Here is a 1,153,433-nt window from a genome sequence, read left to right on the forward strand (position 1 = left end):
GTATGGCAATAGTTCATAAACCTACGGAATCATCCAAATGGATACCGACTACAAAACCTTTCAGCAGAATACATATTGATTTTTTCTTTTTTAAAAGCCACACTTACCTACTGATTGTTGATAGTTTTTCTAAATGGATCGAAATAGAATGGATGAAACAGGGCACAGAATGTAGAAAGGTTTTAAAAAAGTTGGTGGTTTATTTTTCACGTTACGGTTTGCCAGATGTTTTGGTCTCGGACAATGGTCCTCCTTTCAATTCTTGGACATTTGTAAGCTTTCTACAGAGACAAGGAATAAAAGTTATGAAAAGTCCGCCTTATAATCCATCAAGTAATGGGAAAGCTGAAAGGTTGGTCAGAACTGTGAAAGAAGTCCTCAAAAGGTTCCTTTTAGACCCAGATATCTCGGAGTTAGATCTGGAGGACCAGATAAATTTATTTTTGTTTAATTTTAGAAACTATAACCTAACGAAATATGGACATTACCCATCTGAAAGAATATTATCATATAAACCAAAGACGGTTTTAGATTTGATTAATCCTAAAAACCATTTCAAAAGAAATATTGACGTACCACAACCAAAGGATGATTATCATGAACATCACTGCGGGAGAATCCCGGATGCTCTTGATAACCTGATGGCTGGAGATGAAGTGTGGTACAAAAATAAAAATCCCCAGTATCCATCCAGATGGATAAAAGCAACGTTTATTAAAAATTTTCTCAAAATAAGTTTCTGATATGTTTTTGAAACGTGGAAGCAATGGCCCACAGGACGCAGCTCAGGATATGTAGAAATTCAGAACCATGGCAACGGCCGAACGTTTTGGTCACGAACAGAGACGAAGATGATGTACTACCAGACAACTCGGTGCCTCCAAATGAAGAGCCGCCCATGGGCGTGAAAGAAGTTACTCCAAATGGAGGCAGGAAGCGAAGACATCTAGCTTCCGTATCCGATCAAATGGAACCTCGGCGATCAAAACGTTCCAGGAAAATAAACCGCAGTGATGAGTATGACTATAGTTAAAATGTGTATACAGGGGTTAGGCAAAATGATTGAGATAGGCAAAATTTGGCCCAAATTCAAATCCTTATAACTTTTTGAAAAATTGATGAAATTGGACAAAACCGGAAGCATTCGACGGCAAATTTAGTCAAGATTTAGGAACATGCACGGTCACGAATACTGGCCACCCGACACCGAAGATGTTCCGGATTTTCGGAGACATGTCAAAAACACATTTTTTCTGCCGCTCGTATTTTTGTGTGGTTTGAAGTTACATCGATAAACACTATTTTCCTAGAAACTAGATCTTATTGAAAATTGAATGCGGGCGGTTGCACTAAGATCCGTTGAAAAACATCCGAGATATGGCCATTTCAGTAAACCTGGTTCCGGATACTATGGTCAATTATGTATATCCTTCCAATCACGTATATATTATCCGGTACCATATCAATATTGGTATCAAACTTCAAGATTTTTCATGGAGATGCTTCATGAAGCATATGCATGACGATCAGTTGCCCTGACCACTCTGTAGTAGGTTCCAGGTGCCCCGGGGGAAGTGGCCAATTTGAAAAACGTTCAGAACCCTATCAATATGGGTATAAAACTTCAAGATTTTTCATGGAGATGCTTCAGGAAGCATATTCAGGACGATCAGTTGCCCTGACCACTCTGTAGTAGGTTCCAGGTGCCCCGGGGGAAGTGGCCAATTTGAAAAACGTTCAGAACCCTATCAATATGGGTGTCAAACTTCAAGATTTTTCATGGAGATGCTTCAGGAAGCATATTCAGGACGATCAGTTGCCCTGACCACTCTGTAAAGGGTTCCAGGTGCCCCGGAGGAAGTGACCAATTTGAAAAACGTTCAGAACCCTATCAATATGGGTGTCAAACTTCAAGATTTTTCATGAAGATGCTTCATGAAGCATATGCATGACGATCAGTTGCCCTGACCACTCTGTAGTAGGTTCCAGGTGCCCCGGGGGAAGTGGCCAATTTGAAAAACGTTCAGAACCCTATCAATACGGGTATCAAACTTCAAGATTTTTCATGGAGATGCTTCAGGAAGCATATTCAGGACGATCAGTTGCCCTGACCACTATGTAGTAGTGGTCTTCTTCTTCTTCTATGCTTCAGGAAGCATATTCAGGATGATCAGATGCTCTAACCACTCTGTAGTAGGTTCCAGATGTCTTGGGAAAGTGACCAATTTTCAAAATGCTCGAAACCATATCAAATACTCAACACTCATTATCAAAGTTCAAGGTTTTTCATGGAGATGCTTTTGGACTCTCCTGTCGAATAGATTTCGCCGCCGCACGAAGTTGACCATCTACAAAACGCTCATTAGACTGGTCGGCCTCTATGGCCACGAAAGTTGGATGTTGCTGGCGAAGGACCAACGCGCCCTTGGAGTTTCCGAATGGAAGGTGTTGTGGACTATTTATGGTGGGGTGCAGATGGAAGCCAATGGAGGTGGTGGTGGAGGCCAATGAACCACGAGTTGTAACTGTTAGGAGAACTACCACACGGTACAATTTTGGTGGTTACGGTGGGCCAGGCATGTAGCCAGAATGTCAGACGACAACCCGATTGAGATGGTGCTCGATAATTATCCGACCGGTACAAGAAGAAGAGGCGCGATGCGGTCACGGTGGATCGACCAAGTGTAAGATGGCCTGCCATCAATAGCAGCAGGTCGAAGGCATGACTTAGCAATTGTGTGGGGTGCTATATCTTGACATGGCCATGGTCCTATTATGGCACTTAAGGGAAAAGCCTGCCGATTATCAAATTATTTTGGAAGACAAGGTATTTGTTGATATGATGACAAATCCTGAATATGACGTCTGTTTTTCATTTTTGCGAAAGATCCGCAGGTCGCGTTCCACTTGGTCGATCCACCATGACCGCTGCACGCCTCTTCTTCTTGTACCGGTCGGATTATTATCGAAGCATCATCTCAATCGGGTTATCGTCTGACATTCTGGCTTCTTGCCCGGCCCACCGTAACCACCAAAATTGTACCATGTGGGTAGTTCTCCTAACAGTTACAACTTTGACCTCCACCACCACCTCTATTGTCTTCCATCTGCACCCCACCATAGATGGTCCGCGACACTTTCCATTCGGAAACTCCAAGGGCGCGTTGGTCCTTCGCCAGCAACATCCAACTTTCGTGGCCATAGAGGCAGACCAGTCTAATGAGCGTTTTGTAGATGGTCAACTTCGTGCTGCGGCGAACTCTATTCGACAGGAGAGTCCAAATGCATCTCCATGAAAACCTTGAACTTTGATACTCATTTTGATGTGGTTTCGAACATTTTGCAAATTGGCCACTTCCCCAGGACACCTGGAACCTACTACAGAGTGGTCATGACAGCTGCTGGTTCTAAAATGCATTTAAAAGTATCACCTCGAAAAATCTTGAAGTTTGATACCCAAATTAATAGGGTTCTGAACGTTTTTCAAATTGGCCATTTCCCCCGGGGCACCTGGAACCTACTACAGAGTGGTCAGGGCAACTGATCGTCCTGAATATGCTTCCTGAAGCATCTTCATGAAAAATCTTGAAGTTCGATACCCATATTGATAGGGTTCTGAACGTTTTTCAAATTGCCCACTTCCACCGGGGCACCTGGAACCTACCACAGAGCGGTCAGGGCAACTGATCGTCCTGAATATGCTTCCTGAAGCATCTCCATGAAAAATCTTGAAGTTTGATACCAATATTGATATGGTACCGGATAATACATACGTGATTGGAGGGATATACATAATTGACCATAGTATCCGGAACCAGGTTTACTGAAATGGCCATATCTCGGATGTTTTTCAACGGATCTTAGCACAACAGCCCGCATTCAATTTTCAATAAGATCTAGTTTCTAAGAAAATAGTGTTTATCGATGTAACTTCAAACCACACAAAAATACGAGCTGCAAAAAAAATGTGTTTTTGACATGGCCTCCGAAAATCCGGAACATCTCCGGTGTCCGATGACCAGTATTCGTTATCGTGCATGTTCCTAAATCTTGACTAAATTTGCCGTCGAATGCTTCCGGTTTTGTCCAATTTCATCAATTTTTCAAAAAGTTATAAGTATTTGAATTTGGGCCAAATTTTGCCTATCTCAATCATTTTGCCTAACCCCTGTATAAGGCAATGCAAAAATTTCGATTTTGAATTCAATTATTAAGTTACTCGATTTGAAAAAGTTTCGGTCTGAACATGAATTATTTTTGTTAGAGGGAAGGATTGATAGATACCGGTGCATTTCATGCTCCATCAAATGTCAACGTCATTTGACGTATCGATTCCGATCGTCTCGATCGGCTTAAACGAACGAAAAGCATAAAAAATAAATTAGACATGTAGTCTATTCTGAACCATCAACCGAGACAGTTCTCCAATTATCTCTACTCATCGCCTCGCATATCACAACTGTTTTCGCGCTATCGTTTTCTCCACTTCGTCTGCTCAACACTTGGTCATAGAACAAAAGGGCGTCTATAAAAAGGAGTTTCAACGGAAGTAGCTTCAGGAATTCCCCAGGCAGTTCCTTCATGAATTCCTCCAGAAGTTCATTCAGGAATTTATCTGAAAGTTCCTTCAACAATACCTACGGAAGTACGTACAGGAATTCCTCCGGAAATTATTTCGGAAATTCTTTGGAAGTTCCTTCAAAAATTCCTCCTGAAGTTCTTCCAGGAATTCCTCCGGAAGTTGCCTAAAAAATTCCTCCTGAAGTTCTTTCAGTAATTTCACCAATAGTTTCTCCTTGAATTTCTCCATAAGTTTCTTCAGCAATTTCTCTGGAAGATTCATATTTTCAAGGAGTTCCTGGAGGAACTTCCCGAGCAATTCTTGGATAAACTTCTCGGAGGACCTTCTGAAGGAACTTTCCAAGGAATTTCCCACAGAACTTCAGGAAGAATTTCAAAAAAAAATCATGCAGGTACTTACGGATGAATTTTCCGAGGAATTTCAAAGAAATACTCCGCAATTTATTAATAATCAATCAATTTTTGGAGAAGCTTTACAAAGAGGAATTGCTGCATGTTCTTCTGGAGGGATTCTTGGAGTAAATTCTGGAGAAATTCCTGAAGCATTTTCCGCAGGAATTCTTAGATAATTACAGAAAGAACTTCTGGTAGAATGCCTGCAGGTACTAGCGGATGAATTTCCCTAGGAATTCTTGAGAGATCTTCCGAAAGAATTCCATACATCTCTCGAAGAAATTCCTCATAGAACTTCGGAGAAATTTATAAAGGAACTTCTGGATGAATTCCTGAAGGAATTTTGGTTGAATACCTGAATATATTTTCACATGACAACTTGAAGGAACTTCCCGAGCGATTCTTGAAACAACTTTCAGAGAAATTCCGGGAGGAAATTCATGAAGAATTCCTGTTAGAACTTTCAAAAGAATTCCTGGTCTATCTACGGGAGGAACTCCTACCGGAACTTCTAGGGAATTCCTCGGGAGCTTCCGAAGCATTCCTGAAGCAACATCCGGAGGAATTTCTGAAAGACTTACGGAGGAATTTAGGAAGAAAATTCAGTAAGGAACTTCACAAGACATTTTTGGAACAATTCCTGGAGGAACTTTCGAAAGAAAACCTGAAGGAACTTTCGGAGGAACTTTCGGAGGAATTCCTGGAGGCACTTCCGGGGGAATTCCTGAAGGAACTTCTGGGGGAATTCCTGAAGGAACTTTTGGAGGAATTTCTGAAGGATCTTCAGGAGAAACTTCCGGAGGAATTCCTGGAGAAACGTCCGGGGGAATGCCGGAAGGAACTTCCGTAGGAATTCCTGGAGGAACTTCCGGAGGAAATCCTGAAGTTTCCTGAAGTTTCTGGAGAAACTTCCGGAGGAATTTCTGGAGAAACTTCCGGAGGAAACTCCAGAGGAACTTCCTGAAGAATTCCTGTAGGAACTTTCGGAGGAATTCGTGATAGAATTTCCAGCAGAGCTTCTGAAGGAACTTCTGGATATATTCCGCAAGGAATTTCCGAAGGAATTGCTAAAGGAACTTCCGGAGGAATTCCTGTAGGAACCTCCGAAAAAATCCCTAAGGGGTCGTTCAAAAATTACGTCCAAGGTTTGAGGGGGGGAGGGGGGTCGGAATTTTGTGACAGTTTGTGACAGGGGGAGGGAGGGGGGTTCGTCTTTTGTGACGTCCACCCTAAAAAAAAAATTGAAAGTATTTTAGGGACAATTTGCATTTTAAAAACATATATTCAAACTGTTAGTAAGGTACATAACTCACTATGCTATTGTAAAAGTAGTATACGAAAAAGAAAAACTTAAATAATCACCAAAATAAAAATGACACATGTACGTACAGGGGGAGGGGGGGGGGTCAATGATTTGTGACAGTTTGTGACATGAGGGGGGGAGGGGGGTTGAAAATGCCGAAAAACGATGGACGTAATTTTTGAACGATCCCTAATCATTCTTCTTGAGGTATTCTTGAAGGAACTTCCGAAACATTACTGAAAGAACTTTCGGAGGAATTCCTTTAGAAACTTCTCTAGGAATTCCTAAGGGAACTTTCGGAGGAATGCCTGAAGGAACTTCCGGAGGAATTCGTGTAAAAACTACCGGAGGAATTCCTGAAGTAGCTTTTAGAAAAATTCATGATGAACTTCCGGAGGACTTCTGCCTTCCGGAGAAATTCCTGTATAAACTTCCGGAGGAATTATTCTAAGAACTTCCGAAGGAATTTCTGAAGGAACTTTTGGAGAAATTAGTGAAGAACTTTCGGAGGAATTCCTGTAAGACTTCTTGAAGGAAGTTTCGTAGGAATTCCTGAAGGAACATCTAGAAGAATTCCTGAAAGAACTTCTAGAAGAATTTCTCCGGAGAAATTCGTGAAACATTTCCGGAGGAATTCGTGGAAGAACTTCCGGAAAAATTTGTGAAGAAACTTCCGCAGGAATTCAGAAGGATTTTCTCGAAAAATTGTTGGAGGATCTTTCATAGGAATTCTTGAAGGAACTTCCTTAGGCATTCCAGCAAAAAATTCCGGAGGAATCCCGAAAGGAACTTCTTGAGGAATGCTTGAAAGAACTTATGGATGAATTCATGAAGGAACTTCAAGAGGAATTCTGGAGGAATTCCTGAAGGAACTTGCGGTGGAATTCCTGGAGTAACTCCTGATAGAAATTCCGGATGAAATCCTGAAGGAACTTCTGGAACTTGATAGAATTTTCCGGACTAATTCCTGAATGAACTTTCAGAGGAATTTCTGTTGGAACTTCCGAAAGAATTCCTAAAGGAATTTCCGGAGGAATACCTGACGGAACTTTCGGAGGGACTCCTAAAGGAACTTCCAGAAAAAAAAACTGAAGAAACTTTCAGAAAAAATCCTGAAGGATCTTCCGGAGTAATTTTTGTTAGAACTTCTGGAAGAATTAGTAAAGAACATCCAGAGGAATTTCAGAAGAAACTTCCGGAGGAACTTGCGGAGGAAATCCTGGAGGAATTTCTGGAGGAATTCCTGAAAGATCTTCCAGAAAAATTCCTGAAGGAACTTCCGGAGGAGTGCCCGATGGAACTTCCGGAGGAATTCCAGAATGTTCAATTCTTGAAGGAACTTTTGGAGGAATTCCTGAAGGTGCTTCTGGAAGGAGCTTCCGGAGAAAATACTCCAAAAAACCTCCAGAAATTTCCACTGAATTAACTTCAAGAATTCTTTCACAAATTCCCTCGGAAATTTCTTCAAAAATTCTTCCGGATATACCATTTTCTCAAGATTTTCTCTAGAAGCTGATCCGGCAAATTTCGATGGTGTGTATGTTAGAATATCCATAGAAGTTCCCGAAAGGTTTGATGAAGCAATTCCTGGAGGACATTTTGAAGAAATTCCTGAAAAAAATGAGAAGGAACTGCTGCTTTGAATCCCGCAGGAATTTTTCTAAATAAATACTAAGGCCGGAGTGACCTGTGCAATACATTAAAGTCTTTTCCAGCTCGGTCCACGGCTGCACTCGCCAACCACGCAGTTCGCAAATCGTCCTCCATCTGATCGATCCACCTTGTCCGCTGTGCACCCGTCGGATCATTGTCGAGAACCATTTTCACCGGATTACTGTCCGACATTCTGATTATCCGATTATACTTTTGGGACCCAACTTCCTGTAAAGCAATTCCAGGAACTCCCGGGAAGAAGATTTCCTGATTTACTGGGAAGGAGTTCTCAAATTTTTGGGAAAGGAATTCCCATCATTTTTAAAAAGGAATGCCGCAAATTCCAGAAAAATAATACTCAAATTTCCTGAAAAAGTTTTCAGATTCCGTTTAAAGAAAATTCTTAGATTTCCTAGAAAGATATTCTTAGAATTCCTGGTGATATTTTTTCAGATTTCTTTTTTAGAAATTTACAAAAATCTCGGAAGTATTTCTAAGAAAGTTTTCCCGGAATCCCTGAGAAGGAATTCCTAAAGTTCTTAAGAAGTCCCAATTAAGTTATTTCTAGATTTCCTGGTTAAGAAATCACCGAATTCATAGAAGGAATTCATCGAACTCTTGGAATTTAATTCTCAGAATTCCTGGAGAGGAATGACCCGGAAGAAATTCCTTAAATTCCGGGGATAAAATTCATCGAATTCCTGGGAAGAGGTTCCCCGGAATCCTATTTGGGAAGTTCTAGAGTAAGTAGGAGGATTATCTACAAACCTTGGAAGGAATTTCTGGAACTAATTAAATGGAATCTCTAGAGCTTTCAAATGGAAATTATGGAATTAATTGGAATTGCTCAGAGAATTATTTTTTTTCCAAGAATTCCTGGAAAAGAACTTTCCATGAAGGATTTTCTGAATTTCTGAATTTCTGGTTCGAAATTCCCAGAATTCCTAGAAAGAAATTTCCCGAATTACTGGGAAGGAATTCCCCGTCTTCCTAAGGAGTGCTATAGAATTCATTGTAAGGAAGTCGCTAGTGTTGCGGAAAACAAGATCTTTAAGATTCTTGGGAGGATCATGCAAATATTCCCCGCATTTCTGAAGAAGAATTCCTGGAAAAGAATTACTGGGAAGGAATTTTCCAATTTTCTGGGAGAGAATGCCCGAGTTGGATGAATTTTTAGAAATTCTTATAAAGGAACTCTCAACATCTTTGGAAAGCAATTCCCATAATTTCTGGAATGGACTTTCTAAAGCTAATAGAAAGTAGTTTTCAGCTGGTGAAGATTTCTCAGAACTCAGAACTTCCTTCACATAATTCTTGGTAAAAATTTTCTAGAATTTCTAAAAAAAATCCCTAAATTTTTTGAAAGAAATGCCAAAAACTCTCCGAGGAAGGAATTCTCAAATTCCTTGGAAGGAATCACCATAATTCTTTGGAAAGAGTTTCAGACTAATAAATAAAACATGTACTATGATATTTTTTATACATCATTATTTTTATTTCTATATATGGACTAACTAAATTAAATTTTACTTATAATCTGGATTCAACTTGAGAAACTATCGAGTGTCAATTAAATGCATTATTCTGTACAAAAAAATCAAACCTAACCTACTTTTACTAACCCTGCGCAAAAGGTGCTGCAGAGTTAGTTGTCAAAAAGAAAATTCCATTAACGCCACGACCAAAGTTTGACGGTTCTCCGGCCATGTTGGCATTTGCTCCACTGGGCGTGCAGACTCCATTCAGAATTTCGTTATGATTGGCACACCTTGTCGATCGGAATGGTACCGAGGACCGAATCGACTCAATATAGAAGTGAGGAGCACGATCGTGCGCGCACGCTCCAGAAACATCGATTCCACATCCCGGTTGAGTTCGGCCTCCATTGGGATAGAAATTGGCTTGACCCAGTGGCACATTGATACCTAGCAGTCCAGCGTTGGTCATGATGGTTTCCACATAAAGACCATCCTGGGGCGATACGGCATCACTCTGTCCGGCAGAGAACAACGGTCCGGCAGGGTCCAACGCAATGATTGAATTCAAGCGGCCATTCAAATGCTTTCCGGCATTCCCGGCCACGTGAGCTCCCAAGCTGAATCCGATTGCATAAATGGTGTTCACATTGGCTCCCCTTAGCTCGATCAGACGATCGATCAACCTGCCGACCCCAAATCCGACTGGTCCCACGAAGTTGCGAGATGAAATGTAATTCGGGTTGATGGCAACAACGCCCCAGTCCACGACAATCACGTTGAAGTCACCCCGGGCTAGCAGTTCATTACGGATTCCCGTGTTCTTAAAGTGGTTTCCATTGCTGTTCCAACCGTGGATACTGAACCGAGTCGGATGGGCGGGATTAAAATTCGAACCGGTTATGGATCCCGCGTTGTTGATTTGCAGAACCTGACCCTGAGTTGGGTTGCTTCTGGTGAACAATGTGAAAATGATGTCTGTTTCCGGATTGAAGTGCACTTCCGGCTCTGTGGGATCCACCTCTGCCAAATTGTACGGGTTGGTATTCACCAAGTGTAGGTGCCCATTTGCATTGGGAACCAGCTGCCAATTGGCATGATCCAAAGGCAACGCAGAAGCTAAAATATTGCGATTACTTCAACATTATTCAACTCTAAAAGTGTATTAAATATTATACCTGCAGCTAGAAATCCAATGAAAATCAACGTCCGTGCAAACATCATGCTGAAAGCTGGTAGAAGTAGTATTAAAGTTCTTGTATTTATAGAATTACTTGAAAATTTTAAGAGACGTTTGAGGGAATTTTTGATAAGCTTTGATAAGATCAAATTTCGATTATTTGCTCTATGTGAAAGAAATCGTCATTATTTTTATACTGTTATCGATTGATAATCAGCGGAGCAATCAACGATTAATCCTGATTGACATGTTTATCCTACTGCTGACATATAATTTATTGCAGTTTATTATTACATGACCCGTAATCACGAGTTTTGCGATATTCATGGTGTAGGGGATACTCGGGATAACGGTGAAAAGTTCATTCAAATCAGAATGTTAATATTTACCTTTTTTCAAAACATGTTTGTAATAAGATAAATATTAATAACATTCTGATTTTACTTACAAATTATTGAATTTCAAGAGTTATCCGAATTGATTACATTCAAACGATTTTGATCCATAATTGTTCCTTCGTCTTGGCGGCCGTACACATATTACTCAAACACTTATGGGGGGTGGGATGCCTGTCGTTTTCTTAGGCACCATACATAAAAAGATATGAGCTGGTGTAACAAGTATGATATTCTCTGATCAGTTTGCATGCGAGATTTGATACAAAACGCTTAATATAATGAATGTCACACAAAATTGTGTTTGGTGTATGAAATAAATTTTACATGAAGTAAACATTCCACTATTGCCCTATGATGGATTTTATTGTATTCAATGTCACCCGCAAAGCCTAGTTATATGAACATTTGGAGATAGTGCCGTTCATCGGAACGTCATATCTCTAAATCGTACCTTGGAGCGGTCTCTAAATTGCACCTTGAACAACAAATTTGCGTAGGCGTCTTGTTTTAATACAACCGCGGTCACAAACAAGGTTGATAAGTGTTTTTACTATTGTTACTAAGATGACTTCTCAATCGATATATGAGTGAAGATACGTTGCTACTTTTCTGCTAGGACAATAAATATCGATGATTCCAGTAACATTTGATTCTATGTTAAGTAGATTTGAAAAACATTAAAAAAGACTGGAAGTTTAAAAAATCGTTGTGCTTTATGTTCAAACCGTTGTATCTCAGAAACGGCTGCACCTAGAAAAAAATTGACGTGCACCTTTTCCATTGGAAATCATACGTACTTTCATAAAATCGAATTGATAAAAACGTGAAAATAATATTTCAACCATTTTTGAAAAACCAACTTATTTTTAAAAAAATATAACTTTTTTGTCCATCATTTCTCCATCATGGCCCATAGTGCAAAATAATACATGTATTCAAGACAAAATTTTCAAAACGACTTATCTGCTTTTGTAAACAAACATTCAAACGACGATTTGACGAATCTGATAGCTCTCCCACGCAAACCAACACCATCAATAGGTAGATGAAGGATTCCGATTCTTTGTTTACAAAAGCAGATAAGTCGTTTTGAAAATTTTGCCTTGTATTATCTGCTACAACATAAAAAATAAAAAATATTGAAAAACTCGTTTTTGAGAAAATCGATTTTTAAGTTTTATTTTCAATGTTTGAATTTTTTTTCACAGTTTATATTTTTTTCACATAGTCCCATTGATTACCTAAAACTTTGTCAAAGACACCAGAATGATCGGACAAGCCGTTTTTCAAGTTATATCTTTTGAAAGTGTTCAAGGTGTTTTTGCTTAGGCACTTGTCAAAAGTTACACCAGAGTTATAATGGCAAACCCATGGGAAAACTGTCAAAACGCACGCAAACGTATCATAGTCATTCATAGTCGGCTCTGGACTGTCAAAATTCGGTTGAATATTAGTCATTGAATATTTATGCATTTTCTACAAATTGATAAATCAAGACAAAATTTTCAAAACGACTTATCTGCTTTTGTAAACAAAGATTCAAACGACGATTTGACGAATCTGATAGGTCTCCCACGCAAACCAATACCATCAACAGGTAGCGGAAACCTTCACCTACCTATTGGTGGTGTTGGTTTGCGTGGGAGAGCTATCAAATCCGTCAAATCGTCGTTTGAATCTTTGTTTACAAAAGCAGATAAGTCGTTTTGAAAATTTTGTCTTGAAATTATCTGGAATCTAAACACGTTTTAACCCTTGTGTGGTCGGCTGGTTATCCGAGTACCTTTTTGGAATTCAATTAGTAATATCTAAATGAATTTTCATAGTAGGAGGTTCCGGTCTGTCCGGTCCCTCGGTCCACGCGGGAATCCTTTTTTTGTGTGTCTTTATTAAAGACGCGGGAATCCTGATTTCTAGGTACTTGTCCTGCATAGATTATACTGATCGTGGATATCGGTAGGTAATCAGCAATATGGGTATTAAACTTCTTGATATTCCATCAGCAGGTTGATTTTTATTGATTTGAGTCCATCAGACGTGCACATCTTCAGTTGGCCATTCCAGAACAGGTTCCTCGAGGGGTCATAGGTGGCCATGAACAATTTTCAAGGGAACATCAATAATATGGGTATCAAACTTCTTGAAATTATTCCCAGCATGTGTTCTTGACAAGTTGACTCCGGAGTGGCCATTTTGGAACAAGTTTCCCGGGTGGGGAAGGGGGGTGGGGGTATTTGGTCAAGGTTGGCCAAAAATATTTCTCATTGGATCCTCAACAATATGGATGTTAAATTTTTTTGAAACTTCCACAGCAGACTGTTGTTTATTATCTTGGTTCCAACAGATGTGTGAAAATTTGAGTGGCCATTTCGGAACAGGTTCCCAGTGAGGCCAAGAATGGTCATAAACATTTTTCAATGGAACCTCAACAATATGGGCATCAAACTTCTTGATATTGCCTCAGCAGTTTGTTTCTGATTGTTTAAGAGCCAATTGCCTATATGCCGAAGGGGCGGTTACCCTCCAATACCTTTTCCGAACTAAATCTATCACATGTACATATGCATAATCAAGTTTCAGACATAGTAATTAATTTCCACTCCGGGTGGCTTAATACCCGGCATATAGGCAATTAACTTTGAATGTACTGATCTCGAGTGGCGATCTCTCTTCGCTTGTGTGGTCGTGTTGGGATCTGACGACCAAACTGGCACAACCTCACACAACCCTACTTCATTGAGCGCCGTTGCTGATGAAGCAAGTGTGTAGGAGCCGGACAATATTTAATACTCATCCTACTTGGTTGACATTGTGTACAAAAATACATTTGAGAGAGTTAGTTCTGAAAATGTATTGCGAGAGATCGGCTGGTACCTGGTGCTGGGAATTTGGTTTCATCAGTACCCGCTAAGCTGCGGTGGACGACGGAGGTCCTTCGTAGCTTAGTAGGGAAAGCACCTGTCATGCGAACTGGGGTCGTGGGATCAAACCCCACCGAAGGGGCGGTTACCCTCCAATACCTTTTCCGAACTAAATCTATCACATGTACATATGCATAATCAAGTTTCAGACATAGTAATTAATTTCCACTCCGGGTGGCTTAATACCCGGCATATAGGCAATTAACTTTGAATGTACTAATCTTTATCTTCTAAATACCTTGGGGTCTGGTTTGATTCCAAGTGTACCTGGAAAACCCATATTGATTATTTGCCGAAGAAAGAGAGAAATGCCGAAAAAGGATCCATTTTCTACGTTCTATCTCCGGAACTTGGTGGGGCGCTCACCCGGAAGACCTCATCAAACTATATAAAACGACTATTCTCTCTGTTTTAGAGTATGGCTCTTTCTGCTTCCTCTCAGCGGCTGAGTGCCACCTAATCAAATTGGAACGAATTCAATATCGCTGTTTGCGTATTGCTCTTGGCTGTATGCATTCAACGCATAACATGAGCCTGGAGGTGCTTGCTGGAGTCACTCCTTTAAAGCACCGTTACTGGGAGCTCTCACTTAGAATACTGATCAAATGTGGAACAAGTAACACACTTGTATTAGAAAACTTCGATAATATGCTTGAACTGGCTCATCGTTCAAGATACCTGCGAGTCTATCTCAACTACATATCGACAGATCTCTGTCTTCCATGTTATAATCCACCTCGAGTTCACTTCGTCAACGACAGTTCCTCAATTGAATACGATCTGTCCATGAAATACGCTATTCAAGGAATACCAGACCATCTTCGACAAATATCTATCCCTTCCATTTTTTCTGAAAAATATGAACATGTCAATTGCAATAACAGATATTTCACTGATGGTTCTCGCATCAACGGATCCACTGGCTTCGGTGTTTTCAACGTAAATTCAACCACCTTCCGAAAACTTCAAGAACCGTGTTCGGTTTATGTTGCTGAGCTGGCAGCAATTAATTTCGCTTTGGGGATAATTTCCGATCAGCCCATAGACCATTATTTCATCTTCTCGGATAGTCTTAGTTCTATCGAGGCACTCCGGTCGATGAAACCTGTTAAGCACGCATCTTACTTTCTTACAACTGTAAGGGAGCAGATGCGTGATTTGGTCGAAAGATCATTCAAGATTACCTTTGTATGGGTCCCATCCCATTGCTTAATCTATGGCAATGAGAAGGCGGACTCGCTGGCAAAGGTGGGCGCACAGGAAGGTGAAGTTTTTGATAGACAAATCTCGAACAACGAGTTTTTCCCATTAGTCCGTCAGGGTACTCTTCAAAATTGGCAAATGATTTGGTCACACAATGAACTTGGACGGTGGCTGTTTTCCATAGTTCCTAAAGTTTCTGCGCGAGCGTGGTTCAGAGGTGAGGACTTAAGCCGAGGCTTCATTCGCACGATGTCGAGACTTCGGAAAACGACGCCTCCAGAGAGCAACTGTGGCCCGAGGTAAACAACCCTACAGGGAAGTAAGAGGTGTTCTGGGGGATCGCGATGTGGTTTATATGCAGGCCATCTATGCCTTTCTTTGCTCGTCTGACATAAAAGTCTAATTCCCCTATTTTTTTTTTCTTTCTCGTTTTTGTTCTGTTTTTGTCTTATTGTTCTGTGTAATACGAAGCTACGGCCATCCGGAAGATGCTCCCTGACGAACCACAACTCGAGCCCGACGTTACTAAGCCATACCGTTAATGACGTCAAATACCCGGATGAGCAGCTGTAATACCTCAAACCTAAATCCCAACCTAGTCCGTCCTGAAACAACGCAATCTAACCTTGAGTTGCCACGAGTATCTTGGTCTATACCCTTTACCCTTACTAACTGTTGATAATAAGATGATATCGATTGTAAATATCATAAAGTCTCGGCTCCGTTAAGTTTTATACACGCCTGAGCCTGTCAAATAAACGCAATAGATAAAAAATAATAGAAAGCTGCAGTTTTTTGTATGTTGAGAGCAAAATCATTGCAAGGACAACCCTTTGACACCAGAAAGCAACTAAGTGGACCACCGAAAGCTCCAAAACATTCGAAGAAGTTGCCGATTCTGAAAGTTTATCCTATAGAACTGAGACTTTTTAGAATTTTAGTGTTGTAGCAATGAGCGAGCAAAATCAATACAAGGACTACTCATTCATCCCGGATGGCCACTAAGTGGTTTTTAGAAAGTTCTGGAACATCAGGATGACCAGCTGTAAAAGATTATATTTTGAAGTTGCATTTTTTTTATAAATCTATTGATGGCGTAATGCCAATTCTGGAAATCCGTCCTAGAAACTATTACTTGTTGTAGCATTGTGAGAGTAAAATCATTGCATGAACAACGCATTGACCACCATTGGTCATCTGGCACTGAAGATCCGGAAACCCATAGTAAAGACAAATTCTTAAAAATTGTCCTAGAATACAGTGGTTTGTTATGAATGTGAGAGCAAAACTCTGCTAAATGGTCCTCCGGGAACTCCGGAACATTCTGAGAAAAGGTCCAATTTTTAAATTCATCCTCGTAAACCGTACTGTTTCACAAAACGATTTATGCATCAAAATGAGACCAATATCATTTCAAGAACCGAACGTTGGCTCCGGAAGGCCACTAAGTGGTGCTCCAGAAGCTCCAGAATAGCCGAAAAGGTAATCAATTCTAGAAACTCGTAGCTGTGTGCGATTAAAATCAATTCGAGGATCATTCATTGACACCGTGTGGCCGTTAGGTGAGCATCTGGAAGCTTCGGAACTTTCGAAGATGTGCCAATTTTCGTCCTAGAAAGTTGCGTGTTTTTAGAAATCGCTTGTTGAGAAATGTGAGAGCATAATTGATGCAATAAAAACGGATAGCCACAATACATCCAATAATGCTGCGACTTTCAATGAAACGTTCGTTCACTTCAAGTGATGGAATAAAATGGGATAGTACGAAATCGTCTTATGATAAGTGAAGACACTCCACTAGAAGCTCTAAACAATCTTTGTCTGACGTATTGTAGAGCTCCACAATTGTCAATCTTGGGTGATGTTCCTCCAGTTTTCATAAACGTTTAGGGTTCCCAGGTCCGATTCCACCGCGTGCAGCAGCTAGCGTGTTCGTGGCCTTCAGCGAAGTCACTGGCCTCTATCCGGATCTCTGGTGAATATTGATTTTGCTATTCTTTCTTCCGACATTCGCACTAAGTGACCGGCCCACTGGAGTTTGCCGTATTTTATACGATTCACAATATTTTCTTCTTTTTACACTTGATACACCTCGTGATGCATGCGTCTGCGCCACACATCTTTTTCTAGTTTCCCATCAAGAATTGTACGTAGCACTTTTCGCTCGAAAACGTCAAAAGCTTTCCTGTTCGCCTCTTTTTACATCCTTACGAATCAGAGCAAAATTCGTTTCCAATATTCGAGGAAGCCCCTATTCGCAGCAGCAATACGTCTTTTCACTTCACAGGGAACGTTATTGTCACATGTCACATGTCATGTGTTCAAAGATTAACAAATTCTTCAACAACTTCCCCATCAAGCACTACCTTAGCACTAACACCAAAAGGTTAAAATCAGCATAACTTTGCGTAGAATGATCCGATTTTGATCAAACTAAGACCATCGGACGCGGAAACTCTTCTAGTATACTGGCCTTATGCGAAACCTTTGATTGGCCCTTGGCCACCGGTGGTGTTCCGGGTTTTCCGAGGGTATGTTAGATATACGCAGAGATATGGCCATTTTCGTGAAAACGGTACGGGATTGGCCATACTTTTTGAACAAATGTCACTTTCGCAGATCTTCCGGAACCTGTTACAAATTGGCCAAAGAGGCTTACAGTCCTCAAAATATATCTCTAATAAAGATCCTATATTCATCGTCTAGGAAAAACATGATGGTGCCAAAACCGGCCCCTCCTGGAAGGCCCATGGAACCTGCTATAAGGGTGGCAGTGGACACGATCATTCTGGAAATGTTTCCGTAATCTTCGTCTCGCAAAGCCATGAAGTCAGATACTCATATTTGCATTATTCCGATCTGTTATCATTTCATCATGTTCCCGGTACCATTCATTTCATTTATTTAGTTAACATCTAAACAGATAACACTGAATCAACAATTTGACGCCACAATGCACGGTTCGAGGCCGCATCTCTCCATCCTCGGATACGCCCCACGCTCGCCAAGTCGTTCTGCACCTGGTCTGCCCATCTCGCTCGCTGCGCTCCACGCCGTCTCGTACCTGCCGGATCGGAAGCGAACACCATCTTTGCAGGGTTGCTGTCCGGCATTCTTGCAACATGTCCTGCCCATCGTACCCTTCCGGCTTTAGCTACCTTCTGGATACTGGGTTCGCCGTAGAGTTGGGCGAGCTCATGGTTCATTCTTCGCCGCCACACACCGTCTTCTTGCACACCGCCAAAGATGGTCCTAAGCACCCGTCTCTCGAATACTCCGAGTGCTTGCAAGTCCTCCTCGAGCATTGTCCATGTTTCATGTCCGTAGAGGACTACCGGTCTTATTAACGTCTTGTACATGACACATTTGGTGCGGTGGCGAATCTTTTTCGACCGCAGTTTCTTCTGGAGCCCGTAGTAGGCCCGACTTCCACAGATGATGCGCCTTCGTATTTCACGACTAACGTTGTTGTCAGCCGTTAGCAAGGATCCGAGGTAGACGAATTCCTCGACCACCTCGAAGGTATCCCCGCCTATCGTAACACTGCTTCCCAGGCCGGCCTTGTCGCGCTCGGTTCCGCCCACAAGCATGTACTTTGTCTTTGACGCATTCACCACCAGTCCAACTTTTGTTGCTTCACGTTTCAGGCGGGTGTACAGTTCTGCCACCTTTGCAAATGTTCGGCCGACAATGTCCATGTCATCCGCGAAGCAAATAAATTGACTGGATCTGTTGAAAATCGTACCCCGGCTGTTACACCGGCTCTCCGCATGACACTTTCTAGCGCAATGTTGAGGCACGAAAGTCTATCACCTTGTCTTAGTCCCCGGCGTGATTCGAACGAAGTGGAGTGTTCGCCCGAAATCTTCACACAGTTTTGCACACCATCCACCGTTGCTTTGATCAGTCTGGTAAGCTTCCCAGCTGTTCTCGTCCATAATTTTCCATAGCTCTATGCTCTATACTGTCGTATGCCGCTTTGAAATCAACGAACAGATGATGTGTTGGGACCTGGTATTCACGGCATTTTTGAAGGATTTGCCGTACAGTAAAGATCTGGTCCGTTGTCGAGCGGCCGTAAACGAAGCCGGCTTGATAACTTCCCACGAACTCATTCACTAATGGTGACAGACGACGGAAGATGATCTGGGATATCACTTAGTAGACGGCATTAAGGATGGTGATCGCTCGAAAGTTCTCACACTCCAGTTTGTCGCCTTTCTTGTAGATGGGGCATATAACCCCTCGGAGCTCAGCTCCGATACCATCCTTACCAGCTGCTTTATTGGTCTTTAGCTGTTGAATGGCATCCTTAACTTCCCTCAAGGTGGGGGCTGGTTGGCTTCCATCGTCCGCTGAACTGACGTAGTCATCTCCTCCGCTGCCTTGACTTTCACTGCCTGTACTCTCAGCGCCATTCAGATGTTCCTCGTAGTGCTGCTTCCACCTTTCGATCACCACACGTTCGTCCGTCAAGATGCTACCATCCTTATCCCGGCACATTTCGGCTCGCGGCACGAAGCCTTTGCGGGATGCGTTGAGCTTCTGATAGAACTTGCGTGTATCTTGAGAACGGCACAGCTGTTCCATCTCCTCGCACTCCGCTTCTTCCAGGCGGCGTTTCTTCTCCTGAAAAGGCGGGTCTGCTGTCTCCGCTTCCGTCTATAACGTTCCACGTTCTGCCGGGTACCTTGCTGCAGCGCGACCGCCCGCGCTGCGTCCTTCTCCTCCAGAATCTGTCTGCACTCTTCGTCGAACCAATCGTTCCGTCGACTTCGACCCATATACCCGACGTTGTTCTCCGCTGCGTCGTTAATGGCTGCTTTAACTGTACTCCAGCAGTCCTCAAGAGGGGCCCCATCGAGCTCACCCTCTTCCGGCAACGCTGCCTCGAGATACTGCGCGTATGCAGGTTGCTTCAGTCGCTCTAGGTCGTACCGCGGCGGTCGTCGGTACCGAACATTGTTGATGACGGATAGTTTTGGGCGCAGTTTAACCATCACCAGATAGTGGTCCGAGTCGATGTTAGCGCCACGATATGTCCTGACGTCGATAATGTCGGAGAAGTGCCGTCCATCAATCAGAACGTGGTCGATTTGTGATTCTGTCTGCAGTGGTGATCTCCAGGTGTACCGATACGGGAGGCTGTGTTGGAAGTAGGTGCTACGAATGGCCATATTCTTGGAGGCGGCGAAATCAATTAGTCGTAGGCCGTTTTCGTTCGTCAGCCGGTGAGCGCTGAACTTTCCAATAGTCGGTCTAAACTCCTCCTCTTGGCCAACCTGAGCGTTCAAATCTCCTATGATGATTTTGACGTCGTGGCTTGGGCAGCTGTCGTACTCACGTTCCAGCTGCGCGTAGAATGCGTCCTTATCATCATCAGTGCTTCCGGAGTGTGGGCTATGGACGTTGATTATGCTGAAGTTGAAGAACCGGCCTTTGATCCTCAACCTGCACATTCTTTCATTGATCGGCCACCACCCGATCACGCGCCTTTGCATATCGCCCATCACTATGAAAGCTGTTCCCAGCTCGTGTGTGTTGCCGCAGCTCTGGTAGATGGTTCCCGGTACCATTTTTACGGAAATGGCCGTATCTCTGGCATACTATTTAGTTCTAGTTTTCGGAGAAAGCATAAAACATGATGAAAGTCAACGTTACAAGCAGTGGAAAAAATGAATCTTGAACATACCCTCGGAAAACCCGGAACATTTCCGGTGGCCAAGGACCAATCTCAGGTTTTGCAGGAGGACAGTATAATAGAAGAGTGTCCGCTTCTGATGATCCTGGCTTTATCAAAATCGGATTATTATACGCAAAGTTATGCTGATTTGAATTTCGACTTATTTTTACCTATCTCAACCTTTTTGTCTAACCCCTGTATATACATAAAAATGAATTTCTGTCTGTCTGATTCTTATAGACTCCGAAACTACTGAACCGATCGGCGTGAAAATTTGTATGCAGAGGTTTTTGGGGCCGGGGAAGGTTCTTAAGATGGTTCGAGACCCCTCCCTTCTTTGGAAAGGGGGCTCCCATACAAATGAAACAGCAATTTCTACTAGTTTACAATAAATTTGAAAGCGCATCACTCTGCTTCAATCTCTTCACGGTCACAAACGCGGTTGATATGTCGTCTGCAACCCGAATACTTTATTTCGGGTCATCAAGCGTTGCACGTATCATCGTAATCAGCTTCGCCGGAGAACCATGTTCAGACATTATCTGCCACAGCTAATTCCTTTTCACTGAATCGTGCGCTGCTTTGAAATCAATAGACAGATGGTGAGTCTGCAAGTTGTACTCCTGAAATTCATAAAGGATCATCTTCAGGCTAAACATCTCATCCGTTGTTGATCGGCCTTCACGGCCAGACAGGTAGATTTTGAAACTAGAATAGAACGAAGAAACTGATAAGACTAGCCAGTTTCTTCATCTACTGAGGGAGCACATCTAGTTACAGATTTTTTTTTTCCCACGTATTACCAGTGGATTCAGAATTCAAGTCAAAGTAGAGAAGGGGGATGAAATGATGATGCAATCACTCGCCCGTTGCAAGCCGAATTCACCTCTGCACTTGCCACGAGTTCGTACGGAATTTATTGGAACTTTTGGGTCAAGGTTCGAGAGGCAGAGGTCCGTCTTGGTTAACGAGCTGCCAATGTTATAGATAGAAAGCAACTGATGGTATGGAATGGTATGGAAGTCCATTTCCTGTTCTAGCGATTACTAGAGATAAATATAAAGAAAAATACAAAGTAGGAGAATGGAATGGACCCTGGATTAAACCCACGACCTTCCGCGTATGAGGCAGAAGCAGTAGTCTTATGGCTACCAAGCCCGCTCTCTTCTCCTTCTCTTTTTACTTTGTTACAAAGAAAATGTTCACGATTACGCAACTGTTGAAAACAAAATGTAAGAAATGACTATTGCTTCGGTATTTCTGGTATTTCAGGAGGACTTCTTGGTGGCCACTCGGGATCCATGAACGATATTCGCAATCTCGCGCTTAGGATCATAAGGGCGTAACTGTTTTAATCGATTTCTCTTCGACGAGTTCATGGTTGTAATGAAGGATGATTGCATCTTCTACCTGAAGTTAATATAAAATCGATGAAGAGAAATCAATCAATACAGTTACGCCCCTATGATTCTAAGCGCGAGCAAAGACTTCTATACTGCTATTACAAACGATTTTCGAAAGTTTCTAGAACGAACTGCAATAATTGACCACTGCTCTGGATGTCCCTGCACTTCTGGAGCACCATTTGGGGACCACCAGGTAGCCCTAGCATTAATTTTGCTCTCACAACAAGTCACGAATTTCAAGAATTAACTACTGCTCCTGATGATTCGGAGCTACCCAAGGATAACTTAGTGTTCACCTTGAATGGCCCTGGACATTACTTTACAACGGATTGTTTATAAAAAAAGGCGCAAATTTCTAGAACAAACTTTCGTAGTACACTCAACCCTCTTTTTACGTCAATTATTGGGGGGGGGCGTAAACGGAATGTGACGTAAAAAGAATTTTTGCTAAAATTTGTATATTACGCTTAATTTATTGATCGTTGGATACTTTTAAATACATTCACTTGTGTCTTACATGAGGTATTGTAAGATCCCTCCAAATTCAGGCATATGAGATGTTATACGATCTCCAAATTGTCCTGGAGTCTGTATCAAATGCTCTACCGAATCATCCAAGGCTTCCACGATGTTCCCAGCCTCGGTGTCAACTCAATTTCGTCCTTCGATTATTTGTCTTCCATTTGCGTCTTCAATTCTTCCATGTATTGAGTTGTAAGATCTCCAAATTGTCCTGGAGTTTGAATCAAATTGTCTGCCGAAGCTACTGAGGCTTGCATGATGTCCTCAGCCGCGGTATCATCCCAATCATGCCCTCCGAGTATTTGTCTTTTACTTGCGTCTCAAGTCCAGGTATATGAGATATTTTAAGATCTCCAAATTGTCCTGGAGTTGGAATCAAATGGTCAACCGAATCAACCAAGGCTTCCACGATGTCCCCAGCCGCGGTGTCAACCCAATTTTGTCTTCTGAGAATTGTTCTTTCACTTGCATCTCAAATACAGGTATATGAGATGTTGTAAGATCTCCAAATTGTCCTGGAGTTTAAATCAAATGGTCTATCGAAGCAACCAAAGCCTTCATGATGTCCTAAGCCGCGGTATCGGTAATCATCCTAATCATGCCCTCCGAGTATTTGTCTTTTACTTGCGTCTCAAGTCCAGGTATATGAGAGGTTTTAAAATTTCCAAATTGTCCTGGAGTTTGAATCAAATGGTCTACCAAATCAACAAAGGCTTCCACGATGTGCCCAGCCGCGGTATGAACCCAATTTTGTCTTCTGAGTATTGGTCTTTCACTTACGTCTCAAGTCCAGGCGTATGAGATGTTGTAAGATCTCCAAATTATACTGGAGTTTGAATCAAATGGTCTATCAAATCAACCAAAGCCTTCATGATGTCATAAGCCGTGGTATCAACTCAAATATGTTCTCTGAAAATTTGCCTTTCACTTGCGTCTCAAAACAAGACATATGAGGTGTTGTAAGATCTCCAAATTGTCCTGGAGTTTGAATCAAATGCTCTACCGAATCAACCAAGGCTTCCACGATGTTCCCAGCCTCGGTGTCAACTCAATTTCATCCTTCGATTATTTGTCTTTCACTTGCGTCTTCAATTCTTAGATGTATTAAGTTGTAAGATCTCCAAATTGTTCTGGAGTTTGAATCAAATGGTCTGCCGAAGCTACTGAGGCTTGCATGATGTCCTCAGCCGCGGTATCATCCCAATCATGCCCTCCGAGTATTTGTCTTTTACTTGCGTCTCAAGTCCAGGTATATGAGAGGTTTTAAAATCACCAAATTGTCCTGGAGTTTAAATCAAAAGATCTATCGAATCAACCAAAGCCTTCATGATGTCCTAAGCCGTGCTATCAACCCAAATATGTACTTCGAGGATTTGTCTTTCACTTGCATCTCAAAACAATACATATGAGGTGCTGTAGGATCTCCAAATTGTCCTGGAGTTTGAATCCAATGCTCTACCGATTCAACCAAGGCTTCCATGATGTCCTCAGCCACGGTATCAGCAAAATCATGCCCTCCTAGTATTTGTCTTTCACTTGAGTCCCAAGTCCAGGTATATGAGATGTTTTGAGGACTCCATATTGTCCTGGAGTTTGAGTCAAATGGTCTACCGAATCAACCAAGGCTTCCACGATTTCCCCAGCCGCGGTGTCAACCCAATTTTGTCTTCTGAGTATTGGTCTTTCACTTGCGTCTCAATTACAGGCATATGAGATGTTGTAAGTTCTCCAAATTGTCCTAGAGTTTAAATCAAATGGTCTATCAAATCAACCAAAGCCTTCATGATGTCCTAAGCCGTGGTATCAACCCAATAAAGTGTATTTAGATTACTTATAAAATGAACAACGACTTGCATGATGTCCTTAGCAACGGTATCACCCCAATTGTGTTCTCCTAGTATTTATAGTTTACTTGCGATCCTCAAAATTGCCCTAGAGTAGGAACCAAATAGTCTACCAAATCAACCTCGCCTGGAACTATGTCCCAAATACCCAAGTAGCACACGCAACATCTTCCTAAAAGCACCTTGTTTCTATTCAGTTTCATTAAAGGCATTGGAAAAACATCAAAGCACGAAAAAGTTGCATCAAGATGTCAAAAACGTTCGAATTGTGGTCAATGTTTCATTAATATTGCAATGCAGTACGTGTTTGACATTTGAAAACAAACAACCAAAGAATACTGCACTTCATGTTGCAAACACGAAACAAAATCATTAGGTTGCATATTTTTTACCATGTTACTTCAATGCGTCTTTCAAATTTTAATTGTTTGTTTAAATAAGGTTGCAGAAAAGTTGAATGTGTCTTCATGTTTAATTTTGCACCGTTCAACTCATATTTTTTTCATGTGATGGTGCAATGAAGTAACAGGAAGCTCGAGTACAAAACTTCATAATCGTATGGTTTTTATTGTAAGTCAACATGCAGCCCCTTCGAAGTGTTGAATGGTGCTGTGGTAGAGTGAAGGACTATCAATCACAAGATCCATAAATCGATTCCAGTTTTATATTTTTATTTTATTTTTTTCCGCTGTAGTATTTTGCAACATTGTTGCAATTTTACTGCAATCGAAGGATGTTTCCGTAGGCTCCACCTCTTGCGCTTTTTAGATTGCAAGAGAGTTATATTTGATGGCACATACGCAAAGATTGTCTCTTCCCGAATAGTTGCAACACAGTGAAATGTTCAGTAGTGAAACAATTTGTGCTGCTTGGGTAAAGGTGTGTTCTTATTTTTTGATCTTTATAAGCGAGGCTTTCAGCCCTAGGCTGGCTCACATCGGTTCCCAATTATGTCATCCGAGTACATGCACATAATTTATTCATGAAGATGACATGATTCAGGATCTCCAAACTGCCCTATGTCCCCAGCACAGTTATGCAACCAATCGCGTACTCCAAACACATTTTCTGTACATAAGATGCGATATTCTAGGCCTTCCAAATTGACCTGGAGTGTGGACAAATAGTCCTCAGTCCTCTAGTCCGCGTCCTCAGAGTCCATGCACATGTTTTGTATATGCCTGGATTTGAGACGCAAGCGAACGAAAAATACTCGGAGAACATAATTGGGTTGATACCGCGGCTGGGAACATCATGGAAGCCTTGGTTGATCCGGTAGACTATTTGATACAAACTCCAGGATAATTTGGAGATCTTACTACAACTCATATTCTACATTTGAGACGCGAGTGAACGACAAATACTCGGAGGACATAATTGTATTGTTACCGCGGCTGGGAACATCATGGAAGCTTTGGTTTATTCGGTAGACCATTTGATTCAAACTCCAGGACGATTTGAAAATCTTACAACATCTCATATGTCTGGATTTGAGACGCAAGTGAAATAAAAATACTCGGAGGGTATAATTGGGTTGATACCGTGGGGGTATCATGGAAGCCTTGGTTGATTCGGCAGACCATTTGACTCAAGCTCCAGGATGATTTGGAGATCTTACTTCAATTCATATGTCTAGATTTGAGACGCAAGTGAAAGAAAAATACTCGGATAACATAATTGGGTTGATACCGCGGCTGGGGACATCATGAAAGCCTTTGTTGATTCGGCAGACCATTTGATGCAAACTCCAGGACGATTTGGATCTTACTACATCTCATATGTCTGGATTTGAGACGCAAGTGAAAGAAAAATACTCGGAGGGTATAATTGGGTTGATACCGTGGCTGGGGATATCATGGAAGCCTTGGTTGATTCGGCAGAAAATTTGACTCAAACTCCAGGACGATTTGGAGATCTTACTACATCCAGACATATGGATTTGAGATGCAAGTGAAAGAAAAATACTCGGAGGGCATAATTGGGTTGATACCGCGGCTGGGGACATCATGGAAGCTTTGGTTGATTCGGCAGACCATTTGATACAAACTCCAGGATAATTTGGAGATCTTAGAACAACTCATATGCCTGGATTTGATACTCCAGGGAATTCTCGGATGACCTGGAACGGTATTTGGTTTAATGAACCATTTTTAAAAAGAGGGCATGAACCATTTTTAAAAAGAGATAACAGCTCTTTCGTTACGCTTGTAGACCTTAGGTCGTTCGTTACGCGTGTAGACTCCAGGAATTTCTTGGATGACCTGGAATGGAACAATAGTTGAAGGCAAATGATGAATATACAAAGGATCTATATTGTTCTTTGGGTTTCTAAGAGTGCCTTCTTATAGGGTTACTTTTGGATGTCAATAATGTTTCAAATTCTTTTTACGTCACGTGCCGTAAAAAGGAGGCCGTAAAACGAAGTGACGTATACAAAACTGCCGTAAAAAGAGGGTTGAGTGTATCAGATAGAGGCCACCTAGAATCGAAGAGTAGTGCATGTATTGGTTTTGATGTGACAATGTTAAAACAAACGGTTTATGAAAAGTCCCATCTGTCTAGAAGAATTTCTGGAATCGATCATATCTCCGAGTGTCCGGAATCTTATGGTGGGTCTCCTGCTAGTCATCCGGCGTCAATGAGTGGTCCTTGCATTGCATTGATTTTGCACTCACATTGCTAGATAAATTGATTTAAAACAAAATGCGGCACTGTTTATGTTTATGTAATGTTTATGAACATTCCTGACTCCTCAGAGAACCTATTATGGAATTGGCAATCCGGGGTGAACTTGTTTGATGAACCCAAATAGATCAGACATAAACGCTTAAGACAATTTCAAGAAGTTTGACACCCATATTGTCGGGGTTCCAATGAGAAATGTTTTTGGTCAACCCCGGGGAAACTTTTCCAGAATGGTCACTCCGGAGTCAACTTGTCTGGTGAGCCTAGGATCATGAAGGACATACCCAAGAGTCAATTTCATGAAGTTTGATACCCATATTGTTGATGTTCCATTGAACAATGTTCATGGCCACCTACGACCCCTCGAGTAACCTGTTCTGGAATGGCCAATCGAAAGTCTGCACTTCTGATGGACCCTAATTGATAAAAATCAATCTAGTGATGAAATTTCAAGAAGTTTGATACCCATATAGCTGATTAGCTACCGAAATCCATGATCAGTATCATTTATGCAGGACATGTTCCTGGAAATCCGGATTTTCCAGGAATCGAATTGATCAGACCGGATCGAATCAGACCGAATAGAAGAGAAAATTCTGAATCGAATAAGCCCAACATTGTTGAAATCGGTTGAAAATTTCCAGAGATATAAGCATTTTAGTTTCGTGGTTACCCGGGTACCCTGCCGGCCTGTTAACACGTACGTCCTCAACCCCCATTTTACGACAAAACTCAAAATTCAAAACCACGCAGCTCAGCCAATTTCTAACGGATTTTCAAGCAATCTTCTGGAATCGATCACAAAATTCCTATAGTTTTAGGAACCGAGGTTAATTTTTGTGCAATGACCATGGTTCCGGATATATTCCGGGGTGTACTGGGGTTACCTCCCTCCCGGAAAAAATGGTCACTGGCTGATCGACTTCGAAATTCATCGTGCGACATGTCAAACTTCATGATTTTGCAAAACAAGTACACTGGAGTACATTTCGGCGATTTTCGATCGAATTGGCCACCCTCCAGGTGCTTCCAGGGCCTGGTTCCCTTGGGGAAGTGGCCAATTTTCATTCAATCTTGGAATTCATCTTGCGACATGTCAAACTTCATGATTTTGCAAAACAAGAATACTGGAGTACATTTCAGCGACTTTCGATCGAATTGGCCACCCTGCGGGTACTTCCAGGGCCTGATTCCCTTGGGGAAGTGGCCAATTTTCGTTGAATCTTGGAACCCATCTTGCGACATGTCAAACTTCATGATTTTGAAAAACAAGTACACTGGAGTCCATTTCGGTGATTTTCGACCGAATTGGCCACCTTCCGGGTACTTCCAGGTAGGCCTGTGCGCTGATTGAAATTTTACCGGCGGTGGCGTGATAGATCATTTTCAGGCGGCGGCGTTACGCCGTTGGTGATCAGCGGTGGCGTGGATCGGCGTGAACCAGTTTCAAGCGCCAAAACTTCTTCAGAAGTTCGTCAAGGAATTCTTCCAGAAGTTCCTCCACTTGTTTTTTTAAAAGATCGTCAAGAAATTCCTTTGGACATTCCTCCGTAAGTGCCTCTGGGAAGTTCCTCCAGAAACTCCTCCCGGATTTCGTCTGGAAGTTCCTTAAAGAATTTCTCTGGAAGCTCCTGCAGGAATTCATCTGGAAGTTTCTCCGGAGGTTCCTCCGGAGGTTCTTCCGGATATTCTTCCAGAAATTCCTCCGGAAGATTCTCCAGAAGTTTCTCCATGACAAACGAAAGTTCGTCCAGGAATTCCTCCGGAAGTTCTTCCAGGAATTCTTCCAGAAACTGGAATTGGCCACCTGGAATTCCTGGAATTTCTGGAGGAACTTCCGGAGGAATTCCTGAAGGAACTTTCGGAGGAATTCCTGAAGGAACTTCCGGAGGAATTCCTGGAGAAACTTCCGGAGCAATTCTTGGAGGAACTTCCGGAGGAATTCCTGGAGGAACTTCCGGAGGAATTCCTGGAGGAACTTCCAGAGGAACTCCTGGAGGAACTTCCGGAGGAACTCCTGGAGGAACTCCTGGAGGAACTTCCCATTTCTGGAGGAATTTCCCAGAGGCACTTGAATTGAATTTCTTGGCAATCTTTTAAAAAAACTCGTGGAGCAACTTCTGAAGAAATGTTGACGCTTGAAACTGGTTCACGCCGATCCACGCCGCCGCCAATCACCTACGTCGTGACGCCGTCACGCCACCGCCGGTAAAATTTCAATCAGCGCACAGGTCTACCTGGAAGTTCCCGGAAGGTGGCCAATTCGATCGGAAATCACCGAAACGTTCTCCAGTGTACTTGTTTTGCGAAATCATGAAGTTTGACATGTCGCAAGGTGGATTCCAAGAGTAATCAAAAATTGGCCACTTCCCCAAGGTAACCAGGTCCTGCTTCCTTCAGATGCTTCCCGGAGGGTGGTCAATTCGATCGAAAATCGCCGAAATGTACTCCAGTGTACTTGTTTTGCAAAATCATGAAGTTTGACATGTCGCAAGATGGGTTCCAAGATTGAATGAAAATTGGCCACTTCCCCAAGGGAACCAGGCCCTGGAAGCACCTGGAGGGTGGCCAGTTCGGTCGAAAATCGCCGAAATGTACTCCAGTGTACTTGTTTTGCAAAATCATGAAGTTTGACATGTCGCAAGATGGGTTCCAAGATTGAATGAAAATTGGCCACTTCCCCAAGGGAACCAGGCCCTGGAAGCACCTGGAGGGTGGCCAATTCGGTCGAAAATCGCCGAAATGTACTCCAGTGTACTTGTTTTGCAAAATCATGAAGTTTAACATGTCGCAAGATGGGTTCCAAGATTGAATGAAAATTGGCCACTTCCCCAAGGGAACCAGGCCCTGGAAGCACCTGGAGGGTGGCCAATTCGGTCGAAAATCGCCGAAATGTACTCCAGTGTACTTGTTTTGCAAAATCATGAAGTTTGACATGTCGCAAGATGGGTTCCAAGATTGAATGAAAATTGGCCACTTTCTCAAGGGAAGTCCTAGAAGCACCTGGAGGGTGACCAATTCGGTCGAAAATCGCCGAAATGTACTCCAGTGTACTTGTTTTGCAAAATCATGAAGTTTGACATGTCGCAAGATGGGTTCCAAGATTGAATGAAAATTGGCCACTTCCTCAAGGGAACCAGGCCCTGGAAGCACCTGGAGGGTGGCCAATTCGATCGAAAATCGCCGAAATGTACTCCAGTGTACTTGTTTTGCAAAATCATGAAGTTTAACATGTCGCAAGATGGGTTCCAAGATTGAATGAAAATTGGCCACTTCCCCAAGGGAACCAGGCCCTGGAAGCACCTGGAGGGTGGCCAATTCGGTCGAAAATCGCCGAAATGTACTCCAGTGTACTTGTTTTGCAAAATCATGAAGTTTAACATGTCGCAAGATGGGTTCCAAGATTGAATGAAAATTGGCCACTTTCTCAAGGGAAGTCCTAGAAGCACCTGGAGGGTGACCAATTCGGTCGAAAATCGCCGAAATGTACTCCAGTGTACTTGTTTTGCAAAATCATGAAGTTTGACATGTCGCAAGATGGGTTCCAAGATTGAATGAAAATTGGCCACTTCCTCAAGGGAAGTCCTGGAAGCACCTGGAGGGTGGCCAATTCGGTCGAAAATCGCCGAAATGTACTCCAGTGTACTTGTTTTGCAAAATCATGAAGTTTGACTTGTCGCAAGATGGATTTCGAAGTCGATCTGCCAGTGACCATTTTTTCCGGGAGGGAGGTAACCCCAGTACTCCCCGGAATATATCCGGAACCATGGCCTTTGCTCAAAAATTGACCTTGGTTCCTAAAACTATAGGAATTTTGTGATCGATTCCAGAAAATTGCTTGAAAATCCGTTAGAAATTGGCTGAGCTGCGTGGTTTTGAATTTTGAGTTTTGTCGTAAAATGGGGGTTGGGGACGTACGTGTTAAGGGTGTTTTTTTTTGCCGGCCACACGACGGTTAAATGAGTAAAGTAATTTATCACATAGAACTGAATTCGATTTGCATCCGCGAGGCAATTTGTACGGTAAACATCAATATAAACAATGCTAATTATGTTTTTTTCTGCACACAGTAAGCAGTTGAAAATATTCTGGAAGTGCGTCATTATTTCTGCTAGTTCTGAGAGGCTCAGAAAATTTCTAAAATTTTATAAGAATTGACAGATTGACAGGTAAATTAATCAAAAGTTGAATATCTAAACAAGGATATAGTTTAGCTCAACTTAGCTAAGACTGACTGTACTTGTCAATGGTTGATTTTCCGTGACTTGTATTAAAATGTATTAAAATAATCCCTTCAATCTACATACATTTGGGCATCCTACATATCGATTACCTCCCTATCTCGATGTGTTCTGGTCATATTTTGTTCAGAAGTCTCTCGCCCTATGTCGATGTATTCATATTTCAAGGCCACTAGACCATTTTTGGGCAATAACAAAACCATGAACAACAAGAGATGACATTTGTTTTGTTATCGTTTTTCATAGCAATGAGCTTTTTTCAATCTAATACTCATTTCAATTTTCATTCCATTCCTCGATCTCTCCTTATCTCGATGGTACTTTAATATCGAGATGTGAAGAGGCGACTGAATTTTCATGCGTAGGACATGTCCTACTTGTCCCACCCACTCACGGCATCACTGTTTGATAGCAATCCGTCGAATATTGGAATAGACGAATGAAAGCTATCACGGACAGCAACATTTTCGTAAGACAAATTTCCAAAAAACGGGAGGGTATTTTTGATTACCGATTCCTAATAAACCATAATATGTTCATTGCGCTAATAGTATGCATTGGAAAGAAGGAACTTTTACTGACTTAGTTTGAGTCAGTAGATGGGTTAGCGTTAAATTTAGATACAAGAAATACAAGTAGTACCCACTACGACGGGAATTAGCTCACTACCCTACATAATTAAAATAAATTTTGATATATGTATTCCATTTTTCGGGGGCCCTCCTTAGCCGTGCGGTAAGAAGCGCGGCTACAAAGCAAGACCATGCTGAGGGTGGCTGGGTTCGATTCCCGGTGCCGGTCTAGGCAATTTTCGGATTGGAAATTGTCTCGACTTCTCTGGGCATAAAAGTATCATCGTGCTAGCCTCATGATATACGAATGCAAAAATGGTAACCTGGCTTAGAAACCTCGCAGTTAATAACTGTGGAAGTGCTTAATGAACACTAAGCTACGAGGCGGCTCTGTCCCAGTGTGGGGATGTAATGCCAATAAGAAGAAGAAGATTCCATTTTTCAACCGACCTAACATCAGAACAATACATATTGCATATTACATTTACAGACAATTTTCCACATAAACACAAATCTCTCTTCATGCTTACAATTATTGTATAAATAAGTATTGTATAAATTGTATAATCTACGAATATGAATTAACTGACATATGAAGAGATATCGAGAGCGGGAAGCTCGAGAGTGAAATTGTATACAGTCTTGGAATAAGGAATACCATCGACTTAGGGTCAGACATCTAGACAAAGAACACCGACATGCTGAGTGGAGAGGGAATTTATTAATCGTTTCATAAATTTGCATCATTTCTCAATACGGTAATGCCTTTTTATCCCATTGCAAACGGCGACTGTGCGTTGGTTATCAGATGATAGAAACCGGTTACTCCTTTCCCATAATTGGACGGCTCACCACCCATTAGCGCATTAGGCCCACTTTCCGTACACGTTCCGGCTGTTATTTCTTCGTGCGATGCGCAACGTTGCCCAACAAACCCCAACGGTGATCCGATAGATTCCGCATAGTATTGATGAGCTCGCGTGTGTGCACAGTTTCCACTGATATCGATTCCACAACCAGGCTGCGAACGTCCTCCGTTTGGATAGAAATTGGCATCACCAAGCGGAAGGTTAAATCCTAACACGCCCGCATTGGTGTAGATAGCTTCCACGTACTGACCATCACTTTGGTGCATTATATCCGGCTGGCCAACCGAGAACAGCGGCCCTGCTGGGTCCATTCCAATGATGGTGTTGATACGTCCCTGCTGAAATTTTCCTGCATTGCCAGCGCAGTGAGCTCCCAAACTGCTTCCAGTTACGGAAATGTCGTCCAGCGAAGCTCCACCTGTTGTCACTATCATGTCAATGAAGCGCGACACCATTTCACCCACTGGACCAACGCGATTCCTCGCTTGAACGTAGTTGATAGTTTGCGCACCAGCTCCCCAATCAACGTTGATCACATTGAAATCTCCGAGTGCGAGAAGGTTTTCTCGAATCAGTCCGTGCAAGTTGGCCTCTTCTCCGCTGACCCAGCCGTGGATAGTAAAACGAGTAGGATGCGTCGGGTTAAAGTTGGAGCTGAGCAGCGAGTCTGGATTGTCCCATTGGATGATTTGCGCCGATTCCGTATTAGAGCGGGTGAACAAACGGAAGATTACATCCGTTTCGGGGTCAAACAACGGCTCAAAGTGATCCGGGTTTTGCGGGACAGCATCATGGCTAATGTCAATCATGTGCAGCTTTCCGGCATCATCCGAAGCCAAATTCCAGCGGGCCTGGGATGGACTACATCTGGAGATGGTAGCTTCGATTAGTGTATTTTTTTTTGCTCGAAGAGTAGACACGGTTAAGCAAGCAACTTACCGTTGAGAGACAACAAAGAAATGAATAAAACAAGTCTTAGCGTAGCCATAACTCAATTGGGAATGTATTTCTATCGAAACAAGGGATGGGGGCCATTGGTGGTAACCTTATCTAAATGAGCTTTTGTATAAGATTTGTTGTTGTGACATATTCGAAACTAGCTAAATCATTCCACACGTGGGGATTTTTTTTGCCTTTCTCGTACACTAAATACGAGAAAAGGGTATATATTCGCTCCGAAAAACAAACTTCTTATAAGAAACTTGGAGACCCGTAGTGTAAATACAGAGCTATTGTAAGTAAATGTGGTATATTTTTATCGTCTTTTATTTTTTGCTAGTTTTGATCCTGTTTGTCTCCTTTTTGTCTCGTTCCAGAGGGCGAGTAATGGCGCTTGAACCTAGGCTGTTATGTACACTGGTGTACAAAAATATTCGTCATGTTTTCATGGTGATGTTTATGAATTCATACGATTTTTTTGCCATCAGTCAGTGTATAAGCCAGGGCACTAGACTAAAAACTGTGTCCCATCCCAAGACGTCGAGGGCCCAAGGAGTGTACATTAATCTTCTTAGCAAAATCACTCCCAACGATTCGTCAGTCATCTTTCCCCCTCAATGTGAAACGGTTGGTACGGCTGTCCCCGTTTCTTCCTTTCGTGGATTCAAAACTTTTCGTTGATCATGTTATTTATTACTAAATAATCTGATTGCCGAGGAGTTATGGATTATCTCTCAAATTCAAGCATGCACGGTGGGCCTGGTTGTTTTAATACTTGTGTCATATTTATGATATGCTTCAAATATTAATGCAGACAAGAAAATGCTCGGAAATACAACCGACATTTCCAGGATGCTTTTCAATACTGGCTGTGCATGTGCTAAGACAAGACAAGACAAGAAGCCTGGAGACCCGTAGTATAATATACCAATCGAGCCAGTTCGACGAATTGATGTGAGGTCTCTCTCTCTGTCTGTGTGTGTGTGTGTGTGGGTGTGTGTGTGTGTGTGTTTTTTTCTTCCTAAACAATGGAGGGGGAATCTGCTCAACAGACATCCTGGGTTGACCAGGAAGTGCGGGGTTAGGGATCACCGAGGGAGGCAGGACTACATTCCCGACCCGCTAAACCGTTTCCAGCAGGGGGCAGCAGGGGGCAGCAGGGACAGCATGTCCAAGGGCTTGACGACCCCTCCCCAGCTGTCTGCGAGTCAGGGAGAACTGCCTAGGGCGTGGTGGGATTTAGCAGTGGGCTCTGCTAAAATCCCTCCCAAAAAACCACAAGTGCTCGTAATCAGACTCTATCAAAGCGACTGTGTGCCGCTTCAAAAGCACAAGCCCAGGGAGTGCCAATTGGCATGGGGAGTGTCCCTACTTCGGTAGGGTAGCGCGTGAGCTGCTTCGGCAGGGAGTGAGTGATCTGTTTGTGCTGAGGCAGGAGTGTCATAGCGCGTCACCGCTATTGTCACCTCGAAGCGCAGCAGAAGTCTGAGTATGGACTGCACATGCTGAGGTAGGAGTCGAGGTACCTATCGACACCTCGAGGCATGGCAGTGGAGTGTTAGAGTGAGCACCCGAAAAGGGTCACATGGAGCGAATGGTCTTTGGAGAAGCTGCTTCGGCGGCAGGGTAGCAGTGGGTTGTACCCACACACCTACAGTTGTGCACATGTGGTGCATGGGGAGTGTCCCTGCTTCGGCAGGGTAGCGTCTGCTTCGGCAGTGGTGTGATTGATCTGCTCGTGCTGAGGCAGGAGTGTCGTAGCGTAATATCTGTAGGCCCAGGCAGTTACCGCTATTGACACCTCGAGGCATGGCAGCGGAGCGCCCGGGAGAGCATCCAAGTAAGACTCAAATGGAGTGAATGGTGTGCGAGCACCCAAGTCAGTCTCGCATGGGACGAGTGCCTGTGTGAGCGATAATGAGCGAGTACGCTTAGTACTGCCATCCCCCCAGAAGTAGTACTGCGAGGTAGTTCCTGGGGGAAACGATGGTGGAGCCCAAGGGAGTTTAGTCGGCATTACCGGTATGGTCGAGTCCGACACTCCAGTACACTTCCGTGTGGTAGTTTGGCAACTACAATGCACGTGTACTGGGTTAGTGTGTAAATGCGCTCTCCCTTGTAAAAAAAAAAGAACCGTTTCCATTGCCGCCAAGCCCATAGTCCCTTCGGTACAACCAGAAAGTAATGCTTCAAAGGGGGGGCAGTGCACAACGCACCCTCGAGGTTAGCTGCGTGTCTTTGCAGCACCGAACATCGTAACTCGCTTTTTTAGAAGAACACCATGGTATCGTGCCAGCGCGTTGCCGGCTTTCCAGGTGGCCTTACCACGCCCTACGCCCTCGGAAGGTGGGAAGGGTCGACTTCGCGCCTGCTTCCCTCTGCACGACTGGTATCAAGAATGATGATGCCGCGTGCACCCCAAATTGACCTTTCTGCGATAGGGCCTATTTGCCAGCACACAGAGGGACTTGCCGACGCGAGGCCTACGCCTGCCCCAGCCTTGACGAGGACCCCTTTCCGTCCTCGGGCTCGGAACCCGCCCGGTTGACCGACGCCGCGAAAGCGACGATACCATGTTGTTCTTTGCGCAACCACTTGTTCGATAAAAGGATCGAGTTCGACCACAGAGCATGACCACCGGTATGACCCATGAAGCCGACTCCGATCCCTTGGACCACCTCTTATTTGCGCCTGACCTAGCCATCCTTGAGTCCACGCGCCACCTTCTGTGTAGCTCCGAGACGATTTGGGCGATAGCCGATAAAACGGCGTTCCAGCCAACTTCATCTTTACACATCCTCCGAACTAGGTTGTCCGGGGTAGTGTCCAGACCACATGTGGCAAGCATGTGGTCACGCATTGCGCGAAAACGTGAGCACACGAACAACACGTGTTCCGCCGTTTCCTCTAAACCTGCGCACACCAAACACTCGGGCGAGGCCGAGCAAGCCAGATGCGTTACCTGCACTGTGATTTTGCAGCACGCTTAAACGCCGGGCACATCGAACCCCCATGGGTGCTTGCTGTTCACAGCTTTGCTGGAACAAATCAAACAATTGGGAGGGTTCGTGCAGCATTGTGCCTTATGTCCCTCCAATCCGCAGCGTCGGCAGAGATTGCTTCTGTCAGGGCCTTTGCAGTCCCATTGCTTGTGCCCCGGTTCCAGGCACTTGAAGCAAACTTCGGGTTGCTCGTATATGCGCACAGGGCATAGCGACCATCCCACCTTGACGCTCCCTAACTTGACTACCTTGGAGGCGTCCGCTGCAGATAGCCGAACCAATGCTACCTGCGTCCCTGCCGGACCTTTCCGTAGCCGAACGGAAGCGCATGGTTTTTTAATAATTTTCCAATTCCTGTACCTTCTAAACACCATACAGACAAATACAGACATTTTTCTGAGATTGATACAGACTTATAAAAATTATATCTGGCATCCCCGAACCCACTTGATTTGGTAGACCATTGAATGAATTATTGGCAGTGGCAGATTTTCTACCCGCCGCTTCCACATCCAGGCGCTATCGTATATGCGCAAATAGCCATCATGAGTGCCCGCCAGAAATTTGTATGGTGAAAGACATCTAACGCGGGTTTTCTCAAAATTAGGATTTTTTCACGAAAAACTATTTGGTACCGGTTATGTAGGAAGGTGTCCACTACTACGCCTACCAAATTATTTTCGATAAAGGTACTTAATTTTGAGAAATCGAGCCTTAGATGTCTTTCGCCATACTGATTTCAGAAAGTTAACTCCTAGTGTGCTGCTGTAAGCACGCTCAAAGCAGACGATTCATTGGTCTGAACACCAGAATGGCTTGACGAACCTAGAACATCTGTAGAAATGAATCATTTGTTTGAGAAAATGCATAAGTCCATTTTGCAAAATTACGAGAAAACAACAAAAAACTGTTATTGAACAAATTGGCACCAATTCTTTCAATTTCTTCAATACAGATCAATAGTTTTTGGCAAAACTCAACACTGTGGGACACTTCTAGTGCGAAAACTATAAGCAGTTCTCCATAATTGCTCCTCAAAGTGCGTGCACATATGTAGTTTCTCAAACAAACGAAAAAAAAAACATACACTCCTGAACAATTTTTTTTCGTATTTTTTGCCAGGATACGTATGTTTGGACGAGGATTCAGAATATATAAAAATCTCAGTTTGGCCAAGAATGTTACATATGCAGTTTCTCAAACAAACGGTTCAAATATTGACTGCATTCGTTATTTGTCATTTCATAGAAAAAAAAACGGTAATAAAATCGTTCATGCGCGGTGTTATTATGCATTTTTTTCCCATGTATATAAAAGAAGCCAACTGACGATCCTTCATCCGACAATTACAGTATGTAGGTTTTGCCCTCCTTAGCCGTGCGGTAAGATGCGCGGCTACAAAGCAAGACCATGCTGAGGGTGGCTGGGTTCGATTCCCGGTGCCGGTCTAGGCAATTTTCGGATTGGAAATTATCTCGACTTCCCTGGGCATAAAAGTATCATCGTGTTAGCCTCATGATATACGAATGCAGAAATGGTAACTTGGCTTAGAAACCTCGCAGTTAATAACTGTGGAGCTGCTGAATGAACAAGCTGCGAGGCGGCAATGTCCCAGTGGGGGATGTAATGCCAATGAAGAATGAAGGTTTTGCCGATCATCGATTTGAGGTCAGTTTCGGGAAATTTATAAGCTGAAGGTTATTTTGGTTATATAAACAAGTGAATTTGGCTGAGGAATGCCTGAGGTATTGCAAAGTCAAATCCGGTTCAATATGACCCGAACACCTTAACGACACAGCGGGGAGCACTCCAGTTCGTTTGAATCCCATCTGGAACCATGAAAAGGTGATGAAATTTCGTGCCTACACAAGATTGATTCAAATTTTGACCCGTTTTTGCTTATTTTAGAATAATATTATAATACATAAAACGTAAACGTGAACCTCCAATTCGAAATGTAAAAAAACTATTTGATTTTGATCGAATGGTACATTTCATGAAAATAGATTTGCTAATAATAATAATAGCAAAATCATTTCAAGAGAATTGATGATACATGAGACCTCCGGGGTAAGGGTGAATGAATCAGGGCTTATTTTTGGTCAAGACGCAGGTAGTCTGTTTGACGTCGACACACCCCATTGCCGCCATCTGGTATACAGTTTTATTACAAGTTAATCCGTTATTTACAATTCTTATCAATGCTTTACTAATTCGTGTAGGTCTGATTAGGAGGTCGATAGTAAGTTGAAAATCACTTCTTTCCTGCGATAAGAATACCAAAATTATATAAAAGGATAACAAACGTGCCAATTGCTGCTAGTCACACTAAATCTAAAGATGAAGGTCACATTTGCGCTTGCATTGGTTGTCTGCTACTTGGCAGTTGGTAAGAAAGCTAAAAGATTTACCTTGTACTCAGTATGTTAATTCATCTTTAAACGTCTTCAGCTTACGGTCGGTATGTCGAACCATGGGCACTGATTCCGGATGGCGCAGGTAACATGCATATGGTGAACATCGATCCCGTCAATATTCCTGAAGGCGAAAATGAAGTTGAACCACATTTCAACCCGGAAGCCGACGTGGTCTTCCGAATGTTCACTAGACGTAATCCAGTTCACGCACAGACTATCAGTTGGGATGACCCATCCTCAATTTCCAACTCCAACTTCAACCCGGATCACCCCACTCGGTTTTTGATCCATGGTTGGGTTGAAGGTCAAGATGCCACCCTGCATTGGGTTATCAAGGACCACTTCATGCGCGTCGGCGACTTCAACGTCATCAATGTGGACTGGGGTGCAGGTGCGCAAACTATCAACTACATTGCCGCCCGTAATCGTGTCGGAGGAGTTGGAATGATTGTGTCTCGAGTTATTGACGTGATTCGTGCTACTACTGGGCAGTCGCTGGATTTGATCAACGTCATTGGATTCAGTCTGGGAGGACATGCCGCTGGTAACGCTGGAAAGGGACAGAACGGTCAGTTGAACTCGGTCATCGCTCTCGATCCTGCTGGTCCGTTGTTCTCAGCTGGACAGGCCGACATATTGGCTGCCAGTGACGCAGTGTACACAGAAGCCATCTACACCAATGCTGGCAACCTTGCTTTCGATGCTCCATTAGCGCAGGCCAACTTCTACCCGAATGGTGGACGTTCGCAGGCAGGATGCATCACTTCGATTTGTGATCACAATCGAGTCAACGAGCTGTTTGCAGAGTCAGTTTCCACTGATAATCACTTCATTGCCATGCAATGTGCTAATTACCAAGAAATTTTGAACGGTGTGTGCACTGTCGGGTCGTACGCCAAGATGGGTGGAGAACCTTCGAATCGTGGACGTGGAGTTAGCGGAGTGTACTATCTGCGTACAAACTCAGCATCGCCATTCGCTAGAGGCTAAAATGCAATATGAAATGCATGCAATACAGAGCAATGCAATATGAAATATTTTATAATATTTATGAGATTTTTATGTGATATTTACTAATTATAATATTAAATATAAACTGAAATCCATTGTTTTTACACTATTGTTCGGCCCCTATGTCATGTTATGAGTGGAGTACTAAGATTTGAGTACATACTTTAACCCTTATGTTAACGGGTACCTTTAAAAAATTCAATTTAAAGTTATAAAATTTTAGTGTTTTAAACAACATTGAAAATTGAAACTCTTCAAAACAAAATAAAATAAGGAATGGGTGATTTCAAAATGAAAATCCGACAAAGCCGGTTTGCGGAGGGGATCTGAAAAATTTCCCTTATATTCTTAACCTCCCGCAACTCGCTTCAACTTTCATACATAACACGAGAACTCGCGTGTTGCAAAATGTACAACAGGCCGAAAATCCGTTATAATGAAGCCAATTCAAATGATATCAACGTGATTTTTTTGGGAAAATAATCATTGAGGATATTTTTTTAAAATCCAATGGATGTCCTGCTGATCAGAGCCAAAAATATTCAACTTCATGAAGCAACTTCAGTCCGAATTTTGACAAACATCGCATGAATATTCAAAACATAGAATGCCATAGTCAGACGACTACTCCACAAATTCATTCATTCGACTGTCATTGAGTGTGCTTTGCTTACTATGTGCAGAAAAAAAAATATAATCAGCATTGTTTATGTTGATGTTTACCGTTGAAAGTGCCTCGCGGATGAAAATCATGATCATGAATCTGCAGATTCAGTTCTATGTGACAAATTACTTCACTCATTTGAAACGTGTTTAGATTTTAGATAATTTATTAATTTGTGAAATGTGCATATCCAATGACTAATATTCAACTGAATATTGACAGTCCAGAGCCGACTATGAATGTGTTTGGAAGTGAGCTGACAAGTGAAGAAAGGTGGACTTCCCCAAAAATGTTCGATTATTTTACACTCTGCTGCTGATCCTCCGAAAGACGCGGAACCAACAGAACATCAGTGAAAATAGTCAATTTTCTTAAAAAATAACGCAATCAATTCTGAAAACCCTGGCGTAGTGAAAAAAAGTTCTAAACTCATCTTTAACCCCATGCGGCCCTATGAGTCAAGAAAATTGATTTGATTGATGAAAAATGATTTGGAATTCTCCCACTTAGCGGCGCTAGTGTATATGAAAATAACAGTGTGGTTTGATATCTCGGGATCTGTGGGATTTAGAAAATTGCCGTCTTCTACAAAGTTGTTCGAGGATCGGAAACCAATATGTTGAGAAACTGAATAATTTAGAATTCATACACAAGGAGTTCTTCGATATCTCGGGATCTGTGGCCTGTTTAGCTTAGAATTCATCCGCAAGGTGGCGCTACTGTATATGAGAGATCAGTTTGGTTTGATATCTCGAGATCTGTTGAATTTAGAAAGTTGACATCTTCTATAAAGTTGTTCGAGCATTGGAAACCAATATGTTGAGAAACTGTTTAGTTCAGAATTCAGCCGTAAGGCGGCACTAGTGTATATGAGAGATCAGTTTAGTTCGATATCTCGGGATCTGTGAGATTGTTACCTTTCCAATAGGTCACAATCCCTAAACTTGATTCTTTTATTATCGTTTAGTTTCCGTTTTCCTTTTTTTGTAAATAAGTATGCTTTAATTCTAGAATAAATAAATAAAACTGTAAATATGTAAATAAATCCTTATATTCCCTATCCTAAGATACCATTTACCCTAAAATTTAATGTAAATAATCGAAAAAGAAAAGATTGATTAAAAGAAATGGAAATTGAATTTCAAAATCCCATTTCACCACATTTATCCCCTTGGTATCGATCTGTCAAAAGTGTATCCCATCCTATATGTACATAACCATCATGGCGCGCGGTACCAACTGTGCACAGACAAAACCATCCCGGGAAATGTTCTCCTATACTTGGATTTTGCTGTGTCATCGAAGGCCTTATAAGCCTAAGCAGGATGAGGCCAAGGGCTCTTTTTGGTAACAAAATTCCGACAGTTTAAACCTTCCGTTGCTCTCTTCAAGTTTTTTTCTGAATCCTTTAGGAACAAAATTCCTAGCTGTTTCGCGAGTGAACTGCTAATTGGCAGAGATAGTGTCTCGGAAGAAAATTGATGTCACCACCCATCATCGGAATTGCCGAGGGTGATCTAACGGCCTGTGATAGGTGGACCGTAAGTGATAGTGAAATCACCCATCCGGTACAAGAGGAAGAGAACTGTGCGACGCCCCCCCTTCAACCTCGGACGTTGCATCCCTGGACCTGACCCAATCGTCGACGTAGCCATCGGTGAGGAAGTGGACCGGTCGAAGCCAATAGTCCGAACATCCACCGACCGACTGGAAATCGCCTCAACCTTTGAAGTCAGGTGAAAATTTTGTACATTCCCATAAACCCAGTGAACTCCTGTAAATACTAAATAAACCCAACCAGTGAACTTTGAATTGATATCTAGTGTTTAGCATACTTATTTCACGCGCAAATCCCTTTTCTCCATCATTCGTTTTATTGAAATTGAATTCGCATTGCAAGCTTGGGAAGTGAGTCCGCCCCAACGATTATCCCGGACAGACCCTGAGAGGGCTGAAGTGTAAATAGTTTAGTAAATTTTCTTGTATTAATATAGTTTTATTTTAGTGAATTTTTCCCAATTGAATTAGTATTTGAAGTTTTCTTAGTTTTATCATTTCTTTAAAATTTCATTGCAATAGAATAGTTAATCGTAACAAAATGGCGCCCAACGTTAATTAATGTATGAAAAAAGTTTCAATTTAATTATAAATTAGAACTTTTTTCAATTGTGCTCCGGGAGAAATCAAAATCAAAAATTTCAATTTTGCTCCAATTCTTTTTAAAATTAGGTTATTAAATTGTGCTTTTCAAATTACAAATCTGCGGGTTACAGCTTCAGCAAAACCGTTTCGGATGATGATAAATGCTTTTGTTCTCTCTATTGAAATCATTGAACAATTAGCCATTCTTTAATCTATTGTTGCATTTCCTGAATAGAATTATTTTCAATTGAATAAGGTGAAATAAAAATGTATTGAATTGAACTTCTTTTGTGAATTACTTCTTTTTCTATATTTAGTGAATTAGCTTTGTTAATCGTGTAAATTACATTGAAATTAAATAGCCATGGAGCGTATGAATTCTAAGCAGGCTAGTGAAATGATTCTAGGGTGGTACCACGATATGAGAGTAGACCATTTAGAAAATGATGAGCTTTTGTGTGAGTTATCAATGCGTGCTATTGTGATTAAAGATGACCCAAGCTCTACGCGCAGGCGGAGAAGCTTGCGGGAACACCTGAAAGCAGAAAAGCAGGAGAAAAAATACTTGGAAGCAGTGGTTGGTGAGAACAAAATTGAGGAAATAAGCATCTGTGAAAAAATGTTTTTGGATATTAGTGAAATTATGAGACAAAATGACCACTCCACGAGGGCTAAATGCAAAACGAGGTTTTTGCACTACGGTCACAGAGTGTACCAGCTGTTAAAACGTAGAGATATTACCCCAGAAGAAAGCGAGTTTTTGAATTGCCTTCTTGTGGATATTGTGGAAACTTTAAAAAAGGAATTTTATACAGAAAATTTAAATCGGGTAAACACCCAGCAGGAAATAGACAATGAACAGGAGTTGGTTGAATTGTTCACGGTTAATCAAGAGGCCCTAACATTTTCAGGAACTCATAGCAAGGAAGCGAGAGTAGAGAGTGGCTCAATTAACCAACCACAAACTTCTTCTCAAGAGTTTATACAGCAACATTGCCGATTATCTAATCTTTGTGCAGAGGATAAGGCATATGTTGAAGAGTTACAAGCTCGGCTAAAAGAATTCGAAAGTGCGGAGGTGAAAACAGCCACACTACCCTCATCGACATCGCAAGCTGCTGTTCCAAATTCTAGCTGGTCGACGATTTATCCATCACGAACAATAAACCATAATCGACATCAAAACCAACATTCGGTTGGATTTGCTGATCTACCAGAAACAGTGCAATCTAATCCGTGTATAAATGTGCCTAACTTCCCCTCCACCACTCATTCAATGCCTCCAATGCCTACTGCTTCATCTAGCAAATTTACAACGAATCTCCAATTCCCATCGCAACCGTTGTTCAATAACAATGAACCTTCCACCAGGCAGCAAACAATTACCTCACAGCCGACTCGCCAAGCTACACACTCACAACAGTCTCAAATGCCTATCCCATACTCACCTTATCCTTCTTTCTATCCAATGCAGCAGTCTAATCCAGCGCGACATACTCTACCTGTGTCTCAATGGAAGATCAACAAATACGATGGAACAGATCAAGGGCTCAAACTAAACGAATTTCTAGAACTCGTACAAACCTTGTCCTTGGCAGAGCATGTTTCTGACATTGAATTGTATGAATCAGCCGTACACCTTTTTACTGGTCCAGCATTAAAATGGTATATGACCATGCGTTCTACCAGTCGATTGTTAAATTGGGACCACCCGGTGCTGGAACTGAAGAGGACGTTTATGCACCCGGATTTAGACGCGCTGATAAAAATGAAAATTTATCAGCGTCGTCAACAAAGAAACGAGTCATTTCATGAATTTTATTATGAAATGGAACGATTATTTCGAACTATGTGTGTTCAAATCCCAGAACACGAGAAAGTTCAAATTTTGCTTCAAAATATTAGAATTGATTACAGGAAACAATTAACGTTCCTACCGATCGCTGATCTCCCCACGCTAATAGCCGCCGGTCAGAAAATTGATTAACTGAATTTTTCTGCCTACAACAAGGTATTTGGGATCGAGAAATCAGTCAATGCTGTCAGCCAAACAAAACCAACAAAAAGCTCAGCCGAGCACCAAAACCGTCAGTCGAGAACGTCCCCACCAGTCCAATCCAATTATCAAAAGTCATCTCGTCCATCTTATTCACAAAATCCGTCCCGAAACGCTATACAAAATTCTGTTAGAAACCCACCTCCACAAAGGGGTCGATCAACCCTCGAAAATCTAATTGACACATATGAACCTCCTCCAGAAAACACATGTTTTAATTGTGGTAATTACGGCCATTCATTGAGAGAGTGTCGTATGCCTCGAGCAGTGCTTTGCGAAAATTGTGGCTTCCGTGGTTACCCCTTTAACAATTGCCCCTATTGCACAAAAAACGCCATGTCAGCGAGCGAAAAGCGCGGCTCGCTGAATCAGTAAATGCGTATCGAGCTCATTCTCCTACATTCTTTGTAAAAGCCACTGAAGAAATTTACTTTAAAGAGCCAATAACTTGCTTAATTTCTTACCCATACCCTAATGACAATCGCCCCTATACCACCGTTACAGTATACGATCATAAAATACGGGCACTATTAGACAGTGGTAGCAACCTTACCCTAATTAATAACAGCGTATACTCCTCCCTAAAAACGCGTAAAATAAATCCTCTTTCGAATCCCATTAATTTGCGCACTGCTGGTGGCGAACCGCTGGAGATTCTTGGTCAAATATACTTACCATTCAGCTTTAACGGAGTGACCAAAATCATTCCCACCCTGGTTGTGCCAAATTTGGCCATTCGTTGTTTATGTGGTATGGATTTTTGGTCCAAATTCAACATACAACCGACCGTCGGGGAATGCGCCTTCGTGGATGATTTCGAGGAAGAAGAAACTCCTCAGCCTTCAACCGCTTCAATCCTCACCATTGAAGAGCAACAGGAAATTCAGGGCATCAAATCTCTTTCCTGCCCGCACGCCAGGGACAGTTGTCAATTACCCCACTAACCGAACACCGCATCGAAATTAAGGAAGAATGGCGAAATAAACCTCCCGTTCGGCAATTTCCTTATGTAATGTCGCCGAAAACTCAAAGTTTGGTAGGCACTGAGCTGCAACGTCTACTCGATATAGGGATTATTGAGCGCAGCAACTTATCGTGGTCATTGAATTGTGTTCCCGTGATTAAGCCACACAAAGTTCGCCTCTGCTTAGATGCGCGCAAAGTGAACGAGCGCACTGAACGAGATGCTTATCCCTTGCCACACCCCTGTCGCATACTAGGTCAGCTCCCCAAAGGCCAACTATCTCTCAACGATAGATCTTTCGGAAGCTTTCCTCCAAGTTCCGCTCCATCCAGCTTCGAGGAAGTATACTGCGTTCAGTGTTCAAGGCAAGGATTGTTTCAGTACACCCGTATGCCCTTTGGCTTGGTCAATAGTCCCGCCACCTTGGCTAGACTAATGGACCGAGTGCTGGGCCACGGTGTACTGGAACTGTTTGTCTTCGTTTACCTCGACGATATTGTCGTGGTAACGGAGACATTCGAGCATCACGTGCAGCTGCTGCGAGAAATTGCGCGCAGACTAAGAGAGGCAAACTTGTCAATCAATCTGGAAAAATCCCAGTTCGGCGTTCCAGAATTACCATTCCTAGGGTATCTTCTTAGTACACAAGGCCTTCGGGCCAACCCAGAAAAAACTCGGCCCATTATTGAATATGAGAGGCCAAATTCTATTACAAAACTAAGAAGATTCTTAGGAATCAGTGGCGCTGGGAGTGGGTAGGACAAGTAGGACATGTCCTACGCACGAATTTCCCTGGGTGGGACAGTCAAGGCATTGTCCTACCCATGATTCTGGAGAACATATCATCTAGACCAGCGGTGCTCAACCTGGGGTACATGTACCCCTGGGGGTATCTTCGCTAGCCTCAATGTCATAACAAGCCATGAAAACTAATTTATCACCGGAGACGAGCCAGCCTCGGGCTGAAAGTCTCCTTAATAAAGTCAATAATAATAATAATAATAATTTATCAAACTTAAATAGGGTAGAAAACCATTTGGGCAGCACCCCCTATTCCCGTCAGCAACGTTCATTACTCGAACGCATTACAACCGAATTACTTGTTTTTTAGTACATGGTTAGTTTCTGTCGATATCTAGTGATGTACAAACAATCAAGCCATTTGGTTGGAACGCTGTCGAGTTATTAACTTTGTGGACGGGAATAGGGGGTGCTGCCCAAATGGTCCCGCTCCCTACAAGTGCGAAAAAGAATCGAAAAAACAGCCCCCACACAGAACTGATGATTTTCACTTTGTTTTCGCTCATTTTGTGTAGGGGACCGCAGACGTGTAGAACAAGTTAAAATGCATCATCAGAACCAGTGCTACCCGTATTTAGAGGTTTTTAAAAGAAATTTATCATGACGTATTTATAGCCTACCGAATAAGTTCTTTATCATGACAGCTTGCGAAAAAAGTCTTTCACGGTATGCTATACATCGTATAGGGTAAAGTGCCCTATAGTGGACCCCCAACCAATAGTGGACCCTCCAGCCATTTTTGCATTATTACAGCACAATGTAAACATTTTGCTATGAAATTCCATCGGGAGAACCTACCTTACAGTCCTATGCTTTGATTACATGCATTGGAAAGGCTATGGAAAGTAAAATTAGATGATTTTTTACAATTCTATAAAAAATAATCTCGAGAGTGTCCATTATAGGAATATTTTGGGGGGTCCATAATAGGGAAGAAGAACGTCCCGAAACGGAACATAAAAATCAAATGAAGTGTCGACTATAGGGAAGCAATTTCCAATTATGGACCCTCAGAGGGTCTACTATAGGGCGAATTCAGTCAGACTTTAAAATGTTAATTTCAAAGAATAACGTCGAGAATTTGAGTGTTTTATGTATGAATCGTGAAGTGGAGATGCAGAGCTTGATATTAGATATCACGCAAAATTAATATTTTAAGAATTTCCACTCTTTATGCCAGGAAGAGCAAAATTTCGCTACTAGGGGGTCCACTATTGGGCATTTTACCCTATGTAACAGAGATGATAAGTGAGAGACCTTTTTATTATCTTCTGAATTCAATCCCTGATCCTGTGTGTGGAGGGCTGCGGAAGAAAAGATCGGACAGACAAAAGGATTTGAAGCCTCTTTCTACGATTTTCGGAAGACTTCTTCCAAGCATCTCGACAGCTTCCATTCAAGAGCCTTTCAAGAAGCTTGTAGCTGGCACTGGGTCGATCTCGGAAAAATGTGCGGCTTAAGCGCCACTCCGTTAAGGGAGACCGCACATTCCTTTTTAATTTGCCCGGTGAGACTCCGCTTAGGGCGAGTCCATTGATTATTTCCGAAAAAGAAAGTGATCGAGCCAGCGCATCTACTTCCTACACCTGAACTGGGTATTTTACCTTACGCAACCAACCAAAACTGTCACGCTACGAACTGTTCCTCCAAAGATCCCGGTAAGACGTCACCCATGCCCATCAAGCGATACAACTTATGCTGTACGTTATTTTCTCATCATCGGAGATTCCACCCGTTTCCGCAAGAGGCGCGACTAGTATGGAAGAGACAACGCAAATACGCAAGACGCCACATTCATTTGCGCCACGCAACACTAATAGGACGAGACCAGTGGCATTCTAGCTGAAATTCCGCTTGAGGCCCTTTCAAATCGTTTCAACAACACTTGTACACCTGCTGGTATAAATTGCGATATTGACACTACCAAACGAGAGGTGGCGATGCTGCGTATTTCTATCAATGTAATTTTGCATATACAGCAGTGACAACTGTCGTTGAATGGCGTAAGTTATGAATGTTACTTTTGTACACTCTAGGTGGAGAGCAGTCATAAAGAAATTTGTAGTAAATCGCTCGAGTTTAGTATGGAGCTGTAATCAGATCTCATTTATTGTTTAAAGTTGAAAAATGCAATGAGGGTATAAAAAATCAGAAAAATATTTGTAGCTTTTCTACCTAGGTCACATATCGCTGTGATGCGTAGTTAATGAGAACGGATGATTTGTCCATACAAGAAAATTCATTTTACTACAAATGTTGTGGCGCCATCTCTTTCAACCAGCACCTTTGGCCCTGTCCTATTGATCGACACGCAGTGACTAAACCATATTTCTAACATCTAAACTGAACAAACTACGTAGGTACTCCATGTATTGCTGGTAACAAATAACAACATTTATTTAGGGAAAATCATGGCCAAAAACAAGGAGATTTATTATAATAGCATGCTTCTATTTCGTGGTGTACGTACAACCTTTCTACCTCTAACCTACTCTAGTGCTTTTCTGTGCGTTTCTATTCGTTTTCTTCTCTGCTTGTGCTATACTCCATTCACATTCTTCAATCGACGATGCGGCGACCGATCTAGCTAGCCATGCACCCGGGTGGCTTACACAATAGGGTTGGGGGTGTTCCGAAAACTACGTGTACACGTTTTGATTTTACTCCCGCTCAACCGAAATGGTTATTGGACGTCGGGACGATTGTCCATCTGTCGTGATTCCTCGACCTATGGTCGGCAAAAAACTTCCTCCGAGGCGTCCTCACCGGACGCCCCACTCCACAAAAAAGATCGATTGGAATAGGCGACTCACCGATTAGCTGCAGTAATTTGACGATGTGCTGCTGTGATGTATGCGCTCCTGGTACGTTGCGCGGCAGGGAGGGACTAGATGCCGGTTTAGTCGCGCTTCCACGTGGATGAAGACTTTCGCGGGGGGCCGTCGGCTGAGTCTGGCCACGTTGTGGCTATTGATGACCACTGCGATGGGATAGCGGCGTGTTGGCGGGCCGCCGGCTTCTGATGGCTGCAAGAAGCCGTACTCTTCGCGTCGAAAAGCAGGAAAGCGTCGCTAGCAAGTAGATATAGCCGGGGCTATTCACAGAACATTTAGCACATTCACGAATTTCTTGATCAGCAGATTAAGCACTTTACCTGTTTCTTTTCTTAAACGCACACACTTTGTAAAGCCCTATTCTGAAGACAACTTTTGTTCTAAAGACTAACAAAGGAACAATGAACAGATTAAAATTAGAAAATATTGCCACGTCACTTAACTCACATTCAACGGATATTCGACTCGGACAAGCTCGCGACACTTCTACACTAATCTGCAGCTCGAACGAGAGTGAGATGTAACCTTGACCCTCAGATTAGGGAAGGTGACCTCGGCCGAACTACGGAAGTTCGATTTCCCGCGATCATCTTCGAAATAGCTCGGCAGTGTCAAAGTCTAAAGTCGGTTGCTCGCTCAGTTTCGGTTTTGATCGTGAATCTTTTCCCAACTTTCTCAAAGATAACAAATGGCCCTGACCTTCGCGAATGTTCTCATGGATTATTACCGTCCTCGCGAGCTTTCCCTAATGATTTTGTTTTATCTAATTTATGGCGCTGAATCTATTACCTCCTTGGCTATGGTGTCGTACCAGTTGATTCGATTCTAGTCAACGACGACTTTGATCAATGATCATGAATTAATCATTCTATCGTTTCTTATTCAAGTCTATCATTCGAAAATGTGATCATTCTATAACTAATCATTCACGACGATGGAGCGTAGGCTACAAGCTCGCTTCAAAAGACTTCAAGAGTGGTTCGATTCTCAAAAAACGACAAGATTTTCATATATTTAGAATTGTTTATATGTAAAATGTGCAACACCAGAACTGTTTTCGAAATCGACATTTTTCCTATTTGTCCTACCCACGACTTAGAACGTGGATGCGCCTCTGTTAGGAATGGTAAACTATTACCGCAGATTTATAGCTGATTTTAGCGAAATCACAGCGGCGCTCACAGATCTCCTAAAAACAAAAGCTAAAATCATCAAATGGACAGATGAGGCTGAAAAATCCTTCTGTAATATTAAAGAGCGACTCGTAAGCGCTCCAATATTAGGTAGCCCTGATTTTACGAGGGAATTTACCATCCAAACCGATGCTAGCGACGTCGCGGTAGCGGGTATTTTGACTCAGCAACAAGAGGATGGTGAGAGAGTTGTTTCTTACTATTCCCATAAATTAACAACGCCCCAACGAAATTACCATGCCGCAGAAAAGGAGGCTTTGGCAGCATTGTTAGCCATTGAACACTTCCGTGGATATATTGAAGGGTATCACTTCAAGCTCATCACGGATTCATCTGCACTGACTCATATCCTCAACACCAAATGGAAAGTCGGGTCAAGGTGCAGTCGATGGAGCTTGGATCTACAGCAATTCGATATGTCTGTGGTACACAGGAAGGGAAAAGAAAATGTAGTCCCAGATGCCTTGTCCAGAAGTGTAGCTGTAGTCCAAGATTCATCTACTGCATCTTGGCACGCCTCCTTGGTTGAGAAGGTCATGAGTCATCCTGACGACTATGTCGATTTCCGCTTAGAAGACGGCAAATTGATGAAATTCATTACGGCAAAGAACCTACCGTACGACAGCCGTTATGAATGGAAGATTGTTCCATCGCCCGATGAAATTGATGCAATTTTGAGAAAAATCACGATGAAACCTTTCATCTAGGCTACGATAAAACTTTGAATCGTATCCAAAAGCGATATTATTGGCCTAAAATGGGCCCAAACATACGCTCGTATATTCAAGCTTGCACTATGTGCAAAGAAGTTAAGCCACCGTTCGTAGCCGTCACTCCTGAGATGGGCAAAATGCGGCATGCAGCTCGTCCATGGCAAATCGTCTCGATCGATTTCGTTGGTCCCCTCCCCCGCAGTCGAAATGGCAATCAACATCTCTTGGTAATCACCGACTACTTTTCAAAGTGGGTGATGATACACCCCGTCCGAAAATTAGATAGTTCGGCCATGTGTGTGATTCTAAAAGATCAATGGTTCTATCGAAACTCCGTGCCAGAAATTATCATCACGGATAACGGCAGCACTTTTGTGTCAAAAGTTTTCAAAGATCTGGTTGACCGCTTTGGAATCACACACTGGCTTAACTCGCGATATCACTCTCAGGCTAACCCTGTCGAACGAGTGAATCGAACAATAAATACGGCTATCAGGACCTACGTACGGGACGATCAGCGAATGTGGGATACTAAAATCCCGAAATAGAATTGATGCTGAACACTACAAAGCACACTTCTACCGGACTGACGCCGTATTTTATTACTCACGGCACGGAGTTGTCAGAAGTGGGAAACGACCATCGTTTATTCCGCCACGACCAAACATTAACTGATGATGAACGAGACGAAAGACGTAAACAAATGTTTTCAAAAATCTACGATATCGTTAAAACCAATCTTTCAAAAGCACATCAATCTTCTTCACAACACTATAATTTACGTAGCCGTCGATTCTCCAAATCATTTTCTGTCGGCCAGCTGGTTTACAGGAGAAACATGAAACCTTCGAGCGCCGTAGACAACTACAATTCCAAATATAGTAAGCAGTATCTTCCATGCAAAATTAAAGCTAAAAAGGGTTCCTCATCGTATGATCTGGAAGATCTCACAGGAAAACCCCTTGGAATATGGCCAGCCAGTCATTTAAAACCTGGCTAGCTCAATGCAAAAGTAACTTTATTGAAATCCTTGATCACCAACAGTGCTTCATCAATGGACCTAAAAATAAACAAAAACAATTAAAACTTACACCTGTTATTATTATTTATTCAGACTAAGGCCGAAGTGGCCTGTGCGGTATATAAGAGTCTCCTCCATTCGGCTCGGTCCATGGCTACACGTCGCCAACCACGCAGTCTACGGAGGGTCCGCAAGTCATCTTCCACCTGATCGATCCACCTTGCCCGCTGCGCACCTCGCCTTCTTGTGCCCGTCGGATCGTTGTCGAGAACCATTTTCACCGGGTTACTGTCCGACATTCTGGCTACGTGCCCGGCCCATCGCAGTCGTCCGATTTTCGCGGTGTGAACGATGGATGGTTCTCCCAACAGCTGATGCAATTCGTGGTTCATTCGCCTCCTCCACGTACCGTCCGCCATCTGCACCCCACCATAGATGGTACGCAGCACTTTCCTTACGAAAACTCCAAGTGCGCGTTGGTCCTCCACGAGCATCGTCCAGGTCTCGTGTCCGTAGAGGACTACCGGTCTAATGAGCGTTTTGTAGATTGTCAGTTTGGTACGGCGGCGAACTCTATTCGATCGGAGCGTCTTGCGGAGTCCAAAGTACGTACGATTTCCAGCCACTATGCGTCTCCGATTTTCTCTGCTGGTGTCATTTTCGGCAGTCACCAGTGAGCCCAAGTACACAAATTCTTCTACCACCTCGATTTCGTCACCACCGATGCAAACTCGCGGTGGGTGGCTCACATTGTCTTCTCTTGAACCTCTTCCTATCATGTACTTTGTCTTCGACGTGTTGATGACTAGTCCGATCCGCTTAGCTTCCCTCTTCAGTCTGATGTAGGCTTCCTCCATCTTCTCAAAGTTACGTGCCATAATATCTATGTCGTCGGCGAAACCAAATAGCTGGACGGACTTATTGAAAATTGTCTCACTCGTGTTAATCCCTGCTCTTCGTATTACCCCTTCCAAAGCGATGTTGAATAGCAAACACGAAAGACCATCACCTTGCCGTAACCCTCTGCGGGTTTCGAAGGGACTCGAGAATGCCCCTGAAACTCGAACTACGCACATCACCCGATCCATCGTCGCCTTGATCAACCGTATCAGTTTATCCGGAAAACCGTGTTCGTGCATTAGCTGCCATAGCTGGTCCCGATCGATTGTATCATATGCGGCCTTGAAGTCGATGAATAGATGATGTGTGGGCACGTTGTATTCGCGGCATTTCTGCAGTACTTGGCGAATGGCGAACACCTGATCCGTGGTGGAGCGTTCGCCCATAAAACCCGCCTGGTACTGCCCCACGAACTCCCTTGCAGTTGGTGCTAGTCGACGGCATAAAATTTGGGAGAGTACCTTGTAGGCGGCGTTCAGCAATGTGATTGCGCGGTAATTGCTACAATCCAGCTTATCGCCCTTTTTGTAGATGGGACACACGACACCTTCCATCCACTCCTGCGGCAAAACTTCCTCCTCCCAAATCTTGGTAATGACCCAGTGCAGCGCTCTAGCCAGTGCCTCACCACCGTGTTTAAATAGCTCTCCTGGTAGTTGGTCAACCCCAGGGGCTTTGTTGTTCTTCAACCGGCCAATCTCCTCCTGGATTTCCTGGAGATCTGGAGCCGGGAAGATTATGTCCTGCACGTGTTCTCCCAGGTCCATCACCTCACCATACCACCATCTTCGTCTGTCACATCGCTATTCAGGTGTTCTTCGTAGTGCTGCTGCCACCTTTGGATCACCTCACGCTCGTTCGTAAGAAGGTTCCCGTTTATGTCCTTACACATATCAGGCTGTGGCACGTGGCCCTTACGTGAACGGTTTAACTTCTCATAGAACTTTCGTGTGTTATTAGCGCGGTACAGTTGCTCCGTTTCTTCACGGTCTCGATCTTCCTGCTGGCGCTTTTTCCTCCGGAAAATCGAGTTTTAAACAACTTACACCTGTGTATACCTTTAATCACAATAGATGCGTATAACCTTAACTTTCACCGGCAAAACACCATTAAAACCGTGAAAAATGTGAAAAATCATCACGATTCACGGTGGTTTACCTCCTCATTTGGTTAAAATGTAAACATTTTTGACAGTTTACCCCCACACATACAAGTGTTTTTTTCCAATTAGTCGACATTCGCAGGGTTGAGCAAAAGGCTTTCTCAATCAATCGAGTGCAAAGGCCTCTCATGTTGCATTCAATATTTTCTCGCATGCGAGGAAGAGAAGAAGCAGCTGTGAGACCGGTTCATTAAATTTAAGTTTCGTCAAAACGGCCACCAGTTCTCTGGAAATCAGAGACCCTAGAGTGACCGTCGAAACAACCATAATATTAGGGCGCCCTAGAATCATATGCTTTAGAATTAAGTAAGTTGAACGATTGTTATTATTGAATTGAAAAGCGTGAATGAAATGAATAATTGGAAATTGAATGTATTAATGAATGAACGAAATGAATAATTGGAATTGATGTAAAAGAATGAATGTATTAATGAATGATTATGGAATGGTTGAATTGGAATATTTGTGATTATTTGTTAGAATTTAGTCCAAGATGTAACTTGTGACATCACTAATAGCAAAGAGAAGTAATCCCTAATCTGATCTCTATATTATAGTAAACTAGTTCTACCTTATTTAGCCAACAAGTGTTGGCAAGAAAATAGTTGATTTTGGCCTTGTATGCTGTGGGTTCTGTGAATGGTAAAATGCGATCTTTTCTGACGAAATCTGGTTTGGTAACTTAAAGCTGTTCTTTCGCTAGTTGTAGAATACCGACTTATATAACCTAATTACTCTTAGGGACTAATCACCTGCCCAGATCATGGCGACATAGTAGTACGTATTCAATTAGGTAGTGAGCCTCACTATTTGAAATTCACGTAATTAAGAGCAACAGCACTTGCCGTATAGGAACAATCATTGCTATTAATTAAATTGAATTTGAAACAGCAGAGAACTGGCAGTTGAATAGGTCTACATAGTTGACCAAATCTCGGAACGCAGATCCCATATTCTATTAAAAAAAATTATTGGAGACTCAAGAATGTTTTGTTTGAGCTACCGGAGCGAAGGCTTTATTTCTTTTCGAGCAGATTCACTCTTCCAAATTCAAATGATTTTGAGCAACAGCACTTGCCGTTAGGAACAATCATTGCTCCAAATCAACCTGAATTTTGAAGAGAAGAGAACTAGGGAAAGAATAGTCGACTTTCGATCCACATGGAGGTTCAAGCAAAAGTTTCTGGAATTTGAAATTTCTGATCAGGATAAATCCCGCAACAACCAGGCTCACCTTTCCAATTTTACGTGATTCTTCGGGAAAGCACTTGCCGTCTAGGATCAATCATCGCGCAGAATCAACTAAAACTCGAAAGGCAGAGAGTTGTGCAGGGTAACATTAATTTGAACTGGACGCAAGGGAAATCTTTAATCCAAAACAGAGAACCAAAACCGGATTCATTCAAAAGCAGGCTCATTCTTCCACATTTACGTGATTTTGAGGAAAAGTACTTGCCGCCTAGGATCAATCATTGCTCCATATCAATCTAAATCTGGAAGAAGAGAGAACTTTTGCTTAAACCTTTTAGGTTAATCTGATCTCTGGGTATAAGACAATTCCATAAAAAAAAACTTGTTTTTTTTCACCCGATCCGGGATAATTGTTACCTTTCCAATAGGTCACAATCCCTAAACTTGATTCTTTTATTATCGTTTAGTTTCCGTTTTCCTTTTTTTGTAAATAAGTATGCTTTAATGCTAGAATAAATAAATAAAACTGTAAATATGTAAATAAATCCTTATATTCCCTATCCTAAGATACCATTTACCCTAAAATTTAATGTAAATAATTAGAAAAATAAAAGATTGAAAAAAAAAAAAAAAATTGAATTCAAAAAATCCCATTTCACCACATTTATCCCCTTGGTATCGATCTGTCAAAAGTGTATCCCATCCTATATGTACATAACCATCATGGCGCGCGGTACCAACTGTGCACAGACAAAACCATCCCGGGAAATGTTCTCCTATACTTGGATTTTGCTGTGTCATCGAAGGCCTTATAAGCCTAAGCAGGATGAGGCCAAGGGCTCTTTTTGGTAACAAAATTCCGACAGTTTAAACCTTCCGTTGCTCTCTTCAAGTTTTTTTCTGAATCCTTTAGGAACAAAATTCCTAGCTGTTTCGCGAGTGAACTGCTAATTGGCAGAGATGTCACCACCCATCATCGGAATTGCCGAGGGTGATCTAACGGCCTGTGATAGGTGGACCGTAAGTGATAGTGAAATCACCCATCCGGTACAAGAGGAAGAGAACTGTGCGACGCCCCCCCTTCAACCTCGGACGTTGCATCCCTGGACCCGACCCAATCGTCGACGTAGCCATCGGTGAGGAAGTGGACCGGTCGAAGCCAATAGTCCGAACATCCACCGACCGACTGGAAATCGCCTCAACCTTTGAAGTCAGGTGAAAATTTTGTACATTCCCATAAACCCAGTGAACTCCTGTAAATACTAAATAAACCCAACCAGTGAACTTTGAATTGATATCTAGTGTTTAGCATACTTATTTCACGCGCAAATCCCTTTTCTCCATCATTCGTTTTATTGAAATTGAATTCGCATTGCAAGCTTGGGAAGTGAGTCCGCCCCAACGATTATCCCGGACAGACCCTGAGAGGGCTGAAGTGTAAATAGTTTAGTAAATTTTCTTGTATTAATATAGTTTTATTTTAGTGAATTTTTCCCAATTGAATTAGTATTTGAAGTTTTCTTAGTTTTATCATTTCTTTAAAATTTCATTGCAATAGAATAGTTAATCGTAACAAGATTTAGGAAATTGCCGTCTTGTTGTTCGAGCATTGGAAACCAATATGTTGAGAAACTGAATCATTAAGAATTCATCAGCAAGAGATATCAGTTCTTCGATACCTCGGGATCTGTGGGATTTAGAAAATTGTCGTCTTCTGCAAAGTTGTTTGGGGATTGTAAACTAATACAGTGTCGACCCGATTTTGTCACTCCCCGATTTTGTCTACCCTCGATTTTATCACGTTTTCGACCCGATCTTGTCACCCAAAAAAAATTTGAAAAATTTAGTCGTTCTTTTTATTTTTGTAAATAATACCGCACACAACAATGATTTCATGAAATAACTTTCACCGCCTGTGGTTTAATATAAATCATTTCTAAGTACCTGTCGAGGATTTTTTAAGCCTTTTCGACAAGAAATAACAAGTGCCATTCACGTATTTTCCCTTTCTAAGGCATAAACTGATTCATATTTGTGAAATGAATTAAAAAATTGAAAATATTTTTTTCCGATTTTGTTATATTTCCTATTTTTTTCACCCCAAAATTCACCAGGGGGTGATAAAATCGGGATATTACCGTATATTGAAAAATTATAAAGTTTAAAGTTCATCCGTAGAGTAGTGCTAGTGCATCTGAGATCATTAGTTTAGTTATATATCCCTGGATCTGTGATGTGTGTTGGGGTTGATCACTCGTTATTATTATCGAAAATATTATCAAGAAACTGATTATACTAGCCAAGATTCACATCGAGTAAAGCAAAGTGCACTGTATGTACATTAGGGAGTATGGTACCTCATAAAGGTATTTTAAGGAATTTAGATGGCCGTTAAAAACACATCATACTTGTTGAATGACTTTACATAGACGAGGTAATGATTTGGCATTTAATACAAATCTCTCGAATATCTGATGTGGTTATTATCATCAATGACTACTATAGTATTATTTATGCTAAAATTCATCATTTATTTGTTTGCGTAGAATATTCTTGGGTTATTATTATACCTATAGTGAAGTATTGTATGGTAATTGTATGATTAAGAGCATTGACTAACTCCCTGGTCATTATCAGAAATGGTTGAGAAGAAAAATGTTGGTCCAGGACGAACTGTTCAAAACGACCATTTTTACGGACGTTCCAGATTTGCGGCCATTGATGAGTAAGAACTATGAATTAATACTAAGATCTTCGTCAGAAATGGCTTAGAAAAAAATGCGCTACTCAAGGGCGAACCAAGGATGTTATCGATCATTTAGTAATTTGCGTTCGATCATTTAGTAGGTTGTCAATAACTCTTTCCAGAAGCGGATTTTCAAAATGTGTATATATATGTGTGGACTTCTAGTGCGAAGGTTTTTCTACAACTCTACCTAATGGTTCGTTGTTTGAATTTCATTAGTAACGAAGTTATAGCTATAGTTTCAGTAACTTAGACTTAATGATAACCAAATTCCAATCATTTAGTTTAAGTTACTGCAACTAGCGCTATAACTCCGTTATTAGTTGAATTCTAACAACAAACCATTAGGAAGAGTTGTAGAGGGGCCTTCGCACTAGAAGTCCACCATACAACACATTTTGAAATTCCGCTTCTGGAAAGAGTTATTGACAAACTACTAAATAATCGAACGCAAATTACTAAATGATCAATAACATCCTTGGGGCGAACTATCCACGTGCGGTCGTAGCAGTGTAAGAACTGTGCATTAGCTCAAATATCACCATCAGAAAAGGTTGAGAAAAAATTGCGTTGCTCTAGGACGAACTTCCCAAAATGACCATTTTTTGGTCGTTCCGAATTATCCGGAAGGCCATCTCTTGGTCACCTGCGGTCATAGCAGAGTAAGAACTGTGTTTTAACTTCAAGGTTATTGTCAGGAATGGTATAGAAGAAAATGTGCTACTATGTATTTATTTCAAAATCACCGTCAGAAATTACTTAAAAAGTGCGCTGCTCTAGGATAAACTTTCCAAAAAGATACATTTTTAGGTCGTTCCGGATAATCCGGAAGGCGTCTGGTGGCTACCTGTGGTTATAGCTGAGTAAGAACTGTGAAATATCTCCAAAATCACCGTCAGAAATGGCTAGCAGAGTGAGAAATGTGTTTTAGCTCAAATATCCCCATTAGAAATGGTTTAGAAAAAATTGCGCTGCTCTAGGACAAACTTTCCAAAATGACTATTTTTATGGACGTTCCGGATTATCCAAAAGGCCGTCTGGTGGCCCCTGCGGTCATAGCAGAGTAAGCACTGTGTATTAACTCTAACATCACCGTCAGAAATTGCTTAGAAAAAATTGCGCTGTTGTAGGCCGAACTTCCCAAAATTACAATTTTTACGAACGTTCTGGGTTTTCCGGAAGGCCGCCAGGTGGCCACCTATGGTCATAGGTAAGTGAGAGCTGCGAATTAACTCCAAGGTTGATGTCAGAAATAATATAGGAAAAATAGCGCTACTTTAGGATGAACTATTAATGAAATAAATAAATATTTCATTACTGCTCACTTTCCCCAGTGCACCTGAGCCTTTTATTTAGCTATATTTACCCGAGCCTTCTATCGAATCACTTTTATTATTTTCTCAAGTAATGGAGAATTATTTTTTTAGAGAAATACATGGTGGTTTGGAGCAAATTGGTGAACTTGAGCTTGAGCTTGAGCTTGATTGACTGCTCGTAGTTGCTACTCCATTATGACCAGATCAGCTGTTCTTGCACAGGGAACCAACAGATGTTTGCTTGGGACTAGCACACATCTTCAATGTACAAGTACTGGTGATCTCATTTGTTAGGTCATACTGGCGCCTGCCACGTCAGAATGCAAGTCAATGTAGGGAAGGGGAAGGAAATGATGATGCAATCACTCGCCCACTGCAAGCCGAATATACCTCTGCACTTGCCACGAGTTCATGCGGAATTTGTTGGAATTTCTGGGTTAGGTTGGAGAGGCAGGGGTCCGTCTTGGTTAACGAGCTGCCAATGTGATAGATAGGAGAAGGTAACTGATGGAATTTCTAATTGGATGTAGGAAACGAGCTCTATAGTTCATTTCCAATTCTAGCAGATTACTGTTAGAATACTCAAGTTGAAGGTATAGGAATAGTAATGGAAACGGTATGGAAGTCCATTTCCAGTTCTAGCGATTGCTAGAAGAAATAAAGAGAAAATTAAAAGGAGGAGAATGGAACGGACCTGGGATTGAACCCATGACCTCCTGCGTATGAGGCAGAAGCAGTAGCCATATGACTACCAAGCCCGCCTCGAAACAAGAGAGATCACGCACTGAACTGATTAATTTTATTGCCGGCCGCGCAATGCAGAACACAATAATTCGGCCGACCGCGCGATCGTTCTGCTGTCCGAAACATGAGAGATCACGCACTGAACTGATTAATTTTATTACCGGCCGCGCAATGCAGAACACAATAATTCGGCCGACCGCGCGATCGTTCTGCTGTCCGAAACATGAGAGATCACGCACAGAACTCAGGTGGTTTGGTGCAAATTGGTGAACTGACTAAAAAGATATCTCATTTTTACTCAATGTGTTGAACTTTTTACAACAATGCGAGTCCCGGAACGTCAAGGGTATCCGGTTACCAATGGATTCAAAATGATTACAACACTATAGCGTCAGACGACGGATTAAAACCGACGATGGAGCACGAATCAAGAATTTAGTTACTTTTCACACTTCACCTCAACATGGTAGATCTTTTAGCAGTAATCGATAGAGAAAGTTTTGATGTTATGTATTAAAACGGGTCAAGTACAGGCCCACGAAACATTTATTAACGCAGAAGATTTAGGACACAGTTCAAATGTATGCTTCATTGTAAACAGCAAATTCCATTTTCTGTGCTCTTTGCACTCGCGGATTTGTGTGACGAAGAGGGGGAAGGGTCGTTTGGAAACCCATTCAGTCGAATGCAACTAGGCCGAACAAACCATTAGGCCGAAATCCATCTGGCCGAAAGTCATTTGGTCGAAAGGGTCGTTTGGCCGAAAGGGTCATTTGGTTAAAGTTCTATGCAAAATTACCCTAGCCCGGATTCAGGAGAAGATCGATGCGACTCTCCGGCGGCAGCAGGCCGGATTCCGTGCCGGAAGATCCTGTGTGGACCGTATTGTCACGCTCCGCATCATTCTGGAGCAGGTCAACGAATACCAAGAGTCCCTTTACTTGGTATTCATTGACTACGAAAAAGCTTTCGACCGTCTCAATCACGAGAATATGTGGGGCGCTCTGAGACGCAAGGGGCACAGTACGAGGCCTTTTTGTGTAGAGTGCTGCACAATGGGGTCCTGTCCGACCCTATCTGGGTCGTAGCTGGTGAAAGGCAAGGATATATTATATCACCGTTACTGTTCCTCATCGTAATCTACGAGCTTCTGGTAGGTGCGATTGACCGTGATCCAAACCGCGGGCTGTTATGGCAGCCTATAACCATGGAACACCTAAACGACTTCGAATTGGTTGATGACGTTGCACTCCTCGCGCAACGGTGCTCTGATATGCAGAGTAAGCTGAACGACCTTGCCGAGCGCTCCTCTTCGGCAGGTTTACTGATCAACGTCTACAAAACCAAATCGTTGGATGTAAACACGGTGACTCCTTCCAGTTTCACAGTAGCCGGGCAACCAGTGGAGAATGTAAAAAGCTTCCAATATCTTGGTAGCCAAATGGCGTTAGACGGCGGAACCAAGATCGACATAGGCGCACGGATCAAGAATCGGTTGCATTTGCGAGTTTAAGAAATATCTGGAAAAAAACAGGCAAATAAGTGAACGCACCAAAATACGAATTTTCAACTCTAACGTGAAATCTGTGCTGTTATACGCTAGCGAAACATGGTGTGTATCAGTGGATAACACTCAACGGCTGCAGGTGTTCATTTACAGATGCCTGTGGTATATAAATCGGGCCAGGTGGCCTCACAACTAGATCTCAAGCAACGAGCTCCATCGTCGTTGTCACCATAGGCCGATAGCAATAGAAATTCGGGATCGGAAGTGGGGCTGGGTCGGCCACACTCTACGTATGGGCGGAAACGAAATCTGTAAACAAGCATTAGACTGGAACCCAGCGGGACATCGCAGCAGAGGCAGATCCAGAGGCTCATGGCGGCGAAGCCTCAATAAAGAATTAAAAGAAGTCGACCGAAATCTAACCTGGCTAACCTTACCTAACCTAACAGGTTAAAGCGATAGACGGACAACGCTCAGGATGGAGATTTTTGTCGGCCCTTTGCACTACCGGAGGTGTACAGGATCCATAAGTAAGTAAGTAAGTAAGTCATTTGGCCGAAAGAATTATTTGACCGAAAGGGTCATTTGGCCGAAAGGGTCGTTTGGATGAAAGGGTCATTAGGCCGAAAAGGTCATTAGGTCAAAAGGGTCACTTCGTAGAAAGGGTCATTTGGCCGAAAGGGTCGTTTGGATGAAAGGGTCATTAGGCCGAAAGGGTCATTAGGTCAAAAGGGTCACTTGGTAGAAAGGGTCATTTTGCCGAAAGGGTTATTTGGCCGATTAATACATTTGGCCGAAAAGTTCATTTGAAAAGGGAGAAATTAGGAGTAAGAAGAGAGACGTCTCAATTCCCATTCCACCTTTCTCACTTCTCACTGTAAAAATTATAAGGAGCGCGAAGTGAGTAGTGAGACGTCTCTTTTTACAGCAAGAAGTGAAAAATGAGAAGTGATAAGTGAGACGTCTCACTTCGCGCTCCTCATTTTTTTCCACTGAAATGTGAGAAATGTGGAATGAGATGACTTTCTTCTTCTAATTTCTCACTTTTCAAATGACCTATTCGGCCGAATGTTCTATTCGGCCAAATGCCCTATTCGACCAAATGTTCTATTCGGCCTAATAACCCTTCCAGCCAAATGACCCTTTCGGCCAAATGACCCTCTCGGTCGAATGACCTTTCGGCCAAATGGCCCTTTTGGCCAAACGACCCTTTCGGCCAAACGACCCTTTCGGTCAAATGACTTTTTGGCCTAAAGGTCTGTTCGGCCAAATGGTATATTCGGCCAAACAACTTTCGGTCAAATGACTTTCGGCCGAATTGGTTTCGGCCAAACGAACCTTCCCCGACGAAGAGTGGGTATGGAGTACGCTATTCCGTACAAAGAGAAAGTGTATTTTTGCACAATTCCCTCGGAAAACGGATAGAGAAAGAGCACTTTCTCTTGAGCTTTCGTCCGAGCAAGCCAACCCTGGTCACACGTATTAACCATCCCATGTCTAAGTTTAATACTTCGAATACCGTGATAAAATTACTAACGTGGACTACCGTTTTGACTCAAATTTCGAACATTACTCATATTCCAACCCTTGCTTTTAAATGGCCATTTTGGCTTTAATCATGTAATTACAGTCAAACTTCCATGAGTCGATGTTCTATGACTCGATATCGACTCATGGAGGCAAATTATTTCATATTAAAAAATATTTTCTTGGTTACTATGATGGTCCCTTCAAACAGCTTTCCAAGGATTTATGTTCTACATCTCGATAATTCTATGTGTCGATGGTCCCTTCAATATCGACTCATGGAGGTTTGACTGTATCTCCATAGGATCTTGAACTCATTTGTAAACTTGACTCAGAACTGAAAACCGATGGAATTTTTAGTTTTAGGGTGCCAAAACGCCAGTGTTCGGAATATGAGCCATGTTCGGGATTTGAGCCAAAACGGTACCGTGATCAGAAAATCATGGGAACTGAATTTTCAAACAGCTGGTTCTCAGGCGTTTTTTGACCGATTTTTACAATTATTTTACGGATATCTTAACCATCTCATCAAGTTTTACCATACTGTTGAATCTAGGGATGCTCATTTTTTCCCTAGAAAGGCGTGAGTAATGATTTTTTTTTTTGTTAAATTTAGTGAAATTTTACTTTACATGACATATTTCAGTGTGACCAACACCTACACTACAGGTTCCAAAAATGTTTTATAACACTATTCTAGCATTGACTATACTATGTGTGAACAATATGTTTCTTGTGGACATCTCTAGCGACTCCAAAATGACCTCTATGACTAATAAAAGATTATATGCCAATTTTGCCGAAGAAAACTAAGGAAACCCATGCCCATGGAATCACGTCATGTCCATGCCAGTTCATTAAGGCCATATGTACGGTATTCCATTCAGTTGTGCCCTAACCAGATGTTCTCCAAACTGTTCTGGTATTGGGATCAACTGTCATCGGGATCAACCAGGTCAACTGTCTTCGGAAAAATTTCAGGACGAGCCAAACGACATGTGTAACCGTTTGAATAGTTACATATCTCTTTGGTTTAATTTCAATTTGTGTGTTTCGAAACTGTTGTGTTTTTTTAATATAAATTATGTAGAATTTGCAGGATTTGTCGAAAGTAAAATGTTATTGTAAATTTTTTAATGTTAATGTTATGTTAATGTATAAATTGTTATTAATTTGTAATGTGAAAATTGTAAAACCAAATAATGGACAAACGGGATTGAATGGGTGATGTGGTAAAAGGGGGAGAAGGACATATTGGTCGACATGGAAGGAGTGGATAAGGATGATGGAAGCATGGACGATTGGGCGAGAAAAATCGATGGAAAGGGAAAAGGTCTGCATACCTCTGGGGTAAACATTATTGCTCACTAGCAGACCCGATGAACTTCATTTCGCCTAAAATTGCTTTATTCTCTTATTATTTTTTGAGTTATGCAGAAATCTATGCTTCATTTGTATGGAAGCCCCCCTTTCCAAAGGAGGGAGGGGTCTCTAATCATCTCAACAACTTTCCCCGGCCCCAAAAACCTCTGCATACCAATTTTCACGCCGATCGGTTTAGTAGTTCCGGAGTCTATAAGGTTCAGACAGACAGAAATTCATTTTTTTGTACATAGATTAGAAAATTGGCGTTCGTGCAATTAAGTCGTGAGTGAGAGTGCCTTTGTAGTGCCTCAGTTAAATAAGGTGAAAGTGATCGACATCTTGTGGCCCATCTAGTTCGTTCAGGTAACTAGGAATACCAGAACCGCCCTGAGGCAGAAGTATAAAACCATTCCGGTCCTCAGGACCTTTTGTTCGATTGTATAATCTGCTAGATAAGCGATCTCACGCAGTACGATCGACCGAGTCAACGTCTGGGTTGGAGCTCGGTCTTATCATCAAGGACTGGCACCGTTCTGCCGGAGAGAGCGCTTCTCGGCGTGGCCAATACGGTCTCGTCCGTGGTCCGTCGATTGCGTCAACGAAGGGTACGCCGAAGCTACGATTGATAACGTCCCAGTGAGTGGCAAGCCGCCATTTCGACCGATCAAGGTAACCTGCGATCCCGCCATTGCCCTGAGCCAATCAAATCACCAACCCGCCATCACTGGCCAAGCCAACAGACCTTCCGATAAAGCTACAAAACCGCCATCTTCCTACCAAGCCGCCGTCGACAACCAACTCATCTGCTGCTGCGGGCGCTCGCCATCGTCCTCAAGTAAAACCATCGTTACGTACCGAACAACAGAAATCCACCCTGAAGAATTCAAAACCACAATAACCCAAATAAATTGTATTCCTACTAATTAGCTTTCCTTAATGAACGTCGATAGTCATACCTAACAATACAAGTCCATTACATAAGTCAAATATTGAAATAATTCCCTCCGAATTACCTAGTAGCATGCCGGCCCTGCCCTGCCGGCCAGTTCAGGGTTCTCATGTTACTGAGCTATTAATCAGGAGTTGTTGATCCGCCTTGAGGCTTGAGAGCAAACCCTTAAGTCTAAGATAGTCTCACATGTACACAGCTTTGAAAAAAATGTAAAACGATTAAACTTTTTTAAAAAAAAATGTGTTTGTAGTTGATTACTGGTCGACAGATTGTAGTTCTCGACCTCTAAAATCGACTGGTTTTTGGCGTTTGTTGTTTGATTGGCAAAAATTACGAGATTATTTGGTCACAAACTATGAAGGAGATCATCGCTTTAACGGCGTTGATGTCACTTGCATAAAAGCATATGGAGACACATGGCACAATGTTTGTACGAAATTTAGAATTCGATTAACCTAATTCAATATGAGTAAAAATTACTAATTGAGAAAACGGAAATCAACCCAAATGGCCCTTGCGTGTAAAATTGGTTTGATGCAGATGCTCTAGGTTCTCCAAATTGATCTGGAGTTCCGATCATTTGATCTTTCAGGTCAACTGCGCGTGATATCCAGTCGAAATCAACTCAGCATGTCCATACAAGTTCCTTGAGCTCTTGCGAGTTATGTGCAGTTCAAATTAGTTTGTTGCAGATATTAGAGGCTATCCAAAACTTTTCTGAAATTTAGATCAATCTACAAAGTCAATTATGCCTGGTATTAAACCAAAATCAACTCAGCATGTCCATACAAGTCCCTAGAGTTAAGTTTTTAATTAGATCATGTCAAATCAGACCGCATCGTGCTTTCGTGCTGTGCGGTTCTTTCTCTTTGCGGAAGGAAGTTTTTAATACTACCCGAAGCTATTTTAATTTCAACGGTGCTTCTTAGCGCTATTTCTACCCACTGATCCCGTTACGATCTTTGCAAGGACCCGTGCCTTCGTTTTACATTGGACCCGTTTGCGGAAGTAAAATTCCGACAAGCGGTGGTAATCCTGCAGGGACACCGTTCTGGGAAAAAACCTCTAAGAAGGTCACGTCTCCACGCTCAGCAATGAGTATTAATAAAAACAAGAGGAAGGGGGAGTCTCTGAATTCTCCACTTCCTTCAAAGAAACAAGGTTTCAAGACCGTCCTGCCCAAGCGCGGAAAAAATAGAAGGAAGCTGGAGACTTCAGATATTCCTTCTAAATCTAACGTTGACATTATTTCATCTCCCATCGAACTGAGCAATCAGTTCGATTTGATTAATAACGAATTTGAGGAAATCGAATCTACCTCTAGCCCAGGTGATTCGATTCATGCGAAGAAACAACGGATTCCGCCAATTGTGGTATCTGTTGCCGAGTTTTCTGGCTTTCGGAATGAAATCTTGAGTAACCTTCGGGGATCCAGGTTTCATTTCAGACTGCTAGGAAGGGTGACGGCCGCGTTTTGCCGGGATCCTTTGACGATCGCAAACGTCTTCTCCAGTATTTAACTGAGAAGCGCCATAAATTCTTCACATACGACGACAAAACTGAGCGATTGTTCAAAGTCGTCTTGAAGGTCTGCCCAGTGATGACAAATCACTGGATGAGATTAAAATTGAAATTTCTGAATTACTTGGATTTTCACCAGTCCAAGTAATTAAGATGAAAAGAAATCCCACTCTGGTACTTCCCAAAGGGGCATTTCTCAAGAATTTTATTTAGTTCATTTTAACAAAAGTGAACTAAATAATATGAAAAGTTTGAAAAGGCCTGTATTATGTCCCATGTCCGTGTTACATGGGAACATTTCCGCAGGCATGGGGAAATTTCCAAAATCCCACTCAGTGCCGTAAGTGCCAAAAGTGGGGTCACGGAACCAAACATTGCCACATGGATGCTAAATGCATGATTTGTGGTGGAACCTCTCACGCCAAGGACGCTTGTCCTGTGAGAGAAGATTCCAATAAATTTAAGTGTGCAAATTGTGGGGGTAATCATAAATCCAATTTCTGGGAATGCCCTTCACGCAAAAAAGTTTTGAATTCCCGTGCAAAATTGATGACGGGAAATTCCAATCGGATCCCAGATTCGACGGGTAGAAATTTTTCAAACGCTCAAATTTCGAAACCAGTTACCGGTCGAGCAATTCATACCCACCACAATTCACAAACAAATTTTGCCGCTCGTCAACGGGTAGCAAGCACTTCAGTAAATTCCAATTTTTCGAATGTACCTACGTATGCAAACATCGCTGCTGGTAGACAAAATTTCTCTTCTCAAAATGAGGTTTATACCCATGTCCCAACGGGAAATAATGGTCATGTTGCCGATTCAGGTAGCATGACTGCTTCCGATTTTGATTTTTAAATAAACAATTACATCACATGATTGATGCAATGTTCAAAGCAAATACCATTCCAGAAGCTGTTCAGGTTGGTATAAAGTACACACAAAAATTGTTATCGGACTCCGTTTCAATGGATCCAAATAATTGTGTGAAAGTTCTAAATTGGAATGCCCGCTCTCTAAAGGGTAAGGAAGATGAATTATTCAACTTCCTAACAGTTCATAATGTGCATATTGCCATTATAACAGAAACCTATTTAAAACCAGGACTCTCCATTAAAAGAGATCCAAATTATTTTATCTACAGAAATGATCGTCTTGACAGCGCCTGTGGTGGGGTCGCCATTGTCATCAATAGACGTATCAAACATAAATTATTTTCTTCATTCAAAACCAAAGTTTTTGAAACCTTGGGAGTTTCTGTTGAAACAAATTTTGGAAAATTTTCCTTCATTGCAGCTTACTTGCCTTTTCAATGCAATGGGCAGCAAAAGAATTTGTTGAAAGCTGATCTTCAAATTCTGACTCGCAACAAATCTAAATTCTTCGTAATTGGTGACTTCAATGCCAAACACCGTTCATGGAATAATGCTCAAAGCAATTCCAATGGTAAAATTTTATTTGAAGATTGTTCTGCGGGATATTATACTATTCAATATCCCAATGGACCAACTTGTTTTTCTTCCAGTCGAAATCCTTTTACAATTGATTTAGTTTTAACGGATTCAAGTCAGCTGTGTGGCCAATTGGTAACTCATGCTGACTTTGACTCTGATCACCTTCCTGTGACATTTGAAATCTCACAAGAAGCCATTTATAATCCAATCAGCTCTACTTTTAATTATCATAGAGCTGATTGGGATTCTCTCAAAACGTATATCGATAGGAATTTTGATGTTGATATTCCTCTCGATACCAAAAGTGATATTGATAATGCTCTCGTATCTTTGACAAATTTAATTGTCGAAGCCAGAGGCATTGCAATTCCTAAATGTGAAATTAAATTCAACTCCATTATTATTGACGACGATCTTCAGCTACTGATCCGTCTTAAAAATGTGAGGCGAAGGCAATACCAAAGAACTCGCGATCCTACTTTAAAAGTTATTTGGCGAGATTTGCAAAATGAAATTAAAAAACGTTTCGCTATTCTGAGAAATACCAACTTTGAGAATAATGTCTCGAAGTTGGATCCCAGTTCGAAACCCTTTTGGAAATTAACGAAAATTCTTAAAAACCTCAAAAGCCAATTCCAGCGCTTAAAGAGGGAAATAAAATTTTATTAACAAATGGCGAAAAGGCTCAAAAACTTGCTCAGCAGTTCGAGAGTGCCCATAATTTTAGTCTAGGTCTCACTAGTCCAATTGAGGATCAGGTTACACGAAGCTTCGAAGACATTCTCAACCAAGATAATGTTTTTGACCCTTCGTTGGGAACTAATTTGGATGAAGTGAGATCTATTACTAGAAAATTTAAAAATATGAAAGCCCCGGGTGATGATGGTATTTTCTACATACTTATCAAAAACTTCCTGAGAGCTCTTTATCCTTTTGGTTAATTTATTTAACAAATGTTTTCAATTGGCATACTTCCCAGATAAATGGAAAAACGCCAAAGTTGTTCCAATTTTGAAGCCGGACAAAAATCCAGCTGAGGCTTCTAGTTATCGCTCAATCAGTTTGCTTTCTTCAATAAGCAAACTGTTTGAAAAGATTATTTTAAATAGAATGATGGTTCATATTAATGACAATTCTATTTTTGCTGATGAGCAATTTGGTTTTCGCCATGGGCATTCAACCACTCATCAGTTATTAAGAGTTACGAACTTAATTCGGCTCAACAAATCTGAAGGATATTCGACTGGAGTTGCTCTTCTTGATATAGAGAAAGCATTTGATAGTGTTTGGCATGAAGGTTTGATTGTAAAATTGATGAATTTTAATTTTCCTCTGTACATTATTAAACTGATCCAAAATTATTTATCAGATCGCTCACTGCAGGTAAACTATCAGAATTCTAAATCTGATAGATTACCTGTTAGAGCTGGTGTTCCCCAAGGCAGCATACTGGGGCCCATATTGTATAACATTTTTACTTCTGACTTACCTGATTTACCACCAGGGTGTCAAAAATCTTTGTTTGCAGATGACACGGGCCTTTCAGCCAAAGGGCGAAGCCTTCGTGTCATTTGTAGTAGATTGCAAAATAGTTTAGATATTTTCTCCACTTACTTGCAAAAATGGAAAATTCCCCCGAATGCTTCCAAAACTCAGCTTATAATTTTCCCACATAAGCCGAGAGCTTCTTATTTGAAACCTTCTAGCAGACATATTGTCACTATGAATGGGGTTCCAATTAATTGGTCTAGCGAAGCTAAATATTTAGGACTTCTGCTAGATAAATTAACTTTTAAAAATCACATTGAAGGCCTTCAAGCCAAATGTAACAAATATATTAAGTGCCTATATCCACTTATAAACAGAAAATCAAAACTTTGTCTTAAGAACAAACTTTTGATTTACAAACAAATTTTTAGACCAGCCATGTTGTATGCTGTGCCAATATGGACTAGTTGCTGCAATACCAGAAAGAAGGCACTTCAGAGGATTCAAAATAAAATTTTGAAAATGATTCTGAAGTTACCTCCGTGGTATAGTACCAATGAACTTCATAGAATTTCTAATATTGAGACATTGCAACAAATGTCCAACAAAATAATTTCAATTTTAGACAAAAATCGTTGCAATCTTCTATTGCAACGATTAGCTCCTTGTACCCTTAGTATAAATTAGGTTAAGTTTAGTTTAAGTAGAAAACATTGTAATTCCTACATGGTTTAATTCAACCAGAGGAAATATCGTAACTGCCAGAGGCAATTGAAATGTATTAATAATATCTAAAAGCGTAACATAGCAAATAAGGATGATAGTGTTAAGAAAACACGGAACACCTAGTCTAAGAGATAAATGCATGTATTAGATAATTAGCAAATAAAATTAGTTAAAAAAAAAAAAAAAAAAAAAAAAAAAAAAAGATCATGTCAAAACTTGCATAGAAGCAAAAAATAATGCATTGACATATTTTTTAGGTATCCTAGGCCATCCAAATTGTTCTTAAGTATGTATTCTGGGATGTACTCGAAAAACATATATTAGAGAAACAATGCGATGAAAGAATGAAAAAAAAAGTTAAGTAAGCCCAAGTATAGTCATTTGAAAAGAATACACACAACTATTGGTATTTGAAAGTAAGGAGAACTTTCCAAGATCTTCAAAACGTTTCGGAGCTTATAAAATTCCATCTATCTGATGGAACAAGTCTTGAATCCATTATCTATGCATCGAAGTATATCCTAGTAAGTCCAATGAGCTGATATGATTACATTTTTTACTTTTTCAAGACACTTAAATCCTTTTAGGTTCTTCAAAACGGTATGGTGTTCAGATCATTAATTCTTCCATCTCAACCTAATTTTGAATGTTTTATTCTTGCGCCTATAAATCCTATGCATGTGTTGAGGCAATACAATTTTGCTGAAGACAATCTGGACCTAGCACTGAAACTGTAAAACTGTAAAATTTGAGGTTTTTTCAAGGGTTTTTTCATCATTTTAAAAGTGATCGAAGTGCTTAGTGAAGTGTTTAAACACCCAATTTGTCAAAAACAGAATGTTCATAGTAATCAAAAGGCGTACATTTTACTAACTCAGGAAAGGGATGTGTCGATGAACAAAATTATGACAATAGAGCGCTGAGCTATTTGAATCAATTGAAAACGACCATTAAAGGTACCGATACCTCAGATCAGAACAAATATAATGTTTTAGGAAGTCTCCAGACTGAATAACCGATAAACACTATATCGAGTTATTTTCAGTCAATAACAACCTCAACTGGAAATATCTTCTTTATTTCCGTGAAAAATTCTTCTCAATTAAGGAACGTAACCTGGTGGAAATCAATAACAACTCTCTGTCGTCGAGGACATTCCGGGTATCATTTAGGGGAGCGAGTGTAACACACGTCCCCCTGGGCAGTGATATCGGGTTCCTGCTATTCAATCTGTTCACCTCGGACAAGCCAGAACCTTCAAAAGACGGCGGTCTCTGTTCGCAGATGATACCTCTTTCGTCTAAAAAGCACTATGGGGATTTAGGCGGACTTTAATCGGAAAATCCACTTTCACCAATATTTTTTTCACAATTTTTTTTCGAAAGTAGACACACAAGATAAGAAAACCACAAAACTCCAGGTCCCTGCGAGGTATAGTTTTTGTGATATTCGTTATCAAAGTTGAGAAAAGGTAAAAAACGCGGTTTTCCTTTTCAAAATCTTGCTGCACTTCATACCAGTTTTTGGAAGGTTTTTTCTGATACGATACCGAGATTTATATATAGCATTGTAAAGATAATTAAAAGAGCTTTCATATTGTACTAATGAAAATCGTGATATCATGAAGGAAAAAAAATAAAAAATCAAAATACGAGGAAAACACTGAAAAATAGATGTATTTCCAACTTTAAAACTCAGCCACTTTTTTTCCCCGCATTTCCCCGCGGAGATATTTATTTGGGGATCATATTTGGAATGTGTACTTTCAGATTCCCACGGAATATCTTGGGGGCTGTCCACAAACCACGTAGACCGAAATTTCAGGTTTTCAACCCCCCCCCCGTCCCCCCTAGTAGACTTTCGTAGACTTTTCCGAAACCCCTCCCCCCTCCTTTGAAGTCTACGTAGACTTTTCTAAATTTTACAAAATATCATATGCGGTTTTAAAAATATGGAGGTCAACCACGTTTTAAGCGATTCATTCAAATTAATTTCAGTATGTAAATATTACCATAAAATTCGAATTTCAAAAACAAAATTAAACTGAAATTAAACTAACAAAACAAAAATCAATTTAAATCATAATCAAATTTAATCCTTTGTCCATAGCTCCCGAATCCAAATCTCAAAGCCAATTTAACTTTTGTTAAACTCGATTCCTCATAGAGATGTGTGCCACCGCCGCCGACACTTTTGCATAGGCGCGCCATTGCCTCAAATCTGTAACGCATCTGAACTATAATTCTCCACGCCGGTTCAAATTTGTGGAAAACCGAAAAATTTTCAGAACTTCGAAAAATTTCGAGTTGAGTCCCAAGAATTTCCTTCTAGAGTCCAAAAGTTTTCCCGTTATTAGTAATTTTCAGTGAAAATTTAAATTTATTTCCCGAGGTAATTTTAGATTTAAACAAACATTTCGAAACATTTCCCGTGGTATCTTAGAATGGTTTCCTACTAAATTTTTAAATTTCTGTTTCAAATTTGGAGCAATTTCCACATTCCAAAGGATTTTCCAAATATCTAATTTTCGATGGAAATTTAGAAGAATTTTTAGTTGAAATTTTGGTGAATTTCTCGTGAGAATTTCGAATAAATTTTCGTGAAAATGATAAAGGCTTTCTTACAAAAATTGCAAATATTTTATTTGTGGAAAGTCATAGAGTTTTTGGTGGGAAATTAAAATAATTTCTCGTGTAAATTTTCAACAATTTCTATAGTAATTCAGAAGATTTTCCATTAATAATACCAAAGAATTTGCCATAGAACTCTCGAATTAATTGCCGTAAATTTTCTAATATTTTCCTATGGACATTCCGAAAAGTTTGTCTTATCTGTCAAAAGAATTCCTCGCGAAAATTCCGAAGAAGTACTGAAATCAAGAAAAGTTTCCCAGAGACTTCCTAGAAAATAGGGCTTCCATTCTCAGGAAGGATTTTCCGGGATATGAACATTAATTTCCCGAATTTCCCAGGAAATGTTTTTACGGGTTTTAAATTTGATACAAATAGTAGTTTTATTAACTTAATCTAAGGAACTGATCTATTATATTTTTACTAATATTTGCTCTTTGTTCTCTTAATAAAACTTCGTCTTAAAAATTTATGGAGGAAATGTATTCTTCCGATATACAAATCAAAATCCTTCTCATTTCCCCACTTATTGATAAGAAATGAAGTCATGCATGAGAAGAGTTGCGTGACTTGTGCGATGCAATCTTAAGGCTTTTAGGTGGAGTCGGAATAGTGTTGTTGAGAACGCAGATGCATGTGCAAAGCGACATGTTTCCAATATCACAGATCTTTGACTACTATAATGATTAGGAATACGTCATATTTCAAAAGGCGACAATGGGCCTAAGAGAAAATCTCATCAGGACACCGCATACCTTATGCTTGAACAAGAGCTAGAATCTGCAAAATAAAGATGAAATCTCCAAATTCTCCGGTGCAAAGGAGATAATGTTTTTGGATATGGACGGTAAACTTATTCAGAATCGTCAACATTTCTTGTTGACTTCTCAGACTTCTAAAAGAATCTATCAAAAGATATGAATACTTACATTTTATGCAACAACATGGATATAAAGTATACGGCATACTTGAATAATTTTGGCATTCATTAGACTTTGCGTAGAATGATCCGATTTTGTTGAAACCGGAACCATCGGACGCGGAAACTAGTATACTGTCTTCTTGCAAAACCGAGTGCGAAACCTCAGATTGGCCTCTGGCCAACGGAGAAGTTCCGGATTTACGGAGGGTTCCGGAGGGCATGTTAAAAATGCGTTTTTTTCTTCTGCTTGTCATTTTATGTGACGTTTACTGCCATGACCAATGCTGGCTACAGATAGAAAATCCGTTAGGTATGCGCAGTGATATGGCCAGTTTCGTGAAAACGATACGGGATCGGCCATACACCCTGAAAAAAGTTACTTTGGCAGAACACCCGGAACCTGCTACAAATTGACCAGAGAGTCTTACAGTCCTCTAAATGTATCTTTAATGAAGATCACATATTCATCGTCTTGGGAAAACATGAATCAATCTTTTTGTCCAACCCCAACATTGAGCACGCAGCAGTAAAATCTACTTCAAAATAATTCTAACATAAGGCGAAATAACCTGAGCTCTAAAATTTATTTTTGATAATAATTTTGAATACATTTCTGTCGAATAAAACGCTCAAATTTATTTCCCGGGATCCCGGGAAATACCGGGCATTATTAGAAAATCTCCAGTAAAAATTCTGAAGGGTTTCTCGCGGAAATTTCGGAGAATTCTCTTTTGTAAATTCAAATGACTTTTTCTTTGATATCCTAAAATGCTTCCTTTATTCCAAAGAATTTTCCGTTGAAGTACGGCATAATTTCCTGTGAAACTTCTTAAGAATCACTTGTCGTTTCCATGGAAGTTCCTGCCGAAAATCAAAAGATGTTCTTGTATCTGCAATAAAAATCGGAGAGAAAAAAAATCGAAAGTTTTTATAGAACACTTCAGAGAATGTTCCTTATCAACATAGAAGAATTTCCAGGTGAAATCCATGGTAGTTTTAAGCCGTACTGCCCATGATCGCATATTTGTAACACTTGCATTTTTGCTCATTTCGTAGAAAGCCTGTGAATCGTTCAGAAAGCTCAATTTCCTCAATTTACGGCATCTAATCCCACAACAGTGAGATAGGCTTTACTATCTTGCTTATCTGCGGTAAGCTGGAAATGGTTGAGTTGGTGGGGAGGATGGACATATGATTAGAAAAATCAACCAAAATGCAAATGTTACAAATATGCGATCATGGCCAGTGTAGTTCAGCAAAAAAAAACTAAAAAATCAAACAAGTGAACTTCTCATCTCACTAAGCTGCTGCACAAATTGTTATAAAAAAAAGTCTACGTGGACTTTTCGTATACCCCCCCCGTCCCCCTTCGTAGACTTACGTAGACTTTATCGAAACCCCTCCCCCCTCTCAAGAGTCTACGTGGTTTATGCACAGCCCCTTGCGCAAACTTGCGCCATTTTGAGAAAACGTGATTTGAAAAAAAAAAAAACGCTTGTGCTCCAAAACTTGTCTGTTTTTCCTCAATAAAAAATAAAAAAGTTGATGCTGTGCCAATATAAGGGTCTGTTCACAAATTACGTAACGCTTTTGGGGGGAGGGGGAGGTCCAACTTGCGTTATACTTTGTTACACCAAAAGGTTAGGGAGGGGGTGGGTATTACCAAATTTGACGCATAACGCGAATAAATATTTATTTTGAATGCTTTTTAATCACTGATTGAAGTATTCTTGCTAACATGTCTTGATCAAGACGATGAATACGCATCAACCTATCCTCTTCACTATCATACTAGCCATAATTTTCTAATGTTAGTATTAGTAGGTTTTTTAGTTTTTATCTCAAAGCAAAGCGATTAAACATTCAAATCAAGCCAAAATTCGTAAACAGTTCAATTTAAAAATGATATGTCGATCATTATCGCATTAGTCATTGCCAAAATCAGGCACATAGTGGGACTGGTATGTGCAAAAACACCAAGCATTCTTAATATCCTTGATTTTTGATCATGTGCCGTTTTTAATCTAACAGTGTTAAAAAAATACTAAAACTCAAGTAGTAAGAAGTAAAAAATATCTACTTTTAAAATTTTCACAGTTACGAGTTATACGGGGGAGGGAGGGGTATCAAAAAAGCTACTTTTTGTTACGAGGAGGAGGGAGGGGGTCAAAATCTCGGATTTTTGTGTTACGTAATTTGTGAACAGACCCTAAGTAGTCCAGTTGCAATACCAGAAAGGAGACACTTCAGAAAATTCAAAATAAAATTTTGAAAATGATTCTGAAGTTGTCCCTTTGGGAAAGGAAATTGAAATGTACTTAATAATTAAATATATAAAGGATAGGTTTGAATCCCAATATGGTCTAGGAAATTTATTCATCATCTTCGCATATGTCGCCCTAGTCGCATGGTAAACAAATATGTAGGGGAACAGTTCGGCCCTTCATCCCATAGCTCCTATTTCCATCCCATCAAAAACAAAGCAATAAAAAGGAATTTGGTTTGTTTCTTATTTTTGTGATTTTTTTTACCAGTGAGCACGCGTGTTAGCAAAAAGAAGATTGGTGATGTATTTCTTTGTTTTGCTATGGGATGAATATATGTTCAGTGAGATGGAAAACGGAACAGTTCCCCTAAATGGTTACGTGGTTTATAGAACTCGTAGCTAAAACAGCAATATTCTGGCTAGGGGATGTGATGCCAGTAAAGAAGCGAAGAAGACACTTAATCTAGTCACACAGTCTGGAGCCGATTGGATGTCAACAAGTTCCAGACGTTACAGATAAGCATTACGTTTCACTTGTCTCTAAGTCATATCTTATCTAGCGCGAGAATCGATTCGCATGCCGATCGTAGAATGAATCAGATTAGGAAAGAATGCCACGAGGAATACTTATCTCCCTTTGAACAGCACTTGTGTCTGGGAAGAATTAATAAAAACACACGTTTCCAACTGTTTATCAAATTTACACTTGACTGTACTGAATGGTGGTAACATCAGCCAAAATTTGACGAAAACTTAGTCCACCATGCCATTATGCCTACGTTATTGCGCAATGTAATTAAAAACAACTCCAGTGAGGGGTCTCCAGGAGCCTTGTGAGCAAAGGCATAGGATTGCCGAACCGGAGATGGCGAGTTCGATTCTCGGTCCGGTCTAGAATGTTTTTGGGTTGCAAACTTTCTCGACTCCGGGTATAGTGTATCCATTGTACTTGTCACACAAGATACATACTCATGCAATGGCGGACATAAAAAGCTTTTAATTAATAACTGAGGAAATGCTGATAGAATACTAAGTTGAAAAGCAGGCCAAGTTCCAGTTGGAATGTAGAGCCATCGAAGAAGAAGAAGAATTAAAAACAACGATAATTGCCCACAATTTCTTATTTAATCCATCAAAAGTGTCGAGCGGAATGGGTATCATTTTGGCTAATTTTTTTAAGGTGATTATACAATCAAGCTACGCGGTGAATTTCAAATTCCCCACACAGTTTTCTACTCCTATTATCAAAAGTTCAAATCTAGCGTAATAATTTTCGTACAATGCTGAAATTAAAGTCGTTTGTTTAGCATAAGTAAGCAAACGATCTACGGATGTTTCATCCCCATGGGCGTTGTGGTTCTTTCGATTCGTGCTCTTGAAGTAATAGAAAAAGCACGTGATTTCCAAGATGGCCGATTTGTGGCTTTGTTGTATAACCACCTTAATATGAGCACTATTGGTGGATGCTGTTTTCAACCCACATTGGACAAGCAGCTATTGATTTTGGCCATGCGAAAGATAAAGATAGGTTGATGTTTGGCTGGTTGCAATTTTACTTACGTTGAACAAAGGCAGAAACGAAAGCAGAAAATCAATATAAAACGTATATCGATAGGAATTTGATGTTGATATCCCTCTTGACACCAAAAGTGATATAGATAATGTTCTCGTATCTTTGACAAAATTAATTGTCGAAGCCAGAGGCATTGCCGTTCCTAAATGTGAAATAAAATTCGACTCCATTATTATTGACTTCGATCTTTAGCTACTAATACCAAAGAACTCACGATTCCGCGTTGAAAGTTATTTGTCGTGATTTGCAAAATGAAATTGAAAAAATGTATCGCTATTCTGAGAAAAACCAACTTTGAGAATAATGTTAAGTTGTTAAGTTCGTTAATTTCCAAAAAGAAAAACCTTTTTGGAAATTAACGAAAATTCTTAAAAGCTCAAAAACCAATTCCAGCGCTTAAAGAGGGAAATAAAATTTTATTAACAAAAGGCTCAAAAACTTGCTCAGCAGTTCGAGAGTGCCATAATTTTAGTCTAGGTCTCACTAGTTCATTCAGATGACATTCTCATCAAAAGACATCAAAGACATCAAAAGAATGTTTTTGACTTCGTTGGGCACTTATTTGGATGAAATGAGATCTATTACTAGAAAATTGAAAAAAAGGAAAGCCCCGGGTGATGATGGTATTTTTTATTTATACTTAAAAAAACTTACTGGCAGCTCTTTATTCTTTTTAGGTAATTTAATTACAAATGATTTCAATTGGCGTACTTCCCAGATAAATGGAAAAACGCCAAAGTTGTTCCAATTTTGAAGCCGGATAAAAATCCAGCTGATGCTTCTAATTATCGCCCAATCAGTTTGTTTTCTTCAATAAGCAAACTGTTTGAAAAGATTATTTTAAATGAAATGATGGTTCAATGACAATTCTATTTTTGCAGCTGTTACAAGTTACGTATTTAATTCGACTCAACAAATCTAAAGGATATTCGAATGGAGTTGCTCACCTTGATAAAGAAAAATCACTTGACAGTGTTTGACATGAAGGTTTGATTGTAAAATTGATGAATTTTAATTATAAAAAATATTTAGGACATCTGCTAGACTTCTTCTTACAAATCAACTTTTAAAAAATCACATTAAAAGCATTCAAGCCAAGTGTAACAAATATATTGAATGTCTATATTCCCTTATAAACAGGAAAGCAAAATTTTGTCTTTAGAACAATTTTTTAATTTACTAACAAATGTTTAGGCAAGCCATGTTGTATCCTGTGCCAATATGGACTAGTTGCTGCAATACCAGAAAGAAGGCACTTCAGAGGATTCAAAATAAAGTTTTGAAAATGATTCTGAAGTTGTCTCCGTGGTATAGTACCAATGAACTTCATAGAATTTCTAATATTGAGACATTGCAACGACTTGTCAAATAAAATTATTTCCAATTTTAGACAAAAATCGTTGCAATAGAAGATTAGTTCCTTGTCCCCTTAGTATAAATTAGTTTAAGTTTAGCTTAAGGACATAGTTGGAAGAGTACCACGATGACAGCCAATATGGCACCGGATCTTCCACGGGCCAACCCCACACCTCCCGCACTCCTCTCCCACCAACATTCGAATGCATCGAACAGCATCGAACAAAAGTTTAATATTCAAATTACTAACCTGTTCACAGCATATTTCCTTACTTCCCGTGATAATGAACATGTTTCTTCAATGAATCCTATGTATTCCGGCTTGAATTGTAGCATAAATCAGCGGTTTCGTGCCAATTTAATAGCCGTTCGCGATTTGGTGCGTTCATCACTGCACTTCACTTCTCCTCAAAGGGCATTGGAAAAATCAATTTTTTATTCACTTCTCCGCACATGAGCAGCCCGAAATGTTGATAGAATGCAAATTAAACACCACTTTTTGGAATCACTCACTTATTTGAACCGAAAACTTAGTATAAACTGCTAGTTTTGCCCAAAAAAAACGATTAAAAACTGATCGCGGAGCGAATGTAAACACCGCGGTGCACCGGCACCGCCAGCAGCAAACTAATAAGTAGGGTGGCTAAAAAATATTTTTGCTTCGCCACGCTCAGTTGATTATGATTTATAATTTGGGTGTCATCCAATGGTTTGGGCTGGTTTGAATAGAGGCTTACCGTGCGCATGTCGTTTCAGGTTTGTATGACAGTTGATATGGCGAGGTTGAATTTAACATTATTCTGGCACCCCGTCATTGGGCGATGGCGAGGGGCGAGACCATATGACTGGATGAAATATTTAAGAGCTTAAACTCCATAGACAATCCATATTGAATGGTCGTTCCAATAGTTCGGAGTCGATTTTACTCGAGGTTGCGATTCTTTCGCATGATAATTAGGCTTCTCAGAAAGCATCAGTGAAACGTGCAATTCAACAAAATACCCAGAATTTGTCTGTGATATCTATCGCACCAGGGGCAGATACTTCTAGTCTAGTCTAGTCTACACTATCGTACCAGGAGCAGATACTTCATACAAAAAGTGTGACATAAGGGTGAGTGGAGTATAAAATGCTATATTTGCGTTACGTAATCAATGGATCTTTCCTGCGGTGCGGTTTTCGTTCACTGAAGTCTCTGGAATGTTGCTTTCAGCTATGTGGGTTCTCTTTTCGCCAGCGTTTGGAGAGAAAGCGCCGTAGCCAGTGTAATAAAAGGTTTAGTTTCCCATTCTAGCTTTCATACAGTTGTCTGGGGCCGAAAACCTCATTAATAAAGACAATTAAAAAAATAGTTTTCATACAAACTTAAACCGGCTTGCGCTCAACCAGTTTTTGTTCAAATCGGTTTTTTGAGGACACTCGGAGCATGGGACGGAATCGAGTGAGCGAGGTGGTGCTGGGTCGTTTTTTGAACCACCCTACTAATATTCTTTGTTTTTTTTTATAAATACGACACCAATACTACTACAGTATATGAAAGTTTTTATTGTACCAATACTATCAAAGCTTTGTTGTGGTACTCAACCCACCTTCACCTTAAGTTCAATACATTGTAATTCCTACATGGTTCAATTCAACCAGACGAAAAATCTTAACTGCCAGAGGGAATTGAATCGTATTAATAATAACTAAAAATGTCACATAGCAAATAAGGATGACAGTGTTAAGAAAACACGGAACACCTAGTTTAAAGCTATGTCCATTTCAATACCAAATTTTCAAAACGACTTATCTGCTTTTGTAAACAAAAACTCAAACGTCGATTTGGCGAATCTGAGAACACTCCCACGCAATTCAACACCATCAACACGTAGGTTAAGGCTTCCGCTATCGGTTGATGGTGTTGGTTTGCGTGGGAGTGCGCTCAGATCCGTCAAATCGACGTTTGAGTTTTTGTTTACAAAAGCAGATAAGTCGTTTTGAAAATTTGGTATTGATTTAGAATCCGGAATCATTTATTGTATTGCAGCGGCACGGAAAGTGACCGCTGCAAGAATTCTTTTACAGCGGTTGGTCTTCCTAAGCGCCCACTTGCTGTGGTATAAATTTCACGAAGTTTCGTGCAGTGTGTCAAAAATTATTCCAGATGGAAGCCGAAAGGATAGAAAAAAGTCCGCACATCCACGTTGATAATCCTGTCATCGACGATGGAACCTAAGTCAAAATGGTTTTCGGACAGCTTCCTAGCCAAAAATTCTACATGGTGACGGCACGAGGAGTAGTTCCTGTGTGTGTGTGTTTCATCCTCTATCCCTCACCCAGCCGGGGGTGTTGATCAAGTAGTACTACGAATAATTTGATCATATCTCAAGATCCGCAATGGTGCCCTTTTTGTTACGAATACTAGTACTACAAAAAGGATGCACATCTAAAGCAATAAAGGTTTCTTCAGGTAGTGCGGGGGATGGGATGTACTAGTTACTCATAACAGGTATAGCAAAACTTCACAAGGACGCCCTTATTCGTACTAACTACTTAGGGAGTAGAAGGTCGAGAAGAGCCACCGCTACTTACTAAAGCGTAAACCGGATATCTGGGATTCCCACAATATCCGCGGCAATAGCAGCAAACGATGCCCTGTACGTATTTAGTGTTTTTTTTTGCAATTTTCAAATTCATGAAGCAATTAAAGATAGAAAGGTAAGAGTTAGAACTTGCTCGCCAGTTGAGTTCATCCACAATCAAAATAACTTCAATTTTACTCAGGATTTTACTACGCATAATTGTTAATTTGATTTATCTCGAGAATCAATAGTAAGAATATAATAGTAGAATTAGCTAATTAGCTTAGCTTAGCTTAGCTTTGACTGACTACACATATCTATGGTTGCTACTCCGTGATTGACCAGAATCAGTGAAATTGCACAAAGAATCAACTGAATGATTGACTGGGATTGTTCAAGCATTCTCAGTGTGCAAGTTTCAGTGACTCTAAAATTCAAATGATCAATAACGGCGCCGGCCACGTCCTTGTAGTCAGTTGAGAAGAAAGAAGGAATATTAGTAGGTGGTTTTTGCTATTTGAAGACCGTGTTTACCTCTGCGTCTCCACAAAAACCACAGGAAGAATTATCAGTTAATTGGTAGGCATCGTTGGATCTGGATTCACTCTGATAAGCGATACGACCGTGTCATTTTTTATACACAGTGATTTTACCTAGCCATGAATCGGGCGCGAAAAGTAGTACAAACTAACTACCGGCCTACCGGGCGCGCAATGCAGAACACAATATTTCGTCCGATCGCGCCATCGTTCTGCTGTCCGAAACAAGAGAAATCTCACACTGAACTGATTTTTATTACCGGCCGCGCAAAGCAGAACACAATATTTCGTCCGATCGCGCCATCGTTCTGCTGTCCGAAACAAGAGAAATCTCGCACTGAACTGATTTTTATTACCGGCCGCGCAATGCAGATCACAATATTTCGTCTTCGTCCGATCGTGCCATCGTTCTGCTGTCCGAAACAAGAGAAATCTCGCACTGAACTGATTTGTATTACCGGCCGCGCAAAGGAGATCACAATATTTCGTCCGATCGCGCCATCGTTCTGCTATCCGAAACAAGAGAAATCTCGCACTCTATAATAGTAGAATTAGCTAATTGAAAAAAAAACAATAAATTAAACTAACATATTTTTTATGGTGAACGATTTCAACTAAAATGTTATTGAACGGTTTGACGACTTGAATATGAAATATTATCTCGAACGTGTGTACTCTAATCATGGAAACGCCATATCAGTATATGAAGAGTATAAAAAAGATTTTTCTAAGGGAAGTACAATAATAGACAATGCACACAAAAACGTAACGCGGAAACGCAAAGTCGGCTGGAGTGCAAGTACAGTAGAAAAACCGAAAATACGACAATTAAATGGCACAGTTAAGAAAGACAGCTAAAGATAATTTAAAATAATATTGGGTTGATCTCACCAAATTCAAACTGGGGTCCGATGAAAATAGTAGATTTTATACGTCCTTCCAAAAACGGATGATCTTTTTGCGGGACAGAAACCAAATTTGTAGCACCAACAACCCTGCTGGAAACCGGGTTCATAGTAGAAGATGCGCCAACGTTTTGATAACATGGTCAACTCGGATTCAATCTTGCATGCTCTCCACTTCCACACATTCCTTCATTGCTTCATTCGATCCGTGGTGATTTTACTTTATTTGACTTGCTCTTCGTTCGCATCAGGCCCGAAGCGAATGCTTAGTCAGGATATCGGCATCTTCCTAAATGTCCAACTGCTGCAATAGGGATCCGTACACGTTGGCTGATTGGATGCTTTGAGCTTGACCGATGTACCAAATGGTGTCGTGATACAGTAATATCCCGATTTTATCACCCCCCTGGTGAATTTTGGGGTGATAAAACAGGGTATGTGACAAAAATGGAAAAAAATTATTTTCATTTTTTTTAATTCATTCCACAAATATGAATCATTTTATGCCTTGGAAAGGCCAAATGCGTGAACGGTACCCGTTATTTCTTGTTGAAATTGCTTACAGAATATTTCCGAGGTACTCAGAAGTCTTTCGTAATAAACTACAGGCGGTGAAAGTTATTTCATGAAAATCAATGCTGTTTTTGGTATTATTTACGAAAATAAAAAGAATGACAAAAATTTTTGGGGTGACAAAATCGGGTCGAAAACGTGACAAAATCGGGACGTGATAAAATCGGGTCGAAAACGTGATAAAATCGGGGGTAGACAAAATCGGGGGTAGACAAAATCGGGGAGTGACAAAATCGGGTCAACACTGTATTAGCAGTGTTACTCTTGGATTTCACTTTTCTCACCGAAATTAAATAATTATACTTTTCCCAAACACGAGAAACAATTAAATTTAAATATAGGCAAAAATCTCAAAAGAATAAAATATGACGGATATTTTTTTCCGCATCTCTTCCGCATGACCACGGCACGAGGAGTAGTTCCTGCGAAAAAAACGGATGATTTTGGCAAGGGATATGCAACTGTGAGGCTAAGACCTAAGTATTTGTGACGAATAAGACGATGGACTCGAAGCTGTACAAGGAGGAATGTCGACCTTCAATAAAGCCGCGATCGACCTTCCATAAAGCCATACCTTCCATAAAGTGGTACCGCGATAATAACGAAGATTTCATCGATAAAAACATAAATCCACGCAACTGCTCACAGCTCCGGCCCATCGAGACATTTTGGGCAGTAATGAAGCGGGAGCTTAAGAAAAGTGGAAAAAGTGGAAAAACAGCTCGGGACGCAACTCAGATGACCAAAATGTGGAACAAATGTGCCAAGGAAGTTGACTCCGGAGGTGTGCAACTTTTGATGAGAGGAATTAAGAAGAAGGTTCGATTTTTCACTAGAAACAAGAGGAAATTAGTTGTATCAATATTTTTTCCTTAAAGTACAGTAAATTACACTTGTTTTGATGTATTGACCTTATTTGTACGTCAATCCGTTACCGAGATACAGATGATTTTATTATTCCGGATTCTAAATGGACATAGCTTTAAGAGATGGATACATGTATTAGATAATTAGCAACTAAAATAAAATAAAAAAATGGACCTGGACACGAAGCGTGAATGATTAATGCAATGACGGATAGCGAAGATTTGCCACATTTGTTACAAGAAGAACAGAAATCATCTTCGGCGACGTATATTATGTCAAGGAATCAGATTCCGAATTGATTTTCATTTAGATTTGCAATATGGTCGGAGTTCAGCCAAGCCTGTACCAAGCGGCTTTTTGACTGACTTGTGGTATTTCATTCGCGAAAGGAAACGGAAATAATTGTTATTTTAACTAAAAACGGCTACGCAGTCTTTAAGGATTAAAACAAGATTTATATTTGTCCAACGTTTCGACACGGGGTTGGTGTCTTCAGGGGAATCAGGGGAAAAATATTATGTTTGTTCCTTGTCTAATGTTTAGTCTTACAATAACTGTCAGGTTTGTCAGGTTTATTGTAAGACTAAACATTAGACAAGGAACAAACATAATATTTTACAATGTTATGAAAACTCATATGTGAATATGTACGTTATGTGGAAGATATTGATTTGGAAAATGTATTGGAGGTAACCACTTTCCCTTCGATGGGACTCGAACCCATGACCCTACAGTACGCTAGACTGGTGCTTTAACCAACTAAGCTACGAAGGACCTCCGTCGGCCTTCGTAACCTAGCGGCTACTGAACGAGCTCGAGATTCCCAAATTGGACGCATAGTCAAATCACTCGCAATCCATTTCTCAAGCCAATACTTCCACATGTGTATTGTACACGTCCACATTAGAGGAGCGTGAGTATTTAGAATGTCTGGCGGCTATACACATTCTTCATCAGCAACGGTACTGATCAAGTGAGGTTGTGTAAGCTATTTGCCAGTCGGTCGTCAAGCTCAGACCCGACCGCATTGCGTAGGCAAGAGCACGCAACTCAAGTTCAGTTCAATCAAAGGTAATTGCCTATTTCCGGGGATTAAACCACCCGACTTGGACATTAATTTACAATGTTATGAAAACTCATATGTGAATATGTAAGTTATGTGGAAGATATTGATTTGGAAAATGTATTGGAGGTAACCACTTTCCCTTCGATGGGACTCGAACCCATGACCCTACAGTACGCTAGACTGGTGCTTTAACCAACTAAGCTACGAAGTGGAAGTGGAAGTCGTAGCTTAGTTGGTTAAAGCACCAGTCTAGCGTACTGTAGGGTCATGGGTTCGAGTCCCATCGAAGGAAAGTGGTTACCTCCAATACATTTTCCAAATCAATATCTTCCACATAACGTACATATTCACATATGAGTTTTCATAACATTGTAAATTAATGTCCAAGTCGGGTGGTTTAATCCCCGGAAATAGGCAAACATAATATTTTTCCCCTGATAAAGACACCAACCCCGTGTCGAAACGTTGGACAAATATAAATCTTGTTTTAATCCTTAAAGACTGCGTAGCCGCTTTAAGTTAAAATAACAATAAACAGTCGATAATTCGAAAGGAAATAATTGTATATCAATTAATACGTACATTTATTGAAGATATCCACAGTTATGAGGCTGAGGGATATCCGATACTATTTGTGATAAATTAGATCTGCTAACCAAAAATTTGGGCAGAAAAATGGGTAATGTTTTGCTGGCGCCTGGTGTGATCTGGTAGAATAATATAATGATCGGCCATATAATGTTCGTATCGATCATTGTGAATAACCATTTTTTATCTTTCAATTCTCCAATGCCTGCCTACTCTTTTGTGATTGATTGTTACAAATTTGCGATCAAAGGCGGTACAATCAGCTTAAGCTAAGCTAATAATAGAATAATCCCTCGATATCTTGTGTGTTAAATTTTATTTACTCGTATAATCTAATCAGTCATTACACATACTTATCACGTCACATAGGTAATGGAGATAACTATTTATCCCATGGCAAACGGATTAGCGGAATTCGTGTTGAACCTAAATATCCCATTCACTCCTCGACCATGATTAGAGGGCTCGCCTCCCATTCGGGCATCGGCCCCACTTGGAGTGCAATTACCGGCCGTCACCTCGTTGTGGGACGCACATCGGGTGGCACGGAAGCCTACCGTTGACGAGACCGACTCCGCGAAAAGTTCATGAGCTCGGGAGTGCGCACAGTTACCGGCAATATCGATACCACAGCCGGGCTGGGAACGACCCCCGTTTGGATAGAAGTTTGAATCGCCCAGCGGTGAATCAAATCCTAGCGTTCCAGCGTTGGAGAATACGGCCTCCACGTACTGGGCGTCGCTCGGTTCCATAATATCAGGCTGACCCAGCGAGAACAAAGGACCGGCCGGGTCCAGTCCGATGATCGTCTGAAGCTGACCTCCCTGTATCTTGCCAGCACTACCGGCGGCGTGAGCTCCCAAGCTGTGACCAATCAAACTGACGCTATTCCGTGACATACCCGCCGAAACCAATGTGTTAACCATCCGCGAAATAATGTCTCCAACCGAAGCCACGCGATTTCTAGCGGTGATGTAGTTGATTGTGTTCGCTCCTGCACCCCAGTCGACACTAATCACGTTGAAGTCACCAACGGCGAAGTAGTTCTGACGAATATTGGCATGCAGTCCGGAGGTTTCGCCTCCGTTCCATCCGTGGATGGTAAACCGAGTTGGATTGGCAGGATTGAAGTTAGAGTTGCTCACCGAGGCCGGGTTGTTCCACTGCAAAACTTGTGCATGAACTGGATTAGCTCGGGTGAACAACCGGAAAATAACGTCAGTTTCCGGAGTGAAGAATGGCTCCAGTTCTTCTCCGATTACGGTATACGGATCCGGATTAACTAAATGTAGATTGCCGGCGTCATCTTGGACCAGAGAAAGCCGTTGATTGATGGGGCTTCCCAGGGCTGAAAGTAAGTTTACGAGTTAGTATATCAAGATTTCGACTCAAGAACGAATTATCAATCTAGAACACACCTCCCAGAGCCAACAGAACAACAATTCCCACTGTAGTCTTCATAATGGCTTCAACTGAATTGATTCGATTACTGGGGGGTTTGTTTTTATTATATACAATTGGGCCAGAAATCTTATCGGGATGCCAAACGATTTCTAGTGGCGTGGTCGATCGCCGCAATGGCCAGAATGGTTTTTACCCAAACCCACGTCATTGGCTGGCTAATCAATCAGCATCGTAATTTGCACCCTTATTTATTCAACCCACCAGCGGTCGCGTACGCTAGCTTCACTCATTGGAAATTCAACGTAGCGCACGCATGTGACCGTTCGTGGGTTCGTTTGTACCCATATGCGCGGAAAATTAGCCATCAAGATCGTTGCGTGATTTAGCAGTGATATTTACTGTTTGCGCTTTCTTCTAGCAACAGAAGCAGCGATAAGTAGCTATAGATTACAAGTTAACGTTTTATCAATATTACACCTGCTTTATGAGTTTTTAAACACTTGATTAGCTCGTTAACGATTAGTGATCTATGCAAAGTTAGATGGATGGGCTGTGCGTGCATTAGAAATGTCTAAATGAACCAGCCTTTATATAATGCATTAGTTTTTGGAAGTGGATGATGTGAGGATGGTTCGTGATATTCTAAACTATGGAAAAGACTTGAATTTGTTTAGTCTGTCCAAGCTATTTGAACCGATAAGAGAAATATGTAAAATAATCGTGCTAGAAGAACATTCAAGAGTGAAGTTTGAAATGGTATTAGATTTAGCATTGAGGTCACGTGCTTGTAAAAAAAACCTAATTGTATTTAGTGTCAAGTGTACTGTGTTCTTGTTTGTTCTTACAATACTTGTCCTGAACTAATATTGGCTGGGATATATACTTGCATGCAAATTATAGGCTTTCATTGATATTTCATTTTCTGAGCAAACCCGAGCAAAGGCAGATAAATGAAATGAGATCAAACTGATAACACGATTAGTTAACCTTATTATCATCTTGATATTTAGTTATCAATCATGTGATTAACTGAATAATAACAAAATTTATTATCAATAATAATTTGGTAATTTCTTCTAAATTTCGCGTTGTTCATATATCGGGCTAAGCATTCTATTCTTTCAAACATATTGTACCGCGCATAAAAAAATCTACTCATCCTTTTATTTTTCGACGCAACCAAAAATAAGCACCAGATAGTAGCCTAAGAAAAACATACCTGTAGCAAAAAAGCTACTTTGATAGTTTTGAAAATTTGACCACCACGTGGTGGTTAGTAGCGATGAATGCTTTGATAGTACGTGCTGCGGATAAATTTTTCAGATCTGTGGAAGCCTTGAAAAATGATCACGAAAGTTGTAATTTTGTTGCAAGGCACAATACTAACTTCTGCTAAATGTACCCGGCCTATGCTATGAATACCCGAGCAGAATAAAATAACTTATGAATAACATGACGAGGTATTAATTTTAAATACTACAATACCACTATAAGATATTCATATGGTAGGAATAAGAGTTAAATTAACAGAAAATAATAACTAATATTTATATGAATAACACCTGAGAAATAACAACTGGTAGTATTTTGATAATAAATGAATAACTCAAAGTAAAAAAATGTACAGAGGACTGGGTAACCCGTGTAGAAGCCGTGATATTGATAACAAAACATGATATTAACTTGTTTGAAATAAGAGTAAAAATAACAATCGAAAATAACAAAAAATTGCACCAAAATATCATAAAAATGTCAGATTTTGCTATTAACAAGAACAAACTAATGGCTTAAGATATTAATAAGTTCTTGTTAATGGCAAAACCTGATATTTTTATGATACTTCGGTGCAATTTTTTGTTATTTTCGCTTGTTATTTTTTCTCTTATTTCAAACAAGTTAATATCATGTTTTGTTATCAATATCACGTTTTACTGTTAATGAGCAATTTTCGTCTACTCGGGAAGTTATTGAATAGGTATTCAATAAGAAACGAATAACACCATATGATATTCAAATTCAATTAAAATAAATAGCTTGTAACCTGCTAAATTGGTTCCATTGATGTCTAGCTTTTATAAATATTATGACTAGCTCCTAGAGTAATTTAAAATAACAATGAAATTATTCTACCGAGAATAAAACTCGCCATCTTCGGATTGGCAATGCGACAGTATTGTTCGCAAGGCTAACTGGATGCGGAATAACGGAATAACTTCCCTTAAACAAAGAGTCTTGGTGGATCGATCAATTTACCAGAGAACAAAGAAAATGGAGTTGGCTATCGTATTCAAAAAATAAGAAAATTGTGAATTCCATTTCTTAATCGGTCGTTTCAGCTCTCTCCGCGATGACTTTGGATTTGAACTTGAAGAGGTCCGACAGGGGCCCGCAAGTCTCACTAAAGTGGATAGATATTTCGCCCTCGGAAGTTGGCCTAGGATTCGACAAGGGTGCGGCAAGGGGTAAGCATCACGAACAGTGCGTTCGTTAGTCTTATAGCCTATTCATATTACGCCATTAACGACATAATAATTGGCGTTTCAGGGTAAATACGCTTTATGATGTCATTATTTACGTAATATTCCATACATTTTGCGCTGTCAAAAGATACCCGCTAAAAAGAGTCACGAAGAATTTATTACGAACAATTATTACGAGAGAGCTTTCGTTCTAACTGGAATGCAGGGAGAAATTCAACAAAACAAAACTGACAAGCGTCACGCTCTCTTTGCCAGAGAGAAAATTCTCTCTGTTTTCATTTCGTTTCGTAGTTGACAGTCATGCTCTTTCTGTCGCAGCAGGGTCGAATGCATGTTCGATGGAAATCTTCTGAGCGCTGAAGAATAACTCGGATTGTGATGGTTTTGTGGAAAGCATTTTATATGATGAAAAATAATGATGATAATTATTTATTCTCCACTTATTCAACATGAATTGTTTAAAAAACAGATGCTCTCTAGAATTAACATGAAGTATTTAACTTAAACCTAGATTTTATAGAACAAATCGAATAAATTTTTAAAGTTCAAGGGCCAATGCGGAAGACAATTTAAAACGTAGGAATGGTTGTAAAACGAATATATTTGATGAATAAACATGATTTCATAAATTGTTTTAATTCTGCTCCTTGAATGGCTTAATATACTTTGGATTTAGGGTTTTAGTACCGGGAGTACCGATACCGGAATTCCCGGGAGTACCGACCAATTTTCGGTACCGAAATACCGGTACTGGCTTAATGAAAGTACCGGTATTTTCGGTACTAAGCCAAAAGTTTTGGTTAAAACTTCCGGTGGTTAAAACCACATAATTTGAATGCAGCAGCTAGTAAGAAAGATATTATTTTTATTTACTAAAATTTCAAACACCTGACAATAGAGGTAATAAACTATAGAGGACGATTGTCACTGCGGTTCCCTTTGTTATCATCCCCAAACATGTTGGGTACCTATCTGTCAAAACGTACTGATTATTGCTTCGTTGACATTTAGTGCTCTATCCTTGCCAGCAAAAGATATTCCGACAGCGACAATCAATTTGGACAAACCTCAGGCGTCCGATGACGTACCTCAAGAGAATCAAACTGCAACGACATCGTCACATCCCAAAAAAAATCGTCACACTTCATCAGTATTTTTCCAAATCGTCCCCGCTTGAGGCAAGAGTGTTCCTGTAAGTTCGATTACTGCGCCAGGATTCGTAAAGATTGTAGGACAAGAGTTAACTTACAACGACTGAGAAAAAGCTGAAAGGAAAATACTTGTCAATGCTTCATGATTCACTAGCAACAGTTCGCTCTACTTCTGTAGACTCAGAAAGAGCGTTCTCTGTTTCTGGAAGCTTCACTACAAAAATACGATCCCGTATATCTGACGAAACATTGAATATGCCGTGCGTTTTGAGAGTATATTTCAAGGATAAGGACAAGCCCCAAGACAAGTGTTGAATACATACAAAGCAATGAATAAAGTTTGAATCGTTACCATTAAATCCTGACTTTTTATTGATTTTGATGATTTTCGAAAAAAAATCTTCCAGTACCGGTATTTTCCCGGTACTCCCGGTACTGAGGGGCTCAGTACCGTAGTACCGGAACTCGCCAAAAAGGGTCGGTACTAAAAACCCTATTTGGATTTCAACATTTTTCACGTGGGACAACTGTACGATTTGAATGGGATGTATATATAAAGTAGAATAACCTTGAATAAAACATGGATTGGTAATGCATTAATTCATCCAAAATCCAGTTTAAATTATATCACATTCACACGATTCGATTTTGTTAGAAGCTGTATCATTGATTGTCGAGTAGAACGCAATGGTTCAGTTTCCATTTTTGAAAACAAATTAAATTGCTGAGATGCCCTTCATACATGGAGATACTGGTGGAAATACATTTTAGTTCGATAATATTTCTTGAAAATTGGTCCAATCGTCCATTTTTTATTTATTTGTGAGAATTCCCAAAAGTATCTAAATTTTTCTATCAAATCTCCGTTCGATCATAGTACAGAATCAAAATACTTTTAAACTTAAAAATAAATTGAGGAATAGTCTGATTCCCCGAAGAACGGCGCACCCAACTAATGAATGTAGCTTCGCTCATTATCCTTAATGAGAGCTTCAAATATTCTTCGAAAATTCCTTTTCATATTTTTTTATATTTTTTTTCGTAGAAACTTTGTTCAGAAAAAAATGTTCAATTGTCGCCACACAAATGCTTGATTTCGCAAATTAAATTTTAAAACTCTCCTTGAATTCAACCCTGTATTAGCGTGCAAATGAGGAAAAATGGAAACGTCAAGATATATTATCTTGCTGCAGTCTGAACACCTCGTAATAATTGGATATCCTCTCACTTAACAAAGTCATAAATAGCCCAATCTGAATAGGCTATTACGCGCGTCCAAGCAGAGCCGAACCTTATGACGCTTGACGACCGGTACGCAGTTCAGCGACTAATCCGAGTTGCTGGGTTCAATTATGCCAGCGTCCAACAATATCTGTTCCACCGACACCAGATCTTGTTTCTTGGGGGACATGTCGTATGGGAACTGTCGAACGGGCGTTTTTTCCGCCACTCTTCAATGAGCTCAATTTTGTTTTCCACCAACGGAGTGATTGACAATCGTCCGGGGCGGGCTGCTATAAACAGCGTTCTGATCTGATCTATGGTCTGCTGCTCAATAGCAGTCAGAACGGTCTGAGACGGTGGTGACTCGCGGCTTATTTCTTCTTCTGAGTTCTCAAGCATGGCGCAATCAGTGATTGTGGGCTGGATACTGAAGGTCTTCCAGAAATCCATGTCACAGATGCAACTGATGGCCAGGTTAGGAACTACTAGAGTAGGAACAACATTGACCGTACCGTTCCATAAAAAAGGTAAATAAATTCGTCCGCGGACATTGAGCGCTTCTCCGCTCGCTGTGCGTAAGCGGACGGGATCCCGAAGTGGAAATAACCGCTTCGGTTTGAGAGGATTGTAGACGCTGTCATTGATCAGGGTAAGATTACTACCGCTGTCAAGAAGAGCACGAAAGTTTACACCGTAAACTTGTACAGAAGTATACGGACGATTATCGTTGGGGAATGGATACGAAATGGTGAACGAAGCCGGAGATACCTGGTACAGGTCATCCGAAGCCGGCTCGAAACAAGCGGGAGGTTTTACGCCTAGAAGTTTTGGTTCAGCGGTCGGCGGTTTTGGCTCGCTGCGATGGCGTTTTTTACGCAGCACGAACAATTGTTGGACGGATAGCATCGGAATCCACAGTTCTCGCACAGTACTCCTTTCGGAAGTCGCCATTGGTCCATCCGATGCCTAAACTTGCCGCTATTGAAGCAGTGGTGACTGGAGAGAGGCTGATGGGACTCGATCATGTCTTCGAGTGTCGCGTGCGACCGAGTTGGCTCGCGGGTACCAGCGGCTCTACCCTGGGAACCCTTTTGTTTCTGGTTCGATTGCGAAAAGGAGTGGCCGGATTGGGACGCCGGCTGGGACGAGCGTTGCTTGCTCGCTTGCTTCTCCTTTTTCGGTTTAGGGGTCTCAGAATATTCTACCGCATTCACCGACTTCTCCGGTCCAAAGACCCTATTGTACACGGAGAAGTTGACAGCGTCTATCTTCTGACCGGCAGACACCAATGTCTGGAGGTCGGCGATAGGAAGGAAATTCAGCTGTTTTTTTTTTAAATCGATCCGGACATTCTGCATCAGAATTTGGACCTTTTCATGTTCCGGAATGGGAACACTTATAGTTCCGAACAGTTCCTCCATACTGTGGTAGTACTGGAGAAACGTCTCGTTCCGTAATTGGTGACGCTGATAAACCTTCATTTTTATCATGGTATCTAGATCGGGTAGTTCTCTACGGACACGAGACCTGGACGATGCTCGTGGAGGACCAACGCGCACTGGGAGTTTTCAAAGGAAAGTGTTGCGGACGGTACATGGAGGAGGCGAATGAACCACGAGTTGCATCAGCTGTTGGGAGAACCATCCATCGTTCACACCGCGAAAATCGGAAGACTGCGGTGGGCCGGGCACGTAGCCAGAATGTCGGACAGTAATCCGGTGAAAATAATTCTCGACAACGATCCGACGGGAACAAGAAGATGAGGTCCACAGCGGGCAAGGTAGATCGATCAGGTGGAGGACGATTTGCGGAGCCTCCGCAGACTGCGGGTTTGACGAAGTGCAGCCAAGCTGAATGGAGAAGACTTTTATGTGCAGCACAGGCCACTCCGGCCTTAGTCTGGTAATAAATAAATAAAATCTAGATCGGGGTGCATGAATGTCCTCCTGAGCTCTAGAACCAGGTGCTGCCAATTCAACAGGCGACCGGCGGCCCGCCTGGTCATATACCACTGCAAGGCGAGTCCCTTGAAAAGGTGAATCACTGAATCGAATAGCCGACTTCTGAGACATGCTCAGATACGCTGTAGGGAGTGAGAGAAGGGTTGGCGTAAGGGAATGAAAGTGAGGGAGCAGTTCCCGTCCAAGCATTGGTCGATTGAGAATTTCTCAAAGTCGGATTCTGAGACCAAGAAGGGTTCGTACAGGCACTGCTCAGTGCCGGATTTCCGAGCCAGGGATTGAAACTCGGCATGCTATTCACATCCGAATGGACTGACCACGGAATTGAAACCGGCGCCGTACCTTCGGCTGGATTTCCGAGCCATGAACTAGTAGCGAACTAGATGCGAGAATGTGACACTAGTAACCGGTCTTGAGTGAGAAGCTACGGTATGGGCTTGTGAATTCATAGAATAGCGGAGCTGTAAGCATAATGCTCGTTGGATGGCACCGATTTACCGAAGCGCGCAACGCCGGTATTGTTTAAGTTTTCAGATTTGACTTGAAGATGAGCTGAATAGGGAGTGAACGGAGGTTTAATCATCGGAATACTAGGTACTCCGGGCTGTACATTCGATATATTCGGCTGGGTTTCACTCGGAGCGCCGGATGTATACAATACAGAACTCTCATCCCGTTGCTTATCTCTTCTATCCAGCTCTGCTTCAAGCTCTTTAATCCTCGCCATCAACGAGTTCACACATACGGCACCTTCGAGTTGGGAGCTCGCAGAATTACTTTCTGCCGGCACGGTTCCTTTTTAGGAATAGCCCCGGTACCAGTCACTGGAGTGGGCAAACCAGGAGGTGCAGCATAGCCCTCTGCACTGAACAGAACCACCAACGAATGGTCCTCCGGATTCTCCCTGATTTCCCCTCTTGGTTCCTCAGAACCTCCATAAAAGTTATTTAATAAAAGTTTCACCACGTATATCAACATCCCTTTAAAAAAGTTCGATCACTATCACTATCGATCGCATATTGAGCTCAAATTCGAGCTCATAGGGCATTAAATGGTCCACCCTTAAGGAGTGGTACCATTCTAGAATTTTGTCGACTGCCTGGGAATAATCCATCAATGCTTCGGCCATTTTCGAAACCGAAAATGCTCTAAAAATATATTAAATAGAAAAAAATATATACAAAAAAATGCTACCAAATAATCTAAACCTACAAAAATTACCCCTAATTAGCTACTATTCTCAAGAAATGTGGGAAAAAGTAGCTTAAATGAAAAAGAAGGCTAAATTTAAGCCTATGCTATCGCATAAATTATGCGAAATAAAAAAACAAGCACAAGTTAGGTTGCTTTCTTACACTAAACACTAACCTAAATTATAAAAATAGAAATTTACAATTTGAAACACTGTGTAAATGAGAATGTTATTTAGAATCACTTATTATAAGCTTAATTATTTACAATGTATCAATGTATAATAGAATAAATTTCTAAAGTCGATTGAAAGGCGACAATTATAAAAATTTCTCATCATCCGAACCCATACCCAGAAAATGAATATTTGGTGCATACAATGATTATAATGAATACAAACCTGTTCACTTTTTAATGAACAATTGGAATCAAGGATTCCAATTCCTCCCGAAGCTTACTTGAAAAGGGTTCCACTTTAGGATTAAAGTGGAAACCTTTTCTTATTATTTTATTTTGCGTTATTGAGCGCCAATTGTTAGAAAATCTTTTTCTGGGTGACTCTTTTTTTGTCTCACCCTATACTCAGGGTCGTTAAAATTGCTCTAGGGAGAAATTGGATGGAATGGTGGAAAAGCTTCCCTTTGTCGAATAAAACCGAGAATAGCAGAACAACGAATGTAATTGCGACTGGTAGAAAGGAGTGATGGTGTGAAAGAAATGTTCACGCTAGATGTAATTTAAGTTAACATTATGATATATATTCAACATTTTCGTTATTTATATCATTTTGTGTGGGAAAATGGAACAGTTGTGAAAATTAGGAATCAATAATTGACATATGTACCGCGTTACATTTCCATTCCGCCGGTCGACTCTTCGGAGCTGGTGACTTGACACTTGGTTGACCGGTCCAGTCGGGATGCAGGTAGTCGGACCGTGATACAACAGCCTCCCTCGTCGTACGGGCTCATGGTGAAACCGGGTTTGTCTGGCCGGTTGCTGTCGTTTTGCCGTTCTATTCTTCCTGGATTTCTCCTTCTAACGCACTTTCCCGGATGATGAAACTTTGCTTCAAGGTGTGGAACAATCTACCCGATTCGCAATCCGTGTTGAGCCGTCTTCAAGGCGGGAGACCACAGATCCACGATAAAATGGCGTTCTTTACGGGCACGTTTTGTCCCCACGATAGGAAGAATTCGTTGGTATATCTTGCAGATGGCGTCTGATACTGGAGCAACGTTTGAGGCTTGGAATCACCGTTCCGCTTTACAATGACGTCTTCTTGGTGCTCTTTTGATGACCCGATGCGCCACCGGATAATTTTCACTCAATCGAAGGAGAAACCCTGGTCTTCCGTGCACTGGCGCCGTTCAAGGACCCTTTCTGATGCCGCGATGCCCGGCGGAGTTTTACCACTGGGGTTGTCTTCCGGCGTGGTTTTTTTCCCGCTCCGATTTGCGATCGCGTTTTTCTCGGGCTGGTTGGATGCAGGAAGACTTTGGCACATACGCGGATAGAATCTCCCTGCACTTGCGATGGCGTCTTTCTACAATAGGTTATCGAAATGGTATAATGTTCACCTGATTGAACGTATATATTAGATCTGTTCACCATTTTCAAAAGTATTCCAGATTCAAAGTGCCACTCCTCTATTTCAATGAGTATCTTAAATGGAGTCTCCTGACCAATTTTCAGCCAAATCCATGGAGATTTAGAGGTGCATCAAACGAGATTTGTGATTTTTCAGACTTTTTCGTAAAAATATCATCTGAACGCATCCATTTAACTCCACATAATAAAAGGATTAATCGTTGATAGCTTCTTTAGACTATTATCTACCACTTTATCATTGATACTAGGATGTTTAGAGGGCTTATTCTATGACTTTTAATAGATTTAGCTGAAAAAAAATGCCTTATAACCAGAAAAATAATTTTAGGTGCTTCTGGGGGTAATATAAATTTTCAATATGTGCTCAATTCAATTTTCCTTCCTTTTCTTTCGAGTGTTGCGGAAGTTTCGTTCATACATCACTTTATTCTGAAAAATAAACTTCGGCATGCAATAATGCAGTTTTCATGAAATACTCAACATTTGAATAGGGTAGTCAAGCAAGACCATTCCCCCCATGCTAAAACAAAGTTGACCATGGTTTATGAGCAATGTCATCCAGTATGCTCGACCCGCTGGTATGGATCTAGAGTGGGCTATGTGGTAGTGTCAGGGCCTGAGATCAAGAGGTCCACGGTTTTATTTATTTATTTTATTTATACGAGAAAGGCAAAAAGTGAACCGATCTGATGTTGCTTGATGTTGTTTTAACATGGGGCGAATGTTAGGCCAAACTTGAAGAACCGCAACTTTTAGATTTTATTTTAAGTTTTAAAAATAATTAGGAGCCTCATAAAATATGGGTTATTCAGGAAAGTTGTCCTTAAATAAATTCAAATGGTTGGCGGGAAAGGTCAATTCATTCAATGCAAAATGCAAATGTAAATGCAAAAAAAATGGTGTGTCAGATTACTGCTCCTTAAATTCATAATAAGCACCCATATCAAAAACAATCGAAAACAATTTAGTGATTTTTTCTGCAGTGAGCATGCATGATAGTTATAAAAAACGACACTGCTTGAGTACTTTATTGGCTTTATCTCCACTTGTGTTTATAAGGCACTTTAACTCAACAGTTATCAACTACAAGGTTTCCATTCGCAGTTGCATTCGTAAATCATGATGGTGAAACGATTGTCATAAAAGTGACCAGAGAAGCTGAGAAAATTTCCAGACCCGATAATTTCGTTGATCGTATTGGGAATCGAACCCAGCCACCTTCGGTATAGCCTTGCTTTGCGTTTGTGAATCTCACCGCTATGTTAGGAAAGATTCCATAAACGGGGAAGCTCTTCAATATTGTGTACTTAAGTACTATCACATGAACTTGAAGTTTTGGTCAAACACTTGATGTTCTATGTCTTCTTCTTATTGGCATTACATCCCCCACTGAGATATTGCCGAATCGCAGCTCTCAGGATACTCTCATGCTCAGGTAAGCCGAGAAAATTTCCTAGAACGGGATCGAGAATCGAACCCAGTCATCTTCAGCATGGTCTGCTTTGTAGCCGCTCGGCTAAGGAAGGCCTTCATGGTCTAGGTATATAAACTAAATCATTCAGTAATCTACAGTATCGAATCAAACCGCGCTTTCTAATCCACGATGGGACTATTCTACACTATTTTGCTATCATTAACGTTAGCGTTAGCAGGTGGTTTCAACATCATTGTGATAAAAGTGAGATCTCTCAATAACTAAAATTTTCATTTCAGCGAATACAATTAGTGTCGGTTATAACTTTGTTCGAGATGTTAACGGAAAGCCACACATGATTAACCCAAATCCCTACAGCGTAATTGATGCGCACTTGGAGCCAAGATTTACTGCCGAAGCGGATATCTTCTTTCGGCTGTACACTAGAAAGAATCCTGAAAGGGATCAGCTTTTAAAACCAAACGAAACAAGTTCGATTTTAGGCTCAAATTTCAATCCTGCACATCCAATAAGATTTCTAATTCACGGATGGAATCAGAATGGAGAGTCAGACACAATTATCAATATAAGAGACAGTTATCTATCGGTTGGTGAATTCAATGTGATTACCGTCGATTGGGGCCTGGGAGCAAAAACAATTAACTACATCACTGCGCGCAACCTAGTCGGACCTGTAGGCAACGTGACATCGCGACTAATAGACACGTTGCTGCAGTCGACTGACATTCTTCGAAAGCAGATCTACGTTATTGGGCACAGCTTAGGTGCTCACATTGCCGGCGTCGTCGGAAAACACCAACACGGTCAACTCAATACCATTGTTGGACTAGACCCAGCCGGTCCACTGTTCTCAGTTGGCAATTCTGATATTCTAATGAGAGCAGATGCTCAATACGTGGAAACCTTGTGCACCAATGCCGGTCTGTTGGGGTTCTACAAACCCTTGGGAGACGCCAATTTCTATCCCAATGGGGGACACTCGCAACCTGGATGCGGTGTAGATCTGATCGGTTGGTGTGCTCATGCTCGCTCGTGGATTTATTTTGCCGAATCGGTGACTAATAGTTTAGGCTTCCAAGCGACGAAGTGTGTCTCGTTTGAAGCCCTAATGGCAGGGAAATGTGATTCGGGTCGATCTGCAATCATCCGAATGGGTGGGGAACCGTCTAACCATGGACAGCAGTTGGAAGGTATTTTTCTGGTTCAAACCAACTCTCAGGCACCGTTCGGGAAGGGGTAATGCTGCTTTTCTTATTTTTCTATGGTTCTCTTATGATTCTGAAAAGGTTTTGAAATTAATAAAGAATGTTCAATATCATTAAACAATATTTTGAGATTTTGAATTATTTCCATGCTTTTTTGATTACAGTAGCCGTTCGATAACTGCAAAATGTACTTTTCAGTTAACGAACGCAACTGCAACACATTATAGACCTCAAACTGTCGTCAATCGACGTCAGATGCAATAAAAGTGCATGTCAATGTGCAGCGCAATGCAGCTGTCATTGTGTTTGGCATCAGTTTGAAGTTTAGCGGTCCGATAACTGCAAAACTGTTGCAACTGTTGCATCAACAATTTGGCCCTGGCTGTTACACCTGGCTCTCCGCATGACACTTTCTAGCGCAATATTGAACAACAGGTACGAAAGTCCACCACCTTGTTTTAGTCCCCGGCGCGATTCGAACGAACTGGAGTGTTCGCCCGAAATCATGACACAGTTTTGCACAACATCCACCGTTGCTTTCATCAGTCTGGTAAGCTTCCCAGGGAAGCTGTTCTCGTCCATAACTTTCTATAGCTTTACGCGGTCTATACTGCTGCACGTTGGAACCTGGTATTCACGACATTTTTGAATGATTTGCCGTACAGTAAAGATCTGGTCCGTTGTCGAGCGGCCGTCAACGAAGCCGGCTTGATAACTTCCCACGAACTCATTCACTAATGGTGACAGACGACGGAAGATAATCTGGGATATCACTTTGTAGGCGGCATTAAGGGTGGTGTTCGCTCGAAAGTTCTCACACTCCAGCACACTTAGTAATTTTTTGCCTTACTTGTACACTAAGGTTTTGTGACCCGTAACGCTGGGTAGACACCTTTGCGTGGCGTGTTACGGAGTAAGATCTACCACGGTTACATTGCCAGCTACAGGCAAATCCTGACCCAACTTCCTCATTATCCAACTCCGTGGTACTTATGAGGGTGTCGCTAAATCGGTGGCCTCTCGACAAGCACCACTTGTTACGGTGAAGATGGGCGTGGCCAGGAGGGGTAATCCTCATGCTTTTGTTATTTTTGTTTAAAACTGGAATCAAGGACCACTCCTCTTCTTAATTTCTGATAGCATTCTAAATAAGGATTTCAAAAGCTAAACATGAGTATCACTAGTGTCCAATCTAGGCCTCTTGAAAGGATGCTTCCGGTCCTCTTGAAAGTAGGCTTCCGGGCCTCTTGAAAAGAGGCTTCTGGGCCTCTTGAAAGGAGGCTTCCGGGTCTCTTGAAAGGAGGCTTCCGGGCCTCTTGAAAGGATGCTTCCGGGCCTCTTGAAAGGAGGCTTCCGGGCCTCTTGAAAGGAGGCTTCCGGGCATCTTGAAAGGAGGCCTGGCCTCTTGAAAAGAGGCTTCTGGCCTCTTGAAAGGAGGCTTGAGCCCCTTGGAAGGAGGCTTCCGGGCCTCTTGAAAGCAGCCTCCCGGCCTCTTGAAAGGAGGCTTCCGGGCCTCTTGAAAGGAGGCTTCCGGGCCTCTTGAAAGGAGGCCTCCAGGCCTCTTGAAAGGAGGCTTCCGGGCCTCTTGAAAGGAGGCTTCCGGGCCTCTTGGAAGGAGCCTTCCGGGCCTCTTGAAAGGAGCCTTCCGGGCCTCTTGAAAGGAGGCCTGGGCCACCTGAAAGGAGGCTTGGGCCTCTTGAAAAAGGCTTACGGGCCTCTTGCAAGGAGGCTTCCGGGCCTCTTGAAAGGAGGCTTTCGGGTCTCTTGAAGGGAGGCTTCCGGGCCTGTTGAAGGGAGGCTTCTGGGCCTGTTGAAGGGAGGGTTCTGGGCCTGTTGAAAGGAGGGTTCTGGGCCTCTTGAAAGGAGGCTTCCGGGCCTCTTGAAAGGAGGCTTCCGGGCCTCTTGAAAGGAGGCTTCCGGGCCTCTTGAAAGGAGGCTTCCGGGCCTCTTGAAAGGAGGCTTCCGGGCCTCTTGAAAGGAGGCTTCCGGGCCTCTTGAAAGGAGGCTTCCGGGCCTCTTGAAAGGATGCTTCCGGGCCTCTTGAAAGGAGGCTTCCGGACCTCTTGAAAGAAGGCTTCCGGACCTCTTGAAAGAAGGCTTCCAGGCCTTTTGAAAAGAGGCTTCCGAGCCTCTTGAAAGGATGCTTCCGGGCCTCTTGAAAGGAGGCTTCCGGGCCTCTTGAAAAGAGGCTTCCGGGCCTCTTGAAAGGAGGCTTCCGGGCCTCTTGAAAGGAGCCTCCCGGCCTCTTAAAAGGAGCCTTCCGGGCCTCTTGAAAAGAGGCTTCCGGGCCTCTTGCAAGGAGGCTTCCGGGCCTCTTGAAAGGAGGCTTCCGGGCCTCTTGAAAGGAGGCTTCCGGGCCTCTTGAAAGGAGGCTTCCGGGCCTCTTGAAAGGAGGCTTCCGGGCCTCTTGAAAGGAGGCTTCCGGGCCTCTTGAAAGGAGGCTTCCGGGCCTCTTGAAAGGAGGCTTCCGGGCCTCTTGAAAGGAGGCTTCTGGGCCTCTTGAAAGGAGGCTTTCGGGCCTCTTGAAAGGAGGTTTCCGGACCTCTTTTTACATTTCTCGTACACTAACTGTACCGAAAGGCTTTATGTTCGCTCCAAAAACAAACTACATAATGTGGAAGATATTGATTTGAAAAATGTATTGGAGGTAACCACTTTCCCTTCGATGGGACTCGAACCCACGAATCTCAGTACGCTAGACTGGTGTTTTAACCAACTAAGCTACGAAGGACCTCCGTCGGCATTCACAACCTAGCGGCTACTGAATGAGCTCAAGATTCTCAAATTGGACGCATGGTCAAATCACTCGCATTCCTTTTGTCAAGCCAACACTTCCACATGTGTATAGTACACGTTCACATAAGAGGAGCGTGAGTATTTAGAATGTCTGGCGGCTACACACTTTCGTAATCAGCAACTAACAAGCTTCCAAGCCTCTTGAAAGGAGGCTTCCGGGCCTCTTGAAAGGAGGCTTCCGGGCCTCTTGAAAGGAGGCTTCCGGGCCTCTTGAAGGAGGCTTCCGGGCCTCTTGAAAGGAGGCTTCCGGGCCTCTTGAAAGGAGGCTTCCGGGCCTCTTGAAAAGAGGCTTCCGGACCTCTTGAAAGGTGGCTTCCGGGCCTCTTGAAAGGAGGTTTCCGGGCCTCTTGAAAGGAATTTTCCGACCCTCTTGAAAGGAGGATTCCCGGCCTTTTTGAAAGGAGGCTTTTGGGCCTCTTGAAAGAAGGCTTCCGGGCCTCTTGAAAGGAGGCTTCCGGGCCTCTTGAAAGGAGGCTTCCGGGCCTCTTGAAAGGAGGCTTCCGGGCCTCTTGAAAGGAGGCTTCCGGGCCTCTTGAAAGGAGGCTTCCGGGCCTCTTGAAAGGAGGCTTCCGGGCCTCTTGAAAGGAGGCTTCCGGGCCTCTTGAAAGGAGGCTTCCGGGCCTCTTGAAAGAAGGCTTCCGGGCCTCTTGAAAGGAGGCTATTGGGCCTCTTGAAAGGAGGCTTCTGGGCCTCTTGAAAGGAGGCTTCCGGGTCTCTTGAAAGGAGGCTTCCGGGCCTCTTGAAAGGATGCTTCCGGGCATCTTGAAAGGAGACTTCCGGGCCTCTTGAAAGGAGGCTTCCGGGCATCTTGAAAGGAGGCTTCCGGGCCTCTTGAAAGGAGGCTTCCGGGTCTCTTGAAAAGAGGCTTCCGGGCCTCTTGAAAGGAGGCTTCCGGGCCTCTTGAAAGGAGGCTTCCGGGCCTCTTGAAAGGAGGCTTCCGGGCCTCTTGAAAGGAGGCTTCCGGGCCTCTTGAAAGGAGGCTTCCGGGCCTCTTGAAAGGAGGCTTCCGGGCCTCTTGAAAGGAGGCTTTCTGGGTCTCTTGAAAGGAGGCTTCCGGGCCTCTTGAAAGGAGGCTTCCGGGCCTCTTGAAAGGAGGCTTCCGGGCCTCTTGAAAGGAGGCTTCCGGGCCTCTTGAAAGGAGGCCTCCCGGGCCTCTTGAAAGGAGGCTTCCGGGCCTCTTGAAAGGAGGCTTCCGGGCCTCTTGAAAGGAGGCTTCCGGGCCTCTTGAAGGAGGCTTCCGGGTCTCTTGAAAGGAGGCTTCCGGGCCTCTTGAAAGGAGGCTTCCGGGCCTCTTGAAAGGAGGCTTCCGGGCCTCTTGAAAGGAGGCTTTCGGGTCTCTTGAAAGGAGGCTTCCGAGCGTCTTGAAAGGAGGCTTCCGGGCCTCTTGAAAGGAGCCTTCCGGCCTCTTGAAAGAAGCCTCCCGGCCTCTTGAAAGGAGGCTTCCGGGCCTCTTGAAAGGAGGCTTCCGGGCCTCTTGAAAGGAGGCTTCCGGGCCTCTTGAAAGGAGGCTTCCGGGCCTCTTGAAAGGAGGCTTCCGGGCCTCTTGAAAGGAGGCTTCCGGGCCTCTTGAAAGGAGGCTTCCGGGCCTCTTGAAAGGAGGCTTTCGGGTCTCTTGAAAGGAGGCTTCCGAGCCTCTTGAAAGGAGCCTCCCGGCCTCTTGAAAGGAGGCTTCCGGGCCTCTTGAAAGGAGGCTTCCGGGCCTCTTGAAAGGAGCCTCCCGGCCTCTTGAAAAGAGGCTTCCGGGCCTCTTGCAAGGTGGCTTTCGGGTCTCTTGAAAGGAGGCTTCCGAGCCTCTTGAAAGGAGGCTTCCGGGCCTCTTGAAAGGAGCCTCCCGGCCTCTTGAAAGGAGGCTTCCGGGCCTCTTGAAAGGAGGCTTCCGGGCCTCTTGAAAGGAGGCTTCCGGGCCTCTTGAAAGGAGGCTTCCGGGCCTCTTGAAAGGAGGCTTCCGGGCCTCTTGAAAGGAGGCTTCCGGGCCTCTTGAAAGGAGGCGTGCGGCCTCTTGAAAGGAGGCTTGGGCCTCTTGAAAGGAGGCTTCCGGGCCTCTTGAAAGGAGGCTTCCGGGCCTCTTGAAAGGAGGCTTCCGGGCCTCTTGAAAGAAGGCTTCCGGGCCTTTTGAAAAGAGGCTTCCGAGCCTCTTGAAAGGATGCTTCCGGGCCTCTTGAAAGGAGGCTTCCGGGCCTCTTGAAAGGAGCCTCCCGGCCTCTTGAAAGGAGGCTTCCGGGCCTCTTGAAAGGAGGCTTCAGGGCCACTCGAAAGGAGCCTTCCGGGCCTCTTGAAAGGAGGCTTCCGGGCCTCTTGAAAGGAGGCTTCCGGGCCTCTTGAAAGGAGGCTTCCGGGCCACTTGAAAGGAGGCTTCCGGGCCTCTTGAAAGGAGGCTTCCGGGCCTCTTGAAAGGAGGCTTCCGGGCCTCTTGAAAGGAGGCTTCCGGGCCTCTTGAAAGGAGGCTTCCGGGCCTCTTGAAAGGAGGCCTTCTTGAAAGGAGGCTTCCGGGCCTCTTGAAAGGAGGCTTCCGGGCCTCTTGAAAGGAGGCTTCCGGGCCTCTTGAAAGGAGGCTTCCGGGCCTCTTGAAAAGAGGCTTCCGGGCCTCTTGAAATGAAGCTTCCGAGCCTCTTGAAAGGAGGCTTCAGAGCCCCTTGAAAGGAGGCTTCAGAGCCCCTTGAAAGGAGGCTTCCGGGCCTCTTGAAAGGAGGCTTCCGAGCCTATTGAAAGGAGGCTTCCGGGCCTCTTGAAAGGAGGCTTCCGGGCCTCTTGAAAGGAGGCTTCCGGGCCTCTTGAAAGGAGGCTTCCGGGCCTCTTGAAAGGAGGCTTCCGGGCCTCTTGAAAGGAGGCCTGGGCCTCTTGAAAGGAGGCTTCCGGGCCTCTTGAAAGGAGGCTTCCGGGCCTCTTGAAAGGAGGCCTGGGCCTCTTGAAAGGAGGCTTCCGTGCCTTTTGAAAGGAGGCTTCCGAGCATCTTGAAAGGAGGCTTCTGGGCCTCTTGAAAGGAGGCTTCGGGCCTCTTGAAAGGAGGCTTCCGGGCCTCTTGAAAGGAGGCCTGGGCCTCTTGAAAGGAGGCTTCCGGGCCTCTTGAAAGGAGGCTTCTGGGCCTCTTGAAAGGAGGCTTCCGGGCCTCTTGAAAGGAGGCTTGGGCCTCTTGAAAGGAGGCCTGGGCCTCTTGAAAGGAGGCTTCGGGCCTCTTGAAAGGAGGCTTCCGGGCCTCTTGAAAGGAGGCCTGGGCCTCTTGAAAGGAGGCTTCCGGGCCTCTTGAAAGGAGGCTTCGGGCCTCTTGAAAGGAGGCTTGGGGCCTCTTGAAAGGAGGCCTGGGCCTCTTGAAAGGAGGCTTTCAGGCCTCTTGAAAGGAGGCTCTGGGCCTCTTGAAAGGAGGCTTCCGGGCCTCTTGAAAGGAGGCTTCCGGGCCTCTTGAAAGGAGGCTTCCGGGCCTCTTGAAAGGAGGCCTGGGCCTCTTGAAAGGAGGCCTGGGCCTCTTGAAAGGAGGCTTCCGGGCCTCTTGAAAGGAGGCTTCGGGCCTCTTGAAAGGAGGCTTCCGGGCCTCTTGAAAGGAGGCTTCTGGCCTCTTGAAAGGAGGCTTCTGGCCTCTTGAAAGGAGGCTTCCGGGCCTCTTGAAAGGAGGCCTGGGCCTCTTGAAAGGAGGCCTGGGCCTCTTGAAAGGAGGCTTCCGGGCCTCTTGAAAGGAGGCCTGGGCCTCTTGAAAGGAGGCTTCCGGGCCTCTTGAAAGGAGGCTTCCGGGCCTCTTGAAAGGAGGCCTGGGCCTCTTGAAAGGAGGCTTCCGGGCCTCTTGAAAGGAGGCTTCTGGCCTCTTGAAAGGAGGCTTCCGGGCCTCTTGAAAGGAGGCTTCCGGGCCTCTTGAAAGGAGGCTTCCGGGCCTCTTGAAAGGAGGCTTCCGGGCCTCTTGAAAGGAGGCTTCCGGGCCTCTTGAAAGGAGGCTTCCGGGCCTCTTGAAAGGAGGCTTCCGGGCCTCTTGAAAGGATGCTTCCGGGCCTCTTGAAAGTAGGCTTCCGGGCCTCTTGAAAGGAGCCTTTTGTCAAGCCAACACTTCCACATGTGTATAGTACACGTTCACATTAGAGGAGCGTGAGTATTTAGAATGTCTGGCGGCTACACACATTCTTCATCAGCAACTGTACTGATCAACTGAGGTTGTGTGGGCTATTTGCCAGTCGGTCGTCAAGCTCAGACCCGACCGCACTGAACTGAAAATCTAAAAAATCAATATATTTTATATTATAAACCGCTATATTTTAGTATAACTTTTCCATTGAAAATTTAACGTACTTTTATAAAATCGAGTTGATAAAAAAGTAAAAAAAAAATTCCACCATTTTTGAAAAACCAACTTATTTTAAAAAATTATAAATTTTTGATCCATCATTTCTCCATTATGACCCATAGTACATAAAAAGTACATATTATATTATGTATCTGCTACAACATATCAAAAAATAAAAAATATTGAAAAACTCGTTTTTGAGAAAATCGGTTTTTAAGTTTTATTTTCAATGATTGAACCATTTTTTTCACAGTGTATATTTTTTTACATAGCCCCAACGATTACCTAAAACATTGTCGAGGACACCAAAATGATCGGATAAGCCGTTTTCAAGTTAAAATTTTTTAAAAGTGTTCAAGGTATTTTAGTCAAAATGGCAAACTAATGATGCATATTATGTTTTTGATCACAAAGATTGTATATGCGAAATTTCAGGAAAATAAAAAAAATCAAAATTGAAATCTCGAAAAAATATCATGATTTCACAGAGAATTGCTCAGTACAATATATTTAATTGTTACCGATACATTCTATCTTATTTTTATTGTTCGCTTATGTTTTGTATTGCTCATTCAAAAACTAAAAACCCAACTAAAATCGCCGAGTAGTGATACTGCCAAGGTTGGCTCTCAATAGACTTGTATACAAGTGCGAAAAAAAAGGAATCGGATAGGCAGCCCCCACAGAAAAATGGTGATTCTCGCTTGGTTTTCGCTCCTTTCGTGTTGGTTACTGCACAGCTGTGTAAAACAAGTTGAAATGCATCATCAGAGCCAGTGCTCCCTGCATTTGGATCTTTCTAAAAGAAATTTATCTTGGAGTATAGCCTCCCGAATCAGTTCTCTATCATGACAGCTTGCGAAAAAAGTCTCTCGCGATATGCTATATATCGTATATGTATACAGAGATGATAAGTGAGAGACTTGTTCTTTCTCTTAAGGATTCAATCTCTGATACTGCCTTTTTTGCATTAAGCCAAGACACCAACCTTATATGGTGCTTATATGATTCGGGATACCATTTTATTCATAATGTTTAAACGCAACGGTCGATCGTTACTAAATACAATAGTGATCAACTATGCTTTTCCATCTGTCGTTTGAAACTTGTTGTGAGAAAATCGGTTAAGGATTACTATATGAAAAGTTGTCTAATGTTTTCCTTAGCTTTTGTACACACACATACACACATACATACACACGGACATACAGATATTTGCTCAGCTCGTCGAGTTGAGTAGATTGGTGTGAAATAGTAGTAGGCTGACCATACGTACCGTATTTAACGGGACAGTCCCGTTTTTTAGACCTTTTTGTGCTGTCCCGTCATAATCTGAAAAATCCTCAAATTGTCCCGTTTTTTCATCGATTCTGCATTGATCATACATAGAATTTTTTGTTTGTCCCTATTAGAGAGATTTACAGCTCTCGGCTGACTCATCTCCCAAAAAACAAAGTCAACGAAACCCAGAAAAAAAGTATAAGATGTTAGGTTATTAGTGTTGCTTTTAAAAGAATGCTATCTATGCCGTTTTGTATTTTCCATTGATCGACTTTCTCCGGGAGATTTTTAACACAACAATGATTTTTTTTGCTTATTCCGGAGGCATTAAAATTTGACCAATTTCATCAGTGGATTAAACGGAATTGGTAGACAAGTATTTCCTTAAAATCAGGTCACGCCTCAACGTGAAGCGCAGGGACAGACATTCTAATTTTCAGGTTAAGTTTATTTTACGTTAATCTGTTTTAAATCTTCCGAAGTAGGTACCATTGTTCAATAATTTGTTTCTTTTCGAATCATTCAAAGGCTTTCTGAATAATTCTGATTATTTCAAAATCATCTACTGTAAAAAACGAAGGCATGAAAAAAATAATTTATATTAAATCAATTGAACAAAATCGAGTTTAAGGCAGTTTCAAACCGAGGGAAAATTTGGTCCAATTACAGGCTAGATCTAAGGTCTCCACGTACCAATCCCGCGGAAATCTCCGAGAGTCCGAGCTATAAACCAGCCTATAAATTGGCCAGGATTTTTTACCTTTTCGAGACGAAATTGCATGAGTCCTGCTTTTTTGGGAGCACATAGGAACAAAATCAATTGACAAGATTCCCGAAGGCTACTTTTAGCCTCATTGAAAATCAATTTCGATCAAAATTCAACCAAAATGTGAATTGATTAGATTGGTACTTTGACTATTATTTGTTATTTTCAAATGTTCAGAATTGGAAAAGTTTTTGATATTGGTCAATAACAAAACCTCAATGCATGTCTAAGAGTAGATTAAAATAAAATTTCAAAATTCTCCTTATTTTATATTGAAAGATGCGTTCGTGTTTTCGTTATTCCGTTCGTTATTCGTTATTCCTTCGTGTTTTTGTCTGCTTCCCATTGAAGAGTGAAATATTTATAGTTTAATATTTTTCCACAACTAACTTAAAATCGAAAGTTATGGTGGTTAATGATTCACCCTAAAATATTTCTAATTTATTACAAGAAAAATGTAAATTAAGCCCATAAATTTTGAAATTTCCACACCTCTTGAATTTTATCACAAGGTTTTTTGACATGTCCAGTTTTGCAAGCGCGTTTGTCCCGTTTTTTCACCGAAGTGATCTGGTCAGCCAGTAGCCTTTCGGTACCGATCACTTTATTGTACGAGAAAGGCAAATAAGAACTGACACTACAATAGACACAAATCCATTAAATCTTTTTATAAAAATATCTTTTAACCCTTAAATGCGCAATGTTGTTTTAAAACAACAAACCGAAAATACGTTTAATGTTAATAATTTTAATGGTAGTTTACGCTAAAAATACTTTCGACGATTTCTAAAAAAATCGCCTTGCGCCTTTAAGGGTTAAAATCATAAGAGGAAACGACTTTTCAAGCAATTGGCTAGAAGAACCTCGTTGCCAATTACTTCGTTTTTTTTTTGATGCCCTGATAATTTGGACAACCAGCCTAATCGGTCAATGTTTGGGTGGTGTTAAACTCATTGGAAGATTATATGAAAAAAATATGGAAAATCAGTGGTTTGAAGTTAGATGGCACTATTTACGATACTCATTCAGTTATTGAATTCAGAATGTTCTGCTGAATACCGCGAAAAGGTTTTATCCAGCAACATACCGCTCTACAATTGCAAAAAATATTGATTCCAGACAAGTAGTACATACACTATTTGGGCCCATTTACAAATAGCACAATATAGTCTGAGCGTTACGGCCTATAAAAAATGTAGAACATTTCCATACAAAAAAACGTTACGAGGGGGTGGGTGGGTGTTGAAAATGATCAATTTTAGCGTTTTGTAAATTAGGAAGATGTGAAGAGGAAATTTTATTTTGATAAGAGAGTATAAATGTCAGAGGTACTTTTAAAATTAAGTTCCCAGTCGACACATAATCGTCCATGATAAGCCTCTTCTTAACATTCTACCGTTTTGACTCATATTCCAACCATGACAGATATTCCGAAATTTCGCTATTAGATCATGTGTTGACTGAGATAAGGACTAGAACACTATTAATATCAGAACATTGCAATGACCATCGTTGATATGATTAGAACCCCTCAGCCCATCGAGAATGGACTCGCACCACGCGTGTTTAGGAAGTACACACCCTGCGTTCCGGTGTGGATGTTCGATGGCTCTCCGCCCATGGGACGGTTGGGACCGATTGCGCCACAGTTATTCTCCAGAATCTGCTGATGGGACTGGCACGGTACCGACGAGAAACCTGCCGACACGATAGATTCGGCCAAAAATTGGAAAGCACGGGAGTGAGCGCAAGCTCCAGCGATGTCGATTCCACAGCCTGGCTGAATTCGGCCTCCATTAGGATAGAACGAAGCGGTTCCCAACGGTAGATCGAAGCCCAGTAATCCCGCATTGGTGTGAATAGTCTCCACGTATTGCGCATCGCTAGCGTGAATGCGATCCGAACTGTCAGCCGAGAACAGTGGCAGAGCTGGATCCAACCCGAAGATGGTATTCAAACGACCAAACTGGAAGAAACCTGCATTACCAGCAGCGTGAGCTCCCAGACTATGACCTGCTATGCTAACACTGTGGAATTGGATTCCTGCGCTGGTCCGCAGGAAATTTATGAAGGATGATACAACGGATCCGACCGACATGACACGAGCTCGAGCAAACGGATAGTTTATGGTGATGGCTCCAACTCCCCAGTCAACGGTGATCACGTTGAAATCTCCCCGGCTCAGCCAAGAAGCCGTCAAAAGCTGGTTGACTTCGGAGAAGCCATCATTGTTCCAACCGTGGATGATGAACCGAGTCGGATTGGCCGCATTGAAGTTGGAGTTCGACAGCGACGCAGCATTGTTCAGTTCGATAACCTGCGGCATAGTTGGGTTACTTCTGGTGTACAATCGGAAGATCGTGTCGGAAGCAGCGGTAAAACGTTTTTCCGGTTCTTGCTCCACATCGGGAAGATTGTAAGGGTTAGTATTGACCAGATGCAAGCGACCGTTGGCATCCGGGACGAGGCTCCACTTGTCGGCAGCTGGTTCGTCCAAAGGTACGGCAGCAACTGTAAGCTCACGTTGATAAGTCAAAGCTTTGAGTGAATTAGGATGAAGAACTTACCAAGTGCCACCAACAGCCCAAAAAGAACCGCGTCTATGATTTTCCTCATGTTGTAGCGTCTGTAACTATTGAAGTGGGTACTCGAAAAATCTATTTTAGGTCTTTATATACTCAGTTTGGTACGGATTTGTCTTATCTTTTGCTTGATTCCCTCAAGCCAAGAGTGCTTTGCTCAAATGCGGAAACTTATATCAGATAGTAAAAAACGTATCACACCTAAAGCGGCATGGTAGGGATAATTTTTAGTTACGTATAGGAAATAAAGAGCCACCCAGGTGTTTTAATGTGCGTCATATTGACACCTAAATATCGAGTTGTTATTTTGACGAGCCTCCGTGTTATCAGATGAATTGATTACCTGATAATACTATAGCTTCATGCATAAAAGCGGCCAAAATTGAGAGAATATAATTCTTCGTAATTTTTAAAACAAGCCAAATAAAAGTTTATGATTGAAATAATGCGAATTTTATCTTTCTCATATAATAAGACAGAAGCTCCACAACAACCAATTATTCAGTTTGATAATAAAAAACTATGCTGGGAATGTTTATTTTATTATAGGAATTTTGTTACATTTGACATGAACATGTTTCGAATACTTATTAGATTATTAATAGTATTGCAACTTTTTACCAAAAATTATATTTACCAAGAATTAGACCATCTCCAGCGAATATCATTCTACAGTAGAATAATTGCAACCAGGTGGCTTGACAGAATGACGTAGTTACAAGATATCTATCGATAATAAATCTTACGAGACATTTATTGACACCGGCTCTGATGCGCAAAATTTTACCTGATAAACATTGTTGATCCAATCCTTGGAGAATATATTTAGAAAGTGGCACAGAGAGCAAAAGTAGGTCCCCGCTATCATTAGGTACTATCTCCCAAACATACAAATTGAACAGTGAATCAAAAATTAAATTAAAGTTGTCCCTCGTCCAAAGAGTGTGAAAAAGCTTATGTCCCTCTGTCGCTTCTGTCTTCTGTCCTTCTATCCCTTTGGTTTTAAATAAAAAAAACTACATGATGATGATAATAGTGGTCCCAAAATGTACAAAAAAAGGTTGGATTTGGTACCTAAGATTTGTTGGGTCCTGGGGCCTCGGTCACACCAAAAGAATGTTCTGACAAACATTAGCCTTTATTTTCCAGATTGATCCAATAGATGGGAAGAAGATCTCCCCTTTATTCAGGAAATGTTAACAATAAGAAGTTGGCAATCCCACTCTTCCTATCCAAATCGCTTCAATCGGGTGTCCTGATGGTTATATATTTTTTTAACCATATATAATTTATTGTATATGTGTGTGTATGAAAAATACAATATTTGATAGTCGAGATCCTTCCTTCACACCAGTGTGTTTCGATTTTCGGGTTTGAACCAATGTCTTGAAAAGCACAGAAATCAGAAGGTGTTTGATAAAATAAAATGTTTAAATCCTTGATTTGTTTTCCATCTCCGTTGATTCGTCCAAGACGTTTTGGACGTCTAAGATGGAACACGATTGGGGTATATTGATGGCATTCGATTTCTTGATGATAATATTTGAATGTTTTTCCAAATTTTCTCCATTCCAGCTTTCAATGCACCCACATCAACTGGAACCTCTTCCATGGTCTCTTTTTGAATTGGCTGTACTTCCATTCATATTGTATGATTCCCGAAAAATGTAATAACAATCAATCATCTTGATCGCATCGCACAACAAATTTCAATTGATTTTTGTATTCGTATTTAGATAGAACCAAAAGAGTTTAATCAAACGAAAAAATCGTACGCACAATTGAGTGACCGGTCCGGCTTATCTATGGTTCATGTGTTCAATGTGTTTTCTCAATTTTGCACAATAAATATGCAGTCGTCAATGGGTCAAATGGGGGTGAAATTGGGTAATAAATGTGAAAATGCATCTTTTTTATGATAGAAGTTTATTTAAATAATGTTCAAACATAGATTTAATACGACTCACTTTATAAATCTGAAACCCAAGAATCATTCCAAAACTTAAGCAGTTTGTCCAAAATGTAAAAAGCTTTAACAAGAAGTTTGAGCAATTGAACTACCAGCCGGTGAGTAAAACAAAAAAAAAAAAAAAATCTTTAAAAATTCACGATTTTTCTTGATGGAATTAAGGAATTAAACATTATTCTGTAGTACTGGAAATATAAAATAAAAATAAAACAAACTTGAATTCACTTGTCATAAGACCAGCTATTCCATTTAATGTCATCACTTTGTAAACTTCGACCAGTGTCTCATACTTGATTCGACTTGAGAGAATAAAGACGTCGTTACTGTTGAGGTCGAAATACGTATACTTATGAAGATTGCAAAGTAATGGAATTAAATGGTTCATGACAAGTGAAGACATTTCACAAAATAAGCATACAATTTTCGTTTTCATCGGATTCGTTGAATAATATTTTGGCAATTCATAATTTTTCAAATTGGAATTTTCAGCCAATAGATATTAGGGGGAGACATAATTTTGGAAATTATTTGAAATTAACTTTATATGAAAGATTATTTTTGTCACTATAAACTAAATTAAAAGTCACTATTTGGTCACTTTTTCTGCGGCTTAAAGTCACTATTTGGTCCCGTTTTTCGCCAGTGATGGTCTGAGGCTTTGAGGTTTTTAACTAAAACTGTTAAAACCAATTCCAATCCAACCCAAATTTGATCCCAACCTGATTTCAATTCTATTCCAATTCATCATCATCATAATTGGCATTACATCCCCCACTGAGACATTGCCGTTTCGCAGCTTAGTAAGCCCTCGCCCATTTATTAACTGCGGGCTTCAATGCCAAGTTACAAGTTTTGCATTCGTATATCAGAAGGCGATGAAATTGCCCAGGGAAGTCAAGACAATTTCAAACCCGAAAATTTCCTATACTGGATCGGGAATCGAACGCAGCCACCCTCAGCATGGTCTTGCTTCGTTGCCGCGCATCTTACTAAGGCTAAGGAGGGCCCCTATTCCAAACCAATCCCAATCCTATATCGATCTAATCCCAATTCAATCCTAACCCAATCTAAAATACAATTCCACTCCGATTTTATACCAATTTTAATCCCAACCCAATCTTAATATGTACATCCTTATCTCAATGCAATCTATATATCCAATTCCCATCTTATTCCAATCCAATCGCAATCCAACCCCAATCCAGTTCCTATTTTAATCAAATCCCAATCAAATGCCAATCCAATCCTAATCCTATTGAAATCCTTTCCAATCCACACCAAATTCCAATCCCATTCTCTACCCAATATCAATCCAATTGCAAACGTGTCACATTCCAATCCTAATCCAATCCCAATCATGCAGTTCAATCTCAATCCAGTATCAACCCGATCTAAATCCAATTCCAATCCAATCCCAATCAATAATAATTCCAGTATCAATCCAATCCCGTTCCATTTCGTATCCAAACTTAAACCAATCTCTATAGGGATTGATATTGAATGCCCATCCCATGCCAATTCAATCGTAATCCAATCACGATACATTTCACTCGCTATCCAATCTAATCCAATCGCAATCTGCATTCCAATCCCAACCCAATCGTAATCCAACATCAGTTACAGTCCAGTCCAATATCAATTAAATCCCAATTATACCCCATTTCAATCCCAAGCCAATCCCAAGTCCAATCCGATCCAGTCCAATCTCAATCCAATACCAAAGCAATCCTCATTAAATCCATAACCGATCCCACTCCAATTCCTATCAATACAACTACGATCCCGATTCAATTCAATCCTAATCCAATTCTTATCCAATCCTAATACAATCCCAATCTAATACGTTTCCGATCTCAATCACAATCTAAGGCCGATTCAATTCCAACCCGAACTCAATTCGACTTGAATCCAATTCCAATTCAATCCAATCTCAATTCAATCCCAATGACGTCACCAGATAGCAACTATTGGATACCTTTGTGGCCCGAGGCTCGCGATGGAGTTTATATTTAGGAGGCGAATGAACCACGAGTTGCATGAGCTGTTGGGAGAACTATCCATCGCTCACATCGGGAAAATGAGCCGGGCACGTAGCCAAAATGTCGAATAGTAATCCGGTGAAAATGGTTCTCGACAACGATCCGACGGAAACAAGGAGGCGAGGTGCGCAGCGAACAAGGTGGATCGGTGAAGAATGATTTGCGGACACTCCGTAGACTGCATGGTTGGCGACGTGCAGCCATGAACCGAGCCGAATGGAGATGACTTTTATGTACTGCACAGGCCACTATAACTTTGTAATCTAATCGATTGTGTTTCTCTATTAACTAAAACTGTAAAAAGAAGGATAAATGATTTATTTTACGTGTTTTTACTGAAGAATACTTAAACATCATTTGGAAATCAAGTTACATCGGATTAAGTTCAGTGGATTTATTGGACTATCAGCTATTTATTGGTGCTATCAGCTACTGGAAACGCCATATAAACATATATCTCTTGGTGTGGAATTAGATAGGTATAGATAGACGATAGACGACGTCGAACTAATAATTTTATTATCTATCAATTCCTTTTTGATTAGGAATATGATCTGTTTGCTTATCTTAAAAGCAATAACGTCATGAATGGGCTTTCACAGTGAAATGATGACTTTGAATAAACAATTTAAAATTGCAATCAGCTATTATTTATCTTCTAGGTTTTAAAGCACAATTAAAGCTCGCCAGGTGGTTATCAAGCTGATTATTAATCAAATCATTTATTTGAACGTAATTTGCGTGTTCAATGAGTGATACTTTCAATATGCTTAGTTTGTTGCCGTACAATCACACTTTCGAAACCTAATTCACTGATATAAATTGTAAACTAATTACAAAAATTACGCATTGCCACTGAAAACTTGTGTCGCGTATGCGTACTCCCTGGATCGTCACCGTACCTGCATCGTTGTGTGCCACATCAGCATTGAGGTTCTTTTTGTAGTGCTGCCGTCATCTCTGGATCACCTCACCTCACACTGTCAGACTTTGGAGCTTTAAGTAGCACATGGTAGGGCCTTTTCACGGATACATGATGCTTTTTATAGAAGTTCAACAGGCTCGCTCCTCGAGTCGTAGTCGCCAAGGAAGGGGTCGTCAATACCTTGGATATAGTCACTGCTCCTCATTATTTTCTTCTTCCTTTTATTATGTGCATTTTTTAATTTTAGGTTCTTCACTAGCATACGCTTTAGTGGACAAGCTTTGATACCAGACAACATCCTTGATATGATGTACCTAATGGGAGTAGACATCTTCAACGCAGTGAACACAATAGTTTGCCACTCTGGCTGAATGGTGAAGCTTAAACAATCGCAACAGTGGACACTTAGCCCTTCTCGGTAGGAGTCTTAACATGTTCAAACGACAATTAAGACATCATTGAAAGCTATTGTGAGGCGGATGTTTTTGACTGACATGGTTGATCAAGGCGACGATGAATCGGGTGATGTGTGTCGTTTGAGTTTCAGGGGCATTCTCGAGTCCCTTCGAAACGCGCAGAGGGAAACGGCAAGGTGATGATCTTTCGTGTTTGCTAATCAACATCGCTTTGGAGACAATAATACGAAGGGCAGGGATTGACACGAGTGGTACGATTTTCAAGTGCGTCCAGTTATTTAGTTTCGCCGACGACATTGTTATTATACTGCCGTAATCTGGAAAAGTGACGTAACAGTCATTTTACAACATGCATGTTTTCCATTTTTCTGATAAAGAGCTCGATGAGTAGTACTCGTTAACACCATTTTTAGAAAATGGCGTATACGTCACTTTTTCAGATTACGGCAGTATAGCACGTAACTTTAATAGGATAGATGAAACCTACATCAGACTGAAAAGCGAAGCTAAACGGATAGTCATCAAAACGTCGAAGACGAAGTACATGACAGGAAGAGGCTCAAGAGAAGACAACGATAGCCATCAACCACGAGCTTGTATTGGTGGTGACGAAATCGAGGTGGTTGAAAAATTCTTGTACTTGGGCTCACTGGTGACCTCCGACAACGATACCAGCAGAGAAATTCGGAGAGGCATCATGGCAGGATATCGTACGTACTTTGGACTCCGCAAAACGCTCCGATCGAATAGAGTTAGCCGCCGTACAAAACTGACTATCTTCAAAACCCTTATGGTTCTCTACGGACACGAGACCTGAACGATGCTCGTGGAGGACCAACGCGCACTGGGAGTTTTCGAAAGGAAAGTGCTGCGTACCATGGTGGAGTGCAGATGGCGGACGGTACGTGGAAAAGGCGAATGAACAACGAGTTGTATAAGTTGCTGGCAGAACCATTCATCCTTCACACCGCGAAAATCGGAAGACTGCGATGGGCCGGGCACGTAAACAGTGAAAATGTTTCTAGACAACGATCCGACGGACACAAGAAGGCGAGGTGCACAGCTAGCAAGGTGGATCGATCAGGTGGAGGACGATTTGGTGGTTGGCGACGTGCAGCCATGGACCGAGCTGAATGGAGAAGACTTCTATGTGCAGCACAGGCCACCCCGGCCGTAGTCTGGTAATAAATAAATAAATTTGATCTCATGAGAAATTATTGAAAGTATCGGCTTTTCTTTCACAACAGAAGGTATGACGAGCTCTTCACTCAGTACACAGAAAGAAAAATCATTATTAGAATTAAAAAAACCATTGGTAAAAATAAAAAGTTGCATTGGTTCTTTTTCGTAGAGAGTTGTCTATGTTCAAAATAAAAGTATGAAAACTTTTGAAAGAACTATGGTTCAAAACTTTCATATCACTGTGAAATTCAAAGTTCAAACATTCAAAACAAAATTGTAGAACTGCTAAATCAAGATGATCACACCATCAACAAAAAAAGAGATTTTTTTATATGAAAAGGAAACTTGCATTTGCCCAAAAAAGACGGAACCCATAATTCACCTTCCCTTTTTCAATTTACCTAATTAAATTTAATATGATTTTATACTGTTCATTTTATTTATTTAAATTTGAACCTTATTATAATTCGTAGCTGCTTCATGGCTTCTCGAAGGCGCTTTGCAGTTTCCAGTGAACATTGTGCTATAGATTTGTCGGTCAGTAAAGACTTATCTGAAAGAAAAAAAAATCTCGTATCAGTCTACCATCAATTCAGGAACTGCGTGTTGTGCGATAAACACTTTTTATAGTTTTAAAATATATTTAACCTACCTTCCTATTCCAAGAGGTATCTAGTTCCTCCTTTGACATCTTTGAAACGATTCGTTGGGTTGGGCGCAAACACCACTATAGATCTGAGAAGCCTCTTGTTGCGACCGACATATTCTGGTCATAGCAGCTATATGGACCTCTACGGGTTGGTTTTGATTCAGGAACTTTTATGAACACTGTTGAGGTTGGCCCTCTCGAACACATTCTCCAACTTACGGGACCAATTTATTTTTCTTTATGCACCTCTGGTGGTTCTGGATCCGGCAGTGTCTGTAAAAAACATAATTCTTTACATAAAACTGAAATAATTCAAATTTCAATGGGACAAACCTTCTCTAGTTTCCCTTCCACCGATGAAATCTTCAGCTGGTCGAAATGTATATGAGGGCGTTTTGCTGATGAATGCGATTCGCGACGGCCAGAAAACAAAACAAAGTAACCAGGAGCGGGAACGGGAAGACTATAGGGCACTGCACAAACGAATTCCTTTCTCTTTTGTTCTTCAGGAAGTTTGACGTTTACTGGCCTTGTTGTTTTCAAATTTCTTTGCAGCGAGAAAGAGACAAAGCAGTCCGTGCAGTGCCCTATAAACTAAACTGACTGCGGGTGAATACACCGTGAAAAATGATTTCGGAATTTTGGCAAAAATGGAGTTGCATTTTACTAATTAAAAGTTTGACGCTAATATCGAATGCCTACATGCAGGCTTTGAGCTAAAAAATAGTTCCATAAATATTAGAACACATTTTGTTATATTTTAAATTGCTTTTACCTTGTGTTTTGAAATATATCAAAACACTAAAAATCTGTTAATTTACAAAGATATGCATTTATTTTTTCTTGAGGTGTCCTGATTACATATACTTTGTGATGCATTTTCTGGTAAGATTTGACAATTCTACAGTTTTATTAGTAAAAGTACAAATTTTTGAAGAGACAAACAGAAGTGACAGAATAAACTTTTAGAAAGATAAACTAACTCTTATGGTAACCAATTTTACTTTTAATTTGATCAAAATAGAGCACTTTTCAATTGTAAAGTACAACATATTTAGCAACACAATTAATTTTTTTTCTGTGTAGTAACCCAAATCTTTATAACAATTGTTTTTATGAATTTTATCTTAAGCTGGTTCTTAACTCACCATAATAGAGGAAGAAGTTACCGTATGGGTCGCCTTCACACTCTTCGAATCTGTAGGAAGTAACTTCAGTACGATTTGGAAAGAATTCACGCTTCAAATTTTGATAATGATTGTGATATGGGATAACTAATCACTTAAAGCAAATTTTGTTGAGTATTCTCGGAAAAGCAATAAGCGAAAGATTCGAAGCTTCAGTTTAATCAGTAAATAGGATTATAGAATCAGTCCAGTTAACCCCGAGCGAATGGACTATTACCGTTGGTCGTCAAATGATACACTCCACTAGCGATTCCAATGTTCGAAGGTTCTCCTCCCATGTTCCTGTTGGCTCCGCTGGACACGCAGTTGTTATTCAAGATCTGGTCATAGTTCGCACAACGAACCGAGTTGAACCGACCGGTACGAACCGATTCGGCAAAGAACTCCCATGCTCGGCTATGGGCACAAGTACCGGCCACATCAACTCCACATCCGGGCTGTGAACGTCCACCGTTCGGATAGAAATCGGCCTGACCAATGGGCAGGTCAAATCCGAGCAAACCGGCGTTGGTGTGAATGACCTCTACGTAGTTGGCGTCAGTTGGTGCCACTCGCTCATTAGGCGCGTTGATTGAAAACAGAGGCAGGGCCGGATCCAGAGCGACCACAGTATGCAGACGTCCACGGCTGACTCGTTTACCTGCGATACCGGCAGTGTGTCCACCCAGGCTGTGACCAACGATGTAAATATTGTTGAATGACATTCCACCGCTCTGGTTCAGGAAGTCTACGAAGCGGGCAACGGTGGCTGCGACAGCATTGATGTGATTGCGGGAAGTCAGGTAATTGGGATTCTGCGCACCTGCTCCCCAATCCACGGTAATTACATTGAAGTCTCCGCGGTCCAGGTAGGCATTACGGATCTGGGTATTCACCGGTGATCCTCCATTGTTGTTCCATCCATGTATAATCATCCGAGTCTGTCGGCCGCCATTCCAGAAGCCTCCCAATGAGCCGGCATTACCCGACTGAATGACGTGGCCATTGTCACGGTTGGAGCGGGTGAACAGCCGGAAGATGGTTTGTGTATCAGCGTTGAAGTGCAGCTCAGGCTCTTCCTGGCCAGCCAGATTATAAGGATCGGTGTTCACCAAGTGAAGATGACCATTAGCGTCGGGAACAAGAGACCAGGTGTTCTCTTGTGTTGGGATGTGTTCTTCACCGACTTCCTCATTGGGGATGTGCTCCAAGCCGTCTTCCTCATACGGAATGTGTTCTTCACCGACTTCCTCATTGGGGATGTGCTCCAAGCCGTCCTCCTCATACGGAATGTGTTCTTCGCCGACTTCCTCATTGGGGATGTGCTCCAAACCGTCTTTCTCATTAGGGATGTGTTCTTCACCAATTTCCTCATTCGGAATGTGCTCCAAACCGATTTCCTCGAAAGGAATACTCTCCTGTCCTATCTCCTCGATAGGAAGGGCCACCGCTAGAATAATGAGACGATACGTAAAAATTGTTCCAAAGTAAAAGATGGTCGTTAGTCCTACCCAAGCCTACAATCAAGAATAAAGCGAGTACTCTCATTTTACTGCTTATGAGTTTAAATGTTAAGCGTTCTGCCCGATTTTTCGACTATACTTGCCCTTTATATAGTCTTATCGTAGTAGATTACGACTTTGTCTGGATTGATGTATCATATACATGATTTAGAATCCGTGTACTGCTAAACAATCTAATCTTTCGGCAATCATACGATAAATGATTCGGGTGCATGTTTTTGGATGGGGTTATTTATAGGTAACTGTCGATTTCCTTCAATTATCTTTAACAAGTCCATAAAAGTAATTAATACCAATCGAGCTATTGTTGCACTGTATCAAATTTTTGCATTTCTGGTGTAGGCTTATCTTTGTCCTATAGGGGTGAAAAATCACATATCATAATGTCCGGCTAGATGATTCGAGAACATGTCTAACTGGTGATTATAGCTGGCGAAGGAATTCAAGCTATGCATAATTGTTTTTGTTATATATCAGCTATGTTTCAACCGATCTTGATTTTTTAAGACTCTTCGTTTCTCATTGGCATTATTCTCCACTGGGACATTGCCGCATCGCAGCTTAGTGTTCATTCAACACTTCCACGGTTATTTACTGCGAGGTTTGTAAGCCAAGTTACCATTTTTGCATTCGTATATCATAAGCCTAACACAATAATACTTTTAAGGCCAGGTTTTTTTTCCCAACCCGGTTTTTTTTTTCAGACCGAACCGGGAGTCGAGCCCAGTTACCTTCAGCATGGTCCTGCTTTCCCGATCAGGAGTAACGACCTCGATAACAGTACAGGTATACCTCGATTATATGGACCCTCGATTATATGGACTTCGATTATATGGACTTTTTTTTCGCTCATTTTTTTTCTTGTTTTGGTGTTTTGAAAAACAGTTGAATATTGTGAGTCGTATTTTACATTGATTCTATACTTATTAAGGTATATTGGGGCAAATAAAGGCCAGTAAGGCATGTTTTCGATGTTATTTATGAAAGCGCACACTGAATCATATGTTCGGCTGATTTGATTGATTTACCATTTTCACGTTGCAAGCTTCAATGTACTTACAAATAGGTGGAAAAATATAACGCGTATTTTAGATGATCTCTGCCATATGAAAACGTGAAGTGAATTGTCAGTTCGACAGTATGCGAAGCAAGTGATGAGTTGATATTGCCGTATATAGCTGTTAGATCTTTGCTTCCATCCTTTTTCTCCTTTAGTGCATGAAGTTAAGTGCAGAAGGGCGGATGATGCATTAACATCCAGCAAATCTGACCCACTGAGACGGTTTTTTTTGTCCAGGAAACTGGATAAGTTTATTTCAAAATGTGCTACATAAAGTTTAAAATGGTTTTCAAACCTTGCATTATTTCTTCTGGAGGAACTTGATAATGAACGAGACGAGCCAGCCTCGGGCTGAAAGTCTCGATAATAAAGACAAAAAAAATCTTGATAATGATTTGACCTGCAAAACACTTAAAAATCTACAAGCAGTCTTTATATTCAAATAAATATTGTCGAATATCCCAGCATTTATATTTGTTCTGCACAAGGCTTTCGGATTATACTGACGGTTAACGTCAGGAAAAGAAAATGGATATCTGGATATTCTGGAATGTGAGTTACCACTTCTTAAATGAATTGTTGCTTTACCGTTCAGCAAGCGTGTGATCCTGAAACGAAAATGAAAGCTCGTTCATGCTGTATACTGTGAGCGATGTTGTTTCCGTTAGTGTTGTACAAAATACAACAGTGCGCGTGTTCGAGTATTAAAGAAGTTTACCAACGGTGCAGGCAGCAATACTTTGAATTATTTCAATTTTATTTCAAAATTAGATTGATAGATAGGATTGAATTAAAATATTAAATATGCTCCTAAACTTTAAAAATTCCAAAGAAAGGTTATAATATTATAGATCCATGACGTTTTAGAATTTGAAAACCCATCCCAAAATACGATCCTGCTTAAGGCTGAATTACACCTCAGGAAAATTTTCCGCCGGATTTTGGTCCCCGTGCATTTTAAATGGGGCCGGGATTTTTATTTTCCGTGCTCAAATCCCGAAAACATCGCATATGCAAAAATACAAATGGGGAAAAAATCCGCGGATCAATTTCCCGAGGTGTGAGGCTACCTTTAACCATAGGAACATAGCCCAAATTAGCAATAACAATTTATTTGACAACCTTTAATATTCCACTTAGCAGGTGTAGGTGCATTGTGCAGTTGACCCTTCCTGTCAACAATTTTTATCAGCCCAATCGATTCTTTAATTTATTTAAGGTTAACATTTCCAAAGAACCTGTACTTTAGTTAGAGGCCTAACCCTTTTAAAAAAACACAAAAAATTGCAAAGTGCTGGTTTCCAAGCTTGGCTTAACATTTTTCCGATTTTATATATCAGCGATTCCACGGGAAAAGAATAGAATTGAAAAAAAAAGTTGTCCAATTTTGCTCAAAATCGCTTGGTATGTTCTTCATCGAAAATAATTAGACCCGTATTTTTTTATTTTTTTATTAGGGTGACCATGTTCGATATAGGGTTACCAGAAAAATCGCTATTTTTCGAAATTTTTTATTTTAAAAAAATCATAACTTTTGAACCACTGGATAGATTTGCAATATTTTTTTATGGATAGAAAGCTTATTACTTCTAGTTCTTACTAAAATTTTTGGTTTGGTGTATTGGTGTACTCAAATTTGCTAAAATGGTCAGAATATTCGTTTTTTAAGATTTTTTAAATGTTGGACCACAACGACTATATATTTTTATATTTTTTTATGAAAATTCAAATATTTTTACATAACATATCAAAAAATTAGAAATGTTCATCGAGCCGTTTTTGAGTTACATTTTTTCGAAAATTTCAAGTTTTCTGCCCATACACACATGGAATGAACGTTCAGCGATTCCACGGAAAAAATAATGTTTAAAACCCTTAAGACAAGAAACTTATTCATAACCATTTAAAAACGTATCATGACTTGTTTTTTAAAATACTTCGTGAAAATCCTACAGAGAAATGTCTGTTGAAAACCTGTGATCATTGCCCGGGTACGCAGACACTGGAGAATGACCTGATGAATTTTCTTGAAAATGTCGATTACTTAGAATTTAAACAATGGAAGCAAACAGATGGTTGTCATTTAAATTCAATGCGAATGGATGCAGAAGAGTATGTGGAAACATTTTTAGAAAAATTAAGCGAATTATCTCCGCATAATTTTATTGCAGAGCAACAAGGAAACTACTTAAAACAACTTAAAATTAATTTGGAAGCAACTGATTGCATTATAATTGCTGACTTCTCTGAAAATTACTCTTTTGTTAATCAGGACGCTATACAAGGTTTTCATTGGGCAAACGCTCAATGCACAATCCATCCTTTTGCCATATATTATAAGGATGAAGCACAAAATTTAAACTTTACTAGCTTCATAGCAATCGCAGAATTTACTAAACATAACCATGTTGCCGTTCGGCTGTTTATAACAAATTGTGTGAATTTCATTAAAAAAAAGCTACCTTACCTGAAAAATATCCATTTTTTTTCTGATGGATCAGGCAGATGATGAAAATAATAATAAGATGACTGCTTTCAATTTGTGCCACATGTACAAAGACTTCGGTCTTAAAGCAGAGTGGAACTTTTTTGCCACTTGCCATGGAAAAGGGCCTTGTGACGCTTTAGGAGGTGTTCTAAAGCGAAACGCCTCAAAAGCAAGTTTACAAGGCCATCATATTACAACTGCATACGAACTTTACTCTTGGGCTGTTTCTAAAGTAGATTCCAAAATATATTACGAGTTTTTCTCGGAAAAAGATTACAATGCAATGGAAAAGAAAATAAAGAACCGTTATACTCGTGTAAAACAAATCTCTGGGACACAATCGTTTCATTACTTTAAGCCACAAAATGAAAATTACATTATCGTGAAACGGTTTTCGTTTTCAGATGAAGAAAAGTGTGTTGAATTGTAAGAATTTTGCTATGTAATATTTTTTTTGATGAATTATGAAAAATAAAAATAATCAAATTAAATGCTGAGTTTTAATTGAAGGTAATCAGAGAAAACCATTGCTTGTAGTCTAAAGCTTTGAGATTTGAGCTACCATTCCTCAATATAGCAGAGCCAAGATTCTCTCAGACAGCGCTGGTTGCCAAATTTTTAATAATACCAATGGAAAGCATTCATTGCACAAAGAATTTCAACGTAGATTTCATTGGTCGGAAAATTGTGTTTTTTGGACTTCAAAATTGATTTTTTAACTTCACTAAATATAAAAAAAAAATCTACACGCTAAAAAAATATATTCTAGTTTCAGTTCGGTTTACTCAAAATGACCCTTTTGTGGAATAATTCAAAATAGTTAAGTTTACTCAGTCGTGGTTTACGCTACCACTCAAATTCGGCATGAGTGCCTCTGCAACCCTTATGAGCACTCATGCTGAATTAGGACGCTAACGGACCATTGTGGTTCCAGTTAAAGCGTAAACCATGGTTGAGTAAACCCTAGCAATGTTGGTCTATGCTTTTAAACAATTTGAGGGTGATTTATAGTTCTTACATTTAATGGGGTCAGAATTGGACAAGCCTCCCCTACTTTTGATAGGTACATTACTTCACAAATAAAACTAGATTTGTAAACATGGTTATCATGAATTTATTAGGAATAAGTTTGATAACTTCAACAGAATGATTCCCGCAGTTATTTTGAAGTGATGGAAAATTATGCTCATTCCATGTGTGTATGTTCAGAAAACTTGAAATTTTCAAAAAAATGTAACACAAAAACGGCTCGATGAACATTTCTAATTTTTTTATATGTTATCAAAAAATGTTTGAATTTTCATTAAAAAAATATAAAAATATATAGTCGTTGTGGTCCAACATTTCAAAAATCATAAAAAAACGAATATTTTGGCCATTTTAGCAAATTTGAGTACACCAATACACCAAACCAACACACTTAAAATAAATCGCAGATTTCTGTGAAATTTCACCGAAATCTCAACAGCAGAACTGTTCGGTAAAAATTTTACAGATTTTTTGGTAGTTTTGACAGTTGAACAAATAAAAATACCGCAGAAAATCGGTGAAATAATTACCGAACAAATCTGCTGTTGAGATTTCGGTGAATTGAAGAAAAATTCACCGAAATCTGTGAAATGATTTAAGTGTGAATATTCTTAGTAAGAACTAGAAGTAATAAGCTTTCTATCCATAAAAACATTGCAAATCGATACAGTACAAGTTATGATTTTTTTTAAATAAAAAAATTCGAAAAATAGCGATTTTTCTGGTAACCCTATATCGAACATGGTCACCCTAATAAAAAAAAAATACGGGTCTAATTATTTTCGATGAAGAACATACCAAGCAATTTTGTGCAAAATTGGCCACCTTTTTTTTTCAACTCTATTCTTTTTCCGTGGAATCGCTGAACGTTCATTCCATGTGTGTATGGGCAGAAAACTTGAAATTTTCAAAAAAATGTGACTAAAAAACGGCTCGATGAACATTTCTAATTTTTTGATATGTTATGTAAAAATATTTGAATCTTCCTAAAAAAATATAAAAATATATAGTCATTGTGGTCCAACATTTAAAAAATCTTAAAAAACGAATATTTTGACCATTTTAGCAAATTTGAGTACACCAATACACCAAACCAAAAACTTTAGTAAGAACTAGAAGTAATAAGCTTTCTATCCATAAAAAAATATTGCAAATCGCTTCAGTGGTTCAAAAGTTATGATTTTTTAAAAATAAAAAATTTCGAAAAATAGCGATTTTTCTGGTAACCCTATATCGAACATGGTCACCCTAATAAAAAAATAAAAAAATACGGGTCTAATTATTTTCGATGAAGAACATACCAAGCGATTTTGAGCAAAATTGGACAACTTTTTTTTCAACTCTATTCTTTTCCCGTAGAATCGCTGATATATAATCTCAACCTTACCGGAACCAACCTTATTCCGCAAGCATTTTTCAGGGTGTTTCGACCACCCCCCCCTCTTTTCCGTACAAGATTTTTTTCCACACAAATATTTTTGTCATTTATGTCATTATGGGAAACGGCAAACATATTTAGAGGCTTCAGAAAATATGAGTTCTGTGGGAAAGTTGAAAGTCATAAAAGTTACATAAAATGGGGCTAAACATGCGGATTGGACTGTAAGACAATTAATGGATATTTTCTTTAAACTTTTAATACTAATTTCATCGTATAACACAAATTTTGAGAAAAATATTTTTGCTTCGATTATATGGAAAATTTGATTATATGGACTTTTTTGCAACGAAAAAGTCCATATAATCGAGGTATACCTGTAGTTGGTATGAACTTGACTTGCAGAAGAAGTATAAGGTACACTGGGGGAAGTGGAAAAGGAAAAATCGATAATGCATGTTTGAATTAGTGTAAAACCAGTTTAAATGATTTAAATGCGTTCAATCAAAATGGGCTATCAAAAACAGTCAATTTTGCACCAACTGTGCGGTAATTCATACCATTTTGGTCGCTTGGAACTTATGGAAATAGATTTTAAAATTAGGAGTTATTTTTCCACTTACCCTAGTGGGATGGGGTAAGTGGAAAACCCATGTTGCCTTGACCTTCAATAGTGATGAGTAGTTACATATAACTAAAATCAATACGATAATTGCCCTGAGTATCTTTTGTGGAACATTTTCTTTACCTTAACGGAATAGATCCTCAAGGAATTCTCGTAATAGCTAGAAGAGGGCTGGTTTTGCCTTCTCGGACACTAAGTGTACGTAAAGTCTATATGTTCGCCCCAAAGATGAACATTTTAAAGGAAAAATGGGACTTACAGGGTTATAAACTAATCAACTTAGTTTAACGAATTGAGATGATGTCTGTATGTGCGTATTTGTATGTATGTGTGTTCGCAAAGCACATACAAAATTATCAGCTATTCTTAAGCACTTGTCCTTAACCGATTTGTTCGCAAAAAAATTGCATTCAACGGCGAAACTTGTTAGGAATAAAAATTAATGTGAATTATACAATATATTTACCTATCAGTGCTATTTTTAACTTTCTTATATATTTTTTTCATATGGAAAACATGTGAAAGGCATCAGTACCGATAGGTGGATTAATCAGGCATTATCTCATTTATATGAGTCCAATCACCACTGGAATCACAATGATAACAAAGAAGGAACATATTAAGATTCACAGCTATCGAAATAAACCCTGGAAGGAAGAAAAAAATTGCGTGATTAGAACATTATCCACTTTCCCCACAGTGTTTGATACCTGGGGTAAGTGTAAAATCTTTGAATTATTTGCTTTCTTGGTACAAACCACTACCAATTGAATGGGATTAGTTTAATTGTATTGTAATGGTCACCTGTGATATAAATTCACTTGTAATAAGAACAATTGGTGCAAATAAGAATTGATTTTATGAATGCAAATATCAATTTTCATGAAACCTAAAATTACAGTTCAAGCGTTAACCGTGTTAGTGTATGTGTTATACAAATTTCAACATAGTATTAGTGTGAGCATCAAAGTATAACATTGCATGATGCTATGATGTGGTAAAAACTGTAAAGTATGTACAATTCCAATTTTTCGAGTCGATTTTTACACTTACCCCCTTTTTCCACTTCCCCCAGTGTACCTTACATATTAGAGTGATTCAAATTTTGACTTTTTCGCTCCCCTGTGCTTAAACGATTGTTTTTGCTATTTTAATAGTCCTCCTAAATTTTTAGCTGATTTGGATGTAATTTGGTTGTGCACGTGCCGTTTGAAGGTTATATGAAAATTACTATGAGAATTGCCACTTATGTAAAAGATCGTTTCGTGAAACAGCCCAGAATATATTTGAATATATTTAACGCATCGTCATCATAGAACATATCCTAAGCTGAAAGTCAGTTGCTGTTGCGAAGCAATCTGACTTTTGTAAGCAAAATTATAAAGAAAACAGAAATGCTCATTATTGATTTTGATGTTATTCTTTTACGTGTTAAATTGAATTTCCCACAATTCAGTATTTCCATAATAACTTTTGTTGCCAGCATCAAATCGTTTAGCAACAACGACGATATTTTCCCTTGTTAAATTTCCTATGTTGCTAACATATTCATACATTTTTAGAGCTTAATAGGCAATGATGGGGAACGGGTTTTCATAAAAGTTACTGTTTTCATAGTAATATTCATACAAGCTGCAAACTGCTTATGCTCAGTCAAATTACATCCAAATTAGCTAAAAATTTAGGACGATTATGGCAAATTCCATCGTTTAAGCATAGGGGAGCAAAAAAGTCAAAATTTGAATCACTCTAATGCATATTTTACGGTCAAGATTCATGGTCGCCGTACAGGGCGACTGAACGAATCAATGATGTGTACAGAGCAAGTTTTGCTCGTATATGTAAGCTGCGAGGCTTTAGCCGACTACGTATACCGTAGAAAGTCCTACTTGCAGCCGCAACACATCCATCTTTTTACCTCGCGGCTAACGTCATTATCACATGTAACGCGTGTTCGACATCCGACATCCTCAAATCGCATCCCATCCATTTCCACCTTGGGACCACCCACCGTTTGGATTGCCCCGTTCTCTGCCAGCCATCAGGTACTTAGTTTTGACAGAGTTGATGATTATTCTTTCAGTCTCAGACAACTGTCACCAATTCTAGAACCCTCTCCCCCCTCAAACCTTGGACGTAATTTTTGATAGCCTGATTTACAGCTCGGAAAACGAGTCCCGGGATTTGGTCTCCCATGTAATTTTAATGGGAAGGGAACTCGCGTTTCTCATGACAGGAGAAGAAGTCTACACGAAAAGAGTTTCCCGAAGTGTAAACCCAACCGCGGGAAAAGTATACGGTTGAAAATTCCACCTCTACACATGTAAATCCTGCCAATTCGGAGGGAAACAATTCGGTTTGAATTTATTCCGCACGAGAAATGCGTAATCTCTGACGGAAATTTATTATGGAAAGAACCTAGTGAAGTGGGTAGTGAAAAGTGAGAAATGTGAGAAGTGTGAAGAGAAATCTGAGTAATGAGAAGCGAGAAATTAAATATGAGAAGTGGGTAGTGAGCATTGAATAGTGAGAAGTAAGCAGTGAGATTAAGAAGCAAGACGTGTAAAATTAGAAGTGAGAAGTGAGAAGTGAGAAATAAATAATGTAGTGAGTAGTTAGAATAAGACGCGAAGAGTGAAAAGTGTGAAGTGAGTTATGAGAATTTCTCACTCAGAAAAGTGAAAAGTGATTAATGAGAAGTGAGAAGTGAACAATGAGAAGTGAGTTATGAGAAGCAAAGAAATGAATAGTGAGAAGTGAGCAGGGGAAACTGAGAATGAGAAGTAAGAAGAGTAAAGTGAGAAATGCGAAGTTAAAAGTGAGCAGTGAAAATTGAGAAGTTTGAACGAAAAGTGAGAAATAGTGAGTAGTAATACGGCCACCTCTCTCTCTCACACTCACTCACGCTTACTCTCTCACTCTCACTTACTTTCACACACTCATTCTCATTCTTCATTTATTCTCATTCTCATTCACTCATTACTGCAATTTCTCATTTTCAATGAGAGATGTCACGCGATGTTTACATACAGGGGTTGGACAGAATGATCGGAACAGGCCAAACTTTATCGAAATTCAAATGACCATAACTCTGTGAAAAATCAACCGATTTCTTTGGTTCTTACAGTGTTCGACTGGAAAATTAATCAAGTTTTGGTTCAAATCTATGTTCAGACCGCTGGATACCGGAGATAATCCGGATTATTTGAAGGCATGTCAAAAATGCTATTTTTTGAGCGCTTGTATTTTTTGCTTGGGTGAAATGTTGACTCTTTTTATATTTTTTACATAAACTAGAGCTTTTCCTGAGTTGATTGATATATTGATGTCACAGATGGGACAACAAAAAAGTAGGACTACGTCTGTGTTTTCTATATTAGGGTACACTTTACGATTGCAAAAATCGGAGACCGTCACGAAAATATGATAGACTTTAAACTTTAATGTCTTAGCCGTTTCTCGATGGATTTTTTTTACCATTCGATCAAGAATGAGTCAACGCTTCTTTGTATTTATATGAAAATACTAATTTTTAACTATTTATTAGCGAAAATTGAAAGAAAATCCATCGCATTGGTGGTGGTGCTCGATGTGTTGCTGCAGATCATTCAACCTCAACGAACCAGAATTTCATACGAAAAAAAGGTTGACCATAAAAATAGCACTGTGGCGATCCCGCACCGCCAGTGCTGATGCTGAAAATTTATTACAAATTGTGGTGTCAGTTAGTTGGAAAGGAACATTGGGAAAAGAAAATTGGTTCTTCTCAGGACCAGCAATTTATGGAAATAAGAGTTGCGAAAATGGATTGTTTCGGTGGCATCGGGTTAGCGTGGTAGCTTGGTTGCTGTTAGTGATTCGACCCGTTCAAATTAATTGCATCATCTCCCTCCGCCGCGCTATCAAATTTGCTAGTTACGATTGAATTTTGCACTTTAAAGAAAGTTCATATCGGATTGTCGGATCAACCTTCTTTTGTATGCATAAAGACCTTTTTGGAGGACACCATCCTCAAAAATGGCCGACATAAAGGAGAAATAAACAGAATCAGAAGTGGCGTGAAACCAAACGCAAATATATTTATATGCAGCGTTTGGTTTTCGCCCGCGATGTAAGCGTTCGTGGCAAAGTAAGGATTGTGATATCCCCGACTGAAAGCCAGTCGAGTGGCTTCAGCGGCCGATGAGTCATGTTAATTCCACGGTTAGAGACTCAAAGTTCATCCAACTGGGAACAACTATTCGACTTCTTGATTCAGTTGGCCTCCGAGCAGTTTGCTCAATGTTAATAAAACGACACAAATTATTATGGCAAATACTATCAATTTCGAATAGCTACGTAGTCCTTAGTCACCTTTGCGTACAACCCGATTGGGCTGCACCTTTGAGTTTTTACGTCTATTTTTATATCTACTTTTGGTGTAAGTTGTCATTAGGGTGGCCCTTTTGTGACAAATTTTGTAAAATGTATTTTTTTAATCTTTCAAATTAGGGGGTCGTATTGTTCTACAAAGTTGTAGACAATTTAATTCTATGCATTTTTGCCAAAATGATTAATTTTATCTCATACAGGAAATATTGTATGACAAAATTACTAAATCTAGATAGGGAAGTCCCGAAAGAAACAATTTTTTTGTCCATCATTTCTCCATCATGACCCATAGTGCAAAATAATACATATATTATCTGCTACAACACATCAAAAAAAAATAGAAAAATTCGTTTTTGAGAAAATTGTTTTTAAGTTTTTTTTTTCAATATTTGAATTTTTTTCACAGCGTATATTTTTTTTCACTTACACTCTGAGGAAAATCTATGCTAACTGCGTTTCTCCTGGTTGACCCCACGTTCGTTTACGTGCAGTTTATACTCGATTAGTATAACCTCCGTATCCTCGCCGTGTAACGATTTAATCTTGCATAGATTACTTTTTTACTCTAGCTTAGTATAAACTTTGAAAATATGAAAAATGATTTGTTTGTATGTTATTACAGGTTTGATCTATTTCTGAGTGTAGCCCCATTGATTATCTAAAACTTTGCCCAAGACACCAGAATGATCGGACAAGCCGTTTTCAAGTTATATTTTTTTAAAAGTGTTCAAGGTGTTTTCGCTTAGGCCCTTGTCAAAAGTTACACCAGAGTTAAAATGGCAAACCAATGATGCAGATAATGTTTTTGGCCATAAAGGATGTATATTCAAAATTTCAGGGAAATCAAAAAATACAAATATAAATCGACCTTCGATTTCACAGAGAATTGCGCATCTATAGGGTGTTCAATAAGTTCGAATACAAATATTTGATCATTGTATTTGTAAGCCCAATGTGCATATTCTGTATTAGTATTGGTGTCAGTGTTAGCGGTATTTATACGCTATAGGATGTGTGTGGTGTTGACATTCTGTCACTTGTTGTTTGTTTATTACGTGCGTTGAAAATGGATTGGGCATCATAAATTGCCATTTTTGAATGTCAAAATTATTGCGGCGTACTACAGAACTGAGGTTTTTGGGGACGATTGATGCCCCCTGTGGCCCGGTGCTTAGACGGAGATGAGCCCTACGTGTTCCAATAGGACGATAACCCTTTATACACGGAAATTGATATTTTAGCCTAATATGGGGACAATTTCATCGACTTTTTGGACAAAACTTTGCGACCTCACAGTTTCACGGATTTGAACCCTCTTAACTTTTTTGTGTGGTCCTTTATTATGTTAAAGCTGTACGAATACAAGGTCAGTAACTTAGACCAGTTCAAGACGTAATTCTCAAAATCCGGAACGAAATGCCCATGCAGACCATGCGTGCCGCTTGCGATGGGTTTTAGAAACGTTTGAAGCTCGTGAAGAAGTACAAAATAGAGGTCATTCCAAAAGAAATGTTACAAACGTTCCTTATAAACAATACTTTCAGTGAAATGCAACCGGGAAAAGAAATAATTTAATTTCAATTTTTAAACATTTTTTGAAAGTGTATTCGAACTTATTGAACACCCTGTACAATATAATCTATAGTCAATTTATTGTTTTTGATGGTAATCTTTATATCTATATATATAAAACTCAATGTTTGTATGTATGTTCCAGCATAACTTCTGAACGCATTGCCCGATTTCAACCAAATTTGGAACACACATTCTTTATCTTAAGGAGACGACGATAGGGGGGTTATGGATGCTGTTTGGAAAAGGGGGAGGGTGTGAGGGGTGGGGTATTGATTAGTCATCGATCAACTCAGTGTACCTTCTGAACCCCTTGGCAGTTCTCAACCAAATTTGGAACACACATTCTTTATCTTAAGGAGACGACGATAGGGGGGTTATGGATGCTGTTTTGTGAAGGGGAGGGCGTGGGAGGAGGTGTATTGCTAAGTTATCGATCAACTCAGTGTAACTTTCGAACCCCTTAGCCGATTTCAACCAAATTTGGAACACGCATTCTTCATCTTGAGGAGACGACGATAGGGAGGTTAGGCATGCTCTGTTGAAATAAGAGATGGGATGTGGGGAGGGGTATTGTTTAGCAATCGATCAACTCAATGTAAGTCTTGAGCCCCATGACCGATTTGAACCAAATTTGTATCAAATATTGTCTGTCCTAAGGAAACGATTAGTGGATATAGGTAAGTCCTTTTAAAATGGGGAGGTTTTGAGAGAGGGGTATTGTTTAGTTAGCGATCAATTCAGCATAACTTCTGAACTCATTTACCGATGTCCACCAAATTTGGAACCATATTCTCTGTCTAAGGAAGACTATATCAGACTGGGTAGGACTGTCATAGCTGAACGAGAGAGGGTATATTTATTAAACGAACAGTTTAGTATACCTTTTTATCGCATGGGTGAATTCAAACCAAATATTTAAACACGTATTGTTTACCCAAAGGAAATTATTCTGGAGAGGCTGGGAGGAGTTTTTGAAATGCGGGAGGATGTTGGGGTTGGGTATTGTTTAGAAAACGACTTAATTTAAAATCCCTCTTATTTAGTTCATCCGAGGTACTTTGACATTGTACAATGCTCCGAAAATAATTCCTCAAAAATAGCAAATCCTTGACAATAACATTTCCCTGAAAATGACATATCCCTGAATGAAGCAGGCCATTAACATAACACTATTTGGCCTAAGGTCATTCAAAATGAAATGAATTTGGGATAATACTGAACAGCATCAGAAAAATCTTTCATAGAAAGCATGCATTTGCTGGGTATAAAGCAATGATAATTGTTACCCTTCATCGGAATCATAGTTTGCCCAGTGAAAAGCAATGAATAATGTGTTTCCTTCTGGATGGTGGATGTGATTGCTCCTTTAAAAGTAGGCTTTTTCTCGGAATAAGGCAATGGTGGGTGCGTTTGACCCCCTCATTTGTAATTGAATTGGATTTGGTATCGATTTGGATTGAATTTGAATAAAGTTGAATCTGGGTTTGTTTTGAATTAGATAGCATTCATATTCGTTTGAAATTAAATCTGGATTGAATTGGAATGACATTTGATTGTATTTGGATGTATTTCGATATGAATTGAACGTGCAGTGGAAATAGATTTGTATTGGCGATTAAAGGTTGCATGAAGAAGAAGAAGTCGAAGGATGATATTAGAAAAATATTGCACGGGGAAGCATACGGAAAATTTTTTAAAACTCTTCTCAAAAATTCTAGAAGCGATTTAATTAAATAAGGAAAGCAGTACGGAGTTGGACTTTTCTTATTCTGTGTATCAAGTGTGATATCATAAATAAAATTCGAAATCAAAAAATTGCGTTTATTATGCAGTAGAAGGAAAGTCCAACCCCGTACTGCTAACCGTTTTTAATTAAATTGCTTCTAGAATTTTTGAGAAGAGTTTTAAAAAACTTCCCGTATGCTTTCGCGTGCAATATTTTTCAAATATCATCCTTCGACTTCTTCTTCTTCATGCAACCTTTAATCGTCAATTGCATTTGGATTTTATTTGTATTTGATGTGGATTTGACATGGATTAGATTGAATTTGGATTGAATTGGGATTAGATTCGGTTCAGATTGGCTTGGGATTTGATTGAGTTAGAATTGGACTTGGATTAACATTGAATTGAATTGTATTTGGACTGGATTTAAATTGGTTTTGAATTGGTGTTGGATTTAACTTGGATTTAGATAAGGATTGGCATGGGATTGCTTTTAATTGCTTTTATTGATTTAGAGTGCATTGTACAATGTATTTTTTAAATAAAATGTTTAGTTGGATTTAGATTGAATTTAATTTGATTTGGATTGGAGTTAGATTGCATTTGGATTGGATTAGTTTTGGATTTAACTCTATGGGTTGAATGTGAAGTGGGATTGAACTTATATTGGATTCGGATTAAAATTGAATAAGATTTGGATTTGATTTGTTATGAATTTAGATTGAGTTTGTATTAGTTTTGGATTAGTTTTGATTGGGTTTAGTTTGAATTTGAATTGAAATTATATTTGAATACGTGATGGATTTAATTTGGAATAGTTTATAAAAGAATTGGATTGACATTGTTTTGGTTTTGGATTTAATAATTTAATATAATTTTATTTTATTTAGAGTTGGATGTATAGTGGGCTTGAATTTGTATTGGATTTAGATTGGATTATAATATGGATTGAATATTGATCGGATTGAGATTGGATTACATTTGGATTGTAAATCAATTGCGTTTCGAATGGATTTGGAATAAAATTATGCTAGGGTTTGATTTGAATAAACATTGATTTAGGTTGAATGTAGATTGGATTGGAAATGGATTTGATTTGTAATTGAATTGGATTTAGAATAAAAGCAAATTAGATTTGGATTGAACTTAGATTTGATTTTAATTGAATTTGGATTGGAGCTGAATTAGTTTAGAACTTAATTTTAATTGAATTTGGATTAGATTGGGATTGAATCAGGTTTGGATTTGAATGAGTATTCGAATTCAATTGGATTCCGATTGAATTTGATTTGGAATGGTTGTGGATATGGTTTAATTGGAATCTGATTAGATGTGGATTTTCGATAAATCATTGGACTGAAATAAAACCATTATACATATTTGCATGGCTGGGTTCGATTCCCGGTGCCGGTCAAGGCAATTTTCGGATTGGAAATTGTCTCGACTTCCCTGGGCATAAAAGTATCATCGTGTTAGCCTCATGATATACGAATGCAAAAATGGTAACCTGGCTTAGAAACCTCGCAGTTAATAACTGTGGAAGTGCTTCTTCTTCTTCTTCTTCTTCTTATTGGCATTACATCCCCACACTGGGACAGAGCCGCCTCACAGCTTAGTGTTCATTAAGCACTTCCACAGTTATTAACTGCGAGGTTTCTAAGCCAAGTTACCATTTTTGCATTCGGAAGTGGAAGTGCTTAATGAACACTAATCTGCGAGGCGGCTCTGTCCCAGTCTGGGGATGTAATGCCAATAAGAAGAAGACATATTTGCATAAAAACATATGAGGTATAATATCAGATTGGTAAATATTGGCTTTAAAATTAATTTGGTTGAATATGGATTGAAGCTGATTTTTTTTAGATTGTATCTGGATTAAGTTTGGTAATTTTGTATGTTTGAGATTTGATAAAATTTTTGGATTGTGTTTTGTTAGATTACAATAAAAATGGGTTCATATTTAATTCAAATCGGAATGAAATTTCTTGGAATGGATTTGAAATAGATTTGCATCATATTTAGATTTGTTTTGATTAGGTCTCGGTTGGATTTGAAATCCGATGTTTTATTTTATTTGCATTTGATTAGAGTTGGATTTTAAAGGTTTTGATTGGAAAACGTATGGATTATATCAATCTGATAAGAGTGAATCTTGATTGAAATTGTTCCAATAATTAATTGATGTAAACTATTTTTTTGGATCTGATTTTGGAATTATTTCATACTAAGCAAGTTGATTATATAACAAATATAACAACAACAAAAAACAGCGGGCCGAATTAATTAATTCAAAACTTGTTTTAGTGTAATAATAATAATTTTGGCCTTTGATCAGTAATTGTATAGCAACGATTTCGCTATAATCGGTTAGAAGAGTAGAGAAGAGAGCGAATGTAGTGAAGGGACGTGTAATTGAACATTGATTGCATTATTAACAATCAAATATTCCGAAAAATAAACAGATCGATGCATGTCACCCTTTACCACTTCAAATATAATGATCGTCATTAAAATGATTACACGCACCAGATGATTTCTAAAATAAAAGAATGTGCATGATGCTATTTACCGTGGTTGGGCTCGTGATCACACGAAGCAGCGGCCTCGTTTCGTCTTAGAAGATGTATACGCTATGTACAATGGAGTATGTATATGAAAACGACTTTGGGAGTATCGCAGGATCGAATAAAAATGAATAGAGAGAATTTTGCGATTGAGACCGAGTTTCGGCTGGTGGTGATTGGCTCCCGGATGGATACGACAATCCCTTCTCTAAAAATACGCGTTTACCCGGAATAAGATGGATGGATGTTTTCCCTTCTTTAGAAATAGACGTTTGCCCGGAAAAAGGCCACAATCCCTTCTTAAAAATCAGTCAATATTTCTAAAAGCCATTTCTTAATCAAATGATGAAGTATCAACAAGTAAACACAATTACCCTGTTAACCAATTGGTTTTATTATTTTCCGATTGTGAAAAAAAACTGCAAACCAAACTGGCAACTCCGAGCAAGGCCGGGTACATAAAGCTAATGTTACAATAAATTGTATTGTTTCTCTATAATATTTTTATCCGGGAAGTACTTCTGTGGCCACGATGCCTTCAAATTTTCTCCGTTTGGGTGTCCTGTGATTGTTTCGTTGAGCTTATGAGCGAATTATTCCGCAACGTCTTCGCCCGACAGTCGTTATATGTTCAGTGGCATGGTTCTCTCACGTCTAGAACCGGTAATGCTCAGATCACGTCTTGCGTAGTCCAAAGTACGATTTCATGATTTTATCACCGCCGATACAAACTCGTGGCTTACATTTTCCTCTATTCAGTGATAAGTAGGTACCTAGATAAATTATTATACCTACGCATAGTATCTGTCAAGGTACAATTAAGTGGTGGAATTAAATGGGATTGTACAAACTCGTCTTATGACAAGTGAAGACGTTCCACTAAAAAGCTTAAAATAATTTTCTTAATAAAATGGCATCCAAGCGCAACGAGCGTAGTACTTTTATAGATTTGAAGAGGAGGATCACAGGTAACCTTAATAATTGGAGCTCACATCCCAAAATCTATCAGTAAGAGGGCGGAACCGGATTTGTTGAAGTTGTCAATCAAGGGACTCTATGCCAAGCTAGAGAGGTTGAACTTGGAGTGCTACAACCTGTACCTCAAGCTGGCAAAGGAGAAACAAGACTCTTTCGATCTATTCCTAAAGAAGGTACAGCGGGCCGAAGAGTGTGAAGCGGACAGGAAGAGGAGACTGCATAAGAAGAAATTGACCATTCTACGAGGGAAATCAGCGAAATCAGGTGCCTAAAGACATCAAATTCACCCACGAGGAGGAAAAGGAAGGTAAATTACCTTTCTTGGATCTACTGGTTATCAAGGGAACAAATGCAACATTAGACTTCGAAATCTACTGGAAGCCCACCAACATCATGAGAGTCATCCCATACACATCAAATAATCCGTATCAGCAGAAAATGGCAGCTTTTTATCACATGATCCACAGGATGCAGACGATCCCCCTGAGCGAAGAAGGAAAAACGTAGGAACTACAACACATCACGGAAACAGCGAAGATCAACGGATACAAGGATAGAACAATACAAGCAATCATCAACAAGAAGCAGAGGAACCTACGGAAAAACGAACTGACAACACTGACACCGATCGATGAACCGAAATGAGGTATTTCGGTATCGATTTAGTATTCTCCAGCAGAATCAATCAACTGAAGACACTGTTGGGCTCCACAAAGGATAGAGTAGAAATGTTAAATAAGGCAGGGGTTTATCAAATTAATTGTTCACAGTGCGATAAAGTATATGTAGGTCAAACAAAAAGATCGTTAGATCGTTAGTTCAAAGAACATATTGCAGAAGTAAGTAAGGCTAAGAGGGAAACTGATAAGAGATTAAATTATGAGTTTAGGTCTAAGGTAGCTGAACATGCTGAACATGTATAACGTTCGTCCATGAATTCCGCCTGGTGCTTCTCCCACGATCTCTCTGCCAATTGGTGTTGGTCGACGGCATAAAGCTTGGGAGAGTACCTTGTAGACGGCGTTCAGTAATGTGGTTGCGCTGTGGTCTGGTCAGCTTATCACCCTTTTTGTAGACGGAACCCACATCTTGGTGATAACCCAGTGCAGCGCTCTAGCCAGTGCCTCACAGTCTTTAGCTCTCCTAACAGCTCTGAACAAATTTACAACTAAGATATTCTGTTCATATTGACCCGGATTTGACTTAGCAATATCTCAGACCTCACCTGTCATAAGACGAGTTCGTACTATCCCATTTAATTCCACCACTTGATTGTACCTTTAACAGATGCGAATTTCGATTAGTTGACTCCAGTCGTACAAGACACTGAAGATAGCCTTACTGTTAAGGTTGAAATTCGTATCTGTTAAAGTTGCAATCAAGTGGTGGAGTGAAACTAAATAGGACAGTCCAATATCGTCTTATGACAAGTGAAGACATTCCACTAAAAGCACAAAATAATTTTCTTATCAATATCACAGGCATTTCTCAGCCAAATTTACATGTTTATATACCCAAAATAATCGTTTGGTCATGAATTTTCCGGAACTAACCTCAGATTGTTGATCGGCCACACCTGTATTCTGTAATCGTCGGAAGAAGGATCGTTTATATTGAAAAAAGGTGCACAATAATACCACGTCAATTCATTACTGTTTTTTTTTCTTAAAAAATATGACAGAAACTATTTCAGAAATGACGAATAACAAATGCAATCAATATATCTACAGATGTTTGAGGTTCTCCAAATCTATCTGGAGTTCAGAACCTTTGTCTACAACGTCAATTACAACTCGATAAAAACCAATAGCAATAACTTAGAAGCCATGCACATTAGACCTCTTCATGTTTTCAAAAAGTATCAAAAATTCAACTGGTCAGCCCAGAATTACAATTCTTATGCTAAAATAAGCCTCCTGTCTAATTTTCAGCTAATTCGAATAAAATTTCAAGGTGGCTCAAGTTGATTTAGTGTTTTTGGGCTATTTTCAATTTTGAAAAAAGTCTAACAAAAGATATAAACGCAGAAAACTATTGCAACAACCTCTATACGGAAGCTGTTGGTGTGCTCTACAAGTCTTGTGAACATTGCAATTCGTTCCGTTCACGTTTTGACCAAAGTGATTTTCGAGCTTATAAGTGCATAAAAATACTGTTTCCCCTAAAAGTAGTTGTTGTACAAAATTCTTGAATTTAGGACAAATCATTGCCAATTTGTTTTTTTGGAGTTTTAGTTGAAAATAGCCCAAAAACACTTAATCAACTTGAGCCACCTCGAAGTTTTATCCGAATTAGCTGAAAATTAGACAGGAGGCTTGTTTTAGCATAAGAATTGTAATTCTGGGCAGACCAGTTGAATTTTCGATACTTTTTGAAAACATGAAGAGGTCTAATGCGCATTTTGTACGATTTAGATATGTCCAAGCCGGATGCTCTAAGTTCTCCAAATAATTCAGGACTTCAAAACAATTGGTGTGCCAAGTCAACTAGGCTCGATATAACGCCAATAGCAATCCATGGTGTCCATACAGACCCATAGAAGCTAGGCGCATATATATGTCCACAAATAGTGTCGAATCAACCATAAGCGATAGTTGATTCAGCTCTCGTATATATTTGTTTCACCATTCTTTTTAGCTGTCACTGTCAAAATACATCAGAAAACAACAATTTTCATTCTTGTTTTTACTTTCGAAAATGCTGCGAGATCACTTTATCACTATTTGCATTGGGAGTGAGAGTCATCTAACTTACCTCTGCTCCATGCTTACCCAACAAACATTCACTAGTTGAACTAACATCAATGTGATGATTTAATTCAGCGCTGTGTTGAATTATGTCTGTACTATTTCTTATCAAAACTTCTGTTCAAGTTTTGTTCACACAATTTTGGCGAAGTTATACAACTACATCTCATTTTGAAAAACAACTTTATTAACTGATTCGTTGAACCTTTAATAAGCATTTTACTAAGCCTCAATTCAGCTACATGTGAATTCTTCGAAAATAATAACGCATAGAAGGTAACATCAGTAAGATCTCCGATGAACGTATTTTGAAGCAATTGCTATTTTCATATAATCATTTTAAATTTTTCCTAAATCGGGTCTCGAACTGCTGTCATTTGATCATCCGCCGGTAACGTTGTCATCCGCGCCATCCTTGATTTGTTAGATATGGCTCACTCAATGCATAACAAAAATAATCTTATTGCTGAATATGAATCATAATAGGACTCGTATTTAATAAGTCGATCTGTCAAACTACAGTTTGTTAATAACTGTGCAAGATTTTTATTTCAACCATTGTTCAGCCAGTCATAACCATCGCACACTAGGAAAAATACATAAAAATAATGTCGATAAACGATAAAATAAAATCCGTCCACAATGCTATTTATGAACTTATGAAAATAAAATCAATGTATGTTCGGCCTTCCTCAGAATCTCTTGATAATCGGTTGTTATATGATTGTCAAATGCTAAGAGTATTCCAATTTTGCCGCAATAAAGATCAACATCCATGCGATAATATTGGGATTCCACACATCAAATATTCAATAATTTTCCGATGTTATTCAACGGCGTTAGTAAATTTAGTTTCGCATGAATGCATGATTTTTTTATTGCTCCAGCAGTTTTGTTCGTTATAATCTCCGACAGTTTAATAAATCACGAAAATAAAAAGCATGTCTTGAAAATAAATCATTATTTTTCTATAAATCAAATTTCCCAGATCTAGAATCCAGGTTTTCTCTCAAACTGAAAAAGCATGTTTTTTTTCCACTGTGCGATAGATCAGATAAATGTGAAATCCAATGGTTAAGAAGGACAAAGGTTAAGAAGGATGCCTAATGCCTGCTTATTAACTTACTATTCAAACTCACTTCGACCACCCTTTCAGAGCATCACATCATAGTCGAACAGAGAACTTTAAAACTCATTAGTTCAGTACATTGTTAAACTTCCCCAATGTGCTGAAATGTGATAAAACGAAAACGTAAATAAAGGTAGTAAACAAATAAATAGGTCATGTCGAATATTAGTTAGATTAAATGCTGAAATGAATTCTGTCTAGCAAATTATTCGGCATTCAATTTTATTCAGCTACAAAGATCACAAATAAACAATAATTAAACCTAGATGCTTATTTGTAGCTTGTCGTTGTTTGTTGGGTACTTCTTGCGGATAGGATGATTTATGATGTTGATCAGTTTATACAGTTTTTCCATATTTAGGAATAGTTGTCAAAAAAACAATATTATTTTTGTTTCAATCATACGATATAGGATTGAAACAACAATAATGTTGAAACAACAATAAGCGTTGAAACAACAATTTTGAAGATTGAAATAACTATATCCACTTTGTTCGATGAAACAATCGAAATAGTTGTTTCAATCATACAAGATTCTTCTGCGTGTATGTCCAATCAAAATGCTCTAAGTTCTTCAAATCATTCTGGATTTCAGAACATGTGATCTACCAAGTCAACTAAGCTCAATACAAAACCAATAGCAACCCATGGTTGCTCTTTCATTTGAGGCTAGGTTAACATTTAAAATTAAATTTTCCTAGACCGGACAGGAAATCGAACCCAGCAACCTTTAGTTTGGACTTTCGCCGATCACATCCTACCGACCGCACGGCTAAGAAAAGTCCCCTCTTCACATTGCTAAAGTCACCAAAATAATATAATTTTAATTTTTTTGTTTTTGCTTAGGTCCCCCTCAAGAGTCAGGCTAGAGTCAAAATGGCGAACCAATAATGCAAATTATGTTTTTATGATTGTTACAAGCATATGCGGAATTTTAAAATACAAAATAAAATCTTGGACATAAACGAAGGAATACTACACCCGTGGAGTTGAGAATGTTTCGCACTCTTAAGCCGAGACTAAAACATCCTAGTCTATAGAAGTTTTGTCCAGACTAACACGTTACTAACAAATCGAGAAACTGTAGTACCTTGCATTCGCATATCCATTTGATCATCAAAATCAGATTGTTTGTCCCAGTGGTATCTGGTTGAAATGTTTCACAAAATGATGTTACACGGGTAGTGTGACTTTCGGCGACATAACATCAGCGTAACTAATTAATGGAACAAATCCTAGGGCACGCAACAAAACAACCTTGCTATCCAACGGGTTAATGCGGTGGTATGCGTGATAGCACGAAGCATCCGAACAAATTCACGCCGAGCAACAACCGATGCGTGCAACAAAACAATTTGGAACGGCTTGATGCATGCCTGTCTGGTCGGTCTGGTCTCCCGAAACCAGTGCTGTGGTGTCGGTCATGTTGAGTAGTAGTAGTATTAGTAGTAGTAATGAAGAGCGATGCCACTGGCCTAGAGCCCTTTTGGTTGTCAAATTTCGCAACGCTTTCTCGATGGTTTATTACTGGTACACATTTTCGTGCACGTTTTTTCCAGTTGAAAAGCGATAAGCGTTGTAATATGATTGTTTTTCTGTAGCAGTTTAATGCATTACCGAGACGTTAATAGTGTTTCAAACAAGCTGTGTGAAAAATGTAGAAAACAAGGCCATTGAACCAAATAGATAGATGCTAACTAAAAATAGCCCAACGTTGATGCAAATTGAGGGAAAAAAATAATAGGGGTAAGTACATATTAGTAAAGAAATATCAATCACTCAAAACGGTTTTTTTCCTCTTTCAAAATTATTAGTTAAAGCACACTTTGAACACGTACGCGGCTTCAGTGAATAAAATATTTACTTACAGATTGTATAAACATTCCAACTAGGTCAGTGACCACAAATTTAATGAATAATATAATTTTATTAAAATAATTTTAAAAGTCACCCATGCTGTATAGTTTGCTTACAATTCGATTGGTTGTGAATATCATTTTTACCTTCAGTACTTCAAACTTGACCGAGAAATGATAAGCATTCTTTCACCCAACCAGTGGATGTCAAATTTTAATACAGTTCTTGTATTAAAACCTTGCAAAATATGTATTAAATTTTGGCAAATTTGGAGGTTGCTTATACAAAATTTTATTGAAATCTCACAATTATTTATTAATTGAATACACTATTTGTGAAAAAGGTAAAATTTTTGTGTTGAAATCTTATAGAATGTGTATATGCAACGATACCATACAGAATTGTAAGATTTGTGTTTTGGAAGTTTAAATGAACACAATGTGCTTCCTAAATACTTCAGAATAAGAAAAAATCCACATCTCGACAATTTGTGATGGTTCAGCTTTAAGTGAATAAAGTTGTAAACATTAAAATTTCGGGGTTGTATACAAAACAAAATAGCAAATCTCCCACTCTGTGAGTAGGGACCCCACTGTTTAGCAGCTGGGCCACCCCATTCATACACCCCAGCTCAACAATTGATAATACCCTAAAAGTAGACAATTACCAAGGAATGGAACGCGCTGCTGCATAGAAGATGAATGGTGCATGAAAGAACTAAAATTTTCAATAGTTTAGCATTGATACTCAAAATACTACTGGCAAATTGGTGGAGAGATTGCGAATCGATTGATATATAAATCTTTAGAATGCATTGGAAAATAAAGGACCTATTAATGTTACAAATCTTTCATGATTTCGTGACGGTCCACAATTTTGAAATTTTCATTTTACACCTTGTATCCAAAACTTCCCCTTAGACGTAGTTTACGTCAGAAAATAATAATCCTCAAAAATGGCTTTTGAAAACTAGTGTTTTTTTGGCAAATAGATTCTACTGTAACAAGGCCCTACTGTAACAAGGCCCACATGGTTGTTTCGACTACGTGAATTTCGAGATTTTCGCGGTTTTGGCGTGGACAATATTTCGAGATCACCGTAACAACCCTGCAGGTACCACATATGCTTTCATATAAGTAAACAAGAATCACCAATGTGATCAGCATCTAGCGATTCATATGAAGACTAATACCGTACCTACTGATAACAATCTCAAATGGACACAGTTCAATGAAATTAATCTGTTTTGTAAACAGTTACCCGTAACACCTAAATGGGAATAAACTGCAGCTGACGATTATTTTTATTACTCTGTTTAAAAATATACTTCCATAATCTTATATAAAAACAATATAGGGCAATTAGCGGCTTTGTTAGATTTATTTATAATATTGACAAGGAGTGCCGTAAAAAATGTGTCGCAAGCACCTGTTGATGGCCTGAAGCCGTTGAAGCTCTGCAGGCTCATTTGAGTTGGATTTTATTTCGTTGACTGAATTAACTGTTATTTCAGATAATATTTAGCCTACAACGGCTGCATTATTCTTCCCGATATGTTTTCTGAATGGCAGCCACGGCCATGTAGCAGCTCATCCAGAGAAGTATAGAATGCTAGGCCAATTAGTACTAGTTCATTAGCACTATACCACGGAGGCAACTTCAGAATCATTTTCAAAATTTTATTTTGAATTCTCTGAAGTGCCTTCTTTCTGGCATTGCAGCAACTAGTCCATATTGACACAGCATACAACATGGCTGGTCTAAAAATTTGTTTGTAAATTAATAGACAAAGTTTTGATTATCTGTTTATAGGTTTTTGTTACATTTGGTTTGAATGCCTTCAATGTGATTTTTAAGATTAAACTTTTTATCTAGCAGAAGTCCTAAATATTTGGCTTCGCTTGACCAATTAATTGGAACCCCATTCATAGTGACAATATGTCAGCTAGAAGGTTTCAAATAAGAAGCTCTCGGCTTATGTGGGAAAATTATAAGCTGAGTTTTGGAAGCATTCGGGGAAATTTTCCATTTTCGCAAGTAAGTGGAAAAAATATCCAAACTTTTTTGCAATTTAGTACAAATGACGAAGACTTCGCCCTTTGGCGGAAAGGCCCGTATCATTTGTAAACAAAGATTTTTGATACCCTGGTGATAAATCAAGTAAATCAGAAAAAAAACATGTTATACAATATGGGGCCCAGTATGCTGCCCTGGGGAACACCAGCTCTTACAGGTAATCTATCAGATTTCGAATTCTGATAGTATACCTGCAGTGAGCGATCTGATAAATAATTTTGGATCAGTTTAATAATGTACAGAGGAAAATTGAAATTCATCAATTTTACAATCAAACCTTCATGCCAAACACTGTCAAATGCTTTCTGTATATTAAGAAGAGCAGCTCCAATCGAATATCCTCACTTTAATGGTCAATGAATAGACACATTTTTGTCATGCGGTCAGCTACAAAGCTTTAAAGTACACATTTAGGCCGATACAAATATTTAAAAACTATTTTGCCCCCCCCCCCTCTGGGACAACAAAATAATATTCAGATAATTCTTAGCTTAGCTTAGACTGACTGTACATATCGATATGGTTGCTACTCCGTGATTGATCAGAATTGGTGCAAATTGCACTACGATCCAAGTGAATAGTGGTTGGGATTTACCAACTATTCTTGAAGTGCACGTTTCAGCAGCTCGCAAATGTTGATCAATAAGACAAAAACAAAACAAAAACGAGAAAGAAAAAAAGGGGGGAATTAAACTTGTATGTCAGACGAGCAAAGAAAGGCATAGATGGCCTGCATATAAACCCCATCGCGATCCCCCAAAACTCCTCTTACTTCCCTGAAGGGTTGTTTACCTCCGGCCACTAGGGTATGCAATAATTGCTCTCTGGAGGCGTCATTTTCCGAGCAGAACAAAACTACTTGATCTATGTCATTGTAACCGGCTCCGCACCTACATAAGTTGCTATCGACAAGGTTTATTCTGTAGAGATGTGCGTTTAGTGAATAGTGATTGGACATAAGCCTCGACATCACGCGAATGAAGCCTCGACTCAAGTCCTCACCTCTAAACCACGCTCGCGCAGAAACTTTAGGAACTATAGAAAATAGCCACCGTCCAAGTTCGTTGTGTGACCAATTCATTTGCCAATTTTGAAGAGTACTCTGACGGACTAATGGGGAAAACTCGTTGTTCGAGATTTGTCTATCATAAACTTCACCTTCCTGTGCGCCCATTTTTGCTAGCGTGTCCGCTTTCTCATTGCCATAGATTAGGCAATGGGATGGGGTAATCTTGAATGATCTTTCGACCAAATCACGCATCTGCTCTCTTATTTTTGTAAGAAAGTAAGATGCGTGCTTAACTGGTTTCATCGATAGAACTAAGACTATTCGAGAAGATGAAATAACGGTCTACGGTCTGATCGGAAATAATCCCCAAAGCGAAGTTAATTGCCGCCAGATCAGCAACATAAACCGAACACGGTTCCTGAAGTTTTCGGAAGGTGGTTGAATTTACATTGAAGACACCGAAGCCAGTGGATCCGTTGATGCGAGAACCATCAGCCATCAGACGCTGGTTTCCCAGGCTTTTGAATAGCTATTACTTTCACCTGTCGCCATTCTGGTGGCACAATGTTGTACTCCATGAAACAGTTGTACAGGCCAAGTAATCGTCATTTAACGATATCAGGGAGGTTCTTCAGAAGGTTGAATTCAATGTTATCGCATCCCGGGGAAGAGTTGTTCGATGAAAGAAGAGACATAGATAGTTCCAGCATTGATAATGGTCCACCCAGAGAACCAGGATCAGTAGTTGATTCTCTAAATAGCGGTTCAGCTGGTACGGAATCTGGACAGACCTTTTTTGCGAAGTTGAATATCCATCGATTGGAGTATTCTTCACTCTCGTTGGTGGAGATACGGCTCCGCATGTGGCGGGCCGTTTTCCAAAGAGTTGTCATTGAGGTTTCTCGTGATAGTCCCTCGATAAAACGTCGCCAGTAGCTAAGCTTTTTAGCCTTTGGAAGATTTTTCAGCTTTCTTTCAAGCCTCAAATACTCTTCGAAAAGCTCAGACCTTCCGTGTTTACGGAAAGCCTTGAAAGCATTAGATTTCTCAGAATACAACTTAGTACATTCATCATCCTATCCAGGAGTGGCTGGTCTTCTTATACCAGATGTACTTGGAACGCGTCGTTTCTGAGCTACTAATGCGCTTTGATGAATCATTTCTGTAAGGATTCGAGATTTATCCAGTGGTGGAAGAATATCAGTTGATTCAATACCAGTTTTTACCGCCGATGCAATTTTTTGCCAGTCAATGTTCTTCGTGAGGTCGAGAGGAACATTAACTGGCGCAGACTGCCACTTTTAATTGTGGTGACTATTGGCATATGGTCACTACCATGGGGATCTTGAATTACCTTCCACGTGAAATCTAATGATAGTGAATTTGAACATAAAGACAGATCAATACGGCTTTGTTGACCATTCGGTCCTATTCGAGTTACTTCACCTGTGTTTAACCTTCCTAGTGCATTGGGGTCCATTTCGACCCAAGCACACCCAAAACACCGCTGTAACTTTGTAACGCAACGAGATAAAAATTTGAAAAATTCGGACTTTTCCTAACTTTCGGAAATAAGGATTCCCTGAGAAAATAAGCTTCCAGCGACATCTAGGAGAAGCGCCACAAAAAAAGTGACACATTGTGCATTGGGGTCCATTTGGACCCAAGATTTCATCTCGATCACAAAAACTCAAATTTCAACCGATTTTCGATCTTTAGGCACGAAACGAAAGCTGTGGGTTCCAATAACAAGCTCACAGGGTGATTCATCCAAATTGACCACTCTAGTCCCCGGGGAACCTGTGCTAAAGAGGTACTGTTTGAGCTTCTCAATTTGGAAACTAATTTTCGAGTTTCGTGTTATGAAACATAAAATTGCTTGCAAATATGTGCTCTGATGATCCCAACTGTATTTGCTATATTGTACATGCCATTTCTGGGCAAATTTATCCCTCGAGCGGTAAGCCCTCTGGAAGATCCGGAACATCCGTAAAACGGCCAATTCCAAAAGTTCACCCTAGAGTTTCGGGATTTTTTTAAAACCATTCATTCTGGCAAATTGTGGGGGCTATCAATAGTTAAAGCCTTCTGTGACCTACAAATATCCCAGAAACGGTCCTCCGGAAGATCCGGAACATCCGTAAAACGGGCAATTCCAAAAGTTTATCCTAGAGCTCCGCGATTTTTTCGTAATGATTCATTCTGGCAAATTGTGGGTGCAATCAATAGTTAAAGCCCTCTGTGACCTACAAATGTCTCAGAAACGGCCCTCCGGATGATCCGGAATATCCGTAAAACGGCCAATTCCAAAAGTTTATCCTAGAGCTTCGCCATTGTTTGATAACCATTCATTCTGGCAAATTGTGGGTGCAATAAACAGTTAATGTCTTCTGTGACTCCAAAATTTCCCAGAAACGGTCCTCCGGATGATCCAGAACATCCGTAAAAGTGGCCAATTCTAAGTTCATCCCAGAGCTTCGCGATTTTTTGATAACCATTCGTTCTAGCAAATTGTGGGCGCAATCAATAGTTAAAGCCTTATGTGACCTAAAAATGTCACAAAAACGGTCCTCCGGAAGATCCGGAACATCCGTAAAATGGCCAATTCCAAAAGTTCACCCTAGAGTTTCGGAATTTATTTTAAAACCATTCATTCTGGCAAATTGTGGGTGCAATCAATAGTAAATGTCTTCTGTGACCTCCAAATGCCCCAGAAATGGTTCTTCGGAAGATCCGGAACATCCGTAAAATGGCCAATTCCAAAAGTTCATCCCAGAGCTTCGCGATTTTTTCGTAAGCATCCATTCTGACAAATTGTACGTGCAATCAATAGTGAAAGTCTTCTGTGACCCCTAAATGTCCCAGAAACGGTCCTTCGGTAGATCTGGAACATCCGTAAAAATGGCCAATTCCAAAAGTTCGTCCCAGAGCTTTGTATTTTTTTCATAATAATATATTCTGGCGAATTATGGATGCAATCAATAATGAAAATCTTCTGTGACCTCCAAAATGCCACAAAAACGGTCCTCCAGAAGATCCGGAACATCCGTGAAAGTGGCCATTCCAAAAGCTCAATCCAGAACATAGCAATTTTTTCGTAACCATCCATTCTGGTGAATTGTGGGTGCAATCAATAGTGAAAGTCTTCTGTGGTCTACAAATGTTGTAGAAATAATCCTTCGGAAGATCTGAAACATCCGTTAAAGTGGACAATTCCAAAACTTCAGCACAGTGATTTTTTTTCGTAACCTTTCATTCTGGCAAATTAATAAAAAGTCTTCTGTGACCTCCAAGTTCTTAAGAAACGGTTCTCCGGTAGATTCAGTTCATTCGTAAAAGTGATCAATTCCAAAATAATATCTCAGAGCATCGCAATTTTTTCGTAACCACCTATCCTGGCGAATTGTGTTTGCAATCAATAATAAAAGTTTTCGGTACTGTACGGTAATGGTACTCCGGAACATCCGTGAATGTGGCCAATTCGAAAAAAAATCACGGAGGAACTTCCGAACACTTCGTTGAGAATTTCTGGAGGAACTTTCGGAAGAAGTTCGGTGGAGCTCCCGGAGCAGCTCCCCGAGGAATTACTTGATGAACTTCTGGAGAGATTTGCCGAAGAACTCTCAGAGTTCTCAGAAGAACTTCTAGAGGAATGCCTTTAGGAATTTTCCGAGGGATTACTTGATGAACTTCCGAAGGGATTACCGGAGGAACTTCTAAACAAACTTCCGGAGGAAGTTCTTGAATAACTTCCAGATGAGCTTCTAGAGAAGCTTCGGAGGAATTCAACGAGGAACGCCACCACGCCGCCGTCGCTGGCTAATGATGATCTGTTACGCTAACTGTTGGATTTGGCGTCTTTTACGGATGTTCCGGATTTTATGAAGGAATTTTTATTATTGATAAGAAAATTATTTTGAGCTATCAGTGGAATGTCATTACTTGTCATCGGACGAGTTTGTACAATTCCATTTGATTCCACCAATTGATTTGATTCCACTATGTGTTTTGCCTCCCGTAACACGGGACGTAGTGTGTTGCGGTGTAAGATCTACCAACCAAAACCCTAGCTTAATCAATTTTTCTAGCTAGGGCAATAAGTTGTGGATTAAGTATTCATCGTATTTAGTCCCCGCTACCAACAGCAGTCTCAGAAATAAAACATAATTAATGTTACCTTACCTTGAAAGACTCGAATTCCTCTTGTTTGAGGCTAGACTGTATGCAGCGGAAACAACTTTTTAAGCAATTAGTTTAAAAAAACCTCGGTACCCGGTCCTAGGCCCGAACTGACTGCTGGAAAAATCGAGTTAGTTAAATACGTACTAACTCTTCTTGAACTGGTGAACAATGGTAGTGAGAGGAACACACGGAAGTTCTTATTACTGAAAAAATTCTCTTGCTTGAAATGGTCTTGGTGCTCTTGAGAAAACAAAACAACAACTGTATCGAAGCCGATACTGCATTGCTTATCAATAGTAATGAAGTAATTCGACATGCACTTAAACACTAAGGATACGGGTAACGCTACAATAGATCTAATAACAGGTCGCAGTGGCACACCCGAACAGGAAGATAGAAGAGAAGATTGCAGATACGTATTTCGACCTTAACAGTAAGGCCGTCTTCAGTATCTCGTACTTGACTCGACTTTTATTATTGTCATTGCATATCACGGAGGATTTCCGCTATTGATTGCGTACATAATTCACCCATATGAATGAAAGCAAGAATTAGCAAAGCTGTGGGATGAACTTTTGGAATTGACCATTTTCATTGATATTCCTGATCTCCCGGAGGACGGTTTTGTGCACATTCAGACGTCCTAGAAAATTCCAACTAGGGGAGACTGGGTTGACTTGATCCCATTCTCTGATTTCCGATGTATCACAACCAAGAATAAATAAACATACGCGATTTCCACACAGACTCTCTAAGAATTATCGAAATTTTATTTTTACATACCTTCTCGGCTACTTCGACATAAAACATTATTTTTAACCAATCACTGCCGAACAAATTACGCCGAATTTGGGCCTTTCAACCGAATGATGGCTGTTTACAATCAACACTGCGAAACTATTGACTTAACGATGTCTCGGAATAACAACAGACAATATTTTCAAAGAACAAACATTACAAATTCAGCAATATAAATTCAAAATCAAAATTATACATCACTTTACTAAAAAAAACTATTATTTAATCATACTATAGCATTACAAAAACAAACATGTATATGTATATGTGCTAGTTTACGTTGGTTGACGAAATAAAATAAATAAACTAATGGGGGATCAAGTGTCCTCATATTGAGGCAATAACTTCAAATCCAAATATTCTAAAACTTTGATGGAATGTTGACATTGTCATCAGTACAGATCATTAAGCATATTTATGGCTTTGTGCTGTGAAAAAACGAAAGCATTTCGTCATTGTTATGAAAAGTTGTTCAAATTTTACGTGGTCAATAAACAAATCTTTGGGAAAGTCAAAACACACAAACCGGCCTGCAAAATGAATAAGGTTTGTCAATCCAGAAAACAACTCACCACATAAAGGTTATTTGTCTAGAGGATCTATACTTAAAAATACGCTAGAACAAAACTACTTTAGTTCTCGATAAAACAGGGGGTGATCAAGTCTCCCCGGGGATCAAGTCTCTCCACCTTCCCCTATTGATTGCACAATCACTTCTCCGCTATGGATGTTTTCGAAATAAAATGTGGAGCTCTGGGAGAAACTTCTAGAATTCATACTTTTAGCGGATGTCCCAAATTTCCCGGAGAACCGGAGCCGTTAACAATGTGAATGTTAATGTCTAAAAAATCGAATGTGATTAACTTTTGGTAGGTCACAGAGGACTTTCACTATTTACTCCACATATAATTCACCATTACTACGTGAATGCTAACAAAAGTGCTCAAGTCTGGTATCATATTTTAGGATGAATCTATTTTACGGATGTTTCGGGTTTCTTGTATTGTGGTTTTCGGGCCACAATAGACTTTCCCTATTGATTACATAACCCATTCGATGATATAAACAGTTTCGAGAATTTGCTTTGAGATGAACTTTTGGAATTGGCCACTTTTACGAATGTTTCGGATTTCCCGGAGGGCCGTTTGTGGTCATCTCAGAAGACTTAAACAATTTGTTGCGTACACAATTTGCCCGTATGGATGGTTACGAATAAAAAAGCAATGCTCTGGGATGATTTTGTGGTATCTGCTCCTTTTGGGAGCATTTCCGGGTCGCAGAAGACTTGCACAGGCGATTCGGTTATGAATGAATTGCTATGCTCTGAGATGTATTTTTGAAATTGGCCACTTTTACGTATGGTGCGGATTTTTCGGATGATCGTTTCGGGAGCTTTTTGGGATTACTGAAAACTATCACTACTGATTGCATCCATTATTCGTCAGGATGGATGATTACGAAATAATACAAATCACTGGGATTACCTTTTGGAATTGACCATTTTCACGGATGTTCCAAAAAATCCCAAAGTTCTGGGATTAACTTTTTTAAATGGCCATTTTACGGATGTTCCGGATCTTCCGAAGGACCGTTTCTGGGACATTTTGGGGTCACAGAAGACTTTAACTGTTTGTTGCACCCACAATTAGTCAGAATGAATGGTTATCAAAAAAACGCTAAGTACTAGGATAAACTTTAAGATTTTGCTGTTCTACGGATGTTCCGGATCTTCCGGAGGACCGATTTCTGAGACATTTGGGGGCCACAGAAGCCTCTAACTATTGATTACCCCCACAATCTGCCAGAATGAATGGTTATCAAAAAATCGCGAAGCTCTGGGATGAACTTTTAGAATTGGCCACTTTTACGCATGTCCCGGATCTTCCGAAGGACCGTTTCTGGGACATTTGGAGCACAGAAGACTTTACCAATTGATTGCACCCACAATTTGCCAGAATGAATCATTACGAAAAAATCGCGGAGCTCTAGGATAAACTTTTGGAATTGCCCGTTTTACGGATGTTCCGGATCTTCCGGAGGACCGTTTCTGAGACATTTGGGGGTCACAGAAGGCTTTAACTATTGATTGCCCCCACAATTTGCCAGAATGAATGGTTATCAAAAAATTGCGAAGCTCTAGGATGAACTTTTCAAATTGGCTACTTTTACGGAAGTTCCGGATCTTCCAGAGGGCTTACCGCTCGAGGGATAAATTTGCCCAGAAATGGCATATACAATATAGCAAATACAGTTGGGATCATCAGAGCACATATTTGCAAGCAATTTTATGTTTCATAACACGAAACTCGATAATTAGGTTCCAAATTGAGAAGCTCAAACAGTACCTCTTTAGCACAGGTTCCCCGGGGACTAGAGTGGTCAATTTGGATGAATCACCCCGTGGGCTTGTTATTGGAACCTACAGCTTTCGTTTGGTGCCTGAAGATCGAAAATCGTTTGAAATTTGAGTTTTTGTGATCGAGATGAAATCTTGGGTCCAAATGGACCCCAATGCACAATGTGTAACTTTTTTCTAATGCATTAGGAAGGTTAAAATATTCAAGTTGAAATCGTCGCACAAATCATAGAAAATAGGCGCTCTGTTATCGTCTCTAGTTTCGCCCCAAGCAATACCATGTGCATTCATATCACCCAGTATTAAAACTGGGGATGAGAGAAGAGAGACTGCGCTCCAAAGATGCCGACGATTAAGAGAGGCATTTGGAGGAATGTACACTGAAGCTATGCAAAGATCTTTATTCTTTACATTTACTTGGCAAGCGACGATTTCTAAACCATTAACAGTCGGAAAGGGAATTCTGTAGAAAGTGTGACATTTTTTGATTCCCAAAAGAACGCCACCATAATGATCATTCCGATCTTGGCGAATAATATTGAAATCGTGGAAGTTGATTTCATCTTCAGAAGAAAGCCATGTTTCACAGAGTGCAAATACATCGCAATCGGAGTTGCGAATTAAAAACTTGAACACGTCCAATTTATTTTTCAGACTATGACAGTTCCACTGCAGCACAGAGATTGTATCTTGTATGGCCGTATTATCCATCGAAAGATACAATTCCTGCAAGAAGGGGCCATGAAACAGTCAATTGCTTCAGATAACTTTCAACTATTGGAATAAAGAGGTCAATGATTGCCCTCAATGAATTCGGAATATTGAATAAGTTCAAAATACGATCATCCACAAGGTCCTTAAAGGATATCAATCCTCGCTTGGACGAGATTCTTTTCTTAGAAGTGCGAGTAGCAGTTTTCTGCTCAGAGATATTCCTTGACAGATGTTTCTTTGTAACATCAGTTTTAGGCAATGACGGGAATGTCTTACTGCAACATGGGTCAAAAGGAGCAGTATAGACAGGCTGCTTCGGAATCTTCTTATATATAAAAATGAAATGGTCTGTGTTCGTATCCGCATAACTCAAAAACGGCTGGATGGATTTTTTTCATTTCTTCAGCAGAAACATTCGTTATAGTTTCCGACGGGTTTATATGATATTTCCTAATGTGAAAATTACGAGTAAAGTTGAGCAAACCGTGAATAACTAAAATTGTGTTTCCTATGCGAATTTTGCATGGGCAGTTCGGAACGCACATTCTCGCCTACTGTGCAGGACAACGTCTGCCGGGTCAACTAGTTTTAAATAATCCCCCATTACCATCAGATTTCGGCAAGCTTCTAGGGATGATTTTTGTTTTCTTACGGCGCAATCTCTGGGAAGACAGTTTCTTCCTTTTTCGGGTAGGTCTTTCATTATGTAGCTGCCTAATATTTAGCCACGGTGAACGATTCCGATGCGTGTTGTACACCGTCAAGAGTTTTGAGCGCGGACATACTGCAACGAGGTAGTGGTCGGATTCAATATTCGCACTGCGATAAGTGCGGACGTTAGTGATGTCGGAGAAGAATTTTCCGTCGATTAGAACGTGGTCGATTTGGTTTTCCGTTACTTGATTAGGTGATTTCCATGTGGCCTTGTAGATAGTCCTGCGGGGAAAGAAAGTGCTTCGGACTACCATTCCGCGGAAGGCTGCAGAATTTATGCTCGTTTGCCGTTGTCATTCGATACGGTATGCAGACTATCCGGTCCAATGACCGGTCCATACATTTCCTCCCTTCCTACCTGAGCGTTCATGTCGCCTATGACGATTTTGACGTCCCGCAGTGAGCGTTCATCGTATGTCTGCTCCAGCTGTGCATAGAACCTTCAAACCAATTCCCCGAATGCAATTTCCCCGAAGGTAATTTCCTCGAATGTAACAATTCCCCGAAACATAGTACCTTTTGCAAACACATCTTCATAATCGACTGTATGCGTCCGAAAAATAAACAGCGTTAAAAGTGTGTCAAGTGTGTCTTGTTGAACATTACCAGCGTAATATCCTTTGGTGAAGACGGACGTGGCCATGAGTATCACTAGTGTCCAATCTACAAAGTACGCCGTAACTGTGCTATGCTTATCAGTTCAATATCCTTTGGTAGTATTAGATATTCTTGATCCTCCAAGATGGGTTTTTATAAATTATCAAGATATCAAACGACAATGATCTCCAAGGTGCTTTTTGATCTATAATAGTCGAACAACGGCTGTGTTTTTTTTTAAAAGCAGAATCGCAAACGGCATTTCCGATTGAAAGCGTTTTGGTAAATATTTTTCTATCTTTGACATCAAACTCCTGTCCTGTAAATACCTTTTATATAAGTATAAGGCAACAGTTGATGTGAATCCTTTTAAACAAAAATAATGCGTTTGCCCGGACTAAGGCAATGGTGAATGTGATTCCTTCTTTAAAAATAATGTATTTGCTCGGAATAATGCAATGGTAAATGCGTCGGTTAATTCTTTAATGGGTGTTTCCCCAGATTATTCATGTTATTATTCTATCTTTAATAACACGTATCTGCCCGAAATAAGGTAATAGGGATGTGATCCATTCTTTAAAAGAAGACATTTTCACAAAGTAAGGAAGTGGTAGATGTGGTCGCTTTTTCAGAAATAGGCGTTAGCTCGACTCGAAATAATACAAAGATAAATCGAGAATGATAATAAGGATTAATGCGATCTCTTATTTTGATGCCATTTAGGCCAGAATAAGGAAAAAATATATAAGCAATATGCATTGAATCTATAATATTTTATCGAAAAACATTTTGCCGAATTCATTTTCTCAGAATAGCATCAGGCGGTTTTTTCAGAATGTTGGCATTTTCTTGGATAAGTTAAGCATAGAGGCAGTTTTGAAACATATAATTGCTCCATATCAATCCATTATTATATCTGGCATTATCACTGTCTCATTGTTTGACTATCTATCCTCTTTACCTTATACCGGGCAAATGTGTTCATTTGAGGAAGACATTCATTCATTTCATTTTTTCAGACTAAGGCCGAAGTGACCTGTGCGGTATATAAAAGTCTTCTCCATTCGGCTCGGTCCATGGCTACACGTCGCCAACCACGCAGTCTACGGAGGGTCCGCAAGTCATCTTCCACCTGATCGATCCACCTTGCCCGCTGCGCACCTCGCCTTCTTGTACCCGTCGGATCGTTGTCGAGAACCATTTTCACCGGGTTATTGTCCGACATTCTGGCTACGTGCCCGGCCCACCGCAGTCGTCCGATTTTCGCGGTGTGAATGATGGATGGTTCTCCCAGCAGCTGATGCAACTCGTGGTTCATTCGCCTCCTCCACGTACCGTCCGCCATCTGCACCCCACCATAGATGGTACGCAGCACTTTCTTTTCGAAAACTCCGAGTGCGCGTTGGTCCTCCACGAGCATCGTCCAGGTCTCGTGTTCGTAGAGGACTACTGGACTAATGAGCGTTTTGTAGATTGTCAGTTTGGTACAGCGGCGAACTCTATTCGATCGGAGCGTCTTGCGGAGTCCGATCTCCAGCCACTATGCGTCTCGGAATTTCTCTGCTGGTGTCATTTTCGGCAGTCACCAGTGAGCCCAAGTACACAAATTCTTCTACCACCGATGCCAACTCGCGGTGGTTGGCTCACATTGTCTTCTCTTGAACCTCTTCCTATCATGTACTTCGTCTTCGACGTGTTGATGACTAGTCTGATCCGCTTGGCTTCCCTCTTTAGTCTGATGTAGGCTTCCTCCATCTTCTCAAAGTTTCGTGCCATAATATCTATGTCGTCGGCGAAGCCAAATAGCTGGACGGACTTATTGAAAATTGTACCACTCGTGTTAATCCTTGCTTTTCGTATTACCCCTTCCAAAGCGATGTTGAATAGCAGACACGAAAGACCATCACCTTGCAGTAACCCTCTGCGGGTTTCGAAGGGACTCGAGAATGTCCCTGAAACTCGAACTACGCACATCACCCGATCCATCGTCGCTTTGATCAACCGTGTCAGTTTATCCGAAAACCGTGTTCGTGCATTGGCTGCCATAGCTGGTCCCGATCGATTGTATCATATGCGACTTTGAAGTCGATGAATAGATGATGTGTGGGCACGTTGTATTCGCGGCATTTCTGCAGTACTTGGCGAATGGCAAACACCTGGTCCGTGGTGGAGCGTTCGCCCATAAAACCCGCCTGGTACTGCCCCACGAACTCCCTTGCAATTGGTGCTAGTCGACGGCATAAAATTTGGGAGAGTACCTTGTAGGCGGCGTTCAGCAATGTGATTGCGTGGTAGTTGCTACAATCCAGCTTATCGCCCTTTTTGTAGATGGGACACATGACACCTTCCATCCACAAATATTATTACAAGACATTGAAGACATTATTACTTCCTTTTGCTTTAAACCGTGCAGATGAATTCATCATACCAAGGAAACTTATACATTTAAAGAAGGCAACTGCATGAATGTCTTGTGTGGCAAGTGCAATGGACAAACTGCGCTCAAGGAGCCGAAAATGCTTTCCACCCTGAAGCATCCTAAGCCGAACCGGGAATCGAACTCGCTATCTCCGGATCAGAAATCCTACAATCGCTTTGTGCCGCACTAAAAAGAAGAGAGAAGCATTCGGGGAAATGTTACATTCGGGGAATTGTTTCTTTCGGGGAATTGTTATTCGGGGAAATTGCATTCGGGGAATTGGTTTTCGAGGAATTGTCGTACAATCCCTTCAAAATTATTTATATCTGCTTATAAATGTTATGTGTGTATTCAACGTATTTTTCATATCTTGAAAATTGGCCAGCATAGTTACGGTGTACTTGGTAGATTGGACACTAGTGATACTTATGTTTTTATTTTGAAATCTCCATTCAGATTACTACTAGAAATCAAGGTGGTGTGGTCTTTAATTTTAATCTAGGACAAAAATCGCAAAGGAATAAGGATTATTCCTCCTGGGCTCCTTAGCTTGGAAGGAAAAAGGAATGTTGATGTAGGACTTACTTGATGAGAGACCCTCGACTCAGCGACACCCTCATAAGTACCATGGAGTTGGATATTGGGGGAGGAATTCGTTTGGTCAGGATTTATCTGTAGCTGACACTGTGACCATAGTAGATCTTATACCGTAACATACCACGCAAAGGTGTCTATCCAGCGTTATGGGGTATTTTTCTTATCCTGGAAATTTAACAAAAACCTTGGAAAAACCTGTAAAAATCAGGGAACTTTTATTTTGAAAATGAGTCGCCACCCTGCTAACCGAGATGACCTAATTTTAACGCTGACCATACTTTACTACTATCGCATTCAATATTTTCTATCAAATTGTCAAAATAAATAAGTGTTAACTCGTTCATTATGCCTTTCTTATCACTGCAGATTGCTGATCCACCAACACCAGCCGTGTTTCGTTTGCTCTCTGATAGAGCGCTCGACGGAATAGGAACGACCTGGAACGATAAACATATCGCGCGCCGCGCATTATTCGTCAAGTGCCCGCGTGATTAAGTCACAGCACAGGCGGCCGTTACTCGGTCGAACATGTTGGCTTTCAACTTAAACTTAGTTGGAAATCGTTCTCTAAACAAAACTGATCTGTTCGGTTGATATCTCGGTGTGCAATGCAGAACCAACAGTTTTATGCATTCAAGTTCGTGATCATGGTTTTAGAATAGCTATATTATATGACAATAAAATAAACAACGAAAAGTGCCATATGTGTAAAAGTGATAAAGAATATGCAACGTCATCAAACATATCTAGCGCGATAATGGATTCGACGAGACAGCACTCGTCCTAGATTGCATATCATTGTGCGAGTTTAATACGCCAGCAGAATCAGATCCTCAGCGGCGCCGTGACACGACCCGAATGTAATCTCTCCACCAACTGCCGCATTCGCTTTCAAGCAAACAGCTGAGCTGATAACGCCCGACGTCGCTTTAGCTACCCTGTGACACATGATATTAGATTCGGTGATAGCTTAAACGATATGCGCTGCCCCGCACCCGGGAGATATCGACATTGTAGGCGAGATACACGCTCGTTGGTCATTCAAAGCAATTTGAAAGCGGCTGCTGCAACAGGTGATAGTACAGTGATAACCCCGGGAAGTGCCTACGTGACTGGAAGTGTTCTGTTTTTGTGCTGGAAGTGAATATTTCACCGGACCGCATCATCAGCCCCAGTGGCAGACATAGACATGGCTGAACCGGCTCAACTGCGACCCCCAGACGGCGGCTGGGGATGGATGGTGGTTTTCGCCTACGGCATGGCCAATGTAAGTCAACTTGTACCCAATTTAACCAAATTAACAATTGCCCTTCCGATCCAATATAAGATTTTTCACCTACGTCAGATGCACACGGGACCAAATAGAATAAATCCAACTTAAATCATTCCAAGGGGATTGCCAGTTCCCGTTCGCCCGTTTGATGAATAAACGCAAGCTAGTGCTTCTTTGTCTTTCGAAATTTTGCACTTGGGCCTTGATGTGTACCCAAGTGTTTATGGCCGACGTCTAGGTGACATGTGGGGAATTAATTCTAATTCGCCTTGATTATCAGTGCTCGTGCGTTATCTGGTGGAATCATTTAGGGAGATATTTGTTTTGGGGCGGAAGTTTGTGCAATTCGAATTTAAGTTTTCACATTTTTTAAACAGCTGCCTGAATAACTCGATGCGTATGGAAGCTACTACTACTGAAATGCTTGTTAAAATTCAGTTTATCTTGTACGCACAGAATTATTATTTAAGTTTACTTGATGTTTTTCTTCAATGGCTCTTAATTTCGGTTGGAACTTAGTCTGTTTTTTAACCTCTGTTCAGCCATCCGCTGGTATGATTGGTATAAAATACCTGCTACGGTGCATAAAGTCTGCCCATGATGGGAATATAATAATTCATGAACTAGCATCACTAGGAAGGTTGGCTGAAGAAGCAGCTTAGTGCCAACACAAGCACTTAGGTAAAAATTTGGACTTATCATGCCAGGAGACCATCAATAGATGAAAATTTACAAGACATTTTCATTCATGCTCTGAACTCGTCGGATCCTTTGAGCTCACTAAACTTAGGTAACCGAGTTAAAAATAAATCTAATCTGGAATACGATGTTCAAAATTTTTTAGTGACTGAAAGCTCCTGCAGTGCATGTGCAACAGATGTGAAAAGTGAGAAAAATGCCATATCTGATTTTAATCGATCTTAAAATAAATAAATGTTGGTTGAACGGAATGTTTTTTTTCGGCATGCAGTCTTTGGAGGGAAGCTGAATGATGTCTATTTAATCATCGCCGACGTTTCGGTGTTGGATTTACACCTTGTTCAGGGCTTGATTACAAAATTCTCCCTGAAGAACTGTAAATCCAACACCGAAACGTCGGCGATGCTTAAATAGATATCATTCAGCTTACCTCCAAAGACTGCATGCCGGAAAAACCCGTTCCGTTGTACACAAATCAGTCGATTACAATCATGATAAATGTTGGTTGTTTCGTGTAGGTTTCAAATCTTGTATTCATTATGCTTGTTTTATGGGTTAAGAGCCTGAACCAATTTGAAAAAAAAATCCTTCAAAGACAACCAGTTACGCTTGTAGATTCAAAAGCCTGTATTCCATGGAGTCCTTGGGCGACTTAGAACATCTGTACAGCTCAGGACAATACACATTTTTGCCTTTCTCGTACAACAAAGTTGTACCGAAAGGCTATCATTTCACTCCAAAATCGAACTTTTTATAGAAGGCTCAGAGACCCATAGTGTTATATACCAATCAACTCAGCTTGACGAACTTAGCAAATGTCTGTCTGTCCGTGTGTATGTGTGTGTGTGTGTGCACATGTGCCATAAAAAACATTAGCCAATTTTTCACATAGTAATTCTTAACCGATTCTCTCGCAACAAGTTGCAATCGACAAAGAATAAAGCGTAGTTGATCACTATTGAATTTCATAACGATTGCACATTCCAAAAAATTCTAAATATTCAAATGGTTATGATATATCGTGAAAAAGTCATAACATGCTATAAAATGCCTTGTAGAATCAGCCCATGCAAGCTCTTCTACTCGCTTTAGTACAAGACTTGAGTACAACAAATGCAACACAAGTTTTGATAGCATGCCAGTTACGTTCATAACGCCAAAACGCTTCTGCAGCTTTAAAGCTGGGTGGTGCGGATAGAATCGATTTGGTTGTCAAACTGAAGCCAAAATTTTCTATTGTGCCGGAGCCAAACATTGAAGATTGTGGTTATGTTCGTTTCTGATCTAATATTGAGAAGTATTGTTATTTTTTTGGGAAAAAATAAAAATAAATTTTGTTGAAGTTTTGTATTCTTTGTAACAAATATTCTCACATTATATTTCGAGTGGAAAATTAGTGGGAATGCAACTAAAAAGCACTCGTCACGAAATTTCAAGAGATTCAGCAGCTGATTGGAGCATGAATGTATGTAAACAATCGTAAAGTCATGTAGAGTCTAGCGCATTTGTGCGCTTTCATGCAGCGTGGAAAGAGAAATTCGAAGAGCGGGAAATGTTTGACAGTCAAGTAACTGCAAAATAATTTTGTTTATGGGAGTGATTTCAAAATATCCCTCTGCTCGCTTGAGCGCAGAAAAGCGGCTCTATCCGCAGTACCCAGCTTTAAAGCATAATAAAAAAAGATCGAATGAAACGCACACGCTAATAATACTTTACTTAGAATTTTTGAAAATTAACTCACAAAAAACTCAGCATTTCAGCTAATATTCCGGGTTGGAGTGATTAATTATGTACGAGAAAGGCACAATCACTGCTAGGTGGATCAATCTGGGTTTTTTAGTTTGAGTTCTATAGGTCTGCACCATAATAAAATTTACATCAATAGACTGCTGTGAACGTACGTGTTACGTTCGTAGATAAAAAGGGATTATTCCATAGAGATCAAAGAGCTATATTCCAAAGGATTTTTGAAAACCTTAGAGGTAATAACGACATGCAAAACATGTATTTCACATATTTTAGACATTAATCTTTGAAATAAGTGTAAATAACGTAAAGGGAGAGGGGAGGTCCTCGCACTCGGGGGCGTACGCATCGTTGGTGATTTGTAGATGCTTGTTTGTTTCTTCATAGACCCCGAAGTTGCACACCACTTCTTTTTCTTCTTCTTATTGGCTTTATATCCCCCACTGCGACATTGCCGCCTCGCAGTTTCCACTACTGTGTTCATTCAGCACTTCCATAGTTATTAACAGTAAAGTTTCTAATCCATTTTACCATTCTTGCATTCATAAATCGTGAGGCTGAACACGATGATATTTTTATGCCAGGAAAGTCGAGAAAATTTCCAAACCCTGACCGGGAATCGAACCCAGCCACCTTCAGTATTGCCTTGCTTTGTAGCCGTGCATGCACGGCAAAGGAAGGTCCGATGGAACCCTATTTTCTTCACCAGCAGGCTCACCTGAATTTTCTGCAGTGCATCGATATCATTGCGATCGTTGCCATATATGCAAAATGTAATGCATTAAAGAAGACACTTAACGTCTGTGAAAATAAATAAGGATGACCGAGAAATTAATGAATTCCAACTGTGTAAAAAGCTGGGTTTTCAAACAATCGTGTTAAACGTAATAATTAAACCAGAATGAAATACACTGGATTTTGTTTTTACGCATATTACATTTTCTCAATTTTCCACTCATCCTAAATGTTAAACGTATATTAATTATCATGTGATTTTTCTTTGATTTATTCTGGATTTTTTGAAACATGTTGCGATGAGTTTGGTGGCAAATTGAAGTCACACGATCAAAAATACGAGCGAAAAAAAATCGTGTAAAAACAAAATCCTGTGTACTTTGAACACCATGAAATTTATACCACAGAAAGTGGGCGCCTAGGTGGATATACCACTGTAAAATAATTCTTGCAGCGGACTCTTTCCGTGCCGCTGCAATACAATAAATGATTGCGGATTCTAACTGGACAGAGCTTTAAATATAGTGCATTATGACCATATGGCCAAAGCTTCTCTCGGAAAAGGACAGCTCCTCCGCACGATTATGACACACAGAAATATAGTCAAAATGCGTTACAATGACAATCAGGATGGACCTCCGAGATATACACGAACAGCGGAGCTATGCGCTGTGTACAGAGGGAAGGAGGGAAGGGTGGACAATTCATAGAATAAATATAGCCACAGGAATGTTGTTCGACGAAGCCAGGAAAGAGCATTGGCATAAGCATGATTGACCGCCAACGGTTGCTACTCCGTTATTGCCAGGTCAGCTGTAATTACACAGAAAACCAACAGATGAAGTTTGGGACTAACATCATCTTCAGTGTGTAAGAACTGGTGACCCAAATATAAACAATACTAGCGCCGGCCATATCCGAATGCAGGTCAATTGAGGGATAGGTAGGAAATTATTTTTAATATGAAAAGTTTGGAAAAGGCCTGTATTATGTCCCATGTCCGTGTTACATGGGAACATTTCCGCAGGCCTGAGGGAAATTTCCAAAACCCCACTCAGTGCCGTAAGTGCCAAAAATCAATTAAGGAATAGGTAGGAAACTGATGACGCGATACTCGCTTTGATAGAAACCGACGAGTCATCTGCACTTCCACGAGAAATCACTGGGATGTTGGATATATGGGGTAGGGAGTGTGGCAGGGTTCGTTTTGGTAAACGGTCTGCCATGTATAGCGTGTAGTTTGATTTAACACAAAAACAATTGAAAAACGCTAAATATTTTAATTATCGGATGCGAACTGAATTTTCACTTTCTGATTAACCTATTCACCCGCACAAAGCAGAACAAAATTTCGGTGACCTTGCTTACTGGAGAATCTGAAACACGAGAAATCACGCACTGAACTGATTAATTGATCAAAGTTAATTGCCTATTTCCGGGGATAAAACCACCCGACTTGAACATTAATTTACAATGTTGTGAAAACTCATATGTGAATATGTGCGTTATGTGGAAGATATTGATTTGGAGAACGTATTGGAGGTAACCACTTTCCCTTCGATGGGACTTGAACCCATGACCCTACAATACGCTAGACTGGTGCTTTAACCAACTAAGCTACGAAGGACCTCCGTCGGGCTTCGCAACCTAGCGGCTACTGAACGAGCTCGAGATTCTCAAATAGGACGCAGTGATGTGACTATGCGTCCAATTTGGGAGTCTCGAGCTCGTTTAGTAGCCGCTAGGTTGCAAAGGCTGTAACTGCTGCCGACGTCCATACGTCTATGCAGTGGACATCCGCACGTCCCTAACTAGCTCTCTAAGCTTGAGATACTCAGGCTTCGCCATCTACCTGCTTGAGGACTCACAGAAGATGAAGAAGGGTGGACAAAACAATATTGTATCGACGCAATTGCATGTAATAGCCAAAAGGAAAGCGAGTGATTAAGAAATAGATATAGTTACATTTTATTTAACTTTTATTTATTTTTTTCATTTTCTTGTGTTAGTGGTTAGGGTTGGTAAATGTTGTGGCCAATCGATGCGTTGGGGCCCTTTAGAGTACATGCTGGCTGACGGTGACATACCACTGGATCTGGATATCCGCCTTGGGATTTGAAGGTTCCCAACTTGTAGGGTGAGGCCGGCGGAGCCGTTTGATTACCACGTGTTGCTTGACTGAGCCTTGCTGCTTAGGGTTTGTTGGACTCGACGACCAACAGGGTTCTGGATGCACGAGTTGCTTGCTTATCTGGGGATCTTGACTAAGATGCCTGGAGCTCATCTCGTTTACGGCCGGCAGTGAATTTTAATAAGGTTTTATTGTGGGAATAATTAAAGCCTATTGTTTTATGGTGGTCATAAACAATGCTAACGAACAAAGGTTTTATATCACTCTTGAGATATTCATAAAACTCTTATAAACCATGTTTTAAAACTAATTTTTTTGCTAGCTTTGAAGTTTTAATAATAGTTTTATTATTGCTTTCAAATGCATCATAAAACCAGTTTGGGTCACTGCTTTAAAACAACTCAACGTAACTCGATCTATTCGCCATGTTGAATTTGGAAAGCAGTGTTGCTGTATAACTTATACCTGAATCATGCAATTAGACGCATAATGAGGTTAGCATATTTTTACCGACATAATGTGAGTGACATGTGTTTCTGATAAACTTAAGATGCTTCTCATTTCCCAAATTAAAAAAAAACCCAGATTAATCCACCTAGCGGTGATGATGCCTTTCTCGTGCGGTAAAAAAATAGTATTTCGGGCATTACTTCTAAGCCCATCGTCCGATCGGGCCAATTTTCAATAGGAAATAATTAGACAAGATTCTGCGTCTAGTGCAACCTGTTGCGAGGAAATCGGTTCAGGGTAAGTGCATTAAAAGTGAGCTAGATTTTTTTACGCGCTTTTTTTTTGAGAAAAAGTATTTTGGCCATAACTACCAAGCCCATTGTCCGATCCGTCCAATTTTCAATAGGAAACAATGGGGCAGTATACTGCGTCGAATGCAGCCTGTTGTGAGGGAATCCGTTTAGGGTAAGTGCATTAAAAGTGAGCTAGACTTTTTTACGCGCTTTTTTATGAGGAAAAGTATTTTGGCCATAACTTCTGAGCCTATAGTCCGAATCGGCCAATTTTCAATAGGAAACAATGGGGCAGTATACTGCGTCGAATGCAACCTGTTGCGAGTAAATTGGTTGAGGGTAAGTGCAAAAAAAGTGAGCTAAACTTTTTGCTCTTTTGGTGCGCACATACACACACACATACACACACACACGCACACACACAGACATCACCTCAATTCGTCGAGCTGAGTCGATTGGTATATGACACTATGGGTCTCCGAGCCTTCTATAAAAAGTTTGTTTTTGGAGTGAACATATAGCCTTTACGTATACTTAGTATACGAGAAAGGCAAAAATAACTAAAAAGCGACAGGGAAAAAATTCCCTGGTCCTATGAATCTCCGGTGTTATCCAATAATACCAATAAAGTTTTGTCAAAAACAATTCGATTTCTGTCAATATTAATTATGTTCTATGAGCAGGGTTATTTGGAAATTATTCAACTGTAACTCTTATGTTTTGATATTGATTTGAGAAATGAGACACATAAATATGAAATGTTGTTAAATATACAATCAAGAATCATTTTAATTCACGATGATTTCGAGTTTCCGGTTTCCAATTCGATTATTCGATAATTTCGAGGCGCGTTGATTTTAAGCTTCTACAAACTCAATATTCACGATAAATTTGGTTGCGCATGTCATTCTGCTGTATGAACACTTAAATAATACTACATTTTCAGCATCAAATCAGAAACATTATTTTCCACACATCAGCTTTACATAGGGGACATTGTTATCTAGTGAAAATAAAAACAAAGGCATTGGAATGACAATAAATATAATCCATGATATGAAATTGAAACAGTTTTATTGTTACTCTTATGATGGTCACGACAACCTCTTCTAGAGGATCAACAAATTCAATACAATGTTTAATTGCAGTTTTATTACTACTCTTAATACGGTTTTAATAACTTCTTCTAGGTTGGTCCATTAGGCCGGAAGGCTATCTTAATGATGTCATGAAGAGGTTTTGGTGGAGTTATAAGTTTTATTAGCAGCTGGTCATGAAAACCTCTTATAGAGCATGATAAATCGAAGACCACTATGCGCTCTTCGACCGTCAAACTTGACCGGTCTGTCTTCGATCACTCCTTAACTCGCACTCCCGAACATTCATTTCATTTCATTTATTCAGACTAAGGGCGAAGTGGCCTGTGCGGTATATAAGAGTCTCTCCATTCGGCTCGGTCCATGGCTACACGTCGCCAGCCACGCAGTCTACGGAGGGTCCGCAAGTCATCTTCCACCTGATCGATCCACCTTGCCCGCTGCGCACCTCGCCTTCTTGTGCCCGTCGGATCGTTGTCGAGAACCATTTTCACCGAGTTACTATCCGACATTCTGGCTACGTGCCCGGCCCACCGCAGTCGTCCGATTTTCGCGGTGTGGACGATGGATGGTTCTCCCAACAACTGAGGGGCCGTCCATAAAGTACGTCACGCCTCTAGGGGGGAGGCGGGGTTCTGAGCAGCGTGACGATCCATACAAAAATTTTAGGGGTTTGTTACAAAAAAACGTGACGAAGGGGGGAGGGGGGTTGAAAATCGCCATTTTTTGCGTGACGTACTTTATGGATCTTCCCTGATGCAACTCGTGGTTCATTCGCCTCATACACGTACCGTCCGCCATCTGCACCCCACCATAGATGGTACGCAGCACTTTCCTTTCGAAAACTCCAAGTGCGCGTTGGTCCTCCACGAGCATCGTCCAGGTCTCGTGTCCGTAGAGGACTACCGGTCTAATGAGCGTTTTGTAGATTGTCAGCTTGGTACGGCGGCGAACTCTATTCGATCGGAGCGTCTTGCGGAGTCCAAAGTACGTACGATTTCCAGCCACTATGCGTCTCCGAATTTCTCTGCTGGTGTCATTTTCGGCAGTCACCAGTGAGACCAAGTATACAAATTCTTCTACCACCTCGATTTCTACACCACCGATGCGAACTCGCGATGGGTGGCTCACATTGTCTTCTCTTGAACCTCTTCCTATCATGTACTTCGTCTTCGACGTGTTGATGACTAGTCCGATCCGCTTGGCTTCCCTCTTCAGTCTGATGTAGGCTTCCTCCATCTTCTCAAAGTTACGTGCCATCCCGAACACCGAACCTTTTTCAGTTTTCTGCTCGCTTTTCTGCTCCCTTTCGCCCGCAAACATAGGGTGGCCATATAGTGAGGTTCGCTCCCGAGCGAATCGTGGAAAAAAGGGGAGGGTTAGTTATTGCTTACACAGTGAAAGTAGACTAGGCACATTGTATTACTATCTAGTCTACGTAAGGCACTGCATGCGAAGTCTCACAGCATAAAATTGGGTCAGGCAAATGTGTCGATAAGTATTTTAAGCTTATTATAGGGTAACAAGGCCGGCGGAGGTCCTTCATAGCTTAGTTGGTTAAAGCACCAGTCTAGCGTACTGTAGGATCATGATTAACTTTATTGCCGGCCGTGCAATGCAGAACACAATATTTCGGCCGATCGCGCGAATTTGCACAAAAACAGTTTTTTGTTGTTTTCTCGAAATTTCGTAAAATGGACTTATGCAGTTTCTCAAACAAATGATTCATTTAAAGCCTGATGGTCTTTTCATCAAAAGAGATCCAAATTATTTTATTTACCGAAATGATCGTCTTTACAGCGTCTGTGGTGGGGTCGCCATTAATAGACGTATCAAACATAAATTAAATTCTTCATTTGAAACCATAGTTGGGAGTTTCTGTTGAAACAAATTTTGGACAATTCTCTTTTATAGCTGCCTACTTGCCTTTCCAGTGCAGTGGGCAGTAAAGGAATTTGTTAAGAGCTGATCTTCAAATTCTAACTCGCGACAAATCCAAATTTTTCATAATTTATGACTTCAATGCCAAACAATTCATGGAATAATGCTCAAAGCAATTCCAATGGTATGGCGTGGAAGACCAATGGACCGCCATCAAGAGTGCCTTCATCATCACCAGCGAGAACAATCTGGGCGAACTACGCACCCAGAGAAAACAATGGATCACCGATGAGACCTGGAGAAAGATAGAGGAGCGAAGAGAAGCCAAAGCCACGATAGAGCGATCGAAAACCAGAGGAGCCAAAGTCTTAGCCCGTCAACGATACGCGGCTTTTGAGAAGGAAGTAAAACGCTCATGTCGACGGGACAAGCGAGCGTGGGCAGACTCTTTGGCCGACTCTCCGGGGACATTCGCCTCTTCTACGACATCTCACGACGCTTAAGCGGGGCGAAGATGAATGCAACGATGCCTGTGAAAGACGCGAATGATCAGTTATTGACCGACCCAACTGACCAGCTGAAAAGCTGGTTCGAGCACTTCGATCAACTTTTTCAAGTGCCAGCTAGGCCATCACCACCTCGGAATGATCTGCCTAGGATCCGACGTATAACACGCGTCAATACCGAAGCTCCATAACTGCTAGAAATTCAAACAGCCATCCAAAACATGAAATCGAATAAAGCCCCAGGGGTCGACCGCATATCAGCCGAGATGCTCAAAGCTGACCCCATGACATCTGCTCAACTACTGCATCGTTTATTTCGTAATATCTGGAACACCGCAACTTTCCCGGTCGACTGGATGCAAGGTATCTTAGTGAAGGTGCCCAAAAAGGGTGACCTGACTTTTTGCGATAACTGGCGAGGCATTATGTTGCTGTGTACCGTTCTCAAAGTTCTGTGCAAAATTATTCTAGCCCGGATTCAGGAGAAGATCGATGCGACTCTCCGGCGGCAGCAAGCCGGATTCCGTGCCGGAAGATCCTGTGTGGACCATATTGTCACGCTCCGCATCATTCTGGAGCAGGTCAACGAATTCCAAGAGTCCCTTTACTTGGTATTCATTGACTACGAAAAAGCTTTCGACCGTCTCAATCACGAGAATATGTGGGGCGCCCTGAGACCCAAGGGGGTTCCTGAGAAAATGATCGGCCTCATCGAGGCACAGTAAGAGGCCTTCTCGTGTAGAGTGCTGCACAATGGGGTCTTGTCCGACCCTATCCGGGTCGTAGCTGGTGTGAGACAAGGATGTATTCTATCACCGTTACTGTTCCTCATCGTAATCGACGAGATTCTGGTAGATGCGATTGACCGTGAACCAAACCGCGGGCTGTTATGGCAGCCTCTAACCATGGAGCACCTAAATGACTTCGAATTGGCGGATGATGTTGCACTCCTCGCGCAACGGCGCTCTGATATGCAGAGTAAGTTCAACGACCTTTCCGAGCGCTCCTCTTCGGCAGGTTTAGTCATCAACGTCAACAAAACCAAATCGTTGGATGTAAACACGGTGACTCCTTCCAGTTTCGCAGTAGCCGGGCAACCAGTGGAGAATGTTGAAAGCTTCCAATATCTAGGTAGCCAAATGGCGTCAGACGGCGGTACCAAGATCGACATAGGCGCACGGATCAAGAAAGCAAGGGCTGCTTTTGCGAGTTTAAGAAATGTCTGGAAAAACAGGCAGATAAGTGAACGCACCGAAATACGAATTTTCAACTCTAACGTGAAATCTGTGCTGTTATACGCTAGCGAAACATGGTGTGTATCAGTGGAGAACACTCAACGGTTGCAGGTGTTCATTAACAGATGCCTGCGGTATATAACGAGCTCCATCGTCGTTGTCACCAGAGGCCGATAGCAACAGAAATTCGGGATCGGAAGTGGGGCTGGGTCGGCCACACTCTACGTAGGGGCGGAAACGAAATCTAACCTGGCAACAGGTTAAAGCGATAGCCGGGCAACGCTCAGGATGGAGATCTTTCAAGTCGGCCCTTTGCACCACCGGAGGTGTACAGGATCCATAAGTAAATAAGTAATTCTAATGGTAAATATTTATTTGAAGATTGTTCTGCGGGATATTATACTATTCAATATCCCAATGGACCAACTTGTTTTTCTTCCAGTCGAAATCCTTCGACTATTGATTTGGTTTTAACGGATTCAAATCAGCTGTGTGGCCAGAGCCGGATTTATGGGGGGGTTGTACATTTTGGGGCCCTCACAAGCTGTTTGCCCGGGCCCCCCTTCCGGCTAAATCCGCCCCTCTGTGTGGCCAATTGGCAACTCATGCTGACTTTGACTCTGATCACCTTCCTGTGACGTTTGAAATATCACAAGAATCCAATCTATAATCCAATCAGCTCTACTTTTAATTATCATAGAGCTGATTGGGATTTATATAAATCGTATATCGATAGGAATTTTGATGTTGATATTCCTCTCGATACCAAAAGTGATGTTGATAATGCTCTCGTATATTTGACAAATTTAATTGTCGAAGCCAGAGGCATTGCAATTCCTAAATGTGAAATTAAATTCAATTCCATTATTATTGACGACGATCTTCAGCTACTTATCCGCCTTAAAAATGTGAGGCGAAGGCAATACCAAAAAACGGCGAGAATTGCCAAATGAAATTAAAAAACGTTTCACTATTCTGAAAAATACCAACTTTGAGAATAATGTCTCGAAGTTGGATCCCAGCTCGAAACCCTTTTGGAAATTAACGAAAATTCTTTAAAAAACCTCAAAAGCCAATTCCAGTGCTTAAAGAGGGAAATAAAATTTTATTAACAAATGGCGGAAAGGCTCAAAAACTTGCTCAGCGGGTCGAGAGTGCCCATAATTTTAGTCTAGGTCTCACTAGTCTAATTGAGGATCAGGTTACACGGAGTTTCGAAGACATTCTCAATCAAGAGAATGTTTTTGACTCTTCGCTGGGAACTAATTTGGATGAAGTGAGATCTATTATTAAAACATTTAAAAACATGAAAGTCCCGGGTGATGATGGTATTTTCTACATACTTATCAAAAACTTCCTGAGAGCTCTTTATCCTTTTTGGTTAATTTATTTAACAAATGTTTTCAATTGGCATACTTTCTAGATAAATGGAAAAAAAGCAAAAGTTGTTCCAATCTTGAAACCGGACAAAAATCCAGCTGAGGCTTATAGTAATCGCCCAATCAGTTTGCTTTCTTTAATAAGCAAACTGTTTGAGAAGATTATTTCAAATAGAATGATGTTTCATATTAATGACAACTCTATTTTTTGCTGATGATCGATTTGGTTTTCGCCATGGGCATTCAACCACCCATCAGTTATTAAGAGTTACGAACTCAATTGGGCTCAACAAATCTGAAGGAAATTCGACTGGAGTTGCTCTTCTTGATATAGAGAAAGCATTTGACAGTGTTTGGCATGAAGGTTTGATTGTAAAATTGTTTAATTTTAATTTTCCTCTGTACCTTATTAAACTGATCCAAAATTATTTATCAGATCGCTCGCTGCAGGTAAACTATCAGAATTCAAAATCTGACAGGATCTGTAAGGGCTGGTGTTCCCCAAGGCAGCATACTGGGGCCCATATTGTATAACATTTTTACTTCTGACTTGCCTGATTTACCACCAGGTTGTCAAAAATCTTTGTTTGCAGATGACACGGGCCTTTCCGCCAATGGGTGAAGCCTTCGTGTCAACTGCAGTAGATTGCAAAAAAGTTTGGATATTTTCTCCACTTACCTTCAAAAATGGAAAATTTCCCCGAATGCTTCCAGAACTCAGCTTTTTTGCCACATAAGCCGAGAGATTCTTATTTGAAGCCTTCTAGCATACCAGGGAAGCTAAATATTTAGGACTTCTGCTAGATCAAAAATTAACTTTAAAAAGTCACTTTGAAGGCACTCAAGCCAAATGTAACAAATATATTAAGAGCCTATATCCACTTTTAAACAGAAAATCAAAACTTTGTCTTAAGAACAAACTTTTGATTTACAAACAAATTTTTAGACCAGCCATGTTGTATGCTGTGCCAATATGGACTAGTTGCTGCAATACCAGAAAAAAGGCACTTCAGAGGATTCAAAATAAATATTTGAAAATGATTCTGAAGTTGCCTCCGTGGTATAGTAGCAATGAACTTCATAGAATTTCTAATATTGAGACATTGCAACAAATGTCCAACAAAATAATTTCTTATTTTAGACAAAAATCGTTGCAATCTTCTATTGCAACGATTATCTCCTTGTACCCTTAGTAAAAAATTAGGTAGCTGTGGACCGAACTGAAATAGACGTCTTCTATGAACTGCAGAGGCCACTCTAGTTGTCGTCATACAACTTGTTGTAATCATCTGAAATATGTTTATGAATTTGTTCGGCTCTGAAGTATATTATAGACGGTCAACTCACAGCAATGTTAACAACTTTCAACTCGTTCTGGATTTTGACGGATTCCATACGATGATTTAGAAATCAACACAACTTTGCAAGGTTATCCCAAATATTTTTCAAATAGTCGATCAATACCGATTATAGACTGAATCAGGAACCTGGTTCCTGCATATCGTCGAATATTAATTATTATATAAGTCACCTTTTAGTCATCATTTTTAATCTTACTTCTTTGAGGAGTATTCAAATTATTTTCCGAATTTTAAGTAAGTATTGCAAATTTTATTATCCTATGTAAGAAAGCGGCGCTCAATAAATGCTGTGAGTCCACGCTGCGGATTTGGGTGTCGGTGCCTTGCTGAATCAGTGTCGGAAAACAGGTGTTCGATAAGCCTTCGCTACCCAAGTATGACGTTTATATGCGAGGTACGCAAACCGGACTACGGACTTAACATTCTTAATAATCCATGCTCCCCAGTAGCGTTTATTCGCTCATAATCTCTCACAGATTTGTACCTTCCTGCCATAAAAAAGAATAATCTGGTTTAGATATGGATTTGCGTTCAGCTCCCAAAATTTGATGTAGGTCTGGATTTTGTCTACCATCCTTATCGCTAGGCTTCGGTGAAATAATTAAAGTCTTGTCCATACATTGTTAGAGTCATCCTTAAAAAAGCATTGTTTCAAACTCCCAAGCATGTTGATTATATAAACAAATATAGATTCATCAGCATCAGGGGCCCTCCTTAGCCGTGCGGTAAAACGCGCAGCTACAAAGCAAAACTATGCTGAGGGTGGCTGGGTTCGATTCCCGGTGCCAGTCTACGCAATTTTCGGATTGGAAATTGTCTCGAGTTCCCTGGGCATCAAAGTATCATCGTGCTAGCCTCATGATATACGAATGCAAAATGGTAAGAAGAAGAAGATTCATCAGCTCTGTAGCACAATCGTTTGACGGATATCAAAAAATATATATATAATAAAATCTCCATCATAATCTCTTCCAAACACGACAGATCATGATTGTTCCAGTGCTGCAAAGTTTCGGTCTCATCTTCAAGGACACCTTCAAACAGATCAACATCTCCGCAACGGACGCCTCGCTCATCATCAACCTCGCCTCTGCCGTCGGCATGACCTTTGGCCTGTTCAATGGCCCGTTGCTGCGCAGCTTCGGTTTCCGCAAGGTAGCTACCCTCGGTGGATGTATGTTCTCCCTCGGTCTCATGTTCACCTCCAGTGCCGAAACGTTCCTTCACTTCATCATTACTTACAGTATTATAGCATGTGAGTCTAACAAGAACTATAATAGCAAATATAAGGTCATAAACCAAAAATCTTCCGTTTCAGCTCTGGGTATGGGATTCTGTAATTCTTCATTCTCGTTGGCCCTGAATACGTACTTCGTCACGCGCAGAAATAAAGCGGCCGGCATTGCAATGACCATCACCGGACTAGGGCCGATCCTCCTACCTCAGTTAGTTTCACTTCTGGTAGCTCTATACGGATCCCGGAATTGTTTGTTAATTATTGGGGCTCTGGCGACACACATCGTAGCCGGTGCACTACTTTTGCAACCGGTCAATCGGCACATGATTCCGGTGGAGGCGAAGATCGACCCATCCTTACCGAAGGAGGAAGCTGCTGATGAAAAATACTCAGTTGTTGATAGTAGGTATAACGCAAAGTAGAAAAGCAATGTTTTTATTTAAATTTCAGTGCACAGAGATCATAAATACTACGAGATTAGATTCAAATGAAAATGTCTTATTCTGTTCGGAAATGTGTATGGGCCGTAAGTCTCTGATAGGCACACTCCCACCTCCTAAAGCGTAAAATGAATAGGCTCTCACCCATAATTAACCTTCCGGGACTTGCTTGGTCCTGGACCGCTCACGCAGTCCCGCTTTTGTTGTGAACGAGAAGCGTGTTTTTTCGAAGGTGTTGTAGTTTTTACAACGGCGCGAGTCCCCGAAGGTTAACAGCACTTTTTAATTTTTTACGAACTTCTAATATATTTAACTTCATCACAAACTGAACTTAGAGTTGAAAAAAAATCATTTCTGTAAGACCTCGCTACTGCTCCATTTTTGATTCCCTATGCATCCATGAGAAACTAAGCCCTATCTGCTAAATATAAAAACACTGTAAATTGCTTTCTGAAAATATAACTAACAGAAGCTCTCATCCGCAGCATCCCATAGAATCAACAGCAAATGGGAACTGGAATCTGACAACGAAGACGACTATCTCGAAAAACAAAGCTACTTCGCAGACCACGACATGGATGCCCAAAGTATCTACGGCTTTGAGCAAACATCTCAGATGCGCCGCCGGGAATCGATGGCCGCGGCGATGCACCTAACGCGAACTAAAAGTGAAGGTAATTTTGCACCGAATGTTGCTGCACTGAATGAGTCCTATTAACTCCCAAAACTGTAATCAGTTATTCATCCCATACAGAGGCACCCCTCGACGGCCGAAATGTTACTGCTCAAAACGTACTCACAGAATTTGGATCCGCACATGGAAACCGGCAAGAGGAGATGGTTCCAATCTGGATCGACCGAAACGGTCAATTTAGGAAGTTCAGTGAAAATATTTGAAGACAAAGAACTAGAACGGAGAGGTTCTCTGGACAATGGGTCTCCCAGAAGGAAATCTTCGACAGCAAGATTTTCTCCTAGAACCAAACGATGGTTCGAGAAGTCGGAGGAATCCTTCCATTTGGGGAGTTCACTGAAGTTGTTTGACGAGCGGCACCCAGGATCTCGTAGGAGTTCTCAATCAAACATTCGAGAATTGGCAGTTCCTATGCTTGTCATCTCCCAATCGAAGCTTCCAGTTTTAAGTGAAAACCAAGGCCTTACGGATGATAACCGACTGCCGTCGATTATGAGACAGTTGGATAATCCAGCATCTCCAAAGCCGCAGGGGCCGAAAACCACCAAATTTGATTTCAGCCACGTGGATGGTAAGGGGGATCCCGTAACTCCACATGAAGAGAAACGGAAAAGTCTGGCACAAAAAATAGTGACCCTTTTTGATCTCACTCTCCTGCGGGACAAAGTGTATGTCAACATGATGTTGGGTATGTCAATTGCTGTATTCGCTGAGATAAACTTCTCCCTGCTGACGCCATTCATTCTGAATGATCTGGGCTACGAGACGGAGCAGATTGCGTCAATTATGTCGACCCTGGCGGTTGCGGATTTGATGTTCCGATTCATCTCCCCATTCGTTGGAGATTCGCTGAAGCTAACTCCTCGGATCATGTACATGATTGCCCTCAGCATGTTGATACTTACTAGGTTTAGTAAGTAGCTCAGCTTTCGTTCTCAAATCGTCCAACCATGCTTACAATCTATTTCTATCACTTGCAGGTATTCTCATTGCGCGCAACTACACCGAGATGATTGTGGTGGCATTTTTCCTCGGAGTGGCCAAAGGAGTTCGCACGGTTTACATGGGCTTGGTCATCCCAAGTTACATCCCGCTGAAACGTCTACCGGCGGCATCCAGCATCCAGATGATGACCAACGGTATCATCCTGATGACGATCGGTCCGCTGGTTGGACTGATCCGGGACCTCTCGGGTGATTACTCGAAAAGCATTCTGTTCATCAATGGCTTCACAATTGTGACACTGATCATGTGGGCCATCGAGATGGTGTACGTGAGTCGTAAGGCAGCGCGGAAACAGCGGGAAGCAATCACACAAGAAGAGATCTCCTGATGGGTAGATCCTACTTGTTTGGATTCCCACTTACCAGTGAGTTTAGAAATAGATTTTATTTTACTATTTCTAGTGACATGAATGCTAACGCATACCGAATGCCTTCTATTCGTGAATAATGTAGAGCAGCGGTTCTCAACCTGGGGTACATGTACCCCTAGGGGTACCTTCGCTGACTACAGGGGGTACTTTGGACAAAAATGCGTAATTGCGGATGTATTACAAATCCGATAAAAAATGATCGATAATGTTTTGATAACTGTATATTATTTTATTTAAAAACTTTCTATTGTACACAATATGCACGGCGATCAGTGAATCAAAGTCTAATAAATCCTGCCCACCACAACTAGCACAGTGCATTGTAACCGTTTGGTTACAAATTGTAGATTTTTGTTTTGTAATTATGTTTTTTTTCGGAGCCTTCACGTTTCTCGTGTAATACCAGCAGAGGTACCACAGAAGCGTTAGGGTTTGGTACCGCTATAAAGACATGAGAATGCTATCATGATTCTGCAAATGTCATGTTGGATGAAAAAGGCAATAAAAATTAGCGGGAAAATATGGAGGGAATTTGGTTTAAAAGAGTAGCCATTGCCCAAACTCGGCCTCTTAGTAAATCAGTCGTCCGTGTGCTGTGAAGTGGAAGTAAAGTGCAGTATTCCAATTGAACCCGCCCCCCCTTTTCTAGTGGGAGCTAGTGTGAGCTCCGGGAAAAAAAGTGTTCAGGTAATTTCCAATCCTGTACTATGGAACTTGGAATTAATTCCTTTGTGTCCTTTAGGGCCTCTTTTTCTACGACGTTTTCAGACTGCTTTTCCGTCCAGCACACGGCTCGGCCTAATCCGTCAAGGATTGTGACGTCCTTCACCGGATGATTCCTCGGGCCGTAGGCCCTAATCGTCAAGAAGGAATTTCCCTCTCGGCCGTCCAAGGTGGCTAAGCCACGGCCGGCCGATCGCGCCTACGTGGGAAGACGCCTGCCCACCATCGTCCAGCAACGCCCGCTGGTCCCGTCGGACGACGATCGTCCGCATAGCCGCTCGCCTCGCTATTCCCGCGAGATTTCTGGCCGCACAGCAGGACAGGAGTCGCTGTGCCGGATATTCCGGCCCCAACAACCGAAGAAGCAGTGGATTGTACCGGTACCAACATTAAAAAGTGACTTAACTAATTAACACACAATTTGATAACACAGAACAACACGCACACGCCACAATTAGGAATCAATAAAATTATATGAGTAAAGTGAAAGTTCCCGGTGTTAGTTTTTGTTTACCGCGAAAAACCCTTGATTATAGCGGTACCAAAGCCGACCCTGGGATTGCCGGAGAGTCTCTTGTGCCCTGGTCTGGCCTGGCTATTGATTGTTGATGATTCAGGAAACTCTAGTTTCAGTATGAAGGGCTATTGGATTAAAGATATGAAAAAACTTTAAATGCAATCTAAGTGTTCGAAACAAAATGTTGAATAATATATTAAGAATATACCTCTGAACTAAAATCTTAAATTTAAATGTTGAAATGAAATGTTGAAAAATGAACTTTTCATTTGAGAGGCATGAAGGCTTTTTAAAAAAAAAGCGCAGTTACTTCGTTGCGAAAGGCTGGAAACCGCTTTCTACGCGTGTCAAAAGCCTCTTTCCATACAGGTTGAAAGCCTCCTTTCAAAAGGCTCGGAAGCCTCCTTTCAAGAGGCTCAGAAGCCTCCTTTCAAGAGGCTCGGAAGCCTCCTTTCAAGAGGCTCGGAAGCCTCCTTTCAAGAGGCTCGGAAGCCTCCTCCTTGAAAGGAGGCTTCCGAGCCTCTTGAAAAAACTTCGAGGCCTCTTGAGCTCTGAAAGGCTTCCAGGCCTCTTGAAAAAAGGCTTCCGAGCCTCTTGAAAGGAGGCTTCCAGGCCTCTTGAAGGAGGCTTCCAGGCCTCTTGAAGGGCTTCAGGCCTCTTGAAAGGAGGCTTCCGAGCCTCTTGAAAGGAGGCTTCCGAGCCTCTTGAAAGGAGGTTTCCGAGCCTCTTGAAAGGAGGCTTCCGAGCCTCTTGAAAAAAAGGCTTCCAAGCCTCTTGAAAGGAGGCTTCCGAGCCTCTTGAAAGGAGGTTTCCGAGCCTCTTGAGAGGAGGCTTCCGAGGTTGTAAGCCTCCTTTCAAGAGGCTCGGAAGCCTCCTTTCAAGAGGCTCGGAAGCCTCCTTTCAAGAGGCACAGCCTTTCAAGAGGCTCAGGCCTCCTTTCAAGAGGCTCAAGCCTCAAGAGGCTCAAGCCTCCTTCAAGAGGCTCAAGCCTCCTTCAAGAGGCTCGAAGCCTCCTTCAAGAGGCCTGGAAGCCTCCTTCAAGAGGCTCAAGCCTCCTTTCAAGAGGCTCAGGCCTCCTTTCAAGAGGCTCAGGAAGCCTCCTTTCAAGAGGCTCAGAAGCCTCCTTTCAAGAGGCTCAGGAAGCCTCCTTTCAAGAGGCTCGAAGCCTCCTTCCAAGACGCTCGGAAGCCTCCTTTGAAGAGGCTCAGAGCCTCCTTTCAAGAGGCTCGGAAGCCTCTTTCAAGAGGCTCGGAAGCCTCCTTTCAAGAGGCTCGGAAGCCTCCTTTCAAGAGGCTCGGAAGCCTCCTTTCAAGAGGTTCGGAAGCCTCCTTTCAAGAGGCTCGGAAGCCTCCTTTCAAGAGGCTCGGAAGCCTCCTTTCAAAAGATTCAGAAGCCTCCTTTCAAGAGGCTCGGAAGCCTCCTCCAAGAGGCCCGGAAGCATCCTTCCAAGATGCTCGTAAGCCTTCTTTGAAGAGGCTTAATAGCGTCCTTTTGAAACGCTCAAAAGTCTCTAATCAATAGGCTTGGAAGCCTCCACAAGTTTTCAAAGTTTTGTAGGAAGCTTCTTGATGTATAAGCTTAATTTGAATGGGAAAATTTCACGGAACAACGAAAATTTTAGACAACTTTTTGGAGACCTTATATCACGGTAGTTTTCAGGTCTGTTTCTCGCCTCCATGGGCATAAATGTATCATCGTGTTAGCCTCATGATATAAGAATGCAAAAATGGTAACTCGGCTTAGAAATCTCGCAGTTAACAACTGTGGAAGTGCTTAATGACTGAGCTGGTAGGCGGAAATGTCCCAGTGGGGGACGTAATGCTAATGAGAAAAAGAAGATGAGTTACTTTTATTTTCATTTACAGCAAAAAAATAGGGGGTATCTCAATGAATGGTGAAGACCGAAGGGGTACCTTTCTAGAAAAAGGTTGAGAACCGCTGATGTAGAGCCTAAACATATTCAAATTTCCCAAATTTCAACCAAAAAATGCTTATTTTCTTTCCATTCAAGTAAAATCCAAAGTTTGCAAAATTACAGTCTTTATTTAAAACGATTTTCCTAAATTTGTTCGTGACAAAATCTCGTCCTACGTCGTCTGGGTGTTCGATTTCTGCCAACAGTTGACTCTACTTCAATCGCGCGTTGAGTACAAAAACGATATTTTTACAACTAGTCTCAATTGTATCGGCGCTTATCTGTTTAGTTTGCTGATATTCAATGAGTTTGGCTATTCCGTGTTGGCAAACTGTGCTTACTGATATTTCGTTATGGCATTAGAGCAGTTTGTTTGCGATATCATCTTCCTTTATGGCATTCTATTGTTTCGTTCGCGATTTAAAAGATAGAAATGGCTATCGTTCTGAATTAAACTATTTCTTTACAGGATTTGTTTCCCTTACAATATGTTTTACTAACTAATATTTGTTTAACTGTTCGTTTCACAGAATCTTTCTGAACTAGTAATAATTTATTTAACGATAGGATTCGTTTACTTACGTTTGTTTTATAAAAATCACAATCAATTTCTAGAGTTTTCGTTTAGTTTTCTCGTTTACAAACAAGCATGGATTTGTTCTTTTTATTAACAATTGTTATTTGCTAAGATTTTCTTATTATCAAAAAGTGGATGGACAAATTTCGCATCATGGTTAGTGTTTATTTTTATTGTTGCTTTGTCATTCAAGAGAAATATAATAATGAACGCTTTTTAATGATGGCGTTTCGTCGTCGTGGTTTCGAGTAAAAGGTGATCATGAAGAATTCTGGAGTATTAACTATTATTGGATACTATATTGTGAATGTACAATGAATGATTATTATGGATTACTTAACATAAAGTTGTTTAAAGCTCATTGGGGTGATCTTTATGATCTGTCCTACTACCTCCACGGCACCACGTTTGATCTTTGACTAACTAACAGAAATAGAAGCTATCATAGATTCAATTGGATACTAATTTACATCGTCTATCTTCACGTTCACTGAATCAATCTCGTAAACAGATAAAAGGCAAATATAAAAATAGTCACGATCTCGTATTCACTAAAAGTGTTTTTCGAGATCTTTGAAACTTTACAATCTTACTACTAAAGTTAAATGAGTTCTGATGTAGATTTACTTTTACATACTATATACAGATTCCCTGTGAAACATTTTTCTTTGACCTATAACAGGGTCTAACAATTAGAAAATGACTATCTTTATGTTTCTTCATCAAAGCGTAACGAAATAAACGCATATTTCTAACATTATGATAGAGAAATAACATACATCTAACTATTCCTACATCATCAGAGAACAAAGTAAACAAAGCTGGCAAATGACGAACCTTATTCTAGAGGGACCGGACCGTTACTCTTCCCATCACGATCAGCCTCTAGAATCGCATTTGCTACTATTTCTTCAACCGATATCATAACAAGTCCTGCGCGTTCGAGTCGTCCAGCGTGTGCTGGAGGAGGCCCTTCTTCTCCTCCGGGGCCGAACCGGACACGTTCAGCAGCGGGTGGGCGCTGTTACCCGGTATCGAGGACGAGTCGGCGTGCACGTTCACTCCGCCGGCATACATCGAATCGTACACCGGGTTGGCAAAGTGGGCCTGGAAGTGGAAATGGTATCAATGTTAGCATTTGTGAATAACACCAGCCAGTTTCTGTAAAACTGTGAATATGTGCGGAAAATTACAAAGGTCTGAAAATAAAAAGCTTGACATGGCTCCATAAATAAGCTCTTAAAAAGCTTTGTATAAATGTCTAGAGTAGAAATGAGCGCCAATTTAAAATTCGCAGTGTTTGACATCTACTTCAACTACATTTACAAATTTAATGTGAGTTTCCACGAGATTTCAACTGAGTTTTTCAACGAAATTGAAAACCATTTTTAAAGCAGATTCGAAAAAAAATACCAGGTGAATTAGAATAACATTTCCAATAAGGTACAGTGGGGTAAGTGGGTAAATGGGGTAAGTGAAAAAAACGCAAGTATTTCACTGATGAAGCACAGAATTATTCAATTTCACTTCACAATCATACAAGGCCATTCAAATCAATGCGTTGAATAAGTGAAACATGAAATAATGAACCATTTCAACATGCGAGAGTAAAAGTTTATTAACCTTTCAAGTTTATCTTTTGCACAAGTTGTTTTGCGTGTCAATAAATAGGAATATTTTTTATGCTGGTTTTCATAACACATTCAATTAGTGCATTGATAAGTTCTTTTTTTCTGTTGTTTTTATAATTCCAGCCACAAAAATATTGATAAGAATATCATAAATTTTGAGAAAAATATTTTATTGCTTTGCCTGTTTTTTACCATGGGTGGGGCAAGTGAAAATTTTCCGACACTGAATGCATTTCTCTATTTTTCCAAACACAAATAATTTCTATTAAGCGTATATAAACAAATGATACCAATTCGAACTCATTTGAAGGCTTTTGGTTATTACAGTGATACGTGGTCTTACTAAATCAGGAACCCAAAGTGCCAAGCGTGTCATTGTTTTAAATAATCCAAGTTTGATAAATAATTCGTGAAAAAATATTATTTATATAGCTTAAATAGAAGAATCACTACTATTGCAAATATATCAACAATTATGATTTATTTAGTTGAAATTTATAAAATTTATTTATTTGGTGATGTAGACTCTTCTACTGAAATCATAAGTGGATTGTTAATGAAACACAATATGACTCCAGGTTTGATGAATATTTCAAAGATGATTTCTCTGCATTATCGCCAAGGTTCATTATCTTACTATAAACCTGAAATAGAAAGTAGTGTTAGACACAAATGGAGATGAGATATTAGATCTCAAAAAATTCAAGTAAAGAAATCAAAAAATATAAAAATCATTTAATGGAGGCACTCTAGTGCCCTTTGACTTTCATGAAGTGTCAAAAAGCACCACAACAGATCACAGTTATACTCTATTCAGTATAATTATCATTTGCATGAAATATATGAACAGAAAAAGTGTTCTTATATTGAAAAATCCTCTTTTTAAAATCATTTTTTCACTTACCCCACATGTGGGGCAAGTGAAAATTGGCTCGATTTTTTGTTTTCCAAATATTTTGTATCCTAAAAGTATTTTTCAAAGATCTTGTTCGCAGGCAAATAAAGATTGGATAGATGATTCGTTCTGTCATAAATATGATCAATTTCAATATTATCTTCAACTTTTATGACTTGATGAACATGAAATATACGATTTCCTTTACCCACTTGCCCCACTGTACCTTAAGGCTGAAAAACTTGATCGAGAACTTCCTGAAAAGTTACTAAAGCTTATTAGAAAAAAATACACGTCAAATTCGAAACAATTTCGTCATGAATTCGTCTTCGTTCTTCCGCGGCTGAGGACAGTATGGAAGTCGTAGTAGGTTGATTCGGAAGACCATTTGATTCCAACTCCAGGAGATTTCGGAGATTCCATGACATCACCCTAGGAGCGCTGAAAAGCACATCGAGACTGATGCCAGTTGAGTCTCAGTAATAGTTCTGGCAGTGCACATTAATGGACTTTGCTTTGGTTATTGCCATATTTTGGATGCGAGGGCTGACAGTTGAGACATTCTACTTTCTTAGTAAGGCCGGGTTACACCTAGAGATGTCGCAAATTAATCGATTACACCCAGGTTTTTTTTTACGCGGTCGGAATTCATTAATTTCTCGGTTAGCCCGAACTTTTACAGCTTTTCAAATACCCCCTGAATTTTCTTTGATTTTTTGTGAATTTTTTGGTGGGGTTTACTCATTGCTTCATTGACACTGAAGGTCATAAACGACCAAAACCAAACCGTGTAAAAAAAAAACCTGGGTGTACTTCGATTAATCGATTCATCATTGTGATAATCGATTAATTTTGAATCGATTATTACCAAACGATTAATCGATTCAATAATCGAGAGGAATCGAGAGTAATCGATTAGTTACTAATCGATTAATCAGGATTTTACGACATCATAAGGATGTAGCAATTGGATTGATTTCCTCGATTAATCGATTCATCGTTGTGATAATCGATTTATTTTGTATCGATTACTATCCAATGATTAATCGATTCAGTAATCGACGAGGATCGAGAGTAATCGATTAGTTACTAATCGATTATCGGAATTTTACGACATCTCTAGTTACACTGACCTGAAACGGCGAGTGGGCTAATAAGGTTTTACATCAAATAAACATAACCTCAAAAACTCAATCGAATGAACTCAATTTGACATTTATCGGTGGTAGGTTCATGAGGTTCATCCTATCTCCCGCAGCAAGCGGATGAACCTTTTTTTATATACAAACCACCGATACCTGTCAAATATGGAAGAAATTCACCAGGACGCAGCCGTGGCTACATACGTGTGACGTCACACTGTGAAACCATACAGTGTGACGTCACACGTATGTAGCCACGGCTGCGTCCTGGTGAATTTCTTCCATATTTGACAGGTATCGGTGGTTTGTATATAAACAAAGGTTCATCCGCTTGCTGCGGGAGATAGGATGAACATCATGAACCTACCACTGATAAATGTCAAATTGAGTTCATTCGATTGAGTTTTTGAGGTTAAGTTTATTTGATGTAAAACCTTATATGGCTGGGCTGTCTTCCGTCCCATAAACCCGTGGCGGGCCTTGTAGCACGCCGTCCAATCCTGCCACCCAGACCAACTGTGTGGTGGGATGATTATTCCTGACTATCGCTGATCTAGGTCTGGTCACGCAAGTGTAAACCCTCGCAGGCCTCTCTGCTACCTCGACAAGCATAGATAACTATGGTACCACAAAGGCGACTAGTTCAGTGGGATTCGCCGACATCTGCAAGGGGGACCCAATCGCTATGAAGTTTTATCATTTCAAAAAATCAAGTAAAGCTGGTGAACCGTTTGACAACAAGGTTGATCCTTTTGACAGACGAAGTTGCCCTAATCGGTCGAACGACAGAGTGGAACGTGGTGAGATACGAGATCGACATGGATGGCGCCACTCTAACCAAGGTCATTAACTATAGACCAACAATTGAAAAGGGCGTAACATCCACAATTATTTCCTTCTGATTTTTCGTCCACATATAGAGCCATATATGTAGACGAAGAATCAGAAGGAATAAATTTTGGCTGTTACGCCCTTTTCAAATGTTGGTCTAGATTACTAGGCTATCACCAGCGACCAGAAGGGCGGAGGTCACTCGGCAACATCGTTGTAGAGGTAAAGCAGGAATGGAGGTCGCTGCTAGGGGCCAGTAAGGAGGCGGAACGAAAGATCCACCTACTTACTGAACAGAAGGAGTTGGAAGCGAGCCATGTTACGCAGCGCAGGCCGAATTGAAGACTCGGCTCTTTACTTAGAAAAAAACTGCTGGCGGAGCGCCAGACTGCAGAATTTCGAAGACGCATGGATAAGAATGTCAACTGCATCCGCAGAACGCAAAAGGATGAGATGATTCCTGTCCTGAAGCGGGATGCTGCGCAGAAAAGTGCTGCGCATGAAAAGTTGACAGAAGAGGTGTTGGGTGTCGGAGACCTGCTGCCTGCATTAAGAGATTAGTGTGGCGTCGAAATCCTAGATTTGGTTAAAGAAGGGTCGAGCGGAAATGCAGGTTGCCAGATTCCAAGTACACTTGGCTGATGTCATGAAGTTGCTGGATACGGCCAAGTTGAAGATGAGTTGGTCGGTATGTCCGATGAGCAGGCCTGCCTTAATGCTTCGATTTTGGACAAAAGTCATATGACTGCAACGGTCCAGATCGAAGTAGGCTATGCCGGAGGCGTGCAGCTGAAGGATACAAGGCTCACACCTATCAGGCAGCATGGAAGTGTTTAATCTTCGCTCCTGTCGTGGACAACAAACACCCATCCCCTGCTATCGGATCCGAATTGTATCCTGCTGGAAACGCAAGTTGGGTTGCGGACAAATCCAGAACAGTGTCAATCTGGACATACGGGTAATCCAGGTAATAGTTTCATCTCCTGGCGAAGAGAGTTTCGTAATAGCCAAAGTAAACGGTGTTTACTTTTGTAGCTTCTATTGTCCGTTTAGATGGAATACACAGCAGTACACTAGGATATTAGATAGTCTTGTAGGCCTAGTGCGCCTGAAATCATTAGTAGTAGCAGGTGACTTAAATGTGTGGGCAGTGGACTGAGGATCCCGGTTCACTAACGCCAGAGTCGTTAGCGAGACTTAACGTTGTCCTGTTGAACAAGGGACAGGTATCCACGTTCAGAGGTTGGAGAGGAGAGTCATGTATCGATGTGACCTTCTGCAGCGCGGGATGGCTGACAGACCCTGAATTGAGGGTTCATGAGGGGTATACCTTTAGCGACCATCAGAAAGTACGGTTTATAACGGGTGGCAACTAAAAAAGTGGAATAAATAGAATGGCTTGGGAAAAAAACTACCAAGAAGTACAGTTCAATCTGATATATGTTATACAAAGAGTTGTCCTTAGTCTTCAAAATTAGACTAATCACTAATGAACATTAGCATTTGGTCCGTGGTTCGCCTTGCGACGCGGCTTAGTATTGCTGGTATCACAAGACCGCTGTACGGATCTTCCATATCGATTTCCAGAATGCTGCTTCTGATCCTGCTTATGAGTTGCTCCGTGTCTTTGGCCTTTCAATCACCTTTGTATACAATGGAGCTCAGTAGAACGAAGCATGCTATGACAGTTTTTGAAACATTTTCACACTTAAAATGTTCGACCGTGTACTTTTCCCATGATCTTTGTTTGCTTGAAAAATTTACAAGGCACGCCACAGTACTTGCTGTTTCGATGGCATTTTGTCAGCAATGTTGGAGCAAATGTGTGTGTGCGACGATCCTAAGAAGTTATTCTAAAGATTCCTTCACCTAAAGTCATATTTCTGTGAAAGTATTATTATTCAGATAGAAAAGTATTGAAGTCATTCCAATTTTTTAGTTGCCACCCGTTAGTTAATTATACCCCCAATAGAACCACAAGGATGCCCAGTCCGGACATGCGATTCTTGATAATCCTTCTCGTCGTTGCTTCCAACGACGTCTGGATGAAGGGAATTTTCCAGATCGTTGGCAGTAACTGGTGCTGTGGTCCAAGCCCGGGAATCCCCCGGAAGACTCTCAAGCAACCAATGTGTGGGTTAAGCAAAGGTCGTTGAAGCCAGTGGAACCAGTGGAGAGATATCATCTTCCATACTGATACTCTTCCCTCCCTCTTCATACGGCAGTTTGGCATCGTCCATCGGGTCTTTAGAATTTTTTTTTTAGGATCTCTGCTCATGTCCGTTAGAGTTAGGCTGACCATACGTACCGTATTTAACGGGACAGTCCCGTTTTTTAGACATTAATGTGCTGTCCCGTCGTAATCTAAAAAATCCTCAATTTGTCCCGTTTTTTCATTGCCAATTTTATTAGTGGATTGATTTTTTTTAAATCTTGCGAAGTAGGGTTATTCTATTTGTTGCAAATCTGCTTTACCACATATTTTTTATTCGTTTGGTTCTTTTCGAAACATTAAGAATCATTCACTCTAAATAATCATCACGTCATATTCACGTGAAAAATCACGTAACTGAACTGTCTTGAACAAACGACGATTGTTACGTGACGTTAGTAATGCTCACCTGAAATTCACGTAACTTTTACTAAAAATCTTGGTGAATATGTTTGTATGTACTCGTAAACAACTTAAGTGAGATTGTGTTAGTGTGATTGCAGCTTCGGCATTTACGGAAAACCAGCATTGTAAACAATCTTCACGTCAGATTTACCTGAAAACAAACGTGGTTATCATCCACCATACATTTCACGTGGAAGTGACTTGACAATCACGTAAGAATGAATGATACATAACCTAAACATAGTTAGGCTTCGCAGAGGTAAGGGATATTTTAGGTGCAACTAGGCGAGAATTTTCCGAACCTGCAGTTCACTCCTTGAAAAAATATCAACGGAAGTCTCATGAAATTTAGAAGATTCGTAGAAAAGTGATTTGGAAGAAGTTTAAGCTACATGAAGTCTAGAACTACAGTTTTTCGGTAGCGTTGGCATAAAATTTTTATTTCAGATTTTAACGTCCAAGGATGGACTACTTTTTGATTGGTTCAACATCGGAAATAGCTGCAATTTTTGAGAAAGAATCTAGTTTCAACATTTCTGTTCAAATCTGATAAATTTCATTCGACAGCAGCAAATGCATTTCACCGCATCAAGCACATCAGCAACGCGAAGAGGTTTCCTATTTACGGCTGCTGGCAGTTACTAATTTATTTTGCATTCATTTAAAACAAAACAATTTTGTAATATATTTCAAAGCATACCTGATATCATGTAGCTTTCACTAAAAGTTCACGTAACCGGTACGTAGAATTCACGTAAGGTTCATCTGATCAAACACGTAACTACTCTCAAACTTCACGTCATTAGTACTGGAAAATCCAGTCAGATTCACTTGATAAATCACGTAACTCACCTAAGCTAAGTTTTGTTCAGGTTACATGCCATTCAGGTCACTCCTACGTGAAAAGTATGGTGGATGAGAACCACATTTGTTTTCAGGTAAACATGACGTGAAGATTTTTCAGAGTGTTTCTGAATAATTCTGAATATTTTGAATTCATCCACTGTAAAAAAACGTCATGAAAAAATATTTATAAAATAATTTATAAGTTTAATTTTATATAAAATATATATTTAATTTATATAATTTATTATAAAAATAAATTTATATCAGCTGGACAAAATTGAGTTTAAGGCAGTTTCAAACCGAGCGAAAATTTCGTCGAATTTTGGTCCATACGTATTTTAAGGCTAGTTTACAGATTAATTTCCCAGATCATTTCCCACGGGAAATCAATAAACTCACCCTTATTACTCTTTTCGAATTTGTCTTTTGACATTTTTCCTCATTATTTTTTTCTCTCTGATGCCCACACTGGCTTTAAAGGCTGGTTTACAGTTCGGAAAACGTGTCACGGGATTCGGTTCCCCATGCATTTTTAAAGGGACGGGATTTAGTAGATTTGGGCTATGAAAACGAACCCCTTGAAAAATGCAAAATGCATGGGGGACCAACTCCCGTGACACGTTTTCCGAATTGTAAACCAGCCTTCAGGAAGGATACTTTGACTATTTTTTAGTTATTTTCAATTGTTCAGAATTGGAAAAGTTTTTGATATTGGTCAGTAATAAAGTCCTTAGACCTTACTGCATGTTTAAGAGTGAATTAAAATAAAGTTTAAAAATTCCACTAATTTTTGAAAATATTGAAAAATGCGTTTTGTTGCTTCGTGTTTTCTGTCCGCGCCTCTTTGAAGAGTAAAATATTTGTAGCTCAGTATTTTTCCACAACTAACTTATTACTTAGAATGTTGGTTGAAGTACTTAATAGAAAGTTATGGTGATGAAAAATTTGCTCTGAAACTTTTCCCTAACTTCTTACACGGAATATTAAAATTAGGCCATACATTTTGAAATTTCCACAGCTCTTGAATTTTGTCACAAGGTTTTTGACATGTCCCGTTTTGCAAGTGTGTTTGTCCCGTTTTTCCACCGAAATGATCTGGTCAGCCTAGTTAGAGTTCAATTATGTTATGGTTGTCTGCCTTTGTCCATCAGAAACCATTTGGCAATGACCTAATCTTTGATCACAATAATACAAATTAATTTTAATTATATATTTTACCGACGACGCTATTGTAGAGAATTGATGATTCTCCTAAAAATTATAGTGTCTTTTCGAACAAAAATTTGACCAGTAACTGATTTTTATCTAGAGCTTTCAAACGAACATTTTCATACGCCTGCTATTCATTCAAATTGACTGCAATTTTTCATTAGGATGAGCATAGTTTTTTTTTATTACTATTATTATTATGATATTGTTATTACAGTCGTCTCTCCACATCTCGATATTCAAGGGACCATCGAGATAAGGAGAGATCGAGGAATGGAAGGAAAATTGAAAAGGGTACTAGATCCGAAAAAGCTCGTTGCTGTAAAAACCGATAACAAATCGAATGTCGTTTCCTGTTGTTGATATGTTTGTTATTGTCCAAAGATGGTTTAGTATCCTAAAAATTTGAACATGTCGACATAAGGAGAGTGAATCCTGAACAAAATATGATCAGAACACATCGAGATAGAGAGATATCGAGATAGGGAGGTTATCGAGATGTAGAAAGCCCAAATGTATGTAAGTTGAAGGGACTGAGGATACCATCGACATAGGGTGAGATATCGAGATATAGAACATCGAGATGTAGATAGTCGACTGTATATAGATTTTGTTATGTCTGAGGTCTTCTCATATTCCTTACAGGAATGTCATGATATTTATATCATCACAAATACTTCCTTCCACCCGCTTTCAAATCCACTTCTATAAAATATTCTTCACACCTGTCGTATCCTAACTGAACTATCTAATCTATACTTTCGCCTCTAATTCTTTTATAAACATGCACGTCCAAGTTTGTAAAATAACACTCTAAAAAATCATCACGTCATATTCACGTGAAAAATCACGTAACTGATCTGTCTTGAACAAACGACGATTGTTACGTGATGTTAGTAATGTTCACCTGAAATTCACGTAACTTGTACTAAAAATCATGGTGAATATGTTTGTATGTACTCGTAAACAATTTAAGTGAGATTGTGTTCGTGTGATTTGTAACCGATGGTTTCAAAATTATCGCATTGGCTCCACCAAATGCGGGAATTTGGGCGACCTCCTTTATACGCCACTGGTCTAATGGGATAGGTGCTGCCATCTATGTCTGAGGTCGCGGGAGTTCATTTTCGAAACAAATTTAAGGTAAACCGTATATGGGAATTTCAGTTCATAAAATCAATATGGTTTTCGATATGGACACTAGAGGGGCTGTCAAAATCATTATTCAATACAAATGAATTACCAATACTTATTAAATATAGACTTCTTGCTAGCATGATTGAACTAATTCTTTCTTTCTGGCTCAAGACTTCAAGAAAGTTAGAAGTGCGCGGCGCGTGTAAAAAGTCGAGGTAGTGAAAATTGTATAAAAAGCATGTGTGATTTTTGAGTAATTCTTGTTTCTAATTCTTTTAGTTATAGTTGTTCCTTAAAAGCCAATTGTTAAAAAGCTTAAAATAAAGTGTTAGTAGTGCAGTTAGTAAATTATTAAAGGTAAAGAAATGTTAATAGTGTTAGAGAAACTTAACCTAAAATAAATGTACTATATACAGGGTGCTGTGTGGCTAATAAAAGCGGTTCGCATTCCAAGGGAATTGCGTGCCACTGAACCTAGTGGAAAAAGGTAAATGGATCAAAATGATTGTAAAAGTTGTCGAATGAAATCTTATCAGGTCACTAATATCAACCTGAACAGGCCTAACGAGGCCTTTTTCCATTTGTTTAGGCCAGTCGTCTGGATTTTCGGGAGAAACTGGTCCCAAACGCCCAACTTGCATCTATTTTGGAATTTTCCAGAACAAATCAAATCCCTGAGCCAGAAATCTTCCCTGCTGGTACTCCTTTGGGGTAAATAGCAGAAGAGGGATCCTCGACATCACCATTGTCCAACCACGTTTTTGGGACTTTTGTTAGACCATTCTGATCCGGAGTTCGACGCCATTGTTGGAGACGCCATCTTGAATCGACAGGCCGAATCAATCGCTGGAATATCTTGGAAGTGAATCGGGCCCCGGCGATAATAGACCCGGTCTTCCCCCACGTAGCGAAAGAGGAAATAATTGTTGCGCTTCAAACCAGAGGTTCTCCACCGTCGCTCCACCGTCAAGTCGGTTGATTGGCCAATCACTATTGGTTCATTCGGGCGACTTTTATGTGTAGCCGATCGATCCAGGGGTTCCCCACCATCACCGTAAGTGAGCCACCGATCCACAGCATCCAGATAAACCGTAAGTCGCGCTGGTATTATTAATTAAACCTAAATTTTGTGCAATAGGCAGTTACGTAAATCGTGATCACGAGGTTAGGCAAATCTAGCTAGGTACCCAAAAGTAAGCTAAATAAATAGCATGATGTTTGTACAACAATCGTTTACATAAAACCACCTAGCTTTCTATTAGAAAAAGAAATTTGATGATCTTAGAAATCACATTATTTAATTAATATCGCCCTATATTCGATGCAAACTTTTTAAAACAAAAGTTTCCCACCCCTCGTTTTCTGAAATCTTTCAGAGGGTAGAAAAGGTAAGATCGAGCTAGCAAGTTGATTTCAACCCTGGTAAATGAACCTCGAGAGTTCATCTGAAATTATGTTGTGATTATGCTGACCCTTCCCTGTATCGAAATGTAAACAATTCGCATAAAACGACCCTGGGAGTTTCCTATTCGCATTTGGAACAAGGAACGTTACAAAGGAGTTATAGATTGCAGCTTCGGTATTTGCGGAAAAACAGCATTGTAAACAAACTTCACGTCAGATTTACCTGAAAACAAATATGGTTCTCATCCACCATACTTTTCACGTGAGATTGACTAGACACTCACATACGAATGAATGACACATAACCTAAACATATTTAGGCTTCGCAGAAGTAAGCGATATTTCAGGTGCAACTAGGCGGGGATTTTGAAAAAAATATCCACGGAAGTCGGATGAAATTTATAAGATTCGTAGTGATATGGAAGAAGACGAAGCTACATGAAGATAGAAATTACAGTTTTTCGATAGCGTTAATTTGAAATGTTATTCCAGATTTTAGTCTTCCAAGGGTGGACTACTTTTTGAATGATTTTACAGCGGAAATAGCAGCAATTGCCGAGAAAGAATAGTTTCATCATTTCTCAACAAATCTGATAAATTCCATTCGATATTCGTCAGTAACTTTGATTTGTTCTCCAACAGTGTTTTAGCGATAACTTCGAAGCGTAATGGCAGAATGACAGCATTCTCTGTCTAATGATAAAAACATCGTTCTGCATCAAATGCATTTCAACACATCAACATGCGAAGAGGTCTCCGTTTTACGGCTGCGGACGTCACTAACTTATTTTGTATTAATTTCATGTAGCTTTCACTAAAAGTTCACGTAACCGGTACGTAAAATTCACGTAAGGTTCATCTGATCAAACACGTAACTACTCTCAAACTTCACGTCATTAGTACTGGAAAATCCAGTCAGATTCACCGGATAAATCACGTAACTCAACGAAGCAAAACTTTGATCAGGTTACATGTCATTCAGGTCACTCTTACGTGAAAAGTATGGTGGATGAGAACCACATTTGTTTTCAGGTAAATATGACGTGAAGATTTTTCAGAGTGAATATTAGCATTTCCATAACATTGTAAAAAGTGCACCACACCGTTCGAAACGAAAGCAACGCACAATTGTCATTTTTATTATTTCACGCATGCTGCGATGCAGCAAAGCTGGAATAAAAGAAACTGTGGTAATATGCACACCCGGAGCAAAACGACCCTTTGACATTTCTTAATATACATTTTCGGCAGATTCTCCAGAGTATTGACTACAGTAGTTCGGATCTCGAACTACCAATCCAGTAGTAAACATTCTTAAAAGTATTCCGCTAAAAATGACACGGTAAAAAATATGCACGTCCGTGAGAATTGTTTTACATTTGAATTTGCACTACTTTAGAATCCAATCAATATTATAGATAGTGGAATATATAGATGAGCGAAGATAAATCCACTGTCTCCAAATGAACTGTCAAACGTGTCTCCAAACGAGCATGACGTCACGATTTCAATGGAAACCTTAAGGGCTGTGACGTCATATGCGCGTGTGCACGGGCAAAAAAATCGACTCAGCCATGCTTTCGCTCATCTATAGATTCTACTATCTATAATCAATATTAATAGCTGACCTTTTCAAATCACCATCACTTCCATTTGACGTGCACAATATTTTGATTGTAAAACTAAGAAAATAAAAAAAAAATCTCCGCAGGCCAGATTTGAATAACGTGCCATCGCTTGAAAGTCCTGCATCTTACCATGACTCCATCACACATTTCGGAAATCCTTGTGAAGAAAGCAGAACAGTTGATACAAACTGTCATCTATTTTTAAAACTATATCAATTGTTGCGATTGCAGAAGGTGCCGATGGACCCGATTTTTTCTGCAGACACAGTGAGACACATGTTTATGTCTAGGGTCAGCTACAAAGCTTTAAAATAGATTTATTTCAAATTAACAAATCACATAAATTAAATATTACTCACTAATTCGGTGACAGAATGTTATAAATTAATTATTTTCTTAAGTACTTGCACCTCCTCACTGTCGCAATTTAGTTTTTGTTCTGACTGGATAATGCGCGCTATCATAAAACAGTCCCTTCGCTTCCTTAGGGTTGCTCAAGTTAATAAAATAATCAATTATTTAATTTGTGTTCAAATTGACGCGCATGACTGTGCGCATTGATCATATTTCAAATCAAATCTAAAAACTTTCTTAACCTAAATTCTACCACGACTTTTTTCAAAGATTTCAATAGGAAGGAATCATCTTTGACAAAAATGCTAGAACAAAAGTTTTTTGGCATAACTAAAATTAGTGGATAACGAAAAAAAAAGTTTTTGATTTTAAATCCATAGTTAATGAATTATTGGCAGTGGCTGATTTTCTACCCGCCGCTGTCACATCCAGGCGCTATAGTATACGCGCAAAATAGCCAGCAAGAGTTAACCACCAGAAATTTGTATGGCGAAAGACATCTAACGCGGGTTTTCTCAAAATTAGAAACGTTTCATGAAAAACTATTTGGTACCGGTTATGTAGGAAGGTGTCCGCTACTACGCCTACCAAATATTTTTTTGATGAAGGTGCTTAATTTTGAGAAATCGAACCTTAGATGCCTTTCGCCATACTGATTTCAGAAAGTTAACTCCTAATGTGCCGCTGTAAGCACGCTCAAAGCAGGCGATTCATTGATTGTTTTCAATAGTTCAACTATTTGTACTTAAAATTGATTATATTTGCAGTCTAATGGAACTATAAAAATGTGCCAAACATTGCTTTTTGTTGTTGAAACAATTCGATGAAGGTTAGAAGGTGCAAAATTTGATGGTGCTCCACAGACACCATGGGCGGGAGAGGTTTAAAATGGAACAAAGCTTATATTATTTTATTCTATATAAATAAACTGAATTGAATTATGCATCGTTATTTTGAAGAAAGACTCGTCCTTTTCTGTCGATGCCGCTTCTCATCCAGCCAACACCTTTAGTCATAACTTTGACTAGCTGAATCCACCGATTCTTCATTTGGCTAATATCACTGATAACTGCTCCTTTTGTCTTCAATGAATTATTGGCAGTGGCTGGTTTTCTACCCGCCGCTGCCAGCATCCAGGCGCTATCGCATATGCGCAAAATAGCCAGCATGAGTTAACCACCAGGAATTTGTATGGCGAAAGACATCTAACGCGGGTTTTCTCAACATTAGAAACATTTCATGAAAAACTATTTGGAGCCGGTAATGTAGGAAGGTGTCCGCTACTACACCAACCAAATATTTTTTCGATAAAGCTGCTTTATTTTGAGCAATCGAACCTTAGATGCATTTCGCCATACTCATTTCAGAAAGTTAACTCCTATTGTGCCGCTGTAAGCACGCTTAAAGAAAGCGATTCATTTCTGCTTAATTATAGCCCAAAATTTCTCTATTGGATGGAACTGAGGACAGTTTGATGGATTCAGATTTTTTGGGATGAACTGGACTCCACTATTGTTATATCATTGTAGCACTTCCTTGCTACAATGGCAGCTGGCTGAATCTAGCTAAAACGTAAATGGGCCATCCAGGGCCGAATCTAGTGGGAGAATTTTATGTTTCAAACCCGAAAACATCCTACACACTTAAAATAAATCGCCGAATTCGGTAAAATTTTACCGAAATCTCAACAGCAGAACTGTTCGGTAAATAATTTAACTGATTTTCGGTGATTTTGACACTTGAGCAATGGAACAAATTACAAAAAATCTGTAAAATAAATTACCGAACAGTTCTGCTGTTGAGATTTCGGTAAATTTTACCGAATACGGTGAAATTAGTTGAGTGTGTAGACCGGACCGAGAATCGAATTCGCCTTTGCTCGCAAGGCTACTGAAGACTCCAAAAATATCAGGTTTAGATATCTCTAAATCGTAAATTATGCACATGACCTCTAAGGTCCTGTATGGACACTGTGGGTTGCTATTGACTTTGTATTGAGGCCAGGTGCCTTGGTAGACCAATTCGTCTGAACTCTAGAATGATTTGGAGGGATGCATGGACACCATGGGTTGCTATAGCGTAATTGACGTGGTAGATCTAGGCTCTGAAATCCAGAATGCGTTGGAGAACCTAGAACATCAGCAAGAATGTTGTCTACATTCATTATTCGTCATCTCTAAAATAGTGCTAGGCATATTTTTGAGAAAAAAAAACAGCAAAAACAATCGTTCATGCGCGATACAGGTAATCTTTGATATAGCGTACATTTTCCCCCGGTATAACGTATACACGTAACGTAATTATTCTGATTTTGCTACTCATTCCGAAATAATTTAATAAATTGTCATGATCATTCTTGTAGGAATGGCATCATCTTATCTATTCTATTTTCTATTCTGAGTCTATTTTCCAAATTTCTCCGGTGCTTCAAAAATTGAAAAAGAAGAAATTTGAAGAATTGCTTCAGAATTTACCTCAGGAATTTCTTCGGAATTTAAAATTTCCTCCTGAAATTATTTCGGAAATTCTTTAAATCATTCATTTAGAAACTCATTTACAAATTTCTTCTGGAATACCTTCGAAGCTCCTTTAGAAATACCTGTGGAAAATATTTTGGAATTTGTTCAGAAATCCCTTCAAAAATCCTTAGAGGAATCTTCCGGCTCAGAAAATTCGCGTGGAAAATTCTTCAGAAATTAGTTTAGAAATTCGTTAGAATTTCTTTTAGGAGCTCCTTAAGAAGTTGAAGAAATGAGGTATTTCTTTAGAAGTTCTTTCAGAAATTCATAAAAAATCTCCAGAAATTCCAGACCATTCGCCAGCAAATTTTCCAGTACATCCTCCGGAATATTCATTATAGAATTACTTAAAACATTCCTCTGAAATTTTTTCAGCAATTCTTTTAAAAAGTGCTTCGAAAATTAAGCATTTTTCCAATCAACCAATTTTTTTTCATAATTTACATACAACATTCTTATGGAAATTCGGAGTTCCTTTAAACATTTCTTAAGAAATTCTTTTAGATTTTTTTCGGAAACACCAATACTTCGAAAACTCTATTAAAAATTTTACCTTCGAGAATTCTTTTAGAGAATCCTTCCAAAATAATTTTTGGAATTTCTTCGGAAATCCCTTTAGGGAACCTTTGTCTATTCCGTTGAAATTTTCATCAAAAAGTTCTTCAAACATTTTCTTGAATATGCCTACATAAGCTTTTTTCCGATATTCCTTCGAGAAAAAAAATCAGAAATTCCTTCGAAAAGTCCTTTAAGTACTCCTTCGGAAATTCCTTTAGGAATCCCATCAGAAACTATTCCTTTCTTCAATTCAGTAAATTTCATGAAGAATTCTTCCAATTCTTCGGATAGAATCCAGGTATTTTGTATGGTTTTACAAAAGGAAAGAATTCCTAAAGGAATTTTATAAGAAATTCTTAAAGGAATTTACGAAGAAAACATCTTGCATTTGTCCAGAATTGCCTTCAGGAAATGCTTCAGAGAGATCACAGATAACCAATTTATGAATATTCATACAAACAGTGTCCAATGCCAACCCATCGATTGATAGGAGACAGATGGCCGATTCGTGGTAGGGGTACATGGTGCAAAGGTTGGACACTGTTGAAGGGAAAACGGACTCGCTAATACTATCAATAATTAAATTTTCGGGTAATTTTTTTCGGTGATATAAAGAACCAGGGCCAGGACAAGGGCCAGTTCTCTTGAAAACGGACAAGTTTTTAGGAATTGTTCGCAAGAATAACTGTTCCTGAACATTAATTTAGAAAAATAAATATTCGCACACAAAGTACATGGTTGAACAATATTCAAGTGCTGTAAAATTAAGATCATTATTCATTCTTCGATAAGTGTGTATGAAGCCCACGCTTTCCTTTACAAACATGTTCTAAAAACAATCACAGAAATGTAATTTTAAATATTGGATTGATTTTACCCGATCTTATCTAAAAAGCCGACAAGCGATTACAAAAGTTACAAATATGCGATCAAAATCGCCACTCACCTTATCGTCCTCGTGTACAAATGAGGGCACTTCTTCCACATCGCCCAGATACATGGGATTGGTAATCTCCACGTTCTCCGTAAGCCGGGCGTGTGAAAATGGAAGCCCGCCTCTACGTTTCCTGTGAATCAATAAAACATATTATTGGTCATGTGTTGATATCATCAGCAATAATCGGCAACATACTTAAGCCCGTAGAGCGCTCCTCCAAATCCGGCCACCGCTATCAGTATCACAAATAGCACGATCGCTAAAATTGACAGCGTGTAACCGGCTCGTTCTCGACCCTCCAATTCGGCAACGGCAATTTCCTTCAGGCAAATGCTGAGCGAACCATCCTCGCACCTGTTCGACAAATTTCAACAAACCATGTGTTATCGATCAATTGCTGTAACGAACTAATTTAAAAGTGATCTTACATGCACTCGTTGATGGAGCTGCCGGCCACACAGGTACCGCAATCGTCGATGCAGTTCGGTGGCCGCTCACATTGTGTTCCGCTCCATTCTCCGACACACACGCACGAGGGAACGTACGTCACGTTCCACGCCGAGTACACATCCAACTGGCAGATGCCGCTGTTCTTGCAGTAGTTTATGCACGGATTGTTGTAACCGACGTACATTTCGCAGTGCTTGCCACCATACTGATTGGTACAGTTGCAGATCGGTTCACCGCGCACCTCCAAACAGTGACCGGTGTTGCTGCAGATGTAATGCTCACACGGAGTCGGTAGCGGACTCGGCGTTGGACGCATCGGCGGACAATCTGTAATGGTGTAAAATAGTGATCAATGGTGCGATATGATTTTCAGAAAACCAACTGTACTTACATTCAGGTCGATTGTCGCTGCTGTCGCAGAGATCGATCTCACAAAACTGTCCCTCGTAACCCTTCCGACAGCTACAGAACGGCTTTGGACCGGTCATGCAGAAGCCACCATTCCGGCATAGTTCCTTACAGTTTTGATTCTCGCAACGATCTCCGTACGAGCCGTCCGGACAGCTGCATTTGGGGTATCCTTTTTCGATAACGCATCCACCTCCATTGTGGCAATAATTGGCGCAGTTATTGACCTCGCAACTGCGACCACTGAATCCATCCGGACACTCGCATTGATCTCTATCAGTGGCAGTTTTCCTACAAATTCCACCATTCTCGCACTTGAAGTTGGAACAATGTTCGCACTGCGGTCCGCTGTAGTCCTCCGGACAACTGCACGACAGACTGCCATTGTTCGAGATGGAACAATTTCCTCCATTGTGGCAGTGCTGCAAGCACGCTTCCGTAGAGATGTCGCACCGATCTCCGGTCCACTGCGGCAAACAGAAACATTTGCGCACGTCGTTCAAGATGTAGCATTCGCCTCGGTTTTTGCAGTACTGGGAACAGGTGTAGTGCTCGCAATACTTGCCGTCGAACAGACCAGAACACTGGCACCGTTGCTGGCCGTTTTCGATGACGCACTTGCCGAAGATGCACGGAAGCTTACACTCCATGGGTGATTCCTTGGCGCACTGTACTACCGGGGACGTTTGATTGACGATCTTATGGTTGTCTGGGCAGAGGCAATGCCGACCCAAAGGTTCTTCGATCGAGAGGAGACAGACGGCCGATTCGTGGCAGGGGTACATGGTGCAAGGGTTGGAAACTGTTGAAGGAAAAAAGTACTCGAGTTAATAGAATATCTGAACGAACCTTTAAATTTGATGAGCATTCCAATATTCAAGCGTAGTAGTAATTTGATATAAAAAAAACACGAAAACCTTTGGAAAATTGGGTAATTTATTAAATTTATTATCCACTTACCTTTTCGGTTATGCTTCAACGGATGTATGTAATGCAGATCAGATGATCTGTATCCTCGCGTGCCTTGGAACACCTCCGTACCGTTGTCCCGCCCGAACTTGTTCAACTTGAGGATACTTTGATTGTACAATATCACATAGATGCTATCCTCGAACAAGTCCAGTAGCTTTGGTTTCGTGTAGTCGTACAGCTCACGGATGACGTGACGATCGCCCCCGGTCATTAGCAGACACGTCTCGATCGTACTCTTGCGGTAGTCTGCCCAGTAGAGACGGTTGGTGGTTTGATCGATGGCCAGTCCGGACGCCCACTCGATATTGGCCTGAACTAGTTTTTGCTTTTTGTAGCCATCCATTCCAGACAGAATAATCGCTTCCATGACCGACCAAACCATCACCCGATTGACTGGATCGACGACAATGTCGATCGGATGTTTACCTGTCGCCGTCAGCGTCGTCTGGTTGGTGCCGTTGAACGTTATCACAAATATGTTACTTAGCTTCTTATTAATGACGTAGATGTGCTCTGTCAACCAATCGCATGCGATCGCCAGCGGTATGACCTTCTGATCTTTCAGTATTACGGTCGAGTGTTTTCCATCAAGCGTCTTTATACGATCGTGTGATGGCAATGCTCTAGGGTAAACGCTGTGTGGACCCTCTACCGCTTCTTCAACTTTGACCGAAGTGTCCATGTACACCTTCTGCAGACTTTTGTCCAGACTGTCCACCCAGAACAGCGTTATGTTATGCTTGGTTATGGAGTAGTCAAAACGATCAATCTTCTTAGAGTTCGTCTGCAGGAATCCCATCACCGTTGTGCCTTGGTAGATACTTCTGAAGTCCGATTCGGACGAAACCAGAAGCAAGCCTTCCTCTTCGGTTGCAACGCAAGTATCGTTGCGCAGCGGTCCTTTGCGATAGCCTGCGGCACACTGACAATTGTAATACCCCTTCTTAACCAAGCACATCTGGCTACAAGATCCAAATCCACAATCCATCCTCACACAACCGAGTTCATCGGATTCGTCTATGCAATTCGATTGGCCATCGCATCGCAAACTACTGGGAATGCACTTGGAATCGCTGCTACAGCGGAACGTCCCGCTTGGACATTTCTGACACAGGCTTGTCTTCTCGTCGCTGTTATCTCCGCAATCGTCCTTGTTATCACACGCCAGTCCCTTGCGGATGCAGTTACTATTGCTACATTTGAAGGCACGTTTGTTGCATCCGTTTTGCTGGCAGTACTCGAACTTCTCATCCGAGCGGTCGAAACAGTCATCGATTCCATCGCAAACCCAGTTCTTGAGGATGCATTTTCCATTGTCGCAACGGTACTCGTCCTCATGACACTCGCAATTCTCTTCGTCCGAACCATCGATGCAGTCGTTATCGCCATCGCACATGAAGCTCCTGTTGGTTGAAGAGCCGCATTATTTTTTTGTATTTTTTTATCTTCTAATTGGTATTGTTACTTACATGCTTACACAAACGTTGTGGTTCGTGCACTTGAACTCATCCGGTTTGCAGCTCACATCGCAATCCTCCTCGTCACTGTGATCGGCGCAATTGTACTCCCCATCACAGCGCCGGATACCTCTGATACAGTGCCCATCTCGACAGCGGAACTCTGACTCCGAACAGTTGCGCATCATGCAGTTTGTTTCGTCGGAGTTATCGCCGCAATCGTTCTCGTAGTCGCACCGCCACCGTCCGGGAATACATTTGGAGTTGTTGCAACGGAAGTACGAAGCCTCACACTTGGCCACGTCCGGTTGTTTGCAGTTTTCCTTCTCGTCTTCTCCGTCGTGGCAGTCGTCCTCACCATCGCAGCGCCACGATGTTGGGATACAGCGGCCGTTGTTGCACCTGGATAAAATAGTTACGGTTAGGTTGGAAATTCAAACTTTTTGCCGAAAATTTCTGTTCCCCGAAGTTTTGGACTAATAAAATTCTGTTTAATCGCACTACAAATATTGTGTAACAATGTGAAAGGTCGAAAAAACTGTAAGAATAGAGGATGTTCTACATCCTTTTCTTCTTATAGGCATTACACTGTGACACTGCCGCATCGCAGCTGAACATTAAGTTATCGCTAGTCCTGTTGAAAACCGGAATGGGGGACTATCGAAGTTGGATTTTTCTCGCAATCCGTACGTCAAACCTAACTTCGCTAGTAGTGCGCTAGTCTACTAATTAGGCCCTAAGTAGACTAGCGCGCCACTTGCGAAGTTAGGTTTAACGTACGGAATACGAGAAAAATACAACTTCGATAGTCCCCCATTCTGGTTTTCAACTTAATTTAGTATATTGACTGCGAAGTTTCAAAGCCATTTTTGCATTTGTATATCAGGGAAGTCGAAAAAAATTCCATTTCAAAAATTTCCAACGCTGAACCGGGTGTGTCTTGAATCCATGGAGCGTCATGTTTTCTGGACATAAAAACCAGACACTAATGAAAATTTAGAAAAATTCATGCTAAGAGCTGGCGAACAAGCATACAAATGTAACTTCCAGAAAGTTGGGATATCTGTGTGATTGACAAAATAATTTTACTTGCTCCACCTGATTGACGAGAAAAATTGCTTTAGAAGGATTCATTGAAGTTAGACGATGTGTTCAAAATCGTTGCTTTCCACCAATCGGTTAAATACCAGGCTAGTCAGATGATTGCAGCTGGGCCTTCCGGAATGTCAAGCACGCCATTTGAACACATATTAGTGGCAAATCATAAGGTGCTCACAAATTTTGAGACCTTAAACAACACACACGATGAGGCGATTGCTCACGTCGAAACAATGCTTACCAACATTGAGCGGGGCGTCATCAATGTCACCAACAACAATAGAGCATACGCTACAGAAATTAAAAACAAGCTATCAGCATTTTTGGACACACCTCCTCCGGACGACCTCATAGTAGAAAAAGCGGTTAAATCAGCTACAGCAGCAGCAGTGGAGGCGATGGAAACAACAATTTCAATGGGCCTTATTCCACAACTAATAAATGATCTCAGAAGCAACCTGGTGCCATCTTCCCTAGTCCTCACTAAATCAAAAAAATTGGATGAATTATTAGATGAAGTGAAACATGTTTCTGCTGCTGTTTCGAACTTATAGAAGAAATAAATAAATTCACCCCCTCTACACAACACTTTGGCAGACGAGTTATATGACCTTTCGACTACTGAGCTGTCTCCACAACAACAAGAACTGCATCAACACCAACAACATCAACAACAAGAACAGTAACAACAATCTTTCCAAGACTCCAATGAACGGCAGAAGGCATCAGAACAACTACAACAACAACAAAATCAACAATCCCAGCAAGACGCGACCAATAATGCAACCATGGACCTGTTTGCTGAGCGTCGAGCCAAATTTTCTAAATTGAGCAACGAAGCTCAATCGAAAAAAGACTTTTCCTCCGCTGGTTGGCGGATGCTGGGAAATAAATGGTATTGGAGGCCAGACTGGTCGACATACGACAAGAAGCTGAATAGGCAAAAGCTCCAAGAAAAAGCCGTTGATAAGGCTAGACAACGAAGGAAACGAAGAAAACAACAATCCGTTCTTATTAGCCACAAACCACCTGCAACTGTCAAAGATCATACTGAAGGACACATGGGTAAAGACAAGGAACTACTTGCTATTGCTAAAGTTAAATTTGCCGGTCCACCCGCTACCACCGACCATCCTATCTCTGGTCTATCGGTCCCAAAACTAATTAATTTTAGAAAGGGTGAAACTATCAACCCATATCGAGTAGAACCACCTATTCAAAAAGAACAACATCAACCAGAAAACTATCAACAGTCACAAAGCCAGCAACAACAGCAACAGCCAGCACAACTTTCTTGCAACAGTGAAAGCCGACTTCAAATGGATATCGAGCACCCTCCTCTGCTGGACCCAATGCGACCATCTATAGTAAGACTCACAGAGCAATCTGCGTCTGGTGATCGACATTTTTTAAAAGCACGACTACGGGACCCAAAAATTATGAACATTGTGCGGATGTTCCTGTCATACTTGCACGACCTGCCACCTACAGTATGCATTCGTGGAACCACCAAAACCAGCGCCACTGCAATGCTAGCAGTGAAGGACTACCAACAGACTTACAACTATTGCTTATTACTATAGCAAAAGGCACACAAAATTTACAAAAGTCATAACAGTAATGAAAATTCAATATATTACTTGGACGTATGCGATCAATTGAATTACGCTATCAGTAACGCATTGGAAGATTACAATTCAAAAACTGAGAACGAAATAAAGTCCTGTCCAAAGAACTTCTTTAATTACGTAAAAACTAAACTGAAATCTAATAACTTTCCATCAATTATGCATCTTGACGAAATCGCGGGTTATAGCTCGGAAAAGAACTGTAATCTTTTTGCAGATTTTTTCCAGGAAACCTATTCTACATTTTCTGAAAATGATCGTGACCGCGACTATTTTGCATTTTTTCCAGACTTTTCAAATGATATTGGAGTGAATCAACTTCATGTCCATGACATTTTGCAGGCTCTACGTAGTTTAGATGCTTCGAAAGGTCCTGGTCCTGATGGAATCCCTCCTATATTTATGAAAACCCTAGCAGTGGATCTAACCGCTCCATTATTTTGGCTATTTGATGTGTCACTAGAATCAGGAAAATTCCCAAATATATAAAAAAACTCATTTTTAATACCCATTATCAAATCTGGAAAAAATCAGACATACGTAATTATCGTGGAATAGCCATTATCTCTTGCATTCCAAAACTTTTTGAGGCCATAGAAAAATTATTCAAACAAGTAAAAAACCGAATAACAGACGCACAGCATGGCTTCTTTAAAAGGCGTTCAAGTTCAACTAATCTTCTTGAATTTGTTGACCCTGAATGCAATGGATAAAGGAAACCATGTAGAAGCTCTTTATACTGACTTCAGTAAAGCATTTGATCGCATAGATATACCCATGCTTCTATTCAAATTGAAAAAAAAACTGGAATTGAGCCGGGACTACTCAAATGGCTTGAATCCTACTTAACTGATCGCCAATTGATTATAAAATTTAACAACAACATATCAAAACCCATTTGTATGGAGACTGTGAACGGTGACTACCAGCATGGCCAAGCGATCCCAGATCATTTGCAATGCAACTCCAAGCAGCCATTCAGTACGGGACCTGTTTATAAAACTGGAATTCTTAGCTACAAGGTATTGGCTGAGGGCGAAGGAGTCAAAACTGTCTATGAAGTGTCGATAAAAGAGCCTCCGAACATGCCCGACTACCTTCCGGGAGATGTAATTGGCATCCTCACTCAGAATCTTGCTTCGGATGTTAATTTCGTTCTCGATCGAATGCATCTGATGGAAATAGCGGAGTGTGTCTACGAAGTTAAACTTGCTAAGCCGGTGAAGAAGAAAAATCCCGAGCTTCCGCCATACATTCCAAAATTCATCACCCCACGACGACTTCTGACAGAATGCCCCGGCAATATCCAAATGTATGCTGGGTTGGGCTGTACACGGGCCATACAACGTTGAGCATTGTGAGTCACAAGGTGTCAATGTTTGTTGCGACGATGATAATCTACAGGACCTTGTAGCTTCGTATATTCTACTGGAAAATATGGGAGTCGTTCAAAGCAAGGTTGACCGTCAGCGCTCCGAAGAAGATCGGCGAGCATTGAACATCATTGAAAAAACAGCGAAATTAGAAAACGGTAATTTTGTTGTCAACCTTCCGTACAAAATTACCACGCAGTTTCCGGAAAGCCGCAAATTGGCATTGGCAAGGCTGAAATGTACTGAACGTAAAATTGAAAAGCTTGGAATATGGGAAAAATATGCAGAGAAGATACATGAATACATTGCTAAGGGTTACGCTGTTCCTGTTACCGATGACGAGCTGAAAATGAAGAGGAGCAACTTGTGGTATCTTCCACATTTTCCTGTCGTGAATCGGATGAAACCAGGAAAAGTGCGCGTTGTGTTTGATGCGGCGGCAAGATCCAATGGAATGTGTCTAAATGATGCACTTCTATCTGGTCCTGACCTCCTGAAGCGGCTATATGGTGTTTTGTTGCGGTTCCGGACAGGAAAAATCGGATTTGTAGCAGATATCGCCGAAATGTTCCATCGCATCAAAATAGCAGAAGCAGATTCATGGTCTCAGTGTTTTTTGTACCGAGAAACCCCTGCTGATAAGCCGAAGACCTACAGAATGAGAGCAATGATATTTGGTGCAAACTCATCTCCCTTTATCGCCCAATACATAAAAAATCTGAACGCCGAGCGGCATGCTGAAAGTTATTCAGAAGCCTGTGAATTGATAATAAACGGTCACTATGTTGATGATTGTTTGGGGAGTGAAGACCATGAATACCGTGCCGCAGAGTTGATTCAGGATGTTATCCAGGTACATAGCGCAGGAGGGTTCCACATCCGCAACTTCAGATGCAGCTCACGAGATGTGATGGCAACTATACCAGTAGAGTTACGTGCGAGTGTTTCTGCTTCCGAAATTGGTGACTGTCAGCAACGGGTTCTTGGCCTACTATGGGACAGTGAAAAAGACTGTTTTCTGTTTTCTCCCACGCTGAATCGAATCAATTCCGAACTTCTCAACGGAAAAGTGGTACCGACCAAAAGAGAAATGTTATCAGTGGTAATGTCCGTATACGATCCGTTAGGATTTATCACACCTCTTACCGTGCGAGGCCGTATATTGATGCAACAAGTCTGGCGTAGTGGAATTGGCTGGGACGATCAACTGGACGAAGAAGCGAGACAAAAGTGGAGAACATAGTGCTGTCCAATGAGAGCTTGAAGTAGCTTGAAGTTTCTCCCTGTCCTGCTCATGCCCATTTGTTGACAAAAAAGAACGAGCAGGACGGGAACAACTTCGAGCTACTTCGAGCTGCTCATTGGACAGCATTCATGGTTGAAGGATTTGCAAGTTGTTGTAGCTGTTCAGATTCCCCGATGCTACAGCAGAAACATCGAGGAAGGCGACGAAATTCAATTACACGTATTTTGTGATGCAAGTTCGAAAGCCTTCGCTGCTGTCGCCTACATGCGGATTGTGAAGACCAGCATTTCTCAGGCTCATGTTGCATTTGTCTCATCGCGAGCTAGAGTAGCCCCAGTGCGCTCAATGACGATCCCGAAATTGGAGCTCCAAGCTGCATTGTTGGGGTATCGTCTCTCGTTGCTAATAAAAGAGGAAATGGGAAGCAAAATAGGAAAAATTTACTACTGGACGGATTCGAAAACGGTAGTATGTTGGTTAAACACCAGGAAAGCGCTGAAAACGTTCGTCGCAAATAAAGTTGGAGAAATTTTGGAACAATCGACATCGGCTGACTGGAGATGGTTATCAACTACGGACAATGTGGCAGATGAAGCGACAAGAGATACTAGTTCATTGAAACTTAAGCCGGAAGGAAGGTGGTTTCGAGGGCCTGAGTTTTTGCAGCAAAATGAACGAGAATGGCCTGTTGATTCGAATCCCATAGAAACGCTTGAAGCACATGAGGAGTTTTCTGGAGAAACAAATGCAGTAAATGTTGTAATAGTATCGGAACCACAGCTACCTGACGCAGAGAGGTTCAGTAAATGGAGAAGATTAATTCGCGCAACAGCATATTTCTACAAAATCGTCGAAGTTTGGAGAAAAAGAGGCACGTTTTCAATTACACCAGAGGACGAGCAAGGAGCAATCAAGCAATGGATAAAATTTGTGCAAAACGAACAATTTCCGGAGGAGCTACAGGCTTTACGAGACAATAAGACATTGAAACAATCGAGTAAAATGAATAAGTTATCACCGTTTCTGGACGCTGATGGAATTATACGAGCTGGTGGAAGATTGGAAAACGCAAAAGTTGAGGTAGCTGTTCGCAATCCCATAATACTAGATGGAAGTGGTCGCTACGTAAAGCTGTTAGTGCTACATTACCACTGCCAAGGAAACCACCACGGTAGAGAGACAGTGCTGAATGAGTTGAGGCAGACTTATTGGGTCATTGGCATCAGAAGTCTACTCCGAAGTGTGATTCATAACTGCCAGCGTTGTCGAGTAAAGAAACCTCAAGTTTTGCAGCCTGTGATGGGACAACTTCCTAATTGTCGACTTCAAATGTATTGTCAACCATTCACGCATTGTGGAATGGACTTTTGGTCCCTTCGAGGTCACTGTTGGACGTCATAGAGAGAAGAGGTACGGAGTCATATTTACCTGTATGACGACTCGGGCAATACACGTTGAGTTGGCCCACTCGTTAACCACAGACTCGTGTATCCTGGCACTTCGCCGTATGATAGGAAGACGACGCAAACCTGAGGAAATCTATTCTGATAATGGAACCAACCTGAGAGGAGCTGATCGAGAGTTGAGAGAAGCTTTAGAACATTTGAGTTTTTCGGATGTTGAAGATGTAGTACTGCTCCGTGGAATCAAATGGACGTTTAACCCTCCAGCAGCGAGCCACATGGGAGGCTCATGGGAGCGGCTAATCAGAAGTATCCGAACCGCTTTGAGGAGACCCTCAAGGAACGAGCACCGAAGCAAGAAGTATTACATACAGTATTGATAGAAGCTGAACATCTTATTAATAGCAGACCGCTGACGTATGTTTCGGTTGATGTTGAAGACCCAGAAGCCTTAACCCCAAATCATTTTTGATCGGGACTACCAGCAACGTACAATCACCAGGAGTTTTTGATCAGTATGACCTCAACTGGGGAAAGCAATGGCGTAGAGCGCAAGCTCTTATAGAACTCTTTTGGAAGAGGTGGCTTAAGGAATATTTGCCAAGCTTAATACCAAAGCAAAAATGGACGGATGAAAGTCCTGAATTGGGCATGGGTGATATCGTATACGTAGTCGACATGCTGAATGAACGAGGAAACTGGCCTATGGGAATTATTCAGCGGTGTTATCCTGGACAAGACGGTGTAGTAAGAGTGGTGGATGTAAAGACATCTTCGGGAGTCTATCGACGACCAACTGTTAAGCTGAGGAAAATTATGATGGAAGGCAATTACTGTGATGACAAACCAGTGTCACACCGGAGGGGACTATGTATGGAGACTGTGAACGGTGACTACCAGCACAACTAACGACGACCTCTTGATCGAGAACATTGATCTGACATCAACGATGATATGAAGAGAGAAAGGAAGAGTTTGTGCATTTTATGTTTCATTCGAAAACGAGTACGCGACGCAATTGCACACGCGGGTTTTTTCACTAAGAAATAAATTTGAATTCGGTTATAATTTCAAGTGTTTTGACTTTTATCCGATACACCATTCAAGCCACTTCCGGTGTCCCCCAGGGCTCTCATTTGGGGCCTCTATTATTCATAATATATGTAAACGACATTTCCTTCATTCTTGACAAACTTAAAGTGTTAATCTATGCAGATGACATGAAGCTGTTTTTGGAAATAGGGATTAAAAATGACCTCAACATATTCCAGAACGTAATATGCACATTCTACGAATGGTGCAATAAAAGCCTATTGCAACTGAATGTAAAAAAATGTAACCTTATATCATTCAGCAGAAAAAGAACAGCATCAAATCTCTCAATTACATTAGGAAACCAGGTTGTAGAAAAATGCGATAGAGTTAGGGATTTAGGAATTATCTTAGACTCCAAACTAACGTTCATCGACCATTACAACACCATCATTCATAAAGCAAATAATATGATGGGTTTTATAAAACGTTTCTGCTATAACTTCCATGACCCATACACAATTAAAACATTATATATTGCTTATGTAAGGTCGATACTGGAATATTGCAGCATTGTATGGTCTCCATTTTCAATAACACACGAAGAAAGATTAGAATCAGTACAAAACAATTCATTTTATTTGCTCTTCGTAAATTAGGTTGGGCAGCATTCCCACTTCCATCATATGAGGCACGCTGCAAGCTTATAAACATTCAATCTTTGAAAGAGCGTCGTGAAACTGCAATGGTTTCATTTATTAACGATATAGTTACGCAGCGTATTGATTCAACAAACATTTTATCGAAATTAAATTTCTACATACCAGTGTGGTCGGTAGAATAGTTTTCAACATAGGTATTTAATTGGGCGAAAATTGAATTGGAAACTGATCATAAACCCCTGGAGAGAATATTTTCTCCTACTTCAAGGCCTTGTCCAAGAATTGAACGTTGGGTGTTAAGGTTACAATCATTCACTTTTGGGGTGAACTACAGGAAGGGTAAGTCTAACATTGCAGCTCCAATGTCTCAGTTGACTGATCATCTTCCTGCAGAACCTGACAACGAAGGTCGCAGAGAAAAATTCTTGGTTTTGGCAATCCTGGAGTCAACAGCGATAGATATCAATGAGATTGAAACCGAGACTAAAAAGGATCATGAGTTGAAGTTAGTGCGAGAAAGTTTGCAAACTGGAAAGTGGAGCAATACTGAGACTAAATCTCGCTTAACTTTTCAAAAGGACCTAAGTAACATTTTTTTCATGAATTAATTTGAATAGCGCAATCAACAGAACAACATGAAAGCTATTGATTGCACTACAGGCATACCTCGATAGTACGTACACCTCCGTAATTTTAGTGTACGTACTATCGAAGCGTACGTACTATCGAAGCAAAAAAAAATACCGAACCAAAAAAATTTTTTTTTTCCCTTTCTATTTATTTGGGAGTGGTGTAATGTTTATAAAACTGATCGGAAGCCAAAATTTCGATAGAAGGCTCTGTATTCTAAGCAAATTTATATTTGATATAATACACAACGGACCACCATGACTCAGATTTTTCTTAAAATGGTGCCTACATATAGCATTGCGCAAACTTATCGTCCTTGTAAATGTGAGGCTATTGTTTTTATGAAATATTGTATGTTAATGCTTCGGAACATTCATAAATTACGTGATATTCGTGACGTTTTAAAGATATGTTACACATCATGCATAATTATGCATGTTACTACAAAAAGTAGTTGATCACAAAATTTTTACGTGACGCATTTTATGAATTCCACCTATAGATTTTATGTAAATGAAAAGCTTTAAGGTTGTCCTGCGCTGTCACTGTCGTTGCGATTTTATTGGTTCCATTGACGCTTCCTTACCAAAGTGACAAACTGTCAGCTATAGCAACGAACGCATCGCGTTGATTTGAAGGAACCTTCAAGTGCGACGTGGAATAATTTTTGGCAATATGGCCACAATTCAATACATTCTCGGCCAAACATAAAGATACTTTTTTCTGAAAATGTGTGTTTGTTCTCCAGGAAACAAAGGAATTACTCCATGAACATTCTACAAGTTTTTTTTTCGTGTTTTAGTTTGAAATTATTTCAAAACTTTATTTGAAATTTGTTTTGACATTCATACATATTTTCCTCTGAAAATTCCTTAGGAAATTCATTCAAAAAACTTCTTATTTTCAAATTTCTCCTAGATTTGCTACAGATATTCTTCAAGGTTTTTTTTTTCGAGAATATCTCCAGGAAATCCTTAGGTAAATCCATCAAGATTTTTCGAACTCAACCAAGAAATCAACGAGAAGAAATCAACAAAGAAAGAACTCAACCAAACTAAAACCAAGAAATACAACGAGATTTTTTTTTCAAAAATTACTTTAAGAAATTCTTCAGGAAATCCTTTCGGATACTCCTATTCATTCTGAAAAAGGAACTTCCCGGAGCAGTTATTGAAGGAATTTTCTGCAGAATAATTAGAAAATTCTGAGGTAATTCCGAAACGAATTCCCGGATAATGTTTGAAGAACTTTTCGGGGGAACTTTAAAATAGATTTCTGAAGAAGTTCTTGAAGTAATTTCCGGGGAAATTATTAGCGGATTTTTTGGTAGAATACATGGAGGAATTTCTGGAATAAAAAGTGGGAGAGTTTCTCGAAGAATTTTCGGGGTTATTGTTTTAAGATATTGCTGCAAATTCCTGAAAAAAAAATCTCGGAAAATACTGAAGGGCATTTTGGATTATTTTTTATAGAAATTTTAAGCGAAGTACCGTAGAAATTTCGAGAATGGCTGCAGGATCTTCTGGGAGAATCCCTTAAGAGGAATTTCAAGGGGAATTTTTGTAGGTAATTCCGAAAGAGTTTTGACCAGTGGTGGATATCTGTGAACCTTGTTCAGTTCACAAAACCCATGCCATGCAAAATACTCGCGAACACTTGTTTTGCCTTCTCTTGCCTACCTACTACTCGCAGAGAAAACAGAAAAGCGAACCCCGAAAGATGTTCGTGATGCTCCGCGAGTCATTCGTGTTAATTTACAAAATGTCATAAACCAACATCGGAACATAATTCTCATTGATGTTCGAGCAAGAACACATTTGTTCATTGTTACTGTGTTTATGTGAGTTGAAGTAACCACAAATACTCGCGATCGTGATTTTAACTCGCGAAAAAATACTGCCCTGCATTTTGTCTTTGCTCTGCCCGTACTCGCGAACAAAGCAAGCAATGCAGGCGGTAGGTTCGCGCGAGTATGGCATTTCTGGTAGGCCCAATTACACTCTTTTCTTACTCGTGAAGCGAGTATTTCCAGCACTGGTTTTGGCGAAATTAAATTTTGGAATAGCCAGATGAATTTGCAGACGAATTTTGCAAGGAATTTCCAAGAGAATTCCCGACGAAAAAAAAAACGGAACAATTTTCCGGGAGAGTTTTTGGAGAAATTTCTGGAAGAATTCCTGAAGCGTAAGTATCAAGGGTTTCTACGTGAATTTCTGAAGAAAATCCGGAAAGACCTCGAAGTAATTAATGGAGAGATCTTGATGGAGTTTCTGGAGTAACTCCAGAGAGAATGCCCGGGACATGGGAATTTCTGAATGATTTTCTGGGAAAGGGGATGTGGAAATTTCTAAGAGAATTCCTAAATGAATTGCTGAAGAAATTACCGCGAAAATAACGGAGGGTATATTTGGAAGGATTAACGGAGAAATATTTGGCTATAATTTAAGATGGATGTCGGGAGGAATATCGGAAAAATTCGACAAGAAATTCCTAGAGGAACTTCCGGAAGAATTCCTGTTGGAACTTTCAGAGAAATATCGAGAAAAACTCCCGTAGTGATTCCCGGAGAAACTTCCGGAGGAATTCCTGGAGGAACATCCAGATAAATTCCAGAAAACTTGTTATACACGAAATTGATTCACGCTGACTCACGCCGCCGCCAATCACCACCACGTCACTGGCACTGGCTAAAAATGATCTGTCACGCCTCACGGTCGATAAAATTTCAATCGGCATACAGGTCTAGATAGAATATCAAGTTAAATCATGAATTGAATTTTCGATCATACTACCAAGGTATCCCAGGGAGAACCCTTGAGAGAAACTACTGTTCCATGATAAACTTCTTCGGAATTCTCAGTAAGGCGTCTCAGAGGAAATTTTCCACCAAAACTTTTCCTCATTTTAGTAACGCTACTAATTTGTTTCTCAAGAAAAAAAATGTTACCGACAAGTAGATAGAATGGAACTAAACTTAATGTAAACTTAATTAAACAGTAAAATATCTTGCCGAAAATTCTATTTTATGAATCACCATTCCCATGATAAAATTAATTTACTCTTCGGGGAAATATTTTCTGGCCTATCAGGTGAACTAATGCATGGGGAAGGGTTCTAGAACTGAAACTAATTTCTTTGATAGATAAAATTATTAATAAACATAATAATTGTTCAATTAAGTGGATAGCTAATCTGCTTTCTAAGACAATCATACCCATAAAATTTCATTTATTGCTGGTAACACTCTTATGCCGATGTCATACTCACACGAGTGCGTGTGCGAACGCGTCCAAGACAAAAGAATACCTCTTGCTGATATTCTGCTTTATGAGGGCTTGGACGCGCTCCGCATCGCTCAGCTGTTTCAGATGTTCCTTCAATTGTTTAAAATGGTAGTATAATATGTGTTACGTAAGACTGGCAAACATTTATGACACGCTGCTTTTTCAAAGGTTTGCTACTAAATTCCTTATAATGGTGTTTAAATCAGTTGTGAAATAATTACGTAACATATGAAGGACCCCCGCATGTGCCATGATCAAAGCATATTCAAATTTTAACTAAAATCGTAAAGAAAACCGAACGAAAAAAAATTTTTTTTTGTGTACGTACTATCGAGGTAAAATGTACGTACAATCGAGGGTACGTACTATCGAGGGTACGCACTATCGAGGGTACGTACTATCGAGGTATGCCTGTATTCAAATTAATTCATGAAAAAAATGTTACTCAGGACCTTTTGAAAAGTTAAGGGAGAAATCTTATGAGGCATTTCAAAGGAGAGATCGAAGTATGCTGTGTTGGTGACAACACGCAATAATTTTTGCTCCCGTCATTTTTTTTTCTTTGAAAAATTTACCTACTGAAACTGAATTTTAAGCAACTTACAATTAAGCGACACCGGAAGTGAAAGTGTTTTCTTTCTGTGAGCAAAGTGTATTCTGGTTTGTGCAAAGAGATCTAATACTAGTGTGATGGAGCGATGAAGAAGGAATAACGGAAGCATGAAAGCAGCAGCGCCTCCTGCTCGTCGGATACCTTGCTTCAAATTAGGTAATCAGGTAATCGTCGGAATAAAGACGAGGACACTGCATTTTGTGAGGAAAATGTATAGGTAAAAGTTTTTTTTTTTTTTGTGTCTTTATTAAAGAGACTTTCAGCCCGAGGCTGGCTCGTCTCCGAGCAGGTAAAAGCTCGAGAACAGCCAGCGAGCAGTTCAATGACGTGGGTGAAGCTATAGTAGCGGTGTGACTGCTAAGAAGAAATAGAAGAAGTCAAGAAATCGAAATATCGTGCTCATCCAGAGGGACGTCGATAAAATGACGAAACGGAATGGAGATTTGGTGAGGTTTTTCCGATATAATAATTGCTGATTAGACTGGCCCAGATTAGTATGGGAAAAAAAAAAATGTTGACGAATTCCACGGGGCACCCCCCAGAATTGTGTCTTTGGGTGAGAGGATCGGTCTCTGAAATTTTTAGCTCAGTCGCTTGTTGCATAGGCTGGTGCATTTGATTTGAGGTTTGTATGGGGATTTCTGCCAAAATGTATGGGAGGGTGCACCTCCGTCACTCATTCGATCTGGAAATTGATTCTGATTGCTCGATTGACCTCAGAATTGCAGGGGCGGCAGTTGGTATGCTGCAGAACGGTTTCACAGAGCATTGCGTGATGATTGGGTGAACTTTTATATAGTTTTCGGCTGATTTATTAGGAGCTGATTTGTGTATTTTTGGATTTTTTGATCGAATCGCATCAGCCAAAACCTATATAAAAGTTCATTTAATCATCATGCGGTGTTCTGTGAAATTGTTCTGTGGCATGCCAACTGCCGTTTTTGCGGTTCTGAGGTCGGTCGAGCAATCGGAACCGGTTTCCAGATCGAGTGAGTGACGGAGGTGTATTTTCCTATACATTTTGGCTGAAATCCCCATACAAACTTCAAATCAAATGCGCCAGCTTGTGCAACAGGCGATTGAGCTGAAAATTTCAGAGATTGATTTTCTCACCCAAAGGCGCAGTCCTGGGGGGTGCTCCGTGGAATTACACAACTTTTTGTTTCCTGGGCCAGTCTATTGCTGATATTCGCGTACCAGAAAGTTGTAAATGCACTCCCACATATATTTATCAATAGAATAGTCGTAGAAACATGATTCATATTCAAATGGACACAGCTCGAAAGCTGAACAAATATCTGTCTTTGTGTATGTATGATGTGCTACTTTCGATGAGGGAAATATTAGAAATTATTATTACGAGTTTTTTAGTGGAATGTTTTCACTTGTCATAAGACGAGTTAACTCTGTGCCCTTTAGTTTCACCACTTGATTGTATGCAATTGTATTGTACTTGACTCGATTCAGTCACTGTCTAGTACGAGACACTGAAGATGTCCTGGTTGTTGGAATTTTATGACAAGGAAGAAAAAAAATCCTAGTTTGATACTATTACTTTAATTTACCAATAATGAAAACAGTTTGGATTCGATATTTTTTAGATTTGTGAGTTGTGTTGAAAAGGATGTGTGAATGGATTTGGATTAGATCGTAATTGAATTTGGTTTGAAAGTTTTCATCGATTTTAGATTTCCTTGACATAAATACTAAAAAAAACTGAATTTGACATTAGCACATGCGGGGAGGGGTTTTCCATATATGATTCTTCTCTTTTCGTTTCAGAGAGCGAGCAATGGCGCTTAAACCTAGGCCTATTAGCCAGGGCAAGTGTAATACCTTGTCCCATCCCAGGAAGTTAAACATCTAGGAAAACGGGTGACATAAATTTCTTAGCATGGTCACTCCCAACGTTTGAAAAACTTATCATATCATTTGCTTATGATGATATTCCAAAACTAAATTCCTACCAACCATCCAACTCCTTGACATCTATGAGGGCGTCGGTGAGTCGCTGGCCTCTCACTAAGTAGATGTCATATCATCATTTCCTTCCCTTCCCTAGTAACGGAGAAGATGGGCGTGGCCGGCAATGGTAGTTTTCATGCTTTATCATTTTGGACCTCCAATTGGGTTGCTATTAATTCCCAAATAGTAATCCATAAGCAGTTGGGGTAAGAAAGTTAAAGAATATATATGACAGCTATCAGTATGCAATCTACGAAATACTCCGTTACAACGCAACGCAACGCAAATCTTATGAGCCATTTCAAAGTGAACTAGGTGTTGTCGAAGAACCGGTAGAACGAGGACAGAAAATGGTGATTCCAAAATCATTGCGGAATAGATTTCTTCAATTAGCACATGAAAAACATCCAGCAATGAAGCGAAGATGGATAAAGATGTCACCAAATGGGTTTCTTTGTGCGAAGGATGTCGATTGGTTGGGTTACCACAAAAACTTGAACCATTGCGTCATAGACCTCTGTCAGCAGAAGCATAGATTGATGTGGCAATTGATTTTCTTGGTCTTCTGCCATCTGATGAATACCCTTTTGTAATAATCGACTACTTCAGCAAGTACAAGGAGGTTGAAGTCATGACCAAAATTACTGGACGTGACACTGTCGAAAGGCTTAGTGGTATTTTTCGGCGATTAGGTTTTCCCAGAACCATTACGCTAGACAATGCTAGACAGTTTGTCAGTACGGATTTTAGCGAATATTGCAAGCTACATGGTATTTTTCTGAGCTGCAGTACCCCTTATTGGCCTCAACAGAATGGAGAAGTAGAACGTCAAAATCGTTCACTCTTGGAAAGACTACAAATTAGTTGTGCTCTAAAGCGAAATTGGCGTAAAGATTTTGATGACTATTTAATTATGTATTACTCAACTCCGCATTTAACTACTGGGAAAACTACACACTCAGTTTTTATTTTTGCAGCTCGGCAAAATCCGCACTGCCGTGTGCCCAGCATAATAAAAAACTGATATCCTGCTAAAAATGAGGTTTGTTAGCTGGGTTTCGGTAAATTATTTGCAGATTTTCAGCAACTTTGACAGATATCTCGGCGAAAAACGTGTTTGCTGGGGCTCGGCTGTGCGAATCTCGGTAAAAGTTGAACAAATTGCTGAGATCCCGGTAAAAAAAAATAAGTGTGTACAGAGCTTCAAACTGGTCGGACTATTAGAACCAAAATACCTTCATTGAAGGACATAGAAACAGCTCCATTAAGTGAAGACTTTCCAGATCGTGATTGGATTCAAAAGTATCGGTCTGTTGATCGGGAGAATGCTAAACGGCATGCTGAAGCATCGAGAATTGAGTTAGGAGATACGGTTCTTATGCAAAATTTTAATCCTGGGAATAAGTTAAGTACGACATACGGACAGGCAGAATACACAGTTCATGTAACTGTTCAGAGCGATGCTACGGGAAAGACTTTCCAACGGAATACAGCTCATTCGAAAAGAATTGATCAACCAATTGTTTATGGATGTGTCAGATGTACGAAAGTGTTGTGAATGATGTGTAGAACTAAGTATGGAAATGTGTGTAATAAATGTATTGTAAACAGTAAACATATGTTGTAAATATTCACTAGATTCTCACACCGGAAATCAAACCTAGCCACCTTCAGCAAATGGTCGGGGCTCAGCCAATATCCTCCAACAATTCATATCTATTCATGCGTACAATTGTTGAAGGATATTCTCAGTAATAGGGCTCCGATACGATTTGTGATTAATTGAATCTACTAAAAGATATTTTAGTTACAAGATAAATATTGTCGCTTCGGTTCTCTTTGTTCTGCTGTCCGAAACATGTGTGGTACCTAACTGTCAAATCGTATGTATTTTTCCTTCATTGACATTTAGATCCCCTATCCTCGCCAGCAAAAGATGTTCCGGACAGCGACGACAGCGACAATGTTTATCTGGTAACTAAAATATCTTTTAATCTGCTGCATGAAAACTTGGGCAAAATAATGGTTAATTTTTCAATGGCGCTTGGTGCGATTTAGCAGAACCCCGACCAAATGTAACTGTTGGGAACCACTGGATCAGAGTTGCGATCTTCCTATTGCAACACACAATCATCACTGGTAGCAGCTCAACTGCTGCCCGTAAATGCGCGAATAGCATATTAGATAAAACAATATACCTACTTACATATCAGCCATTGTTTAGTTAGTCTGCGCGCTTCCCGTGCATGTTTGTTTAAGTTTTATTTCGTCCGATCAATAAAGTATTTAAATATGTTTGGTTTGTATGTTTCGCGTTTAAAAATTGTGAGTGGGGCGCCATGGTCATTTCAAATCAATAGTTTTTCGAAGCCATTCTGGGTCCTGAACAACTGTGCAGAATTTGGAACCGATTGGTTGCTTCCTCGCTTTCCGCATCGCGTTTTAAGTTTGTATGGAAATTAGTATGGGAGAACGTATATTTTTAGGGGCAGCAGGGACTATGTCCAAGGGCTTGACGATCCCTCCCCAGGCCATCTGCGAGTTGTGGCGCCTGCCTAGGATGTGGTGGGGTTTGACAGTGGGCCCTGTTAAATTCCTATAAAAAGCTGCATGTATCCGCAAGTAGGCTCCGCCAAAGCGACCGTGTGCCGCTCAAAGCGCACAAGCCCAAGTCCTGGTGTTAGGTGGGACGCTAAACAGCCCTGACACGACGGCCCTCCGACGAGACAGGAGGTTTGCGCAGGCCCAACAAGCCGCCTTTAAAAACAACTATTACGAACGACATAGAAGATAATACGACTCGATACAATCGGCAACGACCTAGGCGACGAATAAAGGATCACGATTGGAAGCTTAGAACATGGAACTGCAAGTCGCTAGGCTTCGCAGGTTGCGACAGGGTAATCTACGATGAATTACATCCCCGCAACTTCGATGTCGTAGCGCTGTAGGAAATCTGCTGGACAGGACAGAAAGTGTGGAAAAGCGGGCATCGAGCGGCTACCTTCTACCAAAGCTGTGGCACCACCAACGAGCTGGGAACCGGCTTCATAGTGCTGGGGAAGATGCGCCAACACGTGATTGGGTGCCAATCAACGCAAGGATGTGCAAGCTGAGGATAAAAGGCCGTTTCTTCAACTATAGCATCATCAACGTGCACTGCCCACATGAAGGGAGATCCGACGACGAGAAAGAAGCGTTCTATGCGCAGCTGGAGCAGACATACGATGGATGCCCACTGCGGGACGTCAAAATCGTCATCGGTGACATGAACGCTCAGGTAGGAAGGGAGGAAATGTATAGACCGGTCATCGGACCGGATAGTCTGCATATCGTATCGAACGACAACGGCCAGCGATGCATAAACTTCGCAGCCTCCCGCGGAATGGTAGTCCGAAGCACTTTCTTCCCCCGCAAGAATATCCACAAGGCCACATGGAAATCACCTAATCAAGTAACGGAAAACCAAATCGACCACGTTCTAATCGACGGTAAATTCTTCTCCGACATCACGAACGTACGCACTCACCGCAGTGCGAATATTGAATCCGACCACTACCTCGTCGCAGTATGTCTGCGCTCAAAACTCTCGACGGTGATCAACACGCGTCGGAGTCGTCCGCCACGGCTTAACATTGGGCGGCTACAAGACGGTAGACTAGCCCAAGACTACGCGCAGCAGCTGGAAGTGGCACTCCCAACGGAAGAGCAGCTAGGCGCAGCATCTCTTGAAGATGGCTGGAGAGATATTCGATCCGCCATTGGAAGCACCGCAACCGCTGCACTAGGCACGGTGGCTCCGGATAAGAGAAACGACTGGTATGACGGCGAATGTGAGCAGTTAGTTGAGGAGAAGAATGCAGCATGGGCGAGATTGCTGCAACACCCCACGAGGGCGAACGAGGCACGATACAAACGGGCGCGGAACAGACAAAACTAGATTTTCCGGAGGAAAAAGCGCCAGCAGGAAGATCGAGACCGTGAAGAGACGGAGGAACTGTACCGCGCTAATAACGCACGAAAGTTCTATGAGAAGTTGAACCGTTCACGTAAGGGCCACGTGCCACAGCCCGATATGTGTAAGGACATAAACGGGAACCTTCTTACAAACGAGCGTGAGGTGATCCAAAGGTGGCGGCAGCACTACGAAGAGCACCTGAATGGCGATATGGCAGACAACGGTGGCGGTATGGTAATGAACCTAGGAGCACGCGCGCAGGACATGCGACTTCCGGCTCCGAATCTCCAGGAAATCCAGGAGGAGATCGGCCGGCTGAAAAACAACAAAGTCCCTGGAGTTGACCAACTACCAGGAGAGCTGTTCAAACACGGCTAGAGCGCTGCACTGGGTGATTACCAAGGTTTGGGAGGATGAGGTTCTGCCGCAGGAGTGGATGGAAGGTGTCGTGTGTTCCATCTACAAAAAGGGCGATAAGCTGAATTGTAGCAACTACCGCGCAATCACATTGCTGAACGCCGCCTACAAGGTACTCTCCCAAATTTTATGTCGTCGACTAACACCAATTGCAAGAGAGTTCGTGGGGCAGTACCAGGCGGGATTTATGGGTGAACGCTCTACCACAGACCAGGTGTTCGCCATACGTCAGGTTTTGCAGAAATGCCGCGAATACAACGTGCCCACACATCATCTATTTATCGACTTCAAAGCCGCATATGATACAATAGATCGGGACCAGCTATGGCAGCTAATGCACGAAAACGGATTTTCGGATAAACTGATTCGGTTGATCAAGGCGACAATGGATCAAGTGATGTGCGTAGTTAGAGTTTCAGGGGCATTCTCGAGTCCCTTCGAAACGCGTAGAGGGTTACGGCAAGGTGATGGTCTTTCGTGTCTGCTATTTAACATCGCTTTGGAGGGAGTAATACGAAGGGCAGGGATTGACACGAGTGGTACGATTTTCACGAAGTCCGTCCAGTTATTTGGTTTCGCCGACGACATTGATATCATGGCACGTAACTTTGAGAGAATGGAAGAAGCCTACATCAGACTAAAAAGCGAAGCTAAACGGATTGGACTAGTCATCAACACGTCGAAGACGAAGTACATGATAGGTAAAGGTTCAAGATAGGTCAATGTGAGCCACCCACCACGAGTTTCTATCGGTGGTGACGAAATCGAGGTGGTTGAAGAATTCGTGTACTTGGGCTCACTGGTGACCGCCGATAACGATACCAGCAGAGAAATTCGGAGACGCATAGTGGCTGGAAATCGTACGTACTTTGGACTCCGCAAGACGCTTCGATCGAATAGAGTTCGCCGCCGTACCAAACTGACTATCTACAAAACGCTTATAAGACCGGTAGTTCTCTACGGACACGAGACCTGGACGATGCTCGTGGAGGACCAACGCGCAATGGGAGTTTTCGAAAGGAAAGTGTTGCGTACCATCTATGGTGGGGTGCAGATGGTGGACGGTACGTGGAGGAGGCGAATGAACCACGAGTTGCATCAGCTGTTGGGAGAACCATCCATCGTTCACACCGCGAAAATCGGACGACTGCGGTGGGCCGGGCACGTAGCCAGAATGTCGGACAGTAATCCGGTGAAAATGGTTCTCGACAACGATCCGACGGGAACAAGAAGGCGAGGTGCACAGCGGGCAAGGTGGATCTATCAGGTGGAGGACGACTTGCGGACCCTCCGCAGACTGCGTGGTTGGCGAAGTGCAGCCATGGACCGAGCTGAATGGAGAAGTCTTTTATGTGCAGCACAGGCCACTCCGGCCTTAGTCTGATGATAAATAAATAAAACGTATATTTTTGCATTTCTACTATTAGAGCTTTCAGTTCATCGTAAACCGGCACATTGCATTAAAGTATAACCCAAATGATGCCGAAAAACTTTGCGGAAGAAGGCACGTTGCTGGAACGTCCACGAAAAAAGTTATAACGCTTCGAACATTGAGTGTTCAAACCATATGCAAAAAATCGTTTATTCTGCCAACAGTGCCGTACTACGTAGACCAATAATTTAACTGAGTGTTATTTTAAAAATAATTGATCTTATAGGGCTATGGAGCTAATGGGAGCTATCCGGAATTATTTCACAAAGAAAAAAATCCGACAAGAAGGAAGATGAGTTTTGCCCTTCGATTACCATAGGTTGTCCGGTAGTGCTGGCAGAAACATTGATTTCTTGCATATGGTTTGAACAATCAATTTTCGAAACGTAATAACATTTCTTGTAGACCTTCCAACTACGTACCTCCTTCGGCAAAGTCTTTGCGTGTATTGCCTAATTTGTTTTGGAAATATATTTCAAAGAGTGCATGATGAAATACAATAAATTCCAAAATTAACAATTGTGTTTTGTTGTTTATATGATGAAATTCCACATGCGGCTCAGAATTTATGGTGAAACACACTTATGTACCTTCATTTTTTCGATGCGCCTTGAGAAACTGATCATATAATCGTTCGGTTTAAAAAAAAAATTGCATATGCATCGTATGCTTCATGCGCGAACAAAACGCATCTCTGATTTTCATCATTCAGATCTCCATTTTCGTCGTACAGTGACGGTTGATCTTGTTGTTACCTTCAGAAAATAAAAACTTCTATAAGGAAAAATGTCCGATATTTCAAAAATATATTAAGTGACCGTATCATGGTTACTCGTGTTGAATATTATGGTTATTCATGACCAAAAGATTCGTATGTCTGGGTGTGCTAAAATCAATACATTTTTTGTTGTGAATTTTGTTTCGAGCCTGTCGAAACACTAAAAAATAGTCCAATGGAAACCGCAACATATGGTAAAAGACTATAAAAACTGGCCGCATCGAACCATCAAGTTAACTTGTAAAGTTGACATCGGACATAAAAGTCAAATCAATTTAAATTTTGAATTTTTTAATTTTGAAAATTTTAAGGGAACTATTTCCTTTTTCATATCACTGGAAACGTTTCAGATGAAAATAAATTCAATTCTTTCTATGTGCTTGAAAGAGAAAGATTATTGTCAGTAAGATCTCTGAATACACACTGTGACATATCTAATCTATTGAAAAGTATTTTCATTTTCAACATTCTATTTTCATTATTCAGAAAACGAAATCCGTTTTTTTGTCCTGCACTGTATTTAGATCTGTCAAAAATATTGCATTCAATAAGGAATGGTGAAGCTGTTCCGAAAACTTATATACAACATAAATGTAACCGCATGAAACCATAAATATAAATTCAATAATTGTTGTTTGTTATAACGCAGTTGTAAATCGGTAAACCTAAAAACCATGAGTTATAAATAACACTTCCAAGTTACAACTAAAAACAATATTACTCTCAAAATCAAATTGTGTTTTTGTGATTTATGTGCCCTCGCTGTGATGTGATGTATATTAGACATATAATCGCAACCAATAAAAAATAAATTATTAAAGGTAAGAGGAACAATTTCAAGAATATCATTAGCTATTCGTGTCCATTCCTTTCTAAACAAAAATCTGTATTCTGAAGGCATATTTTTGAACGCCATGCAGAAGGTTGTATTGAGGTGTCGGTCTAACACTATTATTTCAAACATTGCTTAGGGTCTGTCTCATTTGGAGAATTAAACTTAAAAGTGACAGTTCAAAAATTAGCAAATAACCCGGTAATAAGAATGGCTGGTGCTGCCCAGCAATTCCAATAAGACATCGATGCAAAATGATTCGATATCTGTCAAAAGTAATCTTGCTATGCGAGCAGGGTTATTTGATAATTATTGAAATGTCACTTTTAAGTTTAATTTCAGTTTAATTATCCAAATGAGACAGAGCCTTAGCTGTTTTATTTAAGTTATACATAGGATGCAAATAAAAAACTTTAAGAAATATGACTTTTCGAAATCCAAAACATAAAACACTTAAGTATAACTGGATCCAAACTCAATGTCACAGTCGAAACAAGTATATAATTTATATACAACATTTCTATTATTTTTTTTATTAGAAGTAAGTTGCAGGTGCTACTTGGGAATCTACAAAACGCTCATTAGACCGGTAGTCCTCTACGGACAATAGACCTGGACGATGCTCATGGAGGTCCAATTGGAGTCTTCGAAAGGAAAGTGCTGCGTACCATCTATGGTGGGGTGCAGATGGCGGACGGTACGTGGAGGAGGCGAATGAACCACGAGTTGCATGAGCTGCTGGGAGAACCATCCATCGTTCACACCGCGAAAATCGGAAGACTGCGGTGGGCCGGGCACGTAGCCAGAATGTCGGACAGTAACCCGGTGAAAATGGTTCTCGACAACGATCCGACGGGCACAAGAAGGCGAGGTACACAGCGGGCAAGGTGGATCGATCAGGTGGAAGATGACTTGCGGACCCTCCGTAGACTGCGTGGTTGGCGACGTGTAGCCATGAACCGAGCCGAATGCAGAAGACTCTTATATACCGCACAGGCCACTTCGGCCTTAGTCTGAATAAATAATAATAATGAGCCGGACCAAAACATTACATTTGCTGGATAGCTACGTGCGCTACGATGATTTATTCGGCAAAAACACTGTTCGCCAAAGTCAGACTGCTGCTGCGGAAACTTGGTTCATCGGAGCACGGGAGGCACACCAGTTACATCCTTCCTAAAAGTCCCAACGAAATTACGTTCGACGACACAGTCAACAAATTGAAAAGCTTGTTTGGCACGCCAGAGTCTGTTATCAGCAGACGGTATCGGTGCTTGCAAGTCACCGAAGACTACAAGAAGTTCGCCTGTAGTTTGAACAAACTGTGTATCGAGCTCAAACTGGGGAAATTATCGGAAAATCATTTCTATTGCCTCGTTTTTGTTTGTAAACTGAAGGCGGAAAAGGAATTAAGATCAGAACGAGATTGCTCAGTCGCATTGAAAAACGGGATGATGTAACTCTGGAGCAAATATCAAATGAGTGTCAGCGGCTTCTTAAGAGCTGAGCAGAATGGAGTTTTCCCATGGTAAAACTGTCAAAACGCACGCAAACGTATCTATTCTGCTCAGCTCTTTAACATCAAGCATGATACGGCAATGATAGAGAAAGCGTCTTTGCCGGCAGGAGTGCAAGCAGTGAAGCATAATCACAAAAACTTCCGTTCCCACAAAGGATCCAACGTAAAACGAAGAAACACGATCCAGTAATCGGAATGGTGCCGGTCCAGCGACGGCGACGCTATGTTGGAGCTGTAGTGCCATGCACTATTCCAAGGACTGCTCGTTCCAAATCCATCGGTGCAAGGAGTGCAAAGAAGTTGAAGTCCCCAAGCATGCTCACAGATGCTTACAGTCCATACACATAGAGGTCTCTACCGGTAGAATCGACTTCTACCGTGAGTGTAGACAGCACCTGGAGCCTTACAGGAGCTTGTAGACACAATGGCTGGATTAGTTTGCATTTCGGGGTATCTGGACGATGTTCTGGTCGGTGGAGTCGACGAAAACGTCTGCGGCCAGATCCAGCAGAGATAGAAGCTATTTTGAACAAGCCAGAACCTACAGACGTTTCCGGAGTTTGCTCGTTCCTGGGGGAACGATATTATGGAAAATTTGTTCCAAGTATGTGAAAACTTCGCTATCTTCTTGATGAGCCTCTAAATGTGGACAGGAAATTCGTTTGGACAGCGGAGTGCGAAAAGTACTTCACCACCTTCAAACAGATCCTCAAGTCTGATTTGCTTTTCACGCACTATAAACCGCAGCTTCCGATAGTACTATCCGCTGACGCATCTTCGGAAGGAGTCGGAGCGACCATCAGCCACAAATTTCCGGATGGGTCGCTGAAAGTAGTCCAGCATGTATCCAGAGCACTGACAGTTGCCGAGCAAGCTTACAGTCTGCCAGATCGTGAAGGACACGCTATCATATTCGCCGTGGTCAAGTTCCACAAGATGCTGTTTAGTCATTTTTATCACGCTAGAATCTGATCGCGCACCCTTGCTTCGAATTTTAGGTTCGAAGAAAGGCATCCCAGTCTACACAGCGAACCGACTACAACGTTGGGTTCTTCAGCTACTTCTCTACGACTTTAACATCGTCTACGTGAACACAGAAAAGTTCGGGAATGCCAACGTTCTCTTCAATAAGCACGTTAAGCCGGAAGAAGACTTCGTCGTAGCCAGCATTATCACGGAGAACGATGTAAGATCGATAGCACTAGATGCAGTTGACGTCTTCCTCTCCATTTCAAGGCGATTCAGCGAGCCACTAGTTCCGACTCTGTCCTCAGAAAGGTGCACAGCTTTATCCAATAAGGTTGGCCGCACTCAAAATCGGTCATACGAGGTCAGAGAGGTTCAGCGGTACTTCGAACTAACTCGTAAAACTCCATTAGAAATAATGTTCGGACGTAAAATACGGACTAGTCTGACCTTGCAAAACAACGAGTTGTCAAGCTCAACCACTTCCCAAAGGGTGATCTAGTCAACGCCAAGGTTCACTCGAACAACCCATGGACATGGGCGCCGGCAATAATTATGGAACGTGTTGGAAGTGTGATGTTCGATTTTTAGGGGAAGACAGGCGGATGCTTCGGTCACATATCAACCAGTTACGTAACCGAAAAAGTTCAGACATTCCGCCACGGGCCACAATTAAGTTACCTTTGGATATACTGCCGAGTGTACTGCTTCAAGAATGAAACCTATCACAACCAGTATCCATTCGGGAGACGCGCCGCAACTAACATTTAATGTTAATTGTAAATGTTATTTCCATTCGCTTAGACCTACGGCTTCAAGCTGAATATGTGTGCTATTCATATATGGTCAAGAACCTCTTTCACCAGCAAATCACCGATCGCTGAAATTATTTTGAGGCAATATTTTCTCGGGTGTCCTGCAAAAGGTGGAATCACGAAAGGTGGAACCACGAAAGGCGGAAACTGAGACCGCATTGTGCTTTCGTGCTGTGCTTCTCTTAGAGTCACGTCTCCACGTTCAGCAATGAGCATTAATAAAAAACAAGAGGTAGAGGGAGTCTCTGAATTCTCCACTTCCTTCTACGAAACAAGGTTTCAAGACCATCCTGCCGAAGCGCGAAAAAAAATTGAAGGAAGCTGGAGGTTTCAGATGTTCTTTCTAACTCAAACATTGAAAATAATTCTTCTCCTATCGAACTGAGCAATCAGTTGGAATTGATTAATGACGAAATTGAGCAAATCGAATCTATACATCTAGCCCAGATGTTTCTATTCATGCGAAGAAGCAATGGATTCCGCCAATTGGGTATCTGTTGCCGAGGGGATCAAGGTTTCATTTCAGATTGCCAGGAAGGGTGACTGTCGCGTTTAGCCGGGATCCTTTGACGATTGCAAACATCTTCTTCAGTATTTAACTGAGAAGCGGCACACATTCTTCAAGTACGACGACAAAACTGAGCGATTGTTCAAAGTAATCTTGAACGGTCTCCCCAGTGATGATAAATCACTGGATGAAATTAAAATTGAAATCCCGCAATTACTTGGATTTGCACTAGTCCAAGTAATTAGGATGGAAAAGAAATCTCAATATGTTACTCCCAGAGGGGTATTTCTCAAATATTTTATTTAGTTCACTACAACAAAAGTGAACTAAATAATATGAAAACTTTGAAAAAGGCCTGTATTATGTCGTGTAGATGAATAATTTGAGACACTGAGAAAAATTTCTTAAATTCAAATTGATAATGGTGACAAACAATTTTGTAGCCCGTCAAAAATTCCCCAGGAGATTGAATATGAACCAATTCGATCCCCGACTCACCTGAACTCGTTATTCTCGCAAGTCCGCTCTCCGCAGTTGTGCTCGTCCGTTCCATCCGGGCAGTCCACATCGCCATCGCAAGCCCAGACCTTGGTAATGCACTTGCCCGAACCGCACTTAAACTGATAGTCGGCACAGGCCGTCACATTGCAACCGAGCTCGTCTTCGCCGTTGTAGCAATCGCGCTTCCCGTCGCAGCGCTTGTGACCATCCAGACAGAACGCGCTGTTATTGCCCGACCGGCTGCACTTAAACTGTGAATTGAAGCACTCGTAATCGTCGCAGCCTTTCTCGTCCGAGTTGTCTCCGCACTGGTTATTGCCGTCGCAAATCGAACTCGGACTGATGCACTTATTATTGTCACACTGAAACTGGCCCGACTCGCAGCTGAACTCCGGGCAATCGTCCGGCTCGTCGCTGTTGTCGCCACAATCGTCCTGCTTGTCGCACTTCCAATAGTACGGGATACACTTGAACGTCGTATTGCACAGGAACTGAGCCGATGAACAATTAGACAAGCAGGTCTTGTTGTCGTTGCCAAGAATAAAGTTATCTGGACAGGCGCATTTATAACCGGCTGGATCAGGTGACAAAAGACAGAGCGTTGAGCAGCCTGCCAGTAGGCAAGGATTTTCTTCGGGTTTCTTCTGTCGATACGGGTGGAAAATCCGGAGATCCATAGGTCGATGAATGGTCTTTATCACGGTACCGCAGTTGTCACCTCGATACTTGTGGCAGAACTCTATAGATTTCGTTTCCCAATCAGTCCAGTAGACACGATCTTCCCACACAGCGATGGCGAACACGTGATGCAGATTCATGCTCGGATGCATATCTCGGTAGAGGATCACTTTTCGGTTACGTCCCTCAAGATCGCTGACAGCAATGAAGTCTTCCCTTGCATCACCCCAGAAGAGTTCGTTTGTCTCGAAACTGATCGTCAGCGCATTCGGCCACCCGAGATGACTTTTGATTAGCATGCTTTGATTTGTTCCGTCCATACCGGCCTTACCGATGTAGGGTTGGTCACCCCAATCCGTCCAGTACATATTCCGGCGGAACGGGTCTAGCACGATTGCCCTTGGCTCCTGGAGGTTGTCCGCGATCAGAATCTTCCGATAGCGTCCATCCAGTTTGGAAATTTCGATCGTGTCCAGACTCTTGTCGCACCAGTACAAATTCTTGGCCACCCAATCGATCGCCAGTCCGTCTGGGTTCTTCAACGTCGACTTGTGCAGAGTTTCAGTTTTGTTTGAAGTCATACACATCCGTTTGATTGAGCTGATCACCGAATTTACGTCAGACCAGTAGTAACATTTGGTTTCCCAATCAAAATCCAGCGCAATAGCGTTGGACAGGTTGTGTGCCAGGATCGTCATTGATCCATTGAGATCAACCTCTCGAACGTAGTATCGATTGGAGAATATAAGTTTTGTGCTTTCCAATGAATCTGCCTTGCAGGTTCCGTTTTCTCGACTCACGTATCCTTCCTGGCACGAGCAATGATACGATCCGTAAGTGTTGATACACACTTGGCTACAGGGTCGATCGAGGCACTCATCCACGTCGTCACACAGATGCTTGTTGATTACGTTTACCTTGAAACCCGCTCGACAGGTGCACTCGTACCCCACTTCTCGATCTTCACACGCATGGGCGCACAGCTCTGGCATCTGTTCGCATTCGTTGATCTGACAAGACTTTTCGTCACTCCAGTCAACGCAATCATTCTGTCCATCGCACAACAATCCACTAGTGATGCATACTCCGCTTTCGCAGCGGAAAAGTTCCGGTCCAGCGCAGATGAGGGTTGTATTCTTGCACAACTGGATATCCTCGTCAGATCCGTCCTCACAATCATTATTTACGTTGCATATTAAATTGTTTGGAATACACTTCTGATTCTTGCAGCGGAACTCATCGGCTTGACAAGTTGTTGCCACGGTGCTTTCACTACAGTCCAGATGTTCATCGGAACCGTCAAGACAATCCGCATCGCCATCGCACACAAACAGTCTATTGATGCATTCTCCGCTGTGGCAAGAGAACGATTCCAAATCGCAACCCACCATCACATTGTCGCAATTTTTCTCATCTGATCCGTCACTGAAACAATCAACCTCTCCATCGCAGGTCCACTTCTTCGGAATACAACGTCCACTTCCCGGACACTGAAATTCCCAGTCCGGGCAAACCCGCTGCTGACAGTGATCACCCTCGTCGGACCCATCGGCACAATCCGGATTATGGTCGCACTGCCAGCTGTTCGGAATACACTCGGAAGAATTCAAACACTGGAACTGATTCGGCTTGCAATGACGCGTACAATTCATCTCATCCGAACTCAAACTCGTGATCGTTCCATCCAAACAGTCATCCTCATTATCACAGCGCCAGTTCTGCGGAATGCAATGGCCATTGTCACACAGAAACTTATCCGCTGGACATGTCGGGGCAACCGAGGCCGTACAGTTCTGTTCATCGCTGTTATCCCAGCAGTCGTTTTCCCCGTCGCATACCCATGAGGCAATGTAGCAGGCCGTTGTGTGTGGACACTGCAGGAAATCTCCCGAATGAATCGCACTGCAGTTTCGGACCTTGGGGCATCCGATCTCATCCGAAGCATCTCCACAGTCAGGATCGTTGTCACAGCGCATCTTTTTCGATATACACAACCCGTTGTTACAGCGGAACTTCGTTTCCGGGTCACACGGACAATTCTGCTCGTCACTGCCATCACCACAGTTCTGAATGTTGTCGCATTTCTGCGATTCTGGAATACAGCGCCGATTCGCGCACAAGAAAAACCCACTCGGACACTGTCTACTGTTGCAGAAGCTCGCCATCTCGTCAGATCCATCAATACAATGCGTAATCTTGTCACATGTTAAGTAAAACGGAATGCATCCACCGACCGAACAGCTAAACTCCTCCGCCGAACAGTGGGACGACAAATTCGGAACACATCGCTTCCCGTCCGTGGCCAAGACTCCCTGTGTGCAGCTGCACTTTATCCTACCGGCGGCATCAATCATACAAACGTCTTCGCAACCTCCATTCAACACACGACAGGGGTCTGCACTGCAGTCTTGATCGATTTTCTGCACAGCTACGATTCCCATCGGTCGAACAATGTCATTCCTCAACCACAGCACATCACTCCCGGAATACTTATTGGCCCTGATCACGGCGTGCAGAATCCAGTCGGTCCAGAACAGTAGATCTCCGTAGACGGCCATTGCGAAGGGATGCTTCGGTGTAGAGTGGGCCAGAACCACACGATTCCGACCATCGTAGTCTGCTCGCTCGATTTTATCGTAACGTGCATCGGCCCAGTATAGTTTCTTCGCTTGGTAATCCAACGTGATCGCGTTCGGCATCCGGATGTCCGTGGTGATGATACTTTCCAAGCCGTAGCCGGAGGGATAGGCACGCTGGATCGACGCCGACAGCGTATTCCAGTTGGTCCAATAGATCATGGCGAGGCACGGTTCGACGGCAATTCCTCGGGGCTTGTCCGTTGGTTTCAGCTTGATCAGTTCCTTGACCATACCGGCGTTGGTCTTGGGGTCGTGCGTTAGGTTGGACATGTCCAGTGAGCGAATGGAAGCTTCGTTGTTGGAAGTCCAGAACAGATGTTTGGTGATTGGATTGTAGGCGAGGCCTTCGACCGTCAACTGTTTGGTAACGAGCTGGCGATGGTCCGATCCGTTGAAGTATACGGAATTGATCGAACTGAACTCGACGTCTGAGTAGTAGATCAGGTTTTGGTCGTAGTCATAGGTGAGAGCGATCGTACTTTTCAGGAAGGTTGAGTTTTGAATCTCCGGGATAGGACCGTTGCGGTTTTGGGAGTCGGTCAGGTGGATACTTTCGATCGCGGAGACACGTGAATAGATCAAGAAACTGTCGTACGGTTCACAAGTTTTGTAGTCGGTGGTGGATACTTTGCCGTGGGAGCAGGCACAGATTGGATGTGTTCCGTTGAACAAACAGAGATGCTCACAGCCGCCGTTATTCGTACCACAGGCGTTAGTTTTTTGTTGTTTTTTCGATGAGAAAATTTTGATATCTTTCATTGGATTACCATCCGCTTCGATCACTGACCAGAAATTCGTGATGTTCTTCACGTTTGCCACCTTGATGTTTCCTCGAACATCGGACCAAAAAATGTTTTCTTCGAACAAATCTAATGCCTGTACGTTGTCCAGAGTGTTGTTCAACAACACTCTCTTCATGTTGCCATCATAATCTACTCTCCAAATACTGTCTGTTTGAACTTCGCACCAATACACGACCTGATTTTCAACATCCAACGTTAAATCGCTGATGATAGAAGACTGGTTGACCAGAATAAACTTCCCCGTGCCATCTAGTCCAGTCCTCCCTATCTTACCCTTTCCAGCGTAGAAAATATAGCCGCCTACCGGATCGACGGCAATCAACTGCGGACTCTCCACATTCGACGCCACCACGTACCGCATCAAACCATCCAATCGTGCAACTTCAATCAGGTTCCTCTTCTGATCCGTCCAGTAGATATTATCCGCCACCCAATCAACTGCAATACCTCCCAACCAGTCCAGGGAATTACCGTCCACTACCTGTTCAAAGTTGTTGACAATCACCGATCTCTCGCTGCCATCACGCTTGATCTTCGTAATTGACCCCCGATCACTATCTGCGATGAACACGAAGTCACTCTTCGCATGGTAATCGATTCCAGTGGCAAGCGAGATCTTCTGCAGTGGCCCAAGCACAACCTCCCTCTGATCCAGTGCCTTACCCACCGGAAGCCCCTTCAGCTGATGACCGATCGAGTACATCAAAAAGCTATCGATTCCGACACACCGCGACGCGTCTTGCGGGTCCTTCCGGTAGCCCATGGCGCACTTACAGGTATGAGTCTGACCGGACAGTGGAACGCACAGATGTTGACAACCACCTCCGCCGCTTTGACGACACGAGTTGGTCCCGTTTTGCGCCCCCGGATGGTACATCCGGATGGCGTTCACACCGCCGGTGTTATTCCGAACCACTTCCGGGCTCTTGCAGGCATCCTTGTTGCACCGCACGATCCGGCTGTCGAACCCATCGTCAAAGTAGATGTGCTCCCGGTAGATGGTCATGGTGCTGATCGGGTGCGACCCGATGGCGCCCAGCACTTCGGTGATCTGGAATGGAAAGCGATCGTGTCATTAATTAAATGGAATAGCGCGAAGTGTTTCTAACCCAGTTTCTAGTTCATCATTTTGCATACTCATTAATAAAAAAAGGAAACAATAAACAATCACATCACAGCTAATAAACCTGCAAGGAGATAGTTGTTTGTCATCCACACAATCTCGTTTGTTCTGGGCACATGAAGCGAGCATTTCGAGTTCTTGATTTTCCGCGGCGTTTTAAAACTCAAACGGCATTCAATAGCTATGTCAGCAACATATATCCCATTATCACTCACCTGTCCACTTTCAATGTCGTAGTAGTAAATCTCGCCCAGTTTGGAAGTGATGTAGTACAACCGTTCTGTTGCAAAGTCCAGCACCAAGCTCTCCATTGGGTAGAATGTGGAATTGCTGATCAGCTTCTTTTCCGAACCGTCCATTCGACTGGAGTACAGCTCGTACAGTTTTGGCGACTCGCTCGTGGTTGCAAAGTACAGAACTCCCCTGAAAAGATCAATCGTTTGTGAAATATCTCTTACGATGTGCAAGAAAACTTACTTGGACGGATGTACCACCAGGCTGTTGACCATCGACAGGTCCGTCAAAATCTCCGTCATATATTCTCCCTTCATGTTGCACGCCAAGATGCGGCTCGTGATGTCCGTGCCCGTTGACACGTACAGCAGCTTTGAGATCCAGTCAACCGCGAACCCTAACGAATGGGCAATGTCTGTGTCCAGTATCGTTTCGATGGGTCCCGTTGCCAGGTCCGATGACTTGATTTCGTTCAGCTGGATGTCGTTCCAAAACAGTCTACCCTCCGATATGTCGTAGTCCAGCACGGCCGGCTGGACCACTTGCGTCTGGTGACTGATTGTGGGGATCGTATAATGGTTCGGCTGTTGCAGATCGACGCCTCGAATTTCCGTTGACATGACGAACAGAAGGATCTCTTCGTTTTGGACACACCGTTTTTTGTCCGTGTCTAGTCGCATCACATGCGGACAAGCACACTGGTAGGTCTGATTAACGCTAAGAAGGCACAAGTGTGAGCAACCACCGTTGCTTTGGGCGCATGGGTTGTTTGTGCGATCGTTTGGTTGTCTACTGGAATGTAGGATTTGTATGCCGAATGGTTGGCTTTGTGTGCGCTGGATAACGGTTACATCCGTTCCGTTCCATTTGTTGGCCCTTATCACTGAATTCGTACGCCAATCCGTCCAGTAAACGTAGTTGTCAAAAAGGGTTATGCTGAAAGGATGCGAGAGGACTTCCTGGTCTTTAATAACCAGATGATGATCTTGGCCATTGTAGTTGATCGTGTGGATCGAATCCGAGCGCGCATCTATCCAGTAAACACGTTTCAGGACGTAATCCAGCGTGATACCATTCGGCCAACCTCCATCAGAGCCAACGTATTTGATAGTGGTGCGATCCTCGCCTGCCATTGTGCACCGTTCCAGTCTGGGAGCGCCTTCCTCCCAATCCGTCCAGAAGAGAAGCCCCTCCATGGGATCCAACGCGATCGCCCTAGGGTTCACCATGTCTCCGGCAACCAACGTGCGGCGGTAACTTCCGTTGGTTTTCGCAACCTCGATCTGATCGAGATTGCTATCGATCCAGTACAGGTTCATCCCTATCCAGTCGACTGCCAATCCTTCGGCCGTTGATAAACCGGATTGTACGACGGCTTCCACGTTGCTTAACGAGTCTCCGGTCAGTGTTCCTCGAAAGATCTTGTCATCGATCACGTCCGTCCAAAAGATCTGTACTGATTCGTTACCCCAGAGGAAATCCAGAGCAATGGTATTCCTGAGTGAGGTGTAGAAGTTTTTTACGGCCAGCGTATTCAAATCAACTCCTCTAATTTCTTGTCGATTGCTAAAGATCACGTGCGGAGCATCCGGGTTGTTGCTCCGGCAAGTAAAATTGTCGTATGTCAACGTGTAACCTTCTTTGCAACTGCATTTGTAGTGTTTTGAATCAGGAGTACAAATCTGAGAGCACGTTCCCCAATGTTCGCAAGCGTGATCAACCTTGCAGTCTTTCAGATTGGGCTGAAGAAATAAATGCTCTGGGCAGGAGCATACGAACCCTTCCGGTGCATTGTGACAAGTATGCGAGCATTCCCGGGTGACTTTGTCGCATAGCTGATCTTTGCAACGAAACCCCTCGTCCGTATTATCGGGACAGTCCATGCGTCCATCACACAGCTGGTCGACCTTAATGCAGACGTTCGTTGGCCGACATATCCTGTCTGGATAAAGGCAAGCCGTAGGAAGCGTAGCATTCTGACACAGTTTTTGATAGTGTTCGGTGCAGTTCTTGTCAGTGCCACAATACTGTTTTGCTTCTTGCTTGCACGAGGCCAGCTTCACTTCATCTGCGGTCAACATGGGCTCTGCTGGCATTATGGTTGTTCCGCTGAAGCTTCCGTTCATCGGTTGATCACATCCGCTGAATGCGTTCAAGCAGTTCAACTTGGGATCGCACATCTGCGATCGATCAATGCAACCGTAAGGGCTACAGAAGAATTCGTTCGGTTTGCATTCCACGTCGCACTGAGCCTCGTCCGAGTGGTCACTGAAATAGAAACGCTGTTGTAAGATATTCGATTACTTCACTTTACACCAGAAAAGAACACAAAATGCATCTAAGCGAATGACTTCGCGTAGATTAGTTGAACCTACCCACAGTTGTTCTCTCCATCGCAGAGCTGACCGAACGGAATGCAAACTCCGTTCAAGCACTCGAACTCGAACTCATCGCACTTGTGACAGTGTGGTGGTTCGTCGGACAAGTCGCTCGGACCGCAATCTGGATGCCGATCGCACACCCACGCCTTCGGAATGCAGCGTCGACTGTTTTCGCACTGAAAAAAGTTATCCAAGCAAGTTATGTTCGAACAGTGTGCGTAGTCTTCATCCGTCTCGTCGATGCAGTTCACCGTGCCATCGCACACCAACGATCTGCCGGGATTGATCACTAGATCAGTTTATAAATTGAAGAATTTTCTCGAATCTTTGACTCACCTGTTTATGCATCTTTGGTCATCACATTTGAAATTGTGTTCCAAGTCACAGTTCGGGTTGCAAGGTCCATCTGGGGTTTGCTCTTCGTCGCTACCATCATCACAGTCACGATCATCATCGCAAGTGAATCTCTGATCGATACACTGGACTCCATTCTTACACAGAAAGTTCGTTTCATTGGGACACTTCATCGGGGGAGTTTTAACACTCGCGACCGGTACACAGGCGGTTTGATTTTCATTCAGCACAAACGATTCCTCGCAGACGCAACTTGGTCGCAGTGGAGTGTTGATACAAATCCCCGGACATCCATCGTCACAGAGTTGCTGGTGATTGCTGTTGTACTGGGTGAGGTTGTCAAATATCTTAAGACCAGACAGACGTGGTTTCACCACCGCGATCGTATCGGTGTATCGCGGATCGCTAACATTTAATCGTTCAATGTTTCCCTTCACGTTATCGGAAAAGTAGATCTGCTGTTTGTATATTCCGATCGTCACTGGATAGTGATTGCCCGCCATGCCGTCGTACAACAGAGTTCTATCCTGTCCGTCCAGGGTGACACTCTCGATCAATCCTGTCCTTGAGTCGCACCAATACAATCGCTTTTGGATCTGATCTAGTACCAGCCCGCTGGGCCAGATCATCGGTCGGATTCGTGCATCGACCAGCGTATCCCGCCGGTTCCCATCCATCCAAGACCACTCGATTTTGGCATCGTCGGGAGCCCACGAGGACCAATACATCATACCTTTCTTCGGGTCCAGTGCGATCGCTTGAGGCCGAACCAGATCGCGAAGTACAACGTGAGCGATTCGTCTGGCGCCCAATTTGAGCACCGTTATGTGTCCCCGTTCCGCATTGGTGTAGAAGAGATTATTGCCGACCCAGTCATAGCCGAGCCCATCACAGGATCCTTCCGCTTCCCATAGTTTTTCGCGACCTGTGCCATCCAATTTCTGGCTCTCGATTGAAAACTTCGGTTGCAGTCTAGGGAAAGGGAGGAAGAGGATTTGTATTGTGAAATAAGTTTTCTGTGGTAAGTAAAGTACCATTACAAAAATCTTTGAAAATCTGGTCCAGTGTCAGTGTCCCAGTAATAAAACATCAATATACTCACTTGTCATGATGCGCAAAGTAGAGCAGCTGGTCCTCGATGTGGTAATCGAAGGTGATATCCCGCCCAATATCGGACACCGGGACGATCGCCTCCTGTGATTTAATCCCCAGCGGGATCCCTCGGATCATTCCGGGGTTCGACTTGGCGTAGATGAGGAACGTTGGCCGTTTGATTAGAACGCACTGAGTCTTCGACTTTAACCGATAGCCCGGGGAGCACATACACAGTCCGATAGCCACCGATTTCTTCCACACCGGGATGCACAGATGGTCGCATCCGCCGTTCTGCCGCCGGCAGGGATGTGCCGTCTCCGGTTGCTTCTGTCGGTGAAAGATGTGCAAGTGAAACGCCCGAGCGATATCCGTAGCGACGAGTTTCGCCTCCGCTGTAAACTTATCGATCGCTACTATCGATCGATTTTTCCATGATGCTAAAAAAATAGTCGACTCGAATACATTTACGGTGTGGATTGATTGCAGATTGATCATGAAATTTGCCGACTTTTTCAGAAACCACCGATTGTTACCGTCGTAATCGACCCGTTCGATCGAGTCCAGATAGGTATCCACCCAGTACGTATGTTGCAGAGCCAGATCCAACGCGACGCCATGCGGATAGACGATCTTCTTCAGCACGATCGATGTACGGTTGCTTCCATCGAGAAAGGACCGCTCAACGCTAGCCAACGATTTGCCCCATTTAGTAAAGAAGAGAAACCCCACGGTCGGATCTAAAGCCATCCCCCGAGGTTTCATGAGATCATTTTCCAGGACTATCGTACAGTGCTGCATGATGGCCGAACAGACGAATATGATTTCCCGCTGATCGTCGAGAAAGTACCAATTCCCGGATATCCAATCTATGCTAACCTGGTCGACGGAATCTATGTTAGGGAACAAGTCAGGCAGTGGCATTTCCCATGTATGAGTTACATTGTCCACATTGTAGCATTCGAAGCGGGTTGTCGTTGCGGATCGAATCAGGCATATCGTTCGATTTCGATGGTACATTTCTAGCACTCGTATGTTGTTAAGCGCCAGCTTTATGCTAGATGAATTTTCGTTGGTTACTACGGAACCGTTGATCACAGGAAATTTCTGCACATCGGTTGATGTGGCAAATAGGAGGGACATCGGTTCCTCCTTCGGCGCTGGAAGAAGAATATGACGCAAATTATGAAATACCCAATTCAGACGACTAACCAGAACCTACTATTGATGGCAAGGCACTTATTGTCGATCCGGATGTACCCGCTGGCGCAGGTACACTTATACGACCCCGGCAGGTTCTTACACGTTTGATCACAGATTCCCTCGATCTTACACTCGTCAAAATCCTCGCACACACTCCCATTCGGTTGACTTCCTTTGGCACAGAAACATTTGGGACCGTTCGGCGTTTGCCGGCAGTCGAAGGAACATTGCAGCGTATCGCACTCGGAGGTGTTATTTTTCGGACAGCGCAGCTCGTCGTTCGAGCAGTCCCACACTCCGTCGCAGAATTTATCTATATCTAGACACTTGCCGTTGCTGCAAACGGTTTGCGTCGGAAGACAGTGCTTCGAGCTGCGGCACAGTTCCGCATCCTCGTCCGAGACGTCGATGGTGCGAAATTTCTCCACTACTCCGCAGTCGGCATCCCCGTCGCAGGTCCAGCTCCGGGGGATGCATTTGTTCGTTAGTTTGCACTGGAACTGTTCCTCTTTGCACTGATGTGCTATATCTGAAACGAAAAATAGGAAGGAGAAGGAATGTTATTTGAAAGAGGAAATATTCTACCGGTACTCGCATATCAGTTCCATTTGAGTTTTTGTCATTTTTTATTAAACTCCGTGAATACCGTTTTGACTCAGATTTCGGACATAACTCATTCTGAACACTCGCTTTTAAATTGCCGTTTTGTCTTTATTCCTGTAATTTTCTCCATAGGAGCTTGATTTCGTTTGTAATCTTGATCCTCAGTACGGAAAACCGATAAAAATTTCATTGTTAGGGCGCTAAAACGCCAATGTTTGTTATATGAGTCATGTTTGAGATTTGAGTCAAAACGGTAGTATCCAATTTCATCATAGCATAGGCAGCAGGGACTATGTCCAAGGGCTTGACGATCCCTCCCCAGGCCATCTACGAGTTGTGGTGCCTGCCTAGGATGTGGTGGGGTTTTACTGTGGGTTCTGTTAAATTTTTATAAAAGCTGCTCCTGCAAGTAGGCTCCTCCAAAGCGACCGTGTGCCGCTCAAAGCGCTTTAGCCCAAGTCCTGATGTTAGGTGGGACGCTAAACAGAGGTGACACGACGGCTCTCCGACGATACAGGAGGTTTGCGCTGGCCCAATAAGCCGCCTATAAAAACAATCATTACGAACGACATAGAAGATAATACGACTCGATACAATCGGCAACGACCTAGGCGACGAATAAAGAATCACGATTGGAAGCTTGGAACATGGAACTGCAAGTCGCTAGGCTTCGCAGGTTGCGACAGGATAATCTACGATGAATACCATCAACGCAACGTCGACGTCGTAGCGCTGCAGGAAATCTGCTGGACAGGATAGAAAGTGTGGAAAAGCAGGCATCGAGCGGATACCTTCTACCAAAGCTGTGGCACCACCGACGAGCTGGGAACCGGCTTCACAGTTTTGAAAAGATGAGCCAACGCGTGATTGGGTTGCAGCCAATCAACGCAAGGATGCGCAAGCTGAGGATAAAAGGTCGTTTCTTCCACTATAGCAGCGGTTCTCAACTTTTTTCTTGAGAGATACCCCTTGAAACTAATCTACCATCGAGGTACCCCCTTTTTATATTTTCGCTGTAAATGAAAATAAGCGTATTTCATAAGATATATTAAAAACAAACCACAAAACTAAATAAAGTTTTCATTATTCCGTGAAACTTTCTGATTCAAATTGGTTTTATACGTCAAGCCTCCCACAAGACTTTTAGAGGCTTCCGAGCCTTTAGGAGGCTTCCGAGCCTCTTGAAAGGAATCTTCCGAGCCTCTTGAAAGGAGGCTTCCGAGCCTCTTGAAAGGAGGCTTCCGAGCCTCTTAAAAGGAGGCTTCTGAGCCTCTTGAAAGGAGGCTTCTGAGCCTCTTGAAAGGAGGCTTCTGAGCCTCTTGAAAGGAGGCTTCTGAGCCTCTTGAAAGGAGGCTTCTGAGCCTCTTGAAAGGAGGCTTCTGAGCCTCTTGAAAGGAGGCTTGAGCCTCTTGAAAGGAGGCTTCCAGGCCTCTTGGAAGGAGGCTTCTGAGCCTCTTGAAAGGAGGCTTCTGAGCCTCTTGAAAGGAGGCCTGGAGCCTCTTGAAAGGAGGCTTCTGAGCCTCTTGAAGAAGGCCTGAGCCTCTTGAAAGGAGGCTTCCGAGAGCCTCTTGAACGGTGGCTTCCGAGAGCCTCTCGAAGGGGGGCTTCCGAGAGCCTCTTGAAAGGGGGCGTCCGAGCGCCTCTTGAAGGGAGGCTTGTGAGAGCCTCTTGAAAGGAGGCTTCCGAGAGCCTCTTGAAAGGAGGCCTGAGAGCCTCTTGAAAGGAGGCGTCGGAGAGCCTCTTGAAAGGAGGCGTCGGAGAGCCTCTTGAAAGGAGGCGTCGGAGAGCCTCTTGAAAGGAGGCTTCGGAGAGCCTCTTGAAAGGAGGCGTCGGAGAGCCTCTTGAAAGGAGGCGTCTGAGAGCCTCTTGAAAGGAGGCCTGAGAGCCTCTTGAAAGGAGGCTTCTGAGAGCCTCTTGAAAGGAGGCCTGAGAGCCTCTTGAAAGGAGGCCTGAGAGCCTCTTGAAAGGAGGCTTCTGAGAGCCTCTTGAAAGGAGGCTTCCGAGAGCCTCTTGAAAGGAGGCCTGAGAGCCTCCTCTTGAAAGGAGGCTCCCGAGAGCCTCTTGAAAGGAGGCTTCCGAGCCTCTTGAAAGGAGGCTCCCGAGAGCCTCTTGAAAGGAGGCTCCCGAGAGCCTCTTGAAAGGAGGCTCCCGAGAGCCTCTTGAAAGGAGGCTCCCGAGAGCCTCTTGAAAGGAGGCTCCCGAGAGCCTCTTGAAAGGAGGCTCCCGAGCCTCTTGAAAGGAGGCTCCCGAGAGCCTCTTGAAAGGAGGCCTGAGAGCCTCTTGAAAGGAGGCTTCCTGAGAGCCTCTTGAAAGGAGGCCTGAGAGCCTCTTGAAAGGAGGCCTGAGAGCCTCTTGAAAGGAGGCCTGAGAGCCCTCTTGAAAGGAGGCTTCTGAGAGCCTCTTGAAAGGAGGCTCTGAGAGCCTCTTGAAAGGGAGGCCTGAGAGCCTCTTGAAAGGAGGCTTCCGAGAGCCTCTTGAAAGGAGGCCTGAGAGCCTCTTGAAAGGAGGCCTGAGAGCCTCTTGAAAGGAGGCTTCCTGAGAGCCTCTTGAAAGGAGGCTCTGAGAGCCTCTTGAAAGGAGGCTTCTGAGAGCCTCTTGAAAGGAGGCCTGAGAGCCTCTTGAAAGGAGGCTTCCTGAGAGCCTCTTGAAAGGAGGCTCTGAGAGCCTCTTGAAAGGAGGCTGGAGAGCCTCTTGAAAGGAGGCTTCCTGAGAGCCTCTTGAAAGGAGGCTTCTGAGAGCCTCTTGAAAGGAGGCCTGAGGCCTCTTGAAAGGAGGCTTCTGAGAGCCTCTTGAAAGGAGGCTTCTGAGCCTCTTGAAAGGAGGCTTCTGAGCCTCTTGAAAGGAGGCTTCTGAGGCCTCTTGAAAGGAGACTTCTGAGCCTCTTGAAAGGAGGCTTCCAGGCCTCTTGAAGGAGACTGGAGCCTCTTGAAAGGAGGCTGGAGCCTCTTGAAAGGAGGCTTCTGAGCCTCTTGAAAGGGAGGCCTGAGCCTCTTGAAGGGAGGCTTCTGGAGCCTCTTGAAAGGAGGCTTCTGAGCCTCTTGAAAGGAGGCTCTGAGCCTCTTGAAAGGAGGCTTCTGGGCCTCTTGAAAGGAGGCTTCTGAGCCTCTTGAAAGGAGGCTTCCAGGCCTCTTGAAAGGAGGCTTCCAGGCCTCTTGAAAGGAGGCTTCCAGGCCTCTTGAAAGGAGGCTGAGCCTCTTGGAAGGAGGCTTCTGAGCCTCTTGGAGGAGGCTCTGAGCCTCTTGGAAGGAGGCTTGAGGCCTCTTGGAAGGAGGCTTCTGAGCCTCTTGGAAGGAGGCTTCTGAGGCCTCTTGAAGGAGGCTTGAGCCTCTTGGAAAGGAGGCTCGAGCCTCTTGAAAGGAGGCTCTGAGGCCTCTTGAAGGAGGCTTCCGGGCCTCTTGAAAGGAGGCTTCTGAGCCTCTTGAAAGGAGGCTGGAGCCTCTTGAAGGAGGCTCTGAGCCTCTTGAAAGGAGGCTTCCAGGCCTCTTGAAAGGAGGCTCTGAGGCCTCTTGAAAGGAGGCTTCCAGGCCTCTTGAAAGGAGGCCTGAGCCTCTTGAAGGAGGCTTGAGCCTCTTGAAAGGAGGCTTCCAGGCCTCTTGAAAGGAGGCTTCTGGAGCCTCTTGAAAGGAGGCCTGAGCCTCTTGAAAGGAGGCTTCCTGAGCCTCTTGAAAGGAGGCTTCTGAGCCTCTTGAAAGGAGGCTCTGAGCCTCTTGAAAGGAGGCTCTGAGCCTCTTGAAAGGAGGCTTCCAAGCCTCTTGAAAGGAGGCCTGAGCCTCTTGAAAGGAGGCCTGAGCCTCTTGAAAGGAGGCCTGAGCCTCTTGAAAGGAGGCTTCCAGGCCTCTTGAAAGGAGGCTTCCAGGCCTCTTGAAAGGAGGCTCTGAGCCTCTTGAAAGGAGGCTTCGAGCCTCTTGAAAGGAGGCTTCTGAGCCTCTTGAAAGGAGGCTCTGAGCCCATTGAAGGAGACTCTGAGCCTATTGAAAGGAGACTTCCAGGCCTATTGAAAGGAGGCTCTGAGCCTCTTGGAAGAAGGCTTCCTGAGGCCTCTTGGAAGGAGGCTTCCAGGCCTCTTGGAAGGAGGCTTCTGAGCCTCTTGGAAGGAGGCCTGAGCCTCTTGGAAGGAGGCTTGGAGCCTCTTGGAAGGAGGCTGAGGCCTCTTGGAAGGAGGCTTCCAGGCCTCTTGGAAGGAGGCTTGAGCCTCTTGGAAGGAGGCTTCCTGAGCCTCTTGGAAGGAGGCTTGAGCCTCTTGGAAGGAGGCTTGAGCCTCTTGGAAGGAGGCTTCTGAGCCTCTTGAAAGGAGGCTTCCTGAGCCTCTTGAAAGGAGGCTTCGAGCCTCTTGAAAGGAGGCTTCCTGAGCCTCTTGAAAGGAGGCTTCTGAGCCTCTTGAAAGGAGGCTTCCAGGCCTCTTGAAAGGAGGCTTGAGCCTCTTGAAGGAGGCTTGAGGCCTCTTGAAAGGAGGCTTCTGAGCCTCTTGAAAGGAGGCTTCTGAGCCTCTTGAAAGGAGGCTTCCAGGCCTCTTGAAAGGAGGCTCGAGCCTCTTGAAAGGAGGCTTCCAGGCCTCTTGAAAGGAGGCCTGAGCCTCTTGAAAGGAGGCTTCCGGGCCTCTTGAAAGGAGGCTTCAGGCCTCTTGAAAGGAGGCTTCTGAGCCTCTTGAAAGGAGGCTTCTGAGCCTCTTGAAAGGAGGCTTCTGAGCCTCTTGAAGGAGGCCTGAGCCTCTTGAAAGGAGGCTTCCGGGCCTCTTGAAGGAGGCTCTGAGGCCCTCTTGAAAGGAGGCTTGAGCCTCTTGAAAGGAGGCTTCCGGGCCTCTTGAAAGGAGGCTTCCTGAGCCTCTTGAAAGGAGGCCTGAGCCTCTTGAAAGGAGGCTTCCGAGCCTCTTGAAAGGAGGCTTCCGAGCCTCTTGAAAGGAGGCTTCCGAGCCTCTTGAAAGGAGGCTTCCGAGCCTCTTGAAAGGAGGCTTCCGAGCCTCTTGAAAGGAGGCTTCCGAGTTTTTTCAAACTAGCCTTCCGAGTCTCGTAAAAACAGGCTTCCTAGCCCCTGGAAAGATGTATTCCGAAGTATTCTTGAAACGAGGCTTTCAAGCCGAGCAGGAGGTTTCTGAGCTTATCAACAGGAGCCTTCCGAGCTTCTTGAAAGGAGGCTCACAAGTTGCTTCGGAAGGAGCCTTTTGAAAGGAGGCTTCCAAGCTTTTCGAAAAAAAAGGCTTCATGTCTCTCAACTGGCTGCGTCAGAACCTTTATTTTAGTTAGGAAGCATATTATTCAATATTTTGTCTCGATCAGGTAGATTGCATTGAAGATTTTTAAAATTTCTCGCTTAACTTTTCAAAAGGACCTAAGTAACATTTTTTCATGAATTAATTTGAATAGCGCAATCAACAGAACAACATGAAAGCTTTTGATTGCAGTACTCAAATTAATTCATGAAAAAATGTTACTTAGGTCCTTTTGAAAAGTTAAGCGAGATTTGTTCATTCGATGTTTTGTCCTTATGATCTTTTGTCCCATAGCTCTTCATACACTGCTCTGCTTGGGGTAGATAGGATTCAAAAATCTTCAAACTACTGACCGCCATGTATATTATGCATAATACAAAGTTTTGGAATAAGATTTTTTTTTAATGAGTTTTCATTGGAATTTCATTTGTTCGAGGTACCCCCTGGGGCCAGCGAAGGTACCCCCAGCGGTACATGTACCCCAGGTTGAGAACCGCTGAACTATAGCATCATCAACGTCAATCTGCCCACACGAAGGAAAATCCGACGACATCCCGAGTAGCACAAGTCAGACAAAAATAGTTACAGCAACTTGATCGTAACTGAATCTAGTCACATATGAATTGCAGTAACCTATGGATATCCACTGCGGGACGCCAAAATCGTCATCGGCGACATGAACGCTCAGGTAGAAAGGGAGGAAATGCATAGACCGGTCATCGGACGGGATAGTCTGCCTACCGTATCGAATGACAACGGCCAACGATGCATAAACTTTGCAGCCTTCCGCGGAATGGTAGTCAGAAGCACTTTCTCCCTCCGCAAGGCCACATTGAAATAACCTAATCAAGAAACGGAAAACCAAATCATCACCACGTTCTAATCGACGGTAAATCCTTCTCCGACATCATGAACGTACGCACTTACTACAGGGCAAATATCGAATCCGACCACTACCTCGTTGCAGTATGTCTGCGCTCAAAACTCTCGACGGTGTACAACACGCGTCGGTGTCGTCCGCCGTGGCTAAACATTGGACGGCTACAAGACGGTAGACTAGACCAAGATTAAGCGCAGCAGCTGGAAGTGGCACTCCCAACGGAAGAGCAGCGTCTCTTGAAGATGGCTGGAGAGATATTCGATCCGCCATTGGAAGCATCGGAACCGCTGCACTAGGCACGGTGCGGATCAGAGAAACGACTGGTCTGACGGCAAATGTGACATAATGACGGCGCAGAGGGTTACGGCATGGTGATGGTCTTTCGTGTCTGCTATTCAACATCGCTTTGGAGGGAGTAACACGAAGGGGTGACACGAGTGGTACGATTTTCACGGAGTCCGTCCAGTTATTTGGATTCGCCGACGACATTGATATTATGGCACGTAACTTTGAGAGGATGGAGGAAGCCTACATCAGATTGAAAAGCGAAGCTAAATGGATTGGGCTAGTCATCAACACGTTGAAGACGAAGTACATGATAGGAAGAGGCTCAAGAAAGGTCAATGTAAGCCACCCATCACGAGTTTCTATTGGTGGTGACGAAATCGAGGTGGTTGAAGAATTCGTGAACTTGGGCTCACTGGTGACCGCCGATAACGATACCAGCAGAGAAATTCGGAGACGCATCATGGCAGTTAATCGTACGTACTTTGGACTCCGCAAAACGCTCCGATCGAAAAGAGTTCGCCGCAGTACCAAACTGACTATCTATAAAACGCTTATTAGACCGGTGGTTTTTACGGACACGAGACCTGGACGATGCTCGTGAAGGACCAACGCGCACTATGAGTATTCGAAAGGAAAGTGCTCTGCGTACCATCTATGGTGGGGTGCAGATGGCGGACGGTACGTGGAGGAGGCGAATTAACCACGAGTTGCATCAGCTGTTGGGAGAACCATCCATCGTTCACACCGCGAAAATCGGAAGACTGCGGTGGGCCGGGCACGTAGACAGAATATCGGACAGTAATCCGGTGAAAATGGTTCTCGACAACGATCCGACGGGAACAAGAAGGCGAGGTGCACAGCGGGCAAGGTGGATCGATCAGGTGGAGGATGATTTGCGGGCCCTCCGCAAACTGCGTGGTTGGCGAAGTGCAGCCATGGACCGAGCTGAATGGAGAAGACCTTTATGTATTGCACAGGCCACTCCGGCCTTAGTCTGGTAATAAATAAAATGGTCTTTTGCACTACTAACACAGGACCCATAATTTAAAAAAAAATGTGACGCACAGTACCTTGTCGGCGGCGTTCAACAATGTTCGATTCAACATTACCAGGGATGCTAAGAAATCGCTTCTAGCGACAAAGAACAAGAGAGCAACACTCCACCAGAGTAACTTGTGTTCATTCTGATATACGACCACCCGTTACTCGCTAAGCGTAACAGAGAGAGAACAAAACGTACGAGAGCAACGTTAATCATGCCATGCGAACGACTCTCCTACCTCCTAGAGTCGTTTAGTCATTAGTTGTTACAGACAAGATTAATCCTTTGTCGTGGTCTCCAGCGACTCAGCCTTGTTCGCTTAGTTTTATACTTAGGGAGTAAACGTTTGTCGGAGAATGTTACAGTTAGCGAATAAAGGCAATCTCGTCTTGTTCATTTTACGAACAAGTGCGGTTTTGGATTATTAATACATTTGGGAAATCATATAGAATCAACTGTATCTTCTAAATGCAAGGTTCGATTTTAACCAAATTTGGCAAACACATTCAACAATTATTTGGGACAGATTATGAATAGGATTTATGGGTCATTCGGTAAAGACGGAGGGACTGTTTTTAGAATTCAATGTAAATTCTGAACACAGGACGATTTCGAACAAATTAGGAAAATATACCTATTCATTGTTTTCTTCTATACGCATGGCTCTATTCTAACCAAATTGGGTATACATATTCTTTATTTCATTAGGACGATTATGGGTGATGGGTTGTTTTGTAATAAAAAGGGCTAGAATTCAGTATGATTTTTGAACGTATTTCAACCAAACTTAAATCTCGTAATTTTTAATCTTTGCAGACGATTATAAAGAGGACGTGTGAGTTGTTGAGTTGTTGTTGTTCAGTTGAGAAAACAAATAAGTGGATTACAGATACTTGTAACATCTTTCGATAAGAAAATTATTTTGAGCTTTTTAGTGGAATGTCTTCACTTGTCATAAGACGAGTTAGTACAATCCCATTGAATTCCACCACTTAATTGTATCTTGACAGATACGTATTTCGGCCTCAAGTACGAGACACTGAAGACGGCCTTACATTTGAGGTCGAAATACGTATCTGTCAAGATACAATTAAGTGGTGGAATTCAATGGGATTGTACTAACTCGTCTTATGACAAATCTTTCGATATTTATTCCGCACACCTTCTTTCCAATAGTTTGTATTATTCTTCTACGCAAGATACATATTCATAAAATGGCGAACAAAGAAAATCTTTCAATTAATAACTAAAAAGCTAATAACGGGTGGTTACTAAATAGCGAGAATGGAAAGAATGGCTCGGGAGAAAACTACCAAGAAGCACAGTCGAATCTGATATACGTTATATAACAAGTTGGCCTTAGTCTTGAAACTCAGATTAATGAATAATAGCATATGGCCCGTAGTCCGCCGTGCGGCGTACTTCAATCTTACAAGTATCACATGACCGCTAGACGGCTGCCATTTCCGGATGATGCTTGTGATCCATATCATTGATGTGTTGTTTTTCTATGGCTTTCTAATTACTTTGTATACAATGGAGCTCAGTAGACCAAAAATCATTTAACAGTTTTCGAAACATTTTCACGTTTGAAATTGTCCACCGTGTACTTTTCCCACGATCTATGTTTGCTTGAAATAATTGTACAATGCGCGCCACAGTATTTCCAGTTTTGACGGCATGTTGTAAACAACTGAACATATTTAAATAAAAGTGTGTGCGTCAATTTCTGAATATTCTACGGATTCATTCACATAAGGAAATATTTCTTTGAAATCATTAATATTCTCATTGAAAGGTAAAAATAAAATCGGGATATTACTGTAGATCTATTGTTCCCATCGGGTAGCAAATAAAAGAACTTTCTTCGTAGACGAGTCAGCTTAGGACTGAAAGTCTCCCTAATAAGGACAATAACAAAAGAACTTTCGTATAAATGGTTGATAATCATGTTTTATTGATTGTAACTATCATTACTTGATGATTTTATTCTGATAAATTTTGCCTTAAATTCTGAACACTTTGATTCAAACTCCGAATAGCACATAAAATGCACTAAAATGCAAAATTTCAACGTTAGCTCATTGTTGGACAATTATTATGTCATTGATTTGTGAACCTTCTGATAAAATTTGTTTTTTATGGAATTACAACGAAATGTTTCAGATAAATCTCCATGTAACGAGTGTTCGGAATATGAATCTGTTCGGGACTTGAATCAAAACGGTACCAGACAGCAAGTTGTGACATACAGAATAGAATATACCGAAAGCTACCTGCTTCTACTTCCTGTTCGGACGTGCTTAAAAAACATAGGGGAAATGACGGCTTTGGCAGGTTTTGTTCTATTATTGGCAGGGGTTTTCTATAACCAATTATGCTCAAATTTGGTCTAAACATTCTTTGCATATCAAAGAATATTGTGGCCAAATTTCATAAAATTTAGTCAACAAAACCCCCCTTGACAATAATAGAACAAAACCTGCCAAAGCCTTCATTCCCCCTAGTTAATTTATGCATAAAATTAAAGCAGAAAATCGTGTTACCATTCAGACGGGTAGTACTCAAAGTTCAAGACTCCCACATTTCGGAAGAATAAGTATTAATAAAAAAAACTGTGTATTAAAAGTTGTATGAATAATAAACTTTCCTAACCCCGTATGGGTTAACTTGTAACAGTAAAGATGGTTACTTCAACATAGGAAATTGCCTACTTTCCGGCGATTGTTCAAGCGGAGTGTTAATTAATTGCAATGCTTGAAAACTCGTTTTGATCATATTTTTATCAAATTAGGCAATAAAGCCGCAAAAACTGGTACATTTGCCCCATGCGTGCCAAATATAGTGATACCGAGTTACAAATTCGTTTCGAATGAAAACCCCTCCCACTCTACTAAATGACCCCCTCATTCATGCCCTCTTCCTCTACTAAAAGACTCACTCAACTCTTGAATAATCGACCTCTTGATATTAATGATATGTTGATTAGCTTCATGGTATAGATAGTATGTAGTTTAAATTTGGTTAAAATTGACCCATGCGCTTTTGAGTTGCACTAAATTATTAAAGTTTGAAATAAAACCCACTCATACCGTACACTCTATATTGTCAGTTCATCATCTTTGTCCCTCTCTCATTTAAACAGCGAACAAGCTTACTCCTCTCTTGTTACAACTTACGATTCAAGTTAATCGCTGAGCGTTACACTCTCCCACAAACCTTAGTCGCTAGCGCATGGAGAGCAAGTTTATTCGTCTTTGTTTTGAATCACGAACAACTTTGTCGCATGAGGCACCCTACTCTCCAGGGCTACGAACAACTTGCTCCGATTCCTTTTTTCTACAACAAAACAGTAAAGCGAACAATCGTGAATCGACTCATGTTCGCCAGCAGTGCATCCCTGAACATTACCATCCAGAGTAAAGATAGATAAGAGAATAAGTAAACACGTCTTTCAACGATCATCTAATAGATCACCATGCGCCTCCATTTAATTCGAATACTGTGTTTTGTTTTTAAATCCTCAATTTGTCTTAACTTTGGCTATTTCCAACGGTAACTATTCCCGCCATGAAGCAAAAGAATGTTTTTCCAACCGTAAAGTAATATTAGAGCGTGTGTTATTCGACGAAGTGACGTGATGAGTCAATGTGAAACTGCGACACTGCGACAATCTGTCCCTTCATTCGCGTTTTTAAGTCTTACGACCTCGCCAACATATTTGTCGACGTTGGCGACCCAAACAATGAAATCCTCCCGCGGGATAAGACCGATTCGATATTGAATTCTACTCACCACAATCGATTTCGTCCGAACCGTCCATGCAGTCCGCGTAAGTATCACATTTCCAGTGCTGCGGTATACATTTGCCATCGCCGCAGGTGAAGTGCGACCTCGGGCAAGTGACTGAAAAACGATATCAAGAAAAAATACAGAAATAATTAGTCAAATTAGTGTGCTACCAGAGGGGGAATCGATTCGGTGGGATTGGAGCAGAAAGAGGGGAGAAAAAGTTGATATTTCTGGCTTGATTCGTTATTTATAGAGTTCTCTGGGGAAAGTTGTTCTAATTTAGGTGTTTTCCCACCACTGCGGGGAAGAATTGAGAATAAAAGCCATTTGCAAACAGGGAGCAATGAGCAAAGGTACTTAAGCTATAAAGTTTTTAATTAATCGGCTTAATGGCTTTCGTTCACCCGCATTTGCTTCACGTACGTCTGTCGACAGATGGCGAGATACCTGTGGGTGGGGGTCGGAAGTGCTGCACAGATGAGCGAGGCACCATCCGCTTTCCTGCATGGGAGCATTAGTGAAAGCGAATCCAAGGAATCATACTGAACTCCAAGGTAGGCAAAAGCTGAAAAGCTCTTTTTATCCCTGTTTTCTCTTTCGGAATGGAGCGTTTAACTTTTGCATCGTAAATTGCACGTACGCTATTTGCTGGTAAGGCAATGAGGTGTGAAGACGTCTCATTTATATTAGTTAGGCTATAAATTGAATGAAGTTTATTATTGTAATTAATCAGGAGCGCTGCTTTCAAATTTCCATGCTTTTTGTATTCTTAACAGACCGTGCATTGTGGAGGAAATTTATGACTCATCGTTTTATGAAGTCGCATGCTTTGGAGTAGAATGATAATTCCCCGCGAAATATGGTTTATTGTGAAGAAGTTTCCAAGCTAAGGCATGTATTTACGGCTATCGCCAGCAGTAATTAAAATTGTTTTTTTTCCCTGTGTTTGGAAATATATTTTTGAATTTTCTACTTTTTGTAAGAAACATATGTAAAATCCATTTAAGATTGGATTCAAATTTGTTTGTATATTGTATATTCATGAGGTAATTTAAATATTCTTATTTAAGCTGCTCACAGCAACAAAGATGGTCAACGCATTTTGGATAAAAAAACAATTACCTATCATTATCGGTACTATTGCCAGCTAAAACATTATTCGGCCGAATCGAATATTATTTTTTTGAATTATGTTTTCATTCTAGAATTGTTTTTGGTCACTACTGCTCGTGGCAGCGTGACTCTGTCAATGATCGATTTTACATAGCACACAAAAAATAAAAAAAATTGAAGAAAAAAATCTCACAATACCTTGAAATACTAATAGTATTGAGAATTGGAATAAATCTGCGAAAGTCATTTCAGTTTAATGTTGACCTCAAAAACATAAATTGATCCGATGATTTAGAGATAATATTCACATTCCCACGTACGGATTGTATGCGAAGCTGTACACATTTCAGCTGCTATTTCAATAGATAATAAAACTATATTGCAATCGAATGAAATTCGAAACCGGCAATCATTTCTTCATTGCCTAACCCCTGCGCCCTCAGCCCGCTCCTACGTTCGCACGTTCACATTGGCGTAAACTTTATCGTCGGCAACGTACACCGTTTAGGTTCAGGATACGTTCGAAAAACCTGCGATATCGATAGGAGTTGGGACCTATCCACTCTCTGTGTCAAGCAATAGGCAATTGGTCGAATAAGGGCCGTATAGCAAAATGTTTCGCCATGTTCTCGAATCAATTGTACGAATGAAACTTCATTTCACTCTTCAATAGCCATGGTGTTAAGGTTCCCCCAAACACACGCGATGCGACAGTCGCGACGCGATTCTAGCGCTTGGCGACTGCGATTCTGTCGCCGTTGGTATGGACGCGTAAATAGAACATTGCCTGCAGCGACCCAACGATAGAATCGCGGCGACTAGTTGTCGCCGTCGCGGCGATAAAATCACTTAGGTCTGGGGGAGCCTTTATCCTCCTGCGGGAGGAAAATGGGGTGTAGCGTCATTTCGTCAATTGTGTTCAACGTCTAAAATTGTATTTTTCACTATCAGATTAGTATTTCGTTGTGTCGGTTGATATAACATTCTATAACGTGGAAAAAGGCCTTTGAGCACTATTTGGTAAGGTGCCCTAATAACATTCCGAGAAAATTTTAGTACATACACAATTTCGGAGAAAAAATGAAAGAATCGGTAACAAGAAAATTCCTGACGATTGCAGCCGTTCAGCCTTTCTTCGGTTGCTTTGACTATACGAAAGACATATGGATGCAATGCAATATTCTTTCCCATTCACGATGGTTACTTCTTGGATTGGATTGTCTCAATTGTTGTATGTAGGTGCCACCTCCACGGTAGGTACCCGGCGGGCACATCCACACAAACACGGTGTCCGGTTGCCCAGGTAGGTGCGACGATAGATCCGGGCAAATGGAACTAAATTGTCAAATGGATCGAAAAAGCTCCATGAAATGACAATTGAATTCGGGTGCAATGCTGTTGAAAGACACCAGGCGGAAGGGAGCGGCATTAGTGGGGGTCATTCACATATGATGTAAGGAGTTTATCGGAATTTTCAACAGTTGATATTACGAACCGATTACAAAATTGTCATGTGAAACGTGAGCAAATGCTATACAGACGGTCTCTTTCTACTAGTGCATAGATTTTGGATGGCCCCAGTGGACATTCCAGCTTGTAGGAGAGTAGGTACAGTCGATGCAGCGCACAGATGGTGGCCGGAAGGAGCAGGATATTGAATGTTTTGGTGTTTGGACTGGTTTCGCCACGGTTCCCTTTTGTTTGCTCGCCGTATTTTCCGAAACGATTAAATAAAAGGGTAACCAATTCAATCCATTTGCTCGACTGAATTGAAATAATTGCTTGTATGAAATTCTATGGAACAGTCTTTTATTTCAGTTGTAAATTCTAGCAATATGTACGCTCTTTTTTCCGTTTTAATTGAATTTTGGATTTTGATTTGGAAAATATTAAAAACAAAGTTGCGACAACGATTTAAAACAAGTAGATTGATTTCGTTATTATCAGCCGTTAGCAAAGGTCGAAAATGGACGAATTCCTCGACCCAACTCGTCTTTCATAACACTGCTTCCTAGGTGGACCGTATCATATCCTCGGTTCCGTCCACTAGCATGTACTTTATCTATGAAGTCCATCATTTTGTCGTAGTTCCCGCCTGATCCTAATCAACTGGAGTATTCGACCGAAATTTTCATACAACTTTGTACACCATCCATCGTTGCTTTCATCATTCTTGTAAGCTTCTCGGGAAAGATATTATCCACCATGATTTTCCATAACTCTTGCGGTTTATACTGTCGTATGCCGTCTTTAAATTGATGAGCACCTGCGAACCTGGGACTTGATATTCACGGCATTTCGAGCGGCCGTCAACGAAGCCAACTTGATAACTTCCCACGAACTGTTGATGATAGACCTATAGGATGGTGATCACTAGAAAGTTCTCACACTCCAACATCTCGCCTTTTTTGTAGATGGCCGTATGACCGCTTTCTTCCACCTCCGGTAGCTGTTATGTTTCCCAGATTTTGACTATAATCTTGTGGAGACTAGTGACTGATGAGTTCAGATCCGACCATCTTTACCAAACGCTTTAACATTTTTCTTTAGCTATTGGCTGATATCCTTAATTTCTGCCTCAACCATCACTGCCGTCCTGATGTAGCTAGCAATTCAAAAATCCTTTTATCCAAAAGTGAAGCGGGATATTGTTATTATCCTTTGTAATCACAATCCGAGAATAAAATGAATGCAACACTCAACGAATGCAACACCCTGCGAAAGTTCCGGAACGTCCGAAATAGTGTTCTTCAAAATCGTTCTAGAAAGCTATGACTTTTATATACCGTTTATTGTTACAATATGTTCCACTTATTAGCCTAAGAAGTGGGCTACTACAACCTCCGAAAGTTTTGGAACATCTGGCGTAGTGGTCATTGTTTAATCGCTAGTGGTAGCAATATGAGAGCAAAATCACTGCAAGAATGGGGGAAGGATCGTTAGGCCGAAAGTTATCTAGCCGAATTTCATTTAGCTGAATCAAACGTTTGGCCGAAACGGCTATTAAGCCGAAAACGGTTTGTTGGAAAGTGTCATTTGGCCGAAAAGGACATACGGCGGAAAATTTCGTTCGCTGATCATTTGGCTGAAAATCTCGATCAGCCGAAGGGGCCATTTGGTTGAAAATTCCGTTTGGACGGAATGGTCAATCGGAAGACAGAGCCATTTGACCGAAGATGTCGTTTGGCCAACAGGTAATTGTTCGAAAAAGTCGTTCGGCGGAATAGGTCATCTGGCCAAAAACTCCATACGTCGCAATGGTAGTTTGGCCGAACATGTCTTAAAGCAGTAAATGTCATTTCGCCGACCTTTCGCCGACGCAGGTTATAGGAAGGTAAATGTTGTTTAGTAAATGGGTCATATACCTGAAAATGTTTGGTCGAATCTAGTAAAACCGCTATGAGTTGATTTATGGAAATATCGAGATGTGGATAGAAAATCCTAGGGAAGCTGTTTGAAGGGATCATCTCAGTATAACCCAGAAAATATTAATATTACTCATGGGTCAATACAATAGTGTTGGTTTCAGTATTGATTCGAGCCTGCGATGCAATCATGCCGAGAAAGGTACTGCCATGGTATGTCCGCTATCCAACGTTCTGGTGGAATGGAACGATCTACTCAACTACGTGGCATTCGAAATATAAAAGCACAGACCTACGGTCAGGGCGGCTTGGGGGTTTCTCAAAATCAGGCTCAGCAAGGAAAATCGTTGCGGTTTTGTTAATTTTTCCTCTTTGGATAGCAGGATAATATTGTAACAAGGTCTGTTCTTGTTCGACATACTGTGTAAAAGCGATCCGATGCTTTTGAATAGCAATAATCTGACCGTCCCCGCCAGTACAACTTGCCAAATACTTCCCTATGCAAAGCACTCTCTTTCAATAATCTTTCAGAATAATTCGTCGGATGTTTTCATTTGAATTCAATTTAATGAAATGTATTTTAGTCTCGAGCGTCTGTTCACCAGGAGGTGCGGCTCAAACAGCGTCTGTCTGGTACCCAGCGGCTGATTAACGAAATGCTGTATCGCGTCAGCTATACCTAAGGTGGCAGCCCCATCATCGCGCTGTAGGTAGCGCGACCCCGGTAAGGTAGCTTACTGAAGCCTCTCAAATACCACGAAAAATGGAGATAGAAGAAAAAGAGAACGTTATTTTTGGCAACCGACCCGGCAACGAAATAAGGACTATGATTGGAAACTCGGTACCTGGAATGTCAGGACCCTAAATGAACCTGGACGAGTGAGTCTTCTGGCTCGTGAACTGCAGAAGGTTGGAGTGAACGTGGCTGCTATTCAAGAAGTCCGATGGCCTAGATCCGGAGAACGTGAATTCCGAGCCGTGGACCCCACGACCAATACTGCATTCAAGTATAACATCTATCACAGCGGCGGTGAAAAAGCAGAGCATGGAGTTGGTTTCGTAGTGATGGGCAAGCAGATGAAGCGGTGGAAACCCATTAGCGAACGAATTTGTGTGTTGAGGATACGGGGCAAATTCTTCAATTACAGTCTAATCAACGTGTACGCACCGACAAACGATAAATCCGACGACGTGAAGAACACGTTTTATGAATGTCTTGATAAAGCCTATGGAGAGTGCCCAAAGCATGACGTGAAAATTGTTATCGGAGACGCCAACGCTCAGGTCGGTAGAGAGGACTTTTTCCGTCCCATAATCGGTAGGGAGAGCCTTCACTTCGCTACCAATGACAACGGCCTACGGCTAGTAAATTTTGCTGCTTCCAGAGGGATGGCCATCAGTAGCACCTACTTTGAACGAAAGAACATCCGAAAGCACACCTGGAGCCACCCAAACGGTGAAACTTGCAATCAGATAGACCATGTTCTGGTGGATGGGTGCCATTTCTCGGATGTTATCGATGTGCGGACATTCAGAGGTCCGAACATCGACTCTGATCACTACCTCGTTGTCAGTAAAATCCGATCACGGTTGTCAACTGTATCGAACGAAAGATAACAGCGAACGATGCGTTACAATATCCAGCGATTGTCGGCGGAAGGAGTATCGGCTGAGTACCGCCAGAAGCTCGACGAACGGATAAGTACAATCAACGTAAGCGACAACATCAACGATCTATGGGAGTCGATCCATGGAGCGGTGAGCACAACAGCACGAGAAGTGGTAGGCACTGCACAGAGGCGATCCAGGACGGGTTGGTTCGATGTGGAGTGTCAGAGAGTGACAGACGAGAAGAACGTTGCCAGAAGCCGGATGTTGGTGTCGGATACCCGATCGAATAGAGATCTGTACAAGGAAGCAAGAGCAGCCGAAAAACGAACCCACCGCAGGAAGAAAAAAGAGTACGAAGAACAAGTTATTAGTGTGGCGCAGGACAAGATGGAGCAGAACGATATGCGGAGGTTTTATGAGTCTGTCAACGGCATGCGGAGAAAACGCCATCTCCCGTCATGTGCAACGACCAACAAGGGAATTTGCTGACAGATAAAACTGAAGTGGCTGCCAGGTGGAAGCAACACTTCGAGACTTTGTTGAATGGAGGAAGTGACGGTGCATCGGTGAACAGAATAAATATTAGCGACGATGGACAAGCTGTGGAGTCACCTACACTAGATGAGGTTGAAAAAGCTGTCAAAGAGCTGAGAAACAATAAGGCTGCGGGGAAGGACCAATGAATTTCTCAAACATGGCAGTGAGCAGCTTTATGAAGTTCTGCATCATATTATGTCGAAAATATGGGAAGACGAGGAAATGCCTGCTAGCTGGTTGGACGGCCTCATTTGCGCTCTCTTTAAGAAAGGGCACAGACTGGAGTGCGCCAATTACCGAGGAATAACCCTCCTTAATTCGGCGTACAAAATGATGTCCCGTATTCTGTTCAACAGATTGAGACCGCTTGAAGAGTCCTTCGTCGGCGAATACCAAGCAGGTTTTCGTGAGGGCCGATCAACGACGGATCAAATGTTTACCCTGAGACAAATCCTTGATAAATTCCGGGAATACAACTTGCAGACACATCATCTGTTTATTGATTTCAAGGCGGCGTACGATTCAGTGAAACGAAATGAATTATGGCAAATAATGCTTGAACATGGTTTTCCGGCGAAACTGATACGGCTGATTCGTATAACGTTGGACGGATCGAAATCAAGTGTAAGGGTTGCGGATGAAATATCGACGCCATTTGTTAACTTAGATGGATTAAAGCAGGGTGATGCACTCTCGAACCTACTGTACAATATAGCGCTCGAGGGAGCGATTAGGAGAGCTGGTGTGCAAAGAAGCGGTACCATTATCACAAAATCGCATATGCTCCTGGGATTTGCGGACGATATCAATATTATCGGAATTGATCGCCGTGCCGTGGAAGAGGCTTTTGTGCCTTTTAAGAGGGAGACAGCAAGGATTGGACTCACGATCAATACCAGCAAAACGAAGTACATGGTCGCTGGCAATCAACGTGGGTTCATTAGTGGTGGTGGTAGCGAAATAGTGCTGGATGGTGAAAAAATTGAAGTGGTAGTAGAATTTGTGTATCTTGGAACATTAGTGACGTGCGATAATGATGTTACCCGCGAGGTTAAAAGGCGTATTGCAGCTGCAAATAGGGCTTATTACGGACTTCGTAACCAGCTTAAGTCCCGTAGTCTGCAAACGAAAACAAAACTCGCGCTGTATACTACTCTGATTCTTCCGGTGGCTTTATACGGCCATGAAACATGGACGTTAAAGGAGGCTGATCGGAGAGCTTTCGGAGTGATTGAGCGTAAGGTGCTGCGGACAATACTCGGCGGTAAACAGGAGAATGGCGGCGCCGCATGAATCACGAATTGTACCAGGTGTATAAAGGGCTGGCTATTCTTAGGCTTATACAACACGGCAGACTACGGTGGGCTGGTCACGTTATTCGTATGCCGGAAGAACGTCAAGCGAAGATAATATTAAGTATATAACCCGGAAGAGGCCGCAGGCTTCGTGGAAGGCCGCGTACACGATGGCTTTTTGCAGTTGAAGAGGGCCTGAGGGCGCTCAATGTTCAGGGCGACTGGAAGCGATTGGCCCAGGATCGAGTCCAGTGGAGAAGGATACTCCATTCGGCGTAGGTTCATCGAAGAGCTGTAGCCCATCAAGTATCAAGTAAGTATTTTAGTTTCAATTGATTTTGTCCAAATGTATGTTTAGTAATCAGATTAGTAGTATTAGTATCTGTCTGTACACATTTTAAGTCTATTTAAAAAAAAATGTATTATGGATCATTGATCCGATCCATTAGCAAAAAAAAAAGGTTTTGCCATTTTCAAAGGAATTCTTTTAAAAATAGCAGAAAGAACTCCTGGATAAATCTAGGAATTCATTCGAGAAATTCATTATGAACTGCTTCGTAAATTTTGTTGAGAATACCTTCGGAGATGTATGGTTTTACTAAAGGATTCCGCAAACGAATTCCTAGAGGAGCTTCCATAGGAATTTCTGGATCAATTTTCAAAAGATTTTCCGAAGGAATCACTAATTGAGTGTCCAAAGGAATTATTGGCGTATTTTTCTAAATAACTTCCGAAAGAAATCTTGGAGGAATTGCAAAAAGTATTTCAAGAGGAATTTCCGAATTCATTATTTAACATACCGGGATTCGCATTGTTGTAAAAAGTACACCACATTGAGTAAAAATGAGATATTTTTTTAGTCAGCGATAGAAGGCTCTGGTAAGTTTAGCTAAATAAAAGGCTCAGGTGCACTGGGAAAAGTGACTAGTAATGCATTATTTAATTATTTCATTAACAATTCATCCTAAAGTGCCGCGATTTTTGTATATAATTTCTGACAATAACCATGGAGTTAAATCGCAGTTCTCACTTACCTATGACCGTAGGTGGCCACCAGGCGGTCTTCTGGAAAACCCGGGTCGTTTCGTTTCATTTTGGAAAGTTCGTCCTACAGCAGCGTAGTTTTTTCTAAGCGATTTCTGACGGTGATCGGATTGGATATCAGTTATGAATAATAGCGTTGACAATTTGATTTCATCGCCGACGTTTCGATCCAGGGATGGAATCTTTTTCAGGGCTTGTGATTTTATTGGATTATAAATTTAACTTACTCAAAATTTTATCTTTTTACAAACTTACTCGATGGCAGTCAATTAGTTAATTATCGCTATATTCGAACGGGTGCTTGTCATGAATTTGGTGGAAATTGTTTCTGGGCTCACTGTTGGTGTAAAAGTTAGGTTAGTAAGACTAAGGCCGGAGTGGCCTGTGCAATACATAAAAGTCTTCTCCATACAGCTCGGTCCATGGCTGCACTTCGCCAACCACGCAGTCTGCGGAAGGTCCGCAAATCGCCCTCCACTTGATCGATCCACCTTGCCCGCTGTGCATCTTGCCTTTTTGTTCCCGTTGGATCGTTGTCGAGAACCATTTTCACCGGATTACTGTTCGACATTCTGACTACGTGCCAGACCCACCGCAGTCTTCCGATTTTCGCGGTGTGAACGATGGATGGTTCTCCCTACAGCTGATGCAACTCGTGGTTCATTCGCCTCCTCCACGTACCGTCTGCCATCTGCACTCCACCATAGATGGTACGCAGCACTTTCTTTTCGAAAACTCCCAGCGTGCGTTGGTCCTCCACGAGCATCGTCCAGATCTCGTGTCCGTAGAGATCTACCAATCTAATAAGCGTTTTGTAGATTGTCAGTTTGGTACGGCGGCGAACTTTATTTGATCGGAGCATTTTGCGGAGTCCAAAGTACGTACGATTTCCTGTCATGATGCGTCTCCGAATTTCTCTGCTGGTATAGTTATCGGAGGTCACCAAGTACACGAATTCTTCAACCAACTTGATTTCGTCATCACCGTTAGAAACTCGTGGTGGGTGGCTTACATTGACCTCTCTTGAGGCTCTTCCTACCACGTACTTCGTCTTCGACGTGTTGATGACTAGTCTAATCCGTTTAGAATCGCGTTTCAGTCTGATGTAGGATTCCTCCATCCTCTCAAAGATGCGTGCCGTGATATCAATGTCGTCGGCGAAACCAAATAACTGGACGGACTTCGTGAAAATCGTACCGTAGTTGGTCAACTCCAGGGGCTTTGTTGTTTTTCAGCCGGCCGATCTCCTCCTGGATTTCCTGGATATTCGGAGCCGGAAGTCGCATGTCCTGCACGCGTGCTCCTAGGTTCATTACCATACCGCCACCGTTGTTTGCCATATCGCCATTGAGGTGCTCTTCGTGTAGTAGAGATGGGCGTTCAGATCCGGAACCGTTCAAATGATCCGGATCATTGTTGTGAGTGAATGATCTGCAGCTCACTTTTTGAAAGATCCGGTTCACCAGATCGGCAAATTATCTGACCATTTGTAGGGAAATGTCAAAATGAAAATTTTATCGTAGGTTCTTCATACATGTAATATATGCCTATGAGCGAGAGAGCGACGAAATTTTTGTATGCACGGGTCAGAAGCATAGTACTGAATGACGACCGTTTCATTCTCCTTACGTACTGTTCCAAAGATCCGATCCGTATGAAAGATCCGGATCATTAGACTGAACGACCCAGATCTGATCCGTTCAACGAAGTGATCCGTTTTGCCCATCTCTACTTCGTAGTGCTGCCGCCACCTTTGGATCACCTTACGCTCGTTTGTAAAAAGGTTCCCGTTTATGTCTTTACTTCTAACGGGCTGTGGCACGTGGCCCTTACGTGAACGGGTCAACTTCTCATAGAACTCCCGTGCGTTATTTGCGCGGTACAGTTCCTCCGTCTCTTCACGGTCTCGATCTTCCTGCTGGCGCTTTTTCTTCGAAAAATCGAGTTTTGTCTGTTCGGCGACCGTTTGTATCGTGCCTCGTTCGCCCTCGTGCAGTGTTGCAGCAATCTCTCCCATGCTGCATTCTTCTCCTCAACTAACTGCTCACATTCACCGTCATACCACACACACAGAAAAAAATTATGAAAAGTAAACAGCGCGTAAAACTTGAGATGCGGAAATCTACGCTATTCTACACTGAAACGGTTCTCTTTCTAACAAGTTTGTGTACAACTTGCAAGCAATATTGATGATTCACGTTAAATATTGTATAGATTTAGGCTGTATCACGCGTGGATTTACGCAAAAAATGATGTTCCATTTATGTGCATGATTTTTATTGTGAATTTCAGTGAATTTTTCTATCTGTGCAGAAAAAAATAATGTAAAGTAATCGATGCGTAAATAATAAAGACGGGGAAAATCACACTATTCTGGGCGTACATGGATCTTTTCCAACAAGTTCGCCCTAAATGTATGCAATTTACATAGCATTATGACATTTATTCGTATAAAAAGTGACATAATGCATAATCGTTTAAATCTACGCTCTTTTTGGCATTCCCTTTATGTGCATTACTTTCGTGTAAATTTCAACAATTTTTTTATCTGTGCAGTAATTTCTCTGATCCGGGGGCACCGTGCCAAGTGCAGCGGTTGCGGTGCTACCAATGGCGGATCGAATATCTCTCCAGCCATCTTCAAGAGACGCTGCGCCTAGCTGCTCTTCCGTTGGGAGTGCCACTTCCAGCTGCTGCGCGTATTCTTGGGCTAGTCTACCATCTTGTAGCCACCCAACGTTAAGCCGTCGAGAGTTTTGAGCGCAGGCATACTGAAACGAGGTAGTGGTCGGATTCAATATTCGCACTGCGGTAAGTGCGGACGTTCGTGATGTCGGAGAAGAATTTACCGTCGATTAGAATGTGGTCGAATTGGTTTTCTGTTTCTTGGTTAGGTGATCTATATGTGGCCTAGTGGATATTTTTGCGGGGAAAGAAGGTGCTTCGGACTACCATTCCGCGGGAGGCTGCGAAGTTTATGCATCGTTGGCCGTTGTCATTCGATACGGTGTGCAGACTATCCGGTCCGATGACCGGTCTATACCTTTCCTCCCTTCCTACCTGCGCGTTCATGTCACCGATGACGATTTTGACGTCCCGCAGTGGGCATCCATCGTATGTCTGCTCCAGCTGTGCGTAGAACGCTTTTTTCTCGTCGTCGGGTCTCCCTTCGTGTGGGCAGTGCACGTTGATGATGCTATAGTTGAAGAAACGGCCTTTAATCCTCAGCTTGCACATCCTTGCGTTGATTGGCTGCCACCCAATCACGCGTTGGCGCATCTTACCAAGCACTATGAAGCTCGTTGGTGGTGCGTTCCCAGCTCGTTGGTGGTGCCACAGCTTTGGTAGAAGGTAGCCGCCCGATGACCGCTTTTCCACACTTTCTGTTCTGTCCAGCAAATCTCCTGCAGCGCCACGACGTTTAAGTTGCGGGGATGTAATTCATCGTAGATCATCCTGTTGCAACCTGGGAAACCTAGCGACTTGCAGTTCCATGTTCCAAGCTTCCAATCGTGATCTTTTATTCAACGCCTAGGTCTTTGCCGATAATATCGAGTCGCATTATCTCTTATATTGTTCGTAATTATTGGTTTTCCAGGCGGCTTATTGGGCCTGCGCAAACCTCCTGTCTCGCCGGAGGGCCGTCATGTCAGGGCTGTTGAGCGTCCCACCTAACACCAGGACTTGGGCTTGTGCGCTTTGAGCGGCACACGGTCGCTTTGGCGGAGCCTACTTGCGGATACATGCAGCTTTTTATAGAGGTTTAACAGGGCCCACTGTCAAACCCCACCACATCCTAGGCAGGCGCCACAGCTCGCAGATGGCCTGGGGAGGGATCGTCAAGCCTTTGGACATAGTCCCTGCTGACACCGATCCCAACTGCTAGGATTAGACACTGGAGTGCTACTATGGTTATTACTCCAGTCATGGCTAGTATACCTTTTTATTACCTACTAGCTGTATGTACCCGGCCTTGCTCGGAGTTGCCAGTTTAATTCGCAGTTTTTTTCACCATCGGAATTGGAATAGGTCAAAAGGATAATTGTGTTTTCTTATTGATATTTCATCATTTGATTAAAAGAAGGTAGATTACATTTGAAAACATTGACTGATTTTGAAAATGGGATCAAACCCAAAATCGCTTTATTCCGGGCAAACGTCTATTTCTAAAGAAGGAAAAACATACACCGATGCCTTATTCCGGAAAAACGTCTATTTTTAAAGAAATGATCACATTTACCGTCCAGAAGGAAACACTTTAATCATTGCTTTTCTCTGGGCAAACCATGATTTCGATGAAGTGTTGAGTTGATCGATCCCTGTCATCTTCGCCTTCTTAAGAAAAAGAATGTTTGTTCCAAATTTGGTTGAAATCGGGCAAGGGGTACAGAAGTTATGCTGGAACATTGGATCATTGCATACCTTGCTTTTATTTATTAATCTTGAATCATTATCATATAATTATCATACCTTTTAAAATTTGGAATAAAGGTTACTCGATTATGGATCACTATGCAATTTGATCATTCATAATCATCAATCATTAATCATATCGATCGTTAATCATTAACCATACACATAGTGTGTCAACATTTAATCACGATCGGTAATCGTTAATCATAATCCAACGGTTTTTTCATTATTCATAATCGTTAATTATTGTCAAAAATGAATTTAATCATTAATCATTATCAGTCATCATTTTCAAAAATTATAATTCATTAATCATAATCTTTAATCATAGAGTTGAATGATTTAATCATTTAATCTGCTTAGAATTGGTCCTGGGGTCAGGAGTTACACTGAATTGCCCGTTTTCTAAAGACAACCGCTTTCCCTTTACCCTTCCTCTTTTCTCAACGGCCATTTCACCCCTTTGTTATCTTCTCCTAGGGATAGAAAATGTGTGTACCAAATTTGGTTGAAATCGGTACAGGGGTTCAGAAGTTACACTAAATTGCCCGTTTTCTGAACAATACCCTCCCTTCAGACCCCTACCCCTTATCCAAATTTCCCTCCCGTACGATCGGCTCCTCATAGTGAATATGTGTACAAAATTTGATTGAAATCGGTCCTGGGGTTGGGAGTTACACTGAGTTGCTCGTTTTCCAAAGACAACACCTCCCCTATACCCTCCCCTTTTTCCAATGACCATCCCATCCCTTTGTTATCTTTTCCTTATGATGTAGAATGTGTGTACCAAATTTGGTTGAAATCGGTACAGGGGTTCATGATTTACTTTGAATTGCCCGTTTTCTAAACAAAACCCCCCCCCCCAGACCCCTCCCCCTTTCCCCAATCCCTCCCCTATGATTACCTCCTCGTAGTGAATATGTGTACAAAATTTGGTTGAAATCGGTCCTGGGAGTTGAAAGTTACACAGAATGGTTCGTTTTCTGAACAAAACCCTCCCACCACCCTCCCCTTTTCTACATGACCATCCCACCCCTTTGTTAACTTCCTCTGAGGATAGAGAATGTCTGTACCAAATTTGGTTGAAATCGGCCAAGTGGTTCAGAAGTAGTTAGCGAACATACATACATAGATTGGTTTTTATATATATAGAAGAAGAAGATTTTCGTTGCTAAAAGCATAATAAAACACCAGACATTTGTTTGTGTTTATCTGAAGTTCAGAATCCAGATTGAACTCGATGCAGTGTAGTCAATCAATTCAATCTAAACAAAAATAAAATTAAATCAACTATGTACGAGCGGTACATCTGTCTAATTGATACAAGAATCTAAACATGTACTAAACACCTCACTAATAATCAACAAACAACAAGCGATGATTATGTGCATGACTTCATGTCTGACGCACATTAACTAAAATAAACAGAGGACGTAATATCAAACGTTGTCAATCATATTAAACTCTGGTCTGGTCTGGCAAATGTAGGCCATAAATTGTTTCAAAATGTGTTTACACAACAACAATTGTTATACTGATATACACAATTTGAACGAAATATTAAAAGGCGATTAAGCAACCGACGCCAGTAACATTTTGGCAGTAAGCCATTTCGTTTTGGGTCAACCCATCTTTCATTATTGACTGCAAAATTAACTAGCAGCAATTCTCATTCAGCGCAAACCAATTATGTCGTTATGAACTATTCTACAAACCTCGTTCATGCCACTATTCGATTTCCTTACAAGACAATTACAGGGTGGCCACTGAAATTCGATTTTCAAATTCCCGGTTTTTTCCCGCTTTTCCCGATAAATTTTGTCAAATTTTCCCGGTTTTTATTTAACTTAAAATATAGATAAATTAGATTACTAACAGCGTGTTATGCGAAATGCTTTAATCAACAGGAACACCTTAATTTTGCACTTCGTGGCCATGTAGCTAGTTTCAGCCGGAATTTAATCAATATGGTAATACAATACCACATTAGCACCTAATTACAATAATGGTTTGATTCTTTTCTTAGGTGCAAAACTTTAGTAGATTTATTTTTCTTCGTTGCAAAGCTTTCGTATGTTTCTGGCAGAGCCAATGGACATTGCATGCCAGTCTAGTCTAATTCTTACTGAGTAACTGAGGTAGCTTTTCAAATTATCGCAAAATTATGTGAAGAAATACACAATTCTTTTATGAAGTAATTCGAATTAAATCGGAGTTTTGAACTTGGAGAAATTAGAAATAAAGTAAGTAGAGCAGTATATTATCTCATCATAGTTATTGGTATCGCTTTTTTGAAAATCCACAAAATTAATTTGAACACCGATTTAACCCAAATGTTTGTTGATGATCAAAATTATTATTTTATTTTCCAAAATATCTATAAGCACATTTTGAGCAATCGAAAAATTAGTTTCATAATTCAATCAATATTACGATTTAAATTTATAGTATTTTTTTTTTCTTTATTTCAATTTTCTATCCATAAAATAAAATCTTGAATTTATCATTAAAAAGTTTGAACGTTCCCATTCAATGTTGGAATTTTCAAAGTTTTGGAACTTATTCCTTATTTTCCGTGTAACAAGATAAAGAAAATCTTGCAGTATATCTTTCACCATCATTACCTTCTATTATATTAGGTTAGTTGTGGAAAATACTAAACTAAAGATATTTTACTCTTTAAAATATTGCAGACAAAATCAAACAATTAACAATTTCCAATGATTTGTATAATTTTTAAATATAATAATAAACACCTCTTGAATAAGTCTAAGACGAGTTAAGTACTCTCCATTTAATTCCACCAATTATTCCGATATCTTTGTAGATACGTATTTCGACCACAACTGTGTGGTCGTCTTCAGTGTCTCGTACTTGACTCAACTTGACTCGACAAAGTCGAGTAAAGTACGAGACACTGAAAACGACCACACAGTTGCGGTCGTAATACGTATCTGCAAAGATATCAAAATAATTGGTGGAATTAAATGGAGAATACCTAACTCGTTTCAGACGGTTGAATACATTCCACTAAAAAGAGCTTAAGTTTTTTTTTCTGAACTCTTGAATAAGTGTTAAATTATATATTTAACAACATATTTTTTCCATGCAATTGAAAATCACAAAAAAGTAGAAGCATCTCATCTAGTGATCTAGTGATAACACAAATTAGATTTGGGAAAAAGATTTAATTAATTTTTGTTCTCCACACACCGTGAACTAAAATCAAATAATTCAGTGCGACTGAGTAAGAAACATAAAAGAGTAAAACTTTGCTTATATCAACTTCATTGAAAATTTTTAAGAATTTTGAATGTAACTGCACTAAAATTTATTTTTTCCCGGTACATGTCCTGAATTCCCGGGTTTTTCCGCTTTTTTTCTCGGTGACTTCAATTTCCCGTCTTTTTCCCGCTTTTCCCGTTTTTCCCGGTTCGGTGGCCACCCTGCAATTACCCGTCTAAATTAGTCAAACTTTTGCCAACCACAACCAACTTCACCAATAAACAAAGGTCTAACTGCAACCGCGTACAGCAAAAAAAAACAGCTACTGGCTTCTAGTGGTGAATTAATTTCGTATCCTGGCCGCAACCGCATGTAGGTGGTACCCAGCAGCGACGGTAGAGTGATGTACGGAACCGCAGCTGGCATGCCCTCCGACGAGGAAATGTTCCGGTTCATATTGATCCAACAGAGCGAATGGAAACCGCTGGATGACTGGGGGTCGGTCCGTGTCGTTCGTCAGTTTCCATCCGTGGGAGGTTTACCAGAAGTGGGAAGTTCTATCAAGTTTTGATGGAAAGGCTGTCTGTATCGTGTAGGAGGTTCGTTTTGGTATCCCTCAAGCAAGTGAATGGATGATTTTGAGTCTCGGTGCACACATTAGGCAACCATATCATTGGTTGCAAGATTGGATGTACTACGTGGGTAAACATTACCTTTTAATGGCAGATGCTTTCTAAAATTTTTAAATTTTAGGATAACCAAATAACCAAAATTATTGTGAATGATAAAAAAAATCAAAAATTTGGTTAAAATCACAATCTGCAATAAATAGAGACAATACTGCGATAGATTTAATTCAATTAAGGTACACTGGGGGAAGTGGAAAAAGGGGGTAAGTGTAAAAATCGACTCGAAAAATTGAAATTGTACATACTTTACAGTTTTTACCACATCATAACATTATGCAAGAATATACTTTGATGCTCACACTAATACTATGTTGAAATTTGTATAATACATACACTAACACGGTTAACGCTAGAAGTGTAATTTTAGGTTTCGCGAAAAGTTGATTTTTGCATTCATAAAATCAATTCTTATTTGTACCAATTGTTCTTTTTTCAAGTGAATTTATATCACAGGTGACCATTATAATACAATTAAACTAATCTCCTTCAATTGGTAGTGGTTTGTACCAAGAAAGCAAATAATTTAAAGATTTTACACTTACCCCAGGTGTCAAACACTGCGGGGGAAGTGGATAATGTTCTAATTACGTAATTTTTTTCTTCCCTCCAGGGTTTGTTTCGATAGCTGTGAATGTTAATATGTTCCTTCTTTGTTATCATTGTGATTCCAGTGGTGATTGGACTCATATAAATGTGAAAATGCCTAATAAATCCACCTATCGGTATTGATGCCTTTCACATGTTTTACATATGAAAAAAATGTATAAGAAAGTTAACAATAGCACTTATAGGTAAATATATTGTATAATTCACATTAATTTGTATTCATAACAAGTTTCGCCGTTGAATGCATTTTTTTTGCGAACAAATTGGTTAAGGACAAGTGCTTAAGAATAGCTGATAATTTTGTACGTGCTTTGCGTACACACATACATACAAACACGCACATACAGACAACATCTCAATTCGTTAAACCAAGTTGATTAGTCTATAACCATGTAAGTCCCATTTTTCCTTTAAAAAGTTCATCTTTGGGGCGAACATATAGACTTTACGTACACTAAGTGTTCGAGAAGGCAAAACCAGCCCTCCCCTAGCTATTACGAGAATTTCTTGAGGATCTATTCCGTTAAGGTAATGAAATTATTCCACAAAAGATACTCAGAGCAATTATCGTATTGATTTTAGTTATATGTAACTACTCATCACTATTGAAGGTCAAGGTAACATGGGTTTTCCACTTACCCCATCCCACTAGGGTAAGTGGAAAAACAACTCCTTATTTTAAAATCTATTTCCATAAATTTCAAGCGACCTAAATGGTATGAATTACCGCACAGTTGATGCAAAATTGACTGTTTTTGATAGCCCATTTTGATTGAACGCATTTAAATCATTCAAACTGGTTTTACACTAATTCAAACATGGACTATCGATTTTTCCTTTTCCACTTCCCCCAGTGTACCTTATATGGAGCTTCAGTATACAACTCCATGCATAAAACTATATTTACATTAGGACTAATTATAGCCACATGAGAGCTTACAAAGTAAGGAGGACTACATGAATCTTTAGCTTGAATTTGTTTTGGGATGATGATATTGGGACGATGAACTGAATAACCGGATGAGTTAGTTCGATCCTCATTTAACCGCACCAAACATATTTTTAACTGTCATGTGGTGGTTAAATATCTAATTAGCAAAAATAATGCGGAAATTCATTCACGTCTAATGCGTTATGAGCGTTTGTTTCGCCTCAGTACAATATCGACCATATCATTGACATGAACAAAAAAATTAAAGCAAAAGTACAAAAACGCAAACAAGGTAATCCTGAAACCAACGAGAGGAATTAAAAGTATTACCACACGGCTTAATGATGAATGGCTTAGTACCTCAATGAAGCTACTGAGAAGTTAAGAAAACAAAACAACAAAAGCTACCAGACATAAATCCGACAAAAAACAACAACAATCCAAACAAACATCAATTATCCAACGATCAAACGGTGGCAACCGCAAAACAACCGCAGCAGCGTCACATCCAACCGTGCTCTTTGGGTGCGAACAAGTTGTACCTTAATGCACCCACGTCGCACCGTGGGACATTTCCATGCAAGCAGGAGGACAAAAATATAACGATATGATTTGCGTTGCGTTGCGTTGTAACGGAGTATTTCGTAGATTGCATACTGATAGTTGGCATGTATATTCTTTACCTTTCTTACCCCAATTGCTTATGGATTTCCATTTGGGATTCAATGGAAATCCAATTGGGGGTCCAAAATGATAAAACATGAAAGCTATCATTGCCGGCCACGCCCATCTTCTCCGTTACTAGGAAAGGGAAGGAAATGATGATATGACATCTACTTAACGAGAGGCCAGCGACTCACCGACGCCCTCATAGATGTCAAGGAATTGGATGGTGGGTAGGGTATGTGGTATAGGAGTATCATTATAAGCAAATGATAGAAAATTTGTGGAAATACGTTGGGAGTGACTTTGCTAAGAAATTTATGTCACTCCATTATCCTTGCCGATGGTTTTCCTCGGATGGGGCGAAGGTATTAGCCTTGCCCTGGCTAATAGCCTAGGTTTAAGCGCCTTTGCTCGCTCTCTGAAACGAAAAAAGAGCAAAAAGAAATTAAATTATATGATAATGATTTTGATCAACAAATGAGTTCTAAGTGGATGAATAAATGATCAAACGGCTGCAAACAAGCCTCTATTGTCGTAGCAGAAGCAAACCCGATTAAGACAATTAACTTTTTCACTATGCCAAAAGATATTGATAAATAATTATAATTAATTGATAACGAGTCCATTTTTTAGATATAGTTTAATAATAATGAAAGGGCTATTGTGGTAACCCAGATATATGTTTAAGTATGGCAGGATTTGTTTTCTTAAGTGTGTCTGGTGTAACATTCCAGGCATATGGAAAATGGTTTCTTTTTGAATTTTATGAATATAATAAAAATAGTAAAGACTTACCCCATTTAGATGGACTTACAAGTGCCATTCCTTATGCTCAAGAGTAGCGAAGCCAACAGTGTTTGTGAACTTGATTCCCGAAAATTAACGCCATTCTTTCGAAAACTCGCAGTCCTCTCCACACGAAGTATCCTTCTGTCGTTGGGGGTCGGGGGTCCCAGTCCAGCAACAGTTTAGAAACATTGTTTTCACTCTCATTTATTTTGTAAACTTTATAAATAAAAAACAGTTAAAATTTCAGAAAAAAATGACAGCAGCACGCACGAAAAAGATTGCCGTCCGATGCCTCTGACTACTACGATCTCCTCGACAAAAATATAACGATATTATATTGCGGAATCTCACAATTGATTTTTCGTCTACTTTTAACACGTGGTCAAAGGCTGTGGTTACTGGAACCTTTAAATGAAAATGTAGTTGCATGAAATTTATTTTTACGATTGAGGTCTGCTCAAATCTCCATAGTGCGTTGCTCGTCGTCATCACATAAAAATAGTGGCAGCGATGAAAAGTTTGATGCCGGATGAAGATCAAACAGAAAATGACACGCGTCTGGGTGGTTCAACGGGTGGTCGCGTCACCGAGCTGCTGTGGAGAATGGGTTAAAAGGGGTGCCGTGGTATCGAATGCTACTTTGCGTGGGAAATTCACGTTAAGTTGGTTGAAGGCTCATGTCATCGAGATTGTGTTATCAAACTTCAGTTGATATCAAAAGTTTTTTTTTTGAGTCTGATCATTACTGCTCGACTTTAGATAAAATTCAAATTGCAAACACTACCGATATTCACAACAAGGGGTCCATTTGCAGTATAGTTAAAAAAACAACCAAAGCGGTATTATTTGTGGATATAAGAAGTGATATTGTTTATAATCTCTGTTGTCACAGCAAATTATACTTAGTTCCGGTTTGCTTAAAGCACCGATTCGTGCCTTTTTCACGCCCAATTGAACCATGGTCAACATTTTGAATGCTTCTAATTGTGCGTTACTTTCCTCCTTGCCATGCATATCAGCAGAAGATTCCGCGCCATCCGCTCAAGACGGGATGAAACTCAAACAAAACACTCAAGCCAAGCCACTGTCTCTTAATATTGGTCTACCTCCACGCCAATGGGGGTGGTAAGTTGGCTTGTGCTTCGTTCTCCAGATCACGTTTGTAGGCGATGTAATTAAGATTACGACAAGCTACTGACGGGACCGCCTAGTGCTCCATTAGTTCAAACAACAACTTTGTAGACCTTCCCGCCCGCGTTTCTCCCGGTAGGTATATTTGATGCACAGTTTACTGAGGTTTTAGCTCAGGATAGTTACTGTCTGGAGCGAAGCGGCCATAAATCCTGACTGCCGCTATACATACTGAAAGGCTTTCACACATAAAATGTCCCCTTTTGCCGGTCCACACCGCACGTCTCTCCAGGATACCGCATGATATGAGGAAAGTTTCATCTCTCACTTATCTGTAAACTAGGTTTTGTATTAGATATTTACACAAAACAAGACGCCACAACTTTGCAACGTTACTTCTTATCGCAAGGGCAATAAATTAGGGAAAATTATCGTCCTACATACACTTGTAACTGCTCGTATGTTGCTTTCACTGTAGCACGGTTCAAGGGAAGATGAGCATCTGAGAAGGATTGTGGCATAAAGAAATTCAGTACACGTTATGTACGCCAGGGGCTCTCACTTTGTTAAAGTAATCCATTTTTCATATTGTTTCCCAAGTGGCAAAAATTAATTCTGAACGAATGAGCTACTTCAGACACCGAATGGTGAATGGCTGGATGTGAACGGATTTTAAAGATCACTGTTAGCTTTTGAAAAACCCTTCAATATTGATAATTTTCCCCCATTATCTAATGATGTTTTGAACGAGATGAAGGATAGTTCTTTTAAAGGTTAGTAATCCATAGTAATCCATATCGATATTACGCGCGGGTCACGACAAGGCCAAATAATAAATTTAGATCTGCTAAAAATAAAATAAAAATCGCATTTTATGTAATTCGTACTATGTCTAAAAATAATATCTAATATCTAAAAATAAATTGTGACCATAGATCATACTGAGATCCATGTTTTTCCATGTCTTTTCGGGTCTTGGATTCATTTCCATTCGAAGAATAGTAATACTTTCCATTTTCTTTTTTCGAAATAAATATTTCACATATTGTGCATTACATCGAGTTTGCAAACATTGTAAACAAATGACTCTCAATCCACTTCCACAGAAAACGATGAGGTCGGTTTTTTTTCGAGGGGATACGTTCCGCGTAAATCCCAAAATTCGTGTAAAAAACGACTTCAACGAAAATCGTTTTTTCGCAGTTTCCACATTTTTTCCGCTCTTTAAAAAACGCGTAAAAAATTGCGCATTTCCCAAAATCTGCGTAAAGAACAACGTAAATTTAAAAATCAGCGTGAAAGCAAACTCAGTGTAGGATAAGTGACCGATGGTTGTGGGTGTTCCAATAGTTGCGGTAGTCCATGTTGTGCCAAATCTACGAAATAATCGCAGTAACCTATATACATGACCTTTCGGTAGCTTGACATATCAACACACTATCCACAGAGAAACAGCCACGGAATTCACCAAAAATAGGTAATTATCATATTGCCCGTTGCATCATTTTTTAGACTCTGACGCAACTTTGGTTTGCTTTGAATTTTTAGCGTGCACACAAAACATTCAAACTATCTTTGTAATTGTTCTTTTGTTGTTGTTATTTATCGGACAAAATGGTGGGTTGACATCAAGGAAGGAGCGCCCAACAGAGCTCTGGTCCCCACAAGTCCCTATCTCACGCTTCCACGGGTCGTCCGATGACAAAAGACCGCCAGCTAAGGGTTGTGTACTTAGCTGGTAGTGCAGCCTGGGCACTGTTGTCCTTCTGACATCAGCTAGAGTGAGAAGGTACGCCTCGAGCGTCTGTTCACCAGGAGGTGCGGCTCAAACAGCGTCTGCCTGGTACCCAGCGGCTGATTAACGAAATGCTGTATCGCGTCAGCTATACCTAAGGTGGCAGCCCCATCATCGCGATGTAGGTAACGCGACCCCGGTAAGGTAGCTTACTGAAGCCTCTCAAATACCACGAAAAATGGAGATAGAAGAAAAAGAGAACGTTATTTTGGCAACCGACCCGGCAACGAAATAAGGACTATGATTGGAAACTCGGTACCTGGAATGTCAGGACCCTAAATGAACCTGGACGAGTGAGCCTTCTGGCTCGTGAACTGCAGAAGGTTGGAGTGAACGTGGCTGCTATTCAAGAAGTCCGATGGCCTAGATCCGGAGAACGTGAATTCCGAGCCGTGGACCCCACGACCAATACTGCATTCAAGTATAACATCTATCACAGCGGCGGTGAAAAAGCAGAGCATGGAGTTGGTTTCGTAGTGATGGGCAAGCAGATGAAGCGAGTGATGCGGTGGAAACCCATTAGCAAACGAATCTGTGTGTTGAGCACACAGGGCAAATTCTTCAATTACAGCCTAATCAACGTTTACGCACCGACAAACGATAAATCCGACGACGTGAAGGACACGTTTCATGAATGTCTCGATAAAGCCTATGGAGAGTACCCAAAGCATGACGTGAAAATTGTTATCGGAGACGCTAACGCCCAGGTCGGTAGAGAGGACTTTTTCCGTCCCATAATCGGTAGGGAGAGCCTTCACTCCGCTACCAATGACAACGGCCTACGGCTAGTAAATTTTGCTGCTGCCAGAGGGATGGCCATCAGTAGCACCTACTTTGCACGAAAGAACATCCGAAAGCACACCTGGAGACACCCAAATGGTGAAACTTGCAACCAGATAGACCATGTTCTGGTGGATGGGCGCCATTTCTCGGATGTTATCGATGTGCGGACATTCAGAGGTCCGAACATTGACTCTGATCACTACCTCGTTGTCAGTAAAATTCGATCACGGTTGTCAACTGTATCGAACGAAAGATCACAGCGAACGATGCGTTACAATATCCAGCGATTGTCGGCGGAAGGAGTATCGGCTGAGTACCGCCAGAAGCTCGACGAACGGATAAGTGCAATCAACGTTAGCGACAACATCAACGATCTATGGAGTCGATCCATGGAGCGGTGAGCACAACAGCACGAGAAGTGGTAGGCACTGCACAGAGGCGACCCAGGACGGGTTGGTTCGATGTGGAGTGTCAGAGAGTGACAGACGAGAAGAACGTTGCCAGAAGCCGGATGTTGGTGTCAGGTACCCGATCGAATAGAGATCGGTACAAGGAAGCAAGAGCAGCCGAAAACGAACCCACCGCAGGAAGAAAAAGAGTACGAAGAACAAGTTATTAGTGAGGCGCAGGAAAAATGGAGCAGAACGATATGCGGAGGTTTTATGAGTCTGTCAATGGCGTGCGGAGAAAGACAGCGCCATCTCCCGTCATGTGCAACGACCTACAAGGGAATTTGCTGACAGATAAAACTGAAGTGGCTGCCAGGTGGAAGCAACACTTCGAGACTTTGTTGAATGGAGGAAGTGACGGTGCATCGGTGAACAGAATAAATATTAGCGACGATGGACAAGCTGTGGAGTCACCTACACTAGATGAGGTTAAAAAAGCTGTCAAAGAGCTGAAAAATAATAAGGCTGCGGGGAAGGACCAGCTCCCGGCTGAACTTCTCAAACATGGCAGTGAGCAGCTTTATGAAGTTCTGCACCATATTATGTCGAAAATATGGGAAGACGAGGAAATGCCTGCTAGCTGGTTAGACGGCCTCATTTGCCCTCTCTTTAAGAAAGGGCACAGACTGGAGTGCACCAATTACCGAGGAATAACCCTCCTTAATTCGGCGTACAAAATTATGTCCCGTATTCTGTTCAACAGATTGAGACCGCTTGAAGAGTCCTTCGTCGGCGAATACCAAGCAGGTTTTCATGAGGCCGATCAACGACGGATCAAATGTTTACCCTGAGACAAATCCTTGATAAATTCCGGGAGTACAACTTGCAGACACATCATCTGTTTATTGATTTCAAGGCGGCGTACGATTCAGTGAAACGGAATGAATTATGGCAAATTATGCTTGAACATGGTTTTCCGGCGAAACTGATACGGCTGATTCGTATAACGTTGGACGGATCGAAATCAAGTGTAAGGGTTGCGGATGAAATATCGACGTCATTTGTTACCTTAGATGGATTAAACCAGGGTGATGCACTCTCGAACCTACTGTTCAATATAGCGCTCGAGGGAGCGATTAGGAGAGCTGGTGTGCAAAGAAGCGGTACCATTATCACAAAATCGCATATGCTCCTGGGATTTGCGGACGATATCGATATTATCGGAATTGATCGCCGTGCCGTGGAAGAGGCTTTTGCGCCTTTTAAGAGGGGAGAGCGAGGATTGGACTCACGATAAATACCAGCAAAACGAAGTACATGGTCGCTGGCAATCAACGTGGGTTCATTAGTGGTGGTGGTAGCGAAATAGTGCTGGATGGTGAAAAATTTGAAGTGGTAGAAGAATTTGTGTATCTTGGAACATTAGTGACGTGCGATAATGATGTTACCCGCGAGGTGAAAAGGCGTATTGCAGCTGCAAATAGGGCTTATTACGGACTTCGTAACCAGCTTAAGTCCCGTAGTCTGCAAACGAAAACTAAACTCGCGCTGTATACTACTCTGATTCTTCCGGTGGCTTTATACGGCCATGAAACATGGACGTTAAAGGAGGCTGATCGGAGAGCTCTCGGAGTGTTTGAGCGTAAGGTGCTGCGGACAATACTCGGCGGTAAACAGGAGAACGGTATCTGGCGGCGTCGCATGAATCACGAATTGTACCAGGTATATAAAGGGCTGGATATTATTAAGCTTATACAACACGGCAGACTACGGTGGGCTGGTCACGTTGTTCGTATGCCGGAAGAACGTCAAGCGAAGATAATATTTAGTAGAGAACCCGGAAGAGGCCGCAGGCTTCGTGGAAGGCCGCGTACACGATGGCTTTTTGCAGTTGAAGAGGACCTGAGGGCGCTCAATGTTCAGGGCGACTGAAAGCGATTGGCCCAGGATCGAGTCCAGTGGAGAAGGATACTCCATTCGGCGTAGGTTCATCGAAGAGCTGTAGCCCATCAAGTATCAAGTAAGTATTTATCGGACAAACGTGTTTTTGTTTACTCAAACAAACAGCAAACAGTGTTGATTCATTTGTGAATGTGGCACGCGGAAAATATTCACGCAAATAATTTAATAAAAAATAATAATAAATAAATAAATAAAATAAATAAATAAATGAATAAATAAACAACATATGTATCAGTTTTAAAAGGAGTGATGGAAAGTGCTTAGTTCCTCCACTATTGGGTAATTTACCCTGCGAGTGTTTTGGTTCTTCACAACTCACCAAACTTAAACTTTTACTTAGGGGAAAATTGTCTATCTTTTTCTACATATAAACATTACGGAGTCCATCTGTAAAGTCTTCCAAATCAGACAATTCTATTGCGAGTTAAATCGAGTTATACCTCAAACATTTTTATTAATATAGATGGATAAATATTCGGTACGTAATTCAAGCAAAGTGATTTTATCGGGAACTCCAAAATATATGAAATCACGTAAATTGAGATGCAGTAATTAACACACTTGTTATAACAAAAAAGTTTTTATCTTTTTGAGTGCATTTGTGACGCTCAAACTGTTGGTTCTGTCAGGCCGCTCCATTCTAAATATAAGCCCTATTTTTCATGTGGCACTACCGAGAACGAACTCGTTTACAATCGTCTGAACAGACCGTGTAAATCTGAAACTGCCTCTTCCGAATCTTTGGCAAAAGGTCAGAAGAAAAAATGTCGAAAGACAAATGGTCGAAATGACAAAACGTGGAAAAGGACAGAAGATCGAAAGGGACTAACGAAGGGACACACATCAATTGAAAGATGAGCAATTTTTAAAGAAGGAGTAATTACTGTGAAACAATATTATCAATATCTAGATATAGTGAACTCTCCCTTACTCGATATTGAAGGGACTCTCATGAGTTAATATTGAAGGAACCATCGGCATTATTTGCTCCCATGAGTCGATATCGAGTCGAAAAACATCAAGGGTTGACTGTACACAGAAGCAAGGAGTGAGAAATTAGAGATGATAATTGCGAAGTGAAAAGCGATATGTTGAGTAGTGAGAGGTGAGTGAAGAGATATAAAACAGAAAGAAGAAAAAATAAATAAGGAAAGAGAAAGAATCTCATTTCTTACTTCTCGTTCCCCGGACCTCATTTCTTACTTCTTCCTACTACCTTCAAACAACTCACTTCTCAGGCCCCATTACTCAATTCTCACTACTTACTTCTTAATTCTCTCTTCACACACCTCGCCTCTCAACTGCCCCTTCTCACTCGCAATTCGAATTTCTTACTTCTAATTTCTCACTTCTCACCACTAATTTCTCACTTCCTACTACTCACTTCTTACTTCGCACTTCTCACTTATCATTCCTCACTTCTCACTTCACACTTCGAATTTCTTACTTCTCGCTTTTAGCTTTTCACTTATCACTTCTCTCTATTTATTCCTCACTTTTCACATATAACTTCTAATATCTCACTTCTGACTTTTCATTTCTCACTTTTCACATCTAACTTCTAACTTTTACTTTTTATTTTTCACTTCCCATTTTTATTTTTTTTCACTCACTACTCCCTTCGCACTTCAAATTTTTTACTAATTTCTCACTCTTCACTACTCACTTCTCACTTCTTACTTCGAACTTCTTACTTTTCACTTCTCTCTTCGAGTTTATCACTTCTAATTTTTCACTTCTCACTACTCATTTCTCACTTCTCGTTTATCGACTTACTGAGGGAACGCAGTATGCTAGATTCAAGGGAGTAAGGGAAAATATCGAGTTACAGAACATCGAGTTAGGGAGAGTTCATTGTAGTTCTGTTAGAGATACACAAGATTATTGATTTAAGAAATGATTCAAACTTGTATTGTGCAAGATTGATTCACTCTGTTTCAGTTTCTTGTCTATTTCAGCCTTTGTCCCTTGCGACTTTTTTGTTCTTTTCGGCCTTTTGTCTCTTTCAACCTTATGTCCCATTCGACGTTTTGTCCTCCATTCTATAACTTTTTGGGTCTTCTAATTCGTAGTTTTATAGTGGTTTTATGAAAACACATATATATATTAGTGCTTGGCACTATTTCCTTCTAAGTTCCAAAAACTTTGAAACGAAATCCACAACCAACAGTAAAGGCTGGATCACAATAGCACGTTGCGCTGGGCGTTGAAGTCAGCGTTTTGTACTAGAACGTGACGCATTCATGCCCACAATGCAACGTTCGCGTTGTGCGTTTATTAATCAACAATAATGATATTTGAATTTCTAAACAAATCCGCTCTGACTCTGAAATAACATTTTTTATCAAATAGGCAGAAAAAAACAATATGCAAGCTTCCTCCAGGAATTCCTTCGACAATTGCTCCAGTCATTCTATCCGAAGTTCTATCAGGAATTCTTTAAGAATGCCTCCAGCAACTTCTTCGGCAATGTCTTCAGGAATTTCACCATTAATTTCGCCGGGAATTAATCCAAAAATTTCACCATTATTTACTCCAAGAAATCTTCCACGAGCTCCTTTATAAGTTCTGCAGGAAATTCTTCCGATAATTCTTCGTGCTGTTCCTCATAAAAATTTCTGAAAAAATTCACCGTGAAGTTCCTAAGAATATTCCGTGGAAATTCCGCAGAACTGCCAGTAAACATTCCTGAGAATTTCGCAAAAAAATGTAAATTCCATATAATTTTCCCTGAAAGTTTCAAATAATTTCTTGTGAAAATTTCAAAGAATTTCTCCTGGAATTCCACCGAACATTTATACAGAAATTATACCAAAAATGAAATTTCAGGAGGAATTCCTAGATTAATTCCCAAAGTAATCCTGAAAGAATTCCGGTGAAAACATCAAGATTTTTACTGGGAGATCCTCCAGGAGTTTCTCCAAAAACTCCTCCGGGAATTCTTCCAGGAGTTCCACCAGCAGTTCCTCCAAGAGTTCCTCCAGGATTTCCTCCGAGAATTATTCCAGTAGTTCTATCGGCAGTTCCTACGGGGGTTCCTCTGAAAATTCTTCCGGGAAATTCTCCAGAATTTCCTCTGGGAATTCATTCAGGGTTTCTTTCTGGAATTCATTTAGTTTTCTTTAGGAATTTATATAGAAATTCATCCAGAAGCTCCTCCGAGAATTTCTCTGGGAGCTCCTCAGGGAATTCTCCGGGATGTCCTCTGACGATGACGATGGTCCAGCTATATACCCCTACAAAGGTTTCAGCTATGCGAGATTTGTCTATGTCTATATGAATTTTCCACGATTTTTTTCGAGGATTCTACTAATAGTTTCACTGGCATTTCCTCCGGGGGTTCCTTTGAAAATTATCCCGTGAATTTCTTCAGAAATTCCTCCGGAAGTTCCTACGAGAATTCCTCCGAGAGCTCCTTCGAGAATTCTACCAGTAGCTCTGCCAGGAGCTCATTTAGGCTTTTTTCAGGAAATCATTTATGCTTTCTTCAGAAATTTAAATGGAAATTCCTCCTGAAGTTATTCCGATAGTTTCTGTGGAAGTTCCTCCGGGAGGTCCTCTAGGAATTCTTCTATGAGTTCCTCCTGAAATTCTTTCGAGAGTTCTTACGAGAGCTCCTAAGGCAGTTCCTTCGGGAACTCCTTCGGGAGATACACCTCAGAAGAGGAATTCCCAGAGTAATTTCCGGAGGAATTCCCGTAGAAATTATTAGAGGAATTCTAAGTCGCTAAGTTAACTCAGTCCCGTTTTAGTAGGAAATGCTAAGACAATGTAACAATAAAACCGGACTTAGTTAACTCCTTGATAAAGGTACAATATATGTAACCGAAACGTCGGATAAAAACGTTAAACCCGTTTTTGAGCATAAGAAGACTGAAAGCCATAACCTCAAATATTATTATTATCTTTATTTGGGAAGTTTTCAGTCCAAGGCTGGCTCACCTCGAATCCAGGAATTCCCTGCGAAGTTCATGGAGGGATTCCCGGAGGAACTATTGGTAAAACTCCTGGAGGAGCTCCCGGAGGTGCTCCCATAAGCACTTCCGGAGGAATTCCCACAAGGAAGTCCTGAAATAATTCTTGGAGAAGTTCCTGAAGAAATTTCCGGAGAAATATCAGAAGTAATTCCCGGATAAAATACCAGGAAGAATTAATGCCGAAATTCCCAGATGAAATCCTGAAAGTATTCCCAGATGAATTGCTGATGAAATTACTGGATGCATTCCCGGGCGTTTGTTCTGAAGAAATTCCTGGAAGAACTCAATGGAAGATGTCCTGGAGGAACTCTCAAATTAATTTCCGAATGAAAAAAATGAAATTGGACTCCTGGAGAAATTCTCAAAGAAATTTGTAGAGGAATTCTTGAAGGATATTCTGAAGTAATTGCGAAAAGAATTCTAGAATGAAATCCTAGAGGATTTCGCTATTAAGTTTATGGCGGTTTTATCCCGAAGGAATTAAAGGAAGAGCTCCTGGAGAAATGTCTGAAGAAGTTCCTTGAAGAATTTCCGAAGGAATTTCTTATAGATTTACTAGTGAAATTATGGAGCGAAATCGGAGAATTTCTGTCATAAATTTTTGAAGAAACTTCTGGTGGAATTTCGTATGCATTCTTGAAGGAACTCCCGAATACATTCCAGTAGAAATGCCGGAGATTTTGCTGGAAGAATAGCCGAAGAAATGTCTAGCAGTATAACTAAGTTAGTGAGAAGTAAAAAATCTTCAAGAAATTTCCTCATGAATTCCCTAAAAAAAATTAGTGAGGGGTTTCTAGATAAAAAGGAATAACAATTACATGAGAAGGATTTTCGAACGATTTTCAAAAGGAATTTGTGGATAACTTCCCGGAGGAATTAAGAAGTTCCCAGGGGAGCTTCTAGAAGGATTTTAAGGAAAATTTATGACCCCGAAATGTTACGAGTTGTTTTGATCCTGTTGATTTGGATACCCTAATAGGCTGAAGGCTTCATACGCGATTGGCAGAGTGGAGGAATGGCTCAACTCGACGCGGTTGTCCCTTGCACATCACTAGACGGAAGTCGTGGTAGTGCATAACCGTCATGGGCTGCAACAGGCGAGGATAAGAGTAGGGACCTGCACAGTTAACTCCGTGAGGTCTCTCAAGCATCTGGGCGTGATGATCGATGATAAGCTCAATTTTACGAGCCACGTCGATTATGCATGTCAGCGGGCTTCATTGGCGATAAAATCTTTATCACGAATGATGTCCAACAGATCGGCGGTGCATAGTCAAGTGCTGATAGCTGGTGTAGCATTGTCCATCATCCGTTATGGCGTGCCGGCATGGGCCGTAGCACTAAAAACCGAGTACAATGTAAAGAAATTGATTAGAGTACACCGGCTGATGTGTTTACGTGTCGCGAGCGCATATCGCACCATATCATATGAGGCGGTGTGCGTTATAGCTGGAATGATGCCGATCGACATACTCTTAGAGGAGGTTGTGGAGTGCTACAACGAAAGGGACTCGGTGCAAGTGCGACTCGTCAAGAGAGCAGCTTCGTTGCTTAAATGGCAAAGAGTATGGGACACCGCAGTCAAAGGTCGTTGGACCCACAGACTGATTCCAGATGTGTCCAACTGGGTTGATAGGAAGCATGGTCAAGTCAACTTCCACCTAACACAGGTGTTGTCTGAACATGGCTGCTTTAAGAAATTCCTACACAGGTTTGGCTTCGCAGATTCTGCGGAGTGTCCTGAATGTGTAGGTGAGGTAGAATCGGTAGAGCATGTGATGTTCGCATGCCCGCGATTCGAGATAGAACGCAATGCCATGCTGCTTATTAGTGGTATGGATACAACCCCGGACAACCTCGTCGAGAGGATGTGCCGGGAGGAAGCTATATGGAATGCGGTGAACACAGCATCTCAACAGATTATGTCGAAACTACAGCGGTGGTGGCGTCTTGAACAAAACCAACGTGTGCAGTAAGGGCACCTGTGATGCAGTGAACACTTTGCTCACCCCGACAACCAACATGTCGCGGGTGGGCTGCGGGGACCTCAGTATGCGTGAGCGTTCTCAATAGTCCCCCCCTGATGTATTGCTTAATTGCGGGCCGGGGGTACGGACTGGCGAAAGGGTTTTGGTTTTAATGGGTCGGGTAAGAGTTACATGACATACCCATCCCCACACTACCTGAGTACCTCCTCAGGTGTCTGGTTGCAGATTTCCGTTTACCCTTGCTCAAGAAAAAAAAGAGCCTCTTCTGAGTTGAAGTGGTAGTTTGTTATCTGTGTGGTAGTGATCTTAGCTAGCTGAAGTAAATGAGTTCTAATAAAGGTGCGGAGGAAGTCGATGTCTGCTAGTGTTAGTTAACTGTCAACAAATAACTTTTAGGGTAATTTTTTTCCACAGTAGGGACGAGTAGAGTTCTACTCCAAATTGCTTCGACATTGACAGATACAATATGTACTTGCGATCTCTCTCGCAATATGTCTAAAGTTTTGTCATGAAGCGTGTATACAAACTATTTTCGCAAATCGCCAGTACTAATCAATTTACATTGGCCATCCGCAATTATACCCTTTAGATAATTGCCTAGCTTCTGGCTATTAGTCAACCAGCACCACGAACCCTCGCCGCTTGGTTCAGCGGGTTACAAAATTTCTCTTTAATGTTTGTTTTGCTGGTGGTCGACCAACACAAGCAAACGTCGATAAAACCAATTTGCAATGGAATATAGCTGTCAACCCACAAAACAAACCACACGGAATCACAAATCAGCTCAGTTTTGTACAGGCAGAAACATTTCTCGTAAAACTGAGTTTGAAACAAAAAGAGTTTTTTGGGGCAATTCAGAAAAAAAAAACACAAGGAAGAAATTCGGAATTATTATTTGTATGAACATCTTGCATGGGCAGTTCCTTAGTACTTAACACCAATCAAGAGAGAAAGAGAGTCAGAAAACTATCTGGATGTAAGTTAAAAATTGAGGTTGTTTGCTTAGTTTTATATGCTTCAAACATATTTCTTTGGGGTCTTATTTGCGTTCTTATCTGTTTGTCTACAATGGCTGTAATGGCTGGTTTCCTACTCGCCGCTGCCAGCATCCAGGCGCTAACGTATATGTGCAAACAGCCAGCATGAGTTAATCACCGGATATTTGTATGGGAAAAAACATCTAACGCGGGTTATCTCAAAGTTAGGAACTTTTCAAGTAAAACTATTTGGTACTAGTTATGTACACGCCCGTTTCAAATCACTCAGAGACAGAGTGAAATTGTAGTGACATCTCGTTTTTTTTGACGGAAATCTCACTCATTTTTCGTTAAAAAAAGTTCCACTTGTCAAATTTTAACTAAAAGTTAAACGAATCGGTAGAATGGTTCACAGCCTATACCTACCACTTATTTTGTTGTTGAAGGTGCTTTATTTTGAACCTTAGATGCCTTTCGCCATACTTATTTCAGAAAGTTAACTCCCAGTGTGCCGCTGGAAGCACGCACAAGCTAGGTGATTCATTTTCTACTATGTCTAGGATAGCATAACCTTTTCGAACTTTTGGCTTTTTAGGCAAGGTAATAATACAAATAAGAAAAATCTAAAGAGTAAATTGTTTCAAATCATATTATGAACACAGTCTGCAGTCGAGATGTGAAGGAAATCAACAGGCCCGTACAGAAATTAACATAGAGTGTGGCACTTTCATCAATTCAAGACAAAATTCCAAATATTATTCGGCTTAAAGTTATGCTGATTTCATAAAATTGAAATACGGTTAATCTCAGTGTACTTCTCGAGAGTTTTTTCGAAGCATAATTTAAATGTGGTTTTCATATATTTTGATTGAACGTGTAACTGACTATCCAGTGTCAACTCACTCACACAAACAAACATAGTACCACCTCGGCTCACCGACAGCGCTGCCAACAGTGTCGCCCGATTTCAGACGGTGTTGCCAGTCTTCTTGATAATGTGGTCTTCGATTTAAATTAAGTTGGCAACCCCTGTTTGAAAGTAATGCTCACAAAGCATTGCAGAAACTTTGTTTGCGGGTTTGGTCTACCGTTCATGACTTGTGCGGTTGGTGCCTTCAATACTTTATCATCGGGGTAACTTTTTTTACGAAATTTAATAAGCGATTATTCCTATGATCTTCCTTGCATAAAACTTTTCCCATTCTGGCGAACAATCAACCACGCCAACCGCGTCGTTGAATTTATTATCGAATTACTGTCTAACAATATTAAAAACACACAGTCAAACTTTCACCTCACCATTGTTTCCCTCGCATTAATGTGCCCTTTTTATTCACCTCGTAGACAGTTTACCGTCAGAATTTTTGCTAGGTTTTTTTTTTTTTATAAATTAGGGTATATCAGAACAAATGTGGCTTAACGGGGTAATGTAAAACAACGAATTTTAAATGCCTTTCCTAAAGCTTCTTGGCTGACCATTTACGAATTTTTACGTTAGTTCTATGTGAAGGTAGAAATTCTATAATTTACATATTGTATTTCGTTTTTTTTTTGTTGACTTTCAAGATGATGCGTTAGTCATAGATGTCCAAACCAAATTGTTATTCTCTAATGCATGTTTCAAGTATGTTCCAGATGATGACAAAGAGTATCTGACTACTATGGGGGCTCTTTTTGGTACTCTTTTAGCACTGCACTGACCATAAAACCATCTATGTGGTTTTTAATCACTCCACTACCTCCCACTTACCCCGCAGTACCTTAACAACTACAGTTCCTCAACTTCCTTATCGAAAAAATATTATTTCACTCCTTCTGAAGTGCCTTGACTGAAATCTCATAAAAACTCTGGAGAAAGGATAATAACACGAACGACGGACCGACGACGATGCCATTGCTGTTCTGCAATCCGTTGAATCCTGTGAAAGCGCTTTTTCCACACGCGGTAATCCCACACATTGCGCACCACCCGCCCAGCCGAGGACCCACCGAGAAAACTTTTCCAATAGGAAAAACATTCTCCACCGAACAGAGGAAACCTACGTCGTTTATGTTCATAACGATGTTATATGCGGGACGGAATTGTTGGGCGTGCAGTAGCGTGGAAGCATGTGAGTGAGCTAACAAAAAACGATAAAACATTGCAGGCCGACACATTTCCGTCGCACCGAAAGCGATGCTGTGTTGACTCGGGAGACATTCTCCTGACTGATGGCAGTTGACGTTAAATTGAAATAAGTAAGTTAAGGAAGAATAGAGAAGTGCCTCTGTTGACTTGAGAGACTTGATTTTTTTTTGTGCTGGTGCATATTTCATTAAAGCTCTGTTCTTGGAATTCCGGATCACAATACCTGGTTTTACAGCTTGATCTTGACTGGTTACTTACTGGCTTACTTTTCAATATCAAACAAATGAGTGCTTTAATGGCCTAGCACTCAAATCAGTTGCATACAAATAATTATAACAATTCAATTTAGTATTCTATTAGCATTTCCTCAGTTATTAATTGAAAAGCCTTTCTATGCCCGCCATTGCATGAGTAATTGAGTATGATACATGCAATGGTGATTGTGTGGCAAGTACAATGCATACACTATGCCCAGGGTGTCGAAAATGTTTCCAACCCGAAAACATCCTAGTCCGGACCGAGAATCGAACTCAGAGACCCCTTCTCCGAAGCCTCCGAGCCTGCTTATGAAACCTGCGAGTGTCCTTATAGAACAGTGTTTGTACATCCGAAACGAGAACCACAAAGGAGAATGTTCGGGTGCTTTATTGACGTCAAAATACAGCGCTGAGGCGCCAATCAATTCATCGGCTGAAGCTACATTGAGCACTGCTTTCCTCGCAATCCTAGAGTCGATCAAGATGTCAATGGAGCTATTTTTCTTCGACTTAACTTACGCCCTCCAATGATAAATCCTTTAACATTGACAACATTCGTTGGAAATCGTGTGGCCACGATCCAATGTTACACAATCATTTTCTTGGAACCATGTTGCCGGAGCGAATAATCCGACGGACCTAATACAGTATTGACCCGATTTTGTCACTCCCCGATTTTGTCTACCCCCGATTTTGTCTACCCCCGATTTTATCACGTTTTCGACCCGATTTTATCACGTCCCGATTTTGTCACGTTTCCGACCCGATTTTGTCACCCCAATGTCCACCAGGGCTCAATAGCCAAATAAGAAAATTACATTTGGCAAGATCTTTAGCAAAACTCGTTTCACGAGATGATGAAATAGAGGTTCGTTCAACATCACATTTAGCTAATTAGAAGCTCGTAGGTATGGGAAGATCCATTAATTACGTAACGCAAAAATTGGACTTTTTCAACCCCCCCTCCCACCTATGTCACACTTTTTGTATGAAGCTTCCGAAAATTTTGTATGGATCGTCACACTTCACTCAACCCCCCCTCCCCCTCTAAGCGTTACGTAATTTGTGGACGTTCCCTATTGTAATCTGATTCATCTCCAAGTTCTCATCGTACAAAGTTTTGTTGACACTAACAGCAATTTGGCGACGATTGTCGATTGCCGAAATCGTCCAGTTTTCAAACGATGAAGGAGTTATATGAAGCAGAAACCACTACCATATGGAAACATCAACAAGAAGAATTTGCGAACGAATGGTGATCACTTTATCTGAAAAAGGTATACCTATGAAGGGATCAGAGAGCCAAATACCCAATATTCAATCATGTACCCAATAATACTTAATTAGATATGGGGGTACGATGAAAAAGTACTCTCGGAGGCAGAGAGAAGCTTTGCCAGAAACGACGCGCGGAAGTTCTACAAAACGATCAACAACATGCGCAGGAAAAGCGCATCGGCGACAGTTATGATCGATGACAGCTCTGGAAATCTGTTGACCCACCTAGCAGGGGTGGCTGCTAGGTGGAATGAGCACTTTGAGTTATTGTTGAATGGACAACCGGACAGAGAGGGCACAAACAGAATCAGGATTGAGGATGATGGACCAGCAGTGGAGCCACCTACGCTAGAAGAAGTGAGAAAAACTTTTGGAGTGCTGGAGAACGGCAAGGAAAGGACGAAATCCCGGCCTAGCTTTTAAAAGTTGGAAGTGATCGGCTGAACGAAAAAATCATATATGAGTTGCTGCAACCAAATCGGTCTAAGGCTAAGCTGTGCTGCTAGGGATATAATGCTAGAACATGGCTTCCCGGCAAAGCTTAATAGGCTGATTCGTGCGACGCTGGATGGCTTCAAATTAAGCCTCAGAATATCCGTTCGTGATGTTATATGGATTGAAAAGACGTGAAGGTGAAATGGATGGATTGAAAAGAGTGTTGCGGCTGCAAGTAGGACTTTCTAGGTAAAATACCAAAAATTGATATGCAAAATACTTTTGGCATAACATACTCTGGCATAAGAAATTATTATTCATATGGTATTAAAATACCTAATAATGTTATGCTTGAAGTATTTTGCATATTAATTTTGGTATTTTTCCTCTTATGCCAGGCAAGTTCATACCAACTTCTATTAACGAGGTCGTCCCTCCTGCTCGAGTAGTGACCTTTAGGAGGCCGCAGTGTGATAAGGAATGCTGACCGTAATTGCCAACGCTGCTTCAGAGTGAAGTCATCCGTTTGTTCAGAAAGACAAACACTTTGCTTATGGTCCAATGAAAAATAGGTCGAATAATTGAAACAGAAGTGACGACGAATAAAACCGAAGTTGAGTTATCACGTACCATGTCAATACCACCCTTGTTCCAAGAGGTTCAATCTATTTCTTTTAAAAAATTCTACAAAATTCAGGGTGGGGGAGAATGTCTCTGAATACACCAATCAGTTCCCAACCCCTTCTCGAGATTCATCACTGGACACGTAGCTGGCGTGAAGAAGGGAAGAAAAACAATTGCAAAACAACCACCATAAAAATAATTGGCTAACACCGTGAGAACTAAGAAGAAATACAAAGTAGGAAAGGGACTAGCCTGGAATTGAACCCACGACCTCCTGCTTGTAAGGCAGAAGCGGTAGCCACTAGACCACCGAGCTCGTCATCAGTAGAGGTTGACGCAAATGATTCAAAAATTGAATCAAAAACATTTAAAAAATAGTAGAAAATTTTAAAAATATTGCAATAAAGTTCAAGAATTTGATAATAAATAAAAAAAATCATCAAAAAAATTAAAAAAGGTGAAACATTTTAATTTTTTTTTTCAAAATTGAAATTTAACAGAATTTTCACAAAAATCTTCGGAAAATAAAAAAAAATGAGAGCTGAAAACAAGTTGTCGAAAAATTTATAAATGTCATTGAAACTCTTGTTTTGTCGAAGCGTAACGAAGAAGACAAAGATAGCAATCATTCACATTTTTTCCTGCACAGAAAAAAAAATCCATGGTAAAAACTACTATTTTGTAGACTACGCTCTGTTTTAAAACTAAAAACAGAGTTTTCAAAACTAAAAACAATTTTTAAATCTGCTTCTTAAAATATCCCTCGGAATGGTAGTTTCGACTGCAATATTTTGTTGCGTGTGGAATCAATATTCCATAGTTGAGCAGGCGTTAAGAATGAACCGACTTCAACACAAAAATTTAAATGTTGATGTAGACTACCTAACGCAAAATGAATTCCAAGTAAAAAACTGATAAGGTTAAAAGACTATTATTCTTCCATTTACTTCCACTATTCACTTTTTATGTATCAACAAACATATACGTATTTCGTTTCCTACTTGGAGACTTCTTCAGTGTTTGTTATCGACTGAAGAAAAACATTGCTCGTTAATTAATCAAATCAATCAACAGAATTAATAATTAATAAGAAAAAAAAACTGACGTTTTGAGCGGGTCGTGAAATGAACGCAAAATGATCTTTTGTTCAAATAAACGTCTCTATCTCATCTCGAAATTTATTGAGTGCGTGAGAGAGTTCGAAAAGAAGCAATTCCATTTGGATTCCAAGGTTGATTTATTTGTGCGTTTTTTGTTTTGTTTGAAATTTCAAACATACATTTTCTATGGTCAAGAAAGGAATTTTCGCCTTTTTGACTCTAGCCTAACTTATTTATCCGGCAAACTTTTAGCTTATTGAGGCTAAGTGAAAAAAATAAACTCTGGACTGTGAAAATGGTAGGAAAGGATGTTTTTTTTGTGTCCACCGATACAAACCAAAAGACTGAATTATTTCGAAGTGTAGACACAAGATTTACAAAACTAGTAAGATATTAAAATGATTTCCTACTCAAAATAACATTTTTTTAACTTTCCAAAGGTGACCTAAAGGTGAAAGGTAGTGTGAAACCTGACTACCTACCAATCTACAAGGCAAACAAAAAAAACTTTTTGTTAACAGCCGATTACCGTAAACATTGCATGAATTCGAAAGATTTCAGTCCGAGTTGAACGCAGAATTACACAATACGGTTTGACTATTATCGCATAAACTAACGAAATGTGTCCGAAAATCAACAGTTTTGTTTTGATTTACGTTGATATTTATGTACTATTTTTTCATTATGCTATTTGTTTATGTTAACATCACTGTCTGCTGCGATAGGGGATGATTAATGATTGCTTGCATACGACGCTCCCGACGACGTGAAACCGGCGACGTCGTTGGCATGCCGACGTGAAACCAGCGACGCCATTGGGAGGAGAAATTTTTGTCACCTAGTTTTGTTGTTGAAGAATCGGCGCTAAATGAGCGTTATATGATTCGAAAATTCATCAATGTGTAGATTGAAGTTTAAACTTAGTTCTCATACTTTTTGTAGTAAAAGGATAGTCAGGTGTGGATTTTCTATCAACAATAAATTGCTCGGTGCTAATCAGAGTGAGGAGGTGGGTAATTGTAAGAGTGTGGTGAGCCGCAAGGTAGCCATTCTGAATTACACCGTGAGAGGCATTAAGAATTTTAAAAATCGGTGAAAATGTGGATAAAAATGGCATACTAGCATGAGGAATAAACGGGAACGAATGGTAGTTTGTAAACCATGGTAGTTTTTTAATTCCAGGAAGGCTTTTCAATCGGTCAGTTGTACATATTTGTTGTTTCTCGGCCAATCACGACTATCAACTAGGTACGTAGTGTACGGCCCTTCAAGCTAAGCTAAGCTATTTGTTAGTGATGAAAATTCTTTCGATCATCCTTTCAGAAGTTGTCTGGTTGAAATTGATCTTCAGTAATTTTCTTTGGACCCTCCTTTTTTCGAACTTGATGTTTTTTTATTTGATAGGGTAAGACATCCAGAAATCACCCGCACTCCAGTTTCCACCTACCTATTTTAAAATCTTCATTTCTCGAAAACTAGTTGTTGCGAACAGTTAAAGTTTAAGTTTTTCGATACAATAATCAAACAACTATGAAAAAGCTTGAACTTAAACTGTTTCCAACAACTAGTTTTTGAGAAATGAAAATTTTAAAATAGGTGGACGAAAACTGGGGTAATGACGATTTCTGAGTACCATACTTTATTCTCCGAAGAGTGAATACGTTTGAAGTTCTCATGGAATCTTAGAACCCTTATCCTCAATCCTTAGATTTTCTAAAATTGAACCATTTACATACATTTTCTACGTAGGCTCATTGCAAGCTCTATCTGGAATAAATGTCGCAAGAGAGAGTTCTTATCAACGACTTTCCCCTTTTTGACGTAGGACTTACGTCTCTCTTTACTATACCGGGTGTCATTCCAAAATATTCAAATCGACCGCGTTACGCTGTGTTGAAAGATTTAAAACGTTAATAGCGTTCGTCTCAATGGACGAATTTCTGCGGTAAGCCCCTCAATCGACAGATTTCAAGTATGCCTTTAATGTCCATGCTTGATAAGACCCGAAAAACTTGTTTCAATAGGCATGAAACTGTTTTCAATGAAAACCATTGAGATCAAGGGAACTTATAAATATGGGTACCGCATAATTCTTGCATCATTCCATTACCACGTTCTCATTGGTGCAGACACCAGCGAATGAGCAGCCGCTGGGTCTGCCGAGAAGCCATAAAATAGCGCAACGCGATTTTTTCCTTTCATTCTGACCGGGACAAGCGAAGCAACCGCATCATCGGTTGAACAGCACTCACACCTTTTAGCAGGGAATGAAGTCTGCACCGACCGCTTTTTCGGCTCGACACCATCGAAGCCACCATCATCAGCCGAAACCTAGCCAGTACAGCAGCAGTCCACCCTACAGACCCGACAAAGCAGCAATGCTGAGCAGATGCCGGCAGCAGCAGCAGAGTCGAGCCGAGACCGGCCGGCATCGGTGATGAGCCGAGACAGGCTGAAGAAAAGCCACATGATGCAGCATGTATGTCCAAAAAACAAACGGTTCTTCAGAGAGCCAATAATAGAGATCAATATCAAAGCTTTCAATACCCTTCGGGATAGAAATTGTACTTGGGTGCCAAATCCAATATTCTAGTGATAAAATTTTATGCGTGATTTTCATAAATAGCGTCAAAACTAACAGTGGATAATTTTTCTGATTTAACCGCGAAGTGGACGAAGGACTTCGCTTGACCATGCCAAAAAAACATAAGATGTCCAAATCTCTCACATAATATTTGGATAATTGGGTTAAAAAAACGCCGATAACAGCTCAAACATTAATAAACTATCAATCGATTTTTCATCAAATGTTGGATTTTTTGGCATTGATCAAGAAATATCTAGATAAACATTGTTTGATACTGACCGCACACAAAGCGATCATGACTGAATGATCGTCCCATGTTACCAATTCTAAATCTTATCACCCGAAATCTCATGTCCGGGTGTTTCCTTCCATCTACTACTAACAATGTTGTCTCAGAAAAGAACACGTAGTTCTCACCTGTACTGCAATTCTAAGCTCGCTTGCCCGGCTTATTGGCCTGTATCAAGCGAAAAGTCCCGTTAGGAAATAGACGCCAGCAGCGAGCAACAAGCGTAAAAAAGAAGAAGCCCTTCTCGAACGCGTTGATGATGATGACGCTTTGGCTGACAAAGAAGCGGGATACAACACGGTTAGAAAAAAGTACCTAATTTTAGGTACTTTTATTCTCTTGCATCTCCCTCCCTCTTCCCTTTGTTGTCATAAAGTGAAGAGCAAAACCACTCAACAAGGACATTAAAGTGTGGGAACCCAACGTTGAGTAATCTCAAATTTACAAAAGTTGAGTGAAATTTACCTAACTTTTGGTTAATTTATATTTAAAATTAAGCGTATTTTACTTAATATTAAGTGAATTTTACTTAATTTCAAGAAAAAATTACATAATTTTGGGTTCCGACACTGAACTCCCGATTTGAGTGAAAAGTAACTAATATTAGGTACTTTTTTCTAACCGTGAAGACACTGGCTGATTGGCCCACCAATTGGGAAGCAGAGAAGATTCAAAATAAGGTATAAAAGAAAAGTGCATTCGCTCACAGAGCATTCAGTCTTTTTTATACCACCACTAGAAATTCGCGGTTATTTGAAAAGATCGTTTTCTTACCTTTTGGACTTAGCCGAAGCAAACAGCCTTTTTCAAGGCTCTAAGAGTTAAAAATAATGTTCTCCTTCAGTCGCTATCGCACGGATTAGGAGGCCCTACATCCCCTGCTGGGCCAACTTGTGGCTTATTTCAGGCAGTCCTTCATGGCCCGTTTACATATAGGCTAGTTCTAGCGGACAATGCACTGTCCGACAATCCTAGCTCGATATTAGCATAATGTAAACACTATTAGCATATGTCAATTCCTGTTTACATTATGCTAATTTCGCGCTAGTATTGTCGGATAGTGCATTGTCCGCTAGAACTAGCGAATATGTAAACGGGCCATCAGTGGGAAGGTTGCCACTGTCGAGGCTAATATTTCGTGACCGGATAGATACTTCCTGAATTGTTTTTGATGATTCTTGTTCGAGGTAGATTTGATTTCTGTGTCGGTTTGATGAGAAGATTTTGCCAAGGAATGGTATGCAACGCCGATTATTTATCCAAAATAGTTGATGTGAGAAATTTGGACATATTATGTATCTTAAAATCATGGTTAAGTCAAGTCCTACGTCCACTTAGCGGTTATGTCACAGACATTACCCACTGTTCGTTTTTAATAAAAGCAACAAGCAAAGTATTTCTTTGCGGTTTATCACCTCCTAATGTAATTTCTAATTGTTTTCTATTTTTTTTCCAATTTTTTATGATGTGTATCACACTAAGGCAAAACCAAGGGATTGAATCGAGAAAGGCATCGTCACCGCTAGGTGGATTAATCTGGTTTTGCCTTTTTTTTATTGTTTTTATTAACGAGGTTTTTGGCCCTAGGCCGGTTTACCTCGAACGACTTATCTCCTCATCTCTTCTTCCGAAGACACCACATTGATTGATATATCTTCGAAACTCTTTTATTTGTTCTACAACACAGGACTTATCGTATCACGGAATTTGAGTGGACAATGTCCACTGGACATAGAAAACAACTTTTGAAAATTGATAGCAACTGTGAAATATTCGTTTTTTTTTCATCTGGATGAAATATAAAAGTTCGATTTTTAAATCACTTACAAGTTAGAGAACTGGCATCAAGCAACATCAAAACAAGTATTACCTGAAAAGAAAAGAAAACGTGATTATTAAAATATGTTCACCACCAATTTGTTTGTGCGATAGTTTAAGCCTAATCATATAAATAAAAACCACTCCTTGAATGTTGCATACAGTTTATATTATTACAATTGCACACCGAATAATTTGTTACATGAAGGTGACAAGGTTCACATCTTTTAAATACTGTTGGGGTAAGGCGGTGTAGCATTCAGTACGTGACAGCCAAGAACGGTTAAAAACTTTGATCCGATTATATCACGCTGCTTAAAAGTTACTTACTCAACTATGAGAGTAATCAATTGCGTCACGGCTAAATAATTTTATTATTGATTAATGATTCAAAGTGTGCATGTAAACAGTGTATTTATTAAACCAAAAGTAAGAATATTATCCAAACCGCATGATTTATTAGCAAACAAAACTTCAACTCGGTTCAACTCGGAACGTTTCTCCGTCGAATGAGACCAGTTGCACTCGAATCGGTCAAGTTCTTCTATATGAAACGCGTTTAACAAAAAAAAAATCTCGGGACTACACACATCACACATACACAGACACAGACAAACATTTGCTCAATTTTTCGAGCTGAATCGATTGGTATTTAACACTATGAGTCTCCGAGCCTCCTATCAAAATGTTTCTTTTGGAGTGAAATTATAGTCTTCTGGTAAAACTTTGTTGTACGAATAAGGCAAAAAAAGTCAGAAACATCGCTCAAGTGGTTTTAAACGCTGGCAAAAGTAGCACGCAGGGAAAAAACATCAAGAGATTGTATAACTAGCGAACCGGAGCTCCTATAAGATATGCGCATCATTAAATAAGTACGGGAGCTAATCTGCTTTAATCCGGACCTTTGGAAGAATCTACATTCTACAGGACTTAGTAATCTGATAACAATATAACATCTGTAACAATAAATGCTAGGCGTGAAAAGCTCACATTGTACGGTGAAGGCTTGTTTAATTGCTCTAGATAAATCCGTTGTAAACAATCTTGAAGAATTTTGCAGAGTTTGACAGCGTCGGAAATAATGTCGTGACTAATTTCGTCACTGAAAGACATATCCGGTAGCATTTATTGGCTGTTTTTTTGTCTACCATAGTCGATGTTCTATATCTCGATATTCTATATCTCGATGTTCTATATCCCGCTATCTCTCCCTATGTCGATTGGTTTCTCGGTCTCTTCAAACCACATAAAGTTTTGCGTTCTACATTTCGATAACGTCCCTATCTCGATGTGTTCTGGTATTTTTTTCTTCGGGATTTGATTTCCCTATTTCGATGTACTCAAATTTCTGTAGGCTACTAGACCATTTTTGACAAAAACAAACACATCAAAAGCAAGAAATAACATTTGTTTTGTTGCCGTTTTCCATAGCAGAGCGATTCCAAGCAACTGCATCAAAATTTAACAAAATTTTTAATTCATGATTTTCTATTGAGTTGAAACTTTGCACAGTTTTTCAATTTCATCTAAATCGTCATTTTTCGATATCAAATCTTTTTATTGAGTCACGACTAGCTTTTCAAAAGGGTGTATGTGAAAATGGTTCAAAAATATTCAAAGAGCTGCACAGCAAAAACGGAATGTTCGATTGTTATGATTTTTTCAGCAAAGTTAGACAACTAAATGGTGATTCTTAAAAAATGTACACCGTAAAAAAAATTTTGTTTTGCTTTGGAAAATATCATTTTTGTCACAAAAACTCAAATATCTCAAAACCCTATCTTTTTACGAACGTAATTTTTTTAGGGAAAACGGTCCATTATATTAGCTATCTACCATAAAAATTTGGTGATGGTAAACTAATAAACAAAAAAGTTATGACATTTCAAACATTACATAATTTTCACACATAGTAAACAAAAAAAAATTTCCGTGTATTTTTTTTTTCAAGAATCGCAGTTTGATGCTGATTTTATTGTTAAGAGGGCCTTGCGTGAGTTAAACAAGTTGTTTTTATGATATAAAAATATGACACAAACTTATCTACAGGTTTTACAATAGTTTCTAGGTCACACCTATCCGTGGTCACCCATTGCTCAAATGATAACTGATCAATATATTTTTCTTCAAACTCAGCGAATAAAGTATTTTCCAATGATGAAGAACCTGGACAATCCGAGCAAGATCGTAGATAGCAATTTGATGTTGTATTTTCACACAAAAGACTACCAGTTAGCATTGTTAACTGATCCTTTTCAAATTGTTAAATTGATTCTTTTCAAACTATGTAAAATAAGATTAATATTCTCATGGGTTGTGCACACACACACATTATGTGTTCCTGAACTGGAAAGAAGCTTGCATTGCCTTGGCCGAAGGCTTGCAAATGAGGAAAAACCTACTTTAATATTATCGTGAATTTCCTTGAAACATGTGTACGCTTCATTCAAAGTCGTCATCATTAATCGTTTTTGAATTGCTTGACGCTTTCCATCTTTTTTTTACTGATACATAATCTTTTTGACCAGGCATAGCTCGACTTACTTCATCATCTTCAAAATATTGAACTTTTATCCCAGCTATGCCCTCGTTACAGCGTTTGATGTTGACCTTTTGGATACACTCATCTTCCGATTGATTTGTATCATTACTTGACACTTTACCGGTCGCAACTAAACGCGCTGCTATAACAGTAGCGCGACTGACAGGTGACCAAATATGGTAGATAGATAAGATAAGAGCGCTGATGAACTGTCAACTGTCAAACGTCACCGGTACGGAATACAGCAACCAAATTGAGAGCCGAAAATAGTGACCGATACGGAAACGAGTAACGAAACTAAAATGAAAGCGCTGCGCGGGTGATTAAGGTGATTATACAATCAAGCCATGTGGAGGATTTCAAATTCACCACACGTTTTCTACTCTTATTGTCAAAAGTTCAAATCTAGCGTAATAATTTTCGTACAATGCTAAAATTAAAGTCGATTGCTTAGCATGAGTAGGCAAACGATCTACGAATGTTTCATCCCCATGGGCGTTGTGGTTCTCTCAATTCGTGCTCTTGGAAAATCACTAGAAAAAGCACGTGGTTTCCAAGATGGCCGATTTGTGGCTTTGTTGTATAACCACCTTAAAATGCTCACGACCGATAATGATGCTCTAAGAGGTTTATTTTTTGCAGGTAAACTATAGACGTATACGTGTATATAAATCTTTGATTTTGCAGCTTTTGTCTTAAAAATAACATTTCTGATATGTTTCTTATTATCAACAGGTTTCAAAACTATTAAAAGAATTTTTCGCCAGTCACGTACAATGAAAATTATGGCATTATCAATACTTTTGACCACAACACTAGATCGTGTCTAAGTTTTTTTATAGATGCTATGAATAATTAAATCAAAATATCATGAAAACAAAATCACGTTTAAATCACGCAAAGCCCTTAACAATAAAATCTGCATCAAACTGCAATTCTCGAAATAACTCACACGGACAAAAAATTGTTTTATCAAGTGTGAAAATTGTGAAATGTTTGAAATGTCATAACTTTTTTGTTTATTAGTTTACCATCACCAAATTTTTATGGTAGATAGCTAATATAATGGACCGTTTTTCCTAAAAAAATACGTTCGTAAAAAGATAGGGTTTTGAGATATTTGAGTTTTTGTGACGAAAATAATATTTTTAAAGGTAAAAAAAAATTTTTTTTTACTGTGCATATTTTTATAAGAACTATCATTTAGTTGTCTAACTTTGCTGAAAAAATCATAACAATCGAACATCCCGTTTTTGCTGTGCAGCTTTTTAAATATTTTTGAACCATTTTCACATACACCCTTTTGAAAAGTTAGCCGTGACTCAATATGAAGATTTGATATCGAAAAATGACGATTTAGATGAAATTGAAAAACTGTGCAAAGTTTCAGATATTATCGAAATGGTCGCTCAGGATCGACTGACATGCCTCCGTGGAATGCCTCAGTACGGGAGCTAATCTGCTTTAATCCGGACCTTTGGAAGAATCTACATTCTACAGGACTTAGTAATCTGATAACAATATAACATCTGTAACAATAAATGCTAGGCGTGAAAAGCTCACATTGTACGGTGAAGGCTTGTTTAATTGCCCTAGATAAATCCGTTGTAAACAATCTTGAAGAATTTTGCAGAGTTTGACAGCGTCGGAAATAATGTCGTGACTAATTTCGTCACTGAAAGACATATCCGGTAGCATATATTGGCTGTTTTTTGTCTACCATAGTCGATGTTCTATATCTCGATATTCTATATCTCGATGTTCTATATCCCGCTATCTCTCCCTATGGCGATTGGTTTCTCGGTCTCTTCAAACCACATAAAGTTTTGCGTTCTACATTTCGATAACGTCCCTATCTCGATGTGTTCTGGTATTTTTTTCTTCGGGATTTGATTTCCCTATTTCGATGTATTCAAATTTCTGTAGGCTACTAGACCATTTTTGACAAAAACAAACACATCAAAAGCAAGAAATAACATTTGTTGCCGTTTTCCATAGCAACGAGCTTCTTTCGATCTTTCTATAGTAGGTACCCATTTCAATGCGTCATCCTCCATTCTTCGATCTCTCTTTCTATCCCGATGCTCCCTTCAATATCTATATGTGGAGAGGCGACTGTATATACGGATGTAATGCCAGAAACAGGGAAGATTTGATTTAACCGCATCAAATTAAAGGTTTTTCGCCATTGTTACAATTTGTCCTGCCCAGTGTACCTTTCCAGCTTTTGCGATCTTGTTGGATGATGAAATTGGTAAAGGCATTAGAGTGAATCAATATTTTACTGTCTTTTACACCAAACTGGCGTTCAATAGCTCAAATAGTTTGATTATTATGTTTGTAATTTAATTATGCAACTATTCAATAACGTGCTTTCGTCAATGACTCCGTGGAACTTTGGACGTGGACTTTCGAGAACATAACAAATATCGCTCTGTAGTAAAAAATATAGTACATAATAGCAGCTTCTATTCGAAATGCATTACCATTACCAAAACACTCAGTCGGGCCGTCATCGTTCCATAATTGTTGCATTTAGCCGAATCACTTCGTTACGCATCCCATTCAATTCCAGAACCGACTGCCGGCGGTGATCGAAATGGAACAGTAACGTTTCCCTTTTGTTGCCAAAGCGTGCTACCAACCTTGTCCAACTGAACGGCTGACACGGCTCATTTTAGTGGACGGAACACACTCGCTGCTTCACTCCATAACCCCTATGGACGGTAGCAGCGGTGCTCTAATTGGACCGGACCATACTCCCAGTCAGCCGGGCAGTCGGCATGCGGCCGATCTAATTGAAATGGCTCTTTTTGTCACCAATAATCGACAGGCTGCTGTTCGGATGGAAGCGGGTTGAACGAAGAAGGGGAGCTGCTATTCACTCCATGTCGAGCACTATCTATTAGACAGGATCGTGCTCGTATTCTAATGGGACCAACTACAGTATATGCATTCGTTCCCGGTCTGGATTCGAACTGTGTATGTATAATGTATTGAAACAAAGCGGGAGCAGCCGTTTGACGACCCGACTCCCAGATGACATCAGTCCACGATTATAGGTTTTTGAAAAATCGTGCAGCATTTACTGCTCTGTCACAAAGTCATATTGGGGTATTGGGGCAGTGTGAATTGAAGGGCGCTCAATACTATACTGACCCAACACCGTCATCGCGCAATCAACCGAGATAGGTCGAGAATTCACACGAACCGCCGTAAATTGGCCCAAAAGGAAAGTCCCCCAGGAGGAACAGCATCCCCGATGCACACATGGAACATAAATTTGATGGCACTCTGTCAAAATATTTGACCAGCTCAGCTTTCGATTTTGTATACAAGATACGTTTGAAGAATCGACGCGAGTGGGGCGTGAAGAGGTGAGCGGATTATTTGCAAATTGATTGACAAGCTGCTGCACAAGCTTCCATCGTTTCGGGTCGATGCTTTTGTCTCAATCGCCGTTCTGCCGATGACACTGATGATGATCTTTGTTGAGGCATTAATAATCCCGCGGGTAGCGGGATAAATCTATCGTGTGGTATATAAAATGAGTCACTAATTGATGGATTCAATTTATTATTTCCAGCTTGAGGAAAATATGTGGTTCTGGAATAGGTCAATTGAAGAAATCATGAAACCCAACGAAGGAACCTCACTTGCTCGTCAGAGGAACAAATTGAAATATTGAAACTATTGAATTTTCACATCCTGGTCATTTTCTCAATCAGTCTTGCGCATATATCGCATCCGTAAACCTGTGTTTATGTTTTTGTTAAATATCTTAGCTGTGCATATGCAATATATGTCCTTCGAAGACACGTGGATTCTTTTTCGCAAATTTCATATCAATTTGTCCATTTCGAAACATGTGCTGTGCATATGAACAGCCAAGATATTGACCAACAAATATTTTTCGTATGCAATTAACTGTGTTCATGGTTTATATGAGAGAGTTCTGCCACCGACCTTCTGAGTGCTTCTGATTTGTCTTTTCTGCGAAAACGTTGCACTATGGAGGTGTGATGACCGGGGAATCAATATTCGAGCAATGCCGAACAATATACCCTTTGATCAACAGAGTTTGTTACTGACTAACGCACCTTGCAACAAGCCTTTGTCAGAACCTGAACACAATATGACAAAAATCATTTACCTTACAGGCTCTGATATTTCCAAGAATACGAGGCTATTTTTGTAATCAGCGTTAGATTCTCGAATATGTCCATGAAAGTAGAAACCACGATAGCATAAAACCGAAATTTGCTCTAGAGAGAATGCAAAATAACGGAATAAAAAGTTAGCTGATGACTTAAGGTGATTATACAATCAAGCCATGTGGTGAATTTAACATTCACCACACGGTTTTCTACTCCTATTATCAAAAGTTCAAATCTAGCGTAATCATTTTCGTACAATGCTGAAATTAAAGTCGATTGTTTAGCATAAGTAAGCAAACGATCTACGGATGATTCATCCCCATGGGCGTTGTGGTTTTCTCATTTTGTGCTCTTGAAAAATCACTAGAAAAAGCACGTGGCTTCCAAGATGGCCGATTTGTGGCTTTGTTGTATAACCACCTTAAGAGGTGTGCCAGCTTTCGCTCCATCCCAGTCAGTGGATTCGAGATACTGGGGGCAGACGAGTGCCAGCTATCGTGCGCAGGATCTGATCACCTCGACTCAACAAGAAAAGGAACTTTATGATCTCCGGGTGTGACAAAAGACGAATACGGCGGTTTGCCGAAAGATTAGCCAGTTTTGAATTGGATTTGGATTGAATTTGAATTGGATTCGGATTGGATTTAGATTGGATTTGGATTGGATTGGATGTGGATTGGATTTGTATTGGATTGGATTTGGATTGGATTTGGATTGGATTTGGATTGGATTTGGATTGGATTTCGATTGGATTTGGATTGGATTTGGATTGTATTTGGATTGGATTTGGATTGAATTTGGATTGGATTTGAATTTGGATTGGATTTGAATTTGGATTGGCTTGAACCTGACTGGATTTGGACTGATTTAGACTGGATTTGGACTGACCTGGACTGGAACTGACCTGGACCTGGACTGACCTGACTGGATTTGGACTGGATCTGGACTGGATCTGGAAATGGACTGACTGGATTAGGACTGGATTAGGACTGGATCTGGGGTTAGATCTGGACTGGATTTGGACCGAACCGGACCGGGCCTGACTGGATTGGACTGACCTGGACTGATCTGGACTGGATCTGGACTGATCTGGACTGGTCTTGGACTGACCTGACTGACCTGGACTGGATCTGGACTGACCTGGACTGATCTGGACTGGATCTGGACTGGATCTGGACTGGATCTGACTGACCTGGACTGGATCTGACTGGACCTGGACTGGATCTGGACTGACCTGACTGGATCTGGACTGACCTGGACTGACCTGACTGGATCTGACTGATCTGGACTGACCTGGACTGACCTGGATCGACTTGGACTGACTGACTGGATCTGGACTGGACCTGGACTGACCTGGACTGGATCTGACTGGACCTGGACTGACCTGGACTGATCTGGACTGACCTGGACTGGACTTGACTGACCTGGACTGGGCCTGAACTGACCTGAACTGACCTGGACTGACCTGGACTGGAACCGACCTGGATCTGACCGACTGACTGGATCTGGACTGGATCTTGACTGGATCTGGACTGGACCTGGACTGGATCCTGACTGACTTGGACTGGATCTGGACTGGACTTGAACCGACCTGAACTGGATCTGAACTGACCTGGACTGACCTGGACTGACTTGACCGACCTGGACTGGATCTGGACTGATCTGGACTGGATCTGACTGACTGACTGACCTGGACCGACTGGATCTGGACTGATCTGAACTGGACCTGAACCGATCTGAAACTGATCTAGACTGACCTGGACTGGAACCGATCTGGACCTGACTGGATCGACTGGACCTGACTGGACTGGACCGATCTGGACTGGATCTGGACTGGATCGAACTGGACCTGACTGATCTGGACTGATCTGACTGGATCTGGACTGACCTGACTGGATCTGGACTGATCTGGACTGATCTGGACTGGATCTTGGACTGATCTGGACTGACCTGACTGGATCTGGACTGGACCTGGACTGACCTGAACTGGATCTGAACTGGATCTGGACTGGACCTGACTGGATCTGGACTGAACTGGACCTGACCTGACCGATCTGGACTGACCTGGACTGGATCTGACTGGATCTGGACTGATCTGGACTGGATCTGACTGGATCTGGACTTGGATCTGGACCGACCTGACTGGACTGGACTTGACCTGGACTGACCTGGACTGGATCTGGACTGATCTGACTGGATCTGGACTGACTTGACTGATCTGGACTGACCTGGACTGACTTGGACTGGATCTGACTGACTGGACTCTGACTGACCTGGACTGACCTGGACTGACCTGACTGGATCTGGACTGACCTGGACTGATCTGGACTGGATCTGGACTGGATCTGGACTGACCTGGACTGATCTTGGACTCGACTGGATCTGACTGATCTGGACTGGATCTGGACTGGATCGGACTGATCTGGACTGATCTGGACTGACCTGGACTGGATCTGGACTGAACCTGGATCTGAACTGGAGCCGACTGGACTTAGACTGAACTCCGTACTGGATCTGGACCGGATCTGGACGGCATCTGGACTGGATCTGAACTGACCTGGACTGGCCTCAGCTTTGACCTGGACTGGACCTGACTGGATCTGGACTGGATCTGGCTGCATTTGGACCGACTAGACTGGACCTTGGACTGAACTGGCTCTGGACTGAACCTTTGGACTGACCTGACCTGGACTGGATCTGGATCTGATCTGGACTGGATCTGGACTGGATCTAGACTGGATCTGGACTGAACCTGACTGGATCTGGACCTGACTGGATCCGGACCTGATCTGGACTGACTCCAGACTGACTCTAGACTGGATCTGACTGACCTGGACTGACTCTGGACTGACCTGGACTGGATCTGGACTGACCTGGACTGGATCTGGACTGATCTGGACTGATCTGGACTGATCTGGACTGACTGACTGATCTGGACTGGATTGGACTGACCTGGACTGATCTGGACTGGATCTTGGACTTGACCTGGACTGACTGGACTGACTGACCTGACTGGATCTGGACTGACCTGGCCGGATCTTGGACCTGACTGACTAGGACTGGATCTGGGGCCAGATCTTGACTGGATCTGGACCGAATCCGGTCCGGGCCTGACTGGATCTGACCTGACTGATTGACTGGATCTGACTGACTGGACTGGATCTGAACTGGATCTGAAACTGGATCTGAACTGACCTGGACTGACTGGACTGGAACTGGATCTGACTCTGACTGATCTGGACCGATCTGACTGATCTGACTGACCTGGACTGACCTGACTGGATCTGGACTGGATCTGGACTGACCTGGACTGGATCTGGACTGATCTGGACTGGATCTGGACTGGATCTGACTGACTGGACTGATCTGGACTGGATCTGACCGACTGACCTGGACTGACCTGGACTGACCTGGACTGACCTGGACTGGATCTGGACTGGATCTGGACTGACCTGACCGATCTGGACTGGATCTGGACTGGATCTGGACTGGACTGGACTGGATCTGGACTGACCTGACTGGATCTGGACTGACCTGACCGATCTGGACTGACCTGACTGACCTGACTGACCTGACTGATCCTGGACTGGATCTGGACTGGATCTGGACTGACCTGGACTGGATCTGGACTGGATCTGACTGACCTGGACTGGATCTGGACTGATCTGGACTGACCTGGACTGGATCTGGACTGACCTGGACTGGATCTGGACTGGATCTGGACTGACTGGACTGGATCTGACTGGATCTGGACTGACCTTGACTGGATTTGACTGACCTGGACTGGATCGACTGGATCTTGACTCGACTGACCTGGACTGACTTGACTGGATCTGGACTGGATCTGGACTGATCTGGACTGGATCTGGACTGGATCTGGACTGACCTGACTGGATCTGACTGGATCTGGACTGACCTGGACTGGATCTGACTGGATCTGATCGACGATCTGGACTGATCTGGACTGGATCTGGACTGGATCTGACTGACCTGACTGACTTGACTGATCTGGACTGGATCTGGACTGGATCTGGACTGACCTGGACTGACCTGGACTGACTGGACCGATCTGACTGATCTGGACTGGATCTGGACTGGATCTGGACTGGATCTGACTGGATCTGGACTGACCTGACTGACCTGGACTGGATCTGGACTGGATCTGGACTGACCTGACTGGATCTGACTGGATCTGGACTGGATCTGGACTGACCTGACTGACTGGATCTGACTGGACTTGACTGGACCTGACTGGATCCGGACTGTATTTGAACGAGATCTGGACTGGATCCGGACTGTATCTGAACGAGACCTTGACTGGATCCGGACTGTACCTGAACCGACCTGACTAGATCTGGACCGAACCTGAAACAGATCTGGATCTGGACTGGATCTGACTGGACCTGAACTTGACCTGAACTGGACTGACTGGACTGACTTGACTGGATCTGACCTGACTGGATCTGGACTGGATCTGGACCTGGACTGACCTGACTGACTGGACTGACCTGGACTGGATCTGGACTGGATCTGGACTGACCTGACTGGATCTGGACTGACCTGGACTGGATCTGACTGGATCTGGACTGATCTGGACTGGATCTGACTGACCTGGACTGACCTGGACTGACCTGATCTGGACTGACTGGACTGGATCTGGACTGGATCTGGACTGATCTTGGACTGACCTGGACTGACTTGACTGACCTGACTGGATCTGGACTGGATCTGGACTGACTTGGACTGGATCTGACCGACTGGACTGGACTGACTGGATCTGGACTGATCTGGACTGACCTGGACTGGATCTGACTGGATCTGGACTGACCTGGACTGGATCTGGACTGACCTGACTGGATCTGGACTGGATCTGGACTGGATCTGGACTGGATCTGGACTGACCTGACTGGATCTGACTGGATCTGGACTGACCTGACTGACTGACTGACCTGACTGATCTGGACTGACCTGACTGGACCGACTGGACTGGATCCTGACTGACTGGACTGGATCTGACTGGATCTGACTGACCTGACTGACTGGATCCTGACTGACCTGACTGGATCTGGACTGGATCTGGACTGACCTGACTGATCTGACTGATCTGGACTGATCTTGGACTGATCTGACTGGATCTGGACTGACTTGACTGGATCTGGACTGACTCTGACTGGATCTGGACTGGATCTGGACTGGATCTGACTGGATCTGGACTGACCTGGACTGGATCTGGACTGGATCTGGACTGACCTGGACTGGATCTGGACTGACCTGGACTGGATCTGACTGGATCTGACTGGACTGATCTGGACTGATCTGGACTGGATCTGGACTGGACCTGACTGGATCTGGACTGATCTGGACTGGATCTGGACTGACCTGGACTGACTGACTGACTGACCTGGACTGACTGACTGACTGGATCTGGACTGGATCTGGACTGGATCTGACTGGATCTGGACTGGATTTGGACTGACCTGGACTGGACCTGACTGATCTGGACTGGACCTGGACTGGATCTGGACTGACTTGGATCTGGACTGACTTGGACTGGATCTGGACTGACCTGGACTGACCTGACTGGATCTGGACTGGATCTGGACTGATCTGGACTGATCTGGACTGACCTGACTGGATCTGACTGGATCTGGACTGGATCTGGACTGACCTGACTGACTGACTGGACTGGACTGGATCTGACTGGATCTGGACTGGATCTGACTGATCTGGACTGACCTGGACTGATCTGACTGGATCTGGACTGAACCTGGATCTGAACTGGAGCCGACTGGACTTAGACTGAACCTGGTACTGGATCTGGACCTGATCTGGACGGCACCTGGACTGGATCTGAACCGATCTGGACTGGCATTTCAGCTGGATCTGGACTGGATCTGGACTGATCTGGACTGGATCTGGCTGGATCTGGACTGACTAGGACTGGACCTGGATCTGAACTGGCCTCTGGACTGAACCTGACTGACCTGACCTGGACTGGACCTGGACCTGATCTGGACTGGATCTGGACTGACTTAGACTGACCTGGACTGAACCTGGACTGGATCTGGACCTGACTGGATCCGGATCTGATCTGGACTGACTTAGACTGACTTAGACTGGACCTGGACTGGATCTGGACTGGATCTGACTGGATCTGGACTGGATCTGGACTGACCTGACTGGATCTGACCGATCTGGACTGACCTGGACTGGATCTGGACTGACCTGGACTGGATCTGGACTGGATCTGGACTGGATCTGGACTGGATCTGGACTGACCTGGACTGGATCTGGACTGACTGATCTGGACTGGATTGGACTGACCTGGCTGGATCTGGACCTGGACTGACTAGGACCGATCCTGCCAGATCTGGACTGGATCTGGACCGAACCGGTCCGGCCTGACTGGATCTGACTCTGACTGACCTGGACTGGATCTGGACTGACCTGGACTGGATCTGAACTGACCTGAACTGGATCTGAACCGACCTGGACTGACTGGACTGGACTGGATCTGACTGGATCTGGACTGACCTGACTGGATCTGGACTGACTTGACTGACCTGGATCTGACTGACCTGGACTGACCTGGACTGGATCTGGACTGACCTGGACTGGATCTGGACTGGATCTGGACTGACCTGACTGGATCTGACTGGATCTGGACCGACTGACCTGGACTGGACTGGACTGACCTGGACTGGATCTGGACTGATCTGGACTGGATCTGACTGGACTGACTGGACTGGACTGACTTGACCGATCTGGACTGGACCTGACTGGATCTGGACTGACCTGGACTGGATCTGGACTGACCTGACTGGATCTGGACTGGACTGACTGACCTGGACTGGATCTGGACTGACCTGGACTGGATCTGGACTGGATCTGGACTGGATCTGGACTGGATCTGGACTGACCTGACTGGATCTGGACTGGATCTGACTGGATCTGGACTGATCTGGACTGGATCTGACTGATCTGGATCGACTGGACTGACTGACTGGACTGACTGGACTGACTTGACTGGACTGATCTGACTGGATCTGACTGATCTGGACTGGATCTGGACTGATCTGGACTGGACTTGGACTGACCTGGACTGGATCTGGACTGACCTGACTGGATCTGGACTGGATCTGGACTGGATCTGGACTGACCTGGACTGACCTGGACTGGATCTGGACTGATCTGGACTGGATCTTGACCTGGACTGGATCTGGACTGACCTGCGATCTGACTGACTGATCTGGACTGGATCTGGACTGGATCTGGACTGACCTGACTGACCTGGACTGACCTGGATCTGGACTGACCTGACTGGATCTGGACTGATCTGGACTGACTTGACTGGACTGGACTGACTGGATCTGGACTGAACCTGGACTGGATCTGGACTGACCTGGACTGGATCTGGACTGGATCTGGACTGGATCTGGACTGACTGGATCAGACTGATCTTGACTGGATCTGGACTGGATCCGGACTGTATCTGAAACGAGATCTGGACTGGATCCGGACTGGTATCTGAAACGAGACCTGGACTGGATCCGGACTGTATCTGAACTGGATCTTGGACTAGATCTGGACTGAACCTGAAACAGATCTAGCTGGATCTGGACTGGATCTGACTGAACCTGACTGATCTGGACTGGAACTGACTGGATCTGGACCTGAACTGGGCCTGACTGGATCTGTACTGGATCTGGACTGGATCTGGACTGACTGACTGACTGGATCCTGAACTGGATCTGGAACAGATCTGGACTAGATCTGGACTGGATCTGGAACGGATCTGACCTGACTGAACCTGAAGTGACCTGGACTGATCTGGACTGGACCTGGACTGATCTGGACTGGATCTGGACTGATCTGGACTGAATTTGGACCTGAACTGGAGCCGACTGACCTGAACTGGAGCCGACTGACTCTAGACTGAACCTGTACTGGATCTGGACCTGACCTGGATGGACCTGACTGATCTGAACTGACCTGGACTGGCTTCTGGAAGTGGACCTGGACTGGATCTGGACTGGATCTGGACTGACCTGGACTGGATCTGGCTGATCTGACTGGATCTGGATCTGAACTGGCCTTGGACTGAACCTGACCTGATCTGGACTGGATCTGGGCCTGATCTGACTGGATCTGACTGATCTGGACTGACCTGGACTGGATCTGGACTGACTCTGACTGGACCTGGACAGGATCTGGACAGGACCTGGACTGGATCTGGACTGACCTGACTGGATCTGGACTGATCGACTGACTGGACTGGATCTGGATTGACTGGACTGGATCTGACTGGACTGGATCTGGACTGACCTGACTGATCTGGACTGACCTTGACTGGATCTGATTGACTGGATTGACTGGACTGGATTTGGACTGATTTGGACTGGATCTGGACTGGATCTGATTGATTTGGACTGACCTGGATTGATTTGGATTGATTTGGATCTGGATTGGATTTGATTGATTTGATTGGATTTGATTGGATTTGGATTGAATTTGGATTGGTTGATTGGTTGATTGGATTGGTTTGGATTGATTTGGATTTGGATTGATTTGGATTGGATTGGATTGGATTTGGATTGGATTTGGATTGGATTTGGATTGGATTTGGATTGGATTTGGATTGGATTTGGATTGGATTTGGATTGGATTTGGATTGGATTTGGATTGGATTTGGATTGGATTTGTATTCGATTTAGATTGATTTTATTTGGACGGTCGTTGAATAAGCTTTGGATTGGCTCCGAATTATATTTTTATTTTATTGGACTTAATTGGATCTGCCAGAATCTCTGCAATTTTTAATTATTTTTTCTGTGTGTCTGCCTCTGTTCGATATTTGTAGTGTTTTTGTTTACAATTTTTCAATGGATTTACCATTCCCGGAAGATCAAGGAGAAGTATCTAAAGCGTTCGGAAGGCATTCCTTCTGGCCTTAACAACACGACGCGTTTATCAAACCACAAACGAAGTGCTTTATGGAACGTACACACGGTCAAGCAGTTTGACCAACATTGACTCCACCTCTCGTTTATTCCAACATCCATCAAGTTTTACCAACAAGCGGGACGAACAATGAATTTATTCGACCAACAATATCACACACGAACGACCGAAGCGCCAACTTGAGCACCAACCATCAAAAAATATATGGGGGTTTGTACAACTTCACTACAAATGCTCAAACATGTTCAGCGAACCTTGACTCCACCCCCGATAACTCAAACCAAAATCAAACCGTTTTAATTTTTTCCAACCGCGCCGCCAACTGTCAAATGGTTGTTCGAACAACTTCACACACGTTCAAACAAAGCAGCAACCGAAGCGTTTTCTTGGGGACGGAGTCAATGTTCGTCAAACTGCTTGACTGGTGTGTACGTTGCATTATGACCGCGCCGAGTACTGACTACGGGGTATATGAACCAGCGGTATCGAGGACGATCGTGAAGAAGTCGGGAAGCGTTTGCGTTGCTGTCAAAGGACTCGCGGTCGACAGCATCATAGCATCATCACAGTCTCTTGATGGAGAGATAGGCGTAAGCAGTGACCTGAATTGTGCAATGGTTGCTACCTTTTTTAAAGGAATTCATCATGAAGGTGTATCCCGAATCAGTTCATTAACAAAACATCTAACGATAAAAATGAGAAATTGTTTATTTCGTTTTGGATTCAATCCCTGATCACCAGCATAAGTGGCCAGCGATATCGTAGTCGAGAGCATCGGCGACTGTGCATTCTGTTTGGCTGTGAAATTTTGTCGTTGGAGATTTTCTGTGCAAAATTTCAAAACAAAACAGAATATTGGAGCTTTTCGGATTTAATTTGGCTTACAGACAGTTCGACTTCAGCTAATTATAAACGAATCTCTTACTTTAAAAAACTTACCATGGAAATCCAATTACAGACCCAGAAAAGGCCACCGTTTAGCGTGCTTAGCGAGCATTGCAATCCGATGGCTTTTATTGTGTTTGACTTCTGCATTGCTGTTGGGCAACTAGTTTTCCAACGTGGCTGCTCTGCCAAATCGGAAAAAAACGGCGTTCTGTTCTGTTAAAATGTAGCAGACAGAAGTTTTCAACCCCCTTCGTAGCAGCAAGCGCCCTGTCGCATTGCCTAGCAGAGGAACGGTTTTTCTGCTGACTGAGGGAAAGTTTTAACAAATTTGTTTGCGAAACTTTTTCATTTTATTCGCACATTCAGCGTGTTGTTTGTCGAGGCTTGCAGGAAGAAAAAGTACCGAGTTGAAGGACATACCAAAATGTAAAATGTCTTTGTCATTCATTAGTATAATAATCAATATAGTACCTAATTAACAATTATGAATAAATCCTGGGCAAATTATCATCACTTCACTTTGAAATCTGTATCCTCAAAGTTCATTCTAAAAATTTTCGTATTTTCTATTTCTCGGGAGTTGCAGTCCTCGGCGAATGTAAGAATTTAATTTTTACTCGTAGTTGGCAGTTCAACAACGAACAACCTGCCGTCGAGTGGGTGTTGTCAGTTTTGTTGCAGATCAAGTTCAATAAAAAGGTGGAAGTTTGATGCCAAAAACTAGATTTTATTTTTTTTTGTGGCGTCGACCGAAACTTTAACGGATTCAACATTCGGAATAGGAGCAACATGAGTAGAGTAACTTTGTCAATAAATCCTCTTAAATGCTTTCGCTTCGAAAATCAATTCCGCATTCCGATGTGAACCAGGTGAAGTATCAGTTGACTGACGAATAACCAGCAAATCGGACACCATGACTACAAATTAACACTTACTCGCTGTAAAAAGTATATGAAACACTAATTAACCACCCAACCGCATGAGTGATTGAAAAAAATCGGAATATTATATTACTGTCAGGACGCCAATTCGACCGGATGTTCAACACGACCTACAAGTTGGTCTGTTCATACTACGACGTGCCACTTCCCGGTATGGACCTCGCAAACCGACACACGGGAGGGCTCCTCCTGTTTGGTTTGCGGTTCCAGTTCATTTTTCCAGCATACAGGGAAAATCGATGCAAACACAGCTTGTTGGTTTCGCTCGGGTTGGGCAAAATCAATTAAAATGTTTTAAATCGTTTTTTATTCCACCTCATCGAATCGATCCGACACGGAGCGTTTGTTGCTACGACTACAAAGTAGGGCAACGAAAGGTTTTTTTTTCAAGCCAGAACTGGGATCACATAACTGAAATTGTTTGCGTATTGACGACGGACGTCAATGAGTCATGATGCTGCGAAATAAAGTCAAATTCTTCAAAACTTACATAAAATCATTAGCTGACTGATAAACGAAATCAGGTGAATATTTACTTTATTTAACAATAGACAACATTTTTGAAAAATATGAACGTTCTAAAATAGTATCACTGTTTAAAATCATCTTAAAAAACACCTTCACACATATCAAATTGATTCTTATATGAAGACATGCTGTCGTATTTGGCATCCTGAATACGGGCGATGAAGCTGACGAGCGCGGTGGCACCCGCAGGTACCGGGTGTTATAATATTGACGTCGGGTCGGGTGCCAGCAGCAAGTGATTTATAGCGTTTGGGGGTCACGATGTGATCGATTACGGAGCAGTGAAAGCAAGAGCAATGGAGTAGTGGGACGGTGAAAATTTGCAATATAAAAAAGACATTCACAGCGGCGCGTAGCTACACCACCACTTCACGACTATAAATCACAAACTGAAATAAACACCACATCAGTTGGAACTATGGGTGAGCCATCTATCGCGGTATCGGAGTTGTTGGTTGAAAGCTGAAGTGGCTCGCTGGCTGCCCGAAATGGTTGACGGTTGGAGAAAAATCAACTGCCAGAAAATGATTGATGCAATTATCGGGCAGAGTCGAATAGCAGTTATCGCCAGTAGCCAGTAGTGGGTGGTGGTTGGATTGCTGCTGATTGCTCTGTGTTGTCGGCAAATTGATTGAATGTCAAATAAAATAAATCAAATTATTCAAATTTTTCCTTCGGCACGAGCTGGTGTATCGGACCGTTGATAGTATTTTAAATTGAAACGATGGTTTTCGCTTTTTTTGTTTGTCTCGAATTCATCGCTTTAATTTTCTCTTTAAAATATATCATGTGAGAAGAAAAACATACAATTTTACTTTTCACTAGGTTTTGTTCTGTCATTGACAAGGTTTGTTTAAAATATTCAACTAGCTTTCATGAGTAAAATACAAGACTGTGGAAATGACATTAAGAGCGAAATACGTGAAGTCATTTGCGTAAAATCAGCAAACATCGAATTTTAGACCGTTTATGTTGAATTCGTTCATTCTCCATCCACCCTGGAGAGAGATGGTCAATCCCGAGAGAATCACGAGAGAAATAGAATTGGCTGGGGAAGGGGTACATCAACTCTAGAGTCGGAGGTGAGGAATTTATCATCTAGAACGACGATAAAAGCTAAGCCGGCATCTATAGAACACCTAAGGGCGGGATGCTCCTTGTCCTGCGTTGCGTTGCGTTGCGTTGTAACGGAGTATTTCGTAGATTGCATACTGATAGTTGTCATGTATATTCTTTACCTTTCTTACCCCAATTGCTTATGGATTTCCATTTGGGATTCAATGGAAATCCAATTGGGGGTCCAAAATGATAAAACATGAAAGCTATCATTGCCGGCCACGCCCATCTTCTCCGTTACTAGGAAAGGGAAGGAAATGATGATATGACATCTACTTAACGAGAGGCCAGCGACTCACCGACGCCCTCATAGATGTCAAGGAATTGGATGGTGGGTAGGGTATGTGGTTTAGGAGTATCATTATAAGCAAATGATAGAAAATTTGTGGAAATACGTTGGGAGTGACTTTGCTAAGAAATTTATGTCACTCCATTATCCTTGCCGATGATTTTCCTCGGATGGGGCGAAGGTATTAGCCTTGCCCTGGCTAATAGCCTAGGTTTAAGCGCCTTTGCTCGCTCTCTGAAACGAAAAAAGAGCAAAAAGAAATTAAATTCCCCTTCCCCCCTGATATGATAATGATTTTGATCTCTATAAATAGCACAAAACAGTAGAAGATTGCTGCAGAAAGTAAAATTCAGTAGGAGAGACGATAGAGTATACCGGTACCTACCGGTTGACATAGGTGATCATCGAGAAAATCCGATCTAGGGAGCATATAACCTAATTTACTGATCCAGCTTATCTACAAGGTTCCTATAACAAAATTGTTAAATATGTACATCGACAGCATGTGTTGAATCACACTTATATTGACCAGTTTAGTCCGCTACAATAAAAGCTCACATAGGTAGGAACAGTGAAATGTAATGTATAATATAAACACAATCAATGTAATACGTATTCCACTGAGTTCTAATAAATATAGTCTAATAAGCAATAAGGTTTCATGATAAGTATATAATTTTGAATGGTTAAATCTGATTACAAAAAACCTATTCACTACGCTTGAATTGAATTCTTGATTCAAACAATAATTCAGTTGTTTAAAAATGATTACGTAAAGTTCCAACGCGTTAATGTGGATCATTTTGTGCAAATGAAATCCCCGTTAAAGTTATGCAATTTCAAAATTATTAGTAAAACATATACAATAATAGGTAACCTTTAACTAAATGATACACATAGATTGAAGATTGGGCTTGAACATACGATGTTATGTTGCTCAGCTCATTATGGATCGCCAATTTCCCTATATGTACCATTGTACATATATCTATTGTAAACGCCTTTTTGGACGTTAAAATTACAAAATATGGAATTTCATACAAACTCACTAAATATTGTTCGTTTTCTTATGGCCCAATATTGTTCAAACACAGTTCTTATATCTGTTCCCATGTCAGTAACAAGGCAATGTGTACATGAAATACATTGATTTCTCACCCAAACATCAAGAATCATGAACAAAATTATGCTCACCTAACTTAATTTTGAATCGAAAACCATTTTATGACATCCAAAATTTCATTAATTTCACACTTTTTAAGAATTCAACTAAAAAAAAAAAACGAAAAAAAAAAACACCTTCACCACCATGCACATATTTTAATAACATTACAAAATAGTTAATCCCATGCCTGTACCTATATTAATAACACTATTTTCTACAAAAAAAAAATCCGCACAATATTACTCGTATGTATATGCAACGATATTTTTGCAGTGTTGCCGAATTCTTCAATATTTTGTATTATTGAATGAATTATAAAAATATACAATACCAAATTTTGTTGTAGTTTTTCTACTTAACCGTTCAATTTTATGTTCGCCATGTCTTATCTTTTTGAAACACCTTATTTTACAGAAATGAGGTGAATTTTACAAAGGAAATGTATTCAACTTTTTTTTTTAATAAAACTGTAGGTTGATAACACTTAAGAAATAAAAATACTGTAAGTCATGAAAACAGTTTGGATTATTTAAGAAGTTGTGAATTTCAAACCTATATCAATCTATATGAAATTTTTTTAAAGTATAATTTGATTTATCGTGAAATGGAATTTACTTTATTTGTTGTGAAGTAAATTTCAACAGAATACATATGTTTTATCTGGAAGGAGTTGTATCTGCTTGTAATAATTAAGCAGAAAATCGGATCAATAGTTCAGAGGTAGTAATATTTTTAATTTGGATCTCGTGAACTAATGCATTCCATTATGGTGTTATTAATATGGGATTTTTGATCATTTCATACAAAGCATTTCATTGAGCAAAGAAAATGAAAATATTAAGAGGTAAAAACTTATCTTGGTAACGGGATCTTCATATAATTTGGCTTCTTTTTTCAAATCACACACGACACTTATGGCTTAAAAATATTCACCGGCACCACTTGAACCTACTAATCTACTATTTTTTGCTTCACTTGCCGAACTACATTTAACACAAACTTTCAAATTAACTAAAACATATCAAAAGAAAAACGGAAACATAAAATGAAAAAAAATGACAGCAACTTTAAGATGCATGCGTCCACGCGCAATGCTTGCTGCGACCTCCTCACCTAAGGGCGGGATGCTCCTTGTCCTGAAGCAAAAAGTTACGCAGAAGTGAGCTGTGTATAATAAATGATGGTGTGGAAACTAGAGGCCTAGAACTAATTGTTCAAAACAAACAAATGAGATAACCACTGCAAAAAGTGAGAAATGAGAAGTAAGAAATAATGAGTGACAAAAGAGGCATCTTCTTCTTCGCTTCGCTCTTCTCACTTTTCACATTGAGGAGTGTTAAATGATAAATGGGGAGTGAGAAGTGTGACGTCTCACTTCTTACTCATTATTTTTTACTTCTCACTGTTCACCATGAGAAGTGAGATACAAGAAGTAGGATATGATGAGTGAGAAAAGAGACGTGAGAAATAAGGAGTGACAAATGACGAATGATGTGGGAAAAGTAATGCGTTTGACTTCTCACATTGCTCTACTATTTTTTTTTCAGTTAGAATTGAGAAGTGAGAAATATGGAGTGAAAAGTGAGACGTCTTACTTCTCAATCATCATTTTTCACTTCTCACTTCGCACTTCTTACTTTTCGACGTGAGAAGTCAAAAATGATGAGTGAGAAGTGAGATGTCTCACTTCTTTTTTCGCACTTCCTACATCTCACTCCTCATTTACCACTTCTCACTGTTCATAGTGGTCCTTTTTGCCAAATCACCTGTTTAGCCGAATGACCTATTCTGTCGACTTCGGTCAAATGATGGCCTAATGGTCTTACGCCTTATCCAAATGGTTTATTCGGCCTAGTGGGGTTTGGTCAAATGGCATTCGGCCGAACGGCCCTTCCCTGCAACAAACAACAAGGCACAAATTTTAACTCACACACTTCCATTAAATGTTCTCACTTTATCCAAATAAAACAAATAATAGTTATAAAAAAGCATTTTAAAAATGCATGTCCAGCCAAAAATAAATGTCACTTCTGCATATCTATTGCTAGCAATATCGTGCTGCCAAATTTGCCTTGAGGCTTTTTAAATATGATAATAAATCATCGGTGTATATAATATGCTGACGTAATGTTTTTTTTATCTATTGCGTTTATTTAACAGGCTCAGGCGTGTATAACACTTAACGGAGCCGAGACTTTATGATATTCACAATCGATATTATCTTATTATCAACAGTTAGTAAGATAAAAGGGGCATAGACCAAGATACTCGTGGCGACTCAAGGTTAGATTGCGAAATTTCAGGACGAGCGAGGTTGGGATTTAGGTTCGAGGCATGAAGGCTGCTCATCTGGGTATTTGACGCCATTAACGATATGGCGTAGCGTCGTGCTCGAGTTGTGGATCGTCAGGGAGCATCTTCCGGATAGTCATAGCTTCGTGTTACACGGAACAATAAGACAAAGACAAGAAAAAAAAACTGAGAACAAAAATAGGGGTATTAGACTTTTATGTCAGACGAGTAAAGAAAGGCATGAATGGCCTGCATATAAAGCACATCGCGATCCCCCATAACACCTCTTACTTCCCTGTAGGGTTGTTTACCTCAGGCCACAAGTGTATCCAAAAGTTGCTCTCTGGAGGCGTCGTTTTCCGAGCAATACCAAACTACGTGTTCGATGTCATCGTAACCGGGTCCACACCTACATAGGTTGCTATCTACCAGGTTTATTCTATAGAGATGTACGTTTAGTGAATAGTGATTGGACATAAGCCTCGACATCGACGTTATGTTGTTATTTCTTATTGTTTTAAATTCAAATGGTGATATATTATCGGATATATTCCAAACGATTTTGTTTGTTTTTTTCAAGAGTAACTATAGATAGTTAAGTTGTAGGTTGCAAATGGGGAGGTGTTAGTGGTACCACAAATGTCCACGTGGAAAACTCTTGGAAGGCACTCCGAATCAGTTTTCAATCAAATAATTTTAATAAATCTAGAACAATGGGAAATTTTCTTTTTTGGATGTGTTTTGACAAGTGATATTTTTTTTTTGATTTCGGACTATTTGACTGAACGGATCATTTGACCGAATAGTTGAAAATCATTCGATTACAAGTAGTGGAAAGTGAGTAATGAGAGGTGAGTAGTGAAAACTACATGAAATGTATAACGAAAACAAAGGAATGAAATCTCTTAAGAAATTAGACGTGAAAAGTGAGAAATAAGAAGTAAGGCAAGTAAGTAAGGTAAGTGAGAAGTGGGATGTGAAAAATGAGAAGTGAGAAGAGAGAAATAAAAAGCGAGCAATGAGAAGTAAGGAGTGGAGAGAGAGAAGTAAGAAGTTAGACGAGAACCGTGAGAAGTGAGAAGTAAGAAGTGAGACGTGAAACGTGAGAAGAGAGAAGTGAAACGTAAACAGTGAGAAAGAATCGTAAGTAGTAAGAAATGGAAAATTTTAAATAAATCCTAATTCTTTTCTGCTCCCTTCTTTCTTTTCTCTTCTTTCTTCTCCTGTCTAGCTTTTGCCTTCTTTCGCCTTCTTTATTATTTCTTCCTTCTTCCTTCCTCGTTCTTCACTCCTCATTCTTTATTCCTCCTTCTTCCTTCTGCTTTCCTCCTTTTGCATCTTTCTTCATTCAACCTTCTTATTTCTTCCTTTTTCTTTTTTATCTTTTTATGGCTTAATAGTCATTTGGCATAACGTACATTTGGCATAATTTTGAACTGCAAGTTAAGAGTGGGCCATTTAACATAACGGACATTTGGCATAATTTCGAACTGTGGAAGCGAAAGGAATATTTCATGTAATGTTCAGCGTAGATAAAGTAGGTCGAGGCTGTTCTGATAAATTTAGACTGATGGTAGACATTTTCCGGAAGAACGAATAAATCCGGCCACATGCCTACTTTTAAAGTAGGGATTACATCCACCATTGCTTCAATCCGGGCATGCGCCTTAAGACCGGATCAAATCCACCATTGCCTTAATCCGGGCAAGCGCCTAACTTTAAAAACTCAAGCAACACACTTGTCGTAGACGAGTTACTAAAAACAATCTAGTCACATATGAGTAATTGAAACCAAATCAATCTGAATTGTGCTTTTCGGGGAGGGCCTACTTTTAAAGAAGGGATCACATCCACCATTGCATTGTCACAATTAAGGCCACACACCAACTTTTAAAGAAGGGATCACATCCACCATTGCCTCATTCGGAGCAAGCACCTTCTTTTAAAGAAGGAATCACATCCATCATTGTCATAATCCGGGCAAGCGTCTACTTTTAAAGAAGGGATCACATCCTCCATTGCCATAATCCATGCAAGCGCCTACTTTTAAAGAAGGAATCACTTCCACCATTGCCTAAATCTGGGCAAGCGCCTTCTTTGAAGGAAGGAATCAAATACACCATTACCATAAAACAAACAAGTGCCTACTTTTAAAGAAAGGATCACATCATCCATTGCCATAATTCATGCAAGCGCCTACCTTTAAAGAAGGGATCGCATCTACCATGACCTTAATCCGGGCAAGCACCTACTTTTAAAGAAGGGATCACACCCTTCATTGGGTGTTTCCCGCACCACTTAGTCACCATTTAGCGAACGCAAAGAAAAATTATACCAAATGATCGTTATGCCAAAAGACCCTCACTTTTGACGTTGGTCACAATTATGCCAAATGACCGTTATGCCAAATGGCCTCTATGCCAAATGACCTTATGTCAAATGGCGTTATGCCAAATGACTTCATGCCAAATTGCCCGCTCCCCTCTGAACTTATTTTGAGCGTCTCATTTCTCACTTCTTAACTCTAACTTTTAACTATTCGTATCACTCAATCAATTTATAAATTTTTACCATTCGGCCAAATGATTCCAGTTCCAGAGATAAACTAATAATAAGAAAAATCACTTTAATAAACTTAAAAAAACTACAATAAAGTCGCTCTTTTTCATTATCCTTTTGTGTTACCAATTACCTTTCGTACATAAAATCAATAGTGACATAAAAAATGTTCTGAAATGAAATTAATTTGGTTAATAAAATGCCTACGTGGACAAAGGGAAGGAAGCGTAGATAATTTTCCATGCTTGTCCATAATAAACGGGAAGGAAATCTGTCTATCTTTCCACGTGGTAACTGACAGGAGTTTCTTCGGAAATAATTCCAGAAATTTCTTTGCAGAATTCATCCAGTCGCTTTTCCAGAAATTCCTCCAGAAGTTCTTCCTGAAAATCCTTCAGACATTTTTTCGTATTTAAATATCTTGAATAATTAAGTGATAAACTTTCTTATTTATGTGAAAAACCACTCAAATATTAGAAACTAAAAGAAATCTTTCGAAAGTTTTGGAAAACTTGACTGAAATCCTGCAAACAAATTTAAGAAAATCCTTCGAAAATTACTTTAGAAATTCTTTCAGACATTCCTTCAATTAATTCACCAAGAATTCTTGGAATTCTTGAAGGATGGCCAAAGATTCCACCAGAGAATATTTCAGGAATTGCCTTCGGATATTCCTCCTTCTTAATCAATTTCTTTGGGTATTTCTCCAGAAATCCAATTAGGAATTTCTCCAAAAATCCGTTCCAGAATTCTTGGAGAGGTTTCCAAAAAAAAGGAATTTCTGAGGGAATAACCGAAGAAATTTCTTACGAAAGAAGAAAATTTTTTAAGAAAATTTTTAAGGATTATCCGATGAAATTACTTACGTATTTCCAAAGGGATTTCATCGGGGATTCCTTCATTATTTTGAACCTTTCTCCAGGGGTTGTCAAAATTAATGATTAACATTAACATTAACATTAGGGTGATCAAAAAATTCGCCCGTTAGGGTGGTCCCAAATATTTTTTTTCTCTTACGTTAAAAAAAATTGAACCTCTTCAAAAGTGATAGAGCATGAAAATACAAATAACTGTGTAGATTATACCAACTCTCTATCTCTTAACGGTAGCGAGTAATGATGAAATTTCTTAAAATCGTATCTAAAACCAATTTTTTTTAATTGAACTTTTTTGAAAATATTGTTTTTCAATATGGTCATGTTCTACAAAATGAACATGTACATCAAATCACACATTTTCCTATTTGTTTTTGATATTTTGGTGGTATATTAAAGAAGTTATTAGACTTTTTCATATTACTTTATCTTTATGCAATTTTACTATGACGATGACTTGAATTGCGGCAAATTGTTGCAGATCAAACACCTGCCATGTGAAAGTATGGGCCTTCAGCTACCAAATGCCCTCTGTTTTATTAGGAGGAATTCGGATTTTTTTTATTTATTGCACATAAAAGTCTTCTCCATTCAGCTCGGTCCATGACTGCATTTCACCAACCACGCAGTCTGTGGAGGGTCCGCAAATCATCCTCCACCTGATCGATCCACCTTGCCCGCTGTGCACCTCGCCTTCTTGTTCCCGTCGGATCGTTGTCGAGAACCATTTTCACCGGATTACTATCCGACATTCTGGCTACGTGCCCGGCCCATCGCAGTCTTCCAATTTTCGCGGTGAGAACTCTCAGCCGCAGACCAGGGGTTCGCCATATGTCAGGTATTGCAAAAATGCCGCGAATACAACGTGCCCACACATCATCTATTCATCGACTTCAAAGCCGCATATGATACAATCGATCGGGACCAGCTATGTCAGCTAATGCACGAAAACGGATTTCCGGATAAACTGATACGGTTGATTAAGGCGACGATGGATCGGGTGATGTGCGTAGTTCGAGTTTCAAGGGCATTCTCGAGTCCCTTCGAACGCGTAGAGGGTTACGGCAAGGTGATGGTCTTTCGTGTCTACCATTCAATATCGCTTTGGAGGAGGAATTCGGAGGAACTATTGATTTGCAAACATTCAGGTGACTCATTAGTATTAAATAAGCATTTTTCTAATATATTGATGAGCTGCAACGCTCTGTAAATGTTTGCGGTTTGCACCCAAGTTGTTGAACGTTTTGACAGCACAAAAATTATTGAAAACTTGTTGGAAAAATGTATGGGGAAATGTTGCGATTGCGGAAGGTTCCGATAGATCCGATCCTTTCAGCAGAAATAATGAGCCACTTATTGGCCTGAGGGTTAGCTACAAAGCTTTAAAAATATATTAATTGTACAAACAATCTACAGAAATATAACATTAATCATTAATTATTATTAAAGTTATCATTTTCTTCAATGCGTACACCTCCTCACTATCGCAAATAAGTTTTCGTTCTGTCTGGATAATGTGCGATATCATAATGCAGTATTTTAGGGATGCTCAAGTTACAAAATAATCTATCATCAAATTTATGTTCGAATTGACGCGAATCTGAACAGAAAATGTTGAAAAACAATAATAAAAAAAAGTTAATTAAAAAACTGGTTTAAGATACGATTTTTTGGAATTCTTTCATAACTCGCTACCGTTGATAGATAAACAGTTGGTATATTCTACAAAGTTGTTTGCATTGTCATGCTCTATCACTTTTGTAGGGGCTCAATTTTTTTTGAACGAAAAGAAAAAATACGAGGAAGGCAAAACACTTTGGGACCACCCTAACGGGCGAATTTTTTGGTCAACCTAATGTTTCAAAAGGTAGCTAATTTTTTGGTAAAATTTTCTTCCGAAGACACCATTAACCGTTTGACAGATCAACCGTTTGCACGCTGTGAATGGGTGTGAAAAGTGAGCAAAACTGTTAAAAAAGGGTTCTAAGCATCCAAATCAGCATTCAAAATGGTTAAATAAATTTACGCACACTTGCAAAGCCTTACCACCATATTGATAGCGAAAACGAATAGTAACTGCGTCCAGCTACTGTAGTTAGATTTGCATTCTGAAGCTGCAAAATCTAAAACAAAATCTAAAGAAAAAATAACATGAATTATCCCTATTTCAATGGCCGGGTCTAGATATATACAATTTGCACGGCACGAAGAATGCCAATATCCACATCTGGTTTCAATTACTAAACAAGCAGAGAAACAAAATCGATTAATGCGCGGCTAATTACCATTGATGCTCTGAAACATCTATTATTAAATGGTGCAAATTTGCGCCAATCGGCGATCAATAAGCTAACAATTCACCGGACGTATTAATTGCGTATCCCAACGGAGCGGTATTAACAATTGAGAACATCATTTCAACAAACGGGAACAATGCATAATTAATGATACCGGGAAATTTCATCACCAAGGGAATGTATGTGCCTAGTGATCAGAATATTTGTGATGGCAGATGGGGCCAGTGGTTTGGATTATTTTTTAAATTCTGTGGACGAAAAAAAATCTATGAAAGCTTTATAAAATTTATTGTCTGCTGCACTGCACTTGCTTAAATCTGGAATAGTGGCGTAAGTGTCGAAATGCAACACCCCCTTGTTTATTCATTTTTCTTTATGAAAATTCGATAAAAAAAAACAAATCAGTTTACATTAGTTTACAAATTCGCAATAGCGTATTCGTCATTTTTTCCAGATAAGGGCAGTATACAGTTGCCTTTTTTTTTACTTCTCGTGAATTATGTTTTTACGGAAAGTTATTTCAATTTTCGATTGAAAAGCTTAAATGTTTTCAATCGAAAACTATTTTCAAACTTTTATCCTGCTTTAATTGATCACCGGGTGTATATTTTACAGTCATTTATAATTCGATTAAAGCGTTACCGACCCCACGGGGCGGATAATGTAATCATTTTCTGAATTATAAATAGCCAATCGTGCAATCATTGTTGGTCCAGTTGCGATAATTACACGGCAATATTAATAGAACCTCCCCCATTCGTTGCAAGCCGGCCCCTCCTCAAAATGGAATCGTTTATGTCGATCGATTTAATGAATTTTAATAATAGATCATTGCCCGCACAGCGGAAGCACATGTAAAACAAATATGCTAAACAAACATTTGATTAGGGTGATTGAAGCGGTCGTCGAGTTCCCATCAATGAGTTCGATTACACGGTGAGAGACCAGCAATTAGTTTGCATGCATTTGCATTTGCATCGACTATAATTGTGACGGTAAATTGAACGACAGTCGAAACCACTTGGTTTGATATTCTGTTTATCTTCGAATCGACGTATGATGAAGGTTCTTTCAATACCGGTCAAAGAAAGATAGACTACACCAGTTCCATTAATTTCATCCTGCAGTGAAGAGAAAAATATTCCAACGCAAACATCAGTTAGGAAGCTAGGAGAGGATATTTAAATCAGTCGGCACCCTTCTTACTTAGAATCATCATGTCTTAATTAGCATTTACAAGAATCAGAAAAGGGATTTCGTTGTCCACAGCCATACGCTTTGTTTTCTCGCCTACGCAGAAGCATCTTTAAAGTTTAATAAGGGCACATTTAAAGTCCTTTTTCTCTTCGGTTCTTTTTCTGCCTTGGGTTTCACGATGAAGATTAAACCTGTTGGCCTAATTAAGGTTCGACTGGGTGACACGGCAGAAAGAAAGTTTCGTTGGTTTCTTGAAACTTCGTTAACTTAGGAAAATGTTTTTTACGGCAAAAAAAAACTCGCCAGGAATCCCGATTTGGGAAAACTTTCCGAAGTCTTTGGGGGGAATGTAAGGGAAGTGTCGATAACCCTCATCACGATACTCGTTTGTTCTCAAGCATCATGAAACTGGTTGTGAGCAACAGTACACACTTCAATCCTTTTCGATGGGTTTATTTCCGAAAATGCGACATCTTTTGAAGTTAAAATTAAGACCCATTTTAATTGACCATCATCGTAGCCCTTCTCGTTTTTAAATGGATTTAATATTAAAAGTAAACTGAAAAAAAATTAATGAAAGAAAAACAATTCTACTGTTCGGACAAAAGAATAGACACGAGTTTTACGTTTATTCAACGAGGCTTCCCATGTATTGAATGTTCTGAAAAAAATATTCGAATTCAATAAAAGTACGATACCTGAGAATGGCGGTGATATGCAATCAACAATAACTGGGTCAAGGCGTTATTTTCCATCCCCTTTTCACTATTGTTATTAAAGGTCAAACCTCGTTTTGACAAAAAAAAAAAGAGCGCCCAGAAAGTAAACCGAAATTAGCATTACCACGGATGGAAAATCCTTTCATTCGGGTTGTTCCAAGTTCGTCACGGTCATCGCTGTCATCACACCATCATCCGCAGCATCGATGGGCACCACTGAATTTGGAAATCAGCGCTTTGCGGCGAACGACCCTTCGGTTTTCGGTTCTGCGGCACTAGAAGTAGGTCAACAGAATTGATCGATGTTCTGTTGGCAAACACATATAGGGGGTGTACCCGAGCAAAGCTTGAGAGCAAAACGATAACTCGTTTGGATGTTGTGAAATCGCCGAATATGATTACTTAATTTGATATCTTTTTGGTCGTTTTAACGGTTAAAATAACAAAATGTATAGCAGAAAAATCTTACTGTGACATCAAATCGAAAACTATTCCTGCTATCGATGAGAGCAAATCGAAAACTAAATTTGATATTGGTTCCGATAACAAAATAAGTACACAGTTTGATGTCAGATCATACAATTTAGAAATCTACAGAAAATGAGATATTTTGATCTCTATCTCTATTTTGATCTAATCAATCATGATAATTCATATTTGAAAACAAATTATGATTTCAATTTGAAGTCGAAATCAAAATGTGTTTTCTATATGCTCTCATTATGTTTTCAGACTTTGCTCGGGTATCCGGTTTTGGTCCTGGTTGCGTATTTCACTCATAACTTTTTTTCAAGTCAATATTATGCAGCGATATGATCACCAATAGAAAGCTAGAGATCTTAGCTAACTTTTTTTCTCCGAAGTAATCATACTGTTTTACAAAAACGGAAAAAATGCATCTAGTTGTGTAAAGTGTAGATTTTTGGCCATATTTTTGTACCCGGTTGTGGATCACCTTTTAGCCCTTTCAAGCCCAAATTTTACTAAGCGGTATAACCCAGTAATATTGATATATTCCATTTTTTTCCTGATTAATAATGGAAAAATGACTAGACAAGTTGAAGCATATGTTTTTGGGATGTGATGGATCATCCAAACAATCATTAAGTCCAGGACTTGTGATCTACAGTTACCATGTTTACTTTTCCGTCACCCCAAGCTTGAATATGTAGTCAACCATAACCGTAACATATTCCTGAAGAAAAAGGGACATGGTTAGATTGTTTTGGGATATCCTGAGTCATCCAAACCATCATTAAGTCCTGAACTTGCGATCTATAGCCACAGCAGTAGATTTCCTGGGCAACCGTAAGCATTGAAAAATGCTGTACGTGTGACTATAACACTGTCACAGTGCACACATGCTTTATACTGGCTCTATAATAGCTAGTTTCTATTGCCGAAATGGCCCAGACCCAGAACATCTTAACTATCTGGCGATGGATGTTATACTTCCTGGAGATGTAGTGGGTGTGGAAAAAAGCAACGGTCAATTTTTAATCGCAAGTCACGAACTCAAGAACAGCTTGGATTACTCAAACTATCTCTGAACAATCTATCGGTAGTTTTACCTTCCAATAGATGTGATAAACAGGTTTGAACATATTTCGAGACATTGAATGACAAGAAACGCTACTTTGTAAGCTTAAGATCGTTAATAAACAGTTTGGATGATCTAGAATATTCCAAAACTGTCTTCCGATGTCTGTTGACCTTCCAGGAGATGTAATACTCATGGTTTTATACATATAGAAAAATTATGTGACGAAAAAATCTTTTAAGGAGTGTAGATCTGAAGTCCCGAACTCAAGAACAGGACCATAACTTCGTGGAGATGTGATGGTAATAATTATTATTATTTTAACTATTGAGAAATCGACTGTATATTTTTATTTCGATTTTAAGGACGGCTACGCAGTCTTGAATTATTGAAACAAGATGTATATTTATCCGACGTTTCGACACGGGGATGGTGTCTTCATCAGAGGAAAAATACGGTAGAAAAATACGGCTACTAGGAACAAATACCGTATTTTTCCCCTGATGAGACACCATCCCCGTGTCGAAACGTCGGATAAATATACATCTTGTTTCAATAATTCAAGACTGCGTAGCCGTCCTTAAATCGAAATAATTATTTTATTATTAAATCAGACTAAGGCCGGAGTGGCCTGTGCTGCACATTAAAGTCTTCTCCATTCAGCTCGGTCCATGACTGCACTTCGTCAACCACGCAGTCTGCGTAGGGTCCGCAAATCGTGATCCACCTTGCCCGCTGTGTACCTCGCCTTCTTGTTCCCGTCGGATCGTTGTCGAGAACCATTTTCACCGGATTACTGTCCGACATTCTGGCTACGTGTCCGGCCCACCGCAGTCTTCAGATTTTCGCCCTGTGAACGATGGATGGTTCTCCCAACACCTGGTGCAACTCGTGGTTCATTCGCCTCCTCCATGGTAATAATTAAACACTTATCTAAACTTTGAGTAGTCAGTGGAAAATGCTACAAACACAACTGTTGATTGCAAGTCTCGAACTTAAGGAAAGTTTGAATAATCCAGAATACTCAAAAACTATCTTATTATAGGGGAACTGCTCCGATCTCCATCCCACTGTACACATATCCATCTCATTGCTAAACAAAGAAATACGGCATCAAATTCGTCGCTTCTTTTTGTCAACATGCGTGCTCACTGCTGAAAAAAATCACAAAAATAATAAACAAACCAAATTCCTTTCCATTGCTTTGTTTTTGATGTGATGGAAATAGGAGCTATGAGATGAAGTGGCGAACCGTTCCCCTACATTTTGATCTTACAGGCGATGAAATGCGCATTGTTGGATACATATCGAAACTTATAACAACGAAATAGTTGAAGGCTTCTTTCAAAGTTTCTATATGTATCCAACCGCAGTATTCTTAAGTCTGTAGTCAATACGTAAGTTGAATACATACTAGATAGGATGACCGAGAATTTCTCAAAATTATCTTACGATATCTGTTGACCTCTCAAGTGAGGAAATAGATACAATTGAATGCATATTGAAGCTTTGAGTACTGAAAAAAGCTTCTAAGCGGATGTGGATCTCCAGTCCCAAACTCAAGAATAGTTTGGATAACCCTGAATATCCCAGAAATACCTTACGATGTTTTTGACGTAGGACTACGTCTGTCTTTTTTTATATTGGGGTACACTTTGCGATTGCGAAAATCGAAGACCGTCACGAACATATGATAGACTTTGAACTTTAATATCTCAGCCGTTTCTTGATGGTTTTTCAATTTTTGTTGGACCATTTGATCAAGGATGAGTCAACGCTTCTTTGTATTCTCCTGAAAATACTGATTTTCAACTATTTATCATCGATAGTTTATAAAAAAAATTCAAATGGGTAAACCAACCAATCCCGTACATGCATCGCAAGCACAGACATCAAAATCAAGGTTTGGATCTAGTCCTCAGTTCGAACAAGATTTCACACAGAACGAACGCAGTGGAGCAGAAACAGCAGCACGATGGCACTGACAGCACTTTCAGCGGAAAACCATTTGGGAAAGAAATGGAATCTTCTCAGGACCAGTATTTCCTGGACAAATTACCTTTTGCGGTGGCATCTCCGTGGTAGCTTGGTTGCTGTTAGTGATTTCATCCATTCGAACAAATTTATTGCCTCATCTCCCTCCGACGCGCGCTTGTGATTCTGCTACCGAAGAGCAACTTTCTGTCGTCGCCAAACTATTGAGTTTAGCACTTCGAAGAAAATCTCGAATCAACGTTCTTTTGTATAAAATGGCGGACCGGAAAAAATAGTTTTCATTTCCAATGACTAATACAGACAAAATCAAATACTACAGAAACAAAACCAGAGAATCTTGTCAAAAAGCTCACTTTCTGCCAACGACAGCCAAATCTATAAGGACGCTACTTTAGAGGAAAATTTCTGCAGCATCCACTCACCGGCTACGGTTGCTCAGATCAACAGACGCCAAGCGATTATGCTTTGTACCATGAAGAATCCAGCGCTTGTGATTCCGAAGGGTAACTTTCTGTCGTCGTCAAACGATTAAGCTTTGCACTTTGAAGAAAACTTATCTCGGATAGACCTTCTTTTGCATAAAATGGTGGCCCGGACAAAATGGATTTCATTTCAGGTGAGGTTTTTCTCAACGGCCAATACTCCTTGGATACATTGTTTAGGACCTGAAAAGGAATGTGTGTAATTAATTCTTGAAGTTCCTCTTACTTTGCCACCGGCGTCATAGAAAACTATACACTTACGCTTCCATCGCGGGCGGAAACCGAACGTTGCAAATAAATCTATTTGCGTTTAATTTCGCGTCACTTCCGATTCTGTTTATTTCGGACATTTTTGAGGATGCCGTATTCTAAGATTGTGATGCCCTCCGCTGAAAGCCAGCCGAGTGGCTTAAGTGGCGATGCGGCCGGTGAGTGGCGGTAATCAATTTTCCAAATGTTAACTAAGAGACACAAATTATGATACCAATACCAATACCATCTATTTCGTATAACTAGATAGTCTCACGTCACTTTTGCGTTCAACCCGATTGGCCTGCACCTTCGAGTTTTTCACATTCTATAAGATGTTATGATCATTATTATAAACTTGCTTTTTTCCATATGTAGTCCTGAACTCAACCCGAGCCTCGATTACATAAATTGGTATGAAGTAGCCTTGCATAAGAGAAGAGGTAAAATACCAAAAAAACAATACCAAAAACGTATATGCAGAATACTCGAGGCATAACAAGCTTAGGTATTTCAATACCAAACAAATAATAATTGGTTATGCATTTGGTGTAGAAAACGAATTTAATAACAACTTTCTTCTTCCTTCTTCTTTGCCTTTCCGTCCCTTTCCTTTCTTTGTTTTTTCTTCATCCTTCTTCCATCTTCTATCCAGTTCCTTTTTCCTCTTTGTTCTTGTTTTTTCCATTTTCCCTTTTTTCTTTGTTCTTCCTGTATCCTTATTCCTTCTTCCTTCATTTTTCTTCTTTTCCTTTTTCTTCCTCATTTCCTTTTTTTTACTCCTTTTTCTTGTGCATACAGTATTGTGCATACAAAGTTTTGGAATTATTCCTTTGGTATTTTACCTCTTATGCAGGGCTAGTTCATAATAGAGTATATGGTATCAATAACAGAATTAGGTATTATTGAGCCAATTTCTCCTGCTCGGGTAAGATGGTTTGGATGGCCTATGACGTCAAAGGAAAATTAAAAATAATTCATTGTATATCACGGTTACTTTCCGGATACGTTTAAATGAAAATCTTATTTTGAAACAGTACAATCCGCTGACAATATACCTAATACTTTCTTTTTCCAACTCTCACCGTGTTCATGACGGTTGTCGTTGGGCCTTGATCACCCATGTCTAATATTTGTCCCTGATAGGGAAGTTAATTTCAAGCAATTTTGCTGAAGACTGTGTTCACTTTTATCCATAGTGCGATTTTATACAAACATCCATTTTTTGATGGGGTCATACATGACCCCGTCGGCCTGAAAGTGATGAAGCCGCTAGAAATGGAAAACTAGAAAGTAAAATTCCCATGAACTGATGGTAACAGAACGTTTATTTATGTTTGAATGTTTCAGTGTCACAAAGCATAAGAATCAACGCCTTCAGTGGTAAAAAAATAATAAAATACATAGCATTTTACTGAATCACTTGATATCTTAACTATTTGAATATATAGATTTTTTTAAATGCGCAATTATTATTAAATTCGTTATTTATCAACTACGCTTTCGTGTTGAACCTATTTGAATGCAACTTATTGCGAGAGAATCGGATGACAATGACTGTGTGAAAAAATGTTTTTTATTGTTTCAGGCCTTTCGGCTGCAGGTTATTAGTCCGAATGGTCATGAGAACAGATGATCATTTGCCCGAATGAGAAGCAAGAAATGAGAAGTAAGAAGTAAGAAGTTACAAGAGAAAAGTTAGTTCTTCCTTTTTCCTTTTTTTTCCTCCTTCTTCTTTGCCCTTCCGTCCCTTTCCTTTCTATGTTTTCCCTCCATTCTTCTTCCATTCTCTTCCAGTTTTTTCTTCCTTCTTGTTCTTGTTTTTTCCCTCTTCCCTTCTTTCTTTTCTTTTCCTGTATCCTTATTCCTTCTTTTTTCTTCTTTTCCTTTTTCTACTTTTTTATTCCTTTACCCTTTTTATTCCTTCTATTTTCTTTTCCCTTTCTTTCTTATTCCTTTTACTTTCTTCTGTCCCCTTTTCTACTTTTTTTTCTTCCTTGATTTTTTCTTCTGACATCCCTTTTCTCAATTCTCGCTTCTCTCTTCTCACATTTTACTTCTCATTTCTCACTTCTTATTTCTCACTTATTCTCATTTCTCACTTCGCATTTCTCACTTCTCACTCCCCTCTTCTCATTTCTCACTTCCTCCTCGCTCACTTCTCACATTTCACTTCTCATTTTTCGATTCTCACTTTTCACTTCAGACTTCTCGTTACTTACTTATTAGTTCTCACTTCTTATTTCTAATTTCTCACTACTCATTCTTATTTCTCTTTCCTCACTGCTCACTTTCACAAAACACATTTCTCGCTTCGCACTTTTCGATTCTCACTTTTCACTTCACACTTCTCGCTAATTACTTATCAGGAATCTATACCATTTCGTCGAAAGACATTTCGTCGAATGTTATTTAGTCGAATGACATTTGGTCGGAAGGACATTACGTCGAATGGACATTTGGTCGAAGGGACATTTAGTCGAAAATGTTTTTTTAATCCTTTAGAGACGCAGGACATTTGGTCGAAAGGACACTACGTCGAATGGACATTTGGTCGAAAAGTCGAAATCAGATTTTAGAATTAAGAGTTATAAATATTGGTACATTTAGTCTAATGACGTTCCGTGGAATGGCTATTTGAAAGAAAAGTATAGAAAAACAGAATAGAGGGTATTTCGCCATCTGTATCTAATATTGAAGGTTTTAAGTTTCTGTTAGCTCAGGTGAAAAATCCTCATCGGCATCCATATTCGTTTCTTCCGCTGCTGATTGAACTTTCTAATATCCACTAAATTCCTCTAATCAACTTATTCATGTATCTTGTGGATTATTTATTCAAATTAACCAAAAATCTATTGACGAATTTAACTAATTACCCTTATTACCGATTAAACACTTTCAACATTCTACTTATTTTCCATTCGACTAAATTTCCTTTCGACTAAATGTCCATTCGATCAAATGTCCATTCGACTAAATGTCCATTCGACTAAATTTCTATTCGACTAAATGTCCATTCGACTAAATGTCCCTTCGACCAAATGTACTTTCGACTAATTGTCATTCGACTAACCGCCATTCGACGAACTGTCCCAAAGCCACTTATCAGTTCTTATTTATTACTTCGCATTTTCACTTCTCACTCTTCTGTTCTCATTTCTCACTTCTTATTTCTCACTTCTCAAATTGTATGGTCGCCTTATACAACCACACATGAAGAAAGAATAGAGTCAGTACAAAAACAATTTCTATTATACGCTCTTCGTAAATTAGGTTGGACGTCATTTCCTCTTCCATCTTATGAAGCACGTTGCATGCTTATAAATATACAAACTTTGAAAGAGCGTCGAGAATGTGCAACGGTTTCATTTGTTAACGATATAGTTTCTCAACGTGTTGATTCAACTGAAATTTTATCGAAATTTAACTTTTACATACCTTCTCGGCTACTTCGACATAGAACATTATTTTTAACCAACCACTGCCGAACAAATTACGCCAAATTTGGGCCTCTCAACCGAATGATGGCCGTTTACAATCAACACTGCGAAACTATTGACTTAACAATGTCTCGGCATAACATTAGACAGTATTTCCAAAGAACAAACATTACAAATTCAGCAATATAAATTCAAAATCAAAATTATACATCACTTTACTAAAAAACCTATTATTTAATTATACTATAGCATTACAAAAACAAACATGTATATGTATATGTACTAGTCTACGTTGGTTGACGAAATAAAAAAAAAATAAAAATAAAATAAATAAATAAAAATCCTCCTTGCTTACTTCTCATATTTCACTTCTCATTTCTCCCTTCTTACTTTTCGATTCTCACTTATCACGACACTTTCAACACAAAACATTAAGTGGTTCTCAACCGGGAATGGTAAACATTTTTCTTTTGTTCAGAAATTTGCACAATACAATTTGATATTATGTAGGGGACGTGGTCGGTTGTCGGCACCCTATTGTTTCCGGCTCATATCTGTCGTCCAATTGCACAAAATGATGATATTTGCATACCGATGGAAACCTACAGGCAAAAGCTAAACAGCTGGCGAAGAGGTTTTATTTTATTGTATTTACTAGCTTTATGTACCCGGCCTTGCTCGGAATTGCCAGTTTGGTTTTCAGTTTTTTATCACAATCAGAAAAGGTAAAACCAATCTGTCAACAGAGTAATTGTGTTAACTTATTGATACTTCATTATTTGATTAAAAAAAGGCTTTTGGAAGCATTGACTTATCTTTAAAAAAGGAACGTTGGTTTGAATAGCCTTATTCCGGGCAAACGACAATTGCTAAAGAAGAAAAAACAGCCACCGATGCTTTATTCCGGGCAAACGCCCATTTTTAAGAAAGGATCACACTCACCATTGCCTTATTCCGGGCAAATGCCTACTTTTAAAGAAGCAATCTTACCCATCATCCGATCCAGAAGAAAAAACATGAATCATTGCTTTTCACTGAGCAAACCATGATTCCGATGAAGGGTAACAATTATCATTGCTCTATACCCAGCAAATGCATGCTTTCTATGAAAGATTTTTCTGATGCTTTTCATAATTATCCCAAATGCCCTTCATGTCGAATGACCTTAGGCCAAATAATGTTATGTAAATAGCCTGCTTTATTCAGGGATATGTCATTTTCAGGGAAATGTCATATTCTGGGATATGTGTATCGGTAAAAATTATTTTTGGAAAACATCATTTTCGTTGAAGTCATTTTTGGGGAAATGTTATTACCGGGAAAATGTTATTGTCGAGAATTTGCTATTTTTGAGGAATTCGGGAAATTTGTTTTCGGAGCATTGTACGATGTCAAAGAACCTCGAATGAACTAAATAAGAGGGATTTTAATTTAAGTCGTTTTCTAAACAATACCCTACCCCAATAACCTCCCGCATTCCAAAAGTTTCTCTCAGCCTCTTTATAATAGTTTTGGGTAGAGAATACGTGTTTACAAATTTGGTTTGAATTGACCCATGCGGTAAAATGGTATACTAAACTTTTCGTTTAATAAATATACCCTCTCTCTCATTCAGCTATGACACTCCTACCCAGTCTGATATAGTCTTCCTTAAACAGAGAATTTGGGTTCTAAATTTGGTGGACATCGGTAAGTGGGTTCAAAAGTTATGCTGAATTGATCTATAACTAAACAATACCCCTCTCTCACACCCAGGCATGTAAAATGTCATCTGCATGTCATTTGACTAATTTGTCCATAACTTTCTTTAGAAGCCAAATTTATTCCATAATTTTAGATGTACTCATAACGCTTGAGTAGGGCTATATTTTTGTCCAAGGGTGCATTGCTCTAAATATAACATCTGAGGCTGGAGAGTGAAAACTCTCCAAAATGTCACGTGTCATTTGGCATAATGTCATTTGAATGACATTTTGCCTCCCACGCCCCAGATTACAAATTTACAGCAATGTCTTGTTAGACAAAGTTGTAGGCACATTTAAGCGCTATAAGTTCGTCATACATCATGAATCGATATCTACCTTCTGGAAAAAGTTCTGGGAAAATTATTTAAACGAATGCAAATGACATTTTACAACACTGCTCACACCCTCCCCCTTTCAAAATGACCTACCCACATCCACTGAAATTGTTTTCTGAGGACATACAATATTTGATACAAATTTGGTTCAAATCGGTCATTGGATTCAAGACTTACATTGAGTTGATCGATTGCTGAACAATACCCCTCCCCCATACCCTCCCTTTTTCAAAGAGCATCCCTAACCACACTATCGTCGTCTCCTTAATATGAAGAATGTGTGTTCCAAATTTGGTTGAAAACGGCCAATGGGTTTAGAAGTTACATTGAGTTGATCGATATCTAAGCGATACCACTCCCCTCCTCGCTTTCAAAGAACATGCTCCCCCTATCGTCGTCTCCTTAAGATAAAGAATGTATGTTCCAAATTTGTATGAAATCGGCCAAAGGGTTCAGAAGATACACTGAGTTGATCAATAATTAAGCAATACCCCACCCCCACACCCTCCTCCTTTTCCAAACAGCATTCCCAACCACCCAATCGTCGTCTCCTTAAGATAAAGAATGTGTGTTCCAAATTTGGTTGAAATCGTCCAAGGGGTTCAGAAGTTATGCTGGAACATACATACAAACATACATACAAACATACATACAAACATACATACAAACATACATACAAACATACATACAAACATACAAACATTAAGTTTTATATATATATAGATAGATTAAAAAAACACATTTTTCTAAGTGTTGATTTTATGCCGTTTTAAAAAAAGGTCGGTTGACGACACTCTAAAAAAACATTTAAAACGGAAAAATATGCACTGAGGGTGTTATGGCTAGAAACATCAAGATCAATTATGGAAATTAATTTAATTTAAGTAGGGGTAAAGTGGCCGCTTGTCGGCACCGTTTAATTTTGCCTTTCTCGTACACTAAGAGTACGTAAAGGCTATAGAATCATTAAAAAAGTGTAATATACCAATCGACTCAGTTCAACAAATTGACGTGGTGTCTGTTATGTTTTTTTGTGTCTTTGTTAGGGAGACTTTCAGCCCGAGGCTGGCTCGTCTCCGTGTCTGTTATGTGTGTATGTATGTATGTGCAAAAAACTTGTAAACACACTTTTCGGAACATAGATTTACTCGCAACAAGTTTCCAAAATCCTGTCCAGTTGTTGCTATTGGAAAGGGTCGTTTGGCCGAAATCCATTCGGCCTTATGCCGAAAGTTGTTTGGCCGAATATACCATTATGCCGAAAGTCATTTGGTCGAAAGGGTCATTTGGCCGAAAGAGTCGTTTGGCCGAAAGGGTCGTTTGGCCGAAAGGGTCGTTTGGCCGAAAGTGTCATTTGGCCGAACGGGCCATTTAGCCGAACGGGCCATTTGGCTGAAAGGGTCATTTGGCCGAAAGGGTCATTTGGCCGAAAGGTGCATTTGGCCGAAATGGGCGTTTGACCGAAAGGGTCGTTTGGCCGGAAGGTTCATTTGGCCGAAAGGGTCGTTTGACCGAAAGGGTCATAAGGCCGAGTAGGACATTCAGCCGAATAAGACATTTGGCCGAACAGGTCATTTGAAAAATGAAAAATTAGGAGTAAGAAGAGAGACTTCTCAATTAGCATTTCTCATTTCTCACTTCTCACTGTAAAAAAAGAAGTGAACTGGGTAGTGAGACGTCTTACACGTCTCCCGTCTTCTTCTTCTTCTTCTTCTTCTTATTGGAATTACATCCCCACACTGGGACAGAGCCGCCTCGCAGCTTAGTGTTCATTAAGCACTTCCACAGTTATTAACTGCGAGGTTTCTAAGCCAGGTTACCATTTTTGCATTCGTATATCATGAGGCTAGCACGATGATACTTTTATCATAGATATAATAATCAAGATGTTGGGGTCAGAACAAATTAGTACTCATTTTATGGTTCCATGTACTAAGATTTCGGTACCCAGTGAAATGAAGCAACGCTTCAAAATAAATTTGGTAGAACTGAGCAATCCTACAACTTAAATTTGAATTTGTTCTAATTTTCAACCGTTGTCATGGGTTTAACCTAATTTGTTTGTTTATCATTTTCCGATCGATGTCGGTTGAGTATTTTGGAGACATGTTGGAGATAAATTTATTATTTTCTTCGTATTTTAATAATTCTGTTTTCTTTTAGGTCGTTTCATATCAAGAACAGGTTATAAAATCGGGACAAATGCTCTTTCAAACACTTCCGAATAAATAAAAGACTATGCGGTATGCGGGGGCAGCGTTTCGTGATTCCGCTTGACGATGGTGTGAGTCGGTGTTCTTCTCCTGCGAACATAATGAATATAGGAAATGTTTTTGAAGACAAATTTCTGAAAATTGTTTTAAGTTTCCCCGGCAAAATATTCAGAATTTCCCTAAAAAACGTTCAACAATTCTGGAATTTTTTTTTAAATTTTCCTTGGAATTTCCAGGTAATTTTTTTTTAATTGGCAATTATTCTCAGTTTAAATGATCAGTTTTTAGATAGTTTAACGAAAATTGTTTTCAAATTTCAACGTGAAAGTATTCTGAATGGTCAGGGTAATACAAAATGTTTTTTATTATTCAGAAATTCGTTAAATACATTGGAATTACCACGAGAAATTCTCCGAAACTTTCAAGAAAAATTTCACTGGAAATTCTTTCTCATTTCCACGGGAAATTCTCGGAATTACTACGGATAAATCCTCTGAATTCATAGAGAAATTTCTTCTATACTCCAACAAAAATTTCTTCGAAATTTCAACAAGAATTTTTACGAAAGTTTTCAAGAATTTCGGCTTTGAATTCATTTACGATTCATTTACAATTTCACCTATTAATTAACATTCTAGAATCCACAACTTTGTCCCACTTTTACTAATACGCCTTAAACTGACTTCTAGACACACTTCGTTCGTGTTCGGTAGTCTTTCAAAAATAAAGCGTAAAACGGTACTTTTAAATACTTCATCCTATATTAGCATCCCAAGGCTAGCATTGTTGTAGAAACTTACTCTTGTGTTAACCAGGTTCCGGCGAAATTAACACCTGTACTGGCAGAATCAAGCCTCATGGATTAGGTTGAAACCGGTGGAGAACCTCCTTTTCCTAGGTTGACTGAAGGGTTCATCGATTGGTAGCCTGTGTTGCCCAGCTATGGCTGTGAAACACAGTTATCAACGAGGTTTTTATTTATGATTGTATAGTGTTGTATATAAGTATTAACACAATGTATCATTATGTTCCGCGATTAGTTTACATATCTATCTTTAACTAATTTGACCGTTTTACTGTCTCCTATTTAACTACTTTTTGTCGCAAAATATTTTTAACATAGACAAACACCTGTCATAAGACGAGTTTGAACAATCCCATTGAATTCCACCACTTAATTGTATCCTGACAGATACGTATTTCGACCTCAACAGTAAGGCCGTCTTCAGTGTCTTGTACTTGACTCGACTTGAAGAAAATGATCGCAGCTTACACTATTTATACTATGCGTAGGTATAATAATTTATCTAGGTACTTATCTTACTACGGTGCTTATTTATACTCGCTTGATGCGCTTAATGCTTAGGTATAAACTTGAAGAGCCAGGAGCTACCATTTCCTTGATCTTTATTCAACAACCGCGTTTGTACCTGTCGGTAGATTTCCAAGCTCTCAGCAACATCAAGTTTCCACGGAGAAGAGACATTTCTTAAAATTTTAATGTTTGATGTCGTAATTGAATGATTTTCCTGATATACATGTTCAGCTACCTTAGACCTAAACTCATAATTTAATCCCTTATCAGTTTCCCTCTTAGCCTTACTTACTTCTGCAATATGTTCTTTGAACCTTACATCTAACGATCTTTTTGTTTGACCTACATATACTTTATCACACTGTGAACAATTAATTTGATAAACCCCGGCCTTATTTAACATTTCTACTCTATCCTTTGTGGAGCCCAACAGTGTCTTCAGTTGATTGCTTCTGCTGGAGAATACTAAATCGATGCCGAATTTCCTCAGTCGATGGCGTAGCTGGTGGGTGATGTGTCGATCATAGGGGACCGATACCCTCTTCAGCGGTTCATCGATCGGTGTTAGTGTTGTCAGTTCGTTTTTCCGTAGGTTCCTCTGCTTCTTGTTGATGATTGCTTGTATTGTTCTTTCCTTGTATCCATTGATCCTCGCTGTTTCCAAGATGTGTTGTAGCTCCTTCGTTTTTCCTTCTTCGCTCAGGGGAATCGTCTGCATCCTGTGGATCATGTGATGAAAAGCTGCCATTTTGTGCTGATACGAATGATTTGATGTGTATGGGATGACTCTCATGGTGTTGGTGGGCTTCCTGTAGATTTCGAAGTCTAATGTTGCATTTGTTCCTTGATACCCAGTAGATCCAAGAAAGGTAATTTACCTTCCTTTTCCTCCTCGTGGGTGAATTTGATGTCTTTATGCACGTTGTTTATCGCTTCCAAAATCCTGGGTAGATCTTTCCGGTTGATGATGCTGAAAATGTCGTCCACGTATCTCCACCACTTCTCGGTAGTACTCCTTGTTCCTCTAGGTTGTCCTCCAAATTCGCCATGAATAATTCGCACAAAAACGGTGATAGCGGATTTCCCATAGGTGCACCCTTCGTTTGTTTGTAGAAGCTTCCACGGAATGTAAAGTAGTTCTCATTCATGCATAATCTTGCAAGCTTGAGATACATCTTTACCTTTCCTCGCCATGTTGTATCCGTCCGTTGTCCTAGTAGCCAATCCTCCAAAAGGTTCAGAGCATCCTTCACTGGAACGCTTGGGAACAATGCCGCTACGTCGAATGATACCATGATGTCCTCTTCTCCGATGTTTCCTGATTCCAATATCCTCTTGGTGAACTCCTGGGTGTTTACAACTGATCTGCTGGGGAACGGCTTCGGCATACTCTGGAACTCCTTGACTAACCACTTGGCCAAGTTTTGTGTAGGGGATCCCACTGATGAAACTATTTCTCGCATCTCTGTACCTGGCTTATGTATCTTTGGTAGTCCTTTGATCCTTGGTAAAACAGGGTTCGTCATTTTAACGCGGGCTTCTCCGATGATCGTCTTGCGTTCCTTTATCGTTTTATCCGTAAGTCGGATTAGTCCGGGTAGTGGGTCCATTCTCAAATGCCTGTATGGTCCTCCGTTGATTTTTGTCGTCATCTGTTCATCGTAGTCCTCTTTGTCCATTATCACCACTGCGTTTCCTTTGTCCGCCTTCATGTAGTAAACTGGTTTCTCCTTTAACTCCTTTAAAATCCTCCTCTCGTCTTTGTTCGATGTCCCATGATGTCCTGCTTTGATGGCGTCTGCTACGATGTTTCTCACGCTATTCTGGTCCCGTTGATCAACATTTCGTGAAATCGCTGTCTCAGTATCCACGATTATCTGCTCTAGATCCGCTTTCTGGGTTGTCGCATACCCTAACCCCTTGTTGAGGTGTGCTAATTGTTCCTCCGTAAACTGCTGTGTCGAACGGTTAACAACGAATCCCTCGATCATTTGTACTGTGGGGTTAGTCGTTCTACCTTCCGTCGCTGATTTCCCTCGTAGAATGGTCAATTTCTTCTTGTGCAGTCTCCTCTTCCTGTCCGCTTCACACTCTTCGGCCCGCTGTACCTTCTTTAGGAATATGTCGAAAGAATCTTGGTTCTCCTTTGCCAGCTTGAGGTGCAGGTTGTAGCACTCTAAGTTCAACCTCTCTAGCTTGGCATAGTGTCCCTTGATTGACAACTTCAACAAATCCGATTCCGCCCTCTTACTGATAGATTTTGGGATGTGAGCTCCCATCTTAATCCTTGTAAACACCCAGGAGTTCACCAAGAGGATATTGGAATCAGGAAACATCGGAGAAGAGGACATCATGGTATCATTCGACGTAGCGGCATTGTTCCCAAGCGTTCCAGTGAAGGATGCTCTGAACCTTTTGGAGGATTGGCTACTAGGACAACGGACGGATACAACATGGCGAGGAAAGGTAAAGATGTATCTCAAGCTTGCAAGATTATGCATGAATGAGAACTACTTTACATTCCGTGGAAGCTTCTACAAACAAACGAAGGGTGCACCTATGGGAAATCCGCTATCACCGTTTTTGTGCGAATTATTCATGGCGAATTTGGAGGACAACCTAGAGGAACAAGGAGTACTACCCGAGAAGTGGTGGAGATACGTGGACGACATTTTCAGCATCATCAACCGGAAAGATCTACCCAGGATTTTGGAAGCGATAAACAACGTGCATAAAGACATCAAATTCACCCACGAGGAGGAAAAGGAAGGTAAATTACCTTTCTTGGATCTACTGGTTATCAAGGGAACAAATGCAACATTAGACTTCGAAATCTACAGGAAGCCCACCAACACCATGAGAGTCATCCCATACACATCAAATCATTCGTATCAGCACAAAATGGCAGCTTTTCATCACATGATCCACAGGATGCAGACGATTCCCCTGAGCGAAGAAGGAAAAACGAAGGAGCTACAACACATCTTGGAAACAGCGAGGATCAATGGATACAAGGAAAGAACAATACAAGCAATCATCAACAAGAAGCAGAGGAACCTACGGAAAACGAGCTGACAACACTGACACCGATCGATGAACCGCTGAAGAGGGTATCTATGATCGACACATCACCCACCAGCTACGCCATCGACTGAGGAAATTCGGCATCGATTTAGTATTCTCCAGCAGAAGCAATCAACTGAAGACACTGTTGGGCTCCACAAAGGATAGAGTAGAAATGTTAAATAAGGCCGGGGTTTATCAAATTAATTGTTCACAGTGTGATAAAGTATATGTAGGTCAAACAAAAAGATCGTTAGATGTAAGGTTCAAAGAACATATTGCAGAAGTAAGTAAGGCTAAGAGGGAAACTGATAAGGGATTAAATTATGAGTTTAGGTCTAAGGTAGCTGAACATGTATATCAGGAAAATCATTCAATTACGACATCAAACATTAAAATTTTAAGAAATGTCTCTTCTCCGTGGAAACTTGATGTTGCTGAGAGCTTGGAAATCTACCGACAGGTACAAACGCGGTTGTTGAATAAAGATCAAGGAAATGGTAGCTCCTGGCTCTTCAAGTTTATACCTAAGCATTAAGCGCATCAAGCGAGTATAAATAAGCACCGTAGTAAGATAAGTACCTAGATAAATTATTATACCTACGCATAGTATAAATAGTGTAAGCTGCGATCATTTTCTTCAAGTCGAGTCAAGTACAAGACACTGAAGACGGCCTTACTGTTGAGGTCGAAATACGTATCTGTCAGGATACAATTAAGTGGTGGAATTCAATGGGATTGTTCAAACTCGTCTTATGACAGGTGAAAACATTCCACTAAAAAGCTCAAAATAATTTTCTTATCATAGACAAACAGGCAAAACACTTTTATTAAATCCATTGTACATTACATTAAATTTTAGTGAGGCGTTATTAGTAACCATTTTTAAAGTTCAGTGTCATTTACGGACTACGGGACTGAATCTCTAATTGGGATTGTGAGAATCTACTTTGTTTGGGCGACGTTAAGCGGATGACAGAATATGGACAGGTGACGACTATACACTAGACATTTTGAAAGATCGATCTGAATTTAATTCGGACACGCCCAAAGAAATGAACTAAGAATCCTTTTTTTTGCATTGAAAGGGCATTATCTGCGGTTGAATTGTAAAATGTTCAGAATGTTAGGGTATGTAGTCAAGAAATATGAGTTTTAATCATCCATTTCTATTTTAATCATATTATATTAGAGAGAGCTAGGTGACATAATATGGATTAGTCACCACTATCCTTTGTTGGACACCGTCCGAAGGATAGATCCGATTTGCTACTTTTCATGGGAAGGTTGTGCAAGAAGAAATGGGTGTGACGGGTGGCCGTTTAGGCGTGCTGTGTTCTGGGGACGTGGAAACGATCACCTTCGACTGGTTTCCATAGAACCGATAGTATTAATAACTAATAACGCAAACGGGTCAAGACTGTATCATAAAAAACTAGTTAAATGTGTAATCTTGAAACCGTCTCGATTATTCCTTTATTACCACTCCTTGGTGCAAAGAACATAGAGAACAACGTCGCACACGGCTTGAAAAACAGCTGTCCTGTGACCAACTCTAATAGAACGATCACTTCAAAACTGACAACTTTATTCCGGGTGAATTACCACTATAGCAATCCAAGAACAACTTTTCATAGACTCTATTCATAATTTTTTTGTGATCGAACCCTCGCCAGTTTCCATTTTTGAAGGTTGTTTTTGTTTGGGAAAAAATAACTTTCGAAAATGTTGCTATGACAGCAGTGCTAAAATTTGTTCTAATGGAGCATCAATAGATTACGTACTGCAGCAACGCTTTCATTTCTGGGTACCGAGGATCGTTTATAGCGCACGAAACTGGAACCACAAAAAATCGCCAGTTTCATATTGATTGTTGCTTTTATGCCCAGGGAAGTCGAGACAATTTCCAATCCGAAAATTGCCTAGACCGGCACCGGGAATCGAACCCAGCCACCCTCAGCATGGTCTTGCTTTGTAGCCGCGCGTCTTACCGCACGGCTAAGGAGAGCCCCCACGTCTCCCGTCTCATTCCTAATTTCTCACTTTTCAAAGGACCTATTCGGCAAAATGACCTTTTCGGCCAAATGACCCTTTCGGTCAAATGATCCTTTCGGCAAAATGACCCTTTCGGCCAAACGACCCTTTCGACCAAATGATCCTTTCGCCAAATGACCCTTTTGGCCAAATGATTCTTTCGGCCAAACGACCCTTTCAGCCAAACGACCTTTTCGGCCAAACGACCATTTTGGCCAAATGACCCTTTCGGCCAAACGACCCTATCGGCCAAGTGACCCTTTCGACCAAATGACTTTCGGCCAGATGGTTTTCGGCCTAATGATTTGTTCGGCCAAATGGCTTGCGGCCGAATGGGTTTCGGCCAAACGACCCTTAAAACATTAACTTGGTATTTGACCCAAAAACATCGTACTGATATTACCCAAGCAAGACACTTGCCAGAAGGTTCGTAACTGTCTTCTGTCATAAGTTATGTCGGGGTGCTGGCAACCGACCACCTTCCCCTACATTTGATATTATGTAGAAACAAAAACAAATTTTTAGGATTTTGTTTGTTTGCTCGCTGCAATAAACCATATGCGTGTGCTCGCTTCGGAATTGTCTCTGGTTATGTGCGCTGTCAAACTACAACTTTGACACGGCTCAGATTTGTCGTATTTGTTAAGGCCGGGACGGCCTACAATCGGAGACACTTTCCTAACATGTGTACAGCTGAGTATTTTGTCTGAGATCCTCATTATTATATAAAACAAGCCTTTCGGTTAATTAAATTTTAAACCTGTTTTAAGCACATTGGAATTTTGCTATTTTTTTAAATATAGATTACGGTTCCAGATCTTTGTCTCATAGATTCTACGAGTAACTCGATTCCGGTTGACAGGAAACATTTTAACCGCTTGCGTGACGAAAGTTAGGAGTGTTTCGAAGCTACAAATTGTTGAGATAAAATATGCTGATTGAGGCCTCTTCCGAAGTTCTCTTCTAAATGACACACAAATCCGTTGTTGTTCCAATTGAATTTCGGACTGCTGTTGAGGCTGAAAATCCTCATTCATATCATTCTCTAGCGCTTCTTTTTATATTCCACTCTAGGTAAAATGAAAAACAAACCGTGTATGGGACGAAACAATATTTAATCCTTTTACCCGGATCGGCTTAAAGTTTGTCCGGAAATCACACCTGGCAAATCGGACCAGGGCACACCTCCGCTCTTCTAATCGCAATATTATTTATTCCGTTTCCGTTCTCGAAAATCCAAACAAACTAAAAACAACAAATCCGTGCACGTGTGTCTCCGTTTGTTATTTTCGACCGAGATTCACATGCATTATCAATTAGGGATTCCGATTCGGTTCACATGCTCGGTAAGCTAAGTTTCAAGCGGACAAAAAGTTGCTGATGGAACAATAGTTGTGGTCGGGAAATCACCCCCCCATCTCCGCACTCTTTGGCAATCTCGGTCATATCGATGAAACAGAGGCCACCACCATGCTTCGTTTGTCCGCAGAATTATTTCTTTGAAAAGACATACCTACGTGGGTAGCGTGAGCAATGGCGCACTTTTGCACTCCATATCGTTACAAATTCCCAGTTGCCTTTATATTTCATTAAATCATTATTATTGTTAAAATTTTCAATTTCAAATCTCCCTCAAGACAGATTTGCTCTAGTGTACACCCGGGTTGTTGTTGTCGCCGGTTCCCGCATTTGATGCTGATCGGATTCCATCAAATATTAATCACAGATTGGTCGCAATCTGACACGCAAATTGAAGTGCCGCCGTTGTGATATGAGCATCCTTTTCAATGGTTGTTCGGTTGATTTCCATTCGAAACGCGCCAAATTCGGGACCATATTTTTGACTTTGCAACGCGAAAGGATTTCCATTCGGCTGATGTCATCAAATATGCGCGTTATTCGAAGCCTCCCTTTTTGAGGCGCATCCCCTGATTCCGGTGGCAATAAGTGGGAAAATGTATCGCACCACCACCACCGGCTTCCCGGAGAGGGGGTGGTAACATGACGCGGGACAGATGAAATGAGGCTCTTATTGAAATTGGTACCGTGGGTTTGGAGCACTTCATTGACGGAAGTGCTGTTTGGGTTGTTTTTCTCTGCATATATTTATAAATTTTGCATAATGCAGAAGCAGCACCTGATGTTGTGAATGCATAGAACGCCAAATTGGTATGATTTTGATTTCGGCGAAAGTGCTCATATGAAACACATAATTAAATCCATAAACTAAAGAATAACGTTGCAGATAAAGCTTTCCTTTTATTGAAATCACTATATACCAAAATAAACCAACGTAATTAGAATCAAAATGTATCTACCTTGAATTGATGGTGGAACGTATGGATAGTTACCTGAAATAGAAAATAATAGAAAAAGTTAATAACAAATAGCTTTCACTGCACATTGATTAAACTTAAAAGAGGGTAAATGTTATAAGCTGGTTCGTTACAAAAAGTAGTTCATAAGGTACGTCACGTTTGAGAGACGCATGATGACTAACACCAAAAATAGAAGATGTGCAATGCAAAATACATGTTCAAGATGTTAAAAGGGGTAGTAAAAACAACATTGCATAAAAGCTAATAATATGAAAAGAACTGGAATGAAAATGGAGTTTCCATTCCCAATTCCATTTTCATTTCCAATCTTATTATAATCTCATTTCCAATCTCATTTCCAATCTCATTTCCAATCTTATTTCCAATCTCATTTCCAATCTCATTTCCAATCTCATTTCCAATCTCATTTCCAATCTCATTTCCAATCTCATTTCCAATCTCATTTCCAATCTCATTTCCAATCTCATTTCCAATCTCAATTCCAATCTCAATTCCAATCTCAATTCCAATCTCAATTCCAATCTCAATTCCAATCTCAATTCCAATCTCAATTCCAATCTCAATTCCAATCTCAATTCCAATCTCAATTCCAATCTCAATTCCAATCTCAATTCCAATCTCAACTCCAATCTCAATTCAATCTCAATTCAATCTCAATTCAATCTCAATTCAATCTCAATTCCAATCTCAATTCCAATCTCAATTCAATCTCAATTCAATCTCAATTCCAATCTCAATTCCAATCTCAATTCCAATCTCAATTCCAATCTCAATTCCAATCTCAATTCCAATCTCAATTCCAATCTCAATTCCAATCTCAATTCCAATCTCAATTCCAATCTCAATTCCAATCTCAATTCCAATCTCAATTCCAATCTCAATTCCAATCTCAATTCCAATCTCAATTCCAATCTCAATTCCAATCTCAATTCCAATCTCAATTCCAATCTCAATTCCAATCTCAATTCCAATCTCAATTCCAATCTCAATTCCAATCTCAATTCCAATCTCATTTCCATTCCATTTCCATTCCATTTCCATTCCATTTCCATTCCATTTCCATTCCATTTCCATTCCATTTCCATTCCATTTCCATTCCATTTCCATTTCCATTTCCATTCCATTTCCATTCCATTTCCATTCCATTTCCATTCCATTTCCATTCCATTTCCATTCCATTTCCATTCCATTTCCATTCCATTTCCATTACAATTTAATTCCTCTTATTTCGATTCTCATTCCCATTTACGATTGTCTATCGATTAACATTCGCTTTCCATTTTATTTGCATTCGAGTCATATTAGATTTCTATTCGATTTTCATTGGGTTTCCATTCACTTTCCATTCAGTTTTCGTTCGATTCACATTCTATTTGCATTCGTTTCCATTCGTTTTATATCCTTTTTATCCAATTTCCATTCACTTTTCATTCAGTTTTCATTCAATTTCCATTATATTCGTATTCATTTTCCTATTGGTTCGATTTATCTCCATTTTGATTTAATTTTCATTCGAATATATTTCGATTTCCACTCACTTTCCATTCTATTTGCATTCGATACCCATTCGTTTTCTATTCAACTTCCATTGGATTGCTATTCACTTTTCGTTCGATTTCCATTCGTTTTCCATTTGATTTGATTTTAAATTTGTTTCCATTAGTTTTCGATTAGATTTTCATTGGATTTCCATTGATTTTAATTCGATTATCTTTTGATTTCCATTTGCTTTTTATTCTATTTGCATTCGGTTCCCATTTGATTTCTAATCGATTTCCATTCTATTACCATTCGTTGTATATTCGTTTTTATTCGATTTTATCTCCATTTGCTTTCCATTCCATTTGTATTCTATTTCCATTCGTTTGATTTCTTGTCGATTTCTATTCTATTTGCATTCCATTACCATTCGTTTTCAATTCGTTTTTATTCGATCTCCATACGATTTCTATTCTATTTGCATTCATTATCCATTCCATTTGTATATTATTTCCCTTCGTAATCTTTATGTTTTTATTCGGTTTCTATTTGATTTTCATTCGCTTCTCTTTCTATTTGCATTTAATTTCCATTGATTCGATTTCTACTCAATTTCCATTCTATTTCGATTAGATTTTCATTCGATTATCTTTCGATTTCCATTCGCTTTCCTTTCTATTTGCTTTCGATTCCCATTCGTTTTCTATTCGTTCTTATTCGATTTTCATTCACTTTTCATTCGATTTCTTTTCTATTTGCGTTCGTTTTCCATTTGATTCGATTTTAATTCGATTTCCATTTGATGTTAAATAGATTTTCATTCGATTTCCACTCGATTTCTATTCAATTTTCATTGGATTTTCATTCGTTTTTCATTCGGATTTTATTCGATTTCCATTTTATTCGCATTCGTTATCTATTAGACTCAATTTTAATTTGGTTTCCATTCATTTTTGTATTAGATTTTTTTTCATCGATTTTCATTTGATTTTATTTCGATTATTTTTTTTATTTCCATTTGCTTTTTATTCTGTTTGCATTCGGTTCCCATTTGATTTCTCATCGATTTCCATTCTATTACCATTCGTTTTATATTCGTTTTTATTCGATCTCCATTTGCTTTCCATTCTATTTGTATTCTATTTCCATTCGTATTCTTTATGTTTTTATTTAATTTCTATTTGATTTTCATTCGATTCTCATTCTATTTGTATTCAATTTCCATTTGGAATCTGTGTCAAAAGGTCGAAAGTCAAAAGGTCGAATGACAAAAGGTTGAATGACAAAAGGTCGAAGGGTCAAAAGGTCGAAGGGTCAAAAGGTCGAATGGACAAAAGGTCGAAGGGTCAAAAGGTCGAATATGTGACATAACGTCGAAGGGTCAAAAGGTCGAATATGTGTCATAACGTCGAAGGTCAAAGGGTCGAAGGACAAAAGGCCGAAATAACAAAAACACAAGAAATTGAATAGGAGTTGTGAGTAGTGATAAGTGAGATCCAAGATTGAAGTAGTGAGCAAAGATAAATAAGAAGTGAAAAGGAAAAAGTAAGAAGTAAGAAGTGAGATGTAAATAAGAAGCGAAAAGGAAGAAAGAAGAAAAGAGGAAACATATATAGTTAGAAAGAAAAAGAACAGAAGAGGAAAAAGAAAGAAGAAAGAAAGAAAAAGGAAGATGGAAGAAGGAAAAAAGGAAGAAGAAAGAAAGAAGGAAGCAAAAGGAAAATAGAAGGAGGAAAGCAAAAATAAAAAAAGAAGGAGGAAGAAGTAACAGGAAAAGAGAAGAAAGATGGTAGAAATGGGGAACAAAGAAGAGAGGAATAAGAAAGTAAGAAGGAATAAAGAAGAAATAAAGTAGAAAAAAGAAAGAAAGAAGGATGAAAGAAAGTAGAAAGGAAGAATGAAGAAAGAAGGAAGGAAGAAGGAAGAAAGAAGAAAAGAAAGAAGAAAGAATACAAATAGTAGGGAGAAAACCAGGAAACAAGAAGGAAGAAGAAAAAAAGAAGGGGGAAAGAAGGAAGAAAGAGAGAATAAAGAAGGAAGAAAGGAGGAAAAAAGAAGAAATGAAGTAGGAAGAAAGAAGGTAAAAAGGAAGAAAAAATGAGGAGGAAAGTAGGTGGAAAAAGGAATAAAGACGGAAGAAACAAAGAAGAACAACGAAAGGAAGGAAGAAGGAGGAACTAAGAAAGAGAGTAGAAAGAAAGAAGAAAGGAAAGAAGAAACAAGAAAGAAGGAAAAAAGAAAGTAGGAAATAGAAAGAAGAAAAACGAAAGAAATGAAGAAGAAAAACGGAAGTAATGAAAAAGAAAGGAGGAAAGAAGGATGAAAGAAGGAAGAAAAAAGAAAAGAAAGGAAGAGAGAAGCTAAAAAGAAAGGAGAAAAGAAGGATGAAAGAAGGAAAAAAAAGAAAAAAAAGGAAGAGAGAAGCAAAAAAAAAAGAGTAAAGAAGGAAAAAGGGAAGAAAGTAAAAAGAAAGCAGGAAGAAAAACAGGAAACAAAAAAAAAAGGAAAAAGGGGGAGAGAGAACGAAGAAAGAGAGAAGAAATAAGGAAGGAAGAAAGAAAGAATGAAGAAAGGAGGAAAAAGAAGAAAAAAAGAAGAAAGCAAGTAGGAAGAAAGAATGAAAAAGAAGAAAGAAATAAGGAAGAAAAAAAGGTGGAAAGAAGGAAGAAAGATAAAGGAAATAAGGAAGAAAAAAGGAAAAAAGAAACATGCTTGAAATAAAGAAAATGAAATGTGGAAGGAAGAAAGAAGTAAGAAAAAAGAAAGGTGGAAAAAGAATTGAAGGTTGGATACACATGAAGTCAGAAGGAAAAACGAAGAAGTAATAAGAAATAAGGAAGAAAAAAGACCTTGTGGTCCTTTCGATCTTTGGTCCTTCGGCCTTTTGACGAGTTTTTTTGATTCGACCTTTCGTCTTTTCGATCTTTTGACCCTTCTACCTTTTGTCCTTTCGACCTTCTGACCTTCGACCTTTTGTTATTCGACCTTTTGACCTTCGACCTTTTGTCCTACAACCTCCATTTGATTTGATTTCTACTCGATTTCCATTCGATTTCGATCAGATTTACATTTTTCTATTCACTCTTATTCTATTTTCATTCGCTTTTCATTCGATTTTTTTCTATTTGCGTTCGTTTTCCATTTGATTCGATTCTAATTCGATTTCCATCCGATGTCAAATAGATTTTCGTTCCATTGGATTTCCATTAATTTTTCATTCGGATTTTATTTGATTTCCATTCTATTCACATTCGTTATCCATTAGATTCGATTTTAACTTGTTTCCATAGTTTTCGATTAGATTTTCATTTGATTTTATTTCGATTATTATTTGGTTTCCATTTGCTTTTTGTTCTATTTGCATTCGATTTCCATTTGATTTCTAATCGATTTTCATTCTATTTGCATTCAATTTCCATTCTATTTGTATTCAATTTCCATTCGTATTCTTCATGTTTTTATTTGATTTCCGTTTGATTTTCATTCAATTCTCATTCTATTTGTATTCGATATCCATTTGATTCGATTTCTTCTCGATTTCCATTCAATTTCGATTAGATTTTCAATCGATTATCTTTTAATGTTCGTTCTATTTACATTCTATACCAATTCGCTTGCTATTCGTTCTTATAAATTCGATTTTCATTCGGTTTTCATTCGATGGCCATCCTATTCGCATTCGTTTTCCATTTGACTTGGTTTTAACGTGATTTATATTAGATTAGATTTTTATTCGATTTCTATTTAATATTATTTCGATTATGTTTCGATTTCCATTCGTTTTGTATTCAATTCGATTCCCATTTGAATTCTAATCAATTTCCATTCAAATTGCATTCTTTTTTATTTGGTTTTTATTCGTTTTCTATTCGTTTTTATTCGATCTTCATTCGCTTTTCATTTTATTTACATTCGATATTCATTTGTATTCTATATGTTTTCATTCAATTTCCATTCACTTTTCATTCGGCTTTCATTCGATTGCCATTCTATTTGTATTCGTTTTCCATTTGTTTCGATTTTTATTCGCTTTTCATTCGGTTTTCCTTCAATTTCAAATAAAATTGCATTCGTTTTCCATTTGATTTGATTTCCATTAGATTTAGATTAGATTTTCATTCGATCATCTTTCAATTTCTATTCTATTTGCATTCTATTCCCATTCATTTTATATTCGTTCTTATTCGACTTTCATTCGCTTTTCTTTCAGTTTTCATTCAAATTCTATTCTATTTGAATTCGTTTTCCATTCGATTTTGATTAGATTTTCATTCGATTTCGATTAGATTTTCATTCGATTTGATTTCCATTTGATTTTTATTTGACTGTATCGATTTCATTCACTTTCATTCTATTTGCATTCGATTTCTATTCATTTCATTCCTGTTTTCATTCAATTCTATTCTATTTGAATTCGATTTTTATTCGTTTTTTTTTTCATTCTATCCGTACTCGTTTTCCATTTGATTCGATTTCAATGTGCTTTCCATTCCATTTGCATTCGATTCCCATTCATTTTCTATTCGTTCTTATTCGATTTCTATTCGCTTTTCATTAGATTTCAATTCTATTTGCATTCTATTTCCATTTGTTTCGATTTTAGTTCGATTTCCATTAGATGTCTATTAGATTTACATTTGATCCACATTCGATTTTCATTCTATTATCAATCGATTTCCATTCAATTCCTTTTCGATTTTCATTGGATTTTCATTCACTTTTCATTCGGTTTTCATTCGAATTCCATCCTATTTAAAATCGTTTTATATTCGATTTCAATTAGATTTTCATTTGATTTCTATTCGACTATCTTTCGATTTCCATTCGCTTTCCATTCTATTTGCATTCGATTCCTATTCGATTTCTATTCAATATCTATTCGATTTTCATTCGATTTCCATTCGTTTTCTCTTTGTTGTTTCTTGGCTTCCATTTACTTTTCATTCGGATTTCATTTGATTTCCATTCTGTTTGCAGTCTTTTTCCATTTGATTCAACTCAAATTCGACTTCCATTCGCTTTTCATTCAGTTTTCATTCGAATTCCATTCTATTTGAATTCGTTTTCCATTCGTTTTTATTCGATTTCCATTCACTTTTCATTCGATTTCGATTAGATTTTCATTTGATTTCAATTCGATTTTGAATAGATTTCCATTTGATTTTTATTCGATTGTATCGATTTCCATTCTATTTGCATTCGATTCCTTTCGATTTTATTTGGATCGTTTTTATCCAATTTCCATTCACTTTTCAATCGGTTTTCATTCAATTGCCATTCTATTTGGATTCGATTTCCATTCGTTTTCTTTTTGTTGTTATCCGACTTTCATTCACTTTTTTGTCGGATTTTATTCGATTTTCATTCTACTCGTAAACTTTTTTCCTTTGATTCGATTTTAATTCGCTTTCCATTATATTTGCGTTCGATTCCTTTCATTTTCTATATATTATCATTCGATTTCTATTCGCGTTTCATTCGATTAACTTTCTATTTGCATTACTTTTCCATTTGGTTCGATTTTAGTTCGATTTCCATTAGATGTCGATTAGATTTACATTTGATTCACATTCGACTTTCATTCTTTTATCAATCGATTACCATTCGATTTCTTTTCGATTTTCATTCGCTTTTCATTTGAATTCCATTCTATTTGAAATCATTTTATATTCGATTTCGATTAGATTTTTATTCGAATCCGATTAGATTTTCATTTGATTTCAATTAGATTTTCATTCGATTTCCATTTTATTTTTATTCGATTATCTTTCGATTTCTATTCGCTTTTCATTCTATTTGCATTCGATACCTATTCGCTTTCTATTCGATTTTATTTGGATTTCCATTCGTTTTCTATTCGTTTTAGTTCAATTTCCATTAATTTTCCATTTGGTTTTCATTCGATTCCTGAATTTACATTCGATTCAATTTGTTTTCTGATCGATTTCCATTTGTTTTCTGTTCAATTTCAATTCGATTTTAATTCGAATTCAATTGGACTTTCATCCTATTTGCATTTGATTTCCATTTGACCTCCGTTTGATTTCCATTCTTTTGATTTTCATTCGATTTCCATTTGATTCAAATTGATTTCAATTTGATTTCCATTCGAATGCGATTTGATTTCTATTTGTTTTCTATTTGGTTTCCATTCGATTTATATTCGTTTCCTTTTCAATTTCATTCAATTTTCATTCGATTTCGATGCGATTTGATTTACATTCGATTTTCTTTCTTATTGTATCTCATTTCCATTCCATTTTTTTACAATTTTATTCGGATGATATAATAATATTTGTATTCATATACATATTTATTTTCTAATTATTTACCTGCTTTCTCAATTTTCAATTTCATCTTCATTCATATACTTTCTGTTTGGGAATCATTTTTCTTCATACTCCTATTTATAATGTTATCCATATTTCCTCTGCTTTTCCTATTTCAACTCCTATTCCTATTTTGCATTCCTATTCCTAACTTTTTTTTCTCAATCCTATTTGTATGTCAATTCCCGCTTCAATTGCCACATAGATTTTCCCGGAAACGTCATCATCATTCAATTTGCCATGTGATAAACCCAATAAGGATCGTTGCCAAATAAATCTCGTTTCACAAAGTGCCAAAGGCGGATCATGTTTATTACTCTCCGTTGGAGGGAAAGTTCAGATGCTTCCCGGAATCGGCTCCGCTCGTTAGCGAACAAACCAACTTTCCAGCCGCTCCGAAGTAAGCCACACATACACAGTCAGTGGCAACATTGTCGCCGTGGCAGTTGAAGCAGTAAATTCTATTGACATGCGAAACATGTCAATTAAAACTTTTGGATAATAGAAAACAAGAGCGCAGTTCAATAGAATTTCCGATGTGTATTCAATTACCAAGTCACGGATGTGCCACCGACTGTGGCTTTTGCATCACAATATCGCAATCGCAATCGAATGTGTTTTTTTTTCACTGATTTGACCGGCAGCGGTCGTGTGATAAACGAGCGTTTTCCGTCTGGGACGCAACGCTTTTCGCACATACCATTATTCTTTTTTTTTTCACAACAAAGCGAGCGAAAAATTCACAAGCAGTGATCCGAAAAATCACCAAATCTGGCGTCATGTTCCCTTCCGGAATCGCTCCAAGCCACACACTACTGCGTTAACACACACTCGTGCTGTGTGCTGACGGAGGCTCTCCGGGGGAGGGATCCAGCAGGGATCCACTGGAAAAAATATGTGTTTTTGCCGTTTTTACACATAGGTACCTCGGAGTTCGGATTCAATGAACGCATGTAAGACCTTCCCCAGCAAATAAATGTATGCACAAATAAATTCAATTTTGTGCTTTGTTTGCACGGCGCTCCAGTCATCCGGACGGAAGCATGGACGCGGATGAACGGTTGGACCGCCGCCGCCCCAACACGAGGTAGGAGGGTTGGGAATGTGAAAGCGACTGTAAGATTCGTTGTTTGTAGAGCTCATAGGATTGAGAGAGCACTGACAGACGACGTATGATAGACCATTCAAGGTTTGGTGTTTATTGTGTAATTGAGGGCTTAACAGCGGAGCGATTAGAAAAGGTTCATTTGCTTGAACGGATATTTATTCAGTGGAGACGCATGGTTCTTCATCTTCAAGCAATAAAGGGGATATGTAGAAATTGAACCATAACCGCTTTTGATGCTTTTGGCCTTCAATTGAATCTATGGGTAACATGAACTATCCTGTAGAAGTGGAATATTTGCACATGCACGCCACACTCTTCTAATCCGAAAGATAATGCTTCGGAAATGTCAACTCTCCCAACGATTTAGTAATTAAATTCTAATTTACGCGCAATTAATTTCCCTTCCCAAGTACTCGCATACTAAAATCATTCTGACAATCAAAAGCCCCTGAGACGGGCGATCTATTTAATGATGCTTCTTGGCATTCAACCGCGCGCGGCCGGCGTTTCAGCTCCAGGCCAGCGCATTCCTCGTGTCTTTCCTGTCAGAACTGAAACAAGCCGGCCAAACTTTTCTAATCAAATTATTTCGCCGAGCACGGAGAACATTCCACTAAGCTCTTTGCTCCACCGAATGCACAATAAGATAGCATCACATGGACGGCGGTTGAAAATGTTTGAATTTTGGTTTTCGATTACTGGATGAAAAGCTATCAGTATTTTTTTTATCTGTGCTACATATTATGTTCGGATCTTGTTACAGATACGTGTTTTCGAAATCAATATGTAAAGAATAGCCTAGTCTCAGTTTGATTGCAAATACAAAGAATCGATAAGATGATAATAAAGTAATTGGATGAAATGCAATAACATCAACTTATTCTTTAGACTTCTTATAAGAACTTCATTCCACAAAACAAACTATACATATATCAATTTTAATTTTAATTTTGCCCACATCTGCCCATTATTTTCTATTGTGGAAGGCGAAGCTCTATACCTATATGTTGCTATATGATTCAAAACATCTCAGAACAAAAATCTGGGAGCTGTTTTTTAACACACTTTAGGAAAGACAAATGAAAGGACGGTCGGCGCGCACCTGAATGGCAGGTCTCGGGTCGGAGAACGCTATTTACCTACCAATTAGCACGTCTTCTCGGAAACCTGTGCCGTTTGGGTAGGCTGAAAAAACATAATGGCATTTATTAATGCAAAAAAAAATGGGACCCTTTCGGTTAGGATGCGAACCAGATGGGACATTTTTCTGCTCCAACGCTGGTAATTAGATTTTTTAAGCAATGAAAACCTGTGCGCCGTACTGTATGGAACGATGGTTGAATAAGCTGAATACGAAATTGAAAAAGAGGAAACATTTATTCTCAAGAGATGGAACGTAAAAGCTTTCCGTTTCATTTCTAGTGAATTGCACTCAAAAAGCGGACTAAATTGAATCATACCGGTGAGCATTTCACTTAAATACATGCAGGTAGAATTAGTCTTGTTTTCGGCGAAAGGTAATGGCACTCGAGACATAACTACGAATAAGTTGACATTATGATCATTTTACCGCTTTGGTTGGAGTTGGCGTCTGTAAAGCGACGGAGTGGGACCTACTGGGATTTTGAATAGTAGGGATCCAAGGATACTGCCCAATAAGGCGCCAGCGATGACGTCAGAAGTCACTCCGCTTATTAAGACCTTTCAGACAGCTTTCAACGAATTTCATCAAAAAACTGGGACACGCTGAAGCGCGTCATCCTTTGATGAAAGGTTTCTTGATATCAAACAATGCAGTGGCTGAGGTATTGTTCATTGTTTTGTTCTATCTGGAAACGTTACGTTGGCGACGCGAGTTAGTAGACGTCGTATACGGCGGTATCCAAATTGAATCATTTGTTTGAGAAACTGCATAAGTCCATTTTACACTATTTCGAGAAAGCAACAAAAACAGTTTTTTAACAAATTTGCACCGAATCTTTCGATTTCTTCGATACAGAAATAGTTTTTGGCAAAACTCAACACCCTGAGGCACTTTCAGTGCAAAAAATGTTACCAGTACTCCACAATTGCTCTTCAAAGTACGTGGACATATGTAGTTTCTCAAACAAACGGAAAAAATTTCATACATTCCTGAACAATTTTTTTTTTTGTTTTTTTGCCAGAATATGTATTTTTGGACGAAGTTTCAGATTATATAAAAATCTCATTTTGGCCAAAAATGTTACATATGCAGTTTCTCAAACAAACGGTTCAATTGTTTTCTCGAACAAAATATGATTTTGAAGGCCAGATTCAAGTAATCGACAGTTAAGGCTCCCTCAAACCTAAGCGATTTCATCGTCGCTCCTCTATCGCCAAGCGACAGCGACAATTGCGTCGCGTGTGTTTGGGGGAGCTTTAAATCTAATTTTCAACCAACTTGAATAACCTTGACTAGAAACTATAGTAACGGCTATAGAGAAAAATGATCTATCCCAGGCTTCCGGATAGAGATGGTTTCTGGTGACTACCAGAACAAAGCAAGAAGCCAAATCAGAGACAATGTATGAAGCCAGGTATCTTCATGTTTTTGGACGATACCCGATCAATAATCTTCTTCTTCAATAGCTTTAATTACCTAAGTTATTAATTGAAAACTTTTGTATCCCCGCCATTGCATGAGTATGTATCTTGTGTGTCACACTATGCCCAGGGAGTCGAATATGCTTCCCTACCAAATACATCCTATACCGGACCGAGAATCGAACTCGCCATTTCCGGATTGGCAATCCTACGCCGTCCGTGCAGTGCCCTATAACTGAATGCCGATCAATAATGTATATCAACATTAATAAAATGTCTTATAAATTTGGCTGGTTAGTTGTTAAAATAACAAAAATCCATTTGGCCGTAACACAATTAAATTCGAGGTTGATACCTTCACAAAAAAATATTACAAACGTTGATATAATTATTCGGTACAAAAACCTACTTTCAAGGTACGGGGTTGTTACCGGGATACCAAAAAAATTTCCACGCAAAAAAATGAGCACTGCGTTATACAGAAAGGACGATTGGTTTGGTATCTTTTGTTCTGTTATCGTCAGTTGATTTTTTGTTGATTAAACTTTAACTCGATACAAGATGTATAAATTTTATATATTTATACATCTTGTTCAGGCCAAATTTGATTATAATGGATTATTGATAAATTTGACAACAGTAATAAAAATCCGTCGAAGCTGTCATTTTTCAAGATATTATGATTGCAAAGATGTTCGCGCCGTGTTCGCTATCGCACACTTAAATTTTTTTGCCGAACTCAGCCAAATTTTAGCCAAGATTTCAACAGTCAAGATCTTGGTATTTTGTATAATTCCTTCATTCTACCGAAATCCGAAAGTGGACTTTTACCGGGATGTAGATAACGATTACCGATTACTCGGATAAGTTTAAACTCAATAACTACATACAGCAGCTATCCACGTCCATGAAACAGCCCTTACTGGATTCCTTGCAAAATTTCCATTTGAATAAGCTCTTGATTTCTCCTGTAAGTTGTTCGTGAAGAAAGTTATAATTTTTTTTTCACCTTTGAAATTGAATTTCCCCAGTGTGCGGTCTAAATTAAATTTTGGTATTACTCCTTTGTTATTTTACCTTTTATAGTTCATAACAGAGTATGGTATCAATAACAGAATTAGGTATTATTGAGTAAATTTCTCCTGCTCGCGAATTGCCTACATCACGAATAAAATATGGTGCGCTTTCTACACATAATGTAGGCTCTATTGATATCGATCCAGTGCACAATGGGAAAAAAGGTCCATAACGCGAATAAATTCAATATCTTGGTTCGATATGGGCGGATTGTGCTGAAATTTTGACATAAATCGTATAAGTTTCTGGTGAATCGTGGAAAGAACGTTAAGTTAAATGCACGAAGCTGCAAGACCCTGTTTTACCCCCAATGCCCCATATTTGTTATGTAAGTTCGGAGTAACAAATAATCGACAAAACATAGCACATTTGACCTCGAATTTTACCAAAAATTGTGTTATGTGAGCTCTGTCTACTGCACGATGTTGGGGATTGAGATCTTGCTGATTTTACTCCACGTTCTCATATTTTTCAAATAATAACCTCTCATTACTAGTCTAATCTAGAATTTTCCAGGGAATGAGTGGAGTTATTATTGCCCACCACACGATTACAGAAGCTAAAATAATGCTCATTTCCACGTTCTGTTATTTTCTAACTCCATATTACCCAAAAGGCCAAGGTCTTCCGGAAAGCATAACAAATAAGGGTCATTAGGGTAAAACTAGGTCTTGCAGCTTCGTGCAGTGAACTTAACCACCTCTGCACGATTCCCCAGAAAGTTCTACGACAAAATTTCAACGCAATCCGCCCCATTCTTGATTTGTCCAATCTTCACATGTGCTTTACTGTTGTATATCAACGGCCACAGCGAGCCCACCTCGAGAACATCACACTCTATGCCCCAACAACGGGCTGGGCGGATTTGTATAGAGTGTGGGTGAATCAATTACACTCTGCTGTGCCAAAGGCTTGCTTGGCTAAAGCATCATATCAATTTGTCCAATTCGAAACATGTGCTGTGCATATGAACAGCCAAGATATTTAATAAAACAATGCCTCATGTCAAACCACACACCTCCCTGCATAACCTTTTTGAAAATTTGATGATTAAATTATTTTTCGAAGCTGCCCAAACAATAAAAACTTATAACGATTTAAAATTTTTTCGGCATCACGTTTTTTTCGCTGATTTTGGACTCAATTTGACAATCACTTTGTAGATGCGGTAGGAGTTATTCTGGAGTCGCAGCTAATTTGCTGAAGCGACAACTTACAGGAAGTTCACGTTCCAGAATATACAATTTGGGAATTTTAAGTATTGATTTAAATTTTATTCCTTTACTTTATTTTTATTCTACGTTATTTAATTTATTTTCATTTTCATACTCCATCTCAATTCTCCATGGTGGAAAAGTTGAGGGAAAAACTGTTTCTGGGGATGGAAATTGTGTAGCCCTAAATGGTCGGAACGAAGTTATGACAGCAAATCTCCGTGGATGCGTGTGCACGCCGCGGAGGTCTGACTAGAAGAGGAAAAGTCATGGCTTGCTGCTCGCCGATTGACACACTGATGTGTGAATCTATTAACACACACTGAAAGCACTTTACTCAAACCCCACATTTCCCTTCTTCTCTCATTAAAAACGCAAAAACAAATCTTCCAGCATAGGATGCAATGCTTGTTTTTCTCCTAGGTTATTTAAATGAAACGAAGGTGAATATTGGCTGCAATTGAGCAACCGGTTACCTAAATTGAAAACTGCACATCAAAATAAACTTGACTCAACATCATGGTTTTAATACCAGATCAATGATTCAGAGTGTGGGTTCCCAAACCGTGAGTCACGAAAGATTAAACGTGATTCATACTTTCGTTGGATGATTAGAGTACAACAAATTTACGAAGCCAATGGCCTTCTTTTGTTTGTTAAATACAATGACAATTTCTTCCAAAAAACTTTCCAAATCTTACCCAAATGCAATCCAAAACTAAGCGGTGTTGAACTTCATTACTAAGAAGATTTAGGAACAACATAATAAAGATGAGAAAATCCAATTCAAATCCAAATCCAATTCAATCCAAATCCAATTCAATCCAAATCCAATCCAAATTCAATAATCAAATAACTCCAAACTAATCTTACGCATAATAAATTCGAACTTCCGAATAGCTTTGTAAAAAACGGCAACCATATCAATTTTTTAATTTCCAAGCTATCTGCAATTACTACTAAGTCAGTACATTCCAAGATAAATTTGTAGATATATTTGGCTTTTCGAACAGCTTCGAACAGTACAGCATTGAATATTTCTCCATTTCTCTCAGATTTCGTTATATCATAGCTCAACTGGTAGTCTCATGTACATCGCCAAGTGGCTTCATGAAATCTTAATATGTTTTAATCAAAATCAATGCTTGCTGGACTTAGAATTTTCCTAGATCGTAAACCATTTTCCGTTAGTCTTCCATACGCACCTTGTAGTTTCACAAGCTACAAAACATTATTTTCGGTCACCTTTCAGACACGCCTTATAGTTTTCCAAACCACAAATCATTCCCACCGATCTTTTAGACGCGCATTGTAATTCTGCAAACCACAAACCAATTTCTTACAGTCTTCCACGGCGAGGCTTTGATGTCAACCAACCACAAACCATTTTTCCAGCGGTCTTTCAGATGCACCACCACAAACCATTTTTCGACGGTCTTCGAGACGCGTCTTGTGATTTTGCAAACCACAAACTATTTTCCGACGGTCTTCGAGAAGCGTCTTGTGATTTAGCAAACCACAAACCATTTTCCGACGGTCTTCGAGACGCGTCTTGTGATTCAGCAAACCACAAACCATTTTCCGACAGTCTTCGAGACGCACCTTGTGATTTTGCAAACTGAAATATATCACTCGTCAGAATTTAACCACTTGAATTTACTCACCTCATGAAATCAGCGACAGGATACAAAAAATAGACTGGCAGGATCGCCAAAATGTGTAGCCATAAATGGCCGGAACGAGGTTATGACAGCGACTCTCCGTGGATGCGTGTGCACGCCGCGGAGGTCTGACTAGAAAAGGAAAAGTCATGGCTTGTTGCTCGCCGATTGACACACTGATGTGTGAATCTATTAACACACGCTGAAGGCACTTTACTCAAACCCCACAGAAATAGATCATCTATCTCTAATTTGACCAAATCTTTTAGAGTTAAGGTGGTTATACAACAAAGCCACAAATCGGCCATCTTGGAAACCACGTGCCGTTTCTTGTGATTTTTCAAGAACACGAATTGAGAAAACCACAATGCCCATGGGGATGAAACATCCGTAGATCGTTTGCTTACTTGTGCTGAACAATCGACTTCAATTTCAGCATTGTACGAAAATTATTACGCTAGATTTGAACTTTTGATAATAGGAGTAGAAAACCGTGTGGTGAATTTGAAATTCACCACATGGCTTGATTGTATAATCACCTTAAAACATATCCTTCAACCTTTTCTGGTGCATCTGTAGTATGTTTCCGTCAAGGATCTCCGTAAAAAGGAAAACCCCATGAATGTTTTATTGATTTCAGCGGAAGTCCATAAATTATACAAATCCGTTAAAGAAACTAAAAAATCGATACGTTGAGGGTTGTTTTAAGTGCTCGCGAAGATGCCAAACATTTATAAAATACCAAATTATTTTTTAATTTATACTGTGTTTATGCTCCATGTGACTCATGTGAAATCGATGGAGTTATTTATGATTTTTTAGATTGTGCAGATCAAGACAAGGTATTGCAGTATGCCAATAACCTGCATTAGCCGTCTTGGATTTTTATATGGGACAGTCACCAAGTTTGTTTACGTTTTGCACTGAAAATGAATGTTTCATCCCCGCGCTTATCTCTCCCATCTACTGTCGGAGTGAGTGAACCCTGATATAAGAACCGTGGTTCAGATGTTGTAAATCACGGTTCAGGAGTTTTCAAAAATAAAACAAGCAATTCGGTAAAAATTTAGGATTGCATTCGTTTATCAAAATTTAAATATTAGGAAAAGGAAACTTAATATGAACATTTTAATTGTATTAAAACTGTATATGCTGGTTCCATTTTTCCCGATTATGTTCTTATTGATAATGTTATTTTTAACGTTGAACGTTGGACTTCTTTTTGGGCATACATAATTTTTTTGTACCAACAAATCGTGATGCTCTAAATGTGACGATAAACATTTTTCATCTGTTTGTGAGAAACAGTCAAATAGTTGCATTTGTTGCAGAAATATTCATATCTCATTTAAAGATTTCCAGTTTTTATGATCAACCAACAAAAATTCAATTAAACATTGACAAATAGAAATCGATCATCATGTTCTGAAATAATTAAATTTATAATTTTTCTTCTCTACTAAATTTGAACCCTTTATAGTAATGGAAAACGAGGGGGTTTGCCCTGTCATTTTTCATTGTTCTCAGTATTTATATGCGAGAAAATTTAAAAGTTTCATTGGCAGCAGACTACGCATTAAATTTCAACAATTCCCATTTATAATGTTTGGGATGCACAATGCAATCAAACAAACAAACATATTACAATTAATTCGGAACCCCGCCCCCTAGAGATCAGCGTAAATTAATTGAAGCTGCAGCGATTCTTTGATCCAGCCGTCCATGAAGTGGAAGCTTTGTTAAGTTCAGAAGAAACTGAGGTAAAGGAAGATTTGCTGTAGTGTAAAATCTTGTATTGGAGTTGCAAATCGTGAAGCTACCTACGAGCTTAGATGTGTGACTAAGCAGTCATTTTTTAATGTTCGATTCTGAAGTTCGTTCGCTTTTCGGTTCGAGGATTAGAATCAAGATTAATAAGTATAATTTTATCACAAATTCATTTACTGTTTATAGGTATCCTTTTCTTGAAACTAACAGGCTTTCGTATTGTATTTTTTCGATTACAGACTTTCCGCAATTTCGACGTCGTGGTGCTGCAGGAGATTTGCTGAACAGGGCAGAAAGTGTGGAAAAGCGGGCATCGAGCGGCTACCTTCTACCAAAGCTGTGGAACCGGCTTCATAGTGCTGGGTAAGATGCGTCATCGTGTGATTGGGTGGCAGCCAATCAACGCAAGGATGTGCAAGCTGAGGATAAAAGGCCATTTCTTCAACTATAGCATCATCAACGTGCACTGCCCACACGAAGGGATACCCGACGACGAGAAAGAAGCGTTCTACGCACAGCTGGAGCAGACATACGATGGATGCCCACTGTGCTGCCGTCATACGCATATTTGTCCCATGTTTGCTGGGATTCCCTATATACATGGGACAGTTATGCGTATAACGGCAGTGTGGGACGTCAAAATCGTCATCGGTGACATGAACGCACAGGTAGGAAGGGAGGAAATGTATAAACCGGTCATCGGACCGGATAGTTTGCATACCGTATCGAACGACAACGGTCAACGATGCATACACTTTGCAGTCTTCCGCGGAATGGTAGTCCGAAGCATTTTCTTTCCCCGCAAAAATATCCACAAGGTCACATGGAGATCATCTAACCAAGAATTGGAAAACAAAATCGACCACGTTCTAATCGACGGTAAATTCTTCTCCGACATCACGAACGTCTGCACTTACCGCATTCCGAATATTGAATCCGACCACTACCTCGTTGCAGTATGCCTGCGCTCAAAACTCTCGACGGTGTACAACATGCGTCGAAGTCGGACGCCGCGGCTAAACATTGGGCGGCTAAAAGACGGTAGACTAGCCCAAAAACACGCGCAGCAGCTGGAAGTGGCACTCCCAACGGAAGAGCAGCTAGGCGCAGCGTCTCTTGAAGATGTCGGGAGAGGTATTCGATCCGCCATTGGTAGCACCGCAACCGCTGCACTTGGCACGGTCTCCCCGGATCAGAGAAACGACTGGTATGACGGCGAATGTGAGCAGTTAGTGGAAGAGAAGAATGCAGCATGGGCGAGATTACTGCAACACCGCACGAGGGCGAACGAAACACGATATAAACGGGCGCGGAACAGACAAAACTCGATTTTCCGGAGGAAAAAGCACCAGCAGGAAGATCTAGACCGTGATGAGACGGAGCAACTGGACCGCGCTAATAACACACGAAAGTTCTATGAGAAGTTAAACCGTTCACGTAAGGGCCACGTGCCACAGCCTGATATGTGTAAGGACATAAACGGGAACCTTCTTACGAACGAGCGTGAGGTGATCCAAAGGTGGCGGCAGCACTACGAAGAACACTTGAATGGCGATGTGGCAGACGAAGATGGCGGTATGGTGATGGATCTGGGAGAACGCGCGCAGAACATAATTCTACCGGCTCCGGATCTCCAGGAAATCCAGGAGGAGATTGGCCGGCTGAAGAACAACAAAGCCCCTGGGGTTGACCAACTACCAGGAGAGCTATTTAAACACGGTGGTGAGGCACTGGCTAGAGCGCTGCACTGGGTCATTACCAAGATTTGGGAGGAGGAAGTTTTGCCGCAGGAGTGGATGGAAGGTGTCGTGTGTCCCATCTACAAAAAGGGCGATAAGCTAGATTGTAGCAAGTACCGCTCAATCACATTGCTGAACGCCGCCTACAAGGTACTCTCCCAAATTTTATGCCGTCGACTAGCACCAACTGCAAGGGAGTTCGTGGGGCAGTACCAGGCGGGTTTTATGGGCGAACGCTCCACCGCGGACCAGGTGTTCGCCATTCGCCAAGTACTTCAGAAATGCCGCGGATACAACGTGCCCACACATCATCTATTCATCGACGACGGCGGCATATGATACAATCGATCGGGACCAGCTATGGCAGCTAATGCACGAACACGGATTTCCGGATAAACTGACACGGTTGATCAAAGCGAGGATGGATCGGGTGATGTGCATAGTTCGAGTTTCAGGGGCATTCTCGAGTCCCGCGCAGAGGGTTATATATTATGGCACGTAACTTTAAGAAGGTGGAGGAAGCCTACATCAGACTGAAGAGGGAAGCTGAGCGGATAGGACTAGTCATCAACACGTCGAAGACGAAGTACATGATAGGAAGAGGTTCAAGAGAAGACAATGTGAGCCGCCCACCGTGAGTTCGCATCGGTGGTGACGAAATCAAGGAGGTGGTAGAAGAATTTGTGTACTTGGGCTCACTGGTGACTTCCGAAAATGATACCAGCAGAGAAATTCGGAGACGCATAGTGGCTGGAAATCGTACGTACTTTGGACTCCGCAAGACGCTCCGATCAAATAGAGTTCGCCGCCATACCAAACTGACAATCTACAAAATGCTCATTAGACCGGTAGTCCTATACGGACACGAGACCTGGACGATGCTCGTGGAGGACCAACGCGCACTTGGAGCTTTCGAAAGGACCATCTATGGTGGGGTGCAGATGGCGGACGGTACGTGGAGGAGGCGAATGAACCACGAGTTGCATCAGCTGTTGGGAGAACCATCCATCGTTCACACCGCGAAAATCGGACGACTGCGGTGGGCCGGGCACGTAGCCAAAATGTCGGACAGTAATCCGGTGAAAATGGTTTTCGACTACGATCCGACGGGAACAAGAAGGCGAGGTGCACAGCGGGCAAGGTGGAGGACGATTTGCGGACCCTCCGCTGACTGCGTGGTTGGCGAAGTGCAGCCATGAACCGAGCTGAATGGAGAAGCTTTTTATGTGCAGCACAGGCCACTCCGGCCTTAGTCTGGTAGTAAATAAAAGGGTGGGCTCTTCTCCCTATCTATTGGGTCAATCTGGAAAACGAGGGCTTGATTATATGATTGATTGTAGGAACTTTCTCCAGGAAGGAGATTCTTTACTCATTCCTTGGATTCGCATAAGCGTATCTGCTTATGGACCAGCCAGGAGTATGATGAAATACAAATATGAGCATGATCAAATCGTTTATCAAATATAACCAGTGCTACTGTCAGGTGTTTTGCTACAATAGATGGTAGTGTCATCACCATCAATATGACCCCAGAGCACAGACAACGTAAGTTTTTTGATAAAAGTACACGAAAAGATACAAGATTTTTCGAACGAATTTGCACCTAGGGGGGTCCCGTAGCGTAGTTGGCTACACGTTCGCCTTACAAGCGAATGGTCATGGGTTCGATTCCCAGCCCCTCCACCAAACCCTCGTCAGTCGCCAGATCCGCAGCCCATACGGTGGCGTTTGGGGTACGCGCCTTACCGTCACGGCTGCCTGATGACGACTGACAACTTGTTCTTCTCGGAGGCATTCCTCCAACGTTACCCGGATTAATGGCAACCGAACAATGCAACGATCATTGAATACACGACATGGACAAACGGACACAATGGACTCACGATGAGATGGACTGGCAACGACAACAATAATGGTAATAGAAATCTAAAAATAGATTCTGTGTGGATTCTGTAGAGCAGAATACCATAGTAGATCTCGGCACAGTAGCGGTTAAGTACACAGAGTGCCTAGCAAATAAATAAAGGAATAAAAAAAAAAAAAAAAATTGCACCTAGGAGATGACGGCGAGTTTTACAAAACTACTAAATATTAGGAAAATCTGTTGAAAACTAAAAAAAATGCAGCTTTTCAAAGTGACCTGGGGTCAAGGGACCATATGGACCAGACACAAGGTTAAGTATTCGTTTGAATCAGTGAACGGATTTCTTCGTCAATTAATATACAAATTGTAAGTATGCCTTCCATACTCATCCTTGATAAGACCCTAAACTTGTTCCGATAGTCCAAAAGCTATTTTACTGCTTCAACATGCATGTTACCATCTCGAAGAGCTGAGCGTTTTGAATATGCGATGCTACACAATGCTGTTATGTATTACGATCATATGGATTATGCATCTAAATTGTATGACGGAAAATTGATTGATGAATTTTTTTTTTTCTCAAATACAGTGATTTTCAAGTGTCTACCTCGCAGTTTCATATGTCTTAGGCATTTGCCGATATCTTGTTTTTTTTATTGTACAGAGCTTTTGATTTTCTTTTGATCATTTATTTTGATTGATGATCATAATGTGTGACATCATACGAACCGATGCGATGGAGACGCATGGTACAGACACGAATAATGACAACTTATTGTCATAATTAACAAATCCACCAGGATAATATGCAAAAAAGAACTATTGGCTCACAAGAAATCATCTCTTTTTTTAAGTTAATAAATAAATTTAGAAGCTCATTGTAACATGCGTATAGTTTGTATTTCGAATAAATAAACGATGTGTAAGATGGCAACATATTTTAATAATGAAAAAGGCTAAAAAGTTATGAGTTCTCATAATCCAGACTTTATGAAAAGGACCATTTTCCGGCAATGTTTAGTGTAAGAAAAAAAAGCATATCAGCGGTACAGCGGAAACATTCCCATGACCTCACATCCAAATGGTTCCATCTATTTATCTTATCCCTTAAAAATATTCACATTGTCAACATCGTGCAGCTCTACGTCAAAGGTCTCCATTTTACATAGCCGCCGGTTCATCCATATCCGATCGACCAGCAACCACCGGACCTCACTCGACGTCCAAAGTGTCATTATTTATTTAGATAGTAAAAACGACCACTTCTCTCAAACTGTGCACAAAACGGAACTACCCTGACCGACAGTGGACACAACTTTGCCTTAGTTTGCTGGTTCACAGCTGCTGCTGCTCCTGCATAGTAAAAACTGTTCCTGATTAATTCACCCAATGGAATCAGGTGGTTTTGGGGAAAGTTAGTTTTCCTGCTTTGAATTTTTAAACCCTCCGCAGTGGAAATATGTAACCGGAGAGCATCCGGATGGTGCGGTTGAGTAAGTGATGGCCTGTGGCATACAGCATGGAAATGAAGTCACAGGAGTACAATTGTGTGAAAGTTTTCGGCTAGTACATATCCAGGAATAAGACTGAATTCGTTTCACCTAGGAGCAATGTATGATATTATCAAATATTAAAACTTGAAACTTGTGATTCATCCAAACAGATTAATATTTTGAAATATGCAAAGAGGAATTATTTACACACTTTATTTTTACCGTCATCTCTAACTGCTTTTTACGCTTTGCTGACATTCTTCACGACACGTAAAACATAAAAGATTCCGTAATCACGGCAGGTTGTATTTGATATTTGAAACCAGTTTTTCTCCCTCAACAGGGTCGTTAGTGAACTGTCGAATAACCTAATTAACGAATGATTGAATAAAAAAGTAAACAAATTTGATGAACCGCGGGGTAGAGGGGCTCTCCTTAGCCGTGCGGTAAGACGCGCGGCTACAAAGCAAGACCATGCTGAGGGTGGCTGGGTTCGATTCCCGGTGCCGGTCTAGGCAATTTTCGGATTGGAAATTGTCTCGACTTCCCTGGGCATAAAAGTATCATCGTGTTAGCCTCATGATATACAAATGCAAAAATGGTAACATGGCTTAGAAACCTCGCAGGTTATAACTGTGGAAGTGCTTAATGAACACTAAGCTGCGAGGCGGCTCTGTCCCAGTGTGGGGATGTAACGCCAATAAGAAGAAGAAGAAGAAGAAGAAGAAGGTTCACCAAAAGCACATAATCTTCCAAAATGAAATAAGCTCCAGGTTTTTCTTCATTCATTTATTTGATAGAAGCGATTAAATTTACACGAAAGGTTTAGTAATAAAAACTTGTTGTACCATGCGTCTCCATCTGTTAGTTTTATATGATGATGTTTTTGTTTATATGTTTAAGATCCATTTGACAAAAATATTCATATATAAGCAATACAATGACCTTAAAGCGTCAGAATTATGGTAATGATTATAAGTACACTAAAGTTGAAGGCACACCAAATTGTGGTAGGTAGAATTGATCTGTTATGGGTAAACCAGACTTATGATGATTTTCCGATTCCCGCCACTAACTTGAAAAATCATTTTCATTGGCCGACATTATCATTACCATCGGACGATGCTGGGTCCATCGCCAGAGTAAACACATCACCGAAATCCATTTGCCGGTTCAATGTCGCTGAAGGCTGCGCATAATGCCTATCTCTCCTATCAGCCGAAGCCTCTTTTGCGGGAGGATATCCGCGCGAGCCATGAATTATTCATATCCGACAGAAATACACCGAATCGACCACCTCCGTCAGGATGCCGCAGGCCGACCAACAGGTAGGTATAGCCATCGTTTGACCACACCTGCCACCGGAGCTTACAAACAGCGCTCTGACGTCAGCCCAGATCCCATCTCGCCAAATAGAATAAGATAACATTCCCCATCGTCGGACGGTGGAAATGCTTCGGCACGTTTGCCTTTCTATCCATCCATTGACATCCCCCCGGGGTAGAACACGGGCCGCGCCAGTGGCGTTCGGTCCATACGGTTCAGCCCAGTCGGTCAGTAGTGGCTGTGCAGCAGCAGTGAAAGCATTATGATGTCACATTAAACTTTATAGATTAAAATTACTACGGGAACAGACATCCTCTGTTAGCCCCTCCGGGCATTAAGTAGTCCTGGGGGAGGAGACGAGAAGGCTGTGGTCCTTGGATGCGGCTCTCCATTGCAGATAGCGATGAATGAAACACGTCCGTGACAGCAGATAGTCCCGCCATATAGCAGCACCGCCGAAATCTACATTCTGGTATTTGGATTCGTTGATTGGATGCAAAACTGTGGAACACTGCTGCTGTCCTTGTGCCGCGGACTACGAGCTTGCCGTCATCGTCGTTCCAGGAAGCCGCTTGTGAAATATTAGTGGTTGATGGTCGGCACTGGCTTTGTATTTGCTTCGATATTGGCAACAGCAAAGAATGTACGACTTTTGCGATTTCATAATTCTGGTGATTAGAATGTTTGGACGGGAATTGATTGTTTAGGAATGTACTGATAATAATGTTTTTCTGAGAATTTAATTATGTTTCGTTTGTTTCCGTAGCGAAATTTGTTTGATTAACGGCTGGTATTGTCAATCAATTTATTTGTAAATTTTGGAAAATCATTTGTGTCAGACAATTAATATTGGATAAGGCAATTAATATTCACTTTGAACGTCTCAGAGCAATCATTTGAAAATAAGTAGTATTTGCCTTCACACATTCAGTTGCTGGTTACCATCAGTGCAGTTTTGCAACGTAGAACGTATTTACAAGCTAATCCAGCGCACATTTAGTAGTTGTCAATCTATCGCCCTTTCTGTTCTGAAGCGTAGGACTCTTTCTAGTCAAAATATCCACTAACCGGAACCACTTTCTTCTAAAGCTACCCAGCTCCAGGCTCGGAGATCTATCCTACTCCGATAGAGCGTTCCACGGCAGTGAAATTTCCCTTAAAATCGATGACCCGCTAACATGGAAGGCTGTTGCGTAACCTACACAACTTCTAACATCTCTAATGCTCATCTCTAATGCATAAAGTGATCAATGAGGAAACTTACTTAACTTACTTATGAGTCCTGTACACCTCCGGTAGTGTTAAGAGCCGACTTGAAAGATCTTGATCCGGTTGCCAGGTAAGATTTCGGTCGACTTCTTTTGTTTCTTTATTAAGGCTTCACCGTCATGAGCCGCTGAATCTGCCTCTGCTGCGATGTCCTGCAGGGTTTCAGTTTAATGCTTTCTTACAGATTTTGTTTCCACCCCTACGTAAGGTGTGCCCGACCCAGCCCCACTTTCGATCCCGAATTTCTGTTGCTATCGGCCCCTGGTGCGACGATGGAGCTCGTTGTTTGAGATCCAGTTGCTATACCACCAGGCCCAAATTATATACCGCCGGCACCTGTTGATGAACACCTGCAGACGTTTGAATCTCTAGCAGTGATGGAGCTTCGGTATTGACGCGTGTTATACGTCGGATCCTAGGCAGATCATGCCGAGGTGGTGGTCAGTTGCGTCGGTCAATAACTGATTATTCGCGTCTTTCACAGGCATCGTTGCATTCATCTTCACCCCGCTTAAGCGTCGCAAGATATCGTAGAGGAGGCGAATGTCCCCGGTTGCTGCGGCTCTCTTTCCTTCGTCGGCCAGAGAATCCGCCCACGCTCGCTTGTCCAGCCGACAAGAGCGTTTTACTTCCTTCCCCAGAGCCGAGTATCGTTGACGGGCTAAGACTTTGGCACTTCTGTTTTTTTTATCGCTCTATCGCGGCTTTGGCTTCTTTTCGCTCTTCTATCTTCCTTCAGGTTTCATAGGTGATCCGGTGATTCTTGCTGGTGGCGGTTATTTCGAAGTTAGAGCATAAAAAGAGGCAGCGTTATTTGAAATTTTTTGCGTAAAAAGAGGGAACGCTATTTGGAATTTGGAGCGTAAAAAAATTGCCTTTTTTTAGGTAAGCAAAGTTAGATATTCAACCTACTTTTAGTCTTAAGATGCGTCTTTTACCAATTTCGGTATTTGGGTCGTCCAAATTGTTTTCATTATCATGATCGTCCAATTTTTTGAGTGCTGAGGCCTTCTTGGTACACCGAGAAATCAAGAAGTCATAAGGGGTGCAGGTCCTTGATGACGCACAATAAGACGTTCATCATCATTTTCAAGTATTTCGAGTTTTTCGAGATCCTCTATGAGCTTGGACCTATGTGTTTTGTGATACATAGAATAGAGCGCCTTCATTACATATGTTCATGGTCATCCAAGAAAACCCTGGAAAGGGCTTTAAGATCTACTCGCGTAATCAAAGGTCTTTTAGATTGTTTCAAAAGTGGTTCATGCCCTTTGATTGATCTCACTTCAAACTGCCTCTATTATGGAGATTGATACGAAAACCTTGACTCTATGGAGTTCATAGACTACCTGGAACTCACGACAACAACAAGAACTACATGAAATACGAACGTATACCAAAAAGGGGTCACACAACTTGTTTATTCTTCGATAACTGCCTCTATTACGGAGATTGATACGAAGACCATGACTGTATGGAGTTCGTAGACTACCTGCAACTGACGACAACAACAAGAACTACATAAAATACAAACATATACTAAGAAGAGGTCACACAACTTGTTTTTCTTCAATAACTGCCTCCAGTACGGAGGTTGATCCCCAGACCTTGAATCCATGGAATTCATGGACTACTTGGAGTCAACTACAACAACAGGAACTACTTGGAATACAAACATATACCAAGAAGGGGTTACACAACTTGTTTATTCTCCGATAACTGCCTCCATTACAGAGCTCGATCCATAGACCTTGACTATATGGAGTTCGTAGACTACCTGGAACCGAGGTCAACAACAAGAACTACTTGGAATACAAACATATACCAAGAAGGCGTCACACAACTTGTTTATCCTTCAATAACTGCATCCGTTACGCAGTTTGGTCCATAGACCTTGACTCTATGGAGTTCGTAGACTACTTGGAGCCCACGACAACAACAAGAACTACTTGGAATATAAACATATACCAAGAAAGGGCCACGCAACTTGTTTACTCCTCGATAACTGCCTCCATTAAGGAGATTGATCCACAGACCTTGACTATATGGAGTTCGTAGACTACCTGGAATCAGTGAAAACAACAAGAACTACTTGTAATGCAAACATGTTTAAGTAGAGGTCACACAACTTGTTTATTCTTCGATAACTGACCTTGACTGTATGGAATTCGTAGACTACCTGGAACCCACGAAAACAACAAGAACTACATGACATACAAACATATACAAAAAAGGCGTCACAAATCTTGTTTATTATTCAATAACAGCCTTCATTACGAAGGTCAGTCCACAGACTTTGACTCTATGGAGTTCTTAGACTAACTGGAGCCCACGACAACAACAAGAACTACTTGGAATGCAAACATATACCAAGAAAAAGTCGCGCAACTTGTTTATTCTTCGATAACTGTCACCATTACAGAAATTGATCCCTAGACCTTAACTGTACTAAGTTCGTAGACTAACTGGAACCAATGACAACAACAAGATCTACTTGAAATGCAAACATGTTTTAAGAAGAGGTCATTGAATGATCCGGAACATAAAATGTAAAAGCATTATATGCTAAGCACCATAAAGATCATGTACCGTTTTTTAATTTACAAGATAGACTGTTTCGGAGGAGTAGATGACGATGAGCTGTGGTTACTTCTGTGTTCGAAATCCAAGTGTCGATTTATTTCGGTCTAAATTCGTCTTGACCTGGCAACTTAAAACTAATACTACTTCAATATTTTTAGATATAATAGTTCATATAGAATGTCACTAAACTACTTGCAATTCTACCGGAAACGTTTTGACGCAGTCTTGGTTATTTGTAGTGGTTCAAATAGGGCGTTATAAGAGGGTTTCCCAACGTGAATGAAAATGATCAAACATACTCCCCCCGTTGAACCATTGGACTATTATTGACCATTGACCTATTAGACTAATCGCTAGTTTCTTCAACCGCTCCTTTGAACCGAGATTCTGTCAGACCGTTGGACTTGGCTGGGGAGGTTGCCCTGTCGCGCTTTGCACTGCATCTTCTATTGTATCGACTCTTGATGACATGGGGTCCACGTCTACAGGAAGTACGCAAACTTCTGTTATTGCTCGTCTGTACACTCCCCTGGCCGTCTGCACGTTGACGACTCTGCACCGACCGTCGCTGCCTGATGCGTGGCGATAATTCTTCCGAGATTCCATTGGAGTGGTGGCATGTTCTCTTGTTTCAGCAAAACTAACTCGCCGACGCGGTAGTTGCGCTCCTCTTTGTGCCAGTCGTTGATGCAAATGATGAACGTAATCCCGTGTCCATCGTTTCCAAAAATCGTGGACGGCGCGTCTCATTTCCTGGAATCGATTGAGCCTATTAATACTAAGATCGGACACATCTGGCTCCGGAATAGAGAACATTGGTTCACCAATAATCAAATGTCCCGGAGTTAACGCATTTAAATCGGTTGCGTTATCAGTTAGTGGCGTTAAGGGTCTTGAATTTAAAATACTCTCAATTTGGGTGATAGTTGTACTCATTTCATCAAGGTGCAACGCCTTCTTTCCCAGGATTCTCTTGAAATGAAATTTAAAGGACTTTATCCCTGCCTCCCATAAACCACCAAAATGCGGAGAACGGACAGGAATGTGGTGGAAACTTATTCCTTGATTCAAGCAAAAACTGTTCCAAATTTCCGTATTAAACTGAGCCAGAAAACCTTGGCGTAGCTCCTTCAATTCACGATCTGCTCCCCTAAAGGCGGTTGCATTATCACAATATAAAGAAAGTAATCTACCACGTCGGGCAATGATCCTTTTTGATAGCATTTATGCAAGCTTGGGCAGACAGGTCGTGCACCAGCTCTATGTGTACAGCCTTGGAGACCATACAAATGAAGCAAGCAACATACATTTTAACAGATGATCCTCTTCCCGTGAGAGAGCGTACACTGAATGGGCCGCAATAGTCTAAACCGGAATTGGAAAAGACTCGCGCCGGAGTAATTCGCACCAGTGGTAATGGAGCCATAATTTGTACATTTTTGCGTGGATTACAACGGAAACAATGAATACAATCATATACAACTTTCCGCACTAATTTTCGCCCGTGTAAAGGCCAAAATCTTTGTCTTAATGTCGATAACAACATCGTAGGACCTGCATGCATTGTTTGATGATGAATGGACCGTGCAATCAGTTTAGTTAGTGCATGTTCGCCATGCAACAAAATAGGACACCGAGTGTCAAAAGACGCAGTTAGCCTTTCTAGACGTCCCTTTATGCGAATTAATCCAAAGTTATCCATGAACAAATCGAGTCCTTTAATCAATGATTTTAAGTTAAGTTCTGTTTGCGTACAATCTTCTCCCTTGCGTTTCATTAACATTTTTATTTCGTGCGGAAAGGTTTCTCGTTGTGCAACACGAATTAAAGATTTCAACGCAATATCGATTTCCTCGGGTTGCAAGTTGGCTAACCGTTGATTTCTATTTTTTGTTACGATTAATTTCATAAATCTAATGAAATAAGCTGTTATCTTCAACAGTTTTGAAAGCTCAGAAAATCTAGAAAAAATATCTGTGAATTCGTTTTTTACATCCACTGCATATGAAGTTACTACAGGTCGACGTTCAGTCTCTACTGAACTCAATTTTGATTTATCAAATTTATTTTCAGGCCATCTCTCTCTTCGCTCACAGATAAAGCGAGGCCCCTTCCAATGTAGTTCATCTGTTAATATTTCTGATGGAAGAATTTCTCTGGATAACCTGTCCGCGGGATTTTGATTCGATGGTACATGTCTTATTTCGTGTCCCTCCTAAATCCTTTGAATTTCCCCAATCCTGTTAGAAACGAAAACCTTCCAAATTGATGGTGGCGTCAGCACCCATTGTAAGACAACAGATGAATCTGTCCAAAATACTACGGGTCCGAGAAAATCGGTCGTAGTTAGTAATAACTCTACTAGCTGGCACCCTAGAAGTAATGCACTTAGTTCAAGGCGCGGTATAGTTAATTCACGTAAAGGGGCAACACGAGACTTAGTGATCAATATATTACTATGTGTGGCTCCTCCATTAGTGGAGACAACGTATATGCAACACCCGTAGCCACGTTGAGATGCATCACTAAAACAGTGCAATGTGTATTGACGAGAACTCACAACACGACGAGGCACTTGTAGTTTTAATAAACAAGGTAGCTGATTTCTAAACTCATACCATAATTTAGATAAATTTTCCGACAATTCTTCGTCCCATGAAATCTTTAGTGACCACAAACCTTGTACAAAGATTTTTGCCCAAAACCACTATTGATCCTATCAGACCGCAAGGATCAAACAACTGCGCCATCTCTGAAGCTACAATTCGTTTAGTCACTCTATCGACCGTCGGTAGATTAGGAATTTTGAAGCAGAACTGGTCAGTATGAGGGTTCCAGAATAGACCGAGCGTTTTGACTGAATTCGATCGATCAATTTCAATCTCTTCTGGCATTTCAACCAACTCGCTGGGTATTTTCTGTAATACGCGAATGTCATTGGCACACCACTTTCTCACATTGAATCCACCAGACAACAACAACATACGTAGCTGTACTGTGGCTGCCACCGTTTCTGCCAATTCATCACCACCTGCAAGAGTATCGTTTACGTACGTTCTTTTAGACAAAATCTGAGACTCAAAAGGGTATCGATGATTTTCAACTTCAGCTAATCGATTTAATACACGCGCAGCTTGAAATGGAGCACAAGCCGTTCCATAAGTTACTGTTTTCAAACGAAATGTTTTCAATGGTTCCAGTCTATTTCCGAGCCAAACGATTTTGAGGAACTCATGGTCATCGGGGTGAACTAAAATTTGCCTAAACATTTTTTCGTTTAAAGACAACTGGTTGCAACCCTTGCACGAGGCGTCGAATACGACGCGTGTTTTTGTCGTAGAGCTATCGGGACGCTGAATAACGTGATGGGGTAAATAAAATTCTGTATTACCTGTTCGTATACCGGGTTCCATGTGTCCGAGCATCGCGTATTCATCCATGAATCGTGAGTACTGGTCGCGCAGCTGTTGATTGTACCCGAATCGCCTCTCAGCTGCTAGAAACCGACGTTGTGCTAGCTGGTATGAGTCACCAAGGAATTCTCTCCGATCTTCACGTATTGGCAACCGCACCACATACCGACCGTCGTCACGCCGCGCCACCGTGCGATTGAAGTGTTCTTCACACCATCTGTCATCCGGTGACAATACTCTCATCTAATCTACTACTATTGCTGATGATACACAAAGACGGGTTTCCTCCGGATCCTGTATACATGCCCGAAACGACGTACCCGAAAACGGTGCTCTGTAACAACGGATAACCTTTATTGATTATCTGTTTGTCACTATTTAATAATGAGAAAAAAAGTTCGGCTCCAAGCAAGATATCCACGTCAGGAAGTTTTGGACTTGACTCTATGTAGTCGGTCTATCTCTGATAAAATAAAAAACTGGCATGTTTCTGAAGAAATATCAATGTCAGACCATAAACACATCATCTTCGAATGGGAAGGGGGTCTAACGATGGAAAAAACGTTTAAAGATCCTAAGAAAACTGATTGGGAATCCTACTCAGCTATCCTACGATCCGAAGAGTACATCATAGAAAGTCACATCAAGTCCATAACACAATTGGAAGATGCGTCCAAATCCATTAAAAACAAAATCCTTAACGCCTACCAAGAGAGCTGTCCAACTAAATCAACTAGTTCGAGTAGAGACGTTCCATGGTGGAATAAAACTCTTGAGAAGCTTAGGAAAACTGCGCGTAGGGAGTTCAATCGTGCTAAGCGAACCGGCGATTGGAGCCTATACAGAAAGGCCCTGACGAACTACAACAAAGAAATAAGGTCAGCCAAACGGAAATCGTGGATTCTAATGTGTGAAAGCATAGAGAATACACCCGTAGTGGCCAGACTCAAAAACTCTTTCAAAAGACCACTCCAATGGTGTGGGTAGCCTCGAAAGACGGATGGTTCGCTCACTGTAGAGCCAAGCGATACACTGAGCGAATTGTTAAAGATCCACTTCCCTGATTCAATCCCTGAGTCGAGCATCGGCGACCAAGGCACTGGAATTGCTGTCTCAGATCCACAAGAGATCCAATCATGGGTTTCTGGGTCTAAAAAGACGCAATAAAGGTTGCAAAGGAAGCTTTCACTCGGGCCAGGGTTGAGAGGGCTGTGAGATCTTTCGAGCCATTTAAGTCTCCTGGCATGGATGGAATATTTCCAGCGTTGATCCAAAAGAGGAGAAAACACTGGTTCCACCCTTGGTTGAGATTTTTAAGGCGAGTCTGATTTTGGGGCACATACCTAACGATTGGCGTCAAATCCGGGCTGTCTTCATTCCGAAGGCAGGCAAGAGAGATAAAACCAACCCCAAAGCATTCAGGCCGATAAGTTTATCCTCTGTAATGCTCAAAATTATGGAAAAGGTACTATGCGAGTACATAAATCACAAATTCATGAAAGCAATGGCTTTGTCAAAAGACCAATTCGCTTATCAAAGTGGAAAATCTACGATCTCGGCACTACATACGGTAGTTCAAAAATCGAAAAAACACTTAATGCAAAAGAAATTGCTCTTGTAGCATTTCTTGATATTGAGGGCGCATTCGATAACGCTTCTTATTCGTCTATAGGGTCAGCAATGTTGAGGAGAAAATTCGACCCATGCATTGTTACCTGGGTACATGCTATGCTAGCTAATCGGAAAATCTCCTCTGAGCTTAGCGGTTCATACATCACTGTTAAAGCAACAAGGGGGTGTCCGCAAGGCGGAGTGCTTTCTCCTTTGTTGTGGTCACTGGTGGTGGATGAGCTTCTAGACAGCTTAGAGAGAAGAGGCTTCGAAGTGGTTGGATATGCTGATGACGTTGTCATTATTGTACGAGGCAAATTCGAAAGTGTTATCGTGGAAAGAATGCAATCTGCCCTAAATCACACTTTTTCCTGGTGTCAAAAGTATCAACTAGGCATAAATCCTACAAAACTTCCATTATCCCTTTCACCAAACGGAGAAAGGTACAACTGAAACCCTTTTCTTGAATCAAACACAATTAGTTTATTCAAGTGAAGTAAAATATCTAGGTGTCATACTCGACGCAAAGCTTAATTGGAACTCTCATCTCCAATCAGTTGTGCAGAAAGGTCTCAATACACTTTGGGTTTGTTCAAAACCCTTGGTAAAAGATGGGGCCTAAAACCAAGTATGATCATGTGGATATATAAAACCATTGTCCGTCCCAGGACAACTTACGCTTCCCTTGTCTGGTGGCCTAAAACTAATGAGGCTGCTGCAAGGGCTAAGCTCAACAAAATCCAACGCACCGCTTGCATAGCCATCACTGTTGCAGTTCGTAGTACACCCACTTTGGCCCTAGACGCAATGCTTCACCTGCCCCGGTTAGATCAATTCATAAAGCTGGAAGCGGAAAAAGGTGCTCTAAGGTTAAAGAGAACAAAAACACTGCTGTCGGGAGACCTTACGGGTCACATCAGCATATTAAATGAATTTGCCATAAATCCCGCAATAGGAATTTGTAGTGACTGGATGGAAACGGTAGTCAATTATGACTTACCTTACGATGTGTTCATTCCTTCCCGCCAGGAGTGGGAAGGAGGTGGACCCATCGTTCCAACAGGCTCTATAAATTTCTTCACAGATGGTTCGAAAATGAATAATCTGACAGGATCCGGAATCTATGGCCCTACAACAAAAATTTCTGTCCACTTAGGACAGTGGCCCACAGTATTTCAGGCGGAAATATATGCAATATTAGAATGCGTGTTATTATGCCTGAGGAGAAAGTATAGATTTGCAAAAATATGTATTTTCTCTGACAGCCAAGCGGCACTTAAGTCGCTTAATAACTACACTTGTAACTCAAAGCTAGTGTGGGAATGCATTCTGGGTTTGAAAAACTTATCCATACGCAATCGAGTCTACCTATATTGGATCCCAGGACATACGGGTCTAGAGGGAAACGAGATTGCTGATGAGCTAGCCAGGAATGGATCTAATGAAAGGTTCATTGGCCCTGAGCCCTTCTGCGGGATCTCAGACTGCTCTGTAAAAATGGAACTGAACAAATATATGGTCAGTCAAATCACATCAAACTGGAATGCACTTCCCATACGAGCCAATCCAAAAGGCTCGTAACGATTAACAAGAAAACCCAACAACTATTAGGTCTCAACAAAGGGATCTCAACATCTACACCGGTCTAATAACTGGACACTGCCCTGCAGATACCATCTACAAAAGATCGGAGCAATCCAAACCTCAAATTGCCGCTTCTGTGACGAGGAGAGAGAAACATCAGAACACATCCTCTGCTATTGCAGTGCACTCACCCAACGTAGGTTCAAAGTTCTCAGCAAGCCCTTTTAGGGCCTGCTGACATATGGATCTTATCCCCCAAGGACGTGGTTGGCTTCATAAAGCTAGTCTCGCCAGAATGGGGGAGTCACATACTGTAACTCAGGATCTCTATTCATCAATAATAGATGGTCTTGAGTTCAGTCGATACCAAGGTATCTCAGTGACAAACATGTTACTGAGATAACTTGCGTATTTCACAGTAAAAGGGTATATCACAATAGTCCTAAAATCTGGACGCAGTGATCTTCACCCGACAAACGAGGAAAAAAAAAAAATAAAGATATCCACACCGGCACTAATGTTGAAACGCGGATCCGCTAATTTAGCATTTGTCGGGAATTTCCATTCACTTATGTTTACGTTTCGACTAGGTAAGATCGCGGGAATTTTCGGGAGGATTAAACAATAAATCCTAAATTCGAAGGAACCGATTCGTGAACTTATGGTCATTCCCACCATTTCGGTCACACGTACCTTTCCAGGTCCAATGCCGACCACTTCCATATTGGTCTTCACTCTGCTCAGTCGAAGCTTTGAGGCTAACGCCTCCGAAATGAAGTTACACTGAGAGCAATTATCTAAGACTACACGCGCGAAATGTATATTTTTATCATTATCTTCCACCTTTACAATTGCGGTGGCTAAAAAGACCTCTGAGTTAAACCGCGACGAATCGTCAACTCCCGATGAGTTTGTTCTATTGCTCATACGGTTTGAGCACACAACGCGAGAAGTACTGTGTTGAGGTAACGAGGGTGTATTTAGTTCAAGTACCACCGAGAAAGTATTAGTCCTAGGACTTGATGATTGTGTGGTATTGTAAACACGAGACGGAATGTTGTCTATCGACTCTACTGAATACGGATTGCATGCATTTAGCTTCGATCGTATTTTCAACGTTTCTTTACCTATTTGTAATGAACGTTGTTGCTGAGATTGTGTGTGATCTCCTTCCATATGTTCCCCACTGGTCACAAAAGTTTGCGATCGCTCCACACCGGTATTGTTCACCTCAACATCTGTACCGATAGGTACTAGTTGAAGCAATGTATGGTGACGGTGTCCACAGACATTACAGCTAGAGGAATTGCAGCTTTTTGCCATATGGTGTCCATGCAAACAACTAATTCACTACTTGTATTTTTTAGCAATGTTGAAACGATTTTTAGGTGTTAGTTTTTTGAACTGCTCACAGCCATACAAAAATGTGATTCTTTACACATAGTGCATCTATTTGATGGTTCAGACACCATATACGTGCTAGAATGTTTTGCTTTGAATGGGAAGCGGATTCCCTTTTCAGAGGCGGAATAGAAAATAAAGCGGCAATATGGCGTTTTATTAAAAGGTTTGGATTATTATACCTAGTTTTAATCAGTTTCCAGGCAAGTACATAATTGTCTGTGGAAACTTCCAGGCTGGTTACTATTCTATGTGCCTCGCCCTTCAGGGCTGCCTTCAAATAATGTAGTTTTTGCACCGCTGTAATACTCGAATTTACATGGATAAGCGATTTAAAAATGTCTCTAAATTCAATCCATTCCTCAGGATTCCCATCAAATTCGGGAATCTTGATTTCTGGAAGGCGGATCGCTTGAGCACCACTGCTAATTGGGTTGGGTACTGTAGCACGAACAGACTGAATAGGATTCGCACGTGGTGGTAACTTTCCAACCAAGGCTGATTTCAACTCTACATACATATTTTGAAAGGATACTCGCTCCTCCGAAATATCTTCTCCGGAGGGGTCCTCCAGGACTTCTATTTCGTCCTGTACTTCCAAAAATTGATTCCATAACTCATCTAACATCTCAATCTGTATAGGCACTTGGTTAGTTTGTTGTTGTGTGAAATTCATATCAAAATTTCTAATGACGGACGCGGAGCCTAGAATAGTGTTTCTACGCCGTTTCAAACCTTTCAGCTTTGAAGACACACTTCGAACTACCCTTGCCTTTGGAGCCATTGCTCTATCACCGATTTGACATACCCTTTGCACTAACCTTTTGTCTGATTGATACTTAACTTGCGAATGGCGTTCTCCTATGAGAACTCCCGATGTAGTGCGGCGTGCGGCCCTGTTATCTCAGCGACACGATGAAACGATGTCCTTATGGCTCACTGAATTGATTGGACGATTCGATAGATTATCCGGCGAGGCGAGAAATCCCGGGTTTCGGCACCACTTTATGTTTCGGAGGATGTAGATGACGATGAGCTGTGGTTACTTCTGTGTTCAAAATCCAAGTGTCGTTTTATTTCGGTCTAAATTCGTCTTGACCTGGCAACTTAAAACTAATACTACTTCAATATTTTTAGATATAATAGTTCATATAGAATGTCACTAAACTACTTGCAATTCTACCGGAAACGTTTTGACGCAGTCTTGGTTATTTGTACTGATTCAAATAGGGCGTTATAAGAGGGTTTCCCAACGTGAATGAAAATGATCAAACATAGACCTTTATTAACGCTAGCAGACCTCAAGATCTTATTCCATTGATTTTTCGGATGACTGAGGCTTTACTCCAGAGGTTTTTGGAGACCCAGAACATATACTGTGAACACCGACTATTCTAAGAAGCGCAATGAGCATATAATGTATTTGAAACTGGTTGATAGTCCTTTGGTCACGCGTGTAGACTCTCAAGCCTAACTTTAAAGATTTCTTGTATAACCATGGTCAAAAGCTGTAAGCCTTGACAATGGGCAAAAAGTATATGAGTTTCTGTTTCCAAAACTGTCAAAATTATCTAAATCGGTTAAAAATTATTGAAGTTATGAAAATATCAATTTATGGGAACACGGGTACCCTGTCGGTCATCCACGTGGTAAAAAAAATCAGATGCTCCTCCCCACGTCCCTCCTCCCTGTATCAACGTGATTCTCTCACAGATGCTACATTTTATGGAGTTCTTTGATGTCACCGAGTTGCAGCTTTCAGCTATAAAAAGACATTGAAATATCGCCACTTGAAGTTGAAAATGGAACATGGGTACACTGTCGGCCGCATAAGGGTTAACGAAGGACCTTGAACCGTCGTCCAAGTCTCTCCTCCTGCCGACGAATGCGCACAATGCGCATGCGTATTTCGCCGTTGCGGAGGTGAAGATCAGACGCGATATCGGCTCAACGTTTATTACGTACATCAAGAAGGGTCTGTTTCCGCATAACTGTTCTGTTGTCGCTACTATTGGATTATAATGAGTAATTATTTGCGAGCGTCTTAGAGGAAAATGTTTAAATACTTGTAAAAGGAAGACAACAGTTATTTAAACCATTGGATTATAGTAAGGGTTCGGACCCGTATTCTAAATCTGGCAGCGATTATCCTTTCACTTATAGGTTTCCACTTCATAAACGCACATCACAAATGTGTGCGAATCGATTTAAGCTAATGCTAATATCAGAACCAGACATCGAACCAAATCAACATTACCTAGATGTCCTACCCCGAGCAGGAGCGACGACCTCGATAACATAAATTGGTATGATTTAGCCTTGCATAAGAGGTAAAATACCAAAAAATAATACCAAAAACTTATATGTATGCAGAATACTTGAGGCATACCATGCTTAGGTATTTCAATACCATACGATTAATAATTGGTTATTCATTTGGTATTGAAATTCAACTTAATAACTGAGTTTGTTATGGCTTAAGTATTGTGCATATTAGTTTTTTGGTATTATTCATCTGGTATTCTACCTCTTATGCAGAGCTAGTTCATAACAGCGTATGGTATCAATAACAGAATTAAGTATTATTGAGCCAATTTCTCCTGCTCGGGATCCCGAGTCGCCCTCAAGTAGTGAAACTTTTGAATACATATCCGGTACATCAGCATTCGAATGGATCAAAGCGACGAAAGTTTCGTGAAAGGTGAGCCATTGCTGGTAATCGCCGTCGAGTTTTGGAAGCGAGAAAGTCGGAAGCTTGATCCCACAAAGAGTGGAGTTGGTTGGAGCAGAACAGGGATTGCGCACGTTAAGAGAAGTGAGAGGCGTTTTTGATAGCAAATTTGCCTTTATTGTACTAAGCCGAGTTTGATAAGGCAAAACATACTTTTGCATATAAACGATAAAGACGGATCCATAAAAAACTGGAAAACGATCCATAAATAACATCTGAATGTTCCTTGAAATGCTACTATAAATCCATAAAATAGTTAATGGTTTTCCATAAAGAATAATTTTTCGATCCATAACTAAGCTAAAATTTAGCAATTAATTGGGAAATATGTTCCATTAACATGGTCAAGAAAAACCATACAATTCTTGCTATTTTCCCATGAAAATATGACAAATGATCCATAAATCTTTGGAAAAAGATCCATGAAAAACTATATTTTGATCCCTAAAACTTCAAATTCGCGCATTTTTTTTATCGTGATGACGATCCATAATTTCAGTAATATGATCCATAATTTTAGTCATATGATCCATAATTCTGGCCATTTGATCCATAACTGATCCAAATGATCCATAGATTTTATAAAATGTGTGTTCAATTAATATAGTTTCATTGGCCTTCTTTCCAAGCATTATGGATCACATTATCGGTTTAGGGTCATTTGGCCGAATGCCGTTTGGCCGAATGTCGTTTGGCCGAATGCCATTTGGCCGAAAGGGTCATTTGGCCGAACGCCATCTGGCCGAATGCCGTTTGGCCGAATAGTTGAAACTCTCTGAACGAAGAATAAGGGAAGAGAAAGAAGAAAGAATCAAGGAAAAAAAAGAGAAACAAGAAACAATGCAGAAGGAAGAAGAAAAAAGAAGAAGGAAGAAGGAAGAAGAAAGAAAGAAGAAGGAAGAAGAAAGAAGAAAGAAGAAAGAAGGAAGAAGGATAAAGGAAAAAGAAAAAAGGAAGAAGAAATAAGGAAGAAGGAGGAAGGAAGAAGGAAGAAGGAAAAAGGAAGAAGGAAGAAGGAAGGTGGAAGAAGGAAGAAGGAAGAAGAAGAAGGAAGAAGAAAGAAGGATGAAAGAAAAAAGAAGAAGGAAGAAGGTAGAAGGAAGATGAAAGAAGGAAGAAGGAAGTACGAAGAAGAAAGAAGGAAGAAGGAAAAATGAAGAAGCAAGAAGGAAGAAGGAAGGAGGAAGGAGGAAGAAGGAAGAAGGAAGAATGAAGAAGGAAGAGTGAAGACGGAAGAAGGAAGAAGGAAGAAGGAAGATGGAAGAAGGAAGGAGGAAGGAGGAAAGAAACAAGAAGAAGGAAGAAGGTAGAAGGAAGATGGAAGAAGGAAGAAGGAAGTAGGAAGAAGGAAAAAGGAAGAAGCAAGAAGGAAGAAGGAAGAAGCAAGAAGGAAGAAGGAAGAAGGAAGGAGGAAGAAGGAAGAAGGAAGAATGAAGAAAGAAGAAAGAAGAAGAAAGAAGGAAGAAGGTAGAAGGAAGAAGGAAGAAGGAAAAAGGAAGAAGGAAGAAGGAAGAAGGAAAAAGAAAAAAGGAAGAAAGAAGAAGGAAAAAAGAAGAAGGAAGAAGGAAGAAAAAAAGAAAGAAGGAAGAAGGAAGAAGGAAAAAGGAAAAAGGAAGAAGTTCTCTGTTCACTTTTCTCTTCACACTTTGCACATCGCACTTCTCACTTCTTATTTCTCATTACTCACGTTTCATTTTTCACACTTGGCTACTCGTAATTTGAGGTTAATTTTTTCAACTATTCGGCCAAACGGCATTCGGCCAAACGACCCGTTCGGCCAAACGGCATTCGGCCAAATGGCGTTCGGCCAAACGGCATTCGGCCAGACGGCATTCGGCCAAATGGCCTGACACCACATTATCAAAATTATGGATCATATGACCAAAATTATGGATCATATGGCTGAAATTATGGATCATCATCAGGATATAAATTGCGCAAATTTGAAATTTTATGGATCAATATATAGTTTTTATGGATCATTTTTCAAAGTTTTTTGGATCATAAAAATGGAATCTCTCGAACTATTTTATGGATTTATGGTAGCGTTTTATGGAAAATTCAGATGTTATTTATGGAATGTTTTTCATTTTTTTATGGATCGTTTTTCCACATTGATCGGTGTAAAGTAAGGGCTGCCGTTTGATAATCGGCACGAACTTTCCTCTGTCGTAGCTAAGTCCTCTAATTATTCTTGTACCAGTTCTATGCTGGCCCAGATGTTGTCCACATGACTCAATCGAAGCGGAACTTGCCCTTGGTCCCTTGCAGCGTCGTATAGTTATCGATGAATGCCTCTGTCCGACCCAGTGAAGTGAGCAGTGTAGTCCTTATGGCGACGAGAATATCGAGCTCTGCCATGATAGCCGCAGAAACAAAAAACGGCTTCCGTTGATGGATGGCAAATCTGTCCAAAAAATAGACCACTTGATATTTAGCAACTTGGAAAGGTACTCACCCTATCCAAGGCAAACTGTGCCTTGAAATATTGGAACAGCCAACAGGAACAACATCAAACGATGATAATTGGATTTTATTGCTGCACCACGAAGAAGTGTTCATCATGAGCCACAACCGATAGCTGAACTGCTTGACCGAATCCACCTAGGTGCTGTAGCTGGACACGAAAGGTTGAAAAAAAAGTCAAGGTAACTTCGTTACCGTTGGCACAATAAGACCGGCTCAATCAGAGAATGGTCACAATAGAAACAGCAGCAAAATGGTCATCGTAGCACAAATGTAGATAAGTTTTATTTAATTTATTGAACACTGATCATCAAAGCTGCTGTATAGCTATTACATAGCAGACGAAAAATTTATATTTTTATTTATTCAGACTAAGGCCGAAGTGGCCTGTGCGGTATATAAGAGTCTCCTCCATTCGGCTCGGTCCATGGCTACACGTCGCCAACCACGCAGTCTACGGAGGGTCCGCAAGTCATCTTCCACCTGATCAATCCACCTTGCCCGCTGCGCACCTCGCCTTCTTGTGCCCGTCGGATCGTTGTCGAGAACCATTTTCACCGGGTTACTGTCCGACATTCTGGCTACGTGCCCGGCCCATCGCAGTCGTCCGATTTTCGCGGTGTGAACGATGGATGGTTCTCCCAACAGCTGATGCAATTCGTGGTTCATTCGCCTCCTCCACGTACCGTCCGCCATCTGCACCCCACCATAGATGGTACGCAGCACTTTCCTTTCGAAAACTCCAAGTGCGCGTTGGTCCTCCACGAGCATCGTCCAGGTCTCGTGTCCGTAGAGGACTACCGGTCTAATGAGCGTTTTGTAGATTGTCAGTTTGGTACGGCGGCGAACTCTATTCGATCGGAGCGTCTTGCGGAGTCCAAAGTACGTACGATTTCCAGCCACTATGCGTCTCCGAATTTCTCTGCTGGTGTCATTTTCGGCAGTCACCAGTGAGCCCAAGTACACAAATTCTTCTACCACCTCGATTTCGTCACCACCGATGCAAACTCGCGGTGGGTGGCTCACATTGTCTTCTCTTGAACCTCTTCCTATCATGTACTTCGTCTTCGACGTGTTGATGACTAGTCCGATCCGCTTAGCTTCCCTCTTCAGTCTGATGTAGGCTTCCTCCATCTTCTCAAAGTTACGTGCCATAATATCTATGTCGTCGGCGAAACCAAATAGCTGGACGGACTTATTGAAAATTGTACCACTCGTGTTAATCCCTGCTCTTCGTATTACCCTTCCAAAGCGATGTTGAATAGCAAACACGAAAGACCATCACCTTGCCGTAACCCTCTGCGGGTTTCGAAGGGACTCGAGAATGCCCCTGAAACTCGAACTACGCACATCACCCGATCCATCGTCGCCTTGATCAACCGTATCAGTTTATCCGGAAAACCGTGTTCGTGCATTAGCTGCCATAGCTGGTCCCGATCGATTGTATCATATGCGGCTTTGAAGTCGATGAATAGATGATGTGTGGGCACGTTGTATTCGCGGCATTTCTGCAGTACTTGGCGAATGGCGAACACCTGGTCCGTGGTGGAGCGTTCGCCCATAAAACCCGCCTGGTACTGCCCCACGAACTCCCTTGCAGTTGGTGCTAGTCGACGGCATAAAATTTGGGAGAGTACCTTGTAGGCGGCGTTCAGCAATGTGATTGCGCGGTAGTTGCTACAATCCAGCTTATCGCCATTTTGTAGATGGGACACATGACACCTTCCATCCACTCCTGCGGCAAAACTTCCTCCTCCCAAATCTTTGTAATGACCCAGTGCAGTGCTCTAGCCAATGCCTCACCACCGTGTTTGAATAGCTTTCCTGGTAGCTTTGTTGTTTTCAGCCGGCCGATCTCCTCCTGGATTTCCTGGAGATTCGGAGCCAGAAGACTATGTCCTGAGCGCGTTCTCCCAGGTCCATCACCATACCGCCATCTTCGTCTGCCACATCGCCATTCAGGTGTTCTTCGTAGTGCTGCCGCCACCTTTGGATCACCTCACGCTCGTTCGTAAGAAGGTTCCCGTTTATGTCCTTACACATATCAGGCTGTGGCACGTGGCCCTTACGTGAACGGTTTAACTTCTCATAGAACTTTCGTGTGTTATTAGCGCGGTACAGTTGCTCCGTTTCTTCACGGTCTCGATCTTCCTGCTGGCGCTTTTTCCTCCGGAAAATCGAGTTGTGTCTGTTCCGCGCCTGTTTATATCGTGCCTCGTTCGCCCTCGTGCGGTGTTGCAGCAATCTCGCCCATGCTGCATTCTTCTCTTCCACTAACTGCTCACATTCGCCGTCATACCAGTCGTTTCTCTGATCCGGGGGCACCGTGCCAAGTGCAGCGGTTGCGGTGCTACCAATGGCGGATCGAATATCTCTCCAGCCATCTTCAAGAGACGCAGCGCCTAGCTGCTCTTCCGTTGGGAGTGCCACTTCCAGCTGCTGCGCGTATTCTTGGGCTAGTCTACCGTCTCGTAGCCGCCCGATATTAAGCCGCGGCGTCCGACTTCGACGCGTGTTGTACACCGTCGAGAGTTTTGAGCGCAGGCATACTGCGACGAGGTAGTGGTCGGATTCAATATTCGCACTGCGGTAAGTGCGGACGTTCGTGATGTCGGAGAAGAATTTACCGTCGATTAGAACGTGGTCGATTTGGTTTTCCGTTTCTTGGTTAGGTGATCTCCATGTGGCCTTGTGGATATTTTTGCGGGGAAAGAAGGTGCTTCGGACTACCATTCCGCGGGAGGCTGCGAAGTTTATGCATCGTTGGCCGTTGTCATTCGATACGGTGTGCAGACTATCCGGTCCGATGACCGGTCTATACATTTCCTCCCTTCCTACCTGTGCGTTCATGTCACCGATGACGATTTTAACGTCCCGCAGTGGGCATCCATCGTATGTCTGCTCCAGCTGTGCGTAGAACGCTTCTTTCTCGTCGTCGGGTCTCCCTTCGTGTGGGCAGTGCACGTTGATGATGCTATAGTTGAAGAAACGGCCTTTAATCCTCAGCTTGCACATCCTTGCGTTGATTGGCTGCCACCCAATCACGCGTTGGCGCATCTTACCCAGCACTATGAAGCCGGTTCCCAGCTCGTTGGTGGTGCCACAGCTTTGGTAGAAGGTAGCCGCTCGATGCCCGCTTTTCCACACTTTCTGTCCTGTCCAGCAAATCTCCTGCAGCGCCACGACGTCGAAGTTGCGGGGATGTAATTCATCGTAGATCATCCTGTCGCAACCTGCGAAACCTAGCGACTTGCAATTCCATGTTCCAAGCTTCCAATCGTGATCCTGTATTCGTCGCCTAGGTCTTTGCCGATTATATCGAGTCGCATTATCTCTTATATTGTTCGTAATGATTGGTTTTCTAGGCGGCTTATTGGGCCTGCGCAAACCTCCTGTCTCGTCGGAGGGCCGTCGTGTCAGGGCTGTTTAGCGTCCCACCTAACACCAGGACTTGGGCTTGTGCGCTTTGAGCGGCACACGGTCGCTTTGGTGGGGCCTACTTGCGGATACATGCAGCTTTTTATAGAGGTTTAACAGGGCCCACTGTCAAACCCCACCACATCCTAGGCAAGCCCCACAACTCGCAGATGGCCTGGGGAGGGATCGTCAAGCCCTTGGACATAGTCCCTGCTGCCCGCGACGAAAGCAGACGAAAAAGCACAGAATTTGTATGGACGTTCACCGTTTGTTGCTTCCTACACTCTACTACTGACCTTCGTACCTCGCTTATCAAAATAGAACTGACCTAGGCGATAACTTTCGCTTTCTTCTGAACTGCAGCTGATCTCCTAGACGTCAGCTAGTGGGAATATTTTTACATGGAGAAGACCCGATCACTAATGATTGGGTGCAGCGCCACCCAAGGATACATGTTTTTGTGAGAAGTAGCGCTATTTGAATCGGTTATACCCGCGCCTGCCGTGAAGTTCTAGCAATACATTTGCTATCATGATATGATTGATCAGTAGCATTTTATAGAAATTCAACAGAGCACACTGTCGAACCCAACAACATCCTAGGCAGACTCCACAGGACACACCCTCAATCAGGCAACGAGCAATGTACTCTGGTGATTGCGACCGGTTATCAAGAGGCTCAGACGAGGATCCATTGGTGGATGAAATAGATACCTCTAAGCCTTAGAGTCTAAGGCACAGGTTTCGCTTGTGAGTATCAGTGCAATTGATGCTTGCCAGCGGTATGGGGGTTCCCAAGACCCTATCTTCCAACGCAGGTACAGGATTGGCTGCTGATCGTTGGCAGCGCAGATTCGTCTGCACTGAGAGCAAGAGGGGCTTCTTCAGGGGTGGTGGAAGATGTGAATTTCATGGAAATGAAAAAAAGCAGACTTGATGAAGTAGGAAAATTTATAACCACTGCCTGGAGGATGGTACTCGATGAAGCCAGGGAGCAAAGGAGTTTACTCAGAATTACATTCCAAAGATTTGTTTTTTTGGAAGCAATGTGGTGTTTTGACCTGTAAATGGGATTTGGAAGACCCTGTTTCCCAGCTCACATTCAGGAACGGGAAGACTGCTGTCCACTAACACGAAAGGTTTGATTGCGGTGAGAGCCTTTCGTCCCACGTATATCATGAGGCTAACACGATGATACTTTTATGCCCAGGGAAGTCGAGACAATTTCCAATCCAAAAATTGCCTAGACCGGCACCAGGAATCGAACCCAGCCACCCTCAGCATGGTCTTGCTTTGTAGCCGCGCGTCTTACTGTTACATTACTGGGGGTATTTTATAGTGCAAGAGGGATGCTCTAGAGAACTAGAAGGTGTTGGTTTGTTTTCCATCGGTAGGCACTGGATTTTTTCGCACATTTTCATAAATATTATCCTCCTTAAAACATTTGTTTTCGGTCTTCAGTATTGGTTTTTAACGTTATTCAAAAATTGTGTAACCATATCTAGACACAGAAAAATTATGAAGAGATTTTGTGTGTGTGTTTGTCATCCTCTATCCCTCACCCAACCGGGGGCGTTGAACAAGTTGTACTACGAATAATTTGATCAAATCTCATGCTCCGTAATGGTGCCCTTTTTGTTGCGAATACTAGTACTGTACAAAAAGGATTCACTCCTGAAGCACGAAGGAGTCTTCAGGAAGTGTAGGGAATGGGAATGTACTAGCTATTCACAACAGGTACAGCAAAACATCACAAGGACGCCCTTATTCGTACTAACTACTCGGGGCGTAGAAGGTCGAGAAGAGCCACCGTTGCTAGCTAAAGCTTGAACCGGATACCTGGGACTCCCACAGTATCCGCGGCAATAGCAGCAAACGATGCCCTGTACGTATTTAGTATCAAACAATTTGATTAGCATAAAAATAACTAGAACGTCCTCACCGATTAAATTTGCCCATTTGCTGTCCACTTTCGCTCCTCATTTTGAATCGCATCCGATGACTGGTCATTGCTATCGCCTTCGATCAGGGACATCTTATTAGCTTTGATGGTATCAGTCCTCCAACGCCAACGACGACGCTCCTGAATGCAGCAGCTGACCGTTTCGCGTTACCTGCGGCCATGATGTCATAGTCGGTGTCGTTCACCGTATATCGATTGCAACTTCAATCTTCTGAACTTTCTTCTATCAAAGCTGTGACACTACAAATTAGCTGAAAACCATTTTCACACACCCAACGCGTTCAGTCATGCTAAGATGTCCGAGCAGAGAATCACGAGCCGTTTCTTCAGCGGGCCTCCTTTTCTCTTGATGTTGAATTGCTTTCACTTCACAGAAAACTAATGTTAAATAAAAATTTTTCAGCCGAAAATTTGTAAAAAAAAAAACTAAGGAAACGTCACAGGACACTACCGATCGCGTTGGCTACTACGACCAAACTTCAGAAAAATTATGAAGAGATTTTTATTTTAAATTATTCTCATTCACATCCTTTTGAGCTTTAAAGATTTTTTCAAAATTCTGAACTTTGAGATAAATATAAAATTAAATATAATAGAATATAATAAAATTTGGTGTTGAAATCCTGTTGTTTCCCTTTCAATAACGTTCGATTCTTAGGCGTTCCTGTAAAAAGAACATGCAATTGTCCACTCATATTAATTGATCAATTAACTTTTTCTTCGTGCTAAATACCTAATTAGAAAATGTCGGTTTACCACATACGATGGCATCTGGCAATTGGTAATTGATCTTTTCAATGCCTAATACAAAAAAACTATGAGCATGATGCCTTCATTAGTCGGATCTCAACGACCGCTAATTTATACCATCATAACACCACAATAAAGATAACGATACTGATAAACAGATTGCCCTCTCTATTCCTGGACCAACGCGGTCCCCCTTCAATTTGACACAATAACCTCCTAGCGAAGCCGGTTTATTCAGATCCGGAGCGTTAGCACGCGCTGATAGAAGCAACATTCAGGTCTCTATTGTGCTCAGCTGTCCCCCTGCCCATTATGCACGGCCATTTACCGGGATGATGCCGGTCTTTTGTGTCATAAGAATCCTCAAGGCGGTAGCTTCTTATTGCACCCCATTATTATGGTAGCTGGTTGGTGATTTAGTACTCGAGACGACTATATAGCGTGTAATCTTTCGGTGATAGCACCGTAATAAATCTTCCCTCGGTAGAACATGGTGGAGAGACCCAAGCACGCGAAATCTGTGGCGCAGGGCTGGTAGCGACCGAAGCCACTCAAAATAGTGACTTCAGTGACCAAAGCTGACGAAAAAAGGGACCAAATAGTGACTTTCAGTTGCAGAAAAAGTGACCAAATAGTGACTTCCAATTTCAGTTGCAATTTCAAAGAGACGAAATCAAGCGTTTTTGGGTCGAAGGAGAATAATTTTTGCGTAATTTGTGGCGGACCACTCACCACTCTTTTCTCTTAGAACAAACTCAGAAGAGAAACGAAAATCGTACACGCTAACTTTTATCTACTCCGTGACTAAGTAAAATTGTATTGCCCTCTCTTTTAACCCCATAGAAATTTCACTCAATATCAGTCAAAAGCAGGACTACTCAAAACTATGAGTAGTCTTGCAAGCAAATCACATTTTTACGCCACTGGAAGTGAACGAAATATGGTTATCACTCATAACACCTGTTTCTTTCCCGAAAATGATTGCTGTGAAAAAATTATAGCATTTGGTCATTTTTGGGAGAAGTTGTTCAATTTTTGCGTGGCCACAAAAAAAAACATCTTTAGAAGGAACAAAACTCAGTAAATAATAGAGTAAATAAGGTTGTCAATCAAAAAAATAACTTGCCACATAACGATCATTTGTCTAGAGGATCTATTACAAAAACAAGCTATAACAATACTACTTTAATTCTTGATAAAACAGGGGAAAATTATGTCTCCCAAGGGGTCAGATCTCCCCACCTTCCCCTACTGTAAAGAGATTGAGTTGACCTTAAACTCGATTTTTCAAGTTTTTTTAAGGTCACTCCTCACGGAATCCAAATTTCAAAGTACTCGCGTATTCGGGGGCACACCACTCGATACGGAGGCGGCGCACAACTGTAATTTTTGTTGATTTAGCTTTGTTGCGTTGCAGCATGTGTGAAAAAATAAATATATGACAGTTGTGCGTTGCTTCCGTATCGAATAGTGTGCCCCCGAAAACGCAAGCACTTTGAAACATGGATTTTGTAAGGACCTTAAAAAAACTTGAAATCGACAGATCTCCTGCTTGCATGACTGTATACCAATTTATAAATTGTGACGTAAAACACCTTCAATTAGCTAGTGTTGAAATGCCAATAAGAGTAGCGAATTAAATGGCTCGCAAAGTTTCAGAGCGAAAATTTTTCCAAGATCCGTAGTTTCATTTCCACCATGAACAAAGCATCATCCGATGGATACATAAAGCTTCATACAAAAAATCTTAGTCAATTGTTTCCAAATAGTTGAAAATAGTGACTTTTTGCGAGAAAAAGTGACTTTAGTGACTTGTGGTCGAAAAAAGAGACTTCTTAGTGACTAGCCCGAAAAAAGTGACCAAGTCACTAAAAAGTGACCTGCTACCAGGCCTGGTGGCGACGCAAAGCGATGAAGTGATAAGACCCCCACCCGGCGCCGTGCTCCGACTCGAAGCCTAAATTCACATTCGATTTACCGCAATCAATCCGAATCGATTGGGAAGCCCTATGCCATGCCGTCAGACTCGATTGACTGACACAAGTGTGACAAGTGTTGTTCATTCCGGAGGTCGTAAATCGTTCCCGAATGGTACCGTTCGGTGTGGCTTTCATGAAGTGACATCTCACCTGGTACATTCGTAATCCTATTTTACACTATGCTCCACTGTACATGATGAAGGTGTGCTCGTCCCAGCGCGCGGATGCCAGATGGTTTGGGTTTCCCATTTTGTCACTAAAGCGTATTCTTTTTTAAATAATTGAAATGTTCTCTGTAATAGGATAATAAATAAAGGAAAAAAACTCACAGGTAAGTTTACTTCTACCTACTAATGTATGTAATGATTGTATGAAAGGTACGCAGTTGAAATTTTACACAGTTATAAGAAAATATTGATGCAGGGTTGACTGTAACCAGGGTTTGCAGAAATCGCTCTCAATAGATAACGAACAACGATAAAAGAGAGGAAAAAACTGTTCCGAATCATAACAAGCCAAAATAACAAATTTATCAATCTTGTATACAAGTGCGGAAAAACAGAATCGGATAGGCAGTCCACACAGAAAAATGGTGATTTTGGCTTTGTTTTCGCTCATTTCGAGTTGGTTACTGCACAGCTCTGTAGAACAAGTTGAAATGCATTATTAGAGCCAGTACTCCTCGCATTTGAAGCTTTCTAAAAGAAATTTATCATGGGGTATAGCCTCCCGAATCAGTTCTCTATCATGACAACTTGCGAAAAAAGTCTCTCGCGCGTCTTACCGCACGGCTAAGGAGAGCCCCACTTATAAAATTCAATTAAAAATATCTCGAAAACGGTTACTTCTAGCTCGTTAGTATGAGTATTGAGATATATCCAAATCGGATGTTCTTAGTTCTTCAAATCATTTTGGTTCAATTGATCTACCATGTCAACTGGGTTCAACACAAAGTCAATAGCAACCCATGTGGTCCATATAGGCCCTTCGAATGTGTCCAAATAAAATATTCAAATTCCTCCAAATCATTATGCCGTTTAGTAGCAAAATCATATTCTGACATTTCCTCGGCTCGGTGATTTTCGCCCAATCCATACCGCCAAACTCTGATGCAGATCAACGCACTCAAGGGCAAATGAGGATAAGCCTCTATTCACTTCGCAATTGACCATTTCCGAGTCCAGCCGGACTTACCGATATTCTCGATCAAACAGCCGTTTTTCGCAACGGGGTTGTCTTTTGTCATAGCGAAGTCCAACATGAACAAAAATATCCTTCTTCTGCCAAGTAACTGTTTCTGGATCTGATCAACCGAGCATAGACGAACCGCAAAGTTCTGAGATCCTGATCCTGAAAAACAACGTCTCTACCTGGGGCGCTATCAAGTACATACAAACACCTAGGAGACGCCCTTTAGAATGCAGCAGTGCAAGCACTCGGACTTGGTATCACCGGAAATCTCGAAGGCGTTCAACCGCATCGATAACAGACTGCTGTGCAGCTTGGTTCTTACCTTCTTTGCTCATCGGAACCCAACCGGCATTTTATCCCCGATCTTCAACCAATACATCAGAGTTACTCTCGGATTGTTCCAATCTACATCAGTCGAATCGGTCTGTGCCTGGGCAAGCCAGTTTACATTCTGTCATCGTGTGCTTGCAGCCATTCGCCGCAAAGCCAGCTCTTCCGCCGCAGCAAGATCCTGGAGAGCACCGGATTCCTATTCCGCCACTATCAACAACTCCTTAGTTGGCCTGGTGGCAGAATTATTGAATGCAGAATGTGGGGACCGGGAGTAAACGTTCACGAATGGGTCCGTTCCTGGCCGAGAAGTAGGAATCTGTGTCACTGGGCAAAACATGAAGGTTCCATTAAGGAAGCTAATCGTTGTACTCACTGACTCTCACTACTACGTTTTCTCACTACTGCAGACAAGATTCTGAGGCAAGCATTGATAGCATTGCAAGATTCTGAGGCAAAACACGACTTTCGCCTGGATTCTGGAGCACTGCGGAGTACCGAGGAACGTCACCGCCGATCTTCTTGCAGTAGTCGTCTACCATGGTTGGCGCTTTATAACGTTCATCCCCCAGGCCAATATCAATGCCCAAATTTGGAAGCAAGCTAATCAGGATTGCGACAACAAGTGGAAAGCATTCAACTCTACTTAGTTGGACTCTCACAAAACTTCAGTGGGATGCCTTTCCGGATTTCTTGGGAAATCTGCAGGGTCCTCAATACGGTGGAGCCTTTTCTGCCTCAGCGCCCTCAGTTCCAGATTAGTAGGGATGCTTACGGGATTTCCACCTGCATCAGGGATGCTTTTGCGGACTACGTCGCCAGTATTACTGCCTTCATCTTCTTCTTGGATGATGAGAGTTGTTCTGCCTTGGCCCTTTAGGCCATGAATCCACTCGGGCTCAGTTCCCATACTTAAAAGTGATCCGACTTTCCCTGATTTCACACATAGCGCACCCCCCCTCCCCCGCAACCATACCCAAGTAGCAGACTTGTCACATATCAGTCACTGTGACTCATTTGCGACCAAATCCTGTCACATTGGAGTTGCTGCAACCAAATCGATCTGAACTGTACCTGGTATCTCGGGCACCACAATCCGGGTTGTAAGTCCCATTTCAGTTGCCCAAGTACAGTCGAAGAAGCAGGATATTCACCAGATTTCAGGAGAGAATCTATCTCATTCTTCAGGTCGGGTAACACTGCATTTCTTCGAATTTTGTTTTCGATTTTATAATAGTTGGAGGCGTAAAAAAATATGGGTTTTTTGGGACGTTGACCTTAATTAAGTCAAATTATTGTTGGGAAAGATTGAAAACAGAGGCATGTTGGTTAAAGACTTGTTCAAAATCTTATGGGTTCATTTACAAAAAAGCTCCAGCATTTGGATGTATTACAAACTCAAAGTGAAATTCTTCTTGAGGATTTTGCGGAGCGAGCGAAAATTTTTTTGAACCAATTCCCGTGGCATTTTTAACGATCTTCTTCTTGTTATTTACATTCTTCCTTTTCAGGGATATGCCCAGGGATATCGGAAAAAAATAACCGGAAAATGTCCTAGACCGAACCGGGAAACGAATCCAGAAGTTTGGGAAATTGCTGGAAATTTCCCAAAGGAATTCCCGGATGTGAAGTAATCGGAAGATTTTTTTTTTTTTTTTTTTTTGTGTCTTTATTAAAGAGACTTTCAGCCCGAGGCTGGCTCGTCTCCGAAATCGGAAGAATTCCTGAAGCAATTTTTGAAGGAATAACCGGACATTTCCAAAGCAATTTCCTTAAGAATTTTGAGAAGAATTTGTGAAGAAATTTCTAAAAAAAATCCGGTGCGACTTTCCCTGAAGAAATTTTTGGAGGAATTTTGGGAAAAATACCTGAAAGAACTGACGGGTTACGAGCCTCTGGATAAGTGCGCGTATGAGAAAGAATTCCTGAAATAATTTAGGAAAGAATTATTCGAGACATATCCCGGAGAAACTTCCGGAGAAATTCTTGAACAAATTCTGGTGCAATTCCTGGAGGGATTTTCGAAGGAGCTTGCGGAGGAACTCCTGGAGAACTACCGGAGAAATTCCTGGATAAATTTCCAGAGGAATTCCTGGAGTAGCTTCCGAAGCAATACCAGAAGAAATCTTCAGAGGAAGTACTGGATAAATCTCAGGAGAAATTCTAAGAGAAAACTAACGAGAACATTCCTGAAGCATCTTCTAGAGAAATTCTTGGAGAAACTTCCAGAGGAATTACTGGAGAAATTTCCGGATGAGCTGGAGAAACTTCTTGACGAGTCTTCCAGGAGGAACTTCTGGAGAAACTTCCGGAGGAATTCCTGGAGGAACTTCCGAAAGAATTCCTGGAGGATCTTCCGAAAGAATTCCTGGAGGAACTTCCGAAGGAATTCCTGGAGGAACTTCCGAAAAAATTCCCGGAGGAACTTCCGAAGGAATTCCTGGAAGGACTTCCGAAGGAAATCCTGGAGGAACATCCGAAGGAATTCCTGGAGGAACCTCCGAAGGAATTCCTGGAGGAACTTCGGGAGAAATTCCTGGAGGAACTTCCGGAGGAATTCCTGGAGGAACTTCCGGAGGAATTCCTGGAGGAACTTCCGGAGGAATTTCTGGAGGAACTCCCGGAGGAATTCCAGGAGGAACTTCCGGAGGAATTCCTGGACGAACATCCGGAGGAATTCCTGGAGGAACTTCCGGAGGAATTCCTGGAGGAACTTCCGGAGGAATTCCAGGAGGAACTTCCGGAGGAATTCCAGGAGGAACTTCCGGAGGAATTCCTGGAGGAACTTCCGGAGGAATTCCTGGAGGAACTTCCGGAGGAATTCCTGGAGGAACTTCCGGAGGAATTCCTGGAGGAACTTCCGGAGGAATTCCTGGAGGAACTTCCGGAGGAATTCCTGGAGGAACTTCCGGAGGAATTCCTGGAGGAACTTCCGGAGGAATTCCAGGAGGAACTTCCGGAGGAATTCCAGGAGAAACTTCCGGAGGAATTCCAGGAGGAACTTCCGGAGGAATTCCAGGAGGAACTTCCGGAGGAACTTCCGGAGGAATTTCTGGAGAAACTTCCGGAGGAATCCCTGGACGAACATCCGGAGGAATTCCTGGAGGAACTTCCGGAGGAATTCCTGGAGGAACTTCCGGAGGAATTCCTGGAGGAACTTCCGGAGGAATTCCTGGAGGAACTTCCGGAGGAATTCCTGGAGGAACTTCCGGAGGAATTCTTGGAGAAACTTCCGGAGGAATTCCTGGAGGAACTTCCGGAGGAATTCCTGGAGGAACTTCCGGAGGAATTCCTGGAGGAACTTCCGGAGGAATTCCTGGAGGAACTTCCGGAGGAATTCCTGGAGGAACTTCCGGAGGAATTCCTGGAGGAACTTCCGGAGGAATTCCTGGAGGAACTTCCGGAGGAATTCCTGGAGGAACTTCCGGAGGAATTCCTGGAGGAACTTCCGGAGGAATTCCTGGAGGAACTTCCGGAGGAATTCCTGGAGGAACTTCCGGAGGAATTCCAGGAGGAACTTCCGGAGGAATTCCAGGAGGAACTTCCGGAGGAATTCCTGGAGGAACTTCCGGAGGAATTCCTGGAGGAACTTCCGGAGGAATTCCTGGAGGAACTTCCGGAGGAATTCCTGGAGGAACTTCCGGAGGAATTCCTGGAGGAACTTCCGGAGGAATTCCAGGAGGAACTTCCGGAGGAATTCCAGGAGGAACTTCCGGAGGAATTCCAGGAGGAACTTCCGGAGGAACTCCAGGAGGAACTTCCGGAGGAACTCCAGGAGGAACTTCCGGAGGAATTCCAGGAGGAACTTCCGGAGGAATTCCAGGAGGAACTTCCGGAGGAATTCCAGGAGGAACTTCCGGAGGAATTCCAGGAGGAACTTCCGGAGGAATTCCAGGAGAAACTTCCGGAGGAATTCCAGGAGGAACTTCCGGAGGAACTCCAGGAGGAACTTCCGGAGGAATTCCTGGAGGAACTTCCGGAGGAATTCCTGGAGGAACTTCCGGAGGAATTCCTGGAGGAACTTCCGGAGGAATTCCAGGAGGAACTTCCGGAGGAATTCCAGGAGGAACTTCCGGAGGAATTCCTGGAGGAACTTCCGGAGGAATTCCTGGAGGAACTTCCGGAGGAATTCCTGGAGGAACTTCCGGAGGAATTCCTGGAGGAACTTCCGGAGGAATTCCAGGAGGAACTTCCGGAGGAATTCCAGGAGGAACTTCCGGAGGAATTCCAGGAGGAACTTCCGGAGGAATTCCAGGAGGAACTTCCGGAGGAACTCCTGGAGGAATTCCAGGAGGAATTCCAGGAGGAACTTCCGGAGGAATTCCAGGAGGAACTTCCGGAGGAATTCCAGGAGGAACTTCCGGAGGAATTCCAGGAGGAACTTCCGGAGGAATTCCAGGAGGAACTTCCGGAGGAATTCCAGGAGAAACTTCCGGAGGAATTCCAGGAGGAACTTCCGGAGGAACTCCAGGAGGAACTTCCGGAGGAATTCCAGGAGGAACTTCCGGAGGAATTCCAGGAGGAATTCCAGGAGGAACTTCCGGAGGAATTCCAGGAGGAACTTCCGGAGGAATTCCAGGAGGAACTTCCGGAGGAATTCCAGGAGGAACTTCCGGAGGAATTCCAGGAGGAACTTCCGGAGGAATTCCAGGAGGAACTTCCGGAGGAATTCCTGGAGGAACTTCCGGAGGAATTCCAGGAGGAACTTCCGGAGGAATTCCAGGAGGAACTTACGGAGGAATTCCAGGAGGAACTTAAGGGGGAATTCCAGGAGGAACTTCCGGAGGAATTCCAGGAGGAACTTCCGGAGGAATTCCAGGAGGAACTTCCGGAGGAATTCCAGGAGGAACTTCCGGAGGAATTCCAGGAGGAACTTCGGAGGAATTCCAGGAGGAACTTCCGGAGGAATTCCAGGAGGAACTTCCGGAGGAATTCCAGGAGGAACTTCCGGAGGAATTCCAGGAGGAACTTCCGGAGGAATTCCAGGAGGAACTTCCGGAGGAATTCCAGGAGGAACTTCCGGAGGAATTCCAGGAGGAACTTCCGGAGGAATTCCAGGAGGAACTTCCGGAGGAATTCCTGGAGGAACTTCCGGAGGAATTCCTGGAGGAACTTCCGGAGGAATTCCTGGAGGAACTTCCGGAGGAATTCCTGGAGGAACTTCCGGAGGAATTCCTGGAGGAACTTCCGGAGGAATTCCTGGAGGAACTTCCGGAGGAATTCCTGGAGGAACTTCCGGAGGAATTCCTGGAGGAACTTCCGGAGGAATTCCTGGAGGAACTTCCGGAGGAATTCCTGGAGGAACTTCCGGAGGAATTCCTGGAGGAACTTCGGAGGAATTCCTGGAGGAACTTCCGGAGGAATTCCTGGAGGAACTTCCGGAGGAATTCCTGGAGGAACTTCCGGAGGAATTCCTGGAGGAACTTCCGGAGGAATTCCTGGAGGAACTTCCGGAGGAATTCCTGGAGGAACTTCCGGAGGAATTCCTGGAGGAACTTCCGGAGGAATTCCTGGAGGAACTTCCGGAGGAATTCCTGGAGGAACTTCCGGAGGAATTCCTGGAGGAACTTCCGGAGGAATTCCAGGAGGAACTTCCGGAGGAATTCCTGGAGGAACTTCCGGAGGAATTCCTGGAGGAACTTCCGGAGGAATTCCTGGAGGAACTTCCGGAGGAATTCCTGGAGGAACTTTGGAGGGATTCCTGGAGGAACTTCCGGAGGAATTCCTGGAGGAACTTCCGGAGGAATTCCTGGAGGAACTTCCGGAGGAATTCCTGGAGGAACTTCCGGAGGAATTCCTGGAGGAACTTCCGGAGGAATTCCTGGAGGAACTTCCGGAGGAATTCCTGGAGGAACTTCCGGAGGAATTCCTGGAGGAACTTCCGGAGGAATTCCTGGAGGAACTTCCGGAGGAATTCCTGGAGGAACTTCCGGAGGAATTCCTGGAGGAACTTCCGGAGGAATTCCTGGAGGAACTTCCGGAGGAATTCCTGGAGGAACTTCCGGAGGAATTCCTGGAGGAACTTCCGGAGGAATTCCTGGAGGAACTTCCGGAGGAACTTCCGGAGGAATTCCAGGAGGAACTTCCGGAGGAATTCCAGGAGGAACTTCCGGAGGAATTCCAGGAGGAACTTCCGGAGGAATTCCAGGAGGAACTTCCGGAGGAATTCCAGGAGGAACTTCCGGAGGAATTCCAGGAGGAACTTCCGGAGGAATTCCAGGAGAAACTTCCGGAGGAATTCCAGGAGGAACTTCCGGAGGAACTCCAGGAGGAACTTCCGGAGGAACTCCAGGAGGAACTTCCGGAGGAATTCCAGGAGGAACTTCCGGAGGAATTCCAGGAGGAACTTCCGGAGGAATTCCAGGAGGAACTTCCGGAGGAATTCCAGGAGGAACTTCCGGAGGAATTCCAGGAGGAACTTCCGGAGGAATTCCAGGAGGAACTTCCGGAGGAATTCCAGGAGGAACTTCCGGAGGAATTCCAGGAGGAACTTCCGGAGGAATTCCAGGAGGAACTTCCGGAGGAATTCCAGGAGGAACTTCCGGAGGAATTCCAGGAGGAACTTCCGGAGGAATTCCAGGAGGAACTTCCGGAGGAATTCCAGGAGGAACTTCCGGAGGAATTCCAGGAGGAACTTCGGAGGAATTCCAGGAGGAACTTCCGGAGGAATTCCAGGAGGAACTTCCGGAGGAATTCCAGGAGGAACTTCCGGAGGAATTCCAGGAGGAACTTCCGGAGGAATTCCAGGAGGAACTTCCGGAGGAATTCCAGGAGGAACTTCCGGAGGAATTCCAGGAGGAACTTCCGGAGGAATTCCAGGAGGAACTTCCGGAGGAATTCCAGGAGGAACTTCCGGAGGAATTCCAGGAGGAACTTCCGGAGGAATTCCAGGAGGAACTTCCGGAGGAATTCCAGGAGGAACTTCCGGAGGAATTCCAGGAGGAACTTCCGGAGGAATTCCAGGAGGAACTTCCGGAGGAATTCCAGGAGGAACTTCCGGAGGAATTCCAGGAGAAACTTCCGGAGGAATTCCAGGAGGAACTTCCGGAGGAATTCCAGGAGGAACTTCCGGAGGAATTCCAGGAGGAACTTCCGGAGGAATTCCAGGAGGAACTTCCGGAGGAATTCCAGGAGGAACTTCCGGAGGAATTCCAGGAGGAACTTCCGGAGGAATTCCAGGAGGAACTTCCGGAGGAATTCCAGGAGGAACTTCCGGAGGAATTCCAGGAGGAACTTCCGGAGGAATTCCAGGAGGAACTTCCGGAGGAATTCCAGGAGGAACTTGCGGAGGAATTCCAGGAGGAACTTCCGGAGGAATTCCAGGAGGAACTTCCGGAGGAATTCCAGGAGGAACTTCCGGAGGAATTCCAGGAGGAACTTCCGGAGGAATTCCAGAAGGAACTTCCGGAGGAATTCCAGGAGGAACTTCCGGAGGAATTCCAGGAGAAACTTCCGGAGGAATTCCAGGAGGAACTTCCGGAGGAATTCCAGGAGGAACTTCCGGAGGAATTCCAGGAGGAACTTCCGGAGGAATTCCAGGAGGAACTTCCGGAGGAATTCCAGGAGGAACTTCCGGAGGAATTCCAGGAGGAACTTCCGAGGGAATTCCAGGAGGAACTTCCGGAGGAATTCCAGGAGGAACTTCCGGAGGAATTCCAGGAGGAACTTCCGGAGGAATTCCAGGAGGAACTTCCGGAGGAATTCCTGGAGGAACTTCCGGAGGAATTCCTGGAGGAACTTCCGGAGGAATTCCTGGAGGAACTTCCGGAGGAATTCCTGGAGGAACTTCCGGAGGAATTCCTGGAGGAACTTCCGGAGGAATTCCTGGAGGAACTTCCGGAGGAATTCCTGGAGGAACTTCCGGAGGAATTCCAGGAGGAACTTCCGGAGGAATTCCAGGAGGAACTTCCGGAGGAACTTCCGGAGGAATTCCAGGAGGAACTTCCGGAGGAATTCCAGGAGGAACTTCCGGAGGAATTCCAGGAGGAACTTCCGGAGGAATTCCAGGAGGAACTTCCGGAGGAATTCCAGGAGGAACTTCCGGAGGAATTCCAGGAGGAACTTCCGGAGGAATTCCAGGAGGAACTTCCGGAGGAATTCCAGGAGGAACTTCCGGAGGAATTCCAGGAGGAACTTCCGGAGGAATTCCAGGAGGAACTTCCTAAGGAATTCCAGGAGGAACTTCCGGAGGAATTCCTGGAGGAACTTCCGGAGGAATTCCTGGAGGAACTTCCGGAGGAATTCCTGGCGGACTTCCGGAGGAATTCCAGGAGGAACTTCCGGAGGAATTCCAGGAGGAACTTCCGGAGGAATTCCAGGAGGAACTTCCGGAGGAATTCCAGGAGGAACTTCCGGAGGAATTCCAGGAGGAACTTCCGGAGGAATTCCAGGAGGAACTTCCGGAGGAATTCCAGGAGGAACTTCCGGAGGAATTCCAGGAGGAACTTCCGGAGGAATTCCAGGAGGAACTTCCGGAGGAATTCCAGGAGGAACTTCCGGAGGAATTCCAGGAGGAACTTCCGGAGGAATTCCAGGAGGAACTTCCGGAGGAATTCCAGGAGGAACTTCCGGAGGAATTCCAGGAGGAACTTCCGGAGGAATTCCAGGAGGAACTTCCGGAGGAATTCCAGGAGGAACTTCCGGAGGAATTCCAGGAGGAACTTCCGGAGGAATTCCAGGAGGAACTTCCGGAGGAATTCCAGGAGGAACTTCCGGAGGAATTCCAGGAGGAACTTCCGGAGGAATTCCAGGAGGAACTTCCGGAGGAATTCCAGGAGGAACTTCCGGAGGAATTCCAGGAGGAACTTCCGGAGGAATTCCAGGAGGAACTTCCGGAGGAATTCCAGGAGGAACTTCCGGAGGAATTCCAGGAGGAACTTCCGGAGGAATTCCAGGAGGAACTTCCGGAGGAATTCCAGGAGGAACTTCCGGAGGAATTCCAGGGGGAACTTCCGGAGGAATTCCCGGAGGACCTTCCGGAGGAATTCCTGAAGAAACTTTCGGAAGAATTCATGGGCTCCCGGAGGAATTCCTGAGCGAACTTCCAGAGAAATTCCTGGGTAAACTTCCGGAGGAATTCCAGGGGGAACTTCCGGAGGAATTCCAGGGGGAACTTCCGGAGGAATTCCAGGAGGAACTTCCGGAGGAATTCCAGGGGGAACTTCCGGAGGAATTCCAGGGGGAACTTCCGGAGGAATTCCAGGGGGAACTTCCGGAGGAATTCCAGGGGGAACTTCCGGAGGAATTCCAGGGGGAACTTCCGGAGGAATTCCAGGGGGAACTTCCGGAGGAATTCCAGGGGGAACTTCCGGAGGAATTCCAGGGGGAACTTCCGGAGGAATTCCAGGAGGAACTTTCGGAGGAATTCCAGGAGGAACTTCCGGAGGAATTCCAGGAGGAACTTCCGGAGGAATTCCTGGAGGAACTTCCGGAGGAATTCCTGGAGGAACTTCCGGAGGAATTCCTGGAGGAACTTCCGGAGGAATTCCTGGAGGAACTTCCGGAGGAATTCCAGGAGAAACTTCCGGAGGAATTCCAGGAGGAACTTCCGGAGGAATTCCAGGAGGAACTTCCGGAGGAATTCCTGGAGGAACTTCCGGAGGAATTCCTGGAGGAACTTCCGGAGGAATTCCTGGAGGAACTTCCGGAGGAATTCCTGGAGGAACTTCCGGAGGAATTCCTGGAGGAACTTCCGGAGGAATTCCTGGAGAAACTTCCGGAGGAATTCCTGGAGGAACTTCCGAAGGAATTCCTGGAGGAACTTCCGAAGGAATTCCTGGAGGAACTTCCGGAGGAATTCCCGGAGGAACTTCCGGAGGAATTCCAGGAGGAACTTCCGGAGGAATTCCAGGGGGAACTTCCGGAGGAATTCCAGGGGGAACTTCCGGAGGAATTCCAGGAGGAACTTCCGGAGGAATTCCTGGAGGAACTTCCGGAGGAATTCCTGGAGGAACTTCCGGAGGAATTCCTGGAGGAACTTCCGGAGGAATTCCTGGAGGAACTTCCGGAGGAATTCCTGGGGGAACTTCCGGAGGAATTCCTGGAGGAACTTCCGGAGGAATTCCTGGAGGAACTTCCGGAGGAATTCCTGGAGGAACTTCCGGAGGAATTCCTGGAGGAACTTCCGGAGGAATTCCTGGAGGAACTTCCGGGAAATTCCTGGAGGAACTTCCGGAGGAATTCCTGGAGGAACTTCCGGAGGAATTCCTGGAGGAACTTCCGGAGGAATTCCTGGAGGAACTTCCGGAGGAATTCCTGGAGGAACTTCCGGAGGAATTCCTGGAGGAACTTCCGGAGGAATTCCAGGGGGAACTTCCGGAGGAATTCCAGGGGGAACTTCCGGAGGAATTCCAGGGGGAACTTCCGGAGGAATTCCAGGGGGAACTTCCGGAGGAATTCCAGGGGGAACTTCCGGAGGAATTCCAGGGGGAACTTCCGGAGGAATTCCAGGGGGAACTTCCGGAGGAATTCCAGGGGGAACTTCCGGAGGAATTCCAGGGGGAACTTCCGGAGGAATTCCAGGAGGAACTTCCGGAGGAATTCCAGGAGGAACTTCCGGAGGAATTCCAGGAGGAACTTCCGGAGGAATTCCAGGAGGATCTTCCGGAGGAATTCCTGGAGGAACTTCCGGAGGAATTCCAGAAGGAACTTCCGGAGGAATTCCAGGAGGAACTTCCGGAGGAATTCCAGGAGGAACTTCCGGAGGAATTCCAGGAGGAACTTCCGGAGGAATTCCAGGAGGAACTTCCGGAGGAATTCCAGGAGGAACTTCCGGAGGAATTCCAGGAGGAACTTCCGGAGGAATTCCAGGAGGAACTTCCGGAGGAATTCCAGGAGGAACTTCCGGAGGAATTCCAGGAGGAACTTCCGGAGGAATTCCAGGAGGAACTTCCGGAGGAATTCCAGGAGGAACTTCCGGAGGAATTCCAGGAGGAACTTCCGGAGGAATTCCAGGAGGAACTTCCGGAGGAATTCCAGGAGGAACTTCCGGAGGAATTCCAGGAGGAACTTCCGGAGGAATTCCAGGAGGAACTTCCGGAGGAATTCCAGGAGGAACTTCCGGAGGAATTCCAGGAGGAACTTTCGGAGGAATTCCAGGAGGAACTTCCGGAGGAATTCTAGGAGGAACTTCCGGAGGAATTCCTGGAGGAACTTCCGGAGGAATTCCTGGAGGAACTTCCGGAGGAATTCCAGGAGGAACTTCCGGAGGAATTCCAGGAGGAACTTCCGGAGGAATTCTTGGAGGAACTTCCGGAGGAATTCCAGGAGGAACTTCCGGTGGAATTCCAGGAGGAACTTCCGGAGGAATTCCAGGAGGAACTTCCGGAGGAATTCCAGGAGGAACTTCCGGAGGAATTCCAGGAGGAACTTCCGGAGGAATTCCAGGAGGAACTTCCGGAGGAATTCCAGGAGGAACTTCCGGAGGAATTCCAGGAGGAACTTCCGGAGGAATTCCAGGAGGAACTTCCGGAGGAATTCCAGGAGGAACTTCCGGAGGAATTCCAGGAGGAACTTCCGGAGGAATTCCAGGAGGAACTTCCGGAGGAATTCCAGGAGGAACTTCCGGAGGAATTCCAGGAGGAACTTCCGGAGGAATTCCAGGAGGAACTTCCGGAGGAATTCCAGGAGGAACTTCCGGAGGAATTCCAGGAGGAATTTCCGGAGGAATTCCAGGAGGAACTTCCGGAGGAATTCCAGGAAGAACTTCCGGACGAATTCCAGGAAGAACTTCCGGACGAATTCCCGGAGGAACTTCCGGACGAATTCTAGGAGGAACTTCCGTAGGAACTTCCGGACGAATTCTAGGAGGAACTTCCGGAGGAATTCCCGAAGGAACTTCCGGAGGAACTTCCGGAGGAACTTCCGGAGGAATTCCCGGAGGAATCTCTCAAGGAATTCCCGGAGGAACCTCTCAAGGAATTCCCGGAGGAATTCCGTAAGGAACTTCCAGAGGAATTCCCGAAGGAACTTCCGGAGGAATTCCGTAGGGAACTTCCGGAGCAATTCCCGAAGGAACTTCCGGAGGAATTCCCGAAGGAACTTCCGGAGGAATTCCCGAAGGAACTTCCGGAGGAATTCCCGAAGGAACTTCCGGAGGAATTCCTGGAGGAACTACCGGAGGAAGAGGAACTTCTGGATTTCTGAAAAAAAAATTACAAAGAATTTTTATGCATGAAATAAGTTAATGCCGCCACTGGCTAAAAATGATCTATCTCGCCGACGCCCATAAAACTTCAATCGGCGCAGAGGTCTAGTATGTAGTCCTTATAATTATTTTGACGTTTGTTAGTGTTCTTATTCATATGGTGCGTAAGAAAACGACAGGGTCCCCCTTCTCCTATAAGTGCTTACGTAATATGTGTACGGCTCCAAATCTGCAATGAATTTCTGGGAAATCGTGAAAAATATTGGAAACACGTCAAAGGTGATTAAAGATTGTAACGTTTTTAGCGAGTCTGAGAAAATAAAAAGAGAAAATACTAAGTAGGCCGTTTTATGATTCAAAAGAAAACTGTAAACCAGGTATTATGATTATAATTTCTTTTAATAAGCTGCAATTGCGGAGGGTGCCGATTCAGATGATACATTTTAACTTGTTTTACACAGCGGTGCGAAAAAAATATGGTCCCCAACATGAAATGAGCGAGAACGGAGCGTTTTATCAAACCCCCTCGGTGGGGGCCGCCTATCTGAATCATTATTTTTTTCAACTTGTATACAAGTGCGATAAACTTGATTTCATAGCTTGTTATGATTCGAAGAGGTTTTTGCCTCTCTTCTGTCGTTGTTTGTTATCTATTGCGAACGATTTCTGCAAACCCTGCTCCCTGTTGTAAAACGAATTGTTTTTTTTTGCACAACTATGTAGAAAAGATAAAATAACCTACAAGATGAGCCAGTCACGGCAGGAAATCTCGAAAATAAAGTAAAAACCCAGAATAATCAACCTAGCGGTGATGGTGCCTTTCTCGTGTATTAAAAAATGTTGCGTGAAAAGCTCATAAAAGAGGTCAAAATTGCATTTTAGAGAGATAGATTCAGTTATTTCCATTTATTCACATTTGTTTGCATTCATTTGCAGCAGTTTAAAAAAAATATTTTAATTTTTTTTCCAGGAGCACCTTTGGAAAATTGAGAAAAAAAACAATGTTTTATTAATAACTCCCGAATGCAATGGCCAATTGGGCCATATTCGAAAAATTTCGCGTCGAATGCAACTTGTTGCAAGCAAATTGGATAAGGCTAACAAAAAAGTGTGTATCACATTTTTTTGTACACACATACATACATACGTACACACATACAGACATCGCCTCAATTCGTAGAGCTGAGTCGATTGGTATATAACACTATGGGTCTCCAAGCCTTCTATCAGAAGTTCAGTTTTGGAGTGATCCTTAGATCCTTACTTAGTATACGTAAAAGGATAAAATACGTCATCAGCAGAGGTGCTCGCCCGTATATGAAGCATTTTTGAAGATATATAAAATAGAGTGTAAGCCCTTTACCTGGTTCCTTGTATCAGTTTATGATAGTGAGTGTAAATTATAGTGATGAAATGTGAGAGGTTTTGTATCAAAGCAACTGTAGAAAGCACTCCTTTTCCAAAGAACTAAAAAAAAGTCTTCATTGGAATTGAAATGCCTTAAAAGTGAAGGCCTAACTTCACACCTGGCATCGCTGGCAACAGGTTGAAGCCACCACGCGTTTACCGGCCGGTCGACCGGACGAGTGGTCGAGTCCAGCCAGGTCGCTATCGAAATCAATCAACTTGAATTAAGCGAATTAGTTTCGGGATTGCGACCTCTAATCCGGCTGACATGTGTGAAACGAATCGTGTGCCTCTGCAACACGACAGACGTCCTCAAGTATGGGGGGGCTCAGCACATGGTATCGACACGCGGAAATGATGTTTCTATTGTTGGAGACATTTCAGTATGGTATGTATCGGTGAGCTGTTCTGTGGAAAAACAGAATTTATTGTCAGGAAGCACAACAACTTGGCTGCTACAGTCGCAGTTGCGGGTTCCAACCGACTAGAAGCTTCATATGTATGTTGAAAATAGTCATACTACATTATATTACATGAATCCAGGTCCAGTACTTACATGGTGTTAGACATGCTTCTGTAATGACTATTTGGGTAATCGAATACGGAATAAAAATATTTCAAATCATTACAAAAGTGTAGTTTCAGGCATAAAAGCTTAAAATTATCAAAAGGCTGGTCAATATTGGAATCATCCAGTTCTTATTCAGTCGCAATACAGTGTAAACGATGAAGATAGAATGACGCAATTTCTACGGGTGGCTAGCGGAGGCAGTGGTGTGATATTTTACATTTTCCTGGAACGCTTTTCGCTTCCCGATTTCACACGGTGAAGTGCCGCGAACACGAATCTACCCCAAGTTGAGTTGAGCCTACTAAACCAGGTTGATCCTGCTAGTGGTCAGCTCCAACCAGCTGCAGCGTAAGGAAGTGGAAAGATGATTGATGGAAACCCACACCAGCTGGGATGCATTATGGCGGCCGTGGTGGACTAGGCGTCCACTACTCGCCAGATCAACTGTTACAGGAGCGTAGATGGTAGACACATTGCTGGTTGTGAGCAGAGGCGAGCAACCGTATTATTGGATTATTGGTGTTGCGGTTTGATTTCTGATCAAGATGATGACGATGACGGCGATGATGGTGTCAGGAGTGAGAAATAGATTGATAATGTAATTAGATTACACTATACACTTGATGGATGGATTGATCAATCGGTCGTCCGCTCCGGTCTTTGCGGGCGGTTGCGGCTTGGTGTGCGGGTGGACTAATTGGGTTGCCTATTCTACTTGATGAGGATTTCCCCGCGAATGTTTATCGAGATTCGCCGTATCGAAATACAATTGAGCTCATTAGGGACCCATAATTAGTGTAAACGATATTGATGGCACTTGAAGCCAGATTCATCAAAATAGAGAAGTCGTTTTTATTCGTTTGTCTTATCAATTCTCCTTCGAATATCAGTAAAAAAGCGTTTTTCCACCCAATTCTGTTAGTTCTGTGTTTAACGATAATTTAATGTCATGCAAATGCAAATAAGTATGATCGAATTGGAATTTTGATCCAATCGTCACTTTTCTCACTTAAAGCATGACGTATTTTATGGACAACTCCATGGAGTGTTGGTAATATGCATAAATGCGTCATATAAATCAACGGAAAGCTCTTGTATGCGACCATGTAAAGCGATTAATGCAATGATCTGGCATAATTAATGAAGCATTATCTGCACGGTCTGCATGATAAAATTGCTACGAATGCGCTATGCAAAGAATCCTTAATATTTCAGGTGCCATCTGTCAGCTCAAACATCATAAAACACGTTAATTTTTTGTCCTCCTTTCAACCTATATTTTTTCGTATTTCATCCGAATACCTCTGCGACAGAACACAACGTGAAAAATGTAAATAAACAAAGAGAAATCCGGCGTGGATTTTCGCACAGTTATGCCGCCCAACCCTAACCTCGACGGCGGATCATTGCTACGCCGGTACCTCCATTTGAGGATGCTTTTGGGTCCTGGCTTATACCGGATAAATGTTTATCACAATAACGATACTCCACGCGGAGCTTACTGAGTGCTCCCAGCCAGCTCCACACCACACGGTTGCCACATGCGGAATCTGCTAACATCCCAATCCCCTCTACCACGAAGCAGCAGCGCCGATATTTTTATTGCCCCACCGAAATGCTGAGCAAAAGGATCACATGTTCGGTACGGTTCTACTCATTTATATTCCCGGACTTGCTTTCTCCGCCACAAATCGGCAGGTGGTACGATGCGGTCGGTCGGCGGTACCGGTACGGTGGGTGACTCTCAACCTCAGGATACAGCAACCACAAACTCTCCGGCTGCTGGCGTGCTCCACACCACAGTGCAGTGGAACGAACAGCAAATGGGGGGGGAAGTGTGGGGTCAGGAAAAAGCTTTCGCCCGCCCGTACACATATATGTAGGTAGGGATCGCCTATTTATATGCAACGTTACAGAAAATTTCATTGTTGGGTTAAATTTTTTTCTCGCAGCAAACGACTTTTATGCAATTCATTTTGCTGCTCGGTAACGTTCAAATTATGCCGTTGGGATTTTCAGTTTTTCGTTGCGGTTATTTTTACGATGCCCGATATGGGTCCGGTAGAACCGAAACAGGGATTTTTTCGGCTTGTGGTTAACATCGCAATTAATGAGCGTAATGGGATAGAACAGCGGTTTTTGGTTTTCTGTTCTTGCCAGTGCATCGCCGTTCCCGATAGCCGTGAGGCTTTTGTTGATTTTTAATAATATTTTCATATAAACAAGCTTTTCTTTTGCGGGAAGGGTAAACAGAGAGAAACCGTGGGATGTTATCATCGCTCTTGCAGAAATTATAATTGTATTTCGAAACAATAAAGCCAAAATAATACTTTTGCATTCTAGATTGTCGAAAGTCAACAATTATTCCACATTTTGGATAAAGAAGTTCAGTGTTGAAATATAGAGTAATTTTTGCCATGGAAAGTAATTTCTATGAAATGTGATGGAAAGATTCTTGCTGGATCTTGCTGAGAAGCTGATTTTTTTCGAAGAAAAATATGTCCGTATCACGTTCACCTAATCGTGGAACTGATCTTCTTGATAATGGACCAGCCACACCGGTAGTACCGGTTTAAGAGTTCCTGGAAGCTACTTGTCGTTGCCAGTTAGAGAGGGCGTTTTCAACCAAGATGGTCCTGATGATTTAGGAACAGACCTGATGCGCTGTGAAGGAACGCTGTAGGTCAGGAAGTGAGTGAAGATGTTTCGAAGTAAGCACTGATGACAATTTGCCTTAGCATTAACTATGGTCTAGTGCAGAACGTAAAAATGGCAAACGAAGCTTGGGAGAATCTGCGCAAGTTAGTAAATCTACACAGAACATTGGTATGGTAAGTTATCTATTTGCGAGTCCACCCAGGAATATGTTAACGAGTTAATGTCAACCTATAATCCAGTGGTTCTCAACCATGTACTGGGCTTTGTTGGCCCCATGGGCTACCTTGGACAAGAATTCGTAATGGCGGATTTATTACAATTCCAATAAAAACTTATTGATACAGTTTTGAAAAATGCAACATTTTTTATTCTAAAACTTTGTACGGTACATAATATGCATAATGATCATTAAATGAACCGGTGCCAGCGAAAGTGGTACATGTTACATTGAGTAAATTTTACAAGAGACGCATTTTTCCGAAAACTTTCAAAATAAAATTCAAATTAGCAATTTTCTGCATCTCAACTGTACCAACATGTTATGACTGATGTGCCTAAAGGTAGTAATGAGAAATATGCGAAGTTTCTTGACAAATTTCAAGTTAGTTGGAACAAAATGCACATGTACCACTATTAATGGGAGCAAAATGCAACAGAAACCTAAAACCGTTGCCAGTAAAAGTGGTACATGTACATTTTTAAAATTATTTTGAACGGCAGTAAACCATCTTGAATTTCAAAATAGGGTTAAAATCTATTGCGGAAACATCTATGTTGTACAATTTTTTTTTTCAATCAGTTGTTTTTAGTGGGTATAACTGCACATGTACCACTTTTCCTGGCAACAAAATTGTCATTGTGATATATACCATAAATTAAAAAGTGCATATCTCCAGATTTAGTTGTCAAAAATCACTTTTTCGTCATTCCCTTACTAAACCTTTGCTCCCAGAAGCAGTTGGTGTAAAAAACACAAAATCGACAAAAATGGTTTATGTATCACTTTCGCTGGCACCGGTTCAAATCAAAGAACTTTGAATCCTGTCCACCCTAACCAGAACAGTTCTTGAAGAGCTGTGCGACAAAAGATGAAAAGGACAAAATGTCAAATAAAAAATTTAAAAAGTTTTCAATGTAATCCGCCTGATCGAGATAAAATGTTGAATAACATGTTACGAATACGTCTATGAAAAAAAAAACTAGAATTTAAAGTTTCGGAAGCCCCCATTTGTGAGACATGAAACCACTTCATCCGAAAATCACAGTAACTTCATGGAGAGAGACTTGGAAGCCTCCTTCTAAGTGTCTCGAAAGCCTACTCCCATGCAGCTCGATAGTTTCAAGAGGCTCCGAAGTCTTCTTTCTAGACGCTCTAAAGCATCCTTTCAAGCGGCTCCGAAGAAGGCTTCTTTTAAGTGGCCCGTGTGGAGTTTGAGTAAAATTCCTTCAGCGTGTGTTAATAGATTCACACATCAGCGTGTCAGTCGGCGAGCAGCAAGCCATGACCTTCCGCTCTTCTAGTCAGACCTCTGCGGAGTGCACACGCATCCACGGAGAGTCGCTGTCATAACTTCGTTCCGGCTATTTAGGGTCACACATTATGATGATCCTGCCAGTCTATTTTTTGGATATTGTCGCTGATTTCTTGAGGTGAGTTGAATTCAAGCAGTCAAATTGTGACGAGTGATATATTTTTGTTTGCAAAATCACAAGGCGCGTCTCCAAGGCCGTCAGAAAATGGTTTGTGGTTTGCAAAATCACAAAACCTGTCTCGAAGACCGTCCGAAAATGTTTTGTGAATTGCAAAATCACAATACGCATCTTGTAGACCGTCGGCAAATGGTTTGTGGTTCGCTAAATCACAAGACGCGTCTCGACGACCGTCGAAAAATGGTTTGTGGTTCGCTAAATCACAAGACGCGTCTCGACGACCGTCGGAAAATGGTTTGTGGTTCGCTAAATCACAAGACGCGTCTCGAAGACCGTCGAAAAATGGTTTGTGGTTCGCTAAATCACAAGACGCGTCTCGAAGACCGTCGAAAAATGGTTTGTGGTTCGATAAATCACAAGACGCGTCTCGATGACCGTCGGACAATGGTTTGTGGTTTGCCTAATCACAAGACGCGTCTCGACGACCGTCGCAAAATGGTTTGTGGTTTGCTAAATCACAAGACGCGTATCAAAAGCCGTCGAAAAATGGTTTGTGGTTTGCTAAATCACAGGACGCGTCTCAAAGACCGTCGGAAAATGGTTTGTGGTTTGCTAAATCACAAGACGCGTCTCGACGACCGTCGAAAAAGGGTTTGTGGTTCGCTAAATCACAAAACGCGTCTCTACGACCGTCGGAAAATGGTCTGTGGTTTGCTAAATCACAAGGCGCGTCTTGGGCATTTTCCCCAAGTAGCACACGCAACATCTTCCAAAAAGCACCTTGTTTCTAGTCAGTTTCAATAAAGGCATTGGAAAAACATCAAAGCACGAAAAAGTTGCATCAAGTTGTCAAAAACTTTCGAGTTGTGATCAATGTTTCATTAGCATTGCAATGCAGTACGTGTTTGACATTTGGAAACAAACAACCAAATAATACTGCACTTTATGTTGCAAACACGAAACAAAATCATCAAGTTGCATAATTTTTACCATGTAACTTCAATGCGTCTTTCAAAATTTATTTGTTTGTTTAAATTAAGTTGCAGATAAGTTGAGTGTGTCTTCATGTTTAATTTAGCATCGTTCAACGTTTTGACAACTCACATTTTTTCCGGTGATGGTGCAATCAAGTAACAGAAAACCCGAGTTCAAAACTTCATAATCGTATGGTTTTATGGTGAGTAAACATGCAGTCCCTTCGAAGTTTTGAATGGTGCTGTGGTAGAATGAAGGACTATCAATCACAAGATCCATAAATCGAATCCAGTTTTATATTTTTATTTTATTTTTTTCCGCTGTAGTGTTTTGCAACATTATTGCAATTTCACTGCAATCGAAGGATGTTTCCGTTGGTTCCACCTCTTGCGCTTTTTAGATTACAAGAGAGTTATATTTGATGGCACATACGCAAAGATTGTTTCTTTACGAATAGTTGCAACACAGTGAAATGTTCAGTAGTGAAACAAGTTTTGCTGCTTGGGTGGTTTGTGGTTTGCTAAATCACAAAACGCGTTTCGGAGACCGTCGGAAAATGGATTGTGGTTTGCTAAATCGCAAGACGCGTCTCGACGACCGTCGGAAAATGGTTTGTGGTTTGCTAAATCACAAGACGCGTTTCGAAGACCGTCGGAAAATGGTTTGTGGTTTGCTAAATAACAAGACGCGCCTCGAAGACCGTCGGAAAATGGTTTGTGGTTTGCTAAATCACAAGACGCGTTTCGAAGACCGTCAGAAAATGGTTTGTGGTTTGCTAAATCACAAGACGCGACCGTCGGAAAATGGTTTGTGGTTTGCTAAATCGCAAGACGCGTTTCGACGACCGTCGGAAAATGGTTTGTGGTTCGCTAAATCACAAGACGCATATCGACGATCGTCGGAAAATGGTTTGTGGTTTGTTAAATCACAAGACGCTTCTCTACGACCGTCGAAAAATGGTTTGTGGTTTGCTAAATCGTAAGTCGCGTCTCAAAAAACGTCAGAAAATGGTTTTCGGTTTGCTAAATCACAAGACGCGTCTCGACGACCGTCGGAAAATGATTTGTGGTTTGCTAAATCACAAGACGCAACCGTTGGATAATGGTTTCAGGTTTGCTAAATCACAAGTCGCGTCTCGACGACCGTCGGAAAATGTTTTGTGGTTTGCTAAATCACAAGACGTGTCTCGGAGACCGTCCGAAAATGCATTGTGGTTTGCTAAATCACAAGACGCGTCTCGAAGACCGTCGAAAATGGTTTGTAGCCTCCTTTTAAAAGGTTCGGAAGCCTCCTTTCAAGAGGCTCGGAAGCCTCCTTTCAAGAGGCTCGGAAGCCTCCTTTCAAGAGGCTCGGAAGCCTCCTTTCAAGAGGCCTGGAAGCCTCCTTTCAAGAGGCCTGGAAGCCTCCTTTCAAGAGGCCTGGAAGCCTCCTTTAAGAGGCCCAGAAGCCTCCTTTCAAGAGGCTCGGAAGCCCTTTCAAGAGGCTGAAGCCTCCTTTCAAGAGGTCCAGAAGCCTTTTTCAAGAGGCTCGGAAGCCTCCTTTAAGAGGCCTGAAAGCCTCCTTTCAAGAGGCCTGGAAGCCTCCTTTCAAGAGGCCTGGAAGCCTCCTTTAAGAGGCCCAGAAGCCTCCTTTCAAGAGGGCTCAGAAGCCCTTTCAAGAGGCCAAGCCTCCTTTCAAGAGGTCCAGAAGCCTTTTTCAAGAGGCCTGGAAGCCTCCTTTAAGAGGCCTGAAAGCCTCCTTCAAGAGGCTCGAAAGCTTCCTTCAAGAGGCCTGGAAGCCTTCTTTCAAGAGGCCTGGAAGCCTCCTTTCAAGAGGCCTGGAAGCCTCCCATCAAGAGGCCTGGAAGCCTCCCATCAAGAGGCCTGGAAGCCTCCTTTCTGCTGCCTGGAAGCCTCCTTTCAAGATGCCTGGAAGCCTCCTTCAAGAGGCTCGGAAGCCTCCTTCAAGAGGCCTGGAAGCCTCCTTTAAGAGGCCCAGAAGCCTCCTTCAAGAGGCTCGGAAGCCTCTTTCAAGAGGCCAAGCCTCCTTTCAAGAGGTCCAGAAGCCTTTTTCAAGAGGCCTGGAAGCCTCCTTTCAAGAGGCCTGGAAGGCTCCTTTCAAGAGGCCTGGAAGCCTCCTTTCAAGAGGTCTGGAAGCCTCCTCTCAAGAGGCTCGGAAGCCTCCTTTCAAGAGGCTCGGAAGCCTCCTTTCAAGAGGCTCGGAAGCCTCCTTTCAAGAGGCTCGGAAGCCTCCTTTCAAGAGGCTCGGAAGCCTCCTTTCAAAAGGCTCGGAAGCCTCCTTTCAAGAGGCTCGGAAGCCTTTTTTCAAGATGCACATGTGTCCGAAACGTTGAATGAAAACATACAGCCTAGTTTTTTGATCCTAAAAGACTGAAAGCCCAAATTTCAAACGTCGCCATCTTAATCGAATCAATCAGGAAAATAAATATAAATTTTTCACCAATAATGCAAAATTTCCACAAACAATGGAGAATTTTCCACAAAAAAATTAATTAGCACTTTTAAACTTTGAGCTTTTATTCAAAATGTAGATATAGCACAATTTCATGCCCTGCCTCGGAATAAATATTTTTTGAGATTTTTGTTGCATGCCTTTCTAATTGAAAAGGAGAAATTGCAGAACTGACTCTGATTTCTTTATTGGCAATTTCCTATTTTTTATGGAAAATTTCTAATTCTTCATGGAAATCTTATTTTACTGCCATATTATACACGAAATTCCAACACAGCAGTATATTTTATGTCTAATAACAGTAGTTCATGTTGAAATTGAATTTTCTTATAATACATTCGTTATGCATGGGGAATTGAAGTTAATAAAGCCACAAACAAACACCGCCATTGTCAACCGTAAACGATATCTTTGTTCGCCTACACCCAGTTAAAGACACCATAAATCTTCGAAATAATCCCGGAACCGTAAATAAAAGAAAACGACATTTCCGACTTCGTCCCCTTTTCAACACAAATTCGTATCATCGTCACTTGAAAAACCATACCAACCCTGTCAACCTCATTATTTATTGAATGATAAATTATTATCAGCATTCCGATGTGGCATATCCATCGTCTAGGGTCGTTCATCAGTTACCGTCAGTCAGTCAGTCAGTCACCGATATGCACAAACAGTAGATTTCAATTCCGATAACCCTCGAACCAAATTAAATCTTGTGCGGGCGGCTCACGCCAACGACGCCGACGACGGATGATTCGCGGAAGACTAGCTGTCTGGTTCCGTCCGTCGTTTGCTGCGGGCGATACTGGCAAAGCTTCCCAGTCTATTTATGGGCAGCAAGAAGGCGGGTTCCTGAGAACACGGTGGGGGCAATGCCAATGAGCATTATAATATCACAGTATTGGGCGATTATGAACCAACACAAATGTTTCTTCTATTCTAATGCTGGATTTGAATACAAAAATATTTATTGCAAACAGATAACGATTGCCGTTGGAGGGATTAGGATCTTAATTGATCAAACATTTTCCCCGAACTTCAAGAAACATTCCAAAGAAACTCTCAATACAGCACCGTCCGCGTCCGCATCTCAAACAGGGTATCGCAATTTCCGCATCTTACTCCTATTCGCAGTATTGCGCGGCTCACTCTCGGCCCAGATTCTCCATCTGAACCAGCAGCCAGAGGCTGCAGGAAGCAGGAACATAAAAGCCAACCATGCTGCCATAGCCGGACCAAGAAGATGCGGACGACGTAACGGAGATGCCACTTGTTATGAATTAATGTTTAATGAACGACATCCGTTTCGGTAATAAATTGAGAACGATATAATGGGCTCCATTCTGGGGCCGCCCGGCCAGTGCGGGCATTTCTCCACGGACTTCGGTCTTGCTCGACGATTCCTCACGGGGAGGAGCTGGGTGATTTAAGAAGATGCACAGATATGTTGGGTGTATCTTCTGTAAGTAACAAACGGTTTTGCTTGCAATAACACTGGATTCATTTTTTTTGCGTGCGAAGTTCAAGACTATAAGTGAGCTGGAGAAAATATATAAATAAACATAAATGTCGCTTTGAACATAGAAAAATCAATCAAGCATCAAGCTGATAAATAGGAACTCAAATATTCATCTGCTTTTCAAATTATGCAAATGCAAAAATAAAAATAGAAGGTGAAAAAATGTCAAATATGTACCGAATAAACTAAAAATTAGACCCCATACTGTAATCACATCGATCGCAATAAATCAAATATCAGCAGGAAGTGCAGTAAACGAGGGGGAAGTTCCATATCAACGAAGCGACACTGCTGAAGTGAGATTTTTATGAGCAATAGCGTCGCAAATGATGGTTGAATAACGGCGGAATATATTGTCACTGAGATTTAGTATCTCCTTTACATTTGCCACAGTCAACGTCGGGTTGGGAACAGAAGCTTGTCTTTTTATTTACGTCCGCCATAGAAGGTTGCAGTCACGATCGTCGTCGATGACGACGACGACGACGACAACTAGGGATTGTTATTCAAAGCGGAATGATTTCGTGACTGCCGTTGATGAGGTGTTTTGTACAACACAACACCGCTTCCATCGAAAATTAATCTTAATTAGCTCAGCGAAGAGTGATACCACGAACTGTTTTACTGGGTGCGGGAATTCAAATCGAACTGGGCGGAGGGCAATACAAATTTGTGGCAATTAATTTCAATGACCGTAAATAAGCAGAGGATTAACGGTAAGCTTCAATTAGCTTGTGGGGTCGATTTGAATGAAGAAATGACATCAGCTTTGTTTAACTTTACGTGTCTCTGATGCTGCTTTATGGCGAATCGTTATTTGTGAATTACGATTTGACATGTGATTATCACAAACCACTAATTACAATTACCTGTCTATGGGACAATGTTCTTTTATTGCGACTACATGGAACATACCTGTAAAGATAGAAAATAATTTAAAATTATTAGTCTCCTCGTCATACTTTATTTCGTTGAGGACAATTCTGAAGGATTTGAACAACAATAAAACAAAATTTTCCTAGTGTTTCAATTCGATATAAATAAAAACAATAAAAAACGTCGATTCAAAAGCAATATGCTAAAAACTTTTTAATTATTTATTGTACATAAAACTACCTAGAAGTTCGAATATATTCGGATTTATAAGATTCATTTGCCATTTTCTTCATTCATTTGGCTTACATCTAAACAGATCACACCGAGCCCGCAATTTGACGCCACAATACATGGTTCGAGGCCACATCTCTCCATCCTCGTTTGCGCCCCACGCTCGCCAAGTCGCTCTGCACCTGATCAGCCCACCTCGCTCGCTGCGCTCCTCTCCGCCTCGTAACTGTTGGATTGGAAGCGAACACCATCTTTCCAGGATTGCTATTAGACATTCTTACAACATGTCCTGCCCATTGTACCATTCCAGCTTTAGCTACCTACCCAGTATGGGTTCGCCGTAGAATTGGGCGAGCTTGTAGCTCATCCTTCGCCGCCACACACAATCCTTTTGCACACCGCCAAATATGATCCAAAGCACTTGTCTTTCGAATACTCCGAATGCTTGCAAGTCCTCTTCGAGCATGGTGGAAGGAGATCTTCGAAGATTATTTTTTTGTTAAATATCTTGGCTGTGCATATGCACAGCATATGTTTCGAAATGGACAAATTGATATGAAATTTGCGAAAAAGAATCCACGTGTCTTGGAGGGACTCGAACCCTCAACCTCCTACTCTCTAGATAGGCGTGATAACCCCTACACAACAAGACCACTTAAAGGTCACGTTTGCGGAAAAGCCATCAGAATCCGAGTACCAACCTCCACCGCGGTTAGCTCTCTTTTTTGCAAATTGAATATCTTTCGGATGCTTGATTTGTCCAATCTCCACATGTGCTTTACTATTGTATACCCACAGCCAAGCGAGTGCACATTGTTTATTAAACGAGAGGATCGCACTCCAAGATATTTAACAAAAAAATAGTTTTCGTACGGCCGAGTTGCCGAATAATATGCAATTAATTGTAATCAAGTGTCGGTCTTTCACCGTCATTAGTCGTCTGAGTACACGCGACCGCTTACGTTAAGGCAATCAAACTCATCAAATGCTTTAGCCAAGCAAGCCTTTGGCACAGCAGAGTGCGATTGAATTCGCATTCTATACCGTCCCGCCCAGACAGTTCCTGGGGGGCATGGAGTGCGATCCTCTCGTTTAATAAACAATGTGCACTCGCTTGGCTGTGGGTATACAATAGTAAAGCACATGTGGAGATTGGACAAATCAAGCATCCGAAAGATATTCAATTTGCAAAAAAGAGAGCTAACCGCGGTGGAGGTTGGTACTCGGATTCTGATGGCTTTTCCGCAAACGTGACCTTTAAGTGGTCTTGTTGTGTAGGGGTTATCACGCCTATCTAGAGAGTAGGAGGTTGAGGGTTCGAGTCCCTCCAAGACACGTGGATTCTTTTTCGCAAATTTCATATCAATTTGTCCATTTCGAAGCATATGCTGTGCATATGCACAGCCAAGATATTTAACAAAAAAATAGTTTTCGTACGGCCGAGTTGCCGAATAATATGCAATTAATTGCTTCGAAGATTGTTTAACGGTGAAAATGAAGGTGTGTTAAGGATGGGCATAGCCGGTGACGCGTCGCCTCATTACCCTGAGACCGCAGACTCACCATCTGTTATTGAGTTCAAATTAGCGTACCATTCAGTGGAAAGAAATGAGCTGTGGCAGATAATATTTGAATATGGTTTCCAGCTAAACTAATTGGGCCGATGCTAACAACGCTTGATGGCTCGAAATCATGTATCCAAATTTCAGACGAACTGTCAAACTCGTTTGTGACCTTAGATGGATTGAAGAGTAATACTCTTTCAAATTTATTGCAATCGAGGGCACGATTAGGAGATCTGGTGAGCAGAAGAGCAGCACTATCATCACGACCGATTTGCTTCTGGGCTTTGCGGGCGACATCAACTTCATTGGCATCGATTGCAGGGCATTATTAACTTAACTATTAATTCTACCAAGAACGTGGGTGGGTGAAGATAGTGGTATTGGTGCTGAAGGTAGTGCTTGATGAGAATGTGTTTGAGGTTGTTGAAGAATTTGTTTACCTTAGAACGCTTATGACATACGACAAAGACGTTTCCTGTGAAATGAAAAGACGTATTACTGCCACGAATAATGCCTTATACGGATTACGTTACCAGCTTATCCGTATACCATGGTGGGATGTGGGAGGTGTCTAAAACTAACCAAAACCTTAGGTATATTGACAGTCCCTTAGGGCCAAGCCAGAGTAAACGCGACGAGTAATGCGACGCGACGTGACTCACGTAAAAGAATAAGAATCATTATCAACAGGCTGCCAAATTCCACTGTCGCGTCGCATCGCACGTCGCGTTTACTCTGGCTTACCCCTTAGGTCCCACAAGATGCAGACGGAAACGAAATTCGCGCTGTATTTTTTAATAGAGGGACAGGGTTTGTAGAAATCGCTCTCAATAGATAACGAACAACGATAAAAGAGAGGCAAAAACTGTTCCGAATCATAACAAGCCATGATAACAAATGTATCAAACTTTTATTAATACAAGTGCAAAAAAAACAGAATCGGATAGGCAGCCCCCCAGAAAAATGGTGATTCTCGCTTTGTTTTCGCTCATTTCGTGTTGGTTACTGCACAGCTGTGTAGAACAAGTTGAAATGCATCATCAGAGTCAGTGCTCCCTGCGTTTGGAGCTTTCTAAAAGAAATTTATCATGGGGTATAGCCTCCCGAATCAGTTCTCTATCATGACAGCTTGCGAAAAAGCCTCTTACGGTATGCTACATATCGTATATGTAAACCAGGGGTATGCAAAGCGGCCATGTTTCTGATGCCAGCATCAAAATCATCGATTAATTTAATACGAAGGCGTAATCATACTCGTTTGAAAATATGTTTTAAATATCATGATATTTTGGCGAAGTAGAGCGCTTAGTGCCAATGGGAATGTGAAAATTTATTGAAACCATCGATATTCTTGTTGAAATACACCTCGCATTCATACTTTCGCACAAGTTCTTGAAAAATGATGAAAAATAATTACGTCTATTTGGGAAAAATCACTTCGGAATAGTGGTTTGTTTACAAAATAGAATTGTCAGTGGGAAACCCATTCTCAACCGAACAATGGGAAACTCAAAGATGTTGCCTATTGTCAAACGTAGTGGGTAGGATTAGGGGTGCCAGATACCTGATGTTAACAGAAATGATAAGTGAGAGACTTGTTCATTCTCTTTAGGATTCAATCCCTGTAGAGGGATGAAGGCAAATCTGCAAACAGACAACTGAAATTATCACTCAGGGAGTGGGGTTGACGGAACGCCGGACCCACTAAACCCACCCAACCAACGGAAGGTTACTTGAGTTACCCTTTCTACTAATACCCTGGTTCCCCCAGGAACTGCCTCCCAGCATTACTTCTGGGGGATAGGCAGTACTTAATGTACTCGCTCATTCACGCTCACACAGGCACTCATCCTGTATGAGGCTTACTTGGGTGCTCTCTCTAACATACCCTCTGACACACCCTGACACTCTTTCTGACGCACCATATGAGTCTTACTTGGATGCTCACCACTAACATACCATGTGAGTCTAACTTGGGTGCTCACCCTACCACCTGATTCACGCTCTAGCACACCAATCTGAGACTTATTTGGGTGCTCACTCTAGCACACCCTGCCACTTCTCCTGACACACGCTCTGACACACCATGTGGGACTTACTTAGGTTCTCACTTCTGACATGCCATGCGAGGCTGACTTGGGTGCTCACTCTACTCTCCTCTGCCATGCCTCGAGGTGTCGATAGTAATAGGTATCAACAGATCTACGATACGACCCTCCTACCTCGACATGTGCAGTCCATACTAACACCTATGCGCTCACTCTTCTGCCATGCCTCGTGGTGGCGACTGCGGTTGCCACCCGCTGTCGAAACTACGTTCCACTTCTCCACCGCTTGGCACATCCTCTGGATAAGGGTATTCGGGGTTGTGACTCGACCGCAAACGTCTACCATAGCTCTTCTTTCGACATCGAAACGAGGACATACGAACAGTATGTGCTCTGCAGTTTCATCAACACCTGGGCAGTCAGGGGCTCTCCGCGTACCCAAACCTGCGGAGGTACTGCTAAAAACAGCCATGGCCTGACAGGAATTGTTTTAGATGGAAGTGAACTTCCCCATGGGGTCTCCCCACCCAGCTCGATATGTTAGGTATCAGCCGGTGGGACCTCCTACCTTTAGAAGAGTTAACCCAGTCGCGCTGCCATCTGGTAACCGAAGTCACCCTGATACGTTCGCGGGCTCCTCTGGTGCCACGTAGCTCGAAACACTTCTCGTCTTCCTGGATGATCAGCCCGACATTCGCGCTGTATAAAACTATTTTTCTACCAGAAACCCTTTGTGGACAAGAAGCGCGGAGTTAACCTTTCCGTCCCTGACATCTGTTTTTAAGGGCTTTCAAAAATTAAACTTGCTGTAAAAACCACATTTCTTAACCGAATCCTTCGCAACAACTTGCATTTTATCTGGATGGATCCTAGTGTTGAATCATACTGGATTTGGGTCAATTCTCAGAATTATTCCAGAATCCGTCAGTTGTTCACGAACAAAGGGGGCAATTACCAATTTTGGTCAAAACAGGTCGTGTGACACCTTAAACTTCATGATTACACCACTTCATTATGATGGGAATGATATTTTCGGGGTTTCTGGTCCACTCGGGTTCAATCCGGCCTCAAACAACATGATTATACAAACCAATACTGGAAATCATATTTTATGTCTCCTGGGCCGCTGGAGTTCAATCCGATTACATCGGCCACAATATGAAGAACCTCAAGAATGACCATTTTCTAAATTGATTCAAAGGCCGGTGTGTAACCTCTTCATGATTTCCCAAAGCAGTGATAGGAATGATATTTCATGGCTCCTGAATCACTCGACGATCAAACGGGTTATCAAAATCAAGCTTAGTTTTATCTGAGGTAGTTTTCTGAAGACAACAAATCTTTACTGTCAAACTAACTGTTTCGTCTGAATTTAGCTTTTTTCTCGGCTAGGTTATTCGAATTTCGGCCAATCTGATTTACAGTATCAAGGATTAGGGCCGATGTGACCGGATTTAACCTAACTGACTTAGGAATTCTAGAAATGTTATTCTCATCATTGCATTGCTAAATGATGAAGTTTGCGGTGTTACACGACCTATTGTGACTCAATTTAGAACCATTCCATAGGTCCTTCTGATTGAAGCCGCTGTGACCGGATTGAACCTAAGTGGCTCAAGAGACCTACAAATATTATTTCCAACATTGGTTTGTAAAATCATTTAGTTTGAGGTGTCACACGCCATATTTTCACTCAATTTAGAAAATGGACTTTTCTGGGGAAAACTGACCCCAATGGATTTTGGAATAATTCTGAAACCGTACTGAGGATTGACCTAGTCGAAAATTGAGATTCATCCGATTGGAATGCTAGTTGTTGCGAAGGAATCGGTGCGCAAATAGCTGCGAACAACAATAATCGGAGAAAAAGTAGAAAATGCTATGTGGCACTGATACATGAATCACGGGCAGTATCAAGTGTACAAAGAAACAAATGTTGTGAATCGCATAAGGTACGACATACTTCAGTGGGCTGATCACTTAGTGTGAATATCGGACAAAAGAGAAGCGAATGCAATATTCAACAGAGAATTAGATAGAGGTTCTGTACTGAATTAATTTTTTTTGTAGCATCTACGTGTGAAGCTTTGGAAGCTATTTTTGATTACCGTCTTCAGTAATAGCTTTTGTTATCGTTACCGTTATCCAAAGCAATGCTCAAAAGTCCATCATTGTGGAGAGCATTTGTTTGAGAATTCATAATTTAGGTTAGTTTAGGAAGTGATCAATACCTTTCCAACAACAAAAGAGACGAAATCTTTGTGAATGTTTCTTCTAGACCAATCATAAAATTTTCGCTCTCGTTGGTTGAAGGTTTATTTTTTTGATCGTAGTTTTCTCGGAAGATATTTCTGAGATCTAATATCGGCAGCCAAACTCCTGTTAGCAATGTCATGACAGTTTTGCAATTTGGTCCTCATGTTAACGTTTTATATTTAGTACAATGATCTGTGAGACAGGCGTTAAAAAAATCGAAAAATTTTGGTGAAGTCCACCTCCCTTCACTTGTCAGCTCATTTCAGACGCATTCATAGTCGGCTCTGGACTGTCAATATTCGATTGAATATTCGTCATTGAATATTTATGCACATTCTACAAACCGATAAATTATCTGAAATCTAAACACATTTTAAATGAGTGAAGAAATTTATCAGAAATTTATCACTGAATCCGATTTGCATCCGTGAGGCACTTTCAATGGTAAACATCAATATAAACAATGCTAATTATAATTAATTGCATATTATTCGGCAACTCGGCCGTACGAAAACCATTTTTTTGTTAAATATCTTGGCTGTGCATATGCATAGCACATGTTTCGAAATGGACAAATTGATATGAAATTTGCGAAAAAGAATCCACGTGTCTTGGAGGGACTCGAACCCTCAACCTCCTACTCTATAGATTTCAATTTCCGAAAGATATTCAATTTGTCTTGTTGTGTAGGGGTTATCACGCCTATCTAGAGAGTAGGAGGTTGAGGGTTCGAGTCCCTTCAAGATACGTGGAATCTTTTTCGCAAATTTCATATCAATTTGTACATTTCGAAACATGTGCTGTGGATATGCACAGCCAAGATATTTAAAATGCTAATTATGTTTTTTTCTGCACGTAGTAAGCACACTCAGTAACAGTCTAATGAATGAGTTTGTGGAGTAGTCGTCTGACTATTTCATTCTATGTTTTGAATAATCATGCGATGTTTGTCAAAATTCGGACTGACGTTGCTTCATGAAGATGAATATTTTCGGCTCTGGGCGTTACACATTCATGATGTGTCCTGAAATATGATTCATATCTGAAAAAAAAAGTTACAAGCAGATTAGCCCCATGTTATGAAACATTTTTCAACGCTGCTTGTTATAGGACCACCTTGAGAATACTTCTGAATTATGTAAATAAAGACTTCGAATATTTCCACAACATTTTTTTTTTTTATTTTTTTTTTCCAAGAAATTCTTCCAAAACTTTGCCGCATTTGTCTGAGAAATTCTTCTGAATCACCCAGAACAAATTTCTCTGAACTATCAAGGAATATTTTCAACATTTTTGGCAAACGATCTAATGAACTTCCAAGTAAAATCATTTATATTTTTGAGAATTTTTTTTTCTGCATTTCGTGTACGTTTTCACTATTAATTATCCAAAATTTGAAATGCGAATTCTGCTCAATTTTTCAAAACAAAATCTTATAGTTTCCACTAGAAAATACTTCTGATTTTGTTCGGGAATATTCTTCGGGGATTTCCCGCGGGAAAATCAACATCAGGGAATCCGGTTCTTTACCAATATGCTTTCTTCTGGAGTTCAAAGGGAAAGTCTTTCGAATTTCCACGAAAAAATATCTTTTATATGAGAAATTATTTATTGAGAAATTTACATGAGAAATTGTTTTGAATATGATTAAAAATATTATTTTTTTTATATCCCGGATTTGCACGTGAAAAACTTCGAGTCTACACAGGAAATTGTTCGAATCTTTCCAGGAAAATCTTTGGATTTTCTACGGTAAATCCTTTTTTTCCACAGGTACTTCTTAAGAATTTACATATTGAATTCTTAATTTTATTTAATTGTTAATTCTTTGGAATTTCGAAAGATGTTAGGCCATTATGATAAAAGCCGTTCGGCTTATTTTATAATGTTCTCAGATTGCAAGTAGAGGCAAGTGGGAAAGGAGAAGTGAGTAGTAAGAATTGCGAAAACAGAATTGTGTAAAGTAAGAAATGAGGATTGAGTTATTTCTCAATACTTATTTCACATAAGATATAAGAAGTCTGAAGCAACAAATGAGGAGTAAGAAATAAAAAGAGTGAACTGAGAAATGCGAAACGCGAAGCAACAAGTGAGAAGTGACGGTGAGAAGCGTGAAGTCAGAATCATGACATGGGAAGATAGAAGTGAGAATCGAAATGTAGGAAATGAGAAATGAGTAATAAAAGTGAGAAGTGAGCCATAAGGGCCTTCCTTAGTGGTGCGGTCAGATGCACGGCAACAAAACAAGATCGATTCCACACCAATCTAGGAAATTTTCGGGTTGGAATTTTTTTCAACTTCCCTGGTCATAAAAGTATCATCGTGTTAGCCTCAAGATATACAAATGTAAAAATGGTAACTTTGCCTAGAAACCTCGCAGTTAATAACGGTCGAAGAGCTTAATAAACACTAAGGCGGCCAATGTCCCAGTGGGAGATGTAATGTAAATAAGAAGAAAAAGTGAGGCATAAGACGGAAAACCCAGATAACTCCACCTAGCGGTGACGATGCCTTTCTCGATTCAATCGATTGGTTTAGTCTGAGTGTGATACACTTCATAAATAATTGCTTAAATTATCTACGCTGTATAGCGAATCAATTGAGGTAGTAAAGAACTTACACTCAGGGCAAATATTCTTTTTGATTTTATCTATCTAAACGGTTTTATAGTCTCAACTAAGTTCAATATTTGAATATAAACTGTCAGAGAGAGCGCGCACTGAAAATACACTGGAGTGTTTTCACTGGAGTGTATTTTCAGCGCGCGCGCTCCTGTGGCTCTGGAGTGCAGTTTTTTGACAGTTTGCCATGACATTTAGAAAATTCAAATATCCTTCTATTAGTTGAATTTACTTAATTGGGACTATAAAATCGTTTAGATGGAGTAAAATCAAAGAGCAGAATTTTTTGCCCTGAGTGTAGGACAACACTGCAACGAGGCTAGTTCAACACACCATTTTTTTAAAAGTTTTAAACGCAATGACCGATCGTGATTATATTCGATAGTGATCAGGTTTGTCTCCCGTCGAATGCAACTTGTTGCGAGAAACTTGGTTAAGAAGTACTATTTGAAAAAGTTGCTAATGTTTTTTAGTTTTCGTGTGCACACACACACACACATACACACGGACTGACAGACATTTGTTCAGTTCGACGAGCTGAATCAATTGGTATATAATATCATGGGTCTTCGAAACTTCTATAAAAAGTTCGACTTTGGAGTGAAACGATAGCCTTTCGGTACAACTTTGTTGTACAAGAAAGGCAGTGAAAATATGTAAATAAATGAAAAGTGGAAAGTGAACAGTAAATGTAAATTATAAAATGAGAAGTGAGCAGTGAGTGAGTGAGAAACAAGAAAAGGGTGAAAAGTGAGAAATGGAGAGTGGAAAATGGGAAGTGAGAAGGGAGAAATATGAGAGGGATATGAGAGTAGTCAGAAATGAGAACTGAGGATTGAGGAGGGAAAAGTGAGAAATGGGGATTAAAAAAGAGAAATTAATCCTTACCCCTTCCTTCTTTTTTCCTTTTTAATTCTTCTTCTTCCTACCTCCTTCTTACTTCTTTTTAAATCCTTCTTCTATTTTTCTTCTACTTGTTCTTTTCTTATTCCTTTTTTCATCCGGTGTCTTCCTTGTTATTCCTTCTACTCTTTTCCTTAACTCCCAAAAAAAAATTATAATTAATTGCAAATTAACTATCTCCAGAACAGAACTGCATGAATAACATATTTTCAATTAAAAGCTATTTCAAAATTAAATATAAGCCCCTGTTTGAAGCAAAACTAAACTCTAAATAATGATTCAAACATCAATCATTACTAAGCATTTATTTAATTTACCCATTTTTGAATTGTTACGATTGTGTCATTTGTTAACCTGAATTATCGACACAGACCAGAATTAGTTTGGTATGCAGTTTAGGTCTGACCTCGTTTGCTTTGCAATTGTTTCTCGACGGTTATTGCATGCGATTTTCCACGCTGAAAGGCTAACGAATGCCGCTTTGCGAGCGTAAGACAGTGTGAGATTCAAACTGCTCCCGCGTAGAGGTGGACATGTCCACGGTGGAGACAGTATTTTCTTATTGCTTAGACTCCTCTCGTGGTTCTTGGGGACACAAACCCCCCAACGCTTACGATTTTTTTTTCAATGTAGGACACAATTTGGATATTTATACGAAAATCTGGATAATTTTACGATAGTCATCAATGCAACACATTTTTGAAGGATTTGTAATTTTTCGATTATACTCAATTGACTTTTTTTTCAAATCTAGACTTTAGATTAATTTTGAAAAATCTAAGTACGCAAAGTTGCTTTTTGTAAACAAGTCTGCATGTTCAAAAAATTTCATTGAAAGCTCAGAGTGTGCTGCCAGCTGCAAAAACAATTTGTAAATGTAACCCAATGGTGTACAAAAAAGCATAGCATAGCATAGTTACGGTGTGCTTCGTAGATTGGACACTAGTGATACTCATGTTTTTATTATGAAATCCTTATTCAGATTGCTATCAGAAATCAAGGTGGATGTAGTCCTTGATTTCAATCTAGGATGGAAATCACAAAAGCATGATAATTACTACTCCTGGCCGCGCCCATCTTCACCGTAACTTGGGAGGGGAAGGAAGTGTTGATGTAGTACTTACTTAACGAGAGGCCCCCGACTCAGCGACACCCTCACAAGTACCACGGAGTTGGATATTGGGGAAGGTATTCGTTGGGTCAGGATTTGCCTGTAGCTGACAATGTGACCGTGGTAGATCTTACACCGTAACACACCACGCAAAGGTGTCTACCCAACGTTACGGGGTGTACAAAAAATAATGTAATCTATTATCATAGGTCTAGTTTACAAAGCGAGTGTTTAATTTTCTAAACTCTTTTCTGTTATTGATTATTTGATTAATTGTTTCATTGGTTAGTGGAAATTGCACATTAATTATTCTCATACCAGGTCTTTTATATTATGCAACAAGATTTGAACAATTTAGTTTTTGCCCGAATTTACTGCAACAAGATCTCACGGATTCATATTATTGGTGACACTGTCATTTGTTTCAAAATATAGACATTAGAAAATAAAAAAGCAATAATAAAAATAATATCTTGCACTTCTTCCTTCCTTTTTCTATCTTTCTTCTTTCTTTTTTGTTTTCCCTTTCCTCCTTCCTTTTTCTTTCTTTATTATACTCATCACTCACGTTTCACTCTCCAGTCTCGTTAGACACTTCGAAACTACCAACTCGCATATCTCATCTTTCACTTCTTTTTGATTGAATTGATTAAAATTTCCTACGAAAAATCCTTTCGAGGTTCAACGGAAAATGATTCGGGATTTCCGAGACAAATTCTTTGGCATTCCAACGACTTTCCAGCGGAGATCATATTGCCTTGCGGTGTAGGCGGCCAGGGACTTGTGGCTCGGGACGGGACGACCTCGATAATCCTCGCCAACCTATCCGGGGACCGTTCGGGGGTGAAGAGCTCCCTTTGGTCTTAGCCGTCACTATCCTGTAGGCGTCATCCCACGGATTCGCGTTGGCTCCTTCGCATAGGTTGTCGAAACACGCTCTCTTACTGCTCTTCCTGGCCTTGTTAAAGGCCAGTTTCGCAGCTCTAAACACTTCACGGCGGTCCGCCCTTTCATCCTCGATGCGGGCGCGTTGCATCCTTCTTCCAGCCTTTGCTCCACCAGTATACCGGGCGTCTGCCATTTCTCGGCTGGGATTTCCTCGGCATGGTGGCGTCACATGGGCGTGATAGGACAGCTACCAACGCATCCCCGCTTAGATCTACAGTGTTGGCTTCCAGTCCCAGGGCCGCGGTGAAAATTTCGCTGTCGAAGTGATTGGTTCTTCACCCACGGACCTGACAGGGATCCCCGGACCTCGGATGTTGCACGCCATAGCGAATTGCTAGATGATCACTGTGGGTGTAGCCTCGTCTACTCTCCTGTCCATATCTAGTGCCAGACCAGGACTGACAAACCATGATTCGACGCCGTTCCTTCTGAACGTGCCAGCGGAACCATAATTGACTAGCACTGCGTCGAGCTTCGCTAGCGCCTCTAGTAACGCTTGACCCCTTCAATTGACCTACAGCGGCTGCCCCACTCCACTGCTCAAGCAATAAAATCTCCTGCTATGACGACCGGCTTACGACCCACAAGGTCAGACGATAGGCTATCGATCATCTGGTTGAACTGTTCTAATGGCCACCTTGGTGGGGTATATCAGCTACAATGGAACACACCATTGATCTTGGCTATCGCGACACCCTCAGCAGCGGAATGTACTACCCCTTGGATCAAGTACCGTCCCGTCGTCTAAATAGCCGCCATCCTAGACCCGTCCGCCACCCAATTGCCTTTATCGATAGGGACATTGTACGGGTCGGACAGGAGGGCGACATCGGTCCTCGACTTCGAGACCGACTGCCACAGCTGTGCAATTGCACAATGGTTAAGATTCAGCTGTATCACTAGCACGGCTTATTCTCATTTTTCTCTCCGATGAGACACAAAGACCCACCCATAACGTGGTTACATGCTTGTTTTTTGCTGGCGCAGATGAGACATTTTGGTGCCTTATCACATTCATGCTCCTTATGTCTTTCCTAACCACAGCGACGACACCGGTTGCTACGATCTGGGTCCTTACAGTTGTAGGACTTGTGTCCCAACTCAAAGCACCGATAGCACATGTTCCACTGAAGGCGGCTGGAGTTTTCTCACTGGGCATACTGACCAGCCGATCTTCAACTTCCCTCGCTCCATTACCATTTTGGCTTCCGCAACCGGTTACCCTACGGTAGGCTACCTGCGTGCCAAAGGGACCGCCTCTTGGCGTACAGAGGCCTTGTCGACGACTGTACCACACTTCACCTCGGCGTCGTCACCCAAGACCTCTTGGGCCAGCTTCCTGTAGTCAGTCCCACTAGCCTGCGCTCCGTGTTTCAGAGCCAAGATCATTTCAACGGTCTTGGTGCGTCTGAATCTTCGCACGTTCTTACCTCGCGCCGAAAGCTTTTCGGCCGCCCGAATCGATTTAAGGACTTCACCGTACTTTGCCTTATCAGTTTTCACCAACAAGGCCTCGCCTCTGTCCTTAGCCTTCTTTGTTTGTCGCTTTCGGCATCATATTCTCTTTCTAGACAGGACTGACGGATGCTTTGAAGCATCAAAGCGAGGAAAATGCATAATTAATGAAAAGGATTCATTTTTAAGAATGGATTATATTATCCCTTGCCTTAAACCTAGCAAATGCATCCTTTCAAAGAAGGGATCGTATCTCCTCTTGCATTTTGAAAGCTATTTTTTTAATTCTTGTTTGTCCTGTTGGACATCACGGGAGCGTATTTTTTTGACTAAAGTGAATAACAATTAAGAATTTTCCACAAAACAAAAACAAATTACCACTTTTAAAAGCAAAAATGTAATTGCGTTGCGTTGTAACGGAGTATTGCATACTGATAGCTATCATGTATATTCTTTAACTTTCTTACCCCAATTGCTTATGGGTTACTATTAAGAAATTAATAGCACCCAATTGGAGGTCTAAAACGATAAAGCATGAAAGCCACCATTGCCGGCCACGCCCATCTTCTCCGAAAGGGAAGGAAAGGGAAGGAAATGATGATATGACATCTATTTAACGAGAGGCCAGCGACTCACCGACGCCCTCATAGATGTCAAGGAGTTGGATGGTTGGAAGGGAATATAGTTCAATATAGTTAACAAATTTGAACAACCAGTTCGACCGGTTCAATATAGAAGTATACCGTAGAGCTCGTCCGTATCGTCATCGACGGTGGTGTTGGAAGTTCTGCTAATACCAGCGGATCGTGTGTTCCAGCTTCAAACGTTGTTCCATTTCGGAAAGCAATTTAATAACAACTAAGTTTTGTTGTCAGTAATTCTTGAAAAGCACTGATGTACTCTCGGATGTACTGCCCGAAATAAAATTGGAATCACAAGCGAAAAAATCCCATAAAAACTGGGGCTTCTGTTTGTGTGGCAGGGAAATAGCACTTGCTGTTTATTATATAAAGCAAATATTCAATTGCATCAAAACCATCGAAGTAGGCCTAATGCAATCACAATTGACAGCCAAATCATTAGCAATCAAAGCAATCTGGAAATGTGTCACGAGTTACATTGTAGTGAACCTTCAATAGGCCTTTTCATGTGACACTGCCGAGACTGCACTTGTTTACAACCGCTGAACAGGCCTGCAAGTCTGAAGCTGTCACTTTCATAGAAGAACTGTCAATTGACGATGGAATCAGCTGTTTTTAAACGTCTCGTGAAAAGGCCCATAGGATTAGTTGTTTCAAAAGGCTCCCGCTTCTCTACAGATAAGACAAACTGCACATTTGGCGATCCTGCCATCCTGATTTTTCAGCGAAAAAAAAAGAACAAACTGTAGAATCTGATTTAGCAAGCGGGAGCAATTATTGAGATATTGTATAGGGGAAATGTTCCGATCTCCATCTCACTGTACATATATCCATCTCATCGCTAAACAAAGAAATACGGCACCAAATTCGTCGCTTCTTTTTGTCAACATGCGTGCTCACTGCTGAAAAAAATCACAAAAATAATAAACAAACCAAATTCCTTTCCATTGCTTTGTTTTTAATGGGATGGAAATAGGAGCTATGAGATGAAGTGGCGAACCGTTCCCCTAGTTTGTCAAATTGAGTGTAAGTGATTTGATCGAACAGGGGAAGAGCTCTTAAAAGGAATGGTAACAATGATGAGCACGTGTTTGAGAAAGTAAGTATTGTATGTTGAATTCAAAGTGGATGCACATATCTGAGGTCCCCCGTCCATTAGCCGCTAAAACTAAAAGTTGGTTAAAAGAGTGAGTGGTCTGCAATTCTTGTTAAATTTGATCTTTTTCTGTTCGCATCGGAGTGTGTAAAATCATTGCAATGTGCCCACTTGTGTTGCTGCTTGGTTTGATTCATTTCTACATTCTAATCACATCGTTATGCCTCAGATTAGGCGTTACGATGCGTCGAAGGGCGCATTAATAATAAATAATAGGAATGTTTGTTATAGTTTTCACTGGGTGGACATTCCTCTTAGATTCGACCGCTGTTTTGAACCGCTCAAACAAAGAAATCGACGGAATTAATTCCTCGACTAATCCACAAAACTGCGTTTCCAAATTTATCTTTAAAAAAAGTCAGCCCAAGCACTCAAGGCCGGCTTAAGGCAGTTTTTCACAATGCTTTCCTTGTTAAAATAAAAGATACGGTTTGGTAATAATTAGAACCGCTACACATTATTTTGTGCACAAAACTGGGTGATTTTTTATAGACGCTTGGTGCAAATTAGCAGAACTCCGACGACTAACTTTACTATTTCTGATATTTCGAGTTTTGATACGAGTATTATTGAAATGTATCGAGTAATTAATATATTTAATATGTAGATTCAATTCAAACATGCTGCTGAATGTGCAATACAACTCGAGTAGTGCTCGCATGAAAAAAAAATAATTTTGCGACTTTGTTTTGCCAATTTTTGTATGAGCGCGAGTGATGCTCGAATAAATTGCTCAGTGCAACTTAGTGTTGCTATTGTTCGTAAAGAGCGCGAGTGGCGCTCGCATGTTTTATATAAAGCAAATATTCAATTGCATCAAAACCATCGAAGTAGGCCTAATGCGATCACAACTGACAGCCACATCATTAGCAATCAAAGCAATCTGGAAATGTGCCACGAGTCACATTGTAGTGAACCTTCAATAGGATTAGGTGTTTCAAGAGGCTCCCGCTTGCCTACATATAAAACAAACTGCACACTGTTGAAAAGGCACAAGCAGAAAAATCCTGTCACAAAATAAAAACATTTCTATCCATGAGCATGGCGTACTCTTCAATCACTTTTAAAAGCAAAAATGTAATTATGAAAAAAGTATAGTAAGTAAATAAATCAAAATGTTCCACGAAAAAAAAAATAAATTTCCAAAAATATATCAATATTAACAATAAACAATTACAAAATCTTCCACGGTTTTTTTCCAGTAGTTCATTAGTTAAACTGAAAGTGATTCCGAATTAAATTTCGAACACCTTCTTCCAATGCGATTTTTTTTTTAATTTTCGAATACCACTGATAAGATCAATTTACACACAGCTAAGTCTCTCCGCTTTATGTGATACTTTTAGCATATTTAATATTAAACATTATCTCATTTGGGCATTATTTCCATGTTCGAAATTTAACGTAGACAGGCTTTATGTACCGACAATATAATTAGCAAACAGTTTAAGTTAGACAAAACATAAGACGAAAAACGAACAAATTATTTTTTTCCCTGAAGAAGACAGTAATCACGTGTCAAAACGTCGGACGAATAAAAACTCTTTTTTATCGTATGATACTGCTTTGCCGGTAATTAATGATCTATGGCTAAACCTCACAGTCGTCTCCAGGAGTTGAGAAATAACTAATAGAATAGTTTTTGCTCTTGAGCACTTTCCGTCTTTTGTACTTTGTCTTAGTCAACGAGGATCTTACTATAGACCCATAGGTATAAAAATGTTAAGTGGATACGGCAGATAATAAAAATTTCATGAAGTCTACCAATGTTCCTCCGAGCAGTGAGTTGATACAATCTTTTATTCAAAACAAATCAACTCAAAGCATCTCTGTTATACTGTTCAAGCGATAATAATTATAAAAACCCGACTTAATCCACCTACAGTGAACGCAACCCTTCTTACACTTTTGAATGGTTGTGTGCGCCCAGTGCATATTACAATTTCTATGCATATGACCTTCAATTGAATATAAAACAATTGATATTATCATTCTTTGAACGATTTCAAAATAAAAAAAGGGATATTTCTGAAAATTTAACAATTTTTAAAAAATACAAAAAGGCTGCAGATTTGATTTGCCGCCTTAAATGGCAATATTACAGCTTCTGTTTAAGCCCAAAAGAGTTCAAATCGGGTCATAGACGGCTGAGATATTGGTGTGACAATTTTTCATTAGTAGTCTGAAAATATGTCTCATATTAGTATTTCACAGATATCTCTGAAACCGAATTTCTGATTGCAGAAAAAAAATTAATGGGTCCAATGCCAAAAACATAGCTTTCGTTTAAAGATAAAACGCACAAATCGGTCCAAGGACAACTGAGATCTTGATGGGACATATTTTACCAATGTGTGAAGTTGATACGTCTAATGCTTTATGTTCGTATTTCAGAGATATCTCCGGAACCCAATGTCTAATTGCAAAAACAAAATACAATGGGTTCAATGGCAAAGTCATAGCTTTCGTTTAAAGATAAAATCATGCAAATTGGTTTACAGACGGCTGAGATATTCATGTGACAGTATTTTGTTAGTTTTCTGAAAATACACTTCATGTTCGTATTTCTCACATATCTCTGGAACCAAATGTCCGATTGCAAAACTTGTACAATGAACTTGTACAATGACGAAGTCATAGCTTTCGATTAGTGTTAAAATCGTACAAATCGGTAAACGGACGGCTGAGATCTTGATGTGAGATTTTTGTAACGCACACACATACGCACACACGCACACACGCACACACACACATACATACAGCGATTCCACGGGAAAAGAATAGAGTTGAAAAAAAAAGTTGTCCAATTTTGCTCAAAATCGCTTGGTGTGTTCTTCATCGAAAATAATTAGACCCGTATTTTTTTATTTTTTTATTAGGGTGACCATGTTCGATATAGGGTTACCAGAAAAATCGCTATTTCTCGAAATTTTTTATTTTTAAAAATTCATAACTTTGGAACCACTGGATCGATTTGCAATATTTTTTTAGGGATAGAAAGCTTATTACTTCTAGTTCTTACTAAAATTTTTGGTTTGGTGTATTGGTGTACTCAAATTTGCTAAAATGGTCAAAATGTTCGTTTTTTAAGATTTTTTAAATGCTGGACCACAACGACTATATATTTTTATATTTTTTTATATTTTTTATGAAAATTCAAATATTTTTACATAACATATCAAAAAATTAGATATGTTCATCGAGCCGTTTTTGAGTTACATTTTTTTGAAAATTTCAAGTTTTCTGCCCATACACACATGGAATAAACGTTCAACGATTCCACGGAAAAAAAATAGAGTTGAAAAAAAAAGTTGTCCAATTTTGCACAAAATCGCTTGGTATGTTCTTCATCGAAAATAATTTCATTTTTTCATTTCATTTATTGAATAATACTTGTAGTGTAAGGGTTTTCCCTTATAAAATACTACAATCGGTTATTTTTACTGTTCTTACCACTTCTATTCTAAGTTATTAACTAAAGAAAACACAATAAAATATACGCTATGTCTATCGTTACTTCTTGATATTCATTGATTCTTTGCTTCGTTCACTTAATTCCCCTCATTAAGCCAGGTCATGCAGTTACGGCGAAATCTTGCTACAGTAGAAACAGATTTTAGTTCGTTCGGAAGTTGATTCCACAAGATGATTGCACGCACGAAGAAAGTATTGCCATAGAATGAAGTGCTATGCTGGTTTAGAACAAAGTGTCGTACGCGTATACTTCTAAAAGATTGCAGCTTATCACTTAGATACTGAGGTCCTTCATGAATAATTCTGTACAATGTAGTGAGCCAATGCAACTTGAAATAGTTATAGAAGGAACATCCCAAAAGCTGCCGATGCAGGTGAGTTACTCTGTAATATCTAGAAAGGTTGAAAACCCAGCGCACGCAATGGTTGAAGCAAACCCTCAATCGATCAAGACTGGCAGCTGAAGCGTTTATTATTAGTTCAATACCGTATGACAAATGAGGCTGCAAGAGTGATTTGAACAGCTTAATTTTGATGTGAACGGGCAATATTCCAGCTGTGAGCTTCAAATGCCGAAGGCTGCCATAAATTTTACCACACTGAGAATTTACTTGGTGGTTCCACTCAAGATTGTTTTGAAAAATAATGCCCAGGTTTGAAGCTCTATCGACATATTCGATTGGCTCATTGTTGATTAACAAATCAGGTAAAAGTACTTGATTTCGATGCCTGGAAACAAACATGGCTTTAGTCTTTGATGGATTTATAGGAAGTAAATTGTCATTAGACCATTTTTGGACGCGTTTGAGATTATTATTGATGAGCAAGGCCATTCTATTCAGATCGGTATCTGTTGAGCAAAAATAAAGTTGCACATCATCTGCAAACATATGAATAAAACATGATTTAAGCACTAAAGGGAGATCGTTTATAAACAATGAAAACAGTAGGGGACCCAGTACGGATTCTTGAGGGACCCCGGATAGTATATTGACAGGACTAGATAACCTATCATTCGCATCTACCACTTGTGTGCGTAAGCTCAAATAAGACCTAATGAGTTCAACAGAATTACGATGAAAATAGAACTGATTCGATAGTTTTTTTAAAAGTATGCCATGTGAAACTCGATCAAATGCCTTGGAAAAATCTATGAGTAGCAAAAGTGCCACACCTTTTTTATCAACTGTTTGATGGATGTCGTCGTGGACTTTTAGTAATGCTGATGTTGTGCTATGTCCAGATCAGAATCCGGATTGGCGGGAACTAAGAAGGTCGAAACACTGGATATGTTGTTGAATTTGTGCTTTTAATATCTTCTCGAAAGCGTTGGAAAGTGAACATAGGATGCTAATTGGACGAAGGTTGCTTAAGCTGCAACCTGTAGGTTTTTTGCGTATAGGAATGACTTTGGCACATTTCCATGAACGGGGAAACTTTGACGTAAAAATGAATAAATTAAAGAGATAAGTAATAGGGGATATCACATAAGGCAGAATTATCTTGATAAATTTTAAGGGTACTCCATCTAAGCCAACCGCATTCGATGAAATGGAAAAAATTGCAATCGTTACATCGAGTTCGTTACAGGGTGTGAAACTAAAACCACCTGGATTAAGAGGAGGTATTGAGTAGGAATTAGGTTCAAGAGTAAAGTTACCTCCAAAGTAAGAATTAATTTCATCACTAGTGTGGTCGAATTCTATCTTGTTATTTGAATCAACAACCTTAATTTTTTTAAGTTTTTTCCACATATCCTTGCTAGATGACGATCTTTCCAAGTGAGCACACATATAGTTCGATTTGGCTTTCCTTACCAGGTAGTTAACTTTATTTCGGAGCCGTTTATACTGTGAACGATGGTAGTCGCTTTTACTAGTAGTCCATTGGGAATATGCTATATTCCTCACAATCATAGCATTTAAAATGTCATCGTTGAACCATGGTGCCTTTGGTTTCGAGCTGGTCACACGAAGTGGGACACAATTTTCGTAAAGTTCAATTATATAGTTGTTAAAGTAATCAAGAGCCAGATCCGAATCACTTATACTATAAAGTAGTGACCAATCAAAATGTTCGAGAGAATTTTGTAGAAGGGAATAATTCATCCTGTTATAATCTCTGAATGTGCGATGTTGGTCAGTTTGTACACGATTTATCGCAAGTGATGCAAAAATGATATCATGTTGCGAAAATCCCGGAGCAGCCACTTGATTGAAATTGAACACAAAATTGGAATTGTTTGTTAACAATAAATCAATCAGCGAGCTTCCACCTTGGTAAAATGAGTTGACTCATTGTTAATGCAATTGAATCCGAAATTATCCAATACATCACCAAAACGAATTGTTCGTGGACAATTTTGGTTTAAATTTGTATTGAAATCACCTGTTAAAACTATGTTTTCGTAGTCTAAGGAAAGCTCCGATAGCTGTTGCTCTAACATACTTGAACAGTCTACTCCTGGGGGACAGTAGAAAACACCCAAAAGAAATTTGTTTTGGTTAACATGTAATTCTATGAATAAAAATTCTACTCTATTAGCATCATCCAGTCCTGATGCATCTGAAGCAGCAATCCCTTGGCACTCAATATCATTTTTGAAATATATGCAGACTCCTCCACCTCTTCCATATTTTCGATTGTTTCTCAAAACTTTATAACCATCGAGATCAACAATAGTATCCGAAATATTTTCCTTTAGCCATGTTTCACTAACACAAATGATGTCTAATTTGCTATTAGACCCGTATTGTTTTATTTATTTTTTATTAGGGTGACCATGTTCGATATAGGGTTACCAGAAAAAACGCTATTTTTCAAAAAAATTTATTTAAAAAAAATCATAAATTTTGAACCACTGTATCGATTTGCAATGTTTTTTTATGGATAGAAAGATTATAGACGAATCCAAGTAAAAATAAGAAGAAGACACACGACGGTGTTAACTTTGACAGATCCTACAGCACAGCATAGGGAGATTTTTGTAATGAATGCTTTCTATTGGTATTATTAAAAATTTGGCAACCAGCGCTGTCTGAGAGAATCTTGGCTCTGCTATATTGAGGAATGGTAGCTCAAATCTCAAAGCTTTAGACTACAAGCAATGGTTTTCTCTGATTACCTTCAATTAAAACTCAGCATTCAATTTGATTATTTTTATTTTTCATAATTCATAAAAAAAAAATATTACATAGCAAAATTTAACACACTTTTCTTCATTTGAAAACGAAAACCGTTTCACGATAATGTAATTTTCATTTTGTGGCTTAAAGTAATGAAACGATTGTGTCTCAGAGATTTGTTTTACACGAGTATAACGGTTCTTTATTTTCTTTTCCATTGCATTGTAATCTTTTTCCGAGAAAAACTCGTAATACATTTTGGAATCTACTTTAGAAACAGCCCAAGAGTAAAGTTCATATGCAGTTGTGATATGATGGCCTTGTAAACTTGCTTTTGAAGCGTTTCGCTTTAGAACACCTCCTAAAGCGTCACAAGGCCCTTTTCCATGGCAAGTGGCAAAAAAGTTCCACTCTGCTTTAAAACCGAAGTCTTTGTACATGTGGCACAAATAGAAGGCAGTCATCTTATTTTTGTATTGACTGCCTGATCCATCAGAAAAAAAATGGATATTTTTCAGGTAAGGTAGCTTTTTTTAATGAAATTCACACAATTTGTTATGAACAGCCGAACGGCAACATGGTTATGTTTAGTAAATTCTGCGATTGCTATGAAGCTTGCAAACTTTAAATTTTGTGTTTCATCCTTATAATATATGGCAAAAGGATGGATTGTGCATTGAGCGTTTGCCCAATGAAAACCTTGTATAGCGTCCTGAATAACAAAAAAATAATTTTCAGTCAGCAATTATAATGCAATCAGTTGCTTCCAAATTAATTTTAAGTTGTTTTAAGTAGTTTCCTTGTTGCTCTGCAATAAAATTATGCGAAGATAATTCGCTTATTTTTTCTAAAATGTTTCCACATACTCTTTTGCATCCATTCGCATTGAATTTAAATGACAACGATCAGTTTACTTCCATTGTTTAAATTCTAAGGAATCGACATTTTCAAGAAAATTCATCAGGTCATTCTCCAGTGTCTGCGTACCTGGCAATGATCACAGGTTTTCAACCAACATTTCTCTGTAGGATTTTCACAAAGTATTTTAAAAAACAAGTCATGATACGTTTTTAAATGGTTATGAATAAGTTTCTTGTCCTTAAGGGTTTTAAACATTAATTTAACATTCTGATGATAAATGCATACGCAGACAGTATGCGTTCCACTTGAACCAGCTAGAATACAATTTTTTGGGCGGCTGCTGGAAAACATTGAAAATCCAATTTCAAAAGTAAAATATTGCTCTTTGAAAATGAATAAATTTCACGAAGGTTACATAAAAGTAACCTGCGCTGTACATGCACTTTTTATTATTCTCCTTTCTTATTATTCTCCTTTCCGCTGCACAATCATACAGTTTAGGAGTAAGTTTCCTGTAACAATTACTCCAAACATGACAATTTGAGCATTCGTGCTTCATTGTATTAAACGTTTCTTCAGTAAGGCAACTGGACAATTTCACTGATTTTCTTGACTGACATATACTTTATCTTATAGACCACTTTAAATAGTCCCTTTGGGTATCATTTAGGTAGAGTGAACAAGGAAAAGGAGACAGATGAATCATAATCAAAAAAGAAAATACAATGAATTACCTGCATCAAAAATATTGAAAACATATAAACAAAGCAGGTAACCTATTGTATGAATCGCTGAAAACCAACCTTTTTGAAAAACGACATATCTGAAAAACGAGAATGAAGTCATCAATAACAACACCAGACTATTCCGATAGAATTATTTTCAACTATTGCGATTCGTAAATTCTTCTAATAAACGAGACCAAACAAACACTCTTGAATAACATTTTCATACTTTTGATTTAATGATGATTAACTTTTGATTTGATTGATGAGCTATTTGAAATAGTGGAGAATAACGTTCATTCCATGTGTGTATGGGCAGAAAACTTGAAATTTTCAAAAAAATGTAACTCAAAAACGGCTCGATGAACATTTCTAATTTTTTGATATGTTGTGTAAAAATATTTGAATTTTCATAAAAAATATAAAAATATATAGTCGTTGTGGTCAAACATTTAAAAAATCTTGAAAACGAATATTTTGACCATTGTAGCGAATTTGAGTACACCAATACACCAAACCAAAAATTTTAGAAAAAACTAGAAGTAATAAGCTTTCTATCCATGAAAAAATATTGCAAATCGATCCAGTGGTTCAAAAGTTATGAATTTTTAAAAATAAAAAATTTCGAGGAATAGCGATTTTTCTGGTAACCCTATATCGAACATGGTCACCCTAATAAAAAAATAAAAAAATACGGGTCTAATTATTTTCGATGAAGAACACACCAAGCGATTTTGAGCAAAATTGGACAACTTTTTTTTCAACTCTATTCTTTTCCCGTGGAATCGCTGCATACATACATGTGCTCAGTTCGTCGAGCTGAGTTGATTGGTATATACGACTTGGGTCTCCGAGCCTCAGATAAAAAGTCGGTTTTTCAAGCGATCTTTATACCCTTCTTAGGATGTAAGAAGGGTAAAGATTGAACATATTATGCATAAGTTTTGAAATTTGTTATTACACAACTATTGTGCCAAATGACCATTATGGCGTTATGCCAAACGACTTTATGTCAAATTACCTACCACCCTCTAAACACTGTTGTTTCTCATCCGCAAATGCACCAGCATCGAAACCGCAAGTCGATTTCACATAGCACAAGAAAGAAACTTTCGATACTCGTATCATGACGCAGTATGCATTTAGTTGAAGTACCACTTCACTTCATGAGAAAATCGGATCTACTTACGTTTTCGATGAGAGTTTTAGGTTTAGGCTGGTGCTTTTCAAACCCAGACTCTTCAGCACTGAGAGATTAATTTCTAACGGAGATATTGCACGATGCAGATTTTTCTCATTTTTTCATTTTTTTAAAGAAATTTCCAGAGCTATGGAAGTCACATAGTGATTCAATAGTGATATAAGAAGGGTGCATCCTACACAACAATAGAAGGAAACATAAATACAAAAAATGAATATATGTATTCTACAAAATTTACCCACAAAGCAATCAATCCTATCTTAATACTTATTCCCATCAATATCGGCCACAAAAGAAATCCATTCAGAATCTAATATGCTTACAATCACACATCGCCCCTCATGTCTTATATTGTTTACCGCAAGGCATTGTTATCTGTACAAAATCGGACACATTCGACTCCATCACCCTTTCGCATGCCTCGGGGCGAAGCGAAAATCGAATCAATCACGACGAAAACTCAATCAATGAAGCTCGGTGAAACGTCTGTAAGAAACCATCCCATCCGACAGCCCACTTTGGTAAACCTTTTTTTCCACTAAACGACGCCATCAATCATGCATGCATCATAGAGTAAGTATAGAACAACAAGCGCTGGGTGTGTTCAGCAGAGGGCGGGATAGACAGCCGAGGGTCGAAGAGCGGTAAAATCCTTTAAATAAATTCACTCCTCTCCGGCGTACCTCCCCATCTGCGGAGCGGGAGGTTCAGTCCCATTTTTTTGTATTTGCAAAAGACATCCCTGCTGAATAGAATAGCTTTTCCATAGAGCGAACCGGAACCATAAAGGGCATATGTTTGAAGTTTGCCCTCCCACGCTGGCTGGCGCCCCGAGATGGCTTGGCTGGCGACCAGTGCTTTCCAATTTTTCCAAAAAGAAAACTCAACAGTCGGTTGGGTGGGCAAAAAAGGATGCCGGGATAGTGGGGCAGGGGAGGGCGCACTCAAGTGGCTGTTTGTTTTCTACAGTTCGCCACGCTTGAGAGTCGTCTTGATCCCATCCGCCGTACATTCCCCGTCCACTCCTATTGGTGTGTTTAGCAAATAAGAAAAGATGAGTAGGAGAAGGTCCTTTCACGAGAACAGAGCTCACATTATGGGGTTTGGCCTTTTGATGTGAGTGAGTGTGTATATGCGGAATAAAGGAGGGCCTCATACAAAGCGTAGTAAACGATTGCTATAAACTAGAACTCGTGTAAGCACGAAGTCACTCTCAGCGAGGAACAAACAGGAAGTGCGCTATTTTTTTCTCTTTACATTCTTTCAGTTCTTTTTTTCAACGCCACCGAAGTGCGGAAAGCTTGAGAAAGGATAGTTGTGAGTAACAGCTTTACCAACATACGCCTATCAAAACATCGCAATCACACGATTGTGGTTTGTATAAGGGTTGTAGAAGTAGAACGCATAATGCGAGATTGAGATAAGAAAGGATACAGAACATGTTTTGTACGTGTTTTATTAAAATCGGTCGATGTTCGGATTGTTGATTGATTCATATTTTTCGAAGCAATTTTGTTAGTGAGCACAAAAGCTAGCAAAAACAAAAGACGAAACTGATTTTTTATTTGTTTATTTTGAGACAAAGATGAACGCGAACTGTAATGAAATTTTGATCCTAGCAATTAACAGTTTAACAACGAAAATCAATCGCCATCTGCTATATTTGCCCCTTAAATAATTGTATTACCCAAAAAGGCAACCCCCTATATAACTTCTAATACTATTATTATATTCGCCGACGATGTCGACCCTCCAGGCCCTTTAGTAACGAAACATATGAGATTTCTGGCGCTAAATTTGTCACATGCTTTGAATGGTGATAAAATTTTCCTCGCTTCCGATGCGATGCTGCGGGGGCGGAAATGTACCCCGAAGGGCCTTCTCTTGCTGATGGACGCACCGAAACGGCAAACGTCAAAGTGTCTCTCCACATCATCGCCACTGACACCCCGACCCGAACTCGATTCAGGGGACATCCCCTGTGCTAATGTGGCAGCGGCAGCATCCAGTCAGTGGCATATTGAAGATTTCTCGCTGCGGGCCAAATTTGTGTGTGAAGTTCCATCAACTTGGCCGTTTGAGCACGAAGTAATATGAAATTAATACCGGGGGAGGGTGGAGTAGCGGAAGGGGCGCCGCATGGCAATGGCATAAATTATGGCAATAGAGAGGTGTCGAAATTTGAACGAAGGGAGACGACTCTGAATGAAGGGTGACTGTTGGTGGAATAGATGGTGTTTGAGATAAATTAATTATCCCAGTTTCTGATTATGTGACGGACAGAATTGGGTTGATTGTGGAAGGATTCATGGTACATATAAGAAAACTCTGGAGTGAGAAAACGTCGATAATTCGATTTGGGGTTTGCACGAAAATTCATATAAATCAACACGTATATATCCGTTGTTTGGCATGCCGTTCAATTCGAGAGAATGGCTGAACGCGGAAGAGTGGTTTTTGTTTTGACTGTGAGGACTTAGTCGATGCCGTTATTGGTCAACAATTGAGAGCATATGAAACGAGAATAAATGGAAAATTCCAAAGCCTATGTGATCGAAGTGAATTTTACACTGCGTGGTTGGTGACGTGTAGCCATGGACCGAGTTGAAAGGAGAATACTTCTAGCCGGGGACTAAGTCTGATAATCAGTCAATAAAAAAGAAAGAATTGCACACTAGTTGTGGTCACTTAAGGAGTAGCAATCATTAGCATATACTAGGGTGGTCCCTCCTTAGCCGTGCGGTAAGACGCGCGGCTACAAAGCAAGACCATGCTGAGGGTGGCTGGGTTCGATTCCCGGTGCCGGTCTAGGCAATTTTCGGATTGGAAATTGTCTCGACCTCCCTGGGCATAAAAGTATCATCGTGCTAGCCTCATGATATACGAATGCAAAAATGGTAACCTGGCTTAGAAACCTCGCAGTTAATAACTGTGGAAGTGCTTAATGAACACTAAGCTGCGAGGCGGCTTTGTCCCAGTGTGGGGATGTAATGCCAATAAGAAGAAGAAGAAGGGTGGTTTAGTCCCTAAATATTTCGCTTCGATAGAGAAATTCATTGGAATTCCATTCATACTGACAATATATCAGCTAGAAGGTAAAGGTGACAATATATCAGAAGAAGAATGAAAAGCTCTCGGCTTATGTGGGAAAATTATGAGCTGAGTTTTAAAAGCATTCGGGATAATTTTCCAATAATTTTTTTATATCCTCCTCCCATTTATGTTGCTACATCCTGACTACTTATATTGACGGTAAGAATAATTGCGCCATGGTCAGAAAAAGAGACAGGCATTGTACTATAGCTTTTAGCTTGGTACGCGAAATCGTGGCACAATAGAACCTATCTAATCTGGAAGCATAATTGTGTCTCAAGAAAGTGTAGTCCCGCTACACAATGTTTCGTAGTCCTTTGCAGTAAGGTTTGTTCTTTCCTTTGCCGTCTATCTCAGCCAGTATACAATTGAAGTCACCGCCTATCAGAATATATTGACCTTTGTTTAAATGCGGGAAGATGAGATTCTGTAAAAGATTTGTTGTTTGTTTTGCGATCCTGAGAGTCCATAGATGTTTATTATATTCAGTCCATCAACCACAACAGAAGTGAGGCGGCTAGTTCTAGTAGGACACATCTGTTCAAAAGACAGTCTTTTTCGCACTAGAACAGCTTTGCCAATGTTTACATTACTGCGGTTGACGATTGTGAGATCTGAAGGAATGAAACAGAAATTTTAACAACAATTTCTTGCGACAGCAGGATAGCAGTTTCTTCTTGGCTTCTGTTGATATCGCGTTAATACGTACCGTGCATTGTGGCGTCAAATTGTTGATTCAGTGTTATCTGTTTAGATGTTAACTAAATAAATGAAAATGAACGTACATGTGGAGTAAAATTTATGTGGGAAGAAATAAGAGGGCAATACTGTTTTACCCAGTCACTGAGTAAGTAAAAGTTAGCGTGAAGTAATATGTACCATCGTCTGAGCTAAATTTGCTGCTGTGAGAGGCCTTTTGTTTGACCACTCTAAGCCACCTTCTATCATTCCCCCAACCGATTCGACGTCGGATTCTGTGGAAATGGATTTTATGTTGGATGTGACGTCAGCCTCCGCTTCCTCCAACACTTCGACAATTATGACCCCTTCTTCTTGAAGATACCAGTTTCGCCATTGACAGCTGCTGTGGCTCTTCGTTAATTTTGGTCGATGATGCCATTCCGATCACGGAATGTGGGCATTGACTATTCGGTAAAAGTACATGTTGTATTTCTTCGTTTGTTCTGAAAGCAACTCACTTTCAGATGCCCATCCTCCTTGCATAAAAAGCACCGTTGTTTCAGCCCTTCGTAGTAGACTCTTCTCTGACGATGCACAACGTGAAGAGTCGACGGAATTTCCTTCTTAATGTCCTTATATATACCTCGGACTCCAGTGAAAAGGTCTAACTCGAGCTACACTGGGAACTTCTCGCAAACCATCCGCTTGATTGTGCCGTATTTGCCGAGGACCAGCGAGATTTCAAGGTCAGATACCTCAAGAGGCAAATCGAACACATTGCGGATAAATCCTCCGGTAACTGTCATTCGGATTTCTGTTGCAGTTTCATTGGAATACTGGAACGTATGTAACACCGGGTTCTGCAATACTTACTTGATACTTGATTGGCTACAGCTCTTCGATGAACCTACGCCGTATGGAGCAACTTTCTCCACTGGACCCGATCCCGGGCCAATCGCTTCCAGACGCCCTGAACGTTGAGCGCCCTCAGGTCCTCTTCAACTGCAAAAAGCCATCGTGTACGCAGCTTCCGCGAAGCTTACGGCTTCTTGCGGATTCTCTACTAAATATTGTTTTCGTCTGACGCTTTTCCGGCATATGAACAACGTGTCCAGCCCACCGTAGTCTGCCGTGTTGTATAAACTTAACAATGTCCAGCCCTTTATACACCTGGTACAATTCGTGATTCTTGCAACGCCGCCAGATATCGTTCTCATGTTTACCACCGAGTGTTGTTCTGCAAAAACGCTTCCTGGATCGAGTGTGCCACGCGTTAATTCGGACGTATTTTTTCCTGCGTCAAATTTTTCAACGATCCAATATAGAGAAGTTTTTCAAGTACAGTTTTCTTTCGCCGAATCTAGGAAGAAATAATGAACTGTCGAAATAAAACTGAATATTTTGCACTAGAATTCGGAGGATTTCCATTTCGACGTTTTGACCTGTATCATGTTGGTGATCTTCATCACAGTAACGGTTATCAATCATAAATACTAGGAGCGCAATAGTGATCGGTAATTAAAATAAGGTAAGAGCGTGGGTGCGAGCAATTGAAATGGTTGAGAAATAAGTTGACAACACATTAAGGGTGAGTACCAGATGCTATAAATGAGTTTCAAATCTCCCGGAGTCATTCAACACTGTTTACCGTCGTCGAGGGTGACAATGGATTAAATGGGGGTGAGAATGGGTCACTGTTTCAACTACTTAGAATGCTTGTAGAATAGATTTTATGCATCTAAGGGCAATAAGACTGAATTATAAAAGACCTTTTTGAACGATATTGCTCTACGACCTCCAGACTGCCGGTAAGAGCTATGGCCCATTCTCACCCCTCAGACCCATTGTCACCCCCGATGGTGGGTCCTCCTTAGCTGTGCGGTAAGATGCGCGGCTACAAAGCAAGACCATGCTGAGGGTGGCTGGGTTCGATTCCCGGTGCCGGTCTAGATAATTTTCGGCTTGGAAATTGTCTCGACTTCCCTGGGCATAAAAGTATCATCGTACTAGCCTCATGATATACGAATGCAGAAATGGTAACTTGGCTTAGAAACCTTGCGGTTAATAACTGTGGAAGTGCTTAATGAACACTAAGCTGCGAGGCGGCAATGTCCCAGTGGGGGATGTAATGCCAACGAAGAAGAAGAAGAAGAAGATGGCGGTAATTCAAAACCATTTAAGGCGGTCTGTTTTGCGAGAGCATCTCCCAATCAACCAAATCCATTCAAATCCATTATATTCGAACTTCTTTTTTTAGCAAAACAAATTTTAGCAAGATTGTACACTAACTTCTGTTTATAATTTTATCGTCTAATATCTTACTGTTGTGATTGTGAGTATTTGTCAGTGTAAAACCAATAGTATCCTAATCCAATAGGGCAGAGGCATAATAGTTCGCCGCGCTAAAATCACTTATGTCTTTAAAATAGCTGTTAAACAAAAACAGAATAAAGGAAGGTTCTGTACAAGTCAAATAATTATTCTGTATTTCGTTTTATGTGCTCCATGATCCAGGAGGAATCATTTTGTTAACTGAGCAGCACAAATAATCGGTGAAGTTAAGCACTGGTAATCGGTTCAAGTAACAACGCTAAAATAAACTTTACTATTAAAGCTCTACCCTTTTTCTACTTTCCTCGCGTTCAAAGAAACAATCACACACACTTTGTGGGATTGATTATTTACCCTTAAGATGGAATCACAATTAAACATCTAAAAACAGCGCGCGTCCTATCGTGTTTTATTGAGTACGCAGTACGATCGCGCGATCACCAAAATGTTCTGTTCTGCTCTGTCAGAATGCCAATAGTGTTGTATGCTGTATTTTGTAAAATCCGTTCATATTCGTAGAGGAGAAGAAACATAGGTCACATCACTTTCCATAGTGAGTCCCGATTTATGTTTCTAATTATCCCACCCAACGGATTGTTGCGGATTGTACTAAACGCAAAGTAAACCGCAAATCTGTCCGCACCATTTGAACAATCTCAAACTTTGCGGACAGGCTTGCGTCAAATAAATAAACAAATCACGAGAAAATTATGATTCATTCTTACTTCCACTGGAAATTCAGGAAAAAACATCCGAAGGAACTCCTGGAGGAACTTCCGGAGAAATTCATGAAGGAACATCCGGAGAAATTCCTGGAAGAATTTGCGGAGGAATTCATGTAGGATATTCCTGATGAATTCCTGGAGTAACTTTCGGAGGAATTCCTGAAGGAACTGCTGGAAGAAATCCTTAAGGAACTTTCGCATAAATTCCTGAAGGAAGTACCGGAGCAATTCGTGGAGTTCCAGTAGAAATTTTCGGAGGATTTCCTGCAGGGACTTTCGGAACAATTCCTGAAGGAACATCCGCTGGAATTCCTGGAGGAACTTCTGCAGGAATTCCTGGAGGAACTTCCGCAGGAATTTCTGGAGGAATTTCCGGAGGAATTACTGGAGGAACTTCCGCAGGAATTACTGGAGGAACTTCCGCAGGAATTCATGAAGGAACTTCCGCAGAAATTCCTGGAGGAACTTCCGCAGGAATTCCTGGAGGAACTTCCGCAGAAATTCCTGGAGGAACTTCCCTAGGAATTTCAGGAGGAACTTCCGGAGAAATTCTTGGAGGAACTTCCGGAGGAATTCCTGGAAGAACTTCCGGAGGATTTCGTGGAGGAACTTTTGGAGGAATTCCTGGAGGAACTTCCGGAGGAAATCCTGAAGGAACTTCCGGAGAAATTCCTGGAGGAACTTCCGGAGAAATTCCTGGAGGAACTTCAGGAGAAATTCCGGAGCAATTCCTGGAGGAACTTCCGGAGGAAATCCTGAAGGAACTTCCGGAGAAATTCCTGGAGGAACTTCAGGAGAAATTCCGGAGCAATTCCTGGAGGAACTTCCGGATGATTTCCTAGAGGAATTTTCAGAGCATTTTCCGAATGATTTTTTGTAGAAACTTCCGAAAGAATTCATGTAGAAATTTCTGGAGGATTCCCTGTAGAAACCTCGGAAGAAATATTTGAGGAATTTATAGAGGAATTCCTGGAAGAACTTCCGGAGGAATTTCTAGAGGAATCAAGGAGGAACTTTTGAAAATTTCTGTAGAATTCTTTATAAAAACTTCCAAAGTTATTGTTTGTGGAATTTCTGGAGAAACTTCGTGGGGTGAAGGGTGGGTGGTAACTGCTAAAGAAACTTCCGAAGGAAATATTTGAAGAATTTCTGGGGGAATTCTTGGAGGCAGTTCCAGGGGAATTCCTGGAGGGTCTCCCCCGGATAATTTTTTAGAGGAATTTTCGGAGGATTTCCGAATGATTTTTTTGTAATTTTTTATAAATTTCTGGAGGAATTCCTGGAAGAACTTCCGGTGGAATTTGCAGAGGAATTTCCGGAGGAACTTCCGAAAATTTCTGAAGGATTCTTTATAAAAACTTCCGAAGTTAATTTTTGAGGAATTTCTGGGGAAATTCCTGGAGGTACTTGCAGGAGAACTACTGAAGAAATTTGGGTGGAACTGCTGGAGAAACTTCCGGAGGAATGCCTGAGCGAGCTTCGGGAGGAATTCCTACAGGAACTTCCGGAAGAATTTTTGGAGAAGCTTCCGAAGCAATTCCTAGAGGAACTTCCGGAGCAATTCCTGGATAAACTTCCAGATCAATCCTTGGAGGATGTTCCGGAGCATTTCCTGGGGGAAATTCTGGAGTTTCTGGAAGAACTTCCTGAGGAATTCCTAGTGGATTTTTCGGAAGATTTTCCGAATGCTTTTTTGTAATAAATTCCGAAGAAATTTCTAGAGGACTTCCTATAGAAACTTCTAAAGGAAATTTTTTGAGTAATTTTTGGAAAATTCCTGGTGAAACTTCCCGAGGTATTCTTGAAGGAATTTCCGAAGAAATTTTTAGATAAACTATTTATAGTTCATGTGGAAATTTCTGAAGAATATCCTGTAGAAACTTCCGGGGGATATTTTGTAGGCATTTCTAGAGGAATTCCTGGAGGCACTGCCAGAGTAATTCTTAGAGGAATTTCTAGTAGAATTTATGGAGAAACTTCTGGATAAACTCTCGGAGGATTTTTTGGAGGATTTAGTGGGGAATCTCCTGGAGAAACTGCCGAAGGAATTTCTGGAGAAAGCTTCAGAAGATTATTTTGAGGTACTTTCGGAGGAAGTCTAGGAGGATTTTATGGAGGAATTCCTAAAGGAGCTTGCGGAGGAATTCTCGGAGGAATTTATCAAGAAATTCCTGGAATGACTTGTGGGGAAACTTGCCTAGGAAACAACTGAATCAATCACGATTTTTAATTAACCTCCATCCTCCAATGTCCAAAAATTAAGTTTTAATTCTCTTTCAAATTTTCTGAATACTTTAACAACTTGTCTAAATATATAAAAGCCCAAAATCTCGAGCGTCAGAGATACATATATCCATTTCGTAATAACTTGTTTGGAACCCAACAGCGACAAATAAATGTATGTTAACTGATCAACTGTCAAAAACCGTATGCATTGTGGGTTGCTTATCCGTTTTGCGTACGTTTTGTATTTTAGTACAAAACGTATCAAACGGATTGCAATACGCAAACTCAAACGCAAACGTAACGTATCTATTGTGCTCCAGCCTTCAAGGCATCACTTCGACATCACTATTTTCCACCTTGTGTAGGTAGGTAGCCGAAATGGCCAGCTCTAGGATAGAATGTGACAAGTGACAATTCAATTGTGACCGCCTTGTTGTTTTTCTTGTCGGTTGCTCTGACGAGGTGGTCGTCAGGGCTGCCAAATTAATTTGGTTAGAAATCTACCAAATTTTGTGTATCACAACTTGATATTTTCCCATTTGTTTATGCATTATTTATGATTTTTTTTATCGAAATTCTAACGCAGATAATTTTTACTGGAGAAAACATAACATTTAGATAAAAAAAAAACAGATTGATCCACCTAGCAGTGAATGTGCCTTTCTCGTGCATTATTAAACAACCCAATCAAACAATCAAATGCATTGTAGGAAAATTCGTTGAAATGCTGAATAATTTGTGATATTAATTTTAAAATTACTAAGTAAAGTATTATTAGTGTGCGCGTTTTATGCGAGCTTTTTTATTATACCAGAAAGCTGCAAAAACGTTAAGCGTTATGCGTCGTAACTTGCATGCAATCAAAGCTTGCGTTTAAATTGTTGTAATAAAGTCGTGTACTAAATCTTGTAGAAGAGCTTGCATGGGTTGGTACTTCAAGACCCCTAGCAGCACACATGTACCGCGTAGGTTACTGCAATTCATATACGACTAGATTTGGTCACAATCAAGTTACTGCAACCATTTATGTCTGACTTGTGCTGTTCGGGGCGTTTTATGACATGCTATAACTTAATTACTATATTTCATAACTATTTTAATATTTAGATTTTTTTTGGAATGCGCAATCGTTATTGATGGTTCTGGTAACACTGTTAAGGGTCAGTCGCGCACGGTTCTCACTGGCCGTCAGACCAGCTGTCACGATGACAGAGACGGGAGAGATGAGACCCAGGATGTCACACGATCAACAGAGGCTATTGTTGAATATTAACAAAAACCAGTCAAGCGTGCTTCAGATAAGCTAATATGTGAATCCTTATGAAATAACTTAACTCTAAAGTTGAAAACATAATTATTGATCCTACGACTATTGTAAATAGTTGCATTTCGTAAGTTGTATATGAGATTGTTAATACCTAACCTAATTTGTGCTGTATCATGCAGGAAAAGTGTGCTTAAACCAGGAGGGTGAAACGGCTGTCAAACTACATAGATAACCCATCTACCTCACATCGTTTTTGGTACTCTCGTTTTTGGTACCCAGTTTTTGGTTAGTTCACCTAATAAATGACATAATAGAGTAAACGAGTTCTCTGACCTAAGTGCCTATTTCCGATAATTATTGAATTATCTACCATGATTTCGATAAAAACATGCAATTATGTTGATTTTTTGTACAGTAAACATTAGTATAGATGAAATAATGATTGATTCCATCAATAGAGATAATAAATCATCGAGGAAGTAGTCGGTGTTGACGGAATAGTCGGTGTTGGCGGAAAACTTGTTATAGAAAAGACATGTTGGGTACTAAATTTCAACGCAAAACATGAACTGTTTGACAATTGAGTGACTAAAATATTTGCGAAAGAAATGAAAGGTCCACCCAGCAGTAAAAATACGGAATGAGTTCATTTTAACTATTGTTATTTGAAACGAAAGACAGTGACTGATGTTGCATATGGGATCCCCAGCCGAATGGTAATAAAAGTACAGTTTTTTGACTTGTGCAATATCATTCTATAATTTATTCATTGATTTTGTTCGCATCAAAAATATATACATATAAAAAAACCATCATGATCTTCAATCTGGTCATTTTAGGTATTACAATATTCGTCGCCCGTTCGTAAGATTTGATTTTGAGGCATTTGATTCAACCCAGCTTGCAAATTCGCGTGCTTGAATCACTCCTACAGTATTGTCAGCCTACAGCCGAAGTCCGACCGAGTACAGATATTCCCGGAGGCATATTCGCGTCGTGTATCGTAATATGTGTTTCTCACATCCCGGAATGGCCACCGGCCGTCTGCAGTTGATTTAACTGTGATTGCATTTACAAGTTTGTTTTCATCAGCTCCACTAAGACACAAACTCGGTATCGCATCTTTTTTCAGTTTCCGTTTACCTTTCACTAGCAGGAAATCGTCATCCCTGAAGTGTCGAGAGCAAATTCTTGCATGCTCGCTGAAGAAGCAATCAGTCCTCCACAATACTTCCATCCAGTAAACGTTTCTCTCGGGATTCGTAGGAATTCTGTTGAGACACAATTGCGATAAGGAATAGAAAATATCATAAAATATAATTCTACTCTTACCTGTAGGTAAAAGAACCACCCTCTTCAATGCGCAAATGCATGTTGTTGCAGCAAGAGGCTATTAAGCACCGCAATATTATCGAATTGACCACTTTCCACCATATAACACCGGAACAAAGTAGGAACTGGGCGAATTTACGATTTGTTGTTGTTGAAAAACAAAAACAAAAACAAAACAGATCAAATCAACAACAACCGACGCCATAAGGCTTGCTAACGTTAATCATCTTTCTCTTGCACGCGCATGGAGGGGATAGGATTTGTTTTCATCGGGAAACGCTTCCGAAGCGTTTCCCGATGAAAACAAATCCTATCCATTCTGTGCGCGTACAAGAGAGAGATGATCAAACGTCAGCAAGCTCTATGTTGAATCGATGTGAGGTAGGCGATATTTTGACGTCTTCAGTCCCCTGGCTTAAACCTATTACAATCGAATTATCCAAAAATTATACACGAATACGATTTTTTGTGAGTACAAATTGAACTTATAAATTATTCCTAAACTAATCGTCAATAAAACTTACAGCTAAAGCTTATGTTACACCAAAACTAAAGGTGTTTTCGTTTGCTCGAAGAAAATCGACCTATGGGTAGTTCGACTTGTGGGAACAGTTATGATAGATTCTATAGTGATCAACTACGCTCTATTCACTGTCGAATGCAACTCGTTGTGAGGGAATCGGTTTAGAATTACTAAAGCTATGTCCATTTAGAATCCGGAATAATAAGATCATCTGTATCTCGGTAACGGATTGACGTACAAATAAGGTTAATACATCAAAACAAGGGTAATTCACTGTACTTTAAGGAAAAATTATTGATGCAAATAATTTCTTCGTGTTAATAGTGAAAATTCGCACCTTCTTCTTTATTCCTCTCATCAAAAGTTGCACTCCTCCGGAGTCAATTTCCTTGGCATATTTGTTCCACATTTTGGTCATCTGAGTCACGTCCCGAGCTGTTTTTCCACTTTTCCCACTTTTATTAAGCATCCGCTTCATTACTGCCCAAAATGTCTCGATGGACCGGAGCTGTGGGCAGTTGCGTGGATTTATGTTTTTATCGATGAAATCTTCGTTATTATCGCGGTACCACTGGATGACTTCCCGGCTGTAGTGGCAACTCGCCAAATCTGGCCAAAACTTCACGGGACCTTTATGGGCTTTATGGAAGGTCGACCGCGGTTTTTGAGACATTCCTCCTTGTACAGCTTCGAGTCCATCGTCTTATTTGTCACAAACACTTAGATCTATGCCCCACGGCTGCATATCCCTTGCCAAAATCATCCGTTTTTTTTGCAAGTTTGTCCAAAAAGCAAACTAAAACTTCGCAGGAAGTACTCCTCGTGCCGTCGCCATGTAGAATTTTTGGCTAGGAAGCTGTCCAAAATCCATTTTGACGTAGGTTCCATCGTCGATGACAGGATTATCAACGTGGGTGTGCAGACTTTTTTTTCTCCTTTCGGCTTCCATCTGGAATAATTTTTGTTACGCTGCACGAAACTTCGTGAAATTTATACCACAGCAAGTGGGCGTCTAGGTAGACAAACCGTTGTAAAAGAATTCTTGCAGCGGTCACTTTCCGTGCCGCTGCAATACAATAAATGATTCCGGATTCTAAGTGGACAATGCTTTATGTGAAAAATTGTGCACATGTGCACGCACACACACATACACACGGACCGACAGACAGAGTTCGTCGAGCAGAGTCGATTGATATATAACACTACGGGTCTCTGAGCCTTCTATAAAAAGTTCGATATTGGAGTGAAATGATAGCCTTTCGCTACAACTTTGTCGCAGGAGAAAGTCAAAAATTAGAATAAAATGATTAATTATGCTCACAATCAACAATTTTCTATTTTCACAACTCTTGCACATAATTTACACGACGTTTGCAGTTCAATACAAATTATTTTTGTGCCAATAAACATAAATATGAACATTTGCGTTTGTTGCAAAATATCAATTTATAAAACCACGGAAAACGCGCCGCCACCAGGGATTGCAGAAATGGCTCTCAATAGATAACGAACAACGATAAAAGAGAGGCAAAAACTGTTCCGAATCATAACAAACCATGATAACAAATTTATCAAACTTGTATACAAGTGCGAAAAAGCAGAATCGGATAGGCAGCCCCCACAGAAAAATGGTGATTCTCGCTTTGTTTTAGCTCCTTTCGTGTTGGTTACTGCACAGCTGTGTAAAACAAGTTGAAATGCATCATCAGAGCCAGTGCTCCCCACATTTGAAGCTTTCCAAAAGAAATTTAGCATGGGGTAAAGCCTCTCGAATCAGTTCTCTATCATGACAGCTTGAGAAAAAAGTCTCTCGCGGAATGCTACATATCGTATGTGTATACAGAGATGATAAGTGAGAGACTTGTTTTTTCTCTTTAGGATTCAATCCCTGGCCGCCACCGATCGAAGTAATCGATTGTGACAGAAAATCGGTACGATTTTTAATGACTACTTGTCTCATCCTATACTAGGGCCAACTAAGTAGCCGTAGGAGAATTTATTAGGTATATACACTATTGAGAAATCGACTGTATATTTTTATTTCGATAAAAGCACGGCAACGCAGTCTTGAAGGATTGAAACAAAATGTATATTCATCCAACGTTTCGACACGGAAATGGTGTATTTATCAGGGAAAAATACGGTGTTTGTTCCTAGTTCATAGTTCCTAGTCCTCAAAATCGAAATTAGGTATATATTTATCACCGCAGCGGATAAACAAATAAAACATTGTTTCGCTTTGAGATCTTAACGTTTACTGAATTAACAATGCGTAATAAATTTTGAAAAAAATGTCCTGCTTCAAGATGAAACCAAAAATTAACCAAGGTTTGGGGTCTTTAGTGACAACTGTCGAATTATTTTTTGAAAAAAAAACTAGGCTTAAAAATCCAGGACGGAAGTTTGTATGGAAAATTAGGAATGTTCAAGCCATAATAATCGCTGTCAAACTTACGGGTGTTAAGCACCCGACGCTACATGTATTTATGTTTATCCTGTATTTTCGATTTTATTTCTAGTTTTATACTAACAACAATCCCAAAAATGGTACAATGCATGGTACAGTAAATATTCCTACAAATGTACTAGGTTCTCTGAAATATCCCGAAGCTTAGATCATTTGCTTTTCCAGGTAAACTACACCCGGTATGAAACCTAAGTTAACTGATCTTGTCCATACTGGCGCATTGAGTCCAAGAATATAATTTACAATTTAGTTATCGATTTAGTCACTCGACAAATCGAGTCAAGTACGAGACACTGAAGACGGCCTTACTGTTGAGGTCGAAATACGTATCTGTCAAGGTACAATTAAGTGGTGGAATTAAATGGGATTGTACAAACTCGTCTTTTGACAAGTGAAGACATTCCACTAAAAAACTCAAAATAATTTTCTTAACTAATAGCTCCTTTATCTTTCGAAGGATTTTTCAGATTTTATTATCAACCGATTCGGAAACTGTCCAGCAAATTGTCAAATCCAATGATAGGGTTAAGGAAGGAATTTGAATAACTGACTGTACTTGCCGTATAATAGACTGATGGCACTTCAAATTTGAATGCACTGATTTTTTTTTTTACGTAGAGTATCTGTTCCCATATTAATAACAGTCCGCATATTAATCCCAACGGTCGATAAACCAAAAGAAAAATCAATTTAATCACAATTTCTCACATCGTAGGTACACAATAATGGATGGAACACATTCTTGAATGTTTGGAATATTATTCATGATTTTGCAGGGTGGCCACTCAATTTCATTTTTGAAATTCCCGTTTTTTTTTCCCGGTTTTCCCGGTAAAATATCACCTATTTTCCCGTTTTTTTTTTTGGAAATTCAGATATATTTGGTTTTGAAAAAACATAATATGAAAAATCATGGAATGTAAGTAAAATAAAAAATAAAATACTTTAGGATTTTCTGTACATATATGATTTTTATTATTCAAAAATTTGAAAACAGAAAAGCCGAAAAAGCAAAAAAAACTGATACCGATTACTACTTAATTTGTTTCAGCTTATCATCAAGTATCGAAATTTCCTTATGAGCATCCGCTAGAATTTTCGCTTTCTTTATCTCTAGCTCGTTGATAATCCTGGTTGTCTGCCGTTTTTTCTCAGCCTCTTGTGTTTTCTCACTGTCTTGTTTACGCTGAGCTTCTAATGCTTCCTTATACCTCGAGCTCGCATTTTTTGCATACTGCAACAAACTCTTGCAAATTGGTACTTTTGTCACCCCTCCAGCATTATTATCGGCATCATATACGGTGCGTTGAGCTACTAGGCTTTCCTCCAATTGGTTCACCACCAAACATTCCTTATTGATTGAGAATCCTCGTTCCGATGTAGCATTGCCATGCGAGAGTATTAATATTTTTTTCACGAAGGATTTCAGATGCTCCATTGGTTTCCCGGAACTTGAAATAGCAGACATCCAGAAATGGTCCACACGTTGATTTGACCTCTGATACGTTAACATGTAGTTTTTGAAAGATGGCAAAGAAATCAAATAGACATACTCATCCTTTGCCTTATCAGCAGATAGTCCTGTCATATGACCTTTCTCCACCACCGTTTGTAGGCAAAACTCAAGCCTTTTTTTGGAAACATCAGGTGAGTGTGCGATTACATCTGGATTGAGGCAGGAGATGAACCGAGTAAACGGATAGCAAAGTGGAGATCTCTCGTACATCTTCTTAAGAAAACCGACAAAATACGCTTTGCAACTGGATCGAAACGGCACAACATACTTATCAGATTGATCTAGCTTCAGATCCTTGAGAGCAACTTTGGTGGCAAAACCTATATCAACTTTGGAAGATGTCAGCAGATTATCTTCGGAAAGTTGAATATTTGTGAGCGATTTCAATTTGGTTTGTAACACTTCGGGTTTAACAATCTTTTCCATCACGGGTAGAACCAAGGCAAGAAGGGTCATCATATAAGAAAGGCGACAGAGGGTCTTCAGTCTGAAATATTTTCAGGAAAGGCTCCACAGATGCTGCTGCAGACATGAAAAACGACAGCTTGGCCTTGAAAACTTTATCATCGACAGCCTCGGCGACTACCTTGAAGTTTTTCGTGCTGGAGACTCTTGTAAAACTCCTTCTGTAGTCGGGATGATTATCTTTCAATTTTTTGTCAACCTGTTTACGAACCGCGTTTACGTATACTTTCAACTTGGGTAACATTTCGTTATCTCTTTCAGCTACACTGCGATTCTCCACCCACCGGACAGAGCAAAACTTCAACGGAAACAGACGAGATCCAGTAACTGAAGAATAGTCTGCTCGCCGCAAAGGAACGTCGCGAAATAAATAATACAGTGATTGTAGAAAATCGTCAATGTGCCATCCTGTTTCCTTCATTCCATTTTTAAATGAATTGTGAACAACGTGTAATCCACAACTTCCTATGTTGAGCATATCATAGGAATCGCCCCTTTGTTCGCGTAGCTCCTTTGAAAGATCTTTAGCCAGTTTTAAGTTGACGTTTGGGCCATCCATCGAAATTTGAATAACCCGACTTAATAAAGAAGGGTTAGGCTTAAGGCAACTTTTCAAGCCGTTCAATAAATCAACAGCACGTGTGGAGGAAAGAAAAGCGGAACCGATGCATGATGAACGTACCTCCTGTTTTTGGTCATCGAAATATTTCATGCATACGTCCAACTGTTGTCGCTGTGATACTTTGTTCAAGGTCTCATCAAACCCAATGACGACCTCTGAACAAACGCTCAAAACTTCGAACATTTGCCGCAAGAAGAATGGTGCTAATCCGTACGAAATCGTATACGCGATTTTGGTGCGGCCCATTTCCATCTTAAAAGCGATCTCGCTATCAGAGAACATTTCCCTGAACAAAAGCTCATCGGAGCTGGCGGCACGAAGGGATGAATGAGTGAACACGGTTCGCAATGCCCACAACACTTCAGCTTTCGTTACCTTTTCGTTCAGCAAAAAGTTCTTAATAGTGTCACGGTCTTTAGAAGCGGACATCATGCTACCTTAGCATGACTCCTGAAGACTGACACCCTGGCGTTCGTTTATGGTTGCATTAGCAATGATTTTTTTCGAAGGTCCTAAAATAAAAAAAAAACATTTTAAGGAGAATACTTATTTTTAACTGTTCTTATATCCTGCTTACCAGCCTTTTGGAAATTGTCAATAAATTTCGAAACCGGAGGTGTGGTGTCTCTTGCTAGGGCCTTCTGAACATGGAGCTTTCCCTTTTCATGACTCGCAAAAGCCACTTTTCCCATAGAATCGATTTTAAATGACTTATTACACACAGTGCAACGAGCGGAACCGGGATCTGTTGCATCCGGGGCACACCACGGAAAGAGTTCCTTATAACGAATCGAGAATTTGGTCATTTTTACTGACAACCGGCGCGATCGTATGAATCAAAAGTACTGAATGAATGGAAACGGTCGAAAAATGTTGTTTTGTCTGCGGCACTGGTCTTGCCTGTTGCCGTTGTGCTCGTTCGAACGACTGTAGCGAGGGGCATACGAAAGTATAATGTTTTGCGAAAGTGTTGAAAACAGATAGTAAAAACATGTTTTTGAAATTTTTGACAGTTTGTTCCAATTTTTAATTGGCAGTATTTTTAGGCAGTCGGGAAAAATTGGCCCTAGAAATATGTTTTTGTTTAAAACGAGATGCTCTGATGAATATCTTCCATACATTTGAATTTGTTCTCTAGTACGACCCCTCGGTATCTGAGATAAATGTGTATGTGTGACAAAGAGGTAAGAGAATATTAGTTTTTGGTATTTAAAAGTGCTACCTGTTAATCAATGAAAAACATTCATCAGTGACGGGGCTATACTCCATTGCGCAGTGACGTCACGCACAGCTTTTGACAGGTACTGGTCCTGTTGTTTACAGACGATTACATTTTAATTTTGAGATACTTTTATCAATTTTTGGATTAACTGGTCGATAATTACCTAAATTTATCGATAATTATCTGTATTTGAATGCGGAATGTACGGAATGTCTTCAACATCGCGAAATATGCAGATTTATTTTGGATCTAAAAAATTCTAAGTCCGAAACGTAAACAACAGGACCAGTACCTGTCAAAATTGTGAGGTTAGGTTTGCCGCGCGCAATGACCTATTTATAACATGACAATCGAAAACATCATGTTCTAGTTTTCGATGGAAAAAGCTCTATCGATATTATCGATAAAAAATTGGAGCAGTTATTGACAAATAGGTAGAAACCATACAAACAAAAATTAGAATTTAATATTTAGGAAAATTTTCCCGGTGGGTGCGTGAAATTCCCGTCTTTTCCCGCTTTTTTTCCCGGTGTGTTGAATTTCCCGTCTTTTTCCCGCTTTTCCCGGTTTTCCCGGTTCGGTGGCCACCCTGTAATAATCAATCCACTTTCCATTTTAAAATGTATCCTTCCGACATTTTCTGGTCCTTTTGCAGTTTATTTTAGAAAACCCATCTTAATGCCCCGAATAGTGGTACTGCCTTTCTCGCATTTAGCAAAGATTTTATATATTTATTTATAACCAGACTAACTAAGGCCGGAGTGGCCTTAGTTAGTCTGGTAATAAATAAATAGTGTGGAGTGGTGCTGCACATAAAAGTCTTCTCCATTCGCAAAGACACCAACCTTTATATCATTCGGTGTGGCTCCATGCACCATTTAATTCATAACTTTTAAGCGCAATGGCCGATCGTTATAAAATTCAATAGTGATCAACTGCGATTTGCCCCCGGACGAATGCAACTTGTTGATGACCTCAATTTGCATATTCCTAATGATGGTTTATTTACCAGAATTGACGTTCCTCCAGATCGTCATTTGTGCATATAGATTAGACCTCTTCATGTTTTCAAAAAGTATCAAAAATTCAACAGGTCAGCCTAGAATCACAATTCACATGCTAAAATAAGTCTCCTGTCAAATTTTCAGCTAATTCGGATAAAATTTCGAAGTGGCTCAAGTCGATTTAGTGTTTTTGGGCTATTTTCAATTTTGAAAAAAAATCTAACAAGAGATATAAACGTCGAAAACTATCGCAACAACCTCTATACGGAAGCTTTTGGTGTGCTCTACAAGTCTTGTGAACATTGCGATTTGTTCCGTTCACGTTTTGACCATGTTAAAGTGATTTTAAAGCTTTTGAGTGCATAAAAATACTGTTTCCACAAAAATCTTGAATTTATTACGAATCATCGCTAATTTATTATATCATTATTCCTCTTTTTTCTCTGGACATTTGAGTGTTATAATTGCCCATGTGCGATTTACCGTTGAATTCTTAAAAATCAAGAGCTTAAGACTTGTCATAAATTTGCACGTTAGGATTTCTTCAAAAAAAATTTCAAAAAATGTTGCAACGATTTTGGTGGCAAATTGAATCATGTGTACCTGCAATTAAGTAGTAACGGTTAAACTAAATTCTGTACGACCAATGAAAACATTCTACAAACATCCTCTAATAAAACTTTAACCTTTTAGTTCAGTTCTGAATAAATGTACCGTATTATTGTCCTAACTTTTCGTGTGGCTTATACACCCAACCAGCGGATGACAGATTTTAATACAGTTCTGCATAAGAACCTTGCAGAAACTGTATAATAATTGGGCATATACAAAATCTGTATTATTTCAATACAATTATTGTATTGAAATATTGTCGCGCTCTTCTCAAACACTCAGATCTTCGCGGTGGTAACGCGCAAGCAAAGATTGCGCAGCAGCGCGCTCATAAGCTTTTCCACAGGGTGCGAGTCTGAGCTGTTTGATTTTTTAAGCCGCCGAATGGGGTTGCCATAGCTGAATAGCCACCGTGTGTAAAATAAATGGGCGCACTCCGGCGCGATTCAACGGAGGCTGAATGAGATGATCACGATCCGAGTGTTTATCATGGGATGCATAATAATACAGATTTGTATTACCGCCATCGGAGGTGACAATGGGTCTGGGGGGTGAGAATGGGTCATCGCTCTCACCGGCAGCCAGGAGGCCGGATAGCAAAATCGTTCAAAAAGGTGTCTTATATTTTAGTCTTTTTGTCCTCAGATACATTCAATCTATTCTACAAGCATTCTAAGTACTTGAAACAGTGACCCATTCTCACCCCCATTTGACCCATTGTCACCCCCCGACGACGGTATTTTAATACAATATTTGTATAAACAGCTTACAGAATTGTATATGCCCAGATTTTATACAATAATTGTCAGATTTGTTTTTTGGGTGTAGAAGTAGATAGCAAAATAATATTGTTTACATCAATTTGAAAGAAACTTATATCTGGTTTGTGATCGAAATAACTGGAATCGTGCATGTAGATTTACCTTCCATTCGTCACTTCAAATATATGTTTAAATGTACCATGAGCCTACGTACCTGTAAAGAAAGAAACAAAATATATTGTTAGAAAATATAGAATTTCATTCACAAAAATGGTATCGGAAAAAGAAGAACATTGAATATACTGACTATTTATTGTAGTTAACTCTTAATTTTGAACAAAGCTAGGAAAAATGTGACTTCTGAAATATGATTTCACTTAAACTGCTCCGTTGGTGTTCATAATGGACACGTCCGCATGACATTTATTACGGTAACTTTTTCCTACATCGTGTCACACCATCCAATATTTTGTTTGTCAGAATTTTTGCACCATCGTGGATCGGAAAAAATATCATTCTTCAACAAAAGAACGGTCCTCTACCCGAAGTCAAAGACCATTCAAGAACGCGCTGCTGCTGGTGGTGATGGTCTGCCCGCCCGGTCCATCAGACCGTAGAAAACTAATTTCACTCCATTCGAGGATCCATTTTTCATTTCGCCAGCAACATTTTGCAAACGGACCGTGGTACAACTGAAAGTGCCGTCGTGTCGTCGTCGTCGCCGCCGTCAACTTTTGTTTGCATTATATTCCTCTTTTTTCTGTTTCATGTGTATGTTAATTGGATTTTTTTGCACCATTTTCCAACGCCACCAAGGTACCTAACCTATATAACTTCCCGCGGGCAATGAGCACCATCGGCGACGACGACGACGGTGGCAACACCAAACAATCCGGGTGGTAGAAAAACCATTGCCGTTTCCGTTTTTCTTCCGGGGAATTGTCTGCCGGTCTGTTTCGGGCTCCTCGACAACATTCGCCGGAAACAATAGAGTAATAGTGCAAATTTCTCATTCCAGTTTTAATTTTGTCCGATATATAAATTACACAGTCGACTATGGGCCACAGAGGTACATTTGGTGGGAAGAATCGAGCGATGGATTGATATTCTCTCTCGTGTTCTAATATTGCACTCAAAGAAAATGTCCATATTTAAAATTTTCACGAGACATTCATGGGAAATTGTTTTAAACTTTCATGAGAATTATTTTGTTTTTCCACCGGAAAAACTTTGAATTAAAAATTTTCTGATGAGGTAACATCTTAGTCGGATTCTTTTATTCAGAAATTAAGAAAATTGTTACACGATTAAAACAATTTTCCGTTCGAACTTCAGCTGCGATCCACAGTCGTTGCTCGAGCCACCAACTGTTTCCATTTTTCCACGCGAAACATGTTGAGGATTTTTTCCAACACACTCCAAACTCCACACAAATGAAACGTCGAAAACATCCCGCCAGCAATTTATCTACCGCTCCAGCGGCATGCCTCGTGCTCACTAGGTTGGGCGATTCCTTTCCCCTAGAGTTGCGCGAAAGTTGCACGACCTATAATTCAGCGATGTTGGAATGCTGCTCACGTACCATTACCGTTACCGTATCGTGATGCCGTCGTCATTCCGAAACGGGTCAGATCAATCCTGGCGGAGCATAGCGAGCAGAATTGCAAATGTACAACTGTCGCGTGTTCACTTGCTTGCTGTTCGGGGGGAAAATGGCATCGTGCCACCCTTCGTAGGTGACATGAACACAAGGAAAAGTTCCTATTCAGAGGGAGATCAATTCGGGAAACGCGCGCTTTTGTGACGGCAGACGGCACCGACTGGTGTCACGAGTTTCTGAATATCAGTTTCAACTATATGAAGATTAAATCTTGCCGAGATCAAATCTGTATGTGCTGGTAAAGTAAAAAGCCCTTCAAACCATTTTTATCGCTACGCTATCCTACACAATACCACAAATATCTAACTCAAGTGATTTAGACCATGTTCAAGTCTTTAATTCCAAAATGCCAAACCTGATTTTTTACACATTTAATCCTGAATTAGGTTTGTTCAAGCACCAATCAATTTCCCGAAACATTCCAATATAAATTCTTAAACAAATCAGATGTAATCCTCCCCGCTTAAAGTTTCCTCCGAAACGATCAATCTCCTCGAACAATTTACAGAGCTCTACAACTCGGAAAGAAAAATCCAACCAACCGTACGAATAAGCCAACCCACTTCGTTCTCCGACTGTCCACACTGATGGAGCGTGTCTCGGTTTCGGAAATCGTAGCACATGGCAAAGCATCGGAAAGGCAGTTACCCGAGTCGAGAGCAGTTTCGCTTAATTTCTTTTCGGGAAAACTTTTACCCGAGAAAATGGATTTTCACCCCGCGAGAATATATCGAAACGTAATTATTAGATTGCTTCGGTTTGTTCACCAGAACTGGAGCCCGTCTATGTCTGACTGTGTGTATGTTTGTGTTCGTGTGCGTTGAGTATAGACTGAAAGTCAGACCATCAGCACGGCTCCACTCCGAAATCAGTGAGTGCGGGGAGAAAGTTTCAGTTTTCCCGACATAATCAGCGTTAATTACGACAGGCAGCTAGTTAATAGTCGGTAGAACGGATTGTGTTTCTTCCGACGGGCTGAACAGATCCCCGGCAAGAGTAAAAAGATCAACCAACCGAAATTTACTCACCATTCACTTATACCGTCGAGGCGGGCGGCTGCGTCGGTCCGGGTGTCAGACAGCGAACTACAATCCGGTTGTTCCTCATAAACGGAGAAGTTTTGCGGGCTATAAGCAACTCTGTCGGAGTATATCATCTCGCCCTGCTGCCTCAAGATGCCCCGGATTCTGGTATGCCAGAGAAAACTATTTCTTGCGAGGAAAATTCATTTCTTTTTGACAGTTTGAGTCGTTAAGCTTGTCTGTCGTGTGTAACTAAGTACTACATTTAAACACACAAGCAATCAGGAATGATCCTTCCACGAAAGATTGCCATGGTTGAAAGTTGGTGCTGTGCTTGCATTAATGTCGCTGTAGTTGAGTTGAAGCGATATTATTATCCTGGTGATGCAATTGGGGGAACGAAGTTGAGTCAAATTCAATTTAGTCGGATTCACTGGTTCGGAAGGAATCGTCGAATGATGATAGTTGGGTTTACGGTTTCGCTTACTATTCATGAATTCGAAAGGGTTGCTAATTGTTTGCCTACTAATTTGCACCGAAGTTAAAGCAATGACGTTCCGAATCTTCATAGCTGTTTGTTTTAGCGTTTTATGCCGGTGAACTTTGCTGCGCGTCTGGTCCTATATCTCTTTATACAAGCAGGAATAAGCTTGGAGGTTGTTGATCACAATTTAACTTAGAAACGCATCGCCCGATGCAAAAGGTCTTTTTTTACTTGCATTATTGTGCTATACTCAGAAAAAGTAGAAAAGTAAACTGGGTGCCACATTGCATGCTCGACAAACCATGAAGCGACAGATAAACTTAGCTTTCTCCAAAACAAATGCTGGTTTGATAGTAGCAGATCAAAAGTGTTAGCTAAAAAAAATAGATTCCTGTTCTTGTACTTTTTGTGTAACAAAACGGTTCCACGTATGTTGCATTGTGCAAGAATTAGATCTGCAGTTTGTCACACCACAGTTGCTGTAACTTACTGAGAAACAAGTGGTGTGGCTTGGAAAGTTCTACAACATGCTGATAAATCTATAGCTATGCGTGTAGACCATAACGATTTACTCCAGAGATAACTTGAATAATGCAGAGCATAAGTTGTGATCACATTCATGATCAACATGAACCGCTTTTGAATCAAGTCGATACACCTTTGGTTACGTGTGAAGATCTTAAGGCTTTACTCCAAAAAATTCTTGAATAACATTGTGATCACATTCTTTTCTAAGGACCACAGAGAGCATGTGCCACATTTGAAACTAGTTAATACACCTTTGATTACGAGAATAGACCATACGGTCTTACTTCCGGGATTTCTTGTGGGACTAAGGTTTTTTTGGATAACACAGAACAGATGTAGTGATCAGATTCTACATATTATAAGGACTATAAACAAAATATTTCACCTTTAAAACTAGTCGGCATGGGTAAGCGTGGGCTAATTTTATGCATGAAAAATTCAGCGGATTTCTTCGGAAGTTTCCAGGAGTTCCTCCAGGAATTCCGCCAAAGCTCCTCCAGGAACCCAACCAACCCAACCTAACCTCCTTTGTAAGTTCCTCCATTACCTCCCCTGTTATTTCCTCCAAAACTTCCCCCGAAAGTTCCTCAAGGAATTCTTCCAGAAGTTCCTCAGGCATTCCTCAGAAAGTTCCTCAGAAGTTCCTCCAGAAATTCCACCGGAAGTTCCTGCAGGCATTCCTCTGGAAGTTCCTGTAGGAATTTCTCAGAAAGTTCCTCCTGGAATTCATCCGGAAGTTCATGAGGCATTCCTCAGGAAGTTCCTGCCAGCATTCCTTAGGAAGTTCTCCTGAGAATTCCTCAGGCAGTTCCTCCATTCCTCAGGAAGTTCTTGAAAGAATTCTTCAGAAAGTTCCTCTATGAATTCTACCGGAAGTTTCTCTAGGAATTCCTCAGGAAGTTCCTCCAGGCATTCCTTAGGAAGTTACTCCAGAAATTCCTCCGGAAGTTCCTGCAGGCATTCCTCAGGAAGTTCCTGCAAGAATTCCTCAGGAAGTTCCTCCAGGAATTCATCCGGAAGTTCCTGCAAGAATTCCTCAGGAAGCTCCTACAGGACTAAAATAAATACTCCCCCTAAACAATTAGAAAATTCCCATAAGAAAATAGAAAATTGCCAATAAAGAAATCAGGGTATGAGCAATAAATAAATATAAAATTTCCACAAATAAAACAAAATTTCCATAAACAATTAAAAATTTTCCACAAAACAAAAACAAATAAGCACTTTTAAAAGCAAAAAATGCAATTATAAAAGAAGAATTTTCCATAAAAAAAATTAAATGTTCCACGAAAAAAAATACAAAATTTCCATAAATAAATCAATATTGATGATGATGATGATGATGATACTACCATCTATTGTAGCAAGGCACCTGCCGATAGCACTGGCCATATCTGCCAAACGATTTGATCATGATTATATTATTATTTGTATTTCATCAAACTCCTGTATGAAGGGCCAAAAATGGGTGGGGTGGTTCCACAAGCAGAGACACTTATGCGAATACACGGGGTGAATAGAGAATCTCCTTCCAGAAGAAAGTTAGTACATACAATAATATAGCCTAGCCCTCGTTTCCCAGATTGACCCAATAGATGGGGAGAAGAGCCCGCCCTTTATCCACGAAATGTTAACAATAGGAAGTTGGCAATTCCACTCTTCCTATCCAAATCGCTTCAATTGGGTGCCCTGATGGTTTGATTTGAATATATAGTCATATAGATTTAATATACGTTAATAATAAATATAATGGAATTTTCTCACCAAATTTCAAATCGTTTGACCTGGTTTGACCACAAGATCATTTCTTCAATATAAGTTCGTTTAGTGATTAACTGTTGTCTTCAGAGATGGTAAAACAAAATTTTCCACAAAATAAATATATTTTTTCCACAACAAAATAAAAATTTTCCACGAAATGATCAATAAAAAGCAATAAAAAAAATAAGAAAATTTCCATAAAGAAATATAAAAAAGCAATCAAACTGTGCTTTTTTTCCATAGATGACCCCTTCTTTAAAAGCGTTTAAAGTTCATGTAAAAATTCATCAGCTTTATTGCTTTCTTGTATTTTTTAATGGAAATTTTCTTATTTTTTTATTGCTCTTTATTGATTATTTTGTGGAAATTTTTTATTTTTTTATGGAAAAAAAATATTTATTTTGTGGAAAATTTTGTAATTGTTTATTGCTAATATTGATTTATTTATGGAAATTTTGTATTTTTTTCGTGGAACATTTTCATTTCTTTATGGAAAATTCTTCTTTTATAATTGCTATTTTTGCTTTTAAAAGTGCTTATTTATTTTTGTTTTGTGGAAAGTTCTTAATAGTTTATGGAAATTTTATTTTATTTGTGGAAATTTTATAATTATTTATTGCTCATACCCTGATTTTTTAATTGGCAATTTCCTAATTGTTTATGGAAAATTTCTAATTTTAAATGGAAATTTTATTTAGCTGCCGCTCCTACAGGAATTCTTCAGGAAGTTCCTCCAGGAATTCCTCAGAAAGTTGCTCCAGGAATTCCTTAGAAGTTCCTGCAAGAATTCCTCAGGAAGCTCCTCCAGGAATTCATCCGGAAGTTCCTGCAAGAATTCCTCAGGAAGTTCTTGCAGTAATTCCGTTGGAAGCTCCTCCAGGAATTCATCAGGAAGCTCCTACAGATTTTTTTCAGGAAGTTCCTCCAGGAATTCCTAAGGAAGTCCCTACAGGAAGTTATTCCAGAAATTCTTTCGGAAGTTCCTGTAGGCATTCTTCAGGAAGTTCCTGCAGCAAATCCTCAGGAAGTTCCTCCAGGAATTAGTCAGGAAGTTCCTCCAGGAATTCCGCAGGAAGTTCCCCCAGCAATTTCTAAGAAAGTTGCTCCAGGAATTGCTTAGAAGTTCCTGCAAGAATTCCTCAGGAAGTTCCCACAGGAAGCTCCTACAGGAATTCTTCAGGAAGATCCTCCGGGAATTCCTCAGGAAGTTCCTCCAGGAATTCCTAAGGAAGTCCCTCCAGGAATTCCTTAAGAAGTTACTCCAGAAATTCCCCCGATAGCTCCTCCAAAAATTCCTCCGGAAGTTCCTGCAGGAATATCTCCAGGTTCCTCCAAGTTTCTCCAGGAATTGCTCCACATGTTCCACCCTGAATTCCTCCGGAAGGTGCTCCAAGAATTTCGCAAGATATTCCACCAAGAATTTCTCCAGATGTTCCACCAGGAATTTCTCCAGAAGTTTCTCCAGAAGTTCCTCCAGGAATTCCTCAGGAAGTTCCTTCAAAAATTTCTCCGGAAAACCCTTCAAAAATTCATCTAGAAAATCCCCCAGGAATTCTTCTGAATCTACCTCCAGGAGTTCTTCTGGTAGTTCGTCCAGGACTTCTTCCGGAAGCTCCTCCAGAAATTCTTTTGAATGTTCCTCCAGGATTTCCATCGAACTATCTTCCAGGAATTCCTCCGGAAGTTCCTGCAGGCATTCCTCAGGAAGTTCCTGCAAGACTTCCTCAGGAAGTTCCTCCAGGAATTCATCCGGAAGTTCCTGCAAGAATTCCTCAGGAAGCTCCTACAGGAATTCGTCAGGAAGTTCCTCCAGGAATTCTTCCGGAAGTTCCTCCAGGAATTCCTCAGAAAGTTGCTCCAGAAATTCCTTAGCAGTTCCTGTAAGAATTCCTCAGGAAACACCTCAACGAATTCATCACGAAGTTCCTGCAAGAATTCCTCAGGAAGTTCTTGCAGTAATTCCGTTGGAAGCTCCTCCAGGAATTCATCAGGAAGCTCCTACAGATTTTTTTCAGGAAGTTCCTCAGGAAGTTCCTTCAGGAATTCCTAAGGAAGTCCCTACAGGAAGTTATTCCAGAAATTCTTTCGGAAGTTCCTGCAGGAAATCCTCAGGAAGTTCCTCCAGGAATTAGTCACGAAGTTCCTCCAGGAATTCCGCAGGAAGTTCCTCCAGGAATTTCTCAGAAAATTCCTCCAGGAATTCCTAAGGAAGTCCCTCCAGGAATTCCTTAAGAAGTTACTCCAGAAATTCCCCCGATAGCTCCTCCAAAAATTCCTCCGGAAGTTCCTGTAGGAAAATCTCCAGGTTCCTCCAAGTTTCTCCAGGAATTCCTCCACATGTTCCACCCTGAATTCCTCCGGAAGGTGCTCCAAGAATTTCGCAAGATATTCCACCAAGAATTTCTCCAGATGTTCCACCAGGAATTTCTCCAGAAGTTCCTCCAGGAATTCCTCAGGAAGTTTCTTCAAAAATTTCTCCGGAAAACCCTTCAAAAATCATCTAGAAAATCCCCCAGGAATTCTTCTGAATCTACCTCCAGGAGTTCTTCTGGTAGTTTGTCCAGGACTTCTTCCGGAAGCTCCTCCAAAAATTCTTTTGAAAGTTCCCCCAGAATTTCCATCGAACTATCTTCCAGGAATTCCTCCGGAAGCTTCTCCATGACTTCCTCAGTAAAATCATCAAGGATTTTTTCCGGAAGTCCCTCCAGGAATTCTCCAGTAAGTTCCTCCAGCAAATCCTCTTAAAATTTCTTTCAGGAATTCCTCCGGAACTGCTTCCAGGAATTCCTACGGAACTGCTTTCAGGAATTCCTCCGGAAACTCTACCAAAAAATCCTCCTGAAGTTCCTCCAGGAAATCCTCCGGAAGTTTGTCCAGGAATTCCTCCGGAAGTTCTACAAAAAAAAAAGTTCCTCCGGGAATTCCTCTGGAAGTTCCTCCGGGAATTCCTCTGGAAGTTCCTCCGGGAATTCCTCCGGAAGTTCCTCCGGGAATTCCTCCGGGAATTCCTCCGGGAATTCCTCCGGAAGTTCCTCCGGGAATTCCTCCGGAAGTTCCTCCGGAAGTTCCTCCGGGAATTCCTCCGGAAGTTCCTCCGGGAATTCCTCCGGAAGTTCCTCCGGAAGTTCCTCCGGAAGTTCCTCCGGAAGTTCCTCCGGGAATTCCTCCGGGAATTCCTCCGGAAGTTCCTCCGGGAATTCCACCGGAAGTTCCTCCGGGAATTCCTCCGGAAGTTCCTCCGGGAATTCCTCCGGAAGTTCCTCCGGGAATTCCTCCGGAAGTTCCTCCGGGAATTCCTCCGGAAGTTCCTCCGGGAATTCCTCCGAAGTTCCTCCGGAATTCCTCCGGAAGTTCCTCCGGAATTCCTCCGGAAGTTCCTCCGGAATTCCTCCGGAAGTTCCTCCGGAATTCCTCCGGAAGTTCCTCCGGGAATTCCTCCGAAGTTCCTCCGGAATTCCTCCGAAGTTCCTCCGGGAATTCCTCCGGAAGTTCCTCCGGGAATTCCTCCGAAGTTCCTCCGAATTCCTCCGGAAGTTCCTCCGGGAATTCCTCCGAAAGTTCCTCCGGGAATTCCTCCGGAAGTTCCTCCGAATTCCTCCGGAAGTTCCTCCGGAATTCCTCCGGAAGTTTCTCCGGGAATTCCTCCGGAAGTTCCTCCGGAATTCCTCCGGAAGTTCCTCCGGAATTCCTCCGGAAGTTCCTCCGAATTCCTCCGGAAGCTCCTCCGGGAATTCCTCCGGAAGCTCCTCCGTGAATTCCTCCGGAAGTTCCTCTGAATTCCTCCGGAAGTTCCTCCGGAATTCCTCCGAAGTTCCTCCAGGAATTCCTCCGGAAGTTCCTCCAGGAATTCCTCCGAAGTTCCTCCGGAATTCCTCCGGAAGTTCCTCCGAATTCCTCCGGAAGTTCCTCCGAATTCCTCCGGAAGTTCCTCCGGAATTCCTCCGGAAGTTCCTCCCGGAATTTTTCCGGAAGTTCTTCCCGGAATTCCTCCGAAAGTTCCTCCCGGAATTCCTCCGGAAGTTCCTTTGGAAGTTTCTCCCGGAATTCCTCCGAAAGTTCCTTCGGAAATTTCTCCCGGAATTCCCCCGGAAGTTTCTCTCGTAATTCCTCCGGAAGTTCCTCCCGGAATTCATCCGCAAGTTCCTCCCGGAATTCCTCCGGAAGTTCCTCCGGGAATTCCTCCGGAGGTTCCTCCGGAAGTTCCTCCCGCAATTACTCCGGTAGTTCCTCCGGAAGTTCCTCCCGGAATTCCTCCGGAAGTTCCTCCCGGAATTCCTCCGGAAGTTTCTCCGGGAATTCCTCCGGAAGTTCCTCCGGGAATTCCTCCGGAAGTTCCTCCGGGAATTCCTCCGGAAGTTCCTCCGGGAATTCCTCCGGAAGTTCCTCCGGCAATTCCTCCGGAAGTTCCTTCGGAAATTCCTCCGGAAGTTCCTCCGGAAGTTCCTCCGGAAGTTCCTCCGGGAATTCCTCCGGAAGTTCCTCCGGGAATTCCTCCGGAAGTTCCTCCGGGAATTCCTCCGGAAGTTTCTCCGGGAATTCCGCCGGAAGTTCCTCCGGGAATTCCTCCGGAAGTTCCTCCAGGAATTCCTCCTGAAGTTCCACCAGGAGTTTCTTGGGAAGTTCCTCTAGGAATTCCTCCAGAAGTTCCTCCAGAAATTCCTTCAGAATTTCCTTCGGAAGTTCCTCCAGAAATTCCTCCGGAAATTCCTCCAGAAATTCCTCCAGAAATTCCTCCAGAAATTTCTCCAGAAATTCCTCCGAAAATTCTCCAGGAATTCCTCCGGAAGTTCCTCCAGGAATTCCTCCGGAAATTCCTCCAGCAATTCCTCCGGAAGTTCCTTCAAGATTTCCTCCGAAAGTTCTTTCAGGAATTTCTCCGGAAGTTCCTCCAGGAATTTTTCCAGAAGTTTCTCCTGGAATTCTTTCGGAAATGCCTTCAGGAATTCCTCCGGAAATTCGACCAAAAATTCCCCCGGAAATTCCTCCAGGAATTGCTCGGGAAGTTCCTCCAGGAATTCTTCCAAAAGTTTCGCCAGGGATTCTTTCGGAAGTTTCTCCAGCAATTCCTCTGGAAGTTCCTTCAAGATTTCCTCCGAAAGTTCTTCCAGGAATTTCTCCGGAAGTTCCTCCAGGAATTTTTTTCCAGAAGTTTCTCCTGGAATTCTTTTGGAAATACCTTCAAGAATTCCTCCGGAAATTCGACCAAAAATTCCCCCGGAAATTCCTCCAGGAATTGCTCGGGAAGTTCCTCCAGGATTTTTTTTCCAGAAGTTTCTCCTGGAATTCTTTTGGAAATGCCTTCAGGAATTCCTCCGGAAATTCGACCAAAAATTCCCCCGGAAATTCCTCCAGGAATTGCTCGGGAAGTTCCTCCAGGAATTCTTCCAAAAGTTTCGCCAGGGATTCTTTCGGAAGTTCCTCCAGCAATTCCCCTGGAAGTTCCTTCAAGATTTCCTCCGAAAGTTCTTCCAGGAATTTCTCCGGAAGTTCCTCCAGGAATTTTTTTCCAGAAGTTTCTTCTGGAATTCTTTTGGAAATACCTTCAAGAATTCCTCCGGAAATTCGACCAAAAATTCCCCCTGAAATTCCTCCAGGAATTGCTCGGGAAGTTCCTCCAGGAATTTTTTTGGAAATGCCTTCAGGAATTCCTCTGGAAATTCGACCAAAAATTCCCCCGGAAATTCCTCCAGGAATTGCTCGGGAAGTTCCTCCAGGAATTCTTCCAAAAGTTTCGCCAGGGATTCTTTCGGAAGTTCCTCCAGCAATTCCCCTGGAAGTTCCTTCAAGATTTCCTCCGAAAGTTCTTTCAGAATTCCCCCGGAAGTTTCTCTAGCGATTCCTCAGGAAGTTCTTACAGGGATTCCTCCAGGGATTCCTTCGGAAATGCCTGCAGGAGTTCTTTCGGAAATTCGACTAAAAATTCCCCCGGAAATTCCTCCATGAATTGTTCCGGAAGTTCCTCCAAGAATTCTTCCAAAAGTTTCGCCAGGGATTCTTTCGGAAGTTCCTCTGGAAGTTCCTCCAGGAATTCCTCCAAAAGTTATTTCAGAAATTACATTAGAAGTTGCTCCAGGAATTCCTGCGGAAGTCTTAAGTTGCATAAAAAATCCTTCGAAATTTCCTCCAGGAATTCTTCCGGAATTCCATTCAGGAATACCTACGAAAGTTCATCCAGAAATTCTCACGATAGTTCACCAGAAGTTTATTTGAAAGTTCCTCCAGGAAATTCTGCAAAAGTTTCTTAAGAAATTCCTTCGGAAGTTATTCAAGAATGTCCTCCAGAAATTTGTTCAGATTTTTTTTCCGAAAATTCATCATTCACATTAGATTACGCACCAGAGAACATTATGCATTTTCATGATTTTCAAACAATTCCATCAGAAATTGCTATTTTTTCATTAATCACACTGCTAATCTAAAGACGAATAGGTTGATGAGAAAATTTTGCAAATCGGTCCATTCGTTCGTAAGTTATACTGCCTTAAAGGAAATGCTAACTCATTTTGATGTATAGAAAAAAAGATTAATAGACGTGGTTGCTTAGATTCCATCAAATAAACAGCCGAGTGATTTCCATTTGCGCCATGGAAGTCCGAAGAACGGTAGAAAAGTAGAAAGAACGGTAAAATAATTCTGAAAAATTTTCCGGAGAAGTTGCGAAGTGTTTCCCTTTTTGAGAAACTTCCCGTGGAAATAGGAAAAACTGTTGCACTTTTTTTTCATCATTAAATACATCATCAAATGAATTGCTCATGAAAATTCCTAAGAATTTACCGTGTAAAGTCTCATTAATTTTCCATGAAAATTCAAAGATTTTCTCGCGGAAATTTAAAAAAAAATCTGAAAATTTGAAGTTCCGTTGAAATTCCGAAAAAAAAACTTTTATGGAAATTTCAGAGAATTTCCCATGAACAGAAAAAAACCTTGTGAAATTTCCACAATTTTTTTCGTAGGAACCTCGAAGATCTTCCGGAGAACATTCAGAAGAATTGCCCGTAATGAAAAGAATTTCAAGAATATCCCTTCGAATTCCAAATGTTATATCTTTGAAAAATAATAAAGAATTCCAGAGAAATTCTAGCTTGGAAAATTAAGATGATATTCCAGGGAAAACAATTGAAAAACAGTTCCTGTGAAAATTTGGTGGTTTTTTAATGTAAATAATTAGTTTGATTTGAAATGATTTGAAATAACATCTGACGGGTATTTTTATTTCTTGGATGAAAATCGGCCTTGGAAAAAATCAGAAAAAAATGTGCAACCAAATGAGTTTCTAAAAGTAGAAATTCTTTGTAGCGATTAGTGAATTTTGAAAATGTGAATAAATTCATTCAACTCCTAAGGGATTCAATGAACTGCTCAAGAACTACTGGAAACACCCGTCTGAACACCCTTTTTATTAACAATTTTGCATACAACTTTCCAGTTTTCAGTAGTTTTTTTTTTCTTTTTTTTTATCGAATTCACAAAATTCATAAACTGGTAGAAAACAAAATATTACAAACTCCAGATATAATATGTTTCGGTGTTTCCAGAAATTTAATAACTATTCCATGAATTTCAAATGAATCGCCCGAAAGAACTGACGGAAGTTCATAGGATTTTCTGAATCCGATCTCAAGCTAAAAACGAAAAATTTGACTTAAACCCTGAATTAGCTTATTGCGTGAACAACAGTTTTCAAGTAACAACAGCAAAACACGTCTTTATTTAGCACACAGGATTACATAGGGGAACGGTTCGGCATTTCATCCCATAGCTCCTATTTCCATCCCATCAAAAACAAAGCAATGAAAAAGAATTTGGTTTGTTTCTTATTTTTGTGATTTTTTTCACCAGTGAGCACGCGTGTTAGCAAAAAGAAGCGACGAGATTGGTGCTGTATTTCTTTGTTTTGCGATGAGATTAATATATGTTCAGTGAGATGGGAAACGGAACAGTTCCCCTAAATTAAATTTTCAAACGCGAGAAAATAGGAACATGTGTTAGTGGAAGATTTATTTTGGTATAACCTACTTTTGATCCAACTTAGGAAAAAACTCATTAAGACTTAATCTGGTGCTTCCACTTTAACTTTTAGTTGATCAAAATTTGACAGATAGCACTCTCTGCTAATGCAAATTTGATTGCAATTAACAGGCAATTCAGCATTTCTAATGCTAATTGGTGAAAGAAAACATCCATTACCAGCCGTCGTTTGTTGTAGTTCCGAAAGACTTTCTCCCATCCTAAATCCAAGCCATCCATCCCCACACCCCGCTCCAAGCTATGTTTGCTTTTAGCGTAACGGGGTACCAAACAACGCTCGCGCCCGGTTAATGAAATCACGACGCTCCCCGTAGTCGCCCCGTCAGGATTTTCCGACGGACTTCATCCGAGAAAACTCGCCTGGCATTCCACACTCGTAGTAGCGGGTAGTCCATTTGCATAATATCCTCCCCGGAGAACCAAACCAGAACGCCAAACTCAGCGAGCAGCCTCGCAGCCGGAATGCGAATGAGTGCCATGCCATCTCATCAACTTAACACGGATCAGGGCCGTGTCTTTCCAAATGTATATGGCACAACAAACAACACTCTGCAACCCTTCGCGCAAAAACAGCTTGTTCGGGTAACCCTTTGCCACACGCCGTAAATTACCCTTTGGAACCGGATTGTTGTGCTGTGAACGGAATGCGTTTGTCCGGGTTTGGGTAAGAAATCCGCAAACAATGGCAACCAACAACCGGCAGAACGGTTATCGGTCCGTGCTCCTTCCGGTAGGCAATTGTTGATTGAGGCCAATCCGAGGAAGGAAACAACAAGTTCATCTTCATTAGCACGAATAAATTCCGAAATCAAAGAGCCTTCACAGAATGTTTACATGGCATCAAAGAACACAAGGCGGCTTATCGTTTTTGAAGTGCGAGTTTGCACCCCAGTTCGGGATGGTGTGATTTCGAATTGAATGGGATTGCCGGATTAGAGGTTACGGAACCATGGACTACGGCGGCCTTTGTTTCGATGACCCCGCGCGGTGTGGCTGTGCGTCGTCGAGGCCGAGGGGGTTTGATTACCCTTTTATGAGGTGCTAACAAACCACACAGCCAGCGGAAATGAGAAAGGAAAACAAACGGAAACGAACCGGAGTGAAAGACCATCACGCAAGTTGGGTCTTGCGTGTTGATGATGATTAGAGATCTGTACGAGGCGAATAAAAGGTAGAAAATTTATGATGATTGGTATCCGGGTCGTGATATTTCCGGAATTACTGCAATCAAACGGTTTATTGTCGCGTGTGATGGCTCGGCTGAGATATGGATTACCGGCATTTAACAAAGTCAAAGGGGCTTATCATTTATTTAAATAATATTATATTGAAATTACTTTGATAAAATCCCTTTCGCGATAGCGATATCTAGTCTAGGCGATTTTGCTGGGCCCATTGTGCTCAGGGAAGAGTTTTAATTGACATTCAATCATGTTTTGCTAATACTGTTCAATATTTACATTCCGGCCTCAGATTTTCTTGTACATCATTCCATGGAATGATGAACGACTTATTGTAAAATGTAATTGCAAGCATGGTGCCCCGGACAAAAATGACAATTTCTGTTCAATCTGATGATGTCACCAATTACTCGAAGAACATGAAACAAAAAAATGGACCTGGAAGCCTGGTTGCATTCAATGGTTTTTGAATGAGTTGCTTCGTGTCTTTGACCTTATAATCACCTTTGTATACAATGACCGTATATAGAGTTGAAGTAAAATTAAACGCAAAATGAACCCCAGCCAAACTCATGAACTACATCCAGGGCCATAAGAAGTTGTACGGGTTATTATACTAACGACTAAAGCCAGTCTGCTTACTCCTCCAATGACCATCATCAGAAAAAAAAAACTCTGAGAGGGCACAGAGACTAGAACCTTAACTCCAGGATCAATCCGGCACTCAAGGCATCGAATGCACTCAGAAGAATTTTACAGAGATATTCAGAAAAATTACTGTTTAAAATTTTACATACTAGCTAACACACTTGATATCAAATCAGTTTTCAAGAAGCACCATCAACGACAAGGAAATTATTTGATTTCTCTGAGGAAATTAATTGATTCCGGAAATACAACTTATCATCCGTTCGATGTATAAATAATAGGGATGATGTTTACGCCAAACATTCTGATGTCCTCCCTGTTCAATGAAATGCTATTCTACCTAATTAGTAAAGCACCACATGCATTCAATAAATAGCGATAATCAACATGTGAAGATTAACATCTCAACGTTCGCATCCTTCTGATTAAGTAATCTATAATCAATGAACACTTGTTAGCCGTTATCAAGACCACTCGTCGCTACTGAGCAGGACATATACAAACCGAACTGAACCTTCATGCAAAATTCACTACACTACGTTGCAAAGCAGCGACCCACCGCTGCAACTGTGAACTTTCTGTTGCATCCGAGCTTAAATTTTAATCAACAATGCATGAAGGTAGACAGCGCACCGAAGGGCTGCTTCTGTATGCAAATTGAAAGCCGTTTGTACGTGCGATACTCGCCGAAACGCAGTCACTTACGGAATCATAAATGACCACAACTTCATAACGAGGAGCAACTCCCGCAAGTGAAGACATTATTGTAGTTACATGCCAACACGCGACCACGACGACGACGACGACGACGATGTTTCTTACAAGGTTGGTAACATTTAGAAACACATCCACCCTCTCGTGCCGGCAGGAAACCATTAATTTACCGAGGCGCCTCCAGTAATGGGATGCGACACATCATCCCTATCCGACCTACCTGAGTGCCGCCTGAGTGGGCGAGAAGCGGTCTCTTTGAAGGGCAGCCACAACAAGTTACCATAGGTACCAGGTGTACGTACTTGTTTGTAGTTAGTTATGCCCCTTTGTGCGTCCACCTGACTTGTAGCAATATGTAAAGCACCGACACCCGTGCTTTAGGACTTTGTGTCAGCTATATGGCTACAGATTTCAATGACATTGTTCCGGAAGAATTTATTTTTGCATGGTGAGTGTGACCATGGTAGCGAATTCTATTAAGTGTTCTCCCGAATTAGGTGACAGACTTTCACGTTTTTGGACATCTCGTTACTGGAGTTGGTGCTTTCAAAATTGGTAGCTCGAAACAAAGCTTTTTTACCAGTGATTGGAATCTTGCTTCCCATTTAGAATTTCTCTCTATTTTTAATTCGTTGACGATTGAATTTCCGTTTGGAATTCCTTACGGAATATGTTCGACTTAGTCAGAATATGTTGAGGATTCTATTTCCATTTTTTTGAAAAATAAAATAGGAATCGGTAGTTTCAGACATAGTAAATAATTACTTTTACTTTAGGGTAATAGTTCCGATAGACGTGGGTGTTCCTATAGTTGCGGTTCACCCAATCTGCGTATTGAACGCAGCAACCCTCGCATTCAATCAATTTGTTGACCTGATATTACACGAAATAGAGGAAAACAGGTTGCGAATTGCACCAAAATTGATCACTAAAATACCTTATCTTTCTCTCTGCTTTGCATCAATAGTTGCGGTAGTGTTCCTATAGTTGCAAGTCTTATAGGAAAACAATGGGATTCGCAACGGAACACGAATTAAAAAATACCGCAACTATTGGAACATTGCACCAATAATTGGAAGTATCATTTTATGTAAGAATGATGGATTCTGCAGCGTTTAAAATATAAAACATAATTGATGAGCTTTCGAATGCATACTTAATATAAAATAAATAAAGTATGGACGTGGTTTAAGCGAACAAATAATGGTGGATCGTACTTAGTTCCTCCTTTATTGGGTCTTTTACCCTACACAGTAACAAAAATACTCTTAGTTTCTTATACATACTTTAAAATAGATTTTTTCAAGCAAATTATTTGTCACTGTCATAAGACGTATTTCGTACGTATTTCGACCTCAACTGTAAGGTAGTCTTCAGTGTCTCGTACTTGACTCGACTTGTCATATATGTAAAAGTAATACAGAAAGCTCAAAAATATTCTCAAGGCTAAAAAACGTAGCTACTGGCGACGTTTTGTCGAGGGACTATCACGAGACACCTCAATGACAACACTTTGGAAAACGGCCCGCAACATGCGGAACCGCATTTCCACCAACGAGAGTGAAGAATACTCCAATCGATGGATATTCAACTTCGCAAAAAAGGTCTGTCCAGATTCCGTACCAACAGAACCGCTATTTCGAGAATCTACGCTTGATCCCGGTTCTTTGGGTGGACCATTCTCAATGCTGGAACTGTCTATGTCTCTTCTTTCATCAAACAATTCTTCTCCAGGATGCGATAATATCAAATTCAATCTTCTAAAAAACCTCCCAGATATCGCTAAAAGACGATTACTTGACCTGTATAACTGTTTCATGGAGTACAACATCGTACCACCAGAATGGAGACAGGTCAAAGTAATAGCTATTCAAAAGCCTGGGGGACCAGTGTCTGATTACAACTCATACCGACGGATTGCAATGCTATCGTGCATGAGGAAATTATTGGAGAAAATGATCCTTTCAAGAATTGACCATTGGGTCGAGCAAAATGCATTACTGTCAAATACTCAATTCGGTTTTCGAAAAGGTAATGGAACAAATGATTGTCTAGCGTTGCTCTCTTCAGATATACAGCTGGCCTTTGCGCACAAGGAGCAATTGGCTTCAGTTTTCTTGGATATTAAGGGCGCTTTTGATTCTGTTTCCATAGAAGTACTGTCGGAAAATCTGCACAGTAGTGGATTACCCGTTATTTTGAATAATTTCTTGTACAATTTGTTGTCAGTAAAACACATGAACTTTACTCTCGGCACTCTGACAACTTCCAGAAATAGCTACATGGGCCTTCCCCAAGGTTCATGTTTAAGTCCCTTGCTTTCTATGTTAAAGATATTGACAATTGTTTGGAAGGACAATGCACGCTTAGACAACTTGCAGATGATGCCGTGATCTCCCTAAGAGGTTCATGTGCAAATGTCCTGCAAAGACCATTGCAAAATTCCCTAAATAACCTGACATTTAGGATCGAGTTCTCTCCGCAAAAAACTCAATTGGTTGTGTTTACTAAGAAGCGGTACCCTGCTCAACTGAAACTAAAGCTGTTGAAAGATGACATAAACCAATGTTTATCTTCTAAATACCTTGGGGTCTGGTTTGATTCCTGGAAGACCCATATTGATTATTTGTTAGAGAAATGCCGAAAAAGGATCCATTTTCTACGTTCTATCTCCGGAACATGGTGGGGCGCTCACCCGGAAGACCTCATCAAACTCTATAGAACGACTATTCTCTCTGTTTTAGAGTATGGCTCTTTCTGCTTCCTCTCAGCAGCTGATTGCCACCTGATCAAATTGGAACGAATTCAGTATCGTTGTTTGCGTATTGCCCTTGGCTGTATGCATTCAACGCATAACATGAGCCTGGAGGTGCTTGCTGGAGTCACTCCTATAAAGCACCGTTACTGGTAGCTCTCACTTAGAATAGTAATCAAATGTGGAACAAGTAACACACTTCTATTAGAAAACTTCGATAATATGCTTGAACTGGTTCATCGTTCAAGATACCTGCGAGTCTATCTCAACTACATATTGTCAGATCTCTGTTTTCCATGTTATAATCCACCTCGAGTTCACTTCGTTAACGACAGTTCCTCAATTGAATACGATCTGTCCATGAAACACGCTATTCAAGGAATACCAGATCATCTTCGACAAATATCTATCCCTTCCATTTTTTTCTGAAAAATATGAACATGTCAATTGCAATAACAGATATTTCACTGATGGTTCTCGCATTAACGGATCCACTGGCTTCGGTGTTTTCAACATAAATTTAACCACCTTCCGAAAACTTCAAGAACCGTGTTCGGTTTATGTTGCTGAGCTGGCAGCAATTAATTTCGCTTTGGGGATAATTTCCGATCAGCCCGTAGACCATTATTTCATCTTCTCGGATAGTCTTAGTTCTATCGAGGCACTCCGGTCGATGAAACCTGTTAAGCACGCATCTTACTTTCTTTCAACTGTAAGAGAGCAGATGCGTGATTTGGTCGAAGGATCATTCAAGATTACCTTTGTATGGGTCCCATCCCATTGCCTAATCTATGGCAATGAGAAGGCGGACTCGCTAGCAAAGGTGGGCGCACAGGAAGGTGAAGTTTATGATAGACAAATCTCGAACAACGAGTTTTTCCCATTAGTCCGTCAGAGTACTCTTCAAAATTGGCAAATGATTTGGTCACACAATGAACTTGGACGGTGGCTGTTTTCCATAGTTCCTAAAGTTTCTGCGCGAGCGTGGTTTAGAGGTGAAGACTTAAGCCGAGGCTTCATTCGCACGATGTCGAGACTTATGTCTAATCACTATTCACTAAACCAGGGTGTCGACTCAAATTTATAAATAAAATTCCCTGACTTTCCAGACCATTCCTCAAAAAATTCCAGATATGAAAAATGTTTTTTTTAATTCCCAGAAACGTATGAATTTTTTTGCAAATGTGAATCATTGAAGTCCATATGAGCTCCTGAGCTACTTGAAGCCTAATCACTTCTAGAAACAAAACATTAAGGATTTGTAGAATATCGTAAGTAATTCTGGTCGTTCACAAAGATTCAAGTAAATGCGTATAACTCCTGAAAGGTTTTCATATTTCTAGACCAACATTTAAAAGGGGCGTAGCAGCCCAAAATTAGATTTTACAGGTTTCTAAAATTGGCTGAAATTGGTGTTATAAGTTTTCTGGTGCCTTCATCCTCCATTAGGAATTCTCACGGACTCCCTGGAGTCGCAATATAGACATCCAAGAGTACTGATGGACTTCTTCAAATCGTTGAAATTTTCATTATCTTTCTGGAAATTTGTGTGAACTCTTGTATCTTTTGACACGACTTTTGAACTTTCAAACAGTCGGAGAAGCTTCTAGAAATCCTTCTAATGCCGTTAAAAAAATGTACGGATTAGGTATTTTCGAGAATATCGAGAAACCCTCATTGGCTCTCAAGTATGATTATGGAGTGAGCATTCTTATTCACTCTCTGTGGAGTTTATAGACTTCTAAAATTAGTTACAGATCAATCCCTACAAGCTCACATAAATATATGCAGCACTTACAGTTAGCCCAGCAAAACATTCTAACCACTGCAATACTTTAAATTATTTGGTCTGCATTATTTATTTGAACACCGTCTTCAATTTATAGATTCCTTCACGAAGACATCCAATTCAAATTAGAGTAAATACCATACAATCTACCAAGTTTTTGGAGCATATCCTTTGAAAAAAATCTACTGAACATCTATCGAGGAGTTACAGGATAAAAATTATCGAGACAGCTTTTCAAAATCCCTTGGGATTTTTTACTTATCAGTGAGAATTCTGAGGTAATTTCTGGACAAAATTATCATAGATGAACCAGAATATTTCATGATTAAATAGTTTTATAAACATCAGCAGCGAATGTAAAACTGAAACATTACCATTGATAACAACATTATCCGCCTCTTGCGTTCGAGTATAAGTATGGAGTATCGAGTAACGTTTAATTGAGACCTTCGCCACCTACGTATATGAGGTAGACCATATGATGCTTTTATCCACTGTCATTCTCTCTACATGACCATTATTTTGATCACCTAAGGACGTTAGGATCGACCAATGACTGTATAAGCCCATCATCAAATGGAAGTTCCCGAAAAACATTACCTACAGAATCTTGTTTAGAGATGATGCCGATGCTGTGGAGTGCCGTCACAGGTCCATAGAGATACTATTCGTCGTTTTCTTTTAACAAGCTTCCTAGTTGATTGTATGTTGATCGGTTCTGAACTATGGCCTAATTCAGTCATTTGAGTCAGTTTCAACTGCTTTCACGAGATAGTTTTCAAACATTTGGGCTTTACATTTTCATCAGAAAGTAATGTGATATTAGTAATATGATATTAGTAATGTGATATTGTTAATTAAAGTTGGTTTCTAGTCAGCAATTTAAATTCATCAGGATAGATCGCATTATCTGAAATTTTTAAATATCATAAGTACATCAACATAATTTTATAAGGAATGACTCTCGTGATTGATGACTAAGTATTTGAACAAATTTTCAGAACATATTTTGCTTGATGGGAACATGAGTCAAGCGCTATTAATAAGGAAAATGCAAACAATTCAAAACGACTCCGACACAAACCACTCAAACTAAATAATTTAAAATATTGAAGGGGACTTTAAAAAAAATTTGGATCAGGTATCAACAGTGATTATTTGAGCAACGTGGCATCGAACCTCTGTTTTTGCTTAGAGATTAATAGAAACAAACTCGATTACCATGGGGAACATGAAGAGGCCTCGAAGTAGACTTTTAGTCTAGAGACTGCCAACAGCCACAAAAAAAAGCTTTATAGCTTGGTAGTGGAGGTGGGTGTCGAATATAACTGCCTGGGAGTATTGTTTATCGGCTATGCAGTCTGATGACCAGGAAAAGCGCAATATCAATAAGGCAAAGACAAAGGTGCACGGATAAAAATAAATAAGTTAGTTAGCTTAAATTTAAATCTAAATGCATATTCGGTCTATCCACTCATCGAAAAGATTATTTCGAGATTAAGCTCTTATTAAATAAATTTCAGTTAATCCTTGGAATGAATAATTTTCAAATAATGTATCGATGATTAAACTGCGTTTATTGCGGGGAATGGATTTTATTCCGATGACGTTCATGTTTTTATTTATTTTGATCAAGAGGAAAACATTGTTTTAAAAAATATACAATTCGAATATCATTTTTATCGTTTTATTCCATGCCGTTCCATGCATACATTTTCAAAGATGAATATCACTTTTTTGATTGCCTCTATCCCAGATACTTTTTCACATTAATCTCAAGTGTTAATACAGAGTTATGGCAGTGGAATGGTATGGTCGGCATCAATAGGGCAAAGACAAAGGTGCTGTTTGAACGAGATGGCGCCACAACATTTAAAGTAAAATGAATTTCCTTGTATGGACAAATCATCCGTTCTCATCAACTACGCATCGCATCAATATGAAAGCTAGGTCAAAAAGCAACAAATAATTTTTAGATTTTTTGTACCCACGACTTGTTTTGCAGTTCTAAACAATAAAAGAGATTTCATTGTACTTCCATACTAAATTCTAGCTGTATACTTTCAATTTCTTCAAGACTGTTCTCCACCTCGTGTGTGTGGAAGGAACATTGAAAGCTTACGATATCGAACAGCAGATGTCACTAGTGTATATGCAATATTACATTAATACAAACACGCAGCAACACCACCTGTCGCCTGATAATGGAAATATTGCAATTATACCATCAGGTGTAGTGGCTGTTGTTAACATGTTTTTAAAGGGCCTCAAGCGGATTTTTTGGTAGAATGCAACTGACGATCTCCTATTGTGCCGCCGCCTGCGCAATCCTTTCCTACTTCGAGTTTTGCGAGCAAATCCATGAGCCAACTATGCGAAAAGTTTGATATCCGCAATGTGACTGTGTTTGGGGAGTAGATACACTTCATTAGAACCGTGCATGATAATTTTGCGGGAACTACAAAAATCCGTATAGCAATCCGTTGGCCATCAGCTCGATATGATGCTTTACCATGTTTGGTTACCGGAAAGCAGACTTCAAGTTGATATCCTGGGTTAGAGGTTATGATAAATGTTAATAATGAGATAAATTCTCTATGCGATGAAATAAATTGATGCGTTACCTGAAGAGCGAGCTGAGGAGAGTATACTATCCGCTTCAAGTTCAAGTATGGCCATGGCCATACTTTTCCTATCCGCGGACAAATCCGAAAAAAATACTTATTAAACGCGGACCAAGCTATCCAAAGCAAAAATAATTCTGACAAGTTTCAGGACTTCAAATTAGTACTTAAAAGGCTATAAAAGGAATAAATTTTAAGAAATCATTGCAATGCATAAAATTATGATTATTTTATAAGCATCAAAAAGATTAAAATTTTAAAAAGCTTCAAAAGGGGTAAACAATATGCTAACTAGCTTTTTCAATGTTCTCCGTGTGCTGTTTGAACGAGATGGCGCCACAACATTTAAAGTAAAATGAATTTCCTTGTATGGACAAATCATTCGTTCTCATCAACTACGCATCGCATCAATATGAAAGCTAGGACGAAAAGCAACAAATAATTTTTAGATTTTTTATACCCCCGACTTGTTTTACAGTTCTAAACAATAAAAGAGATTTCATTGTACCTCCATACTAAATTCTAGCTGTATACTTTCAATTTCTTCAAGACTGTTCTCCACCTCGTGTGTGTGGAAGGAACATTGAAAGCTTACGATATCGAACAGCAGATGTCACTAGTGTATATGCAATATTACATTGATACAACCACGCAGCAACACCACCTGTTGCCTGATAATGGAAATATTGCCATTATACCATCAGGTGTAGTGGCTGTTGTTAAAATGTTTTGAAAGGGCCTGAAGCGGAATTTTTGGTAGAATGCAACTGACGATCTCCTATTCTGATCCGATATTTCAGTACTTTTATTGGTCCCTTTTCAATGGATTAAAATTGGTTCAGAGTTTCATTGTCATAGGGGAAGAGGTGGTAAAATGAACAGGGGTGGTAATATGAACAGTTGGCTATATTTATATTAAACCACTATTTAGGCGTATGTTAATCATGCACACACGAAATAAAATAAGGTACCTGAGCTAATATTTTGGTTTTGAGACCGAACGAATAGCTATTACTATCCAAAATATCAAAAGAGGCCGTAAAAATAGGGTCGGATGTAATTTTTTACCATTTTTCCGCAAACTTTAATTCTTAATAAATTCATAATAACATTGATTTAAACCGGTTCTCACCACAGCGGCAAATAGGACAACCTTCACAAAGATGTTGCAGGGGTAAATAGTAAAATTATTGGTTTGCATAGTTAGAGGAAGAGTTATCACAAGGAACGTATGGGGGTAAAATGAACACTTGTATCAAACTTTCACAAATTTATGGTAAAAGTTGTGCGATTGTGAAGCGGAAGTTCAAGAATCAAACCATATCAAATAACCAAGAAAAAACTTTAAATATGTAAATTTAGTTAAAAAATAATTGATATTTTAAAACTTTTCAACTTCTTTTTATTATTTTCATAATTAAGAGCTTTTCAAAAGTTATACCAGATTTTTCAAAAGGCTCTCGTAATCTCAATTAGTTGTATATACAGTGCCAGAGTAAAAAAAGAAAATTAAATGTTTCAAAAGGGTTTAAGAAGCGATGTTCATTTTACCACCAGGCAGTGTTCATTTTACCCGCACTATTTTTGTACATACGAAATTTCGATGTTTTTTATTTCGATGAAAAACTATATAAAACAATGTTTATTAGCGAAAAAAATGTTCAGTGCATTAAGAATATGAGTTAAATTGCTGAACCAAGTGGTAAAACTAGCAAATTATCCTCGTTTTATGATTGAATTCAGCGCAAGTCCTTAACGTGTTCATTTTACCACCTGTTCCCCTAAGTGTCCTTAGTTTAGTATATTGCTCGAAATAAAAAAAATACTATAAATTTTCAATATTGGGTTTGTGATTTTTTTCCCTGACCTCAATCAAAATTCCCTGACTTTCCCTGACATTCCAGGTCCAAAATGAAATTCCCTGACTTTCCAGGTTTTTCCAGGTAGTCGACACCCTGCTAAACGCACACCTCTATAGAATAAACCTGGTCGATAGCAACCTATGTAGGTGTGGAGCCGGTTCCGATGACATAGATCACGTAGTTTGGTATTGCTCGGAAAACGACGCCTCCAGAGAGCAACTATTGGATACCCTTGTGGCCCGAGGTAAACAACCCTACAAGGAAGTAAGAGGTGTTTTGGGGGATCGCGATGTGGTTTATATGCAGGCCATCTATGCCTTTCTTTGCTCGTCTGACATAAAAGTCTAATTCTCCTATTTTTCTTTCTTTCTCGTTTTTGTTTTGTTTTTGTCTTATTGTTCTGTGTAATACGAAGCTATGGCCATCCGGAAGATGCTCCCTGACGAACCACAACTCGAGCCCGACGCTACGCCATACCGTTATACTTGTGACAGATATATGATATCAAAATCACTGTACAGCATAGAATCATGTGTCTGTCATCCAGAATCACGGTGGTATTACGATAGCACGATGATTTCCGTACCCTGCCCTTCGACCATTGTATTGTACGAAATAGAACATAATTTGTTATTTGAAATGTCAACTACGCCAATTTTATGCAGTGGTCAAACCGTGAACATACGTTTGACATATAGAATAAAAACAAACAATAACTAATTTTGCAAGCTGATTGAGTCAAAATAGTTTTTAGAAGAATCCGTTCAGTAGCCACAACAATATGAAAGTGAAAAAAAAAACGACAAAAAGGGACACAAAATTCTAAGTAGCCGGGAAATATATAATGTGATTGAAGTCTGGAGAAATTATGTGGCTGCGCTGCGGAGCACTTGCAAGAACTCGCATATTTATGCCAAAATGTGCGATGAATTGGAAAACTATCACGTTTTCTTATCGACGAATGAGCTTCGAACGAGAATTCACAATTTGTCCAGAAAATATAGGTAAATATTGTATAATACTCATGAAAACAGAAGTTACATTGAAAGATCTCCACTTTACAGATCTGAGAAAAACAAAATGGGGACATCCGGAGGATCGCGTTCGACTTGAATGTATTATGAAGTCATCAAAGGTTTTTTGCAAGGATATAAACAAAACAACATGGTAGAATTGATGGACGAGAGTCTCAATCCAGGTAAATATGAATAAGTGCTTGAAAATGACCCAATTTTATCCTATAATCAAACAGAATAAAAGATTAGAACATGTAAACAATAAACTTAACAGATTTGGAACAAACTAGTTCTGCAGCAACACAAGGACCAGAGAGAGATGAAGCGTCGGCAGTAATTGACACAAATGATATGGAAGTCGAGTTTTTAGATAATTCCGAAAGTTGCATAGTATACGAAGAAATATCTGAACCGCCATCCCCACAGTCACCAGTATTAACACATTCACTTGGGCTTCTAAACGGTGAGTGAACCTCAAATTTATCAATTTATTCAAAATCCGCGAAGGATGGAAAAAAATGTTTTGTATTTGGTGACAAAATTGTGTATATCTATCAGCAAAAGTTGGTCCTTATTGCATTTACGCTTTGGAAACGAGTTCCCTGCAACGATACGAAGCACAAAAATAAATAAATTTAACTTATTTTATCAATTATAAAGACAAATAAGTTGTAAAACTTTCCCAGGTATTCAGACATTTTATTTCAAAATCGTCGAGGATTATTTTATTTGGAGTTTATTCGAAACTTGTTTTTTCATATTATTATTAAATGTATATCATGTTGTTCGTTCAAAAATAAATTCAATCTCGTTATTTTAATCATCAGATAAGCCAGCATCACCATCGAAGCTATCTCCATCAGCAAGACCGCCAGTCAGACCTGTAACATCATCTGCACCAGAATCATCCAAAAAGCGTTCGAAGTTATCAACAGCTAAACATGGAAGAAAAAGCGTTCAAGAACGATTATTAAACATGGCAGAGAAGGAAAACGAAAAATTTGAAATTTTCATGCGCGAATCTCAAGAAACTGATCAAAAGATTATCGAGCCGATGAAAGAAAATATCCAGCTTTTTGAGCGAATGATCACTAAAATGTGATATCGAAATTTTTCAATCATATACCTATTATATTATGTGTATGTCTATTAAAGGTATATATAAGTTAAGAAAATGGATGTAAAGCAAAACATGCAGTCGCAATAAAAATGTTTTAAACCTACCTAAATGTCTCCTTATTGCTCGGCGAATATTCATTCCTGATTGATTATCGGCCGCTTTTGTTAACCCTTTTTGTGGTTGTGGCCTAGGTGCATTTGTTTTCATTCAATTCAATCCACGATTTGTTGATTTTGTCATTGCGATCATTACAAAGGTTATGTAGAATGCAACTTGTTTTTATAATACGATTAGCATTACAAATATCTACTTCCAAACCTCGACCGATCTTTCGAAATCGTGCCTTCAGATGCCCAAAAGCGTTTTCAACCACTCTCCGACTTCGTGACAAAATGTAGTTAAACAACCGTTCGTCTTCACTTTGGTTTATGATGAAAGGAAATGGTTTCATGAGAGTTGGAGAGAGTTTAAAGGCTGAGTCGCCAATGAGAAGAATAGGAACTTCCAGACCATCGATTATTCTCGAGTGCTGTCGGAATAACATGTGGGAATCATGTACTGATTTCAAGGCTGAATTTTCAAAAATTGTCGAGTCATTAGACCGCCCAGGAACTCCCACATTGACATACGTGAAACGGTATCTATAATCAACAGCCGCAAACAGTACTACGGAATGCCAACCTTTGAAATTATAGTAGTCCACTGCTTCATTTTTCGGCACGCTGACTTCAATATGGCAACCGTCCACAGCTCCATAACATTGGGGAAATCCATGCTTTAAAAATCCGCTTGTAATTTTCTCAATTTTCTCTGTAGTTGGAGGGTATGATGTGAATGTTTCGTCCTGCATAGAATGAATAACTGCATCACAGAACTCAAGAACAAGTTCTCCTACAGTGGTTCTTCCAACTCCAAATAAACTTGCAACAGTCCGATACTCTGCTGATGATCCCAGGGCATACATGGCTATTGCAATTCGTTTCTCTAAAGATATAGCCCAACGCCAACACGTATCTTCTTTTCTAAGATAATATAATTTGGTCACCAAATAAGCCATTGTTTTCCTGTCTACTCTGAAAGTGTTCTTTAACTTATAATCGGAGAATTTGGGAACATCTGCTTCCCAGTAAGTAGATTTCTCCACCTGAAATATTCAAATTCATTCTACATCGAAAACAAATATAGAAAACTTACCGCTGACCATATTCGACGTTTCTTTTTTTGCGCTTCACATGCCGCAATTCTTAAATAATAATTCGCCATTCTTCGGTGGTACATTGCCAATAGTTTACACTTTTTACGCCTTTTCAGAAGAATTTGTGTCTTAGTATTATTTTTATTAATAATACTTAAAATTTTATGATTTTTATACATTTTGAAAAAAAAAGGTTTGTTTTTTAGATGGCGATAGAATCGATACAACGATGAAAAGAAAATATATGTGTCATCCTGTCACTGTACGCGTACAGCGTGGTACGAAAATCATTGTACGGAAATCATATGTCTGTCGATAGTATTAATGACGTCAAATACCCGGATGAGCAGCTGTAATACCTCAAACCTAAATCCCAACCTAGTCCGTCCTGAAATTACGCAATCTAACCTTGAGTCGCCACGAGTATCTTGGTCTATACCCTTTCCCCTTACTAACTGTTGATAATAAGATGATATCGATTGTAAATATCATAAAGTCTCGGCTCCGTTAAGTGTTATACACGCCTGAGCCTGTCAAACGTAAACACAATGATACATCAAAAGTAATACGATTTGGTGGAATTAAATGGAATTGTACTAAACTCGTCTTATGACAGTGAAAACATTCCAGCTAATTAATTTTCTTGAAATTATTTGTGATTGAAAAATTCACAAATTACAAAAAAAAATACTTGTGATTGTGATATGACAATCAAGTTTGAAATCCAATCGGAATTACATATCGCATTCCTTTGGAATGATATTCATATTTTATTTTAGTTTCGTCTTGAATTCCATTCTGAAATATCTTGTAATGTAAATAATTTTAGAATCACATTTTGAAGTCTATTAAGGATTGCCATCATAATCGGATACAAGCCACACGTATGTGTTTGAAATCTCTTTTTTGCAATTCCTGATCATAATACCTGGTTTACAGTTGGCGTTTGAGTGATAAAACGGCCTACTTTTGACATGGGTGCTTCAATGTACATTATGCAACTCAAATGGGTTGCAAAAGAAAACCATTATAGCACTCATTTGGGTGCTATAATGAAAAACCAGCATTAGAACAATAGTTACATGATTACATTTAGCTCAATAGGCCTGGGTGAGTGTTCAAATAGTGTATTCTCTGTGTCACATAATAAATGAAATAATGTTATGGGCATGACATCAAATTCTCCAAATGCAGGTTTATCTATCGCTTTATGGTCCGTCCAGCACACAATGGGGCACGATAACATGGAATCTGCTTGTTTTCTGCAGCAACATGATTTTTTGGCAAGATTGACCATGTGAAGTAAATAAAATGTAATACAATTTTATTGATACAGATTAATCATATTTCAGCCCATTTTTCGTCATTGCAAAAAATAGCGTGTGCAACTCGTTGCAAAACTCGATTTTTCAGCACTCGTAGTATTTATCCAACTCGGCAAGCCTCGTTGGATCAACGTACAACTTGTGCTGAAAAAAATCTTCTTTTTGCAACTAGTTGCACTATTATTATGGGATGCCATTCGGGTTATGGTTTAGGTCACAAATAACAAAATAATATTGAAATCTTTTTTATAGGATTCCATTCGGATTTTGATTTTCATTTGCGAAGCAATTCAGAGTCTTATAGGTATTTCAGTGTATTTGAGTATCCTTCCGTTACGGAATCCATTTAAGATTCCATTCTGAATCTCTCTCGATTTTATTCTGAACTCGATTGGAAAATCATTTGCAATGTAAAGACGAGCCAGCCTACGGCTGCATATCTATTTTAAAAAAGGCAATAATAGTAATTATCATTTGCAATTTGGATTTCATTCAAAACTCGATTGGAGCTTGTCTAGGAATCTGTTTGCGAGTTCATTCGAAGTCGATTTGAATTTTTTTATTTCATTTTTAATCTTTCTCTCGACACCCGTTCGGAATCCGTTTGGTAGTTCCTTGACTTGAGATTTCATTCTATTTTGAACCAATCATTAATATATTTTATTCATTAATTCTGTGTTTCATTAATTCCATTTATCATCGAATAGAAAATCGTTTGAAACTCATTCGAAATCCGATTGGAAAATTTATCCGAAATTCATTTGGGTTTTCCCTGAAATCGATTGCTATTCGAACTATCCTTTGGGATCTGTTTAAAATTTCATTCGAGTTCATTCGGAGCCAATTTGAGATTCTTTTCACAGTACGTATTTTTATCCCGTCGACTAACACCAATAGCAAGAGAGTTCGTGGGGCAGTACCAGGCGGAACTTGTGATTGTGGGTGAATGCTCTACCACAGACCAGGTGTTCGCCGTACGACAGGTATTGCAGAAATGCCGCGAATACAACGTGCCCACGCATAATGGACGATGGATCGGATGATGTGCGTAGTTCGAGGGGCATTCTCGAGTCCCTTTGAAACGCGCAGAGCTTTACGGCAAGGTGATTTCGTGTCTGCTATTCAACATCGCTTTCGAGGGAATAATACGAAGGGCAGTGGTACGATTTTCACGAAGTCCGTCCAGTTATTTGGTTTCGCCGACGACATAGATATTATGGCACGTAGCTTTGAAAAGATGAAGGAAGCCTACATCAGACTGAAAAGCGAAGCTAAATGGATTGGACTAGTCATCAACACATCGAAGACGAAGTACATGATATGAAAAGGCTCAAGAGAGAACAACGTAAGCCACCCAGCACGTATTGGTGGTGACGAAATGGAGGTGGTTGAAGAATTCGTGTACTTGGGCTCACTGGTGACCTCCGATAACGATACCAGCAGATAAATTCGGAGACGCAAAACGCTCCGATCGAATAAAATTCGCCGCCGTACCAAACTGACTATCTTCAAAACGCTTATTAGACCGGTAGTTCTCTACGGACACGAGACCTGGACGATGTTCGTGGAGGACCAACGCGCACTTGGGATTTTCGGAAGAAAAGTGCTGCCTACCATCTATGGTGGGGTGCAGATGGCGGACGGTACGTGGAGGAGGCGAATGAACTACGTGTTGCATCAGCTGTTGGGAGAACCATCCATCGTTCACACCGCGAAAATCGGAAGACTGCGGTGGGACGGGCACGTAGCCAGAATGTCGGACAGTAATCCGGTGAAAATGGTTCTCGACAACGATCCGACGGGAACAAGAAGGCGAGGTGCTTAGCGAGCAAGGTGGATCGATCAAGATGAGGATGATTTGCAGACTCTTCGCAGACTGCGTAGTTGGCAGCCATGGGCCAAGCTGAATGGAGAAGACTTTTATGCACTGCACAGGCCACTCCGGCCTTAGTCTGATAATAAATAAATAAATTGGACACCACTTGGAATTATTTTAAAATACCAATCTCAATCCATTTTAGACTCTTTTCGGAATCCGTTTGGGGTGCCTTTCGAAGTAAGTTTGAAATTCTATACGGAACCAGTTTAAGATTATGTTCCACAGCTTTCATTCGAATCCATTCGAGAATCGTCTAAGATTTTACGCGGATTTGAGAATCTATACAAAATCCATATTCGATTCCATTGGGGAACTTCTTTGTTCGTATATATATTCTTATTCTGCTTGGAATTCCATTCGATTCAGGACTCATTTGTTTGCCTTTCAAGTCGATTTAAGTTACACAATGCCATACCGGGTAGATATTAAAATTCCAATCCTAATTCGCACTAAACTCGTACAGCACTAAATTCTAAATCTGTTCGAGATGCAAAGCTTAGCTTATCATTTAAATTTCTCACTCGAACCGTTTCAGCTATGAATCGAATTTTGTTTATGATTCAGCTGTGAATCAATTTATAACCAACATAGAAATACCCCCTGGAAAATAAGAAAAAGTAGTTTGTTTTTACAGTTTAAAAAATTTATTTTCCTTTTTGGAAAAATCGCTCATGTTGCTACTACCCTATTTTCTTCATTGGCGAATTCCTTAAATATTTATAAAAACTTTTAAATGCTTTATGAAAATTTTATATTGCTGTCAATCTACTTTTTTTTTAAGGTTTATGGTTATTTGGCCAAGTAGTTGAAATTGGTTTCCTTACTACATGTCATGTGTGAAGTGGGAAATGAGAGCATGAGCATGAGCACGATTGACCGCCCACGGATGCTACTCCGTTATTGCCAGGCCAGCAGTAATTACACAGAGAACCAACAGATGAAGTTTGGGACTAACATCATCTTCAATGTGTAAGAACTGGTGACCCAAAAATAAGCAATACCAGCGCCGGCCGTGTCCGAATGCAGATCAATTGAGGAATAGGTAGGAAGTTGTTGACGTGATACTCGCTTTGATAGAAGCCGACGAGTCATCTGCACTTCCACGACAAATCACTGGGATGTTGGATATATGGGGTGAGGAGTGTGACAGGGTTCGTTTTAGTAAACGGTCTGCCGTGTATAGCGGGTAGTTTGATTTAAAATCGAAAAACGCTAAATATTTTAAATATCGGATGCAAACTAAATTTCCACTTTCTGATTAACTTACTCACCCGCACAAAGCAGAGCAAAATTTCGACGACCGGCCGATCGCTCTGCTTAATGGAGAATCTGAAACACGAGAAATCACGCACTGAACTGATTAACTTTATTACCGGCCGCGCAATGCAGAACACAATATTCCGGACGATCGCGCGATCGTTCTGCTAATGATAAATGAGGTGGTAAATGAGAAGCAAGAATTGATAAGTGAGAACTAGATAGTGAAAAGTGAAGGCATGAGTAGCGAGAAGGAAGATGTGAGAAGTAGGGCGTTTGAAGTGAGTACTGAGAAAAAAGAAGTGAGAAGTCAGTAGTAAGAAATGTGACGTAACGTTCAACGTGATAAGAGAGTATTTTTTTTGTCTCTTTATTAAGGAGACTTTCAGCCCGAGGCTGGCTCGTCTCCGGGATGGGGGATAAGAGAGTAGTGAAAAGAGAAAAGTGACAAATTAGATGTTCGAAGAAAGTAAGGAGTAGTGAGAAGTGTCATACCGAATACAAATGAGAAGCATGAAATGAGCGGTGAGAAGTAAGATATGAAGATCAGAGGTGATAGGTAAGAAGTGAGAGGTGAGAAGTAAGTAATGAGTGAAGAGAGATAAAAAGCGAAAGGTGAAGAGTGAGAGATGGTAATTTGAAAATGAGAAGCGGTATTTAAGAAATGAGAAGTAAGTGGTAAGCTGTGAGACAAAAAGAATGAAAAAGTATGAAGAAAGATGGAGAAATGGAAAAGGAAGAAGTAAGAAAAAAAGAAAAAAAATAAAAAGAAAGCAGGAAGAAAGAAGAAAGAAAAAAGAAGGAGGAAGAAGGAAGAAAGAGAAAAAGATGGAGGAAGAAGGAAAAAGACGGAAATGAAAGAAGAAAGAGGAGCAAAAAGGAACAAGAAGAAAAAAGGAAGATACAAGGATAAATAAAAAACATTGAAGATAAAAGAAACAGGAAGAATAAAGGCTTCGTGGATGTGCGGTTAGCGACGTCAATCATCTAAACGCATGTGCTATGGAGTGTGGATAGGATTCCCGCCCTGGTAAGGAGGAAACTGTTCGTGATCGAAAATTTTTACACTGGTTTACTGGGCGCAATGTTGTGTCCTGTCCGTTATCTCATTCTAGGTTGATAAGAAAATTATTTTGAGCTTTTTAGTGGAATGTTTTCACCTGTCATAGTCGAGTCAAGTACAAGACACTGAAGACGGCCTTACTGTTGAGGTCGAAATACGTATCTGTCAGGATACAATTAAGTGGTGGAATTCAATGGGATTGTTTAAACTCGTCTTATGACAGGTCATTCTAGGTGTTAAGTTTTCAGTCCGTACGACCTCTGGTCGAATACGGGGCTCTGTCTGTCTATCTCACTTTTCAGCTCTAACTTCTTATTCCTTTTTTCTCACGTTTTGCTAATCACACGTCACTCCTAATTCCTCACTTCTCAGTTTTAACTTCTGCCTTCTCCATTCTTATTTATTATTTATCATTTCTTACTACTCTTCAACACTACTTAGATTACACTTCTCCCTTCTTTTGTCTTATTGTCCCCTCTTAGTTCTCACTTTTTCTTATTTCTTATTTCTCACCTCTCACTTCTTATTTCTCACTTCTCACTTCAACCATCTTGCATCTCACACTTCACCTCTTTCCTAATTCTCACTCAAAATTACTTACTTGACTCTTTTCTCTTCTGACATCATTTTTTTTTATTTTCACTCCTCATTTGTCCATTCAGAATTCTTACTTATTCCTCAAGGGAAGTGAGAAATTTCTCAGTCCACATTTCTCGTTTCACACTTCGCCATCCTTTTCCGCTACTCACTTCTTATTTCTCACTTTTCACTACTCATAAACTGAATAAAATGTCTACTATTCGGCCAAACGACCCGTTCCGCCAAACGGCATTCTGCCAAATGGCGTTACGCCAAATCTTGGAATCTTCTATTCGATGGTCATTTGATTATTCATTCAAAATTCCCATTTGGAAATCATTTTGAAACTGTATGTAATTCCAATCTATGTATGACTTCCTACAAAATCCGATTTGGAATTTTCAAATCCCATTAGCGATGCCTTCGGAACTCATTTGGGATTTCAATCAAAATTGTGCCTATTTCAAGGCCACAACTCATCGGTTGAACCGTCGGGCAAGTGAATAAACAATCGTCCTAATCAGGGTTCGGATTTCTCACTCACTCACGCGACAACAGATCACTCCACCATGCATTTTATCCGGATAAATTACAGTGCGATAAACTCCGGCACAAGCTATGGTGCGAAAAACTGTTATCCTTCTTCCCATATTTCGCGAAAATCAAATACTGTTTACTTTGCCTCTCCAAGCTGATTGAATCTGACAGCAGAAGCAGAAGCAGAGGTTCGTTCAACACAGCAGTTTTTCCCCTCGCTTTCAATCAATTCATGTGGTGGCGTGGTTTTAGTGGGCGCTCTGAACATTTTAAAATTGTTTTGGGTTCGAATCCCGTTGCGATCCTAAATTTTTGTAAATATGCTTGCAAAATTTATCTGGTGAGGCGACGAGAAGGAATATTTGTGGATTAAAATTAAATTATCCGGCGATTCGGCGCTCACGAATTTATCACCCGCCATTCTATCCGGATAAAAATGTTGTGTGAGAATACTTCCTCACAGGGGGACCATGAAAAATCACACTCCGCTTAATGGATTAATCGCAGGTTTTTATTCATATGAATGAGTGAGAATTCCGAAGCCTGGTCCTAATACTTGTATTCTGGCAAAAAAATACGAACATTTTTTTTCAGAAATGTATGAAAAAAATTCATTTGTTTGAAAAACTACATATGTGCACGCACTTTTAAGAGCAATTATGGAGTACTGCTTACAGTTTTCGCACTATGAAGTAGCCTATGGTTTGAGTTTTGCCAAAAACTGTTGATCTGTATCTAAGAAATCGAAATATTCGGTGCCAATTTGCTCAAAAGCATTTTTTTGTTGTTTTCTTGAAATTGTATAAAATGGATAAATGCAGTTTCTCAAACAAATGATTCATTTGTTATATTGTGCTTCGAATCTGTGTTGTAATATGTCATCTGCATGTCATTTGACTAATTTCTTCATAACTTCTTCAGAAACCAAATTTACTTCATAATGTACTCATACTAATGTACTCATAACACTTGAGTTGTGGCATATTTTTGTCTAAGGGTACATTGCTCTAAATATAGCGAGTGAAATCTCTCCAAAAATGTCACGTGTCAATTGACATAATGTCATTTAAATGACATTTTGCCTCCCACGCCCCCCAGATTACATATTTACAGCAATGTCTTGTTAGACACAGTTGAAGGCAGATTTAAACGCTATAAATTCGTCATTCCTCATGAATTGCTAGCTTACTTCTGAAAAAAGTTATGGGAAAATTATACAAACGAAATCAATTGACATTTCACAACACTGCCGAATTCTTTTGATATTGCGTTTCCAATAGTTTAAAATTCTATCTCTTTTGGGATTCTATTCACAATTTGTCCTAGCATGGGATTTTTTTTGTTTCATTTCAAATGGAATGTTATATTCTTCTATCATAAATCGATATAGTCCATCAATAAAAGGAAAATATTTACAAATCCATTTGAAATGCACTCCATCCAATTCCATTTGATATTCGTTTGAAATTCTATTCTGGATCCGTATGAGGATCCATTTGGAAATCAACTTAAGATTCCATTTTTGAATCTATTCTATATAAATAGCCTTTCCCAAAATGAGTTTTAGCTGGAAATGTGACCATGACAGCTTTTAGTAACCTTTAGTAGCCACCTAACTGTGGAGTCTCAAAAAGCAATAGGCTGTGAAACCGCAATTTTCCGTTTGGCGAAAAAAAACATGAATCTAAAAATGAAACCTAAGCCTTTCGATGAATCATAATGATACTCTATTTATATATCCGAGTGGCAGCGCTAACAAACTAACAATCGAGCAGGAACGTTTAACTAAGCGTGTAATCACCTGGCGCTCTGGGAGAATAATTAAACCATTATGACCAATTTTATCCCGCATTGTTTGCGTCGGTTTATTTATATTACGAGCAGCAGCGCCCGGGTTGGAGCCATCCCGCCAGGCAACAGGGTCATTGTTTGTTGGGGCTAGCTGTTGCCGGGAGCGAGCGGAGTGGCACGTTCCCATATCGAAGCGCCATATATTTGCAAACGTGCTCCACGGACAGAGAAGCCGCTGCTAGTTCAAACGCGATACCACAATGTATCAGTGGCGGGCGATAAGCAGCTCTGGAGAGGTTTTTTTTGCTCCCCCCCAGATGCATTGAATAAAATAATTTATCGTACTCGCGTGTGAAATATCGGACAATTCTGGAGTCCGTTGCGATTGGAGCGTGTATTGATTTTTTGGAACAAACGCTGGGATTGTGAAGTAATACTTCAATACTTTATCTGACACCGATAAAAAGTTTCAATTGAGCAAATAGTTTTCAAAGTAATCACTTCTAAGTTCTCGTACGCCCAAATAGAAAATTAACACGGAATTGTTTTCTGCCGCAGATAATCGTCACCATGGTATCGTAAATTGTGGCCATAGTGGGGATTGTTTTGCTGATTGATTCAGATTAAAATAAGTTTTATATATTTTATATATTGAGCTTACAATGTTGTATTAAAATAGTTTGTGAATCAGCACATAAAACAGTCAATAAATTCTGAGCAATTAGCACAACACATGTATTGATTTTTATTGTATTATAATTTGTTTATCTACCTAAATGAACAAGGAAGATTTCGTGATTACAGTGGGAATTTTTTTCAAAGGTAAGCCTTCCAACAAGGTCCATAGTCCCGTAAGATCAGTGAAAGTTCTCATTCGAATATGAAATGTTGCCAAAAGCTGTCGAAATGGCCTGAGTTCTATTGGAGAGGTAATTTTTTTATTGGTGTTTGAAAGTTGCTCGAAGTCGAAAGCCACTGGCTTACGTAGTAAAAAAGTAGTGTATTCAATTTCACTTTCTCTCGCTTTTATTTGTGTTTACAATGGTTTACAATATAAATCTTTAAGATTTTTAGGCACTTCACTTTAGGTATGCATGGTTTGAGGTATTTGATATTTGTTACTATCCTAGTTTTCATATCGGTTCCCTAAGAGTTTTGATTTTTTTTTTATTTTATGATTACATGATCTGCCCAGTTTTGATAGAATCAAACTCAAATCTCAATCATCGACGCCTCCGGCGCGAGCCAACTCGCTTGCGACTCTGCAGGAAGAACATCGCGCTCGAGTTTTTCGAGCAGAATCCCATCGTTTATTTGCTTATTCGCCGAAAAATTATTTCGCTCCAAAAGGCGTCAAAACTTTATTGTTTACATCTGGATTTATTATCCATTGGTTTAAGCTAAAAAAGGAAGAGACAAACTTGTTCCGTCTGGTAACTCGGGTAAGTTGGTGTGCGGTTGATCGACCGCTAAACCGTTCCTTTAATCGCCTTTTCAAACAGTTTCCAACAATAATCCTCACAGAAGGCTGATTGGACGATAACTTTTTAGAAGAGGAAGGTTTCTCTCAGGCTTCCGGATGGGGTTTTCTTTTGTTGAGCATCAGGACGATATGAAGTAGCTGAGTCGGAGGCACAGCTTGAAGTTAATCGAAAGGCGCTCGAAGAACACAGCACTCATTTCTCGCTTATCTTTTGAAAAGGACCTAAGTCACATTTTTCTCATGAATTAATTTGAGTACTGCAATCAAAAGCTTTCATGTTGTTCTGTTGATTGCGCTTTTCAAATTAATTCACGAAAAAAATGTTTCTAGGTCCTTTTGAAAAGTTTAGCGAGATATCTTCCAGTAAGAGGCGCTGGATGCTGTCGAAGCATGGAGCTTTCATGTTTATTGTTGATTTGGTATAAGCCAAAAGTTCGTCAGTTAAGATCTCCAATGCCTTCGAGCAGTCAGTGAGAGTCAGATGGATGTTTTTCACATGTTCGCTAGCAGCTGCTTCGGATATACCCCGTTAGGCATAAGGACGTCAGGCATAAGCACGTTAGTCATAAAATGCCCCAAAGAACAGCCCATGACATAAAAGGCAGAATTATGCCTAAGGATCGTTATGCCTAACGTCCATTATGTCTACGATGTCATGTCCAAAATATCGGCGGCCTTTAATGCAAGAATCAGTAGAGCCAATGTTTCTAACGAAATCAAAGGTTAAATGGGTCAAGGCTTGGATTTTAAAATTGGTGTCAACTTTTTCATTTCTGAGGTCCACCATTCTGCCCTTGGTAATTTTTGTCATGCGAATGCAAGGTAGGCAACCTATTGCGCTAGTCTTCGAGTGACGAGTCTTCAAAAGGACCTAAGTAATTTGAATAGCGCAATCAACAGAACAACATGAAAGCTTTTGATTGCAGTACCTACTCAAATTAATTAATGAAAAAAATGTTACTTAGGTCCTTTTCAAAAGTTAAGCGAGTCTTTGGTGCGTGTTTCGATGATGAGGATATTGACACGTGTTGTTCACGGACTTGGGAAAGCGCCTCTTGTATGGCGTGGAGCTGCTCGTCAACGTCTTCAGGTGTGGCCGGATGTCGCTGGTAGATGTTGTTTTCGTCCACGTACCTTTGGAATCGAGCCCAGTCGACTCGGCGATAGTTTCTGCAAGCTGGTGATAATCCACCGCCGGATACGGGTCCGAGCTGAGCTCCTTGTAGACGACCAACCGAGAGATGTAATCGTCCATGTTGGTGGTGAAAATGTCGATCGTTGCGTGGGACCGTGTCAACCGGGTGGGACTGTCTAGGCTTATGATGGAGCAAGAGTTGCTCCATGAATGATGTTTGTCGTTGAGCTCTCCTGCTATGATAAGCTGCCCTCTGTGAGCTCGTAAATCGGCCGATGTTTCATCTTACGATATGGGTTGCTTAGGACGATATACCACGATGAGCGTTATGACACCGACGAAGGTGATAACTTTCACTCCAACGGCTTCAAATTCGACCGCAGCGGGAAGCGTTGTTCTCTCGTAAGACGATGGTTACTCCACAATCCTTAAATACCGTAATTGATTCACTTGCCACGGGATTTAGGAGAATATCGGTGATGACCACCACGTCGATCTCCCTTTCCACGAGTGTGTAGATCTGGATGGCACAAAATTTGTAACTTCATAGACGAACCGCAAGTAGGCTAAATATCGGATTCAGGTGCTCCGGCGTGTAGAAGGGTGCGGAATTCTACGGGGGCAGAGGTCGCTCATCTTGATGCCGCTGGTGGATGGACCAGATGTTGCTTTACTTATGACTTGGGAAGGGATACAGCAGCATTAGTAAGCTTTTTCTGCGGTTGCAGCGATGAAAGGACAGGGATCGGCCGTCGAGGGGGCGAAATAGCCGGAAAGTTTCGGCCGTCAAGCGGTGGAGAAGAGCTCCGGTTTAGACGGTTCTTGGTAGAGGCTTTTTTGCGGTTTTCACAGAACTCAACATGCTTCGGCCAACCTTAATCGGGGCCTGGTGCTTGTCCTCACAGTTGGCGCACTTGGGGTCCGCTTCCTCGATCTGTTCACATTCTTCTACTCCGAGATCTCCGCCGCACCCAGCTTTCATGTAACAGTTCTGAGTGCCGTGGCCGAACCGGAGACAGGTTATGCACTGGATACAGAGGCGCATCCACGTTCCAAGTCGTGGGTAGGACAGGGGAAGGGTCGTTCTACTAGGCAGAACAAACCATTAGGCCGAAACCCATCTGGCCGAAAGTCATTTGGTCGAAAGGGTCATTTGACCGAAAGAGTCATTTGGCCGAAAGGGTCGTTTGGCCGAAAAGGTCGTTTGGCCGAAAGGGTCGTTTGGCCGAAAGAGTCATTTGGCCAAAAGGGTCATTTGGCAGAAAGGGTCATTTGGTCGAAAGGGTCATTCGGGTGAAAGGGTCATCTGGCAAAATGGTCGTTTGGCCGAAAGAATCATTTGGCCGAAAGGGTCATTTGTCGGAAGGATCATTTGGCTGAACTGGTCATTTGTCCAAACGGGTCATTAGACCGAAGTGGTCATTTGGCCGAAAGGGTCATTTGGCATAAGGATCGTTTGGCCGAAAGGGTCATTTGGCCGAAAGGGTCATTTGCCGGAAAGATAATTTGGCCAAACGGGTCATTTGGCCGAAGTGGTCATTTGGCCGAAAGGGTCATTTGGTCGAAAGGTTCACTTGGCCGAAAGGGTCATTTGACCGAAAGGGTCATTTGGCAGAAAGGGTCATTTGGCCGAAAAAGTCATTTGGCCGAAAGGGTCATTTGGCCGAACGGGTTATTTGGCAAAACGGGTTATTTGACCGAAGTGGTCATTTGGCCGAAAGGGTCGTTTGGCAGAAAGGGTCATTTGGCCGAAAGGGTCATTTGACGGAAATATCATTTGGCTGAACGGGTCATTTAACCGAAGTGGTCGTTTAGCCGAAAGGATCATTTGGCAGAATGGGTCATTTGCCCGAAAGGGTCATTTGGCCGAAAGGGTCATTTGGCCGAAAGGCTCATTTGGCCGAAAGGGTTATTTGGCCGAAAGGATCATTTGCCGGAAATACCATTTGGCTGAACGGGTCACTTGACCGAAGTGGTCGTTTAGCCGAAAGGGTCATTTGGCAGAATGGGTCGTTTGCCCGAAAGGGTCATTTGGTCGAAAGGGTCATTTGGCCGAAAGGCTCATTTGGCCGAAAGGGTTATTTGGCCGAAAGGATCATTTGCCGGAAATACCATTTGGCTGAACGGGTCATTTGACCGAAGTGGTCGTTTAGCCGAAAGGGTGATTTGGCAGAAAGGGTCGTTTGCCCGAAAGGGTTATTTGGCCGAAAAGTGATTTGCCGGAAGGATAATTTAGCCGACGGGTCATTTGGCCAAACGGGTCATTTGGCCAAAAGGGTCATTTCGCCGAACTGGTTGTTTGACCAACAGGCCAACAGGGTCATTTGGTAGAAAGGGTTGTTTGGTCGAAAGGGTAATTTGCCGTAAGGATCATTTGGCCGAACAGGTCATTTCGCCGAACGGGTCATTTGACCGAAGTGGTCATTTGACCGAAAGGGTCATTTGGCCGAAAGGGTCGTTTGGCCGAAGGAGTAAAATAACGCGCGTACTTAATGTGTTTCGCACGATAAATGATTGCATACTTCATTATGTACGCCACGCACTCCAGTAGCTTGTGAAGAGTCGCATTTATTTCGACAGAAACGACGCGCACTAAAAGTGCCCGAACCATCAAACACTAATTATTCACCTTTACTGTCTCGCAACTAGAGAAGAAAAACCAACACATTGCTTGACCGGTGGCTGTTGCACACTCACTCAATTGGTTGAAAAACTGACAATAAAATAAATAAAGAAGGAGAAATCTCTGAAAAATGTCATGAGCTACATTTTGCTTTAGAAGCTTCTTTCCAAAATTATTGTTAAAAATATTGTCTTAATCATCATGAACATAAATTAAAGACTTTTAAATTTTGTTCATTGAAACTATTCTCCCTTCTACCTTCTATCCATTCGGCATCTTGTCTTTGACTTTTTGTGCTTCGATATGTTTTGTCCCACAGCCCATCCTGAAAAGCTTTTGATTTCGAAAAATTTCTCCAAATCTGTAATGGTCTCAAGAAATGATTACTTACTTCTTGGACGTTTGATTGGCTCTAGAAATTTCCTAGACCGTAGCGGTCTACCAAGAAATCGTGTGATCATTAAAGAATCTTTGGTGGAGTTCAGAACTGTTATGCGGGCTTAGAGATGTGGGTGTTTCCTTAAATTTCCATAAATACTTTCCAGCTTCTACAAAACTTTTTCCTGTATGCTTCTGATAATTCTGATTTTCACACCCGCTGAGACTGCCTGCGTCGAAGCAGGTGTCGTCCAAGTTTGCCATCGTGTGCAGGCGGCTTTTTGCCTAAAAGCCGTCGCATACACTTCCGCCACATCTGAAAACCATAAGAATCCTCTCCTTGTTCAAGGATATCGGATCATGCACACGATGGCCGGCGTAAGTCTCTCCCGGTGGCTATAGCCCACTGGCATGGCGCGAAAAGCTGGCATTCCTACGCAGCCAACATAAACAGCCTATTTTCATAAACCAACCAAGTTTTAACGTTTTTTAAAAAATGTAATTATAATTTTATTTGTTAATTATTATTTACTAGCAGACCCGACAAACTTTGTTTCGCTGAAAATTGATTTATTTCCCGATTAGTTCTCCAGTTATGCGGAAATTGGTGTTCCATGTGTATGGAGGCCCCCTTTCCAAAAGGGGAAGGGTCTCCAACCACCTTCGAAACCTTCCCCGGCCCCAAAAACCTCTAAAAAATTTCTCTAAGGTTTTCATATCAGCATTATTTGAATATGCAATTGTGTAATGCAACGTACACACCAGTCGAGCAGTTTGACGAACATTGACTCCGCCCCCAAGAAAAAGCTTCGATTGCTGCTTTGTTTGAACGTGTGTGAAGTTGTTCGAACAACCATTTGACATTTGGCGGCTCGGTTGGAAAAAATTAAAACGGTTTGATTTTGTTTTGAGTTTTCGGGGGTGGAGTCAAGGTTCGCCGAACATGTTTGAGCATTTGTAGTGAAGTTGCACAAACCCCCATATATTTTTTGATGGTTGGTGCTCAAGTTGGCGCTTCGGTCGTTCGTGTGTGATATTGTTGGTCGAATAAATTGATTGTTCGTGTCGCTGTCGGTAAAACTTGATAGATGTTTGAATAAACGAGAGGTGGAGTCAATGTTGGTCAAACTGCTTGACCGTGTGTACGTTCCATAAGACTTTCGTGGTTCAAATCTGCAGAAAAAAGTACTGAGCGTTATACCAGTTTTATATTTTTGACATTTGGCTGGTTTAAAAAAATTATATATGTATTATATTATATTCAAAGTGACAGCCCCGAACAATTTGAATCACTGCAGATTTTTCTCTAAGTGTTTCAATAAGGCTTTGATGTCATCCATGAACAGTCAAAGTATCAATTTCAGTATATAATTAATGCTCCGCAGCATTGAAACTTACTGCGACTGACTAAATTAGTCAAAGATCCTATTTGAATATAAAATTAAAGACTTTTAGAGTTTGAAGCGATTTATGATTTTTTTTAGTGCCATTGTGAAGCCCAGATTTTTCAATGTGGTTAATATTTATCAAAGCTTATGAAGGCAATGATCTTATTCGGGTATAAAGTTTTTCTTCAAGGTTTTCGAAGTTACTCCCGGAAATTCCTTCAAGAATTTTTCGTGATAATCCTCCACTAATTCTTCCATTATTTCTTCGGATATTCTTCCAGGAACTCATTCGGTCGTTGATCGATGATTTCAATGCGTAGATCAGCAACAAAAGAACCACCAACGTCTCTTACAGTTTTCATTTTGAAAAAGTTCCCCATTAAATAATCGACTCGAAATACACTTGCGGAACTTCCGCTTAGACCATTCCAGTGGCAAACTACTTCTCCAAGCTTCTTGGAAAGAGCTCCAATAAAACCCTTCCCATCCCTTTTGCAGTACATAATTCTGACTCACCAATTTACCCAATCCTACCCCGAAACGATTTACCGGTATTGGAATAATCCAACCGAAACGAGTACCTCGACCAACAGCACCACCCGCACACCGGTTCTCAGGTAGACAAGGGGGCGGTAGCTCAGGTAGAAAGGCAACGAAGCACCGAAAATCCATTTTCAGCTTTAACGAGATGTGAGAAAACTCGGTGAGTTATGCAAATCTCGACGTGTCCCAGCTCTTAGGACCCACATGCACACTCATGCCACCCGCATCTTCCACAGACGAGGAGGTGGGGTGCTAAACCTCAACAGTACACATTCTGGCTAAGTTGAACTCTGAACCGAGTTGGAGAAATGTTCGAGATGATTGTGAAGAGTGTTATTTTTCTTTTCTGCACCATCCATCCGATTTGGGTACATGCTGCGGTTGAAGGTGAGCAGCAGCTCTGTGTGATCAACAACAATCTTGGGGATTTGCCATTTCGAGAAAGGTGTGCAAATGATGAACCGAAATGAGCCGCTCCTTGTGGATTCGGGGTGGAGTTACGGAAACCTTTCGTGCTAGGGTAGTTAGAGTGGAAGGGACTTCTGGTCGATGGTTGTTAATGGAAATTTTCAAAGATAAGTGCAAATCATCCCGAGCAGGGAATAAATTATTCTGAAAGGATGGGAATTTCAACAGGTTTCAAGTGTTAGACAAGTGACGGCAGTATAAAAAAAAAATAAACCACACCTCAGCATCGAATCGTTATGAGATTTCAGAAATTTGTTCGGTGATTCTTCATTTAAAAAAACAAGGATTCAACTCTTCAACTATAAACATCATTTGATTACAAAGAATGTCCCCAAGCACCAGACACAACACTTAGAAATGCATTCTCATTACTTTACCACATTTAGCATTTGCACTGCGTCAACGACGAAAAAACGTCGCAAAAACTGGAACAGACAGCAAAAAATGGGTGGACTTTTTGTTAGTTTCATTACTACTGACGATGGCTATTTCACGTCCATGGTGGCCGCGCCATTCGCCGTATTTCCTACAATTTAATTTGTCTAATGAAAATTTCCATCAACCATCCGACAGTCAACAGTCAATACGTCCGCCCTCGTTGCTCCTTCGACGTGGCGGCGGGCGTCGGTGGCGGAGGCGGTCGACCAACAAACGATCGTTGGTTGATTACTTTCACCTCCCAGGGTCCGTGGTGGCTGATGCGGCGGCCTGTTGGGTTTGGATGGGAGAGGGGCAAATTGGAAACCGTTGAAAAGTGGCACCGATAACAATTTCGCGCGAGTTGGGTTGAATGTCAGGACAACTATCTAAGCACTGTGGCTGATACACTATGGGAGAAGAATATAATTTAGTAAGTAAATCAAGTATAACAAAAATATTTTGATTAAAACATTATTTGCAGTGTTTGATTTGCCAAGCGGATTGTTTGCACTTGCCAAAATATGACTAGATCTGATCATATTTCAAAAAGTGTTTCCAAATCGACCAACTGATATTCAAATCCTTGCAGGATTCCGGAGGAAATCCTTGCAGGATTCCGAAGGAAATCCTTCCAGGATTCCGGAGGAAATCCTTCCAGGATTCCGGAGGAAATCCTTCCAGGATTCCGGAGGAAATCCTTCCAGGATTCCGGAGGAAATCCTTCCAGGATTCCGGAGGAAATCCTTCCAGGATTCCGGAGGAAATCCTTCCAGGATTCCGGAGGAAATCCTTCCAGGATTCCGGAGGAAATCCTTCCAGGATTCCGGAGGAAATCCTTCCAGGATTCCGGAGGAAATCCTTCCAGGATTCCGGAGGAAATCCTTCCAGGATTCGGAGGAAATCCTTCCAGGATTCCGGAGGAAATCCTTCCAGGATTCGGAGGAAATCCTTCCAGGATTCGGAGGAAATCCTTCCAGGATTCCGGAGGAAATCCTTCCAGGATTCCGGAGGAAATCCTTCCAGGATTCCGGAGGAAATCCTTCCAGGATTCCGGAGGAAATCCTTCCAGGATTCCGGAGGAAATCCTTCCAGGATTCCGGAGGAAATCCTTCCAGGATTCCGGAGGAAATCCTCCCAGGATTCGGAGGAAATCCTTCCAGGATTCCGGAGGAAATCCTTCCAGGATTCCGGAGGAAATCCTTCCAGGATTCCGGAGGAAATCCTTCCAGGATTCCGGAGGAAATCCTTCCAGGATTCCGGAGGAAATCCTTCCAGGATTCCGGAGGAAATCCTTCCAGGATTCCGGAGGAAATCCTTCCAGGATTTCCTTCCAGGATTCCGGAGGAAATCCTTCCAGGATTCCGGAGGAAATCCTTCCAGGATTCCGGAGGAAATCCTTCCAGGATTCGGAGGAAATCCTTCCAGGATTCTGGAGGAAATCCTTCCAGGATTCTGGAGGAAATCCTTCCAGGATTCCGGAGGAAATCCTTCCAGGATTCGGAGGAAATCCTTCCAGGATTCCGGAGGAAATCCTTCCAGGATTCCGGAGGAAATCCTTCCAGGATTCCGGAGGAAATCCTTCCAGGATTCCGGAGGAAATCCTTCCAGGATTCCGGAGGAAATCCTTCCAGGATTCCGGAGGAAATCCTTCCAGGATTCCGGAGGAAATCCTTCCAGGATTCCGGAGGAAATCCTTCCAGGATTCCGGAGGAAATCCTTCCAGGATTCCGGAGGAAATCCTTCCAGGATTCTGAAGGAAATCCTTCCAGGATTCTGGAGGAAATCCTTCCAGGATTCTGGAGGAAATCCTTCTAGGATTCTGGAGGAAATCCTTCCAGGATTCTGAGGAAATCCTTCCAGGATTCCGGAGGAAATCCTTCCAGGATTCCGGAGGAAATCCTTCCAGGATTCGGAGGAAATCCTTACAGGATTCCGGAGGAAATCCTTCCAGGATTCCGGAGGAAATCCTTCCAGGATTCCGGAGGAAATCCTTCCAGGATTCCGGAGGAAATCCTTCCAGGATTCCGGAGGAAATCCTTCCAGGATTCCGGAGGAAATCCTTCCAGGATTCCGGAGGAAATCCTTCCAGGATTCGGAGGAAATCCTTCCAGGATTCCGGAGGAAATCCTTCCAGGATTCCGGAGGAAATCCTTCCAGGATTCCGGAGGAAATCCTTCCAGGATTCCGGAGGAAATCCTTCCAGGATTCCGGAGGAAATCCTTCCAGGATTCCGGAGGAAATCCTTCCAGGATTCCGGAGGAAATCCTTCCAGGATTCCGGAGGAAATCCTTCCAGGATTCCGGAGGAAATCCTTCCAGGATTCCGGAGGAAATCCTTCCAGGATTCCGGAGGAAATCCTTCCAGGATTCCGGAGGAAATCCTTCCAGGATTCCGGAGGAAATCCTTCCAGGATTCCGGAGGAAATCCTTCCAGGATTCCGGAGGAAATCCTTCCAGGATTCCGGAGGAAATCCTTCCAGGATTCCGGAGGAAATCCTTCCAGGATTCCGGAGGAAATCCTTCCAGGATTCCGGAGGAAATCCTTCCAGGATTCCGGAGGAAATCCTTCCAGGATTCCGGAGGAAATCCTTCCAGGATTCGGAGGAAATCCTTCCAGGATTCCGGAGGAAATCCTTCCAGGATTCCGGAGGAAATCCTTCCAGGATTCCGGAGGAAATCCTTCCAGGATTCCGGAGGAAATCCTTCCAGGATTCCGGAGGAAATCCTTCCAGGATTCCGGAGGAAATCCTTCCAGGATTCCGGAGGAAATCCTTCCAGGATTCCGGAGGAAATCCTTCCAGGATTCCGGAGGAAATCCTTCCAGGATTCCGGAGGAAATCCTTCCAGGATTCCGGAGGAAATCCTTCCAGGATTCCGGAAGGAAATCCTTCCAGGATTCCGGAAGGAAATCCTTCCAGGATTCGAAGGAAATCCTTCCAGGATTCGAAGGGAATCCTTTCAGGATTCGAAGGAAATCCTTCCAAGATTCAGAAGAAAATCCTTCCAGGATTCCGAAGGAAATCCTTCCAGGATTCGAAGGAAATCCTTCCAGGATTCCGAAGGAAATCCTTCCAGGATTCCGAAGGAAATCCTTCCAGGATTCCGAAGGAAATCCTTCCAGGATTCGAAGGAAATCCTTCCAGGATTTGAAGGAAATCCTTCCAAGATTCAGAAGAAAATCCTTCCAGGATTCGAAGGAAATCCTTCCAGGATTCGAAGGAAATCCTTCCAGGATTCCGAAGGAAATCCTTCCAGGATTCGAAGGAAATCCTTCCAGGATTCCGAAGGAAATCCTTCCAGGATTCCGAAGGAAATCCTTCCAGGATTCGAAGGAAATCCTTCCAGGATTCCGAAGGAAATCCTTCCAGGATTCCGAAGGAAATCCTTCCAGGATTCGAAGGAAATCCTTCCAGGATTCGAAGGAAATCCTTCCAGGATTCCGAAGGAAATCCTTCCAGGATTCCGAAGGAAATCCTTCCAGGATTCCGAAGGAAATCCTTCCAGGATTCCGAAGGAAATCCTTCCAGGATTCCGAAGGAAATCCTTCCAGGATTCCGAAGGAAATCCTTCCAGGATTCCGAAGGAAATCCTTCCAGGATTCCGAAGGAAATCCTTACAGGATTCCGAAGGAAATCCTTACAGGATTCCGAAGGAAATCCTTACAGGATTCCGAAGGAAATCCTTACAGGATTCCGAAGGAAATCCTTACAGGATTCCGAAGGAAATCCTTACAGGATTCCGAAGGAAATCCTTACAGGATTCCGAAGGAAATCCTTACAGGATTCCGAAGGAAATCCTTACCAAATTCCGAAAGGACTCTTTGCAGGATCCAGAGATAAATTCCAGCAGCATACCAAAGGATTTCGAAGGAAATCCTAGCAGAATTCCGAAGAACTCTTCAAGTTTTTCCGCCGAAAATCTTCTACATTTCCACGATCAATTTCTTTGAATAAAACAGGATTTTCTGAAATGCCTTGAATTTTTTTTTCAATTCTTCGGACAATTCTGCTGAATTTCCAGAAATCCAGAAAAAATCAATTAAAGAATTTTGATTTCCCTATATTTCACAATCTGATATTCTATAGGTAGGACCCATAGTTTCACACCTCCGGAAACGTAACGCCGGCACGGTTGGTTTTGGCAGAAGCCTGCGGTGGCTGTCTGTGGTGGGTGAGGCTCTGATCAAAGGCAGTACTCCATCTCTCCGCGCTGCTGCCACACGTGTCACCAAATGTCGATAATTCCACACGTTCGTTTCTAGTGCTGCTTCCCAATTGCGGTTGTTATGGCTTTTTTTATTTGAGTGGTTTTATGCTTTTATTTTCCAGTAGTACAGCTACTGGAGAGCACATATGCTTTCCGTTTTCGGGAGGTGCCGTGCCGACAGCAAACTACAGAGTGTTTTCGGTTTTAGGAAACTTTGCTTTGCTTGTTTTCGACGTATTTTGGCGTGAATGGGGAAGCTGAATGGGGTCGTTCCGGAAAATGGTTGCCGGGTGCTATTTGAAAGGAGTATTAAAATAGTAAACAATCGACAACGAGGCAATTGGGGTGATCGTTATTTGAGCCAGGAAAATGGGTTTGAACGGATATAGACAGAGGATTAAATGTTCGATGGAGAAATCAACTATCTCCGTTTATATTTTTTTAACAGCACTAGAAAAATACTGAAGTGGTAGATTTTGACTGTTTAACATGTATGGAAACATAACACACAGATGATATTTTAGTACTCCTATGTTACAATGGATGGCGAAGCTACTTCTATATAGATGGATTAAAGTGCATACAAAGATAGATATGAGTTATTTTAACGCAAATTAGAATTATTATGTCATTTTATGCGAAAGTATTCACTACATTCATATGCGACGAGACTTGATGCAAAATAACAATTATCATAGCCCCTATTCGATTTTTTTAATAAGAACCTAAGTCTTTACTATAAACATGGCCTTTTTCGCAAATATTTTTTTAAAGGTCCACAAGAGATAAAATTCATTGTATGGTAGCACAGAGATATTCGGCAATTGATTTGATAAAATTTTGTCCCAAGGTCCAATCAGTCGAACGTTAATTGGAATATGGAAAACTAGTTAGTTCTGCACACCCTGCGGGAGAATCTACAAAACGCCTCTACAAATGATTAAATCTAAGAAACTTAGTGAAACACAATTTCGTTAAACGCTGCTTCCCTCGAAACTTCCTCTAATTGCGCGTAAAGTTAAACGAAGAAAACTTCCACCACTGCAAAATACCTTTTCGTAACAACCGAGAGAAACCGAGGGCGCGCATATAATTACAATTCTTCATTTATGCTTTGCTCCATTAATTTAATTTCACTTGAGCGAACGAAACGGCGACGTCCGACGATCCGGCCGCCCCGGTGGAGGCTTACTCGGGGATGCTGAATTTTTCATGGATACTGTGGAATACAGCTCCACCAAATAAAAGTAGAGCCATAATGAAACAAAAAGTGGATGGAATGGAAAAGAGTTTTTTTTCTGCGTTTTTTTTAGGAAAGCTACCCGAACAGCCATAATCAGACAAGACATCGCCGTATCGTCGGTACCAGGGCCTACCCACAGGAACGGAGGAAATTGGAATCTGCCAAGACCGAGAGCGATGTAATGCAATTGTCGAGTGCAAGATACAAAAAAGTAGGAAGGATAGAGGATTACAATTTGCTGCAAATGGTTGCATGAATAATGCAACGGACGGAAGTGTTGATAATTAGACAATAGTAGAAAGTGTTTGGGTTTTTTGATCGTTGGACTGGGCAGAGTTCAAAGTGATAATAGCGCAATACTTTCTTTTTGTCATCATTATTGGATGAATACGAAAGAAAAATGATCTAAAAAGCATGGCAACTTACAATTATTCGAAGTTTTAGATCTTTCTTGCTTCCACATTTGCTTCATACATGCACTGAAAGGAAGTGAACGAAATGCAATTTTGAAATTTCTATGGTAGGCAGAAAAATTCACGGATCTCCCGGAAGAGATTACTGATTTCCTGAAAGGGAAATCTACAAACTTCCTGGAGAAAAATCCAATACTTTCCCGAAGAAAATTGACGTTTTCCCGAAAAAAAAATCCACGGACTTCCTGGAAGAAATCAACGCATTTTTCAAAAGGATATCTACGGATTTCCCCAATGATCATTCACGGATTGCCCAGAGAGACATCCTCGAATTTTCCGGGAATACCCATGAAATTCTCGGAGGAAAATCCCAAAGAAAAATCCATGGATTTCACAAAAGAAAAATCACGGATTTTTCAAAGCAAAATTAACGCATTCCCCAGAGGAAAATCCACACATTTTCTAAAAAAAAATCCACGGACTTTCTGGATGGAAATCTACGGATTACTCGGTGGAAATCCCACGGATCTGCCGAAGAAAAATCCAATTTCATAAAGAAAAAATCACAAATTTCCTAAACGAAAGTCCATAGATTCCGCGGGGAAAATGCATGGCCTTCCGGAAGAGAATACCACGGATTTCTCTAACAAAAATCTTTCAATATCCTGGAAAAATCACCGCATCTCCTGGACATCCCGCATCTCCACGGGTTTCTCCGAGGAAAAACTGAATACTTTCCAGAAGAAAATCCACGGATTTTTCGGAAAAAATCCACTGAATTCTCGGGGAAAAATCTACAGGTTTCCCAGAAGGGAAATCTACAAATTTATCAAAAAGGAAAAACCACGAATTTCCCACAGGAAAATGCACTGATATTGCGGAGTAAGCTCCACGGATATCCCACAGTTAATAAAAAAAACATGTTTTCAGAAGGAAAATCCTCGAATGTTCTGGAGGAAAATCCACCGATTTCCCGGAGTAAAATCCACGGATGTCCCCGAGAAAAGTTAACTAATTTCCCGGCAGAAAGTTTAAGGATTTCTCGAAGGAAACCTCACGGATTTACCGGAGGTTAATCCTCGAATCTCCAAGAGTAAAATTACACGGATTTCCTGGAGAAAAATCCTCAAATTTTCGGAAGGAAAATGCACTAATTCTCGGATGGAATTGGAAACACACGGATTTCTTGAAGAAGAATCCACGGCTTTCCTTAGCTTTCCTTGGACCAACTGTTGCAAGGTTGCAACTCTGTGATTGATCAGAACTGGTGTAAAATGCACTATGAGCCAAGTAAAGAGGGGCTAGGATGTACAACCTATTTTAGAAGTACACGTTTCAGCAGCTCACACATCCAGATCAATAACGGCGCCGGCCAAGTCCTTATAGTCAGTTGCAAAAGGAGGGGAATGTTAATATATAGTTATTGCTGCTTCTAGAGACCGAGTAAAGCTCTGCATCCCAAAAAAAGGAAAGGAAGATTTTTTATTCGGATAAGGCAGATAAACTGAAGGCGAGGTTAAGAAGGCTCTAAACGAGCTGAAAACAGTAAAGCTGCTGGGAAGAACGGAATCCCGGTCGAGTTTCTCAAACACGGAAGTGAGCAGGTGGATCAATCAATCCACCACACTATCCAGGCGATATGGGAGGATGAAGAACTGCCTGCCGGCTGGTTGGATGGCCTCATATGTCCAATCTGTAAGACTAGAGTGTGCCAACTACAGAGGGATCACCCTTCCGAACTCGGCGTACAAAATCCTGTCGCGTATCCTGTTTAACAGACTGAGACCGCTTGATCGGCGAATACCAGGCAGGTTTTCATGAGGGCCGATCAACGACGGATCAGATGTTTAGCCTGCGGATGATCCTTGATAAATTCCGTGAGTACAACTTGCAGACTCACCATCTGTTCATTGATTTCAAAGCAGCGTACGATTCAGTGAAAAGAAATGAGCTGTGGCAGATAATGTCCGAACATGGTTTTCTGGCGAAACTGATTAGACTGATACGTGCAACGCTGGATGGCTCGAAATCAAGTATTCGGATTGCAGACGAGGTTTTTTTTATTTTGGCACTCTGTGTTTCGTAACCGCTACTGTGCCAAGATCTACTGTGGTATTCTGCTGTACAGAATCCACATAGAATCTATTTTTAGATTTCCATTATTCATTACTAGTTTATTTGTGGACGCAGTAGCGCCCGTGGTAAGTGTTTTTTTGCAATATAAACGGTTCGTTAATGCATGCATTAAAAAAAATCAAAATTTTCAACTTCTGTTGTCTGTGATTTTTTTCATCAAATGCTGTGTCTGGTTGTCTAAGGTTGTCACTGGTTTTGTTTTCTGCATCTGATAGTAAAAAAGAAGTGAAGTGTCAAATATTTTATTTTTTGTGAGAATTTCCACGCGTGCTGCGTCTGGTTGACTAGTCACCGGACATACAAACAGGGCTATTATAGTATTGTTGTCGTTGGCAGTCCATCTCATCGTGAGCCCATTGTGTCCGTTTGTCCATGTCGTGCATCCAGTGATCGTTGCATTATTCGGTTGCCATTAATCCGGATACGTTGGAGGAATGCCTCCGAGAAGAACAAGTTGTCAGTCGTCATTAAGTAGCCGTGACGGTAATGCGCGTACCCCAAACGCCACCGTATGGGCTGCGAATCCGGCGACTGACGAGGGTTTGGTGAAGGGGCTGGGAATCGAACCCATGACCATCCGCTTGTAAGGCGAACGTGTAGCCAACTACGCTACGGGACCCCCCAATTAATTTTCACTTCGACTGCGCGAATTAAATCAAACTTGAAACGATTTTCCCCGAGGATAATCCACGAGTTTTCCGGTGGAAAATCCACGGTTTTCCCGAACGAAAATCCATGGATTTTGCAAAGGGAGATTCAAGGAGAAAAGTGCACGGATTTCCCAAATAATATTTCACGGATTCTCTGGAGTAAAAAATACGATTCTTCTCCATATTCCCCACACAAAAATATCTAAAAATAATTTCATAAGAAAATTTTTCGACCGGAGAATCCACGGATTTTCCGCAAGCAAATCCACAAATTTATCAAAGAAAAAATTACGAATTTACTAGAAGAATACCCTCGAATTTCCCGGAAGAAAACCAACAAATTTCCTGCAGATAAATCCACGGTTTTCAAGACGGAGGAAAATGGACGAATTTCCTGAAGGAAAATCTACGAATCTCGTGGAAAAACTATTTCCTGGAGGAAAGTGCACGGATTTCCGGAGGAAGATTCGCGGATTACCCGGAAGGAAAATCCTCGGATTTTCTAAAGAAACATGCCATGATTTCCGGGAGGAAAATCCCCTGATTTCACGGATTGAGATCCGCATATTTCCCGGAGAAAATTTTACGGATTTCCTGGATAAAAATCTATGGATTTCTCTAAGAATGTGCCACAGATTTTCCAAGAATTTCCCACAGATTTTCTACAGGAAAATTCTTGGATTTCTCACTGGAAAATTTACCGCAAAAAAATCCACGAATTTACCAGAAGAAACCCATGGATTTCCCAGAAAACATTTCAAGGATTTCGTAGAGGAAAATCCACGACGTTTCAGCAGAAAACTCCACAGATTTTTTGAAGAGGGAGTCTCGTATAAAAATCTGCGGAACTTCTGGTGAAATGTTTGAGTTTGTCAGAGGTCGAATCGAATTTTCCGAGAATCACTGAAGTTCCCAATGAAGAATCTTAAGGAATTCTTTAGGAATGCTCTTAAAATTTCTAGATAAGAAACTTTCCGAAAGTTTTTTCTTCGAAATATTCAAAGAGTTTCTCAATTCCCATAAGGGGTCATTCAATAATGATGTCACAGGTTTTAGGGGGGCAGGGGGTCTAAGATTTTGTGACAGTTCATATAATAGGTTGTAACAGTTAAAAAATCCGACGTTTGCTGTTGTACCGTAGTTCACTTGAAATCAATCTATGGCAAACATATTCTTGACTGCTCTGGCAACCGAGTGAACTCGAATGAATATTAAAATGTTCAAAATAGAATTTAGGCGATAGTAGACGTGAGAACTTTAAAAAAAATTACCTACGATCACCAAACTTAGCTAAGAGCCAATGTGTTGGGGACCGCGTCAAATTGGATAACGAATAGAGGATTTAACAACTAGGAGAAACCGAGATAGATTATCAGAGGTGGGCTTGAGAGTTGATTAGAAGAAAGAGGACAAAAACTGATTACCAAGCTGAATATTATAACTTCCGCCAAAGATCGGTTTTTAGTATTAGTAAAACTTGTGGTCAGTGGTCTCTTGTCTCTTCATGAACTCGACAATTTCTAAAGTTCGCTTGAAACCATCCAAACGCGTGTGGTCAAGTTTGTTGGAAAAGTTATTTCTCCAAGAAAATGTTCCTAAATCTAATCCTACAATTGGGAACAAGTTTCAAAAGTCCATTAGATCAAGAGTGAGAAGATTAGACGGAATATTTTATTCCAACTGGTGATTCACGAGATGTTTTGTGATGATCCGTAGGTAATTATAACAGTGTTACTGAAAATCGATTAGAATATACATTTTTTTTATACATATATGTGTACTATACTTGTGTAGAATACTCGTATTTTGGCAAACCAATAATCAGTAAACGCCGAAGGCGTTATTCAAGGCAAGAGGAAAAAGGTAGCTATTTTAAAGTGGTTTTTATTATAATGAGTGTGTTAATTAAGACATGTGTGGCTCAGTCACACCACGTGGCTTTTTTTTTCTGGTTTGGTTTAGTCGTCAACCGTGCCGTCGCCCCCGGCGTGCTTGCATTCAGGAAATATTGGCATCGTTAACCGCGTATTTCTGCGAAGGACCTCACTCAAGACCGCGGAGCCCAGCCTTTTCGACAACCCTATTTCGCAGGCGCGAAAGGGAAACTGGTCACCCGGACGAATTTGGTTTCAAGCCGTCGGCAATTGATCGTCGATCGTTTAAAATCTACCCCGCCGACACCCATAGAAACGGTGGTAACGATCGAAGCGCCTGTAACCCACCACGTGGACGCAACATAGAACGACGACCAAGCACCAACGTCGTACACGTGTCCGTGAATTGAGGTCCGCCCGATCGGCGGAAACCCGCACAAGTTCCTACAGGCCCGTAATTCCGGTGGCCCCAGACCACCGATACTAGGAGCGCAGCATCGAGAGAAGAGTAGCAGACATCATCGGCCGCAACGAAAAATCAGGTACCTGTATTGATAAGCCACAATCAAACACACTCAAGATGAGATAGAGCTAGGGATGGTTAGGTACAGAAAAACTAAAAACTGTTAGTACGCAATAAAAGTAATGACGTCACTGAAAAAAGCAACGAAAGTATTGGTCTGATTTATTGGAGCGAGAAGAGTTTTTTCGTTGGCGAGAGTTAGAGTGAGTAAGTGCAGGCATTCGGGGATTCGAACCTGGATTCTGAGAGATTGGAGAACCTGCCCTGAGGATTTCTCTCGGGTTAGTCGGGCAAAGAAACACGATACTGACAACCTTGCACAGCAAGGTTGACGCGTAAGTCAGTATTGGCTTTGATGTTATTCGGGAAACACCCTCACAATACAAGGTATACAAGAAAAGCGTGACAGAGGGGGGAGGGGGGGTCCAGAAATCTAAAAAAGTAGTGGACGTCATTGTTGAACCACCCCTAAGAGAATATCCAGACATCTACGGAAACCTCGTAAAAGCACGTTCGTAGTACAATTTTTGGAATTATCGAAGATTTCTTAAACTATGATCTTCGAAAATGACAACGATAACATCAGAATTTCTAAGTAGAGCATATTCTTAATATTACCAACCGTTTCAATTACAATGTTGTTATGTGTTGGAAAGCCCAGCTAAAGGTTTATAGAATGTATGTTTTTGCCTTTCTCGTATACTAAGTATACGTAAAGGCTATAATTTCACTCCAAAACCAAACTTTTGATAGAAGGCTCGGAGACCCATAGTGTTATATACCAATCGACTCAGCTCGACGAATTGAGGTGATGTCTGTTTGTGTGTATGTATGTATGTGTGTGTGTATGTGTGTATGTATACAAATTTTGTAGACACACTTTTTGGAACTTAGCATTACCCGATTTACTCGCAACAAGTCGCATTCGACGGGGAATGCGGTCCCATTGTTTGCTATTGAAAGTTGGCCTGATCGGACATTGCATTTCGGAATTATTGAAAAATCATTGTTTTTTCCCAAGGGTCCCCCCTTGGAAAAAAAATTCAAAATCGAAAAAAAAAAATTTTTTTCAAGAATGGTGGGAATGCATAGTAATTAATGCAAAAACATGCAAAATGATAGAAAATATGCGATCTATCCCCCTAAAGTGCTTTTTTGACCTTTCCTATGTGATTTTTTCAGTGCATTTTACGATGCACGAGAAAGGCATCATCGCCGCTAGGTGGATTAATCTGAGTTTTTTTATTCGAATTGCATGCTTATATTTTTCATTCATTAAAATGTCAAAGTGCCCAAGCTAGGAAACAAGTATCCGGCTAGTCTTCTTCTTCTTATTGGCATCTAGGATAGGATGTGACAACTCAATTGAGACTGCCTTGTTGTTTTTTAGTCGGTTGCTCTGACGAGGTGGTCGCCAGTGCATCCAAATTAATTTGCTACAACATCTTCCAAATATCATGTATCAAAACTTGAAGTTTTTCTTTCCGTTCAATCCATTATTTATGTAAGAGAAACGAAAGACTAACAGAGAGAAGTTTTTGCTAACGGAAATATGACTTTGAGATCCAAAATGACAGAGAGGGGAGTGATAACGCTTAAAATCAACAGTTTTAAACCTTCAAACCTTTTAGATAAATTTATATGGCGTTTGCAGTTCAATATAAACTTTTTTTGGCCCAAACAACTGAAACTCAAACATTTACGAGTTTTGCCTAATATCAACTTTACAAACTTGCAACACGGCCAAACTAACAACATGCTGCCCTTCGAAAAACGCGCCGCCACCAATCGAAATAATCGATTGTCATTTTCAACCAATCAGCAACCGGTACGATTGTGACAGAAAATCGGTACGATTTTTAATGACTACTTGGCACATCCTATCCTAGATTGGCATTACATCCCCACAGTGGGACAGAGCCGCCTCACAGCTTAGTGTTCATTCAGCACTTGCACAGTTATTAACTGCGAGGTTTCTAAGCCAAGTTACCATTTTTGCATTCGTATATCATGAGGCTAACACGATGATACTTTTATGCCCAGGGAAGTCCAGACAATTTCCAATCCGAAAATTGCCTAGACCGGCACCGGGAATCGAACCCAGCCACCCTCAGCATGGTCTTGCTTTGTAGCTTCGCGTCTTACCGCACGGCTAAGGAGGGTCCGGCTAGTATTGTAAAGGATTTGTAATATGTAGCCATCAAATCGGAATTTAAAATTGATAGTTTCACAAGACACCTACTTGTTATTAACTAAAAATTGTTTTATGTGTAAGAAAATCATCATTACTTCGGAAATTCATCCGTTATGAGACGTTTTTTCTTATGGAAAATAGTTTCCAAAAGTTTCTATAAGATGCAAATAAATAAAAATAAAGAATATGACGGAATGGGAATGGCGCTCTTCTATTTTGAAGTTTGGTCCGGAGCGGTGAAGGGCAGACCAAGATGAATACACCACTAGGTGTTCCAATCTGCCAAATTCACGATTCAGCCATCTTGGATTTTAGTATGGGATAGCCAGCCGGTTTGTTTTCGTTTTGCACTGAAAATGAATTTTTCACCTCGCCTTCTTCTCTTTCACAAACTTGGCAGATTGGAGCACCTTGCACTGGGCCTGTTTTGTCCGTTACAAAAACGAACTGGGTAGTTCCGCAAGTTTAAATTTTTTAAACAGCTAAACGTCACAAACATTTAAACAGTATAAACGTTTTAAAAATTCGGATCGAAGTAGGGCATAACTGTTGGCAAAAGAAATCATTGCGAATATTTAGTGCCTGTCGAGCTAAACTTGCCCGCATAATAGAAAACAGTATACTGTAAAATTGATATGATTCATATGAATTAAGTAATATTGTTACAATTCATGTAATCACCGATTTATATTTTGACTTTATAACTTGCCTCAATTTTCACCATACGCAATTTCAAATTCACGATACCATGTGCGATTAAAATAGAATAAAGCATTACATTATTATTTCATATACTTGAAAATCAGTATTACTTTGTCAAAAAATGGTACAAAATTGAATGAGAACTATAACGGCAATAGTCATGACATGTACCCGTGCTTTTTAATAATTATGTATCATTCATTGGAAACATGGATTCATCGGGATGTCACGTACACATCGCAATTATATATCTTCCTATGGTAAAACTGATATTCGTTCCAGTTAGTTAATAATGTGTGTGTCACAAAAAAGAATGTGCAGATCTTTTCACATCCGAGCGGCAACCATGTTGAACTTCTACTAAACTGTCCGCGAGTGATTTATTACCTAAATTCATAAGTCCATTTATTTGGGTTTTTTATTGAACCTGGGTGGTAAAGTGATTAGGTGAGTTTATAAATTATTATAATTCAATCGATAAATAGTTTAATTTTAATAACTTTGCTGAACATTTGCAGATTCAATTTCTATAGCCAGATGATAGATGAGCAGCAATTTCCTAATGTTTGCCAATGGGTTATCAGGTAAGTACTTCTCATTAAACCCTCCACTTTTAACATAATCAATGTATACCTACCATGTTATCGTTTCAGATAAAATTCAAGAAAACCAACTATCTCGGCCATCAACCGGTAGAATAGAAGACATGCAATAGTTTTATTGCAATTTAATATTCAATAAAATAAAAAAATGATTGAATAAAAACAAAACATCATATAAAGGCATGTTTTTATTCCGATGAAAAATCCCATAATGCCCAGTCCACACTAACAATAAAGGTTACAGTACGATGCAAATTATTTATTCATGGTCATACTGTACGTGCATTGTTACCCATATAGTTATTTACTTGGAACAAGGATTATACAACACCTGCAAGACATAATGTACACCGAAAAAAATGTACTGGAAAATTTCATTTTTTATATGGTAATTATACTTAACCGCCCATTACCCAAATAATAGTTTTGGCAATTACAATACAACTTACTGTTAACATTGTTTGTGCTACGGTTAGCTTATCATTTCAATGTACGATAATATGAATTGCAAGAATATTGTTAAGTATCATCATAAACGATCTGAGTAATGCTCCGAATATGGTTTAGGATTATGCGGGTGGTGTTTTCTTGACGTTCCGTACAGACCGTATGCCTTGCCAGAACATTATGGTGTCAGCTCGCTCGAATCCTGATCAGAAGCAAGTCTGCGCTTTGGGACCACCCTCCGGACCCTCGGACAATGGCCGTTCGCTACTTAGGCCTAACCGTCAAAATCTCCTCCTCCCCTTTTCGTGTATTGCGAGAGCCTGGGCAGTGACGATGAAGCCAGCGAAGAAACATCAGAAGCATCATACAGCACAAGCATAAAAAACCAACAACAGTAACGGTCGCAACAAACCGGTGAGCTCGCTCCATTCCTCTCATTAGTCTTTAAATAAATCCTGAAAAGATATTCATTCCATCAAAAATTGTATGGCCCTCCGATCCACAGCTGTTCGTCTAGTCATGAGTCCAAAAATCTTGATTTCCGTTGCTCCAGTCCACTTTGTTATTGTCTGCCTTTTCACCACATAAAACCACCAATAATGAATGATCTCCATAGATCAAGAAAAGTAAGTAGAAAGACCCTGGTCCTAACAGAAGAAGCCTTGAGTGCCCACCCCGGTAAGATGTCATGGCTTTGGAGCAGCAGCTTGGGACTTTGCTGGTCGTCGTTTAGAACCTGAATGAATTCTACTACCTGGGTGTCTAATGGTTTCATTAGGATATTTTTTATTAAAATAAGCAAAAAGTAAAAAGAATAAAAATTTTAAAATCTAAAACCTTTCAAATTTTTTTTTAAGTTTAAAAATCTTATAAATGAGTGCGACCAAGAGTAATAACCCTCTTGACAATTCGGATAGAGAGTATTTTTCCATAGCTTCACATCCCATATTTCGACCCAGTCAAGGAAACAAATGGGTAGAATTCTACGTCGAATACATATGATACAAATTGATTAGGAATAAGGGTAAAAATGCTAGTTAGAATCAAAAGCAATTTTGTACTATTTTTAATTTTCTACATCTTTGAACACTTGAAGAATACTAGGGTAAATGCCATATTCGAAACGGCCCTGTTAACTGTTTGCATATCGTGAGGGTAGCACGGTAAGGAATAGTGGTCGGTTACCGGCACTGGCAGGGTACCGGCAACCCAACGTAACTTCAAGTAGAAACTAACTCGAAAGTTTTCTATGTCATTTGCTTAGTGTTACGAAACGAAGTTGAACGATCGAAAAGATAAGTGTATTACATATTTACGAAGTATATTTACTATATTTTGTGATTCAATATTGACTGCCACCATGGGCTAGGAGAATGCTGTCATCAGAGAAAAAGTAGAATCACGAAAATTTTCCACGGCAAGGTATAGTCAACGGAATTCAAAATAATTTAAAAAAAATCACTAGCTGATTTTTTTAAGTGCTATTGCACGAGATTGGAAATTCAATAAACATCAAAAATAGTACCTTTTCCGGGATCAATTCGATAAAAACATTTATTATCATGAGAAATCAAAAAAATATATGTACAATGTAGATAATCAAAAGTCTAACCCGGTGTTCCAAATTATTTTCAAATACATATCATTTTGAATTTTTTTAAATTATTACTAATTTCGGTTGTCGGCACCCCATTTTTCAAAAGAGATATCAAGACAAATCAAAGTTTATTGCCTTATTTCAGGCTGTTGGCCACGATGTGAGCATAAATAACTTTTTTGAGGTAGAATTACGTCCTTCGGTAAGATAGGGGTCACTAAAAGAAATAGAGGTCAGGAAGTACGAACCAATAACTCAGCCGGTTTTCAACGGATTCCGGAGATTTTGGTATGAGACGATAAGTAAACTCTCTAGGATTCTATACAACTATCGTAAACAATTGATTCAACTATTGAAAAATTCATTTTCCTCAGCCAATGATGAAATTGCCCCTTAACAGTAAATTGCCTACATTTCGGCTATTAGCCATCCGGCATGAACATGCATAAAATATTGATGATCAAATTTCGCATCCACTATTGGCGCTTTTATGTTGCATGAAGAAGCAGAAAGATGATCCACGGGAAAGCATACGAAGAAGTTTTAAAAACTCTTTTCAAAAATTCTAAAAGCAATTCAATTAAACTCGGTAAGTAGTATGGGGTTGGACTTTTCATAAACTGTGTATTAAGGGTAAAATAACATAATAAAATTTCGAATAAAAATATTATGTTTATTATACAGTAGAAAAAAAAAGTCCAACCCCGTAATGCTCACCGATTTTAATTAAATTGCTTTTAGAATTTTTGAGAAGAGTTTTAAAAACCCGCTTTCCCGTGGAGATTTTTTCGATTATCATCTTTCTGCTTCTTCTTCTTCATGCAACATCAAAACGTCAATCACACTGTACGTAATTCTACGTTCAATTTGCGGTCGTATGCTTTTTTGTTACCATGCGCGCAACTGCTAAAAAAATCACAACAATAAGGAACAAATCAAATTCCTTATCATTGTTTTGTTTTTGATGGGATGAACATGGAAGCTATGAGATGAAGTGCTGAACAGTTCCCGTATAATGTACTTAAATGTTATTAATTTCATTGCTATTTACACAATAATTCTAGATATATCCAGCAAAAGAGCCCTCAGTTCATATTTTCTCGATTTTAAAGGTTTATTTTAGGGTGCCGACAACCACAACCACCTTTTTCTGATTCTGTACATTGATGTGTACTTTTTGAATATTGTTTTATAATACATTAAATTCTAATTATACTTATTTTAATTTGTTGAACGGCTTATGCTAAGTTCCAACAAACAAAAATTGAATGTGGATGTGAATGGTACCCCAAATCGTAAATTTGAGCGATATGATAGCTTGTCAATAAGAAATAACTCTGAGTTAAGATCATATATTCGCCTTCCATTCCAAATCAAATTGATGACAACTTTCTATTGACAGAGAGACTCGTTAAACCACTCTGGCCACATTGCTTCCACTTCCCACCTATACTGTAAGCAACATCGTAAAAGGTCACAGAAAAGTTTATATAGAGATGCAGAAAGTCAATCGAACTACTAAATTATTTCATTTCCATAGAAATGCCAATAATCGCAGTCTCCTCCCCATGTCAATGTTCCACATTAAACCCTTTCTTGCGAGGAGCACTGGAACAGTCATGCTAGGCGCCGTCGTCGTTGAAGTGATGATGGAAAACGTGGTAGCAATATTCAGCAGAACTATTTAACCAAAAACTTAAGCTGTCACAAAGGACAAACTGCTCCGACGTTCCTCCTGGCGGAGAACGGAAGCTGTCTTTGGCTGGTTGGGGGAACCAGCCGTTTCACACACGCACAACGACATTGTTCCATGGCGAAAACTTACTCGTTCCGAACCATATTCCAACGAACATTGTCGGGTGTATTAGGGTGAAGCATTTACTCGTTTTTTTTTTTAACTTTTGAACCAAGGTAAAACAGATTGTCATTGATGTAACATGAAAAAATGCTTTTTGCTGGAACATAATACAATTTCTGAACAAATGAACTATTTACATTTTCGTAATTTTCCGTATCTGCTACGGTGAGGCATTCTCGAAGCTTATCAGCCAATTGTATCAAATTTAAATAATCATGCAGCATGCAGTTACATGTGATGCTTTGAATACCCTAGTGAACAGTCCCAATCACACATTGCACCAACTAACTTGGTTCATTGCTTCTGGGCGAAATGCAGTCAGCAGCCGGTATGGTGCGGCACTCGGTCGTATGGTCGAATTGCACCGTAGGTCGGCCGGCACCATCAGCTCCCAGATCTTATTCGATATTCATCGTCTGTGTTGATTCTCCATTAGAGTTGATAATGCCTTCGCCATTGCAGTTTCATCGTTTCGGTATCCGAAGGGTCGAGGGCCTGGAAAGGGTTTCCTTGCTAGCCGGCGTCGAGGACGACGACAAAGAGATTCATCTCACATCGTACGAGGATGGGTCCGGGTTCAGTTAGGTCGGCTCGCACCCGAAACTTTTCCCAGCTACGCCGAGGCGGAGGAGCAAGTTTTGACACAGAACTTGCTTCCACACACACTGTCAGGTTGCACCGAGCTGGAGCTTATGAAATATGTATAATGCCACCTGACTGAACCTGAACGGTGAGTGCGGAAGAGGGGCTGTTCCCTTTACAACGGCCGTTTGTTCATTCTTGGCGGATGGTGTCTGTTGGTACCTTGCGATAGTAGACGGTATGTGAACTTACTGAACTGTTGTATGATGGCAGCGCAGTTACAACAGCAGTTTGTCGCTTTTGGGGATGGTTCATGCGACTATATGAGTTGACTGGTGCAATTAATTGCAGTCGGGTGTCGCAAGTCAGTGAAGTTCAAAACACCTTCGTGCCTAACGGCGTTGATTGTGTCACTATCGCAGTTTTTTTAAATTTATAGTGTGCAAGACTCGAGTGACAATAGGTATCACAGAGCCGTTGTAGAGAAACGATTGACTCACAGTTTGGAAATCGGAGTCGAATAATACTAAAAGATTTTGTTATTGCCTTCGATGGCGTAATTATGTCTCCCAGTAGGCAGTCAGTAAAAATTGGGCTAAGATATTGATTAGTATCTAAAGCATTCATCTGGAGTTTGCATTTATAAAATGAAAGACAAAATACATCTTAAGAGATTCATGAGGATACTTATCAGACCTAAGATTCTTCCGAAATTTACGAACAAAAATCATTTACATAACTATTTTGCTGACAGCCCAAATATCTTTGCGAGCAACGGCATAGGATTGCCAATCCGGCCATAATATGGAACTCACCGAGCATAGAGTACCCACTGTGCTTGTCATACACGATGCAAATAGCGTTGTGCGCCAACGCCGCTGGTGATTTTGGTTCGAAGCGCCGCCGAACGTAATTTTGTCACGCCGATGATTTATTGCAATAAGTAAACAAATATTTTTCAATTAAGTTGCCAAGACCCTAAAATTCGTTTTCGAATAATTTCTAACGGCTTTACTACAATTTTTGAGAAGAAGATTCAGAAGGTTGTTCGTCTGTAGTGAGAGATTAATAGTCGTAAGTTCATAGATACTGTTAAGGAGAAGTACGTTTAAATTTAAATTCAAATCTATTTCAAGTGATGGTAAGAACAGACATTTTATACTCTACCGTGTCTCTAAGTCACGGGTGACATACATTGCAATGTTAATGCATTGTCTTGGGTAATAAATAGGTTGGTTCATTTGTTTGAGAGTTTAAATGAGACTTTGTTTAGTAATACTCGTAACGCTGGTTGGACACCTTTACGTGGTGTATTACAGAATAAGTTTTACCATGGTCACATTGCCAGCTAAACGCAAATTCTGACCTTCCTCCCCAATACCCAGCTCCTTGCAAATGCTACCTTCTCTCCCTAGTAACGATACAGATAAGCGTGGCCAGGAATGGAAATCCCCATGATTTTTTCATATTTTACTTAGATTCCGGAAGACTGGAGAGACACGATCGATAGTCTGCTTTCAAGAGACCCGGAAGCCTCCTTTTAAGTAGCTAGAAGCTTCCTTTCAAGAGGCTACAAAGCTTTCTTTCAACAGGCTTGAAAACCACCTTTCAAGAGGCTTGGAAGCCTACTTTTAAGAGGCACGGAAGTTTCTTTTCAAGAGGAGCGGAAGCTTCTTTTAAAAAGGCCCGGGTACCATCTTTCAAGAGGCCCGGAAGCTTGCCTTCAAAAGACCCGAAAGCCTCCTTTCAAGAGGCCCGGAAGCTTCTTTTCAAAAGGCTCGGAAGCCTCTTATCGAGAGGCGCGGAAGCCTCCTTTCAAAAGGCACGGAAGCCTCCTATCAAGAAGCGCGTTAGCCTCCTTTCAAGAGGCCCGGAAGCTTCCTTTCAAGAGGCGCGAAAGCTTCTATTCAAAATGCCCGTAAGCCTCCTTTTAAAAGGCCCGGAAACCTTCTTTCAAGAGACTCGGAAGCCTCCTTTCAAGAGAACCGTAAGCCTCCTTTCAAAATAATCGGAGACCTCCTTTCAAGAGGTCCGGAAGCCTTCTTTCAAGAGGCTCGGGAGCCTTCTTTCAAGAGGCTCGGAAGCCTCCTTTCTAAAGGCTCGGAAACCTCCTTTCAAGAGGCTCGGAAGCCTCCTTTCAAGAGGATCAAAAGCCTCCTTTCAAAAAGTTCAAAAGCCTTATTCCAAGCGGCTCGGAAGCCTTATTTCAAGATGCCCGGAAGCCTCCTTCCATAAGGCCCTGAAGCCTCATTCAAGAGGCACGGAGACCCCTATTCAAGAGGCCCGTAAACCTCGTTTGAAGATGCCCGTAAGCCTTCTTTCAAGAGACTCGGAAGCCTCCTTTCAAGAGAACCGTAAGCCTCCTTCCAAGAAGCTCGAATGCCTCCTTTCAAAATACCCGGAGATCTCCTTTCAAGAGCCCCGGGAGCCTCCTTTCAAGAGGAAGCCTTCTTTCAAGAGGCTGTAACCTGTTCTCTTTGCTTGGCGACTGTGGCATGCAATCATTGTCTCCGCGTACTGAGCATCATTGTGCGCTCACAGCCTCGCCAACCGACAGAGAAGTTTCAGTCAAATGCAGTACCTATGTCAACCACTACACTGAATTCCAACATGCACAACAGAACAACAAGCCATCGGGTTGATCGTTGTCAATTATCGATCGATCGCGCTGCATGCCTCACAGCATGCCCCGCTGGGCGCAAGCTGCTTCTCAGATCGTTTGAATTTAGCCCGGCATCACCCAACACACCAGCTTATCACACCATTCGCCACCGCTTGACCACGACAACTACAATCAAACTAGCCGAAGTCCCTCATCACGAACGTTGACCACTCATGCTCTGTAACTGATAAGCATTCGAGAGGTGACCGCCACGACGCTCCCGTTAACTTGAGTGGCCACGATCCAGATATCGATATCCAGACCGATAATATTCATCTGATCGTCGGAAAGCGAGTTAGTTACCGGTACAACGTCAATCGGATCGTGCAGATCAATCTCGCAACCAAGTTAATTTTCGGTCAGTGAAGTGGGCAATATTAGCAGTTTGTGGAAAGTGGCCGTCTTGCAATCAAGGCAATGACCAACAGTGCGAAGAAGGAGAAGATCAATATATTCAATTTTTTATTGTTATCCCAATAGAGCCAGATGGATGGGATAGAGCAGCTCCTGATGAAGATGGTTCGGAAGGAGTAAAATAATCCTTTGAGATCGGTAAGAACAAACGAGCATCTTAACATGATCCCAAAGTGCTGTGATGGTTAATTTTGATATTGGCTTCAGGCCTTTCTGTTCACCAGCATGTCTCGCGGTGGTACATCGTCCTGGTTGGTTGGTGATGTTGTGGTGTGTGCAAGTCAAGGGCGTGCGAAGCAGCGGGGTAGCCAGCATGGTGCTGGTAGTCTTTGGCCTCTAAACTGTCCGGACAGCATGTTTCTAGTGCCGACGCCGAGGGATACATACGAACACAATCACCACACCAACAGAACCCTAGGATAAGTAGGATAAGTACACCAATAAAAGTAAGTACACCTCTTTAATCACTCCATTTTTTATTGTGAAACTGGAAGTCCTTTTTTGAGTTGGGATGGCTCGTCAAGTACTTAGTTGTGGTTCTGCTTTGCATATCGAACCAGATTCTTGTTACAGGTCATGTTTTAGGGTCGGGGGATCAAACCTGTGACACCTTTTTCTAGTTTACTGTATTTTTGTCTCCATGTCTCATGCGCCCCCTTGGACTGGGGTCCGAGGGTGGATGACAAGGCTCGGAAGCCTCCTTTCAAGAGGCCCGGAAACCTCCTTTCAAGAGACCCGGAAACCTCCTTTCCAGAGGCCCGGAAGCCTCCTTTCAAGAGGCCCGGAAGCCTCCTTTCAAGAGGCCCGGAAGTCTCCTTTCAAGAGGCCCGGAAGCCTCCTTTCAAGAGGCCCGGAAGCCTCCTTTCAAGAGGCCCGGAAGCCTCCTTTCAAGAGGCCCGGAAGCCTCCTTTCAAGAGGCCCGGAAGCCTCCTTTCAAGTGGCCCGGAAGCCTCCTTTCAAGAGGCCCGGAAGCCTCCTTTCAAGAGGCCCGGAAGCCTCCTTTCAAGAGGCCCGGAAGCCTCCTTTCAAGAGGCCCGGAAGCCTCCTTTCAAGAGGCCCGGAAGCATCCTTTCAAGAGGCTCGGAAGCCTCCTTTCAAGAGGATCGAAGGCCTCCTTTCAAGAGGCCCGAAGGTCTTCTTTAAAGAGACGAGGATGCCTTCCTTCAAGAGGCTCGGAAGCCTCCTTTCAAGAGGCTCGGAAGCCTCCTTTCAAGAGGCTCGGAAGCCTCCTTTCAAGAGGCCCGGAAGCCTCCTTTCAAGAGGCCCGGACGCCAATTTTCAAGAGGCCCGAAGGTCTTCTTTAAAGAGACGAGGATGCCTTCTTTAAAGAGGCTCGGAAGCCTCCTTTCAAGAGACTCGGAAGCCTCCTTTCAAGAGGCTCGGAAGCCTCTTTTCAAGAGACTCGGAAGCCTCCTTTCAAGAGACTCGGAAGCCTCCTTTCAAGAGGCTCGGAAGCCTCCTTTCAAGAGGCTCGGAAGCCTCCTTTCAAGAGGCTCGGAAGCCTCCTTTCAAGAGGCTCGGAAGCCTCCTTTCAAGAGACTCGGAAGCCTCCTTTTAAGAGGCTCGGAAGCCTCCTTTCAAGAGGCTCGGAAGCCTCCTTTCAAGAGGCTCGGAAGCCTCCTTTCAAGAGGCTTGGAAGCCTCCTTTCAAGAGGCTTGGAAGCCTCCTTTCAAGAGGCACGGAAGCCTCCTTTCAAGAGGCACGGAAGCCTCCTTTCAAGAGGCACGGAAGCCTCCTTTCAAGAGGCACGGAAGCCTCCTTTCAAGAGGCACGGAAGCCTCCTTTCAAGAGGCACGGAAGCCTCCTTTCAAGAGGCACGGAAGCCTCCTTTCAAGAGGCACAGGCCTCCTTTCAAGAGGCTCGGAAGCCTCCTTTCAAAGGCTCAGGAAGCCTCCTTTCAAGAGGCTCAGGAAGCCTCCTTTCAAGAGGCTCAGAGCCTCCTTTCAAGAGGCTCAGAAGCCTCCTTTCAAGAGGCTCGGAAGCCTCCTTTCAAGAGGCTCAGAAGCCTCCTTTCAAGAGGCTCAGAAGCCTCCTTTCAAGAGGCTCAGGAAGCCTCCTTTCAAGAGGCTCAGAAGCCTCCTTTCAAGAGGCTCAGAAGCCTCCTTTCAAGAGGCTCAGAAGCCTCCTTTCAAGAGGCAGGAAGCCTCCTTTCAAGAGGCCCAGAAGCCTCCTTTCAAGAGGCCCGAAGCCTCCTTTCAAGAGGCCAGGAAGCCTCCTTTCAAGAGGCCAGGAAGCCTCCTTTCAAGAGGCCCGGAAGCCTCCTTTCAAGAGGCCCGGAAGCCTCCTTTCAAGAGGCCAGAAGCCTCCTTTCAAGAGGCCCGGAAGCCTCCTTTCAAGAGGCCCGGAAGCCTCCTTTCAAGAGGCCAGAAGCCTCCTTTCAAAAAGCCTGGAAGCCTCCTTTGAAGAGAAGCCAGAAGCCTCCTTTCAAGAGGCCCAGATGCCTCCTTTCAAGAGGCCCAGAAGCCTCCTTTCATGAGGCCCGGAAGCCTCCTTTCAGGGGCCAGGAAGCCTCCTTTCAAGAGGCCAGAAGCCTCCTTTCAAGAGGCCCGGAAGCCTCCTTTCAAGAGGCCAGACGCCTCCTTTCAAGAGGCCCAGAAGCCTCCTTTCAAGGGGCCCGGAAGCCTTCTTTCACGAGGCCCGGAAGCCTTCTTTCAAGAGGCCCGGAAGCCTCCTTTCAAGAGGCCCGGAAGCCTCCTTTCAAGAGGCTCGGAAGCCTCCTTTCAAGAGGCTCGGAAGCCTCCTTTAAAGAGGCTCGGAAGCCTCCTTTCAAGAGGCTCTTTTCAAGAGGCTCGGAAGCCTCCTTTCAGGAGGCCTGGAAGCCTCCTTCCAAGAGGCCCGGAAGCCTCCTTTCAAGAAGCCCGGAAGCTTCCTTTCAAGAGGCCCGGAAGCCTCCTTTCATGAGGCCTGGAAGCCTCCTTTCAAGAGGCCCGAAAGCCTTCTTTCAAGAGGCCCGAAGGCCTTCTTTCAAGAGGCCGGGAATCCTCCTTTCAAGAGGCCCGGAAGCCTCCTTTCAAGAGGCCTGGAAGCCTCCTTTTAAGAGGCCCGGAAGCCTCCTTTCAAGAGGCCCGGAAGCCTCCTTTCAAGAGGCCCGGAAGCCTCCTTTCAAAAGGCCCGGAAGCCTTCTTTCAAGAGGCTCGGAAGCCTCCTATCAAGAGGCTCGGAACCCTCCTTTCAAGAGGCCCGGAAGCCTCCTTTCAAGAGGCCCGGAAGCCTCCTTTCAAGAGGCCCGGAAGCCTCCTTTCAAGAGGCCCGGAAGCCTCCTTTCAAAAGGCCCGGAAGCTTCCTTTCAAGAGGCCCGGAAGCCTCCTTTCAAGAGGCCCGGAAGCCTATTTCCAAGAGGCCCGGAAGCCTACTTTCAAAAGGCCCGAAGGCCTTCTTTAAAGAGACGTTTATGTCTTTTTTCAAATGGCTTGGAAGCTTCCTTTCAAGCAGCCCTGAAGACTTCTTTCAAGAGGCTCGGAAGCCTCTTTCAAGAGGCTCGGAAGCCTCCTCCAAGAGTCCTGGAAACCTGCTTTCAGGAACCCGAAAGCTTCCTTTCAAGAGGCCCGGAAGCCTCCTTTCGAGAGTCACGGAAGCCTCCTTTCAAGAGTCCCGGAAGCTTCCTTCCATAAGGCCCGGAACCGTCCGTCCAAGAAGCTCGGAAGCTTCCTTTTAAAAGCCCCGGAAGCCTTTTTCCAAAAGGCCACGAAGTCTCTGTTCAAGATGCCCGCAAGTCTTACTTCATAATGTCAGGAAGTCTCCTTTCATGAGGCTCGGAAGCCTTTTTTCAAAAGGTCCGGAAGTCTCTTTCAGGAGGCACGGAAGCCTCTCCTCAAGAGGTCAGGAAGCCTTCTTCCAAGAGATTCGGAAGCCACCTTTCAAGAGGAGTTTTGAGAAGAACTTTCGGAGTTTTTTTGTAGAATTTTGTGCATGAATTTTAAAATAATTTTTTGAAGGGATATCCGAAAGAGAATCTGAAGGTGTTTCCGATAAGCCAATTCTTAAAGAAATTTCTGAAAGCTGCTAAACGAATTTCTCAAAGTATGTTTAAAACACTTTCCAAAGGAATTCTTGAATGAATTTCAGAAGATATTTCGAAAAACATTTCAAAGGATTTTACGAAGAAATTACTACTACTAGAAAAACCTTTTGAAATTTCTGAAGTAATTTCTAGATTCTAGATCCAAAAAATCCTTTTAAAAGTTTTCCAAGTGTTTTGTCCGAAATTTTATTCAGTAAATCATTTTTAATTTCCTTAAGAAATACCTTTGGAGACTCCTTAAGAAATTATCTTAAATATTATTATAAAAACTCCTCCGGAAATCCTTTTCCCACGGGAAATAGTTCGGATTTTTCTCTTCGAATTCCATCGTTTTTTTTAATACCTTAGGAATTTCAGTAATGAGTTCTTACGAAGATTCCTTCAGATATTATTCTAAGAACTCTTTAGAAGATGCCTTCATGAATTCCTTCGGAAATTTCTTTAGGAATATTTTCAGTATTTTCCTCAGGAACTCTTATTAATGTTTTGTAACAAATATCTAGGGAATTCCTCAAGAATTTCTGAACAAATTCCTGAAATAATTTCCGATTCAAGCTTTTCTGAGGTTGCTTCAGGAATTACTTCGCAAAGTCCTTTATGAACTTCTTCAAAAATTATTTCAATTATTTATTATTTCAATTATTTCATTTTTTGCAAATTCTTCTAGAAATTCCATCGGAAACTATTTTGCATACTATTATATGAACGGCGCACAGGTCTAGATGCATATTCATGAAATGACAGGCACAGAAAAGTTTTCTATTAATAATTGAAAAAAGCTGATAAAACACTAGTTTGAAAAGCAAGCTTAAGATCGAGTTTAAATTTAAAGCCAGGCAGAAGAAGGCAGACTGGCAACTTTGAAATCATTCAGAAAACCATTCTGGAATTTCCTTTGACTTGTTTCTTTTCCGAATTGAGAAATATCTGCAGAAACCTATCAGAGGTAATCGATGTCAAATTTCTTCCAAGAGTCAATATGAAAAATCATAACAGATACGTATTTCAACCTCAACTGTAATGCCGTCTTCAGTATCTCGTACTTGACTCGACTTGGTCGAGTCAAGTCAGTCGAGTGAAGCGCGAGACATTGAAGACGGACTTGCAGTTGGGGTCAAAATACGTAAAGGTTACAAAGCAGTTGAATTAAATAAAATAGTTCTAAACTCGTCTTATGACAGTGAAGATATTCCACTAAAAGAGCTTAATATTTTTATTTCAAATTTCAGTTTGTTCAATTTAAATAGGCATCTGCACAACTAGAGCTCCCGGACAATAACAACTGGAACTCCCGGAAAGTTAGCAATCTCCGGCCCCAGCTCCGAGAAAAAAAACATCGTTTTCCAACAAAAATTGAGTCAACGAAATGGCACCAGCATGAAAAATGACGTCTTTGGCATGTCATAAACACATTCCGTGTTGTCGACTCCACTGCACACTGCCCTGCTGGTTGGTCTCCCGCATGTGTCGAATGTATCCGCCGATCCTGAACACGTTCGCCTCAACAACTGTAGGTAACTGATGGATGGAGACTCTCGAAGTAATGTCACGTAATGGAACGCGGGAGGCATCCGCCGGGTTGAGAACACTTCCTTATTCCGCTTGAGAGGTTCGCCTCCTAGGTACCTTAGCCGTCTGAAAAGACGACAGCCGACGACGTGAGTCGGCGAGCGAGTGAGTGATTTCATGTGTTTATCTACGTGCTAACAAGCTTTCCAAGCTCTCGAACTAGGAAAAGAGAGGGTGTCGGCCCGTGCCGGTGGCATCTGAAGGTAGTTACCCGCTAGAAAGCATGCCTTCCAGCTGTAGGTACTGCGAACGTGTGCTTTACGACTGTGGGCCGCATACAAATGTGACGCGCTTTCGCGGCAAGAAGGTGACAAATTAGCAGTGTAATGAATTGATTATGTTCGGCGTCAAGATTTATTCGCGATGATTAGGTTTGCGTGTTTGTGTTCGGGTGCGCTTCTGGTGTGACTCAGGTGGCACCTTCTGTGTGACGGAATTTCATTGGCCATTTGCTCAGCTGGCTGTTCGTTTCGCATTCAAAAGCGCGTCTACTTTTGAGGTAGGTTGTGGTGCGAGCGGTGACGATGTGATAGATGGAGACGCGCGGTACATTTTCATAATAGCCGAAAACGAATGAATGTTGTTTTCGTTTGCCGTGGGCGGTATAGTTTGATTTATGAGTATTTATGAGTATAGCTACGGAGGTTGGTTCAACTCACTTGATTGATTGGTGTGGTGGGTTGGGCTCACGAGTGATAATTGAGGGGTGTGTATGAACGTGTCAGACATCATCATCATCATCATTATCAGATCGTAGAATCGAACCAAAAAGACGCAATAGGGAAAAATGCAAGACAAAAAAAATGCAAATTGTTTAGAAATATTGGGCATGCCATCCCCCACTGTGACATTGCCGCCTCGTAGCTTAGTGTTCATTAAGCGCTTCCACAGTTGTTAGCTTCGAGGTTTCTAAGCCGAGTTACTATTGTTACATATGTACGTATATCGTGGAGCTAACACGATGATACATTTATGTACAGGGAAGTCGAGGAAATTTCCAACCTGAAAATTTCCTAAGCCAGACACTGAACACAAAACGGATAGGCATCATTGAACAAACTGCAAGTTTCAAAGTTGGCTCTTTGTGTATCAACAATCGACGAACGGCACTCCCGTATATCCAAGGCGAATAAAAGAGTTGTTCAGTAAAGCTTGACTTCCACCGCTAGGTTCGCTAGCGATTCTAAATCATGGAACGACCATATTCCACGACGAAGATGGCTATATGTTATGTGCTCTGAATCTCACCTAGCCACCTTCATCATGGTCTTGCTTTGTTGTCAGGCATCTTACCGCACGGCTACCCGAGCAGAAGTCACGAACAAAATAACAAAACATGATATGGACTTGATTGATATGAGAGATAAAAGAACAGGCAACAATATCAATAATTTGCACCGAAATATGACAAGTGACCGAAATATAATTTAAGAATCAAAATGTGCTATGGGTAAGAACAAGTCAATAGCACATGATATTGATCACTTCTTACAAATAACATAACATAATCTCCACATGATATTGTAGTGCAAAATATTGATATTATTATCTGATCTTTTATCTCTTATATCATTCATATCCATATTTGGTTATGCCATTATATCAAGATTTGATATTATTAAGCTATTTTAGTATGCTCGGGTAAGGAAGTATTAATCGTATCCTAAGCAAAGCTATTGTGAGAAAGAACAAATCCTGGAACTTTCTTCGGAATGCAATGTTTTGTCGTTCATATAATTCGCATGAAGCTATATTTAAAAATGCCTCGGTATTGGTTTATATATTGAACAGCAAATCGAGTAAGCATACTTCTTTATCAATAGGATATGTGCTTCCAAACGACGTTATATTGAAGTCAGAATATACAAATATGCAATTAATCTGATGTTCCTAAGGTAGGAAAAGATAATTAAGTAAAAATATTCGAAAAACAATTCACAAAACAATACCAACGGATTGATAGAAATCTATTTTGAGCTAAAAATTTTACAAATCGTTTAATCTTTCCATATGAGCTACAAAAATGTATTTCAAATGCCTGGGATTTGGCAATAATCACTTACGCACTTACAGCAGGGTTCTAAAACGATTATTTATGCAACAAACCTGAAACGAGAAGAGATAAAAATGTGTAAATAAAGGATTTCTATTTCAGAAAAAACAAATTTTATTTAGAACTAGCGAAAGAAACCCAGCTTTGCCCGGGTGTTGCAAATGTCACAATGAACTATTTCCGTGCGTTTGTTTTGTTTTCCTCAACAGCTGGCCCAAAATTGTATTCTAATGATTTTTTAGACTTCCCCGTTAAACTCATCAACCTTTTGCATATACAAACCTTGCGGATCCCAAAACGTATCGATTAGGGAAAAAAATCTTGCAAATCGGTCAACCCGTTCGCGAGTTAAATCGTCAGGAAGGAAATCTCAACTAATTTTTATTATATAGAAGAAGATATAGTAAGCAATATCACCAATCCAGTGTGATGGTATGTAATTTGTGCTTTATAAAGGCAATACAAAAAGGACATGAGAAAAATCCGAAGTACTCAGCTAAAAGCCTTTATAATTCTTCCATTCACTTCCGCTACAATCTGTCCATGTGGATTATAGTGGAAGTAAATGGAAGAATTATAAAGTCTTATAGCTGTCAAACATTTCCCCTAAGACGCTCTAAAATAATTAATAATCCGAAATAGTACTTTTAGGAGGATAGACTGCCTCATTTATACGTTAATCGTGTATTACCGCTTCTTCTACAATTGAAAGACAAGCAAAAGATACATCTACCTGGCGATGATGACACCTTTTTTGTCTTCACAATCTTGAGTTATTTTTTTATTGCATCTTGAAGCGCGGTTTGGGGAATAAAAAAAAAGATTTTGATTTTTAAAAAATGATGAATTCCTTCTAGACCATCACCAGGACTCCATATAAAGTTTGGTTTTGGATTGCAAAGCCCTGTTCCAACGCGTCTGAAAGAAGTTGATCGATATAGAAAATTTCTATTTAATTATGGTAGTTGGTCTACTCCAGGGGCTGTATTGTTTTTCAGCCGGCCGAATTCCTCCTGGATTTCCTGGAGATTCGGAGCCACCCGAGCAACACAATTGTTATAGAGGAGTCTCTGTGATTGATATGCGACCAAATTGGGTCATATAAGACTTGCTGCAACCATATCTGCCAGAACTGTGCTACACTCTTAAAAATCGTGAAAATTACATCTGACCGAATCTCTGATACGCTTAAATATATTGAGACTCAATCATATATAAGACTTAAACTTACGTTCGTTGTCATGTATCGTTGAAAGATGTTCTCTCCGATTGAAGTTTTGATTTTTTGAGATCAATTGCACGTAGATTTACACGAAGATGTACTGAGAGCTCACATCACGGCCATCATTAGTTGCTTATTCGATCGGAGCGCGGTGCATACAAATATAATCGCTGTACTTTTCGGATCGTTTGTAAGTTTTCCCATTATTTCGTGGATAAATAAACTTATATAAATAAATCGTGAACAATATATAAAAGTGTGCAATGTGCATTTTGGTACATTTTGTGAGTGATTGTTCAAGTGTTCCGACGGTATACAAACGGGATTCCAGGAATACATCCGCTATGAGCATAAAGTGTAAAAAGGTTTGTTGATAGCAATTCCGTAATGTCCGTCCGTAATTAAACCTGATTCATCGAACGGAAAAACAAAAACCAGCAGTGCATTTAGTGATTCCCATCAGCAACAAACTGCATGTGCCTCTGTAAATGGCGCTTGAGGCCAATCCATGAAGCAGTAGTGATATTTTTTTTTTAAATATGAACAGATTTCGCCTATTTTGCCAGCGATGATTTACGACGTATGAATCCATAGATCGACAAAACTAAAACGTAAGTAAGTTCAGTGCGAAAATTGAAAAAGAAAATGATATTCTGCTGCATTTCATCACTTTAAGAAAACATCTTCCGTGGCATGATAAATGAAAACAAAATTACACGTAGTGACGTTAAAATGGGCTTCTCGTTTGCTGCTCACTTTACGTCACGACGTGTATTTTTTTGGTTTCTTGTCATCATGTAATTTTAAGACATGACACAAATTTATGTTTAAAAGGCACGGCAAATGCTGGGTAAAGCGTACCATTGGTACTTCGCGTACCTGAAGGAATAAAATAGACCCCATCTCGCGGTCCTTAGCCTCTTACCCAGCAACTCCTATCCCTACCTCCCCGCGGTGCTGGCCGGGATACGAGCAACCTTAGGGAAGATCGGGTAACCAACCCCGGTGGGAACTATGGTCGTATGCTGACAGGGAAGGGGGGTTTGCTCCTCTCCGGAGGTGCAAATCTTATTGAGCATCTGTTCTCCATGTCAGGATCGGCTCACAACAGCGTCTGTTCTCCATGTTAGGGGCGGCTGATCATCGTCCGAGTGCCAGCGAGGGACTCTAAGTGAAACTGTGCACCATGGTCCACCGGAAATAAGGGGAATGGTCCTCCGGAAATTTAGGGGGTTTGGTGTCAGGCCCTGTAAAAAATCATAAGCAACGAACAATCAACAAGAGAGTACGGACCGGAACCATCGGCGAAGACCACTGCGACGAAAAGGGACTAGCGATTGGAAACTCGGTTCGTGGAACTGCAAATCTCTCAACTTCATCGGGAGCACACGCATACTCGCCGATGCGCTCAAGGACCGTGGATTCGGCATCGTAGCGCTGCAGGAGGTTTGTTGGAAGGGATCAATGGTGCGAACGTTTAGAGGTAATCATACCATCTACCAGAGCTGCGGCAACACACACGAGCTGGGAACAGCTTTCATAGTGATGGGCGATATGCAAAGGCGCGTGATCGGGTGGTGGCCGATCAATAAAAGAATGTGCAGGTTGAGGATCAAAGGCCGGTTCTTCAACTTCAGCATAATCAACGTCCATAGCCTATCTGATGATGGTTAAACTGCGCCCAAAACTATCCGTCATCAACAATGTTCGGTATCGACGACCGCCGCGGTACGACCTAGAGCGACTGAAGCAACCTGATGTCGCCACTGCATACGCGCAGCATCTCGAGGCAGCGTTGCTGGAAGAGGGTGAGCTCGATGGGGCCCCTCTTGAGGACTGCTGGAATACAGTCAAAGCAGCCATTAACGACGCAGCAGAGAACAACGTAGGGTATGTGGGACGAAGTCGACGGAACGATTGGTTCGACGAAGAGTGCAGTCAGATTCTGGAGGAGAAGGACGCAGCGCGGGCGGTCGCGCTGCAGCAAGGTACCCGGCAGAACGTGGAACGTTATAGAACAACGTAGGGTATGTGGGACGAAGTCGACGGAACGATTGGTTCGACGAAGAGTGCAGTCAGATTCTGGAGGAGAAGGACGCAGCGCGGGCGGTCGCGCTGCAGCAAGGTACCCGGCAGAACGTGGAACGTTATAGAAGCGGGAGACAGCAGACCCGCCTTTTTCAGGAGAAGAAACGCCGCCTGGAAGAAGCGGAGTGCGAGGAGATGGAACAGCTGTGCCGTTCTCAAGATACACGCAAGTTCTATCAGAAGCTCAACGCTTCCCGCAAAGGCTTCGTGCCGCGAGCCGAAATGTGCCGGGATAAGGATGGGAGCATCTTGACGGACGAACGTGTGGTGATCGAAAGGTGGAAGCAGCACTACGAGGAACATCTGAATGGCGCTGAGAGTACAGGCAGTGAAAGCCAAGGCAGCGGTGGAGATGACTACGTCAGTTCAGCGGACGATGGAAGCCAACCAGCCCCCACCTTGAGGGAAGTTAAGGATGCCATTCAACAGCTAAAGACCAATAAAGCAGCTGGTAAGGATGGTATCGGAGCTGAGCTCATCAAAATGGGTCCGGAGAAGCTGGCCACTTGCCTGCACAAACTGATAGTCAGAATCTGGGAAACCGAACAGCTACCGGAGGAGTGGAAGGAAAGGGTTATATGCCCCATCTACAAGAAAGGCGACAAACTGGAGTGTGAGAACTTTCGAGCGATCACCATCCTTAATGCCGCCTACAAAGTGATATCCCAGATTATCTTCCGTCGTCTGTCACCATTAGTGAACGAGTTCGTGGGAAGTTATCAAGCCGGCTTCGTTGACGGCCGCTCGACAACGGACCAGATCTTTACTGTACGGCAAATCCTTCAAAAATGCCGTGAATACCAGGTCCCAACGCATCATCTGTTCGTTGATTTCAAGGCGGCATACGACAGTATAGACCGCGTAGAGCTATGGAAAGTTATGGACGAGAACAGCTTCCCTGGGAAGGTCAAGACTGATCAAAGCAACGGTGGATGGTGCGCAAAACTGTGTGAAGATTTCGGGCGAACACTCCAGTTCGTTCGAATCGCGCCGGGGACTACGACAAGGTGATGGACTTTCGTGCATGTTGTTCAACATTGCGCTAGAAGGTGTCATGCGGAGAGCCGGGTGTAACAGCCGGGGTACGATTTTCAACAGATCCAGTCAATTTATTTGCTTCGCGGATGACATGGACATTGTCGGCCGAACATTTGCAAAGGTGGCAGAACTGTACACCCGCCTGAAACGTGAAGCAACAAAAGTTGGACTGGTGGTGAATGCGTCAAAGACAAAGTACATGTTTGTGAGCGGAACCGAGCGCGACAGGGCCCGCCTGGGAAGCAGTGTTACGATAGACGGGGATACCTTCGAGGTGGTGGCGGGCAGCGTAGTTCGCCTCCGCGCGGTGCTCGCTGGAAACGATAGCGTATCAACGGCAGTTGAAGGGCTAGGCGGCTAAATGGACTACAAACGAGGGAGCGCGGTAGCGCATTGAGACTTAGGCTGCCATTTAAGTCTCAATTACGGTTATGGCAGGCGTGTTAAAGGTTGTGTGTTTTGTATATTGTTATATTGTGTATTGCGAGGGCTGACAGCCGAGTCATTCTACTCCCTTAGTAGAGCCGGGTGAAACCGACTCGAAACGGCGGGTGGGCTAATGGCAAGGCTGCCTTCCGTCCCATAAAACCGTGGCGGGCCTTGCGGCACGCTGTCCAATCTGCTGTCTGGTTGGTGACCAGACGGAAGTAGGCTCAGATGAACTCCTGACTAACGCCGAGCTGGCGGTGAGCACGAAAGTGTCAACCCACGCAGGGCCTCCCTGCTTGCTTGCAAGCATAGACAACCAGGAGATCATAGAGGCGACTACTTCAGTAGGATTCGATGGCAGCTGAAAGGGGACCCATGAGCTATGTCTACTCCAGTTTCAAGAGGTAGGGGCGCCGTAGGCAACGGGAGACCCCTTCGCAAGTAGGGGTTCAGCGAGGTCTCCTCTCACTAGGGAGGAGAACGGTGTTGAGGCAGTAGCTGGTTTGCACGGGACCAGCACTACCCCAGCGGGAGGGGTTGACAGCCAGAGCGATGCTCAGGTAGTCAACACACCAGGCGAGCCTCTAACCGGTATCCGGTTAGTCGCCAAGCAGCTCGATGAGATCATCGAGTTCACGAGCTGTCCAAACAATATCAGCAAGGATCTGAAACAGAAACTTCTGGTACTTCGACAGTCGGTTCAAGCGGTAAAACGCGAACACGGCACGCTCACTAGGAGGGAGGTTGGAAGCGAGAAGGGGCAGGACCCTTCTCCTTCCTTGAGGGAAGGCTCCGACGCAAGAGGTGATTGGTACCACCCCGAGTGTCGGCGAGGGAGGGACTGCGGCGCGCTCCAAACGCGCCCGGCAGCAGTCAGAGGGTCGGTCCGGTAACGTTAAGCGGCGCCTTACTGTTACGGACAGCGGTACGGTCGAGTCCGATAGGGCGCCCGATCGTCGAGAGAGGGCACCCAATCAGGCGAAACCACGAGGGAAGGGCAACGGTGCGGCCCAGGCTACTAAACCCAAGGGTGATGGTAGCCAACCTGCGACGACTGCTCAGCGGACCGAAAATCCCTGGCAGCTCGTTAGCAGATCTAAGAGGAGGGGAGAGGGTCCTCACCCGCAAGGAAACTTAGGGACAGAGGCGAAGCCTTGTTGGTCAAGACCGACAAAGAGAGGTACGCCGACGTTCTTAAGACCATGCGAGGTGCCGAAAACTTTCGACACTGGGTGAGGACGTGCGAAGCGTCAGACGCACCAAGGCAGGCGAACTGATCTTGGTGCTGAAGCGTGGAGCAAAGGCGAGCGGTACCGCCTATAAGAGGTTGGCCCAGGAGGTCCTGGGTGAGGGAGTGGAAGTGAGGTCTCTGGGCACCGAGGTGACCCTCCGGTGTAAACAGCTGGATGAAGTCACCGAGGCAGAGGACCTCATTTCGTCTTTAAAGGTACAGTGCGATATAGAAGTCGAGCGGTCTTCTATTCGTCTTAGAGGTGGACCTTTTGGCACGCAGGTAGCTTGGTTCAAGTTACCGGTAGCGGACGCCAAAAAGGTCCTGGCAGTCGGGAAACTGAAGGTTGGATGGTCAATATGCCCAGTAAGCATATTCCAGCCACCTTTAGTCGAAAAGTGTTTTAGGTGCTTCGAATCTGGTCACAAGTCATGGGAGTGCAAGGGGCCGGATCGAAGTAACCTGTGTCGTCGTTGTGGAGAGGAGGGACATTTTGCGCAGGCCTGCGATAAAGCACCAAGGTGCCTTATCTGCGCTAGTAGGAAGCAAGCCCGTAACCATGTTATGGGTGGACCTACTTGTCCCTTCGGTGGTGGCAATAAGAAATCGCCGTGCGGGTAGCACAGCTGAATCTTAACCATTGTGCTACTGCCCAGCAGCTGCTGTGGCAGTCGGTCTCTGAGTCAGAGACCGACGTCGCTATTCTTGCAGATCCGTACCGTGTCCCTGTCAATAATGGAAACTGGGTCGCGGACGACTCCAAGATGGCGGCGATCTGCACAACAGGCCGGTTTCCGGTCCAAGAGGTCGTACACACACCTGTCGAAGGTGTCGCCATAGCTAAGATCAACGGGGTGTTCTATTGTAGCTGCTATGCCCCACCACGGTGGCCAATAGAGCAATTCACCCGGATGGTCGATAGGCTATCGTCCGACCTTGTAGGTCGGAAGCCGGTTGTCATAGCGGGGGACTTCAATGCTTGGGCGGTGGAGTGGGGAAGCCGCTGCACCAATCAGAGAGGTCAAGCTTTGCTAGAGGCTCTAGCAAAGTTGGAGGTCGTTTTAGTCAATGACGGCTCAACCAGCACGTTCCGTAGGAACGGGGTGGAGTCGTTCATTGACGTTACGTTCTGTAGCCCCAGCCTAGCCGGGGGACTGAACTGGAGGGTCGACGAAGGCTACACCCACAGCGACCACCTAGCCATCCGCTACGTGATCAGCTGTGGTGTGCAGCAGTCGAGGTTGAGAAATCCCCGTCAGGTCCGTGGGTGGAAGGCCCAAAGCTTCGACAGCGAAGTATTCACCGCGGCGCTGGGACTGGAGGGTAACACCGACAGTCTTACAGGGGACGCACTGACAGCTGTCCTGTCACGTGCATGCGATGCCAGTATGCAGAGGAGGGCACCACCGAGGAACGGTAGACCTCCAGCATACTGGTGGAGTGCAGCAATCGCAGACCTTCGGTCAACCTGCCTTAGGGCTAGGCGAAGGATGCAGAGAGCTCGCTCGACGTTCAACGACGTTCAAAGCTGCGAAGTTGGCCCTTAACAAGGCCATCAGTAGCAGTAAGAGGTACTGTTTTGACAACCTATGCCTGAACGCCAATGCTAATCCCTGGGGCGATGCCTACAGGATAGTAATGTCGAAGACTAGAGGGGCTGGCGCCTCCCGAACGGTCGCCGGAAAGGTTGAATCGCATTATCGAGGTTCTCTTCCCGTCCCATGCCACAAGCCCTTGGCCACAACCAGCACCGCAGAACGCGAGTGCTGAAGTGGCTGAAGTGGCAGCGGTGACGAACGAAGAGTTGCTTGCGGTGGCCCGAACCCTTGACACGAACAAAGCTCCGGGGCCCGACGGAGTTCCAAACCTCGCTCTGAAGGCAGCGATCATGGCTAACCCGGACATGTTCAGGACAGCCATGCAGAGATGCCTGGACGAGCGCAGTTTCCCGATAGGTGGAAGAGACAGAAGCTGGTGCTGTTGCCGAAGCCCGGAAACCACCAGGTGACCCATCGGCGTACAGACCAATCTGCCTACTGGACACCACAGGGAAGTTGCTTGAGAGGATTATCCTCAACAGGCTTACCCCGTACACCGAAGGTACGAACGGCCTGTCAAGCAATCAGTTTGGGTTTCGTAAGGGTAGGTCCACGGTGGATGCTATCAACTCGGTTGTGAAAACTGCGGAAGTAGCGATACAACGCAAGCGGTTCTGTGCGATAGTGACGCTCGACGTCAAGAACGCATTCAACAGCGCAAGCTGGGATGCCATCGCGCTCTCGTTACTCCGGTTGGGCATTCCGGTGGGCCTGTACAACATTTTGGAAAGCTATTTCCAGAATCGCGTACTCTTATACGAGACCGATGAAGGGAGGGTAGTGCTTCTATCACCGCAGGAGTCCCTCAGGGATCTATCCTGGGCCTGGTGCTATGGAACACTATGTACGATAGTGTTTTAAGACTGAAGTTCCCCCCAGGTGTTAAGATCGTTGGCTTCGCCGACGACATAACGCTGGAGGTTTACGGAGAGTCGATTGAGGAAGTGGAACTTACGGCGGCCCACGCGATCGCTGTAGTGGAGGAATGGATGAGCTCAAGGCAGCTGGGGCTAGCTCATCACAAAACAGAGTTGGTTGTTGTTAACAACCGTAAGTCGGTACAGGAGGCAGTGGTTCGCGTGGGCGACTGTGAGATCATTTCAAGCGGGAGGTGAAGCTCCTCGGGGTGCTGATCGACGATAGACTGAACTTCGGCAGTCACGTAGATTACGCCTGCAGGAGAGCTTCGACAGCTATTGCGGCATTATCCAGGATGATGTCCAATAGCTCGGGAGTGCGCTCCAGCAGACGCAGGTTATTAGCTGGGGTTGCAGTATCTATCCTCAGATACGGCGGTCCAGCTTGGGCCTCGGCGCTTAGCGTCGAACGTAACCTGCAGAAGCTGGAGAGTGTACACAGGCTAGCGTGTCTCAGAGTGATAAGTGCCTACCGCACGGTATCACGGGATGCCGCTTGTGTGATTGCGTGTATGTTACCCATCGGACTAGTCATACGGGAAGACGAGGAGAGTTTCGACATGCGCGGAACCAGAGGAGCCCGTAAAGCCATTAGAGTCACTTCGACTATCAAGTGGCAACGGGACTGGGATAACTCTTCTAAGGGTAGGTGGACCCATCGGCTGATACCTAGCGTATCAAGATGGGTTAATAGGAGGCATGGGGAAGTTCACTTCCATCTGACACAGTTCCTGTCAGGCCATGGCTGCTTTAGGTGGTACCTACATAGGTTTGGGCATGCGGACTCTCCCGTCTGCCCGGACTGCCCAGGGGTCGACAGAAACTGCCGAGCACGTACTATTCGTATGTCCTCGTTTCGTCGATGTTAGAAGCGGAATGCTAGAGGTGTGCTGGAGGGACACTACTCCGGATAATCTTATCCAGAGGATGTGTCAAGAGGTTGATAAGTGGAACGCGGTCTCGGCCGCTACCACTCAGATTGCCAGCATCTTGCAGCGCAATTGGCGCGCCGAGCAGCAGTCGGATAGCGCCGACTAGTGGGTAGCTAGTCTCGAGGGTGAGGTACCAGCGGGTAGTTGGTTAAGTAGTAGCGGAACTAGTGGGTAGCTAGTTATGAGGTAGAGGAACTAGTGGGTAGCTAGTTGTGATTTGAAGCTAGTGGGTAGCTAGTATGTGGGCGTGCGTAGTAGCACGGACCCCTCCCAGAAGTAATGCCTAAAAAGCTGTTCCGGGGAGACTCAGGGTCTGTGAACAGGGTGGTTTTAGCGGGTCGGCAATAGCTAAACCCCGTTCGCCGGTAGCCCACCGGTGTCTGGATGCAGATTCCCACCCTACTGGGAAAAAAAAAAAAAAAAAAAACCTTCGAGGTGGTCGAGGAATTCGTCTACCTCGGATCCTTGCTAACGGCTGACAACAACGTTAGTCGTGAAATACGAAGGCGCATCATCTGTGGAAGTCGGGCCTACTACGGGCTCCAGAAGAAACTGCGGTCGAAAAAGATTCGCCACCGCACCAAATGTGTCATGTACAAGACGCTAATAAGACCGGTTGTCCTCTACGGACATGAAACATGGACAATGCTCGAGGAGGACTTGCAAGCACTCGGAGTATTCGAGAGATGGGTGCTTAGGACAATCTTTGGCGGTGTGCAAGAAGACGGTGGCGAAGAATGAACCGTGAGCTTGCCCAACTCTACGGCTTACCCAGTATCCAGAAGGTAGCTAAAGCCGGAAGGGTACGATGGGCAGGACATGTTGCAAGAATGCCGGACAGCAACCCTGCAAAGATGGACTAGGGCGGAAGTAGTATGTCCTGCGTGCGTGCTCCTAGGTTCATGTGCTCTTCGTAGTGCTGCCGCCACCTTTGGATCACCTCACACTCGTTCGTAAGAAGGTTCCTGCTATAGCCCCTTCATCTATTTTCTCTATTTTGGGATTGTTTTCAAAAATTCTGGAACATTTTATCACTTCATTAATCTATCTTAGTGGTAATGTGATAAATCTTGTCCAACCATCTAAGGCAATGGCGGATCAATCACACACTCATCCATATTCTCTTTTCTCAAGCATGTGCTCTCTGTAGTAGCCCACAGTATCTAAGTGTGTTTGTTTACCTGCCGATGATACCTACAACGACTCAAATTGATGGCACACACTCATAAGACAATGTGTGATGGGATCGCCGTCAGGTTCCCACCGAGGCAGTGAAAATATTCCGTTGAGAATCCTTTGGTGATTTCGAAGGGAATGTTCCAAAGATTCCGACGGGAACCTCCAAAGATTTCGACGGGAATCCTCCAAGCATACCGAAGGGAACCTCCAGGGATTCTGAATCTGAAAGCAATCCACCAGGGATTCCAACAGGAATGTTCAAGGGAGTCCGAAGGGAATGTTCCAGGGATTCCAAATCCTCCCGGGAATATTTCAGGAACTCCGACGGGAATGTTTCAGTAGTTCCAATGGGAATGTTCCAGGGATTTCACAGGCAATGTTCCAGGGATGAACATAGAATTGAATCGTCGAAGGATTCCGAAGCAATCTGTCGTGGAATCCCGAAGCAAATCGTCGAGGGATTCCATAAAGAATCTTACAGTGATTCCAAAGGGAAACATTCAGGGATGTTGAAGCAATTCGTAGAGGGATTTCGAAGTAAACCGTCGAGGAAGTCCGAACTAAATCTTCGAGGAATTCCGAAGCCAACCGTCGATGTATTCTGAAGCGAAACGTCGAATGATTCCGAAGCAATTCGTCGAAGGATTTTGAGGGAAATCGTCAGAAAGATTCCGTTCAGCGAGGGATTCCGAAGCAAATTGAGTGAGAGAGAGACTTGAGAGACACCGCATTAAATATTCAAGGTATTCCAAAGCAAACCGAAGTATTCAGAAACAAACCGTCAAGGAATTCCGGAGTAAATCCTCCATGGATTAAGAAGGTTATTCCCCATAGATTCCCAAGGACATTCCTCAACGACGTCAATAGGAATCCAGTTTGATTTTTCCTGGATTTCTGTTGGAATACTTTGATGATTCTGGAAGGAATTCTTCAGAGATTCCAATGAGAATTTTCCTAGGATTCTGATGAGGCTTCCTCTCCGATTCTAATGATAATTCTTCTCGAATGCTGATGGTGGAGATTACCATGCTGCTGGGCAAGCGTGAGTCTGCTGATAAACTGTCACCCCAGTCCGCGATGGTTGAATACATGTCTACCACGATTGCTTTGATTGATATTTTGTTGGCTCTCCGTTGTTGTTCATATCAAGCTTACTTTGATGCTTTCAAATCAATTAGATATTGCCTTTTCATAATTATCACCAAGTGCAATTTCACTACCACACAGAAATCTTTCTAAGTAATGAGAAATAAGCTCATTTGTCTGCCACTCATTTCATTATGAAAGGGTGAATATGGGAGATAACTCTTTTATCTTCAAACTTTTTCAGTAATTCATGTTGCTATATGTTGAAAATTGAGCTAGCTAACTTTTCAAATCCTAGAGGGGCTGATTATTTGCTAGGTAGAGGCCTGGTGTCTTCACAACTGGATCTCAAACAACGAGCTCCATCGTCCTTGTCACCAGAGGCCGATAGTAACAGAAATTCGAGATCGGAAGCGGGCTGAGTCGGCCACACTCTACGTAGGGGCGGAAACGAAATCTGTAAACAAGCATTAGACTGGAACCCAGCAGGACATCGCAGCAGAGGCAGACCCAGATGTTCATGGCGGCAAAGCCTCAATAAAGAAATAAAAGAAGTCGAGCGAAATCTAACGAAATCTAACTAAAGCGATAGCTGTACAACGCTCAGGATGGAGATCTTTCAAGTCGGCCCTTGCTCACTAGTTCGAGCGATTATCAATTATGACTCAGTTATTTAGATCCTGCATCAAAGAGTTTGGATATCAAGATTGGAAACCGTGCAAAAGAAATTAATTCGCTATGCCCTACGCCATCTTTCATGGAACCTACCACCTTATGAACACCGATGTCAACTGCTGGGATTAGACACTTTGGAGCGTAGAAGATCGATAGCTCAAGCTGTTCTTCAAATGTATGCACCAAAACAACCACACTACGAACAAGAAACTTCCTGTACCTTCCACCACGTGTAGCAAATTAAGGTCTGCACGGCCCTGTTAGGTACATGTGATTACGCTTCAATGAGTACTACAGCGCCTTCGACCTCAGCTCCATGTCTCACGCCTTCCGACAACGACTGGAGCGTATGTTAGGCAACGGAATTAGGTGAGATGTAGTCCAATTTAATTTTTTTGCTAAAGTAAGTATTTTTTTGGCACTTTTTTGTCTCGGCCTATGATATGGATACAACACCAAATGGAGCACTGGACGATGAATATAACGATGCATTTATTATGTTTTAACACTAAGACCATTCTTGTTTTTATATTGTATAGTTTAAATCTATTGTAAATATGTAAAATCAGTTTATATAATATTTGTTAACATATATGGGGTTTTTAAACTATCCTGGGGTTTAAAAAAATTTCCCCATCCGTTATTCATTAAGATATTTTTTTCAGATGAAATTGAATAAACAAAATAAAATAAATAAATAAATTAAACCAATGAATTATTGGCAGTGGCTGATTTTCTACCCGCCGCTGCCACATCCAGGCGCTATAGTATATGCGCAAAATAGCCAGCATGAGTTAACCGCCAGAAATTTGTATGGCGAAAGACATCTAACGCGGGTTTTCTCAATATTAGGAACTTTTCATGAAAAACTATTTGGTACCGGTTTGTAGGAAGGTGTTCGCTACTACGCCTACCAAATATTTTTTCTATGAAGGTGCCTAATTTTGAGAAATCAAACCTTAGATGCCTTTCGTCATACTGATTTCAGAAAATTAACTCCTAGTGTGCCGCTGTAAACACGCTCAAAGCGGGCGATTCATTGGCCTAACATCAAGTAGGACACAAAGACAAACCAGAAAAGCCACCCTAATGAGAAACCGATCACTGTGTACATACGGAGTTGCATCTATGTGTCGATTTATCTTTCGTCAATCTATCTAATTATGTGCGATTGTTTATCAGATCGATGGACTGTGCAGGTACACGGAGAAACAAGTCGTGGGAAATAAGAAATGGGAAGTGACAAGTCAATGGTGACAAGTGAATGGTGAAAAGATGACATGTTGATAGTTTCGAAATGATAAATGGGAAGTCAGTAGGTAGGAAAACAGAAGCAAGAGGTGAGAAGTGAGGTACAATAATTGGGGAGTGGAAAGTGAGATGTTGAGAACTGATAAGTGAAGGGTGAGATATAAGACAGAAAAAGGAAGACAGAAGAGGAAAGAAAAAGAAAGAGGAAAAGAAGGGAAGAGAAAGAATAAGGAAAAAATAAAAAGAATGCAAATGAAAGAAAAAGAGAAGAAGGATAAAGAAAAAAGGAATAAGAAAGAAGGAAAAAGAAAGTCAGAAGAATTAAGTAGGAAGAAAGAAAAACCAAAAAAGTAGGCAAAACATAAAAAAGGAAGAAGTTAAGAGAAAGGATATAGATGAATGAAGAAGGGAAGAGCAAGAATTAGGATAACGGAAGAAGGGAAGAGAAAGAAGTAAGAAAAAAAGAAGGTAAAAGGAAGAAAAAATGGAAGAGAGAAAAAAGGGGGAAAGCAGTTGGAAGGAATAGGGATTAATTTAACAATTTCCAATTCTCGCATCTCACCTCTCAATTCTCACAGCTCACTTCTCACTCCTCGGTCCTCAAATCTTACTTCTCACTTCTGATATCTGGCTTCGTACTACTTCTCACTTTTTATACTCATTTCTCGCTTCGCGCTTCTCACTTCTCACTATTTACTTCATACTTCTCACTTTTCACTTCTAACTTCTCAGTTTTTGCTTCTCACTTTTCACTTCTCACTTCTCACTTCACACTTCTTACTTCAAATTCCCCACTTACTTCTCACTTTTCACTTCTTACTTCTAACTTCTTATTTCTCACTTGTAACTTTTCATTACTCACTTTTCACTTCTAATTTCTATCTTCACACTTTTTACTTTCCACTTATCGCTTCGCACTTTTCACTTATCACTTTTTATTTCTCATTCCTCAATTCCCTTCATACTTCTCACGTTTTATTTATTATGAGGAAATGTCCCAGTACTAACTTCTCGCTATGCATTTCAAGAAATTCTCGCTACTCACTTCTCATTACTTACTTTTCACTACTCGCAATCTAAGTTTTTCTCCAACGGCATTCGGCCAAATGATTCGTTCGGTTTAACGGCATTTGGTAAAATAGATTGACACCGTATATATCGTGCATGAGAACTAATTCTGACAACATCGAATTAGCGAGGTTAAGATGCATACTTCAACATAGAGAGAATCTGTGTAAAAAGGTCGAAGGTCAAAAGGTCAAAGAGCAAAAGGTCGAAAGTACAAAATGTCGAAGGGACAAAAGGTCGAAAGGACAAAAGGTCAAAAGGACGAATGGTCGAAGGTCGGATTTTTTTTGTCTTTATTAGCGAGACTTTCAGCCCTAGACTGGCTCGTCTCGTAAGAAGGTCGGAACGACAAAAGGTAAAAAAAATGAAAGAAAAGAAGGTTGGAAAAAATAACTGGGTCAAAAGTTCGAAAGGGCGAAAGATCGAAGCGGTAAAAGGTCGACAGTAAAAAAAGTCGAGATTGGAGGTTTTATTCTAATAATCTTAGGTGCTGAACAGGTGCTATTCTTTAGAATTGCTTAACCCTCTAACACCCAATTTTTTGTGTTCACTCAAAATCACTATTTTGCTTTATAAAATCGATCTGAACTGAACATATTTATATTAAAAAACTTAAAATCGCAATTTCACCAAGTTCACCTTTTTATAATTTTGTTCTTCTAGTTTGAAATTGATTTTTATCCAAATTTGAATAAACATTGAAATTTATATTATTGATCGGCATAAAAAACTTTTTGAAATCTGAACACTTAAAAATTACAAAAAAATATCAAAGTACATACTCCGTCTAAAGGCGGTCTTGGGCAATAGAGGGTTAATAGTTGACTTTATTAAATGAGACAATAATAAAGGTCCGTTCATAAATTACGTAACGCAAATTTGGGCAATTCCATACTTCTTCCTAATTTACAGCGGAACGTAAGGGTTTCTAATACAAAAAATAAATTTATTATATTCGTTTTTGTTTACATCAAAACAAATTAAACTCCCGGTAAAATGTATGGTCTTTCGAGCACATAAAAATAAAAATGTTATGCTAAAATAATATATTTCGAATGATCATTTTGACGAATATTAGTGAAGAACTTGTTTCAGAAAATGAAATTCAAGTAGGGGAAAATACCTATTCTTGGCAGTCTAAGACATTCGCCAAATTGAATGATAAAAATAATGAATAATTACACTAAAACACAGGTACAGTTTAACTGGTATACATTTGTATGCTCTTTCTTTTATGATTGGTATTCACCAAAAATAGCAGCTTTTACCACAAACTCAGTAAATTTAATATAAAGTAGCAGGTCAACGTTTCTTCTATTTAGGAAAACGTTCTTCTATTTTCAACGTTCTTCTATTTAAGAAAAACGGCTGGTATTGATAATGTTAATGCTAAAATTATTCAAGATTGCTTTCATGTCATCGGACACAACCTGCTGGACCTGATAAATGAATCATTGCAAACTGGGCACGTGCCGCAAGTTTGGAAGGAATCGTTAGTGATTCCAATTCAAAAAGTTGCTGGAACGATTAAAGCCGAAGAGTTTCGTCCCATCAACATGTTGCACACAGTAGAGAAAATTTTAGAACTTGTTGTTAAAGGCCAGCTACTTATGTATTTAAATAGTAATAGCTTGTTAATACCGGAACAATCGGGATACCGGGAGGGTCACTCCTGCGAAACCGCTTTGAACTTGGTATTAGCTAAATGGAAAGAAAGCATAGAGCGTAAAGATACGATTGTTGCTGTGTTCTTGGATCTGAAACGCGCTTTTGAAACAATGTCTTGGCCCTTAAAACTATAGAGCGCTTCAGAATTTCTGGTTCTGCATGCAATTGGTTTAAAAGCTATTTGTCTGACAGAACTCAACGGACTGCTTTTAATGATTCTGTATCTAATCCCGTGGAGAACACCTCGGAGTGCCACAGGGAAGTGTATTGGGGCCCCTTCTGTTTATTATGTATATAAATGACATGCGACGGGTTTTACGTTTTTGTGATATAAACTTATTCGCAGATGATACTGTGTTATTCATTGCAGCTAGAGACTTAGAAGATGCGATTGAACGCTTGAATGAAGACTTGCATTCTTTAAGTAGATGGTTGAAGTACAAACAGTTGAAATTGAATATTAGTAAAATTAAGTATATGATTATTTCGCGAAATCGTTCAATAGATAATGTCTCTGTGAAAATTGATGACGAGACACTTGATCGCGTACGGGAAATTAAATATCTTGGCGTGATTATTGATGATAAATTGAAATTTGACCAACACATTGACAATGTCATCAAGAAAATAGCCAAGAAGTATGGAATCCTCTGTCGACTGAAAAACGAATTAAATATTGCTAGCAAAATACAGTTGTACAAATCAATCATCTCTCCTCACTTGGACTTTTGTCCTTCCATTTTGTTTTTAGCAAATCAGACACAAATATCGAGATTGCAGCGTTTGCAGAATAAGATTATGCGTTTGATTTTGAGATGTAACAGATTCACTTCCTCAACTTCTTTGTTGGAGGCTTTGCAGTGGCTCTCAGTGAAGCAAAGAATTGTGTATTTAACAATGGTGTTCATTTTTAAAGTAATTAACGAATTGCTCCCTCGATATTTGTGTGACAGAATTGAAAGAGGAAGTGACATTCATAGATATAACACTAGAAACGCGGAAGATATAAGAACACCGTACGTTTTGCATGAAGCTTCACAAAATTCTTTGTTTTTTAAAGGTATAAATTATTTCAAATTGATGCCTACACATATCAAACGATGCAACTACACTATCACAGTTTAAGAGACTTTGTGTTTCACACGTAAAGCTGCCTTTTAAGCAGCTACTTAGTTGACTTTTTATAATTCAATAAATTTTGTATCTTGACGAAGTTTGACCTACGGATTGTTTGTTTGGACAATTGTATTTTTTATTTATTGAGGCACTGATAAACTGTTTTGTTCGCCTCGATGATGATGACGGATTTTATATATATTGACGTAATTGTAATTTGACCTTTTTTTGTGTAGTCTACAAAAGTTTGAGTCTCGCGCGCGCAAAGCAGATATGGATGATTTTAAAAATGTATGTACAGACTTGCGCATTTTCAACTGTTTGAATGATTCTTCGGATTAGTAATGGGCTATCTGGTAGAGTTTTGTTCCCGTGGTTGATACCGAAACTTTTGATATCGACGGAGCAGTAACACAAGTTTTAGTTTTGTTGACGACTTAGATTATTAATTTTATTGATGCTTACGAGTGATAAACGTTATATGGTCTTGTATAAACATGAAACGCGATTCTTGGTGGAACTTTTGAAATCTGTGCGAGAGGTATCACAAGTTTTGCATTTTAGTATAAACTCGAAGTATCACTACCGATGCTTATGAGAATCTGTAGATGAAAACAACAGTTTTTTTCTTAATTTACCTTTTTTGCTGGATAGTAATGAAAAGTTATGTAATTCATATCTGTGATGGTAATCAGATCGTTTTTGTTTTTTTTTGCAAATCTGATTAAATTGTTATTATATCATTCAATTAATTATCTTAAAGATAAATCGTCTAGCTCAAACCTTTGTAGGGGTATGTGGCGGGACCATCATCATCATCATCATCATCATCATCTATTGGCATAGCAATTTCTATTATCAGCAATGAGTTTGCTCCCTTTAGCAACTAGACATGGAAGTAGAAAATTGGTAATGTATTGGTGCCAAATGCTGGTTGTTTATATCCACCAGTAGTAAAATTCATTCATAATAATCGGTCGCACGCTCATCTCGCTTCACTCAATTTTGGAACAAACTTTATTGTTTATCAAAACTGGCTTAAAACAAAACATGAATTTTTAGCCTTGGCATCAATTTTATGTCATGTAGACAGATAGGCAAAAGCATTCAAACACATTGTAAAACAAATTTAACCCTTATGCGGCCAACAAAATACAGACGTGAACAGACGTACCCAGATATTGACATTTTCATTACTTTTACCATTTTCAACCTATTTGAATAATGTTGGCCATTTTGGAGAAGGGAACTTATATGCTTTTTGTCCGCTGCCAAGATTTACATCTTTTGTCTTTTGTAATGCCTTAGAGTCTACACGCGTAAGCAAAAGTCTATCAACCAGTTTCAAATATACAACTTGCTCTTGTGGTCCTTACATGATATGTTTGTTTCATCAGAAAAAATCATGGTGGTTGTGTACAAGACACGACCGCTCGACGTAAACTACGTAAAACCAAATCTATACACATAAGAATTAATTTTTGTCTGTCTGCCCTTATATATTAGGAAACGGCATGATCATTTGTATGTACACGGAAGAAAAAAAGTACCCAAAATTGAGTACTTTTAAACTTACTTTTGAGTTATTTTTTCTCTTCGCTTTCATCCACTCTTTCTTTTGTTGTCAAAAACAAAAGAGCCAAACAATCCAACGACGCCAGTTCAATACGGGAAGCCAATTTTGAGTTTTATTACCTGAGGTCGAAATTGAGTGAATTAAACTTAAATTTGGGTCAATCAATTTTCCGTTGGGTACTTTTTTAACATGGGAGTAAAGGCAAACTACTTCGACCCTACTTACTCAATTTTGGCTTCCCGTACGGATGTTCGAGGTTGGGTGAATTAAACTCACTATTGGGTAGTTTATTTCTTCCGTGTAGAGGTTTTTGGGAACGATAAAGATTCTTATGATGGTATTAGACCCCTCCTCTTCTGAAGGGGGGACTCCCATACAAATAAAGTACAAATTTCTGCTTTAATCGAAAATTAATCTAAAAAATAGAATCTAAATTTGCAAATTTCGAATACTTCTTTTAAATAATGTAAAAAATGTATAATTAATCAATTTTAGGTGAAACTAAGCTCGTCGGTTCTGGTAGTATAGTATATTAACAATATATTCCACCTCGTAAGTCTTCATATGTTGAATAATGGGCAGCACTGTCCTATCCAGCCGCTGGAGCCACCCCATTCTTACACTACGTTTCACAGTTGAATAATAGATAATACCCTAAAAGTAGGCAATTATTTATGGTTGAAATGCGCTATGTAGGAACGGGAATGGTTATGATTTTTTTGATGAGCTTGGAAAGTATTGAAAGTGCAAAAGGAAAACGGTCCTGTCAGCCACATAAGGGTTAAAATACTACGGTGTTACTATCACTTTTGATATAATGCATGGTCTGCCTAAAAAATATGAAGCATTTGTATTTTAACACTTTTTTTTAAATAAATGCCATCGCCGGATATTTTGTTCGTATTTTTGCTAAAATCAACTCACATAGAATTGTGCGTGGTATCTCCTTAGCGTGTGTTTGATATGCTCACAAACACATTCTCTCGCTCTATTCCGAAGTGTGCTGCTGTCAAAGAAAACGAACAGTCCCGATTTTATTTAGTGAAATATAGAGCAAATATTGCTCTTTGTGGTGATAATCAAGTGGTGATAAAGTGTAAAAAGTAGTTTACGTACTTAATTTGTCGTGTCATACGCAGTTAAGAGGAGAAACAGGCGATCCAAAAAAGTAAGTAACAGTTTGCTTTTCGTGCGCTGCTTTCTTTGGCAATGCAATAATGGCAAGGATTTCGTAGGTGCAAATTTGTTTCGGTGATTAACACATCAAATCTTGCTACTTTTACACAAACAACTTATTCAAATGAAAGCTTAGACTTGAAATTGTGTGATTGAATCAAAATTATGTTCATAAATAGTGTATGTTTGCTGGAAAGCGCAAATATTTTTGAGGGTGCCAACAACTGTCGCACCCTGCCAATGCCGTATTCTACCCTAAATAAACTAAGCAACACTTCGATGAAAATATTGATTTTACAATATATCTCTGAAGAATACCCAATGTTCAAACAAAGGGAAAATTCTAGAGAGAAATATTATCAGGTAGAATACTAATACTTATAAATATGCAAAACTCGAAAGAACAGCTTATGATTGAAAGAAGAAAAAAAATCTTATTGCTGAATTTATAATCAGGTGAAACACAAATAAAAATAAATATGCGAAGCCTGAAAGAACAGTATATGACAAAAAGAAGAAACATTCAACAATGAAAATCAGGTGCAACACACATAAATATAAATGTGCGAAACCTTAAAAAAAGCCTATGATGAAAAAAAGAAATATTCTACAACAAAGAAATATTTTCAGGTGAACACAAATAAAAATAAATACTCGACGTTTTGCCTCATTTTATGTTATTTCGACCCCTTATCCCATCTTACTTTTTGGCTCTTCGATCTTTTAACCTTCTACCTTTTGTTCTTCGACCTGTCGACCTACAACCGTTATTTCTATCCAGTAGCGTAGCCAGAAAATTTGTTTGGGGGGGGGGGAGTTCTGAACATTTTTTTTTCTCTCGAAAAATTTTTTTTTTTCTAAAAATGTTGTCTCTGGGAGGGGGTTATGTCCAAAACCACCCCCGTGGCTACGCCACTGTTTCTATATTTTGTCTTTCGGCCTTTCGTCCTTTCGACCTTTTGTCCATCGCCTTTTGACTCAAATTTTTTTGCTTCGACTTTTTGACTCTTTGACCTTTTGTTCTTCGACCTTTTGACCTTCGACCTTTCGTCTTTCGACCTTTAAACTCAGATTTTTTGTTTCGTCCTTTTGTCCTTTCGACCTTTTGACATTCTACCTTTTGTTATTCGAACTTTTTGACCTTCGACCTCCTTAGCCGTGCGGTAAGACTCGCAGCTACAAAGCAAGACTATGCTGAGGGTGGCTGGGTTCGATTCCCGGTGTCGGTCTAGGCAATTTTTGGATTGGAAATTGTCTCGACTTCCCTGGGCATAAAAGAATCATCGTGTTAGCCTCATGATATACGAATGCAAAAATGGTAACCTGGCTTAGAAACCTCGCAGTTAATAACTGTGGAAGTGCTTAATAAACTAAGCTGCGAGGCGGCTCTGTCCCAGTGTGGGGATGTAATGCCAATAAGAAAAAGAAGCAGAACCTTCGACCTTTCGTCCTTCGATCTTTAGACTCAGAATTTTTGTTTTGCCCTTTTGTCCTTTCGACCTTTTGTTCTTCGACCTTTTGACCTTCGATCATTTGTCGTACAACCACATAGAGAATACCGAGTAAGGTAGGTATGGACTTGCATTTTTTTAAACTTAATTTAGGTGTTTTTTTTTATCTTAAAATTAAGTTCAACACCACTATCGACTTACAGATGGAACGCAGTATGCTAGATCCAAGGGACTTTACATTCCATCAAGTATAAGAAAATATTGATATTATATTGAGTTCATTGTATTACGAAAATATGTTTGAAATTCTTACATAATCTGATCTAAAACTCATTTGGGATTTTTTCTCATAAATCGCCAGAAATTTCTTTACTCGAAATAAATTCGGGATAGTCGATTCTTTTGGAACTCGCAATGTATCAGATCTGGTCCATAGTTAACTTCCCACATATTCTCCAAGTCAACTAATTGAACGTTCATACAATAGAAGTTAACCAAAACAAAACTTTCATTATATGTACCAGTGTCGAGTAGTGCATTTGAATCAAAAATCCATTAATAATAATTTCATAAATAATCAATCTTTGAAATGTTGCTTCATGCAAAAATAAGGAATAAGTTGCAAGCATTCTTTTTTTTATGACAAATTTGTCTTTTTCGATTTCTTAAGGATTTTATTATTATTTGTGGAAAAAACGCTTGTATTTTTTATCGAAAACTGCGAAAAATACGTTCAAATGAACGCAAATAAATGTGAAATGATGGAAATAACTGAATCTATCTCCCTAAAGTGCAATTTTGACCTCACTTATGTGCTTTTCTTGTTTTATAATATATTCAACGTATATTTCGCAGCCACGACAGCGTTGTGTTCAGTTAACCATTATTCAACTAAACTCTGCTCATGAAAGCAATCAACAAATATAAAAGGTGCAAGGCTCGAGAAACCCAGAGTCATGGTGAACCTTCCACTATAGTGCTATAATTTCCACTTCATCGAATTTCGAGAGTGTAAACCAGACATTTTCCATCACGCGACTCTTCTTCAGAGTCATTTTGCGCTAATCCGACACAATCCTTCATCATCATCCCCTACCGCCCATCTTTTGATAGCTTTTTGCAAAGCATAAAAAAAAGTTCCTTTTCTAACGATGGAAACGATGATGATGTTCAGTCAAACCATAGCATGACCCACATCTTCTGGTGGCCCACGAGTGCTGCACAAATTGGGTTCCATATTACACACCCCCACGCACGCTTCTACCTAACTGATCCGAAAAAAGGGAACAAGAGTTCAGAACAAAAACCTCATTGACACCCGGAACCTTTGACATAACAACGACCCCATCCCTCGCTATCACCAGGCAGCAGATGTAAAACAACGAAGACCTGAAAACTAGAAGCAATGACTATAGAACGACTATAACAGTGACGTACAAATTCCGAGATAAAGAGGCTGACAATGACATCCCCACTACTACGGCAGAGGACGTCGACGACGCGACCATGATGAAGATGAACGAGATGTCCTCTCAACGCATCTGTCTGCCAGCTACGTACGTACGGTGGGAACAAAGCTCGATGGGAGAAGTTTTGTCTATAAAATAGTACTTCCATTGTTACCGAATGGCGTGAAGTTCGATTCTTTGAAGTGACTGGTGGGTGCAAAGTTTTTCTGCGAAGTTCGGCTCGGCCAAATCAATTTTCGACAGAAAATGGGAAAAAAGGTTATAATGTGTTTCAACCTCGACAGCTTTAATCCAGTGAGCTCCAAGAAAGCTTTGTTTATTTTTTCAACAAAATGTTTAATTTGCTAGAAGGGTGAGGTAAAATTTGGAGAATTTTAATCAAACACCATCAATTGCCATTTTTTTAAGCAATTAACCTAATACTATTTTATATTTTTATCATTGTGTAGTCCGTAGGTTCGAGTCTTCACACTGTTTCAAATGATCTTCATTTTCAATTAATTTGCCTTTTTGACACTTGATAGAGTTTAAGTTTTCCAAATAGGGTAACTGTACCCTTAGTGGAGGTAGCACCAATAGTGGAGGTAGTGGGGTTTTAATGAGATTTATCATATTTATACACTTTACGATGGTTTCAGTTGATGTGTCGTGCTTTAAATATCCTGTTAAATGCAACTTATCTTAAGATTTCGCTTGAAAAACCATTTAAAATAATGATTTTCCTTAAAAAATTGACTCCCTTGCACCTATAGTGGTGCAACTGTACCAATAGTGGCGAGTATCATAAGAAACCAATGGATAGCACTACTATGGGAACCACAATTATTTTTTACCGCCACTAAAGGAACAGTGTAGTTGAGTTTTATTTAATTGCATTTATAAAATAGCTTTTTTTGTCTTTATTAGCGAGAGGTTCAGCCCAAGGCTGGCTCGTCTCGTAGAAAAAATAGCTTTTGTGTTTGGCGGATCTATTTGAGTTACTTTATTCGTTGAACTCTCACGATTAAAAAATCTCCAGATCATAAAATATGTTTAGGACACACAACATTCTTCGTTGCGATGCCCCACAGGGCAAAGAACTTTCCGGTGCTTTAATCTCAACACACTATTCGCTACAACGAACTGATAACTGTCCCACTTCCCGAGACGAGAAACCCATTTAATGATGACGCACTTAACACCAAAGAAAATTATGTCACTAACCATGAAGTGGAAGAAACTGCTCTCATCCTGCAGTGCGCATCGCTTCCTGCCCGAGTAGAAAACACGGAGACGCACACCGCTTCTGTGGAGTTGGTGCTGACACAGCGCAGTACCAACGTACCCATCAAACGGACGAGATAATGGCCCAAGATAGCGCGCGCATGTGTCTGTCTGGTCGCCTCCGGCCTGCCATAACGTAATTTAGCAAGACCATAATTAAAGTTCTAAATATCCCCTCCGGTGTGTGACGCCGCACACCGGCACCGGGGGCCATCCCGGGTTGAGCACTTTCCCGAGCATCAAACAGCAATGACGTTGTCGTCGTCGTCGTCATCATCATCGTCGGAAACTGTTCCTTTTTTCTCTAACCGTCCCATCCGCTTGTAGCATGTCCTAACCAACTCCCAGGTCGGTCATCACAAGCAGTCATGTATAATCATGTAAACAAGTTTTGCCCCCGCTTCTCCTGGTGCAGCTTTTGTTGAAGCTATGAGGCTGGAAAACATCGGCGAGCTAAGCTGCTCTGCTTGGCGTTTTCCAACTCGGAACGGTTCCGGAGATGGTCCCAGGTGCTCGTCCCACGACGAACGGAAAGGTTGTGTAAGAACGCAGCTAAGCGTGAAACCGGTTGAATCCTTGCTGGCTGAACCGGCCAACCTTCCTGACTCGACGGCGGAGGGCGACTGCCTGACTGACTGATTTATGGCGAGTATTTTCGGGGTCGCTTGACAGGAGTCTCCCGCTCCGCTGGTGAAGTATTATAAGGGTGAGCGCGATTGGGGACTTTTTGGCGAAATTTCAATTGAAAGAACAGATAATAACTCAAATATAAATGAAATGTGCACGTAGAGCTATAAAGTTTGCGATGGTTTTCTATTATTTATCGGTACAATTTAAAAAAAAAAAACAGAAAAGTCCCTTTCGTATTTGGAGTAGGGCTATGCTACGATAGGCAGCAAAATAAAATTTCCATGAAGATAATGGAAAATGCAAATAAGGAAATCAGAGTATAAGCAATAAATAAATGCATAAGTTCCATAAACAATTAAGAATTTTTCACAAAACAAAAATAAATTGGCACATTTAAGACAAAACAAATTTATAGGTAGAGAAATCAAAATGTTCCTTAAAAAAATACAAAATTTCTATAAATTAATCAATATTCGCAATAAACAATTACAAAATTTTCCACAAAAAAATCAATAAAAAGCAATCGACATTGAACTTGGATTAAGATTAGTTTTAAATAAAAATGTATTTTGGTATGATTTAGATTGGTGTTCAGCATTTAGATTGACTTCGGAATGGATATTTTTGCCTCTGTTTGCTTTGATAAAAGAAAGGATTTGGTTTCGATAGGGTAAAGATTTGGATTTGAATAAACTTGGATTGAAAATAAATTTGGAAGGGATTCAGATATGATTTCGATTTGATTTAAACTTGAATTAGATTCAGATTAAATTAGTATTGGATTCGATTTGGATATGATTTTGATTTGATTTGGAATAGATTTCGATTGAATTTAGATTGGTTTTGGATTGCATTTTATTTGGTTACGGATTGGATTTGGATTTGGATTGGATTTGGATTGGATTTGGATTGGATTTGGATTGGATTTGGATTGGATTTGGATTGGATTTGGATTGGATTTGGATTGGATTTGGATTGGATTTGGATTGGATTTGGACTGGACTGGACTGATCTGGACTGACTTGACCTGGACCTGGACTGATCTGGACATGGATCGGACTGACCTGAACCTGACCGCACTCATCTGGTCACGGACTGGACTGATCTGACCTGACCTGACTTTAGACTGACTGACCTGGATCTGACTGGATCTGGACTGAATTGACTGACCTGGACTGGACTTAGACCTGGACTGACCTGAACTGGATCTGACCTGACCTGGATCTGGACTGGATCTGACTGGATCTTGGACTGGATCTGGACTGATCTGACTGGACTGGATGACTGGACTGGACTGGATTGACTGGACTTGGACCGACCTGACTGATCTGGACTGACTTGACTGATCTGGACTGGATCTGACTGACCGACTGGCCTGACTGACCTGGACTGGATCTGGACTGGATCTGGACTGACCTGGACTGGATCTTGACTGGATCTGGACTGGATCTGACTGGATCTGGACTGAACCTGACTGGACCTGACTGGATCTGGATTGACCTGACTGGACTTGACTGGACTCTGACCTGGACTGACCTGACTCGACCTGACCTGGACTGGGTCTGACTGGATCTGGACTGGATCTGACTGGATCTGGACTGACCGATCAATTGGACTGGATCTTGACTGGATCTGACTGGATCTGGACTGACCTGGACTGACCTTGGATCTGACCTGGATCTGACCTGACTTGGATCGATCTGGACTGACCTGACATGGACTGACCTGACTGAACCTGACTGCATCTTGGTCACGGATCGATCTGGACTGGACCTGGACCTGACTTAGACTGGATCTGGATCTGGACTGGATCTGACTGAACCTGGACTGGATCTGGACTGACTCAGACGGATCTGGACTGACCTGGACTGGACCTGAACTGGATCTGGACTGGATCTGGACTGGATCTGGACTGGATCTGGACTGGACCTGGAACGGACCTGGACTGGATCTGACTGAACTCGACTGGATCTGGACTGACTGACTGACCTGGACTGGATCTGACTGGACTTGACTGGATCTGGATCTGGACTGATCTGGATCTGGACTGATCTGACTGACCTGGACTGGATCTGAACTGAACCTGGACTGACCTGACTGACTCTTGGACTGGACCTGGACTAGATCTGGACTGGATCTGACTGAACCTGGACTGATCTGACCTGGATCTGACCTGACTTGACTGATCTGGACTGGATCTGACTGATCTGGACTGACCTGGACTGGATCTGGACTGGACTGACTGGATCTGGACTGACCTGGACTGGATCTGGACTGACCTTGACTGGACTGGGACTGACTGGATCTGGACTGGATCTGGACTGGACCTGAACCGAACCTGGACTGGATCTGGACCGGATCTGGACTGACCTGGACTGGACCTGGATCTGATCCTGGACTGGACTGGACTGGACCGACTTGGACTGATCTGGACTGATCTGGACTGACTTGGACTGGATCTGGACTGACCTGACTGGATCTGGACTGGATCTGGACTGACCTGACTGACTGACTGACTGGATCTGGACTGGACCTGGACTGGATCTGGACTGATCTGGACTGGATCTGACTGATCTGGACTGACCTGGACTGATCTGACTGACCTGACTGATCTGGACTGATCTGGACTGGACCTGGACTGACCTGGACTGGATCTGGACTGAACTCGACTGACCTGACTGACTCTGACTGACTGACTGACCTGGACTGGATTGACTGGACTGACTGGATCTGGACTGGATCTGACTGGACTGACCTGACTGACTGGACTGACCTGACTGAACCTGACTGGATCTGACTGATCTGGACTGGATTGGACTGACTGGACTGACCTGGACTGATCTGACTGGATCTGGACTGACTGGACTGGATCTGACTGGATCTGGACTGACCTGACTGATCTGGACTGGATCTTGACTGACCTGACTGACCGACCTGACCGACCTGACTGGACTGATCTGGACTGACTTGACTGACTGGACCTGACTGACTGGATCGACTGATCTGGACTGATCTGACCGACCTGGACTGACCTGGACTGGATCTGACTGACCTGGATCCTGACCTGGACTGACTGGACCGACCTGGACTGGACTGGACCGACCTGACTGACCTGGACTGATCTGGACTGACCTTGACTGACTGAATTGGACTGACCTGGACTGACCTGGACTGGATCTGACCTGACCTGACTGATCTGGACTGGATCTGACTGGATCTGGACTGGATCTGGACTGACCTGACTGATCTGGACTGGATCTGACTGACCTGGACTGGATCTGACTGACCTGGACTGACCTGGACTGGATCTGGACTGACCTGGACTGGATCGGACTGGATCTGGACTGACCTGGACTGGATCTGACTGGATCTGGACTGGATCTGGACTGATCTGACTGACTCTGACTGACTTGGACTGACCTGGACTGGATCTGGACTGACCTGGACTGACTGACCGATCTGGACTGGATCGACTGGACTGACCGATGACTGAACCTGGACTGACCTGGACTGACGGAATCCGATCTGGACTGACTGACTGACCTGGATCTTGACCGGATCTGGAATTGACCTGACCGATCGACTGAACCTGACTGACCTGACCGATCTGGACTGAATCCTGGATCCGACCTGGACTGGATCCTGACTGGATCTGACTCGATTTGGACCTGGACCCTGACTGGACTTGGACTGGATCCGGACTGACCTGGACTGATCTGGACTGAACCTGGACTAGATCTGGACTGACCTGGACTGGACTGGACTGAACCTGACTGAACCTGGACTGGATCTGGACTGACCTGACCAGATCTGGACTGGATCTGGACTGATCTGGACTGGATCTGGACTGACTTGGACTGGATCTGGACTGATCCGGACTGACCTGGACTGACCTCGGACTGACTTGGACTGGATCTGACTGGATCTGGACTGATCTGTACTGGATCTGGACTGAACCTGACTGGATCTGGACTGTACTTGACTGGATCTGACTGACTGGACTGACCTGGACCGACTGGACTGGATCTGACTGACTTGGACAGATCTGACCTGACTGGACTGACCTGGACTGGATCTGGACTGACCTGGACTGGATCTGGACTGACCTGACCTGACTGATCTGACTGACCTGGACTGGAGACCTGGACTGGACTAGATCTGGACTGACCTGACTGATCTGGACTGGACTGACTGGACCTTGGATTGAATCGACTGACTGACCTGGACTGGACTGACTGGATCTGGACTGATCTGACCTGACTTGGACTGATCTGACTGACCTGGACTGACCTGGACTGACCTGACTGGATCTGACTGACTGGATCTGGACTGGATCTGGACTGGATCTGGACTGGATCTGACCTGGACTGGATCTGGGACTTGACTGGATCTGGACTGACTCGACCGACTGGATTGACTGGACTTGACCTGACTTGGAACTGGATCTGGACCGATCTGGACTGGGCCTGACTGATCGACTGGATCTGACTGACCTGGACTCTGACTGGACCTGGACTGACTTGACTGATCTGACTGGATCTGGACTGGATCTGGACTGACCTGACTGGATCTGGACTGATCTGACCTGGACTGACTGGACTGGACTGACTGGACTGGATCTGACTGGATCTGGACTGACCTGGAACTGAACCTGACTGACCTGGACTGGATCTGGACTGGATCTGGATCAGATCTGACTGATCTGGACTGAATCTGACTGACCTGGACTGGATCGGACTGGATCTGGACTGACCTGGACTGGATCTGACTGACCTGGACTGGATCTGGACTGACTTGGACTGACCTGGACTGGACTGGGACTGACTGGATCTGACTGGACTGACTGGACTGGATCTGACTGGATCTGGACTGGATCTGACTGACTGACCTGATCTGGACTGGATCTGGACTGACCTGGACCTGACTGGATCTGACCTGATCGATCTGGACTGAACCTGGACTGAACCTGACTGACCTGGACTGACTGGGCCTGGATCGACTGGACTGACTGGATCTGGACCGATCCTGGACTGACCTGGACTGATCTGGACTGGATCTGGACTGGATCTGGACTGACTTGACTGGATGGACTGGATCTGGACTGGATCTGACTGATCTGGACTGGATCTGACTGGACTGGATCCTGACTGGGATCTGACTGGATTGACTGGACTGGACTGACTGGACTGGATCTGGACTGACCTGGACTGACCTGACTGGATCTGACTGGATCTGGACTGACCTGGACTGATCTGGACTGGATCTGACTGGACTGGATCTGACCTGACTGACTGGACTGACTTGGACTGGACTGACCTGGATCTGACCTGGATCTGACTGACCTGACCGATCCTGGACTGGATCTGGACTGACCGACCTTGACTGGATCTGACCGATCTGACCTGGATCTGGACCGATCTGGATCGACTTGACTGACCTGGACTGAACCTGACTGAATCTTGACTGACCTGACTGATCTGGACTGACTGGACTGACCTGGACTGATCTGACTAGACTGGATTTGACTGGACGGATCTTGGATTGGACTCGACTGACTGGACTGACCTGGACTTGGATCTGGACTGAACCTGGACTGAACCTGACTGATCTGGACTGATCTGACTGAATCTGGACTGAACCTGACTGAATCTGGACTGGATCTGGACTGATCTGGACTGACCTGGACTGGATTTGACCGGACTGACTGGACTGACTCTGACCGACCTGAACTGGACTTGACTGACTGATCCGATCTGACTGGACTGATCTGGACTCGACCTGACTGACCTGGACTGAATTTGACCTGGATCTGGACTCGACTTGACTGATCTGGACTGACTGAATCTGACTGACTTGGACTGGATCTGGACTGGATCTTGGACTGGACCTGGACTGGATCTGGACTGATCTGGAACTGGATCTTGACTGACTAAACCTGGACTGCTGACTGACTGGACTGGACTGACTGATCCTGACTGACCTGACTGGATCTGGACTGGATCTGACTGACCTGACTGGACCTGGACTGACTGATCTGACCTGACTGGACTGGACTGGACTGACCGATCTGACTGGATCTGACCTGACTTGGACTGGACCGACTGACCTGACTGACTGGATCTGACTGGATCTGGACTGATCTGGACCGACCTGGACCGATCTGGACTGACTGACCTGATCTGGACTGACCTGACTGGATCTGGACTGACTTGACTGATCTGGACTGACCTGACTGACCTGGACTGGATCTGACTGGATCTGGACTGGATCTGGACTGACTGACTTGGACTGACCTGGACTGGATCTGACTGACTGACTGACTGACTGGATCTGACTGACTTGACTGGATCTGGACTGGATCTGGACTGATCTGGACCGATCTGGATCGACCTGATCGACTGACCTGGACTCGACCTGACTGGATCTGGACTGGATCTGGACCGATCTGGATCGACCTGGACTGACCTGGACTGATCTGACTGGATCTGGACTGGATCTGACTGGATCTTGACTGACCTGACTGGACTGACTGGATCTGACTGGATCTGGACTGATCTGGACTGGATCTGGACTGATCTGACTGACCTGGACTGGATCTGGACTGATCTGACTGGACTTGACCGACTTGGACTGGATCTGACTGGATCTGGACTGGATCTTGACTGGATCTGGACTGACTGGACTGACCTGACTGGATCTGGACTGGACTGACTTGGATCTGGACTGGATCTGGACTGGATCTGGACTGACTTGGACTGACCTGGACTGGATTTGACTGGATTTGGATTGATTTGACCTGACTGGATTTGGACTGATCTGGACTGGATTTGGATTGGATTTGACTGGATTTGGACTGGATTGACTGGATTGATTTGGATTGATTTGACCTGGACTGGATTGACTGACCTGGATTGATTTGGATTGATTTGGACTGGATTTGGATTGGATTTGATTGATTTGGATTGATTTGGATTGATTTGGATTGGATTTGATTGATTTGGATTTGATTGGGATTTGGATTGATTTGATTGATTAGATTTGGATTGATTTGGATTGGATTTGGATTGATTTGATTGGATTTGGATTGGATTTGAATTGGATTTGGATTGATTTTGGATTGGATTTGGATTGGATTTGGATTGGATTTGGATTGGATTTGGATTGGATTTGGATTGGATTTGGATTGGATTTGAATTGGATTTGGACTGGATTTGGATTGGATTTGGATTTGGATTGGATTTGGATTGGATTTGAATTGGATTTGGACTGGATTTGGATTGGATTTGGATTGGATTTGGATTGGATTTGGACTTTGATGATACTAAATACGAGAAAGGTAAAAATAAAAAATAAATTGAACGATTAAACTAGATAAAAACCTAATAAGACAATACTCACTACATACTTATTTTGATGTTATAAAAATCTCTTTTAATTGTTTTTTTCAAATTCAAATGATCAAAAAACCAAAAAAATATTAGTTCAGATTGATTAATCGAAATACCGCATACCTCTAGAGTTGCGATGAAGATAAGCGTCAAGGCGCCCGCCCTTTAGCGTACCCGGACGTGAACTGCCCAAGAAGAGAATTAATCTTAATTACATGGACATATTTTTAACGCTTCACTTTGCACCTTTTGCTGTGTGCTGTGTGACTTTAAGAGCCTCGCCGGAAGCCACGGTGGTTTAAAATTAATTGCAATGATTTAAGCCCGATAAATCCGTGTTTTCGCCGAACCGTGAGTTGTTTACCAAACAGAAACTCGTACCGTCCGTGCCGGTACGACGGGCGGTGTTCTTTGCATGGAAAGCTTCCCCGCAGCTACTTACGATGCACAAGCAAGTGGCCCTCATCAGTGAGTCGAAATGTAAACCATGCGGTGAGTGGATGCTCTGCAGCTTCCTGCATGGACATTCCATGCAAAACAGTCAGTCGCCGAGGACAAGGATGATGACGACCGCAGTTCAAGTATCCTCTCAGTTCTATTTTCCTCACCCATCTTCGACCTCTCATCCTGGAGGTGCAGAGATACTGGCAATGGGGACCGACCGACTAACTCAACCTGCAGTGCCAACGCCACCGCAGATACATTTCGATCCTTCAGCATGAGTGACAGAACGGCAGGACGAGCATAGAAGTGTACTCCGTCTGCTGAATAGCATCATCTATGACATAGGAGGGATACATGTTTTCATAATTTTCTTCGTATATATTCTCGGTAATGGTGCATCAGTCAGCATTCCAGTGCGGTGCAGATCGGATGGTAACGGCTAAAATTGGATTCCTCATCTCATACATACCGCCTCCGGAGTGTCACGGGTGGTATTTGCAGTGTCCACTTGGAGTTGGAGGAACTCTCATCGGGCTCAACTGGATGAACCTTGGCCTGGGTCAAGGCGGCACGTGCACTGATTTGCAATGATTAACCGACTCATGGCGTAAACACATTTCCAATTATCTTAGGCCGGTATCGGATCTAACCATAATTGAAACGTAATCTGGATTACCTACCGGTCGAATGGAGGTGAATTCAGACCCGTGCTTATTAAATCAGAAGTCAGTCGAGCAAAAAATATTCAATTTAAATATAATTTTCTGTAAGTAATTTGCGGTGTGGATAGAAATGAACCTTATTACACGTGATTGTGATTTTCTTGGAAGTCACCCCTGTCATGCGGTATCTGAAGCTACCAGACGAGTTCGTGAAATTCTAAGAAAAATATGTACCATTATGAGCTTCATATATTCAGGCATAAATATAAACATTAATAATTATTATTTGCTTTGATTGTGATGATCAACGTATTTCAATAATGAAAAAAAGAGTAGAGACCAACGCCATTCATCTATTAACAGTGATTCAAAAAAGCTTAATTTATTTAAACTATTAAAAAAAGATACTGAACATATTCTATTACACAGCAGCGATCAAAATCACTTAGTCAACAGCTTGCATTCAACGTTTTTACATTGACAAAAAACGAGCACTTTACCATGAGCAGAAAAAAATGTCATCAATCTCGGTGAAAACTTGAGCGCAGAAAATACTATTCCTAAAAGAATCGAGCGGTGGAACGTTTTTCATCACCATTCCCGGTGCAAACGTCCGAAATGAAGGATATCAATTTTACACTTGCCCGCACAAAACCTCCATCCAACGACGACAACACAAGGATTTTCCATTTCTTTTTTTTTCCTTCTGGTGCCAAATTTCCTTTGGTCAAAGCTAGAATACTTGAGGAATTTCGGTGCCGCTGTGCTGTCCTTTGGATCCGGCGAATAACTTCAATTATTGGAATGCTGCCACTTTACGCATAGCTGTCTCATCCCGGTGGATGCGGTGGTAACTCGGATACGAAACATCAGATTAGGTTGTTCTCCGAATTTCAAAAGTGCTCAATTGAATGAATTTTATCCGGAATGTTTGTACATCACAAGAATCTCGGTACTGATGGATGGTCCAAGTTGGTTCGGTTCTAACTTAGGACAACTTTGCCAAGAAGGCACACCACGACAAGATGCAATAGTTTACGGTAAGAAATCCTTTTGAGCCACAGGAAGGGAGGCTAAAAAGTTGCGAAAAGATTCAAGAACACCACAAACGTTGCCCTGCTGGTAAGCGAGCGATACTTTGATGGAGAGGGAAGTGTCAACGGGGTGATGTGACAGTTTTTTTTTCTTGGTCCATTTTCTTGGGAACTATTCCGGCTTCGAAGTGCAGACGAAAGTAGCGTAAATGATGGAAATTTTATCTTTTCATTTGTTTGTGCAAAGGGATGCGCTGCTGGTTGGTTGGATGAGATGTTCTGCAGGGGAAAGTGAGCGTGGAGAAAAATTGAAAAACCCTGAAAACTTTAACGTGGCTGACTATTAAACTTGAAACGGAAATGAACTTACTGGTTGGTGAAGATTTTCGAAAATTCAGCAAGAAAAATTGAGCGTGTTCAGAGTAGAAAACATTTTGCGAAAAAAATACGGTTGTATCACGGAATTATTACACAACCATCATTCTTTATCTTGCGGTTATGGGTTTTATTAATTACTAGCAGACCCGACGAACTTTGTTTCGCCTAAAACTAATTTATTGTTTTATTAGTTCTCAACTTGAGCAGATATTTTAAGTGATGAACTACTCCAAATTATTAAAAAAAATCAAATTAATAAAGCATAAAAAATGAAGATGTTTATGCCCTTCGTATGGGAGCCCCCCTTTCCAGAAGGGGAGGGGTTGCGAACCACCACAGAAACATATATTCCCTTCCACAACCTCCACATGCCATATTTGGTTCCATTTTCTTGATTTATTCTCGAGTTATTAAGAAATTGATGTTTCATTTGAATGGGATCCCCCCTTTACAAAGGAGGGAGGGGTCTCGAACCATATTAAGAATTTTCACGCCGATCGGTTCAGTAGTTTCCGAGTCTATAAGGGTCAGACAGGCAGAAATTCATTTTTATGTAGATAGATTATGTATATAGATTGACAATCTTGCTGGTTTACCTATGACGTTTATGAATACTTTCTGTAAGTTTAAAATAACCCATATTATGATAGTTTTTATAGATTCAGTAGATTTTTCAAAAATTCTGGAGATTTTAGGTTTTTTTTTTTTTTGTTTGTTTTTTCAGCAATATTTTTGATTATCCTAAATACACCCAGGTTTTTTTTACACGGTTTGGTTTTAGTCGTTTAAGACCTTCAGCGTCAACGAAACAATGAGTTAGCCCCACGAAAAAATTCACAAAAAATCAAAGAAAATTCAGGGGGTATTTAAAAAGCTGTGAAAGTTCAGGTTTAACGAGAAATTAATGAATTCCAACCGTGTAAAAAAAAACCTGGGTGTATCTCTTTTTGGAAAAATTAGACATTTTTCCTTCCAACGCCGTGCGGTATAATGGGCGGCCACAAAGCAAGAACATGCTGGAGGTGACTGGGTTCGATTCCCGGTTCTGGCCTAGGAAATTTTCGGGTGGCAAATTTTTTCGACTTCCCCGGGCATAACAGTTTTAGCCTCACGATATACAAATGCAAAAATGGTAAACTTGGCTAAGGAACCTCGTAGTTAATAACTGTGATAGTGCTGAAGAAACACTAAGCTGCGAGGTGCCAATGTCCCAGTTGGGGATGTAACGCCAAAAATAAGAAGACATCCTTCAAAGGACGCGAACAACGAAGCCCAAAGCCTGGCCTGTTCTTGCACAGAGAACCAACAGATGTCTGCTTGGGACTAGCGCTCATCTTCAATTTACAAGTACTGGTGATCTCATTTGTTAGATTGTCAGAATGCAATTCAATGTAGGGAAAGGGAAGGAAATGCTGATACAATCACTCGCCCACTGCAAACCGAATATTCCTCTGCACTTGCCACGAGTTCATGCGGAATTTGTTGGAATTTTTGGGTTAAGTTTGAGAGGCATAGGTTCGTCTTGGTTAACGAGCTGCCAATGTGACAGATAGAAGAAAGCAACCGATAGAATTTCTTATCTGATGTAGGAAACGAGCTTTTTCGTTCATTCCCAATTCTAGCAGCTACTCCATGCCAAGGGGCACCACAAATGGAGGCGAGGGAAACCCTTCCAAAAATATTCTGTCGAGCAACGTGTTCTCGTCGTTGCAACTTGATGACCCCGGCAATCCGCCGAAGAAGCGCAAAAAGCATCAAACCCTGCTGCCGCAGGTGCAAACTGAGCAGATGGAGAAGTGCCTGCCTGTTTTCGTGAAAGGCGATCCACCAGATTTGCGGCCGAAAATCCGCCAGCTTATTGCTAAGGGATACACTTTCCGGCTTTGCAGCGAGGGAGTCAAGGTGATGCCAGCTTATCAAGATCACCACAAATCTATCGTGGAGTTCTTACAGGTCCATAAGAATGAGTTTTACACTCATGACCTCCCCGGCACGAAGCCGCTCAAGGCATTGCTGCGAGAGCTCCACGATATGAAGGAGGAAGAGCTTATCGCCGAGCGAAAAAGCAGTGGACTCAAGCCTATCGCCTTGCACAAAATCGCTCGCCACGATAAGGCCAGAAAGTACCGAGATCAGCTTTACCTGGTCCATCTGGAGCATGGCTCCATCTCTTTCAAGGACCTGAATCTAATCGGAGTGATAAACTACACCGTCGTCTACTGGGAGCGATATCGGCCCGTGCACCGTGACGTCACGGCTGCTCCAAATGTTTCAACTTCGGGCATGGTACCGGACGGATGCGTGCAACAAGATGGAGGTGGCCGATGCAAAGTGCGCCAACTGTGGCGAAAACATCGGGCCACTACGAAATGCTGCCCAAAACGCGCGGAGTTCCTGGAAATCCGAAGGAAAGCAACAACCAAGCCAAGGCCCATCCCAAAAGGGACCGTGTTCCAGTGATCAACGAGGTGAACCTTCCTGCCATCCCGGCTCCCTGACGAGCGGTACCAGTACTGCCACCGTTGCAGACGCACTAACGACTTAGCGCAGCAGCTACATCGATTCAAGCCCCAGCACCACCTGCTCCATCCTCCAGCGAATGGCCCCCACTTCCACCTCCTGGATTCCATCGGCAGCTGGAGAATCAAACTGTCCCGCCGGAAGAATCTGCTCCGCTCTACACCCCAGAGCAGCTGATGCCAATCTTATCCAAACTCGCCACTCGGCTGGGTGGTTGCAAAACCCAATTCGACCAGATCTTCACTCTTGGCATGTTCATCATTGAAAATGGCTGCTAGGGTGGGCCTGGTCAACTGGAATGTTTGCTCGTTAACGAACAAAACAATTGAGCTGAAGGACTTTCTTGAGAAGAAGGAAATATGGCGTTCATCACCAAAACGCACCTAAAACCGGAGGAAAACGTCAACATACCGGACTTTCGCATCATTCGACTCAGCCGGCCGACAAGGGGAGACAGTGTGACCATTGCTCTTCGCTACAACATCAACTGCCGTCGTTGGTCCTCGAAAACGGTTTTTTTAAACTAATTTTGTTTGTTAATTATCTAATACATGCATTCATCTCTTACACTAGGTGTTCCGTGTTTTCTTAACACTATCATCCTTATTTGCTATGTCATATTTTTAGTCATATTAATACACTTCAATTGCCTCTGGCAGTTAGGATATCTCCTCTGGTTGAATTGATCCATGTAGGAATTACAATGTTTTCAACTTAAACTAAACTTAACCTAATTTATACTAAGGGTACAAGGAGCTAATCGTTGCAATAGAAGATTGCAACGATTTTTGTCTAAAATTGGAAATTATTTTATTGAACATTTGTTTCAATGTCTCAATATTAGAAATTCAATGAAGTTCATTGAAAATATACCACGGAGGCAACTTCAGAATCATTTTCAAAATTTTATTTTGTATCCTCTGGAGTCCCTTCTTTCTGGTATTGCAGCAACTAGTCCATATTGGCACAGCATACAACATGGCTAGTATAAAAATTTGTTTGTAAATCAAAAGTTTGTTCTTAAGACAAAGTTTTGATTTTCTGTTTATAAGTGGATATTGACACTTAATATATTTGTTACATTTGGCTTGAATGCCTTCAATGTGACCTAATTTTTGTGAGTTAATTTTTGATCTAGCAGAAGTCCTAAATATTTGGCTTCGCTAGACCAATTAATTGGAACCCCATTCATAGTGACAATATGTCTAGGTTTCAAATAAGAAGCTCTCGGCTTATGTGGGGAAATTATAAGCTGAGTTTTGGAAGCATTCGGGGAAATTTTCCATTTTTGCAAGTAAGTGGAGAAAATATCAAAACTTTTTTGCAGTCTACTACAAATGACACGAAGGCTTCGCCCTTTGGCTGAAAGGCCCGTGTCATCTGCAAACAAAGATTTTTGACACCCTGGAGGTAAATCAGGTAAGTCAGAAGTAAAAATGTTATACAATATGGGCCCCAGTATGCTGCCTTGGGGGATACCAGCCCTTACAGGTAATCTATCAGATTTAGAAATCTGATAGTTTACCTGCAGTGAGCGATCTGATAAATAATTTAAGATTATTTTAATAATGTACAGAGGAAAATTAATATTCATCAATTTCATTAGCAAACCTTCATGCCAAACACTGTCAAATGCTTTCTCTATAAAAAGAAGAGCAACTCCAGTCGAATATCCTTCAGATTTGTTGAGCCGAATTAAATTCGTAACTCTTAATTACTGATGGATGGTTGAATGCCCGTGGCGAAAACCAAATTGCTCCTCCGAAAAAATAGAATTGTCATTAATATGAACCATCATTCTATTTAAAATAATCTTTTCAAACAGTTTGCTTATTGAAGAAAGCAAACTGATTAGGCGATAACTAGAAGCCTCAACTGGATTTTTGTCCAGCTTCAAAATTGGAACAACTTTGGTGTTTTTCCATTTATCTGGAAAGTATGCCAATTGAAAACATTTGTTAAATAAATTAACCAAAAAGTATAAAGAGTCCTCAGGAAGTTTTAAGGATGTAGAAAATACCATCATCACCCGGGGCTTTCATATTTTAAAATTTTCTAGTAACAGATCTCACTTCATCCAAATTAGTTCCCAACGAAGGGTCAAAAACATTCTCTTGATTGAGAATGTCTTCGAAGCTCCGTGTAACCTGATCCTCATTTGGACTAGTGAGACCTAGACTCAAATTATGGGCAATCTCGAACTGCTCAGCAAGTTTTTGAGCCTTTTCGCTATTTGTTAATAAAATTGTATTTTCCTCTTGTAGCGCTGGAATTGGCTTTTGAGGTTTTTTTTAAGAATTTTCATTAATTTTCAAAAGGGTTTCGAACTGGGATCCAAATTCGAGGCATTTATCTCAAAGTTGGTATTTCTCAGAATGGCGAAACGTTTTTTAATTTCATTTTGCAAATCTCGCCAAATAACTTTCAACGCGGGATCGCGAGTTCTTTGGTATTGCCTTTGCCTCACATTTTTAAGACGGATCAGTAGCTGAAGATCGTCGTCAATAATAATGGAGTTGAATTTAATTTCACATTTAGGAATTGCAATGCCTCTGGCTTAGACCTGTGCGCTGCAGCCGCCGGTGGTTTTACACACGCCGCGCCGCCGCCGCCGACGATTTTGGGTCGGCGCTCCGCCGATCATAATTTTGCCACGCCGATGACTAATCGCAATAAAAAAAATCAATTAACTTGAGTCGAGTCTAATAAAATAAGAGACGCTGAAGATGGCCTTACAGTTGTGAGAAAATACATCATGCTGGAATTGATTGGAATAGTACTAAACTCGTGTTATGATTGTTGTTGTTAGCTAGTCGTTAGAATGTTGTTGAGGTGGAACTCGTCAGAATTCAATTTCAAATCTACCTCATGGGATGGTGTATCTAAGACAGTGTGATGACGAACATTGGATAATGAATAGGTTGGTTGATTAGTTGTGAATTTGAATTAGGTTGACTACTAGAATTTAATGTACTTAGTAGAATAATACAAAAAATGTTTAACTGGTCTTTGGAATTCGTCTAAGCCAAAGCCTCATTCAGTCGGGCACCTAAATCTGTAGGCAATGTGTCCAACCCTCTGTGAAAAAAATTCTGCTCTTTGATCTTACTCCATCCAAACGATCTTTACTAAGTAAATGCTAGAAGGCTATTTGGATTTTCTAAATGTCCATATCGTTTGGATGGAGTAAAATCAACACTGTACAATACTGCCAGTAGGTGACTCACAAATGATGTTTGTTGTGGTACAAAGAATTTTGTGAAGGCTTGAATACATGCCCAAAGCGCCAAAACCACTTGGTATATTTCTTAGTAAATTCCTCCAAATATTCGTCCGAAAAGTTTCAATAAAATACCTAAAAAAAATTACTCTATGTATTTTTCTGGAAATGTCTTACGAAATTACTCCGAAAATTCGTTCAGAAATTCCATTACGGATTTCTTCAGAAAATCCTTCACGAATTTCTTCAGGAAATTCCTTATGGAACGCAAAAAAAAATGTTTCAGTAATTTCTACGAAAATGTCGTTAGGAATTCCTTAGGAGAATCGTTGAGGAATTCCTTTGGAAGTTTCTTTAGCGATTCCTCCGGATATTTCTTAACAAATTTCTCAAGAAATTCCATTTGGAGTTTTTTCAAAAACTGTTTAGTAAATCTTTAATTTTTTAAAGCAATACCTATTTATGAATTTCTTCGGCAATTATTCTATGAATTCCATAAATAAATTCTTCAAGAGATTGCATGAGGGATTTCTTCAAAATTTTCCTAAGAAATTTCTTCAGAACTTCTTCCAGCTATTCCTTTAAAACATTATCCGGGAATTCTTCCAGAACTTCCTGCAGGAATTCCATTGAAAATGGGTTCATGGGTTCTTTACGAAATTCTTTCAGTAATACCTTCGGATTTTCTCAGTGTTAGTTGTTTATTTTGTTTTTTATTTTTTCGAAAATTCAAATAGCAACTCCACCGAAAACTATTTCATTCTCTAATTAATTTTCAATGGATTTCCTGGAATAAATCTAAGTAGAAGTCCCGGAGGCTTTTCGAAGAAACTTTTAAAGAAATCCCTGGTGAAATACCCAAAGGAATTCTTGGTGTATTTTTTTTTTTAGTTTATTCAAGGAAATTTCTTTAAGGTGCTCTTAACCTTCGGGGACTTACGCCGTTGTAAAAAGCACAACACCTTTGAAAAAAGCACGCTTCTCGTTCACCACAGAAGTGGACTGCGTTAGCGGTTGAGGACCAAGCGAGTTCCGAAAGGTTAATTCATGTTTGGAGAAGTTTTGAAGAAATTCTTGAAGGGTTTTGTGCAGGACTTTCCGAATGTATTTCCGAAGACATTTTTAAAAGAGAGCCTGAATGGATTTTCAAAAATAATTCCCGTTTGAACTTCTTTAAGAGATTTTGAAGGTATTTCTGAACGACTTCCCAAAAGAATTCCCAAAGGAATTTCCATAGGAATCCATAGAGGGATTTCAGAAGAAATTTTTGAAGGAATTTTCGGAGGTATTCTCAAAGGAATTTATGAAGAAATTTCTAATAGAATTTCAGAGGAAATGCCTGGTATCTCTGAAGTAAATCCTAGATTTCTCCAGGAATTCCTTCGAATTTGTTTTATAATTCTCCAAAAACTCATGTAGAGATTCGTCCAGAAATTCCCTCGGAAATTGCCTCAAGAAGTTTTACAAAAACCTCTCCGGAAACGAATTCCAGAAAATCTTTCGGAAATTCTCTCAGCTATATTTTGGAATTTCTCTCAGGAATTAGCTCGGAAAAAGTTCCTTCAGAAATTTATTTGAGAAAACCTTGGGAAAATCGTAAAGACATTTTCCCGGTAATTCCTTAAGAAATTCTTAAGAAGTTTATTTACGGATTACTTCGAAAATTTCTTTCAACTTTAGAGATTAGCTTTGGAATTTCTTTGAAAATTTATTTGTTATTTCTTCGGAAGATTACTTTAATAGTTTCTTCGGGTTTTTTCAGTAATTCCTCTAGAAGTTCATTAGCAAGTTCCTTGACAATTTTTCCTGAAATTCCCATAGGAATTCTTCCAAAACTAAATTAAGCTATTTATAAAGAATTTTTCCGGGTAATCCTTTTAAAAATTCCACCAGTAAATTATTTTGTAACTTTATGAAGCTACCTACAGGCACTGACAAAACTAGCTCTATACACATCGTTATGGACGTAAAAAGATGTAGATTATCGAATTATCGAAGTGTTTGAGTTGATAATACTGTTCTCAATAGTTGGCAGCGTGGTGGATTATGGTAAATGGCGCAGACGAATGAATGAATCACGAGTTAAACAAAGTATACGAAAATGCAGATATAGGCAGGTTGATAAAATAAGGCAGATTACAATGGGTTGGACATGTAGTGCGTATGCAGGAATAGAGACCAGCTAAAGAATTTTCAGAGAACCTGGCTCTGGGGTGTCCAATCGAGGAAGAGCAGCCTCTGATGCATTTTGGAAATACTGTTAGGAATTCCTTCGAAAATGTCTGTGGAGATTTCCTCAATATTTTCTCAAAAGGTTCCTACTCCACTTTCCCACACTACTTCAGGAATTCTCTCGGAAAGTCCTTTAGAAAATTCTTTTAGGAATTCCATCGAAAAATAGTTCATTCTTTAATAAATTACCGAATTAATTCCTGCAAGAATATTTATGTTTTACTTAAGGAATTTCCCAAAGAGAACCTGAATGGATTATTCTTTCTTAAATTAAAGAAATTCTGCAGAAATTGTCATAGGATTTTACAAAGGAATTCCTAGTGAAATTTTCTGAGAAATGCCTATAGGAATTTAAAAAAATCATAGTTTCGATTATTTCAGAAACTCCACCATGAACTTTGTTGGCATATTTAACCAAATTTCAGGAAAAATATTAGATTTTTTCTGAAATTTAGATATTTCAAAACAACTGAATGCATCAAAATCCTGAGTTGGAAATAACTTTTGAAAAAAGTTATTAACAAATTAGTTCTATGACACCGAAATCTAATTCTTAACACTTAGGGGTCACTAAACAGTGAAGCTGGATTTATTGTTAAAATTTGATTAATCAAAATCAAAAAATATCAAAATATTAGTAATTCAAATAACATTTTGAAATCAGGTATTGATTAGTATCACCGGCAATTGACTATTTCGAATGTGCTGTTTGATGATCGGCAAACGCAGAATATTGCAATTTTAATCCGCTGAAGTCGGTTTTCATACGGACGATTCCTACCGTGTGAATCAATCCGCGTTAATCCAAAAATCCACGGTAAAATTGATTTTTTCAGCCATTGATTTTTTCATCCACGTCGGTTCACGCAGCCAGCGCCGCCGCCGATAAAAGTCAACGGCGCGCCGCCGTGACGCCGCCGCCCGCGAGGCAAAAGTGACCACTACGCCGCCGCCGCCGATAATATGACCGGCGCACAGGTCTAGCTGGCTTCGACAATTAAATTTGTCAAAGATACGAGAGCATTATCAATATCACTTTTGGTATCAAGAGGAATATCAACATCAAAATTCCTATCGATATACGTTTTATATAAATCCCAATCAGCTCTATGATAATTAAAACTAGAGATGATTAGATTGTTAATGGCTTCTTGTGAGATTTCAAACGTCACATGAAGGTGATCAGAGTCAAAGTCAGCATGAGTTACCAATTGGCCACACAGCTGACTTGAATCAGTTAAAACCAAATCAATTGTCGAAGGATTTCGAGTGGATGAAAAACAAGTTGGTCCATTGGGATATTGAATAGTATAATATCCCGCAGAACAATCTTCAAATAAAATGTTGCCGTTGGAATTCCTTTGAGCATTATTCCATGAATGGTGTTTGGCATTGAAGTCACCAATTACGAAGAATTTTGATTTGTTGCGAGTCAGAATTTGAAGATCAGCTTTCAACAAATTCTTTTGCTGCCCATTGCATTGAAAAGGCTGCAATGAAGGAAAATTGTCCAAAATTTGTTTCAACAGAATCTCAAAAAAAAACTTTGGTTTCGAACGAAGAAAATAATTTATGTTTGATACGTCTATTAATGACAATGGCGACCCCACCACAGGCGCTGACGATCATTTCGGTGAATAAAATAATTTGGATCTCTTTTGATGAAAAAACCCGGTTTTGAACATGTTTCAGTTATAATGGCAATGTGCACATTATGAACTGATAGGAAGTTGAATAATTCATCTTTCTTACCCTTTAAAGAGCGGGCATTTCATTTTAAAAAAATTCAAGAATTATTTGGATCCATTAAAACGAAGTCCAATAACAATTCTTTGAATAAATTTGATACCAACCTGAACAGCTTCAGTTTTGGTATTCGCTTTGAACATTGCATCAATCATGTGATGCAATTGTTCATTTAGAAAATCAAAGTCGGAAGCAGACATGCTACCTAAGTCGTCAGAACGAACGTTATTTTCCGTTGAAGAATGGGTATGAACATCATTCATCGTCGGTAAATTTTCAGAAATGAAATTTTGCCTGCCTGCAGCGATACTTGCATAGCTGGGCGTGTTTGAAAATCCAAGTAATTGAGAAATTTCAATTTTAATCTAATCCAGTAATTTATTATTACTAGGGAGACCTTTCAAGACGACTTTGAACAATCGCTCAGTTTTGTCGTCGTATGTGAAGAATTTATGGCGCTTCTCAGTTAAATACTGAAGGCGTTTGCGATCGTCAAAGGATCCCGGCAAAACGCGGCAGTTACCCTTCCTGGCAATCTGAAATGAAACCTTGATCCTTATCTCATTCCTTAAGCCAGAAAACTCGACAATAGATACCACAATTGGTGAAATCCTTTGCTTTTTCGCATGGATCGAATCACCATGGCTAGAGGTAGATTCGATTTGCTCAATTTCGTCACTAATCAAATCGAACTGTTTGATAAGTTCGATAGGAGAAGAATTATTGCCAATGTCAGTCTCCAGTCAGTCTCCAGTTACCTTCTATTTTTTTCCGCGCTGTGGTAGGACGGTCTTGAAACCTCGTTTCTTAGAAGGAAGTGGAGAATTCAGAGACTCCCCTTTTCTCTTGTTTGTATTAATGCTCATTGCTGAGTATGGAGACGGGACCTTCTAAGAGGTTTTTTTTTCAGAACGGTGTCCCTGCAGGATTACCACTGCTTGTCGGAATTTTACTTCCGCATCGGGTCCAACGTAAAACGAAAGCATGGGTCCTTGCAAAGATCGTAACGGGATCAGTGGGTACAAATAGCGCTGAGAAGCACTGTTGAAATTAAAATAGCTTCGGGTAGTATTACAAACTTCCTTCCGCAAAGAGAGGAAAGAACCGCACAGCACGAAAGCACGATGCGGTCTGTCCTCGAATACGGTAGTTTCTGCTTCCAGTCCGCGGCCAAAACACACATGCTGAAGCTTCAACGGATTCAGTCCCGCTGTCTCCGTATCGCGTTAGGATGTATGAATTCGACTCATACGATGAGCTTGGAAGTACTTGCAGGAGTATTGCCACTAACAGATCGTTTCCCGGAATGATCGCTCCGGTTCCTCATCCGCTGTGAGGTTCTCAATCCATTGGTCATTGACAACTTCGAGAAGCTACTCGAACAAAACCCTCAATCTCGATTAATGAGTATTTACCACTGGTATATGACGCTGGAGCATTGATTGGAGCTGACGCTGGAGCTGGATTGGCACGACAAATGCTGGGTAAAGCGTACCATTGGTACTTCGCGTACCTGAAGGAATAAAATAGACCCCATCTCGCGGTCCTTAGCCTTTTACCCAGCAACTCCTATCCCTACCTCCCCGCGGTGCTGGCCAGGATACGAGCAACCTTAGGGAAGATCGGGTAACCACCCCCGGTGGGAACTATGGTCGTATGCTGACAGGGAAGGGGGGGTTTGCTCCTCTCCGGAGGTGCAAATCTTATTGAGCGTTATCCATGTCAGGATCGGCTGACAACAGCGTCTGTTCTCCATGTTAGGGGCGGCTGATCATCGTCCGAGTGCCAGCGAGGGACTCTAAGTGAAACTGCACCATGGTCCACCGGAAATAAGGTGGAATGGTCCTCCGGAAATTTAGGGGGTTTGGTGTCAGGCCCTGCAAGCCAGCCTTTAAAAAATCATAAGCAACGAACAATCAACAAGAGAGTACGGACCGGAACCATCGGCGAAAACCACTGCGACGAAAAGGGACTAGCGATTGGAAACTCGGATCGTGGAACTGCAAATCTCTCAACTTCATCGGGAGCACACGCATACTCGCCGATGTGCTCAAGGACCGTGGATTCGGCATCGTAGCGCTGCAGGAGGCTTGTTGAAAGGGATCAATGGTATGAACGTTTAGAGGTAATCATACCATCTACCAGAGCTGCGGCAACACACACGAGCTGGGAACAGCTTTCATAGTGATGGGCGACATGCAAAGGCGCGTGATCGGGTGGTGGCCGATCAACGAGAGAATGTGCAGGTTGAGGATCAAAGGCCGGTTCTTCAACTTCAGCATAATCAACGTCCATAGCCCACACTCCGGAAGCACTGATGATGAGAAGGACGCATTCTACGCGCAGCTGGAACGTGAGTACGACAGCTGCCCAAGCCATGACGTCAAAATCATCATAGGAGATTTGAACGCTCAGGTTGGCCAAGAGGAGGAGTTTAGACCGACTATTGGAAAGTTCAGCGCTCACCGGCTGACGAACGAAAACGGCCTACGATTAATTGATTTCGCCGCCTCCAAGAATATGGCCATTCGCAGCACCTACTTCCAACACAGCCTCCCGTATCGGTACACCTGGAGATCACCACTGCAGACAGAATCACAAATCGATCACGCTCTGATTGATGGACGGCACTTCTCCGACATTATCGACGCCAGGACATATCGTGGCGCCAACATCGATTCTGACCACTATCTGGTGATGGTTAAACTGCGCCCAAAACTATCCGTCATCAACAATATTCGGTACCGACGACCGCCGCGGTACGACCTAGAGTGACTAAAGCAACCTTATGTCGCCACTGCATACGCGCAGCATCTCGAGGCAGCGTTGCCGGAAGAGGGTGAGCTCGATGGGGGCCCTCTTGAGGACTGCTGGAATACAGTTAAAGCAGCCATAACCGACGCAGCGGAGAACAATGTCGGGTATATGGGACGAAGTCGACGGAACGATTGGTTCGACGAAGAGTGCAGACAGATTCTGGAGGAGAAGGACGCAGCTCGGGCGGTCGCGCTGCAGCAAGGTACCCGGCAGAACGTGGAACGTTATAGACGGAAGCGGAGACAGCAGACCCGCCTTTTTCAGGAGAAGAAACGCCGCCTGGAAGAAGCGGAGTGCGAGGAGATGGAACAGCTGTGCCGTTCTCAAGAAACACGCAAGTTCTATCAGAAGCTCAACGCATCCCGCAAAGGCTTCGTGCCGCGAGCCGAAATGTGTCGGGATAAGGATGGGAGCACCTTGACGGACGAACGTGTGGTGATCTAAAGGTGGAAGCAGCACTACGAGGAACATTTTAATGGCGCTGAGAGTACAGGCAGTGAAAGTCAAGGCAGCGGAGGAGATGACTACGTCAGTTCAGCGGACGATGGCAGCCAACCAGCTCCCACCTTGAGGGAGGGTCCCTAGTATAGACCGCTGAGAGCTATGGAAAATTATGGACGAGAACAGCTTCCCTGGGAAGCTTACCAGACTGATCAAAGCAACGGTGGATGGTGTGCAAAACTGTGTGAAGATTTCGGGCGAACACTCCAGTTCGGGGTACGATTTTCAACAGATCCAGTCAATTTATTTGTTTCGCGGATGACATGGACATTGTCGGCCGAACATTTGCAAAGGTGGCAGAACTGTACACCCGCCTGAAACGTGAAGCAACAAAAGTTGGACTGGTGGTGAATGCCTCAAAGACAAAGTACATGGTTGTTGGCGGAACAGGGCGCGACAGGGCCCGCCTGGGAAGCAGTGTTACGATAGACGGGGATACCTTCGAGGTGGTCGAGGAATTCGTCTACCTCGGATCCTTGCTAACGGCTGATAACAATGTCAGTCGTGAAATACGAAGGCGCATCATCTGTGGAAGTCGGCCTACTACGGGCTCCAGAAGAAACTGCGGTCAAAAAAGATTCGCCACCGCACCAAATGTGTCATGTACAAGACGCTAATAAGACCGGTTGTCATCTACGGACATGAAACATGGACAATGCTCGAGGAGGACTTGCAAGCACTCGGAGTATTCGAGAGACGGGTGCTTAGGATCATCTTTGGCGGTGTGCAAGAAGACTGTGTGTGGCGGTGAAGAATGAACCATGAGCTCGCCCAACTCTACGGCGAACCCAGTATCCAGAAGGTAGCTAAAGCCGGAAGGGTACGATGGGCAGGGCATGTTGCAAGAATGCCGGACAGCAACCCTGCAAAGACGGTGTTCGCTTCCGATCCGGCAGGTACGAGACGACGTGTAGCGCAGCGAGCGAGATGGGTAGACCAGGTGCAGAACGACTTGGCGAGCGTGGGGCGTATTCGAGGAGGGAGAGATGCGGCCTCGAACCGTGTATTGTGGCGTCAAACTATTATCAGTGTTATCTGTTTAGATGTAGACTAAATAAATGAAAATGATTGTTTAGCTAAAATGATGCACTTTTATCTTGAAGCTTGCCTGTCCCATTGCCCCATTGCTACTTCCAAAAATTCCTCCTGGGAAACTTTTTAGGATTTTTTGCATTAGGATTCATCTGTCTATTTCCTCAAAATTATCTGCAGGAATTCGACTGGAAATTTCTTCAAGAACTTCTTCGGAACTCCTGCAAGATTGCCCTTTGCAATTCTTCTGAAAACTATTTGTAAAAAATTCTCCAGAAATTCATCCGAAAACCCTTACGGATTTTGCTCAAGCTATTCTGCCGAAAATTTCAAACGGAACTGCTCTGCTGAATCAAAAGTCACCGAAAGCTGTGAAATGATTTCAGTGTGCAGACAAAAATAAAAGTGTCGCACAAATTATATACGTATGTACCATTTATTCATCGATTCCTAATATGCCTAAACCACAATCAATAGACCCCAAAGATATACAAAACGATTATGTTCGAGAACGGTGTTACAAATAACATTTGTATTTGTTTAAAATACGAATGAAAATTTGATTTGTTGCCACGCCCCCAACGTGAAAAGCATAACATGATTTTTTTTTTCTGTTTACTCAGGCCATTACAAAGCACACAATGCGGCTTTTTAAATCTGTAATTGAATCATATAATCAATTTCACTGTACAAAAACCATCCCGTGTGTTTGTTTATTTCATCCGAAAAGCAATCAAGAAATCCGAAGCAAAGACAATAGCGGTGTTGTCGTTGCTTTCAGTTACTTGATTGCTTACCGATTCAGCTTTTCTTTCATATTGTAAGCGTATCCGCCCTATCTCTGGCGGTGTGCTCCATTTCTTCTTAATCCCAACAAAATTGAATCATCAATACACGCCAGCTAGGGCTGACGTACCGTAAGAATAACAACATATCCGCTCGGTAAAGCCATCATAGGAGATCAACCTCAATATTTCTTTTTATTGATTTTCTTTCAGCCAAACCTTTAACCACTCTTTCACAGATAGCTTTTTTCGCAGAAATTGATGAAAAAGATACAATTTCTTCACGAATATTGCTTCAATTTGGCCACCACGACACTACACGAGAGCAGAAAACTCTAAACGATATCCATCCACGCCCTCACCACCACCCCCACACCGGTATTCGATATTTTGTCAGTCGAGGACGGCCATTCCAATCGAGAGGACGGTAATTTCTTTCCTGACACAAATTTCGGCCCCTTTCCCTCACCTTGATCCCCATGGGACAGGTTGCCCACAAAACAAGTCCTATAACAACACACTCCGTATTTCCGCTTATTGTTAGACTTTCGGGAACCCTTAATCAGATAAGACTACTTTTGTGCTGCTCCTTCCTTATCCACCGAACCGTTTGTTCGTCGGTTGAGCGCCACAGTCGACCGGCGACGACGACTACGACGGCGGCGGCAGCAATCCGAAATGTGGGACACAAATTTCGCTGAGGCGAAGCTTCCTCCTATAGAGGAGATAAATTTCGTTCCCCGCGCTATAGGACCGTCGTTCGTTGGATCTTTCGTGTTCGTAGTTCTGCTTCCGGAGTTGTCTTCCCAGGTCGTATATTTTGGTTGATTATCCTTATTTTTGGACTGTTTTTTTTTCTTTCGAGCGCTTTGAAATCTGTCCGTCGTTAGCGAAATGGAGCACAGCTAACGTCGAGTTGGTAGGAATAGTAGTAAAGTTAGTTTCTTTTCTACTTTTTCTTCTATAGTTTGAATAAAATCGCGTTCAACTGTGATTTTGCCAGACCGAAACTTAGTACTGGATTACCCCAGTTAATAACGGCGAATATTCCAAGTCAATCCAAACCATAATTGCTTTGTGTTAGGACTGGACTTCAGTGGTCTGTAATTGATTTATATCCGCGCTTTTTAGCGCTGAACGAAGGGGACCCCTTGACTCACTACTTTATACAAGGCGAAAGCTATATTTTCCTATTTCTGAAAATTTATTGGTGTCGTCCGCTTCGGGCCACTCAAGCCAATTCGGCGCCACAGATAAATTTATGTGGGAATAACATCCACGGGAGCGATTTCGTAAAGCTGCTACCTAAGGGTATGCGATAACACATTTTTTCCTAACGAAACGAAACGAAACGAAATTTAAAATGTTCATGTTGATTCGAATCGAAACGAAACGAAATATAGATTTACTTTCGAGACTTCGAAACGATACGAAATCAAGGTTCACTTATTTCGAAATTTTTCGAAACGAAACGAAATTTTAATTTTTTTTCCGCGAAATTTTTATTAAATTGGTTTTACATTATGTACGCAATTCTGATTTCACTTTTTCGAAGTCAAATAACTGTTTTGCGACCAATAAAGTTATAATAACAGGAGAGGCAGTCTGCCATAAGTCGCCGAATTCTCGCCGCATTAGGTAAATCGGCGATAAGGCAATACCCCAGCATTTGTGCCGCTTTCAAAGGAATTCATCGTGGAACGTGTGCTCCCGAATCTGACCAATGTTATACCTATTTTATATCAGTAAGCATATAAAAATAAATAAATTGTAGGATTTTTTAAATACGGATTCAAATTTCGTTTAAAACCTTAGTTCACTTAAGAATTATGTAAATATGCTGAAGAATGCTACATATATTGTCTTGTCAGCGTGGTTTTATTGTATTGAGCTAAGTCAAAATTAGAAAATGAATGCATAGATTTATTTTTTTATTTAGTGGGATACTCAATTATGTATCCACATCTGCCAGGCGTATACGCGGATAGAGAATTGATACAACTAGACCAACATTTGAAAAGGGCATAACAGCCAAAACTTATTAGTGGCCTGTGCGGTATATAAGAGTCTTCTCCAGGCAAAACTTATTCCTTCTTATTCGTCCACATATATATAACATACTTTTGCTCATTAGAAGAATCCTGTGCACCTTTCTAAAATGCATAAAGATATGTATTTCAGATTGAATTTCACAGACCCATAGTCTTATACTCTTATATACAATCAGCTCGACGAATTGTGTGTCCTTGGCATATGAGAACAGCTGTTATGATCAGTATGAGCTGAAAGCTTTCATCTTTCAGCAATTTTAATGATCTTTCAACCCGTTCTGGTTTTTTTTGCAAACTCTATGCGAAGATCTAGAAATATCATATCATATCATATCATATCATAGTTACGGTGTACTTCGTAGATTGGACACTAGTGATACTCATGTTTTTCTTTTGAAATCCTTATTCAGATTGCTATCAGAAATCAAGGTGGGTGTGGTCCTTGGTTTCAATCTAGGATAAAAATCACAAAAGCATGAGGATTACTACTCATGGCCACGCCCATCTTTACCGTAACTTGGAAGAGGAAGGAAGTGTTGATGTGGTACTTACTTAACGACAGGCCCCCGACTCAGCGACACCCTCATAAGTACCACGGAGTTGGATATTGGGGAAGATATTCGTTGGGTCAGGATTTGCCTGTAGCTGACAATGTGACCGTGGTAGATCTTACACCGTAACACACCACGCAAAGGTGTCTACCCAGCGTTACGGGGCAACTATGCGAAGATCTAGAAATGCCCACAAATCTGCAATGTTCCTTACATATTGTGCAAATAGTCAAATAGCTTGATTAACTGTACACATCGTAGTTGCTAATCATGATTGGCCGAGAAACAGCAAATATGCACAGCTCACCAATTAAATAATATTCTTGGTAAATGAAATTAAATTATTAATTTATTAATTATCAATTAAAAAAGTTATTCTTATTGTATACTTTCTTCAGAGTTTCCAATTCATGACCAATACCTAACGATGCTCCTTACTGTCAATTTAGGATTAGGAGCGGAAAATTAGTTTAACACTCATTGTTATACGAGACCGAGGAATGCTCTGCATCTCCGTGAGCGCTACGGGAAAGGAATCATTGGTTAGTTGAGATGGTGATTCATGTGAAGCCCCTTGGTAAGCGACTAAACGAGGTGGAGGAACTCTCATAGCAGTTAAATGCTCTCTGACAAGTTTGTCGGTTCATCTACCGGAGAGTGAAACACTTGAGCAGATTGTTGTGTAGGTTATGCTCACCCATAAATCCGTTTACATCTGTGGCATTTGCTTGAGGGCGAACAGTGACCCCGATAAATTTGTTGCGCATTCCGACTGTGTAAATCAAATCGTCAACATAGCTACCCCATGTGGCACCGTAATCGTAGTTGGGGATGACAACCATTCTAGGCTCAAATGGTTATATGATGACGAAGTGGAAGGATATTTGCCAACCAACGCTTCTTCCGAGCAGGAGTTAATCTAACTGAAACTTTGATTGCTAGTGGCTTGAAGCAAATCTGCAATGTATCAAATTCGAACAGAAGTCTTCCCGAGCAGCACAAGTTGGACAAAACTGGTTGCAGCAACTTGATTGTGACTAAATCTGCGCTAGGAGTCTTCCCAGATGAGTGGAAAATATCAGCAGTTACTCCAATAGACCTTTACCGTGAAAAAATATTATTTGCTCAAATGGTAGGCGGGTAGCTCCCATAATGTTGAGAACTATCGTCCAATCTCGATTCTTAATTGTCTGGCCAAAACACTCGAACTGCTGATTCATGAACGTATGTTTGTGGCTGCTAAGCCTGTTATCTCTGAGTACCAACAAGGCTTTGTACGAAATCGCTCAACTGTAACAAACCTGATGACCTACACTAGCATGCTGAATTCTAACCTGGAGAAGAGATGTCAAGTTGACATCATTGACATCGACTTTTCGGAGATTTTCGATAAAGTTCCTCACGGATTAACTTTAAATAAATTAGAACGTTTGGGTTTTCCTGACTGGATTGTCACATGGCTGCGTTACCTGATTGGTAGGCAATTCTTCGTTTAATTAGGCACTGTCTCATCCAATACATACCCTACACCATCCGGAGTGCCACAAGGCAGTCACATAGGGCCGCTGATTTTCATCATTTTCGTGAACAACTTATGCTGTAAACTTCGATCTCATCGCCTCATGTAGATCTAGATGTCATAGCCAACTGGTGTTGTTTAAATGGTATGGAGATAAATGCGACGAAATGCAACTCAATAAATTTTACCAGATGCAGAACGCATATAAACTTTCGTTACTCGTCATGCGGAAAAGAACTGAAAAGTGTGAGCTCCATAAAAAACCTGGGAGTTACGTTTGACCGCAAACCGAATTTTAATGAACATATAGCAACGAGTACTGTCAAGGCTTTCGCCGTACTAGGCTTTATGCGCCGGAACGCTGCAGATTTTGATGACGTTTACTCCTTGAAAAGCTTGTATTGCTGCCTCGTGCGAAGTGTACTCAAATATGCTGTGCAGGTGTGGGCGCCCTATCACGAAATTCAGATGACGCGAATTGAAAGGGTCCAACGCAGTTTCGTTCGTTTTGCCCTCAGGCGATTGCCGTGGAATAATCCTTTTAGGTTACCGCACTACGAAGAGCGATGCCAACTGATTCGACTCGAAACCCTTCGACAACGATGTGGAGATTTGCAGAGGGTTTTTGCATTTGACATTATAAACAACCACGGTGGACTGTCCTGAGCTCTTGCAGCAAGTTAACTTTCATGTTCCGCCAATGACAGCTCTTCAAGCCTGTCCGACACTTCACAATGTTTGGGCAAAATCATCCGCTTGAACGTTGCTTCAACCTCCTCAACGACATTGATTGGTTCGATTGTAGCAGAACGATATTCAAAACTAGATTAAGGCAAATTTTTAGTTAGCATATAAGTTTTAAACCAGACTGCACAGTTAATACTGAAGATAAAGATAAATAAATAGATAATTATTTATTGTAAACGAAGTTATTTTGAAAACAAGGAGACGAAAACTGTGTTGCAAATCAATCTAACGCAGGATCAATGTGCTTCGTTTAATAAACTTTTACAACACTATCGATTCCGCATTAAATAATGTTGTGCTCTTCGATGCAGACTTTAGTTTTATCACTTCGCGTTCTCCAACACTAGCTGGCGTGATCAGCATCAACACGATTGATTGCACACTAGTTAAACAAATTTCTGCTACGCGAGGTAGATTTTTTCACTTCGCGTTCTCCCGGACTAGCTACCGTCCCACGATCGATTCCCCATTCATATTGTGCAAATAGCAAAAAAAATATCACCAAATTTAAATTTGAATCAGTGTTTCACTGAAGACGTTTTATAGAAGAAAACTACATACGTATTTGTCAAATGAGAATGGGGTTATGTAGTAAGCGTTAATAGAAAAATTTGTATAATCTCAAGTTTTGAAAACAACTTTAAGATTTTGTTCAGCGGCGCAGCCAAAATTTTTGATAATATGAAGTCTGGTTTAAGTTTAAATTTGTTTCGAAATTCCGCGGAATTCCGTTAAATTTCGTTAGAAGCTAGTTTTTTCTAGCGAAATTTTTGCAATTTTTCGAAACGAAACGAAATCAAGAAATCAGATTTCGCCATGCTCAAATTCCGCGAAATTCCGCGGAATTTCGTTTCGAACCACCTGAAACGAAATTTTTCGAAATACCGCATATGCTTACTGCTACCAGCAGTTGGGTGCAATAGATTTTAGTATTTTCATTGTAACGATGTGTTGACAGTGGAGATACTAGAGTCGCAGCCAGGAAGCTAACTCCTTGCTGCCAATAGCTGTTCCTACTAGAACTTGACTTATTTATTACAGTAAAATATTTTAAATCAATAAACAGGGGTCGCTTGAAACGACCCTGACTTAAACAAGAACTCATCATCCCCGCATTGACAATCCAACGCTTTTGCTTGCGAAGCCAATCGAAGACATGGACACCCCATATTTCTACTGTTGTGCAATAAGACTTTCAAGAACTGCATTATGTTCAAGTTTTAAATATTGACTTTATATGAAATAATAGCAGATTCAGGAAAACTTTACAAACCAACCTGTGCACGATAACAATTTAAATGCAAAATATTCAAGCCATAAGCTACCGTAATGCTGTAAAAGAAATAATCTCAAGATCAAATTTCAATCACTTTCCAGGTGATGAGCTCATCAGAATGCTAATAATTCACACCTCTACCACTATGAGAAACAAAGAAAGCAATCATATTCCTCTTCTTCAACTTCAGCCTCCTCATTCACCATTTCAAAATATAAAGCACAAGAAAGGGTAACGAAAGGTGTGAGTTAGCACTTGTCGTTGCCATCGTCGTCGGCATCAAAAAGCATATTGATTTCACCATTTGCACCGACTGTCGCCAACAAACCGAAAGACAGTGAGCTTAATTTTATCTCCGCTTCGCCAACCAGCGCCGACCGACCGTCTGGTGTACCTGTAGCAGTAGAACCGGAGCTTTTCGTAATTTACTTTTATAAACGCAATAAAATTCAATTTCATTTCCATCTCCAGGCCAGCTTCTCGTCTGCTGTACTCACGTTTGGCTGTTTACATCGCACAACGAGGGTATGGATTTCAAACGGTAGCCGTAGAAATGATTCACTATAAAATAAATATTAAGCAATAAATTGACTTGCTTGCCAGAACTTGAAGTACTTGTTGCAGTGATTTCGAGAACACCGGCCCTCCGTCGAGACAGGAGGTTTGCCCAATAAGCCGCCTTTAAACCCAATTATTACGAACGACTTAAAAGATAATACGACTCAATACAATAGGCAACGAATTAGGCGACGAAAAAACAAAAGCAACTGGAAGCGAAGGACATAGATCTGCGGCTTTGAGACAGTTCGTCGAATGACATTTTGTCGATTGACGTTTAGTCGAATGACATTTAGTTGAAAGGACATCTGGTCGAAAGGGATATTAAGTCGAATGGACATTAAGTGGAATTGACATTAGGTCGAAAGGGCATTTAGTCGAATGGACATTTAGTCGAATGGACATTAAGTGGAATTGACATTTGGTCGAAAGGTCATTTGATCGAATGGACATTTGGTCGAATGAACATTTAGTCGACTGGACATTAAGTGGAATTGACATTTGGTCGAAAAGACATTTAGTAGAATGAACATTTGGTCGAATGGACCTTAAGTGGAGTTGACATTTGGCTGAAAAGACATTTAGCTGAAAGGACATTTGTTCAAATGGATATTTAGTCGAATGGACATTAAGTGGAATTGACAATTGGTTGAAAGAACATTTAGTTGAATGATGAAAGGGAATTTCAGCCAGTAGTTTAGGTTTAATTAAATTTACCTAAATTTGATTGAACTAAATTTAAGTTACAGTTCGTATCCAAACGCCTATGGTAGTTGACGTGTTTCAATCGCAGTTCTGAAATCATTGTTTCATCCAAATAGATTTCAATTTATTGTTAAGCTGAACTGTCGTTCAGCTGTCTATTGTTAGTGTTGACCTTGAGTCAATTATCGATAACGATACGAATAAAGGCAAAATGGAATCTCGGAACGTGCATTCTAACTGTGTCAAGATCCAGTTTGGCTCCAAAACGAAAATGCCGACAGACAAGGAGGTTTTCGCTTTTTTTCGGAAGCGAGAGTGGGCACCAGAATCGCTGTGTGCGATGTTTCGGGAGCCTAGGGAGTACAGTGTTTACGTGAAGTTTCAATCGGAAGACCTAATGAAGGCAGCATTGTTGAAGTGCCCACCGAGCGACACCTTCGCTTATGACAATGGTGAGACGGTACAAGTCTCCTTTGCAACGGCCAGGGGTGACTTTCGCTATGTACGTCTGTTTGGATTGCCTGTAGAAGTTGGGGAAAAGCACGTGGCTACTGTGCTGTCTAAATATGGCAAAATTCACCACATGATCAGAGAACGGTATGGCGCGGATACAGGGTATCCAATACTGAATGGTGTACGCGGTGCACACATGGAGATCTCAGCCGCCATTCCACCCCAGATACACGTGCAACACTTCCAAGTTCGCGTGTTTTATGAAGGTATGCAAAACAAATGTTTTGCTTGCGGAGGTCCAGACCACGTGAAAGCGACTTGCCCGAAGCGTGCATCGGTTTCGAGCCGTCTGCAGCAAAATCAATCCAGTTCAACGTCTTATGCGGCAGCCGTAATGGGAATAGCAGTTAAGCAAAAGCCAAATACGCATGAACGGCGCCAAGTAGCCACAGAAGAAGAAGAAATCGAAAATCACGTGGAGAAGGCGAATGAAACGGGGACTGCAGGAGAACCATCGTTAGACGCGCCGGCAGTTTCAACACAAGAACCTTCCAACAGTGCTACAGGTGAAGGGGAATCTGAAATCATGCACGAGTCCCACGATTCCATCGCACCCCACCCGGTTCCAGCAGTGCGAACCCACGTCGCGAATGAGTCGATGGAAGGTACTGAGCAACAACGATTCGAAGACGAATGGATTACATCGAAAAAGCGAGGACGAGCATCACGTAGAGATGGTACTACAAACGGATCAGATTCTTCGGAACCGGAGACACCAAAGCTCCGTCTGCTTCAGAAACAGTCCCTGCGAACACGATCGCGCAGTCAGCGGAAGAAGAGTAAGTAAGTGTAGCATTGTAAAACTGTGAAATGAATTTTATCATCAACATTGCCACACTAAACCTAAATAGTATTAACACGGACATCAACAAGGCTATGTTCAAGGACTTTGTTATGAACCATGATGTTGATGTTTTATTCCTACAAGAGGTTGTTTTTGAAAACTTTTCGTTTCTCAGTTCGTATAACGCTCTTATAAACATTGGTGAAGATAAAAGAGGAACTGGAGTTCTGTTAAGAAAATCTTTAAGCTACAGCACACCAATATTTGACCCCTCCGGTAGAATAACATCAGTTATCGTTCATGGGATAAATTTCGTTAATATTTATGCCCATTCAGGGACCAATAGAAAAAAGGAACGAGATGATCTATTTTTGAATCAGATGACAGTGCATATAAGTAAAACTAACTGTGAATATTCTGTATTAGTAGGAGATTTTAATTGTATCTTAGACCGAAATGATTCAAATAGTTCCGTTAAGAATTTTTCGAATGGCCTTCGTAGTTTAGTTGAGCTCTTTAAATACCAAGATGTCGCTAAAAAGTTGGGGAAGGAGAAATTTACCTTTCATCGAGGAAACTGTGCATCTCGACTAGATCGCTTTTATGGTCCACAATCCTTTGTTAATCGTGTCCGAGACTTGAATACCATCGCGGTGCCGTGCTCAGATCATCATGCTGTACTACTAAAACTATCCATCCAGCAACGTGAGCTCAATACGAGGGGGAGAGGCTACTGGAAAATCGATTCAACTTTGCTGTCGGTGCCAACAATTAGTGCGGCATTCGGACGTCAATATCAGAAATTAAGAAGCAGGTTGCAGTATATGGACCATAATGCATGGTGGAATCATGCATTCAAAGCCAAAGTTCGTAGTTTCTATAAAAATGAATCGTGGCGAATCTATCAGGCGGAACAACAAAATAAAGGAACGTTGCATTCTCGTTTTCAAGATTTGATCAGAAGAAGATCTGATGGAGAAAACGTTGATGACGAAATCAACATGGTAAGGAATCTCTTGATGGAACAGGAGTACCCACGGCTGCAACGTATGCAATCCAGAATTGCAGAAACATCTTTAATCGAAGGAGAAAAATGAATGTGTATCAAGTGTCCAAGCATCTACATCACCATTTTACATCAGTGATTCAGTGTACTGAAACGACATCCTCTAACGATGGATCATCGATGGCTCAGATACATGAACATTACGTTAACCTGTTTGCTTATAAAGAACCACCTAGAGCAGACGGATCTCCAAACCCTCTCAACTACATCACCAACACCGTCGAGGAAAATGATGCAAATGAATTGATTCGACCAATTACTGAAGAGGAAATTTTTCTTACTCTCAAGCTATGCTCGAAGAAGAAAACTCCTGGACCAGATGGTCTGACATACGAATTTTACAACGAACATTTTGATCTTCTTAAACATGATCTAGTACTACTGTTTAATTCGTATTTGAGTGGTCATGCAGTACCGCCTAAGGAATTCTCCGCAGGAATCATAACAATGATTCCTAAGAAAGGATCAATCCCATCTCTTCAAAATCATAGACCAATAAGTTTACTGAACACAGACTACAAATTGTTCACTAAAATTATCGCGAAACGCTTCACTTCCGTAATGGATGATTTGCTGGGCCCTGGACAAAGTGCTACAGTTGATGGCAGATCCTGTACAGATAACTTGAAGGATATCAGACGATTGGTGACGCGCTCTGTTGAATCCAAACGATTCAAAGGATTTTTGCTTAGCGTCGACCTGGAAAAAGCATTCGATAACGTGGATCATTCCTTCCTATGGAAAGTACTTGATAAATTTAGGTTTCCCACGCAATTAGTTCAATGTTTAAAGTTTTTGTATAGCAAAGCTATACTGTTGAATGGATTTTTAACGCCAGACATAAAACTCTTCTCTTCGGTTCGACAAGCATGCCCGCTCAGTACGATCCTTTTTGTGCTTTATGTAGAGCCGTTGATCAGGAACCGACATGCCAATTCAAGTGGTATTCTTGTGTATGGGTAATTTTTAAAGTAGTCGCATATGCCGATGACATCATTGTATTTATCAAAAGGCAGGAAGAACTTGATGTGGTCATGCAAATCTTTAAATCGTTAACTCTTTATGCTAAAATACAGGTAAACTTGCAGAAGTCGTCCTTTTTGAGAATCAATAACGCAAAATCAGGTCCTCAAAAAGTGCCGGAGGCAGATGAACTGATAATTTTGGGTGTGGTCATTGCTGGATGCTGGTCGAAGATAATCGATATGAATTATTCGAAGCTGACAAGAAACATTCAACTTCGCTTGCTTACCAACTCACCGAGGAATTTGAACTTGCTGGAGCGTGTATGGATTGTAAACACATTTATACTTTCCAAGTTGTGGTACATTGCACAAGTGTTCCCGCCAAGGAATTGTCACTTAGCGAAAATCAAGAGCATGGTTGGAACCTTTCTTTGGCGAGGTTCGGTATTCAGAGTGGCAAGAGATCAGCTGTATTTAAATTATAGTGAAGGAGGTTTAAGTTTAATTGATCCTGAATCTAAATGTAAAGCACTTTTTATTAAGAATATTCTTCTTTCGCGTGCGGATGAACAAGGAACAGCAGAGGAGAAATTTTTGATGGATTTCCCTGATAGTAGTCGCCTTACAAGAAATTCCAAAGAATGGATTACAGCCGCACGATTCATTGAGCAAGAGAACGATACCAGACTCGAAACAACTAAACAATTCTATAATAAATTCCTTAATAGTTCTGAAATTGCTGTTAGGGTAGAAAACGAATATCCGGATGAAAATTGGGCTGTAATTTGGAAAAACATTAGCTTCAACTTTTTGTGTTCAGAGCATAGATCCAATATATTTTTGTTAATTAACGATGTCATACCAAATAAATCAAAGTTAGTAGCATATAATATTGGTAGATTAACCGATGAGAAATGTGAAACTTGCGATATACCAGACACAAACTTACATCGTGTAATCGAGTGCTCCAAAAACAACGAAATTCGTAACTGGACAGAAACAGTGTTGAGGACCAAGTTAAACGTAAAGTTCAAAACAATAGATGAAATTTTGAGTAGACAAATAAATGAAATCAATTCCAAGCAGAAAGCAGCTTTATGGTTAGCGACACATTATATAAGTTGGAGCATAAAACTTCGCACTGGAAATCTATTTTGTTTCCAAAAGAGCATTCGAGAAATCCGATGGGCAAATAGGGCAGCATTCAAGAAACACTTTGACAGGCATTTAAACATTTGTTAACTAGTATAGTATAGTTTTAGTCATTATTGTATTGCGTTTGTGTATTAACTTTCAATAAAAAAAAAAAAAAAAAAAAAAAGTTAAAGAGCTACTTAAGATTTAATTTAAATAATCCACAAAATACATGGGGATGAACTGATTAGAAGGATTCAGTGGCGCGAGAAAGTTCAATCATCTGCGGAAGAAATGAATACGGAAGCTAATGAGGGATTTTCGCTTACACTCAGCGAACTGGACTATCGAAATTCATAACTGGCGCCTTATGAATCTTCGACTGATTATTCCATCAACAGTGCTTCTTATACGCAGTTATCTTCCCGAGTAATCAAGCGTCGATGGGCGTGTCTTCATACCGGCCTCCCAATCCCGACGTCCATGGTTCGAACCCAGTCTGCCGCACTTCACTTTTGACGTAAACTACGTCTAAGGGGAAGACTCGGATACAGGGTGACAAATGAAAATTTCCAAATTCGAGACCGTCACGAAATCATGTAAGATTTTGAACTTTAATAGCGCCTTTATCTTCCGATGGATTTTTGAGATTTATATATCAATCGATTCGGAAATTCTCTAACAATTTGTCAATTATATTGAAACTTTGGGAAATGAATATTAAAATAGGGTATCGGATCATTTTGGCAGCACCCTCTTTTCTTGTCCGCAAGAGTCTCGTTTCGGCCGTCGCCGTTCAGTGCGGTTGGCTTTTGGACTCTCCTTTTTGTGCGGTGTTTCGCACAAAAAGTAGAACAATGGAGCCGGACCAGTGACCGCGGTCGAAACAAATGTAACAAAAATACGTAATGTAGTGCATGGTGTATAAAAAGTGATCCAGATAGGGGCATGTTTGTGCCGTTTGTGCAGGCATGAGACGATCAATTCTAGACCAACATTTGAAAAGGGCGTAACAGCCAAAATTTATTCCTTCTGATTATTCGTCCACATATATAGCTTTATATGTAGACAAAGAATCAGAAGGAATAATTTTTGGCTGTTACGCCCTTTTCAAATGTTGGTCTAGAATTGTTATCAATGCCAATGCCCATGCTAGTAATGCAATCAATTTATATTAAAAAACGACTTTGGAAAATGCATTTTTTTGCAAACTGAAAACTAATAAGGCCGTTACACATATTTATTAAAAACCAGGCATTGCAATATCATCTGAGCACAGGATATCATCTTTGCTTGTGCAAAGATATTATCCCTAATCAAAGAGCACTCTGGAAAGATTTTATTATTTGTGCATTTGATGATGATCCTGATAGCCAGCGTGGTTCGGGGTTTGTTCACGTTGCGAGGGCGTTGCTACAACAAAAGCAGTGAAAAAACTTTTCTCCATGGCGAATATTGCACTTTGTTTACTGAGCAGATAGATAACTAAGATCGATATCCCAGCATATCATCAGTATCTTTGCTCAGAAGATCGAATGATGGGATAAAATGCAATGCCTGTTAAAAACTAGTCGACCCGGCAGACGTTGTCCTGCATAGTAGGCGAAAAATGCGCGTTCTGAGCTGCCCATGCGAAATTTCCATACGATTCATAATTTTAGTTTTTCACGATTTACTCAACTTACTCAACTTACTAATGATTTTCGACTGAGGAAATATCATATAAACCCGTCGGAAACTATAACGAATGTAACTGCTGAAGGAATGAATAAAATCCATCCAGCCATTTTCGAGTTATGCGGATACGAACACAGACCATTTCATTTTTATTATATAGAAGATTATGGTCTCCGCAAAGTCAAGGGGGAGGGGGTAATCTTCTTCTTCTTCTACTGAATCGAGCGGCATGAAAATTTGAATGCAGAGGTTTTTGGGCCGGGGAAAGTTCTTAAGATGGTTAGGCTGTGAACCATTCCACCGATTCGTTTAACTTTTAGTTAAAGTTTGACAGTTCGATGGTTATTTCGCCGTGGTTAAAAATAACCCTGCTCCGGAGCATGGTTAGATTTGACAGTTCAATAGTTAAACTTTGTTTCCGAGAAAATTGGCGCCGAATCCATTTCGTTCCGAATAACTATCAATCTGTCGAAACTCAAATGGGTCGGCTACGGAGTTAAATTTTAACCACGATGGGAAAATAACCATCGAAGTGTCAAATTTTAACTAAAAGTTAAACGAATCGGTGGAATGGTTCACAGCCTTAGAGACCCCTCTCCTCTTTGAACCCTGGCTCCTATACAAATGAAACACCAATTTCATCATAACTCGAGATCAAGCAAATGGAAACAAATCTGGCGTGTGGAGGTTTTGGAAGAGAAGATATGTTTCTGTGGTGGTTTGCAAAATGAAAAAAAATAAAAAAAACTCCTCGGATTTGTTAAAACATGTTTTGAAAGTTTTCAAAATTTACCGGAAATTTTTTTTGTTGCCCCTCAAGTTGTGATTTTTGAGCAAAACAATTCGAAAGGGGGGGGGGGGTGAGACATATTAAAACAAAATATTTATATCGGCCTAATAATATTTTGTCCAATTAAATGCGCGCCTGAATCAGAAGGATTTAACTTTGATTCAAGAAGTGTGAATGCACTTAAGATATTTTTATAATACGTGGGTGCAATAATGCGGTACTTATTGTACACGACAAAAGCTTAGGAACGCATACGTTCTTAAAACGGGCTATATGAGATACAATAGAGCTATCACCTTCTTGCTCCCTGATTCAAAAGTCTTGCAATGATATTAATAAAATGTTTGACATGACACATGACATGACACAATGACATGACATGACACTCAGTGTTGGTAGAATCATACTCAAATCTGAATCGTCGAGGTTTCATGCACGAGCTAACTCGCCTGCGATTCAGCATCGCGCTTGAGTTTCTCGGCCAGAATCGCACACTCATCGAAAAAATATTTCGTTCTAAAAAGCGTCAAAACGTAATCGAGGCGTATGTTTTGTTTATATATAATTATTAGTCATTGTTTTAGACGAAAAATAGTTAAATCAATGCATTCAACAATGAAGAACACGTAAATATCATGCAAGCTGCAAATTGCGATTCAAATCATGAGAAAATCTCTTGGACATGATTCTGATGGGATTTGACTCACGCATGGTTTGAATCGCCGATGAGATTTGAGATTTTGAGATTTTACCAACACTGGTGACACTGCCAGACAGTAGGAGTTAGAATGTAATAACACCACACTATCTTTTCCCGTCCGCAACGTTTACTACTCGCGCGCACCACAACCAAATTAATTGGGTTTTGGTACATGATTAACATTTTATGATTTCTAGTGATGCATGAAAAACAAGATATCCCTATGATTGGAATGTTTCTGAATAATAAATGTTGAAACCGAAAAGAGCATGCTTCCCTAGGGCTTCTTCTATTGAAATATTTCATCAAATGCTTCAAAACCCAAATGTAAGCAATTCGGATCCAAGAAAGGCATCATTACCACTGAGGACTAAATTTGGGTTTTCATAGTAAATTTTTTAAACAATTGTCGTATCCAACAATTTTCATATCTTAAGATACGCTAGTTTTGTTCGAAACCAGTGACATAAGTAATCAAATGAATTTTCTAAAAATATTAATGCATGATGGCACTACAATCCTCAATGAACAAAACTGCCTTACGTAGTTTACGTTGGGCGGTTGTGTCTTGTACATAACCCTTCTGATTTTTTTTCAAATGAAAATCATCATTCATAAGGCAACATATTGAAATTCATACCGATTCCTTGTGGCAAATTTTCATAAAGCGTTTGATTGAAAATCATGCTTCCATTTGCCTCAGTGTAAGCAAACAAAAACTTCCGGATACCCTGTGGACTAAAGAAAAATTGAAAACCAACAGAAATAGCAAAATATTAGATACTGATGGTAAAATTCCCTCAAATCTATTTTTTGCATAAGCTCTTATTCTTTTCATGGATACTCAATTTTTCACAAAATGTTTTTTACAATAATTAGTTCAGTATAAAATTCACTTCCAACCATAATTCGTTAATGGTTGATCGAAAACTTTATTTCGACCAAATGACCATATGGCCTAATGTCTAATCGACGTAATGTCTTTCCGACCAAGTGTCATTTGACGAAACATCATTCGACTAAATGTGTTTCGACCAGGTGGTATAGATTCATCGTAGTCGGTGAGAGGGGTTTCCCAAAGTTAATATTCTGTCTTCTGTCGCGAATATGGAAAATATTGAACGTTTTCTTGTTTTTTGTTCTTTTTTTGGACCCATCATTTTTTTGACAATTATTATTATTTATTCAGACTAAGGCCGAAGTTGCCTGTGCGGTATATAAGAGTCTTCTCCATTCGGCTCGGTCCATGGCTACACGTCGCCAACCACGCAGTCTACGGAGGGTCCGCAAGTCATCTTCCACCTGATCGATCCACCTTGCCCGCTGCGCACCTCGCCTTCTTGTGCCCGTCGGCATAGGCGTAACTAGAGTCTCGGTCTAGGGGGGGGCATGGCACCAGCTGGTGGGATGTAATTTTCAAAGCCGATTGAAAGCACTGTGCGCATGGATTGCAATAGAAATTGTTTGACTAAGTTTATCGCTCATTCGTCCTAGAACTAACATAAAAAAAATCGCGAATAATACAATTGATTTCCAATGATGCTATGATTGCTTCAAAACGCTGTGTCTGTGTCAACTTGTCTTCTCCATGTTACTAAATGTGGATAAGTGTGTAATCTAAGATTCAAGAATCTTCTTCGATTTATCTATAGATGAAATTCGATATGAGTATATTTCTGAAAGTTTTCAAGCATTTCCATGATTACTTAATGCATAAAGATCTCGATTTTTTTGAAACTTGAAATTTTTGAAACTCTTTAGATGTGGAATAAATTCCACGAAATTTTGTCATAATCAATTTAAGTATTCATGCAATTCCAAAATGTATGTTATGTGCTGAAATAGTTAAGTACCGATGAACACAAATTTGGAATCCTAAAGTGTTTTTTATGAGTCATAAATTTCATGAGTCATAAAATTATGAGTCATAAATCAAGTTCCAGAATAACATAGGGTTTTTGAAGTTATTGACGTTAGGAAGAGGTTTTATTATGGTTTCTCTGCAAAAATCAAAGAGATTTGAGAAGCAACCAAATCGATCTGAATTGTGCTGCAAAAGAAATGTTGTCTGATATGAACTGGTTTCTAAATCTAATTTTTTTTATCCTAAAAAACAAATTCTAACTAAATCAGGCACAAAAGAGTTTTCCGAGGATCCTTATGAAATCGCCAAAAAATTAAATGGAACAAGATATTTGAGGATTATAAAAATATGTCTTTAATGCAATCTTTGTTGTGAGTGCGAAGGTTGCCTAAGTTTTGTCCTAATACTTTCAATGGAATGCGTTGTTGATTTTTCTGTCATTGTACCAAAGATTCTTAAGTTTTAAAATTTTATATCTTTCTGTGCCAGAATTATATAGCGAGAGCAAAAAGCTCCATAGGAATTTGATCAACTGTTTTGCGGCATACCTTGCGTTTAACTCGAAGATTTTCGAAAGAATGGTCGTTCGAAATTTCATTGACCGGATTTGTGTACATGTGCTCATTTTGATGTAGTTGCTTCAGTCTTTTTTGAAGCGAATGGTAGTTTAATAGAACAGAAATATTTATATCTTAATACAATTATGTTTTTATGTTTCTGCGACCAGGATACTAGTCAAACAAATGCAGAACAAATTTATTATATTTTAAGCTAGCAACTGTATTAGAAGCGGCATTGATTTTAGCTTAAAAATCGAGAAAATGTTCCCGGGGGTCCAACTTAAATATTTCGATGCTTTGCTGAACAAATGGTCATAGATGTGATAACGCAACAAAAAATATGTTTATAGAATTCATAATCAAAATTAAGAAATATGTAGGAAATATGTAAATGAAATAAAAACTGACTAAGTTGGAATTACTTTTCAAAATTTTCTGGGGGGGGCCACAAGTAGGTCTGGAGGGGGCCAGGCCCCCCCCGGCCCCCCCTTATTTACGCCAATGCCCGTCGGATCGTTGTCGAGAACCATTTTCACCGGGTTACCGTCCGACATTCTGGCCCATCGCAGTCGTCCGATTTTCGCGGTGTGAACGATGGATGGTTCTCCCAACAGCTGATGCAACTCGTGGATCATTCGCCTCCTCCACGTACCGTCCGCCATCTGCACCCCACCATAGATGATACGCAGCACTTTCCTTTCGAAAACTCCAAGTGCGCGTTGGTCCTCCACGAGCATCGTCTAGGTCTCGTGTCCGTAGAGAACTACCGGTCTAATGAGCGTTTTGTAGATTGTCAGTTTGGTACGGCGGCGAACTCTATTCGATTGGAGCGTCTTGCGGAGTCCAAAGTACGTACGATTTCCAGCCACTATGCGTCTCCGAATCTCTCTGCTGGTGTCATTTTCGGCAGTCACCAGTGAGCCCAAGTACACAAATTCTTCTACCACCTCGATTTCGTCACTACCGATGCAAACTCGTGGTGGGTGGCTCACATTGTCGTCTCTTGAACCTCTTCCTATCATGTACTTTGTCTTCGACGTGTTGATGACTAGTCCGATCCGCTTAGCTTCCCTCTTCAGTCTGATGTAGGCTTCCTCCATCTTCTAAAAGTACCGTGCCATAATATCTATGTCGTCGGCTAAGCCAAATAGCTGGACGGACTTATTGAAAATTGTACCACTCGTGTTAATCCCTGCTCTTCGTATTACCCCTTCCAAAGCGATGTTGAATAGCAGACACGAAAGACCATCACCTTGCCTTAACCCTCTGCGGGTTTCGAAGGGACTCGAGAATGCCCCTGAAACTCGAACTACGCACATCACCCGATCCATCGTCGCTTTGATCAACCGTGTCAGTTTATCCGGAAATCCGTGTTCGTGCATTAGCTGCCATAGCTGGTCCCGATCGATTGTATCATATGCGGCTTTGAAGTCGATGAATAGATGATGTGTGGGCACGTTGTATTCGCGGCATTTCTGCAATACTTGGCGAATGGCGAACACTTGGTCCGTGGTGGAGCGTTCGCCCATAAAACCCGCCTGGTACTGCCCCACGAACTCCCTTGCAGTTGGTGCTAGTCGACGGCATATAATTTGGGAGAGTACCTTGTAGGCGGCGTTCAGCAATGTGATTGCGCGGTAGTTGCTACAATCCAGCTTATCGCCCTTTTTGTAGATGGGACACACGACACCTTCCATCCACTCCTGCGGCAAAACTTCCTCCTCTCAAATCTTGGTAATGACCCAGTGCAACGCTCTAGCCAGTGCCTCACCACCGTGCTTAAATAGCTCTCCTGGTAGTTGATCAACTCCAGGGGCTTTGTTGTTTTTCAGCCGGCCAATCTCCTCCTGGATTTCCTGGGGATCCGGAGCCGGTAAAATTATGCGTGCGTTCTCCCAGGTCCATCACCATACCGCCATCTTCGTCTGCCACATCGCCATTCAGGTGTTCTTCGTAGTGCTGCCGCCACCTTTGGATCACCTCACGCTCGTTCGTAAGAATGTTCCCGTTTGTGTCCTTACACATATCAGGCTGTGGCACGTGGCCCTTACGTGAACGGTTTAACTTCTCATAGAACTTTCGAGTGTTATTAGCGCGGTACAGTTACTCCGTCTCTTCACGGTCTCGATCTTCCTGCTGACGCTTTTTCCTCCGGAAAATCGAGTTTTGTCTGTTCCGCGCCTGTTTATATCGTGCCTCGTTCGCCCTCGTGCGGTGTTCCAGCGATCTCGCCCATGCTGCATTCTTCTCTTCTTCTAACTGCTCACATTCGCCGTCATACCAGTCGTTTCTCTGATTCGGGGGCACCGTGTCAAGTGCAGCGGTTGCGGTGCTACCAATGGCGGATCGAATACCTCTCCAGCCATCTTCAAGAGACGCTGCGCCTAGCTGCTCTTCCGTTGGGAGTGCCACTTCCAGCTGCTGCGCGTATTCTTGGGCTAGTCTATCGTCTTGTAGTTGCCCAATGTTTAGCCGCGTTGTCCGACTTCGACGCGTGTTGTACACCGTCGAGAGTTTTGAGCGCAGGCATACTGCAACGAGGTAGTGGTCGGATTCAATATTCGCACTGCGGTAAGTGCGGACGTTCGTGATGTCGGAGAAGAATTTACCGTCGATTAGAACGTGGTCGATTTGGTTTTCCGTTTCTTGGTTAGGTGATCTCCATGTGGCCTTGTGGATATTTTTGCGGGGAAAGAAGGTGCTTCGGACTACCATTCCGCGGGAGGCTGCGAAGTTTATGCATCGTTGGCCGTTGTCATTCGATACGGTGTGCAGACTATCCGGTCCGATGACCGGTCTATACATTGCCTCCCTTCCTACCAGTGCGTTCATGTCACCGATGACGATTTTGACGTCCCATAGTGGGTATCGTATGTCTGCTCCAGCTGTGCATAGAACGCTTCTTTCTCGTCGTCGGGTCTCCCTTCGTGTGGGTAGTGCACGTTGATGATGCTATAGTTGAAGAAACGGCCTTCAATCCTCAGCTTGCACATCCTTGCGTTGATTGGCTGCCACCCAATCACGCGTTGGCGCATCTTACCCAGCACTATGAAGCCGGTTCCCAGCTCGTTGGTGGTGCCACAGCTTTGGTAGAAGGTAGCCGCTCGATGCCCGCTTTTCCACACTTTCTGTCCTGTCCAGCAAATCTCCTGCAGTGCCACGACGTCAAAGTTGCGGGGATGTAATTCATCGTAGATCATCCTGTCGCAACCTGCGAAGCCTTGCGACTTGCAATTCCATGTTCCAAGCTTCCAATCGTGATCCTGTATTCGTCGCCTAGGTCTTTGCCGATTATATCGAGTCGCATTATCTCTTATATGGTCCGTAATGATTGGTTTTCCAGGCGGCTTATTGGGCCTGCGCAAACCTCCTGTCTCGTCGGAGGGCCGCCGTGTCAGGGCTGTTTAGCGTCCCACCTAACGACAGGACTTGGGCTGGTGCGCTTTGAGCGGCACACGGTCGCTTTGGTGAGGCCTACTTGCGGATACATGCAGCTTTTTATAGAGGTTTAACAGGGCCCACTGTCAAACCCCACCACATCCTAGGCAAGCCCCACAACTCGCCGATGGCCTGGGGAGGGATCGTCAAGCCCTTGGACATAGTCCCTGCTGCCCTGCTGCTGTCTTTTGACAATATTAGAGCAATAATAGTGATACATTTTTAAACACCGTAATGAATCATATCATTTGGATTTTAATTATTATTGACTAAATTTTCTTTTTCCTCCATTTGACGGAACGTCATTCGACTAGATGTACCAAGATTATTTATTAGAAAATCCGTATTCGACTAACTGTCCATTCGACCAAATGTCTTTTTGCTAAAGCATCATTCGACCAAATGTACGAAGAATATAAATCTGCTTTAGACTAAATGTCCATTCCACGAAGTATCCTTTCGACCAAATGTCCTACGTCTCTAGTGGAATAAAAATTCATTTTCGTCTAAATGTCCATTCGACCAAATGTGGTAATCTACGATGAATTACATCCCTACAGCTTCGACGTCGTAGCTCTGCAGGAAATGTAGTGCGCAGGACAGAAATTGTGAATCAACGCAAGGATGTGCAAACTGAGGATAAAATACCGTTTCTTCAACTGAAGCATCATTAACGTGCCGATTATTAATCGATTATTAATCATTAACCGATGACGATAAAGAAGCATTCTAAGCACAGCTGAAGTCGACACATGATGGATGTCCACTGCGGGACGTCAAAATCGTCATCGGCGACATGAACGCTCATGTAGGCAGGAAGAAAATATATAGACCGGTTATCGGACCAGATAGTTTGCATACTGTTTCATACGGCAACGGCCAACGATGCATAAACTTTGCAGCCTCACGCGGACTGATCGTCCGAAGCACTTACTTCCCTTGCAATAATATCTACAAGCCCACATGGAGATCATCTAACCATGAAACGGAAAACCAAATCGAGCACGTTCTAATCGACGTTCTACCGCAGAGCGAATATTGAATTCGACCACTACCTTGTTGCAGTATGCCTGCACTCAAAACTCTCGACTATACACACTGTATCCTTTTTAGGAAAACGTGAACGAAATTATTTTTTCAATTTTCTACAATTTTCAAATGATCCACAATTTTGATCGCTAAGAATAATATGATTGTTTGATTATTGTTTGCCGCTCGTTGTCCCTTCCATGCTAAAGCCAATGAGAAAAAAATGTGCATTCAAATCCAGTTGGTGGAGTTTCAAACTTGCAACGATTTAGCTTAAACAGTACCCCTGTCCGTTTTACCCACACGTCCATTACGTACCCATTTCAAGAGGGTGAAAAGGAATCTATATAGCTGGAAGCAATACTCAAGAGCTTTCACTCAACGAAAACCGCATCTTAATTAAGTAATCGTTCCAATAATTAGAAATTAATCGAATTTACCGAGGAATTTCCGAAGAATTTGCCGGAGAAACTTCCAAAGAATATCTTCGTTGAAAAGTAATTTTTGAAGAAATGCTGTTAAATGTCCGGATTTCCTTTTTTTGTAGAATCTGGGCAATTGATTTTTGGGGCATGGTACAATCTCAAAGAACCTCGGATGAACTAAAGAATGTAGAATTTAAATTATGCCTAACGTCCATTATGCCTAACATACATTATGTCTAACGTTATTATGCTTAACATACTCATGCAGAGCTTCGCACTCTACACCAACCACACACCTCCTCCTTTTTCCAATGGTCCAGGGTTTCAGAAGTTACACTGATTTGATCGATAACTGAGCAATAACCCCCCCCCCCCCCTCTGCCAATAAACCTCACTTTAATTTTCTCCTTTGGACAGAAAATATCCCCATTAACATTTTAGTTTTATGACAGTTTTATGAAAGTCACGAAGAGTAAATTATGAATTTTTAGACCGTTATTAAACCAAAAATGTTACTTGGGATGTGTTCCAAATTTGGTGGAAATCAGTCAAATTAAATTGTTCGTTTTTCGAAGAACAGATCTTGAATTTCCTTGGGAGTTTACGAAGCAACTGCTAACGGAAGTCCTAAGGTATTTCCGACATCAAATTTGTCCAACAATATCTTTGAACATTCCTCCAAGTATTTTTTCGGAATTCAGTCTAGGGATTTTTCCAGAAAGAAACTACTACGGAAACAAATCCAGTAACTCCTTAGAAGATTCCCAAAGGCATTCTTTTGGAAATTCAAAGAAGCTTTTCTAAAAAAAAATCCGAAAATTTCTTCGGAAATTCCTTTCAGAATTCTTCTAGAATTTTCTCCAGAGATTCTTTTAGAAAATTCTTCGGAAATTCCTTTAGGAATCCCCTTCGAATTCCTTTGAAAATTTCTTCGGAAATACCTTAGAAACTTCCTCCAGGAAATCCTTCGGAAATTCTTTTAGTAAAACCATATGAAATTTCTTCCGAAATTCCTGCAGGAACTATTCCGATAATTTTATTGGAAGATTTTTTTCCGAAAAATTATTAAAGTATGAAATAGGAAATACTAAAGAATGTATTAAAGTTTTTCTAAAGGAATATTTTGATGCATATTTCCAAAACAAAAATTCTGGATTAATCTCCAAAGTAATTTCTCGACAATTTGTCGAAAGAATCCCTGGAGGAAATTCCAAAGATATTCTTGGAGGATTTCACAAAGAAATTCAATAATTTCGGAAATTCCTTCACGGATTCGTTCGGAAATATCTGAAAGCAATTCCAACTGAATTACGGGAACCGGTAAAGCATTTCTGATGGAATACCTGGAAGAATTTCTGGGTGACTAAACTAATTAATTCTTGGGGGAGATTTTTCTGAACGAACTTTTGAATAAATTCATGGAATATCACCTGAATGATTACTGACCAAATTTTCGAAGCAACTCCTGAAGTAAATTCCTAAGAAATTCTCGAAAATATCCAAAGAAGTATGATGATGGATCGACTGAAACCCGTTTTTTTTGGCAAGTCTTGATTTCAGATTCGAAACAGGGTTTTGATTCACTGCTGTCTGAATTTTCGAAGGACTTCCCGGAGAAATTCCTTTTAGAATTCCCGAAAAAATTTCTTCAGATGTTGCAGAAGGATTTTTTTGTAGAAATCTAAAAATTTATATGAAAACTCCATTAGAAATTTGTTTGGAAATTCCATCAGAAATTCTTCGCGCTTCTTTCTTTTCTCCGTGAAGGAACCTAAATCCTTCACGTGAAGGTGTTCCGGCCGGGTTCTAGACCCGGAAGTAGGTTGTAGGGGGATTCGGACGTTCCGAGTTCTCTAGGTGGATCCAGAAGCTTGGCGGTTTGTAGGCTTTAAGCCTCATCGTCCGGCCAGTGATACACCATCGCACCTACGGGCCAGGGAGAGATCCACGTCTCCCGAGAATTACCAACCGATCGCCAATTGTCGGAAGGATTCTCCATCTCGTTGGCCTCGAGACAGCTGGCAGTTCGACGCTAACCGATCTGCACGAGGTAGTGTCGGCGCACACTACGAGCGTACGTTTACCAGACCAGCACCAGCACCAAGACGACAGACAGCCATCGGGTAGCCGATTGCGCACACGCATACTACCACCGAACTCATCGTCCCCGCGCCCGATACGATCGCCAATACCGACTCTTCGTCGCCCCGGCGGCCTTGCACACGCACACAACGGCAACCTTCGTCGCACCGGCGGCGTGATTACAACACCACGACACAGTCATCGTAGCTCCGGCGGCAAACTCACCGCCAACCAGCAGAGACTGCTCCGCCACCCCATCGTCGCATCCATCGTTGGACAACGCATGAGCTCGAGCGAAGCGAGCAGATTCAGGTCAGATATTTCCTTATTGTAAACAGCGAGTATAGGGACCAAAGCAAAGCACGGCCGTGCGAAATTCCAATTGGAATCTAGGAAGCTAGGAATTGAACGACAATATAAGCTTGTAAATTTGAACGTTGGCCTAGTCGCTCAAGAGGAAGAAAGAGCTTGGATTGGATTGGGTTTTTGATTAATTTTGGGGATTATAATTGGGGATTTTTGAGAATTTGTTTGCCGTTGGGTCGATCTTGTGGTCGGATAAGGACGGGTTCGATTTGCGTCATTCCACGTGTATTTGTTGGACTCGCCCTGAGTCTCACCGGGCAAACAATTCTTGCTGCTTCACATGCAGACGATCTGATCGTCTGCTTGGCGCAAAAGTGAATTTGGTTGAAGGAAAACCAGAATCGATTCCAACCAAATTCTGAACCGTTTCAAAGGAAGCTTTCGAGCTGCTTGGAAAGAGGCTTCCGAGAAGGGAGGCTAAAAGCTTCCTGCAGATTTTTTATGGCTATTGATAGCTTTTGACAGGAAGCTTCCAAGTCACTTGAAAGGAGGCTTCCGGGCCTCTTGAAAGGAGACTTCCGGGCCTCTTGAAAGGAGGCTTCCGGGCCTCTTGAAAGGAGGCTTCCGGGCCTCTTGAAAGGAGGCTTCCGGGCCTCTTGAAAGGAGGCTTCCGGGCCTCTTGAAAGGAGGCTTCCGGGCCTCTTGAAAGGAGGCTTCCGGGCCTCTTGAAAGGAGGCTTCCGGGCCTCTTGAAAGGAGGCTTCCGGGCCTCTTGAAAGGAGGCTTACGGGCCTCTTGAAAGGAGGCTTTTGGCCTCTTGAAAGGAGGCTTCCGGGCCTCTTGAAAGGAGGCTTCCGGGCCTCTTGAAAGGAGGCTTCCGGGCCTCTTGAAAGGAGGCTTCCGGGCCTCTTGAAAGGAGGCTTCCGGGCCTATTGAAAGGAGACTTCCGGGCCTCTTGAAAGGAGGCTTCCGGGCCTCTTGAAAGGAGGCTTCCGGGCCTCTTGAAAGGAGGCTTCCGGGCCTCTTGAAAGGAGGCTTCCGGGCCTCTTGAAAGGAGGCTTCCGGGCCTCTTGAAAGGAGGCTCCTGGGCCTCTTGAAAGGAGGCTTCCGGGCCTCTTGAAAGGAGGCTTCCGGGCCTCTTGAAAGGAGGCCTCTGGGCCTCTTGAAAAAAGGCTTCTGGGCCTCTTGAAAGGAGGCTTCCGGGCCTCTTGAAAGGAGGCTTGTTGGCGTTTCGGCGGGAGGCGTGCGGGCCTCTTGAAAGGAGGCTTCCGGGCCTCTTGAAAGGAGGCTTCCGGGCCTCTTGAAAGGAGGCTTCCGGGCCTCTTGAAAGGAGGCTTCCGGGCCTCTTGAAAGGAGGCTTCCGGGCCTCTTGAAAGGAGGCTTCCGGGCCTCTTGAAAGGAGGCTTCCGGGCCTCTTGAAAGGAGGCTTCCGGGCCTCTTGAAAGGAGGCTTCCGGGCCTCTTGAAAGGAGGCTTCCGGGCCTCTTGAAAGGAGGCTTCCGGGCCTCTTGAAAGGAGGCTTCCGGGCCTCTTGAAAGGAGGCTTCTGGGCCTCTTGAAACGAGGCTTCCGGGCCTCTTGAAAGGAGGCTTCCGGGCCTCTTGAAAGGAGGCTTCCGGGCCTCTTGAAAGGAGGCTTCCGGGCCTCTTGAAAGGAGGCTTCCGGGCCTCTTGAAAGGAGGCTTGGGCCTCTTGAAAGGAGGCTTCCGGGCCTCTTGAAAGGAGGCTTCCGGTCCTCTTGAAAGGAGGCTTCCGGGCCTATGGAAAGGAGGCTTCCGGCCTCTTGAAAGGAGGCTTCCGGGCCTATTGAAAGGAGGCTTCCGGGCCTCTTAAAAGAAGGCTTTCGGGCCTCTTGAAAGGAGGCCTGGGCCTCTTGAAAGGAGGCTTCCGGGCCTCTTGAAAGGAGGCTTCCGAGCCCTCTTGAAAGGAGGCTTCCGGTCCCATTGAAAGGAGACTTCCGGGCCTTTTGAAAGCAGGCTTCCGGGTTTCTTGAAAGAAGACTTCCAGGCCTCTTAAAATGAGGCTTCCGGGCCTCTTGAAAAAAGACTTCTGGGTCTCTTGAAAGCAGGCCTGGGCCTCTTGAAAGGAGGCTTCCGGGCCTCTTGAAAGGAGGCTTCCGGGCCTCTTGAAAGGAGGCCTGGGCCTCTTGAAAGGAGGCTTGGGCCTCTTGAAAGGAGGCTTCCGGGCCTCTTGAAAGGAGGCTTCCGGGCCTCTTGAAAGGAGGCTTCCGGGCCTCTTGAAAGGAGGCTTCCGGGCCTCTTGAAAGGAGGCTTCCGGGCCTCTTGACGCTCTCTTGAATGCAGGCTCTCGGGCTTCTCGAAAGGAGGCTTCCGGGCCTCTTGAAAGGAGGCTTCCGGGCCTCTTGAAAGGAGGCTTCCGGGCCCCTTGAAAGGAGGCTTGGGCCTCTTGAAAGGAGGGTTCCGGGCCTCTTGAAAGGAGGCCTCCGGGCCTCTTGAAAGGAGGCTTCCGGGCCTCTTGAAAGGAGGCTTCCGGGCCTCTTGAGAGGAGGCTTCGGGCCTCTTGAAAGGAGGCTTCCGGGCCTCTTGAAAGGAGGCTTCCGGGCCTCTTGAAAGGAGGCTTCCGGGCCTCTTGAAAGAAGGCTTCCGGGCCTCTTGAAAGAAGGCTTCCGGGCCTCTTGAAAGAAGGCTTCCGGGCCTCTTGAAAGGAGGCTTCCGGGCCTCTTGAAAGGAGGCTTCCGGGCCTCTTGAAAGGAGGCTTCCGGGCCTCTTGAAAGGAGGCTTCCGGGCCTCTTTAATAACGGCTTTTGAGCCACTAAAAAGGAAGCTTACTACACACTTAAAATAAATCGCAGAAAAGAGGCTTCCGGGCTTCTTGAAAGTAGGCTTCCGGGCCTCTTGAAAGGAGGCTTCCGGGCCTCTTGAAAGGAGGCTTCCGGGCCTCTTGAAAGGAGGCTTCCGGGCCTCTTGAAAGGAGGCTTCCGGGCCTCTTGAAAGGTGGCTTCCGGGTCTCTTGAAAGGAGGCTTCCGGGTCTCTTGAAAGGAGGCTTCCGGGCCTCTTGAAAGGAGGCTTCCGGGCTTCTTGAAAGGAGGCTTCCGGGTCTCTTGAAAGGAGGCTTCCGTGCCTCTTGAAAGGAAGCTTCCGGGCCTCTTGAAAGGAGGCTTCCGGGCCTCTTGAAAGGAGGCTTCCGGGCCTCTTGAAAGAAGGCTTCCGGGCCTCTTGAAAGGAGGCTTCCGGGCCTCTTGAAAGGTGGCTTCCGGGTCTCTTGAAAGGAGGCTTCCGGGCCTCTTGAAAGGAGGCTTCCGGGCCTCTTGAAAGGAGGCTTCCGGGCCTCTTGAAAGGAGGCTTCCGGGCCTCTTGAAAGGAGCCTCTCCGGCCTCTTGAAAGGAGGCTTCCGGGCCTGTTGAAAGGAGGCCTGGGCCTCTTGAAAGGAGGCTTCCGGGCCTCTTGAAAGGAGGCTTCTGGCCTCTTGAAAGGAGGCTTCCGGGCCTCTTGAAAGGAGGCTTCCGGGCCTCTTGAAAGGAGGCTTCCGGGCCTCTTGAAAGGAGGCTTCCGGCCCTCTTGAAAGGAGGCTTCCGGGCCTCTTGAAAGGAGGCTTCCGGGCCTCTTGAAAGGAGGCTTCCGGGCCTCTTGAAAGGAGGCTTCCGGGCCTCTTGAAAGGAGGCTTCCGGCCCTCTTGAAAGGAGGCTTCCGGGCCTCTTGAAAGGTGGCTTCCGGGGCTTTTGAAAGGAGGCTACCGGGCCTCTTGAAAGGAGGCTACCGGGCCTCTTGAAAGGAGGCTACCGGGCCTCTTGAAAGGAGGCTACCGAGCCGCTTGAAAGGAGGCTACCGAGCCGCTTGAAAGGAGGCTACCGAGCCTCTTGAAAGGAATGTAGTGGCGGCATCTCTTAAAAATAGCACCTTTGACGACGTCCTATTGACTTTAATTTACTGAACGACATACATATTATTATGTACCATACAAGTTTTGAAATAAATGAAATATCCAATTGTCAATACTTAATTAATAAGATTGAATAATAATTGTAATACATCCGCCATGACGCACTTTTGTCCGAGGTACCCCCTGGGGTCAGCGAAGGTACCCCCAGGGGTACATGTACACCAGGTTGAGAACCGCTGAAGAGCTTCCTTTGCATATTCTTTTAAGATTTTTTTTTCCGAAATTCCTTTGGTAGTTCTTTTAGAAATGTGTAAATGAAATTTGTTTGGAATTCGTACCGAAACCACTTCAGAAATTTCTTTATTACATACGAAAATTGTTTCAGGAAAACCTTCCAAAATTTCTTTAAATGATTTCTTTTTTTTTTATTTCTACATGAATTTCTTTGGAAATTGGATAAGGAATTCCTGTCGAAATTAGATAAGGAACTCCTTCAACTTTTTTTCAATGATTTTTAATTGTTCCAGGATTTTCTCAATTAAATTCTTTCAGTAATTTCTTAAGAAATCCCTTCCGAAACTCTAGGAAGAAATTCTTGGAACTCCTTCGAAATTCCTTTTAGGAATATATTCATAACTTCACACAGGAATTCATGAAAATTTATTTGAAATTTCTCCGGAAACTTAATTAGAAATACCTGCGGGCTTTCAAATATTCCTTTAGACATTCTCTTGGAAATCAGAAATTCATTCAGACATTCTTTAGGAATCATTCAAAAATAACTTCAAGACTTCCGTCGGAAATTTTATCATTCTCTAGGGTTTTCTATTTCATTCTTTAATAAATTTCCAACAAAATATCTGGAATAATTCCAGCAGCAATTTTGAAAGAAATTTTGTATGGTTTCACTAAAAGGAGGAGGAAGCTCCGAAGGAATATCCAAAAGAATTTAAGGAGGAATAAATAAAGGAGTTTTCTAAATTATTCCTGGAAGAAATTCCTGGAGTGGAATGAATTTCTGAAGAATGTTCATAAGAAATTATCGAAGAGATATCAGTAACGAATTCTCAAACAAATTTCCAAAGCAAGACCTTAAATTTTTAAAAAGATTTTGCTACAAATTTCTGATGGAATTGCTAAAATTATTTCCAAAGTAATTCTTACAGGAATTTCCAATTATTGAAGAATTACCTATCAGAATTTCTGATGCTTTTCTCATATAATGTATAGCCCAGATGGCTAGCGCGTTAGTCGAAATGCGCTAAGTTTTTTGGAGGGCATAGGTTCAATATTCGTCTTTGGACAATTTTTTATTGCAAGCAAGTTAAGGCTGGAAGTTAAAAAACACATACCTAGTTCTTTTTCTCTCGTGACCAAGATTTTCAAAAAAGAAATCTGCGAAAATCGCGAAATTGGCGACTTTTAGAACAGTTCCAAAATTCTTGTGAATTTCCACGAAAAAAACTTTCCTGAATTTTCAATGACATCGACTATGATCAAACTTAATATTCCTGAATTTTTTTTTTATGTCTATTTTTCCACTTGATTATGGATCTCATACATTTCTCCTGACTTGAATTTGCATTCCGCTTTAAACACTTGCCGACAGTGCTACCGCTCGATACCTACTACGCACGTGGCAATCAATGTCAAACGGTGGGCACAATACCGACTACCGACTGTGGGAGGTGGGCCACCCTCTCGAGTTTCCGTTCCGGGTGGCGGCGGGACCCAGGCTTTTACCTGACGATCTGTCAAGACGAACGTTGGCCTCGGCATCCGTGCGCCATCAGGTCGGAAGCTGAGACTGAGATGCATAATTTTATTTCCCCTCCAAGTCTTCGGGGCAGAAAAGGCTCATTGAAATACACCGTCTGATCCGGGATAGAGAGAGAGACAACGCGAGGGTCGATAAAGGAAACAAATATTATCTCGAGAAACACTGAATGGATTTCATTGTATCAAGACTGACTGCCGGACATGAAGTGTTGATTGCATTTTATGCACTTCTGTACGGGAAGAGGTTTTTTGTACTTACAGTTTTATTGAAGTCGACGGCGATAACAGATGGAGTAAGAAACGGGAAATAATTACCTGCAAATGGAAAGGAGAAATAAATGTGGATGAGTAACAATTGTTGACAGATAAAAGGATTCTAGCTCGATGGTAGTTTTCAAGTAAAAATCATTTTCGTTTTTTTTAAATGCACTTTGATCAATGGGCTTGATAGATTGTATAACGAGTTATAATTACAATGCTTGAACATTTTATTCGAAAAATATATTGGAGGCAACCACTTTGGTTGTGACCACTAAAAAGTTACCGCCTGCACATTATTTGAGTTAAATCTATTACGTGCTGTGCATATGCACATCGACTTTTGAACATTGTAATTAATGTCCATGTCGAGTGATCAATACCCGGAAAATAGGCAAATAACTTTGATTGAACAGAACATGACTGACGAGCTCTTACCTCCACAAATAATTTTAAATATTTGATGAAATATAAATCGTCGAAAGACTTTATTTATTTGGCACCGATTCCTTACATTGAACTATTAAATGACCAAACGAATTTCCCAGACGAGCCGATTTGACGAAACTCAAATAAAAGAACTAAAATAACTAAAATCATTTCCATATTTCACATGAAATGATGGTAATGTGCAGCTTTGACGATATACTATTTTCACTATGCGCACTGCTTATTCAAACATTCTTCCGTTCCAATCAGCTCGCAAACACCTGGCAGGCTATCCAATCAACCTGGCACCCACGAGACGGATGCACATGTAAAAGAAATGCACCTCCCATCGCCATCGCCAGCAACGCCGTCAGCCGCGCCTTAGTCCCTCGGTTACTGACGACGTTGACGACGCGCGTTGGTCGTGCTCGCAATAGTGGTGATTCCCACTACCGTTCCGATGCAGGGCAACAGTAATAGCCGCAATGCTACAGAAGGAGCAACTTACTTCCGGTCGGTTTATGTGCACCACCTTCACCATTTACGGAAGATGGGCTTGGCTGCATTGCTATTCTGCACCGAGCCCGGGCGGCGATCCGTGCCGAATGTTTACCATTCGCAGTTTTTCCCAACACGGTCGGACGGGATATGAAAATGCAGCCTTCCCTGCTTGTGCTATGCCGATGAAGCAGCAGCATCCTTTCAGTAAAGCCAACGGACGTGAGCCTCTCGGGAATGCTGATAGTGCGCTGCTATTAAAATGGTGCTCTCCATAAGTCGGATCACACGGATTCAAATGAGGGAGATATTCAAATTAAAGTAATGGCCCTATGATAGTTCTTTACTTACCACGATATCATCGTTTGTCTATACATAGATCTAAGAAAAAGCAGTAGCATATAGATGACTCGATACCGGATCTGTATCGGCTGAAACTCGTAGAAGGTGAAGCGTTTCTCGCACGCGATAGCTGATTGTTCTGCCTTCTGGCTCAGTTTCGCGATTGCAGAAGAAAATTGATTCAGACGTGGTGGAACCGAGAGCGACCCGGTGTTACCTGCAAATTGCCTAACTCTATTACCTTTATTGTCATCATCATTATAGTGTCGTTAAAGGCGCGCGCGGTGATGATGATAGGTTTCTGCGACCAACCGACAAAGAACAAGCGTATCGTTGTCGATGGCATCGTTGCTATATAAGAGCCAGAACAGATAAAAATAAACTTGTTGGAGCTAACGTTTTTGCCTTTTAGTATACACAAAGGAAAATCGGAGCGATTTTTTCTAGAAGTATGGCGAATCGCATGTACCTATCGACTTAACCAGAATCAATGTGATGTCTTTATTAGGGACATAAAAGCAACTTGGCATTCAGTAAATAATTCAAAACAAGTTGTATTCAATTTTATTTTTAATGCTAATGATCAATCATTGATTAAGCATATAAAAATACACTTTTCCTGACCTTTCCCTCAGAGTATGAATATACCCTGCAAAACCATTCGGCGTCGAAATTATTTGTACCAATAGCATAGATTGTTTAAATTTCAGTGACGAACAACGCACGTACAATAATACCAAAAACCTAGAAAAATTACAAGAATTATTATCTTAATAGCTACATGCACTATTTATTGCATTTAAACAATGACACTTATAGAGACAAGACAGGTATTTCCGTCCATAGTCTAACGGCAATGATAATAGACAGTATCTATTCTTCTTCTCCATCTGCGGGTCCTAGGAAACCAGCCGAGGCCTATTAGGGAAGTGTTGGCAGGTCTTGATCTCGAATACATGTCCCTTGTCCACCATTTTCTGAAAGTGGCTGATGTTAGACTGTAATCGTCGTCCATCCATCCCTTTCGTTATCGTAGTCCTTTAAGAATGTCTCCCTCTGGTTGTCTACCGTTAAATCCCACTCGTATGTCTTCCTCTCGCTGCTGTCTTCCAAAAAATGTTTATCTCGTTACAGATGTGAAGCATCGCCAATGATATCAACTATGTGAATATCAACATCATATGTAATTAATTTAAGCGCCCTAAATTCCCTTCCTTTCCTTTTATATTAGTGTATTCCCTAACCTCGACCAAACCGCGAGTCTTACGGTTCCCCAAAACTAACATTAGTGTATAAGAATCATAATAAACTGTATTTAAAAACATGATTCCGGCTCCGTAACGCTTCACGGCAAATGAGCCTTCCAAATAAATAATAGATTAAAAAAAAGTATCTATTCTTATTCGTCGTAGGGGCTAAAACCAACGAAACAACGTCCATTTGCCAGAACTCCGCTACAGAACGTTTCTCCTGAGCTTACGATTTGATACGGATGAGTTTGACAAAAAAATTACATTTTTTGGTAGTCGAGATTATGACGAAAATAAAAACGCTGCCAAAAAAACCTGATTTAACACTACTTGTGAGACAAAATTGACCTTTCCCGTCAAAAATTGTATCTCGTTTTATTGTTTGGCTTATTTAAGGTCAACTATCTCGAAGAACCCATAATTATTGAAGCCTCTATTTTATAAACCGATAACAAAAACCAAAAAAGTGCTGCGCGTGTGAACCGGTCAGAAAAATTCACCCAATGTTGGTTTAAAATCGGGCAAATGTTAGGCCAATCTTGAAAAACAGCACTTTTTCGATGTTTTGTTTAAAATTTGTAAAACAGTTTTTTTTGGATTGGGATTGGATTGAGATTGGATTGGGATTGGATTGGATTTGGATCTGGATTGGTTTAGGATTTGGATTGGATTGGATTGAGATTTGGATAGTATTTGGATTGGATTTGGATTGGATTTGGATTGGATTTGGATTGGATTTGGATTGGATTTGGATTGGATTTGGATTGGATTTGGATTGGATTGAGATTGGATTGGGATTGGATTGGATTTGGATCTGGATTGGTTTTGGATTTGGATTGAGATTTGGATAGTATTTGGATTGGATTTGGACTGACTGGACTGGATTTGACTGACCTTGACTGATTGGACTGGATCTGGACTGGACTCTGACTGACCTGACTGATCTGGACTGACTTGGACAGGATCTGAACTAGTTCCTGACTGGACTGATCTTGGACTGACTTTGACTGATCTGAAACTGGATCTGGACTGGATTTGGACTGGATCTGGACTGACTGGGACTGACTGATCTGGATCTGACTTGGCTGGATCTGGACTGAGATCTGGACAGCATCTGGACTGACTGGACTGGATCTGACTGACTTGACTGACCTGGACTGGATCTTGACTGATCTGACAGGACCTGAACTAGTCTTGGACTGACTGACCTGGACTGGATCTGACTGGATCTTGAAACTGGATCTGACCTGACTGATCTGGACTGGACCTGGACTGACTGATCTGAACCGACTGGATCTGACCGATCTGGACTGGATCTGACTGACCTGACTGATCTTGGACTGACTGACCTGATCTGGACTCTGGATCTGACTGGATCTGGAACTGGACCTGGACTGACTCTGGACTGATCTGGACTAGATCTGAACCGACCTGACTGGATCTGGACTGATCTGGATGACTTTGACTGGATCTGGACGGAAACCTTGACTGACCTGACCGATCTGGACTGGATCTGATTTTGATCGACCTGGACTGACCTGGACTGACCTGACTGGATCTTGGACTGACCTGACTGGATCTGGACCTGGACTGACCTGGACCTGGATCTGACCTGATCTGACCGACCTGGACTGGATCTGGACTGATCTGGACTGACCTGACTGGACTGGATCTGACCGACCTGACCGGATCTGGACTGACTCTGGACTGGATCTGGACTGGATCTGGACTGACCTGACTGGATCTGGACTGGATCTGGACTGGACCTTGACTCGATCTGGACTGACCTGACTGACCTGACCTGGATCTGGATCAACCGACTGACCTGGACTGATCTGGACCTGACTGATCTGGACTGGAACCTGGACTGACTGACTGGACCTGGGACTGACTGGATCGGACCTGACTGATCTGGACTGGACCTGACTGACTGGATCTGACCGATCTTGGACTGGATCTGGACTGACCTGGATCTGACTGGATCTGGACTGACCTGGACTGACTGACCTGACTGACCTGACTGATCTGGACTGGATCTGGATCTGGACTGACCTGACTGGATCTGGACTGACCTGGACTGGATCTGGACTGGATCTGGACTGGATCTTGACCTGGACAAGATCTGACCGATCTGACTGACCTGACTGGATCTGGACCGATCTGGACTGGATCTGGATCTGGACTGACCTGGACTGGATCTGGACTGGAATCGACTGACTTGACTGACTGACCTGGACTGGATCTTGATCTGGACTGACCTGGACTCTGGACTGGATCTGGACTGACTTGACTGGATCTGGACTGACCTGGACTGATCTGACTGATCTGGACTGACCTGACTGACCTGGACTGACTGGATCTGACTGACTGGACTGACCTGACCGGATCTGGACTGATCTGACTGGATCTGGACTGATCTGGACTGGACCTTGACTGACCTGACTGACTTGGACTGGATCTGGACTGACCTGGACTGGATCTGGACTGGATCTGACTGGATCTGGACTGGATCTGACTGACTCGACCGATTTGGATCGATCTGGACTGACTGGACTGACCTGGATTGACTGGACTTGGATCAATTTGACTGATCTGACTGACCTGATCGACTGGATCTGACTGACCTTGACTGACTGGACTGACTGGATCGACTGGACTTGACTGGGACTGACCTGACTGGACTTGACCTGGACTGGATCTGGACTGATCTGGACTGACCTGACTGGATCTGACTGGATCTGGACTGGATCTGGATCGACTGACTGGACTGACCTGACTGACCTGGACTGGATCTGGACTGATCTGGACTGACCTGACTGACCTCGACTGGACCTTGACTGGACTTGGACTGATCTGACTGGATCTGGACTGACCTGGACTGGATCTGACTGATCTGACCGATCTGGACTGACCCAATTGACTGGATCTGACTTGACTGGACTGGATTGACTCTGACTGATCTGACTTTGGACTGAATCTGGACCTGGAATTGACTGGATTTGGACTGGATCTGGACTTGACTGACTGACTTGGACTGACTTGACTGATCTGACCGGATCTGGACTGGACTTGGACTGACCTGACTGGATCTTGACCTCGACTGGATCTGGACTGATCTGACTGATCGACTGGATTGATCTGGACTGGACTCCTGACTCGATTTGGACTGGATCTGGACTTGACTCTGACATCTGATCTGGACTGACTTGACTGGATCTGGACTGACCTGACTGGATCTGGACTGACTTGGACTGATCTGGACTGGATCTGGACTGACCTGACTGACTGACCGATCTGGACTGATCGACTGGATCTGGACTGATCTGACTGGATCTGGACTCGATCTTGACTGGATCTGGACTGACCTGGACTGACCTTGGACTGACCTGACTGGATCTGGACTGATCTGGACTGGATCTGACTGGATCTGGATCGACTCTGACTGACCTGACTGGATCTGGACTGGATCTGGACTGACCTGGACTGACCTGACTGACTTGGATCTGACTGACTGGATCTGGACTGACCTGACTGACCTGGACTGACTGGATCTGACTGACTGACCGATCTGGACTGACTTGGACTGACCTGGATCGACTTGGACTGACCTGGACTGACTCTGACCGATCTGGACTGGATCCTGGACTGGATCTGACTGGATCTGGACTGACTCTGGACTGATCTGACTGACCTGACTGACCTGGACTGGATCTGACTGACCTGACTGGATCGACCGATCTGACTGGATCTGGACTGATCTTGGACTTGGATCTGGACTGATTGACTGGACTCCGGACTGACTTGACTGACTCTTGGACTGACTTGGACTGAATTGGGACTGGATCTGACTTGGATCTGACTGGATCTGACTGATCTGGACTTGACTCTGACTGATCTGACTGGATCGACTGGACTGATCTGACTGGATCTTGACTCGACCTTGACTGGATCTGGACTGATCCTGGACTTGGACCTTTGGACTGGATCTGGACTGACCTGACTGACCTGACCTGGATCTGGACCTGGACTTGACTGGACTGATCTGACCTGATCTGGACTGACTGACTGGATCGACTTGACTGACCTTGACTGACCTGGACTGACCTGGACTGATCTGACTGGACTTGACTGGATCTGACTTGACTGACCTGGATCGGATCGACCTGACTGGACTGGATCGACTGACTGACTGGATCGACTGATCTTGGACTGGACTCTGACTGGATCTGACTGATCTGGACTGATCTGGACTGGATCTGGACTGACCTGGACTGACCTGGACTGGATCTGGATCGATTTGACTGGATTTGACTGGATCTGACTGACCTGACTGACTGACTGGATCGACCTGGACTGACCTGACTGGATCTGGACTGGATCTGACTGACCTGACTGGATCTGGACCGACCTGACTGATTTGATCGACTTGGATCTGACTGGATCTGGACTGGATCTGACTGGATCGACCGATCTGGACTGACCTGACTGGATCTGGACTGACCTGGACTGGACCTGGACTGGATCTGGACTGGATCTGACTGAGATCTGGACTGGACCTGACCTGGACTGGATCTGGACTGGATCTGGATTGACTTGACTGACTGATTGATCTGGACCACTGACTTGACCTGACTGACCTGGACTGACTTGGACTGATCTGGACCGATTGATTTGACTGGATCTGGATCGACTTGGACTGGATCCTGACTGGACCTGGACTGATCTTGACTGACTCCTGACCGATCTGGACTGACCTGGACTGGATCTGGACTGGATCTGACTGGATCTGACTGACTTGGACCGATCTTGGACTGGATCTGGACTGACTCTGACTGGACTTGGACTGACTTGACTGATCTGGACTGACTGGATCTGGACTGGATCTGGACTGACTTGACTGGATCTGGACTGATCTTGGACCGACTCTGACTGGATCTGGACTGACCTGATTGACTTGACTGACCTGGATCGATCTGGACTGACCTGGACTGATCTGGATCTTGACTGATCTGACTGGATCTGACTGGATCTGGACTGACTTGACTGACCTGGACTGACCTGGATCTGGACCGGACCTGGACTGACCTGACTGACCTGACTGGATCTGACTGGATCTGGATCGACTGACCTGACTGGATCTGACTGGATCTGGACTGGATCTGGACTGGATCTGGACTGATCTGGACTGGATCTTGACCGGATCTGGACTGATTTGGACTGGATCTGGACTGACCTGGACCGATCTTGGACCGACTTGGACTGGATCTGGACTGGATCTGACTGACCTGGACTGACTTGGACTGGATTGACTGACCGATCTGGACTGGACTGACCTGGATCTGGATTGACTTGGACTGACTTGGACTGGATCTGGACTGGATCTGGACTGGATCTGGACTGACCTGACTGGATCTGGACTGGATCTGGACTGGACCTGGACTGGACTTGACTGGATCTGGACTGGACTTGACCGATCTGACTGGATCACCTGACCTGACTGGACTTGGACCTGACCTGATCGGACTGGATCTGGATCGACCTGACTGGATCTGGACTGGATCTTGGACTGATCTTGACTGATCTGACTGGATCGACCTGGACTGGATCTCTGGACTGATCTGGACTGACTCCTGACTGACCTGGACTGACCTGACTGGATCTGGACTGACTTGACTGACCTGGACTGGATCTGGACTGGATCTGGACTGGATCTGGACTGACTCTGACTGACCTGACTGGATCTGGACTGGATCTTGGACTGATCTGGACTGGATCTGGACTGATCTGACCTGATCTGGACTGACCTGTGACTGGATCTGGACTGACCTGACTGGATCTGGACTGGATCTGACTGACCTTGGATCGACCTGACTGGACCGATTTGGACTGGATCTGACTGGATCTGGACTGGATCTGACTGGATCTGACCGATCGACTGGATCTGGATTGACCTGACTGACTGACCTGGATTGATCTGGACTGGATCTGGATCGATTTGGACTGACCTGACTGACCTGGACTGGATCTGACTGATCTGGACTGACCTGACTGGATCTGGACTGACCTGGACTGGATCTGGACTGACCTGACTGGATCTGGACTGATCTGACTGGATTTGGACTGACCTGGACTGGATCGACTGGATCTTGGGACTGGATCTGACTGGATCTGGACTGGATTTGACTGGATTTGACTGACCTGACTGGATCTTGGACTGGACCTGGACCGGATCTGGACCGACCTGGACTGACCTGGACTGACCTGGACTGACCTGGACCGACCTGACTGATCTGACTGACCTGACCGATCTGGACTGACTTGACTGGACCTGACTGGACCTGACTTGATCTGGACTGACTGACCTGACCGACTGGACTGACTGGACCTGGACTGACCTGACTGACCTGGACTGACCTTGGACTGGACTGGACTGACTGGATCTGATCGACTGGACTGATCTGGACTGGACCTGACTGACCGATCTGGACTGACCTGGACTGACCTGGACTGGATCTGGACCGATCTGGACTGACCTGACCTGGACTGACTCGACCTGGACTGGATTGGACTGATCTGGACTGACCTGACTCGACTGGACTGGATCTGATTGACTCGACTGGACCTTGACTTGGACCTGGACTGATCTGGACTGGATCTGACCGGACCTGGACTGACCTGGACTGACCTGGATCGATCGACTGGACCTGGACTGGACTGACCTGACTGGATCTGGACTGGATCTGGACTGGATCTGACTGGACTGACGGAATTGGACTGATCTGGACTGGACCTGGACTGGATCTGGACTGATCTGGACTGGATCTGGACTGGATCTGGACTGATCTGGACCGACTGGACTGACTGACCTGACTGATCTGACCTGACTGACTGACTGGATCAATTGACTGGATTTGGATCTGACTTGACTGACTGGATCGGACTTGACCGACCTGACTGGATCTGGACTGGATCTGACTGGATCTGGACTGACCTGACTGACCTGACTGGATCTGGACTGGATCTGGACTGGACTGACTGACCTGACTGACCTGACCTGATCTGGACTGGATCTGGACTGGATCTGGACTGACCTGACTGACCTGGACTGACTCTGGACTGACTTGACCTGACTGATCTTGACTGGATCTGACTGACCTGGACTGGATCTGGACTGACTGGATCGACCTGGACCTGACTGGATCTGGACTGGATCTGACTGATCTTGACTGGATCTGGACTGACCTGGACTGGACCTGACTGGATCTGACTGGATCGACTGGATCTTGACCTGACTGACTGGATCTGGACTGATCTGGACTGATCTGACTGACCTTGACTGATCTGGACTGGATCTGGACTGACCTGACTGGACTTGGACCGATCTGGACTTGGATCGGATCGATCTGACTGGATCTGGACTGACCTTGACCGACTCTGGACTGGATCTGGACCGACCTGGACTGGATCTTGGACTGACCTGACTGGATCTGGCCTGACTGACCTGACTGACCTGGATCGACTGATCTGGACTGACCTGGACTGGATCTTGATCGACCTGGACTGGATCTGGACTGGATCTGGACTGACCTGGACTGACCTGGACTGGATCTGGACTGGACCTGACTGGATCGACTGACCTGGACTGGACCTGGACTGACCTGGACTGGATCTGGACTGACCTGACTGACTGACCTGGACTGACTTGACTGGATCTGGACTGATCTGGATCGACTTGGACTGGATCTGGACTGATCTGGACTGATCTGGACTGGATCTGACTGGATCTGGACTGGATCTGGACTGACTTGGACTGGATCTGACTGACTTGGACTGGATCTGGACTGGACTTGGACTGGATCTTGACCGATCTGACTGGATCTGACTGGACCTGACTGGATCTGGACTGGATCTGGACTGGATCTGACCGACCTGGACTGGATCTTGACTGACCTGACTGACTGGACCTGACTGGATCTGACTGATCTGGACTGGATCTGACTGGACTGGACTGACTCGATCTGACTGACCTGACTGGATCTGACTGACTTGGACTGATCTGGACTGACCTTGGACTGACCTGGACTGGATCTGGACCTGACGACTCTGGACTGGATCTGGACTGACTGGACTGATTTGGACTGACCTGACCGACTGGACTGGATCTGACTGGATCTGGACTGACTCCTGACCTGGACTGACCTGGACTGGATCTGGACTGGATCTGGACTGGATCTGGACTGGATCTGGACTGACCTGGACTGACTTGACTGGATCTGGACTGATCTGATCGACCTGGACTGGATCTGGACTGGATCTGGACTGATCTGGACTGATTTGGACTGACCTGGATTGATTTGATTGATTTGACTGGATTTGACTGACTTGACTGGATCTGGACTGGATTTGATTGGATCTGGACTGATTTGGATTGATTTGGATTGGTTTGGATTGGATTGGATTGGATTTGATTGATTTGGATTGGTTTGATTGGATTTGGATTGATTTGGATTGAATTGACTGGATTGGATTTGGATTGGATTTGGATTGGATTGGATTGGATTTGGATTGGATTTGGATTGGATTTGGATTGGATTTGGATTGGATTTGGATTGGATTTGGATTGGATTGGATTTGGATTGGATTTGGATTGGATTTGGATTGGATTTGGATTGGATTTGGTTTGGATTGGATTTGGATTGGATTTGGATTGGATTTGGATTGGATTTGGATTGGATTTGGATTGGATTTGGATTGGATTTGGATTGGATTTGGATTGGATTTGGATTGGATTTGGGTTGGGTTTGGATTGGGTTTGGATTGGATTTGGATTGGATTTGGATTGGATTTGGATTGGATTTGGATTGGATTGGATTTGGATTGGATTTGGATTGGATTTGGATTGTATGTGGACTGTATAAGAATTTGTTTTGATTTGGATTGACTGGGACGATCAATTGTAAAAAAGGCGATAGACAACATAGAAAAACATGATAAAGTGTTTTTACCTTTCTCGTACATCAATTGTATCGAAAGGCTTTATTTTTGTTTGAAAATCAAACTTTTTATTAAAGGCCCTGGGACCCATGGTGTGATATGCCAATCGACTAAGTTCTACGAATCGAGGTTATGTTTGTACACACACATACAGACATTACCTCGTTGTGTGTGCGCAATTATTCTCACTTATTTTTCAAGCAAGCAAGTTGTAACTGACGAGAGATCCTGTCCTGGTTTCTTTTATTGAAAATGTGCCGGATCGGGCTCAAAAGTTATTATCAAAACATATACGCAAGACATGAAAATAAAGGGTCTCGATAATTATTTTTTTTTTTGTTTTTTTTTATTTATTTGGCCCATGTTTCATAGTTTCCTATGGAAATTTGGACAAATTGGGTTCGGAGATTTTAGCAAAAATACAATTTTTATACACAAAACGTATTCGAATAACTAATTCATGTGTTGGCCTTTTGTTTTGCATGAGAAAGACAGCATAACCGCTTTGTGGATTTTCTGAATGATAGAAAGACAGTATCCCTCCTAGATTGTTTCATTAGAGTTTTTTAATTTTTTTTTCTATTCCATCTTCTTCTTCTTCTTATTGGCATTACATCCCCACACTGGGACAGAGCCGCCTCGCAGCTTGTGTTCATTAAGCACTTCCACAGTTATTAACTGCGAGGTTTCTAAGCCAAGTTACCATTTTTGCATTCGTATATCATGAGGCTAACACGATGATACTTTTATGCCCAGGGAAGTCGAGACAATTTCCAATCCGAAAACTGCCTAGACCGGCACCGGGAATCGAACCCAGCCACCCTCAGCATGGTCTTGCTTTGTAGCCGTGCGTCTTACCGCACGGCTAAGGAGGGCCCTTTTTCTATTCCAATTGTAATCTATTCTAAGAGATGATTTCAAGAACTTGGTAAGATTTAGACACATTTGAAATTTGATGAACTGAACGTCTCTGAACTGACACACAAATCGTGTGAATGTATCTGGACCAATGATAGCAGTACGGATATTCGAAATACGCAGTCTTCCTGACATGGTTCAAGAGAGAAGGACGACAAAGAACATACACAAAACGTTCAACTTTAAAACAATCTCAACATGAATTTTGGGAGCATAATGGAAAAATGATGAATAAAATTAAGAAATAAAGACTTAAAGACAAAGGCAGAATCACCGTCTTCGACCAGAGGTTGCACAGACTGAAAACTCAACATCTAGCATGAGATAACGGACAGGACATTTACACAACACCCAGTGGACCAGTGGATAGCTTTTCGCTTTACGAAAAGTTTTCTCCTTACTGGAGCGGGAATCGAACCCACACTCCACAGCACATGCGTCTAGAAGATTGACGTCGCTAACCGCACGGCCACGAAGCCCACTTACTTTACTATTATCAAGAAAATGCTCCACTCGAAAAAGGCTTGAATCATAAAAATTAAAAAACACACAGAAATGAAAAAGTAGGCACAATTTTGTTCGTCCTCAATAGTTCCATCTCAGATAACAGTTACAGCTACTAAACTTCAGCTCTGAAATGGTATTGCTGACCCTGTACGAAAAGCACTCCTCCAGTAATGGACGCTGCAAAGTACCATTGTACACAAGTGTGTCCTTACTCAGCAATAAAAATCCCAATCAATCCTGAGCATTTGTGCTTCTTTCTCTGACGCTGTGTAATGCTTCGGATTGCAGAACGACGACGATAGGTTCCAATTTGCTTACTCGAAACTGGTCCTCCAGTCAGCAGCGGGATGCAGTCGATTGAAAATACGGCCATGAGCAACAAGACTTTTTGCTTTCGTCCACTAACTTTGAATGGAGGGACTGGACATTGGGAATTTTCCGTGCTCACAGACTAACTTTAGGGTCGGTGGCCATTAAACGGTGACATCAGCTGTTCTCTGCTATCCATATTCATTCAGTGGACAACGAGTGTGCTAACTTTGTTTCAGAGCGTATGTGTGTTGTGTATGCATTATAGAGTGAAATTCTGCCTTGGGCAACTAACTATGGAACTTCTCTAGATAGAAGCGTAGCTCAGCTCAATGTCAAACACACAGATGCAGAGTCCTAATTAGATCAACGGCAACCCCATCACGAATATGCATAATGAAGCTGTTGATGTTTATCACGTTATCACTGTAGAAGAGTATCCCACTGGACGCTGAATTCTATAGAATGCTTTTAATAGATTGCATCAGACGGTTTCCTAATATACTGGGCAAACATTTTCCATTTAGTTTAACGTTCGGAACAGAAATCATCCTCTAACTGTTCATCAGGAAATCTGCATCGAACTATTGACTGGGAGCTGAACCACGAATGTGCAATTATTGAATCAAATCAACCTATTTCTTAAATAGAAAATTGCAATCGTGCACCAATTACATACGTAACTCCCTCGGAATCCAATTACATCAACTGCAACTGCATTATTCCATTAAGGAAATAGAGTCACTGCGCCAGAAGAGTAGCCACTTGAGATGCATCTTCATTCTTCGGTCGGCCAGATCTCCTGCCCTCCAGCTTCCTTCCTTCACATGACACACAACCCATTATTTCCCAGACGAGAATGGAATGTAATTTCCAGTGATCAATAACAGATTCCCAGGGCTTCGATTCGCTTCTCTCGACGAGCCGGAGCATTTGATTCATGTAGCAACGTGACGATTTCGAAGCGATTACAACCGTATCGTTACTTGAGATAGAGAAAATGACAATTGGATTGTAGAATTACCGATGGGGAAGAACAGCTGAGTCGATTTTGAGTGAATCAAATTGTATACGCTTCATAGAGAACGTGATTTTGTTCATAAATTAAACTGTCTATAGACGAAGTATTCATATCCACGTACGACCTGGAGTGTCGACAATGATTACCAGCAATATATCGCCGGTATAGATGTAAATGTACACATCGTTTATGGTGACAGGAACAGCGTCATGGCCAGGGTATCTCAGTTTCCTCCGAGATAGCTTGTGAAGCCTAGTTCCCCACTTGCCTAACTGATGAAGGACAAAGAAGGTCCAAGTTCTGTTGAAAGTCTTGGAGATATCCAGAGATCCGGTCGACGTGTTTGCCCTTATTGTAAACGTCCTCCAAAACGTCTCCCAAATTTGTAAAGTATGTGCCCGTACCGTAACCATAGGCGGCACGAGTGCTAACAGAATTCAAATATACCTTCTACTTCTAATTCGTCATGCAACCGCGCCGGTTTACCAACCTCTCTTAACGACCTTGGACACACAAGAGGTCAGCAAGATGGGCCCTTACTTCGAGATATTCCGGGATGAGATGCTATTCTTGGGAAAGGGGGTAATTAAACTGTTTCGCCACTCATCCGCGAAAGTAATCACCAAGCACGTTGGCTACCTCGAGAGGATCGGCAGTGGTACAACCAAGGGTATCGCGGTTGATGAGGGAAGATCTTCGCTTGCCTCTAAGCGCATTGACTACCCCCAGAGTTCGGCAGCGAGTTGAGCCGAGTTGATCGGATCATGAAAATGCTCCCACTGTTTACTTTTGGCTTCAAGTATTCCTTAACTGCATTCGAAGTTCGCTTCTATGTAGGCCTAAAGAGCATTTACCTTACTTACCTTCCTTCTCGCTTCAACCACCCGACGCATAACATCCGACCACAACCAGTAGAATGCTTTTCGTCCTGGCCGGGTGCTGGTTTGGTTGAGTTGGGTATGTTTGTGGGCGTGTTTCGTTCAAATGTGTGTCGAAGGTGGAGATCTTACGCCTCCCAGTCGGCGGTATCGTAGCGCCATCTTGACCTCCGGGTGATGTACAGGGGTGAGCCATCGACAGTGACCGAAATCAGAAAGTTCTTGCTCCCGAACAAGTCGGTAGACAATTCCCACTTGATATCGGAAAAATAGATCCACTGGCAGCGGTCACGTCGATGGCAGTGGCCGAGTGGCCATTAAAGTAGGTGAGCGAAACGTTGTTGTGTGGTACAAGGATCGCAATCTCGAACGGTTGTGACGTAGAACTACGTCTGTCTTTTCTTTATTGTGATATACTTTGCGCGATTGCAAAAATCGGAGACCGTCACGAAAATATGATAGATTTGAACGTTAATACCTCAGCCGTTTCTCGATGGATTTTTAATATTTTTGGACCATTCGATCAAGGATAAGTCAACGGTTCATTGTACAGTTCTAAAAATACAGATTTTAAATTATTAATGATTGAAAATTGGCAAACAGTTTAGAAATAGTAAAACAACCAATCCCGTGCATGCATTGCAAGCACAGACATCAAAATAAAGCAACGTGCGGTTTGTATCTAATCCTCAGTTCGAACAAGATTTCACGCTTGCTTGCAGTTAGTTATTGGAAAAGCGCACTGGAGAAAGGTTTGGTCCTTCTCAGGACCAGCATTGTCTGGACAGAAAGCGCCAAAAGGCATAACGGATAACGGTAACAATTTCATAATTACTAATTAGATCCGAAAACCCGATGGGTTGGGCACACTGATTAGTGCAAACCTTCTTTTTCAAATTTGCTATGCGTTTCAATAGCCGCCTTTTGTTCGTCGCTTCTCTGCATTCTGTTGAACTAGATGTCGATAGCTGGTCGTCGTCGCTCTTGTAGTCAGCCTTCTTTTGGTCTTCCCTGAGTTTGTGTTTGTCTGCTTGGGCATCTCCGTACTCATTGATGTGCGATTATTTGTTGTCCATCGGGGGGAAATCGGCCTCAGTAAACTTTGTTTCGCTTGCTGATGATGGATGTGGTTTTGGTCTTGCTGCTGTAGTTTCGAGGCTCTCCGGGTTGGTTGCATTCGTGGCTTTTGGGTTTTTGGCTATTGGTTTACTACACCACCTACAAGTTTTAGGCTGATTTGGGTGAGTCACTAAGCAGATGTCCTTTCCATTGGTTATGAATGATGGTATGGGTTGCTGGAGTCTCATCTGTAGCACTCGCACTCCGTTAGAAACTCCAGGAAAGTAATGTTTCCATTTCTCGGTTTGGATAGAAATAACATCACAAAACTGCTGCATAAATTCGCCTACAATCTCGTGAGGAGTGGACGGAGGGAGGTCATGTATTCGAACAGTCACTGCCTCGCTATTCACATACACGGGGATCTTGAAATGCCTCTCTTTACAAACAAAAACGCCTTTTATATTATGCGCTTTTTCGTAGGGCTGCGATATGGCGTTTTCCAGCATTTCAATAAAAACACAGTTGCATGTGTTGTGCAACTGAATGCTTTTTATATCCGGGAGGTTCAAGTTGATTTCACTCTCCGAAAACTGTTGCACTTGTGCGACAACAGGCCGCACTGGAAGAACGACTTTAGCACCAGAGTATTCTTTCTAACACTCTTTCTGCAGCACGCCGAAATACGAGAAGAGGGTAATACACATCCGAAAGGTTTGAGTAACGGCTATCAACTGTTTCGCTGATATTGATTCATCCATTCGAACAAATGTATTGCGTCATCTCCCTCCGGCGCGCGCTTTTGATTGTGCTACCGAAGGGCAACATTCTGTCGTCGCCAAACGATCAAGTTTTCCACTTTGAAGAAAATTAATCTCGGATCAACCTTTTATTTTCGATTTTAAAATCGATTTTATTTCCAATGACTAACAAAAACAAAAACAAATTAACTTGCCAGAAAATTTCACTTTCTGCCGACGACAGCCAAATCGATAAAGACGCTACTTTAGAGAAAAAAATCTCCAGCAACCACACACCGGCGACCATCGCTGAGACTAATAACCAATTCTTGCGAGAAAATTTCACAGGATGTTCTGAATTTCCAGACTCTTCCATGCTTTAGGACCGCGCTCTGTAGAATCTCGATCAAAATGCATCACGCGCGCGCCGGACAGCAGCCTTCTTGTATCTAATGCATTATCCCATTAGCCACGCCCCTTCGTTAATCGTTATGAGTGCACATCATATTTACACCCGTAGCCGATCACAAAGGGGCGGGGCTAACGGACTTACTTTATTGACTATAAGAAGCTGCTTTCCGGCGCACGCGCTTGCCATTTTGATCGAGATTCTGCAGAGAGTGGTCGAATAAGATCGCAGCGTAGTGGACACAGTTTAGAAGTATAGAAGTTTCAACAGAAAACCATCGCATTGTGTGGCTGAAAATGTATTCCCAAAGTGAAATTCCTACGCAAGGTTTCGATAAGCGTTCAGTTGCATTTAGATATTGAAAATGCGGATTGGGAAAAGAAAATTGGTTCATTCAGGATTAGCATTTTCTGGACAGAAATGGTTGATTGCAAAAATGGGCTGTTTCTGTCGCATCACCGTGGTAGCTTAGTTGCTGTTAGTGATTTCCATTCATTCAAACAAATATATTGCATCATTTCGTTCAAACGCGCGCTTGTTATTGTACTACCGAAGGGCAACTTTCTGTCGTCGTCAAATGATTAAGTTTTGAACTTGGAAAAAAATTCATCTCGGATTGACCTTCTTTTGTATAAAATAGTGGCCTGGAAAAAATGATTTCATTCCCAATGACTAACCGAAACAAAACCAAAGAATCTTGCCAGAAATTTTAACGTTCCGCCGAGGACAGCCAAATCGACAAGAACGCTATCTTAGTAGAATATTTCGTTTAGCTGCTTTAGTGTTTGAAACGGCACATTATTTAAAATAAAGGATCTTTGCAGAATCGCTATTATCGTTTAAACGGGTAAATTCGAAAACTTTTGCCGAATAGTCTGTTTGTATGGGTGAAGATAAATAACACCTCTTCTTGGATAAATAGTTTAAATCCTGAAAAGGACTGTGTGTAATTAATTCTTGACGTTCCTCTCATTTTGCCACCGGTGTCATTGAAATTGATTGCGATGTCCGCTGAAAGCCAGACGAGTGTCTTTAGCGTATCCTGTTAATCCCTTTTCCACGCATGGAGAACATATATGAATTAATATTAATATTAATATAATAAATAGGCGCAAATTATGATGACAAACACCATCCATTTCGTATAGCTACGTGGCTCTACTTCAAGTAGATAGACTTTACTAAGTAAAGTCTAGCTCATTGGCTCTACTTCACCTTTGCGTACAACATTGGGTTGCACCTTTAAGATTTTTTTTAGGATCAGACCTAGATCCACATCAGGCGTGGTGATGGAGCGCTCGTGTCCCCTGAAAGGAGGACAGGGTTAGGAGAATCGTCGGCTAACTGATTAACTACATTAACTACATTAACTACAGCGGACTCCGACAACTGGGAGGTCTGCGTTGAACTGAATTTCATCAAAAGGGACATCCCAATGGGGAATTCTCATACAAATGTGTGGCCAAAAATATTTCTTCGATGAAAACTGTTTCTATGCAACATATATTATGTGACGGAACATTTAAGAACCTTTTTTTAACCCTATAATGGCCATAGTTAAGCCTTCAAAAAATGTTAGACAAAAAAAATGTTCCTATTTTTTCCGGCCACTTTTTTTTGTTTGTTTACAATACCTACATTTGCACTAAGTGGCCAGCCCACTGTCTGCCGTATTTTATACGATTCACAATATTTTCTTCTTTTCTTCTATTTTTCATGATTCATGAGCGTAATGAAATTTTTTTTTTCACTTTACAACATGGAAGGTATATGTCTCGCGAGAGTTGTAGCAAAAGTTCTTCAGAAAATCTCCGAAAGTAACGGAAATACGAACTTGGTGTCTTCGACAAAGTTTTTCAGGAGATCTTTAGCTACAACTTTTATGGAGAATCAAACCATATATGTTGTGAAGTGAAAAAAAAAATTTTCATCTCACTTTTGGGGGATTGATCAGTAAGCTGAATACCTCCATAAAAGCACATTATCTTACTGATTAAATATCTCGAAGACATCATTACGCTAAATTGCATAATAAAGGTACTATTAAATAGCCACTGTGCCCTGGTAGAATCAGAGTTTTGTATAGAACAAATTTCATTTTCGTCTGCATGTTGCGAGACCGAAACTGGTTACGTAATCCTTAAAAGGCCTTATTCGCAGCAGCAACACGTCTTTCCACTTCACGGAAAACGTCATTGTTACATGTCACAAGCGTTCCAAGGTAAACAAATTCTTCAACAACTTCAAACACATCCCCATCGAGCACTACCTCTGCACCAACACCACTAGGTCTTCCTCTACCTCTACCTGCCACTATGTACTTTGTCTTGGTAGAGTTAATGGTTAAGCCTATCCTCGCCGTCTCCCTCCTACGTTAAAAGCCTCCACTACTGCTCTGTGATCGATTCCAATGATTCCGTGTGATGATAGTGCCGTTCCTCTGCACGCCAAATCTCCTAATAGCCCCATTCGTCTGCAATCCGAATACTTGATTTCGAGCCATCCAATGTAGCACGTATCAGTCTAATCAGTTTCGCCGGAAAACCATGTTTGGACATTATCTGCCACAACCCATTCCTTTTGACAGAAGCGTACACAGCTTTGAAATCAATAAACAGATGGTGAGGCTGCAAGTTGTACTCCCGGAATTTATCCAGAATCATCCGCAAGCTAAACATCTGATCCGTCGTTGATCGGCCCTGACGAAAACCTGCCTGGTATTCGCCGACGAAGGACTCCGCAAGCGGTCTCAGTCTGTTAAACAGGATACGCGACCGGATTTTGTACGCCGAGTTCAGAAGGGTGATCCCTCTGTAATTTGCACACTCTAGTCTGTGCCCTTTCTTATAGATTGGACATATGAGGCCATCCAACCAGCCGGCAGATAGTTCTTCATCCTCCCATGTTTTCTGGATAATGTGGTGAATTGATTGATGCAGCTGTTCACTTCCGTGTTTGAGAAGCTCGACCGGGACCTCGTCCTTCCGAACAGGTTTACTGTTTTTCAGCTCGTTTAGAGCCTTTTTAACCTCGTCCAGCGTTGGTGGCTCCTCAGCTTGACCGTCGCCGACTATGTCCATCCTGCTCCTTAATACACCTTTACTTTCACCGTTCAACAAATCAATTTTGGATTAAATAGTACAAAAAAAACATGAAAATCATTGAAATTTCAAACATTTAACTATACCTCTGCAATTTGAAGTTGAGAACTAAGTTATTTTTCCACGTTCTACAAAGCAGCGCCTATGCAACAAAAAATTAAACTATTGCTCGACGCTGAGCCTCATATTTTTTTTTCAAAACACAACATGCTCCCCTAGGCTCTAAAGTATTTTGTCGGGCTAGCTCCGCCCCGCGTCCCAGTGTACAATGTGGCCTCAATGATTTTTTTTACTTATGATATTATAATAATCATACACACAATATATTTTACTAACATTTAGGATAAAGGCAACTTTAACGTTCAAATAGAAATATTAACTTTGCATACAAACATTATTGAAAAAAAACTTCTATGACTTCTAGTAACTGAATTCATGAGAACGAATTGCCGGAATTGTAATCCTTTAGGCCATGTTGATGCAAGTAGGGCATTCTCCCTGTATTTCCAATTAACTTCAATTTTGTAGGAAACCTATCACAGATTTGTGTAGTTAATCCAATGCGTAACTAATCTAACCACTTGGATTTGATCGTCTAGTTGCAACGAATTATATACCATTTGTCACATAGAATCACTGGAAGCTCTTCTTAATATTTGATATTCCCCCTGACGAATTCGAGTTGGGTATCATACGTTTTGTTATTATCTACTTTCTCTGATGGTTGCGGAACGAAGACATTGCACAGCCAGTGTACGAAGTCGAAATCTAAGCAAACTAGTAACTGGTAGGGATTTATCCTCGCGCAACTCAAATGATGCTTTTTAAAGCATCCATCACAAACGGCTTGCTCTTATAAACCACCAATATGTAGAGAACACTCACCGCAACCATGATTCATAGTGTAGCAGCAATAGGATTTAGCTTCACAAATTTTCTAGGGATGTAAGGCAATCGTGTTCAGTACTTTCGATTCAGCACTCAATTTAGTTTCGAATGTTCAATTGAACGTGATATCGGAAATGTATTTTACGTGATTTTCCAAGTAAGTTTTATAACGCTCTTGAAGACCATAATTTGCTCTACAAGAGTGTTATAAAACCAGTATAAAACAAAAATGTTACTTGGGTTTGAGCGAAAAATCGACAGCATAAAAATAACGCACGCACGCACGCGATACATAACGCTCACACAACTCAATTGAAAAATTGTTCGGAATTTCCAAATGAAAACATTTTGTGTATCCACGAGATTTTTTTTCAAATTTCTGCGAGAATTGTTCAGAATCTCCACAAAAAAAACTTTGGAAAATCCGCGAGAAATTCTTAAGAGTTTTCAAGGGCATATCTTTGGAATTTTCACGAGACATTCCACTGAAATTCCATAGAAAGTACTTTGGAATTTCTTCGCGGAAATTGAAAATGTCCGAACATGTCGAACGATTTGACATTTAAGCCATTATGTATTCATTAAGTATTCAGCAAATGACATGTTTGGCCGTATGACGCGTTCGGCTAAATGATGTTCTCGTCTTAACGAATTTTTCGGCCAAACAACTGTTTCGGCAAGACGACATTTTAGGACAAACGCCTTTTTTTGGTCAAAATGCCAGTTTGGCCGTATGTCCGAAGAACTATCCTCGAAAATTCTGAAAAGTTTTCCGTTAAAATCGGAATATGGCTTAAATGTCAAATCGTTCGGCTAAACGACAATTTTGGACAAATGGTACTTTCTGCTAAACGACCATTTCGGCCAAATATCTTATTCAGCCAAACGATTTTTTTTACTGAAATACCCGTTCGGCCTAATTACCTTTTCAACCAAATGGCCCTTTCTGCCAACAGCCCATATCATTGAATGGCATTTTCGACCAAATATCCTATTCGTCAGTAACACCTGTAACATCTTCCAAAATGCATTTTGTTTCCATTCAGTTTCATTGAAGGTATTTACGAAACACCAAAGTATCAAAAAGTTGCATGAAGATGTCAAAAATATTCGAATTGCGTTGCGATCAATGTTTCATTAACATTGCAATACAACACGTGTTAGGCATTTGGAAACAAACAACCTACGAATACCGCACTGCATGTTGCGTACACCAAACATAAACGTTAAAATGCATATTAATGGTACATAATGGTAACATCAATGCGGTTTTCATGATTAAATTGTTTGTTATACACTGGATTCTGTTTTTACACGATTTATATTTTCTCAATTTTCCACTCATCCTAAATGTTTAAGGCATATCAATTATCATGTGATTTTTCTTTGATTTATCCTGGATTTTTTGAAATATGTTGCGAAAAGTTTGGTGGTAAATTGAAGTCACACGATCAAAAAAACGAGCGAAAGAAAATCGTGTAAAAACAGTGTACCTGTGTACTGAGTTACTGAAAAATTGAGAGAATATTCATGTTTGATTTAGCGTTTTGACAACTTACAATTAAGTGCGGTGGTGGTGCAATCAGGTAACGGGAAACCGAAACTAGGTAGAGTGAAGGACTATCAATCGCAAGATCCATGAATCAAATCCAGGTGCATTTTTTTTTGCACTTCTCTTCCGCTGTCATATTTTGCAATATTATTGCAATCGAATGATGTTTCCATAGGCTCCAGCCATTTTGCCAATAAGTCAAATAGCACGTTTAGCCGAAAGTCACTTCGCTAATTTTATTTGGCCGAATTGGACGCTTAGTCAAGAAGGTTATTGGTTCCAAAATTCGACGACCAATTCGACGGTCTGAAAGGAACATTATGGAACATACATGTCACTTGGCTGCAATGATGAAAATACTCGCTTCACGATTTAGAAAATACTGTAATTGGGCTTACCAAAAATGCCATACTCGCGCGAACCTACCGCCTGTATGGCGCTCGCTTTGCTCGCGAGTACCGGCAAAGCAATGTCAAAAAGCAGGGCGGTATTTTATTCGCGAGTAAAAATTACAGTCGCGAGTATTTGTGGTTACTTCGAATACTAATATATAATATAATATATTTATGATATCATCATCATCATCATAAATATAATAGCCCTGTTTGTCTGTCCGGTGACTAGCCAACCAGACGCTGCACACGGGAAATTCTCACACAAAAAAACAATATTTGACACTTCAATTCTTTTTTACTATCAGATATAGAAAACAAAACCAGTGACAACCTTAGACAACCAGACACAGCATTTGATGAAAAAAAAAATCACAGACAACAGACGTTGAAAATTTTGATTTTTTTTTTAATGCGACACGGTAAATGAACCGTTAATATAAAAATAAATATACCATTCAATCGGCAGCCGCCATTCGATTCCTACTATAATTCTACGCTTCTGGACAAATTTTCCAAAAAATCGTTGGTGGGATTTTCGAGTTACGCCGCACAGAAGAGTAACTAGAACAAATTCGTGGACAAAACCCAAAAAAAAAATTTCAACATTTATACATTCTTATATTTTTTTTAGATACTTAAAAACATTCTGCATACTATGGCTATTTCAGAAATGACCCAAAATTTTGTAAAAAAATATAATTAGGGCTCAAAAATGAGGTATAAGATTGGATTTTATCTACTTTATTTGTGGAGTATTTGGAAAATCTGATTTTTACACAACATAAATGTTATCAACCAGCTATTATTAGTACACAATGAGTAGATTATAGTTGTATGTCTCCATTTTGTTCATGTTTATGGTCAAATTATAAATTTTATGTTTCAGGTGATGACCACTTGAAAATCACTATTTTTTCTATTTTTTATGTTTTTCTTCAGAGGAAAAGGTAATCTATACGGCAAGATCCGGCAAAGATAAATCACTTGGGTGTAACTTCAAGATATGGACTAAGCATTCCACGTGAAAACTCGTCCGCAAACGTCCGCAAATTAGATTCTGAGCTATTTGAATAAAATGCGATTTTTCATCATTTTAAAACAAAATTTTAACATTTGTTCATAAATTACCACATATAACGAATCCAGGAAAAAAATGTAAAAAGCATGCTATTTCGCATGCATTTTGTCAAGACACAAATAGAATAATGGGTCTCTCATGAGTTGCGTTGATATCTTTTTGCAAACCTTATATTGAAATCGCTTATCAAAAATTCTGCATTGTAGAGAAATCGGTTATTATCTAGATTTAGGATGAACCCGTTTTCATTGGAGTGATCATAATTTATGAACGGTGCCTTATTATGATACTTTTGTCATGGCTAGCTATGATATATTGTAGGCTTCGATTCGGACATGGTAATCGTTGTTGTTCAAGCCATGGTATATAGAATACAGATGATTTATATTTCTTACTACAGGCTTCACCTTTTCAGACCCTAATTTTAAAGGTTAAGATTTAAGTTAAGGAGAAAAGAGTGTTCAAACATAAAACAGTGTTTACTTTTGTGCATGCGAATTTATACAACCATTTTTCTTTTGGGATCTTGGGCATGGGTTAAAATTAATTAGATGTTTTTTTTCCTATGTAAATGTTAGAAAATCCATTTAAGAATAAAGTTTTTAACTAAAAATTGCATTTTCCTGCATAATTGGCAATTATTACTTCGTCCTAGGAATATCATGCCCAAATAACCGCAAAAAATAGTTTTGGCCAAGAATTGGCTTATTTACTCCTATGTGCGCCGTTTTTAAGTTTTTTGGTGAAAAACGCCCTATAAATCGATTAAAAGCCCATAGCATAGCGTAATAACGTGAAAACGAGTTTTTTTTTTTATGCAGAATCAATTAAATTTTTATACCCACATAAAAATAAGCACTTTCTTTTGAAGCAATAGGGTAACCGCACCTTTAGTGGAGGTGGCATCAATAATGGAAGTAGTATGAACTTTTTTGTAATTATATACTCTACGATAGTTTGAGGTGATGCTTTATGGTATAAATATGATGTTTGATTGAAACCCAATGATTTTTCTGAATGAAATCGACTCCCCTGTACATATAGTGGAACTGTACGTGACTCTGGAAGGTGCAATTCGAAGATATTGTGTGCAAAGAAAGAGAACCCTCATCAACAAGTCTTTGTTTTGCGTATGACATCGACATCATTGGTGTAGATCGTAAAGCAGTGTAAAAAACTTTTAAACGGAAGACTGGAAGAATGGGACTGATCATGAACTTTGTCAAAATTATGTACCTGGTGGCTGGCGTGGCAGCCCAAACGGTGTGAGTCCTGAGGTTGAATGGGTGGGATGCGATTTGAGGTTGTCGACGAATTCATCGAATCTTGGAACACTCGTTATATGTAAAAATGACGTTGGCCGCGAGGTGAAAACACGTGTTGCGGCTGCGAGTAGGACTTTCTATGATTTTCGTAGCCAGCTACAGTCTCGCAGCCTACAAACATGGTCAGCTAGCTCTGTACACATCGTTGATTCATCCAGTAGCCATGTACGGTCATGAAGCATGGTCGTTAAAATATGCAGAACATCGAATTCTGGGAGTGTTTGAGTGGAAAATACCACGATCAATACTTGGCAGTACGGTGGAAAATTAAGAATGGCTCAGACGCTTGAATCAATTGTGCCAAGTGTACAAAAATGCAGACATAGGCAGACTGAAAATACGGCATATTACAGTGGGCTGGACATATGCCGAAAGAGAGACCAGCAAAAGTCATGTTTAGCAGAGAAGCTGGAAGAGGACGTTGGCTCCAGGGTAGACCACGCACTCGCTGGCTGTGTGCAATTGAGGAAGATTCGCGTAAGATGCGTGTGTGGCAGGCGCGCTGAAGGACCTGCGACTGGCGGCCTTAGAATGAGCGACCTGGAACAAGATATTACAGTCGGTTTTGCTCCGGATAACATGGAGTATACGACCATCATATATACAGCCAAGTAAATATTTAATTGATTTTGCATTTTAAAAAAAACTCGTTTGCAAGTTATTACGTTGTGCTATGGATATTTAATTGATTTACATGGCGTTTTTCATCAAAAATAAAATAAATAAAAACGGCGTAACTCAAAAATCTCGCCAACGATTTTTTTGAAAATTTGTCCAGAAGCGTAGAATTATAGTAGAAATCGAATGGCGGCTGCCGATTGAATGGTACATTTATTTTTATAACAACGGTAAATGAAGCACCATGGAACCGTTTATATTGGAAAAAAACACTTGCCACGGGCGCTACTACGGCCACAAATAAACTAGTATAATATAATATAATATGTATATTTATAATACATAATATAATATATAATATATTTTCTTTCACATAAATTTGAAGTTTCTGAAAATTATGTCTTTAGCAAAGTTCATCAAGATTTTTCTAGTGAATATGCACCGAGTGAGGGGACAGATCTCGGCGAGTTATACCAAACTACCAACATTAAGAAAATCGGTTGAAATCTTAAAAAAAAGGGAACCCTTTCAAAGTGAATTGAGGTCATATGGACCCAAGAGCACAGACAAATGGTTAAATATGTTTTACAAGAACTTTTTTTATTTTCATAAAAATTATTGAGAAATTTCCAAAATGTGCAATTTAAGTTTTTTTTAAATTTAAGTGCAATTAGAATCAACATAAAAAAAATTTCCACATTCTCATGGTATTTACTCGAGAATTCAACAGGAATATATTTTAAATTTCGGAGGAAGTTCTTTGGATTTCAAAGGAGGAAAGTTTTTAGTTTTCACGGAAAGCTTTACGAAATTTCAACAAGTAATTGCATGAAGTTTTCACGGATATCATTGTTATTTACACGCAAAATTCTCTGGTGTTTGGAAATTTCAAAGAAAATTCGGCATGCTTCTACAAATTTGAATCGGAGTAATCGATTTGAAACGGCTCCGCCCGGAATTTCGGCGGCGGCGGGATGCCAAAAACTGTTAGTGGCAGTGGCGCACACCTCTATGCGATGGACATCGCCCACTTCTTAACCTTCCAGCTCCAACCGTACCGTCCTCCAGCTTCTCCATTTTGGTCAGCTTATCAAAATGGCTTTGATTTCTGACTTTGAGCGCGTATGTCCTACCACCATCTTCCGGAATCAATGCCGAGTCAATCTTACCTCCTTGAAAGCGATGAACAGACTTTTTATTATGAAGGGGAGGGGAGGGTTTTTTTATCGACTCCTTGAATGTTTATCCCCAGGGTCCATGAAAACCGGGAGGATATGTCCAGTATATGTCCGTCGATTTTTCAAGAAGGATAAAGGTTTCGGAGAGGAAGTCCTTCCCCAGGGAGGGACATCACAGACATCCCAGAACCCCATGAAATACCCTGGCTGAAGCTGGATGAAGTGGCTCTTACTTTGGTTATCATGGGTGCGTCGAAGGAATCATTCAAATCGAACCGAAACCAGCATAATCTGGAAAACACTCTTACTTCCAAATGTCGTAACTAGTCGAATACTGTAGTTACGACCATCGGACTTTGACCAAGGGGGAGACTTCCCTTAGAAGATCCGATTTTATCGATAATAATAAATCAATCTTAACAAATAAGTTAATAGTATTAATCGAACATGGAACACCTAAGATAATATATTAATTTAATTAGTTTAAAAAAAATTAAATAAAATTGTAAAATTTATGAATCGAGCTTTACGAATTATTCCGATCAAAGTTACATGCTATAATATGGTTATGAAAATAATATTCAAATACAAATTATGAAATTTATTATTATCGTCATAATTTCAACAAATTTGTGATTCATCATAGAAGATATTTGTAATACATTTAAATTGTTTATTATTTTTTTCACTTTTGTTCATCTTGCTGCCGCTGTCTTGAAATTGTAACACAACGTGCAATATACGCCATTGCAGTTCAATTTGTTTCGTTCAGATCCCGAGAGCGGATGGGACGAGCACAATCGGATCGCTGGAACTGGAGCTAAACTTCACCGAACAATCGTATTATATGATGCGCTACTGCTGCAGCCAGTCAGCGCTGCATCTTTGCAACGAGGTCCGATTATTCTATCAGCAGAATAATTGGTTGCAATTTGTTGACGCAGTGTGCACCCGACCCGGGACGTTTCCGATCTGCAGTGATCTTCCACGAGAAGACGTCTTGGTTTCGAGCGTCAGTCCTTTACATACGAATACACAATCGGGTCCATTTAAATGTAAATCTATTGTAGAACTTTGCATGGCAAGAGGCAAATATCAGTAATTGGTCTGACCCGGTTCGTAAATTGCAGTTGAAGATAAACCTCTTAGTTTAATAAATCAACTCAACGGTATTAATGATGTTTGAGATTGCTTAGATAACAATGCCGACCTATTTTAACTTCAAAATGATTTACTCAAGGTGGTTTAGTAAGTTCATTATATCTTTGTCGAGACACATTCATTACAAATTTGAGTTTTTTACTCCTGTACGATTCATATCAAGGTAGGTAATGTTCCACCTAGGAATCGTTTTCCGCATAGCTGCTATAACTACTTTTTACGAAAAATGCAAAAAGAATCTTTACCCCGTGACGTACCCAACTCTTCTGCTCTCAAGTGCTCTGAATTCGGTTTAGTGACTTTCTTTGAAAAAGTACTAAGTGGAGGAAAAAAACATATTTTTTTCAATCTCAACTCTGTCTTGTCTTCCATTGCACCCACCAAACCTCGCGCAACGATGCACTTCCCCACCGTCGTCAGTAACAACTTTTTAAACAAGCTTCCCTTCTCGCGAAATATGTTACTGGTTGGTACCGGCTTGCGCTTCCACACTACAAAGAAACTTTATTTTGCCTGGAAGCGCACTTTCCAAACTGCTTCCTGAGCTTCTTGACGGAGTAGTTTTATAACTCGCGTCAGTCACCCTATGTTCCGTTCACATCCTACCAGCCAGCAGCTGGCCCTGTGCGGACCACCACCATCCGTCCCGTACCGTCAGAGTCTGGCTCCGGTGATGGCTGCCATTGCTGCTGCATCGCCGATGTCGAGACTGATGATAGCAGTTTTTTGAGCTTTGGGACATCGTTGTGTGGGAGAGAAAAAAAAACATTGATGAAGTTCCAAAGTTGTGCGCGAGCGAAAGTGACTTCGGCGGCTGCGGACGGAAGGATGGAACCGGTGTGTCGGACACTGAAGTGGCTGGACGAAGGCAGGATGGGATTTTTTCCTATTATGCAGTGGATGGACAACCGGGTCCGGTCAAGAGCAGATGGACCGACAAGGATAAGCGGATCTTTGTTTATGAAAAAAGGGGAAAAATTGATGAAGCAGCAGAAAAGGATTGGAATTGATGGAGGACGTTAAAATGGGAGAGATTTTGTGGTAGAGATGAAGTTCTTTTCGTTATCGGCAGATCATCCGGATGATAAATCCTGATTTGGAAACTAATAAGATGCACGTTTTCGAAAAAGGCAAACGTGAACACTGAATATAAGCGTAATCAGTAAACCTATCACTTTTTATATAATCTAAGAATTCAAAAACGGTTATTATTCATTAAAATTATTGTAAAAATGAGGTATCTCGTGTTCGATGATAATAAAAAACAAGTGTTTCGGTGTAGAATAAATTGAAAATCGTGCACTGTAAAAGATTGAAGATAAGGCTGTTTTGTGAAATGTTCTGTTAACCAGTTTAGCTAATTTCGATTCCGATAATACCAACAGTTTAATAGTTGATGACGAGATTATCTTCCCTCGTTGCCTTACTACGGAAAGACGATTTAAAATAATATTATACCTCTTCCCTTTGCCTTTTAACGTGATCATTTGAAAAAGGTATTATCAGATGCGCTCAATGGCAAAACCCTATAGTAAAGAGTAATGAAGTAGAATTCAAAAATTATTTCAATGGGGATTAAACCCAACTGAATATCGCCATGGTGTTCCGCGGAATAACTTGTGGTGGAAAAGTACATTCAGCAAAATGTTTTTTGGAGAGAGCGAGATTTCGTACATTGTATCGTCACGTGTCCTGTTTAACCTTATTTAGATATGGCCTTTCGTTACATAGAAAAAGAACTGTCGAAATTAAAAGAAGGAAATTAAATTCTTTTCATTCAAAGAACGCTTCTGAAGTCATGTTGTCCCGAGATTACACTAAGTATCAATAGTATTATTGCTATCGCTGGCTTATCTCTCACTTTTAATTCCAAGTGGCGAGTCTTAACCGGTTTCCATTGAAAGTGTTTAATGACAGTGGTTTAATTACTAAATCAATGCAGTTTCTCTGCTTTTATACTACTTATGCAATATATTCAATCTGGTTCAATCTGGCTGATTCAATTGAACAACCCAATGATTTTATGACCGAATACAATGAAAGGAAACGGAAATTAAAAATTCTGAGAAATGGTACATTCTGGCAAATTGTTTTCTGGGGAATGGTACTTTTTGGCGAATAACCATTCTGGGAAATTGTATTTTTCGGCTGGTTCCTGACGATTGTCTTTCTGGCGGTTGGTTTTCTGACGATAATCATATAATCCTGTCATGTTACTCATTTTAGTGTAATTGGGGGCTGACTAATGATTTTCGATTAGTTCATTTCACACAGTGAGAGAGCAGTCGGAAATCAAACATCTACTTCTTCTTCAATGGCTCTGCATTTCAACTGGAACTTAGCCTGCTTTTCACGTATATTATTAGCATTTCCTCAGTTATTAATTGAAAGCTTTTCTCTGTCCGCCATTGCATGAGTATGTATCTTGTGTGGCAAATATACTGTCTGGGTAAAATGAATATTAATCGAAAATGTTATTATAAAAACAGAAATCCTGACCTCGTGACAATCAATGGTTCAGCAGAACCACAGTTGAGGATAAACCTGTTAGAATTGGTAAAAATTAGATCAAAAAATGCTTAATTAAAAATAATTACAAAGTTCAAATAAACAATTCAGAGTCCTTGAAGAAGGTCTCAAACGGACCGAAACGTTAGACAATATTAAATAACTGTGTTTTGATTTTGTCAAGATTGAAATGAAAAGCCCTCTCCGAAGCATTAAACTACAGTCAAACTTAATCTATTTTCATAGTTATTCGGAAACTTTTCCAATAGTTTTGATGAAAACAAAGAGCGATGATTATAGTTTAAAGTTTGTTTGATTGCAAGTCATGCTGGATACATTCGTGGTCATGGCTATTAGCATTCTAATGTAGCATGAAGAAGCAGAAACAGATTAGATGATGTTTAAAAAAAATGCACGGGAAAGCAGGCGAAGAAAATTTTGAAACTCCTCTCGAAAACTCTAAGAGTAGTATGGGGTTAGAATTTTCCTATATTGTATAATAGCCACATCATTTCGATTTTAGATTTTAATTAGTGATATTGCAATATACGCATTTTGATTACTATAGAGAGTATCTACCTTTTCACATTAATAAAGTTTAAAAAAAATGTATATACCTTTTAAACTAACAAAGTTATTCAAGTTCTTCCTTATTTTAGACTAAATTTTACCTTAAGTAACTTCAAAATAAAAAGTTTTCGTCCCTTTTCTAAATGTTAGTGAGAAGTGACTATTAAGACGTGTCTGGCATCGTTGTTGGTCTTAAGTTAATAAAACACCAAAGCATGTACACTGTACAGTGTACAGTGAGAATGGTTTTCTAATCTCAAGAAGCTATTCAATTGGTGAGCTGTACAGATTTCTTGTTTCTTTTTCATTTTCAAAAATAGAGGTTTGCTATCTCTAGTAAATGTGTTTTCGTTATCCAAACATATTAAACAAGAGAAGTTCATCAAAATGTAAAAAATCTTCTCTAAATTTTATAATAAAAAAAACTGTTTTCAAGTGTCCTCTGCAAAACGCTTCATATCTCAACACCTTGATCATATAGAGCTTCGCTATATTCTTCATAGTTCTTCGTAATGGATTTTTCTACAGTGTTACCGGACGGTAACTGTTTTGCAGGTTGTTGTTTGGTCGTAGGGAAAAATTATTATAATAGCTATTAACGGTCAATTTAAAAATCGTTCGTTTGGCTGTGGCGACGTAACCCACACTGGAGAGTGGAATCGTGGTAGCAGGGTGGGTGGATGTAGCGAGAGTGAGAACCGATTGTAGAATGGGTATCTCCTACAACAGCTAGTAGATGGACTGATTGGAGGGAGAAAAAAAGGGAAGGGGAGTGTTCGTTAGCAGTATCGATAGTACGGACGGTGTTTCTTGACAAAAATTCTGAAAATCCACGCGGAAGAATAAAAACCTAAACTGATTTCGGAGGCTTTGCTCCAGGTGCCCATAGCCGCGGTCAGGGATTGAATCCTAAAGGGAAAGAACAAGTCTCTCACTTATCATCTCTGTTTACATATACGATATGTAGCATACGGCGAGAGACTTTTTTCGCAAGCTGTCATGATAGAGAACTGATTTTGGAGGCTATACCCCATGATGCCATGATCAACTTCTTTTAGAAAGCTCCAAATGCGTGGAGCACTGGCTCTGATGGTGCAGCTGTGCAGTAACCAATACGAAAGGAGCGAAAACAAAGCGAAAATCACCATTTTACTGTGGGGGCTGCCTATCGGATTTTGTTTTTTCGCACTTGTATACAAGTTTGATAAATTTGTTATCATGGCTTGTTATGATTCGGAACAGTTTTTGCCTCTCTTTTATCGTTGTTCGTTATCTATTGAGAGCCATTTCTGCAAAAACCTGGCCGCGGTTCATCTGTAAAGATAGTTACAACCAACCACCGCAACCACCGCGATTGTAGACCCGAGCGGTTTCCTCGCCATCGACGTCGCTCGGCAGTCCGCCATTCCGCTGCCGCATAAGTTTTGCCAGCCTTCGCCGTTATCTGAATCGCCAATCGAGCCGTCATTCCTCGCGGCAAAGTAGATTCCAGCAAATCATCGTCGTTTTCCCAGAGCCATGATTCCATCGAGCCGCGTTTCCTTAACTACAGAGCTGTTTACCGCAAGCCATCGCCGTTCTTCGACAAGCCACCAGTGAACCATCAACGGGCCGCCATTCAGCGGCTACCAAACCAAGCTCACTCCTGCCCGCCCAAGCTACTTCACACCGTCCGTCATTATTCTTCGATCGGCCACCAATTGGCCGCCGCGCCGTTCAGCCGTCGTCAAACCCGTTCTGACGCGCCACTGACGATTTGCGCTACGGCCTTCGATATCCTTCCTCACCGTGCGTAGGGGAAGTGGGGGTAGCACGCCCATAGGGGTTAAAACGCGCCACCCCTGAATAAGGTTAAATATCCCCATTGTGATTATTTTCAATGGTCTATACGGTCCACACGAAATCGTCGTCAAAATTGGTCTTAAAACGATTTGATGGGCCTTCAAACTTCTGAGGTCGGTGTGGGGCAGTACGCTCATGCTCATTTCGTATGACCAAAACAGCTGAAACATTCGGTTAATTGCCTTAATGTAGGCAATTAAAATGAAAATCAGTACGATAAGCACATGCGCGTTTTAACCCATCCACTGGCGCATCTCACCCCGCATGGTTTCAAAATCAATTTTTTTCGGGTGCTTTTTAAAAATCAAATTTCTGTACAATAAAATGTACAATTAGATATCTGTCATCGGTAGTCAGTCGCAGATATGCTGTTCTTCAGTATGCGCTGATGAACACTGGCTGAAATGGTGGTTTTCATTGATAAAAATGGCATTTTCCTTAACGTGGGCGTCCTACCCCCAGTTCCCCTACTCGTGTCAGGTGGAGACACCATCCGGCCGTCGTCAAGCCACCTTCAGACGCCACCAAGCCTACCAGTCCGCGGAGTCTCCCTTTCACCGCCCCATCGCAGTGACGTTGCCATACCCGTAGCCAGCGAATAAACAACCTATTAAAGGTAACGCAATTTTTTTTAATTTAGGACCACCCCACCGAAAACTCTCCCTTTCGAGCAGCGCCCTGGGACCCGGGAGAAAAGTAGTCTTGTGTGCACACCCCGGAAGCTGCCGTTGGCTCTAGACCAGCAGCTTGGGGCTTAGGCACGTTCCTATCTGGGACGTAGCAGGACTCCTGGGGTCAAATATAGTTTCAACAGCTTCACTGAAAACACTAACATTATATTACACGTTCGCCTTACAAGCGAATGGTCATGGGTTCGATTCCCAGCCCCTCCACCAAACCCTCGTCAGTCGCCGGATCCGCAGCCCATACGGTGGCGTTTGGGGTACGCGCCTTACCGTCACGGCTGCCTGATGACGACTGACAAATTGTTCTTCTCGGAGGCATTCCTCCAACGTTACCCGGATAAATGGCAACCGAACAATGCAACGATCAATGGATACACGACATGGACAAACGGACACAATGGACTCACGACGAGATGGACTGGCACCGACAACAATAATGGTAATGGAAATCTAAAAATAGATTCTGTGTGGATTCTGTACAGCAGAATACCACAGTAGATCTCGGCACAGTAGCGGTTAAGTAACACAGAGTGCCTAACAAATAAATAAAGGAATAAAAAAAAAAAAACTAACATTATATCTAGGCGATAAGCATATTTTCAACTTACTTCTAATTAAATCAAATTAAAATGTTTAAAATTTATTCAATTTTGATCGTAAAATTGAGTGTTTCGAACTCCAATACATTGGACACTTCTTCTGAACGTAACATACCCTACTCACCACTTCTTACTTTCTTACAAACATAAGAGAGCAGATGCGTGTTTTGGTCGAAAGATAATTCAAAATTACCTTTGTTTGGGTATTTGTTATTGCTCAATCTACGGCAATGAGAATGTGAACTCGCTAGCAAAGATGCACGCACAGGAAGGTGAGACAACTCTCAAACGAGTTTTCCCATTAGTCCGTCGTAGCACTCTTCAGAGTTGGCAAAGGAATTGGACACACTACGAACTTGGACGGTGACTTTTTTCCATAGTTCCAAAAGATTCTGAGCGAGCCGTGGTTCAGAGGTGAGGACTCACTATTCACTAAACGCACATCTGTACAGAATAATCCGTGTCGATAGCAACTTATGTAGGTGCAGAGCCAGTTACGACGACTTCGATCACGTAGTTTAGTTCTGCTCGGAAAATGACGCCTCCAGAGAGCGACTTTTTAGATACTCTAGTGGTCCAAGGTAAACAACCCTTCAGGGAAGTACGAGGTGATTTGGGAGATCGTGATGTTGTCTATATGCCATATGCCTATATGCCATTTATAGTTTTCTTTGTTCTTCTGACTAAAAAATCTAATAATAATTGTAAAATCTAATAATTATAATAATTGTTTTTTATCTTTCTTCGTAGATTTTTTCAAGTCTCTACCTTTCCGTAGAGATCCGTAGCTCTGGCCATCCGGAAGATGCTCCCAGTCGAATCATCCATCGAGCATGACGACACGACATCGCCTCTGACACCAAATGACCGGATGAGGACATTCTTTGATTATGATGATACAGGTATACCTCGATTATATGGACTTTTTCGATGCAAAAAAGTCCATATAATCGAATTTTCCATATAATCGAAGCAAATTTTTTTTTTTCTCGAAATTTGTGGTACACGATGAAATAAGTCTTAAAAGTTGATAGAAAATATCCATATATTGCCTTACAGTCTAATCCGCATGTTTGGGCTCATTTTATGATAACTCAGTAGATTATGATTTTCTATAAAAACGTAACCTTTTTTCCAGCCGCTTGTTTCTAAGATTACATTAGTAATGAAGACTTCGCCCAGCTCAATGTGAGCACACTAATATACTAATTCACGAATTCTAACTACAGTGCCTTCCTGTTTCAGCAACAAAGCAAACACTGAGTGGTCGAGTTCGAGTAAGGTATATGTTAGATTCAAAAACTGGCTTTATATAGAAGGACTGACACTTAACCTCTTTTGATTTGAACGCAGCAAATTGAAACCGATGTAAAGTTTTGTCCTATTGTCTCCTTATGAAAATTGGCCGGATTGGACTATGGGCTCAGAAGATATGGAAAAAAATGCATTTGTTTATGCAAAAATCGCGTAGAAACAGTCTCACTTTTCTGGCACTTATCTTTAAAAGATCTCCTTGCAACAAGTTGCGTTTGATTGATATTCTTAAAAATAATTTAAATCAATGTAAATAAGAGGCTCTATCCACGTATCTGTGTCATTTTTACAAGAACCAATTTTTCCCGTTTCCCGTCATTTCCCGCCAAAAAATGTATCTCGTTTTATTGTCTCAGTCAATTCTTTGACTTATTTAAATTCAACTTAAAGGTGAACCAGCCTGGGGCTGAAAGCCTCTAAAATAAAGACAATAATAATAATAAATTCAACTTTTTCACAGAATTCATACTTTAGAATAAAAAAAATCGGAGAAGTGCCGCACGTTTGAAGAATTGGAATTGGCCTTTTAATTTTAATTCAAAATCGGGCGAATGTTAGGTCAAGCTTGGAAACCAGCACTATTCGTCAAAAAGTATGGCGTCAAAAAGTATGGGTTCTTTGGGAAAGTTGTCCTCAAAAAATTGAAGAATCGATTGAACGGATAAAAATTGTTGATGGGAAAGGTCAATTGCACAGTGCACCTATACCTGCTGAGTGGAATATTAAAGGATAAATTGTTATGGCTATTTTGGACTATGTTCGTATATTAAAGCAGGGCTGTATTTTGCAACGTGTTTTAAAATTCAAAACGACGCACAGTGGCGGGCACTCATAAAAATCCCGGACAAAACTTGAGATTGTATTCAAAATTTCACCACCGCGCGCTGTTGTATTTTGTACAACACTAACGAAAAACACATCCAGGGCTGGATTTATGGGGGGGCCGGGGGGGCCGTGGCCCCGGGCCCCCACAAATCTTATGTACCTAAACCAACCTTTTTAATACATTTTGGGGCCCCCACATACCGTCGGCCCCGGGGCCCCCTTCCAGCTAAATCCGGCCCTGAACACATCGCTCACATTACACAGCATGAACGAGTTTGCATGAGCGGTTCAGGATCACGCTTTGCTGAACGGTTTAGCAGCAATTGATTTAAGAACTGCTAACAAGAACATTCTAAAGATATTCAATTTCTTTTCCTACCGTTGAGCGTCAGTATAATCCTTAAACCTTGTGCTGAACAAATGTGAATACCAGGATATTCGACAACATTTATTTAAACAATAGAAGTAATAAACTGTAGAGGACGATTGTCGCTGCGGTTCCCTTTGTCATCGTTCCTAAACATGTTGGGTACCTATCTGTCAAAACGTTCTGATTTTTCCTTCATTGACATTTAGTGCCCTATCCTCGCCAGCAAAAGATGTTTCGCCAGTGACGACAGCGACAATCTTCCTCTATAGTTTATTACCTCTATTATTTAAACATAAAGACAGCTCGAAGAGTTTTCAGTTTTTTACATTCAAATAATTATCAAGTTCGTCCAGAAGAAATAATGCCAGGTTTGAAAACCATTTGGAACTTTATGTATCACATATTGAAATAAACTCAGTTTCGTGGATATACCTAAAAAATCAGTCTCAGTGGGTCCGGTTTGCTAAATGTTAATGCATCATCCGTCCTTCTATACTTAATTCCATGCACCAAAAGCAGAAAAAGGTTGGAAGCAAAGATCTAACAGCTAAATATGACAATCTCATCTGTCAGTCTGACAATTCACTTCACGTTTTCGTATGGCAGAGATCACCAAAAATACGCATTATTTTTCACCACCTATTTGTAAGGACGTGGCCGAGGCTGTTGCAGATTAAAGAATTGTATATTTATCAATATATAGAATAAAATTTTCCAACGCGAAAATGGTAAATCAATCAAGTCAATCGAACATATGACTCAAAGTGCATCTCCATATGTAACATCACAACATGCCTTACGGGCCTTTATTTGCCCCAATGTACCATAATAAATATAGAATCAATGTAAAATATGACTTACAATATTCAACATCTTTTTAAAACCCCAAAACACAAAAAAAATTGAGCGAAAAAAAAATGTCCATATAATCGAGGTAAAAAGTCCATATAATCGAAGTCCATATAATCGAGGGTCCATATAATCGAGGTAAACCTGTATCCTGATTTCTGAATCCTAATCCCCTTCCAGGGCCTCCTTAGTCGTACTGTACGATGCGCGGCTACAAAGCAAGACCACGTTGAGGGTAGCTGGGTTCAATTCCAGGTACCGGTCTAGGCAATTTTCGGTTTGGAAATTGCCTCGAGTTCCCTGGACATAAAAGTATCATCGTGTTAGCCTCATGATATACGAATGCAGAAATGGCAACTTGGCATAGAAACCTTGCAGTTAATAACTGTGGAAGTGCTTAATGAACGCTAAGCTGCGAGGTGGCAATGTCCAAGTGGGGGATGTAATGCAAATGAAGAAGAATCCCCTTCCACCCTTAAACGTCACCTCGAGTCACCACGAGTACATTGGCTTCTATCCCTCTGATACTTCATAATAAAATGATATTGGCGTGTTATACACGCCTGAGCCTACCAAATAAACGAAATTGGAAAAAAATACCCTACCCACTCTTGCCTACAAGGGGTTTCACATGCCAGTTGAAGCATAAAGTTAGGAGTTTCAGATGCCACCTAAACCAACTGCGCCATTTTGCGCGGGAAAGAGTTACTTAAGGTAAAAGTTAATCTAAAAAAATATGGTAAAACTTGAATAACTTTGTTTGATTAAAAGGTAGATATTCTCTATGGTAATCAAAATGGTTATGTTGTTGACCCGAATAACTTTGTAGAAACCCACAAAAATGTGAAAAATCGGGCTAAAAAGTTATATTAAAAACCCAGATCAATCCACCTAGCATTGGTGGTGCCTTTCTCACGCATTAAAAAAATGAAAAAAAAATACATAAGAGAGGTGAAAATAGCCCTTTAGGGGGATAGATTTTACTATTTCCATTCATTCATATCTATCTGCGTTCATTTGAATGCATTGTAGCAGTTTTTGGAAAAAAAAATTTCGATTTTAATTTTTTTAAGGGGGACCCTTGGCAAAAAAAAAGTTTTGTCACTAACTCTGGAACGCAATGACCGATCGGGCCAATTTTCAATAGGAAACAACTAGGCCGCATTAGATTGTAACCCATCGCGAGCAATTCGGATAATGCTGAGTACCAAAAAGTGTGTCTCACATTTTTGTACACACACACATACATACACACATTACGATGGCTCAAATTAGTATGGGAGAAACTTTTTTCAATTTTTTTGATGGGCCGCGCACTTATTCGGTTCTATTCGATGCCTCGGTTTTCTGCATAACATTCTGTATCAATTTGTTCAAGATCTGAATGAGTATCATAGTTCTTTATCGTAAGTTGTGCCGTCCAACTGCAAATCACTGTTTTTGGATGTTTCTGCATACATATTTCTATATAAACTTCCAACGAGTTTAGCACCGCCCAAACGTTGACCGATTTGGCTGAAATTTTGTCCAGAGCATCAGGGCATCAAATAAAATCGAATAAGAGGGCGGCCCATCAAAAAATTTGAAAAAGTGTTTTTTGAGCCACCCTAACACACATACAGACATCACCTCAATTCGTCGAACTGACTCCATTGGTATATAACACTATAGGTCTCCGAGCCTTCTATAAAAAGTTCGGTTTTGGATCCTATAGCCTTTAGGTATACTTTGTATACGAGAAAGACAAAAACTGTTTTAAGGGTGCCATCCTTAGATAACACTAATATTTCGATACCTTTAAAAGATAGAGCTTCGGAAGGTTCTACAAAGTTTCTCGTAATACCGGTTCTAAGGGGTCGTTCAATAATTACGTAAGCACATATAGGGGGAGGGGGGTTTGTCATTTTCTTACTCTTCATATAAACAAAAAATAATTTGTATGGAAAAACCTTACAAAGGGGGTATGGGGGTCCAAAAAAACAAGAAAAAATGCTTACGTAATTATTGAACGACCCCTGAAGAACCAACTCCCTATTTATGTTAGAGGCGGAGAAAAAAAATTTACATCTCACTTGTAGGTGGAAATCATCAAACTCATTACATACAAAATTCGTCTTTTCATGCCCAAAAACTTTGGAGATGACAGCAAACATCCAAAATCAACGGTTCAAAAGTTATTCAATTTTTATCGTGAAATCGACTAATTCAAACACTGTGTGTCGTCAGGGGTGACAACTACTTAGAATGCTTGAAGAATAGATTATATGTATCTGGGGGCAAGAAGACTAAAATACAAGAGACCTTTTTGAACGATTTTGCTCTATGCCCTCCAGACTGCCGGTGAGAATGATTACCCATTCTCATCCCCCAGGACTTGGATGAATGAAGCAATGAAGATGAGGACCGATGCTTCAGCACCAGATATACTCCCGAGGAAGGTAGCTCCATGAGCGAACAGTTTCAAGGTGCTTAGCGAAGAATGCTTTCTCTCCTCGCTACATATAGCACTCGTAAAGCAGAATATCAGCAAGAGAAATTATTTTGTCTTAGATGCGTTCGCGCACACACACGCGTGAGTGTTGCGTTATCGGCCTTATATTGAGTTGCGCATTTCTGTTGGAATGAATGTATAGAAGAGAACTGTATGTAATGCAGGTTCTCTTTCTTTCTCGCTAATATGGTTTTGCATTTACAAAACATTAACTCGCATCTGAAACACCGCCCATGTTCGAAGAAAGCACCCTCATCTTATGCTGCCATACCGAACGATGCCTCCTCGGCAGTACCCCGGCTTGTGGAGATGCCACGTTCAAAACTCCCCACTTTTCATGCATAAAACGAATTCGTTTTTATCAGCCTCTTCCCGTCATCGTCATCACGTCAACTTCACTGTGGGCTAAAAACGAAGCATTCGTTCGTTTTTGAACGAATTTTCCAAGGCCTGCCCCAGACCCATTGTCACCCCCGATGGCGGTAATGAGAATTAAAAAGTGAAAACTGAGAAATGAGAAGTGAGCAGTGTGAAACTAAAAGTGAGAAATTAGAAGTTAGATGTGAGAAGTGAAAAGTGAAAAATGAGAAATGAGAAGTGAGTAATGAGCAATAAGTAGTGTAGTGACAGGTGAGAAGCAAACAGATGTGAAAAGTAGAAAAGTAAAAAATGAAAAATGAGGAGTGAGAAATGAGAAATGAGAAGTAAAAGTGAGCAGTGAAGAATGAACAGTGAGAAATGAGAAGTGAAGTGTGAAAGTGAAAAGTGTGAAGTGAGAAATAAGAAGTAAGAAATGTAAAGAGAAAAGTGAGATGTGAGAATTCAAAATAGTTAATTTATCCTTATTCCTTCCTTCTTCTTTTATCTTTCTTTCTTCTTCCTGGTTCTTTCTTATTTCTTTATTTTTTCTTTGTTTTTCTTTATTCTTCCTTTTTCCTTCTTCCTTCATCCTTATTCTTCCCCTTTATTTCTTTCTTCTCCCTTTTTCTTTCTGTCTTATATTTCTCCACTTACTTCTCACTTCTCACCTTTTGCTTCTGTTTTTCTCACTTCTGCCTCTTCTCACTTCTCAAATATCACATCTCACTTCTCACCACTCATTTCTTATTTCTTCTACTCACTTCTCACTCACACATCTCACCATTCAGTACTCATTTCCATTTCTCGGTGCTCACTTCTCACTACTCTGTACTCACTTTGTAGGTAGATTTCCCGAGGTTAAATTTTTAAATTCCTGTGAAAATAAAAACACTGAAACAAAATAATAGAATTTGTGTGATTCCATCAATGTTAAATAATACTAAAGACATTAAGGTTCGTAAGCATTGCGACTCACGAGTCAATCATGACGAAATAACGGAAGACAGTTCTCGTTCATAGTCTCAATAATTTTAGGTAAAATAGACATACTATAATGGTATAAACCAGGCTTGTAAAATGTCATCTGCATGTCAATTGACTAATTTGTTCATAGCTTTCTTTAGAGGCCAAATTTATTTCATAATTTCAGATGTGCTCATAACGCTTGAGCAGGGCTATACTTTTGTCCATTGCTCTAAGCAGTGGCGTAGCCAGAAAATTGGTCTGGGGAGGGGGGTTTTCTGAACATTTTTTTTTCGAAAAAAAAATTTCTTCCAAAAATTTTGTCTCTGGGGGGGTTTATACCCAAAACCACCCCCGTGGCTACGCCACTGGCTCTAAGTATAATATCTGAGGCTGGAGAGTGATAACTCTCCAAAATGTCACGTGTCATTTGAATGACATTTTGCCTCCCACGCCCCAGATTACATATTTACCTCAATGCCTTGTTAGGCAAAAATGTAGGCACATTTAAGCGCTAAAAGTTCGTCATTCCTCATGAATTGATAGCTACCTTCTGAAAAAAGTTCTGGTAAAATTATACAAACGAATGCAAATGACATTTTACAGCAAACTTTAAACCATCATAGCACCAATGAGAAATGACGATTATTAAAGGTCGAGGGAGCAAAACCGCTGAAATGATGAAAAATCGCTGAGTTGATGAAATTTCCCGCCGAAGTTGAACTCTCCAAGTATTATCAATTTGTCGCACCAGGCAGCTCTATTCGACACAGAAGAGCTAGACAGAAGCGACAGTGTGTATTAATAAGCTCCAAATCACGAGTCCGTTCCGGAGGGATGTAAAGTGTGCGGTTTAACAGTTGGCGGTCCGCTAGTTTGATAGCTTCCCAGACCTACTTCACGGTTATTCAAATATTGTCCTCAATGTCAATTAGCCGAAAACCATTTGGCCGACTAAAACATTTGGCCAAAAACGATAGTTAGTCCAGAAACTGATTGGCCAGAAATGTCATTTGGTCAAACATGTCATTTCTTTGTATGTTTATTTGTTGTACGTAAGCCGCATCTGTTAATAATCTTAATAATGATGTAGATGTGGAAAATTCCTTTGATCAGGTCACAAAAAACGTACCCAAGAGGACATAAAAACCACATAACTTTTCAAAAAACATGGCCGAAACTACCGTTTGGGAGAAAAAGGTATTTGGCCGAAAATTTCCGTATTCTATTCAACAGATTGATACCGCTCGAAAAGTCCTTCGTCGGCAAATACCATGCAGGTTTTCGTGAGGGACGATCAACGACGGGTCAGATGTTTACCCTGAGACAAATGGTTGATAAATTCCGGGAGTACAACTTATTGGTTTCAAAGTAGAGCACGATCCAGTGAAATGAAATAAATTATGGAAAATCATACTAAAACATGGTTTTCTGGCGAAACTAATACGCTTGATTTGAGTAACGTTGAATGGATCGAAATCAAGTGCAATGGTTACGGATGAGATTTCGAAATCATTTGTAGCTTAAGATGGATTAAAGCAGAGATATGCACTCCCGAATCTACCGTTCAATATAGAGGAACGATTATTTAGGAGAGCTGTAATGCAAAGATCCGGCACTATTATCACAAGATCGCATAAGCTCCTGGGCTTTGCGAGCGATATTGATATTATCTGAAGAGTCTTTTGTTGCTCCTAAAAGGCAGACAGCGAGGATTGGACTCACGAACAACACCAGCAAAACGAAATACATGGTAGCAAGCAATCAACGTGGATTCATTAGTGCTGGTGGTAGAGAAACTGTGCTGGATGGAGAAAATTTTAAAGTTGTTAAAGAAAACGAAATTTGCGCTGTATACTACTCTGATGCTTCCGGTGGCTGTATACGACCATGGACGTTAAAGGAGGCTGATCGTAAAGCTTTCAGAATATTTGAGTATAAAGTTCTGTGGACAATACTCAGTGGTAAACAGGAGAACGGCAGCAACAACACGGCAAACTACGGTGGGGGGACAGGTTGTTCGTCTTCCGGAAAAGCACCAAGTGAATATTCAGTGGAGAACCCGGAAACGGCCGTAAGCTTCATGGAAGGTCGCGTATACGATGGCCTTTGGCAGTTGAAGAGGATCTGAGGCCGCTGAAAGTTCAGGTTGACTGGAAGCGGTTGGCTCAGGATCGATTACAAATAAAGTGAAGAAGTATATTCCATTCGGCGTAGGATTATCGAAGAGGAGCTGTAGGCCATTAAGTATCAAAAAGGTAATGGCTCCGACATCATTCAGGAACCCACGGCACCCAGGATGGCATCACGCCATCCAAACTGTAATAAATTTTGGTGAGGACAATTACCTTTAAAAAAAAGTTAGAATCATTCAGATGCCACCGTAATTTGAGTTAATATACTTCTTGTCGCATAGAATTTGATCTCAATCCAATTGTAAACATCGTCATCTGCGACGTAACAATTTTATTATTTCTTCCCTCCTTGAGTACGGAGTCCGCTATCAATACGTTTTCAGCGCACTCTGCGCTGTTATAAAGGGGAAGATTGTACAAAACAATTCGGCAACACAATGACTGGAAGCGTCTGTGGAACACCAGGCGAATTTTAAATGAATATTAATTTAAATTTCATTTAAGCTTTAAGAAGCCTACTTTTACATAATAATTTTAAAAATTTCATTGTTTTTATTTATTTTATTTTATAAAGTGATTAGATTTTGTGTTTTTTTCAAATGCATTGATGTGCATCAAATGAAAGCAATATCACAATCCTTTTCTATTTGTGTTTCTCTTATGATAAACATTGTTTGTGAAAATGTTTCCGAAAACATTTTATTGATGTGGCTGGCAGCAATGTCGGTTTAAAAAATCCGTTCTTTAAATTTTGTCAACCACTAAAAAAATCAGAAAATAAAACTGATTTCAAGTTTTGCATTGAATTTGATCAAAATTTAGCATAAAAAACAAAGACTTCATTTTACTCTACCATCTCGGAAATTCGGGTCTCTTTCGGTAAGCGCCAACTTTATCTCCTGTTTCCACAGCCGGTGCATGTCATTTTTTTTGTTCGCATTTCATCTTTACCTTTTGCATACCTTACCTAACTATGGGACCGACCAACCAACATCCCCGATAACAGAAACCAGGCAAAGCAATGACGCGATATTACGAAAAAAAAATTGTCCGCCAAGTAAAAGTATCGGAGCCACGGGGTTTCCCAGGGAAGTGGATAAGCGGAACGAACGGAAGGATAATTTAATATCAATTTAACTCATATCGCCTGGATCTCGCCAGCAGCTGTCACTGCTGGTTCGCTCCCTGTTTGATTGTGGTCCGCTGCGTAATGTTCGCTCCAATCTGGTGATCTCAGGTTTGTTGCAGGAAGTGGATCCGCCGAGGTGAGATCAAGCGTGACGCCATGGTCTTGATTGCTATTTGTCGTTCTTAGGCGGCTCCTCTGATTGCAATCAGTTCGATTGATTGACGTGTATGTGCCTTGGGATGATTACGGTGTGGTGACTCAAGGCGGGAGTTTTTACGATTCTTTTCTCGTGCTCCTCGTGCATTTGTAACCGGAAGAGCGTAAAATGGTGCGAAGCTTTCTTGATTGTCGAAAACGTTAGATTGAATTAGCACAAAGAAATTTGATAACGTGTGGCGTGGAAGAAAAGTTTGTCATTTTAAAAAAAAATCGGTAAGCATCTCAATATTAAGTTCTTGAAGAAACAAAGTTTGCAGATTGCAAATATGTCGTCATTGTTCCAATACAAAATCGATTCAACTATAGAAGCATCAAATAAGGGCGAAAGATGACAAAGCGTATTATATTGTTCGACGCAGCTCCAGTACTGGTTCCCTGATTGTGGCTAAAGAAAGTGTACCTATATGTACGAGGTTTAAACAATCCTCTGAGCGTGCAACACATGATCTCACATCAGCTCTTGTAGTGGAAGCATCCTTCGAACTGATATAAATAAACAAAGGCACATGCTTCTGCACTAGTGCTTTTATCGGTCCAAATAAGCCCATGCCGCAAACGCCAATAATCCTCGCTGAAAACTAATGTCATCCACACCACATCCGGCGACACGTTTCCGTACATATTATAAAATCTTGTTCATCCTCCTCTCGAGGGGAAGATCTAACTTGCAAACGAGAGTCGCCACCCCGGAAGCATAATGGTATACATCCATTCCACCCGTACTCCCACCAGCCCAGCTGCTGGCACTGGCACCATTATCGTTATTAATAATATTTTCCGACCGAAGAACCAAGCATGAGACTGCACCACCAGCGGCAGCGCACGACCCCAACCGATTCCTTGGTGGGTCTCGCCCACCAGTTCCAAAGAGGAGCCATCGCATCGTCGTCGAGACTATCGGTCGGTGCCAAGCACGTGTCGTCATCGAGTATGCTTGGGCGGCAGCTCCATCCGAAAATTGCATTCTTTTCGCATGAATAAGTCTGGGGGTCTCGAAAGGATAATATCCATTTTTCATTCCAATACCGGGCGCAGCCTCATACAAGGCGGACTGATGTATGACTAGCACTAAGCCTATGTAGGTCGCTAAATGGCAGTGACATACAGAACCACGAAACATACTTTATTTGCCATCTTCCATGTCCTTTCTATCGAAAGAATGGGATGGGAGCTAGTGATTGTGGTTGGTATGATCATCAGCATCATCATCGTTGTAGAAGGGATTTGTTACAGTATGTGAACATGTTTTTTGCTCTCTTTCTGCAGGTGGTTCAGTGTTTCAGAGTGCTGATGCGAACATGAGCCTAGAATTACTTCCTGGGATGTATGCCGAGTGGTGGGACCCACCTTCACTAGGCTGTAATCACTCAAAGCATATTAGTGTTCCACGTGGATCAGCTGGTTTTTCCCTGCTGATGATGAAAAAAAACAATCAAGCCGCAGGCAGTATGCTCATTTTTATCGCCATGAAAGGATGTAGAAGTTAAGGAAGTAGGATGGGGGGGTGGGTAAAATACGTCTGAAACAACGGAATCTGTGCTGACAAGAACTGGCGGTGGCTCATATGCTGCTTATCACCTTTGTTCCAATTTGTGAAAGTGTTTTCTTCATGATAAATGTATGTAGGTGACATGCTGCACTACTGACGCTTCCATATGACATTGCATTCTTCCGAGACCGCAACAGTTGTGACATTAATTCAGTAATGTTTTCTGTTGGAATTGAAGAGCAGATATTCATACATGTTCGCCTAAACATGTCAAGAAAGGAGATTTGGTTATTATTAATACATTTCAATTGCCTGTGTCAGTTCCTCAGGTTCAATTGAACCAAGTAGGAATTACAATGTTTTCAACTTAAACTGAACTTAACCTATTTTATACTAAGTGTACAAGGAGCTAATCGTTGCAATAGAATTAATTGCAACCCCATTCATAGTGACAATATGTCTGCTAGAAGGTTTCAAATGATAAGCTCTCGGCTTATGTGGGAAAATAATCAGCTGAGTTTTGGAAGCATTCGGAGAAATTTTCCATTTTTACAAGTAAGTGGTGAAAATATTTAATTTTTTTTGAAATCTACTACAAATGACACAAAGACTTCGCCCTTTGGCTGAAAGGCCCGTGTCATCTGCAAACAAAGATTTTTGACACCCTGGTGTTAAATCAGGTAAGTCAAAAGTAAAAATGTTAAACAATATGGGCCCCAGTATGCTCCCTTGTGGAACATCAGGCAGCTATTACAGGTAATCTATCAGATTTAGAATTCTGATAGTTTACCTGCAGTGAGCGATCTGATAAATAATTTTGGACCAGTTTAATAATGTACAGAGGAAAATTAAAATTCATCAATTTTACAATCAAACCTTTATGTCATACACTGTCAATTTCTTTCTCTTTATCAAGAAGAGCAACTCCAGTCGAATAACCTTCAGATTTGTTGAGCCGAATTAAATTCGTAGCTCCTTATAATCGATGAGTGGTTGAATGCCCATGGCGAAAACCAAATTGCTCATCAGCAGGAATAGAATTGTCATTAATATGAACCATCATTCTATTTAAAATAATATTTTCAAACAGTTTGCTTATTGAAAAAAGCAAACTGATTGAACGATAACTAGAAGCCTCAGCTGGATTTTTGTTCGGCTTCAAAATTGGAACTACTTTGGCGTTTTTCCATTTCTCTGGAAAATATGCCAATTGAAAACATTTGTTAAATAAATTAACCAAAAAGGATAAAGAGCTGTCAAGAAGTTTTTTGAAAAGTATGTAGAAAATACCATCATCACCCGGGGCTTTCATATTTTTAAATTTTCTAATAACAGATCTCTTCTTCTTCTTATTGGCATTACATCCCCACACTGAGACAGAGCCGCCTCGCAGCTTAGTGTTCATTAAGCACTTCCACAGTTATTAACTGCGAGGTTTCTAAGCCAGGTTACCATTTTTGCATTCGTATATCATGAGGCTAGCACGATGATACTTTTATGCCCAGGGAAGTCGAGACAATTTCCAATCCGAAAATTGCCTAGACCGGCACTGGTAATCGAACCCAGCCACCCTCAGCATGGTCTTGCTTTGTAGCCGCGCGTCTTACCGCACGGCTAAGGAGGGCCCGGCTAAGGAGGATCTCACTTCATCCAAATTAGTTCCCAACGAAGGGTCAAAAACATTCTCTTGATTGAGAATGTCTTCGAAGCTCCGTGTAACCTGATCCTCAATTGGACTAGTGAGACCTAGACTAAAATTATGGGCACTCTCGAACTGCTGAGCAAGTTTTTGAGCCTTTTCGCCATTTGTTAATAAAATTTTATTTCCCTCTTTAAGCGCTGGAATTGGCTTTTGAGGTTTTAAGAATTTTGTTAATTTCAAAAGGGTTTCGAACTGGGATCCAACTGCGAGACCTCATTCTCAAAGTTGGAATTTCTCAGAATAGCGAAACGTTTTTTAATTTCACTTTGCAAATCTCGCCAAATAAGTTCTTTGGTATTGCCTTCTTCTCACATTTTTAAGACGGATCAGTAGCTGAAGATCGTCGTCAATAATAATGGAGTTGAATTTAACTTCACATTTCGGAATTGCAATGCCTCTGGCTTCGACAATTAAATTTGTCAAAGATACGAGAGCATTATCAATATCACTTTTGGTATCGAGAGGAATATCAACATCAAAATTACTATCGATATAGGTTTTATATAAATCCCAATCAGCTCTATGATAATTAAAAGTAGAGCTGATTGGATTATAAATGGCTTCTTGTGAGATTTCAAACGTCACAGGAGGGTGATCAGAGTCAAAGTCAACATGAGTTACCAATTGGCCACACAGCACTATGGGGGATCCCCATACAAGCGAGCGGTCAAAAATAAAATGTGGCTTTTAAAGCAAATTTTAACATAGTTTTAGCTGGATTTGATCAAAATAGCTAGAAAATATCATTTCTAGTACCCCTTCCTCTCTTTTAGGGAGCATCCATCAAATACGTTATATTTTTTTTAATGATAATTCGATTAATTGTCACATTAACCAAATAAGGAAGAATTATTTTATTTTTTTTTTTCTAAGGAGAAGAAAGGTTGTTGTCCACAAACTAAGGGCCAGCGTGCCCCTCCCTCTATCCTTTTGAAGACTTTTGTATAATAAATATATAGGAAATGACGGCTATTAGGTTTTGTTCTATTATTGTCAGGGGTTTTGTCGACCAAATTTTATGAAATTCGGCCACAATATTCTTTGATATGCAAAGGCCAAATTTGAGCATAATTGGTTATAGAAACCCCCCCTGACAATAATAGAACAAAACCTGCTAAAGCCGTCATTTCTAAATACATATTTTTGTCTTTCTTTTGTGGAAAAAGTAACAAAACGCTTCATAAAAGGGAAAAACAACAAAAACATACATAAACCATATCGTGGTTGCGAAAGGCCAATGTTCTATGACATTTACGTGTATAGTTTTGAAAAATATATAAGCTTATATTCCTTATATTTGTTCCGAATATTAGATTTCCTAATTTAAAAACAACATAATTTTTTCTCAAAACTTTTGGTTTATTTCCATTATTTTCAACATCATCATTCTTCTTCTCTATCAAGGTCTATGTCTTCAACAAAATTTTCTTCAATTTCATCAACGACATCTATTGAATCTTCAGGAGGAGCGCATAGTTTCTTTGCATCTTTAATGACATCGTAAGGCGGATATCGCGAAGGAGTGTCATAATGAATCGATTCATACTGATATTTACTTAAACCAGTTTCGATTAAAAACCCAAATGCTTCTTCTGGCGTCTTAAGCTTATATGAATCTGTTGAATGTATTCTAGAAAAGTGATGCTTGTCTTTCAAAAGTTGACCGATAACTTTGACTATATTGACATCACGTCTCTTGTACGCTGTCCTCCTGGTAAGCAATAATGCCTTTTCCACGGTATCTACATCGGGATTTAAACATTCCTTGTCAATTGTACGACGCTTACTTCTATCACTCAATTCCATAAAAGGCTTACCCGGTCGTCCGCGTTTTAAATACGTTGTAGAACATGTAGCAACATTTTTTCTTCTTCGATGAACTCGTCAATATCAAACTTGGTTTGCAACCATTCTCGGTTGACATACTCAAACCTTTGCGTACATCGAGATGCCTCCTTCCATTTACAAATGAATCTGCTTTCCAATTTGTATAGTTTCTCTTGCAAACGACACTTCATTTCTTCTTTTATTTGAAAACTAGTACAAATATATTCAAAAGCATTTTTAACATTATCCTTGCGTTGCAGCTTTGGATCGAAATTTGAGAATACCGATTTGTTATCCATTAGGCGCACTTGTCTTTCACTTCTATTTCAATAATAATATAACTCTGCACTCAACTGCCGCTTATGTAGTCTACTTGGGTACCTAATTACTAGCGGTAGGTATTCACTACAGCTCAAGACACTTACCTTTGATATTTCTTGAAGAGAGTACCCGCAAATGTGTCGATAGTGAAAGGGTTGAAGATTTCTTAGATATTCCTTTCAAATTGATTTACCTTGAAAATAGACTATTTTTGCTTGTTAATCATGCCTAAAACTGCATTTTCATTCACCTTAAAAAAATGGGGATAATAATAAGGGTAAATTTTAATCAATATGACACGGTGAAAAAATCAAATTGAAAAAATAAAATAAAATTGAATTATCTCTGCTAATTGCAAATACTGGTGAAAAATTTCTTCGGGATATTGCAGTCGAAGCTTTACTCTTTATGTGTATCATGATTAGACCTGGGAAAATTGAGGAAAAAAGTTCTTCACTATCGAAGTTGAAATTCGCGTTTTTTAAAGAAATTTTTGTGTATCTGCATTTTAAAAAAAATTTCGCGTGTATACATTACTTTTTGCACACCATTTGAAAGCTTAGACAACAACCTTTGTAACGATGTATTAACATCATGGAAAAAATATGAAATAAAAATTTAAAAAAATAGTTGAAAAGCGAACATTTTTTCAGTAAATTTGTCTAATTTTTCACCAATTTTTGACTTTGGCACCTTGTATCTCTGGAACTAAAGTACGTAGAGACTTCAAATTTTGGATTTTTCCTAATCAGAATATTGGTAATCTATAAAAAATATTTAAAAATGATTTGGGAGACATGACATTTTCGATTAATGACCGCCTGAAATCCTATAGTGCACAGCTGACTTAAATCCGTTAAAACTAAATCAATTGTAGAAGGATTTCGGCTGGAAGAAAAACAAGTTGGTCATTGGGATATTGAATAGTATAATATCCCGCAGAACAATCTTCAAATAAAATTTTACCATTGTAATTGCTTTGAGCATTATTCCATGAACGGTGTTTGGCATTGAACTCACCAATTATGAAAAATTTGGATTTGTCGTGAGTTAGAATTCGAAGATCAGCTCTCAACAAATTCCTTTGCTGCCCATTGGACTGGAAAGGCAAGTAAGCAGCAATAAAAGAGAATTGTCCAAAATTCGTTTCAACAGAAACTCCCAAGGTTTCGAAAACTTTGGTTTCAAACGAGGAATATAATTTATGTTTGATGCGTCTATTAATGACAATGGCGACCCCACCACAGGCGCTGTCAAGGCGATCATTTCTGTAGATAAAATAATCTCGTTGAACGGAGAGTCCTGGTTTTAAATATGTTTCAGTTATAATGACAATGTGCACATTATAAACTGATAGGAAGTTGAATAATTCATCTTCCTTACCCTTTAAAGAGCGGGCATTCCAATTTAAAATTTTCAAAGAATCATTTGGATCCATAAAAAAGAAGTCCAATAACAATTGTTTAAGTAAATTTGATACCAACCTGAACAGCTTCAGTTTTGGTATTTGCTTTGAACATTGCATCAATCATGTGATGCAATTGTTCATTTAGAAAATCAAAGTCGGAAACAGACATGCTACCTGAGTCGTCAGAATGAACCTTATTTTCCGTTGAAGAATGGGTATAAAAATCATTCATCGTCGGTAAATTTTCAGAAATGAAATTTTGCCTGCCTGTAGCGATGCTTGCATAGGAGGGCGTGTTTGAAAAATTAGAATTCGACGAACTGCTCGTTACCCGTTGAGAAGTAGGAGCAAAATTTGTTCGTTGATTGTGGTGGGAATGAATTGCTCGACCGGCAAATGATTGCGGATTTTAAGCGTTTGAAATACGTTTACCCGGCGAATCTGGTATCCGATTGGAATTTCCCGTCATCAGTTTTGCACGAGAATTCAAAACTTTTTTGCGTGAAGGGCATTCCCAGAAATTGGATTTATGATTGCCCCCACAATTGGCACATTTAAATTTATTGGAATCTTCTCTCACATGACAGGCGTCCTAGGCGTGAGAGGTCCAACACAAATCATGCATTAGCATCCATGTGGCAATGTATAGTTCCGTGTTCTCACTTATGGCACTTACGGCACTGAGTGGGGTTTTGGATATTTCCCCCAGACCTGCGGAAATGTTGCCATGTAATACGGACATGGAACATAATACAGGCCTTTTCCAAACTTTTCTTATTATTTAGTTCAGTTTTGTTAAAATGAACTAAATAAAATTCTTGAGAAATGCCCCTTTGGGAAGTACCAGAGTGGGATTTCTTTTTCATCTTTATTACTTGGACTGGTGAAAACCCAAGTAATTGAGAAATTTCAATTTTAATCTCATCCAGTGATTTATCATCACTGGGGAGACCTTTCAAGACGACTTTGAACAATCGCTCAGTTTTGTCGTCGTATGTGAAGAATTTATGGTGCTTCTCAGTTAAATACTGAAGAAGACGTTTGCGATCGTCAAAGGATCCCGGCAAAACGCGGCAGTCACCCTTCCTAGCAATCTGAAATGAAACCTTGATCCCCTGAAGGTTACTCAAGATTTCATTCCGAAAGCCAGAAAACTCGGCAACAGATACCACAATTGGCGGAATCCGTTGTTTCTTCGCATGAATCGAATCACCTGGGCTAGAGGTAGATTCGATTTCTTCAAATTCGTCATTAATCAAATCGAACTGATTGCTCAGTTCGATAGGAGAACAAATAATGTCAACGTTAGATTTAGAAGGAATATCTGAAGTCTCCAGCTTCCTTCTATTTTTTCCGCGCTTGGGCAGGACGGTCTTGAAACCTTGTTTCTTTGAAGGAAGTGGAGAATTCAGAGACTTCCCCTTCCGCTTGTTTTTAATAATGCTCATGGCTCAGCGTGGAGACGTGACGTTCTAAGAGGTTTTTTCCCAGATCGGTGTCCCTGCAGGATTACCACCGTTTGTCGGAATTTTACTTCCGCAAGCGGGTCCAACGTAAAACGAAGGCACGGGTCCTTGCAAAGATCGTAACGGGATCAGTGGGTACAAATAGCGCTGAGAAGCACTGTTGAAATTAAAATAGCTTCGGGTAGTATTAAAAACTTCCTTCCGCAAAGAGAGAAAAGAATCGCACAGTACGAAAGCATGATGCGGTCTCATTCAATAATTCAATAGTGATCAACAAATGATAGCCTTTCGGTATAACGAAAGGCCAAACGTTATCAAATTGACATTTCAATTTTTAATGGCTCAAATTCATCTGGGTGGTTACTAGGTAGCAAATATAGCCACTACATGGGAAATAATAATTAGAGCTCTTGTTAATAAACAGAAAAACATATAATTTGTTGGTGGCAATATAGTTCCACTGCCTTATAAATGATTAAACCGCTCTTTGCAGTATCCCGATCAAAATGGGTCGCGCGCCGGAAAGCAGCTTGTATTGTTATATTCAATCAATTAAGCCCGTAAACTTGAATGGATGGAACCACTAACATAAACCAAGCTTCCACACTAAGTGCCAATGCCACCGAAACAGTCCATTTTCGCAATTAAACCTTTCTTTTCAGAAAATGCTGGACCTGAGAAGTACAATTTGTAATAAATATTCATCATTGCCATTGGCGGCGCAGGATCGCAACAGTGACATTTTTGTTGTCAATCCTTTCTTCATATAAAATGTTGCTTCGTTGACGTTGAATGATCTACAGCAACACACCGAGGACCACCACCAATGCAAAGGATTTCCGTTGAAAATGTTACCAGCGCCTCCGTGATGCTGTGTCCGCTCCACTGCGATCGCTTTGTTTCCTCAGCTCTGTGTGAAATCTTGTACAAACTGAGGATAAGATCCAAACCCGCAAGTTGCTTGATTTTGATGTCTGTGCTTGTGATGCATGTACGTGTTGGTTGGTTTACCTATTTCTAAACTTTTGATCAGTTATCGATAATAAATAGTTAAAAATAAGAATTCTCATATACAAATAAGCGTTGACTCATCCTACATCGAATGGTAAAAAAAATTAAATCCATCGAGAAACGGCTGAGATATTAAAGTTTAAAGTCTATCATATTTTTGTGACGATCCCCGATTTTCGCAATTGTAAAGTGTACTCCAATATGGAAAAGACAGACGTAGTCCTACGTCTAAAAACTACAGGGGTTGGAAAAAATGATCGGGACAGGCAAAATTTTATCAAAATTCAAATGACCATAACTCTGCGAATTATCAACCGATTTTTTTGCTTCTACCTCTGTTCGACGGGAAATTAATCTAGTTTTGGAAAATATTTATATTCAGGCCGCAGGATACTGGAGATGTTCCGAATTAATCGAGGGTATATCAAAGATGCCATTTTCTATTCGCTTGTATTTTTTTACATGATTGGAATATTGATCCTTTTCATTTCAATGCCGTTCAAATTAGTGACGTGATTAGTGACCAATTAGTGACTTGCAGTTCAGAAAATAAATATTAAGGAGAGGATGAAACTTACCAAAAGGGCTTAGCGACACACTGATAGGTACCACAGTGTTGGGTATTAAGGAAGGCATACTTGTTGCAGCCAGCAGCCAACAATTCTGGTAAAACTTATTTCGTAACACGCTACGTAAAGGTCCCGTTTTCAGGAGAACAGGTTGTGAGTTACAAGTTGTTACACAAATTATGATTATAATTTTAACAACGATTTTGAAGCAAATTCTAGATTTCCGTCCTACGCATAATTGACCCTTTGATGAAAATCCAAATTCGAGTCAATTTATACCACTGAAAAAACGAAGTTGTCGTTGTCGTTGTCGAAGTTGTTGTAATAATGTTTAATATGAACTTGATGCCGACATTTTTGCATCGGCGCACCGCCGTTCAAAATTTGTCACGCCGCTAATCTATAGTTACACGCCGATTCAAATTTGAAGAAGTCCGCAGAATTTTTACTGAAAATTTCGGAGAGTCAGTGGAATATCCGTAGAATTTTCTGATTGATCTGTACAAGATCACGTTGAATCTCCAGAGAATTTTTCATGAAGAGATGAAGAATTGTTCTGTACAATTTCCTGTTGAAATTTTTAAAAACTCTCCATAAAAACTAAGAAAAAAAACACGTGTGGAAATTGCGAAGGATTTCCCGTTGAAATCCAAAGAATTTCTCGTTGATTTTTTTGAACAGAAAAGGATCGTTCGGCAGAAAGCCATTTGGTCGAAGACTACAAGGCTGATAGTTGTTTGATCGAATATGTCGCTTGACCGAATAGACCATTTGATAAAAGACTATCTAGCATAAAGTTATTTGGCCATTATCATACGGTCGAACAGTTCATATGGCTGAAATCGGTTGGCCGAATAGCTCAATTGGCCGAATTTGCCCTTTGGTTGAAATGACATTCGGCCAAAATTGTCGTTCGGCTGCAGCCCATTTTTGTTATTTTCAAGACATTAACGGAAGAATTATGCTAGACGTCCATTATGCCTATCGTCTGTTATGCCGTACTTATGCCTAACGTCGCGGACCAGGAGCGTGGACCATCTGGTAGCGGTCTAGAAACAACGGCTCGATGGCGTTGGCGTTCGGTGGTGTGTGTGGCGGTCGTGGCAGAAACAGCAGCGCGTCATTTAAGGTTGAGATTTCACGGAGCGTGAATCATCCGGCGTCCTTAGCAACGAATCATCGGACAGCGGTCGTGGTACAATTAAAATTAATGGATCCTTTGTAAGGACCACCGTTATACACAGTAAAGAATTTGTTTTACCGAAAATGTCAACTGAAGTGAAAATTCATCCAACAATGGCGGCCAAAAAAGAAAACTTATCGTCAGTAAGAACATCACTCAAGTAAAATCGTTCCTCACATGCTGTTAGTAATTGCAAAGGCCCACAGTTTAGAAAATCGGTTCTTTGTCAGGACCATTTACTATACAAAGAGAAGAGTTTGATTTTGATACTTGAATTTGCGAAAAGATTGCTCTTTATAATGTGGAACAACAGACGATAGCGCGGCCATTTTTATTTTGCAGCAACCACCCCCGACGGACAGCTCTGATGCGGCTGGGACTGCTACCCGCGCCGCTTTTAATTTGTAGAGATAATTCGTCTCAAATCAACTATCTTCCGATCAAAATGGGGATCATGAAAGGACGCGATATACGCGTCTTGATGCGCCTTCACAACCACTGACAGCAACCAAATGATTATCCGAGTTTGAAGAAAATTTAGATTAAGATTAATCCACCTAGATTAATCCACCTAGCGTTGGTGGTGCCTTCCTCGCATTTAGTTAAGACACCAACCTTATATGGGGTTTAAATGGTCCGATGTACCATTTTCTTCATAACTTTTAAACGCAATGACCGATCGTTATAAAATTCAATAGTGATCAACAAGGCTTTGTCCCCTGTCGAATGAAACTTGTTGCGAGAAAATCGGTTAAGGATTACTATACGAAAAGTTGTCTAATGTTTTTTTATAGCTTTTGTGCACACACATACACACATACATACACACGGACAGACAGACATGTGCTCAGCTCGTCGAGCTGAGTCGATTAGTATATAATACTATGGGTCTCAGAGGCTTCTATAAAAAGTTCGTTTGTGGAGTGAAATGATAGCCTTTCGGTACAACTTAATTGTACGAGAAAGGCAAAAAATCACATCCTAAATGGCAAAATGGCCGTAGCAGCTACCACGGCTAATAAATTTTCTATAGCAGCCTTCGCCGACGGCCATCTTTGATGTCGTTGGGATAGCTAACGAGGCAATCATAGCCATTCAATTTTATTTCCCCCATTTATGCTTCTTGAAACCTTGCTGAGAATTCACAACATTGCGAGAATTTTTCACTTTCCATCATTAGCTGAGTGAGCTTTCTCATATCCAATAAAGTAGATACATCAGAAAATGTTTGTTTTATTTTCAGTTATGCGTCTTTACAATTAATATCAGCAACCAATTTTACCTTTATACCGTTGACTTTTTTTTTAACTAATTCGTCATCACGAATAACGAAGGGGCGGAGCTAATGAGCTTACTTCATTAGATACAAGAAAGCAGCTTTCCCGCGTGCGCGAGTCACTTTTGTTCGAGATTTCGCAGAGAGGTCCAACGCGGTTCCAGCATCGCAGTCGTAAACCACACGCTTAAAATCAATAACACAGAGATGTGTTTGCTTCACACAAAACGGACCTAATGCAGAACAACCCGATGTGCTTTACTACAGGTGTGGCCCAAACCCTAAAGTAGTATTTGTTCAACGAAAATTCGCTCTTTTGAGAGAGAAACTCTCAGCTGGGTTGCCGAAGATGGCCGAAGGCGACCGAATGTGACGTCACGTCTGACATACTCAGTACAATTTTTATAACAGACGTGACGTTTCACTCCACCCGCTCACTGTGGGTGGCGATGTTTACATTATTTTTTCGACTAATACAGACATAGAGGACTTTGGCCCACACCTTTACTGAAGCAAATCCAGAACAACCCCTAGATGAGCAACAGTTACACTACACAGGCACAAAAATGCCTCGTACGGTCGTGATAACGGTCCTTTTTAACATATAAACGTTTGTACAGATTCCTTGTTTCATGAGGAACCAAATACTGTTGAAAATATTGAAATCCAAGCTTCAATAAAACTACACGAGCTTTTTTGTGGCTGTGTAACTGTCGCTCATCTAGGGGTTGTTCTGCATTAGGTCCGTTTTGTGTGAAGCAAACATATATCTGTGTTATTGATTTTAAGCGTGCAGTTAGTTCGAGATTCTTCGGAGAATGGTCCCAGTATCGACATCAGTGATGTTCGCTCGTGTAATTGGCGGATGCTGAAATTCCTCCAACATTGATGACCGTCGGCGGTGGTTGCTGCAGAAATCTCGTCGTCGGTGGGAGCAGTACTAAAGCGAAATTTTCTCGCATAATGATAGTGAATGGCGCACTTAATGTGTCCTTTTTCAGGACCTTCATTTTATAAAGAAGAATGTTTTGTTTGCTATATTGTCGCACAAGTGAAATTTTCTCGCAATGTTCTTACTTTCGTTTTGCTGCTGTTAGTGACTGGGAAAAGGCTTTAAGAGGATTTTTTGCCATTGGCGGCTGTTGATGGGTAGTTGCTGCAGAAAATTATTCACAAAGATGACGTATGTAGCAAATAAGCGGAAAATCACTTAGTGGCTGTCGTCGGTGACAGCAGAATTGTGCAAATGCAATTTTCTCTCTCATTTTAACTTGCTGTCAACCAACCTGTTCTACAAAAAATTTAGATAAATTCTATTAAACGCTGCCGATGCTGATGACAACCGCACGATGATTTCAAGCAAAACAGCAAACGCGCGCGTGAAAGCAGCTTTTTGAATTGACTTGAGACGATGGCTGCGCGGGTAGCGGTATAAGTAACATCTGTATGGTCGTCGGTGGTGATTAAGAAAAATGTTTATGCTGAGAACAGATTATGATAATTTTTGATTGACATTCGCTATTGTGTCATGTATACAACCTAATATTCATATGATATTACGATTCTCATTGCACTAAGAGGTTTTACGTAGTTTACGTTGAGTGGTCGTGTCTTGTGCACAATTCTTCCAATTTTTTTTTTTTTTTTTGCCAGAATACACATTTTTGGAAGGGGATCGAACATATATAAAAATCTCATTTTGGACAAAAATGTTACATATGCAATTTCTCAAAATAAAAATGGTTCAGTTTTTCTTCGCTGAGAACATACGACAAAGCTTTGTTCTTGTCGGAGATAATAATGGCAAAGATCTGATTTCTTTTTTGTCAGGAACAAAAAAGAAGACAATTTTGTTTTTCTAACTTTTCATCCCGTTATTTCGCATTTACTCTACAGCAAATTTCGATTCTATGCTATCATAGTTTCTGCTTTTATGGAAATATTCAGATTATCGAAATAATAATATGATTTGATTTCAAAATTAGCATCGTATACTCGGAAATATCAGAGCATGCAAGGTAAACAATTCTTGTCATATTGTGTTTGGGTTCTAATCTAATAAAATTTTGTTGCGAGGTGCGCTTGTAAGTAACAAACGCTGTTGACGTCAAAGGGTATATTATTAGGCGTATCTCGAAAATGGATTCCCTGATCTTATCACATCATTATCATCTCGGCATTGGTAGAAACTGCCCATAAATTTATAACAGTCCCATGTAGATAGTACATCAAGCAACCATGGGACTGTTATGAATTTAAGGGCAGTAAAGTGATTTGTGCAAATATGTTGATGGTAAAAGTCAAGACTATTGTATGAGAATAGCATCCGTTTCTTCCGATACAACAGATAATGAGAAGGGTATTTCAGTAGGAACCATTTAGTGGAACGCGAAAACACAGATAGAACCAGCAATGATATCCTGCTGAAAATGCAGAAGCGGTAGTCACTATACTACCAAACCCGTCCATCTTTTTATCACCTCGGAAAACACAAAAAAAAATCCTGGCTCCCTAAGAAATATTTTGATACTGAGATCATGAGGTTGTTATTGACTGCAAGGTCGCTAAACATAGCTTAGCGAAGTCCAGTGCAGAGTAAAAAACTTCTCACCGAAATTCGAGCCAACTCCAGGAATTGTCCAATACCACGTGTGCAAATTTAACTTTCAATCTAAATTGGAGCGATTTTGAAATTATTATACCTTAGTGTTGTTAAGTTTTTTAGGACACGACCTCAAATTGGTATACATGTGAACAGCATATATTCTTTGGTGCACTACCAAAAGCCACGTAACATACCTGAAAAGATAAGAAAGGCAAAATATTAGAACGTTTTGCACATTACATTGTCGATAGCTGATTGCAAATAATATATGAACATATACACATACTTTACACAAGAAATACAATGTAGAAACAATTTCGTGTCTACACTCAGCCCATATATAAATCCTAATAACAAAAAGGTTATGCCAAGTAGCACAGCCAACCAACTGCAACGACGTCAAGTAACCCGATCCCTGCTGCCACATGCCAGCCCATATTTACTTCAGAGCCCCAAAGTTCAAAGCACGCGCAATTTCAATACCCATCGATATGGTGCTCTGATGATGGAAGCCTGCGAACAAGAAACCTTACGTGTGCGTAAACACAGTGGTGTGGCGTGCCCGCAAATCACAGTCGACAGTAGTTTCCTCGAACCATCCACCAACCGACCTGGTCCGCCATCCATGTCCCGTCGTCGACAGACATCTGTCTGGCAAGGGGATCTGTCCTACAGTTTGCTAAGTAAGAACACCCGGCAACCGAACTGCAAGCGAGGGATGATATCAATTACGCTTTGGCTCGCTTCGATTGTTGATCGATCCCCGCTTGTGGCATCTGCTCTACGGAGGGAGATTATTCACGATTCAGAGGGTCGGCAATGGTGCGATAGATGAGGTAGGTCACGGAAATCAGCAACCCAACACAAACCGCTGGAAGGCTACATTACTAATGAGAAAACAATCGATTGGTATTAATCAAATCCCGTAGTGGTCACCGGAAACGTAACACAAATCCATGGTAAGTCGAATCATGTTCGCGTGAAGGATAAGATGATTCGGTGCTCTTGGAATAGAAGATTTGTGTTAGTTGAGAAATGGTTGTCGAGGAAACTTCAATAAATTATGGTATCTGGTTTGAAATTTACCAAAAGAGTATTTCAGAGATTTAATCAATTTTGAAGGTAAGAATGGAACTAAGATTTTCAAAAACTGTTCTTGCTGAAAATATTGAAATTTATTATTGCATTTTAAATTTAAACTCATTACAATCTTTATGACTCATAGTTTATTGCATGTAACTTCATTAGAATTTGAGCCTTTATTAGCAACGAAGTCGCACATTAAATTTCTTATTGACACGAGTTACTCGCTGTGACTCACCACTTAAACCCGGTAATAGCCATTGTCTTTACTTGGTGCTGCTGCTTAATTTAATTATTCTGCCTGCGTGCCAGTAAGATTGCTTTCTCACGAGCGACAATGGCGATGGCTGCAGACGGATGACGACGATGATGACAACAACCTTTACGAGCTTAAGTTCGCTCAATGTAGCATAAAACAAGACAAACTCCTCATACTGTTCAGTATCTTTATCGGGCTGGAGTGTAACATCGAAACAACAAAGAGGAAATTTCTCTTTAATGTCGATCCTTGCCAACGTTACCCTTATACCGTCCTTTTTCGGTAGAGAGCATTCTTGGGATCAAATTTCTTCTTTTTTAAATTCAACTGAACGGATAAAAGCTCAGCAGAGCGCTTGCACTAATAAACAGCATCCTTCCAACAATAATCGATTATTTACGGCTCATCTAATTTAATTCTCGCCGCACAATGGGACACATCGTAATATAAAAATCAAAATGAATCTAAAACACCAAGATTGGGAATTTTCAGCCGAACTACTACTACTTTGACTGCTTTTTGTTGCTCCAGTATCTTTTTTCTCTGATCTCAAACATATTACTGTTGGTCAGTTCATTGTTCATTTTTCCATACGGCAGACCATCCGATCCGGCAACATTTTTTATGTCATTCGGGAGAATAGTAAAAGGGTTAATAATTAAAACTTGTTTTGGGAAATATTTCATATTTTTAAATGTGTCGCAAACCTTTCAAATAGCAGCGTAATTGCATTACCATCCTTTATTATAAGTTCGCCCCACTGTGGATGTGAAAAGGACTTGACTTCGTTTTTGTTGTCATCAATATGCTTTCACTTGCTTTAGCCACCGTCAAACGAATTTGTGCTCCCCAGTTGGAGCTTTGCAAAAAAAACGAGTTTTCCCCCAATCCACCACTTTCAATTTTCTATCGTTGTCGCCGTCACCGGGAGTCGGATTCAGCAGCAGTGACTTTATGGACGAAAAATATGTTCGCATTTATTATCTTCTCGTGGATGCTTAAGTCGTACATCCTTGCCGTGTAACATCACTTCCACGGACTGTACCAAAAGAAAATAACTTTAGTTTAAAATACTGCGGCACGTCATTCGATATTATATCGTCTTTGGATCTGACATCGACACTAATGTGCTTTAATGATGGTGCGCCATTACGGAAAATTAAGCAATTTGGATGATGGTACAATAGAGCAGAAGCGGAGGATTGGCATCGTATAACAGAGAATACTCGCTAAATTATTCCCGACAATTAACGTTATGGTACATTATGGAAATCCATTTCCATTTTGACAAACCTAGACGGGTGATTTGCGATACTGTGAAAAAAAAACTTTTGGTGTCATGAGTCCACAAAAAGTGCGCTATAAGATTGTGGAAATCGTTCAATCAAAATAGCTTTAGGAAAATTAAATCCAGTTTGCGAAGACAAGGCTTTTAAAAACATGAATGTTAATTATATTAAGCTACACCGTAATACGTTTTGGAATTTCTAAGCCGAATTTAAATATTACTCAAAGGTAATTTAGGATTACACAGTTATTGTTTTTTTAAATCCAGCTCATTGCTATACTAAAAAAATACAAACAGAAAATGAAAAATTGACAAGAAAAAAATAGAAAATTGACAAAAAGAAAATAGAGATTGACAAAAAAAAAGGAACACAAAGAAAATGATAAATTGAAAAAAAAATGACAAATAGAATTAAGCAATTTACAAATGGAAATGAAAAATTGACTAAATGTAAAATAGATAAAACAAAAATAAAAAAATGCAAAAAAAATAAAAATAATTTAAAAAAAAAGAAAGATATGCAAAAAGAAAATGAAAAATGGCAAAAATAAAATGAAAAAGGAAAAACTACAAAAATGTTAAAAATTGAGGAAACGAAAATGAGATATTGACAAAAAGGAAATTAAGAGACAAAATTAGAAATAATGTCTTCTGTCAATATCTCATTTTCTGTTTGTCAATTGCTTATTTTCTTTTTGTCAATTTCCCATTTGCTTTTTACAAATTTCCATTTTCTAATTGCCAATTTCTTATATTTCATTTCTTTTTTTCGAGAAACTGGCGAAAAAAATAAATGAAATATAAGAAATTGGCAAGCAGAACAATGAAAATTTGTAAGAAGCAAATGGGAGATTGACAAAAAGAAAATAATCAATTGACAAACAGAAAATGAGATATTGACAGAAGACAAATAAAAAGTGATAAAAAGAAAATGAGAAAGTGACAAAAGAAAAATTAAAAATTGACAAAAATAAGATTAGAGATTGACAATAAAAAGTTGCAAAAATGAGATATTTATAAAAAGAAAATGAGACATTAACAAACAAAAATCAAAAAAAAGTAAAAAGAAAATGAGAAACTAACAAAAAGAAAATGAGAAATTGACAGAACGAAACTGAAAAATAAAAAAAATAAAATGAAAATTACATTTAAAAAAATGAAAAATAGGCAACAAGAAAATGAAAAATTGACAAAACAAATGAAAAAGAAAACTACATTAATGATTAAAGTTGAAGAAACAAAAGTGAAATATTTACAAAAAGGAAATTTAAAATTATTAAAAGATACATGTGCAATCCAAAAAAAATTGACAAAAATAAAATAAGAAATTAAATATGAGAAATTGACAAGCAGAAAATTGAAAATTTGTAAAAAGTAAATAAGAATTTGATAAATAGAAAACGGAAAATCTCCAAAACAAAATTAGAAGGTTAACAAAAAAATGACAAAAAACGAGAAATTGACAAAATAAAAATAAAAAATATCAGAAAGAAAATAAGAAATCGGCGAAAAAAGAACTTGACAAAAAGAAAATGAGAAATTGACAAAAAGAAAATAATAAATTGACAGAAGAAAAATAAGAAAGTGATAGAAAGAAAATGAGAAAGTGACAAAAAAAAAAGATTAAAAACCGACAAAATAAAAATGAAAAATTTACAAGAAGAAATGAAAAGAAAATTGCAAAAAATGAACAAAAGGAAAATGAGAAATTGACAAAAAGATAAAGAAAAATAGACAAAAAGGAAAAAGGAAATTGACAAAAATATCACAAGGAATTGAACATGGAAAATTGACAAACAAAAAATTGGAGATTGACGAAACAAAAATGGGAAATTTGTTTTGAAAATGATAAAAAGTCAACGAGAAATCGTCGAAAAGAAAATAAAAGATTGACAAATAGAATGTAAGCAATTGATAAATAGAAAAACAAATATTGGCAGAAGGAAACAATTAATGATATAAATGAGAAATTAAACAAAAAGAAAATAAGAAATTAGCGAAGACATAATGAAAAATGAACAAAAAAATGAGTAATTGAAAAAAATAAAATATGAAAAATAAAAAATTGTAAAAAATATGAGTAAGTGGAAGAAAAGAAAATGAGGAACTGAAGAAAAAAAGAGAAATTGAAAATAGAAAATAAGAAATTAACAAAACAGAAAATGAGAAGTTGATAAAAAAATTACAAATTGACAAAAGAAAAATGAAAAATTGCCAAAAAAAAAACGATAAATATACAAAAAGAGAATAAGAAATTGACAAAAAATAAAATGATACACGGACAAAAAACATATGAGGAATACCCAAAAAAAAATGAGAAATTAACAGCAGGAATATGATAAATTAACAAAAAGACAACGAGAAATTGACAAAAGAAAAATTAGGAACTAACAAGAAGAAAATAATATATTGACAAACGGAAAATTTAAAATCAACACAAAGAAAATGAGAACATATGTAAAAAGAATAGGAGAAATTCACAATTTGTGGGCCGTGCGGTTAACAACGTCAATCGTCTAGACGCAAGGGCTATTGAGGGTGGGTTCGATTCCCGCCCCGGTAAGAAGAAAACTTTTCGTGATCAAAAAATTCTCCAACGGTCCACTGGGTGTTGTGTCCTGTCCGTTGTCAGGGTGTTAGTGTTCAGATGCTGGGTCATTAGGCCGAATGTCACTAGGCCGAAGGCCATTAGGCCGAAGGCCATTAGGCCGAATAGTCACTAGGCCGAATAGTCACTAGGCCGAATGGTCATTAGGCCGAATGGCCATTAGGCCGAATGAGAACTGGGGAGTTAGAAGTGAGTAGTGCGCAATGAGGAAGAAGTAGAGAGGAAAAAGGAAAATGGAGGAAGAAGTAAAAAGTAAGAAGGAAGAAGGAAGAAGGAAGAGGAAGAAGGAAGAAGAAGAAAGAAGGAAAAAGGCAAAAGGAAGAAGGAAGAAGAAGAAAGAAGGAAGAAGGAAGAAGAAGAAAGAAGGATAAAGGAAGAAGGAAGAAGGAAGAAAAAATAAGAAAGAATTGGACAGGAGGAGGAAGAAAGAAGGAAGAAAACGAAAGAAAGAAGGGAGAAGGAAGAAAACGGAAGAAAGAAGAAATAACAAAGAAGAAGGAATAATAAAGAAGGTAGAAGGAAGAAGGAAGAAGGGAGAAAACGGAAGAAAGAAGAAATAATAAAGAAGAAGGAATAATAAAGATGGTAGAAGGAAGAAGGAAGAAGTAAGAAGGAAGAAGTAAGAAGGAAGAAGGAAAAAGGAAGAAGGAAAAAGGAAGAAGGAAGAAGGAAGAAGGAGAAAGGAAGAAGGAAGAAGGAAGAAGGAAGAAGGAAGAAGAAAGAAGGAAGAAGGAAGAAGGAAGAAGGAAGAAAGAAGAAGGAAGAACGAAGAGTGAAGAAGGAAGAAGGAAGAATGAATAAGGAAGAGGAAAAAGGAAGAAGGAAGAAGGAAACAGGAAGAAGGAAGAAGGAAGAACTGAAAAAAAAGAAGGAAAAAGAAGGAAAAAGGAAGAAGAAAGAAGAAGGAAAAAGGAAGAAGGAAGAAGGAAGGAGGAAGAAGAAAGAAGAAAGAAGGAAGGAGGAAGAAGGAAGAAGGCAGAAGGAAGAAGGAAGAAGGAAGAAAGGAAGAAGGAAGTATGAAGGAAGAAGGAAGAAGGAAGAAGGGAAGAAGGAAAATGAAAGAAAGAAGAAGGAAGAAGGAAGAAGGAAGAAGGAAGAAGGAAGAAAAAAGAAGGAAGAAGGAAGAAGGAAGAAGGAAGAAGGAAGAATGAAGAAGGAAGAAGGAAGAAGGAAGAAGGAAGAAGGAAGAATGAAGAATGAAGAATGAAGAATGAAGAAGGAAGAAGGAAGAAAGAAGAAAGAAGAAGGAAGAAGTAAGAAGGAAGAAGGAAGATAGAAGAAGGAAGAAGGATGAAGGAAGAAAGAAGAAGGAAGAAGAAAGAAGAAAGAAGAAGAAAGGAAAAAGGAAGAAGGCAGAAGGAAGAAGAAATAAGAAAGAATGAGTCAGGAGGAAGAAGGAAGAAAGAAGGAAGAAGAAAAATTGGTAAATCGTGCTGAAGATATTAAGAGATTGGGAAGAAGAATTGAAAAAATTGAAAAATTTAGTCATAAAGAAAAGAAGAAGGTCAATGTTGGGGTGATAAAATAGGAAATGTGACAAAATCGGATTTTTTAAATGTTGAATTTTTAAATACATTTCATGAATTGAATCAGTTTTTTGGCATGGAAAGGCAAAAATCGTGAACGGCACCCGTTATTACTTGTCGAAAAGGCGTGTTTGGGCATAGTTATCGTGTTTGGGCATATAAAGTAGTATTTTGGCCATAACTTCTCATCCCATAGTCCGATCTGGCCAATTTTCAATAGCAAACAATGGGACAAGATTCCCCGTCGAATGAAACCTGATGTAATTCGGACAATGCTAAGTTTCAAAAAGTGTGTCTACAAAATTTGTACACATACACACACATACATACGCCATACAGACATCATCTCAGTTCGTCGAGCTGAGTTGATTGGTATATAATACTATGGGTCTCTGGAGCTCCTTTCAAAATGAAAAAAATTGAGATAATGAAGAGAAGATGGAATAAAAGAGTGAGGAAAAGCGAGAATGCGAGAGTGAGGAAGAAAGAAAATGAGAAAGAGAGGATATGAGAGAATGCAGAAGAAGTAAAACAAGACTGAAGAAGAGAGGAAAAAAGAGTGAGAAGAATAAAAATCGAGAAAGAATTAGAAACTGATTGAAAATCAAAATGCATTAAATTAAGGATTTAGAGAGAGTGAGGAAGATAAAAAAGAATAAAATTAGAGTGAAGAAGAGAGAAAGTGAGAAAGAAAGCGAGAAATAAAAGATCGCCGGAGAGAAAATGTGAGAGTGAGGAAGAGAGAAAGTGAATGAAAGTGAGGAAAGATGGAAGTGAACGTGACTAACAGATAAAGTGCGAGTAAGGAAGATAGAAAATAAGAGTGAGGAAAGGGGTCGTTCAAAAATGATGTCACATGTTTTGGGGGGGGGGTCTAAGATTTTGTGACAGTACATGTACTAGGTATACAAAAAAGCGTGACAGAGAGGGGGGAGGGGGTCTAGAAATCCCAAAAAGTAGTGGACGTCATATTTGAATCGCCCCATAAAGAGAATGTGAGGGTGAGGATTTTTTAGAATCTTATGAAATGTGTTACTGGAAATAATTTCGACCTAGTTGACCTGCATGGTAGACGAAAATGAACCTGTGAACTGCTCTTGCGAAATTTTCAATACGAATTTTAATTTTAGTTTTTCACGATTTACTCAAATGCACCCAAATATAAACCGTAAGGAAATTATAACGAACATATCTGCTGAGAGAATGAAGAAAATTTACACAGACCAATTTATTTTCACGTATATAGATAACTCTCACAATTAAATATGAGTCTGCGAAGCGGTAATATCCGATACGAAGATTGAATAAGAATAAGCTTAATTTCCAGTGAAAACAATTATTGAAAATTTTAGAAATTCAAAAACAAAATGCTGTGGAAAAATGATTCTTATCTAAGCAAAAGCAAAGAAACGCCGTCGGTTACGAATTCTTTGAATATAAAACATCTGTTCACTGTTCTACATTGGGACGGACTCAAATTTCGATCGCAATTCGATGCAGCTGAAACAACTGACTGTTGTTGAATTTGAAAATAACCCAAATCCATCCCTAAATCATCAAATCTTGCCAACTTTTCCTGTGATTTCGCTGACTTTTCCCCGAACGTTGTCGTACACATAGTTCCCCATGACCCTTGTCAACATCATCATTGGAGCTTCCACCCAGCCACCCATAGCACTCTCTGCCAGCGCCACCGGGGCCACATTTGACTTGGTAATGTATCGCAGCATATCCCAACAGACATCGTACCCATCCATCCACGTCCAACAAAAGTCATCCGAGGAAAACTTCCGCAAACATTCGACGGAAAAGTAAACTTTCTCCCTACTACTCAGCAGCAATAACAACGGGTCGCGTCGTCGTTAGATTCTACTCGCGAGCTCACCGCGATAGGGAGGTGAAAAAAGTACATTAATGCGCATATCATAGGTAAATCCTGCCATTTGCATAAAACCTCTTTAATTTTACGCTTCAACCACGTTTTCTCGCTATCTCGCGTGCATTGTTCCGGCAGAGTTGTTCCCGAGGGGGAGCCTGAATGAAAGAAAATACCAACCCCCCGATCGATCGTTCGCTCGATGACGCCACAATTGATTTTTAACGAGTTGCCCCATTTCGATTCGATGGCGAGTGTTTTAAATTCGATTGAGTTTTTATCTGTTATGCGTATCGGTGCAGACAGGACGCAGGATATGCAGGTTACTGTTTTTGTTGCTGCTGTGGTAGGATGGAGCGATGCGATGATGGTTGGAGGATGATTGTGATCCTACCATTATTTAAATATGTTGAACGGGTTGTTTTTCATCGATCCCCTCAATTACTTTCGCTTTGGTTCGTTAATTTTTTCGATTTTTTTTGTTGCTTTGCTGAGGTGTAATAAATATAATCTTGTTGTAAATATGATGATTTTTAATGCTTTTATTTTTTCTTTCGGTGAATGAGAATCAACGGAGATTAAAAATCGTTGAACGAAACATACTACGGATTGAAAATAATATAAGCCCTGCAGATTACAAGAAATGATTTTTGAAAATATCCATATTTTTCGAGTTTCTCCAATTGGGATTAGCTGTTAAACAGGGTTTGAATGAATAAAATGAAAACATTCCCATTTTGTATCTTTGTTTACCTGAACGATAAGAACCATATTGGGAGAAGCATCTATCACAAAGCAAAACAAGATTGATCGAATTCCTGAAAACGAGGCTCCTAATAAGCACCATTGTTTCACACAGTAACACCGTCTTCGACCAGAGGTCGTACTGACTGAACACTTAACACCTAGTATAAGACAACGGACAGAGTACACAACACACCCAGTGGACCAGTGGAGAATGTTTCGATCACGAAAATTTCCCTCCTTACCGGGCGGGAACCCAACCCACACTCCATAGCACATGACCACGAAGCCCACTGGGCAAACAAATCATGGCTTTTAGGTTTAAGTCTGTGGCAACACTGCCTCCTGAAAAATAACTTATGTAGAGAAGAAAGTGAGTTTAGTGCGCGACATTTGAAAATAACGGACGTAAACGATTTCTAAATAAAAAATATTCTTTCAATCGGCGCGTTTATTTCTTCGTTCCGATAAATCGTGCTTCACGATCCTGTGTACTCCTAGCCATAATTGTTGACCCCGACGTGATTTTTACGGAGAAAAAAGCGATTTACAATCGCCACGATTTGCGACTCGAAAATAAAACAAAATGGCGAATCCTACTACCGCTGCTGCTGCCGTCGCTGTTAAGCTACCCGACTTTTGGAAGTCGGATCCAACTATGTGGTTTGCACAAACCGAGGCACAATTTGCGTTGGCTGGCGTAACACAAGTCGTAACCAAATTCCAACACATCGCCGCGAAGATCGATCAATCGGTGATCTGTCACGTGGCGGATCTTGTGAAAGATCCTCCAACCATCGGAAGGTATGCGGCAATCAAAAAACGCCTGATTTCACGATTCGAACTTACGCCGCAGTCGAAACTGGAGAAGCTATTGGGTATCTGCGATCTGGGAGATTTGCGTCCCAACTACCCAAGATGCAAAAGTTGTCATCCGGACTCAACGTCGATGACGAATTCCTGAAAATGCTGTTTCTTCAGAGGATGCCCGCCAGCATTCGCGCCGTTTTGAGCATTAATGACGAAACTCGCCGAGATGGGAGACAAGATGATTGACCTTGTTCCACACGTCGCTGCCGTGAAAACAATTCTTGGAGAAACATTGTCGGAATCGAATACCCAGGTGAGCCTGGGGCAATAAATAGCCGTGCAAACCACCGAAATACGTCGTCTGAAATCTGGTTATCTGCTGGTATCACCGTAAGTATGGCGGTGAAGCCGACGAAGGCCGTAGCCCTAGCAAGTATCACCAACATAGAAACTGAAAAGCCGCCCATCAAAAGCGTGTGAGGTGGGTGAGAAGCAACAAAGCCGTCGATTACTTATCTACGATCGAACATCAAACAAGTGGTTCCTAGTGGACACCGGATCCGACGTGTCCATAATACCAGCGACAAGGAAGGATACAACAAAGCGGGCCATCATCATTTCAATTACATGCAGCAAATGCATCATGAAGTCACTCTACACATTCAAACAAAAGAACAAAAACAAAATTTTTGAACAAATTGGCACCGAATCTTTTGATTTTTCGATACAGATTAATAGTTTTTGGCACAACTACACATCCTGGGGCACTTCCAGTGCAAAAACTGCAAGCAGTACTCCATAATTGCTCTTGAAAGTGCGTGACTCACGCAGCCCGAGCAGAGCGAAATTACGACAAACGCCGCCGGCGACGAATCTCGGACCGGCGCACACCTCTAGCCCATTACTCCTCTTCAGATTGTCGTGGTGTCACGTCTATTATTCCCAAAACTTACAGTTTGGTCGACACGCTGACCCTCGCAAATACGGAAACTGCGTACAATTTTCTTGTTTTGGTCTTGACTTGAAGAATACACCGTCCATCTTAGTCGCGACTTTTAAGCAATTGGTTCTTTTGATTAACCATCCTGGATCTTTAGCGTAGATGTCACTAGATCTGTGCACCGCCGCTGACAAAAATGAATCAGTGCGCCGCCATATGAAAATTTACCACGCCGCCAAGTATTTCTACCATGATATTGAAGAACTATTGAAGCAGTAGGGATTCGTACATTTTTACAAAAGTTTTATCTAGTTCTTGCCCGAAATACACATTTTTAGCGACGATTATATGACATTTATCTACTTCCAAATACTTCTTACTTTTTCCTTCATTCGTATATCACGAGGCTATCACGACACGATGATTTTTTTTTAGCCAGGATAGTCGAGAAAATTTCCAACCCGAAAATTTCCTAGACGGACGGGGAATCGAAACCAGCCACCCTCAGCATGGTATTGCTTTGTAGCTGCGCTTCTTACCGCACTGCTAAGGAGGACTGCAACTTCCAAGCATATATGGAGAATTCATTCTCATTTCCGGTGAAGTCTTCATTAGAAATCATTGGATGGCAACTGAATCTAGCATGGAGCTGATTTCAAGGTCGATTTTACGTTTTAATTAAATATTTAATGAGCGGCTACTAAGTCTTGCAATTTTTACAACATGTTTATTATTTACCCGAAGTTTCGACACGGGGATTTTTTCAAAAATATTTTCCCCTTGAAAAAAACACAACCCTGTGTCGAAACGTTGGGTAAATAACAAACGCGTAAATAATAAATAAAAAACAATAATTTATGGAATTAGTACCCGTTTAATAAATATAATTTCCGGAGAAGTTTTTATAGAAACAATTTCCGTAGGAATAAACCGAAAAATTTCTGAAAAAAACTCTTTTAAAAATGTGTAGATGAAATCCTGATGAAACTTCCTAAGAATGACTAAACATTTTTCGAGTGAAAATTCTTGGATAATTCTCGAGAGCTGAATGGGAGATCCAGTTTTCCGCTATAGGCAATGAAGTTTAGCCGTTCGGTAAGACGCACGGCTACAAAGCAGCGACCGGTGCCGGTCGAGACAATTTTCGGATTGAAAATTGTCTCGATTTTCCTAGGCATAAAAGTATAATCGTGTTAGCCTCATGATATACGAATGCAAAAATGGTACCTTGGCTAAGAGACCTCACAGTTAATAACTGTGAAAATGCTAAATGAACAATAAACTGCGAGGCGGCATCCGCCTCGCAGGGGAGCTTTCTGAGGATTTGCTGGAGGAACTTCCAGAGGAACTTACGGAGGAGTTCCAGGAGGAGCTTGCAGAGGAATTCATGAAGGAAAATTTCTTGGAAATTCCAGAAGGAGCTTTAGAAGGAATTCCTGAAGAAAATTTACGGAGAAATTTCTGAAGCGAATTTCCGGAGGAATTCGTGGAGGAACTTCCGGACGAATTCATGGAGAAACTTCCGGACGAATTCCTGGAAAAACTTCCGGATGAATTCCTGGAGAAACTTCCGGACGAATTCCTGGAAGAACTTCCGGATGAATTCCTAGAGGAACTTCCGGAGGAATTCCCGGGAGAACTACCGGAGGAACTACCGAAGGAATTCCCGGAGGAACTTCCGGAGGAATTCCTGGAGGAACTTCCGGAGGAATTCCCGAAGGAACTTCGGGAGGGACTTCCGGAGGAACTTCCGGAGGAATTCCCGGAGGAACTTCTGGAGGAATTCCCGGAGGAACTTCCGGAGGAATTCCTGGAGGAAATTCCGGAGGAATTCCCGGAGGAACTTCCGGAGGAATTCCCGAAGGAACTTCCGGAGGAATTCCCGGAGGAACTTCCGGAAGAATTCCCGGAGGAACTTCCGGAAGAACTTCCGGAGGAACTTCCGGAGGAACTTCCGGAGGAACTTCCGGAGGAACTTCCGGAGGAACTTCCGGAGGAACTTCCGGAGGAACTTCCGGAGGAACTTCCGGAGGAACTTCCGGAGGAACTTCCGGAGGAACTTCCGGAGGAACTTCCGGAGGAACTTCCGGAGGAACTTCCGGAGGAACTTCCGGAGGAACTTCCGGAGGAATTCCCGGAGGAACTTCCGGAGGAATTCCCGGAGGAACTTCCGGAGGAATTCCCGGAGGAACTTCCGGAGGAATTTTCGGTAGAACTTCCGGAGGAATTCCCGGAGGAACTTCCAGAGGAATTCCCGGAGGAACTTCCAGAGGAATTCCCGGAGGAACTTCCAGAGGAATTCCCGGACAAACTTGTCGAGGAATTCCCGGAGGAAATTCTGGAGGAATTCCTTGAGGAACTTCCGGAAGAATTCCCGAAGGAACTTTTCCGAAGAATTCCCGAAAGAACTTTCCCGGAGAATTCCCGGAGGAACTTCTGGAGGAATTCCCGGAGGAACTTGCGGATGAATTCCCTGGGGAACATCCGAAGGAATTCCTGGAGAAACTTCTGGTGGAATTCCTGGAGGAGCTTGCGGATGAATTCCCTGAGGAACATCCGAAGAAATTCCTGGAGAAACTTCTGGTGGAATTCCTGGAGGAACTCTAGGAGGAACTTTCGGAGGAGTTCCTGGACGAACTTGCGGAGAAATTCCTGGAGGAACTTGCGGAGGAATTTCTGTAGTTACTTGCGGAAGAATTCCTGGAGGAACATGCGGAGGATCTTCAGGAGAAGTTCTTCTAGGAACTTCCGGAGGTATTGCTGAAAGAAGGAACTTTTGGAGGAACTTGGGGAGGAATTCTTGGAGGAAATTGCCGTGCATAAAATTTGTCCACACCGACCCACTATGGGGAAAGGGGTGGCCATTAATCAAAAAATTTACTATCTCCAATTTGTCTAATTTATATATCATATGAAAGTATATACCCTAGATAAGAAAATCGGAAAATATTGAGGCGCTATGTTTATTATGTCAAAAGATATGGGCTGGCGAAGTGAAAAAAGCTGATAAAAATTAAAAAATTGTTCCTTACTTTGAAATGTATGTTATGATGTCAAATTTTCTCCAAATATAAAGTTTTATATACCATTTCAAAGCTTAAAACCTTAGCTTTTTGATAGTTTGGTTTGTTCTGCACGCAAAGATTAATATTAAAAAGTTGTAGAAGAAAAACTTTAATTATCATAATACTTCGCGATAAGATGGTCCCGCAAACCTAATGTCCCCAAATGAGCCCTCATCTGTACATAGGGGATTGAAATATAACCCTAGTACTACCTTTTAGTGAGTGATTTGCTTGCGCATATTTGCGCTTTTACGAAAACGCTGCAATCAAAGTTTTCTTGAAAATTGTGGTTTTTATTCTCTATATCTCGTAATGATTAGAAAATGAACAACATTATTACTAGAAATATGGTTGTTTGCCATTTTATGCATGCTGTATTGAAAACAAATAAAAAAAAACCCAAAAAAAATGGAAAAAAAAAATCGTGTTTGACATTTTTTTAAGGGTTAGCGAGTTAAAGAGTTAAAAAAGGTCTTAAATATTCCTTCACATAAAATATGTTGCATAGAACAGTTTTCATTGAAAACATATTTTTGGCCGCCCATTTGTATGAGAATTCCCCATAGTGCGACCCTCGCAGCTGCGCCGCCACCGCCCATCAACAGCGTGACGCCGCCGCTGGCGCTGGCTGGAAATGATCTATTACGCCGCTGACGATAAAATTTCAATCGGCGCATAGGTCTAGATCAGCGGTTCTCGACCAGGGGTACATGTACCCCTGGGGGTACCTTCGCTAGCTCCAAGGGATACCTCGGAGAAGAAAGCGTAATGGCAGATGTATTACAATTCCAATCAAAACTAATTAATAAAGTTTTGATAATTGTGTATTTTTTTTATATCAGAATTTTGTCTTGTACATAATGTGGTGAGACTGTCCTCCAGGTATCAGGTATCAGGTATCAGAACATTGGCTCAGGAGGCACGTTCCCCTCAATTTGGGAGATTTGTGCCATCGCCTTCACTGGCCTTTCTCATCATTTACCTGACGGAAAAGGAAGTGAAAAGGGGAAAGGAAGAGGAAGTGAAGTTGGAAAGGAGAATGGAACCATTTATAGGAAAGCCAATTATGTAGACTCACACGCATTCAGCTAGGGACTAAAGAGAGGTGTCACAAAAACACAGAGGACGTAACAATGGACGAACGTCAAAGACGAAACACAGAGTGCACTGTGAAAAACGCATAATGCGAATCCATATAGGTGACAATCACAAAGTACATTGTAAAAATCGCATAAAGCGAATCCATATAGGTGGAAATTTGTTGAAAACTAAGTAAAACACATATTCATAATCCCATTCCTATTGAACCTCACGTTGAGATTGAACAAGAGTAGCCGAACCCGAACGTGAAGAACGAAACACAGAGTACACTGTGAAAAACGCATAATGCGAATCCATATAGGTAACATACACAAAGTACATTGTGAAAAAAACGCGTAATGCAAATCCATATAGGTGACAATTTGTTGCAAAAAAAAACTAAGTAAAAAAAAGCATTTTCATAACCCCACCCTTATTCAACCTCAAGTTGAGATTGAAGAAGAGTAGCAGAAGCCAAACATCAAAGACAAAACACAGATACACTTTGAAAAACGCATAATACGAATCCATATAGGTGACAAACACAAAGTACATTGTAAAAAAAACTCATAATGCGAATCCATATAGGTGAAAATTTGTTGAAAAACTAAGTAAAAAACATATTCATAACCCCACCCTTATTCAACCTCAAGTTGAGATTAAACAAGAGTAGCTGAAGCCGAACGTCAAAGACGAAACACAGAGTACACACGAGTCAAGTACGAGACACTGAAGACGGCCTTACTGTTGAGGTCGAAATACGTATCTGTCAAGATACAATTAAGTGGTGGAATTCAATGGGATTGTATTAACTCGTCTTATGACAAGTGAGAGTACACTGTGAAAAACGCAAAATGCGAATCCATATAGATGACAAACACAAAGTACACTGTAAAAAAATGCATAATGCGAATCCATATAGGTGGAAGTTTGTTGAAAAACTAAGTAAAACACATATTCATAACCCCACACTCACGTTGAGATTGAACAAGAGTAGCCAAAGCCGAACGTCAAAGACGAGACACAGAGTACACTGTGAAAAACGCATAATGCGAATCCATATAGGTGACAATTTGTTGAAAACTAAGTAAAACACATATTCATAACCCCACTCTTATTTAACCTCACGATGAGGTTGAATAAAAGTAGCCGATTATCTCGGAGAAGTAAAAAGTCAACTACGCCATAGCTCCGGTTAGCGCAGCGGGGGCTAAAATACTGTGAAGGGGGCCCTGGTGCTTCACAGGCTCCGTTTGCGGTTAGGTTCTTATTAGACCCCCCTAACCATTCATTCGTAGGCAAGGTAAGCATAAAGCCGCATCACACCGAGAATTAGGGGTCACCTGTATGGTGGACTTTTACCACTGGAACAGGCAATCCGTAATGTTATTCTTAGCCAGATAACCAGCTGCCGACACCACACGGCTATCTAGGCTGTTCGTGGAGAGAAGTTGACATTGACTTTACGTCAACTCTCAATGTGGCCGAACAGCCGAACTGGCGCTGGCTGGAAATGATCTATTACGCCGCTGACGATAAAATTCCAATCGGCGCATAGGTCTAGATCAGCGGTTCTCGACCAGGGGTACATGTACCCCTGGGGGTACCTTCGCTAGCTCCAAGGGATACCTCGGAGAAGAAAGCGTAATGGCGGATGTATTACAATTCCAATCAAAACTAATTAATAAAGTTTTGATAATTGTGTATTTTTTTTATATCAGAACTTTGTCTTGAACATAATGTGGTGAGACTGTCCTCCAAATCCAGCATACTATATGAAGGGCTGTGCGACAAATGACCGAAAAGACAAAACGATGAATGAACAAATTATAAAAATCTTCAAGGCAATCTACCTATTCGAAACAAAATATTGAATAATATGTTAACAACATGCTCCTGAACTAAAATCTAAAGTCTGAAGGTACGGAAACCTCCATTTGAGAGGCATGAAGGCTTTTTTTCCGAAAAGCTCAGTTGCTTCATTGCCAGAGAATTGGAAGCATCCTTCTACGTTTCTCGGAAGTTTCAATCCAAGCAGTCAAAGCCTCCTTTATAGATGATGATGATGGTTTGTTTTTGAAGGATATTAACTCAGGCGGTCATTCATCCCTAACTGTTGGTGTTTACAGTTGGTCGATCAGGTTGGTGTCCTTCAGGAATTCGATCAGTTTCTCTTCGTTGGGTGGCGATAAAATCTCCTCAGGTGTGCTACTCAAATTTAAAGCCAAGCGTTGCGTTGCATAAGCGTTACATTCTGATAGTATATGGGTGACAGTGAGGGGGATATTGCAAGTGGTGCATATTGGGGGTTCGGTTTTTTCGAGTATGTATCTATGGGTAAGGCGAGTATGGCCGATTCGTAGACGGGAGAGAGTGCGACGATATTTCGGGTTTTTGTTATCTGGCCAGGGTAAAGTGGATGGTTTGATTCTTCTCAAAGCAACGTCTCTGTTTGAGAACCATTTGGATTCCCAATGTTCTCGAATTGTTCCCTTGACCCATCTTACAGTGTCCATGGAGGGGACAGAGACAGCCTCAGGGCTGGCTTCCCGACCGGCACCAGCTAAACGGTCGGCCTCCTCGTTGCCATGGATACCGGAGTGTCCGGGCAACCAGCAGAACGCGACGTTATTGGCCACAGCCAGTCTTTCTGCCTCCTGAAGCCAGGGATGCTTTGAGGAGGAGGATTTCATCTCTTGGAGACAGCTGGCAGAGTCGCTAAATATGATAGTGGGGGAGTCGGTAATGTGGGTGGTAAGGTTAGAGGCTATCATTAACGCATAAGCTTCAGCACTGAATATGGAACAGAGAGGGGGGAGGGAAGAACTTATATTGGGGAGAGTTGTTTTGATGGAGATTCCATAGCCTACTTTGCCGTTGCACACTGAGCCGTCAGTGTAGAGGTTCGGAAGCCTCCTTATAAAGTGGCTCAGAAGCCTCCCTTCAAGAGCCTTGGAAACATCTTCAAAAGACGCGGTAGGCTACTTTCAAGAGGCTCGGAGTTCTTCTTTCGAGAGGCTTGGAAGCGTACTTTCAAGATGCTCAGGAGCCTCCATTTAAGTGGCTCGAAAGAAGCCTTTCCAAAGGCTCTGAAGCCTCCCAACAAGATGCTCCGAAGGCTCCCTTCGAGAGGTTCGGTAGCCTTTTTCAGAGATTCGGAAGCCTCCTATCAAGAGGCTCGGAAGCTTTCTTCAAGAGACTCGGAAGCTTCCCGTCAAGAGGTTCAGAATTCTTCTTTCAAGAGGCTTGGAAGCATACTTTCAAGAGGTTCAGAAGCCTCTTTTTTAAAGGCTCAAAAGTCTCCTCTGCTTTTCAAAAGGTTCTGAAGTCTCCCTTCGAGATGCTCGGAAGCCTCACTTCGAGAGGATCGGAGGCTTTCCTTCGAGAGGCTCGGAAGAATCCCTTCAAAAGGCACGGAAGACGACTTTCCAGAGGCTCGGAAGTTTCCCTTCAAGAGGCACGAAATTCTTCTTCCAAGAGGCTTGGAAGCATACTTTTAAGAAACTTAGAAGCCTCTTTTTGAGTGGTTCGAAATTCACTTTGAAGAGGCTCTGAAGCCTCCCTTCAAAAGGGACGGAAGTCTCGATTTCCAAAAGCCTCGTAAGCTTTCTTCCAAAAGGGCTCGTAAGCTTCCTTTCAAGAGGCTCGCGAGCTTCCCTGCAAGAGGCATGAAATTATTCTTCCAAGAGGCTTGGAAGTATGCTTTCAAGATGCTCAGAAGCCTCCCTTCAAAATGATCGGTAGTCTACTATCAAGAGAATCTGGAGCTCCCTTTCAAGAGGCTCGAAAGCCTCCCTTAAAGAGGTTTGGAAGCTTCCCTTGAAGAGGCTTGGAATTCTTCAGTCTAGCATATGTTCAAAAAGCTCAGAAGTGTCCGCCTTTCAAGAGGCCTTTCCGAAAGAAGCCTTTCCAAAGGCTCTGAAGCCTCCCAACAAGATGCTCCGAAGGCTCCCTTCGAGAGGTTCGGTAGCCTTTTTCAGAGATTCGGAAGCCTCCTATCAAGAGGCTCGGAAGTTTTCTTCAAGAGACTCGGAAGCTTCCCGTCAAGAGGTTCAGAATTCTTCTTTCAAGAGGCTTGGAAGCATATTTTCAAGAAGTTCAGAAGCCTATTTTTAAAAGGCTCAGAAGTCTTCTCAGCCTTTCAAAAGGCTTTGAAGCCTCCCGTCGAGATGCTCGGAAGCCTCACTTCGAGAGGATCGGAGGCTTTCCTTCGAGAGGCTCGGAAGAATCCCTTCAAAAGGCACGGAAGACGACTTTCCAGAGGCTCGGAAGTTTCCCTTCAAGAGGCACGAAATTCTTCTTCCAAGAGGCTTGGAAGCATACTTTTAAGAAACTTAGAAGCCTCTTTTTGAGTGGTTCGAAAACCACTTTGAAGAGGCTCTGAAGCCTCCCTTCAAAAGAAACGGAAGTCTTGACTTTCAAAAGCCTCGTAAGCTTTCTTCCAAAAGGGCTCGTAAGCCTCCTTTGAAGAGGCTCTTAAGCCTTCCTGCAAGAGGCATGAAATTCTTCCTCCAAGAGGCTTGGAAGTATGCTTTCAAGATGCTCAGAAGCCTCCCTTCAAAATGATCGGTAGTCTACTATCAAGAGAATCTGGAGCTCCCTTTCAAGAGGCTCGAAAGCCTCCCTTAAAGAGGTTTGGAAGCTTCCCTTGAAGAGGCTTGGAATTCTTCAGTCTAGCATATGTTCAAAAAGCTCAGAAGTGTCCGCCTTTCAAGAGGCTCTGAAGCCTTCCTTTAATAGACTCGGAAGCCTCCTTATTATAGGCCTTGAAGCCTTTCTTCAAGAGATTTGGAAGCCACCAATTGTCAGATAAGGCCTGTACGAAGCTTGATGTATAAATTTTCTTTGAATTGAAATTTTTCACGGAATAATGCAAATGTCAACCTACTTCATGGAGTGCTATATATCGCGTTAGTTTTCAGGTCAGTTTTTCATATATCTTATCTACGCTTATTTTAATTTACAGCAGAAAACAGAAGAAATTAACGCAAATGTCCAAAGGGGTACCTCTCAAGAAAAAGGTTGAGAACCGTTGGTCTAGACTCTAGATGTTACATGCGCAGCGCATTGTCATTCTCAATTAATGTTCGAATGGAGACGCACGGTAGTTCATCAGAACCAGGTCGGAATCTAATAATTCATACCATTTTTGCTGTCGCAAGTCATGAATCTATCACAGAATGCTGAGCAAGTTTTCAAATAAAAAACTTCGTCGAAATCCGGAATCGAAACCTTCTAAAATAGACAATGTAGAAGGTTTACGACGTAAAGGTTACAATTCGATTCCGGTTTACGAAGTTTTCAATTTGAAAAGGAATCTAAGGAAGAATGAATTACATCATCGAAATTTATTCCATACTTTCATATTTGTTCCAAATTCACTGACCTCGTTTATAGGACGCTAGAAAGATATTCAAAATTTATAATTCCAGTATGGAAAAATTATATAAAAAAAACATTTCTTGGATTTTCCAAATGTTATCAAATATCAGCGAAATGCGTTTTTAATTCGCTTTTGTATCCTCCTCCCATTTATATTTACTATCCGTTCATCAATAAATATCATAAATTATACGATCATTGATTCGTTGAACGTTATCAACGTGAGGCTCTACACATGATTTATTGTCCCACTTGTATTTCCGGAGCTTGAATTCACGGTAAACAAATGCACCATATTTCATCTCGCCTATATATTCCGCGAAAAAAAAAAAACGTAGGTACCGCAATCTGTCGTTGACACTTTTCATAAATATCCATTCGCATCAGTCACTCTTGTTTTTTTTGCAGTTCCCTATTTCCGAAACGTCCCTTGACGGGAGCCGGCACGAGATCGTGGTGCAGGATTAATGGATGCTGACAGAGATGTGACAAATCCAGACGTCAGACTCGTCATCGCCGTTGTCGCTGCGCTGTCGAGTGCCCAACAGTCAGTGCATGAGAAATGCAAATTTCGCAGCGTAGTTAATTAATTATGATGTTGATATTTTTGCCATATCTGTAGCACTTAGTGATTGTGACATAGGTGATTTTGTTAAGTGAACAAACATTTGGGCATAAATTCTAGCAAAACCAACAATCGTGAAGAAACTAAGAAATATGTAAATCCAAAGGAATAAGCTTTCTTTAACAAATTTAATACAATGGTTTTCGACTGGAGCTAGGGAAGTTGCATTCGTTTTAAACTAAGTGATGATTGGATAAGGATATTTTTTTCGATTCGCTGAAAATTTTCTAATGCGGCACACATTTATTGATGTAGGGATCACATTCCACATTTTACTCCACCAATTTAAAGTAATTGCTTCCTCTACTCTATAACTTTACATCTCAATTAATCTACTGAAATATTCACGAGCAGATGTTTGTTTAGCGAAAAATAACGTACTCTCCACATACTTTTTTTTGTGTGCCATGAATCAACTCAAACAGCGAAACACGCTTGGTGTACTCTCCGGCAGAAGAGCAAACATTTGTCCGGGTGCCGCCGCCCTGGGACGGTAACTCAAAATTCAATCTTTTTCTATCGACTTAGTCGTCGTCGTCCTCGTCTTCAACGCTGTGTCGGTTGGTAAGAAAGTGTTCTAAATTTATGGGATTCGATCGAACCATCAAACCACCGTTCTTGTTTGTGCAGCTCCCGTTTTGTGTTCCAACTGATTGAATCTCGTTACCTCGCGTTTTCTTTGTGATCGATCAATTTTGTGGCATCACGATCCCATATGGTTCGGTTTGTCGAGCGAATCGCTCTAGACTGGATGGTGTTTTGTTTTGAGGTGGATTTGTTGTTTCGGTAATTATTTATAAATATGTACAGACAACTTTACCAGTACAATAGATGGCATGGCATCATCTCTCCCAATGCATTGGGCAATGTTTTATTTTTATCCAAGCCTTGGTCGCAGGTGCCCAAGAGACAAAGTAAGGGGTTTTTATTCTAATCGAATATTTCCATATAACCAGAAAATATAAAAATATGTTATATTCTCTTCAATTTTATACTCCACTCCAATTGGTATATGTACATATATTAAATTGCTATATTCCTATAACACAAAAAACAAAAGTTCTTCTACACAATTTTAAGCAAATCTAGCATCTAGCAGTTTTAGAACAGAACAAATAAAAACCATAGATGATAAAAACTCAACAAACAATGCATTAACAGGGTGAAATAAAGAATGGAAATTCTGTAGAGGCGAAATAAAAGATAAAAGATAACAAAGCCCGAACGGTGAATACAAATGTATCAATTTGATTCTGGTGAAATCTTCAATCACAACTTCAAATCAATTCTGTTCACGATTTCGTTGCAAAAATAGACTCGATCTCCACCCGTATTGCATAAGTACTTACGCAAGAACAACATGACGAAACGGGAAACGGGATAATGGATGCGGCGGCGCCCGGCAAACCGACTACGATGACAGTACTCGCATCGCTCTCGGTTCCCAAATCCATTTCCTTCACTTGTTGGGCACATATGTGTCTGTACGCATACCGACAGCTTCTGCCACAAACTGGAGGACGTCTTGCGGAAATCTTACGGAACTGGAATTTCTTTACGAACGGCGCCGCACACATATCGGTGTTGTCATTACTCCACAGTTGGGTGATGGGGGGGCTGTTCACTGGAACCGTACGGGATGGCATCCAGTGGTGAGACCCTGTTGGCGTCCTGAAGACTACTATCGGAAAATAGTTAGTCGTTGCCGACAACGGTTCCCTATTTGGTTACCAAGCTGGCTGGGAGAAGTATAAAGGAAGGCGAAGCAGATCCCACACCGAGTTTGGTTTCTTTCACCAGAACACAGCACAATGAATGGCAATAAGAAAGGATCAAAGTGGGAATTGATGCTGCTGGCTGCTGCTGGGAGAGTATCGAACTTTTCTTTCAACCGATAATCGATGTGGGTTTTACTGGAAGCCGGGTATAGAAGGCGCCGCCCTGGTTGGTAAAGCTTCGTCTTGGTGGGATGGCAATAGATTTTTCGGATTGGATTAAGTGTGACGACAAGTTTGCTCCGGAAGAATATTCATTCAGATGCAACGACGTTGGGGATAAATAAGGATGAATAGGGTGATGTGATTATTCCGTAGGGGTTAGGGTTCGATGCGTGTTGAATAGTAATTGCCGATAGTGTGAGGTGGAATATATTAAGTGTTTGTAAGCTGAACCAAAACAAGGCAAACTGTGTGTAGATGCAATTCGCTTTTAATTACTAATAGATTCGGTACCTATTTCGTTTTATGTAGATTGTATAGAAAACTAGATTACTATTGGTACAACAATGCTAGAAAGAAAGAACAAATACAAGTTAATTGTGCTTATATTAGACCTATGCTCCGATTGAAGTTTTATCGGCGGCGGGTGATAGATCATTTTCAGCCAGCGCAAGTAGGAGTACGCAGTGTAAAAGCGTGGCCAAAATTATCTCAAATATTTTGTCGTCTGTAAATGCATTCAATATAAACAGCAAAGTGTATTTTTTGTTTTTATGCTTTTGCATTCATCTATCAGTGAAGTATTACCACTGGCGGGATCAGTTATTGTTATTTAATAGAGCACCGCTTGGCGCAAGAACACAGCCTTTGTGAACTACAGCGTGCTTGCGACGAGTGGTGTTCACCTCTGGCTCCACCAGTGAGTATGTTCTTTCTTATGTTATATTCATTCTTTGATTACTAAATTTTTCGGAAAGGTGTGCTTTGTACAATTACTTCGACTATATAAATTTGTAATCGGATAAAATTTAAGTCCCTGAATAATGTTTTGTAATATCAAATGGAGCAAATCCAATAAATACGGAATTCAAATCAATCGCTTTATTTCTCAACAAGCTTTTACATCCCAAAAATACGTATACTTCCTTGGAAGTGAAGCATAATTTATGCGAGCTTTATCGCTCGAAACAATGATTATTTAATTTAACATTTTTTTGGAAATTTCACTATATTGAGAAAAAAAAAGTCACGATTGCGTGAAATGTTTTTTGTGGAGCTTATAGAGCTTACTCCAATATTTCCAACGCGGACAATTTTGTTGCTTGGACGGGTTTGGAACCTCATCAAAAGTTTTATTTTATATTGATTCAAAAATCCCATGGTAAATCAGTATTACTATTAGAGATTACAAAAACGAAAAATAATTTGAAAATTTCTTAAAATTTTGTTCTTGACTTTTAGCCAGGGTTTGGGCTAAAATACTGTTCAGTGCAGCGACGGCGTGGGCTAATTTCATGCATCAATAATTCTCAGGATTTCTTTGAAAGCTCTTCCAGAAATTCCCGACACTGAAGACGACCTTACTGTTGAGGTCGAAATACGTATCTGTCAAGGTACAATTAAGTGGTGGAATTAAATGGGATTGTCTTATGACAAGTGAAGACATTCCACTAAAAAGCTCAAAATAATTTTCATAACACGAAAATAAAGTTTGAAAAAAATAACAGAAGCTCCTCAAGAAATTCCTTTAAAAAATCTTTCTGAAACTATTCTCGGGAACATCTTCCAGCATCCTTCGGATGCTCTTCCACGACTTCTTAAAAAAGTTTCTCAAGGGTTTCATTCGGAAGTTCCCCCAGGTCTTTTTTTTTAATCCTTTATTTATTTGTTAGGCACTCTGTGTTACTTAACCGCTACTGTGCCGAGATCTACTGTGGTATTCTGCTCTACAGAATCCACACAGAATCTATTTTTAGATTTCCATTACCATTATTGTTGTCGTTGCCAGTCCATCTCATCGTGAGTCCATTGTGTCCGTTTGTCCATGTCGTGTATTCAATGATCGTTGCATTGTTTGGTTGCCATTAATCCGGGTAACGTTGGAGGAATGCCTCCGAGAAGAACAAGTTGTCAGTCGTCATCAGGCAGCCGCGACGGTAAGGCGCGTACCTTAAACGCCACCGTATGGGCTGCGGATCTGGCGACTGACGAGGGTTTGGTGGAGGGGCTGGGAATCGAACCCATGACCATTCGCTTGTAAGGCGAACGTGTAGCCAACTACGCTACGGGACCCCCAGCGTTTACAATGGATCTATATGGAAGTATTTTTAGAAATTCCTCTGGAAGTTTTTCCAGAAAGCTCTCCGGAATTTCTACAAGCAACCCTTCAGAAGTTCCTCCATGAATATATTCGGAGGTTCCTCCAGGAATTCCTAAGATAAATCCTCTTGGGATTCCTCGGAAACTTCATTCAGGAATTCCTCTGGATGTTCCTCCGAAAGTCATTCTAGGATTTCTTCCGGAACTCCTCCGGAAATTTGACCAGAAATTGCGTTGTAAGTTCCTTCTGAAATTTCTTCGGTAATTCCGTCAGAGATTCCATGAGGAGCTGCTTAAAAAAATTACATGTTGTTACCTTTAGAATTTTTCACCAATACATGAATACTTCCAGAAATTCCCCAAAGATCTTTTCATAAATTACTTCGAGAACTCTCCAGAAATTCCCATTAAATTCTTTCGAAATTAACAAAGAATTCCTCTAAACTCTCCTCTCATCCAGCACCCGGAAAATCCTTCAGGAATTCTTCCAGTCGATCTTACACGCATTCCTGCAGAAATTCGTCCAAAAAATACCTCCAGAAATTATCACGGAGAAACCAGCATGTATTGAACTCGTTGGAATTCCTTCAAGATTTCTTCTGGACATTCCTTAAAGAGTTTCTCGATAAATTCACCAGGATATTCATACAGAAATTGCGACATAAATTCTTTCGGGAGTTTCTCGAATAGCGAATAGTGACAGGGTGTCGACTCAAATTTGAGAATAAAATTCCTTGACTTTTCAGACCATTCCTCGAAAATTCCAGGTATGAAAAATGTTTTTTCAATTCCTAGAAGCACATGAAAATCTCTGCATATATAAACCCTTGAAGTCCATTATGAGTTCCTGAAATATTGGAAGCCTAATCACCTCTAGAAACAGAACATTGAGGATTTGGAGAATATCGTAGGCAATTCTGGTCGTTCATAAAGATTCAAGCTAATGCGCAGAACTCCTGAATTTTTTTCAAAATTCACATCTTTCTAAAATTGGCTCCAATTAAAGTTATAAGTTTTCTAGTGCCTTCATCCACCATTGGGTGTCGCAATAGACCTCCAATACTACTGACGGACTTCTTCAAATCGTTTTCATTATCTTTCTGGGAATTTGTGTGAAATTTATATCTTTTGACACGACTTTTGAACTCTTTCCAAACCATAATGGATGCTTTTAGAAATCCTTCTAAAGCCGTTAAAAAATCTTACGGATTAGGTGAACATTGAGAAACCTCCATGGCTCTCAAGTTTACTTACGAAGTAAGTACCTATTCTTATTCACTCTCTGTGGAGCTTATGGGCTTCTAAAAATAGTTAAAGACTGCTTGCAATCTTCCAGATAATCATGAATGCAATCCCTACAAGCACACATACATCTTTGCAGCACTTATAGTAAGCCTAGCAAAATACTCTAACTACTGCAATACTTTAAATAATTTGAACACAGTCCGTTAAATTTTTGTCGATTGTGGCCTTCGGTTTAAATAAAGCAATGGTCCCATGGAAAAATATCCAAAAAAATATGTGTTTTTTTTAAAGGGGCATAACTAGTCTCAAATGCTAAGGGGAGTTACACCTACTCTATTTATTTTATCGATTTTTAGTTGTTTTTCAAAAATGGTCTTGGAGTTCCAGCATTGTTTTATTTATAGAGAGTTGCAACAAGCAATGAAACTTAATAAGGAACATCTAATAGAGTTTTTTGAAGAACTCGTGGAAATATGTTAGAAGATTCCTTTGCATATTTTTTATATGAATCCCTTCACGAAGACATTCTATTCAAATTTGAGTAAATACCATACCAAGTTTTTGGAGCGGAGCTTTTGAAAACATCTACTGAACATCCATCGAGGGGCTCCAGGATAAAAACTATCCAGACAGCTTTTTTGAATCCTTTTTTTTATGTTTCAGTGAGAATTCTGAAGTAATTTCTGGACAAAATTCTCAAAGATCAACCAGAATACTTTTTGATAAAATTGTTTAATAAAAATCAAAAGCAGCGAATGTAAAACTGAATCATTACCATTGACAACAACATCATCCTCCTCTTGCGTCCGAGCATAATTATGGAATATCGAGTTATAATTATCGAATATCGAGAATAACGTTTAATGTGGTTTAATTGAGATTTATATGGTTTATGGTTTATGGTTTATATGGTTTAATTGAGATCAGAATTTGACCACCTAAGGACGTGAGGATCGACCAATGACTTTATAAGACCATCATTCATTCACGTAATGTTTTCAAAATATTACCCTCAGAATTATGTTTGGAGAAAAGGGCGATGCTGTAGCGGCCGTCACAGGTGAACCAAGATACTATTCGGGGTTTTCGTTTAACAAGCTTCCAAACATCTAGTTGTTGATTGTAGGTTGATCATGTTTGATGATTTTTCGTTGAACTGTTCGAAACTATGGCCTATATCAGCCATTTGATTCAGTTTTGATTGCTTTCACTAGATAATTTTTTAGGCGTTACATTTTTATTAAAAGGAAATGTACTAGGTATATTAGATTTTTCATTAGAGTTAGTAGAGTTCATTAGAGCTTTAAATGAAATTTTGCTATATCATAGGTACATCAAATTATTTTATAAGGAATGACTCTTGCGATTGATAATCATCATCAAAATATTGGAACGAACTTTCAGAACTTCTTTTGTTTGGCGGGAACATGACTCAAACGCTACTAATAAGGAAACTGCAAAAAAATCAAATTGACTCCGATACAAAACCATTCTAACTAAATAATCTAAAATATTAAAAAGGACTTTACAAAACTATTTGGATCAGGTCTCAACAGTGACCATTTGAGCAATATGGCTTTGGAACCTCTGTTATTGTTTAGTGATTAATAAAAACAAACTCGATCACCACACAAAAAAAGCATTATAGCTTGATAGTAGAGGTGGTTGTCGACTGTAACTGTCTCGGAGTATTGCAGTCTGATGACCAGCAGTTATATTAATTCCGATCTGACGTTTCAGTACCTTTGGTCCTTTTTCAATGGATTAAAATTGGTTCAGAATTCCATTGTCATAAGTGTTTTTAATTTAGTATATTGCGCGAATTAAAAAAAAATCACTGTAAATTTGCAATATTGGCTATTGAGATTTTTTTCCCTGACCTCAATGAAATTTCCCTGACATTCCAGGTCCAAAATGAAATTCCCTGACTTTCCATGACTTTCCAGGTTTTTCCAGGTAGTCGGCACCCTGAGTGAGGTTAAAGGAAGAAGGGGAAAAAAGAAAAAAGAAGTAAGAATGATAAAGAAAGAACGTAGAAAGAAAAGAAAGAACCACGAAGAAGGTAGAAGAAAGAAAAAAAAGAAGAATTGAATGAGTATTTATATTGTGTGGCAGGTACAATGGTAACGCGATGCTCAGGGAGTCGGGAATGTTTCCAACCCGAAAACATCCTAGACCGGACCAAGAATCGAACTCGCCATCTCCAGATTGGCAATCATATGCCGTTGCTCGCAAGGCTACTGGAGACCCTAGTTCCGACAGTTCTCAGTTCCCAATACCTAGTTCTCAGTTCCCAATTCCCAGTTTTCAGTTCTTTTTTTTTTTCTTTTTATTGGCATTACATTCCCACACTGGGACAGAGCCGCCTCGCAGCTTAGTGTTCATTAAGCACTTCCACAGTTATTAACTGAGAGGTTCCTAAGCCAGGTTACCATTTTTGCATTCGTATATCATGAGGCTAGCACGATGATACTTTTATGCCCAGGTAAGTCGAGACAATTTCCAACCCGAAAATTGCCTAGACTGGCACCGGGAATCGAACCCAACCACCCTCAGCATGGTCTTGCTTTGTAGCCGCGCGTCTTACCGCACGGCTAAGGAGGGCCCCAGTTCTTATTTCTCAGATCTTACTTTTCAGTTCTCAGTTCGCAATTCTCGGCTCTAAGCTCTCAAATCCCAGTTCCAGTTCTCAATTCCAGATCTCAGTTATCAGTTCTTAGTACTCTACTCTCAATTCCTAGTTCTTAGTTTTAATTCTCAGTTCCTATTTCTCAGTTCTTAGTTCCCAGTTCTTGAATCTTATTCCTCAGTTCTGGGGCCGGTAGCATAATCGAAATTTTACTATTAATATTGGTAGAGTAGCTTGTAACTTGTATTTTTCCGTTGCATAATGAATCTACAAGTATGAATTTTCAAAAAATATTAAATTACTGGCTTGTAGTTTCTTTTACAAGTATGCGTGGTGCTCTAATTTATTTTACAAGTAGCGTTTATTTCATTATTTCAGTTGTACAAAGCAATTATACATCATTCAATTGTTTTTAACGACTTAACAAAGAAAGAAACTATTATTTAAAGTGCTTTAAATTACCGTAGAAAGAAATACTATACACTAAGAATAAATTTCTCCTTCCAATAAAAAACTGAGAATTTTTTATTTTTTTTTTAAATAACTTAGGAGATAACAGAAAATGCTGACATCCAGTATTCAAATGATAGGACGCTAATGCTCAAAATTTTGGGCTGATTTCTCTCAAGTAAAGTTTTACCGTAAAAGAAATCGCTTAAATTCCATAATCGATCTAAAAGCAAAGTCTGAGCCCGTAAATTGAAACCAGCTTCAAAAACACAAATCAAACGAATCTTCTTTTCATGGAAGATACGTTCGCGTAACTTACAAATCGCTTGAATTTAAACTTATGTCAATCTCAAAATCCGCCTATAAACAACATGTAAAAATAGACTCCAGTGTGCATTACATTGGCTTAGTTGAAAATGCCAATACCACGAAACCGGATTGAACCACGAAATCAATAAATTTACAGAGACGATAACTCATGCTCCGTGCATGTCTATCACAGGCAAAATATATATTCTATCAACAAACGCAAACAAACGTAAGCAAATAGTTTACCTCCACATTGACAGTGAACTGTCGGATGAATTTTGACAGGTAAATGAACCTGACGGACTTGTAATGTCAACTTTATTAATAATACAAGTACTAGTATGATTCTTCTTTTGATTTTGTCATTTATGCTAACGTACTTAGTTGTTGGTTGGACATAGTCCTGATGATGGGCAACATCGCACCCGAAACCGGTCGACGTAAAAGGTGATTTTTTAAAATCTTAGTAAAAATGTGTAAAAATGATAAGTTTTATGTCTTGTCTGGCGTCACATTTTACTAATATCAGTAATAAGATTTTTTTTTATGCAACACAAGTTACAAGTATTTGTAATTTTTGGACTTGTAACTTGTAACTAGTAGCTAATACTATTAGTCTGATTATGCTACAGGGCCCTGTTCTTAGTTCTCATTTCTCACTTCACACTTCTAATTTCTCTTTTCAAACTTCTCACTTCTCATTCCTCAATTCCTTATTCTCACTGTTCCCTTGCTATTTCGCTCTTCTCACTTCACAATTTCCAATTCTCACTTCTCCCTTCTCATTCTGCTCTTCCCATTTCGCACATCTTTCTGCCCAAAATTTCGTCAAGAAATCATAAATATTTGAACACACATGCAATGCATGTGGGCGCATGGAATATATGTGTCGAAAATATGGAATCCATTTCGCTACCCCCATTGCAAAAATCCATGTGTGAACTCATGGATTTAACGCGGAGTTTTTTGTGAGTGTAGGAATTTCTCTTAAATATGCTAAAAAAAATGCACTAGAAAATCTTTTTCTTCCACGGGGTCCTTCCACGGCCGGAAAACATCAGGCGGATTTTTTTTTTTGCGGTACGGTATCCCGCGGAACGTATCAATTCTCCGAAAAACATTTCACAAAATGTACTTTTTAACCGAAAGTAATTCCGCGGAATGCCATTTGCCGGAATTCAGTTAGAATAATTATCGTTGAAATATTTATTGAATTCTACTTAACTGCTACTTACGACATGGTGCTAGTGTTTTGTAATCCAGTCTAAATTCTTTGATGTTGTCAACCAACCATGTTGGCTCTTGTAGACTTTAGTAGATATTTCCAACACCCCGCACTCCCCCTGAAGTCTACGTAGACTTTTCCATATTTTACAAAATATCATATATGTTCTTTAATACGAAATATTATGTGGATCAATCACGCATTAAGTAATTGTTCAAATGCTTCTTCGACATTACAATAAAAATCAAATTTCAAACAAAACAAAAACATACTAAACAAAACCCAACATAAAAACTCAATTTACAACAAACTCAACGGCTACTGAAACCAAACTAATACAATTTCCGGTGGATTCGATTCCTCCTAGAGGTGTGTAATTTCCCACACCAGTTTAATTTAGTACAAGTCGAAGACATTTCGAGGCAAGTTTCGAGGAATTTCAAGTGAAAAGTCCGAAATATATCGAGCTTAAATTTAGAAAAAAAAACACTTGGGTTTGATTTTAACAAAAGGCGAGCCAATCACGTGCTGAAAGACAAAAAAAACCTTGCAAATTCCGCAATTGAACTGAAGCTAAATCTTCTCGTTGATGCTCAAAAACTCTGTCCGTGAAAATTCTGATACTTTCCATGAAATGGAATCATGCAATATCTCGTTAAAATATCGTAGAACTTTCCGTAAAAAATAAGAATTTCTTGTGGAAATTCTGAAGAATCCTAAAAAAAAAGTTGAAACCTAAAAAAAAGTCTATATTCCAAAAGTTTTCCAAAAAAAATCCCGTGGATACTCATCCCGGCATAAAGCGAGAGAAGTAGATAATTATCATTGACTTCTTTTGTTTTTTGAGATTTTTCGGCTATGCAGTCTGGTTTATTAGAACAATTTTTTAAATTTTGTCCAACGTTTCGACATCGGGTTCGATGTCATTTTCAGGGAAAACAAATTGATTGCTCTTTGTTAATTGCCTCAATCTAAAAATTAACACTACAGTCGAAGTCAACAACTGCAAATTAATGACTTCTTCAAAAGAATGCGTCTGCCCGATATAAGGCGAAGGGTGAGGCAATTCTCGCTTAACTTTTCAAAAGGACCTAAGTAACATTTTTTTCATGAATTAATTTGAATAGCGCAATCAACAGAATAATATGAAAGTTTTTGATTGCAGTACTAAAATTAATTCATGAAAAAAATGTTACTTAGGTCCTTTTGAAAAGTTAAGCGAGAATTCCTTCTTTGAAGGCAAGCGTCTGCCCGGTATAAGGCGGGGCGGAGGGAGGTGATGATACCTTCTTTAAATGGACACGTATACTCGGTAAAAGGCGAAAGGAGGATTCTTCAAGTGGATGCGTCTGCCCGACACAAAGCAAGGAGAGGAGATAATCCGCCTGCCAGATATAAACTAAATTAAATTTTCGAAAACTTCTTCTATTCTGAGAGGCCTTCCTTAACCATGTAAGAAGCATAACTGCAAAAGAAGCCTATGCTCAAGGGAGTTGAGTTAGATTCCCGTTCCGGTCAGGAACGTATGTGGGCGAGGAAGCGCACTGAATAAGTTTTGGCTGTTAAGCCCTTTTCAAATATTATCTCATCTATTAAGGCCCCCAACTAGCCTGTGGATAAGTTCCCGATTTGACATTTGTGGAGGTCAACTGCACCGGACACGAGTCCCTGCTCCTGTCTATCTGTCTATCGCATCACACCACGAAGCCAGTCAAGCTGGCGGTGGCTCAGATCCGGAAACTTATTCGCACAGGGTGTCTACTCATCTGTAAAACGAAATTCCTTGATTTTTTTCAGGTTTCTCCAGGTGCTTTACAGTAATTTCTAGGTAAAAACAAAAGTGCCATATATAGCTTTCTACAGCAAAATAATGAATGTCAACAATTAAATATTGCAAAAAAACGTTTTTCAACAGACATATTTTTTTCTCGTGCATTACTTAAGAAATTCCTCTAGGAATTCCTTCGCAAGTTCATCCAGAAATTGCTTCAGCCATTCAATCAAAAATTCCTTCAGGAATTCCTTCGAAAATTCTTCCATGGATTCCTTTGAATCGAAAAGGATGAATTCAGTAATTCTGAGAATTACTTCGAAATTTTCTTCAGGAATTCATTTAAAACTTCCTCCAGGATTTCATTCGGAAATATCTTTACGAAAACTTTAGAAAACACTTCACAGAATTCCTTCGGTAATTCCTGATAAAATTTCTTCAGAGATGCCATTGGCAATTCCTCTACAGATTTCTTCGGAAATTCCCTATGGGGCTTTTTCAATAATTCCTGAAAAAATCCCTTCGAAATACATTCGCAAAATGCTTTGGAAATTTCTTCAGATATTCTTTTGAAATTTTTACAAGAATTCTCGCTTAACTTTTCAAAAGGACCTAAGTAACATTTTTTTCATGAATTAATTTGAGTACTGCAATCAAAAGCTTTCATGTTGTTCTGTTGATTGCGCTATTCAAATTAATTCATGAAAAACCCAGATTAATCCACCTACAGTGAGATTTTGACCCTTCCTTAGTTATAACTTTTTTTTTCCAGACTCCAGTATTTAAAACGAGATAAAACTACTCAGCTTCCCACGGCGATTGACTGTGAAAGTGACAAAATAATTGCCTACCCAAAGGCGGATGTCATGTGTTGAGTGACAACTCAACGAATGATAACGTACTGTACTTCCTGCTGCCTATCTATAAGGCGCTCGTCGGATTGAATAACTATTGTGACATGGTTAGTAACTATCGTAATGCTGGTTGCCTATATTGTACTCGTAATTTCCAGAGACCTCGATATTAATTAATCCAAAACTAACTAAATCAGTCATTGATCTGAGCCAAACTCAATAGCGTTCAATTATAACATATATTTCACCTTATGGATGCCTACCCGAGCAAAAATAAATAACTAATTGATAACAAATTCTATTATCCGGTTATCGAACATATTGATAACTGAACTTGTTATCATTTTGGCTGAATTAACAGCCAACATAACAAAAATGATACCAGATTTTTGTTCCTGAATTAACTACCTGAAAACAAATTATGTTATCACTGATATCAAATTGATAACACATTTTGTTATACATGTTATTTACTCAAATAACTAATTTAGTTATTATTTAGTTATCAACCATCACTGTTTTATCGACCAAAATAGTTAAATCTTCTTTGCCGGCTTCGTTTCGCATTAAAAAAAATGTTGGCATTCACTGGGATTCAAACTCGAATCGAGTGATTGTACGGCGTCTTCTCTAGGCACTCACCCAATTACACTTTCTTGAGGAGCGGGAGAGAAGAGCACTACGCTTTCTATGATCTTGCATTTACTGAAGACTATTTATAATCAAATCATAATGCCATGACCATTTATGTAAATAACAGTCGGCTGGATAGAGTGCAAAGTAGAATAACTTATTAATAACAAACTTAATTATCCAGTTATATTGATAACTAGAATTGTTATCATTCTGGTTGAATTACAAGTCAACTTAACAAAAACGATAACCGAAATGAATTTAAAATAGCGAATCAGCAATCAGTTAGCATAAATACGGTTCGTTGTCCTTTTATTGAATACATTTTGTTTTCAGTTGAGACCAATTAAATAATAGGCTTAGGCTAACCTTTTTCTCTCGAATATTATCAATCATTAGGTTTTAAAACAATTACTAGCAGCGCCATGCTGTTAATCGATTTCGGTAATAGGTTTTATGCAAACTAAACCACAAGCTTGCATTTCACAGTGAAACGTTTCATGTTTTCATATGCATATATAAACATAAACACTGCTGATCCCAGGAAGAATAAATCCGTGAAAAAATGTTGCTATTCGGTGGATCCAGAGCCGGACAGTTTTTGGGGGCCCTAAATGTACGAAAATGTTGGTTTTGGTACATATGGTTATGTGGGGGCCCGGGGCCATGCCCCCCGGAATTAGGATTCGAATGAAAAATTCGTATGGGTACCATAGTCTACAACGCGCATTTTCGCCTACAAAGTCTGCCGGGTCGACTAGTTAAACATATTTTTTGGGCTACTGTGATAATCCATTCAAACACCTCACAAAGGATTTTCTATTTCACATCTCGATATTCCTATGAGTCCTTTCAACATCGACATTTGGAGGTTTAACTGCAGATGATCTTGCTCGTTTGCGTTCAAACCTAGGTTAAAACTGTCAATAGTTGAGCAATTAGTCTTTGGTTGAGCACATTGCTAGATCGACTAAAGTGCGAGCATGATTGTTTTCTCCACAACACACCAGATCGTTGCAATTTTTTGATTATCTGACACTTCCAGTTACATTTTCCGCTTTCCCATATACATAAGCACTGTGGATCCAAAGACCAATTATATTGCGGTTAGTCAAGACTATCCACCGTTCCTGAATTAGCACATGCCCTTGGACCATATGTTCCGGAAACTGCAAGTCCATTTTAAGTTGTTATTAAACTACAACACTCGGTTCTCAGATACACATTTCATTATTCAACGACACCTGAAATGAAAGTAAAGTTAATAAGGATAGTATAAAACAACCAGGAATATTTCAACTTTTGTGCAAATTCCTTTGTTGACAGAGAAATAAACAAATCAGTAGATATCGTTAGTAACGAGAAAAATCACCGTCTGCTTAGAAGAAAATTTCAGTTCAGTGTTTGGAAACAGCTCTTGTCACACTATTTATAGCATAGGCCGGATACATTTAGCAGAAGTTAGTATTGTATAAGTATATTAGTATTGACATCTTTCGTGATCATTTTTTCAAAGCTTTTACAGATCTGGCATTCATTGCTACAAACCACCACGTGGCGGTCAAATTTTCAAAATTATCCAACTAGCTTTTTTGCTACATGTATGTTTCTCTTATGCGACTACTATGCGCTTTTTTTTGGATGCGTCGAAAAATAAGCGGATGAGTAGATTTTCTTATGGGTTGTATAATATGTTTGAAAGAATAGAATGCTTAGCCCGATATCTGAACGACGCGAAATTTAGAAGAAAATACCAAATTTGTATTGATAATAAATTTTGTTATTATTCAGTTATCAGTTAATCACATGATTGATAACTAAATATCAAGTTGATAATAAGGATAACTAATCGTGTTATCAGTTTGATATCATTTCAGTTATCTGCCTTTGCTCGGGTAGTTTGGTAAAACTACACTTGTTCAATTCCTTAAAAATGAGCGAGATTTTTATGGTAGTAAATTTCAGAATTTGCACACATACGCACACATACATGCATACAAGTGATCTATTAGTGTCTCAAAACATGCTCACATTTGCTATCTAGCTTCCACTGAAGAAATTTTTGAAATCCCTTTCAATTTTTACGTTTTTGCTTTTCTGAGAAGATTTTTTTGTACATGCTCCTATATGTTGCTCAATTAAAATCATTTGTTTCTTTGAAACAAATCAGAAACCACCTGCGTAACGCATACAAAGTGAAATTATAGACACTTCCGAAGGAAGGGTCAAAAATGTTACTTAGGTCCTTTTGAAAAGTTAAGCGAGAACTCATTTATAAATTTCTTCGGAAATATATTTTAGAATGCTTTCGCAAAATTTCTTTGGATTTGAATTTGGTAATTGCTTCAAAGAAACTTTAGAAAACTTCTAAAAAAATTGTTCCGAAAATTAGTTTGGGAATTTCTTCGTGAATTCCTTCAGAAGTTCTTGAGAAAATTTCGTCAAAAAATCATTTGGGCCCTTTGAAAATTCCTTTAGAAATTCGTTAGGAAATACAGTTGATCCAAAAGTATGAGATTGCTAATGTTGTTCCCGTTCGCGTGGTCAACATTCAATTTGAGTGGACAGAAGTACCCATACCGGTGGTGTCAAACCAATCTTGGTGATGAAACCTAAGCATGCACTACTACATGATGGACAATAAACGGCCTAAAAGCAAAGTTTTTAGAAGCATATTTGGGCTAAATAATTTCAATGGTTATAGCACTACTAGCGTATAAGTACTAGAACATACCTAAATAATATACCTTCGGAAAATGCTTCCGAAATTCTATTGGATTTTTTTCATTTTTTTTATTTTTTAGGAACTTATACGGAAATTTCCATCAGATTCCTTGGTAAATTCTTTGCTTCGCAATTTTTACTAAATTACTTCAGGAACTAGTTCGGAAATTATTTCTGGAAATCCTAAAGGAAATTTTTCTAGGTATTCTTTGGAAATTCCTCCAGTTTTAGCTAATTTCCTAATTTTAGCAAATCTTCAAGAAAATCCTTAGAACCTTTGGAAATCTTACGGAAATTTATTGTGGAATTCCTCTGAGGAATTCTTTGGATTTTTTTTAGGATTTTTTCGAGAATTCCTTCGAAAATCTTTTCAACCAAAATCCTTTACAAATTCTCTTAGATTTTTTTTTTCAAAAATCTTTGAGGTTTTCCTCCTGAAATTCCTTTTGAAAATCCTCCAGGAATTCTTTCAGGGACTCATCATAATTCTGAAAATGACTAATATTATTATTATTATTCCTATAGACTATCCTTTAGTGATTCTTCAGAAAATCCTTTGAAAATTGATCCAGAAATTTCTTCGGAAGTTCCTTCCAGGAATTGCTTTATGAGGTGAACCGGTCAAGGGCCGAAAACCTCATTAATAAAGACAATAAAAAAAAATGGAATTGCTTTGAAAAATCCTAATTTTGTATTTTTTAATGCATTCCTAAAGAATTTCCAAGGAAACTCTCAAAAGAATTCACAAAGTAATCCCTAATTGATTTCCCGAATAAATTCCTAGATTTCTCCAGGAATTCCTTTGAAGATGGCAAAACCTTTTTTTTTTGCACATATGTGAATTATTTTTATCTTTTGAAAGAGTTCCATTCAGAAATTCCCTGATAAATCCAGGATTCTTCCAGGTGAGAAAAAAAATCCCTGGTAATTCCAGATTTTCCAAGTTTTTCCAGGTTAGTCGACACTCTGTCGCAACTGTGCGGTGACGCGACAATCGAAAGACCGGCAACAGCAAGCAGTTAAGTGACATTTTCTCACATGAGACAGGCTATCGTTTAGTTGCTGTTAGTGATTGAAACGTGAATCATTATGTCTTCACATAATCCCCTTTTCAGGGATAAAATTTATTTAGTGAGGGAAGAGGGTGATTTGAAAGCTATTTCAAAATGTGCAATCGCTTGGAGTGCAGAAAATTCGAAGCGTCAGTAGACCGTTGTCGACTCTTGAAATTTTCTCGCTAGGTCCGGACTGCAAGTGTGAGTTAATTTGAGAGGAATTTTCTTCAATATGCATTTTTTCCACAATGCGCCTTTCTAATGGCCGATTTAAGCAATATTTTTTTACACGGTTGGTATTCTTTAATTTCCCGAATAACCTGATTTTCACAGCTTATTGGATTCCATCTGAATTTTCTTTGATTTTTTGTGATTTTTTTCATGGGGTTAACTCATAGTTCCATTAACGCTAAAGATCGTAATCGAATAAAACCCACCCGTGTAAACAAAGAACTAAGTGTAATAGCAACCAAATGCTTGTCCGAACCTTATTTTACTTTGTTCTACTATTTACTGTACAACGACAACTCGATGATTTTTCGCTAAGACGTCACCATTGCAAATAAATTTTCAGCATCGCTATTGGAAGTAAGGGACCGTAACAGACGCCATTTTTGCAATCTACCCTTTCTTCACATTAAATGCTAGTTCTGAAAAGAACCGTTTTTTTACAATGCATCTTTCTAATCTCCAACAGCAATCAAACGATTGTTCGGGTTCCCTAGATTTGAAACTACGCATAATCATGCGAGCATGAGAATGAGCGTTGTAAAAACGAACATGCGATCCTGCGTTCAAAATGCATATCTGGACGTAGTTTTACGTCAAAACTCGTAGACGATGCTCTTTTTAAGGAATGCAGACACAAGAGCTATTGAATGCAATACAACGTGTCATGTACATAATGTGGAGCAGACATAATCTGTTTCTTGAGTAGAAACAATTGAGCTAAACATCCCTTTCCAACAATAATTATTGTATCCCATGCGCAATTATTGCCCAAATCGATATTTCCGCTAATTTGCTTTGCATCGATCTAGCGATGAAAAAATATGTGCTATATACCAGCTTGGAGCTTGTTTCCCAATTCGAGCTATAGAACTCATCAGGAACAGAAAATATAACACAGCAAAACGCAAAGCGAAATCGATTGAACCAGAACTCCTTGGAGACACGACGATGGAGCATCGCCACATTATCAACCGCATGGGCTGCCAACAACCGGCCGAAACCAGAGCAACCGGCACCAGGCGGCAGACACCAGACAGCGACTCTGATGGGTTGTGTTGATTGCTTTTGGGGTAAGCTCTCCGTTAGGCTTACCTTCCGTGAACGGAACTGAAACCACAGTCAAGAAGAAAAATCACCCGAAGGGAAGGAAAAGAAAACCAAATCAACTTGATGAGATTGCGTACGGAATCAACTTTTAAATTTGTTCCCGTTTTCCGTAATTTTCTGTTCGCACTTGGGCTGCTCTGGTCTGGGGGTGGGTTGATTGAAAAGCGACACGTGGGAAACCGTGTCGGTCCTTGTCGCTTACATCATTTTCCTGATGGTAGCGCGAGCAGCAATTGAGTTTTGAGCACTTGTTCGGCTTATCGTCTAATCAACAGCGGCAACAGCAATGTTGGGTGAGAAGTTAAAACGGAATCCGGTACTTGAGCACCCATGGAGCATTCGAACCCCTCTTATGGTTTAAAAAAAAATGCGTGAGCAATAATAAATCCGGTTTTCAGCGCCTCGGATCGGAATCCTGTCAGAGATGTCAATACCCATCCAGCAAGTATCATACAGCGTGAAAACTCGTTCTGTCACCTGGTAACGCCTGTCGAGTGCCGACCCGACACTTCCATCAGAACATGGCTGTAAACGATCCGTGAGCGAGATAAAATGACTCCCCAAGATGGTGTTATAATTAATTACGGAGAAGGGGACGTTTCGTGCGATTTGGATCACGGCGAAAGGCGTGAAAGCAAGTGTCGACAGAAACGAATGAAAAACATCGTTAAAAGCCTCTTTTCACGCCATTGAGCTTGCATGTGATGTGTGAATGAACTGGAGGGAGAACTTGAGAGCTGCCCGCTCGAGGGTGGGTGAGAAGTGTCGTTAACAATATTTCCCGGAACAATGAAAAGGATTTCGATTACCTCGGAATCAGGTGGGTGTGCACAGCAGCGTAAGCCAAGCATCTGTTATGAGCAGTGCTCAGGAAAAGTGGAAAAAGGAAAATTTGAAAGCGCATTGCCGTGGATTCCAGGCGAAGTGAATCCGTCCAGGCTACCGAAAGAGTGGTGCTGGTGTGGATTAATGGGAGGAGTAATGAGCGAATAATTTAATTTCGCTCGTTGCCTTTGTAGCCAACCAAAGTAGAGGCTAATTAGGTACAGTTAGTTGTGCGTTTGGTGGTGTAAGGCATTGCTCCAGATCCAGCCAGATGAGAATGCCGTTTCCGGGATAGACGAATGATGCTGATTAATCATTATTGCTAACTACGAGTGGATTGATGTTCGTTCATTATTGTGATTATGGCTGAAGGAAGAAAGGGAAAATGGAACAGATTTCCCTGGTAGCTGAGCTAGTTAAGGCCAATTGATAATTTGTAAGCGGAATCCAATTACACGAAGTAGACTTTTGAAAAAAATATTAAGCATCTAGAACAGATGCATATGTTTAATATCAGCCTATCGAGGAGAAAATTCAACCTTTAAGGTCGAATAATTAAAAACTCTTTAAAAGGATTAGCTACACGGGTGTGAAAAATTTGATATGCTTTAACTTATCCTTTTGAATGAATGCTGAGGGATTGAGATACCATAGAGTGTTCATTTCGCAGCCTCAACCAATAACCTCGAATAACCAATAAGATTTTTTTCCATTCGAGAAGAAGGGGAATTTATGAAGGAACCGCCGTAGAAATTTCCGGAGGAATTTCTGGAGGAACATCCGGAGGAATTCCTGGAGGAATTCCTGCACGAACTTTCCTTTCGGAGGAATTCCCGGAGGAACTACCGGCGAAATTCTTGGAGGAAGATACGAAGGAAAACTGGATGCTCTCGAAAGTTTGGATTTAGCCACGAAGATTTTTCGACTTTGTCACTTTAGCAATAAAAACGAAAGTTTCCTGAATGAGCTCCCAGAGGTTTCCTGGAGGAACTTCCGGAGAAAATCCTGGAGAAACTTCCAGAGAGATTCCTGGAGGAACTTCCAAAGGAACTTCCAAAGGAACTTCCAAAGGAATTCCTGAAGGAACTTCCGGAAGAATTCCAGGAGGAACTTCTGGAGGAATTACTGGAGGAACTTTCGTAGGAATTACTGGCGGAACTTTCGGACGAAATCCTGCAGAAACTTCTGGAGACATTCCTGGGGGAACTTCCAGAGGAATTCCTGGAGGAATTTCTGGAAGAATTTCTGGATGAGCTTCTGGAAGGACTTCCGGAGAAATTCCTGGAGTAACATTCGGAGAAAATTCCTGAAAAAACTTGCAAAGGAATTTCTGGAAGAGCTTCTAGCGGAATTCTTGTAGGAGCTTCTGGTGGAAATTCTGAAGAAAATTCCGACGAAATACCAGAAGGAATATCCAGCGAAATTTTTAGAGGAAGCCAAGCAGGAATTCCTAGAAAAACTTCTGGAGAAAACCCTGACGAAACTTCCGAAGGAATACATGAAGGTACTTTCGAAACAATTGCAGGAGGAACTTCCGAAGGAATTCCTTGAGGAACTTCCGATGGAATTCCTGGAGAAACTTCCGAAGGAATTTCTGGAGGAACTTCCGAAGGAATTTCTGGAGGAACTTCCGAAGGAATTCCTGTAGGAACTTCCGAAGGAATTCCTGGAGGAACTTCCGAAGGAATTCCTGGAGGAACTTCCGAAGGAATTCCTGTAGGAACTTCCGAAGGAATTCTTGTAGGAACTTCCGGAGGAATTCCTGGAGGAACTTCCGGAGGAATTCCTGGAGGAACTTCCGGAGGAATTCCTGGAGGAACTTCCGGAGGAATTCCTGGAGGAACTTCCGGAGGAATTCCTGGAGGAACTTCCGGAGGAATTCCTGGAGGAACTTCCGGAGGAATTCCTGGAGGAACTTCCGGAGGAATTCCTGGAGGAACTTCCGGAGGAATTCCTGGAGGAACTTCGGAGGAATTCCTGGAGGAACTTCCGGAGGAATTCCTGGAGGAACTTCGGAGGAATTCCTGGAGGAACTTCCGGAGGAATTCCTGGAGGAACTTCCGGATGAATTCCTGGAGGAACTTCCGGATGAATTCCTGGAGGAACTTCCGGATGAATTCCTGGAGGAACTTCCCGAGGAATTCCTGGAGGAACTTCCGGAGGAATTTCTGGAGGAACTTCCGGAGGAATTCCTTGGAGGAACTTCCGGAGGAATTCCTTGGAGGAACTTCCGGAGGAATTCCTTGGAGGAACTTCCGGAGGAATTCCTTGGAGGAACTTCCGGAGGAATTCCTTGGAGGAACTTCCGGAGGAATTCCTTGGAGGAACTTCCGGAGGAATTCCTTGGAGGAACTTCCGGAGGAATTCCTGGAGGAACTTCCGGAGGAATTCCTGGAGGAACTTCCGGAGGAATTCCTGGAGGAACTTCGGAGGAATTCCTGGAGGAACTTCCGGAGGAATTCCTGGAGGAACTTCCGGAGGAATTCCTGGAGGAACTTCCGGAGGAATTCCTGGAGGAACTTCCGGAGGAATTCCTGGAGGAACTTCCGGAGGAATTCCTGGAGGAACTTCCGGAGGAATTCCTGGAGGAACTTCCGGAGGAATTCCTGGAGGAACTTCCGGAGGAATTCCTGGAGGAACTTCGGAGGAATTCCTGGAGGAACTTCCGGAGGAATTCCTGGAGGAACTTCCGGAGGAATTCCTGGAGGAACTTCCGGAGGAATTCCTGGAGGAACTTCCGGAGGAATTCCTGGAGGAACTTCCGGAGGAATTCCTGGAGGAACTTCCGGAGGAATTCCTGGAGGAACTTCCGAAGGAATTCCTGGAGGAACTTCCGGAGGAATTCCTGGAGGAACTTCCGGAGGAATTCCTGGAGGAACTTCGGAAGGAATTCCTGAAGGAACTTCTGGAGGAATTCCTGGTGGAACTTCCGAAGAAATCCCTGGAGGAACTTCTGGAGCAATTCCTTAAGCAACTTCTGGAGAAATTCCTGAAGGAACTTCCAGCGGAATTTTCGGAAGAATTTCCAACGGAATACCTGGCGAAATTTTTGAAGGAAGTTACGTAGGAAGTGCTGCAGAACGTTACGTACAAATTCCTCAAGGACCTTTCGGAGGAATTCGTGGAATCCGGTAGAATTCCCACGAAACCGCGTCGCCGCCGCTTAATGGAAGTAATCAAATATCTGCAAGTATCTGCGCGTTGTAAATTGTCCAACCTAAATTCCTATACAAATCTTAATTTCAGTTTTTCACGGTTTATTCAACCTTACTCGTGATTTTTGCATGAGAAAATATCATATAAACCCGTCGGAAACGAAAATGAACTTATCTACTGAAGGAATGAAGAAAATCCATCCAGCCGTTTTCGAGTTATGCGGATACGAACACAGACCATTTCATTTTTATTATATAGAAGATTATCACTACTTAGTCCAAAAATGGCTGGCTCGCGTCAAGTAACAGATGATCATGTTTTTAGATATTTGTGCATCTGAAACCGTGAGGTAGATTTCAAATTGGATTCTAACAGGTTTAGCCAGCGCACAGAATGAATCTACTAATAAGATAAAGAGGTTTGAACTTTGTTTGCCTTTCTTTGCAGAGTATTTACACAATTCTGGAAGCTTTGCAGAGTCTGTACAAAATTTTAGCATATAAATAGTAGCTAGATTTCAATAAAACTATTAAATAGTAAATTGCACTAATTTTGAAAATTCATCAAAGATTATTTAAATATCTAGGGGAAGTGTACCGGTTTTGGCCACCTTAGTGCCTAGCCTAATTTGGTCAACTCTGAAAAATGCATATTTTCCCAAAAATATCGATCAGTTTCAACAGCGAATATAGATAAGGCATATATCTCCTGTTAGAGCTAATAAAAACCATAGAAAATTGCTTTACTTTTGGAGTTCTGAGAAAAACTGACCAAATTAGGAACATTGCCAAAACTGGTACACTGGTATCTATTACCTACTAGCGAAAATTACCCAGCTTTGCCCGGGTGTTAATGTTGCAAATGTTATTTACTGCCGTGAATAGCATATCTGTCCCATCTTTGCTGGGTTTCCTATGCATACGAACCATTGCATCATGACGTCATCGACAAGTTTTTTTACCCGTGTTCAAATGGCGAATGAAGTCTGATGAGGGCAATGTTTACATTTTTTTTATATGGAGTTTTTGGCTCGTGCAATCGTCTATGGGACATATATGCGATTCACGGCAGTATAGGCACTGAACTATTCGAGCACCGCACTCTAGATCAATTTCCGTGCGATTGTTTTGCTTCCTCATAAGCTGGCCCAAAATTGTATTCTAATGATTTTTCACCTTTCCCCGTTGAATTCAGCCACTCTTTGTATACAAACATTGTGGACCTCAAAACGAATCGATTAGAGAAAAAATCTTGCAAATCGGTCAACCCGTTCAATTTTATACCACAAAAGTTCAACTCAATGGACGCAGTGGATCTACGCCCCAACAAGAAACAAACTTCCTTGAGTTAAATCAACTCAAAAAGTGACTGAATTCAACGGGGAAAGGTGAAAAGGAAATCTTAACACATTTTTATAATATTTATAATATCTATTATCATAAGTAACAAATGAATATTCTGAATAAGTTTGTACAATTTCGATAAAAATTATGAGAAGAAAACTTAATCGGGATTTTTTATTTAAAAAAGCACTTTTTTATTACAAATTATGCTTTAACTTGAATAAGCCATGCCATGACAGGAAGAAATCACCAGAGGATTTAAACGGGTCAAATAAACTGCTCCAGTGTGTACAAAATTCATCATCTTGTACATAATCACTTCTGCCTTCTAGTTATGTGCATAAAATATGACTGCATAGAGAAACCTCTTCTCAATAATGACGCTGGTTATGGTTGTTTGAATGGAGAGCATGCTGCTCTCCGGGGAAATCAAAATGGTACCTAAATGCCTTCGTAGCTTCTTGCTGATTGCTTGATGACTGCACCATCCGTTCCGTATCATGACGAAGAAGTATTGCTCGACCTACTTTCTTCATTGGAAGCAACCGCCCCACACTAAGAATCCTCAAGAAGAGAATTATGTTTCAGAAATAAGCTCCGGAGTTTAAAATTTTGCAGTTCGATGCACTTTAAAAAAATCAACAATGTTTAGCAGGCGGTTCGGTAGCAACAACACTTCAAGTTACGGAAGTTGTTGAAAGCCGAACATTTATTAGTGTTGTTGAAAATGTGTACGTTTTTGGAGGATGAGTGGAATTCATAAGCAAGTACCATAGATACATAGCAAATAACGAAGACGTGCTGTCGAAATGATGGCACTTCACCTGGGTCTTGCTACAATTTAAGCCAGTATGTATAGAATAACCAATGCCTTCACTGCCGTAATCTAAAAAAGTGACGTATGCGCCAAATTCCAACATACAAGCTTTTAATTTTTCTGTTGAAGAGCTCGATGAGTATACTACTCGTTAAACAATTTTTTGGAAAATGGCACTTTTTCAGTTTACGGCAGATCATTGGTATAAAGATTGAAACCAGTACATAAATATTTTTTTGATTCGGAAGCTTAATTAGATATGTGGAAAGTTATTTGATAGGATGATGTATTTACTTGTTTGGTTGAAGAAAACTCTATACACATCTGTACTCTGTATCTGTATCCCTAGTGATGCACAGTAGAAGTAATAGAACAAACCTGAAACGAGAGAAGAAAACATAATGAGAAATCTGTTTTGAAAAAAATACAACTAATATATTTATTTTTCAAATCTATTCATATGCCAGACAGCCAAAAAACCATTAAACATGCCTAGCAGTGAAAGCTACTACAGCAAATAACATATAATTACTACCGGTTGGAAAGAGCACCTATTCAGAGAGGCACTTTCAACGAGCATTGTGTCGCGTCCTGATTACCACCGACGACTATGACACTTGCCAGCAGAAAGGTACCACCGCACACCACCAGCATCGATGTCAGGTGCAGTTAGCAGTGGCCCATTTCATTTCGCGGGTAATTTTGCGCGTCAGCGTCACAAGTTCCCATGAAAGGACCGCTCCAGCTTACAAAAATGCGGTTTGTTTTGCGATTTGAATGCATTCTGCAATGGGCCTAAGTGCCGTCGCAAAAAAAAGCACACCAACTTACCTAATAGAAATAACAGTGGAGAGCACTTTTCAACAGGTCGGATGGATGCAGGGTGTGCTACCGCACCGGACAAACAAAGTAGCAATCGTTGAAGGGTTTTGCCTTTTTTGCGTGATGGTTGAACTAAAAGTTTCTGGCAGAAGTTCGGAAATTGAAAAAAAAATGCCTCAGCCTGGATCACGTTTTTCGGTGATACCATGATGGAATAAAACGCAATTTCCAATTTCAATGCTGAGCAATTGGCTCTGGTTTCAGCTCAAAATAATGCTAATCAAGCGTATTATAATATTCCATCACTAGAAGCATGTATTGTTACATTTTCTGACAAATATTGTAATTTGTATGGGAGATTTAAAATTAAGCGAAAAGTAATTTTGGGTCTCTTCAAGATTGTAGCAAAAAACGACAGGTTCAAATGGTAATAATCTATTTCTCTGTTGTTTTCTTGTTTTTTTCTGGTCTTTGAATGTGTCTATGGCTCTACATTCCAACTGGGACATGGCCTACTTTTCAACGGAATTCATTCAGCATTTCCTCAGTTATTAATTGAAAGTTTTTCTATGCCTGCCATTGCATGAGTATATTGTGTCTTGTGTGGCAAATACTATGGATGCCATGTGTCCAGGGACTCGAGAATGTTTCCCACCGAAAAACATTCTTGACCGGATCGAGAACCGATCTCCAGATTGGCAATCCTACGCTTTTGCTCGCAAGCAGGGACGGGAATGGTTGACATTTCTTTTAACCATTCATTCTTCCATGCAATAACAGAAAAACAAAACCACGGCAGCCGCAGCAGCAGCCACGCCAAGCAGACGACATTTGTGCAAGGGTTCCGTGCTATTCTATTTCTTCTTATTTATATCTTATTTGTTCTTTTTTCTTCTTTTTTCATCCTTTTTTTATAATGCTATCTACTTTTTTCTTCTTTCCTATTTCTTCATTTTTTCCTCATTTATTATCTTGTTTTCCTTTTTTATTCCTTTATTCCTTATCTTTATTTATTTATTTTCTTCTACTTCTTTCCATTTTCTTCTATTCTCGCTACTTTTTTCATTTTTCTTTTATCTACCTTCTTTCCAGCTTCTACTCCCTTTTTTGATTTACTATTTTTCTTCATCTTCTACCTCTTTTCCTTTTCCTATAGGTTCTTTTCCTCCTTTCCTATAGGTTCTTCTGATGAAGGCAACAGCAGCTTATCGAAACGCTAGGGTTGATCTTAAATGGCTGTTCTAGAACCTTTAGGGCCGATTTCTTCACCCCCGCTTAGTCGCTAACCCATGTTTAAGAGTATGGGTAAGAACAAGGCGGAGGTGAAGAAATTGGCTCTTAGTCTGAAAAGCCGAAACCGAAAATAGTCAAATCTTGATTTTCTTCATTAATTAGGCCGATACAAATATTTAAAAACTATTTTGTCTCCCCATCGGATTTTTTCGCCAAGAAATAATATTTTGAGAGGGCAACAAAATAAAATTCGGATAACTTTAAGGATTCTCAAGACATTCTCTAACAAATACGAGGAGTTTTTTGATTTTTTTTATTTTAATATTTTTTTTTATTATCCCATCCCCCGTGACCTTTCGGAGACCAGTAGGACAAACTGTTAATTAAATATTTGTAACGGCCTTATTTTGTCCTTCCCTCTTTAATTTTTTATTATCTTTCTTCGTTCGTCTTCCATTCCTATATTTTCCTATTTTTCATGTTTTAATTCATCAATATACTTCTTCTTTATATCCTTTTTCGTCCCTCCGTCCCGTGCTATAATAGATCCAATAGGGACTGTCCATATACCACGTGGACAGTTCAGGTGGAAGGGGAAGTGTGTAGATTGTCCACGGTCCATACAAATTTTTGAAAAATATATGAGCAAATGTCCACGCTTGGGAGGGGGTATCTAAATCTGACCAAAACTGGTCCACGTGGTATATGGACATCCCCATACCCAAGCAACACCTCTTGTTTCTCAGTGAGTATCAACAACTGTGGTGTGACTTACTAAAGGTCTGACTTATGCACAACGCGTCGTATTTGGAACTCCTTTGTGACACAAAAAGAGCAAGAGGTGGAGCCTATTTGCAACATCTTGTGGCTACAATGAAAATAAAAACTCAAAAACCAACCGGGAATCGAACCATGGACCTTGAGATTTGCAACCTGCTGCTTTAACCATCACACCAACAATTCTATTTGGAGATTCTGCTACAAGTGCACTACATAAACAACAAAGTCATTTGTAACTTCATTGTACCTTATACGGAACATGCAGGGGACTGTCAAAGATAAAATACTGCTCAGCTGAGCTCAAAGTGTTTTGCAACATATCAGAAACATTGTCGTAACAGCAATGAACCGAAGTGTTATTTAATTCTGCAACTTATCTGTTTTGTTTCTGATATGAAACACTTCGAATTTTAAACCACCCAAGAAGTCAGATGGGTAAAATATTGCGACGCCACTTAAACGGAAATGAAACATTGTGTTTTTCTGAAACTGGGAAGTGGCTTTAATGTGACTCGATGTATTGCCAGTGTCTTGAATGCAATTTATTAGGAACAAACACCTATTTGAAAGATGTTGCGCGTGCTGCTTGGGTAGCTGGTCGTAGTGGCACAACTTTCAACTTTTTTCGTATATTTTTCTTTTTGCCTTTCTTCTGTTTTCTTTCTTTCTCGTCTCTGCTTTCTTCTTTACTTACTTCTTATTTCTTCTCACTTATTTCGTTTTCAATATATTTAAACATTTCTATCACCTGTCTTCTTTTTTCGTTTTTCTTTCTAGTTCATATTTCTTATTTTTGTGCTTTGTTTTTCTTAAATTCTTAGCATACTGATTCTCTCTGTCCCAACTTTCTTCCTTTATTTGTTTTCTTTCTTCTTATTTCTTATATCTTATTTTTTCAAGTCTTACTTCTCAACACTTTTTTTATTACGGCAACATCGTTTCAAAAGGGTGAAACTGTTTTTGTATACAAGAGCTTTCCACGCCGCTAGTGAGCTAATTTGTGCCCACTCACGCAATTCAGCGCCATTGAATGAAAGAAGAGGACTCACTGCTTCCATCAGTGGTGTTGGATTGCGTGGTTGGGCTCTAAATAGTCCACCAGCGACGTGAGAAGCTCTTGTTTACAAAATCAGTTTCGCCCTTTTGAGATTGGTGTCGATTTAACAATTTTCTTACTTCTTTTTCCTTTCATTTTCCTTATTTTCTATCTTCCTTTTTATCGCGTTCGTGTTTTCTCTCTTTGTTCTTCTCTTCTCTTCCACTTTCATTCATATATTTCTATACTTCCTTCTAGCATCGCTCTTTTCTCTTCTTTATTATTACCTATTAGTTATTATTTTTTCATTTATCCAAACCTCCCAGAATCCAAGACTAAATTCACTCACATTTTCAAGAACATCGCCACTCAATACCGAAACAACGCACAACTGCCATTTTTGTAATTTCATGCAGGCTGCGAAGCATTCACAATCATTCACAAATATCAATTATCGAGCACTCCCACGCGAGCAGACTCGTTTGCAAATCCCTTCAATTTGTATTCCGCTTATCTTATGTAATGGTTCGCAATTAGCAATTAAAACACAGTTACTTTTGGTGCAATTATGCTCTACCCGAAAACAAAATGGCGGCAAAAACTCCGCGTTTGGTGGGTGGCGATTTGTTTTTGATTTTTCTTGTTTTAATTTCAAAGCCTTCATTCCATTTCTATGCTCCAAAAGCTTACTATCAAGTATCTGAACAGGATAAGATAAATTATTTCTACATTAATTACCTTTAACCCCCTTTAATTTATTGATATCTCGTGAGGTGGACGGATTTCGGTGCTGTACGGATTTCGGTCCCGCACGGTAGACGATGTCGAAAACGCGAGTAGATTTTAATTTGGATCCCAGGAGGCTTGCCTTAATTTTTTTTTACTTGCTTTTCTTCTGTTTTCTAGTTTTCGTTTATTCCTCTATTCAACTTTTTCTCTTCTTCTTTCTTCTTTTATTTTTCTCTCATCCACCTTCTTTTCTCTATTGCTTCTCCCCTTATTCTACTTTCTCATTCTTTTCGTCTAAATTACCTTTTTCTTTATCTGTCTTCTTCCTCCTTAGATTTATAACTCAACTCATCGTTTTTCATTTCTTCATGTTAAATGTCTTGCTCTCTCTTTTTCCAGACGTTTTTTTGTGTTCCTTTTATTCTCTCTCTTCCTGCTTATCTTGCATCTTATCTTCCCTTTTCTTCATTTTCTTTCTATTTTCTTTCAACCTAAACTGGCTACGCAGTCCTTAAATATTGAAACAAGATTTTTATTTGTCCAACGTTTCGTCACAGGGTTGGTGTTTTCTTCAGGGGAAAAATAATATTTTTGTTAAGAAAATTATTTTGAGCTTTTTAGTGGAATGTTTTCACCTGTCATAAGACGAGTTTATACAATCCCAAGTCGAGTCAAGTACGAGACACTGAAGACGGCCTTACTGTTGAGGTCGAAATACGTATCTGTCAAGATACAATTAAGTGGTGGAATTAAATGGGATTGTATAAACTCGTCTTATGACAGGTGAATTTTTTTTGTTCCTTTGAACCAACGGAACAAACATATTATATCTCCCCTGAATAAGACACCAACCCCATGTCGATTCGTTGGACGAATGGAAATCATGTTTCAATCTTTAAAGACAGTGTAGCCAGTATAAGTTGAAATAACAATACAGACGATCCTGCAACTTAACATTTTCTTCTTAATTCTCTTCACTTTTCCTTTGATTCTTCTACGAATCTTGTTTTTTTCTTCCTCCTTCTTTATTCCCTTCTTTTCCTTTTATCTGTTTTTCTTCTCCATCTTCATTCTTTGTCTTTCCCTGTTTTAGTTTTTTTCCACTTTATTCTTTTTTTCATTATTTTATTCTTATCTCTACTTCCTCCTTTCTTTCCTTTCTTTGTTGATCATGTTATTTATTACTAAATAATCTGATTGCCGGGAAGTTATGGATTATCTCCCAAATTCAAGCCTGCACGGTGGGCCTGGCCGTTTTGATACTTGTGTCATATTTATGATATGCTGCAAATATTAATGCAGACAAGAAAATGCTCGGGAATACAACCGACATTTCCAGGATGCTTTTCAATACCGGCTGTGCATGTGCTAAGTCAAGACAAGACAAGACAAGACTTTATTCTTTTTTTTACTATTTTATTCTTATCTCTACTTCCTCCTTTCTTTCATTTTTCTTCTTTCCAGCTACATCTTCTTGTTTTGTCTTTCTCTTCTTCTTCTATCTTCTATATAATAAAAATGAAATGGTCTGTGTTCGTATCCGCATAACTCAAAAACGGTTGGATGGATTTTCTTCATTCCTTCAGCAAGTATGTTGGTTATCCTTTCCGACGGGTTCATATGATATTTCCTCATGCGAAAACCACGGGAAAAGTTGAGAAAATAGTGAAAAACTGGAATCATGATTTGTATGGAAATTTCGCATGGAAGTTCACAACGCGCTTTAACGCCTACTATGCAGGACAACGTCTGCCGGGTCGACTAGTCTCCTTATAAATATTAATCTTTTTTCATCTATCTTTTTCCTACTTTAATTTTTCGTCGCTTTACTCCTCGTTCTTCCTGTTTTTTGCTACTAACATTTTCTTCCCATCCGTTTGACTCTTACTTATTTTTTTCGTACCTGTAACAATTTTCTTAAAAATTGAAACTTTTTATTTTTATTTTTAGTGTTTTCTTTTCTCTCAAATCTTGGTTCTACGTTTTTCAATATTGTCTTCTTCTTTCCTTTCTATTTATTTATATATTACAACTTCTTTTTTTTTATTTTCATTTCTTTTTTGTTTTTTTTTACATTCGTCGACTGATATCTCACTGTTCTTAGCTGGCTGTAGAACAGTTTTTCGCAAAGGGCAACTGTTGTGTAACTGTTAAGTGGTCGTACAATGATTACGAAAGAATTTTTTCTGGGTTTTTCGACCCCCATTCCCCCTGTAAGATTTTTCTCAAACAAATGATTTTAATTTATATGGTGCGTAAGAAAACGACAAACTCCCCTCCTCCCATAAGTGCTTACGTAATATGTTTACGGCCCCTAATATACCCGTGTAAATTATGGACTAGTGAGGGTTCCACCCGAGTAGCACATGTCAGACAAAATTGGTTACAAACTAAATTCAGTCACATCTGTGTTGCGGTAAATTATGTGGAACATGTGTGCTGCTAGGGCAGTCCCACCGGCAGCTGAATCTTTTTTCGCAGAATCTCATCCAAACACCTTCCATGGAAAACTTATATATGTGTATCGAACTTAAACTTCTATCCTATTTTTTTTTTATTATTTTACTTTCCATTCCCTTTTATCACTTTTATTATTTTCTAATGATATCCTTCTTTCCCTTTCTTTTGTTTTCCTTTTCTATCTCTGCTTTCTTTTTTATTTCTCATTTTCCTCAATTTACTTTCAACTTCGATCTTATTTCTATTTTTGTTCTTCTTTCTCCATACTCCTCTTCCTCTTTTTATTCATATATTTTGTTCCTTTTTCTTCCTACTTGTTTTTTTTCCTTTTTTAGATTTAATTCTTTCTTATTTTTTCATTCATTTTACTTCTTATATTTTTCTATATACACTTCCTTTCCTCTTCTCTTCTTCTTCTTTTACACTTGGCTTTTTTTCTTCCTTCCTTCTTTTATTCGGATTATCTACTCACAGTTCTCTTTCTTTCACATATATTTTATTTTATTTTCTCCCTTTTTCAACTATCGTTTACCTTTTTCTAATTATTTTTCCTTTCTGGTTGCATTTTATTTCTTACTATTTCATTTCCCTATTTTCAATCTTATTTCCTCTTTTCCCTTTTATTCATTCTTTGAGATATAATATAGCTTCAAACAGATTTTTTCTTCTTTTTATAGCTTCTAATATTTTTCTTGTTGTTATATTGAATCTTATCTTTTCTGTATTGTGTCATTTTCTTTCTTAATTATTTCCTTTCCAATCATTATAATTTTCATCGCTTTTATTTCGTTTTTGTTATCATTCTTTGAATCTTTTTGAATCTTAAACCTTTCTTCATTCCTACTTTTTATCTTTTACGTTTTTTTGCTTATTTTACCTGTCTCTATGTTACAGTTTCTTCGTTTTTCTTTCTTCACTATTTTTTCTTCCCTCTTTATTTTTAGTTGCTTCCATTTTCATTTCTACCATCTTTCTTTTTCCATCACTCTTGTATTATCATTTCCTTTCCTTTTCTCTACACTCCCTTCCTTCCTTTTGCATTTTTTCTTATCTTCCTGCTTTTTTCTTTCATTTGTTTTCTTTTCGCCTCGCTCTTACTTTTTATTTCTTCTTTGTCCCTTCTGTTGTCATCTTACCTCTTAATTCGGCTTTTCTTTATCCTTTTTATTCTTGTTTTCTTTTATTTCTCTTCATTCACTCATTTTATTTCTTATTTTTTGTGCATTTTTTGCATAACTTTTCAAAAGGACCTAAGTAATTTTTCTTTCATGAATTAATTTGAATAGCGCAATCAACAGAACAACATAAAAGCCATTGATTGCAATATTCAAATTCATTCATGAAAAAAATGTTATTTAGAGCCTTTTGAAAAGTAAAGCGAGATTTCATTTGATTTTTATTCATATTTTTTTTCTTTTATTCGTTAATTCATTTTTTTGTATTTTTTTTTATTTTGTTTTTTTTTTATGTTTTCTCTATTTTACTTCTTCTTGTGTTTAATTGCCTTTCTCGTATTTTTTTAAATTTTTATCTTTTTGTTTTTCTTTATTTTCAAGACTCACTTTCTTCTTAACAGTATTTTTTTTTTCATTTTTTCAATTTTTTTCAATTATCCTTATTTATCTTCCGTTATTCTTTATCTTCTATTGTTCAATCCTTATACCCTTTTCTTCATTTTTCCTGCTTCTCTAACAGCTTCTTCTCTTTTGCATTGCTTTCTTCTTCCTTATTTAAGCTTTTTGATTTGTTTTTAAATTATTATAATCGTCTCGTTTCCTTTCATATTGTTCCTTCTCATTTTTTCCGCTTTCTTCATTTCCTCTCTTTCTCTTTATTCCATTTTTTTTGTTATTTTATGTTGATTGTATTAGTAAAACATAGTGATCGTTTTATGTTTAATTTTTGCATTGTAATCCTTTCTTTGCTTGATTTCTTCTATTTTCGTGACTTTTATTTCTTACTATTTCATTTCCCTATTTTCAATCATATTTTCTCTTTTCCCTTTTATTCATTCTTTGAGATATAATATAGCTTCAAACAGATTTTTTTCCTCTTATTTTTCTCCTATCTTTTATTTTTTTCTTTTTATAGCTTCTTATATTTTCCTTGTTGTTGTATTAATTCGTTTCCTTTCTGTATTGTGTCATTTTCTTTCTTTATCATTTCCTTCCCATTCATTATTATTACCTCCGCTATTATTCTATTTTTATTATCTTTCTTTGAATGTTATGAAAACTCATATGTGAATATGTACGTTATGTGGAAGATATTGATTTGAAAAATGTATTGCAGGTAACCACTTCGATGGGACTCGAATCCATGACCCCACAGTAGGCTAGACTGGTGCTTTAACCAACTAAACTACGAAGGACCTCATCAGTACAGTTGCTGATGAATAATGTGTATATCCGCCACACATTCTAAATACTCTCGCTCCTCTAATGTGGACGTGGTGGCTTGAGAAATGGATTGCGAGTGATTTGACTATGCGTCCAATTTGTGAATCTCGAGCTCGTTCAGTAGCCGCTAGGTTGCGAAGGCCGACAGAGATGCTTCGTAGCTTAGTTGGTTAAAGCACCAGTCTAGCGTACTGTAGGGTCATGGGTTCGAGTCCCATCGAAGGGAGAGTGGTTACCTCCAATACATTTTCCAAATCAATATCTTCCACATAACGTACATATCCACATATGAGTTTTCATAACATTATAAATTAACGTCCAAGGCGGGTGGTTTAATTCCCGGAAAAAGGCAATTAACTTTGATTGATCTTTCTTTGAATATTTTTTTCTGCTTTCTTCCTTCTCCTTTATCTTATACTTTTCTTTATTTCTTCTTCTTTTACTTTTTTCTGTTTATTTTATCTTGTTTCTATGTTACAGTTTCTTCTTTTTTTCTTTTTTCATTATTTTTTCTTCCGTCTTTATTTCTGGTAGCTTCTATTTTATTTTCTACCATATTTCTTCAACCATCACTCTTGTATTATCATTCTCTTTCCTTTTCTCTACACTCTCTTCCTTCCTTCTGCATTTTTCCTTCTTCTTGTTTTCTTTTCGCCTCGCTCTTACTTTACATTTCTTCCTTCTCCTTTTTGTTGTCATCGCATTTCTTATTTCAGCATTTCTTTATCCTTTTTATTCTTTCATTTTTCTTCATTCACTCATTTTATTTCTTAGTTTTTTGAGCATTTCTTTTAATTTTTTATCGTTTTCCTTTTTTTGTATTTTTTTATTTTTGTTTTCTCTGTTTTACTTCTTGCGTTTATTTTTTTTTCAATTTTTACCTTTTTGTTTTTCTTCCCACTCAAGACTCACTATTGAAAATCTTGCTTTCGGTCCTCTTCGCATTTTTCAAGTTTTGGGAGTGTTCACTTCAGGAACCGTGTTCGGTTTATGTTGCTGAGCTGGCAGCAATTAACTTCGCTTTGGGGATAATTTCCGATCAGCCCGTAGACCATTATTTCATCTTCTCGGATAGTCTTAGTTCTATCGAGGCACTCCGGTCGATGAAACCTGTTAAGCACGCATCTTACTTTCTTACAAATATAAGAGAGCAGATGCGTGATTTGGTCGAAAGATCATTCAAGATTACCTTTGTATGGGTCCCATCCCATTGCCTAATCTATGGCAATGAGAAGGCGGACTCGCTAGCAAAGGTGGGCGCACAGGAAGGTGAAGTTTATGATAGACAAATCTCGAACAACGAGTTTTTCCCATTAGTCCGTCAGAGTACTCTTCAAAATTGGCAAATGATTTGGTCACACAATGAACTTGGACGGTGGCTCTTTTCCATAGTTCCTAAAGTTTCTGCGCGAGCGTGGTTCAGAGGTGAGGACTTAAGCCGAGGCTTCATTCGCACGATGTCGAGACTTATGTCCAATCACTATTCACTAAACGCACACCTCTATAGAATAAACCTGGTTGATAGCAACCTATGTAGGTGTGGAGCCGGTTACGATGACATCGATCACGTAGTTTGGTATTGCTCGGAAAACGACGCCTCCAGAGAGCAACTATTGGATACCCTTGTGGCCCGAGGTAAACAACCCTACAGGGAAGTAAGAAGTGTTTTGGGGGATCGCGATGTGGTATATATGCAGGCTATCTATGTCTTTCTTTGCTCGTCTGACATCAAAGTCTAATATTTCTTTTTTTTTCTTTCCAAGTTTTTTTTCTTGTCTTTGTCTTATTGTTCCGTGTACCATGAAGCTCTGGCCATCCGGAAGATGCTCCCTGACGAACCACAACTGGAGCACGACGCTACGCTACAACGTTTTTGACGTCAAATACCCGGATGAGCAGCTGAAAAAACCCAAAACCAAAATCCCAACCCTGTCCATCCTGAAATTACGCAATCTAACCTTGAGTCACCACGAGTATCTTGGTCAATGTCCCTTTCCCCTTACTAAAGCCTGTCCACGTTAAATGTCGGACACCCATCTTCTAACGCGGTTTTTGAACATTTTTACAAACTACGGAGACAATCCATTTACATGACAACTGAATCCGTAGAGATGCTTTCAGCATGTTTAGCTTACGTCTAAATTGATGAAATGGCGATAAATCGATTGAGCATTATCGAACTGTCCGAAATATAACGTGGACAGGCTTTAACTGTTAATAATAATGATATAGTTTTTAAATATCATAAAGAGTCTCGGCTCCGTTAAGTGTTATACACGCCTGAGCCTGTCAAATAAATGCAATAGATAAAAAAAAAAAAGTTTTGGGAGTGATTGACATCTAGGGGTTTCGACACACTGGACCTTGACCTGCCTTCCAATACAGCGTTCATAATTAATGGATCTATATGCTTACCATGGCATGGAATATCTTGTATACCCGAGAAATTGTTTTTTCTCGTCTGAAAATATCCAAGACCGAAAATCAAACCCGTTTATTCCGATTTATGGTAACACAATCTTTTCGATTGAATTTTTTTAATGAATACTCCGCCGTTCCTAAATATTGGAGTTTACTTTATTCCATTATATGCACCTGGTGCTTTTCCCATTTATCTACAAACCAAACTACATTCATGAAAAACTAATTATTATAGAGTATATATTGAATAGAAAAAAATTCGAGCGCATTCAACAACATTACAAGCTACAAAAGTAAGATAAGTTTCATCTCGCATTGAAACCAGAAACAAAGTTCTATTTCGAATGACTAAATCCGGTGAAATAAAATTGAAATCGAAAAAAAAAACTATTTCTCATCATCCGTTCGAATAGGACTTCTCCTGGTGCACTCGGTTGGAGCTTCGAGTGTAGAGGCTGCAGATGATAGCAGCAAATGTTCTACCCAATGTTAACCATCGTTTGCGCATACAAATATGTTGATGATTACCCCGAGGGCACTGATGAAATGCAATGCCGGTGAGTAATGAAATATGCATCAGAATAGATGGGATGTGGTGAAACTAGAAGGCCTTCGGTGAAATTCAGCTGGTGCGGCTAACTGGAAGGAGTTTTCAACCACTGAATATTACATTGAACCAACAATTTCACATCGTATTTCCATCATTCCTCATTCCCTGCAGTACCAAGAACATAAATTCACTCAATGTGCTCGAAGCCACACATTGATTTTGAAGCCATAGAAATTCCCATTGCATTGCTTCTCAACTACGAAAATACTGTTGCAATAACGCCAATCCCAACAGTCTGTTGTTTCTCATAAATTATCGAGAATCTTATGATTCTTCATCTCGAAAACTTTTTCCATCAACCAACCAGCATATGTAGGTGAGAAAAAATATCATTCCTATAATTACCCCAAGAGTCCAGCATCACGTTCCAATAATTCTTTGTAACCCCACGGCACTGTGCCATACCATGCCGTTTTCCGCCATAGTGACAACAAGGTGGCATTACATCCAGTTAGGGATCCAGTTTGCAGTTCTTTCTCTACATTTAACAGAAGATGGCCACCTACACAATTGCACATATATAGCATCACTAGCGCGCCTCGGACCAGCAGCTGTGACCCAAGTTATACAGCTCATGGTGATTTTAGCCCGATATGATGAGTCACGTACAGCGTGGTAACATTTACAAAGTTCCTCTCACAGCAGGAACTCTGTGGTGTGAGCTTCCGGGCTGGCGACGCCGGAGTAGTTCAGTCTGAAGAACAACTGTGGGTACTTTAACTAGTTACTTGCCGGATGGCACCTTATGGGGGGCTCGTCGAACGGTGCAGGGATGCTGGATTCTTTGCCATTTCAGTCACACTTGTTTGTAGCACCATAGGGTGATCAGAATTCTACGTAAGCGGATATTATAGATATGGATAGAATTCGTTCATATGAGACATTTGATCATAAATGAAGAACATTTCCTACACATCGACATAAATTTATTCTGTCGATAGAGCCGATAGAGCTTTTTTCTTTGCTTTGAAATTGAAACCCCTCCCTGGGACCTGGCCCCATTGAGGTGAACGTGCCCCTGTAGCCGACGTTCTGATAAGATTTTCCATATAAAAAATAAAGACCTTATATTAAAATTTGTATAAAATTTGACAATAATAAATCGGATGTAGTATTTCTGTAGAAACATTTACAAACTGATAATTTTTGGGAGTTCTAATTCAGTGACTATTAGAAAAACCTTCTGAAAACGCTCAATGCAAGGTACTGTGCATAAAGATAATTAAATTGCGTTTAATAAAGTTTTTCATTGAGCATGTTTCACTTAAATGAATGATTGTGTTTTCTTAAAGTACGTACATTTGGTACTAAAACCTGGGGCAAGTTTATCACACCAGGTCACACCCACATGATCATTCAAGCAGCACTTCTTGTCATTTCCTGCTAAGCGATTCGGTAGCTCCAAGCTGAGAAGGAAAAAACACTATCAAACCGTTGATGATTAATGGCCACAACGTTGTACCGTATGAAAGGACCGGTCTGTCCCATAAACTTGGCAATGAATCGCAACATGATCCAGCTGTGTCACATTAAAGATATTCCTTTTTTTTTCTTCTTGCCTAGATGGCAATGTGACGACAAAAACACTCCTTCAGAGGAATCGGTCCGTTATTGTAACATTGTTGGCGAAACAAAGGAGCTTGTTTGTACAAACAAATTCTTGAGTTCATTTTTCCGCTTTCTTTCAACTTTCATGTCAGATTGTGCTGCGTTGTCATCGTTCATAAGAAGAGGAAAAACTGAAGCAATACCGGTTGAATCGAGCACACACACCGAAGAGGAACGCTTCTATACCATTTGAAGCATCGTACATCGAGCTGCTTTTGAGGCTACCCAACCCATAGTTTTTCCAGCACTTGTTCTTGCCATCAAATGCACACACGATGACGACGGCGGAAACTGCACCACCTTTACCGCAAGCCACTTTTCTCCGGAGATTGCTGTATGGATGGAACCTTTTCTATTCCGTTTCGACTCAACCTCCTGCACCCAATTGCAACGATGCTGGGCTGTGTGTATGACGCGGAGCTTAGAAATAACGAACCTGCATCCACTGCACAGGGTTTAGGATGTGGAACCATGGGCTCCCATTGATATTGGGAGTAGGAACTAGACAGGCTTTCCCGGGAACCAGGAAATGATGCTGCGATTGTTTTCGTTCTTTTTTTTTTCTTGCCATTCTCTCTGTTCAGCCACCCATTCACCTCATCACTGCTAGGTGCGGTCGGTGGTAGGTGCCTACTCGAAGAGGAGGCGCCCTCCATTCTGGAGGGCACAATAATAGTCTGAAGATGACGAAGCGTAATTTGCGTCACGGTGGCACCCTGTTCTGTGGCCCACACTCGGCAGGTGGTTGATCACCAGGTTTGATGACGCCCAAAATGCACCATGGTAAAGATTTAAAAAAGATTTCTTGGACTTTTCAAACTATTGAACACGATATATCTTCTGTTAATTTATTGATTCGCGTTTTTTTAGGCCGATTGTAGGACATAGAGGGATTTCATTCTGCATTTGGGCAGATTATGTACTTTTTATTCCTGTTCGGATGTGCCACTGCAACCAATTATGTATGAGATCTATTGTAGCGTTATCCATATCCTTTGTGTATAAGTGCATGTCGAATTTCTCCATTACTATTGCAGCAATGCAGTATTGGTTTCGATTCATTTCATTTCATTTATTTATTTAGTCTACTTCTAAACAACAGATAACACTGAATCAACAATTTGACGCCACAATACACGGTTCGAGGCCGCATCTCTCCATCCTCGGATACGCCCCACGCTCGCCAAGTCGTTCTGCACCTGGTCTGCCCATCTCGCTCGCTGCGCTCCACGCCGTCTCGTACCTGCCGGATCGGAAGCGAACACCATCTTTGCAGGGTTGCTGTCCGGCATTCTTGCAACATGTCCTGCCCATCGTACCCTTCCGGCTTTAGCTACCTTCTGGATACTGGGTTCGCCGTAGAGTTGGGCGAGCTCATGGTTCATTCTTCGCCGCCACACATCGCCAAAGATGGTCCTAAGCACCCGTCTCTCGAATACTCCGAGTGCTTGCAAGTCCTTCTCGAGCATTGTTCATGTTTCATGTCCGTAGAGGACAACCGGTCTTATTAGCGTCTTGTACATGACACATTTGGTGCGGTGGCGAATCTTTTTTGACCGCAGTTTCTTCTGGAGCCCGTAGTAGACCCGAATTCCACAGATGATGCGCCTTCGTATTTCACGACTAACATTGTTATCAGCCGTTAGCAAGGATCCGAGGTAGACGAATTCGTAGGTATGGAATGCGATCGATTTTTGCAATGAAATCTGGGTTGTAACTGCACGCGCGAGCATGACTTTGCCATCATTGCCAACATTGTACTGCTAAGCCCCGCCCTTTCAATGACTGTCACCAAAGTGTATGTTTATAATCTGCATTGCGATGCTCGGGTATATTATGTTTGACGTTCGTAATGTTATTTTCTACATTGATTGCAATGCCGCACTCTAGATCATTTTTTGCCGGATCATATTTGGTTTCTACACAACTCGCCCCATTATTGTATTTTTACAATTTTCCAAAATACCACTTAAAACTTATAAATTCTTTGTATATACACATGATTCTGTTTTTACACGGTTTTTTTTTTCGCTCGTATTTTAAATCGTGTGACTGCAACATGTTTCAAAAAATCCTGAATAAATCAAAGAAAAATTACATGATAATTAATATAATTGAGGATGAGTGCAAAATTGAGAAAATGAAAATGGTGTAAAAACAGAATCCAGTGTTTAAACATAACAGAGCCCAAGACGAATCGATTGGCGAAAACCTTGCAAATCGGTCATCCCGTTCGTGAGATATATTGTCTCCAAGGAAATGAATGTGACCGCTATCCAAGAAGTCCAATGGTCTAGATCTGGAGAACGTGAATGAGATAAGAAAGAAGAAGGAAGGAAGAAGGGAAATGAAAACCCTGATTTAATGCACCTAGTAGTGACAGTGCCTTTCTCGCATGTAGGACTCTACGACACTACCCATAATTCTATTACCCATAATGCCATTACCCCGAAGGCCACTACCCCGAACGCCACAACCCCGAGTGAGTCACTACCCCGAATGCCATTACCCCTAATGAGACACTACTCCGAATGAGCCAGTACCCCGAATTAGTCATTATTTCAAGTTTATACTTCATTTCAATGAAAAAAAATTTTACTCAACAAAAGTTTATTCATAATTTATATAATTGGAACTGAAATTGTTTCAATGCAGTATGGAACTAAGTATTCTTACTTCGTAAGATCCCGTTCCACTTCGTATGGCACTCTAACCTGAATAGCAGGGGGAGATTATGCAGCACGTTTTCATGCACAATGCAGAGAGTTGAAGGCAATTGCGGTCCACGTCAGCATGGCTACTAGGGCAACAAGGTAGAAGTTGTTCCTTGGTCGCTGTAGTAAAAGCAACGGATTCTGGATGAAGCGTGGTCAAAATCTCAGAATCGACGAGGGGGTGAATGGGTGAGTGAGTGAGTGAGTGATTAAGTGAGTGAGTAAGAGTGAGTGAGCGAGCCAGTAAGAGTAATCGAGTAAGAGTGAGTGAGTAAGAGTGAGCGAGAAAGAGAGCGAATGATTGAGAGTAAATGAGTGAGTAAAAGTGGATGAGTGAGTGAGAGTAGTTAAGTAAGAGTGGGTGAATGAGTAATAATTAGTGAGACAGAGGAAGTGAGTGAGTAAGGGAGTTTGTGTATGAGAGTGAGAGAAAGGGAGATCTTGCTTGTCTTCGGGAAGTTGCGTTGACTTAAAGAATGCATCATCTCGTTTCGCCTTCTATCGATCAGACGTTACTTTTAAAAAGGCAATATTTCCTCTGTGTGCCTTATCGAGCTATAAGCACGTTCATTAAAAGGAGGTATTATCTTCTCTATCTGCCTTACACCGGGCAAACCCGTCCTTTTAAAGAAGGCATCATCTCCTCTGTCTGCCTTATACCGTGCAAACGCGTTCATTCAAACAAAGCATAATTTCCTCTGTGTGCCTTATACCGGACAAACACGTCCATTCAAAGAAGGCATCCTCTCCTCTGTCTGTCTTACACCGGGCAAACCCGTCCATTTAAAGAAGGCATCATCTCCTCTGTCTGCCTTATACCGGCCAAACGCGTCTATTTAAAGAAGGCATCATCTCCTCTGTCTGCCTTATACCGGGCTAACTCGTTCATTTAAACAAAACATCATCTCCTCTGTTTACCTTATACCGGGAAAACGCGAAATGGTTACTTGAAATCCGGGAAGGGGCACCTAACATAGCTCTGGTCCTCACAAGTTCCAATACTCACGCTTCCACGGGTCTTCCGATGACAATTGACCGCCAGCTAAAGGTTGCGTACTTAGCTGGTAGTGTAGCCTTAGCACTGTTGTCCTTCTGACATCAGCTGGAGTGAGAGGGTGCGTCCTGTTGGGTTTTCCTAGGATGTGGTGGGGTTCGACATTGGGCTCTGTTGAACTTCTATAAAAAGCCGCATGTGTCCCCAAGCAGGCCCTATCAAAGTGACCGTGTGCCGCTCAAAGCGCACTAGCCTAGTCCTGGTGTTGGGTGGGACTTTAAACAAATTTGACCCGACTGACCGAGCGTCTGTTCACCAAGGAGGGGCGGCGCCAACAGCGTTCTGGCATCCAGCGGCTGAGTGTGAAATGCTATTCCCCGGAAGCTATACCTAAGATGGCAGCCCCATACCGGTGGATAGGGAACCTTGCGCCAACAACCTACTGTTCCCGAAACATCAATTTGTTCGAGAATCGAGAAATACGGACTGATTTTACGGCGACGACTCTTAGCGCGAAACAACGGACACGAATAGGAACATGGAACGTTTTAACCCTAGCCCAGCAGCGGTAAATTGGCACAACTTGCCAATGAGGCACGCCGCATGAAGCTTGAGATCCTGGGACTGAGTGAAGTCCGTTGGCCAAACTTTGGAGAACACAGAACGCCGTCGGGACAAGTTCTGCTATACTCTGGTTTACGAGGTGAACACGCTCCCCGGCATCGCGGAGTTGGCTTCCTACTAAGCGCTCAGGCACACTCTGCACTTATGAAGTGGGAACCTTTAACTGAAAGGATAATCGTTGCCAGATTTAGAACACGGGTCCGAAACCTTACTATAACCCAATGTTATGCGCCAACCGATGCTGCCGACCTGCAAGACAAAGAGAACTTCTACAGTCAATTCAATGCCGTCGTAGATAGAATTCCGAAGGGTGATATCAAGATCTGTTTGGGCGACTTCAATGCGAAAATCGGATCCGACAACTCGAACCATGAGCGCATTATGGGACGCCATGGTCTCGGAGAAATGAGCGAAAACGGAGAGCTGTTCGCAGAATTTTGTGGTAATAACGACATGGTGATCGGGGGTTCGCTCTTCCCTCATCGACCGGTTCACAAGGTCTCCCGTGACGGCTTTACAGAAAATCAAATCGACCACATCTGCATCAGCCGAAAATGGAAACGGAGCCTTCTTGATGTACGGAATAAACGTAGTGCCAATATCGCATCTGATCATACCCTCCTCATCGGCGAAATACGCCTGCACATTGCGCGGATTCGTCGGCAGGAGGAAAGAGTTGGACGACGATTCAACACACGCCGACTGGAAGATGCCACGGTGAAACGGTCCTTCGTTGAAGAACTGGAGACGCGTGCTGCAGATATTCCGGAAGGTGGCAGCGTGGAAGACCAATGGACCGCCATCAAGAATGCCTTCATCGCCACCAGCGAGAACAATCTGGGCGAACTACGCACCCAGAGAAAACAATGGATCACCGATGACACCTGGAGAAAGATAGAGGAGCGAAGAGAAGCCAAAGCCGCGATAGAGCGATCGAAAACCAGAGGAGCCAAAGTCTTAGCCCGTCAACGATACGCGGCTCTTGAGAAGGAAGTAAAACGCTCATGTCGACGGGACAAGCGAGCGTGGGCAGACTCTGGCCGACGAAGGAGAGAGAGCCGCCGCAACCGGGGACATTCGCCTCCTCTACGATATCTCACGACGCTTAAGCGGGGCGAAGATGAATGCAACGATGCCTGTGAAAGACGCGAATGATCAGTTATTGACCGACCCAACTGACCAGCTGAAACGCTGGTTCGAGCCCATCGGACAACTTTTTCAAGTGCCAGCCAGGCCATCACCACCTCGGCATGATCTGCCGACGTATAACACGCGTCAATACCGAAGCTCCATCACTGCTAGAGATTCAAACAGTCATCCAAAGCATGAAATCGAATAAAGCCCCAGGGGTCGACCGCATATCAGCCGAGATACTCAAAGCTGACCCCATGACATCCGCTCAACTACTGCATCGTTTATTTCGTAATATCTGGGACACCGCAACTTTCCCGGTCGACTGGATGCAAGGTATCTTAGTGAAGGTGCCCAAAAAGGGTGACCTGACTGTATGCGATAACTGGCGAGGCATTATGTTGCTGTGTACCGTTCTCAAAGTTCTGTACAAAATTATCCTAGCCCGGATTCAGGAGAAGATCGATGCGACTCTCCGGCGGCAGCAAGCCGGATTCCGTGCCGGAAGATCCTGTGTGGACCATATTGTCACGCTCCGCATCATTCTGGAGAAGGTCAACGAATTCCAAGAGTCCCTTTACTTGGTATTCATTGACTACGAAAAAGCTTTCGACCGTCTCAATCACGAGAATATGTGGGGCGCCCTGAGACGCAAGGGAGTTCCTGAGAAAATCATCGGCACAGTACGAGGCCTTCTCGTGTAGAGTGCTGCACAATGGGGTCTTGTCCGACCCTATCCGGGTCGTAGCTGGTGTGAAGCAAGGATGTATTCTATCACCGTTACTGTTCCTCATCGTAATCGACGAGATTCTGGTAGATGCGATTGACCGTGAACCAAACCGTGGGCTGTTATGGCAGCCTATAACCATGGAGTACCTAAATGACTTCGAATTGGCGGATGATGTTGCACTCCTCGCGCAACGGCGCTCTGATATGCAGAGTAAGCTCAACGACCTTGCCGAGCGCTCCTCCTCGGCAGGTTTAGTCATCAACGTCAACAAAACCAAATCGTTGGATATAAACACGGTGACTCCTTCCAGTTTCACAGTAGCCGGGCAACCAGTGGAGAATGTTGAAAGCTTCCAATATCTTGGTAGCCAAATGGCGTCAGACGGCGGTACCAAGATCGACATAGGCGCGCGGATCAAGAAAGCAAAGGCTGCCTTTGCGAGTTTAAGAAATATCTGGAAAAACAGGCAGATAAGTGAACGCACCAAAATACGAATTTTCAACTCTAACGTGAAATCAACGGCTGCAGGTGTTCATTAACAGATGCCTGCGGTATATAATTCGGACCTGGTGGCCTCACAACTGGATCTCAAACAACGAGCTCCATCGTCGTTGTCCCCAGAGGCCGATAGCAACAGAAATTCGGGATCGGAAGTGGGGCTGGGTCGGCCACACTCTACGTAGGGGCGGAAACGAAATCTGTAAACAAGCATTAGACTGGAACCCAGCGGGACATCGCAGCAGAGGCAGACCCAGAGGCCTCATGGCGGAGAAGCCTCAATAAAGAAATAAAAGAAGTCGACCGAAATCTAACCTGGCAAAAGGTTAAAGCGATAGCCGGGCAACGCTTATTATGGAGATCTTTCAAGTCGGCCCTTTGCACCACCGGAGGTGTACATGATCCATAAGTAAGTGAGTAAAGGAAAACGCGTTCTGTTGGAAAAAAGGATCTCTTACTCCATTTCGTAGAATAGTACTTTTCCAGGCCATAATGACAGGAATGACAATTAAAGCTAATTAGAAGAAAAATCAAAACTGTTGGTTAAACTGGTTGGTCAAAAACTGTTGCGATTCATCGATATATGTTGGTTTTAACATAATAATAGAATACTATAGATTCTAAATGTTTTCGGGGTAATGGATTTCGAGGTAGTGTCCCATTCGGAGTGATGACTTTCGGGGTACTGGCATTCGGGGTAGTGGGGTGGAGCCCGCATGTAGACATAACACCAGCTTTGTATAGTTCGATACACCAATCTATTTATGACTTTTAAACGCAATGGTCGACCGTTATCAACTTCAATAGTAAGCAACTAGACTTTACCTAAAAGAAGAAGAAAATGAAAAAGGAAAAAGGAAAAAAGTAGAAGGAATATGGAAAAAGAAGTAGCAAAAAATAAAAAGGAAGAAGAACGAAAAGATGGAAGAAGATGGAAAAAATAAAAAAATAAAAATAAAATGGAATAAGAGAGAAGTAAGAAAGAAAAGATATAAAAGAGAAGAAAAAATTAAAAACTAAGAAGGAAAATGGAAGAAGAAAGAAGGAAGGAAGATAGAAGAAGAAAGAAGAATGATCAAATAAAGAAGAAGAATGAAGTAATAAGGAAAAAAAAGAAGAAAAAAAGGAAAATGGTAGAATTGATTTCTCACATCTTACTGTTAATTACTTCTACTCATTTCTCATTTCTCCCTTATTCACTTATCTTTTTTCACTTCTTACTGCAAGTAACCAATAAGCACAACAATTCGCCAAACAGGCCATATAGTGCTACTTTAATACTTTAAGCGTAGCAAGCTACAATGAAAGCAAGACGTCTTTTTCCCATTTGTCATAGAATAAATAATTTGAAAAATTTAGAAAATATATGAATATATGGTGGTGTATAACTAAAATATTACCTCTAATAGTGCATTTTTTACTGCAAGGTGTGTCAAGTTATTTTTAAGAATAAATCATGATGGTGTGGTAAAGGGTATCATCGTACCGTCCCTTAAAGTTAAAAACATTCATTTAAAAGAATTAATATTTCGACATTCGATTCTATGCTTATCTCATAATTAGTCTTGCAAAATTTCGTGGTTGTATGACATTCGCCAGAATATTTGCCAGAATATTTTTTGCCAGAATCAATTTGCTACAATGAACCATTTCCCAGAAAGCCGCTTGACAGAATGCACCATTTTCCAAAAAGACGTTCTTCATAACCACCTCTTTTTTTTTGGATTTGGAATAAAGTCGTTTGCCACTTCATTTTTTGATATATGGCCGGGATTCTGCCAAATCACACCAAGCGCCAACAAAAAATCACCTATCCTTTAGCAGATTTAATTTATTAAATATCGTATTGGATTTGAATATCTTACAACATATGTGTGGATGAATTGATATGAAATGATTTCCGTTTTACTTTTACGATCAAAATATCACATCACAACCGAAAGGCTATCATTTAACTCCAAAAACGAGCTGTTTATAGAAGTCTCGGAGACCCATGATGTTATATACCAAACGACTCAGCTTGTCTGTCTGTCAGTCCGTGTGTATGTGTGTGTGTGCACAAAAACCGAAAAACATTAGCCACTTTTCCAAATAGTAATTCTTAACCGATTTTCATTCTACGGAGGACAAACCCTAGTTGATCACTTTTGAATATAATCATGATCGGTCATTGCGTTCAAAAGTTATGAAGAAAATGGTTTGTATGTATATAAGCTTGGTTGTTTGATTCGCTATACAGCGTTTTCAAGAGCCGTAATGTAGGTAATTATTTATTATGTGTATCGCACCAAGGCGAAACCAAACGATTGGATCGAGATAGGCATCGCTACCGCTAGGTGAATTAATATGTTTATTTTTACGAATTGGGCGGAATTTGCGGTTTCACAACACTTCTAGAACTGATGATTTTGATTTCCTCATACAATTTTTAAAGCTATGAAAAAACCACAAATTCTCTCAAATTTCTCAGTTCCAAAATATGCAGAGAAATACTTGGCCCTTCCTCTGTCAAACCCAGAGATAAATTGATCCCCCATTTTCCCCCAATCCACCAATGTATTTACTCCGTTTTGTAGCCAAAACGTGCATTTTTTAATGCTCTAAAACTTTGTATAAGGCGTCACTTCGCTAAAAGTTAAAGCTGAAAAGTTACAATCAAAAAAGCAAAGTGCCTCAAAATTGAATATGGAAAAAGTTTCTAGAACATCGTATAATGTGGTATTATAAGATACAGATCTCTCTCTCTCTCTCTCTCTCTCTCTCTCTCTCTCTCATATTGGCATTACATCCCCACACTGAGACAGAGCCGCCTCGCAGCTTAGTGATCATTAAGCACTTCCACAGTTATTAACTGCGAGGTTTCTAAGCCAGGTTACCATTTTTGCATTAGTATATCATGAGGCTAACACGATGATACTTTTATGCCCAGGAAAGTCGAGACAATTTCCAATCCGAAAACTGTCTAGACCGGCACCAGGAATCGAACCCAGCCACCCTCAGCATGGTCTTGCTTTGTAGCCACGCGTCTTACCGCACGGCTAAGGAGGGCCCCATAAGATACAGATACAGAAGTTAAAACAAATATCTCAAATTGTAGTAGAACCACTCTACTGCAACAAACTTCAAAATAAAGCTTAAATAATAAGCTTTGACTTTGCTGAAGACACTTTGTTCCTAAAATATCATATTTAAGGTGAAAATATTTTTTTCCTCCTAATTTCCTGGTGTGGCCCATCGTGCATTGTGATATTCATAACTTTTTTTTGATAAAATTTTGTTCTTAGTAGCCATTATCTTTCAACTGGTGTCACTAGATATTATCATAATATGATTCACAAAATGTCTGGCACTGAATTGCCCAAAAGTAGGCAATTAGGGTGGCTGAGCCAGTAATAGTGGTGTACTAGTAATAGTGGAAACTCGATATTCGCTAGATGTAGTGCATTTTAATATTTACAAATAACTTCATAACATAGCGCTTGCTGAAAAAAGGTGAATATGTGCGAAAAAGTTTACAAATTTTCCGGAAAAACATCTAAAAACATATTTTTTCCTTAACTTTTTGGTTCCCATGCACCAATAATAGTGAGGCGTTCCTATAATAGTGAATCCCATAAGAAACCAATGGGATTCACTATTATAGGAACAGAAGTTAGCTAGTGCTACTATTACTTGTCCATGTACCAGATAATGGAGGAAGCGATTTTGAAAAAAAAAAATATTTTGAAGTATCAACAATATTTTCCTGAAAAGTAGATAAGAACAGCTTTCTGTCAATATATTTACATCACAGGAAATATATTCCTATCAATAGATATGAATTAAACAATTTGGACCTGTCACTAATACCACTATTACCGGTACACCGACCCTACACAAAATATGTTGTTTCTTGTACAGCTGAAAATTTCCACAGGTCGTAATAGGTCTCCAGATTGTAACCAACAATCAGAAATTTTCGTTTTTGTCTGAACAAGATTATTTTTCAATAACATGAAACTAAGCCTATTGCAGATCAAGATGAAAATTTTATCAAAATAAGTTATGAATTATCACAATGTGTTGAAATTGTGTTCAGTTTTAGTTATGTTCTTCTGGTCTGGAAGGGATTGCCTGGATTAAGGCAATGATGGATGATGTTCCTTCTTTAATTAAGGTTTAAGGCAATTGTGGGTGTGTTGCATTATTTGAAAGCAAGCGTTTTTCCATATTAAGCCAATGGTGGATGTGATTCCTTCTTTCAAAGTAGCCGTTAGATCAGAATAAGGTAATGGTGGGTGTGATCCCTTCATTTAAAATAAACGTTTTCCCAGATTATGACAGTTTGCACGTTTTCCCGGAATAAGGCAGTGGTGGATATGATTCCTTCTTTAGAAGTAGAGTTTTGTCTAGGATACGGCATTGTTGAATGTGAGCTCTTCTTTGGAAGTTTTCCAGTTTGTCCAGAATAACTCACTTGTAGTTATAATTCCTTCAATGAAAGCAAACAGCTGTCAAGTACGAGTTAAAGTAATTTATCCTTTTACAGAAAGCATGCGTTTGCTTGGTAAGAAATGATATCTTCCATTCTTTATGACCTGAGATGTAACGAGCTAAAGTTTCAAAGGCAATTCTATATAATAAATTTGAAATGTTCTGTGTTCGTATCCGCATAAATCAAAAACGGATGGATAGTTTTCTTCATTTCTTCAGCAGATACGTTCGTTATTGTTTCCGACGGGTTTATATGAAATTTCCTCATGCAAAAATTACGAGTGCGGTTGAGTACATCGTAAAAAAACTAAAATTAACATTTGTATGTCACAATGCGTATTTTCGCAGGCAAACATATTTTTGCATATAAACAATAAAGACGGATCCATAAAAAAATGAAAAATGATCCATAAATGAATCATTTGTTTGAGAAACTGCATAAGTCCATTTTACACTATTTCGAGAAAACAACAAAAAACTATTTTTGAACAAATTTGTACCGATTCTTTCGATTTCTTCGATACAGATCAATATTTTTTTGGTAAAACTCAACACCCTGGGGCATTTTTTGTGCAAAAAATGTAAGCAGTACTCCACAATTGCTCTTCAAAGTACGTGGACATATGTAGTTTCTCAAACAAACGAAAAAATTTTCATACATTCCTTTCGTATTTTTTGCCAGAATACGTATTTTTGAACGAGGATTCAGAATATATAAAAATCTCATTTTGGCCAAAAATGTTACATATGCAGTTTCTCAAACAAACGGTTCAAATAACATGTTAATTTTCCATAAAACGCTACCATAAATCCATAAATAGTTCAGGAGATTCCATAAAGCATATTTTTTCGATCCATAACTAAGCTAAAATTTAGCAATTAATAGGGAAATATGTTTCATTAACATGGAAATTTGTTTGAAAATTTGAAATTTAATTTGGAAAATGATCCATAAAAAATATATTTTGATCCATAAAACTTCAAATTTGCATTTTTTAATCGTGATGATGAGCCATAATTTCAGTAATATGATCCATAATTTTAGTCATATGAACCATAATTCTGGCCATTCGATTCATAACGTAGTTCAAATGATCCATAGTTTTGGTGATATCATCCATAAATTTTGCTAAATGATCCATAGATTTTAAAAAATGTGTGGATCAATTAATATAGTTTCATTGGCCTCCTTTCCAAGCATTACGGATCACATTATCAAAATTATGGATAATATACCAAAATGATGGATCATATTACTGAAATTATGAATCATCATCAGTATTAAAATTGCGCAAATTTGAAATTTTATGCATCCAAATATAGTTTTTATGGATCATTTTTCAAAGTTCTATGGATCATAAAATTATTCTTTATGGAATCTCCTGAACTATTTTATGGATTTATGGTAGCGTTTTATGGAAGACTCAGATGTTATTTATGGATCGTTTTTCTTTTTTTTATGGATCATTTTTGCACATTGAACGGTGCAAAGTAAGGGCTGCCCATTTTCGCCTACTACGCTGGACAACGTCTGCCGGGTTGACTAGTGATAACTATACAGTCGCCTCTCCACATCTCGATATTGAAGGGACTATCGAGATAGGGAGAGATCGAGGAATGGAAGTAAAATTGGAATGGCTACTAGATCCAAAAAAAGCTCGTTGCTATGAAAAACAACAACAAAACAAATCTCGTTTCCTGTTGTTGATGTCTTTGTTATTGTCCAAAGACGGTCTAGTAGCCTAAAAATTTTAACATATCGACATAAGGAGAGTGAATCCTGAACAAAATATGATCAGAACACATCGAGATAGAGAGATATCGAGATAGGGAGGTTTTTGAGATGTAGACGCCCAAATGTATGTATAGATTGAAGGGACTGAGGAAACCATCGACATAGGGAGAGATATCGAGATACAGAACATCGAGATGTAGAGAGTCGATTGCAATTCAATTTTCGAAATGAATTCTGCGTCAGGATTGAAGCAAAGCAATATGATATCCATTCGTAACACTTTTTTTGTTTTAGGAAAATATGAATGTATTTTTTTTGTTGATAGATGGCATGCATTTTTTTTGGAAAATTTCCATTACCATTACATTATGTTGAAGCTGACACGTGAGTACCTGAGCAAGAAAAAGAAATAAAGAAGAATAGAAAAGACAGAAGAAAAAAGTAATCATTTAAACTTTATCTGAACCAAAATTTATAGAAAATTATTTAAGCTCTTTTAGCGGAATGTCTTCACCTGTCATAAAACGAGTTTAGTACAATTAAATCCCTCGCGTTTTATAATATTTACAGATACGTATTCCGACCTTAACTGCACGAGACACTGAAGACGGCCTTACAGTTGGTCGAAATACACATATGTAAAAATTGCAAAACGTGATGGAATTGAATGGAATAGTACTAAACTGCCGCTAATCGCAAGTCGAGCACATCTATATATGGACGCCCATATACAGATGTGCTCGACTTGCGGTTAGCGGCAGTAAACTAGTCTTATGATGGGTCAGGGGTAAAATTTTAAAAAAATTAACGAAATAATCTTAGACCAAACAACATGTTATGAGTAAAGAACTGATCCTGATGCCTGATCCATCATTTATTTTCCCAAAAACTTCAGTTCCGTATCTTCATCAGGGATGTTAATATATACAATCAGACACCTTTGAAAATGTCTACCCAATCGATCGTTTAGTCTTGTCAACTTTCAAGTCGGGTTCATGTCGTCAAATAAAAATGTAAATCCGAGGGCCATATCTGGTAGTTGAAAGCTATTTAGCTAATCAGTCTAAACAGAATTGCAGTGTCTTAGTCAAAAGTCAGGGCTTTGACATCAACTATCACATAGCAAATATTCAACGCGTTAAATCATTTGTCTGTGATAGTTCTGAATAATTGAATTGAATTGTCTTTATTTGAGAGTGAATAGGATTATGAAACTTCTTATCATCTGTATGTAACCAACAGTTTATTATTAACACTTACTGAGTAGAAACCATTCCAGATACCTGAACATTCAGTGTATTATGTTGTTCATACTGCGATGTGGTAAGGGGCTATAGGCTCTTGTATGCTTATGCGTTGTATGCCCTCTTCAAGGGCCCATTTACCGAACATCCCTTTCCCTCCAATGTACATACCTTTCCACTTTTGTTCACTTTTTCTTCCGTCAGGTTTGCGATGAAATACTCTAACTCAGTGACTGAGTAAAATTGTATTGCCATCTCTTTTCTTCCCACGGAAATTTTATTCAGTTTCCGTCAAAAGCAGGATTACTCATAGTTTTGAGTTGTCCTGCTTTTGACGGAAATTGAGTAAAATTTCCGTGGGATAGAAAGAGCTCTCTCAATACAATTTTACTCAGTCACTGAGTAGGTGAAAGTTAGCGTGAAGAGGATGTGAATGCGATGGCACAAATATCCCGAATTAAGGTGAACGTGCCTCCGAAGTCGACGTTGATAATATCCAATCCGTTGTTGGTTAGATGCGGTTCACAGTAGAACAGCTACTGAAGAACGTAATTTCACTTGGATGCGCATTCATTTCTCGCAATGAAACGAACCACTCATGTTGCTCGTGTCGAGTGACGAAACCGACATAGGAAAAAAATCCAAATCAGAGGGAAGCGACTCTTTTGACCAAACCACGAGTCTTTCGGTACCCCAAAACTCCCAATTGAGCCTCCCAAATAAAAGATAGATTGGAAAAAAAGAATGACTCTTCTCATCTCACGCCACTCGATTCGTGAAATAAGCCCAATTAATCCTATTTCAGCTTTACAGAACGCAACAGGAAACAACTTCCATACAGCGGTCTATGATAACTGCTAACTAATGGAACTTGTCTTATGCTAATGCTCGTTTAAATATTTTCCCCATGAAAACTAATTACAGTGTAGATTTAATTTGAATTAAATTAGATTTAAATTAAGATCTTCACTGAAACAAAAGGCAGCTCAGCACAAAAGTGCTGTTAATTTGAGCGAACGTGTTTAACGGACCCTTACTAAGACTAAAATAAAATAAATAAAATACCTCTCATTCGTGATAGGCTTTGAGAACAAATATGATGAGAAGCATCATAACTGGGTATGAATTTAAGTCTACGATATTTCTACTAAAAACCTGAATTGCATACCATAGTATAAACATTACGCCCATCACCCGTTCGCAGTTATGAGTATTCTACGTCATCTGTCGTGATGATGATGATGATGTACGCAAAGAAATGTGATAGAGTGCAACAATTATGGTGGGTCTCGGCACCAAGGAAATGAGGACAACTTTGCGGAGCGGCAGAAAGTTCAACAAGATACATATGAGAAGATACAGCCTGAAGGCGCCAAGCGCCCTGTATTTGTCTTCTGTGTGTGTGGCACGAGGTCGTCCCGCATTGGGGTTGATCAGTTTTTCGTTGACTTCCAAGGAATTAATTAATTTCGAGGTACAATAATGCAAGAGAAACAAATGGGAGAAAATAATTTATATGTTGTGATTAATGTAGCGACGAGCAAAGGTTCAATCAACGTTATTAGATATACGTATCTTAGATCATAGCAACTTGTGTGCAATGCCATCTAGACTTTGATTAATAGTTATAATTATTATAAGACCATTACAAATATTCAAGGAAAGGTTTAGGAGAGACAATAATTATTGTAATGAATTAAAATTTAAACAAATCTCTTTGAGCAAATTGAATTTTCCCCACTAAAACTGTTATTTTAACTAAATACAAAAAAGAAAGAAAAAATAGAAGGGAAGAAGGTATTCGTATCGGTATGCTTAAAAATATTCAAATCAGAGGTTCGTCTTCAAAAACTGTTATATTTTATTATGGACGAAAATGTATCACTTATTTATGACGAAACGAAACAACATTTGACTAATTGATCCATCTCAAGACAAACTTTGAGGCGAAACTTCGGTTCAATCAAAAGCGGATCATTGCGCATCCATTGCAAAGCCTCCTGTTGCGACTTCCTCTAGGTCCGAGTGACATGAGTCCAATTCTGCCTGAAGCTTATCTTTCTGTTCCGCGGAACTCTTCACATCGTCGTTTACCATCGCTAGTTTGACGTTTTTCGCATAGAGCTCCATCACCCGTTGATAAATTTCGCTGCGAACTTGTTCGGAGGGAACCATGTTCGGGGGTGTCTGCTCGTTGCAATCTTTTTTCTGCATTGTAAAAACAATAATCGAATTAGTCAATTGCAAAAAAAAGCAAAATAACACGCATTCAACTTACCAATCGTTCGAGTTCCTTGTCCTTTTCCGATATCATCCCTTCCAAGCGTTCGATCAAGCGCATCTGCTTTTCCAGGATGGACTCCCTGTCCCTAATCTGTTTCGCCAGCTTATTCATAACTGCCAAAGCGGAGGCCCGTTTGATCTGCAGTTCCTCTTCTGCCTCCTCAATTTGTTTCGTGAGCTCGGCCCACCGCTCATGAGCAATCCTCGCCTCTTCTTCTGCAACACTAACGGCTTGTCTAAGCTTCTGGTTGTCCGTTTCCAAACTGCCCATTCCATCACAGGACGATGCGGTACTGTCGATATGTGGGTTTTCCTCATAGGCGTTGAATCCGTATGAACAACCCGCTGGATAGCTTGCTAGTGGGGGTTGCGCGGGATTGAAAATCTTATGCCTAAAGATTTCCGCCGGATTGTAACAAATAAATGAAGCTTTCCCATCAACCGATGTTGATTTTTCGGGCTTATCTGCTGACCTGTCGACCTCCGAGTGCGATAAAGCATGGGGTGGCAAAACCACAGATTGCTCTCCAGTCTCTGGCGACACATCCGTCAGCTCACAGTTTTCGGTCGAAGTGGACATATCCCCGCACTTATCTGGGGAGAACATGTCTTCATCAATCCGATTATCCGCTGTTTCGAGCAGGTGTTGAAGCTTTTCACCTTCCGTGTTCAACAGATTTGCTGCCGCACCTCTTTCGTCAATTTCGGGAATATAATCACCATATTCCGAATCTTCATAAAGGATATATTCCCCATTCGGGGCAACAAATACACTCTTACTGTATTTTTTATTTTTCTCTGGAGCAGAATGTGTTATCTTCTTATTAATACTCTCCCGAACTGACTTACACTGAGTGAAATCGTTGGCATTGTACGACTTCTGTGGTGGCGGTCTGCATTGCTTCTCGAGCGCATCGATATCTTTTCCGAGCAAACTGTCTACATAACCGTCGGAATCTCGAATCGTGGCCATGATCATGTCGTTTATCTTTTTTCTCTCGCCAATTGCCAAATGTTTTCCTCTGGTGTCTCCTTCGGCGGCAATCAGCCGCTCCAAATCGTCTTCCAGTGTATTTCCGGAAGGCGATTGCTTGTTCGCGCAGTTTTCCTTCCCGTCAGCGGTAACGCTTTTCCTCTGCTCTGGATTTTCGACCGCACGCGCCCAGACTGGCAGGGTCCAGACCCTTTTTGGTATGATGCGTCTTCTTGGTCGATAATCGCCTGCATAGCGACCTCCTTTGAAAGGCACAACCGTCATGCAAGTGTTGGACCCATTCCGAGAGGTAGAGTAATTCATACTGGCAATAATAAATACTATTCGGTAATAGACACGCAAATACTAGTGCTGCTCACTGTTTGGAAATTAGAACTACTTCACGAAATAACTACGATTGATCGGCTTACTTGAACTGAACTGAAAAACTCTTTACCATGTTCACAGTAGATCTACTATGGAGGTACATTTTGTGTCAATATTCATTATTCGTATAGGTATGCACCGAAGTTGGGGGTAGATTTCTCATGAACTTGATTGGTAGCTTTTAGCTATGTTTACCGTAGCATGGGCAATCCCAGCGCACAACGGCACGCGGTAAAAATTTCTTACCTTGGACGAAACCATCATTGAACATAACGACTCTTACGATGATTATGAGAGTATACAAAGAATGCAAATCACTCTAGATCTATCTTAATGTGATTGTATTGGACTTACACATTCTCTATCCAAGCGATTGAAACATCAAGTGAAATTGTTAGTGATTGGAAATGCGCATAAATTTATTTTACCAAATACCGTATCAGCTGACAAATGTTGATTTTGAGTAAACTCACTGAAATAAAAGATAATTCAGAATGCCAGAGATTTGAAAATTATCCTTTCATTAACTTTTATACTACAGCCAAATGTTTGAATCTCGCAAGAAAATATAACTTTCTACCCCTGAATGGCTGCAGACGCTACCATGGCAAATAGTGTTTTGCTATCACATTGCCATTGAATTTTCTGCCATTTTGAAAAAAAAACTTCTATAAACTGTCTTTAGGGATAAATGACAAGAATCGATTCACGCTTTTTGATGCTCCTTTACATCTACCAACAGCAACCAACCCAGAAGTGCTTCTGATGATGTCCGCATGATGTTTTACAGCAAAACAGCAATATAATTCTCTGACAGCAACTATCCCGCTAGGAGTAGCAACCCTATAGCCAGAGACCGGCGGAGTGAAAAACTGTCGAAATGGCAACGTACGATAATGCATGCAAACGTGAAAATAATACTGGCAGAACTTGAACTTTTTGCCTGCTTCTTATGGATGCAAAATGTGAACAAGTCGAATTGGAACCGCTTTTGACAGTTCGATTGGAAACAAGATGGCGTCTTCGCCAATCTTTTATTCTAGTATTTCTAGCTAGGAATAAAGTCACTAGAGATAAAGTCTCTGGCGGAGTGAAAACGGTTAGATTTTCTAATAAGAAAAAAATCTTGTTAGATTTTTGCATACTTTGAGAAAGTTCAAGCTGCCGCACGATTTTTAGCTTTTGTAAGTTGCAATACTAGGGTACTGAGCTAATTGCCGTCGTAGTATGTACTGCATAGTTTTCAAATCCAATTTAAACGCTAACCCAACTACTGACTCTAATCAATTTATATGTAACATGTCCCAAGTAACACATGCAACATCCTTATATCAGAAAAATAATAAAAATGGTTATTAATGAGTTGTATCTGAGATCGATGATAACTGTACGTTTTTAAACAGTGATAGATCTGTCTCCAATGTTTTTCTTTCAAACGTCATGCCCAGTGTTTCAATTATACTGAATAAAAACATTAAGTTTCAAATCTCCATAGATATAACTGACATATAACCCATTTAAATCATAAAAACAAAATAAAGAAATGTAAAGATAACTTTGAAACACAATTAAAACACACGGGATGGAAATGTAAAAAAATGTTGTATTTTCATTTCACTGGTTTGCATTTGTTTTGCAATCTTGCTAAAAGTTCAATTCCACCATAGCATTCGAATTCCGACCGAGCTAACTCTGATTTCTCTTGAGAATTAGCACACATTTATCAGTGTATGTAATAAGTATAGATAAGCAAAGAACTTTTTCATGTACATAACCATTAACAAATGTAGCACTATACAGTCCAATTTTTCCATTGTATTATATTTCGAGACCCTAGAGGGTAGCACTTTTCCAATAATCATGGGCATGAGATTATCCGTCGAATCCTTTACAAGATGAGCCCTAAACAAATTGCTGCTGAAAATTGTATACGGTAAGCTCAGATTGTATTCATGTGTAATCCTCGCATTGGTCACCTGAAAAATAGCCAATAGTCGGATATTTATAATCAAAACAATAGTATTATATATTACCTGCTACCCTTGGATTGTTCGATCAAAAAATATTCGAAATTTTTTTCAAAATAATCACTTCTAGATGTTAAACTGTGAAGAAATGAATTGAAATTAAATTTAACATTTTTCCGACTGATTATTTGTTATTGTTTTCGTAAAACTCTAATATATCACTATCACTTAGAACTGTCATTAATTGAATGTTATTTATCTGTTGCTCGATATACTTATGCACAACATAAGAAATAAATATCAGGAGGCATGCGTAGGGTTTCCATACTGCCACAGTTATCAAAAAATTATACATAAATCAATTATAATGATTCAATAAATTAATGATTTGTTCACAATGTTTATTAAAATATTTTTTAATAAAATCCGATATGAAAAATTGGTCAATTCAATTATAATTTCAATATATTAAAAGAGCAATACATGGCACCGTCATCTGTCTACACATAAAACCATTGGCGTAACTAAGGAAAAATCCTAGGGGGGGCTAACTTTTTTCTATTCTTACAGTCAAACACAAAAAAGTTATTGTTTTTGTTCAACTGTCCGCAAGTTGGCCTACCAAACAGCTATTTCAATACATCCAGTGACGACTTGAACAGCTTTGACATAAAAATCTAGAAATGTCGTGGGATTCCCAATAACTTTGATACGTAAAAAACTTTAGATACATAAGATTTTCGTGTTTTACATATCCATTAGAAATAATTCCAAGTTATTGTGGGCTTCATGGCCGTGCGGTTAGCGACGTCAATCGTATAGACGCATGTGCTAGGGAGTATGGGTTCGATTTCCCCCCGGTAAGGATGAAACTTTTCGTGATCGAAAAATTCTCTACTGGTCCACTGGGTGTTATGTGTCCTGTCCGTTGTCTCATGCTAAGTGTTAAGTGCTCAGTCTGTACGACCTCTGGTCGAAGACGGTGTTCCTGTCTTTTTACATTTTAGTTACCTCTCCTTGAAATTTCAGGGTTTACCGAGCTTTTTTTTTCGGATTTCAAGGATTACGGATTTTTTTTTTTTTTTTATTATCAAGATAATTGGAAATTCAAAGTTTTCAGGAAACAGCAGCAACATCGCTTGAATACTTTACCAGAGAATCTGCAGGAAAATATACCTTCAAAACGTCTGCTATTACAGGCATACGATACGTTGTACTCAGCTATCACAATATCTAAAGGTTTCCCGACTAGAAGAGCATAACAAAAAAATAACACAATTTTAACATCTATATATATATAAATGAAATGGTCTGTGTTCGTATCCGCATAACTCGGAAACGACTGGATGGATTGTCTTCATTCCTTCAGCAAATATGTTCGTTATCGTTTCGGACGGGTTTATATGACATTTCCTCATGCAAAAATTACGAGTAAGGTTGAGTAAATCGTGGAAAACTAAAATTAAGAATCGTAATGAAATTTCGCATGGGCAACAACACTTTCGCCTACTACGCAGGACAACGTCTGCCGGGTCGACTAGTATTGTGATATTTATTACTTTTTTGCCTTTCTCGTACAACAAAGTTGTACCGAAAGGCTATCATTTCACTCTAAAATCGAAGTTTTGATAGAAGCTTCGGAGACCCATGATGTTATATACCAATCGACTCAGCTCGTCGAGCTGAACAAATGTCTGTCTGTCCGTGTGTATGTGTGTGTGTGTGTACACACGAAAACCGAAAAACATTAGCCACTTTTTCATATAGTAATTCTTAACCGATTTTCTCGCAACAAGTTGCATTCGACAGGGGACAAAGCCTTGTTGATCACTATTGAATTTGATAACGATCGACCATTGCGTTTGAAAGTTATAAGGAAAATAGTATCGAACTATATAAGCGCCATATAAGGTTGGTGTCTTGGCTAAATGCGAGAAAGGCAGTATCACCACTCGGTGAATTAAGTTGGGTTTTTTGATACAATGTTGTTCTTAGTATCTATTATCTTTCAAATGTTTTAACAGGATTTTATCATAATATGATTCAAAAAATGCTTAATACGGAATTGCCCAACAGTAGGCAATTAAAAATAGATGTAGCAAAGTCTCCCAGCCATAGATACCACAACTCTGATATAGGGGAAGTGGGGGTAACACGCCCATAGGGGTTAAAACGCGCCACTCCTGAATAAGGTTAAATATCCCCATTGTGATTATTTTAAATAGTCTATACGATGAATCAATGAAAAATATTGCCATTGGATACATATATTTCATGATTTTTCTCTAGTTACACATGAAAAACTCGAAAAAATGATTTTTGCGTGTTTTGATGCAATTCTAGCTCGGTGAAATTTAGTCTTTCTATCGCTGTTATTCATTGGTAAATTGAAAATTGAGCCATGAGCCATGCTGCTTACTCGTGTTCTTTATGTTCTACACGAAATCGTCGTCAAAATTGGTCTTAAAACGATTTGATGGGCCTTCAAACTTCTGAGGTCGGTGTGGGGCAGTACGCCCATGCTCATTTCGTATGACCGAAACAGCTGAAACATTCGGTTAATTGCCTTAATATAGGCAATTAAAATGAAAATCAGTACGATAAACACATGCGCGTTTTAACCCATCCACTGGCGCATCTCACCCCGCATGGTTTCAAAATCAATATTTTTCGGGTGTTTTTTAAAAATCAAATTTCTGTGCAATAAAATGTACAATTAGATATCTGTCATCGGTAGTCAGTCGCAGATATGCTGTTCTTTAGTATGCGCTGATGAAAACTGGCTGAAATGGTGGTTTTCATTGATAAAAATGGCATTTTCCTTAACGTGGGCGTCCTACCCCCAGTTCCCCTAATTTGAAAAGGTTGCTTAGTTTGTTATGTTGTTTGTTTCAACAAAAATAAAAATTTCTGATTGTTAGTCACAAAATTTCCAAAGGCAACAATATATTTTGTATCAGATTTTGTTATAAATTTCTAACAAAATATGTTATTCTTATGATAAAATTGTAACAAAATATGTTTGTTTTTTGTTTCAAGTAGCACAAATGTCAATTCATAGGTAATAAGCACATCTAAAAAACACTGAAAACGAGTTGTGTTTTGGCGTTATGTGCATCCGCAAGTGTAATTTACTTTAGAAATTAGATTCATACGCAATTCACCTTAAGCAATTATATGTGTGGCTGAGAATAAAGGGAGCGTAATATCCTTCGTGTTTAGCATACCTAACCCAAGATATATCAGTTTTTCGAAGTTAGAAAACATGATAAAATATATTCAACTCACTGTAGAGAGATGATAAGAATTCATTATATGCAGTTACGCCCAGATATGATCAGAGCGCTAGATATGTGCCATACTCATGCAAAGTCGTAAGAATTCTAGGGGGGGCTAACTTGATTCTAGGTGGGGCTATAGCCCCCCCTAGCCCCCCTGTAGTTACGCCAATGCATAAAACAAAAAACATAAAAATAAAAATGAACTGAAAAACGTCAGAAATGATTCCAATAAGCATACCCACTTGGGGTTCGATGTGTCTCATAATACCAGAATTCAAAAACATAGTTTTATGTCTGAGAAACAAATGTGAAAACTTGGATTGTTGAGGATTAATATCTGCAAAAATATTCTTTTTTTATGGCTTTTAATAAACGAGGCCCTCCTTAGCCGTGCGGTAAGACGCGCGGCTACAAAGTAAGACCATGCTGAGGGTGGCTGGGTTCGATTCCCAGTGCCGGTGTAGACAATTTTCGGATTGGAAATTATCTCGACTTCCCTGGGTATGAAAGTATCATCGTGTTAGCCTCATGATATACGAATGCAAAAATGGTAACTTGGCAGTTAATAACGGTGGAAGTGCTGAATGAACACTGAACACTAAGCTGCGAGGCGGCTCTGTCCAAGTGTGGGGATGTAATGACAATAAGAAGAAGAATAAACGAACATGTTAATTTTTGGTATGTTATGAAAAAATAGAAATTTTTATAATATAAAACGTAGTAGGGACACGGCAGGTATTTCCGTTCCGTCCGTTTTTATAATATAAAACGTAGTAGGGACACGGCAGGTATTTCCATTCGCTAGAGCTCCACTACAGCAGAACGTATCTCCTAAGTTTAAGATTTGTTACGAATGAGTTTGTCAAAAAAGTGTCTCCTTTATTGGTTTTCGAGACTATGACGAAAAGACGAAAATACCTGCCTTAACCCTAGTCGGAAAACTTTTCAATATTACTGTAGAAGAGATTTATTAACTAGCTTATTTTATTTCACAAATGCTTTGTCTCTTATTAAGTATTTTTTAAACATATTTTTAAATATGACTTTTTGGCTATGACTTATTTTACAAACTTAGACTGATAATTTACATTGGGACCTTTCGTATCTCAACGAAAAGATACGCGACTAGAATAATCATGCTGAATGTTATTGGTTTCAAATCCGGTTGTGGGATTGGCATCTCAGATCAAGATGAAAAAAATCGTATATGTTTTAGCATATTTCACTATTCTAGTCTAATGTTTGTAAATCAAGGCCTTACCATATAACCAGCTTTAGATGAAAATGAATTATGTCTCCTCAAAATACATTTGGTAGCCCTAGACATTGAGCCCGTTGAACCAAAATGGCTATGAATTAAGGAACAAAATGTTCAAATTGAATGCATCGAAATTATAGTTGGCATTTGGCGCTTGTAAAATACAGGGCCAGAATGTTTAAGTTCGCAATAAATTCAAAAGCGCATGCCAAAATTCTGTTATTTCAGCCCAAAATGGGAGTATGATGATGCATATCAAATTGTAGTTATTATGATGAATAATCCAAAAGAGACACTGGAGTGGAATCTGTAACGCATTTGCATTACTCGTCTTCCAAGTTTCCAAATTTGTTTACATTCCGATGATTGTTTTATATTGGTTATAAAAATGTTCCAGAAATATATCAAATGTAACTTTATTTTGTTTTATATTGACTCCACCTCTTGCGCTTTTTTCGTTTTAAATGAGTTATAAAGAAGTGCCTAGTCCAAAAATCAGGCACTCAATTTGGTTATAAATGTAACAGGTAAACCAATATACGATCAAGTGTGTTGCTTGGGGTATTTTATAGTTCCTACTTTCCATTGCGTACTATTAGCGCAATGGACAAATAATGGTTTATTAGGAATCGGTAATCAAAAATACCCTTAATTTTTTTCAATTTTGTCTTACCAAAATCTGTTCACGTCCATGATAGTTTTCATTCGTCCAAACCAATATTCAGTGGATTGCTGTCAAATGAATCTGTTGGTATTGGTGTGCGATTTCGACAAGTACACCAAACTAGTTTTTATGCGGTGCATATGCACCGTGTTAAAACAAAATAACATAAATTTATTTAATATTGGCCTGTTCTGAATATGTTTTGTATCCATTGTGAAAAACAGAATAGAATATGTGAATATACGATGTTTTTGGATATTCAATAAATCTCTGAAGTGAAGACCTTTAGATCTACACGCGTAACCAATGATCCACAGGCCTGTATCAAATATGTAATATGCCCATTGTGGTACATATGATCGAATATGCGTATGGAAGATATTCGCGGTTATCCAAGAAACCTCTGAAGTTAAGGCCTCCAGATCTACACGCGTAACCAGTGTTCTACAGGCCTGTTTTGCATATGTTATATGCTCATTGTGGTACATTTGATAGAATATGCGTAGGGAAGATGATCGCAGTTATCCAAGAAAACCCTGAAGTGAAGGCCTCCAGATCTACTCGCGTAACAAATGATCTACAGGCCTGTTTTGAATATGTAATACGCCCATTGTAGCGTAATTGTAAAGTAAATTGATCTTTGGTTGTGCGTATAGATCGGAGGCCTTACTCCAGGAATTTCTTGGATAACCAAGTGCATATGTTGTGAACGCATTCCATTATTTGTACTACAGAGAGCATGTACCATTTTTCAAGTGAGTAAATTGATCTTTGGTCACGCGTGTAGATCGGAAAGCCTTACTCCAGGAATTTCTTGAATTACCAAGATCATATGTTGTGAACGCATTCCATTCTTTGTACTACAGAGAGCATGTACCATTTTTTAATTGAGTAAATTGATCTTTGGTTACGCGTGTAGACCGGAAGGTCTTACTCCAGGAATTTCTTGGATAGCCAAGAGCATATGTTGTAAACGCATTCCATTCTTTGTACCACAGAGAGCATGTACCATTTTTCAATTGAGTAAATTAATCTTTGGTTACGCGTGTAGATCAGAAGGCCTTATTCCAGGAATTTCTTGGATAGCCAAGAGCATATGTTGTAAACGCATTCCATTATTTGTACTGCAGAGAGCATGCACAATTTTTGAAGTGAGTAAATTGATCTTTGGTCACGCGTGTAGATCGGAAAGTCTTACTCCAAGAATTTCTTGAATTACCAAGATCATATGTTGTGAACGCATTCCATTCTTTGTACTACAGAGAGCATGTACCATTTTTCAATTAAGTAAATTGATCTTTGGTTACGCGTGTAGATCGGAAGGCCTTACTCCAGGAATTTCTTGGATAACCAAAAGCATATGTTGTAATTGCATTCCATTATTTATACTACAGAGAGCATGTACCATTTTTCAATTGAGTAAATTAATCTTTGGTTACGCGTGTAGATCAGAAGGCCTTATTCCAGGAATTTCTTGGATAGCCAAGAGCATATGTTGTAAACGCATTCCATTATTTGTACTACAGAGAGCATGTACCATTTTTTAATTGAGTAAATTATCCTTTGGTTACGCGTGTAGACCGGAAGGTCTTATTCCAGGAATTTCTTGGATAGCCAAGAGCATATGTTGTAAACGCATTCCATTATTTGTACCACATAGAGCATGCACCATTTTTCAATTGAGTAAATTGATCTTGGTTACGCGTGTAGATCGGAAGGCCATACTTCAGGAATTTCTTTAATGACCAAGATAATATTCCTTACTCCAAGATCGAAAGGCCTTACTCCATGGATTCCTAGGAAGACTAAAACTTATACTGTCTACAATATATTTTCTCTGTACCACAAGAAGCGGGTACCATATTTAAATCAGCACTACAGATCTTTGTTCACGAGTGTAGTACCCAAGCATTTTATTCCAGAAAATTCTTGAATAACTGGACGAACTATTTGCAACTTCTTGCATAATAACTATCATGCCCGTCAATTTCTAAAGTCTAAAAAAGTTTGCTTTTTGTTCCAGTTCAAAAAAATTCCAGTAAAATCCCATTTAATTCGCATAAAAAAGGTTTGGTTGTACTTCTATTCAGTAAAATGCATCAGTCTGTCAAACAACTAACACAAGAGCGGAGCATGTACGTGGGTAGTGTTGCCATCAAATTTCTGCTATGAAATTATTTCCCAGTTTTCAATACTTTGGAATAGTAGCAAATTTTGGTGACGAGTTAGAATGAAAAAAATGTATTTGCAAGACTTTACTTTTATTACGCTAGCGGAAAATATGCGAACAAACGAAATTTATTGACTGCATTATGTTTTATGAGATATGTAATTAATCAGTTCAAATCGTCAGTTTGGCAACGCGTTCTCAGCCTGTAAACAAGGTGACGAAAGAAAAAAAATTAAAATCTCCAAAATTTGGAAAAATAGTTTCTTTTAACGCCTTTCGGGAGTGTGTTTTCGAATAATTTCACTATTCAGTGAAAGATATTCCTTTAATTTAGTGGATAGCGGAGAAAAAAAGTGAGAAAGTGTAGTGGAAGTTTTTGAAAAACATCGATTTTGATGACGATGTTACGCGGCTTTGCTTGGAGTGGAAGCGGTTGGATTTTCCTTCGTCGCACGGAAAAGGTAGGTAATGTTGCAAATATACTGAATCGTGAAGTTTGTTTGAAGAGTTTTTCAATGAAAGTAACACCGGAATGTGGCTGGAATGAGTTTAGATGATAGTGTACACTTTTTCCTATCTCTCCAGGTGATAATTTCATTGATTCGCGAGTAATTAGTGCATTAGAATTTGATATGACGGGAATTAGCGCCATGGAGGAATTAGCGCATGACCCTATACAAATATTCTATTTCACTTTACAAGATACAAGGTTTGTTTCTTCACGAAAGTTGTAGCAAAACTTCTCTTTCATTATTTTGGATATTTAGGTATTTTATATGCCCATAAGTCTTAAGGCTCCCCCAGACCTAAGCGATTTTATCGCCGCGACGGCGACAACTAGTCGCCGCGATTCTATCGTTCGGTCGCTACCGGCAATGCTCTATTTACGCTTCCATACCAATGGCGACAGAATCGCTGTCGCCAAGCGATAGAATCGCGTCGCAACTTTCGCATCGCGTGTGTTTGGGGGAACCTTTAAACATTTTCATCAATAATCATATAAGCATACATACATATGGAGACGCATGGTACATTGTTCCATAGACTCCTCGCGGCCAAACTTTTTGTGCAAAAAGGTTCAAAAGGTTCATAATATTCTGCATACCAATGAGAGCATATTGCAACAAGTTACGTTACCAGAAACAACATGACCTGAGTTTAAGGCCTCCTTGAAGTTTCACAGGGGCAGAATACGGAAGATTGATTTTGGGTTCGAACAGTAGAAAATGGTTAAACACACCTTGCATCCGCTTCAATGAGAATAGATAGTATTTATTTTCATTGCATCCGCTTACTACTTGACAGACACAGACAAACATACATAACACATTCAACATTCACTCATCAAATTAATCGTCGTTAAAACACAATACATCTTTTGATTTCGGTTACTTGGTCAAATCACGAACCAAATGGCGGTAGTAAGCAAACGCCAAACTCGGGCAAATTTGATGCGCACGAGTCATCGGTTGGTCAACTAATGATTCTTTGAATCGACCAGTAAATCAGTAAACGGAAATTTGACGAGTGTTATGTCTTTTTGGCTGTAGCTCAGTTATTACATCAAAGTCAATTACTTGTACTTTGTGATAGGTATAAGATTGTCTGCCACAATTTGCCTCATGTCAAGTTCCAGTTATATCAACTAATACTAAAAATACATAAAAACTTTTTAGTTTTTAGTTTTCGAGTTTTTGAGTCGCAACGGTCACCAAACGGTTAATTTTATTAGTATCTAGAACTTTCTAGAACATGTCAAAATGTAAAAATTAGAATAAAAACGATATGATGAAAAAGCTCGGAGACGAGCCAGCCTCGGGCTGAAAGTCTCCTTAATAAAGACACAAAAAAAAAAAAAAAAGATATGATGAAAAAACATTTTAAGGGTTTGTCGTCTTAAAACGTGACAAATATCCAAAAGCAATGAAATAACGAACTTGGCGTCTTCGACAAAGATTTTCTGGCGACCTTTGCTGCAACTTTTGTGAAGACACAAAGTTTGTATTTTGTAAAATAGAAAAAAAATCATCTCACTTCCAGGGGGATTGATCATTAGGGTGAATACCTCCAAACAAGCACAATAACTTGCTGGCAAAATGTTGGGACGACACTATTACACTAAGGCCCGATTTCTTCACCCCCGCTTAGTCACTAAAGCGGAGGTGAAGAAATTGGCCCTAAATCACACAATAAAGGTAGGTACCATTAATTGAACGCGCTAAAAATACGATATCAAATAAAAGTTGTAAAATTCTTTTTTATTTAAAAATTTTTTGTTCTACAATGATTTTTTAAACAGTGATCGACCGGCTTGGCCCTCCAACTTCGATTTTATTTTTTAATGCTGTTTAACAATTTTTAAAATATAATTTATCATGACGGCCCTAAGCAGGCGCTAGTGTGTTTTAAAATTTGATAACCTAACTACTATTTATACTAAATATTTACAATAAAAATTTGATAACCTAGTTCGGGATGAGCTCCCTGATCATAGGTTGGTCGGAGTGCAAGCAACGGACCCTAAACCTTTCCTTACTCTCTCCAAAGCGTTCTTCAAGAGTTTTAATCCCGTCCAGACGGTGGACCTCATAATTTCGTGTCCTGGGTGGAATGTTGAGGATTATTATGAGTTGAGATGAGATGATGAGTTTTAGCGCAGCTCTCCCAAACCGGCATGCCATATTCGATCACAGGGAGGTTGATTTGCTTGAAGACAGCAAGATTATTTTCCAGGGTCAATAACGACCGGCGGTTGATCAAATGGTACAATAGTTTCAACAAAACGTTACAATTTGTTACCGTCTTGTCAACCTGAACAGAACGCCCCCTTCTGGAGGTTCTGGCATGTCGGAGGTGAACAGATTGAAAAGCAGGGGATACTGCCTTTGGGGACGCCTGCGACGATGAAGTGTGGATTGGAACTCACTCCGCTGATTGGAACCCAGAATTTCCTTGCCGACAGGTAATTGCTGATGATTTTCAACAGGTAGCTGGGAACATTGTAGCGTTGTAGTTTATACATCAGGCCATCATGCCATACATTGTCGAATGTCTTCTTGACATCGAGTCAGGCCATGGCGGATGTTTTAGAGACATACTTGTTCCGTCTGAGAACGTTGGTAACCCGGGTCAGTTGGTGTACGGTTGATCGACTGCGTCGGAAACCAAACTTTTCCTCGAGCAAGATGTTGTGGTGCACGGAAGACTCAAGTAACCGGCTGTGAACCGCCTTTTCAAAGAGCTTGGATAACCCTGAAAGAAGGCTGATGGGGCGATAATTTTTTTGGAGAGGATCCTTCACAGGCTTCCAGATGAGGATGACTTTGGCTGACTTCCAGGTCGATGGGAAGTAGCTGAGACGCTGATTAAAGAGCAGCGAAAGTTGCTCGACCAACGGAGTACTCAGAGCCATTGCTGTCTAATGGAATCAAAGGTGGAATGGGTCGAGGCATGGATTTTAGAATTTTGGTCAACTTCTAGAACGGCTTAGCACATTCTGGTAGAGCGCGGATCTTATTGCAAAAATTTCCATTTCTGAGGTCCACCATTCTGGATTACTGTTGCCAAGCGATTGCAACGGGTTTTGAGTGCAGGTAGCCCAGTACGTTAGTACTGTCTGCGAACCACGTTGCGAAGACGAATGAGATCTTTGGTGAGGGTGTCAATGGTTAGGTTGTTGCTTACCTGACGAGCCGTAAAGAACATGCTGCTCTCTGGCTACCGAGATTGCTTCTTCGGATCGATACTTTCTGGCGTCTTCGGACGCCCTTTGCAGTGGATGGTGGTGTCAACGCACCACTAGAACCGCTGCCAGTTCACTCGATGCTAGTTCCTTCTGGAGAGTTGGTGACGGTTGATGGACGAACCGACTTCATCCACCACCGAATAGTGATCCGAGCTGAGCTCTTGGTACACGATCGGTTATGAGATGTGATCGTTCATGTTGGTTATGTACACATCTAACGTTGCGTGAGCTCCGGACCGACTCAGCCGAGTGGGGGAATTCGAGCTCGGTATCGTGAAGTGACCTTGTCGTTGCAACAGATGGCACTGTTTCGATTGCCACGATTGTTGTCCCCGGCTTAATGCTTCACGTTCAGGTCCCTGGCCTTCCCGCCGCGTAAGCTGGACAATGTCCGTCCAAAGGGCGGCCGATGTACTATCGATCTCCTTGGCTTGAGTTGGACAGTAGGCCACGATGAGGGTAATTACTCCGACGGAAGTGGTGACTTCTACTCCAACGGCCTCGATGATCTTGAGCTGCAGACTTGTCCTTGGTTGTAGCCCGATGTTTGTCGCCGCAGTTGGCGCATTTTGGGATCCGCCACTTCATCTTGTCGCACTCTTCGGTCAGACGGGGTTCGCTACACTTGTTACAGCGCGGCTTCATGCGGTAGTTCCTGATTCCGTTCCCGAAGTTGAAGCAGTTGATACACTGCGTGACGTCGTGTTGCGATTCGGATCACTTTTTCGCTTCGATTGCACCTGCGGCAGCTGTGATTGCTGCTTCTTTCGTTTATTCGGCGGATTGCCGTTATCGGCGATTGGCAACAACGAATATACGTTGCTCTGCAAAAGCTGGTTGGAGAGGTTACCCGCGCCTTCAAGAGCAGGGCGCTTAGGCACCTTTCCCGCGACCGAATCGGCCACCGAGTCTCCCATGAAGGGTCCGGGAGAAAATAACGCCAACGCGACAAAGCGAAAACGTAAACACAGCAAACGAACGAGAAAAACACGCGAGCAAAAAGCACGTCCGCTGTCACAAACTGGAATGTTTTGGTTGGTTGCTTGCTTGGTTGGTTGGTTGGCTGGTTGGTTGGCTGGTTGGTTGCCTGACGATGAGATGATATCAAATAAAAGCAGAGAGCAGATTTCTTGTATCCCAGGAAGGCCATGAAGTGTTCGAAAGGAAGTTGATCACATTTAGACATAGTGTCCGAGATGGGACTGGTGATGAATACAGAGACACAGCGGAAAGCTTTCTTATACAAAGCAATAAGTTTTTTGGTTATGCGTTCTACTAAAAAGTCCTACACCGTAAGCTGTAGGTCTTTTGGGGGTGCAGAAAAGCAGTTCTTGTATCCTTCACACTTAAAATAAATCGCCGAATTCGGTAAATTTTACCGAAATCTCAACAGCAGAACTGTTTGGTAAATAATTTTACTGATTTTCGGTTATTGTAAAATATTTACCGAACAGTTCTGCTGTTGAGATTTCGGTAAAATTTAACGAATACTGTGAAATGAGTTAAGTGTGTATAAGTAAGCCCGTTAGCTCCGCCCCTTCGTTAACTGTTAATGGCGCACATAATGTTAACATTAGGGGCAGCAGGGACTATGTCCAAGGGCTTGACGATCCCTCCCCAGGCCATCTGCGAGTTGTGGGGCTTGCCTAGGATGTGGTGGGGTTTGACAGTGGGCCCTGTTAAACCTCTATAAAAAGCTGCATGTATCCGCAAGTAGGCCCCACCAAAGCGACCGTGTGCCGCTCAAAGCGCACAAGCCCAAGTCCTGGTGTTAGGTGGGACGCTAAACAGCCCTGACACGACGGCCCTCCGACGAGACAGGAGGTTTGCGCTGGCCCAATAAGCCGCCTAGAAAACCAATCATTACGAACAATATCAGAGATAATGCGACTCGATATAATCGGCAAAGACCTAGGCGACGAATACAGGATCACGATTGGAAGTTTGGAACATGGAATTGCAAGTCGCTAGGTTTCGCAGGTTGCGACAGGATGATCTACGATGAATTACATCCCCGCAACTTCGACGTCGTGGCGCTGCAGGAGATTTGCTGGACAGGACAGAAAGTGTGGAAAAGCGGGCATCGAGCGGCTACCTTCTACCAAAGCTGTGGCACCACCAACGAGCTGGGAATCGGCTTCATAGTGCTGGGTAAGATGCGCCAACGCGTGATTGGGTGGCAGCCAATCAACGCAAGGATGTGCAAGCTGAGGATTAAAGGCCGTTTCTTCAACTATAGCATCATCAACGTGCACTGCCCACACGAAGGGAGACCCGACGACGAGAAAGAAGCGTTCTACGCACAGCTGGAGCAGACATACGATGGATGCCCACTGCGGGACGTTAAAATCGTCATCGGTGACATGAACGCACAGGTAGGAAGGGAGGAAATGTATAGACCGGTCATCGGACCGGATAGTCTGCACACCGTATCGAATGACAACGGCCAACGATGCATAAACTTCGCAGCCTCCCGCGGAATGGTAGTCCGAAGCACCTTCTTTCCCCGCAAAAATATCCACAAGGCCACATGGAGATCAACTAACCAAGAAACGGAAAACCAAATCGACCACGTTCTAATCGACGGTAAATTCTTCTCCGACATCACGAATGTCCGCACTTACCGCAGTGCGAATATTGAATCCGACCACTACCTCGTTGCAGTATGCCTGCGCTCAAAACTCTCGACGGTGTACAACACGCGTCGAAGTCGGACGCCGCGGCTTAACATTGGGCGGCTACAAGACGGTAGACTAGCCCAAGAATACGCTCAGCAGCTGGAAGTGGCACTTCCAACGGAAGAGCAGCTAGGCGCAGCATCTCTTGAAGATGGCTGGAGAGATATTCGATCCGCCATTGGTAGCACCGCAACCGCTGCACTTGGCACGGTGCCCCCGGATCAGAGAAACGACTGGTATGACGGCGAATGTGAGCAGTTAGTGGAAGAGATGAATGCAGCATGGGCGAGATTGCTGCAACACCGCACGAGGGCGAACGAGGCACGATATAAACAGGCGCGGAACAGACAAAACTCGATTTTCCGGAGGAAAAAGCGCCAGCAGGAAGATCGAGACCGTGAAGAAACGGAGCAACTGTACCGCGCTAATAACACACGAAAGTTCTATGAGAAGTTAAACCGTTCACGTAAGGGCCACGTGCCACAGCCTGATATGTGTAAGGACATAAACGGGAACCTTCTTACGAACGAGCGTGAGGTGATCCAAAGGTGGCGGCAGCACTACGAAGAACACCTGAATGGCGATGTGGCAGACGAAGATGGCGGTATGGTGATGGACCTGGGAGAACGCACGCAGGACATAATTCTACCGGCTCCGGATCTCCAGGAAATCCAGGAGGAGATTGGCCGGCTGAAGAACAACGAAGCCCCTGGGGTTGACCAACTACCGGGAGAGCTATTTAAACACGGTGGTGAGGCACTGGCTAGAGCGCTGCACTGGGTCATTACCAAGATTTGGGAGGAGGAAGTTTTGCCGCAGGAGTGGATGGAAGGTGTCGTGTGTCCCATCTACAAAAAGGGCGATAAGCTGGATTGTAGCAACTACCGCGCAATCACATTGCTGAACGCCGCCTACAAGGTACTCTCCCAAATTTTATGCCGTCGACTAGCACCAACTGCAAGGGAGTTCGTGGGGCAGTACCAGGCGGGTTTTATGGGCGAACGCTCCACCACGGACCAGGTGTTCGCCATTCGCCAAGTACTGCAGAAATGCCGCGAATACAACGTGCCCACACATCATCTATTCATCGACTTCAAAGCCGCATATGATACAATCGATCGGGACCAGCTATGGCAGCTAATGCACGAACACGGTTTTCCGGATAAACTGACACGGTTGATCAAAGCGACGATGGATCGGGTGATGTGCGTAGTTCGAGTTTCAGGGGCATTCTCGAGTCCCTTCGAAACCCGCAGAGGGTTACGGCAAGGTGATGGTCTTTCGTGTTTGCTATTCAACATCGCTTTGGAAGGTGTAATACGAAGAGCAGGGATTAACGCGAGTGGTACAATTTTCAATAAGTCCGTCCAGCTATTTGGTTTCGCTGACGACATAGATATTATGGCACGTAATTTTGAGAAGATGGAGGAAGCCTACATCAGACTGAAGAGGGAAGCTAAGCGGATCGGACTAGTCATCAACACGTCGAAGACGAAGTACATGATAGGAAGAGGTTCAAGAGAAGACAATGTGAGCCACCCACCGCGAGTTTGCATCGGTGGTGACGAAATCGAGGTGGTAGAAGAATTTGTGTACTTGGGCTCACTGGTGACTGCCGAAAATGACACCAGCAGAGAAATTCGGAGACGCATAGTGGCTGGAAATCGTACGTACTTTGGACTCCGCAAGACGCTCCGATCGAATAGAGTTCGCCGCCGTACCAAACTGACAATCTACAAAACGCTAATTAGACCGGTAGTTTGAGCGGACACGAGACCTGGACGATGTCGTGGAGGACCAACGCGCACTGGGAGGTGGTGCAGATGGTGCGAGTTGAACCATTCTGTGGGAAAATGCAGATGGAGACGGAGAGCGCATAGGCTATTCGGCCTAATCTGAATAAATAAATAATGTTAACATTCATTTCATTCATTTATTCAGACTAAGGCCGAAGTGGCCTGTGCGGTATATAAGAGTCTTCTCCATTCGGCTCGGTCCATGGCTACACGTCGCCAGCCACGCAGTCTACGGAGGGTCCGCAAGTCATCTTCCATCTGATCGATCCACCTTGCCCGCTGCGCACCTAGCCTTCTTGTGCCCGTCGGATCGTTGTCGAGAATCATTTTCACCGGGTTACTGTGCGACATTCTATCTACGTGTCCGGCCCACCACAGTCTTCCGATTTTCGCGGTGTGAACGATGGATGGTTCTCCCAACAGTTGATGCAACTCGTGGTTCATTCACCTCCTCCACGAATCGTCCGTCATCTGCACCCCACCATAGATGGTACGCAGCACTTTCCTTTCGAAAACTTCAAATGCGCTTTGGTCCTCCACGAGCATCGTGCAGGTCTCGTGTCCGTAGAAAACTCTATTCGATCAGAGTCTCTCTTTCGGACTCTTTTGGAGTCCAAAGTATGTACAATTTCCAGCCACGATGCTTCTCCGAATATCTCTGCTGGTATCGTTATCGGAGGTAACAAGTGAGCCCAAGTACATGAACCAACCACCTCGATTTCGTCAACTTGTGCTGGATGGCTTCCAATGTCCTCTCTTGAGCCTTTTCTTATCATTTACTTCGACTTTGACGTATTGATGACTAGATAGATCCTCTTTGCTTCCCTCTTAAGTCGGATGTCCATCTTCCATCTTCTCAAATTTACGTGTGATATCAATATCGTCGGCAAAACCAAATAACAGAAAGGACTTCGTCAAAATCGTACCACTCGTATTACTCCCTCCAAAGTGATGTTGAATAGCAGGCACAAAAGACGTAACCTTTACGGCGTTTCGAAGGAACTCGAGAACGCAAGAATTAGCCCTGGAGTTCCTCCAGCAATTCATCCCATATTTTATCTAGCGATTCCTCCTGGAGTTTCTTCAGAAATTCATCTTAGAGTGTCTCCAGAAATTTATCTTGAAATTACTCCAGGAGTTCATCCAGGAAATCTTGGAATAACTCAAGGCTGGAGGAATTTAGAATGAATTCCTGAGGGAATTCATAATAAATTTTTGGAGGAATTTGGAATGAATTCCTAAGGGAATTCAGAATGAATTCCTGGGGGAATTCATAATGAATTCCTGAGGGAATTCAGAATGAATTCCTGGGGGAATTCAGAATGAATTCCTGGGGAATTCAGAATGAGTTCCTGGGGGAATTCAGAATGAATTTCTGGGGGAATTCAGAATGAATTTCTGGGGGAATTCAAAATGAATTCCTGGGGGAATTCAGAATAAATTCCTGGGGGAATTCAAAATGAATTCCTGGGGGAATTCAGAATGAATTTCTGGGGGAAATTCAGAATGAATTCCTGGGGGAATTCAGAATGAATTTCTGGGGGAATTCAGAAAGAATTCCTGGGGGAATTCAGAATGAATTCCTGGGGGAATTCAGAATGAATTCATGGGGGAATTCAGAATGAATTCCTGGGGGAATTCAGAATGAATTCCTGGGGGAATTCAGAATGAATTCCTGGGGGAATTCAGAATGAATTCCTGGGGGAACTCAGAACGAATTCCTGGGGGAATTCAGAATGAATTCCTGGGGGAATTCAGAATGAATTCCTGGGAAAATTCAGAATGAATTCCTGAGGGAATTCAGAATGAATTCCTGGGGGAATTCAGAATGAATTCTTGGGGAAATTCAGAATGAATTCCTGGGAGAATTCAGAAGGAATTCCTGGGGGGATTCAGAATGAATTCTTGGGGGAATTCAGAATGAATTCCTGGAAGAATTCAGAATGAATTCCTGGAAGAATTCAGAATGAATTCCTGGGGGGATTCAGAATGAATTCCTGGGGGAATTCAGAATGAATTCCTGGGGGAATTCAAAATGAATTCCAGGGGGAAATCAGAATGAATTCCTGGGGGAATTCAGAATGAATTCCTGGGGGAATTCAGAATGAATTCCTGGGGAAATTCAGAATGAATTCCTGGGGGAATTTAGAATGAATTCCTGGGGGAATTTAGAATGAATTCCTGGGGGAATTCAGAATGAATTCCTGGGGGAATTCAGAATGAATTCCTGGGGGAATTCGGAATGAATTCCTGGGGGAATTCAGAATGAATTCCTGGGGGAATTCAGGATGAATTCTTGGGAGAATTCAGAATGAATTCCTGAGGGGAATACAGAATGAATTCTTTGCGGAATTCAGAATGGATTCCAGGTGAAATTCAAAATCAATTCCTGGAGGCATTCCTGGAGGAATTCAGAATGAATTCCTGAGAGAATTCAGAATGAATTCCTGAGGGAATTCAGAATGAATTCCTGAGGGAATTCAGAATGAATTCCTGGAGGAATTCAGAATCAATTCCTGGAGAAATTCAGAATGAATTCCTGGAGGAATTCAGAATGAATTCCTGGGGAATTCAGAATGAATTCCTGGGGGAATTCAGAATGAATTCCTGGGGGAATTCAGAATGAATTCCTGGGGGAATTCAGAATGAATTCCTGGGGGAATTCAGAATGAATTCCTGGAGAATTCAGAATGAATTCCTGGAAAAATTCAGAATAAATTTCTGGGGAAACTCAGAATGAATTCCTGGGAAATTCAGAATGAATTCCTAAGGGAATTCAGAATGAATTCCTAAGTGAATTCAGAATGAATTCCTGGGGGAATTCAGAATGAATTCCTGGGGGAATTCAGAATGAATTCCTGGGGGAATTCAGAATGAATTCCTGGGGGAATTCAGAATGAATTCCTGGGGGAATTCAGAATGAATTCCTGGGGGAATTCAGAATGAATTCCTGGGGGAATTCAGAATGAATTCCTGGGGGAATTCAGAATGAATTCCTGGAGAATTCAGAATGAATTCCTGGAAAAATTCAGAATAAATTTCTGGGGAAACTCAGAATGAATTCCTGGGAAATTCAGAATGAATTCCTAAGGGAATTCAGAATGAATTCCTAAGTGAATTCAGAATGAATTCCTAAGTGAATTCAGAATGAATTCCTAAGGGAATTCAGAATGAATTTCTGGGGGAAGTCAGAATGAATTTCTCGGGGAGTTCAGAATGAATTCCAGGGGGAATTAAGAATAAATCCTTGTGAGAATTCAGCATGACTTTCTGGAGGATTTTTGGATGAGTTCCTGAATCCTGGAAGAATTCGGGATGAGTTCCTGGAGGTGAACTCCATAAGTAATTTCTGGATCCAGAAGTAATTTCTGGAGGAGCTCCAACAAGGAATTCCATAAGGAATTTCAGAAGGAACTTTGATAGGAATTCCTGGTCTAACTTCAGGATGAATTCCCCCGAAGGAGTTCTACGAGTCCTGGGATGAACTTCGGGAAGAATTTCTTAAGGAATTTCGGGAAGAATTCCTGAATTAGCGCCAGGAAAAAAATCTGGACGAACTGCAGGAGGAATGCCGGGAGGAACTTTTGCTGGTGTTCCTTCTTGAATTTTCCTTTTGAAATGCCTTCATGAGTTCTTTCTGTAGTCCTTCCTGTAGTTTCTAAAATAGTTCCGTAATGAATTTCTTTCAAAGTTCCTTCAGAAATTCCTCCTAGAATTCACCCAGGAATTATTTGTAAAGTTCTTCCTGGAATTCCTTTAAACGTTTGTCTTGCAATTCTTTCAAAGGTTCTCCGGGAATACCTCCGAATGTTTCTCCGGGAAATCTTGCAGATGTTTCTCCCGGAATTCTTCTAATAATTTCTGGATTTCCTACATAAACGCCTCTTGGAATTTCAAGTTCATCCTGGTTCTATGGACAATGACTCTTTCTAGAATTCCTTTAAAAGATTCTCCACGAACTAACATAATATGTACATATATGTATATTATAGGTCTTTTCTGGAATTGCTTCGAAAGTTCGTCTCCTGAAATTCATCCTGAACTTGATCCAGAAAATTCACATCTCTTTCTTAGCTTAGCTTGATTGACTGTACCCATCGTAGTTGCTAGTCGTGATTGGCCGAGAAACAACAAATAATGCACAGTTCACCAATTGAATAGTTTTCTCGAGACTAGAAAGCTATTCTCACCGTACATGCTTCGGAGTTTTTTTTAAGTCAAGACCAATAACGATGCCGGCCACGTCCTCACAGTCAATTAGGATAAGTGAAGGAAAATTAGTTCGACACTCATTGCTACAAGAGACCGAGGAATCCTCTGCATCTCCATGAGCGCACTGGAAAGGAATAGTATGTTAGTTGGAAGGGAAATATATTGGAAATCACCTTGGTAAGCGACTAATTATTTCTTTTGAACGACGCCATATTCATAATGATACAAAAATGGAAAAGCAACGCGTGTCTTACGTATTTTCCCGAAGACTGATTCGATATTCGATACTGATCTGATTAACTTTATTACCGGCCACGCAATGCAAAACACAATATTTCGGCACATCGCGCGATCGTTCTGCTGTCCGAAACAAGAGAAAACACGCGATGAACTCTATGCAGGAATTCCCATCTCTTTCCTGGAATTACTTAGGTATTCATCAACGAATTCCTGCTGGAGTTATTTCCGCAAAATCTCCCAGGAATTCCCTCCAGTGTTCTACTAGGTTTCCTCCAGCATCTTCAACGGGAATCCTTCCGAAAATTCAACTGAAAACTTTTTAAGATCTTCACAGAAAGCCCTTCCTGCCTCAATAGAAAAAATTCCCCATAATTTCTGCATTTCTTTAATTTGCGATGAGAAGAATATATGTTCAGGGAGATGGAAAACGGAACTGTTCCCCTATCATGAAGTCGAGAGACTTTGAAAGACCAGACCGGGAACCAAACCTTCCCCCTGTTGCTATGTAGCTACGCATCTTACCGCAAAGGTGTTGCAACGTAATATTGGTACCGGAATAAACAATTATTTTCCAATATTCTTTATATTTTTTATTCTGTAAGCAATGTAAAATTAAATAGATTTCATTCAATTTTTGCCGGTTGTTTGCTATCATATTGTACTAATTGAAAAATAGTTCTGTTCTGCTAAAAAAGGATCCATAACGTATATAACGTGGAAATTGGCAATATTCTAACCGCCGCCTCCCTTTCGTCACAACATTGATAGTCATTGAACATCTATAATCTTCTAGAAACGCGATACGTTTTGTTTTGGATGGAACGTGGATTGAATTTTTCGGAATTCTAGTTCCAGCATATTCTTTTGAATCACAAAATAATCCTTAGATTTTCATGGCTGAGTTATGATTCATCAAAACGTTTCTCCTGCTCTAAATAATTTTCATAGAAGCAGTGTGTATGCTGCATGCTGAAAAACCACAAACAGACTGCAAAAAACGTGGAACGGAACTGTCCGGCTGGTTCTCAGTGGTCTTTATATCAAAATGTAATCTGCCTTTAGTGATCGATTTTTGATATCCCACAGTTTGTTCAGTGAAAAAAAATCAAGAGATTTGGTAGAAAAACCAACGTTTCACGTTTCTTGCGTCATTGGTACTTTATACTTTACGTTACAAATCTTGGTTCGGCACTTGTAGTGTTAAGACTTACCTCGCTACTGTTCAATTGATAGAAAGTTACGTATGATAATACCGTACCTGTAACGATAGAAAAATTCTTAATAGAAACATGTGAATAATGAATAAGAAAACAAAAGGAATACATAATTTCATATTAGTTTTAACAGTTTCTGTTATCCTATTAGCTACCATGCGCCTCCATGACCACTTTTCGTAATTTTTGGAGAGCAATCACTAACACAAGTACGAATGCCATCAGAACAAGGATAATCCTGTTCTTGACATTTCACTTTGAAAATAGTTACATGCGTTATAATGGCTCATAATAAAGAGGGAAATCAATTCTTGTGGAATGAAACTACATCATACTTCACTTACAATAACTAATACATAAGCTCAACATGGTCACCCCTAGCACCGCAAACTAGCATTCTTCTCTTCGTGACCGAATTCTAAAGTCATTCTTCAACAGCACATCGGAGAATGGTTGTTGTTTATGTCCACAACTCATTGAGAACGCCTCGGACGAGGGTAGGAGGGATGACAAACCAGAAAACAGAGAGGTGCACCGGCGGAAGCAGACCACTTCACCGACAGAAACAACAGCAAACCGGCGAGGACAGAGCAAACAACAAGATTTTCTATTTACATTTTCATTAAACTTTGGTCGCTACCGGGCTTACAGTGCAGTGGGTATTCGGATTTCCACAGTTTTTCTCCAATCCCAACGGGGATCGGTAAATCGGACCCAAGCCTTACAGCAGCAGCAGCAACTGCGTGTGAAAGAGGCACAGCAATAATGGCACTGGGAGCATCGCTTCTGTGACTCAGCCATCTCCGAACAATTTAAACTTCCCCCAGTAAATCGGATGTGAATTGAAATGGGGTTTTCGGAAGCTCGGATTTATGCCGACCACCAGAATATGCGGAGAATTGTCTGAGCTCGAAAGCTCCGACTATCCAGCCCGTGCACAATGCCTGTCCGAAGCCAGAAGCAATCTAGCATGCAGCTTTGGAAATTAGTTTGAATCGACTCCTGAGTGTGTGACATCGGTACGTACGCAGAGTAGGAGTGTCGTCTGCACTCAACCAACAATGAAAAAGAGCTTTGGGGCGTAATCCGAGAATTACTTGACGAAGGTTTGGGCTCAGTGCTGGACAGTGTAGGATTTTTCTTATGATCCGAATATGCAGTGTCATTGTGGTCGTCACATGATGCATGACTGAATCTGTCCTGTGCTAGAGAGGGAATAAGGCTGACGAAATGGAAATGGGTGGAGGAGAAAAAGTTACATCTTCTAATTTTGATACAAAGTGAATCATATGTCAGAATCTTTCCTTCTTCTTTTTTGATGATTGAAATTAAAAAGGTGTTAAATACTTAAAAACCTAATGTTCGTAATTTGATCCATATATACATAATGCCTCTAATTCACCTAAATTGATGCAAAAAACATCAAAATTCGAACGCATGGCTCTATCTAGGCTCAAAGACAGCCAACACCAAAAAGCACTATTTCGGAAATCCTAACAGAAATTTAATTAAAACATCATTAATTTGGTTTAATTTAGTTTTACGCCAATAATGAGAAGGCCTCTAAAACACACAACACGAACACACATTCACAGCCCCGTTCACGCATCCACTCGGTCACACTCGTATGCACAACATATCAATGCAATTAGTGAAATTATGGCGAAATTTGTTTACACACCGATTACGCGTCTGCTGATTGGGTTTGCTCGTCCCGTCCCAACTATTTGGCGGATCCGCCCGATAATGGTGCCGATGATGATGGTTGCCGCTCTGCAACCGGGAACCCAATTATTCGTAAAGATTGCATTGCTGCCGCCGCCACCAGATTGGCAAATTGAATTCGCGACCTGATTGAATTCGCACGCGGTCCCCGGTGCAGTCCCGCCTGAACAAATCGCTCATTTGCGAAGCGACACAAATAAGCACCACGCTCGAGAAGCACTGTACGTACGAGCATGGTCATCATCTGTGTTAATATTTTTCACATTGACTTAAAAAACATTATTTTTGAATTAATAAAAAAAATTCAATAAAATTCATATAACGATAATTGACAAAGCATACAACAAAAGTTGAAAAATCACTTTTAAAGAGACAGGTGCCATGATTTGCATTCAATAAATTTGACATCATTTGTATATATGTAAATGTTTTTGTCTGAGATCGAAAATTATTTCTAGCAACTGTTGTATCTCATTTATAAAACCAGTGTTATGACAATTCGAACAATGACCGATTTTGTAAATTTTTGATAGTAAATAATAGACCGAATTTCGCGACTAATACAACGAATAAGTTAAAATTGAACTAAACATATTCCGATAATGGAAAATGGTGTGAATGATTCATATCCCTATTCCATAGATGTGAATATTGAAGTACATTTCTTACAACAAAAACCAATAAGATTGGGGAATACTGCCCTGGCGCTCCGTATGTGTACCCATAGGGCGTAAAATATGGTAAACAAATTAACAATCAATATGCAAATAGATCATGTATGCTTCGGTGGTGACGGCGTTGGCCGGTTTGGTGATTTCTGTGCAGCGAGACGAGATGCAGCAGCAACAACCTCAAACATCAATGTGCTCTCATCCTCCCAGCTGACATAGCGGCGATAGCAAACACATTTAATCAGGGATTCGATTGACCATGCACGCTGGCACTGTACATACAGTGACATGGGTCAGATTGCCGTTGGGTTGGGTTCAAAATTTGACAGTATATGGGAAAATTTGGGTGGAAAACGGCAGTACGTTTCATCTGGATGGTGCCCCGAGGGATTTCAAATAAACTGACCGATGGAGTTCGTTTCCGTGGAATTTTCATTTGAGCTGAAGCATACATTGAGCTTTTTGGGAATCGGCTAACCTGGTAGATATTTGATAATTTAAACATTGTTTCTGTGCACGTTAGGTCTATCCCCATTCGAAAAAGTATCTGGAACCGCTTCTCGGATAAGTTTTTAAACAGTTTCTATGAAAATTTGAATGTCTTTCAAATGGATTTGTGGTTTTAACACTCAGTTTTAGACAGCTACGTTCGTGGACTCAATCCAAGACTCGTCCTTTTGAATGTCTACGTTTCAATTGTTGTTTTATAGTCTTCATGCCAAGGATTACAAATAACTTCTCGCAGGTATCAGGCTATTCGGGCGAAGGTCATTTGGCCGAAGGTCATTAGGCTGAATGGTCATTAGGCCAAACGGTCATTAGGCCGAATGGCCGTTAGGCCGAATGAGCAAAACGTGAAAATGAGAAGTTTTTCCTTCACCTTACCCATTCTTCCTTCTCTCTTCTTGCATCTTCCTTCTTCATTGTGTCTTCTTTTTCCTTCTTCTTCCTTTTTTTTCTTTTCGCTCTTCCTTCTTCTGTGTTACTTATTTCATTTCATCTCCCTCCTTCCTTTATTTTCCTGCAGTCTTATTATTTCTTTCTTCATTCTTTCTTCATTCTTCTTCTTTTATGTTCTTCCTTCTTCATTCTTCCTCTTCCTTCTTCCTTATTCCTCTTCCTTCTTTCTTTTTTCCCATCCTTTTTCTTTCCTCTTTCTTATACCTTTTTCCTTCTCCCTCTTCTTTCTTCTTCTTTCTTCTTTTTCCTCCTTCTTTTATCCTTCTTCTTTTTCTTTCTTTCTTGTTGCTTCGTACTTTCTTCTTACTTCTTACTTCTCAATTATTTCTTTTTTCTTCCTCCTTCTTTCTTCTTTCATTTTTCCCTCTTCGTTTTTTTCTCCCTTCTACCTTCTTCATTCTTCCTTCTTACTTATTCTTTATTCCTTCTTTCTTCTTCCTTCTTCTTCCTTCCTCCTTCCCTCAGCCTTCTTCATTCCACCTTCTTCCTTTTTACTTCTACCTTCTTTTTTCTCCCTCTTTCCTTTTTCCGTCTGCCTTCTCTCTTTTTCCTTTTTCCTTTTTCCTTTTTCTTCCTTACGTCTTCCTTCTTTCTTTCTTCTTCCTTCTCTTTTTTTTCCTTTTTCTTCGGCCTAATGGCCTTTGACCTAATGACCATCGGCCCAACGGCCTCCGGTTTAATGGGCCAGCAAACTTCCAGCTTATGTCCATAGTTACGAGAAGTCGAAGAAATCTTTGCATATTTCTTAAGTAGTAATTTTACGATGCTGAGTCATTAGGCCGAAGGCCGTAAGGCTGAATGTCATTAGACCAAATGACAGGTAGGAAGTGAGTTGTGAGAAGTAAGTGGTAAGAAATTATAAGTAAGAAGTGAAAAAAGAGAGTGAAGAAATAAGAAGTGAACAGTGAGAAGTGAGTAGTGAGCAGTGAGAAGTGAGTAGTGAGCAGTGAGAAGTGAGCAGTGAGAAATTAGAAGCAAGAAATGAAAAGTTAGAAATGGGAAGTAAGAAGTGAAAAATGAAAAGTGAGAACTGAGAAGCGAAAAATGAAAAGCGAGAAGTAAGATATGAGAAGTGAGAGGAGAGAAGTGAAAAGTGAGAGTGAGAAGTAATATATGAGAAGTGAGAAGTAAGATATAAGAAGCGATACGGAAGAAAAGAGAAGAGAAGGTGGTGGAGAAGAGAGGTGAAAAGGGAGAAACGAGGATGTGGATATAACAAAGAAGAAGGAAGAAGTTGGAAGTCGGATGAAATATGAAGAAAGAAAAAAAAAGAAAAAAGTAGAAGAAATAAGGAGTAAGAAGAAAAAAGAATGAAAGAAGGAACAATGATGAAGCAAGAAGGAAAAAAGAATATGTAAGAAGGAATAAAGGGGTAAATAGGGGAGAAAGAATAACGAAGAAGGAAGAAGTAAGAAGAGGGAAGTAAGAAGGAAGAAGAAATTATGAATAAAAACCCAGATTAATCCACCTAGCGGTGATGGTGCCTTTCTCGTTTTTTTTTCGAGTGAGTAATTTCTACGCATTTTTGGTATGAAAAAAATATTTTGGGCATATCTACCGAGCCCATAGTCCGATCCTGCCAATTTTCAATAGGAAACAATGGGACAGGATTCTGCGTCGAATGCAACTTGGTGCGAGTAAATCGGTTAAGAGTAAGTGCCTGAAAAATGGGCTAGACTTTTCCACTCGTTGTTGTCTAAAAAAAAGTATTTTGACCATTACTTCTAAGCCCATAGTCCGACCCGGCCAATTTTCAATAGGAAACAATGGGACAGGATTCTGCGTCGAATGCAACTTGGTGCGAGTAAATCGGTTAAGAGTAAGTGCCTGAAAAATGGACTAGACTTTTCCACTCGTTGTTGTCTAAAAAAAAGTATTTTGACCATAACTTCTGAGCCCATAGTCCGACCCGGCCAATTTTCAATAGGAAACAATGGGACGGGATTCTGCGTCGAATGCAACTTGTTGCGAGCAAATCGGTTAAGGGTAAGTACCTGAAAAGTGGGCTAGACTTTTTGCGCACATACACACACATACACACACACACACACATACACACACACAGACATCACCTCGATTCGTCGAGCTGAGTCGATCGGTATATAACACTATGGGTCTCCGAGCCTCCTATAAAAAGTTTGTTTTTGGAGCGAACATATAGCCTTTACGTATACTTTGTATACGAGAAAGGCAAAAAGAAATAATGAAGAAAGCAAAAAAAGAATGAATGAGGAAGAAGGATGAATGAAGAAAGAGGAAGGCAGAAGGATGAAGGAAGAAAAGTGAAATAAGAACGAATCAAGAAGAAGCAAAGAAGAAGGATGAAGAAATAACTAAAAAATAAAAAAGAAGAAAAAAGTAAGAAAAAGCAAAGCAGGAGGGAAAAACTAAGGATGAAAAAACAAGGAAAAAGGAAACGTGAAAATTGTAATTGTAAGAAACAAACAAGGAGGAAGAGAGAAAGATGAATGAAAAATCAACTGTCTAAGACGAGTTTAGTCACCACTGCATACGCGCAGCATCTCGAGGCAGCGTTACCGGAAGAGGGTGAGCTCGATGGGGCCCCTCTTGAGGACTGCTGGAATACAGTCAAAGCAGCCATTAACGACGCAGCGGTGAACAACGTCGGGTATATTGGGACGTAGTCGACGGAACGATTGGCGCGACAAAAAATTCAGACAGATTCTGGAGGAGAAAGACGAACGTACCCGCAAGGTACCCGGCGGAACGTGAAACGTTATAGACGGAAGCGGAGACAGCAGACCCGCCTTTATCAGGAGAAGAAACGCCGCCTGGAAGAAGTGGAGTGCGAGGAGAAGGAACAGCTGTGCCGTTCTCAAGAAACACGCAAGATCTATCAGAAGCTCAACGCATCCCGCAAAGGCTTCGTACCGCGAGCCGAAATGTGCAGGGATAAGTACGGGAGCATCTTGACGGACGAACGTGTGGTGATCGAAAGGTAGAAACAGCACTACGATGACCATTTGAATGGCGCTGAGAGTACAGGCAGTGAAAGTCACGGCAGCGGAGGAGATGACTACGTCAGTTCAGCGGACGATGGAAGCCAACCAGCCCCCCCCCCCCTTAAGGGAAGTATAGGATGCCATCTAACAGTTAAAGACCAATAAAGCAGTTGGTAAGGATGGTATCGGAGCTGAGAAGCTAGCCACTTGCCTGCACAAACTGATAGTCAGAATCTAGGAAACTGAACAGCTACCGGAGGAGTGGAAGGAAGGGGTTATATTCCCCATCTACAAGAAAGGCGACAAGCTGGAGTGTGAGAACTTTCGAGCGATCACCATCCTTATTGCCGCCTACAAAGTGATATCCCAGATCATCTTCCATCGTCTGTCACCATTAGTGAATGAGTTCGTGGGAAGTTATCAAGCCGGCTTCGTTCACGGTCGCGCGACAATGGACCATATTTTTACTGTACGGCAAATCCTCCAAAAATGCCGTGAATACCAGGTCCTAACGCACCATCTGTTCATTGATTTCAAGGCGGCATACGACAGTATAGACCGCATAGAGCTATGGAAAATTATTGACGAGTACAGCTTCCCTGGGAAGCTTACCAGACTGCAAAGGTGTGCAAAACTGTGTGAAGATTTCAGGCGAACACTCCAGTTCGTCCAGTCCAGACTAAGACAAGGCGATGGACTTTCGTGCCTGTTGTTCAACATTGCGCTAGAAGATGTCATGCGGAGAGCCGGGTGTAACAGCCGGGGTACGATTTTCAACAGATCCAGTCAATTTATTTGTTTCGCGGATGACATGGACATTGTCGGTCGAACATTTGCAAAGGTGGCAAAACAGTACACCCGCCTGAAACGTGAAGCAACAAAAGTTGGACTGGTGGTGAATGCGTCAAAGACAAAGTACATGCTTGTGGGCGGAACCGAGGGCGACAGGGCCCGCCTGGGAAGCAGTGTTCGAGGTGGTCGAGGAATTCGTCTACCTTGGATCCTTGCTAACGGCTGATAACAATGTCATGCCCTGTGGTCGAACTCGATCCTTTTATCGACCAAGTGGCCGCGCGAAGAACAACATGGTATTGTCGCTTTCGCGGCGTCGGTCAACCAGGCGGGTTCCGAGCCCGAGGACGGAAAGGGGTCCTCGTCAAGGCTGGGACAGGCGTAGGCACCGCGTCGGCAAGTCCCTCTGTGTGTTGGTGAATAGACCCTATCGCAGTGAGGTCAATTTGTGGTGCAAGCGGCATCATCATTCTTGATACCAATCGTGCAGAGGGAAGCAGGCGCGAAGTCGACCCTTCCCATCCCACCTTCCGAGGACATAGGGCGTGGTAAGGCCACATGGAAAGCCGGCAATGCGCTGGCACGATACCATGGTGTTCTTCTAAAAAAGCGAGTCACGATGTTCGATACTGCAAGGACACGCAGCTAACCTCGAGGGTGCGTTGTGCACTGTGCACAGCATTACTTTCTGGTTGTACAGAAGGGACGATGGGCTTGGCGGCAATGGAAACGGTTTAGCGGGGGATGTAGTCCTGTCTCCCTCGTTTACTGTTGGAGGTGGTCCCTGACCCCGCACTTCCTGGACAATGTCTGTTGAGCAGATTCCCCGTCCATTGCTTAGGAAGAAAAAAAATACATACAGTAAGGCCACCTTGAGCATAGCCTTGCTTTGCAGCCACGCATCTTAACGCACAAATAAGGAAGGCCGCTTAGAATAGAAGATTTTCCGTTCGCCTTATACCGCATTAGCAGCATGTAAATAAGTAAAATTCAATACATATTTTAATGAAAAATTTTCTAACTGAATTCCGCCCAATGGCCTTCCGCTGAATGTTTTTCGGTGAAAAAGTACATTCCGCGAAATGTCTTTCGGAGAATTGGTACATTTCGCGGAATGTCGTACCGCGAAAGAAAATTTCGCGAAATGTTTTTCAGCGGAATAATTTACAACCGTATACTGGCATTGTAATGAAATTTTGAATAAGCTTTCACATCCCCCTAAATTTTCTAAAAACTATATAGGTATTTTTAGCATATTTTCATAGTCGAAGAAAACCGACGCTAAATTACAATTTGATGTATCAAGTATCGCACATCAACTGTCAGCAAAAGATCCTTCCCAAAATACCCTTCAGTTGATTGAAAATCGATTACGTATGAGGGGAGCCACTCAATTGTTGCTTTTGATGACATTTCATTCGCTACCCCCGCATTCGATCGTATGCCGCAGCACAGCCACACCGCATCGATTGCTGTCTCAGCACACAGCTCCAAAATATATATGTATATCGCTCCGGAATCAATCGGAAGATGCCCATCATCAGTGTGGCTCTTTCAGCTAGGGCAAAATATAATAATACGCACTCGGCTGTCACCGCCGCACGTTAACTGCAACCACTTCCTTCCCAATGGGTGCTTACAACGCCTTTTGTAATAATAGCCTTATCTTGCAAATGGCTTTTAACCGAAATGGATATGCACGGTGTATCAATGAAAGAACATTTAAAAAAATATTCAGATGCTTTTTGTGTGAAAAACGTCAAATAATCGGGAATGATTTCTTTTTACCATTTATTCTGCCATGTAGTCATAAAAAACAGAACCATAGCAGCCACGGAAAGCAGACGACAAAGCCTTTTACTATTCCTGGACGGATGAGTTGGAGTCGCTAAAGACCATCTTCTTAAATTAATCAATGATATCTGGAAAAAGCACACATTCCTAGATGGAGAAAGAGCTTTATGGTTCTTATCCCGAAAACACCGTTGCGGGTCGAGATGCCACAAGTACAGGCCAATCCGTCTAACTTCCTGTGCCTCGGAAACTGTCGAGAGAATGGTTAACCTCCGCCTTAGGGAGAAGCTGGATCCGATGGAAAGCTACCATGCTACCAGGCGTGCTGCAAAACGCGTACCGTGATGGCGAGCATGTTGACCTAGTCTCACTCAACATCGCTAAAGCCTTCAGTAAGACCTGCACCCCACTGGTCCTCTGTAAACTCCAGGAATGGGACATTACTGGTAACATGTTTGCCTTCATCAAAAATTTCTCAAGAGTCGGACCTTCTACCCGAGTAGCACACAATTACCGCAAATTGAATGTAACCAGATTTTGTCACAACCAAGTTTCCGGACCTTCTATCAAATTATAAATTTTATTATTTCAAAAAGTTTTTATGTAAATTTGGCGTCGAGAAAAGCCAAAAATAACATCATCCTCGACTGATGTCTTACAGACTAAACACTCAACACATTATTTTACAACGTCCAGACATACACACATTATACGCACATATACATTATTATACAGGCACACACATTATTCACAGGACACCCAGTGGACCAGTGGAGAACTTTCCGCGATTACGAAAAGCTGCCCCCTTACTGGTGCGGGAATCGAACCCACACTCCACAGCACATGCGGTTAGGTGACTGACATGTCTAACCGCACGGCCACAAAGCCCACATTGCCTGCTGCTACTACTCGCATACATGTTTGAAAGATTAGGAGTCATGGATCACTCTCATAGCACTGAGGCACTACAGGTAAATTAACTCGATTCGGTTTAGTTTGTGCTGTGCAAGAACATTTTCTAAATTGTACTGGCAGACATGAGAGATAAATAAGTTGTGTGCACTTTCAGGTACTATGAATACCAATCCATTTGTACATTATTTATTGTTACTAAGTGGCAGGCAGCTTTTAAAGCAACTCTATATATAGAATTCTGCCTGTTAGCAATGAGGACGTGATATGTTAAAGGAGCAGAAACTATCCAATATGAAATGGGAATCGATATGATTATTAGCTATAAGTATTTAGTAGCGCAGAACCACCGAGTTACCCTTTAAAATACCGTCGTGCGGGGCTTCTTTTGGCACTTTTTTTAGACTCTTCAACTTTAAGTGACTGTAACAGCTGTAAGGGTTCACGGATTTCAGTGATTTGTGTGTATGCTGTATATGGATATGTAAGAAAGACTTGTACAAAAAATTACCGTGATTGAATGAAAAATAAAAATATGTTCCATATATCGAGTAACAATAAGTTGCATGACTTTTTATGGGCTACTTTTTACACACTAAATACAAATATTCATTCAATGAATCAATTTGCAAAGTTGGCATTTTATTCACTTAATTCCAAATTTTGGGTACTTGTAAAGATGATAGAGCAAAAGAAATACAGGTGCAAAACAAAGGCTTACTTTGATTTATGGATATCAAAAACAACGTTTACCAAGCAAAACTTTCAGCAACTGAGAAAAGCTTGATACTGGCCCGTGAAGTTTTTTTTTTCGTTTTGATAAGTAGCGCTAATCTGATTTTATAGAGGGTATATGTAAAATGGTAAAAAAAAAGTATTTTACCAAAATGCTGAAGTGATAATATGCTTATAAACAGAAATTATGCTTCTAAATATTGAAAAACTCAAGTGTACACCCGCATGTCAAAAGAAGCCCCACACGACGGTTAATTAAGAAAATCGAGTAAATATTCAAACGAAAAAAATTGGTAAGTTTAAACATTTTGAACAAATTAGAAAAAAAAAGTTTAATTTAACAAACTGATCTAATGGGAAACCATGAAAATGTTTCTTTGAGGTTATTGGATTGAAGATCAAGAATGTTTACCTCCACATTTCCCATAACTGGGGGAAAGTTTTTTCTTTCAATAGGAATTCATTTATCAAGATTCTTGTTGGAAACCTTGCTTGACAAAGCAGGTAATGTTCTTATTGAAAAAATAGGACTATCATTTGCATTGCCAATACAAACAACAGATTAGTCAAGTTGTAGACGTGAGAAAAGAATGGAATTTTTCCATTTTTAGTTCTAGCGATTGCTGAAACCTCGGAAGTTGACAGCAACATACATACAAAGTAGAAGGACTACGGGAAACTTTTAAATTTATTTTCGAATATAGATCATATTGACTTTTCAATCAAAGTATAATCGTCATAATTTGGATGTTGTTAACAATTAACCTTATGTAGCATTTCAATTTATTTAAGATATTTAATGGTTCCATACACAAACTAATATTATTGAATAGGATTCTTACTGTAAGTGGGTTAGTGCTACGCGCCGCCACAGGGGATTTTCCCTCACACCACCGTTGCCGACGAGCATAATTTTAGCACGACGATGATTAAATGCGATATGAGAAAATTGTTGTTTAATTAAGTTGCCAAGAAACCAATGTCTATACTAAAGTATTTTCAAAACTATTTCCATAATTTCCTCTAGACAGTGGTCATAAATTTGTAATCGTTGTGACGTGGTGACATATAAGCTTTGGTTAGTGAAAGAACTGTGGGCCTCTGCTGCCGTATAAATCGGTGAGCCACCATATGAAAATAAAGCACGTCGTTGGCTATTGGTTGACTATTAAAGCGCTAGATTAATGGGATTCGTATATATTTTTTTGTTTTAAAAAGAGTATTTATATTATTAAGCGTAGTTTCATCCAGCTCCAGTCGAAAAAACGAGCAATGGGTAATATTTTAAGCATAACCGCGAGTACACGTAAACGAAACGTATTTACATTTATCTTTTGAATGCATGGAGTTTGATATAATTATTGTATGATATATATGTATATGAATTATTGTATGATTGTATTGTATAATGATTATTGTATACGACGCACAGTGCTTTGTCTCTTGGACAAAAATGGAAAAGTCGATTCTCGTATTTAGTCGAATCAAGTAGACCATCATATTAACATATGTTTCCATTATGCTGTATGCACATTAGACTGGCCCAGATTACTATGGGGAGAAAAAAATGTTGTCGAATTCCACGGGGCACCCCCCAGAATTGTGTCTTTGGGTGAGAAAATCAATCTCTGAAAATTTCAGCTCAATCGCTTGTTGCATAAGCTGGCGCATTTAATTTGAAGTTTGTATGGGGATTTCAGCCAAAATGTATAGGAAAAAACACCTCCATCACTCATTCGATCTGGAAATTGGTTCTGATTGCTCGATTGACCTCAGAATTGCAAAAACGGCAATTGGTATGCTACAGAACAATTTCACAGAACATTGCATGATGATTAAATGAACTTTTATATAATTTTCGGCTGATTTATTAGAAGCTGATTTGTGTATTTTTGGGTTTTTTGATCGAATCGCATCAGCCGAAACGAAACCTATATAAAAGTTCATTTAATCATCATACAATGTTCTGTGAAATTGTTCTGTAGCATACCAACTGCCGTTTTTGCAATTCTGAGGTCAATCGAGCAATCAGAACCAATTTCCAGATCGAATGAGTGACGGAGGTGTATTTTCCTATCCATTTTGGCTGAAATCCTCATACAAACTTCAAATCAAATGCGCCAGCTTATGCAACAAGCGATTGAGCTGAAATTTTCAGAGATTGATTTTCTCACCCAAAGACACAATCCTGGGGGGTGCCCCGTGGAATTAGACAACTTTTTGTTTCCTGGGCCAGTCTAATGCACATTAGTATCTTTGTGAGGTCACTGGGATGATTAAAACAATTCGTGTTTGTAAACATTTCCATCGCTGAAAGTGGATGATTTATCACCTGTTAGTTAAAAGCATCTTTTGCATTGCCTGAGTTTTCGAACGGTACCTTTCACTGTGAAAATTGATATGGAAAGCGTAAAATCAAGTAAGTAAGATCCAATTTAATGTGATTCATTTGGACATATTTCGATCATTGTGATAAGTAAAGCTTCCAAGTCATGGGCATAAAGTTATATAGGAAGAAAAAATCTACATCTTGAAACAGCTTTTTAAAAAAAGTACATCAAAACACATCTCTGAAAATCGCACCAGAGCTCACTTATAGTATTCTCAAGAGAATGGAAGTGATTCCAAATGCTCATATTTGCTCTATATCTAGCTGTTGACGATTTTCTAGGTGATACTCTTGCGCTCAATAACATAGATATATACAAACAATAGCTTTCCATTGAGTCGTCCCAACGAAAAGCTCATGTGTTGAAGTTTCTGTCGGATTTATATAACCCAGATAATTTCTCCGAGGAACTTGTAAAAGAACTAAAGCATTTTTGCAAATTCTTTTGTTTGAGAATTGATCAAAAATGTTCACAGAGCTTTCGATCATCTGAGGAATTCCAGAAGCAAAACTCTCGCTGGTTATCTTCTGATCAAATCCGTAGCCATGTCCGACATCCTTCATTTTCTGGACAACTGGAAGATGCTCCCAGTCGAAACATTCCTCGAGCACGACGACACGCCACATCGTCACGACGACACGCCACATCGTTAACTTCGGGTCACCACGAATACGCTGGCTTCTACTCCTCTGTTACTAACTTTATAGAATGATATTGATTGTACGTATCAATAACCATGGCTCCGTGAAGTGTTATACACGCCTGAGCCTACAAAATAAACGAACTTGAAAAAAAAATAACATATTCTAATGATTTCTGCCACCGTCGTTAAAAAAAATTCCTCAAATCATTTCTGAGGATATCCTGATTCTATAGTATAAAACATTAGAGCTGGCGTTTACGTCACTTATGAGATGATCAATTAGAAATTGGTCAATTGTTGTAATAGAAACTGTTATCATACCTCATATTTTTCGTAAAAAGATCGTGATTCTTTGAGGTATATCGTAAAATCTGGCGTTTACGACATTTATGCAATTATCTATTCAACATAGGTCAATTACGCAAATATTAGTTTTTATCATAAGTTACGATTTTCCCAAATGGATCTCGATTATGCGAACCACATTATATGTTATGAAATTTGGTTTTTACGCCACTTATGCAATTATCAATTTAACATAGGTCAGTAATGCAACTAGTAGAAAAACTAGTTTACAACCATTTTCCCAAAGACACCATTGAGTTAGAATGTGTAGAATGTAAGTTATGATTTTTGTCCCGTAGCTTCATACGTTCGAAGCACTGTGCGACGGTTTCCATGCTGTGTAAAATTATTAGAAATTTGTTTAATCAAAACTTCTGGAAACTAAACTAATAATTAAATACTTAATTAGAATTGCTTTGTTTCTAACTATTAAGCCCTTATTTACTCAAGTGAATGTAGGGCATTGATAGATTTCTGATTGAAGTTTAAAAATTCTATCAATAAAATTTTTAGACTTAGGCAAAATTTGCCATTTTTGGGGAACTGTCTCGTTTTCCATCTCATTAAACATAGGGGAACGGTTCGCCACTTCATCTCATAGCTCCTATTTCAATCCCATCAAAAACAAAGCAATGGAAAGGAATTTAGTTTGTTTATTATTTTTGGGATTTTTACCAGCAGTGAGCACGCATGTTGACAAAAAGAAGCGACGAATTTGGTGCCGTATTCCTTTGTTTAGCGATGAGATGGATATATGTACAGTGAGATGGAGATCGGAACATTTCCCCTATATCATATCGCCAAAAAAAGAAATACAGCATCAACATGCGTGCTTACCGCTGAAAAAAAACAGAACAATAAGATCCAAGTTAAGAAGCAGTAACCCTACTAAAATAGAGGAGATACTGCTAATACGTCAATTATTGAATGTTTTGGCTCCAAACCCGAGTCTAAATCAAGTTTAATAATACAATTTTACATTTACATGTAATACAACGACATTTTCTAATCTAAAATGGATATCAACACCATTGCTGATTGTTCATCATTTAATTGAGAATGCCTTCTGCGAATGGATAAAAGTAATTATTTTCATTCAAATTTTTATATTTATCAGTGTAGTTCAATTTTTGCTGGGGAATCATAACTGTTATAGTATAGTATAATACTGTTTTGATGTACACTCCTGACACTATTTTGGGTCAGCTGAAGATCAATGTATTTATCAAATCAAATAGTAATCTTCGTTCCAAATTATCATTATTCTTCTACCTGAAACATCCATGCATTTGCATGTATATTTTGAGGTCCAATGGGGATTTAACTTTAAAACTATCATTGTTGTAAAAAAGCAATATTGCTCGAAGAACCTGAAAACACAAATGTGGGTCACTTTTCCCTAGGCGGAGGGGGATACAGATTCGATCGATACGTGAAGGCAAATAATGTTTAATTCAGTTTTTATATTGAATCAAGTACAATATTATCTAAAAATCTTATCTCACTCAGTTAATGTGACGAAAAACAAAAATAACGGCAAAAATTATTGACCAATAATTGTAAAGCTATGTCCGGAATAATAAAATCATCTGTATCTCGGTAACGGATTGACGTACAAATAAGGTTAATACATCAAAACAAAGGTAATTTGCTGTACTTTAAGGAAAAATTATGATACAAGTCATTTCTTTTTGTTTCTAGTGAAAATTCGCACCTTCTTCTTTATACCTCTCATCAAAAGTTGCACACCTCCGAAGTCAACTTTCTTGGCACATTTCTTCCACAATTTGGTCATCTGAGTCGCGTCCCGAGCTGTTTTTCCACTTTTCTTAAGCTTTCACTTCATTACTGCCCAAAATGTCTCGATGGGCCGGAGCTGTGGGCAGTTGCTTGAATTTATTTGTAGGAAGTTGCGTGGATATATTTTATCAATGAAATCTTCGTTATTATCGCAGTACCACTGGATGACTTCCCGGCTGTAGTGGCAACTCGCCAAATCTGGCCAAAACTTCACGGGACCGTTATGGGCTTTATGGAAGGTAGACCGCGGTTTTTGAGACATTCCTCCTTGTACAGCTTCGAGTGCATCGTCTTATTCGTCACAAACACTTAGGTCTTTGCTTCACAGCTGCATATCCCTTGCCAAAATCATCAGTTTTTTTGCATGTTTGTCCAAAAAGCAAACTTAAACTTCGCAGGAACTACTCCTCGTGCCATCGCCATGTAGAATTTTTGGCTACGAAGCTGTCCGAAAACCATTTTGACGTAGGTTCCATTGTCGATGAGCAGGATTATCAACGTGGGTGTGCAGATTTTTTTTCTCTCCTTTCGGCTTCCATCTGGAATAATTTTTGACTCGCTGCACGAAACATCGTGAAATTTATAACACAGCAAGTGGGCGCCTAGGTAGATAAACCGCTGTAAAAGAATGCTTGCAGCGGTCACTTTCCGTGCCGCTGCAATGCAATAAATGATTCCGGATTCTAAATGGACATAGCTTTATGCAAAATCTTTTTACAATTATGAGTCAGTGAGTGTTTGTTCACAAATTAAAAATGCTGAAAATTTATTCTATTCTGACTACAAGTCGTTACTTTATCAGATGGGTATAACAAGAAGAAGTATTTATGTGATTCTGAAATGTATTTAGCGCTAAAGGGTGATTAGTTTTCCAGTTTGAGCTCTTTCTTCATAAAATTGACTAATAATTGTATGTGACCCATGATTGTGGGGGGACTGTACGTGTTGTTTAGTACCAACCACAACTTAACATAAGGTCAGTCATATGCCATAACTCGATTCTATCCCGGAATGATGTAGGTAGATTATAAAACCAATCACTTTCCCTGGATGGGCAGACCAAATCTCTCTGGGCTAATTTTATTCTTCTTCATCCACCACCGCTGCCACCGCAGCCTCAGCCATCATCGACCTCTAGCCGTGAACTCCGACCGATGTGACTTACATCATTCTGATCCCCGTGTAAGGAATGCACGGTACATATGAAATTTTTACTGGCTTTGACAAGAATTGAAATTTTCAATAGCTTATATAGAATCATCTTAAGTTTCAATAAAATTGGCAAATTGCTGGAGAGTGTCCGATTCGATTGATATTTAAATCTTTAAAATCCATCGCAAGATAAAGGCACTAGTAGGTTAGAAATCTTCCCTTTCGTAACGCTCTGGATTTCCAAAACTTCAAATGACACCCAGTATAGTAAATAAAGACGTAAATCCTACGTCAACAAAATATTTTCAGCCTAGTTCATATGACAGTCATCTACTTACGATTATGCAGCATTTATTCTCATTTCCGATGAAGTCTATAAATCTAAATTATTGGTGACCTATCCACAACTACAGTTATCATGGAGCTGTTTTCTAGCTAAAACATCGCGAAAAACCTCAAAATAAAAATTATTATAAGGCCAACTTGGAAATACATTACAGGCTTGTTACGGAGATCCTGAAATATTTTCCGCGCCAAATCCGCGCCGACTAAAATCAAATCCGCGCCGTTTCCTCGCGACATGAAATCTATTCCGCGAATCATAATCTGAACATGATGAACATAATCTCTTCAAGTTCGTTTTTAATAATATTATTGATATTAAATATTATTTTAAACCGCAATTTCTTCTCAAGTAACAAATTATGCAGCTTTGTTGTAATTTTTGATCACAAGACATACTTGCGTTGAGATTAGACAAAATTTCGTATTTACACAAAACTTCTGTAAAACAATAATTTAAATGTGTATGAAGAAACAAATAATAAATGTTTCAGCAGAAATTTCCATCGGAAATTTCGTAGAATAATTAGCGTAAACTTCAGCAAAAATGAGTCTGGAATTTGTGCGGAAAGTCCTTCTTCAATTCTTGTGACAAGTTTGTCTAGAAGTTCATGCAGGAAATTTCAACAATTAACATTTTTAACACCCATTTATCGTAATTTTCAGGCAAGAATTCCTGTGTCGTTTTTTACTAGAATTTCAACTACAATCTCCGAGAATATCCGCAAAAAATCCTGCAGAAATTCATCATTCGCACACATTTATCCCGGAAACTTCTACGGAATACTCCAGGAATTTTCGCGGAAATAATCTTGGATTTTATGGCAGAAATCCAACTGCTCTTGCAGAAGTCGTTCCAAATTGTTAGCGAAAATCGCTTTGATCATTCATGCAGAAATTTATTAATGACTTCCTGCGGAAAAACTTCCGGAGAATCTTTCGTTAAAAACTAGACTCAATTTATGAAGATAGTTTAAAGAAATTCGTGTGATCATCGCTACAGGAATTCCTGAGGAAATCGCAAAGTGATTTTTTGCGGAAATTTCTCTGGGAATCTGTAAAAATTCTTCCAGAAATACATTCGGAACTTCCTTCATGAATTCCTGTGGAAATCGCTTTGGAAACTCCTGCAGACATTCTTTGGAGAATTCCTTCCGAGAACCTCCCGAGAATTGTTCCAAAAATTCAATATGGCATTGCTGCGAATTTTTTACAGTAATACCTGTGATCAGTGCTCCAAGAATTTTTGCAGAAATTCATCCACAATTTTCTTTATAACTTTTCGGATTTAAAATGCTGCAGTAATCCTCTTCAGGCTGCATATTCCTCATAGAATCCTTGTGAAAATTCTTCAGGAGGTTTTTTAAATTTTGTGTGAATATTCCTGCGAAAAAAATACCGGAGTTATCTGAAAATATCGCAAAAAAAAGGAGGAGAAACACTGCGTTCTTTAAGCAATACCTTTTAAAAATTGCATTCCAATGTTTGAACGAATTTCACCTGAAGTACTTATTTAAATGAGGCATCTGCATCAATAAAGGAGCATTTTTGTGTTTTCAGGGTTTATAAAACCTTTTCGGTTTTTGTTTTCGATTTAAAAAAAGGTAGAGGCGCCAAAAAATATGGGTCCATTGGGAAAGTTGACCTTAAATAAGCCAAAGAATCGATTGAGCGAATAAAAATTATTGACGGAAAAGGTCAATTGTTTTATAAACCCTAGAATCGACTAAGACAAGATACTAGATACTATTTTAAACGGGAAAGGTCAATTGTTGTATAAACCCTTATTCGTTTTCGATGAATGCTATGAAAGCCATATAAAATTTTCAACACTATATCAGAATTCCTGACGAAAAAACTTTCGAAAAATTCTATGTGGTTTCTTTTATGATAATCAATTTCCAAATCCGCGCGAAGCCCTGAAATCGTCTTGTAAATCCGCGCCAAATCCGCGAAAACCGCGAAATCCGAGAAAATCGCGAAATCCGCGTAGTCGTAACAACCCTGCGATTAAGAACTTGCCATGAATAAACGTCTACTACTAAAAAAAATTTCCGCCATAAGTTACGTAAAGAATTTTTCCAAAAAATTATGAAGGGATTCAGACAAGCAATTCCTTAATTAATTTCTTCAGGGTGGTTTATTGATGTAAAAATGAATTCCATGTGAATTTCGGAAGGAATTCTGAAGAGTTCTCGAGGTAGCTTCTGCAGACTTCTTGAAATAATTTATGAAGAGTTCCTGGTCGATTTTTTAAAGAAACTCTAGCAAAAAAAAAATCAAGAGCAATTCCGTGGAAAATTTCTTAAGAAATAACGGGGGGGATATCCGTGAAAAATATTCAAGGAATTCCCAGGTGAACTTCGGAACAAATTCACGGGAAATTTCTGGACTCCAGAGGAATTTACAAATGAATTCCGGAGGAATTCTTGGAGTTTTTTTTGTTTAATTTACTTTATTACAGTGATTTTTCGAAATTATTGAGAGTTCCATAGGAGGAGATTGTAATGAATCTTCCGGGGGAACTTCTAGAAAAACTTCCTGAGGATTTCCTAGCGGAACTTTCTGAAGATTTTCTTGAGGAACCCAGGAACAATTCATGGAAAAACTTCCGGACAAATTTCTAGTTAACTTCCAGAGAAGTTTCGACAGGAACATCCGGAAGAGCTCCTGGGGGGAACTTTCGAAGGAGTTCCTGGAGACACTTCCGAAAGAATTTATGGAGGAACTTCCGGAGACGCTCGACCGGGATTTTGTTCCCACAGCAGCTACACATGAGCTAGAGGCATGAAAGCTTTTTCCGAAAAAGCTCAGTAGCTTCGCTGCAAGAGGCTTGGAAGCCTCCTTATAAGCATCTCGGAACCCTCCTTCCAAGCAACTCGTAATCTTTCTTTCGAGGGGCTCCGAAGTATACTTTCAACAGGCTCAGAAGTGTTCTTTCAAGCGGCTTGGAAGCCTCTTTTCAAGACAATCAAAAGCCTCCTTTCAAGAGGCTCGGAAGCCTCCTTCCAAGAAGCTCGGAAGCCTGCTTTCAAGAGGCTAGGAAGCCCCTCATTCCAAGAGGCTAGAGCATCTCCGAGCTCCGAGCATCTCTTGCAAAGAGGCTTCCGATCATGTTTAAAGGAGGCTTCCGAGCCTCTTGGAAGGAAACTTCCAAGCATATTGAAAGGAGGTTTCCGATCCTATTGAAAGGAGGCTTCCGAGACTTTTGGAAGAAGAATTCCGAGCTTTTTGAAATGAGGCTAGGAAGCCCCATTTCAAAAAGCTCGGAAGCCTCATTCCAAGAGGCTAGAGCATCTCGAGCTCGAGTCTCTGATCATGAGGCTTTGAGCCTCTTGAGCTTGAAAGGAGGTTTTGAAGATCTGAGCTTTTGAAATGAGCCTCATTTCAAAAAGCTCGGAATCCTTCTTTCAAAAGTCTCGGAAGCCTCCTTTCAATAGGATCGGAAACCTCCTTTCAATATGCTTGGAAGTTTCCTTCCAAGAGGCTCGAAAGCCTCCTTTAAACATGATCGGAAGCCTCTTTGCAAGAGATGCTCGGAAACCTACTTTCAAGATGTTCGGAAGCCTTCATTCAAGATGCTCAGAAGCCTCCTTTCAAGAAGCTTGGAAACCTTCAGACAAGTGTTTGGATTGCCTATATCCTGTTTTTCATATACCTTATGAGTTGCGCTTATTGATATTTCGGCTAAATAACAACCTAGATGACTAACTACCAAACAAGTCACTTGACTGATTCGTTTATTTGAATAATATCATTGACTGATTATCTCAGCAAACATGACATAACGAGGTTCTTAAAAATGACTATTTTAATTATTTGGTAAATTTTACACCTTAGATTTTTGAACACAATGCACAATATAAGCTAAGCTTTCCATCGATGTATTAATATTCAAAATCGGTGGTTGCGAACCTGGCGGCCAAATTCAACATGGCTGCATGTTGCAAATTGAGGATACACTCTTCTTCTTTCCAACGATATGCTGATCTTTAAGATCGGTTGAGAAATTTCGGAGTTATGACAGAATTGACAAAAATCGAGGGGTCCATAAACATGATTTCGTGTATAACTATCGAGGGGTCTACCATTCTGAAGAATTTAACTCAGATCCTAAATATACTCGCCAAAAGCTTTCGAATGAACATAAATTTAGGATTTTTTAAGAACCTCGTGCAAATAGTGGACCGGTCTCAGAAAGAATTACTCTTCTATTTCACACCTATGCTATTTTGTCTTCCTTGTACAACAAAGTTGTAGCGAAAGGCTACCGTTTCACGTCGAAAGTGAACTTTTTATAGAAGAACCACTGAAATCCAAAGAATGTTTCGTTCAATGGGAAAAGAACCATTTGGCCGAAAGTCCTATATGACCGAAAGCTATTTGGTCGAAATGGAAAAACGCCCTACCAGGTCATTTGTAAGAAAAAGTCGTTTGGCAGAATAGGTCATTTGGCCGAAAATGACATTGGCCCGAAATGGTCGTTTGGCACAAAGGGACGGACATTCAGGCGAAATATAACATAAATAACAGTTGATAGCTTGAGCCCTTGAGCACCGGACGAGTTAATATACTGCTTCTGATTTATCGCGCGCGTTTCTCTAAAATGCCAGTTCGAAAAAATACTTTGGTAGTTGATTTTGGTGTACTTCCAGTACGCCCTGATGCTGGAAAAGTACTCAAGTTTATTATGCATGCAATAAAACTTAACAAATTCAATTTCACAAAAGATTTTTTTAGATTTTCTAACAATTCTGTATAATAATCTACCAACAACTGTATAAGAACTGGGCATATGCGAAATTGCTAGGTTCTTAAACAAGTATTGTATAAGAATCTAACAATTTTGTAAACTTTTCTTTCAATATTTGTTTGGGAGCTTACATGTTTTGTATAAGAATCTAACAATTTCGCATATGCCTTGTTCTTATACAAGTTTTGGTAGATTCTTATACAGAATTGGTAGAAAATCTAACAACCGCCGGTTGGGTGTAGACACAGAAGCGACGAATGTTCGAGTTCATGACTAACTTACTACAATGCCTAACGCAACCGTACTCAACTTCATGCAGCTATTCGGAGATGTCTATTCTGTAAGCAGAGAACGATGGAAGCACTATTTTCCAGGGGTGTACAATGGCGTACGAACTGTACAAATCAAAATCAATCGACCAATTCCGTCCTACATTTCTATAGAAGGACAGAAGACCCTTTGCACATATTCCGGGTAAAAAATCACTTGATCAACGGGCTCATTCTTAGCACCGGTGTTCTGAGTCAGCAGCAATACCATCAAAATCGACAACTACGTTATCATCCACAACATCAATTTTAAGTGACGTCAACCTTCCACCTTCAACAACATGCCCCCCCCCCCCCCCCCCCCAGGTTTCCGAACACACTGCAGCTCACATCAGCCAGTCTTTAGACGAAGATGAAACAGGAGAGAACAGCAATAATCTGGAAACAATCAACGATAGTACATCAACAACAAGCTTAAACTCTATTGACTCGCACAGTACCACCGCCGATACAGGGAAGCGAAGACTGTCAACTCAGAGAAACAACGAGAATAAAAAAGTGTGTATGGACGCGTCTGCCAAGATTAATGATCAGGGTATGAACAATGTATTAAATTAAATTAAACAGATTCGGCTCCGTTAAGCCTTTAGTGGCGTCTAGAGCCTGCCAAATAAATGATACTAAATAAAAAAATTACATAAATAACATTTTCGGCCATAATGCCCTTTCTGCCATACGACCATTTCGACCGAATGGAATTTTCGACCAAATAACCTTTCCAGCCAAACGACTATTTTGGCCAAATGAAATGCAAACAAATTGCTCACCGCCGAATGACTTTCGGCCAAACGATGTTAAGACCACAAGACCAAAAGTTCTTCGGCCGAGAATATCATGAATCAATGACATTTGGCTGAAATACGGCCGAAAATGACGTTTGGCCGAACTGGTCATTTAAGCGAAAAAGTCATTTGGGTCAATATATCGCTTGGTAAAAAGGACCAATCGGTTGAGAATGTAATTGTGCAGAAATTGGACATACGACTGAAAACGTCGTTCGGCAGAACTGATTTTTGGCCGAAAAAATCATTTGGCAGAGACGGTCATTTGGCCGAAAATGTCATAAACCCGTTGGGCCAAATGACATTTTCGTCCAAACGACTTTTTCGGCCGAAAACAAGGTCGATCGAACGTATGACCTTTTTCTTCTTCTCTTTTTAGTGGCATTACATCCCCTACTGGGACTTTGCCGCCTTGCAGCTTAGAGTTTATTAAGCACTTCCACCGTTATTAATTGCGAGGTTTCTAAGCCAAGTTACCATTTTTCCATTCGTATATCATGAGGCTAACACGATGATACTTTTTATGCCCAGGGAAGTCGAGACAATTTCCAATCCTAAAATATCCTAGACCGTACCGGGAATCGAACCCAGCCACCCTCAGCATTACCACATGGCTAAGGAGGACCCCACGTATGAACTGTTTGTCCAAATGAATTGTTAGGGCAAACGGCTTTTTCGGGTAAATTATCAGTTCGGCCGTATGTTGCTTTCGACCAAATGACTTTCTCAGCCAAACCGTTTTCGCCCCGATTTTCGGCTTAACGTGTTATTCGGCCAAGTGGCGTTCGAAAAAATGGCCTTCCAACTTGATTGACTTTCGGCCAAACAAACCTTCCTCTTCTCAAAAAAAATCCAGAGAGTATCCTGTGAAAACTTCTAAGAGCTTCTCACGAATATCCTAAATAAAAGCCTGAGACTATTCGTTGAAAACTCCAACGAATATTTATTAGACATTTCGATGTACTTCTCTTGGAAATCCTAGAGAATTCCTCGTGGAATTACCAGAATATCCATAGAATTTTCAAACAATTTCCCGCGGAGAACCAGAAAAATAAAAAAATAATTCCAAATGAATATTTTGGAAAAAAAAATAGTAGAATTTCCAGAGAAGGTTTATTCAAATTTTCTGTTGAAATTTAAAAGATTCTTCCGTTAATGTCTTGAAAATATTCCGAATAAAATTCCAGAAAAAAACCTTAGAGGTACGAAAGCAAAAAAAGCGAACAACCCTTTACATTTATTTGCGTTAATTTGAATGCATTGCAGTAGGTATTGAAAAAAAAATTCTTTGGAAAAATCGAAACACCAAGCAAGTTTATAATAATTCGAAAATAGGTATAATATAATCTCAAAATATTGTTCCGCACTTCATTTGTTCGATAATTCCAACGAAAATTACAAAACCACAAATGATATACCAAACAACAATAAAACTTCATCAGAAATCGACTCTCCATAAGACCCTTTTTCTGGAAGCGAAAAGCTCCTGCATTTATTTGATGAAAATTTATGCGAGCCTATTTTTATATAAGGTACACTGGGGGAAGTGGAAAAAGGGGGTAAGTGTAAAAATCGACTCGAAAAATTGGAATTCTACATACTTTACAGTTTTTACCACACCATAACATTGTGCAAGGATATACTTTGATGCCCACACTAATACTATATTAAACTTTGTATAATACATACACTAACACGGTTAACGCTTGAACTGTGATTTTAGGTTTCGCGAGAAGTTGATTTTTCCATTCATAAAATCACATTTTATTTGCACCAATTGTCCCTTTTTCAAGTGAATGTATATCACAGGTGACTAATACAATACAATTAAACTAATCCCATTCAATTTGTAGTGGTTTTTACCATGAAAGCAAATAATTCAAAGATTTTACACTTACCCCTGGTATCAAACACTGCGGGGGAAGTGGAAAATGTTCTGATCACGCAAATGTTTCCTTCCCTCCTGGGTTTATTTGGATAGCTGTGAATCTTAATATGTTCCTTCTTTGTTATCATTGTGATTTCAGTGATAATTGGACTAATGTACATAAGAAAACGCCTGATCAATCCACCTATCGGTCTTAATGCCTTTCACATGTTTTACATATGAAAAAAAATCTATGAGAATGAAAAAATAGCACTGGTAGGTGAATATATTCCATAATGCACATTCATTTATATTTTTAGCAAGTTTTGCAGTTGAATGCATTTTTTTTGTGCGAACAAATTGGTTAAGGACAAGTGCTTAAAATAGGAGATAATTTTGTACGTGTTTTTCGCACACACATTCATACAAACACGCACACACAGACATCATCTCAATTCGTTAGACTAAGTTGATTAGTTTATAAACCTGTAAGCCCCATTTTTCTTATAAAAAGTTCATCTTTGGGGCGAATATATAGATTTCACGTATACTTAACGTTCGAGAAGGTAGAACCAGCCCTCCACTAGCTATTAAGAGAATTCCTTGGGACCTATTCCGTTAAGCCAATGAAATTATTCAACAAAAGATACTCAGAGCAATTACCGTTTTGATTTTTGTTATATGTAACTGCTCATCACAATTGAAGGTCAATGTAACATGGGTTTTCCACTTACCCCATCCCACTGGGTTAAGTGGAAAAACAACTCCTAATTTTGAAATCTTTTTCCATCAATTTCAAGCAAACAAAATGGTATGAATTACCACACAGTTGATGCAAAATTGACTGTTTTTGATAGCCCATTTTGATTGAATGCATTTAGATCATTTAAAATGGATTTACACTAATTCGAACATGCACTATCGATTTTTCCTTTTCCACTTCCCCCAGTGTACCTTAAATGGAATTATGACATAAACACCGTGTATTTATGACGGCAATATTCGTTGTCGCGCGTCGTTGGCTCTTTGGAAAAGCTCATTTTCGGTCCTAATCAATGGGGCAACATTATCATCATCATCCAATCAACTATATCATAGCGAGCAACAACGTTACACGGTAGAGTAGATTCACGGTGTGGGCGGAAAAAATGACTGTGTAAATGGTATAAAGGCAGATTCGTTTTGTTGATTGATAGACAAGAAATACCATAGGTTTACGATTTTCGTCTTGTATTGTAATGTCGAATCGCTGAAAAATTCAATTTCATCCAAATAGGATGAACCAACATGCGTTCGTGTGCTGGCCCTTCACTTTACTTACGGTTAGTCGTCTATATGCCCTGTATGTTGTCACTGTTATAGATCCCTTATTTTTGCCTACGCAGTAGCTGCTCTCGCCCGTCGTTAGATCATTGGCGTTGCTTAGCCGCGTCGAACACAGATATAATCTTGTTCGCCCACACAAAACACTTGTCAAGCAAGTCGCAGTTCAGCATGTTTTTGCTTGCGTGGACTAAAGCTAGGTACCCTGGCTTTTCGCCCCAGACTGTGCGGTTAATGTGTGCAGAGTGCGACGGCGGGCCATGACGCGACGATGTCTATGCGCGTTTGAGTTTGAATGCTGCTGAACTGCTGCACCAGATTAGGCGAGCGAAGTTGCGGCCGACGTCCGTGTTCCGTTTTAGCTACAATCCGATTCAGACGGCCATATCGTCCGGTCGTTCATGGTTTTGCGGTGCGGTGTGACTTGACAAGAAACACTAATCGATTCCAGCAGACTGCGGGTCGCGCATCCAGTCGAGGGTTTTCCTATTCGATCAACTTGCTACCGAGATGAAACTCACCGTCGTCGTTGTCGTCGTCGCATCGTTGCGAGTTCAATTTGTATTGTTTGATTAGGGATGTGCTGCTGCAGGGGTGGCACAAAGCTGCCACCGAGTACCGTTGGTTGGTACGAAAGCTCGGATAACTTCCACGCAGTGTAAACAAGTTGATTGACAATGGGTTACCGTGCGCAACCGGAAGAGAAATAGGGAACTGTTTTTCCCGTACGATGCAAATGTGATACCGCAGCAGATCCGGTTTCTCGATGCATCACGGGAGAAGAAAACCAACAATGATGGTTTTAGCGTTATTTGGCGAGGTATTCCAACACGGAGCACTGCACACTGGATCCGTTGGCGTTTTAGTGGATACTTTTCGGGAAATTCATTTATAATTACGATTCACTCAAGCACATGAGCTTGTACTCGTTACATTTGCAATAAACGCCCAGGAATCACAAAAAAGAAGCTTTAAAACTGTACTCCCTAATATAAAGTTTATTATCAATGATTTTATTCAAAAATCAAAGAGTTAGATGATTTTTTTTCATTCAGGCATTTTACGATTATAAAAATTCGATTATTATTCTATTAATTTATTCGGGGAATAGAATGAATCCCCAATGAATTCAATATAGGATAAGCCGATAAAATTTCTAAAAAAATTTATAGAAATAAATTGGATTTCCCACAATTCTCCAAAGAGTTGCAAAAAACGATGTCGACGGTTTCGTGCAACACTGGCACAACTCAAAATTATTCGTTTTTGATATTTTGAACATGGTATAAAATTTCACCTGACGAAGACCCAGGTAAATTTCTCTTTTTATTTGTTTGTTTATTAGGCTCATTTGTTTAATGAAAAACTCTACGGAGCCGCATTTCTTGGTAAATAATTGATTATTCTAACAATATTCGCCTTTATCCAGAAAAAACGCAATCCTGTTCCACTGTGTCAATCAACCATGATCAGATACCACTGTGGTTAATCCTACTCCGAACAAACAGCTAGGTAGAGGTATGGTATTGATGTCCGTATTTTAGAGGCATTGTTTCATAGTGCCGAAGACAGCGGAGCTCTTGTGCGAACTTTGATTCCGTTCGATCACATATACTTGGGTACGTTCCATGATGGCTTTATGAAGTTCAACCCAATTCAAGTGAATCAACAACGTTGGTGATGGCGGATGAGTAAGAAGGATCAATACCAATCGGATATAATGAAGAACGGTTTCCGTAACAAATATGGGAAGCTGTGGTAGCTAACGTATCTTAATTGAAGAATGAATCTACGACACCAATGAAAATTGACAGAAAATGCATTACACGAATAACTTATACAGCACTTCGGTAAGCATACTTCACATTATTAATCTACCATGCATGTTTTTTCACGCTATCACGTCTCACGTCCTATTTCGCGTAAAGCGATGAATCAATTCAACCCGCGACAGCCACAAGCCGTCACTTCCAGCCTTCGCATACATCCAGAGCCCCATCGGCAGCGTGCAGAAAAATATACTGCCTGTCAAAAAGAGAAAAATTATTTCCTGCTTGAAGAATAGCCGAGCATATCCTTTTATTATTGCAGTGCTTTCTAGCCCAACTCATCATCATCATCATCACCATCGCACGTCAATGTGGCGCGGTTCGATTTGATGGAGAACCACCAACATTGATCAATGGATCCGTCTCTCCGCTCCCTCCCCACAAATTTCTTCTAGTTTTAATCTTAACCATTGCATTATGAAATGTAATGAGAAAAGCACATAAGAGAGGTAGTAGTTTTTGGAGAAAAAAAAATCCTAGGGCGAACCTTGGGAAAACAGGTAGAGAAAAAATTTTTTTTTTTATTAACTCCGGAACGCAATGGCCGATTGGGCCAATTTTCAATAGCAAAAAAATTGGGCAGGATTCCGCGTCAAATGCAAGTTGATTTGAACGTGAGCCAACGTTAACGCCGTTGCTTTAAATCAGCGGTTCTGAACCTGTTTCTTGAGAGGTACCCCTTCGAACTTTCACATTAATTGAGATATCCCCTATTTTTTGCTGTAAATGAAAATAAACATAACTTACGAGATCCAAGAAAAATGGACCTTGATAACTAACGGGATATATGGCACTCCATAAGTTGGGCAGAAATTTTCATTATTCCGTGAAATTTTACAATTCAAATTAGGTTTATACATTAAACTTCCAAATATCTTGAAATTAGGCTTCCGAGCCTCTTGAAGGGAGGTTCACTCTTGAAGGTAGGGTTCTCAGCCCCTTTAAAGGCGGCTTTTCCGTCCCTGAGCCTCTTTAAAGTAGGCTTCTAAGCCTCTTGAAAGAATAATTCCGAGCCCTTTTGAAGGAAGGTTTCCGAGCCTCTTGAAAGGACGCTTCCGAACCTTTTGAAAGGAGTTTCCGAATCCCTTGAAAGCCTCTTGGTAAAAGGCCTCTGAGCCTCTTGAAGGGAGGGTTACGAGCCTCTTTAAAAGCGGCTTTTTAGCCACTAAAAAGGAAGCTTCCTATACACTTAAAATAAATCGCAGAAAAGAGGCTTTCGAGCCTCTTGAAAGGAGGCTTCCGGGCCTCTTGAAAGGAGGCTTCCGGGCCTCTTGAAAGGCGGCTTCCGGGCCTCTTGAAAGGAGGCTTCCGGGCCTCTTGAAAGGAGACTTCCGGGCCTCTTGAAAGGAGGCTTCCGGGTCTCTTGAAAGGAGGCTTCCGGGCCTCTTGAAAGGAGGCTTCCGGGCCTCTTGAAAGGAGGCTTCCGGGCCTCTTGAAAGAAGGCTTTCAGGCCTCTTGAAAGAAGGCTTTCAGGCCTCTTGAAAGGAGGCTTCCGGGCCTCTTGAAAGGAGGCTTCCGGGCCTCTTGAAAGGAGGCTTCCGGGCCTCTTGAAAGGAGGCTTCCGGGCCTCTTGAAAGGAGGCTTCCGGGCCTCTTGAAAGGAGGCTTCCGGGCCTCTTGAAAGGAGGCTTCTGGCCTCTTGAAAGGAGGCTTCGGGCCTCTTGAAAGGAGGCTTCGGGCCTCTTGAAAGGCGGCTTCGGGCCTCTTGAAAGGAGGCCTGGGCCTCTTGAAAGGAGGCTTCGGGCCTCTTGAAAGGAGGCTTGAGCCTCTTGAAAGGAGGCTTCCGGGCCTCTTGAAAGGAGGCTTCCGGGCCTCTTGAAAGGCGGCTTCCGGGCCTCTTGAAAGGAGGCTTCCGGGCCTCTTGAAAGGAGACTTCCGGGCCTCTTGAAAGGAGGCTTCCGGGTCTCTTGAAAGGAGGCTTCCGGGCCTCTTGAAAGGAGGCTTCCGGGCCTCTTGAAAGGAGGCCTGGGCCTCTTGAAAGGAGGCTTTCAGGCCTCTTGAAAGGAGGCTGAGCCTCTTGAAAGGAGGCTTCTGGGCCTCTTGAAAGGAGGCTTCCGGGCCTCTTGAAAGGAGGCTTCCGGGCCTCTTGAAAGGAGGCTTCGGGCCTCTTGAAAGGAGGCTTCCGGGCCTCTTGAAAGGAGGCTTCGGGCCTCTTGAAAGGAGGTTTCAGGCCTCTTGAAAGGAGGCTTCCGGGCCTCTTGAAAGGAGGCCTGGGCCTCTTGAAAGGAGGCTTCCGGGCCTCTTGAAAGGAGGCTTCCGGGCCTCTTGAAAGGAGGCTTGGGCCTCTTGAAAGGAGGCTTCCGGGCCTCTTGAAAGCAGGCTTCCAGGCCTCTTGAAAGGAGGCCTGGGCCTCTTGAAAGGAGGCTTCCGGGCCTCTTGAAAGGAGGCCTGGGCCTCTTGAAAGGAGGCTTCCAGGCCTCTTGAAAGGAGGCTTCCGGGCCTCTTGAAAGGAGGCTCGGGCCTCTTGAAAGGAGGCTTCCGGGCCTCTTGAAAGGAGGCTTCTGGGCCTCTTGAGAGGAGGTTTCGGGGCCTCTTGAAAGGAGGCTTCCGGGCCTCTTGAAAGGAGGCTTCCGGCCTCTTGAAAGGAGGCTCTGGGCCTCTTGAAAGGAGGCTTCCGGGCCTCTTGAAAGGAGGCTTCCGGGCCTCTTGAAGGAGGCTCTGGGCCTCTTGAAAGGAGGCTTCTGGGCCTCTTGAAAGGAGGCTTGGGCCTCTTGAAAGGAGGCCTGGGCCTCTTGAAAGGAGGCTTCAGGCCTCTTGAAAGGAGGCTTCTGGGCCTCTTGAAAGAGGCTTCCAGGCCTCTTGAAAGGAGGCCTCCGGGCCTCTTGAAAGGAGGCTTCCGGGCCTCTTGAAAGAAGGCTTCCGGGCCTCTTGAAAGGAGGCTTCCTGGCCTCTTGAAAGGAGGCTTCCGGGCCTCTTGAAAGGAGGCTTCCGGGCCTCTTGAAAGGAGGCTTCCGGGCCTCTTGAAAGGAGGCTTCCGGGCCTCTTGAAAGGAGGCTTCCGGGCCTCTTGAAAGGAGGCTTCCGAGCCTCTTGAAAGGATGCTTCCGAGCCTCTTGAAAGGAGGCTTCCCTAGCCTCTTGAAAAGAGGCTTCCGAGCCTCTTGAAAGGAGGCTTCCGAGCCTTTTGGAAGGAGGCTTCCGGGCCTCTTGAAAATAGGCTTCCGGGCCTCTTGAAAGGAGGCTTCCGGGCCTCTTGAAAGGAGGCTTCCGGGCCTCTTGAAAGGAGGCTTCCGGGTCTCTTGAAAGGAGGCTTCCGGGCCTCTTGAAAGGAGGCTTCCGGGCATCTTGAAAGGAGGCTTCCGGGCCACTTGAAAGGAGGCTCCCGGGCCTCTTAAAAAAAAACTTCTCAATCTTAAAAAAAAACTTTTGAACGCTTTTGAACCTCTTGAAAGAAGGCTTCCAAACCTCTTAAAAGAAGTCCTCCGAATCGCTTGAAACGAGGCTTCCGAGTGGGCCCTCCTTAGCCGTGCGGTAAGACGCGCGGCTTCAAAGCAAGACCATGCTGAGGGTGGCTGGGTTCGATTCCCGGTGCCGGTCTAGAAAATTTTCGGATTGGAAATTGTCTCGAATTCCCTGGGCATAAAAGTATCATCGTGTTAGCCTCATGATATACGAATGCAAAAATGGTAAACTTGGCTAAGAAACCTCGCAGTTAATAACTGTGGAAGTGCTTAATGAACACTAAGCTGCGAGGCGGCCCTGTCCCAGTGTGGGGAAGTAATGCCAATAAGAAGAAGAAGAAGAGGCTTCCGAGTACCGCCATCGGAGGTGACAATGGGTCTGGGGGTGAGAATGGGTCATCGCTCTTATCAGCAGCCTGGAGGTCGGATTGCATAATCGTTCTTTTTGCCCTCAGATACATTCAATCTATTCTACGAGCATTCTAAGTACTTGAAACAGTGACCCATTCTCACCCCCATTTGACCCATTGTCACCCCCAACGACGATATCTTGAAAGGAAGCTTCCGAGCTGATTGGAAGAACATAACAAATTCAACGACGTGTAAAAATGCATTCGAGTTTTCAATTAAGTTTGACTTAATTTTAAAGCAAGAACAATTTAAATTTATTTCGATTTAAAAGAACAGTAAGATCCATTGATTGCTACGCTAATTTCCATGCTTCAAATATGTGCATGAAAATACATTAAAAACCAACTATTTTTATCTGTGAATGCTTCCGAGCTACTTGGAAGAAGGCTTCCGAGAAACGTAGAAGGATGCTTCCAATCCTCTTCCAACGTGGCAACCAAGCTATTCGAAAAAAAAGCCTTCATGCCTTCCAAACGGAGGCCTCCGAGCCTTTAGACTCTAGATTTTAGTTCAGAAGCATATACTCAACATATTATTCAACATTTTGTTTCGATCAGGTAGATTACATTGAAGAGTTTTTTTATTTGTTAATTCGTAGTTTTGTCCTTTTGATCTTTTGTTCCGCAACCCTTCATACACTGTGCTGGTTGTTGAAGGCAGGATTCAATTGACTTTAATTTATTGATCGCCATGCAAATTATTTACAAATTTAAGACAAAGTTATGATATAAAAAATACACAAGTATCAAAACTTATTTATTTTGATTGGATTTGTAAAACGTCCGCCATAACGGATTTTTGTTCGAGGTGCCCGAGGTGTTTGCTTATTTTCTCCAAGAAATACTTGATGAATCGCTCATTAAATATTCCATGAACTCCTTCGAATATTTCCTCTAAAATTCCGACGTGAATTCTTCAGGAAATTCTCGGCCCAGAGGCCAGCCAGCAAAGAGCTGCAAGCCTCTTTAATAAATAATAAAAAAAATCCCCGGAGCAGTTCATTGAGGATTTTTTTAGAGAAATTTCCAGGGGAACATATAGAGATATTTCTGTAAGAGTTCTTTCAGAAATTTTCGCGGATATTCTTGCAGGCATTTTAATGAAAAGTCTTGGAGAATTTCTAAAGAAGTCTCTGAAGAAAAAGCAGCATAATTTCCGGAGTATTTTCTTTATGATATGTCGGAGGAGTTTTCTAGGGAGTTTCCCGGAAACATCCTGTAGGGGTTTCTGGGCAAGTTATTGCAGACATTCTGGAAAAGTTACCTTGGGAGTTGCCGGAGGAATCACCTGAATAATAAGCAATTTCTGGAGAGATTCTTCGAGGAATTTGCGAGGGAGAACTTGGAGAATTTTTTGGAAGAATGCCCAAAGAAATTCCCGGAAAATTAATTTACAGGAGATTTTATTTGGGAACGACTTTCCAGGAGAATCCTTGGTTGAATTTTGGAGTTTGGTGGTCAATTTCTGGAAGAATTTCTAAAAAAAATATGCTTTAGATTTTCTTGATCTTGATTTCGCAATATAATTTCGATAAGAAATTCTTCAAGAGTTCCAGAACAATTTTGCCGAAAAATTCCCAGGAGGTGGGTTTGGTGGAATTCTTTGTGAATTTCGGAAGAAATTCAGAAGAAAAATCTGAGTTCTCGTGATTTCCCTGAGTTGTAAATTTCTATAGAGTTTTTTTTAAGAGATTTAGGAGGGGTTCTAGGATTTTTTTTAAGAACTCCAGAGAGAATTCCAGAAAAAAATCTGCGGGTAATTAAATCTAAAAAGATGTTACAGGACTTCCCGGGGATTTCCTGAGCAAACTTTCGAAGGTATTCTTGGAGAAACTTCCTGAGGCATTCATATAAAAACTTCCGAAGAAATCTCTGGAGGAACTTCCATAAGAACTTTCAAAGGTACTACCGGAAGGATTCCAAGTGGATATTCCGGAAGAATTCCTGGACGAGCTCCTGGAGGAACTTCCGGAGGAATGGCTTTCAGCCAAATCTTGAATCCAGAACAATTCCCGGGGAATATCCCGGAGGAACTTCCGGAGGAATTCCAGGAGTTACTTCCGAAATTCCCGGAGGAACTTTCGGAGGAATCCCAGGAGGAACTTCCGGGGGAATTCCTGGAGGAACTTCCGGAAGAATTCTTGGAGAAACTTACCAAGGACTGCTCGGAGGTACCTCCTGGAAGAATTCGTGTAAATACTTCCGGAGGAATTCTCGGAGGAACTTCTGGAGAAATCTCTGGAGGAACTTGCATAAGAATGTTCGAAGGAACTACCAGAAGGATTCCTAGAGGAGCTTCCGGAAGAATTCGTAGACGAGCTCCTGGAGGAAGCTCCGGAGGAATTCTCGGAAAAACTTCCTAAGGAATTCTTGGAGGAACTTCTGGAGGAACTTCCAGAGGAATTCCTGGACGAACTTCCGGAGGAGCGTATGAGATTTTGGCTTTCAGTCTGAAAAGACTTCCGGACAAATTCCAGTAGGAACTTCCGAAGGAATTTCTTGACGAACATCCGAAAAAATACCTCGAGAAACATCCGGAAAAATTCCTGTAGATACTTCCGGAAGAATTGTCGGAGGAGCTTTGGGAGGAATTCCCGAAGGAACTTCCGAAGAAATTCCCTAGGAGTTCCAGAAGGAATACCCAAAGGAACTTCCGGTGAAATACCCGGAGAAACTTCCGGAGGAATTCCCGTAGGAACTTCCGGAGGAATTATCGAGAGAGATTGCCGGAGGAACTTCATGAGGAATTCCCGAAGAAACTTCAGGAGTAACTATCGGAGGAACTTCTAGATGAATTCCTGGAGGAACTTCCAGAGGAATTCCCGAAGTAACTTCCGAAGGAACTTTGGAGGAACTTCTGCCGGAATTCTCGTATGAGCTTACGAATGACTTTCTGGCAGAATTTACGGAGGAATTTGTGGAAGAAATAAGCTCACGCCCACCCACGCTGCCACGCCGCCGCCGATTACCAAAGGCTGATGATCTATCACGCCACCGCCGATAAATTTTCAATCGGCGCACAGTTCTTCTCAGAAATCGAAAGGAACATTTTTCACTTTGAAATTAAAAAATAAATGGAAAGTGCTTCCTCGACATTTTCGGTCTTGGTTGACGTACAGAATAAAGTGGTATGATATGGTTTCAAACGCACTAGCAAAACATCTCAGGGTACTTGACACAACCTTTGACAGATAATACATGGGCCTGACGTTTTGGAATCTATACAGTTTCATCGAAAGACATTTCGTTGAATGACATTTAGTCGAATGACATTTGGTCGACAGGACATTACATCGAAATCAGATTTTAGAATGAAAAATCTTCTTATATTTGGTCGAATTACGTTTGGTCGAAATGGCATTTGATCGGATTTTCGAACTAATAATCTTGGTACATTTAGTCTAATGACGTTTCGTCGAATGGATATTTGAAAGATAGGAGATTTAGTCAATAACAATTAAAAAATAAATGATTTATTGCGATGTTTCTAAAAGTCCCATGATTATTGCTCCAATTATTGCTATACATATTCCAAAGAATGATGGGTTCATCAAAATAATAAGTAATACGATCACGGTGAATATTCTGAGAATAATCCCGACTAGATATTGACTTTGGCGAACCCCTCTAACCAACTACGATGAATCTATACTACCTGGTCAAAAGAAATTTAGTCGAATGATGTTTCGTCATTAGACATGACGTCGAATAGACATTATGACCATTTGGTAGGAATTAAATTTTCGGCCAATAAATAACTAATTATGGTTGGAAAACAATTTTATACTGAACTGGTTATTGTATAAATATTGAGTGAAAAGAATGAGAAAACCATTTCCATTCGACCAAATGTCTCTTCGACTTCGTCCTTTCGACCGAATAAACACTAAATGTCCATTCAACTAAATTTCCATTCGACTAAATGTCCATTCAACTAAATTTCCATTCGAACAAATGTCCTTTCGACTAAATGTTATTCGACTAAACGTCATTCGACAAAATGTCATTCTACGAACTGTCTCAAAGCCGACGTTTTGGGCTAATGGTTTGATAGAAAAAAATGCCTCCATTATTGTCGGAACCAATTGAAATATTTTAAAAAATTCACGCGCGGATTTCGACAAAAATCCTGAAGAATTTACTTTAGTATTCCTTTAGGAACGATTTACTTGAAAATTAAAAAGAGTTTATCGTGGAAACCCAATAGAATTTCCTGACGATATTCCGAAAAATTTCTCGTGGAAGAATCTTCCGTGCAAATTCCAAAGAATGATAATTTCAGCCTGTCGTTTCATAGATGCATAGTTCTTCATTCTACTATGTATATCTTATACATGATGATATAAGCACGCGTACCGTCACCTGACCCATTGTTTTCTGAATAAAGTAAGGAATGCTGATTAATCATTGATCGTACCCAGCACTATGAAGGGAACGTCAAATAGGACAAAAGTACGTGAGCTCCGCAACCAGTTTAAATTGGAAGCATGATTAAAAGTTTTCCGAGTTGTTGCACATTTCACATTCGTCTCTGGGTGGGTTTTTTCGTCGTTGTTGTTATCCCTTTAGACCTATTATAATACACCTCGCGCATAATGATGATTAAAGTTGGTCCTCAACAATGTTCACTCAAATATACAAGCTCCCATAACGAACGACAGCGTTCCTTCATTTGTGCGTCTCATTTTTCTTTTGTTTGAGACAGGTCCCACTGAATAGCTGACAAAGACGATCCAGAACGTCATACCGTTTCGAAAGGTAGCGCAACGTGTAGGTACGGTATTGTAAAATTGGCGAATGCTGTCAACTGAGAAAGGAACTGCTTCAGGTGTTCTCCATCAGGTAGAAACACGAATTTACTTGGAATGCTTAGAAGGACGACGGAAAACCTTACACTGTTCGTTAGAAATATAGAAACCAGCTGTCAAATGTTGTCCCTTGAACAATTATAGAAGTTCCAAAATAATTCCACCAGGATGATCCTGCTTTCAGCATTACGAGATGCTGTGGACGCATGACGTTGATTGTGTTTCAATATTCATTGTTGAAATCTTTCTGCCCATGAGTTTTGCTGAAAGTTTATTCGAAAAGTTTACGATTCATACAATAAACAAACTGTAAATCTTTGAATTGCTGTCAATCGAAATACTGAATGTGTTGCACAACAAATACCCAGGCGTCCCAATATAACTGTCTAAAATATGTATGAATAGAAATGTTCCTGACAAGAAAATATCTTCTAACCCAGCTCACCCCAATCAACCTCTCGGCAATATATCACTTAGGAAACACTGCGGCATATTCTATTATTCAATTTGCGCAAATAAAAGTGTCATCAGAAATACCTACTTCATTCCATTAAGTTTGCCTCACGAGTTGCGAGTGGCAGCAAATACAAAACCTCGACCCGGTGCTTCCACCGCGCCCCATGCCATCACCACTGGACGAGCGTTCTCTGCATCACAAAGTCCGATCCAACCAACAACGGCCCCTGAAGCAGAAATCATGAGAGCAGATAAAAGATGAACATAATTGTCAGCTGACAGTCGACGCGGCTTGCGTGGAGTGTGGGAGTTAGTCGACCCTTATCGAGCAATTTAGATCGGACCCGTGTCGTTGTCGGCCGACCGACGGACGTCGTGTTGAGTCAGTCGCCAGAATGCGGGCGAAAAAGGTCAGCCCAAATCTGCAAAGGTGGAGGGACCGCGCGCGCGGTCGAGAACAATGAAGTTTGCTCTCTATCGATTGGACACGGGGCGATGCCTAGTCGGGCGTGAAGTTCGGGCCAGCGTAAAGCGAGAGGGGTTCCACTAATTCGCAAGCTTTTACGAGTTGGAGAGAGGTTAAACGTGCTGGTGACGAAAAAATCCATCCAAGGAGCAACACGTTGAAGCACCTACGTGTTAATAAGGTTCGGTCGGTTGGAATGTGATTAGTTCTGTCTGGTATTTGGTAATTGACTCGGAATGGGTGGTATTCCAACGAATATGTTCAATATGACGTTCAGAAGGAACTTATCTTTTAAACCTTTTTGATAATGTTTTTCAGTGCGAGGCATCTTCTTGTAAAGATCGAGAAATACAAAAAAAACTATAGGTATGACAACAAGACTTTAAATTACCCAACAAAGCATAGCATAAAGGTTCACAAAGCGCAAAACACCAAAATGTTTCATAGAAAACAAGCTTAAAGACCATCATGGCGAATTGTATCAAGCCTCGCATGCAAACCAATGTTTTGTTTGCATTAAGTCGATTTATTTGGGTTTGCTCAATACAACTAAACTACTCACGATGATACCTCCAGGAACAAGTATTTCTCGCTTAACTTTTCAAAAGGACCTAAGTAACATTTTTTTCATGAATTAATTTGAATATTGCAATCAATAGCTTTCATGTTGTTCTGGTGATTGCGCTATTCAAATTAATTCATGAAAAAAATGTTACTTAGGTCCTTTTGAAAAGTTAATCGAGATTTGACTCATGTACAGCAATATAATTATTTGATAATTATCACATTCACATATCATATAACGTAGATTATGATTGTCTTTGGCCACTGATTCTCTCATTTGATATATAGTCCAGATAACTAGCGTGCCAGTCAAGATGTGCTAATCGCGGTAGAGGGTCTTGGTTCAAAACTCGTTTCGGGTAAATTTTTGACGTTTTGACGGCTTACGGGTGTCAAATCAGAATCTAAATTTGGGGATTAACATGAAATCGTATAAGATTTTGAACGTTAATAGAGCATTTATCTATCGATAGATTTTGGAGATTTATATATCAATTGACTCGGAACTCTGCAGCAATTTAAGTACCGCAGCTGTCACTTAATACTTTTTCTCTGCTGGTTGGCATGGCATTCTACGATGACACCGCCAAATATCAGATTTTTGTTTCAGTGTATTGAATATTTTCAGGCTTGCGGTCACTGTTTCAAGTACTTAGAGTGCTTGTAGAATGGATTGAATGTATCTGAGGGCAAGAAGACTAAAATATAAGAGACCTTTTTGAACGATTTTGCTCTACGACATCCAAGCTGCCGGTGAGAGCGATGACCCATTCTCACCCCCAGACCCATTGTCACCCCCGATAGCGGTACCCGTGCTCGTACTCGCGCATCATTCAATCACAGGTCACTTGACAAGCGACACGTTCGGACGAGTTTTGCGTTCTTGGTTCGTTTTGTATAGTTCGTTCGCAAGAAGTTTTTGACGTAAACTACGTCTAAGGGGAAGACTCGGATACAGGGTGACAAATGAGAATTTCCAAATTCGAGACCGTCACGAAATCAGGTAAGATTTTGAACTTTATTAGCGTCTTTATCTTCCGATGGATTTTTGCAATTTATATATCAATCGACTCGGAAATTCTCTACCAATTTGTCAATTATATTGAAACTTTGGGTTATGAACGTTAACATAGGGTATCGGATCATTTTGGCAGCACCCTCTTTTCTTGTCCGCAAGAGTCTCGTTTCGGCCGTCGCCGTTCAGTGCGGTTGGCTTTTGGACTCTGCTTTTTGTGCGGTGTTTCGCACAAAAAATAGAACAATGAAGCCGCAGTGACCGCGGTCGAAACAAATGTAACGAAAATGCGTAATGTAGTGCATGGTGTATAAAAAGTGATGCAGATAGGGGCATGTTTGTGCAGGCATGAGACGATCAATTGTTATTAATGCCAATGCCCTTGCTAGTAATTCAATCATCGCAATGTACCTAATTGCACAAACATGTTTATATTTAAAAACGACTTTGGAAAAATGTTGAGCATTTTTTTTGCAAACTGAAAACTAATATGGCCGTTACACATATTTGTTAAAAACTAGCGTAACAAATCCAGTTTTGTCCGGATGTTGAAAATGTCACAATGAACTATTTGCATCACCGCACTCTAGATCAATTTCTATGCGTTTGTTTTGTTTTCCCCAACAGCTGACCCAAAATTGTATTCTAAATGATTTCTTACATTTCCCCGTTAAATTAATCAACTTTTTGTATATACAAACCTTGCGGATCCCAAAACGAATCGGTTAGGGAAAAAACTTGCAAATCCGTCAACCCGTTCGCGAGTTAAATCGTCAGGAAGGAAATCTCAACTAATTTTTATTATATAGAAAGATTATGGTCTACGCAAGGTCAAGGTCTACTGGTCTCCGCAAACTGAAGTGAGAGGGGGTAATCTTCTTCTTCTACTACTGAATCGAGCGGCGTGAAAATTTGAATGCAGAGGTTTTTGGGGCCGGGGAAGGTTCTTAAGATGGTTCGAGACTCCTCTCCTCTTTGAAACCTGGCTCCTATACAAATGAAACAACAATATCATCAATGGAACCAAATCTGGCGTGTGGAGGTTTTGGAAGGGAAGATATGTTTCTATGATGGTTTGCAACGCCTCCCCCTTCTGGAAAGAGGGGCTCCCATACCTACAAATGAACTAAAAATGTCTGCATAACTCGAGAACTAATCAGAGAATAAATCAATTTTAGACGAAACAAAGTTCGTCGGGTTGCTAGTAAAAAATAAATATTCAAATGTTAAAAAAAAATAAAAAAAAGAATTAAAGAATGTTTTGAAAATTCTCAAAATTTACCTAAAATTTTTGTTTATATATGCAATTATTAGCCATTGTTTTAGACGAAAAACAGTTAGTTCAATGCATTCAACAATGAAGAGCTCGTAAATATCATGCAATGATGCAAATTTCGATTCGAATCATGAGCGAATCGCTGGGCCATGATTCTGGGCCATTTTATGATTTCTAGTGATGCACGAAAAACAAGATATGCCTATGATTGGAATGTTTCTGAATAATAAATGTTGCAAACGGAAAAGAAGATGCTCCCCTAGGGCTTCTTCTATTGAAATATTTCATCAAATGCTTCAAAACCCAAATGTAGGCAATTCGGATCCAAGAAAGGCATCATTACCACTGAGGTATAAATTTGGGTTTTCATAGTAAATTTTTAAACAATTGTTGTATCCAACAAGTTTCATATCTTAAGATAGGCTAGTTTTGTTCGAAACCAGTGGCATAAGTAATCAAATAAATTTTCTAACAATATTCATGCATGATGGCACTACAATCCTCAATGAACAAAATTGCCTTACGTAGTTTACGTTGGGCGGTTGTGTCTTGTACATAACCTTTCTGATTTTTGTGTTGTCTCGAACTCCATCCCAGCAAGCCATGGGCAAGCCCAGCCCCATCGGGACGCAAAAACGTCGCGCCGACGGCGAAAACGAAGAAAATGCAAGCAAACGCGTGTTCGAGGTGCTCGCGACGGACAGCGTGGAAAAGAGGGAGCGGCTCCCGCACTTCTATACGAAAGGCTTTTTGGAGAAGGTGTATTCGGACATTGATTACTACGTCAAGCAAGGCCTGCAGGTCACTCTCCGCCGGTGCGCGGGCGGAAGAGCTGAAGGAAGCTGGACTCAACCCGGGAAAAGGTCTTCAAGATCAAGCGCCACAACGTGAACAAAAAGTACCGCGACCAGCTGCACTTGCTTCACTTCTCGAAAGGAACAACGACAATGAAGGAGTTGCACGGCAATCGAGCTCTGTTTCATTACACCATCGAGTGGGAGCAGTACAAGCCAGTGCATCGCGAGGTTACGCAGTGCGCAAACTGCTTGAATTTTGGCCGGAGTCAAAAAAAAACTGCCAGCTCTGGGCTGGTCCATTTGCGGCGGGAATCACGCTTCAGCCACCTGCGTGGCTGAAGACCCCGCGGCGAAATGTGTGAACTGCGACCAGGACCACTCGTCCATAAGCCGGTCATACCCGAAGCGAGCTGAATTCATTCAGTTTCGCAAGCAAGCTAACCAGCGAAACCGTCGCCCAAGCAAGCTAACCAGCGAAACTCCCACCCAAAGGAACCAAACCAGCTCAGAAGCAAGCATTCGCCGGCCCGCCCCCAGGATTTTGGGGCAATGCACCGCCGTCGACTACATCTTTCCAGCAAGGACCTCAACCGCCAGCGCCTCCACCCCACCACCCAACCTGACACAGGCAAACAATCATCTAGCGTGTCTTGTCACCGAGATGCAGAAGATGCTCATGCAAATGATGCAATTCTTCATGCGAGGCAACATTCGCCCTCAGTGTCCTTAATTAGAACGCCAACTCGGTGGCGAAAAAACATTGCCCGGTTCAGGGCAGGGACTCAGATGAATCTTCCGAGCATCTGAAGAACGACATCCAGAGACTGACCCGCTGGAGACAAAAAATCATCGTCGCAGGGGACTTGAATGCCCGGCACTCGCTCTGGGGTAACTCTCGAAACAACAAGAATGGCACAGTGCTGGCTGAAGACTTCCAAGCCGGGCACTATGTTGTTCTCCACCCTGAATCACCGACGTTCTTCTCGTCAACCGGCACGGGATCCACCCTCGACATCGTGTAGACCAACGTGGCGGACAATTGCACTGCCATGCGAACCTGTCCTCCGACCACCTTCCGGTGGTGTTCGACCTAGATAATGAAGTCAACCTACGCTAACAACTCCAGCGGCGTGATTACCATCGTGTGAACTGGCCACGGTTGTAGCGTTTCATCGACGACCGTATTCCCTAAGACCCTCCGCTGACAACAGCGGAAGAAATCGACGACGTGCTTCGCTGCCTCGCCGATGGCGTCACCGAGGCGGAACAGCGGTTCATTCCAACATCCCCAATTGTAATAACAAATCAAATCTGAATAAAATGAATTTTAAAGTAAAAAAACTTGCGCATAATTTCTGTTCGAGGATCCATGGCTAGTGGTTACGGAGAGCGGACAGAACAAGAGCAACGGTTGCGGTCCCAGCACCAGTGGAGGTGGTTTCTGCACCTGTATCGGTTCAACGACAAGCTATCGAGTGTCTATCGTCGGCGTCAGCGGCACTCCAGTGACATTTTCTCGCAAGGCTCTGGATCTGGTTCAGTTGCAGTTAATTGAGAAGGCGCATTAATGAAAATAAATCGTTTCTTTTCAGAACCTCAATTTTATAGAAGAAAAGGTTAAGCCGAAGCAAATTTTCATCATAGGGCAAATCATAGGCAGAATCAAAAGCGCGACGCTGCAAAAAAATATTCGCATGAAGAACAACAGTATCAGTAATGTGAAATTTGATCTCAAGATTTTGATTTGGTGTTGCTGCTGTTAGTAACTAGTTAGGCCCATTATGAAAAATAATTCGGTTCTTTCCAGAGTCACGACTATAATAAAGCTGCTTTCCCGTGTGCGCGAGCCATATCGTTCGAGATGTCGCGGAAAGCGGAGAGCAGTCCCAGCATCAGAAAGGAAGAAGATTTTATTCCCACCGACGGCGTGAGTCGGGTGGTCTTCGTCGTCAGCATCAGCAGACCTCACGTGAAAATTTCTCGCAACATTCGGAAATCGGTTCTCCTCAGGACCACCATTCTGTGCAAGAAAAAGTTGAGCTGAAACGAGTTTTGTTTAAAGTGCAAATTAATCGCTCAGCGACGGCACAAAGTTTCCGTCGGTAGCAAAATCACGGGCGCGCGTCAGAGGGAGACGCTGCAAAAATTAATTCGCATGAATGGCATCAGTAGCAGTCAAGTGAAATTTTCTCTAAAGATTCCCATTTGGTTTTGCTGCTGTTAGTGATTAGGAAGGTGCAGATTATTGAAAATTAATCAATTCTTTTCAAGACCAACTTTCTATACCAAAGAAAAATGATCGGAGAAGAAATTTCTTCAATGTACAAAACACAGTCGCTTAGTTACGTTAGAAAAATCAATGGCAACGATGTCCTTACGTTGTCCAACGTCTACTATGCGGTCGTGTCTTGTACACAACCCCTCTGATTTTTTGTAAGCAAGTTAAGATTGGTAAGTATACAGTGATTTATTTCTTAGTGGGAGTATAAAAATAGATTCTATATAGGGTAAACGACCCAATAGTGGAGGAACTAAGCACGTTCCATCACTATTTTTTGCTTTCCGTCAAGTCTATAATTCATTGCACTTACCTCAAGAGTGTATAAGAAAGATCGTTAAACATATTTTATCTGAAAAGTATTGTAATTGCAGCAGAATCCATTATTGCCACCTGAAATAGTACCTCCAATTATTGGTGCAGTGTTCCAATAATTGCATTATTTTTTAATTCGTGTTCCTATAGTTGCGAATCCCATTGTTGTCATATGGGACTCGCAACTATGGGAACACTACCGCAACTATTGGTGCAAAGCCGAGAAAAAGATAAGGTATTTTAGTGATACTTTACCGAAATGAGGGAAATGAGGTTTGTTATTTCATCTACTGACTTGTCAACAAATTGATAGACTACATGGGTTACTGCGTTCAATTCGTAGATTTTGTAAAAACAACACCACCGCAACTATAGAAACACCCACGACTATTGGATCATTCAACCTAGACACAAACAAATAGTTTCTCTTTCCTCGTGACCGTGAATCTTAATGCAAGGGCTTGCGATATTCATTTAATGCAATCTGTACATATGCCTTCAAATATGGCAAACTATGCATGAAATTAAAGCAACATTGCATTAAAATTTTGCACTCTATGTGTCGGGTGTACGGTTACCTGGGTAGTATAGTTTAAATATTTTGTTATAGAAACAAGATCGCTGTTAAGGAAATTTCATTATGTCAGTCCATCTAACTTTTGCGTCCACAACCTTTCGTAACCAAATTTTGATAATTTTTAATAAACAGTTTCAAAAGGTATGTCGATTGGACATGTTGGTTTAGGACTTCCGGATTTTTTTACTTTTTGGTCAATATTCCTACCAACTTTAACATAATCGCATCGTAGAAAATTTATTTGCGATGACTCGATTCGTTCAATTTAGGACGGACAGTTTTGATCACATTGCAACCAGTTTCGATCCCTTTAATTTCAAAACATCCCGGAAACGAATCCGAAGACCCTGTGAAAACTTGAATAGAGTTTAAAAACCCAGATTAATCCACCTTTCTCGTGTGTTACAAAAATAGTATTATAGTATTTTGGCCATAACATTTTAAGCCATAGACCGATCCGGCCAATTTCCAATATAAAACAATAGGATAGGTTTCTGCTTCGATTATGGATAAGTGCCTAAAGATGAGTGAGTTTTCTCGGCGGCTTTTGCACACACACAGACATTACCTCAAGTCGTCGAGCTGAGACACTTCAAACTTCATGATTCTGCTTGAAAAACCCAAATCCAGCTAAGGCTAACCATTGGTGATGATGCCTTTCTCGCTTGTTCAAAAGGGATTAAAACATATAAGAAAAGTCTCAAATAACACTAATAGGTGAATTGTATCGAGACAACTTGTCACAACTTTCGGGTAAATCCCGAAATCGAAGAAAGCGGTTCTGAAGACTTATGTCCCACATCACCAAAGCTATCAGCGTACAACATTTTGACTTTTCAAAATCAGATCGAGAAAAAAAATATGTTTGCCTTTTAATTTTGAACCTTATCAATCTGCAACGTTTTTCTTCTACGAAATACATAAGGAGGCAGTTGCGTTTGACCGAGAATCATTCGACCGAATAACATGCTAGGCCGAAAGTCCTCTAACCGAAAACATTTAGCCGAATTGAATATTTGATCGAATATTCGCTTTGGGCTAAAAACATTTTCCTAGTTCCGAAATTCCGATGATTTTTCTGAGGAAGTTGGCCAAGAGAATTCTATTTCTACACAATTCCTTCATCTTCCTTCATGCTTATTTTTCATCTTTCTTACCTCTTCATTCTTTTTTCTTTCTTATTACATTTTTTGCCTTTCTCGTACACCTAGGTGTAACGAAAAGGCTATATATTCACTTCCAAGACGATTTTGTGATAGAAGGTCCGGAGACCCACAGTGTTCTATACCAATCAACTCAGCTCGACGAATTGAGATGATGTCTGTCTGTGTGTGCGTGTGTGTATGTATGTGCGCAAAATCTCACTCATCTTTTAGGCACTTATTTTGATCCGATTTGTTTGCAATAAGTTGCATTCGACAGGGACCTGGAATCCTGTCCCATTGTTTTCTATTGAAAATTGGCCAAATCGGACTATGCGACCAAAAGTTATGGCCAAAATACGATTTATATACAAAAAAACACACTAAGAAATTCTCACTCATTTTTGTTAGTATATCTTATGTACGAGAAAGGCACAAACACCACTAGGTGGGTCAATCAGGCTTTCCTTATTCCTTCTTCTGTCTTATTCCTTCTTCATTCTTTGTTCTCACTCCTTACTTCTGTTAATACACCCTACGTTCTTCCTTCTTCTTTTTTGCTGCTTCATTCTTCTTCTTTAAAAATTCTCTTTCTTTCTTTTTCTTCCATATTTCTTTCCTTTTCCTCCTTTCTGTTTCCTTTTTCGTTTCCCTTCTTGCTTCTTGCTGCTCCCTTATTAATTCTTTTTTCTTCCTTCCATTCTTTTTCCCTTTTCCTCATCCCTTCTTTTTTTCATACTTCTAGTTATTCCTCTTTCGTGTTTCTTTTATCTCACTTCTTACTTCTTCCTTAAATCGTCATACTTCGTCCTTCTATGTTCTTTCTTTTTCCTTCTTCCCTTACCATTCTTCTTTCTTCTTTCGGACTTCTCCCGTATTTCTTCCTCGTTCATCCTACTTCCTTCTTTTTTCTCTCTTCTTGCTTTTTCCTTCTAGCGTCTTCTTTCTTCTTTCTTTCGGCCTTTCGGAGATCTTTCAAGTCGGCCCTTTGCACCACCGTAGGTGTACTGTGTACAGGATCCATAAGTAAGTAAGTAAGTCTTCTTTCTTCTGTAAACCTATTTCCTTTCATCTTCTATCATCTTCCTTCTCTCTCCTTTCTTCTTTTTTGTTCTCAATCCATTTCATTACCTCTCTCTTATTTCTTACTAATTCTATCTAATTTCTTCTTTCTTACATCTTTCTTCTTACTCCTCTTTTCTTCTTTTTTTGTTATTTTCTTTTTCCTCCTTATTTCACCCAAATTAATTTTTTCTTCAACCTTCTTCTTTATCTCTTCTTTCTTCTTTTTCTAATTCAATCCAACTCCTTTCTGCTCTTTTACTTCTTACTCATTCCATCTGTTTTCTTCTTTCTTACTTCTTTCTTCTTATTCCTTCCTTTTACTCCTTACTCCTTTCTTCTTTTTTGTTACTTTTTTCTTCCTCCTTCCTTTTCTCGATTTTTTCTTTTCATTTTTTTTCTTACCCCTAGAGATGCGCGCCACCGCCGACATTTTTGCATCGACATCGTTCAACATCTGTCGCGCCGCTGTTTTACAATTTTCCACGCCTATCCAAATTCGAAGGAGACCACAAAATTTTTCGTCAGAATTCTAAGGAACCAGTGGAATTTCCGTAGAATTCTGGCCTAGGCATTTGGCTAATTTGGACATAGAGCCGGCAGAAGGGGCCATCCACCAAAAGGCCCTTTCTGCCAAACATCATTTCGGTCAAACGGCTTTTTCGTAAAAATTACCAGTTCGGCCGAATGTCGCTTTCAGCATAATGAAACGACATTTTCGGCCAAGCCGTTTAGGCCAAATGGAATCCGATTAGATGATTTCGGCTTGACGTGTTAATCGGCAAAGTGGCTTTCGAATAAATTACTTTCGAATAAACGACGAGAAGAGCGGTTTAGCCGAAATTCGGCAGCCGAAAACCATTTGCCCGAATATGTCATTGGGTCAAATTAATCATTAGGCCTTAATGTATTTGGATGAAAATGTCATTCGCCCTAAACACAACTAGTCGAAAAAGTCGTTGGGCCGAAATTTGCGTTGGCAGATGGATGGAATTTGGTTGAAATGGGCATATGGTCGAAGATGTCATTCGGCTGACCTGGCCATTTTGCCGCAAGAGTTGTTTTACCGAAAAGGAAATTTAACCGAAAAGGTCGTTTGGAAAAAAGGGCCGAACGGGTTGACATGTTCGGCTAAATTTCCCTTTTCAACCATTTCGACCAAATGGCATTTTCGGCCACATGACATATTTAGCCAAACGACTTGTCAGGACAAACGGCTCAGCTAAACAGCTCAAATAATCAGTTTGGTCATATATCACAACAAAAGTTTCGGCCAAACGTTCAATTCGGACAAATGAAACTCGGCCTAACGTAACATTCGCCTAAAAAAATCACTCAAATATAGCTAAAAAAACAGGGGAACGACACCCAATTTTTTCACTATGGATTTTGACAGGTTCGCCTGTTCGTGCTTTTTTGGGTGATAAATTTATCCCCCAGTGTCAAATCACTCCAATACTGATTTATTTTGCAATAGTATGTGCGCGAATTTTGAATGTTTACGTTTTTACAGGAGAATATGATGCAAAACGCCCATTTCATTCAATAATGCAACATGATACAATCATGAGAAAATAGAGAAAAAATAAACGAACTATAAATTAAAACTATTTTAGACTCGATTCCATGATTTAAACTTAAGAATGTTCAACTTATTTGCTCAATTCTTTAGAATGCTACTTGCGTAAGGCACTGTCTATGCCTTCGTTCGTTTTATATCATTTTCACCCTGGAAGTTGTTTGTGTTGCATTCGCAGTGCACTCGTATTGGTGACTCAGAAAAGATGTGACAAAGATGGCGTAGCTTGTCATCCCCGTGAAAAAAAATGAACCTAATGGCTTTCCGCCGAATGACAATCTCCCTCTTCCGAAGACTTTCTTATAGATATTTCGTAGCATTTTAGCATATTAGCTTAAGCACCTTATTTTATTTCGAGAAATACCTATGCATGGCTAGCATACGCCTAAATAGTGTTTTAATTTAAACATAGCTAAATATTCATCTTACCGACCTGCTCCATTTACCTCTTCCCCTATATCGTTTGGCCAAACGACCCTAAATAGTATTCGTATCATCTGCCTGCCTATAATAATGAAATATTTAGTTGAGAAGAGGAATTCCATAAATATTTATTGAAATAATTGAACATCACACTTACAAGATCGTAACCGCATTTTCAATATTTTACTAGTTTAAAATTTTATGAAGAATAACAAAAGACGTTTCGATATAATGACACAAACGGCGCTATAACATAACTTCCAATTGAAAACCGCCCATCAGCCGTCAGCAGAAGATGCTGCCTAAAGTTCCCTTCATTTGATTGAACATCTATTACGTCCATAGACGTCAATAAGGGAGCCACTCAATTGTTGCTTTTGATGATGTTTCATTCGCTATCACGCATTCGATCGAATTTTATAGCACAGAGACCACCATATCTCGCTCCGGAATCAATCTAAAGAAGCCCATACGTGTGACATTTCCATTTATACTACGCTACAACCATTTGTTAAATACCGCTCATATTTCCTTTCCGGGGGGTGCTAACAGCTTTTTTTTTCGTAATAATGGGCTTATCACGAAAAAGGCGGCATTTCATCGACAGACGTAGGTTCTTATGATAGCAATAACCGCTGTCGGGAGTCGTTGACTTTTTCGAGAAGCTAATTTTCGGCCACAATCCCCAATATCCAATCAACGACAACACAGTTCGATCTTTTTTTTTACTTTGTTGGGAAAACATATTTAGAAGTGAGATAAGTATCTTTTAGAAGTATTCCAAGAAAATGAAAGTTTTTATAGAGCCAAATAAAAATTAAAAAACACATATAAGGTACTACATTCTGCAAAATCAAGATAAAAAGACAACCTCTGTTGACGATATTGAAATGATTCATTGGTAAACTAGACCGATTAAAAAAAATCACCCAAATTAAGTAAATGAAAAATGCTAATTTTTTAAATTAGTCTTTCAAAAACATTCAATATCACTCTCTTCAGAAAACGCACATACGGCTAATTTACTGAAAAACAAAAAAAAGATACAAAACATTTAAAAACGTCAACACGTTTAGCCATTCGAAAATCAACCTTTGCTTCGAACGCGACTTCTGAGTGCAACAAAAACGAACAAAAAATCTATGCTACGTAAGGAAGAATTTGCATTCCCAGTTTCAGCACTTTGGTGCTATGGCTCTAATAGAAGAAAATATTTTCTTCTGCTGCTCGAACAAGTTTCCAATAGAAAAAAAACCCTTTGCCATTCTACCATTGCCATGATTGCGCTTCTGATCCCAGTTTGTGCTACTGCACGGAAAACCACCGGACAATCCAATCCTGTCGAGAGGCAAAGTATTCCCCATCAGTGTAGATACCGACCTTCATACACTTACGCCGGGGATCATTGAACAGAAGATAACCTTTGCACGATTTTATTTTTTCATGCTGGAGAGGTGGTCGAACATACTATAATATTCTCAGAACATCATCGCCCGTTCGTTCATCCCGATTTCTTCCATCGTCCGATGCGTATTGATTAAAGCACAGTGGTGCTCAACCATTTGCGACTTTGGCAACGGATGCTGGACCTACACGCTTGCAACGACTAGGAATTTTGGGAACCAATGAAAAAGATCAGCTGCCATCGTCAGAGCACGCTTTAGGAGCTTTTATGTCTGCATGACTGCAATCAACTCACCTAGAAAATCGGAATCGTGCGCCAGAGGAGTCGTCGTACTGGTTGCACTTCTCTTGCCAATGGACCGCTTCGCTGTTGATGTTGCTGCATCAGGACTCGAGGCAAGTTCTTCGTACTTGTTTTGATTTCCATAATTAATGACACCATCACTAACATCACTTTTTTCTTCACCACCACCGCCACCGTCCAGCACGCTGCCACCGGCTACGGTCGGCGTGCTTGCACCAACACCTGCACTCGACGCCACTTTTTCAATGCCAACAGCGGTCGTTGGCTGCAGCGTCGCGGCGACGAGAAACAAAAATCCCAACACTAGCATCATCGTTGCACTTTTTCCACTAGACGTCGACGACGATGACGACGACGGGCGGATTGAATTGCGCTCTCGACTGCCACTTACGACCACTGCCGTCTTCCCCTGGCGGCTATTTCTATTTTCATTCATCGGCACCCGGTACCGGCAATCCTGTCGCGAGCACCTATGCCGTAATATTCTTCTTCACGCCGTCCGTCCGCCGCGAAGAACGGGAAAGGCATTCACAACTAACAGCGCCGCAGTGGTTTCCTGCAAGTAAACAGAAATGACGATGTTAAATGGGTGTCACAGGAAAAATTTGATATTCCTACATTTATTGTTTAATTCGTATCTATTAAAAAATGATCAATCAAATTTGTATAGCTTTATTATAGCTTAGCTTAGACTGACTGTACATGTCAATGTCTTTTTACCGAACAGATTCTTCCGCACAAATGTCGCTTTGCCGTACAGGTAGTTTGAATGCAAATGTTATAGCTATAGGCCAAACGTGTCATACGACTTAACAGGTCATTTGGTCGAAAATGTCGCTCGGCCAAACATATCATACGGTCGGATATGTCATTTGGTCGAAAACGTTATTTGCTCGAAAATGTAATTTGGCCTACAGTCGAAAAAATCGTTTTGCCAAACAAAGCTCATTCGCTCAATTCTTGGAGAAATTCTGGAGAAGTTTCCATGGGAATTGCCTAAGAGACTCTTGAAGGGATTTGTGAATTTGTGAATTAATTTTCAGAATAATTTATTTGTAAACTACCTCCCGGGAGAATCTCTGAAGGAATTTTGGGGTAGAAATTTCTGGAAGAATTCCCAGAGAAATGCGCCTAAGATTTTCTAGATCTAGATTTCACAATCTAATTTCCATAAGAAGTTCTTCAAGAATTCCTGGGCAATTTTCTGAATTTCAGAAGGAATTCAGAAGAAACATCTGAAGAGCCCTCGTGGTAATTTATGTAGAGTTGGCGAAGTGATTAATTATGTGTTCTTGGAGGGGTTTTTTAAAGGACTTCTCGGGGATTTCATAAGCAAACATCCTAAAGCATTCATAAAGGATTTCCGGAGGAATTTTTGAGATTTTTTTGAAAGAATCACCAGAAAAACTTCTGGAGGATTTCCTGGACGAACTTCTCTAAGAATTCCTGGTGCACCTTCCGGAGAAATTCCTGTAGGAACTTCCGGAGGTAGTCCTGGAGGAACTTCCGGAGGAAGTCCTGGAGGAACTTCCGGAAGAATTCCAGGAAGATTTTCCGGAGGAAGTCCTGGAGGAACTTCCGGAAGAATTCCAAGAGGATTTTCCGGAGGAATTCCTGGAGGAACTTCCAGTGGAATTCCTGGAGAAACTTCCTCAGGAATACCTGGAGGAACTTCCGGAGGAATTTCTGAAAAACTTCTGGAGGAATTCCTGTGGATTTTCTGGAGGATTTCCTGGAGGAACTTCCCTAAAAATTCCTGGAGCACCTTCCGGAGGAATTCCTGGAAGAACTTCCGGAGGAATTCCTGAAAGAACTTCCGGAGGAATTTCTGGAAGAACTTCCGGAGGAATTCCTGGAGGAACTTCCGGTGGAAATCCTGGAGGAACTTCCGGTGGATCTCCTGGAGGAACTTCTGGTGGAATTCCTGGAGCAAATTCCGGTGGAATTCCTGGGGCAAATTCTGGAAGAGTTCCTGGAGGAACTTCCAGAGGAAATCACGGAGCTTATCACGAGCCATTTTATCGCAACGTTGATCTTCCGCAGCTCGTTTCTAATCTCTCTGTCAACCAAGGTTGCCGCTGTCCCAGTGAAAGCAACAACAAACTACGTGGCATTCATCGTAATAGCGCCTCCGATAGTCGACAGCTCACAACCCCCCAGAACACTGCCATAATTTGAAAAAGTATGCGCCATTTTACAACTTACATGTTTTCCTTTTTTCTGATGAAGAGTACGATGAGTACTACTCGTTAACACAATTTTTGGAAAATGGCGTATAAGTCACTTTGTCAGATTACGGCAGAACATGAACCAATTGTACAGCTTACGGTTGCCACACGCATCAAGCCAAGTCAAGCGATATATTGTTCCGCTACCTACCAGTAGTGGTGCGTGGGAAACGCAGTTCGATTCGTACTCATACATTCATCGACGAGACTCCGATCTGACGTTGCTCGACGAAGAGCTGGCCGATAAATTAGAACGGGGAGGCGAAGTTCAATCATAGTGTCTGCATTGGACCGGTGCACCGCGGTGGTGCGCAGCGCCAAAAAATTAAGTCAAAGGTTATCGAGTTGGAGATAGCCAGCGTACACCAAGAATCCAATAGTTTAACCATCAGTGGCGTGCGTACAGTCAATGAGCTTCTACTGCCGTACCAGCCGTCAACTGCCGTACCGGCCGTCAACTTGCATGCGTTTCAGATTTGACGATTGAGGAGGTCAACTGCACCTAATGTGGTTAACTGCGGTCCACGTCAGCAAGGCTACAAAGGCAACAAGGTTGGAGTTGCTCCTTGGTCGCTATAGTAAAAGCACGGATGAAGCGTGATCCAATTCTTGGAATCTACGATTGAATGAGTGAGTGAGTTAGTCTTGTTTTTACTTCCTAAGCAATGGAGGGGGAATCTGTTCAATAGACATCCTGGGTTATCCAGAAAGTGCGGGGTTAGGGACCACCTCCAACAGCAAACGAGGGAGGCAGGACTACATCCCCGATCCGCTAAACCGTTTCCATTGCCGCCAAGCCCATAGTCCCTTCGGTACAACCAGAAAGTAATGCTTCAAAGGGGGGCCAGTGCACAACGCACCCTCGAGGTTAGCTGCGTGTCCCTGCAGCACCGACCATCGTGACTCGTTTTTTTTTAGAAGAACACCATGGTATCGTGCCAGCGCATTGCCGGCTTTCCAGGTGGCCTTACCACGCCCTATGTCCTCGGAAGGTGAGAAGGGTCGACTTCGCGCCTGCTTCCCTTTGCACAATTGGTACCAATGATGATGCCGCGTGCACCCCAAATTGACCTCTCTGCGATAGGGTATATTCGCCAACACACAGAGGGACTTGTCGACGCGGTGCCTACGCCTGCCCCAGCCTTGACAAGGACCCCTTTCCGTCCTCGGGCTCGGAACCCGCCCGGTTGACCGACGCCGCGAAAGCGACGATACCATGTTGTTCTTCGCGCGGCCACTTGTTCGATAAAAGGATCATGTTCGACCACAGAGCATGACCACCGGTATGACCCATAAAGCCGACTCCGATCCCTTGGACCACCTCTTATTTGCTCCTGAACTAGCCATCCTTAAGTCCATGCGCCACCTTCTGAGTAGCTCCGAGACGATTTGGGCGATAGCCGATAAAACGGCGTTCCAACCAACTTCATCTTTACACATCCTCCGAACTAGGTTGTCCGGGGTAGTGTCCAGACCACATGTGGCAAGAATGTGGTCACGCATTGCGAGAAAACGTGGACACACGAACAACACGTGTCTGCCTGCGCACACCTCTAAACCTGCGCACACCAAACACTCGGGCGAGGCCGAGCAAGCCAGCTGCGTTACCTGCACTGTGATTTTGCAGCACGCTAAAACGCCGGGCACTTCGAACCCCCCATGGGGTGCTTGCTGTTCACAGCTTTGCTGGAACAAATCAAACAATTGGGAGGGTTCGTGCAGCATTGTGCCTTATGTCCCTCCAATCCGCAGCGTCGGCAGAGATTGCTTCTGTCAGGGCCTTTGCAGTCCCATTGCTTGTGCCCCGGTTCCAGGCACTTGAAGCAAACTTCGGGTTGCTCGTATATGCCCACAGGGCACACCGACCATCCCACCTTGACGCTCCCTAACTTGACTACCTTGAAGGCGTCCGCTGCAGATAGCCGAACCAATTCTACCTGCGTCCCTGCCGGACCTTTCCGTAGCCGAACGGCTGCGGTGGGCGTCTCCACTTCACAGTGTCGCCGCAGTGCCGTGACGAGCTCTTCGACTTCGGTGATCTCGTCCAGGTCTTTAACTCTTAGATTCACCTCCGTCGTGAGTGCCCTCAACTTGACCGTCTCACCTAGGACTTCCTTGCCCAAATCCGCGAATTCTTGGGCCTCAGTCTGGGTAGACCTCGACTCCATGGATTTCACGAGTTCGCACTTGGCCGTCCCGACCGCCGTTTCCAGCTTGGCGTCCAACATCGACTTTCGAAGTTTCAGCAAGCTCCTCTTGAGGTCCTTACTGATATTATGCTTCGATGACGCAAAGTCGATGATGGCGTCCAGCTGTTCCGTCGCCACCTCGAAGGCCGAAAGCCCGTTGCGTTTGCGGTTCATCGCCTCCGCAAGCCATGGGCCGTCAATAACCTCTACCGGCGTTTTTTTAGCCGAGAGGAAGGTTAAGTGACCCACGCTGGCGCTGCGCACTGAGCTGCCGACTACTGCCTCTGGCCTCCTAGGCGGAGACCTGAACAACCCACCTCTTGCGAACGGGTTGTCGCCTACACTACTACCACTAGTTGAAGAATTGTCTTGGTTTTCCATTTTGATCCCACGAGTTGCTCGGGAAAAGAGGTCCACCACGCCAGAGCCCAGCATGACGCGGTAAGGGACAATTACTGGGGGGGTTGCCCAGGTACCCCACAGGCTCCGTTAAAGGCCTAGCTTATTATTTCACCCCCCTGGCCATGCATCCCCTCGGCACGGGTCGCTTGACGCCTTGGGATTAGGGGTTAGGGACGATGGTCCCGGTCTAACTCGCAGTGGCCATGGGGAGGGGTCGTCAAGCCCTTGGACAAAGTCCCTGCTGCCCCCGAGTGAGTAAGAGTGATTGAGCGAATGAGTAAGAGTGAGTTAGAGAGTAAGCGAATGAGTAAGAGTGAGTGAGTGAGTGAGTAAGAGTAAGTGAGTGAGTGAGTAAGAGTAAGTGAGTGAGTTAGAGTGAGTGAGTAATAGAAAGTGAGTGAGTGAGTCAGAGCGAGTAAGTGAGTAAGAGTGAGTGAGTAAAATTGAGTAAGTGAGTAAGAGTGAGTGAGTGAGTAACAGAGTGAATGCATGAGTGAGAGTGAGCGAGTAAAGGAGTGACTGCATGAGTAAGAGCGAGTGAGTGAGTAAGAGAGAATGAGCTTGTGAGTGAGTGAGTGAGTCAGTGGAAGTGTGTGAGTCAGTGAAAGTGAGTGAGTCAGTGGAAGTGAGTGAGTAAGTGAGTAAGAATGAGTGCATGAGTAAAAGTGAGTGAGTGAGCGAGTTATCGTAGATAAGTGGTAAGAATGAGCGAGTAAGGGTGAGAGAGTGAGCAAGAGTGAATGAATGAGTAAGAGTGAGTGAGTGAATAAGAGAGAGTGAGTGAGTACTGCAATTTCTCTATTTCAATGAGAGATGTCACGCGATGTTTACATTTCTGCCCCTCACGATCTCTATAGAAACGCGAAGAATGAAAGGCATACTGCAAAAATTCCACCAACTTTTATTCCGTGACAGGATTTGAAAATTTGCAATATCTGCTTTATTGTTGTGTTTATTGCCGCTTTCAACTCGTTGGATTCAAGAAATATGACTAATTTATCGTCCAGTTATTGACCTTTTGCAGTACTGAATAAGAGTATGTGAGTCAGTAGGAGTGATTGAGAGATTGAGATTAAGTGAGTGAGTGAGAGCGAGTGAGTTAGTGGGGAAGAGGTAGTGAGGTAGAGGTAGTGAGTGAGTAATATATTGTGTGTAGGTGAGAGAGAGCTCTGTTTGTCTTTGGAAAGAAGCATTGATTCGAAGAAGGCATCCTTTCTTCCATTCGCCTCATATAACGCAAACGCATAAAGAAGGCATTATCTCCTCTGTGTACATTGTACAGGGACCAATGCTACCTGTGTCCCTGTCGGACCTTTCCGTAGCCGAACGGCTGCGGTGGACGCCTCCACTTCGCACTGTCGCCGCAGTGCCGTGACGAGCTCTTCGACTTCGGTGATCTCGTCCAGGTCTTTAACCCTTGTTTTCACCTCCGTCGTGAGTGCCCTCACCTTGACCGTCTCGCCTAGGACTTCCTCCGCCAACTTCTTGTAGGCGGCGCCCTTTTGCGAGACGCCCCGCTTTAGCTCGAGGATCATCTCGCCCATCCGGGTACGTCTTATTCGACGTACGTCGACGCCGAGTTCACCGAGCTTGACGTCACTCCTCATCGCCTTCAAGACGTCCGAGTACTTAGCCTCGTCCGTTTTGATGACTAGGGCATCGCCCCTGGAGCGATTAGCGCCTACCCTAGACTTCTTGCTACCCTCATTCGCCTGGGCCTTCTTTTCGGCCCTTGACGTCTTCGGTTTCCTCTTGTTCTTGACCAGGGTCCAGGAGGCGTCATCCCCCTCTATTTCCCTGGTCTGGGGCGGCTGAGAGCTCTCAGCCTGCCGTAACCCCTTACCACCGTCTTTCCTGGGTGGACGGACCTTTTCAGGTCCTTCCTCCCCCGGTTTTGGAGGTACCTGGCCGGGGTTCAGCTTCCCAGCCCCACTACCTTTGTTCGGGGTAGTAACCCTCCGCGTTTTGGGGCGGCCCCCAGGGAGCTCATCCCCTGAAGACTGTCTCCCCCGTTTTTGTGTCTGCTCCGTTGGAGCAGCCACCCCCGACGTGCCTGCGAATACTTGAGCCTCAGTCTGGGTAGACATTGGCACCACCGTCTTCGCTGGCACGCCCTCGGTCGATTCGACCTTGCCCAAATCCGCGAATTCTTGGGCCTCAGTCTGGGTAGACCTCGACTCCATGGATTTCACGGGTTCGCACTTGGCCGTCCCGACCGCCGTTTCCAGCTTGGCGTCCAACATCGACTTTCGAAGTTTCAGCAAGCTCCTCTTGAGGTCCTTACTGATATTATGCTTCAATGACGCAAAGTCGATGATGGCGTCCAGCTGTTCCGTCGCCACCTCGAAGGCCGAAAGCCCGTCGCGTTTGCGGTTCATCGCCTCCGCAAGCCATGGGCCGTCAATAACCTCTAAGTGAGTAAGAGTGAGTGAGTAAGAGTGAGTGAGTGAGTGAGAGTGAGTGAGTAACAGAGTGAATGCATGAGTGAGAGTGAGCGAGTAACAGAGTGAATGCATGAGTAAGAGCGAGTGAGTGAGTAAGAGAGAATGAGCTTGTGAGTGAGTCAGTGGAAGTGAGTGAGTAAGTGAGTAAGAATGAGTGCATGAGTAAAAGTGAGTGAGTGAGCGAGTTATCGTAAGTAAGTGGTAAGAATGAGCGAGTAAGGGTGAGAGAGTGAGCAAGAGTGAATGAATGAGTAAGAGTGAGTGAGTGAATAAGAGAGAGTGAGTGAGTACTGCAATTTCTCTATTTCAATGAGAGATGTCACGCGATGTTTACATTTCTGCCCCTCACGATCTCTATAGAAACGCGAAGAATGAAAGGCATACTGCAAAAATTCCACCAACTTTTATTCCGTGACAGGATTTGAAAATTTGCAATATCTGCTTTATTGTTGTGTTTATTGCCGCTTTCAACTCGTTGGATTCAAGAAATATGACTAATTTATCGTCCAGTTATTGACCTTTTGCATTACTGAATAAAAGTATGTGAGTCAGTAGGAGTGATTGAGAGATTGAGATTAAGTGAGTGAGTGAGAGCGAGTGAGTTAGTGGGGAAGAGGTAGTGAGGTAGAGGTAGTGAGTGAGTAATATATTGTGTGTAGGTGAGAGAGAGCTCTGTTTGTCTTTGGAAAGAAGCATTGATTCGAAGAAGGCATCCTTTCTTCCATTCGCCTCATATAACGCAAACGCATAAAGGGGGCATTATCTCCTCTGTGTGCCTTGTACCTGGCAAACGTGTTCATTTAAAAAGTCATTATCTCCTCTGTGTACATTGTACAGGGAAAAAGGATTAATTTAAAGAAAGCATTATCTCCTCTGATCGCCTTCTACCGGGCAAATGCATTCATTTGAAGAAGGCATTATCTCCTCTATCCGCCTTATACCGGGCAGACGCGTTCATTCAAAGAAGGCATCATCTCCTCTGTTCACCTTATACCAAGCAAACGCGTTCATTTGAAGAAAGCATTATCTCCTCTGCAAACACGTACCATTGAGAGACATTATCACTCCCTTACTATATTTCGTAGAATAGTAATTTTCTTGGTAATAATGGGGTGTAATGACAATTTAAGTTAATTAGATGAAAAATCAACTTTTTTGGTTAAACAGTTGCTTAAATCTTCAATGGGTTTTTCATGTAACTCTGACTCTTTTTTATTCTTCGCAAAGATTGTCGTTTTGGATTCATCGATATCTGTGAGTGTGAAAAATAATACTGGTAAGCTACAGATTCGAAATGTTTTAGGGGTACTGACCTCTCGGCCTCGGGGTAATGGATTTCGGGTTAGTGTCCCATTCGGGGTACTGTCCCATTCGGGGAAGTGGCTTGTAATAAAGAGGCCAGGAATGAATGACGAAATTCAAAAATGGTTCAATTACAATTAATTGCATATTATTCGGCAACTCGGCCGTACGAAAACCATTTTTTTGTTAAATATCTTGGCTGTGCATATGCACAGCATATGTTTCGAAATGGACAAAAATATATGAAATTTGCGAAAAAGAATCCACGTGTCTTCGAGGGAATCGAACCCTCAACCTCCTACTCTCTAGATAGGCGTGATCACCCCTACACGTTGTGTGGTCTTGTTGTGTAGGGGTTATCACGCCTATCTAGAGAGTAGGAGGTTGAGGGTTCGATTCCCTCCAAGACACGTGGATTCTTTTTCGCAAATTTCATATCAATTTGTCCATTTCAAAACATATGCTGTGCATATGCACAGCCAAGATATTTAACAAAAAATGGTTTTCGTACAGCCGAGTTGCCGAATAATATGCAATTAATTGTAACCAAGTGTCGGTCTTCCACCTTCATTAGTCGTCTGAGTACACGCGACCGCTTACGTAAGGCAATCAAACTCATCAAATGCTTTAGCCAAGCAAGCCTTTGGCACAGCAGAGTGCGATTGATTCGCATTCTAGACCAGCCCGCCCAGCCCGTTGCTGGGGGGCATGGAGTGCGATCATCTCGTTTAATAAACAATGTGCACTCGCTTGACTGTGGATATACAACAGTAGAGCACATGTGGAGATTGGACAAATCAAGCATCCGAAAGATATTCAATTTTCAAAAAAGAGAGCTAACCGTGGTGGAGGTTGGTACTCGAATTCTAATGGCTTTTCCGCAAACGTGACCTTTAAGTGGTCTTGTTGTGTAGGGGTTATCACGTCTATCTAGAGAGTAGGAGGTTGAGGGTTCGATTCCCTCCAAGACACGTGGATTCTTTTTCGCAAATTTCATATCAATTTGTCCATTTCTAAACATATGCTGTGCATATGCACATCCAAGATATTTAACAAAAAAATGTTTCAATTGTTTTGGTGTATGAATGCGTCATATTATCTACGGATCAATCCACTTTGCAATTACGGCGCCTCACTTGGCAGCAACATAATGATTTCATTGTATTGAAAATTTGAAAAACATAAATGGAACATGTAGTATTCAGAGTAAGCGGCTAATGATTTTAGTTTGTATAAGTGATTCTAGACTATGAATTGATTCTGCTATTGCGAATAGTACATTAAACATAAGCAATCAAATATACCAATCGTGAAATCACATATTTCGCGTGCCCCAATTAACCGTACAATGTTACAAGTTTTACATTAGACTTGATTCGAACTCTCAATTTTGCATATGCACTAATCACGATAGAGAAAGAATCTGTGCATGATTGAGTGCATGATTGTGCAGTGTGAGATGGTGTTGGTAGCGCCATCGGGTTGAGTAGCAACGACGAAGATTGCTGTCGAATTTTAAAACGAACAGTCGCACCGCTCTTCAACGGCGGATTCCATTCAGCCGTTTTCGGCTGGAATACGACAGAACACTGCTGGGGAAACCTGCAGTTTGATCTATTTTGCTCCAGATTCAAACTAGAATAGTGGTCGAAAATTTGTAATGAAACTGAATCACTAATGTTTTTACTCTAAGGCAGCGAACATGTTCTAAAAGTATTCTACTAAAAAGCAGAAGTTTATGTTAAAAGAAAAACTAATCATCGGGAAATCAGGGACGGCGTCGAGTCTCTTCTTCACAAAAATACATTTTTGATAATTTTAGCATTTGTTTTTGGGCAAAACTACAAGCCTCGGTCTAGAAAAATCATATTTCATAACCCGGTGCATAAAAACTTATTAAAGAACATTTTAATTAATCGCGCAATACTCACTTGTAACTGTCTGGATTATAGCGAGAACACCCCTTCAAGGTGAGTTTTGTCTTCTCACACAACTACCTCTTCCAGTTTCAATCCCTTTTATGGGGCACGTTCACTTTTATGCTCGCGCGCGCATTCTCTTCACTGCATCACACAAAAAAAAAACATCCTCTTCTACACTGTATTCTATTTGCGTCTTTTCGCGGTGATCTTCCCGTGCACCTTATACCTCTAGGTCATACTCCAACCCACCAAACCAGAATCCGGTGGCGCAAGAGCACCCGAGAATCAGCCCCGGAACCAAAACCACCTCGAAGACCCGCAGATTCGCACTTCAAAACTGCAGCAACTTTTTCATTACACTTTATTTATATTTCTACCAACACATTGCAAACAAGATGCAGTCAACAACCACTGCACTGCTGACGCCGCTTTAGCCGCCGACTGGCAACGATAAGAACATGCTGTTTATCTCTTCCTTTTATTGATTTTGCTTGCGTTTATCTCTTCCTTCGCGATGTTTTCGTTGATTTTTACTTTTCGAATCACGAATGCTTTTGCACAACAGATTTGCCGAGGATACTGTCGACGAGAACACAGGTCACGGAGATTTTCGATCGGCCCCGTGTACCGGTGATGGGTTGATTCCCTTCCTGGATGTTTCTGTTCAACCTATTTGATGAACGTTCTTCTATTTGCGGTACGAAGTATAATGATGATAATCTCGATTAAACGATCAGTTGATTCGTTCTCAAGCCCCTGAAGCGATACCTGAAACGAATATATAATATCGAATTAATCGATTTCATTGGAAGGAATGGTTTAATAATGTCGACAACAATTGAATCGGAGTTACAAACAATAGTGCAGATACGAGGGCTGATTTGTTTTCACGTAGAAACTTCTATGGAAATCTATGTTTATCTCTAAATCTAAAATGGAAGTTTTGTGAGTTTCGTCTGTAGAGAAGAAGAGTTTCGTCTACAGATAGAACAAAATCATGATAATTTCATTACTTATTCCTATTATTGTGAGCAACTATCATTCACCGTAGAAAGACTCTACAAATCGCATTTATTGGATGGCATTGTTAAAAAAAATCAGATTTTTTCACCCAGCAATGATTTTTTTTTTCTTGAATGGAAAACATCTTTTTTATTACTCCAGATCGCAATGATACTTGCTCTAACAATTGTAACCCTTGGGTTGTTATCAGCTGAGAGTTATCAGTATAAATCAAAAATTGCACCTTGAATCATCGATAAGATAACAATTTATCACCAAACCTTTAATTTATTGCTATTTACAACTGATATTTGACTCTCGAATTATCGCCTTATCCAGTTTTTGCATTGTAATAGTGATCCACACTTTCTTAACGTTTATCCAGTTCACACCAGTAGTGTTCAGAAGAAAATAATATTGTTGTTGCCTTCAACAGCTCTCTTAAACCTGCAGCTTCTGTAATGGTGATTCCCATTTAATTTTGCTCAATGAAAAATAAGAGTCAACATCCTTATCTTATCGAAATATTTGTTGTTTGAACAAATTAACGAAAATATTTACGGAAAAGGAGAAAACGCGAGCTGCAGAGAAAACGTTCCATAAAAGCATTAGCTATGATATGGAGAATATTTACAGAGAATATAGTTCATGAGATATGTCAACTTTCGACTAACATTCATTGGAAGGTTAGGAATTTTCGAAAAATGCTGAAATTCACTTCCAAATATAAAATTTCCAATAATAGTAGGGGAAATCGCCAAATGTTGATCGGCTATTTTTTTCGTTGAACGCCTATAAGACATACACGTACCCTGATCAAGTTAAAATTTAAAATTAACAGATATCAAATATGAATAAGTGATGAACATTACAAAAATACATATCTCGGGTACTTATTCAAAAGGACGTATGTGATTTTGTAAACAAAGATTCAAACGTCGATATGTCCAATCCGAAGGCAGTCCCTTGAAAACCAACACAACCAATAGGTAGCCGAAGGCTTCCCCTACCTGCCTGTGGTGATGGTTTGCGTGGGAGTGCTATCAGATTGGATAAATCGTTTGAATCTCTTTGTTTACAAAATCACATACGTCCTTTTGAATAAGTACCCGAGATATGACTATTGAAAATGTTATACATATTGGAACCACAGACAAACAGACGTAACAGCTTGAACATTTTTCCGAAAAATCCATCGCTCAACTCTTCTATCGCCATCTTGCGACCATGTTACACGAAACAATGTTTCATATGACATTGTCACCTGAAGACGCTGGAGTGAAATGTCAAACTCGAAGGATTACGACACTAGCACCTCTAGTTGTGAAACGTGCAATCAATCAAATTCAAATTGATCGTTGAAGTAGATGGTAATTTATTAAGTGTTACGTCTGTTTGTCTGTGTATGAACAATCATGATTCCTCGACAGTTACTAACAAGCATCATACAGTGAATAGAATTATGATGTAGGTTATTGCACAGATAGACAATGCGAACAAACAATTTATTTATTCCTAGGTCAGAAAGGTCAAGAACGGTGAAGAATGATGATTGTGAGCCGAACACTTGTCGCTTGTCGGCTTCCGACCTAATCTAGTTAGTATTCAAACATATTACATCTGCTTTATATAAATACATGTAGGGTAACGGTACCAAGAGTAGAGAAATTAGCAGATCCACAAAAGAAAATATGTTTTAAAAATTGATAATTATGGGAAATTTACAGCTTTACTATCTGAGCCAATAGATAAACTAATAAATTTGCTAACAAAAATGAGATTGATGTCATTTAACATCAACAACTACAAAATATTGCTCGCACCACTAATAAGTACACTGTTCCTTTAGTGGTGGTAAAAATTAATTTTGGTTCCCATAGTGGTGCTATCCATTGAATTCATATGAAACTTGCCACTATTGGTACAGTTGCACCACTATGCTGCCGCTAACCGCAAGTCGAGCACATCTGTATATGGGCCTCCATATACAGATGTGCTCGACTTGCGGTTAGCGGCAGTATAAGTACAAGGGAGTCAGTTTTATTAAGGAAAATCATTGTTTTCAATAGTTTTTCTAGCGAAATTTTAGGATAAGTTGCATTCAACAGGATATTTAAAGCACGACCTGACACCATAGTAAAGTGCATAATTATGAAAAATCTTTTTAAAACCCCACTACCTCCACTATTGGTGCTACCTCCACTAAGGGTACGGTTACCCTATTGTATTTTTCTGATAAATTCAATACACGTTATTTCAGTTTCGCTCGAAATTGCAAAAGAATATCGGAATATGAAATCAATTATCAAAATTGTATTTCTTTAATTAATTAAATCTTTAATTAATTTCACAGTTTTTATTCCCTACACTGCCCATGAACGCATATTTGTAACACTCGCATTTTTATTCATTTTATAAAATATAACCTGTGAATCGCTCAGAAAACTCAATTAACTGCATCCAATCCCACAACAGAAAAATAGGCTTTACTATCTTGCTTATCTGTGGTAAGCTGGAAATGATTGAGTTTTTGGGGGAGATTGACAAACGATTTGCAAAATCTACCAAAATGCAAATGTTACAAATACGCGATCATGGGCAGTACAGGTGTCGTTGGAATCATATTCTTATTCTAAAGAGTGCCCCATATTAAATTGCATCACAGAAAAAAAACGCTGTACATATTTCAGTAGTTTTTGAATGGTTATAAGCTAAAATATACCGATTTTTTATATTTTCAGTAGTTTATGAATGTTTTTCTAATGTATTTAATCTAGAACTAAATTCTACTGAACCGTCAACATGTATTTAAAGTTAGGTTTTTGAGTAAATTACCATCAGCGGGTGATAATATATCAACACCTCAGCGTGCCAATCGGTGAGTAGCAAGCAGCGATGCCAGATTTGAAAACATGTCTCACTTAACTTTTCAAAAGGACCTAAGTAACATTTTTTATTTGAGTACTGCAATCAAAAGCTTTCATGATGTTCTGTTGATTGCGCTATTAATTCATGAAAAAAATGTTACTTAGGTTTTTTTGAAAAGTTAAGCGAGATGTCTTCAATTTGAGTTTGGGAAAAGTTGGTTTGGGAATTCCCAATGGCAGTATTCGTTTAAATTTTCCTTGGCGGCAGGCGGTGGCGTTTTCGACGTGTCTGGAAAAAAGTATTTCGATCATTACAGTATTTCGGAACGCAATGGCCGATCTAATTTATTGCAAACGGCAAAAATAGACGCAATTATTCTATGACTTGATTTAATCTATTTAACCGTTGGGCTAGAACCAGATTTTTTTCTAGATTCTTTCTGAATTCATCTAATCTTTTCGGCTTTTCCATGTGACATTTCTCTGAATGGATTTTGGAATGCATTCCTCTCGTGGATTTTAAAAAGAATTTTCAGTGAAAATTTAAAATAATTTTTCGTGTAAAATAAGGATAATTTATCGTGAAAATTCGAGAGAATTGAAATTGAAAATTCAGTACAAATTATCGTGGAAATTTCAGATGAACTCCACAAAAAAATCCATTGGAATTTAATTAAAGACTCAATAGAAAATTCAGAGGAAGCTTGTTACACACTCTTGTTAAAATCTTCCTAGAATTCATTTGTCAATTCTTCTAGAAATCTAGAATCTTTGAACGTTCTTCCAAGATTTTTTCTGAGAATTCCTCTATGAATTTCTCCAAAAAATCGTCCTTGAGTTCTCTCTGAAATTTTTCCTGAAGTTCCTCCAGGAATTTAAGGAATTTCTCCGGATGTTTCAGGGATTTCTCCGAAAAATCTTCCAGGAATTCATTTGGAATTTCTTCTAGTAACTCTTCCGTAAGTTCGTCCAGAAATTCCTGCGAAAGTTCATCCAAAAAATCCTTCAGCAGTTCTTCCAGAAATTCCTCCTCCATGAATTCCATCGGAAATTTCTCCAGGAAATCCTCTGAAAGATTCTCCAAGAATGCCTCCGGAAGTATACTCTGGAAATATTCTGGTTTTCCTCCAGGATTTCTTACGGAAATTTCTGCAGCAATTTCTCAAGAAGTTCCTCTATTAATTTATCCAGAAGTTTCTCCAAGAATTTCTCCGGAAGTTTCTTCAGAAATTTCTTCAGGAATTCCGCAGAAAATTTCTTTCAGTACTGTCTTAGGAATATCCTCCAGAAAATCCCTCCGGAATTCATCCTGAAGTTTCTACAGGAATTCCTTAAGTTCCTCCAGGAACTCCTCAAATTCTTTCTGCTATTCCTTCTGAAAAGCCCCCAGTAATTCCTCCGGAATATCCTTCAGAAATTTTTCCGGAAGTTCTTTCAGGAGTCTTTCAAAAGTTGCTTCAGGAATTCTTCCGAAAGCCCCATCAGGAATCTATCCGGAAGTTGCCCCATAAATTCCTCCGGAAGTTCCTTTACAAAATCCTTTGGAAGTTTCTTCACGTCTTTCATGGTAATTTTTGAATCCCATAACGGAATACTTCTAAAAAGAAATAAGGAAGAATTCCACGTGGGAATTTAGTTTAAAAAATCCGGTGGAATTTGAATAAAAGACGCAGTAGAAAATCCAAGGGAGACTCATTACACTAGCTAGTAAAATTTTTAAAGAATACCCGCATAGAAATAAATCGTATGCTGAATATTTCATATTATAAGTATTCCATTCCGTTTGTAATCATCATTAGCTGTACGATACATGTGCAATCATATGATTAAGTTTTTTACCGCCCTGATCATACCAAATTATTGACAGATTGTACATCTTATAATCAAGGATGTTAACGATCATTCAGTAATTTGCGTTTGATCATTTAGTAGTTTATCAATAACACACAAGCTGAATTACAAAATATGTTGTATGGTGGACTTCTAGTGCGAAAGTTTTTCTACAACTTTGCCTTATGGTTCGTTGTTTGAATTCCACTAGTAACGGAGTTATAGCTATAGTTTCAGTAACTTAGACTAAATGATAACGAAATTCCAATCATTTAGTTTAAGTTACTGCAATTAGCGCTCTAACTCCGTTATTAGTTGAATTCTAATAACGAACCATTAGGCAAAGTTCTAGAAAAACATTCGCACTAGAAGTCCACCATACAACATATTTTGAAATTCAGCTTCTGGAATGAGTTATTGACAAACTACTAAATGATCAAACGCAAATTACTGAATGATCGTTAACATCCTTGCTTATAATAAAGATACCTGGAATGAGAAATGAAAAATATTCTCAAAAGAAAAAAATCATACATGATATAATTTGGGTAGCTTTTCACATCCGACTGCACAAAAAGAAGTGTTTTCATTTTTAGTGTTGAAGCATGTTGAAGTGTCAATTCTGTCGGCAGTTGGTCGGGCAGACTTTATAAATATCATTATAAATAGTTTTTCTTAAAGTTGGTGGTGATCTCAAATGCATGTAAGTCAAAACATTATTATATTAAATGCTAAATAAATCTATTCTTGTTTCTTCCGTTTCTGTTTGTTTCTAGAATCATCCATTTCCTCCCATACACTACACGGGGAAGCGCCGTGATCGAGCGCCGGTTGTACGCTTCTCCGCCTTTTCTACTGGATTCAGCAAATCGGGGTCAACCTTGGGCCAACTGATATGCTTCCGAAGGTAATAATCTTCTGTGCTGGCCGTCCTTCAATGTATGTGGTCTTTGGGGTGTAAAAAGTTAAAACCTAACGTCGTTCCAATAATAGAACGGTATTCCGACAGACCGTGCCAGGGTGCCAGAACCCTGATGAATACACTAAGACCCCCCCCATCGCGAAGTATCCGGTGTGATGCCGCATTGCGGCGGGGACAATCGCAAAAACCATTCAAATATTGGACCGATGTTAGTTGGTAGTGATTGGTCTCTAGATGTTATGCCTTGTGCCTTCCTTCGTTCTGATCATGATCTTCAAGTATTGAACGCAATATAAAATAACGGTGACGAGAAATTCACTTGAATTCTTAAATGAAAATCAATAATCAATCAATAAAATATGGAGATGATTGGATTTACAAACCTATTAGATTTTGAAATTTGCTCGCTGATTAGAGGAAAAGACGGCTTTGGCAGGTTTTGTTCTATTATTGTCGGGGTTTTCTTTGTCGACCAATTTTTATGGAATTTGGTCACAATATTCTTTGATATGCAAACAATGTTTAGGCTAAATTTGAGCATAATCAGTCATAAAAAAAACCCTCTAACAAAAATAGAACAAAACCTGCCAAAGCCGTCATTCCCCCTATCATAATTTTAATATTGAAGACATTTGAAGTCATTTTTACTCGACTGTGAAGAGTAAAAGTGAATATTACCTAGCATTCCTGGTCGCAAGCCATGACTCGGTTTCTTCTTGTCAGATCTCCGTGGCGTGCGCACACACCCACGCTGCCGTAATCTGGCAAAGTAACGTATACGCCATTTTCTGAAAATGGTGTTAACGAATAGTAATCATGAAAAATGAAAAACATGTATGTTGTAAAATGGCGCTTACGTCACTTTTTCAGATTACGGCAGCACGGAGAGCTGCTGTCATCGCATTTCGCTCCGGCCATTTGGGGTCACAACTTTCTACGATTCTGCAAGCTTAGTTTTTGGATCCTAACGCTGATTTCAAAAGGTGACTTGAACTCAAGTGGTTAATGTGTGAAGAATGAAATGTTTGATGGTTTAAAAAAATCACAAGTCTGGAAGACCGCTGGAAAATGGATTGTGGTTTGGAAAGTTAAAAAGCGCATCTGGAAGACCGCTGGAAAATGAATTGTGTTTTGGAATACCACAAGACGCTTCTAGGAGACTGCCAAAAAAAGGTTGACGATGTAGAGAACCCCATTTTGAAAGTTTTACACTTTGTGTACATGAGACTACCAGTTAGGCTAGTTCTAACGAAATTTGAGAAATATGGAGAACTGTCGTATGCTACAAAGTTGTTTGAAAGGCAAAATATATTATCTTGAAGTTTATTTTGGAATTCTTTAACTTAGTAGTCAGAACGAAGTTAATTAATTGGCTTTTTTCGGTGAAAATTATGCTACTCAAATCGGAATGGAGTAGAAAAACCCTGATAAATCCACCTAGCGGTGATGGTGCCTTTCTCTTGCATTATAAAAATAGTATTTTGGCCATTACTCTTGAGCCCATAGTCCGATCTGGCCAATTTTCAATAAGAAACAATGGGAGAGTATTCTGCGTCGAATGCAACTTGTTGCGAGTAAATCGGTTAAGGATAAGTGCCTGAAAAATGAGTGACATTTTTTTACTCAATTTTTCTACTAAAAAGTGGTGTTTTAGCCATAACTTCCAAGCCCATTGTTCGATCTGACCAATTTTCAATAGGAAACAATGGTAAAGTATCCTGCGTCGAATGCAACTTGTTGCGAGTAAATCGGTTAAGGATAAGTGCCTGAAAAATGAGTGACATTTTTTTACTCATTTTTTCAATAAAAAAAGTGGTATTTTGGCCATAACTTCCGAGCCCATAGTCCGATCTGATCAATTTTCAATAGGAAACAATGGTAGAGTATCCTGCGTCGAATGCAACTTGTTGCAAGTAAATCGGTTAAGGATAAGTACCTTAAAAATGAGTGACATTTTTTTTGGGTTGGTGCGCACAGACACACACACATACACACACACACACACACACACACACACACACACACACACACACACACACACACACACACACACACACACACACACACACACACACACATCACCTCAATTCGTCGAGCTGAGTCGATCGGTATATAACACTATGGGTCTCCGGGCCTTCTATAAAAAGTTTGTTTTTGGAGCGATCATATAGCCTTTACGTATACTTAGTATACGAGAAAGGCAAAAAGTAATGAAGATATAGATTCGATTGATACCGCAAGCGAGCGACAAGTGTGAAATGAATAGAAACTGAAAATTAGCAGAGGGCCATGTCATTTTCTAGGCGGTTGTTCGAAAATTTAACATCGATATGTGACGCACTTTGTCGGAGGGGGGCCCAGGGACAACAGTTTTCGGACCCCCCTTAGTCGTGCAAGCAAGACCATGCTGAGGGTGGCTGGGTTCGATTCCGATTTCGGAAATTGTCTCGACATCCCTGGGCATAAATATATCATCGTGTTAGCCTCATGATATACGAATGCAGAAATGGTAACTTGGCTTACTCGCAGTTAATAACTATGGAGTTGCTTAATGAACACTAAGCTGTGAGGCGGCTCTGTCCCAGTGAGGGATGTAATGCCAACGGAGAAGAAGAAGAAGAAGAAATATACGAAAAAGGTTGATTTTTATACATCACTCAAAACATTCCAAACGTCAATGTTACGTGAAAACATAAGTGGCTTTTTTCCATCATACTTTTCACGTAGCAGCTACGTGAATCGTAGGTGACAAATTAACTCGTGAACTCTTATCGTGTTACTGGAGTATCACATAATAGCTACGTGACTTTTCCGGTGGCATCAAAGTTATGTTCTGATAAAAAATAAATGGTGTTTTGGTGATCATTATGGATATTTAATTTGTATTTCGAGGTATTTTTCTTTAGCTATTATTATTCAATTAAAATAAGTTAAGAACTTTGTAGCATAAAATATATTTAATAGACATCAAAAACGAAACAAATGTGTAGCTTCTCCATCACTGCCATTTCATCGGTGTTGATTTTATACATTTTATGATGTGCTATTTGCCACAAACGGTAGTAATTTTGGATGTCTACAAAAATATGAGAAAAAATATTTCATTTATGTACATCTACATTAGTTATGTTGTACATACCTTTGTTCAATTTCTGCAGATTCAAGAAGTTAAGTAGACATGGCTTGTTCTACTAACAATCGATATCGTTGGTTTGCTGTACGACAACCACTTGTTTTCTATGAATTGTAACAAATTTCAAAGTTTATTTCTTTATTAGAAGTTAATTAGAAATGACAGCGAACAACAGCACCTAGTGAACAAAAATAGTGAATGAATACTGAGAACATCCACGTAATTTCCACGTAACATACACAGGGCCCCACAATAACAATTACTGATCTTCAATTTGTTTTCTATCTAAGGTCCAATGATTTTTTCCTTCGACAGATGAAGTCAGGAGAAAGTTCATTCTGACTGATCTACGTGATTTTCCAGGTGGCATTGAAGTGTGGATTGTTTTGAAAGTAAGGTTTTGTGGGGTTATAGGGCCGACGAGGTCAATAGGCGGACCCCACCGACGGTAAAACGATTCATTTTAGCTCATTTGATGTTGGGGACCATTTTTTTCGCACAGCTGTGAAAACAAGTTGGAATGCAGCTGCAGAACCGGAGCTTCCCGCAATTGGGACTTTTGAAAAGAAATTTGTAATGGGATATAGCCCCCAAATCAGTTCATTATCCTAACAGCTGCGGGCAGCAGGGACTATGTCCAAGGGCTTGACGATCCCTCCCCAGGCCATCTGCGAGTTGTAGGGCTTGCCTAGGATGTGGTGGGGTTTGACAGTGGGCCCTGTTAAACCTCTATAAAAAGCTGCATGTATCCGCAAGTAGGCCCCACCAAAGCGACCGTGTGCCGCTCAAAGCGCACAAGCCCAAGTCCTGGTGTTAGGTGGGACGCTAAACAGCCCTGACACGACGGCCCTCCGACGAGACAGGAGGTTTGCGCAGGCCCAATAAGCCGCCTAGAAAACCAATCATTACGAACAATATAAGATATAATGCGACTCGATATAATCGGCAAAGACCTAGGCGACGAATACAGGATCACGATTGGAAGCTTGGAACATGGAATTGCAAGTCGCTAGGTTTCGCAGGTTGCGACAGGATGATCTACGATGAATTACATCCCCGCAACTTCGACGTCGTGGCGCTGCAGGAGATTTGCTGGACAGGACAGAAAGTGTGGAAAAGCGGGCATCGAGCGGCTACCTTCTACCAAAGCTGTGGCACCACCAACGAGCTGGGAACCGGCTTCATAGTGCTGGGTAAGATGCGCCAACGCGTGATTGGGTGGCAGTCAATCAACGCAAGGATGTGCAAGCTGAGGATTAAAGGCCGTTTCTTCAACTATAGCATCATCAACGTGCACTGCCCACACGAAGGGAGACCCGACGACGAGAAAGAAGCGTTCTACGCACAGCTGGAGCAGACATACGATGGATGCCCACTGCGGGACGTTAAAATCGTCATCGGTGACATGAACGCACAGGTAGGAAGGAGGAAATGTATAGACCGGTCATCGGACCGGATAGTCTGCACACCGTATCGAATGACAACGGCCAACGATGCATAAACTTCGCAGCCTCCCGCGGAATGGTAGTCCGAAGCACCTTCTTTCCCCGCAAAAATATCCACAAGGCCACATGGAGATCACCTAACCAAGAAACGGAAAACCAAATCGACCACGTTCTAATCGACGGTAAATTCTTCTCCGACATCACGAACGTCCGCACTTACCGCAGTGCGAATATTGAATCCGACCACTACCTCGTTGCAGTATGCCTGCGCTCAAAACTCTCGACGGTGTACAACACGCGTCGAAGTCGGACGCTGCGGCTTAACATTGGGCGGCTACAAGACGGTAGACTAGCCCAAGAATACACTGGAAGTGGCACTTCCAACGGAAGAGCAGCTAGGCGCAGCGTCTCTTGAAGATGGCTGGAGAGATATTCGATCCGCCATTGGTAGCACCGCAACAGCTGCACTTGGCACGGTGCCCCCGGATCAGAGAAACGACTGGTATGACGGCGAATGTGAGCAGTTAGTGGAAGAGAAGAATGCAGCATGGGCGAGATTGCTGCAACACCGCACGAGGGCGAACGAGGCACGATATAAACAGGCGCGGAACAGACAAAACTCGATTTTCCGGAGGAAAAAGCGCCAGCAGGAAGATCGAGACCGTGAAGAAACGGAGCAACTGTACCGCGCTAATAACACACGAAAGTTCTATGAGAAGTTAAACCGTTCACGTAAGAGCCATGTGCCACAGCCTGATATGTGTAAGGACATAAACGGGAACCTTCTTACGAACGAGCGTGAGGTGATCCAAAGGTGGCGGCAGCACTACGAAGAACACCTGAATGGTGATGTGGCAGACGAAGATGGCGGTGTGGTGATGGACCTGGGAGAACGCGCGCAGGACATAATTCTACCGGCTCCGGATCTCCAGGAAATCCAGGAGGAGATTGGCCGGCTGAAGAACAACAAAGCCCCTGGGGTTGACCAACTACCAGGAGAGCTATTTAAACACGTTGGTGAGGCACTGGCTAGAGCGCTGCACTGGGTCATTACCAAGATTTGGGAGGAGGAAGTTTTGCCGCAGGAGTGGATGGAAGGTGTCGTGTGTCCCATCTACAAAAAGGGCGATAAGCTGGATTGTAGCAACTACCGCGCAATCACATTGCTGAACGCCGCCTACAAGGTACTCTCCCAAATTTTATGCCGTCGACTAGCACCAACTGCAAGGGAGTTCGTGGGGCAGTACCAGGCGGGTTTTATGGGCGAACGCTCCACCACGGACCAGGTGTTCGCCATTCGCCAAGTACTGCAGAAATGCCGCGAATACAACGTGCCCACACATCATCTATTCATCGACTTCAAAGCCGCATATGATACAATCGATCGGGACCAGCTATGGCAGCTAATGCACGAACACGGTTTTCCGGATAAACTGACACGGTTGATCAAAGCGACGATGGATCGGGTGATGTGCGTAGTTCGAGTTTCAGGGACATTCTCGAGTCCCTTCGAAATGCGCAGAGGGTTACGGCAAGGTGATTGTCTTTCGTGTCTGCTATTCAACATCGCTCTGGAGGGAACAATACGAAGGGCAGGGATTAACACGAGTGGTACAATTTTCAATAAGTCTGTCCAGCTATTTGGCTTCACTGACGACATAGATATTATGGCACGTAGCTTTGAGAAAATGGAGGAAGCCTACATCAGACTGAAGAGGGAAGCTAAGCGGATCAGACTAGTCATCAACACGTCGAAGACGAAGTACATGATAGGAAGAGGTTCAAGAGAAGACAATGTGAGCCACCCACCGCGAGTTTGCATCGGTGGTGACGAAATCGAGGTGGTAGAAGAATTTGTGTACTTGGGCTCACTGGTGACTGCCGAAAATGACACCAGCAGAGAAATTCGGAGACGCATAGTGGCTGGAAATCGTACGTACTTTGGACTCCGCAAGACGCTCCGATCGAATAGAGTTCGCCGCCGTACCAAACTGACAATCTACAAAACGCTAATTAGACCGGTAGTCCTCTACGGACACGAGACCTGGACGATGCTCGTGGAGGACCAACGCGCACTTGAGTTTTCGAAAGGAAAGTGCTGCGTACCATCTATGGTGGGGTGCAGATGGCGGACGGTACGTGGAGGAGGCGAATGAACCACGAATTGCATCAGCTGTTGGGAGAACCATCCATCGTTCACACCGCGAAAATCGGACGACTGCGATGGGCCGGGCACGTAGCCAGAATGTCGGACAGTAACCCGGTGAAAATGGTTCTCGACAACGATCCGACGGGCACAAGAAGGCGAGGTGCGCAGCGGGCAAGGTGGATCGATCAGGTGGAAGATGACTCGCGGACCCTCCGTAGACTGCGTGGTTGGCGACGTGTAGCCATGGACCGAGCCGAATGGAGAAGACTCTTATATACCGCACAGGCCACTTCGGCCTTAGTCTGAATAAATAAATAAATCCTAACAGCTTCCGAAAAACATCTCTCACAGTATGCAAGGGTATAATGTCCAATAGTGAACCCTCAACCAATAGTGGACCCTCCAGCCATATTTGAATTATTACAGCATAATAGGATATCTGTTCCATTATTAATAACATGCTCCTATAACAATAACATTCGCAAAACAGGCAATTTAGGCTCAATTTGTGTCGTGTTTTGTTGTTTTCCTGCTCACTGCTGAAAAAATTCACAAAAATGAGAAATAAAACAATTAGTGCACCAATTCTTTGTTTTCGAATGGTATTGATTTGGGTACATGGTATGAATTCAAGGAGCAGTTCCCCTATAACATTTTTCTACGAAATTCCATCGGGAGAACCTGTCTTACATTCTATGGATTTGATTACATGCATTGAAAATGCTATGGGGGTCCATCATAATGAAGAAGAGCATCCTGAAACGGAACATTAAAATCAAATGAAGTGTCCCCAGGGAGTCTACTATAGGGTAAACTCAATCATACTTTGAAATGTTAGTTTCAACGAATAACGTTGTGTATTAGAAAGTTTTATGTATGTATCATGCAGATGGGGGGTATATAGGGGGTGCAGAACTTGATATTAGGTATCACGCAGGAACAACAAAATTCCGCTACCAGGAGCTCCACTATTGGGCATTTTACCCTACCTATCGCGAGCGTACTAGAGACATGATAAGTGAGAGATTTTCAGTGAAAAAAAAATATCTGTTGCAGATAATGTCTGAACATGGTTTTCCGGCGAAACTGATAAGACTGATACGTGCAACGCTTGTTGGCTCGAAAGCAAGTACTCGGATTGCAGACGAAGTGTCAACCTCGTTTGTGACCTTAGATGGATTGAAGCAGGGTTATGCACTTTCGATTTTTTTGTTTTCACATTGCACTCGAGGGTGCAATTGGGAGATCTGGCGTGCAGAGGATCATTACAGGGTCCCATATGCTCCTGTGCTTTGCGGAGGACATCGACCTCATTGGAATCGGTCGCAGGACATGAGGTGAGACTTTTGTTCCACTGAAGAGAGAGAGATGGTGAGGCTGACTCATCCATTAACTATATCAAGACAAAATACATGGTTGCGGGTAGAGATGGAGGTTTACCTAGTGATGTTGGTACTTGATGGGGATGTGTTTAAGAATGTGTTTACCTTAGAAAGTGAAAAACCGTATTGCTGCTGCGAACAGGGCTTTTTACGGATTTCGTAACCAGCTTAGGTCCCACACGAATTCGAAATTCACTCTGTATAAAACTCTGAATCTACACCAGCCATAAGCATATCATTGCTGTAGCCAAACAAGTATCCATGTAGATAGGTTTCGTGAGATACAAGTCGGATTTGGAGACGTTATTAGACAGTAGCAAACAGGGTTGTAAATATTCGGCATCACCTTCGTGATGTTTTTTGTTTCATTTTTGACGTAGAATTACGTCTTTCGGTAAGACAAGGGGGTCATTCCAAAGTTTCAAATTTGGGACCGTCACGAAAAGAGGTCAGGAAGTACGAGTCAATAATTCAGCCGTTTTTCAACGAATTCCGGACATTTTGTTATGAGTCGATCAGTAAACTCTCTAAGATTCTATACAACTATTGTAAACAATTGATTCAATGCATTTAACTATTGAAAAATTCAATTTTGCCAACCAATGTTGAAATTGAACTTCAACAGTAAATTGCCTACATTTCGGCTATTAGCCATCCGACATGAACATGCATAAAATGTTGATGATCAAATTTCGCATCCACTATCGATACGTAATTCTACGTTCAATTTGCGGTTGTATCATTGATACAACACTCTCCTTTTTATTTTCTTCCTACTATGAAATCAATCCCACGCGTTTATATGGGGCACTCACATTCATGCGGTAACGCATGAACTGAGCAGCCTGTCAGAGCGACTTGTGAATTGCTGAATTGAATGATTGAGGCTAGGATGATTTTTTGGCTGTCCTACAGTCGCACTCACCGCGGTGGACCGCAGTTTACACTGAGTTCCATGGTTTTCACTGCATTGACTGTGAAATATTTAAACCCTGGTAGCAAAATATCCGTTCTCTTAGTTCATTTCCTTCGCATTGAAAAAAAACACTGATAAGCTACCTGAGGCTTGACTTATTTTCCCCCTACAGCGCTGATAAACCATCAATTCATTTATCGATACACAATATTCGTGCCGGTGAAACCTTATCAAACAAGCAAATAAACCGAATTTTAATGTGCAATCTTTGTTGTATTGTCACAAATAAAACTCATGATGAATTTCGAAAAAAAAGGTTCACAGATAAAAATATGTTGTGATTTTAAATGTATTTTCATGCACATATTTGGATCATGCAAATAAACGTAACATTCAATCGATCTCAATATTCTTTTGAATCGAAATAAATATAAACGGTGCTCGCTTGTGAAATTCGTTTGATGGGGTAAGCTGCAATTTTACACGTCGTTGAATTATCAAAATTATTTGCTGTGTTGCTATGGCGATGCAGTGAGCTGTTTCGTATGCAGGGGAACTGTCCCGATCTCCATCTCACTGAACATATATTCATCTCATCGCGAAACAGAGAAACACAGCACCAATTTTGTCGCTTCTTTTTGTCAAGATGCGTGCTCAAAGATCACACAAATAAGAAACAAATAAAATTGCTTTTCATTGGTTTGTTTTTGATGGGATAAATATTGGAGCCTTGAGATGAATTCCGAAAGAAGTTTCCCTACTACATATCAGATTTGATCAAAATGTCCATGTTTCTTTATAATATTTCTATTACATACCTAAAACCAGTTCTGAACCTTTATTTTCAAAAATTTTAAACTGATAATACTAAAATTATCCTCATATAAAACATAATCATAACGATTCATATATTAGATTTTATTCATGAAAGTGAAAACAATCATTTTTCTTCCTAACAATCCAATGTTTCATACTTCACGGTCGTCGGCGTCGTAGCTTCTATCGCAAAACAAGCCGGCACCAATCCTTCCCACTAAACAAACGAACAAACAAACTTACCTTCGGTCACCTCAGCGACACGTTTCCGCCGACGCTCCTCGCACCTTTGTTGACACTACTGTTTGTCTGACTGTCTGGTTTCGCCGTCGCCGAAAACTGTTTTAGTGCTCACACGGCATCAGATGTGGACAATCCTAAAACCGACCATCCATGGAAACCATATCGATGAGCATATTGAAATTCAAATCACTTTCAATTGTGCACAAGTACGGTCATTTCCCGATGTTCTTTGGTTCACTTGTTCAACACACTTATTCTGGTTCTAACACCTTAATATTGCGTCTTCTTCCAATACACTCACACACTTAATTAGGCGGGTATCTGTTTTCGCGTCGAAAACCGCGCTCTTCTTCAATTACCAGCAGCCCCCGTCGTGCGACGACGAGTTGTCCAACTTGCTGCTGATGTTGCTTACACACAGAGCCACATCAATCTGGTTAGAGACAGAACACGGGCACTGCGCTCCGGTGTGTGGCGATATTTGCGGTCGCGGCAAAGATGTTTATGACCAATCGGGATCCCGCCTGCGAGAGCTGTGTAAAGGCAACGGAATACGATTATTAGCTATCGGAACCAATTGAGTTGGAACGCGGCGGCGTCGGTTTGATCGACCGCGCACAATTTATATTCTGTTCCGACGGCGCACAGAGGAGCGGATTTCAAAGAACAGATAGGTACACCAAGTTTTATTTTGTCAGATTATTTTGTTGGAGCCTTATCAAAGTGATGCTTTGTGAATGCTTAATTAGAGGATTTGGTAAACATTTGTATTAACGAAACGCAGTTCTAGAATAACTAACTTTCGGGGCGCAAAGTGAACAAGGAGACTGGCCTGCCAGTGTCTTTGGCGAAACATTGATTGGGAACCTCTGCCTAATGTGCAATATTGGAGTTTTGAGTGTTTTATTGTGTGGTATCTGCTGTCTTCCATGAAGTGACAATTCGGCGGGCTTAGCAACTTAAACTAACTAAGACTGAGGCAGAACACTCAGATAATTAGTCAGATGGACTGGACTAGACGCACTGGGCGGACTAGGCTGACGATCCGGACGAATGATAGCACGAATAGCGAGCTTGACGGACAGGCTAGACGAACTTAATGGACGAAGATCAAAGAATACTAAGGATAGACAAATATCCATAAAATTCCTAGAAACTCTAACAATTTCAATGAACTTCTGAAACGATTTTATTTTGCACGATCAATGAGATCCAACGCTGAAGTGATCGGTAGATGAATAGAATCGGACCTATTCAGATAAGAAAAGTAGAAGATTGTATCAGAGACATGACCGCCAATTGGACGTAAGATTACGTAAAGTGTAAAAATATATTCAATTTAAAAATTCTGAATATGTTTACTGACGCTGAGCTAAGGCTTCTGTGACCGCTATCGAACTCATCGTTGGCAATGAAATGCAAACATGAAGAGCCTCGCATCTAGGATACGTTTGCGTTTCGTTTGACAGTTTCCCCATGGGAAATGTGTCAAAAGCAACGCAAATGTATTCTATGTGTTGGGCTGTTTAGACGTACCATGCTGATTTTCTGTATGAATTATTATTAGAGAATTAAATGTGCGTTTTCCACTAGTCGTCAAGAATGCTTTTCGCTTGTGTTTCATAATTTAGAGAAAATTTCTCCAACTTTGTCTTGTAGTGGTGGGCCGAAAAAGGATCGATTGTCGCAAACAATGCGCATTACCAATCACTAACAGCAGCCAAACCAACCATAGTCTGAATCTTGTGAGAAATTATCAGACTGCTACTGACGCCATCCATGCGCAGGCATTGAAGATCTGAGTGAGAACAATGAGCATTGACCTCCCGTGATCATAGTATCCAAGATTTTTTTATGTACAGGTTATCCGACATCGTCAGTAGATGGGAATAACCAGCGCAGGGGGGAAACATACATTTTCAGTGCAAAACGTACACAAACGAGCATAAATTCCATACAAAAATCCAAGATGGCTGAGTTGGGGATATTGACAAGTCGGATAACCTGTACATAAAAAAATCTTGATAGTATCCACGATTTGTGAGCGAACGTGTCCACTCAATTAGCTTCCCATAATTGATCAGTAATGCTCGTTGCTATGATAAACAATGAGTTGGAAAGATCGGACGACTGAATCCAAGTAAGCTTGCCTATAATTAAGTGATTAGTGCACAGTTTTCAAAATGTCACGAAATTCGATTTGCCACCGAGAAGCGGTTCTAAAAAAAGGAACAGTTGAAATCCCGAATCTTGGCACACAATGTGGAGTTAATGGTTGTTCATTTCTTCAATGTACTTCCAATGCCTCAAACTCAATTTAAAGCCATACACCCTCCAGAATACTAGTTAATGAAACTTGGGAATCCAGTTACAGATACAAAATTTGGTTTTACAATTGCTTTATTTTAGGTGTTATTGAGCTTTTGAGCGGCATATTGGCGAACATCTTTACAAAGAGTGTTCAAGCTTACTACGGAATATGATATCCAGAAGTCGCAAATTTTTTGCGTAACAGATGACAACGTTTTTAAGCAATCCCTCGTGGCATCGTTAGAGCAACGTGACAAGATTCTGCTGGAAAGCCATGCTTTAAGAGCTGCACTATATCTAGATCCAATATGGAATTACGCTGGGTCGCAATTTTTTACACCCGCTAAGAAAAAACAAATTGTGGTATGAGAATGTCCCCATGGACACCACCTCCTCTTCCCTTCCACAACATAAATAACGTTTTGCGCATTTGGTTGAAAAATGCATCCGAATAAAAAAAAAGTTGGGACGAAAATATGGGGGCTGCTAAAGCATTTCTCTCCTCATATTTTTAACACATTTCCAATTTTTATTCGAAATCAATATATTTTCAGGATTGTTGTGTTCAACTATCCTCTCGTATTAGTCGGAATAAGAGCGTAGAAAGCGTTGATAGATGTCCAGAAAACTCCCAGCTAACAACTGAAAGTAAGAATATGGGCCTGCGCGATTTTCTTAACCAGAAATATGGCCCGAGCGTAGTGAAGCCGCTGGTGAATAGTACCATAGAACCCAAATACTTGATGTGCAATTCACACATCAACAAGATCCTGACGATGAGCATTTCGATGTGTGTCAAAACTGGATGAATGCAAAGTATGAGAATCCCTTGTTGTGGAAAATAGCAGATACTATTCTGGCTATTCCGGCAACACAATGTTCGGTTGCAAGAGATTTTAGTTTTTTTTTTCAATACATGTAAATGTCATGCAAGTTCGAACCAATTCGGAATTGATAAATAGTGCGCTCAAGTTTATATTTGAAAATCCATAACTTGTTGTTGTAGTATTGCTATATGTCTCTAAGAACACATAAATACCTACAAGCCAAATAAAAATATTTCTGGAATACAAAGAATCTAAGATAAAATTTTTAAAAACATTTCTGGAATACAAAGAATCTAAGATAAAATTTTTCACTAAAATCTGAGCTTATAATCCTAGGTTGCGGCTAGCATTAGTATCTACATCGTAATGTAGGGGAGGTTAGTATTGATCTACAAAGTAGTTTCTTGTTATAGACGATTGACTCAGCGACATCTTCATAAGTACCACTGGCTTGGTACGTATTCATTGGGAAGGGTTTTCCTGGAGCAGCCATGATAAATTTTATTTCGCAACATGCACAAAGAAAATTCCACTCAGCTTAACCAAAAATAGATTTTTCAAAATGCTTCGATTCATTTTGAGGTTTCTCAAATGACCATTTTCGTTGAAAATTCAACTTACAGTTTCATATATTATAGAGTGCAAATTAATAATATTAATTATTACGAGACGAGCCAGGTTCGGGCTGAAAGTCTCGGTAATAAAGATTTAAAAAAATATATTAATTATTCATGTGTTTTTTTTCCTAACACCGTATAGATAGAAGTGGTAGAAGGTTGTATCAAAGATACGACCGCAAATTGAACGTAGAATTACGTATAGTGCGATAGTGGATGTGAAATTCGATCATCGACATTTTGTGCCTGTTCATGCCATATGGCTAATAGCCGAAATGAAGGCAGATTAATGTAAAAGTAAAATATCAACACTTTTCAATAGTATAATGTATTGAATTATTGGTTTACAATAGTTGTATGAAAATGTCAGAATCAACGTTGGGCCCATTCGGATCAAGGAAAACCCAATTCTGGCATGGTACTGTCGGTTGTTTGGAGCATCTCTGACCAGTACTGAGATTTTCATTTTCATTGGGAGAAGTCACGCGATATTTACATTTAATTTTCTCTCAGTCTCATAGAAAACCAAATTTTCACGGGTTCAAACTATTGTTTGTCTGTCTCTGCTTCAACAGACTGCTTCAATAATTGACTAGTCATCGTTGTTTGCATATATCAATTAAAACTGTTTAGAATTTGAAAACAAACCAACATAACCATCATGAGTGCTTGTAATATTATAGGTGACCGGGACCCCTCTCAGGGTGTCTACTCATCTGTAAAAACAAAATTCCCAGATTTTTCCAGGTTTTTTACAGGTGTTTTACATTAATTTCCAGGCAAAAACTAACGTGCCATTTATAGATTTTACCAGCAAAAGATCAATTCAAAAAAGTAAATATTGCGAAAAATATTATTTTAAAGAATATTTTGGTGGCTTCACAAAACAATGTTGTAAATTACTTAAGAAATTCCTCCAGGAATTCCTTCGCAAGTTCACCCAGAAATTGCTTAAGCCATTCAATCAAAATTCCTTCAGGAATCACATAGGAAATTCCTCCAGGTATTCCTTTAAAAAATTCTCCATAGATTCCATCGGAAAATCATCCGGATTTAATTTGAAAATTTCTTTGCTAAAACTTTAGAAACATCTCAAGGAATTGTTTCGGAAATTCCTTTAGAGATGCATTTGGCGATTCCTTTACGATTTTTAAGTTCCTTTAGGTGTATGTTCGAAAATGTCTTGTGAAAATCCCTCGGAAATACCTTTATAAAATACTTTGCAGATTTCTTCAGATATTGGTTAAGTTTTCTATCGGAAATCTCTTTGAATTTTATTTCAGCTGTTTTTGCCTTTATTTTTTTTAAAGAAACTTAAGAAAACTTCTTAAGCAAATGTTCCGGAAATATGTTTGGGAATTTCTTCGGGAAATCCTTCAGAACTTTTTACGAAAACTCCTACTCTTTGCTAAAACTTTAGAAGACATCTAAAGGAATTTGTTTCGGAAATTCCTTTAGAGATGCATTTGGCGATTCCTTTACGATTTTTTAAGTTCCTTTAGGTGTTTGTTCGAAAATGTCTTGTGAAAATCCATCGGAAATACCTGTATAAAATACTTTGCAGATTTCTTCAGATATTGGTTAAGTTTTCTATCGGAAATCTCTTTGAATTTTATTTCAGCTGTTTTTTTTCTAAAGAATCTTTAGAAAACTTCTTAAGGAAATGTTCCGGAAATATGCTTGGGAATTTCTTCAGGAAATCCTTCAGAACTTCTTACGAAAACTCCTACAGGACATGTGTTGATGCAAAAATATGAGATTGCTGGGTACATGACGTAAGGCATAATACCTTCCTTATGTCGTGGGCTGTTTTTGGGACATATTATGCTTAACATCCTTTATGCGTAACGTACTCATGCCTAACGTCCTTATACCTGTTCGCAGCCAAGGTACCGGTACTATAAGTGTTAAACGGCCAAGTTATAGCCTATTCAGATTACGCCATTTATTTATTTATTTATTTATTTATATATTTCACAAATTTTGGCAATATAATTTCAATAGTTACAGCGCCACCAGCGTTCTATTACTGCTTTACTGTAAAAACCTTCGGAATATGCTCCGGATATTTTTTTTAAATTTCTTGGGATTTTTTAGGAACTCATCCAGAAGTATCTTAAGGAAAACTTAAGAAAACACTTGGAGGAGTTTTTCCGGATATTTTGTTTTTAAGAATTCTTTGGAAATACTCCGAGAATACCATTAGAAACTCCTTTGAAAAATCCATTTGGGAATCCTTCGGCTATTCTTTCAAGAATTTCTTTAGAAAAAAATCTTCACAAATGACTACACACTTTTTTTTTTTTTGAAAATGCCTTCAGGTTTCCTTTCGGGAATTTCTTAAAGAAACTATACGAAAAATCGTCCGGAAATTCGTTTTGAAATTCCTCCGGGAATTCTTTTCGATTTTTATCTTGGAAATTCCTCCAGAAATAATTTATAAAATTGCTAATCTTTCTTGTGAACACTCTCTTAGTGATTTCTTTGAATAATTCCTTGGAAAACTGATCCCGAAATTCCTTCGGAAGTTCCTCCAGGAATTGTTTTGAACAATCCTAACTAATTTAGTATTTTTAAATATTCCTAAAAAATTCCCGAAGGGATACTCAAAAGAATTTACAAAGCATTCCTAATTGATTTTCCGAATAAATTCCTAGATTTCACCAAGAATAGCTTCGGAAATTCTCCAGAAATTCGTTAGAAAATGGCAAAACGTTGTTTTGCGGAACAACGATCCATTAACGTTCACTACTTTTTCAATAGATTTGATTGGTATATTTATTCAAATATTTTTAAGGATTTTTTCATCTTTTGAGAGAATTTCACTCAATAGTAGCACATAGGGTTTACACCGCAACTCGGAAATCAATCAGTGTCAGTGGCAGTATCTCCCAAATCTTGTTGACCATCAAATGAACAACGATCTCCAGCTATCCAAGGGGCTTTTGGCTACAGTGCACTGCTTTCTTGGCCTTCCCCTTCAAACTTTATTGGAGTCGTAAAACTGTGCCAGTTTTTTGCTAACACCGAGATTTTTACATTGGCTTATAGCGTGGTAGTACCGACGAAGGCTCCACCCCACTACCCCGAATGGCATTACCCTGAAGGCCACTACCCCGAAAACCATAACCCCGAATGGGACACTACCCAGAAATCCATTAGCACGAAAGGCCATTTAGAATCTGTAGTATTCCATTATTATGTTTGACACCAACAGATATCTATGAATCGCAAAATTACAATCCTTGTAAAGAATTAAAAAAATAGAAATGCATTGTTTTGGAGTTAAAAGACTTTACTATTCCGTTTTCAAGTAGAAAACGAAATACGTATCTGTTGAAACACAGTGATTATAGTGCAAGTAAATGGAATAGCGAAATCTTTTAACTCTGTAACATTTTTCCGAAGACACTCAACAATAATTAATCAACAGTTTTGCTTGTCATAAGACTCGACAAGTACGAGACACTGAAGACGGCCTTACTGTTGGGGTCGAAATACGCATCTGTCAAAGGTACAATAAAGTAGTGAAATTAAATGGAATTGTACAAACTCGTCTTATGACAAGTAAATACATTCCACTAAAATCATAAAAAATTTTCGTATCAACAGTTTTGGTTTTTCGAAGAGATCGCAGCAAGCCATGCGCGCGGACGGTTGCTTTTAAATTTGCTGTCACGGTTTTTGTTCGTTTCCGCAAGAAATAGATTCGGCTGATGTGTATTTTTTGCATTTGTACTAGAAGAAAAAAGTTTAAGTTATCTGAAGTTTGAGATTTACGAGTTTGGTGACTTTTCTCAAAAGTATTCTTATTTGAGTGCGCGAAATCGTTTGTGTAGTTTGAATACGGGGATGAATTTGGTGAAAACATGTATGAATTTGTGAAAATACCAGGAAAATATGGATCAATAAAGAATTGATCGGAATAGCGCTGGAAGAGTAGTGGTTTGTTCGTGGACACTAGTTGTAATCTGCTCTTCCTCAGTTCATTTATACGGAATTGGATCAATTTGGTGAGATTGTTTCAATATGTTTTAATATGATTCAAAAACTAAATACGTGCTGGATTTAAAAATCCGGAAGTTTGTTTTTGGATCCATTATCCAATTGATAATGGTAGCATAAACAGGCGGGGCTTATTGCAAGTGAAAGTGACCTCGGACTGGACGTGAGTTACCAGGCAGTCTGAAATGGGTCACTGGAGCTGCAGTAGAGCTAACACCTTCTAACTCCCGGGCTAAAGCTGACTTTATTAACCTTTACGATACCAGCAGACAAAAACGACTGAAATTTATTTTTTAATTTACTTTCATTTCGTCAATTATCAAACGATTTTTACAAAACAGGCATGGTTGGATCAAAAATTTAATACGTTTTCAGGAAATGGTTTGAGGACGTGAATTTTCGTAATGGTCCCGGATTGAAACATAAAACCCCGTGGGGACCTAGAGTAACTCTTAATGTAATTTTTTCAAAAAAACTCAAAAAAATGATTTTGTTTATGGAAAATTTATGAATGGTGAATCTGAATGCAAGAATATTTTATATTTGAGATTTCAAGGACCCAGCAATTGGTTCCGGGTACATGGCTGCTTGATATCGGTTCCGGTAGGGACCTAAAGTGGACACTTCCGAAATGGATATATTGGAACCGTTTAAATACCCAACTGACTTGTATTCACTCACAAAAGCAAAAGGAGCTCATGCATTATACTTTAAAGTGTGTTTGACCACCTTCAGGTGGCCAACCTGGAGCCGGTTCCGGTGGGAACCCAATGAGGACATTTACGGATTTGATCATATTGGTGTCGTTCGACGGCTTAAAATTCGGGATTTTACTCGAATAAGCGATTCGAACTCATGCCGAATATTTCCAAGTGAATTTGGTCACACTCAGATGGCCAACCTGGAGCCGGTTCCGGTTGGAACCCAATGAGGACAATTACGGATTTGATCATATTAGTGCCGTTCGACGGCTTAAAATTCGGGATTTTCCTCAAACAAGCGACTAGAACTCATGCCGAGTACTTCCAGGGGAGTTTGGTAGCCCAAAGAGGACATACCGAATTGGGCATATTGGTGCAGTTCTACGGCTTGAAATTTAGGATTTTCCACACATAAGCAAATGGAACTCATGGTGAGTACTTCCAAGTTATTTTGATCACCTTCAAGTGGCCAACCTAGAGTAGGTTCCGGTGGGAACCCAATGAGGACATTTACGGATTGGATCATATTGGTGCCGTTCAACGGCTTATAATTAGTGTTTTTTCACGAATAAGCGAATGGTGAGTACTTCAAAGTGAGTTTGGTCACAACCAGTTGGCCAACTTGAGCCGGTTCCGGTGGGAACCTAAGAGGAAGTTTACGGAATTGAACATATTGGTGCCGTTAGTCGGCTTAAAATTCGTGATTTCTCATGAATAAGGGATTGGAACTTATTCAGTGTGTTTGTTATTCATGACCTGGAACCTTGAATCGTTCCAGTTGATGACCCAATGAGGACAATTGAAAAATTGAGCTTATGGGTGCTAGAGCTTTGCGCATATTGAAATGTTATCGGTGGCGACGTGATGGACCATTTTCAGTCAGCGACGGCGACGTGGCGAAATTCCTCCAGGAGTTCCTCCGGAAGTTCCTCAAGGAATTTCTCCGTAAGTTCCTCAAGGAATTCCTTCGTAAGTTCCTCAAGACATTCCTCCGTAAGTTCCTCAAGGAATTCCTCCGGAAATTCCTCAAGAAATTCCTCCGGAAATTCATCAAGAAGTTCCTCCAGGAATTCCTCCGGAAGTTCCTCCAGGAATTCCTCCGGAAGTTCCTCCAGGAATTCCTTCGGAAGTTCCTCCAGGAATTCCTTCGGAAGTTCCTCCAGGAATTCCTTCGGAAGTTCCTCCAGGAATTCCTCCGGAAGCTCGTCCAGGAATTCCTCCGGAAGTTCCTCCAGGAATTCCTCCGGAAGTTCCTCCAGGAATTCCTCCGGAAGTTCCTCCAGGAATTCCTCCGGAAGTTCCTCCAGGAATTCCTCCGGAAGTTCGTCCAGGAATTCCTCCGGAAGTTCCTCCAGGAATTCCTCCGGAAGTTCCTCCAGGAATTCCTCCGGAAGTTCCTCCAGGAATTCCTCCGGAAGTTCCTCCAGGAATTCCTCCGGAAGTTCCTCCAGGAATTTCTCCGGAAGTTCCTCCAGGAATTCCTCCGGAAGTTCCTCCAGGAATTCCTCCGGAAGTTCCTCCAGGAATTCCTCCGGAAGTTCCTCCAGGAATTCCTCCGGAAGTTCCTCCAGGAATTCCTCCGGAAGTTCCTCCAGGAATTCCTCCGGAAGTTCCTCCAGGAATTCCTCCGGAAGTTCCTCCAGGAATTCCTCCGGGAGTTCCCCCAGGACTGCCCCCGAGAGACCCACCAGGAACTCCTCCGCCGTCTCCTCCAGGAATTCCTCCGGAAGTTCCTCCAGGAATTCCTCCGGAAGTTCCTCCAGGAATTCCTCCGGAAGTTCCTCCAGGAATTCCTCCGGAAGTTCCTCCAGGAACTCCTCCGGAAGTTCCTCCAGGAATTCCTCCGGAAGTTCCTCCAGGAATTCCTCCGGAAGTTCCTCCAGGAATTCCTCCGGATGTTCCTCCAGGAATTCCTCCGGATGTTCCTCCAGGAACTCCTCTGGATGTTCCTCCAGGAACTCCTCCGGATGTTCCTCCAGGAATTCCTCCGGATGTTCCTCCAGGAATTCCTCCGGATGTTCCTCCAGGAATTCCTCCGGATGTTCCTCCAGGAATTCCTCCGGATGTTCCTCCAGGAATTCCTCCGGATGTTCCTCCAGGAATTCCTCCGGATGTTCCTCCAGGAATTCCTCCGGAGGTTCCTCCAGGAATTCCTCCGGAGGTTCCTCCAGGAATTCCTCCGGAAGTTCCTCCAGGAATTCCTCCGGAAGTTCCTCCAGGAATTCCTCCGGAAGTTCCTCCAGGAATTCCTCCGGAAGTTCCTCCAGGAATTCCTCCGGAAGTTCCTCCAGGAATTCCTCCGGAAGTTCCTCCAGGAATTCCGCCCGAAGTTCCTCAAGGAACTCCTCCGTAAGTTCCTCAAGGACTTCCGCCCGAAGTTCCTCGAAGAACTCCTCCGTAAGTTCCTCAAGGAATTGCTCCGGAAGTTCCTCAAGGAATTCCTCCGAAAGTTCCTCAATGAATTTCTCCGGAAGTTCCTCAAGGAATTCCTCCGGAAGTTCCTCAAGGAATTCCTTCGAAGTTGTCCGAAAGTTCCTCAAGGAATTTTTTCGGAAGTTCCTCAAGGAATTTCTCCGGAAGTTCCTCAAGGAAGCTCCTCAAGGAAGTTCCTCCGGCTCCAGGTTGGCCACCTAAAGGTTACCAAACTCCCCTGGAAGTACTCGGCATGAGTTCTAGTCGCTTGTTTGAGGAAAATCCCGAATTTTAAGCCGTCGAACGACACCAATATGATCAAATCCGTAGTTGTCCTCATTGGGTTCCAACCGGAACCGGCTCCAGGTTGGCCATCTGAGTGTGACCAAATTCACTTGGAAATATTCGGCATGAGTTCGAATCGCTTATTCGTGTAATATCCCGAATTTTAAGCCGTCGAACGACACCAATATGATCAAATCCGTAAATGTCCTCATTGGGTTCCCACCGGAACCGGCTCCAGGTTGGCCACCTGAAGGTGGTCAAACACACTTTAAAGTATAATGCATGAGCTCCTTTTGCTTTTGTGAGTGAATTCAAGTCATTTGGGTATTTAAACGGTTCCAATATATCCATTTCGGAAGTGTCCACTTTAGGTCCCTACCGGAACCGATATCAAGCAGCCATGTACCCGGAACCAATTGCTGGGTCCTTGAAATCTCAAATATAACATATGATTGCATTTAGATTCACCATTCATAGATTTTTCATGAACAAAATCATTTTTTCGTGAGTTTCTTCGAAAAATTACATTCTGGGTTACCATAGGTACCCCACGGGGTTTTGGCCTCAATCCGGAACCATTACGAAAATTCACGTCCTCAAGCCATTTCCTGAAAATATATTAAATTTTCGATCCAACCATGCCTGTTTCGTTAAAATCGGGTGATCATTGCCGAAATGAGAGCAAATTGAAAAATAATCTTTAGTCGTTTTCGTTTGCTGGTATCGTAAAGGTTAAAGACAGCTTTCTTCCATAATACCACTGCCGGACAGTGGGGGTTAGATTGAAGATACACACACACAACAGTTTTGGTTTTTCGTCTTTACTTAAACTGTCATTCTACCCCATCATAACCTGGAATAGTGCTATTCTATAAAAAAGAGTAAGAGAACCTTCATTCAATGCATTTTCCTGGTATAAGGCAGACAGAGGAGATGATGCCTTCTTTAAATCAACGCGTTTTCCCAGTATAAGGCGAGCCGAGATGAGATGATACCTTCTTTAAGTCAACGCGACTTCCCGAAGACAAACTTGCTATCTCTTTTCATCTGTCTCTCACACACGCTCTCCCTTTCTAGCTCACTCTTTACTTACTCACTTACTCCCTCTCTCACTATTACCCATGCCCTTCATACTAACTCACTTACTCTTACTCTCCCACTCCCTCTTAGTCACTCACTAACTCTTACTCACTCACTCACTCTTGCTCACTCGCTCATTCATACCACTCACTCACTTTTACTCGCTCACTCACTCTTACTTGCTCATTCTATCTTACTCATTCACTCACTCTTACTCACTCAATTTTACTCATCTGCCGTAATCTGGAAAAGTGACGTAACAGCCATTTTACAACATGCATGTTTTGCATATTTCTGTTAAAGAGCTCGATGAGTAGTACTCGTTAACACCACTTTTGTAAAATGGCGTATACGTCACTTTTTCAGATTACGGCAGTCATGCATTCACTCACTCACACTTACTCACTTTTTTTGTTGGGGCGTAGAACCACTGCGTCCATTGAGTTGAACTTTTGTGGTAAGAACATTACTCACTTACTCAGTCGCTCCTTTTTACTCACTCGCTCGCTCTTGCTCACTCATTCACTCTTACTCACTCACTCACTCTTACATACATTTACTCACTCTCATTCACTCATTTTTTCTTCTTTCCATTACCCGATTTGATTTTCTCTACTTTTCATTATCCGATTTGATGGTAACATGTTGCTTTGGACGGGACATGTGGTCTAATGAATGTTGGCCAAATGCGCCATTGCGTTTCAAATACATTGAGAATAACGTTTTTCAAAAAGAGCGGTAATAATAAAAATTAATTCAAAACCCAACTTAATTCCCCGAGTACTAATACTGCCTTTCTCGCATTTAGCCAAGACACCAACCTTATATGGCGCTAATATGTTTAGATGTGCCATTTTCTTTATAACTTTTAAACGCAACGGTCGATCGTTATCAAATTCAATAGTGATCAACTAGGCTTTGCCGCCTGTCGAATGAAACTTGTTGCGAGAAAATCGGTTGAGGATTACTATATGAAAAGTTGTCTAATGTTTTTCTTAGCTATTGTGCACACACATACGCACACACATACACACATACATACACACGGACAGACAGACATTTGCTCAGCTCGTCAAGCTGAGTCGATTGGTATATAACACTATGGGTCTCCGAGGCTTCTATAAAAAGTTCGTTTTCGTAGTGAAATGATAGCCTTTCGGTACAACTTTGTTGTACGAGAAAGGCAAAAAGGTGTGCATTTTTGGAAGCAATGAAATGTATCTCCTAAAAGTGATATTTCTACCTCTCTCATGTGATTTTCGCTTAGTAGATCAATTTGTGTGTGTATGTTTTTTTATTCCATCTTGCTTTAATGAATCAATAATTTTCTCCAAATGTTTAAGGACAGCATTCCCGAACAACCCAAATTTGGCCTGAAAAGGTAAACGTCAATTGTTCACAATTATATAAACACTAGGAACAGTTAAACTTATCGATTCTTTGGAAAAGTTGACCTTAAGTAGGTAAAGGGCGGGAAAGGTCATTTGGTCAAATGACAAAGTAAACGTTTCATCCACAGGGTGTCGAGTCCAGTTCCAATGAGTAGTCTACGACGTAAGCTATTCTGAAAGGTAAGAAGGATTTCTTAAAGCCGGAAAAAAGCCTTATAGTTCTTGCGAGTTCCTAAGTTAATGGAAGCTTAACAACTTCTAGTCGCAGAGCATTGGGGATTTATACAAATCATGATTCCATTATTGGCCTCTTCAATGTCATGGACTTTCTGAGGTGTGTCAAGGCATGATCGAAGATGAACACAAACCTCAACTGGCTCGCAGTCACGCATCGCTAGTTGTCCTCCGACTATCCTCACAAGGCAACAAGGTCGAAAGTCAGCTCGAGAGTCATTTGACCGAAAATTTGATTTGGCCAAAATGGACATACGGTCGAAAATGATGTTCAACCGAGCAGGTCATCTGACCGAAAAAGTCGTCTGGGCGAATAGATCATTTGACGGAAGATGTCGTTAGGTCAAAATGGTCGTTTGGCAGAAAGACCCATTTGGCAGAAAATGTTATTTGGACATACGACTAAACTGGTAATTTTACCGAGAAATACGTTCACCCGAATAGGTGATATTGCCATTTGACCGAATTGTTCATTTGGCAGAAATGGCCGTTGAGTCTCTTCAAAAGCAAGAAAATAAAAAATAAAAATAAATGATCGTGTTTCTGCACAGCACGCAGATAGCGCGATCGATGCAAATTTGTTCTACTAATAAAGCATATAGGAGCAGCAATAACCGGTAGAAAGATCAAATGACGATTTATGAATATGTTTTTATTATCTACCAAAGGGCTGTCAATAAGCCACGTCGACTCAATTTTCACAAAAAATCAATGAAAACAATTAAAAACAGAAAGAAATTGAATTCTCTGTCCACGGCTGCTGAAACCGAAATTGTCTAAGTCAACTAATGCAATATCCCTTGGATTCGAATTCTCCAAAAAGTGTGAGCCACCACATTTTTGCATTGGTTGCCACTGAACTATTCAATCTTCCAGAAGTTCGATGAATTTTCAGATTTTCAGGGGAAATTTTGAGTGAGAATTTGAAGTGGAAATTCCGTAGAAAAACAAGTCGAAAGTTTATAACACTAAAACTTCCCGTTAATATTTCAAAAGACTCTCGGTGAAAATTTTGATGCTTTCCTTGAAAATTCATTATAATATCTCGTTGAAGAACTTTCCGTTAAAAATAAAAGATAAAATTCGTGGAAATTTTGAAGAATTACCGTCATGCGGGGCTACTTTTGATTCCGGGGGCTACTTTGGATTTTTGATTTTCTAAAAAAAACTAAACGAAAAAAAAATCAAATTTGAAACAGAAAGTTGCCATCAATTTATCAACAAGACACCCGGATGGTGATAATGGCAATTTTAGAGTAGCTTACGTTATAATTCTTGTTTCAAAATGTCCAAAGTAGCCCCCGATTTGTCAAAAGAAGCCCCGCACGAGGTATTAAGATTATTAAGAATTAAATTCCAAAAGTTTTCCGATTAAAACTCAGAGGAACATTTTTCGTGAAAATTTGAAAGATGTTCCCAAAGTAATTTTAGAATATGCACCAATGGGGTTCCGAAATATTTCCCGTAGAGTTTCAAAATAACTTCCCATTCAATTTTTTTTAAAATTCATAGCGAATTTGAAGCAATTCCAGTACAAATTTTGGTAAATATTTCGGCCAATTTTCCATAAAAAATACGAAGTCTTTCCCGTGGAAATTACGAAGATTGTTTTTTTTTTATGGAAACTTGATATATCCCGCAGAAATTTCTGAGAATTTCCAGTGGAAGTTTTTAAGAATTTTCTTCGGAATTATATTGGTTATTCTGAAGAATTTCCATTTCCATCCCGGCAAGAAATTTCTGTTAAAATTTCGAAATATTTCCGCGGAAATTCGGAAGGGTTCTTATGGAAATTTCTAAAAAAAAATCCCAGTCAAATTTCGAAGTATCTCCCATAGTGCTTGGAAAGAGTTACCTCTAGAAATTCTGAAGAATTTCCTCTAGAAGTCCCAAAGATGATTCCTTGGAAATTCCAAAAAGTTTTCCTAGAAAATTCCAAGGAATATTCCGTTGTAATTCAAAATATTTTTCCGTGGAAACTCTAATGAATTTTTTGTGCAATTTCTCGGCCCTTTGCACCACCGGAGGTGTACAGGATCCATAAGTAAAGTAAGTAATTTCTAAAAAAAAGTTCCTGTGGAAAGTCCAAAGAATTTCTAAGTGGAAATTTCCTTGGGAAATCCAGCACAGTTTTACGCCGAATGCGGACTATATCTTCAATAAATTTCGATGGATTTTTCTAGAGATATTCAAAATATTCTTTCGTTGAAGACTTGCAAAAAATCCAGATTAACTCTAAAAAAACAAAGGAATCAACGCAATAAATCGCGACGTCGATCCACGCCACCACTAGCTTTCATTTAATAACTGTGGAAAAGCTAATAGAATACTAAGTTGAAAAGAAAGACAAGTACAAGCACCAGTTGGAATGTAGAGCCATAGAAGAAGAAAAAGAAGATCTAAGTTGAACTTCGATTACAAAAAAGTTCTGAAGAAGTTGTGACGAATTTTACTGGAAAACTTTTCTTGTGGAATATTTTTATTCATCGGAAAGTTAAAAAAAACTGTGATGAACAAGATTTAAAATTACTAGAAGAATGTAATTATTTTAACATTCTTTTGTACCATCGGATAAGCAACTTTTGGAGGTCCTTCACAAAAAATGCATGGAGATTGTGTGTGAATCAATGAAAGACCTGATGCAATTTTCAAAGAATGATCACATAAATATTACGAAAAAAGAAAACCAAGCAATTTAAAATAACATCGATTTCAACCTAGACCTGTGCGCCGCCGGGCCACGCCGCCGCCGCCGACACTTATTGACGTACGCCGACGCCGGTCAAGGTGTCGGCGGCGCGCCATACGCCGATTGGCTCCACGCCGCCGAATTTCGTATTTCACGCCGATGATTGGCCAACACAAAAATCACAGTATGTAGTGCGTTTGCGTCTACCGGACCAAGGCAACCTATCAGGCATTGATTAAATAGCTGTTATACCTTTAGCAGATTTATTTTTATCTCTGGCACTTTTACCGGCATTGGCGTGTTAAATGCTAGGTCATCCAAGAACTTCTTGGCAACAGACCTCCAAATCTACGAGCGTAGCGATGAACTCCTAATTTCATATGTAACTTCATGTGGAATAACTTCATTCTGGTCGCATTGGGTGGTTCATCATCTTTTTAAAGATTTGAATGTTACATATCTTAATTGGTCTAGTGCTTATATTTGCGGCTACAAGTCAACACTATGAAAGTTGAACTTGGATTCCCAGTCTGGTAGGATTTTTTTAAACTTCCCTGAGCATGGAGTATCATTGTGATAGCCTCGTGATATACGATTGGAAAAATTATTTGGCTTCTGGAGCTGGAGCACGATGGGACACGTGACCCATCAAATTGAACATTTCCTTCACTCCTCCTTGTACTTCAATTGCCAGAATTGTTCCAAAAAACGGGTTTAATTTATTTTTATAAAAAATTCCCAAAGACATTTCTTGGTTTTCCTGAAATAATGCCTAAAGGATATCCTGGAGGAAGTGCAGAAGGAATAATTGATGAAAGTTCTTAGAGTTTTGAGGAATTTTTGGATTTATCCTCGTGGATGATTGCCTGGAGAAAATTCTGAAGGAATTCTTGGAGGAATGTCCAACAAAATTTTTAAGAAATTTAAGAATGTCGGCAATTTCTTTAGGAGTTCTCTAGAAATTCGTACGGAGATATCCGAAATTTCGTCCTAGAATTTTGGAAGCAAAGGCGGAGAAAATTCCGAAGGAAATACTAGACGAATATCTGAGGCAGAGTAGAGACACTTACGCGAAGATAGAAAGAATCTCCTTTCAACAGTGTAATCCAACAGACTAATAAATAAATACGCAATACTTTATTTTGATAAACAATACCCATATAAATTTCTGGGATTTCTTGAAATATTTTCCGAAGAAAGTCCTGGAGAAAATTCTGAAGAAATGAACCTGAAGAAATTGCTTAGAGTCTTGAGGAATTTCTGAATCCATCTTCGTAGTAATTTTTGGAGGATTTTCTGAAGGAATCCCTGGAGAAAATTTAGAAGGAATTCTTGGAGGAATGTTCAAAAAATATCTTGAAGGAATCTAAGAATGTCGGTAATTCATTTGGAAATTATATCTTATATCTGAAAATTCGTCCTAGAATATTGGAAGGAAATGGCGGAGGAAATTCCAAAAGAATTACTAGATAAATTTCGAGGAATGGAATGCCTTATGAAATACCTGGAAAAGTTTCAGAGGAATTGTTAAAATAATTTCCGAAGGAATTTTTCAAAAGTATGTGTGTATGTACAGTTATCCATCATTCTGGCTTGAGTCTTGCTCTGCGTAAGGCTCCACCCAATATTACAGTCGAATTTAAAGACCATTCTGCTTTCAATGCACTGCTGTATGAAGGGCAAAAACCGGAGGCGGCAGACCCGTAAGCAGAGATTCTTACGCGAAGCCCGCGGGATCTCCTTTCAACAGTGTAATCCAACAGACTAATAAATAGATTCGCAATCCTTTTTGAGCTTTTCGAGGGGTAACTTCTTTGAGGAATGACGCGTCAAATCCTTTACAACTGTGGGGAGTGTACCCATCTACATGGGTAGAAATTTTTATTTCCAATTCCAAACAGATTTTTTGAAGCAATTCCTGATGGAATTGTCAAGATCAATCTTATTTAGAAGAATTTTTGTAAGAACATCCAGAAGAATTTCTTAAGATATTTCCTAATGTTCTAAGAAGTTCAGAAGCAATTCCTAAGGAAATTTCAAAGAAAAAGCTGGTTTCATTTGTGGACGTTTTTTGAAGGAATTCATGAAAAAATTCCCGATGGAATTCCTGACAGAATTTTTGAAAGTATATTAGAATGAGTTTTTTGATGTCTTTCCGAAATAATTCCTGAATATATTTTCTTATTTAAGGTGTTTTCGAGAAAATCTGTAGAAATTTTCGATGGAACTCCTGCAGTAAATTCCCAAGAAATTCTTGAGAATATCCGCCATCTCGATATTTTGGTAGTTTTTTTTGGCATGTAGTCTTAATTCTAGAGTCAAAACTGAGTTTGTTTCACTAGTGTCCAGATTTTCGAAGAAATTCTTATAGAAAATATTTAAATTTCAAAAGCTATTTGCTTGAAACATCCACTAAAAATCCTTCATTTAAAATTCTGTTCGAAAACCTCTTCAGGTTCTCTTTTGGTTATTCCTTCAAGAATAGAGTCGGAATTTCCTCCAGGAATTTCTTCGAAAATCTCTTTAGAAAAGCCACAGGAATTTATATGGATTCAGGATTTATGGATTTATATTCATGCAGGGATTCCGACAGAAAACCTTCTGAAAGGCCTTTTATTTATTTTTCAGAAACTCATTTGGAACTTCCTCCAGGAAGTCCTTAGAAAATTCCTGCAGGAATATCTCCGGAACGAATCATAAGGAGGAATTTTAAAGGAATTTTCGAAGAAACTCGTAAACAAATATTAAAAAATGAATGAATTTACAAACAAAATTTCCGAAGATTTTCCAAAAGAATTTCAGAAGAGATTCCTGAAAGAGTTCTTAGAGGAATTTTAAAAGAAATTTGCGGAGATCTATAGGAATTTCTGAAAAAGTTGCTAAAGGAATTTCAGGGAGGAATGTTCGAAGGCATTCTTAAAGAAAATTTGGAAAAAATCCTGGAGAAAGTTCTAAATAAATTCCAGAGAGAAATTTCGAGAGAATACTAAAATATCTTCCTAGAGTTTCAAAAGAAATTGTTGAGGAATTACTGGAAGAATTTTTTTTAGAAATTCAAAACAAATTCCTGAAAGGAATTTCTAAGAAAAAATGCTAAGTCTAACTCCAAAGGTTTTTTCAAAAGGATTTCCGATTGTATTCCTAAATCAGTGTCCCTAGGTATTCTATAGTCCTTGAAAGATTTTCCATTGGAATTTCCTAAGAAATTCTTAAAGGAATTTTCAAAGGAACTCCTAAAAAAGTTTTCCAATGAATTTCTAAAGAAATTCCCAAAAGACTCCGTAAAGGAATTTCCGAAGCAATCCCTAAAGTAATTTCTAAGGAAATTTCTGAAGGAACCTTTGAAGAAATTTAGGAACGAATTTGCGAAGAAATACCCAAATAAATTTTCAAGGGAATTCTTAGAAGAAGTTTTGAAGGAATTCATTAGGGAACATCTTAATTAATGCTTAAAATTCCTTTTTCGAATTTTCTGAGGAATATATTGAGGAATTTCCGAACGAATTTATGGATTTGTATCCAAATTGCTTTCCAATGAACTTATGTGCTGTGATGCGACAATGTCCTAGTGGAGGATGTGATGTAAACTTTTGCTCTGGACATACAAGCTACACCTATTAGGATGTTCACCCCATCAGTCTGACTGTAGCTAGTAATTCAAGACAAAATTTTCAAAACGACTTATCTGCTTTTGTAAACAAAGATTCAAACGACGATTTGACGAATCTGATAGCTCTCCCACCCAAACTAACACCATCAATAGGTAGGTGAAGGTTTCCGCTACCTGTTGATGGTGTTGGTTTGCGTGGGAGTGCTATCAGATTCGTCAAATCGTCGTTTGAATCTTTGTTTACAAAAGCAGATAAGTCGTTTTGAAAATGTTGTCTTGAATTGTACAAAAAATAATAATAAAAGGCATCATCTGGTTTGCTGCGTGAAACTTTTTTTCTCAACTCAAAATTCTTCACGCCGATTCACGCCGCCGCCGCCGCCGCCGAACATTGCTTACGGCGTGACGCCGCCGACGCCGCCGCCGCCGATGTAAAAATGGCCTTACGCCGCCGCCGTTCACAAATACTTCGGCGCACAGGTCTATTTCAACCTGCTTATGTTGTTTCCTTTCACTTAGGAAGTACGTCCACCGATAAAAGTCAATTCTTTGTGCAATAACTCTAGCAGCATATTAATAGTGGAATTTGTGGAACAGAGAAGTCTAAAAAATCTACCGAAGGGAAGAATTAATCAAAGATTTTACAATTGAAGAAGAAAAAAACTATAAGACAAACAATTTCTGAAAAATAATAAATTTCTGAATTAATTCTTATCAATTTACAGTCAAATTTGAGAAAAACAATAACAAAACTAAGCGAACCCTTGAAATATTTTAGATGCACGTTTTGAAGAAAGTCCTGGTCCTGGAAATTCTAAAACAATTTTAAGGATGTAATAGACTGGAAGAATGAATTCTTAAAAGATCTTGACGAAAGGTCTTTCAACTTTTAAGGAGCATCAGGAGAGATCCCGGGAAGAATCGCCAGGAATTGTGATTTTTTCAGGGACACCAAAGGACATTTATGAAGTAATTCGTAGAGGTACGTATGCTAAAGTTCATCTCCATATTTCCATTGAATTTTCTAGACATTATATGTATAAGTAAATCCATCAACTTCACGATATAAATGCAGTTCCATATTTTCAACTAACTCTTCCAAGATCCGCCCCACTGCGTGCCATCGGTGGTATTATTTCGCCTCACCTCTGAAACCCTACCACCTCAACCAATCACGGTCAAAATTCTTGCACAAAAATATTCACTTCGCAACCTTTATTTGCCGTCTTCCTGCGGATCGCAACAACACCACCAACGTGTATTATTATTCCAGAACTTGTCCGGTCACTTTTGCCTCGGCGAAGCGAACAGCACTTTCGGCTTGCTTCTTCTATATAGGCCCACCACACACAATCGTCTTCTTCCCAACCACCAGCAGGCAGGGAAGGCAATAGCACAATATCACTCTGGGTATCCGCGAATAGAGGATGCTGCTGCGGCTGATCCTCTCTCCTCAGCTGGCGTACAGCGAACACCTATTAAATGTCTTCTTGCTGTAGTTGGCTTGTTACACAATGTCCCTCTGGCACTAGGAGAAAAAAAATCTTCCGAACCCAACGCGACGCACGTCCAACCGACACGAGTTCTCGACACAGAATGAGAGATTCTTTTGAAACTGAAATCAGGATTCTCTTCACTCGGCGATGTTGTTGCTGATTTCGCACACGACTTCAGTCTGACCCAACACAACCACCATTCATCCATCGCGCACTGTTGAATGTTTGTATCATCATCGTCGTCGCCCGTGATTATCGTGGGTGTGTGCCCGATTGTGGGCTTCAACTTCCAAGGATCACCAATGAATGAGGATTTGAATAGGCGTAATATGTAAATCAATTAGAAACCAAGTGTGTGTTGTTTCATTGCGTACATATCAAACATACATGACTTGAGACCCTGGAGGCGACATCACAGTTGTCTCAACATACTTATTAAGCAGTGGATTAAAATTAAGAAAACAAAATCCATTTAATTTATCAAAAAATATATAACAAAGTTCTCCAAGAAGGTGAGATACAGAAAGAATATACTGATAAATTATTATAAAAAATATTGTATGGCTTAATAATAGTAAAAAATATATATTTATTAGTTACAATGATTAAATAATATCTTAATCGACTATCGCCGCTTCAGATGCAATCATCCTACTCGACAGCGTGTTCGTTCGCAAAGCCTCCACCGCACACGCGGATACGATCTCGCGCATTTCACATACAGCAGCTGTTGTCGTCGCGACGGCGATGACCAAGAACTCGCGATGGGAAGCCACATAAAACTCATAACACAAAATCACAACTACCTACATGCGGCATGCGGCTCGGCTGCTTCGTCGGGAGCGAACGCTTCCAGTAACAGAAGAACAACAACTACTGTTGTTGTTACTATAGCAATGCTGCATGTGGGCGACGCCAATGCCGATAGTGTTGCGAGCAGTCGTCGATCGAGAGCATCGAAGAATGACAACGTAAAAAGCCGGTAAACAAAAGGAATGTTTTCAATCGGTGGCCAGTTGTGTGGGTGCGCGAGAGCGATTCTTGAATGGATTTACGTTTGTTTCTCCCATTGATGGTTTGTTTTGTTCTTTCGAGAGAGCTCTACTCGGTACCCACACTAACAACAGTTAGATGGTGATGCTCTCGCTGTGACCGCCGAAAACGGTGCACCAGAGGGTCCCAATTTTTAAACCAGAATTCATCCAATTTACATCTAATAAAATTAAATTACGATTCGGGTAAATTTTGGATTAATAAAACATTACAGTTTATGTTGCTGTAATTTCAAAATAAATTACAATTGACTTTCTGTTTGTCGATGTTCGATTTATCGATACCTTTCTCCAAACTTTTTCATGGTCCTTTTAATGCACATAAAATTTTGTTTTCTACATCTACATTTCTGTTTATTTCGAAGGTGTTCATCGTTTTTATAGATTCAATATATATTAAAATTCTCTAGAGATGGCTCTGAATAAGACAATGTGACGAGCTTGGTGGCCTAGTGTCTACCGCTTATGTCTTATAAGCAGGAGCTCGTAGGTTCTCAATTCCTACTGTTATAACCTTCCACACTATTAAATCTAAAACCTCCCGTTGTGACATGAGATCATGACGTCTTCCGTTGTGAAATGAAATGTACATGGCATCTCAACTTTATTGTCAGAGTGGATCAGCTGAAAATGGAACAATCGTTGTTTCAAGGTCTTGGGTGCGTCAAGGATTTCGCGTACGACATAGATCAAGTCGATAACCCTACCTTCGTCTCCTTTTCACCACGACGAATTCCTCATCCATTACGACGAGCAGTGAATGACGAGCTGGAGCGAATGGCTGCATTCATCCTATCAGCAAACTATCACCTGTCAGATTATGCAATGGTCATCGTTAGGAAAAAGGTTATCTGCGAATCTGTATAGACCCTTCTCAAGTTAACCGTATCCTCCTCCGTCGAATGCATTTCCTGTCGACAATTGAAGAAATATTGATTAACGTCAGTCCTGGAAGTTACTTCTCGATTCAGGGTCGGAGAGCAATTTTATCACCGAACGTCTAAGCCAGCGTTTAAGGGTTTCTCGCAGCAAAGTGGATATTTCGGTTCTTGGCATTGGCCAGGCAGTAACTAAGGCCAAACAAAGATTTTGGTCACGATCCGTTCAAGGCTGTCGGAGTTCTCATGCCAGATGGGTTTCCTGGTGCATCCAAAGGTAACAGCCAATCTGCCTACCGTCAGCATCGATATCGCTGGTTGGGCGATTCCGGAAGGCATCGAATTGGCAGATCCCTCGTTTTGTACTCCAGAACACAGAGCGTTTGGATGAGCTACTAACAAGGTTCTGGTCCATGGAGGAGGGTGAGTCCATTCACAATTATTCTCCTGAAGAAAATCGTTGTGAAGCTATATTTTCGAGTACAGCGCGGAGCGGATGGCCGCTATTCTGTATCAATCCCCAAGAACGAAGACGTCATATCTCAGTTGGGTGAATCTAAGGAGATCGCATTCCAGCGTTTTCTAGGCACTGAGCGGAGGCTCAACAGGGATCCCGATCTTAGAAAACAGTACGTTAACTTCATGGAGGAGTACTTGAAGTTGGGTCATATGCGGAAGATTGAAGAGGATCCTGAAACTACCAAACGATGTTTTCTTCCCCATCATCCGGTGGTTAAAGCAGCCAGCACCACTACCAAGGTTCGGATAGTGTTCGATGCGTCCTGTAAAACTACCGTGGGACTGTCTCTGAACGATACATTACTGGTAGGACCAGTTATTCAACAGGATCTTCGACCTATTATTCTTCGATGCTGTACGAAGCAGATATTGTTAGTGGCTGATGTGGAGAAAATGTTCCGCCAAATATCTGTACATCCAGCGGACAGGGCTCTGCAATCGATTCTAAGGCGTTCGTCTCCTTTAGAGGAAGTGGGTGTGTACGAGTTGAACACCGTTACCTACGGAACAAAACCGGCTCCGTTCTTGGCGACTCGAACATTAAATCAACTAGCCATGGATGAAGGTGAACGATACCCTCTAGCAGCAAAGGCGATCACCGAGGACACCTATATGGACGATGTCATCACCGGGTGCGATAACTTGGAGGAGGCCAGAAAGTTGCAGAACCAACTGGATGAAATGACATGTAGAGGTGGGTTACGTCTAAGGAAATGGGCGTGCAACTATGCAGAAGTCCTGCAGGAGATTCCCGATAAAAATCTGGCAATTCGTCCCCCAGATGGAATACACCTTGATCCTGATCCATCTGTAAAGGCATTAGGATTAACTTGGCTGCCAGGAAGCGACAATTTCCGTTTTCATTCCGCTGTTCCTATAATCGATCCTGAAGACATTCTCACTAAACTCAAAGTCCTATCTATCATCGCTACATTATTTGACCCGCTGGGATTCATCGGTGCTACAACAACTGCTGCGAAGATTTTTATGCAGCTGCTATGGACACTGGAGGATGAAAAGGGCAAGAAGTTAGGGTGGGATCAGCCTTCGACGCTGGGTGAGTCTTGGAAGAAATTTCATGAGCAACTCCCCATTCTCGACGAAATAAAAATTGATCGTTGCATTATCATTCCAAACGCCGTAGAAGTGGAATTTCACTTTTTCTCCGATGCCTCTGGAAAGGCTTATGGCACATGCTTGTACGTCCGTAGTCAAGATCATTGTGGCATCGTCAAGGTTCAACTGCTTTCGTCGAGATCTAAGGTCGCTCCTCTTAAAACCCAATCCATACCAAGGTTGGAACTCTGTGGTGCATTAGTGGCGGCGCAACTCTTTGAGAAGGTCCGTCAGGCTACTAATCTCCAAGTCAACACCACTTTTTGGGTAGACTCCACATGCACTTTACGGTGAATTGAAGCTCCTCCTTCAACGTGGTCAGTATTCGTCGCAAACAGAGTAGCAAAGATCCAGTCGATTACGGAGGGCTGCAACTGGAGGCTTGTATCAGGAAATGACAACCCAGCTGACCTAATTTCGAGGGGTGTAGGTCCAAGGGAGATCATCCATAACAACTTCTGGTGGTGCAGGTTAAAGGATGTTTAAATTCCAGTCCACTGACGTCAATGTCAGATGACCCAGACGACCTAGAACCGCTTACACCGGCCCACTTTCTGGTTGGACAATCTTTACAATCATTTCCTGAAGAAGATGTTCGGCCAACACCAACAAACCGACTTAAACATTGGCAGGTCGTGAAGCTGCATCCTGGAAACGACGGAGTTATTCGAGTCATAACTATCAAAACAGCTTCTGGTGAACTGAAGAGATCGGTAGAGAAGGTTTGCTTGCTTCCTATGCCGGAATCAGCAAGCGATGTTTGAACCTAAATCATTATCCATCCCTGTCCCCATCGAAGAGGATTTTCTACTTACAGGTTCAGAAATCAACATTTCAGGGTGGATGAGAATGTTTATAAAGAGCCCCGCACATAGGATACGTTTGCGTTGCGTTTGACAGTTTTCCCATGGGAAATGTGTCAAACGCAACGCAAACGTATGCTATGTGCTGCGGGCTCTTAAGAACCACCCTAACCAACTTATTCTGGTTCAACCGCACCGCAGCAGGGACTGTCTGCTTGCCATTGTTCTCCGAGTAGCTCGACGGTCGGCTACATCAAATCACTTTTGCTTTCGATGAGGATTCAGTGACGTCATTGATGCAGGTGATGGATGGATCGAAGGTAGAATGACGATCATATGGATGCTGAGTGGAAGAGTGTTTCGTGAATTTATTTTCACCACCCAACGTTCAGTTGGAGATTTGAATAATTTTGTAGTTGAAGGTAGAGAGAAGACGAGTAGTAATATTCAAGACATGATCGGGAACGGTCCTGCGTGACCAGATAAATTTATAAGTGTGAATTGTTAGTGTTAAGGCAAAATAAATGTAGTTTGTGTAATGCCTCGATAAATAAAGTAGTCTTTATGTGAAGTGATTGTGTTCTGCTGTGAACCTTAATATCACCGGCAATTGTAACCGCCAAGAGGACTTTTTGTCGCCAGTCGACCCACTGTGTTTGGCCCTAGGAATAGCAAGCACCAAGAGAAGGCTTGCTCGGAATGAATCGAGCCCGTCGAGCCACCCCAACCACACACCCTTCATCAACGATCGGTTCAGGTATCCTACACCGTGATTGATCAGAACTGATGTAAATTGCACTGCGATCCAAGTGAATTCAGGGGGTATACCCCATTAGGCATAATGGACGTTAAACATAACGGACGTTAGGCAAAATGTACATTAGACATAATGGACCTTAGGCATAATGGACGTTAAGCATAATGGACATTAGGCATAAAATGACGCAAATAATAGCCTATGACATAAAGAAAGGCAGAATTATGCCAAACGTCCATTATGCCTAACGTCCATTATGTCTAATGTACATTTTGCCTAACGTCCGTTATGTTTAACGTTCATTATGCCTAACGTCGTGGACCCGGCATTTACCACCTATTCTCGAAGTACACATTTGAGTAGCTCAAATCTAGATTAAAACGGCGCCGGCCAAGTTCTTACAGTCAGCTGGGAAGTGTGGGGAATGTTAGTGTATAGTTATTTGGGCTTATTCTACGAGTGGAGTGACGTGAGATTGCTCGAATGACGTGAGAAGAGTCGTATAGCCTCATTTGAATAACATGGTCACCTCACGTGAGAATTGCTAAAATCGACTCACCTCACGTCACTCGACTCGTAGAATAAGCCCAATTGTTGTTACTAGAGACCGAGAATAACTCTGCATCCCCAAATAACCACGGAAAGGAAGTTTTATTTCTTAGGTAGGGTAGATAAACTGAAGCTTAAATCGAGGATTCCACCAAGGAAAGTGATATAGTCCATGCCATATTGTTTTTTTTTTCATATGGACGAACCTGGGAATAAACCCACGACATCCTGCTTGTAAGTCAGAAATGGTAGTTACTAGACAACCGAGCTCATCTTGAACGTAGCTGAGCTTAGTTTTTACTGACTACATATCTGTAATAGTATTGAACAGAATCATTGTAAATGCACAAAGAATCAACTGAACGACTGGTAGGGATTGTTAAAACATTCTCAGTGTGCAAGTTTCAGTGACTTTTCAAAGGGGCGGAATTTAAGGAATTTGATCACAGAAAATGAAATTCTTGCCCCTTTGAAAACACATGGGGGATCAAATCCCGTGATGGTTATGTGATAGTAAATCAATTACAGCTGTGTAAGCATTATTTTGTATAATGCACAGATTTATTAGTTTTAGTTGTCCTTTTATAATTAATTAGCTTTGTTTTTTGGCGTAACAACAATACCTGAGCTTATATTGGTATCGATTCATACAAACAGTTTTCAAATATTTTTTAACAATAAATATTAAAATCACGGTTGGCGGATGAGCTAGAAAAAAAAAGTGATATTTTATTTAGTATGCTAATATGTATATATGTATACATATTTATAACGTATAACACTTACGTATTTTATGGTGTCCTTAATTAATGTTTCCTTTATTGTCAGATCATAGTCTGGATATTTATCGTACACTATCTTACTGACCATTTTCATAGTTATTTTGTCCCAGTTAGAATTTTGAAGGATTACTTTCACAAATTCAATTATTTCTTCATCCTAAAATGTTTTAACAAGAAACCGTGGTTTAATACTTTCGCTATCAGATACGTTAATAATTATTATTCGTATTTACATTTGGAAATTCTCCCGTGGTCTTCGTTTTTGTGATAGCTCCCAGAAGTTTCTCATCCATGTAGTAATCTCGATCAATTGGTTTTGTTCCTCCACATGAGCTCTCGTTATTCTCCGAGACTTTCGAAGAGTATTCTTGATCCTTTCTATCTCGTTCTGCAAAACGAATAGGTACGGAAAACAAATTGATTGAAACAATTGAAATTATTTCAATAAATTTCATCTCATTAGAACAATGTATTGAAAGGGAGCAATTGACTTACCCATCGACTCAGACCGCTCAGTCACCGACGGTGCATCGGAACTACCAGTTGCTTCATCATAATTAAAAACAACAGCACTACCATTACCATCGACCACGCTGCCGCTGACTACGTTTGGTGTGCCAGCACCAATACCTGCACTCGACGTGGAATCTTTACTGCCAACCACATTTGAAGCCTGCAGCGTCGCGGAGATAATCAATACAATTTGCAGTAAAATAATCATTTTAACACTGTTCTCGAGTTATACACACATTATTCGACCCATAAGTGCCGATTTTATGATGATTTCTATTAGCTAATTCTGGTTTGTTTTGATATGGTCTCTAACAAACCTATGTCCGAGCCTATGTCGCGTTATTTTCATTAGTCTCGAAACTACCACACCGTAGAAGTAAATGGAAACGCTAGTATGAAATGGATGGTCGCGCAAATATCTGGATAGGAACCCCAGAGACTACCTACATAAATATGATTTGTTTCAACGCTCGGAAATTTTTCAGATTATTCACAACATAGACGAGTCCAAGTAAAAATAAGAAGAAGACACAACGCACATAGGGGTATTTCGCCATTCTAGCCGGAATAAAGTTAAATTTTCAAAATTGTCCTAGAGCAGTCTAAATATGTCTCAAACTTCTCTGAATAGTAGACGAGCCACTCCTAGTACTAGGTTTTCTATTTAGATTTCAAGTTTTACCACTACACTTCTAGAAAGTTAGAGGTTTTTCATTGAGAAAATACCGATTTTCTCTGTTGAATTTGATTACGTTCGGTGTGTTTTATTGTGGTCAAATATTTGTCACAGTAATCCACAGATCAGTACATACCATGAAAAAGTAGACAAAATAGTATCATGTAAACGTGTTTTTGACAAGAATAAATGATTCTGAACAGAAATACAAAAGAGTAATTCGAAGTCCATTTTCGAGCTAAAACTAGTTAATATTCCTCATATTTTCAATAAGCATAAAACACTTATTCGATGATATTCGGTAATATTTCAGTATAGAGAGGCCGCATTTATGTCTATATTTTAGGATCCCGAAGAAAAATCTTGCGCAAATTTGCGCCATTTTGAAAGCGGATGTTTTTAGTTTGGTATTGTATTTAAGGCATTTATGACCTATATCATACATTCAACATCCCTATGAAAAGAGGAAGAGTCATAGAGAAATTTCCATGACGGCATCTTTTAGCTCTATGTTTCCCCTTGCAAACACATAGAGTTGAACTGATTTCGGTAGAAGCGATGACGAGAACGAATTAATTAAAATTATCAATGTTTTTCAGGGTTTTAAAGGATAAAGCACATGGGTCAAAAAGTGAAAATTAAGAAAACTGATATTTCAGCTAAATTATCATCACAGTATCATAAAATAAGGTGAAATATAGCAGTTTGAGAGATAAAATAATTTATTCCGGCTAGATTGCGAAAATACCCCTATGTGCAACGGATCCTAAATCTTAGCATAGGAAGATAATTTTAAAATGCTCATAATAAATTCTAGACAAAATGTAATTAAAATCTGATTAATGTACGATACGGAAAAAGTTCTGAAGTACATATTTGAAAGTATTTTTTTTGTATATTTTGCAAATATGACATATGCATTGTATCTTCATAGGGTATATGGCTCAAACCTTAGCATATTATGCTGTGGTTGAGAATATTTATTGTTGTACATCAGCATACATTGGAGCTCTAACCAATATTATGCCATCAGGCGACTTGCCTACTTTTGGTTGTTGCGCCAAGTAGAACGGAAACAACGAAATTGCCCACAATTTCTTATTTAAGCCACCAAAAGTGTCGAGCGGTGGGGCCCTCCTTAGCCGTGCGGTAAGACGCGCGGCTACAAAGCAAGACCATGCTGAGGGTGGCAGGGTTCGATTCCCGGTGCCGGTCTAGGCAATTTTCGGATTGGAAATCGTCTCGACTTCCCTGGGCATAAAAGTATCATCGTGCTAGCCTCATAATATACGAATGCAAAAATGGTAACTTGGCTTAGAAACCTCGCAGTTTATAACTGTGGAAGTGCTTAATGAACACTAAGCTGCGAGGCGGCTCTGTCCCAGTGTGGGGATGTAATGCCATTTAGAAGAAGAAAAAGAAAAAGAAAGTGTCGAGCGAAATGGATACAATTTTGGCTAATTTTCCCACACGCTTAAAATGACTTACATATTTTTGTGTTCCGTTCACACAAAACGGGCCTCTCCTGGAACAACTCATATTATGAGTAACTAAGATGTTACTCATTTTTGTGTAACCGATGGCCGATGATTTTCGGTGAGTTCATTTTACACAGCGAGAGAGCAGTCGGAAATCGAACCTAACCTCAATTGTTAATGTTAAAGTAAGCCAACTTTTCCATACTTATTCGGAGGCTTCTCCAATCGTTTCGATCAACAAAACAAAGTGCGATGATTGTATTCGCACTTTTTTTTTGTTTCGCCATCAAAACAAAAGGAAAAACCTCCGAAAAAGTACGATTTCTTGCAGCACATTCTGCACACGTTCGCCATCATAGCGACCCGAAGGGACTTTGACAGTTCGAGGCAAACTCACTTACACATATCATGCACATGTGAGACAGTACACAGCGACTGCTTATGATTCACACAAAATTTTCACTCATAGTGAGAGTTGGCCAAGGCGTCGCCGTGATGTGTGAAAGCTATTCATGCGATGTGTACTTGACTTTAAGCGTGTGCTCTGGTGGAGCGATGCTCTCAAGAGATTTTTGATCCCAAAACGCAAACAAAGCGTTAGGTGGGAATGCCGCAGAAACGCACCAACGGAGAAATTCAATTGTAAACTTTATTTTAGACAATTACTTGCTTATTATTTTGCATGAACAGCTATAACTCTGCCTCCTTTCTGATTTCATTACGTCAAGATACATAATTACAATGATTGGATGCTTATTTTCGACCCGGCATACATTGATGTTTTTAGTTTAATAAGCGCGTCTGACCAAGATTTTTTTATGTACAGGTTATCCGACTTCGTCAATAGATGGGAATAACCAGCGCGGGGGGAAACATACATTTTCAGTGCAAAACGTAAACAAACGAGCCTAAATTCCATACAAAAATCCAAGATGGCTGAGTTGGGGATATTTACAAGTCAGATAACCTGTACATAAAACTCAAAGGTGCAGCCCAATCGGGTTGTACGCAAAGGTGACGTAGGACTACGTAGCTATTCAAAATTGATGGTATTTGCCATAATAATTTGTGTCAAGAAGTTGAATAGTTGTTCCCAGTTGGATGGACTTTAAGTCTCTAACCGTGGAATTAACATGACTCATCGGCCGCTGAAGTCACTCGACTGGCTTTCAGTCGGGGACATCACTATCCTTACTTTGCCACGTACGCTTACATCGCGGGCGAAAACCGAACGTTGCAAATAATTATATTTGCGTTTGGTTTCACGCCACTTCTGATTCTGCTTATTTCTCCTTTATTTCAGCCATTTTGAGGATAGTGTCCTCCAAAAAGGTCTTTATACACAAGAAGGTTGATCCGACAATCCGATATGAACTTTCTTCAAAGTGCAAAATTTAATCGTAACTAGCAAATTTGATAGCGCGGCGGAGGGAGATGATGCAATTAATTTGAACGGATAGAATCACTAACAGCAACCAAGCTACCACGTTTAACCCGATGCCGCCAGAAACAATCCATTTTCGCAATTAATTCTTTCTTTCCATAAAATGCTGGTCCTGAGAAGAACCAATTTTCTTTCCCAAAGCGTCTTTCCAATAACTAACTGCATCCAAACGTTTGTCTGCACCCTGCGTTGAAATTGTCCAACCGCCACTTTATGATTTTTCACCAAGCTTTCACCATTTGGAATATATTTTCAGCATTGCCACTGCTACCCACGCCTTCGTGCTGCTGTGTCCGCTCCGCTGCATCACATTTCGTCCAACCGCTCATTATACAAAAGAAGGTTGATCCGACTATCCGAAATAATCTTTCTTCAAAGTACAAAACTCAATAGTAAATAGCGAATTTGATGCTGTCCGGCGCGCGAGCCATTTTGATCGGGATTCCGCAGACAACATACCGTTTGGAGAATGACAAGTTCTAAGAATCCTATAAAATTTTCTCGCAAGATTCTGAATTGGGTATCAGATGTTGTTTATCTAAGATGCGTTTTGTTGCGAGGAATAACAACAGAAATTTTACTCAAGACGAAGTTTCTTCATATTACAAAACATTATCTCTTGGCATCTATCTGTCCGAGCGACGTTCACCAATGGGTGGTTCCTGTAGATAGTTTCCACTGAGGTGGCGTCTTCATTGATTTTATACAAAAGCCAACATTTTATACAAAAGAAGGTTGATCCGACTATCCGAAATAATCTTTCTTCAAAGTACAAAACTCAATTGTAAATAGCGAATTTGATAGCGCCTCGAAGGGAGAAGATGCGGTAAATTTGAATGGATGGAATCACTAACAGCCACGAAGCTACCACGCCAAACCCGATGCCACCGAAACAGTCCATTTTTGCAATTAACTCTTTCTTTCCATTAACTGTTGGTCCTGAGAAGAACCATTTTTTATTTCCCAATGCGACTTTCCAATAACTAGTTGCATCCAAAACGCTTGAAGGCACCTTGCGATGAAACTGTACGACCGCCACTTTATGATTTTTCGCTAAGACTCCAAAATTTGAAATAAATTTTCCGCATAGCCACTGTGCCACCCACGCCTTCATGCTGCTGTGTCCGCTCCGCTGCATCGAATGTCGAACCGCCTTCTGTGGAATTCCGATCAAAATGGCTCGCGCGCGCCGAACAGCAGCTTTCTTGTATTTAATAAATTAAACCCGTAAGCCCCGCCCCTTTGTCAGCTGATATGGTGTAAATATAATGTGCACTCATAACGATTAATGAAGGGGCGGGGCTAATTAAATTACTTCATTAGATATAAGAAAGCTGCTTTTCGGCGCGCGCGAGCCATTTCGGTCGTGATTCCGCAGACAACGGACCGTTCGGAGAATGACAAATTCTAAGAATCCTTTTAAATTTTCTCGCAAGATTTTGAATTTGGTTATGAGATCAATCGTAAATAGCGAATTTGATAGCGCGTCGGAGGGAGATGATGTAGTGAATTTTAATGAATGGGATCACTAACAGCAACTACCACGCCAAACCCGATGCCACCGAAACAGTCCATTTTCGCAATTAACTCTTTCTTTTCGTGAAATGTTGGTCCTGAGAAGAACCGATTTTCTTTTCCCAATTCCCATTCCAATCACTAACTGCATCAAATCGCTTGTGTAAATTTGCAGCATTGCCACACTGCCACCCACTTCGTGCTGCTGTGTCCGCTTCGCTGCATCCGATGTCGAACCGCCTTCTGTGGAATCTCGATCAAAATGGCTCGCGCGCGCCGAACAGCAGCTTTCTTGTATTAAATAAATTAAAACCCGTAAGCCCCGCCCCTTTGTGAGCTGATATAGTGTAAATATAATGTGCACTCATAACGATTAATGAAGGGGCGGGGCTAATGGGATTACTTCATTAGATATAAGAAAGCTGCTTTTCCGCGCGCGAGCCAGTTCGATCGTGTTTCCACAGACAGCATTGCCACACTGCCACCCACTTCGTGCTGCTGTGTCCGCTTCGCTGCATCCGATGTCGAACCGCCTTCTGTGGAATCTCGATCAAAATGGCTCGCGCGCGCCGAACAGCAGCTTTCTTGTATTTAATTAAATTACTTCATTAGATATAAGAAAGCTGCTTTTCCGCGCGCGCGAGCCACTTCGATCGGGTTTCCACAGACAACGGACCGTTCGAAGAATTATGAATTCTAAGAATCCTGTTCCGACAGGATACCACTTTGAACGGACTTCGGAATGAGCACTAATCACGACACTTTATTGCGGGGTAAAACAAAACCAGAATCTCTATTTAGTTTCTTCAACAAACGATCGAAACAGCTATTTCATCTACGCGCGCATATGGATGGATGGGAACTGATCAGTTTATTGTTCAAGCTATTACAATTACATACAGGTGGACGAGCGAACTAGTGATAACGAGAGAAGATATAATGCATTATCTTGTGTTTTGAATGGTGCGGTAATTGAATTAGAGTGATACAAAATATTATTCTAACATACCGCCCACCTTGGAATCACCGGAATTTCATACTACTTAATTCTAATGTTGACAATACTCAAGCCGGCAAACTGTTGTTTCTGTTGGACCATCGCCAATCGCCAGTATGGTCACTTTGGAGGATGCTATAAACATATTCGACTAATACAGACGAGTGTCCCACTGAGAACTGCGCTTTACACGGATGTTCCCTAGGTTTACAGACCGTGGATCGAAAAGGCGAAGGCTATCCTGAAAGATGAGATGGTGCTTTTTTAACTATATAACCCAAACAAAAAATGACTTCCCTGGAACGGAGGCCTCCTGGCCTCCGTTGGTGCCGAAGCACCATGATGTCTCCAACGGTCATCGTCGGACAGAGCTCACGAGCTACGAACGATACGGATGGCATGGCCCACAGTCGACGAAGGCGGATATGAACAGGTGATGGAACGGACTAAACGAGACGATGCTAGGCGATTTGCCTGGAGCGGAGGCCTCCTGGCCTCCGCGGGTGCTGAAACACCGAAGATGTCATCAACGACTAAGCGTCGGCGCCCCGGGGATGGTGAACAGAATTAAAATTATACAAAACGAAGAAGAACTCAAAACGTGGCATCTATAGTTGAATCATCATAGTCGATTGGATAGGATGGTAAATTCCACGGTCCACGGTTGAATGGCGACAAGGCTATCTATAATATGAGAGGGTGCTTTTTCATCTATATAACCCAAACATAAATAGACTTGCCTGGAACGGAGGCCTCCTGGCCTCCGCGGAAGACGAATCACCGACGATGCTCACGGTAGCAAGATGATTAAACAGGAATTATAGAACAACGACTTGCTTGGGACAGATGACAGGCAGGATGCCACCGTGGATGGATTCAGATTATCACTAACAGGTTGGAGCTGTAGACCTTGATTGATGTAGACCTCGATTCCGATTAACACCGGGAGTTTTTGCAATGTTGATAGAGGTGGTAGTTGAATTTGATTTTTATGTTGAAGTTCACTGATTAGTTCTGCTCAGCGTCGGCGGTGTGTAAGTTGTCGCGTATGGGAAGGACGCATATCTTCGATATTGCTCTCTGATACTGGCCATCTTGCGCCTTGACAGTCACCACACGTATGTTACCATCGGATCCGGAATGGATCTCAACTACACGACCTAATTTCCATTTGAGGGGCGGCAACTTGTCTTCCTTTAGCAAAACGAGAGTACCAACACTAATATTGTTGCGCTTACGGGTCCATTTCGTTCGATTATGGAGGTCGGAAAGATACTGAGTCGACCACTTCCTCCATATCGTTTGTACATAGTCCTGCGCTTGCTGCCACATGGATAATCGAGTTTGCTGGAGGTCTTCAAGAGATGGCTCTGGAATAGCTGTTAAGGGTCTTTGGACTAAAAAGTGACCCGGTGTCAAAGCTTCGAAGTCCGATGGATCGCTACTGACCGGCGTGAGAGGCCGGGAATTCAGGATTGCTTCAACCTGGGGCAACACTGTGATCATTTCATCATACTGGAGTACTCGATCTCCTATGGTTCGTTTGAAATGCCCTTGAATGACTTTAACTGCGGCCTCCACAGGCCGCCAAAGTTTGGTGATCTAGCCGGGATGAAGCGAAAATCTATTCCTTCTCCGATTGAGCTACGAGTTACCGAAGATTGAAACACTTCCTCGTCGAATAATTGTTGTAGCTCCTCTAGTTTTCGCTTGGCACCCACGAAGTTGGTGGCGTTATCACACATTACTAGAGATGGTTTACCTCTGCGACCCACAAACCGCTCAAGTCGCTAACCAGCTCAAAATGTACTGCTTTCGTAACCAGGCAGATGAAGATAGCTACGTAATGTTTTCTGGGAGTTGATCGACGGATAGGATATTTTATAAAGAATGGTCCACAATACTCCACTCCCACTCGTAGGAATGGCGGTGCCGGGGAAACACGCTCGGACGGAAGATCGCCCATAAGTTGATCCAAAACCTTCGGTCTACTTCGAAAACATCGAACACACGTGTGCAAGACAGAATTGGCCAGACTTCTAATACGAGTGATCCAGAATCTTTCTCGTACGGACGATACAAGAAGCTGCAATCCAGAATGGAAGTGCTTGCAGTGGTAGTAGTGCAGGATCAATCTTGCCAAAGGATGACGATGGTGCAAAATCATTGGATGTTTACGACTTGCCGATACTGGAGCCTTGGCTAACCGTCCTCCGACACATAGTATACCTTCAACAAGTACTGGGTTCAGCTTGTTTATTGAAGACGTTGGACTGATTAACACGTTTTTCTTCAATGCGGCTATTTCAGCGGAGAATGTTTCCGATTGTGATAATCGTATGAGGGAGAGTAACGCTTGTTCATGCTCGGAATATGTGAAAAAACCTGTCCGTCGATCATGTTTGTGCTGCGTGTTGTGCATAAAACGTCGGATGCCAGCGACTAATCTGACTAAGTTGAACAATGATGATCGAAGACTGAATACCTCACTGGAAGATTCCAACGACACTGGTAGTGCAACGACCTTCTTTTCCTCCAGAATCTCAGGATCGATTTCTCGTTCAGTAGTTCCCGACGGCCAGTTTCTTGGATTTTGACGAAGCCACAGTGGTCCATCAAACCACAAACGTGCATATTGTAATTGTGATGGACTTGTTCCTCGAGAGATAATGTCCGCAGGATTGTCTTCTCCGGCTACATGCTTCCAAGGACATCCTCTCGTGACGTGTTGAATTTCCGATACACGATTAGCAACAAACATTTGCCATCGCGATGGCAAAGACGATAACCAACACACTACGATCGTTGAATCTGTCCAGAAATGAGCTGTGTGCTGAATCGAGGTACTACCAACAAACTTCTGATAAAGATGAGCCAGCAATAACGCTCCGGAGAGTTCCAGTCGAGGAGTCGTCTGGACCTTTTTTCTTCCGTTTAAGATCTTCTAGCGGAGCGACCTTCGATTTTGCCGTGATGAGACGTATCTCCACTGAACCGCTAAAAGTAGTGCTGCGTAAGTAAAGGCATGCTCCGTACGCTTTGCTGGAAGCATCGCAAAACCATGAACTTGAACGGAAGCTAGATCAGTACTGAATGCCACCCACCGAGGAATGGATAGCGAGGAGAGTGCGGATAGATTTCTTCTGTATTCGATCCAAAAATTACTGTACGATTTGGGTAATGGGTCATCCCAGTCACACTTCTCCTTCCACAGCTCTTGTACGAATATCTTTGCCGTAACGATAACTGGTCCCACCAAGCCAAGAGGATCAAATAAGCGTGCCGTATCTGCAAGTACGACTCGCTTGGTAATGACAGCGTCTTTATTCCAGTCAGGTGACCGAAAGATAAAACAGTCAGTGGAGGTGTCCCAGAGTAGGCCAAGTGTTTTCACTAGCGTGCTTGCTGAATCAAGTTCTAAGGCTGGCCGGCTGCTTATGAGATTATCCGGTAGTAGATCCAAAAGTGTACTGGAGTTGGAGCTCCATTTCCTCAGATTAAACCCACCGGAAGACGTAAGCTTGATCATTTCATTCATCATCTGAGACGCAGTTTCAATATTGTCTGCTCCGGTCAGCATATCGTCTACGTAGAAATCATTCTTCAGTGCCCTCGCCGCCAAAGGGTACATCTCTGATCCAAGTTCCGATAAACGCTGCAGACTCTTGGTTGCTAAGTATGGTGCACACGCTGTACCGTAAGTTACTGTAGTAAGCTGGTAGGTGCGAATTGGTTCTCGCGTCGATTTTCTCCAGAGGATACACTGAAGCCGTTGATCGGAAGGATAAACCAGGATCATCCGATACATTTTCTCGACGTCCGCCATTATGGCTATTCTATGAAGCCGGAAACGCAGCTGGATGGACATGAGATCATCCTGCACAACTGGTCCTGTCATCAGAGCATCGTTTAGTGAGACCCCTGTGGACGTTTTACAAGATGCGTCGAACACTACGCGCAGTTTTGTAGTGGTACTATCCGGCTTCAGGACTGCATGATGCGGAAGAAAGTATACAGGAAACTCTGCATCACCGGAGTCCACTAACTTCATATGACCAAGTTGCTCATATTCATGAATAAACTGGTGATATTGGTTTTTCAGTTCAGGTTGAGCTTCAAGTCGTCGTTCCAATGCCAAGAAACGTTTGGTGGCTATTGCTTCACTTTCTCCAAGTAACTGCATGACAAATTCTTTTTTTGGTAGAGATACTACGAATTTCCCACTGTCATTACGGGTGGTAGTCTCATCGTAGATTGTTTCGCACGTCGATTCCTCGACGGACTGGATGCTATTGGATTTACAGGATTCCAGCTCCCAGAAATGTGCTAACTGGTTGTGAATATCAGCAAGTGTGCATGAAAGCGACACTGTTTGCGGTGGATTCGTTGGTCGGGAAGAAATTTGTCCTGAAACGATCCATCCGAAGACTGTGTTCTGTAGCGTGGGACCTCCCTCGTAGATCTTGTTTCTACCGTCGGTGAGGAGGTCGAAGAAAAATTCGGCTCCAATGATAACGTCGATCGGCCCAGGTTCGAAAAACTGCGGGTCGGCCAAAACCATGTGAGACGGTGGTTTCCATCGACCAATATTCACCTTTTTAGCTGGCAGTGTCGTTGTCAACTCAGGCAGAACGTAGAACGACATGTCCTCGTTGTAGGACAAAACATTACTGAACCGGGGAAGGACACAAGCCGTGACTCGTCTTCGTGATATGGATTTCAAACCACCGATTCCTTGAACTTCCAGGTAGTCGGGAAATCCACGGAGGTTTAGTTTTTGACTAAACGCCGTGGTCATAAAGCAGAATTGCGAACACGAATCTAACAAGGCTCTAGCTAGTCGTGTTGCTCCATACTGATCCTTGATATTGATGATTGCTGTAGACAGGAGAACGTCTCCAGTGCGGTTCTGTATACAGACTGGTAGTGAAACATTATTCTGGTCTGTGCATGTCTGGTTTGTGGTGGAGGGTAGCTGAGTGTTTGGTGAGTGAGTGATAGGGAGAGCGCTCGTGGAGGGTTGTGTGGTCTGGTGATGAGTGTATTGGCCTTGGCTGTGTGATTGTGATTGTTGCTGCGGAATTGACACGCGTGGAATCGTCTGCGACGGGACGGGGGATGTGACCGGTGGAATTTGTTGCGAAATTGACTCAGGATGTAACAGTGAGTGATGTTTCTGCTGACAGTGGTGACAGCAGCCCTTGACACATGACTTTGCCTGATGTCCCGCAGACAGACAGTTAAAGCACAACTTAGTTCGACGTACTGCATCCGACCTATCCGGAATCTTCATTTTTAGAAACCTGAAGCACCGAAAAACAGAATGGAAAGCTTCTCCACAGAAGATGCACTTATTCCATGATTGAACAGCTGAATTACTCACACCAGCCTTGGGATACCTTGTTTGTGCTGGAAGAACTGACTTGCATGGCGCTAAGGACTGCAAAACGGAGCCTTCGAGTTATGATGAGATTCCCAGTGCCGAAGTGTAACCGAATCGAGGCGTGAGCAAACCATGTACACTAGTATGGTGCTCCAATTCACCGTGTTCTCACCTATCTTGTCGAGCATCAACAGATTTTTTTCAAAGTCCCCGATAAGCTTGCTTAGTGACTCATAGCTCTCCGTCTTCATCACATCGATAGAGAATAGTGCATCCAAATGAGCCTTGACGATTAATTTCTTATTCTCGTACTTCCGCTCCAGTGTGATCCAGGCCACATCGTAGTTTCCCGGATAAAAAATATCATTAAAATATCATACATTTTACTGTTACATCACCATTTAAAACATAGTAACTACAATTGAATATAATGGTATTCAAACAATAAAATCACATAAGAAATAATGGTTTTCCACGATTAAATGAATGGTAAATGGGACTTTTACATTAAAAAATGGGGGTTGTTATGTATCTTTACAATAAAAAAATCGAAAATTCCCCATACAAAATTCAGAGCAAAACAATTGATTTTACGGTTCTTCAATGAGATGATTTCGAAGGACAAAACCATAGAAAACAATGTGTTTCAAATGTTTTCTCTTACTTTTTTTATTGTTTTACATCAAAAATACAATACGATTTGGAATGTATCTCACACCAATACAACAATAGAAATGCAATACAATTAAAGGTTTTACAATTCATTTTATTTCTTTGATTTGAAATTTAGTTTTAACTTAATTCTAGAGTTTATTTTATCCTGTTATTGAGCGCTCTTCAAAGCTTCTCGCTGAGCATGCCGTAAGTGTTGTTGCTGGTAAAGAGTACTGGTGTTCGTAGTCTAGTTGTAATAATGGCGGTGCTTGATGCGGCCGCTATCTTCCGGCATCCTTTTTGGGACTGATCTTTATTAACCATGCTCTGGAACTTCCGTGGTTATGCGCCTGTGGATGATGAACATTATAAAAAATGTCAATGGTCTTCGAGTGGACATAGAAAATATGAAGAAAAGTTACCTGTATCAGCTCTTATATTCGGTGGATATGACAAACGAATAGCAGCAGCTGTTTTGTATGGAAAACGTTGACGATTGATGGCAAAGTACGGTTTCCAGTGAGCTTCATAGTTCTAAAAGAAACAAGTCAACATGTTAACTAAAACGAAGGAACTGCGTGCAACTACTTTGGTGATAACAATCAAGAACTTCTCGGGAAGTCCTTCACAGATTTTTCCGTATGGTCAGTTAATCAAAACCTTCACAACACTTACAAGCACTTAGGCGCTTACCATCATGACAAGGCACAGTAGACAATGATTCACTATTCAATATTCAATCACTAGCAGAATCAAAAAAGCAGAAAGCAAAGAAGCGTCTTGCACTCTGACCGTTCGATTTTTGCCTTTCTCGTATACTAAGTATACGTAAAGGCTATAATTTCACTCCAAAACCAAACTTTTGATAGAAGGCTCGGAGACCCATAGTGTTATATACCAATCGACTCAGCTCGACGAATTGAGGTGATGTCTGTTTGTGTGTATGTATGTATGTGTGTGTGTATGTGTGTATGTGTACAAATTTTGTAGACACACCTTTTGGACCTTAGCATTACCCGATTTACTCGCAACAAGTCGCATTCGACGGGAATGCGGTCCCATTGTTTGCTATTGAAAATTGGCCTGATCGGACATTGCATTTCGGAATTATTGAAAAATCATTGTTTTTTCCCAAGGGTCCCCCCTTGGAAAAAAAATTTCAAAATCGAGAAAAAATTTTTTTTTTCAAGAATGGTGGAAATGCATAGTAATTAAAGCAAAAACATGCAAAATGATAGAAAATATGCGATCTATCCCCCTAAAGTGCTTTTTTGACCTTTCCTATATGATTTTTTCAGTACATTTTACGATGCACGAGAAAGGCATCATCGCCGCTAGGTGGATTAATCTGGGTTTTTTATTTTTCCCCAATCGCAAACAAAACATTACACGCTTAAATGGAATTAGTTTTCCACGGAGTAAAAAAATATTAAATATAAAAACTTTTTTTAATTATTTTAATTGTTGCAGAGATGCGATTTTTTTAAGATCTGGAATATAATTTATATAAAAAAAAAAAAATTTTTTTTACTCGACAGTGGAAACTATTGTTATTTTATAGTTTTCGTTGTTGCATCATTATTACAAATACTTCAAACATTCACTTATTTTTTCAGATTTTTGTCTTTAAAAATGGATTTTTAATCAACGAAATGGACTTATTTAAAAATTTGGTCAAAAGTTAAATTAACATAAGCGAACCATAACAATATTATGGAATGATTGGTGACATTTGGGTTTATTGTTCTTTTGATGTAAATACAATATAGATGTTTTTCAACCGTAAGTTACACTAGTCAACAGTGTTTTACTCCCTTCAACCATTCTCAGTGTACTTGAAAGATTTTTCTTCGCTGAATTCAGTCATGTATTCAGATTTTTTGTAACACGTCCAGTTTTTGAGAAAAACGGGTTTAAATTCACAGAACTACGTATTCTTATGGGAATTTGGTTTCTCTGTTCTGTAAAGCTGGTTTTCGGTTTATAACTTTGAGAAAGAGGTTTGAATTATATTGACGAAATCGTACAAGATCTAAATAAGTTGTTGAATCTTATTTGACACGTTCATTTGTTGTGAAAAACGGAATTTATTTCACAAAAGTACGTATTTTCAAAGAAATTTGGTTTCTCTCCTCTGCAAAGCTGAATTTCGGCTCCTTACTTTTAGAATAAAGTTTGAATTTGGTGAAATGGGTCTTGTAGAATGCATGTGGGTTGTTGGATTTCATTTGGCACGTTCAATTGTTGTGAAAAACGGAATTAAATTCACAAAAGTACGTATTTTCATAGAAATTGGGTTCTCTCCTCTGCAAAGCTAAATTTCGGCTCCTCACTTTCAGAATAAAGTTTGAATTTTGTAGAATGGGCCTTGTAGAATGCATGTGGGTTTTTGGATTTCATTTGGCACGTTCATTTGTTGTGAAAAACGGAATTTAATTCACAAAAGTACGTCTTTTTATAGAAATTTGGTTTCTCTCCTCTGCAAAGCTGAATTTCGGCTCCTCACTTTCAGAATAAAGTTTGAATTTTGTAGAATGGGCCTTGTAGAATGCATGTGGGTTGTTGGATTTTATTTGGCACGTACATTTGTTGTGAAAAACGGAATTTCATTCACAAAAGTACGTATTTTCATAGAAATTTGGTTTCTCTCCTCTGCAAAGCTGAATTTCGGCTCCTCACTTTCAGAATAAAGTATGAATTTTGTAGAATGGGCCTTGTAGAATGCATGTGAGTTGCTGGATTTCATTTGGCACGTTCATTTGTTGTGAAAAACGGAATTTAATTCACAAAAGTACGTATTTTCATAGAAAATTGGTTTCTCTCCTCTACAAAGCTGAATTTCGGCTCCTCACTTTCAGAATAAAGTTTGAATTTTGTAGAATGGGCCTTGTAGAATGCATGTGGCTTGTTGGATTTCATTTGGCACGTTCATTTGTTGTGAAAAACGGAATTTAATTAACAAAAGTACGTCTTTTCATAGAAATTTGCTTTCTCTCCTCTGCAAAACGGAATTTCGGCTCCTCACTTTCAGAATAAAGTATGAATTTTGTAGAATGGTCCTTAAAGAATGCATGTGGGTTGTTGGATTTCATTTGGCACGTACATTTGTTGTGAAAAACTTAATTCTTAAAATGAGGAGCCGAAATTCCGTTTTGCAGAGGAGTAAAACCAAATTTCTATGAAAATACGTACTTTTGTGAATGATATTCCGTTTTTCACAACAAATGTACGTGCCAAATAAAATCCAGCAACCCACATGTATTCTACAAGGCCCATTCTACAAAATTCAAACTTTATTCTAAAAGTGAGGAGCCGAAATTCAGCTTTGCAGAGGAGAGAAACCAAATTTCTATGAAAATACGTACTTTTGTGAATTCAATTCCGTTTTTCACAACAAATGTACGTGCCAAATTAAATCCAGCAACCCACATGCATTCTACAAGACCCATTCTACAAAATGCATACTTTATTCTGAAAGCGAGGAGCCGAAATTCCTGTTTTGCAGGGGAGAGAAACCACATTTCTATGAAAATATGTACTTTGTGAATGAAATCTGTTTTTCACAACAAATGTAAGTGCCAAATAAAATCCAACAACCCACATGCATTCTACAAGGCCCATTCTACAAAATTAAAACTTAATTTTAAAATGAGGAGCTGAAATTCCGTTTTGCAGAGGAGAGAAACCAAGTTTCTATGAAAATACGTACTTTGTTAATTTATTTCCGTTTTCTACAACAAATGTACGTGTCAAATTAAATCCAGCAACCCACATGCATTCTACAAGGCCCATTCTACAAAGTTCATACTTTATTCTAAAAGGAGGAGCCGAAATTCCGTTTTGCAGAGGGGAGAAACCAAATTTCTATGAAAATACGTACTTTGTGAATGAAATTCCGTTTTCACAACAAATGTACGTGCCAATTGAAATCCAACAAACCACATGCATTCTACAAGGCCCATTCTACAAAATTAAAGCTTAATTCTTAAAATGAGGAGCCGAAATTCCGTTTTGCAGAGGAGTAAAACCAAATTTCTATGAAAATACGTACTTTTGTGAATGATATTCCGTTTTTCACAACAAATGTACGTGCCAAATAAAATCCAGCAACCCACATGCATTCTACAAGGCCCATTCTACAAAATTCAAACTTTATTTTAAAAGTGAGGAGCCGAAATTCAGCTTTGCAGAGGAGAGAAACCAATTTTCTATGAAAATACGTACTTTTGTGAATTCAATTCCGTTTTTCACAACAAATGTACGTGCCAAATGAAATCCAGCAACCCACATGCATTCTACAAGGCCCATTCTACAAAATTAAAACTTAATTCTTAAAATGAGGAGCCGAAATTCCGTTTTGCAGAGGAGAGAAACCAAATTTCTATGAAAATACGTACTTTTGTGAATGAAATTCCGTTTTTCACAACAAATGTACGTGCCAAATAAAATCCAGCAACCCACATGCATTCTACAAGGCCCATTCTACAAAATTCAAACTTTATTCTAAAAGTGAGGAGCCGAAATTCAGCTTTGCAGAGGAGAGAAACCAAATTTCTATGAAAATACGTACTTTTGTGAATGAAATTCCGTTTTTCACAACAAATGTACGTGCCAAATAAAATCCAACAACCCACATGCATTCTACAAGGCCCATTCTACAAAATTAAAACTTAATTCTTAAAATGAGGAGCCGAAATTCCGTTTTGCAGAGGAGAGAAACCAAATTTCTATGAAAATACGTACTTTTGTGAATTCAATTCCGTTTTTCACAACAAATGTACGTGCCAAATTAAATCCAGCAACCCACATGCATTCTACAAGACCCATTCTACAAAATGCATACTTTATTCTGAAAGCGAGGAGCCGAAATTCCGTTTTGCAGAGGAGAGAAACCAAATTTCTATGAAAATATGTACTTTTGTGAATGAAATTCCGTTTTTCACAACAAATGTAAGTGCCAAATAAAATCCAACAACCCACATGCATTCTACAAGGCCCATTCTACAAAATTAAAACTTAATTCTTAAAATGAGGAGCCGAAATTCCGTTTTGCAGAGAAGTAAAACCAAATTTCTATGAAAATACGTACTTTTGTGAATGATATTCCGTTTTTCACAACAGATGTACGTGCCAAATAAAATCCAGCAACCCACATGCATTCTACAAGGCCCATTCTACAAAATTCAAACTTTATTCTAAAAGTGAGGAGCCGAAATTCAGCTTTGCAGAGGAGAGAAACCAAATTTCTATGAAAATACGTACTTTTGTGAATTCAATTCCGTTTTTCACAACAAATGTACGTGCCAAATTAAATCCAGCAACCCACATGCATTCTACAAGACCCATTCTACAAAATGCATACTTTATTCTGAAAGCGAGGAGCCGAAATTCCGTTTTGCAGAGGAGAGAAACCAAATTTCTATGAAAATATGTACTTTTGTGAATGAAATTCCGTTTTTCACAACAAATGTAAGTGCCAAATAAAATCCAACAACCCACATGCATTCTACAAGGCCCATTCTACAAAATTAAAACTTAATTCTTAAAATGAGAAGCCGAAATTCCGTTTTGCAGAGGAGAGAAACCAAATTTCTATGAAAATACGTACTTTTGTGAATTAAATTCCGTTTTTCACAACAAATGTACGTGTCAAATTAAATCCAGCAACCCACATGCATTCTACAAGGCCCATTCTACAAAGTTCATACTTTATTCTAAAAGCGAGGAGCCGAAATACAGTTTTGCAGAGGAGAGAAACCAAATTTCTATGAAAATACGTACTTTTGTGAATTAAATTCCGTTTTTCACAACAAATGTATGTGCCAAATGAAATCCAACAACCCACATGCATTCTACAAGGCCCATTCTACAAAATTAAAGCTTAATTCTTAAAATGAGGAGCCGAAATTCCGTTTTGCAGAGGAGTAACACCAAATTTCTATGAAAATACGTACTTTTGTGAATGATATTCCGTTTTTCACAACAAATGTACGTGCCAAATGAAATCCAGCAACCCACATGCATTCTACAAGGCCCATTCTACAAAATTAAAACTTAATTCTTAAAATGAGGAGCCGAAATTCCGCTTTGCAGAGGAGAGAAACCAAATTTCTATGAAAATACGTACTTTTGTGAATGAAATTCCGTTTTTCACAACAAATGTACGTGCCAAATAAAATCCAACAACCCACATGCATTCTGCAAGGCCCATTCTACAAAATTCAAACTTTATTCTAAAAGTGAGGAGCCGAAATTCAGCTTTGCAAAGGAGAGAAACCAAATTTCTATGAAAATACGTACTTTTGTGAATGAAATTCCGTTTTTCACAACAAATGTACGTGCCAAATAAAATCCAACAACCCACATGCATTCAACAAGGCCCATTCTACAAAATTCAAACTTAATTCTTAAAATGAGGAGCCAAAATTCAGCTTTGCAGAGGAGAGAAACCAAATTTCTATGAAAATACGTACTTTTGTGAATTAAATTCCGTTTTTCACAACAAATGAACGTGCCAAATGAAATCCAGCAACGCACATGCATTCTACAAGACCCATTCTACAAAATGCATACTTTATTCTGAAAGCGAGGAGCCGAAATTCCGTTTTGCAGAGGAGAGAAACCAAATTTCTATGAAAATATGTACTTTTGTGAATGAAATTCCGATTTTCACAACAAATGTAAGTGCCAAATAAAATCCAACAACCCACATGCATTCTACAAGGCCCATTCTACAAAATTAAAACTTAATTCTTAAAATGAGGAGCCGAAATTCCGTTTTGCAGAGGAGTAAAACCAAATTTCTATGAAAATACGTACTTTTGTGAATGATATTCCGTTTTTCACAACAGATGTACGTGCCAAATAAAATCCAGCAACCCACATGCATTCTACAAGGCCCATTCTACAAAATTCAAACTTTATTCTAAAAGTGAGGAGCCGAAATTCAGCTTTGCAGAGGAGAGAAACCAAATTTCTATGAAAATACGTACTTTTGTGAATTCAATTCCGTTTTCACAACAAATGTACGTGCCAAATAAAATCCAGCAACCCACATGCATTCTACAAGACCCATTCTACAAAATGCATACTTTATTCTGAAAGCGAGGAGCCGAAATTCCGTTTTGCAGAGGAGAGAAACCAAATTTCTATGAAAATATGTACTTTTGTGAATGAAATTCCGTTTTTCACAACAAATGTAAGTGCCAAATAAAATCCAACAACCCACATGCATTCTACAAGGCCCATTCTACAAAATTAAAACTTAATTCTTAAAATGAGGAGCCGAAATTCCGTTTTGCAGAGGAGAGAAACCAAATTTCTATGAAAATACGTACTTTTGTGAATTAAATTCCGTTTTTCACAACAAATGTACGTGTCAAATTAAATCCAGCAACCCACATGCATTCTACAAGGCCCATTCTACAAAGTTCATACTTTATTCTAAAAGCGAGGAGCCGAAATTCCGTTTTGCAGAGGGGAGAAACCAAATTTCTATGAAAATACGTACTTTTGTGAATGAAATTCCGTTTTTCACAACAAATGTACGTGCCAAATGAAATCCAACAACCCACATGCATTCTACAAGGCCCATTCTACAAAATTAAAGCTTAATTCTTAAAATGAGGAGCCGAAATTCCGTTTTGCAGAGGAGTAAAACCAAATTTCTATGAAAATACGTACTTTGTGAATGATATTCCGTTTTTCACAACAAATGTACGTGCCAAATAAAATCCAGCAACCCACATGCATTCTACAAGGCCCATTCTACAAAATTCAAACTTTATTCTAAAAGTGAGGAGCCGAAATTCAGCTTTGCAGAGGAGAGAAACCAATTTTCTATGAAAATACGTACTTTTGTGAATTCAATTCCGTTTTTCACAACAAATGTATGTGCCAAATTAAATCCAGCAACCCACATGCATTCTACAAGGCCCATTCTACAAAATTAAAACTTAATTCTTAAAATGAGGAGCCGAAATTCCGTTTTGCAGAGCAAAGAATCCAAATTTTTAGGAAAATATGTATATTTGTGAATTAAATTCCGTTTTCATAACAAACATTCCAAATAAAATCCAGCAACCCACATACATTCTACAAGGCCCATTTCAAATTCAAACTTTATTATAAAAGTGAGGAGCCGAAATTCAGCTTTGCAGAGGAGAGAAACCAAATTTCTATGAAAATACGTACTTTTGTGAATGAAATTCCGTTTTTCACAACAAATGTACGTGCCAAATAAAATCCAGCAACCCACATGCATTCTACAAGGCCCATTCTACAAAATTAAAACTTAATTCTTAAAATGAGGAGCCGAAATTCCGTTTTGCAGAGGAGAGAAACCAAATTTCTATGAAAATATGTACTTTTCTGAATTCAATTCCGTTTTTCACAACAAATGTACGTGCCAAATTAAATCCACCAACCCACATGCATTCTACAAGACCCATTCTACAAAATGCATACTTTATTCTGAAAGCGAGGAGCCGAAATTCCGTTTTGCAGAGGAGAGAAACCAAATTTCTATGAAAATATGTACTTTTGTGACTGAAATTCCGTTTTTCACAACAAATGTAAGTGCCAAATAAAATCCAACAACCCACATGCATTCTACAAGGCCCATTCTACAAAATTAAAACTTAATTCTTAAAATGAGGAGCCGAAATTCCGTTTTGCAGAGGAGTAAAACCAAATGTCTATGAAAATACGTACTTTTGTGAATGATATTCCGTTTTTCACAACAGATGTACGTGCCAAATAAAATCCAGCAACCCACATGCATTCTACAAGGCCCATTCTACAAAATTCAAACTTTATTCTAAAAGTGAGGAGCCGAAATTCAGCTTTGCAGAGGAGAGAAACCAATTTTCTATGAAAATACGTACTTTTGTGAATTCAATTCCGTTTTTCACAACAAATGTACGTGCCAAATGAAATCCAGCAACCCACATGCATTCTACAAGGCCCATTCTACAAAATTAAAACTTAATTCTTAAAATGAGGAGCCGAAATTCCGTTTTGCAGAGGAGAGAAACCAAATTTCTATGAAAATACGTACTTTTGTGAATGAAATTCCGTTTTTCACAACAAATGTACGTGCCAAATAAAATCCAGCAACCCACATGCATTCTACAAGGCCCATTCTACAAAATTCAAACTTTATTCTAAAAGTGAGGAGCCGAAATTCAGCTTTGCAGAGGAGAGAAACCAAATTTCTATGAAAATACGTACTTTTGTGAATTCAATTCTGTTTTCACAACAAATGTACGTGCCAAATTAAATCCAGCAACCCACATGCATTCTACAAGGCCCATTCTACAAAATTAAAACTTAATTCTTAAAATGAGGAGCCGAAATTCCGTTTTGCAGAGGAGAGAAACCAAATTTCTATGAAAATACGTACTTTTGTGAATTAAATTCCGTTTTTCACAACAAATGTACGTGCCAAATTAAATCCAGCAACCCACATGCATTTGACAAGGCCCATTCTACAAAATTCATACTTTATTCTGAAAGCGAGGAGCCGAAATTCCGTTTTGCAGAGGGGAGAAGCCAAATTTCTATGGAAATACGTAATTTTGTGAATTCAATTCCGTTTTTCACAACAAATGTACGTGCCAAATGAAATCCAACAACCCACATGCATTCTACAAGGCCCATTCTACAAAATTCAAACTTTATTCTAAAAGTGAGGAGCCGAAATTCAGCTTTGCAGAGGAGAGAAACCAAATTTCTATGAAAATACGTACTTTTGTGAATTCAATTCCGTTTTTCACAACAAATGTACGTGCCAAATTAAATCCAGCAACCCACATGCATTCTACAAGACCCATTCTACAAAATGCATACTTTATTCTGAAAGCGAGGAGCCGAAATTCCGTTTTGCAGGGGAGAGAAACCACATTTCTATGAAAATATGTACTTTTGTGAATTAAATTCTGTTTTCTACAACAAAGTACGTGCCAAATAAAACCCAACAATCCACATGCATTCTACAAGGCCCATTCTACAAAATTAAAACTTAATTCTTAAAATGAGGAGCTGAAATTCCGTTTTGCAGAGGAGAGAAACCAAATTTCTATGAAAATACGTACTTTTGTGAATTAAATTCCGTTTTTCACACAAATGTACGTGTCAAATTAAATCCAGCAAACCCACATGCATTCTACAAGGCCCATTCTACAAAGTTCATACTTTATTCTAAAAGCGAGGAGCCGAAATTCCGTTTTGCAGAGGGGAGAAACCAAATTTCTATGAAAATACGTACTTTTGTGAATGAAATTCCGTTTTTCACAACAAATGTACGTGCCAAATGAAATCCAACAACCCACATGCATTCTACAAGGCCCATTCTACAAAATTAAAGCTTAATTCTTAAAATGAGGAGCCGAAATTCCGTTTTGCAGAGGAGTAAAACCAAATTTCTATGAAAATACGTACTTTTGTGAATGATATTCCGTTTTTCACAACAAATGTACGTGCCAAATAAAATCCAGCAACCCACATGCATTCTACAAGGCCCATTCTACAAAATTCAAACTTTATTCTAAAAGTGAGGAGCCGAAATTCAGCTTTGCAGAGGAGAGAAACCAATTTTCTATGAAAATACGTACTTTTGTGAATTCAATTCCGTTTTTCACAACAAATGTACGTGCCAAATTAAATCCAGCAACCCACATGCATTCTACAAGGCCCATTCTACAAAATTAAAACTTAATTCTTAAAATGAGGAGCCGAAATTCCGTTTTGCAGAGGAGAGAAACCAAATTTCTATGAAAATACGTACTTTTGTGAATTAAATTCCGTTTTCACAACAAATGTACGTGCCAAATAAAATCCAACAACCCACATGCATTCTACAAGGCCCATTCTACAAAATTCAAACTTTATTCTAAAAGTGAGGAGCCGAAATTCAGCTTTGCAGAGGAGAGAAACCAAATTTCTATGAAAATACGTACTTTTGTGAATGAAATTCCGTTTTTCACAACAAATGTACGTGCCAAATAAAATCCAGCAACCCACATGCATTCTACAAGGCCCATTCTACAAAATTAAAACTTAATTCTTAAAATGAGGAGCCGAAATTCCGTTTTGCAGAGGAGAGAAACCAAATTTCTATGAAAATATGTACTTTTGTGAATTCAATTCCGTTTTTCACAACACATGTACGTGCCAAATTAAATCCACCAACCCACATGCATTCTACAAGACCCATTCTACAAAATGCATACTTTATTCTGAAAGCGAGGAGCCGAAATTCCGTTTTGCAGAGGAGAGAAACCAAATTTCTATGAAAATATGTACTTTTGTGAATGAAATTCCGTTTTTCACAACAAATGTAAGTGCCAAATAAAATCCAACAACCCACATGCATTCTACAAGGCCCATTCTACAAAATTAAAACTTAATTCTTAAAATGAGGAGCCGAAATTCCGTTTTGCAGAGGAGTAAAACCAAATGTCTATGAAAAATACGTACTTTGTGAATGATATTCCGTTTTTCACAACAGATGTACGTGCCAAATAAAATCCAGCAACCCACATGCATTCTACAAGGCCCATTCTACAAAATTCAAACTTTATTCTAAAAGTGAGGAGCTGAAATTCAGCTTTGCAGAGGAGAGAAACCAATTTTCTATGACAACACGTACTTTTCTGAACACAATCCCGTTTGACACAACAAATGTAGGTGCCAAATGAAATCCAACAACCCGTATGCATTCTATAAGGCCCATTCTACAAAATTAAAACTTAATTCTTAAAATGAGGAGCCGAAATTCCGTTTTGCAGAGGAGAGAAACCAAATTTCTATGAAAATACGTACTTTTGTGAATGAAATTCCGTTTTTCACAACAAATGTACGTGCCAAATAAAATCCAGCAACCCACATGCATTCTACAAGGCCCATTCTACAAAATTCAAACTTTATTCTAAAAGTGAGGAGCCGAAATTCAGCTTTGCAGAGGAGAGAAACCAATTTTCTATGAAAATACGTACTTTTGTGAATTAAATTCCGTTTTTCACAACAAATGTACGTGCCAAATTAAATCCAGCAACCCACATGCATTCTACAAGGCCCATTCTACAAAATTAAAACTTAATTCTTAAAATGAGGAGCCGAAATTCCGTTTTGCAGAGGAGAGAAACCAAATTTCTATGAAAATACGTACTTTTGTGAATTAAATTCCGTTTTTCACAACAAATGTACGTGCCAAATTAAATCCAGCAACCCACATGCATTCGACAAGGCCCATTCTACAAAATTCATACTTTATTCTGAAAGCGAGGAGCCGAAATTCCGTTTTGCAGAGGGGAGAAACCAAATTTCTATGAAAATACGTAATTTTGTGAATGAAATTCCGTTTTTCACAACAAATGTACGTGCCAAATGAAATCCAACAACCCACATGCATTCTACAAGGCCCATTCTACAAAATTAAAGCTTAATTCTTAAAATGAGGAGCCGAAATTCAGTTTTGCAGAGGAGAGAAACAAAATTTCTATGAAAATACGAACTTTTGTGAATGATATTCCGTTTTTCACAACAAATGTACGTGCCAAATAAAATTCAGCAACCAACATGCATTCTACAAGGCCCATTCTACAAAATTCAAACTTTATTCTAAAAGTGAGGAGCCGAAATTCAGCTTTGCAGAGGAGAGAAACCAAATTTCTATGAAAATACGTACTTTTGTGTATTCAATTCCGTTTTTCACAACAAATGTACGTGCCAAATAAAATCCAGCAACCAACATGCATTCTACAAGGCCCATTCTACAAAATTCAAACTTTATTCTAAAAGTGAGGAGCCGAAATTCAGCTTTGCAGAGGAGAGAAACCAAATTTCTATGAAAATACGTACTTTTGTGAATTCAATTCCGTTTTTCACAACAAATGTACGTGCCAAATTAAATTCAGCAACCCACATGCATTATACAAGACCCATTCTACAAAATTCATACTTTATTCTGAAAGCGAGGAGCCGAAATTCCGCTTTGCAGAGGAGAGAAACCAAATTTCTATGAAAATACGAACTTTTGTGAATGATATTCCGTTTTTCACAACAAATGTACGTGCCAAATTAAATCCAGCAAACCCACATGCATTCTACAAGGCCCATTCTACAAAATTAAAACTTAATTCTTAAAATGAGGAGCCGAAATTCCGTTTTGCAGAGGAGAGAAACCAAATTTCTATGAAAATACGTACTTTTGTGAATTCAATTCCGTTTTTCACAACAAATGTACGTGCCAAATTAAATCCAACAACCCACATGCATTCAACAAGGCCCATTCTACAAAATTAAAACTTAATTCTTAAAATGAGGAGCCGAAATTCCGTTTTGCAGAGGAGAGAAACCAAATTTCTATGAAAATACGTACTTTTGTGAATTCAATTCCGTTTTTCACAACAAATGTACGTGCCAAATTAAATCCAGCAACCCACATGCATTCAACAAGGCCCATTCTACAAAATTAAAACTTAATTCTTAAAATGAGGAGCCGAAATTCCGTTTTGCAGAGGAGAGAAACCAAATTTCTATGAAAATACGTACTTTTGTGAATGATATTCCGTTTTTCACAACAAATGTACGTGCCAAATAAAATCCAGCAACCCACATGCATTCTACAAGGCCCATTCTACAAAATTCAAACTTTATTCTAAAAGTGAGGAGCCGAAATTCAGCTTTGCAGAGGAGAGAAACCAAATTTCTATGAAAATACGTACTTTTGTGAATTCAATTCCGTTTTTCACAACAAATGTACGTGCCAAATTAAATCCAGCAACCCACATGCATTCTACAAGGCCCATTCTACAAAATTCATACTTTATTCTGAAAGCGAGGAGCCGAAATTCCGTTTTGCAGAGGAGAGAAACCAAATTTCTATGAAAATACGTACTTTTGTGAATGAAATTCCGTTTTTCACAACAAATGTACGTGCCAAATAAAATCCAACAACCCACATGCATTCAACAAGGCCCATTCTACAAAATTCAAACTTAATTCTTAAAATGAGGAGCCAAAATTCAGCTTTGCAGGGGAGAGAAACCAAATTTCTATGAAAATACGTACTTTCGTGAATTAAAATGCGTTTTTCTCAAAAACTGGACGTGTTACAGAAAATCTGAATACGTACCTGAATTCAGCGTAAAAAAATCTATTGAGTACATTAAAAATGGTTGAAGGGAGCGAAAAAAAGTTTAATTTTGTTGGATAGTGTTATCTACATTAAATGAACAGTCGATTGTATTGTTCACCATACAATCTATAATATTCCAATGGATTAAACCATACAAGGTACTGTAAATTTTTATCCGGGTCGCTTCGGTAACTTCAACAGAGTTGATTTCCTGGAGGGCTTCTTCGGTCAACGATGACCGCAGGTACGTGAACTTATCCGTAGCTGTCAACTGTTGGTTATCATGTATTTATCAAGCTACGGAAAGTGTCACGAAAGGTTACCCATTCTCTCAGCTGTCCACTGAAACTTGGTAGACGAATTTCAGGCAGCTTCACCCGAGAAACGGCGGCTGTAGCGGCTTGGGGCACTGGTTGAACGACAGGATTGGCAACGGGCAACAACCGTGTAAAACCAGCCTTTAATTTACAATAGAGGTTCTCAACTTTCATTACAATCTTTACATTTTGCTCTTCTCGTTCCGCACGCAAGCCGACAATACGGGCTTTTCGCTGCTCCTTGGACTCCTTCTGGTCAGACTCCTTCTGTTCGAGTTCCTGTTCGTCGAAGACATCGTCGGTCAGCAGCTCTATCTTCCTACGAACCGCGTGGAACTCTTTGAAGACTTCTTCCAATCTTTGGAGACGCACCGGCAATTGGTCAACTTGGTTGGGCTCATAATGTTCGAGAAAATATTGCATTCCTTCCAAAGCCTTCCTGGCGTTTCTGTCCTGCTTCTCCAGCTCGCGAAGATTGTTGCTCATGATGATTGATCACTTGAAAATTGTCACCGCACTGTATAATAACAAGCACCCACTTCGCCGCCACCGAAGATTAATCACTCTCACTGTAAACTATTTTATTCAAAATATCCCACACTCGACTCAACGTCCCGCGCGATCGCGTGTGCCAACAGGCGTTCAATTGACAGCAATGGTGGACGTATCAAAGCAGACAACAACCGTATACTGATGACATGAATAACCAAGACCAACCTCCAACCCAAGGAAATTTGCGCTAGCGGCAATGACTCGATCCCAAATCAAACTACTCAATATGATCAATCAATTTTATTACAGCTCATCTCAAAAATTGTCAGCAGCGAATCATGCAACCCACCACAAACCATTCACCAAAATAACATGCAAATCTACTTCCCCGGTTGCAGCCGTCTCGCTATAATTGTTGCCGTCGTCTCGATCGTACTGCAGACGATAATAGAGCTTCCAGCAGCCAACGGGAACCTTTGTTACTGCAACAGGAACAACACTGATTCACTTCAAGCACTATCTTTGGAGCTGCTACTGTAGCACTCTCTATCAGTCGAGTGGTTTCACTGCTGTTCAATGTCGATCACGGAACCACGATTTGTATCACTGCGCCTTCTTCCACAGGTCAAAGTTCAGTCTATCCATAGGTCACTGAAATTCAGATCGAGTCCCCGAAATTCGGTTCAAAGGACCAAAAAATGTTCCGACAGGATACCACTTTGAACGGACTTCGGAATGAGCACTAATCACGACACTTTATTGCGGGGTAAAACAAAACCAGAATCTCTATTTAGTTTCTTCAACAAACGATCGAAACAGCTATTTCATCTACGCGCGCATATGGATGGATGGGAACTGATCAGTTTATTGTTCAAGCTATTACAATTACATACAGGTGGACGAGCGAACTAGTGATAACGAGAGAAGATATAATGCATTATCTTGTGTTTTGAATGGTGCGGTAATTGAATTAGGGTGATACAAAATATTATTCTAACAAATCCAATGAAACTTTCTCGAAAGATTCTGAATTTGGGTATGAGATCAATCGTAAATAGCGAATTTGATAGCGCGTCGGAGGGAGATGATGTAGTGAATTTTAATGAATGGGATCACTAACAGCAACCAAGCTACCACGCCAAACCAAATGCCACCGAAACAGTCCATTTTCGCAATTACCTCTTCCTTTTCGTAAAATGTTGGAAAGATTCTGAATTTGGGTATGAGATCAATCGTAAATAGCGAATTTGGTAGCGCGTCGGAGGGAGATGATGTCTGTCCAAGCGACGTTCACTAATGGGTAGTTGCTGTAGGAAGATAGTTTTCATGGATTTTATACAAAAGAAAGTTGATCCGAAATAAACTTTCTTCAAAGTTCAAAACTCAATCGTAAATAGCGAATTTGATAGCGCGTCGGAGGAAGATGATGTAGTGAATTTTAATGGATGGGATCACTAACAGCAACCAAACTACCACGCCAAACCCGATGCCACCGAAACAGTCCATTTTCGCAATTACCTCTTCCTTTTCGTAAAATGTTGGTCCTGAGAAAAACCTATTTTCTTTTCCCAATTCCCATTCCAATCACTAACTGCATCCAATCGCTTGTGTAAATTTGCAGCATTGCCACACTGCCACCCACTTCGTGCTGCTGTGTCCGCTTCGCTGCATCCGATGTCGAACCGCCTTCTGTGGAATCTCGATCAAAATGGCTCGCGCGCGCCGAACAGCAGCTTTCTTGTATTTAATAAATTAAACCCGTAAGCCCCGCCCTTTTGTGAGCTGATATAGTGTAAATATAATGTGCACTCATAACAATTAATGAAGGGGCGGGGCTAATGGGATTACTTCATTAGATATAAGAAAGCTGCTTTTCCGCGCGCGCGAGCCAGTTCGATCGGGTTTCCACAAACAACGGACCGTTCGGAGAATTATGAATTCTAAGAATCCAATGAAACTTTCTCGGAAGATTCTGAAATTGGTTATGAGATGTTGTTTATCTAAGATGCGTATTGTTGCGAGGAATGACAACAGAAATTCGACTCAAGACAAAGTTTCTTCATATTACCAAACATTATCTATTGGCATCTGTCTATTCAAGCGACGTTCACTTATGGGTAGTTGCTGTAGGTAGATAGTTTTCACAAAGGTGGCGACTTTATTGATTCTATACAAAAGAAAGTTGATCCGACTATCCGAAATAAACTTTCTTCAAAGTTCAAAACTCAATCGTAAATAGCGAATTTGATAGCGCGTCGGAGGGAGATGATGTAGTGAATTTTAATGAATGGGATCACTAACAACAACCAAGTTACCACGCCAAACCAAATGCCACCGAAACAGTCCATTTTCGCAATTACCTCTTCCTTTTCGTAAAATGTTGGTCCTGAGAAGAACCGATTTTCTTTTCCCAATTCCCATTCCAATCACTAACTGCATCCAATCGCTTGTGTAAATTTGCAGCATTGCCACACTGCCACCCACTTCGTGCTGCTGTGTCCGCTTCGCTGCATCCGATGTCGAACCGCCTTCTGTGGAATCTCGATCAAAATGGCTCGCGCTATCGAACAGCAGCTTTCTTGTATTTAATAAATTAAACCCGTAAGCCCCGCCCTTTGAGAGCTGATATAGTGTAAATATAATGTGCACTCATAACAATTAACGAAGGGCGGGGCTAATGGGATTACTTCATTAGATATAAGAAAAGCTGCTTTTCCGATATGCGCGCGAGCCAGTTCGATCGGGTTTCCACAGACAACGGACCGTTCGGAGAGTTATGAATTCTAAGAATCCAATGAAACTTTCTCGAAAGATTCTGAATTTGGGTATGAGATCAATCGTAAATAGCGAATTTGATAGCGCGTCGGAGGGAGATGATGTCTGTCCAAGCGACGTTCACTAATGGGTAGTTGCTGTAGGTAGATAGTTTTCATGGATTTTATACAAAAGAAAGTTGATCCGAAATAAACTTTCTTCAAAGTTCAAAACTCAATCGTAAATAGCGAATTTGATAGCGCGTCGGAGGGAGATGATGTAGTGACTTTTAATGGATGGGATCACTATCAGCAACCAAACTACCGCGCCAAACCCGATGCCACCGAAACAGTGTATTTTCGCAATTAACTCTTTCTTTTTATAAAATGTTGGTCCTGAGAAGAACCAATTTTCTATTCCCAATGTTCCTTTCCAACTAACTGACACCACAATTTGTAATAAATTTTGATAATTTGGTGCGGGATCGCCACAGTGCTATTTTTATGGTCAACCTTTTCTTCATATGAAATTCTGGTTCGTTGAGGTTGAATGATCTGCAGCAACACTTCGAGCACCACCACCAATGCGATGGATTTTCTTTGAAACTGTTATTAGCGCCTCCATGATGCTGTGTCCGCTCCGCTACAATCGCTTTGATGCGTCTGCTATGCGTGAAATCTTGTTCAAACTGAGGATTAGATCCAAACCCGCAAGTGATTGATTTTTGATGTCTGTGCTAGTGATGCATGTACGTGATTGGTTAGTTTACCTATTTCTAAACTTTTTATCAATTATCGATAATAAATAGTTGAAAATCAGTATTTTCAAATAAATACAAAGAAGCGTTGACTCATCCTTGATCGAATGGTCCAAAAAAATTGAAAATCCATCGAGAAACGGCTTAGATATTAAAGTTTAAAGTCTATCATATTTTCGTGACGGTCCCCGATTTTCGCAATCGTAAAGTGTACCCCAATATAGAAAACACAGAAGTAGTCCTACGTCAAAAAAATCTTGCGTCTGACACCACTCCTCTCTATATCGATCAGCTGCACGCTTAAAGTCAAGTACACATCGCATGAATAGCTTTCACGCATCACGGCGACGCCTTGGCCAACTCTCACTATGAGTGAAAATTTTGTGTGAATCATAAGCAGTCGCTGTGTACTGTCTCACATGTGCATGATATGTGTAAGTGAGTTTGCCTCGAACTGTCAAAGTCCCTTCGGGTCGCTATGATGGCGAACGTGTGCAGAATGTGCTGCAAGAAATCGTACTTTTTCGGAGGTTTTTACAATCATCGCACTTTGTTTTGTTGATCGAAACGATTGGAGAAGCCTCCGAATAAGTATGGAAAAGTTGGCTTACTTTAACATTAACAATTGAGGTTAGGTTCGATTTCCGACTGCTCTCTCGCTGTGTAAAATGAACTCACCGAAAATCATCGGCCATCGGTTACACAAAAATGAGTAACATCTTAGTTACTCATAATATGAGTTGTTCCAGGAGAGGCCCGTTTTGTGTGAACGGAACACAAAAATATGTAAGTCATTTTAAGCGTGTGTTGTGAATCCTCTCAACACTCTCACGTGTTGCATCGCTTAAAGTCAAGTACACATCGCATGAGTAGCTTTCACACATCACGGCGACGCCTTTGGCCAACTCTCACTATGAGTGAAATTTTGTGTGAATCATAAGCAGTCGCTGTGTACTGTCTCACATGTGCATGATATGTGTAAGTGAGTTTGCCTCGAACTGTCGAAGTCCCTTCGGGTCGCTAAGAAGGCAAACGTGTGCTGCAAGAAATCGTACTTTTCGGAGGTTTTTCCTTTTGTTTTGATGGCGAAACAAAAAAAAAGTGCGAATACAATCATCGCACTTTGTTTTGTTGATCGAAACGATTGGAGAAGCCTCCGAATAAGTATGGAAAAGTTGGCTTACTTTAACATTAACAATTGAGGTTAGGTTCGATTTCCGACTGCTCTCTCGCTGTGTAAAATGAACTCACCGAAAATCATCGGCCATCGGTTACACAAAAATGAGTAACATCTTAGTTACTCATAATATGAGTTGTTCCAGGAGAGGCCCGTTTTGTGTGAACGGAACACAAAAATATGTAAGTCATTTTAAGCGTGTGTTGTGAATCCTCTCAACACTCTCACGTGTTGCACGCTTAAAGTCAAGTACACATCGCATGAGTAGCTTTCACACATCACGGCGACGCCTTGGCCAACTCTCACTATGAGTGAAAATTTTGTGTGAATCATAAGCAGTCGCTGTGTACTGTCTCACATGTGCATGATATGTGTAAGTGAGTTTGCCTCGAACTGTCAAAGTCCCTTCGGGTCGATATGATGGCGAACGTGTGCAGAATGTGCTGCAAGAAATCGTACTTTTTCGGAGGTTTTTCCTTTTGTTTTGATGGCGAAACAAAAAAAAGTGCGAATACAATCATCGCACTTTGTTTTGTTGATCGAAACGATTGGAGAAGCCTCCGAATAAGTATGGAAAAGTTGGCTTACTTTAACATTAACAATTGAGGTTAGGTTCGATTTCCGACTGCTCTCTCGCTGTGTAAAATGAACTCACCGAAAATCATCGGCCATCGGTTACACAAAAATGAGTAACATCTTAGTTACTCATAATATGAGTTGTTCCAGGAGAGGCCCGTTTTGTGTGAACGGAACACAAAAATATGTAAGTCATTTTAAGCGTGTGCAACTTCCCGAGTAAAACAAAAACGCTTTTCCCATACCATATTTCAGATAAAATACTTTTTGCAATACTTTTTGTCTGAGTTATGATGAAATAAATAGACTAAAAACTATCCGCATGAAATGATCCCTAAAGTTCTTCGAATAGAATAAGCGATCCTGGTCCATTATATCATCGGATTATTATATGAGCAAATGACAATATAATCGAGTTATTTACTTCGGGTTATCGTTAGGAATGTTTTGATTTTCAATTTTCTCCTGCTACTATGAATCAAAATCGCATGCCGCTATTCGGCAACGGTGCCTTCAATATTGTTCAAAAAAGTTTTGGTTAATCGTGTCGCTATAGATTAACGCAAAATGAACTCCCCCAAGAAATTATGACGTTTGAGCGGGTCGCACAATGAACGCAAAATGAACTTTTGTTCGAGAAGACGACCCGCTCAAATGTCAAAATCCTTTGGGTGAGTGAATTCGATGAACCCCTGCATAAGTCTATACTAATGGAAATTGCGAAATAAATATGTTACACAGAAAAACAGACGTCTCACTCAACACATGTTACATCGTTCACCTTTTTAACAGTTGATTTAATTTTTTGTAGTTGGTCAATCGGCCATCGATGGCGCTTCCATCGATTTTGCTTGTGTTTGACGTCTGCGCACTACCGCCATCTGGTTGCCGCTTGACCACACACAATGATTTTAGCATTGGGCGACAATGTTTCCGTGACGATATTTTTATTGCATTTTCTTCTAAGTCAGACGTCTGTTTCTCTGTGTATGTTAGCTAACATAGTGTGATTGTTATCCGTTCATCTGATGTGCGAAAATAGGTAAGTTCATTCAGAATGTTGTAATATGTAGCGACCCCTCGTAAGGCACTCATTGCAGTAGTCTCTCCCCCGTCAACAATCCGCCTCTCACGATGCACGGCGACAGTACATCTTGAGTACGAAGTGTAAAGGATCACCGACACACTTTCTACAGTTATGTTCTAATAAAGTATACGTTTTAACAGTTCAAACCATGTCTCGTTAATTATTAAAACATGGTTTCAGAAGTCGGCGCGAGTTTCGAATAATTTAATTCCGGGGTCATTGGTGTATATTGCGGATAAATCGATCGAAAAAATCGCGGAACCGAAGTACGGCCTCACGTTGGCCATTTTGTTTTGTTTTTTCAGTGAGATGAAAAAAATGACTCGTCCTCATCGACATGGATTCCAATCAGTTTAAAATGTTTCTAGATCACCAGGTTAACATGTTTAACCAATTGATGCAGTCAGTAAATGCAACGGCAACATCTGTTGCAACAGCAACTACAGCATCATTACAAGCGCAGCTTCGTCATGTGCAGCAGCGCTCATTAGCAACAAGCGTCCCTGTTCCACAGCCGTCGCCACAATAGAGGTAATAAACTATAGAGGACGATTGTCGCTGCGGTTCCCTTTGTTATCGTCCCTAAACATGTTGGGTACCTATCTGTCAAAACGTATTGATTTTTCCTTTGTTGATATTAGTGCCCTACCCTCGCCAGCAAAAGATGTTTCGCCAGTGATGACAGCGACAATGTTCCTCTATAGTTTAATACCTCTATTGTCGCCACTGGCATTGGATGGCGACATGGAGGAGAATTATGATTTCTTCGTCAAGAGCTGGGAAGACTATACGTCAAGGCGACAGGTATGGAGGATTGGCCACCCGCGGACAACGCTAAGAAAGTCAGCTTTCTGCTGACTATTATTGGTGAACCTGCTAGGAAGAAGTAACGCAGCTTCGAACTCACTCCTGCGGAAGCTGCTGATACGCAATCGGCTCTGCGAGCGATAAAGGCCAAAGTTGTAGCAAAACGTAATATAATTATCGACAGATTGGATTTTTTTTCGGCGGTTCAAGCACCCCGAGAGAATGTTGATGACTTTTGTTCCCGTCTTAAGGGTTTGGAAAAAGTTGCTAGACTCGGAAACCTTGAATCGAAACTAATGGCGTACAAGTTGGTCACTGCCAACAGGTGGCAGCATTTGCGAACGAAGATGCTAACAATATCCGAATATAACCTTGGATAAAGCAGTAGACCTATGTCGTGCAGAAGAGATAACAGAGAAAAGATCACACGAGTTGACGTATGTCACCCCGGAGGCAGAGGTCAGCAAAATTGCCAAAGGAATAGCTCGTTAGAAGCAGGTCAATTCACCAAGATGCAAATTCTGTGGAGATGCCCATGAATTCTCGAAAGGGACGTGTCCTGCCTTGGGAAAACGTTGTTACTAATGTAACGGGATGAACTATTTCGAAAAGGTGTGCCGTGCAGCAGCAAAGCAGAAGAACCGACGGTCGCGGAGCATCCGGGAAGTAAAGGAGGAATGCACCTCGGAAGACGAAGTCTCCGAAAATGGAGAGTCATCAGAAGAAAGTAAACATGCAGGAATACCACATAGGCAGAATATTCGACAATTCAGTCGACGGGGGTGGTGTTGTTGCAGAGTTGGACATCAAGTTTACGAAATCGTGGAAGTCAGTTCTTTGTGACCTTGATACAGGAGCCAATGTCAGTTTGATTGGCCTCGACCATCTAAAAAAACTCACAGGAGAGCACAACCCATCCTTGCAACCATCGACTCTGCGATTGCAAAGCTTCGGTGGCAACAGCTTAACGAGCTTTTTGAAAGCTTCGTTCGGTTACAATAATATTGCTGATTCTACAAGAAAATTATGTTTGATTCAAACATATTTATTTACAATGTTATGAAACTCATATGTGAATATGTACGTTATGTGGAAGATATTGATTTGGAAAATGTATTGGAGGTAACCACTTTCTCTTCGATGGGACTCGAACCCATGACCCTACAGTATATATTTATTTATTGATTCAATGGCTTTTCTTTTTTTGTATTTTATTGGAATTAATATACAGTAGACGTTCGATAACTGCAAGTCATTTAAATGCAATGCTTTTTAACTGCAATTCGATAGTTGCAACAGTTTTCCAGTTATCGGACCGCTAAACTTCAAACTGATGTCAGACTCAATGACAGCTGCATTACGCTGCACATTTAGATGCACTTTTATTGCATCTGACGTCGATTGACAACCGTTTGACGTCTAGAATGCGTTGCAGTTATCGAACGACATTCGATAACTGAAAAGTAAACATTTTGCAGTTATCGAACGGCTACTGTACAAGGTACCCCGGGGCAAGTGAAAATACGGGGTAAGTGGATACTATGACCACCGACGAACCGACGTGTCACTGGCGCTCTTTGATTGTTTCACACTTTTTACCGGTCATTCGCTTTTGCGGGCGATCGCTCCTGTCAAATGAGCTAAGACACAACTCCGCTGCAATGTTAGTACACGTAGGTTGGTGGCTGAGCTATGGAAACTTCGCGAGCCATTATGGGGGTGGCGGTAGTGTTCGATGATTTTCCAGCATGGCGTCGTGGGCAGCAAATTTGAATTATTTTCTATGGGGTGACACGTCGGTTCGTCGGTGCTACGACTGCAGATGAATCGGTGAACGTTTTCAATGGTAACAATGTTCTAGGAAGATGAAGCAGAATTATAAACGAATTCCCCCTACACAAAAATATTCGGAATCTAAACCATTCGAGGCACCATACTAATGCTATTGCTTGATCATGACTTTAAACTACCGGGAAAATCTATTACTTTTATTTTAATTCAATGGATTTCCAACTAAATAGTCGTTTCTAAATTTATCATTTATGTAGAGAGTGAATATTTTGAGCAATTAAATAATTGTGTGACATCCAACAAGATTTAATTTTTTTCATTAAGGCCAAAATCTGCCATTTTCATTTGCCCCTGACTTTTAACATGCATGGGGCAAGTGGTACATATTTGAACAACACTTTCAATAAAGCTATTTTAATTGTTTTAGATGGTTGTCTAGTTGAAAATATTGCGCATAAATCCCAAAATTTTATTCCCACCTTTGGGTTTCCGCGCCGAGCACTCAGCGCCAGACTCGGCGACAAGGGGAAAGTTATAAAGTTGGTAACCCTGATTTTTGACAATTAATGTCGATTGTTTGTGTGAGTGCACCGATGTCAAAAAATAGAGCTTTTGGCTGAATTTTTTATTGTCAAATGCAAGTTTTGACAGTATTATTTATGTGTGAGTTGAAAACATGTACAAAAGGTCTATCGGGGAAGCAGTCCCCGGATAAAAAATATCATTAAAATATCATAAATTTTATTGTTACAACACCATTTAAAACATAATTTTTACCATTGAATATAATGGAATTTTGACAATAAAATCACATGAGAAATAATGGTTTTCCACGATAAAATGAATGGTAAATGGGACTTTTACAATTAAAAAGGGGGGTTGTTATGTATCTTTACAATAAAAAAATCGAAAATTTTCCATACAAAATTCGGAGCAAAACAATTGATTTTACGGTTCTTCAATGGGATGATTTCGAGCGACAAAACAATAGAAAACATTGTGTTTTAAATATTTTCAATTACTGTTTCTATTGTTTTACAATAGAAATACAACAGGATTTAGAATACATTATACTCCAATATTACAATAAAAATACAATACAATTAATTGTTTTACAAATTATTTTATTTTCCTCCGGTTGTTTAGCATATCTTCAGACGAATCCAGCGCACTACTTCCAAAGTTAAGTGGGTTGTCTGTATCTGGAGAAAAATCCAACATCGGTTTAAAAAGCGTACTAACTTTGTTCCGAATAGACAATACATATAAATATAAACCTGTGAAAAATGTAAATTATAAAAGAATGTCAGTTTTATTATAAAAAATACGTCGAGAAGAAAAGAAAAAATTACCTGCATCAGTTCTTATTACATCCCGTTGGTGAGATTGGCCAATGGTAGCCACTGAACGATCTTCAATCAGTGACCAGCAAGCAGCAGTATTTTATTTATCATAAGCTTCATTTCTGTAAAGGAACAAGGATACATGTTACCAGGCATGTCATCAGGTATTATGATGATAAAATTTTCATTTATTTTTTGTTCGGGATGAACCACTGCGTTCATTATGCACATTAAACTTTTGTAGTATAAGATTACGATTACCGGTGGTGAGTATAAACCGTATGTCAACGCAGTATCATTACATGACTTTACCGGTCGCTACTAAACGCGCTGCTAAGACAATAGCGCAGCTGACAGGTGACCAAATTGACCAAATAACAGCGCTACTATTTGATGAACTATCAAACGTCGAACGTCATCGATACGGAATGCAGCCACCGAAATGATAACCGAAAATACCGAAAATAGTGACCGATGCGAAAAAGAGTGACTAATCTAAAATGACAGTACATGTGAGAGTGATCAAAATACTCGCGCCCAGTAATGATGCCCTAACGCGCTTCAACACTTTAGATACTCACCACGGTACAGAAGCCATAGTGATCTACCGCTTTCCCAGCAGCAGAAACTGCAATGAAAAAAAAAACACTTTCTGCACCATGCAGTCATTATTTTCATCTCTTCACTAATTATAAACAAAACTGTACACGCTCAAATGAATCCAGCCATTCTCCGAGTAAAATTATAAGCAAAAGTTTTTGTTCCCTTTAATTTTTTTGAAATCAAATTTTTATTGCAAAACATTTCTAGACCTGCAACAAGACCTGCAATATGAAAATATATACTTGAGAACCGGTATAACATTTTTATTTATTTAACAAACAAAGCTATTGTAATTTTATTGTTTTCAATTGTTATTTCATCAATATAATAAATCTATGAAATATTCCAAAATTATATTAATTCAATAACATTAGACGGATTTCCAGATCATCCAAACCGAATATTTTCAAAAATTGTTTAGTTTTTGGATGAGCAATACTAAACATAAGCGAACAATAAAAATATAATAGAATATATCGGAAACATTTAAATATATTGTTATTTTAATGTACGTACAATAAAGATCTTTTACAACCGTGAACATTTTACAATAAGCATACAATAGTTTGTATTGTTTGCCACACAATCTATTGTATTTCAATGGGTTATGTCATACAAGTTACTGTAAATTTTTATCCGGGTCGCTGAAGACAAATGTCATTGTTTTCAACGACGAAACGAAAAGTTTCAATGCAAAAAGCAATAACTTCGTCTTCATATATCATATTGATCTTAATCAGATGCAGTTTGATTTCGTTGTTAAAAAGAATTGTACAGTTATTTACCAAATGTGTATTTTACATTCTGGAAATTATCTCTTGCGAAAAGAAGAGCAATGGCTATAACATAAATTGGCTATTTTGTTGTTACAAATTATAAATACTGCTCACTTACCCCGGGGTACCTCATATATATTTTTTCATTGCTGTTTTTATTCATACATTTATTTTTCAGGAATAGGAATCCAATGAATCACACAGACACAGCCCTTATTTGATTTTCAGCGTCAGCTTTTCACAGTACTTTCATATGATATGTAAATTAGACAAATTGGAGATAGTAAATTATCCGATTAATGGCCACCCTTTTTCCCATAGTGCAATGGTTAGCCGTGGCTAAAGACACTATATACAAAGACGCGAAATCTGATCCCTGAGCAAATAATTCGACAGGCAACCCTGAATGCGCAACACTGCTCATATTGCATAAAGTTTTCAAATTGGTGTAAGTGATTTTCTTAATTTCAAAAAAATGATTAGTAACGCTTATATCCACGCAAATCAGATAGCAAATACAATATAAACAAGTTGAGAGTCATTTTCTACCATTTGTAGGGGTTTACTAGGCTACATTGATCCAAAAATATAACAACAATAATTTAAACATGTTTATTTGCGGAAGTTAAATTAGCCCTTACCAAATGTTCTGCGTGATTTTTTGGAATGACAGGTCTTCTGCTCGATTGGAATAGCACTGACAGTAAATTTGGAATTCCAATTGGAACATTTCCCGTCTTTGTTTATAGTGTCTTTAGCCGTGGCGGACGACTACACCGCATGTTGTAAATACACCATCGAGAGTTTTGAGCGCAGACATAGTGCAACGAGGTAGTGGTCGGATTCAATATTCCCACTGCGGTAAGTGCGTACGTTTGTGATATTGGAGAAGAATTTATCGTCGATTATAACGTGGTCGATTTGGTTTTCCGTACGTTACTTGATTAGGCCGTTACTCCATGTGGCCTTCTGGATATTCTTGCGGGGGAAGAAAGTGCTTCGGACTACCATTCCGCGGGAGGCTGCAAAGTTTATGCATCTTTGGCCGTTTTCGTTCGATAAGGTATGCAGACTATCCGGTCCGATGACCGGTCTATACATTTCCTCCCTTCCGATTTTGACATCCGGCAGTGGGAATCCATCGTATGTCTGCTCCAACTGTGCATAGAACGCTTCTTTCTCGTCGTCGGGTCTCCCTTCGTGTGGGCTGTGCAAATAGAGGTAATAAACTATAGAGGACGATTGTCGCTGCGGTTCCCTTTGTTATCGTTCCCAATCATGTTGGGTACCAATCTGTCAAAAAGTACTCCTTCCTTCGTTGACATTTAGTGCCCAATCTTCACCAGCAAAAAATGTTTCGCCAGTGACGACAGCGACAATCTTCCTCTATAGTTTATTACCTCTATTGCTGTGCACGTTGATGATGCTATAGTTGAAGAATCTGCCTTTTATCCTCAGCTTGCACATCCTTGCGTTGATTGGCTGCCACCCAATCACGCGTTGGCGAATCTTTCCCAGCACTATGAAGCCGGTTCCCAGGTCTTTGGTAGTGCCACAGCTTTGGTAGAAGGTAGCCGCTCGATGCCCGCTTTTCCCCACTTTCTATCCTGCCCAGCAGATTTCCTGCAGCGCTACGACGTCAAAGTTGCGGGGATGTAATTCATCGTAGATTATTCTGTCGAACCTGCAAAGCCTAGCGACTTGCAGTTCCATGTTCCAAGTTTTCAATCGTAATGCTTTATTCGTCGCCTAGGTTGTTGCCGATTGTATCGAACCGTATTATCAAAGATAACAGATCCGCAACCGTTAATTCAAATGTATTTTAAATTGTCATTGTTATTGAAAACGCAGCCCGAAAGCGGTTGTTAATCAGCTGCGTCCGTATGTACTGCCACAATCAGTTGAGTTGATAACAGTAGTGGGCCAACTTTTAACAATTCAAAGGTTCACACAGGATTTTCAATAAAATTTGTTTTTTAGCCTAAATATCTGTTATCTGTGGTATTAAATATATCTTAAGATATCTTCTATATCGTTCGTAATGGTTGTTTTTAAGTGACTTATTGGGCCTGCGCAAACCTCCTGTCTCGTCGGAGGGCCGTCGTGTTAGGGCTGTTTAGCGTCCCACCAAAAACTAATTAAGACGTAGAGTCGAGCCAGTCGAAAGTCGAGCTCTTCGGAGCGACCACTTCTAGTATTGCATTCGGTCCCTCGGTACCCAAGTTTGACACTTATGATAAAACCCCACTTTTTACCTACCTTGACGAGTACTGTGAGATAGTAACCAATAGTAACCAAACAAGCTTGTGTACGGAATGTGAAATCCATGTTTGTTTTCGTATGTCGGAGAAAATTTCCTGCAGTTTATCGTGGTTTATCTTTACTTATTTCAGTTTATTTGATATATTAGTAATTTTTGAAGGAAATAATGAGAAAATGTGCGTAGGGTGTTTGTCCGCACAAATTATTCATTTGTGCATTAAATTTGCAGAATCTAATACTTCTGTGAACGCCCGATGCCAACCACTCAGTCTACAGAGTCTTGCTCGTTGCGCATCTCGCCTTGGTCCCGTTGGATCACTATCAAGAACAGCTAATAAATTAAACATTATTGTCCTGGTAATCATAATCAACTTCAAATTTTCATTACATTCAGATCAACTTACAATTCTTCTCTGCACGTTACAAGTAAAAGAAAGGATTCATATTACTTTTACTCAATTTCTATTGAAATGCTCAAGAAGTCATTATTAAAATATGTAGATAAATATGATAAACAAATTCGAAATTCAAATTCAACATATCTTGAACTATGATGTTTCCTGGTCCAAGGTATAAGAGGTTCTCAATCGGAATCGGTCATATGAAGAAAACTTATTAGCATTTCCGCTATCCATTAGATTCTTTATAGAATCCATTAAGCTCTCTAAAATGTGTATTTTGATTTTGATTTGATTTTGACTGTCTGAACAGTCAAGTATCTGTCTCAGGAATAATTTTTCAATTTTTAGATCATTAATTAACGTGTCGAAACGTCGGACGAATTAAAACTCGTTCTAATTTTTAGAGATTCTTGACTTCCAAAATTCTTCGATTTTTTCAATTTGGAAATTAGTCTAAATAGATATTAATGAAACATGAGGAGGAAGGATCAATTCCAATCCTCGAAATCACTGAACAGAACAGAATAAGTTGGTAGCGTTTATTTCCGACATACCGAATCGTCGAATGAAATGATAGTTATTCAGTGGGATGAATGGAACATTTGATAAGCAGGAGTGACGACATTAACAGCTGTTCTCTGAAACTCTCGTAGTCGGTTGCCCGACAAAATTATGGCTCATGCAATGTAGCTTCCTTTCGTTATGATCCGACTTAGAAGATGCATTAATCCCTTCGAACACACAACCGTCGCATGTAATCATCTAAAAGTGAAAACCTTGCATTAATAATTAGAAGCTTTACAATTTCGTTTGACGTTATTTTTTGCCGGTAACAGTAAAATGAGAGATCGAAGGATCGGAACACTAAGACTACTCTACAGCTGACCAGAACAACGGGCAGGCAGTGAAACAAGAGACGTTCATCGAATTTAGAATGACGGTACAAAGATTGTTTGATCATTTGGAAGCAGTTTTAATTCAAGCGAAAATGCATTATTGGAAAAATGGTGGGATCCGAAATTTCCATGAGAAATTCGTTCGAGCTTCTAGAATAAAAATCTGCAAAGGAAATGAAGAATTGGGTTACGAGGAGGGGTCATTCACAACGCATATATACAGGTCAATTGCCTTTCGTTCAACACACATTCCATGTCTTCGAAACTCTGGAACACTGTCACTTGGTAATCCAAAACTTACAGTATCGCTGCTAACTTTTTCATTTGTAGATTGAAAATAATCTGGAACAGAAGAATATTTTATTATATTTTTGTGAAATCTTACAAAATGAAAATTTCCCTCGACATTTCCATTTTTTCCAATGTTATAATTTACGTAACAATTGAACAGTTGCCATAGCAACTCATTAAGGAGTACCAGTCGCTAAACTCAGTACATGAATCAAGGTGATTTTTAAATGTGGTTGTGTAAAAGATATTTTAGTTACTAGATAAAGATTGTCGCTGTCGTCGCTGTCCGGAACATCTTTTGCTGGCGAGGATAGGGGAGCTAAATGTCAAAGAAGGAAAATCCATACGATTTGACAGGTATGTACCACACATGTTTCGGACAGCAGAACAAAGGGAACAGTAGCGACAATCTTTATCTAGTAACTAAAATATCTTTTGGTTGTGTAGTTGTATGGTCTAGTACTTGATGAGCACTGAAAAAACTGGCATTTGTATGGGACATGAACGTCTTACACGCTCATTTCGATTTTACTCACCGGTGAGTAGTTTTGTATTGCCGTCTCTTTTTATCCCATAGAAATTTTACTCACTTTCTAAAAAAAGTGGAGCTACTCAAATTTTGAGTGGTTCCACTTTTTACCAAAAGTGAGTAAAATTTCTGTGGGAAAAAAAGAGACGGCAATAGAAAACTACTCACTATTGAGTAGAAAAAAATGAGCGTGTAATTAGTCTTTGGTCCCACCTAGCACCAGGACTCGCAGTGACATTATTGTTGGTGATTTCGGATTTGGAGAACTCAATTGCGTTACGTACACCGAAAAAATTCTTTATATTGAATATATTTGTCGCACACATAAATTTTTGCAATTTGGCGACCCAAATATATGCAATTTGTACCCACACATAAATTCAATAACTGCATATTAGAGACCACACATACATTTTATTTGATTATAGATTATATTTGTACTTCGCGTGGAGAGTGGTTATGTGTGCACTAATTAGAATCATGAATTTTTTTTTTTTTTTCTTTATTAAGGAGCTTTTCAGCCCATGGCTGGTTCGTCTCCATATATATATATAGAGGAGTCGGAGGGATTCCCTTGAGTAAGGTTTTACAATTTTAAAATGGATTTATAATAAGGCATGTACATTTCATGGTCTATTATTATTTAAAGGAAAAAACAAAATCTTTAAATTCTTGAGTTCGTTGCTACCATTACTATTTCAAATTTGGTAATAAAGGCCAGTGTCCTTCAAGTAGTTGAATAGGATGTCGTGATGTGTCCGGTCGTACCCAAGGATTTCTCGAATACTGTTAGGGAGGCCGTTTTGTATTCGAGCTCCTTCATATAGTGGACATATAAGTAGAAAGTGTTCCACCGAATGATGTATGTTGCAAGTTTCACAAATTTTCCTAAATGGACCACCACCTGCCATATTGTGCGATGCTCTAGTGTGCCCTGTTCGCAAGCGAGAGAGCACCTTCTGGTCCTGGTGATATGGGACGTCTTCCCATCGAGTGGTGTCATTTTTAATTTTCCTTAGCAGCAGATTCTGACGACTTTCCCATGCGATTGCCCAGGAGGTTTGTATCTCTGAAGTTATCCATCGTTTTATGTCTTGACCAGGTGTGTTGTGTGTCAATAGACGGGCGTTACGTCCAACAGATGCAAGATTATCTGCCTCTTCATTCCCATAAATCCCGCAGTGTCCGGGAACCCATACAAAAACTGAGTTTTTTGGAGCCTGCTTCTGAATGGCCTGAATCCATGGATGGCGTGAGATGTTTGATTCGAGAGCGGAAAGTACGCTAGCAGAATCAGAGAAGATGGCGATTGGTTTGTTTGATGGAGACGTAACTGCTTCGAGTATTGCGGCGGCTTCAGCTGAAAACACCGAGCAATGATCTGGTAATCTATGGGAATAGTTGATATCACTCCCATAAATACCTATTCCAACGCGGTTTAGTGCTCTGGATCCGTCAGTATATCTTATGGCATGACTGGTATACTTTCTTCTTTGCAGTTCTATTACTGAATTTTTCATAACAAGTGAGTTGTCACCGGCACGAAATCGCTGTTTTATCGTATAATCTAGGACCATCTTGGGTTGATTCCAGGCCCTGGCTCCAGCCCAGTGGATCTCGGACACCGGAGGGAGCTCCTGGTCGGTGTGGTGACGAAAGAGTCTTTTTGCCACTTCGAGCAAAGGGATTCCTTCATCATCTCCGGTCGTCTTTTCCAAAAAAGCGATAGCACGTTTGGATATTATTTCCGATATATAGTGTTCAAAGGGCAATCTTCCGGCTTCAACGCATGCTACCTCTGCCGGTGTAGATGGTAGGAGATTCGATGTAATCCGGATGGCTTGATTATAGGTTGATTATAGGGTGTTGATAAGCGATTTATTCACATGACATGTGAGTTCAATTCCATATATCAATCTGCTATCTATAACGGCTTTCGCTACTCGTGTTCTTATGTCTCGATTGCTGGACTGATGCCGTCGTGCTAGAGCTCGTAATATGTTCAATCTGGTTTGGCAACTTCGTTTTACCTCAAGAAAATGAGCTTGGAAGGTGAGGTGGCGGTCGACTCGAACTCCAAGAATTCGTAACGAATTTCGATAGGGGATGAGATCTTCACCAGCTTTGGCCGATAGTCGTGATGGGCGGTGGTTGTTTAGGCATATATGTGTTATGGCGCTTTTCTCTCCGGAAAGTACAAATCCGACTTTTGTTGTCCATCTATGAACATCGTTGATAGCGGCTTGCAATTTTCTTCGAAGGGCTTTCAAAGTTTTACCCAGTACTACCAGAACAATGTCATCTGCATATACAAAGATGTATATCTCTTTGGGTAGTTTGGCAAAGACATCATTCATTGCTACAAGAAAAATTGTGACCGCGATCACAGTAGAGTAGAGTGGGGCAAGAGTACGCACTTAGTTTTCAATCGATCATGTGGCCCTTAGAGCACCTCCACGGGAGTCCCCATCTGGGTCCCTATCGCTATTTTCGGGCCCTTTGTAGGGACCCACTTTTACACCGGAGGTATCTTAACAGGAATGTAAAATAAGAACGCAACTCAAAATTAGCCGTGAGTTTCTAGATTTAGCGCCCCATACTGAGTTGCTAAATTTCAATACAGGGTTGCTATTTTGAGAAACGTCACTTTGATGTTGATAAAAAAATGCAGGAATTCTGTTTTTCTTTTCCGGAACAATTTCGGCGTAAACAGCAAGGGAAATATTCATTTTTTGGATCTAGTGTCCCTTTCCAACTCCGCGAAGAAGTAATTACAGTAATGGATCAGTCGCGGGATCAGCTATAATGAGGAGCAATGCGCACCGGCGCCCGCTGGAGCCCAAAACATTCATGGATTATTCGCAAAAGAAAATTCTACTGTTTGTTGTTGCAAGTTGTTCCAAGAAGGAGGTCTTCCAGGAATCTCAGAAGGTTCCTTTAGTAATTGTTGAGTATGTTCTTCAAGTAGTTCATCTAGAAAATCTTTCGCAAGTTTCTCTTTTCTGTAATTCATTTAAACATGATTTGCTTTGGAAATTCATCTAGGATCCCTGGAAGATTTCTCCGGAAGTTCCCCAGCAATCTTTAAGTTCTTTTAAGAATCTTTAGCAGTTCTCCTAGAATAGTTTTAGGATTTCTTCCAGAATCTCTCGGGAGTTTTTTATTGGAATAAACCTATAATTTATTTTGTGTTTTCTTTTAAAAACTTTAATTAAGCAAGTTTTTCCAAGAGAATTCTCCAGATTCTTTCGGATGTTGTTATAACATTTTTACCGGGAAATCCTCGGAGAAAAAAAAATGTGGAAGCATTCCTGCAGGATTTTGTCAAGAGATTCCTGTAGGAAAACTGGTGGGAATCTCAGGAGGAATTTCTTCGACTGCAAGTATGAATCCAGGAGGAAGGAAATCCAGAAGATGGCGAGTTCTATTCCCGTTTCGGTCAAGGATGTTTTCGAGTGGGCTCCTTGGGCGTAGTTGTCACACAAAATACATACTCATGTAATGGTGAGCACAGATAAGCTTTTAATTAATAACTGAGGAAATACTAATAGAATACTGAGTTGAGCAGCTAGCCATGTTCCAGCTGGAATGTAGAGCCATTGAAGAAAAAAGATGACTTCTTTTAGCAACGCCCGGTGTTGGCGCCACCGCCAAAGTGTCTCCACTTTCTGTCTCTCCCGCAATTCGTAAAAACCCAAGCTCTGTTGGTTTGTTTGCGCAGCTAGGAATTTCCCTATGTATTATAGATCCAGGTACATGTATGTATAAATCAACAAACATCCAAGCGCGGGTAGAAAAAATGTATAAGCGAATAGCGCAATAGAGTAAAGCCGAAATTGACACACCAAACTTCTGTAAATAAATAAGGTGTAGGATTAAGGATTTTTGCCAGTCGTCAGACTGAAACTGTGTATACAAGAGTTAATTCAAGCATAATTTTTCATAACGACGTATGTAACAAATATGAGGATTCGAGAAATCCTTTGCTGAAAGTTGGCAAAACTTTTTCTAAAACTGTTTTAAAACTAAATCTTTTTTCAATACTTTTTTCCGCTGGCATGCATCATTACAAGACACGTAATAAGCGTGCTTCACAGTAAAGCTCAATTCATTCAAATTCATTGTGAAAAACGATAAAATTATACATACACCGGTATGCTACATGTACGTCGGTGTACATTGGTCGGTTTTCCATAGTGCACGATTGACGCAACTGCAATTTTGTTTTGTTTTGATTTTTTTGTTACATAGGTCGCTCTAGTTCCCATATGTTAAAGCGACGTATGTAACAGTGAGACTTCAAAAATAGAAATTTTTACATACGTCGATTCGCAAAAAGATTAAATTAAAGAATTTTAAGATCTGAAATCAGTAAAATCGATGCGTATTATATAAAGCCGCGTGTGATTGTCACGTTGTATTAAAAACCCCATTTTGTTTACTTTTGTTACATACGTCGTTATGAAAAATTATGCTTGAATTAGAATATTTTTCCAAACCAACAAACCGAGTTTTGATTGCTGCAAAGTGCTACAGAGAAGTCCACAAACGGAGACCCATCTAATACAGTCCACTTCGAGAATATTTCCACCTTTGTACTGGGTTGCACCAAGTGTCTAGTTTGAGTGGGATTTAACAGTCCCACAAGATAGCTACCATCCGCTCTGGAAAGAGCACTGAGTTTATGCGACGTAGTGCAGGGATTGGAAACCAGTGAAATCCCCCAGGAGCCGGGCTAGCGCTCATGCAATGGTGAGCACAGATAAGCTTTTAATTAATAACTGAGGAAATACTAATAGAATACTGAGTTGAGCAGCTAGCCATGTTCCAGCTGGAATGTAGAGCCATTGAAGAAAAAGATGACTACTTTTAGCAACGCCCGGTGAGAACTCAATATGTTTACGAAGTCGCTATAGCTAAAACAGAAACCACCGGTGGGAAGATGGGGCGCTATCCTAAAATAGCACTCGGGAGGGAGCGCTATAATAAGAATAGCGATGAGGACTCCCGTGGAGGTGCTCTTATGAAGCAAGCTTCTGCATATCAAATCAGTGTCGATGATTCATATACTCTTCCTTTATGTTACCCAGTGGAAAAAATATTGAAATTATTGAGATTTGTTTTAGTAGAACGCTTATTGCGAGACAAGTGAAAAACGCACTCTTACCCCACCGGTGGGGTAAAAGTGCGCATCGGGTGGGGTAAGAGTACGCATTTATCCAATCATGTGCTTTAAGTATATATTAACACAAATATGAGTTAATAACATTTAATTGATGTTTAATGAGCATATATTAGGGAATGTTTAAAGATTACGTAACTCTTAAAGGGGGAGGGGGTCACAAAAATGTGCACTTTCATACGAAAAACCATTGTTTTTTATATATACAAAAAACTACAGAGGTAAAAATATATATCAGGTTTTGCGTGGCGTATACAAAGGCATTTTCCTTAAAGAAAGTCCACTAATCACGTAACGTAAAATTTGGCTATTTCATCACCCCTCCCCCCTATCTTACACTATTTGTATGAATCCTCTAAAAATTATATGGATCGTCATACATCTCACAACCCCTCTCAGCTAAACGTTGCGTAATTTATGAATGTTTCTTTTGATTAAATGAAATAATCATTTAGATGAAATTGTGTTTTCGTACTATGTTTAGGTGTACAACAAGTCCTAATACAATTTTATTATTTCGCTTCAGTGCTTTGTTCGTCCTTTCTAACACCGAATTACTTCAACTTATCCTAAAAACTTGCGATAATTTCAAATTCTGTCCCTTTTTTCTTAGTTGTGGATCTTTACGCTTTGGAAGAAGTCTTATTTCGGCCGGAGATACGGGTTTGACATCATAACTTGAAGATTCATATGCGTACTCTTGCCCCACCGGTTCCTGCGTACTTTTACCCCACAGTCCCAAAAATAATTCAAGTAATGGTTTTGACTTCTTGGAAAACCAACCGGATTGGTGTTCTGTACCATAAAGTACTCTATAGGGAAGATCCATTAATTACGTAACGGAAAAATTGAACTTTTTCAACCCCCCCTCCCCCCTATGTCACACTTTTTGTATGAAGCTTCTGAAAATTTTGTATGGATCGTCACACTTTACTCAACCCCCCCTCCCCCCTCTAAGCGTTACGTAATTTGTGGACGTTCCCATACAATAGGTTATCGAAATGGTATAATGATCACCTGATTAAACGTATATATGGTAATGAAATACTAGTTGCGGAAATGCAATTATTTTTAGCAAAATGACCAAAAAGTTATCTAACTCCATATCTCCCTTGTTGTTTATTCAAATCGTTTACAATTACACATGATAATAGTTGGCCAGAATACCTGTCAAACTGATGCAGTGCTGCTAGTTTATCTTTTTTTATTACTTCAGAAAATCGAAAACGTACTCTTACCCCACGCGCACTCTTGCCCCACTCTACTCTACCCTGTGGAACTCCTGTTTCTTCGGGAAATATTTTAGACTTGTGGTTACCGATGCATACTTGAAAGGTTCGATTTTGCAGAAAATTTTTAATGTAGTGTAGAATGTGACCAGAGAGGCCCCATTTTATTAGCTGACATATTACTTTCGGTGTCCAGGCCCTATTGTAGGCCTTAGAGAGGTCCAGGGTGGCCATTTCGATATGATTATCTCTGTCTTCTGTTTGCTGTAATACTTCCCCCAGGGATGCAAAATATGTTCCAGTGCCGTGTCCTGGACGAAACGCATGCTGTCTGTGATCTAAATGATTGTTTTCTTCGAGGAAGTGTACCAATCGTCGATTTACCATTCTCTCGAGTATTTTACTAGTGCAGCATGTGAGTGATATAGGCCGGAAGTCGTCCGGAGTTGGAGCAGCTGATGTTCGCTTAGGAATCGGGACAACCAAGCTATGTTTCCAGTTTGTTGGGAGCGAATTATTTACCCATTCTTTATTCATGAGTCGCAGGAGTATTAGCTTTCCAGTACGTGACAACTGTTTCAAAATTGGGTAACCTACCTCATCGTGGCCTACTGATTTTCCCTTCGCGCGGGAGAGTGCATGTTCTAACTCAACTAGTCGGAATGGTTGATTGATCTCCTGGATTGTACTATCGTCTGGAATTCGAATATGTTCAATCGAGTTGGTGGAAACAGCGTTTGTTTGGATGAAGTCTTTTCAGAATGCAGATATTGCCGATAGTGATGCAAAGTGTGCTCCCATCATATCAGCAACTGTTGTAGGATCTGCTGTGGTAACACTATTATGTTTTAGAGCCATACCTTGAGATCTTCGTTTACCACTCACAGCATTAATTCGGCTCCACAGTTCGGAAGAAGACTGATTTTCATTGATTCCTTCTAGAAAGTTCTCCCAACTTTGCTCTTTAGCTTCTCTGATGATCTGACGGCATTCATTCCTTTTTTCTTGATATTTGGCCACAGCTATTTTTTTATCCGGATGTCCACATGGAATTCGCTTTGCGGTTCTCAATGCTTTTCTGCGGGCTTTGACAGCAGTTTTGGTGGCTGGGGACCACCAATGTGATGATTTTCGTCCCGGGTTGGGACTTGATTTAGGGATACTCTTACTGGCTGCTTCATGCATTTGTTTGATGAAATCGATTATGTTCTCTGGTGGGCTATGTTCTGTAAGGGTTTCTAATTCGAGTTCGAAAGTTTGCCAATCTGCGCGTTCAAAAATCCATCGCGGTCGTCTGGATGTTTTAGGTGGAGAGATTGGGATTTTTATAATAATAGGGTAATGATCGCTGCCCATTGGCTCAATGTATGTACGCCATGACAGACGATGTACAATGCTGGCACTTGCTAGTGACACATCTACGGCAGTTGATGTTTCGCCTCTCGTGAAAGTAACGGATCCATCGTTGAGTACAATTAGGTCTAAGGCTTCCGCCGCCTCTGCCACAATGGAACCTCTAGAGTTGGCAGGAGGGCTACCCCATGATGGGTGATGGCCATTGAAGTCCCCGAGTACGAGTCTGGGCTCTTCCGTAGAGTCGATACATTGTTTTAAACGATTATCCAAGTTTGTTATTTTTCCGCAAGGTAAATACACATTCACTACTGTTATTGGTAACGGTAGCTCGATCCGAACAGCGAGTGCGGGTAAGTCTGTGTTTAGTGTGACTTCAGAGAAAGGTATATGCTTACGTACTCCTATTGCAACCGAATGATAAATGTTAGCTTCCCTCTTATAAATCCAACGGTATTCTCCTGATAATATTTTGTTCAAACGCTCAACTGTAGTTCGGTGAGCTTCTTGGATTGCTATTACCGCTGGGGGGTCGTCCAGAATTAGTATCTCTAGGTCTGGTAGATTATTGTGTATTCCGTTAATATTCCACTGAATTGCTAATTTAGTATCTAATTTTCTTGTTGCACCGTTATGCGGTCCAGATTGGGCTACCAGCTCTGGATGGAATAATGCTGTGGCGACTGGACATGAGCTTGATGTGGATGGATGTACAGTATCTGAAGATTGGTTGCTGGTATCGTTTCTTATGAACAGCTGCTGTGATTGGTTTGTATTTGTAGATACTACCTCGAGCGAATCCGTTATTGAGTCATTGTTAATGTCAAAAATTTCAGGGGTTTGGTGTGAAGCGAAGAGAAATTTTGAATGGAGAGATAACAAGGCAGGTAAGGAGTCTCAAGGTAGGTAGTTCATTGGAGTTGTATCATCGGTCCACCTGGTATGTGAACTTTGGGTCCTCTGGGTTTATCATCATTTCCATCCGAGTCTGTGGAGTGATTACGCTTAGGAGTGGGATCTCTTGATAGGTAAGTGTTTGCTTTCTCTTTTTTCTTAGTTTGCTTGGCGGTTTTCTTCGTTTTGGTACGTTGGGCGGTTGTCTCCATGTCGATGTCGTTTTCCGATGCATTCGGAGAGTAGTTAGCTTGCTGTGCTCCGTGATTTTGCGGTTTCGTTTTGCCTGTTGATGTTTCTGTTCCACTTCCGTTATTTGTACTTCTTCGCAGAAGAGCGATTTCTTTGTCTTTTCGATTGATGCTCTCTTCCATGACCTTGATTCTGGCAACAAGATCTCCGATAGTACCATACTTCTTAGTTAAATCTAGTCGCGACTCCCGCTTCAATGCAGGTTCGGGAGCTTTGATACTCTCTTCTTTTTTTTTTTCTTAAAACTTAGAACAATCTGAAGTTGGTCTACTTTTTTAGTCACTGTTCCTATGGCACCGGCGTCACTATTTGCTTCATCGGGTATGCGTTGGGCTCCTTCTTCCAGAGCCTCGATTCGTTTATCTTTCTCTGAAATTTGCTGAAGTAGTTGGTTCATGGTCGTCGTCAAGTTGGTGATCTCTTCGTCTTTTCCGGCCGTTGTAATCCCACAGAATGACCTACTACTAAAACGTTGTTCGAAGATTCTTTTCGCTTCGGGATACGATTTTCCTTGGTCGATACGGATGTGCTGGATATCGTTTTCTTTAATGTACTCCGGACATTTTCGGCTAGCTATTGAGTGCGAGAAGGAAGTACATCTTTTGCAAAAGGTTTCGGCAGTACAGGGTATATTTTCTTGTATCGTGTGACTTTCCGAGCATGTACCACATACGGCTTTTATTGCCACGCATCGAGTAGCTGTGTGGCCGAAACTCCAGCATTTGTAACACAGCATAGGAGCTGGATAGTATGGTCGCGTTTTGCATCTTAACCACCCAAACTCCATATGCTGTGGAATAACTGTGCCTTCAATCGTTAGAATAATAGTAGCGGTATTGATCACTTCAGATCCGTGCCGTCGTTTAATACGACGGAAATCGATAACCCCCTGATCCTTCAAATTCGATCTCAGATCGTCGTCCGTCATGCTCATTGCTTCCGAGCAGGTAACCACACATCGCGATGAGTTTAGCACTGGATGTTTAACAACTCTGATTCCAGTTCCATCTGCTAGCTTTTCCATGACTAGTAATTTCTGCACATGTAATGGGTTTCTTACCTTCAGTGCGTAGGTGATGCCTCGTTTTTCTGGAAATGCTCCATCGATTTTTCCTCCGATCCATTTTTCCACAGAGGTTCGTAGAAGGAAAGGATTATTTGGAAGGTTTCCGTTGTTTAGGCCTTCCATCCGAAGAACTGTGATTGAGCCATATTCATTATTACGATCGTAAAAGGACGGGAATGTTCTGCCTGTGTAGGATCCATCGATTATTCTTCCTGAACTACTTATTGTAGTTCCTCCTCCAGGGTCATCTAAAGGTGGGAAGGGGTCCTTGTCCGACATTGTCGGTGAACCGAACACACTTCTGCTAACTGCTAGATATTGTAATAACTTGACCGCACTATCGTGATAATGTACAACAAGGGAAACAGACGATTTCTTTGTTATCGGGGTCACTACACTAAATGTGCTTTCTTCTCGCTTTTGAGGTTAGTATGATAGACGCTAAGCTTGGATGATGTATTCCCGAAAAAAACTGATAGACCGAAGGAACACTGCTAACAGTAGGTATAAAGCCAGGAAGATCACACGCGATGACCACGGAAAGTTCTCAGAAAAACGAAACCAAGTATTTTATTCCGACGTATGCGATTGAAATCGAAAGCAAACAAACAAGCTAGATCGATGCGCGTCCGTTCGCCATCGCTGCAAGCTGTCGACTGAGAATCATGAATTAAATTAATGGATTTTTGCCAATAAAAATGTGTGGAATTTTTGTAGTGTAATATTTGAACAGGCCCTTAGCCGTCTTCGATAAATGTCACTTGAAAAGGCCTCTAGCGCTGCAACGAATTTATATTCCTACCCCCGAATTATAACAATCATTGCATTACTAAACGCGCCTTTGTGAGTAAAATGAACGTCAGAAAATTGTAAACAAAGCTCAAACGCGGTGATTTTTCCGATTTTTTGTGCTTGTGCCCGGAGTTTATTGAAAATATTTCTTGAATTTTCCTGTATTTGAGGTAGTTTTAAATTCATTTTAAGCTACCACAGTGAACGTAGCAAATACTATCCTTATACAATTCCTGCTTTTATCGTCATCAGATCACTATGTTCGGCCCAACCCTTGGCGGCACTTCCGCCTTCGGTGGAACCACCGCGGCCCCACCGAACCCAATGAAAGATTTCGAAGTAACATCCCCTCCGGAGGATACAGTTTCTGCAATGGAGTTCAGCCCGGCCACATTGCAGCAAAATTTTCTGATCGCCGGAAGCTGGGACTGCAGCGTGCGTTGCTGGGAGGTTGAGCAGACCGGTAAGACAGTGGGCAAGTCCATCAAAACCATGGGCGGCCCGGTACTGGATGTTTGCTGGGTCGACGATGGCAGTAAAGTTTTTATTGCATCGGCTGATAAACAAGTGAGTTTGATGGGAAGAACGTTTTTGAAGAGGTTTGCTGTTAATGTTTACGATTTTACAGGTTAAATGTTGGGACTTGGCATCGGACCAGGTTGTGCAGGTGGCTCAGCACGATGCTCCGGTCAAGACATGTCATTGGGTCAAAGGAGCGAACTACACCTGCTTGATGACAGGCTCGTGGGACAAAACTTTGAAATTTTGGGACACCCGGACGCCACAGCCGATGATGTCGATCCAACTTCCGGAGCGATGCTACTGCGCAGATGTGGATTATCCTATGGCGGTCGTTGGAACTGCTGGAAGACACGTTCTGATCTATTCTTTGGAGAACAAACCAACACAATACAAGCAACAGGAGAGTCCACTCAAGTACCAGCACCGAACGGTATCTATTTTCCGCGATAAGAAAAAAGCTCCTACGGGATACGCTTTGGGTTCCATAGAAGGACGCGTCGCTATTCAGTATGTCAATCCCATCAATCCGAAGGATAATTTTACATTCAAGTGCCATCGATCTAATGGCGCAAACGGTTACCAGGATATCTACGCTGTTAACGACATAGCATTCCATCCGGTTCACGGAACATTGGCCACTGTCGGATCTGACGGCACTTTCAGTTTCTGGGACAAGGACGCCAGAACGAAACTCAAGTCGTCGGACACAATGGACCAATCGATTACCAAATGCTGTTTCAATGCTACGGGCCAAATCTTTGCCTATACCGTCGGTTATGATTGGTCCAAAGGACACGAGTACAACAATCCCCAGAAGAAAACCTACATCTTCCTGCGTTCCTGCTATGAAGAGCTGAAACCACGGGCAAACAATTAAACGGTTTTGGAAGTACGTGATCGCTTCATTATGACCAATAAACAATAATTACATGTTGATCATTGAGTTCTTATTGATGGCATTATAGATTTTTGATCGCCATTGTCACTGATCGAAACAAATACCTAGATAACAATTTTTAACAAATCGAGTAATCTCGAATGATTTTGAAACAGGAATTGATAGTGGCCAATGTTAGACTTAGAATTATTTTTCCATACATGCAAGCAATTTGTTAAGCATAAGCAGGGAGTTTCACTTTTGAACTAAGAATCAGGTTTAACGTTTTGCATTATTTATTTTACAATATTTAAAACTCAATGTCTCCTACCTTCGATTCCACTGTCTTAATGATGACCATGTTTATCATCGCCATGTTCTGCGTGTCCGTGACTATGGTAGTCCACTCCCAGAGCAAATTCGACACCAATAGTGGCCACGAATGCGGCAAACCCTAGGGGGAAACCCTTGAATAGGAACGAAACCAGCCGGGATCGGTGAGTTCCGAACTCTTTTATGTTATAGCGCCAAACTTCGTTCCTTAGCCAAGGATCCTTCAGGCCACGGCGGGCCAAAGCACGCTCAACCTCCACCAGCGGCGGAGCGTCTGCAACTTTGTAGATTGAAGCATCCGGCACTTTGTAGGGAGGTCCGTGTCCGTGTCCATGTCCACCCATGGTGTTGACCTGGAATTATCGTAGCATTTTGGTAAACAAAACAGATAGACCGTCGGAAAGTTACATAATGTCGGGTCGTATTAATTGTTTCCAAACAGCAATGATTCTACAGAGTTTGGACACAATTTGATGCAAGTTAATGTTTAGATTCGCAATTCAACTTACCGATACGTTTAAGAGGAATTTAACGCTGAAATAATTATCCGACTGCTGCAAGTTTGTGGAATCTGCTTTTGGGAAAAAACTTCGGGCGACATAAAGCACGAAGTCAAACGCATGACAGCACAGCCATCAGGATTGATTTTTGTCAACAGTTTGAGGGATAGGTAGGTACTATTAATTGAAAAAGACTATAATGTATAAAATTGTATGAAATATTTCAAAATGATCAATAGGCCTTCTCGAAACGTTTAAACTCGCGGTTGAAGCTACACTGAGAAAAATTTTATAGTAGAAACTACCATTTTAGGGGTAATATTGAGAATAGTACCGACGTTTTTCAACCGAAGTGCCAATCGTCTTAAAATAACTAAAATATGCTCTATCTTACGATAAAAATAGTTTATTCAACCGCTTACATGGTTATTCTTACTAAAAAATATAGTAAAAATGTGTGGTAAAATCAACTATTTTGTTTAAGTCTATGCTAAATAACAATTTTTGGGGTAAAATTGAAAATAATATTAGTCAGATTTACTACATTTATGATGAAATTAAGCGATTTGTCCCTTCGGTTGAAAAACGTCGGTGATGTTCTTAATTTTACCACAAAATTGTAATTTCTACTACAAAGTTTTTTTCAGTGTATTTTATAGAAAGCTCAAATGACAGGAGACCTAATATTGCGCATAAGCCCCAAAATTTTATTCCCATCTTTGGGTTTCCGCGCCGAGCACTCAGCGCCAGACTCGGCGACAAGGAGATAGTCGTCAAGTTGGTACTCCTGATTTTTTGACAACTGATGTCGATTGGTTGTGTGAGTGCACCGGTGTCAAAAAATAGAGCTTTTAGCTGAAAATTTAATTGATGATGACGAATTGATGATGGTTTGCATGCAAATTTACCAAAACAAAGACCACTCAAAATTTCGATCAGCTGATCGAATCTGTCTCGTAAAATGCCTTATTATCCATAACAAAACATCATTAAATACGGTTTATGTGAAAGGAACATATGGTAGTGTTGGTAGTGTTGGCCATGTGGTAGTGTTGGCTTGAGAAATGGATTGCGAGTGATTTGACTATGCGTCCAATTTGGGAATCTCGAGCTCGTTCAGTAGCCGCTAGGTTGCGAAGGCCGACGGAGGTCCTTCGTAGCTTAGTTGGTTAAAGCACCAGTCTAGCGTAATGTAGGGTCATGGGTTCGAGTCCCATCGAAGGGAAAGTGGTTACCTCCAATACATTTTTCAAATCAATATCTTCCACATAACGTACATATTCACATATGAGTTTCCATAACATTGTAAATTAACGTCCAAGTCGGGTGGTTTAATCCCCGGAAATAGGCAATTAACTTTGATTGAATATATCCAAATAAACTTTATGTGTGGTCTCGAATTAGCAATTATTTAATTTATGTGTGATTCTAAATCGATTACAGTAGCCGTTCGATAACTGCAAAATGTTTACTTTGCAGTTAACGAATGCCGTTCGATAACTGCAACGCATTCTAGACGTCAAACGGTTGTCAATCGACGTCAGGTGCAATAAAAGTGCATCTAAATGTGCAGCGCAATGCAGCTGTCATTGAGTCTGACATCAGTTTGAAGTTTAGCGGTCCGATAACTGCAAAACTGTTGCAACTATCGGATTGCAGTTAAAAAGCATTGCAGTTAAATGACTTACAGTTATCGAACGTCTACTGTATATTAGGGTGGAGCTATTGCAAAAATTTATAACGGCGACACATATATCTTATATAGATATTTTTGGCAGTGTAGGCAAAGTTTTGACTATAATGATAATTATTTTTTGGGACTCGACCATACGAATAACGGGTTGTTAAGAATTTTAACTCAGAGTGAAATCAGGAGTGATTCAGTTTCATTCCAAATTTTCGACCACTATTCTAGTTTGAATCTGGAGCCAAATAGAACAAACTCGCTGGTTTCCCCAGCAGTGTTCTATTCATGTTTTTCAAATTTTCTATTAAATGAAATCATCATGTTGGCGCCAAGAAAGGCGCTGTAATTGCAAAGTCGATTGATCCGTAGATAAAATGACGCATTCATACACCAAAACAATTGGAAAATATTTGAATCTCGTGATTCAATCGTGGTTCAAATCTGCAGAAAATAGAACGGAGCGTTATACCAGTTTTATTTTTTTAACATTTGACTTGCTTAAAAAATGAATCTAGAACAGCTGCTTGGAAAATGAATATTTCAGATTCATATTCAAACTGACAGCCCCGAACGATTTGAATCACTGCTGATTTTACCCTTCAAAATTCAACTTTTCTCGAACAATTTTTATACACAGAAAGAAAAATCATTATTGAAATTAAAAAAAACCATTGGTAAAAATGAAAAGTTGCATTGGTTCTTTTTCGTAGAGAGTTGTGAAAGTTCAAAATAAAAGTACGTAAACTTTTGCGTCAACCATGGCGCAAAAGTTGATTACCGTTCTGAAATTAAAAGTTTGAACTTTTAAATAAAATTGTAGAACTGTCAAATAGAAATGATTATATCCATAGTAAATAAGAGTGAAATAATTTCGCAAGAAAAGTTGCGCCTGTCCCATGGGAAAACTGTCAAAACGCACGCAAACGTATCAATTGTGTTTGGCCCATTACCCATTAACCTTTCCTTTTCCGTTGTTATTAAATAATAAATGTTGTTTGCTTTGTTTATTTTATAATTTTATTCAACATGTACAATTATGTAGCAGCTCTTAAAACTACTTTCAACGTCGCTCGTCAAGGACGTAATGCAGGAAATATTGCGCCATAGATATATTGTTTTCTGGAAACAGGAAATCGACTTCAAAATGCCTGGAAATAAGATAGGGGAAACTATTTAGTAAATGAAAAATTATGTAATATCTAAGAAAATCGTATATAAATCAAGTTGAACATTTATTTATCTAAAATCGACCAACATGGACAGAATGTGTGTAATGGTTTAATTTTATACTCACTATTTCTCGAGAACTATGATGAATCGGGAAACTGGTGATAAACGATGTTGGAAGACCGATTTCCCGCCCATGTTTCGGCTGCAATGACTGAAATCCCGACCTCCAATTCTAATTTCCATGGCTGCTGCAGTTGCAGCTCCGGTGAAAGCAGCATGTTCACCATCTCAGTTCTCCAATGTTTCGAGTTTTTCAAAGCTGGAAACAAAATGTTATTATTGTAAAGAATTTATCGTAATGTTTAAGCGTACTTACATTAAATGTGAAATGTAAACTGTAAATGTAAACTTACAAAAAAAAAATCGCTATGCAGAAAATGGTTTCACCAAGAGTTTCTAGCTTTCTAATCGGTTTCACGCTCACGGCGCGTGAAAAAAAAACAAAAATATAGCGCTCTCTTTTTATCGCCCAGTGAGTATTTTGTTTTCTTTCTTGCTTCGTTTGACACTACTACAGTTTTCACGATGAAAGTGCATACTTTTAAATTCACACTCAGACCCGACGAAAAATACTATTGAATAAAATATATTATTTTCAATGCGAATGTTTTAACTCTCAATTTGAATAAAATATACCAATTTTTATGAAGAGAGTATAAGATATTTATTTATATCAATATTCGTTTTCTGTGTGTACGTGTAGGGAAGATTCATTAATTACGTAACGCAAAAATTGGCTATTTTCAACCCCGCTCCCCCCCCCCAGTGTCACACTTTTTGTATGAACGATCTGAATCCCGTATGGTTGATTATTTAACATCTAGGGAATTGGTACTATGGTATAGCAATATAATTACATTATAATAAAAATCGTTGTTGTTACATATCGTTAAGTATTTTTATTGATCATTTTGTTATCATGTTTTATAAAACATAAGCTCATTAAAAGGAAACGTTCACTATGTTCATGCAGAGAATCCAGAGTATTATCTTCGATCGTCCCCTACCAAATTCCACACTGCGTTATTTGTTGATCAAATTTTAGTAGAGCCGCATCTCTGTAATACTAATGACACACTGGTGGTATAAGTACCATGGTACAAGAATCTTGAAATGAGTACAGTAGACGTTCGATAACTGCAAGTCATTTAACTGCAATGCTTTTTAATATAGATAGTAGAATCTATAGATGAGCGAAAGCATGGCTGAGTCGATTTTTTTGCCCGTGCGCACGCGCATATGACGTCACAGCCCTTAACGTTTCCATTGAAATCGTGACGTCATGCTCGTTTGGAGACACGTTTGACAGTTCGTTTGGAGACAGAGGATTTATCTTCGCTCATCTATATATTCCACTATCTATACTTTTTAACTGCAATTCGATAGTTGCAACAGTTTTGCAGTTATCGGACCCGTAAATTTCAAACTGATGTCACAAACCACAGGTGTGTCCTTAGTATAAAACTGGTATCCTTTTAGTGGTTTATCCGCGGTGGTTTTCCATACTCCATCTGGGGCAGATGACCCTTAATTTTTGGAAGACGCATTTGACCACCTGTGTACGCTGGTACTGATAGCCTTGAATTGAACCGCTTGTTGGTATTGGACTGGGAGAATAGCGTTGCTACTGTTAGATACCAGTGTAAACAATTGAATTACCATGTACTCTACGGTATACAATATGATATATTGTTTCTTGATGGTTTCTTGATGCACATTAAGGTGGCTCAAAAAACGCTTTTCCAATTTTTTGATGGGCCCTTCTATTCGGTTCTATTTGATGACCCGATGCTCTGGACAAAATTTTAGCTAAAACGGTTAACGTTTGGGCGGTCCTAAACTCGTTGGAAGATTATATGAAAAAAAAAAAATGTATGCAGAAACATCGAAAAGCAGTGATTTGCAATTGGACGGGACATTTTACGATGCAGAACTACGATACTCATTCAGTTCTTGTCCATACTAATTTGAGCCACCCTATTGCACATATTGTAACAACAACGTGGATATAATACGTCAACATAGTTCTCTAATGTAACAATACTTGCAATTGTTTTTGGAACATTTTAGTACATAAGTTTTAATTATTGATAACTTTTGAAAATTTTGTTCAAATTGCATATTAGCAATATATTGTCGGCGTAGCACCAAGTTAGAATTCGGAAGTAGGGGCTTCCGAACCGAACTTTCTTCCGAAGTTTTATTTGTCAAACTAATTGATGCGTTGTTTAGCGCATCTTTATGCGAATCCAGCGCACTACTTCCGAAGTTGGGAAAGTTGCCTGTATCTGGAGAAAAATCCAACCTCGGTATTAAAAGCGGTATAAATTTATTCCGGATAGACAATAACAATATTCAACCCATTGTGTCAAATATGCCTTATTTTTCTTTAAATTTCATTGTTGAATGGTAAAGCCGTCACAATTAAAAAATCTAATATCGTATTGTTTAACTATAGAAATACAATTCAATCTAATGTAATTTGAACGGATTTCTTTGGATATTTCAACAATATATTTTCGATACACTCTATTGTTTTACAAAAAAAGTGTATGAAAAAATTGTATAGTTACGATACTTAACAACCCGTACATTCTAATGCGAAAACTTAATTTACTATTTAATGAATGGTTTATAACAATACATTCTAATGTATTTCTATTATTTCATCTACAATATAATCTATGGTCAATTTATTGTTTTTAATCCAGTTTTCCGCGAGCGGTAATGGCCGCCAGCTTGCCTGCGGGTCAGTCTCTGATTTGACGTTTCTGGAGGTCAACTGCACCCACCGCTCCGAGCATTCTGACCAATGTTGCATATAAGAAGGTGCTGATTCAGTGAATTCGAGCCTTATTATATACCTCATTGATCAAAATTCTCGAATGGTGGGTGCAGTTGACCTCCAGAAACGTCAAATCAGAGACTAACCCGCAGGCAAGCTGGCGGCCATTACCGCTCGCGGAAAACTGGATAGTAATGTTACAATAAATTGTATTGTTTTTCTATAATATTTTTTATCCGGGAGGCTTAACAATAATAAATAAAATCACTCCCACCCCCTATTGCGTTACGTAATATTTGAACAGGTCCGTGGTGAAATATATCACCCACAAATATCAGATGTCCATCTCACCCCAATTTTCTTTGACGAAACGTCAAACAAATTTCCTTTCATTTGTATTGGTGCGCTACGGATGCACTTTTGACGCTCTTGTTTACCTGTTTCCCGTCAGAGAAAGAAAATTGTCGACCGAAGTTTCTGCTTAAAATTTTCCATTTTTCCTGCAATTTAAGTGAGCAAATTCGGCAGAATACTGTGCCCAATCGCGAAAGAAAAGCTCTGCTACAGGGATCATGTACTGTTGCATACGCAGCTGCGCGTCAAAGTACGGGAAGGCGTCGGTTTCCTTTCACCGGTTTCCGCAGCACAATGAAATCCGTCGCCAGCGTTGGATCGAGGCAGCGGCCCGGGGCACCGAAATCAACTACGATTACGCGGTGGTTTGCAGCCGGCACTTTGTTGGTGGCCGCCCGGCACGGGCCGGCGATAGCGCCTCGGTCAGCTGGGTCCCGACGCTGCTGCTGGACAAAGGCCTCTCGGATGTCGATGCCATTGCTCGTCGACAAACAGGTGGAACGGTGGACGGGGGTGAGTAATTTATTTGATTTAATAAACATTTCGGTGCTAAATATTCAAACATAGATAGAAATAGTTTAATAATTATCGTTACCTTTCGTAAGTTTATATACTCTTTTTCTACCATTGAAAATTTGACTGCACCTTTTGTTTTTTTGCAGTTTTTTTTTAATTAGGCCACATCAATTTTTTAAAGCAGCCTCGCCATTTTGGATATGTCAGAAAAATTATACAGCAACATTTTTTTTCTATATTTAGAATATATTTAATATCGATTTTATTTTGTCTAACACATTTTCTTAAAAAATACTTACGAGTCATAGGAACTATTTTGATCCGGAACCCTCATAATAGTAAGATCATTAATAAAAAAATAATGGGAAATTTTCCCCTGACCTGATTAATATTTAAGTTCTTTAATTGACTGGTTTTTGTATAAATCAATACATTACAATTACAAAATGATTTATTTCTTCGTAATTACCTAATCCTTTTTTTTCTTATTCAGGTTTTTTTTAAATATCAGCCTCTTTAATATGAAAAACCTAGAATAGTAAAAATGTCTGCGATTGCGGTGAAAACAACATCCGAAAAGTAACCGCGCCGTAAATGTGAATTTTAAAAAGCAACAAAATCGGATTCAAAAATCACTATGGAAACCCGAGCATTGTACTAAAAGTTCGTTTTGAATTGATTCTAACTATTGTCAGTGTAGCACCAAATTAGAATTCGGAAGTAAGGACTTCCGAACCGAACTTTCTTCCGAAGTTTTATTTGTCAAACTAATTGATGCGTTGTTTAGCGCATCTTTAGGCGAATCTAGCGCACTACTTCCGAAGTTGGAAAATTTGCCTGTATCTGGAGAAAAATCCAACTTCGGTATAAAAAGCGGTATAAATTTATTCCGGATAGACAATACCTTTACAGTTGATTCAAAAGTAAAAGATTGCTAATGTCGTTCATGTTCGCGTGACTAACATCTAGGTTACTTTGACCTGGCAGCCAAAGTACCGGTACTACAAGTGTTAAACCGATGTTTGTGATGAAACCAAACATGCACTACAACATGATGCATAAATGTCCAATTGCAGCTTGTTGAAGCATAATTTGGCAAAATAACTAGCGTTCTATTACTTATTTTTCTACTACCTTTACAAACTGCCAGAAAGCAGAAACCCTAAAAGGCCAGTAGACTTAAAAAACCCCACTCAATAGATATGTGTTTTGGTATGTCAAGCGACTAAGTTCTGTGGTTTACTTTTCATCCGTTTGTGCTGCGTTGCGCGTTTAAAGTGTTTTGCGATGAGATCAAAAGATACTTTTCGAATCGATTACTTGCGTTTCCCAGTGAAGCCGTCATTCCAGATGGTGGATGACTTTTGCCGCACAGTGTTAGGACTGAAGAAAGTATTCGTGGTGAGATTTCAGTGTCATCGCGGTGCGGTGAACAATGTGCATTTGTCAAGGTCAAGGACCTGACGCTTGCACAAAAAATCGTGGATGACAACGATGAAAAACATGAAGTGAATATTGCGGGGAACAAGCTCAAGCTTCGTATGATCAATGGAAGTGCAGAACTGAAAGTGCACGAGGTCCTCAGCGCGTTCGAAGAAGTGATCTCGTGGCGGGAATCGCCGTGGGGTGATGGTGGAGTTCGGTGGAATTCCGCTCAGTATATAGTCGGCTCGCATGCTTATACAACGAAACATCAATTCGTGGGTAACGCTGGACTGCTGCTGCACCACGACACCTACCAAAGAAGGTATTAAACGGTGCGTACTCAGATCGCTAAACCGGTCGTTCGAGGCTCTGTCGCTCCTCCACCAGCCACGCTTGAAGTCTCCCGAGCTACCGAAGCCGGCGAGTGTGACCGACCCGTCTGGTCTTATAAATCAACCAGCAAGTCAGCCAGCTCCAAGCACGACAGGCACGCAGCTCTTCATTGTCGTCGATGAGAACGAAATCACAATGCGCCGAGCTGCGGTATTAGTGGATATTTTTAGAAAGCGTAACACCAGGCGTAATGCACCTTAGTATCAATGTGCTTGCTCCTCCTATTCTGTCGCTCCAACGAAACAAAATCGATGCAGCTTTTATTGTCTTCGTAGACGACAGTAGCTTCTTGGTGCATCTTCGGCCAATAGCCTGCGCAACCAAACCGCTTCGGAAGCTGCTTCAGAAGGAGCAATATATTCGGCCTCCTTTGTTGATGTGGCCACGCAGTTTTGCTTCCGACTCGCCCAACTGACTGTTGCACCACCGACTTGGAATAGGAAACCACTGGTAGACTTCCTATCTCCGGCGTCCCCCGCCCAGTCAGCATCGCCACTGAAATATCAGGTCTGGTATTTGTTGCCACATACAAAAGCACGCCGACCAAACTATGGTACTGTTCGTTATCTGGTAACGCTTCGCTATCCTGTTTCCAATAGTCGACGTCTAAAGGATACCTTGACCGCTTTGCCTGATCAAGCCCAAAACGGCAGGCAATGTCACGAATGAATGCTTGCTGGTTAAGGCAAAAAACACCGCGTTCGTCCTTCCTCACGCTGATACCGAGGAAATGGTTCACTGCGCCGAGTGACGTGATTTCTATTTTCTTCTTCAAAGAATGTTCCATTCCAGTTGTATTATTTTGCGTTCATCTTTCATTGCAACAATCAAGTCATCCACGTGCATGAGTACATCCATTCCCCGTTTTTTAAACGCTTCCAGTACAGGCAAGCGTCCGAATCCGATTGACGAAAGCCCAGCTTCTGCAAGATCTCCTTTACAGTTCCGTTCCAAACCCTCGCCGCTTGCTTCAGTCCATAGAGACTTCGTTTGAGACTGCAAACTAGCTCCTCCTTACCTGGCACCGAATACCCTGGCGGCTGGCGCATAAATATCTCTTCTTCTAGGCTTCCGTTTAAATAGGCGTTCTTCACATCAATGTGTCGCACATGAAACTTCCGATGACCTGCTACTGTCAAAAGCACCCTTAGTGTAGACTGCATAGCAACCGGCGCGAACACCTCGCCATAATCAACACCGGCACGTTGTGCGAATCCCTGGGCAACTAACCTTGCTTTGAAGCGGACAGTCTGCCCACTGGAATCTTTCTTCTCCTTGAATACCCATTTCGATCCTATAGCTTGTCTTCCAGCAGGTAATGGCACGAGCGACCAGGTACCGTTAGACATAAGTGATTGTTAGGGCCGATGCCCACGTAGCGTTTTTTCAACGCTGCGTGCACGTGGCGTTGAAAAAACGCAGGTGTGCATCGGTGCGGCGACGCTGCGTTACCGCTTTTTCCCGATGCACACATGCGTCCTTTTAACGCCGTGTGCACGCAGCGTTGAAAAGACGCTACGTGGGCATTGGGCCTTATTCTTCCGCCATGGCTTTCAGCCATTCCTCTTTGTTCACACTACGGATCGCTTCCTTATAACTTTTGGTTCACTTGTGCTAAGTCGTGCCACGCCTACGATATAGTCCTCCATCCGTCTTGGTAGCTCACCTAAATTCGACCGTCTCGATCTTCTAGGTTCTTCAACAATCTCGTCCTGCTCATCAGCATCGTGGAACTCATCGTCAGTTGTGTCTATATCGTCAAAACCGTGGAACAGTGGCTCGTCTTGCAAACTTATATTGATTCCATTTTCCGACTGCTCTGGCTCGCGGAGTTGTGATGCTTCTAGTTCCACTTCTGGCAGCACTTCTGCTTCTTCATCCAGAGATTTCTTCTTCTGTCGGTGCTCCTCCTGGAACTGCGAACCCAACTCCAAAAATTTTGCGTCCCGGCTGATGGTGATCCTGTTCGTTTGTTTATCAAGAAACCGATAAGCTTTTGTTCCGCTCTCATAGCCAACAAAAATTAATTTCTTGGCCTTGCTCTCCATTTTGCCTCGCTTTGCGTCAGGAACATGGACGAAAGCTACGCAGCCGAACACCTTAAGGTTACTGACATCCGGCTTTTGACCATTCCATAATTCGTATGGTGTTTTGTGCACTGTACGACTCGGCAATCGATTCTGTATATATGCAGCCGCAGCTATCGCTTCTCCCCAATACATTTTTTCCAAACCAGCATCGAGGAGCATACACATTGCCATCTCTTGTAAATATCGGTTACGACGCTCGGCTACACCGTTCTGTTCTGGTGAATAGCCCGCAGTAAGTTGCATTTCTATGCCTTCGTCCTGGTAGAATTGCTTCAAGTTTTCATTGACGAATTCGCCTCCACGATCGGAACGAATGATTCGTGGCTTCCGTCCAAACTTATTCTCTACCAGCCGCACATAGTTTCTAATGCAATCTTTCGCCTGAGCCTTTTCCTTTAGCAAGTACAGCACAAGGTATCTGCTGTAATCGTCGATAAGGGTTATAAAGTACTTCCGTCCTCCGACTGTCGTATTGCTCATAGGCCCGCACAAGTCTGTGTGTATCACTTCCAAAGGCTGAGTGGTTTTCTTAACCGATTGCTGAGGAAAGGGTAGACGAGTCATTTTTCCTTCCAGGCATTCTTCGCAAACGGTTCGTGCAGAGTCTATTATAAATAGAGTTACGCAAAGAGTGAAGCCAAATCTACCTATTGAACTGTCAAACCGTCTACCTATCGAGCAAAGTAAACAAATGATTGTTGGTAAGGCGGAAGTATTGTTATCGCCTGATGATTATTATGGCGAATTAAAACTCATGAATTGAAATGTATTAGATTTGTTCTAGAAACAGCTTTAACAAACTTCAACACCCCCCCCAATAAAGTTGCAACAAGAAACTCACGTGTTTGCACTCTATAGGTGACTTTGGTTATCGAATTAAAAAGCTTTAGAAGTGATCACTCCCGTGAAGTCACTTGAAGGGTTGAACAAAAATGAAAGTTTTCAACATAATAACAAGAGCATCATTCAGAATAAGAGTAAGAAGATCCTCTTTGCGCAACTCTATATAATAGACTCTGGGTTCGTGTACCGCAATCGATCATATGCAACCCATGAACAAGCTGTTCCTTGTTGATCCTGTCGAATACCGAATGATGACGGTGTCAGATTCGGCGATGCCAGGTGTGTTGGTAATTGAGTGAATGACCATCCTCTCTTGCCACCGAAACACTGTCCTTACGAATCCGGAAGGTCGTGTTCACCTTACAGGCCAGAGTTTATCATTTTATCTCATGTTTCCAAAACCTTGTTACTATTTTTATTAAAAAATCAATAAAAGCGTTTATTGTCCCCTGTCATAAGACGAGTTACTCGTCTTATGACAGGTGAAAACATTCCACTAAAAAGCTCAAAATAATTTTCTTATCGTTTATTGTCATTTTTTTTATTCATTCTGTTTATTTAAGGCTCACTCGCCGCATCCAGCTTTACCGAGCCGATAACACTTAACACTAGTCAGTACTAAACCCCATTCCATTTTTATTTCCCAAATTTTGTTTCACTTTCTCGACTATTTAAAGTTATTTGATAGAACACCACTTAGCGCAAGAACGTTGCCTTTGTGAACTGCAGTGTGCTTGTGACGAGTAGCGTCCACCGTAGCCCCGGGCCCCCACAATTCTTATGTACCAAAACTAACCTTTTTTGTACATTTTGGGGCCCTTACAACCTGTTGTCACCGGTGCCCCCTTCCGGCTAAACCCGGCCCTGTTTGGAACCCAATCAAAAGTTTTATTTTGTAAAACATATTTTTTGTAAAAAAGGTAGAAAAAAGCTAGAATATCATGAAACCTGAAAACGGTTTCAGACTGAATCGTGCATAAAAACGTTTTACATACCCTCATTATTGATATCCATATTAATTTTCGTCTTAGAAATGAGCATGAGCATAACCATGATGATCGTGTATTTCGTATTCGCTACTCCGTGATCGACCAGAACAATCGCATTTGAACAGGGAATTAAACGGATTGAAGGATGGGATTCGCTCTCCAACCTCAATGGGCACAGTCCAAGAGCTCTAGTATTTTGAATTATCGATAACGGTGCTGGTCACATCCTCACGGTCATCGGAGATAGGAAGGTCACTCGTCCACTGCAAGCCGAGAACACCTCTGCACTCACCACGAGAGATTATATTGTTCCTGGATTTCGAGTTAAAAGTAATATTATTGAAGAAGAAACAGCTTGTTTATAATTGTTTGCACACTTAAAAAAATTGACCGAACTCGGTTAAATTTTAACCGATTTTTTATCTGCTGAACGCTCGGTTGTCCACTCGGTTCAAAGGTTAACAACCGAGCAGTCGTTAAACTTTTCAGCAATCTCTTTCTGTCAAAATTACCGAAAAAACTCGGTTCACGAAAAAACGGCATATATAAACGAAGTTAGGTTGTTTTGAAAGTTTACCGAAATGTGTCAAATAAACCGACTGTTCGTTAACAAAATAATGCGAGGAATAATTATACAACAGTTCATAATTAGAAGAAAATAGAAACATTTCAGTCAGTTATCAATATTATTTTTATTCAGTTTAGTGTTAAGGAAAACCGTATATAAAAAATCAAATTATTGTCATAAATTCACGGAATTACTTCCACTTTTTTGCTTTTAATATTTTTATCATTTACCCTGGTTTAACCTGTTGAGAATTGAAAAATACAAAATGGTTAATCCAGAGAAACAAAAAAAAATTCGAAAATGAAAGTAGGAGGAATGGAACGGGCCTGGGATTGAACCCACGACCTCCTGCGTATGAGGCAGAAGTGGTAGCCATATGACCATCAAGCCCGTTCCATCATTGATATCTATATTGATTTTCGTCTTAGAAATCATTAAAAACCAAGAAAAACACGATTATACGCTAATATTTTTTCATGCATATTTCCGATAAAACTAGCATTAAAAATATGGTGAAATTTTGACAGCCAGCATTGCTTATACATGTAAACTATAGATAGTGGAATATATAGATGAGCGAAGATAAATCCTCTGTCTCCAAACGAACTGTCAAACGTGTCTCCAAACGAGCATGACGTCACGATTTCAATGGAAACGTTAAGGGCTGTGACGTCATATGCGCGTGCGCACGGGCAAAAAAATCGACTCAGCCATGCTTTCGCTCATCTATAGATTCTACTATCTATAATGTAAACAATATTGATTAAAAAATCCTATGGCAGATTAGTATTACTATTTGAGAGTAGAGTACACATTTGCCCGGAATAAGGCAAAAGAGTAGATGACTCCTTATTTAAAAGTATGCATTTGCCCGAAATAATGCAAATCAAGCTCTATCTGGATTAAGGGCGAATGTCGCAAGAGAGGATTCTCTTCGTCGACTTCCCCTCTTTTGAATAAAAGTGACAAGCAACGGATTTATTTGTGGTTTATTACCTCAGAACGATAGAAAACAATGCCAACTTGCATTCTGAGGTGATAAACTGCAAACAAATCTCCTGCTTGTCACTTTTATTCAAAAGAGGGGAAGTCGACGAAGAGAATTCTCTCTTGCGACGTTGCGACATTCGCCCTTTTACCAGATAGAGCTTGAAATGAGTAGATGACTCCTTCTTTAAAAATTATGCATTTGCCCGGGATGAAGCAAAAGAGTAGATGACTCCTTTAAAAGTACGCATTTGCCCTGAATAAGGCAAAAGAGTAGATGACTCCTTCTTTAAACGTAAGCATTTTCCCGGAAAAAAGCAAAAGAGTAGATAACTTCTTCTCTAAAAGTACACATTTGCCCGGAATAACGCAAAAGAGTAGATGACTCCTTTAAAAGTACGCATTTGTCCGGGATGAAGCAAAGGAGTAGATGATTCCTTTAAAAGAAAGCATTTGCCCGGAAAAAGGCAAAAGAGTAAATGACCCCTCTTTAAAAGTACGCCTTTTCCGGACAGAATACTACATGACCCATTTTTCCAAAGCACGCATACGATTGGTATAAGATAAATGAGCTGATGATTCCATCTTTTAAAGCACTCGATTTCTCCTTATAACGAGAAAGCATGCATGCATTTGGTTGGAAGAATTCTAATGAGTAGATCATTCCCCCATTCGAAGCACGCATTTTTCAGGAATAAGGCAAATTAGCACATTATTTCTTTTTTTAAATCTCTCTTTAAAACTCGCATATGCCCAGAATAAGGCAATATTACAGATGTAAATTGAGCTGCTTTCTAGAGTTTTTACAATTCTAGACCAACATTTGAAAAGGGCGTAACAGCCAAAATTTATTTCTACTGATTCCTCGTCTACATATATAGCTATATATGTAGACCAGGAATCAGAAGGAATAAATTTTGGCTGTTACGCCCTTTTCAAATGTTGGTCTAGAATTCTTTTAATTTTAATGCCAAATGATCGTTATGCCAAATGGCCCTTAAATCATTATGACTATTTTTCTTTATTATGCCAAACGGGCGTGATACCAAATGGTCTTTATGCCAAATGACCCCTGGCTATTCAACTCGTTAAGCATTATGCCATTTGGGGTAGCCTCAAATTCATGTACGGCATTGTGGCTCACCGTGCAGGGTAGATCGTGTACCCTAACGACCTTTGCCACTTCATTGTCTATCAGCCCCATCAGAACACAACTGCGGGTGTTATGCAATTGAATGCTTTTAACATCCGCATGATTGATCTTTATTTGATCCTCCAAGAAATGCTTGACATTCTCAACGTCGGGACGAATTGGAAGCACACTAAAATCGACCACAAGTGTAGTTTCCCGCGCACTTCCCATTATGTTGGTTGCGAATTGTGTTTAACAAAAGCGAGAGAGAACAAGAACGCGTCTGCCGTTTGCGATGGTAAAATATGAACGTTGTTGGGATTTATGAGTGAGGGCCTTCTTTCATACAACACTATTGAGCATATACCTATCGCTCATGCGTTTTTAAATTTTAAAAGGTTCCCCCAAAGCTAAAAAATGCTTTGTTTCAAATTGATTTGCAATCGTCTACTTTTTATTTCAACAGGCGCCATTCAGGACGATGATGATTTAGATGTTAGCTGTGCCGTTCGTGGCTGCGGCATGACGAAAGAGGAAAACCCTTCATTGCTGTTCTTTTCCGTTCCCCGGGATCAAAGCGAACGGCGTAGGTGGTTGCTGCAAATTGGAATGCTGGACAACGCTATCGATTTTTACAGAGACACAGTTTTGGCCGTCTGTGAATTGCATTTCGATGTAAGTTGGGTTGGTGACCGTTCAACTTCGAATGCAATCCGATATTATGAATCTTAATATCACTTCATTTGCTTTTCAGCTTTCCAAAGATTTGCTTAATTATGATGACGTCATATCCATGGGAAGAACCGCCATGCTAAAGGAGAATGTTATGCCAAGTCGGAATGTCCCATCAATAGGATTCACCCAAGACACGTTCGAGGATACGCTAATGCCGAAACAAGAAGTCACTTCCATACCGGAAGACGATGATGAATTATCTCTGCTAGAGGAAATGCCTGATCGGAATGGAGGAAATGATCAGGCTATGCCGGAATATCCAGACCACATGCAGCCAAGTCCCATTGAAGAGTTCGTACACATTTGTCGTTCTTGTTTATGTACCGATAAAGTGAATCTCGTATCCGCATTTGATGATAGATTAGCGGATATTTTCCTTCAATTCACAAATGTAAACATTGATGAAAATGAAGGCATTTCCACGATGATTTGCATAGACTGTAAATCAAGACTGCTAGACATTCATTTCTTCCGCGATACTTGCGTCACGAACACACAAGTTCTACTTCATCGCTATCAGAAGTGCTACGGATTGGCAGCGCATAATGATCTATCTCATCTTGGATCCATGGAGGATGACGATACTCTTGAAGTAACTCCAAACACTACCGACAACAGTCGGTACGAAATGGGTGCCGATGATCCTGAAGATCTGTTGATGCCACAGAAAGAAGAAGCGGAGCCTTCAATTTTTTTCAAACCTAAAAAACCGCGCGGTAGACCACCCAAAGTACCCGCGACTCCGCCGAAAACATTAGTTTCTCCGAAACCCGTTGAGTCGCCGAAACCGTATAAATCTCAAAAGATTGCCATTATGAAGAAACGCTTCAAGTGCAAGTTTTGTCGCAAGGAATACAACTCTCGACCTGGATTCGAAATGCACACGGTTGGTGGTTTTATTTTAGCATTTCACATGAACAATATTTAATGGAACTGATTTTTCACTTGTGCAATTTTAGGCAACCCACAAGTACCACAATCAGAGTGATTTCACCGAAGAGTGCAGACGATGCGACATTCTGACGCGCAAAGGTGAGGTGCACCGTTGCTACACGGACATTCTGTACTGCTACGTGTGTGGGGAGAAGTACGGTAAATGGGGACACCTGAAGCTCCACCTGGCAAAGAAGCACAAAATCAAAACAAAGCGAAGGGAATTGATGCAGAAACTGAAGGAGATGGGCTACGTCGTTGGACCTCGGGTTAATGCCCTGAAAATGTAAGTATTGAAGTAAACGGGATCTTTGGGACAATGATATTATGTTGACTTGTTCTAAACTTCTTCGAAAGTCATTTTTTGCGGTTTTGACGGGTTTCCTAATATTTTTGAAAAACCGCGTGAAAGGAATCCGCCAAAAAACCACGTAAATCCCGAAATCAGCGTGACAAAAACCGCGTAAAAAACGACCCACGTAAAAAGTAAGCCCACTGTATTTAACCCATGTTGTCAAATATCATGTTTAAAAAATAAAAAGGAATATGCAATCCTTTTATTTTTAATCGATAGGTAAAATAGATTGTTCTGCTAACTGCCTGCTATTAGCTTGTGACAAATAAGGATAACATTTTCGCATTTTTCCACAGCCCACCGGTATCCCATGTTGCACAAAAAGAGGAATCTGAAGACGACGAAGATGAATACGGGACTTCGAACCCATTGGATCAAGACAAATCTGCCAGCTCTCGTAGTGTTACCAACTCTCCAATCGAACACCAGCAGCAGTGTAGTTTCTGCGGGGTAGGCTTTGCCTACAACTCCAGTCTAGAGATGCATCTGAAAACGCATAGCGCAATCGAACTAACTCAATGCAATGAATGCGATTCAAATTACGATTCGTATTACCATCTGGAGCGCCACCACGATGAACACGAGGACGAATACCCATTAACGGAGGAAATCATCTGCCGGTTCTGCGGAAAGCAATTGCAGCGGCAGCAAACTCTACTGCTCCATTACCAGTATGTCCACAAAGATAAGAACGTGGTCCAGTGCAGCACTTGCCCGCAATTGTTTGGAAACGCCCTTGAGCTATCGAATCACGGATGTAATGGTCAGAGGAGGAAAAGTGTTGCCTCTTCATCAACTGCCGCCACAAATGGCGATTTTGTTATAATCAAACCGGAATCGATTCTCAAGGGTAAGACGTCCGCTGCCATGGCAATGAATGAAGATGACTCGAATTCGATTCCGGTTGGCATGCAAGGCGCTGACGGAGCTGACCCTCTACTTGGATTGGGCAACGAAGAGGTAATCGATCTCGATTCTGACGACGAAGAAGATTTGGGGAAGGATGACTCCAGCCAGGAGAAAACCAGCTACGATTGCTCCATGTGCGACAAACAATTCACGAAGCAGGACATCCTGGAGCGACACATGAAACTGCACCGAATGATGAATGACGCCAAGGCCAATGAAATTGGGCTGCGAAAGTAAGTATCGAAAACATGGAGGTACCTACCAATTGTTTTGTGTATTGTTTCGGGGAACATTGATGTGCGGTTAAAGGAAAGTACTATACTATTAAACCATCATCTTGAGTATTTAGATCTATATGTGAAATGCTATTCCATTATGTATTAGAGACTAATTTCATTTGCTTGTAGTTCCTTTTTCAGAGCTATGAATTGCCGCCGTGAAGTATCACAGCCCATCTAGGTAAGCGAATCCAAGTTTTATAAATGTAATTGTAAATAATTGTGATCTCCCTGCTGGCTTTTTGTGGCTGTTACGAAATTGTATTTTGAAGCCACTACAAGTTCAATACTTGGTGAGTATTTAGCTTTTTAAAAGGAAGTTAATAGTAAGAAGTTATAGATCCCCAAAAGAGGATCATTTCAGTTGTTCGCAATATTTTAATTCATTTAATCGCAAGTAATTAGTGTGAAATACTATCCTTATCGCAGAGTTAAATAATAATACAAACAAACAATAAGTATAATTTATTCTCACTTCCTCTAATACAAAATGTCGACAAAAACTAGGTTTGAATAAAAAAAATACCTACACGTTGTTAGCTGGCTTGAGCTTGAGATTTGCACTCGTGACTAAAGATCTACTAGACTGTTTCAAATATGGCACATATTCCTTGTGCTACTTTGAACAGAATGTGTTCAGAGTATATTTCCGGATTCATCCTGGAAATTACTCGGGCAAGGTCACATTCTATTCTAAGGATCACAAAGCATGTACCACATTTGAAACTAGTCGATAGACCTTTGATTACGCGTTTTCTTGAATTACTGTGACCTAACTCCAGATTTGGCACGGCAGGCACGGAAAATCCTGGCTAAAGCGTACCATCGGTACTTCGCGTACCTGAAGGAATAAAATAGACCCCATCTAGCAGTCCTTAGCCTCTTACCCAGCAACTCTTATCCCTCCTACCTACCTCCTCGTGGCGCTGGCCAGGATACGAGTAATCTTAGGGAAGATCGGGTAATCAACCCCGTTGGGAACTATGGTCGTATGCTGACAGGGAAGGGCAGAACGTAGAACGTTATAGACGGAAGCGGAGACAGCAGACCCGCCTTTTTCAGGGGAAGTAATGCCGTCTGGAAGAAGCGGAATGCGAGGTCAGTTCAGCGGACGAAGTTAGGGATGCCATCCAACAGCTAAAGACCAATAAAGCAGCTGGTAAGAATGGTAATGGAGCTGAGCTCATCCTTCAAAAATGGCGTAAATACCAGGTCCCAACGCACCATCTGTTTATTGATTTCAAGGCGGCATACGGCAGTATAGACCGCATAGACCTATGAAAAATTATGGACGAGAACAATGTTCTTGGGAAGCTTACTAGACTGATCAAATCAACGGTAGCCTACCTGTATACCTGGTTGGCTACAGCGCCGATACACCTACGCCTGGCGTATTGTAGAGCTCCATAATCATCGGTCTTGGGCGATGTTCCTCCAGTTTCCTCGAACGTTCAGGGTCCCCATGTCGGATTGCACCGCGTGCAGCGAGCGTGTTCGTGGCCTTCCACAAAGTCGCCGGCCCCTATCTGGTTCTCTGTTGAATATTGTTTTCGCTATTCTTTCTTCCGACATTCACACTAAGTGACCAGCCCACTGAAGTCTGCCGTGTTTTATACGATTCACAATATTTTCTTCTTTGTATACTTGATACAGATCATGATTCATGCGTCTGCGCCACACACCATTTTCTAGTTTCTCTCCGAGTATTGTACGCAGCACTTTTCGCTCGAAAACCCCGAAAGCTATCCGGTCCGCCTATTTTAATGTCCATGCTTCATGTCCATAAAGGGACACTGGTAGAATCAGAATTTCGTATAGAGCTAATTTCGTTTACGTCTGCATGCTGCGGGACGTTTTTCCACTCGCGCAGCTTTTCCAATTCCTGGCAAAACAGATCTCGTGAGGTCCTCGAACGGCAGTCGCCTCCAACCATTTGTGTAGCCGGCTAGCCTCTATTGTAGGACCGTCCAGGCCGGGCCGACACGAGTGCAGCTACAGAACTTGTGCTGGAGAGTTTCAGGTACCTGTCCCAAGTAACATTTTAAGTTTTATAACGCTCTTGAAGACCATAATTTACTCTACAAGAGTGTTATAAAACCAGTATAAAACCAAAATGTTACTAGGGGTATGTCACAGTGTTGACAGTTCTCGTCCGCCACCTGTTGCATCACGTGCAGAAGCTTCCGATGATCGATTTTTCCATTCACCAGCAGGTAAAGTTGGGATCGATGATATGAGGGAAGTTCCTTCATTCCGCCAGTCAAGCGCTGGACTGTTTCGTTCCACCTTTGGCAGTTTGGTTTCACCCGCTGGTACAGATTCAGCCTATGCAAGGACTGCAGCCACATTTGCTGTGAGAACTTGCTCGCCAGCGCATCCCAGTTGAGTGTGGTCATCAGCCTAATCGAGTTGGCGAAGGTAACACCCAGAATCTTGACTACGTTGGCTGTTTGTAGCCAGTGGGTACCAATTTCGTTTCGTTACCTTCGAAAAAGCCAACATTCACTGCAACCGTTTTCCGCAAATTCAATTTTGCGCCGGCGGCAAGCCCAAAGCGACGAAATATTTCATTCATCGCTTCTATTTGCCACGATGACGTAACAACCACGCTGATGTCGTCGGCGCAGGAAACTATAGCAGATCATCCCCACATGCTTGCCCTCTCCTCCAGAGAGGTGCACATTGAGGCTTTGGTCCGATTCGTGAATCAAAATCCAATTAAACTTAAAAGTGACTGTTCGAAAATTTCCAAATAACCCAGCCCACAGAGCAAGATTACTTTTGACAGATATTGAATCATTTTTGATAGATGTTTTGTTGGTCTTGCTGGGTAGCACCAGCCATTCTTATGAGCGGGAGATTTCATAATTTCCGAACTGTCACTTTTAAGTTTAATTCGATTTTAATTCACGAATCGGACCAAAGCCTGATGCTACGTTTTGACAGGGCAAGTGAATTGAACAACTCAGTTGAATTCAATTGACTTGCCAAAAGTTGAACATGTTCAACTTTCTTTTCGTTCAAGTGAATTGAATTAAGGTGTTTACACGTTCAGTTCGCGTTCGATTCAAGTGACTTGCTCAATTCACTTGACTTGTCTAAACGTAGCATGAGAGAAGAAAGATGAGTTCATCGTTGAACCCGAGCGACCGCATGGTTTCAAAAAGGAATGAATGCCGTACCCGATCGAAGGCGTTCTCCCGTTCTCCAGATCGAAGCTGATGAGCTTACCGGCGCGACGGTGGTGACAGAGATTGGCAATCCTATCTTTCAGAGCGAGAGTGGCCTGGAAGATGTTTCGCTCTGCGTTTAAACATTTCTGTCCATTGCTTAAGACGCCTTCATAATGGGTTATCCACGTGAGTGACATTTATGTGCTCCTTCACCGCTACAGCTGTGCCTCTCCTTGTGTGGTCCACATTCGCGAAAACGACAAAGCCAGGCAAGGAAAGCTGTTCGTTCTCGACTTCCTGCAGACACACGATATCGAGGTTTTGGCTGCTTATGAAGGTTCGGAGTGCGTTCAGTTTCGTGGGGTTCGTGATCGTGCCGATGTTGATGGATACGAGATTGTATGACGTGAGAGCCATTTATGGAAGGAAGTCCACATCCTGCTCGTCGTCACCGTCTGGCATCACTGTTTCTTGCCGGGTGGGCGCCCTCGGCTTCGGCTACTTCTCGTCGATGTGGACGATACGCCCGTATCGTTGCCGGCGTTTCAATCTTTCGATCGCATTGCGTTTGCTGGCTTTAACAATATGTCAACCAAGAGGACTTCAGCGGTCTGTGGTTGTGTGCACAACGACGACGAGTTGTGCGCGGTTTGTGTTTGCAACGAACTGGGAGACACCGTTCGTGCAACTCTGGGTGGTGCGGATAGAATCGATTTGGTTGTCAAACTGAAGCCAAAATTTTCTATTGTGCCGGAGCCAAACATTGAAGATTGTGGTTATGTTCGTTTCTGATCTAATATTGAGAAGTATTGTTATTATTTTGGGAAAAAAAAACTTTGTTTGAGTTTCGTATTCTTTGTAACAAATATTCTCACATTATATTTCGAGTGGAAAATTAGTGGGAATGCAACTAAAAGCATTCGTTACGAAATTTCACGAGATTCAGCAGCTGATCGGAGCATGAATGTATGTAAACAATCGTAAAGTCATGTAGAGTCTAGCGCATTTGTGCGCTCTCATGCAGCGTGGAAAGAGAAATTCGAAGAGCGGGAAATGTTTGACAGCCAAGTAACTGCAAAATAATTTTGTTTATGGGAGTGATTTCAAAATATCCCTCTGCTCGCTTGAGCGCAGAAAAGCGGCTCTATCCGCAGTACCCAGGTGCAACTGGAGCAGCAGATTGGCTAGCAGTTGGGTTTTTTGAGCCGGACTGTTCGGTCTGACTCGACGGCTGTGGCAGCTCGGGAAAAGCCTCCAGCGATGTTGGTGGTGAGCGACAGAACGCTGACCTACCGGTTTGGCGCTCGGGGGTTTTGCAACGTTCGCCTTTTTTCGCCGGTAGTTGTCGTGGCCCAGTTTGCTCCGCCACGTTCGCATAGCTCTTCTGGACTAGCAGCTTTTTGTTCTGGACACACGATATGCCAGTATGCGCCAACCAACACCACTAGGTCTTCCCCTATCTCTACATGTCGCCATGTACTTTGTCTTGGTAGAGTTAATGGTTAAGCCTATCCTCGCCGTCTCTCTCTTCAGTGGGACAAAAGCCTCCACTACTGCTCTGCGATCGATTCCAATAAGGTCGATGTCGTCCGCAAAACCCAGGAGCATATGCGACCATGTGATGATAGTGCCGTTCCTCTGCACGCCAGATCTCCTAAAGCGCCTTCGAGTGCAATGTTGAACAATAAATTCGAAAGTGCATCACCCTGCTTTAATCCGTCTAAGGTCAAAAACGAGGTTGACACTTCGTCTGCAATCCGAATACTTGATTTCGAGCCATCCAGCGTTGCACGTATCAGCCTAATCAGTTTCGCCGGAAAACCATGTTCGGACATTATCTGCCACAGCTCATTTCTCTTCACTGAATCGTACGCTGCTTTGAAATCAATGAACAGATGAAGAGTCTGCAAGTTGTACTCCCGGAATTTATCAAGGATCATTCCAAAGCAACGGTAGATGGTGTGCAAAACTGTGTGAAGATTTCGGGCTAACACTCCAGTTCATTCGAATCGCGCCAGGGACTAAGACAAGGTGATGGACTTTTGTGTCTGTTGTCATGCGGAGAGCCGGGTGTAACAGCCGGAGTACGATTTTCAACAGATCCAGTCAATTTATTTGTTTCGCGGATGACATGGACATTGTCGGCCGAACATTTGCAAAGGTGGCAGAATTGTACACCCGCCTGCAACGTGAAGCAACAAAAGTGGTGAAGGACTGGTGGACTGGTGAAGGACTGGTGGTGAATGCATCGAAGACAAAGTACATGCTAGTGGGCGGAATCGAGTGCGACAGGGCCCGCCAGCGATAGGGCACTTCTTGTGTTATGATAGACGGGGATACCTTTGTGGTGGTCGGGGAATTCGTCTACCTTGGATCCTATTGCTAACGGCTGATAACAATGTTAGTCGTGAAATACGAAGGCGCATCATCTGGGAGGCGGGCCTACTACGGGCTCCAGAAGAAAATGCTGTAAAAAAGATTCGCCACCGCACCAAATGTGCTATGTACAAGACGCTGATAAAACCGGTAGTCCTCTACGGACATGAAACATGGACAATGCTAGGGAGGACTTGCAAGCACTCGGAGTATTCGAGAGACGGGTGCTTAAGATTATCTTTGGCGGTTTCAGCATCTCAGCGTAGTTTGGTCGAAGGCGCTATTGATAAGATCGCTTCTGGCATTCTCGCCGCTGTGTGTAGGGGAAGAGGACCCAAAATGCCCCCCCGGGGCAAAACGCCTTTCGGATATTCACTTATATTTACCAAAACCCCCCCCCCCCCCCCCCCCCCCGGGCAAAACGCCTTTCGGATATTCATTTATATTTACCATGTTTGAGATAGCCTTAACAAAACTAGACGTAAAAAAAAGTATTTGCGTTTGTATCGGAATGTAGGGTTTCTGGAACAAATGTTCGCCGAGTTCGAAAAGACGCGTTCGCTGTAGGTCGAAGTAGGCTTGATTGTTTGTATTATATATTGGCTTTAGACCATTTCTAAGTTTTAATTCAAGCAGCGTATTTTCGTACGTCGTACTGAATTTATCGGGGCAGGTCGGAAAAAGTCTAAGAAGAGTTTAATCAAAAACATTTAGAAGGTGGTCAGCAGAAGTCCTAACGGAACTCAGACCAAAACATAAACATAGCGGACCTAGAGCTATGGATGACTATAAAGAAAAGAATGACTAGCTCGGTGTTAGGCGGGCCGAGAAGATTAACGAGGCGTGCACAAATGATAATTAAATTACGCGTAAAACAGAATCGCAAAATAAGATAATATAAAATAGAAAAGCAAATATAAACTTTATTTGATTCCACGGTTTAAAAAAATTTTCTTCCTTTTCTTCCACTAATTAGAATTAGTGGAAGTAAAAGGAAGACAATTTTTTTATACCGTGTAACATTTTCCCCTAAGACGCTCGCAAATAATTATTAATTTATTTGATTTATTAAAACTATTTTCACAATCCATGAATTAAATCACTTTAGATTTAAAATAAAAACTTTTATTTTTGCGTCCTTTTTATGCTCCAAATATGTGCATCAAAATGAATGTAAATTTACAAAATATTTTAGGCTGTGTAGAAAAATGCTGAAAAATGTATCGGATAATGTGCGACTCATCGTTATAGACAGAAGAAAAGCAGGAACTATACACCAGTTAGATGTATCTGCTCTTTTGTTATATCAAGGAATATTGTTAGCTAGCGATATATTGTAGATACTTGTTGTTGAAAATGAAATATAAGACAGCTGCAGTTGCTGGCAGAAGTTTCAGTTAGTAGACTGCCATAAGGTAAATGAAACTCTAGTCTTGTATTTTTTTGTGAGGAAGCTCACTTTGACGTTGGGCGTTCAATGCAAATCAAAATTGTGAGCATACATACTATTAGTAAGCCTGAAGTAGTGTGTCCCGGGTATCCCGGGATTTTCGGGATTTCAAAAATAATATCCCGGGAATCGGGAAATCCCGAATTTTCCTAAATCCCGGGATTTTTCGTCCCGGGATGTCCCGGGATGGAAACTCTAGTGTCAAAATAATAGATAGGAATGAAGGAAAAACTAGAATTTTCCACATTTTGATGAAACATCTAACATTTCGGCGAGGCAAAATGGCCTAGTGGAACTAACCTACAATGTACTACACGTCTCCACACACTGTCCATACCAGAATGCTGATTCGCCGACGCGTGGTGCGTTGTTCCCTAAGAGCTGCCGGCTAAAAGGCGTTTTTCTTCATGAATTTTCCGGCAGCGAAATATCACCACTTTTTTTGAAATGTGAATTCTTTCAATTAAAATTAGAAAAAATCTCAATCATATTGATAATATTAATATTATCAATATGATTGAGATTTTTCCTAATTTTAATATGGCATCAGCTAGTTATTTTATTGACCCTTCCTTCGGAAGTGTCTATAATTTCACATTGTATGCGTTACGCAGGCGTGTTATGTTTTAATCTATCAATAAACCTCTTAGATTATGAAATAAAATGTATAGCAATTGAAACGAATTCACTTTGATATTGAAAATAGAATTTCAACATGTGATATGATATGAATATATGCTTATTTATCTGATTTGTTTCACAGAAACAATTGATTTTAATCGAGGAACAGATAGAAGCATGTAACACAAAACCTACTCAGAAAAGCAAAAACGTAAAAATTTGAAGGGATTTCAAAAATTCCTTCAGTGGAAGCTAAATAGCAAATGTGAGCATGTTTTGATACACTTAGACTACTTATATGCATGTATGTGTGCGTATGTGTGAAAATTCTGAAATTTACTACCATATAAACCTCACTCATTTTTAAGGTATTAAACAACACATTAGTTTTACAAAATTAGGCAGCCATAAGGCAAAATATATGTTACAAGGTTAAACAAATTGCAAACTTCCACATCCATACGTATCTGATGATACATTAGTGATTATAGTGGAAGTAAAGCTTGATCCACTTAGAATTTGGCCGCACGAAATTAGACATTTCTTTGCCGAAAAAGTTCATAAAAAACGGGTCAAGTTTTATTATACAGGGAATTTAATAAATTTTAAAGGAAAAAATATCGGAAAATGTTTCATTGGCATTTCGGATGGAATCTCGGCCTTTTCTCTCAATACCACTCGTTATTTTTTGCACAGTAGAACGGTCAACTTAAGGTGGTTATACAACAAAGCCACAAATCGGCCATCTTGGAAACCACGTGCTTTTTCTTGTGATTTTTCAAGAGCACGAATTGAGAGAACCACTACGCCCATGGGGATGAATCATCCGTAGATCGTTTGTTTACTTGTGCTAACCAATCGACTTTAATTTCAGCATTGTAAGAACATTATTACATTAGATTTGAACTTTGATAATAAGAGTAGAAAACCGTGTGGTGAATTTGAAATTCACCACATGGCTTGATTGTATAATCACCTTAAGGTGATTATAGAATGAAGCCCGTGGTGAATTTCAAATTCACCACACGTTTATTTATATACATTTCCAAAAGCCCAAATCTGGCGTAATAGTTTTCGTACAGTGCCGAAACTCAAATTATGATTGTTCAGCATAACAAAGCAAACGATCTACCATTATTTCAGCCCCATACGCGTTATTGTTCTTTCATCTCGTGCTCTCGAAAAAAATATTGGAAAAGCACGTGGTTTACAAAATGGCCGATTTCTGGCTTCATTCTATAATCACCCTAATCTGCCATTTTTTCACACCACTTCTCCATATAATATGGTTTTCTGATTGTTTTGCACCATTTCTCAAGTTTCTCTATTATAATTGCCTAATATTTTTCGTTCGGATGAAAATTTGGGCATTTTGGTGGTTTGATAGATTTTTCAATAACGTCATTATCATTCGGTTCATACCATGCCATTACATCCCGTCTGTAATGGCAGCTTATTTATTCAGGGCAAAGCAACACCGGACAGTCGTGTGATTGAATGGATGGCAAAAATCGCTTCTGAAGACACTCCTCCTTGTATATTTGCCCATTTATGGTCGCTCCAGTGATGAAAACTTTAGTTTTCTTTCCACAACTGCAGATGCTTTGACATACCATCAATTTGTGGGCAATCTTGCCTGCATATACATATTTGAATTTTCCTGGGGCATTACCCTTCCGTTTGGCAAGGTAAAACTTGTGTCCCGGGAATTGAAAGTCAATTTTAATATTAATTTCATTGCTCATCAAAATATATCAATTGTATTTCGTCAGAACTTGCTCGACCAGCATTCTCGCGCAATGTTTGGCAACCAGGTTCTGTTTCAGGGTCCTGTTGGGACGCTTACTGACATCATACGACTTGAAACCTTCACGCCGACAGATTATTTGAGCTGTGCTGTACGACGCAGTGAACTTTTTCGCTAAATCATGCAAGGAAATCCAAAAATGGTTCCGAACTGCTCTGCAGACTTTCACTTGTAGATTCTGGTCGTATGTTCCGTTTCTACGATTGTTTTGTTCTACGCGATCCAGCAACAGTGTTTCCCGAAAACGTTTGACAGTTTTTACAGTCAATTTCGCTAATTTTAGATACTTTGAAATCATTCCTCCTGACCAAGTTGGATTTCCAACGTGAGTGTGCAAAATTTGTTCTCATCTCTCGCGTTCCATTTTCGATAACTTTTGAACGTGAGCATCAATACTGATGAAACTTTCACCATAAATTAAACAAACCTTCCGCAACGATGTGATGTATTCTACTTCTCGGTACGGCCACCAGAGGCGCCGCAGTAATTGGAAAGAAACGGCCAAATACTAAGTGGATCGAGCTTTAAATGGAAGTTTGAAAATTTTTTAACCTTGTAACATTTTCCCCTAAGACGCTCAATATTAATTATTTCAAAATATATGTTATTATTGAACGCTATTGAGTTTTGTTCAGATCAATGGCTGATTTAGTTAGTTCTGGATTAATTAATATCAAGGTCTCTGGAAATTACGAGTATAGATGCTGCCAGCGTAACGATAGTTACTAACCAACCATGTTACCACATGTTACAATAACTATTCAATCCGACGAGCACCTGATAGATAGGCAACCTGACGAACAGTGCGGAATCATTCGTTTAGTTGTCACTCAACCCATGGAATCCGCCTTTTGGTAGGCAATTAATTTGTCATTTGAACTTTTAATAGCCGTGGGAGGTTGAGTAGTTTTATCTCGTTTTAAATACTGGAGTCTGAAAAAATTTCCTTTTAATTAAGGAAGGGTCAAAATCTCACTGTGGGTGGATTAATCTGGATTTTTAACTTGCATGAGCTCGAAACATCCATGAAAATCGTTATCTTCTTCTTCTTATTGGCATTGCATCCCCACACTGGGACAGAGCCGCCTCGCAGCTTAGTGTTCATTAAGCACTTCCACAGTTATTAACTGCGAGGTTTCTAAGCCAGGTTACCGTTTTCGCATTCGTATATCATGAGGCTAGCACGATGATACTTTTATGCCCAGGGAAGTCGAGACAGTTTCCAATCCGAAAAATGCCTAGACCGGCACCGGGAATCGAACCCAGCCACCCTCAGCATGGTCTTGCTTTGTAGCCGCGCGTCTTACCGCACGGCTAAGGAGGCCCCCCCTGAAAATCGTTATAGCTAAGCCATAAAAGCAGTCTATGATTAGCTAGGGCATATTACCCCACCTTACCCTACATAGGGCAAGCGGTGTGAGCCTGCGGAGGTCCTTCGTTGCAATAAACGCCATGATCTCCGGTGTCATACTCCCTTCGGTTAACACGCGTGATATCACAATCGCCCGACTCGACAAATACACTTTGTATTCAAGCCAAAACAGCTGACAGATACCAATCTCATTAGTCTGTGTGAATGCTAGTCACCGACGAAGGGTGCTGCTCCAGATCATCGCTGATCTGAATAATGTTCAACCTTTTCCCTATGGGTCACTCAAGGCATTATGTGTTGGTCTTCTTACCAAATGTACAGAAAGTATGGTCTGAGCTGCGCTGGCGGTGATGATAATAATCCTCATGATTTTGGCATGTTTGTCTTAGATTTTACTAAATCCATCTTGCTTTTTGTAAGCCGTCTGGAAGGAGTACATATATATTCGAAATATGACTACTATTGAATATTACTAGTGTCCAATCTACGAAGTACATTAATGGATCTTCCCTAACATTAGCATATTACTAACAGCATAGTAATTCTAAATACTTTTAGCAAAACATGAAAACAAATAAGAACAATTTTTAGATGTTAAGAAAAATCATATGTGAATATGTACGTTATGTGGAAGATATTGATTTGGAAAATGTATTCGAGGTAACCACTTTCGGTTCGATAGGACTCGAACCCATGACCCTACAGTACGCTAGACTAGACTCGAGATTCCCAGATTGGACGCATAGTCAAATCACTCGCAATCCATTTCTCAAGCCAATACTTCCACATGTGTATAGTACACGTCCACATTGGAGGAGCGTGAGTATTTAGAATGTCTGGCGGCTATACACATTCTTCATCAGCAACTGTACTGATCAAGTGAGGTTGTGTAAGCTATTTGCCAATCGACGGAGGTCCTTCGTAGCTTAGTTGGTTAAAGCACCAGTCTAGCGTACTGTAGGGTCATGGGTTCGAGTCCCATCGAAGGGAAAGTGGTTACCTCCAATATATTTTCCAAATCAATATCTTCCACATAACGTACATATTCATATATGAGTTTTCATAACATTTTAAATTAACGTCCAAGTCGGGTGGTTTAATCCCCGGAAATAGGCAATTAACTTTGATTGAAATTTTTAGATATTACGTTATTGCGTCCAATCAGCATTGTAAATGTAATATAAATGTCGGTGAAAATAGAATCATTTACCCATAACGAGCCTATACAACAATGCAGAACTCAGTCCCATCAATAGAGGGAAGACTATGTAATTGCTCTATCAATTTATTCAACTCATTATAAGAAAATGCGCACGATCATGCTCTTGCTTCTTCCGATAAACAAAAAGTGCCTACCTTAAGCTAGTGTAATGAAATAGTTGTCCGTTATAGAAAATCCCCCCGCGTTGAAGTAGGTCACACATTAATGCCAGATGTGGCACGGAAAGGATCCAAATGGCGGTATGTAATAAATCAGTCAGGGGTGTGAATCATTTCCACGTCAGTGACAGTGTACAAACCAACCTAAGCCGTCATTTCCCCGAATATGCCCGAGGGCGGAACAAATATTATGTTCAACATTTGGCTGGGGCAGGAGTTTGATTTCGTGGCCAAATTTAATTATTGGGGGAAGGAATTTAAAATTTTGTATGAATCAAAAATTTAAATATTAAGCTTCAAAATTAAAAAAAAACTAAAAGCAATATGATTTTATTTATTTTTTTACCTTTCACGTACACTAAGTGTGTACTTAAAAGTTACAGGTTCACTTAAAATCCTAACTTTTTTTAAAAGCCTGCCATGAGACGAGTTAGTACTACATATTCCAATTAATTTCACAACGTGATGACAGGTAAAGACATTCCACTAAAAGAGCTTAATAATTTTCTTTTGTAAGAAGGCTCGGAGACGTGTTAATGTTTTAAAAAAAATAATAAATATATAAATAAAAGCAAACAAATGCATATAAATGTGATCTGAGAAAAAGTAGAAGGTTGCATCAAAGACACGACCCCAAATCGAACGTAGAAAAATGCGATAGTGGATGCGAAATTCGATCATCAACATTTTGTGCATGTTTATAAAAGATGGCTAAAAGATTAAATGTAGGCAATTTACTGTAAAGGTGAAGTTTCAACATTGCTAGACAAAACTGAATTTATATGCATGAATTGGTCATTATTGAATTGGTTAAATGCATTGAATTGGTCACAGTAATTGTAAAAAGTCTTGAAGAATTACTTATCGAATAAAATGTAATTTTACTTTAAAAAAAATTAGATCTATTCTCCTCAAGTACTGTTAGGTGAATTGAACTGTTTTTTTTTCATTTTTTTTCTATTCATGTTGTTAGTGGTTAAGTATTTATTTAGGATTTTCCAGTAATTTTCTTCATTAGAGGTCTTTCTTGTGTGATCAATATATAAAATATTATGTAAAACCAGGATTGCCGAGAGCTTTTTTTTTGTTCCATGTCATGTTTGGTATACATCATTCAAATTGAATGTTCTTTCGCCTATAGTTTATGACCTCTATTGTTGGCAAAATTATCATCCGTTTTTTCCGCTGTGTTTGGCTGTCAATCAGAAATGTAAACATGCTTTTATCATCCCCCATTTTAGCCCGCTGGCTAGTTACACTACACTTCCTGATATACAAGAGCCGTTTCGGTAGTTGGCTCGAAAGAAGTAGGTATGTAGGCAAACGCCGCCTAATTGGTTCTTTTTAGCGAAAATCCCCCCGAATGTTCGTTTTACGATTTATCACCTCTGCAGGTGACTCTATGTAGGGTACCTGTGCCTTTTCTTGATTACAAGTATCTAGCATTTAAAAAAAATACAAAGAAAGATAATAAAAGATGAAGATAAATTATAAGAGAATTTGATCACTTTATATATTTGTTGAGATAGAACCAATATTGTAGCGTAAGATAGAGTATGGAATCGTACCCCTATAATGGTGAAACTGCTAATCAAATTAACAATTATGTACTAACAGTGTCGAACGCCATTATATCATGAGGATTTGTATTTTGAATAATAATAGAGTGCTGTATTTATTTATATTATTTTATCAAATAAGCATTATTTCGCCAGGTTGATTCGATCAGAATGTGCCAGACGACATCAGTCTGTGCTTTCAATCCTAATTTAGGGCATGAAAACCACATAGCATTTTCTCACACTATATTCATGTGGCATACATGCTTCTCTGACCTGATTTCAGCGTACAAAGTTTTTTAGATGAGAAAAATTATTCTATTGACTGTTTTTAATTTGATTACAACCGGATTGACCGCTTCAAAAGGTTATGACGTAAATAGTTGATCAAATAACAAAGGTTGGTGTTTTGGGCAATTACGAGAAAGGCAATATCATCATTTAATGACTAAATCATTATTTGGCTTTTTACGCACAATAAAATTGTCATGATAGGCTCATTTCCAAACATAATTGTGTTCAATCTGCTTATCTCCTCAAGCATTTCCTAGAGATCTGAAGCTGGAAAATTTAAGTCCTTGGCGCATGTTCCCAGACTCGTACCCGGTACCACAACGGTTCACTGCCACAGGTGATTTTCGTATTGCGGCCATTCCTTCAGGATAACCTTACACAGAAGAGTTCATATACTACATTAGCAGCCTAAACAGTTCATGTTTATGTTCAATTCTATCAAAAACAATTGCAATCAAGGACTAGTACAAGGACTTTAAAGAGTAAGTATTTGATAAATTATTGTTGAAGTTAATTCGTCTTGTTCCGTTTTATTCATTCAAAAAGGGATGAATTGCTCGTCACCAAAGTTTTACACAATAGTACGATCAAAGATGAACGTCTCTGTTCTCTGTAGTTTTATTGTACTTTTCCCAACACTGCACTGGTTGCATTCGATTGTTTTCTGTTGAAAATGAGCCAGATTCGGAAGTAATGTCCAGCAATACTAATTTAAGAACGTTAAAAAAAACTCAGAAAAAATATTTTAAGCTCTTTTTAGTGGAATGTATTCAACCGTCTAAGACGAGTTTAGTACTCTCCATTTAATTCCACTACGTTTCGTTTGGAAATTCGTAGTGGAATTAAATGGAGAGTACTAAACTCGTCTTAGACGGTTGAAAAAAAAATGTTTTAAGCTGTTCTACGGGAAGTTTTGCATTGAATGTGAACAATTATTGTAAATAATGGTGCCTATCAACCTATCAGTGCTATTTTAGACTTTCCTTGTATGCTCAATATATTTTCTAATGCACAAGAAATACACCTACACATCTAGATGGATCAAAACGTTTTACCCGTATTTAAAAATACTGAAATTGTAGCAAATATTGTACATGGATGTACTCTACTTGTTTTTGGTAGGTCAAACTATACAATTGCACACACAGACACAACATTCAGCACTCAGCAAAAAAGCTTAATATTGAACAGACAAAAAATTGAGCTGCAATATCACTAATTCAATTAGCATAGATTAGCATTCATCGTCGCGGACTTGCGCCGTTATAATAAGCATAGCCTAAACTGCATTACTGACAGAGATACCATTATGCCATCATAAAGACAAAAATAGTAACCATCTATGATGCCAGACTTTTGAAATTTGGGACAGATTTTTATGTGTTTATCAGCTTTTCCGATGATTTCCGATGATTCACCTTGTAACATGTTACATCATCGGGTTCTATTTGTTTTCAAATTTAGGTTCATATTTAAATCAATGGCAACAGCAAAATAAGATGTGTGTGTTACTTCCGCGCTTTTTACAAAGATACGGAAATGCTAACATCACCTTTCAAACTTATAGCCTATTCAGATTGGGCTATTTATGACTTTGTTAAGTGAGAGGGTATCCAATTATTACGAGGTGTTCAGACTGCAGCAAGATAATATATCTTGACGTTTCCATGTTTCCTCACTTGCACGCTAATACAGGGTTGAACTCAAGGAGAGTTTTAAAATTTAATTTGCGAAATCAAGCATTTGTGTGGCGACAATCGAACATTTTTTTCTGAACAAAGTTTCTACGAAAAAAAAATATAAAAAAAAATATTAAAAGGGATTTTCGAAAAATATTTAAAGCTCTCATTAAGGATAATGAGCGAAGCTACATTCATTAGTTAGGTGCGCCGTTATTCGGGGAATCAGACTATTCCTCAATTTATTTTTAAGTTTAAAAAGTATTTTGATTCTGTACTATGATCGAACGGAGATTTGATAGAAAAATTTAGATACTTTTGGGAATTCTCACAAATAAATAAAAAAGGACGATTGGACCAATTTTCAAGAAATATTATCGAACTAAAATGTATTTCCACCAGTATCTCCATGTATGAAGGGCAACTCAGCAATTTAATTTTTTTTCAAAAATGGAAACTGAACCATTGCGTTCTACTCGACAATCAATGATACAGCTTCTAACAAAATCGAATCGTGTGAATGTGATATAATTTAAACTGGATTTTGGATGAATTAATGCATTACCAATCCATGATTTATTTAAGGTTATTCTACTTTATATATACATCCCATTCAAATCGTACAGTTGTCCCACGTGAAAAATGTTGAAATCCAAAGTATATTAAGCCATTCAAGGAGCAGAATTGAAACAATTTATGAAATCACGTTTATTCATCAAATATATTCGTTTTACAACCATTCCTACGTTTTAAATTGTCTTCCGCATTGGCCCTTGAACTTTGAAAATTTATTCGATTTGTTCTATTAAATCTAGGTTTAAGTTAAATACTTCATGTTAATTCTAGAGAGCATCTGTTTTTTTAAACAATTCATGTTGAATAAGTGGAGAATAAATAATTATCATCATTATTTTTCATCATATAAAATGCTTTCCACAAAACCATCACAATCCGAGTTATTCTTCAGCGTTCAGAAGATTTCCATCTAACATGCATTCGACCCTGCTGCGACAGAAAGAGCATGACTGTCAACTACTGAAACGAAATGAAAACAGAGAGAATTTTCTCTCTGGCAAAGAGAGCGTGACGCTTGTCAGTTTTGTTTTGTTGAATTTCTCCCTGCATTCCAGTTAGAACGAAAGCTCTCTCGTAATAATTGTTCGTAATAAATTCTTTTTAGTGGGTATCTTTTGACAGCGCAAAATGTATGGAATATTACGTAAATAATGACATCATAAAGCGTATTTACCCTGAAACGCCAATTATTATGTCATTAATGGCGTAATCTGAATAGGCTATTAGGCATACATGTTCATGATGGAATTAGAGGCGAAAGTAGGGTAAAGTGCCCAATAGTGGACCCCCAATCAATAATGGACCCTCCAGCCATTTTTGCATTATTACAGCATAATGTAAACATTTTGCAATGAAATTCCATCGGGAGAACCTACCTTACAGTCCTATGATTTGATTACATGGATTGGAAATGCTATGGAAGGTAAAATTAGATGATTTTTTTACAATTCTATAAAAAATAAACACGAGAGTGTCCATTAAAGGAATATTTTGGGGGGTCCATAATAGGGAAGAAGAACGTCCCGAAACGGAACATAAAAATCAAATGAAGTGTCGACTATAGGGAAGCAATTTCCTATTATGGACCCCCAGAGGGTCTACTATAGGGCGAATTCAGTCAGACTTTAAAATGTTAATTTCAACGAATGACGTCGTGTATTTGAGTGTTTTATGTATGTATCGTGAAGAGGAGACGCAGAGCGTGGTATTAGATATCAAGCAGAATTAATATGTTGAAAATTTCTACACGTTATGACAAGAAGCGCAAAATTCCGCTACTAGGGGGTCCACTATTGGGCATTTTACCCTACTGATTTGATTACCGTTAGGATACGGCAGGCATGAAGATTTTTATATAGAAGTGCAAAGCTATCGGAGTGCCATTGTGGTGTTGGATAGAAATCACACAACCTTCCTCCTGCCAAGCTTCGATCAGATTCCTTATTTCACCACGATATATCGACGGTTAGCAACCTGATGTCGCCACTGCATACGTGCAGCATCTCGAGGCAGCGTTGCCGGAAGACGGTGAGCTCGATGGGGCCCTTGAGGACTGCTGGGATACAGTTAAAGCAGCCATTACCGACGCATCGGTGAGCAACGTCGGGTATATGGGACGAAGTCGACGGAACGATTGGTTTGACGAAGAGTGCAGACAGATTCTGGAGGAGAAGGACGCAGCGCGGGCGGTCGCGCTGCAGCAAGGTACCCGACAGAACGTGGAACGTTATAGACGGAAGCGGAGACAGCAGACCCGCCTTTTTCAGGAGAAGAAACGCCGCCTGGAAGAAGCGGAGTGCGAGGAGATGGAACAGCTGTGCCGTTCTCAAAAAACACGCAAGTTCTACCAGAAACTCAACGCATCCCGCAAAGGCTTCGTGCCGCGAGCCGAAATGTGCCGGGCACTTCGAGGAATATTTGAATGGCGCTGAGAGTACAGGCAGTGAAAGTCAAGGCAGCGGAGGAGATGACTACGTCAGTTCAGTGGACGATGGAAGCCAACCAGCCCCCACCTTGAGGGAAGTTAAGGATGCCATCCAACAGCTAAAGACCAATAAAGCAGCTGGTAAGGATGGTATCGGAGCTGAGCTCATCAAGATGGCCCCGGAAAAGCTGGCCACTTGCCTGCACAAACTGATAGTCAGAATCTGGGAAACCGAACAGCTACCGGAGTAGTGGAAGGAAGGGGTTACATGCCCCATCTACAAGAAAGGCGACAAACTGGAGTGTGAGAACTTTCGAGCGATCACCATCCTTAATGCCGCCTACAAAGTGTTATCCCAGATCATCTTCCGTCGTCTGTCACCATTAGTGAACGAGTTCGTGGGAAGTTATCAAGCAGGCTTCGTTGACGGCCGCTCGACAACGGACCAGATCTTTACTGTACGGCAAATCCTTCAAAAATGCCGTGAATACCAGACCAGGTCCCAACGCACCATCTGTTCGTTGATTTCAAGGCGGCATACGACAGTATAGACCGCGTAGAGCTATGGAAAATTATGGACGAGAACAGCTTCCCTGGGAAGCTTACCAGACTGATCAAAGCAACGGTGGATGGTGTGCAAAACTGTGGTGAACTGAAGGTGATGGACTTTCTTGCCTGTTGTTCAACATTGCGCTAGAAGGTGTCATGCGGAGAGCCGGGTGTAACAGCCGGGGTACGATTTTCAACAGATCCAGTCAATTTATTTGTTTCGCGGATGACATGGACATTGTCGGCCGAACATTTGCAAAGGTGGCAGAACTGTACACCCGCCTGAAACGTGAAGCAACAAAAGTTGGACTGGTGGTGAATGCCTCAAAGACAAAGTACATGCTTGTGGGCGGAACCGAGCGCGACAGGGCCCGCCTGGGAAGCAGTGTTACGATAGACGGGGATACCTTCGAGGTGGTCGAGGAATTCATCTACCTCGGATCCTTGGTAACGGCTGACAACAACGTTAGTCGCGAAATACGAAGGCGCATCATCTGTGGAAGTCGGGCCTACTACGGGCTCCAGAAGAAACTGCGGTCGAAAAAGATTTGGCACCGCACCAATGTGTCATGTACAAGACGCTTATAAGACCGGTTGCCCTCTACGGACATGAAACATGGACAATGCTCGAGGAGGACTTGCAAGCACTCGGAGTATTCGAGAGACGGGGGCTTAGGATCATCTTTGGCGGTGTGCAAGAAGACGGTGTGTGGCGGCGAAGAATGAACCATGAGCTCGCCCAACTCTACGGCGAACCCAGTATCCAGAAGGTAGCTAAAGCCGGAAGGGTACGATGGGCAGGGCATGTTGCAAGAATTCCGGACAGCAACCCTGCAAAGATGGTGTTCGCTTCCGATCCGGCAGGTACGAGACGACGTGGAGCGCAGCGAGCGAGATGGGCAGACCAGGTGCAGAACGACTTGGCGAGCGTGGGGCGTATTCGAGGATGGAGAGTTGCGGCCTCGAACCGTGTATTGTGGCGTCAAATGGTTGATTCAGTTTTATCTGTTTAGATGTAGACTAAATAAATGAAATGAATATCGACGGTTTCGTGCAATACAGGCACAACTCAAAATCTGTAAATTTTCAGAAAAAAACGTTTTAAATTTTTGACAAAAAATAATGGTCAAATTTTGAAATACGCATAACTTTTGATGTAGGACTGTAGGAGGGTAGATGTACCAGTCATGGTTATATCACCAAAATTAAGAATAGTGTCACAACTAGTACATGTGTTCCTATTATGGATTAAGCAATTTTGGGCACTAACACGAATTTTATTGCGGTTTTCACATTTGTTCTAAGGTTCAGGAAAGGAAACGTTTCGTTTGACATATCAACACCATCCACATGCCTTTTATTTGATTTATTTAAAAAAGTAGTTCTTAAGTGTGACGACGATTAGTACACCCACCCTATTGTGAATTTCAAAAAAAATAATCAGGGATCGTAATGCTCACTCATTCTCACGAGCAGAGGATGCTCATTCACGCAGATTTTCACCGAAAAATCATTTTGCGGGAAAAGAAAAAAAAGGCCTGATGAGAGATAGCTATTTGTCCTTCACTGTTCGATCCGCGAAAAATTGATTTGCTTGTTTTCTCACTTCTTTTTCCAGGGGCTAAAGTACCCCTGTAGAATTTTCTGAAGAAATTTGGTTTGGAATCCCTGGAGGAATTTTTATTTCTTGAGGAAATTTCCGATGAATTATATAGGGTGGATTTTTTAATGGACTTCCTGGATAAATCATCGAAGAAACTTCTAGAAGAGTGTATGAAAAAAATCTTGGAGAAATACTAAAATAAGGAGTATTTTCGAATGAAATTATTAAGAATTTCTAGAAGAAAATACGTTCGAATTTACAAACAAACAAAATTCTGAAATAATTTCAGATTGAAACAACAAAGAAATTCTGGTAGATATTTTGAAGGGCTTACTAGTATGTAGTGATTTCTGAAGAACAATTCCCAAATTTTCTGAAAGTTTTTTATGGAAAAAAAACTCTGATTAATCCACCTAGCGGTGTTGATGCATTTCTCGTGCAAAAAAAAATAAATAAAAATAGGTATCTTTAGCGTGTTTGGGCATAAAAATAGTTTTTTGGTCATAATTTCTTGCCCCATAGACCGATCCGGCCAATTTTAAATATCAAACAATGGGACAAGATTCCCCGTTGAATGGAACCCGTTGCGTAAATCGGACAATGCTAAGTTCCAAAAAGTGTGTCTACAAAATTTGTACACACGCACACATACAGACATCACCTCAGTTCGTGGAGCTGAGTCGATTCCAAATTATATGGAAAATATTGAAATGTAATTCACAGCTGCTTAAATGGACTTTGGTTTTTTAATGCCAAGCACATAAGGATTTGAAACCTTTTTTTATGGGATAGATAAAATACTAATGAAGGGCTATGACACGTGTTTGGTTACGGTGGGGCGTATTTCCCAGGCACTTTTTGAAATCCATTTTTCCACGACTCTTCAAAAAAGCTTTATTACGTGTTCTCAGTAATATTTTTATATGACTACTCACAGGCAATGCATGTTTGACTTGTTGAACTACCAAATAACACAAAGTTTACATAAATTGTGTTGAAAAGTAAAAAGTTTTCATAGGTTTTGCCTTAGGGGGGCATATTATACCGTCTTACCCTAGGCACATTTTCGTTTATTTTTTAAGCCTGCTCTAAAGAAAAAAGAGCGAGTGAAAGATGTTTCTCGCCACAGACTGCCAAAAAAGATTCTCCTTCGAGCCAAATATCGCTTGTTTTTGACTCACCGAAACGTAAAGTACAAACTCTGCAAATAATATATCAGAACAACAATATTCATGGTAGTTTTTACTTACGAGATTTCTGTGAAACTACTTTATTGAAAATATGATGACATCAACAAAAGAAGAAAAAGTGAATACAACCGAATCGAGTTCATGGCGAGAGAGAGTCATCTAACGTATCTCATAAGTCATAAGAACGAAATATTTATTGTTTAAATCAAAACAATGAAGTTCGTTTGAATAAAGCAGTGAATCAAAGTTGAAACAACAATTTTGAAGATTGAAACAACAATGTCCTCGTTGTTTGAAGCAATTAAGGAAACAGTTGTTTCAATCGTACAAGATTCTTCCGCGTGTATAGTAAACTTTGCAAAATTTCCGCGGTAAATTACGGAATTTACACTAAACCTTTTCAGAATTCAAACATTTAATTTTTATATTTTTTTTACGAAAAGCTGTTTTGTTTTTCGGAATTTTGAACGAACGATTTCTACGATACGTTCTTTGTTTTGCTCATAGAAAATTCTTCAGAAAATTACAAAAAAAAATAGAAAGAGTTGTTTGACCGAAAATCATTTGACGGAAAGATATTTTGTGCGAAACTGTCATACATGGTGTGAACGGTTTGACTAACAGGTTGTCTCTAACGGGTTGTTGGCCGAAATAGTTGTTTGGCCGAATGAGTCAACAGGCCGAAAATGCCGTTTGGTCGTAATGGTCGTTTGACAGAAAGGGCTATTTGGCCGAATGGATCATACGACTAAATTGCCTTTCAGTTAGACGCCCATTTCGGCCAAATGACTTTTTCGGCCAAAGGACTTTTTCAGCAAACGGTATTTTCGGTCAAATGACCTATTTGGCCAAATGACTAAACGATATTTTCGGTCGTATATCCATTTTGTTCAATTCCAAGTCTAGAGTGCTTTGAAAATAGGTCGTATGTGCAAAAGAGAGTCTCTCTTTGGATCTATTCTCTTTTGATTATTACGAAACTATACAAAAGTTTACTTTAAATTTCTTGGCAGATATCTAACGACAATAGCTTTGTCTATCATGCTGAAGTGGAAATGTAGCAAAACTAAGTGATATAATAGCGAAAGAGAGCGTGATCAAAGAGAATCTCTCTTTTGCACATACGACCTATTCTTAAAGCAATCTAGAAGTAACCAAAAGTTCCTTTAAGACTACGTTTTTCGCTTAAGCAGCTCAGTAAAGCTTTTGGTTACTTGGGATAACATTTTCGGCCTGATGGGTCTAATGATTTATTTGGCACAACACCTTTCGGCCAAATGTCCCTTCCTGTCGTTTGGTCGAAAGTCATTCGGCGAAAACCCATTTGCTTGAATGTCGCTTGACCGCTTGGTCGCTTGGCTCTATAAACCGAGTTCCATTTGGCGGAATTATGTAAACGTTTGTCCGAAACGGTTGTTGGGTCGAAAATGGTTTGACCGAAAATGTAATTTGTCCAACAAAGTTGTTTGACCTAGCAATCTTGTAGACTGAATCTGCCGTTAAGTCGAAATAATCGTTTGGCCGAAAATGTCGTTTTGCCGAATAGATCATTTAGCCGAACTGAGCTTACTGCAAAACACTCCGACACTTCAGGCAAGATGTTCATTTCGGCCAAATGGTTCTTTCTATCAAACGACCATTTCGGCCAATTGAGCTATTCGGCCAACGGATTTTTTCAGCCAAAGGAACTGTTCGGCTGAACGACATTTTCGACAGTATGTACCTTTCGATCAAACGACATTTTCGGCGAAATAACTACGCTAGATGGGCTTCGGATAAATGGTTTGTTCGGTCAAATGCCATATTTGGCCAAACAACATCTGGCTGTTTGTCAACAACCATTCTTCGTGCAAAACTTCAATTTCAACGAGAAATTCTTTGGATTTTAACGGAAAACCTAAAACACGGTAAAAAAGTTAAAAAAAAACGAGTAATCCTTCAGAATTTGCACTCGAAGTTCTTCTTAGTTTTTCCAAGGAAATTATTTGTATTTTTACGAAAATTTCAGTGAAGTTTCAACGTGATGAGACTCTTCTTCGAATTTCAGTCGGCGTGGAAAATCATAGTTCAGTGGCGTGACAAATTTTAAACGGCGGCGCGCCGAAGCAAAATTGTCGGCGGCGGCGCACACCTCTCCTCCAGAGGGCCGATGTGAGTCATATATGTTTCTCACTATTTCAGTAAATACAAACAAAACAAGATTTTTTCGTAGTATTTTCAAAAATGTCGGCTCATCTTTGAAGAATTTAGGTTTACACAGGTATGTTAATTTTAGACAAAAGTGAAACTTTGGTCTAAATTTCAACATGTTTATATCTGTCAAACGTATCTACTCATTATCTTTCGAATGTCGTGAATATCACAACTCGGGCATAAGACTAAAAAGATATGTGTAAAACACTTTGTCATATTGTTTGAAGGGTGAATCCAAATTTATGGCGAGACTGTGAGCGCAAACACATGCTCAGTACACGGAGGCAATGATAGCCTCTGTCACAGTCGCCAAACAAAGAGAGCATGTAACAACCCTTCAGGATTTTCCTCAAGCTATTTTGCAGAAAGTTCCTTTTCCAGGAAGAATTGTCGATAAAAATAGTTTGTGGGAGTATCCGAAGGAGTTTCCAAAGCATGACCCATTGAGAATTTTCTGAAGAAATTTGTTTTGGAATCCCTGAAGGAAATTTTGCATTATTCCTTGAAGGAATTTCCGATGGATTGTCGGGTGGATTTTTCAATGGACTTCCTGGATAAATCATTGAAGGAACTTCTAGAAGAGTATATGAAAAAAATCTTGGAGAAATGCTAAAACAAGGAGTATTTTCGAATGAAAATCTTAAAGAGTTTCTAGAAGAAAATACCTTCGAATTTACAAACAAACAAAATTCTGAAATCTTTTAAGACTGAAACAACAAAGAAATTCTAGTAGGAATTTCGAAGGGCTTACTAGTAGTAATTCCTGAAGAACAATTCCCAAATTTTCTTTGGAATGTTTATGGAAAACTCTGATTAATCCGGTGTTGATGCTTTTCTCGTGCAAAAAAAAGCGTGTTTAGCGTGTTTTGAACATAAACATAGTATTTTGGCCATAACTTCTGATCCCATAGACCGATCCGGCCAATTTTAAATAGCAAACAATGGGACAAAATTCCTCGTCGAATGGAACCGTATCGTACCGTATGCGTAAATCGGACAATGCTATGTTCCAAAAAAATGTGTCTACAAAATTTGTACACACACCTAATGGACATCACCTCAGTTCGTCGAGCTGAGTCGTTTTTGGAGCGATCATATAGCCTTTGAGTACAACTTTGTTGTACGAGAAAGGCAAGAAGGTATTTTTGACCTAGAATATATTGCAAATTCAAATTTCGGACATTGTATAGGTGGTGCAGCTCATTTCCAATTCTAGCGATTGATAGAACATGAGAAATATAGAGAAAGATGCAAAGTAGGAGAATGTAACAGGCCTGGGATTGACGACCCCCACGACCTCCTGCATATGGAGCAGTAGCGGTAGTCATCAGACCACCAAGGCCGTTTTATACAAGGTTGAAAAAGGGACAAGTCTGGGATTGAATTCACGATCTTCCCGGCTTATAGGTAGAAGCGGTATTTTTATATGGATTTTTTTCATGAAAATATTTGATCTTCGAGGATGGAGAGATGGTCACGTAGTTTACGCGCGTATTACGCTATCAGCTTTTCAATTATGATTGTAGTGATGCTACCAATGCCATAAAAAACGAAAAATCAATTTTGATAAGCATTTTGATTGAATAGCTACATTGTTTATATTGATGATTACGATGGTGGTAACACGTGTAATTGATGCGCCGTGAAAGACTAAATTTGCTTTGCCACTGAACGACTTGGATGTGAAAGATCAGGAATATTATCCAACAACATATGACTGCCGATGAAGGAAGACGACTGAGTGCATGTGAACGACTGATTGTCGAACAGGTGATAGTGTCTGGTATTACTGATTCAAATAGGGGATTCCTAGGGTGTGATTAATTTTGGACGGGCCTTGATATAGGTCTCCCGCTGATAAGATATTAGGTCGTTTAACTCCATTATTTTCGGAAATTTATTTTAGGGTGAGCTTTTGATGAAAATTTTCCACCTTAAACAGATAACCATCGTCATCACAGAAGATAAAATTCTACATGGGAAATACGTTGTTTACCAGAGATACTGCTTTCTTTATTGGAAGGCGGTGTAGTAAACCGCTATCTGTTTAGAAGTTTTGCAACATTAGTTCTTGTTCTATTACGATGAGACTTCAAAAAACCTAGTCCCCGGTCCGAACAAGGATATAATTCGATCTGGAAATTTTCTTGACTACTCTGGGCTGGTGCAAAAAATCTGTCCTTGGTATTAGTATTTTAATTAGCATTTCTTGTATTCATCAACTAAAGGCTCTTTATGATGCCTGACACTGTTTGAGTTTGTTTCGCAAGCCCAATAATATAATGTATACTATTAGTCGAGAAACTTTTCCAACTGGAAAGATCCTGGATCGAGAATTGAACTCCATAAGCTTCAGATTGGCAATCCTTCACCTTTATTCGCAAGGTAAACTGGAGACTGGCAACAATTGTGTGACACTTAACGATGTTCCTAACATTTAATTCCAACGGATTTAAACTTGCAATTCAAATGGTAGGTATAAAGTTTTACCTGACAAAAACTCAGGTGAAAGTTTACAATGTATTAAAAGTTATGCATATTTCAAACCTAACGATCTTTGGAAAAGTTCATATAAAGCCTTGAATTTGTATATTTTTCGAAGCTTTCTTGCTAAAGCACACAGAACTTTTTATCAACATAGGCAAGGAGGTCAGTAAAATTCGAAAAAATCTCAAAAATATAGAAATTTCTGTTTTGGGTCAAACATTTAAAACGTCGCAATGCCAATGTAACACGTGCAATTGATGCGCCGCGAAAGACTAAATTTGTTTTGCCATTGAACAAACTGGATGTGGAAGATCTGGAATATTTTCCAACAAATGACTGCCGATGAAAGAATATGAATGAGTGAATGGCTGATTGTCGAACAGGTGATATAAATGACATTACTAATTCAAATGGGGGATTCCTAAGGTGTGGTTAAATTTGGACTGGCCCTCATATACATAGGTCTTTTGCTGATAAGATATTAGGTTGTTTGACTCCATTATTTTTGGAACTTTATTTTAGGGTGAGCTTTTGATGAAAATTTTCCTCCCTAAATAGATAACCGTCATCACATAAGATAACATTCTACATAAGAATACATGTTTTGTTTATCAGAGGTAATGCGAACTTTATTGGAAGACGGCATAGTAAACCGTTATCTCTCTAAAAGTTATCCAACTTTATTTTTTTTTACGATGGAACTTCAAAAAACCTAGTCGGCAAAGGATGAAATCTGAACATTTTGTTGACTACTCTGGGCTGGTGCAAAAATTCTGTCCTTGGTATTAGTATTGTAATTTGCATTTGAATTCATCGGCCAAAAGCTTCTTATGCTATTGTATAAATTTGTGTCGCAAGCACAATAATATTGGGGGAGATCCCCCAGCGCTGGACACCTCCCAATGCCGGACACTTCTCAAAACAACACTTACAGAGGTCACTCCACCATCTTATGTAGTACAAAAGAAAGGTATTGAAAAGTCTGTTACCTGTAAGGAATATCAGACCTTCATGTTATAAACTTTATACAAAATTTGAAAATGAACAAACTGCCAAAAAAATCATGTTTCGCCTTACTTTAGAAGGTTTGAATCAACAATATTAAAATCGATCGAGTGCATTTTGGTTATATGGAGATGGTCAATAGCAGCCATATTTTAAATAACGATCACGATTTAAAATGCGATTTGTTAGATATATAATGTAACTGTGATGCAAAATCAATTTCTGTATCCAGTAGCTGTCCCCCGGGTCCGGACAGTGAGATTTTTCATGTGATAAAAAAGCCATTCTTTACACCTGTTGTTAAACTTACTTCAATTCAATTGTTTGTTCTTGTTGAGGTTTCAGAAAGACAAAGAAATAAGCAGAAACAAAAATTAAAGATGTCATTGAAAAAGGTAAGAATTAGGAGTAGGATGTATGAAATTTAGCTGGAGAGTCAAATAAGCGCTACTAACACATTTCAATATCTACACCTTAAAGCAAATGTAATTTTTTACTACATATTCTAATTGATATCTTGACTCATGTAACAGTAACTTGGTCATATTTGAACATTTTATTTCATGTTATATGACCAAGTTCCTATTCCTGTTCTTGTCCGGTACTTGGGGACAATTTTCTGAACAGCTATATTTTTCACAAAAATTCATCATCAAAATACATCGTCGAAAAACGTTTAAATGCCCATATATAGTTTGTATGAATCATCAATGATCATATTTTGTGTATATGGTATAGAAGTAAACATTAGCCGGATAATTAGAAAGTTTTTCCTTAAATGGCTTATGTGTCCGGCACTAGAGGATCTCCCCCTACTATGCACAGAAAAACGAGAAACTTTTCCAAATGGAAACTTACAACGCATTTCAACGGATCTAAATCTCCTCCAAACTACATACTGTGCAAACATTCTGATTAATCCACCTGCCTTTGTAATATGAAATAAGTATCACGGCCATACATCACTTACTTACCTATGGGTCCTGTACACCTCCGATGGTGCAAAGAACCGACTTGAAAGATCTCCATCCTGAGCGATGTCCAGCTATCACTTTCACCTATAACTAGGTTAGATTTCTATTGACTTTTTTTTATTTCTTCATTAAGACTTCTCCGCCATCAGCCTCTGGGTCTGCCTCTTCTGCGATGAGTTCCAGTCTAATGCTTTTTTTTACAGATTTCGTTTCCGCCCCTACGTAAGGTGCCCCGACCCAGCCCCACTTTGGATCTCGAAATTCTGTTGCTATCGGCCTCTGGTGGCAACGACGCAGGCATCTGTTGATGAACACCTGCATCCGTTGAGTGTTCTTCATTGACACACACCATGCTTCGCTAGCGTATATCAGCACATATTTCACGTTAGAGTTGAAAATTCGGATTTAGGGGCGTTCACGTATCTGCCTGGTTTTCCAGATATTTATTAAACTCTCAAATGCAGCCTTTGCTTTCTGGCGCCATTTGGCTACCAAATTATTGGAAGCTTTCAACATTCTCCACTAATTGTCTGGCTGGAAGAGAAGGGGTCACCGTGTTTTACATTCAACGATTTAGTTTTGTTGACGTTGATGACTTAACCTGCCGAAGAGGAGCGCTCGGAAAGATCGTTGAGCCTACTCTGCATATCAGAGCGCCATTAAGCTCCATGTTTATAGGCTGCCATCGGTGATGTAGTGGTGACCGGAGTGGTTTGTTTCTGCCGTGCAGTGATTAAAAAACAATTAATTACGTGTTAAATTGCGACAGTGCCGAAGTAACCAAAACACAAATTGTGTCTGCTTATTGTTCTGGTTCAACGGTTTCGTGCAAAACTGAAACCGCCGAAAGTTGAAGCAAAAGCGCTTGATAAAGCCTAGCTTATTATTAGCTTTGGGAATGATTGTGTTATAGTGATCATTTATTTATTTATTCAGACTATGGACGAAGGGCCTGTGCAGTACATAAGAGTCTTCTCCATTCGGCTCGGTCCACCCGCTGTGCACCTCGCCTTCTTGTGCCCGTCAGATCGTTGTTGAGAACCATTTTAATCGGGTTACTGTCCGACAATCTGGCTACGTACCAGGCCAACCGAAGTAGTCCAATTTTCGCGGTATGAACGATGGATGGTTCGCCCAGCAGCTCATGCAGCTCGTGATTCATTCGCCTCCTCCACGTACCGCCCGCTTTCTGCACCCCACCGTAGATGGTACGCAGTACTTTCCTTTTGAAAACTCCAAGTGCGGGTTAGTCCTCCACGAGCATCGTCCAGATCTCGTGTCCATAGAAAACTACCGGTCTAATGAGCGTTTTATTGTTTAGCGTTTATATTGTGCCTCGTTCGCCCTCGTGCGGTGTTACAACAACCTCGCCCATGCTGCATCCTTCTCTTCCACTAACTGCTCACATTCGCCGTGATACCAGTCGTTTCTTTGATCCGGGGGCACCGTGCCTAGTGCAGCGGTTGCGGTGCTTCCAATGGCGGAATATCTCTCCAGCTATCTACAAGCTGCGCCTAGCTGCCGTTGGGAGTACCACTTCCAGCTGCTGCGCGTAGCCTTGTGCTAGTATACTATCTACTTGTAGCTGCCCAATATGAAGCCGCGCGTTCGCCTTCGACAAGTGTTGTACACCGTCGAAAGTTTTGAACGCAGGCATATTGCAACGGATTCAATATTCGCACTGCGGTATGTACGGACGTTCGTGATGTCGGACAAAAATTTTGGTGTCGTCGATTTGAAAGTTTAAAAGAGCCCACTGTCGAATGAATCCCACCTCATCCTAGACAAGCCCCACAACTCGCAGATGGCCTGAGGAGAGATTTTCAAGCCCTTGGACATAGACTCTGCTGCCCTTCTTGTATATCTATGCATCTCAAAATATTCGATCAACAAAAATTACACTCACAATAATGGAACAAAACATGCCAACAACATCATCTCATCTAAAAAGCGGAGCTTATTGCAATAGTTCTTCTTGTTCACTCAGCCTCAGTACTTCTAGTTGTAAAAAGGACAATTTAGAAATGTTTGTTGTGAGCAATTCTCTGTGAAATCGAAGGTCAATTTATTTTTGTACTTTTTGATTTCCCTGAATTTTTGCATATACATTATTTTATGATCATAAAACATAACTTGCCTAATTAGTTTGCCATTTTGATTCAAGCCTAACTTTTGACAAGGGCCCAAGCAAAAACACATTGAACACCTTCAAAGAAATTTAACTTGAAAACGGCTTGGCCGATCGTTTTGGTATCTTCGGCAATGCTAGGGTAAATGCTCCCATATTGATAACAGCCCGTATATTAATCACAATCGTCAATAAACCCAATTTAAAATCGATTTAAATACAACGTACTCAATAATGAATGGACAACATTCTTCAATGTTTATAATATTATTTAAAATTCAGTTTAAGCTATATTTCAGTTCACAAGACTCAAATTATTAGAAACAAAACTATAAAACACATTTTCCTACCTCTGATCTGTTGGTTTGATGCACTGCTCGATTGCTACTAGCAGATACACCTGTTTTCACAACGTTGTTTTCCACTCAATTTTAAGCTAAAACTAATGTTTACATATGAAATTCACTTCACAAGACATAAAGCACATCACATTTTCACTATTATTATAATTATATTTGAAAAAAGAACGCGATTTCCTATAGTTTGATATAGGTTTATTTCGAACTATGTCTCAATCATCCTTGTCCGTATTCCAAACTGTTTACATCTTGCTTGTATCCTCAAGGGTTGCCGACTAAGATTTTTATTTCAAAAAGGCTTGAATGAACTTTTAATGTGAAACTCAACTGACATATTTGCAAAATAAGGTATATCGAAAAGATAAATTATGACAAACATAAAATTGAACTGATAAGATGGAAAATTGCAACAAAAACTGAAATATTGTAATTATATTTCTAATAACATTTCAGTTGTTCCTACATAAATAAAAAACATTGGAGAATTCGGCATCACTGCAATCATATCGTTACGTATACACATGAGTAATAGTGTGCGTAGTTTATGTTGGAAGTAGTATTATTGAAATAGGTACAGACATAGGATTAACTATTTTAGAATGTTATTGAAATGGGTGCATGGTGGTGATGACGTTTTTCAGTTGAGTACTTCATAAATGTGATGTTCATTTCATTTTTGAAGTCACCAAATTGTTCTCAATTAAAAATTATGTGAATTGAGCATAATTATTCTCACGGTACTTGATAATTGGGTGAGAAATCAATGTATTTTATGTGCACTGTGCCTTATTGTTATTGATATAGGAACAGATACCCTATATGTGAAAAAAATATACACTGTGAAAAAAAGGTTCAATCATTGAAAATAAAACTTAAAAATATTTTTTTAATTTTGATATGTTGTGGCAGACAATATATGCACTTTTTTGCACTATGGTGAAATGATGAACAAAAAAATATTTTTTTTCAAATAAGTTGTTTTTTCTCAAAAATGGGGAGTCTTGTTTCGACCGTCTACCAGTGCGGTGATTCCCCTAAAAGTAGAACAATAGAACCAGTGCAGTGACCGCGGTCGGAACAAATGTGTAGTGTATAAAAAAGTGTTCCATATCCTGCATATACATTCACATATATATACACACATACACATACATATACACAAATACATACATATACTGATGGTAATGAGTAGTATTCGTCATGTTTTTATAGTAATCTCTATTAAAACATAACAAATACTTTTGTCTATCAGTGTACACATATAAACACACATACACATTCATACAGATATACACATACACACTCATATACAGCAGGCTGCGAAATGGTGAGTTGACATCTGGGAAGGAGCGACCTACACAGCTCTGGTCCTCACAAGTTCAAATCTCACGCTTCCACGGGTCTTCCGATGACAATCGACCGCCAGCTAAGGATTTTGTACTTAGCTGGTAGTGCAGCCTGGGCACTGTTGTCCTTCTGACATCAGCTAGAGTGAGGGGGTGCGACCAAAGGGACCATCGTCCCTAACCCCTAATCCCAAGGCGTTAAGCGACCCGTGCCGAGGGGATGCATGGCCAGGGGGTGAAATAATTAGCTAGGCCTTTAACGGAGCCTGTGGGGTACCTGGGCATCCTCCACAGTAACTCGTGGGACCAAAATGGAAAACCAAGTCAATTCTTCAATTAGTGGTAGTAGTGTAGGCGATAACCCCTTCGCAAGAGGTGGGTTGTTCAGGTCTCCGCCTAGGAGGCCTGAGGCAATAGTCGGCAGCTCGGTGCGCATCGCCAGCGTGGGTCACTCAACTTTCTCCCCGGCTACGCCGGTAGAGGTTATGGACGCCCATGGCTTGTGGGGGCGATGAACCGCAAACGCGATGGGCTTTCGGCCTTCGAGGTGGCGACGGAACAGCTGGACGCCATCATCGACTTTGCATCATCGAAGCATAATATCAGTAAGGACCTCAAGAGGAGCTTGCTGAAACTTCGAAAGTCGATGTTGGACGCCAAGCTGGAAAGGGCGGTCGGGACGGCCAAGTGTAAACCCGTGAAATCCGTGGAGTCGAGGTCTACCCAGACTGAGGCCCAAGGATTCGCGGACTCGGGCAAGGTCGAATCAACCGAGGACGTGCCAGCGAAGACGGTGGTGCCAAAGTCTACCCAGACTGGGGCTCAAGTATTCGCGGGAGTGTCGGGGGTGACTGCTCCAACGGAGCAGACACAAAAACGGGGGAGACAGTCTCCAGGAGATGAGCTCCCTGGGGCCGCCACAAAACGCGGAGGATTACTACCCCGAACAAGGGTAGTGGGGCTGGGAAGCTGAACTTCCAAAAACGGGGGAGGAAGGACCTGGAAAGGTCCAGGGCCTAGGGTCCTGGAAAGGTCCAGGACATAGGGCGTGGTAAGGTCACCTGGAAAGCCGGCAATGCGCTGGCACGATACCATGGTGTTCTTCTAAAAAAGCGAGTCACGATGTTCGGTGCTGCAAGGACACGCAGCTAACCTCGAGGGTGCGTTGTGCACTGGCCCCCCATTGAAGCATTACTTTCTGGTTGTACCGAAGGGACTATGGGCTTGGCGGCAATGGAAACGGTTTAGCGGGTCGGGGATGTAGTCCTGCCTCCCTCGTTTGCTGTTGGAGGTGGTCCCTAACCACGCACTTCCTGGACAACCCAGGATGTCTGTTGAGCAGATTCCCCCTCCTTTGCTTAGGAAAAAAACACTCATATACATCATACATAAAACACGTACACGATTTTTATTATACATTAGGTATATTTAGGTATATTATTGGAAAAAAAATTTACGTTTTTATCGACTTGATTTTATGAAAGTACGCAAAATTTCCAATGGAAAAGGTGTACAGTATTTTTTTTTCTAAGTGCTACGGTTTTTGAGCTACAGTTGTTATAAGATTTTCATACGAATTTTTAATACTAATTTCATAAAATTTTTAATACTAATCATACGAGTAGTGTTTTTCCCATCATTGTCGGTACCAGCTCTTGGGGTCGTACACTTATTACGTAAGCAATTTTTCTGGGTTTTTCGACCTCCCTTCCCCCCATGTAAGATTTTTGCATACAAATGAATTTTTATTTATATGGAGCGTAAGATATTGACCGACCTCCCCTCCCCCCATAAGTGCTTACGTAATATGTGTACGGCCGCTATCAGTTGTAAGCGCACCACTTAAGTTTGAGAGTTCAAGCTCATAACAACTTTCATCAAGTTTTAAGAAACTATTTAGAATTGTTAGAAGAATAGAAGAATAGAAGAATTTGTGTACTTGGACTCATTGGTGACTGCCGAAAATGACACCAGCAGAGAAATTCGGAGACGCATCATGGCTGGAAATCGTACGTACTTTGGACTCCGCAAGACGCTCCGATCGAATAGAGTTCGCCGCCGTACCAAACTGACAATCTACAAAACGCTAATTAGACCGGTAGTCCTCTACGGACACGAGACCTGGACGATGATCGTGGAGGACCAACGCGCACTTGGAGTTTTCGAAAGGAAAGTGCTGCGTACCATCTATGGTGGGGTGCAGATGGCGGACGGTACGTGGAGGAGGCGAATGAACCACGAATTGCATCAGCTGTTGGGAGAACCATCCATCGTTCACACCGCGAAAATCGGACGACTGCGATGGGCCGGGCACGTAGCCAGAATGTCGGACAGTAACCCGGTGAAAATGGTTCTCGACAACGATCCGACGGGCACAAGAAGGCGATGTGCGCAGCGGGCAAGGTGGATCGATCAGGTGGAGGACGATTTGCGGACCCTCCGCAGACTACGTGGTTGGCGAAGTGCAGCCATGGACCGAGCTGAATGGAGAAGACTTTTATGTGCAGCATAGGCCACTTCGGCCTTAGTCTGAATAAATAAATAATAATCAAGTTTTAAGAAGATAGCTACCTGTGCTATGTTTTTCACATCAGTATTCTCATCGATTGCGACTTGCGAGAATGTAGAATCTGAAGCAGGCATCTTTTTCACGTAACGTAGTTTTCATCTGCGAGAAATTTTAATCTTTACAGTGTCCGCAACCTCGGACACTAATACTAGACTTTTCCTTAGGGCACACGATGTTAACAACAGCCATTAGGGTGGTTCAAAAAATCGATTTTGCTCCACAGCGCTCATCTGATTCTTTACCATGTTCTGAGTGTCCTCTGAAAATTTGAGCTCATTTGGATTAAAACTGATTTAGCACAAGCCGTTTCAAGTTTTCATGCAAATTAGTATGGGGAAATTTATTTTTTCATTATACTGTTAATGACGTTTCCCCATCAAGCGCAGGTTAAAAGAAAACCTACATAGCTAAAAGGAATACTCAACAGCTTTTACTCAGTGAAAATCGCATCTCAATTAATCGTTCCAATAATTAGTAATCGAATTTAATCTATACCGTGGTTTTTTGGAGCTAAGAGCATAACTCATCAACAGGCAACATTGCTGCTCGTGGCGCGAAAGATAGCACACACAAATTCAGGCTACTATGTTGCACTGCACAATTCAGTGATGCCCTCAAAGAAATTTATCGATCATGACTAAAGATTCGCAACCTGTCTTAAAATCGATTACTAATTATTGAGGCGGTTATTCAACATGCGGTTTTCGTTGGGTGAAAGCTGTTGAGTATTCCTGTTAGCTAAGTAGGTTTTCTTTCAACCTACGCTTAATGTGGAAAGGTCATTAACAGTATAATGAAAAAATAAATTTCCCCATACTAATTTGCATGAAAACTTGAAACGGCTTGTGCTAAATCAGTTTTAATCCAAATGAGCTCAAATTTTCAGAGGACACTCAGAATATGGTAAAGAATCAGATGAGCACTGTGGAGCAAAATCGATTTTTTAAACCACCCTAATGTACATTCCTTTGTCAAAATTCCACCAACAGCATAACTGATTTTTCCTGATCTAGTGTAAATATCATGTTTCGTAAAATGCTTGGTCTAGTAATGTCGTTAAAATTCCTTCAAATTCAAATCAAAGATCAAATTATCTCAACATTTATATCTCCACATCAATGAACTTCACTTCACTAAGGATCACTCAATATAGCAATTTAAAATTTATAAGATAATACTTTTTTGTTTCCATTCATTCCATTAAAATAAAAGGTTTTTTAGCTCGAACCTTGATTTTAAAACAGCCGTTCGGTGGAATATTATTCGTGTTAATATGCTAGACTTGCAATTGGATTTCGTCGAACACTGCTGCATAATGATTTCGAGTTTAAAATATAATGAAGCACGATTTGTATGGCAAATTTTCTGAAATATTTCGTTAAAATGTTTTATCAAGCTGGATCGAAAAGACTCATAGTTCTGGCTTGTTTTAGTATAGTTCCAATCCTAAGTATAAAGCATTTTAATGTATTACGACGAAATCATTGAAAGACAGCCCGATCTATCCAGTTACATTTATTTGCAATTATGCTTCTCGGTACTGTGTAATCAGGTGTCCGAGGCTATTGCTGATAATTTAAGGTGGCTAAAAACATTTTAGTATGCTACATGAGCAAAATAAAACTTCCAATGTTCACTAATACGGACGTTTGTTTGCAGCTCTTAAATGCAAGTGTGATCGACACCTGAATATTTAGCTAAGGTTTGATCCGTTTTCCGCTATAGAACTCCAAGTTACTTTCAACCATGACCAAGCTATCTCAAGAAATATTCAGAAGTAGATATTTGCCTAGATTCCAGATGTTCTGTAAGAAAAAACAGACATGTTATGCAAGCAACGTATCGCACCATCATTCTCTTTTCAAATCTAACGGAAGTGCACTCCGTCACCAAAGTAATTTCAGTTTGTGATTACTCGAACAGCACAAACACTCATCTTTCGGTGAATACCGGCCACACGAACGAATGTGCCATGCACCCGGGGACTGGCGAACAAGTAAAAAATACAAAACAAATTACTCGCGCTCAAGTTCAAGTACATACAACACATCTGGATTAGCTCACGCATCATCATCATCACTGGCTTGATAGTAATTTTACAACCCGCGACAGTGTCGCAACTCGCGAATTAACTATATCAAGCCCAGTCTCTCTCACGCTGAAAAGCTCCCACCAATCAATCCACCCATCCTGCGGGTAAATCACCGTTCGCTGTTGTCGCGTCAGAAGCCAAAGAAAGTGCCCCACACGCTGCCGTCCGCCACGCGATATATGTTGGCCGTCGCTCTTTGCTGGGTCGTCATTCGCAATCGAAGCGCGTATCAAGTCGGACGTGAAGTCGTTAGTTAGTCAAAACAAAACAGAAATGGTAGTGCCAATACGAGAACCGCAAGACGTATTCGGAAATAAGAAACGCATCCGGATCGATACCAACAAAGACAATCTGCAGATTATCGGAAACCAGAACCGGATACTGATTAAATCCAACGAAGGAACCTTGAACGTAGTGGGCAATCTGAATAACGTGAAAGTCATGCGCAACAGTGGAAAGATCAACTACATCGGCAATGAAGGCTCAATCTACCTCAGCGACCAGAGCAAATCGATGAAGGTGAACTATGTCGGGAACAACGCCAGAATACGTGTGTGTAATCATGAACAACTGTCGGATCGCTTCCGGTGAGAAAATGGGACCGGAAGACAGCTTGAAGCCTCAGAATGTGTTCAGTGCGGCAGCATCAAGCGAGAGACTGTTTGATATCAAATGGTGTAAAATAGAAGCACGAGTGTAAAAAACTTCGACGAATAGCATTAATTACATGACTTGGCGCAAATTCCAGTGAACTTAATTATGCATTAGTACCGCTCAAGAGGAAATAACCACCGACCGCACGAAACTGTGAATCCTAGTTAATCAGTATGAATCATGTTCGACGGCGGTTTGTTTTAACAAAAGAAGTATTATCAAATTGCCAGTTTTTTGGTAACCTTGAATGTTTAGAGTCAAGACAATTGAAGTCGTTGAACCGACATGCGCCTTTGTACTGAACCTTGCCGCGTTGTTTTGGCGCAGAAACAAGAAAGACTGATTAGTTCTTATGATTATATCTAAGTATCGCTCGAAATATATGAGTTTTTAAATTTGTCAAAAAGAAACAAGCAAATTGACCTTTGTTTTCTTGTACAATGTGATTGTAATCGATCGACGTCATCCAGCATTCTTCACACTACATTAACAATGATTGATGACAAAAAAACGAGCCTTCCAACGGTCATCGTTTTGGGGGAACAAAAAAAAACTTGGAGGCACAAATGACTACGATTTTGCGTTCCAATGATGACACGAGCGTCGGTATACATGACGCCTGGCTCGGTTCTTCTCGGTCTCGCATGATGCCTGATGACGATCCATACACTGCTCGTCCTATAATTTTATGAGTGGTTCCCCCAGAAACTGTTGCAGTCCAAAAGTTCATTCGCTTTCTCTATGCCCCGCATTCTGTTCGCGCTTCAGCGTTGTTGGTACGTGCAGTACTTTCCGTTTGAAATGCTCGAAATCATTTCATTCCGTTTCGGCAGCACAATCCAAACCATGACCCTAGCCTAGCTAAAAGAAGGGATTTTGTAAGTAAGTAACTTTTGTGTATTATAAGGAGCATTTGTAGATCAAATACGATAACGTTGGTATTTACGCGGTTTTATGTCAAGTACGGGTGGCGTATTGAAACTCAATCACCTGGCAATGATGGTTTTTCCTTGTGTATTATATAATGTGAAGGAAAAAACACACAAGAAAGGTCGAAATAGCACTTGGGAAAATTGATTTCATCACACATAGATCTTTACGCGGATCGAATTCATCAATTTCCTGGTTAACCTGAACATTCACAATGATTCTATGATTTTTTTTCAGGGTGTCAACTCATTGTTTCATTGCAGCTGGAGATCATAACCGCATTAATTGCATATTATTCGGCACTTTTTTTTTGTTATAGCTGTTTGCATAACTTGTTTGAATGCACATGTCCACGTGTCTTGTAGCAACTCGAAGGTGTCTTGTAGCAACTCGAACGTGTCTTGTAGCAACTCAAACCCTCCAAAGTTGAGAATAGTTTTTTCCGGGAGCTTAGACAAGGCGTGAATTCAACTGAGTTGTTTAACTCACTTGCCCTGTCAAAACGTAGCATAGGGGAGACCGGGTAGACTAGATCCCCTTTTCTGATTTCCGATGTATCACAGCCAAAAATAAATAAACAAACGCGATTTCCACACAGACTCTCTAATAAATATAGTATTTCACTTTACTGATGTATGACAGTCCTTAAATTATTGTTGTTATTGATACACAATCGATTTTTTGGAGTGCTATCAATAATCGACTTTTTAAATTTTCGGGGGAAATTGATCCCTCTCCAAGAACTTGCTTTGATAAAATTAGAAAGATACCCTCAGATTTTTAAAATATTTTTTCTTCAAAATACGCAGAGTTTTCGAATTGCTGTGCGTATACATGAATGATTTTTGTTATTGAATTCGACAGCACATGCAATTTTAAAATTTGGGGAGACTTGATCCCCTTTTTATGATATCTACGCAATAAATATTTTTTCCTGCCAAAACTTCATCAAATCTGTCAAATCTACAAAAAATTAGAAGCCTGAATACAGATTTATATTTTTTTGAATTTTTTCGCCAAATTTTTGTATGGGTGACTAATGGGGGATCAAGTGTCCCCATATTGAGGCAATAACTTGAAATCCAAATATCCTAAAACTTTGATGGAATGTTGACATTTCCATCAGTATAGATCATTAAGCATATTTATGGCTTTGTGCTGTGAAAAAACGAAAGCATTTGGTCATTGTTATGAAAAGTTGTTACAATTTTGGGTGACCAATAATAAAATCTTTAGGAAGGTCAAAACATACAAACCGCCCTGCAGAATAAATAAGGTTGTCAATCCAAAAAATAACTCACCACATAAAGGTCATTTGTTTAGGGGATCCATACTATAAAATACGCTAGAACAAAACTACTTTAATGCTCGATAAAGCAGGGGGTGATCAAGTCTACCCACCTTCCCCTAATGCTACGTTTTGACAGGGCAAGTGAATTGAACAACTCAGTTGAATTCAATTGACTTGCCAAAAGTTGAACATGTTCAACTATCTTTTCGTTCAAGTGAATTGAATTAAGATGTTTACACGTTCCATTCGCGTTCGATTCAAGCGACTTGCTCAATTCACTTGCCTTGTCTAAACGTAGCATTATGCTACGTATAGACAAGGCAAGTGAATTGAGCAAGTCGTGTTCAACTTCGCATCTACCAGAATCTCGTTGATTACGATGAGGAACAGTAATGGTGATAGAATACATCCTTGCCTCACACCAGCTACGACCCGGATAGGGTCGGACAAGACCCCATTGTGCAGCACTCTACACGAGAAAGTCTCGTACTGTCCTCGATGAGGCCGATGATTTTCTCAGGAACCCACTTGCGTCTCAGGGCGCCCCACATATTCTCGTGATTGAGACGGTCGAACGCTTTTTCGTAGTCAATGAATACCAAGTAAAGGGACTCTTGGAATTCGTTGACCTGCTCCAGAATGATGCGGAGCGTGGCAATATGGTCCACACAGGATCTTCCGGCACGAAATCCGGCCTGCTGCCGCCGGAGAGTCGCATCGATCTTCTCCTGAATCCGGGCTAGAATAATTTTGCATAGAACTTTGAGAACGGTACACAGCAACATAATGCCTCGGCAGTTATCGCATACAGTCAGGTCACCTTCACTAAGATACCTTGCATCCAGTCGACCGGGAAGGTTGCGGTGTCTCAGATATTACGAAATAAACGATGCAGTAGTTGAGCGGATGTCATGGGGTCAGCATCTCGACCCCTGGGGCTTTATTCGATTTCATGCTTTGGATGGCTGTTTGAATCTCTAGCAGTGATGGAGCTTCGGTATTGACGCGTGTTATACGTCGGCAGATCATGCCGAGGTGGTGATGGCCTGGCTGGCACTTGAAAAAGTTGTTCGAAGTGCTCGAACCAGCGTTTCAGCTGGTCAGGTCGGTCAATAACTGATCATTCGTGTCTTTCACAGGCATCGTTGCATTCATCTTCGCCCCGCTTAAGCGTCGTGAAATATCGTAGAGGAGGCGAATATCCCCGGTTGCGGCGGCTCTCTCTCCTTCGTCGGCCAGAGAGTCTGCCCACGCTCGCTTGTCCCGTCGACATGAGCGTTTTACTTCCTTCTCAAGAGCCGCGTATCGTTGACGGGCTAAGACTTTGGCTCCTCTTGTTTTTTATCGCAATATCGCGGCTTTGGCTTCTCTTCGCTCCTCTATCTTCCTCCAGGTCTCATCGGTGATCCATTGTTTTCTCTGGGTGCGCAGTTCGCCCAGATTGTTCTCGCTGGTGGCGATGAAGGCATTCTTGATAGCGGTCCATTGGTCTTCCACGCTGCCACCTTACGGAATATCTGCAGCACGCGTCTCCAGTTCTTCGACGAAGGACCGTTTCACCGTGGCATCTTCCAGTCGGTGTGTGTTGAATCGTCGTCCAACTCTTTCCTCCTGCCGACGAATCCGCGCAATTCGCAGGCGTATTTCGCCGATGAGGAGGTGATGATCAGACGCGATATCGGCACTACGTTTATTCCGTACATCAAGAAGGCTCCGTTTCCATTTTCGGCTGATGCAGATGTGATCAATTTGATTTTCTGTTAAGCCGTCACGGGAGACCCACGTGACCTTGTGAACCGGTCGATGAGGGAAGAGCGATTCCCCGATCACCATGTCGTTATTTCCACAAAATTCTGCGAACAGCTCTCCCTTTTCGCTCATTTCTCCGAGACCATGGCGTCCCATAAATCATAATGCGCTCATGGTTCGAGTTGTCGGATCCGATCTTCGCATTGAAGTCGCCCAAACAGATCTTGATATCACCCTTAGGAATTCTATCTACGAGGGCATTGAGTTGACTGTAGAAGTTCTCTTTGTCTTGCAGATCCGCAGCATCGGTTGGCGCATAGCATTGGATTATAGTAAGGTTTCGGACCCGTGTTCTAAATCTGGCAACGATTATCCTTTCACTTATAGGTTTCCACTTCATAAGCGCAGAGTGTGCCTTAGCGCTTAGTAGGAAGTCAACTCCGCGATGCCGGGAAGCGTGTTCACCTCGTAAACCAGAGTATAGCAGAACTTGTCCCGACAGCGTTCTGTATTCCCCAAAGTTTGGCCAAGAGACTTCACTCAGGCACAGGATCTCAAGCTTCATGCGGTGTGCGTTATTGGCAAGTTGTGCCAATTTACCCTGCTGGGCTAGGGTTAAAACGTTCCATGTTCCTATTCGTGTCCGTTGTTTCGCGTTCATTATTACCAAGAGGAATTTTGACAAATCTAGATTGCTTTGAGAATAGGTCGTATGTGCAAAAGAGAGGCTCTCTTTGTTCACGCTCTCTTTCGCTTGTACATAAGCTAGTTTTGCATATTTTGCCACATTTTCACTTCAGAACGCTAGACAAAGCTATAATCTTTAGATATCTGCTAAGAAATCTGAAGTAAACTTTATTATAGATCTGTAATAATCGTAATAATAATAATAATCATTTAATGATCTGCATGGAGCAAATTGTCACTTTTACTTAAGGTTGGTATCGTGTTCAAAAGAAATTCCTTTTTCTATCCCAAATCCATGCTAAATTCCGTTTACTGAATCGGAAAAGTAAAAAATTGAAATGAAATTTCTTCACCAGTATCCACCTGAAAAGAACAAAAATCAAAAAGGGAATTTGTAAGGTTCCCACGCAAACTAATGGGAGCTGTCACTTTACTTTCGGAAAAATAGTCTGCTCGATTATTCCGCAAGTAAAAGTGACATTTTGCTCCATGCCGATCAGTTGTCAAAATTCTGCTTGGTAATATTGAACAAAATTCCGTAACCTCTCTACTTTTTAAGTGGATTCTGGGCTTTACGGAATAATTGAGCAGATTATTTTTCCGAAAGTAAAGTGACAGCTCCCATTACTTTGCGTGGGAACCTTACAAATGCCAATTTTGTTTTATGTTAATGTTCTTTTCATGTGCACGGAAGAAAAAAAGTACCCAAAATTGAGTACTTTTAAACTTACTTTTGAGTTATTTTTTCTCTTCGCTTTCATCCACTCTTTCTTTTGTTGTCAAAAACAAAAGAGTCAAACAATCCAACGACGGCAGTTCAATACGGGAAGCCAATTTTGAGTTTTATTACCTGAGGTCGAAATTGAGTGAATTAAACTTAAATTTGGGTCAATAAATTTTCCGTTGGGTACTTTTTTAACATGGGAGTAAAGGCAAACTACTTCGACCCTACTTACTCAATTTTGGCTTCCCGTACGGATGTTCGAGGTTGGGTGAATTAAACTCACTATTGGGTAGTTTATTTCTTCCGTGTGGATACTGCTGTAAGAATTTTGTTTCGATTCTTTACTTTTCCGATTCAGTGAACGGAATTCAACATGTGATTGAGATAGAAAAAGAAATTTCCTTTGAACACGATATCAACCTTAAGAGTCGTCGCCGTAAAATCAGTCCGTATTCTTTCATTATCGAATTCTCGAACAAATTGATGTTTCCGGAAAGGTAGGTTGATGGCCCAAGGTTCCCTAACCACCGGGATGGGGCTGCCATCTTAGGTATAGCTTCCGGGGAATAGCATTTCATACTCAGCCGCTGGATGCCAGAACAGACGCTGTTGGAGCCGCACCTCCTTGGTAAACAGATGCTCGATCAGTCGGGTCAAATTTGTTTAAAGTCCCACCCAACACCAGCACTAGGCTAGTGCGCTTTGAGCGGCACACGGTCGCTTTGATAGAGCCTGCTTGGGGACACATGCAGCTTTTTATAGAAGTTCAACAGAGCCCACTGTCGAACCCCACCACATCCCAGGCAGACCCCACAGGACGCACCCTCTCACTCTAGCTGATGTCAGAAGAACAACAGTGCCCAGGCTGCACTACCAGCAAAGTACGCAACCCTTAGCTGGCGGTCAATTGTCATCGGAAGACCCGTGGAAGCGTGAGTATTGGAACTTGTGAGGACCAGAGCTATGTTAGGCGCCCCTTCCCGGATGTCAACTCTCGTACCATTTCGTAGCCCGCACTTTTTTCACGCGGATTTTAAAATCTAAGCATTTTTATTGAAACATTCTTTTTACGCGAATTTTTACGCTGAATGTGTTAGTTAAGCAGTTTTTAAAGCGCAATATAAGTTTTACGCGGTTTATAAAAAATATAAAAAGGGTTGGTTACTAAAATCGACTGGTTTTGTTGCCAAAATTCGCGAATACGAAGGTAATGCCTCTACTCACTCTTATGGCAAAATCACATTGCTATCTGTCAGACTGTGCGTGCAACATGGCCGCCAATCACCCTTTCTTGTTCCACCACAGTCAAATCCCATAAGGAACTGTCAGACTGTGCGTGAAGAATTTACCTTCGTAGTCGTGAATAGAATGACTTTGTTGCCAAAATCGAATGTTGCCAAAACTGAATATGTATTGCCAAAATGTACTAACTCGGAATGAGTGGAAATATATCAGTACAATCAAAGTTAGTTGCCTGTTTTCCGGGTATAAGCCACCAGGGGGTAATTGATTACTATGTGTGAATCTCGATTTGTGCAATTGCAAAACATGTGAGAGATTTAGTTTGAAAGATGTATAGAAGGGTAATCATTTCCTTCGGTGGGGTCGTGGGATCAAACCCTCCAATACATTTTCCCAACTAAATCTCTCACATGTTCTGCAATTGCACAAATCGAATTTCAGACATTCAGACTGCATTGCTTTGTAATCGATAAGGGAAAGCGCCTCCTTGTTTGCTTTGAGATTTATATTATAAAATGCCCTAAATTTGCAGCGTAGTACAAAACATCATCGTTGCTCAATCCCCATTACCCAAGCAGGAGCGACTACCTCGATACCATACTCTGTTATGAAGCAGCCTTGCATAAGAGGTAAAATACCAAAAAATAATATGCAGAATACTTTAGGCATAACATATTTAGGTATTTCAATACCAAACGAATAATAATTTGTGATGCGTTTGGTATTGTAATAACAGAGTATGGCATAAAGTATTGTGCATATTAATTTTTGGTATTATTTTTTTGTATTTTCCATAAGAGCACGGCTGCTTCATAACAGGTATCAATAACATAATGAGGTATTATTGAGGTAATTATAATCACTAATTATTAAATCAATATTCAAACATTCAAATCGAAAAAAATCAAAATTTAAATCACTTTAGCGGGCTATTCTGATACATATATCTATTATAACACCTATCCGCTTCTTCAACCATGATTATCGATCAAGGCTTACTTCCCGACTCAATAAAGCAAGCATACCAGAGTGCGGCGGATGATCGATAGCAGGACTAATCCAAGCAACGACGGGGAATCACACCGCACGAATGCGATGGACGCGATGGACTGGCTGGCGCTGCTTTCTCACGTTAGCACGCTTACCAGGGGGAGGAATGTGGTCTTATTTGCAACTCGTAAGCATTTTCGATGTGATTCAAAAGAATGAAATCAATTTGTTGTTTTTAAGTAGCAATCAAATTATTTAGGAGAGGATTTCTGCAATTCTATTGTTTATGGCTGTAGGAAATAATAGGATAATATTGTAGTAATATATCTATAACCTCAAAGGAAAATATCTTTATTCTATTCATATACTCTATTCGATTCAATTTGGCTGACAATTCATTAGAGTGCAAGTAACATTGTCGGGTTCTTCGTTTTCAATAATAATGAAGCATACCAATTTTTCACTGATCAAATAAAACACCAATGAAGCGCATTCTTGCCGGTTCAAATTATATTATTTCTAACAAATGCATGCGAGAATCACATTTTCAAAGCTTGATTTTCATTAAAAAGATGAGCATCTTCTAAACTAAGTAAATGAATGGGCATCTGTGTTTTCAACTATCGTTTATTTGGAGGCTCATTTGCCGTGTAGCGTTATGGGTATGAGCATCTTCTATTTAGGATGAAAATCTATGGAACGTACACACGGTCAAGCAGTAAATACATTTATTGCTATTTTGAGTGAATGTCTCATGAACCATTTGCACCATAGTGGTTTTTAAGTCCTTTGTTTGACGCCCGTGGCCGTAGCTACCACGCGAAGTCTTTTGCTAGCCCATTCACTTTATATTGTTTATTTAGTAGCTTTAAGTTATTTTAAAATGTATATTGTCACTAAGTATTCAATATACCGCATAACAGAACTGCTCGGGCTTACAAATCTAAACAAATCCGATGATGTTACTAAAGCCCCAAACGCAATATAACGGAACGGCGACGGAAACGGCAAATTTGACATAAAATATATGGGCTAACTGTCAAATTTTCCGTTTCCGTCGCCGTTCCGTTGTATTGCGTTTGGGGCTTAACTTTAAGCAAATCAGCAAATATAAAAAAAATACTTTGTTCACATATATAGACCGTTCCGATAATAATAAATACACTTTGTTTTTTGAATAATTCCAATTTTTCAATTAACTACTATTTTATGGTTACATATGTCCCAAAATTTTGTTTACTTTCATATAGCATCGAGTTTTTTTATTCATATATTTATTTGGTAGGCACTGTGTGTTATTAACCGCTACTGCGCCGTGATCTACTAATGGTATTCTGCTCATTCTGCTGCTCAGAATCCACACAGAATTAGAATTTTTAGATATCCATTATTCGTTGTTGTCGACGTTGCCAGTTCATCTTGAAGTAACTCCATTGTGTCCGTTTGTCCATGTCGTACACGCTCGTCCGGCTGAACTCAAATTTGGGTCAGTTTAACTCAAAATCGGAAAAACTGGCTCAAGACAAAATTGAGTTAATGCCCTGTAACTCAATTTTGAGTCACCTTGGAAGATATTTGATTTTGAGTTACGTTAACTCAATTTCATAAAATCGGATATTTATGAATTTGAGTTTGTCATTCCAGAAAAAAATTGTTTTCATTATTTTTCAATTGTATTAATGATAATTCTAATGGCAGTTTAGAAACATTTTATTTATTACACTATGTTACAATGTTACAATGTTATGAAGTGTATAAATCAAGTTATAAATAGAATGCAAGAATTCGATTGTAGCATAGAATATCATAGCCATGAATTAATTTCTGGAGCATGATGTTTGGCGCTACGAAACGTGTCCCAATCCCCAGAAGCAGTATCCAGTATCTGTATCTGAAGCCCTCAGAACCTGATATTCAGGCTGATGCAGAAATCCGATGTGAGCAGCTGCAGGGCCCTCCTTAGCCTAGCGGTAAGATGCCCAGCTGAAAGGCAAGACCACACTGAGGATGGCTGGGTTCGATTCCCGATGCCGGTCTAGGCAATTTTCAGTTCAGAAATAGTCTCGACTTCCCTGTGGGCATAAAAATATCATCGTGCTAGCCTCATGATATATGAATGCATAAATGGTAACTTGGCTTAGAAACCTCGCAGTTTATAACTGTGGGAGTGCTGAATGAACACTAATGACAATAAGAAGAAGAAGAAGCTGCAAGAAAATGATATAACCGAATCATTAATAAAAATTGTCTATAATTGATCGCAATCAAAACATATTGTAACATGTGTAATACTAAATATTAAACCGAGTATTAAACTTACCGAAAAAAATACTTTTCAGAATGTATTTTGTTTTTTTTTTAAATCTGCAAAAACCATAATGTTATAAACATATCTGCAAATTGAATGATGAAATAATCAGAAATGAAATACAGCTTTTTATCAAATTGTAACTCACGTTTTATAATTGAATTTGATTTAGCTTTTTACCAGCAACCGGACTTCGCCATTTTTTAGAAATTTTCACGATGACCTCAATTTTGAGTTTTCCACCTATTTATATGTATTTGAGTAACAGTCACTCAAATTCACAAGTCTCGGTTACTCAGCGTTTGACGTCTCGAAGGAAGATATTAATTTGAGTTATATCGACCCAAATTTGAGTTCAGCCGGACGAGCGTGATATTCAATTGACTTATGCTACGTTTTGACAGGGCAAGTGAATTGAACAACTCAGTTGAATTCAATTGACTTGCCAAAAGTTGAACATGTTCAACTTTCTTTTCGTTCAAGTGAATTGAATTAAGGTGTTTACACGTTCAGTTCGCATTCGATTCAAGCGACTTGCTCAATTCACTTGCCCTGTCAAAACGTAGCATTATCCAAATGAATAAAAGGGTGCGTGACTTCGCTGTATTCCTGTCAATGTGTGCTGTCTTCCTCCAAAAGTATTCGATATATTTTTGCCGCAACGAGATTACCACCCACTTTTATTTTATATATCTTATACAGTGACGTTAGTGTGCGAAAAACTGCGCTTGGAGAACTCAATGATCGTTGCATTGTTCGTTTGCCATTTAATCCGGGTAACGTTGGCACGGCAAATGCTGGGTAATGCGTACGATTAAAATAGACCCCATCTCGCGGTCCTTAGCCTCTTACCCAGCAACTCCTTAGGGAAGATCGGGTAACCAACCCCGGTGGGAACTATGGTCGTATGATGACAGGGAAGGGGGGGTTTGCTCCTCTCCGGAGGTGCAAATCTTATTGAGCGTCTATTCTCCATGTCAGGATCGGCTCACAACATCGTCTGTTCTCCATGTTAGGGGCGGCTGATCATCGTCCGAGTGCCAGCGAGGGACTCTGAAACTGTGCACCATGGTCCACCGGAAATAAGGAGGAATGGTCCTCCGGAAATTTAGGGGGTTTGGTGTCAGGCCCTGCAAGCCAACCAACAAAAACAAGCAACGAACAATCAAAAAGAGAGTACGGACCGGAACCATCGGCGAAGACCACTGCGACGAAAAGGGACTAGCGATTGGAAACTTGGTTCGTGGAACTGCAAATCTCTCAACTTCATCGGGAGTACACGCATACTCGCCGATGTGCTCAAGGGCCGTGGATTCGGCATTGTAGCTCTGCAGGAGGTTTGTTGGAAGGGATCAATGGTGCGAACGTTTAGAGGTAATCATACCATCTACCAGAGCTGTGGCAATACATACGAGCTGGGAACAGCTTTCATAGTGACGGGCGATATGCAAAGGCACGTGATCGGGTGGTGGCCGATCAAGGAGAGAATGTGCAGGTTAGTGATCAAAGGCCGGTTCTTCAACTTCAGCATAATCAACGTCCATTGCCCACACTCCGGAAGCACTGATGATGATAAGGACGCATTCTACGCATAGCTGGAACGTGAGTACGGCAGCTGCCCAAGCCACGACGTCAAAATCATCAAAGGAGATTTGAACGCTCAGGTTGGTCAAGAGGAGGAGTCTAGACCGACTATTGGGAAGTTCAGCGCTCACCGGCTGACGAACGAAAACGGCCTACGACTAATTGATTTCGCCGCCTCCAAGAACATGGCCATTCGCAGCACCTACTTCCAACACAGCCGTATCGGTAACCTGTAGATCACCACTGCAGACAAAATCACAAATCGACTACGTTCTGATTGATGGACGGCACTTCTCCGTAACATCGACTCTGATCGCTATCTGGTGATGGTTATACTGCGCCCAAAACTATCCGTCGTCAACAATGTTCGGTACCGCGAACCCTACGGTACGACCTGGAACGATCGTCGAGCATCGGAACGAGCATCTCGAGGCAGCGTTGCCGGAAGAGGGTGAGCTCGATGGGGCCCCTCTTGAGGACTGCTGGAATACAGTTAAAGCAGCCATTAACGACGCAACGGAGAACAACGTCGGGTATGTGGGACGGAGTCGACGGAACGATTGACTCGACGAAGAGTGCAGACAGATTCTGGAGGAGAAGGACGAAGCGCGGGCGGTCGCGTTGCAGCAAGGTACCCGACAGAACGTGGAACGTTATAGACGGAAGCGGATACAGCAAATCAGCCTTTCTCAGGAGAAGAAATGCCGCCTGGAAGAAGCGGAGCGCGAGGAGATGGAACAGCTGTGCCGTTCTCAAGAAATACAAGTTCTATCAGAAGCTCAACGCATTCCGCAAAGGCTTCGTGTCGCGAGCCGAAATGTACAGGTATAAGGATGGGAGCATCTTGACGGACGAACGTGTGGTGATCGAGAGGTGCTAGCAGCACTACCAAGAACATTTAAATAGCGCTGAGAGTACAGGCAGTGAAAGTCAAGGCAGCGGAGGAGATGACTACGTCAGTTCAGCGGACAATGGAAGCCAACCAGCCCCCACCTTGTGGGAAGTTAAGGATGCAATCCAACAGCTAAAGACCAATAAAGCAGCAGGTAAGGATGGTATCGGAGCTGAGCTCATCAAGATGGGCCCGGAAAAGCTGGCCACTTGCCTGCACAAACTGAGAGTCAGAATCTGGAAAACTAATCAGCTACCGGAGGGGTGAAAGGAAGGTGTTATATGTCCCATCTTCAAGAAAGGCGACAAGCTGGAGTGTGAGAACTTTCGAGTGATCACCATCCTTAATGCCGCCTACAAAGTGATATCCCAGATCATCTTCCGTCGTCTGTCACCATTAGTGAATGAGTTCGTGGGAAGTTATCAAGCCGGCTTCGTTGACGGCCGCTCGGCAACGGACCAGATCTTTACTGTACAGTAAATCCTTCAAAAATGCCGTGAATACCGGGTCCCAATCCCAACGCACCATCTGTTCATTGATTTCAAGGCGGCATACGACAGTATAGACCGCGTAGAGCTATGGAAAATTATGGACGAGAACAGCTTCCCTGGGAAGGTCAAGACTGATCAAAGCAACGGTGGATGATGTGCAAAACTGTGTGAAGATTTCGGGCGAACACTCCAGCTCGTTCGAATCGCGCCGGGGACTAAGACAAAGTGATGGACTTTCGTGCCTGTTGTTCAACATTGCGCTAGAAGGTGTCATGCGGAGAGTCGGGTGTAATAGCCGGGGCTCGATTTTCAACAGATCCAGTCAATTTATTTGTTTCGCGGATGACATGGACATTGTCGGCCGAACATTTGTAAAGGTGGCAGAACTGTACAGTGTACACTAGGGTGGTTCAAAAAATCGAGTTTGCTCCACAGCGCTCATCTGATTATTTATCATGTTCTGAGTGTCCTCTGAAAATTTGAGCTCATTTGGATTAAAACTGATTTAGCACAAGCCGTTTGAAGTTTACATGCAAATTAGTATGGGGAAATTTATGTTTTCATTATACTGATAATGATGCTTTCTCATTAAGCGCAGATTAAAAGAAAACCTGCATAGCTAAAAGAAATACTCAAGAACCTTCAATCAGCGAAAACCGCATCTTAATTAATCGTTTCAATAATTAGAATGTAATCTATACCGTGGTTTTCAGGAGCTAATTGCGCAACTCATCAACAGGCAACATTGCTGCTCGTGGCGCGAAAGATAGCACACACAAATTCAGGCTACTATGTTGCACTGCAGATTTCAGTGATGCCCCCAAAGAAGTTTAACGATCATGACTGAAGATTCGCAACCTGTCTTAAAATCGATAACTAATTATTGGGGTGATTAATCAACATACAGTTTCGTTGGGTGAAAGCTGTTGAGTATTCCTTCTAGCTAAGCAGGTTTTCTTTTAATCTGCGCTTAATGGGGAAGCGTCATTAACAGTATAATCAAAAAACAAATTTCCCCATACTAATTTGCATGTAAACTTGAAACGACTTGTGCTAAATCAGTTTTAATCCAAATGTGCTCAAATTTTCTGAGGACACTCAGAACATGATAAATAATCAGATGAGCGCTGTGGAGCAAAATTGATTTTCTGAAACACCCTAGTGTACACCCGCTTGAAACGTGAAGCAACAGAAGTTGGACTGGTGGTGAATCCTTCGAAATCAAAGTATATGCTTGTGGGCGGAACCGAGCGTGACAGGGCCCGCCTGGGAAGCAATGTTACGATAGACTGGGATACCTTCGAGGTGGTCGAGGAATTCGTCTACCTTGGATTCTTGCTAACGGCTGATAACAATGTTAGTCGTGAAATACGAAGGCGCATCATCTGTGGAAGTCGGGCCACTACGGGCTCCAGAAGAAACTGCGGTCAACGTTAATAAAACCGGTTGTCCTCTACGGACTTGAAACATGGACAATGCTCGAGGAGGACTTGCAAGCACTCGGAGTATTCGAGAGACGGGTGCTTAGGATTATCTTTGGCGGCGTGGTGTGTGGCGGCGAAGAATGAACCACGAGCTCGCCCAGCTCTACGGCGAACCCAGTATCCAGAAGGTAGCTAAAGCCGGAAGGGTACGATGGGCAGGGCATGTTGCAAGAATGCCAGACAGCAACCCTGCAAAGATGGTGTTCGCTGTCGATCCGGCAGGTACGAGACGACGTGAAGCACAGCGAGCAAGGTGAGCAGACCAGGTGCAAAACGACTTGGCGAGCGTGGGGCGCATTCGAGGATGGAGAGATGCGGTCTTGAACCGTGTATTGTGGCGTCAAATTGTTGATTCAGTGTTATCTGTTTAGATGTAAACTAAATAAATGAAATGAACGTTGGAGGAATGCCTCCGAGAATAACAATTTGTCAGTCGTCATCAGGCAGCCGTGACGATAAGGCGCGTACCCCAAAACGCCATCGTATGGGCTGCGGAGCCGGCAACTGACGAAGGTTTGGTGGAGGAGCTGGTAATCGAACCCATAACTATTCTACGTGTAGCCAACTACGCTACGGGACCCCCCGAGACCCGGGAGTATTCGAGAATGTTTCGAATATTTATTTATCATGTTCTATGAATTTTTACTTCCCATTGTTTTGAGGATTTTGCACAACATGTTTTTCAGAGTATTACTCAAAAATTTTCATAAATATTTCTACTTGATCCATACGACCAATGTGGCATATAAGAAGGTGCTTCTTCTTCTTCTTATTGGCATTACATCCCCACACTGGGACAGAGCCGCCTCGCAGCTTAGTTTTCTTTAAGCACTTCCACAGTTATTAACTGCGAGGTTTCTAAGCCAGGTTACCATTTTTGCATTCGTATATCATGAGGCTAACACGATGATACTTTTATGCCCAGGGAAGTCGAGACAATTTCCAATCCGAAAATTGCCTAGACCGGCACCGGGAATCGAACCCAGCCACCCTCAGCATGGTCTTGCTTTGTAGCCGCGCGTCTTACCGCACGGCTAAGGAGGGCCCCTATAATAAGGTGCTGGTTAAGTGAATTCAAGCCTTCTTATTTAACACATTGGTCAAAATACTCGAACGGTGGGTGCAATTGACCTCCACAAATCTCAGGCAAGCTAGCGGCAATTACCGCTCGGGGAAAACTGGATAGCAATCTTTAACCAATTTTCTCGCAACAAGTTGCAGTCGAAAGGTGGTAAAGTATTGTTGATCGCTATTGAATTTGATAACGATCGGCCATTGCGTTCAAAGGTTATAAAGAAAATGGTGTGAAATGTAGATATTCAGCAGAGTATCACAGTGTTTACTGTACTTTTCCCAACAATACAAGGTTCATTTATTTGGCAGGCTCAGTCGTATATGACAGTTCACGGAGCCGCAATTCTTAAGTATGATATTTGATAATTTTATCTTTTTATTATTAATAGTCAGTAGTGAAGGGACATACTACCATAATACTCGTGGTAACTGAAGGTTAGAAATAACTTAATTCAAGACGGGGTAGGGATTTGGTTTTATGTTACTCCATCTGCTAACCCGGGCATTTGATGTTAGAAACGGATTTTCGTGGCGTCGTGCTCTATTTTGGTTGGGCAGGGAGCATCTTCCGGAAGGCCAGAGCTTCGTGGTCCATGGAACAGAAAAACAGAATCGAATAAGAGAAACAAAATTGAGAACGAGAAAAACCCTGGCATTAGACTTTAACATCATAGATGGCCTGCATATAATTTACATCGCGATCTCTCAAAACACCTGTTACTTTCCTGAAGGATTGTTCACCTCGGAACACCACGGTAATTTTAGAAAAGTAACTAAAAATAAGAAACACACATGAAGTGATATACTGCCGTTAAACGCATATTGGTCCCATGTTTGCTGGGATTTCCTATATACATGGGACAATTATGCGTATTACGGCAGTATAGTCTCCCTCTCCTTGAAATCGGGGCTAGTTACACTAATCACGCCAACCATTAACCCTATCCTTTCCGCGACTTTTTTCAAATATGAAGGGATCAGCTTTGATGAGAAAAACCTAACCTAAAACCTAAAAAGGTATTTGAAAAAAAAAACTGTTATTAATCTATATTTAAATTTTCTTTTGATTGTTTTCAATAGTTTCACTATTCTGAAAATTGATTATAAAAGTAGGCTGATGAAATCAAAAGGGCTTAACATCGCTTTTTTGGTGAAACAATTTTTTGATTGCCATTTCAAGAAATTCGATAAAGCTCCAACTAGTTGAGTATGTAGTTGGGGGACTCCTTTGCCTAGCGATAAGATGCGCGACTATAAAGCAATACCATGCTGCACGCTCGTTCAGCTGAACTCAAATTTGGGTCAGTTTAACTCAAAATCAGAAAAACTGGCTCAAGACAAAATTGAGTTGATGACCCTCAACTCAATTTTGAGTTTGTTAAGGAGATATTTTATTATGAGTTACATTTACCCAATTTCATAAAATTGGATTTTTATGAAATTGAGTTTGTCAAGTAAGAATGTTATGATTGTTTTTCAATTCTAAAGAGACTGTTTTTGGCAAAAGTTTAAAGGCATTTTATTTATTTTCTAAATTCTTACAGAGATATACAAGCATGTTGATATATAAATTGAATAAAATTAAAAATACATAAATACATAAATGAAATGGGAGATCTGGAAGCAAACATAATTCAGATCTGGCCATATTTTCTGGAACATATGTTTGACGCTTCGGTCCGATCCAAAACGGAAGAAGCTTACGCTGAGCCATTCTTTTTGGCATGGGGGATGTTCTCGTCTTAACTTAGGAACGTTCTTGGCCTGAATTTCAGGCCGATAAAGAACTTCGTGATGACGGGCAACGACGCAAAAATCAGCATTGGCTAGGTGGAGAAATAACGCGATGCAGATGAAAGTTGTCCATTAAATCTGCATTAAAACATAAAGAATATATTGAATCGTCACATCTATGATTCACATCACATTTATGATTCAAAATATTTATAAATGTATTTAGAGCTTACCGAATTCGTCTACTGGATAATTGTTCCATTTTCTCAATTCAGCTTTATTGAAATCCTTTTCGGAATAAAAGCCTATACAAACCCTGCGAAAAGAATGACAATTGATTAAATAGAAAGCAAACCAAAACATTTGGCAACTTACATGTAATAAATAAATGAATTTTTAGTTTTCTGATAATGACCGTTGGACGTGGTTGGACTTAGCCATTTTTCTGAAATTTTCAAGATGAACTCAAAATTGAGTTTTATGCTTAGTTATGTTATTTTGAGTAACCGTAACTCAATTTCAGAAATCTCTGTTACTCAGCATTTGACGTTTTAGAAGAGCTTATGAATTTGAGTTAAACCCACTCAAAATTGAGGTCGCCCGGACGAGCGTGTCAGGGTGGCTGGGTTCGATTCTCGGTGCCGGTTTTCGGTTTGGAAATTGTCTCGACTTCCATGGGTATAAAAATATCATCGTGTTAGACTCACGATATACGAATGCAAAAAAGGTAACTTGGCTACCAGTGGGGAATGTAATGCCAATAAGAAGAAGAAGTAGAAGCTTGGCAGTAGTTAATGCATTCCTTTACTATTTTTACCCGAAGAATCTAAGAGATTTCTGATTGTGTGATAAGAAGAAGAATTCAGACGTTTTTGAAAATGTGTCAATTTATTGTATTCTATTATATTAAAAAGTAGCTTATAAAAACAAAGCGCATATTGTTAAACAGAACCTATCATAATAAACTTCAAGGCGCAATGAATGCGAACAAAAATTCATTGAAACTACTTAAACTAGCCCACATATTATTTGTGCCATTCTCATACGAATATTATAAAATAAAATCTCAATTACAAATTCACTGTTTTACAGTCTTATCGAGCAACCCATATGATGCTGTCCGTCGGAATAGGTCATCTTAGTGGACATTTTCCAATTCTCGACCCGTTGTGGTGTCAGACGATCACAACATTCGGATTGCATAGAAACATCAGTCTCATAGTCGGCAGTCTCTTGACTCGTTCGTGTTTCCTCCTCATTGAATCCACTGTCCATACGATAGAAGGTACCGCTCCTAGTTTCTGGCACTGATTTAGCCAAATAATGACCATCAGGTATCGAGTTAGCAACGAACTCCTTGTCGCTGCCGATGGCAGCAAAACTTCGGTGATGTGTCGGCTCCTTGGAAAGTTGCTGTTGTTCCTCTTCTTCGAAACGATCCTCGTCGGAATACAAGAGAAACGAACGGGACAGATTTTTACGGTTTCTGCGTCTTTCCTTGGACGTGTGGCGAAGCGGTGTAGTTGGATGTTGCGATGTTGAGGATGATGATTGTGATGAGGCTAGCGGATTATCTTCGTAAGAAAGATCCTCTTCGTTGATATCAACAGTTAGGTCGGTATGCTTCTCGCCTGAAATGAACGGAATAAATTTATATTTTCGGGCAGCTAATTAATTTGATTAACGGTGCTTCGGATTATTATCCAGTCACATTTTATTTATCAATATAAGTATTGTTCTACAGTTTAACTTCATCTGGCCTCGAAATCATTATCAAAATAATTACCCTGATCAACGGACATATGGTGACTGTTAGTGCTACAATTCATCATTAGTATGGCACTTTTAGAGCGTTCAGGCGTGCTTCTGTAAATGGCGTCATGATCAGGTAGCTCTGTGGAATTCGAACTAGGCTTCAGTGGTGAAGGAGAAGCCGAGCTTTTAGAAATGGGAGAAAGTGCTCCGAATGATTCCTTCGTTTTATCCACTACGGGGCTCAGAGAAATATCATCTGGATCGATCTTAATTTCCTGAGATCCAAAGCAACGGGACCGTTTCAGGGTTTGCAAGGAATTCTTATCAACTTCTGGAGTGATCGGCGCAGGGCTAAGTGACTGCATGTCCAAATGGTCTAGTGAGTCGTCTCGTTCCCCTTCTGTAGCAGTCGACGCTGCTGAACAATTGAACAATTTTCTACGGAGTGATGCATCACGAGCATCATGATCAATGCTATTGTCCGACTCGATGATAGATTCATGTGTTTGCTGTTGGTTCTGTGAAAACGAGAAAAATAGTTCTTAAAGTTTATTATACCGGTCCAAATTTAAATTAATTCTTCGATATTATATCGCTGAAGCATGATCTATCTGGGTCAGTAAACAATAACGGTTAAATTACAGTTTCCGTTTCCATGTTAACGATTTCACACATAATAGCTCAATATAAGTTTAGTGACTAGTAGACTAATAAAGGGAATAAAGACAGAAACTGAAAAAATCAAAAGAATTTAAATGAGAATGAAATTAAGCAATTCAAGTCACATAAAGTAGCAAAGCAATGGAATTTATAAAACCTTCCATCAAATTTATTAAAATTCGGATAGGTGTACTTTGTGTTCGTGTAGAAATTGCAGAAAACCTAAAAAATGAATAACCTTATAGATATGACATTGGATTGGATTAATTTCATTTAATAGCTAATTCTCCTAGAATTTAAGAATACACCCGTTTACGATAAATGGATGCAATTTCACTTACTTATCTGGAAAGCTTTTTTTTAAGTAAAATAAATTATAAAATGTTTTAGAACCATTTTTGTAAGAAGACGATATCAATCAAAGTTGTTTGTATGACAGTTATAACTTACGTCGTGGAAACCAAAGTAAGGTGCCAGAATGTCTTCAACTTCTTTGGGCAAATTCGGTGGGAAAGTTAATACAGTCTGGGCAATTCCGTCCCGTTTCCGTTTAGACTTCCGTCCCACGAAACTGTCGATGGCAGTGGATTCTCCATTCAATATAATTTTCTGGCTTCGCAGCTGACAATCAATGGGGCTAGGAACTAAAACAGGAAACATTAGCATCCTACCTACCTACTAACGGTTTCTAACGGTCATTTTCAAAAACTGATCTACCTACCTATACTGTGGTCTTTGAAATACGCACTAATTGCTGCTTGGGCCTTTGCTTCCATCACCGGGTCCGGCGTTTCCATAAATTGTGTTTCGTGTGGTTCCACATTGGCCGGACCCAAGTAACTCACATCGTCGATAGTCCACTCGAACTGCGTTACACTGCCGTTCTGTGGGGTGCTCGGACGTTCGAATAACGAAGGACTACAAATTACCGGCAAATGTAACCGGTCCGTCAAATGAGACTCAAATGGATTTATTACTTTGCCCTTAATCAGTCTAGATGGAGGTGTCTGGATGCCCGGAAGTAAACTGATCCGACTGGTTCCGGCAGCCGTGCGAGATAAAGACGTTGGTGTGTAGGCCCTAATCGATGGCGAATTTGCACTGGTCGTTGACTTCCTAGCCGCGTTGAATGCATTCTGGAATATCTTACGGGGAGTAAGGAATGTCTCCTGTTCCATTTTGGAACCGATTCTTGGAATCTTCCTATCAGCACTTCATGAACACAATTATTTAAAGCTTTGAGGAACACAGAACTACACTAAATTTTGCTTTTATAAGCACTAATCACAGTTTATTCATTTGGATATATTTTGCTAACTAGGAATAACTAACTCAATGAACCCAATTGCTAAATTTCATTGGATCGCTCGATAGTTAAACTATGGTTACTACCAAGTTCAACGGTTAATGAAGTTAAAGGGCTACAAAAATCCGTTTGTCCAGTGCGAACAGATTTTCCCGGTTCCGCAAACAAACCATCTGTTTTGACAGTTCGTTATCAAAGATCGACGGCTTTTTAAATTAATCGACGAACAGATCATGGTACATCGTTGGCTGTCGTGTTGTCCTGATCCTGAATCTTGTTTTGGAATCATAAACTACACGGGGAAAAAAATATGGTAATTTCAAACAAAAATTAGTTTTGTTATTGTATTTTTCACGAATGATTAGATTCGCTCGACGAAATTCAAGAGTTGTCAATTTTGTATTTCAAGGCATTTTCGACAACCTTTTTATAGATTACCTTGATCGTCAAGCACGTGGTCGGTTGAGAACAATGGGACTGAATGTAAACATCGAAGCACCAGCTGGTTTTGTTGTGTAAACATGATCAGCTGGAGAGCTGAGAACAATGAAAAAATATGTAAACATGAGGGGGCTTGCGGCAGCTGTCACGATCTTCAAGTGAAATGCGCACGGTAGCTAGCAGCGAAATCGAAAGCGAAATCTGAGTAAGACGAAATTTTTATCGTAAGAGTCTAAATGGTGAAAAAAATCGCAATAATTTCAAACAATTTTTTGGTTGATATAGGGTAAAATGCCTAATAGTGGACCCCCTAGTAGCGAAATTTTGCTCTTCCTGGCATAAGGAGTGGGAATTTTCAAAATATTAATATTGCGTGATATCTAATATCAAGCTCTGCATCTCCTCTTTACGATACATAATTACATAAACACTCAAATACTCGATGTTATTCGTTGAAATTGACATTTTAAAGTCTGACTGAATTCGCCCTGGGGGTCGATAATAGGAAATTGCTTCCCTATAGTCGACACCTCGGTCGATAGTTCAATTGATTTTTATGTTCCGTTTTGGGACGTTCTTCTTTCCTATTATGGACCCCCATAATATTCCTATAATGAACACTCTCGTGTTTATTTTTTATAGAATTGTATAAAAATTATCTAATTTTACTTTCCACAGCATTTCCAATGCATGTAGTCAAATCATAGGAGTGTAAGGTAGGTTCTCCCGACGGAATTTCATAGCAAAATGTTTACATTGTGCTATAATAATGCAAAAATGGCTGGAGGGTCCACTATTGGTTGGGGAACCACTATTGAGATTCTCACGTCCGAATGTGTGAGTGGCGATAAAAGGAAAACAAACACTCCTAGATGGTGCGACTCAGCAAAGATTGGGTAAAAATGAGTATATTTCCATATATTTTTTTACTCTTTTGAAATCATTATGATGACCCGATCATTTTTGAGGTTATGAGCAGAAGGAAAACAAACATGTATTTACACATGACGAATTGCACATTAGTGTGCGAGCGCTAAACGTCACTCATCTCTATTGGGCACTTTGTCAGGTAGAGGCTTCGGCTACCTGTTGGTAGTGTTGGTTTGCGTGGGAGTGCTATCAGATTGGACAAATCGACATTTGAATCTTTGTTTACAAAATCTCATACGTCCTTTTGAATAAGTACCCGAGATTTCACCAAAAATATTTCAGGGATGCCAGATATACACACATTTGGTCTTGCATACAGACATCATACAGATTACAGATTTTTGATTGAAGTTACAGACAGGCGGCCAAAGAGAATCCTGTTGGGCTACCCAATTAAACCATTTTGGGTTTCCAAACAAAATTGCTATGGGGGTTTTGTTGGGATTTCTACACGTAAAAAAAATAATGTTGATTATTATTAATATTTCTAATACTTTTTTGCCAAAGCAAGCGCTTAATGACATGTATAAGAAAAAACTTATACATCGCATTAGTCACATACATTCGGAAACTTATACTTTTCATTAACTTATGAATGTTATTAGCTTTTTGATATGGGATCATTCATGAGGTGGCATAATGAAGAGTATAAGTATTTTCGAATGGTTTTTTGCCATAACATATAAGGTTATTTTTTTACGTGTATAAAGTTTCCAAACGGTAACATTTTGAAATTCCGATCGGAGCCTTTTAGGCTTCTGAATGGGATGTCTTTTGGGTTCCAAACAGAATCCTTTTAGATTTTCAAACGGAAAGTTTCTTTGATTCAAAATATTCCATTCAGAAGTCCAATATTCATCCCTTCTGAAGAACAAAATGATCCCGTTCGAAAGTCCAAAAGAATTTCATTAGGGTGCCCAATAGATATTCGTTTGAACGGATTTACGTACAGAATTATGTGAACTTCCGAAAGTAATCCTCCTGGGTTTACTAACGGAATCCCTTCGAGTTTTTGAAAGAAATTCTTTTGGGCTAACGAAAGGAATCACTCTGGGCTTCTCAAAGAAAATCCATTAGGACTTTCAAACGGAATTCTGAACATAATCTTTCTTGAATCCCGAACGGAATACTTTTGGTCTTCCGAACGGAATCCTTTTGGACTTTCCAAAGAAATACTTCTAGACTTTCAATCGTAGCGTTCTGGGCTCCTGTACGGAATCTTTTTCTGCTTATGGACAAGGGATTCCCATTAGAATACTTAAAGGGTTTCTTACCGAAGCCCTGAAAAGATTTTGTTTGGAATTGCAAAAGGAATCGATTCGAAAAACCCAGAAGAGTTCTTTCCGAAAGCCGAGAAGAGCTCCGTTCAGTTCTTCTTTAAGTGATGAACTTTGTACTGAACTTAAAAATCATTCTAATTGTTTATGATGGCATCGAATTGCAGCTAACGAAACCGATAGAGATCTGTTCTTGGATCTGCGAGAAGAGAGATCGGAACGATGTCGTCAGGATGTCCGTCGTTGGGTGTCGGAGTTAGAGATTTCAATCGTATGGTGGGGTTCAGTTGAATAGATTGAGTTAGTTATCTTTAGATATTCTGGTTGGATGGTCAAATTGTACTGCGTTAGATATATTTAAGTCAATTGATGTTAGTGTTGTAAGAAATTAAAATTTTAGTGCTTAAGTATCAAAATAAATGTTAAATGTAGTTTGAGTCTAGTTTAAATAAAATGTGTAATTGCTTTATACGTCCCGTGTGTTAATTATTGGAACCGAGGAAGAAAGGAAGAAAGGCCGTGATTGTCTCTGCCACAATCACGGCCTTTCTTCCTTTCTTCGTTTGTGTCGGGACTGTGATCACCCCATACAGCCCACCCAATAATAACGAGTCGAAGGCACCTCGCTAGGAACAGAAAACTCGCTTAACTTTTCAAAGGTCCTAAGTAACATTTTTTCGTGATTTAATTTGAGTATTGCAATCAACAGATTAACATGAAATATGTTGATTGCATTATTCAGATTAAATCATGAAAAAAATGTTATAAGACCTTTTGAAAAGTTAAACGAGAAATCATTAATTGGGATCATTCATCCACAACCCCGACACTAATAAAGCTACGAAAAAGCTCCGTTCAGAAAACCAAAAATCTCGGTTCTTAAATCCAAATAGGTCCTTTCTTTAGGTTTCCGCACGAAATTATTTGGGATTCTGGAAGGAATTCTTCTATATTTCTGAACGAAACTCTTACAGGCTTCCAAAACAGAATTCTTTTGGGTCTCCTTACGGAACCTTGTTGGGCAGCTGAATGAAATTATTTTGGACTTTACTTTCGAACGGATTCCTTCTAGACTTTCAAAAGGAATACTATTGGAATTCCGAGTGGAGTCGAGTTTTTTTCTCATGCTGTACAAGGGATATCCTTTTGGGATTCCGAAGTCTCAAAAGATTCCGTTTGGAAGCCAAAAGTATTTTGTTTGAAAGCGCAAAGCTTACTTGTCGTCAGTATCTCGTACTTGACTCGACTATGTATTACAATGACTTTTTGATTATTGAAACTTCGATATTCTACACCTAAAAAATAACCTTATATCCCGCATAATTACAAACTGTACATGGATATTTTCCCGTGCGGTCGACAACAGTATCCTTTACTGTTGACAACTGTAAATGAACAATCTCATATAAAGTTTTAACAGTTTGTGGTACGGTTATTTGACAAATAACAATATGTTGAATGGGTTGTTAAGTTATGTCACCATAAAAATCGTCTGTTTTCGCGTGCAAAATTTTCGCTCAACAGTATGATAAAATGTTGACATATAATGCAGGAAATAAAGAACATTTTAGATACAGCATGTTATATGTTGACATTTAGTGATGATGTCGAGCAGTTATGGTTGAATCGATCGAAAAGTATTCGATAACCGCAACGTAAACTGTGAAGCTATATCTTACATCGTAATAATGATTCTGACCATATAACATGTTGTTTTTTATTATGCGGGATGTTATGGCAAAAAACCATTCGAAAATACTTATACTCTTCATTATGCCACCTAATGAGTGATCCCATATCAAAAAGCTAATAACATTCATAAGTTAATGAAAAGTATAAGTTTCCAAATGTATGTGACAAATGCGATGTATAAGTTTTTTCTTATACATGTCATTAAGCGCTTGCTTTGGCAAAAAAGTATTAGAAATATTAATAATAAACAACATTAATTTTTTTTACGTGTACGTTTTCAAAAGTGCATGGTTTTCGAATAATTTTCTAATACTTGTATCTTCTGAACTCCATACGGATAAATACAGACATTTTGCTGAGATTGATACAGACATAAAAAAATTGTATCTGGCATCCCTGGTCTATTAGTTTTTTTTCGAATTGATTCCATTTTTCGCGTTTCGAACCTATGATGGTTTGAAGTTTTATTTTCCTGTGCCTTAGCTGGCTGGGCCAGTCAGAATAATTGGAAAGTGTTGAGTTTAGAGCAAAGATATATTGCGCTTTTTGCACTTTATAAGAGTTTTGCGAGATTTGCGTTTTGCGAGATTTTTTTTCTCACAGTCATCCTTTTCTCACACTCAGCACACTCAAAAAAGTTTGATTTTCCGTGTATAATATTTGTGTGAGTGCTCAATCTGAAAACAAGTAGACGTCAAATCATTAGGCTTTCAGCGATCGTGTACGTACACTCACGTTTCACTCACACTTTTACTCGGTTTGTTTGCAACCACGAGCAGCTGTCGCGACAAAATCAAATGGGATTGTTTGCAACCACGAACCTGCGTTCGTGTTGGTGAGAAATGTCGGCGAGACCCTAATGGCGGGAATCGATTTAGTGTACACGCTTACATGTGACTAACGAGTAATGGGTTATAATTGGGTAAATATCAGTAACAAAAATCGATCAACCCGAAATGAGAGTGAGTGTGAGAAAAAGAAGCGGACAAATCACAATCTACACATAACTCTCGCTTAACTTTTCAAAAGGTCCTAAGTAACATTTTTTTCATGAATTAATTTGAATAGCGCAATCAACAGAACAACATGAAAGCTTTTGATTGCAATACTCAAATTAATTCATGAAAAAATGTTACTTTGGTCCTTTTGAAAAGTTAAGCGTGAACTCTTCAAATTGGTGAAATCGGCAATATTTCAAGTATGTAATATTGAGTTTAGATTAGGTCAGTGAAATAGTCGAATTCGATTAAAGCCCTAAACGCAATACAACGGAACGGCGACGGAAACAGCAAATTTGACAAAAAATATATGGGCTAACTGTAAAATTTTCCGTTTCCGTCGCGATTCCGTTGTATTGCGTTTGGGGCTTAAGGTTCAAATTACCGTCATGTAGTCATTGACGAGAAAGGCCCCCCCAGTAATTAAACCACCCACCGAGGAGAAAAAGCAGTCTCCAGCTGGATGGGGGAAATATTTTTGTTTCAAAGCTACATCATCCAATAGCGAAGACATAATTATATCCAGTGGATGCTTTATTTGGTTGTATTTCGCTATAGTTTTCAAAAAAACTGCCTTTTGCAACATTTTTTCCCAAGAGGGGAAATCGACGATTTACTCTAACGCTCTCTCCACACTTCCGAACGCTTTTCTGACAATGTGTTGGTGTCAAACTCAAATTTTGTTTTGACGTTCATGATTGGCGATTAAAGGTTGCATGAAGAAGAAGAAGTCGAAGGATGATATTTGGAAAATATTGCGAGAGGAAGCACACCGGAAATTTTTTAAAGCTCTTCTACTTGGACTTGGGGTTGGACTTTTCTTATACTGCGTATCAAGTATGATATTATAAAATAAAATTTGAAATCGAAAAATTGCCCCAAGTAACCACCAAGCACTAATTGATGCAGGTAATCAATCACAGGTCAGCATATTAAATGCTAATTGCATTAGATCAGTTTTAACGATGTAAAGATTCATCAACTGTCAAGCAACGATACACTAGTTCAGCATTACAAATGCAGCGATGCATTACTTATGTTTTATTTCAGCATGTCAAAGTAATGAAGCATTATTTCGGTCGTAAAAGGGCCTTTTTCCACTTTTAGTCAACTTTAATGGCTGTATTATTTGCAAGCATATATAGCTCCATGGTTACTTGGGGCGTTTATTATGCATTAGAAGGAAAGTCCAACCCCGTATGTTTCCCCGTGCAATATTTTTTAAATATCATCCTTCGACTTCTTCGTCATGCAACCTTTAATCGTCAATTACGGAAGTAAGTTCGGAAGTCGGAATACAATTTAGTGCTGGCGACACAATATACGGGGCCCTTGGCTTCAACGAATAGAGGTATAAAACTATAGAGGACGATTGTCGCTGCGGTTAATAGAGGTAATAAGCTATAGAGGAAGATTGTCGCTGTCGTCACTGGCAAAACATCTTTTGCTGGCGAGGATAGGGCACTAAATGTCAACGAAGGAAAAATCAGTACGTTTCGACAGATAGGTACCCAACATGTTTGGGGACAATAACAAAGGGAACCGCAGCGACAATCGTCCTCTATAGTTTATTACCTCTATTTTGCGGTTCCCTTCACGGTTAGATGACTTTACCCATTAATGGGTAAAGTCATCTAACCGTGTTAGTTATCATTCCCAAACATGTTGGGTACCCAAACGTCAAAACGTACTGATTTTTCCTTCGTTGACATTTAGCACCCTATCCTCGCCAGCAAAAGATGTTTCGCCAGTGATGACAGCAACAATCTTCCTCTATAGTTTATTACCTCTATTCTATAGATAATACCAATGAAAATAGGTATGGAAATCCATATATCGTGTGCGTGCCTATCGTGTATGTCGAAATAGCTTTCACTACTACATTCGAACGAGTTCCCATAAGAAGCCGTGCAAATATGTAGGTCACCATTTGCTGTTTACATTTTCCGTCATCCACTAATACACTTGCATTTGGTCTTCTTCCACACCTTCTAGGGTAACTGTCTTATTTTGGACCTCTAGAGGAAGTGCATCCCAATATATGCTTATATCTATTGAAATACAGGTTCGATATGGGCGGAAATGACACCATTTCAAAGATGAAAGTCTTATTTATGAAATAGAAATTCGAAATGAGCTTCAGTTATTGATAAATCAGTGAAATTTGCCATTTTCTGAAATGAAAATATTCTTCGTTTTGGACAGTGCAACATATTTTGGACCCCCAAATGTACACATTTTGGACACCCCCAATTTAGTCTCTTCAAAGTCGAATTTCTAATTTACCCTGGTCAATTGAGTCGAAGCCAAGTCTTATCTTTCGATTGGCATGCATCAATGAGAAGATTCCTGCGTTTTAAATTCACAATTTCGACAAAAACTTATTGTGTACGTTCTGAGATTTTCAGTGATGTATACTTTCAAGCGTAACGCATTGTAACGCTCGCCTTCTTGAACAAACTAATTTCCTCGAAATTTCATCTAAATATCGCTTTTCCGCACGGGAAACCAGTGAAATAGATGCTGAACAATGTTAATTTCCTGAAGCCAATGGGGGAATTAGCAGCGGCTGTTGTTAGTTCAGAAATCAGAAAAATGTCGCCAGGAGGATCCAAAATGTGTAGGGGTCCAAATCAAGTTGGTACCCTATCTATTCTCATTGAGGTAATACAACGGCTTCGGCCCGATGCCCACGTAGCGTCCTTTCAACGCTGCGTACACACGGCGTTAGAAGGACGCATGTGTTGCATGTATACACTGAAAGAAAGGACATAGTAACGCCAACCATATCAAGGGTAAAATCAAAAACATTTTACCACTTGATTTCGGTAGAACGCAATACACGTTTGAAACTACTGCGTTTGTTGGCGATTTTACTATGTTGTTTACAGTGATGTGCTACAGCAGATTTTACTATTTTCATAGATAAATTTACCATGCGCGTTGTGCTATGATCGTGGTAGATTTGACTACGATATGTTATCAGATTACTATAGGTATGGTAGTGACTTTGCTTTCATTTCATTATAATGAAACTAATTGTTTTATTTATATAGGCTTTATTAGATATAATTTAATCATTTTTAAACTGTTGACACCTTTACACATTTATGTTATGTAAATCTTATCTCCAGACTTCTCGAAACAAGGAAAAGTTTTTCCTGGAAAACCATAATGATGCAGTTGGCAAATGTGGAATGTGTGTTCAAAGCAAGGGGAGCGGAACAAGTTTTTCGAAGCTGAAAAAGACTGCATATCCCACTAAAAGACGGCATATGATGTGTGGATTTTGTCGTCTTTTATTGCATTTTTTTCGGCATAGGAAAACATGTCGTTCCCCTCGGGTTAGATTTCGTTTTACCTAAATTCTTTCCTCTCAATCGCGAGATAAATACTTTTGGACTCCCTGGTTCGTGGTAATAGGTGGGTAATTGAAACTGTTGTTCCGCAATTTTTAAGACCAAGTGGCCGCCGGCAAAGGGGAACAATACTTTTTTCAGATACATTCAACACCACAGAGTATTTCTCCATCTTCAAAACGGGATCATCTGCGATGGGCTTTGGGTGCCGGAACTAAGATCAATTTTCCTGAAAATACATATGCAGTTTCGTTACTCAATGTTGAACACACACAATTGATAACTACTTACCACATGAATTAATAGGAACTAGAAATTGTTTTCAAAGATGCAATTTAATAATGAATTGGAAAAATCGCCCAACACCATACATAAGCCAAATATTATTTTTTGATTGACTTTCGTGTCTGTTTTACTATAAATCATAGAAATCATAACTATGAACAATCATGATTGCAACTATGCGCATAGTAATATTGGCTATATTATACACAGTAAATTCAACCGTGGGTTATAGTAACAGTTTGACAGCTCACACATAGTAATATCGACTAGATATCTGTATAATTCATTACGTTTATCAGTTAACCACACTATTCTAAGGCATAGTAATGCTAAACAGGTCTCTGTTGTCGCATTTACTACAGAATTTGTATCAGTGTACATCGGGAAAAAGCGGTAAGGGTCTGTTCAAATATTACGTAACGCAATAGGGGGTGGGGGGTTATTTATTTTTTGTTACGATTTGTTACGCAAAATATGGGGGGTGGGGGTCTCTCGAAGTTTTGTTACGCGTAACAATACAGTGAACGTTCGCTAATTGGGTTTTTTCTAGTTGGGGCGCTTTTTAGTTGGGGGTTCGCTAATTGGGGCGAAACCCAATTAAAAAGCAGCTGAACGTCAAAATGTGATGTCAAAAACGCGTTGACGTTTTGTTTCCGTGTTTGGCGGGATCGATATTTTCTGGCGCGTAAAATTTTCCTTTGTTCAATGCAAAAAGTAAACAACATTGACGCTTGTCAAAACGCCCCAATTAGCGAACGGCATTCGCTAGTTGGGGTGAAGTCGTGCCCCAATTAGCGAACAATCACTGTACACTGTTAGATGACTTTACCCATTAATGGGTACTATGTTATTGTTGATATTATTCCCACCGTGAAAAATTCACCCATTTTCTTGAAAAAGTGCCACTACCCATTTTAATGAGTAGTGGCGCTTTTTAAAGAAAATGGGTGAATTTTTCACGGTGGGAATAATATCAACAATAACATATTACCCATTAATGGGTAAAGTCATCTAACAGTGTACAGTGATCGTTTCGCTAATTGGGGCACGACTTCACCCCAACTAGCGAATGCCGTTCGCTAATTGGGGCGTTTTGACAAGCGTCAATGTTGTTTACTTTTTGCATTGAACAAAGGAAAATTTTACGCGCCAGAAAATTGACCAGTGCATGATGACGTAGGTTGACAGTTCACAGAGCTATTTCACCAGGACTTAGCCTCCGGTGAAGCTCCCGATAAAATTGTTTCGTCATTTTATTCGCATGTAGATGTCTTCTGCGATTGATTTCATGCTGAATCCAAAGAATATCACTGAAATATCCGAATCACAGCACTTTTAAACTAAAAATATGAAATTTAATTTTCCCTTAATCGATTTTTCTTCTAACACCTTGTAAACAAGCTCTGTGAACTGTCAAAATAAGTGAGGTTAAGTTAGAGTTTGCATTGGTCTATATCGATCCCGCCAAACACGGAAACAAAACGTCAACGTGTTTTTGACATCACATTTTGACGTTCAGCTGCTTTTTTATTGGGTTTCGCCCCAATTAGCGAACCCCCAACTAAAAAGCGCCCCAACTAGAAAAAACCCAATTAGCGAACGTTCACTGTATTGTTACGCGTAACAAAACTTCGAGAGACCCCCACCCCCCATATTTTGCGTAACAAATCGTAACAAAAAATAAATAACCCCCCACCCCCTATTGCGTTACGTAATATTTGAACAGACCCTTACCGCTTTTTCCCGATGTATACATGCAACACATGCGTCCTTCTAACGCCGTGTGTACGCAGCGTTGAAAGGACGCTACGTGGGCATCGGGCCGAAGCCGTTGTATTACCTCAATGAGAATAGATAGGGTACCAACTTGATTTGGACCCCTACACATTTTGGATCCTCCTGGCGACATTTTTCTGATTTCTGAACTAAAAACAGCCGCTGATAATTCCCCCATTGGCTTCAGGAAATTAACATTGTTCAGCATCTATTTCACTGGTTTCCCGTGCGGAAAAGCGATATTTAGATGAAATTTCGAGGAAATTAGTTTGTTCGAGAAGGCGAGCGTTACAATGCGTTACGCTTGAAAGTATACATCACCGAAAATCTCAGAACGTACACAATAAGTTTTTGTCGACTCAATTGACCAGGGTAAATTAGAAATTCGACTTTGAAGAGACTAAATTTGGGGTGTCCAAAATGTGTACATTTGGGGGTCCAAAATATGTTGCACTGTCCAAAACGAAGAATATTTTCATTTCAGAAAATGGCAAATTTCACTGATTTATCAATAACTGAAGCTCATTTCGAATTTCTATTTCATAAATAAGACTTTCATCTTTGAAATGGTGTCATTTCCACCCATATCGAACCTGTATTTCAATAGATATAAGCATATATTGGGATGCACTTCCTCTAGAGGTCCAAAATAAGACAGTTACCCTAGAAGGTGTGGAAGAAGACCAAATGCAAGTGTATTAGTGGATGACGGAAAATGTAAACAGCAAATGGTGACATACATATTTGCACGGCTTCTTATGGGAACTCGTTCGAATGTAATAGTGAAAGCTATTTCGACATACACGATAGGCACGCACACGATATATGGATTTCCATACCTATTTTCATTGGTATTATCTATAGAATAGAGGTAATAAACTTTAGAGGAAGATTGTTGGTGTTATCAATGACGAAACATCTTTTGCTGGCGAGGATAGGGCGCTAAACGTCAACGAAAGAAAAATCAGTACGTTTTGACGTTTGGGTACCCAACATGTTTGGGAATGAGAACTACGAGTTAGATGACTTTACCTATTAATGGGTAAAGTCATCTAACCGTGAAGGGAACCGCAAAATAGAGGTAATAAACTATAGAGGACGATTGTCGCTGCGGTTCCCTTTGTTATTGTCCCCAAACATGTTGGGTACCTATCTGTCGAAACGTACTGATTTTTCCTTCGTTGACATTTAGTGCCCTATCCTCGCCAGCAAAAGATGTTTTGCCAGTGACGACAGCGACAATCTTCCTATATAGCTTATTACCTCTATTAACCGCAGCGACAATCGTCCTATATAGTTTTATACCTCTATTAGTTGAAGCCAAGGGCCCCGTATATTGTGTCGCCAGCACTAAATTGTATTCCGACTTCCGAACTTACTTCCGTAATTGACGATTAAAGGTTGCATGACGAAGACGTCGAAGGATGATATTTAAAAATATTGCACGAGGAAACATACGGGTTGGACTTTCCTTCTAATGCATAATAAACGCCCCAAGTTACCATGAAGCTATATATGCTTGTAAATAATACAGCCATTGAAGTTAATTTAAAGTGGAAAGAAGCCCTTTTTCGACCGAAATAATGCTTCATTTCTTTGACATGCTGAAATAAATAATAAGTAATTCATCGCTGCATTAGTAATGCTGAACTAGTGTATCGTTGCTTGTCAGTTGATTAATATTTACATCGTTAAAACTGATCTAATGCAATTAGCATTTAATATGCTGACCTGTGATTGATTACCTGCATCAATTAGTGCTTGGTGGTTACTTGGGGCAATTTTTCGATTTCAAATTTTATTTTATAATATCATACTTGATACGCAGTATAAGAAAAGTCCAACCCAAGTCCAAGTAGAAGAGCTTTAAAAAATTTCCGGTGTGCTTCCTCTCGCAATATTTTCCAAATATCATCCTTCGACTTCTTCTTCTTCATGCAACCTTTAATCGCCAATCATGAACGTCAAAACAAAATTTGAGTTTGACACCAACACATTGTCAGAAAAGCGTTCGGAAGTGTGGAGAGAGCGTTAGAGTAAATCGTCGATTTCCCCTCTTGGTAAAAAAAATGTTGCAAAAAGCAGTTTTTTTAAAACTATAGCGAAATACAACCAAATAAAGCATCCACTGGATATAATTATGTCTTCGCTATTGGATGATGTAGCTTTGAAACAAAAATATTTCCCCCATCCAGCTGGAGACTGCTTTTTCTCCTCGGTGGGTGGTTTAATTACTGGGGGGGCCTTTCTCGTCAATGACTACATGACGGTAATTTGAGCCTTAAGCCCCAAACGCAATACAACGGAACCGCGACGGAAACGGAAAATTTTACAGTTAGCCCATATATTTTTTGTCAAATTTGCTGTTTCCGTCGCCGTTCCGTTGTATTGCGTTTAGGGCTTTAATCGAATTCGACTATTTCACTGACCTAATCTAAACTCAATATTACATACTTGAAATATTGCCGATTTCACCAATTTGAAGAGTTATGTGTAGATTGTGATTTGTCCGCTTCTTTTTCTCACACTCACTCTCATTTCGGGTTGATCGATTTTTGTTACTGAGATTTACCCAATTATAACCCATTACTCGTTAGTCACATGTAAGCGTGTACACTAAATCGATTCCCGCCATTAGGGTCTCGCCGACATTTCTCACCAACACGAACGCAGGTTCGTGGTTGCAAACAATCCCATTTGATTTTGTCGCGACAGCTGCTCGTGGTTGCAAACAAACCGAGTAAAAGTGTGAGTGAAACGTGAGTGTACGTACACGATCGCTGAAAGCCTAATGATTTGACGTCTACTTGTTTTCAGATTGAGCACTCACACACAAATATTATACACGGAAAATCAAACTTTTTTGAGTGTGCTGAGTGTGAGAAAAGGATGACTGTGAGAAAAAAAATCTCGCAAAACGCAAATCTCGCAAAACTCTTATAAAGTGCAAAAAGCGCAATATATCTTTGCTCTAAACTCAACACTTTCCAATTATTCTGACTGGCCCAGCCAGCTAAGGCACAGGAAAATAAAACTTCAAACCATCATAGGTTCGAAACGCGAAAAATGGAATCAATTCGAAAAAAAAACTAATAAACCAGGGATGCCAGATACATTTTTTTATGTCTGTATCAATCTCAGCAAAATGTCTGTATTTATCCGTATGGAGTAAAGAAGATACAAGTATTAGAAAATTATTCGAAAACCATGCACTTTTGAAAACGTACACGTAAAAAAAATTAATGTTGTTTATTATTAATATTTCTAATACTTTTTTGCCAAAGCAAGCGCTTAATGACATGTATAAGAAAAAACTTATACATCGCATTTGTCACATACATTTGGAAGCTTATACTTTTCATTAACTTATGAATGTTATTAGCTTTTTGATATGGGATCACTCATTAGGTGGCATAATGAAGAGTATAAGTATTTTCGAATGGTTTTTTGCCATAACATCCCGCATAATAAAAAACAACATGTTATATGGTCAGAATCATTATTACGATGTAAGATATAGCTTCACAGTTTACGTTGCGGTTATCGAATACTTTTCGATCGATTCAACCATAACTGCTCGACATCATCACTAAATGTCAACATATAACATGCTGTATCTAAAATGTTCTTTATTTCCTGCATTATATGTCAACATTTTATCATACTGTTGAGCGAAAATTTTGCACGCGAAAACAGACGATTTTTTATGGTGACATAACTTAACAACCCATTCAACATATTGTTATTTGTCAAATAACCGTACCACAAACTGTTAAAACTTTATATGAGATTGTTCATTTACAGTTGTCAACAGTAAAGGATACTGTTGTCGACCGCACGGGAAAATATCCATGTACAGTTTGTAATTATGCGGGATATAAGGTTATTTTTTTAGGTGTAGAATATCGAAATTTCAATAATCAAAAAGTCATTGTAATACATAGTCGAGTCAAGTACGAGATACTGACGACAAGTAAGCTTTGCGCTTTCAAACAAAATACTTTTGGCTTCCAAACGGAATCTTTTGAGACTTCGAAATCCCAAAACGATATCCCTTGTACAAAATGAGAAAAAAAAATCTCGACTCCACTTGGAATTACAAAAGTATTAGTTTCGAAAGTCTAGAAGGAATCCATTCGAAAGTAAAGTCCAAAATAATTTCATTCAGCTGCCCAACAAGGTTCCGTAAGGAGACCCAAAAGAATTCTGTTTTGGAAGCCTGTAAGAGTTTCGTTCAGAAATATAGAAGAATTCCTTCCAGAATCCCAAATAATTTCGTGCGGAAACCTAAAGAAAGGACCTATTTGGATTTAAGAACCGAGATTTTTTGGTTTTCTGAACGGAGCTTTTTTTCGTAGCTTTATTAGTGTCGGGGTTGTGGATGAATGATCCCACCAAATGATTTCTCGCTTAACTTTTCAAAAGGTCCTAAGTAACATTTTTTTCATGATTTAATCTGAATAATGCAATCAACATATTTCATGTTAATCTGTTGATTGCAATACTCAAATTAAATCACGAAAAAAATGTTACTTAGGACCTTTTGAAAAGTTAAGCGAGTTTTCTGTTCCTAGCGAGGTGCCTTCGACTCGTTATTATTGGGTGGACTGTATGGGGTGATCACAGTCCCGACACAAACGAAGAAAGGAAGAAAGGCCGTGATTGTGGCAGAGACAATCACGGCCTTTCTTCCTTTCTTCCTCGGTTGCAATAATTAACACACGGGACGTACAAAGCAATTACACATTTTATTTAAACTAGACTCAAACTACATTTAACATTTATTTTGACACTTAAGCACTAAAATTTTAATTTCTTACAACACTAACATCAATTGACTTAAATATATCTAACGCAGTACAATTTGACCGACCAACCAGAATATCTAAAGATAACTAACTCAATCTATTCAACTGAACCCCACCATACGATTGAAATCTCTAACTCCGACACCCAACGACGGACATCCTGACGACATCGTTCCGATCTCTTCTCGCAGATCCAAGAACAGATCTCTATCGGTTTCGTTAGCTGCAATTCGATGCCATCATAAACAATTAGAATGATTTTTAAGTTCAGTACAAAGTTCATCACTTCACAAAGAACTGAACGGAGCTCTTCTCGGCTTTCGGAAAGAACTCTTCTGGGTTTTTCGAATCGATTCCTTCTGCAATTCCAAACAAAATCTTGTCAGGGCTTCGGTAGGAAACCCTTTAAGTATTCTAATGGGAATCCCTTGTCCATAAGCAGAAAAAGATTCCGTACAGGAGCCCAGAACGCTACGATTGAAAGTCTAGAAGTATTTCTTTGGAAAGTCCAAAAGGATTCCGTTCGGAAGACCAAAAGTATTCCGTTCGGGATTCAAGAAAGATTATGTTCAGAATTCCGTTTGAAAGTCCTAATGGATTTTCTTTGAGAAGCCCAGAGTGATTCCTTTCGTTAGCCCAAAAGAATTTCTTTCAAAAACTCGAAGGGATTCCGTTAGTAAACCCAGGAGGATTACTTTCGGAAGTTCACATAATTCTGTACGTAAATCCGTTCAAACGAATATCTATTGGGCACCCTAATGAAATTCTTTTGGACTTTCGAACGGGATCATTTTGGGCTTCAGAAGGGATGAATATTGGACTTCTGAATGGAATCTTTTTAGGTTTCGGGAAGGAATCAAAGAATCTATCCGTTTGAAAATCTAAAAGGATTCTGTTTTAAACCCAAAAGGAATCCCGTTCAGAAGCCTAAAAGGCTCCGCTCGGAATTTCAAAATGTTACCGTTTGGAAACTTTATACACGTAAAAAAATAACCTTATATGTTATGGCAAAAAACCATTCGAAAATACTTATACTCTTCATTATGCCACCTCATGAATGATCCCATATCAAAAAGCTAATAACATTCATAAGTTAATGAAAAGTATAAGTTTCCGAATGTATGTGACTAATGCGATGTATAAGTTTTTTCTTATACATGTCATTAAGCGCTTGCTTTGGCAAAAAAGTATTAGAAATATTAATAATAATCAACATTATTTTTTTTTACGTGTAGAAATCCCAACAAAACCCCCATAGCAATTTTGTTTGGAAACCCAAAATGGTTTAATTGGGTAGCCCAACAGGATTCTCTTTGGCCGCCTGTCTGTAACTTCAATCAAAAGTCTGTAATCTGTATGATGTCTGTATGCAAGACCAAATGTGTGTATATCTGGCATCCCTGAAATATTTTTGGTGAAATCTCGGGTACTTATTCAAAAGGACGTATGAGATTTTGTAAACAAAGATTCAAATGTCGATTTGTCCAATCTGATAGCACTCCCACGCAAACCAACACTACCAACAGGTAGCCGAAGCCTCTACCTGACAAAGTGCCCAATAGAGATGAGTGACGTTTAGCGCTCGCACACTAATGTGCAATTCGTCATGTGTAAATACATGTTTGTTTTCCTTCTGCTCATAACCTCAAAAATGATCGGGTCATCACAATGATTTCAAAAGAGTCAAAAAATATATGGAAATATACTCATTTTTACCCAATCTTTGCTGAGTCGCACCATCTAGGAGTGTTTGTTTTCCTTTTATCGCCACTCACACATTCGGACGTGAGAATCTCAATAGTGGTTCCCCAACCAATAGTGGACCCTCCAGCCATTTTTGCATTATTATAGCACAATGTAAACATTTTGCTATGAAATTCCGTCGGGAGAACCTACCTTACACTCCTATGATTTGACTACATGCATTGGAAATGCTGTGGAAAGTAAAATTAGATAATTTTTATATAATAATTCTATAAAAAATAAACACGAGAGTGTTCATTATAGGAATATTATGGGGGTCCATAATAGGAAAGAAGAACGTCCCAAAACGGAACATAAAAATCAATTGAACTATCGACCGAGGTGTCGACTATAGGGAAGCAATTTCCTATTATCGACCCCCAGGGCGAATTCAGTCAGACTTTAAAATGTCAATTTCAACGAATAACATCGAGTATTTGAGTGTTTATGTAAATTCACCCATTTTCTTTAAAAAGCGCCACTACTCATTAAAATGGGTAGTGGCACTTTTTCAAGAAAATGGGTGAATTTTTCACGGTGGGAATAATATCAACAATAACATAGTACCCATTAATGGGTAAAGCCATCTAACCGTGTAGAGGAAATTATTGATTTTTTTTTGAAAAATATTGTATTATCTTTAAAATAGCATGAAGTATATAAATTTGTTTTAATTATTGTATCGTGCTTCAAGTTGTACCAAAATTTAGATTTTTCCCAAAAAACAGCATTTGTTACGCGTTACGCATAGGGGTGGGGGTACTTCTGAAAAGTGTTACAGATTGTTACGAGGGGGTGGGGGGTTCGTGAAAACAACGTTTTTCGCGTTACGTAATATTTGAACAGGCCCTAACGCAGCGTCGCCGCACCGATGCACACCTGCGTTTTTTCAACGGCCAAACGCGGTAGCTATTTATTTTTCCGTGTGCCGAAAACTGACAGAAAAATCGACGAAGATCGCCTTTGTCTGCCCGTCTGCAAACGGCGTCTCTCACGCTCATTTGAATCTACTCAAAAGTGAGTCAAAATGACTCACTTTAGCATTTTGATGGAAATGTCAAAAAGTGAGTAAGATTTTATTTGGCAAGTGAGTCAATTTTCACTCACTTCTCAGAGTTTTAGGCTTTACTCACTATTGCGTTATATTGTTTTCGAACCGTCAAACAGTTTGAAAAATATTCGCGAAAAAGTCTCGTATTTTTAAAAAGTTTTTCAGTTTTGTTGTTAATTTGATGTGGTGCGCAGAGCAGATGCACAGAGCTGGTGGTGGTAATCTGGTTGTGCATGTCCCCAAGAATTCTCGCAGAACTGGCAGTTCCGCTGCACGATCGATCCGGACTATAGATAGTGGAATATATAGATGAGCGAAGATAAATCCTCTGTCTCCAAACGAACTGTCAAACGTGTCTCCAAACGAGCATGACGTCACGATTTCAATGGAAACGTTAAGGGCTGTGACGTCATATGCGCGTGTGCACGGGCAAAAAAATCGACTCAGCCATGCTTTCGCTCATCTATAGATTCTACTATCTATAATCCGGACTAGTTGGTTCGAAAAATGTAATGCCGGAATCGATGATTTCTCCTATTCGCGATATGGTGTTGATGGAATAAGGAACTAATGATGTATGTATTACTTGACTTTTGCCTAAGGGGTCCGCGGTGTCAACAAACATGGTGGATATGTGCCCTAAATGTAAGATCTTGCGATCCAAGCACCAAGACCGGAATGTGCCAGTACTGCGACAGATGTACATTAAATATCCATGCCTGAACTGCGCCTGCAACGGGCAGGTGGTTCAGCAGAAGCGGGTGACCATCCCAGTGCCGGCTGGCGTTGATGATGGACAGACGGTACGAAGCAAGGAGCTGTCCATTACATTCAAGTAAGTTTCTAGGAACTGGGCTTGTTGCTGATACTTTCCAATTGTGGATGCATGGTAGTGGAAGCATGCATTGATGTCGTATTTGTTGTTGTTCTCAACTATACGATGAGTTTGTAATCGTTAAATGGATGCAGGATCGAATGCGTTGTATCATTTATAAGGCGTTATTAAGTTATCTATGTTTTTATTTTATATTCACAGCGTATGGAAGAGTCGCTACTTCCGCCGACACGTTTCATCTAATTCTTCAACAAATTCCACATCATCGTAACTCTCCAGGTCTTCATCGTGCACATCGAAATCAACGTCTCCTTTTTCAGTGAGGATAAGTTTGCTTAGCGCCCGAAAGATGATTGTTCTAGCGACTTAACCACACGATGAAACCGGTTCTCAGATCAGATTATAAGAAAGATCAACTCGGAGGATCGAAGTTATATTTCATCCTCGGCGTTGCACGGGTCTTCGTATGGTACGTGTATTACACCAGAAAATTCCCCACCAGCTGCAACTAGAACGAAATACATCACTGAAGAGGCAGAGACGAGCAGCTCAAACTCAACGACCTCAGAAGAACTCTTTCGACGACGCTTAAAACGTGTATGGTTACCGGAAATTGATATTACAACTATATTTTCAACTATGCTAACTAATGTGTTGTTTAGTCTAGGAATGCAAGGAACGGTTGTTGATGATTATTTGAATGCAATGTTAGAGCGAAACAAAAATGTGCTGTACCTAACCCATCCCCGCCAAGATCTTACTAATAAATTAATAAATAAAATGAGCAGGATAGCTTCTTTTTCTAATATTTAAAATGCCATTCCTTTATCAATCTAAATGCGCCCAGAATTTCCAAAAAGTGAGTAAGATCTACTCACTTTTTGTTGCAAACAAGTGAGTAAGTCTTACTCTAATTTTGACATGATGCTGCATATAGATAGTGGAATATATAGATGAGCGAAGATAAATCCTCTGTCTCCAAACGAACTGTCAAACGTGTCTCCAAACGAGCATGACGTCACGATTTCAATGGAAACGTTAAGGGCTGTGACGTCATATGCGCGTGTGCACGGGCAAAAAAATCGACTCAGCCATGCTTTCGCTCATCTATAGATTCTACTATCTATAATGCTGCACTACTCATAAGTGAGTAAACATACGGTTACTCAAAAGTGAGCTGTTCCACTTTTTTTCAAAGTGAGTCAAATTTGACTCACTTTTGAGTAGATCCAAATGAGCGTGGCTGGCAGTGGCTCTGGGGCAAGACCGCAAGACTGTTTTGTTTTCTTTGATTGCAGTTGCAGATGTTGAGCTTCAAGAACCGTAAACACACGGAATAAACCGAACAAACACGACAAACTCTGGCTATAGTTTTTTCAAAGTTTATGATAAGTATAATATACACTCTGTTTTCTTTTAGTCGGAGCAATTAACAGTTCCTCAGTTCCCAAGGTGCATTTTTCAATCAAAATTTCGTAAAAATGCTGGCTTTACAAACGGGACCTGTAACAGCTGGAATTCCAGACAAGCTGTGGCAACCACATTTTGTTTCTTTTGAAACGACGTAAGTACGCGTTTATCAGAAACCACACTCAAGAATGTAATACTCACGGATGTTTTTTCAAAGCAGAATGGGAGAAATTTCAATTGAATTGTACTGGAAACATGCGCCCAACTCTTGCCGGAACTTTGCTGAGTTAACGCGTCGTGGATACTACAACGGGACTATCTTCCATCGAATAATACGGGACTTCATGATTCAGGGAGGCGACCCAACCGGTACCGGGCGTGGAGGACAATCAATCTATGGGCCAACATTTGCCGATGAGATCAACGCTGATCTAAAACATACCGGTGCTGGGGTAGTATCGATGGCCAATTCTGGACCAGACACAAACGGATCACAGTTCTTCATAACCTTGGCACCGACACAGTGGTTGGATGGAAAGCATACCATCTTCGGGAGGATTCATACAGGAATGCAAGCAATCAAACGGATAGGGCAGGTTGAAACGGACAAAAACGATCGACCCGTAGAACAGATCAAAATAGTTAAGGGAAAAGTGGAGAAGTATTGATTAGAATCGAATCTGATTTCATATGCAAAAAATATAATAATTTTCATTCCGATGACAGCCAATTTAAACAAATGTCAAGTAGGTGATTCGAAATTACTGCTTATATCAAATTTCTCAATAACTTATAGGTATGGAATCACATCCTACAAAAGACCGAGAACTGCTAGAGGTCTGAGAAAACGGGAGAAAAGGTACTCGATGAAACAAAAAAAGGGATCAATCGAATTGTGGGCTTTGAAAGATTGGTCAAAATGACGCGCGACTTATTTGTCGAGCACTTATATTTAACCGATTTGATCGCAACAAGTCAACTTGCTTTCTGTGGAGAATCCTAGACTTTCCTATCGAAATCGTATCAGAAATTAGTTCCAATAACTAATTAGTTATTGTTTTTCATTATAAACGCGCCAAAAGGTCAGTTTTTTGCAGACACTTATCCAACACCGATTTGCTGGCAACAATTTGCATTCGACGAAGAATCTTGTCCCATTGTATTCTACTGAAAATGAGCAGGATCGAACTGTGGGCTCAGATGTTGTAGCCAAACTTTTTGTTCTTCGCAATACTCAAGCTTAACATAGACAGACATGTTGTTAAAGTTAGATACTATACGCAAAGCTGATACATTATTTGTATTTCTTGTTTTGAGTGATTTCTTTTAAAAAGATTTTAAGATCATTAGTTTATTTGGCATAAAAAACTTAAACTTTTGGTTTAATTGAGCTACGTTATGGTAAATATCCGATTTTGGAACCCTAGATGAAATGTTTACAAATACTTGCCTTATTGAAATTTTATATGGGCCCAAGTTGGTGATCCATCGTAGAAACAAATGTACGCACATTCACACGGACAGCCAGATATTTGATCGGTTCGTCGATTAATATACCACTATATGGGTCTTATAGACCCCAATAAAAAGTTCTCTTTTTAAGTGAAATAATAGCGTTTCGGTAGGAGACTGCAATTTTTCTGTAAAGCGCTGTTCACAATTTTTTAGAACAATAAATCCATACAAAATATGTTTCGAGGGAATATGAAGCGTTCTAAATCAGCACAATTTTACGGTACGTAAAATACGGTATGAGATGTGATATCATTAAATTTCTAAACTAGTTTTCAAAAATAATGCTAAACTTTACATTTATGTACCAGCACCATAACTAATCATGTTGTATAATAAACTATTTAATTACTGCCCTGCATATAATACGTCTCATCTTTGCTAAATCCATATGGAACAAATACGCGATAGTCGGGCTGTCAGTATTGCGAGCAACTGTTCCTTGTGTAAACAAAGCGATCAGCCGCAGTTAGGCATATCAATTATTCAGATTACACATCAGGGCGCTGGTGCATAGCGTAAAGTAATAGGTGATACATATTTGTTTCGTAAAGTATGTTGTTATACCATGTAAAGGAAGTACTTCTGAAATTTTATCAAGATGATGTCGCCAGAATTGTTGGACTGGGTATTCTAACAATCTCCTTTGCTGTCGGGTGCTACGTCAGGTGAGTAATGTAAAAATGACTACAGACACCGATTAAAAGATCGATTTATTGATTTTGTGCAGTTCAATACTGGGACTGGTCATTGTACTTTTTTTCATCAATGGCTGTGCCGCTGCGGTATTTACATTGAATCACAAGGACTGTGTGGGCTATTATATCCAGAAGGTTAAGGATTTCTTCGGCTATAAGGATTATGTGAGTATTTTAGAAGTTGACAAAGACGAACATTTGTATGGGGTGCACTTTTTCACAAATTTCTATTTCAACTTTTCTCACTCGTATCGACTTTGCAATTCAAATGGAAGTATTCGTAGAAAAATGTTGTAATCAAACTAGAAAAGGTCCACCTCCTGCAGTAATGTTTAACTTCGTTACTTTTTAAAAAGTAGATAAAAACGTTGATGTAACCAATCATCAAACTTTCAGGATCCACAGAGTGTTTTGGAGTGTGACGTTTGCGGAAACGAAAAATGTTCGCGGCACAATCGGAATATATTGGTCCACGAACCCTGGAAAGGGTTTCTCATCGATTCAGCGCTAGACGATGCTGTGGATAAGTTTTTCTCGCACATTCTTGAGGGATTTATTTGCAATTGGTACTCGCAAGTATCACCAGATGAGGAGTTCATCTTGAACATCAAAAGCAACTTGCGAGATGCCCTTTGCCGACTGTTAATCAGAGCCAAAGAATTGGATGCCCCCACGGTTATCACAACTCGACTACTACCGACATTTTTTATTCATTATGAAATAATTGCCAAGATGTTGCTGATCGATAATGTGCCGATGAATCGCCTGTCGAAAACTTTTGTAATCGATGAATATCCCATCCATCCGGCAGTACTTAACCGTCAAGCCGAACTGAGCTATTTAAGAGGAGTAGCAAAAGTGATGATCCCCAGATTGTTCACTCAGGAGAACATTAATTGCAAGATATTCTCCAACTTAGTCAAGGAGCTGCTGACTTTTTGGGTTCTACTACCTCTGCTGGACGTGATCTCCGATCCTAACTTGATTAACTTGCTGATCATTGCTGCCACTGATAAGAAACAGAAGGAAATCAATCGCCAAAGTGGTCGTGCGAAGCCTCAAAACATAGTGAAAGTTGAAATTTTGAAAGATTTCGTCGAGAGGAGTCGGAAAAAGGTTGAATGTGATGTGGACACGGTTGTGGGAGAGGAGAACATTCTGAAAGACCAAAACAAATTGTACTATTTTATGCAGTTTCTCATCAAGGAAGGGGCGGTGGAATTATTACGATTCTATTTAGATGTTGGTAAGTCAAGATATTTTTGGTTTAGGATCGACCCAATTCGTGCAAAAGTTTCCCTCTAATTTTAGAGAAAAGCCGGAAAACCCGATCAAATTAGATGCTTTTTATTCGGAATATAAGTATAAGTATATTTATTTGTTACGATAGCCTACCAGTTACATGACTTTTCCTTAGGTCAAGGAAGTATAGGAATATAGAAAACAAATCCAACTTTTGTTGCTTCATTATGAATTAAATGCCAATAATAGTCTTATTCGGGATTGGTACATCACAAAACCATGATATCCATTTAGAAATGTAAAATCGATGAAAAATGACATCGTAGCTTGTACCTATAAATGCTTCCACTTTAGAAATAAATGTCCGAATTAAAAACGAAATAATCCCAAGAACGGGGCAAGATGAGCACTTCTTAATTTTACCACTATTATGCTTTTTCTATCTACATATGATTTGAATGAATGAATGTCGTTCGAATCATTTTCCGCTTTTAAATCACTGGCGTAAATTAGGCACCAATGGCTGAGAACTTACATACAACTGTAATGGGAATGAGAACATTGCCGTGACCGCATATTTTTCTTTCTATTTATCAGATAGTCTGAACAACGAGTTAGAAGATCCACACATAACAACGGATCCCACAAAGTTGTCATCACTACACCAGCAGTCTGAAAAACTGCTCCAAATGTACCAGAACATGATGAAGAACGAGCAGGAACCGGCCATTGCAAATACCCTTAACGAGGCTCATGAAAAAGTCAAAGAAAAGCTAGAGGAAAAGTGGCGTAAACAGTTTAGTAAGACGTCTGAGTATTTCGAGCTGATCTACGGTACGCGAGATATCAAAGAAAGTCAGGATAAGAAGTAAGTAGATCATCAACATCCGAAAATCTATTTCCCTCTTCTTAAGCGAGGGCATATATGGTCGTTTTCTATTTTTATTTCATGGCGAATAGAAGAAGATTGATTACGTAACGCAAAAATTTGCCACTTTTAGCTGGCATCATACATGTATGTCGAACTTTTTGTATGAAGCATATGATTTTTTTATATGGATCCACACACTTATTAAAAGACCCCTTCCAAGCGTCTCTCCTCTACTTGCCAAATCTAAACAAAACACTTCCTTTTTTTGTTGCACTTTCAGCAACTTTTATAGTAGGGTAGGACGGGGCAAGATGAGCACCCTAAGACTGATACCTAATACCTTCTCAGCAAGCATGCTTTTCTATATTGCAATACCACAATTCTTGTTTGATTCATTTTATCTAACATCTTGACTGCCTATGATTGCATATTTGTAACAATCGACAAAAGTAGGCATGGGAGAAATGGAAGGATGAAGTTTGTGATAAGCAAAAGTATGCAAATCTCAATGATTTTCTAAAAATTCCCAAAAAATACACAAACACTTTATCCAATTGAAATCTTCGGTAGAAACATTTCCATTACTTGGTGTTTGAATGCAAACTAATTTCGAAAATGTTTGTACACAGCACATGGCGTACCGGCAATACAATTTTCTAGTGTTACGGTTATGCGGTCACTTTGCTTAATGTTACAAAACAACTTGGTAGTTTTTTCGAGTTTCTTGGAACAAACTTTCTTATTTCACCTGGTCAGCCGGAAGAACTAGCGATTTGTAGATGTTTCATGAGCTTATTTCAAAATCGACAAAAATGCAAATGTTACAAATATGCGATCATGGGCAGTTGACTAGGAAGCGATTTTAAAAAAGAACGGTAATTCCGATAAATGTGACTTAACTAAAACTCTGTTTTTGACTTGTTCAAATACATAACGGGGCAAAATGAGCTTCGCTACGGGACAAGAAGGGCACCCTTTTAAAAACATTTTTTTCTAACTAAAATGCATTCGAGCACCAAAAATAACAAAAAAAAATAGCTTTCAGTGCGCATTAGCAATATAAAAACAATGAAACGGTTTTTGGGATCGATAAGTTTTTCAGCTCCTAATGAATCAACCGAAAGCAAAGTGAAATGAAAAATGAACAATTCAAGACAAAATTTTCAAAACGAATTATCTGCTTTTGTAAACAAAGATTCAAACGACGATTTGACGAATCTGATAGGTCTTCCATGCAAACCAACACCATCAATAGGTAGGTAAAGGTTTCCGCTACCTGTTGATGGTGTTGGTTTGCGTGGGAGAGCTATCAAATTCGTCAAATCGTCGTTTGAATTTTTGTTTACAAAAGCAGATAATTCGTTTTGAAAATTTTGTCTTGAATTGTTCATTTAATCATCATACAATGTTCTGTAAAATTATTCTGTAGCATACCAACTGCCGTTTTTGCAATTCTGAGCTCAATCGAGCATTCACCCCGTAACGCTGGGTAGACACCTTTCCGTGGTGTGTTACGGTGTAAGATCTACCTCGGTCACATTGTCAGCTACAGGCAAATCCTGACCCAACGAATACCTTCCCCAATATCCAACTCCGTGGTACTTATGAGGGTGTCGCTCGGGGGCCTCTCGTTAAGTAAGTACCACACCAACACTTCCTTCCCCTCGCAAGTTACGGTGAAGATGGGCGTGGCCAGGAGTAGTAATCCTCATGCTTTTGTGATTTTTATCCTAGATTGAAATCAAGGACCACACCCACCTTGATTTCTGATAGCAATCTGAATAAGGATTTCAAAAGAAAAACATATCACGTATCACTAGTGTCCAATCTACGAAGTACACCGTAACTATGCTATGCTATGCTATGCTGCTTCTGAGCTCAATCGAGCATTCAGACCCGATTTTCAGCCTATATATTTTGGCTGAAATCCCCATACAAACAAACAAATCAAATGCGCCAGCTTATGCACCAAGCGACTGAGCTGAAATTTTGAGAGATTGATTTTCTCACCCAAAGACACAATCCTGGGGGGTGCCCCGTGGAATACGACAACTTTTTGTTTCCTGGGCCAGTTTACTGTTCATTAGAATCACAAAATATTTATATTTATAAAACGAAAAATCGGTTTTATAACCTCTTGCAGATTATCGGAAGGCGTAGGTAACTCCGGGACAAAGCTTAGTTCCAAATTCAAGGAGGTAATCAGAGGTGCCGTTGATGGAGCTCCGATAGAAGCCACAGAGGCACCCACCGTTTGGGATGCGTTGACGGATACCCAGCCACAAAATAGTACTCTTTACAGTTCCGTAACACAGAAGCTCCGCAAAGAGAAAGGTCAAAGTTTGGATGCTTTCATGACCACATTTATGCACTCCATTGAACAGAGGTAAACCTGAGCATATTTAACATAAAATAAAATAAATTTGATCTTTAATATTGGTAGCCCTGACATTGGCGAGGATGTTATTGAAGTGAAGAGTACGGTGAAGAAGAAATTCAAACAACCCGGCCAAAGTGTAGTATTTGGAGACTTATTTGAACTAAAGAAAGCATCGAAGAACACACATACAACTACGCTCCTATCCCATAGTGTTCGAGGCCCTTCACAATGTTTAGTATATATACGTAAGTTAGGATTCAAACAAGGAATTTCAACAGTTATATGGAACACAATTTTTGTTCTTTCAAGTGGTGAAAATTATCAACGCACCTGTTCTATTAGTACGCTTAGCCTTAGCTTTCTGCTGCGTTTCGCGTAAAACTGTAGACACGCTGATCCACACTGCAATCGCCCGACTGTTACGTTCCGGACTGAAGGAATCCCGTTTGGCTGGTCTCATAAATCTGTTGAGGGAAGTCATCTTTTTCAAAAAACTACCTGAACCGACACCGGCCGAGCTGCTTCGAAGGCAACAGGAAGCGCGAAAACGTCTAGAAGATATTCGCCCTGGTTTAGGCAATATAGCCAATGTGCTGCAGTCGCCTGTATTGAACAAACATTTGATGTACTGCTTGTTTGATATTATCTTGGGTGAAATGTATCCGGAATTTGAAAGCCCAGCTGTAGTTAATGTGAGCATATAATGATAAAATATCGACTGCACAAAACACCATACACGGCGACGTTTCAATCTTCCGGTGATGATCACAAATTCCGTTAGGCAGTGGAAGACAGTTCATTTTCTTCCGAAGGTTAAAAAAATCTATTTGGTATAGTTTAAATTCAGAAATAAATAAAAATAACAACGAAGGAAAGCTGTACTGTAAAAAGTAAAACAACAGAAGGTCATGTTTGAGGATCAAATTTTCGATTTCTAGTTATTAGACTGAGTACATTTTTGGCATCTCAGCCTAAAATGACCTAGATTTTCAATTAATTTATTGTTTTTTGTATGCATGTTTACTGAAAAGGCACGTTTTAATTGGAAATAATTATAAAGCCACTACAAATGGAGTGGCAAAAACAAACAATAATCGAAAATTTAGGTCATTGTAGGCTGGGATGCCAAAAATGTCCTCAATATAATCGCTAGAAATCGAGATGGTAATCCTCAAACATATCCATTTTGTATGAAAATCAGCGAATGCTGTACAATTATTTCCGTGGGTGTTGTTGTGTAATAGGTTTTGCAGCTGAGTAATTCTCGCTGAAACCGGGCCACTATTTGCACGAGGTTCTTAAAAATGCCTAAATTTATATTCTTTCGAAAGCTTTCGGCGAGTATATTAGGGATCCGAGCTAAATTCTTCAGAAAGATGAACCCCTCGTTAGTTATACACGAAATCATTTTAATGGACCCCTCGATTTTTGTCAATTCTTGACTCACCAAAACTGTCATAACTCCAACATTTCTCAACCGATTATAGATATCAGCATATAGTTGGAAAGAGGAAGAGTGTATCTTCAATTTTCCATAATAAAAATATAAGCAGCCATAATGAATTCGACCGGCATCTTGGATTTCTTTTTAAAAGCTATGTTTCCGCCAGGTTTGCAACCACCGATTTTTAATATTAATACATCGATGGAAAGCTAAGCTTATATTGTCCATTGTGTCCGAAAATCTCAGGTGTATGTTTTTTCTATCAAAAGTTATGTACGATTTACCAAATTATGTTTTGAAAGGCCATCTGACCAACGAACATTGTTTTTATGGTTATTATGCTACTACGACGTCAGTTCCTTGATTTCATACACTATTCTAAGCCAAATATGTTTCAAAAATGAAAAGCATATCTGCAGCAGTATTTTATTTGAAGGGCTCAAAAGTTTTGAGCATAACGGAGCCGTATTCAAGTTATTGTATTAAATAATTCAAGAAGTTTGGTATTGGTAAATAGTACATAACTTTTGATAGAAAAAACATACACCTGAGATTTTCGGGCACAATGCACAATATAAGCTAAGCTTTCCATCGATGTATTAATATTAAAAATCGGTGGTTGCGAACCTGGCGGAAACATAGTTTTTAAAAAGAAATCCAAGATGGTGGCCAAATTCAATATGGCTGCTTATTTTTTTATTATGGCAAATTGAAGATACACTCTTCCTCTTTCCAACGATATGCTGATCTCTATAATCGGTTGAGAAATGTTGGAGTTATGACAGTTTTGGTGAGTCGAAAATTGACAAAAATCGAGGGGTCCATTAAAATGATTTCGTGTATAACTAACGAGGGGTTTATCTTTCTGAAAAATTTAACTCGGATCCTTAATATACTCGCCGAAAGCTTTCGAAAGAATATAAATTTAGGAATTTTTAAGAACCTCGTGCAAATAGTGGCCCGGTTTCAGCGAGAATTACTCAGCTCCAATATCTGGTCAATTCTTATACATTACCAAGAAACCAATTTGCTTTTAGGGTCTGCATGAAGAGTCGCATTTCACTAGCTCTCTAGGTAAGGATGAAAGATTCATTCAGCAGCAAACTGGCATGCAGTCGAACTGCAGCCAGCACGTGCTTCCAGACAGCTGCGAACAGGCCTATAAATCAAATTGATGGTGACATTTCAAATATGTAAAGCTTCTGTTTTAGCACGCGCAAATCGGCCGTGGATGCGATTAAAGATACATCGGAAATAATTAACAACAGCCACACACATGATGAGATATAACAACATTTGGAAGTTCAACATTCATTGGGTATCGTTGAGATCAGTATAAAAGAAAATATTTACAACAGGGTTTATTCAGTTATTTCCTCAAGTCGTAACGGCAAGGTTAATTACCGTGGCCGGCAACAATGTGGAAATATTACGTAGTTGCTCATTGGATTATACAAACAACCACTACAACAGGTATGTGTTACTCATTGATGAATTTTGTGTAGTTCATGAGAAGTTCCCTCATTTTAGCTCATAACAATGGATTCGGACCAGGACGGCAAGATTGGGGGTTCTCAGAAGTGCGACAGGGTGCCCACATGTTCTGGTGGTTGTATTTTGTTACCGATTCAGACGTCGATCATTACTCCGAACGTCCGATTGTAATTTGGCTGCAAGGTGGACCAGGAGGGTCCTCAACTGGGTATGGAAACTTTGAAGAAATTGGACCCTTAGATCTGGATTTACACGAAAGGCCACACACTTGGGTTAACCACTAGTGAGTTTGGAGAACAGAAAATTTATTAATTATAACCTGTGCTTATAGGTCAAATACTTCAACGTTCTGTTTATTGATAACCCAGTGGGAGCCGGTTACAGCCATGTAGATGATGCGACATACCTATCAAAGAATAACGAAGAGATAGCTCAAGATTTGGTGAACTTAATGCGACAATTTTACGAAACGTTTCCAGAGTTTAGAAAGACGCCTTTGCATATTTTCTCGGAGAGTTATGGTGGAAAAATGGCTGTTCAATTCGCCTACCAACTACATCTAGCCGTTAAAGATGGGTCAATTGTGAGTAATCTTCGAAGCGTTGCGTTGGGAGCCCCATGGATTTCTCCAGAAGACTCGGTCATGTCCTGGGGAGAATTTCTACTAAACCTTGGCTTTGTGGACACCAAAGGATTCGGTGTGATCCATAAAGCGGCCAAAAGTATTCGAGTTTCAATGCGTGACAACCAAACAAAGGCAGCTACTGATCTTTGGAGAAGTATGCAACATATTGTAACTAAGGAAGCTATTGGGATCGATTGTTACAATGTGTTGAAACCTCAAAGATCTATTAGTGCAGCAATTTCAAAAGATGAATATGAAAGTGAGTATTTTTGGCTATGATCCATCTTTATTGTTCATTGCTCTAAAATATTGTTTTTTAGTGTTGCATTTTGGTGAACAGCATCCCATCCAACATGATATGATGCACACTATGGATAGCTCGCATAAATTGAACCGATTGATGCGTGGTCCAGTGAGTACCACATTGGGAATTCCTAATCACGTGTTATGGGGTTCTCAGAAGGATATGGTCTTTGCGGCGCTCTTTGATGACTTCATGAAACCCACTACGCAGGTTGTAGAAACACTTCTGAACACGACAGAACTTGACGTGATAATCTACACGGGACAGCTAGATTTGGTTGTGTCCACACCCGGAACGGTACGATGGGTTGAGAAACTCCAATGGCCAGGACGCGAAGGTTATCTGAACGCACCTAGGCAGGGTATTGACTACCGTGGGGTTTTGGAAGGCTACGAAAAAAATTACGGGAAATTAACGATGTATTGGATTGATAGAGCCGGACACATGGCACCGGTTGACAACCATATGGCAATACAGTACATATTGGACAAACATGTTATAGTCTGATACAGTTTTTGTTTCAATGCGAAAGAAAAAAAATACCGACGTTGTTGTCGCAGAATCGGGCACCGCTGTAATTTAGTAAATGTCAGAACTGAATTTCGGCAAAAACTTTTCTTTATTACAGTCGACTCTACATCTCGATATCTCTCCCTATGTCAATGGTTTCCGCAGCCCCTTCAATCTACATACATTTGGGTATTTTACATCTCTAAACTCTAATGTGACCAGCAAGCGTCCTGCGAAACGCGGGACGCCTATCTGGATTGCGTCAGTGGCTTGAAAATGAATCCTCCAAAAGTGCATTTCGCATAGATTTTGGCCAAAAAAAAAACTGGAAAAATATTCGTAAGGCTGAATGAATTGTAATAAATTTGTAAAACGAAGTTAAAAAATGCAGCGTCCCGCAAAACGCTCCGTGTTGCTCCGGCGTGTATTATTTTGACAGATCGAAGTGACATTTAAAAAACTCAAACATCCATCCAAGGATGTTATCGATCATTTAGTAATCTGCCTTCGATCATTTAGTAGTTTGCAAATAACTTATTCCAGAGGCCTAATTTCAAAATGTATTGTATGGTGGACTTTTAGCTCGAAGGTTTTTCTACAACTCTCCGTAACAGGTCGATGTTCGAATTCCACAATTAAAAGAGTTACGGTGCTAGTTGCTATACTTATACTAAATGATAACGAAAGTTGCACTCACTGAATGAATTTTATTTGATTGTTAAAAATAGTGAAAAATAAAAGAGCAGATTTTTTGCCAATTGTGTAGGACATCTTTGAGATCAATCATAACAGCTCATGATTCTCATGATCTATATACCAACGGTATGAAATATCGAAAATTCCGTTTGCAATAAGCATGTTTTTCATTCCTTCAAGCCAATCCAATCGCCATTTAGATGAGGTTAGATGTGTGATGAATACTACGCGTCCCCATTAGGATATAGAGCGCGGCACTTATCATCCGCGGCTGCTTTATTTGTAGTACATTGACTTTGAAAGTGAAAGTTCAAGTAACCCCATGCGACGGTACTTTAAATCAATGAGACATATTTCCGTAACGGTGATATTTTCACATTTATTATGTTTCTTTCTAATTACCTTCTATAACGCACTAGAATGGCATCACCACCATTGGATGAGATTTCTGTTTAATGAAACTTATTTTGAGCAAGGAAACAGGATGTCATCGAATAAATAAGCGCCCAATACTCTAGGTATGAAGAACAGCTATATTTTTATATAACCAAACAAGGAAAACGTACACGTGTCTCACTTTGCTTACACCAGTACGATTAACTGCTTCCGTCAAGATGGGAAATCCAATCTGATTCCCCTTTTTTAGGCTGCATTACATGTCGGCTGGATGTAATTAAAATGATATGCAAACTCAGAAATAAAAATGAGATCATTCACCAATGTAAAGATGTATCGCAATCGTTCCGTAGAGTGGAAGGTAGGCTCATTCCCATCACTGTTGACTCTGGCAGCCAGAGCCTGGACATCCCGTTGGCGTTCGCTGCTACTGTGATCCGAATACCAACCGAACGGAACAAACTTTTACACATTGTACACTTTTCTGTTTCTTTATTCCTATCTAGAATAAGTGAATCTAATCAGTGGTTGACCTTTATTCAAGTGATCATTTGGAATAGATTGCAGTGACAAGGAAAATAAAAGAATGTACATTGATGCTTTTGGAGCAGAACCCTTCGAGATAAAAACTGTTGCTTCATGTAATGTGCAATATATCGATAAAGATAAAAATTGATATCTTATTGTACTAAATGTGTTATCAGATAAGCTAGTTTTAGCAGAAGGTTGTGTTTGAACGTTCTCGTCTTAATTTAGGGAATTAATAAACCTTTGACTACACACATTGTTTTGTTTATTTGTTCATTATTATATGAAGTGCGCATCCAACACTGAGACACGCAGTATGGTTGTGACAAAAGTAATGAAACATCGATAAATAAAATGCAAAATCATTTACATGTAACGCATTGTCGATACAATCTCACCTTTGTGTTCAAACTCCGTCATCATGTTTTGTGTCCGCGCTTGGTTTGCCTTCGCTACAGGAGGGTGGAGGAGTCCTTTCATAAACTGCACTCCTCTAGTCACTTTTCTTGCCATTGTTCGATTCACTGTATTATTATGCTTGCTTGACGCTGTCTTCTGAACTGTTCTATGTTTGGTTTGTTTCTGAGCTTTTTCAATATCACTTTTAAATAAAGTGTCTTTGCTTGTGTGTCTGTTACTATTGTTCATTCTTCATAGCTTTTTATTGTTTCTATGGGACTATATTTAACCACATGAGTATGATAACGAGACTGAGAACTTTGTAATGTTTGTTGTGTTTGATTCTTCACTGTTCCACAATATTCAAACGGTTTCCATGCCGATTCACCACACTAGGCGACGCTCCTTTTTGAGGGGGCGATCGAATTACACACTTTAGCTGTTACTAATTTAAACAATTCCGGAGATAAAATAATATACAATTATTTAAGAGTCCATAATATTTAAGAATATTGACCATTTTAATAACAGAATAACACTTTGATGTCAGAAAATCAATGCATTCAGAAGCTAAATGTGTCATTCAATAGCAAATTGTGTATCGTTTGATAAGATGAATACATCAGTACACAGTTGTATATATGGTTGCATAAACAATTCAGGTATATATCATATAATAGTCAATTGTTGATAGAAATTTATCAGAAAGCAATAATTTGTTGAATAAAAATTACCTTCCCGGTTGAATGAGTTCAAACTCGTATTATATTCCCCCGTACGTCCCTACGCCAATATCCTCCGGTAAGATTAGCTTTAACCTGCACTGTTAGCGCCTGTTTTTGAAGAACTTGTTGAAGAAAGTATAAAGAAGCTTGAGGAAATAAAAAATGGGACATACGATTGATAATAAAATAGTATAAATGCTAAAGAAAAATGGCCATTTTTCTTATTTGATAAAATAGATGTTATGATACGGTAAATGAAATGATAAATATAATATAATATAAAACGATGTGATATCAATTCATTTAGTAAGTTTTATGTTAAATTCAATCGTATGGGAAAGAGCATCTATGTGGAATTGTCTAATTACATCATTTGGTAAAGTATATAATTCGAAAAACACATATACCGTCGTCCAAATGGAACTTATTAATAGTGTTGTTATCGGAAGCGCCAATACAACCAGGAGAGCTCGCTTTCGGGTGGAATACTGACACAGAAGCGAACCCTCAAAGACACCCGCCGTGGGAGAATGTCGCCGAAAACGCACCCCGGCAGTTATTGCTTGGTTTCTCGTCGCAGTTTGGTGTAGAACAGTTTTTATGCACGGTACCGTCATACCCGGAATCAAACCCATCCAAAACCTAAAGTTTCAAACGGACACATACACATATATATAGACTCTATTGAATTTCAATGCAATCGGTTAATATTTAGTTTACTATTATTCTTGGTTTACGTTAAGTTGAATGTTCTTGCTTCTTTCAGTATCTTGATTATTAGCTACGTTCAGTGTATCTCTGTGTTTTTTCTCTGACTTTACTATTAAGCTGTGATCAACCCTAGATTTCATTTGTCCTACATAGCTTGAACGCTAGTTTTGTTAATCTGTGTTTGTCGATACATATGGTTATATAGCATTCATAATCTGCAATAAAACATTATTGAAAAGAAAGAAAATGTGTTTTTTGATGATGTTGCATATAGTTGGACGGAAAACGGAAGGAAATATAATAAAGAAAAAAAGGCACTTAAAACTAGCAAATGGAAATAATAATAAAGTTCATATAATGCATTTTATGGGTTCAAGGTAGCATACTGGAAAATATACACATTATATAAGATGCATATTAAAATCTCTATTGTTTTACAATGAAATACAAACCTACGTAAAGGGATAAAAATTGTTCCAACCACCAAAACAAATCCCATATATGTATGTAATTAGTTGATTTGGCGTTATTTGAGTCGTCATAGAGATGGAATGAGGGCTGTGGCAGATTTGTTTCTATGATTGACAATAAGGTTTTCTACTTATGGTTTATCTTTTATGGTATATCAAATTGTTTTATGGCCATGCTAGAAAAAAAAATGATAAAAATACTTTTGTCAATAATAAAAATAAATCTGCAGAAACATAAGGTTACAAACGTGTACGGTAGTATTAAAAATTCCAGGAAAACTGAGGACTTTTTTGTGTTCATAATTTGTTGGTTGGACATATCGCAAGAAATCTCAATATTTTTCCAAAATGTTACAAAAACCTACTATATAAAATGTCAGAAATACAAAATACCGTGGCATACCGTATTATCGTGGGGATAGGCTCGTGTCAACAAATTAAATGGTTACATAAAATTGTATCTGCTACAATCACCCCAGCCTACATAATGGTTTCAACTATAATCAGTATTGTAAAAAAATAATTCGTTCCTCTAACTAAAATAAATTTGAAGAAAATGGTGTTCGACGTATGACTTTTTGATACGCCTGATATTAAACATAACCAATAGACGATGATTCCAAATACCGCGCAATAATTTTCCCAATAGCGTAACCCAATAAATTGAGAAATGCTAGAAAGTGTCGCAAATAATTGAATTATACAACTTTATAACCGAATTATATAGTAATTCACGAAGGAATATAAGATTGTTACTTCACATTATTGTCATTCAAAAATCTTACCTTGATTTATCAATTATTTTATTCTATATTAGCATTATCACAGGTATCAGTTAAAAGCTTTTCTATTCCTGCCATTGCATGAATATGTTAAGGCATAAAAAGTGATTTTTCGTGAGGTTTCTATTGTTCTTCTACATAATATGAAATGTTGTAAACATAAATCTCTCGGTATAATAAGATTCTCTTAAGTAATCTATGTACACGATCATAACCAACCTGTTTCTGGATTAGGATCGATGATTTGGTCACGGTATTAGGTACTACTGGCGGAAAATATGAAAATTGTTTTGAAAAATAAAGCTAAAATCTCCGGCTTTATATTCAATAGCTGTAAAAACAAGCTCAATGCTAAAAAAAGAAAAATAAACGCGATGGAAAACTATTTTATGTATTTTGCTGAACGAACGGTTGAATATGTTTGACTGTTCGAGGCATACAATTTATTTATTTTTTCAACTGATTTATGCCAGGAACATCCAAAATAATTACGTACTTGCAAACATTATCTGTTCTATTTTTGGGTAGGCCACGGTACAACCTTTTCGTTGTAGACATTTGTGAGATTTAACTCCGGTTTTATAATCGAGGTTATTGTTTTAATTCTTTATCTCAAAGCGCCTATCCAATCAAACACAAAAGAATGAAATGCTATTGTTCGTCATATTTGGTACGGAACAAAAAGCATAAAGAATTGACGAAATTTATCACCTATAACAAATTGAAATGGGTTTTATATACAAAATATTTTACTTTTACGAATAGGAAAATTGTATTAAAATAACAAAATTAGGCGGTTTCCATCCAATGGGTAAATGATTATTACAAATATCGATAACGTTAGTTTGCCGGCAATTTATTAAACGTAAAATTTTATTAAACTTTTTCAACAGCACAAACAACAATACAGTGCCGATGAATGTCTCTTACAACACTACGTGAAATATAGCGTCGTTGATTATACACATCCATAAATTTTGTGTATAATATTGGATAATTCGTGCATTGCATTCTAACATACCTCCGTAATCGGAATGCATTACAACTACGTCTGTTCTCCATGTTAGAAGCGGCTGATCATCGTCCGAGTGCCATCAAGGGGTTTTAAGCAAAACTGTGCTGCATCGAGAAGGCAGCCCCTTCAACAGGAGCGCAACTCTGGTAAAAAAATGCAAAAGTATAGCAAACGGATGGCATCAACGAATGAAGGACCACGATTGGAAAGTGGAGCACGTGTTGAGCTCCTGGCTCGTGAGATGCAGAAGGTCGACGTGAGCGTACCAGCAATGCTAGGAAATACGGTGACTCAAAACCAAAGAACGAGCGGCGGCGACAGAGCAGAACGTGGAGTTGGCTTCATGGTGCTCATGAAGCAGATGAAGCAAGTTACTGGGGTAAGCCGATTATCGACCGCATTTGCGTGTTGAGAATGAAAGGCAAATACTTCAAATAGGGCTTTGTCAGCATGATTCGATAAGATAAGCCTGATGATGTGAAAGATACGTCATCAAATCATGCCCATCACACGCTGTAAAGATTGTCGCCGGGTATGTAAACGCGCAGATCGGGACAGAAAATTTTTTGCGCTCAGCTTTGTTTTGGTAAGAAAAGCCTTCATTCCGCTACCAAGGATAATGGCCTGCGACTTGTAACCTTTGTTGCTGCTAGAGTGATGGTAATCATCATTACCTATTTCACACGTAATCTGGCAACACCCGAGTAGTGACAATTCAAGACAAAATTTTCAAAACGACTTATCTGCTTTTGTAAACAAAGAATCAAACGACGATTTGACGAATCTGATAGATCTCCCACGCAAACCAACACCATCAACAGGTAGCGGAATCCTTCACCTACCTATTGATGGTGTTGGTTTGCGTGGGAGAGCTATCAGATACGTCAAATCGTCGGTTGTATCTTTGTTTACAAAAGCAGATAAGTCGTTTTGAAAATTTTGTCTTGAATTGCTCTCATATAGACCACATGCGGTATATCCCGGACGTTATAGATGTTAAGTCTATAGGAGATGTCAACCGATCTGGCAACGCCAACAGATTGTGGAAGAATAACCACAAAACTGTGACGATAATAGCACAGGAAGCTGCACAGTGACGCCAACGAAATGATTGGTTTGGTGAGGAGTGCCAGCGAGCGACAAAAATGCTGCCAGGAGTCCGAGAAAAGATGTTATAGGGTCCAGGATGGACATATTCGACGATGGCCAAGCTATGGAACCACCGCTGGATGAAGTTAAGAAGGGCTGAGCTACTGGGAGGGACAAAGTCCTGATCAAGGTTCTCAAGCTTGGAAGTGAGCAGCTAAATCAATTGCTCCACCCCATCATTCAGAAAATAGGTAAGATAAAGAACTGCCTACCGGTTTGTAGGTCTCATACGCCCAATTTAAAAGAAAGGGCACAGACTTGGGACTCTCGTGAGGACCGATTAACGACGGATGTTCAGTGAAAAGAAATGAGCTGTGGCAGATAATGTCCGAACATGGTTTTCCAGCGAAATTGATTGAACTGAAATGCGGAACGCTTAATGGCTTGAAATCAAGTATTCGGATTGGAGACTAAGTGCCAAGGTCGATTAGAGTAGCTAGGATTTACATCGAATTATGAAATATCAAGTTAGAGTGAGTTCACTGTGAATTTAATGCATCAATTAGCGAACTACGGTCAGTTACAGCCTCGTCTACCCTTAATGGCACTGCGGTTCAAGCTGAAATAAGGCTTAGGCTAGATATAGCGTATTTCTACGCTGCGTGCACGCTCCTTAGGTGGGCCGTTACCGCTTTTTCTCAATACACACGTGCGTATTTTCTTTACCACGTAAACGCACCGTTGAAAAGATGCTACATGGACATCGAGCCTAAGACATCCTTTAATGTATCAGGCCAATAGTATCAATTTTTTATGTAATGTTTCCGAAATTTTGAATAATCAAAAACAGTTTAACTCCTAATTTATTCATTTCTACTTGAATTGTACACTCAATAAGCAAATCGTTGGGCAAAGGTAGAAATTTGCCAACAATTGTATGCTATTCAGACTACCAGATAATATGTTAAATTGTACAGAGTAACTTGGTGCCAAAGTTCCAGCAAGTTTCCGGAGTTTCCAAAAAATCTTTTCCAATTATCTTATTCAAGTAGGTGTACAAGAATCATTCATGCAATACATAACACAAGATAAATCATTTATTGAGTATAAAAAAATCTAAGATGTGTGTTCAAGTTAGCCTCTCACTTGGGCATTTTGACATTGCGTGCCGAAATTCCATGTATCTTCATCTAAAATCCCATTTAATCCCTTACAACGTTACACAATTTGTTTGTCGACTAAAATACACGCTTAACAGTTTTTATATTGTGCTCATAAAATTGTATAATTTGGTAAAACAAATGTTAATCAAAATAAAATGTAAAAATCATAACTCAATAATAATATTGGTCCCTAATTTTGTATAAACTGAATGGGCAACACTCGTGGTAAATAAATAACACTTGCGGTATATTAAGGTGGTAAACTGAAATCCAAAATTTAGCCCTCTAAAGTAAGATATGCTTGAAAACTTATTGTGACAAGATAAATGAAACAAATATGAACAATACACAAAGGACAAAAGGAAAAAATAACAAAAAAGACGTGACTAGAACAGAACATGGAAATACCGGAAGAATAGTTACGCATTGACACCTACCTTAACATATTACGGGGTTTGGAAGGGGAAGTTGTCGTCATTGGGCGGGTACAGCACTCGACTGTGGTACGCACCATTAGCGTACGCTTATTAGTTTTTGTCTGGACCCTGTCCACCCTGCTGTTGTCCAGGCTGTCCGCCCTGCTGACCGGGATATCCGCCCCCATAAGGATAGCCTTGATAACCTCCCGGTTGGCCGCCGGCGCCTCCCGCTCCTGCGTAGTACTGCTGGAACTGTTGGGCGTTGAAACCTCCGGCCGCTTGTTGGGCTGCCATCTGCTGAGGGTTGCCACCACCTGCACCGCCAGGCGCACCACCAGCACCACCGAACTGCTGCCCGGCCGCACCTCCTGGTTGACCTCCGCCGCCACCCGCCGATGGTACCGTCTGTTATCGTTAAGTCATTCACACAAAAAATGAAAGAGAAGAAAAAACATATGCCACCGTCGAATCGAACAGTTTCAAATATAAAGCGTGGATGTCCGTTGGAAATCCAACGGTAGTTTGTACCTTATTAGCTGCGATTTGTTTTTCAATCGCCTCGGCTTCATCGATCCTACCGAGCCGTCGGTAGTATTCGGCCCATTCGGCGCTGTAATCCGCCTGGCCACCACCGCCGCCGCCGCCTCCTCCGCCACTCGCCTGTTGCGCTCCGGCATTGCTCGTTGCAACCACTGATGTACCTTGGACAGTTTGATTAGCTAATTGGGTTCGAAATCATAACAATAACAAAAAAAAGGAGCAAAATATCGCCCGCATATCGTTTCGCACAACCAAAGGAATTTTGTAAAACAATTATTTGAAAATAATAAGGAAATTGATAATATTGCGAGGACCGGTTGTAAAAAAGAACAGCCCAGGAGAAAGAGACAGCAACGAGTTGTATCGGTTAGAATATGATGCTGATCAGTTTGAAGAAAATGTTGGTAGGTAGTTGCTTTGACTCGATGAGATTCTGCGTGCGAAAATCGCAAACGAAATTACCTTGTGTCGTTTGGACTGTTGCCGCCACTGCCGCCGCTGCACCTTGTTGCGTTGCTGCTGCCTGTCGAGCCTTGACCTGTTGTTCGATCATCTCTGCTTCACGGTGCATTCCCATTTGTCTGGAAGAGGATGAACAAGATCGATTCAGATGTCCGGGACTTGTAGGCTGCATCGGTACTAACCGATAGTATTCAATCCATTGCTGGGAATAGTCTGCCTGTCCACCACCACCTTGCTGTTGTTGCTGAACTGCCGCAGCGGATGCCGCATTGGGTTGTACCTGCGGGGATTGGTCCCACGACTGCTGCTGATAGCCTCCCCAGCTCTGACCGTAAGCATTCTGTTGGCCATTATTCTGATACTGCTGAGCGGGAGCTGTCGAGGTACCGACATAAACCAGATTGATTTCCATGTTGATTTTATCCTGGATCAGTCGCTTTGCCTCCTCGATCTGGTGTGGTTCACCCTTGGTGGTGAATGTTTTCTCGTTTGTCTGATTCGCGGACGCCTTTCGGTCCATCTCAGTGTGTGCACCGGACTGCTGGTTGATTTGCTTGATCGTGTCTCCACCGCGACCGATAATAATCTGATCGGAGAAATGAAAAATGGAGAAGTTATTGTAAAATAAATTCTTGATTATAATATCTCACTTATATTCATATTTCGACATTGGAAATGACGGCTTTGAAAGATTTTATTTTATTGTTTTTTGCAAAAAGATTTTGCAGCACGAACATTTCGAAACTTGTTCATTAGTAGATGGCTCAACACATAAAACAAACCAGGCATATTTAAATCACAAAAAGTTTTGAATAATTGCATGTTGATTCTGCCGTCATTTACTCAATGTAAATGTTATGTTTGTAATTGCAATGAATACTTACACCACACTTGTTGACCGGAACCGTGAATGTGTATTCTTCCCGTGTGACTTGTGGGCCGCCAAAGTCATTACCATACTGTCCGCCGTTGCCGTTATCGTGATTGTCTCGGCCGCCACGATGCGGTCGGTCACCTCGATCTCCGCGATCGTTTCGATCACCACCTCGGCCCCCACGTCCACCTCCTCCCTGTTCTCGCCGTTGAACGCTTTCGATCAGTTCCTCGATCATTCGTTTTCCCTCTTCGACCTGAGCTCGGGAGCCTTGCACTATGCAGCGGCGGTCCCCTGGTCCGTCACCGTGTCCCTGAATGAACTGCAGCTTGCAGCCGGATTCGCCCTGTATCTTTTTGATCATGTCTCCTCCTTTTCCAATGACGACACCGACCGCCGACTTTGGAACGAATACCTCCGCCTGTTCGGTTCCGTTCATTGGTGCTTGCTGTTGCCGTTGGGCATTATAGTTATCTTTCTCTTGGATTAAATCGATGACCAATTGTTTGGCATGCTCCACTTTCTGTGGGTCTCCGGAAATGCGTAGGGGCTTTTCCATTTCTTGTGCTGGTCCATCTTGAATGATGACCATTTTGGCTCCGGACTTTTCTTGCAATTGTTTGATTGTTTCTCCGCCTTTGCCAATAATAAGTCCCACTTTGGAACCAGGAATCATAATCTCTTGGAAGGGTTGGTTGTTGAAGTTACCGGGACCTCCGCCGAATCCTCCGCGGCCACCACCTCCGGCACCGCCATGGTTGCCATTGTCCATTGGACCGTTGTGGCCACCTCCTCCTTGTTGATTCACCATCTTGCTAATAAGGTCACGTGCTCTCTGGACTGGGTCCTGTGCTCCACCGGTGGATGAGTTCGAGTTTGAGTTATTGTTGATTTGCGACAAACGTGCGGCTACGGCTGCAGCTTGAGCAGCGGCTTGCATAGCAGCTGGACTCATGCCAGTCGGCGAATGGGCATTGTTATAGTCGGACTGTCCACCAAACTTTTTCGATTCTGGTCCCGAGTCGTCCTCAATCGATCTCTTAACCGGTTGGTTACCACCCGGGTGTATTTTAGCGGCAATCTTTGTAATATGGGGCGAGAAATGAAGAATGCTATAGTCTAGTGATATAAAAGTGTTAGACATTGAACAAATATTAGATATTTGTCTTCATCCATTAGATAACTAAGAGCATCACTAATGGGCGCAACACCATAAATTGTTTACCAGCATTCCATCATTACTCGCTGCTAAATGAGTCTTTAAAAATAGTGACGGGTTTTTGAATAGAATCGAATATTCCAGCAGCAGTGTCTAATGACTCAGCTCGAACTTACTTGATCGGGCTCACTCGAGAAGTTTTGACAACTAAGAGCTGCCAAGCTATACTGCCCACAATCGCATATTTGTCCCATATGAATAGGAAACCCAGCAAAGATGGGACTGATATGCGATCATTGGCAGTATATCGATTCCGAGTAAGGTTCTCAAAGGACGCTCACCAATCACAACAAAAATTAATTTGGTATTTTATTTGTTTCGATCAATGCAAAAAAAAACTCGACATTCTTTGCGGAGTGTTGGCTTCTGTTATAATTTTGATTCATGTGATAGTTGTCAAAACATTAAAATCCCGAACTACCTCGAGTTTCTCGAAATATAGCTTCCAATTTGTTTCAAGCGACTCGAAGTAGATTGGATTCGGTACAACCAACTTCAAGTTGTTTGAAGTACACCCAGGTTTTTATTTTACACCGTTTGGTTTTAGTCGATTAAGACCTCAAGCGTCAATGAAACAATAAGTTAACCGCACGAAAAAATTCACAAAATTTCAAAGAAAATTCAGGGGGTATTTTAAAAGCTGTAAAAATTTAGGTTAACTTAGAAATTAATGAATTCCAACCGCGTAAAAAACCTGGGTGTATGTAGCGAATGAATGCCAAAAATGAGCTCGAAAGTAATTTCAATAAAACGGCAAACATTTGCATTTTATTTTTTTGCAATTTGTTGATTTTTTCTGATCTTGAACCGATTTATAGTTTAAAAAAAGTAAAATTTTGTAATTAAAGGATGGATGTTTTGATTCGGCAGAGCTTCAAAAAAAAAAGAGTCTTGCTGCTATCAAATTAATAGCGATGAAAAAAATATTTCATGCACACTACGCCATTATTAGCTCAAATTGTAATATTTTTGCAGCCCTTTTGAAGCTGCTTTTTGTAGAACGGGATAGCTGTTCATAGTTGATTCCTATACTGCCGTCATACGCATATTTGTCCCATGTTTGCTGGGATTCCCTATATACATGGGACAGTTATGCGTATAACGGCAGTATACTTCTTATCTTTAGTCGACATTGCATCCCTCAAACGAAAACTTAGTCGTTTCATAGTTCAGTGGAGTGGCGGTAATTTTCAGAAGCAGGAGTCAAACTTGGTTACTTTTAGCACGATCTAAAATGTACCCACATATTTTCCTACGAAGCCTAAAATTTTTTTTTATGTCTTTATTAGGGAGACTTTCATCCCCAGGGCTGGCTGGTCTCCAAGCCTAAAGTTCAAATTGTTACCACTTTTGTTTTTAAAGCAGAAAATTATGAATTCGATCAAGTGGATGAAAAAACCGCAATCCTAAAATCCGCGTAAAAACAACTTTACAGGTATTTGGATAACTGCAGGGGATACGTGAACAAAAAAACGCGTAAAAAGACCAAGAAAAATCCGACTCGTGTATTTTTTTTTTCTATCGAAAATGACAAAAAAAAAACTCCACATCGACTTAGGTCATTTACCTTAGTAAGGCCTTGAAATTTACAATAAGGTAAGTAACATATATCCACGAAATTTACAATTAAATAAAAAACTTAAATTGAACAGGTTCACATAAAATCTAAACTCGTTTCAAACGAGCTCAACATTATTCCGTTATACTGCTTTCTGATGGCCTCACCCATCTCCATTATAGCGCCGCAGCAACCATGTTGGAGAAGTAGCCCACTAGCATTATCGATTTTTCGCCTGCTGCGGTTCGTTCACTGTCTGCTTCGTTCGTTCTCGCCTGTCTGCGTTTCAAGCCACACTTTGCACTAGGCAACCGGCCGCCATTTTCCCGGTTTCGATCAACGTGACGCCTTCTTGAACATTAAATGAAATTTTCGTCCCCCACCGAACGAGTACCAAGCGAAAATAACACGTATATGATATCTTCTTCCATTTACTCACTTGTTTAGCTCTCTGTAAAGCGGCTGCAAATGCTGACGATTGACTAAAATTTTGCGAGTTCTGGTTTGAATAATCACTCATTATTAAAATAAATAAACCAATAAAGTAAAAATGGTCCTTGCACGGAAATTACACTCCCAGAACACTTTTTCAGCTCGCCGCTCACAATGCGCTGTCGTCTAATCGTCGTCGCACTTTTTTTTCTGCTCGAATCAACCGAGCTCTTAAGAATATTGTCCGTTTTTCGTCGCACAGCCGTCGATTGAACGCCACTTTTTATTCCTCTTCTTCTTTTTACTCGGCTGCTAATAAAATTCCTGATGTCGGGAAAGGGATTTTTCACTATTTTTTCTTCTGCACCGTTTTTTCATCGGAACGGGTTTTTTACTACTTTCACTCGAACCGATAGGGCCGGAACCAAAAACTGAAGAGAAAACCGGGTGTTTCCGGACCGAAAAACTTAACAAAAAACTAAAGAAAAAAGGTAGTGCTGCTGCTGCTGCTGATGGATGAATAATCTGCTGCTACTGCTGCTGGGCACGGGTATGGAGGACACTATTTTTCCGCACATCACACAAGGAGCACGACCCACTCACGGCAAGAGAAAACTGATGAATGACGCGGCGTTCGGTTCTCGGCCCATTATGAGGCGAAAACGCTTCGGCTCCAGGTGGGTTCTGCCGTAGGTAGTCGAAAAATCATTTATGCCGACAGGCGAAATTGAACGTCAAACCATTCGAATCGCGACTGATGTACAGTATACCCCCGCTGATCCGACAAATGTATGGTCCAATGCACCGAGTTCATCATTGACGTTTGAGCGGTGCGCTGTTTACTTAGAATGAATACTTTTTCATTCATCGAGTTCATGCAAGTGTTCATTTTCAGTAAACAGCGCCCGTCTCAAACGTCGTTGTGTTCATTCGGTGCATTGGACCATGGCCGGACCAAGATGAATACACAGCTAGGTGTTGCAGTTTGCCCAATTTATGGACGAGAAGAGGGCGGGGGTGAAAAATTCATTTTCGGTGCAAAACATAAACAAACCGGCTGGCTCTTCCATACTAAAATCCAAGATGGCTGAATCGTGAATTTGGCAGATTGGAACACCTAGTGGTGTATTCATCTTGGGCCGGACTATCGGGGTTTCTCTCGTTAATCCGACTGTCAAATCCATACAAATGAACCACAACAAAATCACAGCACAAATTTGAAAACTGACAGCGTAATGTGTTTAAATGGGTGTTGATACCTTTTAATCCGGAAAATTCCGAATTAGCGAGATCCGGACTAACGAGTCGTCGGACTTGCGAGGTCCGGATAAGCGGGGGGAGACTGTATATTGTGTCGCCAGCACTAAATTGTATAGACCAATGCAAATTCTAACTTAACCTCACTTATTTTGACAGTTCACAGAGCTTGTTTACAAGGTGTTAGAAGAAAAATCGATGAGGGGAAAATTAAAATTCATATTTTTAGTTTAAAATTGCTGTGATCCGAGTATTTCAATGATATTCTTTGCATTCAGCATGAAATCAATCGCAAAGGACATCAAAGGACATCTAAATGACCAAACAATTTTATCGGAAGCTTCGCCGGAGACTAAGTCCTGGTGAAATAGCTCTGTGAACTGTCAACCTACGTCATCTTGCACTGGTCTATTCCGATTTCCGATTTTACTTCCGAACTTCCGACCGCTTCCGACATCATGAACAACAGAACAAAATTTGAATTTGCTACCAACACATTGTCGGAAGAGCGTTCGGAAGTGTGTAAGAACAAAGGGAACCGAAGCGACAATCTTTATCTACACTGAGAACAATGTTGAAGTAATGTTTACTATGGATACCCAAGTAACCATGAAGCTATATATGCTTGCAAACTAGCTTTATGTACCCGGCCTTGCTCGGAATTGCCAGTTTGGTTTGCAGTTTTCTTTTACAATCGGAAAATGATAAAACCAATTGATCAACAGGGTGATTGTGTTTACTTATTCATATTTTATCATTTGATTAAAAGAAGGCTTTTGGAAACATTGACTGATTTTGAAGAAGGGATCTTGGGTTTGAAAGGTCTTATTCCGGGAAAACGTCTATTTCTAAAGAAGGAAAAACATTCATCGATGCCATATTCGGGCAACGCATATTTTTAAAGAAGGGATCACACCCACCATTGCCTTATTCCGGGCAAATGCCTACTTTTGAAGAAGCAATCACATCCACCATTCAGAAGGAAACACATTAATCATTGCTTTTCACTGGGCATACAATTATTCCGATGAACAACAATACCCAATCCCAATACCCCTCCACATCCACCCCTCCATTTCAAAAGTCCCTTCCAGCCTCTCTATAATAGTTTCCTTTGGGTAGGGATTACGTGCTTACTTTTTTGGTTTGAATTGACCTATGCGATAAAAAGGTATACTAAACTGTTCGTTTAATGAATATACCCTCTCTCTCATTTAGCTATGGCACTCATACCCAGTCTGATATAGTCTTCCTTAGACAGATAATATGGGTTCCAAATTTAATGGACATCGATAAATGGGTTCAGAAGTCATGCTGAATTGATCGATAACTAAACAATACCCCCTCTCCCACACCCTCCCCTTTTTTAAAATTACTTAACCACATCCACTAAAATCGCTTCCTTAGGACAGACAATATTTGATACAAATTTGGTTCAAATCGGTCATGAGGCTCAGGATTTACATTGAGTTGATCGATTGCTAAACAATACCCCTCCCCCATACCCTCCCTCTTTTGTAAAGACCACCCCTCCTCCCACACCCTCCCTCTTTTCCAAAGAGCATGCCTAACCCCCTATCGTCCCCTTCTTAAGATAAAGAATTTGTGTTCCAAATTTGGTCGAAATCGGCCAGGGGCTCAGAGTTTACACTGCGTTGATCGATAATTAAGCAATACCCCTCCCCCCATACCCTCCCCTTTTTCAAAGAGCATACTTAACCTCCCTTTCGTTCCCTCTGTAAGATAAAGGATTTGTGTTTCAAATTCGGTTGAAATCGGCCAAGGAGTTCAGAATTTACACTGAGCTGACCGATAACTAAGAAATACCCCTCCCCCACACCCCTTCCCTTTTCCAAAGAGCATGCTTAACCCCGATCGTCCCCTTCTTAAGAGAAGGAAATTGTGTTCCAAATTCGGTCGAAATCGGCCAAGGGGTTCAGAATTTAAACTGCGTTGATCAATAGTTAAGAAATACCCCTCCCCCCATACCCTCCTCCTTTTCCAAAGAGCACGCTTAACCCCCCTATCGTTCCCTCTGTAAGATAAAGAATTTGTGTTTCAAATTCGGTTGAAATCGGCCAATGGGTTCAGAGTTGACACTGCGTTGATCGATAACTAAGCAATACCCCTCCCCCCACACCCTCCCCCTTTTCCAAAGAGCATGCTAAACCCCATATCGTCCCCTTTTTAAGATAAGGAATTTGTGCTCCAAATTTGGTCGAATTCGGCCAAGGGGTTCAGAATTTAAACTGCGTAGATCGATAATTAAGCAATACCCCTCCCCCCATACCCTCCCCCTTTTCCAAAATGCATGCTCGACCCGTCCCCTCCTTAAGATAAAGAATTTGTGTTCGAAATTTGGTTGAAATCGGCCAAGGGGTTCAGAATTTACACTGCGTTGATCAATAGTTAAGCAATACCCCTCCCCCCATACCCTCCTCCTTTTCCAAAGAGCACGCTTAACCCCCCTATCGTTCCCTCTGTAAGATAAAGAATTTGTGTTTCAAATTCGGTTGAAATCGGCCAAGGGGTTCAGAGTTGACACTGCGTTGATCGATAACTAAGCAATACCCCTCCCCCCATACCCTCCCCCTTTTCCAAAGAGCATGCTAAGCCCCATATCGTCCCCTTTTCAAGATAAGGAATTTGTGCTCCAAATTTGGTCGAATTCGGCCAAGAGGTTCAGAATTTAAACTGCGTAGATCGATAATGAGCCATACCCCTCCCCCCATACCCTCCCCCTTTTCCAAAATGCATGCTCGACCCGTCCCCTCCTTAAGATAAAGAATTTGTGTTCGAAATTTGGTTGAAATCGGCCAAGGGGTTCAGAATTTACACTGATTTGACCGATAAATAAGCAATACACCTCCCCCCACACCCTCCCCCTTTTCCAAAGAGTATGCCTAACCCCCCTATCGTTGTCTCATCAAGATAAAGAATGTGTGTTCCAAATTTGGTTAAAATCGGTAAATGGGTTCAGAAGTTATGCTGGAACATACATACAAACATACAAACATTGAGTTTTATATATATTAGAGTGGGGCGCAGTTGTATGAAAAAACGCAAACTTCGTCCGATCAAGTGAGATCAAGGTTTTTCTGAATCGTTTTGGGACCCCAATCAACTGTGCAAAATATGGGCTCGATTGGTTGCAACCTCGCATGCCGCATCGCGTTTTAAATTTACATGGAGATTAGTATGGGAAAACGTACTATTCAACATTTTTACTCTTAGCGGCTTCAATTTATCATCAATCACGTGACTCAATACGTTAGCATATAGCCTGGAAGATGCCGAAAGAATTTGCCAAAGAAGGTACGCAGCTGGAAGGTCTACAAAAAATGTCATTACGTGTCGAAAATTGATTGTTTAAACCATATACAAGAAATCCATGTTTCTGCCAGCACTACCGGACAACCTGTAATTATCAGAGGCTAAAACCCATTTTCCTTCTAGTCGGAATTTTTACTTTGTGAAATGGGGGGGTCCCGTAGCGTAGTTGGCTTCACGTTCGCCTTACAAGCGAATGGTCATGGGTTCGATTCCCAGCCCCTCCACCAAATCTCGTCAGTCGCAGGGTCTGCAGCTCATACGGTGGCGTTCTGGGTACGCGCCTTTCCGTCACGGCTGCCTGATGACGACTGACAACTTGTTCTTCTCGGAGGCATTCCTCCAACGTTACCCGGATAAATGGCAACCGAACAATGCAACGATCATTGGATAGACGACATGGACAAACGGACACAGATGGACAGGCAACGGCAACAACAATGATAATGGAAAATCTAAAAATAGATTCTGTGTGGATTCTGGCAGCAGAATGCCACAGTAGATTAGATCTCGGCACAGTAGCGGTTAAGTAACACAGAGTGCCTACCAAATAAAGAAAGGAATAAAAAAAAAAAACTTTGTGAAATCATTCCGAATATCTCCCATTAGCTCCAAAGTCTTATAAAATCAATAATTTTGAAATAACACTCAGTTAAATTATTGCTCCACGTAGTTCGGCAGTGCTGGCAGAATAAATGATTTTTTGCATATGGTTTGAACACTCAATCTTCGAAGCGTTATAACTTTTTTCGTGGACGTTAAAGCAACGTGCCTTCTTCTGCAAAGATTTTCGGCATCCTTTGGGCAATACTTTAACGCAATGTACCACTTAGTTTACGATGAACTGAAACCTCTAGTAGTAGAAATGCAAAAATATACGTTCTCTCATACTAATTTCCATACAAACTTCAAACGCGATGCGGAAAGCGAGGAAGTAACCACCCGCATAATCATGGACCATACGTAGACTGCATCTGTTATAATTGAAGAGAATAAGTGTTATTGCAGCGATGGTCTCACTAATAGTAGTTAACCATAAATGGACAGTCTCATATACTGTTTCAACAGTAGCTCAGATGGTAAACGGCCAAACGACCATATGGGTAATGGGCGGTTAAGTATAATTAACATTTAAATCCGGTCGTTTTTTCGAACAAAATTTTCGATGTACCATACATCAGTTGGTAGATGTACAATTGAATAACTATATAATTACACATCGACAGCATGTTATGTATTAACAGTAAGTGTTGATGTAGGGTTGGTATGGTAAATCAAACTTAAAATTGTATGCTAACAATGAAGTGAATAGTGACAATATATCTCATAACGCATATGTAATTTTGACTGCATGGTATGTCGTTTTTCATTATGCGGGCAATCGGTCCCAAATTCTGCACAGTTGTTCAGGACCCAGAATGGCTTCGAAAAACCATTGATTTGAAAAAATGACCATGACGCCCCACTCTAATATATATATAGATAATACAGCCATTAAGGTCGATTTAAAGTGGAAAAAGGCCCTTTTACCTGGGTGCTGCGAATAGAATCGATTTGGTTGTCAAACTGAAGCCAAACTTTTCTATTGTGCCGGAGCCAAACATTGATGATTGTGGTTATGTTCGTTTCAGATCCTATATTGAGAAGTATTGTTATTATTCGGGAAAAAATAAACACAAATTTTGTTTGAGTTTTATATTCTTTGTAACAAATATGTTTATATTATATTTCGAGTGGAAAATTAGTAAGAATGCAATTAAAAAGTACTCATTACGAAATTTCACGAGATTCAACAGCTGATTGGAGCAGAAATGAATGTAAACCATCGTAAAGTCATGCAGAGTCTCGCGCATTTGTGCGCCCTCATGAAGCATGGAAAGAGAAAATCGAAGAGCGGGAAATGTTTGACAGCCAAGGAACTGCAAAATAATTTTGCTTATGGGATTGATTTCAAAATATCCCTCTACTCTCTTGAGAGCAGAAAACCGGCTCTATCCGCAGCACCCAGCCTTTTACGACCAAAATAATGCTAAACTACTTTGACATGTTGAAATAAAACATAAATAATGCATCGCTGCATTCGTAATTCTGAACTAGTGTATCGTTGCTTGACAGTTGGTGAATAAATGCATCTTTACATCGTTAAAACTGATGTAATGCAATTAGCATTTAATATGCTGATCTGTGATTGATTACATGCAACAATTAATGCTTGGTGGTTACTTGGGTAAGCTCTTGAAATAACTATTTCACTATGTTGTTAGTATAAACGAGTATGTTTTTGAAATTACAACTTCGAAGCCGCCATACTGTGTAGCAAGGCATTAGCGATATTTGGAAATAAGAGCGACGCTGCGTAAATCCTTGTTCAGTTGATTTCTTAAGGAATTATTCCGCGAATACTCTGGAATGGATACTATGGTAAGTATTATTTACAGTTTAATGCAGATCAAATAACACATTTTTTTCGTTTCTATCAGATTTCTTCGTTCGGCTCATCGACGACAAAGAGTTTTTTGGGCGTCCTCAAAGTGCATCGGCATCGTCCAGCATCGAAATGAAAAAAATATGATCCACAAAATAAGAACCAGCGTTGGTGCCGGTGGCTGCCGCAAAAACTCACCGATTTCCGCCGACACCAAAAATAACTGGAGAACTCCTTCGATTATGGGATCTGGTGTGTTCGTGTTCAATGCAACAAACTTTCGCAACTAGTCCAAGTTTATTTCTTCATTAATAATATTTAAGGGAACAAACAGAACAATGATAATAAAAAATGTCGTATTGTGTTATTTTTCTTTCATTACAATGCATCATGAATATAACCTGAAATTATAATTAAAATAACTTCAATCTTTTCTTTATGATGAATGCGTCAAATAGTTAAACTGAATACTGATTTGTCAATATAACTATGAAGCATAGTAATTTTGATTGCTGTATTAGATTTTGAAGCCATAGTAAAAATTAATACATTTTGTGTTCGACATAAACATGGTTCGCAGTCTGCACAAATCTAGTTGCGTTATGTATTTAATTTAACCCTACAATATAGTAATTTTAACTTTAAAGCTGCTCTCAGTGTAGTAACTAAAATATCTTTTGTCAAAATCATCGTCGTGCAAACACTAGCGACATCTGTTGATTTCAGTTAATTGTGCAAATTACGAACCAGATGGCGGTAGTGAGCAAATATCAAACTCGAGCAAATCCGACGCGCGCCACGAGAGATTGATTGGCCAACTAATGATTATTTGAATTGACCAGTAAATCAGTAAACGATGGAAATTTTACGAGTGTTATGTCTGTTTGTCTGTGCTAAAACCATATTCGGTCTATCCACTCACTGTTATGCTTAAATTGATAATAAGCTGCGGATGGTTAAATTGAGTATATTCATTGAAAATGAATATTTAATGATTAATCGAATAAGATTTAATGCGTTTTATTCTGAAAAACATTTTTTCACAGGACAAAACAAAAACAATTTGGCAAAATGTATATATCATTTGTGCCCTGGGATTCTTATGAGGGTCCGTGTAAAAAGTTCCGCTGAGGACAACGCATTGTAATGGGTCAAACACAATTGGTACGTTTGCGTGCGTTTTGACAGTTTTTCCATGGGAAAACTGTCAAAACGCACGCAAACGTATCAATTGTGTTTGGCCCATAATGCTGCTGCTGATGGCGTTGCAACTCTCGAAGGAACGACCAAGAACCTGCCAATCGCTGTTCATTGAAACTTTTGTTCCTCAAACGGAGCTTCAAATGAATAATGAATTTCAACCTGTAAAAGACGTAACATCAGTATCGTGAAAATATCGCTAAATAAATAAAATCTACCCATCAACCCCTGCGTGCTGAATATGGTGTATCATATCCAGAAAATCTGACAATATATCACCAGTCTGAACGTAGTCTAATATTGTCTATGCGAGTCATCGCTGGAACGTCGCTGAACCGTCGCGTCGCTCAACCAGCGAGCGCTTTCCAGTTTGGTGCTGCGGCGACGCATTAAATTTGCCTGCGTCGCTGGAGCACTTACTTGAAAGGGCTCAGGGAAAGGGTCACCAGCGACCAGCGACGTTTCAGTCGAGCGACGTAGTTGAGATATTGCCTGATTTTCTCAAAACTGCACGCGGCGAACCCTTCATGAAAGGTACCGCCGCGCTTTCTGCACCCCGTTTACTTGATTCTTATGGGTGAATAGCATTGCGGTGTATCGTTTGGCGCGGCCGTACCTTTCGACAGTCAAACGCCACGTGAAGTTTTGTGCAAGTACCCATTTGGGAACACTACACGCTAACCTGGATCTACCCAAAATTATGTCAAAGTAACCCAAATTCGGCAAAACCGTGGTTACTCTAATCTGGGTAAGGGTACCTTGACTCAAATCTGGGTTACCGTACAAGCGAAAAAATCTGGGTAACCGGTACCCAGCTCTTTTCGCTGCAGAAAATTGTTTTTATGTAAAAAACGTTAAACAAAACAGTTTTCCCAACCCATTTCATTTGCCGGCTGTGCTGACAATGTTCCACCATGATAAATTTACCTCATTTTACCTGTTTCTTTGTTGCATTCAGTGCAAAACCCGAACATTTTATTCGAGCGTGAGACTTCGACGCCGGTCGACGCCATGTTGCTATATCCGAGAATGTTTAAGTCCCCAGTTACCCAGATTTCGGGTTCGTCTGACTCAGATCCATTTTGTTGGCATACCCAGATTATGACAACCGCTAATGTCGGACAAATCCGGGTACAGACGACCCGGCCACTGGGTTGTTTCGAATTAGCGTGTACAACGCCGCGCAGTGTATCATATCCAGAAAATCTGACAATACATGTTCTTGATTTCATCTGTATCGACAATAATAATAACGTTATAACGAGTTGCCTGATTAGCGGGGGGATACTGTATTTTGAATTTGTCGGTATAATCGTTCAAATGAGTCCACTTTGTACTAACTTTGTACTTTTGTACTAAAAGTATGTGCTAAATCATGACATGTGTCAAAGGTGTCAAACGCCATCAACAAAATTTGTAAACTCATCCATTTACAACTTGATTGAAAAGTTTTGTGTGATTTTCATCGATAAAACGGCTTTTTCTATCAAAAATATCTTGTTCAAGCCTATACGAGGTCAATTGTGATATATTACTTAGCAGTGGAAGTATTGTCAAAATCATGCAACCAACGACTATGTCTGGTATTAATGCGGGCCCTTTCTGGAGCAACGGACCAAGTCCCGGAGCATTCTATAACTTTCCTGGATTCCACGCCGGTAATGGAGCCATCTCGGCTCGATCGGAAACTCCTGGCGAGTATGGAACCCAGCGTTCATAGTAAGTATCGAACACATAGTGGTAAGCTTTGGCCAAGGCAAGTAAAATATAAGAACTACGTCCGTCTAACCTCAAAACAAAGAAGCTTCCACAAGTCACTATTCATTCAACCCATCTCTCTTTAGCACTCCGGTTACGACGGGAACATCAGTGATTGGACTGAAATTTGCCAACGGTGTGATAATTGCTGCCGATAAGCTGGTTTCCTACGGATCGTTGGCCCGCTTCCACGACGTTGATCGTGTGTACAAGATCAATGACAAAACAATCATCGGCATCGGTGGCGATTTCGCGGATTTCCAGTACATTAAGCGACACATTGACCAGAAAGTGTAAGTATCTTAGGTATATTTTTCATATTATTTTATTTGTTTGAATACGAAGCATGATTTGATATACTCTACCTTCATTGCAAAAATAAGCAGTTTGAAGATTTGATTTACTTCATGTACCTAAATGTTTGTTTTCAAAGCAGTCAGATTATCTTCCATAGTTTTCGAATGATCAATGTTTAGAGCACATTTCTATTCTAACGTTGACTGGGATCCAGTTACCTTCAACTTCTGAGGCCCATTCAAACCCCGAACAAACTTCTTGAATAGCCAGGCAACATCCCAACCAAACTGTTCGATTTTGCATCATTACAAACATTAACTAGGGGGAAAGACGGCTTTGGCAGGTTTTGTTCTATTATTGGCAGGGGGGCTTTTGTCGACCAAATTTTATGAAATTTGGCCACAATATTCTTTGATATGCAAAGAATGTTCAGGCCAAATTTGAGCCTAGTCAGTCATAAAAACCCCCTGCCAATAATAGAACAAAACCTGCCAAAGCCATCATTCCCCCTATGTTGTTTTTGGTACAATTTGAATTGGTAACAATTACATCACTAAGGGCCATTTTTTTCACCTCCACTTAACTCTTAAGCGGTGCTTACCCATACGTTTAAACCTGGTTTAAGCACTAAGCGGAGGTGAAGAAATTGGCCCTAATAATACTAAATATTTTATTTATTGCACGACCGAATAATCAAATTCTAGGGTTGATGACATGTGTTTGTCAGATAAAAACGAGCTGAAACCGAAATCTCTCTACAATTGGCTCACGCGAGTGATGTATAATCGCCGTTGCGATTTCAAACCACTCTACTTGGATATCGTTGTCGGAGGCATGCAAGACGAGGAGCCCTTCCTGGGCCACGTGAATCTGCGTGGCCGTGCGTATACGAGCAATGTCGTCGCGACCGGTTATGGCACCCATCTGGCCCTCCCACTGCTCCGTGAGTATTCGGAAAATCCAACCGCCTATGCCGGACTGGATAAACAGAAGGCATCCGAGTTGACCAAGAGCGTGATGGAGGTGCTGTGGTATCGCGACTGCCGCAGTGATCCCAAATATTCTCAGGCCGTTTGCACTACAGACGGAGTCCAGGTGGATGCGCATTGCTTCGTCAAACAGAACTGGAACTTGGCCACGATGATTAAGGGGTATTAGGGCAATGCAATGTCACGAACGTGATATTCATATGATTTATTGATTTTCGTGAATAAAATTTGAAATTATAATTCATTTATCCATACATTCAAATCATTTGTTTATTTCAGAAAGAAATTATACAATTGTAAAGTTGTAAATATAGATTTAAAAAATATTTGTTATGTATCTATAAAGTCTATGTTGACTTTCACACAGCTTTATAGAGATCGTTATACCTAAAAAATCAGTTGTTCACGATAATCTTATTTGTGATAGATTCTCAGATTGGTTCAAATTTCACTGCACCATGGAGAGGGTTTCTGCTTTAGGGACGCCATCGGTGACCACCGGTTTCGACACAAATGGCAAGTGCTCCCAATAGATGACGCATGTCCATACCAGAACAGCGGCGCTCAGCACTGTGAGCATTCCAGCGGGCATGAAGTTTCCCGATCTTACCCATCGGAATCCCATCAGGACACCCAGCAGCAATAGGAATATGATTTGGATCAGTGGGATGGGTTCTTGGATCGAGTTGAAATATGCTCCCACTGCGAGCAGTATGCCGAACGAAACGCCCGCGATCAAAGATGGAAGAGATCCTGCAATAAACGAGTTAAAATTTGCGTTGTTTAGAAGATAAATGGGAATGACGTGAAGCATGTCTTAAGATGACTGACCCTCTAACACAAGGGTGCTTAGCTACAATCTCCCTACTTCAATGTTCTGCAACTCAAAGTGCTCTCTAACTCGACGCAAGGTTACTCTAATTAGTTTCTTGCGTTTCTTCATACTAATTTCATAAATTTTCTTTCTAGCTCGATGGTTCCTTCTAGAGGCCTCTAGTTCCTTCAATATTAATTATCGTGTGGTATTGTCTCAATCGATAGCACATAGAATGACAATCCTTTGCCTAAGACGATTATTTATTTTATTTCCTCAGACTAAGGCTGGAGTGCAACAGTATATTTATTCAGAATGTTAAATGCTTGGAAGGTTGACCGGCCTATGATCCTCACTGTCCACGGTATACAGTATACGGTATGACGTGCTCACTGTCGAAGTTGGTTTTAAATACCACTTGAATTGATTTTCAATTTAATAACATTTTAAATTAATTACGACTGGAGTACATAAACGTTCGAGATCTGGGATAATGAGTTAAGCTAAAATCGGCAAGTAAAGTATGTATCGTCTTTGACAAACCAAAAAAATGCTACGCCATAGGTAATAATATGAAATGTCCTATTTCTAGAATTCAAAAACGTTATCTACCTGCTTTTATGTAGCCGAATACTCCGCCAGCTGCTACCAGGATGGCGAATATGATTCCAACCACGTCAATCATGGTGCTGGCTGCTGCTGATTGATAAGTGCCTCGCTACAATAATGCGAAGGTGATGTTATCCGCGCTACTAATCCACTCTTGACTTGCTATACGTGCTGCTGAAATCTACCATCAGTCACGCAAATTCCAATCTATTCTCATCGTTTCAAGAGCCGAAAGAAAGTACATATAAATAAGGCATTTTATGAGACAGATCGAAACATCTGTTTTTCTCGTGTTTATCTACTTTGACAATTAGTGGGAGCCCGTTTGTTTGGTAATTTCGCGCCGAACATTCCGATGGGTCCCATCATCAATTCTGCCTGTTTTACTTTTCGTCTACCAGGGCTTTAGAACATAGTTTTTCATATGATTCTTAAAATGTATCGTTAAATAATTCATACCATTGCATTCTAAGCATGAAATGCTGAAGAAAACACGAATGAAAAGTAAAACGTTACAAACATTATTTTGTGTTCGGACCTAACGGAATGTTCACGCAGAATCATACCAAAACAAAACATTAGAAGTAAATAAACGGGCCACCGCGAAACGTCTCATAAAATACCTTATAATGTTTGGTTGATAACAGAAAACTGCCAATGTTTCGACAACTGCGCACATCACTGTTGAACGCGAGCCTGTGACAAGCGCGGTGTCATCATCATCAATAAACATCATAAACATAGCCCGCTGTCATCATTGAGGATTTGGTCCGATTCGTGAATTAAAATCGAATTAAACTTAAAAGTGACAGTTCGGAAATTATGGAATCCCCCGCTCATAAGAATGGCTGGTGCTACCCAAAACCTATTAAAAATGATTCAATATCTGTCAAAAGTAATCTTGCTCTGCGAGCAGGGTTATTTGGAAATTTTTGAACTGTCACTTTTAAGTTTAATTCGATTTTGATTCACGAATCGGACTAAAGCCTGAAAAGCAATATGAAAAATCAGATTAATCTATTGTCGGCGTAGCACCAAGTTAGAATTCGGAAGTCCGGACTTCCGAACCGAACTTTCTTCCGAAGTTTTATTTGTCAAACTAATTGATGCGTTGTTTAGCGCATCTTTAGGCGAATCCAGCGCACTACTTCCGAAGTTGGGAAAGTTGCCTGTATCTGGAGAAAAATCCAACTTCGGTATAAAAAGCGGTATAAATTTATTCCGGATAGACAATACCTAAGTTGGTGGTGCCTTTCTAGCGCATTATAAATATGCGAAAAACACATAAGACGATCCCCACCAGTGCGTGAATAAAGCCAAAATAGCAACCTCTATCATGACGCGAACTCGCACCGGTCGTTGGTAAACGGGTTTGGAAAATGTAAACGCAACCTTCGGTGAATAGCGAGTTGGCAAATTTGGCGACCCGCTCCAACCGTTGCCAAACCATCACACGGAAAAATAAAGTAACTAATAAATGTAAAACCTGCCGTCTTCTGAAAAATTGATCGGTTATTTATCATCAAAACCATTGTGATGGCGGTCAGTTTAGTTTGGATTTCAACTGATTGGCGGCGCTAGTGTATATGAAATTACCTGATTACCTTCGGATGGTCGAAGTCATCAAGTTAAGTTTGAAATACAACCACTTGGCGTCTAACTGGCGTCCATCGCGATGGTTCCAGCTAAAGAGGCTGCACTCATAACAAAGAGACGCAGTGTCAAAATTGGAACATCGCATTTGCTGTCAAATCGGTTGTTCCAATCGAGCACAAGGTTGTTAAAGGTAGGAGTATTGCGTCTCTTTGTTTTGTGTATCCAAATGAGTGTCTAGTATAAGAACGAATTCTCGCTTAACTTTTCAAAAGGACCTAAGTAACATTTTTTCATGATTTAATTTGAGTACTGCAATCAAAAGCTTTCATATTGGTCTGTTGATTGCGCTATTCAAATTAATTCATGAAAAAAATGTTACTTAGGACCTTTTGAAAAGTTAAGCGAGAATTCGTTCTTATATACTAGACACTCATTTGGATACACATTGGTGGGGATCGTCTAAGACGAATATTGCCGTCTTCTACAAAATTGTTCGGATGATTAAAATCATCATGACGAAAGCAAGTTTAGTTAATAATACAACCGCTTGGCGGCGCTAGTGTATTGGAAATAACCTGAAATGTCAGGTATCTCAAAATATATAATTTTTAGAATATTGCCGCCTTCTACAAAGTTGTTCGGGTGGTCAAAACCATTATGATCAACGCAGGTTCAGATTAAGATATAACCGCTTGGTGGTGCTAGTGTATACACTGAGGAAAAAATCCATATCAAGTTTATGTGTGAGCGATATAGATTTTTGCAATAGCTTCATTCTAATGCACTTTATGTGTGGGGCTTATAGAAAATGTATAAGTGACGACACATATAATTTATTTTTTACCACCGATTAACTTTATCGTGTTTTGTTAATAAAATCAAATGGTTGTTTGACATAAAATTCATTTCTTGATTCGTTTGAAATTGTCTATACGAGCATATTGATATTCAACGCATGGAAAAATAATTAAGCAACTCAGAAAGAATTATTGTATTAATTTTATTCCTTTATCATCATGTTACAACTTCCGCTTCCGCATCCACTTATTTTCTGCGATCATCTATGATTCTCGCGTCATCGTATTTTTGGGCCCCAGCAGCCTCGCCAGCAGCATATACCTACGTACTCCGCGCAGAGGTCAATGTAATAATCTGCTCAGGATGCCAACCTTTATTTATCACCGGCTTTCTCGTTGTCAATTACCATCAAAGTTGAACTTCCGCATTACCTACAGCAACATCCTACGTCGTTGCAACATCCATGAATACTTATTTTCTGCGATCATCTATGATTCTCGCGTCATCGTATTTTTGGGCCCCAGCAGCCTCGCCAGCAGCATATACCTACGTACTCCGCGCAGAGGTCAATGTGATAATCTGCTCAGGATGCCAACCTTTATTTATCACCGGCTTTCTCGTTGTCAATTACCATTAAAGTTGAACTTCCGCATTACCTACAGCAACATCCTACGTCGTTGCAACATCCTACGTCGTTGCAACATCCATGAATACTGCCGGATCAACAACCGTCTCCGCCGCAGCTGCCGGCATTTTCTAAGGGAGGGTAAAAACATCCCTCCGAGAGTGCGAACTGTGCACTAGTCTCATGATCCTCATGTTACGAGCTCCAACATTCCGCCTTCATTCCGCCTCCAAACATACCGCATTCATTCCGAGTTTAATCAGTGCCCTATTGACTTGTATCCACTCGAATAAAATCTGGAATGAAGAAATGCAAAAATAGTATGCATTAAACATAAAATTATAACGAACAATATGTCCTACCTGCAAGAAAACCCAAATTCTCGATGCGCAGTTTTTCTTACATGCGTTCACTCGCCATTTTTTTCTTTCCTTTCGACCGGGCTTTCGACACTTCTCATGGTTTCTCGCGTGATTCGTATCGGTATCAATGACATGTTTCAACATAATCAGATTTATGTGTGAGATGTTATGGTTTTTAACCATTAGTCTCCACATATACTTTTGAAAAGGGATGCAATTGTTCGCGATAACTAATGCATATATAAGATATCTGTATTAGCTTGTAAATTATGAAGCTCACATAAAATATATTGCGGCTACATTCTGATCGTTTTATGTGTCGTTGCACATATAGAAAATTATTGATTTTTTTGTAGTGTAGGAAATAGCTTGCTAGGTTAGATATTTCGAAAACTGAAATTTTTAGAATATTGCCGTATTCCACAAAGTTGTTCGGGTGGTGAAAACCGTCATGATGCAAGCAAGTTTAGTTTTAAACACAATCGCTTAGCGGCGCTAGTGTACAAGAAAATGAACTGATAGGTTAAATATCTCAAAATCTGGAATTTTCAGAATATTTACGTATTCTACAAAGTAACTTGCCATAAGACGAGTTCGTACAATTCCATTTAATTCCACCACTTGGTTGTACCTTTAACAGATACTACAGTAAGACCATCTTCAGTGTCTCGTATTTGATTCGATTCGACTCAACTCGAGCGCCAATTAGTATTGCGGTTTCAAACTAAACTTCTGGTTTTGATTGTTAAATCTTACATAATAACCAACCTAACAGATAATTCGGATAACTTTGTAGAAGATGGCCACTACGGATTTAGAAATATTTAACCTAACAGGTTATTTCTCATACACTACCCAAGTAACACCAAGCATTACAATATTGCACATATATCAATCACAAATCGGCATGCTAAATGCTAATTGCATTAGATCAGTTTTAACGATGCGAAGTTGCATTTATTCATCAACTGTCAGACAACAATACTCTAAATTAGCATTACAAATGCAGCGATGCACTACTGATGCTTTATTTCAACATGTCAAAGTAATGAGCCATTAATTCGATCTTATAATTGCCCTTTTCCACTTTAAGTCAACTTTTAGGGCTGTGTTTCTTACAAGCATATATAGCTTCATGGTTACTTGGGTAGCGCCGCTATGCGTATGAATTCCAAACTAAACTAGTCTCCATCATAAATGTTATGGCTACCAGAACAACTTTGTAGAAGACAAAATCTTTCTAAGTCTTATAGATCTCGAGATATCCACCTCACTAAATTATTGCATATAAGCTAGCGCCACCTAGCAGATGTGTGTCTAGCTAATCGGATAATCACAAAATGCATTACGCACATATTTATATTACAAAAGTTGGAGCGCGTTCTGAAAGATTTGAAAATAAATAATATTTGTTTCCTGATTTTATTTATTTCCGTGTTTGCCTCAATAGCAACCGGATATTCACCACCGGTGCGAAGCATGATTGCACTTCAACAACCTTGATAGAAACAACCGGTGCGAGAACAAGTGCATAAATAAAATATGAACGCATTTCGTTCCTATACTAGACACTCATTTGGATACGCATCGGTGGGGATCGTCTAAGAGAGGTCAAAATAGCACTTTAGGGAAAAGATTTGACTATTTCCATCAATTAATATCTATTTGCGATCCTTTGAACTCATTCCAGCAGCTCCTATAAAAAATGGATTTTGATTTTTTTTTTCAAGCGGGGAATTACGTAGAATTACGTCTTCCGGTAAGATTAGGGGGTTCATTCCAAAATTTCAAATTTGGGACTGAGTTGAGTTGTTCAATTCACTTGCCTTGTCTAAACTTAGCATAATGCTACGTTTTGACAGGGCAAGTGAATTGAACAATTGTGAGGAGGCCTACTTACTGAGGAGAAGGAGTAGGTAGTGAGCCAAGCTACGGATGCCGAATTGAAGAATCCGCTCCTTACTAAGGAAAAACATCTGGCGGAGCGCCAGACTGCAGAACTCCGAAGTTGCATGGCCGTCACCGGTTCAACTCCTAAGCTCAGTAAGGTCGTATTGGAACTTGGAAGCCGATCAGGAAAGAGCTGGTGCCAAGCCAGTCAACAGAGAGGACGGAAAAGGTCAGGAAAACGGCTAACCCTAAGGAACCTAAGGAACGGTGGGAGTAAGTGTCCCCACCAAAAATGGGGGAGGCAATGAGGCCATGAGAATCGATGAAAGACTCGCTGGCATGTGGCTGAAGATGTATTTTCAGAACGCAGAAGCACAGAGAAACAGACGTCTCACTCAACACATGTTCCATCGTTCAGCTTTTCAATGGCGGATTCAATTTTCTGTAGGTGGTCGATCGGCCACCGATGGCGTTTCTATCGGTTTTGTTTGTGTTTGACGTTTGCTCACTACCGCCATCTGGTTGCCGCTTGACCACACACAGGGTATTTAGCATTGGGCGATAATGTTTTCATGACGATGATTTTGATTGCATTTTGTTCTAAGTGAGACGTCTGTTTATCTGTGGCAGAAGGGTGAGATGATTATCGTCCTGAACGGGATGCCATCCCAAGTAACAATTTCCATGCTTCTTGGATTTATCTAATTCTTATTGCGGACTTATGACAGCAATCACCAAGCTGATTGCTCATTTTTATTGGCGCTCTTATTGCTATCAATAAACCTCCCATAAATCTGCTGAAAAATGCTTCAAACGTCAAATGCCTATTGACCATATGAACAGATCTATGGTAGTGATGAAGAGCATAATAAATCCAATTTTCAACGCTCGAATAAAGCTACAATTTTTGGTCATAATGTGGTCAAATGAATTACCCCCATAAGAATGTTTGTATTGCGAAGAGTTTATGACGGTGTTTTTTAAAAGCAAAATTTTTCTGATCAAATTCCATGATGGCCATATTGAAAACGGAAAAGCATTTCGCAGTCAGTGAAATATATCACTGAAATGCATGATTTAACGAAGTTTTCACCGCTTATCATACTTTTTCTGATAAATGATTTTATTAATTAATAGTTTGGGCAAAAATACTAATGGATTTTGTGGACATCCTAGATGTTGTGGTAATCAACATTTTCGATTTATTTCCCTGAACTACGTTATATGGCCGGCGCGTGGTGTTCAACCTTATTTTTTCACAACATTTGACCATAAAATCGGAAGCGCACTTCTTTTCAATGGTACTGAATCTAAAAAACAACCTGAAATAAAATATTATTTTGTTGTCATCATCATAATTTTCATCAAGAATCCATTTTGTTATTATTTTTCTGCAAATATTTGTTTCTCTTTTTCTATAATGCAACATTTTGACAGCTGCCGCAGCCAAATTCCCTTTTTTGCGGGTGGTTTAAAAAGGGTTTCTAAATGCTCTTATAAGACGATCCCCATCGATGTGTATCCAAATGAGTGTCTAGTATATAGGAACGAAATGCGTTCATATTTTATTTATGCACTTGTTCTCGCACCGGTAGATTCTATCAAGGTTGTTGTAGTGCAATCATGCTTCGCACCGGTGGTGAATATCCGGTTGCTATTGAGGCAAACACGGAAATAAATAAAATCAGGAAAAAATTATTATTTATTTTCAAATCTTTCAGAACGCGCTCGAACTTTTGTACTATAAATATGTGCGTAATGCATTTTGTGATTATCAGATTAGCTAGACACACATCTGCTAGGTGGTGCTAGCTTATATGCAATAATTTAGTGAGGTGGATATCTCGAGATCTATAAGACTTAGCAAGATTTTGTCTTCTACAAAGTTGTTCGGGTAGCCATAACATTTATGATGGAGACTAGTTTAGTTTGGAATTCATACGCATAGTGGCGCTAGTGTATGAGAAATAACCTGTTAGGTTCAATATTTCTAAATCCGTTAGAGTTAGAAAGTGGCCATCTTCTACAAAAGTTATCCGAATTATCTGTTAGGTTGGTTATGTTATATAAGATTTAAAGGGTAGTCAAAACCAGAAGTTTAGTTTGAAACCGCAATACTCGTTGGCGCTCGAGTTGAGTTGAATCGAGTCAAGTACGAGACACTGAGAATGGCCTTACTGTAGAAGTCGAAATAAGTATCTGTCAAAGGTACAACCAAGTGGTGGAATTAAATGGAATTGTACGAACTCGTCTTATGGCAAGTAACTTTGTACAATACGGCAATATTCTGAAAATTCCAGATTTTGAGATATTTAACCTATCAGTTTATTTCTTATACACTAGCGCCGCTAAGCGATTGTGTTTAAAACTATACTTGCTTGCATCATGACGGTTTTCACCACCGAACAACTTTGTGGAATACGGCAATATTCTAAAAATTCAGTTTTCGAAATATCTAACCTAGCAGGTAATTTCCGAGGTAATTTCTTATATACTAGCGCCACCAAGCGGTTATATCTTAATCTAAACCTGCATAGGTCATAATGGTTTTGACCACCTGAACAACTTTGTAGAAGGAGGCAATATTCTAAAAATTACATATTTTGAGATACCTGACCTATCAGGTTATTTCCAATACACTAGCGCCGCCAAGCGGTTGTATTATTAACTAAACTTGCTTTCGTCATGATGGTTTTAATCATCCGAACAACTTTGTAGAAGACGGCAATATTCTTAAGATTTCAACTATCGAAATATCTAACCTTTTAGGTTATTGATAAGAAAATTATTTTGAGCTTTTTTAGTGGAATGTTTTCACCTGTCATAAGACGAGTTTAAACAATCCCATTGAATTCCACCACTTAATTGTATCTTGACAGATACGTATTTCGACCTCAACAGTAAGGTTGTCTTCAGTGTCTCGTACTTGACTCGACTTGAAGAAAATGATCGCAGCTTTTAGGTTATTTCCAATTCACTAGCGCCGCCATGCGGTTGTATTTCAAAAATAAACTTGTTTTCGTCATGATAGTTTTGACCGCCCGAACAACTTTGTAGAAGACGCCAATATTCTAAAAATTCCAGATTTCGAGATATCTAACCTATCAGGTTATTTCATATGCACTAGCGCCACCAATCAGTTGAAATCCAAACTAAACTGACCTCCATCACAATGGTTTTGATGATGAATAACCGAACCATTTTTCAGAAGACGGCACATTTTTTATTTATGCGTTACTCTATATTTCCGTGTGTGTGGTTTGGCAACGGTTGGAGCGGGTCGCCAAATTTGTCAACTCGCTATTCACCGAAGGTTGCGTTTACATTTCCCAAACCCGTTTACCAACGACCGGTGCGAGTTCGCGTCATGATAGAGGTTGCTATTTTGGCTTTATTTACGCACTGGTGGGGATCGTCTAATAGGTTTATAGTAGCAACCCTATAACCAGAGACCGGCGGAGTGAAAAACTGTCGAAATGGCAACGTATGAAAATGTGTGAAATCGTGAAAATGATACTGGCAGCACTTGAACTTTTTGCTTGCTTCTTATGGGTGCAAAAAGTAAACAAGTCGAAATGGAACCACTTTTGACGGTTCGATTGGAAACAAGATGGCGTCTTCGCCGATCTCTTATTCTAGTATTTCTAGTTTATAGTAGAGGCCTGAATAAGAGAAACGCGGATAGAAAATATGACTCTGCCAACACTGCATTCAATTTTCTCCATCAAAGAACAACACATGAAAAGGAAGAAATGGTTTATGTAGATAAAATCTTACAATCCGCTATTTTATGTGTCCCCATCACATAATAATAGAATCCAATAAACAATGGAATTTCATTCCATAATCTATAAATTACTTGCATATATTATTGCAAACAAATGTAAAATACATTCAATTTTGTTTATATAAAAATGGCATAAAATCGAATTTGTCCGTTTTCAGTATTTGAGCCAACATTTTGGCTGCTTGACAGGTCTCCTGCTCGATTGGCTGCTGTTTTTTGACGGTTCGATTGGCGGCACATACCTATCCGCGTTTCTCTTATTCAGGCCTCTAGTTTATAGCGGTTATCTGCACGCCCGTTTGAAACCACTCTAAATTGAGTGGAAAACCACTCATTTTCAGTAAAAGTGGAACAAGTCAAAAATTGAGTAAATCATGGTTTACTCATTTTTGAGTAAAGACCGGATGATGTCAAAAAATAACTACAATCTACTCAAATTCATCATCGAAGAAAAATGTAATATTGATTACTTTTCACCCAAATTTGGCTAAATAATTTTTTTTCTTTCGTGCGAAGTAGGTGCTACTGATAGCCATCCCTCTGGCAGCAGCAAAATTTACTAGCCGTAGGCCGTTGTCATTGGTAGCGGAGTGAAGGCTCTCCCTACCGATTATGGGACGGAAAAAGTCCTCTCTACCGACCTGAGCGTTAGCGTCTCCGATAACAATTTTCACGTCATGCTTTGGGCACTCTCCATAGGCTTTATCAAGACATTCATAAAACGTGTCCTTCACGTCGTCGGATTTATCGTTTGTCGGTGCGTACACGTTGATTAGGCTGTAATTGAAGAATTTGCCCCGTATCCTCAACACACAGATTCGGTCGCTAATGGGTTTCCACCGCATCACTCGCTTCATCTGCTTGCCCATCACTACGAAACCAACTCCATGCTCTGCTTTTTCACCGCCGCTGTGATAGATGTTATACTTGAATGCAGACGACCAATAGTGGGGTCCACGGCTCGGAATTCACGTTCTCCGGATCTAGGCCATCGGACCTCTTGAATAGCAGCCACGTTCACTCCAACCTTCTGCAGTTCACGAGCCAGAAGGCTCACTCGTCCAGGTTCATTTAGGGTCCTGACATTCCAGGTACCGAGTTTCCAATCATAGTCCTTATTTCGTTGCCGGGTCGGTTGCCAAAAATAACGTTCTCTTTTTCTTCTATCTCCATTTTTGTGGTATTTGAGAGGCTTCAGTAAGCTACCTTACCGGGGTCGCGTTACCTACATCGCGATGATGGGGCTGCCACCTTAGGTATAGCTGACGCGATACAGCATTTCGTTAATCAGCCGCTGGGTACCAGGCAGACGCTGTTTGAGCCGCACCTCCTGGTGAACAGACGCTCGAGGCGTACCTTCTCACTCTAGCTGATGTCAGAAGGACAACAGTGCCCAGGCTGCACTACCAGCTAAGTACACAACCCTTAGCTGGCGGTCTTTTGTCATCGGACGACCCGTGGAAGCGTGAGATAGGGACTTGTGGGGACCAGAGCTCTGTTGGGCGCTCCTTCCTTGGTGTCAACCCACCATTTTGCAGCCCATTCAGAGGTCCGAACATTGACTCTGATCACTACCTCGTTGTCAGTAAAATTCGATCACGGTTGTCAACTGTATCGAACGAAAGATCACAGCGAACGATGCGTTACAATATCCAGCGATTGTCGGCGGAAGGAGTATCGGCTGAGTACCGCCAGAAGCTCGACGAACGGATAAGTGCAATCAACGTTAGCGACAACATCAACGATCTATGGAGTCGATCCATGGAGCGGTGAGCACAACAGCACGAGAAGTGGTAGGCACTGCACAGAGGCGACCCAGGACGGGATGGTTCGATGTGGAGTGCCAGAGAGTGAAAGACGAGAAGAACGTTTCCAGAAGCCGGCTGTTGGTGTCAGGTACCCGATCGAATAGAGATCGGTACAAGGAAGCAAGAGCAGCCGAAAAACGAACCCACCGCAGGAAGAAAAAAGAGTACGAAGAACAAGTGATTAGTGAGGCGCAGGAAAAAATGGAGCAGAACGATATGCGGAGGTTTTATGAGTCTGTCAATGGCGTGCGGAGAAAGACAGCTCCATCTCCCGTCATGTGCAACGACCAACAAGGGAATTTGCTGACAGATAAAACTGAAGTGGCTGCCAGGTGGAAGCAACACTTCGAGACTTTGTTGAATGGAGGAAGTGACGGTGCATCGGTGAACAGAATAAATATTAGCGACGATGGACAAGCTGTGGAGTCACCTACACTAGATGAGGTTAAAAAAGCTGTCAAAGAGCTGAAAAACAATAAGGCTGCGGGAAGGACCAGCTCCCGGCTGAACTTCTCAAACATGGCAGTGAGCAGCTTTATGAAGTTCTGCACCATATTATGTCGAAAATATGGGAAGACGAGGAAATGCCTGCTAGCTGGTTGGACGGCCTCATTTGCCCTCTCTTTAAGAAAGGGCACAGACTGGAGTGCGCCAATTACCGAGGAATAACCCTCCTTAATGCGGCGTACAAAATTATGTCCCGTATTCTGTTCAACAGATTGAGACCGCTTGAAGAGTCCTTCGTCGGCGAATACCAAGCAGGTTTTCGTGAGGGCCGATCAACGACGGATCAAATGTTTACCCTGAGACAAATCCTTGATAAATTCCGGGAGTACAACTTGCAGACACATCATCTGTTTATTGATTTCAAGGCGGCGTACGATTCAGTGAAACGGAATGAATTATGGCAAATTATGCTTGAACATGGTTTTCCGGCGAAACTGATAAGGCTGATTCGTATAACGTTGGACGGATCGAAATCAAGTGTGAGGGTTGCGGATGAAATATCGACGTCATTTGTTACCTTAGATGGATTAAAGCAGGGTGATGCACTCTCGAACCTACTGTTCAATATAGCGCTCGAGGGAGCGATTAGGAGAGCTGGTGTGCAAAGAAGCGGTACCATTATCACAAAATCGCATATGCTCCTGGGATTTGCGGACGATATCGATATTATCGGAATTGATCGCCGCGCCGTGGAAGAGGCTTTTGCGCCTTTTAAGAGGGAGACAGCGAGGATTGGACTCACGATCAATACCAGCAAAACGAAGTACATGGTCGCTGGCAATCAACGTGGGTTCATTAGTGGTGGTGGTAGCGAAATAGTGCTGGATGGTGAAAAATTTGAAGAGGTAGAAGAATTTGTGTATCTTGGAACATTAGTGACGTGCGATAATGATGTTACCCGCGAGGTGAAAAGGCGTATTGCAGCTGCAAATAGGGCTTATTACGGACTTCGTAACCAGCTTAAGTCCCGTAGTCTGCAAACGAAAACAAAACTCGCGCTGTATACTACCCTGATTCTTCCGGTGGCTTTATACGGCCATGAGACATGGACGTTAAAGGAGGCTGATCGGAGAGCTCTCAGAGTGTTTGAGCGTAAGGTGCTGCGGACAATACTCGGCGGTAAACAGGAGAACGGTATCTGGCGGCGTCGCATGAATCACGAATTGTACCAGGTGTATAAAGGGCTGGATATTATTAAGCTTATACAACACGGCAGACTACGGTGGGCTGGTCACGTTGTTCGTATGCCGGAAGAACGACAAGCGAAGATAATATTTAGTAGAGAACCCGGAAGAGGCCGCAGGCTTCGTGGAAGGCCGCGTACACGATGGCTTTTTGCAGTTGAAGAGGACCTGAGGGCGCTCAATGTTCAGGGCGACTGGAAGCGATTGGCCCAGGATCGAGTCCAGTGGAGAAGGATACTCCATGCGGCGTAGGTTCATCGAAGAGCTGTAGCCCATCAAGTATCAAGTAAGTAATTTTTTTTAATTTTTGCAATTTCACCTGATTCAATAATATTCGAACCAAACTGTAGGAAAAGAGTAATCTTTGTCATTTATTGAAACAAAAATATTACAAAAGGTCTCCATCTATGGGATTGCATCAAAAACATATTTAATTTTATACTTGGTGTATTTGTCCGTTCTGTATCCATTCTTTGTCCTGTCCTCCAGCATGAAGACCTGAGAGCTCCTCTTAACGACACCGGTGGCACGCAAAAACTCTTTCCCGTTGTCGTACTGGAGGCTATATCTCTGCGATCAGTGGTGGTTTGCTATTCTTCTGGAATTGTCACAATCGGTAATTGATTATGAGAGCAGTGCCATATTTATTGATTTTACTTACCTTCAGTAGAAGATGAACACACCAACTGGTCCTCCCTAAAGTGGCTTCTATGCTCCTTTGGGCTGCAATATCAAGAGATTAAAACATGTTTTTAGCTTTATGGGGATACTTCTATGCTTCTAGCGGATACTTCTTATTCTTAATACAACTTACCTTTAATATCCACAACGGTTTCCGGTTATTGCAGATTAATTAAAATTTTAGGAAGAATGATTTTCAAAGTAACTATTCTTTATGTCCTCACTTTGATGACAACTTAAAATTTTCACTCAATTTATCTTTCCTGCATTCATAAATAATATGACTATTTACTACCCAATTCATAAAATTAATTTACTCATTTTTTGACATATGACGCGAATTTACTAAATTGAGTAAAAGTTAAACATGAATTGAGTGGAATCTAATGGGCGTGTGGAGAGGGCCACTTGACAATATCTTACTCTTATAGTGGTCATCAGAAGGTTGCCGTGTATTCCTCGGTTTTATTGTTAGTTCTTATAAATTGATCTTGAAAACCATTCTTAGAGCGGAATAAAACTTAAAATGTTACTTGGGATGCTAGTGCGGCGTATAAAAAGTTGACAGTATGCTAGAAGAGTGCTGCGTATAAAAAGTTGACAAAAGAGGTGCTGGGTAATGGGGCGTTAAGGCCCTATGCTCAGTAGAAGTAGTCCAGTGTGGGGGTCTGGATGAAAACCGAAGCCGAAGACCTGGTAGCTGCACTGAGAGACCAGTGTGGCGTCGAAATTTAGGATACTGCGGTTCGGTTAAAGAGTCGTGCGGAAACCCAGGTTGCCACATTCCAAGTACCCTTGGCTGATGTCAAGAAGGTGCTGGATAAGGCCAAGTTAAGGTCAGTGTACCCGATGAGGATAAACCAAACTTCGGCCTGTCTTCAGTGCTTAGATTTTGTACATACGTCATACGAATGCTGTCCAGATCGGAGTAAGCTATGTCGGAGGTGTGGAGCTGAAGGACACGAGGCTCACACCTGTCAGGCTGCGCCGAGGGGTTTGATCTGCGCTCCTGGTGTAGACAACAAACACCCATCCGGTTGGTTGACGTGTCCGGATTTCAAACGCGTTCGGACATGCAGTAGTAGCAGGTGACTTCAATGCCTGGGCGGTGGACTGAAGATCCCGGTTCACTAACGCCAGAGGTAATATCCTGCTGGAGTCGCAAGCACGCTAGCGATACTGAATGTGGCCCTGCTGAACTAGGGGCAGGTATCCACGTCAGAAGTCCGAGAGGTGAGTCAGGTATCGATGTGACCTTCTGCAGCGCGAGATGGACGACATACCCTGATGGATGTGTTCATGGGGGTATACTTCGAGCGACCATCAGGAAGTACGGTTTATGGTCAATTATACCCCCAATAGAACCACAAGGCGGGTCAATACAGTTGATCTAGAATGGCATATCTCGCGTAATTGCTGGGATGATGCCGACATACATACTTCTGGAGGAAGATGTGGAGCTTAATCTAATCTAATCTAATCTCATACTTGCGTAGCCAATACTTGAAAGCATCCTGGAAAATGACGTCATTTTTCTTTTCATATGGCCAGGCCAACTACGCAGTATGTACCGCAGAGATGACTCCTAGATATTGAGCAACTTCAGGAATACCTAAAGTTACTCAATAGCTTGGAATCGAGGGGAAAGGAAGAAAGCGTGGACCTCCCGTACCAAACGCTTCCAATAATATAGATACCTAATATATAATAAAAATCGTGTGCGTATTTATGTATGATGTATATAAGTTTGTTTATGTGTGTATATATGTATGTGTGTGTTACGCTACGTAGCGTATTTTAAGTTTGAACCCTAGCTTTTTTATCGAGCATCTCTAAAAAATATTACATTCACCTGTAAGGCATAACTATCTATAAGACTATTCAGTTTAAAGATGTGTGTCAGTAGAAGTTTAAAGATGTGTGTCAGTAGAAGTAATTGTCTTCCTAGTAAATCACCGAATTTGTAAGTTATTGTGTATTTAATTTCCTTTTTTTTGATAAATAGAATTTATAGCTTTTTAGCTGATTAAAGACAACATCCATGTCTTGTCTGCTGTAAGAGTCGGAACGATGCTACATTACCACATCCGAAACGCAACACTAAAAAGAAATTCGTTGCCAATTCCAACGATTTCAACACAACGACTGCGTTTATTGATTTAATCAAAACGACTCCTCGGATCTCAAAACAGATTCCACCGCGAAATGCACGGAAGGGGCGGTTGATCATCGTCCGAGTGCCAGCGAGGGACTCTAAGTGAAACTGTGCACCATGGTCCACCGGGAATAAGGAGGAATGGTCCTCCGGAAATTTAGGGGGTTTGGTGTCAGGCCCTGCAAGCCAGCCTTTAAAAAATCATAAGCAACGAACAATCAACAAGAGAGTACGGACCGGAACCTTCGGCGAAGACCACTGCGACGAAAAGGGACTAGCGATTGGAAACTCGGTTCGTGGAACTGCAAATCTCTCAACTTCATCGGGAGCACACGCATACTCGCCGATGTGCTCAAGGACCGTGGATTCGGCATCGTAGCGCTGCAGGAGGTTTGTTGGAAGGGATCAATGGTGCGAACGCTTAGAGGTAATCATACCATCTACCAGAGCTGCGGCAACACACACGAGCTGGGAACAGCTTTCATAGTGATGGCGCGTGAAGGCGCGTGATCGGGTGGTGGCCGATCAATGAAAGAATGTGCAGGTTGAAGATCAAAGGCCGGTTCTTCAACTTCAGCATAATCAACGTACATAGCCCACACTCCGGAAGCACTGATGATGATAAGGACGCATTCTACGCGCAGCTGGAACGTGAGTACGACAGCTGCCCAAGCCACGACGTCAAAATCATCATAGGAGATTTGAACGCTAAGGTTGGCCAAGAGGAGGAGTTTAGACCGACTATTGGAAAGTTCAGCGCTCACCGGCTGACGAACGAAAACGGCCTACGACTAATTGATTTCGCCGCCTCCAAGAATATGGCCATTCGTAGCACCTACTTCCAACACAGCCTTCCGTATCGGTACACCTGGAGATCACCACTGCAGACAGAATCACAAATCGACCACGTTCTGATTGATGGACGGCACTTCTCCGACATTATCGACGTCAGGACATATCGTGGCGCTAACATCGACTCTGACCACTCTGACCACTGGTGATGGTTAAACGGTTAAAATGCGCCCAAAACTATCCGTCATCAACAATGTTCGGTACCGACGACCGCCGCGGTATGACCTAGAGCGACTGAAGCAACCTGATGTCGCCACTGCATAGGCGCAGCATCTCGAGGCAGCGTTTCCGGAAGAGGGTAAGCTGGATGGAGCCCCTCTTGAGGAATGCTGGAATACAGTCAAAGCAGCCATTAACGACGCAGCGGAGAACAACGTCGGGTATATGGGTCGAAGTCGACGGAACGATTGGTTCGACGAAGAGTGCAGACAGATTCTGGAGGAGAAGGACGCAGCGCGGGCGGTCGCGCTGCAGCAAGGTACCCGGCAGAACGTGGAACGTTATAGACGGAAGCGGAGACAGCAGACCCGCCTTTTTCAGAAGAAGAAACGCTGCCTGGAAGAAGCGGAGTGCGAGGAGATGGAACAGCTGTGCCGTTCTCAAGAAACACGCAAGTTCTATCAGAAGCTCAACGCATCCTGCAAAGGCTTCGTGCCGCGAGCCGAAATGTGCCGGGATAAGGATGGGAGCATCTTGACGGACGAACGTGTGGTGATCGAAAGGTGGATCAGCACTACGAGGAACATCTGAATGGCGCTGAGAGTACAGGCAGTGAAAGTCAAGGCAGCGGAGGAGATGACTACGTCAGTTCAGCGGATGATGGAAGCCAACCAGCCCCCACCTTGAGGGAAGTTAAGGATGCCATTCAACAGCTAAAGACCAATAAAGCAGCTGGTAAGGATGGTATCGGAGCTGAGCTCATCAAGATGGGCCTGGAAAAGCTGGCCACTTGCCTGCACAAACTGATAGTCAGAATCTGGGAAACCGAACAGCTACCGGAGGAGTGGAAGGAAGGGGTTATATGCCCCATCTACAAGAAAGGCGACAAACTGGAGTGTGAGAACTTTCGAGCGATCACCATCCTTAATGCCGCCTACAAAGTGTTATCCCAGATCATCTTCCCGTCTGTCACCATTAGTGAACGAGTTCGTGGGAAATTATCAAGCCGGCTTCGTTGACGGTCGCTCGCCAACGGACCAGATCTTTACTGTACGGCAAATCCTTCAAAAATGCCGTGAATACCAGGTCCCAACGCACCATCTGTTCGTTGATTTCAAGGCGGCATACGACAGTATAGACCGCGTAGAGCTATGGAAAATTATGGACGAGAACAGCTTCCCTGGGAAGCTTACCAGACTGATCAAAGCAACGGTGGATGGTGTGCAAAACTGTGTGAAGATTTTGGGCGAACACTCCAGTTCGTTCGAATCGCGCCGGGGAATACGACAAGGTGATGGACTTTCGTGCCTGTTGTTCAACATTGCGCTAGAAGGTGTCATGCGGAGAGCCGGGTGTAACAGCCGGGGTACGATTTTCAACAGATCCAGTCAATTTAGGGGCCGTCCAGAAACCACGTGGTCATATATGGGGGGAGGGGGGGTTTGGCAAATGACCACGATAAGCCACATGGGGGGAGGGGGGTGTTGCTCTCGAACCACGTGGTTTTTTTTACACGAAAAACTTTTGGTGAATAACAATAGCGGTGTAAAAAATACAAATCATTAAAATTTAATGATTAAATATTAAACGCAAAGCGCATCTAAGGGCCTATGCCCACGTAGCGTCTTTTCAACTCAGCGTTAAAAAGACGTAGGTGCGCATGAAAAATCGATAACGCAGCGTCGGTCGCAACGCCGATGCATATCTGCATTATTTGATCATCTTAGCCTAAGGTCCTATATCCATACATAAATAAACGAAAAACAGATTGCGACTCAGTCTCAATTTCCACAAAAAAAAAATTTGGGTAGGAAAATGGGAAAATATTTTAAAAAAATCCGCCGCAGATGGTTTTGGCATCACGCCGCCGACACTTTTTCATCAGCGGACTACAGCTACAATTTTGAAAAATGTTATGTTTTACAATAATCCAAGAAAAATCTTAAGAAGAAAAATTCAAAAAGATTTTTTTGTGGATATTCAGGAAAAATCAAGTAAAGAAATTTCCTGAAAACTTTGACATTACTTCATACAATCCTGATACAGTGCTGGCATTCAGAACTTTTTGAACAATTCTCTCTGAAAAATTTTGCTTGGAAATTTTGCTACAAATTAGTAATGAAACAAAAACAAAACATCTCCAGTGTTAATTCCGAAAATTTTCCTTAAAACTCCGAAAAAATTCCATGTGAATTCTGTTTGAAAATTTAAATAGTCCTGTGGGAAATACATATAATTTTCGGTGGAAAACATTCTAATGAATTTCTTCGACAAATTCTTCCGAATCTTCACCAGAAATTCTTCTTCATTTACAAAAGAAGTTTTTCGAACATTCAACACTTCAAAATGTTCAGTCTCCAGTTAGCCTTGCGAGCAAAGGCGTAGGATTGCCAATCCGGAGATGACGAGTTTGATTCTCGTTCCTGTCTAGGATGTTTTCGGGTGGGAAACATTGTCGACACCCTAGGTAGAGTGTATCCATCGTACTTGCTACACAAGATATATAATCGTGCAATGGCTGGCATATAAAAGCTTTCAATTTATAACTGAGGAAATGCTAATAGAATATAAATAGAATATGAAGTTGAAAGCAGACCAACTTCCAGTTGGAATATGGAGCCAATGTCACATAAAACACTTTGATATTCCATTGTTTTTTTTTTTTCAATTATGGAATTTTGAAATGAAAATTTTTCGTTATACATTTTTACGCTCGTTGTGAGTTCTATCACATTTTTTCAAATTTTCCAAATATTTTTTTATTCGAGGCATTATTTAGAATTTCCACGGAAGAGTCTATGGATTACCTTCAAAAAATTCTTTGGATTTTCAAACAATAAATCTTTAGAATTCTCCACTCTTGAACCAGAAATCATTTCAAAATTTCATCGGGAATTCATTCTTCTTCGGGAAGAATTGATTTCTTTGTAGGTTCAGCTAAACATTGCTTTAAATCTTTACCATGCATAGATGCACATGATTTAGAAAGTTTAAGGAATTTACACATCAGAAAATCTTTAAAATAATGATTTAATTTTTTAAGGAATTCCTACTGGAAATGCTTCAAAAGTACAACCTTCACAAGTACTTCAAAAGTACAATTTTTCGTTATTTCCACTTGTAAAACATCGGAATTTCCTCGAGAAATTCATTGTTTGTGATTCAGATGAACTTTTTCGATTTTCTACAGGAAAATCTCAGGAATTGCCATCGGAAATATTTTGGCATATTCCGAATAATTTCTTTGAAATTTAAAAAAACTGCTGAAAATTTCTAAGAATTTCTTTTGGGAAACGAAAAAAATCCAATCAAAATTTAGGAGAATTTCCTTTGAAGATTCATAAAAGTTGCCCAGGATTTTGGAAAAAAGTAAGCTGGATTTTTGATACTTGAAATTCTTCGGAATTTGATGTTTATTGGAATTTTCATCGTAAATATGCATTTCGGATCCTTCTACGGATTCTTCTAGTTCTTAAAATTTTCTACCGACCATTTTTCGGAATGTCTGAAAAATGTCGTTGAAATTCTAAAAATTTTCCGGGAGACTCGAAAATTTCTTATCAATATTCCGAAGGGTTTCCCTTGCAACTCCAGAATAATTATTCTTGAAAATTAAGAAGATCTTGGAAATTAAAATTAATCTAAGCAATAAATGTAGACAATAATTTAGGCTTAAGAAGCCTAGTTTTTATGATATTGAATAATTATCATAATTGATCGAAAAAAATTAATAATGCACCTAAATGTTCTAAATGCACAAAATTCAAGTAGTGCGCATGAAAAAGGTTATGACATAGAGAAGCTTGCATTTAAAAAATTAACATGAAATTCTAAATAAGAACTAAGGAGATTCCTGCGATATGAAAAAAAGTTGCAGTGTTCCAGAAAAAAACTCTCCAATTCCTAAAATAATCTAGGCTAAAAAATAGTGTTATAATAACGCTTGAAATTGAATTCTAAAACAAATCTCAACCCTTTCAGGAATGAAGGGTCATATATGCCCAGCGTTTTAGATTGTCTATAAAATCACAAAAGAAAGCTAGGCCATCATTTTCTTTTTGGCCTTTTTGTAAAATTGTTCATCTAGATATTGGCTTTACAGAAAAATATGGGAGCTCAAATTTGACTGATCATGAAAACTCAGATATCCAAAACCTTGGGAAGATTTCGATTCTAAGAGCGTGTAAATAAAGTTTAAATGTTTGAATCATTCTAAACAGATGGGTGGTCAAATAAGATGGGTCATCCTGAAGGTTAAGCCAGTGATTAATATTCAGGAACACGAGATGCTCAAGGTACTTCAAAATGCTCTCAAGTTCAACCCACGAATCTACCAGATCAATCAAGACATTTGCAATGTTCTCATCATCGGTATATACCCAATCCGATGAAATAAGCATATGACCCTAATTTCCATTAACATGAGATTCAAGAGACAAGGTACCCAAAATTATCTTGAGTCAACAGCAAGTTGCGCAATGACTATGAGGTATGTTCGCAAACTGTTTTTGTAGGGCCTTAGAAGCACTGGGTTTACGGACTTGAATGATCAAGTAGTTCAAACATTACGACTTTTTGGACGTTTTGTATAACCAAAAAAAGTCTGTAGTAGATTGTATAAATAATAATTGAAGTCATATCAACCCAATGGACCTACTGGGATATTATATCATACATCATTCATAAGTTGGTTAATTGGATAAATCGAATGATCCGAACTCCAAAATAACAATTGGTCTATAATACATCCATTTCTCTATGAGTCGCTTATGAAAGGACCATTGACTGAAGCATATTCGAGATGTGGAATAGAAGTTCCTGGAAAATGATTCCAAAGAACCATCAGAGTGACCGAGAAAATATTTCTAGTATGGCATCATTTGCTTCCACGAGTCGATATCAAAATAAAATTTCAATGAAGAATTAGAAATTTTGAGAGATGAGCCAGCTCTGGATTTAAAATCTCTTTAGTAGAGAAAAAATATAAATTTTCCATAATAAAATAGGAAATTGCCAATAAAGAACAATAATACACACAACAATAATAAATTAGCACTTGTAAAAGCAAAAATTGCAATTATGAAACAAGAATTTTCCATAAAGAAATCAAAATGTTCAACGGAAAAATACAAAATTTTCATGAATAAATCAATATTAGCAATGAACAATTAAAAAAAATATTTTATAATTATTTATTTCTAATATTGATGATTCTGAAAACAATACTGAAATTTCTACAGGAATGCTACTCAAAAGAAACAACAGTAGGAGGTTTCATTTGCATCTCTAATATTACATATTAACTTTGTGATTCTCTGATAAGCCTTTCATTGTATAAGTTCAGTTCAGATGCTTCGCTGAGGTTAATATCTTAAGAATTTCCAGTAGCTCCAGAGCTATGGAAGGTCCCAAATACTCTAAGGAATCTATAGGGATATTCAGTGATGAACTTTATAGTTATTAAAAAAACACTAATGAAAAAAGGGATGTTTTGGAAAATTTCTAAACCACTATAAATTTTTCTCGAAATTTTTATAAGATATTCGTGAGCCCACATTTTTTTGTATCCTCCTGAAGCATTGAAGGTGTGCGAGTTCTAGATATCCTAGAACACCTGATACACATTACAACATGATAACATAATCAAAATTTTTCTACCTCATTTATAATTTCTATGCTGGGTTTAGTTTAATTTTGAATCAATTGAAATTGTCCATCTTCAAAATTGATCGCAATAACCATATGTTTTAGTTACATAAGGTTTTTTTTAATATTTTGTACTTGAAAAAACCACGTGGTCATAGGGGGGGGGTCTGCCAAATGACCACGATAAGCCACATGGGGGGAGGGGGGTTGAAAATCTTCAAAAATATGACCACGTGGTTTCTGGATGGCCCCTTATCTGCTTCGCGGATGACATGGACATTGTCGGCCGAACACTTGCAAAGGTGGCAGAACTGTACACTCCCCTGAAACGTGAAGCAACAAAAGTTGGACTGGTGGTGAATGCGTCAAAGACAAAGTACATGCTTGTGGGCGGAACCGAGCGCGACAGGGCCCGCCTGGGAAGCAGTGTTACGATAGACGAGGATACCTTCGAGGTGGTCGAGGAATTCGTCTACCTCGGATCCTTGCTAACGGCTGACAACAACGTTAGTCGTGAAATACGAAGGCGCATCATCTGTGGAAGTCGGGCCTACTGCGGTCGAAAAAGATTCGCCACCGCACCAAATGTGTCATGTACAAGACGCTAATAAGACCGGTTGTCCTCTACGGACATGAAACATGTACAATGCTCGAGGAGGACTTGCAAGCACTCGGAGTATTCGAGAGACGGGTGCTTAGGACCATCTTTGGCGGTGTGCAAGAAGACGGTGTGTGGTGGCGAAGAATGAACCATGAGCTCGCCCAACTCTACGGCGAACCCAGTATCCAGAAGGTAGCTAAAGCCGGAAGGGTACGATGGGCAGGACATGTTGCAAGAATGCCGGACAGCAACCCTGCAAAGATGGTGTTCGCTTCCGATCCGGCAGGTACGAGACGGCGTGGAGCGCAGCGAGCTAGATGGGCAGACCAGGTGCAAAACGACTTGGCGAGCGTGGGGCGTATCCGAGGATGGATTTTTTTTATTGTCTTTATTAATGAGGTTTTCGGCCCTTGACCGGTTCACCTCATTGATCCGAGGATGAAGAGATGCGACCTCGTACCGTGTATTGAGGCGTCAAATTTCAGTGTTATCTGTTTAGATGTTAACTAAATAAATGAATGAATGCACGGAAGTCTGCTGATCATCGAGTCAATGTGTGACGATCTTTTTATACGTCGGAGAGTGTTATCGCCTCGAAGGGTCAATTGCTAGGAAGGAAATATTTGGCAATGCGAACAAAACCAATAATCACCAAAATGTGACCCGATTTTGTGCACGGCATTCATGTTGATGAACGTGGATAAGAGAGAATGGAAACTGCGGATTAGCTGCTTAGCCTATAGGTTAACAAAACAATAGCACACACTTCTTCTCGGCCTTCCAATTCCATCTAAAGCGTGAGTGTTGTGTATGCACGTCATGTTTCCCAAGAGGCAAGTGATCTTTCAAAATAACGACAATTCTGCATTCTATTGTGATGTAGGTGCTACTCGATTTAAGCTGACGCGAAAGTACAAGCTACGTAATGGGTTAGAGATGTACAGCACGAAATTATTGTTTATGTTTCCAATTGAGCTTGTTCAATATTTTCGTTTTCATGCTTACTGTAAATGTTTACGTATGTTGATTAAACTGATTCACAGTAGGATAGGAGTTCAAATTATATGGATAAGTAAAACTTCAGTGTTTGAGGAAGTGTTACGGGGGGGAATGTTACGCTACGTAGCGTATTTTAAATTTGAACCCTAGCTTTTTTATCGAGCATCTCTAAAAAATATTACATTCACCTGTAAGGCATAACTATCTATAAGACTATTCAGTTTAAAGATGTGTGTCAGTAGCTCAGGATGGAAGTAATTGTCTTCCTAGTAAATCACCGAATTTGTAAGTTATTGTGTATTCAATTTACTGTTTTTACCCTTCTTACACCCTAAGAAGGGTATAAAGATCGCTTGAAAAACCGACTTTTTATCCGAGGCTCGGAGACCCAAGTCGTATATACCAATCAACTCAGCTCGACGAACTGAGCACATGTATGTATGTGTGTGTGTGTGTGCGTGTGTGCGTATGTGTGTGCGTTACAAAAATCTCACATCAAGATCTCAGCCGTCCGTGGACCGATTTGCACGATTTTAACACTAAACGAAAGCTATGACTTTGTCATTGTACGAGTTCATTTTTTTTGCAATCGGACATTTGGTTCCAGAGATATGTGAGAAATACGAACATGAAGTGCATTTTCAGAAAACTAACAAAATAATGTCACATGAATATCTCAGCCGTCTGTAAACCAATTTGCATGATTTTATCTTTAAACGAAAGCTATGACTTTGCCATTGAACCCATTGTATTTTGTTCTTGCAATTAGACATTGGGTTCCGGAGATATCTCTGAAATACGAACATAAAGCATTAGACGTATCAACTTCATACATTGGTAAAATATGTCCCATCAAGATCTTAGTCGTCCTTGGACCGATTTGTGCGATTTTATCTTTAAACGAAAGCTATGTTTTGGCATTGGACCCATTCATTTTTTCTGCAATTGGAAATTCGGTTTCAGAGATATCTGTGAAATACGAATATGAGACATATTTTCAGACTACTAATGAAGAATTGTCTCACCAATATCTCAGCCGTCTATGACCCGATTTGAACTCTTTTGGACTTAAACAGAAGCTGTAATATTGCCATTTAAGGCGGCAAATCAAATCTGCAGTCTTTTGTATTTTTAAAAATTGTTAAATTTCCAGAAATATACCTTTTACCCTTCTTACACCCTAAGAAGGGTATAAAGATCGCTTGAAAACCGACTTTTCATCCGAGGCTCGGAGACCCAAGTCGAATATACCAATCAGCTCAGCTCGACGAACTGAGCACATGTATGTATCTGTATGTATGTGTGTGTGTGTGCGTGTGTGCGTATGTGTGTGCTCACATCAAGATCTCAGCCGTCCGTGGACCGATTTGCACGATTTTAACACTAAACGAAAGCTATGACTTTGTCATTGTACGAGTTCAATTTTTTTTGCAATCGGACATTTGGTTCCAGAGATATGTGAGAAATACGAACATGAAGTGCATTTTCAGAAAACTAACATAATAATGTCACATGAATATCTCAGCCGTCTGTAAACCAATTTGCATGATTTTATCTTTAAACGAAAGCTATGACTTTGCCATTGAACCCATTGTATTTTGTTTTTGCAATTGGACATTGGGTTCCGGAGATATCTCTGAAATACGAACATAAAGCATTAGACGTATCAACTTCGCACATTGGTAAAATATGTCCCATCAAGATCTCAGTCGTCCTTGGACCGATTTGTGCGATTTTATCTTTAAACGAAAGCTATGTTTTTGTCATTGGACCCATTCATTTTTCTGCAATTGGAAATTCGGTTTCAGAGATATCTGTGAAATACGAATATGAGACATATTTTCAGACTACTAATGAAGAATTGTCACACCAATATCTCAGCCGTCTATGACCTGATTTGAACTCTTTTGGGCCTAAACAGAAGCTGTAATATTTCCATTTAAGGCGGCAAATCAAAACTGCAGTCTTTTTGAATTTTTTAAAAATTGTTAAATTTCCAGAAGTATCCCTTTTTTATTTTGAAATCGTTAAAAGCATGATAATATCAGTTATTTTACATTCAATTGAAGGTCATATGCATAGAAATTGTAATATGCACTGGGCACACACAACCATTCAAAAGTGTAAGAAGGGTTGCGTTCACTGTAGGTGGATTAAGTCGGGTTTTAATAAATAGAATTTATAGCTTTTTAGCTGATTAAAGACAACATCCATGTCTTGTCTGCTGTAAGAGTCGGAACGATGCTACATTACCACATCCGAAACGCAACAGTGTGTATGTGGGTTTATATGTGTAGTGAATGTGTGTGTGTGCTTTTGTGTGGGTGCGTGCGTATTTAAGGTCACTCCTGACGGAATCCAATTTTCAAAGTACTAGCGTTTTCAAGGGCACACCATTCTATTCGAAAGCAACGCACAACTGTCATTTTTATGTTTTCAGCTTTGCTGCGTCGCAGCATGCGTGAAATAAACCCTCTCCCGCCCATGGTGTCTGTGGTGCACCATCAATTTTTGCACCTTCTAACCTTCATCGAATTGTTTCAACAACAAAAAGAAATATTGGACACATCTTTATGGTTCCATTAGACTGTAAATATAATCAATTTTGAGTACAAATAGTGAAACTATTGAAAACAATCAATTAACTATTGATTTACAATCAAAAACTTTTTTTCGTTTTCCACTAATTTTGGCTATGCCAAATAACTTTTGTTCTAGCATTTTTCTCAAAGATGATTCCTTCCTATTGAAATCTTTGAAAAAAGTCGTGGGCGGGAAAGGGTTAAAATGACAGTTGTGCGTTGCTTCCGTATCAAGTTGTGTGCCCTTGAAAACGCGAGTACTTGAAAATTGGATTCCGTCAGGACTGACCTTAAATAAATTTACAGTTTATCAAAACCTTACCTCTGCTCAAAAGTTCTGACGCTGAAACAAGAGCCAACACGCACTGAACTAATTATCTTTATTACCGGCCGCGTAATGCAGAACACAAAATTACGGCAAATCGCGCGATCGTTCTGCTGTCCGAAACAAGAGCCAACACACACTCAGGAGGAAGATGTGGAGCTTAACGAAAAAAACTAGGTGCAATTGCAACGTGTCAAGTCAAGAGAGCAGCCTCGTTGCTCAAATGGCCAAGAGCATGGGATACCGCAGTCAAAGGTCGTTGGACCCACAGCCTAATTCCGCATATATCGTGTTGGGTCAATAGAAAGCTAAGTCAGATCAACTTATACCTTCCACAGGTGTTGTCTGAACATGGCTCTTTCAAGTAGTTTTGGAATATGTTCGGGTTCTGCGATATGCGTAGACGAGGTGGAGTCGGCGGAACATTTGAGGATTTGACCCCGGATAATCTCATTAAGAGGAATCTAAGAAATTCTTAGAATCTAAGAAGTTCTAAGGGATATGTGATATGAATGCACCACCATCATTTTTTATAGAGTAAGGGTCCACCTAGTTATTGTTTATTTGTATCTGAATATTGTTTTGTTTTCATACCATCATCGTCTGCAATTATAATTATATTAAACACTGCAATTTATATAGCGCTTGTTTTCATCATTACATTACTCATGAATATAAAAAATGAACTAAATTCTCTGTCAATAGCATTAACACGACTTAGCTTGGGTCTCTTTTTCTACGCGTTGTTTCTGAGATTTTTGTGTAGTTAATTTTGTTTGTTTCGCTTTTACCGCTCCTCATTTTGGTTACCGAAACTATTTTCCGAAAAAAGATCGAGATGCAAAAAATAATGTGTAAATAATACCGTATGTATAGCGTTTACAGTATTTTTTCTGAACAAAAGATATAATATTTTTGAGTACATCGAACAATGTTGTACCTACTTGCAACAGAAAAGAAAAATATAAATTTACTGAAAGACATGTTCAGTAAAACCGCTTAGTGGCGAGGAATAGAATTTACACTTAAAATTATGTATGTGTGTGTATGTCGAAGTAATGAAACAAAAATCATGCCAAACGTCAGCAAATGGGATACCTAAAGCAGAATTTGTACTCCTGGACAGAGACTTGCTGCCGTCGTGCGCTTCCTCAGCTTAGACAGAACTTTCATAAATGACATCGAGCTGGTTTTCTTCTGAATGCAAACGCGGTTTCGGTTCGAGTTTGTGTGTGTGTGTGCAATAAACTGTTACTCTTAAGACTTGAATATGTGCCATCATCCTCTGCACAAGTAGGGATGGTTGGCTGTTACTGGATTACCGGTTCACGATCACATAATTCGCAGTTGTGATTTGATTTGACTACTCTTGACAATATTTCCTTCTCACAGCAGGAATTGTATCCCCTCTGACTTCTTGCGTGTACAGTCATCGTTACATGCCTTTGCTTCATTGTGTTTGTTTTCTGGTTTCTGTATGTATATCATCTTATTCAATGTCCTACACGTACAAGAAAGACGTGTATCCGGAACACTATCGCTTCAATTTCTTGTAAGATATTTGCAGTTGCTGATGTTGTTGAATTAAAACGTGCATAAACTCGAAAACACAAATTTTACTTCAGACGGAGTCCTTACGTTGATATTAGCTGGGGAAAAAGAGAAAATACAAACATGAAGAAAGTGCCCATGCTCAAAAACTTCTCTTACTTACAGATTTGACGGTAGCCTTAATGAAATCTTTCTTGTGGGACAGATCGTGCTCCGGGTACTTGGCGTACACCTTCTTGCAAACTGTTTTCATCGTGATTTCCTCCAGGTTTGCTTCCTCGAGGATTTCTTTAAGGAATTCTTTAATGTCGTTTTCCTGCAATAATACATGCAGATAGTAATTGTTATATTTATATGACAACTACCACAATGCCCCTATTCGCATAAGCGTCCCATGTCAGTTTTCTTCAACTTGATAAAAATGCCGTTGAATTTTTCAAACTCGTTTTACACGGAGAAATTAAAAAAATTCTAATAAATCGATAAAACCAGCAATCTTTATGAAAATTTGGCACAATATTCTTTATCTGTATACATTGCTATGGAACTATTAAATGGACCATAATTGCATTGATGTTTTGTGTGAGAGTGTATTAAACTCTGGAACGTGACTGTTATGCGAATAAATAGCAAGATGAGACAACACAAGTGGGTTTTGATTTTCAAATTTCTAGAACAAAGCCTATTATTTTATCAGTTTTTCTTAAAGATGAGTTCATTTTAAGCTTATATCTTAAAGAAAATCAAAATCGTCAAAAATCGACATGGGACTCTTATGCGAATCGCGGCAGCACAGCTCTGACAAGATTTAGTCTATCGTCTATTTCTATTGAATAATCAAAAACCATCATCTGATAATAGAACAAAATCTCCCAGAGTTGCCATTTCCTTTACAATACTTACGCTTGGAGGTCCTCCCGCTTTAGGCTCCTTTTCTTTCTTGTTTTCCTTTTTCTCTTCCTTGCCCTTCTTCAATGGCTGCTCATCTTCCGATTCTTCTAGCTCGGGCTCTTCTTCTTCCTCCTCCGAGCTGCCATCATGCTTGGATTTCTTGGGAGGAGCGTCTCGCTTCGGCCGGCCTCGTCCTGTAATTATAGATGGGATCCGGTTACGCATAGGACATTGGAGAAACCTCATTACGTTACAAATGATTTTACTATTCATATTTTAATTTTTAAGTGATTGGATATATAGCTCAAAGACTTCAGCTCAGTTAATGAATGCTTCTTACTACAACCATGCCTTGGTGGTTCTTCTTCTTCTTCATTGGCATTACATCCCCCACTGGAACATTACCGCCTCGAAGCTTAGTGTTCATTAAGCAGTTCCACAGTTATTAACTGCGAGGTTCCTAAGCCAAGTTATCATTTTCTACATTCGTGATACTTTTATGCTCAGGAAAGTCGAGACAATTTCCAATTCGAAAATTTTCTACACCAGCACCCTGAATCGAACCCAGCCACCCTCAGCATGGTCTTGCTTTGTAGCCGCGCATCTTACCGCACGGCTAAGGAGGGCCCCCATGCCTTGGTTATAAAGGTTAAATAAAATATGAAAATCAAAGATAGAAACAGAACTTTTCCTCGTGTCTGTAAGCTATGAGACGTTATCCGGAAATAAAAAACCCAACTTAATTCACCGAGTAGTGATGCTGCCTTTCTCGCATTCAGCCAAGACACCAACCTTATATGGTGCTAATATGGTTCGATGTACCATTTTCTTTATAACTTTTAAACGCAACGGTCGATTGTTATAAAATTCAATAGTGATCAACTAGGCTTTGCCCCCTGTCGAATGAAACTTGTTGCGAGAAAATCGGTTGAGGATTACTATATGAAAAATTGGCTAATGTTTTTCTTAGCTTTTGTGCACACACACATACACACGGACAGACAGACATTTGCTCAGCTCGTCAAGCTGAGTCGGTTGGTATATAACACTATGGGTCTCCGAGGCTTCTATAAAAAGTTCGTTTTCGTAGTGAAATGATAGCCTTTCGGTTCAACTTTGTTGTACGAGAAAGGCAAAAACGGTGGCAATTTTGATTCGGTGCTGGGTCGAATGACAAGTGAGAAGTGAGAGGAATGAAATGAGATGTAAAATGAGAAGTGAACAGTGAGAAATTCGAAGTGCCTCCGTCCCGCTAAAAAACTAGCAGTCCTCCGAATACGTTCAATACTCGTCCAGTAATCTTTCTTTTGTTAGAGACTTGAAAAAGTTATTCGAGTCTGTCAAGAGCTTACAGAGTTCATTGATACTGCTTTAAGTTTAAATAGGGGAACTGTTCCGTTTTCAATCTCACTGAACATATATTCGTCTCATCGTAAAACAAAGAAATATAGCACAAAAAGAAGCGACGAGATTGATAACACGCGTGCTCACTGGTGAAAAAAATCACAAAAATAAGAAACAAACCAAATTCCTTTTCATTGCTTTGTTTTTGATGGGATGGAAATAGGAGCTATGGGATGAAGTGCCGAACCGTTCCGCTACTAAATTGTATGCATCGTTCGTTTTCTCCTTATGAGTTAATGCAGTAGTTTCGTATTCATCTAGGTATTCCCGCCTTCTTTCTTCATGGTGTCACTATCTGCTGTATGGTGGGGGTAATTATGATGTTTTTATTGTAGATCACTTTCCTGTTTTTCGTACGAGAGCATATCGCGTTTATCGGCGATATTTCTTTAAAGAACGTCAGCACTTTTTTGCTTGAATGTCGGCTAATTCTTATCTCATGTTTGGTCGGAGTCCGATTTTTCTTCTTTCGTCATCATATCCCCCCCCATAAGTGCTTACGTAATTAGTGTACGACCCCTAAGTGCAAGGTTACATTTTACGCACATTAGTGGATCTTTCTTTTCCAGTAATGTCGTTTTTGGTTTTAAACCTGGGTCAGGTTCGACCCCGACTCTGAATAACCGAACGAAAAGCGAATCGGGATCGAGCCAGTATGATGGTGTTAGTGAGAACTCAAGCCCTATCATCTGTTTTGTTTTCAGCTTTTATCAGCTGGCAGAAATAGAAATATTTTATCAGATTGAATTTTCTTAGGTATTAGTGTTATTTTGTTTCTTATTTTATGAAGTCAGGGTCAGATATATCTTCTGTTAATTGTTCAATTTAAAAAACGACTATCAATCCATAAATAAATTTATGTGATTAGGAGCTTGTGATGAATGACGACGGCAATGTGGATTGCCGTGAAGGAATGTCGGCGCTCTGGAACATTGCCGGTAATTATGTCAATCCGTGTTTCCCGATTAACTGTTATGCTGGTTCTATGTGGCTTATGTGGTTAACAGAGATTGTGTTACATATGAATTATCATTTATGCCATTCAAATGGAACAGAACAAGAAATATGGAAACACTTTGAAAAAAAATCTAATAGAAAATTTATTGAGATTTGGGGTTTTTTATTTTAAAACAAAAAAACAATTCGCACAAGAGTTGACTAGCATTTTGCCATTTTCCTCCCAAGAGGGGACTCTTTAGGTTTAGGATAAACCGCGATTTCGCCAAAAGTGCAAAAACCAAATATACAAGAACCCTTCTCTACATAATTTTTCACTAAATAACAGGAGATTCAACATAATAATTATCAATGAGGTAAAGCATGTCTTTGTCGGTTTTTAACGAATTACAACTAAAAATGCTTCTTCCACTCTAAAATTATGTTCAATGTGTATAAAAACTGTTCCTGATTGGAATTTATTTTCTGGCCAAGTATCATCTGGAGTGTTACTAGGTAGCAAATATACCCTCTGCAAGGTGAATAATTAGTAAAAATATTCTAAAGCAGCGGTTCTCAACCTTTTTCTTGAGAGGTACCCCTTTGAACTTTTGCATTAATTGAGGTACCCCCTCTCGAAATTAGGCTTTCAATCCTCTTGAAAGAATAATTCCGAACCCTTTGAAAGGAAGCTCCTTTCAGCTTTTAAATCCCTAAAAGTAGGCTTCCGTGCCTCTTGTTTAGAGGCTTTTGAACCTCTTGTAGAGGGGCTTCCGAACCCCTTGAAGGCGGTTTTTGAGCCACTTAAAAGGAGTCTTCCTTTGCATCTTAAAAGGATGCTTCCAAGCCTCTTAAAAGAAGAATTCCGAGCCTCTTGAAAGGAGGCTTCCGAACCACTTGAAAGTAGACTCCCGAGCCTCTTGAAAGGAGACTTCTGAGCCTCTTGAAAGAAGGCTTCCGAGTCTCATGAAAGGAGGCGTCCGAGCCTCTTGAGAGAAGGCTTCCGAGCCTCTTTGAAAGAGGCTTTTCAGCCACTTGAAAGGAGGCTAATGAGCCTCTTGAAAAGTGGCTTCCGAACCTCTTGAAAGGATCTTGAAAGGAGGCTACCGCGTCTCTTGAAAGGAGGCTTCCGAGCCTCTTAAAAGGAGGCTTCCGAGCCTCTTAAGAGGAGGCTCCCGAGCCTCTTAAAAGGAGGCTTACGAGCCTCTTGAAAGGAGGCTTACGAGCCTCTTAAAAAGAGGCAACTTACCCACTTGAAAGGAGGAGGCTTCTGAGCCTCTTGAAAGGAAGTCTCCGAGCAGCTTGGAAGAAGGCTTCCGAGATGCGTAGAAGGATCCTTTTGCAACGAAGCAACCGAGCATTAGTTATAAAAAAATCATTTTGTTCATTCGACGTTTTGCACGTTCGATCTTTTGTTCCGCAGCCTTTCATACATTATGCTGGTTGTGGAAGGCAGAATTCAATTGGGATTTATTGATCGCATTGCATATTATGTACAATATAAATTTTTGAAATAAAAATACACAATTATCAAAACTGTATCAATGAGTTTTGATTGGAATTGTTATACGTCCCCCATTACGCATTTTTGTCCGAAGTACCCCCTAGTACCCTAGTACCGAAGTACCCAAGGGGCCCTCCTTAGCCGTGCGGTAAGACGCGCGGCTACAAAGCAAGACCATGCTGAGGGTGGCTGGGTTCGATTCCCGGTGCCGGTCTAGACAATTTTCGGATTGGAAATTGTCTCGACTTCCCTGGGCATAAAAGTATCATCGTGTTAGCCTCATGATATACGAATGCAAAAATGGTACCTTGGCTTCGAAACCTCGCAGTTAATAACTGTGGAAGTGCTTAATGAACACTAAGCTGCGAGGCGGCTCTATCCCAGTGTGGGGATGTAATGCCAATAAGAAGAAGAAGAAGAACCCCCTGGGGCCAGCGAAGGTACCCCCAGGGGTACATGTACCCCAGGTTGAGAACCGCTGTTCTAAAGAATCAGAAAAACGTATCATGGCAATATAGTCACTACTGCCTTATAAAAGGTTAATAACGTGGTTAATAAATAGGGTCAGGCGGGGCAAGATATGTCACGGGGCAAGATGGGTCAGGGCCGTTTTTGAGCATCGTATACATTTTAATGTGGAGATTATGACTTTGTAGGAGGAATAATTTGGTTCTACTTCATTGACACTCAATTTGATGATAAAATTTCATTTTGGTAGAGTATGACAAGCTAAAATATTTTTCAGCATTGTTTCTTATGCGAAACACACTTTCTATAAAACGTGTAATCTCGTCGAGCAATCTAAAATTTAAACATTTTTAGTAATATAGTGAAAGTATCATAAGTTATGTAGGCGATGTTATACTAACTGCGTTGAAACAAATAAATTTGATCGAAAATTAGACATTCTAACATGAACTTGCAAACGGGCAAGATGGGTTAGCACATACTAATAGATATAGTTCGTATACAAAACATATTATCATTGCTGATTTAAACATTTTAAGGTTACTTTTGAGCGTAATGATGTTACTTTGTTATTTAAAAATGTATATTTTTGTTATTAAAAAGGCAATACTCGGACGGCTTGTTTTCATAAGAAATTGCAGACATTTTAAATGTAGTGCCGTTTCTTCATCCAAAGCTTTAAAATCCTTTTTTATTCAATAACATCTTTGGCATTAAACTTATCTATCTGTGTGTAATTTAATACACCCGATTCTTTTTTTAAACGGGGGATGCGTTCCATGTTAAAAAAGTTTTCAGTTCAAAATTTGAAAATCCGTGTAAAAAAAAGTTTTATGATTTCTCGACGAATCATGCAAAATGGAGCAACTTTGCAAAAATATTGTATGGGATTTTTTTTACACGGCCGTGTAAAAAAAATCCGTGTAAAAACAGAATTGGGTGTATTGTCAATAAAATGCCTTTCTCGTACAACTAAGTTGTACCGAAAGGCTATCATTTCACTCAAAGCAGTTTTCGTTGGTTTTTCGACATGAAGTGAAGAAATTGGTGTTCAACATCAAAGACAAAAGTGAAAGTTAGGTGATGAATTATGTTTAGTTGTGATAAAATCAAGAAAACGGCGAGAAAAGAACAAGTGAAAAACTGAGTGCATGTTCAAAATAAGTGTATGGGTGTGTTTCGATCGTTCGGAGTTGGTGTGTGTACAATTAGTATACGAAAATTTGTCTAGGAAAAAAGCAGTTTTAGGCGCTTTTCAGTCATATAATTAATAATTAATTAGCTAGGTGAGTGAAAAATTCATATAAAAATACCATGAATATACGTTGACAGGGGTAAGTTGGTGAATAGCAGTGAAATATTGAATTTTGGCTAAAATTGTATTAGTATTAGTGCGAATGCGAACAAAATCATCTTCATCATCAAATTGATTACGGTTTATAGAGCCTTAATAGAAAATACTAAACAGTTCACAGCTTAGACTCTTTATCCACTTCTATAATAACATATTCTGCCAGCACATTCCTCCATTGTCCATCTAGAGCAAACGTCTATTGTTACATGTCGACGGACACAAGTATTATAGCAATAACGATCAGTCACGGTATTGATATGGAAGGTGCGCACCGTCCTTTGGACGTCATAACAATATTAATGGTGATAATATTTGAAGGTGACCCATCTTGCCCCGTAACCTTGTAACCTCAAACGAATAAAATAATGGTATGAACATTTTGGTATAAATGATACTCCGATACTCCGGTACATTTTCCCATTAAAAGAGCGTAGGGAGCGGGACCATTTAGGCAGCACCCCCTGTTTCCGTCTGTAACGTTAATAACTCGACCGCGTTCCAACCAAATGATTTGATTGTTTGTACATCACTAGATATCAACAGAAACTAACCATGTACTAAAAAACAAGTAATTCGGTTGTAATGCACTCGAATAATGAACGTTGCTGACGGGAATAGGGGGTGCTGCCCAAATGGTTCTCTACCCTATATATGAAAAGTAAATCTTCGAATACACAACGTAATAGTGAATAAATAGCAGCTACAGCTACCTTCTCGTCACTGCTTTTATCAATCCCATTTTCAACAAAAATTTTAACCCTCATTTTGTTTATAACCTTCTGAGGTAATCAGAGAAACTTGAACGCAACACATAATTTAAATAATCCATTCTTACGTGGAAGACAGCAACAAAATTTATAAATTTAAGAATTTAACAAATGAAACAAAAACGCCTAAAAGTCAAATGTCCATCCGTGTCTTTCACGTTTTCATTTTCCTTTAGCGTAAACATAAACACCAGTTTAACAGTTTGTGTTTGAATGTATTGGTGAATCTTATAGGTTGGATCTCGATAAATCGGCAGAGCGAACCTCATTCGTTTTGGGTCGGATCTGGTGCGGATTGCGATCCAACCTGAACGAATAACCGAACGTTTTGACAGCAGTTAGAGCGAATCCGGGGCAGAACTAGGTTCGGCCTAGGGATCCTACATTCAGTGATATGCGAAAGTGGCCATTTTGAGCCAATCGTGCATTGAGAACTGTCCAAATGTGAGCCAAATGCACATTGTTATTATTGCGGATTGAAAGGTATTGCGATTTTCATGAAAAAGATTTTTCGAAAAGTTTTGTCGAATAAACATTTTGTTTTAGACTGGCAAGTTGAAGTCGTCTAGTTTATGCATGGTACTTTGTTCATTTGTATTGCACTTTTCCGGATGTCGTATGCCCTGCGCGCGTGCTCCTAGGTGCATTACCATACCGCCACCGTTGTCTGCCATATCGCCATTCAGGTGCTCTTCGTAGTGCTGTCGCCACCTTTGGATCACCTCACGCTCGTTTGTAAGAAGGTTCCCAGTTAACAGCCACACATCACAGGCGACGGTCTCGTTTCCTTTGCTGCTTCGCTTCATTCGAAATCTAGAAAATGTGTGGTGTCCGGAAAAATATACTGGTAATCGATTTTAGTGTTCTTCCGGTTCGACTAGAACCTGGAAAAGTACCACACTTTTTGGAGAGTGAAATTAAACTTCAATATGAAGAAGTTAAGAGCATTCAGTTGCATAATGTTCGAAATTGTGTTCTCGTTCAGATAAAGTCGCATGCAATTGTCTCGCGCTATCAGTCCGAGCTCAATGGGAAGCATACGACGCTTTGTGAAGATAAACAGTTACGGTTTCCCTTGTAGGTACGCTGATTGTAACGTAGTGACTGTTCGGGTGAGTCACCTGCCACCTGCAATGAGTCACGGTACTGTCAGCGATTTTATGCTTAAGTTTGGCGAGGTTATTACTAGAGATGCACCGAATATTCGGTCAGCCGAATATTCGGGCCGAATAATGGTAAAATTTTCATTTTGCCGAATATTCGTTTCACCGAATATTAAATCGCGATATTCGGCCGAATAAGCCGAATAATGCCGAATATGCTAAATAAATTCAAAATTTATTTTAAAAAATAGTTTACTGATTACTGAAACAAATGTTTGAATATTCTACTGTGGTATTTTTGTAATGTCATCCCTCACAGGGTGAAGCCTAAAAAAATAAGACCCCAGCTCCACTACATAATTTGTGAATTATTTTTAATTCTTTGAATTATTTCAACGTATTGCACCTTCGAACATGTTGGGATTAAATTTTCATGGTTACAAAAAAAAATGATGATGTGGCAAATATATGAAACATTCATAGTGACATTCAGTCGAGAGCAGGTGATAACACTACTCAGGTATACAAAAAAATAATTAAAAATGTTAATGAATCTGGTATTTCTGTCGTTTTTATTGATTATGGGTTTTCAAGACCTATATATCATCCGACATCCTTTTGCTCTTACTATTTAAATCGGCTTTCCCGATAAGGCAAACACAAATATAATTATTGTCGACCTTTTGTCTTGGTCGCAAACATATTCTGGAATTACGTGAAGCGTTCCAAATACAGTAATTGCCGACATTTGATTTGCAGTCGTCCCAAAACCTATTTAGCTTTGGCCTAGCTTTGACACTTGATAAAAATGTCTTAATGTCAAAGTTCACACATCCTATTTTCATTGTATATGAATCGTTATGTTTTAGAAATAAGACATTCTTCTCTTCAAAAACAATTAGTAGTCTATCAAAAGGAATCCTGCGTTTGATTTCTTAGGGGTAAACATATTTATTTCCTTTATATTTATTTAATAAACCTACTGAAATTGGTATAAATTGAGCATGAGTGATTTTTCGGCCGAATAAAGGCAGATTATTCGGCCGAATAGGGGCAGGTTATTCGGCCGAACATTCGGCCGAATAACTAAAATTGAAATATTCGGTATTCGGCCGAACACCGAATACCACTATTCGGTGCATCTCTAGTTATTTCTGTCAGAAATGAAACCTGGAAGCACTACTTTCCTGGGATATCGAATGGAGTGCGAGTGCTGCGAATGAACTTGATTCGTCATATTCCATCATTCGTAACCATTGACAACAAAATCTCGATGGTCACTTATTTGAACCAGCCTAAATCTTGCCGTCATTGCGGCCAGCCGGCTCATAGTGGCCGAAAATGTCTTGGAACAACATCTACCGATAGTGAACCATCGTCAGCGATGACGCCATTACCGTCCCCTTCCAAAGGGATATTCACCAAAGATGATTTTCTTCCGATCGAAAGCGTGCTTCAAAAACAATCAGTCCCCTCAACAATGGATCCTAGTGCTAAAGAAAAACAAATACAAAGCGAGGACGAGTGGACCGACATAGACGACGATGCATCACACTCTTTTACCAAACACAACGATGCTACAAACAAGCGACGACGTTCAAAGAGGAACAACGATGAGGCTGTAGCTAAAAAAGTGTGCTGTGACCAGTGTTCTCCAAACACGGGCCACATTGAAATTGTTGAATCTCAAAATAAAGTTTATTCGGGTAAAAATAAAAATAGAATGGATGATTATAAGAAATTATAAAGCTGGATACGGCGAGTACTCATAGAACTCATAGAACTTTCGTGCGTTATTAGCGCGGTACAGTTCCTCCGTCTCTTCCTGGTTTCGATCTTCCTGCTGGCGCTTTTTCCTCCGAAAAATCGAGTTTTGTCTGCTCCGCGCCCGTTTGTATCGTGCCTCGTTTGCCCTCATGCGGCGTTGCAGCAATCTCGCCCATGCTGCATTCTCCTCTTCAACTAACTGCTCACATTCGCCATCATACCAGTCGTTTCTCTGATCCGGAGCCACCTTGCCTAGTGCAGCGGTGCTTCCAATGGCGGATCGAATATCTCTTGGGCTAGCTTCTAAGACGTGGTATACCCGATTCGGCTTGTAGGCTTTCTATAATTGGGCTGGTTTGAGAAGCTGCTGTTATTCTTCGTAATCTTTGGTTGTGTATGCTTTCTAGCTGCTTCATTGTAGATTCACTGGTTGAGGAGATAGTTGGCGCAGCGTTCAGCATTTTCCCCAGTACAGTTGATTTGTATATTTTTGTTAATCTTATTGGTGAGTACTAGGTTCGGTTTAGATTTTCCAGATTACGTGATCAGTAGTGGGTTGGTAAGATCACTGCCATCAGTGAGAGTTGTGCTACAGCAAACACTGCAGCAGCGGCCAGGACAATGTGAATTGAACAAGCCTCCACAAAAGCCGAAACTAGTGACAGCGAAGAAATTGATGGAGGAACTCCACTATTTCGTGGATGGAAGGAACAACGTCTATAAGGAGATTAAGGACATGGTTCACAAGATCCGGAAGACGTTAGTGTAGGCAGCGAATGAATTCGATACAGTAGCGCTAATTCGAAGTAGCGGAGCGCGCATTAGTTCTGACTAAGGCTTGTGCTGTTTTAGCTCCACCGGAACAGGGACATATCGGGACAGTTCGGTTAAATTCTAAGAAGCAGGAGAAAGAGAAATTGGCTGGAGTAAGGAGTACATCAGACCCCAAAAGGGTCAGCACATAGCCGAGACAAACGCTACTTCACAGGGAGAAGGATGGAGTACCGTAGTAGGACAGAAGGAGGAAAGAAATAGACAGCGAAAAATAGAGCAGTACAAGAAAGAAAAGTCTCCACACGCACAGCTGAAAGTATGCTCTTTTGGGCAGAAATACACTCTTTTCCGGGAGAATGGGACTACCCACAAAAGGAGTAAATTTTTACACACTTTCCTGTTTTTATGCATAAATGTTATTCATTTGTGAATATAAGATAGTCATAATTATGCATAATATTTATTCCTTTTTGTGTGTAGTCCCATTCTCCCACGAAAGAGCGTACTTTGAAGTCATAATTAAATACTTTATAGTCAAAAGAGCATACTTCAAAGTCTTTTGTGTGTAAACTTTTTTCCTTTCTCGTACAACTAAGTTGTACCGAAAGACTATCATTTCACTCCGAAAACGAACTTTTTATAGAAGCCTCTGAGACCCATAGTATTATATACCAATCGACTCAGCTCGACGAGCTGAGCACATGTCTGTCTGTCCGTGTGTATGTATGTGTGTATGTGTGTGCACAAAAGCTATAAAAACATTAGACAACTTTTCGTATAGTAATCCTTAACCGATTTTCTCGCAACAAGTTTCATTCGATAGGAGACAAAGCCTTATTGATCACTATTGAATTTTATAACGATCGGTCATTGTGATTAAAAGTTATGAAGAAAATGGTACATCGGACCATATAAACCCCATATAAGGTTGGTGTCTTAACTAAATGCGAGAAAGGCACCACCAACGCTAGGTGGATTTATCTGGGTTTTTAGCAGTGCATCGCGTCAGAAGCCGCCAAAGGGAGAAGCCGTACTCGTCAAGACCAACGACGCTACGTCTTATGCAGCGCTGCTCATAAAGCTTAGGGAGAATCCGGAGCTTAGGGAACGCATACAAAACGGAGTGATGCTCTTCGAGTAAAAGAAGGACCCTACGGTTGACAGCGCGATTAGGCAAGAGCGCATTGCGAAGTCGCTGGGCGCAGAGGCGGAAGTAAAATCCCAAACCCTAGAGATGATGATTATGTGCAGGGATCAAGACAAGATTACGTCGGAAGAGGAGCTCAAGTATGCACTAAGCTCACAGTGTAATCTGGGCGAGGTGGATAGTCAAAATTCCCATTGAAAACCGTGCCGCCAGTGAATAAACAGGCAGAAAGATGCTTCAAATGTTTGAGCTTCGGACACTGGGCAGGGGCTTGTAAAGGACCCAACATGTGTTGAAATGTGGGGAATCAGGAATCAGGTAAATGACCACCAGACGGGTGGTTACAAATGTCCTGCCTCGGGTTGTCGTACCGTCCTTGGCACTTGAACAGCCAATCTGCTAAAGAAAGAAGAAAGAAAAAGAAAGCGCTTCGGGTATGTAGGCCACCGCCAGTGTGGACACTATCCACCACCGGAACTGGTGAACCACCCTCGACGCCGGGAGTCAGGAGGATTCGATTCTCACGGAAGAACTCACTTCTATCTTCTAAAATGCTAAATGGCCGTTCGGCCTTATGACCTTGGACCTAATGGCTTGATTCCGTTTTGATTCATAGTCGCTACACATCTCGACTTACCATCATTAACACATGTCAAGATTGATTCAAGATCAAATCGTATTCGATTCATTAGTATCTCGTGTCAACTTGTTCTATATATAATAATTGTCATAAAATCGACCCTAGCGATACTTCATAACACTTATGATTTTTTCACCGATTTTCAATTTGCTCTTACCTTTTCCGGGGGTGGCATTCTTTGCTTTACTCTTCTCCACAACCTTTCCCTTGGCAGGCGATTTTTTCTGCGGCTTCTCGCTGTCTTCGCTTTCTACCTCAGACTCTTCTTCATCCTCTTCTTCGCTCTCAGTTTCGGCCTTCCGTTTGCGACCTCTGCCTCTACCGGGGGATGCTTTCGTGGCCGATGGACGTCCTCGGCCTCGACCCGTTGGTTTCGCCTTCTTCTTCTTGGGCTCATCCTGAAATTTTGTGGTAGATGAACAAATAGATTTTATTTAAATCTGATTACATGATCTGCCAAACTTACATCACTGAAGTCATCGTCGCTGGCGCTTTCGGACTCTTCCTCATCACTGGATTGTCGGCGTCGGTTTCGTGCCGAAACTCGACTTCCTCGCACCGGAGCACGATTGGATCGCCGCTTGCCGGCATCGGAATCAGAACCCGCCGATGGATTATACTGTGTGATGAGAATAAATCGCAATCAAGGTACAATTTAGTGTTATACAGTAAAATGACTTTACGACCCCCAACGCTACTCACGTCAGATCCACTGTCGGACTCGTTGCGACGGCGTCCCCGTGATTTGACAACCTTCGTTTCCTCCTCGGAACTGGTGTAATCTACATATAAGGAATTGTCTACAACAATTATCGAATAAGAGCAATTTTAGCAATTCTTGTAAAGTTTTGAAAGGAAAATGTTAGTGAGAAAGGGATAGGAAAAGAAACCCAGTCGAAACTAATGAAAAACGCACAACGTTAGCCCAAAAACACGTACCTTGATAGCCACGACCAGCGGTAGAACGTTTGGGCCTACCACCTGACGATTTGGAAGCTTCACGACCTCTACCCGAAGTTGGAGCTGCTCGCTTGGAAGGTTTCTTAGTTTCTTCTTCACTTACATCCTCCTCTTCCTCTTCAGCGGCCTCTTCATCTTCACCTTCTTCCTGGGGGAGTTCTTCCTCCCCATCAGGTTTCAGAAGAAACTTGAGGATTCTTTCAGCAAGTTCCTCCTTAGTGCCAGTAGTTTCCAACACAAGCACTTCGGCCGTTTGAGCAAGTTTCTTCTCGTCAATTTTCTCTACCGCTTCCAGTCGTTGTTTGTAATCTTCGGAATCGAGCTCGAAACTGAAACCGTCGAACTTTTTCAACATCTTTTTCATATGAGGAGCCTTGCCTTCTTTTTCGTAGACAATCATATGCAACGCTTGCAAAGCATCCATTTTCGTCTTGACGATGTTAGCATCGATCAGAGCGATCGCACCCAACGGTTTTCCAGTTGTCGAAGGAGCGGACTTCTTCTCACCATTTTTAGCCGAAGCTTTTGGTTCCGCTTTCGGTTTCTCCTTGACTACCTTTTTAGGTTTCGCAGGTTTTTCCTCTGCTTCTTCCTCTTCTTCGGCTTCCTCATCCTCTTCCTCTTCTTCTGCTTCCTCCTCCTCATCTTCTACATCATCTTCTTCGCCATTATCATCACCATCGGCTTCTTCATCTTTAGTTTTCTTTGCATTATCGGTAGACTTCTTGGATTTGACATCGTCGGAGGACTTTTTAGATTTGGGTTTGTCGTCCTTTTCTTCATCTGGCAAATGAACAAAATGAGGTCAGAAATAAAATGTATTAGAAAACATCGGAATGATATGCTGCTTGACAGATAATTTCACTTGCTAACTCATTTTAATCGCTCAGTTCTGTTCTGTTTTGCAACACAATCAATCAAGGTGACCACTCTAGTCGACAAAATTTTTCCCGGTTTTCCCGGTAGGCTTTTCAAAATTTTTCCGGAAATTTTTGAAAGTGCCTGAGAGGGTTTTGATTATGTAAAACAATGTATTTTATTTGAACAAAGAGAATAGTTTCTTAGTATATATAATGTAAAACATTATGTTTTAGTATTAATTCAGTTTTTGATAATAAGCATTGAATTCTAACATTCTAACAGACTCATGACTCGACTTCAAGTTCTAGCTGCCCAAAAGCTTTTGAGATATTGATTGCACTCTAGAAGCTATGTAGCAGGAAAATAATGAAAAGCGCACATATTGACGGTTTCGTGCAATACTGGCACAACTCAAAATACTTAATTTTTGACGTTTTGATTGCAAAACATAGAAAACATAAAGTAACACTTGACAAAGGCCCAAAGGTCGAAATTCATAATGCATCAAAAGCAATGCTTATTTTAAAATTTGACGATTTTTCAAAATATTGGTTCAGGTACCTCGAACTTATTGATTTTTAATTTTTTTTTATTGAAACACATAAAAGTATGTATCAACACATGCAAAAATATCTATGGAATTCGAAATATTTACAAAAACATTAAAGTTTTTTTTATTGAAAAATTTTAAACGTTGTTTCTGAACATTTTCAGATTTGGGGTCGTACACTTATTACGTAAGCAAATTTTCTGGGTTTTTCGAGTCCCCCTCCCCCCATGTAAGATTTTTTTCATACAAATGATTTTTTATTTATATGGAGCGTAAGATATTGACCGACTCCCCTCCCCCCATAAGTGCTTAGGGGCCGTACACATATTACGTAAGCACTTATGGGGGGAAGGGGGGGGGGGTCGGTCAATATCTTACGCTCCATATAAATAAAAAATCATTTGTATGAAAAAAATCTTACATGGGGAGAGGGGGGTCGAAAAACCCAGAAAAATTGCTTACGTAATAAGTGTACGGCCCCTTTTGAGTTGTGCCTGTATTGTACGAAACCTACTATAAACTACATGTGGCCCATTGACAAACATCACATCCAGGAAAAGCTTTCATCATGTCCAGTTTTTCGTTATAATCTGGCTGGTCATATGTCAAGTTCACATCATTATGATGTTCTAGGAACATATAATCCAAGGTCCAAGAATCTTTTTATCATCATGATTAAATCAATTTCTCACTTCATACATGCTATGTAGGCTAACGGCAACATACTTTGATAGTATTTTTGGCGCTTTAACCACGTTGAATATATAACGTTCGTAGCTAAAAATAATGTTGTCATACATTGCGCCCTAATATGAATTCTTTCATTTTTCAAAATAAGTTAAGTTACGGATACTCCTGACAGAATCCAAGTTTCAAAGTGCTCGCGTTTTCGGGGGCACACCACTTGATACGGAAGCAACGCACAACTGTCATTTTTATTTTTTCACGCATGCTGCGACGCAGCAAAGCTGAATCAACAAAAATGACAGTTGTCCGCCGCCTCTGTATCGAGTGGTGTACCCTAGAAATACTACAATAAGAGATCGGCGAAGACGCCATCTTGTTTCCAATCGAACCGTCAAAAGCGGTTCCAATTCGACTTGTTTACTTTTTTCCTCCAGAAGAAGCAAGCAAAAAGTTCAAGTGCTGCCAGTCTTATTTTTACGATTTCATGCATTTTCATACGTTGCCATTTCGACAGTTTTTCACTCCGCCGGTCTCTGGTTATAGGGTGGCTAGTGTACCCCCGAAAACGCGAGCACTTTGAAACTTGGATTCTGTCAGGAGTGTCCTTAACGTACTTCACACTAACAAAAATGTTCAACAACATCAAGATTTTGTCATGCTGCGATTAGTTGGGATGATGAAGAAAAGGTTTCTGTAAAATTCAATTAGAGTAGAGAACCAATTGGGCAGCACCCCCTATTCCCGTCAGCAACGTTAATTACTAGAGCGCATTACAACCTACTTGTTTTTTAGTACATGGGTAGTTTCTGTCGATATCTAGTAATGTACAAACAATCAAGCCATTTGGTTGGAACGCGGTCGAGGTATTAACGTTGCGGACGGGAATATGGGATGCTGCCCAAATGGTTCCCTACTTGGAAATAATGGAAACACGGTAAACAGTTCAGAGTTCAGATTTACTCCATTTTCCAGTTCACCTATGACTTCGAAAATACGTTTCAAACATGCTGTCGTTATTTGTAATTTGTAATTTCAAAATTCAAATACAAAAACAAATACAGTGTTGACCCGATTTTGTCAACCCAAAAACTTTGGTCATTCTTTTTATTTTCGTAAATAATACCAAAAACAACATTGATTTTCATGAAATAACTTTCACCGCCTTTAGTTTATTACGAACGACTTCTGAGTACCTGGGAAATATTCTGTAAGCAATTTCGACAAGAAATAACGAGTACCATTCACGCATTTGGCCTTTCCAAGGCATAAAATGATTCATAATTGTGGAATGAATTAAAAAAAAGAAAATATTTTTTTTCCAATTTTGTCACATACCCTGTTTTATCACCCCAAAATTCACCAGGGGGGTGATAAAATCGGGATATTACTGTATTGCAAATAAGCCGCGGCCCGCTTCAACAGTTCAAAATTGCTGTGTGGCCCTCGATAGTAAGCAGGCTGGGGACCACTGGTTTAGTGTGTCAAAAATGCATCAAATTGCAGTATTAAACGACAAGCAACCATAAACTGGTACCTGGAATGGCACGGAAAAGCCAGAGGATATGAAAGACAACAAGTACTACAAAAGGTCGTGATCGTCATAAGCGCCTTTTTTTGTCTCATAAAAAATTGCGAATGCGCGCGCCACGAATGAGTGATTAGCCAACTAATGGTTATTTAAATTGTCCAGTTAATCAGTGAACTATGAAAATTTCACGAGTGTTATGTCTGGTTGTCTGTGTTGATACTATTTAATAGTATTATTTTAGTATGCTTATAAAAAACTTTATCAAAGTTCTTCAGATCAAATTCTACTTAACCAATTTTGTAAGTTTACCGAAACAATATTTGGTTAAACAGCAGTCAAGCAAAGTCAAAGTAAACATAAATGAATGAGTATGAATGATTTTGTATACCTACTATAAACACTGCCATTATACGCATAACTGGCCGCATAACTGGCATGAGAATCCCAGCAAACATGGGACAAATATACTCTGCTAAATATACTCAAAAAAGTGGCCACTTAAAAGTGACTTGCTACCTGCCCTGATGTATTATACGTAAAACAAATTGTTAATTGATGGGAGCTGTTCATTTGGATGCGACGTTTTAGCAGCACAGCTTACTTCGATCTTCTGGAAATTTTAATATTATACATTGTAAGAAAACATAGGAATCCAAAATAATTCAAAGCGCTTCCAATGAATATTTTGCTGGCAAATGATCCATGGCGGCTATATTGCGAAATTTGCGATATTATGTATAAGGTACAGTGGGGTAAGTGGTTAAATGGGGTAAGTGAAAAAAATGTCTATATCTCCTAGAAAACCCGAAGAAATATTAGAGAAGAAGAAACAAAGTTTGTTTACCACCCACGAACAAGTTTGGTGCAAGTTGGTTGATGGCATATTTTAATTAATTTGAAAAGCTCAAAAATACTCCCCTAGTGCATTGGAAAGTTAATTTTCTTTATAATTTTCGAATATCAACAACAAAAATGTTGATAATGTACGATGTTCAGTTGAAAAATACAAATTAAACCATGTTGCGTTTTTCACTACAGGTGGGGCAAGTGAAAAATCATTGATATGAAATATGTTTCCTAATTCTTTCCAGGTAAACATGGTTTGGAACTATTGCAGAAAAACAACGCGTGTGGAATACCCAAAACATAACCTGTTTAAAGCTCTGGAAGCAATTAGGAGCAATGCAGTCTCACAAATAGAAGCATGGAAGCGTTATGGTATTCCGGTGTCCACACTGAATAACCATCTGAAAGGAAGGCGTGGATTGAAAAGCTCCAGTCTAGGTAGAGACACAGCAATACCATGGAATGTTGAGGCCAAGATAGCTTCCAATATTAAAACAATGGAGAAGTGGGGCTGCAGCTTCCAATATTAAAACAATGGAGAAAAGGGGCTGCAGCTCATCGTGTAACTGCTGGTCCAGGCAGAGAAAATTTCTCTGTTCTGCTAGGTGGAAATGCAGCAGGAGATAAGCTGCCCCCATTGATTATTTTCAAAGGAAAACACGTTTGGGACTCTTGGACAGTTAAGGGTAGTGAATAATTTCCCGGAATGGATGGAAAAAGTCGTAGGGGAACTGTACCGGTTTTGGCCATGTTCCTAATTTGGCCAATTTTGCAAATAACTCCAAAAATAAAGCAATTCGTGAGGGTTTTATTAGTTCCAACAAAAGATATATCCCTCACGATTCAACGCTGCTTTCAACTGATCGATTATTTTGGAAAAATATGTATTTTCCAGGGTTGGCCAAATTAGGCACTAAGTTGGCCAAAACCGGTGCACTTCCCCTATTTGAAAACTATTTGCATCGATTTTTAAAAGCAGTTCCGAAAGCAAGACCCGTAGTCCTCATTTACGATGGACACTCATCACATACATCACTGAAACTTATTGAGAAAGCCTTAGCAGAACAAGTAATCATATTGAAACTTCCTCCGCATACCAGTCATTTACTTCAGCCGATGGACCTATCGGTATTCAAACCACTAAAACTAAGCTATGACAAAGAAGTCATAGCGTGGCAACGAAAGAACTATGGGGTAAAAATGCAGAAATCAGTGTTTTGCAGCATTATTTCTCGAATATGGAACAATGTGGGAAGAGATATACTGAAAAGTGGGTTTGGTAAATTTGGAATCTATGCATATTAGTGCTGTCCAATGAGCAGTTGAAGTAGCTCGAAGTTGTTCCCGTCCTGCTCGTTCTTTTTTGTCAACAAACGGGCCTGAGCGTGACAGGAACAACTTCGAGCTACTTCGAGCTGCTCATTGGACAGCATTATTGTGATACGGTGATTCCCTGCGAGAAATATGACCTAAGAGCTTGGGGAAGGTTTCAAAAGGCAAAAAATGTTAACAAACCGCTGAATGACGAAAACATAATGCCAGCTCTGGACAGTTCGAGTGAATCATCAATGCTGTCCAATGAGCAGCTCGAAGTAGCTCGAAGTTGTTCCTGTCACGCTCATGCCCGTTTGTTGACAAAAAAGAACGAGCAGGACGGGAACAACTTCGAGCTACTTCGAGCTGCTCATTGGACAGCACTATCATTTCATGGATTTGATGATACAGAAGGATCACCAATTACACCATGTCCCCTCAAACCTGTAGTATCACTCGTAAACGATATTTCTCCCACAAACACTAAACCAGCAAAATCTTTTGAGGAAATTCTTCTTGAGTACGTGAAACAACAGCCATCAACAGGTGTCTCCAAGAGAAGAAGGGTATGTGCAGGCTCAGAAGTCATATCATCACCGGATGTTTTGGATCGTCTGAAGAAAAAGGATATTGAAGAAAAAGCAAAAGCTGCTAAGAAAGGCAAACGTAAAGAGAGTCGCAAAAACCTTCCCAGATTATAAAAATAACTCTCAAACATACTGTAATTGAACCGAACGAATTCTGTGGGAAGATCCATTGGTTACGTAGCGCAAAAGGCGCTATATAAACCCCCACCCTTCCCCCATATGTCACACTTTTTGTATGAACCATCAGATTTTTTTTTTATGGATTGTCACACTTCTAACAAGCCCCCTTCTCCTCTAAGTGTTACGTAATTTACGGATGTTCCCTAATGTTTGCGAGTTTTAGGGGTGATTTGTTCTATGCAGGGATTTGCCGCTGCGCGTTATTTCGGTAAAGCTATCTAAATGTTTCTTTTTCTCTCTGAAATTATTTCTGGGATTCCTAAAGGAGATTGTTCCAGGAATTTCTTCAGAAATTTCTTCGTACATTCCTAGAGAATTTCTATTAGCAACTCTTCCAAAAAATCTTTTGAATATTCGGAAATTCCTTTAAAATAGAAATAGTTTTCAAAATTCCTTCGGGAATTTATGTAGAAATTCATTTTGGAATCCTTCTGGTGTTTCTGCTCAGTAAGCAGATAGTTCGCGGAGTTGAGTGATTAAACTAATTGGTGCGCGATCGGACGTGCTTTAAGAAGGGCGCATAACATTCGCGAAAACCGAGTTCTGCTTCTGTTTTAGCGGTCGGTGAATAAGTGTGCGATTGAATGTGAAACATTTGCATAGTCCGGGTTACTTTGTTCTGCTTTGGAAGGTTCGTAAGTAAATTAATCAATATATTTTCATAACTTTTAGCATAGGTATTGACAAACGCTTTATATTGTCGAATAGAGGCACAACTGCTACTGTATAGAAAAAGGAACTAATTTGCGACAATATACAGTAGATTGCTCAATTAAGCATTGTAGAGCCACCCACGATTTGTACAATCACATATGCTATTCTTAATTAATTTTGGAAATCTGCTGAAGAATTCTTTGAAAAATCTTTTAGGAATTCGATCAAAAATTCAATTAGAAAATCTTTTGAAAAAACCTGTAGGAATTCCTTTGAAAGATCCATTCGGAAATTCTTTAGAAAATTCATTTCCATCACAAATAAAAATCAAAAATCGCTCCTTAAAGAATCCATTCCTCTTGAAATGAAATACCTTCATGATTTTTTTCCCGAACTCATCTTGAAAATTTCTACAGGAATCATTTAGCATAGCATAGCATAGTTACGGTGTACTCAGCGCCGTAGCGTGCGGTTGGCCAGGCTGGCCTCCGCCAAGGGCGCCAGCCTTTAGGGGGCGTCAAAATCAAGAATCACCTTATGAGAAGAGAACAATTATATCAGAAAAAGGGCCGAAAAAATAAGAAATCGGTTTAGTCCAGAGATCTATGAAATAGATATTTTGAGTAGTATAGAGCAAACAAAGTTTTAATATATATTCTGGTTTCTCGGGGACTTCCAAAAGCGATTACAAGGGCCAGTTTAATAAAAACATCCAAAAGAATCATCTTCAAATTTTTATTTGAATATATACCCATGTGATACCCATGTGCGTGATCGGATTAGTTCCATTTTACCCACCATCACGCAGGGACCACCGGAACCGTAATATAATGGAACAGTGAGGATCATTCACTCAGCTTTTCTAAGCAGGTTTTTTGAGCGACTACAACCAAATGATCAGCCGGTTAACAAAATTCTAAAGGATCCTTTTGCTGTCATAACTGATAACAGGAAAATTAAATATAAAACATTGTGGATTTACTTGGCCAATGGATTCGAAGGTCGGTTCACTTGCCTATTTTAAACGTTCCCTTTTCCTGCAAGGTTTGCCAAACTCAATAAATGTTTGGTAGATTATCTGGTTTTTTGCTCTTTGTCTATCAAAACAGATGTCAAAACATCGGAAAAAGAATGAAAAGTTCGAGGGAAACAGCAAAAAGCACGTGGAAGACTTGTCAGTTTTGACAGATTTTACTATGAAGACGGGTGTGAAGGTGAAAACGGCGATTTCAACGACCGTTCAAGGAGCGACTACCTCGAACGGTCGGGTCCAATAGGGAAATCCACGTACAATTAGGTTCTGTAGCATGACGTCACGAATGAATTCGGTCCTCGTCGAATGAACTTTTTTGACAGTTCAGTAGTACTTTCGACTGACTTCGACGAAGACTCCGACAAGGGACGAGTTCGTGATTGGTTGGTTGCCCCTGAGTTCAACAAAAAGTACTACTGACCTGTCACCAGATTGAGGTTACGTTCAGATGCTGCAGAACCTATTACTGATTTTTTTTTAGTAAATAAGGGGCGCCCAACAATGGTTTCGCCAAGGGCGCTGAGAGTCCACGCTACGGCTCTGGTGTACTTCGTAGATTGGACACTAGTGATACTCATGTTTTTCTTTTGAAATCCTTATTCATATTGCTATTAGAAATCGAGGTGGGTGTGGTTCTTGATTCCAATCTTCTTCTTCTTCTTCTTATATATAAAAAATGAAATGGTCTGTGTTCGTATCCGCATAACTCGAAAACGGCTGGATGGACTTTCTTCATTCCTTCAGCAAATATGTTAGTTATCGTTTCCGACGGGTTTATATGATATTTTCTAATGCGAAAATTACGAAAAAGGTTGGGTAAATCGTGAAAAACTAAAATTAGGGATTGTATGGAAATTTCGCATTGGAAATACACAAAGCGAATTTTTGCCTACTATGCAGGACAACGTCTGCCGGATGGCGACTAGTCTAGGATAAAAATTACAAAAGCATGATGATTACTACTCCTGGCCGCGCCCATCTTCACCGTAACTTGAGAGGGGAAGGAAGTGTTGATGTAGTACTTACTTAACGAGAGGCCCCCGACTCAGCCACACCCTCATAAGTACCACGGAGTTCGATATTGGGGAAGGCATTCGTTGGGTCAGGATTTGCCTGTAGCTGACAATGTGACCGTGGTAGATCTTACACCGTAACACACCACGCAAAGGTGTCTACCCAGCGTTACGGCGGATGTTATGAATAAATATGGGTTCCGTTTACATATTTTGCCTTTCCAAATCATAAATTGATTCATATTTGTGAAACAACTAACTATATGATTACGAAGCGCACAGTTTCAGTTTGCCTGTTGATTAAAGAATTTTACATAACACCTTGTTGGTAATTTCATGTATCTACATATTGAAACGTTTCGTTGCAAATTATTAGTTGCTTCAATATAAAATGGACCTCCGATTTGGTCAGAAAGTAAAACACCTAGTTAAAGTTCAAAAAGTCTCACTCTGCTTTTTTCAAGTTGAATAAAAACCGGAAAAATTTGACAAAATTTATCGGGAAAAGCGGAAAACCGGGAATATGAAAATCGAATTTCTATTGAAATAGCAAAAATCAGCCCTCATTGCATATTATAATGGATTACCACTTTGCACATTTCAAGTTCACATACCTTCTTTTTCGTCCTCTTCTTCGGAAGCAGCTTCCTTATCGTCGCTAGCTTCACCGTTGTCCTCTTCTTTCTTCGACGCCTCAACGGTCTTCTTTTTGCTGTCGGTGGTAGACTCTACCTTGGAGGATTCCTCTTCCTCGGTATCGGCAGCGGGGCTGGTAGCTTTCTCTTCTTCGCGGTCTTCGGCCTGCGTATCAATGAATGAACATTATTTTAGTGGTTAAGGTGTGTTCGTAACTGGTTGCGTATGATTGGATTTCGTGTAGAAACGGGAAGCATTTTTTATCGTCCTTGTGGTGGGTGATTGGGGAACAGGTCCAGTCGACATGTGCTCGTGCGTGCATCGCGTGGAAGTTCGAATGGCGTTTGCGTTTGCAGCTTTGTTATCATAGGTGTCTGCATTTTATGGGTATTCAATTACCCCCTGATCCCGTGATCAGTAACTGTTTATTGTCAATCAGAATCAGGGAACTACGTCCTTGACCTGATGTAAAGGTTACTAACAGGTCCACGGATAGTTGATAAATTACAACAAATACAAAGCAGTCTAAGTTCGAATGGTTAATGTAGTACACTTCTTTGATTAGCTTCGCATATCTTCCGTGGTTAGAACTTTCAATACAATTTTTGTATCAACAGATACGTATTTCGTTTCCTACATAAAAAATCCTACAGCAAACTTCAAATAATTGTATAGAATAAATTGTGATGCTATTGTGCAATTTTCGATAAGACGCCATATTAAAAATTAATAAGGTGTTCGTCTTTTGACATTGCATGGGCCTATATCTTATGTGACAAGCATAAATTTACTAGAATAAATTCAATTTAATTGACAAAGAATTCCTGTCTCCTCATTGGGAATTCTTGTCCGCAAGACTGCTTGTTTGTTTTATCAAAAATGTGCAATATTCTCCTGCAAAAAAAACTGATTGCACTTTATTTCTCATCATACCACAATTGAAGTAATCGAGTTGTATTGTCGAACGGCAATGCAAAAAATGATTACTGCAGACTTCCCTAATGCAACCCCACCTTCAAAATGATTGCCCTAGAAACGTCCATGAAGGTGAATCGACGTGTTAGATTAGAAGCAGAAACATGTAGGTAAAAGAGTGATATCCACATTATTTCGCACACACATTCATCTTCTTCGTTGGAGCCAAAATCGTTGAATATCACGCGTTTATTTGCTGCTACTAGGGAATGCTCCAGTCCAATTAGAACCCACTTCATGGAAATTTCTAAAATCTCGGTTACACAAACCACACCAGCTATTTACGAAAACCTATGCAAGAACCGGTCTATTCCACTTTATACTTTAAAATTTATTGCAAGAAATAAAAAACGGTACACTACTGGAGAAAATCACAGAAATCGAAGAAACACACATCCAAGCCCCAAAATGCACGCAGCGCATCAAAGTGTTGAGGAAAAGCGAGCACCAAAAAACAAACACAACGCCATTGGAAAAAAGATGCGTATCGAACGGAGCGCAAAAATGAAAACTTTCCCCACAGCGCCACTTCACCACATTTCTCGCGAAAAATTGCCGGAAAATGTTCACCGTCATTAGCACTTCCAAACCGAAACCTATTTGTCGTAAAAAGCAACGCAAAAACGTACCATTTTGGTAGAATTTTTCTCTTTATCGGCGTTTGCCGACATGTTAGCAAAATATCAAACTTGAAGAATATTCGAATTAGTGTTGCCCGAGGACGCGGCATAAACAATGTTCGAACGTATGCTCGAAAAGGCGGGATTCACTCTCATGACAGCACACTTGTCAGGGATGCCATGTGAGCAGAATATTTTTTTATTCCAGATTTTGAATCGAATTCGTCCGATTCGAGAATTAAACTTAAACATGACAGTTCAATAATTTTTAAATAACCCTGCTTGCAGAACAAGATTACTTTTAACTAACGAGCCTGGATTAAAAACAAAGAGACGCACTACTCCTACCTTTAACAACCTTGTGCTCGGTTGGAACAACCGATTTGACAGCAAATGCGCTGTTCCAATTTTGACACTGCGTCTCTTTGTTATGAGTGCAGCCTCTTTACTTTTAACCGATATTGAATCATTTTTGATACCTAGATGTTTTGTTGGTCTTGCTGGGTAGCACCAGCCGAGTGATTGCATATTATTCATAATAATTCCCATCAAAAAAAAATTATTCGATCAATCTATAGATTCTTTGGCTCTGTTATATGGTACAATTTTTTTATATTTTAACTTTGAGATATACTGTCAATTTTTATGTAACAGCTTCTTAAAACTCACACCATATTATTTCTAAGATACTTAATTGGTAAAAGCATGTTATAAAAATTCTGGTAAAATTCTAAATCAGTAAAAATAATATTTTTGTGGTTAAGACATTTTAAGGCAAATTTTGGGCTGTGCAACATTTCAGAACGAATGAACCATCAGCCCAAAACGTCAGCCCATTAACTGTCAACACGGAAGAAATAAACTACCCAATAGTGAGTTTAATTCACCCAACCTCGAACATCCGTACGGGAAGCCAAAATTGAGTAAGTATAGGGTCGAAGTAGTTTGCCTTTACATACTCCCATGTTAAAAAAGTACCCAACGGAAAATTTATTTACCCAAATGTAAGTTTAATTCACTCAATTTCGACCTCAGGTAATAAAACTCAAAATTGGCTTCCCGTATTGAACTGGCGTCGTTAGATTGTTTGGCTCTTTTGTTTTTGACAACAAAAGAAAGAGTGGATGAAAGAGAAGAGAAAAAATAACTCACAAGTAAGTTTAAAAATACTCAAATTTGGGTACTTTTTTTCTTCCATGAAAGGTTGAGTCAAATGCCCTGCGGTGTTTTGCTAGTGCGTTTGAATCCGTACGTCAAACAAGACCGAAAATGTCGAGGAAGCATTTTTCATCTATTTTTCAATTTCAAATTGAACAATATTCTTTTCGATGTTTGAGTCTAAAGAAAAACTGACACGTTTAGAGTGTGAACCATTCCACCGATTCGTTTAACTTTTAGTAAAAATTTGACAGTTCGATGGTTATTCTCTCAAAAATAGTTGAAATGCAAATCCGAGTGGGCCCATTTGGAAATTTGACAGCTTAGTGGTTATTTTGATTTGATAAACATTTTGTAGAACGACAATTCGTAAGGGTACAATAATTTAAACATACAATAAGTTATCATATCTTAAATACAAGTTAGTATTTAACAGCATAAGGTTGGTATCGTGTTCAAAAGAAATTCCTTTTTCTATCCCAATACCAATACAGTCAGGATTCGCTGGTTGGGATTTTAATACTTGGGTCACTTTTTAGTTGGGCCTCCGCTGGTTGGGCCATGGCCCAACTAAAAAGCAACCCTACGTCAAAATTCAATGTAAACACGGAAAACGGGATTGGGCGTCACTGGACATCATTTGTGATGTTCAAGTCGAAATACACGTGTTCAAATGGCTGTCAGTTGGCCCAACTAAAAAACCGAATTCGTTAGTTGGGCCGAGGTCGTGGCCCAACCAGCGAATCGCGACTGTACCATAAAAAGTTGAAAAGAAATTTCTTCAACAGTATCCACCTGAAAAGAACAAAAATCAAAAAGGGAATTTGTAAGGTTCCCACGCAAACTAATGGGAGCTGTCACTTTACTTTCGGAAAAATAGTCTGCTCGATTATTCCGCAAGTAAAAGTGACATTTTGCTCCATGCAGATCAGTTGTCAAAATTCCGCTTGGTAATATTGAACAAAATTCCGTAACCTCTCTACTTTTTAAGTGGATACTGGGGTATACGCATGGATATACATCTTAATTTAAAATAATATGGTGTCAAATAATTTCTACAATCTACGTATTGATATTTAACACAAACATAAAGTAACAAATTCGAAAGTAAAAAATCAGCGTGGGCAGTTTTCAAAACTTAGACGAGAAACGACGAAAACACTTGAGTCTAAATATAACAAGGAAAATAATACTAATTGAGAAAAATTTAGGAAAACTAATGAAAAATGATGACGAAAGAACAATTTGTGCTGATTTTTGTGATATTTCAATATTTTTTTAAAGAATTTGACAATTCGACTGAAATGTTTTTGCATTGCATGCTGCCAGCTCCAAGAACCGTAAGTTAATTTTTCTGAATTAATATATGTTATTATCTATCATTCTATTTATTTTTCAGGGAATGAGATATGCTGTGAAGTCCTGGACGATGCTCGTGGAGGACCAACGCGCACTTGGAGTTTTCGAAAGAAAAGTGCTGCGTACCATCTATGGTGGGGTGCAGATGGCGGACGGTACGTGGAGGAGGCGAATGAACCTCGAGTTGCATGAGCTGCTGGGAGAATCATCCATCGTTCACACCGTGAAAATCGGACGACTGCGGTGGGCCGGGCACGTAGCCAGAATGTCGAAAATGGTTCTCGACAATGATCCGACGGGCACAAGAAGGTGAGGTGCACAGCGGGCAAGGTGGATCGATCAGGTGGAAGATGACTTGCGGACCCTCCGTAGACTGCGTGGTAGCCATGGACCGAGCCGAATGGAGAAGACTCTTATATACCGCACAGGCCACTTCGGCCTTAGTCTGAATAAATAATAATAATTCAATGCGTGGGCAGTGGACTGGGGATCCCGATTCGCTAGCGGTATTGAACGAAGTCCTACTAAACGAAGGCCTAGTACCAACGTTAAGGGGAGCGAGCGGTGATTCATGTATGGATGTGACCTTCTGCAGTGCGGGATAGACGGTGGACCCAGAATGGATGAATCATGAGGGGAATACCTCCAGTGACCATCAGGAAATTCGTTTTATGGTCCGGTATACCCCCATCACAACCACAAAGCGGATCGGCAAAGCCGATCTAGGATGGCGCACCTCGCAGTTCAACCCAGAACTCTTGGAGGAATCGCTACGGTGGGAGAGACGGAGAACGGTAATAAGTGGCGACGGGTTAATCGATAACCTGTGCATGCGATGTGACGATGCCTATGAGGACCAAACCTCCCGGAAATCAACAGCCAGTGTACTGGTGGACAGACATAATAGCAAATCTTCGTAGAACCTGTCTTCGAGCTAAAAGAAGGTTGCGACGTGCCAGAACAGACGCTGAAAAGGTTGACAGACTCCAGGTGTTCCAGACAGCGAGCAGAGCTCTGAGCTACGAGATTAAATGTAGTAAGAGAGCCTGCTTTGAACTGCTGTGCAGGATGGCGAACGACAATCCATGGGGGGACGCATACAGGATGGTGATGACTAGGATTAACAGCACGCCACCTGAGAAATCCCCGGGGAAGTTGGCCAGAACAGTCGAAGGGTTGTTTCCGAGACATGAATCATCGAACTGGCCCGCTACACCCTACGAGTCAGTCGACGTGGTACCGCTAGTGGCTAACGAGGAGCTTATCGTAGCTGCAAGAAAACTTAAACTCAACGGCAGAAATTGATGCTTTTACCGAAGCCCGAGAAACAGCCGGGAGACCCTTCGGCATACAGACCAATTTGCCTAATCGACACAGCTGGAAAGCTGCTAGAGAGGGTTATCCTGAATAGATTGTCGGGTTATACAGAGTGTGCTGGTGGCTTATTTAGCAACCAGTACACACAAAAAAAAATAGTTGGTAAAAGTCAAAGAAACGTTAGTAAAATTAAGAAAATTCGTTAGTGATTTTCATTAGAAAGTATAGGATTGTTAAATTTACCAATGCAAAAAATGTCACTTCGGCAAGAGCCTTGAAAAACGTCAAAACTTTTATATTAACATTTTTCTCTCAAAATAAGATGTCCTTTTTACATTGGAATCAACTACTGGTACTTTCAAAACAACAATTTTTTTAACTTTCATTTTCATACATGCATTTTCATTTTGAATTTGCCAAAATAAAATTCTACAAATTTAAAATTGATTAAATGTTTCATTTTTATTATCGCATTCAATGCTTCAATGAATTGAACAATCAAAAACATTAAACAATAAAAAAATATTTGAGAGCCACGGAATACGGCTGCTACTTTTTCTGTAATACATGTTCCGTAGAACTGGACTAAAATCGTTCAGCGGCTTTTTTTTTCACAGCGGCTTCGATGCGCGGGAGAATCGGCTGGAGCAAGTTGCCGCATAACATTATTAAACCATTGTACGTTGTATCCTTGAATGGGCGTAAAATTCGTTCATGAAGCACTCGATGTTCAGTGGTAGGTTGGTTGTTGGCGGATACTACACTGAAAATATTGTACACGCTTGTATAATGTTCTTTTCCACGTGCATTGAACGTGTTTCATCACTCGTCATTTTTATGAACATTCCACGTTCGATCCTGCAGAAATGTTACTGAATTTGAACCACTTGCGAAAACTGTTTAATATAACGTGTTTTCAACATCGTTCAACCAGTTCATGCATTGGGGAAAACAAGAACATGGCGCCTAGAGTTAATACCTCCTGGGTGGAATTTAAAATTGCTAAAAATCATATTTATTTGGTTACCTTAGTTTCATCTATTTCGGTTCAACATGTTTAGGACGAATATGCATCTCTACGAATGGTAAGTTTAGTCCTGAATTGCATCCAAAATCGTTTATCAAGCATAATCTTACTTCCAGGGTAACAAAACAAAAATGCATTCGTCGTTAAAACTAATAATCGAGATGTTGGAGTATTTATGATTTAATTCTCAGATTGTCTGGGAAAAACGCATGCTACATAGACGTGAACCAGTTTAAAACGAGAACAGCTAGCTAAATAAAAACAAGATACAGAAAAAATAGCTACATGGTAACAACAACCAGACAAATTTTCTTCTCATCGTCGATAATATTAGCATGTATTTCGGCATTATTATAACAACAATGTAAGCAATAAATATATATTTTGGATTTCAGTAAGTTAAATGATTTATTCATTGTTCTCCTGCTCAGGCAAAAAATCAAATCCCTTGAAATCAGGCATGAAACGCTAATTGAAAATTATAACAATTCCATGCCAATCTAACGTGTTTCGCATTATCATTTTCTAAGCATTCCAAATGTATCTAACGATCTGCACTTTGACATTTCGAACTGGAAATACACGATGTTTTCATGTGTTTAGCATCTAGTGAAAATTCATGTGTGAAACCAGTTGAGTGAACGTGTACAATATTTTCAGTGTAGGAAATGTGGTATTTCATTCCTTTTCTAAATAAAATTTATATTTGGAAGGATGCGCATTGTAGCTCTTCATTGCATGCAAATGGCGTCTCGCTTTCGAAGTTAGATGTAACGGAGAGATAACCTGAGATTGAATAAATAACCAACTGGTTCTTTAAATTCAAACACACACATCATGCCTCGAACAACCAGCGACTGCCTCAATTAGGTGCGAACATGCTTCACGGATAATTTTGGTGGCGCCTCGCTTCCCTCGATAATATATCGGGAGATTTATAAATTCCCTAAAATAGTATAATAGTTATTTATTGATGATTGATGGTTTTAGGCAATAAATGAATTGCTTCGTATCGCAGTTTTTATATATTTAAGCGACTATTTATGTGTACTTACATTAAATATTTCAAATAAAATTAATTTGCTCTTTATTCAGACACGTGTGATGTTGAAAAACTAAATTCTAAAACTAAAAACTAAATTTTTGACAGATGAGCTTTACCGAAATTCGTCTGATTTCAAGTTTACCGATCGCGTATGCAAATTGTATTACCGAGTTATTGCAATCGGTGTTAAGTACCGATTCTCGTCGAGATTCAACGAGATTTCAGTAATAATAAAGTTTGCCGACCAAGTTCGTTATTTTATTTTACCGAAATGAAATTATGCTTTTAAGTGTGTGCTCCTTAGCTCATAGTCCGATCCGGCCTATTTTCAATAGGAAACAATGTAACCAGATTCTCCGTCGAATGCAACCTGTTGCGAGCAAATCGATCTAGGGTAAGTATAAAAAAGTTAGTTAGACTTTTTGCGCACACACACATACAGACACATACATAACCGTTTTCGTAAAATAGAAACCTGATTGATCCACCTAGCGATGTTTGTGCCATTCTCGTACATCAGATATATTAAAAAATAGAGTGAGAATTTCTTAGCGTGTTTTTTTTTGTATATAAATCGTAGTTTGGCCATAAATTCTGATCCCATAGTTCGATTTTCAATAGGAAACAATGGGACAGGATTCCCCGTCGCCTAAAAGAGGAGTTTGTTTTATTTTGCGCACATACATACACACACGCACACACATATACACACAGACAGACATCATCTCAATTCGTCGAGCTGAGTCAATTGGTATATAACACTATGGGTCTCCGGACCTTCTATCACAAAATCGTCTTAGAAGTGAATAAATAGCCTTTTCGTTACACCTTGGTGTACGAGAAAGGCAAAACCATATCAAAACTGTATCGGGTCTCCAGTTAGCCTTGCCAGAAAAGGCGTAGGAATGCCAATCCGGAGATGACGAGTTCGATTCTCGTTCCGGTCTAGGATGTTTTTGGGTGGGAAAGATTCACGACACCCTGGGTAAGTGTATCTACTGTACTTGCCACACAAGATACATACTCATGCAATGGCGTGCGTAGAAAAGCTTTTAATTAATAACTGAGGAAATGCTTATAGAATACTAAGATGAAAAGGAGGCCAGGTTCCTGTTGGAATGTAGAGAAATGAAAGAAGAAGACGAAGATCAAAACTGTATTAAGAATCAGCTCATGCACCGGGGATTAATTTCGACCGATGCTCTAATGATAATGCAAGGACGAGAATGCCGCATTTTAATTGGCATAGTCAATCTTCATTCTTGCGTGCCGTCATGCAATGTTTCATCTCTCTCTGCAAGGATCAGTGCACAGCGCAGCGGTAGCTCTCGGTTGTCCATTCAGCCACTTGCCACAAAAGGAACCAAAATGAAGCGAAATCCCCTGAATGACATGTCAGAAGAACAAGACTGCTAAAGTTGCTCATTTGCTTGTTTTAGTCCCAGCCTGTACGCATGTAGGGCTGCAAGAAGCGGAGCATAATCCTGCCTTCATCATAAAATGTATTAATTCCCAGAGACAGGAGTCACGCCTCACATAAAGCTAATCCCAGATTTGTTGACCAAGGTTCTGTCTCATTTGAAGAATTAAACTTAAAAGTGACAGTTCGAAAATTAAAAAATCACCCCGTTATAAGAATGGCTGGTGCTATCCAGCAATTCCAATAGGACATCGATGGAAAATGATTCGATATCTGTCAAAAGTAATCTTGCTCTGCGAGCAGGGTTATTTGATAATTATTGAAATGTCACTTTTAAGTTTAATTTCAGTTTAATTATCCAATTGAGACAGACCCCAAGAAGACGTTGAGAATTCAAATTAAACGGGGTAGGAGAAGATCATGCTGGTGTAGATGCAGTGTTGTCAACTGTCTCTTATGTGTGTCTCCAATTTTGTCATGATTTTACCGCTATGATAAAATAATATGAAACTTGGACAAATTCGATACCACAGACAAATAATGATACAGCTGCAACATGTTTGTGAAAACGTTGTCACTTATATGCTTTGCCACATTCTTGCATGCAGGCAGGATCACCGAGGAAAAAATCCTATGGTTGGCGAATTGATGGATCCATCTGAATATGATAATTAGTAGCATGTATGCGTATCTTCTAATCAAGGATTTGTGTCGCTCTCCCAGGACCAGCTGATGGCAACCATTCTTCTAGCCTGCGGGTGGTATGTTCACAAAGTGATAACCATCAAGAACTCCGCCCAGTTTTCCCACATGCTGGCGCGATGCTTGTTTGTGGTTACCATTATAGGGAGGCCTCACTACCTACAGATTAAATCATCACACTCTGCGGGAACCGCCGGGTCAACTGCACCCGTTGTTCTTGGCTCTTTGCTGGCCAATTCCATCAGCAGGGGGTATTGTAACTCAGGCGATGCCTCTGTGATGCCTCAAAGTTCTGGCACAGAGAACAGACGTTCATCTTCATTCGCGTGCTTGTGTAAAAGTTTGTACTGGTCATTTTAAAGTATGTCGTTATGCCCCCGTTGCGCGGTGCTAGTGTGCTGATAAATATGGTTAAAATTTGCCGTGTTTTACTTTTTAGCGCTAGTGTTCATTCCGAATTGCTCCTAGGCTCGCTCCTAGGTGGCAGCACTACATTGTTTATGATGTGTATGCCAACGCCATCACTTAGTGAAATTGAGCTTTTATGTCGGGCAGCCTGCGTTGGCGGCGCTGAGGTGCGATTTAAATCTTTACACACGTTTTTAACGAAATTTTGTTCGAGCATCCATGTCTGTTCTCTGTGGTTCTGGTAGGCTCGATGAAGCACGTAACTTTCAACGATTAAATAAGATGTGAGTTAAATAGATTTTGATGGAATTTATTTATGACAGTGATCACGTCGTTGGATGCAGTCGTTTGTTAAGGTACTTACTGCTAAAACAGATAAAAGTAGCAAAAGAATTACAGAATAAGTAGGATAGGCAAATTTTGGGTAAAATTAGTAGTGTTGTAACTATGTCAGTTATCATCCGATTTTGACAATTCAAGCATGCCTGAACTAGAAAATTATTGCATTTTCACGGTATGACTTCATTTTCATTTATTTAGTTTACATCTAAACAGATAACGCTGAATCGACAATTTGACGCCACAATACACGGTTCGAGGCCGCACCTCTCCATCCTCGGCTACGCCCCACGCTCGCCAAGTCGTCTGCCCATCTCGCTCGCTGCGCTCCACGCCGTCTCGTACCTGCCGGATCGGAAGCGAACACCATCTTTGCAGGTTTGCCGTCCGGCATTCTTGCAACATGTCCTGCCCATCGTACCCTTCTGGCTTGGCGAGCGTGGGGCGTATCCGAGGATGGAGAGATGCGGCCTCGAACCGTGCATTGTGGCGTCAAATTGTTGATTCAGTGTTATCTGTTTAGATGTTAACTTAATAAATGAATGAATGAAATGAACCCTTCCGGCTTTAGCTACCTTCTGGATACTGGGTTCGCCGTAGAGTTGGGCGAGCTCATGGTTCATTCTTCGCCGCCACACACCGTCTTCTTGTAGACCGCCAAAGATGATCCTAAGCACCCTCCTCTCGAATACTCCGAGTGCTTGCAAGTCCTCCTCGAGCATTGTCCATGTTTCATGTCCATAGAGGACAACCGGTCTTATTAGCGTCTTGTACATGACACATTTGGTGCGGTGGCGAATCTTTTTCGACCGCAGTTTCTTCTGGAGCCCGTAGTAGGCCCGACTTCCACAGATGATGCGCCTTCGTATTTCACGACTAACGTTGTTGTCAGCCGTTAGCAAGGATCCTAGGTAGACGAATTCCTCGACCACCTCGAAGGTATCCCCGTCTATCGTAACACTGCTTCCCAGGCGGGCCCTGTCGCTTCACGTTGCTTCACGTTTCAGGCGGGTGTACAGTTCCGCCACCTTTGCAAATGTTCGACCGACAATGTCCATGTCATCCGCGAAACAAATAAATTGACTGGATCTGTTGAAAATCGTACCCCGGCTGTTACACCTGGCTCTCCACATGACACCTTCTAGCGCAATATTGCACAAAAGACACGAGAGTCCATCACCTTGTCTTAGTCCCCGGCGCGATTCGAACGAACTGGAGTGTTCGTCCGAAATCTTCACACAGTTTTGCACACCATCCACCGTTGCTTTAATCAGTCTGGTAAGCTTCGCAGGGAAGCTGTTCTCGTCCATAATTTTCCATAGCTCTACGCGGTCTATACTGTCGTATGCCGCCTTGAAATAAACGAACAGATGGTGCGTTGGGACCTGGTATTCACGGCATTTTTGAAGGATTTGCCGTACAGTAAAGATTTGGTCCGTTGTCGAGCGGCCGTCAACGAAGCCGGCTTGATAACTTCCCACGAACTCATTCACTAATGGTGACAGACGACGGAAGATGATCTGTTTGTAGGCGGCATTAAGGATGGTGATCGCTCGAAAGTTCTCACACTCCAGCTTGTCGCCTTTCTTGTAGATGGGGCCTACAACCCCTTCCTTCCACTTCTCCGGTAGCTGTTCAGTTTCCCAGATACTGACTATCAGTTTGTGCACCCAAGTGGCCAGCTTTTTCGGGGCCATCTTGATGAGCTCAGCTCCGATACCATCCTTACCAGCTGCTTTATTGGTCTTTAGCTGTTGAATGGCATCCTTAACTTCCCTCAAGTTGGGGGCTGGTTGGCTTCCATCGTCCGCTGAACTGACGTAGTCATCTCCTCCGCTGCCTTGACTTTCACTGCCTGTACTCTCAGCGCCATTCAAATGTTCCTCGTAGTGCTGCTAACACCTTTCGATCATCACACGTTCGTCCGTCAAGATGCTCCCATCCTTATCCCGGCACATTTCGGCTCGCGGCACGAAGCTCTTGCGGGATGCGTTGAGCTTCTGATAGAACTTGCGTGTTTCTTGAGAACGGCACAGCTGTTCCATCTGTTCGCACTCCGCTTCTTCCAGGCGGCGTTTCTTCTCCTGAAAAAGGCGGGTCTGCTGTATCCGCTTCCGTCTATAACGTTCCACGTTCTACCGGGTACCTTGCTGCAGCGCGACCGCCCGCGCTGCGTCCTTCTCCTCCAGAATCTGTCTGCACTCTTCGTCGAACCAATCGTTCCGTCGACTATGACCCATATACCCGACGTTGTTCTCCGCTGCGTCGTTAATGGCGGCTTTGACTGTATTCCAGCAGTCCTCAAGAGGGGCCCCATCGAGCTCACCCTCTTCCGAAGGTGATGAATTGTGTTAATTGCAAGCAGCTGGGCCACACCGCTCAGTACTGCTGCAATAAACCTCGCTGTGCATCGTGCGGAGAGAAGCATGTGGATGGCGCGTGCAAGACGCCACCGAAATGTGTCTATTGCAACAAAGGCCCTCCACATGCTCTTGAAGCTTGCCCGACGTACATACAGCGCCGAATCCATCAGAAGCGTTCTCTTCTTCGCTTCTATCGACCTCTCATATGACCTCACAAAGCACATCGATTGGGGGAAATATGGGGAGGCCATCATTGATGGCATACAGTCGATAGAAACACTTCCACCGCGGGAAGAGTACCAGTTTCTATCTCAGTTGGTTATTTACAGCCCTCTCCATGCACAACGCCGGCCGGTGCCAGGAGCTTCGGTTCGTAGGAAACCACATAGTCCGTGGTGGGACACCGAGTGCACACTGCTCTATCGTGAGAAATCTAACGCGTTTAAGGAATTTCGGAAACACGGATCGATCTTTCTTCACAAACGGTACATCGCGCTCGAGATCCAGTTCAAGAAGCTGGTCGAAGTGACGAAACGTGGATATTGGCGCACCTTTGTTGAAGGTTTATCGCGCGAGACCTCAATGAAAACTCTGTGGACCGTCGGGAGAAGAATGCGCAACGCGTCGTCCGTAAACGAAGATCGTGAAAGCTCGTCGCGGTGGATACTCGATTTTGCAAAGAAAGTTTGTCCGGATTCGGTGCCGGTGAAGCAAGTGTCACGTGATGCTTTTGCTGACACGGATTATATAGATCAGCCCTTTTCGATGATTGAATTCTTGCTCTTCTTTCATGTAACAATTCTGCTCCAGGGATGGAGATCAAAAACCTCCCAGACGTCGCGAAGAGGCAACATTGTTCCGGATGATTGGAGGCAAGTGAGGGTGATAGCCATCCAAAAGCCTGGAAAACCCGCGTCGGCTTGTAATTCGTATCGCCCCATCGCGATGTTGTCCTGTCTTCGGAAGTTGTTGGAGAAGATGATTCTCTTCCGAGACGAATGGATTGAATCGAATCGTTTGTTGTCAGATACACAATTTGGTTTCCGCAGTGGTAAGGGAACGAACGACTGTCTTGCGTTGCTTTCTTCAGAAATTCAGCTTACCTTCGCTAAAAAAGAGCAAATGGGCTCAGTGTTTTTGGACATTAAGGGGGCTTTTGATTCAGTTTGCGTCGATGTCTTATCCGACAAACTCCACGAGTGTGGACTTTCACCAATTTTGAACAACTATTTGTACAATTTGTTGTCAGAGAAGCGTATGAGTTTTTCTCATGGTGACTCGGCAACTTCACGAATTAGCTACATGGGTCTCCCTCAGGGCTCATGTTTAAGTCCTCTTCTTTACAATTTTTACGTCAGAGACATTGATGAATGTCTCATGCCAAATTGCTCCTTAAGACAGCTTGCAGATGATTGTGTTGTATCCGTTTCGGGGCCAACCGCAGTTGATCTGCAAGGACCGTTGCAAGATACCCGTTGCAAGATACGCAAGATACTACTTGGGCTTTAAAGCTGGGTATCGCATTCTCTCCGGAGAAAACTGAGATGGTTGTCTTTAAAAAAAAAACTCATAGCATGTCTTCTAAATACCTAAATACCATCATACGATGAGTCTGGAAGTACTTGCGGGAGTACTGCCTCTGACAGATCGTTCCACGGAATTATCGCTCCGGTTCCTCATCCGCTGTGAAGTTCTCAATCCATTGGTCATTGACAACTTCGAGAAGCTGTTCGAACAAAACCCTCAATCTCGATTCATGAGTAATTACCACTGGTATATGACGCTGGAGGTAAGCCCATCTTCGGTTGACACCAATCGTGCTAACTTCTTAGACTCTTACAGTTCCTCTGTTACTTTTGATCTGTTCATGAAGCAGGAGGTTCATGGAATACCAGACTTTCTTCGAGCGGAGGTCATACCTCACGGTGTATCTATGGGGAAATGTTATTTTTCAAAAATCAGTATCTCTGAAACACCCACCACGTGAAAGCAGATGCTCTCCTCTTTCATATAGTGGGTAAACTAAAATGTTCTATCGGGGGATCTAGAACAATTTTTATTTTTTCCACTATTTTTGGTGCAAACTCCATAGAAATCTCAAATGATAGCCGATTTAATCCCCCCAAAAATGTATGGAACCTACGTGAAAAAGGAAAACCTATACTCTCGTGTAGTGAGTGTTTTAGAGATACTGATTTTTTGAAAATAAACCTCTTCGGACAAATACACCGTGACCTCCATTATTTGCAAGCAAATATGGGCACGCTAGCGAGGAGAGATGCTTTTTCACTGACGGGTCAAAAATGGATAACTCCACTGGTTTCGGTGTTTTCAACGTTTTTCATAGCGCCTACCTTAAGCTGAAAGAGCCTAGTTCCGTGTATACCGCATCCCTTCCTCCTGACCACTTTTTCATCTTCACCGACAGTCTAAGTTCATTGGAGGCTGTTCGGTCAATGAAACCGGTGAAGCACTTAGCGTATCTTTTTAAGCGGATAAGGAAAGCTTTGAGTGCTCTATCGAAACGGTTATTCGCAATCACCATGGCTTAGGTCCCTTCTCATTGCTCGATCCCGGGAAATGAGAAAGCGGACTCTTTGGCTAAGGTGGGCGCAATGGAAGGTGATATTTACGATCGGCAAATCACCTTCGATGAATTTTTCTCATTAGTTCGTCAGGAAACCTTGATCAGCTGGCAGCAGAAATGGACAAATGGGGAGCTGGGTAGATGGCTGTATTCAATTCGCCCGCAGGTGTCAAAGCGTCCATGGTTAAAAAAAAAATGAATATAGGACGAGACTTCATTCGAACCATGTGTCGTTTAATGTCCAATCACTGCACTTTAAAAGCACATCTTTTCAGAGTGGGGCTCTCGGCAGGAAATCTCTGTGTTTGCAGCGAGGATTATCAGGACATTGATCATGTCGTGTGGGCGTGCGAGGAGAATTGTGGCCCCAGATGTGCATTAACTGAACATCTCCGGGTTCGAGGAAAACAACCAAAGGCTAATAGAGAAGTGTTGGCGGGCCTTGATCTTGAATACATGTCCTTCGTCCACCAATTTGTGAAAGTTGTTGATGTAAGATTGTGATCTTAGTCTGTGTGAGGGTGAGATATTACCCGTAATGCTGGGTAGATACCTCTTCGTGGTGTGTTACGGGGTAAGTTCTACCATGGTCACATTGCCAGCTACAGGCACATGCTGACCCAACGAATACCTTCCCAATATCCAACTCCGTATACTTATTCCTTCTCTCCCTAGTGACGGTACAGATAAGCGTGGCCATGAATAGTAATTTTAATGCTTTTGTCATTTTTGTCATAGATTGAAAATAAGGACTACACCCACCTTGATTTCTGATAGAAATCTGGACAGAGATTTCAAAGGAAACATGAGTATCACTAGTTTCCAGTCCACAAAATTATTTATAGTAATTTATTTATTATCCATATTTCATTATTCTTATTTTCATATTTTTACGTTCTAATTTTTAAATTTCCTTATTTTTAAAATTTCATATTTTTACATTGTATATTTTTTTAGTTACGTATTTTATACCTTCCTAATCTTACACTTTTATGTATATTATTTTTGTGTATTAAAATTTTTATTTTATTATGTTTTTATATTATCATATTTTCATATTTCTTTAAATTTAACATTACACCTTCTTATTTGATATTTAATGTTTTAATATTTTTAAACTTTTATATTTTGTATTTTTGTATTTTCATATTTCTCGCGTGGCTGTGTTGATCGATTTTTCTTCGTCGATGTTGTTTGGGCTCGCCCCTTCCTGAGCACACCAGTGGTTTCTGCGATCTCTAGCAGCAGCCAAAATACGTTTATCTGCAGTGGATCTATCGCCCGGCGAGCAATGGATGTTGTTGCTCTTCTTGTGGTCTACCACCGATAGCAGATCGTCTACAATGCGGCATGGATGGGAGGGAGAGAAACAATGCTTTACGCTGTACGACGATCGTTCCTGCTCCGCCGCCTTCCTGTGGCTATAACAGCTGACCAGCCGATGGGTAGACTGGACAACAGAGCAACCAACAGACAATGATAACTCTGCTGCTCGTTCGTTGCTGCAATAGATATTCGGTATATGGCGATACCACTATATCGATCGAGATGGATGCCGTGGCAGATTGCAAGAGAATCCGACGGCGATGTGCTCCCATGCTGTCAGTAATTACGTCACTGATATCTTCAACAGAGAACGGAGGAAGGTTGGATTGCTCTGTTGAAGATATCAGTAACCAGTACAAACGTAAACTAGATTTGGTTCGGTCGGTAATATTGGATACCGTATTTTGATAAAATTGAGTAGCAGTAAGTTTAGATTTTAATACAGTTTAATATTAGAAAACGGTCCGTGTTTAAAGTGCATCAACGAAAGAACTTAATCCTGGGATAATCCTTGACTGCGGGTGATTTTCAAGGAGTGAACGGTGGTCTGTGTTTCTCGTGGATATTGCCCGGTTGGGGTTTATTGTTCGCTCTGAATGGTGGCTGTTTGACCCAGTGGTGGGATTTATTTTGGTGTCGTTTGGGAGGCAAATTAATTGTGCGCTTACGGAGCCTAGGCTAGACGTAGGAATTTCCTAGCCAGAATCGGAGGTAGGTTCCGGAGTGGACAGATGGTCCTTCGAACCAGATAAACGGAACCAGGATATTTACGAAATCAAGCGATAAAAATCTCCGCCATTGGGAGGGCAAATCTTCTGTATTGTCATCACGGGACAACAGCGAATCGCCATCACGATCGGCGAAGAATACCCAGCAAGGATAAAAGGACAGTTATTGTCTTCGCGCCAAGTCGAGCCCTGTTGGATTCCAATTGGAATCAGGGTGGATACAGCCTGCCTGGAACGGTTTGGAGGACAACACTAAGTTAGCACAACCTGCTACTTTTCCAGGTAATTAATTAAGGATACTTAGTGTATGTCTTGCCGTAGCTAGGCCTTCTATAAACTAACACCGATTTTCAATCCATTGCTGCACGGTACGTCGCCATCACGGAGCCGTAGTCAGGCTCATCATCAGGGGTTGATTGATTTTCGACCAAGCTGGAGCTAGCTGGATTACTCTGCCGGACCCGAGAATTTCATTGGTGACGTTTCGGGTGGACTCAAGCAAGGAGGCAGTGACGTGGTTCGTCTTCCAGGTTAGTGAACACATAGTGTATGTCTTCCGAAGCGAGGACATTGGATACTCCACGTTTTAAATAAAATTATCCTCCTTGGCTTTCACCACACTACCTCCACAATTTACACACTGACTGCTACTGTTGATTATCGAGGCTAACATAATCTAGCCTCATTCAAAATTGAACGTTTGGATTTGGATACGTTCGGCTATATTTGATACGGGCATTTGGTACGCTGTTGTTTTCTCTGGGTGAGTTGCACGGTATATGTCCCGTCGAAGCAAATATTTTGGTTTACTACACACATTATTCCTCCTCTTCACGTCATACGATACATACTTCTTATACTTGGACCAAATCTTGAGCCATCAAGCCAGCGATTTGGAATTTGAACTTCGGGTTTTACGTTATTGCTGCTCCAGTGACGCTGTTCACTCGGTCAGGTGAGTTGAACAGTATATGTGCAGCCGAAGTGAAGACGTTTAGGATACTACAGCCTCATTTCTCCTCTCTCTTCAACCGATCAACTACCGCTCGACTGCTGCCATGTCGAGGAGCCAAGCTGCGACGTATAAGGTGCTGGTAGCCAAGCTGACGGAGGTGCAGCAATCTTTCAACGATATTTGGGGCTTCGTTGAAGATTTTCCTGAGGATGCCTCACTCAACCAAGTCACGGTTCGTTTAGAAAGGCTAGACGAATTGCGTGAGAAGTTTTCCGAGTACCTTATCGAGGTCCAAACGCACGATAACCACGACGATAAAGCGAACCCTTTAACAAAGGAGAGGCAGGAGTTCAACGGACGCTTCTACCAAGCGAAAGCGTTTTTGTTGGACCAGGTCAAGCTGAAGCAAGAGCCAGTGGACTTGAATCAGACCAATGCGACTGGTGTTGGAAACCTTGATCATGTCAGGTTACCGCAGATCAAGCTCCAAACTTTTGGTGGAAACGTGGAGGAGTGGCTTAGCTTCCGCGATCTCTTTTCTTCCTTGATCCATGGCAAGGCGGAGCTCCCTGAGGTAGAAAAGTTCTACTATCTCAAGGGGTGTCTACAAGGGGAACCGAAGAACTTGATCGATTCTCTCCCGATCACCAGTGCCAATTACAAGATCGCTTGGGATCTCCTACTCAAGCGGTATGACAACAGCAAGCATCTGAAGAAGCTCCAAGTGCAAGCGCTGTTCAAGCTTCCGTGTTTGACGAAGGAGTCCTCGTCAGATCTGCACACACTCGTCGACGGCTTCGAGAGAATAGTGCAGACCTTGGACAATATTGTTCAGCCCGCGGATTATCGAGATTTGCTGTTGGTCAACATGCTTACTACACGCTTGGATCCGGTCACGCGGCGGGGATGGGAGGAGTTTTCGTCCACCAAACAACAAGACACGGTGGAAGAGTTGAGCGATTACCTTCAGCGGCGCATTCGTATGCTGGAATCTCTTCCAGCGAAGGCAGCAGAATCAAGAGGCGCTATCCAGTGGCAGCAATCTAGTAAATCCAAGGCTTCCAACATCAAGAGTAGCTTCAGCACTACTCAGACGGTAGGAGGACGATGTGTAGTATGCGGCGCCAGTCACTTGCTGTTCCAATGCAGCGTTTTTCAAGGGATGCCGCAGTTTGAAAGGGAAGGAGTGCTCAGCCACTCGCTGTGCCGCAATTGCTTCAAACCTGGGCACCACGCAAAGGAGTGCCAGTCTAAATTCTCATGTCGTTTCTGCCAAAACCGCCATCATTCGCTGGTGTGCTTTAGGCCTGGTAGGGAGAGTTCATCGAAGCCAATGGTGATTACAAAGCCTACGAAATCCACCGCTTCAAGAGAAGTTCGCGATTCCACGGAGCCATCTACTTCACGTGCCACTCCAAGTGTCAACCCTAGTGTACTCGATCCCCAAGTATCCAACATGGCGACTGCAGACACGGTTATGGGACATGGATCTACTCAACAGGCAAGGGTACTGTTGGCGACTGCTGTCGTGATTGTCGAGGACAACAGTGGACATCGTTATCCAGCTCGCGCTCTTTTAGACTCTGGATCGGAGAGCAACTTTGTGACTGAAAGACTCAGTCAACGGATGAAAGTCAGGCGCACCAAAGTGGACGTCAAGATTCATGGGATTGGCCAGGAAGTTACCAAGGTTAGGCAGCAGCTTGAGGCCACCGTTCGATCGAGGCTGACGGAAT

At 40.8% G+C, this 1,153,433-nt stretch overlaps 28 protein-coding genes and 7 long non-coding RNA genes across 48 annotated transcripts in view; 15 read left to right on the top strand and 20 right to left on the bottom strand.

The window, feature by feature from the left end:
* Positions 1 to 9,547: 9,547 nt before the first annotated feature.
* LOC134220787 (phospholipase A1 member A-like) lies at positions 9,548 to 10,626 on the bottom strand. Its single transcript, XM_062699888.1, has 2 exons — positions 10,584 to 10,626; positions 9,548 to 10,524 (listed from the first exon to the last, which is right to left on the bottom strand). The coding sequence occupies exons 1-2, from the start codon at positions 10,624 to 10,626 to the stop codon at positions 9,548 to 9,550; spliced, it is 1,020 nt and encodes a 339-aa protein (XP_062555872.1).
* Positions 10,627 to 32,829: 22,203 nt separating this feature from the next.
* On the bottom strand, positions 32,830 to 33,893 carry LOC134220789 (pancreatic triacylglycerol lipase-like). The gene is made up of 2 exons (XM_062699890.1): positions 33,869 to 33,893; positions 32,830 to 33,809 (listed from the first exon to the last, which is right to left on the bottom strand). The coding sequence occupies exon 2, from the start codon at positions 33,736 to 33,738 to the stop codon at positions 32,830 to 32,832; it is 909 nt and encodes a 302-aa protein (XP_062555874.1). The 5' UTR covers positions 33,739 to 33,809; positions 33,869 to 33,893.
* Positions 33,894 to 39,210: 5,317 nt separating this feature from the next.
* On the top strand, positions 39,211 to 40,277 carry LOC134222653 (pancreatic triacylglycerol lipase-like). The gene is made up of 2 exons (XM_062701813.1): positions 39,211 to 39,259; positions 39,322 to 40,277. Exons 1-2 carry the CDS (start codon positions 39,211 to 39,213, stop codon positions 40,275 to 40,277), a joined length of 1,005 nt encoding a protein of 334 aa, XP_062557797.1.
* Positions 40,278 to 49,314: 9,037 nt separating this feature from the next.
* LOC134220792 (uncharacterized) lies at positions 49,315 to 50,280 on the bottom strand. Its single transcript, XR_009982057.1, has 3 exons — positions 50,207 to 50,280; positions 50,080 to 50,139; positions 49,315 to 50,019 (listed from the first exon to the last, which is right to left on the bottom strand). It is a non-coding gene; the product is annotated as an uncharacterized LOC134220792 (long non-coding RNA).
* A 37,094-nt stretch (positions 50,281 to 87,374) lies between these two features.
* Positions 87,375 to 88,700, bottom strand: LOC134220793 (pancreatic triacylglycerol lipase-like). Its single transcript, XM_062699891.1, has 2 exons — positions 88,553 to 88,700; positions 87,375 to 88,482 (listed from the first exon to the last, which is right to left on the bottom strand). Exons 1-2 carry the CDS (start codon positions 88,593 to 88,595, stop codon positions 87,521 to 87,523), a joined length of 1,005 nt encoding a protein of 334 aa, XP_062555875.1. The 5' UTR covers positions 88,596 to 88,700; the 3' UTR covers positions 87,375 to 87,520.
* Positions 88,701 to 99,728: 11,028 nt separating this feature from the next.
* LOC134220795 (pancreatic triacylglycerol lipase-like) lies at positions 99,729 to 100,913 on the top strand. Its single transcript, XM_062699892.1, has 2 exons — positions 99,729 to 99,808; positions 99,870 to 100,913. The coding sequence occupies exons 1-2, from the start codon at positions 99,760 to 99,762 to the stop codon at positions 100,829 to 100,831; spliced, it is 1,011 nt and encodes a 336-aa protein (XP_062555876.1). The 5' UTR covers positions 99,729 to 99,759; the 3' UTR covers positions 100,832 to 100,913.
* Positions 100,914 to 111,198: 10,285 nt separating this feature from the next.
* LOC134220796 (pancreatic triacylglycerol lipase-like) lies at positions 111,199 to 112,600 on the bottom strand. Its single transcript, XM_062699894.1, has 2 exons — positions 112,471 to 112,600; positions 111,199 to 112,414 (listed from the first exon to the last, which is right to left on the bottom strand). The coding sequence occupies exons 1-2, from the start codon at positions 112,517 to 112,519 to the stop codon at positions 111,435 to 111,437; spliced, it is 1,029 nt and encodes a 342-aa protein (XP_062555878.1). The 5' UTR covers positions 112,520 to 112,600; the 3' UTR covers positions 111,199 to 111,434.
* A 6,843-nt stretch (positions 112,601 to 119,443) lies between these two features.
* Positions 119,444 to 120,154, bottom strand: LOC134220797 (uncharacterized). Its single transcript, XR_009982059.1, has 3 exons — positions 119,999 to 120,154; positions 119,669 to 119,938; positions 119,444 to 119,569 (listed from the first exon to the last, which is right to left on the bottom strand). It is a non-coding gene; the product is annotated as an uncharacterized LOC134220797 (long non-coding RNA).
* Positions 120,155 to 121,043: 889 nt separating this feature from the next.
* LOC134219760 (phospholipase A1 VesT1.02-like) lies at positions 121,044 to 122,498 on the bottom strand. The gene is made up of 4 exons (XM_062698624.1): positions 122,468 to 122,498; positions 122,343 to 122,411; positions 122,079 to 122,281; positions 121,044 to 121,988 (listed from the first exon to the last, which is right to left on the bottom strand). Exons 1-4 carry the CDS (start codon positions 122,496 to 122,498, stop codon positions 121,044 to 121,046), a joined length of 1,248 nt encoding a protein of 415 aa, XP_062554608.1.
* A 22,958-nt stretch (positions 122,499 to 145,456) lies between these two features.
* Positions 145,457 to 179,898, top strand: LOC134225289 (uncharacterized). The gene is made up of 7 exons (XM_062705240.1): positions 145,457 to 145,769; positions 161,709 to 162,609; positions 177,113 to 177,383; positions 177,447 to 177,767; positions 178,291 to 178,479; positions 178,543 to 179,412; positions 179,480 to 179,898. Exons 2-7 carry the CDS (start codon positions 162,532 to 162,534, stop codon positions 179,830 to 179,832), a joined length of 2,082 nt encoding a protein of 693 aa, XP_062561224.1. The 5' UTR covers positions 145,457 to 145,769; positions 161,709 to 162,531; the 3' UTR covers positions 179,833 to 179,898.
* Positions 179,899 to 183,137: 3,239 nt separating this feature from the next.
* LOC134225324 (low-density lipoprotein receptor-related protein 1) lies at positions 183,138 to 884,316 on the bottom strand. Of its 2 annotated transcripts, none has more exons than XM_062705293.1 (19): positions 883,947 to 884,316; positions 862,573 to 863,105; positions 845,877 to 846,635; positions 835,372 to 835,936; positions 253,583 to 253,693; positions 241,788 to 242,297; positions 240,576 to 241,725; positions 239,456 to 240,445; positions 239,114 to 239,392; positions 236,982 to 239,006; positions 236,720 to 236,927; positions 231,259 to 236,432; positions 204,614 to 205,003; positions 203,133 to 204,547; positions 202,156 to 202,974; positions 201,743 to 202,091; positions 201,510 to 201,668; positions 201,324 to 201,444; positions 183,138 to 184,713 (listed from the first exon to the last, which is right to left on the bottom strand). In XM_062705293.1, exons 4-19 carry the CDS (start codon positions 835,814 to 835,816, stop codon positions 184,528 to 184,530), a joined length of 14,331 nt encoding a protein of 4,776 aa, XP_062561277.1. In that variant the 5' UTR covers positions 835,817 to 835,936; positions 845,877 to 846,635; positions 862,573 to 863,105; positions 883,947 to 884,316; the 3' UTR covers positions 183,138 to 184,527. The 2 variants fall into 2 exon arrangements, with proteins under 2 accessions (XP_062561277.1, XP_062561276.1); XM_062705292.1 differs by having other exon boundaries at positions 883,880 to 884,316.
* LOC134225329 (uncharacterized) lies at positions 194,099 to 195,282 on the top strand. Its single transcript, XR_009983219.1, has 3 exons — positions 194,099 to 194,271; positions 194,331 to 194,401; positions 194,474 to 195,282. It is a non-coding gene; the product is annotated as an uncharacterized LOC134225329 (long non-coding RNA).
* LOC134220800 (uncharacterized) lies at positions 376,207 to 383,705 on the bottom strand. Its single transcript, XR_009982061.1, has 3 exons — positions 383,433 to 383,705; positions 379,523 to 379,878; positions 376,207 to 376,884 (listed from the first exon to the last, which is right to left on the bottom strand). It is a non-coding gene; the product is annotated as an uncharacterized LOC134220800 (long non-coding RNA).
* Positions 494,244 to 495,585, top strand: LOC134220803 (uncharacterized). The gene is made up of 4 exons (XM_062699898.1): positions 494,244 to 494,449; positions 494,510 to 494,643; positions 494,736 to 494,924; positions 495,289 to 495,585. The coding sequence occupies exons 2-4, from the start codon at positions 494,559 to 494,561 to the stop codon at positions 495,561 to 495,563; spliced, it is 549 nt and encodes a 182-aa protein (XP_062555882.1). The 5' UTR covers positions 494,244 to 494,449; positions 494,510 to 494,558; the 3' UTR covers positions 495,564 to 495,585.
* On the bottom strand, positions 759,959 to 761,846 carry LOC134225294 (uncharacterized). 2 transcript variants are annotated; one of them, XM_062705250.1, is made up of 3 exons: positions 760,888 to 761,846; positions 760,410 to 760,806; positions 759,959 to 760,339 (listed from the first exon to the last, which is right to left on the bottom strand). In XM_062705250.1, exons 1-3 carry the CDS (start codon positions 761,709 to 761,711, stop codon positions 760,106 to 760,108), a joined length of 1,455 nt encoding a protein of 484 aa, XP_062561234.1. In that variant the 5' UTR covers positions 761,712 to 761,846; the 3' UTR covers positions 759,959 to 760,105. The 2 variants fall into 2 exon arrangements, with proteins under 2 accessions (XP_062561234.1, XP_062561233.1); XM_062705249.1 differs by having other exon boundaries at positions 759,960 to 760,339; positions 760,410 to 761,846.
* A 2,096-nt stretch (positions 884,317 to 886,412) lies between the features above and the next one.
* LOC134222654 (uncharacterized) lies at positions 886,413 to 888,088 on the top strand. Its single transcript, XM_062701814.1, has 2 exons — positions 886,413 to 886,436; positions 886,646 to 888,088. Exons 1-2 carry the CDS (start codon positions 886,413 to 886,415, stop codon positions 888,086 to 888,088), a joined length of 1,467 nt encoding a protein of 488 aa, XP_062557798.1.
* A 2,354-nt stretch (positions 888,089 to 890,442) lies between these two features.
* LOC134220811 (protein DEK-like) lies at positions 890,443 to 891,588 on the bottom strand. Its single transcript, XM_062699912.1, has 4 exons — positions 891,181 to 891,588; positions 890,919 to 891,073; positions 890,690 to 890,842; positions 890,443 to 890,611 (listed from the first exon to the last, which is right to left on the bottom strand). Exons 1-4 carry the CDS (start codon positions 891,404 to 891,406, stop codon positions 890,594 to 890,596), a joined length of 552 nt encoding a protein of 183 aa, XP_062555896.1. The 5' UTR covers positions 891,407 to 891,588; the 3' UTR covers positions 890,443 to 890,593.
* Positions 891,589 to 900,154: 8,566 nt separating this feature from the next.
* LOC134222655 (uncharacterized) lies at positions 900,155 to 918,288 on the bottom strand. The gene is made up of 4 exons (XM_062701816.1): positions 917,809 to 918,288; positions 917,641 to 917,756; positions 900,413 to 902,611; positions 900,155 to 900,350 (listed from the first exon to the last, which is right to left on the bottom strand). Exons 1-4 carry the CDS (start codon positions 918,286 to 918,288, stop codon positions 900,155 to 900,157), a joined length of 2,991 nt encoding a protein of 996 aa, XP_062557800.1.
* A 10,092-nt stretch (positions 918,289 to 928,380) lies between these two features.
* Positions 928,381 to 929,262, bottom strand: LOC134220814 (uncharacterized). The gene is made up of 3 exons (XR_009982065.1): positions 929,168 to 929,262; positions 928,596 to 928,708; positions 928,381 to 928,520 (listed from the first exon to the last, which is right to left on the bottom strand). It is a non-coding gene; the product is annotated as an uncharacterized LOC134220814 (long non-coding RNA).
* Positions 929,263 to 945,123: 15,861 nt separating this feature from the next.
* On the top strand, positions 945,124 to 946,570 carry LOC134225307 (protein Rae1). The gene is made up of 3 exons (XM_062705262.1): positions 945,124 to 945,282; positions 945,365 to 945,679; positions 945,741 to 946,570. Exons 2-3 carry the CDS (start codon positions 945,371 to 945,373, stop codon positions 946,509 to 946,511), a joined length of 1,080 nt encoding a protein of 359 aa, XP_062561246.1. The 5' UTR covers positions 945,124 to 945,282; positions 945,365 to 945,370; the 3' UTR covers positions 946,512 to 946,570.
* Positions 946,571 to 946,789: 219 nt separating this feature from the next.
* On the bottom strand, positions 946,790 to 947,512 carry LOC134225308 (NADH dehydrogenase [ubiquinone] 1 beta subcomplex subunit 3). The gene is made up of 2 exons (XM_062705263.1): positions 947,354 to 947,512; positions 946,790 to 947,197 (listed from the first exon to the last, which is right to left on the bottom strand). The coding sequence occupies exon 2, from the start codon at positions 947,186 to 947,188 to the stop codon at positions 946,859 to 946,861; it is 330 nt and encodes a 109-aa protein (XP_062561247.1). The 5' UTR covers positions 947,189 to 947,197; positions 947,354 to 947,512; the 3' UTR covers positions 946,790 to 946,858.
* Positions 947,513 to 950,034: 2,522 nt separating this feature from the next.
* LOC134220815 (uncharacterized) lies at positions 950,035 to 950,869 on the bottom strand. The gene is made up of 3 exons (XR_009982066.1): positions 950,578 to 950,869; positions 950,326 to 950,520; positions 950,035 to 950,179 (listed from the first exon to the last, which is right to left on the bottom strand). It is a non-coding gene; the product is annotated as an uncharacterized LOC134220815 (long non-coding RNA).
* Positions 950,870 to 953,450: 2,581 nt separating this feature from the next.
* LOC134225325 (zinc finger protein with KRAB and SCAN domains 5-like) lies at positions 953,451 to 966,011 on the top strand. 4 transcript variants are annotated; one of them, XM_062705295.1, is made up of 7 exons: positions 953,451 to 953,913; positions 962,810 to 963,018; positions 963,098 to 963,964; positions 964,038 to 964,297; positions 964,663 to 965,508; positions 965,683 to 965,734; positions 965,826 to 966,011. In XM_062705295.1, the coding sequence occupies exons 1-6, from the start codon at positions 953,619 to 953,621 to the stop codon at positions 965,732 to 965,734; spliced, it is 2,529 nt and encodes an 842-aa protein (XP_062561279.1). In that variant the 5' UTR covers positions 953,451 to 953,618; the 3' UTR covers positions 965,826 to 966,011. The 4 variants fall into 4 exon arrangements, with proteins under 4 accessions (XP_062561279.1, XP_062561278.1, XP_062561280.1 ...); XM_062705294.1 differs by having other exon boundaries at positions 965,683 to 966,011; XM_062705296.1 differs by lacking the exon at positions 953,451 to 953,913 and adding an exon at positions 962,479 to 962,641 and having other exon boundaries at positions 965,683 to 966,011.
* Positions 966,012 to 1,002,306: 36,295 nt separating this feature from the next.
* On the top strand, positions 1,002,307 to 1,003,331 carry LOC134225327 (uncharacterized). Its single transcript, XM_062705298.1, has one exon. It carries the CDS (start codon positions 1,002,533 to 1,002,535, stop codon positions 1,002,848 to 1,002,850), a length of 318 nt encoding a protein of 105 aa, XP_062561282.1. The 5' UTR covers positions 1,002,307 to 1,002,532; the 3' UTR covers positions 1,002,851 to 1,003,331.
* A 16,621-nt stretch (positions 1,003,332 to 1,019,952) lies between these two features.
* LOC134220818 (uncharacterized) lies at positions 1,019,953 to 1,020,700 on the bottom strand. Its single transcript, XR_009982069.1, has 3 exons — positions 1,020,469 to 1,020,700; positions 1,020,327 to 1,020,409; positions 1,019,953 to 1,020,231 (listed from the first exon to the last, which is right to left on the bottom strand). It is a non-coding gene; the product is annotated as an uncharacterized LOC134220818 (long non-coding RNA).
* A 262-nt stretch (positions 1,020,701 to 1,020,962) lies between these two features.
* Positions 1,020,963 to 1,023,997, bottom strand: LOC134220819 (protein aurora borealis). The gene is made up of 4 exons (XM_062699917.1): positions 1,023,230 to 1,023,997; positions 1,022,959 to 1,023,152; positions 1,021,880 to 1,022,366; positions 1,020,963 to 1,021,724 (listed from the first exon to the last, which is right to left on the bottom strand). Exons 1-4 carry the CDS (start codon positions 1,023,684 to 1,023,686, stop codon positions 1,021,180 to 1,021,182), a joined length of 1,683 nt encoding a protein of 560 aa, XP_062555901.1. The 5' UTR covers positions 1,023,687 to 1,023,997; the 3' UTR covers positions 1,020,963 to 1,021,179.
* An 18,784-nt stretch (positions 1,023,998 to 1,042,781) lies between these two features.
* Positions 1,042,782 to 1,043,755, top strand: LOC134225328 (protein tumorous imaginal discs, mitochondrial-like). The gene is made up of 2 exons (XM_062705299.1): positions 1,042,782 to 1,043,009; positions 1,043,211 to 1,043,755. The coding sequence occupies exons 1-2, from the start codon at positions 1,042,798 to 1,042,800 to the stop codon at positions 1,043,278 to 1,043,280; spliced, it is 282 nt and encodes a 93-aa protein (XP_062561283.1). The 5' UTR covers positions 1,042,782 to 1,042,797; the 3' UTR covers positions 1,043,281 to 1,043,755.
* Positions 1,043,756 to 1,044,259: 504 nt separating this feature from the next.
* Positions 1,044,260 to 1,045,127, top strand: LOC134225313 (peptidyl-prolyl cis-trans isomerase-like 1). Its single transcript, XM_062705270.1, has 2 exons — positions 1,044,260 to 1,044,573; positions 1,044,640 to 1,045,127. The coding sequence occupies exons 1-2, from the start codon at positions 1,044,491 to 1,044,493 to the stop codon at positions 1,045,085 to 1,045,087; spliced, it is 531 nt and encodes a 176-aa protein (XP_062561254.1). The 5' UTR covers positions 1,044,260 to 1,044,490; the 3' UTR covers positions 1,045,088 to 1,045,127.
* Positions 1,045,128 to 1,045,225: 98 nt separating this feature from the next.
* LOC134225312 (sorting nexin-14-like) lies at positions 1,045,226 to 1,051,857 on the top strand. The gene is made up of 7 exons (XM_062705269.1): positions 1,045,226 to 1,046,599; positions 1,046,662 to 1,046,794; positions 1,047,026 to 1,047,875; positions 1,048,469 to 1,048,739; positions 1,050,886 to 1,051,128; positions 1,051,186 to 1,051,367; positions 1,051,432 to 1,051,857. The coding sequence occupies exons 1-7, from the start codon at positions 1,046,487 to 1,046,489 to the stop codon at positions 1,051,824 to 1,051,826; spliced, it is 2,187 nt and encodes a 728-aa protein (XP_062561253.1). The 5' UTR covers positions 1,045,226 to 1,046,486; the 3' UTR covers positions 1,051,827 to 1,051,857.
* A 1,783-nt stretch (positions 1,051,858 to 1,053,640) lies between these two features.
* On the top strand, positions 1,053,641 to 1,055,567 carry LOC134220821 (retinoid-inducible serine carboxypeptidase-like). The gene is made up of 4 exons (XM_062699918.1): positions 1,053,641 to 1,054,039; positions 1,054,097 to 1,054,332; positions 1,054,392 to 1,054,944; positions 1,055,006 to 1,055,567. The coding sequence occupies exons 1-4, from the start codon at positions 1,053,985 to 1,053,987 to the stop codon at positions 1,055,494 to 1,055,496; spliced, it is 1,335 nt and encodes a 444-aa protein (XP_062555902.1). The 5' UTR covers positions 1,053,641 to 1,053,984; the 3' UTR covers positions 1,055,497 to 1,055,567.
* A 1,141-nt stretch (positions 1,055,568 to 1,056,708) lies between these two features.
* On the bottom strand, positions 1,056,709 to 1,069,603 carry LOC134225314 (far upstream element-binding protein 3). 5 transcript variants are annotated; one of them, XM_062705275.1, is made up of 7 exons: positions 1,068,985 to 1,069,603; positions 1,065,779 to 1,066,849; positions 1,065,077 to 1,065,480; positions 1,064,895 to 1,065,013; positions 1,064,421 to 1,064,584; positions 1,063,911 to 1,064,297; positions 1,056,709 to 1,059,169 (listed from the first exon to the last, which is right to left on the bottom strand). In XM_062705275.1, the coding sequence occupies exons 1-6, from the start codon at positions 1,069,063 to 1,069,065 to the stop codon at positions 1,064,001 to 1,064,003; spliced, it is 2,136 nt and encodes a 711-aa protein (XP_062561259.1). In that variant the 5' UTR covers positions 1,069,066 to 1,069,603; the 3' UTR covers positions 1,056,709 to 1,059,169; positions 1,063,911 to 1,064,000. The 5 variants fall into 5 exon arrangements, with proteins under 5 accessions (XP_062561259.1, XP_062561258.1, XP_062561256.1 ...); XM_062705274.1 differs by having other exon boundaries at positions 1,064,421 to 1,064,593; XM_062705272.1 differs by having other exon boundaries at positions 1,056,709 to 1,057,093; positions 1,064,421 to 1,064,611.
* Positions 1,069,604 to 1,078,572: 8,969 nt separating this feature from the next.
* On the top strand, positions 1,078,573 to 1,080,495 carry LOC134225315 (proteasome subunit beta type-4). The gene is made up of 3 exons (XM_062705276.1): positions 1,078,573 to 1,078,908; positions 1,079,034 to 1,079,240; positions 1,079,949 to 1,080,495. Exons 1-3 carry the CDS (start codon positions 1,078,751 to 1,078,753, stop codon positions 1,080,400 to 1,080,402), a joined length of 819 nt encoding a protein of 272 aa, XP_062561260.1. The 5' UTR covers positions 1,078,573 to 1,078,750; the 3' UTR covers positions 1,080,403 to 1,080,495.
* Positions 1,080,486 to 1,081,895, bottom strand: LOC134225317 (transmembrane protein 14 homolog). Its single transcript, XM_062705277.1, has 2 exons — positions 1,081,660 to 1,081,895; positions 1,080,486 to 1,080,986 (listed from the first exon to the last, which is right to left on the bottom strand). The coding sequence occupies exons 1-2, from the start codon at positions 1,081,730 to 1,081,732 to the stop codon at positions 1,080,682 to 1,080,684; spliced, it is 378 nt and encodes a 125-aa protein (XP_062561261.1). The 5' UTR covers positions 1,081,733 to 1,081,895; the 3' UTR covers positions 1,080,486 to 1,080,681.
* Positions 1,081,896 to 1,108,812: 26,917 nt separating this feature from the next.
* On the bottom strand, positions 1,108,813 to 1,135,111 carry LOC134225319 (protein DEK). Of its 5 annotated transcripts, none has more exons than XM_062705280.1 (9): positions 1,134,973 to 1,135,111; positions 1,133,347 to 1,133,533; positions 1,123,459 to 1,124,262; positions 1,123,222 to 1,123,319; positions 1,122,986 to 1,123,138; positions 1,122,677 to 1,122,917; positions 1,110,668 to 1,110,849; positions 1,109,928 to 1,110,080; positions 1,108,813 to 1,109,862 (listed from the first exon to the last, which is right to left on the bottom strand). In XM_062705280.1, the coding sequence occupies exons 1-9, from the start codon at positions 1,135,012 to 1,135,014 to the stop codon at positions 1,109,848 to 1,109,850; spliced, it is 1,875 nt and encodes a 624-aa protein (XP_062561264.1). In that variant the 5' UTR covers positions 1,135,015 to 1,135,111; the 3' UTR covers positions 1,108,813 to 1,109,847. The 5 variants fall into 5 exon arrangements, with proteins under 5 accessions (XP_062561264.1, XP_062561266.1, XP_062561265.1 ...); XM_062705282.1 differs by lacking the exon at positions 1,134,973 to 1,135,111 and adding an exon at positions 1,134,914 to 1,134,934; XM_062705281.1 differs by lacking the exon at positions 1,134,973 to 1,135,111 and adding an exon at positions 1,134,489 to 1,134,644.
* A 16,689-nt stretch (positions 1,135,112 to 1,151,800) lies between these two features.
* Positions 1,151,801 to 1,153,433, top strand: part of LOC134222656 (uncharacterized) — a 3,281-nt gene continuing 1,648 nt past the window's right edge. The window contains exon 1 of the mRNA XM_062701817.1: positions 1,151,801 to 1,153,433. This exon is cut by the window's right edge and continues 124 nt beyond it. Coding sequence (XP_062557801.1) covers positions 1,151,801 to 1,153,433 — 1,633 coding nt within the window.

This window comes from Armigeres subalbatus, chromosome 3 (genome assembly GCF_024139115.2).
Source record: "Armigeres subalbatus isolate Guangzhou_Male chromosome 3, GZ_Asu_2, whole genome shotgun sequence".
Taxonomy (NCBI): Eukaryota; Metazoa; Arthropoda; class Insecta; order Diptera; family Culicidae; genus Armigeres; species Armigeres subalbatus.

What these genes read in the sequence shown, in the direction of transcription:
- LOC134222653 (XM_062701813.1), top strand. Translation starts at nt 39,211, where the DNA reads ATGAAGGTCACATTTGCGCTTGCATTGGTTGTCTGCTACTTGGCAGTT. An exon ending in TGTCTGCTACTTGGCAGTTG is followed by an intron (nt 39,260 to 39,321) that starts GTAAGAAAGCTA and finishes AAACGTCTTCAG; the next exon opens with CTTACGGTCGGTATGTCGAA.
- LOC134225325 (XM_062705294.1), top strand. Translation starts at nt 953,619, where the DNA reads ATGTACTGTTGCATACGCAGCTGCGCGTCAAAGTACGGGAAGGCGTCG. An exon ending in CTGGATTCGAAATGCACACG is followed by an intron (nt 963,965 to 964,037) that starts GTTGGTGGTTTT and finishes GTGCAATTTTAG; the next exon opens with GCAACCCACAAGTACCACAA. An exon ending in AATGAAATTGGGCTGCGAAA is followed by an intron (nt 965,509 to 965,682) that starts GTAAGTATCGAA and finishes ATTTGCTTGTAG; the next exon opens with TTCCTTTTTCAGAGCTATGA.
- LOC134225314 (XM_062705272.1), bottom strand. Translation starts at nt 1,069,065, where the DNA reads ATGAGTGATTATTCAAACCAGAACTCGCAAAATTTTAGTCAATCGTCA. An exon ending in AACAGTCCAAACGACACAAG is followed by an intron (nt 1,064,612 to 1,064,894) that starts GTAATTTCGTTT and finishes GAACCCAATTAG; the next exon opens with CTAATCAAACTGTCCAAGGT. An exon ending in AACAAATCGCAGCTAATAAG is followed by an intron (nt 1,064,298 to 1,064,420) that starts GTACAAACTACC and finishes TAACGATAACAG; the next exon opens with ACGGTACCATCGGCGGGTGG.
- LOC134225328 (XM_062705299.1), top strand. Translation starts at nt 1,042,798, where the DNA reads ATGGTGGATATGTGCCCTAAATGTAAGATCTTGCGATCCAAGCACCAA. An exon ending in GAGCTGTCCATTACATTCAA is followed by an intron (nt 1,043,010 to 1,043,210) that starts GTAAGTTTCTAG and finishes TTATATTCACAG; the next exon opens with CGTATGGAAGAGTCGCTACT.
- LOC134225294 (XM_062705249.1), bottom strand. Translation starts at nt 761,711, where the DNA reads ATGAATTACTCTACCTCTCGGAATGGGTCCAACACTTGCATGACGGTT. An exon ending in ACAAGGAACTCGAACGATTG is followed by an intron (nt 760,340 to 760,409) that starts GTAAGTTGAATG and finishes TTTACAATGCAG; the next exon opens with AAAAAAGATTGCAACGAGCA.
- LOC134219760 (XM_062698624.1), bottom strand. Translation starts at nt 122,498, where the DNA reads ATGTATATGATACATCAATCCAGACAAAGTC. An exon ending in ACATCAATCCAGACAAAGTC is followed by an intron (nt 122,412 to 122,467) that starts GTAATCTACTAC and finishes AAAATCGGGCAG; the next exon opens with AACGCTTAACATTTAAACTC. An exon ending in ATTCTTGATTGTAGGCTTGG is followed by an intron (nt 122,282 to 122,342) that starts GTAGGACTAACG and finishes TCATTATTCTAG; the next exon opens with CGGTGGCCCTTCCTATCGAG.
- LOC134225319 (XM_062705280.1), bottom strand. Translation starts at nt 1,135,014, where the DNA reads ATGTCGGCAAACGCCGATAAAGAGAAAAATTCTACCAAAATG. An exon ending in GCGACGATGACTTCAGTGAT is followed by an intron (nt 1,122,918 to 1,122,985) that starts GTAAGTTTGGCA and finishes ACAAAATTTCAG; the next exon opens with GATGAGCCCAAGAAGAAGAA. An exon ending in GAATGCCACCCCCGGAAAAG is followed by an intron (nt 1,110,850 to 1,122,676) that starts GTAAGAGCAAAT and finishes CTATAATTACAG; the next exon opens with GACGAGGCCGGCCGAAGCGA.
- LOC134220796 (XM_062699894.1), bottom strand. Translation starts at nt 112,519, where the DNA reads ATGAGGAAAATCATAGACGCGGTTCTTTTTGGGCTGTTGGTGGCACTT. An exon ending in TGGGCTGTTGGTGGCACTTG is followed by an intron (nt 112,415 to 112,470) that starts GTAAGTTCTTCA and finishes GTGAGCTTACAG; the next exon opens with TTGCTGCCGTACCTTTGGAC.
- LOC134222655 (XM_062701816.1), bottom strand. Translation starts at nt 918,288, where the DNA reads ATGAGCAACAATCTTCGCGAGCTGGAGAAGCAGGACAGAAACGCCAGG. An exon ending in GTGGACAGCTGAGAGAATGG is followed by an intron (nt 917,757 to 917,808) that starts GTAACCTTTCGT and finishes GATAACCAACAG; the next exon opens with TTGACAGCTACGGATAAGTT. An exon ending in TCCTCGCTATCCATTCCTCG is followed by an intron (nt 900,351 to 900,412) that starts GTGGGTGGCATT and finishes CGATGCTTCCAG; the next exon opens with CAAAGCGTACGGAGCATGCC.
- LOC134220811 (XM_062699912.1), bottom strand. Translation starts at nt 891,406, where the DNA reads ATGATTATTTTACTGCAAATTGTATTGATTATCTCCGCGACGCTGCAG. An exon ending in TGAGCGGTCTGAGTCGATGG is followed by an intron (nt 891,074 to 891,180) that starts GTAAGTCAATTG and finishes TTCGTTTTGCAG; the next exon opens with AACGAGATAGAAAGGATCAA. An exon ending in CCACGGGAGAATTTCCAAAT is followed by an intron (nt 890,843 to 890,918) that starts GTAAATACGAAT and finishes AAAACATTTTAG; the next exon opens with GATGAAGAAATAATTGAATT.
- LOC134225312 (XM_062705269.1), top strand. Translation starts at nt 1,046,487, where the DNA reads ATGTTGTTATACCATGTAAAGGAAGTACTTCTGAAATTTTATCAAGAT. An exon ending in TCTTCGGCTATAAGGATTAT is followed by an intron (nt 1,046,795 to 1,047,025) that starts GTGAGTATTTTA and finishes TCAAACTTTCAG; the next exon opens with GATCCACAGAGTGTTTTGGA. An exon ending in ACGATTCTATTTAGATGTTG is followed by an intron (nt 1,047,876 to 1,048,468) that starts GTAAGTCAAGAT and finishes TCTATTTATCAG; the next exon opens with ATAGTCTGAACAACGAGTTA.
- LOC134220803 (XM_062699898.1), top strand. Translation starts at nt 494,559, where the DNA reads ATGTATTATGAAGTCATCAAAGGTTTTTTGCAAGGATATAAACAAAAC. An exon ending in GGACGAGAGTCTCAATCCAG is followed by an intron (nt 494,644 to 494,735) that starts GTAAATATGAAT and finishes TAAACTTAACAG; the next exon opens with ATTTGGAACAAACTAGTTCT. An exon ending in TTCACTTGGGCTTCTAAACG is followed by an intron (nt 494,925 to 495,288) that starts GTGAGTGAACCT and finishes TTTAATCATCAG; the next exon opens with ATAAGCCAGCATCACCATCG.
- LOC134220789 (XM_062699890.1), bottom strand. Translation starts at nt 33,738, where the DNA reads ATGATTGACATTAGCCATGATGCTGTCCCGCAAAACCCGGATCACTTT.
- LOC134220793 (XM_062699891.1), bottom strand. Translation starts at nt 88,595, where the DNA reads ATGAAGACTACAGTGGGAATTGTTGTTCTGTTGGCTCTGGGAG. An exon ending in TGTTCTGTTGGCTCTGGGAG is followed by an intron (nt 88,483 to 88,552) that starts GTGTGTTCTAGA and finishes ACTTACTTTCAG; the next exon opens with CCCTGGGAAGCCCCATCAAT.
- LOC134225313 (XM_062705270.1), top strand. Translation starts at nt 1,044,491, where the DNA reads ATGCTGGCTTTACAAACGGGACCTGTAACAGCTGGAATTCCAGACAAG. An exon ending in TTTGTTTCTTTTGAAACGAC is followed by an intron (nt 1,044,574 to 1,044,639) that starts GTAAGTACGCGT and finishes TTTTCAAAGCAG; the next exon opens with AATGGGAGAAATTTCAATTG.
- LOC134225307 (XM_062705262.1), top strand. Translation starts at nt 945,371, where the DNA reads ATGTTCGGCCCAACCCTTGGCGGCACTTCCGCCTTCGGTGGAACCACC. An exon ending in TTGCATCGGCTGATAAACAA is followed by an intron (nt 945,680 to 945,740) that starts GTGAGTTTGATG and finishes ACGATTTTACAG; the next exon opens with GTTAAATGTTGGGACTTGGC.
- LOC134222654 (XM_062701814.1), top strand. Translation starts at nt 886,413, where the DNA reads ATGGGTTTCCTGGTGCATCCAAAG. An exon ending in GTTTCCTGGTGCATCCAAAG is followed by an intron (nt 886,437 to 886,645) that starts GTAACAGCCAAT and finishes TTTCGAGTACAG; the next exon opens with CGCGGAGCGGATGGCCGCTA.
- LOC134225289 (XM_062705240.1), top strand. Translation starts at nt 162,532, where the DNA reads ATGGCTGAACCGGCTCAACTGCGACCCCCAGACGGCGGCTGGGGATGG. An exon ending in AACGCGAACTAAAAGTGAAG is followed by an intron (nt 178,480 to 178,542) that starts GTAATTTTGCAC and finishes AACTGTAATCAG; the next exon opens with TTATTCATCCCATACAGAGG. An exon ending in GTTGATACTTACTAGGTTTA is followed by an intron (nt 179,413 to 179,479) that starts GTAAGTAGCTCA and finishes TATCACTTGCAG; the next exon opens with GTATTCTCATTGCGCGCAAC.
- LOC134220821 (XM_062699918.1), top strand. Translation starts at nt 1,053,985, where the DNA reads ATGTGGAAATATTACGTAGTTGCTCATTGGATTATACAAACAACCACT. An exon ending in ACAAACAACCACTACAACAG is followed by an intron (nt 1,054,040 to 1,054,096) that starts GTATGTGTTACT and finishes CCCTCATTTTAG; the next exon opens with CTCATAACAATGGATTCGGA. An exon ending in TTCAAAAGATGAATATGAAA is followed by an intron (nt 1,054,945 to 1,055,005) that starts GTGAGTATTTTT and finishes ATTGTTTTTTAG; the next exon opens with TGTTGCATTTTGGTGAACAG.
- LOC134225308 (XM_062705263.1), bottom strand. Translation starts at nt 947,188, where the DNA reads ATGGGTGGACATGGACACGGACACGGACCTCCCTACAAAGTGCCGGAT.
- LOC134225324 (XM_062705293.1), bottom strand. Translation starts at nt 835,816, where the DNA reads ATGAATGAAAATAGAAATAGCCGCCAGGGGAAGACGGCAGTGGTCGTA. An exon ending in CTGGTGGTACATCCGTCCAA is followed by an intron (nt 236,928 to 236,981) that starts GTAAGTTTTCTT and finishes TGATCTTTTCAG; the next exon opens with GGGAGTTCTGTACTTTGCAA. An exon ending in TTGTACACGAGGACGATAAG is followed by an intron (nt 184,714 to 201,323) that starts GTGAGTGGCGAT and finishes TTCCACTTCCAG; the next exon opens with GCCCACTTTGCCAACCCGGT.
- LOC134225315 (XM_062705276.1), top strand. Translation starts at nt 1,078,751, where the DNA reads ATGCAACCAACGACTATGTCTGGTATTAATGCGGGCCCTTTCTGGAGC. An exon ending in TATGGAACCCAGCGTTCATA is followed by an intron (nt 1,078,909 to 1,079,033) that starts GTAAGTATCGAA and finishes ATCTCTCTTTAG; the next exon opens with CACTCCGGTTACGACGGGAA. An exon ending in CGACACATTGACCAGAAAGT is followed by an intron (nt 1,079,241 to 1,079,948) that starts GTAAGTATCTTA and finishes ATCAAATTCTAG; the next exon opens with GGTTGATGACATGTGTTTGT.
- LOC134220787 (XM_062699888.1), bottom strand. Translation starts at nt 10,626, where the DNA reads ATGTTTGCACGGACGTTGATTTTCATTGGATTTCTAGCTGCAG. An exon ending in CATTGGATTTCTAGCTGCAG is followed by an intron (nt 10,525 to 10,583) that starts GTATAATATTTA and finishes GCAATATTTTAG; the next exon opens with CTTCTGCGTTGCCTTTGGAT.
- LOC134225327 (XM_062705298.1), top strand. Translation starts at nt 1,002,533, where the DNA reads ATGGTAGTGCCAATACGAGAACCGCAAGACGTATTCGGAAATAAGAAA.
- LOC134220795 (XM_062699892.1), top strand. Translation starts at nt 99,760, where the DNA reads ATGGGACTATTCTACACTATTTTGCTATCATTAACGTTAGCGTTAGCA. An exon ending in ATTAACGTTAGCGTTAGCAG is followed by an intron (nt 99,809 to 99,869) that starts GTGGTTTCAACA and finishes TTTTCATTTCAG; the next exon opens with CGAATACAATTAGTGTCGGT.
- LOC134225317 (XM_062705277.1), bottom strand. Translation starts at nt 1,081,732, where the DNA reads ATGATTGACGTGGTTGGAATCATATTCGCCATCCTGGTAGCAGCTGGC. An exon ending in ATTCGGCTACATAAAAGCAG is followed by an intron (nt 1,080,987 to 1,081,659) that starts GTAGATAACGTT and finishes CGTTTATTGCAG; the next exon opens with GATCTCTTCCATCTTTGATC.
- LOC134220819 (XM_062699917.1), bottom strand. Translation starts at nt 1,023,686, where the DNA reads ATGGAACAGGAGACATTCCTTACTCCCCGTAAGATATTCCAGAATGCA. An exon ending in TTTCAAAGACCACAGTATAG is followed by an intron (nt 1,023,153 to 1,023,229) that starts GTAGGTAGATCA and finishes TTCCTGTTTTAG; the next exon opens with TTCCTAGCCCCATTGATTGT. An exon ending in CTTACTTTGGTTTCCACGAC is followed by an intron (nt 1,022,367 to 1,022,958) that starts GTAAGTTATAAC and finishes TCGTTTTCACAG; the next exon opens with AACCAACAGCAAACACATGA.